Here is a 948687-nt window from a genome sequence, read left to right as displayed (position 1 = left end):
CTCTGTGGGTCTCTTGGCTCCGCCCTTGTCCGTTTGTCTGAACTAGTCCTCGGCTGGAGTCCCTGCATGGTGACAAGGTGGCAGGAGGAGGCCCAGCCATCATATTTGGTTACCACAAGGTCCTGATGCAGGAAGGGGCCATCTCTCCTGAAGGTCTCTTTTGGAGGTCAAGGACAGCTTTCCCAGGGGTCTCCCAGCAGACTTCCCTTCATGTCTTATTGTCCAGAAACGTGTCACATGCCCATATCTAAACCCATCACGAACAAAGCGTTTGGGAACCCGTGATTGACTTGGACCCGTCAGGATTCTCCCCTTGGTCTCGGGGGAGACGAGCCCCCTTAACCCCTTGAAGCACAAGAGCGAGTGAAGGTGGGCAGAGCCCTGTTCTGCATCAGAAGAGGAAAGGAGGGTGGGGGAGGCACGCACACTGAGTGCGCCACCAGCAGCGTCCACGCACGGCAAACGTGTGGTTCCCAAATCCCGGTGACTGCAGGGCCCCCTCCACCAGGCTGTTTAGATCACTCCTAAACGCCCACCTATGCGTTGTCGGCAACGTTTGGCAGCAAGTGCCAGAACGTCACATCCCACCCACGTTCTGGTCTGTCCGCGGTGCCTCTGATACACACACGGAGCACAAAGCGTGAAAACCAGGGGCGTCGGCTTTCCCGATGGCTGCAGAGCCTTAAACGTGGCTGGTTGAAAGGTGGTTTTAAGAGACCTGTAAAAGGACAGACGTGTTTCACTGCTGTGAGTCCGTGGACCAGGCTCCCACACAGCAGCCTTGGAGGACGCCGCAGCTGGTTTCCTTGGCCAGAGCCCCTGAGATGCCTCCATGGAAGGCCCACAGCAAAGTATCCCATTCACCACCTTTTTCAGCGGGGAAAAGGGTGCGAGTGGGTGTTCTGCGTGGGACTTGGTTACCACCAAGTCTGTCTGTTTTGTTGTTGTTGTTGTTTCTGTGGCCAGTCTGCATCCAGCTGGGCTTTAAATGACCCACTGAAATGGTCCCCGGGCCTTGTTAGGTGAACTTGAAGCCACTGAGCCCGGGCAGCAGGAAGTGATTCTCCTAGAACCCAGTCCTGGAGAGGTGGGGTTCACCTCCGGTTTTCTGTGCAGGTCTGGGGCGGGGATCCTCTGAACGGGGGTGGGACCGTCCTTTGGGGGAGGGGAACTTGTCCCAGACCCCATCCCATTCTGGAGATAGATTCTTGCCACTCAGGAAAGGAACAAAGAGACTTTTCTATTTGTTATCTCCTGGAATCATCATAGCGCTCAGCGTTGTGGGTGTGAGCACCTCCAGTTTACCTGTTAAGGAGCCTGGAATCCACAGGTTGGGAGTCCCATACCCAGGTCACATGGCCGGTGAATGGATTTGGAGCCCATGCGAGGTCCTGAGGGAATGGGACACGGGGACAGTCACCAAGGCCAAGGGAGGCCTGGAACGCTCCTAGGGAGGGCAGGCTGAGTGAGCCCCTGAAGTAGGGGATACCTGGCGGCGCAAGAGTTAGCCGATGGCCTTGCCCTGGTAGGAGAGAAACGGGACGGGAGGTGAGTGGGCGCCCTCCTGTGGCCGCTGCTGGAAAAACAAATGGTGCGCCCAAGGTTGAGCTCTCCCCAGGGAGGCCCCTCTGGCTGGGATGGCGGTGAGGGCGTGGTTCTCGGGGAGGAGCGAGGCCCCAGGGACTGCTGAGACCTGGGATAAGTCCCCTGCAGTCCCCTGCAGACGTGGTCCTGGAGTGGGAGTTGTGGCCGAGCGGGAGCCAGACGTGGCCAGGGAGATGAAAGCATGCTCCAGGTTCAAGGGCCGAGGCAGGGACAGAATGGGAAAGAGAAGGGTTTGGAGGCTCCCGGGAGCGAGAGTGGCGCTGGGGAGAGGTGAAGGTCGCGCAGGAGGGGTGCAGGCTGCTTTGGGGCGCGGGCCTGAGGGTGCTGGACGAGGGGAGGACCCGGCCAGCTCCCAGAGACACGGTCGCGGTCGCATGCTTAATTTCAAGAGGTCTTAGGATCCGGGATCCAATTTTCTATGCATAGCCAAGTCTGGGGTGGAGGGCCGGTGGGACAGCACACTGGGGTGGGGGGAGGCCTCCCCGACGTGGAAATTCCACGTGCGGAAGAAGTAAGCCTGGGCTGGGGGGCGTGGCACGCAGACCCCCTCCCGTCCCCCCAGTGGGAACATCAGGGAGGCTCCTGATTGGACGGTCTCTGCCAGGAATGACATGTGTGTCCTTTGCATTTCAGCTCCTGTTCTATTTTCAGACTGATTCATAACTAATACATGAAATAAGTGATGTGAACGCATTGAGCGCTCGCTGACACTTGCTCAGCGCAGGTTACTTTCCTCCCTCCCTCCTTCTCTTCTTCATCGGAATCTCTGTGGGGCCAGAGGGTAGATACTGACCCTCAGACTGTCCTGTCTGAAGAGCTGTGATTGCAGCGGCTGTGGGGGTCCCAGGGACCCACCCCCGGGAAGGACCCCGGCACCCTGGGGCGCAGTTCACAACCGGCCCTTGGAGCTCAGGACGCCGCGGGCGCGCCCTCTGGCGGCCACAGCCCCTCACGTTCTCAAGCTGCAGGAGCTTAACTGCAAAGCTCCCTGCCTGGCGCCCGGTCACCGTCATGGTCTCGCCACGGCACAGCGGACCCACTCAGCCTGGGCTGCTGCCTAAGGATCCCCCTTTAGACGGGCTCTTGTCATGAGGGACAAGCCAGAAGTGTCGTCGTTGTTTCACCTCGGTGCTGAGCTCAAGGCTGACGTGACGTCAGTCCTTCAAGTGGTCCTCCTGAGATGAAGGGGTTTCATTCACTTCGCTCTGAGTCTTCTTTCTCAAAGGCTGTGCTGGTAGCGCCAGGTGGCGGCTGAGAGCTCACAGCCCAGTCCCCCTGAGCTTGAGTGGATCCCACCACAGATCCTTCCCAGTCGGGGTGGCTGGGAGGGGAGGGCCACAGGCTGACCTACCTCCTCCATGTTACCTCAGTTGTAAAGAAAGCACTTTCATTAAAATCCACTGCACGTGTCCAGTGTATTAAAAAATAGATTTGGCTTTACGCTGTGTGTGTCCTCAAAAACTGAGGAAAAAACCCACGCGGAACAACTTCAAACCAAGAATACGGTTTTGCGTTCCCCCAGTTTGCAGGAACTAGAGTTCTGAGGATTTCGGGCTGATTGATGCAGCCCCAGAGAATAGACATATTCCAGAAATATTCCTCTCTGCTTGTCCTCCTCCTGCCTTTCCGATTTTCCCCAGCATCTTTTACAACACAGGGGCAGCTTTGCCTGCGGATTCCTGGGTGGGCTGGCAATCCTCCCGCAGCAGCAGGGGTTGGCCAGCCAGCCTGGGCAGAGAGTGGGCCTGTCCCTTGGTCCAGGCAGATAGATCCCTTCTAGCTCTTATATTCTGGGTGTTGGGTCTAGTCTTCCTTGGTACCTGCTGCAGAAATGCTGAAATTAGCGATTGAAGGATGCTTTACGTTCATGGAAATGTTTGCATGCGATGCCAAATTCATGTGTTTTAAAAGATTTATGCTAAATATTTTGAGAAGCGAAAATAGCTGTGAAGACCACTCCATCTGCCTCCCCTTGTTTGTTGCCTGGATATTTACACTATTGCTTTGCAGACTTCCCTGATTTGAGAATTAATATAAAGAAAAAGATTCTGTCTCTTAGCCAGAGGAAGAGACAACTTTTTGTTCTTTGAGCTGAGGATAAGGAAAGAAAACAAGCACATGCAACCAGGAAGGGAGTCTATCCCCTCTCCTTTCTTTTTCACATTCAAGACCAATGCCATCATTTCAAGGCTCTCCCCCCAAATTCTTTAAGAATGTGTTGTTTTTATTATAGCTAGTTGCATTGTGGATTTAGTTGTAGGGGATTGAATGGCAGTGATGGAAAAACCTTGAATAGCGGTTAGCAGATAGTATAATACTAAAGAGGGAAGCTATTGTCTGTATTTAAGGAATTTCGGATCTACAGTAATCCTCCAGACAACAAAAGGAAGTTTTGGGGACCGTCAGTGCAATGCATATAGGGGAGGGTGGACCGTCAGGGGCGGCTTCCTGCAGAGGGAGTTTGGGAGCAGAGCTGGGAATGTTGAAAAGAGAAAAGAATCCGGTTTAGTATTTCCAGTACACTGAACTAATTGAAGCTCCTGTAACATCTCTGCCCGCCGTCATTTGGGTCACTGTGCTTGGTCTCCCCCCATCTGTAAAGTCGCCACCTGGCGGTCACTTGGTCAGCTCTCATCTCAAACAAAAATGATGAAAAGCAAAACATCCCCCCCTTTAAAAAAAAATTTTTTTTTTTTAATTGGGGAACAGTGTGTTTCTCCAGGGCCCATCAGCTCCAAGCTCCAAGTCATCTTTCAATCTAGTCGTGGAGGGCACAGCTCAGCTCCAAGTCCAGTCACGGTTTTCAATCTTGGTTGCAGGGAGCACAGCCCACCACCCCATGTGGGAATTGAACCAGCAACCGTGGTGTTGAGAGCTCGCGCTCTAACCAACTGAGCCATCCGACCGCCGCAAAACATCCCCTTTTTGGTGCTAACACCTCCCTTGGTGGCAAATTCTGCTTGAAGTGACAAGAGGCAGCTAGTCATCTTTAGTTATATTACTTGATTCCTCCTGAGTTTGGCTGCAGAAATATGGGTGTGCTTGATGACAGATGACATCCCAGATCCTGGCGGAGATATTGTGAAATATGTTATATATAGATTGGTTATCTTCCTAAAAATACGGCAGATTCAGAATTCCAAAACCCACCCATCCCAGGCATTTTGATGAAGGCATCGTGTCTACCTTCCAGCAATGGCCTGGAGCTTTCCTGTACTGTGTTGACAAGTCTGTCTCCCCAGGAACCCAGGAACTTATGTCAAGGGCTCTATTTCCATCTCTGTACCCGTGACCCTAAAACAAGTCAGGCCCGTACCGTGACGAATATTGGTTGACAGATTATTATTTGGAGATATTCACTGAGGGTTTCCTTCTTTGATTGCACCTCCGGGCAGTCATGTGTCGGGGAGGAAGGCAGGGCAGAGCATTAGAGACGGCTTGGACCATGAGACGCCCCGCAGATGGACCAGTCAGATATAACATGCTTTTCCAGGGGGTCAAGGCCAGAGATAAGCTGGCTGATGGGACCCATCTCGCCCCCAGACTCAGTTTCCCATGAGTCCTCTGCTATGTGGATAAAAGGAGGCAGGAGAACCTGAATGTACGGATATCAACTTTCTGCTCCCTGATGGAATGCGTGAGTTCATTTAAAGAAGACAAAGAAAACCTGTTTCTTGCACATGTATTTTTGTGGAGTAGAAAGGAAGCCACCGTCTGAACGAATGAACAATATGATAAAGGAGGACCTTATGTATTTTAAATCCCCGATGAGTCTTATTCTCCTACAGGTCAAGTGTTAGTTTGCTTTTTGTCACTGTATGTGACATCCCCAGCAGTTCCTGACTTATTTAGAGCCAGGGATGGGATAGCAGGGCCAAATCTGAGCTGGACTCTATATTTGCATGTGGGAAGGAAAAAACCTCGACTAAAACCTTGGTTGAAGTCCATGGGGGTGGCCAAATCCCTAGAAATATCAAAGGCGAACACCAGATAGCTAAAAAAGAGAGAGAGGAAAAGCATCCCCTTTCATCTAAAGTTGTGTGGTTTGGGGAGTACAGGATCACCAATAGCCCACTAGGTGGCACTGTTGATCCACATTGGGAGGACCCAGCGCCTGTCTCTATGGTAACAAGTTTACAAATTTATGGGAAGAATTGGCCTTGCTCTCTGGGGGTGTGTGTGTGTGTCTGTGTGTTTGCATTGCTCAGAAAAGTCAGGTCTGTGCAGCAAGAACTGTTGATATGCAGCTGTCAAAGAGACAGAGGATCAAGGAAACGTTATTCTGTGTTAGGCAGTAAGGAATGGGAGAGCAGAGAAATGGCTTCTGTACCACAGTTACAAGCTCCCTTTGCCTGGCGCCGGACCCTAATGCATGTGGCTGGAAGCAGGGGGGATCCAAGGCATGCTGGGAGCCTGGAGTGGGCTGAAGGCTGCATTTGCTTTTGTGCAAAGTATCACCGCAGGAGCTCAGCCTTGGGGTGGGAGCGGGGAGGGAGAGGCTGGGGTGGCTTGAACTGTGGGTGTTCCAGGGATGTGATGATGGAAAATGTTACATAAGCCCAGCCTTGCAGGTCTACGTGTCACTATACGTCTAGACACTTGGGATCACTCTCTCTTGAATGTGGGTATCACACACTCTCTGGGTAAATGTGTTTCCAGAATGTGGTTCTGCTAGCTCTTGACGTCTGTCTTGCTTGATCAAAAGCCCAGCTCCCTGAGCTTCCTCTCCCGTGTCCTCTTGCGGCAGGGTTCTGGGGGCTCCAGAGTCACTGTGTTCCCATCAGATCTTGGATTCTGGATGCAGGTTGGGGACGGCTCTTACACCTGCAGGGTCCAGAGGTGCGTAACTGAGCTGACAGCGAGCTAGTAAACGCCGCTCTGGAAACAAACCACCCACGCTGAATCCCATGTCTCAGCTGTGAGGGAGCCTTTTGGAAATGTCTTCTCTGTGCGTGAATCCTTCTCTGCGACTGGTGCCGCACAGGTGAACAGGTTATACCTGTGGAAGGCTTGTCTAGCGCAGAGTTTGTGGTGTTTGCATTTTAGAAATTCCAGCCTTCAGTGGGGGTAAATCATTCTTTAATGTCAGCATTCATGGAGAGAAGGGAAAGAGAGAAAAGAATGAAGAAAAAAAAAGGGACCTTGGCAATATTTTTGCAGAATTTTGCAAGAATATGCTCATCATTGGAGCTTTACCTGGATATTTCCGAGATTACTTTCAAAATGGAAAATGTGTTGAAATAATTTCAGAGTTAGAGAAAAGCTGTAAAAATAGTACAAAGCATTGCCATGTAGCTTTCACTCATAGTCCCCCAATTTTACCCCCATCAGGATATAGATATGTAATGTTTTTTCTCATGCTTTTAAGAAAAGTTGCAGATATGACATCACTTTATCTCTAAATACTTCACTCAGTATTTCCTAAAAGCAAGGGCATTGTTTCTCATAACCACCGTACAATTATACAAAAGCAGGAAACTGACATCAATACAATACTGTTATTTAATCAATAGACTTTATTCAAATTTTACCAGTTGCTCCACTAGTGTCTTTCATATCATCAAGAAAATATTTTTCACAGTTTGGGAGCCAGTCGAGGATCACATATTGTATTTAGTTGTCATGTATATTTGTATATTGAAAAAATTACTTAAGTTACTTTTTACTTGATTCTGGCCTTTGATTTTATTTATTTATTTCTTTTTTTGCTATTGTGGATCAGTGGCTTGTAGATGAAAGGTTTTCTGTTCCTGGAAATCGTGATTGCTTCTTAAATGGCTAGCAGATCTGTGATGGAAAATACTTAAGTCCACACAAACCCCAAAGGTGCCAGTTGCGAGCTGTGAGCTCTGGGGAACATGGCTTCCCTTCTTTGAGCAGTGTTTTTCTCTATGAAATGTAGGTCATAATTGGAGTCTCGGAGAGTCAGTATGAGGGTAAGTGTGATAATGTTTAAGAAACCGATGAAGCTTGACCGATGAAGCTATATATGCAATGTCCCCTATCCTCTGGGGGAATTCTTTTATATTCAGAATGTTACAGATTGGTGCAGTAGAAGATAGGAACGGATACTAAGTTATTTCCACCTTAGTAAATGTATACTCCGAAGTTGTAAAAGGAAGTTAAATGAAGGAAAGTGAAAAATGTTTATTTCAAAAATTTTATACCTTTTATGAATGCTCTTGGAATTGCAGCTTCTAATGGACTTGCAGAGAAATGTTTTACCTTAGTGGTGTGCCATCCACCTGTTTCTTTTCACATTTTGCCTCAAAGGTCTTGTTTTTCAGTGAGAACAGAACAACTGAGAACTTACATGGTGGAAAGTTTCTGTAAACAGTATGAAGAAATTTACCTTAAAAACAAAGATCTAGATGCAAGATTATTTCTGGATCATGATAAGCCTCTTTAGGCTGATTCTGCAGACAATTTTGAAAGACAGAGCCCGCCACAACAAACAAATAACCCTGATGAAGAGCCGAATGTGATTCTTCCACACACTTCAGTTAGGGCTGTGATGAATACTAGCTGACAATTTACCGGGAACTTAAATTCACGAAGTGGTCAAGCATCAGAAAATGCGATTTCCTGTTTTAATCGATACAAACTTGGAGTTCGATTGTATTACCGAGTGATGGAATCCATGCTTAAATCAGAAGAAGAACGATTATCCATTCAAAATTTTAGCAAATTCCTGACAGCATGTTTCATATGTCTTAGTTGGCACGCACTCTTGAGGTTGTAATGGCTGCATATAGCAGTCATCTTGGGATTAGTATTTCAGTAGGTTCTGATTCTGGGCTTTCCTGAATCCAGGCACTGTACCTGTTGAAACCCCTTCAAAGATGTATGAGATTTTAAAATCTAAAGGAGTGAGTACTTACAAGTCGCGTCCATTCATATGGAAACACTGCTCTAGGCTCTAAGATCACGTGACCAGAGGTTGGCGCCAGAATCCACCAGATAAATGTAAAAGAGGCCACCAATGTTTTTTTTTAAATACAATTTTAAACATGTATTATTTTGCAGATAATGTTGCAATTGTTAAATACTTCGGTTTGCAAAAGAAGATTTATCTAATGATACAAATATACAATAAAAGAGAAACTTAACTTAGTAAACGAAAAAAACCAACAAAACAAAACAAACAAAAAGAATGTAACAAATATTCAAGGATGCGTTTTTATTTTGTTCGATGTGAACCACGAAGTGGTCTGAGTAAACTTATAAAGACTGTTAATGACCTCAACTTGTGCAGCCATTGTGAACTTCCAAATGGCCTCTATAGCTTTTGTAAAAAAGTTAAAGTTTTTATTTTGAGATACCATGTTTCCCCAAAAATAAGACCTACCCAGACGATCAGCTCTAATGTGTCTTTTGGAGCAAAAATTATAGTAAAATAAGACCAGGTCTTATATAGTATAATATAAGACCAGGTCTTATACTAATTTTTGCTCCAAAAGACACATTAGAGCTGATCGTCTGCCTAGGTCTTATTTTCGGGGAAACACGGTATGATTGTCAAATAATAAGATAATTAAAAATAAAACCAATTCTCAAGAAAGAACAATGTTGAAATCTTAAAATTTCCCAAACAGTTGTTAGGGTATTCTGCAGCCATGTCTATGTGGATGCATAATTTTCTTCGAAATTCCTGACTGTGTAAAATTAAGAAAAGCAAAAACCAGAAAAGACAATTGGCAAATTCCATGAATCTACCTTAGGTTTTTGCATTTTTCGCACGTATATCTCCCTCCTTCTTTCAGTGAGAAAGTCAGGACCTAAGAAAGACACCATCCGCCCAGAGTGTAACTGGCTACAGAGGAAGCTGTGATTGGCAGATGGACGTGGGGCCGTGAAGGAGCGATGGCTCCAGTTTCAGGCTTATATTAATAATACATGATGCAAAAAAATGCAAGTGATAACACTTAGCACTTACGTGAGTGAATGAAATATTTATAAGTGGACATTTGACTCTTCCTTCCACATCCCTGGAAAGTTTGCATATTCGAGTTGATGCCCAAACTTTTTTTTTTGTATCATATTCTCATTTGGAAAACGGGAGGTCGCTGTCTCTCTGGCTGTCAGAGAAGACGTCTCCCTTTTCGTGCTCCTGGATAAGAATGTAACTACTTCTCCAATGGCCATGTGACTTTCAACACCGCCAAGGCAGCATGTAGCAGAAATAAATGCAGAAACGGGGCAGCAGGTTGGGAACTGTTTTCCCTCAAAACTTCCCCAAACACCTTGAATTTGCAGTGTTGACGATGCCCTGGGTTGATCTGTGTGAAGGTAATTTGGCTCTGGTTTGCTACACATTCAAACTATCTTTTTTTTTTTTCTCACTAGGATTCTAATAGTGTAATTTATTTTTGCTGTTAATATTCACTTCTAAATGCTAGTTCTGACGCTGCTTGCTCTACTCTGGGAAGAGCAGGAGCCACAGACAGCATGGGCTCTGGCTTTGCCACTAATTAAATTAGTGACCCTGGGAAACTGACCGTCTTTCTGGACATCGAGTTTTCTCACTTGTGGGGAGTAAGGTGACAGTACCCTCCTCGTTTCAGAATAAGTAAGTTGACACACGTGATGGGTGTGTGTTGGGCTTCAGCAGAGTCCCCAGGGGGTTGTTGGCTTGTCCTCTGTCCCCAAACCTCTGGGCCGCACCCTGGGTTGCCGTCTGCTGCAGTGTGTTCACGGCAGGTGGGGGGAGAGCTTGTGTTTTCCTTGGAACTCAGTCCTCTTCTCCCTAGTTGGTCACCAAAGGGGCGGGTGACCACAATGATGGTCTGGCCTGGCCGCTCCAGCTTCCTGGCCCTGCTCTCAGCCAGACATCTGCCACCTGGGCTCCTTTTTCCCTTGGGCCCCAAGGCCAGGCCTCACCTTGTGGGATCCCCAACTCAGCAAAAGATCTGTCCATGTCTGAACCCCCAATGGGAGACAGACTCAAACCGTTTCCCAGGTGTCAGCTTGGCTTCGTTTCCAATGGTCCGTGTCAGTTCTCAGCTGACCTCTAGGGGGCAGTGTCGCCAGACGCCCGCCTCGTCCTGTGCGGTCCAGGCCCCGATGCTGAACACACCTGCACCGCATGTTGAAGGCACAGAGCCCTCAACAAAATGCAGCTTCCACAGGACCACACGTGTGAGCCCAGCTGCTGCAGCCGCTATGGTTACTATTTTCCTTCTTGCCTTTCCGTGGCAACCACCGGTCAGAAATGCCTTTCTGCATCGGAGCCCGGAATCGCTCGCTCCTGGGAAGCCTTAGCCCTTAGCGTCTGGAGACGTTGCTTGGCATGTGGAATATTCTGGGTTTTTTTTTTTTATTACGGTTTTTGTTTTTAGTATAACCTATCTGTACATTTAGCTTTACGTTTCTGGAGAGAAGGAATGTGTTTTTATTTTTCTTTGCTGCATCATTATCTTTGCTAGCCAACAGCCCCCAACCCCCGCGCCCCCAAACAGTGGTTAGCTCGGCATTAGGTGTGTGTGCTGATGGTGGTGTGATGGTGGCAGGGCCACGGGTGCAGAAGCGGTGAGGCCCGGGGCTGCTCTGTGCCTAGGTGTTAAAACCTGGACCCAGGTATTCCTAACTCCGCGAGGACGCTATTTCTAACGGCCCCTCCCTCCCCAGTTTTATTCCTCTTCCTTCTGTTTCCTTATCTATCAAACGGAGGTAGTACTAATTCATATTTGCCTCATCGCCCCCGATTTGAAAAGGGCATTGTTTCTCCATCACCTCCTTCGGAGCTGAAGGATTAAAAGAACACACACCGCACTTACGGCGTGAAAGCCCAAGAGGCACCTGGCGTCCCTTTCGAGAGCCTCTGGCTTCAGGGGTAACGAGGCGGATGCGCACGGGGGTCACGAGCCACGTACTCAGAACAGCTCCACGAGAAGCGTGCGCGGCTGCTGGCGTCACTCCCGGGGCCTGACGCTCTAAGGGACCCACGCAGCTGCGGCTGAGAACGGGAAGGACCCCAGGACGCCAGGGGGCAGCACGTTGCCCTAAATCTCTGACCTTTGGGTCGTGGCTCTTTGACCTTGCATTTGTGTACTATTTTGAGATTTTGAGATTTTCAAAATTAATACTTTCAAATCTCTCTCTCTCTCCCTCCGTCTCTCTCTCTCTCTCTCTCTCTCTCTCTCTCTCTCTCTCTCTCTCTCTCCCTCTCCCTCTCTCCCTATAAGATGTTACACAGCCTGTCGTGGCAGCCAGGACATCTGACAGGGACACTGGTCCAGAGTCACCGAGCTGATTAATGGCGGAACCAGGACAAGTGTGGGAGTCTCTTGAAACCCTCTCTGCTCCTTCTCAGTCTCACTGCCTGCTCAGAAACGGACACTCAGGGTGAGAGAGGGGGCGCCTTGCCTTGTCCCTGCGTCCCTGTCACCCGCAGGAGTGGCGGGGCGCTCCATCACTTCCTGGCTTGCCATCTGGCTTTGGGTCAAGTGCGGTCCGTGGTCAGCAGCAGCGGCACCGCCTGGACTGTGTCACATGCAGAATCCTGTCCCATCGCCTCAGACTCCAGCACGCCCGCCTTCTCCATTTTTATTTCCAGCTCCTCGTAACACCTTCTTTTTCTGGCAAGGCAGCCCAAGCCCTTCTCCTTCTCGTTGTCTCCCGTTCAAGGGGACCCTTCCCAGTCCTGCTTTCTAAGTTTCGTCTGGGAACGCGTTGGAGGTGTGAGCAGGCAGTTTCAGAAGTGCCCGGTTTTATTTTTTTAGTAGCCTCCGCGAAGAAGAAAACAGTGCCAACAAGTCCACGTCGTGCGCGAACGGCAGGAAAATTTCACGAAGTAGTCCCCTGCCTCCACTTTTGTAGAGTAAAATCAATGAAAAGTCCTGGGTAGGCCGGGTGATTTTAAAGGCCAAAGGCGCTGTGCGTCCAGAGAGCCCGCTGAAGGATGGAGGCTGCGTGCGTTTCCCTGTTGCTCACTCTGGAAGGAAGTTGACAAAAGTGCTTAAACCTTGAACGCCTGCGTGTTGGCCCACAGGCCGCGAAGGACAGCGCATCAGCCGACCTTGGCCCTGAACGCTGGCTTCCGCGGTCGCAGAGACGCGGAGATCCACTAGATGGCAGCAGCCACCAAGCCATCACACACCTTGTCCCAGCGGCTTTGTGATTTCCAAATTAAAAAAATGAATCTGCATCCTGGAGACCAGGAAAGATCATTCTAGTCCTGCCCCTTGGCTTTCCAGAGCTGTCCACATCGGAGACAGCGTGAGCGCACTGCTCATGAAGCTCCTAGAGAAAGGAGCTCCCCAAATCTCCTTCGTGTCATCAGTGGATTAATTTATTTACTCCTTTCCCGTCCTCCCAACTTTTTATTCTGAAAAATTCAAACCTACCGTCACGCTGGAAGATGAACACCGCGCAGCTCATTGCTCAGCTCCATCGGTTGTGACCATTTAGCCGCACTGATTTCCTCTCTCGCTTTCTCCTTTTTTTTGGATGAAATGGTCAAAAGTAAGTTGCAGACCACCTGACCTTTGGCCCCTCAGTAATGCAACGCGTGTCTCCTAAGGATGAAGATATTTTTCCTACATCAATAAGCACAACATCGCGGCCACACTCAGAAAGTTTAACAGCGATACCTTAATGTTATATAATATATAATTCACACTTAAATTGCCCCAGGGTCTCAGTAATGTTTTTTACGGGGATTTTCTCTCTCTCTCTCACACACACACACACGCACGCACACACACAGAATCCATGCGAGAATCCATGCATTTAGTGGTCACGTCTCTTTCGTCACAGTGCTGTTTAGAGTTGCCCTCCCTCTTTGGGGGAGGCCTTTCTTTCAGGCCTGACATTCCGTGACAGGCTGGTTCACCTGCTCGGTGGCATGCGTCGTGCCCAGCAGCACTCCGGATTCGTCTTATTGTTTCTGGGTGATTAGAGTGAAATGAAATATTTTGGTAAGACTTCCCCCTGAGCGATCGGCTGCCCTTCCTATTGTGTCACTTCAGGTGGCACATGATGTCACACAGTCCCAATTCTGGTGCTGCTCAGTGGGAAGGCCTGGCTGAGGTACCAAACCCTGTGCAGGGAACCCTTTCTGTGACCACTGCTACCCCGAAGTGTAGACCGACATCCTATGGTCTGGTCTCTGCCCACAGCGGCCATGCCTTGGTTTAAAGCCCTCTTCTCTCCTCCCGTCTGGCCCAGAGTAAATTCCACACTCTCACCAGTGGGCTTCAGAGCCCTGCCCGATCTGGGCCCCGCCTACCTCGTGATGTGTTTTCCACCCTGACCCTCCTTGCTCCTGCGCGCCTGCGCTCCAGCTACCTGGCCGTCTTTCTGTGTTTTTCCAGACACCAAACTCTGCACGTTGAGTGCCCTCTGCCCCACGTGCTCCTGCCTGCCGGGCTTCTTCTCATTCCCCTTTCAGTGCCGATGTCCCATTTCTGCCCCTCTCTTACGTTTCACGTTCTTTTTTGTCTGTACAGCACTGACCACCATCTAAAATGATCGCTTTGCTTATTCATTCACTTACAGTTTATTACTTGCCCCTTGGCACTGGCCCTCAAGCTCCCTGAAGACCCACCTGTGGGTTCCCTCGTTCACCACTGTGTTGTTGTCACCCCGGAATAAAACTTGGCCCATAGTAAGTGCTCAGTAAATGTTTGTGAATGAACAAAGGAATGACGTCAGCTTGATGCCGTGTGGGGACATTGTTTCAGATCCTGAGTTGGAAAAATAAAGAAGATATGGTTCCTGAATGCAGGTGGCTGCTGGTTGGTGGGGGGCGACTTATCATGTAAAAAGACAACTGGAGCCCAACCTGGGAAGTGCCAGGTGCTCTGGACGTACACCGGCTGGAGAGGGTGGCTGACTAGGCCCTGAGGCAGGGAGGGTGCTTGCAGAGCTCAGCTCATTTGCATGCCAGTGGCACCAGTTTCCCCTTACAAAGCTGTGGTGGCACCATTGGGGCAGTGGGAGGCAGAAAACTCAAATTCCTGGGCTGTGCTGTGTGACCTAAGACCAGACACTTAACCCCACTGAGTCTCATTTCTCTCGTTTAGAAAACATGTTTCCATCCCTCCAACTCCATTCTTATCTGAGACAAACCTTTTCTTCTTATGTCGTCCTCGCCTCACCTGGGCACTGTACTAATGACAGTTGCCGTGAGGACAATGTGGGCAAACGTGGCTGAACTCGGCCAATCGCACAACATGCTTTCCAGAAAAAAGGGCTTGGTTCTTATTCAGGGGCAGCTCTTCTGAAACAAAGACATCTGCGATCGCCTGTGTCTCTAGAATTTTGTTTCTTCAGCTGCCCCTGCAAGAAAAACTAGCATTTTCGCCCAAACTTCTTCCCTGGAAGTCTTCGTGTTGTGAGCTGAAAGGTCATTCAAAGACCAGATGGCAGAGAAACCTTTTCAGTGACTGTTTCCAGAAGCTCCATGGTCAGGTAGACATCCTGCAGAAATGAAGACCAGCAATGCTATTTGCAGTCAAGGTGTCTGGTCCTTTCCATCTCTGCAGCCCTTGCCTGTCCCCAGAGCAGTTGCCCACCTGCTGCTTTGCAGACAAGGGACAGAATCTTGGATCTGTCACATGTCACTACTACCGTTGCTGTGTGTGTGTCCCTTTGTGACACACCAACCAGTGATGGGGCAAAGGGGGGGCAGGGAGGTCTGGAGGAGGCGTGGGAAGGCCTGAGTGGGGAATGGAGCTGCAACTGCCTTCCTTTCCCTTCCTTCCTTCCTTCTATCCTTCCTTCCTTTCTTTATTTTTATTGAGATGTAATCCACATAGCATAAAAATTCACTCCTCTAAGGTGCACAATTCAGTGGTTTGTAGTCTACTCAAAGGTGGTGCAGCCATCACTGCTATCTAATTCCAGAATATTTTCATCCCCCCAGATAGAAGCCCGGACCCCATTAGCAGTCACGCTCCATTCCCACCGTGGATTTGCCTACTCCAGGAATCTCATGTAGGTGGAATCACATAGCATTTGTTCTTTTGTGTCTGGCTTTTTCCACTTAGTATAATGTTTCAAGATGCATTCACATGGTAGCATGTTTCAGTACTTCATTTCTTTTTTACAGCTGAGTAATATTCCACTGCATGGCTAAACCTTCTTTGCTGTTTCCATTCATCTGCTGATAGACATTTCGATTGTTTCCACTTTTTAGCTATTGTGACTAATGCTGCTATGGACATTTGCGTACAAGTTTTTGTGTGAACGTATGTTTCTGATTTCTTGGGTAGACACCCAGCAGTGGAATTGCTGGGCTCAGGCTGATTCCTTGAGCAAGTGTGACCCCTGCTTGTCTCCCTGTGGCTTGGGCTCAGTGTGGTCAGAATGGGCTCTGCGTGTGGTGTGCAGTGCTACATCAGCTCCCATCCAAGACCCGGGCCACCGTTTCACCGGTGGCCACCTCTGGGCATGTGGAGACCCAGAGAGCGGGCTGGACCAGCTCTGGCCATCATCACCCCTGGAAACAGTCTCAGATGTCTCTGTTCACAAGCCAGTGGCACCGTCTTTGAAAATGGAGGATGGCATCTTAGGTGGGTGGTTTTGCTGTGAATCAGAAGATGAGAGAACTAGAACATTCAGTGAGGTCCTCCCGTGACGGAGACAGGCTCTCTCTCTGGTCATTCACTATTCAAAGTGAATAAGACTATTCATAGAGTCCGACATGAGGCCTGAGTTCCTTTCTCTAAGAGCAAAAGGGTTTTTTTCCGGGTCATGAAAAATAAATGCCCTTTTCTCTTCAATCCCATCAGCATAAGGGGCCTACAGGGGAGGGTTTGCTGCTTTCATGATGGAGGACTTGATGCATTTTCTGAGGCTGAGTCTTTCTAAGATTCTTTCCACACAGCTGGCTGGAAAGGACACTGCAGCTGAGGTTCCGCTGGGACAGGTTGCCTTCTCACCGGCATGGGCTGGTGGGGAAAGGGAGCAGGCCTGGGTGGGGGTCTGGTTAGAGGAGCCCCAACAGTGAGGGTTACTACCAGCTATGGGCCAGCCACTGTGCCAAACTCCTCCAGTGCTTTACGCCATTTGAGTTCTCCTGGCAACCCTGTGGGGCCTTTTACAGAGGAAGAAACGGAGACTCAGAAAATTAAGTATCTTGGCCAAACATACAGACCTGGGATTCAAGCAGATTTTTGTATGGTTCCGGATCCCAGCTTTGGAATTCTCAGCGACTTGCCTAGTCTGCGTCTCGGCTGTAGGGCATGGGGTCTCTGCAAGGGATACTTCCTAAAAGCAGTCCCAGGGGGAAGAGTAAAGCTGAGGTTGGTTTGGGAAGGAGCAGAGGTCAGAGGCACAGCCTGGGCAGCCGGAGGCATCGAGGTAGACAAGGCACGGGAGTAGGGCCTGGGGTGGAGGAAGCAGTAAAGAGGACTGGGTCAGGTAGGGCAAGGCGCTTGAGCACCAGCTAAGAGGCTTCAGAGCTGGGCTTCCATCGCGGTGGGCACGGGGATGCTAATTAGGAAACCAAGATAGAAACTTGCTGGAATGGACCTGTCCACACGACAGGGCTTGTTAAAGCCGGACTCAGGCTCCGTACGATGCCAGAGCTCCTTGTCGGCTACCAGACATTGGTCTGACTGTGTGATTTGTTCCAGACAGTATCCTTCCTGCCCGGATAAGGCCAGGCAGGGGCTAAGTGACTGAGGGCAGGGTTGGTTTTCTTCCCAATGTATTGAGAGCCAGAATTCCTGACCTTTGGTGACCTCCGCAGGCCTGCCTCCTTTCTTCGGCCATAATAATGTTATTCTGTGTGGTCAGATCTTGAACTTGGATCCATAAAAAATGGTTGGAGAACGAGCTGACTCTGATGTACATTAACTCTGTGACCTTGGAGAAGTCACTCTCTCATCGGCTTACTTCTAGAAATCGACAGATTGATTCTAAAATGCACCTATATGGAAAAGCGAAGGGACCGGGGTAACCAAAACAAGTTTGAAAAAAGAAGACAACGCAAAATGCAAAGTTGGAGGCCTCCCACTACCTGATTTGAAGGCTCTATACAGGCGCCGTAACGAAAGACCATGTAGTATTGGGACAAGAACAAACACGTAGATCAATGGAATAGAATAGAGTCCAGAAATAGACCACACATATCTGGTCAATTGGTTTCGACAAAGATATCAAAGCAGTTTAAAGGAGAAACAATGGTCTTTTCCACAAACGATGCTGGAACAATTGGATACCTGTATGTAAAAAACCAAAAAACAAACAAACAAAAACCTTAAACCAGACCTTAACCCTATGTAAAAACTCCCTCAAAATGGATCATAGACCCAAATGTGAAGCCTGAAACTGTAAAACACCTTGAAGAAAAAGACAGGAGAAATTCTTTGTGGTCCTGGGTTAGGTGAAAATTTCTTATACAGGACACAAAAAGCATGCACTATATAAAAGGAAACATAATAAATTGAACTTTATCAAAGTTAAAAAAGAAACTGATGCTCTTCAAAAGACACTGTTTAAGGAAATGAAAAGTCGAGACACAGTCTTGGAGAAAATGTTTGCAAAGCACACATCTCGTAAAGGACTCATATCCAGCTATGAACTACGTGAATAAAGAACTGAAATAAAGAACACTCACAATTCAATAACAGGAGAGCAAATAACCCAGTTTAAAAAATTGGGCAAAAGACTTGAGCAGACATTTTACCAAGGAAGCTATATGGATCGGCAATAAGCACGTGAAGCGGTGCTCAGCACTCGACATCATTAGGGAAATGTAAATTAAAACCGCAATCAGGTACCAATCCATACCTATTATCAGCCTGGCTAACCATCCCCGACCCCAACCCGTCTGACAAAACCAAAGGTGGAACGGAAGCTCTCATACGCTGCTATTGGGGCACAAAGTGGCACGGTGACCTTGGGAAATAGTTTGCCAGCTTCCTGTAACGTTAAATGTACTTACTTTCCAACCCAGAGATCTTACTCCTAGGTGTTTACCTAAGACAAATGAAATTATACGCCCCTGGAAACACCCTGTCTGCTCATGTTGATAGTGCTTTACTAATAACGACCCCAAACTGGAAACAACCCAGTTATGTATCCACCGGTGAATGGATGATAAACTAATGTGGTGAATCCAGACGTTGACCTTCTGCTCGTCCATACAAAGGAACAGACTACGGATACAACAACGTGGATGAACTTCACGTGTATGATGGTAAGTGAAAGAAGCCAGACTCCAAAGGCTACACCCTGTATAATTCTGTTCCTACGGCATTCTAAAGAAGGTAAGTGCATAGGTGGTAGATAGGTCAGTGGTTGCCAGGGGCTGGGTGTGGGGGGGAACAGACTGACTCGCCGGGAAAATCTTCTGGGGTGACGGTTCTGTATCTCGATTGTGGTGGTGGTTACAGGACCGTGTGCATTTGCCAAAAGTCATAGGACTGGATATAAAAAGTTTGCATTTTACTGTGTATAATTAACTTGACTCAAAAAAAAACCCAAAACACCCACAAACACTTTTCTTGCAATTGCAGTTTTTATAGGTCAAAAACAGTCAAAAAGCTGCAATTTCAGGTGGTCTAATGTACAGCACGGTAAATCACCCTGGAGTAATATAAGTTGGTAAAGCTTAAGTGAATTCACGTAGATGAGAGTGCTTTGCCGTCCATAGTGTAAGAAGGTGGAGCCGTCCAGACAGAAGGAAATTCTGTTTATCAGCGTGGGAGGGAAGTGCAGCTCAGGGCTCCGAGTTCCCCTGCACAGGGTCTGGTCCTGCAAGCGCATCTTCTAGCCCTTTCTCCTAAACCAGGCCCCTCTCCAGGAGGTGACCAGCCCTCCGGCGTGAGTGTATTCTGCACAACACTGTCCCCTCTGGACTCCAAGCTTCACAGTCGGGTGTCCTTTTGTCCGCCAGCCGTCTCGGCTGCCAACTGGCATTACAGAGATGTTTTCTCTGAGCTGACAAGTGAAAAGCCAATAATTCTCTGTCAGGCCTCGACGACTGTCACAGCAAACCACTGAATGGTCATTTCAAAGGGTGAAGAATAGAAACCACCCTTTAAAGCTCCCCTGACAGGAGAGATTTAGGAATGTGGAAGGGTACTAAGGGGCTGGACCAATCTGCACGAACTTTCAATGACAGGCATTACATGGCTGGCGATAAAAACCGTAATGTCTTCATGCTTTACCTCCTCATGGATTTGACTCTTCCCGTGCAGACAAAGTCCCTGTCAAGGACTGTTTGCTGTCACGAGGGCAGGCAGCTGCAGAGAGGACGCTGTTGTCTTCAGAAAAATAGGTCCACTTTTGAATGACTTTCTTCAACATCCATAAAGAAAATAGCCCTGTCACCTCCCTTGAAGCCCTTTTCTGCTTCAAGCTCAAGTTTGCTTGATTTGTAACATTCTCTGACCCCACCCAAATGACACTGCTTCCTAAAGAGCCTTGGACAGAAAACGAGTATGAGACCAGGACAGGCAGAACTGGAAAACCTCTCCCCATCTTTAAGGAGTCTGTCTTTCTAGACTCCCGAAAGTGTCTGAGGGTTGTGGTTTCCAGAAATAGAAAAGAAGTCTCCGTGTGGGGAGAATATCTCTTTTGTCATATTTTAGGACACATAGAGGAAGGGAAGGCATTTGCTTTTGGCTTTTCCTTTCCACAGCTTTGATGAATTTTTCTTGAGGGACCTATGAGTTGAACTGGTATCTTCTAGTTCTTCTTATTCCACAAATCTGAAAGTTCCTCAAGGATCTGAGCTTTGTTTTTCTCTGTGTTCCCAGCCCGTGGCTGTCGTAGGCAGAGGGAATGGGAATGACATTACTATTTATTGAGCATCTACTATGTACTTGATCCTATGGGAGGGTGTGTGTGTGTGTGTGTGTGTGTGTGTGTGTGTGTGTGAATATAAGTGTATTGATTTGTTATGGCCACAATAACGCAGTATGACAGATCATCCCAAAACTCAGTAGCTTAAAAAAGCCTCAGTCATTTATTATTGTTCTGATTGTCTGGGGTTTGGCTGATCTAAGTTGAGCAGGGCTTGGTTCTTTTTCTTATTGTAAGTCTGTGACTTAGTGGGGACGGCTCTGTCTCAGGCCTTAGTCATGGTGGTGAAGCTGCTCCATGGGCCTGTCGTCCTCTTGGGACTAGCAGTCTAGCCAAGGCCTGATCTTCTCTTGGTGAGGGCAAAAACATGCGAGAATAAGTGCAAACGGGCAAGACCTCTTAGGGCCTAAGCTAGGAACTGGTACCCTGTCACATTCACCTCATTTAGTCGATCAAAGCCAGTGACATGGCCAAACCTAAAGTCAAGTAGTGGGGACGGGGTTACGGGTGGGGAGGGGGAATCCTCAAAGTGACGTGGCAAAACCTGAGGGAGAAATGAAGACTGAGGTCAGTCATGCAATCCACACCATACGATGTCGGACAGTTAAGTTCGGAAACTTGTTGCAGCGATGTTGCAAATCTTTTTTGACATCAGAGGGATTATTCATTATGAGTTTGTACCAACTGGACAAGCAGTTAACCAAGTTTACTATTTGGAAGTGCTGAAAAGGCTGCATGAAAAAGTTAGACAACCTGAACTTTTCACCAACAATTCATGGCTCTTGAATCATGACAACACACCAGCTCACACGGCACTGTCTGTGAGGGAGTTTTTAGCCAGTAAACAAATCACTGTATTGGAACACCCTCCCTACTCACCTGATCTGGTCCCCAATGGCTTCTTTCTTTACCCGAAGATAAAGGAAATATTGAAAGGAAGACATTTGGATGACATTCAGGACATCAAAGGTAATATGACAGCTCTGATGGCCATTCCAGAAAAAGAGTTCCAAAATTGCTCTGAAGGTTGGACTAGGTACTGGCGTCAGTGCATAGCTTCCCAAGGGGGGTACTTCGAAGGTGACCGTAGTGATATTCAGCACTGAGGTATGTAGCACTTTTTCTAGGATGAGTTTGTGAACTTAATTGTCCAACCTCTGTATATTTAATCCTGACATCAACTCTATGCGCTGGATATTATTCCCATTTTGCTGATGAGAAACTGAAGTAGAGGGAGGCCCACCTAGGTTCCAAAACTTGTTCTCTTTCTGGCATACCGTGTGAACCAAGGATCTCCTTTACTGAACTAAGTTCCAGTTTGTCTGTGTTCGTGCGCTTACTCGGGTTCTGCGTAACTCCCACATCCTGGTTTTATTCAGAGTTCAGTCAGCTGGGCTGTGTTAGATCCTGGGTCGTGCCCTGCTCTGTTTGAAGCAGTCAGCCAAGAAGGCACACAGACCAGGGGCCCTGTGTGCCAGGGGACCACAGTACGGCAATTTCAAGCCTGCTCTGGATGGATTTCTTAATCAGAATCGATGACGCTCATCGTAAAGACATGTGTCCTTCTAGGTTAACTGCAAAATTCCCTAATCATTTCACTGACCCAGGGTGGTCATGTAAATAAATGGTCAGAAGCTCTACTCTGTGTCTGTCAACAGCGACGCATTTTGTGTGTAGATGGCAACATGTGAGTCGAGAAGTCGAGACACCTCCTGGTGGCCTCTGGTTGTGGTCTCACTGAAGACCTTCTCAGGATCTGAGGAGATTTTGAAGAGAAGCAGAGCCAGCTGGTTGGAGCCGCTCTGGTGAGTCAGGAGGTGACATTCTCCTCTCTGAGTCATTGAGGAGCTCTGCGAGGCGCCCGGAGGGGGTCCGGGTTTTGCCAGATGCAGACGTTGTGTTTTCCCTCCGTGAAGCTCTTTCTCTGCCTCCACGGAGACAGCAGAAGGCTGCTGTCAGCATAGGTGCCCACAGAAAAGTGGGCAGTGCTCCATAGGAGAGCTCTCGGCCCACATCTCAGCCGAGACCTGTGCGGTGGAAGCATCTGGCAGTCAGGGGATGGGTGTACCTCCCAGGGGGCGCTTTGGATCTGGGGACTTCTAGCATATAACACGGCAGCCATTGCCAAAAATTTGAACAGGCCCCTTTGATGTCCTGAGAGATCCCAGGCAAGTCATCGTGTCTTCCCTCTTTGGTCCCTGTGTGAATTCCTGTGGACCCTGTTCCCTGCCGTATTTTTATGCAGCTAAGTGGATGCCATGTTTCTCATGGGCTGGGTGTGTGTGTGGTGGTGATGGTGGCGACATCATTTCACAGATGAACAAAACGCTTGGGTTTTTTTTTTTTTTTTTTTTTTTTGGTGTGTGTGTGTGTGTGTGTGTGTGTGTGTGTGTTTTGAGGATGGAGAGATGAAATGTGGTTTTGGAGAAATTTCTGAGCAGCTTTGAAATTTGGGTGGAGGAACAGGGCTGTTGTGATTTTATGTACTTATTCCCCACTGCTCCTGTAATCCCTCAGACGCAGAGGATGACACTGGTTTCTCAGTGATCTTTGTTTTTCACCCTGGGTAGTTCCTGTAGGATTGTTTGCAAGTATTCAAAATTTTGTTGGAGTTCACTGGTGACATCCTGGTGGGAGAGGACGAACACCGTTTCATTTCGTTTCCAGTGTAGTACCTTTCAGGAGCTGGTTTGGTGAAATGACAGAAGGCAACGAGGAAGGAAGGAAGGAGGGATGAAAGGAAACAATACAGTTTGAGCATGGACCATGTATTTGACACTTTCATGTCTGTTATCCTGTTTTATTCTTGCAACAAAATTTTGGGGTGGGGGGCAGCCAGTTAGCACAACTGGTTAGAGCGTGGTGCCGATAGCACTAAGGTTGTCGGTTCGATCCCCACATGGGCCACTGAGCTGCGCCCTCCACAACTAGATTGAAGCAACTACTTGACTTGGAGCTATGGGTCCTGGAAAAACACACTTAAAATAAAAGTTAAAAAAAAAAATTTGGGGGTGGTGGTGGGTACTTTGATGCCCATTTCACAGATGAGGAAACTGAGACTTCGATGATATAAACTGAGCTAGCCAGTAATCTGGTAACTAACAAGACAGGGCTACAAAACGCCCCACCTACAAAACGCCTTTCCTCCGCACCAGTCTCCCTGAGCAACGTCTCCTTCTCTTCCATCATCGAAACAACCACAGCCTTACTGCATCTCCAGATGGCTGGGGGACAAATGGGACCAATGGTGGTGACTTTTTTGTCCGTCTCATCTATGCTTTCTGATATTCAACTGCCCAGATTTCCCCCCGAGTTAGAGTTGACGTTTGAATACAGGAAAAGTCATGATGTCTCATGGCAGGTGGCCAAGGAATGTTCTTAACTAGCATGTTCCCAGTCCCTTAGATGGTTTCTTTGGCTGCTCCCAGCCCTTTATGCACAAAATCAGAATGCTACTGTACAGCTTCGGGCCTGTCGTGGAGCCACACGTGGCAATTAATCCACTAAAGCTTTCTGTCTGGGGAAGCATGGATCCTGCAGCTCAGGCTGCAGGTGGATGAACACAGGAAAGCCTGAGCAAATACACTCGGTAAATAAAACCTTGACACTGTGTTCAGGTGAAGAGGGGAACGGCATAGAGTTTATTCTGGAAATAAGGGCCCAACGCAGGGCATTCATACAGCCCTCTGTCTCAGAAGTATAACCAGACTGAACAAACACATTTCATGAGGGAGCCCCCATTTCATGCCCTTTGCAAACTGGCCTTTGACCTGGCTTATTTATCTACCTGCCCCATGTCTGCCCTCTATCCCTACCTGTTCTCTAATTCCAGCTTTTTCCACAGTCAGTGTGCCCAGAGGTCTGATTCCTGAGCCACGTCTCAGTGAGGGACAAGGTGGCCCCAAAGATCGCTAACCCTTCTCCTGTGGGGCACCGTTATGACTAGCACCCCATTTCTGCTGTCTTGCGTGGATACCAGCTCTGCCTCTTCCTCCCTCCATGCTGAGACATCAGCGCTCTTTCTTCCTCTGCCCAGTTTTCTAGGCTTTCTATCTTCCTTCCACGAGTCCATTCTTATTTCGTTAGGAGACTAGAGCTGGCGGAAGGTGGGTGTTTTTCTGTAAGTCACGGGGAGCCCTTGATGGGGAACGCCGAGCCTGGTGGGGGTGGGCTAGGTGGACAGCAAGGGACCAAATGGAGGACATCATTCACGATGAGATGTGTGAGTCCAGGAGGGGAGGATGACAGTCCTCGGCTAAGGCCCTACGTAGTGTTGGGAAAGGAAAAGAGACTTGAGTTGCTGTTACAAACTTCCTCTCCCTCTGGGATTCATAAACCCCCAGACATTAGAAGCGGGGAACCCCAGTCTTTACCTTAAGCATCTCCAGATTATAGCTTCTGTGAAAAGCTGCCAGCTGCCTTGGAAAGCGTCCACGGATGCGAGGTATACAATTCTCGGCTGTGATGTGAGTAATGGCTGGCTTTGCACAAAACAGGACCTTCCAGGAAGGAGGTTTCGGTCTCAAAAGAAGGAGCAAAAGTACCTTGGGTTATTATCAATGAAAGAAGAGATCTCAGGGTTCGATGAAGAAAATGGGACAGGACGGGTGATCAGACTCTTTAAGGAACAGAAGGAGGACAGACTGTATGCCCAGGGGGGCACAAAGGCATCCTGTTTACCTGCCTGTCTGTTTCAGTTGGCATGGGGATTAACTCTTAGGAATGAACACGTTTTATTTAGGAAAACATCCTGCTTGGTATAGAAGATGAGATGTGGAGGGGCACACTTGAATGAGAGTCAAGAAACAAATTTGTCCACATTATAAATAAGTAGCAGTTTGGTGACAAGAAGAGAGGAGCAGAGAGATGGGGGGAGAGCATTAGAGCATTATGGGAAGGCCTGGGGCTTTTCGGAACGGGGATGATTATTACTCAATCGGAAATGATTTACATTTCTGACATAGTCCCTTTTCCCAATACCTTCTGGGAGTCTGCTTCCAAAATTCCAATGGGAGCTTGTTTTTCTTTTTTCTTTTTTCTTTTTTTTTGAAATGTTATTTGGCTGCTTTTTATTGAGATGTATTTGACATATTACATTAGTTTCAGGTGTACAACATTTTTTCTTTTTTTTTAAACAAGCAAACACAGAAATAACCATGTGCTGGGTCCCCCGTGTGGGGTGGGGTAGGGTGTAACGCTGAGGTTATCCATCGGCAGACCTTATGCAGCTACAGAAACCTGAAGGTGGAAGGGATCCTGAGATGATAAACTTTCCAGGAACACCCAGAAATCTTGGGGGAGGATCCTGGATTTCCATAGGAGTGAAATCCTATCGGGTCATATCTGGTCCTTGAGAGCAGCAAAACCCAGCTGGCGGCTGGCTGACGTAGCTCGGCTTTTCTGTTTCCATCTGGGGTCCAGTGTACCTGAAGACGGTGCACCAACTGGGAATGACTGTCACTAAATGCCCTGACCTTGACCAGCTCAGATCTGAAACTGGGGAATGTTGGGACCAGTGGCGGATGCCCGAGTTCTGGCTCTGGTCATTGTGGGGAAGTGTTGGGGCGGCTGCAGCAGCCAGAGGGACTGCTGGCTGGAGCCGATAGCCTGGGTCCCCCTTCCCGCTGCAGTCAGGAGGCCTTCCCTGAGATTCCTCCACACGGCCTTGCTCCAAAATGCGTGAGCTGCACCCCAACCAGTGCTGCCTCAAACTTTAAGGGGCCTCAGACCACCCGGATGGCTCGAGAAATGGTTTGCTGAGCCTCATCCGCAGAGGTCTGGGAACAAGGCCTGACAATTGCCCTTTCTCACACATTCTCACATGGGGCTGCTGCTGGACTGGAAACTACCCTTTAAGACCTGCTCTCCTAGGCCAGCATTTCTCAAACTCGAACGTGCAGGGGGATCATCTGGAGATCCTCTGAAAATGCAGGTGTTCATTCAGGAGGTCTGGGTGGGGCCCAAGAAGGTGCCTATTGACAAGCAGCTCCCAGGCATGCGGCTCATGTGAAGAGCACCTTCGAGTGGCATTATCACACTGCCGTGGGCCTCAGACGGGCTGCAGGACAAGTGTTTCCATCCCCTGAGGAATACCGTGTTTCCCCGAAAATAAGACCGAATCTTCTATGAATTTTTGCTCCAAAAGACACATGAGGGCCTATTTTCAGGAGATGTCTTATTTTTTCAACAATCTACATTTATTCAAATCCAGTCATGTCATCTTCTTCTGGAACATCGTCTAACGTACTAACTGCGTCCGTCTGGCTGACGATCTTCACTGGGGCTTATTTTCGGGGAAAGACAGGAAGTACCTCCCTTCCAGGCTGCTCCTCTCAGCTGGTTTGCAGGAGCCTGGCTGTCTCTTCTTCCTAGTGCTTCTGCCATTCCCCGCTCAGGCCGCCCGACCCCATGTCCCTGCTCGGAGCTGAGCTGCCCAATCAGCTGTGGGGACACCTGTTCATCCGTCACGGCGCTCTTGGGACAGTTAAGCCTTGTCAGGCTCTGGCTCTGGCTGGCTATGGCAGAGCCGTGGCCAGCCGTCCCTGCCCTCTCGTTCCCCAGGGCCTGCTTTGCCCTCGCGGTGCTGGCAGGAGTCCCGTAAAGTACCAGCTGTTCCTTTGCCCTTGAACCAGTCCTGCTCACTTCTCTCCTGGCTTCCCTGCGGCCCCCGGCCCCCCCACCCCGAATGACTCCGTGCTCCAGAACGGGCCTGCTCCAATCAGGCTGGCAGCTGCTCTGGCCGAGGGTGGACAGCCTGGGAGGTGGTTCAAAATAAGGAGGCGCTGAAAAGAGAAACCATGGGGAGAAGGAATGGGAACTCACGTGTGTCTCATCTGAGATTAGTTATTTGCCGGATTGGAATAAAACGGGCATCCACCTAACAAGCAGCGTGAAGGACGTAGGACGTTTTCTGTAGGGTGGATTAGTGGGAAGGGAAATGATTTGGGATTCATGAGACCTGAGTTCTAGTCCTTATTCTGACTCTAGTCAAGACCTCCCTGGGCCTCAGTGTTCTCATTTATAAAAAGAGGCGGTAAAACCACCTTTGAGCGGCCCCAAGCTCTCCCGAGGCGAGGGACAATGATGTGCTGATAGCACATGTATGTGATGTGCATGCCAAAGGCCACACGTAAACATGTGACCGTAAAAACTGCCCCCTCTCCTTTCCAAGTAAGTGCACTTATTTTCTGTATGTGTCACTGGCAGATGACCGCAGTATGAGCGGTTCGAAGCACATTCAGGCTGAGATGTCTCAGCCTGTTCATGGTGCCGTCCTTCCCAAAGCAGTGGTCCACCACTTCCCCAGACTCCTCCATCCCGGAAGAGCTGGAGGGGCGCGCCCGGGCACTGGGCATTGAACCAGGCCAGGGTTCCACTTTCCCACTGGAGTCCACTTTCCATTGCTCCTATGCAATAAAACCAGCTGCTTATAAAATGAAAAAAAAAAAAAAAGGCACTTAGTAGAGGGATTATCGAAGGATGTACGGAAATCCCGTAGGCTTTGGAATTAGAAAGACCCGAATTGAAATCCCTACTTCTCCTGCTCAGCGGCTGGGAGGCAATGGGCACATCTCAGCCACTCTGCGTTACTTCCCAGCAGTGAGGATTAGATGAAATAACAAATAAAAAGAACCTAGAATGCTTGCTGATTCATAATGAGAGGGCACGCAAGAAACAGATGTTCGCCTTATGACAGTCATTAAAAATATTAAAAACCTTTTTACTGGACTCCATTTAGTTGGGTTAAATGCAAATGCTCAAAAATGTATTCCTTTTTTTTTTTCCCCCCTAGAAATTACTTTAATTGTGTGCTTTCCACACTAGCCCTTCAGGTAGTCTCTGCACAACTCAGCCTCCAAAAAGTGTTCCACATTTTGGAACAAGAGGGTAACAACACTCAAAACAGCATGTTGCCACCCTTAGCAAGTTTTAGGGAATGATTTAATGTTAAATTGCAGGAAAGCGAACTGAAACATTACCTGTGCCAACAGCCCCTGCGGGTCCTGCGAACGGAAGGAAATGTGTAAGAACAGGGTAGATAGTACAGGACAGAATGGTTTTTCATTCTCTCTCTGTCTGGAAATGGTTGTCGTGGGATGCCGAACGTCGTGGGTGCTCATTAAAGGATGCTTGAGGGGAAGAAGGATGTTCTAGAGACTTAAATATTCCACCCATTGAAGACGACGCCACAGCCTGAATGTGAGTGGTATGTCTGCTTCTCGCCGGATGGTTTGTGGATGGAGTTCTCATTTGCAGCCTCTGGAAGCCAGGGTATTTGGTTGCAAGCAACAGAAACAGAGATCGGCTGACGTACAGGGATGCCTGGTGCAAAGGGACGTAGACATTAGGAATTCAGGACCTAACTGACGGGCACTTCTCTCGGGATGAATGGTTCTTCATGTTTCTTATCACGTAAAGAAATAGGCTCAACCTTCCTGAAGATGCCATTCTCTCAAGCTCAGAGCCCAGATATGACATGTTCCCCCCTTCCCCCACCCCAGGACTCAACAGTTACTGTATCTCGCTATTTTGCTTTCAAGATATAACAGATACAGGGACATTCAAGTGATCCATATGGTCAACATTCAAATCAATGGAGGGTGTTGCTTTCAATACTAATCTTTGAGTATTGAGTAGTTCATTTCCTGTTACACCTGGTGTTACTGTTTGGTTGTTTCATGTGCAGTGTTGTGTGGGTTTTATGAATAAACGCTTACGTAGCATAGTGTGTCTACAAATAACCACCCCTATGCTGTATGATAACCCCAGGGGATTGTATTGGCCAAACAGTTCCATCCACTGACAGAATTATTTGTGGGGCGTGCTACTCGCGTGTCAGAATCCAACAAGGGAAGCGTGGCTCTTGTCTCCTATGCCTTCTTGCCCCAGTTATATTCTGGAATGTACATAATAGCACGTACACGGTGAGTTTATGACCTAGATCGTATACTATATGCATTGCACGTGAATGTGGCAGGAAAGAGTATAAAAGACAAGGATTACAAATGATTTTCCTTTTCCGTCTTTCCCTACCCCCAGGTAATAATCGGTGACTAAGCCTTTGTTGGCTTCTATCAGAAGTTTTGAGGCAGGTGGCAGAAGGGAAGGAAGGGGTCTCCCCACAGAAGGGAATTGAGTTAGAATACTTGAGTCATTGGAGTACCCCTACCCCCCTGCCATGTTTGGCTGTCCCCAGGAGCCGTAACAACCCCACTGCTGATTCGGGAGTGACGTGGAATCACTATTATTATTATTTTTAACACTATGCACCATTTTATGTGAACATAAGAAAGTAGGTGTTATTTATAGTAAAGTTCTAATAATTAATGTCTTTCCTTTGTATCACTCTGTTTGAAGACGTGAAGTCCCAAAAGAGAGAGAGAGAGAGAGAGAGAGAGAGAGAGAGAGAGAGAGTTAGTTAAATTTGTCTGGCCTTGCTGATGGGCCTAACCCTTCAGCTAAGGGAGAGGCTATCAGTCTGGTTTACAGGTCTGCCAAGCACCTTAGGGCAAGTTGATGTTCCTTAAAGGAAATTGGGGCACAGTTACCAGAAGCACAGGTCGTTGACGCGGTGGGGTGTACACAATCTCTGAGTCTCCACTACAGGGTACTCAGTGTTTACGCCTGTAAAAATATCAAGCCCAATAAACGAACCACTCCAAACCCGCAGTTAAGATTTGGACCCAAACAAGTAAGAAATGGCATCATTGAATCATGTGTCATATATATGTATATACATACATACACACACATCTGTAAGGAGGTTTAGAGTAGGGTATTTTATATAGACACGATTCACCTGTTACTCACTATGAGTGGACATTCATGTGTCAGCACCATTTGTTCGAGGCTCTTGCCCTCCCGCCCAGCTCCCTCCCTCTCGCTTTCTGGTGGCTTTTGTCCTTCGGGAGTCCCAAATTGAGGAAGAGAGGCCGATGTGTGAGTGGGTTAATCCCATAAGGCTGTGACCTCACAGACACCAGACTTTGGATTTGGGGTTACAGCCTATGTCAGAATACCAGGGGCCACTGGCTCCAGAGTCTGTGCCTCAGGCACTTACTGCATTCAGTTCTGCAAGATGCCTGGGGCTTTTCTCATCACCGGTGCCTCCTTTCCTTCCTTCGGAATCCTGTCTTTTACCTGCACAAGCGTAGTGCCACCTGGCTGGGTCCAGTTCAGTGCTGTGGGCGGTGAAGACAGGTTGCTCAGTCCCCTGGGCACCTGTCTCCTGGTCAGCTCCTTCCTGAGATGGAACCAGTCCTGCCAGGAGCAAGCTGATGGATTCTTTACTCCCGTTCCCTCTTTTCCACCTGCGTGTCCCCATGGCAAGAGGACTCCAGCACGTCGGCTTCTCACCCCAGCTTCTCCACAAAGCTCTTCCTTTCCTGTGGGGGTGGACTCTTTCTCTGGTCATTAGGCACTCGTTGGGGGGTATCCATTGACCTGTGACCCCCCTCGGAAGCTCTGTGGGGCAGCTCGGTCACTGTCCAGGGTAAAAGGGCAGACGTCGTCCATGCCCACCTCTTCCATCTGCCCTTCTGGGAGAGAAGCCAACCAGAGAATGTGGAAGGCATTTCATTTCATTTTTATTTATTTTCAAGTCTCCAGAGCAGTGGAATGGACTCCTCTGCATTCTGATGAGGCTCAGGAAAATGGTGTAACACTCTCTCACTCTGAAAAAAATCGGGGAAATATCTTCTAAAATTCTGCTTTGATCTTGTCGCCCTCCGGCTCAAAAGCCCTCATGGGCTCCCTCTGTCCCAGGGGACAATCCTAGGCCTTCCTCACGGTGTGTGAGGCTCCATGTGCGGAAGTGGGCCCCCTATCCAGTTACAGCTTCTCCAATCTATTCCTTCCCTATCCCCTGTTGTAGCCACATTGGGCTACTCGCCGTTCCCGAAATACTCCTCCTCTTGCTTTGCTCGTGTTGGGCTCTTTACCCAGAATGCCTCTATTTTTTTCACCTCTTCAAATCCTACTAATTTTTCAGGGCTCAGGTCAGATGCCACTTCTATGTCTGGAAGCCTCCCCAGTTTCTCTAGTTGGAGTGAATCTCTCTTTCCTTTCCCCTTTCAGACCATTTGCCTGCGGCTCTCTTCTACTTGTCCCATTCTAATCTGCATTCTGGGTAACTTGCACATGTTTCTCACTACATCGTGTTTGTTATTTTGGTTCCCAGTCACTCAAGATAAAAATATCTAGGAGGCCTTCACAACTCCCCTTTGTATTACCTCTCACATCCCATCAGTGAATAATTCTGCCGGTTTTACTTGCTAAGTATGTCTTGAAACCATCCCTTCTTCTCTCTTGTACTTACCAGCTCAGTGGCTGGGTCATGGTCGCTGCGCTCAGAGGTCACCACGACAGCCTTCTAACCGGCTTCCGAGCTGTGGTCTGCAGGGCTCCAATCCAGCTTCCTCACAGGCCTGCCAGTTATGTGTTTCTCTCTCCCTCATTAGTCCAGCAACTTCCCGAGTAACAATCGTGTCATGGTCACTAGGGCCTGTACATAATAGGTGCTTAATTAACACTGAATGGATGAAGGATGAATAAGTGATGTGTGGTGGGCTGGGGACGGGGGCAAACCAGCTCGGTTGGGAGGATGTTACACAATCACCGGCCCTTGCTTCACACCAACACCCTGCCTTCCCTCTCTGATCCCATTGTAGTTACTTGCAAAAGTCCACTGAGAATCTTATTTTTAAGATCCAATCATGAACCCAGTTTTCCCCCAATTCACATACATTTGTCTCATAAGTAAGCGAACACCTTAAGTTGTAGTAATTTGGGGGGCACTTTGCAAGAGATAACTTTTTCTTCATTAAAAAATTTTTTTCTTTTAATTTCAGCCTGTTCCTTAGGCCAGCTAAATGAATATTTTCTCTTACAGTGGACACAGGCCATTGGCGATTGGGCAGAAGGCAACTGGAAAGCTTTCTAATCTGGTGTGTGACTCTCCCCCTCTTTGGTCACCTGGTTGGGTCTCCGACTCCATGATTCAGATTCAAGTTAAAGAGTATCTGGAAAATCTGCTTAGACATAAAAATCAATAGAAGAAAAGGAAGCACCGCTGATTTCGCGCTATACATCATATGATTCATAGGGTGAATCATAGGGTGAATCAACACATGGCTTCCTCCTTTAAAGACTGGAAAGTGGAAATCTGAAGTGTTAATTCAACGGTTGAAGGAAAATGACAATAATGATTAAGCCTTGAAATTTCTCCCTGTTTAATGGTTGGGAAAAGGTGCTCAGACGACAGATGCAGTAGCCATATACTTCTCGCCCCCAAGCCCGAAGACCCTTTGTGAATTCAAATATTCTGTCCTCTTGCTCCCAGAAGTATATTCAATGGTCAGTTTAATTGGGATAACGTGGTCATGGCATCAATGGATCTTGTACATTTTTAGTAAGTTTATACCAGGTTGTTCTTGCCCACAAGAATAAAATAATATTCCTAATTGGTGGAATGTCTTTAATCCCTCCTATTTGAATATTTCCAATTTCTTTATGGAAAAAAAAAATCTGCTTGAAGGCTATCAAATTCTAAGCCCCAAAGTCATAATTTTCCTGGGAAATAGAATCCTCTTACGTCTAGGGATCCCGTTTCTTTCTCTGATGCTTGTAAATGAGACTGAGCTTTTCGGTTTGTGAGCAGCGCTGGGAAAGTATGGGCCCATTGGTTCAGGTAAAGCTTTGTGAAAGTACTTAAGGTGTATTTGGATGAAGGGAATTGAGCTAAGCATCATTCACCTTATTTCTGTCAGGGGAGTGAAGTGACAGCACAGCTGTAGAAGATAAACTAGCACGGTGGACCAGGGGCCAGATGATAAATCGTTACGGGGAGGAGCGTGAGCATAATATGTGGGGGTGACCCTCGAGGAGGAAAACAGAGGCAGGAGCCTGCAGTCTATGTGTTTCTTCTTTTGGAAGCCCTGGTGTTGACCTTCTCTCACCTTTAGTTCCCGTAGTCATTTTGTAGCTCTAGCTTCTCTGTTCCTCTGTCGGTCTTTCACCATTTAGTACCTCTCCTTACCATTTTTATTAATGACTCTATCATGGAAGAAGCTGAGTGATCAATAGGACGCACCCTAAAGCCTTCCTGCCTTACAGTCGAGTGGAGCAGAATGGGTGGAGCTGTTGAGGACCAGTTAGATCACACGAGTTAACCGAGAAAGCCGGCGATTTTGATGAGGAAGGGGAATCCGTGGAAACCGAATGCCAGGGATCCATCTGTCAGTAAATGACTGAGGAGGGAAGTCAGGAAATGACTGAGGTCTGGCAAATGCCTACGGGTCCGCCTCCTCGTGGTCCGGAGGTCAGCGTGCGGCTGGGGAATTGATCCCCGTGGACAGGTGGGATTGGCTATCCAGAGACAGGGTGTCTTCACACCTTAGAGTGGGTCTCAGGTAATTTGTTACAATAATAGTGAAAGAATCAATGCTTATGTATTTATCAGTACATTGGAGTAGACTCAAGATGATTTCTCTATGAAAACTTTTTGACTTGCATTTTGATGGGCATCCTTGAGTCGCAGAAAAATGGTCAGGGGTACAGATAGGGCCCCAGAAACCACAGGGACGATCTCGTGGATCGCCATTTCCCACCACAAAAAGCCGTCTGTTAATAGCTGCAACAATGAAATATTGTGCGGCAAACCTTCTGCTTCCGCCATTTTTTTTTTTTTAATGGTTGCATCCAAATTTGAGGGCCAAATTTGGATGCATTGTTTTTGACATTGTTGTACGTGTAAATTACAAATGCCGGGTGTATTGCTGAAGGGAAAAAGATGGAGAACTGCCCATTTATTGCCCTGTACTGCGGCAGTGGATGCAGACTGGGGGTGGGGAGTCGCTGCGTCTGCTCTTGGCTTTGAGTCCAAACGGTGTTGATCTTGGAGTCCAACGTCAGTTGACCTCTGGGTCATAGACTCATCAGGAAGGTTGACGGTGGCACTGCTTCTCTTCCAGGACCTACGTCCCTTATCCCTTTAGCTCTTTCGTGCTCTAGGCACCCCTGGTTTACAGGTTCCATCGCACCTTCCTTCAGAATGGTCTAGAATTTTCTCTTTGCGGCCCTTGCTGCTAAGCCTCCCAGTTGAGGCCACGCCTGGAGCCTGGAGCCTTCCTTGCATGAGCGTCTCTCTTGGCAGCTGCTCCCAACTCCTTTTCATCTTCCAGTCTGCCACTCTGCTCATCCTCCTAAACCCTCCCTGGCGTCCTGGTGCTTCGCTTGTTGGGAAATTCAGCAGAGCACCGGGTGGCGGGGAGAGCACCCAGCCGCCCCAACCTGGCGTCTCATCCCTGAGCTCTCATCTCCCTGTTTCCTTGAGCGAGAGGCTTCCAGAGGCTTCCAGTTGCGAGGGCTCCGATGTCTCCTCCTGGGTAACACGAAACCATGCAACTAGCCGAACGTTGTGAAGTCTGAGTCCTCTGCTTCAAAGCCCTGCCTACAATTTTAATACAGTACTGATCACTGTTTATTACATATGTCTGTGTGTACATCAGAGGAATTTCGGAAATGTGGGTCGGCCTCAGGGAAAAAATGAAAGTCTCTGTCATTAAAAAGGAACGGTTGCTTTTCACGGCAGGACAGTATCTCTGTGGGTCTCTCTCCCCCTTTCTACTTAAACTCCTGCCTTAGCCCGTCCCTCCCCCCAACTTTGGCTGCTCTCTCTCTGTGCCTCTTGGAGGATGATAACATTATCGGAGGCTGAGTAATAATAATAATAATAATAATAATAATAATAATAAATAATACAGTGGTTAGGAAAACAGGCATTGGTGTCATAGGTGTAGGTGATGCCTAATTTCCTCATGGCCTAGCTGACCTTTGGTGATTTAATATTTCTAAGCATCTTTTACTCAAAGCCTGGGAAGGAATTTACCACGTGGCTTGGCACATAGTAATAACTAAATACATGTTAGCTTCGAGGAAGGTCCACCTCAAGCCTTCTCTTCTTTATAGAGCAATTTCTAATCTGCTCCATGCTGACCTCCCACTGACCTTACAGGAATTACTACATGGCTTGACATTTGTTTTTTACCTACTCGTGGGTCTTTTTTCCTGGCCAGCCAAATTGGAACTCTTTCAGCTGTGGATTCTGCTTGTATTTTTTTTTGTCTTCTCCAAGCTAACTGGACGAAATGCTTGTCCAATACTATTTTGGAGCTAATGAAATGTTAACACTAATTAGATGATACCATGGCGTTTTTCCTAGAGATCACCAGAAGCTCGGGGAAGTTCTGGCTCCCAGGCCTCTCCTCTGTGCAGACATGGTATCCTGTCAGACGTTCTCCGACACCCGAGGAGTCCTGAGATTTGGGATTTGATGACCTCTTAGACTGGCTGTTTGCCCTGTGTGTGTCACCTCAGGCTCTCTGTTCCTCTGGGCTAGGTGGTGTCTGCCCAGCTCACGGTGAGTCTGGAAGGGCCACCTAGAAGCTCAGGAATGGAGACACTGCCCTCAGAGAAGCCGGGAGGGAACTGCCTTTGCAGTGCTGTCTGTGAGTTTACTGTCCCTCATTCCCCACGGTCATGTGGGGGTGTGGCCATGGCCACTCACACTCACTGCCCCCAGTGCTCTGCTATGCGGAGGTCTTTCCCCGTGAGCTTTTATTTTTGGAGAAAGACCTCAAACGCACATGGAAGGGGGAAAGTTCCGTTGGTCATCTCTACCATGATCACAATTCTAATTTTTGTATAGAGAGTATCTCTTCTGGGACCCATGCAGGGAGAAAGCATCCCTTACCCCCCGCCCTGTGTGTGTGTGCAAAGAACAGGGAAGAGGCCGCATGGGGAATAGTCCCTGAGCTCCTCTGTGAAGAACTCTGCCGTGGGTCTCTTCTCATCCCAAAGTGAGGGGGTGGCAAGGTGAGGGCTCAGCTGTCCGAGCCGGATCGGGAGGGGAAGCTCTGGACTTGCATCCTGCACCACCTGGCTGTGTTGCACGTTTCCTGTGTGTCAGATAAGCCCCCTGTTGGTCATCGGTGTAAGGATCGAAACCTCACCACGGCTCTCCTCCCTGGGATGCGCATTTGGGTGTCTGGGCAGAAGGCTGCCTGCAACTCAGACCTGTTCTCTGACTGCATCATTCTGTTCCGTTCTACCCAGGAGGCTGGGCTGTGCTTGTGTGAGCGCTGGTGTTTCGTTCCAGCTCATCAGATGGGCTCTATTTTCGGGGCCCGTCCACAACCCCATCTTGCAATGTGGAGTCTGGAGTTCTCCAAATGCCCGATCGCAGCTGTCACTGAGGTATTTTCAACTTAAAACCCAGGCAGAGATGCTGAACAGAAACATTCGGAGAACCACCCGAATACAAATGGAGTTATTAACATTTGAGGTGGCGAGCTCTTTGCTCAGGATCTGAGCACAAAGGGACGCAAATGGGTGATCGAGGCTCTTAGCAACCCCTCCAGCTTTGTGATGCTCTAAGTCGAACTCGGAAGAATGGAAAGGGGCAGGCCGAGCGGGTAGAGGTTTGCTCCTGTTTGTTAGGATTAATGGAAATTCAGAATCATTTAAGTGACAGGAAAGCTTTTAGATCACAGCGGCCTCGCTCTCTCAGGCGTGCTGGGAGAGGGGGAATGGAGAAGCTGGACGGCTGTGTAAAGGCGGAGGCAGCCGGGGCAGGGCGCTGGCCTGGGGGGGCGCAAGCTAGAGCTGACTCAGATTGGCTGTGGCTAACAGGTGTGGGCTGTAGGGCGCTGTCGCTAATGCCAGACCCGTCCCTGGAAGGTCTGAGACACCTGCCTCCCCAGGTGCTGTGGGGGCGTGGCTCGGAAGGCTGTGCTTTCCAGGGTAGGTTATCAGAGGGGGCTCCTGGCCACTGCGTGAGCGCCGGTCTGCGGGGGTGGCCCCCATCCATCTTTGTACAACGTTCTCTTCATTCTCAATAACCTTCCAGTCCTCCTAGGGGCCACTTCGAACGTTTTAATGATCCAATCAGTTAAGGCGGTCATCCTCTTCCTCTCCTCACCCGTCTCTTGGGTTTCCTGGTCCACGGAGAACGGGCATGAGGGGACCTGTAGCTTGAATGCCCTGCGACCATATACTCAGTGAGGGATGTGAAGGATTTCGTTGCCTCCATATGGTGCCGTATGGGTATGAGTGTCACACAATAAAGGAAATCCTAGAGAAGGGCTACCAAGGGGAGCTTCTAAAAGAGAGACCCCAGAAGATTCGGATATGTCTGCTCAGTGAGGTGCAGTGAGCCACTGTCACCAGTGGACGAGTTGAAGAATATGGTGGAAAACTATTGTTTAGCCACCTGTGCGGTTAACCGGGGATAAGGCCACCCACGCATCCCCGCAGGTGTGTCTAGGACATCCTGCCACCATATCCACACCTCACTGTGTTTTCAGAGGGACAAGAGCAAATGAACTCGAGCATCCAACTGAACATGCAGGTGGCCCAGGCAAGGATTTCTATCGGGACATGTTTTTTGCTCCGAGAAAAGTAGAAAGGCTTGAACCAAGGACACGAGTGTCTTGAATGTACTCAATTCCTGCCTCTCTAGTTATTAAACATTGTTTTCCACACATCTTGTGTATTTTTGTATAATCCTTGTAATATGGGGATAGGTATAAGTCTGTCATCCTATAAAACGAGTGACAGGTGCAATTAGCCTTATTCCCTCTGCGGGGAGACCGAGACTCAGCAGAAAAGTGACTCTGAAGTCACACCTTTCATTCCTGGCAGAGTCTAGGGCATGAGATCCTACCTCCTGATTCTCAGGTGCACACTGCTTTTTCTTTTGCTAGACTCGAAGTAATAAAGAACTGAGACTCTTCATTTGTAAGTAATGGGGGATTCCAAAAATAGCCAGAGGAGTGCTTAACACATTTAAAAGACCAAAGAAACTGGGGCCACAGAAGATTGAAATAGGTGAGCTGTTTCATTGTATAAATTTCTATTAACTTGGTTAATAATAATTGACGCCACCTTAATAACGTTTCTATATATTAATTAAAAATACTTGAGATTAGATAAAAGGTCAAAATGACACATTGAATTGTCGCTCAAATTGTGCTAATCCCACATGAGACTCTCATTATCACCATGATTTGGCAGAATTGATTAGATGAGCATAAATGCATGCAAGTGTCAAAGGCTACCGTAGGAATACTTGCTAATGAGCTCAACCTCTCAGAGCTGCCCGGCTGGGTGCACAGTAGGTGCTCAGTGAGTACTGATGGCTGGCTGGATCGATGGAGTTTTCAGTTAGCCTTTCATCCCAGGGAGCGTGATGCTTTAATGCGATAGCTAAAATGACATTCTAAAAATGCATCAGCCTATAGCTGTAAAGACTCCTTTGGAAAAAATTTCAAACTTACAAAAGGTTAAGAGAATAGCATCATAAACCCCTAGGTATCCTCCAGGTTCAGACCTTATCCATATTTTGCTATTTTTGTTTCTTCTCCTTACACACACACACACACACACACACACACACTCTTACTTGTTTGGCTGGAGCGCTAGAAAGGAAATTTCAAACATCATGTAATTTACCTGTGAATATGTCTGTCTGTATCTCCGGTAGGTAGAGATTTAAAAAATGTATAACCGCAATCTCAGCATCACAATAAAAATAACAATCATTCCTTAATATCATAGATTACCCTTTTCATGTTTAATGTTCCATGATTGTCTCCAAATGGTGTTCTTTTTGTTAGATTCTTCCAGTTAGATTTCAAACGATATCTTCATATGCATTTGGTTGATGCAGCTCTTATAGCTCTTTCAGTCTATGATAATTTCTCCTCCCTTCTGTAGAAAAGAGTTAAGTCTGGAAATTCGATTAGATTTAGTTACTTAAAAAAATACATACTTGATAGATAAAGTCGTGCCCTTTCTTTAACCTACAACATTTTGAAAAAAATTCTATGTTTCACAAATAGGCATTTTTTTTTTTCTGGGTCCTAATTCTTGGACAAAACCAATAACATGAGGAATGTTTTGATCCTTTACCGCACACATCAGAGGTCGAACAGCTGGAGGTCACAGCCCTTTAGGACACTGCTGCTGGGTAGTGAAAGGGAAGCTAAGTGTCACAGATTTTCTCGGGAAGGATTTTAGGGCAGAGCAGAGACCTCAGTTTCGGGACTATGTTCTCTGGCTTTTCACACAATTCTAGGAAGCTTCATTTTAGTTTGGCAACCCCCAGAAAACGCAAAACAGAATATTAGAAGGAGCAGGCTCTCTGGAATTAGGAAAAGAGATGGATGACCGCGACGTGGCCATGCAGAAAACAGGAGAAAAATGAGAAGCATCCACAAGAAGGAGAGAAGGCACGGAATCCAGCATAAATTGCTGTAGAGGCCAAGAAAATTCCTTTTCCTCAGTGAGTGCTTCCTGTTTGTCTATTTACTTACATCGTCTCATTTAATTATCGCATCAACCAATGAGGTGGGTACTATTATGTTCTGTATTTTACAGTTAAAGAAACACTAAAAAATGTCCCCACAGTCAGTCACCCAACTGGAAAAGAAATCCCAGGGACCACTGTCCCATTGCTCCATGAGCAAGTACGGATGCCACAGGCAGGGCCGTGACACAGAGACTAACAGGCCCTGCCCCCTTGGTTAAGCAGGCAAGATGCATGTGGCTTGTTTTGGGATGTACTGATTTCCACACGGAACGGAAAAACATAAAAAGTTTGTAATCCCTTTAAAGTGCTTCCTGTTTCTGGAAAATTTATAGACATCCAAGTAGAGGTATAAATGTTTATAACTTGGTACTCCAAAAATTTTTACACACCAGAAACGCAGAGATGTTACAGCCGTCGTGAAATTAATGGATTGATTTATCTTGGAGAATTACCTGGTAGCTTTTCAGTGCTATTGATGCTGCCTATTCCCTCTGTCCCTATGGACTTTTCCTGTGGTTTTCTGGAATTTTCCGTGAGGTTTTGGACAGCCAGCGCCAGCAAGCTCTATTCAAGAATCTCATTTTCTGTCCTTCCTCTTCTGTAACTCAAGATGGGGTCAGTTAGTACTGGGTTTCGCCATCACAGCCTAGAAGTGATGGTGACTATTAAAGAAATAACCTCCGTATTTGTCTCTTCCTGAAAAAAAAATATGGTTGGAGACTTGAAGACATGATGAATGTCTTAACCGGTTCTTACCCGCTAAGGGTTAGAGATTTGGGGAAGGTAAATGCTTCATCATTAGAAATGACACCTTGGAAGTCACCCCAGCATCATGTTACCTGTCTGAGATTTCATATTCAAGAGCCCACCCGAGAGTCAGGAAATAGAGAACACAGGTTAGAGGTGATTGCCAGGAGCATTCGTCATGATTTGGGGTAATTTAACGAAGAGATATATGGCCCTCAGTGATTCATCAAGTCCTTAGGCCTTCAGTAAATAATGCTTTTGGAAAACTTAGCTATCCAGCAACGATTCAGTTCCTGACCATTCCAGCTTACCCAAGTTTTATTCTCTTGTACTTATGAAAAAAAGAAAGACCATCTTGTGTTTTCACTGACAGAGAAAATTCTGGCCCACATGAACTGGTCTCACCTGGCATGACATTTCTTCTGTGCTTTCGACAATTCTCACAGCATATTGATTCTTCATTTCGTTCTCAGACACATCCGTTAATTAACTAATCTGGGTTTTGATTCACACGTATTAAACACCATCTTTTCTGAGCACACAAAAGCCCCCTTATGTGAAATAAATGGCATTATGTCCAAAAGAATGGTGTTAGATTGTCTTTCACTTTGGAAGAAAAGGAGGTAATTAGTTTGATATATATTTTTTTCAATTGCGACTGTTAATGTCATTTTCACCGCTGAAGGAAAGGTGAATGGCTGTGCCCAGTCGCTGTTCCTGGTTTCTGTGGCTCTGACATTATATGAGAGGAGTTTGGGGAAATGGAATGGAAATAAAAGGCCCCAGTTGAATATGAGGATAAGTAATGTTCTTAATACTTCAACAAAATCTAAAAGAGTTTGCAATTCATATAGCTGTTCTGAAAGACTGCCAAGAGGGATATTTTCAATAGATTGGTGGAATGAAGAATTAAACGTTGATTATTCTGGAAAAGATTGGAATTTCATATAACATTTGAACAGGTTACATTTATGTCACTAGAATACCAGGCAGAGAATGGGCCCATTTAATTTCCAGCATACAAGACACAACTATTCTAGAAAGGATCAACACAAGTGTCTGTGTTGGTTTTCAAAAGCAGCCTGGGAAATTCCTGCCATTCTTTGGAATTGGAGGCGGTGGTCAGATGTGATGGATTATGCAGCCAATTTTCTTGAAGTCTGTGGTTCATTAATCCAGCTCTTTGAATTTCAAAGACCCGAGGTGATGTCATTGAGAATGCACATCAGAGAAAATTAATGGGATTCCTTGGTCAGACATGAGAACTTGACGATGTGACAGGGAAAAAAGGGATTGGTGTTACTAACGGCTGAGGAGTAGGAAGTTTGCTTTCCAATGAGAAGGTCGGCTTAGCCACTCAGAATTCCCTGCCCCCTGCGCCAGCCCCTCCATGTAGTATCTGAGGGAGCCCTCTTTGTGGGTCAGTCTTGCCAGGAATGAGGAAACACAAAGCATTGCTTAGTCTTGGTTCCCAGGAATTCAGCAGCATCAGAAGTGGTTAAAAATTTTAGTCTAATTCAATCTAGCAGATGTGACTGTCTCCAATTCCCCAGCCCACCACCCCCTCCAGGTCACACTGACTGGGTTGGCCTGAGACTGGGGGAGCCCTGCCCCTCAGGGTGCTGTGCTGACATTGGATGCTTCCCACGATGGACTGGGCTTGGAGGCCCAAGGCAGAGTGGCAGAAGGGAGACTGAATCAGTGCCAAAGAGGCAGTCTGGGAAAGTGGGCTAAGAAGGGGTCTCGGGAAAGATCCAATGAAATCAGTGAATGGGAAGGGAAGGGACATTTAAGAAGCTTGGCTCTGCTAAGCTGGGTGCTAGGCGATGTCACACTTCATTGGATCATAATAGCAATGGTCGGTGATAGAAATAGCAATATAGCCCCTGCTGCAAAGAGGTTGCTCAACAAACGTTTTTGAATAAAAGTAAAACAAACAAATGAAAAAAAAAATGGGGTGGAACCCAACAACAAGAAAACCCAAAACCCCAGAACTATTCAGCTGAATGATAATATTGTCCTTCCTTTTCAAATGAGGAAACTGAGATTCAGAAACTTGCTTGGACAGGAAGAGCATTCTGTTTTTTTGTCCTTTAAACTACAAATTTCCTTAACGCCTTTGCCTCTGGAAGTGCCTGCAGCAATTCAATCCCTATTGGTTGATTGGATGACTTACTGATCGTTTGGCAGGAGGGGTTGATGATACCTTAATGGGACTGTCATCTCGCAGGAAAAGACGTGGGGATTTATACACATATGTCCAATCCACCGCACAGAGTTTCCAACACTGTATAAGAAAGTTGAAGTTAGTTATCTATCAAAAAAGTTGACTTGAAATTTTTCAGGATTATTTTGGCTCAGACCCCTTGAAAACTCTATTAATACTCAAAATGTGCTAGTATTTTTTTTCTTTTGGTAACAATAATATTTGAAAGAGTAAAACATGTTTTTGTTTGACAGTGCAGATGGTGGTTCTGTTTCATATTAATAGGCAAATCTAACGTGGATAGTACTTTTTGTTGCCTATATGTTCATTAACATTTGAGGGCTATTTGAACTCGATAGCATGTTTTATTTCTTCCTCGAACAGTAACTACTTTTTCACTTTAAATACATTTACAATATTACATACATATTTCAAGACGTAATAAAAGTGAATTTGTAAAAAAATTAAAAAATTCCAAACAGCTTTATGCATTTTTATTTCTAGCCTTTACTTCCAAGTAAAGTCTAATAGTCTTGGACGTAGCCACTAAAAGTTGGTCAATACACTGTAGCTTTTAGAATGCAGGGGGAGTAAGCTTTGAAAGAGAACCCCAGGACCCTGTGTTCCTTCTCTCCTGGCACCACCTTTCTTCACGACAGATCTTCATGCACAGATTTTCTCTGTCCCTGTTGGACTCCCATTTCCTGACTGGTGTTGGCACCATCACTAGCACTGATAGGGTAGAAATTTACCCCGAGGTAGAAAGTCTGTGTTTTTCACAAATTAAAAAAAAAAAAAGCCTTTATCATGGAAAATTATGATTGATACGAAATGTAGAGAGAATAGTTTTGTGAGCCCCCACTCACCCTTACCTGGATCCAGCAATTATCATCCTTTTGCCGTCTTGTTTCATCTCTATGCCCTCTCCATGGCCTCCACCTGGACTCTTTGTGGAGGGATCTGGGAGCTGCCTGCCTGAATTTCTGAATATGCTTCTCCTCCCTTTCAAACGTGAGCTACCTGCTGGCAGAGGCTTGTTTATTTATTTATTTTTATTGTGTGTGTGTGTGTGTGTGTGTGTGTCCCCAGCGACCAGGATAGTATCTGGCATGGAATCTGTACTTGGAAAATTTAGGGATATGAGTGAATGAATGAAACATGGAGGCTGGGCTAGCTTTGTTGCCCAAAGCCGTCTGGTAGCACTCAGAGTAATGGGCATCCTAGATCACTCTGAGCTTGCTGGGGCGCATTTGAGGGAGGAGGGTGGCATGTGTGGCGTGTCCCTGTGTTATTTTGCTAGGGCTGCTGGGACGAAGTACCACAAACTGGGTGGCTTCCATGATAGAAATTTATTGTTTCACCGTTCTGGAGTCTAGGCATCTGAAATCAAGGTGTCAGCAGCGCCATATTCTTACTGAAACCTACGGGGGAAGCCTTCTCTGCCTCTTCCTGGCTTCTGGTGGTTTTCTGGCAATCTTTGGCATTCTGTGGCTTGCATCGTTCTAACCCTCCATCTTCACATGATGTTCTTCCCGCGTCTCTTCGTATCCTCTTCCCTCTGTATGGGACTGTGCCGAAATCTCCCCTTCTTATAAGGACTTCAGTCTTACTGGATTGGGGACTCACCCCAATGCCCTTATCTTTATTTGCTTAAATCTGCAAAGACCTTATTTTTAAATAAGGTCATATTCTGAGTTACTGGGGATGAGGATTCAACATATCTTTTTTTAGGGGACGCAGTTCAAGCCATACCCATCCTCCAAAGCTTTTACCTGGATGTTTCCATGACTTTCATGGGATGGAGGGAGGACGGGACGTTCTCATGGGCAGAGGAGTCCATGGAATTTCTGAGTATCAGCTGAGACATAGTTTAGTTCTGGTTCAATGAATGGAAGAAAGGAAGGAAAAAAGAGAAGGAGAGAATGACCGAACACGTTCTGTGAAGGGCCATCCTCTGGAGACAGCCTTGTGTCTTCGTCTTGGGCCCTCAGTGTTTTGAACTTGCCTGAACCAATTATTTGGGGATGCTTTGAATATAATGCTGCCAGAATGAACTCTCTTGATGTCTGCAGCTAGGAGCCAGACAGACCTGCATTCAAATCCTCGTTCCACTGTTTTCTCATTATAGGATGCAGGTCGAGTTAGTGTCCAAGAATCTCGGTTCTCCCATGTGGAAGTAAGGGTGGTAATAATCTTACACAGTTGTTAAGCATTAAGTACGACAATATACGAGGTTGGACAATTGAGCTCGCAAACTTGTTGCAATGATGGCGCTCACCTTTTTTGATTTCAGAGGGATTATTCATTATAAATATGTACCAACGGGACAAACAATTAACCAAGTTTGTTATTTGGAAGTGCTGAAAAGACTGCGTGAAAAAAAGTTAGATGAAAATGACCTGAACTTTTCGCCAACAATTCATGGCTCTTGCATCACGACAATGCACCAGCTTACACAGCACTGTCTGTGAGGGAGTTTTTAGTCAGGAAACAAATAACTGTATTGGAACACCCTCCCTGCTCACCTGATCTGGCCCCCAATGACTTCTTTCTTTAACTGAAGAGAAAGGAAATATTGAAAGGAAGACATTTTGACGACATTCAGGACATCAAGAGTAATATGACGACAGCTCTGATGGCTGTTCCAGACAAAGAGTTCCAAAATTGCTCTGAAAGTTGCACTAGGCACTGGCGTCGGTGCATAGCTTCCCAAGGGGAGTACTTTGAAGGTGACCATAGTGATATTCAGCAACGAGGTATATAGCAGTTTTTCTAGGATGAGTTTGCGAACTTAATTGTCTGACCCTCGTACCTCACACCTGTAGCTCAGAGTGGGCAGAAAGTAAATCCCTGACAATGGTGACCAACCTCCTGTTATTATCACAGCTGGCTTTGTCTCTTCTGTGGCTGTCCTGCTCTAGCTTCTTCATCTGGTTCTGGTTCCTTCCATGCTGCCCCTTTCTTCCAGGTGTAGCCCGGCCATTCCCAGAAATAGGGTGATCAGATAGAAGCCCAGTCCCAAGTTGGGCGGGAAGCCTGGCTTCTGGGCTAGACCTTAAAGTAAGAGGCTCTGTGGACTAAACGGTGTACCTTCTCTGTCCCTTTGGTGTCCTCATTTGGACAATGGAAAGTGTTGGTCCAGCCCTCTCTATGGCCCCGTCAGTATCTATATCTCACGTCCCTGTGAATGCAGGTGATAACAACACTTAGTACGTATTTTTCTGCTGTAGGGCAGTATTTTAATTTTTTGGGCCTTGCTGTCACGGACATGGTGTTAAAACCAGTCGAAGGAAGAGCAATATAAGAAATCATGGATAGTAGCATGAATCCAGAGGGAAGGGAACAGTGTCTGAGTTCCTACTATGTTTCATGCACTCTGCCGTATGCTTCGTGTACAATATCATACCACACACGCATCTCTAAAGAAGGAGCCGTAACTCCCATTTTACAGGGCAGGAAACTGAGGTCTACAGAAGTTACATAACTCACTGGAGGTCTCAGTGCTGCTGAGTGAGAAAGCCAGAATTTGAACCTGGGATGTTTGACATTCAGGTCCCTCTGGAAATGCAGCCGGACCCCAGGAGAAGTGAGAATGGCTCCGTATTCACCACGCACTGACGTGGGAGCTGCCTTGGGCTGCAGCATGGTCTATAACGTAAGTTCTTATGGAAGCAACAGGCCGTGACTAAAGAACCACAGACCCTCTGGCCTGCCAAGCTCCTCTGCACGAGAAAACAAGCGTTTAAATGGATAAGAACTCGGCCTCTAAGGGGAGGTAGCGCACAGCTGGTGGGAAATGTTCCCGTGCAGATTTAGCATCAGCACCAATGCCTCTTGCAGCCTGTTTCTGCTGGCAAAGCAATGGCCCCACACTAAGGAAGACATATCCATCTCCCTTCAGCCCTGAACCCGGGGGTAATTATGGCCATTCAGCCAGGTTCCCAAGCTATTTTCCTTTAAGTATTTATACTAAGCAGCTGCTTTTCTTGGCTCATGGACTCTCTTTCTCTCAAAAGGATATTAAAATGGGTCTCGACTCTGTTTCACTTAAAGTTCTAAGATAATAAAGGCCAACTAGTCCCATATTGCAAAGTGAGATGTTAGAGGGCTTACACAGGTGATGGCTGAAAACTGGTTTTGGACCCTAAACCCTTCCCCGCTGGAGGGCATTAAAAGGGGCATAATGACAGGGCATAAAAAGTTGGAAACATGGTGAGGAGTGATTGGAAATTGGAGAATTTCTTTGGAAAGAGCTGTGTAGTGGATCTTACCCTTGATGGTGGAGGAGCAGGGGATACTTTCTTTCTGATCCCAAATGTATTGAGAGGAATGTGAATGGCATTCTCACAGGTTCTTGAAATCCACCGTGCACCGTCTCATGTTGGGGAATCGCCTGTGGCTGGAGTTGTCTCTGAACAGAAAGGCTGCTTTTCGGAACCGACAGAAGCCAGCTTGCTGGGCTCTGGGCTCTGACTTTTCTCCCCAGAAACCCCGAAGATGCCTAAGTTTTATCCAGCTTTTGTTCTCCAGTCTCTGCGTGGGAATTGGCAAAGGCCATGAGGGGAAAAGTAGCCTCCAAGGACGGCTCACCCCTGGGCTCTCGGCCCCTCCAGCCCTTGCCACCTGGGCTGCTCTCTGATGCTTTCAGGAAGATATTTTAAATATCATTTGTTCCCCTAGTTGTTTCTGCAGGAGGGTCAGTCTGCCACCACCTGCTAATCCCCCTGTCCTGGAAGAAGACATTCCCTATGTTAGGATGTAAAGGCACCAAACCTGGAATTTCAGTGCTAACTAAGTTACTTGAGAAATCGGCCTCCTCCCAGCGGCTCTTTCCTGAACTAGGCTGTACCTCTGACGGCTCACCCCCTTTCAGCTCGCTTACACTGGCGGTTCAGTGACAGCCAGCCTTCTGCTTCCATGAGGGACGATGGGCACGATTTCTGTACCATTCGGCCCTCTGGCCCAGCAGTATTCGGTGAGTTTTATAATGCAGTCTCCGGACAGAGCTGGCGATCTGAGAGAGTGATTGCCTCTCCTTCTATCATGAAGTTTTAGGTCCCTGGTTCATTGCCAGATGCCCAATGGCCACTGCGAGGCTCAAATAAAGCCCATTAAGTCCCACTTGGGCACAGGTTGACCGGGCACACTGGCCTGGCATGAGTGTGAGCAGATCTAAGGATGGTAAATATCTGCCCCCATCTTTCCACTGTCACCCTGCCAAGTCTTCCGAGAATCAGACAATGCAAGAGGGGTTGCCGTTAGCTGGGGGCTGTGCTCCTATTTCTCAAACAGTTTGCTCTCAGTGGTCACGATAGGTAATGATGTATACAAGGAATGAAACGGCGACAAAAACCGAACCCGTTTGCAAAGTGCTTATACGGTCTTTATGGCCCAGATACGCCATTTAGCACTGTATTTGGAGAATGATTGATGTTTTAGCACCACCCAGTGCTTTGATTGGCAGGAGCTGGTGACAAATAGGGAGGGCACACCCTTGCATTAGGGAGGGACAGGAGAGCTCCCCTTGGAGTGGCCACAGCAGAAGCCTGCCAGGCTGTAGCCCTCACTTGTCCTTCCTGTGACCTTGAGTCTTTGTCATTCTACACCCCTCCCCCCCCTCTTTCCAGCTCATGAGGCATCCTTAGTGTAGCGACTGCAGCAAAACATCAGAGGAAGGCAAACAGTGGGATGTTACCTGGGCCCTGTGAAGTCTGATGGCTCGCGGCTCGCAGCTGAGTAATGGTCAGCAAATAGGACAGTGGCCACGGTCGTGGTAAAGTCTGACTTCCCTGGGTGGAAGCCCTGCTTTGGACTTTCCTGCCCGTGACCTATCACTTAACCTCGGAGTCTCTCCTCCAGTATCTGTTAAAAGAGGGCAGTCATGCCGAAGCTGCAGCTTGGCTTCGAGAAGGAAATAAGACACTGCCCTGAAGGGTAATGCATCCACATCTGGGCTTCTCAGTTTCTCCCCTTTCTAACCATCACCAGCCTTTTATTACAGGGAGGGAATCTTACACCCCTGCCTTGCTAATGTTCTGCATCTTGTCACTACGAGAAGAAGCACCGCACTGGAAATCTTAATTCTAGACATCCCAATCTCCGACCCTTCCAGCTTGCTTGGAACCCTGCTGCCATGATTCTTCCACTGGATCAGGACCTCCCATCCACACGTCTCTGTCCTGGGGCAGGGAGCAGAGGGGACTTCCTGCTCTCATGCCTGTCCGCCACCCTCTTCTAGAGCAATGTTCTTAAATTTTGAATCTGATCACGGTCTTCCTTTGCTTAAGGCCTTTCAGTGGTTTCTTACGTGTTACCCAATCAACCAAGCAACTATCCCATAAAGTCGTATGAGCACCTACTATGTGCCAGCTGCCATGTTGGGTTATGTCGGTAAACAAGAGCCTGCTGTCAGCTCCTCCTTGTACCATCATGGGAAATTGCTACCTTCTCTTCGTAACGTCCCTTTACCACTTGACTGCGTCTGATGACATCTCTGCCCGCCCACCTATGTGTCTTTATACTCCAATGAAAACCTTTCGTTCAGAACCCGTTATGTGTCTGGAGCTATCTCGTTTCATCTTTACCATGAAGTAGATAAGTTTTTTCATGTCTTAGATGGTGAAACTGAGCTTCAGAGAAGTTGAAAAACTTGCCCAAGATCACACAGCTGGGGTGCGATGGCACCAGGAGTTTTACTAGGCAGCCAGGTTCCTCAGCCTGCACATTTCTGCCGTGTTGTTCTGCGTGGGTAGCCCTAGGGCCATGGCTCAGCCCCACCGTTACCCGTAACAAACCCGGTAACACGGGGCATTAAGACCTTCAAGCCACCCCACCCCCAACACAACTCCTTTGTAGAAAATCTAAGTCTATATTCCAGGCAAACACCTGTCTTATGTGTCTTCTCATTGTCTCATCTCTCGCCAGTATCCTTTATTTGGGATTTTGGCTTTATGGCCTTTTCCTTCTCACTTTCGCCAACAATTCTAGGTCCAATAGTCCTGTAACATAGATGAGATCTTATCATCTCTGTCTCGGCGGAAGAAGACAATTAGCCTAGGAGTTTAATTTAGTTGCTCATGGCCAGTTAGTGAGAAGGAGAATAAAGGCTTGATCCGAGAACTTCTGCTCAAAATATTCCATTCCATTATTCCGTGTAGATGTGTTACTTTTATTTCTGCTCATGGACTTCTGCAGCTGGAGGGCTCAATAGGCTTCATTTTAGGTAATGGTTTTGAAATATTGGTTGATACACAGGGTTGTTTCTAGGGGGAAGAGTAGTGAAAAATACTTACTCCTTTAAAATACCCACCTCTGCTCCTGCATGAGATAGGGTTGAAGGCTGATTCTGGAAATAGAAATAAATAATAGACTGGGGATCAAGCACCATAGGCGAGATGGTGTCATATAAAGAACTGAGACTTCGGGGCTGGCATCCTGGGTTTGAAATCCCTCTTGGTCATATGGAAGCTGCGTGACCTTCAGCAAGTTGCTCAAGAATTATGAACTTCCATTTCGGCGTCTGTAAAGTGGAGGTGGTAATCATACTTATCAAATTGGGTTGTTGCGTGGATTAAATGAGATACTGTATATACAAGTGACATATAGAAAGTGCTCCTGACCTATAAGAAGTGTTCCATAGATATTAACTATTAATAGTATGACACACAATTCATAGCACTGTCCCCGGCACGTCAGAATGCACTCGGAAGTTCTCCTTTCATCCTACTGCAAGAAACCAGGCCGGATAGTGTCCATCTTCTGCCCGGCATTCTCCGTCTGCAAAGCGGAATCCTCTAGCTTCATATTCAGGTCTCAGGGATGACATGGAGACGTCTATAAAGCTTGCAGTTGCTCAGACAACAGGGGCAAAAAAAAAAAAAAAAAGAACCTGTTCTGGTTTCAAATGGAAACCTGCTTCTTTCAGTGAAAAGGTGCTGACAGATGGCGCCCTCAGTAGGGGCAACGAGAGCCTCACGCTGGCTCCTGGGGTTGGTTATTTGGAACAGTTGCTAAAGGATTGCTGGCACCCGCTGTTGGGCTACCGTGCCATTGCTGAGTACCTCTTCGTCCTGCCTGGTGTTCTAACCTTTTGCTGGTCAACTTGCCGTCAACTCAGGATTGCGCTTGGGGCCAAATGGAAGCTTTAGGTAACGTGGACGGAGCATCAAGAAAGGTGGCTAATTTGCTGCCTGCTGAGTCTTTCAAGAAATGTCCGGAGAGTTCGAAAGATTTTAAAAACTGATGGACTAAAAGAAATACAAAAAGATTGGTTAGCAGTGTCTTGCTAGCCTTTCCCACTTATAGTTGCTCGTATTTTATTTCCCTGTGATTGCCTTCCTACTGTGTGCACAGAGAACCCTCTCTTACTGGTGTAATAAAAGCTACCAAGATCGTTTTTGTGATCTGGGACCGGCAGAAGCCAAAGATGAGTTGTCGTCTACATTTTTTCTTGTGTGAATCAGTAGGAAAGCCTTTGCAGGATTCTGGGCCTCAAATCCAAATGCTCGTATTTGTTCAAACTCTCCTCTTTAATCATCATTCATCACCAGGCACTAAAACTGATCAGAAGTTTTAGGTACAAGAGGCAGAGAAAGCCAAAAGGACACCGAATAATACCATTGCTCAGAGAAATGGAAGGATAATCTTTAGAAGTCTCTAAGAGAGAGAATTAGGAATCAGGGAGAAAGAGACTTTGAGTGCCAAAGCGAATGGTTTTAACTGAACCATTTACTTAAGATATTCTTATATCTGCTAGAGCTTACGCTAAAGCAAGATGTTAAGCACATTCTTTAAGTTTAGATGACAGCTTAGCTTCCTTTAGGATTTTTTCGGGGGTGTCGTTAAGAATGAATGGGGTCAAGGAGAAGGAGGGATAAAAAGGGAGGGAGAGAGAGGTAGTCTTGCTGAAAAACATGGGATCAAATATCAGACACGAAACCATAGATTAAACATGGGGTCACAATTCTGTTTTAAAACAGTATTCACCTGGATCTGTCTTCATCTGCGAAATGGGAAATTCAGCCCCTCTCAGATTCCTTCCAAGTGGTCAAAAGGAGTACTTGGGGTATCTATATGTACCCTGGGAAGTTGTTCACTTGATTCCCTAAGGCATTTAGCATTTTCCTCCTCTCCTGCAGATGTACCTGGAAGGGATGAGCCTTAGCACCTCTCACAGCTCTCTGCTGCTGATTCTCACACAGAGGTAAAAGAAACCAGTCTCCCTGCTTTCCGCGCTCTTACTGCAGCCCTCGTGTTCTGTGACTGAGGCCTCCATGCGGGGGCTGGGCCACAGCCCCTTTTGAGTGGCCGAGTCTGAAGACTATTTCAATCCTTTCTCTTTCTTTGCCCCTTTCACAGCCTGTGTGCCGGCTTGCTCTCTTCTCTAAGGCTGAGGTCTTCTGGAAGGCTCCTTAGCCCCTGATATAGGTCTGAAGATGCTTCCTTCACGGCTCCTCAGACCTTCCAAGTGCTACTGGAAGCCCACGTAAGCATAGCTTCAGCTCAGACTAAGGCCCCTCTCACTGTAACACTTGTGTTTCCATTTCATCCTTTCCGAGCAAGCTCAAAAGATCTATGGAGCAAAGGGGGACTGCGCAGGTTTCGAGTGGTCAGACAATGGCTGTTGTCACCTTAGCTAGAGCTTGTGTGCCCACAGGCTGACTTCAGGGCTGATCTGAAGGGCAAATACCACCAGGATCCGTTAGTTGATCCCAAGAGGCAATATACCTGAGAAAAAGAACTTTTGTGGTTAACTGGGACCAAATTCATAATCAGAGTCTAGCAGTTGTTTACGTACGTACGGGGGCCTATCACACACACTGCTTATCAGGGAAAATCTTCAGACTGAGCTGCCAAGCCTCCTGCCCTGTCTTCCTGCCTTTGGAGCAGATCCTTGTAAAAGAGGTCCCTGAATCTTATTTTGACCAATGGGCAGAGACCCGCCCAGTCCAGTTGGAGGTGCCCAGCTATGTCCTAATTTGCATATTACTGACCAATCAGATCTGCTCTATAATGACCAATCAGAATGTGTGATTGAGACGAATCAGGACATTGTTATCGGGACCAATCAAACTGTGCAAATTTGAATTCTTCATTTGCATAAAAATGGACCAATCAGGGACCAGGGTGGGTACTTTCTTGATATAAGTGGGCCTCCCCTTAGTCTGGGGGAGCACACTTTTGGTTTCCTCCTGAGGCTGCTTTTCTCCATTTTGCAAATTGTTTACCTGAATAAAGTTTCTTCTTCTACTGCTTCCCAGATGGGGGACACCTGTTGGCATTAGATTGGTGGCAGCAAATTTTTCATAATAAGTGTTCCCTGTTTCCTCTTGAGTGATGCTCAAGTGTCAGGTTGGAAAGACCCCAAAGAGGAGTAAGAAAATTGGAGAAAGAGAGTTTTTACGTAAAATTTAAGAGACTCACAGGCCCTTCACGGCCACTCCTTGCTTTCTGGATGCTGATTGCCACGTAGCACCAAGTCTCAAATACTGTTAATCCTCTAGGCCTGTCACACGTGAACCTGTGGACGTGGTAAGAGGGCCTTTTTTTATCTCTGGGGTATCACCGAGTGGGGTAACAACACCATAGGAAAAAAAGCACTATATTTTCCTCTTTGTACAAACAATGCTACAAGTTCTCCCCACATTGTATTTCTCTGCTGCCTGTACTGTATCGTAACAATTCCTAGCTCGGCCTCCAGTTCTGCGGTATTTGGCTCACCTTCCGTCTCCAGGATTCTCCTCTGCACACACTGTCCCTGCACACGCAGTTTCTGCAGAATTGTCCTGCATCCCCGCCTCTGCTCCCTATGCCATTACTCTGCTGTTCTTCCCTCATGGAAGGACTGCCTTCCTCTGTCTGCCAAAATCCTCCTCATTCAGTGGGTGATCAAGCGTAAGAGCCTCTGCCATCAGAGCGTGCTTCTGCCCAGCCAAAAGTGGCCTCTGCTGCGTCTGCAACCTCCCGTGGCACCCTGTCCCTTCCGTTTCAGAGCTAATTGATCTGTTCACAACTGTTGATGAAAAAACATCCAGCCTAAGAGAAAGCTTGTAAGAGTTTATTTGAGCCAAACTGACGACAATTGCTGGGACACAAAGTCTCAAGCGATTGAGAACATGCTCCCTAATTGTAACAGCCTTGAAAGCACCTATGGCTCTTATTCAGAATTTTGCAGAATACGTTACACATTGTTCTGCTCATAGTAGGTGCTTAAAACATGTCTATTTAGTTGAATCATTTTGTCCCTGGCCCTGAAAATACACGATGGACTGAATCCGGAAGACTGGACCGTGCAGTGCCTCTGTGTTTGCACTGTAAGAAGAGGGCCCAAAGGGGATGGGGATGCAGATTCTAGGGGCCATTTAGACAGTTCCACTAAATGAGTCTGGTTTGTCATAGTCACTTGCAATTCATCTTTGATCCAATCTGTTTTAAAAAAACTGGAGCGAGAGAGAAGTAAAAGAAACTCTAAGATGTGTTTCAATTATTAATAAGAGCATTTGGGTTATGAATAATGAAGTCCCAAATCAAACTGACATCAAGTGAGCTCACAGCCTGGGAAATGGGGAGAGAACCCCCAGATGTAGCTTACGAGTCAGACAGGCCTGGGTCCACATCCCTGAAAGCACCTATGGCTCTTATTCAGAATTTTGCAGAATACATTGCACATTGTTCTGCTCATAGTAGGTGCTTAAAACATGTCTATTTGGTTGAATCATTTTGCTGCGGCTCTGTTCGTCGCTCTGAGTATTATTACTTCTCTCAGCCACCGCGAGCTCAGGGGTTGGGAGTGGACAGGGCACATTGGGGAGTTCAGTTCAACGTGGTCAGCGGGATGAGTCGGAAGGCCCGGAACCGGAAATGTTGCTGGAGAAATTCACAGCAGCTAGTGTGCTATTTCACTTTTGTAACGTTCTGTGCTGTGTTTTTGGCCACACTGTTTTCTTAGCATAGCAGCAATGCTGGGGAAGGCAGAGGCACCCCTTTAAGGACCCAGAACCAAGATGAACTTGAGCACCTGAGGTCCCAGCCGCTGTGACCTTGAGGAACAGTTGCCTCCCAGGCCCTGAAGGAGGTGCCCATAAAAACACATCTCACATCTGCCCAATTTGTTCTGGGTCACACAGGCCAGATGTGACCTGTACTTGGTATTCCGCTGTCGCCTCTTAGAACCCGACTGTGACGGCGACACTCAGGGGTGACCTTCAGGACGCTTTGGTGCTCTTTAGCTGGTGTGTCTTAGCTGTCTGCGGGCTTTTGTTCCAAACAAGTTCTGAGAGAGCTGGAGTCAGTGGCACTGGAGCCTTTCCTTCTCCCGTTGACTGTCTCCCACAGCTCGTAGGGCTCTTTTCTGCACCTTGGAAATCTCTTGGGGCCATTTGTTCCCTGGGGAGAGGCAGGGTGTATTGGGGTGTCACTGCAAAGGAGAAGTGAAGCCCCACACAAATCTTGTGGGCTGATATGAAACCCCTGAACATTCAGGGAGGTGGAGGCAGATGGAGAAGACGAGGGGCTCTTTGGCCCTGGTCACTGTCACTAAGTGTCATATATAGCCTTTTGATAGTCTCCCCAAAGAAGGTTGTACTTACGGTGATTTCTTTGTGATTAAATGAAATGTGTTGGCTTAGTTTTTATTTTTCTCATTGGCTTGCTCCGCCCCCTTTTCCCTCCAATGGAAGTGGCCCAAGTGTCTCCCAGCCTCTGTGTGTTCCCTTCAGGCTTACAGGTGGGTCTGCCGGGTCTAAGACCAGACCAGGTGAGTGACCACATCAGTACACAGGTGAGACACCTGAAGCCAGGGTTGAAACGTTGGGTGAAGAAGAAAGGCACGAGCAACGGTGATGAATGAGAAGTGAGGAGAAAATTGCTCACGCAGTTTTTTTCTGCGTGATTTTGCCGGAAGCTGCCCAGGCCACTCACATGGGAATTTACCTCGGCTGCTCTTGAAGGGCAGTTCTTGGGGCACCCGGCCCCGGCAGACACCTGCGCAGGCCTAACAGAGCATTTGGCCATTCGCTGGATGGTGGGCGTGGAAATCACTTCCCCTCCCGACCCTGCTTGTTGCCAAGGTCCAGCCTGGATTATACACAGGTGAAAGCTAAATATTTGAAATGGGTCCCAGGAGAATCCTTCCAGCTGCACCAGAAAGAAAATGCAGCATGGTCTTACTTCGATGAACCCAGAATACAAGTCCCTCATTGTCAGGCAGTCCATCTTGGTACCAAGAAAGCGAAGGGAAAGTTCGGTCTTCTCACTCCTGTGTGTGTAGGGCTGTGTCTGGGAGAGAGGAGCCCAGTTCCAGGACCATGGCCCAGCTGAGGAAGGAACCAAGGTGACCTACTGTCCTGGTTTGCCTGGGACTGAGGGCGTTCTCGGAACACAGGACTTTCAGGGTCGAAACCAGGGAAGTCTCAGGCAAACTGGGACAAGTGGGTCACCCTAATGGACTCATAGGCCAGTCCACTCTGGAGTGATGGGACACCCCACTTGGCCAAATGGGGAGGCCTCCATTTTGTGGGTGTGGGGAGCGCTTTGCTGCAGAGTATGGTGGACTCAACCCGGTTTTCCAGAGAAAGTGATTTACCTTCTCATCTTGAAAATAGTTGGACTTGTCTATGGAATAAATGTTATGCAGTGCGTCTGTTTGCCTTCTTTGTTATTTCTTCCTCCGAGAGAATTGATGAGCTGCACCTCTGCACATTTCTAACCAAGCGTCCTCGTCATTTCCCCTGTCTGAACAGACTGGTTCCTGTCACAGCCCTGCTCTCTCTAAGCCACTGTATTTCTTTCTTTCTTTTTGTTTACATCAACAAGACACTCCTTTGGGTTTTATGGACATGAAATTTGGGATTTATTTTTTTCTTTATTTTTCTTATTAGTTTCAGGTGTACAAAGCGATATGATAGTTACACATTTACACCCCTCCCGAAGTGATACCCCCCCAATCTATTACTCCTCTGACATCGTATATAGCTGTTACTATACCATTGACTGTATTTCCTATGCTGTACTCTACATCCTGTGAATATATATACATATATATATGGCCAAAAAATGTATACACATTTTAAGAAAGGAAAAAACTGTATTAAAATTGATAACAAAAGATGAAGACAAGTCACATTTGACATCTGCAATGACAAGAGGTGCTCAAAGTGGTTCCCATCAGTGTAATTTTGATTCAGATCTTTTCTTTCTTAAAACGTGTATACGTACATTTTTTTGGCACCCTCTGTGTGTGTGTGTGTGATATATTATTTTAGTATATATATTTAATTATAGTTGACATTCAATGTTATTCTACTTCAGCTTCAGGTGGAAAGTGCATCGGTCAGGCGTCTACACGGTAATCCCCCCGATAAGTCCAGTGCCCACCGGATACCCTACATAACCTTTACAACGTTATATTATATTATATTATATTCCTCATACTGTTTTTCACATCCCTGTGACTGTTCTGTGACGACTACTTTGTACTTTCTAATCCCTTTGCCTTCTCCTCCATCTTCACTCCCCACCCATCTAGCAACCATCCATTTTTTCTCTACATCTTTGAGTCTATTTCTGTTTTGTTTGCTCATTTATTCTGTTCTTTAGATTCCGCAGAGAAGTGAGATCCTACGGTATTTGTCTTTCTCAGTCTGACTTATTCCATTTATGATAATATTCTCTAGGTCCATCCATGTTGTTGCAAACGGTAAGATTTCATTCTTTTTTATGGCAGAGTAATACTCCATTGTATAAATGTACCACAGTTTCTTTATCTAATCGTCCATTGATGGGCGTTTTGGTTGTTTCCATATCTTGGCTATTGTAAATAGCACTGCAATAAACATAGGAGTGCATATATTTTTTTGAATTAGTGTTTTGGATGTCTTGGGATAGATTCCCAGGACTGGAATTGCTGGGTCATAAGGTATTTTTAACTTTTTGAGGAAAATCCATACTGTTTCCCGTAGTGGCTGCATCAATTTACAATCCCACCAATAGTGCAAGAGGGTTCCCTTTTCTTCACATCCTCACCAACATTTTTGTTTGTTGTTTGTTGATTTATTGATGATGGCCATTCCGACTGGTGTGAGGTGATATCTCATTGTGGTTTTAATTTGCATTTCTCTGATGATTAGTGACGTTGAGCATTTTTTCATATGTCTGTTGGCCATCTGTATGTCTTCTTTGGAGAAATGTCTCCTCAGGTCCTCTGCCCATTTTTTAATTGGGTTGTTTGGGTTTTTTTTGGTGTTGAATTGTATGAGTTTTTTATATATTTTGAATAGTAACCCCTTTTCAGAAATATCATTGGCAGATAGCTTCTCCCATTCAGTAGGATGCCTTTTTGTTTTATTGATGGTTTCCTTTGCTGTGAAAAAAAACTTTAGTTTGATATAGTCCCACATGTTTATTTTTTCTTGTGCTTCCCTGGCCTGAGGGGATATATCACTAAAAATATTACTAAGGGTACTGTCTGTGAATTTACTTCCTATATTTTCTTCTAGGAGTTTTATGGTTTTGGGTCTTACATGTAATTCTTTAATCCATTTTGAATTTGTTCCTGTATATGGCATTAGAAGGTGGTCCAGTTTCGGTTTTTTTTTGCCTGTATCTGTCCAGTTTTCCCAGCACCATTTATTAAGTAGACTGCCTTTTCCCCAATGTAAATTCTTGCTTCTAGTGTCATAGATTAAGTGACCATATAGGCTTGATTTATTTCTGTAAGCCAGTATATTTCTGACTTTATCTCCACCAAGCTTTGCGGAAAAGAACATCTATTTAAGCCTTGGAGACGCAGAGGTTTCCTTTATTTATTTTCCTTGCCCTCCCAGAGGAAAAGGGGCCATGGAGAGGAAAGCAACTGGAGTAGGAGTAAGAGAGGAAAGACAGATCAAGTTCTTAAGCTGAGTGTGCACAGGGAACCTGGCAGCCTCGAGGAGTAAACACAGGTGGGAGGAGTGGGCTTCGGGGATGTGGAGCCCACATTTGTATCCTAAGGCGGTTTTGGCATCCTTTCTTTGCCCTCATTTTTTCTTTTCTTTCTGTTTTTTTCTTTTTTTCTTAAAGCCTCTAGCTTTGACACACTTCCTCTCCTTTCGTTTGTCAGTTGTAAGTATTTTGGTTTTCCTCAAGAGAAACAGACAGCTGGTGCAGTCTTCACTGCTTCAATAACACCAGGGTGTTTATGATCACACTTTCCATCTGATGAGTGGAGTGGGCGTGCAGGAAAGCAGCTTGGTGTTCTGAGCCTTTGCCCGAGGGGGTGGACCACGGGGGCAATGGCCTTCTCTAAGTTCAAGGTCAAGGTCAAATGGCTGAAATCTAGGAAGGTGTGAAGGGGCACAGAGTGTGTGTGTATGTGGGGTAGGGGAAGGTGTGGGAGCGGCAGACAACCGAAATCATTTGGTATCTGGGATCACGCCAGATGGACACCTTGAAAGGTGTCAGGCCACTATGATTTTGTAGGTAGTAATGGGTGCTTAGGGTGGGCAATGATTTTTATTTGAACCTTTCAACAAGGGTGGTATCATTGTGAAATTCACCTATCTCAGCAGCAAATCTAGACCTGGCTTCCCACCTCTAACTATTCTCAGGACCTCTCATGAACTCAGAGCAGTGTTTTTAGCGTTGGCTTCCCATGGATCACCTGGGAGCTTCAAAAAGCTACTGGTCCCCAGGGCCCACACCTGGAGATTTGGTTTTATTTGGTGTGGAATGAGGCTTGAGCATCAGGATTTTTGAAAGCTCCCAGGTAATAACTGATGTGCAGCAACATTTGAGAACTATTGTCTTAGAGTCTCAAAGTGTGGCCCGTGAGGCAGCACCCAACATCCCTTGGGGACTTGTTAGAAATGCAGAATTTCAGGCCCTACCCCAGACTGAGTCAGAATCTGCATTTTCGTAAGATCCCCAAGTGATTCGTGTGTGCAACGAAGGTTGCGAAGCTGTGTCAGATCCTGTGTCCCTAGGAAGATGGGACTGGCCAACAGCTTCGCGGACCTGTTATACTAGTTCAAAGACCTAGGAGTCGGTAAAAGCATGGATTTGAATTCAGCTAGACCTGGATTCAAACCCTTACTCTTCTGCGTAGTAGTTATAAGGTACTGGGCAAGTGGTTTTCTCCTCTGTAAAATGGGAACAATATGTATACTTGTCTCCCAGGATGGCTGTGAAGAGACACTATCCATGAAGTGCCTTAGCCAGTGCCTGGCCCAAGGCAACGGCTGCGTGTCAGCTGTCATTGCTACATTGGAGCTGTGCTGATGTCATCGTTCAGACTGAAAGATTTGTATCAAACTTAAGTTCTTTGATAAGTGCATAGGAGAGAGGGTCAACTTTAGTTAAGCCATAACAATATTTCGTTTTGATTTTCTGATAAAACCAAAGAATTTCCAGCAAGCACTATCTGAGATGGTCAGTTACTAAAAATGCAATTTTTTCCCCCCTGTTAGTTTCAGAGATGTGTTCTGGGAACTGGGTGTTGGGACATCAGAGACAAAACACCTCCTTTGAGCTCTGTAGGTTACAGCCCTTTGGTGAACCCATTGTCCCATCCCCGGAGTGCGCCAGCCTGCTTCTGGGAAGCTGTAGACATGCTTCTACTATATGGGAACAGGCCTGAAGCCAGCCTTGAGGTTCTTGGCCCAGTAAAAAAGTGCAATCCTCAGCAGAGCCTGGCCTCAATGACTCACTGCTCTAAAGAATATAACTCACATAGCTAGATGAGAGGCTCCTGTATTCGCTGGACCCTATTGCAATGAGTGGAGTGTTACTGACAGCCAATCAAGATCATTAGTCGCAAGTATGATGTCAATTCCAGCCAATCAGGGTGTTCCTAGAAGAGTTGGATCTTCCACAGGTTTCCTGTTATTTGTAACTCCCTCGGAGGATGGAGGACGTGGGTCAGAGACTCAAGTAGAACAACCTGCTGGGGACTCTGCTTTGTAAACCTCAGGTCGAGGAGTTTTGCGAAGTGGAGCCAGGAGACAGTACTCGAAAAAAGGGTTTTTGTGGTTGCATAAGTTGTGGACTGCTGCTTATTCCATCTTTCTCATGGAGACCTAGCATGCAGTTAGCATATTATAGACTTAGAGTGGTCATGCAATAAAGAAAGCATCGCAATTTTGTTTCACTCAAATTTTTATGAGGAACCGTACTGTGGATTCATATTTTTAAATAATGTCTATTGAGCATCCAGTTAAACTAATGTTTCTCAGAACAAAGTTTGGGAGCTGCTTGGAGAATTCTGAATTCTGCACCAGCTACATATGCCTCTGCTATTTATATTGCTTTCCATCCATCCGTCAATCAGTTTAACTCTGAGCTCTGGGGCTGCTTTGCAGGACATTGTTAGGGAGGGTTACCTTTAAGGCACATTTAAAGGAGGTTACATTTAAGCTGAACCTTGAAAGATGAGAAGGAGCCAGACTTTTGAAGAGTGGGGTGGGGGTGGAGGGTGGGTTCGGGATCGGGGGTGAGTTGGGGGAGTGGAATGAGCTCTGCAGCTGGAGGGAGGGCCTGAGCAAGACAGTGGCAGATATGTAGATAGGACTAGAATAAGCAGGGCCTTCTTGGATGTGGCTGTAGCAGCATGCCTGGATTTCCTCCCCATAGTGTGATGAGAAGCCATTCAAGAATTCCCAGCAAGGATGTGGCATGACTTGGTTAACTTTAGAAGTATAACTTTGCCTACTGAACGGAAAATGGTCTATAAAGAAATAAAACCAAAAGGGAGTAGGTCAGCTATGTTTTCCAGTTAGGGACGCAGACAATCCCACATTTTCTTCTAGGAAGCTTCAAAGCTTCCATCAAGAGGTGAAGCCTAATGGTCATCCCCTGGAACCTAGGCAAGCTGTAACTTGCTTGTAATCAGTAGAACGCAGTGGAAGAAGTCTGACCCTCCTTCCTCCCGAAGCTGCCATGGTGTGAGAACCCCAAAACACACGGAGAGTCTCCGGGGAGGCGCTCCCGTTGGCTGCCCCAGCCTTTGCGTTCTCCCAGCCCAGGCGCCAGACATGTAAATGAACATACTTTTAGATGCTTCTAGCTTCCAGCCATCAAGATACCATCAGCGTTCGCGCCTTCTGCGCTCAGCCCCAGGCGTCAGGGAGCACAGACAGGTGTCCTTGCTGTGCCCTTTTCAAGTTCCTGAATACCAGAATCGTGCACAAATCGAAGTGGTTCCTTCAAGCTGCCGAGCGGTAGGCTAAGTTGTTACGTAGCATAGGAAGCACGCCAGGGGGCATCGTGGCAGGCTGCTGCAGTGTTTGGGCAGGCGAAGATGGTGTCTCAAATGTAAGTAAGGTCGTGGGTTCCCATCAGCTACAGATCACACCAGGAACACAGCTGTCGTAAAGAAGGTTAGATGTATTGCTTGCTGCAGTGAGGGAGCCTGCACACCCTGGGGAACTCTGGAGTGTCTCAAACGCATCCATTTAGGGAAGGGTACTGAGAAGGTTTGGGGGGCTTGAGTTCATCACAGATGGTCTTGGCAGGAACTGACCAGAATTTTGTCTTGGAAGCTGCTGCCACAGTGAGTTTAGAACTCACGGACCTGTCTACGGACAGTGTTAGTTTGTCTCTAAGACCCGTCTGTCTATTCTTACCTGGGACATATGAGTCTTTGTTCTTTAAATAGTCCAGTGGCACATCAGGGCTTCGTCTGGCACAGGCGATCTGTGTGTTTGGTAAGTCAGGCTGTACTTTCCAAGTTGTAGTTTCTGTTTCAATTCTAAATTCTCCTCCACAGCTTTGCGGCCAGCTGTTCATTTAAGAGTGTGATTGTGATTCTGTTTATTTGTTTATGTATTTATTTTAGAGGCCTCCTGATCTTTCAGAGATACAGTACAAATCAGCAGTTCTCAAATGTTTTCGTGTCAGGATGTCTGTCTACTTAAAAACTAGTGAAGGGCATATTTGAATGTGAGTTATGGCGGTTGATATGGACTGTACTGGAAATTAAAACTTACAAATTTTTAAAATATATAACTAATAACATTTGTGTTTATGAATATATATCACAAGTGACATTTTTATGGAAAAAATCACTGTATTTTAAAAAAATTGGTGAGAAGAGTGCCATTATTTTACTCTTCCACAAATCTCTAGCTTAATAGAAGATGGCTGGATTCTCATATCTGCTTCTGAAGTTAAGCTGTTGCAGTATGTTGTTCGGGTTGGAGCTTATGAAAAAAAATTCAACCTCATACAAATGCGTAGTTGGTAAAGGCAGGAGTATTTTAATAGTCTTCTTCAGGTAATTGTTGATATTCTTCTTTGACACTGCATCAAAAGTGGTAGTGTCTATTTGTAATCACCCCAATATCAATGAACTTTTTGTAGTCTGTTACATTATCATCCATTGGTTTATCTTGTACTTTAAGTGGATTTTTTCACCCATGTGAGATTTTGTGTTATCGCTCATTGGTCATTTGAAAATATTGGTTTATTGAACATGCAAATCTTCCAAATGTTGGTACGTTGCATTATTTAATATTTTTTAAAATCAGATTTGTTAAAATCACCACTGATCTGAAAGCTGTCCATCAAACTCATTGGTGGCAGATAAAATTTTTCCAAAATTCTAATTTTCGCTTTAAAGTTAGAATTTTATCTTTGGCAAGAAATGCGGTCAGTTGTTTCCCTTGAAACAACAGGCTCACTTTATTCATCTTTAAGAAAATGTGTGTCAGATACTTGAGTCTGAATAACCAGAGTTTGTTTGTCAAATTTTCCAATAAAAATGGCTAGTTTAGTTGGTCACTCCAACATTTGCACAAGTGCTTTTTCTTGAGGCAACAATTACACTTGGTATGTAGCAGAAGTGCTTTATGCATATTTCCATTTTGCTGCTCACAACGTTAAAAAGACGTGAACTCAAAAGCTGCGATTTAATCAAGTTAATAATAATAAAGTTAATAATAACAAAGTTATATAAAACTATGTAATAATTATTACCACTTCATCAAAGACATCTCACATGTAACTGGTGTTGGTTTTAATGGGAGTGAATGGCAGTAAAAAATACAATATTGTCACATTGTCTTAATTCATACTAAGACAACCACCATTGCTTTTGCACCGTTCGTATAAGTGCCAATAGAGTGAAAATGGCAAATAGTACCTTAGTATTATAATAAAAATAGATAGGCCCTCATAGATTCCCTGAAGGGGTTTTGGGGAACCCTAGAAATTCATGGACCACTCTGAGATCTAGGATATGCTTCAAAATAACAGGAAGGAGAAAGGGAATGGTGTATAGATGAAATAAGAGTGGTCATGAGTTGATCACTGTGGAAGTTGGGTCGTGGGTAAGTAGGGGTTCGTTATACAATTTACCTACTTTCGTATGTATTTGAACTTTTCCACATAGAAAGTTGAAATGAAAACGACTGAATCCGAAGACTCTGATTTTAGTATCTGAGTGGACAACAGTGCTATTGGTGGGGAAGGCTGGGGGAGCAGGGACAGGTTTGGATGGGGGAACTTAAGAATTTTCTTCAGGACACATTACACGGGACGTGTGTGGGCAGCTACTGTAGGCATGTGGGTCCGGGCATGGAATATCTAGCGGGTAGCTACTGTTTTAAGGCATGGAACTGGCTCTTTGGGGAGCATGTGGAGAGAGGAGAAAGCCTGGTCAAGCAGCCTCCCTCACTGCTCTCACCTTGCTGATTGGGCTTTGGCTAAGTGCCTCCAACGCTGAAAGCCTGTGTAGGCCTTCCTCTGCCTGGACGCTTGGCACTGCCCCTTGGAATTCAACATCCTCCTCTGGCGCTCTGATTGCCTCCTGGGATGAGAGGGCATTAGGAAGGCAGAGAGAAGAAGGCAGCTTTTCTGTTCCCTTGAAAAGCTGGGAGATCTTATCCCCTCGCCCTCTGTTATGATGGGAGTTCGTGGGAAGGGCAGGGTGACAGGAAACTAAATGCACAGAGACTCTTTAGGCCTAATCTTGATTCATGTTTGTAAACTCCACCCACCAAAATGTTTGCTGGGACTGTTGAGGGTTTAGACGTTGTCATGTCTGAGGCTCGTCTGGTGGTAAAGAACTTAACCTCTGGAATTCAGTCAATCTGGATTCAAAGCCTTGCTCCTCCCCTTTCCTGGCTGTGTGACCTGGGATGAATTGCTAAATTCCTCCAAGTCCTAAGTTCCTGGAGTCTAAAAGGGAGAGAGAGAGAGAGAGAGAGAAAGAGACAGAGACAGAGAGAGAGAGAGAGAGAAGCAAAAGCACCTGGTTCTTTGGTTTGGAGGGTGGACTAATGAGGCGATGCATTCAAAGCGTTTCGTACACAGCACGTGTTCAGCTAAGGTTGGTTTGCTGTTTTCCCTTGTACTCTATCCTGGCCCCCCCCTTGGGTCGACATGGTGTCCACCAGGAAGATGGACTGAAGAGAAGGAAGCGATGACTCATGCCCAGGAGCAGATGGCTTTGGCAGTGGCCGTTGTGATGGGTCTTGGATCTTCCTTTCCACTCTTCCAGCCAAGGCTTCCCAGACCCAGCGCTCAATGACTTATCAAAAAAGAAAACCGGATCTGTCCAGAGCCACGTAAGGTCCTTCTGTCTAGGACATTTGGGAGCTCCCAGTGCCTGGAAGAGCATTACCGCCTTCCAGGGACAGAATGAGTGTCCCTTGCTCAGTAGTGCAGAGCTGACATGCCGATGGCAGCCCCCGTACGTCCCAGCTCCTGCACGTGGTTGGCCCTGCTCTTACAGGCGCCTCCCTCATGCTCCGTATGTGCTCCTCTGCCTGTGTCATTCTTTTGGTCATTACCACGATCATGTTGCCATAGAGGATCACTAGTCTTTTGTCCGGTAGGTGTCGGAGAGACCAGAACCAATGAAACTATTGGTGCCACGGTAGTCTCTTGTCCTGGCCTCTTGGGATCACCTGCCGTGCATCATGGGATTTGTCTGATTCAAAGTCTGCTATTCCCATCTCCTGCTGATCTGTGCTGTGCAACCGGTGTATCCTCATATCCGATTTTTGAGACCTAAGGTCTAGCATAGATAGTCCTGATCCGTGTGACATATCAAGGAATGGATAACTGAGAAAGGCATCAAAGAATGAATGGCTTTGGTAGCTATCGTTGGTCAGACATGGGAGGTGTCAGGTAACAGCGGTTCAAGCCCACCCGGGGACGCGTTCCACAGTTGGACCTGGGGAACCAAGGTCCCCAACGTCCTTGACAGCCTCCAAGTTATCCTTTCAATTTTTTCTAATTTCACCAACTCTTAGTGTACATCTTTCGATCTATTTCTCCACGCAATCTGCCTTCCTTGGGCAAAAAAGCTTCCATCCTCTAAGCCTCTTATTGAGTTTCACCTCCTTCAGGAAGTCTGCCAGACCTGGGGGATCATACCTTGGATGGGCCCTACGGCCCTGACCACCTGAACCGTTCGATAGGTGTTTAACTATTTGCTCTGACCTATAAGGATTTCATTCTTTATATTGGTTGTTATCATTATGATTTCTAAGACTGCTGGTCCCAGGGCCCGGAGCTACTAGCATAGAAACTCTATGAGGGCTGGGATTTTGGTTTCTTTTTCCCTTCTGAACCTCAGAGCCTAGAATACTAGCACATAGTAGGTGCTCAGTGAGTATTTGTTTAGAAATTTGGCATAAATGTCATATACTTCATTGCATAATGCTCTGCAGATGGGTACTCAGAAAATGTGGGTTGAACAAATTAATGGATGGATGGATGGTCAGCATGACCCTCACCAGTTATCGTGGGTGGTCCAGTGTTTCTGCGACAGGAAAGTAGGAGAATAACTGATTGGTAGCCATGCGTGTTTGGTGGTGCGAGGATATTGACTATAAAGTTCCTGCCGGGGAGTCAGTAGAATTTGTGGCCGGGATGACAGCCCTCATTGCACTATTTATGGGCCTCTCATGTTCCCTCCTGGCCGGGTTTCTTTAGAAGTCATTTGTATATGATCAATTTCCTCTCCTTGAATAAGGCTTCACCTGGCCTTAGCAGTAGCCTATCTGATGAGACATCCATCTGACGGGACCATGTGAAGCGGAAGGATGAGCAGACAAGCCTTCTGGGTCTATCAGTTTCCCCCAGGACAAGGTCAAGACAAAAGACCTTTAATGCTGGAATCTGTCCGGGGGCCCTGACAAGTTGTCAGAAAGGTATCTCTGTGGAAAATGGCAGACTGGTTAAATGCTAGTGGGTTAAAGGGACAGGGATTTGTATTATTTGTGAATACCTACCATAGCGAGTGCTCTGACAGACCCTTCACATACATTCTCACAATAACATATGCCAACAATAAACTGGGAGCCATGTGACCCCCAAAGCCAGGCCTTTTGTCTATCCTTGCTCTCCCTATTTCCCCACTTCCTCATGTCCCGGTATCTCTTCTACTTATTTCAATCAGGTTGTGTCCCCATCACTCCCTTAAACAGTTTTCATTAAGGTCATCAGTGACATAACTTGCCAAGCTACTTCCCCTCCCTTGTGTTACTCAATTCCGCAGCAGCATTGGACCCAGATGGCAATTTCCTCCTTGAAACCCTCTCTTCCTGTGCTTCTGTGACAGTAACGTGGTTCTCTCCCCACCTTACTGGACATTCCTTCTATCTTTGTTTGGCTCCTCCCTTTACGTAAATTCTAAATGTTTTAACACCTCTTGGCCCTGTTTTCTTCTCTAGTTACATTCTCTCCCCAGAGGCTTTCGCAGCCCCATCTGTTTATTGATGCCTCCCAAATTTATGTCTTCTGTCCAGGTATCTCTCTTGAGCGCTAGACAAATTCAGTTGCCTACTTGACATTTCTACTTGGATGTGGAATTCATGGTAAAACTCAATAGGACCAAAATGGAAGTATTGATGTCCACTTGTATTTGAGACCCCTCCAAGAGAGAATACGAGAAGTGTTTGTTTAGCTTTTGCTTGCTCCTTCCCCTTTTTTCCCCCCGCTAGTTCAGTACCAAGCACTGTAGACTTTGGAATCCGGGAATTGGACATGGTTTAGAGATCTGCTACTTAAATACCTTCATTTTACAGGGGAGGAAGCTGAGACCCAGCGTGAGGCAGTGATGGATGGGCTCAAAGTCTTAAACAATCAACAGCAGAACTGAGACTAGAAGCAAGGCTTCCTGACTTGAGGTTTCCATTTTCCTGAAACGTTTCACTTTCTCCTTTGAACACCTGCTTTTGAGGAAAAGAAAGTCTTTGTGTACTTACTTTATCAGTTGGTCTTTTTGCCTCCGTCGTTGGTTTCTCCCCAGGCCTGACAATTTCCAAGCTTGACCTTATTTTGTAGACTTCCGCAGTCTAGATCAGAAGTGGTAAATACCAGCCACTCTCTCAACAGGGTCCCTGGCAGACATCACTAATCGATCATGATACTTTATGCTGCTGAGCTCTAATGCAACCTCAGAAGGTTTCACACTATAGCTCACCAGGCAGCTATTACCAATTGATCCGAGTTGACTCTAACCTGAGACCTATTTATTATTCATTGCCTGAATCTTTGTTTTTCCCCTCTAACCTAAAGCTCTGTCCATTCCTGTCTGGTTTCATTTTGCCCCTTGAATCTGTCTTTGGAAGCTAGGCAATTTGATCGAGGGTGTTAGAGAGTATTAGTGCCATATGAGATGGTAGTAGTAACATCTACAAACAAGGGTGACCCAAAGACATAACATTTTAATGGTAAAAACATGAGAACCTGAGGCAGGCAGTCTGTCTCTCGCTAGTTAAACCAGGCATTCAAATGACTTCTGAGTCCAAGTTCAACCCCAAGTAACTTACCAGTGGTATGACTCTGGACGAGTCACTTACTCTCTCTAGCCTCGTTTTCTTCATCTACTAAATGTGAATAACAATTTACATAAACTAATATTGTTGCTCTGCATAAATAAGACTTAGACCCCAAAGCAATTCAACGCTGGGAAGCCCTTAGCTTTCCCAAGTTCTCCTTAGCATCCCAGGGTGGTTTGAGGCTGTATGTGGCCAAGAGGTTGTGGTATTGTAGGGAGAGCACAGTTTTTAGAGTCAGAAAGATCTGCCTTTGGTCCTGTATCTACCACCGACTAGTTGTATAATGATCTTGGGCAAATGACTCAGCCTCTCTTACTTTCTGAGGCTCCATCAGACCTCACAGTGTCACTAAGAGGTTTCGGTCATGGTGGCTGGTAGGTAGATGTATATCAATGAATGAATGAATGAATGAATCCAACTAATATTGATTGAGCATCTACTATGCACTAAGGATGGTATGGCGATCAGGCAATAAACAAGGCAGGCAGAGAGAGATGCTGTCCTCACGGAACTTTTGTGCATCTACTGACGATTTAGTGACCGCTTCTCATAGTCTGACTCAGAACTCTGGCTTTTCTTAGGGCTTCAAGCTCTCCCAGCATGCCCCTGGGTAGGTACCACACCCATGTGAGAGAGAGCATGATGTCTACCACGGCTCTGTAGCGTGTTCTTGGAGAAGGATGGAGGCATGTGCCCAGGTGTCCTCGTTCTGGACTGGAGCTGGGCTGCAGAGGTGTGATCCCAGTCCGGTGAGAAGCCTGTGCCCGGGAGGCCATGTTACATCTGTGCCAGATATGGCTGTGTCCTGGCTTCCTTGGAGACCCACAGTGCTGGGAGTTTCTGCCAACTCGAAAGCCATCCAAGCAAAGAGCAGAACTTCTCAGGAACGGCTGTAATTTCTTGGTGGGGAGCTGAATTCTGTGGTGACAGTGCAAGATTCTCTGGAACAAATATCATGTCAGTGCTATTTAATAATATGGCAAGCACTGACCATTTAATTACACGGCAATTGTCACTTAGTGGCTGGGTAATTACGTAGGAAGTGCCATCTAATTTCAGGGTAAAGGGTAAATACATGATTATTTCAGGTTCCTTAGGCACAGTATAGGCCACTCAGGAATTAGGTTTGGATGGACTAAGTATAAATTACCTAAAAATCTGTTCTTGGATGATTAAGCCTGTCATCCTTCCCGACAAAGCCCTTAATGGTTACCATACAATTAAAGAGAGATTTCAAGATTTAGGGCCTCGAGAACTTAAAGGGACACGGCTTCTTTTATAAGCAACCATTACCTGTTGTGCAAGAGATGGGGCTTGGTTAGGGAGACGGTGGGGAGAGAGGAGCTTACAGTTTCACCCCTTTTCCAACTGGCAGCAGAGTTTTCTTTATTTGATGTGGGTGATTCAACACTTGATGCTGAAACTCAGGACCAAGGTGAGTCCAGCATCTGCCTCCATTGCCTCTTCTCATGAGCCCTGGGCTAGAAAGAAGGATCGTCTCACCTGTGGGCCACGTGGTAACCACCCCAAATACACGAGGTCTGACAGTGAAGTTCGCGAACTTGTGGCGACAATGTTGCTAACCTTTTCTGATATCAGAGGGATTATTCATTATGAATTTGTACCAACTGGACAAACAGTTAACCAAGTTTACAATTTGGAAGTGCTGAAAAGGCTGCGTGAAAAAGTTACACGACCTGAACTTTTTGCCAACAGTTCATGGCTCTTGCATCCCGACAATGTACCAGCTCACACGGCACTGTCTGTGAGGGAGTTTTTAGCCAGTAAACAAATAACTGTATTGGAACACCCTCCCTAATCACGTGATCTGGCCCCCAGTGACTTCTTTCTTTACCTGAAGATAAAGGAAATATTGAAAGGAAGACATTTTGATGACATTCAGGACATCGGGGGTAATACGATAACATATCTGATGGCCATTCCAGAAAAAGAGTTCCAAAACTGCCTTGAAGGGTGGAGTAGGCGCTTGGCGTCGGTGCAGAGCTTCCCAAGGGGAGTACTTCGAAGGAGACCATAGTGATATTCAGCAATGAGGTACGTAGCGCTTTTTCTACGGTGAGTTCGTGAACTTAATTGTCCGACCTCATATGTCCACGTTCGTATGTTCATGTATTGATGCTTGGAACCTATGAATATAACCTTATCTGGAAAAAGGGTCTTTGTAGATGTCGTTATGTTAAAGATCTTAAAATGAGGTCATCCTGGATTATCCAGGTGGGCTGTAAATCCATTGACAAATGTCCTGATAAGAGATAGAAGAGGAGCCAGAGACCAAAGAGCACAAGGTCAGGGGTCAGGTGAAGACAGCGGCAGAGCTTGGGGTGACACAGCCACAGGCCCAGCAGTGTCTGGAGCCACCAGAGGCTGGAACAAGCAAAGAACGAGTCTCCCCTAGAGACTCTGGGGGGAAGCACGGCCCTGCTGACTCCCTGATCCCAGACATCTGGCCTCCAGGGCGGTGGGAGGATACATTTCAGTTGTGTTAAGGCACCGTGTTTGTGGTCATTTGTTACAGCAACCCCAAGAAACGAATACAGTCTCACGTGGGCTGTGGGGCAGCGAGAACTCCTGGTCTCACCAGCATCAGATCTTTCCTCCTGGTGCCCGTTTGGTTGGAGCTGGAGAACAGCCAGAGAGGAAAGGAAAGAAGTCTGTACAGCTCAAGCCTCGTCTCGTGCGGTGAACCAGCAGCCCTCTGCAGACCACAGAGTGGGGACGCGACAGCTCTCAGCCAGGCACCCCCGCCACTGGCTCCGTCTGATGCCTCCTATGTTGGCTGGATGTCACATGGAAAAGGGATTTACAAAAACGGGTTAAATGATCTGCATTATGGGAGAAATGTATGATCCTTCTGGACAAATACGAAACAGATTTTAAAAATGCGCAAACTCAGATATAATCCTATGGGTGTATTTCTTTCTAACCTTTCGGGTTGGCCACCGCTCATTGTTCTGTACAGTGGGAAGAATGAAAGTGCCGGCATTGGGGTCAGACAGGTAGGGGTTCAAAACCTGGTCCTACCACTTGGCCACTGGACAAGTGACTTAACTTCTCTGAGTTCAGTTCCCCCATCTTTTAGGCTGTCGGGTGTTGGTTGAATGAGATAAAATATATTAAGAAAAGGAGCAGGGAGTTTGTGCTTAGTCAAGTATAGCTATTATTTCTATACCGAACGTACAGGGCATGTGAAATAAGCATTTCCCGTGTTATGATGAACTCTCCATAGACGCATGTAAATGGCTTCATCATAGCCCATCAGATAGATGTGGCAGAGACAAAACTGCTGTTGGCAGCCACACTGCCTCCCCGGATTCACGTACTGAGCGTGCTGCGCACTGCGCCGTCCTCCAGCACCCCCGCTCCGAGCTCCCGTGGCTGCCCCCCGCCCCCTCCACTCCCTTCTTTCCCCGCCTCCTGCCATGTGCTCACATTTTTCTAAGGCATAGGAGTCAGCGATCCTGTATAAACACCGAGGGTACCTTGGGCACTCAGGTTTAGACAAACAAGCGCTTGGAGGCGGAGAACAAGGCCCCCAAGTAGCCCATCTGAGACTGCACCTAGCTTTATGATCCGGCTATCCAGCCAATGCAAGAATTAACCAAGAAAGGGTTGAGAAGACCCTCACTAAATAAAAGGAACACGAGCCATTCTCCCAAGTCCTCATTGCTTTGAAGCACTGTGAGTGAAGTCAGGTTTATATTTATAGGTTTTGAGTCACTTGTTCCCGTAGCCCTCCTCATTCTTGTAACGACACTCACTGCTCCGGTACACGTGGTATTCGGCACACGTGCACCTCCATCTCCCAACGGGACTGTGTAGAAGACACCATTGCCAAGGGCTAGTGGAGACCTAGGGGAAGGAGCTTCCAGGTGACAACAGGACTCAAGACTTCTCAAACCAGGGAAATCGTAACTACCCACCGCCCACAGCTAGCGGTGGTATCTGTAGGACTCTTTCCGTAGGCTTTTTCCGGAGGGTGTTGGCAGAGCCTGCCCTGCCAGTTGCTTTAGCATTTGTATGGGACAAGACAAAGAAGAACCCTACTGTTCCTGACATGTCTGGAGCAAGAGAGAAATAGCTGTAGAGACAGAGCTCTCAGTAGGAGCTGGTCTGGCTCTGGTGTGAGCAAGTGGCTGGTCCGACGTCAATTGTCATGGATCGGCTGTGGTCTCAGACGGTATAGGACACAGACGGAGTGAGGAGGATGAAGCCAACGGTCCACAAAGAGAGGAGGAAAGTCAGGCCTGAGGCAGCGCAGACAAGCTCCCTGAGCTACTCCTGGCTGGATTTAGTCGATTCTTGAGAGAGGGAAGGGACACTAAATAGAAACCCACACCCACGTACCGTGATTCCCCGAAAATAAGACCGGGTTTTCTATTAATTTTTGCTCCAAAAAATGCATGAGGGCTTATGTTCAGGGGATGTCATCCTGAAAAATCATGCTAGGGCTTGTTTTCCGGTTAGGTCTTCTTTTCGGGGAAACATGGTAGTCGTGCATTTGTTGTTTATACATTTGCGTGTAAATCAGTGTTTAAGTGGGTAGTTCGGTAAGCGGTATGCTATTCAACCTAAAGAGATGAAAACTGTAGTATTTGATGCATCCTTGGAATGCTGCCACCTTGCAGAGTGGTACGTCTTCATTCCTCCGGGCCCTCCATGCTGGCTCCCACCCCTGTCACTCTACCACAACAGTTACCACCAGTCACCCGAGTGCTGCCCGATGCTAAACACATCCCGCCCCCCTTCCCTGCAGCCCTCCTCTGCCTTTACCTCTTAGCAGCAATGGTTGTCCTGGAAACACTCTCTTCCTTTATCTTCTGTGACACTCTTGTGTGCTACCCCTCTCTTCTCCATCTCTGTTTCAGGCTCAGTCTCCTTCAGGGAGTTGCTAAAGGTTGGGATGGTTCAAAAACCAGACATTGTTTTCTGACGCTGCTGTTTTTGTATCAGTTGTCAGGTGGTGAGTTGGTGGGTATCCTGCATTTAAAGATGTAAACCTGGGACAGCCCTTGAGGGTATTTCTGAGTCCTCAGATGAGCGGCCCAGTGACAGCTGTTACTGCTCTGATCCTGGGGTTATGAGATGCGGTCTTGAGACCCTAACTCTTGTCAACTGTCTTCTTGCCTGTTCCTGGAGGAAGAAGGATCCAAAGGATGATGCTGAAACAGATTGCAACAGCCAAAGGAGATAGTGTAGCCATCTCAGAGGTCGGAAAGAAATAGACTGTGTCAAGTGCTCGGTGCTCATCCAGAAAGGAAGAGGTGACACAATCAATTATTCTCGCTGTGCTACCTGTTCTTATCTGTCTTAGCTTGGGCTGCTGTAATAAAATACCATAGACCGGGTGGCTCAAACAACAGTCATTTATGTTCTCATGGTCCTAGAGGCTGGGAAGTCCAAGTCCAAGGTGCTGGTAGATTCAGCTCTTGGTGAGGCCTCACTTTCTGGTTTGTGGATGGCTGCCTTCTCACTGTGTGCTCAGATGGCCTCCCGTGTGTGTGTGTGTGTGTGTGTGTGTGTGTGTGTGTGTGTGGTTTAAGCCTGGTTCTCTTCCTCTTCTTGTATAGACATCAATCCCATGATCAGGGGCCCACCCTCATACTTCTTCTAATCCTGGTCACCTCCCAAAGATGCCACCTCCAAATAGTACCACATGGGGGTTAGAGCTTCAGCATATGAATGGGCGGGGGGAGAGCGGGCAAAAAAGTTCATCCTGTCACATCCTTCTAATATTGCTTGGTGACTTAATTAGCTTTTCACTGTAAAGCACCAATTATTACTTGTGCCATTTTTTACAATGGATAGATATGTAGTTTGATTTTTTTTTTTTTTAACTAAGAGCCAGGCAAGAAATGGAGTTGTTTGAAATTTCAAGCTCCCCACCCTGCCTGTTTTATGATGCTACATAAAAGTTGCCTTCATTGCCTGCTGCAGAACATAAACAAGTGTCAGCCATTTTCGCAAAGAGGCATCATTTGATTTAATTGCAAATTAAGAAACACAAACCACCTTAAATGTGGAGCTAATGCCGCATCAAATCAATACAATAATTGCACCAGGGCCATTGAGAGGCGCAGGGAGTTTCTGTCCCTTGCATACTAAAAGAAGCCAGTTCTAGGAGATTTGAGAAGCTCTAATGAATTGGTAAGTTGCACCCACTGGCTTTTTCTTTGAGGGTGGACTAGACAGGCTGACTTCTTCATTGTCTGTGGAAACACAAAGGAAGGGTCTTTATCCTGGAAAAGTAGTTAATAGTTCTTTTTCTGCAATGGGTTGGGAAATGCTCACAGTTTCGTGGTCGGGGAAGAAAGGGACACTCCTGGCCCCTTGCAATACCTTGTGTTGTGCGTTGATTCTAGACCCAGCAATTATTCCTTTACAGACTTGACATATTGTGGCAGTTGAATTGTGCCGGTGGAATATGTCTGATTGACAGACTCCTACTCAATTGTGCTGTGTTGAGCCATTCAGGTGACACTGGCCATTTGTTCCACCCTGGAGCATACAGCAGCCACTGACAAGTTCTCCTCCAAGTAGCTTTTGTTCCCTTAAAGTGGTCCTCAGTCTTATTCCAGGGACGACCTGGGATCAAAGGTAGGTAATCCCCTTTGCCATGAGATTTCATGGGTACAGAGATGGCCTCCAGTCCCAAATAGCTCTCCTCTCTCATCCTGCCACAGTCTGAAAATAACTTTCCATAGACATGCATTCCTTTGAGTGTCTGAAGTGCCACTTAAAATGTAATCGCCCTTGGGAAGGGTGAACAAATTAAACAATTAACAGCTATTAATACTGCAATGTCAAGTTGATTCAAGAGGAACCATCCTATGTGCCCCCATGAGGTATTCATGAAATAATACCTGATAGTACATCTTGATTAGTTTATCCAATTAACCAGTCATCTAGCAGGAACCTGAGGGAATGGGCCATTCCACGTGGGTGGACTGGGCTGTGCTTCAGTCGTCTGCTTCTTGTTTCCTTTCTTTCTTTCTTTCTTCTTTTTTTTAAGCATCTTTTTAAATGTTTTTTTTTTTTTTAATTTTATTGGGAAATATCGGGGAACAGTGTGTTTCTCCAGCACCCATCAGCTCTAAGTTGTTGTCCTTCAATCTAGTCGTGGAGGACGCAGCTCAGCTCCAAGTCCAGTCGCTGTTTTCAATCTTTAGTTGCAGGGGGCACAGCCCACCATCCCATGTGGGAATTGAACCAGCAACCTTGTTGTTCAGAGCTCACGCTCTAACCAACTGAGCCATGTGGCCGCCCCTTCCATCTTTCCTTCCTTTCTTTCTGGCCTCGTTGTGGGGATATGCTCTCTCTATAGCTTTGTCCTCTGTAACAGGTGCTAAGGTGGATCTGGGCTGGGCCTCCCTGCCCATCTCCCCTAGGCCACCCTTAGCTCCATGTGTCCCTAGTGTGAGCTGGGCATGTGGTCCCTTCTCCTATTGCTTCCCCGTCCCACCTGGTACCTCATGTCTGCTCTCAGATGTGCACCAACATCCACCTAAGCTGCTTTTACCATTACCGTGCTCTCTTCCTGAGGGCCAGCCCCTGCTTCGCGTACTCTCAGCTGTGAGGAGCATCTGAGCCCCGAATGAAGAGACTGCTACCTGACAGCCCACCGTCCGTTCTTGACACCAGGTCAGAACGCTCCTTGGAGGTCCATTGGTCTAGGTGGAGCCACGTTGGTCACCGCCTTGGAAACCTGTTAGTGCTATTTAAAAATTTGATGTATTTATTGAATAGGTTATTTGTTTATATATAGTACATAAGACAAAAGGCACTGACAGGAATACAGTAAGAAGTACGTCTCCTTTTGTCTCATGCTCCCCTTGCCCAATTTCTTTTTTTGAGGCAACCACTATTATTACTTTTAAATATATCCTTCTGGAAATATTACGTGAGAGTGTGTGTGTGTGTGTGTGTGTGTGTGTGTACTTTCTCTCGTCCCCACCATAAAAGAACATTATTCTTATCTTGCTTTATTTATTTATTTTCAAATAGACCATATATATATATATATATATATTTTTTTTTTTAGCATAGTTTTAGGTCCATAGCAAAATTGAGAAGAAGATACAGAGATTTTTCATACACCCCCTGCCCACACACATACGTAGCCTCCCCCATGACCACATTTCCCCATCCGAGCGGTACATTTGTTACAACTGATGAACCTACGTAGACACGTCATTGTGACCTGAGATTCATACTTCACATGAGGGTCCACTCTTGGAGTTGTACAGTCTATGGATTTGGACCCGTGTATAATGACATGTATCCACCATTATAACATCATACAGAGTATTTTCACTGCCCCCCACGTCCTCTGTGTCCCACTTATTCATCTCTCCTTCCCTGAACCTTGCTTTTCCACTTAAAAATGTCATTTTGGAGGTCGTTCTGTATCAGCAGACAGAGAGCTGCCTCATTATTTTTAATGACTGCCTAGTATTTCATTACGTGGATGTACCATAAAGTATAAGCTGTTTTCAATCTGTTGCTTCAATAAACAATGCTGTCATGAATATCCTTTTCATGCGTCATTTGGCACAGAGACCAAATGTTTAGGATAACTACCTAAAAGTACAATTACTGTCCAAAGAGCACAGGCATGTTCACTTTTAATTGAAATATTGCCAAAATGTCCTCTGAACCTTATGATTTTTAATGCTTTGTACACCCAGCCCATCCACGTCCAGGACTTCCTTCCCGCCCCCCGCACCCCCATTCCTTACCTCTTGTCCATTTCGGCTGTGATTGCACTGTGACTGTGGCTGGATCCATGGCTCAGCAGGTGGACAATTGGTATCTGAATAGGGGGCACGAGTTTCGGGACACAGACAGGTCAAGAGGGGAGGTGGGAAGGCGTGAAGGGAGAAGAAAGAGGGAACTCGTGTGCACGGGACATCCACCAGGGGCTTTCCACGCAATGCTCATCTGAGATTCACAGCAGCCATGCGACGTCAGTCACTGTTTCCTTCAGCTGAGGAAATGGAGGCTCAGAGACGTGAATTAAGTTTACCAACGTCACTCAGCTAGTGTTATGGGTTGAATCGTGTCCCCTCAAAAACATGTTGAAGCCCTACCCGCCCCCAAATACCTCACAATGTGATTCTGTGTGGAAATAGGGTCATTGCAGATATAATTGGTTAAGATGAGGCTAAACTGGAGCGGAATGGGTCCTACATCCAATATGGCCGTGTTCTTCCAAGAAGAGGCAGATGTGGACACAGGCATAGAGGGGTGATGGCCCTGTGAAGACGGAGGCAGAGGCTGGAATTCTGCTGCCGCGGGCCAAAGAACCCCACGGCTGCCAGAAGCTTGAAGAGTCACGGAGGGATCTTCCCCTAGAATCTTTGGAGTGAGCCTGGCCCTGCCAACTCCTTGATTTCAGACCTCCAGCCTCCGGAACTGTGAAGGAATAAATTTCTGTTGTTTGTGGGACTTCGTTATGTCAACCCTAGGAAACTATTAGAACTTGCAAGTGGCAAAGCCAAGCGTCCCACCTAACACAGTCTGAATGTAAAGCCTACGCTCACTCACATCTGCCACTTGATGATTCCTGCCCAGAAACTTCAATGGACGTGGAGGTCATAGCCGTCCTTCCACCTTCCATGACACAGAAGTGGGTGAAGTGACTGGAAGCCACGGTCCCATTCTGGCCCTTCAGTGGCTCCTCAGCCTCATGGCAGGGGTAGTTCCTGGGGGCTCCAGAACGGTAGGAAGCTACTGTGTTTCGCTTTCCCTCGTGCTGGGGGTGGGATTCTCAATAAACAAATCCACCTGCTATGTGATTATCCGGGTTATCAAACCTAATCCAGGCCTTGCTCATGGGACATAAGAGGAACGAATGGGCTCTGATTACCACCGCCGGCCCATCCAGTGCCCTTTACAAACAGACCTCAGGACTGGCAAGGCTGTTTTGTTACTGTTTACAGGGTTGCCAGTGGAGGAAAACAGCCGCTGATTTTCTTGTTTCCATGGCAACGTGAGGACGTGGTTGGATTTGGAAGCAAGTCGCTGCCAGCAAGCATCCATTCCTGGGCTGCAAGACCCGTGCAGGGGACCTTGGCTGTGTAGGGCTAAGACGCAGCCCACGAAGAGCTTGGGAGAGGGGAGGGTGGGACCAGACAGAGCGGGCCGAAGAAACCGACTTCTCAAGTCCTGTCTCCTGATTTAGGCTGGCATGGAGCTTCATGGTGTATTAGAAATGGCCCCCAGCTTTCGAAGGAAGAGAAAAATGGCAAGTCTCAGAAGACAGGACCTGGGTGGATGCATCTAGAGCAGTGTTTGCAAGACAATCCATTGGAGTGCAATAAGAAAATAATGGAACTTTGAATTAGATTTCTGTCTTATCTCTTACTTTAGAATTTTTATTCTTCATATATAACTTATAAAATTCATGGTATGCTAATAAACTCATATGTGTAGAAAATAAACAAGTGATATATTGAAGGGCATACTTAAGTTTTGCAAACCAATAAAGGTGTACGATCAAAGAAATTTGGGGATATTAGTTTAGAACCTCAATCCATAGCCTGACATTCAGGGCCCTTCCCCCATATTTCACACCAAGTTCTCTGTCCACTGAAACTTAACTTCAAACTTCGTCTTTGGGTCTTGGGTTTTGATTCATGCTGTCAACAAAAATTCCCAACCTGAGGTGTGGAAAGAGAAGAAACTTTATTCAGGTGAACAGTTTGCAAACCAGGGAAATGCAACCTCTGGTAGAAACCGAAAGTTTGCTGCGCCGAGACAAAGGATGAAGCTGGCTTTTATAAAGTTTCCACCCCGGTTCCCAGCTGGTCCATATTTATTCAAATCCTCACAGTTGGGAGTGGTTCTCAGTCGGTCCATTTTTATCCAGATTTGCACATTTCTGAGTGGTCCAAATAGTACAGTTCTCATTGGTGGGCATCATACATTCTGATCGGTCGTCGTGGAGCAGTTCTGATTGGTCGGTATAGATGCAAATGAAGTTAGAGTTGTGCAGTTCTGATTGGATGGAGCAGGTCTTAGCCCATTGGTCGAAAGACGATACCAGGCCCTCCTTTATAAGGGTCGGCTGTTAGCAGTACATTGCAGGAGGCAGGCAGCTCAGTCTGTGGCTTTTCCTTGAAATGCAGATGCGTTAGAGGCCTCTGTCAACACCGGATGCTGGACTTCGGTTATGAATTTGTGCTCCGTTAACCAGGAGGAATCGTCCTTGGCAGGTATATTACTTCTTAGAGCAGGGGTGTCCAAACTGCGGCCCGCAATCCATTGTTAATTGGACCGCAGCAAATTCCAAAAATATTTTACTTAAATAAACCAGGTGAGGCAATACATACTTCACCTCGAGTGAGGGGCCCGGCTGTTTGAGTATTTTACCGCATATGGCCCTTGGTGAAAAACGTTGGAAAAAGTTTGGACACCCCTGGTCTAGAGCTTCACCGTGCCCCCACCCATTTGCCCTGAACGTTGTACACCTGTGTGCGTAGTATAAAGCCTGGCTTTGCAGCCGAGATTTAAAGGTATGAGTCTTGCCTCTGCCACTTACTAGCTGTGGGACCTATGGAAAGTTTCTGATTCATACCTCAGCGCCTCAGTTTTCTCCTCTGAAAAGTGGGAATAACAACCTTCCTTTGTCGTGTCCTTCGGGGCTTAAATGAGACATGTATCAGGTGCTTGGTGTTGCCTGTAGGGGGCTCAAACAGTGTTGTTGTCAGCATCATGATTATTTAACGGTGCAAATTCTACTTGGTTTTCAAGGACTGGCTCTGGGATACTCTCCTGCTTTGTGCTGTCTCTGTTCTAAACCCCTTCTTCCTACTTGGAAAGCTTTTGTCTGTAGAACTCACTCACCGCTTCCTTGCTTCCTGCATTATGTCATTAATCAGGTTTGCAAGTGTTGGCATCCTTGCCCCCTGCTTAGGGACCAGCTCTATCTCATGGCTGGTTTATGGGATTGTTGATGGTTCTCAGGAGCAGAGGGTTGAATTAATCCTACTCCCCAGTTAGCAGCGCATTGTTACCTCCAGTCCTTGTCTTACTTCGTTACCTCCAGCTTCTCTTGTCTTACTTCGTTTTCCCCTTTATCCCTATTCCTTCCTCCTATCCTGTCTCATAGGTGCCCACTTTTATGTGTGTGGAATAGCCTCACACATGCTTGTATCCTTGTAAAATATGTCATGGTGTTTTGTTAATTTACATGATTTTGTTATTGTTAAGTTACATAAAATAGTAGTAGACTATTCTTGCTTATGTTTTTTTTTCCCTTACAAAACTATGTTTTTAAGTTCTAGCCCTATTGCCATATGTACATGTGTTTGGGTATTTCTAAATGCTACAGGCAATTCCTTACTATGCATTGGCCACATTTTATGTATAGCCTCCCCCAGGAACGGACACGTACTTTCCTTCTAACTCCGTGATTCTACGATGCCGTATGCCGTGATGAGTTTCCGTGTCCCTTGTGGGCAAGTTGTTGGAAGAATCTTAAGGATGGGATGTGTCCCTTACAGGTCTGTGTGGTTCTTCCTCTGAGATACAGATGCAGGAACAGGATTGCCAGGTTCTAGGGTAGAAACATCCCCAGCTCGGTGACCTTGCAGCTCCTGAGCTTCCCTGTCCCTCGCCCTGGAACAGGCAACATTCCTGAAGGTGGGACTCAGGAAGATTCTGCTCTAGTTTTGATTGTGCTGCGTTAGGCTCCCAAAGGTGGTGACATCCCGAGAGGCCGAAGGTGTAGCCTCTGGAGATGCCGCATTGTGTTTATGTCCCTGCAGGACAGTCCCCTGCCCAGCCAGCCGAAGAGCATAGGGAGGCCCTGTGGGGACAGAGCCCGGAGAGCAGTTTCCAGGCTCTCGGCCTCACGTGGGAAGGTAATGGCTCGGTGATTAGATGGCCATCAGCTGTTACCGGTTGGCCATTAGCCACGCATTTAATTGCCATGGCTACGCTGGCAAGGGGGTTGATTGGTTGATTGGCAGAGAAACGGACTGCGGATTGCTGATTGTGTGGCTCCTGCTTCCTGTGTCTCCAACCCAGCCTCCAACAAGAATATAGTGGTATGACTCCCCTATCTATGGCTCCGTGGGTGTTCCTTTTTGGCCTCACCATATCCTGTGTTCTTATGTGGGGAGCAGGACCAGAGACCCTGCATGACAGGGCCGTTTTTATTATTACTGCCAGGAATCCTTCATTTTACGTACAGGGCCCCATCTTAAGAGCTATGATATCAGAATGAGCAATGGGCTTTCTTACCCGACAGATTAGACAAAATCTTATTGGGTACAATTTTATCAGTAGAAAACTTTATCTTGGCTCAGGCTAGTGGTTCTTTGGAAGCCAAGTTAGACTCAAATCCACCTCCCATCCATGTATTAGCATGTTTTTCACAACTCCTTGCCAAGGAGCCTTGGCTTTTCGTTGGTGCTTTGTCATTGGTGGTTTTTGGCATCATATGACAGCTTCGAGATCGTTAGCTTAAGTCCACGAGAGTAGGACATTCATTGCCTTGAAATAAGGGGAGACTTTTTCCATCTAGCTTCCGTGTTTCTGAGCACATCATTCTCTCTGCCTACAATCCTCTTCTCCATTTTGCAACAGGCTAGCTTCTATTTGTCATTAAAACGTCAGTCCAGGTGCCGTCGTTCTTCTGCAGACATTCCCGACTCTTCTGTGTTCTCCCCCTTTGACCCCCCATGTTTCTCTAGAATCAAGTGCTTATCTCCATTTCTAGCATTTATTAATCTGTAATTGTCTGTCTCCCCCAACCCACCTGGAAGCCCCTGAGGGCAGGATTGTGTCTTGTTCTTTCAGGAAGGTTTTTCCCGACCAGTTCCTTCATCTTCCCTGGGGTTTCCTCAACTCTTCTGACCCTGGATCAGTCATCCATTTAGCCATCTCCCTCTAGACGTGTTCCTCATTGTGTCTGAGCACTTTGTGTCGTAACGCTTGACACATTGGAGGCAGGTGTCCATTTTGTCCTGGTGGCCCTGAGCCTAGCCTGGTTTTAAAATAAAATTCTACAACTGCACTGATGGATATACACTGGAAAACACTGAGAACTGACACCCAACACATGTATGCATGTTCGTAGCAGCTAAAGGGTGGAAACGGCTTACATGCCCATTAGCTAATGAATGAATAAGTAAACTGTGCTGTATCCATACGATGCAAGATTATTTAGCCATAAAAAGCCATGATGTACTGATACATGCTACAATGTCCGTGTACCTCAAAACCTTATGCTAAGTCAGAGGAGCCGGACAGAAAAAAGTCACATTTTGTTTGATTCCATTTGTATGAAATGTCCAGAACAGGCAAATCCACAGAGACAGAACACAGATTGGTTGCCAGGGGCTGGGAGCAGGGAGAGAATGGAGAGCGACTGCCTAATGAGTACAAAGCTTTCTTTTGGAGTGGTGGAAATATTTTGGAACTAGATGGAGGTGGTGGTTGTACAACATTGTAACTATACTAACGGCCGCTGAATTGTGCATTTTGAAAGGGTTCATTTTATGTGATGTGAATTTCATCTCGAGAAAATGAACACAGGAAAAACACAGAAGTCTGGCAAACTGGGAGGGTTGATCACCCCCATCGTAGGGTCTGTGCGTATCTATTGGAAGAGAGAAAGGGAAGGAAGGGAATGTCACTTCCTCAGTGAAGTCAAACCCAAGACTTTTCAAAGCTTTTAAAGTAGAATCTGCCAGTGGGGGTGGAAGGCCATTCCACGCTGACTCCCCTCAGCTTGACCTTCCCTTTTGGGGTGCCCTGACTGACAGGCAGTGTGGCCTCCAACCTGGGTCTCGGGGGACCCTCAGCATCACACTCTGCCCTCAGTGGGCGAAGTTCTCTCTGGTTCCGCACAGCCCTGGGGAGTAGCTTGGATCTCGAAAGACAGGCTTTATTCAATTCTAGAGAATGATAAAAGAGAAAGAGACAGCGTGAATACAAGAGGGCGTTCCATAGCCCAGGCTGGTCTTACCTTACTTACCTTGCTTACCCTACTTACCTTACTGGGGCAGGTGTTCAGGCTCAGGCTGCCCCATTATCCTGGGGAAAAAAAAAAAAGGACATGGCCTGGAAATTTCCAACACTGGATCCTGTAATTAAGCAAATTAGAATAAGCCAATTGGAAAATAAGCAAATTGGAAAAGCTCCCTCCTTCCTCTTTCAGGCTGGATGTCCCCACCTCCAGAGAGCGAGACCCTGATGGAGACCGCCAGTCCAGTCAGCGTGTGCGTGTGGAGGTAAGTGGAGGCACCGCTGCCTCTTTTGACGTCTTTGAGACACACAGGAAGTTCTCGGGACGGAGCCCCAGGCGCTACGGAAAGAGATTTTACTTTATAGGACTTGACTTTGCATCTTCATGTTGGTAGAGAGGCAGATTGGGAGCGAGAGGTAAGGACCCTGGAGTGAGAACCCGCGTGAGACGTGCGTGCTGGAGGGAGCAGAGATCTGGGGGCCTGGTGTTGGGAGGGCTCCTGCCTGCATGGAGGCCGGTCTGGTTGTCCCGCTCCTGGGAAGGTCACAGACATCATGACCTCCCTGCCCTTGAAGCTGGATGAGTGCTGGCCTCTGCTAGACACCTGCTGGCACGGGCTCCTTCCGTCCACATGGCAGGGCAGCGCTGTGCCTTCCCTCACGGGGTTGCCTCTGCTCAGGGTACCGCAGCAGCAGACATAGGAGCCAGCCCAGCCGATGTGAGATCTACACATAGCTTTGTGTATATATGAATAACTAATAATGAACCCATATGTCTATTGGATCCTTGCGGTGCTCCTATAACTACGTTGGCACTCTGATTTATTTTTGTATTTTATGTATTTAAGTCTTTTCGTCCTCATGACAATTCTTGGAGCCTGTAAGCACTTGCCCAGCATTGCACAGCTGGTGGGTAGAACAGGTGGGGGTCAACCGCAGGCCTCCCTGACTCCTGAGGCCCTGACGTAAAACTGGGGTGTGGTTGGGTACCTACTCTGCCAATCGAACTGCAATATTTTATAACCACCCCCCATTTTTATTCTTTGAACCCCGTCATGTGCCTGGGCTTGTGCCCATTTTCCTGATTAGCTCCTACACACACCAGGGTCCTTGGAGGCTAGAAAGCTGACCGTCCCTGCCTAGCTCTTGAAAATCCCTTTTCCTAGGAGGCTGGACCTGGTCTCTCTCACATCTGGTCTTTGAGGGTGAAGTCTGAGGGTGACACAATATCTGAGGTGATGATCACCCCCAAGTCCATCTTGAGTAGACTGGAGGGTACAGGTCATTGTCCCTGGCCCAGCTCTGCCGTAGGAGATTTTCTTTTCACCACTATCCCGACCCTGAATTCGAGCCAAGCCTCAGGACTTCCCGGACCAAAGCTAGCACTCCCCTTAGGCCACTGCAAAAGCACGAGACCACTAGCCCCATCCATCTGCAGTCCAAGTGGTTGAGAATGCCACCTGCGTGCCTCTTAGAGTGTTGTAAACTGCAGGGTAGGGTCTCCTGGGTCTCCTGTGCACCCAGTTTTTGGATGGCCAGATGTTAAGATAGAAATATGAGTAAAACATTGTCCCTGCTGTCAAGAACTTGCAAACCTTTCTGGGAAACGTGAAAAGTTAAAGAACAACAAATGCTGTAAAACTCCCCAAAGGGGAAATAGGAAATGTATGAGGAAAACAGTCCCTGGGCTGTTGCTTGCGTCTATTAGGTGGCAGGATTTTCTTTTATCTTTGAAGTTTCCCAGACGATGCATACGTCTGTGTCAGTTCCAGAATCTTGACTGGAGCTCGGTGGGACCTCACAAGTTGAAGATTCAGAGACTTTGCATCCACTTAAGAAATGTGTTGTTTTTCTGTTATTTGCTTCATTTCTAACTCTCCTGTTTTCGTTCCTTTCTCACTTTGTGAAACTAACATCAGGTCCCCTGGACCCACCCCCTGCATTCCCATGAACGGTCCTTCCCTTTGCATTTTTGCTGCGTTCAAGTTATTTCTTCCTCTTGGTCTTCCAGGATGCTAATTCCCGTCTCATCTTCTCATTCAATTCATCTGTTTAATTGTTTAGTTGGCAGACTAAAGATAAGAGATCTACAGAAATAGCTAGTAATATTGACATATGGATAGACAGATGGATAGACAGACAGACAGGTAGACAGGCTATGAGGTGTATAAATATGTTGCTAAAGGGAAGCCTGGGGCAGGATTAGCCCCTTCCATAACAATACCTTCCATATGCTCACTGGGCCCGAGACTGGGCTACGGCTTTCGTGTGTATTATCCCTTCGTTTATCATAGTAGCCCAAGGAGGCAGGTCCTAAATTTACGGCTTAGTGAGATTAAGTAACCTGCCTAGGGACACAGCATTTTTAAGGGGCTGATGTGCAATTCTTACCCAGAGTCATGTCACTTCTCTCCTCAAAAATCCTCTAATTGTGTCCCTTCACACGCAAAACAGAATTGAAGTCCTTTTCCTGGCCTACAAGGCCCTACACAGCCAGGTCCGTCCCGAAGCTCTTCTGCACCCCTCCCTCTAGCCTGACATGCTCCAGCCCTCATGTTCTACAATTTCTCAGACCCCCCGGCTTGTCCAGACTCAAAGCCTTTGCCTCCCACATTTCTTTTCCTTGAACTGCTTTTCCTTCAGAATGGCGCTGTGTAGTTCAGTGTCTCTTTGTAGTTCTCAGCTTAAAGCCTCTTTCTCAGAGAGGCTGTTCTGGAGCTCCCGACTCCCCAGTTACACGCTCTCGTCTAGGCCAGGGCTTATGTATTTTCTTCCTAGCACGTATCACCTGGGGTGTTTTCTTTCACTACCTCCTTGTAGAACGACTGCTTGTCACAGGAGCACCTACTTCATCTGTCTCATGTACCACACTTAGGACAATCCCAGTTCATGGTTGGCTCTTGATAGAAGACGTCAATTGAGTGAAAGAATAAATATTAGATCCTACTATTGGATGTTGAGGGAATTTTAGAGCAGAAAGTATGGGGGTGGAGGGAGAGAGAAAGAGAGGGAGAGAGACGATTTTTCGGGAAGCTCAAATGTGACTGGAGTCTAAGATGGATATCACACAGCAGCCCCGTTTGAAAGGGACATTTGCAATAGGGGGTCATCTCGACTCCTCTCTGAACTTTAGCCCCAACTGTCTCCAGAGTTTGAACTTGATTTGCTGAAGTGCGATTTTGGCAAAGGAATGAAGCCTGTGAGAAGTTTATATAATTTTGGCATGTGGGTAATTGCTACCAGTGTTTTAAAAATATCTTGGGAAATATTGATTGGCAAGACTGCTTTGCTTTTTCAGACCTTTTCACGAGTCAGGCACAGTTCCCTTCTCTCGGTGGAAGAGGCAGGACAAAGGGAAAGCCAGGCCTGTCTGCTCCCTCGGAACGGACCATGTGTGGTGGGGTACCGTGCTGCTTGTCCACGCTGTCCAGGCCAGAACCCAAGTCTGGAAAGCCATGCTTCAGAGAGGGCACCTGAGTTTGACCTTGTTGTCGGAACCGTGGAGGGAGAGCTAGAATTTAATTAATGGGAATTGGAGTCAAGACCTGCCATGAACTCCTGGGGTTTGTGGGACAATAGAGAAATTGTGTTGACTCTGGAGCATATGCCAGTTATGCAAAAAAGGAAGGTGCATCCATTCCCTAGAGGAGAGAGGAGAGGGCTTTTTTAGGAGGGAAGCTGGCGTTACCTCTGGAAAGTCTTTCCTCCCACCCCGATTTGCAGCCTCGGCCTTGGAAGCATTTTCCTTAAGTCCGTGTTTCTCAGACATTTCCATCAAAGGTACCATCCACTGGAAAGAACCCAACGCACTTTGTCCCAAGCACGAATTCTCAGAATATTATTACGTTTATTGGAAAAGTATGTGAAGTTTACATTTTATAGTCATGTCTATTTTAATACCAAATAATGCTTAAAATTATCATCAGCTAAATGATCTTTTTCTCTAAGCAAATGGTGGGATACAATGGATATTTTTTGGGAAAACATATTCTGGGTAACCGGAGGATTATATGACTCCATGTTCCATGGGCAGAGTCAGCACGAGGAGTGGCTTCTCAGCAGCTCTTGGCTCCAGGGGTCCGTGGAACGGCTGGGCGGGGGTTTTGTGCTGCTTGAACTTGGCCATTGTGTTCACTAACTGACCGGAACTATTCCCAGATGGAGAGGCCTGGCTCATTTCCTGGGAGCTGAGAACCGTGAAATGGCAGTGGGAGAAACACTGGACTAGGCTGACACTCACCAGTGTCTTTGTTTATGAGTGTGGATGCGCTGGCAGGTGCGTCACATTAGCATTATTTAGACATTAAGAGGTTCTAATTGGATACTAACATGTGTTCTCATCACAGTTGACCTTATTTATGGAGTGGCTGACATCTGAATGTCAAATTTGCATCAGTGAATTCTCTCCTCTAATAACCACTTGGATATGTAAATAACGGATTTGCAGCCGGGGGAAATACCCGTGACAGTCTGAGGCTTGCTTGGAAGAAGTGGCTTCCTTCCGTCCACAGAGACAGGAGGGCCGAGAGGGCCCTCCTGCTTTTCATTTTTTGGGACATCGGCTAAAAGACTGAGCCAGACAGAAAGACACACCTTACCTCAAATCAGCAGATAGGCAGAGAGTTCCTCGCTAAGTGCTGGGGGAGACCCAGGTTGGGGAGATAGGTTCTGCCCCCCGGAAAACGTGAAGCTGTCCTAAGGTGAAATAAGAACGGGGCACAGATCAGTGCATTTCACAGCATCATCGTATGATATAAAGTCATAAAGGAGAAGTACAGGCAGTGCTCCTTTGCGGGTATCTCTTTTGGGGGCACCATGAAGAGGTGGATTGAATATGGATGTGATTAACTGCCAAACCCATCAGGCCCCGTGACTGTCACTTTACGTGGACAGACTGGGGTCCGCTCAGGCCCCAGGACATCTCGGGCAGGCACAGGAGCTCACTGGGGCCCCAGGAACCCAGGCTCCTTCTAGCTTCTCCGGTTCACCAGGCTTAGAGTGGAGGCCTCCGCGCTGAGCTTGTGGCCTCATGGTTGCAAAATGGCTGCTTCACCTCCCAGCCTCACATCCACATTCAAGGCAGGAAAAAGGAAGTGGGAGGGCGAAGAAGAAGGCCTTCTCCTCAAGAGTTTTTTTTGTTTTGTTCTGTTTTGTTTTTTAAATTGGGGAGAGTAGCCCTTCTCAGCCGACTTGCGACTTTATCAGTGTCTTATTGGCTGGAACTGTCACAGGCCAGCCGTAGCTGGAGGAGAGGATTGTGGGTGAGGGTTGGGACACACAGTGGTGTCTGCCACAGGTACAGTAGAGGAGACAGTGATGCTGTGATCCAGGTAGAGATTTTGGTTTGTGTGTATGTGTATGAGTGTGTATGGGGATTTGCATGAGAGAAGATAGAACAAGGGGATAAGTATTTATGAAAGAAGTTAGGAGAGTGGGGGATGGAGCAGACAGCAACAGCAGGAGGCAGATGACCTTGCAGTGCACTCTTGGGGAAGAAAAGGAAGCAGGATTGTCCTCTTCTGTGGATTGGTAGGAGCGTGTCCAGGTGGGCTATGGAGCTGGGTCAGAAGGCCCTGACTTGATGCCACTGTAGGCAGGGCTGGGGTTCTAGAACCTCCCCGTGTGGAGAGATTGGTTGAGATCACCAAGCCTGAGTGCACCGTAGCCAGCTTCCCACGGAATTGCCACTCTGAGGGGAGGAATAAAGATCTCCCCCATTTCCATCTTAAACAGCGGCATTGCTGGAGAAATGGGGCAGCGCTAACAGTATTAAGCGAATAACTCAGACAGATCCTGTTCTTAATTAGGGCAAGTCGACTGCGAGAGTGGTCATTCACTTGAGCAATATTTCTCGAGTGCGTGCTGCATGCACGGCCCTGGGCTTGGTGCTACACAAGGGCCGTGGGAGGCAGGTGTGGGCCTGCCAGGGCTGACGTTCTCAGGGCAGAGAAGAAGACAGTATTCGTCAGCTCGCCAGGCTTAGGCTTGGGAGGTCGTCAGAACGTGCACACATGGGAGCTCAGAAAAGCGGGTCGCTGTGTCAGTGGGCACAGAGGGCAAGGCCTCACAGAGGCCGTGACACTTCACGTGTGGATCTTCAAAAGATGCTAGAATTTGGAGGAAAAGCGGGGAGAAGGGGAGCATTCTAGGTCAGGTGAGAAGGAGATATAGGACAAGGCCATCAGCCACATGGGGCGAGGAAGGAACGGGTCTCCTGAGTGTTGGGGAAGGATGGGTTTGAGATAACACGTGGAATATGGGGTCAGGTCTCAGAGGAAAGCGGAACGTGGGCAAGGGGCGGCCCTGGGTTGAATCCTGGCTCCGCTAATCGCCAACCATTTGTGTGCCCTTGAGAAAAGAGTTCACCTTCTCAGAAGCTCAGGAGTGTCTATAAAATGAAAGCAATAATGCTGACCCAGAGGGTAGTGCTGTGGTAAATTGCGGCAGTATTTTAAAGTACGAACTGGTGTTTTGGAGTCTAAGAGACCCAGCTTTAATCCCACTAATTCGGTGACCTTGGGCAGATAACCTCATTTGTCTGAGCCTTCGTGCCCTCATTTATCAAGTAGGGATATTAATAGTGTATTATACATTGTAATAATTTCACCTGTCAGGGTTCTTAAAGAGAATCACAGAAATGTATTTCGGAGGCCAAGCCTACCCGGACTTTGTTAAAGAATATTCTGGAGCCCCCGGCTTCCTCAGGAGGGCCAGAGAGCCCGGTGTGGGAGGCATGCTGGCTGCAAGGAGGCCTGCCTTACACCCCCCGCCTACTGGAGTGGGGACACCCTGCCACCACCAGGGGCTGGGCATCCTCACCCACATCCCTCCCCTGGGTATGGATGTCCCAAACGCTAGCCTTGCCACAGTGGCTTTCCTGTTGTAACTACAGCTTTGGGCCACCAGCTTCCCAAAGGAAATCTTTTGGGTGCATCCGATTGGCCGAGTTGGGTCACGTGCCTGTGCCGTGGTTGCACGGGAGGCTGGAAGGTGAGTTCCAGGGCCGTAGCTGGGGAAGGAGAGCTCTTAGAAGGAGAGGAAGTCCCTGAACAAAGGAAAGGTAGCAGAGCTCTGGGGTTCCAAGAGCATGACTTGTTTCCTTCCAAAGTAGCTTACCAGGTTCTTCTGAGGACTCTGTGATGGCATGTATGTCACGCACTTAGCATGATGCCTGGCACATTAAGCAAGCTGGCCATCACTGTTAATTGTTATTATTGGTTGTTAATGACAAATGTGGGAGAGCGTCAGATAGGAAGCCGGCAGTAAGTGTGGCCATCTGAGCAGAGGCTGATGGTCCATCCAGGAGCTCTCTAGGGCCATGAATCTAGCACAGGCCATCACCTGACCTTTGTATCACAGGCTTTGCAAGGTGAGGGACACAGTGGACTGATGTGATGTCCCCGAAATGAAGAGCTGGGCAAAGAACTCAGTGCGCTCTTTGAGCCACTACAAGCTGGTTCCAGCACGTTGCTCCCCTGCACTGAGTTGGAATGGACTCCACCGAGGGTGGTCTCGTAAAATTTCACTTTTTTCTTCTTTTTCAATTTCACTTTTTATTCTCGAATCACGAAAGGCCGGTTGTAGACTATTGGAATAAACAGAGATTAAAAAAATAAGAACAAAAAGAAAAGTCGACAGAGTAAGCCACATCTTATAGTTTTACATTTTTTTTCATGGTGGTATGTGTTTTTCTCTTTTGACTTGTATCATGAAATTGATGACATTCAACCGTTTTGATCCGTTGAAAAGGAAATTTTATATATGATTCAACGTACTGCATTTCACATTATATATAAAGGTATATAGCTTACTCTGCGTATACAATTATGTCATAAACATTTCCCTGTGTCATTAAATTTTGTTTGAAGCCGTGGCTTTTAATGGCTGTCTTCTAGTAAATTCGATGTGTGGCTATAATTTATTTAAAAATTTATTTCAGTGTAGGATGTTTGAAAAATCCCTTCTCTCCCTCCCATCTTTCATTCTTTCCTTCCCTCTCTTTCTTTGCTATGATAAATAATACTGACATAAACACTCTTGTAACATTAATTTGTGTGCTTCTCTCTGATTATTTCCTTATGCTATGAACTTAGAAGAGAGTCAAAGGGTTTGAAACATTGAAAAATCTTGATGCATTAACGCCAGTGCTTTCCCCAAATTGTGCTAATTTATCCTCTGAATGACACTATGTGTATGACAGTGCAGGTTTCACTGCATAGTTGTCACCAATGAATCGCCCTTTGTTTTTATCTTTCCCAAGTGGGCTGGAGAACAATGGTAGAGGTAGAATTAGTTTGTTTCACGATTTAGAGATTTATAGTGATGGCAAGAGGGAAGAAATGAGAGTGTGTTGGAGCCTCAAATTTGGACCATCTGCCTCCAACTTCCATGCTTCTTTCAGAAAGAAGGGACAGAGGCAAAGTCGTAGACCCCTGGCCTAAAGCCATGTAGTACCATCCCTCCTCTTACCCACCCACCTTCCGTGACCTTTTCTGCCCACTATATGTCAGAGTGGCCCTAGCAGATGAGTAAGCCTGTGGCCAGATGGCTGCTCATTTTTGATTTTTGTCATGATTGAGCTGAATTACTATCATTGGGTGTAGGTGACTCAGCTATGCAATCATAACACATTGTCAGGAGCAGAAAGAACTGGTGTGGGTGGCTTGTCAGGCCTTGGGCACAGGGCCCTATCGTCTTGCTGCCACTTGCTTGTTCCAATTTATTTCCAACTTCATTATATGAGTTCCCGCTTGCCAAGCCTGGCTTTTAATTTCCACCTGCGTATTGGGGACGGGGTGGGAGGAAAGGCAGAATGGGAGCGACAGGACAGGAATGTCATTACAGGTGGGAGGAGCAGAGTGGCAATGTGGTTTTGGGGGGGGGGGGCGGGTGGTGGCAGGAGGAATGAGCCAGGAGAGTTATTAATTCTTCCAGTTCGGTTCTAGTCGTCCAAGCTGAAAACTCAAACGAAGCGTGTGGGAGCATGGCGTTGTGTATTTCAGCCCCAAAGGGCAGGACTGTGGGCTGCTAGGGAAGAAAGGGGTCAGCCACACCAGAGCTCCCAGCTGCTGAGTGGCCCGGGGACCCCTGAGAGGAGTTTTCCTTTCTTGGCAACGGCCACTGCCCCTTGCGTCCTCTCTTCTCTGGTCTCTGGTAGGGAGTGGTGAACCCTTGCTGTTCGATGTCAGCATCTGGGTGGGGACAGTCTGGCTCAACCTTGCTGTGGTGACATGTGCACAGGCTGGCAGAGGCCATCACACTGGGTGATGCTGGAGGCTCAGCCCCAGAAACGCTTTAACTTCTCTTCGTCCTTGCTCTCTCACCTTTTTCCATTCAATTCAGATGGACCCAGTCCAGGGCTGTGTTTCTCCCTTCCCAACACTCTCTCCTCTCTCCCAGATGCCCAACTACCCTCTATTTCGAGCTCTTTTTATGACACTCTTGCCTATTCATAGATCTTCTTCCCAGCTGCCATTTTATTTTAACGGAGGGGTGCGCTGTTATTAAACAAGGCTAATTTCACAGCCAATCAGCACAACACATGTGACAAACATCTGTGCAAACAGGCATCTTAGGAAAGTTAAATAAGGCTCTGAAAAGGACTTCCTAATATCGGGCCTGAAAGCATTGAATCTGGAAGGAGACAGAGCTACTGGAATCAAACCAGGACACGAAAAAGGTCCTGAATGATCCAGCCATGCAACGTGTTTCCTTAAGCAGAAGACATGGTGTTGGAGATAGAGAGAGAGAGACGCTAAAATGTCTTAAGATACGGCCCTTGCCAGAGGGATGTTATAGTTTATTCCAGAGAGACAAGAGGAAATTAGAAAGAAAATAGGAAGAGCAAAGAGCCAATATTTTAGCTTACGTTCCCTTTTACACGCAGGACTCTAAGCTAAAGAGAGACATTTTCCCTCCTGTCTGCTGTTGAGCTTTGTTCAGGAAATAGAATGGACCTGTATGTCGCTAATAGAGCACAGTGATAGATTGTGGATGAAAGTTCGTGTGCCCTGTGTTTCCAAAGGCCAACACTAAAAACGTCTGAGGTGGCGTTTTGAAGAAGGTTGTATTGACCGAGAAGGCCCCAACCGAGAAGATGGGACAGCCAGTGGTGCCTCAGATCCATCTTGCTCACTGGGCCAGGCCCAGGGTTTTCACGGGGCTGGAGGGCAGGTATGTGGCAGTGCTGGTGGGCAACTATGAGTTGGGGGACCTTGGAACTGGGCCATTTATGATAAAGGGACGTCAACCCTGGATCTTCCCGGACCCATGGACCCATGTCTTCTGAAAAGGTTCCGGGTTCCAATTATGTCCTGGTCCTTTGGTCGTGTGTGTGTGTGTGTGTGTGTGTGTGTGTGTGTGTGGTGGGGCTAGACTTTGCTTCTGGGTGCAGCTGGAGGCCAAAGCTCTCTCCTCTGCATGCTTTGGCTGCATGACTTGTGTGGTATTCTTTTTGGCCTGTTGTCTCTGAAAAACAACTCGGCACCTCGTCAAACAAGTGAATGAATGAATGAGTGAATAAGTGAGTGAGTGAATGAGTGAATGAATGAGTGAATGAATGAGTGATAGGAAACTCATCACTCAAGATAGGACCCTTTTGAGCTGGTTCTGGGGTTACATGAAGATTCTCTGCAGCACACAGGGGGTGCGTCCAGTTAGCTGTGTTAGAGGCCCCAGCAATCCCTTCAGGAAGATGAAACTGGAGTTTATAATAAAGTTTCCCAGTGGGAAACGTTTCTCCGTACTATTCTAGACTTAAATCTACCCATTCCCCATCCTGATTAGCCTCTGAGAATTTACGGAGTGCAATATTCTTCCCCAGCCCCTATCATCTCACTACTTTATGTGTTTTTTTTCATTCAAGCTCATATTTCGTTTCAAATGTCAAAACACTGCCCATACATGGCCAGAATCCAGCCAAGAGGATGGAGTCACTTTGTAAGACCTGCCAGATGGGGTTTGGTGCTTATCTGATCGTGAATTGTGAAAGCTTTGGGGACAGATGGTGTAACCATATCCAAGAATAATGCCCTTTCAAGAGTTATGCTAATTGGATCGCATGGCATAAATGTTTCACATCTGTCACATGAGGGATCACACATGGCAGAGACTATTGCCTTAAACTTTGGTTTGGTTCTATTTCCATGAGTGGTTAGAGCTTCCTTCAGCGTGTTCAGTAAACACTTGTAGGGAGCTAACTACATCGATTCGCTACACTCATTCACTCACTCATTCACTCACTCATTCACTCATTCATTCACTCATTCATTCACTCATTCACTCACTCATTCACTCATTCATTCACTCATTCATTCACTCATTTACTCATTCACTCATTCATTGACTCATTCATTCACTCATTCACTCACTCACTTATTCACTCATTCATTCGTTCACTCACTCATTCACGCACTCACTTATTCACTCATTCATTCATTCACTGACTCATTCATTCATTCACTCACTCATTCACTCACTCATCCAGCACCTACCTTCTGTTTCTTCTATGTGCTGGACACTGTTCTACACGTTCTCGCACCATGAAGCTTTCCTTCCAGCTAGGGGATGGTGAATAATAAATAAGTAGAACAATAAACAAATACTATAAATTTGGTAGTATAGAAGACAACCAGTAGGTAATCACGAGTGTGTGTGGGTGCTCCTGTGTAAGAGACGGATGCAGGGAAGCTAATGGCGACCAGGGGGAGAGATTTCTGCTCATGTCTGAACGATGAGAGGGAGCCAGCCATGTGGAGACCTGGGGAGAAGGGTACCTGGAAGAGACAACAGCAAAAGCGATAGCCCTGAGCTTGGAGTGAACTTGGTTTGTTTAAAGATCAAGGACAGTGTGGCCATTATCTAGAGAGTGGGGAGCAAAGTGGATCAGAATGAGGTCAGAGATAGAGTCAGGGACGCCGAGAAAGAGACTGGAGTTTACTTTAATGAGACCTGATACCAGGGAATGCGTGCTCTATGCCACTTAGAGTGACATATAGCAGCTCATTTACTCGTCAGGCAAATGGAATGGGATAGGTACAATTATTAACTTCATTTTGCAGAGCAGAAAAGCGAGGCACAAGGGAGTAAAGATTTAAACGCAGAGCTGAACCCAGGATTTGGCTCCAGAGCTGTGCTCTCAGCCATATCAGTTAAACAGAAGCCACCAGGTGGTTTAAAGAATGACATCGGCCTGACGTTTTTGCAAAGCTCTCTCTGGCTGGCCTCGATTATAGAGGAGTGACAGAGGAAGCAAACAGAGCAGTTAGGCTGCTGTACAACCCAGGCGAGAACTAGGTTGGTTGAGGGCAGTGGCCCCAGAGAAGAGAGACGTGGAGAGATTTGGGGTGTGTTTTTGGTGTCATGACTTTAGATGACCTGCGTGTGTCTGGTAAGGGACAGAGAGGAGTCAAACAGGATTTAGATTTAAGAGAAAGCACTGTAGTCTCCGTTCCCAGTAAGCTTACAGTAGAGCGGTCAATACACATGCCTATTTATTAATTTATTTATTTTGAGGGACTCGTTTGGTGGTGTTCTTGGCTTATTCATCCGCACAGCCATGGGAATGACTTTATGCCACAGAAAGGGAGATACCTCTCCAGCAAGAAGGGCTTGGGTAGAAATACACATGTTTATTTTACCTGATTCTTCCCTCCCAGGATTCTGGTTCTCCAAATGTCTAGGGAAAGCATGTTGTATTCCTCTTCCTCCAGCTCCAGTGACCCCGGGAAAGTGGTGGGGGCTGCATGAGAGCCTTTAGCCATAGCCCCGACTGACAGAAGCAACATGGCTTTATTCTCTGGAAGGCCTGAACTCACCAGGCAGCTTGCCCCTCCAATCCTCTTATCTTCTCTTTCACCAAGGCTTCTCTCCTCCTTTTCAGACTCAACTCCATGCTGAACTCATCTGTGGAGCCCGCTTGATTTTCTCCAGCAGACTACCCCCTAGCCCCACTCCTCTTCTGCATTCCCGCCTTCCTTGGGATGTAACTCCATTTTAGCAATTGTTTTGGTGAATTCTAACAGTCTTAGCAGACTGCACACGCCTCAAGAGTTAGGGGTGTGTGTGTGTGTGTAGGCAAGCCCGTGCATGTGGGTTTATGTGTCTGCATGTTTGCATGTGATCGCGTGTTTTTATGTCTCTGTGTGTCCGTGCACACAGGTGTATTTCTTGTTGATATCTCCTTGTCTAGCAGAATACCAGTCATACAGGAGCAAGCACTGGGAGAGGAGGTTTCAACTCTTGAACAAAGAAGTCAGGGACGATCAGGAAAGGAACAGAGGGAGAAGGAGTTCTCGTTCAGCCTCTGTCATAGCAGCTAGGATGGCTTCATTGTGCTCCTAAGGAGGGATGGTGTGTGGTAAACCAGAATAAAGACATTAACCTGATGAATCTGGCTCTTCCTCAGGTTAACATGTCTTGATGCCCTGGCAGGTCAGCTGGTGTGGTCTTCGCTTCTGTAGCAGCTGAACAGGCTTTTCCAGCTGAAGTGTTCAATCATTTTGCCTCCATTATTTTTCTTCCCCTGGGCAAATTTATCTTCACGCCGTAATTACCTTATTCAGATTCCTCCAAAATGTCATGGGGTTTGATAGCTGCTCAAGTAGAATTTGTTCTTCCTCGTCAGCGTCATTGAGTTGAGTTTCTGCATCGGGGCAGACAGGAGCACCGTGACAGCAATTATCTTCCATTATACCAAGTGGGCAGAACAGGAAAAATAAAAAACACGGGGTAAAAAGGGGTAGGCTTGGACAAAAGAAAACGGTGGGGCCTTGGGAAAAAGCAACAACTTTGAAGAAAAGAGAAAGCAAGTGATCCATCCATCATGTTATTAAATATATGATACAGTTTCGTGATTTCAAATGCATTCTTCTTCTTTAGTCCTTTGTTTGTTTGTTCTTTCCCTCATTCATCATTTTTCTCACTAGACTTTCACAGTGCATAGCCGACAGGTTGTAGGAAAAAGAGCCACAGACAGAATCCAGAAATAAGACTTTGCCATTTACAATAACTGCATTGCTGGAAAGGAGGGGGTGCACGTCCACTTGCCAGTTCCCCCCCCACATTAAAAGATCAGGGTTTCTTTTACACCTGAGAAAACCCAAAACCCCTTCCAAGATTTTCCGTGTAATCCCTGGGGAAGAGGAGTCTCAAGACCCTCAAGTAGGGAAGATGGGACTGAAGTCATCCCCCGGGGAGAAGGAGGGGAATCTTGGGGTCAGGAGTGGTGTTTGGGTGTCCAGCTGGCCACATGGAGAGTTTTCAGGACATCCCAGCCTTTCCTCAAACCAGATCCCGAGCTCCATGCTCTACGACGTTCATTCCATCGCTTTGACATCTAGTGGTGAGGTGTTGCCTGGAATTAACTAGACCATGAAGTTCTTTTCACACGTCTTTAGAAAAAAAGGCAGCGTGCGTTTTCCTCGTCAATTCTAGGGCTCCCAAAAGGTAGACTACTTAGCTAGGAAAAGTACTGTATACTTTGCCCTCTGCTGTGCTGTCACTCTGGCTGGTGGATGTGGACCTCCTGCCATGGTGGGAAAGAGAGTGGAGGGGTCTGAGTTAGACGAGCTGGCAAGGCAGAACAGAGGAGACTCGAGAGCAGCAGTGTGTGTGTGTGTCTCTTGAAGCTTAGGTGTCTTCCGGGAAGAAACGGAAAATTTTAGAAGTCGGCCTCAAAGCACCCTACTTGTGTAAATCTCATTCTGAACACCCATAATGAGCTCACAACCAGAAAGACAGGGAATCACATGAGAGACCGGGCACGGAAGACCAGCCAGCACAGCCTCTCGCCTGGGTCTGAACCCAGCCTCTGACTCAGTGCCTGCATCTGCAATGCCCCACGATCTGTGTCAAATTTGCAGGTCACGGTGCTGCCGACCGTCTCTTGCAGCTGGGATGCAGGCATGTGGGATTTCAGTGTGAATGTGAGCGATGTGAAGGACGTAGGACTGGTGGTTGCCGTGGTGTCTGGATTGTGGAGGCTGCAGGGTTGGCTTCCTGACTCAGAGGTAGCTTGGGTGCTCAGGGAATGGGGGATGGGAAATTAGGTCAAGTTCTTGGTATTTCTTTGGACTCAGTGCTCAATAGCAGCCGCGGAGGCTGTTTTCACATCTGGCCAAACCAGCTCATATTTTGAGTGATGCTTCTGGACATACAGCTTCTGGTCTGTTTTTTCGTCTCCCTCCAAGCTAACCAATATCCTTTTGTAATTCCGTTTTCTACTTAAATTAGCCAAAGTGGACTCTGTTGTTTGTGACTAAAAACCATGACTGTCACACTGTGTGTTTAAAATTCTTTGTGCTGAAAATGTGGACCAAAAAAGGGAAGGAGGGCGGGAAGGAAAGTGAGAAGGAGGAAAGGAAAGAAGGAAGAAAGGAAGGGCGGGCCGAAGGGCTTGTCAGTGGATTGGGAATCTGGAGGTTCTGGTTTTTGGACTGGGCAATGACTTTGGACAAGTACTTTTCCATTATTGATCTCTAGAGAATTCCTAGTATTCTGAGTAGGTCTTAGAGGTCCCTTTTGGTTTAAACATGCTTTGAAACAATACAATAGTTCAATGTTTATGTTATATTTATTTTTTCGAGTTTTTATGTATTTTTTGCCATCACCTGGGTAGAAGAAGATTTAGATGGGACCACAGTCACTGATTTGGATCAATCTCATTAAAAAACAAAACAAAACACCCAATATACTTTCTTCTTGCTTCAGGAAGCTGGAAGCAGCAGCTTCCCGCTTTCTCCCACTGCAGAGCTTAGGCTCCGGGGAGCATGTGTGAGCTTTGCCCAGGCTCCCACATACCTGGGGGAGGGCTTCTTGGCTGGCAAGCTTTGCACCGTGATGCAGCTCATTTCTGTCTTTCACTGTATGATATATAAGTCTATGAAATGAAAATATAAAGGAGCCGTTTATTAAAATCCCCAGTGTGGTGAAATCAGTGAACTATGCACTGGCACATTTGTTCTTGTTAAGCATCGAAATGGCAGAAACCTATAAAGCTCATTTTATCAGCCCAGTGGGCCCAACCCCCATTAAGGTGGAAAAACAGTTTAACCAAGTTTCCTTAAAGAAGGCAATACCACCTGGCCCTCTTGGTGGTGTGGTGTGTGTATCAAGCTGTGGGGCTCCTGGTTTAGTGTCTTTCTCTTTGGATTAAGGCGTTGTCTTCCAGGCTGTGGATTCAATGCCTTATTTCAGGGAGAGAGGCGGCCATAGGAGCTGGCAGCCATGTTTGTCGTGGGAAACTTTTCCTTCTTTCCAAATTCTTCTCGCACCCAGACAGGTAGGCTGGAGCTGGGGTTCTAGCTGTGATGGTTTATTTAATGTGTCACTTTGGCTAACGGTTCCCAGTTGTTTGGTCAAACACCAGTCTAGAGGTTGCTGTGAAGATATTTTTAAAGATGTGATTGGCATTGATCTCAGTAGGTTTTGAATAAAGCAGATTGCTCTCCATTACCTGGGTGAGCCTCATCCAATCACTTGAAGGCCTTAAGAGCCAATCCTGAAGTTTCCCAAAAAGGAAGAAATTCTCAAAACTGCAACATAGAAACCTGGTCTGTGTCTTCAGCCTACGGCCCCATGGAATTCGGAGTCAACCATGAAAAAGCATCAACTCTCCGCTGGCTTCCTAGCCTGCTGGCCTGCCCGACGGATTTCAGACTTCCAGCCCCCATAGTCTCCTGAGCCAGTTCCTTAAAATGTCTCTCCGCAGCCCTCTCCCCATATATATTTCCTATTGCTTTTGTTTCTCTGGAGAAGCCTCCTGACGCATGTCCTGAGTAGGTCCATTGACAGTCTTTGAAAACACGCTCCCATCATCTCCTGTGTTAGAATCTATTCTCCAGCTGCCCCCACCGGTGAGCGTGGCAGCCTTTCACTCTTACGAACGCTTGGGCCCATTCTGCTGAGAGTCAGGTCGGTTGACCTGAGAGTCAGGTGGCACGGGGCATCCAACTTTAAAATGTGCCCCGGGTCAGTTTAACTTGACGGGAGTCTGGTACCAACCGCCTGGTAATACCATCCAGCCTCCCAGTTCTGTCACAACCTGATATCTTTTGCTATGTCACACCCCAGTCTAGACACACCTCCCCGCTCCTCACGTTTTTACACACACACACACAGACACACACACACACAGACACACACACACTTCCAGGCCACCTGGAACCCTGGCCACGTGTCTAACGTCTCTGTTGTGATGTCGATCACATCAAATCACCATCTAACCACCCTTCTCTACTTGGCTGCAAACGCTTCCAAGGTGGGCATCCCGGCTTTGTGTCCTCTTTCCCCAGCGCGATGCCTGACCCATCAAGCTCAGTCAATGTTCGCTGAATTTAAATGACAAAGCAAGCTCCTCTTGTAGGGATTCCACACTCACCACGCAACCTTTTGGTAATGTGACTTTCCCCGGGAGCCGCCACTGATGGAGCACACGCTTTGTTCTGTCAGATGGATGTGAATGTCTGGGCCACATGACAGTGCATTCATTTCGAGCAGTAAATTAATAAATTGGAATCCTGGTTTCTACCTACAAAGTTTGTTGAATAAATGTCTTGCTTATGGTTATAACTCAATTTTCCGAATACAGATGATCCTCCTAGCCGGTTATTTGCAGACCAATTTTTATTTATTAATCTGGAATTTGCTCTCTTCTTCAGCTCCGCCCAGTCTGTCTTCTCCTTCCTTTTGTGGATCATTGAAAGCTGGCACTGGATGTGACCCAGTCAGAAAGGTGATTTGTATAAAGCATCGGTGCGGTGTCGTTAGTAACAGCCCTGATGGTTTAGGGTACGTATCTAGGAGCAAACCCATCAGATGTTGGCATGGCCGGTCCCCACCCCATTCTTGAAGCTTCTAGGCTGCTGCAGCCAAATCTAGCTTAGGACGGACAGTCGCTGTGTGACTTGTGTCAGGAAGACAGGGGGCCTCGCTTCTCAGTGGGAAGGTGGGTGACGGAGTGAGTCATGCTGGCTTGTAAGTACACACTGACCTGCCTTACATGTAGCTTCAGGACAGACAGACTGCTTCATGTCCTTTGCTCTCTGGCGTCCTTCTGGCTGCTGCCATTGGCATTCGAGCCAGTCGTACAAAGTAGGCTCTTTGGGGTAGCTGGTAAAAGACGCAGACCCTCTGGTGGGGGACTTTGTGTGGAAGAAACCTGGAGTCCTTGTGGTACCGTAGGCGCCCCTCCACTAGCGATCGATGGGTGCCGGTCCCAGCTCTGCCTCTGCCACCAGATGCCCAGAGCAAAGGGCAACCTCTGCCTCTCGTTGGTTTCACTCTGGAGCTGGGATTGGCCTCATGGCCTCTGTGTGGTAGGGATTCAGCATGGGGCACCTGCTGACGGGAAACGAGACAGGACCGGACCCAACAGGCCTGTGGCTGCCCCTTCTCAAGCCACCCTTCTCACACCTACCCTTCTCAAGCCACCACCTCACGCAGGAGCCCCTTCCCTTCTTCCTGGTTCCATCCTCTGCACAGCTGTGCACCAATCACAGGGTTCCCCGGTCTCCTCCCAGGCCCCTTGGGATGCTGGAGAGCTTTCTCCACCACCAGGCTGTGCCCTGCCCCACCTGGCTGCCCACGGCTTCTGCACCGTCCAGGTGGGTCTCTCACCACCAGCTCTGGCCTCTCTGCTTTCTCCAGGTCTGTCATCTTACCGCTACGCCCCGCACACCCGCCATCGTGAACCCGCCTCCCAGCCTAGGACTCTGTGCCTTTGCCACCTTTTATTCTCTGTCTCCCCGAGGAGTTATTGATCTTATGCTGGGGTGGAGAGGTCGCGGGGGCCAGAGCAGCCCTTCAGTGCCTTGTTGAAGGCCACAGATGCATTGATAACATAGCTGCCCTGGAAACTGAGGCAGTCTCTTCTCGCGATCCTCTGCTTTTTCTTTCTGAAAGTTTGCTTTGGGGAGGTGGGGCTGGTGTCCTCATGATTGGAACAGCCGGGGGCAGGGTCCTGCCCTCAGGGACTCTGTGTCCTGTGGGGGCCTGAGAAGGAGAACGGGAGAAGGCATCCGGGAAGGAAGATGCAAAGCTAAGGCCCAGGTGGGAGCACAGGCACAGATGTGGGCTAAAGCCAGACTGCCAAGTGGTCATGCCCTGAGCTGGGTGGCAGTGGGACCAGTTCTAGGTTGCATGAGGGCGGGTGGGCCCAGGTGGAGACCACGTGTGGGAAGCCATCTGTACACTGCTTTGGGCAGTGAATATGCCCGTGTACAATGGAGACAGAGAGGGCTCTTCCAATCCCTCATCTGCCAGGTCCCAGCTAGGGGTCACCTCCTCTAAGGAGCATCCTGCAACTTTTCCCATCACTCAAAATCACAGTGGAAGAGAAATGACCACAAGAAACATAGGACCAGCAATTCTCAATGGAAGTGCTTTTTAAAACACAGATGCCTGGTTCCCTGTCCATGTCTATTGAATTGTAATCTCCAGGGAAGGGGTCCAGGCATATGTATTTTTAAAAATGTTTTGTAAGTAATTCATATATATCTTGCCAAAGGGACTTAAGAACCACTGTACTTGATAGTATTTTATCTTACCAAAACGTCCACAGACAGTCTCACTCTTGCTGGCATCACTTCAGTTTGCAGTTCTTCCTTAAGTACCGTCTAATTTGAATAACTGCCTGGTCTGTTTCTTCACTCTCACGTGGGGCAGAGAGCCAGGCTCCCTCCTTTGTTTTTTATCGCTCATAGTACCTGTGCAAGGCAAAGAACTCTGTAAATACTTAAGGCTGGGGAATTAAAGACCATAGTAAACACACACCCACAAACACAGAGACTCTTGTACGTGATTCCTTACATAGGAGAGAAGGATAGACTGCAGGAAAATAAGAAAGTGCAAATCAGAATAAAAAATAAAATGAAACCCCCCTGTATCACTTCCTACCATCAAAAAATGGTGACTTCCTGGTGTGGGCATGCTTGTATCAAAATGGGGTTATGCTACGTATGCTTGTTTGTAACTATGTTTTCAAATCATTATCCAAAGTTTCTGAAAAGATGGGATCTTGGAATCCAAAATTAGAAATTTTGGGTTTTCTCCCTAGTATCTACTGGGGTCCCCCCAAAAAATGTATACGCATGACTTGTATTCATCTTTTTTATCAGTATATATTGAGTATTATTAATACAATTTTAATACAGTTCTTTCCTTTCTTAAAATGTGTATACATTTTATGTATACAAATGTGTATACCCTCTGTATGTGACCTGTATATATATCAACACACATCCTCAAAACATACTGTTAAAAATTAAATATTTAATTTGAACACAAACCTCATAAATCCTTTACTAATATTTTCATTGTGCCATTTCTCTGCTCAATTCTCTTTGATAATTCTCCACGCCCAGGATGAAGTCCAAAAATATTGGCTTGGCCTTCGAAATCCTCGGCCACCTGGACGCAATCACCTTTCTAATTTTGTCCCATCGGTCCTCATTGAATGCCTTCTACTCTTGGCACATTGTTCTTTCTCTTCAGTGTTTTCCAAGCATAGTAGGATTAGGACTGCTTCTGCTCTTTACTCACAATGCTTTCTCTGTCCGAATGCCTGCCTTCTTCTGTACAGGACAACTTCAGTAATCGATAGTGAACATTTTCTTTATCAGTAAGTAGGACAGTGTTTCAGTGCCGTGTTACTGTATAACACACCTCTGCAAAACTTGGTAGCTTAGAACAATATGCGAATTCTTATGGGTCTTTGTATCAGTGCTTTGGGCTGGGATCAGCGAGATGGTTTTTGTTGCTGAACTCCCTTGTAGGGTAGTCAGATTTAGCAAATAAAAATACGGGACACCTAATTAAATCTGAATTTCAGGTAAATGGAGAAATTCTTTAGTATAAGCGTGTCCGTGTGAGAGTTGAGACATACGTATGCTAACACAGTACTGTTGTTTGTGTGGAAAGAAAATTGAACTGGCTGTCCTGTGCTGTAGCTTACAACCCTGCTCACCTGGGATCACTCATTCGGCCGTTGCCATGTGGCCTCTCTGTCCTCCGGTGAACTGGATGGGACTTCTTTATAAGGTGGGCTTTATATGCGTACACGTGTGCATGCGTAGGTGTGTGCCTGTGTGGCCCGAGGAACGTGGGAGGGGTCGTGCTCCCTGAGCAGTTTAGAAAGTTTGCTGTACTTCAATTTTATTTATTTATTTATCTATTTATTTATTGGAAAATGTTGACTCATGTGACCAGTATGGCTAGTGTGGGGCCAGGCAGTTCTCAGGAGATGAAATGGCATTTTTTTTTTAATTAGTTTCAGGTGTACCAAACAATGTACTAGTTAGACATTTGTCATTTCTGTCCCTCACACTGGGATAACCTCCCCGTGCTGTACTTTAAATAGTACTAGGGATACAATGGTGCTGAGCAACGTTGAAAGTTGCCAGAGGAAGTGGTGTGAAAGCCTGACCGTGAGAAATAGGTGAAGAAGGTCGTTATCAGCAGGAGTCTTTTCAGTGTGTCTGCGTCTCCAACCAGCAGTGGCACTGGCCGGCCCTGCTTGCCCTGCCCCCTCCCACTGCGATGCTGGAACCTGCCTTCCTTCTGCACGCCTCGCACTGCCTCAGTGAAATCAGGGGACTTTCCTTCTTTCCACTGACCGGGGTGCCATCTTGTGCTCACGGTCCCTGGACCAGAGCAGGGGTACTTGTTAGGTTGTGAGCACTACACTCGGAGCGGGACGTTGGGAAACCCGGAGGCTCAGTGTATGCTCTCTGCTTTCCTCCTTCTATCCACGCTGTGAAGTAGGTCTTATTGTCTGGAGAGACGATGACCTAGGTAGCCAGGTAAGGGCTGGAGCTGGGATTCAATCTGTGTGACTCCAAAAGCTTGTTCTTTCTACTGCACTAGAGAATCAAGAGTCTAGCAGGAAAAATGCCATGCTACCAACGTTATACTTAAAGTCAAGATGAGTTAGATTCCATATCAGAGGTAGGTACATGCTAGAAGAGTTCAGAAGAAAAAAGGGAAATCTTGTACAGATGGAAGCATTTGAACTTGATCTTAAGTCCAATGGAATAAGAGAAGAAAATATATTTCCCCTCCAAATCTGATGTCTTAGATAAAATTAGGGGGGAAAGAAGACGTTGAACCAGAATATATTGGGTCACATTTTGGAGGTGACTGACAATCTTTACCAAACTGAAGAAAACAAGTTGACTTGGGGCTATTTAAAGAGTCAGCCAGGTACCGCTTTTGTTTCCGGTGACCTCTCTGGAGGGACCCAGATGTTACTGTCTCAAGTGGTGACTTTAGGAACAGTTCCCATCATGGGCCCAAGAAACTGTTTCAGGCAGATCCATCATCACTTCAACCGGATTCTTTCTCTTGCCTCTCGAAACCACCTGGTGTCTGCTGCACTTGCTGAAGGGAGAGCCAGTCAAAGAGCCAACGTCAGCTTCCAGGTGCCCCCCTGCCCAGTACCACCCCGTGAGGGAAGAATTGTCATTCTGCACTACTCTCCAGAGAGGTCGTGAGAACCAGGGACTAATAAATCAATGGCACGGATAGACGTTGACACTGTGTGTGTGGACAGCAGTCCCCAGCCTCCACACCTGCTCACTGAGGCCTCCAGAAAACACTTTGGGAGCCTGAAGGAGCTAATGAGACATGTCTCATTGGGGCATCTCCATGGGGCATGAGACACACCTCCGCGGGCCTCGCCCAGGATGTAGCACAAAGAAGAGCTTAGGAAGAGTCTGTTGAATGAAGGAGAGAATGAATATGTGGGCACCAGCTGAGCTCAGGTTGGCAGATTGGCACCGTTTCATTTTCAAAATAAGACTCTGCGTGGATATTCAAGCTGGAACTAGGTGAGATCAAAGGCCATTCAGCTCAGCCTCAGGTAGTCTGATTTAATTGGTTTGAAAAGGACTCTGGCAATGGCGTTATTAAAATGCCCGCCCGGTGGGTGAACCTGCAATGCTGTCGCGACTGAGAATTGCTCATGTCATCTCGTCCGAATTCTCTGAACTTGCACGTGAGGAAACTGAGGCCCAGAGTAAGGCTTTGGCTAGGAAGCCATCTGCCATGAAGTGAAATGTGGAAAGTCTGCTGGGTTACCTCTGGGCACTTTTAGGTTATGTTCCTCCTCCTTTCCTCCCATGGGAAGGCAGACAGATGGACTTCAGCGTGGACCTGTGGTCAGGACCAAACCCTTGGCCCTGACTGACTCCTTCCTTTCCTGGGTCCTCTGTGACCTTGTGGTCACCTCCTGCACCGTCTGGGTCCCAAATGACTCGCATTCCATTTCTGTTTTAATTGACATAATGTCCCTTCTGGAATGTCATGTGTTTCTCCCGTTCTTTCTCCTACAAGCAAATGGGAAAGATTTATGGCCCCTTGTAAAACCCCAGCCTTGTTTAGAAACTACTTGTGATTGATTAAGTAATAAAAATGCTTTTAAGACAAGGAGGTAACTCTCCCTGCTAATTGTTCTGTGCTTTACATCAGAACCTCGTTGCATGGCCCAACGCTCTCCAGGGCTGGACAAATTTGGAATTTCCATCACCCTGAAAAGTCACATTGGAATCATTGTCTGTAGCTTTTATTTTTTTCCATGACCGAGACTGTTAAAAGACCCAGACAGATAATTAACGGGCGAATAAACACACCCAGTGAAGTGTTGGAAGCAAGAGAGCAAATCCCTCCTTCCCTCTGAGTGTGAGTTCCGGCGCTCATCTGGGGGTGTGGACCAGAGCCAGCCCCCAGTGGAAGGGTGGTCCAGATGGAGAGAGGGGCTTCTCAGCCTCCGCCCGCCCCTTCCCTCTGTCTAGCACAATAGTCTGGGTACCTAAAAGATGGCTAGACTCTGAGTCAGACTCGCTGGCTTTAAGCCAGAAGGGATGGTGGAGCTTGTATCCCAGTGAGCAGGACACATTCCTGGGTGGGGAGACGACACAGCAGGTGGAGGTGTTCAGTCTAGTGAGCCTGGATTAGCTGGCGGACCCCCTGTGCCCCGAAGGGATCCAGTGAGGCAGCCATCACCAAATTCATTCTCTGTCTACATGGACAGAGTCATTGTACTTTTATACGGCCCTCTGCAGCTTTCAGAACTTTTCAAACATGCAAGTAAGTGGGCATGAAATAGTGACAGCTGTTCGGAGGACGGCCGTTTTCAATCCTTCTGGGAGGCCAGGGAAATACACGGAGTGGAAGGGAGAAGACAGGCCCCGAGGGAAGGTGTGGTAGAATCAGAAAGATACTTGGTCTTTGTCTCCTGTTCCTGGCACAACCGCTAGAAGTGTCCCTACTTTACTGATAAGACACTGACGTGCAGAGGATTAACACGGTTCTCCAGCCATTGGACAGTGGACGCATGTCCCAAACCCTCACCGCCTGGCTTCAGAGGGTCAGCTACCCTGTGGTACCGCTGCCATGCGCTGTTGCTGGCTGGCTTCCGTCTCCCAGGCGTCCTGTACACGGGGCGGGGTGGAGGACAACGGCTTCTAAGTGTCTGTAATTCTAGATGGAAAGTGGGTGTAGAATGGGTACCACTGAGAGATCTGAGTGGTGCAAGGGATCCTGGGAGCCTATCACAAGCATGGAGCGGTGGTCTGAACAGCAACCAGGGGACGGGGACGTGCCAGGCCCCTGTTCAGGTGTGTGAGGTATAGAGGCTGCCCAGGTGATTGTTTCCAGATCTTGGATCCTGGTGGAGAGGAAGCATCCAATGGAGATGTATATCCTACGATCTGGGAAGAACATATGGATGGATGGATTGGATGGATGGATGGATGGATGGATGGATGGATGGATGGATGAAATGCCCAATGGGGTGCAAACTGACAGCAGAGCCCTCTTCCCCAACACACCCTCTGGGCTCCACTTATTCAACCCCCCTTTGAGAACAGCGCAACCATTGGCCTTTCTTGGAGCTCTGAGGCCTCCCTGGGGAGAATTGTACGCTTCTTCCTTCCCGGTACGTCTTTTGGCATCCGGTTGTTTATCAGAAGGTCAATACATTTCTCAAACGTGTCGACTTACAAAAGTTGAAAAGAAATGATATTCCTAAAGGAAAGGGAAACAACTCAGAGATAGTTTTCTACTCCTCGTACATGAAGGTTGCAAAAGATTAGTCCCAGAAAGCGTGTACACAGATTGAATAATTGGCAGTGAATATTTTAAAAATATGTCCTTTGGTAAATGGTGGTCTATTAAAGGTGTTTAAGCACGGAAATAATATGATTTGACGGGTGAATTTTTCTTCAACCCCAACCCCTGAAGATTCTAATTAGTGCGTTCTGCTTGATTTTGGTACCCTTGGGGACAAGGAATGGAGCCTTCCCTGATTTTGCACCCCTAGCACCTAGCAAACAAGTACTGCTTACTTACTTGGTACTCAATCAATTTTGAGTGAATGAGTGAAAAAAAGAAAGAAAGAATGAATGAATGAATGTGAAGGGAAGTGTCTGCAAGGGAAAGCAGGAATGGGGTTGGAGTCGGAGGTTGTAAATTGGAAGCTGGAAGGGGAAGAAGCCAGAGGAACTCTGGCACAAGGCCAGGGGGCGTGAGTTATAGAAGCGGGCTGTGGGAAGGGAGGAAAGTGGGTGGGTGCAGGACAGGTTGTGCAAACAAGATGGGCACTTATTTCTGTGGTCTTAAGGGGGCCGAGGATGTAGAGCAGTGTTGTCCAACACGCCTTCCTAATGATGGAAATGGTCTATATTTACATTGTCCAGTCTGGTAGCCATCAGCCATAGGTGGCTTTCAAGTGCTCGGAGTGTGGCTGAAGTGACTGAGGGCCTGAGTTTTTCATTAAAAAAATTGTGATCAGGTTTTCATAGACTCACGTGGCTCATAGCTACCATGTTGGGCAGAATGCTCTCTTATCTGCAAATTACAAGGAACGGTTTTGTGGGTCCAGAAAAAAAGAGAGGAGAGAGTTTGGAGGGGAGAGTATTTGCCATGACAAGTGGTAGTTTTTTTGTTTGTTTGTTTTGTTTTTTTAAAATTTTTTTTCAATTGGGGAATATTGGGAAACAGTGTGTTTCTCCAGGGCCCATCAGCTCCAAGTTGTCCTTCAATCTAGTTGTGGAGGGCACAGCTCAGCTCCAACTCTAGTTGCCGTTTTCAATCTTTAGTTGCAGGGGGTGCAGCTCACCATCCCATGTGGGAATTGAACCGGCAACCTTGTTGTGGTTTTAACCTTGTTGTGGTTTTAGAGCTCGCGCTCTAACCAACTGAGCCATGTGACCACCCGCCTCCCAAGTGGTAGTTTTAAAGACAGCTGTACTAGCAGCAAATTCTACAGTGAAATTCTAGATTTGGGCTGTTCATTGTAGGTGCAAACTTGGTGGAAAAAAAGTGAAATCACAGTATCTAAAAGATTGTCTTTGGTACAACCTATTGGCTGAATTGCTGCTGAAGTCACTGATTTATTAGTTTTACGGTCCAATGTGAAATAAAGGACCAGAAATGCTCTCTGGTTATTGTAAAATTTTTTTTTGCATCCGTCCTGGTCCAGGTGAGGATGCTGTCTGTTTCTCCTTCCAATCCTTCATGAGACATGTGTGGATGAAGTGTCACTGGAGAGGGTTATAACCCAAGCCTGCCAAACCAAGCTTCATGATCCCTTACAGCAAATTAACCCGAATTTGCTTTGGCAGAGAGAGGGTTTTATTTTGCTGGCATCATGTACTTGTAATAAAAGTGCCCTTTTAAATAAAAAGCCATGACAACGCTAAATATGCCGTCAGTGTTGCAACATTAACAAAGCGTACCAGGCATTAAATCCAACTTTGCTATGTAATGCGCACGATTGACAGCTTGTATTTCAGGCCTGATCATGCTTCCAATGGTGAGTGAAACGGCCTCAAACAGCTGTCCGATGGTGTGAAATGAGCATAGATGCAGGGTAAATAAAACTCAAATGAACACTGAATGTTCTCTTTTAGCAGCGAGACCAGCCCTGGAGCCGAACGGCGGGTATATGGTCTGTAGATATTTGTACTGTGCCATTCACCCTCCCTCCCTCCATCTCTTCCTCCCTCCCTCTCTCTCTCCTTCCTTCTTACCATGTGCATAGAACTTAAGGAAGGCAAAAGAAATGAAAGGCACCTCTTTCTTTGTAGGAGTTTCAAGGATCACTGTGGACATTAAACAGTAACTATATGTATGGTGTAGCTGTTCCTTGGCTGCCTGATGCCTCAAGGACGTGGATTTATGATTCATTGTATGTGCTATTTCCTCAATTGAATTTGCCACTGCTCCTCCGCCTCCTCCTAGAAAACTCCTACTCATCCTTCAAAACCCAAAGCAAATGTTACCTCCTCTATGAAGACGTCCTTGAGCCTCCAGGCAGAGTCCACTTTTTGTGCTCCCGTACTATTTGTCCATTTTCCAGGATAGTGATATATCGCATAAACTCTTTTGCGACATTCTTTATCTTCATCTCTGTGACTTCTGTAAGCACTTCCAGGGCAGAAACCTTAATATGCAGAGTTTTGCATCTTCAGTGGCTCTCGCTTTCCCTAGCACATGGAAGGTGCGCAACAAATTTTATTTTTCAAATGTATTTGGTAACAGATGTAAGGCGATGCCAGTGTGGCTGAATGAGATGCTGCAGACTTAGGAGGACGGACGTAGGTTATTCTGTCTGAAGTGGTGTTCAGTTAAGAACCTTGAAATGTCTTTGTCACTCAAAGTGGCAGACCTCTGTCCGCCAAGCTCCTTCTGTGTGTGGCTCCACCATCTTGAACATCTGGTGTACAAGCTCACTGGATTTGACTTCCTCTCACTGGCAGATGGAAAGAAGCTGGAGGCTTGCTAGGTGGGGGTGGAAGGAATGGAGAAGTGCACACCACTCTAGCTCACAGTCCATTGTGCAGGAGGAACTCAGAGTGGACCCCCTGTCCACTTTCTCTTCTTCTCTTTTTTCTTCTTCTTTATCCTTCTTTTCTTTCTCTTCAAAGCTCTTGCATGTCTCTGTTCTAGCGGGGTCTTGTATGAATATCAGATAAGTTGCCTTCGTTTGCTTTTCTCTCCCCATCCATCAGAACTCACAGACTCTTCCCCACTTACAGGGTCTCCCTGTGACCTTGTTGAGCTCCCTCATCCACTAGACTTCTCACGGTACAGACTCACTTTCCTGAGAGACCATGGAATAGCAGATTTCTAGTACATGTAGTTAATAGGTTAACAGCTTTCCGGGGACCCACCTTGACCCATATTTAGAATATAATAATGACTTGTGCTTTAATTGGTTTTTCCCTCGTTTGGGCGCCACGGGGACATCATTTCCTCAAATTCTCAGTAGGACCGATGGTTACCGTAAGCATGGAATTCTGCTTCAGCCAGACTGAACGTGAAAGGTCCTTTTAGGACAAAACCCAGATCTCGGTTCTTTCCCACAAATGGTGGTGGTGGTGGTGGTGGTGGTGCACAAATGAAGCTCCCACGTGCCACCTGCTGAAGTATAGCATCCAGGCCCTACAGAGACTCTTTCCACTGAATCATCAACAGCTGCGTCTGCTACATTTGTGAGGCATCCATGGCAAGGTGGCTCTTTTGGAAATTCGTCATGGTCGTTTTGGACAGACGGACCAAACATTTTAACCTGATTCGCGTGGTTTCAATGAACAGTAAAATGAAGGTCATATAAGGCCATCTGGTGAGTGACGTGAGGGCTTTGACATGTTCTGAATTCCATCAAATCACTGAAAGGGACTCGAGCATACTAAGTCCTGGTTCTTGTGTGAGCACCTTGAAATGGTGCCTTTTTTTTTTTTTTTTTGGCCTTTGCATCCCAGGGCCTGTTATGGCATAGGAGATGGCTAATTGATATTGGTTAAAATGAGAAATTCCCAGAGCTTTCACTAAGATTGGAAAGGGCTTTCTGATGCAAGAATACAGTTGGACACCATATTCAATATATTTTCTCTACTCTCTGTCTTGGTTTGTGTTGCAATCTCTCCTCTTCTGTGCTGGTTGTACCTAGATTTTATTATTTGAGTGAAAGGCAGAGGGAGGAGAAGGGGGAAGAGGACTCACGTTTTCTTTCTTTTTTTTTTTTTTAAGTGTGTTTTTCCAGGACCCATCAGCTCCAAGTCAAGTAGTTGTTTCAATCTAGTTGTGGAGGGCGCAGCTCACAGTGGCCCATGTGGGGATCGAACCAGCAACCTTGTTGTTAAGAGCACTGCGCTCTAACCAACGGAGCTAACCGGCCGCCCCATGTTTTGTTTTGGTTTTGAGTGCCTGCTATAAAATAGCCCACATTACCAAGTATTTTACAAACGTTGCTCTTGTCATTCTCATTTATAGGTGTGAAAACTAGGTCCAGAGAGGTTAAGAAACATGTCAAGTTCACACAGCTGCGGCAGCATTGGAGCCCTGGTTACCTCCCTCTCAAATGGATGCTTTTTTCAGCGAGGTGGCGAAAAATGACAGGAAGTGTGGGCTCAGTGGGGCAGCAGCTACTCCCATCTGGCATGTCAGCTGGCCTGGGGAGTTTTGGAAACCCTATAGGGGATGTCCTCTGTGAGCTGTTCTCTCCCTGTTCTCTGCCTTCTCCTGGCAGCCTCCGTGACTCACACTAAAGGTTATGTGAAAGAAAGTGCAGGTGGACTTCCGCTGTTTAAAAAATTCCCAAGGAAAGCTGCGATCACAGAGCTATTGAATTGACGTGGTGGTGGGTTCCCTCATACAGAGACCCAAGCCTCAGGAGGTCAGTGCTTTGTCTTAATCCCAGGGAGAATATAGTTCCGTTGCGATGAAGGAGGCGAGAGGTTCAGGTTCCGGTCCTCCCTGGGCAGTTGCTCAGAGGTGGTGATGGAGACAAATGGAAGATACTTTCTAATTGTTGGCAGCCTCTGGCTTTAGCTCCCTGGACGCTGCAGAGTAGAGCGCCCCCTTCTGTCCTGGTGGTGCCTTCAAACCTCTGGACCGGGGTTCCGGCAGTCCTAGGCCGCAGGAACTCATGTGACCTGTAGTGACCTTCCTTGCTATTCCCTCATCCCTCCCTCTCTGGGCCGTTCGGGCCTATTCCACTGGCAGCTTTCTAGGTGTGACATTTGGTCCTTTTAGATCCATGGGAGTCTTTTCACAGAGGCATTGTGGGTCATGGGGAAGCACGTGGATTTGGGAGTCAGACAGACCTGCGTTTGAATCCATTCTAGATCGTGTTTTCCAGTGACCTGGCATTTCTGAGAGTGGGCTTCCTCATCTGGGAAACGGGGCATGCGTCCTACCCAGCAAGGTAGTGCTATCTGATATCCTATGTATGAAACTTGCAGCCACCGGGGTTGGCACTCATTTAATATGATAATTCCTGGAAGACTAAAGACTAAAAGCCCAGACTCGGAGGTCTGATAGACCTGTTTCAAAGTCTGAAACTGTTCATGCCCAGCTGTGTAAGCTTGAATGAGTATCTTAACCTCTCTGACTCACAAATTCCTTACCTGTAATTTAGTAATAACTAGTAATCGACCCGATTCTGTCTTCCAGGGTCTATGTGAAGATGAAATGAAACGAGAGGGATTAGCATAGAACTCGGTGTAGAGAAGGCAGCCAGTAAATGTTACCTGCGACGTGAAATATCGTACAGTTACTATGGCCAAGTGTTCAGGGCTAACAATGCTGTGTTCTGCCGCCCAGACCCCTCCTTCAGGAAAGAGCATCTCAGTCCCCAGCTGCCAGGGCTGTGGGCTGCTGAGGACTCATAGCTGAGTCCTGTTGCCATGGTTACAGCCTCTCTTGGAGTTTGCCACCCTTGACTGGTCTCCTGGAGATGCAAAAGCCCCGCCCCTTGGCTCCCCTGGGCCCGCTCTGCAGGGCTGTCCCCGCTCCAGAGCGCCCTCTGCTGTAACTGCAGCGTAACGCCACTCCTTGCTGTGCCCGGTCCTTCCCTCCTCCTTCACAACTGACAGAAGTTCTCTCCTTGACCAAAGTCCAGATAGGCACTTCTGACGCTCTTCCCAGCCTGGCCTCAACTTTCAGCCTTTTGTGGTCACTATATCGTCCAGTTTTGGCAAGAATCCTGCTAAGTCAGTTTAGCCAGAATTCCCCCATCCCTGCTATCTGATCACCCCCTTTGGTATCTGATGAGGTTCCTTACCCCCCCCCCCCCCCGCCCCCCAGGTGATATCTAATCATCCTAGCCTGCCTTCAAGACTCCTGTTAGGTCTGATTACCCAGAATGCCCCCGTACCCCTGATGTTTCCTTTGAGTAATTTTCCATCCACTGACACCACCCTGCTCCTTGGTTGTCAGTTCCCACTTTTCCTTGTTGTATTAGTTGAGCCTGATCTGGTTCCCCTTCTGCAAAAGCCCGTTGTAGTAACCCCCTCTTACATAAAGCCTGTCGTACTGCTCTTTAGCAAGCATCATGAATCATTTTTTCTTTAATCGTACTGCTCTCTACAGTTGCTAGAGTCTTGCAAGAAGCTTCCTGCATGACAATCTCAGAATCTTTTGTTCTGATAAGTCTAATAGACTTATTTCATTCACTATTTGAATCCTCTTTAAAACAGTAAAACAATAAAACAGTAAAAACAAACCCTGACTTCATGAAGGGAACTCTCTCCACCTTTGAGAGCCAGACTCCTTTGCAGACAGTTCTAACAATTGGAAAGTTCTTAAAAACAATATCCAACATTTATGTAGCTCTTTATAAAACATTTCTCTCTTTCTTATTTCTCCTGAGCCCCACAAAACCTTGCTAAGGCAAATCTTAATAGTATCCCCATTTTACAGAACAACCACTCCAGGAAAACCAAAGAAATTAAGCAACTTGCCAACATTGCGTAACAGATTGCAATTAGAGACATATATAATCGAATGGGCCCACTGATAATTTTTTTAAGCTAATGCACGTTGTGAAAAACTAAATTTGAATGACTTTAGTCTTCTTTATCATGCTACTGCTCACCTCACATAATGACTCACCTCACACATTTAAATCACCTGTCTGGCCTCAGGAGATAATTTGAATTCAGGACATCTCACTCACAAATGGAAACAGGATTCAACCTTTGGCATCCTAACTTCAGAGTCCATGCACATGTTGGTACACTGTTTTTCCATTCCTATACATGTCCCATTTCTGGGTCGCACCACAAAACTAGAAAAATCTACCTTGCATGTGACAACCTTCTAGTTATTCCAAGACCCCTGCTCCTGTGCCTTTTTTTGCCCCAGGTTAAGCTCCCAACCCCGACCTACATCTTTCCTTATGGGGTGTGTGTGGCATTGTCATTTATAATAAGAAATAGATATTTGGTTTTCGGATCTATTTTTGTCAGAGCTCCTAAAACCCTTGGAATTTCCTAGGCGACCAGAACCATGAAGAGGTCTTTTATGTTAATGAGGTGACTTTTACACTCCATTGAAGGGGAGGGGCTGGTTGCCAGGACAACCAACCATGTGATAAAGGGTTGGAACTTTTAGCTCCACCCACTGACCTCCAGGAAGCAGAGATGGGGCTGGCAATCCAAACAAGCCTCAGTGGCCATTGATTTAATCAACCTGCCTATGTAATAAAGCCTCCATTAAAAACTCCAAAGGATGACGAGATGTCGAGAGCTTGTGGGTTGGTGAACACGTGGAGATGGGGGGAGAATGTCCCATTCGGAGAGCCTGGGCACCCCATTCTCTTTCTGTGTACTTCGTCCTATGTATCTCTTCCATTTGGCTGTTCCTGAGTTACATCCTTTTAGAATCCACCACTAATCTAGTGAGTGAAATGTTTCTCTGAGTTCGGTGAGCCACTTCAGTAAGTAAATCAAACCCAAGGATGGGGTTACTGGACCCTCTGAGTGGTAGCCAGTCAGAAGCACAGGTAACAACCTGGACCGGTGATTGACATCTGAAATGGGGGCCGTCTGGTGGAACTGAGCCCTTCACCGGTGAGAGCTGATACTGTCTCTGGGCAAATAGTGTCAGAATGGAGTAGAATCGACAGACACCCGGTTGGGGCCAGAGAATTTCTTGGTGGTCGGGGGAAACCCCACCACTCATTAGATTTGAAAGCAGAGTCATATTATGGTTACGTGAGTGTGTGTTGTATTGGGTCCAGTTACCTGGACGGGCTCCGTTTTGTTGTCAAAATGGAGTGGATGTGATCTGACCAGGGCAGAGGAGTTGAGCTGAAGTTCAGTGAACACAATCCAAGTGTAACATCTGGTCACGGAACGTCACAGATCTTTTAAGTGTTTAAGTAGTCCACGCAACCAGGAGAAACAAGGCACAGGCGAGAGCGTGTTTCTTCTTTATGATCTCTTTTAAAGTTTATGTGTTCAAATAAGGTCTGGTGATGAGTTAACAATATACGAACAATCGATATTAGATTCTGAGAAGGAGAACGCTCCCACATGTCTATAAAAGTGCAATTAGCATCGTAAAGCAATTATGGATTCACGTTTTATGTTTTTGCCTTGGCAAGGGGTGTGGTTATCTCTGGGCTCCTAAATTAAAATGTTAATGCTTTCAAAATCCATGGGTACCTTTTGGAGGCGGGTGTGCAGAATGCTACCATGGTCTGGGTCCGGCTGCGCCGTGTTTGAGTTGGCTCGTTTGCGAGGAGATAATAACAGGAGCCAACAAGTCTTATAGTGTGCCAGGAACCGTGAAAGTATCTGCCCATTCCAGATACTTTCTCATTTGATCCTTACAACAACTCTGAGGAGGAATGTATAGTGACGAAGCACCTTGCTCAAGGTTGCACAACTCTTAGGAGGGACTGCCACGCTGTGAGTGCTGGCAGTGGCTTTTCTCAGTGGTGATGGGGCTCTTTGTACTGTCTCTGCCTGTTGGCTGAGCCTGTGACCCAATTGGTTTTGAACTTGAGCAGGGAACAAGGATATCCTATTTATGTATTGGAAAAATTTTATTCAAGTGTAGGTAATATACTTTAGATAACATTAGATTAATTTCAGGTGACAACATAGTTATTCAATATTTATGTATCTAATGAAGTGACGACCGCAAGTCTAGTAACCATCTGCCACTGTACCAAGTTATTGCGATATTATTGACTTGTGCCCTACGTTATATCCTTGTGACTTATTTATTTTATACCTGGAAAGTTCCCCGCAGACTCTCACTCTCAGCGGAAGAGCCTGGAGCAGGGGTGTCCAAACTTTTTTCAACGTTTTTCACCAAGGGCCACATGCGGTAAAACACACAAACAGCCGGGCCCCTCACTCGAGGTGAAGTACGTATTGCCTCACCTCGTTTATTTAAGTAAACTAAATATATTTTTGGAATTTGCTGCGGGCCAATTAACAATGGATTGCGGGCCGCAGTTTGGACACCCCTGGCCTGGAGGAAAGCCCTGTCTCAGGGATCTAATTCTGTCCCCTGCCTGCCCTATATTTTTCTGCTTCCCGTCTCAGATACATTCTGAATTCCAAGTAATTAAGAACCTCCCTCCACTAAAATCCCGGAATAGACATTATTAGATAGTTTTTAAATTACAAGAAAGAGGAAAAAGAAGAGGGGGGCAAACGGAGAGAAATGCAATCTAACTTTATAAGAATTACTTTGTCACTTCATTAAAACATTGCCTTTTGAGGCACGAATTCAAGAGATGCAAGCCGAGGCTCATTTTTTTGTAAAGGAAAATGGCAGGGCCATTGATTTTGAATATCCCATATGTTACCTGAATAAGGCAATGCCCAATTTTGTTAGCTGCATTAGAAGATGTGGCTGGGAAGACCGTGAAACAGGAAATGATACTTTGTGACGTCCACTTCCAAACAGCCTGTATAAAAACACCTGTCATGGCTTCAGTGGGCCCGGTGAATTCTAGACACTTCTAGTGCCGTCCGTACCTGTGGGAGATGCCTTGTCACTGTCTGTGGCCCCTGTGGAGAATCATTGTGAGGGTGTCTTTCCCGCACAGGACAACTTGGCTTCAGGAGGAAAGCCCGGAAGTCACTGAAAGTTGTCGACAAAGATATTTTTATGGAAAAAAAAATAACACTTGCTCTTGACATGTCATTGCATATGGTTTCCTATGTACAATAATTATACACTTAGTGCAGTTGATGTGATTTGGGATGAAAGTCTCCCAGCACCCCTTTCCCCTGGCCGTGGCATATTTCCTTTGGCCCCAGTTTTCAGAAGGTTTGGAGAGCCATCCTCCCGCTCACTGGTCACTTTTCCCATAAAGTGTGACAGGTGGCCGAGAGTTTGCGTTATGTAGAGCAGGAAGAAAGCATGTTTCCCTTTGGGGTACTGGTGTCCTTGTTCCCTGTGAAAACTGGGGACTCCTTGTAAGAAAGCAGAATCCGTCCTTGTTTCCCAAGGAGATATGGGATGAGCGGTGAGGGCAGCGAGCCCAGAATAAAGTTTACGTGATGGAGAGAAATGGAAACTTGTTCCTAAAATACTGATTGGGTCTCATATGACTCTGCAGGAAAAACATGACACCCTGTTTCTCCACTCAGAGCCTGCGTTCTCCCGCTCCATCCAGGGCTCATTTCTACAGTGAGAAAAATTGAGAGCGTGTGGCCCTTTGGTCTTCCTCCCGGTGGGGTGTAAAAGCTCGGCGTCCCGCCCTCAAGGGAGTCCCGGGGGGAGGTGCACAGACTGGATCCTGGGGTTTGGGTTCAGGTCCCACCTTCTCCTTCCTTGTTGTGACACATTGGGCAAGTTAAGCTGTGCTTTCAGGTTCTCATATGAATAATAATAATAATAATAATAGTAATAATAATAATAATAATAATAATAATAATAGTAATAATAATAATAGTAGTAAAAAGGTTTAGAGTTAGAAAGCCCCAAGTGAGCAGTGTGGTGAAATCAAACAGACCAGAATTTGAATTTTATCTTTGCCAGTTATTACGTTTTGACCTTGAACAGATTATTTGATCTGTAAACGGGTGTCATGATAATAATATCAGCGATGCCATGAGACTTGAGGTGAGGATTGATAAAAATAATACAGGCTCCGTCCTTAGGTTCGTGCCTGCCATGTAAGTACTCAGTAAATACTAGTTGTCGTTAATGATGAGACGATTGTTTTCATTTAAAAAAATCTGAGAGCATGTTGGTGGCGTCCAGTGCTGACCCCTGGGAGCCCAGGGCAAGAGACACCACTCACCTGAGTCAGATACAGGGGCTGCTGCAGGCCCCTGAGGAAGCAGACGGTCAGGGAGCAGGGGAGGGGTGGCGGCAGCTGCTTCTGAGATGAGCCATGGATGCTGGACGTCTGCAAATGCGCTGCGTTGCACACCACCTCTCACCCAGCGACTTCTTAAAACCATCGGCGTAAACTTCTTAAAACCTCCCCTCGGTCGCTGCACCTTGACACCTGGCCCTGGAGGTGCCCAGAGAACGCTCACAAGTCCCACTGGCCCCAGGTGCCAGCTTGAGGGCAGAGTTAGCACAGATTCTGTGACCAGCGCTCAGGCTGTAAGGAAAGGCAGCTTCAGCTCTCAGGCCAGGGCTGCAGTGGGCGCTAGAGAACCTTACCAGGGTGGGAGGAAAGGGAGTGTGTGTGTGTGTGTGTACGCATTCAGATAGACCCTGTCTCGTCTCATGCTTATAATATGCCACTGTCTATCTTTCCTGGAGGAATGGATTAATAATTTACACAAGGCATTTAATTAAAAATGTGTCATCACCTCATTAAAGTCTTCTCCAAGGATGCAATGCTTTATCATGCTCTTTCATTAATAGATAGATGTGCATGCATGGTCTGAAGGCCCCCACGCCGCCTGTATGGCAGGTAGGGAAGGAGGCGTGTGCTAGAGAGGGTTCCTGCGTTGGTCTCCCCTTAGAGGTGCCACACCAGTGTGCCCTCAGCTCTCCTGGGTCTGTTTCTTTCCCCAGCTCAGCCCTCCAGGGGGTCTAACCCTGCCCCATGCTGGGGAGCCAGGCGCTAGCGTTCTCAAAGCCTGCTGGTCCCGACTAGATCAAAGAGGATGTGGCACCCCAGCCACAGTGGTCCCCAGCCCTAAGGCTCCTTTCAAGTGTAAGTACAAGGAGACAGGTACACAGAGGGGCCCCAGAAGAAGAGGCATGAATTATTCATCTCTGTAGTCGGGGCTTGGGGGCTCGCAGTACCTCCTCTTTCCGCCCTGAATGGCAGTCAGTGAGAAAGGCATCTTATTCACTGGTTGAATTACTGCAGATGAATGGCTGGAGGATTCATTTCAAAGCTGCACTCAGAATTGGCCTATTAAAAAGAAGCAGTGCCATTTGGTTCAGAAGGGACACTAGAAATGAATGAGGGTTCTTCCACCTCTGCTGGCTATTAAAAAACTTCACTTCTCACACAGCAACTATTTTAATTAAATCAATAATTATGTTTTATTGAATTCAGTGCTCTTCAGTGAAAACCAGCACTGAGGCTCGCTGCCTTTTGAAAACTTAATTTAGGCCAACAGTGGGTTTGGGAGGGAGAAAGGGGGAGCCGGTTATGGATGGGAGATGGCGACTCAGGAAAGGGAAGTAGCTCTTTATGCGCAGCTATTTTTTAGCACCTGTTAGAATGTCTCCCTTCCCACCCGCACTGAGAGAGGCCCCCGGGGGGTCCAGCTTCAGTTCCGTCAGAAGCAGGAAGAGTTTTCCTTTGGGGTGGTGATGGTGGAGTGAGAGCACGCTTTAAACCCAAGCTTTACAAAATGGCAGTTTTTATGCTGGCTCCAGGTTACCTTCATTGCCTCAAGGCAACTGGCAGAAGCATCCTTCTGTTGACTCCGGCTGCCATCCTCTAGCTGGGTGCTGCCTCTAGCTGGCTCTCTGCAAGTTCGTCTAGCGGGCAGCGCTCCATTCTTACGCTAGATAAGGGATTATTACAGTAACCTCCTAACTGTGCTCCTGGCTCGGTTCCGGGCATCCCTGAACTTCAAACTCTCACGTTGAACGGTATGAAAAGTATGACAAGGTCTTATGCAATCACTCTCTCCTGCATCTCTTCAGTGGCTGCCGGGTGCTGCAGGGTCACAAGCTCATTTGCATAATCTGAGCCAGGCAGGTGACAGAAACAGTAAGCAGGCAGTGTGGGGACTGTGACAAACTGATGAGGTGCTTTCCTGGAGCTCAGCTCCAGCCCATTCTTGACATGGAGACACAGAGCCCACGTGGCCAGGTAGCTTGATTGTTTTTCTCTTTGGTCAAGAAAGCCTAGAAATCCTGACTTTTTCGTGGAATCTGCCAAGTGTTAAATATCGGCGATTGTGGTAGATAAAAATAATTTGTTCAAAGTTTTCGCTATCCCTCCTTACCAGGCCCAACTCGCCGGAGGAATTATATTAACCAGCCCATTGACACAGGGCTTGTTGTGATGTAGGACTCTGGAGAGCCCCAAATGATACAGGAATCTGGTGTCTGGTGCCCAGAGATCTTGGTCTCATGAACCCAAAGAATGAGAATGCAGACTCGGCAGGAGAGGTAGAGGAGCACAGATTTTTATTAAGGCTGAAGCACAGCTCTCTTACGAGAGGGGGTACCCACTGGCTAAGGCAAAAGGCTCTTACTTTTATACTTTCTCTCGCATGCTTGGGGAAGGGAGTTGGCGCCTTCTGATGGATTTTTGTCTATCAGATTTGCTCTGTTGGTCCAGCCTGAAGGGATTTACAAAATAACCTATGTCTATCAGATTTGCTCTGTTGGTCCAGCCTGAAGGGATTTATAAAATAACCCATTCATTCCCAGAGCACAATTGTTGCCCTGGAGCGAATGAGTCATTTCAGAACCTGGAGTTCCAAGATATGGCTGCCTTTGTTTATTCTACCCGGGACCCCGTTTACCTAACCACGGGCTAGCTGTCCTGTCTCAGTTACACGGCACATATTGACCAATGAAATGTGAGTGGAATTGATGTGGCCCATTGCTGAGGAGAAGCTTTAAGAGCCATCGGATGTATGGCTCCGCCATTCCTCTTTCCCCTCCAAGGCTGAGGGAACAGGCCCAAGTGGGAAGCTCCAAGAACAGCTTCAGTTCTGTCAGAAGCAGGAAGAGTTTTCCTTTGGGGTGGTGATAGTGGAGTGAGATCACGCTTTAAACCCAAGCTTTACAAAATGGCAGTTTTTATGCTGGCTCCAGGTTACCTTCATTGCCTCAAGGCAACTGGCAGAAGCATCCTTCCCTTCCACTTCCCACTTGGGCCTGTTCCCTCAGCCTTGGTGTCAGGACGAACCGACTGCAGCAGGAAGCTGGGGTCAACCCACCACAGACATGAACATGAGGAAGAAAGAAATGTTGTAGAAAGCCCCCAAAACATCAGCCCTTTGTTACTGTATAGAAGCTGACAGATACCTCTACACATTTTGAGAAACATGTCAAACACTAAAAACTATAAATCTATGGGGCATCGATTTCCAACCTGTGTTCCGTAGAATAGCATCCAACTTTGTCGTCAGGACACGTGGAGCCCTTTCCTAGCTGGGCAGGCTCAGCGGCTTTGACCCCAGCGCTGCACCACCCATGTCACACTCCTTGCAGGTGACTAGGCACAGTGGGTGCTTTGCATATGTCTGCACATATTGTGGCCTCTGTCTGGGATAACCTCCTTCACCTTTGGCTACATCCTGGACCTCAAGCTGCCAGCCAAGATCTACCTTCTTTGAATCAACCTTCCTGTCCTTACTGCTCCCCACTGTCTGGCAGGATTAGGTTCACCTTCCACCTGTCTTTAGAAACTGTTCAGATTTTGCTCTTGCATACTTCTCAAGACTCATGACTATAGTTTTTTTTTCCCCCTATCTTTTTCCGCTGGAAAAGAACTCTTGATGACAGCATCCATGCCTGTTGTGTTTCCCCTGGTACTCAACACCTGTGAAGTGAATGAACGAAACTGTCCCCAAGAAGCAGAAAATGGATTAGTGTGTCTCTCAGGGCTCTAACTATAGTTGAATGTATTACTGCATATAACAGATAGTACAAACTCCTCAAAAGAAATCTGAGATGTTCTTGGCATTGCCAGAATAGAACTTTATGTCCACTTCAGGCACATTTTAGGAGAGTGGACAATTAAATTTCATTCAGACGGGGACACAGAAGTAGGCTTTCAGCCCCACCCCTGACCTCTGGGGAGGGAGGAGGCTGGAGATGGACTTCAGTTATCATTGGCCAGTGATTTCATCAATCATGCCTATAGAATAAATGTTTGACAGATGCTCTTGAACAAGATTAGGAGAACGTCTGGATTGGTGAAAAACACCCACGTGCTGGGAGAGTGGCTCGCCTGGAGAGGAGCTCTGCACCACCCCCCTCCTTCCCAATCCTACTATCTTGCCTGATACCTACGCCTCTCTTGTACTTGGCTCTTCCGGCGCTGTGTCCATTATTGACAATCTGGTAATTGTTACGTGTGTTCCTGAGTTCTGTGAGTTCTAGTGAATTATCGAACCTGTGGAAGCTGTTGTGGAACCCTCGAATTTGTGGTTGGTTGGGCAGAAGTGTGGGTCGCCTGGGCACCCCATTTGCAGCTGACAAAGTGGGGGTAGATTTTTGGAACTGAGGCTTTAACCCATGGTATCTGTGCTACCTGTGCGTATTTAGTGTCAGGATTGAATTGAATTGTGGGGTACCCAGTTGGTGGTGGAGAGTTGGTTGTTGTTTGGAAAAAACATACACAATCGCTATTAGCAAATTCCTGTTTTGATTTTACCAGTTTTCTCACTAATGTCCTGTTTTTGTTAAGGGTCCAATGCAGAGTACCTCTTCCTCTGTACTTTTTTTAAACTTTTTCATTTGCTTCGGGATTCTCTTTATCAGTCTCTCACATGGAATTCTTTGCCACATCCTTTACATGTTGGTCCTATGCTGGGCAGCTTCCTATTTCTTCCCTGCCCCACCCTCTACCCAAAGAATCTGCACACAGTATGGTTTCATTCCCAACCATGCATAACTACCTGGGTCAGAAATGAATATGAGAGCAATACAATTTGCTCCTTTGAGAGAGACAAAGTTAGGGAGTAAGAGTAGGTGTACAGAGCAAGATAGCGACTGTCTTGGTTCCTGATAGTTTCACATTTTCAGTTCATTTTCAATCCTCCATCCATCCATCCATCCACCCATCCACCCATCCACACATCCACACATCCACACATCCACACATCAGTCCATCCATCCATCGATCCATCCATCCATGCATCCATCCATGCATCCATCCATGCATCCATCCATCCATCCATCCATCCATCCATCCATCCATCCATCCATCGGTCCATCCATCCACACATCCACACATCCATCCATCCATCCATCCAACATGCACTGAGCATTTACTCTTGACCAGGCCTGTTGTAGGCATCTGTAATATAAAAAATGGAAGCCATAACATTTTTGCCCTCATGGACCTTACATTCTAATGGGGTACATAGTCACTCAATGAACTTGCCAGGTGTTGGAAGTGCTATGGGAAGACTTAAGCTAAGTAAGGGTGATATTGGCTGGATGAACAGGTATCATTTTATAGAGGGTGGCCCGGGAGGGACTGTCTAAGAGGACATTAGAGCAGAGGCCTGGATAAAATAAGGGAGCAAATGCATGGATAACTCGAGGGATGGTGTTCGGGGTAGTAGGAACAACATGTGCAAAAACCTAAATGTGGGATGTGGGGGTCTCTAGCCAGGATGCCAAGGACGCATTTAGGGTTGGAGCAGGGTGAGCAGATGCAAATTGAGGACCGATGAGCAGCTGTCCTTGTTCTTCTTCTGTCCTCCTGTGGTGCTGCGGTTGGTCCACTGAAGCTAGACCCTTTCGCACGGAACCAACTAATTAATCGAATTGGTCTTCTGCGTACCAAACACTCATTCCTCACGATGGGAAGTGCTGCAGAGAGGAAACCAAAAACATTAGCCTTGTGTCCTGCCTTCAAGGGGTCACACAGTGAATAGGACGTTGAGACGAAGTACAGGGAGCCATTCCCCGCCACTGACTGTGTGTAACGAGGGAGCAGGTCACACAGCAGTGCTGTGTGTGTGTGCTGGAGGTCAGCAAGTGGACACGTCAGAGTGGCCTGCAGGCAATCCCAACATGGCCTGGGTGACAGACCCCTCGTTTTCCATAAGGGAAAACAGAAACGCCAAGAACAAAAGCTCCTCCCTGGAGACAAAACAGGGCTGGCAAAGGCTGGGTGTGGGAGGCCCGTTCTCCTGTGGCCTGGGCCACACGCTCTTCTCGCTCGGCTGAGATGCCTTCTTTTCAGAACGCGAGTGGGTCTTCTAGTCAGAAGGAGTTGGATCAGCCAGGGGAAGGCTGCAGGAGAGAGTGCACCACCGAGGAAGGAGTTCTAAGGACACGGGTGAAGCAGGGACTAAAGGAAAGTTCCTCCAGAAGAGACATGAGCCCAGCAACCCATTCTTGGTCAAGCCCTGTGGCGCGGAGGCCGTGCGAGTATTAGCATCACTAAGCAAGTGGCTTGTCTTCTCGGAGTGTCCATTGGCGCGTGCTGAAAATGCTGATGGCAAGACAGCCCACCTCGTGGGATGAGGGATGAGGGCAGTCCGTCTCCTGAGCTGTGAAGACACGCACGCCAGAGGCGTCAGATGAATCATTTCACAAGGATGGCAATGAAAGTCCCATTACGGGCATAATTTCATCCTCCCCTCTGGAGGGCAGGTTTTCACGGGGTTATTAGAAACTCTCCCAGGGGTTCCTGGTTCTCTGGGTACAGACCCCCCCAGGGGATACAAAGAGCATCTGGGAGTCTGTGCAGCTGGTTCCTGAGAGTATTTCTGCACCCACAGCTGCTCTGGGAAGACAAAGCATGCTAACCTTGTTTCCCAGGTATTTTGCTCTGTTGTATAATGACTTGATTTTTTGTAGGATAATATCACGCATAGTGATGGCTTTTCTGAGCAGCTGAGGTGATGTCAAAAGCCCTTGAATGGGAGTTAGAAGAAACGAGCTCTTGGCTTTACCACAGACCAGCTGAGTGATCTGCAGCAAATGCCTTAACATCTCTGGGCCTCAAACGGTTCAGACTAGATTATCTAGAGATACACCTTAGGAAAATGGACTTTTAGGATGTCCATTTTGATGCTAATATTTTATGAGCCTTAGAAGACAACGTTGTAGTAGAAAACGAGTACACGTTCCACAGTCAGATGGGCCGGATTGAGCATTACAGCTTTGAGCCTAATTTGCTGTGTGCCCTTGGGAAAGTTACTTACCTCCTCTGAGCCTCAACTTTTTTCCTATATAAAATATAATGAGGGAAATAAAATAAAGTGCTTAGAATAATGCTAAATACATATGTGCATTTCATACACGTGGGCTCCTTTACTTTATCCTTTCTCTAGCAATGTAAGGAAAGTAAGCCTTCCTGCCTCTCTCTCCCCTCCCTCCTTTTCTTTCTTTGTTCTACACACGTTTCCTGGGCATCTCTGTTGTTCCAGGTGCTGAGTTAGGCATTGGAGATGCACAGATGAGTGTGATCTGGTCCGGGATGCTAAGCCTGATGCAATCTGCGATGGAGAGTGTGGTAAATTATATAATGTAGCCAAGTGCTCATCGAAGCTGTGAGGGGAGACAAAGCGATCCAGCCCCAGAGGAGGCCTCTGGGGATGCTTTGTGCGGGAGTCGTATTTTGGGCTGGATCCTGATAGAACTTTGCAGAAGCAGGGGAGATGGAGTGTGCACGTGTGTGCGTGCGTGTGTGTGGCATTTGTAATGTGACTTTGGGCAAGGGATTGGGGGAATGAGCACTGAGTTGCTTTCCTGAAGCCAGGGGCTTTGCAGGAAGAGCCTGGTAAGGGCAGGCTGGGGTGAAGACGTGACCTTCCTAAGGCCCAGTTAAACTGTACATGTTTCCCAGGAGGGCAGTGGAACTGTGTGGGCGCAGATTAATTTCTCAGCCTGACTAGTCTACGTGGGATTCTAGGGGTCCCTGGACTCCTGAACCAGGCCATGGTGTCAGGGAAGCCACGTCTGGTTTGGAAAACGCCTGTTGTTCCAGCAGAACTACGGGCCTGCCGAACTCGTGTCTCCATTCCCCAGTGTTGTCTCTATCTGGCCTTGGCCACCCCGTAGAGCTTTCAGCTCTTGGAGAGGTGAACTGATGGGTGTGTGTCCTGACCAAAGGTCAGTGGGCATTGGAGCAAACTTGGAACCATCCCCAGGCCCAAGTGACAGAACCTGAGCTGCAGGCTGAACCAGCCCTTTGCTTTTCCTATGATACCCGAGCCACTGGCTTACTGCTCGGTAGTAGTCACCTCAGGAACCAGGGCGACCCACCTGGTCAAGCTCTGAGTGTTTACTTTCCTCTGGTGGCAGCCTGGCCTTCCCTGACCATCTGCTTGGCCGCAGGGCTGGGTCCTTGGAGCCGTTCTTTTTCTCCAGTTTCATTAACTCCTTCCCCAATGACTTGCAGTGGGACGGGGCCCGTTTTCTGGGAGAAACATTAAGTGGGAGGGTGAATGGACTCGGGTCTTCCCCCTAGGAATATACTTGTTTACCTCCTGGGACGCAGAAACGTTGAGGAAAGGGAGGTAAAATCATTGGCCTGAAACAAACCCCCATTCTGCGCTTGTGCCCCTGAGAGCTTGCCCTTTTAAACCAGGAAAATAATTTCATTTGATATATAGGAAGCATTTCTCTTTCTTTTCCTCTCCCCCCTTCTTTGTTGTGATAAGATTTTCTTCCAGGATGGAATGCATTTGCTTCATCTGTGCTTAGAGGTGGTGACTTTTATGTCCCCATGTTCCCCAGCAAAAGGTCACCAGGAGGGGCAGGGAGGACCCAGGAATCCATCATCAGGATGGAGCTGGAAGCCACATAGCTCAAAGGTCTGCATCTTGGCGGCCCGTGGAGATTGAGACTTGGAAAGGGACAGCCATATCTCCCAGACAGTGGTTCTTACTTTCCTCTGAAAATTCATGCTGCCGAAATTGATAGTTTCTCACAGCATTCCTGACAGGTACAACTGTCGCCAGAAAGTGAATAAAGAGACAATGCAAAATAGCTTCTCTGGTCTGCCTTTAATTGGCTCTTAAAGTCATTTTCCTGAGACGGATTAATCACATCGAGACACAGTGTGCTAGCGCAGCTCATAAAACCTCTCTTTCCTGATCATTTTCCAAGGTGAGGAGATAGTCTGTGCCACCCTTGGTCCTTATGTAAAGTCCTATTATTGGATTTTATACGGGCCAGGTGACAGGACACGTCCCTCTAGATTTTAGCACTCAAAGTCCAGTGCGCAGGGATGGCCTAATCTCAGAAGCAGGTTTTCTTTCCATCTTACAATCTTTCTGCTGGTGGAAAATGATAGATCCCCCAAATCACCACTGGGCCCATTCTGGCAGGGGTTACAGATGTTACGCAAACTCTTGCCCTGGGCTCGGTGAACTTACTATTAAAATCCTATTTCTTATTCAAAGAAGCATCCGGTGAGTATTGATCTTTGTAGCCGCTGCCATTCATGTCAAGCATATCTGGGCTCCCTTTCCCCAAAGTTAGTGAATCTGAAGAAATCCATTGGACGTGGCCGGTCTTTTCATTTTTGTTTTAAAGCTTTGTTACTTGGGGAGAAAACTATGGAGGCTTAACCTCCATGAAAATGAATGGCTGGAATCAAATAAAAATGTGCCCAAGTTAGCCTTAAACACCTACCGGTATGAAAATCAGAGCTCATGTAAATCGCTGTAGTGAGAATTGGTTTCAACCAGCCAGATCAGATTTTGCAGTTGCTCTCTTCTTGCTTCGTTGTTTTTCAGGGTGAGGGATGTGCAGGCATGCCCGTGATTTCCCCGGGATTCCTGAGAAAAGGGAGTAGATGGCTGGAAGGGCGGGGCTGAGAGGAGGAAGGAAAGCAAGGCCACGCAGGAGACCAGCGGGGCTTGATGGTCTGTTCACAGCTATGGCTTTCTCTGCAAGCTTTCCGCTTAATCCTCCTCGGGCTTTTCACACAATGGTGAAGAGTGCGGGGCTGGAGCCATGCTTGTGGCTGTGTGACAGAGGGCTCTGGTTTCTTGCTGGCTGGCTGCTGCAGGCCACCCACAGTTCCTTGCCATATGGCTGTGGGAACCCGGCCTCAAGCCTTCAAGAGAGTCTCTACAGCTAGACCGCCGGCAAAGCGGGCTCATCTCATGTAAGGTAGTCGAGGAAGTGACGTCGCGTCACTTTTGCCATTTTCTGTTGGTTACAGCGCGTCCCACGCAAAGTCAGGAGGTGGGGATTATGGGTTGGGGGAGGCACTTTAGAGTCTGTCTGTCTGTCTGTCTGTCATATTGTTCTTTATTAACTCTACTCCCATGTATCCTAACAGGGTTACATAATGTCACCTTTCAAGTCACCTTAGAAAAACATCTGAATACCAAGATTACCAAGGATTGGTCAGTCCTTCTTACCTTTTAAATACAGAGAGTGCCAAAAAAAAAAAAATGTATGCACGTTTTAAGAAAGGAAAAAACTGTTAAAATGGTAATACTCAATATATACTGATAACAAAAGATGAATACAGGTCACGTGTCTACATTTTTTAAGGCACTCTTGGTATTCCCACCTATGTCAGGTGTTCAGTAATGCTCTATAATGAGCCGATGTCTTTGTTGCTAGAAGCTGGCAGGAGCCTTACGTTTCAAATGCTTCTCTGAGTTTACTTGTGACTGAATTAAGTTATGCCACCCGCTCACCATGGTTATCACGGCAATTGCAGATCAATATTTATTTGTATGGGAAAGGAGACGGGTTAGAGAGAGGGCGAGGTCCCACTGGATGAGGGATGGGGTAAAACCTAAGAAGAGGGGACAAGGGACTTTGTCATTTCCATGGGTCTTGCTCCCTACGTACGGACAGCCAGGCTGTAACGATGGCTCAGCTCCGAACTGTTTCAAGGACAGCTGATTCAGCAAATGCATTGGTCATAATGTCCCAGAAGGGACATTGGGAGTCTCTTCTATTTTTGCGAAGTCCTGGGTATCCCAAGATAGCTCTGTCAGATGTTGTTACTCGATTGTTTCACTGGTAAGAGAACCTCCCATTATCATGCACTTCCAAGACACCAACCTGGAAAGATGAGATGGGACGTAGGGAGGTTCCCCGCCCCCGAATCTCAGAAGACTTCCTTCATCTCCTCGTACACACCCAGATTTTAACTGTCCCTTAGTGAACTGTAAATTCTCCTGGTGAAGCATCATATCATGCATTATTAGTCATTCACAGCCTCCAGTGCGTGAGGGAGAGGAAAATGAATTTGCCTCACTTTCCCCTGCATGTGGAGTGGGAGAAGGCTCACATTTCCATGGAGGGGAAAGAAATTTAAAGCTGAAAATGAGCTTTACCTATGTCCCTTCCCTGCTTACACACTTTCCCCGGGATCCCATTCCACGTTACGGAAAATGAAACGATTTTACTGGGCCTGAGGTACCTCTGCTGCTTCATTGTGAGGACTCTTGTCACTGTACACCGGCCCCTTGTAATACCAAATATGCCGAATTTTGTAACACAGCCATGCCTTCCACACACTCTTACTTCTCCCTTGAAGGCTGGTCTGCTCTCTTCAGCCTGGAATTCTGCAGAGGTCAAGTTCTGAGACCATATTCTTTGGGAACCTTTTCTCCAATGTCTCCCGGCAGGAGAAGTTGCTTTCTTCTGCAGGCTTTCGTATTGCAGCCGCTATGGTCAGATCACACCAGAAAAGACTATAGGTGGGTCGTCTCTTCCATTACTTCCTAAGAGTTCTTTAAGGGCAGGGACTGTATTTTTTTTCACCTCAATCTCTGTGACCATCCCAGGCCTGGACAATAATGACCACTAACATGTATCGAGCATTTGTTATATGCCAGACCCTGGGGTACGCGTTTGAAGTGCATTACTCATTTAAGGGAAAACAACCCTCCGTGTTACTTACTTTCCATGTTTTCACGATGGGAAACCGAGGTACGGAGAATTTGTGTAACTTGTTAAAAGTCATGCAGTTAGAATTGGCAGAACCCGGATGTGAATCTAAGCTGTCTGATTTCAGAGACTTTGCTCTTAGCTCCTGTGCGGTGGTATTATGCCCACCCTTGACTGTAGAAGAATGATGAATCCATGCATGTGGTGGGAATGACCGAATGAGTGTGTCACAAGCTGGAGCGTGGCCTTGTGCTCTGAGCCCCTCCCCACTGAAGCCGTGCCCCTGTCCAGTTTGGCATTGGGTACTCGCCCTGGCTGAGCGTGTCCCCAGCCTTCATTGAAGCAGGAGGAAGCATCTGGGCTGGTGGCCTTTGATGGATGATATTTGTATTTTCCACCCACCCTACTCTGGGATGCCTGACCTTAGGAGCCCTTGGTGCTAGCTTGTTTGTGACCTGATACTGCAGCTTTGGGCCCAGAAGGCACAAGCCTCTGGGCTGGCCCAGCGACAAGGGCATGATGAACATTCCACACCTGTCAGCACTCCAGATCTGGCCACTGATGGGCTCCGGCTAAGCGGGAGGGTGGGGATTATCTTGGCCCTCTCTTGAGAACTTTGTCAGGTGGCCATGACAACAAAGCCCCAAGGAGATACTGAGCAGAGAGTTGGCCCTGGCCACATAGGGCCAAGGATATGGTGACTTTTGAGCTGCCACTTGCTGACAAGGCTGGGACTAAATGGCATGTAACTAGCCCAAAGGTGGGCTCTCCCCTTTCGCCAGAAGTCATTAGAACCCATTATTTTCTGCATGGCACTGCGGTGGGTAAGATGGGCACCGTGGGCTCCTCTGGCCCTTGAAAGACTTAGAGCTGAATGGTAAAGGTGTCCATGTAAACTAATTACTGTAACATATTATCACCCCTACTGTGTCATACATGCATGTGCTTTGGAGACATGGAAGAGGGAGCATTTAATTCTGCCGGCAGACAGAGTGGTATTTACGCTTCCAAAGCAAGACAGGGTTTCGTGTGAGATAACGTTAAGTACCACTCCCGCTCAGTAGCTGGCACAGAGTAGTGTAAGCACAGCACTTGACAAACGGTAGGCTCTCGGTGGTACTGTCTCCTTAGCAGCAGCGACAGCAGTAGCCTAGATGGAGAAGAATGGGTGGGTGAACTTCAGTTACAGAAATCAGGGAAGGGCTGAGTATGCCTTCTTTAAGAAGAGAAAGTGGTATTCCTGAGGAAGAAATTTAGGAAAAGTGAAAAGCAGCAAGTTTTCAAGTTGGAAAATTGGGAAGACACCAAGTCTCAGCTCAGGAGATTTGGTTATAGTTTCAGTCGGCCACGACTATCCACCTGTATTGGTAAATACCTTTCCCCCATAGATTTCCTTTTATAATTTGTAAATGTGGAAAAATGGACCACATGTTATCCAGGTGCCCTTCTACTACCAGAATGTACGATCTCCATAATATCTCAATCACAGTGCAATCAGTAAACATTACTAGACATGTATAGAAACAGAAAAATGTGTTCCTTAGTCAAGAGAAAAAGCAGTCAATAGAAACTAACACAGATATGGGAATGAGCAGACCAGGACTTTAAAACGTCTCCTTTTAAATAGTCTCAAGAACTAAAGAAAAATATGACCTTAATAAATAAACAGATGGTTAAATAACAGAGAAATGGAAAGTGCGAAAAAGAACCCATTATTTTATGATTAAAAGACGAAATTTGTTGAAAGTAAGAAACAAACACATAAGTGAACCTGGAAAAGGCAACTTTTCAATCTGAAGAACAGAGGAAAGAGAGACTTGAATAAAAGTGAACAGAGCCTCAGGAACCAGTGGTACCATATCAAGTGACTTAACGTATATTTAGTTATCGTCCAAGAAAGAGAGTAGGGAGAATGGGGAAGAAACAGTATTTGAAAAAAGTAATGCTGAAAATGTCCCAAACTTGTGGGAAAACATAAACTTACAAAGGAGCTCCGTGAACTCAGGCAGGATATATACAAAGGAAGTCACATGTAGGTATCACGTAGTAAATCTGCCAAAAGCCTAAGAGGAAGAAAAAAAAATCTTGAAAGCTGCCAAAGAAACACGACCATCACATACTAGAAACATTAATACATATGATGACTAACTTGTCTTTGAAAAGAAGACAACAGAATGATATCTTACAGGTCCCGAAAGAAGAAGAGGAAAGTTATTAATCCAGCATCCCAGAAGTCTACATTCTTCAAAAATGATGGCAACATAAATACCTTTTTCAATAAATACAAATTGAGAGGATTTGTTGCCAGCGGATTACAACTTCAAAAAAAATGCTGAAAGAAATTTTTTCAGGCTGAAGGACAGTGATTCCTGAGAGAAAATCCTATCTATTGGAAGGGATAACAAGCAGTGGGAATGTATGTGGGTAAATATAAAAGACAATATATTTTTATAACAAAAAGTCCTTATTGGACTGTTGGACACGTATAAAGACTAGGTAGTTTTTCATCTCGTAATTTCCGTTTTGTCCTTTGAGCAAGGACTAACTTGGGACTTCAAGGTGAGGGAAGCAGCGTAACCGTCTCAGCCACCACAGGACACCATAGACTGAGACAGAGCGCAGTTTCTCCAGGAAACGCCACCATCAACACTGTTCTCCCAGGGTGGGGAGAACCTACCCTCTGTAATGGGGAGGAATTGAATCTATTCTCTATACAGTACGTTATATACAGTATGCGTTAAAAATTAGATGACATTCTTAAATGAAAGTGAATTTGGCCATTTCTCTCTAACACGTGAACACCCAGAGAACCATTCAAATATTGCCATGCCTGGATCACTTCATATCTGGCTGTTAGGTTCTGGGGCCCAGAGGCGACAAAACAGGTGAAGAAACATCCTTGCTGAATGCTACAGTGGAGTCATTTCTGGCACAAATTGGCAGAGTAGATGGCAAGCAGTGTGCTGAGAGCATTGTGAAACTCCCCTGAGCCTCCCCAGCAGCCTATGAGTAGGCATTGTCCTCTCCCCATTTAACAGGTGAGAAAACTGAGGCCCAGGGAGTTTAAGTACCTGTCCCAAAGTCACACGGCTACTAGGCAAGAGAGCAAAAGTTTGATTGCAGGGGAAGGGGAGCAGGTAGAAAAGGGTAAAGGCAGTCCAATATCTGGTGGTGGAAGGAGATTTGACTGTGGATGGTGAACGCACAGTGCAATATACACATGAGGTATTATAGAATTGTACCACTTGAAACGTATATAATTTTATGCACCAACATCACCCCTATACATTTAATAATTAAAAAAGAAAATTTGATTCGGCTGTTTCGTATTTGGAGTGGAGAGGGCTTGTCAGAAGGGCTGGTCCCAGGAGCAGTGGGGCAGGGTCTCTGTTATCCTGCCTCCTCTTCTGCCTGAGGTATTTGTGCGCATGAAGTCCCCTTTCTAGGCCACCCGAGACTCCTGGGCTGCACTCCCAGCCTCCCTGCCGGGCATGCCCTCCTGCTGCCGATTCTCCTATTCTCAGGAAAGCCTCTGCATTTGTCGCTTATGAGTACAGATCCACTGGGAGTTTCCCTTCCAGGGGTCGTTCCACCTCAAGCCTCTCCTCTCCCTGGAGAGGATGCTCGCACACACCTTCCTCATGTACTTTAGCCTTGGTTTTCTCATCTGGAAATGGGAATGATGTCTGCCTCCGAGGGCTAGAACACGATTAAGTCGGGCAACATACACAATACAGCAGCTCTCGTACCCACACTTCTTTTCCTTCTATTCCTCTCTTCTCCCTTAGGAATATCATGCATTAGGAGAAGGAAATATATTCAGGGACACGAGGGACAGCCTGTCGATTCTGATACCACATTATCAAGGCAGCTCTGATGGGCAGGACGTTGCATGTGTGTGTCTGTGTGTGTATGCACACGTGTGTGCTGGCAGTGAGGCAGGAAAAACAAACACACGAAAAACACCAGGAAAGTAAAAATGAAGACGACCAAAGCAGGAAATGGAAAGCTCAAGGGAGTAACAGTACATGTAAATCACCGTTATACACAGACTGGTGACATGTGTGAACTTGAGTAAATCTTTATCCTACTCAGCTTTAAATGAATCTGAGGAAAGGGGTTATTAGTCGAGTGAGATTTGGTCTCACTCTCAGATTAGGGAAAAGATGATCTGAGCTAAGTATGAGACAGGAAGCGGGTGGCAACGTGATCCTTCCACAATTTGAGCTATTCACCTCCCTCCCTGTAGATTTTGGCCGTGTGTGGTGCCTCGTGTTCTATGTCACACTGACTTATTTTTCAACTTTTCAACTTCATTGAGAGAATTAATACCTGAGAAAACATGGTTTCATTCTGCTCATTAGGTATTCCCGCCCACATTAATATACATTGAAATGCATCCTGTCGATTGAAATTTAAAATGTTGATTCAGGTTCCACCTGAATCATCTCCTGTGCCACCGCGAGAGAGACACATTCTAGAAAGTCGGTTAGAAGGAGACGTGTTCTTCCCAGGCCGTCTCCTGGCAGGGGCCAGAGCACACCTACCTACCTCTTTCTCTTCACCTCATCATGTTGCTGAACACACGGCCTGTCACAGTCCTGGGATTCCCGTCTGGAACCTTCTGACCAAATGGTCTTTTAGTCCCTGCCGGACGCCCCCGGTGTTGGAAAATAGCCCTGTGCTGCAGCCTGGACAACTTCAGGACACGTCTGGGCCTGTCCCCAATGGGGCTCCATGTAGCACCCCTCTTTTTTCCTGGTTCTTGCCTTTAGAAGCCATCCCTCAGTCGCACCCGGTCTAGCCTTGGGGACCGCTGTCCTGCGCCCCCAGACGCTGAGCGGTGTTGAGCAAGACAGCCTGCGTTGTCGTTTGGACACTTCCATTAGGAATATGTGTAATACTAATACTCCATAATAGCACCCATCAACCAGCACCCACTCTGTGCCAGACACATGCTGGGCCTCTGCACGGGGGGACCTCAGTGCCACGTCACCACCATCCTGGTTACAAACACAACATTTGTATGTGTGCAAATAGACACATTGCCCTTTTGAAAGTTAGGCATTAGATTGAAAAGCCACTTTGGGAAATGGGCCCATGCTGCCATGTATGCGGTTCTCACCTCTGGCTGACCCCCGAGCTTTTTCCGTGTTTAACACTTTTTAGCCAAGTCTCCCCATGTTATGTTTGCAGTTTGTGTTGAGGACCTAGGGGAAGGAGCTTTCGCTTGGCTCTGTTCTAGGTCGTCTTGTAGGATCTGGCCCATCACTCAAGGTTGCTGAAATCTTTTTGGATGCCAGCTATGTCATCTGACATCTTTCTATCTTTCTCAACTGGGCATCACCAGAAAATGTGATAAGCATGCAGCCTTTATTTTCAGCCAAGTCATTGATAAAAATGTTGAATAGGAAAGAGCCAGGGGACGGAATTCTCTGGATGCTGTTAGAAAACTCCATCTACATCAGCGTCAATTTATGAATCACCCGTCTTTGAGTACTGGCGTTCTACTAGCCGTTGGGCAGGTCTGCCCTTCTTTCTCTATCCCTACTGAAATTCACGTAGTGATGGCGGAGTAAAGCCTCAGCTACTGTCACCCGTTTCCACACCAGCCAAAGTCACTCAGTCCACTCACAGAACCGGCGTCTTATTAAGATGGAATCCAGGAGAGGGAGGTTTGGATGGAGGCACTGCCCGGGCTTTCCATAAGCGTGGGAACAAAGAAGGTGCTATGAGAGAGGGGAGCAGGTCGCCGGTTTTTTTGCAGGACAATGTTGAGATCTGAGTATCAGGGGAGCAAAAGAGGAACTTGGTGCAGGTGTGATGGGGGAGCTGAAATGAGCTAGAGGTGAGCCTTCACGTTGCCAGAAAATCAGAAGGCAAAACCAGCACGTCATACCTTGTCCGGCATCCCTGTGTGTGGTGATTCCCCAGAGCCAGGAGCTTTGTCGGGTGAGGGGAAGTGCATCCAGGCCGGGCAGGTGAGACAGGTGTGTCGCCAAGCAAAGAAGGGGCCCGTTCCCCGCATTCCCTGACGTATTTCGCAGGGGGCTTCCTGAAAATACGGTTCTCGGTGCTACAGGGGAAAGCTGTCATTGCGTAGAAGAGAGTGACCCTTTTACGCTAAGATTTTCACTTCGACTGTGCCTGATGCCATTCCAGCGGGCAAAAGACCTTTAGTTATGTCCTCAAAGGTGGTTTTCATGACTTCGCACTACAAGGGTGACCTTTTCCTTTAAACTGTTCTCCAGGTCGATGTTGGGAGGAGGGTGATGTTTCCTTCCTGCTTGCTCTCTCTTCTTATCCTGCAGTCCGGGAGCGCGGCGTAATCTGCCCTTAAATCACACGGGATAGTTCACTGTTCCCTGCACCCCTGGACCTTCTAAGGACGTTAGAACACATGCGCCTGAAAGCTCCACCCCTCAGGGAAGGAGGCAGTCCTTAGGGGGCCTTTATTTCTTCCCTCCTGTCATCAGATGTGGTAGGAGATGTAGGGAGGTGTGAAGTACAGGCAGAAGGGGGTCAACTGCCCTCCCCCAGCTCCATAAATGTGACAAATTATAGTCAATTCCCAGCAGGGTAGGGCTTCACAAGTAAAGCCATCAAGGGTGGAAGTTTCTAGAGGGCACGGACCACATGAATTTGTCCTTGAATTTGAGGGCGTGGCCAGGCCCGACTTGGAGCACGGAGGCTGAGTAGGATCCGGAAGTGCAAACTCTTTCCTCAGTCACCACAAGGCGCTGGGGCAGCTGCCAGATGGAGGCTTTGATGCTCACGAAAGCTCCCCACGCGCGAGAGCCAAGGCCCTCCCGTCCAGCTGTGCTTGCCATCGGTCACGACCCTCAGTGAGCTCACTCTCCGCTTTCACACACTCACGTTATGCTGTGAGCTTTCTGGCTCCTCGCTGTCATGTCCAGAATTGTCAGGCGTGGACCACGCGGGCTGGATGTGGCAATGTCGTGAATATGGGCGTCCCAAACTTGAATCCTTCAGTAATTCTGTGAAGCAGCTATGAATTCCCTCGGCATCTTCGGGGGCTCTGGGCTGGGGCCTAGAGTGACCGGGTGAGGCCCTCGGCCACACTCACAACCAGCATCTAAACACCAGCCAGACACTTAGGTGTGGACAGGGAGAGGGTGCGGGGCCAGTCGCCACTCAGACTCTTCCCACACGTTCTGAGCAGAAGCCATAGACAGAGATGATGAGTCGTACGTGGGTCTGCAGGAAATCCCACCCAGGCCTCTGCCGTCCCTGAGGCAGAGGGCAGGGCTGTCCGCCCTCCATGACTTTGTGTGTTTGCAGCAACAAGAGACAGGGTGGTGTAATGGTTAGTGACCGTGCTTTGGGCCAGGCTGCCTGTTGGAGGCCTGGCATACACTCCTCGGCCCTGTTCTTGTGGCTTAACGTCTCTGTGGCTCTATTTTCTCATTTGTCAAACGGGGGTGGGGTGGGGTGGGGTGGTAATAACAGTACGACCCCTCTAGGGTTATTAGGAAAGTGAGCAGATTAGGTGAGGGACCCCGTCTGTGGAAAATGTCCGGAGCAGTTATTTTCCTTCTCAGTCACAGCTCCTGTCCCTAAGCCTGGGACCTCAGGGGGCCCTGGGCTTCTGTGCCCTGCACCGCCACGGTTGTGCAAGCACTCTTGGGTCTCCTGTTACCCGGGAGCCGGCCGGCAACAGACCAAAATAAAGGGGGAGGGGGACAAGCGGGGAGGGCCAGGCGAGCCTCTGCAGGGAGTCTGACCAGGTCAGCTGGGAATGCCTGTCAGCCGTCCAGGGTGGCTCCTGCATGGGCCTGGAGGTGGGTGAGTGACTCACGCTGGTGCCCTCTCCACCCCTGTGCCCACATGCTCAGCTCTCTCTGGGCTGGGGCTCACCTAATCCCCACAGTAGGAGTCGGGGGACACTTGCGCCTGTGCTGAGGTCTAGGGTTGCACGGCGGCGACTTCACACTCAGCAGCATGTGCAGCTGAGGGCTCAGGGCAGCCGTGTCCCGAGAGGCGGGGAGCGAGGTCAGCTTGGCAGCCACTCCCTCTCCAGCCCCGACCTGGCCTCAGGCAGCCGGTTCCCCAGGACCCTAGGAGGGGATGGCAGAACAAGAAGCCACTGGGCTCCAGGTCCTGCTACGCACGCTTCAGGTAGGAAGAGGTCAAGGGGTGCAGAACTTGGCGGGCTCGGGCTGTGCGGGGCCAGGCCTGCCCTGGACCTGTGCTCCCGTCATCCCCTCCGGTGCCAGTGGCTCGGTTTGCTAACCCGCAGCTCTCACCTTGAGTCCGTGACCTAAGTGATGCTGTGGTGTTTAAATATTAAAAACGACAGGTGTGGATGAGTGCTCTGCGTGGATTATTGAACCTGTCGGGATTTGGGGCTCAGGCTAAAAGATCCAGGTTTGCCATGGATGGGAAAGAGGGAGAAAAAGCCTGCCCAGCAAATGAGGACAAACGCTTCCCCTGAACAAGGCAGGAGACCTGCAGAAGGATGTAGAACTGCCCAGGAGGAAAGGTAGCAGGGAAGTGGACTCCTCTGAGCTTCTCCTGCGAAATGGCTCTTCCTGAGTTCCCCAAGAGTGGTCTGCATCTGAGTTGCCTAGGATACCTGCTAATAGTGAATCTTCTCCGGTGGGATCTGGCCGGAAGGAAAGGAAACCACCAGGGGCAGGGGCCTGGGGGTCTGCCTCCCCACCGGGTGATTCTCTTCACTCCTAATTATGAGAGTTCTTGTCCGAGAGCAGTGATTTGCAAACTGGTCTGTACCCTAGAATCACGTGGGGACTCTCCCACCCAAAATCAGATTTAATTGGTTTGGGAGCAACCTGGGAATTGAAATGTTGAAAAGTGCCCAGATAGTTTCAACGTGCAGGGAAGGCCAAGAACCACTGCTGTCTAGATGGGTAGATGCTCTAGCTTCACTGGATGCAGAGAACCCAGGGCTCTAGGGGCCCAAGAGGCCGTCGTGTCTGCTCCGGGACATTACCTGTAGTCCCCGAATGGGTGTCATCAGAGGATGACCTTCGGGCCCCTGTTCATTTTTCCCTGCTGTAAATATTGTAGTGTCCCTCGGCTTCCGAAGGAAATCTGCATCCCTAAAAACTTTAAGAACCAAAAACTCCAACCTTCCCGTCTCCAGATAAGGAAGCTGAGTCTCAGAAAGTGAAATACCTTCCCCAAGGTCATGCAAGTCCTTCCTTAGGGAGCTGGAACTAGCACCAAAGAATGTCAACATCCGGGCGACTTAGTGTCTTTTGACTCATTCTATCCGATGCCTAAAAGGCGAGACTGCATCTGGGCCAGGAGTGTTGGGGGTGGATGCGGACCTCAAAATAAATTTGCAGTTAGTCTGGAAGTCACTACAGTTCCGCTCAAGCTCCTGAATTCCCACCCGTGGGGATTTATAATTGATATTTAGAGTGATCGCTCCAGAGCACTCACTGCAAGATTCTCAATCAAAGAAAGATTTAATTATCTTCAATATACCCTACTTAGTTCCCAATTAACCAGAACATTAAAATAACCAGAACACACATTCCCTGTGCACTCAGAATCTGGTGGCAGAATTACTGGGGTTCCTGAGTCAGCCCCCAGAAAGTGCCTCCATGAGGCCTATTTCTGTCTTGATAGCACCAGTCAGAACTCAGACATATTTTTTTAAAAAAGACCACCCAGAGCAGATATTCTGTGGAATGATATTTCACGATGGGTTTGATACTCTACCACCCGACCCCCATTCCTGATGGACTTAGGAGAGTTTTTGAGAAGGGGTTACGGTTGGGGATCCCAAAGGTCTTACCAGTTCAAGTGAGCCCCCCTTTCCTTGTACACAAAGGCGATAGAAGGCTTTGTATTGCTTCTCAAATCTCGGGGGGAAGACAGGGCTCATGTCTAAACAGAATGTGAGCTCAGAGTTCCCCACATCTTTCAGGAGCCCCCCAGAACCCTGCCAGGGTAAGGGAGAAAGAAAGAACAAAAGACCAGAAAAAGCAAGCAGAAGGATGACAGGTAACCTATTTCCCCGAAAATAAGACCTAGCCAGACAATCAACTCGAATGCGTCTTTTGGAGCAAAAATTAATATAAGACCGGGTCTTACATTATAGTAAAATAAGACCGGGTATTATATTATATTATATTATATAATATTATATTATATTATATTACATTACATTACATTACATTATATTATATTATATAGATTTGGTCTTATAGTAAAATAAGACCAGGTCTTATATTAATTTTTGCTCCGAAAGACGCATTAGAGCTGATTGTCTGGCTAGGTCTTATTTTCGGGGACACCTGTATCCCCGTGATATGATAGTAGATGTACCCCTGTTCCAGAATATCACCAGTTCTGCCTCTTTGGGGTACAATGACAAAACAAACCAGGTTATTATAAACTATCAGTCTTCGGCCTCTTACCTTTTCCTGCACAAATGGGAAAGGTATGAATGATTTTTCTTACCTCAAGTTCAACACAGCCTTTTCTCTATCCTGAAGGTATGAGAATCAAATTTCTACCCAGACATTTTCCAAGGCTTGACTTTTACAGGTTGGGTCTGAGGCAGTAAATGAGATTGATTCTTGAGAGCTTGGGTGAAGGGGCAGCGGGGCCGGTGGGGGAGGGGCAGCCTACAGCACAGGCGCTAGACACAGGAAGGACTGGATCCCACCCCATTCGTGGCACTTACCTGTGGTGTATCCTCAGGCAAGTCCCTTGACCTTTCCGAAGTTTCATTTCTCTGTCTGTAAAAAGGGGGAGTCAAAATACATTCATTAAAGCTTTGTACGTTGGATTAAGGATTAAGAGAATCCATTTGAAAAGTGCTTGTAAGCCGTAAACAGCTGTTCGAATGACTGTGGTTTTTCTGATTTCCCCAGTCGAGTAAGAGAGGATGGGAACACTTGCCTCTGCTTTTCATCAACCTGCCCTGCTTTTTTCCTGGGTGGACTCCAACACACGTGGAAAAAAAAAGAGGGTGTCTTATTCTGTCCCGCTCTCATGTCTCCGTGTGCTTTGCACTAATGGGGAAGATGGGGCACTGCCAGGGTCGCAGGATGTGGGCTCCACGCCAGCTCTGACACCGTGCGCCCTCACCCGGCAGTGTCCCACAAAATGCCAATTGAGTTCCTTATCAAAACATGAAAAATGTAGACTTATTCGGTCCGCTTTGGCTCGCGCTGAGCTGTAACATGGACACATGTTTGCTGTTTGCATTTGTACTCTATTGGTATAGCTGCTGTTCAAATTGAATCCCAGGTCTGCATCTTTGCCAAAATGTGCATAGCGTACTCCTTTTCTCAACGAGGGCTCTGGGAAGGTCATCTATTATGGATTGTGAACCAGGCTGCAAGACGTGGGGCTTCCTGTCTGGAGTTAGCATTGAGCTTAGATCGTAGCTCAAATTTGATCTGGAAGGGGCGACAACTCCACTTTTCCTTTGGACTTGTTCCTCCAAGGATTATTTCCAAAGACAACAGGTGATGTGAGCCCTTGGGCTGCAAAGAGGAGATGGGGAGAAAAATGATGCCTGATAGGTTTCATTCATAACACTGGGGCGTTTTGTTTCCAAAACATGTGTTTGAAAATTGCCTTTCTAGAAATCTCCATGGAGGATGTGGGACTGTCCATCTACTGCACAACCCAGGGCCAGGAGGAACAGAAATGGAGCTGTCCCCTTAGGAGCTGAAGGGGTTGGGCAAATCAAGAGAAGAATTTCCCTTTTAGATAGCAACACTGTGTAGACTTTCTAAGGATCACAGGATTTCTCTCTTTGGTGAAGTTTGAGGCTTTCAGAGGTTTTTTTGTTTTGTTTTGTTTTGTTTTATGTTTTTGTTTTTTGAGACTCCTCCCCCAACCGCAACACAAATGTGGAAACAAACGGAAATTTGTCTTAATTTCAAGCATCAGCAGAAGCAAAGTAAAAGAAAACCCCATAAGGACAAGCACTGAATGGAAAAGGGACAAACTTGGCAAGAATTAGCATCCGTCAGTGTTTGAGGAATGACTTGGTGGCCAGTTAAACTGGAGAATGATGGAGGTGATGGTGGCATGTGGCTGTATGCTGAGTTGGAAGTGAGGAGAAGCGTTCATTTGGTGTTTCGTTTTTACGATCTTGTTGCTTTCAATGTCTTAAATATCTTGGAATTAGAGGTTGGAAAAATGAATATTTACAAAGGGCCCACTCCATGCCAAGTTTTCACATCCATTATCTGACGTCACTCTTCCTGCCACCTGTGAGGGAGATGTGACTGTTCTGTCAGGGAAGGGTTAGCGACTCAAAGCTCAGTGACGGAAACCTAGTAAATTCCTGTAGGAGGGATATGATGTGGATCTTGTCACTCCAGAGTCTTTCCACAGGTCTACGTTGTTTACGTGACCTAGGGAATACCCACTGTGTTCTTTGTTTTGAGGATCTTACCTTGGCCTGATTGAACCTGGAGGTTGAAAGGGTTTTGTTTCTCTGTAATAGAAGGGTGCTTATTTAGAACTACAGTCATCTTCATCCTGTTTTCGTATGTGGGTTAATAACTTCTGATAAAGGAAGGTGACACTTTGAATTTGGGTCAATTGGATATTTTCAGTGTCTACCATTCACCTGCCCATCCATCCATCCATCCATCCATCCATCCATCCATCCATCCATCCATCCATAGTTTTCTATGTGCTAGAAGAAACTCAGAGAAGACTGTTGGGTAGGATGATATATCAAGAAGAACAAGGTCTTTGGATCTTGACTCAGCCACTCAAAACTTGTGCGACTCAAGACAAACGCTCGAACTTCTCTTTACTGAATTTTTTTTTCCATCTGTAAAATGAGAATTATAATACCTACTCATGGGCTTATATGTTTTGAGAAAATTCATGTAAAAAGGTTAGCATAATGTTATGTACCTGATAAACAGCAATGGCTGTACTTAAGTACGGTCCCTGCCTTCGTGAAAATACAGTGTTAAAGTGAAAAGGTAGGCGGATAGAAATATTTGTAGAGCAAGTTTGCATGTAATAAATGCCACGGTAAAGGTAAACATCAAAAGAAAACTCGGTGGCAGTTGGGAGGAGAAACTCCTCCTGGCTGGAGATTCAGGGAAGGGCTCAGGAAATGGGTCCGATTTCAGCAGGGGAAGGTGTGGTTACCAGGGTGAGGGGAGCCCAGAGATCTTCCCATGTCAGGAAAGTCTGGAAAGTATTCAGGGTTTGCCACGGCGCTGAGTTTGATTAAAACCGAACGTTCCTGGAGAGGGAGAAAGATTGAAATGGGAGTTGGCCCAAATGCTGGCGAGTCTTGCGTGGCAAGCTTCAGCTCTAACTGTGCCCTTGCTCAGGGCTGGCTCTCCGGAGCTGGCTGGTGGGGCTGCAGAACAGACAGCCAAGGTGACCTGGTAAAGCCATTTGGACTGGGGGACGTTTGACACGACTGCGTCACTGCTCTTTCTTGTCAAGTAATGTGATGTGATATGTTCGTCCCCACCCCCCTGTCCCCAACCTGCCTTTGTCCCAGGTCCTCCTCTCTTCCCTGCCCCCACCTTGCAGCCAGACCTTCAGTCCTTGCCTGTCACTCAGCGCTACATGTCACCCCAACCCGAGCCTGTCCACATCCCTTATCCTACCCCACGGGGCAGGGCTGGGCTGAACGAGGCTCAGGGATGGGGGAAGGAGAACTGCGCCCCCCCCCCCTTTTTATAATTTGGAAGAAACACCAATTATTTTGGAGGCAGCATTTGAGTGTTCCTGTGTCAGAGCAGCTCTGACAACGTGACTGCATTAAAGTGATTAGACTTGAGTTGAAAAAGTCCTGTCCCTTCTTGGGAATTAAGCACAATTAGCATTTCCCTCCTCAGGACCCAGACTCTGGATCTGACGGCCCCCTGAGCGCTGGCCTCCGCAGGGCAGGGGTGAGGGACAAAGAGCCACCATTGCTTTGAGAAGGAATTAGAAATGTGGCATTGGTGGTGACGTGCTGTGGCTAATGGCCGGTCCAGAGACCTATGCCCACAGTAGAACTGTGTAACCTGGCAACATTTACTCCACAATTTACTCAGTTACTAAAACTGGAACCACTGTAACAGAAGCCAAACATAATGGTCTCCGTTCAAGCCCTGGGAACTGGGGAGGTGTGCAAGCAAGGAGGAGACGTTGGTCTGCGTTCCCAGTTACTGTGTCTGTCAGCGTGGGACAGGCAGCTGTGAATCGGACAGACTGGGTGCCCCTTCTTGGTTCAGAAATGGGCACGTGGCAACGCATCCCCGTGGGTCTGAGCTCCATATCCTTTTGCCAGGCCTGACATGAAGAAAGTTGAGGGTTTGTGGGATCTGTGCTTTTCCACTGAGCGAATACCGCATGGTTTCTTCGGAACGTACATTCACACCCCAGGTTCTCATTAGAGAAAGGGGTGTGTAGGGTGAGGGAGAGATGAATAGCAGAGATGCCAGCGATAAAAGAACGAGCAGAACAAAGGATGTGGAAGGAAACAGAGTGGCACGGCGTATGGGACAACACGTAATTTTTTCTTTCTCCCCTTTTCTTCCTCCCTTCCTTCTTCCTTCTCTCCCTTCTTTCTTCCCTCCCTCTTTTCTTTATTTTTTTGATAAATTTTTGCAAACCAGATGCATCCATGGAACCATCCCCCAGATGAGTAAACCCTCAGCATCCCAGAAGACCCCTCTCACCTGTTCCTGTCACTGGTCCCCCAGTGTAACCGCTCCCCTGCTTTCTAACACCCCGGCTTAGTCTCACATACTCCGTACTTCATATAGATAGAACCTCCCCCACCTCCCTTTGTAGACGTGGCTTCTTTGACGCGCGTTGTGACTCCATGTTTTCACACGTGGCTGTAGGTTTTTCAGTCTCATGGCTGAAGGGCATGCCATTGTGTGAACATCCCACAATTTATTTATGCATTCTAGAGCTGATGATATTTGGGGTAGTTCCTCTTCTTTTGGCTATAGCAAACAGTGCTGCTGTGGACATTCTGGTACATGTTTTTGTGAACATATGTTTGCATGTCTCCTGAATATGTAACTACGACTGGAGTGGAGTCGTCACAGGGTCCACCTCTGGTCAGCTTTATGGATGATGACACTTTTCAGAAACAGTGGCTCCAAAATATACACTCATGAGCCATGTAAATGCCATTCGTTTGTGAATTCTGGGTGCCCCACACGCTTGCCCAAAGCTGCTTAATATTTGTTAGGTGAAAGTGGCTTCAAGTGTTTTGCGTGGAGGGAATTTGTGATTCCTGTTTTATGTGCTCAGTTTCCCCTACCTGGTCCTTTTCATAAAATCGTTGAAATAATAACTAACAATTATTAAACAGTTTCTGCAAGTCAGGAGCTGTGCAAATTCTTCCACACGCATCGTCTCATTTAATTCTTGCAGGAACGCTGTGAGGCAGGCAGTATTATTAGCCTCATTTGGAAGCTCTAACTCGGAAGATTGGAGAGGTTAACAAATTTCCCAAGGTCGAAAAGTGAGGCGGTGGCATAGTTGGGATTTGAGCAGAGAGAATCTGACACCCACGGACGTGCTCTCGCCGGGTGTATTAACTCTCTGAGGAAAAGGAGAGGCACTGAGAAGATTTTGAGCAGATTTTCCCTGGTGGTAGATATCTTCTGGGAACAGTGGAGCCCACCCCAACTGGCACATCTGGGGAGGATGGCAGCTGTCCTCCCCAAGGCTGGGAGGACTGGCCAAGAGGAAAGAGAACTGGTGCCTAAAGCAGGGGTCGGTACATTTTATCCAGGGCCAGATAGCAATTGTTTTAGGTTTGGTGGGCTACGGGATCTCCGTTACAACCAGTCAGCCCGGCCACTGTAGCTGTAGACAGTATGCAAATGAGAGGGCAAGGTTGGTTCCAGGGAACCGTTACTTACAGACACTGGCAGTGGGCGGGATTTGGCTGATGGGTGGTGGTTTGCCGACCCGGCCTGGAGACGTTCGGGCATAAGTCTGGTGTAAGGCTGGGTGGGACATGGGAGGGAAAGAGTGATGGAGTCCTGGGGGCCCGTTGCTACTGCAAACTGTCAAATGGGACTCCCCTCATCCACTCTGTGTGTCGTTCTCAACTCCCAGGCGGCCCTTCCTGCAAACGCTGCAGAGCAAATGTTGCTCTGGGTGGCGGAGTTCCTCTGGGGGCGAGGCTGGCAGAACCCGAAATGCACAGTTCCGAATGTTATCTCCGGAGTAATTGCTGCTGCTGCTGCCTCTACTTTTCTAGGTATCAGTGGAGACAACGATTGTATCCATCGGCCCTCCGGGGGTGGGCTTTCAGGTCGTCTGAGTAGCTGTAATCAGTGTAATAGGTGACTGTCGGGCAGATTATTGTCTGCATTCGACAGCGGTACCAGGACAAGACATATTCAAACCAGCACTTCTCAAACTGGGTTCCCTGGGATGCCACAGGGTGTTCCGCTCTCAAAGGGTCTTCGTGACAAGTGGATTGGAAATGTCAGGATAAGTAGATTCACTAGATTTCTTTACTGAAAAATCATCAATCTTTTGAACTCTTTTCAAATATTTCTGTCTTTGAGCTCTCGGTTGAAACAGGTTTTACTCAGAGGGGACATCTCTGACAGCCCAGTTAGCTTCCCAGTCACTCTAGGTTTCACCTCTCATTTCACTCTCTGCACAAAATTTATCATTTCCTGACACTTAATTTGTGTCCTCCTTCCCTTCCTCCACCACGGTAGGAATCTTGTCTGTTCTGTTCACTCTTTATCCTAAAGCACTAAGACATAGCAGGTGCTCAATAAATGTTTGTTGACTGACTAATAAAATGAATGTTGACTGACTAATAAAATGGATAATATACCGTATATTATTAAGTTGGGGATATGATATATAGAATCTCCAAACCATCTTGGAGATGGGATAATTCTTATGCCAAAAACCTACTAGTATCTCACAGAACATGAGAAATCCAGGAAACACATTTGAGAAGCAATAGTTTCAAACCAATGCTGTGTTACATCACTTCTGGTCCATGACGGTCCATGATGGTTGAATTTCTCCTGGTCTAGAATTTGACCTCTGGCATGTGGAAACGACTCTGGTGTGAATGGATGCAAAGTGAGTTCTAGCGGAAACTGAGGGTCAGTACCCTGCTTGGTGAATTCCGCGAGCTCGTGACTCTGAACCTGCCTAGAAGCCTGGAGTTGACGTGCATTCTGGTTCTTACTTGATTGGGAGACAGAATGTAAGGACAGATGTGGAGGTTTACAAAAAGATTCTTCCTAGAGGCTCCGGAGAGCCATTCTGCTTCTGATGAGGAGGCCAGATGGCGATAAGAACAGCTTTAGCCTCGGGTTTCAGATGAAAGGCAGGGTTAGATTTCACAGTTGGGCTATCTGATGAAACTTCCCCTAAGGGACTTGGAGAGAAGACAGTATCTCCAATAAATGTCAGTAATGAATTCTGTCCCCTCCTCCCCAAATAACCCAATGGGTGTTACCATCTCTAATCTCTGGATCCCACCAATCAGTTCAGCTCAATGCCCTGTATTTTGGACCCCTAGGCATCTTGATTCCATCTCACTTAAGTCTGGAATCAATCCAATTCCCTCCTATGACAGCGCACGCAGGTATCTTACCGATTCTCACAGTAGCTAAATTAGGAAGAAGCTATAGCAAATCCCATTTTCTACTTGACTTTGATTATTCAGTCATAAAATGTATATTATACATCCTCATACATATTGGAATAGGAGATCTGACAATTAAGTTTGTAAACTTGTTACAATGATGTTGCTAACATTTTTTGATATCAGAGGGAGTATACATTATGAATTTTCACCAACCGGACAAATAGTTAACCAAGTTTACTATTTCAAAGTGCTGAAAAGGCTGCGTGAAAAAGTTAACTGACCTGAACTTTTTGCCAGCAATTCATGGCTCTTGCATCACGACAATGCACCAGCTCACACGGCACTGTCTATGAGGGAGTTTTTAGCCAGTAAACAAATCACTGTATTGGAACAGCCTCCCTACGTACCTGATCTGGCCCCCAGTGACTTCTTTCTTTACCCGAAGGTAAAGGAAATACTGAAAGGAAGATATTTTGATGACATTCAGACATCTAGGGTAATATGACAGCTCTGATGGCCATTCCAGAAAAAGAGTTCCAAAATTGCTTTGAAGGGTGGACTAGGCACTGGCATCAGTGCAGAGCTTCCCAAGGGGAGTCCTTCGAAGGTGACCGTAGTGATATTCAGCAATGAGGTATGTAGCACTTTTTCTAGGATGAATTAGAGAACTTAATTGTCCGACCTCGTATACCATATGCCATAACATATTATTATTAGTCCCAAAGGAAAAAAATTCCTCAAATGACAGCTAAAAGTTAGGATTGAGCAAGAGGTTAACGTGATGAAAATCTCTGAAGGAAAATGAGTATTAAAATTCAAGGAGTGTTTTTGCTGTGAGCTGCTCCCATTTGTTGAGCACTTACTGTGTGCCAGGAAATATTCTAAGCATTTTACCTATGTTCCATTTTCTCATGCCACTTTCACGACAATCCAGTGTGGTAGGTACAAAAATTATCCCCATTTTACAGATGAAGGCACTTGTTCAAGATCACATAACCTTTAAGTAGCAGAATCAGGATTTGAACCCAGGGGTAGCCCGACTCTAGATCGCTATTACTCACCAGCCTACGTACAGTATGTCTTTTCCTTTTCTCCACTGAACATTTTTATCTGATTAAAGGAGTCATACAAGCACATTATTTTAAAAATTTAATGAGTATACAGATATAGATTATAAGGAATAAAAATTTCCCCATCAAATCCTACCCCCTAAGACAACCAAACAAGGGTCTGATGTATCTATATTCGTAGATGTTTGTATACATATAATAATATGTCTTTTTCTATAACTTTAGAACTATATCTGTATCATTTCAACACACTAGTACACAATTTGCTTTCCCAACATATCAGTATAATTAAACATCTTTCAAGCCAACACATATTGACCCAGCTCAGTCTTTTGTGGTATTTAAATAGTAGTTTAGTGTATGGATGTACCATAATTTGGATAAATAGAAGTACGGTTTCTTCTAGTGTTTCACTGGAATATGACTTTCTGTCTTTATTTTTACTTTTTGAGGTTACGTAAGTTACATTTTAATATTCAACTTTTTCATACTTATTTTCAAGGATTATTTTTGGCCACAAGATACCTTTCCCCCCATAATCTAACTCTTTCACCCAGTGATGTTTAAATTTAACTCCATACTACGTATTCTCTTTTTCTTAAGTCTTGTTGCTGTCATAGAGCTTCTCTGCCATACCACACTTCACCAGTATGTGGCAACAGTTAACACATTTATATCCTTAAATTTCTTTTTTCCACTTGATAATATTTGGAAGTTTTTGCATTTGACGTCATTGTGTATTTAGAATGAACATATATATTTCTTGGCTGGGCTTCAGGAAGCCAGAGTTGATTTTTAGACGCTGCCTCTGACTTTTTTTTTTTTGGTTTTGTGATTTTTTTAAAAATTTAATTTAATTTTTATTTTTTAATTGGTTTCTTTTGACTTCAGTCCCCTCAGCCAGCATCCTCTACGGCTCGATGGTGTTCGGACTTCAGCGCTAGGAGATTTGCCCAGCAATATAACCTGTTTGCCTGGCACCTTATGACTCTCCTGTTCTGGTTCATTCGCTTATTGCTGTACTAGGTAGTGAGTGGCAAGGTTGTCAGAATCTTAGCAGCCACACACTTTCCTACTGAAATTCTTCCAGATGCTAATGACCAAGGTCAGGAAGAAAGAGGTCCCAAATGTGGCGGTGATACCTGTCCCCCTTTGCTCTGTTCTGTACTGGCGGGCAGAGTACATGTTACTGTCATTATTCCGTCTCTGGGCTAAGGTCTGACAACTCAGCTGCTTTCCAGCTACACTTACACACCTATGTTAATTCATGTGTAGTCTTTTTTCCCCTTTGAATTAAAGGGTCATGAGTTTTAATCTTTATTTTTACTTCCAGGGATCAGGGTGTCACATATCCCTTTTTGCCCATTTTGATGCCAGTAAAATCTAAAGACACTTTCCCCAGACAAATGCATGCACACACTTTTGAATACAGTTTCAGGGTAATAAGTCAAATCGTAAGGTTTCACTTTTTCAAGGTGTTTACTTGGGTTTCATGGCATGGAGTTTTTTTTAAGGTCAGAATAGCAGAGGCAGGTTTCTAAGGGAAAACCCACAATTCTGTCCAATGGAGATGTATCCCTCATGCCTCTGAATAGGGCACAATGTTCTCATCTCTATATCCCACCTTTGTTTTGAACTTCCGTGATGGAGCAACTGAAATCCTCCTTTCCAAAAAAAAAGCCTTTTCTGATAACCCGAGTAGGTGATAATCTCTCCTTCCCTGAGGTAGCAGCCAAGCATTTGTACCTCTCTCTTAAGTCATCTGTGCTTTGCTTTGTCAAACAACAAACATAGTTGTTCTTTATCTATTCAACAAGCTTTTATTGGGCACTGGGACTCTCAAAGTAAATATAACATGGCCCTTGCCCTCCCAGAGCTCAGTGTATAAAGAAGAACCACACAGACATTTGAGAATTTCCTGAAAGTTACAGACCCTCTTCCTAGATAAACATCTGCACTTAAACCAAGCATTGAAATCTCAGAAGGTATTTCTACAGTTTGAATCAGAATCTATGCCATGTAATCACTGAAGTTAACATACAAACAGACGATTATAAAGCATGGCTGTAAATGAGATAACATGCCCAGAATATTTTTGGAAGAAGGGGAATCTCAGTCTCCCACCTTGCATGACCTTCTACTCCTGAGTATTAGGTAGATTAGATAAGTCAGATCAACCGTTGCTCTGGAGATAATTTAAAAACATGGATAAAATATACTTTTTCTAAACAGCATTGTCTTCTAATGAGATAAGGAACGTTTCATGGCCTAAGGGTCAGGAGAGGTGGGAAACCCAGAGAGATGAGGAAAACTCTGGCACGTCTGACTTTGGAGGCATTTCCTGTTTTGGAAGATGTGGCTGAAAAGACTGACTCGTCCATTCTGTGGCTTTGCCCATGTAGGAAAACAAGAGTTGGAACGTAGGATTTGCCAAGAATGAGGACTCTGGCAAACTACTCCCTGTCTCTGAGCCGAGACCCAAGGGGCTTGTCCTAGAAGTTAGTGAGTCATACATGAGCCAGTCTTCACATAGAGCCATGCTTCAGCTTACCACGCTGGCTCAGAAAATCTTAATACTTGAACAGGTGGTCTCAGATTCCTAGAGGTCTTGGGTGCCTGGCGGTAGCAAATTAAAGTTCTCATTAGTGGAAGAAAATATCATCCGAGGCCTTACATTAAGTCTACAAATCATTTGAAAACCGAACACGAGGGGAGATAAATCAATATAAGTAAACACCATCAGAAATAACAGATGGTGGAATCAAACCCACCAGTGCTCCAGAAACCACAACTACCGGACACAGAATATAACAACAGAGCTTTAGTGACGGTGTCCAAAGAAATCAAAGTCAAGTTTGAAAAATTTGGCAGTGAGCTACAGTCTATAAAAAGTGCTAGAGGAGATTTTAGAAAACACCAAATGGAAAGTCTTAAACCGATCAATAAAATAACCCGAGTTAAGAACTCAATGGATCGGTTTAACTGCAGATTTGATTGGGCTAAAGAAAGAATTAAAAATCTGATCATAACGAACTATCCAGAAGGAAGCACAGAAGGTCAAAAAGATTGAACACTGACAAGGGCAGGTTAGACATAGAAGACAGAGTAAGAAGGACCAGAAAATGTTTAATTGGAGGCTTGGAAGAACAAGAGAGAATGAGGCAGCAGCGATGTTAAGAGAGACAATGAGAGTCCTAACCCTTCTATATGCTATTCATTCTTTCGTAGAAACAGTATTCTACTCAAGTCTGTGTTTCCTGAAATACCTAGTAGTACTTTATGGAGTGTTTGTTGAATTTGTTAGAAAACTTCGCTATGATGTTTTATTCTATTCCATTTTCTATTTTTGGAATCACGTCCCAGTTTCCTTCAAAATACTATACGTGCTCTTTAAAACAATACTGGAAAATTACTGTCTGATGTGGTGATTCATTCAGTTATCCAAATCTCTGTGTTTGCAGTTGTCACTTCAAAATGTGGAGCTGAATCTACAACTGACACTACAGTTGAAGCTTAAGCTCTCATTTGTGAGCTGATGATTTCATTTTTAGACTCAAATACATCCCCTCAAACGCATATGCATTGCTCCATTTGGTGTCTTGCTGTTTAAGTTTTATAGCAGCCTTTGGCAAGGAGTTATACAATTCTAATCTGGTCACAACTAATTAAAATGTTATATTTAGTTGCTTTTGCCATGTTCTCTTTAGTGATAGGGTGTTCTGACACGTAACTTCATATTCCCTTTAAAACAGAGAGAAAACACGATGTTTCATAGGTTCCCTGGGAAACCGATTTTGAGACAAAGCGTTGCATGCAGGAAGTTTATTGGGGAATGTCTGGAATCCACACACTGGAGAATGAAGAAAGCAGGATTAGGCAAAGGGAGGAGACAGCTGCAATGTCATCATAACAAAAGCTCCAGATGATTCCCTGGGGAGTTCCAGAACTAGATGGTCCTTGAGCAAATGTTTTGTGCTTCAGCAGGGTGGGGGTGAGATGTTATACCTCCTCCCCTGCACCGGACCAGTCAGTGGCATGTGACTTTAGAGATGGTGCACCTCAGTCTTTCCCAAAGGAGGACAGAGGAAGAAATTGTCAGTCACTGAGAGTCCCTCTGGTGGTGGTGGTGGGGGGTGAGGGCCTTAGTCCTGAAGGGTGACGTGCCCAGGAAGCACACCTGCAGTATCCGTGATACATGATACCTGGTAAGATCGGGCATGAAGAGACGTAGGTTCTAATCCTGCCTGTGCTACTAATTGTGTGATTGTGGGCAAGTCACATCCCCCTGGGTCATAGGGTCCTCCTCTAAAATAAGGATGAGGCATGCTACCAGTTTTTCCTCAACTTTAGTCATCTGCATGCCAGTTTCATGCTTATTTTTTCATGTTTTGGATCAACAATACTATTGGTGACTTAACATGACTTTTCTCCAGTACATTTATTCATGTTAACTGAGCTTTACTTACGGTGGCACTTGACATACCACTGTGTACGTATAGCAACGACACTTAGCACACGTATAGGAAGTAGCCGTAAAAATAAGTCTACTCTAAATAACGCAAGGCTGTGAAGTCCTGCTAGACACGGGTGCCTGCTCTGTGTTTTCCAAAAAGATGAGCAGCTATTGGAGAGGGGTTGGAAACACACTAACAACTAAGACTTGAACAGACACTTCTCAAAAGAAGAAGAAACATTTTACTAAGAATAAACATTTTTCTCTATGTGATTCAGGGATATTTAATGCTATGTCTCTGGTGGCACCTGAATCCAGGTCACATATTCTCCGTCGAAGGTTTCTGACCTTTCAAGAAAAGAGTGGATTAGGTATTCTTGAGGATAAAATTATATTATTCCATGATGCTTTGTGTGAGCACAGTGTTGTGGAGAAGATAGGTATGGGTTATGATATTTTTTTAAGGTCATATTTCTATAGGCTTGGGTACCAGCCAGCAGCCTGAGGAATTGAATTTATTGGATGAGATTCCTAATATTATAAACATACCATCTCTGAAATGTAGCCATGGTGACGAGCAACGAGAATTCGGTGCTTCAATGCTTTCAGTCTGCCCTGAAGAAGGAGCATCTTAGAGACGGCAGACACTCCTTCCTTGAGCAGAAGAAGTAGCGTGCCATGCGATCCTCTTGTCCCTGAGGCCACCCGTTTCTGGTTCTCATGCCATTTCCCCTGACGAGCAGGGGTTAGCCAATTTACCTTGGGACAGTTAGGCATGAATTCAGGAGAAGCCTAGAAAATTCTCCTTGCTGTGATCTTTCTGGAAGAGAGCAGACTGTGTGCCAAATTGTGCAAACCCACTTGGCCTGCTTTCAGACTTTTAGCATCTCTCCACGAGTTGTTCACAAGCAGGGGGTAGGGCTTGGCGTCTTCTCTAGAATTTCAGCGGCATTCTAGGCTTTACCAGGGTACCTGCTCCTGATTCTTGATTCCGCTCTGGTAACAGCCTTGGCAGCTTGTAATTCCCCAGTGTTAGGGCGTGGCGTCTTCCACTGGATTCACCGCAACTAGCCCACAGGTGGATGACTGGAATTCTGTACCAGTTACCAGTGACTCCCTAAGGAAATTAGAAACACTACCTTCCTTGAGGCTAATCAAGGCATTCACCTTAGTGAGGCCACCACCCCTCGTTCAGGGAGACCTACACTCTCAGTGCCTGAGGAATCGAGAGCACGAGGCCTCTTTGCTTCTATCCTAAAACCAATTTATGACAGTATATGAATAACGGTGATTGCGACAAGTGTCCCGATAGCAGAGCGGAGGGGGAAGGAGGTGAGGAGAAATGGGGGAAGGTGTAAGAAGACGACGGGGAAGAGAAACCTTTGTCAAGCACATACGAGTCCCAGGCTCTATACTCTGCCTGCACAGGGGCAGGGCCGAAAGTCTCTGAATACAAGTGCCTTTGTGTGATGAATTGATCCCTCAAGTTTTAGAGCTCGGGTGTGATGGAACAAACTGTCTCTTACTCTCTTCTACACAATTGCAACCTCACCTCTTTTTATGGCTTTTTCTATCACTTCTTGATATACAGAGACTCCTCAGGCCCAATTCAACAAGCTCTGTGAAAATGAGTGAGTTTTTTACGTCTAGTTTTATTTGGTGGGACTTACAAGTCACGGGGAATATCAGGTGTTTTGCTGGTATTTACAGAGTGAGCTGCCAGCTCAATCCTCTATCTCTTCAAATTTCACCTGAGAATCACTTTCCCCTTTACCTCCAAGTGTCTTGCTGTTATTTAATTCGGAAAACGGCACAGGGCCGAAATTCATACGAACCATGATGTACAATAAATGTGTGTGCAGTCAGATGTGTAGGTATCTTCTCCGGTGGATTGTAACCTAGCGTTGTTCTGTTGTATCTGTCAAGTGTTTCGATACACAGAGAGAGCAGATGGCTCGAGAAGCAGTGAATGGGATGCTTGCATTAATTTCATGTACATGGTCTTGGTACGATTTGGTTCATAAGAGTTGTTGTCAAGAAAGCTAACGTCCCCATGGTGTAGGTGGGACATAAATGGATTTGGATGCACCCAAGGTAGCCATGGTCAAAGCACTTCTCATGCACCATATGTGTGGGGTGCGTGAAGATGGTAAACTGATACGATGCAGGCTATCTTTGAATCTACCTGGAACCCTGATCAGAGCTAGGGAACCTCCATTCGATTTGGGGATACTACATGTCTTTTCACTCGATTCCAGTGGGTGTCACCAAGGACTAATTTTGTAACTAACAGCGAGAATGTAGTGCTTCACTTCTTCCAGTCTCCCTGGAAGAAGGAGCCAGTCCCAGAAAGCAGGCGTTCCTTCCTTGAGTCGCCTGGTACAGCTCTCCCTAGCAGACATTCGGCAATGCCTGGAGACAGTTTAGATTGTCATATTTGTGGGGGATGCTGCAGCCTAAACGTCCCAGAATGCTTAGCACCCTTACGCTGCTAAATGCTAAATGTCCGACAAACACAGTATCTCCTCTTCCTCCCGACCCCAGGAAAGAATGACCCAGCCCCAAAATGTCAATAGTACCCAAATTAGAGCTCTGCTTTCTTCATTCAGCCCTTTATTTATTTTACTCATTGAGACTGAAATTTAAGATGGCACAATACCAGATAGCACAGGGTAATTCCGTCCAAATAATACGTTCTCTGAGACGGATCGTGACACTGTCCTTGTTACGCGTTGGACTCGCTCCTAGAAGAATCAGGCTATGTTCCCAGGACAAACATTTCCTCTCTGGAGCTGTGTTCTCCTCACTGCCCCTTACTGTCTGCTGTGGAGCCCTGAGAACCCACTGGAGTTGTGACCAATGTGATTTCCTTTGATGTGCTCCTGAGACTAGAGGAATTGTTGGACTGTGTGCAGAACACATGCCTGGAGGTGAAGAGTATTCTAATTCAGAAAGGAGAGAAGGAGACCAATTAGAGCTGATTAAAAACAGAACACACTGTGGGAAGCATTTCAGGGGCCCCAAATCATCCAGGGAGCGATGCACACATGCCAAGATCCAGGCAGGCCAAAAAATGAAGGTGGACACGGGGCGCTATGGTTTCCAAATACGTAAGAGACCCCAGGACAAGGTGAAACTGGAGAATTTTGCCAACCCCCCGTGGTCCTCCATGATTTCTAGCCTGTTCTTATTTCTTCTGCATCCTGGCTGAAGACCGTAGAGCTGAATTTGGATCTGTAGTAACCACACGTGGGGTTTAGCTGCGGAGAGAGCTGAGTTCCCATCCTAGTTGTCACATACAAGCTACGTGTTCTGAGGCAAGTTGCCTCAGAACAAGTTAGGTAAGTTCTTTAAACCTCAGGTTCCTCACCTCTAAAAAGGGGGAAATGATATCAGCCTGTTGTGAAGGTGAAAGGAGACAGCGTCTGTGAATGGACTAGCCCCGTCTTGACGCACACTAGACGCTTGGCCAATATTCGCCTTCCTCTTCCTGCCTGCAGCCGAAGCCAGGCCAAGGTTCTCCATCCCAGCAAAATGCCGAGCTTCTCAGAAGTGCTTTCTGGGAAGCATGTAGGATGCACATGAAGGTGCAGGCCGCTGTCTAGAATTCCCCGGTGGGGACAGGAAGATGCCTTACTACCATTGTTTCACTATAGCCATTTAACCAGCATCCTTTCTTTTTCTGTCGTTGTTAGGTCACAGGGAGGGGACAATCAGAAGGAAGGGGCTGGTGAACATTTGGTTCTCTACTTTTGGCTCCTGTAATTCAAGGTTATGTTTGGTAATGGGACAACCTGCTTCTTCTGCCTTAAAACAAAATTTTATTCCTCTGAGGTCTCAAATGCAACCCAGTCCAGCTTAAGTCAGACCTAGTCTGACCCTGGACCTGGTCCGGTTTCTAAGTCAGACCCAGTGCAACTCTGGTCAGTGTCCGGACCCAGTCAGGGAAAAAAAAAAAAAAAGGTCAAATAAAGTCTGAAAGCTCATCATGGAAAAACTGCAGAGCCAGGATCCAAGAGGGCCTTCCCCACCACCTCCAGAGGTAGCAAGAAAGCAGCAAGTTCAAGGGGCTCAACACGTACCTCTGTCTGGTTGCTCATCGCTCCTGGGGGCCGTCGGTGGTCGCTTTTGGTTCTCTCTCTGAGACCAGAGCGGTTAAAAGATAAACTGAGGCATATTAAAATTTTTAAGAGTTTATTGGAGCAAAAATCCATTTGACTTGGGGAGCATCCAGTCTAGCAGATCGAAAGGGGCTCCAAGTAACTGCACAAAATGAAAGACTTTTATAGGCAGAGGGGAGCGGGAATAAGGAAGTTATACTGGGCAAAAAGTGTGTTGGTTATTGCAAGGTTACCTTTAGGGGATGGCAGGGGTCTGCCAGGCAAATTGCCTCACTGGTGCTGGTCAGGCGATTCCTGATTGACAGGTTTCAGATTCCATTTCTAAGAGAGCTGAAACCATAATTAGGATTCGGCTTGGTGACCTGAAGCTTAGCATAAGTGACTCCATTTTGGGCCTGTTGTCTTGATTCTAACAAGTTACGTTTTGAGTACTCAGTCCACGTGTCTTAGGAGATGAAGTAGGAGAAGGCAATTGCAGGAGAGCAAAAAACCCTCATTGAATTGTCACAAATAGAGACTGCCTATGGATAGAAAGGCTGAGAATGATATGTAGGTGTTTACATCATTTCAGATCTTGTTATATGCGTTTATCCGTGTATATATATATGCATGCTTAAACAAACAAAAACACCCCCAGAATACTATAAATGTATTTTGTATGTTTAATAATATAACGTGGAGATCTTTTTGCATCAATAAGACTCCTGCAATGTTATTGATATTGATTGAATTTCATTCCAAATTGTATTATGACAGTTTATTTAATGGTAGACATTTAGAGTGTTTTCCGTTTTTCACGATTAGCAACAGTAATGAAGGGATGAAGATTCTGGCAAAAAAAGTGTGTCTCCAATTCCTTGGGAATAATTGCAGCAGAACTGCTGGGTCAAAAGGGTCTGTACATTTTAAAGGCTTTTGATTAAGTATTTCTAAATTGCTCATCTAGAAAAGTTGTAGCAATTTCAACTCTCTTCAGCAGTGAAGAAGAATGCCCATTTCCACTCACCCTTACTAGGTTTAGGTTTTATCTAGCTTTTAAATCTTTGCCCATTTGAGAGGGGAACGATGGTAATTTGTTTCAATTTGCATTTGTTTGATTACTAATGTGATTGAGCTTTTGTTTTATAAGCCTATTAGTCATTTGCATTTCAGCTTTTGTAAAGTGCCAGTTTCGGTCTTTCAGGCAAGAGAGCCCTTTACTTCAGGAAACTCTCCCCAAAGATGCTAGGATCAGATTTATGAAACAGTGTCTTTTGTTCTCCTACTTCAAAAACAGGCCTCCCATTAGAAAAGTGAAGGGACAATCTAAAACACAGAAGTGGTGTGCTTTTCGCAAGTGGTGAGTCTGTCACCACAGGGACCAGGGGCAGGATTTAGGCTTCTTGTCTCAACTGCCAGCTCTTTACCTGTTACCTGTCAGGATTCTTAATTCTGTTCATGGCTGTATAATACCTTATATATCTTTTAGAGGGATAACCAAAGTCTGCCTATAATCTAGATATTTGAGTATCTATGAAATAGAGTATGCATTATGTTATATTATATACTTTATATTCTCTATTAGTCTAAATATAATATAATATATGACATAATATAACATAATATAATACTGTCAAACTGATAATAGATGGGGCATTACCCTGTCCTATTTTAGGTTTCAAACTCCTAAAAGGTAAGGAAAGTTTCTTGTTTACCTTTTAAGGTCCTGCCACAGTGGCTTATCTGTAACAGGTACTCTCTAATGTGGGATGAATCAATAGATACCGTCACTTCCCAATCGTGCTGTTTTAATTCTAGAGTATTTTGAGCTATCTCGTCCTTCTTCAAACTTGCCTGGTGGTCTTGGAAAAATGACCTAACTTTATATAGTGCTTCTCATTGTCCATGTTCAAAAGGAAAGATTGGTAATATTTGTGTGTAAGGTGCTGTTTGTTACACCAGTTCTTTGAACATACTGTGAATTATTGTAGTGCTAAAAAACAATTAGGAACTTTCTACACGTAAGTCATTAACTACTACACTTGGAATAAAATGCGTGCGTTGCCACTGACATTTCAAGGACTATATGTGCTAATCACCGAGCCTTGACAAATTGAAATTAGTTACAAACTGGGCCGAAATGGGAATCCAATACTGTTTCTAGTCTTGTTGAACAATCCAATTAAGGAACTCTTTACGTATAACATGTATGCCATTTTTCTGTTTGAAATATGATGATGATGTTATATTTGAAATCTGAAACCGGTTATTTGACAGTGGTTCTGTCTTTTCGGTTTCGGACTTACAGGGTAAGGGTGGAGTTGGTATGTGTGTGTGTAGGGGGGTAAGTTGACAGTTGGCCTTGGCAGGTGTCCAGGAGAAAGAACTCAGAAGTGCCATTTCCAATGGAACCTGTGGGCATGGCCTCTGTCCTATGGCCCAGCCTGCTGTGTTGCTCAGTCTGCAGGAGACTTTCTCTGGTGGTGACCCAGTGTGATTCCTGGAGCCCTGCTTTTGTGAAAAGCAACAGGACCTGAGCTCCTTGTGGCCTAAATGTTGACTTGAACCCAGTATGCCATAGATATCATAATTCCACAATGCGCGCTCCTCTCCATGAGCTTGACTATGAAAACAAAGAGAAAATAGAGGAGTTGTAGGAAGGGGTCTTTTCTTTTCCCTGATGTCGTAGTCATCTTTACGCACCTGAATCTTATGGAAGCTGCAGGCCTTGCTGGCTTAAGGATTTCACATCCTGGAGTGCAACCAGTAAGACACCTGTGTGCGAGCCGAGCTTGGTGCCAATGACAACTCATATCTCACCTGCCCACTTCAGAGCTCTTTTATGTGTGTGCCAGTTGATTGTGTCACCCACGCGTGGGTACCAATGCGGAAGCCCTCCCATGAGTCCTTTTCTCAGTGAATTCACGTGAAACCTACTTCTGGTGGGAGCCACAGTCCAGGTGGCCTGAGCTTGCAATGCATTTGGCTCTTTTACTGAGCTCCGTGGTCGTCTCTGTTGTGGAAAAAAGTAGGAAAAATGGCCGCCACTTTTTGGCTCACAGTTCACATTGGGCGATGGGTAAACACGTGGCTGGCATGTGGAAGGAAGAAGACCTGAGAAAATGTCTTGACTAAGAAATAGTGACTGCTATGTCAAACTGAGGCAATGAGGCTACTTTTGTTTTACTGAAGAGTCTTTTCTGAAGGATGCTCCAGCCATTCTCTAGGTGGCGTTGTGACATCCATCTTTTTTTTCCTGCTTTTTTACTTAAAAAAAAATCTATTTTTAGTGATAGGTGTCAGTGACATCCACCTTATTGCTAATGTCATGATTCAGATGAGCACCGTGAGGTCACAGAGGTGGGTTGCGACTGTAAAGATGGAATTTTAACAGTGGCGTCCACTCCATCCTAGTGTAGACCTGCCTGTTAAACCCACCGCCACTAGGTTGTGCTAGAGTATAAACATAGCGACCGATGTGCTTCTTGGTGTTTTTTTTTTGTTTTTTGTTTTGGTAAATCTTCACTTTATTGGCAATTTCTTTCATTCTTTCCTTTTTAAAAAACATTAATTCCTTTGCTCTCCATGGCTTGGAACATCATACCAGAAAAGTCGTGATCACTGTTCTTTCAAATGAAGAACCTTTGACTGACTCTGCTGATTTTGTTAAGGCCTGAGGGAGGTAGTATGAAGCTCAGAATTATTTACCCTCATGCGCAGATACCACTTCGTCACTCCCCGTTTGGTGCCCTGGGGTGAGGACCAGTGCTTCTCCTCAGTTTTCTTGCCAGCTCCTCTCTTTCTTCCTGACTTACCCACACCAGAAAGCTCAAGGCTCTACGGTGGGTTCCTGTTTCTCCTTTTCTCTGTAGACTCTTCCCAGATTATTTGCCTGCTACATACCATCCGTTTGTCAGTGACGCCCCCAGCTATGTCTCTAGTCCTGATTTTTCCACAAAACTCCAAACTCGTATCCAGGATGACCAACTGTCCAGCTTTCTGGGACAGCCCCCACTTAGACGGATTATCCCGTTATAATTATTTGTAACATCCCTTTTCTCTCTCAAAAGGTACCAAATATGTAATCCTCAGCATACGTCTCTGTGAATTTGACATCTTCACTTGAATATCTTATAGGCACTCCAATTAGTATGCTAAGCTCTTAATTTTCTATCCAGTTCCCATATTGCTTCCCAGGTAATGGCATCAAAACCCACCAGTTGTTCAAGCCAGTTTTCTGGTACTTCTGCTTGATTATTTGATTTCTGTGATCTAATCATTCCAGAAACCCTGTGAGCTTTCCTTTCAAAAATACATCCCACATCTCATCTACCCAATTCTGTCTCCTCCACTACCATTCTAGTCCAGCCGCAATCATCTTCGTACTTGGACAGATCTTAAAATCCATTCTCCATATGGTAAGCAGGTTGACATTTAAATCAGATCACAATACGTTTGCCTAACATCCTCTTACGAGAAAGGAAGTAAATGATTGAGAACAATAATAGAATTTACTCGGCCACTAAAACAAGCAGGGAACCTAGAATTGATTGAACGTCATTGTGCTAGGTTATTTGCATTTGCACCATCATTTAATTTAAGCTTCATCTCGTCTCTGCTTTGTGGGCGTTATTCCAGTTTATTCCAGCTAAGACAAAGCAAAACAAAACAAGCAAACCCACAAAGCAAGAAAGAGGAGGCTAGGAAAGACGAAAACAACTTGCTCAATGTCACATAGCTACTAAGGGTTAAAGCTGGATTTGAGTCTTAGTTCTCTTGAGTGCCTGAGGGTTATCTGTTTGTTTTTGTCCAATCACTGTGTTGGAACCAGTCCTCTTTCTTCATCTGGCCTCCGGAATGCTTTCATAGAGGTTTTCGTGTTACATGGGCCATTTGCCTAATGATTTATCAATTATCATCACAATCTTGTTGAAGACTTTCCCTGGGTGACTGTTTGATTAAGAATAGATTTGGCTATGGTGGGGGTAATGGAAAACTAAAAATGACAGTTTTGTTTTTTTCTCACAGAAAGAAGTCTGGAGGGAAGTAGTCCTGAGCTGTCAGGGCTCCCCCATACTCATGGCTGTAGCTTTCTTTCTGCTTTAACATTGCAGTGCCTGGTTTCTTTCCTAAGATAACCCTATGTTTCAAGATGGCTGCTGCTGAGAAGCTCCCCAAAAATTGGTTCTATTACTAAGGAAGAAGGGGAGAAACCAGTAATCTCTACTGTGGTGACCGACGTTGTTTTCCTTTGTTTCTCCTTATTTGAGATACGTTTTCCCCCAGTGGGAGTCTGAGTATATAAAGAATAAAGCATGGAACGATTTTAATTTGGCCACAGGTTCCACCTTTTCCTGTGACTGACTTTGTTATGTTGGGCAAGTTGTGTAACTTCAGTAAGCTGGGTACTTCATGCAACCATCTCACTTAATTCTTACAAAAGCTACCAGAGTAGACATTATCCCTATTTTACAGATGAGAACACCAAGGCTCAGAATGTGGGACTGCCTGTCAAATAATGTGCACTATGCAATGACATGGCATGCACACTCTTATTCAGCTTATTTCAATCCAGAGTTTTCCGCCTGTCAAATGGGGGCCTTTATTCTTCACTTGTTCCTTTGTCGAAGTTTTCACAGAAAACAAAACAGCAACTTAATGTGATCAGAGATAATGGGGTTTTCAAAATAATTCATATGTTTGAAATCCAACCCTAGGGACTTCTAATTTAGGTCCGAAGGGGGTTGTGAAACCTGTCATTGAAAAAGGCATTCTCCGGGCACACGAAGAATAGCTTCTGGAAATGCTCTGCTGGCCTTAATTTGGTCATTTCTTCTTAGATAGAAAAGCCTTTGCCTACTCCAGTGTTTGTGCTATCATTAAATAGCCATCTCTGCCTCTCTTGTCATACTGACATTGTCACCACCCTTCTGGGAGTGGCAATAGGATTGTTCTTCTCAGATTCACCCTCAGGAACTCTCTTTCAGGAGACGGCTCTTGCTTTTCCTGCGCTCAGTTCCGTTTTCACAGGTGCTGCCTCGGCCCTGTGAGAGCAGTTCTCATTCGAGGTGCTGGGGACCCCCACTTCATCTTGTCCTTCCCCCTTTGCTTCTCTCTGGGGTGAAGAGAATGAGAAGGGAGGGGAGAATGAGAAGAAAAGGATAAAAGCTCCAAATTGGCAGCTTGCATGTCAAAGAACAAAAGTAACCTTCAAGGCGTATCTCCCCCACTTTTTTTTTTTTTAAGTATTTTTTCACAGGTTTTATTTTCTGACACTTTCATTATTTTTTTTATTAGTTTCAGGTGCACAAAACAATGTACTAGACACTTACCATTTATATCCCTCACACAGTGATAACCCCCCTGCCCCATCTCGTTTATGCTGACAAAGGCTGTCTGCAAGAACTTGGCGGCGCGGCGGTGTGCACTGTTTGCCCCTTTGCAAATCAGTGCCAATGACAACATTCTAATTACGCTTCAAAAACAAAGGCAGCGAGAAGCTGCATTTTAAATATCCTTTATTTGGTTGCTCTAGGGGTGCCTGTGTAAGCTCCTGGCTGGAGAGCAGGTGCAGAGGTTAAAAATACACTCAACCAAATCTAGAACCTGGTGCTGTGCTTTCTGTCGTATCCACTGTGAATGGGAACACTTTCCCTTATGCTTGGACGTTAAGGAAGGTGGTGGGGATGGACATGGGTTCCTCTTCTCTTGGATCCTGCTCGTGGTGCAGTAAAGCAGGGATCAAGAGGACTAAAGCTGGTTTCTTTTCTTTGGGGAAGAGCTAGAAAACAAATTTGTGTTGACAATTAAGTTTGTGAACTTGTTGCAACGCTGTTGCTAACCTTTTCTGATATCAGAGGGATTATTCATTATGAATTTATACCAATAGGACAAGCAATTAACCGTTTACTATTTGGAAGTGCTGAAAAGTCTGCATGAAAAAGTTAGATGACCTGAACTTTTCGCCAACAATTCATGGCTCTTGCATCACGCCAATGCACCAGCTCACACGGCACGGTCTGTGAGGGAGTTTTTAACCAGTAAACAAATCACTGTATTGGAACACCCTCCCTACTCACTCACCTGATCTGGCCCCCACTGACTTCTTTCTTTACCTGGAGATAAAGGAAATTGAAAGGAAGACATTTTGATGACATTCAGGACATCAACGGTAATACGACAACAGCTCTGATGGCCATTCCAGAAAAAGAGTTCCAAAATTGCTTTGAAGGGTGGACTAAGTGCTGGTGTCAGTGTATAGCTTCCCAAGGGGAGTACTGCGAAAGTGACCGTAGTGATGTTCAGCTATGAGGTACGCAGCACTTTTTCTAGGATGAGTTCGCGAACTTAATTGTCAGACTTCATACAGTGAACCATGAGCTTGTCCATTTCTCATGAATTCAGAGAGTTAAAAGATGATGTAAAAAGGGTCTCCTAGTGTGGACATCATAATAACCACTCCCATTTATTTAGCATCCACTGTTTGCTAATAGCCTCCGAGATTTGGTAGAGGCAATTTTTCTAGTTCCCACAACAAGATTGGGCATTAGTACTGGGTAGTGCTCTGAGGACGCAGCCAACGGTGCACATAGCCAGTTAGTGGCAGACCCAAGATCCAAACTCATAGCATCCCTAGTCTGCTATTTTCTCCATGTGGTACTTCAGGTGGGTGGCTTGATTCTAGCTCATTTGGTTGCATGTAACTGAGGTCCACTTCTCGGTTCCATCAAACCCCACTTCTACCACACTACAGATTTAATGGAATTAATTTAAACTCCACTGTAGCTTCCATAGAAAAAGGGATTCTAGAGGGATAGGGGTTGCTCATCAGACCCGGAAGTGGGTCTGTGTCTCCTAAATGAAAGGAACCAGTGAGGAACTCCAGGCAGTACTCGGGGCATTTTTTGGGTTTGCCTTTCTGTCCATCTTACTTCACTCCTCCTCCTGCCTATTGACGAGCTTCTCCTGGCTTTTTCTGTCAACTCTCTCCACAGGCTGTAACCTACCGCCAACAGTTCCTGAGTTTAGCATGATACGGTTAAGGCACCCCAGACAGATACCAGCTTCAAAAGCCTTGAAAAATGGATGGTTTGGCCCAGCTTGAGAGAGCTGCCCTCCCCTGGACCAATCATTTGGGGCCAGGGAGGAGGTTAAAGTTATATACATATGGCTGTACCCACAGTAGCCAGGAATGGAAAGGGAGAAGCAGTTCTCAGAAAAGTGGTGTGTGTGTGTGTGTGTGTGTGTGTGTGTAAACTGGGCAGGCAAAAGTTGTTCAGTGCATCTGTGCAGAGTGCAGGGGTCTCCTGGTTGTGGGAGTCCTGCTGGGTGCATAGTTTCCCTCACTGTAACTTTTTATTCTATCTCTGGATGTCTCCTCCCAAGGGGAAGGATTTCAGTGGGGGCTGAGGGAAAGCCAGGGAAGACAAGAATTTCTCCATGGTCTGTTCTCAGCATCAATTCTAAACATCCATTAACTATTAATTAACCAACTAGATTTGTATTCATTCATTTACATATTCATTTATTCATTCTCTCGTTCGCTCATCCATCCATTCATTCAATTACACATTTTCTATTCAACATACTGAGTGCGAGATACAAGGCATGAAACACAAAGGCTCCCTATTACCCGTAGGATAAAATCTCAACACCCCATCAAGGCTTACTTTTGCAGATCACCTTGCTCCAACATGTGCTTGGAGCTCTAGTACAAGTTGCAAAGCCCCTTTGCCTTGTTTACCGGATAAATAAACATCAGTTGGCTTCAAAGCCAAGTTTCAGTGTTCTTGCTCTAATTTCCTCTCTGCCACACCCTCGCTTACCCCCAGAGCAAAGCTGAGCAATGTTCCCATCGTCCTCCGTGGGCTTGTCTTCAGGACTGCCACGAGTCTACGGGGTCCCTGTATGCCAATGAGGAAAAGGTGTCCCTTCCCAGGGACACTTCATTGTCACGTGCTGGAAAGTTGTGGCATGCAGTGCTGAGCTGACTATGGTGGTACATGAGTCCCTTCGACCGGGAGCCCTTGAGCAGGGCGCAGGCTGCATGACATCACGCAGTGGCCATGACCTCCACGGTGGGACACCCTGAATGCATCTGTTTGCATGTCTGTCTCCAGCACTGTGACAAATTATATCTCACTAATTGTGTATCCTAGAGCCTCGCAGAGCTCTCGGCATATTGTCAGTTTTCAGTAAATGTCTGTTGAGTCAGGGCAACAATGAGTGAAATGAGAGGCCTGAATGAGTCTAAAGCCAGCATATTAAGTGCAGTAGAGATACCGTTTCAATATAAGTCTGGACCCGGCGCCAACAATATTAGAAGGTTCCGGGCTCATGTAGTTCTCGCTACCCACTTCCTGCTCTTACGTCCTCATTTAATTTTGGCATTTTTCATTATAGATGAAATCTATGGTCATTTCATAAAAATTAGAAAATTGGATAAGCAAAAATAGTTTGTAATCCCACACTCAGGAAGAACAACTATTAACTTCCTCAGATGGGTTTTTTTTTGTTTTTTTTGGAAAAATTAAACACTACCGTGGGTTATTTTTTGAATTCACTCATTCCGTTTAAATAGTGATTAGGCAGTTAGGTAAATGTGTCCATCGCAAAGAAATAGCCGAGCCGAGAGTTCATGTTCTTTAGAATTAAGAGTTCCAAACAGTGGTGTACCTGGCTGCGAGGTGCTGATTTCCCTGCCCTGGATGTATTAAAAAAATGGATTTGAGACCTCCCTGTGTGTCTGCATTTGACAGTGGGATTAAAACATTTCTGAAGTCTGACGTTCTGATCCATTTGGAGAATTGTCGTGGATTCCAAGGGAAACCCATGTTTCTAAAAGTGTGTGCTGTGTTGACAGTCAAGATTCATGGTGTCCTGCAGCCATGTCTTAACCAGCATAAAGCTTAAGGTAGGTTCTCGGAGCCTGATCTTTAAACAGCCGCTTAGGCTGACTCGCACAGTTCAGGTTGACCGATGCGTTGTCCTTATGTAGTGTGTCTCGTGACACCTAACGTCGTGATTGAGCATTAGAATGAAATGATTTCTAGGATAAAAATGAAACAAATTTGTTTTTTTGTAAAGGGAGGACTTTCACACAAGGCCAAACTTGAGGGAAAGGAAGCCAGAGAACATTCCAACTTAGAATGCAATTTATTTTGCAAAAGGAAGTCGGAAAATTCCAGTTCATCATACCTAATTACAGATTTGCGTTTGAATGCGAGCTCTCCCTCCAAGGAACTGTCTCTATGTTTCTTCCCCTTCACCTCTCAGCAGCCGGAATTGACTGCTGATGGCAAGAGTCAACAGAGCAACATGATATTGTCCATTTCCTGACACGGTCGCAGGAGGTACTGACAGATTGAGTGTTGTAAAAAGTCCTGTTCCAAGAGAAGTAATGGTCATATGATTACGAAAAATAGGATGGAAGAGAATGTAGATATTCCCATGAAAGCGGAATTAGCTGAGTGTATTTCTCCCTCAAATGTCAAGGATTTAAAAACTGTAGGTAGCTACGTCCCGCCAACTGCCCCAAAGATGGAGCTTAGTTCCACTCCTTCTGCTCCAGCATAGCCAGACCTAGTCACTTGCTTCCAAAAAACTGAGTATGGAAAGGGAATAATTGTAATTTTTCATTGGAGAAAACTGGCAAGTGTCATTTTACCCAAGTGTTGGACCAAGTGATGACATCATCAGTGACGTTATGTGGATATCATGCACCCCTGAAAAGTGACAGGAAGGGCACTTTCCCTCTAAATACGCATTACCCCAGTCTAATAATGAAAAAAAAAAATCAGGCCAACCCAGACTGGGGGCCATTCTACAGATATGTTCCTGTACAGATACAGGATTCTTCAACACTGTCAAGATCATGGAAAGACTGGATCTGTCACAGACCAGAGGAAACTGGGGAGATATGATAACTAAATGCAATGCGATGCCCTAGATGGAAATTTGGAACAGAATGAGGACATTAGTGGAAAAACCTGGTGAAATTCAAGGAAGTCTAGAGTTTACTTAATACCAGTGTACCCATGTCAGTGTCTTAGTTTTGACAAATGAGCCGCGCTGTCGGAAGATGGTAACAATGGAGAAACAGGGTGAGAGGTATCTTGGCAACTTTTCTGTCAATCTAAAATTATTCCAAATTACAAGTCTATTAAAATTTTTCAAGGATTTGTTTTCTTTTTCCTCTTTGAAAATGTTTCTTCTTTTTCATCAAGGGACTTGGTTCCTGCCTCCGGTACTGCCCCCTCAGGTGGTTTTAAGGAAATCAGCATGTTTCTCACATAGGGTGTCTACATTCCTAATCATATGTCTCAAACACCAGACTTCTGAATTGTATTTCTCAAGGATAAAAGGGTAGAGTGATCATTCATCATTAACTGCTTGACAATTGACCATGGAGACTGTGAAAAACAGGAGAGGTTTATAATGCTAACCTAATTATGAAGTCACTCACCATATAATGGCGTGACACAATTATAATTATCCTTGGTAAATGGGTATAAAGCTGGTTGATGCTAAAATGGTAGACTGTATTTTGTGGAAGAGGGAATGCAAGAGGCTTCAGAACTAATCTGATCAACCATCCCTCCAAAGTCCAATAATGCCTTTGCAGCATCTCTGACTGATTGAAAGTTCTCTGCTTTTTGCTTATCCACCTAACACATGTGCTGCTGGTGAGAGAGAAGAAGCTTGATTTTCAATTATGGCCAATCTGATGCTTTATTTACATGGTTGGTGGACCTCTTTCAAGAAGGTTTTTAGAAGAGGTTTCCATCCTGAAATTGGGATAGCCATTGTTAACCCAAATAACTGTTGTCTCTGTTTAGAGAGAGTTTCCCACTTCCCCATTGTCCATCTCTATGAACTTTATTTTCATCATGAGGCTTTTCACAATCAGATTTTCCCTCTCCTCTCATACATCTCCCTGATTTCCCACGAACCATTCTCATTTACTCAGTTCAGTTTGGATTTGATTGTGATAACTTGTCAATATTTTTGTGTTCTTTCTGGCTTGTTTGGCAGTTGGATTGAGAACATCCATACTGGTGGCATCCTTTGACATCCTATGACTTATTCATAGCTTAATGTATTCATGAGTATCAAATAATTTCAATACATGATTGAATGGATAGAAGGACAGTAAATGGACACTCTGTCAAGGTATTGCTTATAAGGGAAGTCATGACTCCCTGTAACTGTACTTCTTGGTGACTTTCCACCAGCAATTTCCACTTCACCCCTCTTCAACCTAGGCTGGGAGATGCCCCTGGATCTCTTGAGTATTGGTGTACCAGCCATGTCTCCCAGATTCATAGAAAGGATCACTGTCAAGAGTAACTTCCATCACCATGACATTTACTTGATCATTCAACATGGACCTGAATTCTGGAAAGGATAATTGAAACAAATTTATGTGTCTTAAGTGGGAACATTGAACTAAGAGCTTATTGAGTATCTCCTTCGTTCTTGGACTTGAGCCCTGACAATTAAAGGAGAGTTGCCTTATGTTCTCTTTATGGGTTATGTGATCCTACACAGCTGCAGACATTTTTCTGGACTATTAAAATTGTGACTTAACTGGCCAACTGCCAAACAGTCAGGGCTTGGTTGCTGAATCTTCTAATCGACTATTTTTCCTCCCACTTTCCCATTGTAATCTCTGACCCTTGAAGCCTTGATCCATACTGGAACTACCACCTCCACACTTTGAAGCTCTTTTTTTCTATTATCTTTTCCATTTATTTAACCTCTAGACTCTCATCAATTTTATAACTCAGCCTGCTAATATTGATTTTCTGGAATCTTCTGGTTTCCTGAGCATGAACTATAAAAAAAGACAACATTTCATCAGTTGCTATTCAAAATTATCTTCATCTGACTCTGTCTCACCTGTGCCCTCTTCTTCATGAAATATAGTCTGATTGGATAAAGAAGTTGTAGTATATATGCAATGGAATACTATTCTGCCATAAGAAAAGATGAAATAGTGCCATTTGTGACATGAGTGGATCTTGAGATTATAACGCTAAGTGAAATCAGTCAGACAGAAGAAGTTGAGAACCATATGATTTCACTGATATGTGGCATATAAAACTGAAAACAACACAGGGACAAGATAAACAAATGAAAAAACAAAAACTCATAGACACAGACAATAGTTTGGTGGTTATCAGAGGGCGGGGGCAGGGGATGGTAGATGAGGGTAAAGGGGATCAAATATATGGTGATAAAAGGAGAACTGATTCTGGGTGGTGAACACACAATGTGATACATAGATGATGTATTACAGAATTGTACACTTGAAACATGTGACTTTACCAACAACTGTCCCCCCAATAAACTTTAATTAAAAAAAAAAAAGAAATATGGTTGGGTGCTGGAAGACGCTGGTATGAAATTATCAACAACCAAGAAGAGCTTAAGCAGACAGTGTTCCTGATAGAGTTCTACTATGACATATGTGGATCTTTATGGCTCCAGTATGGGGTGTTCACGTTTGCAAAAGGGGCATCCAGGATATACGTAAATAGACTTTAGAGCCTGTGTGAATTTAACAATGCATTAGACCGAAGTCCCTGTTGGTGAGGGATGAGCCTTCTCTGAGACAATGTTTTACAAATACCCCCATCCGGACATGTTTCCCAGGGATCTGTAAATATTGAATACCTTCATTCACTAAAGAAGTGATCACCAGGAGATGTAATAGAGATATGGATGACAAAATATGCTATTAATTAAGTCTTTGGTCTTTGGATGACCTGGAAACGAAGCTATAGAGTGTTAAGAAAGATGAATAGGATGGCTAATTTATTTCCAAAGTGCTTTCTGTGTAGCAGTTGCATTGTGTTGTAAATAATACAATAAATTATGTAATAAATTCCCACTGCAGCTGGCCACATATTGCTGAGATTCCTGGATATATTTGGGTGGAAACATTTTGCTTTGAAGATGAGAATTACTAGGACAGAAATCACAGCTGAGTTTCCTCAGAGGTGCTTGGCATGGGCCAGCTGGTCCAACAGGCTCATGCTATTCGCTCGAAATACTTCTGAGATGAGCCTCGTGAGATGAAGAGGGTCTGCTACCCCGACAGGATGAGTCATTTGTTCTCATAGAAACTTAAAGCTAAGTATTGAGAAGTATTTTTCTGAGATGCTCACCAGCGCACTGGCCTTCAAACAAGGAAGAACGATAGGAATACTTGACGTCTAATCCTTGGTGTCTTTGACCTTGGCTGTGCGTGATTATGTTTATATGAAGTAACTCACACAGAAGTATAAGGGCTTTGTGTTTTTCACCTTGGCCTTAGGTTGTGTGATATACACACTCCTTCTTGTTACTGTTTTAGTTTTTTTTTTTACATATATAATATTATGCCTATTTTTGAGGTTGAAGGTTTGGTTTCTCCTGAAAGGTGTACTCAATACCAGAGTAAATTTTTCATGAGTGAGGTGGATCCTCATATAGGAAATAAGAACTTGGAAAATTGCCTTAGATGTCAGGATGGTACATCCAGGGTCTCCTGATCTTGCTTACCTTGGCTTATAGTTTGGCAAGTCTAGACATAATGAAGGGTGACCCTAGGTAGCCAAGGAAAGATGGCACCCAGAAGGAGGACAGCCAAGGGCATTGTGGGAAATTATGCCCTTGTTGAGAATTATTACCTGTTGAGAAACCCTAAGTGGAAGATATGAAATTAGACTATGTCAGAACTGAGCTAGCCATCTACCGAATTCATGTCCTCTTCTTTTAACACAATAACTGGAGTTATGAACAAAGTTATGTCCTGGCCCTGTAATTTATGATTTGAGTAGCTTGGGAGGAAGGTGAATTCCTCTGGAGCAGAGAACCAATCTCAGAGCTTCAGCTACCCTCTCCATATGGTTGTCCCCAATCCTTCCCCGCAACCGAGCCTTATAGTGTTTGGGCCTTATTTTATTAATGGAGGCAGGAAGTTTCCAAATAGGTTCTGCTAACACATCGATATACCCTTCCCTTCTCTCAGTCTCTCTCTCCCTTTCCTCCTCTCTCTCTTTTTCTCTCTGACAAAAGACCTCATTTACTAGAGCTGGGGAAGCAATTTATACTTACATAGCAGAATAAAGGGAACTGGGGCATATAACAATTATCCCTAGTAATCGTACCATCCCCCAAGCTATACATGAGCACACCCTCCCTAGACCGACAGATCTGTGAGAACTGACACTCCACTGACTTCTTACAACTGCCCGACATGGAGCAGCCACCCAATACATGTCTTCCAGTTATATTAACTCAGTGCTTTCAGTAACTGAGCCAATCAGGGGCAAATGAGGGAAAATATGGGACATGAAACAAAGAAGAAATCTTAGTCTTTACCTTCTCGAATGTGCTGGATGCTCTCTTTCAATATCACAGAACCAATTGCTATAGAGGAAAGATAAATCAATAATCATTCAAAAATAGATGGAGTGCCTCATGCTAGATCAAAGCCATACCCTTAATTTAGTTCTTGGTTGTTGATTTATTGTGAAGCAATTGAGTGAATGGTGGATATAACTATAGAACAAAATCTACTAAATTCAGTTTGTTATTTAACTGTGTGTGTGTGTGTGTGTGTGTGTGTGTGTGTGTGAGTGAGAGAGAGAGAGAGAGAGAGAGAGAAAAAGAGAGAGAAAGAGAAAATCTGATGGATCATATGTCTGATCTACTGTATTTTCCCAAAAATAAGACCTAGCTGGACCATCAGCTCTAATGCGTCTTTTGGAGCAAAAATTAATATAAGACTGGGTATAATATAATATAATATAGTATAATATAATAATACTGGGTCTTATATAACATAAGATAGGGTATAATATAACATAATGCCACATCTTATATTAATTTTTCTCCAAAAGATGCATTAAAGCTGATAGTCCAGCTAGGTCTTATTTTTGGGGAAACACAGTAGAAATCTAGTGCTGGCTTGGAGTGACAGTAGAAAGTAGACAGTTGTCTGGGAGAAGTAATTTGCAGGAGAACCAAAAGGATCTGGCCCCCAAATATCTCTCTGACTTGGGTTTTACTAATCTCTGAAACAAGGAGCCCTTTATTCTTTTTAACGTATGTCATTATTCTCATTCGGTACACTGGGAAGGAGAGCATGTTCCATAGGTATTAGTCATTTATGCATTAGGGTAGTGGTTCTCAACTGGGATCGGTTTTCCATCTGGCTCTGAGATTTCCAGTGTCTGAAGGCATTTTTGGTTGTCCCAGCTGGGAGTGGAGTGGTTATACACTGGGTGGAAACCAGGGACACCGCTAAACTTCCTACAGTGCATGGGAAAGTGCTTCCATCCCACCTCAACGAATCATTATCTGGTCCAAAATATCAATAATGTTGAGGTTGAGAAGCCTGCTTTAGTGCAAACGAATTCACTGATAGATCCTTTTGAGAAGATACGTAGTTAACAGAGTGGAGGTTTTGAGAGAGAGTGGGCAGTATGGATACTGATAGAAAATTGTGAAGCTGGAGGATGAATGCTGCGTTATCTTCATGCCCCAGAGGCTGCTGGCCAGCATCTGTGAACTGAAAGGGAAAAAATTACTCCTTCCTGGGAAATACGCCAAATATAGAGCTGTGCTTTTAAAAAGGCAGAATGCTGTCTTAAGTTAACAAAAGGTCAGCAGAGGTCACGTGATGGGGGGAAGAGTGATCCTTGAACAGAAGTCAGCTTTCGTCTCTTACACATCCCTCTGTCTCTCTGTCTGTTCAGGAGCCCGGGGGGGGACCTTTAGAAGAGCTGCATGCCCTGCTTTGGATGGGTGAGGGTATGCATGTCCTCAGAGACACGTGGCATGTTTCCACAGATGAATGGGTACCACTGCTTTCTCACTCAGCCCTCATTCTCAGAGTCTGACCCACTAAGCAGACACCTTCGGCCCACAATACAAAAATTAGAAAGTTGACCTTCTTAGCATGAGGATCTTCTATTAACCCCAGTCTGACATCATCAGATACCACAGGATCGTGGAGCTGGAAGGGGCCTGAGAAATCATAGCTTGTTATATGCTTAGTTGAAACTAAGCATATAAGGAGGAAAGCAAGTAGGGGCCAGAGAAGTGAAATGATGTATCTAAAGTCATAATGAAAAAATTGGGTTGGAATGAGGTTTACTGTCTCCAAGTCTGGTCATTTGTCTACTGTCTATCACGTTTTCTGCAAAACTCTGTAAGAGAGAAACTCGGTAAAATCTTGGTGGTATTTTGCTGTTTAAATGGTTGGTCTAGATCCTTGTTTTTTTTTTTTTTTAATTATTATGTATTCCCAATTCAGTATTTAGAAATCAAAGTTTCAGTGCTTTCTATTGATCTGCTTTTGAGCTTGGTTTGCATTTCAGTTACTGTTGTTATATAACCAACTGTCTCAGTCTCAGTGGCTTCAAACAACTATTTGATTTTCCGCACAATTTGGAAAGGACTCGGCAGGGCATCTCTTGTGTGATTGCATCGGAAGATGGCCGGAGGTCACAGTAATCTGAAGGTTCAGCTTCAAGATTGCTCACTCTCCAGGTTCCCAGCTGACGCTGAAGGATCCCCGTGGAATCAAGGGCTTCATGGGAGCGGTCTCGCAAAACACCACATGAGTTTTTACGTATGGCCTGGACCTCGTACAGCATGGCTGCCTGAGTGTGGTCAGTGTTCTCACACAGCGGCTTAGGGCTCCACTTGCTGGGATTCCAGTGGCCTCGCTATGAACTGCGTAGCTTTTGGTGGCACAACCTGGGAAATTGAGCAGTGTTGCATCTGCTACATTCTGTTTGGTAATAAGACAGTCACTTGACCACGATTCAAGGGCGTGGGCCATTGACTCCACCTCTTAGTGGTAAAGGTGACGGCATTTGCAGACATGTTTTAGAATGGTCACTGTTTGGGTTCTAGAATCAGAGTGTTTTAACTGAAGAAGCATGAATTGAGTTACTTTAGAATGTCCTCAAAGTGTTTTCAAACTTCCTGGCTTTCAAAACTGAATTCAGGGAATACGAAGACAGGTGACTCTTGCTTGTGAGCAAATTATTCGCCTTCTTCTGGCCTCACTCTCCACATCAGTACAGTACAATAACTAAATCGCAAGACGGTTTGAAGGGTTAAGCAGTAACTGATATCTGAAACAAAGTGGACCCTCAGTGGTGATAATTACAGTATCGTTGGCTATTCAGGAAGCCGATTCATAATCTGATGTCTATTTCTTAACCCTCCACTTGTACAGAATATCTCTCAAAAGCAACTTTTCAGAGTGGGTTGGGGCAGGCCATTACATCCTAGTTTAGAGAATCGCCAAGTGGTAGAGCAAAGCCCTAAGATGACAGGGGTCGCTGAAATGAGAGACACGAGGACACCAGAGACAAACTTTTCTTGCTTCGTAATTCCGCTTTAGATCAGCTTGCTGAGAATTAGCTGGGCAGAGGACCTGAAAAGGGGCTTCCTTTTCGTGTGTTTGGAAACTGTGTGGCACGGTGGCCTCACCTACAGCAGGCCTGAGCCTCCCTGTCCCTGGTACTTTTAATCTTTCCTGTGTGTTTCGGACATTGGTAAAGTCAGAGAGGATAAAAGCAATGAGTGGCAGCTGCTGGTTGGACCAGACGGCAGCGACTCACTGGCTCAACGTTGGTGTCATTGGAGCTTTGGGCGCCAGGCTCCCAGAAGTGTCATTGACTTGCAATGTTTAGAATCCGTTCCGAAAAGCTGAAGAGGGTTTGGCACTGCTTTTCAGGCACACTTAATTCTAACCTGCAAGTTTTGTGCTGTAATTTGTCAACCTTGCTTTGGAGCGTCATCACAACCTTCCTAGAAATAGAGACGAATCCTGCTTTCTAGTGAGTGTCATTTAAAAGAAATCAGAGAACCTTTCAGGGATGTGATGCTGTTGATTGCCGTCATTATTATTATGATTCAAATTCTTTACCATTTCCTGAGTGACAACAAGTGTGCCAGGGGCGTTGGCTAAGGATTCCAAGTGGTTTCTGCCCAGAGGACACAACCTCACTCTTTTCATAGGTTTTGTGTATCCTTCCCCCGGCCCCCACCCTGGTGGAAAATTGATTCAGGAAGATGTACATCAGTGGATCTTCAGACCTGTTTTTAGATTATTCACCTTTCGTTAGGCACGGCCATGGCCCCTATCACCCAGCTTCCATAATGATGGCAAACCACTATTACCACCCCAACCCCCGTCATATTGAAGCAAATCTCATTTTATTTCATTCATAGATATTTCCATTCATAGTCGTTGAAAACACCTCTTTCTTTTGAATTCATTTCAACCTGGACGAGAAGTTTTTCCTTCTACCTACACTAAATTTCGGATGCGGCAGCTTCTGCCTGTTTCTTCTTGGGGAAGATGGACAGCTGCTGGTCACCGTTTTTGGTATTATTAATAATACAACCATTTTTAGTCATTGAAGTGTGTGATCAGTGCACCCTTATGTCTGTCATTCATTACTAACTCCAAATTTGATAATGTCTTTTATTAAAGACATTAATAAAAGGTGAACGTGCACACTGCATGACTGGAAGAACGCATTTATTTTTGGCAACACGGTTTTCTTGGGCTGTGAGCTGTGTCCTGTGCTCTTGGCTCATGAGTTTGGGAGAGATTCTGCCTTAATCGTTAGGGACCAAGGATTAGAATTTCACGGGCTTGATCACTCAATCTGTGGGAACAGAGTAGCAGAGTGTAAGCGCTCTATTTCTGTGAGATCAGGGGCGTTACACCAAATGGGATGTGGATGGACCGTGTGTTCACTGTCCGGTAAAATCGGGCCTTTTCCCTCCATTGTAAGTCTGATGGTCTTGCTGCCCCCTGTTCATTAGCTCCGTGCGTGGCACGTAATAGGCATTCCGTGTTGGCTTGCGTAGTTGCTGGATGGCCAGAAACGTTGAGCTGTGGAACCTGTAAACTCCTGTAACCGTGTTCTCCCTGGAATATACTGTGAGGAAAATCTCGTCATTAAAGAGGAAAGGATAGCCAGTCTCCGACAGATTGCATGTTAAGTGTCCATTTCCTTCCATCCCATCCCATCCCATCGAATTCCATTCCGTGGTTTACCAAGTGCCCACTCTGTGCAGGTCTCATGCTGGGGCTACCAAGACAAACAGACAAAATACTTGCTGCAGAGGGGCTCACAGTCTAAAGGGAGTGTGCAAGATAGAAAATGGCTGCAAGTGCTTTTCTGCGCCTCCAGGTGAGAGGTGGAGCCTAACTCCCTCCATGTGAATCTGGGTTATCGTTTGTGATTTCACTGATCAATAGAATGCAGGAATCCAAGGGGACAGGTGGGCTTGTGAAGCTAAGACAAAAGAGGCCTTGCCATTTCCACCCAGTGCTTTTGGAATGTCTGTTGTGGGGAAGCCAGCTGCCATGGAAAGAAGTCCAGTATCTTGTGACTGTCATGCTGGAGCAGCCCCTGGGGAGCCCAGTCCTCCAGCCTGCCCAGGTAATACCACCATCCCTACCAAGGTGTCACACATGTGAGCAAAACCATCAAAGACCCTCGCGACCAGCTGGCCCACCTGTTGGCTGCGTGTGACTCAGTGACCTTAGCTGACACCATGGAAAGGAGAAGAATCTCCCAGCCAAGCTCTGCCCACATTCCCTACCCACAAAATCAAGAGATATAATAAAAAGGTGGTTGTTTTAAGCCATTAACTTCTGGCATAGTTGGTACCCGCCATAGACAACCAGAACAGAGAGGTGAGAAAATAACCAGGTTCTCATAAGGATTCTAATAGAGTCATATATGAAGTAAGTTGTGGTAAGTCAAGTGCCGACCTAATAATTCTGTTCTTGGAAAGGCCAGGCCCCTGCACTGCGCCACTTCAGGGGCCACCGATTATGCCACAGTATTTGTGAAAGGTGTCTGCTGGAGTTGTGCAGTGCCCGGTGTGTGCAGATATGTGCCAGTCTTTGGTAATGGATGCCGGGAAGGCAGGTTAGCTGGGAAAACTAGCTAGAAGGGGAATTTGAGCTTGGAATTGAAATATAAGTAGGTTTCATGGGAAGGAAGAGGGAGGAGAAATAGTAGTCCAGCAGGGTTAGCAGCATGAGCAGAGCTTTGAATGCACAGGTACCCAGGAGGAGCATGGGGCTGGTAACTGGTCCTGCATGGAATGCCTGCTCAGTTCTGGGGTGAGGAGAGTGGCTGGAGATGCGCCTCCAAAGGCTGAGTGATGTGTAGGGTCTCATATATAGACCATCGTGAGGATTCAGGAGGAAGGAGGCAACAGAGAAACAGAAAATTTCAAAGGCAGGGAGCAACGAGTTCGAAACAGCAGTTGAGAAATACGCAGTTCAAAATCCCACAGACTGTGAAAGACACTGTTTGTTCTTCCAACTGCTTGCCTCTCCCTGAAAACTTGGCAGGTCCATTTTTTTTTAAAATGGAAGTCTTAAACAACAGGGGATTATTCAATGATTCATTTAAAAGGATCATTAAAGGAAAATCAAGGCACATCAAATCCTGCCTTCTTTAATTGCTCATTTATTATTACTGTGGGTGAGATAACGGCTTTGTGTTATTCTTTGAAATAGTGTAAAATATTTATTTTGGTAAATATAACAGTGCATAAATTAATACCAGTCGAGATTCTGTGGAGTCTCTTCTTTCCTGCACTGAGAGATATCATTTTTACTTAAAGAAAAACAATAGTCTGCTGATCCATTCTGGCTCAGCGCTGAGTGAGAATGGTAGGAACTCAACATCTGTATGCGATACTGTCTCTTCATTTCTGTGAGACCACGGGGGTTTTCTTGATGGGCTGGCCATATAGTTAGTGAAAACAATTTCTTTCCTGTTTATTAAGACCATAGTGCTTGGGAAGGAGGGCAGGTGGAGGTGTAAAATTTTCTTCTTTTCTCCATCACACCGAAATTCCATAACAAACTACTCAAGTAACAGTGGCTTTTGTGAGTGAGGATATTTATCATTTCACTCATCTGAAAGTCCACGGGCAGGTGGTTCCACAGAGTTGGTTCAGTGTCTTGAGAATGTCACCAATGACCCAGGGTTCTGTCCTCACTACAGCAATGTCCAAAAACAGGAGAGGGTTTTTTTTTTTTTAACTTTTGATTTAATGTGTTATTTATTTTTATTTTTAAATTTTTTTTTCCACTTTTTTTTTTTAAATCCTGGAGAAAAATCTTTTCTGGGATCTCTCAGCAGGCTTCTTCTACTCAGGTGTCCTTATGCAGATCTGAGTTCAGACTCACCTCGAAACCAGTGGTGTGAATGGACAAAGGCTTAGAGCAGATGGACCGGGGGGGGGGGGGGGGGGGCCATTTCCCTTCACCAACTGCTTCATTCGCTCTGGTTAGATTTGCAGCGGTTCCCCTCACCCCCACCCACAGCCCACCAGAGTCACCGAGCTCTGTCATGCTTCCCTCTGAGCACACAGAGCTATGGCATTGCTGGATCACTCCGCTCATCCTCCCCCGACCCCGGCCCCCATCTCCATGCCCCTTTCTGTTTGGTTTCTCAGATTCAATATTCGTCACTCATTACCTTGGTCACAGTCCTTACCATCCTGGGTCCTAATGGTCTTCCAGCTGCTCACCGCAGCCAGTCCCAAGCCCCACAAGGACAGACTGGGTTTCAATCAATTTGTATCTTTACTGCCTGGCCTGGTGACTGGAACAGAGACAGTTTCCAGCGCGCGTTTGTGGGATGAATGCATGAATAATTGAATGCAAGGAAATTAATCTGGACCTATTACACCTCTTTAATCAGTTTCTACTTTATTGGTTTTTCTCTTTTCCTTTTCTCTTTCCTCTTTTTCTTATCTCTCCATTTCTTATTTTCCTTTTCTTTGCTCATCATTTACTGATACATTATAGTCATTAACTAATGAATCTAGCATTTTACAAGTTATACAATATTGCACAGCCTTGATTTTGTCTTTTTTATCTCCCTCCTTCAGAAAGAGGAGCGATTACCATGTTTCCCTGAAAAGAAGACCTAGCTGGACCATCAGCTCTAATGCATCTTTTGGAGCAAAAATTAATATAAGACCTGGTCTTATTTTAATTTAATGTAAGACCGGGTATAATATAATGTAATATAATATAATAATACCTGGTCTTATTTTAAGACCCGGTATAATATAATATAATGTAATGTAATATAATATAATATAATACCGGGTATAATATAATATAATAATATATTATAATATAATACTGGGTGTAATATGATATAATATAATAATACCTGGTCTTATTTTAATATAAGACCCATTATAATATAATATAATATATAATACCGGGTCTTACATTAATGTTTGCTCCAAAAGACGCATTAGAGCTCATGGTCTGGCTAGGTCTTATTTTCGGGGAAGCACAGTATGGGGGGTGCTGGAGATGGATCCCGAAACATCAGTGTTGTCAGGGACCTCATCGCAGGGACTTTGTTTTCTACTGTGAGCCATCTTTGGGTTCGCTTTCAAAGAACTCGCATCCTGCTGTGATATTGTGATTTATCATAAGAAGTATATATTTGGTCTTCATTTCAGTTTCTGGTACAGAGCTCCTAAACCTTTGGGATTTCCTAGGTGATGAGAGAGGTAAAGGTCTCTCTCATTATGTGAACGAGGTGTGTTTTGGACACCACCTAAGGATGGGGGCTGGTTGCCAGGAGAACCATGGACCTGCGTGGTTAGAGGGTTGGAACTGTCAGTCTCCCTCCACGCCCCACGGAGGAGGGTGAGAACCTGGAACCTGGAGGTTGAATCCGTCCCACTACGTACAGTAGTCCCTCCTTATCCACAGTTTTGCTCCCCATGGTTTCAGTTACCCACGGTCAACCTCAGTCTGAAAATAGTAAGTGGAAAATACCAGAAAGAAACAATTCATAAGTTTTAAGTTGCGTGCTGTTCTCAGTAGCGCGATGAAATCTCGGGAGGCCCTGGACGTGACTCCTCCCTTTGTGCAGCGTCTACACGTCTCCTCGCTGTAGACGCTCCCTTCCCCCCAGAGGCCGGCTGGGTTATCTCGGCGGCTTTGAAGGTAACGCAGTGCTCGTGTTCACGTCCCCCTTATTTTACTTAGTAATGGTCCCAAAGCACAAGAGGGGTGATGCAGCCCACTCGGATATGCCAAGGAGAAGCCAGAAAGGGCTCCCTTTAAGTGTAAAGGTGACAGTGCCCGACTGCATACGGGCAGGAAAAGAAACGCATGTGCGGACGTTGCTGAGATCCATGGTAAGAATGAGTTTTTGGTGAAATACGATATTTTGAGAGAGACCACATTCACCTGGCTTTTAGTACAGTATGTTGTTACAATGGTTAATTTATGATTAGCTGGGACTCTGTCACGGTGCCTAATTTATAAATTACACTTATCACAGGTGTGTGTGTGGGTAGGCAAACCCTTACTCGGAGGGGTCAGTACAGGTCGCCGTTGTAGGCGTGCACGGGGGACTTGGGACGCCTGACTTGTGGCCAAGGGGGAACCACTGTCATGAAGCCTCCTCAAACCCCAAAAGACAGGGTTCGGAGAGCTTCCGGGTTGGTGGCCACGTGACGGTGCTGGGAGAGTGGGGGCGCTCGGGGGAGCGTGGAAGCCCCATGCCCTTCCGTCCAACTTGCCCGATGCGTCTCTTCCATCTGGCTGTTCCTGAGTTACATGCTTTCACCAGCAACGGGTAATCTGGTCCGTCACAGGTTTCTCTGAGTTCTGTGCGCTGCTCTGGCTAATGAACCTCCCTGAGGAGGAGGTCGTGGAAGCCTTTCGTTTATAACCCGCTGGTCCGAAGTACAGTTAACAACCTGGACCTGCAATTGGAATCTCCAGCCGTGGGGGGGAGGGCAGTCTGCTCGAACTGAGCCCCTAACCTGTGGAATCTCATGCTATCTCTGCGTAGGTAGCGTCGGAATTGAGGTGAAGTGGAGAACACCCAGCGGGTGTCCCGAGTGTTATTTGTTGGCACTGGGGGGGGACCCTCCACCCATTGGAATTGGTACCAGAACCAAGGACCTGCAAGCTCACCAGAATGGCAGATGACCTGCTGCGCTGCTCCTTGGTTCCTCTGTCCAGGTTTTGGGGAGACTCCAGAGGGACAGGGAGCACTGGCACTGCGCACATGTATGGAGGGCACCTGGGGGAGGGCGCTGTGGATTCACAGTGGTGCCTTCCAATGACCGTTCCCTGTAGCGATCATGGGGGAGGTGTCAGCAAGGTGCACGCTGAGACCGCCCGCCCCCCGTAGGCCAAGTCCGGGGCAGAAGCCATCAGAGCCAACTCACGTCCTGTTCCTGGGTACGTGTAGACAGCAACGGCCTGGCGACCCCCAGATTGCTCATTACACCTGGGATGGGAGGTGAAGAGTTCAGTTTTGGTATTTTGTTCATTGTGGATTTTTTTTTAGGGGGAGGAGGTATTAATTTTGAGTTGTAAAAATAGAGCTATGGGGACAGAGCCAGGAGAGCAATTTCCGGGCTCTCGGCCTCACGTGGAAAGGTGCTGGCTTGGTGATTAGATGGCTATCAGCTGTAATCAGATGGCCATCCGCTGTGGCTGGGTGGCTGTCAGCTGTAACCAGTTAGCCATTGGCCACTAATATAACTACCTTTGCTACACGCGGGGGCTGGTTGGCAGAGAAGCGGATGGCGGATTGTGGATTGTGTGGATCCTACTTCCTGTGTCTCACTTGGCTGCCAGCGAGGCGGGGGTACAGGAAGACCCCTCGTTGGGGTGCTGGTGGATGTTTGATTTTGTGTCTTGATCTGCCGCCATCAAGATAATAGTGGTATGAACCCCTTATCCATGGCTCCGTGGATGTTCCTTTTTGGCCTCACCGTGTCCTGCGTTCTTATGTGGGGAGCCCGACCAGAGACTCTGAATTACAGTAGCATTACACCATTCGTTATCTTGATGACTGCATTTTAGATGTAAAATTTCATGGCCCACTAGTGCCGCACTCACCCCACCCTTGTCCTGGCCGGGCTGTTGGAGTGTGACTCCCTGGAGGGTGTGAAGCTTGGGATTGGAGCAAGTATAAGCATCACTCTGCCTCCAGGTGTGCTGTTCGAGTTCCTGGACTCCTTTACGGTTCCGTTTGGTTGCATTCTCAAAGGCACTTATTGTATACTTTCTCTGGAACAAATCCTGTTCCTGGTGCTGCGAATACTGATGTATACAAAACGTGGTCCCCTCTTTAAACATCCCTGTCGAGTGGGGGTGGCGTGGGAAGCCACACAATACCCCGATGCCATTGCCGGGTGGCGCCTGTGCTGTCAGAGCTGAGTCCAGAGTGGTGTGGACACACGGGACACCCCACGCCCAGCTTGCCAGTGGCGTGGGACTCTTATAGGAGCCACAGGGCTCTGGAAGGATAAGCTGGCATCGACCAGGCTCCAGGAAGAGGAAATAGTATGGTCAGAAGTACAGAGGCAAGAAACTGCATGGTTAGAGCAGGAAATAGAAGTGGTCCCATGTTGCTGAAGCACGTATTTTGGGCAGGGCTATTGTCATGAGTAATGAAGCCAGAGATGTAAGCAGGACAAGAGAATGAGGAGCTTTGCAAAGCCTTTTAACGAGCTGTGATTTGTCCTGTGTGTCGTGGGGAGTTACGAAGGTGTGTAAGGCAGATGGGGAAGATGAGACTTACTACTGAAGGGAAGAGCAGAGCTTGGCTTTCAATGAGTACTTAGGAAAATAACGTACTTGGGTCCCCTTTTCCCCACATCTTGGCCAACATTTCTTTGCTCTTTTGGATAAAAGCCACATAACAGGTGTGAAGTGATGTTGTGATTTTGATTTGCATTTCCTTGATGATTAGTGGTGTTGAGTATCTTTTCACGTGCCATTTGTATGTACTATTTGGAAAAATATCTACTTAGGTCTTTTGTCCACTTTTAACTTGAGTTATTTGCTTTTTTTTTTTTTAGCTACTGAGTTGTATGAGTGCTTTATTTTGGATATTAATAACTTATCAGATATATAGTTTGCCAATATTTTCTCCCATTCTGTAGGTTGCCTTTTCCATTTATTGCTCATTTCCTTTGCTGCACAGAAGCTCTTTAGTTTAATGTAGTATGTATTTCTTTTCCTTTTTTTGCCCATGCTTTTGGTGTCTTACCTAAGAAATCATTGCCAATGTCAGGGATCTAGTTCCCTAAGATTTCTTCTAGGAGTTTATTTATTTATTTTTTTTTGGCTTCAGGTCTTACATTTAAATCTTTGATCCATTTCGAGTTAATTTTTGTGAGTGGTGTGAGATAGGACTCCTAGGTTATATATCCAAAGGAATTTAAATCAGTATCTTGAATATCTGCACACCTGTTCACTGAAGCATTTTTCATCATAGCCAAAATATGGAAGCAAGCTCAGTGTCTGTCAACAAATGAATGGATAAAGAATACACACACACACATACACAAAATGAAATATTACTCAGCCACGAGAAAGAAGGAAATCCTGCTATTTGTGAATGGACCTCCTTGAGAGCTTTATGCTAAGTAAGATAAGTCAAGAAAGATACTGTATGACGTCACTTATATCTGGAATCTAAAAAAGCTGAACTTGTGAAAATAGGTTATAATAATTGTGGTTACCAAGGGTTGATGGGTGTATGTGTGTGTGGCGATTGGGGAGATGGTATTGAAGGGCCAAATTTGCAAATAGAGAAATAAGTTCTTGAGATCTAAAAATTATATATATGTATATGTAGGCTACAGTGCAAAGACCACTGGCCTGGGTTGTACTTGGGGCTTTGCTCTACGGGTCACCTCAGGGGACGTGAACAAGCCCTCCTCTCTGAACTCAATGTTCTCGTCTGTGGAGCGAAGGGATTGCAGGGATCCCGGAGAACACCTACGTAATGAGACTTGGTACGACCCTCGGTTTCTCTTGAGAAAATGAAAATTCTTTTTTTACCAGTCCTGGAAGTCTTTCCATCACCACATTTCAGTAGAGTTCTGTTTCTGTTCTCTGCCCTGCCTTTAAAAACAACCCAAGCCTACTGAAATCACAGAACTGTGCTACCTGGGCCCACAATGCGCCCTTTGCCTTGGTGTTTTCTGCATATATTACCAATGCCTCCTCTGTTGTCCATCATGCTCCTGAAAAACGGGTCCTCAGAGAGAGGTCCTGAAGGCTCAGGATGGATGCAGAGCCCCCGGGACTCGCGTTGTCATTATTCAAGAGCACTGCTGCAGCCGTTTGTCGTCACAGGAAGTCTTTCTCAAGGGACGGAAGTATAGCCCTGCCATTTCCACATGCATCCCTGACCACCCCACCTGCCGCCTCTTGCATCCTTGTTAATAATGGCTGCCTGTGTTCTCATTGCAGAGCTGCTCTGACCGGGAGTCCATCCTGACCATTCTCCAGGTCCTCGGAGATCTGCTTTCTGTTGGTGAGTAGGCCGTGCCCTCGTCCCTCCTGTGGTGGACCTAGGGACACGTGGCTGACGTGTCACCCAGGAATCTGTGTCTCCTGGGGGTTTGCTTTGACTCTAGTTTTCTGTGGGATAGTTCCCAGCCCATCTTTTGGTCACTGAGGTTAATAAGACTTGGAGTAAACTGGGCAGATGGTGCTTTAGTTTTGTCTCGTCACCCACCTGCTGTGACCCAAAGTTAGGAGGAAATTGGAGCCTAGTGTTTCTTCTATGGTACCTCATCTGTACGGCCGAGGACCTCCGGGGTCTGCGACTCCTCAGAGAGTTGCCCTCACAACCCTGCCCCTCTCTTCTCCCTCTGCGTCCCCCACCGTGGCCCAGTTAGAGACCCAGGTAGTGGCAGCTCCCTTCTGTATGGCGAGTGGACATAGCACTAGGAGGCAAGACCTGGACTTAGCCGTGTGGTAAGCCATTCAGTTTCCAGGGATGAGATGGCAGAGTGGACTACTTTGGAACGGAGTTAACTGGGGCCTACCTAGTTCATTTCCACGTGAGGATCCCGGAAATCACAGCACGTTGGACATTCCAACATTGAGTCAGTTGTCATTTCTATGTGTGACAGCCACACTGCATTAGAAAGAAATACGAACAGATAGACAGTGCCAAAATGAATGATACTTCGAAGGCACCGAGCCTCAGGCCACCGTTTTAGGAGAAAGGTCCGTTCCTACTGAGGTTTCCCGTAGGTTGTTCCGCCCTCTAGTGGCCAGGTGACTCCTCTGCTGTCTTCTGAGCGAGGTATCCCCTGGAGGTGACGCCGCTGGTCTTCAGGGAGAGTACTGTCTTAAATGTGTCCAGAGGTGTCTGGGACTCTTAGAAGAAACCTTGGCATCCTTCCGATACATGCGCTGAGTCCTGCCGATGCCTTAGTAGAGGATGCTACTTTTCATTAGGATGAAAAATAAAAAATCTTCTTTGCTGATAACATCCCACTTCGTTGGCCACCTTGGTTAGGTCAACCATAACCAGTACCTGGAGGCCCCTTCCAAACTGACGTGGAATCACTGCTTTTGAGCTTCTCCTGGGGCAAGGTGTGTGTGTGGAGGGTCGCTGTTAAAAATTATTCTTGGATATTAAGATCAGTATACTTCATCCTTGACTCACACCCTCTTCCAAACTCCCTACATAAGATGATTGAACATTTGTTTTTCAAAGGATTACTCTAGTTGTTTCCATATTTTTCTCCCATCAGTTACGGAAAAAGTCATTACACCATCAGTAATATTATTGCACATAAGCTATGAATCCCTGTTATACATGATGCAAACATCGTCTAGAAGGGTACTGCATCCCCTCTTCCATTTAGGATATGATTGTGCAAAAAGCCGTATGCATATTTATATACATGCACACACATACACTGAAGGCTCAGTACGTCCTCCGGAAAGTGGATTCTAGGCTTCATTTATTACAGCTGTTGCAGGCGAATACCCCTAGGTTCTTAAATATCTCGTTCTTTCTCCATTTCATAGTCCCACCCCCCCGCCCACGCTGGCCCCTTCCCTAATAGCACAACTTTAACACGAGCAGCTGATTCAAGAGCTACGCCGTTGCGGTTTCTGGGGTGACGTGACCCAGTCCTTGCTTTGCCCCTGGCTGGGAGCTCTCCTTTCCGCTCCCAGGAAATGAACGACTCTTCGTGGCTCAGCTGTCCTCTGCTTCCCCCACAGGCACAGACAGGAGGATTCGCTATATGATTAGCAAGGGTGGCAGCGAAGCCCTTTTGCAGACCCTGGTGGACACAGCAAGGACAGCGGCTCCGGACTATGACATCCTCCTGCCCCTCTTCCGGCTGCTGGCCAAAGTCGGCCTCCGAGGTACCCGCACCCCCAGACCCCAAGATGACTGAGAGGCCCTTCTGGGGTTGTTGTTGTGAGAGCTCTGGTGGGGAAGCTCTGGAGGGGGAGAAGCAGCAGGGGGGTTCTGGACACCTGGGTGCTCATGGCAGCACGAGCCCCTCGGAAGAGGTCATTTTATTGTCCTGGCTGTCAGCTCATCCCAGGTACAGTGCTTAGCACAGGGCATGGGCGGCGTGGTGCGTGGGGCATGTTGGGGACGCAGGAGAGACGTGCCACGGTCGTTTCCAATCACTTTCAAAATGAACATGTCTACAAAGCGCATCTTCCATGGAAGTCCATTGTATAAGCGCATTCGTTTTGGAGGCTGTTGAAATGAATTGCCGTGAAGTGGGTGGCTCAACACAACAGAAATTCATTCTGTCAGAATTCTGGAGGGCACAAGTACACTAGCAAGGTGTCGGCAGGGTTGGTTCCTCCTGGAGGCTCTCAGGGAGGCTCTCTTCCATGCCTCTCTCCTAGATTCGGGTGGTTTCCAGCAGCCCTCGATGTTTCTTGCTTGCAGACACATCAGTTTAATTTCTGCCTCTAGCTCCACATGGCATCTAGTCCGTGTGTCTTTCTCTGTGAGCTCTCCTCTTCTTAGAAAGAGATTGGTCCTACTGGACTTAGCGCCCCTCCCACCCCCAGTACCAGATGTCCTCATCTTAGCTAATTAAGTCTGCAAAGCCCCTATTTCCAAATAAGATGACATTCCGTGGTTCCTGGTGGAGATGAATTTTGGAGGGACAGTTTTCAATCCACTGTAATCAGTCACACAGAAGTGGAGCTTCTCTCTCTGAAGGGAAGATGGGGGCCGAGGCTTCTCTCCATTTAAGCTTCGTACCCATTTCGCTTTCTCCAGGGAAGACCCTGAAAAACCTTCCGAAAATCCTAAAGCCTGGCTGCTCAGGAAGTATGGAAACATTGCAAACTAGTCGTGACATTTAAAGTCCAGTTGTGTAGAGTCATTTACGTCACAATCGAGAAGCTTCGGGTCCTCTGAAAGATGGACCTTTGATACCCAGTGCCAGCAGTGGCCGCCAAGGGCACGGAGCTCTGCGACACACTTTCTTTTCCATGTCTGGAGGTCTGCTTTGTGTTCATGTACCATTCCACAAAAAATGGAGACTGAGGCATCAACCAGCACCTGCATGAGCGAGTTCCAGACAAAAACAATAAAATTCATTGACTATTCAGGTCAATATACTGCATGTCTCCTGGGGGTGGGCACGATTCTAGGCTCTGGGAGCACCATGGTGACCAGGACAGAGAAGGGACCCTCTCGCATGGAGCTTGCGTTCCAGTGGGGAAGGGCAGAAGGGAAACAAATGATGAACCAGATGATAGCTGTGAGGGAAATAGGGTGAGGTTACTCTAAGATGCAGGGAGAGCTGACCTTTCAACCAAAACTTGAAGGATGAGAGGTCAGCAAAGCAGAGTGGGGCAAGTGAAGTTGAGGAAAAGACCGAAGAGACACGATATATACCCCCGTGGTGAATAATCTAAGCTCGGAAGTCAGATCTGGATTTCAGACCTGGCCCTGACACTTCTTCGCTGTTTGACCTTTGAACGACTTTACATAAACTCTGAGCTTCGGGGCCCTCGTCTACAAAATGGAGGTATCAGGACTTAATTCTAGAGTTGCCGTGAGGTTTAAGTGAGGTGTTGTATGTCACGTGTTCAGCACGTGGCTCAAGAGGCCCGACGCACAAGAGTCATGTAGGTTTCATAGAGAGAGAGAGACGGAAGTTACAGCAGGGCATTGATTTTCAGGGTATATACTTGATATTACTGTTGTCATAATTACATCAACACAGCTTCTGTCACCGAGAGATTGTAGTTCTTGACATTGACATTCATGTTGCCAGGGGCTGACTTGAACGGAACAGAAATGAAGTTGTCTGCTCAGGAGTGGAGCCAGATACCTTTTTTTTTTTTTTTTCCTGATAAGAGGGATGGGTCATATGAATTGAGTCTCGATCTCTTTGCTGGTGTCCTTTGGTCCAGAGGTAAATGTTGGCAAATAGTGGGTTAGGATATTGCTTCTATTTTATTCAGCTCCACCTGTGATGAATCTGATAGTGATTGTATTCCTGCAAAAACAAATGGAAAGGGCACAAACAAATGTGACAGGTGGGAGCTAGGAACATAGAATAAAAGGCACTTTCCCCTTCTTTTTATTCTTCTTCATTAATTATTGAAATGCTAATGACTTACTGCAACACTACATAGCAGGTCGTTTGGATCAATAATTTAGAGAAATTTGGGGAGAAAATTGTTTTTTTCTTAAATTGTGTTTTCACTCTTTGTCATAAAGTTCTCTATCATATAGAAAGATGACCTCATATACCTGCTGCTTAGATCTAACCACTGGTAACATTTTGGCATATTCCCTTCACCTATTTAGTTTTATTTGAAATATTTTAAGGAAAACTATAGGTAGCATTCTGGTCCTAATACTTTAGAGTGCATTTCTTCAAAAAGAGATGTTTTCCTACATAGCCACAACACCACGATTACAAATCTAACAAAATTCACAATGAATGCATAATTGAGACTCATTTCAGTTTCTCCAAATGTTCCCAGCATGTCTTTTACAGACATGTTCCAAGGAGAATCCAATCTAGGTCCACCCATTGTATTTTAATGTTACGTAATGTAAGTAGCCTTAATTCTAGAACTGTCTTAAAGAAATTTATACCCTCCTAAGCTGTAGTTCATGTTTGAGGACAACCAGAAACATCCTCACAGTTAGGGGATGCAAGTCAAACAACCCACAAGCCTTCGTGTAAATATTATTTCAAGAATAATGGACCATATGTATCCCCTGAATTAGATTTTCTGAGCCAGCTGCTTCTAAGGGGGACATACTTAGTGGCATTTTTCTAGTAGCTCCGATAAGTCTCATTGGCCGTGCTCATCTTCTTCCCGCCATCAGCTTTGCCATCCTCTCCCCACACATTGTATAACCTTCAGAATGAATGTGCAACACAACTAAGGTGCATTGATCTGTGTTCGCAGATAAAAAGTTTGGACAGAAGGCGCTGGAACTGGAAGCACTGGATGTGACGTTGATTCTGACCAGGAAAAACCTGTCCCACAGCCAGAACCTCCTCCACTGCCTCTGGGCTCTGCGGGTGTTCGCCTCTAGTGGTAAGTGACTCAGTGGTGGCTCTGTGGGGTGGCCTCCAGCCTGGGGCTGGGCCACCTGGCAACCCTTTGGGGGTATGGTTGGAAGGAAGGTATGTGGTCCCCAAAAAGATACACAGCCCATGAGGAACCTTGTGTGCTGGAGGCTGCAGAGGTGAGACGTTTTTCCTTCGTCTCCTCTTCAACCAGGCAGAACTCCTGAGCCTGTTGCAAAATGTAGACGTCAAGATTGTTTTCCATTGCGAACCACACATTCGAGCACTCTAGGCCTATCTGTTAGTACTGCCGGTGAAAAAGGTCCCGGACAGGAGAGAGCAAACTTGATTCAGTCCTTATCCCATTCAAGGCACCGTGTGATATGTTCCACCTGTCAGTAACGATCCTCCCAGCGCAAACCTCCCCACGATGTTCCAGAAGTTACTCATTATCACAACGTCCTTCACCAAATTTCACCTCATGGTGCTGTCAAACATAGTCCTTAAGGTCACAAGGCACATATCACAGAGCATGTAGGTGGATAGTCACTTGCCATCTCCTGATTTGGATGATTTCTGGTTATCATAACAATGCTGTGTTTAGACTTCTCGATTTATGGCCAAGAAAAAGAAAATGAAGAGTGAAGTAACTGCTTGAGTCCAAGTCCATACAGATAAGTCATGGGGGCTGAGTTTCTAGCTCCAAAACGCATGCTGCTTCAACCCTCCATATGGAGATAGTTCTTATTAATAGACTCGATTCTATACCTCCTATCTCACATATAATGAGCACAGACTTTTATTTCACCTTCCCAAGCCCCTTTGCTGCAGAACTAAAGTGACAATTACTTAGATGGAATGCTCTCTAAAGAACAGGACATGGCTTGGAGCCAGGAAGACCTGGGTTTGACTCTGGTTTCATTTCTTTTTTTTTAAAGATTTTATTGGGGAAGGGAACAGGACTTTATTGAGGAACAGTGTGTACTTCCAGGACTTTCTTTCAAGTCAAGTTGTTGTCCTTTCAGTCTTAGTTGTGGAGGGTGTCGTTCAGCTTCAAGTTGTTGGCCTTTCAGTCTTAGTTGTGGAGGGTGCAGCTCAGCTCCAGGTCCAGTGGCCATTGCTAGTTGCAGGGGGCGCAGCCCACCATCCCTTGCGGGACTCGAGGAGTTGAACTGGCAACCTTGTGGTTGAGAGCCCACTGGCCCATGTGGGAATTGAACCGGCAGCCTTCGGAGTTAGGAGCACGGAGCTCCAACCGCCTGAGCCACCGGGCTGGCCCTCATTTCTTAAGAGTCGTATAGACATGGACACTTACAATTCAACCTCAGTTTCTTCCTTCATAAAATTAAGTAGTAATAAGAGCTCAGAGACTTGGTAGCTGATAAGCAAAATCATGTTTGTAGGTATGGTGGCCACAAAATAGTTCCTTAATAAGTGTTGGTTTCTCTTCCCTGCTCTACTCTTTCCTCTTCGTCCTTTGGAATACTAGGAACAGCACACATAAAGGGACTAAGTAGGTGATGTTTTTTCCTAACTACGCTCAGAACTACTAAAATAGTAGGTACATTGGTTAATTCTGTTAACAAGCGTGGGGACCCCATGATGAGGAAGTATTTCTAGGAAATAATGAGATAGATTCTTAACTCCGTGTTCACAGATGGAACCCCTAGCGCTCATATATGTTGACCAGAAAAATCAGAGGATGTTTGGGAGAGGCTGAAAGGATCTGTACAAACCCATCTCTAATAAAGGAAAATGGAAGTGAGGGGTTGTGACTTTGAGACAAATGCTCATTAATGAGTATCCAGACGGTACGCTACCCCCATTTGGAGCTTTCCAACAAATTGGAAGCATCTCATTTTGTTTTCTTAAAGAATAATTAGGCTGAATAATTTATCTTCCTGATTATATACGAGTATATTGGTTGTAGAGATCTTGAAGAATTCCTATACCAGGGAGCTCTGAAAAGTGCTGGGATTTGTCTGTGGGTGTCAGGAGGTGGCCATTTGTCTCATATTCTAAGACTACATGTGTCGTACCAATGAACTGTTTCTTATAATATTTTAGAAATTATACTGTCATCTTCTATGTTGCCTTTGCCGGTGAGAGGCAAGCAGAGTTCAGGAAGCCTATGGATTGCTGTCTGTTGGGTGAATTGTTAGCCACTGCTGAATGTCCAGCAAGCTTTCTAAACAGCTCCAAGCTGCAGAAGGAGTTGGCTGGAACCAGAATGGGCCTGTGACAGCCAGTGAACCCTTCGGCAGCTCTCAGATGGCCAATGGGGATATTTATAGCGCTGCCAGAGGTCTAACTTTGGGCAGGCATCCAGCATGCAAACTCAGTGAGGATTTCTTACTGTTGTCTTTTCCCAATTCCCAGTCTAAAGTCTTCCATTTTAGAATTCACGCTCTTAACACTCTCTCCTCCCTAACTGCACTTACTACCGTGTTTCCCCGAAAATAAGACCTAACCAGATAATCAGCTCTAAGGCACCTTTTGGAGCAAAAATTACTATAAGACATGGTCTTATTTTACTATAATATAAGACTGGGTCTTATATAATGTAATATAATATAATATGATATGATATAATATAATATATAAATACCAGGTCTTATGTAAGACTGGGTCTTATATTAACTTTTGCTCCAAAAGATGCATTAGAGCCGATTGTCTGGCTAGGTCTTATTTTCGGGGAAACGGGGTACTAGAATTTTGCTGAATATTTGCCAAGAGGTTGCTCGAGCCTGTTTTCCCACTTTAGAAGAACTGAGTTAGTAGCCATGAGAGTGGAAGATTGATGGGCAGGGCTGGGGTGCCAAATCCCTGAATTTTGATCCAGGAGATGACTGCCTGTACCAGTCTCAGGAGGGACACGTGCACAGAGGGAATGCCAGGGACATGCCCTCTTTGTAATAGCTGGGATGTCAGCCTCAGCCTCTCTCTGGTGGGCTGTACCGGGATGAACTAGATTCATGCCTCCAGATTTCCATTTATCCTCCTTTCCCGCAGCTTGGAGCAAGCCAGTGTAAGCCTCTCTTGTTTTTCCCTCTTTGCTTTTCCATGACCCCTTGTTCCTTCTCATATTTCCTGGAACACGGCTGGTTCTGTTGTATAGCACCGGGGCAGTGGAGGGAAGAGACGACTGAGCTGAACCTCAGAAGATAACTTTCTTTCCTTCTCTTGCTGAAACTTTTGCCCCCTGCCAAACTGACTGCATTTTGTATCCTGTGGGTTCCTCTTATTTTCTGACATGACCTGAGCTCTCCCTAAAGTGAACTGAGCGGAGTGGGGACTGGGGATATTTCCGAGACACTAGGGCATCCTTGGAGATGAAAGTGATATCCAGAGGTTTTGTGTCCAAAATACTTATGTGAAACCACTGGGATGACCAGGTACCCTTTTGAGTTTCTTTCTATTATGCAAATATTAGGTTAGTGCAAACGTAATTGCGAATTAAAAGGTTAAAAATAATTGCAAAAACCGCAATTACTTTTGCACCAACCTAATAAATGACTATGATTTTATAACCATCCAACTGGGCAAAAAGGCAAAAATTTCTCAGCCTAGTTACCTCTGACCAGGAAAACTAATTCTTCTTTTGACATGATGACAGCTAGAGGCAGAGTCCAGTCTCAGCCTCATTTATAGGAGATCCAAGTACAAAAGTTGTAGCGGAATTTGGAACCAGGGTGGAAAAGAAAGGGCGCCAACCTCTTTATTAGGTTACCTGTTAAAGTTTTAAAGGCACCTTAGCCCATCCATCTGTGACGTTTCTTCACTGTGAACTCTCCAAATGGCAGAATATGTCTGAGAAAGTGTTGCTTAAGATACTGGCAGTGTGTGTGTGTGTGTGTGTGTGTGTGTGTGTGTGTGTACCTAAGTACATGTGCATGTGTGTCTACATCATATGGGAAGTTGGTGGTTGGTGAAACACCTTGAAGTAAAGTCATTGCCAGAAACACAAAGGTCCACTTACAGAAAAATCTTTTGTAATTTTCAGCAATTGCTTTGACTATTCTGATTAAGAATACAATGGAGAGGTGCAATGGGCCCTCAGAAAATGAAAACTATAATCTCATGGCTTGGACTCCCTTTGGAAAGAAGGTTGTATCAGAAGATACCGTGTGCTTTTTATTAGGTTGGGGCAAAAATAATTGCGGTTTAAATGGTTAGAAATTGCAAAAAAAACCTCAGTTACTTTTGCACCCACCTAATAGGTGACCTTGACTTCCAAGCCAGGGATGAAAAGACCCTAGATTGTCTGTTGTTAAGTTGCCTTCGGTAAGGACGGTGATGAACCTCCCCCGGCTTTTGGGCTCACTCTGTAATGCTGAAAAGAACGCTTGGTTCAGATAGTTCAATAACTGTTGTGCTTGTGTCTTTCTCAGTGACCACGGGAGCCATGCTGGGAATCAATGGAGCGATGGAACTGCTTTTCAAGGTCATCACGCCCTATACCCAGAAGCACACCCGAGTAATCAGGTAGGGAGTGCTTTTTTTTTTGTTTTGTTTTAAAGCACTTTTGCAATCGGTGTAATAGCTGCAGAGATGGAGTTGGCTTCACATACACTCTCGTGGTACTTCCAGTTCAGCTGAGTGATGACTTCTAGTAGATACGGTACCATGACTTTATCCTTTCTCAACTTAACTCTCTCCCCACCCATGGGTCCTTTCCTCTCATCCTCACCACAACCCTGAATGGATATATTATGATCCTTGTTTTCAGATGAGGAAACGAAAATGTGGAAAGAGCCTTATCCATAATCACAGTGCTAGGAAATGGCAGGGTTGGGATTTGAGTCCAGATCTTTCTGACTTAAAAGCCCATGTTTTCTGCCTGAAGCCCTCAGGTCTTCCTTTTACTCATAGCAACACCACCACTGTGAGTATATTTCTTACAAAACAGTCCAGAAATGACAGGGAAGGGTGACCTTCCTCAGGGTCTCGAAAGAGTCAGCTAGTTACATTTCTGATCGGAAATCTGGGCCTTCGAGTAGTCCACCATGGGTGTCTGCTGGTTTTGAGATGTTTTTTTATGATTGGATAATGAAACTCAGCCATTCGCTCTGGCCTGGCGTGCTGGAGGGGAGTGAATCACAAATTTAAAAAGGGAGACAGTTAGACACGAAGGCTTTAGAGATATTTGGACCCATTAAGATCCATCATTTATGGGAGTGACTCAGCGAGGACCTTGAAAGAGTATTAGAAAAGATTCAGCCAATTTCCAAGATATATGGGGTCGTTTGGCCAAGTAGCATTTCCATGCCCCGCCACGATCTTTTCCGCATCCCAGCATCAATCTTAGGCTCATGTTCCACCTGATTATTTTTCTCTTGGGTCACCACGGTAATGCCATTATCATCTATTCTCACCTGCAGCTCTCCACGCCAGCATTTCCTAGAGTGAAATACATTATATCTCAGCTTAAAAAAAAAAAAAAAGAAAAAAAGAAAAAAAAGTTCCTCACCAAATACACTGAGAAATACTTGGTTAAACAAAGTTAGGTCGATTTCTTTACGGGAAGATTCCTCAGAGCCTGTGTAGAGCCAACACACATTCCGGATATCCGAGATGGGTGCGTGGTATATTCCCTGTTCCTCAACTGACTTGCTCAGCGAACTGTTTTTATTGGGAGGTGACTGTTTTGGTGGTAGTCAGTGTTCAATGTACCTCATTTTAGAAACCTCCCATCTAAAGTGCAAATGTCTTGCAAAAATGGGATTCAACTAAATTCTACTAAGGGTTCCTCATCTAGTAAGGACAAAACGTCAGAGTCACAAACTCAGGGAAGGAAAGAAAAAATTCACTTTCCTGATTTTTCAGTAGTTCTCCTTTATTTCCATCTTAAACTTCCATTGATGTCCATTTGTATCTGTGTGATTGGGGCTGTGGACGTCTGCAGTAGACGTGTTCTTTGGTCACCAGTCCACGAACTTGACCTTTTTGTCCTATTCACAACGAGTCTTTGATCCGCTGCCATTCATGTGTTTGGCAGCTCAGGAGTGTGTGGTTGCTCCCCCAAATTATGGAAAATCTGTGGGATGCCTGCTGGGCCCATCCACATATGAGTCTCATTCAGTCATCTCGTCTCTGCCACTTGGGTGCCAAGTTACTTGGAGGGCTTCTCTAGGAAGCCCTTCCCAGCTCATCTTGGCACTAGACCCCTTCCTTTTGGGGTCCTGGTAGCTTTTATTGTCTTCCCACTACATGCAGAGTAAGCAACAAAGCACAGAAGCCCACTTCTGGGACACTCACACTAGTTACTCTCTTGGTTGTTCTTTTTCTCCTGCAAAAAGAATTGAATTCATGCATAGATGTGATGAAGGTGCCATGGGAAGATGGGAACATAGCGTTGGGGATTAACAAGGGTGGCTGTTACCAATGACAAAAGGTACCTTTTCAGGGACTGAGGGCATATTTCTACATTTCTGGTCTTTTCTGTAAAATTTGGGCAAGATGATTCCCCTTGTTGAACCAAGTGACAAATTAAAACCAGACCTCCATAGAAGAGAGGCCTTTTCGCCACCATTACAACGTAGCTGTCATTGTGGTGGCATTTATTATGTTCCCTGCCCTGTGCTCAGCTCTTAGCATGCATTACCTCGTTTGATTGTCTCCTGTACTCTGCGAGGCAGGTGCTATTGCTGTGCCCAATTTTACAGGGGAAAAAAAAACTGACACTGTAAGAAGTTAAGTAACATGCTGGGATTTAAGTGACAGAGCTAGGATTTAAAGCCTATCTGATACATGAGCCTTAGCTCTTAAACCACCACTGGAGTCTCTTACACAGTCTATTTCCAGCGTTTTATTTCTAAACCGCCATATGTAAGACAGTGATAAGCTGTTAAAGTTTGTTTAAATTTCTGTTACCGTCTAAATGGCTCATAGTCATGGAACAATTTGCTTAATGAGAGGGGAGTCTTTCTCCTCAATCCAATGGCTATTTCCTCTCAAAGGCTAAACAAATGTTTGTTTCCCTCCGGTTCTGAATGCTCTCCCAAAGCTGCCTTGTTTTCTACCTCACCCCCGGCCCCCAACGACAAGATAGGAACAAAGGCGGAAGACCTGCCTGGTAGCGAGCGCATTTTCTAGCCGATTCTCAGTGTGTGAATGGCAGGGTCTTCCTCTCAGGTTTGTTGGGGGCGTTAAGAAATAATGCGTGGGGATGTTGTAAATTTGGATGTGTGTGATAGTGTGAACCGTTGTTCGTACACATCCTGCTGGCTACTCGGTTGCCCGCTTCAGATCAGGCAGCAGAACTAGAGGAGAACCTGCAGATGCTGGAAGTTTCTGCCAGTGCTCACCTGCTCCCGGGAACTCCATCCCCCAAATGTGACTAAGACGCACCCCACTGAGTTCTCTTGTGGGTGTGAAGAGGGCTTCCCGGAAGGGGCTGCAGTCCCACATCAGGGGACACGGGGCAGCCCTCGGACGCTTCGGGCGAGTTATTCCGGGCTGCCTTTGTAGGAACAGGTGCCCAGTCTTGTGTCACTGTGTCTCCTCCTTGCCCCGGAGACGAAACCTGCCCTACTTCTCAAGCACAGACCTAAAATTAGTTGTGCAGCTGTCCTCCACTGAAGCCCTGTCTCCAGATAGTACTCAGGGCAAGATTTATGACCGGAGCACATACTGCACACCTTCCCTCCGCGGCCTGGTGCCAGCTCTTCTGCCCAGCAGAGACGGCTCTCCCAGGCCTTCCTCACTTCCCGAATACCCACCATGCTGGCACAGCTTTACTGACTGCCATCCGCTTGTCCTGGCTCACGCCTGTTCCCTCACGACCATGACCTTCGTCGGAGCAGTGGCCTGACTTAAACGACTCCTGCAGGCCTCTGCTCGTCCTCCTGGACTTCAGAGCAATCAAGAATGTGTCCGAGTCTCCATTTCCGTTCTCATCTGTCATTTCTCCACTCCTCTCTCTTTCTAGCCAATCATTCCCGCACGTGACGTGCCCTGTTCTGCCTCAGGTCTTTCTGCATCAGCATCCCTTCCGCTGGAATGGCCTGGCTGCCTTCCTGAGTGGTAGACGTTCTCCCCATGCTTCAGGCCCTGCCTTCTGGCACCTGCTCCAGCTCACCGGGCAGAAGGCATCTTCTCAGTGCTTTCCCAGCCCTTCGTTCATATTTGCTGTTCCCGTACCCGGTATATCAGATTCACCTCTGGACTCTTGTTGGTCTGAGGGTCTTCTCTCCCCTCTAAATTCTAAACTCTCTAAAGCTAAACATGCTTGCTGTTCGCCACAGGACCTGCCCAAGGGCCTGGACTGTCATAGGCCCTTCATTTAATTCAATTAGAAACAATACTGTGTAGTGAATAACGTATCTGGGAATGAACAAAAGCCAGCCTTTACTCCGTGGGTGCTATAGTAGGCACTTTCTATTTATTTATAGTAGGCACTTTCTTGATCCCAAGCTACCTCCACCTGTGGGGTGCCGTCATGTCTCAACCTGTCTGGGAGTCAATATGACAGGCCTGTCGGGAACTCTGAAGTGAGGGACTGTGGGGACTTCCGGGAGAGAATGCACTCTAAGCCAGGGAGAGGTAGCAACCAGCCGGAGAGAAAACCAAGTCCTACTCACCAGAGGGAAGGGAAACCTTGGCGTCTCCTTCCTCTTGCTTAGCCTTGTGTGGGGGACCTGACGAGATTGGCAGAAAGGAAAGGTCTGAATTGGAGGGGACGCGAGGGGCGGTGTTCACCTTAAAACTGTTTACCACGGGGGACGGGCTACCAGGATTTGGTCTGATCTTCGATTCAGCGAGGGCTTTAGAAGTTAGTGGGCAGCTTTTTATAGAAATAGGGAGGGAAGGATGACACCGGGCCAGGGTGACCTAGCTCTTACTAGCTTGTTGTACTGTGGACAAGCTTGTTTATCAGCACTCCAGCTGTCTCTGAGCTGTCCAAATGCACTAAGTAGGAAAATTTACTGAGGCAAAGATGGATTGCTTATCAGTGAGTGACTCAGCTTGTGACCTTAGAAGAGCTTGCGTTCATTTCTTGTCTCAACACCTTCTCTTGCAGCCGCAGCCTTGTTCCCTCATTTCCAGGAATGGGCCTGGGGATTTCGGTAATAATAGTGACCATGGCTGTTGCTTGTCCACTTGACCATTTGCAAAGCACGGCCACATCCCCACTGAGCCTGTTGGACTCTAACACTGTATACTTGACCCAACCTTTGAAGCCCGGTCATCAGCTGTGGTCATTGGTGTATCTCCCAGGACTTAAAACTCTGCAGTCGGGTCTTGCCTCCGAAACCTCAGAGTCGATCAGAAATGGCTCGTTCTTCCTGGCAGCTGCTGCTGCTTAATCGCCATTGTATTCCCTGACCGGTGCACCATGCTTTGGGAAAGGGGATTCAGCCTCCCCCACAGGCTGAGGCGGTTCCTTCTGTCACTCACCTTCATTTCCTCTGGAGCTGTCCCAAGGGCACAGGAAGTGTGTTGTTTGCCACCCCACTGGCCTCACCTTCCCAGAGGACAGCCTCTCCAGTATTCGCACCCTCTTAATGTCCTTTCAGGTTTTCAGCAGGAGCCTCATGCTCTGATTTATACTGTTTGGGCTCAGGGGCCCCTGGGGGCCATCGGGTTTGGAGGCTGTGTGCTCCCCTGGGCTTCAACACCTTGGGAGCGGGAGGAGATGGATGTGCCGGGTCTCCGGCAAGCCTCCTGAGCACATTCTCCAGCCTAGTCTCCTGGTGTCTGCACAGTTACTCCCTGTGCTTAGACTAGTGTTAGGTGACTGTCTCCTTTCAGAGACCCCAGCTCGGGACAGCTTCGGCGTTGGAGCTTTGCCTGAGCGTAGGATGACTGGGCATTGCTTCATTGGCAGCTCTTTCTGGTGATTTCATCCTCAATTTACGGGCTGTAAACAACGTCCTGCCCCTCCTTTCTCTCCCCTCCAAATCACTGTGTTTTCCCAGAGCCAGCCTTTCTGGGCTTTCTTCAACCATCCCGCCATTCCCCTGTATCTGATCCTCGTGGCTGACAGATGAGTAGGGACTCAACCAAAGCTAATAGGTTTCCCTGAGATCATGAGCGATTAGATGACTCAGCTCCTTTGTCACTGAGACAAAGAAGCAAATTTTCCTGTTTCTCAAAATAGATACTGAATTTCTCCCTGGGCATTCATTTTCCCCTGCTCACCCCAATTAATGGCTTTGTGACGTTTCCTGCTCTCTGTTCAATATAATTACACTCTGTGGGCTCCGGGGCATGGGCTCACATTGGGGGTTCAGAAGCTGTGTGCTCCCAATCTCTTGGGCTCAAATACCTTGCAACAGGGACAAAAAAATTCCAGCCCAGCCTCCCACGTGCGGATATTGGGCATATCCAACACAAACTCAACTTACTGACAGTGATTAGTGCATTTGCCACCTGCCTCCAAGCTTGTAGCTGATGGTGCAATGAATAGTTTCCTGCATGCATTAAACCTTGGCAAGTAGGTTTGTTGGTTTAAATCCCTTTCATCTTCTTGGGAAGCCAGTGATCTCGCCCTGATTAGAGCCGGTCACAGATCTTTGAGTCATAGGCTCTAAAGTTGGAAGTTCCTTTGGGATATGTTGGTCCAACTTCTTCATCTTTAGATGAGGTCAGTGAAACCCAGAGAGGTTGAACCACGCCTCCTTTCCTAATCTCAAGACACGGTTCGTTTCTCGAAGATGCTGTCCTGCACAAAGCACAATCACCATGGCCTGACCTAGGACTTGGAACATTTACGTCACGATATTGTGTTTGCCTGTCATGGGGATTTGAAACCCACAGAAGGTTCACCCGGTCCTCGTTTCATTGACGGTTTCTGGCGACACTAACAATGCCACGTGGTTGGAAAGGTCCATTCTGAAATGGGCCAGCTTCCTCTTCTATGGAAATGCTTTCCGCAGTGCCTTTATGTGGAAATGCCCTGAAAGCTGAGCAACAAGGGCCTCTGCTTTGGGCCCTGGCCTCAGTGGTCCCTGCACTCGGGAGAGCTTTCCTGGCAACGCATAGAGGACTCCTCTAGTGCCTGAGACGGACTTGGGACTTTACATTTCCCACAAGTGTGTGGGAGAGTGGATTTGAAGAACTGGGGGGAGGTATGGAAAGACCCTTACCAGGGGACAGGCTTGTGACTTCATCCTTTGCTGTGAGGGAGGTGATATTTCTCATAGGCTGTTATCAACTTCTTCAGGGATTCATTCCACACTCAGACACAACAACTTATAAAGCATTTGGAGTGGGGAAGGAAACACTGCTTTTCCTGTGAGCCTGTGTATGGGTGCACTTTCTGGAGATGTGCTTCTTTAGCAGAGACAAGCCAACTCAATTAGTTGGAAAGGAAAGGGTGCAAAGGAAGCCATTATGCAGATGGATAGCCATCTAAAGTGCGCTGCTTTTAAGGATTTAGACAGAGATTGCAGGATGGGAACAGATTGGAGGCTTTTTGTCTAAGTTCAATTATAGTGCTCTTTTAATATTAATCTCCTGTGATCATTAATTATAGTCAACAGAACCAATGAGAAAAGTGGCCCCAAACAATAGCTTGCCATTTAAAAGAAGTGAATTATTATGAATTAGCTTTTGAGTTTCTTTCAGGTGGTACACAGTAGGTATTCAATAAATGCCAGTTTAATGAATGAACACTGTTGTTTTGGCTTGTCTGAGTTGCACTCTTTTAATCATTTATTCATTCAGTAAGTATTTTGGGGCACTTATTATTAGCAGAGATGTGTGGGCTCTGAAATGAAAACACATAGTCCTTGCCATCAAGGAATTTACAGCTACATGTACCATTAGCATGTAAACCGATAAGATAAACGCTATACAGGCAGGATGTTCAAAGAAAGACGATTTTAGTCTACCCAGGAGCTGGCAGGGAGGTATTCACTGAGAAGGCAGCTTTGGGTTTGAAATAGGGAAGGAGTTTCTAACGTGCTAAGGTTGTAAAAGGAGAACCTTGCAGGCAGAAGCAAGTGCAAAGGCAAAAAGAGCACCAAAAAATGGTGGGTGTCTATATGTCTGGAATGTATGGCAGGGAGCTCACACAATTGATTTGGAACCCTCTAATACTTACAAGACAATGAAAGCATGGGAATACATAATTCACAAAGAGGAAATAGAAAACCCGATAAACTCGTAAAAATATTCAACTTGCCAATAATCAGAGAAACACAATTTATATCAAGGAACCCGTTTCACAAATCAGAGTGGTAAAGATTTTGAAAAATGATAATATTTGTCGTTGGTGAGGATTCAATAACAGCACTCACACTTGCTGCCAGGAATGTAGATTGATAAAACCTTCATGAAAACAATGGGGTGATATATATCAAGATTTTTCTAAAAATTCTCATTCCTTAACCCAATTTTGTCACTTCCTGAAATCTGTCCGAAAGAATCATTGTGAATGGTGCGTGATGATTTATGCATAAAAATTCCAATCATTGTATTATTTATAATTGGAAATATTACAGCCAGAAAAAAGTCTGATAACAGGGAACGCATACTACAAGTGACATATTTATACATTATAATATATAACAACACACACAACAGAAAATAGATTAGAAACGATGTTTGCCAGTGGTACTAGCTTATGATAAAATATGGAATAGGAAAAGTTAGGTTCAAAATTCAGTCTGACCTAAGCTATATTAAAAATAAGCACATGACTTCTGCTTTAGGCCAAGAAGGAAGAACTTGGATTCAGATGTATCTTCCTACCTGAAACAAAACCAAGCTACAGATAAAATGTATAAAACAGTGTTTTTAAAGATGCTAGACATCAGGCAATGGAAGACGGTCAGCCCCAATTGATATCCTTAAATCATCACAGTTACTTTCTTAAGAGAGTTTCCAGGTTGCAGTGCAGGCAGAGAGACCCCAGGAACAGCCTGAGTTGAGGAGAAATAGGACTAAGGATTGGAGACATCAAGGTGCCTAGACTCTATAGGACAGAGTACTGGAAGGAAGGGCGCAGCAACACACACACACACACCCCCAACAGACACGCGCAACAAAAACCTGGAGGTCATCAGAGGTGCTCCTTCAAGTACTCAGCTGGATACCGAGGAGTGCGTGCTTGTGAGGAAACGACCCAAGACCAGAGAAAGAAAAGAATGGGAATAACAATGCCTGGTCCCCTCACCCAGCTGGAAATCCTGCTTGGTTCTCCAAGGCAGACTGGGAAACCCCATGATTTGTGGGTCAGGGAACACAGAAGAGTACACAGAAGAACCTTGCCTCAGTAGCGGGGAGGCCGTTAGCTTTCCACTCAATATTGCTCTGGTCCTGCCTATCAGATACTAAAAGCAATATCTGGAAGGAAAACCTGTTTCCAAGAAACTTAACTGCATCTCGGGACAAAGCTTCAGAATATTTATACGAATGCAAAACATTCAGGACTCAACAAAGTAAAAGTCACAATGTCTAGAATCCAATAAAAAATTATTAGACATGCAGAGAAACAGGAAAATGCTACCCATTGTCAGGAAATAAAACATTAAATTGAAAACAACCGAGAAGTGAGGTAGATGCTAGAATTATCAGGCAAGAACATTAAAAATGTATTCTCATCATGTTCCACATGTTCAAAGTTTAAGTAGAGTCACACCAGATATTTAAAAAGACCCAAATTGGACTTCTAGAGGTGAAAGCTACCGTGTGCAAGAGGTAAATACACTGGGTTAAATTAAGGTAAATTAGATACGGCAGAAGAAAAGATAAGTGAACTCAAAGACGTAGCAACAGAAAGTTTCCAAAATGAAGCACAGAGAAAAGAAGGGAATTGAAAAAAAGGAAAAGAGAGCACCAGTGAATCATGGGACAAGATCAAGCAGCCTGATTTATATATAATTGGAGTCTGTGGTGGGAGGAAAGGACAGAAAACACATATGAGGAAACAATGGCTTGCATCTTCTAAATACGATGAAAGCTATGAAGTCAGAGACCCAAGAAGCTCAATAAACCACAAGCACAAGAAACTTGTAAAAATGGATATAACTGAGGGGAGCAGCAGACATATCCATGATTGTTGCTGGAGATTTTAATAACCCTCTTTCAACAATTGATAGAACAAGAGAGAAACAGCAGACCATACATTCTTTTCAAGTGCACATGGATTATTTATCAAGGTAGACAATATTATAGGCCATAAAACCAGTCACAATACATTTATAAGAATTCAAGTGATATACAGTATGCTCTCTGACCACAATGAAATTAAATTAGAAATGAATAAGAGAAAGGTCTGTTGAAGAGCCTCCAAATTTTAGAAATTAAATAACAGACTTCTAAAGAAGCCATGGTTGAAGAAGAAATCAAGATAAAATAGAAAATATTTTGAGCCAAATGAAAATGAAACACAGTATATTAAAGTATTTGGGATGCCCCATACTACTTGGAGAAAACTTACAGAACCACAGGCACATGTTAGAAGAAAGGTAGAAGGCTATCTAATAAAGGGCCTCAAATCCCACCTTTAAAAAAGAGTAAAACCCAAATTAAGTAAAAGGAAGGAAGGAAGATCAGAGTAGAAGTCAGTGAAAAAGCAAAAGTAAAGCAATAGAGAAAAATCAATTGAATCTAAAGCTGATTCTTTGAGATCAATAATATTGATAAAATTTCCAGACTAATTAGGAAAAAAGTGAGAGAAGACACAAATTGCCATTATCAGAAATGAGAGAGAAAATTGCTACAAGTTCTACCGCTATGAAAAGGATAATAGAATATTACGAGCAACTTTATGCCACTAAACTTGACAACTTAGATGAAGTGGAAAAAATTCTTTGACAGACATAAACTACCAATGCTCATTCAAGAAGAAATTGATAACCAAAATAGCCCTACATTTATTAAATGAATGGAATACATATTTGAATGCATAGTTAACACCGTAAAGAAAAGTCCAGATTCAGATGGCTTCACTGGTGATTTCTACCAAACATTTACAGAATAAATATTAGCAATTCCACACAAACTGTTCCAGAAAATTAAAAAAGGGAGTATTTCCAACTTATTCTGTGATGCCAGCATTACCCTCATACCAAAAGCAGGCAGAGACTTTACTAGGAAAGAAAACTACCAGCTAACATCTGTTATCAAGAGATGTAAATATCCTTAATCCAATTTTAGCAAATTGATAGCAATTGATCAAGACCAATTGGGATTTATCCCAGGAATGCAAGATTGGTTTAACTTGCAGAAATCATTGCACATAACTTATCATATTAAAAAATTATAAAAACCCAACAACATTTTATTCCAATAGACATAGAAAAAGCATCTGACAAAATTCAGCATCATTTCCTGATAAAAATTTGACAAATTAGAGATAGAGACTTCCTCCATAAATCATATCTGTGAAAAACATTAGGTAACATCATACGTAATGGTGAACGGTGGAATGCTTTCTTTCAAGATCAGAAGCAAGACTAGAATGTCCATTCTTGCCACTTCTATTCAAGATTGTATTGGAGATTCTAGTCAGGATAAAGAGGCAAGAAGAAAAAATAGAGACATTCACATGGGTAAGAAAGAAGTAAAACTTTTTATTTGAAGATGATAGGATTGTCTACATTGAATTTCTCATGGGATCTACACACATAAAAAAGCTACAAGAACTAGTGAATTTACCAAAGTTCCAGGTAAATTTTGCAAAATCAATACACAAAATAAATTATAGTTCTACATAGTGCAACAAACCATTGGAAAATAAAGATTTCAAAATGCAATTTAAATAGCATCAAAACTATGAAATGCTTAGGGATAAATCTGACAAAAAATGCAGACGATTTGTACACGGAAAACTACAAACATTGCTGAAACAAATTTATGCAGATCTAAATAAATAGGTAGAGCTCATGGCTCAGAAGATTCAATATTGTTAAGATGTCAATTTTCCTTGTATTGATGTATAGATTGAATGTATTCCCAATGAAAAATGTGAGGACATTTTTTTTTTGTAGAATTTGACAAATCGATTCTAAAATTCATAGGGAAATATGAAAGACCTAGAATAGCTAATGCAGTTTTGAAACAGAACAAAATTTGAGGACTAACAATACTATAATTTAAGACATATCATAAAGCTCCAGTAATCAAGACAGTGTGATATTGATGGCAAGACAAACAAATAGATTAATGAAACAAAATAGACAGTTCAGAAATAAACCCAGTTGATTTTTGGCATAGGCAAAGTCCATGTAGAAACAGTATTCTGTTTGATATATGGTTTTTGAAAAATTTGATATCCATATATAAAAGATGTATTTCAGCTTATACTTCACACCATTAAGATGAACATAAAATGGACAATAGATCTAAACATGCAGCCTCCAGCTACAAAATCTTTGGAAGAAACATATGGGAAACCTTTGTGACTTTTGGCAAGGCAAATTCTTTAGATGCAGTGTTAAAAGCACAATCCATAAAATACTGAAGAATAAATTGGATTCTGTCAGTATTAGAAACTTCTGCACTCTAAAGGCTATTAAATAAATGAAGATAGAGGTCACAGACTGGGAGACAATATTTGTCAATGACATATCTCATAATGGAGTTTTATCCTGCATACATAAAGAGCATTCAAAATCCAATAGTAAGAAAACCAACAGTTCAATTTAAAAATGGGCTGAATTATGTTGGAGTTTGGTATAGGTCTTAAATATTTCATAACAAGATCTTCAGGGTCAGAGTAAAGAAGAAAAAGAGAAAGAAAGAAATCCTGGTAGTTATAATTTCACCAGTTTAAAGGATCTCGCAACTGGAGAAGAATGTAGAATGGGCCCATGGCCAAAGCAACAGGCTATGCTATTTTCAGTATCACTGAGAAGCTGCTCCCATCATGGCTGACTCTCCTGGGTGTGTGATCAAAAGCTAACTTGGGGTCTTCTCACCTGCAGGAGTGCTAGGAGGAGGTGATCACACTGGTGCCTGTCCAAAAGATTCCCATGTTGCTTTCACCTTGCATTCTTATTTCTCTCATGTAGGGGCCTTTTCCAAGAGTTTTCTAGGGTCTCTGTCCATTTTCTTCCAGTGCAGCTCTCAGAGGTTCTTCTAAATATTTTACTTGGGATATCCTCATTCTTTAGTACTGCTAAAATTTTTGCAATTTAAATACAGAGGGTGCCAGAAAAATGTATACACATTTTAAGAAAGGAAAAAAAAACTACTAAAATTACTCCGATGGGAACCACTTTGAACACCTGTTGTAATTGCAGAAGTCAAACATGACTTGCAGTCATCTTTTGTTATCGGTATATATTGAGTCTTACAATTTTAATACAGTTTTTTCCTTTCTTAAAATGCGTATGCTTTTTTTTTGGCACCCTCTGTATTTCTACTTTTCAAATGGTGAAACAATCTGATTCTTTGGGACATTGCAATAAGTTTTTAATTTCCGTAAAATCTTTACATGTTTTATGCAGAAGGGAAAGTAGAAGGTACTCGTTCAAATACCCTTACTTGATAGAGACTTTGAGTCTAAAATAGGTGATTTCCTATAATTTGCAGAGGTAGAAGAGGTAAGACTCCAGTTCTCCTGATAAGAATATGCAAGTCTGTTTTCACCACACCATACTGCTGCATAATGACTTTTTGTCTCAATACTTAAAAGCAGAAATGATTAAATGACTAGAATAAATACATAAAGCATGTGCAGAGGACAGTTTTACCAGAGCCAGAGGGCTCGGAAATGGAAAGAAGCAGCCTCAGACCTCTGTATGCTCGAGGTCGAAATAGGTTATCTTTGAAAATGGCCCATCCTAATCACAGCGATCATCATCACACATTATATAATCCCATTTTATGTGGCATGTTTCAAGCCAAATGAATCCCCCCCAAAAATGCTTTTCAGAGTTAATATCAAGGTCCCCCCAATTATAGGATGCTGTTATGAAGCTAACTAGTGCAGTGGCAGAGTTATAATAATCAAGGGTAAGTGGGAAAGTGGGAAGTGGTCAGGCAATAGCGATGGAGGAAACCAATGTTTCTGAAACAAAATCAAGAATCAGTGAGGCGGAGAAGAAGGAAAGGCCGCAGTTCCAGATGGCGGTAGCTGCTAAACCCTGAGCACATGTGTAGCCTACCGCCATCTCTTGGTAGCCATGGGTATTACAGCTCCAAATTGTCTCACCCACAAACTGGCGTACATTTCTGAAGATACTAGAAGTATAGTGTTCTAATGACATGACTTCATATTTATAGAGCTGTTGTTTCCAAGACACTCAAATAAAATAGCTTTTTAAGAAATTCAATGTATTATTTTTTTTTTCTGTTGCTTGGAGAACCTATACATTGCCTTCCTGAATTCTGTTTGTGAAGGGCGTCAATGCTCACCCCAACTAGTGTACTGTTATTAGTGTTCTTTCCTGGTGAGAGTTATTGGCAGAGGCTGAAATGAGATCATTGGAAAGTTAGTCGTTGGGTCAATATGATTCTGTTTTTCAAAGCAGAAATAGGAGCGAGCGTATGTTGGAAGCTAACTGTTGAATGTATTTGGATTCTCCGTGGAATTATGTAGATATTCTATTTTTGTATTTTTTGTTTGAAAAGGACAAACAACTTAAAAAGGAGCTCTAAAATAATACCAGGTTTCTTGAAGGGGAGTTTGTAAAATGTTTTCTCTCTCTCAGGGTCAGGCCTAAAAAATTACCCTTTACGTAGTGTCTGTGGGGTGTCGTGACTAGAACTGGTGCAGAACACATACATTTTTGTCTATCACATGGACCATTCTAAAAAATGATAACCTGATTTTTGGTAAAGGTATGGTTAAAGAGGTCTGTTCATACACAGCAATTGTCAACCTGAATTAAAAGCCATAAAATGGTTTAATTCCATTGATCTAGGTATTCCACTTTTAGAATTATTCTTAAAGAAATGATCAGAGAGCTGTGTACATTGGTATCGAGACAACCTTGATTCTAATAGTAAAAGATTAGAAATAACTTAAAAATCGAACCGTTGAGTAGTGATGAAGTAGGGAATGGTAGATAGATAACATCAAATATAATGTAGACATTAAAATCCATGTTTTAGAAACATGCTAAAAATATATTCTTGGTAAAAAATGCAAATGTTGGTTATATAATAGTGTGTATAGATATTATGATCAATCATATGTATATGTATATCTTCTTGTTTAGCGATCTTCAGGGCATCCATCCATTTCATCCACCTCTCTTTTGAAAGCTGGCATGATAGACACAAAGAATAGATTTTATTTTACACTTATTTTTTTTCTTTTTCTTTAGCTAAAAAATGTTTTTAAAAAGTCTCTTAAAAGTAAAATATGGTATTGTTTAGAAATATCCATCATTATGAGCCCAGAAATAACATCACCTTGATTTATCTGTAGACCTAATCACACCAGCTTCTGTAATAGGTGTCTAAGGAATCCTTGGGAACCTCTTCACCCGACATGGGACTACTTCCCCTGGCTCTATTTAGAGATGTCACTGAGAGGAAGGTGGCTGTGTCTCTTATTATTGCCCAGCTTCCCCAAAGCATTCTTTTTCCAGCAGAGACGAAATGACCCCATGAAGGGCTCATCGCCTTGACAGAGTATAAGCACAGAAATGGAGGCCAAAAATTACAATTGTAGAAATGGGAGACTGTGATCTCGTAGGTGAAGATTTTTTCATTTCATTGGACTTCAGAATGATGCAACAGAGCCATTGAACTCTTTTTCCAAATGGAAGGTGGCAAACTGAAGGTGTCACTCTGGCTCCTCGTGGCTTTTCCTGAACCCACAGCTCACCTGAGATGGGGCCACCTGTCCATTCTGAGTAGCCTTTGCTTAGTGGCAAAATGGAGATGCTCGAGACTAGCGCACAGGCACTGAGAGGTTGACTGGCTCTGTGAGTCTCTCATTCCGGATTCTGTAAAACCCTGAGAACGTGGAGTAGTTAGACATCAGAATAAGGGACTGTGTTTCTCAACAACGTGAAGACCGGTGTGTAAAGAACGGGGCCGGAAACCCTCTCTCGTGTAAGTCTCCCTGTCAGCCAGATTTTGAAGGTTATTCAAAACCTGTTAATTTTGCAATATTTCCTATGTTTATTCTAACCATATCTCTATCATGAACACAAAAGCTGTTTGCATCGGTCACACTAACTGGAAATGACAGGGCGCTCTGACGAGCTGGGCAGGCCAAAGGGGGTGCAGAGTAGGATGTAACTGGCGTCTGCTTCCAAGTTCTCTGTGTGGAGATGAGCCTGCCAGGCGTGGGGGAAGATCTGGACAGAGAAACACGTTCTCCTGTGAGGAATTTTGTCCTGACACTGGGCCCTGACTCCTCCATTTTTTAATGTTTTCCTTTCACTCCTCTTCACATCCTGTGGGAACAATTCATTTTGTTCCTCACGTGCTCTGGGGCTTGCTTCTGAGTGCCAACCCGAAGTACGTCTGCACTTTCTCAGCAAACTCATCATTTGGCTGGGTCGCTTCATAATGAGGTTTTTCAAAAACCTCTCTCCTCATATATCAATTATTCCAGCCCCTTAATCAACTTCCTCAGGGTTCTCCAAGATCCTACCGCCTGGGTCTGTGCTTCGGCATTTGCAAAAACAAAAGCGTGATGTACAGTCATAGGGTACAGTGTCTCCTCGGCTGTAGTCTCGGGATCTTTCTCCCACGTTGTTTTCTTCTGCTTCTCATTTGTCACGTTAGAGCTTCACTTTCAATATCTGAGAAAAAAGGTGGTTCAACTTAATGTGCTTTTGGATTTCTGTGATGATGGTTTTAGAAGTAGGGCATTCTGGAAATCCGTGCTGTTTACGTCCCTGTTCACTGGGAGACCTAACTTCCTGAAACACAGCCGGTTGTACAACTCAACCTCTGATGACCTTGGTGATAACCCAAGGGACATGATGAATTAGAGAATGAACTTCTGATCCCATGTTGGATCAGGGGCAGATGTGTCAGGACTGTGTTCCCATGGGAGTGCCAGAGCCCGAACATTCACCCCAAGGTGATTTAATCCCAAGCCCGTCCAAATAGGCACAAAAGGCAAAAGCTAGCAAGGCCTTAGGCAATAGACATATGTAAGGAAAGATATATATTTCTGTGATTTGTCATTTAGGTCTTTCTGCAGCACCTGATACAAATATGCCGTCTTTGACATATTCTCTTCCACGCGTTGACATTATTTTACGATGGGAATAAATTTATGCTTTATTATAGTCACTAAGCATGAGTGATTCATTTCTCCAGTTGATCTAGGAGGGGTTTTAAATGTCTCAGTCATGGATGGATTCATTCTTTCATCACGCGTGTGTTGGGAGCTCACCACAGGCTGGGTACTGTGTAGGCCCCGGGATGGGTTGGGGAGAAGAAGTAGATATGGTCTCGTCCTGATGGGTTTTTATCAATTAATAGGGAAAGATGTTAATCACCATCCCCACAAATACGTGTAAAATCACAAAAAGGATCAAAAGTAGCTGACAGGTACCTCTGTGCAGGGCGTGTGTGTAGGGTGTTCTGGAGTTGTGCTTGGTTGAGCTTGCTTGTGGGTATCGTGGACCAAATGAGACATGTGTATACAAACGCCCCCATCTCTGTGCCTGCTTTGAGGGCGAGGTCCTGTGGTGTCAGTGCTTCCTAGGGTTTCGTGGTTTTTATTTGCTCTTACTACGTAGGTAGCATCATTTAGTTCATCCGCTTCCTCAGATGAAAAGGCCCCAAACATAACTCCCCCACCCAAGGTACACCTAGAAAATTTTCAAAATATTGTATTACACGGACATCTTCTTGAAGGCTGGAAAATCATCTGGCTTGCTGGGGTCCCCTGAACTTCACCTCCACATCTGGTGGGAAAACCAACATCCCTTTATTCCCAGCACGCACCAGTAAATGTTCACATGGCAAATTCTACTGAAGACTTGGGGCAAAAGGCGGTTGTGGTGGGAATTAAACCACAGGGAAGCACAGCCGGAAAAAAACAACAATTTTTTTTTTTTTCATATTGGCCAACCCAGATTTTAAAAGTCCCTCAAGCATTTCCTTCCCGGGGATTTTTGCTGCTTTTTTCTTCAACTCAGACTCTGTCATTTTCGCATATTGCTAAGTCTGTCCCAGCTATGCCCTGGGGGTGTCCTTCAACAACTGTCTTCTTTTTTGTTGTTGAGAATAATAGGACTCACTGAAGAGAAAAATAAAAGGATCCCGTTATCAAATAAATGTGGGGTGCTCTGGTTGAAATCCAATAGGATTTTTTTTTAAACCATAGGACTTTTCAGATCTTTAATACACTCATATGTTGGGAATTTCTAAGAGAGTGATTTTTAAAAGCCCTTAAAAAGATTTCAAGATTTTAAATATTTCTCAGCAATTGGATTCTTTATGATGATGTCAGCTATACGTAGCCCAAACTCTGATTTGTAATAATTTGAGCAACAAGAAATTTTATCGTTTCATGTGACTGGAAGTTCAGATGGAGGATGGTTGATTCAGTGACAGCCTCAAGGACTCAGGTTTTCTCTTTTTTATATTTTCATCATTTTATTTTATTTTTTATTAGTTTCGGGTACACAGAGCAACATAGTAGACATTTACACGTCTCACAGAGTGATAACCACCCGCCCCAGTCTACTACCCCTCTGACATCTTCTGTAGCTGTTACAGTGCCATTGACTATGTTCGCTGTGCTGTACTCCACATCCTGTGACTATATATACATATATATGTATATCTATTTATGCATATATACATATTTAATTACAGTTGACATTCAATATTATTCTACTTCAGCTTCAGGTGTATAGGGCATTGGTCAGGCATCTCCACCGTCCATGAAGTGATCCCCCTGATAAGTCCTGTGGGGCTCAGGTGACCTCTGCCATATTCAGCGATGACTTTATACCCAGACTGGTAGCGGGATGGTGGCAGCAGGTATAGATCTCAAATCTCGATTGGCAGTGTTTTTAGGAAGTGGAGTGACCATTTCTGTCTAGGGCTTTTTCTTCGAAGAGACTTGTTCCAGAATCTTCCAAAAGACTGCCTCTCCCATGTGTTTGGCTGGAATTTGGTCTTAGCTTCATTCCTATACTAATTCAAAGCAAGAAACCTGGTTGAGCCCTCCTTCAAGCACCTGGCTATAAATGGGAGGCAGGTACTGGTAGAAAACTAACGCTCTGATTGGAGGGAGTTAGATGGAAATAAGGACTGGGCAGCCTGCTAATAAGGTCCATGCTGTGGACTGAGTCGTGTGGCTTCCTGAAGTCATGGTGAAGACCTAATCCTCCGTGTGACTGATTGTATTTGGGAATCGGGTCTTTAGGAAGTAATTCAGACTCGATGATGTCATAAGGGTGGGGCTTTGATCTGGTAAGACTGGTGGCCTTGTAAGGTGGGGGGGCAGATGGGGGAAAAAGACACCAAAGAAAAGCCGGGTGAGGACATTGCGAGAAGGTGGCCGTCTGTAAGCCAGAAAGCTGGTTTCACCAGAAACTAACCCTGCCAGACCTCGATCTGAGATGTGTGGTCTCCAGAACTGTGAGAAAATTCATTTCTGTTGTTGAAATCACCCAGTCTATGGTATTTTGTGACGGCAGCCTGAGCCAAGTAATAAACACATCAAAGTGATAAGAAATTAAAATAAAACAGAAGAATCCAGAAAAATGATGCAATGCTCCTCCTTTAGGCCAATTCCATCCCTGGAGATTCTGGATAAAAACAATTGGTGGCACACTTTTCTAGTCTTTTTAGTGGTTACCCAATGCATGTCCGTGTGCATGTGCATATGTGTGTGTATCCATAGCACTGTACACACATACACACATACTCTTTTGATGTTTAATTTTTATTTTTTTAACATGGCCTTTTACTTGCTATTATGTAAGTAGTTTATTTTCACTCGACAAAATAGATAGCCTGACCTCATTCCTTACAAGGATCACATAGATACATCATGTGCATGCATCTGAATTTCTTCAACTGTCTCAGCATGGGCGGAGGTTGTGTGAAGTGGTTGCCACACTTAACATGGAACATCGCCTGGCACTGTATTCAGCACAGCACACTTTCAGTCCTGCTGACCTAGGATTAGAGGTTTTCTCTGTTTTTTGTCTTAAAAGAAGACTTAACTTCTTAGTTTTTTAATTAACATATTGGTTTTAGGTGTAGAAAACATAATGATTAGACGTTAACACGCCTCACAAAGTGATAACCCCTTCTCAGGACTTAACTTCTTAAGCTCTTAGGACATTTGACCATGAATGTAGTTGGCCAATGGTACCCAAAGGACAGGGCACTAATGAATGACTGTGATGGATGGTCTTAACTTCCCATTCTTTAGGGGACCAGGCACTTCGTTCTTTCATGCATGACATTGTGTGTTAGGGAAGTGGTGACTTACTTCTTCCATCTTGAATTGAACAATTGACTTCTTCCATCTTGAGTGACTTTTCCTTCAACCTGGCTTGACTAGAATAAATCTGACAAACAAATTTACAGGCAGGATTTTGGCAACATAAAAGATTGTGACCGCCCTAGAAAAGTTTAAAAAAATTGTCTACTGTTGACAAGGAAAATTGTTTCTTATAACTTGTGTTATTTGATTCTAATTTTATTTGCCAACAAACACTCTGTAAATGTAGGAAACCCACCCTAGTAAAGTCATTAATCTTTAAACCCATTTAATCCTATCAGCAGGATTGTTAAAATAAGCACGGATGATTCTAACACGCCTGGGAGTTTACACAACTGCCCTGTTTTCAAGATACTGTGGTGTTTATCATAAACAAAAGATGACCTTCTTCCCTTGGGGATTGGATTGGTTTCCAAGGGAAAGATTATTCTATAAATCCGATTCCCTACAAATGCTCTTAATCGTTATGCACAAATCTCAGTTTGTTGACCCAGTTGCTTGAAGGTCCAGATGCAGTGTTTTGGAAGGCTTGTCAAACAATTTAATTTTTCATGTCTTTATTTTTAAAGCCTCATTTTGGCTTGGATTTTTTGTAGGTGACGGCACATAAAAGTAGAGGGAAAGAAAAAGAACTGGAGTCATTAAATTGATGGATCAGAGACTTAAATTTTTTTTAATGAAATTTCTCTCTTGATTTCAAAAAAAATTTGAGAAAAACATATCTTTCCCAAGTCTACTTAATCTTCAGCACTTTATTTATGTCATTTCTGGTGTCTTTCTAGACAAGGGTGATGTATAAATAACCCATCTTTCGTACCCCAGAGGCTGGGATATTTTCCATGCTTCATTGTTTAAAGGTGTTATTTTTTTATAGCACTTTTTAATTCCATTACACTATTTTTCTAGAGTAACAACCACCAATTTTTTCATTAGCTTCCATCATGGTGTTGCCTCAAAGAATCATGGATTCTTTAAATTAGAAAAAAAAGAAATAGTCTTCTTCAAACTTCCATCCAAACACTTTTATATTAAATGTGCATGGCATCTAATAAGGATATAAGTATAATTATAGTACTACAAATACCATGTTTCCCCAAAAATCCGACCTAGCTAAACCATCAGCTCTAATGTGTCTTCTGGAGCAAAAATTAATCTAAGACCCAGTATTATATTATATTATATTATATTATATTATATTATATTATATTATAGACCCAGCCTTATATTATATTATATTAAAGACCAGTCTTATATTAAAATAAGAGTGGGTCTTGTATTAATCTCTGCTCCAAAAGATGCATTAGAGTTGATGGTCCGGCTAGGTCTTATTTTCAGGGAAACACAGTAATTAAAAGTATCTTAAAGTATATATTCAATTGTATACAGCATGTATGAATCCTTACACATGATAAAAATGCATATCTATTATTACCATCCCACTCTACTTGATTAACATAATTTGACTAACACACAGGCACAGTCCAGCCTACAGGTGTCCGAGAACTACTGTAGGCTGGCCTGTGGGTCACCAAAGACCAGGTAGGATATTGGGGAATTCTGCGGAGGATATGACAACATTTTTCAGATCGTCTCTTCTCTTTTCCATCCCTGCGTCCCTAAGTAGAGAAAGAGTTTCTTACGCTCTCACGTCCAGGAAGGCTACCTCGGGTAGGGTGTTGATTAAAGCTGCCCTTTGGCTGCGATCACTGCAGTCTGTTAATCTGGACGTAACTCACAAGCACATACACTGTCCTTCAGCCAGGTCTGAGATATTAGGCCACAGAGCAGGAGCTGCCTTCAATGGGAAAGGCCTTTTAGAAATCTTTCACCGCACAGGGATGACGCTGTCACATGACATTGTGACTCAGAGGGTTGACAGATCCTAGTTTGGGAAAGAGCCTCCGTAATCTCCTGGGCCTCCCTTCAGGTGATCGTCCTTCGTTTTAGATAAGAGGGATGTTTATGACATCTTGGCTTGGAGGTCCAGCGGTCATAGCACGACTGGGGGTATCGGGGACCGTCTTGAGCATTTGGCCGGAAAGGAAAATGACTTAGGAGGGCCCCCCTCGCTTCTCCCTGAGGGAGTCCCTCAGCCAATGCTGCTGAGCACCTGCCTACCTAGGTCTGCGCTCTGCAGGTGTGGTTTGCAGACTGGCAGCATCAGCACCCCCCGAGAAAGTGTTGGAAGGACAATTCCGAGGCCCAGCTCAGACCTCCTGAGGCAGACATTCTGGGGGCGAGGCCTAGCTCTGTTTCAGCGAGCCCTTCCGGGGTTCCAACGCAGGCTGGTCTGAGAATCACGGGTGTGGGTGGGTGCTGGTGAACGTTTCTGGTGCTAGGCCTGTGCCCAGCCTGGAGGGAGCACTTTGTAGGCCTTCGTCGCACTCTTTACCCTTCTTTCCTCAAAACAACTAAGTTTTTTTTTTTTTTTTTTTTTGAAAAGAGGTGGCTCATCGTCAGGTCCAACGACAACGTTTTTTTTTGTCGTAAAACCCACGTAACATACAATTTACATTTTTAGCCATTTTTAAATGTACAATCAGTGACATTTGATTACATTCCCCATGTCGGGCAACCATTGCCACTATTTCCAAATCTGTTTCATGAGTCTAAACAAAACTCAATAACAAGCCATAACTCTCCTCCCCTTCCTGGAAGCACCGTGGTTACTTTCACTTCTGATGTACTTCGGTCTCTCCATGTTCCTAGTCTAGGTGGCTCATGTGCATGGGAAGAATCATGCTATAGTTGCCTCTTTGTGAATGACGACCTTTGGAAGTGCTGGTTGCACGAGTGCTTGGGGCTCTAAGCCCCGGTACCTAGCATGGGACCCTGTGAACACTTCAGCGAAACAGGCCAAAGAATGGTTAGGCTGGTCTTTGCCTTCCCTTCCGCTGGAGTAAATCAGATGCATTTTTATTCATTCATTGAATCAACAACTGGATGCCTGCCCGGTGCCATGCAATGAGAGAGGGTATCACATCTTGCCTTTTGTGCTTCGGGTGGTTGAAGAGTGGGTTGTATCATGCACGCATTGAACTTATAAGAATGCAACTAGATGTGTGGTACAGCAACTATTCTGCTACGGCAATGCAGCAACCATTCTGTAACACTTTATTTTGCATCTATAGGCATAGTTATATACTGTACTCATTATACATGTAATATACACATCGCAGCAGAAGATTACAGTCAGGCATTCGTGCACTTTGGACTTTATGAGTACTTTAAGGAAACTCACGGGTAATTTTTGCCTTACGTGCTAACTCTAGGCTCACACCCCTTTGTGGAAAGAGACTCTTTTTTTGTATTTTTGTTTGTGAGAGCTTACTGGAGTCTTCACTCTGCTGCCCTCACCTCCTCCCACATTAGCCTTTCCCATCCTGGTCTTGGGGACTCTTGAAAGCGCTTGTCTGAGTTTTTGGTGCTCATGCTGTTGCCCATGGGTGCGGGTGTACTTCAGAACCGTTTCTCTTTTGCAGAGTTGCTGCTTATGACAGCCAGGCAGGGTGCGGCTCTCCCAGTGCTCCCGGTTCCCTGGCGCAGGCTGTCGCCACCCTGTGTTACCCTCCCTGCTGAGTGTTACCAAACCAGTCTGTGGTCTGGGCTTCAGTTTCTCTTATAATCATCTCCCGTGGTGGATGATCGCCCCCACAAGCTGTCTTTGACAGTATATGGATAGAGTTGGGAGGCAGGAGGTCGGGTGCTTTTTCTTCTTTTTTTTTTTTTCGCAGAGAAAAATGAACAAGTTCCTTGCTGGGCACAGAATCTGGTTCAACCTTGACACCATATGTTCATGGTTTTTCATTCCTTTCACCATGCAGGAGCCATCTCAGTTTCCATTTCCATTTTCTTCTCTCCCCCTTGCAAATGGTGATGAGCAAGATCCATTTGTCATTCATTTTCCTTGTCCCTCTCCAGCCAGGCAGGAGGCCGGGACTTTTCCAGATGGTGCTGTGTGCGCCTGGACTCTGTAGGCAGTGTGTTCACCCCCTTGGAAAGGTCCTCCTGCTTGATCCACCTGTTATTTAGATAACACCCTTTCTGTTTTTTCCCCCAGTTTCTGTTTGTGCTGCTACACACCTCACCTGCATCCCAGGGCCAACTCTAGAGAGGCCGTAGGATTAAATTCTAGGGCTACTTCCTTCTTTCTGGAAACACCCTGAGGAAGTTAGCTAGCCCTGGTGGTCCACGTGCTGCTGGATGGTGGGGAAAGTGCCCAGATGTTGGGGTCAAACAGACATGAGGCCAAGTCCCAGTTTGGCTGCTTTCTAATGTTATTTCAGGCAGGTTAATTCAGCTTGATTAGTCTGTTCATCTCTAAAATGGGGATTGTCCTGAGAAATAATTGAGCTAATGTTGCTTCTAGTAGCAGGCTATCCAGAGAACCTGTTAGCTCTAAATTCAAAAAAGTATCCACATTCTTCTGGAGAAGATCCCTCTAATTGTACCCTGCAGGACAGTTCAAAAGGGACCTGGAGTGGAAATAGTTCCATTGGTTCTGGGGTTATAGCAGCAGTTAGGTGACAGCTGACATTTGGGTGATTTCTGTTGATTTAGAGCTTTAATTTTTTTCAACACTGTTTTCTACTTTTCAGTATTAAAGGCTTGAGTTTCTTTTGTCAAATTACGAGGAGTTTTATTCTTTTTGCTGCCATTATAAGTGAGATTGCATTTTTAAATTTCCTTTTTTGGACTCTTCATAACTAATATACAGAAATACACTTGATCTTTTATCATGGCCACATTGCATATTGTTAATTTTCATAGTTTTTTAGTGGATTCTTTAAGACATGCTATATATAAGACCAAGCCACCTGTAAATAGAGATGGTTTTATTTCCTCTTTTCCAATGTGCATGCCATTCATTCATTCATTCATTCATTCATTCCCTTCTAAATTCCATGCCTAGGACCTCCAGTACAGCGTTGAACAGAGATGTTGGAATGAACATCCTTACATTGTTCATGATCGTAGGGAGAAAGCATTGTCTTCATTAAGTATCATGTTACCTGTGGGTTTTAAGTAAATCCCTCTATCAGGTCAAGGAAGTTTTCTTCTATTACTAGTGTGTTAAGTGTTTTCTGTCATGAAAGCGCAAGGGGTTTTATCAAATACTTTTTCTGTGTCTACTGAGATGATGCTGTGGTTTCTATCCTTTATTACTGTGGTGGATTATTACATTGGTGGATTTTCAGATATTAAACCAACCCTGCATTCCTGGGATAAATTCCACTTGACCACTGTATTTAATCCTTTTTATTTGTTGTTGTATTTGGTTTGTTCCCCACAACTTTCTACTGATTTGTCCTCTGTTCTGTTTTTGGTTTCTACTCTGGCTTCCCTAGAGTCGTTTTTATTTTCTAAAAATAGAGTAGCCAGAGAAATCTTAAAACCTGTTAGATCCATTGCTCAGCATCCTGGAGTGAATCCTTTACTTGGAGTGAGGCGAATGCCTTTCCAGTGCTTACCAAGCCCTCCACGAACGGTACTCTGGTCTTCCTCACCCAGCTCCTACCTCTCTCTTCTCATTCTTTTTTGGCTCCAGCAGCCCCGTGCGACTTCTGTTCATGAACAGATCAGGCCTGTTGTCATCTTACAGTGTCTGCACACACTTCCTTCTGATACTCATATGACAGTTTCCTTCCTTCCTTCCTTCCTTCCTTCTTGTCTTTGTTCACATGTTGTCTTCTCCATGAGTCCTGCTCCAGCCAACATTTTAAAACTTGCATCCCGTCCCTGTACATCTGATCTTGTTAACCCTGTTCTTACTTTTCCTTTCCCCCCATAGTATTCACATTTTAGAGTACTAATTTCATCTATTATTCAAAAATACTTAATTGTGTATTAACTATGTCCTTCACCCTAACCCTACCCCTTTTGTAAGAAGATTTGGTTTATTAGTTTATCCCAGCACCTGGTAGGTGCTTAGTAAATATTTGTTGAATGAATGAATAACATATATAAAGTTTCTAGACCAGAGCCTGATTTTTTTTGAAAAGTTTCAACGAATATTCAGTGGTGTTCTGTATTCACATGCTATTAAATACAAAGCAAAATGTTTCCTGTTTTCTGGAGTTTACAGACTGGAAGAGGAGGCAAACATTAATAAAATAATCACATAACTGAGTGGATAATTACAAATTGAATTGTGCAATGAGAAAAAGGGGTGGCGGAAAGGCTGAGCACACCAGTAAAAGACCTGGACGCAGATTAGGGGTTGAGGAAGTCTTTCCCGAGGAAGTGACACCTAAGTTAGGATGTGAAGGATGGGGTATGAGCCACAAGTGAAGGAGGATGGCCTCGTCCTGTTAGGTTGTGGCGTTAGTAAGGACAACGGATAAGTGACAGGAACACATTCCAAAGCTCAGCCAAAAGCCAGAGAGGTGGAGATACAGAGAGTAAGAGAACGTGGTGTGAAACAGGGCTGGACGGGTGGCAGCAGCCACACAAGGTAGGGCCTCCTGATCATGTTTCAGATTTGGATTTTTATCCAAGACCATGAGCGGGTATGGGGGTAGCAGTGTGAGGGGGTCCTACTCAGATATTCTTGAGAAGAGCATTCTAGTTGCAGTCTGAAAAACAACTGGAAGGGGACCTAGGTGGATACGGATAGATCCACTCCAGGGTTATTGCAGTAGTTAGGTGAGAGATATTGGGTGATTTTAACTTATTCCATTTCTTTATGCTTGACTATATTTTGTAATGTATCTAAAATGATTATGCAGTTATTACAGGACATTAAAATGTGAATTTCAACCAAGGACCGATAACTGTAGGAATTACATTTTGCACTGAAGTACTAGATCCCCCTTTCCAGTGCTTGGACCAGCATGAAAACAGCAGAGATTCAAAAGAATGGACAACTTAAAGCACTCTAGATGTTAAAATGGGGGGGTGTGCTGAGATCCGGGTGGTAAGGGCAAGCAGGTGAGAAGGACGCATGCTCGGTTTCTGAAAGCTGTATTTCCATCCTCCGGGAAGGGGTAAACTGGGGACAGTCATGTGTTGGCGAGGAGACTATTGGGATCCTGGTATTGGAGTACAAAAGATCGCAAGGAGCTTGGGTCGTGTGCAGACTCGCAGGTGGCCCTCCATGACCCCCACCTGCTGGTGTTTATGTCTCTGTGGAGTCCCCGCCCCTTGAGGGTGGGTGAGAGCTGGGACTTGTAACCAGTATGGCAAAAATGAGAGCATGATTATGTTATGTTATCCAAGACTCTGTCTCGTTTCCACACTCACTGTAGGAACTGTCTTTGTTGAGGAAGTAAGCAGCCATGTTGGGAAAGTCCACATTGCAAAGGACAGTGAGTGGCCTCCAGGACCTTCAGGTAGCCTCGGGGAGCTGAGAGTGGTCTTTGGCTGACAGACAGCAGAAGCCAGGGTCCTCAGCCCTATGGCTGCAAGGAAATGGATTCTGCCAATATCGGTTTGAGTTGGGAAGCAGATTCTTCCCCAGCCGAGCCTTCAGGCAAAGGCTTAGCTCTGGCTGATACCTTGATTGCAGCCTGGGAAGGCCCTAAGTAGGGGATCGAGCAGAGGCAGGAAATACCTGCCCCACAGAAACTGTGAGAAAATGAATACATGCTGTTTTAAGCTGCCGAGCTTGTGGTAATTTTTTATACAGAGAGAGAGAATTAATATAGACAACAAGCACTATGTCTGACTTCCAAGAGATAGTTTGGTCATTTTGTTTCTCCATGTACTGGGGTAGGAACTCATTTTTCTCAGGGACCTCTCCTGACTGGCAAAAGACAATCCTTTAGGCTCAACACTTGCAAACAGATACACAGAGGTGAGCCCTCACTTCCTCGCTGGGGTCTGGTTCTACCAACGAAGCCTGTACGTCAGTGTTACATGTAGGCTCTGGGGTAGACATGTAACGTAAGTTTTGCTTTATCTCACTCTTCACACCCTCCCATCAGTTAGATCTTACTGTATCCACTCTATAGATGAGAAAATCTCATGATTTCCTCATCTGTAAAGTAAACCCAGAACCCAAGACCACACAAGTCGCATCTCCAAGCTTCAAACCCACGCTTTTTCATTCCTCATTCAGCCACTGGGTCCTGGCATTTAAAGACTCTATGGTTTGCTACCAATTGGATTCTCTGTCCTTGGCTCCATGACTACCTCTGACCGTTTACACCCACTCAAGCTTCGGCTGAACTGTTCCACGGAGAACCCTGAGTCAAGCCCTGGACTCCCGCGGGAGCGGTCGTTCGTTTCATTGGCTGTGTGACACGGGAATCCTATTGTACATTGTACAGTCATCTCACCTCTGGATCTGTACCGTCCTTCTTTGAGCGATGAAGAAACTGCACTGAGATATGTTAGAGTACTTCTAGAGCTACGTTAAAACTAGAGAGAAGAGTTTAACAGCACTAGATCTAGAGTGAGACCGACGTAGACAAGTATTTCAACACTGCCTCTTGCAACTGGAACTTGGGTGGGCTACGTATCTTTTGTGAACTTCATTGTTGTAATTTGTAAAACAGGAATAATAAATTCACCCTCCAGTATTCTTGGGAACATTAAATATCATGTATAGTCGTGTATGTAGGACACAGCACAGTGGTTGGCATTCATAGGGACTCCCCCAAAGGGGCTCCCCCATAAAGACTATTGTAAGGGCTCCTAAGATTTATTTCTACCTGAATAAGTAAAGTGAATTGTTGCAATTCTGTGGCTTTTTGCTAAAGAATATTTATGAGTTTGCCAATGGTTTAAGCTTAGCTTTTACCGAGGAGGAGGAGCGTGGGTGTGACCTGTGACCTCTAGAATCATGACTGAGTTATCCCATCACGTCAAATTATTGGATCGGGTGGAGGCCAGTCCACTTGACCTTTGGATATCGTTGTGGTTCTCCTAGAGCAGTTTGTTCTGCAAAATGATAGTAAAGGACCCATTCAGTGATGTAAACTCCGGGAAAGTCCACGGAGGAGGACATTTTGGGGTTTACTTTCAGTGTCACACTGACATCCCATTGGGAAACCCAAACAGTGTGGGATGATGGTACCGGTTGACACTTGTAGAAAATGGTACCCTCTCAGAAGGTCCTCTTCTATAGAATCAGTGGAACTGCAAGAAACACGGGTACTAGACATCCATGTCCAGCGAGGGGCAGTGTAGCACCCCAAAGGAACTAACATGGGGACCCCAGTTCACTCCTTCACTGCCTTCTGGGCTTGGTTTCTTACAGTGGAAGTAACTTAATATTTGCTAACTCTTTTGAATTGTAGCTGCTAAAGTCTTTGCTTTTTGTAGCGTTAGCCATTGGTTGACAAAGTCGTTGCTCAGTTCTGATGGGGTTTGCAATCTCAGTGTTACACGGGGAGGCGAGAGGGTGGGGGAGGAAGGGCAGGAGAGAAGCAGAGTACAGTGCTCAGGCAGTGGACCCAAACTTCAGACATTTATCCGCCAAGTAGACCAAAAATACAGAGCCTCCTGGTGACATTCACGTGACTGCCCAGTGCTTGGATCCCAGTACCATGTGGGACATCAAATAGTTTCTATTTGCTTATTAGTTCATGAGTTGTTTCCAGATGTTTGTTCTTGTTCCGGTCTTCTATGGACGCTACACTTTAAACAACACCTTTACTAGCTATCTTTTAAGGAAAACATTTACATCACATTCCCAGTAGGCACACACATGTGTGTAGGTTCATGACAATAAAACTTACTCAGATCGCCGCTAATCTTTGCTACATGACATGGCTCTAATGTACTCTGTTCCATTCCAATGTATTCTATTAACAAAGCTAGTCAATACCTATTACATTTATTTTACAACCCACTATTGGGTCACAACCTGCAGTCTGAAAAACGCTGTGCCTGGAAAATCTAGCGACTGTCAGTTTCAAAACCGAGTCCTCTCCTTCCGTGCAGGTCTCCCCCTATTTCCCTAAGTGCATATTCTCTGAGTCCTTCAGAGGTTTCCTTCCCCCTGGTGCGGATGTTTTCCTGGGCCCGCCCTCCGTTCTGCTCTTGACAGAATTACCTCCCGGTATCACCTGTTCCCAGGGCTACAGCTGTTGTTGCCGTAGTGACTTGTCAGTCTACCCAACTCTGGGTGCTCGCCAGAATTCTCGTCAGTAGCATTCTGGACGGTTCCATGTAGCTTTATCCCCGTCCTCTTGAGCTCAGCTTGTCCCATATCAAAATGGTTATCTTCTCTAAGCACCTCAGTGTCCCTCAGTCTGTTAGTGGCTTTCGTGTGCTCCCATTTGCCCTGGCTCAGAATTTCAGGGCATCAGTGACCTTTTTCTTTCCTATGTCCTCTATAACTAGCCTGTCTCATCCAGTCTTGTTAATTCTTCCCTTACAATCTTCATCTCATTTCTCATTTTTCCATCATTGGTAACACCCCACTGCCTACCTACCTTGATCAAAAAATTGAATGGCTTCTTACTATTTGCAGAATTGAATGTGAACCCTTTAGAATACTGGGTACGGCCTCAAACCTTCTATCCATCATTGCTCTAAATGTGCCTGCCCTATGCTGCATTACAGGTTGATCCCCCAAGGAGGAGACTGGAAAGACAGAAACCTTGTCACTCAGGTATGGGCTGCCCCTCTTGGACTAGTACGTCACTTACCGTGTGTTTCCTGCCACGTGTTCTCACTGATTGGATTCCTATCTCTTTGTTCTGTTCATCATGCTCGTAGGTACTTTCTGGAGGGTTGAGGCCTGGGGAATCATCTTGAATTTTCCTCTCAACATCAAAGAGGAACCATATCATGTTGAGGCTGTCTTCGAAAACAGTGATTCTCAAACATTAGTGTGCATACGGGTTAGCTGTTAGAATAAAGGTTCTGATCCAGCGGGCCAGAGATGGGCTTCAGAGTCTGCATTTCTGTTTGGTCCCAGGAAATGCAAAGCTGGTCTTGGGAGCAGCAAGGCTGAAACTTCTCATCGACCCATCTTCTCTCCCTTCTTGCTCCTTGCCGCTCTTTTGGTTGGAGGCCTGTCCCCTCCTTCTAACGGGAGCTCCTGTTGCCTGTCCCTCGCCACCACTAGTTTGTCCCTCATAGAACTCTTACCTGACGGATAACTCATGGGAACTCAGAACAGAAGTGCCACGCAAATCAGAGATGCACGGTTGCCCTTACAGATCTGGCCTGTGATCCAGGACGGGGCGAGGTACCTTGCTTGGATCATCCTCCTTCTTTCTGTTCATGCTTCTGTGGTTTCTGTTTCCTCTGCTAGCCCCTTCCGTGAACTTCATTCTTCTAGTCTGCTTTTCCCCAAACTACTGATTTTCATTTTGCTCCAGCCTGAACCAGGCCCTATGCAGTGTGGCTCTTGGCTTTTCCCATACGGCCTTGGATTCACGGCACCCCTTTCCGTATGTTCCTCCGTGAGGTCACGGCTGCCCCCCCTGGTGGGGTTACAAGAGTGGGGTTGAAGGTGCTGAAAGTTGATTAGAGGGAAACGTGGTTGGGAAGGATAAATGAAGTAGCCCGTCAATGATATGGTCCAAACGCATTTTCCTTCTGTGTGCCTGTCCTGCTTGCAAAAGCTGTGAATGTTCTCCGTGGAAGATAACAATGAGTGAGGAAAAACACAACATACCCATTTTCCACCCTGAGGAAGCAGACTCGCTGTCTAGGCTGTGAATGTTTTCCAGCGTGTCCCCAAGGGCAGGGTGTGTCAAGAAGTTTGCACGGCCCTGCCGCTGTCCTTAAGCCTCCACGTCACACCCTTCCCTGTACCCATCCTGGGCTTGGCAGGAGAGGCTGTGATGTTCCAGGGGAAGAGAGCCTGGAGGACTGAGAAAGGCGGACGTACCTTCACACACACACACACACACACACACCCATCCCATCCTCCAGAGTCACTGGGATTTCCAGGGATAAATCAAGACCTCTGGCTGGTAGGAGCAGCAGAAAAAGAAGAGGCTCAGTGTAGAGAAGTTGGTGGAAAGTGGGAAGCAAGAGAGGGAAGGAAGAGATTTTCAGCAGCAGAGAGGACGCCTGGGACCCATTTGCAAGACGGACCCTTCACTCAGTGCGAGTCCTGCATTTACGCTTCTTGAATGGCCAGCAGTAGAATCAATAGAAAGCCTGCTACCAAGTTAATAACGGGGCTGTTAGGTGGGAGCCACGAGCACACGGGCTGCGGGATCCATGTGCTGACGAAAAGACCATTGAACATTGCCTTTTTCACTTTTCTTTCTCTTTCCCCAGGGCAGCCACGGACCTTCTGGCAGCACTGCTGAAATCCAGTAAGCACTTCTTTGGAAAAGTGGTTCTTGCTTTCCCCTCTGGGTGCAGTGAAGGATGCTTTTCTGTCTCCAGGACTCCTTTCCAACCTGGAGGGCAATCGAGCTATCCTGGGCTCTTTGGGGTGAGGTGGAGAATGTGAAGGCTTTTCCAAGCACGGGGCTGCAAAAAGCGTGTGGAGAGCCCTTCGTGTGGGCGTGTGTGGGCGTCGTGCCATTAAGGCAGTTGAGGCTAAAGGACGTTGTGGTATCCACTGCAGCCCCGAAGAACTTTCTCCCGCCTTCTTACAGGACCGGCAGCCTGCAGGGACTGTCGATCCATTCCCCAGATTCCTGGGGGATTGGCTTATAGAGAAAAAGGTTACGACAGAGGGTGAGAAGCAGGATTCTTGTGTTTGGTCCCCAGCTTTGCCTACGCCTCTGTATTCTTGGGCAGGTGAGGTTTTGGGACTTGCTTGGACAGTGTAGATTGCGGATAACAAATTTACATTAAAAAGTTGTCTCTTTTCTCAGTTACCTGAGTAATTGCACGAGAATAGCTTGGGGGGGGGGTCGGAATAATTTGAGGATTTTTTTTCCCCTTGACTAGTAGCCCAAGTCTAATTACGTTGGGAGTCAGTTTCATGTGTGCAATATAATGGGAGATACTGTGTACTCGGGAGTGAAGAAGTCTTAGCTTAATATTTTCATTCCCCTCTCCTTAGCTCTTCATCTATTTTAATTTGGCAGCTTGGAAACCAGCTGCGTCAATGGTGATATTTGTTTGTCTGTAGGGAGCCCGCAGCCTGTGGGTAAGAGGTGAACTTTAATAAAACTTATAAATAAATAAAAAAAGATAAAAGCACCTTCTCCCCCCAGCCATACATCTCTGTCAACTTGGAGTGCAGAGAAAGACCCGTGTCACACAGAGCTGCCTTTTGTAGACTGAAGTGGGGGGGGTACAGGGGGGAAGGAAGCTTGAGTTCATTTGGTTTATTGGAACTTGATACAATACACAAGTCTTTCCACAGCTTTCTGACCTGCAGTTAGAGAGCAGGTGCTTGGAGCAGGCTGGGGAAATAAAGAGGAAAGAATTAAGCCCTTGAACCAAGACGGGATGTCCAAGTGTAACCTGGGAGTCACAGGGGAGAAGGGCTCAGCCCTGAGGGTGGGCTTCTCTCAGGTGTGGCACTTCGGCTCTCATCTGTACCTGCTCACTCGTTGCTCCCGGTTATAACTCCAGGTGTTTGGTGCAGCCAGGTGAGGGAATGCTTGGACTCCAGGAAGCAAAGGTGCTGAGAATGGCGGGGGAAGCTAGCCCTTGAATGTCGTGCCTTGGGAAAGTAAATTTCTCCTGTACCCACGAGCCCAGGCTTGGCAGTAGAGTCTGTGATGTTTCGTGGGAGGAGAGTCTTGAGAACTGAAAAGGTCTGTGTGTCTGTCTGTCTGTCTGTCTGTCTCTCTCTCTCACACACACACACACACACTCACTCCCTCCCTCCCTTCCTCTCCCAGCCCCTAAGCTTAGGGGCTGAGTGTCTGATTTACAATGCACCTACCATGTGTAAAAATGTGGAAGCAGTCACATGTCAGTTAGTAACTCTTTCCGTCTGAAACACGATGCATGGGCTCAGGAGAAACCCACAGCCAGTGCAAACAGCGGTAATGCAGGCTGAAAACATTTAGCCAGGTTTTCAACACACGGGCCATGCTGAGCAAACGGAGCCTCTGCGGTGCTAGGGGCTCCGCTCTTAGAGTTTCTACCTCCTCCTCCCGTCCGAGCTCAGACGCTGTTTCCTCAGAAAACACTTGCTCAGGCTACCAAGACCGGCTGGATGCCCCTCTCTGCTCACATGTCCTCCCATGTCAGCATTAATTACACTGTATGGAAAGTGCTGTTTTCCATCCCTCCTAGGCGACTACAAACTTTTGTGGGCAAGAGTCGTATTTGCTGATGACTGTGTTACTTCCCTCAGCACAGTAAGAAGCCTGAGATAAATATCTGTGGACTAACCTTTTAAATGAATGAATGTGTAAAAATGGCAGCATGGCCGTCCTCCTACCTGCACCCTAGCACCCATGCACAGAGCCAGTGACCTGGACATTTGTAGTTCTAATCTCTATTTAACTCTAATAGAGTGTTAGAGTTACAGATATAATAGCACCTGTGTTCTGTACACAGGTACTGTTGTCTCATTAGAGGGATGTATAGGGTTCTTTGCTAGTTCTGCTCAGCTGTCCATACAGACCTTTGTCTGGGTCGTGGGTTCTTTACAACATGAGAGAGTTGGATGACAGCTTCTCCGCCATTCTTTCTACCACTGACTACTCAGCCTTAATGCGTATCAGGGTTTCTCGGCCTCGACACTATTGCATTTCGGGTAATTCTTAGTTGTTGAGGGCTGTACTGTGCCTTTCAGGATCCCTGTCTTTGACTCACCAGGTACGAGTCGTAATGAAACAAAATTGTCCCGAGCTACTGATAGGAGGTCAGAACGGCCTCCTGCTGAATCACTGATGTGTATTGGACCACATGCATGAGCTGATACCCAGTCAAGGTTTCAAATGACCCCTCCCCAAATGCCTTCATTGGTATTTCATAGAATGAATGCCCTTCTTGCATCATTGACCGTCAGTTCCCCAGCTTTGGTGTGATTCCTCGAGGTTCAAAAGAGGGGAGAATGCTGATGGGAGACTCATGCACAAGCAGAGGTTGCTTGGGAGGAGAGCGGGTTCTAGGGAGCGAGAGGCGCTTAGAACAGGAGAAGGAATGCATTTTGTACAAGTACAGCACCCGTGCCTGGGTAGAAGGATTCTGAGATCAAATTTGAGCTCAGCAGGAAAGCGGGCTATGTTTAAATAGCAAAGTGTGTCATGGATTTGGCGAGGGGCAGTAACAGCACACCTCTGTGTACCAGCCTAACCCAGTATTCCGTGGCATGGAGGGCTGGCTATAGATGGTACCATTTCACCGTGTGTGGGGTTGCCGCAGGCGAGCTGAGTACCATGGGACTCCCTTGTCGCTTTCTCGTCTCTTCATGCATAGTTAAGACCTCACACCGAAGGTCAATTTGGATCCCAGGTGACTTCATGTCAGCTGAACCTAAATGTAGGAAGTCACTTTCTGTCTAACATCCAGAACCTCACCAATATCTGTCTGGCACCAATATCGGGGCACGTTTCTGTGAACGTTTAGCTTCTAAATGCGCGGTCCTTGTAGCTGGTGGTTACGCGGCCCTGCTGCTTGCTTGTCAACATGAAAGTTGGCCACTGGAGCCGATCTCTGTAATGGCATCACCAAAGGAGAGCATTCCCCAGTCGAAATGAGAAGAAGGACATGTCTACGACCTTGGGAGCAGTCAGTGTTCCTGTGACAGTGAACTCGGCTGAGTTTGGGAATATGAGGGCAACAGGTCAATTAGTAGGTGGCTGGAGGCAGTTACCCACCAGTAACGGGAAAAGCAGGACTGAGGGGTCTGCGAGCCTTGCAGCCCACCCACTGTGATAACAAACAGAAAAGGAAGGGGCCCCCGGGTTGCATTGGGGCGATTTTGTTACTTTGCCTCAGCTCCCTCTTCTGTCAAGTAGCTACTGTATGAGAAGCCACTATAGGATGGGTGGATGGCAGCAAGAGGGAAAGGAACCCCAAGACATCTGTCGCTCACCTCTTCCCCTTCCTAAGCAATAATAGCAGGCCAAATAAGACCGGAGGTCCTATACCTCTTTTCCAGTTGTCTCAGCAATGTAGGATCCTGACAATGAGACATCCTTGCTCAGTCATGGGCCCTTCTTTGCATGCACATGGGTTAGACTGTTCTAATTAATCCAAACCCCGTACCTTTCACTGTATCGTTCCCTTGCTCTCCACTCACACGCACACAAATCCTCCTTCAGTTTTCCTGTATTGAAAGTTTTGCCCTTTTATGCTTTCCCATGCAAAAACTTTAGCTTTTTATTACCCAAAACTTTCGCTTTTTATTACCCAAAATACAGGTCTGATTAAGAAATAATGCTTCTTCTATTGCAAGCAATTCTGTTCTCTAACAAATCCAAACAACCTATCGTCCTTGGTCGCTTTGCCTCTTGCTATCTGCCTCCCCTCTGTTTTTATCTCTCGTATTTTCTATCTCTATTGCTTTCTTCTTTTTCTTTTTCCTCCTCATTTTATCATGGTCCCCTCCACCACCACCCCTTTCTTTTCACTCCCTAACACCCCTTCCTTCCATGAGCATTAAGTATAAATGCAGTTTTGAAAAATTGCAGCCCTGGAAGTGGCACTGGCGTGAGCAGCTAACAATTGCGATGGTGCCTGATTTGTGTGGGCTCCACGATGCGTCTTCAAATAATGCCTCAGTGTTCACCTTGCTGCTCAGATGTCCAGGTCACGTTCTTGCAACAAGGAAACACCTCCTGGTTCAGGCCCTAAATCTTAAGAAGAGGATAATCTTATGTCAGACCATTCTCCTTAAGAATTAGCATTTAAAGGAGTCTGGAAGTTTGCAGGAGTTGAGGCAAGGCGAGAGTGTTAGGCTAGGAAAGTAAGTCAGCAAAGGAAGGGACGTAAAGAAGAAAAGAGAGAGGGAGAGACGCAGGAGAGCCCATGTGAAGTTGGGCAGGAAGACGAGACTTCTCATGGATCTTTTTGGTTAGTGCTCTGTCTGGCTGGCTCGTGGGGACAGCTGTCCGCCTGCTACTACAGGAGTAGCGGACGGAACAGTCTTCTCATGCCTAGAGCCTGACTGTGTGCAGACACCCCCATGCTCCCCGTGGTGACGTGCTGTGGCCTGGCAAGCAGCAGTGCGGTGATAGGATCTGGGGACCAGAGAGTTGTTCAACCCCAAAATGTCAAAGAAGGGGCCAATTTGAAATGCCCCACCTGACACTTCCGTAGGAATCCTGGGAGCTCTGAGGAGGTCTCAGAACGGCCGTCTATGCTTTAGGATGTTGGGCGCTGTGAATCCTGGGATCTTAGGACTATACACACAACAGCAGTGGGTCAGGGCAACCTTCATGGGACTCGCATGTGCAGTTGTGGTCCCTCAGGGCCTGGCATCTGTCGTCCTGGCTTCGGGGCTCTGACCTGCCTCCGCACATGTGGGGCGCCAGGGCTCTGCCCACGCAGCATGCTTCCCCTTTGGTTCCAGACGAGGGCCATGGCGTCAGACGATTGCAACGGGAAAAGACCTTCGAGGCACTTTAGTGCAGTGTATTCACACATTGTCATTTTAAAATTTATTTAAATAGCTCAGAGCCCTGTCCGTCCACCTTCCATTGATTCTCCTCCAAGGTAGCCTCAGACGTTCACAAAACTACAGGGCTCGTGAGACCCTAGAAAACTATTGATCTTTTTTTTTTTCTAACTAAAATACAGAGGGTGTCAAAAAAATGTAGACACATTTTAAGAAAGGAAAAAAAAACTGTACTAAAATTATGCCGATGGGAACCACTCTGAGCACCTCTTGTCCTTGCAGAAGTCAAACGTGACTTGCATCCATCTTTGGTGACCAGCATATATTATTACAAGTTTAGTACAGTTTTTTCCTTTCTTAAAATGTGTATACATTGGTTTGGCGCCCTCTGTATGGTTGTCACACCGCATTGTGTCCATATAACGTGTTGTTTTGATGCCGTTACGTGTTGTGACATGATTGCTATTGGAACAGTAATTAGCACCGCTGTCACATCATATAATTGTCATTTCTTCTCAGTGGGTGGCAAGCTGGAGATCTAGTCTCTTAGCAAGGTTGATGATGATACTATAACATTGCTGCCTGTATCCCATCTGATCTTCCCCATCCTTTCCTTGTTTTCACATGGGGAAACTGAGGCTGAGAGCGAGGGAACGACCCACTCATGTCTCTGAAGGTTTCCTGTTCAGCCCACACTGGCTCCTTCTTTGGGTCTCAGCACAAATATCTCTGCCATGGCTTTTCCCTCCCAACCCCCGACCTCGGCTCAGCATTACGTTTCCTGTCAAACCTCATCACAGAGTCCCACATTTGTCTTTCTACGAATGAACCATAATGGAATCAGGGATGCATGTATTTTTACATAAGAGTATGTATGTATGTTTCCTATTGGGTATAGCTCCCCATAGCCGGGGTCCCTACCGTAACCCCCAAACCTCGCATTGGGCTGTGCCCAGTGGAACTGCGGACACATTCATGATGATTAACGAAGGATTCCAGTTTCCTGACTTAAGCCGCATACGTTTGCTTTCAACTGGCCCCAGCATAGAAGCCAGCCCAGTTCCTGTCCTCGGAAAGCATCCGATTATGGTGTCCTAGACCCGATGACTCTCCTTCCTCCACACCTTCTGGAGAAGCGTGCAGTCTGCTTCTGTGAGGAGCCAAAAATCTGCTTCCAATCATACTGATAGATTTTTTTGCATTCGTCACCCTGGGTTGGAGTGCTGTGATCGACGTTGTACCAATGCAGAATAGCAAGCGACCTCCATCACACGAAGGGATTGAAATAACAACCCAAATTCTGTGTTTTGAGTTCTTCCTGTGTCAGCTGCTGTATAGACATGCAGCCTGTCAAGGCGGTATCATAATCCGCATTTTACAGGTGTAGCAACTGAGGTTTGAGAAGCTTAAGTACTACATACAGCGTGGGGACTGCAGAGTTTACCTGCCAGCCGAAAGAAGATAATGACTCAAAGAAAGGAAGCTAAACAAATACTTTCTAAGTCCTAGAAGGATTATTTTTGGGGCGGGAGCATCTGTCAGTAGTTCTTTAGAAAAGAGCATTCGGTGGCCCATCCCATATGGGCCCAGTATCTGAGGGTGCCCAGTGAGAGGCGCCCCACACCAGGTGGCTGTGCCAGGGCCTGTGTCTCTGCCGCGAGGCTCAGTCTCACAGGAGGCTGATGAATGATGGGGTGAAGGAGAGGAAGGGAACGGGTGGGGAGAACCACAGGCTCCTGTCATGTCATGCCACGCTCAACTTGGCACAACGTTTTTGTTTTTTTTCCCCTTGGCTCAAAATTCAGACCTCTCTGCCAAACATGTTTTTTTGTGTTTTGTATAAGTACATAAAATATTTTTTTAAAGCGTCAGCTAAAAGGATGCTTCCGCCCCCTTTGTCAGACCCCCTAGTTGGGTGAGCTGTCAGGGACCAGCCAGGGTCCCTGTAGTTCCCCTTCCTGCCATGTGGTGGGGCTGTTCTTTCAGTTATCTTGGCCACGCTAGTCCAGTATTTCTTTTCGGTGAGTAATTTGTTTATCAGGAGGTTATTTCAATCTAATTTTGGCCATATTTGCTATTCCACACTATCTGTGCCTCCCAGTGTTAGCGGCATGCATGTCTTGAAGGAAATTAGCTGAAGATGGTCTCGAAGGCATTTGCTCAGCCATTATTTAAGGGAGCTGGGAGGAGGCCGGGGGAGCGGGGCCTGGTGTGGGAAAAACCTCTGGAATTTGTTGCATTCCTGGTGAGGTTAGCATGTTGAATAGGGCTTAGAGGGGGCAGTGCTTCCCCAGCAGCTTCTGTGAGGGCTGCGTCTCACCCTTCTGCTAACCTGCATCTTCCTCACCTTCGCTGCCAAGGTCAAAGACGGCATCTCAGGAAAATGCATGTCTGCCTTCCCGCAGTCCACATGCAGCCCCATCCCACTGGATAATATGTTCCATGAACTGTCTGCTGTGAGCCCTCAAGCAACGGGGAAGAGAATTACCGTTGATTAGAGTCCCTTCGGTGAATTCTGATCCTGACTGTTAATTACAGGGCACTCCTTTTGCCAGGCACTTGACAGTCCCGTTTTACCTACGAGGAAGGCATAGTTAGGGGAGGTTACTGATTTCCCCAAAGTCCCGCAAATGGTCAGTGAACAGCTAAAATTGGGACTCGGGTGACCGTATCCAGAGCAGAAAATCTTTGTATTCCAAAGATGATTCCTGCCCTCCATGCGGAACCAAGAAACCTGATCTCTGTTGATGGACTATGTGACCTTCAGTTAGTTCTTTGTCACTGTACTTGACTTCAGTTTGCTTTTCCAAAGGTGAGAGGGCTACACAAGATGAGTCACTTGAGAAATCTTTATTAGAAGAAAACAAGTTTTTTTTTTTTTTTAGCAAAATGAAATGTAATGAGGAAGCAACCTACCTACAGCAGATGCAATGGGAAAAGCGGGAGACCTCCCCACGCCCCCGTGAATGACAGCCTGTCTTTCCCTTGCCACCTCCCCTCTCCCTGGCTCTTGATTGACACCGAGTCACTTTCCCGGAAGGTCCTTGGGGCTCAAAGGAATCAAGATTGAAAACCTCTGAAATAACTATTCTCATGGGGTGCTTTCCCAGCTCAGTCTTTTGTCCGAGAGGACACTTTAAAGGTGGGCAGATGCATCGTTTAGGTGTTTTGAACGTGTGCGCATTCTTGCTAGGTGGTGGTCCTAAGAAGAGCTAGCGAAGTTGGACTGAGAAAAAAAGTTCCGAAATGTGTTCATCCTTGAGCCCAAGTCAAGTTACTTTTGAGTCTCTTGAACTAAGATGCCTAATGAGACAGAACCTAATTAGACCAGGAGGGTCAGCGTCCAGTGGGGGTTAGAATGGCTGGTAGGATGGACAGGATGGCAAAGCACCCATTCGGGATGCCCAGGGCATTCAGAGATTTCCACAGAGGGTCTAACAGAGCTGTGGATGGTGGTGGTGAGTTTTTCCTGCTTGGCACAAAACTTGGCCACATAAAATACTGTAATATGATTGCGAGCCACCCTGGTCCTTTACACCCACGCAGGAGGCTGTCTTTTCACCACGTGATCCTGTTTCTCTGGCACTCGTTTACCTACTCTGTCCACAGGGCCTTCCCCCTGGCCTGCCTGTCTGCCAGTCGGTCTGAGCCATATTGTCGCTTTGACAACAGAGTAAATGTGTTCAGGGAGGTTTAGGGTCCTATATGAAGGTGGTGTGTGTTTGCTTAAAGCTCCCACCTCTTACTCTGACAAGATAAGACACAGTCGAGACCTGTGTTTGCACAGTGGTCGTGATGCTGGCTGCTGGGGGTCCAAATCGTGGCCACCCGGGGCATATTCCTTACCACTGTGCTGTCGTGTCCTCATCAGGAAAGCAGGGAGAAGGGTATGTTCCAAGGATAGTTAGTAAGATACAAACAAGGTGTTGCCCCCATGATGGAGGTGTCGTGCTGGGTCCTAAATCTCGGTAAAGACCAACTCTCCTTTTATTGTCGCCATCACTCGGAACGTGCTGGGAGCTTCAGGAATTGGTCCTCTAAAGCCTCTTGCCGTGCCAATCTGTCAATGTTCCCTGTGCGTTGAATGATGCATTAGCTGTTTTCAGTGTCTGTCTGCTTTCCGGAAGCTTTTCCCATAAACGTAAATAAATGGAGGTGGCAGGCTCTGCCTGGTGAGGTGACGTGCATGCACTTTGTTTTCATTCTGCGGGATCAGGGGTTAACATCCAGGATGGCTGAGCTCGGAATGGTTTAGATTTTAGAACTTCATCCTGGCCTCATGGCTGGCTGGCGATGGACTGACAGAGATGAAGCGTCACGAAGATTTAAAGAGTGAGACAAAAAGACAGACACCGCCGGCTCTGCTGACGCACTGTGGCTTCCTCATTGCATCCAGGGCTGGCTGTGCAATTATTTGTTTATGTCAAGATGTACATCGGGTGCCCTCATAATAGCAGTTTACAGAGCATCTTTGCGGACATTATCTCATTTAATCTTCACTGTCGTTCTGCAACGCCAGGACAAATGTAACTGTTTGACGATTCTCTAGCAGTGGTTCTCAGCGTGAGCGACTTTGCTGCTGAGGGACCGTTTCGCGAGCTCTGGGGACAGTTTTGGTTGCCGCATCTGCAGGAGTGGGGGTGCTCCTGGCATCTGCTGGGTGGCGGCCAGGATGCTGCCAAACATACTGCAATGTGTGGGACAGCCCTCTCCCCCCACGCCGCCCCCACTTCAAGAAATAATATTCAGCCCCAAATGTCAAGAGTGCAGAGCAAGGTTGGGAAACTGTTTTCCAGAGAAAACACAGGCTCAGAGGTTGGTTGGTTTGCACAAGACTGTGTAATACGTGCTGGGTCCATTGGGATTGAAACCCATCCCTTCATTTCACTAGCAGAGGGTTTCAAGGCTTTTCCTTTCTTAAAAATCAGAAATAAAACGGTTTTAATTTTTAAATGAAGTCCTTTGCAGAGCCATTGCATGTAAGCAGATGTCACTGAAGTTGCTCTGGTGGCAGTGGGGGTTCGAGACCCCGCCCAGCCTCTCCCGGAGCACCCCCCTCAATCCCGGGGGCACACACAGCATGGCCACCACTGCCCCCGCATACAGTGAGGCCCAGAGAACACCACACCCCTTTGGCACCCTCAGAGCTTCTCGTTTCCCTGGAGCCGTTTACATATTTTGAGTCGGGGATGACAGCCCCCGACTTGTGCTTTAATAAGACGTTGGGGTGGGAAGGAGAAGGGGGCATAGGAACCAGGTAAGAGGCTGTTACTGGCACCATCCAGGTGGTAGGATAGAGTGCTGCCAGAGGCACGAGAGAGAGGAGCTCAAAGGAGGACACACAGGCTCACGGCTCCGTGATTTTACAGTGTTATGCTGTTGGATGACATGGCAGCAGGCCAGGAGCGCAGGGGCACACGGACGCTCAAGGTCTGGAGGCACGATGCAGCATGAGCCCATCCGCCTGTGACATTTGCACCACCGTGCAGATCGTTTTCTGCAGTCCACAGGGCTTGTCTGTGCTCTGGCCCGAAGCAGGCGATGCCACCCACAGGCAGGTGTCTCACGTGTCAATTGAAAGAGAAAGGCAGGTAGGGAAGGGCTCTGTTTTTCTCCTTCCTGGTGCAAAGCCTGGCTTTCATCTTTGCATGTCCTCTTCGGATGAGCTGACCATGGAAACGGCAGAGTGGCACCAGGTGGTAGGATTTTTTTACAGGGATCCAGAAAGGGTCGTGGTATATCTTGGGGCTTAGCAAGTGCATTTTTCCCTACCAGGAGTCTGGATGGATAGGAAAACTTCTGGGAAAATTTGGGTCCAGGCAAAGGTGATCATTTCTAAGGGCCTTCTTACAGAGATGCCAAAAACGTGTAAGAAAAAGGAGAGTGAGAAAATCTCAGCCTGACATACATATTCCCCCGCTTTTGCATAATACACTCTGACGTCTGTCAAAGTGGTGGGGGTCATGCATTCGGACACCTACCCTTCTTTTCAGTGCTCTGCTGCTCTCCGCTTATTTACCCGGCCTCAGCTCCCACACGTTTTGTTATTTGCACTCACCAAGACTGGGCTTTTCCACTTGTGCTCTTGAGAGTTCTAGAATTTTCTGTCTCCAGAACTCCACATCTCGATTCCTTCCTATCATTTCGGTCTCAGCCCCAATGGCCGCTCCCCAAAGGGTCTCCCCTGAGCACCAAATCTAAAGTAGCGGCCCCACGTAGGCACTGTAGCCTCACTGTTCTCACGGAAGCGTTTACCACTATGTGACATTACCTAATTCTGTTCCCTTTGTGTGTGTGTGCCTATTTGGTTCTGCATCTCCTTAGCTTCCCCATGGGAATGCAAGCCCCCTAATAGCTGAGACTGTGTCTGTCTCATTTCCTGCTTATCCCCAGTGCCTACAATAGTACCTGGCACCCATTTGCACATACTAGTTGCTATATAGGTGTTTGTTGATTGAATAAATGGTTTTGCTTTGGGTTTTGGGTGAACGAGCATGGCTGTAGTTGGTATTTTACTGTGTGCCCAGCTACAGCAGGATCTGACTTTCAGCCCAACGTGTCTCTGCTTATCTGCACATGGAAAACAAACCTCTTCAGTGATCGCCTCTTGCTGGGAACCAACTCGTTTTAGAGAATATTCAAACTAACAGTATTGAGAAATTCATCCTCTTTCTTCAAATCTAAAGTGTCATTGACTATCAGGTGTACCATTTTTTAAAGTGCCACTGAGAGTAGGAAAAAAAAATACTGCCAGTTACAATCAAAAAACCATCGTCGGTAAAGAAGCATCTTAATTTGGGAAAGGCTAAAATCTGAAAAATGTCTGCCTTAGAATTGATAAAGTGCGAGATGAGATGGATTCATTATACGGGATGCCGGGTATCGAATCAGAGAGGTTGGAGTCTGGCGTGTGTCACCATTGGTGGACCCTCGTCTCGTAGTGTTGCAGCCCAAGGCCCTTCCTTAGACATGGTACAATCTGAGAACTAGAGGCGGAGCTGGCGTGTGTAGTGGAAGAGGCCCTCGATGGACTCCTAAGAGGGGAGGAATTCCTATGGTTTGGGATTGTAAGGTATTAGAAGGAGTTGGTGATTTAAAAAAAAAAGCAACTGTAGGTGCGTCTCGATTTAAAGCAGTGCTGTGAAGGATGGCCTCTCAGCCTTCTCAGCCACTATTTCTGGAGCTTAGGGAAAGAGTCTCTAATTTTATGAAGGTAGTCAATGGGAAAATAAGATTTGCTTGAAACCAAAATTTACTTTATACCCAAGTGTACTGAAATGCAGCTATTCTACAATAACCAAAATACCGACAAGCTGATTCGATATCATTGCTCTTACTCGAACCAATACTAATTGAGTATACTTTCCATTACCAATGACGTTAAGATTAGTTATATTTCAGTCCATATATCGCAGCTCCTTTTTTGTGAGCAAGGCAATCCTACAGCCGCTGGGGGAGGAAGTGAGTGAGAGTGAGTCCCTTTGTCCTTCTCAGTGGTATTGCACTTGTGTGGGGTCTGATGTCTGAGCTGGCCTCGTGAGGTCATGGGCTGGGTGTCTGGAAGGCTCCCATACTTCTTCTCCAGTGACCCAAAGAACCATAGGCCATTCATTGGGTCTTCAAACCTTCTCAAGATTCCTATTAAAAATAAAACTCTCACCACAAGTTAGGGGTCTAGAAGAGAGCAGAGAAGATGGATGAGGGGGCTTGGGCGGAAGGACTGAGCCAAATTAAAGCTCGGTGACAGCCACTCCCCTCAAGTCCCTCAGGCTTTGGGAGTTCCACCAGCTTGATCTCCATTAGCCATTCAGAAACCTCTCTCAAGAAGCTGATTCTTGTGATAACAGTTGAAGGTCTTCATCGGTGCAAAAAAGGGTCAAGTGTACTAGCCAGCATGAAGAGTTTTGGGGATAACGATGGGGGATGTCAGCTTTGGAGGCAGGAGGAGACTCCATTGGAATCCTAGACATGCCATGTAGAAGCTCTACAAATGTAAACAGGTTGTTTAACTTCTCTTAGCCTCTGGGTCTTCACTTGTAAAAGCAGGGACGGAATGCGTATCTGAAAGCCTTTGCATGAGGGACATGAGACGAGCGTGTGAGACGATTGACCCAGTGCTTCTCTCCGAAGCCCTTGGATTCCTCTCACTGGCAAAAGGAATGTGGCATTTGGATGTCCTGCTCTGGGGAACGGAATTATTGAGCACGTACTTTGTGCCAGGTGTTATGCTATGCTTTTATTCCTTATAAGGGACTAGTCAGGCTGATGCTTAATTATCTTTATCTTTATTTTTTTAAAAAAATCTTGCTTTAATATTTACAGATTGAGGAAGTATAGTTCGGAATGACTAAGTAACTTAACCAAGGTTACATAGCTGGGAAGGCGTAGAGCCAAACTTCAGATAAACAGCTGTGTGATCCTGCACCTCCTGTTCTTGCAGGAGGCTGGCAAAAGGAATATGTTCGTATCCGAGCACTGGGCACTTTGTGGTCCATCATAATAGGGGGAAGTTGGAATAATAAACACCGGGAGTGCCAAAAACATGTCTACAAGTGGACACTTTGGTCAACGTTGCTCAAGCAGTAGCTCGCCGTCATCAGAAGTGTCTGGACGCTGATGGGAACCACTCTGAGCGTCTCTTGTCATTGCAGAAGTCACACGTGACTTGTATTCATCATTAGTTACCGGTATATATTGAGAGTTTCAATGTTAATACAGTTTTTTCCTTTCTTAAAACATGTATACATTTTTTTTGGCACCCTCTGTAGAGGTCATGATGGTGACGCATCTATACTAAGCACCAGGTACTGACTGCTTATTATGTGCCAGAGATCGAGCTGTCTGCTTTATATATACTAGCTCATGTAATTTTCTCAACAACTCTATGAGGGAAGGGGCTCTTACTAGTTTTATTTTTCAGAGAAAGACTGAGTGATAGACCTGTGAAGTCATGTGCTCAAGGGCACCCAGCTAGAAGGAGGTAGAGGTCAGGTCCACGTGCAAGGGCTCCACGGAGGAAGCTGCCAGCTGCAGGGTCTGCCCATGGAGCCAGCCCTGCAAGCATCTGAGTCTGGTAAAGACCCGCTCAGAGGTCTGCGTTAACCTGTGTAGGTCAGTCCTACACCTATGGCTGCTAAAGCGTCCAGCTCCTTACGCGGCGGCAGGTTCCCAGCTTTTCCTCTGCACTGAAACAAAGTTCACTGTAGAATACGTGGGGAATAAAAGCTACAAAAACAAAAAAAGTCTTCCATCTAAAAATTCTAAAGCAAATAGGATCATCAGTATCTTTGTCCCCCATAAGTACTGTTGATATCTCGGCATATTCCCTGTTAGTTTTCTTCATTTTTGTTTTTTTTTCAACCCAAGTGCTAAAAGGTACAGCATCAGTGGAGTCTGCACTAAAGAAAAACATTGAAACCTAGTGAGGAAATACCTGGGGTAAAACTAAGGGTATCACTGCGTCACATTTCAGACTGAGAAGGAGCTACAGATAAGACCCTGGGAGGATATAATCCAGAGAGGGAGAAGTAGAACATAAGGGGGTCAGTCTGAGGGCAGACAAGGATAGATTCATGGATTTGCCAAAGGAAAACTGGCCAGATAAGACCTGCAGCAGGAGGCTTCCAGGGAGGGGCTAAGAGAGGTGGGGCTCCCAGGGCACCTGTAAGATGGGGCAGGGGTGGAGGACCCTTTGAAGACCCTCAGAACTCCTCTCTGTCCATCCCACCTCCATCCTCCAACTACTTTAAGATAAACCAATCTACTTAGGAATTAAAAAAAAAAAAAGTTTTTTTTTTTTTTTTAATTAAGGAACAGGAATTTTTTCCCCCCAATAAAATCTTAGGAGGAAGCCATGTATGTAAGCCAACTAAAGTGCAGCTGGTCTGTTTTGAAGAGGGTTGGGGGACCTGTCCTCTTCTGCCCCCAATCCCTGAGCTCACCCCAAACAGGGAAACCCCACACTTGTTCCTTGCTATTTGGGCTCCCTCGGAGAAGCGGTGTTTTTCTCTCCAGTCGTCTAGAACTCCTGTGAGTCGCCAATGTCAGTGACCCTCATGTCATTCTTTGACTCTTCTCCACATTTGCTCTTCTTCAGTTTGATGGATCTTTTCTTGTCGGGTTTTAGATACGTATTGACTTTTGCAAAACTCCCCAAGCCATTCTCAGGGGAAGATTGACCGCTGTGGGGTCAGCGGGGGGAAGGAGGTGTAGCCTTTTTAGATGTTAGTAAACATGACGGCTTCTGGAGGATTAACAGGAAATCGTAAAAAAAAATCATTGGAATTTGATAAGGGATTTTTCTCTCAGACAATTACAAATTTTTTTCCCCATTATCCTCCTCCCCCACCCCAAAAGTAAGATGGTCATCAGGATAACACATTATCAGTTTCTTACCCTTAAATAGATAAAAGACAAACGTCCTTAACCTCCCACTGCCCATGGGGCCCCTATGCACTTTTTTTTTTGTTTGTTTTTTGCCATTCTGGCATCTTTTCAGCAGGCAATTCTTTTCTTTCATACGTCCTACTTAATCCTCAATTTTCTTTTAAACATCAGATATTGGGTAGGCAGGAACCTCTCGTGCTTTGTGGCCGGGACCAGCCAAGGAAAGATATATTTTCGATACAAAAGAATAATTCATTAAAGGAGGTGATGAAGGCGATTTAAAGCTTCTACAAACATATCGCCGAGTGAATAAAGCTCGTCACTCTCAGTTCAGGTGTCATGGCTGAATGCAATGTTAAAAAAAGTAAAACCAACTGCAGAAATGGGTCAGAAATCTCACTGGGGCTCAGCCAAGCCTGACAATTTAGAATTTGACAAACAAGCAGGAAAAAAAAAATTCATTAATATTATGAGAAAACCCTTCTGGCATAAAGCACTGAATTTGCATGTTATTTTTTCACTCATGTGCACTTACACGGTCTGAGGGGAAAATCTGACTTTGAGCTGAAATTTGTGCCTATCCAATTACAGCTCAGGGGATCTCGCCCAAACACACGCTGCCAGAAGCATGTATTGTCTCAAACACCAGGGCGAACAGTTGGGATAGTGGAGAAATGCAGCAGTGAGAGGGAAAAGCTGCAAGATCTGAGCACTTGTGCCTGAGAATCAGCAGTTAGAGTGTACAGGAGTGGAGATGGCCAGGCATCCCCTGGATAGATCTGACCAGGTACACTTTATCACCACCAACCCTGTAGCCTGAGGAGTTTAGCATGAAAAGGGGCAGATAGATGTTCACCGCTGAAAGAGGTACCTTGGACTGTTCTTCCCCCCGTGTTTCTCCAAGGAGAATTGAAACTATGTCTCTGGAAAATCAGGAAATCATCCTCTTACCCCATAAGATGGGTCTCGTGGGATCCTGATCAAACAGGATCATTCAACTAAGAACGGGAAGTCCTGGTGGTAGAGAGGTGAAGGGATCCATAGCAACGCTCTGTTACAGCTGTCCATCAGATGTCAGCAAGCCCATACCGCCTTCCTGCTGGGTGGATTTCCAGCCTCCACCTGAGCATTTGCAGTGCCTCGTTGCTCAGTGCCACATCGAGTCCGCCCTTTTACTGGATAACCTTGGCTGTGAAGAATTTCTTTCTTGGACGGCGTCATATCACTTGGTTATCTATAAACTGGCTCCCATTCTCTTTCGGAAAAACACCCAATGAATCTCTTACACATGACAGCCTTTCAGATGTTACGTCTCCCTCAGTGTCTTCTTCCCAACCTAAGCCTACAGTTTGCTGAACCCAATGACGATATCCGCAGTCCACTGAGATTTTGGGAAAATAAATGGGAGGGTGGAAGTCTCTCTGTCTCTCCCTCCCTTTCTCTCTTCCTCCTTCCTTCTCTCTCCCACACATTATTATCATTTTTTTCTGAACTATTTCACAATTACAGACATTTCCATACTCCAGTTCTGAATTTCCTTAAACAATGATATTTTCTTACAGAACCAGTGTATCAAACTCTAACACACATCGATACCACACGATTCATTAATCCACAGACCTTATTCGAATTTTACCAATTGCCTTTTGTAGCAAGAGAAAAAAATATGCTTTCTGTGCCCGGATCTACATTATAATTATGTATTGTTCTTAAGTGTCATGTCTTTTGGTCTTCTTTAGCTCAGCTTCTCGATCTGTTTTTGTTTTTTGCCTTTCATGACCTTGATGTTTTTGAAAAGTACAGATCAGATATTTTGTAGTGTGTGTCCCTCATTTGGGGTTTGCTGGTCGTCGTCCTGGTTAAATTTAGATTACGTATTTTGGGCAGGAATACCATCGAAGTGACGCCGTGTCTTTCTCAGTGCATCACCGTATCTGGTGATGTTGACTGATCACTCAATCAAGGTGACATCTGCCAGTTTTCTCCACTGGAAAGTTGTTATTATTCCCTTTATAATTAAGAAGTAGCTTGTGGGAGGGACACCAGGACATGCAGGTGCCCCCAGGAGAACCTGTGACTGACATCTCCTTTTCCCGCTGGTTTCAGAGTCTAACAGCCGCAGGGCAGTGAACAGAGGCTACGTCACCAGCTTGCTCAGGCTCCACCAGGACTGGCACCAGCACGACACGGCCGGTGCTTACGTGCCGATCCGCCGGGTGCTTCTGCTCTGCCTCAAGCACATTGCCGCCCTCCGGTCTGGCCGGGAGGCCTTCCTGGCAGCTCAGGGCATGGAGATTCTCTTCAGCACCACGCAGGTAGGTCATCCATCTTGGGACCACCTCTGTGTTGGGTGATGGCTGGGGGATTCCTGGAGACCGCCATTTAGGAGTCATCCTGAAACCTCCCTACATTGCTTGCTGCCTGCTATGGGCAGATGTTCTGGATTCAAATCCTGCTACACTCATGCACTGGCTCATGTATTCATTCTGTATTTATTGGGTACATGCTGTATGGGGGCAGTGGGTCAGAGTGTTGACACGAAAGCTACAGAACCTGGGTTCAAATCCCATCCCTACCGCCTACAGCTATGAAACTTCGAAGCCACCCACATTCTCGGGCCTCAAGTGTCTTCTTTAAAACAAACAAACACGGAAGTTATAAAATCTGGTTGTTGTGTGGCCTCCATAAGCTGATGGAGAAATGTCTCACACTTAGCTTATGAGCGTGAGCCATTACTGGAATAATTAGCCTGCAGAATCTCATGGTAAATATGCCAGACAGACCCCTGATATTATGGGGCAGACATCCTAGCAGCAGAGCAGGACACTAAGGAAGCAGAAACATTCGTGAGGAAGGTAATTTCGTCTTGCTCTGTGCAATCAGTACAGTTCCGGTCAGAGGTCTCCAGGGACCCCCACAGGTGGCAGGAGGAGGCGTTCTGTTAGACCAAGTCTTCTCTGAGCAGGTGACACCTGAGCTAGACATGAATTATGGAAGGAGCCACACATGGCAGTATAAGAGGAAGAATATCCCAGGCAAAGGGAATGACACTTGCCAGGGCCGGTACTTATGTGCACCCCGGTGGCGTATGTGTTTAGGGGTCCCTGGATTTCAACCCACATACCAATCCCTTAACTTGGTTAGGGCTCATTTCAGCACCACCGTGCAAGACTTCCTGCACCCTCTGTGTTGCTGTGACTGTCTGTTGCCCCAGTATGTTGCCATCTGCTCACTCACCTTCTCCCGGGGTCAAAGCAGCCATGTGTCACATGCATTATGTCCCTTGTTCTCTCCCTTATGGGTCAGTCTCGGTCTCCTTTCATCATTCTTTTTGCTTTTCTCTGGACAACCTTCCATTTTTCTCTCCCCGAGTCTGTCCGAGATAATGAAGCAGTCAGAGTGCTGTCTTCTAACCAGGGTGTCTGTGGACTTTTCCCATTTAAAAAATTAGTTTTTTCTTTCTCCCTCCTCTGCCAATACCGAGTTGGCTATCTGCTGTCACCTCTGGGTTTCTCGCCATCGTTGCAGCTTTCAGAACTTCTCCGTCATGAAATAGCTGCATGTTGCCTTCTATTCCTCTGGGTGAAAAGTGTTTTGGGTTCTTCCAGGATTCATCACACTTTGTAAACTTGTGTGCCCCCCATTTCTAATCTTCCCCAGTCCCAGTGAAGCAGCCCCCCGGATCGCTGATGCCCCACCGCCCCCCATTATGGGTTGTGTGTTCCAGCCAGCTCCTCTGTCCTCTGCACTGTTGGCTGTTTCTCTGTTTGGTGTTCAAACCCAACCAAACCAACCAAACCAAATAAAAACCAAAAGGGCAATAAACGAAGCAGATGGTGATCCCAGAGGTACATATCAATGGTAAGAACAGAGTAGAGAAAATACCAAGGGAAATCCGGGCGTGAAAGGGGCTGTGAGCCCAGAAGCAATTTCTCAGCAGGTCAGTGAAGACCTCAGCTGCTCAGCTTAGCAAATTCACCAGTGCCCAGCCGGCAGTTCCTGAGGGAAATGGAAGTGGGATGCGAGGGAAGGCAGAATCTGTGCTTCCCGGCCAGGATTCCTTACCTGAAGAGCCTCCCAGCACCTGGCTGTGAGGTGCCATTGCAGCTGTGCTGGGGTCCTCGCTGCCCATCCATCCCCTTTTCTGCAAGAGAAGGCTCGTGTGTCACAGGGTGGCTCACTGGGGAACCTTGGACCTAGTGATGTCATTTTAGCGGCTGTTGCAAATTATACTATTGGTGCTGATGCTGCAGCCTGGGGGGTGACAGTGGTAATGACAGTGGTGATGACAGGTTGACAGTGATGATGAGAGAGGAGGAGGAAGAAGAGAGATCTGTATTGAGAGCTTTCTATGGCGGGCTGAACCGTTTACACAGACTCTCTGATTTCAGCGTTTTAAAGGATTCGAAAGCCGTGGTCTCAGGCAGAGGCCCGTGCTTCTGTGCACTGCCCCAGCGGTTCTCCAAGGGGAGCCAGCATCACGGTCACCTGCAGGGCTGGCAGGGCCCCAGCCTCAGTCTTTCTGATCCTGTAGGTCTGGGGACCACGCTCAGAAAACCACGGTCCTGTGCTAGCTTTATTGGTGTTTGTGACGTAATCACTGACCAACTGGGCATGAGAGTGACTGAGAAAGAACTGGTGTTGAGTCCTTCCCGCAGGTTTCGTCCATCCTATTGTTCTTTGCCTTCCTGCTGAGGCCACTGCTTGCTGTGTCCCTCGCTCAGTGGTCCCCCTCTTGTCTCCTGGGTCACACATTCTTGCACAGACGTTCCAAGCATCCCTTAAACATCGAGAGCATTGTATTGTCCGTAAGGCCGTGAGGGTGCCAGGTAATGTGATGGGATCTTGCTGGAGCTTTGTATGAGGACAGGGAAGAAAGACGACAATTTGAATGGAAGGTGAAAACAGAACCCCGACCAGGATGCCCTGCAACAGTTGGCAGTAGTTACCGATTTGGAGAAATGGGTAGTGGTGGGTGGGCTCTCTACCTCCGAAGACTGAAAGCTCAGCCCTTTACCTCTGATGTGCGATTCACCTCCCCTCTCTTCCTCCTCCCTGCTCACTTCTCTCGTTTCCCAAAGATGCATGTTTTTCACTAAGCACCTGAAATCACCTGACCGACCCCAGCGGTTTTCCATGGAGAGTGTTTCCTGCGGTGGGTTCGCGACACCTGCTTGGTACCATTTGAGCACCCAGAGAAGGAGATAGCATTCTTGATTGTATTAAGACGTTTCTGTTTTGAAGGTGGACTGAGTTTGATTGTATTTTAGAGTCATTTGGGTATCGCGAATTCATGGCTGAACTTGATTTATTTTTCTTTGTGTTCTTCCATGTGAGCTACGTGGAATGTGGGTCTGAAGGTACCATGGTATGACCTGGCCACAGACAGTCACCCTGCCCTGTGGCAGGTTCTCAGCACCCTCCATATCTACAGTTGTGACTTGGGGTTTCTCGGAGCTTGCCGGAGACTCCTTAGCAATCTCAGACCTGGAGACTCACACTAGTCAACCTTCTATACCAAGGCAGTAGACAGAACATTTCCTAAGAGACTGAAGACAATGGCCCCCATTTTTGCCAAAGACGGAACCAAACGTCTCCCAACTCTGTCAATTTAGCAAACGTGTTCTCACATTTTTCCTGGTGCCTGAAAAGAAGGGTCCTGTCACGTTCCATCAATATCAACATGTTCCGTATGCAAACCCAATGTTCCTTTGCTTTGTTTGGGTACCAGAGGGATCAGCACTGTGGGCTTTGAGAAGAGGCACCTTATTTAGTTTAGGTGCTTGGGATTCCCTTAGTCTTTTCTTCAGATTTCGCATTGTACTCTGGACAACAGCTGAAAGGGAAAAGTAAGACTTCCCTCATTTCGTACTCACTCTCTACCTTCAGCCATCATTCACAATGACATGTGGATGGCGGAAGGAAGATACTCACCTCCTCTTCTCCCAGCCATCCTGGACGACGCCTCCCACTGGGAGTAGCAGCTCTTGAAAGACTTTTAAGTCTGTTTTCAGTCTAACTTCATTCCAATGACATAAAAGCTGTGAAAGAGAAGTACAAATTCCGACGCTACACCAGATCAAAGCAGAGTCTCCATTAGACAAAATTCTACATTAGCCTGTTCAAATCAGACATTGTACATGGAGGATGTCATTAGGTTATGCAAATTAGACATTGTCCACGGAAGCTGTGTACCGTTCACTTAGCCTATGTGTGATCCATTACCTGAAATGCCGTCCCAGCAAAGGGACTCTATACAAGATGCCAGTGTCTGACGTTATCTTCTCTTCCTTCAGAAGTGCCTGGATGACAAAAGCTTGGGACCCATCGTCTCCGTCGTGCTTCAGATCCTGAGGCAGTGCTACCCGAAATGTCCCCTTCCCTTGGTCACAGCCAGCAGTGCTTATGTCTTCCCAGTTCCTGGGACCACCACCTCTGAGCCTCCCCGTGTTCTCACTGAAGGTAAAGCACATGGGTCGCTATGAGCTTTACGATGAGGGTTTTTTTTTTTTTTTTTTTTTTTTACATTTTGGCAATCTTTCAGAGGAATGTGGCTGAGAATAAAGTCAGTTCTTTTACAGGTCCACCATGAGTATGCAATAATCTAATTAGAACTGTGTATGAAAAAGCAAGTTTTCATATACCGAATGAATAATGACCAAGCCACTTTTTTTGTCCGTAATTATTAACTGTTGCCACTTTGCCTGGTAGCTCTTGAATGCCTGTACAGTGATCTCAGCTAATTAAAAAAAAAAAATCTGTTCACAATCCCATGATTGAGTCCTCCACTTCACTGACGGGTTCTGGAATGAATGTGCCCTACGGGTAAAATCAAAAGAACACTTCTGCTGTTTCAAACCTCATAGTCATATTAGAATATTTGAAAGTATGATCATCCACTCTCCAAGACTGTTGTCCAATGATGCTAGTGGTTTCGAATCCCAGCCTCTTTCCCTGGAACAGATTTTCCATAGACACCAACTTGCCACCATCGCACAGCTACATCGGTGGACTTGTGTTTAAAATAAGTTCCTTCATATCAACTAGGGAGTCAATCCAAGAGCTGCCTAAGTCACAACAAATGGTATATGTATGTGATCTCTGGTCGTTGGCTGTGTTAGCTGCATAAATACTCCCGAGTTGGGTGGGAGAAGCCAGAATGGTGTTCGTGTATCATTTTATGCGGCACTCATTTTGCATGCAATGCGGGACAGCAGTTTCCACTTGACGATACAGTGCTCTCCGGTGCCCGTGTGCACATGATGTCACATACCAGTGGGCATCAGGATGTGTTGGGACATCTCTTGTGCACTTAATGAATCGCTTACTAGTGAGAGGAAAGAAATGCTAACCCTTGTGTTGTGAAAATCCAGTTCCAACACAAAGGGGAAGCCTCACTCATTTCCGCTCTTTTTCCCCACCCAGAGGATTTTGAAGATGATGGCGATGAAGAAGAGGATAAAGACGCAGATTCTGAAGATGTGAAAGAGGAAGTAGGTGCACCAGTTCTTGCTTCTCCAGACTCACATGTGACCAAGGAATACGACCTTTTCTGTGTTCAGCTAAGACCAGTGTAAATTTTAAGGACCTATATCTGTACTTCTACTCCAGTGCCTGTCAGAGAGGGGTACTCAATAAATGACAGCTGCTGTTATTGATTTCCAGGCTGTCTCCTCTCGTAGGTCTAGTGCAGTATCTCATTGGAAAGTCAGAAGCTATCCATTGTGAAGACACTAATATTCCATCACGTTGAGCTTCAGGTACTGTGTTTCCCCCAAATAAGACCTAACCAGAAGATAAACCCTAGCCTGATTTTTCAGGGTGACATCCCCTGAACATAAGCCCTGATGCGTCTTTTGGAGCAAAAACTAATATAAGACCCGGTCTTATTTTCGGGGAAACACGGTAGACACTTAATGCTCACAGTTGGTATATTTAATATGTGAATGACATTCATGCAAAGAGACCATAGGAAGCTTTTCTATGGAACTTTTTCTAGTAGATCTTACCTGTCCCCACAAGTCATTCTTACATACCTTCGCTGCATAGGACCACCACGTTGTACAGTTCCATTTATCTCGGAGTCTGTGTGAATTCTGCTGCCTTGAGTTGCATGGGACACACACCCTGGCCCGCAGGCGGGTGGTGCCCTTTGCTCTCCATCCCTTAATGACCTGTGCTGTAGAACAGAGGTCAGCAAATGTTCTGCAGAAGGTCAGGTAGTAATTACTGGAGGCTTTGTGGACCATAGTTTCCATCGCAACCCCTCACCTTCGTCATTGTAACATGAAAGCAGCCGTAGGCAAGGCTTCAACGCTAGGGCATGGCTGTGTTCCAGTGACAGCTGATTTACAAAAGCAGGCAGTGGGACGTAGTATCCTGACGGCATTTCTAGAAAAGGGTTTCTAAGCCTGGGTCCTCCCGGCATTTGAACTGGATAACTGTTTGGTGTGGGGGTTGTTCTGCACGTTGTAGGAGGTTTGGTGGCATCCCTGGCCTCCACCCACTAGATGCCAGGAGCACCCCCACTCCTTTGTTCCCTGGTCATGAACCAAAAATGTCTCTGAGAAATGCCAAATGCCCGTGGGAGACAAAATCACACCTGATTGAGAACCCCTGTTCTAGAATAATGGAAACTTGATGTACGAGTTTTAATTCTGTCTCAATTTCTGTTGGTAAACAGGAACTTGGACAAGCCCCTTTAAGTTATAGTTCCTTAAAAATAAGACTGGGAAGTAAATGCTACCTTTCATGACATTTCAGGACATGAAATCTGAATTTAAAAAAAAAATCTGTCCATCCATCCATCCATCCATCCTTCCATCCATCCTCCTCCTTCCCTCCCTCCCTTTCTCCTTACCTGCTCTCCTACCTACCTATCTATCTAGAGAGAAAGATGCTGTTTAAGGTCTCTCTCATAATAACCACTCACCTTGCTGATGGTAGTAGCAGATGTGTGGGGACCATCTCCTAGCCAGGTCTCTAGGTTAAGACTGCTATTGACACTCTGGCGTTCTCGGGGTTTTGTTGATAAATAGAATCATTTCTGAAGCCATCAGGCGCAAATTGGTTCTTTGCCGTAGCTTGGCCGTGCAGGCCTATGGAGCCCTTGCTGAATTATTTGAATAATACTGTGCTGCCGCAGTCATTCATCAATGCCACTTCCCCTCCTCTCTTGCTTGCACTTTGATAACTGAGCATCTAATGCAGAGTGTCAGTCACCTCTTGTGCCTGACGTGGAGGGACAAGGCGCAGCCAGTGCCTAGCCTCACACGCGTGTGGCGTGGGACGGGGGGGGGTGGCTTTCAGATATTCTCCTGAGTCCCTACTCTGCCGCTAATGGTGGGTTGGGGGGGAGTGGAACTGAAACAGATAAACAAATCCAGCTGGGAAAGAACCACAAGACAAATTGGTGAGGGCCTGGAAACTATTCGTCAAAAGCCTGCAAGCCAAGAAGACGACGAGAAATCAGCGAGAGCATGAGTTGTAGAGAAACAGAAGGGCTTCAGAATCACGCCCGGGTTCTGGGGTGTCGCAAGAGCAAGGAAACTGGTGTTCCAACAGACGTTTTTCCTTGGTGAGCCCAGCAGAATTCGCTGCAAAGAAACGTGGACAAAAGGCCAGAAGTATCTGTTTCTGGTCACAGAACTAACCCGGGACTTGAACTGGTGGCCTTTTCCTTTGAAAAGCTCAGTTAGTAAATAAGTGGGCCGAGTATCTTAGAAAGAATGATTAAAAGGAACTTTTTATCTGTAAAGGGCCTTCAGAGTGGAAAGTCGGGTGCGACATGTCTTTGATTTAAAACTGTCAAATAAGAAAAGAGAAACGTAGCAACAGATACAGACTAGGTGTTAGCCATGTTTTTTTTTTTCCCCCTTCATGAACATAACCATTAGATGGGGACAAATTCGGAAGAACAGGGGATAACCAGAGGGAATTTCTTTCCTTCTTTTTTACTTTGTTATTTCTTTCAGGTATTTTCTTGGAAACAACCCATGTACAAGGCAGCATGCTACGTGCTCAGGGTTGGTCACATGACACAAAAGGAAATAAGACACAGTTTTTATCTTGAAAGTGTTCACAGTCAAGTGAACATGGGGATTGTTCTAGCAGAGTGCAAATCACGGCCTTCCAAGGGTGTGGTGAACACAAGTCTCAGGCTGGGAAAAGTCAATATCGGATGTGTCCAGTTTGGAGAGGGAGGGCCAGAGGAAGGATTAGATGGGTAACAGAATCCTAGATGGTGAAGGACTGTCTGGGGTGCTGTGAGGACACAGAAGCAGGCCCACCCCTACATAAATACAGAGGGTGCCCAAAAAATGTATACACCTTGTAAGAAAGGAAAAAAACTGTATTAAAATTGCACTATAATGAATGACATCTTTTGAGTCAACGCCATACTACGCATTGCTAGTTACTCAACTTTGAAAAGTAATACTTAGATGACATCTCTTACAGTGTGTACATTTTTTTGGTATCCCCGGTACAAATGGTACTTACGAGAGATCCAGAAGGAGGTGAGGAACTACCTGAGTGCCTGGAGAGTCAGAGACCAACATCCCAACCTTTGAGGAACAGAGATGCTCTCTGTTATAACAGTCCCGCTTTGCCGTTGGACGGAGAAAGCAACCCATCGATAATAGCTCAGTGCATGGGCAGGCTGTGTTCCACTAAAAACTTACTTACAAAAACAGGCAGGGGGCCGTATTTTGCCAACCTTTGCTCTAAAGCTAAGTCAGTCACCTAGCCACCTGGAGAATGCGATCGGCTGCAGCTAACTGGTGACATGACACCTCTCTCCAGGTGCATCAACCTTACCGCTGGTGAGGAGACACTTCTAATGCCGGCCAGGTTGTGTTTCCATTGGTGCCACCCTGGGCATGGCTGAGGCTGTAGCAGAGATGGTAGAGGCAAGGAGGGGCTGGGAGTTAAAGCTGGAAATAACAAACGTGTTGGGATCCCCAGTACCAGGCTAATAAGTTTGGACTTGGTGTGCCTTGCATCTGAATATACTATCATTCAGCCAACTTCATGGGATCTATTTTTCTTTTAATTTGAAGTTTGGAGGAAAATTGCAGAAGACAAATGGAATATTACTGCAGTTTGGTTTTTTTCCTGGATCAGGAATCTAAACATTTATTTTCCACATTTATTTGATGTAGAGAAGAAGAATCCAGGTCTTCACAACTGCCAGGTTCTTCCTTCACCAACCAAATACACTCCTAAAACATAGGGTAGATTTTCACCCCTATTTTATTAGGGAAACTTGATCCAGGAAAGACATTGAAAGGTGAAGAGACGGGATTGTGTGGTTTCCGGCGTCCTTTCTCTGTAGGAGTCTACAACCTTTGGAAATCACAGAAGTGTTTGGAGAACAGTCACCATCACTGTTAGACTATTATGAAATGATGATCTAGAAGAAAAAAAATTAAGGGTCTGGAAATATTCACCCCAGAGAAGAAAAGACTTGTGGTGACTTGGTGAACTTTTACATGTACAAAGGGATAAAGGGGTAGCAGGAGACGACCCCAAACTCTTTCTCAGGGCCAGTAGAACTTGGTATAATACCTATTTCTTGACTCTTGATTCCTGCAATCTTTCTCTTATTCTCTATGCTTCAGTTGTCTTCTTTGTGTTAGCAAACTTCAGCTGTTCCTTCTGCTACCTTGTTGTCCCCAAAATGAGACCTAGCCGGACCATCAGCTCTAATGTGTCTTTTGGAGCAAAAATTAGTATACGATCCGGTCTTATTTTGGGGGAAATACGGTAGGGCTTATTTTATATGACGAGCATCCTGAAAAATCATGCTAGGGCTTATTTTCCGGGTAGGTCTTCTTTTCGGGGAAACACGGTAGTAACCCCTTTTCCCACGTGCTTTCATGGCTGAAGCTTATTGTCATTTAGGTCTTGTTAAAGTGTTACCGCTCAGTGAGTCTTTCTCAGGTCACCTAGTCTGAACAGCTTCCATACCCTTCGTCACAGGCACTTCACCCCCTTTCATTAGTTCCGTGGCACTTATCACGGTTCCACATTACCTTATTCGTTTGTTTAGTTTCTTATTTATGGTCTCCCTTCTCTCCCTAAAAGGCAAATTCCGTGAGAGCACGGACCTTTCTCTGTTCCATTATCACTGAGTCTTTAGTACCTACAAGAGTAGCTGCTCATCGTAGGTGCTCATTAAAGATTTTTGAGGCATGAAGGACCTAAATGCAAAGGTAGATGAATGAATATGTTGGATATTTGCGATTATGCTGATAGCAGTGATGAGATAAAAATATTCTTTCATGTTATGCTTACATAGTTCATCGTATTTTATGTAAATTATTTACAAATAATATTTACAAATATTTACAAATATTATTTACAAATACTGACATAAATGCTGAGATAAGTTGTATATCTTTATTGGAGAAATACAGCCAGAACCTGTTAAATTACTCTTTGCATAGGCTAGCGCTATAATTTGGAGGCAAGGAAACCGTGTCCCAGGATTGAGAAGAATCACCTATATTGCTTGTCTTGATGCTTCTCAGGGTGGTTTTCTTGGCTGTTATTTTTGTTTCTTTTACTATTCCACTGTAGGATGATGACTTAGAAACAGATGTGAACAAGCTGAGTTCCAGACCGGCGCTCGACCGGCCTGAAGAGGAGCTGCTGCAATACGAGGCCATGTGTCTTGAGCTCTCCTGTAGCTTTGAGGTAGGACATATGCTGTGGTTCTGCCCCTTGCTGATGCATGATGGGTTCTCTGCAGAACCTGGGAGGCCTCCAGATGGAAAGCATCACTCATCACCAGCCGTCTGCTTCTGGGATCTTTCTGAGAGGGAAGCAGGAGGCTAAGTGAGAATGTGGAAAAGGTGGCTGAGCTAGGGTGCAGGCCAGGGTCCTACAATCTGACACCTGACGCCTGGGACGGGAGGGGGATGCAGGTACCCGTTGCTGCCAGCTGTCTGGTGGGCAAGGCGCCCTGCCCCCCACACACTGAAGAGCAAGTGACGATTCTTGATGACGTAACCATTCCCTTGTCGAAGTGGGACCGTTGTACTTAGTTGGTGTTTTAGTTGGCCTTCTGAACGTGGCCAGTCTGATGCTGGGGTGGCTTTGTCCGTCGGAGCAAATGGAGAACCTGACACCTGGTGATGTCACCCTGGTGGCCACTGGTGGCTGCCACTGCTTTCCCCTGTATTCTAGACCTGCCTTTTCCTCTCCTTTATTTGCTGATGACTCTTAATAACTCATGAGTTGGGACACATCAAATGGTGTACGCTAAGTCACCTGGAGAATGGAGAGTTAACGTAGTCTGGTTCTTTCCAGAAAGCAGAAGGAGATCAGCGGTCAAAAATGTCAGGGAAGGAAAAGTCAGTTCAGTGTAAAGAAGACTTTCATTTTTTTTTTTTAACCCACCAGAATGATCCTCAAATAAAAGGCATAGCCTTGGGGTACAGAGAAGACCCTGTAAATGATGTGGTTCAGTCAGACTGTAACTTATTGGGGGTGCTGCAGAACGCATCCATGGGCTGTATAGGGTTGTACTAGACTCACCACAAGCCTCGTAGGCATGTGAGTTTCTGTGATTCTGTCATTTATTTGATTCCTGAAGCTTAGTCGTTCCTTGGCCGACCTCGGGAGCAGCTCTCCATTTCACCCAAGTTCTGCTTAGCTCTGTGCCTAGAGAGTGAGGACAGGGATCAAATTGTATTCTCTACCTGAAAGGGGACACTGACATATTCTTTCCTGCTTTAAACCTGAAGGAACTGGAGTCCAAACCTGGAGATGATTTGAACTCCGGAGGGACTCAGTATGCCAACCACCACCACATTCCAACTGAGGCCTCCCCAAAGCAACATTGCTCGAATAAGGACCAAAACTCCTGGGAGCAAGAAAGAGAAGACACCGTCCAGACTTCCCTTCTGAGCATGGTGAAGAAAGGGAGGTCCCCTGTGCAACGAGCCTCCAAAAAAGGACCTGGCATGCGCCCGTGCCAAAATGCACAGTGCAGTGGCCTTGGGATGGATTCTTCTGGAAGTGAAATCCCCGACATTCAGGCTTTCCTCAAAGAGGATGCTTGGGACATAGATATGATTTCCTGCCCAGCGATGAATGCCTCATTTCCCAGTTTCACTAAGTCTAGAGAAACGGTTGAAGTAATAGATAAGCTTCTGCAAACACATCCCAGGCATATCCCCTTCCACGACCCCTATCTTTATCTGGCCAAAGCCAGAAGAACCAAATCTGTGGCCGACTTCAAGATGATGGCATTTCCTGATCTCTGGGGACACTGCCCACCTCCCTCTCCCCAGCCCCTGTTGGAACGCAAGTGTGGAATCCAAAGGTGATGTTTCTACTGGATCAAGAGCTGTATTTCTTCTGTAATGTTTTTCTAGGAGGAATGGTGTGTAGAGTAGTCCTGCTCTCTGTAGAAAAGTGAGCATAGTCAGGAATGTGTTAGAGCCCTTCAGGAAGCTTTTGCCAAACACACAAGCTCCCCTCTTTACTAGGACATTTCAGGACCGAGTGGGTAGTGGGAGGCATGTGTTTTCCGGAAAAGAATCCCTTGGAAAATTCTAATGCAACCTCTGACCCTGTATCCATTGCAAGTCACTACGACAGCGAAAGATAATCCAGTTTCTCCCAAGACTGGTGTCATTCCTCCAACAAAAGTGCTCAGAAAAAACAAGTATAGATTATTTGGGATCTCCTTTCTTGTTTGTTGCCTGTTGGCCTCTGGTCCCTTGTTAATGAGACGAGGTGGTGTACCTTCACCTCTCAGGCCCAGCCCTACCGCATCTGGCTTGGCTTAGAGAATAGTCTTCTGTATCACTGAGGATTGTGTGGAAAAAAAGAAAAGAAAAGAAAGCACTCTTCAGGGAAGAAACACTGGGTGATGGATTATTCCCAGAATTCAGGAAAGGGAGTGTTGTCTTTGGCTCCGCAAAGTGAGATGAAAATGAAAATTACTAAAGCCAAGGAAAAAATTATTTTCCCTGGAAATAAAATTGAGTCTGCACGCACTAAGGCAGTGGAGCGAAGTGTGCATACCAGAAAGTTTCATTAACTTATTTTCCATTTCATTAGCACATCGATGGCGGATCTCAAGAGCTGCTCCCGCTTGGGCTCCTGGCTGCCATTTCTGTCCTCGGCCTCTGCACGTTACTCACCATGCTCGCGTTCCTGACAGATGTAGCATAGGCGCTGTCCTGGCAATGGAGTCCCGCCAATAGAACATTTCCCTTTGAGTCCAGGCCTTGTGTCAACTTCCCCTTCCCCCTTCTTCTACCCTACCCCAGAGACTTGGATTGGAAATTCAAGGAAAAAATCAGAAAGATCCCTTGGGCTCCCTCCCTCTGTCTTACTTAAATCTCCCACGTGTTGGTGTTTCTCAGACGAAAGGTCGACCTTAGTCTTCTGCAGCAGACAGAACCCAAGGCATATAAATGACTCACAAGTCCAAATGCTTATTGGGTCCTCCCCAGTCCATAGGATGCCAACAGTCAATAACCCTAACTTCGCCCTTGGAAATGTCTCTGCACCAAGGATTGTCTTATTCACACAACTGGAAACATGCAAAGTCCCTTAGCCCAAATGCCCTTGACAAAACTCTCCTTCAAGGAAAGAATCCCTTGACGAAGCTCCAGCATCCCTGCTTCCTACCTCCCTACCGCTCAGCCTGGTTTTATTTATTGATAAAGAAGAGAAGGAAGGAGGGACGGTGCTTTTTGCATGTTTGCAGCTTGAGGTTGAGGTGTTATTAAGCTTTCTTATTTCTCTGATGATGCTCAAGCCCCCTCCTCGATAACCATAGGATGAGTGTGGGCGAACCTTTCAAATGTTTCCAATTTTCCTCTTCAGGATCAAGATCTTTGAAGATGTCCAAAGGTTCATCCAGCCCAGCGATGTGATAAATCAAGTCGTCTTCAGTTTAGATGAGCCTTGGTAAGTGGTCTCATGCATCAGTGGAAGGGGGCGGATGCAGTATGGAGAATTCTGTTCACGCCAGGAGAAGAAGAGCGTTTCGTGTTAGTAATGCGTTCCTTCTCCTGCCGTCAGCATGATGCAAATTTGGGTTCAAACTCGAGAAGAGAAAGCATTTCTCCCAGAGATGTCAAAGTGGGCCCAAGAATAGCCCTGGCTCATGTGTTTGCACGTTCCCTTCCCCATGACAGGCAGGACACTGCTTCCAATTGTCTACGGTTCTCCTCCAAGTTTGAGTCCGGAAATCTTCGCAAAGCCATCCAAGTGCGTGAGTAAGTAAGGAAAGCTGCAGGGGCCACTCCCGGCAGCTCCAGCGCGTGGGGGTGATGGTCTCCTCCCTCCTCTCTGTGCAGTGACCTCACATGGGGAGCTTGAAATCCGCCGTGGCGGGGGTGTTGACACCACGGAAACGGGCAGACACTACACATGAAGGCAGAGTCTAAACACTGAGCAGCACGCCCCTCGGGGACTCACGAGCTGATGTGAGAACGAGGGGCAGACTAGAGGTGAACTTTGAGGAATATGCCTGTGTTCTAATAATGGGTTCATATCTGCATGTGAGAGCATTTTGACTGGACGTTTGTCCTCCCGGTGAGGCCGGGGCTGGTTCTGTGGACATGGAAGGGCGCTCGGAGTCCCCTGCTCCTGTCCCATTTCATGTCGGTGGCTACGCTAGCTGTGTACTTAGGGGGCAGAAACCTTGGGCTCCCCCTAGAGAGGAGAGCCTTCCTTCATTCCAGGGAATGCTCGGTGCCGTGCCTCTCCGCCAGCACCTGCCAGAGCTCTGGTTAATAGAGAAGGATTTCATGGGCCAGGAAAGTTTCCAGGGGCAGAAGAGATTGCTCTTCTTGCTATAACTCTTTCTATGCTGGCAGGGTAGACTCCACCTGCCATTTACCGAAAGGCAAGATACACGATCCATCTTCTGTGGGTGAGCTTCTGAAAGGGACCGTCTGTCCAGAGCAGTTAACGGTGTGGTGGTCACAGGCTCCGGAATCTGACTTAAACCCTTTCCAAACAGCAGGAGGCTTTGAGCAAGTCACCGACTCACTCCATGCTTTTATATCCTCAGCCAAAACGAAGGGACAGTGACAGCAGCCACATCATGGCGATTTTCTGAGAGCGAGATAACACGCAGGACACTCTTAGCATAGAACCTGCCATGAGGGGAGCACTCAGCATTAGCTCCTCTTCAGGGTGGCTCACTGTGCTGAGCCCAGAACTTAGTGTCTCTCAGGCCTGTGTTGTCTCCACCTGAGCAGTGAGTTCTGAAGTTATTTCTTAGAGGAGAGGTGAGTGGTGATCGCTCTCTTTCTGTCTTCTCTCTCTCTCTCTCTCTTTCTCTCTTCCTTCTTCTCCCTCCCTCTCTCCCTCTCCCCCTCTTCCTCTCCCTCTCCTTTTTTCCCCTCCCTAACTGCTACCTCCCCTTCCCCTGTGACTCTCTCCATGGATTATTTCAAGGAAGCCCAACATATAAAACAAGAACAAGTTGAGCTTCTTGGGCTGAAGAAGGGAAAGACCACCGTGTTCGGAACCTTTCTCAACCGTCTTCTCTTTCTTGTTTGCCAGCTCAGTTTCTCCTGCTTCCCATGGCTCCTTCTGTTATTATTCCTTCTCTCCATATATCATGTGCAAAGGATCCAGGAGAGAAGGGATCCAGGATCTGAATCTCCTAGTGGGACAATGACCAGTCCAGGATATGCCTGACCTGCTGGCCTCGCTCAGGTCTCTCTCTCCTGCTATTGGCCATACACCTGCCATTGGCTAGAATGGAGAATCTTAAATGAATCCCTTGTGCTCAGGATAATGGTCAAATGACAGAAAACAAACATACTTGCAGGCGAGGTATTTTCACGGTCACTTTTTTGGAGAGAGCATTATGGATATAGCAGACAATTTGCGGGTCGTGGACTTTCCAGAATGTTCTTATGAGTGCCACTCAGTGGGTCACGCTTTGTTCGTGCTATAGTGCCTCATGCAGTGGTTAGTGTGAGGGGTGAGTTCCATCAGTTAGCTCTGCTCCGATAAATCTCATCCAAATCTCGACCCTCCCACAAATCTCACTACAGAATGCCCTTTATCAGGGGTCCACATGGGAAAGGGTGAATGGACCGGAGCAAACACGTTAGCCTTTCTAGAAGAGCAGCTCCAGGAGCACGCCTAGGGGATGGGACCATCATATTTCTGAAAATGAAATGCCCTAATATGTTTAAGTCAAAACTGCATTGCTAATTCTGTTGCTAAAGCTCAAAAACTTAACCACCTTTGGAAACATAGTGACCGGGAGGGGACACGTAAGAGCCTCCTGGGGGGCTGGACATGACATGACCTGTATCTTGACCTGGGCAATTATCAAACAGGTGTATCGAGATGAACTTGTTTCAGTTCATTGAGTTACAGACTTAAGATTTGTGAACTTTCCTGACGGGAGGTTGTGTCAGTTTTAAAAAGGGAAAAACAACAAACAACCCCTGCATTGCCAGCTCATCTCATATGGGTTGCTTTGCTGAGGATTTACATATTCTATACTAATTAGTCTTTTCAAACAGCACTGCAAGTTTAGACACTGGTCCCATTTTCCACGAGAAGACTGAGGCTCAAGCATCATGTCTAGCTTCCGATAGTAATGGCATATCCAACCAGATATGATTGAACTTTCTCTAGGAAATAGCACCATTGCCTTTTTCTAGCTAGGATAGAAGCTTCATTACGGTTGAATAACAAGACATACTGCCGTTGGGTTACTGACTCTTCTAACACCAAGAAACCGCTGCCCTCCAGCCCTGAATTTCCACAGCCTGTGTCCCATATTGTAAGTTCTAGGTGACAAGTATCACTTACCAGCCACTTGAGATCCCGGGTCTTAGCTCTGCCATCTCTAGACCCCAAGATGGGTAGATTCTTCGTGTTGGAAGTTACCTGGAAGACTTGTAACCCTCTAGTCTCCCTTCTGACATGGCAGGTTCGAGTACGACTTGTTGGTCAATGCTGATGTGAACAGCACCCAGCACCAGCAGTGGTTCTACTTTCGGGTGAGCCGGACGCGGGCTGCTGTCCCTTATCGTTTCAACATCATCAACTGTGAGAAGCCCAACAGTCAGTTTAATTACGGTACGAGCTCGGGGGGCAGCGAGGCTTTGGGGAGAATACCAGGGATGGTGTCATGTTGTGAACATTTGGACTATTATCGGAGGCCCTGCTCGGGTTTCCAGAGGGTGTGAAGTTGGGTTTACCCATTTTGGTTGCTCGGTGTGGCAACGTGGTGGGGGGAGCCGGAAATCCTTGCTGTCCCACGGGGTGTTGTGTTAATACCACACATAGCACTCCACTACTTCCGGGCTGCCTTGCTCCACCTTGCACTTTTTGAGGTCAGTGAACCCTCTGATTGATTTTTTTTTTCCCTCTTTCTCAATCTCCTAAATCTCACAGTAGCAGATGTATTGACCTATTTGTCAGAGACAGGCAAATAGCACAATCCAGCAATGATTGACATTCAAAGAAAGACTCTGGAGAAAGTTGAAATTCTCCTAAATACCGGTGCCAGTTTTACAGGAGACATTCAAGGGCCAAAGACTGACTGGTAGCCCATATTTCCTTTGAACACATGTAGGAATGGGAAATCTTGCACGTTATTGCTGGCTCATAGTACTAATTTCCTGAGCGGCTTTCGGGAAGGAATACGTATTCTCCTATCTGCCGGTCTGATCACAGGCTACTGCCTCCATTTGTCTTGCTGGTGTAGAAACAGGAAATCGGCACCTTGACTCTTGTATTCACGTTGTGTGGCTGCTGTAACATATTGTGACAATCTTTATAGCTTAAAACAAGACAAGTCAACTCTTTTAGAGTACTGGAGTCCACAAGTCCAAAATCAGTTACCCTGGGCTAACGTCAGGGTGTTGAAAAAGCCATGCTCCCGCTGGAGATTCTAGGGGATTTTCTGTTTCCTTTTCCAGCTTTTAGAGCTCCATTTTTTGCATCCCATGGCTCATGGCCCCGTCTTCCATCTTCAGAACCAGCAGCATCGCATATTCAAATTTCTCTCAGCTTCGGTCGCTTTGCTTCTCCTCTGCAGTCTAACCTGTCCAGCCTCCCTCTTCTAAGGACATGTGTGGTGGCATTTGGGGCCCACCAGCATAATCTCCCCATTTCCAGGTCTTTAATTGCAACTACACATTGTCTTTTGCCGTGTAAGGTACCATTCCTAGGTTCCAGGAATTGCCACCTGGATATTGGTGAGGGCCACTGTACAGCCTGCTACAACTCTTTGGCCCTTTTCTCTTTCCCTGGTGGACTCACCCTGCCTTTGTCTTGTGTAGGGATGCAGCCGACTCTGTATTCTGTGAAGGAAGCTCTTCTTGGCAGACCCAGCTGGGTACGGACGGGCTACGAAATCTGTTACTACAAGTGAGTTAGAATATTCTTCGTTTCCTTTTCTCTCCTCTTTTCCGTGTTGCTCTCATAAACCTCAGCAGTCTGTACTTGTCTGCCACACGTGGCGCTGTCTCAGTGACAAACGTCCTGTCCTTCAGAGCATACGCATGTTAAGTGGTGCTCACAGTAGGCCCCAAGAAACAGCTTTTGATTTGTGGAATATGGTGTGTCTTCATGTCAGCACATTAAAAACTTCAGACCTTGTTGGGTGTCAGCAGTTGTACAGACTCGGCCTCTGAGTCGTGCATCAAGCTTTAAGTTCTTGATCTCTTTCCACTTTGTTCCCAGTGAACAAAATGTCTGAGGCACCTGGAGTATTCTAATCCATCCTGTGCTTCAGTTTTCCAAAGTAGACAAGGGTGAGTATGTGATAAATAAATACACATTAGTAAGTGTTTCTCCACAGTAAGGTGATTTTTTCTTTTGATGAAATAGAAGAGAGAAGGTCTTCAGAGTTCACCTTCAACACCTTGTCAATAGCCAGTTTCATCAATTGATCCTGTCAAATTGTAAAATTTAAATTATCCGTATCTTTTGATAAAAGAAATCCAGACCCACACATTGCTTATTTGTGCGTTTTTAGTGGAAAATACGGTACACATTCATAAGACAAGGAAGGATAAGAATTGTTATAACAGGTCGAAAATATATAATTATTAGCTCATTGCTAGTTTTTAATAAAAACTGATAGGCTAGTACTTATTTTCTTGGATAAAGTAAGTCTTTTTCTGAGATGACGCGAGTCCCCTTAAAAAACGAATCAGACATTTTAGAGTTTAGGTTGTTACCAATATCAAAAAGAAATGCCCTTATGCCTCTTGGCTTTTGAGACTGAGGACAGAAGCATTGATAGATAGAAAAGGTCAAGAATTTTGTTTCTCTATCAGACAAAAGGCAGAAATCACCGTAGAGATTTCATCATCTACAAAACACAGAGCTGGGCTAACAGTTTCTAATAAAAGAGTTGGCAGTCTTCAGTCCTTGATGTATTAGGATTTGGACCTGGCTGGTATTTTCATTTTATTCTTCAGAACAGTAGCAAAATATTGCAATTTTGTTGGTTTTCCATTCACCTACGTAGCAATTACTCTCTGGCCCATCTATCTAGAGACTCTCAAGATCTTTCTATGGTCCAAAGAGATTGAGACTCAAAATTACCTCAAGGGAATAGAGGCCACAGCTACAGGGAAACATAATGAAAGCCTTAATTTGAACCTTGGTGTGTCAAGAATAACTTTTATTGTCATCTGAAAATAGTAACCTAAATAAACATGAAAGACCCAGCTTGCAGCCGGCTTGGATCTGGAACTTTGTAAGACACTAGACAAGAAGAGCATACATGGAGCATCCTCTCCCAGTGGGGTATAGCTTTTCCTGTTGCAGGTGGAGAATAAGGAGCAGGTTTAAGGGGACCAAGGGAGAGGTCCCCTTCTGCCAAAAGGAGAAGGAAGGAGCCACATCCAAAAGCCTAAGGAAAGCCAGTGTTAATGTTAATACCTTTTAGATTCATTAACAAGACAGTTGTTCTGTGATTAAAGAGGAGCAGAGGGGTAACAGAAAAACCATGAATGTATAATGCGATTCAGTTTTCGTATTCCAGCCATGAATCCAACAGAGATAAATGGATAAGCTAGCTACATTGTAGTGTAGTTTGTTTTACAATTATCCACGTTATGTTAATATGTTTCCAATAATGTGATCTAAAAACAGGATAGATATGGGTATCTCTGTTCAACCACAGAGCAGAACGCCTCGCCCTATTGTAGAATGCCTTGGAGCATACAGTGTATTTCTTCCTTTATAGCTATTCACAATCTTTGAGTTGATCTGCTTTAGAAGATTTCTTTGCTTCATCCTTGCCTTGATACTCTCTAGTGTATTAATTGGGAAAACTTTACCTCCTCCTTTTTTTGACTTCAGCATGTCCTCAGGAACTCACAAGTTCTATTTCTGTTATGCTGTTAAATTCCCAGATTTAGTGCCGTGCTGTAAAGGGCGTGCCAGGGTGTTCACTGTGGAGAGAGCTATGACCATAGTTCCCAAGTATATATATGGAAAGGTGAAAGCTAAAAGAGACTCAGAAGGAATGGAATATTCATTTCTTCAAAAAGAGACAGCAGTAATGATCTTTTAAGGAGGCAGGCTGACTGTTTTGTGGATTCTGTTGTCATCAGTTAGAAGGTAGCTTTCAAACTATTTTAATAAACTTATGCATATACTTCTAATATAGATTTGTCTATAAATTATTTTAGTTAATAATATGACCGTATTATACTAATGTATTACGTGCATTAGAAAACATGCAAAAGGTTAAGAATTTTAAGTGATGAGAAAAAAAATAAAACAAGTAATTTTAACTGTCTACCTAATTGTTATACAGTTGACCCTTGAACAATGCAGGGGTTAGGGGTGCTGATCCCCCAACACCCCACCCCCACTGTCGGAAACCCACGTATAACTTTTGACTCCTCTAAAACTTAACTACTGATAGCCTACTGTTGACCAGAAGCTTTACCAATAACATAAACCATCGATTAACATATTTATATGTATTATATACTGTATTCTTACAATAAAGTAAGCTAGGGAGTTAAGAAAAGAATAAGGATGAGAAAAATACATTTAAAGTATTTATGGGGAAAAAAATCCATGTATAAGTGGACCCACACAGTCCAAATCCATGTTGTTCAGAGTCAACTGTATTTTTGTACCATTGATAACTCAGGGCTTACTATACCCTTAGCGTTTACCATAAAGAAATATAGTATAAATAGTCTTTTGGATAATTTTGAAATTTTTTGGCTAATTTCCCAGATCTAATTAGATTATTTACACACAAAAAAGAATTCCTAAGAGCTAGTATTAAGAGTAGGAAGGAGTCCGTATCCATTCTTCCTTTTTCTTGGTCATTTCTGCTTCAAATGTAATACTGTTGTCGTTCTGTGGCTTCTCAGCAAAATTAAAAACAAAAAACCCAAACTAATTGTCTATATTGTGAGGTTTAGTTTAATTTCGATAATATTGGTGAATCCACTCAACTCGGCTTCTGCAAACTTGCATACTTTGCCAGAAGCTGAAAGCTGGTGAGCTATTCCTGCTCCTCCCTCAGGAACCCTCTTATACAGCAATCGATACGTAACTACCTGACATGTGAAAACCGGAGATGTAACATGGAAGGTATCTTTCATGTTCCAGCCCCGGGAAACAACAGAGGAGTGTGGATAAGGTTGCTGTATGGGAACCTAGTGGGTTTTATAATTATTCACCACATTGGATTGACTTGGACTGCACAGGGCAGTGGTGTCAAACCTCAGATTAAACCTTAGGTAACCTAAGTCCTTTCTTACTACCTAGATCCCAATAAATTTAAAGAGAAATTCTAATGCTCCCTCCGCGTGATCAGTCACTCCTCTTGCCCTCCCTCCGAGTACCTCCCTCTCCCCTCTCCCCCATGGGATACCCTGTCCCACCCACTTTGCAGACCACTAGGCCAGAAAATAAAAAGTGATTCTGAGACAAAAGAGCATGAATGCGCGGACCCATTTTTTCACGCCTCCTGTACAAGTAACCAAGGACGCTCTTGGTTTCTGCCTTATTTACTTCCCTGCGGTCTGCAGCCTCACACCTTTCTCTCCCAGCTCTGGGCTACAGTAATTTTGGTGCCGAAGGGCAGGGGAGCTGCACGCTGGCAGTGGCCGTGTGATACACCACGGCTGATGTCTTCTGACATTTATCTTCGCTTGTGAGAGGGGATGGAAGAGCTCACTCAGGAAGATGAATGTCACACAAGAGCTCTGCCGTCATGCATCCTTCCGAGGGGTCTCAGGAGAGAGACGGGGGGATTATAGAGCATATTAGAAGCTTCGCAGACACAGAGAAGCCTGGCGACTTGTCTGCCCTGCCTTATCAGATCCTGTTCAGTGAGATGATGCGCCTTGTAGAACTGAGCCATCGTCCTTATGAGATTATCTCATTTGCGCTCTCTCTCAGCATTTGCTTATTTCATGCCCACACAGAGAAAAAGAATGACTTCCCAGCATATTTTTAAGTACAAATGAAAATGGATTGAATTCATAACTACGCATTTGTGTACTTTGCTCTTTGCTTCATTGAAGGCTTTATGATTATAAACAGGCAGATCCTTCCGAAGATAAATGGATCAGGGAATAGAAAAGCCAAGGGAGGCTTTTCGCTGACGAATGGCTGGATCTCTCTCACCTCGGGTCATGGACCCACGATGACCTAGCTAGGATCCAGCAAATCGGAGAGCACACTTGATTTCACCAGGCTTCTTCTTTCTGGAGGAGGGAAAGTCTTTGCAATCACACTTCTGCCACTCGTTGATGGGGTGACTGGGCAACTTAGTCCAGCCTCTCTCCACCTCAGATCGCACGTCTGTAAAAGGGGGATAATAATAGCATCAACCTGCTAGACGTACGCATAGTCTGAAAATGAAATGAACTGTGACAAAGCCCATGGAAAGCTTAACACAGTGCCTGGTGCAGAGTCTGTGTTCATGAATGTTAGCCATTATTATCACTAATGAGTAGAAACGTCTTCCGTCAAATACAATGGCATAAAGAATCATCGTGGTATGGATCGTTTTCACTGGCCCTTATCTGGATTATTTTACATTCCTTCTGTTACTTTTAAGTTGATAGGAGGTCCTGATTTATGAAGACCAAAACTTCAAATTCATACTTGATGAATTGGGCCAAAAAAAAAAAAAAACCCTTGTTTTTTATCCGTTCCTAAGAAATAGGTGATAGAATTTTTTAAAATCTTGGTTTTGAAGTGAGCCCACACCTGGGATTGAATCCTGCTTACTATGCCTGTGGTACGGAGTTACTCCAGACCCTTAACATCTGGGATCCCCATTTTCCCTATCCGTAGAGTGTCTATGATAATACCCTCAAAAGAGATCATTAGGATTGGAGATAAAATATGTTAAGCATCCTAAACATTACTGCCGTAGGCCCATTTATTCTGCAAACGTTAACGGGACAGCTGCTAAGTTTAGGTGTTGTGCCATGCATGAAGGTACACAAATGAGTCAGCATGACCCTGCCAGAAAGTGTTGGCAGGGAGGGAGACACCCGTGGAATAACACTAGAACAGGGCTGATATCAGGGAAGGCTTCCTGAAGGAGGAAACATTTGAGTTGAGTCTTGAAGAAAGAAGAGGACTGGGCTGGATGAAGAAGGAGGAAAGGGTTTTCTACACAAAGGAAGAACATGGGAACCATTTGAGATGGAAAGGATGAATGTTACTGCCTTGCAAACACCCCTCAATATGTTCACCAATATGTTCCCAAATAATTGGGAAAACCGAAAATAATATGTCAATGGGATCTCAGTTTATTGTGAACAAACAGAATTGTAGCAAGCCAAAGTGCTTCACTTTAGGGAAATCACAAGCCTTCCGCGTTGAAGAAGGGGGTCTTACAGAGGGTTAAAGGTCTCCGAAAAGGAATGTTTCCTAATGGTAGAGTCATTTTCTGGATCCTCCGTGGGGAAGCCTGAATTTTGTTGTAGGTTCAGCTAGAATTGAAACCCCAGACTAGGGTGGTCACTGAATCTCTTTTAGCTAAAACCCGTCCTGAATGAGGTGATATCCATTTTTCTTAAATTCCAGCAGTCTGCAACCACCCTGGGAAGGCATATCAGTGGGAAGCTTTTACTGTTGCCCATGAGAATCTTGTCCGGCAAGCTATAGCAGAGGTGTGTGCGTGCACGCGCGCTGGGCGTGTGAGAAAGTAGATGCATATAGCTCAAACGACCATTCGAATCCCTTACACGTCCCTTAAATCACTATGGCCGGGGCCCACAGACGCTCAAAAGCTAAGAATGACCCCGTTTTATTTTGCTGTTCCTTCCCTGGAGTGTGGGTTTGGTTTGAGTGGCAGGTAAAGCACAGGGATGGGGGTGGGTTTCACAGTCCCCTTTCCTTGCTCTGTCTTGATCTCCCCAGTGACTGGGGAAGAAAGGGTGAGTCTGCTGCGTGTGAATCTGCCTGTGATTTCAGGTGCTCAATAGTACAATAGGAAACTTAAAAAGAAGCAAAGCTCATGTCAAATGAGACCACCCCCCCTTGCCCTCAGGGGCACCTGTTAATCTTGAGGAAAGGTGCACTCCATTATCGGTAGGTCAAGAGCTTTGGGATGGTGTATTTCCACCTGCCTTTACATTCAGGTTGGGGCTGTGTGTGTGTTCACATGCTCATACACGGATGCTTCCGGGTGAAGCTCTCCTCCACGCTTTGATCGATCGTCTGAATGTTGACCCTTTTGACCAGCTCTTTTCATTCCGGTTCGCTCTTCCATTGTAAAAAGGTGTGATTGACTCGTAGGTTCAGCTCAGTGCAAACTGAACGTGTATTTGCAAGGGAGCCTGTATGAGTGAAATCAGAGAATAAAAGATAGAGCACATGTGGCTGGCATACTTTCTGAGCTACCATCGGCTTCATTACATGCTTTCTAATAACCAGAGCTTTGGATCGGGGAGGCTATAGAACTTGGGGGAAATCTGGAAAGAGTAGACTCAATGACGTATTGAGATTCAGATGGCTCCACGGGCAAAGGCGCCTTTTTGGAGTTTCAAGTCCTGTAGTCACAAAGGAAATGGGTCCTATTCATGTGATGTTGAAAAGCTGGGTTGGATAATCACTTGGGGCTCACATCATTAGGGTGTATCCTTCTTTCTCTAGAATGACCAAGGCTCCAGGCTGCCATGTTGGAAGAAACTGAGGCAAGAGAAATGTAGCAGGCCACAGTCCGTGGGACTGCCAGGTTTTCTTACTCCCATTTCTACTTTTATAAGTATATAACCCCCCCACAAAACCACAAGAATCTAGACAGTAGATTTTCTCTTTTTTTCCTTTCATGCTTTGGTGGGGGTAGCATGAAGGGAGCCAAAAGGCAGAACAAAATAACCCGTTTTTTTTGTTTTTTTTTTTTTAATGTTTTGCAAGAACACATGGAGTAATTGTCTGCTATTTCTGCCCTCTCCCCACCCTTTCCCCCAATAAAACCCCAAAGCACAGTGGACCAGTAAGCCAACATTGTATTGTAAATTTTCAAAGGTGGAATGACATCTTTTGGTGTCCGGGTGTGTTTTGCATTTATAACGCAGTCTTGATGGTAACTTTTCTCGGGAAAGCCTGCAGCTGTCTCAGCATCAGCAGGCAAGGCAAGAACGTGTCTGACAGCATATGGGGAAACGATTGTTTGGAATGTACTTCTGGGGACAGTTTGCTTTGGTACTGTTCTCTGGGGTATCAAAAGTGGTTCTTCTCCTTTGACAAAGGAAAATGCGCACCCTCAAGCTATGAAGCTGAACCACGTTTGGGGTGAGAAATGTTTTCCTTTGGGAGGAAAGTGTTGTATAGTGGAAAGAACCAAGACTTTGCAGACAGATCTGGGTTCGAATCCTGTATTGACCACTTACTAGCTTTGCGACCTTTGACGAATTCGTTTTTCTCAGCCTTTGTTTCTTCATCTCCACAAGGGGGTGGTTCCAATGATGACACAAGATGGCGTACGTTAAGTTTTGAGTTGGAACTCAGCATATAGTGGTGATTGCTAATCAGCCCCCATGGCAGGGGGAAGAGAAAGGAGAAGCTGTATTCTGTGATCTAGGGAGAGGCAGAGTTTGGGCAACCTCAGGTTTGGGGAATAAAGTGTACGTTTGCAATAGAATCCCAGGAAAAACCGAATCATTCACATTTTCCTCCATTTTCTACCTCAGTGACCCTAAAGCCTCATTTTCAGACACAGCAAGAAAGGGCCTGTGTCATATATGGCACAGTTGGGAGGCAGGTGCAGCAGTCTAGGCACTGCCGATTTGGCTCGTGCCCCGGCAGTGAGTTCACTTGTACAGTCCTCTCTGTTCTAAATTTCACCCACAAAGCGTTTCGGGTGAACACTTTGCCAGTTATGTAACGCGAGAGGCATAGAGCCCCTAGGACCCTAAATGTCTGTTTCCTCCCCCTGTCACTCACTCTCCCCTTTTCTTCTTCCTCTTTTAGAAATCATTACCGCCAGAGTGCAGCTGTCGCAGGGGGAGCACCTAGGACGTGTTACTATACCCTCACCTTTGCTGTCACCTTCCCGCACAGCGAGGATGTGTGCTACCTGGCCTACCACTATCCGTACACCTACACTACCCTCATGGTAACTTCCGCTTTACAGCGTTACCCGCGCAGGATTAGAGGGGCTCTCTGAGCTGGTCCTGACATAGTCAGGACACCCTGATCCTAAGGGACCCAGGCTTTGTTGTCACTGATTTGATGGTTTTCTGTTGGTCCCTTGAACAGAGCACGAGGCTGAGGTCATGACATTCTAAAGGGCCCAGTGGCATGCGGTCTCCTCATTGGTGGGTTGAGGGTAGGAGGTGGGACATTTCTTAGGGGCTCTAGCTTCAAGGAACCCTCAAGTTAAACATGAAGTAGTGAGATTGGAGGGAGGTCATCCAGTTGAAATGGGGTCAAAGTGTAGGGGAGGCTGAGATGCAAATTGAAGGGGTGGAGACTCATTGAGAGGAGTAAAGCAGAAAGCAGGAAGGTGAAGCTTGGAAAACCTCCCTGAGTCTGTGAGCAAGCAACCACTTCAGCTTTTCTGGTGGTTCCCATGGCCATGGGCTGGAGGAGCAGATAAGAAGAGAAGAATAAAACCCTGAGTTACTGCAATGAGGGCCTTGATCTTTTTATGAGAGGCGCGTGGTGTAAGTCAGGCCAAACGTGAAGTTAGCATTCTGTGTTCTAGCAGGCCCTGCAAAAGGTTCATGAGGCAAATTTTAACGAACGGCTTAAACCATGCCATCCTCTGTCATTTGCAATAGCTGGCAAACCATCCCTTTCCTCTAGCTATTTCATGGTCATCCTGAGGATGAATGAGCTAATACATCTTCCTTGAAGCACTTTCATCCTCTATGTTAATGCAAAGTGTTATTAGCATATTTATAATACTGTGTGTGTATATGAGTGTATAGATCACTCACCCTGAAGGATGAGCTTTTTCATTTTAAGTCTGTGGTAAGGAGTTTGGAAAAGATAATAACCAAGAGCATCTTTACCTTCAAAAGGAATGTGCAGGTATAAACGAATTTCTTTCCCCCCCAATCGAGAAGGCATATCGTAAACCATTTGGCTAACTGCTTCATGGAAGTACGTCTGCCCTTCTCACCATATGTTGTCTTGCCGAAAGAGAGATTTTTACTGTTTTCCAGATTGCAGAAGATACACAACTAGTATTATTTGTGTATCACAGTTAGAGATCTCAAGAAGTTAATCCAAGAAATGTGCTTCACGAGCTAGGCTGTAACAAGCTGTGTTTGTTGTAAAACATGCTTCTTGCCTTTAGGGACTCAGAAGAGGCAAGATTCACAATCCCCTCCCACAGCTGTTCTTGTCTCACCTGTGAAACATGGCACGTGAAAATCTGCTGGGGGAGCAGGTTCCTTTGTGAATGCGTGTTGACCTTTTCCCGTGGGGGTATCATCCAGGCAGGTGCCTCCAAGCTGATCAGAAGTCTGAAACTCCTTCACCCAGGCCTGGACTCCATCCGTGTTCTTACTCTGAATTTCAGACTTTGAATCAGCTTGTAGGCACCTAGCAAGAACCCACCAGAACATCTTGGGAGAAGAATGGGACCATGTTGGGGGAACAGCATACGCCGCTAAATTCCATCCATGGTACTCAGCATTATCGATCCCATTTGTGAGTTGGTGGCTTGAACTCAACCGTCAGAGACTATGTAGTCAGACAACTTGGTCACTACACGTACGCATATTAGTGGAATGCCGTCGCAATGGCTATTGTATGTCATAGCGTGTGCCCCTGGGATCCACTTACCTTTTGTCTTCTTGTCAGACCAGCACACAGGGTTGAAATTTCCCAATCAACAATGGCTTTGGAGCCATTGGGGTCAGTGGGGCGATAATTGCGTCTTGATGGGGACAAAAACACGAGGAAAAAGGACCCCTTCCCCCAGTCAGTCGGCCTCGCTGAGAAGGAAAGAAAAGTCTTATTGACTGGTGCTCTTTGGCTTGTTCCTTAGCCTGTGGACTGCGAATCTCTTCCCACTAGGGGAGTTTGAGGAGAGTTAATGAGAAAGAGAGATGAGAAAGGGGATACCTTTTCATTTCTCCTAAATGAGTAGGACAGAGTAAGAAAGACAGTTTGTAACTTGAGAGTGAAAAATGCATATATTCAGTTACAGGTTTTACGGGTCCAATAGTGTACGGTCTGGGCCTCTCTAGCTTTAAGACAAAAATGGACTCTGTGACTTCTTCTAAAAAACTCTTCCTCCCGTCATGGGCAGAATGAATACATCCTATAATGCATACTAGTCATTTTTATTTTGGGACATATCCTAAGGAGAAACAGTTTTTCTTCCAACAGATCAGTGGAACATTAAATGTGAATGAGACCCCAAGGGCAGTATTAACTGTACGATACTTGGGGTTTATGCAGAGGGGTAGAAAAATACATTTCTAGGTGGAGGTCACAATTTGTAACTCTCTTGTAACATGGATTATGTTTAATAATTACAGGCATTTTTATAGCAGCGGACATATAATGTGGGATGTTTCTCAACATGAATATAATTTTGCAACTTAAAAATTTTTATTCTCTTATAATAAGAGAATTAGTATTTTTTTTTTCAAATTGATATCTTCCAGATGCTTGCCAGCACTGTGTTGGATAATTATCCAAATTAGAGTATTAAAATAAAGCTAAAAGAAAGAAATGCAATCTTATTATAATTATGAAGCAAGCAAAAGTTCTATTGTAATCATCCATATTAAGCTATCAGTAATTGCAATAATTCTTAAAGTGTTGTTAGCAATACTTGTTAAAGTATTTGGATTATGTTGTGCATTACCTCTGGGAAGCCAGTAGTATTGGTTGAAAGTAGGACCCCAAGAGAGTTTCTGATGGACATTTTATTTTATTTATTTATTTTTTTAATTTTAATTTTTTTATTATTTTATTTTTTTATTAGTTTCAGGTGCACAAGGCAAAGAATACTTAGATGTTTATCATTTATATCCCTCACACTGTGTGAACCCCCCTCCCCCATCCCCCATCTCCCTGACATCGCACAGAGCCATTACATTTCCACTGTCTCTATTCCTAATGCTGTACTCCGCTTCTTGTAAGTGTATACATATATATATATAAAATCATAGTTGGCATTTATTATCATTCAGCTTCAGGTGTATAGTGCAGTGATCAGGCATCTACATCATCCCCGAGGTGGTCTCCCAAATGGGACACGTGCCCATCGGACACCCCACAAAATCTCCACAACATTATTGATTACGTTCCCCAAATTTTCAAGACCCCATGGCCATCTTGTGGTTACCGACTGTTTTCTAATCCCCTCACCTTCCCCCTTATCCCCACCCCCCCGCCCATCTAGCAGCCCTCAGTTTTCCCTCTGTGTCTCCAAAACTGTTTCTGATTAGTTCATTCACTTATTCTCTTCTTTAGATTCCACATATAAGTGAGATCATATGGTATTTGTCTTTCTCTGTCTGACTTATTTCACTTAACATAATGTTCTCTAGGTCTGATGGACATTTTAGAGGTTAGCAAAACGGGATCTCACGGAGACCTTGTAACTGTATGAGTTGGCATGAGACAAGAAAAGTCATCATAAATAGGATCCATCTGTCGGGATGGCATAAGGACCTTAAAGGGTAGAGTAGGGTTTTTCACCAGACTTATATCCCTACTGTGGTAGATGCTGCCACTGTTAGCTTTGGAGATGAAATGATGTGTGGTGTAGGGAAAAAGGGAGGGAGAGGGAGAGGGAAAGGGAGAGAAAGGAGAGAATTAGAATACTGTATGCACAATCTCTCATAAAGGTCTCCGAATAAATAAAGAGTTTAGAATGTGTCAAGTGGGAAATGTTGACTCACCCAGGGCAGATGAAAGGTGCAGTGAATAAGTCATAAATCAGTGCTGTCACGTAATCAGCGGAGAGAGACCTACCCTGGTTTGGGCTCACACAGAAGACAGGCACCAATAAAGGGTCTTGATGTTGAGGTGACCTGGCAGGCCATGCCAGAGGCTGTCGGGATGGGCAGGAATGGTGGACCCATGGATCGCAGGAACCCTGAATTCCGGGGTATTGCGTGCAATGGAAGAACAGGTTTGGGAGTCCGTCAGACCTGGATTTGACTCTGAACTCTGTGTTTTCTTGCCGTGTAGCCATGGGCAAGCTACTTAACTTCTCTGTGCCCCAGTTTTCTCCTCTGTAAAAGCGAAAATAGAAACGCAGTTACTATATGGGCTGTTGTGAAGATTAAATAACTTGATACATGGAAAGTTTTAGCTAAGTGTCTGTATCTAGTTAGCCAGACTAGCTGGTAACCATCAGAGCATTTATTCTCTGTTTTTACAGTGATGATGTGATCATTTTCTCCGTTGGACTGATTGGAAGATACCCATTCCATAATTTATAATACAATTAAAATTATGTTAAAAATCCAAATAAAGGACAAAAAAGAAGTAAATACTACTGATGGTTGTAAAAAAAAGTCCAAATAAAGCACTGTAAAGAAAGACACACTGATTGTGGTCTTAGGGTCGTTCGTTACAATTATTTTTTCTTTACTCTCTTTTCCAAGTGATCAGCAGTATGTATAACTGCATTTATTTTTAATGGAAAAAGGATATTAAAATCATCTCTTCTTTGTAATCAGCAGATCTGTGCGTAGACACCTAGAGACTACTTATTTCTCTCACTTCTTAAAGTGAGTCCGTGGAACATAGGGAGAGTGGTATTGGCAGACGCAGGCAGTTTGAGGAAGCTCATTACAACCCGCTTATGCAGGTTCTGTTGCTTTTATTTAGTGTAAAGGTGTCGTTTGTTCTTCTCTTGTAATGAGGAGCCGCCAGTGCTCCGATGGGTGTATTTAAGTGACACCTGAGAACTCGGCAGTCTACAAATAAAATAGGCCATCTCCTTAGGGGTAAGCTTTCCTCTGAATTCGGGGGACGGAGAGTGTAGCCGATTAGGGATTAACACTAAGAAACGATTTCCAAGTGTGGAGTGCTTCTCACTTTGTCAGTAGCCGTGAGCAGGGTAACCTGCTGAGGTCACGTGCAGCCTTTTAAGGAAGTTTTAAGGGAACAGACAGTTAATGGGCAGGGGGTGGGGGTAGGAAACTGTGGAGAAGCAGCATTGAGGCTGCAGGTGAGGTTATCAGCCTGATACCTTTCACGAACAGGTAGAATTTTCTTTGGAGAAGACAACCTCTCTGGGGGTTTCCATAATTGCTTTGAACTCATTCCCATAGTTGTAAAGAAACCCACCCACGTGGCTTCTGCAGGGTTGTCATTTCAGTTGGTGCTTGGTGCATACATTCAGGGACCCTGCTTCCCTCATCAGCGACCCCAGTTAGACGTGGCCTCACTGGGCCAGAGATGGGCGCGTTCACCTAAAAATCGTTTTCAGGAGAGCAATGCAAAGCCGTTTTGCAAAAGGAAATCCAACAGAAGTTTATCATTGGCTTGCTTCTGGAAATCTTCTGTTGGACTGGAGCAGGATAGTGTGCTACGTAAAGAGTGGGGGTGTTCCATATTTGGTAGGAGACAGATTGATTGTTCATTGAGGGGTGCAGGGAGATGGCAGCATGAACAATTATAGTTTACAGAAAATGAGCTTAAGCTGAAAGGTATTCGGCATTTGTTGAGTTCTAATATTATTAGTCACAAAATAATGTAATAAAACATAACAGATTTCATAATAGAAGAAAAGTTTCAAACTTTGCTTCCACCTGCATTTTCTTCTAGGGAGCACTTTACGGTGACATGGCCCCAGTGATTTTTTTTTTTTTTTTAACTTTTCTCTCCTAGCTAATTGTGCTTAATGACTTCTGTAGACAAACCTGCTCTTCCAATATCTGATTCACAAAATCTAGATTTCAGTTTTTTTTTTTTTTGTTTTTTTTTAAGATTTGGCGTCAGACACCAAAGAGCTGTGGCCTATTTGTAACTTGGTGACATCACAGAACGGTGGTCAGTGTTTTTCTTGAGAAGGCTCTCCACCTAGCCCCCGGCCCCCTAACCCCTTGCAGCCCCTCGAGTAAGGACCCTTGTAGCCATGCTAAAATGTGCAAAAGATAGCTTTGATGGCAAAAAACAAACCATACGGAAACAATGCGGCAAAGACAGCGTTTCCCAGAGCACGTGTGTCAGCACTCCAATGTCCTGGAGATCTCGAGAGAAAAACTGTGTGCTACATTTTTCTTGTAAGAGTTCACAATGCATCCTGGCCTATTAAAAGAGTCTGAAAAATTCTGCAGCCATGAAAACGTTTTTATTTTCGTCAACTCACCATGTTCCAAGTGCTTTGGCTGTGAATTTCTCGCCCATCCACCTCGTGTGCCACCCCAGCTCTTAAGTAACAACCTGTAGAATACATTTTGGGAAATGCTGTAGGAAAGAATATTGTTTTCCTAGTTTAGGAGGCCTAGAACCTTGATAGGAATTGTGACGCAGGGTCTATTCAGTCTGGATTTTAATAATAAATGATACCGGGAGCAGCTTTCACCCAGAATTTTATGGAAGTGATTAAAATAATCGATTACTGTCACAGAGAATACCATTTAAATCTAGCACTATCTTCATTCTCTTAACTAAGGTGCTGGGATTTTTCTTAACCAGGATGGTAACATACAACTGACGTTCTGATTGGGACATTTCCATTCTTATCCCATGTCATCTCTCCCGGGATACCAGACGTCCACTTCTTTTATCATGGCTTTAATTACCCTGATTTAACATTGATTTTTCTGTTTACTACACGAATTTATTCAGTGAGCTTCTTTTAGGAGGATGTTTTTCTATTTCCAAATGGTTTTCTTTTTGCTGTTTTTTTTTAAAACCATTTTTACTTAAGTTTAACTTTATTTAATTGTTGTTAGAAAATGGTTTGTACAATATCTGCTTTTATTTGAAAATTTATTGAATTTTTTATAGCCCTGTATATGATTAATTTTTGTAACAGTTCCATGGATGTTTGAGGGGAAGAAAGGATGTTCTTTATGCAGTTTGACATATATCTATAAAAAACAATATTGTTCAAATACACTATATCATTATTTTTGAGGAATTGATTTATTTAAGACTGAGTTACTGTCTTAACGTCTCCCACTCCTAGTACAGTTATTTCCCCTTCTGCCATTTTGGCATTGCATACTTCAATCCTGTGTTATTTGATTCTTAAGATTTATGAGTTTTATATGTTTGTTGTGAATTGTGCCCTTTATCAGAATAAGATGTTTAAATCCCATTTAATGTACTTGTGCTTGAATATGACTGTCATATATTACTATTGCCATTCCTGCTTTAATTTATGTTTGTGTAATCTTTTAGTTTTCATATTTCTCTTTTAAGACATTTTAGTAGAGGCAAACAATAAAGAGATCATTTAGGCATGTTTTTATATACATCATGCTTCCCCCTCACCCTCTTTTTAAAAGTCCCTCTTGTATACCATATGCAGTGGGATTTTAAAACACGAATCTGAAAGATTTTGTCATTTAATAAGGATGTTTAACCTATTTATACTTATAACAATTTTTGGTGTACTATCATTTTGATTTTATGCTATTTTCATGCTTCATTGCCCCTTCCTTCCTTCCTTCCTTCCTTCCTTCCTTCCTTCCTTCCTTCCTTCCTTCCTTTCTTCCTTTTCTCCTCCCCCTCCCCCCTCCTCTTCTTCTTTTTCTTCTCTCTCTCTCTCACACACACACAAAATGGACCAATCATATTTTCTTTGATTTTTATTTTTCCCCTAAGTGTTTATAATTCTACTAGTACTTCCCTTTTACTTCTTAAAAACGTACCTGCACCTATCTTTCTCCATTAATAATAACAGTTAAAATTGAGGGTTTCCAGTGTGACTTTTTACATACAGTATATGCCTAAATTATAGTAGCCATTGAATGATGTAGGTAGTGCTATTTTTATACACATTCTAGAGAGGAGAAAATTGAGTCACATAGAGGTGAAGTACAGAATTTGCATAACTTTTCCGAATCCATAGCCAAAATTGGAACGGCAGTTTGACTGAAGAGCCTGCTCTCTTAGTCATCTTGCTATGCTGCCTTTCCATTTTTAAGGATTAAGTAACATTATGCTGTCCATGTAAATTGAAAAAGTTAGTATTTTGTTTTACTTTATTTCTCATTTACACATCTCTTTTCAATTTCATTTTAGAACCAGATGATGACATTAAAATTTGATAATATATATTTTCTCCCTAAAGAATATTTTTTTTAATGATTGTCTCATGCCGTAATCATGTTTTCAACAGTTATTTAGACTTAAACCTTATTTAACTGGATGGTCCTTTTATCTTGTTCTTTAGTTTGATTTTGGAGCAGTTGAAGTATGTCTTTAAGTTACTGTTTCCAGTAAAGATAAGGTGATATGTTTTCTGAATTCTTGCATATCTGAGCATGTATGTTACAATTGCTCATGAAGGAAAAAGTTGGCCGTTTATAGATTTACTGGATTATAATCCTTTCTATTTTCAAACTCTTAGCAGTACTTCATTTCCTCTGGCATCTAGTGTTGCAGAAAGAAGTATGACCCAAAAATGTTTTGTGTATATATATATGTGTATGTGTAAAGGTTTATCTACATATACACACGCATATACACCCACACTCACTTTTTAAAAATAACCTTAATTGTAGACTGCAACCCCTTTCTCCTTAGAAAGGAGCCATGGTGTTGGGTTGAGGTTGGCCATCAAATGCACAGGACTAGGCTTCATCCAGAACCAGATCATCCTTGAGATAGGACGCAGGGCAGGCAACAATACTGCATGCGTGGAACAGGCTCAGTAAGGGTCTCTGGACTCCCAGGCACCCCCTTCTTTGTCCTGGTCACTCTTCATTAGGCGCACGTGTGGTCCTGGGACATGAGCTGATCTCAGCCTAGAAAGCCGGCAGCTCTGGGATTTCTTCAGCTTTCGTACTTTGCTAGTGTTGTAGGCCCTTTGGTTCTGTGTGTTTGTGCACAGTGAGTGAGCCTCCTGTCTCTGCAGGGGCATGAGACTGCCTCCCAGTCTCCAGAGCAGGTGCATTTCAACAGTACCTGACACTCATTACTCCTCAACTCCGAGAATGAAGTACGTGCAAAGGTTTGGTTGAATACATGCACCTCAGCCAACTTCTCATCTCGAATCTGGGATAGACATGCTCCTTACAATTCCTTTACTTAGTATTGTGTCCAAAGCCGGCTCCCAGAAACATCAGAAGAACCTGTTTCTAAGACACACCTGAGTGTGTTGCTTACCGTGGTGTAATAGGCAGAATAATGCACCCCTCCCCGCCCCCGAAGATGTGCACACCCTAATCCCTGGAACCTGTGAGGATGTTACTCTGCATCTTTACATCTTTGCAGATGTGATTAAGTGAAGGATCTTGAGATGGGGAGATTATTCTGGATTATTGTGTTGGGTCATATTTCTTGGTCTTTGAACCCCTTCCTCCATCTTCAAAGCCAGCGGTGGTGGCCTGACTCCTCGTGCTGTCATCTCTCTCTGGTTCTTTGCAACTGGGTGAAATTCTCTACTTTCAAGCACTTTTGATTAGGTTGGTCCCCACTGGATAATGTGGGATAATGTCCCATCTCGAGTGATTATCCCATTTCTGTATCTTTCTGTGTTTTAAGTGAGTGTTTAAAAAGGGAGAAGGGGTAGGAAAAATCAATTGCTACCAGTTAGTTGTTCTCTGTGCTTGGCTTGCCCACTGGATCCATAGTTTTCTTCAGTATGCTCACAACTCTCCTTATATTGCTCAGTTTTAAAGTACCATGTGCTGCTGAAGCTCTCTATGCCATGTCCCCGAGTGTCCTGGGTAGGCTCTAGCATCATGGTAACCACATTTTTTACATGCCGCAGTGATGGGAAAGATGCTGTATGCCCCTGCCCTCTTGCTTTCAGTGCCCTGTGAACACACTCTATTACGCTGTCACGTTCAGTAATGATACTGATGCTTGCTGTTCTGCCTCACTGAACTTCTCCTAGGTAGTAGGAATAGCCCCGTTTTTAATCACTTAGTGCCTAATACTGGGCAGATTAGGTTAACAAAAATACATCCTAGCTATAAGGAGTCATGTGAATGTAAGCTTTGTTGTTTGTTTTCTAGTATTGTCATTATCAAAAGTATTAATAGTCGATACTTCTGTCTCATTTCTTCCAGACTCACCTTGATATCCTGGAAAAAAGTGTCAACCCCAAACAGGTTTACTTCCGGCAGGAGGTTCTCTGCCAGACGCTAGGAGGGAATTCCTGTCCGCTGGTGACCATCACGGCCATGCCCGAGTCAGACAGCACTGACCATCTAGAGCAATTCCGTGAGTAAAATGAGGACCCTCTTCTTTGAAGATTTGGTGGTGAGGGGGTGTCCACCCAGTCTTGGAATGCACTCTGTGCCTTTGAAATCAGAAGTTTCATAAAGGGTTGTGGACTGGTCCATCTTTATAGAAATGCACCCCCAAGTCTTGGACTGACCCAAAGGATAAATACTAATGTCACTTGGTTGTTAAAGGGAGAAAAAAAATAAATGACAAGCTGTCAGGGAGATGAAACGGCTCAATGGCACTGAGAGCAGTTTACTAGTGACGTCACTTCCTCTTCCAAACAGAACTAAGACTCTGAATCACATTTTCCAACCTCTAATCCAGAGACTTTTCTCATCATGATCACTGCTATTTTATTACTCTCAAAGTAAGTCAGAGTTTGGAGAGGAAGGAACTTGAGTTTTGGAGCCCAGGCTGAGGAATTCCTATGATAATTTGAATGCCCTTTGGATCTGAAGGGCTGATAGTGTGGAGGATCCCTAGCCAAGAACTGTAAGACCAAACCACAACACACACACACACACACACACACACACACACACACACACACACACATACATACATACATACACACTTTTAATATTAGGGCCCGGAGTGTGACGTACTTGTAACCAGCTAGCTTTTAAAGTTGGCTTCTGATATAGTTTCAGAGCTTAGACAGGCAAGAAAAACCAAACAGAATAAGCAGTGCTTTGCAATACAGAAAAGTTTGGGAGATGAAAGACTGGGGAATAAAAATCCCAGTAATTTATCCCCAGAAGATGCAGCCTTACTTGATGAAGTGCTAACTGCATTCAGGTGACTCTTTGGCGGATAGGAAATGTAATTTCTCACACCCCGTAGGCATCTGACAATGGATGCTTAACAACCTGGCTAATCAACAAATGATTATCCCTTCTGAATTAATGAGGCCCCAAAATGCTTTAATGAATAATAAGGGATTTCTCTAAAAATTCTCTCTTGTGTTTTATGCGTTTAAGAGCAATTTCTGTAATAGTAATGGAGGCCTTCACTTGCAGATGAGTTGTACTTGGAGCTAGAGATAGTAATTCTTCCAGTGCCACCTTCATTGAATGATTATTTCTTTAAGAAAGCAGATCTATACAACACACCCAAAGGGCAGGCACTAGAGCCCCACTAAAGTGACTCCTACTGTGTAGAGTCAACCCTGCACAGAAGCTCCTTCCCTGTAGCCATGGCCGGTCCTCACAACCAATCAGCCAGAGGGTCAATCCCTCCTATTGAGGTCCCAACAGCAGTCAAGGCTCAACTACAACAGGAGGGCACACACAACCCACACAAGGGACACGTCTGCAGCACCCGGCTCACCTGACCAGGGAGACTGTGCCACTGGGCCCCACAGGACACCTACTACATGAGACCACTCTATTAAGACCAGGAGACACAGCAGCCCTACCTAATACATAGAAACAAACACAGAGAGGCAGCCAAATGGGGAGACAAAGAAACATGTCCCAGATGAAAGAAAAGAATAAAGTTCCAAAAATAGAACAAAATGGAGACCAGCAATCTACCAGACACAGAGTTCAACACACTAGTTATAAGGATGCTCAGTGATTTCAGGGAGAACTTCAACTAAGAGATAGGAAATGTAAAAATGGAGATAGAAAACATAAAAAAAAACAAAAAAAAACCAGTCAGAAATGAAGACTACAGTAACTGAAATGAAGATGACGTTAGAGGGAAACAATAGGAGATCAGATGAAACAGAGAATCGAATCAGCAATTTGAAAGACAAGGTAGCAGTAAACACCCAATCAGAACAGCGAAAAGAAGCAAGAATCCAAAAAAAAATGAGGATAGTTTAAGGGGCCCCTGGGACAACATCAAGTGTACCAGCATTTGTATCATGGGGGTACCAGAACGAGAAGAAAGAGAGCAAGGAATTGATAACAAAAAAACAAAACAAAACAAAAACAAAAAACAAACAAAAAAAAGAAAACCCATCTGAAGATAATGATGGAAAACTTCCCTAACCTGGTAAAGGAAATTGACATACAAGCCCAGGAAGCACAGAAAGTCCCAAACAAGGTGAACCCAGAGGCCTGCACCAAGAGACAACATAATTAAAATGCCAAAGGTTAAAGACAAAGAATTTTAAAAGCAAGAGAAAAGCAGTTAGTTACCTACACGGGAGCTTCCATAAAACTGTCAGCTGATTTCTCAACAGAATCTTTGCAGGCCTGAAGGGATTGGCAAGCAATATTCAAGACGATGGAAAGCAAAGACCTACAACCAAGATTACTCTATCCAGCAAAGCTGTCATTTAGAATTGAAGGAAAGATAAAGAGCTTCACAGACAAGGAAAAGCTAAAGGAGTCATCAGCACCAAACCAGTATTATAAGAAATGTTAAAGGGACTTCTTTGAGAAGAAGAAGAAATAAAAAGATAAAAATATGAATCATAAAATGGCAATAGCTACAAATGTTTCAACAATTACTTTTGGTGTAAATGGATTAAATATACTTTAAAACAAAGGCTGTAACAAGAGACAAAGAAGGACCCAATTCTGGGTATTTATCTGAAGAGACCCAAAATACTAATTTGAAAAGACATATGCATTCATATGTTCATTGCAGCATGTTTACTAAGAAAGATATGGAAGCAACCTAAGTGTCCATCAATAGATGAATGGATAAAGAAGAGTGGTACATATATATTAATACAATGGAATATTACTCAGCCATAAGAATTAATGAAATGTTGCCATTTGCAACAACATGGATGGACCTAGAGGTTTTATGCTCAGTGAAATAAGTCAGTCAGAGAAAGACAAAATAATAGTTTAACTTATATCTGCAGTCTAAAAAGCAAAATAAACAAAACAGAAACAGACTCATAGATACAGAGAATGTTTTGAGGGTTGCCAAATGGCAGGGTGCCTGGGAGGTGGGTGAAAATGGGTTAGGGATTAAGAAGTACAAATTGGTAGTTACAAAAGTGTCATGGGGATGTAAAGTACAGCATAGGGAATATAGTCAATCATATGGTAATAACTATGTATGCTATAAGGTGGGTACAAGATTTATCGGGGTGGTCACTTCATAATTTATATAAATGTCTAATCACCATGTACACTTAAAACTAATATAACATTGCATGTCAATTATAATTAAAAAATAAAAATTATTAAAAAAAACCCCACAAAGCAGGTCTGTGTAAGACTATTTTGCAGGTTCCGTTTCTGAATAGGAGCTGAGCCAGACCCCAGAGTATAATTACGACGTCCACCTGTCACTGCTTTTGCATTTTTGTTTATGCTGACATTGGTGCTTTTGTTGCTATGATAACTACAGAGATCATTCTTACTTCAAAGAGATAACTTGAAACATGGTAAAGGACCATAAATTTGGCACTCCAGAAAATAGTTCAGTTAAAAAAAAAAAAAGAGAGAGAGAGAGAAAAGATCTCCAAGTACACCTTTATGTGAGTCAAAGGAGACTGGTTTCTGCTTGCTCTGGAAGGTTAGCTCTCATAAACACATACTCTCATGAATCAGTACAGTTTCCTCTCTCAAATGTGCTAATATGTCAGCTGTTGTTCATCTCAAAGGGTCTACTGGGCGCAGTGGGGAGGGCCCATTCAATAGTTAAATGAATGCTGTTCTTTTTGGCATCGTAGCCTTGCATGTGACAGTCGCTGAGCTGGATCAGAGGAAAGCAGGGCTCTGCCCTAGGAGAAAGGGTGAATTAGAACTGTCTTCTTAGGCGTGCACCCTGTACATTTGCACAGGTCCCGTGCTCGAAGAGCCTTGTACTTTGTGTAATGGTCTTACGTCACCATCTTGACCTTCTTTAAAAAGTCCTGAAAATGGGCACTGCATTTTCCTTTTGCAATGGGCTCTGCCGTTCCTGGAGCCAGTCCTGGAACAAATCCAAGGTCATACAGCTACAAAGTGACAAAGGCTAGGCCCTTTCCATCCTACTGTCTTTACATGATTTCCAAATCATGCACGAAGAGCTCCAACCTGTTTTGCCCAAACACTGAAAATGGCGTTTCTATGGATCATGTAGCTCATTGGCCACAGTCATCAGAACAGGTGTCCAGTATCGCCCTCTGTGAGGCAGAACTGGCCCCACTCTCTGTTCTACCGTGTTTTCCCGAAAATAAGACCTAGCCGGACAATCAGCTCTAATGCATCTTTTGGAGCAAAAATTAATCTAAGACCCTGTCTTATTTTACTATAATATAAGACCGGCTATAATATAATATAATATAATATAATATAATATAATATAATATAATGTAATGTAATGTAATGTAATATAATATAATACTGGGTCTTAGATTAGTTTTTGCTCCAAAAGACACATTTGAGCTGATGGTCCAGTTAGATCTTATTTTCGGGGAAACATGGTATGTCTTGACCTTATTAGAAGCTAGCTTAGTTGTTAAACCTACTCACCCTAAATTGACCACAAATAAATGTATTACCCTCTTCCTGCTCACAGTGAATTTTATTTTCCTTTTACTAACCCAATGAAAGCGTCTTCATGGTGGGTGTTTCAGACGCTGTGGCAGGAAGGAAGGGAGAGAGCAGACTCAGACTCTCAGATGCCAGCACAGACCCATGACTGCGTGGCTTGGGTCACAGAGCTGGGAACATAGTCTCAGACGGGCTACAGAGTGAAAATCTGCTTGCAGGTCGTGATAGATACATGAACACATGCCATTGCTGTGTTTCTGAAAGAAAAAAAGACCCCAGCAAAATATAAACACCATCTACCCTCCCAAATGCAGTGAACTATTAAATCAGAAATCAAACCACTTACCTTCCTTCGAACCACAAAACGCTGTGTGTTGATTTTAGACAGCGAAGGAGCCAGCAGCTCAAGGCTCTCCTGCCTCCAGGTAACTTCCATTGTCTTACCTGCTTCGTGCCTCTAGTGACCGAGGTCATCTTGGGGTTGGGATTGTATTTAGCTGTGACTTGGCTCATTTCGGGTTCAGGGGCTGTCCCTCACCCCACATAAGGAAGTCCTTGTGCACTGAAAGACTTTTTTTCCATCATGTGGAATGACCACTTCAGTCTTATTTTAGAAATCCGTGAAATAAGAGCATGGTTCTGGAGCCCAGACCAGCAGGGAACCTGCTCGAGACTGGTTCCTCTGGTGGTCCAGCGTCCCAGACTTTAGACGATTATTCAGCATAATTGATTGATTACTTTGAGTCCTTCCCACGTTCTGGGCTCCAGAGAGTCTCTAAGAAGCATTAATTCGGTTTGATTTCTTTTCCAAACACACACACACACACACACACAGTTATTTCCCTGGAAACATGTAGCCTTACTTTCTTGTTAAATATATTTTCAGGTCAGTATCAGGCAGATTTGCCTGGTGTATACTTACTGTTATTTGGACAGCGGGGCAAGGGTGCCTTCCCACCGTGCTGTCGAGCGTAGACTCAGTACTTTACACACCTTGAGATTGGAGCTCTCAGCCAAAATGCTGGCAGAGCTCCAAGAAGAAAGCCACTCTCTGTCATTTTCAGTAGCTTCTCTGAACAGGCAGTTTCTCTGAGAAATTGTCACTAAAGCCGTTGTAGGAGATGTAGACGTGACGAGAAATTGCTGACGTAAGGGAACCTTTACAAAAGGAAGAACAGCTCATCCCATCCTCAGACTCTTAGTGGATGAGGCATCGGGGAAGTGGAAAGTCCAGGCCCTTCATCGGAGCCCAGGACGTTTGGGATTTGCAGAGCAGAGCGTGGGTGAGGACGAGCGGCCAGAAGCCCAGAGAATGGGACACAGGCTCCAAGAGGCTGGAACGGAAGGCAGCAGATGATGTGCCTTAGGCGTACGTTTGATAGACGAGATCAGTGCAGGAAATCGGTTCTAGTGCTTTTTGAGACTAGTCTGCATTGTTAATGGTGTCCTGGCACAATTACACGTTGGTGACATCCTTTCACACATTCTATGTCACTAGGCATTTTGATGAGCAGACCCTTTGCATATGCAGTTTCCAAGTGGAGAGTTGAGAAGTCCTGTTTTCCTCAGTTTGTGTGGTCTTCACGGGCAGTGTGTGGGGGTGTTGTCCGCTGTTTGGATTTGAACTGAGAGAAGACACTGGAGTTAAACAGAACTAGAGACAATTCAGAGTGTAAAGAAAGCCATGGCGTACGCGAACCCTTGGGGAAGTGGGTAAGAAACCCAGAGAGGAAAATGGGTCTACCTTTTTCGAGCCTCAGCCATTCTTGAAACCATGTCTGATTTCTGCTTCTTGCAGAAGTGCTGCCTTAGCTCTCTTTGACCTTTCTGTACTTGCCATTATCTCCATTTTGCAGGTGGCAACGTTAGGGCGCGCTAAAGGTCGCTAACCAGCTGAGGCGACAAGGGTAGGAAGTGGGTGCTCAGAGAGCAGCCCACAGGTCTCTAGCCCACAGTTCCAGGATCTCCCCCCGTCCTCTAGGCTCTGCCATTACTGGGAAATTCTCCAGAAATGCACACCAGCAAAACACACTGTCTGTTAGCAACCACCATTATTTTGTTACCTTTTCCATTTCTCCACAATTCCCCTCTCACCTTGTCTACTCAATGACTCTTTCATCCCAGAGAAAGTTGGGTCCCTTGTCAATTTGGGGAACTACATTTCTGTGATTGCTCGGTGAAGGATGCTTTCTTTTTCTTAGGAGTGTTATGGCTCAATTTTTGTTTTTTTCAACATCTGTCTACTAGAGCCTGTTGTAATATTGTCTTGGCTGTTCTCAAGGGCTAACTGAGAAGACGACGTAATTTGAGGGAATTTTCTGAGGGAAAATGTCATGCTCTTCCTAGAAACTCTCGTTCTCCAAGTACAATAGTCACTAACTGACTCACTGATGAGAAGCCAAGAAACAACAAAGGGAGATGGGAGGGAGTGGACCTGCTATTTTTGATATGGAAGATACCTCCATCCTGCATTTATCATCACCTGAAAGAGTAGCACATAACTTTTATGGATCTTTGGAGGTGAGATACTCTTCCCTGCCCTGCCTCAGTCAGCCAGGGTTCACACACTTTTCCTTCCAGGAGGTCTCAGGTGGGGAAGTGGGAGGCTACATCTGCAGTTTTTGAAGAATACCTTTCTGTCTTTTTTTTTTTCCTTAAAAATATTCTTACAAAAGCAATGTTATATTCAGGCTGCCATTATGCTAAAAGCTTTTCCATGGAAGACAATAGCTGTTCTCAGAAAAAGATTTACACGGGGTCCCAACGGTGTAATGAGCTACCCCACAGCACCTGCCCGGGGTTGGGAGTTGTCACTTGTAAGTGGTTTTAAATTAGAACGGAGTGGAGAAATACACAGTTACAGAATTCCCCCTTTGTCTTCTTTGCAAATCATTCTCCATCGTCTCTGGCCTTGGTCTCCTTCTGAGACCTCTGATTAGGGAGGAAGAATAGAGCTTACCAGGGGAGAGATCTGGAAATGACCACAGTGGTCCAAGAAAAACAAACTCAGGTGAAGACACTGGAAATTTCTGGGGATTTTGCCCCACCCCCCACCCTTGATGCATGAGGGGATCAATGAATTTTCGAGCTTAAAAACCCCTAAAGACTATTGAGTCCAGATTTCTCAGTTGCTGGTGAGCCGATCTGTCTAGGTTACCTGGCTGGTTGATGGCAGAGGTGGTTCTGGACCTCAGACCTGTTGTCTCCTGGTTAGATTATCTTATTTTTCTGTAAAGCACTTCTTCCGACAAATACTATAACTGAAAATAAAATGAACTCCAAGAGCATAAAACCTTCTCTCGATGGAAATTTTTAATAAAAGGAGAATTAGAGAAACTGAACTGTGCCCTTCTGTTGCCTTGGGATTTTCATCTCTTTGGGCAACCAGAGCTAGGAACCACAGTAGATATTAGGAATGTAAAGATAAATATTACTTACTGCTTGTCATCGAGGTGTTTACAATGTACAGGGACCCTGTGTGAGTCTGAGAGGTCTGCTAACAGGTCAGTATGCTACAGCACATTATACCAGAGCAGGGATTGACAAATTCAGTGGAGACAAAGGGAAGGGACATTTACCTGCATGGTAGAATCAAAGGGGGACTTGTACCCGTAAGGATGAGCTGTAGAATTCCTATGTGCATGGTGGTCCTATATCGACACAGCTCGAAAACTATTTGAAGAATGATTTGACTCTTTCTTGAGAAAACGTAAAAAGGGGGAGCGTATATAAAACACAACCAAACCCTCTTAAATTTGTTTTTCCTCATCAATCTTCACACACATAAGTAGTGGTTCATAATAATCCCACCTCTTTACAACACAAACCTTCAAATCTATGACATTTAGATTGGTTGAGTACCTCCTTTCTGCTTCCTCTTTTGGCCTGGTCCCTCCAGGAAAAGAAAGACCAAGAATCCTTCTTTCTTCCAAGGCTGGTTGGAGGCAGTGGGAAAGACATAAAACCTTATAATTGAATAGCTTTGCTTATACTCTGACTCGTATTTTACTCTGGCAAAGGTTTTACATAATATCATTTGGTCAAAATAGTTCCCTTGTGAGTTGAGGAAGAAAATAATTCTTACGCCTATTTTCTAATGATAAAACAGGTTCAGTGCCCGTGACATTTGATCTGCATCTTGACGTCATACTGCTACCTGCAGAGAAATGGAGGTGGGCGTGTCTTTTCAAGTAGAAAAACAACATTTGCAGATACCGGGAGGTCAGGGCACAATGCTGTGAAACTCAGGGTGCCAAGACTAAAGGAAGGGGCTTGATGATGGGATCAGATGACAAGATGAGACGGGTCAGGTGGGCTGAGTGGTAAAGTACCTTAGTTTTCATGTCAGGAATTTTCTCCTGAAGGCAATGATAAGCTAATAGGATGTTATTAAAAGCAGAGCAATGACAAGCTCAGACTCGTTTTGGAGGAAGGTTTCGTGGCAGTATTGCGAAGGGGAGTCTGGAGTGAGGAGAATTGTGGGGACATGGAGCCCAGCAGAGAGGAGTTCTTAAGACTCACTGGGGCTCTAATCTTGGCTTTACCCTGGAGCAGCTTTATGACCTTGGAAAGAGGCTTAAATACTCTGTGCCCTGCTTGCCTCATGTATAAATGGCAGAGAGTAATCGTACCCTTTTCATGGGGGCAATCTGAAGATTGTAGAGGGCTTCGAAGAGTGCCTGGCACATAGTGAGGATTCAAGACATAATAGTGGTTGTCATTCAGCCGTAGGGATGATGAGATTCCCAAGGAAGGTCAGTCAATGGAAGTGGGAGAGGAGGGTCTAAATTTAGGAGCTATGTCTGAGTTAGAAGTGACAAGTCTTGGTGACCAATTGGGAGTAGGGATAAAGGGCAAGAAGCTGAACTACCAGGGCTGCCAAAAACATGTCTACGCATGACTTGTATTCATCTTTTGTTATCGGCGTATATTGAGTATTACAATTTTAATACAGTTTTTGTTTCCTTTTTAAAAATGTGTATACATTTTTTTGGCACCCTCTGTATTTCTCCTTCGGGTGATGGGTACATAGTTTAATTACTTCACAGGAGTTAGAGAGTAAGACTGTGATGGAGGAATCATGAGTTCTGTTTGGGAAATGTTCCTTTTCAGAGGCCTGCACATTATATAAGAACTCAGGCTAAACATCATTACAAAGCCAATATGCTATAAAATATATCCTATTTCAGAGGGAAATACAACAAATTTTGCATTGCCTCAATAATTTTCTCAATTAACAAGGATACTAAGTAGGGGGTTACTGTCACAGAGACATGTAGCGTATTTCATCAGAATCAATTCTAGAATGTTTCGTCCTGTAAATATGTTCCTGAGATATCATAATTTATATCCTTTAAGGCAATTGACTGTTTACAGAGTGTTTACATCTGATTAATTGTTCCACGCAACAGCTCTGTGTGGTCAAGACAATAATTGCTTTTATTATCTCCATTTTTTAAATTGAGGCCCAGAGAAAGTCATGATCAGTAAGAGCTAAAGCTCAGATTTATCCCAAAACTATCTGAATCTTAACCCTAACCCCCTCCCCCCCGACACTCTGCTGCTCTTTCAGCTGTGCAACAATGAGAGAAAATCTTTTACCTTCAAGGTGCAATTTCCTATATGTAAAAATAATTCTTTATGCGACAGGCGATATATTCTAGGCTTCTCCAATGTGTGAGAATAGAGGTGGTCCTGTTAATATTAATAACCCGTGGAATTTTAGTAAAATCTAAGTTGTAAGGCTTCTACAAGGCCCTGCATGCCTTTCCCACCTTTCCCGCCTGGATCTTATCCCTTTGTCCTCAGTAACCTTCAACCACCTACTCTTCCATACACAGCAACCTGCCTCCCTCCCTTGGGCCTCTGTATTTGCTATTCCCTGTAAGAGGAACACTTCCTCCATAGCTTGGTTTGATTGATTTCTTTGTGTCATATGTTTTTCAGGTTCACATGAAGGAAGCCTTCTCGGATCACCATATCTAGTGTTTCTCTCTCAGAAACTTGATCCCATGACCTTGTTCTGTTTTCTTCGTGGCCCCTATGTCTGAGCTCCACGAGAGTGCAGAATGTGTGCTGTAGTGTTTCACCATTCTATCTTTAGGAAGTGACAGTCCTTGCACAAAACAAGTGTACCCTAAATATTTATTGAAAAGTAGTGAAATCCTTGCATCTGTTCTTGTTCCCACCCATAATGCAGGCCTTTAATTTTTCTTGAAAAGTTACTTTTTCCTAAGGGTTGTTTGGGGTACCCAGATATAAAGCAGCCATTGGCTGCAGTCATCCCCTAGGGTCCTTCCATTCTTCCCTGATGCTTGGACCTTTCTCGGTGGTCCTCTGCTATCCTTGCAGCTCCTACGAGGACTCTTTCCACTGTCATTGCTGGGTTTTCAGAGAGTTGCTAGATTCCATGTAAAGCTGCAGGAGTTAGCACTTCCCAGAGCTCTTGTCACACCTCACCATTGCTTGGCCGCAAAGTCTCCCCAAGCTCTTTCTTCCCAGGTTGGGCAGAAACCAAATGGCAACCCATGTCTCTCTTGTGCAGATATTTTTCTCTCTCAGGGTCCCTATACCTAACACACAAAAACCCAACCAAAACTACCCATTTGCTTTCCGGCTCCAACTGCAGAGGCTTCCATGGCTATCAGTGCATGCCCTGAAGGGTGGGTCATCACCAGTCTGCAAGTTCCAAGAACAGTCCAACTCAGACTACCGGGCCGAGCTAACCAGATTGATACTTTGGTTCATGTATTTTATGGGAGCCTCACAACAGGACCATTGGTTTGCTATTGAAGCTCCCATTAAAATATATAACTTTTATATAACAAAACAATTGTTTATAGTTGCTTACGTGGATAGAAAAAGTATAAAACCATGCTGAGAAAAGGTAACACCTTATTCAAGATAGTGATTTCATAGTGAGGATGGAGGGAGCAGAACTGGAAAGGGAAATGGATCTTAAATCTATTGGGGAGTTTGTGTTTCTTAAAGAGAAGGAATTCAAAGGCAAATAGGACAAAATGTCAGCTTTTAAATCTGGATGGGCACCTGCATGGGTGTCAGTCATATTATTTTCCGAGTGTCTCCAACAATATATTTCATATTAAAAATTTAAAAAATTACATTGAAAATGCCAACGTGTTGCTCTTGTTCCAAGAAATTGATAAATTAGAGTAAAATGTGAATAACCCCATATTTCTCCTATTGCTGTTCCCCAGGCAATTGCTGTTAACTGTTTAATGTTTCTTCTTCAGTACACGAACACACACATGCACACACATGAATACACACATAAACTCATGTGCACTGAATCTTGACATTTAGATAAATGGACTTAAATGAGTCTTCCTGCTGGTTGCATATCTCTTCCTAGTGAACTGTGAGACTACCCCATACCTTACTCAAATCTGTGCCACCAATTTACACTCCCACCAAAAGAATAAGAGGTTATTTCCTCCAGGGCTCAATGGACAATGGTTTATCAGTCTTCTATGTTTTCCTACCTGTTAGTTTAAAAAAATGTAATCCCCCTCCTCAAACCACCATTTCAATGTTATTTCAACTTGCATTTCTTTGAGCACAACTCAGGTGGTCCGTATTTTTAAAGGTCATCTTTATTCCTTTCAAATTCCTTATATTTAAAATCATTGGTCTATTATTGTATTAGATGCTTTGTCTTTTTATAAATGATTTTTTAGGAGCTCTTTACATATTAGGAATATGCTTCTTAAAATTCATTCATTTAGCAAATATTGATTGAGTATTAACTGTTCTAAGCGTAGAGGATAGAGTGTTTGGCTCATGTTTTCTCCGAGTATGTCACTTCTTTTCAAATTTTTTAACTTTTTGATTACTTTTCGTGAAGTCTACTATAACAGTCTTTTCCTTTATACTTGTGAAAGTAATATGTTAGGGAAAAAAATTCCCATTTTAGAGATAATGGAAGTAAGATCCAGTGAGTTCAAATGACTTGTGTCTGACTGCATGGCTATTAGATATGGAACCAGAAATCAGAATTTGAGTCTTCTATAATTAGACAAAGTGCTTTTTTTAAAAATTGTAATACTTATAAAATAATTCATGTAACATATAGGTCTAGATTAAAGAACAACAATGAAATGGACACCCAGGTAATAATAACCAATTTAAGAAAAAAAACATTATCGATATTTTAGCCCCCTGTCCTCTTTTCTCCTATGGCTCCTCATTATTTCTACCTTAGAGTAACTGCCACCCTGAATTGGGTGTTAAATGAACTCTTGCTTTTCTTTTTTTCTCTTTTTTTCCCTTTTTTCTATTTTTAAATCACATATTTATCTCTCTCTAAACAATCTACTGTTTAGTTTGCCTGTTTGGGACTTGAGATAAATGAAAACACTCGTATAAACATATATCTTCACTCATGCAGCGTATACTGTGATTGGCTTATTTTGTTAAAAACATTTGAGATGGGACCATGTTGACATGTTTGAGTAGACACCTGAGTCATTCATTTTCACGACAATACGACACTCCTCTGAGGATGCTAGCAAAGGTGCGACGCCTACCTTACCTGCCTTAAACCATGGGGACCCCTGGATCATGAACTCAGATGTGCATGAGAGTTTTCTTATTGTTATGCATTCTTTGGGAAGATACATAAAAATGTTGTTCTTGCTCTTCCTTCCTGCGAACTGAGAGTGAAGACGTCAGGGGTTTCTACTTTAGGCAAGAATCTCCTAGTGGGGCCCCACGATGGGTTAGACTCATTCTTACTTCCCTGTGTCTCTTGGAGCCTTCCCGGCAGAAACTCCAAGTATCCGAGGCTTGGTTGATACCACAGGGGGGAAGGTATGCTTTGGTGCTTGCTTACCTGCCCAAGTATCTTTCGTCTCACTGTGTTTTGGGTCTCTCCAGACTTCTTCTTTTCAGACCAGATCAGCAATGCCTTCGCAATGATTTTTGGTGAAAAAAGATTTTAGCACGTGGGTTGTTTCCTTTGGAGGACTGCTCTGAATATTTAGTGGATTATTCTGCTGGAAATGGAAGTTTTCACTCCTTGATCTTTCCACTTTACATGGTACTTCTTTCTATTAGGAAGGAAAATGAAAGTCTATTTTATTGTTTAGTATAATGGATAATATGAATTTGAAAGTCTGTTTGTGAATCTGAAATAGCATATCTGCTGTTCTATATTTACAACTGACATTAGTACTGCTGAATGAACACTCTTCCTTTTCTGATTCTTGGAATACTTTTCTCCCCTGCTAGCAGAAAGTCAGAATTTTAATGAAGAAATACTTTGGAATTTCTCAATTATGAATCCAGCTAAGAACCAGGTTTTCTCCAGTTCTTCCTGCCTACTTTCTTTGACATCATGAATATCATCAGAAGAGCAGTTTTTAATTTTTTTTTTTTTTTGCATTTAAGATGACCGATTCACCTGAAACCACCTCCTCTGTCTGATTCGGAGGTGTCTTTTGGCACCTCCAAAAGACAATTATTTAATTCATCCCAGTTCTGCTCCACCAGTCTTGCTTGTGGTCCCTCCAGCTTTGTGGGGGTCTCCTCGTTCTCTTGCAGCTGGTTGAGTCTGTTGGTCCTCATAGTGGAGTTTCTAAGTTGTAAGGTGCAGGGCAGGTGTACTTAGTGTAACGGAGACAGTGAGTGATTCTGAGCGTAGCCGGTCACTGTGCTCTCCGAAACCAGGGTGGAGGATGCAGTGGAACCTGGAGATGGATCCTAGCTGCTCTTCCATAATGAATATTCACGGACATACTGGGGTCCTTCCTTCATTCTATTAGAGGGGGCTAATAAGGAATTATGGCGGCAGGGACTCCCTCCTGCCCTCAAGCAAAACAGTCACGTCGCAAGCCTGACTTGTAGAATGCAGAGACTGCATTATAATACTCTGTCTTCTTGAAGGTGGGCATTAATGTGGTGGAGGAAAACTGATGCAAACTGATTGGTCTTTTCCAATTTGTGGTGCTATCCTACCCCCATTCTCTCCAACTTGTAAAAAGGAAGTAAGTTTGGCCTCGCAAGTTCTGCCTCGTAAGCCATAGCTTGGTGATCACTCTGCTGTCTACAGTTGGCAAGAGAGATTCAGGATAACGGGTTCGGGGCTGAGACCCCGGGCATATTAACAGCCTGAAATGCAATGATTAAAATGTATGTCCACAGCCGCCTCGGTGCCATGGTGCTCCCCCCTCAGTGGGGGCTCCATGTTGCTTTTCTCCAGGACAGATGAGGGCATTAAGAGCTTGCGTGGCACAGCTCTGAGGGAACAGGTGTGCCCTGTGTGGTCCGCACATCGTCCCCAGAGCTGATTTTCCGTGGCTCATGGAGTATCGAGTCCAAGTGGCAGCTGTGGATTTTGACGTCGCAGAACATTACAGAGCAAGGGCCGCCTCACTGTGTAGTGACGTGCATCCGGATTGGAAGGGGCTCTTCATGGCACTGACAGGTAAAGCCCTCATTAGCAAGCCCAGCAGGGCTCCCTGTACCCCAGGATGCTTCAACAGAGCTGTCACTGTCTCCCCTCAGGCAGGATCATCAGGCTGGAACACTGAGCAAAAAACATTTTGTTCGGTGTTCAGCATAAATAACTCCCATCATTAGCAATGTGACAAGCGGAAGGAAGGCCTACAGGTCCAAGGACAAAGATTTGGGCCTTGTGGTTGTGATGAATGATTCTAAAGATTTTCAGCTGCTGGGGAAGCAGCTTTCAGCTTTGGGAAGATGCTATTGGAAACTCGTAGAGTAACGGGCATGACGCTTTGATTTCCATTAGACTGAAGCTTCATTTGAGGTTTTGGAAACACTTTAGGCTGGGAAACGGACGGAGGGCACTTCAATCGGAATCATGCTTCATCTCAATATTTTGCAGGGCTATTTCCTTTCTTTGAGGCTCAGTGTTTCGGTCTTTAAAATGGAGGGTTGTAAGCGAGTCTCTTCTTTGTGTAGGAATCGAACGTAGCCCTGTTTATTAAGAGTCTGAACTCTTTGGAAAAAAGCAAAAGATTCCTACCTACCATATTACACTCTCAGCACACGTGTGCTAACAGCTTTTATTTTTATGATCAAAAAGGAAAAAAAAAATGTAGGCAGATCGCAGGGTAGTTTCTTAAGTTGTTATGAAAAGCAACAATCCTTATTTTAATTTCTTTCCAATCAATACCACTTCTGAATTCGCAAGGAAGAGAAGTGGAATAGAGACTCCTTTGAAGGAAGCTGTGATGTAATGATTTGGTGGGCAACTTGCATAGTTTAATTAAGCACGTTGATTAAATCAATGTGTATCCAACAGCTTGGTGTGGCAATCAGCTTAATTTCATTAAGTGTTGTTCAGGCCCCAATAATTAATTAATAATACATTATTGCTTATGAATTATTGACTTTGTGTTACTGGAATTGTGCCCTCTTTGTTCACACTACCTGCTGTCACATGTTAATTATAAAATGCTCAAGCACTTTTCTTGGAATAACTTTAGAGGCAAAACTGATGGGTTTTTTTTTTTTTAATGAAGTAAGATTATCTTTAGTTGAGAGCTGGTCCGAATGAGCTGGGCTCTCTCAACCTTGCTTAATAAAAGGGAGCAGGCATTTGACTTTGTAAGAGCCGAGGCTGGAAGGATTAAAAGGCAGCGTTGGACGTCGAGCCTTACGTACTGAGTGACGTGGGTGATGTCAGCATTAGAAGCCGATGGATTCTGCTTGTTGAGCAAGACTCTGGCTTAACCAATAGGAAGTGCAGTCTCCCCTGAAACAGGTGGTGCTCCCATTGTCAGTTGTCTGGGGGAAGAGAAAGACCCTCAGAGAGAAAAACATTTGGCAGTGTGAAAGTGGACCCTTAAGCCTTGGAAAGGGAGCGACTCTTTGGAATGTCTAACATCAGTGTATCAGTCAGCCCCGCTAATTGACACTGGGCACAAGCTTCTCTTTGAGCTGAGATCATACGAAACCGTTATCCCAAGGAAACACACCTACTATGTGCGACTCACTGAGTCAGACACTGGATGTATAAACATTGTTTATATCTTGCTTCAGAGTGCCAGCTTTGTCTCAGCCATGCCAGAGGAGTCCAGACAACAGTGGGGTGAGTCCATACGAGGGCAAGATGAAAGGAAGGGCATTGTCCACGAGGCCACCTGGTTATGGCAGCACAAAGAGCTGTTTCCTGCTGAAGGGAAGGGTGCAATTTGGGAGGCAAGACCCAATGTGGAGAATCCCATGGTCCCTTCTGACACTGAGTCTCTCTCCCCAGCCTTCCTTGAAGGACCTGGGCTTGATTTTATTGACGGTGTCCCGGGAGGCACTGCTGTCGCCACATCTGACCCTTCGTCCTGCAGGAGCCCTTCGCTCCAGGATGAATGGGGACTCCCAGTCAGAACAGCAGCTGGCTGTTCTGAGAGATTGCTGCTTTCTGGATGGCCCTTTGATCACCAGCACCTGGCCCAGAAAGCAGCAGAGTAAGAAATAAGATCTCATCTTCAGGCTCCGTCTTTTCTGTTTGGTGTGAATTACATGAAAAGTTACATGGTGTCCAGTGCATGTTTTCCAGGAAAAAAGCTTTTTGACAGAGTGGGAAAGCAGGTTTGTCATGAGATCTGGGTTGGGATCAGGATTTTCTGTGTGAATTTGGGAAAGGGGCTTAAACTCCCTGAGCTTCAAGTTCCCTGTCTGTAAAATAGGGGTGATATTGTCACCCTTAGAAGGTGTGGTGAAGATGAATGTGATAAGGTATATTTTCTAAAACCGGTGTCCTGAAGAGTGTGCATGTTAAATGCTAACGTACGTATTCTCTCACTCTGCCCTCCTAGTCTGTTGTAAACTGATACGGAATCACCCATTTTATTTGGTGCCATTTTAATACTCAGGTTAACCCACAGCTTTCTGCATTAAGGGGTGCAGGGTGAGATTCAAGTGGCGATGAGCTCCCCAAATGTCATGGCAAGAGCTATTGCCCAAGCATGGGTTTTGGAGTCATTCTCCTCTGGGCTTTCCATCCCAGTATCTAGGTAGACGGTTGGAAAAACATTGGCTGTTGGGCTATCTCTTTTTATATGGTAAAGTTTAAAAGAATCAGTGCCTTTGAAGCACAGTGCCAGGCACACAGTAGGTGCTCAGTAAAAGTAAGTGCTCTACTTCCCTCTTACTCGTTTCGTATGGACATACTACATAGCTAGTAATCACCTCCAAAGTTGCATTGGCCAAAGAGAATATAACCTTTCTCATTGGTAATCTCAGACAATACCAGTGGGCAGGAAGGAGCAAGCATGGCAAAACATCCTGTCTTAAACAACCTAAAGTTCCCAGGGGTGACATAAACAAGAAAACAAAACTTGTCTGTTTTTAATACACCACATTACATACCTTTTGGCAGAGACTGAAACACTATCTTATTCACTTATTCAGTTATCAACTTATCACTTATTCACTTATTCACTAATCAGCGCTCACTTACCGTATTCCTGTTGTCCGAGCGAACGCAAACGTACCTAGTTTTAGCATAGCCAGTGGCTTTCCCTCTACTCCGTACACTTGCGTTATACCTAGCTTGACTACCATGGATGAACCCATGGAAAGTACCGGGATAGGTCTCATTCTATTAGTATAAAGAATTCAGATGAAAATAAAGGGGAGAAATGTCCTGAGAATACTAAGATTGTGTGGAAACAATCTCTTAACAGATTCGACTGCTGTTCCTGAGTTGAAATGAATCCCAAGTTTATCTTGGAGTGAAGGGTTCCTCTGGAGACCCTAGATAATCCCCTAGAACTGTATTTCTTGGACTTGTGCTTGACTCGTTTTTGTTAAGATTCTCCCTCTTTCCCTCTCATGCAGTTTTTACTAAGTAGCCACACCTATCCACGCTGTGGGTGCGTATGCACCAGCAGTAAAATGTAGGGATGAGAAGGGTGGGCTCTGAAGCCCACTGCCCTGGTCCTCTGCCAGCTCTGCCACGTTGTAATTTGAGCATCTTCTCCTTTGAGAAATGGAGAGGTCAGTCTTCCTGGGGTTGGGATTTGGGAATCGGTGGGACCCTTGATTTTCCGTGGCCGTTATGCTCTTCCTATTGGAATAGATTGTGTCTGTGAAGTTGGGAGCATGTTCCTGGAAAGGAAATAGTAGGTCAGAAGATGTAGAGATGACATCACGTTTTCCATCTCATCCTGCTTTCTGTCATCCTTTGCTGTGCTGGTAGCACAAGCCTGAGCTCTGCTTTGTGAATCCAGATGTAGACAAGTCACTGTGTCCTTCTCCCCGAACTCGGTTGGGTTCTGGGTCCTGATTTCTGGTTTCTTGTTCTGCCCTTGGAGAGACTGAGCCCTACCAGAAAGATGCAGTTCTGAGAGATGACCCTGTTTTCTCCAAAATAAGACCTAGCGGGACAGTCAGCTCTAATGCGTCTGTGGAGCAAAAGTTAACATAAGACCCAGTATTATATCACATTATATTATGTTATATTATATTATATTATTATATCATATTGTATCATCATATATCATATCATATCATATATCATATCATATTAAAGACCTGGTCTTATAGTAAAATAAGACCGGGTCTTATATTAATTTTTGCTCCAGAAGACACATTAGAGCTCATTGTTGGGCTAGGCCTTATTTTGGGGGAGAAACGGTAGCGCTCTTGTATAGGACGATGGTGGAAGCTTCACTGGCACTTTCAGGGCTATGAGCTGTCTTATGGACAAACAGAAGATGTCAGCCTCTACGGACACTAGTGTGGCCTCCTTCACTGTTGCCGTATTAATTCACAGAATTTATAAATACACAATTTGGTACCTCCTGCGTCTCCTCTGTTTCCTGCTGTGCCTTCCTCTTGTCTTTTTCTGTCCAAGGAGATTCACGTAATTTGAGGCTCTCACTACTTTTCTTAAAGGAAGTGTCCCTACGGACACTCTCAGTCAACCTAGTTCCCTAGCTCATCCGTTTCCATAGCAATCGATCATGACATCACAAAGAGAGGGTGGTGACTTGAGGTGGGAATTAGGTGGCAAGTGAGTAGACAGACTTTTGGAAAAACAGAAAAGGAAAATAACGTGTTCACTACACAGAAATGTCCGTTGTCAAAAAGAACAAGGGAGCGATAGATAAAGAAGCTACGAGAGAGGATTGGTTTGCAAGCCGCCTCAGAGAAATGAGGGGTGGAAGTCAGCAACTTGTGAGCAGTGTTTGTTTCCTTTCAGGCATTATGGATGATGAATCTGCACGACTCTCTTGTGATGATGAACTACATACGAGATAAGGAAATTGCCACTACGAGAGGTTGAGAAACTTGCCATGGGCTGTGAAGCACATCACAGGCTAGCTTTGGGGGGAGGGTTCAGTTGGTATTTATAATGAACTATAGAAGGGATCAGTCCAGTGTTTCTGTAAAAGGTTATCTAGTAAATATTTTAGGCTTTGCAGGCCAGGTGGTCTCTGTTTCAACTACTCAACTCTGCAGTGCAAAAACAGCTGTAGACAATGCATAAGCAGATGGCCATGGTCATGTTCCAATAAAACTTTATTTATAAAAATAGGAGGTAGGCTGGATTTGGCACAATAAATTCTTGAAATAGAGGGTTATAGACTATAAAACCACATTTAAATGGCAAGGTCCTGGATGATAGAGTTGACACCACATTATCTCCTGTAACTTACTGGTTCACGCATTATGAGTGGTAAGAATACATGGCTATTGGATAGGTGGGTCCCAGCTTCTCCATTTATTCAGCAATTATTTGGTGTGGATCTGCTTCTTGAACTACTCAGTTCTGGGCATTGGGAATACAGCAGTGTACAAATCTGTCATCAAAAATTTTATGTTCTAATTAGCTGTACTGGCTTGGGCAAACCACTTAACCAACATCAGCCCCAGTTTCCTCACTTGAAAATCTAATATTTTAAAAATCACAAGCCATATTATATGTGCAATACAATCTATAATATGCATAAGTAGAGCGTAAACGAATAAAATAAACACCTATTTGCCCACTGCCCGTTAAAAAAAAAAATGTTACCAGTGTCTGCAAAGTTCCCTGAGTGTCTTTTCCAAGTCTCATTTTCTCTCTTTCCCTTAGAAGTTTGTGTCAGTTATTTCCATGCCTCTCTCTATAGTTGAACCACATATGCATTTTTCATAAATATGTCTTCATTTTGCCTCTTTGATTTTTTAAATCCTGGAGCCATGCTGTAGTACTCTCCTTTGATGTGGATCTTTTACTTAAGAGTGTTTTTTTAAATTTTTTTATTCACCCACACTGATGTGTGCAGCTATTGATAAAACCTTGAGGGCCAAAAACTACTTAAGGCAGACTTGTCGTCAAATAATATTAGACTTATGAACTTGCTGCAGCATGGAAAACAGGAGACTCATTGGGCATTTCAAAAGGGGTTATGGGAGGGTATTTATAAGATGTGGAGGCTGGAGTCGCTCTCACATAATGTTGACAGGGATTGGTCAGAATTTGTAAACCAAGTTGCTGGAAGAGTCAGTGATTGTATCTTGGGAACGTACAAGTTCCTGTTAGATTAGTTTGTCTGTGGTTTTTATCTTGGAATATAAGGATCTGCATAAAATGGCATTGAAAGAGTTTGGGCTTACATGATCCGTGATGCACATGGAGACTCAGCTGGGCACAGCTTATCTTTCTTGTGAGTCAGGGGTGCATTCTGCAGGGTGTGATTTCTAAGTTATCAGGGATCCCCTTACAGCCTCGCTGCCAGAAGGGGCATGAAAAAAAACTATCACTGAAGTTTATTTTTATTGCTGTATAATATCCCATTGTGTGAATATACCCACAGTTACATAGGATACATTTGAATTGTTTCTGGATATTTACTGTTACAAGGGATGTTGTTGTTGAACATTCTTGATGTGTGTACAAGTTTTGCTCAGATGGGTGTATACCTGGAAGGGGACTCACTGGATGCAGGGCTGTGTGTCCCGACATACATATTTCACTTGAGCAGGAAATACAAAACTGGTTTCTGAAGTGGCTATAGAAAGTTATCTTCAGGACAGTTATAGAGAATAGTTACTGTTGCTGCATATCCTGGCTAATATTGGAGTTTTCAAACCTGATTTTTGCCAGTCTGATGAATATGTGATGATATGTCATTTGTAGTTTTAATTGGTCAAAGAAATACAACAAAGTTTGAACAGCTTTTCAAATGGTTCCTTAGACCCTTTAGATTTCCTCTTTTGTAAAGTGTATGTTTATTTTCCCTCCGTTTTGCTATTCGTTTGTCTTTCTCCCATATTCTATATGGAATCGTTTTCTCCACTCAAGTGCAGTGTCAGCTCTGACGTCACATTATTATTATTTTTTTTTGGCATGTGGGTCTGTTTCTGGAATCTTATTTCAGATTCATCGTTCTCTTTACCCATCTCTGAACCCATATCATATGGCTTTAATTTCTATCACTTTAAATAAATGTTGATGTCTAATAGGGAAGTCCTGTACTTTGTTTTGCTTCTTCAAGAGCATTTTAACTATCTTTGGCCTTTTTCATGTCTAACTAAATTTTAGTACAGGTTTCCTTCACTCTCTAAAAGTAGAGTGTTCCTAAGCTATAATGGAATAAAAGAAGAAGCATTTACATTAGGATATCTCGCTAATGGATGCACAAAATAAATGCTCTTGATCTTAAAAGAAATGGTTTCAACATTTCACCATTATGAATGAAATGATTTCCAGTCAAGATGGTGGAGTAAATAAACAACGTGCTGGCCTCCTCTCTCAACCACATCAAAATTACAACTAAACTACAGAATGACCATCATTGAGAATCACCTGAAGTCTAGCTGAACAGAAGTTCTACAACTAAAGACATATGGAAGAAGCCAGGCTGAGGCTGGTAGGGGGCAGAGATGTGGAACAGACTGGTCCCACACGTGTGTGTATCTGTTAAAAATCGGGAGGGACATCTCAAATGTTTGAGAAACTTTGTCCCAGACAGAAGTGCTGGCAGAAGCCATTGTTTCTTTGTTGAGTCTTGCCCCTCCCAGCATGCAGAGTTTGGTGGCTGCCATATTTGAGTCTTCATCAACCTGGCTGACAGTCTTTGCCCTACCCTGATGATTCATACAACCCCAACTCCACCCAACTTTTGGGCCTACCCAAGCAGTTCCACCGTTATGAGTGACATTTACTGATTCCCAGTCAAGATGGTGGGTTGTGTTTGTCCCTTAAAGTGAGTTGAGGGCATAGTCCTTTTGATTTGTTTGTTTCTATTCTTTGGAAGAGTTTGGTTACACGACAGTGACTTCTTTTCTATATATTTCGGAGAATTTGCCCCTAGATTTCTCTGGATCTGGTGCTTTCTTGTGAGAAGTTTTTAACCCATTGATTCAATTCTTTATTGGTTCAATAATTTTTTTTTTGCTTTGTTTTGTTTTCCTATTTCTTTTAAAAATAAATTTGCAAAGCTGTCTTTTTTCCCCTGTAATGGTTCTGTTTAATCTCATTTTTAAAAATTTCTGGCATAACTTTGATCATGTGTCCTTTTATTAATCTGTTTAAATTCTTCAGCTTGTGCAGTTATGGCTTTGTTTTCATTGTTAACATTGCTAATAACTTATTCTTTTCTAATACAAGCATTTAAGGCAACCATTTCCCTTTAAGCACCACTTTAGTTCTACGCTACTGGCATTTCTATGTGGTATGTTAATTTTCGGTCAGTGCTAAAATTTTTCTAATATCCTTCATGATTCATTTTTTGACCCCTGACTTGTTGAATAGTTTCTTTTAAACTTTTAAGTATATGTAGTTTGTTTAGCTACCTATTTTAATTTTGATATTTAATTATCTTTATTGTGAACAGAAAATAGCATCTCCTATCTTTTTTTTTTTTTTTTCTTTTGGCATCTCCTATCTTTATGGCCGGATGCATTGGTTGAGTTTTGTAACTATCTCTAGTGTGCATGACAGGAATGTGTATTCTTGAATTATTGGGTGCACTGTTCTATTTATAGGCTTGAGATCAAACATGTTATTTGTGTTGTTTTAATCTCCTGTATCTCTAATGGCTTCTTCTTTGGCTGCTTGACCTATCATTTTTGAGAGAATTGTGCTAACATTTCCCAATGCAATGATAGTGTTGTTAGTTTTTCCTTGTTTCGTTAATAAATTTTGCTTTATGTATTTTGAGGCTACGTTGCTAGTTGCATATCAATTTAGAATTATAGTGTATCTCCCTAATTAATGGAAACATAGGTTATTACGTAGTGATCTCTTTATCTCAAGTGCCTTAAAGAGAGTTTTGCTAGACATTAATGTTTTTACTTAAAATTTTCTTCATATTTATATTTGACTGGTACTGTGTTTCCCCAGAAATAAGACCTAGCCAGACCATCACCTCTAATGCGTCTTTTGGAGCAAAAATTAATATAAGACCCAGTTTTATTTTACTATAACATAAGAATGGGTATAATATAACATAATATAATACTGAGTCTTATATTAATTTTTGCTCCAAAAGACGCCTTAGAGCTGATGGTCCTGCTAAGTCTTATTTTCGGGGAAACACGGTGTATTTGCTTCCTATAGTGTATGTATTTGGAATCTTTAAAAAAATATATCAGTTCCTTTGCTTGTTTCCATTTGTATCACCTTGTTTCTTGTTCACTTTATGAAACCAATTATAAGGTGCCTTTTGACTTGCCTCGGGGGAACACTTTGTAATCTGGGTTGACCTCCTCAGGGAATTTCTTCTGCCAGTCACTTAGCAGTGCTTTCGACATGGGTCCACTTTAAGTTAAATAGTTGGCTTGATGACTTTCAAACCACGTAAGGAGTGTGAATTTGGACTGAAAACCAGCAATCCATGGACACTTTCCCAGAATAGTGCCAGAATCAAATCTGGCAGTTTTTCTTGCTGTCCAAGTTGCGAACGTGGACCATTTCTCGTCCACTTTTTTACTACGGAACATATGTAGTTCTACCTAATACCAGCTTTTTGCAGTGGTCTCCTGTTAAATTGTCACGTTGGCCAGATCTTGGCCTTGTGTTTTCTGAGCCCTGTGCAGTTAGCAAAGCACATGCTCAAGTGCTTCAGGGATTGGCAGGAAACTCTCAGGGTCAGAGATGGCTTTGATGGCCCCTTGCAAGGCTTTCTGGTTTTACTTTGCTTCGGAGCACAGCATATTCCTTTCTCAGGCCGGCATACTGATCCTCTGCATTTTGTCCACCCGTTCAGTTGCTTGTGTGGGGAGGCTGAATTGAGGGTGTCACATCTCCTGTTTTCATAAATGGAAGTCTTTTTGACCAAGTCTTTTATGTCTTATTCTCAGGGTTGTGGTGGGGATTAAGAAAGTAATATATGCCAAGTCGCTTTAGAAGCAATAAACTGTTTGGCTTTTCCACATAAACACCTGACTAACATTAGTAATTGATGTAAAACATGCCAGGTAGACTTTGTGCCTAGAAAAAAAAAATCAGATAAGTGCACGTCATTGTAAGATGGCTGGATGAACCTCGGTATCGCCAATCATTAGGTCAAAGAACTACACGATAGAGTTTCATCCACTGTCAGGAAAGAGAGTCAGTCATTTGACTGGCAGATGGTACTACGGGTAATCTGGCTGGAGGGAAGGGCATTGGAAATTAGATAAATGCCGGCGTAAAACTCTGCTTGGACCTTTGTGCTAAATGTGTTTAGTCTCTGAGTTTCATAGTGATACTTCTCATCCAGGTGTAAAATTAATCTCTCAAAAGCTAATGCCTCTGCCTCCATCTTACTGTGACCTCTGAAACGATTTCTTTTATTCAACTGAGGTCACGGACCATTGGTGCTCGGTTTTGCAGAGTATTTTGCAAACCTAATGGACTTACTACTGACCTCTCTTCATGGTGTGTCTCCTTTTCTCTGTGCAGTCTGACATGTCTTGCTTCTTAGAAGGGATGTAATTTGCTAGGTATTAACCTATATGTTGCACTGTTGTACATCTTAACACCCGAGGTAATGGACACACAGAGAAGATTATTTGATCGTTTTCGCAGTAGGAGGTTTCATGTGTTATAAGAAAAAATAGAATCATAGCATGTCTCATTCAATCATTCATTTGCTAATTAAAAAATAATTATACGAGTGCTGATTTGGTTTAGTTGTTCCCTTCCATCCAGATGGGAAGTACCTTGTAGAATGATGTCTTTGAAAGGAAGGTGCCTCACAGGAATGATCCATTTCTTTAAATATCACTTCTTTATGCCTCCCGGTTTTCTCCTGAATCTCCCATGCTCAAGCCCCCAAAGGCAGTGCTGCACTCACTTCTTGAGAAAATTCCAGCCCTTCCCACATGAGCAGGAAGTTCTGCTTCCTGTATCTTCCAAGCTTGATCACATGGACTTCAGGTAGAGGCTGAAGAGTTTTTCTCAGGTCCAGGTGAGAATGGTGCAGCTCTGGTACCTTGAGTGAAAGCAGAAGGAGGCTCCAATTCTTACTTGCTCTCTCCATCAAGCGCTATAGTTGTTTCCTCAATATTAGGCAGGAACTAGCACACATTATCAAGGTGTGTACTTTTTTTTTTTATTTTGTTAGGACAACACAGTTCAGTCTCATATGAGCAGTGGGTACTCCTTGTATTTTCTTACCTCCTTGTGCAGAAAGAAACACAGACTTGTTGGGCTACACTAGCTATGAGTGTCTCTCTCTTAGCCATATGGGATGAATGAAAAACATTTCTATTAAATTATTATTTTTTTACTTATTTTCTACCATGTAGAAGGGAGAGGTGCATAAAGAATGGTGTTTGATTTATTCTACTGTGTAAGTAAAGTCACCAAATACTGCAGTGAGGCCAAGTAAATTGGGGATGCAAAACGGGAGGAGATTCATTTCCTTGCCTCAGGAAGATTGGCTGATAGGAAAGAAGACAATGAGTTTAGTCTTCTTTTGAGAAACTTAATTGTTGAGGGAAAGAGACCATTGGTGCAATAGTTAGAAAACATTTAAGATTGTGGGAGATATATTTTGGCTTTTTGTTGTTGATTTTTTTTGCTTGTTTTATTTAAAGACTAAAGTATTTGAGCAAGCTTCTAAAAACTTACGGCTAGAACAGAAGCTAGTTTTGAGATAAAAGAAAAAAAAAGATCAAAAGCACAGCCCTAACTAGGAATGATTGATGATGAAATGTTCCAGAGAATCTAGAAGGAAATTGGAATAGATTAATCATGAACAATGGAAAAGGAATCTCTTCCTTGAGACCGAAGGAAAGAAGGTGGGTTTTAGAAGCAGATGAAAACAAATTTATGGATATAGGCATAGGAAACAGGAATTACAAGGAGGTCCCACACTGTTGCCTTGATTTTCTGTGTAGAGAAATACAATGATGTCATTTGTGGATGGGTAGGAGGGTGGGAGAATACTTTGAGGAGAAAGGTCAAAGGAAGAAGTGTCACTCAAGGGAGTGGGAGAAAAAACTGACCAGTGCTAGAGATGAGTGACAGAGAGTGACTAAAAGACCAGTGGTAAGGGAGACCACGGATTTGTATGGTTCCATTCTATTTGGATGCGTACTTTTCCCCAGTAGAACTCAGCAGGTCTGGTGGAGTTGAGAAAATCAGTGGACAGACTGCCCTAATGCTGAAGGTGTGTAGCACAAAGAAGTGGAAAGAATGGGAAATAAAAGAAGACTTAGGTGATAAACTCTTTGTTTTATGGCGTTAGAGCTAAGGAAGTTGTTATCTGATAAATTCATGACATTCCAAACAGTAGATACAATTTCGCTCTTCATGTGTGATAGCGACACGTTGTACTTTACTTAGGAAGCTGAAGGTGACAACATCTCTGACTTCTTCTCTGATAGTAAATTTTATTCTTTGGATGCAGAAATTCTGTTCTGAATGCAAAAGTCACTGGACATTAGTTTAGTTTTGCTTATTTATTTTAAGAAGTGATGGAAGCCACATAAAAGAAGATAAATCTTAGGCCTACGTGGTCTGCAATAATGTTTGTGTACTTAGTGTTTGCGTATGTTTTCCTTGAGGCCTCAGGGGCTTTTTCTATATGCATACCTTTGTGAGCATATGGCATTTTGAGGTAAGCCGTAGAAAATTCTGCTGTGTCTGTTAATTGCCAACAGAGACAGGTATAAAAGTCATAAAGGAGCCACAGTGTATCTACAAATGAACCTTAGTCAGGTGCGTGTGTCTTGCCTCGTGTGTCTTGCCTAATTACTTGCTGATGGAAAAAGTGCATCTATTCTAATTTATTTACACTCCAGTCATATGATATGAAGAGTCTCAGCGACTGTCAGATGGTGTGTGCTGTGGTCAGCCTCTGTGTAGCTTCCGGCAATGTGTTTGAAAGGAAAGAGCGTCATGGTTTAGAATCCTGGATTCATAATTGCATGGACTTCATAGCATGTGAAATGGAGCAAGTCTTTAAGTCTCACTTTTTCTTCCTTGAAAATGACTCATGCTTTGTAATTTTCATGTCATTCAGAGGACCAAATGAGTCAAGTATTTAATGCACTGAGCTTAGATCCTAGTTCGTGAATATTTCTTCTCTTCATTTCCCCACCCTCTCCACCAGTCCCCACCTGGAGAATTTCTAGCCCTAAATATGGGGGACCAAGTTCATGCTTATTGTGATTCTTCTCCCACAGCACGAACAAACACTGTGGGATCAAAGTATCACAATGTAACAGTTGTTAAGTACAGAGAAAGAAAGAGAGAACGATAAAGCAAGTATGGTAAAATGTTACAGTTTGGGGAAACCTACTGTAAAGATTACACAGGAATCCTTTGAACTCTTTTGCAGCTTTTCTGTAAGTGAGACATTATTTCAAAATAAAACTTAAAAAAACACAATTGAAACAGAAAACACATCGAAGCATGAATGAAAGGAAATTGCCCAGGTGCTGGAATAAAAGAAGAAATAGTTGGCCTGTCTGCTGAGCTTGTGAGAGATCTGTGGATACAAGAACTGAACCTAATCACAAGTGGAGCCAGGCAATATGTATTGTGTGTGTGCCTAGGAGGTATCAACAGGATGTGACATGTCACCCTCATTGACAGCAGAAGTGAAAACACCCTGTCCTCTAGGTTAGAGAAACATGCTGGGAACAAAAGTCTCCTGAGAGACACTAAAACCCCAGACCCTGCCACAACTGAATAATATCAGCTTGGTCTGAAGGAACTGGATAAGTCAATTTAAAGACATGCCCTAGTGACACAAATTTTCTATCCAGAAGAAGGCAGTGAAAAACCACTCTTTAGCAATACCTTTATGACCCAGGCACACTGGACTCTCACTGCTGAACGTGAGCTGATGATATAATGTTGCACCATGAAGGAAAGCCAAAAGTCCCAATAATCATGAATATTAGCCCCTAAAGGATTTGAGATGGTAGAATAATCCCAAAGATGCTTCAAATTATGCCATTAAATATGCCCAACAAAATGAAAGAAATAATAGAAATTATGAAAGCTTAGTAGGAAACTGAATATCAAGAGGCATATTTAAGAAAAGAAAGCAAATACGTCTTTTAGAATTTAAAAAATGTGTATCCACTGAAATTAAAACAATAGATAAAATAAGCAGCAGTTTACACACATTTGAAGAATTTAAGAAAATCAAAAACATATTTGAGGACATAGCCTAGAATACATGACTTATAGAATGAGGCGGACACCACGAAAGAAAGGCTGAGAGACATGGAAGATAAAATGAGAGGGTGTGAGCAGGTTTGGAAGAGAGGATGGACAGTGGGAAGAAGTAATATTCTACACACATTGGCTGATAATCTTTCAGAATTATGAGAGACATGAATCCTTAAATTGAAGCTTAAGCATAACTTTGCACTTGGACACACTGAACTGAAATTGCAAAACACCACATGTCAAGAGAGATTCTTAGAAGCAACCAAAGGAAAAAAATGCATAAAATGATACAGTGCTTGATAACTGTTTTTTAAATTCAAAAGTAAGATGCAGTGTTATTATGAGAAAGTTGGAGAAAACTATAATGGAAAAGGGCAAGAAAAAGAGAGAAAAAATGTAAGAAAGTATAAGAAAAGAGCAAAGGAGAAAGGAAAATGTACCCATTATAAAGGTATTAAATAAAGAGCTCCACGGGCTTAGACTCAGGGACCCCCACTTCCGGGTCTGTTGCTACGGGAATTTAGCTCAGTTGCCTAACTTCTCGGTTAAGAGCATGTATGGCATGTTTTCTGCTTTTGTTTTGACAAGCCTCAACCAGAAGCCATCAACTCATCTTGCTCAGAGATGGTCATTTTCCACCCAGTGTGCTTGAACTGTGAAAGTGTTGACACAGGGAAGTGGGAAAGCATGAGGTCAGCTTGCCATATGGTGGGGAGGAAGTGGGGAGAAACCCAGGAGTCAAGGAAGAGACCCAAACCAACGTCCACCTGCTGCATCTGAGCACCCGGCTGTTTGGGCCTTGCTGAAGCTTTGAGATCAGCGAAGGAAGGAGTGGTTTGCATAGACCCAAGGTGCCCAACTGATCTCACATACCTAAGACGCTTGCTCCATCTGCTCCAGGCTCCTTCCTCAGAGCTGAGTTTTGCCCGGTGGGGATGGGATTCTGGAAGTTGTGAACATGCTTCTGTTTTGAGTTGCTAATCATCATTCTGTAACTTGCAAGAGATGCCCCTGAGGTTTCGCTGACTCAAGTAGAACAGAACATAAACTTATTATGGAGCATAAAACATGAGAGCATCAAGCTGAAACAAGTTCAGAAAATAAATTGCATTTAGAGCTAAATGAATAATCTGCCCCATTTCTTGGGCTGACTGGAACGAGACATTTATCTAGAATAACAACTGTTGCATGTGACTTGGCATTTGCTGGTGCTTTTATTCCCCAGTCGTCTGGCTTCCATGTGGACAGAGGTTGGGGTATTAGTGCAGGGTTGCTAGATTTGCTGGACATGCTCCAGATCTGACCCATGGTTTATGCCAAGATGGGAACAGCAGGCAAGGCTCTGCCAGGCATCAAGGTGAGAGACAGGGGAAAGGGGCCCGAGGCAGGCTCCTATTTTGACACATGATATTTGACACAAAACCTTTAACCTAAGCAAGAATTCCCCTGCCACTCACTTCTCCACGTGTGAGTAGTCTTCTAGCACAGGGAAATTGTCTAAGTGAGTACGGGGGGCCATATATCTTGTTTCTAGGACATTGGGAGACATTCAGGAAAAGGGGGCAAGAATTATCGTTACTCTCAAGAGTGAAGTGTTAGGTGGATATATAAAACAGTTAATTTGGAAAGCCTGGGAGCTTTTATGTTCCCGATGTCTCTCTATCCCTTGCCTCTGCTCATTTCTGTAGCAATGTGCACTGGTTTGCACTAGTGAAACTTCTGTAAACTGAGGTGTCCTCTGCTTCTCATGTGAGATGTATTTACATGCCTGGATGTTTGCAGAAAACAGACTTATTCACCCATGTTTTGCAATAATCCTATATGCTGCCTTGCACTACCAGTAGGTATTTTTGTGTTTATTTAAGGAAGGAAAGAAAATAAAAAAGTAGGGATGAAAAGAAGGAGGGAATTAGAGGGACACAAGTAGGGTATTGTAAAATTCGTACCCTACACATGTAGGGTATTTTAAAATTTAGCAAACATTTATCAAGTGATGGATCTGTGTGAGACACTCGTTTAGGCAGTGGGTAGGAAGGAAAATAGATAAAGTCCTGCCCTCTGAGAGCTTACACTCTAGACAAGCAACACAGACAATACACACATGATCCGATAAATGTGTCAGATGGTTTTAAGGGATATGAATGAGAGAAAAACAGAGCAGAGGCTGGGGGCTGCCAAAGAGAAACATGGGCACTGTATTGTGAGAGGTGCTCAGTGAAGTCTCCAGCTGAAGGAGGGCAGACTTGCAGACCCATTCTTGGCAGAGGATGCAGCACATACGAAAGAAGATGAGAAACAATATGTTTTCAAGCCCTGAAATAGGAATGTGCTTGGTGGGTTCCACTCAGGGAGACCAGTGCGGCTGAATGAACTGAACAAGGGGGAGAGTCCGAGGGAAGGCGGGAGGGTGATGGGGGCCAGTTCCAGCAGGCTCTGGCAGCAGTGGTAGGGAATCGGGATTTTCTTGTGAGTGATGTGGCACCATTGGGAAGTTGAAGTAGATGAATGATACGGTCGGATGTACACTGGGAAAGGACCACTCTGGTTACTGTGAAGGCATAAAGGAAGCAGGACACCACGGCAGAATCTTGGCCTTAATTCAGGTAAGACAGCATGGTGACTTTGAACAGAACAGGGAAAGTAGGGAGGTGGTTTTGTTTTGGATCCATGTAGAAGGCAGAGTAATAGATTTTGCTGTTGGATTGGATAAAAGAGTCATCCAGGATGGCTCTCTGGATAAACAATGTGGATGGGCTGCCGAGAGTGGAGCTACGGAGACTGTAGAGACCGTTCTCAGTCCTCCCGGTGAAGCCAGAGCTTCCAGTGCTGTGTTGGTAAGAGTGGTGAGACTGGGTTTCTTGCCTCATTCCCAGTCTTAGGAGGAAAGCAATTCTGTCGTTCACCATTTTATAGAATGTGGCTGTAGGTGTTTTATAGATTTTCAAGTTGAGGATGTAACTCTCTATTCCTATTTTTCTGAGACTTTTTAAAAATTATTATTATTATCACAAATGGATGTTGAATTTTATCACATGCTTTTTTTCTGCATGAGTTAATAGGATCATGTGATTTCTTTTGCCTGTTCATAGGGTGGATCCCGTTGCTTGATCTGGCTGTCATTTTCGAAGGATATTTTCACTAGGTATAAGATTCTGGTTGACAGTTCTTTTCTTTTAGCACTTGGGCAATATTGTGCTGTTTCCTTGTGGTCTCTGTGGTTTTGGATGAGAGATCCACTACTATTCAAAAAGTCCTGACTCTCATTAGGCGTCCACTGACACCTCCCCGGGGGGAGGAACAGGACACCTCATTCCTGCTGGGGGAGGAGTGGAAGTCAGGTCTTTCCATGGGGTCTCCCCAATGTCACGGTTTCACATCCTGCCCTTCTCTGACACACCTCTGCAGGGGGAAGGGGTAGGATTGGGGTTCTCATTACGGGCTGTCCATAATGGAAGTGTAGGCTCTCCACTGACCATTTGCTGGTGTGGGTGGGACCTCAGTTTTTTCTGTGGTACGTGACTGCTGTAGAGTAATTATGATCTAAATGTTTTCTGACTTGCTAGGCTGCCCTTTTCCTGATCTTTTGACTAGACAGAACAGGCTTTTATTGGGGTTTTTATGTCTGTGCCTATCAAAGTTTGGGGACACTGACTTGTTGGGCTCTAAGTTTGGGAAGCGTGAGGCAAAACAATAAGCCAGGGAACTTTCCCCATGTCATACCTTGCGTCTTGAGGTCCCTAGCTGGTCCACCTTCTTCTCTCCCTCTCTCAGAGTGTTCTTATGTTTGTTTTATGCATAATGACCAGAGATTTTAGTTGCACTTAGTGGCAGGAATAGGGAAAAATTGCATGTACAGTGTATTTCTAGAAGTGGAAGTCTTTCCATGCCTTTTTAAGATTCTTCCTACCTTTCCTCTTACTTAAAACTGTCAACAATGAATGACAAAGAAAGAATTCTCAAGGCAGCCAGAGAAAAGAAGACAGTAACCTATAAAAGAAACCCCATTATATTATCATCAGGCTTTTCAGCAGAAATCCTACAAGCTAGGAGAGAGTGGAGTGAAATATTCAAGCTATTGAAAGAGAGAAATTACCAGCCAAGAAGGACTGAGTTTAGATCTGTGACCTGCCCCATACTAGCAATGTCACTTGGTCAAACGTATTCCCTCTGAGCTTTGATTTGCTATCTATGTGTTTGTTATGATGATTCAATGAAATAACAAATGTGTAAGATACCTGGTGTAAAGAGGTACTCAGTTCATGTTGGTTATTAACAAATCATGCCTTTCCACCTCAAAGGAGTTTATATTATAGTAGGAAAGGAAGGATGTCCTCCAAGTAATTAGAACATTTTTAGAATTTACCATGAGAGCAACATTTCATGAATTCCAAGGAGAAAACTCAGTTCAACTAGCAATGGGCTGTATAACTTAGATTTAGGGTACTGCTGCACCCCAGTGAGATTGGTGCACACAGACAAATGGTCTTCACGAAATTAGAGGGAGAACGGAGGGCCACGGATACATCTGGGTTTTTAAGATGCTCTTGGTGTGCTGGACGTTTTCAAGTCACCCCCTCTTGCACCCCATGTCTACAGATTGGGAAGCTAACCTTTATGGTCTATTCCAATGGGGGTCCTTTGTTGGAATGGCTTTGGTTTGCCTTGGCCAATGGAAGACCATACAAAGACAGGAAAATGGAAGGAGAATGAGATAAAAATAGTTACTCTCCCAGCTTCCTCCTTGGCTGTAGTTGGCTGCATCCCTCCTCTGAAGGTCACGACCTCTGACAGACACCCCTCTGCATACTGCTGCCCTTCTAGGTACCAGTAATGTCTCCCTCCCCTGGTGCCCTCAAGCCTGCAGGTGATCACAGCTGGCCCCAGGGTCTTGCACCGTCCCTGCTGATTTCCCCAGTTTCTTGTGCTGTTTCCTGCCAGGTCCCTAACTCATACCCTGGTCTTCCCAGAAATTATTCTTGCGTCTTCATCGCCTCACAGTGTAGATGCTTCCTAGTGGACCATCCCAGATACCACTGAAGTCATATCTGAGCTCAGAAAAGCATAGTCTGAAGGGGCCTTGAAAGATTTTCATGGAAGAACCAAAGACTGGAAGAGGGAGGGAAAGTTGGAGAACTTTTCCTTCCCAAATGAATTCACTGGGGAAATTTGTACCAGCATTTCCAGTGCCTGTGGGTTTCTTCCCATTCAGAGAAATCGATCTCTTTCCCTGGAACGTGACCAGCAGGCCCTGCAGTAGCCGCTCCTTGCAAGGCTTTTCATCACCTGCGTGAATGTCTGATAGGGCTATGAAATATGTCCCCAACGGCATTCGAACTACTTTTTTTTCTTCGTCAGATGGTGAATAATCATTGAACCTGCTCCACAGTTTCTGATGTGAAGTTCAAATCAAACCATGAAAAAAATCCATATTTCACAAGGTAGCATATTTTTGGTTTCTGGCAGTAAATTTTCTTCACTCTCACGGTGCCGTGGGACACATCTGGAAAGGTCAGTTTGGCACTGTGTAAATTAACCAGAGGACCGGTGGAGTTGAATGAAATCTATTTTCGATGGGCAGAGCATAGGGAGGGGGCCTAGCTCCTGTGCCAGGGCAATTCCGACAGAAAAGCAGAAATCTACCATGAGCCTTACAATTTCTGTGATTGTCACCTCACGTGATCATGGGAATGGTGTGATGAGACAATGCCAGGAACACTCTTTTCAGAGCTTCCCTTAGGAGGTGAATGTTGAACTTCTGCCCAGGATCGAGCGGATAGCTCAGTCTCACGTGGCTGGATTATCTCAAGTGTGAGCGTTGCTACCATGTTGCACAACTTCAGGCCACACCATTCATAGCCCACCTGTGTGAATGGAGCCCACTGGTGGTGTGCAGTGTGCAGGCCATGCAGCCATAGGAGGTGGCCATGGGTTCATCACACCCTGGGTTTCGAAGGAGGTAGCGTGTCCAGAGGCTAAAAGCGATGGCTTTGCGGTCACGTGGACCTGGGTGGAAGCACAGACCTTGTGCTTGCTGGTGGCATGATCTGGGCCATGTCTGTTACATTTTCTTAGCCGCAGTGTCTTCACTTTCAAAATAGTAATAATAGCACTACCTCTGTGTAGTTCTGATTAAGAAATCGGATAATGCAAGTACGACACTTTGCTCAGCATGATAACCAATTTCTAAATGGTAGCTATTAATGCTCCTATTATCAAAAATGTTGGCTCTTGGTGGGACCCCAGACTCCAATATGGCAGAACAGTAATGATGAATGGGGGAACACGAAGGGAACCTTATCTGCCATGCCCTGTTCAGAGTCTTTAGTTTGTACTTGACTGCTTTGGTTTTCTCCGTTGTAAAACGTCATTGGTGAGCACAGAGGAGCATCACTTCTCCACAGTCAATCGTTTCTTCGACCCATTCATTCATTTATTCAAAGTATACTAGTTAATCACCGCCGCTTTCTCAGACACCATTTTAGGCTCTGGGGGAGGAAGCGAACAGAGAAAGCACTGACACCTCATAAAATAAATAAGCAACACTTAATCGCACCCCTACTATGTGCCAGGCACAGTGAGGAACACATCAGGAATGTATAGTTTTGTAAGAAATACAGACATTAAAGAAAGTTTGAAAGCTATGACTTAAATAGGAGCAAATGCACAAAAAATGTGCAAAATGCTACTCCCCTTAGAACTGGGAGGAAGGAATCAAGGCAGACTCTCCTGAGGAAGTGATATTTAGGAGAAATTTGAAGGATGCCTTGGAATAGCAGGTGGAGGACACGCAGAAGGAGAGCAGTTTCTGAGATCTAGCAATTCCTAACAGAAGAAGGATGTAGGACTATTTTTTTAAAGCAATCTTTCCATCCAAGGGTCTGGCATGGAGCCTGATGATTGGTTGGCTTAACAAATGTTTGTCAATGACAGAATGAATGGACGAATACATCCTTGAATGCACGCATGCCTGCATGAATAAAAGCCTATAGTAGAAAAACCCTAGAAGATTCTCTGGATTCAGGCAGCTAGGATCTCAGTGGGCTGACTCAAGGAAGGTATTCGCTGCCCTTACTCCTTGGTCCTCTTCTATAATTTCTCTCTGCAACCCTCCCTTCTCTTTTTGATGGGCATGAATAGCCCCTCCTTTGAAAGAACACTTCAGTGAGACCGGGTGTGATCTCATCCTTCACAGTCCTGGGAATAGCGACATCTCTGACCTGGCAGTCTTGTACGTGGAAGAGGAGGAAGCGGGAACTTCTGAGATGGGGACCTCTTGAAGTTAGTTATAGTTCACCAGCCCGCAGAAGAAGCCTGTGTAAACAACACTGCTATTGGAAGCGGTGAGAATCAATGCTAATGAGGTGCCATCCAGCGAGACTCTGCCTTTGGGTCCGAGCCCTGGCTGCTTTGTGTTGATTTATTGTCGGCCAAGTTGGAAGGCAATGAAAAATCACCCCATTTGGTGTCTCGTTTACACCATGTGGATTCTAGTGGAGCTTTGAGGGCTTTATAAATAATAGCATCTGATGTTTTATCGGACATGTGGTGCCCTATTACGGGATTTGACAGCACAAGGTATATATTAATGACTTATTAGGGTGGACCTGGCTGGTAATTGATCACTAATGAGGCAGACATGCTTGCATCTAGGCAAAATAAGATTCTGAAGCTCTTTTAACCAGCCTTTCATGAATGCCTCAAGAAAAGTGATCTACTAAATGGGTGATAAATATTTCACGGAGAACATTTCACAGCACCCATTTTACTAAATGTTTTACAAAAGGATAACTAGATGGTTACTGGAAAGTTCAGTCGGCAGTTGCGTTTGGTGTTCAAAGTTCTTGATATGCAGGATTGGCACAGAGTAATTGCAATCATTACTGATTTATCTTTGCTTTATCTTGCTATCCATGTCCCCGTGACTGAGGGTGATCCTGGGATGTGAGTTACTGGCAAGCTTTGTATTTGGTTCATAGAAACAAAAGCATAGGTTGTACATGTTTCTCAACTGTCACAAGAAATGAACTATTTCAAGCTACTGCTGTGATTGCCCATGAGGTGAAGGTGAAATATTTTCTGACTTTTAGACCCAGAATTAAATAAATGCATGCCATCCTAAAGATGGTGCATGTATGTTTTCTACAAAAAGGCTCTGTATCTGTTTTACAAATTTCACTTTTCCATGTGACCCTTTTCTTCTTAATGAATTTCACCTAATTGAATCAGATGCTGCAACTGACAAGTGTTCATTCTGCATTTGAGATTCATATCCCCAAGAAGGCATTTTCTCAGTAACACTTAACAAAATGATATCTATCAGACCAGTGGTGCAGTTAGAATTTAATTTGCTCCATCAGCTGTCATTGTCATGCTACTTAACCTTAAAAAAAGTAATTTTCCTCAAGACTTCATAATTCCTTTTTACGTTTCTTCTTTTTCTCACTGAATGAGTTTAATAAACTCTTGAAAGAGAAAAGCCTGGGTAAGAGCCATACTTCACACGGTGATAGCGGAAATGAACTTGTTGTATCCCCGTCTTTTCCAGTTCCCTCCTACCTATCTTTCACCCACCAGCTGGAATCGGATGCTTTCCATGGCACCTTTCCTTCTGATGCCAGCCTACAGGGTCCCCTTAAGGAAGGGACAAGAAGACAATGGCAGGGAGTGGGAGAAAGAAGGGGAAACAGAGAGGCGGAGATGATAAGAGAACAAAAGGAGACAGTACAGAAGAGGAAAGAAATAATAATCACCGGATGGGAGAAATCAAGAGGGAGGAAAAGCCAGAGAAACCAGGCCCCCTGGAGCCCTGCCTTTCCTGTTAAAGTCTTTACTTAATACTCCGCCCACATTAATTTGTCCCTTTTGTGATCTCCGTAGAGAAATGGTCCTCGGCTACAGGGGACGATTCTCCCTGCCCTCTGGGGCACATTTGGCAATATCTGGAGACAGGGGTGGGAGTGGGAGGCAACGTAGTGGGTAACAACCAGTTGTCCAGGGTTGCATAGTGTTCCCCCAAATTCATGTCCACCTGGAACCTGTGACTAACATATTGGAAATAAGGTCTTTGCACATGTAATCACGTTCATATGAGGTCATACTGGATTGGGGAGGGGAGCCCTAATCCAGTGAGTTGGTGTCCTTATTTGAAAGGGAAATTGGGACACAGACACACAGACACAGATGGAAAACAGCCATGTGTACACGGAGGCAAAGATTGGAGTTATGCTGCCCCAAGTCAGGGTCACATATTTGGTGGCCTATTATTATAGTTGCTCTATGGATATGGTTCCATATCTTATAAGATCCAGGTCTTATATTAAAATAAGACCAGGTCTTATATAAGACCGGGTTTACATTAATTTTTGCTCCAAAAGCCTCCTTAGAGCTGATGGATCAGCCAGGTCTTATTTTTGGGGAAACACAGTATACGGTCTTTAACTTCTTACGCCTTTGGGTGACAGCCCATCCACTAAGTTGTTAACCCTGCTATGGCAGGAGACTTGGCTTTGCTTCTTGGATTCCTTTACAGTTCATTGTGACGTGTATAGTAGGAGCTCAGTAAATGCTTTTTGAATCCATGGCTAAATGAGCCAAGATTGTCAGGACATGATCCAATTACAGTGCCACCTGTCCCCGTGCATGTTGACAGAGCACCTTCTGAGGCCCTGCAGTTGTACTTTTCCAGGTTGTGATTTTTGTCCCTTAATTCTGAGAAGTCCGGTAGGGACCTGTCAACCCAGCACAGAAAGCTAGATGTGAATGAGGTGGAGAAGAACCATGGTCTGTCGAAAGGCAGGAGAAGGTTGAATTTCTAACTCTCTAGGCAATTGTCATGTTCTCTCTGAGCTGAAATTGTCCCATCTATAAAGTGAGAAGAGTGGTATCTAGTGTATGTAGTGTGTAGACATGTGAGGACCAAGCAGGCTACCCACCCTGAGAGAACCTGACAAAGGTACTCAGTAAGTATGTGTTATCCATGTTAAAACTGGGACAAGCCATCTTTTCCTGCGTCAGGAAACACATACATTCAGGAGATACAAATATACACACACAATGGAACTGTGAGTTTTGCCTGAGAAGCAGAAAACATGGAAAACGGAATAATACTTAGCACTGAGTACCTCCTGTATACAGGAATTTCCGTGTTTTCTCATATAATTCTTATGACAATCCCATGAGGTAGCAACGGCTCTTCTCAGTTTGGAACGAGTGAAGTGAAGTTCATGAAGAGCCACAGTCAGTAGTGAGACTCAGATTTTATTTTTATTTTTTATTAGTTTCAGGTGTACACAGCAATGTACTAGTTAGCCAAAGTCCACGGTATTTTCAACTGCACTCACTGCCTGACAAGCTTATGTGAAAGGTTCTGAGTGGTTGTTTGATAAATCAACGAAAGCTGATGCGCTCATGTAGCATTGAGACAGAAGATATCATGTGGAAGTAAGATGAAGGGAACATGTGCTTATCGGTGTCATGTGTGCAAAGAGCGTCCCTGGCTCCCTCTTACTGTGCCATGTAGCGGGTTGTTTGTCTCTAATAATAGTGAGTGAGTGCTGAGCACTGTTTGGTTTCCAGCATTCACCTGTAGTATGTTAGGTGAAGGTTAATAGTGTTGTCTACTGCCATGCAAGAGAGACAAAATGATGGGACAGGGTCCCAGGGGGTACACAGGGTACTGTTGAGTTGGTTGGTCTCAGAAGTATGGCTACCAGAGCTGGAGCATGAGAAGGTTAAAGGTCTGGGAAAAGATAGTAGGTATTAAGTGGCAATCCAGGAGAAGATTCCAAACCTTCTGCTTATAATAGGTCATTTTATAATGTATCATATTAGGAGTTTATATCCTGACAGCTTCTCTGTTAAACTGTACATGTTCTGGTGGGTTATGTCCTGATGGAAAAAACATGTAGACCCATGGGAAAGTTTTTAGTGGAATATTTCAAAGAAAACAATAGGTGCATTTAAGTGATATCCGAGTGAATCATTTTTGTATAAGAGACCAGAATCAACGCAGGGAGCGCCAGTCTTATATTTCTCTTATCTGACTTAAGCATTCTCTGCATAGTTATGAGAGATGTGCTATTTAGGGAATTTCTGTTGGAAATTCACATGTACAAGAAGCATGGTCTCCCTCCATTGTGACCCCAATGGTACCCCGAGGGTTCTTGGTCGTGTGCCCCTCTTGACACACATGATGCTGTACGTCTTGCCTTTGGAAGGTGGATCTTTCATCCCTCATTTCACGTGGCATCTGTAAATCTGATCATGTGTGGATACTAAGAATTACACTCGTATATTTTTGAAGGGCTGACAACAAATGTGCTCACCTTATGGTAATCATCACTGAGGATTTTTAAGTGTTTTTCTTTTGCCAAGGTACTACAAGAACAGATATTTGATCATTAGAGGGAAAAAGGTTAACTACCTACTGTCCTATTATCACATTAATTTCGCCATTGATGTCTTACTTGGATGGGGCGGTAATTAAGGTTAAATGAGGTCCTTAGGGTGGGGCTTTCATCTGACAGAACTGCTGCCCTGTTCTAGCACAGAGTGCCTAGAGGAAGAGACTCTAGTGATCTTTCTTTGTCTCTGTGTGAGCACAGAGGACGTGTGTGACACAGCAAGAGAGTGGCTGTCTAACAGCCAGGAATAGAGCCCTCCTTGGAAACTAAATTTGTAAATACCTTGATCAGGGTATCTACAGAGTAGTGAGAAAATAAATACCTGTTGTTTAAGGCCCCCAATCTTTGGTATTGTGTTCTGGCAGCCCAGGCAGACTCAGGCACTGGTAATGCAGTATTCTCTTTACTTCGCATCTTTCCTTATGGAAAAAACTTTGGTTCTTACCTACGGCTCTATTTTCTAGACCTCAGACTAAGAGAGACCTCTTAAGTAGGAAAAAAAAAAAGTGACTTAGTGGTCATAAGATCAGCCTTTGGACTCTGTTCTGTAAATATGTCAGCAAAAAGCAAAGTTCTCATTTTAATTATTAAAAAAGACATGTTAAAATTTTGTTCTTCAGGAATATGTCATTCTTTTTATGAAGCCTCTGTTGCATTATATTCCATTTGAAAGAAACACAGGAAAAGGGAGAGACGGTTGACCAAAAGGGTTCAGATGTGATTTTCAGGTTTTCTGCCAGGTACAAAAATATGTTATCCATTGTGGCTTTCCCACCATACTTTGCAAAAGAACTGAGTAGGGGAAATCAGTTTGGCAGTGGTCTCTTTGAAAATATTCAGTCTGTTGCCAGGAAAAGACTATGACAGACTTTCACAAAACTATTTGAGAAATTAAATTGGCCCAAATCAGGACAGTGTTAGAGCTTCGGTCTGGTTGCATGCCTGTAAACAAAGATCATCAATGCAAAGCAATGATTTTAACTGTGAGCTTGGATCTAATGGGCTGCCACCGAGGTCAGCTCTAGGTCAAGCTTCATTTACTAATGAAAAGAAAAGAGAGGACTCTGGAGAACATTAATGAAATGCATCATGATTCCAGAATGGAATGCCCTGCCTTGCCAAGAGAAGGAAATGAATGTCCTTCTTATTTCTTCACATTTAGAAAGCTTTGCCAATTATTTTGCAGTGTAGGTGATTTTATGATAAAATCATTTGAAGGAAAAGGGAAGTAATGAAAGTGGCAGAGAAATACAGATATAAGAGAGGTTTATCTTGGAAAGGACAAGACACAGCGTTTGGTTGAAAGCCATTGGAATTTGATTTTGAGTGGGAGGGAGAAATATATACACAGCCACAGAGGAAAGATTCGATAGAACATCCAACAACAGAGTCCAGATTTTTAGGGCAGTATGGAAGTAACATTAGAAAAAAGGGGATCAGATATCCCAACCAACACCTGAGAGAGGAGAGTCATGTGAGAACCAGACTATGGAGTTGTGTTGGGCCATGAGACATGACAGTAATTGTAGATATTATAATAAACTTGATGTGCCCTTGACAAAGCAGCTGATTTTTTCTTTCATGCATGCTCAAGGCAGAGTGTCCTGATTATTTCACTGAATGATACTTTACTTCGAGAGTGTAGCTCTGTGAAGGACATTAATGAAGCAGAGGATCTGTACTTCATGTCCCCAGAGAGGCAGATGCTAAACGGCATGGCTGTCATGACTTCCATACACTTTAGCAGGAGTGTGACCAGACCTGGCATCAGAATCTGTCCCTTGTCCCAGAAGCTCCCCTAGGGGCACTCAGATAGACTCAGGATTTAGGTAAAATTACTCTAAGGTATGGTTCAGGTAGGGATAAGGAAGAAGGAAGTATATTTGGTGACTTTTGAAAATACAGGGAGAACTCAGGGGAGCGCCAATCAATCATCTGATAGAATCATCATATTGTCAGAGACATTAGAGAGTTCCTGCTTGGATCCTTGACAGTGGAGGATGTATGAAGACGCGTTTTTAACTTCCTGGGTGAGAGGTAGATAGTGGTCACAGCCTCCTCATGTTGGTTAGATCGCAGCACAGCTGTTTGGTTTTTGCCATCATCAAAAATGCTTCAGGCATTGAACGGAGCTGAGGATAACCAACAGCTAAGTGAGGTTAAGCAGATTTACAAACATGAAGAATGATAACAAGTAGAGATGTCTGAAAGTCTGAAAGTGGTGTGCGTAGTTGTGGATAATTGGCTAATATTCCTGAAATGTCAGTCAAAATTTAGTATACAAAAGAATTTATATAATATATTCACTGAGGTAGGACAGGTAGTGGCCTTGCAAAGATGGCTCTAATCCCTTGATCCCGTGAATAGGTTACGTTACATGGCAAAGGAACCCTGCGGCTATAATTACGGTTATAGACCTGAAAATAGGGAGACTGTCCTGGATAATAAAATGGGTCCAATCGATTTGCATGAGCCCTTAAAAACAGAGACTTTCTATGGCTGGAATGACACGTGGAAAAGGAGGCAGAAGAGATGTAGCAGAAGGGTAGGTCAGGAAGACGAGAAGCATGAAAAGACCTTTTTGTGTCACTTCTGACTTTGTAAATGGTGGAAGGAAGCAGAGAGAGGCTCCTCTATGGCATCAGAAAAGAAATGGGGACCTTAGCCCCCAAACAGCAAGAAATTAAATTCTGCTGAATAAGCTTGGAAGCAGATTCTCTTTCTGCGCCTCCAAATAAGAGCCTTGGAGAGGTAACACATTTGATTTTTGGCCTGGTAAGATTTGTGTTGGGTTTCTGACATGGAGCTATGAGATACATTGGTTTGAAGTCTCAGAGGTTGTGGTAATTTGTTATGGTAACAATAGAAAAGTAATATGTTCTCATATCTACAATGACGTAGATATTTGTATCATTTTTTAAAATATGTCCGAACACACAAATATCATAGGAAACGTACCGTACACTATGCAACATACTGGAATAACTAGAGTTCTTGGGTATATGTAGCCTTATGGACAAATGCTGTGGCACTCACCACTGAGGGTTGGTCTGGGAGTGTGAGTCACTTGACCATTTTTATGTTCTCCACTGATTAATTAAAGAGACTCCATGTGTGAGATTATCATGCTATCTGCTCTTCAGAGCTGCTGGCTCACAAAAATTGGCAGATACTCAAACTCAGCTTTAGCCTTCACCCATAGCTTTTCCAAATTGGTAACTTTTCCAGCTAAGATAGATGTTGTGTGTAGAGTGTATGCGATCTATCTACCTATCTATACGCATGCACATATAAACATGCAGATATCCAGGTCTCATTTCCAAAACAGTTCTCTAATGCATTGAGAGCAGAGCTGGAATTTAGCCCTGCTGAAATGCTGACATCTTGGCTTCCCATGGACTGGGATGTAACAGGTGTAGGAGGATGTGAGGATTTGTTTTCTATCAACACCGAGACTGTGCCTTTCCCACAGTGACATCTCTTCCAGGATTCCCTTCTTTGTGATGCTCTGTGTTTTGAAAGCTCACCCATGAATTTATGCAGAGAACACAGCTTCTGTTTCTTTCTTCTCAAACCTCCTGATCATGAGAATTTAATGAGACGCTCATGGGAGCCCCGACTCTGCTTGGCTGTGTTCTCTTCAGCACCAGGCTGGATGGACAGCTCCCCTGGCTGGCTGGGCAGTTCCTGTGTAGTCCTTAGGCAGTAAACAGAGATGTCTTCTGTGTTTTAAACCTACATGTGGATACAGAAAAATGCTAATTTATGATAAGCAAGGCTAGATTGACAGGAAGCACAGTAGCAGAGGGACAGGACGTTCGGTGAGGCTGGGAAGGGGGAAAGGGAATGGAAGTGAGAAACACAGAGACGGTGCACGAAACCAGAGATTAGAATAGATTTTTTTTTTTTTTTTTTGAGTGAACCCAGAGAGGGGCTTGGATAGAATAACTGGGATAAAACATGTAGGTTTATATCTAGGAAGAAAGCATTTTTTTTCTTAGATAATAGGAAAAAGAGGGGAAAGGTAGTTCAGGGGGTCAGATGCCTTCCTGGAAGGAAGGTCAGTCAATGTCCGGACCTTGGGTTTCTGTCTTTAGAAATAGTAAGAGTAGCCTTTGTTTATCTGAAGGCAGTAAGAATCCCACATTGCTGGCTCTAGTCTAAAATCTGGAACTCAGAGGCTGCATCTAAGTTATCTCTTAGGGTGAATGAAATAGACTCAGCACAGATCCGGCCTAAGCTGTGTCCCATGATTTTGATGGTTTGATGAGGATTTTTACCCTGAGGTTGCACTGGAAGGAAGTGAAAAGCAGGGCTACAGTTCCCATAATCACGGTCACAGGTTGGAGCAAGCATTAGAGCGGACTTTACTCAGGAACAAATGAGGTGTTCCTTTGGGTGATATTTCTGGCATTTGGTTTTGCAGCTTCTTCTGTGGAGCTTGATGGACAAGTAAGGTAATATATGGATTCTCTTGTTTGAAGCAGCTTAGGTAATCCCATATGTGTACCATGAATATCCAACATCACACAGTAAAAGTCCCCACCAACTGATACAAATATCTTCATTTTTCTTGAGTCCTAAAACCTATTACACCCCCCACCCGTACTCCCTGAGAATAACCTTGTTTCTTTTTGTTCTGTGAACAAACATTGAGGCTCTCAGTGTAGAGCTTATTCATGGGGGAGAGAACATTTAAGGATTCAGGGATTAGCTGGAAAGAAGCAACTCACTTGGGTGTGATTGTTACCCTCAGATATTGGTTAGGGGACGTGGAAAAGAAGGATTCACCGAAATCCCTGTGGTCCCATAGCACAGATACAGGATTGAGGTATAGTGGGTACAGGAAAGCAGATTTCAACCCAGGGTAAAGAAGAACATCCTTCCAATTTGAACAGTCCAAAAGTGGAATTGAGTAATTTGTGTGATAATGTGTTCTCTGTCTCCTGAGGTAATTATGCCAAGGCTGAATGGTGGTTTGCCAAGAATGCTGCTGTACAGAGAATTACAGAACTGGCATGAGAGAGGGGAGGCTTTGTGCTCGATAAATCTTGAAATTCATTGTTTCCCTCAAAATTAAAACGGTTACTGCTGAACTTCTTTACCCTCCCTCACCTGTTTTTCACATTTACTCTTGGTTTCTGTTCTCCATCTAAGCTTTTGTTCCCACGTAGGGTGATAAAGGACCTTTTGGGTAGCAAAGCCCAGCTTACCTTTCTAGGTTCCACCCTCTTTGCTCCCATTTCCTTTTCCATGTACTCATCAATTTCTGTCTTTTTCTCCTTTTGTTGGCTAGCTTCTCCAATGGCACATTCTTTGCCTTAACATTCCATGGCTTCTTTAACCTAAAACGATATTCCTTTCACTGTGCTACCCCTCACATTTCCATTCTGAATCTTTTCATGAAACAATAATTTGGTTACACTCGTCTCCACTTCCCAATTCACACTCCATAAACTTTTGATGCATGAGGCTTCTCTCATCATTCTCCTCAGTTGTGGGTATGTAGGTATTTGTTCCAATCTTTTTTTTTTTTTTAAACTTTGTGGGTTTTTTTTTTTTTGTGTGTGTGTGTGTGTGTGTGTGTTAATGATCAAAATAATATAACGTTGCTGCAGGACCTTCAAGTTGCCAAATTCAGCAGCGTCTTCTCAATCTTTGTTGTCTGTGAATTCTTCATGACCGTTGGCACTGGTGATGCATTCCCTCCCCTTCTGGAAGCCCTCTGTTTTTGTGCTCACTCCTTAATTGCTCTTTGTGCTTCCAGCATTTTCCAAGCTATTCAGATCCCAAATTTTGTAATCAGAGTTGATTCTTCCTTCCTCTTACCCCATAATCAGTGCCCAGCCTACGTGTTCTACCTGTGAGTCCTTGCCAGTGAGTGTCTTGCCTTTCTATTCCTACCACCCCTATTTTATTTAGTGAGAAGCTAATGACCTCTCATCTTAATCTATAACTGTATTCTCTGTTCTCTCCAGTCATAACCTACATACTCTGGCATATTCATTATCCTCTTGAAACACCATCATTGGCTTCCTGTCACTGACAAAATTAAAGACAATCTGAAATTCAAGGTTCTCCATAATGTAGAATGCCATTGCACATATCTTAACCACTGCTAATAATAGCTATTAATACTTGTTAACATGTATGAGTGATTACTCTGGGATAGGCATTGTGTTAAGTGATTTTTGATAACCTTATGAAGTCAGTATTATTACTATAATTTAAATAGCTTTCCAGTGGTCACAGAATAGATGGGGTGTTTCTAGAACCATTCTGATGTTCTGTTGGCTTATGTTCTACTCAAACCACATGCAGCTTTAATCCAGAATTTTAATACGTCTGCCATTGACTGCCACCTCATTTCCTTCTGACTGGAATGGTTTTTACAGAAATGTTCTTTCTCTAAGGACTGTCCTTTATTTGAAATCCCACATTATTTACTTTTACTTTTATATACAACTTCTTTAAATTTTGTTTATGGTAATGTGTATCCCTAGCTTCTTAACTCTGGTATTTGTCATCTTATTAAAGACAGGGATGTTTGTCAATCACTTTTTTATTCTTTAAGTAACTTAACAGGGTGTCTTCCTTACAATGTAACAGGGTCATCATTTAATTTGAATTGACTGGTAGCACGTTAATTAGATACCAGATCTTATCCTAATTTCGTATAGTGCCCCTTTCATCATGCTATTATGAGTATTACCTCTACAACTCGTTTTTAGACAACCTGAAGTAGCCTCATTGATTTATATGTTTTATACACACACACACACACACACACACACACACACGTATAGAAATTGGTCACCTTCAGAATCTTTTTGGGGGGCTAGAATCAGATTAAAAACTTTCCCCCGAGTCTGCTGTGTAGAATCTATTAGTGCACTGACTGCCCGTGTTCCGTGGCATAGTAGGCTATTTCTTATGTCCTTTTGACAGCTTTTCTATGATGTATAGTTTTATATGTGTGTGTGTGTGTGTGTATGTGTGTATATATATATATATGTATATATATTTTTATATATATGGAGAGAGAGAGAGCCAAAAACTGTATACACATTTTAAGAAAGGAAAAAACTGTATTAAAATGAATGACACTAGCATTCATTTGATTAACGCCATTTTTTGAGTGAACGTCATACTACGCATTGCTAGTTATTCAATTCAACTTTGAAAAGTAATACTTAGATAACATCTCTTAAAATGTATATACTTTTCTTGATATATATATGTGTGTGTGTATATATATATATATATATATATATATATATATATGATATTGATTTACTTACATGTCGAGAACTGACCTTCTAAGTGAGGGCAAAGGGCAAAAAAGTCCCCTTTCTACAAGTGATCATACCTGAAACAAGACACAAGGGCCACACCAGTGTCCAAATGGACAAAGATTTTCAAAAATTAATTAGAATTAGTAGCCTAAGTTTTGATCTCCTGTGTCAGACAGAAAAGATTTATCTACGCTATTCAAGTCGACAGGTAACGGTCTGAACTTTTTGACAGAGGAGTTCATTTTGAGGAACTAGTTTTGAGTGCTCTGAATCCTTCTGGTACCCAAATCTTGAGTGAATAATGGCGGACAATAAGGAAGTGATGAGCCCGGGGCTACTTGCTGTCGATATGTTACCCAGGATGGAGGGAGGCGGTTGTCCCAGCAGCTGTCTGCAGCAGCGAGTTGAAACTGACCACTTCGGTAGCGCTCTTTTGGAGAGCGAGCGATGGCATTTTTCACCTCTCACACGTGGAACTCATTCTCACAGTCTCTCTACACCCATTTTCCTCTTTGCAGAACTGGCTGAGAATATTCCTATTTCTGATTTTTTCCCCCTTATCCATTTTGCTCACTCTGTCCTTTGATTTTCTCTCAATCACACCTGTTACTTGTCAGTCCTGTTTTCTAAGAGTCTTTAAGTTTGTTTGATGTGTTGTGAATACATTTTTAAAAAAATGTTTTGTGACAGAACATTTCTGGGGTAAAGAAGTGATAAATATCAAATCAAGTGGAGGCCAGAAATTTAATTTTCCTTATCAGGACCGATCTGTGCTTCGTTTTATCCTGACAAAAATTGATATTTTATCCCTATGATAATGGAAAAGTCTGATTGCAGTGCCTTTTCATAATTTTCAAAAAAATAAAAAAGGTCTTTTTCTTCCCTCAGAGGAGCTTGAATCAAAGCAGAGTGCAGTCCATGCACGTTATGAAGAAAGTCACCTTATATTTTTTTCAGCCCTTTGTGTCCCCCAGCTTGGCGGCAAGCATTTCCATAAAGTTGCTCAGATTCTTGATTTAATGTGTTGCTTTCAGGTTTTATCTCTGGTTCTCTTCAAGAAATTTATCCAGCCATGGCAGGGACACAAGCCTCCGCCACGTTTTTCATCTAGCCCCATTTCATAAATTAAGGAGGGCTTGAGAAGCCTGAGATATTTATGTCTGAGAACCACCCGTTTTAGTTAACGCATTAGAACTTGGTTAAGGCTAGAGTGGGACAAATCAGTATGTATTTAACAAACGCTCGTATGGTTTTTACCGAACACTCATATGTCTGAGTCAGACAGCTTTCCAAGGGCTCTTTAAATGTTAATTCATTGAATGATCATAATACTCCTATGGGTGTTGATCCATTTTTATACCCCTTTGACAGATGAGGAAACTGAGGCACAGAAGGGTAATTAACATGACCAATGTTGGTGGCAGGTAGTGAAGCTGGAGTTTAAACATGGCAGGCTGCCAGAATCCAGAATTGTAATCACTTTACTATGCTGCCTCTACATTAAATTGTTCAGTTTGCTTTCGTCTACCCTAGCTTCATCTGTCTGTCACAGACAGCCGTCCAGGTCTTCTTTGGTGAGTCTCTGGGCTACTCTTCAGAAGAATGTTGCTAATCACATTCCTTTCTATTCTCCAAACTAGTTATGCCCGAAGCATCCAGGAAGTGTCCAGATTCCCAGATCCTAGAATAACTGCTGCCTAAGAGATGCTGTCTCCGCTCCATCAGAAACTAACTATGTGATCTTGGGAAAAACAGCTGCTTGCCTGTCTCGTCCATCTGTAAGATGGGCTACGCGATTGCTTCTATTCTAGCCATAAAGTGTTAAGGTCCGAAACTTGAATCATATTCTTTGGGGCACCCAGGCTTTGTGGACCAGGCTTAGAAATCTGTCCGCTTCAGATTCTATCTTCTGCGGGGCTAGAGTCAGATTAAAAACTTTCCCCCGAGTCTGCTGTGTAGAATGTATTAGTGCTCTGACTGCCCACGTTCTTTGGCATAGTAGGCTATTTCTTATGTCCTTTTGACAGTTTTTCTATGATGTGTGGTTAGCTATATTCCATGAGAACAAAGAAATAAATGCCTTAGGTAGTCATCAGAGACTAAATTAGTGTGAAACTTGGGAATCTTGGGGGAAACTAAGAAATTGTTTTTTTTTAAATTTCCTAATTTGGGCAAAACTCATGGTATGGCCCTGAAACAGAGCACCTCGAGTAGGTACTTATTCTAGTGCTTTTGGTGTGAGAACCATATGGTTCTGAGGTTCATAGCGTATATCTGATTTTTTGAGGTGGCATTTTCTGAGGAGTTTACACTCTAATCACTCATGTATTTACAGGCTTTATCATCCTGAGTAGGATCTCTGACGAGAAAATAGGTTCTCAAGTCACATGACTTCTCATTTCTGATGACTATGTCATATTCTCATAGATCTAAGCATCCTTCTGCTATAGATTGTAGCCCAGTGGGGCCCATGGATGGGCTTCATTCATTTGTGAGAGCCTTAAAATTATATACATGTGATGTGTATATGTGTGACGGTGCCTTACACATTTCACCTAATGCTATGAAAGTCTGAGTGTTAGTTGAGAACTCTGATGGACCCAAGTGACAAAATTTAATTCAAAGTGGCTCTAGCACAGTAGAAAATGTATGAGCTCATGCAGTTCAGAAGTGCAGGAGAGAGGAATCTTTAGGCCAAGGACGGAAAAATGTCATCGGGATTCAGTCTTTTGCCTTCATCCTTCAGCTGCGCTCCTCTCCGAATGGGATTCCTTTCAGACCAGACACTTCCTGCACCCCAACAGCTCCAGTTTTCCGTCCTAATAATCAGCGCTTTCCGTGTGAAGAGAGAACATTTTTCTCAGTAGAGCGATGACTGGAAAGGAGGAGTGATGGTAGAATATGCACGTTTCCTGTGCCTGCAATCCAGGAGTGAAGTCAAACTCATCCACCTGAACTGCGTGGAATGAAAGTGGGCAAGCACTAGTAAAAAATCAATCAAGTTTCCATTAACAGAAGAAAGAGAATGGATGGAGAGGGGAGTAGGCAAAGCCAAGATATGTCATCCGTAAGATGTGCTGTCTAGCCTCTTCTTCCCATATTTACAAGCACCACCTAAGAAAAAGTCTTTCAGGACACTTTTCTCATGCTCTTACCATGTGACATTGCTCTATTAAGAAGAAAAAAAAAAAAATGTAGGCTCCAAAATAAGGTCAGTGTGGAACACAAATGGATCAGAAATCCAAAGCGATGAGCAAGCCTGAATTCAGTGGCCTGCTGAGCTCTCAGTGGGAGGAGACAGTGGCAGCCAGCATTTCACCCCAGGCTACTTCTGATAAAGTTGTTCCATGAATTTATCTCCATGAATTGGGGGCTGGGAGCCAGGCTCACGCTTGATGCCAGAGGCTGAAGCAGGGCTCTGCCCACCTCCCACAAAGGAAAGTATACTGAACACGAAATAGCTGTTGAGTCAGTCAGTGCAGGGGGATTTGGCTTTTTAGGATTCTGTGGACCTATGCAGCCAGGAAGATAAAGACACAACCAGAAACAGCATGGGAATATGATAGTCTCAATATCTCCTTGGGTGAAGAGCCTCCAAATGCACCAGGCTGGGGGTCTGGAGGGGAGGGGAGGGAAACACTGCACCACTAGATAGATATGGTGAGAATAGAGACAGGGAGAAAGAGAAAAACATAAAAAAAATAAAAGCAGCAAAACACTCTCAAAGTGAGCCTACAAATCCAATTCCAAACTATCATTAAAAAAAAAAAAAAGATAACCAACAAAATCAATAATAAAACCACAAATTCACTTCAGGTGATATCAAATATAAGAAAATTTCATATTGATCTCAAAGTTACCGCATTTAAGATGTTCCAAGTGATACTGAAGCAATAATGCCAAATAAGAACAAGAACAAGTGAAGGAAAAACAGACAGAAATAAAACAAAGATAGGTAGGTGTGAGAAATAACTAATTAAAAATCTTGTAAATGAAAAAAATATGTATAATTCTTTAAAAAAGTGAATGGAATCAATTCCATCCTAGACACAGATGAAGAAAGAATTAATGAATTGGAAGAAATCCACTCAGAGAGCAGCATAAAGAGAAAGAAGTAATGTATCTTTCTGAAAGATCAGTTAGAGACATGGAGGATTTATTGAGGGGCCCCAATTTACTTCTAATAGGACTTCTAGAAGAGAATGGAGGGAATGGTGGATAAATAATATCTGAATAAATAATAGCTTAGAATTTTTGCAGACTAGAAGACTTGAGTCTTTCAAAAGTACATGCAGAATACCAAACAGGAGAAATAAAGATACACCCCACACCTAGAAACACCATGTCGAAACAGCAGAACAACCTAAAGACTTTTAAAAAGTATCCAAGGGAAAAAAGAAAGAAACTGATCAGTAAGAAGACACAACATTTTAAAAGAGAATAACGTAAATGCAAATATCTTTAAGTCATAAAAGGTGAAGAGAATTTACCAATAAGATCCTCAATAAAAAAACAATTAGCAGATATGCTTCAGCCAGAATAGTAAATGATAGAAGGCGCTGTCTATGAGAAGTGATGGTGATCATAGAAATTGACACATTTTATGGGAAAACTAGAATCAGGATTGTCTATAAAAACGAATTTATTGCTTAATATAATAAAGTCTAGACAGCAGTAAAGCAACAGGAGACAGTATTTAATGGGTACTTAAAGATATGCTAAAATTCCTGTCATGTTTGGGGGAGGGAATACATTGTGAATAACTAAATTTTGTTCAGAAGATTTATAGTGCAAAGATAACCACTATAAACACAGATGTAAAATCTATAATTTTGAAACTAACAGAAAAAGAAGAGAGAGCAGAATGTATTAAATTCCAGCAATTTAAGCATAGTCTAGAAAGTAGAAGGAAAAAGCAGCAAAGGAAAAAAAGAAGGATGTAAACACAAAATAAGTAGGTTGAAATGAGTGTATATACATATCAGTAATACCAGTAAATATAATCAGATTACAGTTAATCTGTTTTTGGCAATTATCAGGTTGATAAAAAATGAAATTTATCTCCGTCCTGCTTACAAGAGACATACTGAAACAACCCTTGGCAAAAGTTTGAAAATATAAATCCAAAACAAATTTTTGTGGTAATATTAATATCAGATGAGAGATAATTTAAGGACAATTTATTAATAGGGAAAAAAAGGATTATGGCATGTAATAAAAACATAACTGTTATTTACTATGGGCCTACCAACAGGGCAGAGCCAGCCAGAATTACAAGACCAATCTATACTGTGGACGATTTCATCAAATACATGTCATTGGTAGATATAGAATTCCTCACCCAACAACTGGATTTATAAGTCTCACCACCTTCTAGGTCACAAAAGAAGAATTCTCAGGCAGCTTCCAAGAATCGTTAACAAACCAGCTTTTACGAGCATAGAGCAATTTAATTCCGTACCAATCATAAAAATATTTAGAATCTTAATTCTTCATTAAGAAAATCATCCTGGAATTTCAAAATGTCTTGAACTAAAGGGTAATAAAAATACTACGTATCAAAACTTATGGGGTGCAGCTAAAGTGGTAATTAGAACAATTTTGATGCCCATTAAGCTAGTGTACACCTTGGGTAATACTCCCCTGGGACCCGGGGTGAAGTGTGTAACCCCTGCAGCTACCCAGTAGGTCTCATGGATCTGGTTCATTCCATTTTTGACTGTGTCTCATCCTCTCACTATCTCCGTTCTTTAAGGGCAGGATAAGTGACACCTGCCCAGAACAGACTCTCCAATCTCCAACCTGACCTGATTTATACTCCTTCGTCTCTACCTCTCTGCTCTCACGGCACATCTCAGTTTGTCTTAGAGTTAGTTATCTGTGAACTTGCTTAATTTTTTCTTCTTTCCATTAGCTGTAAGGTCCTTGAGGAAAGACATCTTTACATTCCCTACCATGCATCTATCAGGGTTCACAGCCTTGAGCTGAGTACCTGATTGGCCACGGAAGGCAGATACACATTGTCCCTCTCCATGCAAAGGCTGTTGGGTCTGTGGGTCTGGAATTCAGAGCAGAGGTCAAGGCTGGAGACAGGACCTTGAGAATCATCAGATGGTATTTACATCCTGGGGATTGGAGAAGATCGTTTAGGCATCCATTAGTGTGAGAAGCCGTGAGGAATGGCAGTGGGGTGCCGTGGGGATCAGGAACAGGTACAGCTGAGAGGTGGGAGGGGACCGGGGAGCTGGGGTGTTTGCAAACCCAGAGAAGAAGGTGTTTTAGGGAGAGGTCAGTGATGCCAAATGCAGCTAGTGAGGCCTAAAAGAAGGCCACTGAAATAAAAACAGGAGGTGTCACCGGGGACCTTACAAGGTCAGTTTCAAGGAAGTGGTGGAGCGGAACCCTAGACTGGAGTGAGCTGCTGCAGGACTAGGCATGGAGTCCCTCTGCCTGGAGGGTCTCCCTCCACCCTGGTTCTCCGTAGCCCGTCCTCTGCATGTCCTTGATATATATGATATCTCTGCAGTATATATATGTATGTATATGTGCATATATCATGTTGCTCACGTCGCTTATGTAACATATATGGTCAACACAACTATACATGTACATCTTGACTAGAACACTTATCACATTGCCTCATAATTATTTATGTCTTTAACTCCCACACTTCCTCCTGCCTGGGAATCGGAGAATTTGGTCGAAGGTGTTCATGATGAAAGGGGTTCCTCCTGCTCCTGCTGCCCCCATAGACCCGGGAATCCAGCTGCTACTGGGTGATGAGTGTGAGATTTAGATCCCAGAAGAGTAGATTTTGGTGAAAGCAACGGCATGACTGATCTAACCTTTCTAAGCCCTCCTTTTCTTCTTTTCTTTCCTCCTTCCGGGCGCGTGGCTTGTCTTGCTCATACACTGCTGGTGATGGGTTGTTTTGGTTTACCCACTTTTCCATCCCTGTCCCTATGGCAGTAATGACTGGAGTTAGAGAACGATCTGACTGGAATAGAGTGAGCTGGGCTGTCTGCCTTAAGCCTGTAAATTGGGATTACCCATCACACCCTTGTCTCGTACATCTGTCTTGTCACAAGGAGACCTTCCGAGTTCTTGACTCCCCTTCCAGGTCCCTCCTCCCCCAGTTCCCCCATCAGTATCCCTCCCAGCCTTGGGTGGATCTCTCACAAGGCTGTCCCTCTGAAACAGACTTTTACCTAAAATGTAGCTGAGCTTAGTAAAGACTATCGGCTCAGGAGTCCAACTGCCTGAGTTGAAATCCAGCCTCCATTACTTGCTTTCTGTATAACTGTAGGCCAGTCGCTTAATTACTTGGAGCCTCAGTTTCCTGATCTGTGAAATAGTGATTCCAATAGCCCCTTCATCCTGAGCTTTGTTGAGGATAACTTGTGTTAAAATGATCCAAGTGCTTAGTCAGTGATGGAAGCATAGTAAACCCTCCTTTTCTGTTATTATTATCTGGTCCGAAATAGTCATGTGCTGGGATTCAACACATAGTCTCTCGTGTGCCTCTGAGCTGGTCCTAAGACAATGTACTTAGCATTCTGGTTTCTTCTGTGTTACTTCCCTACTTTACTGTGTGACAGGAAAGGGGGCAAGGCCTGAGTGTTGGGTCAGGGAGGAAGGGGAAGTAAGAGAACACCATCATCAAGAAGGAAATGTGCTACATTGGGCCTGGCCAATGGCGAGGCAGGACAGATGTTTGGAACAGAAGGATGGAGTCTCAGCTGGCTCGTTGGCATTTTCAGAGTCTGGTGAAGCCAAGTGGCTATATTTTGTGGAACAAGGTGGCGGGTCCTGCTTCCGGTTGAATCTGAGCAGATGTTTATCTAAGGTCACCTATGGTTGTGTGAGCAGATGGAGAGCAGAATTATACTAGAGCGAGGGGCCGAGGTTTTAGCTAGAACGAGCTGTATGTTTTCAGCCTGAATGCTCAGCTAGGACCTCAGTGGGCCAGAGGAGAAGGAGGACTAATGTCAGAATCAGGGAGGGTTTATAAGCAGGATGAGAAGCGGGTCAGTGCTGGGTGACTGTTACCGCCCAGAGTTAGTGAAGCCTTCAAAGTCTGAGGGAACCACAAATCTGTCCTCACTTCTGACACCAACTGCAAGTTTGGGGGTTTCCCAAAACCACCCTCAGGTGGATAATTTGCTGGAGGACTCAAAGGACTCACTGAAAGTTATTACACTTATATAGAGAGTATAGTCCCAGGAAAGGATACAAGTTGGAAGCAACTGAAGGAAGAGACACATGGGGCAGAGTCCAGGAGGATCCAAAATCAGAGACCCTGTGGAGTCAGGGACAGACATAGCTCCTTCCCACCATGATGTGGAACACCGCACGTGAAGTATTGCCAACCAGGGCAACTCCTCTGAACCTTGGGTGTCCAGAGTTTTTATTGGGGATTGATCACATACTACATATCTTGCTGACCTGTACTCTCCAGTTCATATGAAGGTTGGACGTGATACCCCATTGCTCAAAGTCCCCATCATAAGTCACATTGTTAGACTGTACAGGGGACAGAGTCCCCAAGCAGACGATGGCACTCCAGGGTCCCATGTATCACCTCCATGTAGCCTAGAGAAAAGGCCAGACATCTTTTCGGGTAAAGTTAATTCTTCACTCATAGTTATTAAGTCTTGAGGTGCCCTTTTCTGAAATCGTCCCGTGGAGGGTGGCACCGGGCAGAAGCAGATTATAAGGACTAAACAGAACTAGACCATATCAGCTTGTAACCTTCCCTCTATGGGAAAGCCAGACAGAGTGGGCCTGGTCCTGTGAGTAAGAATTAGAATTATTGTAAGAATGATGTTGGCTGTGTTTTTCTGCCCTAGTGAGGGCAGACCCACCATGAATGCAGCCCTTGCCTTTGCTTTGTGGTCTCAGTAACTGAACTTTATTCATTCATTGGGGTGGATTGGATTATACGGACCAATATCACCGGAAATGAATTTTTTAAAAGCACAATCAGATTTATTAATTTATAATTAAATACCCACACCCACATACGCATGCATCCCTTTGCGAAGACTCACAAGAGGCCATCCCCACAGGGGGTCCCAGTGGTTGTGGGTCATCCACTCGAAAACCAAAATGTACCCCAGAAGGCAGCTTGGTCAGCGCAGAAGCAAAGCAAAGGGAGCTTGGCATTAAAGATATGGTACTTCTCATAGGCTGATGGACTGGCCTTCTCTCTAGCAGCATTTTTGGTCTAAATAACTATATCAGATGCCTAAATGAGAGTTGTTTCTCTTGTTCAGTCCTGATGAGTCCCAAATTCCCAACTCTCCGTTTTCATCACATCTGATCAGCTCCCAAAGTCTTGTCTCATTACATTATTTTATATTACAAATTACAAGCTTATTTTATTTAAGTGACATTTCAGAGTAACTGGTTCCTTGGGTGTTATTCTCACTGCTGAGCCAGCTCTAAACTACCACGTGGAGTGGGTTAGTACTGCTTCCGTCCAGCAGGGGGCGGCCGTGCTCTCTGGTTTCCGGGAACCAGGCCCTCCGCGCGCCCACCACCGCACCATGTTCCAGGACTTGGTGATTTGGAACCCAACTTTGAGTCCTAGATGCACTGGCAGGGGTGGGGGGTGGGGACAACTCATGCTCAAAACCCCTCTCTTCTTTCCCCTGGGAGAGAAGAGGGCATGAAAAAAATAATAATGGTAGGGAAAAAAATAGATTACTTCTGGTTAGGAATTTCAAGTTCTCATGTAATACCCAGGCAATCTGTACCTGGGCTCCCACTCACTTTGCCTCTGGGTAGACTCGGCATCTAAACAGGGCTCACACCACAGTGTGTACCCCTGGATGTATCGTATAAACACATAACACCCTGCCTAATACAGCAAAGAAACAGTGGGACAGGTTTCAGAGTTTAAAATAGAGTATCGTCATCTTTTTAGAGCCGGAATCACCCTAATGTGCTGTCTGCCTCACTCAGGCAAACTTTAAAATAATATCGTATTTCACAAAACCCTATTAAACTGTCACATACATTCCCCTTCCTTTTCCCGTCAATGCTAATTACCATGGAAGATATTTCTGTGTCAGTGGAAATTGTTTCCTTTCCCATCAGCCGCCTCCCCTTGCCTCATTCTCTTGGGGGTTTGTCTCCAGGGCCAGTCTCCCCCCGGGGGAACGTTTTCGCTTCTCCAGGACAGAGGAAAATGCAAACATCCTGCCAAACACATTGACCCAGTGCTGGGTTTTGCATAAGTTCTGAGGCGCTGGAGCTTCCGACTGGGCTGCTTTGAGGGAAATGCTGGCTTCGCAAGAGCTTGCAAATAGTTACATATCGAGCACTTATTATGTGTCTGGCTGAGCCGAAGCTCTCTGTGTCATCTTTAATTCTCACAACAGCATAATGCCGTGGGATAATGATGAGGGTGATCTGTATTTGCCAACTGAGGCTGGCTGTGAATAACTTATACAAGGTCAAGTTGCAAGTGAAGTGGCAGGACTCGGGTTTAGGGGGACAAGTTGTCATGGTTTGCTGGGACGGAGGGGTTCCACAGGAGACGAGACGTTCAGTGCTAAAATTTAGTCCTGAGCAAATCAGGATGGCTGGTCACCCTGGTGTAGATGTCAGTCCATTTGACTGGCTGATAGCCCTTACCTAAAACATTGCAGACACTGCCTCTCCTGCAAGAAGCACAATATAATAATATAATATAATATAATATAATATAATATAATATAATATAATATAATATAATATAATAATATCACATAGATTAATACAAGAATACTCTTCTCTATCCCCGTTTTCTATATTGTGTTTTAGACAAAAGTTTTTAAAGTAAAATTTGAATGGTTCTCATTCAGGCTAGATGTAGTCACACTAATCATTCATTCATTCATTCATTTGATTTACTATAGTCAGAATAATAATATACCTCTCCTCAGTTAAAAATTATACAACTTAATTACATTTATTGAGCAATTAACGTGTGCCTTAGACTTTGAAAAATGCTTTGCATTCAATATCATATTTAATTTGGACAATAATCCAATGAGATAGGTACTATTTTTTCCAGATTTAAGAAGACGTAATTGGCATACAACATTGTGTGACATGTAACAACTGGCCTATAACACGGTGGACAGCATAATGATTTGATACATGTGTATGTTGTGATATGATTACCACAGTAAGGTTAGATGCTGCATCCATCGCCCACTGCTATTTCTTCCAAATAAAGCCCTGAAGCTCAGAGAACCTAAGTGACCATGAAGAGCACGCAGAGCTGGGCTTCTGACCGAGATCTGAGACTAGTGAGCTGCCTGACACAAGACACACAGGAGCACAGCTTACCTGCCATCTTCAAGTGCTATCCTCAGATGCTGTGCAGCAATCCAGTCTTACCCACTGGGTCTCATTTCAGAATACAGCTGCAAGAATGCTAACTTTTCAAAACGATTCATTGCAGGTGGCTTCAACATTGAGAGCTCTCCAAGTAAATTTAAATGATGACTTTGTTTTTAAAATTCTCATTGGCGTGCAATCTGCAAGGCCCACCTCGACACCATGTCTTGGCGTGACTTAGAGGACAGATTGAAACCGAGGCACAAGGGGGAGGTCACTTGGCTTGTATTAAATAGCTTCCTGGGGACGTTTCAATCTATATACTGCTCGGGAAAAACTGATGACTCAAGATCCTCAAGTGATAGAAACTTTCTGCTTTGGGCACCCGGCCCCCTCCTCCATCTCTCCATCAATCCTGTCCATCTATCTATGTCTTTCTTTCCGTTTCTTTGAGTGTTTGTCTGCCTTTCTCTCTGTCTCTAAGCCCCACACAATGAAAAGAAGTATTTCATTCATTCCCTCTTAATTTACAAGGCCATCCATACACACGCATGGTTTAGAAATCTATTTTATTAAACCCCAACTTTCAAGCTGTGGTTTTTTCCCTCAGGTTCCTCACCCCCATAATTGTCTTCAGAGTCAAGAATCAATGGCTCTACAGTAGAACTTTAGACACTCTTGCTTTTAGCGCCTGCCTGATTCTCACTAGTCTCTGTTCCGCCAATCCACATTTTTTACAAAGTGTATGTGTGTAAGGGTGTGTGTGTTCACACGTGTGTGTATACGAGTCACTGTGCTGATTCCTTAGTTCCTGGGGAAACAAAATTGAATTAAATGTACACACTCAGGGCCATTGTCAAATCTTGTTAGGCCCGAGGCACCTAAGAGTTGGAATCCCTGTCATGTATCATATTAAACATAATAAAATACACTCATGTCTCACCCTATCTTTTTTTTTTTTTTTTTAGTGAATTTGGAATAATTTCATGTTTGCTTTTATAATTTTTTGACTATGGGTGATACTTGGTTTGCAGTTGGCTGTGACTCCTCAGCCATCATTGTCTGTAATTGGGAATTCCTGTGGAGTGTGCAGAAAATCTTACCTACAAATTACTTTCCAAGACAGTGAAATTTTTATGACTACTAAATTTGACAATTAATGAAGTTGACATAATGTTCTATTTTTTGGACAATTAAACATTGATTTCAATTCAGTAGATTCTTTTCATAATTGGGAGCCAACATATACATGTTTTCAAGTGTCACATACTCTTCTGAGTTTTCCAGAGCGTGTTGGCTGCAGGCATGTGGCTAGGGGCCTGCGGGGGAAAGGACCCTGCTCGTCCTCCCTGCCTCAAAGCATGTTCTAGCCAGAGACAGAGAAGAAAGGCAAGGAGTCCCAGGCAGGGTGAGCTCCGAGGGCTCATGTGACTGCAGGAATTTGTGTCGGACGGCATAGCAACATGGGCTCAGGAGTATTTCATTGAGACTGAAGGACGTAAAAAGGGAAGATATCCTGAAAAGAGTGAAACTGGAGCTGAACTTGAAGTCCAATGGAGCTGGTCAAGCAGAGCGGGCGTGAAGAGGGTCTTCCAGCCGAAGGACGAGCCTGTACAAAGATTCAGAGCAGAATAGAGCATACTGAACTGGGAGGCTGCAAGCTGTGTTCTGTGTATGTGGCCTGCCAGCACGGGTGTGGTATGGGGTGGACATTACCCCCCTGGGAAAGCAGATCGTGACGGGCCTTGTGCCCCAAATGAGCTATTGGGGTGGGGGATGTATTTTGAATGAACAGGAATGGAGAGCATGGAAACTACCCAGAAAGGTATTTGGGAGGTGGAAAATGACAGGACCTGGTAACTCTCTGCATATGGGGTAACTCTGTGATGGGTGTGTCTGGTGAGACCTCCCCACTTCCTGTTCTGTTAACCGGAAGGATGGGCACACTGCACCCTGTCACTGCCTCAGGCCGCATAGGGCAGCCGTGGGATCTGGGGACAGCTGAGTCTGAAGGCCCATATGCAGGGACCACGTGTCTTGGCAGGGGTCTCGGCAGTTGCTGCTGCCCATGTCACAAAGACCTGCAGGAGTGTTTCCGGAAGGCAGAAGGGCACACTGAAAAGAGAGGGCCCGAAACAAGTCTTTGATCCGACCAGCAGCTCAGTCTGGAAGCAGCAAAAGACTTTGTATGCTGATCTCACTGTCTCATTTTCAGGCTTCAGTGTTTCGCTAATATTCGCAGTTAGGTTCTCTTACCAGACCCACTCCACACATACTCTGTTGGTTCCACACATCCTAGGAGCCCCTGGGCCTGCCAGGGACTCTTTCTTGTTGCCCAGTCATCTGTGAATATCCCTAATTCAAAAGGTGAATACATTTAAATGGCTTCAACATAAAAGGCAGGTTGCCAAGCAACTGGGAATCCAAAATACCCTTGTCAGGTTATGTAAGTGAAGAACTGGCAGGTCACCACTGTAGTCATTTTGATTGGCACAGCAGCACTAATAATCCTTTTTCTCTTTCTTTTTCTCTGATTTGTTCCCTTGTTCCCTCCTTTCATCATCTCCTAACCCGGCAGCGCAGCCTTCATTTTAAAATATAATAGCTCCTTTCCAACCTTTGCCTGTAGCAGCTCGATTCTGTTTATGGAGTTACTAAGCAACAAGCTTCCTTTCCTATTGCAGATTTCCCCCATTCCTTGAGGAACCTCCAGGCTCCCCAAACCACTTGTACCGCACCAACCCCCTCGTAAGAGTAAAAATTTCCACATCTCAAAGCAAGGAACACAGCTATTGAAATAGCCTGGCCAGCTTTCAGTTTTAAACTGCTCTGCTCCAGTGTCTGGGGGGTGACATATGTTTCGGGCTTCACACTCTTAAATTTTCTCCTCCTACCTTGTTGGTCTTTGTGACTCAGGCCCGTAATTTATTCATCGTGCATTTTTCACTTCATGGTTTGTCCTGCTGTCATGAATACAACACTCTCTGATGGTAGAGTGTTCCCTACGAAAGCTTTCCTAAGCCAAAGTGGTGTAAAGCGAAGAAGCACTTACTTTAGGACACATCTTGCTAAAAGGGATGCACAAAATAAAGGGAGAGATGCATAGTTCAGAAGCTCTGACGTCTTGATGCTGTGATGCTGAAACCCTGAGTGCCTGTGGAAGGAGCGTGGCGGGGCCACCATCGCCACTCGGCTCGCGGCCTCTATAATAATAGTTCGCTGCAAAGTGCAAAACGCGATTTTTGCTTTTTGCCTTTTTTTCATGAAAGCAAAAATCCTCTTTGGATTTTTTTTTTTTTTTTGGTTGGCGACGTAGGTCTTTCGTAAAAGTGAAGTGGCATGAAGCAAAATTTCGAAAAGTGCGGGATACCTGGAAAGGGGTAGCTGGAACTGGCAAGGGTTTGGGGTAAGGCAAGGATTCCTGCAAGATACTGCACAGATGAGAGCAGGCTCATTTAAAAAAGAATCATCCTCCTTGCCTATTTCAAAATGTTCATTGCACCAGATACCCCATTTTATTTTCTCGTCTCTTTTTCTCCCCCCTTTCTTTCTTCATGGATGTATCATAATACTCTGCAACAAGATTGCCCCACAGCCCATTGTAACACTACGGGGACAGATACTTTGCTTCTGGAGAAACTGTCTTTGGAATCCAGAGCCTGATCCCTCAAGGATTGTGGAATGTTTTCCTGTTTAAAGATGTTCCGGCAAATAATTCAGGAAAGAGCAAACGCGTTGTACATGACCTGGGAACGAAATAAGTCGCTAGACTATTTCTAAGTTTTCTGAGCAAAGCCAATAGCTTGTTAATCTGTTTCTTCAAGTTTCGTCTCTTTCGGTGCCTTATATACGCCTGATGAAATATACTGTGGCATAACTAGGGGCGACGTGTTGGATGAGGCTTTTTATAACATTTATTTTTTTATTTTTCAATTAGAGTTGACATGCAATATTGTATCAGTTTCAGGTGTACAGTATAGTGGTTAGACATTTATGTAACTTACAAAGTGGTCCCCTCGGTAAGTCTCATACCCAGTTGGCCCCATACTGGGTGAATCACCATGGAACAAGGAAAGGTCGCGTTTCATGTTGGTCATTTATGTTTCTGAAGGTTACTGTGATGCTGAGCTCTGTGGAGATAGTGGTTAGACCAGGAGGTCTGGCAGGAGATAGCCTGCGCCTTGGCTGTGTCTTTAGAAGGTATCCATTCAGAAACAACCGGAAGTGATTTGGTCCCACCTTCAGTGAGTGGTCTTTTGGTGCCAGAGCCATCCCGAGACCTCCTGGAGCTTGAGGATATTTGCTTGTGCTCCCCTCTGGGCAGCATTCATACTTCTAGGATGGTCAGGGGTAAAGGAGCTAGTGCGCTGGGTACCAGAGAGCCAGCAGAAATCAGGCAGCACCTCTGACATCCCTAAAGGAGATCAGCTGATCGACCCGGGGGAAGGGGGGCGTGCAGCAGCATCTGTCTGCAATTTTCTTGATGAGATTACCACTTCTCCCAAGTGACTGTCGTTTCTGTGTAGTGAATTTCTCAAACCCAATCCAAATACAACATTATTATACTGTATACATTATGTATCATTATAGCACAGATGTACTATTTTTTATTTCCAGCATGTTATCATATAACAAAATCTCCAGAAAAATCTGTACAGTTCGACACAGATGAGGAGATGCAGATGGATTTGCTCATATTTATGCCGGGTCTAAAATTGTCATCGGAGCCTCGATTACACCACTTCTTCTTGGTTATCTGAAAATTGCCCGGGAATAGATTTCCTGATTTTCTTTCCATTGATGTACATTATTCAAACCCACTTTCTCATAGTTCAGACACAGAGGAGTACGAAATAAGAAAGCGAGATTGGCTTTTGCAAAGAAACATGAGTTTACAATTTTTGGCATTTGGATTGTTTCGTGAGAAAGAAAGCAATGAAACAATGGATTTAAAAAAAACTTTTTTTTTTTGAGGGGGAGCCTTATTCTTTTCTTCATTTCCTCAATGTCTCAACTATATTCCATTGGAGTATAATAAACTTTCACCATTAAGTGTGGTGAAGGGTTTCTATTACAGAGTTGATAGAGGGTCCAGGGTTATCGTGTTGAATTTAGTGGTCAGTAACTGAGCCCGAATTGAGAGGTGCTGAAAGTGTAAAATACACACCAGCCTTCTGCAAGTGGACAATATCTCATTCATTGTCTTTTGGTGTTGATTACATTGAGATGGTAATATTTTGGATCTATTAGGTTACATATGACTTCTTGTTAGTTTTATTCATTAAAAATGTAGCTAGTAGAAAAAATGAATTTTTGCGTATTTCCACGACTTTCGTGATGTTTCTGTTGGACAGGAGAGCTTCGCTGCTCCAGAGGTGGTCTGCTGTCGTGGAGGAAAGTTTCTAAAAGCCAACATTCTTTTACTCCCAGTGGTCACCTCTTTCCCGGGGGCAAACGGGGAGCTTTTGTGGACAGGGGCTCTGTCTAAAAACTCCTTGGTATTCTCAGTGTTTGATACAGTTCTTGGCACACAGAAGATTAGAAAAGTTGAGGGAATGAATGGTGACGCAATCCCGCCTCCCGCTTCATGGATGGAAACTTTCTTCATGGTCGCATAAAGTGAGAGAATCTGATAGCCGGCCCCTGTGGGAGGCTCATCATTTAAAGCGATCCGTTGGCCATGACATCACGTGGTATCAGAAACACAGAACAACGTGTGCTTGTCGTATGCAAGGAACCCCTCCACTGGCCTCCCTGTCTGGACTTCGCAGACATGATTCTGACTGTGATGTGGAAAATGATCTTAACTGGAGAAAAAGTACAAATCAGGTGATGGTGCCGCCCTGCTCAAAACCTCCGTGATGTCCCACCGTAACCACAGTCTTTCTCGGTCAAAACGCACATCATCTAGCTCTTGTTCACTTCACACGCTTGATTCCAGCCCCACTTAACTTTATTTCTTGAGCTGGCTAAATTTCCTCAATCCAAGGAGGTCTCTGCTTAGATGTCAGCTCCTCAGAGAGCGCTCTCTTGACCATCTTTTCTAACATGATGACCCCACGCCACCTCTGAACTATCCAATACCTCCCTCTGCTTTATTTTTCTTCGTAGCACTTACATGATGTTACTCTTTGCCTTCCCCACTGGAAGGTAAGCGCTCGGTGGTTGGACTTTGAGTCTTTCACTGTTCAAGCTCCACTTTCTATTTATAGTGCCTGGTGCATCTTAGCTCAATAAACAATGAATGAATGAATGAATGAATGAATTTGAAAAAAATAGTGAATTATTTCACTGTATGTGGTGACACAACTGGGCATGGAGGTGTTAATGACAGGAGATAATTGCAGTTCCTTACGCCCATCTACTCAGCACAATGTGTTCTGAAAACCCCCAACATACACAGCTTTAGGAACAGAGAAATAAAGTGCAGGAAGCAGTCAGCGTAGTGGGAGAGACCCACCAAGGAAATGGATCATAAGGGCCCTTGGAGACTTGGATCCAGATGTGTGTAATGTGCCATAGGAGCAGGGGGCTGTCCTGTCTGCCTGGGGGGAGCCAAGGGTGAAGGGCACTAAGCGTTTGCCAAGCGGAGAAGTGGGGGAGGGCTTGCGAGGGGCAGTCACACAGAGCCATGGAAGGGAAAGGACACTGTGTGTTTTGGGACCAGTCAAAAGCAAAAGGAAGATTGTGTGGTTCCGCAGAGGCAGGACATGAAGCCAGATGGTGAGGCTGAGGCCATGGGGGGGGGCACTTTCACTGTAGACCCTGTAAGGAGTGGAGACCCTACTTCAGTGTATTATGTCAAGGTGATACGGTCAGGTTTGGGTTTTTCTGTGGCTTTTTAGACCCCTTGGGCTGCCGTGTGGCTGGACCAGAAGGAGAGGGAGCGGTTGCAGGAAGCGGGGCGGGTGTATGACCCAGTGAGGAGGAATGGCAGGGTGGGGTCTCAGAGGTCCTGGGTAGTGGTGGGAAATACGTGTTGCTTTAAGATGTCCTTCCCTGCCATGTGTATGACTTACAGCTTGTGAAGGTGTCTAAAGAACTGAAGGAAAAGAGTCATGGGCAGCCGATGGGAAGTTCATGATTCTCCAGTTTCTGTAGCTCGCTCGCTAGGAGGGGCCCTATGGTGGGCCTTAGCTCATGGCTTCCTTCGTGCTGCCCCGACAATCCTCCCTGAGGCCAGTGGAGCCACGAGCGTCTTCTCTCCCACCTCTGCCACTGCATGAGCCCCCATATCTCTTTGGTGGCACTAAGACATCTTTTCACGGAAAAAAAAGTCAGACGTCTTGGGCTGTCATTCATTTAGGGGTCTGAGGTCACAGCTCAGACGTTGGGGGGAAGGCAGAAGTGCAGAATTCTGAAAGGGACAAGATCAGAGGCCACTGGAGAAGGGTAAGGGTGGAGATGAGTAATTGGGCGAAAACTACGGATTTTATCTCAGCATTTGGGATAACTACGAATGAGAACAGTCTGGAATCTGCAATCTGGTCTATTTCTTATTCTGATGGTACAGTACTCCCTCCTTATCCACAGGGAATACGTTCCAAGACCCCCTGTGGATACCTGAAACCATGGGTAATATCAAACCCTACATATACTATGTTTTCCGATACAGACCTGTGTATTCCAATACACCTATGATCAAGTTTCATTCATAAATTAGGCGCAGTAAGATACTAAACAATAACAATCAAACAGGAAAATCCGTCATATACTGTAATTAACGTGACATGAATGTGCTTTCTCTTTCTCTCAAAATATTGTATTGCGCTATGTTTCCCCGTATAATAATGTGGAATCATACCATGCTTACATGAGGAGAGGAAGTGAGGTGATGACACAGGTATCGTGACGTAGTGTTAGGCTACTATAAAGGCTGACCACATGCATGGATCTTGAGAATATGATGCTAGGCGAAATAAGTCAGACAGAAAAAGCAGAGAACCGCATGATTTCACTGATACGTGGTATATAAACCGAAAACAACAAAAGAACAAGACAAACAAATGAGAAACAAAAACTCATAGACACAGACAATAGTTTAGTGGTTACCAGAGGGTAAGGGGGGTGGGGGGTGGGAGATGAGGGTAAAGGGGATCAAATATATGGTGATGGAAGGAGAACTGACTCTGGGTGGTGAACACGCAATGGGATTTATAGATGATGTATTACAGAATTGTACACCTGAAATCTATGTAATTTCACTAACAATTGTCACCCCAATAAATTAAAAAAAAAAAAAAAAAGGCTGACTTGAACACAAGTACCACCATACTGCAACACTTGATCTAATAACCGAGATGGTGACTAAGCGACTAACAGGCGGGTAGTATTTATCGCGTAGCGATGCTGGACGAAGAGATAATTCATGTCTCAGGTGCGATGGCGTGGGAAGATGTGAGATTTCATCACATTACTCAGAAGGGTATGCCATTTAAATCTCGTGAATGGTTTATTTCTAGAATTGTCCACGGAATATTTTCAGGCCGCCAGAGGCCACAGATAACTGAAACCAGGGATAAGAGGGGACTGTGGTATATGGGCCAGAAAGAGCATAGCATGAGAGTGCGTAAAAGAGGACATTTGAGCACACAGACCCAGTGGTCAGAAGCACCAGCAGACACCCAGCCTACATCGATTGTCCGAAGCCAGTTACTAGTAGTGATTCCCTACTATTTTCTCCTGCTGCCACCTGACTTGGACCACTTTACTACATATGAGCCCTTACATCTGTGTATTGAAAGAAGAGAAAAAGAGAGATGAAGCTCCATGTGATTTTGCTTCTTGTTGCCAGCTCTATTAAAAGATTACAGAAGAATATAATAGGATCAAAGGGGATGGAAACGCTTGGCTAAAAAGTTTCATTTTTATCTACCATATTTCACCTTGCCGTTGATCACCATTGAATTTACTGCCGCAGAGACCTCAGAGAGCCTACTTTATAGGTGAGAAACTGAGATTTCAAAAGAGTTTAATTTTTCCCAATCCATTCAATTAGTAAGTGGCAGAGCCTGGCCTCGAACCCAGTGTGCCTGAGTCATAATTTACGTCGTGCTTGTGTTCCCCGCAATATGTCATCACATTGTGCCTCAGTAGCATTCATTTCCGCCTTCCTCTTAAGTACACACACAGAGAATACTATGTGGTCAAATGAAAGGGACATTTGATTTTGATAGAGAACATCTAAATTGTTCTCTTTGCTTTCTCTCCTTTCTCACCCTTCTGAACAAGCAGAGAATAATCTTGCCTACTTCACAGATTTACTCTAAGTACTAAAGGAATAACGTAGGGGAAAGTGCCTTCTCAGCTGAGAGGTTCTGTAGCAATGTCATGAATGTGCTTATAATCCCACACGTTTCACAGAGCTGGCCAAAGTTATTTGTTACTCTCTCACATACCTACCAGTTGTGATAACACTGAATGGATTTAAGTACTCTTTTGATTTCATATTATTGAGGAAACGCCAAGAAATCCGAAATGTTTCAGGACTAAGTGATAGGACATTTAGCGAGAAAAAAATGCTTCATGAGCTGCAGATTTTGGGATTGTCTACCTGGAAATTTCAACATAACCAACAGAAAAGTTAAAAAAAAAATGTATAAGAAAGTTCCAGAACATGGATTCCAAAGAAAACAACCTCCTTTCTATGGAAACCATGAAAAAAGAACATGTGTAATAGAAAACAAAAGCACGTTATCCTATTTCTGCAAAACGAGGAGACAAGTTTCTAAGGGGATACAAGTGGAAAGGAAAAGTTCAGCACCATGGTTGATGCCATTCTAACTCAGCAAAAATATTTTTCAAAACTGCAGATAAGATGAATTCACTTTCAGACAAAAAAAAGGGGGGGGGGGAGTTCACTCCCAGCAAACCCTTACTAGAAGAAATACTGAAAGGTGATTTTTTTTTTTAGGCAGCAGAAAAGAAAACTTGATGGAAGCTTATAGAAGCAGTAAGGAGTGAAGAGTAATTAAAAGGGTAAATAAATGTATGATTGAATCTAAATTAACATTGAATTTATCACAATAAATATAAATTTTATCCTGACTTTTAAGATTAATAGTTGGAATTAAAATATGGTAGATTCTATTATACTATGTTAAATCAGTGGTACATATTGTAATCGCTAAGGGAATTAATGAAACAAGTATAAAAGAACATATAAGTACCAAGTTAATAGAGGAGAAAATAAGGAACAATGATGGAAAAAACCCCAATCGAAGAGAAGATAAGAAAGAAAATAGTTTATGCAATAGTTAAGATGAACAGAGGGCAAATAATAAAATGATAACATTAAACCTGCATATGTCCTTAGTTGCATCAAATGTAAATTGATAAAGTCTCCAATTAAAAGAAAAGAATGTCAGACTGAATAAAATATAATATCCAATTTTATGGTGCTTCCCAGAGATAATACCTACTGAAAAATTATAGAAAGGTTGAAAGTAAAGCGATGCAAAAAGATATATATTGCAAATACTATCCAAAAGAAATCCAGCATAGCTATGTTAATACAGACAAAGGAGCTGATAAGAGAAAATACTTTAGTAGAAATAGAGATACCTTCTAACACTAAAAATCCCAGTTAGAACAATATAACGACTCTAAATCGGTATTCAGTGAATAACATAGCTTTAAAATAAAGAACTGACAACATTATAAGGAGAAATAGATAAATCCAAAATCACCTGTGGGGACTTTTAACATACCCCTTTCAGTAACTCACAGAATAAGGAGACGTAGTATCAAGTACGAATATAGAAAATTTGGCCAATATGGGTAACAAACCTGATCTGATTGGCGTATGTGGAACACTGAACTCAATAACATTCTTTTAAGCTGTGGGTAACATTTATGAAATTCCATCACATGCTGAGCCAGTGATCTAAATACCATCTCATTTTGTTTGTAAACGAACAAAAACATTAAAACCAAAGAAAATGGGAAGAAAGATAAAAATTAGCAGCAGAAATTAATGAAAGAGAAAACAATTAGAAAATAGAGAGTTTCTGGAAAAGACTGAAGATGATATGCTTTTCTTGAGATTGATTAAGTAAAAAAAACCCACGATCTGCCAGAAATAAAAATACAGCACTATCACCAGAGATTCTTAAATATAATGGAGGGATTTAAAGACAACTTTATGCCAACAAATTTTAAAACATAGATTTAAATGCACAATTATAGAAACGGACAATTACCAAACTGACAAGAGAAGAAATAGAAAATCTGAAGAGTTGGATTTTTTATTACACAATTTTAATATGTGTTCAAATAATTTAGATTTGTGATACTATAAATTGGGTTTAAAATCTTCTAAGAAAGAAAACTATAGGCTCAGATGGCTTCATGAGAAAATTTTACTATAAATTTAAGGAAGAAATATTTCCAATCTTCAAAAATCTTCCACAGTGGGGGGAAAAAAAGGTGTCATAACCTTATACCTAAGTCTGACAAAGACATTACAAGAAAGAAAAATTACAGGCCAATCTCTCTAAATCCTGAACAACTGAATCCAGAATTACATAAAAAGATTACATATTGTACTCAAATTAATTTGATTCCAGGAATGTAAAGTTGATATAATTTTTTTTAAAAATCAGCCAGTGTTGAATAAAATGATGCCTGAGATTTGTTTCAAAATAATTTTGTGAGAGGTAGAGAGTTTGTGGGAGCATAAATGAAACAAAAATGACTGTGAAATGATAATTGTTGTAGGTGGGTGAAAAATACATTTGTGTGTATTCAAAGTTTTCCAGAAAAGGAAGAAACACATTCATGTAATTTACCACATTAACAGAGTAAAGGAGAAAATCATGTATTTATTTCCATAGATGCTGAAAAGTCACTTGAAATAATGTAACATAATTTAAGATTAAAAAAACTCTTAGCAAGTGGTAATAGAAGAAATCTTTCTTAATCTGATAAAGGGTACTTTCAAAAGCCTTAATGGGGAAATATTGAAAGCTTTCCTTCTGATATTGGGGACAGCTGAAGGATTGCCACTTTCACCAGTTTGATTTAATATTTAGAGTCTAGTTAGTGCAGTGAGCCAGGATTTTTCATTCTCACCTCTGCTGACATTTTGGAACAGATAACTTTCTTGTTGTGGGTGTCTGTCTGGTGTATTGTAGAATGTTTGGTAGCATCCTTTGCCTCTACCCAATAGATATCAGAAGATGCCAGTAACATTTCACCCCTAGTTGAAATAAATGCTTTAAGCTTGGGAGGGAGAAAATAAAACTGTTGCTATTTGCAGAAGATAAGGTTGAATGTGTAGAAAATCCTGAAGGATATCATAGAAGGAAAAACATTAATCTCAACTCTTACATCATAGCATATTCCAAAATTAACTTGCAAGACCTAAAAGTAAAACTTAGATTATAAACATTGCAGGAAAAAAAAAATCATTGTCACATTGAGTTAGGCAAAGATTTCTTAGAGGGAAGAAAAACTAGCCAAAGCATAAAAGAAAAAAATAGATACATTTGACTTTATCAAATAAAAAACTTTGGTGCTTCAAAGTACATGTAAGCCGACAACTTGGAGAAGAATTTATATCTCTTACAGGATTGCAGTTTGACTACATAAACAACCCTTTGAACCCAGTTTTAAAAATGAGCCAAAGATTTGAACACTTTATTAAGAAGGTATGAAGTGGCTCAAAAGCACAGCAGAAGGTTCTCAACACCGTTCGTTATCAGGGAAATGACTGAAATTTAAAAAGCCTGACAATACTAAGGGTTAGTCAGCATGTGGATCACCTGGAGCTCTCAAACCCTGCTGGTGGATGTGTGGCTTGGTGCAGAGGCTTTGGGAAGCAGGTTGCCAGCATCTCATAATAACCTACCATAATATTAACCTTCCCATGACATACGGAAATTGTTCTCCTAGGTATTGACCCCAAAGAAAAAAGGTGTACACAGACGATTATAACAGCTTCATTCAGAATAGCCCTAAACTGGAAATAAGTCAAATGCTTTTGAACAAGTGAGGGGATAAACAAATTTTGGGCTATCCACTGCTGTGTGGTACGCTGGAATATAAGTCAGTGGCAAAAAGGAACGAATTATTAGTGCAAATAACAATGTGGACGACTCTCAAAAAGCATTATGCTAAGTGAAAAAAAGCCAGACAGAAATGTTAGATGCTGTATGAATCAATTATTATGAAATTCCAGAAAAGACAACACTACAGAGCCGAAAAGCAGATAGGTAAGTGCCAGAGGCTACGGGTGGGGCGAGGGATTTCTTTCCTGCAAAGGACATGAAGGGGAATTTTACAGTGATAATAAGGTTCCATATCGTTATCATAGTGGTTTTACAGTACTCCATACATTTGTCAAAATTCATTGACTTGTAAAATTATAATTGGTAAAAATGTTTCCTCTGTAAGTTACACCATGAAGATAATTTTAAAGAGAGAGAGATGGAAGAATATTTATATAGTGATATGGAAAGATTTCCAAGATACAATGGTAAATGAAAAACACACGGTGCAGAAAATGTACAAATGTAAATGTAGAATAATATGCTACCTTTGGTGGGAAACATTAGTATAATGTGTATCACAAAATGTCTACAAATTTTCCCACCACCCCTCTTTCCAAATTTTCTCTTTTCTCTTTCACTGATATTTCCTTTTCCATTTCTGTCTCCATGTCTTTTTTCTCACCACCCCCCCTTTCCCTTCAATTAGGTCCTTCTTATTCACTCTCTTCCAGTTAGCTGACGTGACCTTGAAACCACAATCTACTCTTTTGGCTGTTTCTCCCACCTTGAACTCTCTGAGTCTTCAGCACCAACGAGAACTCCCATCTGATCACGCCCTTGCATAACGATTTTCCATGGTGCTTCTACAGCTTACAAGATTCTTTTCCAGATTCCTTAAAGTGGGCTACAGACGCCAGAAGAAACAGCTACAAAGTGGGTGTTGTAGCTTCGTGCCCATTCTGACTTTCCACCTAGCTAGTGCTTCCGTCACAGAAAATCACTCTGCTCTTCCTCAGGAATTACGAGCCTTAAGATCTCATCATGTTGCCAATACATCTACTTAGCCTTTTTTGTCACCTGCCTCCTTTCTTAGTCTGGCAGACTTACGCAAACTGAATGAACCAGATAAAATGTCACCTCTTCTCTGAAAATTCATTGTTTCCCCCTCTTCTGTGGTTTACTGCTATTTGGAAATATTTGCCTTTATGAAAATTAACATATGGTTATTATTTTCCGAAGAGGCAAGCATTCTAAGAGAAAGAAGACACAAAAGTTACCCAGAAGACCTCTGGTCACAGATGTGCTTCTCCGTTTAGGTATCTTTAAGTAAATGTTGCAACACAAAATGTTACACACAAATGGAATCCTTCTGTTGCAACTCTCTTGCCTATTTTTTTCACTCATTATTATGTCACAGGTATCTTCTAATGTCAACAGAAGGTGATCTATGTACCATTTTTAATGATTGCATAGTATTCTGTTTATGTATCATTTCCTTAACTAGTTTCCTGTGGATGTGTATCGAAGTCGTTTCCAGCTACCCACATTATTTGGTAAATAATGTGCATTTCACGGCGCTTTGGAAAATGTCTTGACAAATGTTCCTGATGGCATTGGATGATAATTATCTGTGTGCCCATCTTTCCTGCCAGACTGTTATTAGTTCCCTGAGGGCAAAAACCATTATTTCTCTTGGAAGCTCCAGAACCTTGCAGAGTGTCAGTAGGAGCTTAATCTATATTGCTGAAAGAAAGGCCTAAATGAATGGATGTTTATATAGTTGGATACACACGTGTATCATCACACACGTCTTCAGTTCTTACTCAGTTTTTCGTTGGCCTTGAGCCTGATATCTCTTGGGCCTTGTACACTCCTCCATGTGTTTCTAACCTCTTTTCCCAGATGTCATTGCCACGGACATCAATTCGATAGGTAACTTTAAGGATGAGAATATTGCCAAACCATGACTGTCCCATAGATTTTGGTGGCCTCTGGAACATGTTTTATAAATCACAGAGGAAAAAACAGAGATCTCTGACTGTCTTTGCCCCAACCTCAGCAGAGATGAGTTATTGAATCTGAAATTGTCAGTTGCATAGCACCTGTGTTGCAAGGCTGTTGTCTGTTAGGGGTCCTTTGGAGCACCATTCGCTGCTACCACTGAATAATCTGATAAATTTAATTCACCGATCTGACTGTAAAATTGTCTTAAGCCCCAGAGAGGAATAGAGGAAAATCAACTAGACATGGCTCAAGTGCTGCTTCTATCTTCACGAGAGCCCACGGTTTTCTTCACTTGCTTCCTCAGGCTGCTCAAAACAGCCTGTTAGTTTTGTGGTGTGTTACACTATCGCAGACCATCCACCGGACTCTCCAAAGGAAAGATATTGTCACCATCTATATGCCAGGGCAGTGTGTGGCTTACTGACTAATGTCCTGCGTTGTACTGGGAATATTAGCCAACGGGAGCTGACTGGCCCAAGCAATGACAGTGTTCAGTTGTGTTGAAAATTTACAAGAGCTTAAGCTTGTTTTTATTTCTTGCTGGGCTGGGAGCACTTAGTATGGTTGTTCAGTATGCTGTAAATGAACATAGTTCAACAAGCACAAAGCGAGGCATAGGGAATTATAGAAGTGAAAATCGGCTACTGATTGGGGACAAATTCATCAAGCCTCTTCATGTGTCAGCCAGCTTTCTCATCTTCCCTCTCTGGGAATGCCACTGTGGCTTGCTTTGGGAAGAGTCAGAAGGGATTGGGAGCAAACCATACCGTGGGAAAGGTGGCCTGCCTTGAACTTCAGCTGTGGTCAGCCAGCTCACTGTGTATCTCTTTTCTCCGACAATGTGCTCATTTAGTAAGTTCGCAAATCATTTGTCTGACGTGCAGAGCACCCCATCCCATACTCACTGTCTTCAGAAATGTGTGTAACTCATCTCAGGTAGAAAATGGTGAGGCTGGAGCTTGAACTCTGGAAATAATGGCTCTAAAAGCTATTCTCTGTGCCCGTTGTCCATACTGTCGCTGATGAAACAAGAATACTATGTACCATAATGTCAATTATTTTTCTGAAGCACGATCTTGGGCATGTGTTTCTTGTGCTGAAAAACTGTCATTGACTCTCTATTTCTTAAAGTAGTGGTTCTCAATGGTTCTCTTTTCTGGGTCACATATACCACATATTCCCAGGACAGCTCTCTCTTTTACTCATTTCTCTCCAAGCCAGAAAACACACCCGAATGCATGTCATTCAAGGTAAAATTATTATAGGGGTGACTTTAAACACACACACACACACACACACACACAGCAGTTCCCCCCTTTTCCATGGAGGATATGTTCCAAGATCCCCAGTGGATGCCTGAAACCACGGAGAGTACCAAACCCTACATATGCTATGTTTTTATCACGTAACTATGATAAAGCTTAATTTATAAATTAGGCACAGTAAGAGATGAACAACAGTAATAAAATAGAACAATTATACTAACATACTGTAATACAAGTTAGGTGAATGTGGTCTCTCTCCCTCTCTTTTAAAATGTCTTATTGTACTATATTTACCTTTTCACTTCAAGGAAGCACTTTCTGGCCTCTCTTTGGCGTGTCCGAATGGCCAGCATCACTACTCCTGTGCTTTGGGGCCACTGGGAAGTAAAGTCAGGGGGACTTGACCACCAGCCCTGCGCTACCGTGACAGTCGATCTAATAACCAAGACAACTACTCAGCGATTAACAGGCAGGGAGTGTATAAAGTATGAAAATGCTGGGGAAAGGGGTGATTCATGTCCCAGGCAGGATGGAGTGGGCTGGCATGGGATTTCATCACCCTACTCAGAATGGCACACGATTGAAAGCTTATGAATTGTTTATTTCTGGCATTTTCCATTGAATGTGTTTGGACCTTGGCTGACCATGTGTATCTGAACTGTGGAAAATGAAATTGCCGATAATGGGGGACTACTATATGTATATATAATATATGAGTGTGTGTGTGTGTGTGTGTGTGTAGGTATTTACACTTTTATTATTAGAGTAACTGATAATACTTCAATAGACCTCATTATTGGTCACAGAATACCAGTAAGATGGTGACATCATAGCTGAAAGTTGATGTACAAAATAAAACCCCAGTCCCTAAAAATGCCATAAGGAGGGATCTTACTACCAGTTGGGCGTCCGCCTACTTTTCTAACTTCATGTGCCACCATCTTCAGTCCGTTGCTTCGGCCATTCATTGCTTTTTTTACTTCCTGAAAGCACCTCCCTGTTCTTGGCATAGATCTTTTTCTTTGCTTGGAAGACCCTTTGTCACCTTCCCTCTCTGGGTAGATGATACTTATTCTGCAAGACCCAGACCAAATAACATGACATCTCTGGAAATGTCCTTCCCTCTCTCAGCCAAATCGCCTTTTGCTGCTTTGTGTACACCTCTCTTAGATCACTCGTCTTTATTTGAGTGCATGTTTGTCATGATGGACAAATGCTTCAGCCTCTGACAGAACAAGAACTGTAATTTATTCCGCTGTTTCTACTCAGTGTCTCCTGCAGTTCCTGGAATATGCTAAGACATCTGCGTAAGGAAAACCATAGCTGAATATTATCCCCAATATATGAATAAGCTACAAGGGGCTGAAGTGACCTGCTTTAACATAGTCAGTAAAAAAATACACTGATCTATGCTTCTTAAACCTCGATCTCAATGGCTATCCACAGACAGAGTATTTTTTTTTGTCTTAATAGTAATGTAATTTAGTCATTTGATTTAAAAATGTATTTCTTTGTATCTTCTATAACTTGTTCTTTAGATCTCTGAGAGTTGTTCAGTTTTGTCTTTCTTCGCACAGAATTAGAGACATTGTTTCTTTAAAAAGACTACTGTTTAAGGGAAGAAAAAGCCATCTTTGACTCATAGTGATTTGAATGGTATGGAAAGAAATGACTAGTTTAACCTTTATGCTGCTTAAATGACTGGGGTATTTATACTTGGCAAATACTTAGTTCTTGTCATTGGAGTGGGTTTAGGAGTGATGAGGAATTGGATGAGGATACAAAAGGAAAAGAGAGTGAGAAGAAAACACACACACACACAAACACACACACACACACTCACACTCACACACAGTTAAACAAGAGGTTAGAGCCGACATGGTGAGTAGCTGGTATGATGTCATATCCCCCTACCACTTCCCCAAGTGTATGGCGGACAAACATCACTAATCAATCAAAACATATTTTCCACCTGAGCCTAGAGATGGTCTCAGAATAGATCTCAACGCTATGGTACTCCAGATGTCTTCTATCTACAAAGGAAGAAAGACAGACTCTTTTTCTCCCACCGATGCATTCTCCATTAGCTTAATACTAATACGATTCCATTAATCACTCCCTGTGTTTGGGCAGAGACTGTTTTCCTGGATCCATTTGAAAGCATTATTGCCCCAAGATTCAGCTTGTAGGTACTGCACTTGTTTTGTCAGATGTCTCTCAAGGATTGGAGTCAGTGTCTTACACTCATCAATTCCCAAGACACACGGTGCACGTGACTCCTACTTCCACTGAGGAATGGCAGGGGATGTTCCTACCCACAGATGTGAGAATTGACCAGGGAGGGAACTCACATGTACAGAATGGCAAGCAACATGCCCCGTGCTTTCTGTTTACATCGTTTTGTTTTTTTATACCAACCACACGAGATCAATATTACTGCCCCCACTTTAGAGAGGATAAAATAGCCTCAGAGAAATTAAGTCATTTGTCTAAGTGTCACCACTGATCGTGATGAAGACGAGAGTCAGTGTCATATCTGTGACATCCAGTGTCCTGTGATTAGACTCTGGAGAGGTCATTGTTTTGTTTTTTTTCAGTGGCCTTGCTAAAAATCTGCTTTTTAGCTTCTTTTCCTGCATCTCAGTGCTTATGCTTTTCGTAACAGCCTTCAGCTTTAACTTTGTACGTTCTCAAGTCTTGCAGACCATAAAGGCAGGTGGAAAATGGGTAAATGTGTATCATATATGTACTTCTCCAGGTGGCCCCGGGAAATGATCTGGATGGAGACAAAAAGCACATTTAGGTTGAATTTTCCTTTGTCTTTTTTCCACAGGGCAGCGTCCTTACCAGATGATCACCGCCCGCGTTCACCCAGGAGAGAGCAATGCCAGCTGGGTGATGAAGGGGACCCTGGAGTTCTTGGTCAGCAGTGACCCTGTGGCAAGGCTCTTGAGGGAAAACTTCATTTTCAAAATCATCCCCATGCTCAACCCAGATGGTGTCATCAATGGCAAGTACGTCGGGCGCCTGGCCCAACCTAACCCACATTTATGTTACCATAGTAACACGTTGTTGTTTTGCCCAGCGGGCACGATTGGAGAGGCCGTGGTACTCTGGCAGGAAAAACATTCTCCTCCGCTTTTGTTACTTGGTACAAATAACAGTGGACTTTTCATACACATTGATGTCAGTCTTGTAGTTTTTTAAACAGAAAGGTACAGGTTCATAGGCGATTAATACCAGAGGGGTTCTTAGAAATAATCTACTTCAACACTCTCCTTTTAAAAAGGAGAGAATTGGTGTCCAGGGTAATCACATGATTTGTCCAGGTCATGTGGTAGGTTAATGCAAAATCAGGGCTCAAACTGTGATTTCCTCAGAGTTAAGACCAACGCTTTTATTCGCCTCTTAATGTTTACCATAGAGAAATCTTTATGCTCATTTCTATTTTTATGGAATTTTGGATACAGATACAAAAAGGGTGGTACCTTATCTAAATGGCATGGTTGAAGTGGTTGAAAAATGGCTGTGTAATGGTTGAAAGTGAAAGCACTGGAAAAATGGCTGGAAGAGAGAAGGTTGGGGTAGTACTTCTTCTCACCCAGCCCCTACCTGCCTTCAGAAGGTACAATGGGAGGATGAATTCCAGTGTCTGATGAGGTCTGATGGGAAGGGAAGGGCTCAGCATTTTCAGAGTTTGTGAGCTAAGGCCCCGCTGTCAGGGCTGGTTCCCAAGGTCTCAGGGCCAGTGGATGGGGTAGCAGGATTAGCATGTACAAATACCTCTTTCAGACTTCATGTAAAGATGATTCTTCTTTTTACTGTAGAAATGGACAAAATACAAAATACACAAAAATTGAAGGGAAAAATAATTTCAAACGCTAAAAATGAAAAAGGACCTACAGTTTATAATATCAGTAGTAAAGAAGCTACAAGTTTAGAAAATTGAGAAAATAGAGCAACATTAAAAAGGTTAATCAGAAGAGGTAAGACTTATAAAGAAATACAAACAAGAAAACGAAGTATCAGAGAGATAACATTCAAATGACTTTAAATCATGAAGAGAATATTTTAAGAAAGAAAAAATAGTAATTAATTTTTAAGAAAAAACCTAAATAAATGTTAAACAGCTTAGAATTGACTAGCTTCAAAGGCTAAGCACAGAATAGAATAGTGATAAGTTAATAAGATTAAAAACAGAAAAGTAATATATAAAGAAATCAGGATAAATTCCAAATTGTAAACTCTATTAAACTATGCCAAAATGCAACCAAGTGAAAGCTCTAGACTACAAATAAAATTTCAATAGAAAGAAAGAAGAGACGGAAGGCATTCAAGCATTCTGAACAAGTTTCCTGGTTTTGTAGCTCCCAGACTCCATTGGTTTTGGTGGAGGTGTTTTTGTGGGCCGCAAGCAGGGGCCTTCCTCTTTGTCTTGCTGACTCGTCTTTGAGTACATGTGAGGAGTAGGAGGCCAAGTCATTCCGTGGGGAACATCAATCACACCTCTGGCAGCAGTTAGACTTCTTAGATGTTAGGCTGGACAAAGCCCTGAAGCAGTGTCCTTTCCTGGTCCAACAGAACTCAGCTGGCTCCTGCCATGTGCTCCTCTAGCTCCCAAGAACAGCTCTAGCATCAAGGAATGGCTCCTCCCTGCTGCAGGGGCCAAATAGTTTACTGGCACGCTTGCTAAGTGGCTGGAAAACAGCTAAGCAAGGGATCTCGAGGGACGTGAACCATTTCAACATTTTCTCATGAGAGTTGGCTCTTTTCTGAGGTTTCTCCTTCCCTGAAATTGTCTAGGGGCTGGTAGAGCAAGGAAAGAGCCCTGGGTTTAAAGAGTCATCATGCTGGTTTGGAATTCTGGCTCTTCCTCTGACCTACACAGTTTTCTCTTCTGTTGAAAGAGGAAGATAATCTCCCTGCCGAGCTGTCTGGAGAAAGGTCTCATAAGCCCCAGGCAGTATTCATGCTCAGAGATAAGCTTCGTCCTTTCTTCCACTTCAGATGCTCGCCCCTCCAACTCAGGGTCTGGATGCAGGTCTTAGGTCGAAAGGTTAATGCGGCCTCAGTCACTGAACGTCCTCCTGGCCTGGACACACATCGTTTTCAGCTCACAGCTGGTTGCTTTCGACTCCCTAAAGGCAGGCCAGCTTCTTCTCATTGACACTGCCATTCATCATCATTACCATTATTTATTAGGACTAAAATGACTCTTTTTACGTATGTGGCATCTGTCATCATAGAGGGTCAAGACACGCTGGAGATCATTTGGGTCACCCAAACAATTTTGGCTGAAAAAGAAATCATAACGATATTCTACTGAAAGGAAAAGTTGCAGGTCGTGGGTCCTTGAGGCGGCCATGCATCTGTAACATTTCACAAGGCAAGAGTGTAAAAGTCTCGGCTCATGCTCATGAACTCTGCTTAGAAACCGCCGGAGGAATGGTTTTCTCTAACTTCCCCGTGCACTCTTTCTGTGATTAACCTTCTCCTTCAGGGTGTGCCCATTTCATGGTGCATAGGTAGGTACATTTGTGTTTCTCCATGTTTTGATTTTTTGCCCTGTGAGCGTCACACGTTTGAGGCCGTGTTACCTTGGGGTACCCCATGGATAAGATAGAATCTTCCGTTTTCATGCCTTAACTTCCTCATGTGAAGTCCTCTCCATGTGTGATTCAGTTTACCTAATCGTTGCTTCTGTGATATGGTTTCTGATAGTCAGACCTTCCTTGATGTGCTCTGGACTCATTCCTGTTTTCAGGCTTCTTAAAGTTCTCAGAACTGCCTTGTGTGGGGTCTGGCCAGCAAGGTGGCAATCGGCACACAGATTATGGAGCCTCAACTTTAAAGGGCCCCTTAACCTACTAGACTGCACCCTTCTTTCACAAGTCATAATGGGCTGCCATGGAATTTGCAAAAATGTGTGAAAGCAGAGTCATTTCCTTTTGTCGTGATGGTAAATGGAACCTCTGAGGATGGCTGGGAGGTTCTAAAAATCGTGGCCAGGGACACAAAGCCAGGATTTTCTAGCAAAAATATAGTGAGTCTTGCCAAGTCAAAGATCTCTTAGCAACACATCTGTAGTGGGAAAACGAAATGCATAGATGGTTTCCAAAAGAAACAGCCTACCATCTTGCTAGCCTGGTCGTTTGTATTCAAGTGGGCTGAGTTCTTAGTCATCCAGGAGAAACATGGCAGTGGTCCCTTGACTCAGAATTTTTTCCAGTATGGGATGAATTTGAACAGGGAGTCAACAAACTGGGTAAGAGCAGAAGTGATAATGGTGGCTCGATAAGAGTGGGGATTGGGGAGAAAGCGGATGATTCCAGAACTGCCTAAAAGGTAGACATGGCACATAAGTGAGGGAGAGGAAGAAATCGAGCATGAGTCCCAAGTTTTCAGCTTTGGTTGTTGTAGTGACTAAATAATTTTTATAACAGCAACACAGAGCCCAGCATTTTATTCACAGGAGAATCAGAGTATATTAATTCTTAGTCTGTATATACAACTCTACACACTTGATTACCTTCTCCCCAGGCCATTATGGAACAGAAACAACAGTGAAGAGTAAAGGACATACGGTAAGTCAACACACCAAGTATTAAGAAGTAATAGCTGAAAGCTCTAGGGGAAGCAAATAAAACTATAAAAATCAGATTAAAAAAAAAAAAAGACCTTGACAATTTTAATTATTTGGAACCATTTAAAGTTAGTGCCAATAGTCTTTTGCTCCACTGTGGGTTGTGAAAGCTTTATTGTACTCCATGAGATCACGCATGGACTTTATCTAAAAAAAATTTATTCATCACCTTTTATGGGACAAGAAGGACGCTCGTCCTTTTACGTATATTTTCTTACCCAATAGTAACTATGGCCCCCAAAATGTATGTCATCTTCTATCCAATTTCTAGATAAGAAAATGAACACACAGAGGGGCAGTCTTGGATACAGTTTTAACAGTTGATGATACAAAGCCAGGACCAAAACTTCTGTCTATCCTACACTACTTTTCTTAGTGACTGAAGGGTATTAAAATACAAAAACATTGAAATGTTCTAGCTGGGAGGGTTTGTGTATATTATTTACCCACAATCCTCCAGATGATAAGGAAACTGTGACTAACGAGGTAAAATGAGTTATCCAAGATCAGAAAGCTAGTTCAAGACAGAAATAGCATGAGACATTATCTAGGTGATGAAAGTACTCAAAGTATATATATATACACACACACACACACACACACACGCATACGCATGCATGCACACCCATGCTCTAGGCTATATGGCTAGCTTGTGACAGAGCTGGGATTTGAACCCAGTTGTCTGACTCCAAAGCTCATATTCATTTTCGTCTGTCTGCTCTCCCCAACCTTGGATGGAGATACCAAAAGAGCCCAGCTCCACCAGCAGATGGTCTCTGAAATTAATCCTGTTGATCTGACCTTCATGTTCTCCATGCCTAGAATGAACCACAGCACAGGTGTACCAGCTCTTTCCGATTTGGGCCCAGGATGAGTGAAGGGGTTCATCCTGGGTCCTCCATGGAATCTGAATTCCTGGCTTGACCTCAATACTCTACCTTGTCCTGTCAGCTTTCTCCGTTGGAGAATACATCCGTTCCCATTGTAGCCAGCGTTTGAGTAAACAGCACTCAGATGATTTTTTTGTCTGGGGCTCCCATCCCACTTTCTGTTTTATAGTATATTTTTACTCAACTATTCAGGATTGCAAAGGGCTTCCGAGTTAAGCTCACTTCGCCTTTGGGCTGGACCATGCCTCATCCCTGTTTTGATATGTTCAGGGCTTCCTCCTGAGGTGACCTCAGCGTTCACTTTTTAATGGATTTGAAATCTTTTCAATCTAATAACATATAGCAGTTCTCAGACTTTTGGATTTCACACATCAGTGACATTAAAAAAAAATTGACCCTCATAAGCATGTAATTTTATATTTAAAAAAATTGCATGGGTCAGAATGGAAGCTGCTCTCTGAGCTCCCAAACACCAGACTGGTGAGAACCCGACATCCAGTCGCATAAGTAACCCGGGGTTTGTGCTGCTGGGTCTTTTCGTTCATACCTGCTGCCTGTGCAGACGTCCCTGTGGGAGGGGGGCAACGTAGTCATTGAGAAATTCTGGTCTAACCAGAGGGCGCCCCCTAGCGCATCAAGGATGCGGTGGCATCCGCCATGTGAAGGAGGCCAGAAGGGACCGCCCCTGAAGTGGCCACTTGAGAATGAGAACGGCTACGCCAATAATCAGTTTTCAATTTTCTTTGAGTAGTTATCGTCTATCATACCATTTATTCTTTAGTAAAGAATAAGCCTTTCTGTCTTTAAATCTCAGCTGCGCTGTTGAGATTTCAAGGAAGCGTCGGTGCCCAAGAGTGGGGGAGGGGATCGGTGGTAGCCATAGTTAGAGAAATTCCTAAGGGCTCAGTGAATCACAAGCACAATAGCTAATGTTTTAAGAGTCGTCCTGAGTGAAATTGGAACATTTGAGAAAAATAGCTTTATTGTTTCCTAGTTGTAAAAATGATGCATGATCGAGTCACGATAACAGATGTTTCAAAAGATGAGATTTGGTTCCCACAGGTGGTAGAAGTCTGACAGTTCAAAAAGCAGATGTGAAAGCAACCAAGAGATGAATAACTGCCGAGCTGGGTACCCCTTACAAGGAAGGGGAAGCAAAGGGAAGAGATGGAGTTACCTGAACTCAGGTGCTGAGGGCTCCTGAGGCCGCTGCTTGGAACTCTGAGGAGGGAACTGACGTGGCAGGGGCTTGGACGGGCCAGGGGGCACAGCGGACAGGGCGAAGGAGGGTAGAGTGGCCGGTACCCGAGTGGCAAGGGGACGCATGCTGCTGGCACCTGTGAGAGCATGTGGCAATGCTGGTGGCTGTGCCTCTTCCAACATGGCTTGAAACAATTGCCTGCTGCTGCTCTAGTCGCATTACCTGGAACTAGAAAACCAAAAGGGTGTCCTTTCCTTCCTCCTCCTGCTTTCCTATCTCCCTTTAGTGCGTCTTGTTGGCAGAGCCTACCAGGAAGCCAACTGGCCAGGGAGCCTGAGTGTAGTAATTTGCAGTTTTAGCTGCAGGGTGACAGCTGAGAGCTCTAGACAACTGGTGGCAAAGAAGCACAAAGCGTCCATTTACTGACTACCATCGGGCTTATTACTGTGTATACGTGACTTCTTTGCTTTCAGAAACTAGAATGGTTTTATTGTTTCCAATAGGGGTAAAAAAATGATACATCATTAGTGTAGAAAATTCCACTGTGGCAAAAAGCTTAAAGAAGAAATTTAAAAGGACCCAAATTCAGGGCTCCTGTAATGCATTTCCCCAAGGGGCATCATTCACATTCCAGTCTGGATAATTACAGGGCTCCTCTAGAATTGTGTAACACGGAGGCCTTCCCTGAGTCAGGCTGCCTGCAGATAAACACTGTCTGCAAGTTGGAGAGGATCCATTAACCGTGTATTTGTAAATTGACAGCTTCAGGAATATCATCTATTTCTTTAAATATATTTCTATATACGTACCTGTTTTAACTTTCATAAGATAATGTATTCTGTCGTATAGTTTGTTAACTAACAACATCTTCCTATGGCAAAGAATACACATTGCATTATTAGTTTTTAAAATAGCAATCCCATAATATTGTCGGGCCATAATTAATTGAAAGAGTTCTCCATTATAAACAATAGACAGGTGACTATTTTTGTTATTCTCTTGGTGGGTTTCTCTGATCATTTCCTTAGGATGAATTCTCAAAAGTAATTGGTTGAGTCCAATGTAAAGCATGTTTTATATTTGATACCTATTATGGCCAGATGACTCTATTTAGAAAATAGGTAAATGTGTATTCCTACCCTCAATGATGAAACTGCCTGGTTCCCAAACCCTTGCTAACACAGCACATTATCAATCTTTTAATTTTTTGTCAGTCTGATAGGATAAAAAGTATAATTTTAATATTTTATAACTATGGGGGTGAGGTGGAAAGCAAATATCGTACTCCTATTTTGCCAGTGAGAAAAGAAACTGAGGAAGAAATTAGGAGACATATGTAAGGTCGGCCACACATCACATGTTTCAGAGTCAGGACTCAAGCTGGTGGCCTCTCCACTTGGTTACGCAGCCACCGTATGTCAGAGTTTTCCAACAGTCATCCTGGAGCTTCACCTCTCAGATGCTTTGAACGCAGAACTCGGGCCATAGTAAGTGCCTAATATATGTTTGTTAAGTCTAACTCTGGGTGTACCTGACCTTTCTAAAGTCTCTTCAACTGTGGCCCTCCAGGTAGGTCATTGCAGACCAGAGCAAGGGCTCTAAACAGCGTTGAGGCACCTCTGTTAGAAATGAACTGCTGGATACACAGTCCGTTAAATGTTAGTACTTGAGGATCGGTGTACCACCAATCACGTTTTCCTACAGGGAAGGGAAAATTTGCATTCTCACCACGGAAGGCATGTATCACCCGTTGAAGCTGTGGGCTTCATCGTTACTTAGCGTTCTCTACCTCCTTCTTCTGCTTTTGGTCATCATTTGCTCTCTTTAAAGGATGACCAAGGACACGTCGCGGAGCCTGGTTTTATGTCTGGGCAGTCTCCAGCAGGCTAGGGTTTAATAAGATCGGGTCCTCTGGATCCTTGCATGCTGGAGAATGTGTGCCCTCAGGGCTCCTGCTGGGTCCTATGTGAAAGTGACAGGCTCTCCCCATGGAGGGGATTCCTGTTTGGCTTCTAAGCACTGGTGTTCTGAAAGCCTGTGAGGTGAGCTCGGCAGTGTGGCCTGCAAAGCAAGGGTAGTGGATCAGGGCGCCTTTGTAGTGGGGAGAAGGAAGGGCAGGAAAAATCAGGGGGGACCAGTAAGGCAGAGGGAGAGTAGCTGTCAGACGGTCAGCCTCCCAGTAGGATTCCCACACACACTCAGAAAGACACCCTGTCTCTGTCTCTGAAGGCTGAAATCTGAAAAGCCCATCAGGACAAAGCTCTGCGTGCTCTGTGGCCTCGGGGAAGCTGAGTGACTGAGTCTCTGGTGTCTGTAGAAATGATGGCGACGGTCGTGATGACGCGACAGGACCCCCATATGAGAATCATACTCTCAGCTCCGAGTTCTCCTTGCAGCAGGGCCGGGGGGATCCAGCCCTCCTGCTGGGGAATCGCCCTGTGAATGTCTGCCAGCCAACGACCCCATTTCTCAGCAATGAAAGCTTAGCTTGCACCAGGCACCTCTTCCTTCAACATAGAAATCAGCTGCTCTTCCTGGGAGTGGATATAGGAATTTAAACTTGCCGTCACGTACTTTTGAAATTTGGATCATTTTGCTCTTTTGTGCTGTTTGGAACAGACCCGAGTTATCAGCGGAGGGCTGTTTTTTGCTTTATTTCATTTTAGGAAAATTTTAAAAACAGTTTTGGACTTGGAGGAGAGGTTGGCTCTTTGGTAGAAGTGTCAGCCTGGGTCTGGTTCTGCCATGTTTGCACGGGAAAGGGTATTTAGTCTCCTTCTCTTTTCTTTACTTTCCTTATATTTGAATGGGGGGAGGGAATGTTATTTTGATCCAGAAGGGATAATTTGATCTGAGGATCTGTCATTTTTGTCCATTTACCTCCTGCCCTCCCTGGGAAAAAAGGACGAATGGATTGCTTACTTCATAACATATTCTAGGAATATATTAACTCCAAAGATACTTTTCGCAACTTTACAAAATGAAAGACAGGTACACACTACATATTTTTTACAAATGCAGAAGTAGCTGTTTTCTGCCTTGAATTCTTAACTTGCAAACATCTGTCAATAATTCTCAAATTATGGTCTGTAGGGACTTTGCAGGATGGCCGTAACTTTCCTTCTACGATGGGAAAGGATGTAGAGAGAACCATGAAGAACATGGCATTTGGTGCAACAGTCCAAACCTCTGCTCACACAGTAGGGCCCCCTCGTCTGGGGTTTTGCTGTGATGCAGTCTCGTGAGGCCCAGGCCCTGACTCACCCCTTGTCCCCCATCTCCACGTTGCAGGTGCTCCCCAACCGTGAGTCGCTCAGGAGCCGTCTTGGTTATCTGATTGACTGTCGTGGCGTCGCAGGGCTTGTGTTCAAGTAACACTGATTTTACTTCCCAGTGGCCCCAAAGTGCAAGAGTAGTGATGCCAGCCATTCAGACAAAGGGAAGCCGGGAAGTGCTTGTGACGCATCACCAGAAGGTCCCTAGTATCCTAACACGGTGTCACAGTGCCTGCCTCATTCACCTCCCTTCATCTCATCATGTAGGCGTTTCATCATCTCACAGCCTCACTAGAAGGGTGGGTACAAGACAATAAGATATCGAGAGAGGGAGAGAGAGAGAGAGACAGAGGCGGACAGACAGACAGACAGACAGAGAGCATTCACACCACTTTTATCACAGTATATTGTTATGATTGTTCTGTTTTGTTATTAATTGTTGTCAATCTCTTGCTGCCCCTCATTCATAAATCAAACTTGGTCATAGGGAGGTATGGGAAAAGCATAGCAGATACAGGGCTCGGTACCATCCATGCTTTCAGGCATCCACTGGGGGCCTTGGGACGTATCCCCCATGGGTGACGGGGGGGGGACTCCTGGACACCCTAGGAATAGTCTGGACTAAGAGAACATTTGAGGGTCCTGGTTCCAGAGGGAAATGCAACACAGTCAGTCCTGCTGGTGAACTTGTTCACACAGATCAAAATGAAAACTGTTTGCTCTGGAACCTCTAAGGCCCTGCTGCTCAGTCATTTGCATGGTGTTAAATGATGGATAGTGCGGGAGCTCAGAGTTCTGGGGGGTGCGCTCCCCGGGGCTTTCTTGCTCTTACCCCATTCCTGCCACAGCCTGCATGCAGAAACAGAGTCGGGAACTTCAGCACTCCGTCTGCCTTCCGCAGACATTGCAGTTTCGAATAAATATTACTATTTATTATTCCTCAATTTAGGGTTATTAATTATATCTGCATAAACCTAATTTATGCCATCATAAACAGCAATAATAAATGTTGCCAAATGCTAATCCCCAGCTCTTGCCAACTGTGCCTGTAGTTGATGCGTTCTCCCCGCTCACCTCCCAGAAGCGTTCAATTAAAAATGATTCCGTGTTACAGAATCATTGATCAAGTTGGGGCTGAGGCTCTTGGGGAAATGGTGCTTGTTTTGTTAAATGCGTGGCTCCCTCATTGGCTGGGCCACTTCTGGTATCTGTCTGCATTCCAGTGTTTCTCTGTTCCTTCCCCTAAAGGAGGAAGAAACGGGATGCAGGCAGATGAGCATCGATTCATTCTCCATTTCCCCTTTTAGACATCTCTTCTTCGGTTCCCACTCCTAACACTGGCTTTCCGCAGGTGCTTAGAAGTCTTTAGAAAGCAAACCCTTGGGAGTAATAGAAATAGAAATGGCGCTACTTCTCCATTCCCATCACATCTACCATGTATTCAGTGATGTATGTTCCATGGCTCCCTAAACTACCTGAAAGGCTATAACCGGAAATAGGAAGCACAGTCCTGCCAACCTCTGCCGACACTAAGGGTCCTTTTGCCGTCTGCTGTCACGAGGGCTCTATCTTTGTGAAAGGAGAAGGCGGGCCTGTCCCGTTATCAGCGCTATAAGAAGATCTCCTTGCCTTTCTCAAAGGAAACAACTGGCACTTTTCCTTGTTCTCCCTGACTCTCTTGTTTTCCATCTGGGAATTGTGATGGAGTACAAGGAATTCCCACCAGGTGATCAGAAGACCCCCACCCCGGGCTCCCGCTATGTGGCTTTGGACAAGTCCCTTAACCTCTCCACTCCTGTTTTTTTTTTCAACTTATTAAGGAGCTAGTAAGCCCTGCTGATGGCACCCCACGTCCATTGCATCACCATCACATGCCACAGTGCTTTGAAACTGTTCAGCATGGGTGAGCGTAAGCGTCCCTCTGACTGTGTTCTGCTCTCTGAATGTCAGTGGCGGGCCATGCAGAGCTCTTCGCATTGGCCAGGCCAAATGGGCTTAACGGTCTCTTTCCCGCTTCTGTGTCTCAGTTTCTTAGAGAGAGTCAGCATAAGGTGTAAGGTATGGCAGTGGGATAGAAATTCTACAGAGCGGGGGAGAGAGTCAAAGGTGAGGAAGCGTCCGTGTGTGTGTGTGTGTGTGTGTGTGTGTGTGTGTGTGTATTTATATACATATATATATAAAATATTTGTTTATGTATATAAAATATAACTCCATGTAATATATAATTAATATATCTTCCCATATATTAGCTACATCATCTGTATCAATATCTGTAGCTATATATCTATATCACCTATATCTGTATATCTGTATCTGTCTTACTAAAGCTTTGGTTGACCTTGTGATTGTGGTTTAAAAATTACGACGTGGGCATAGGATTAAAGAAATTGTACAAAATACACAGCAGTAGAGAAAACGTGGAACTGGAGGAGTTCACCTATTGCCATTTTCCCTCCTCACACTAATTTTAAATAGATTCCGTTGACCCAGTGGAATGGACAAAAAGAGAAGCCAGCTTGTAATCAGCTTCAGTTTCTGTCAGGGCACGGAAAGCGTGTTTCAGGGGGTCAGTGCCTGTGGGTGATGGGATTTGTCTCCCCCAGCCTAGGAACTGCCTGCCCTGGGGTGCCCACCCCCCACATGTCAGCCTGTTGTCCCCCCACCCACAGAAGCCACGGTTCTTCCTGGGAAAGTGCGCCCCGTGAGGCATCAGAAGGAATTGCACCTCCAGGGCAGGCACTGGGGAAAAGCCTGAGGAGCCATATTCTACTCTCTCATTCTGGGTCCTTCCGCCCAGCCGTCCGATTTAGAAACAGGAAAGTCACAGGCACCCTTTAGACCTTGGCATTGTGAATCCACCCTCCATGCCCTGACTTCCAGGTCCCTTTTCCTTGGTTATTTATCTCTCTGGGCCACCTAGCCCTTTTGAATTATTAGCCTAATTCCTTCATTGCCCTGCTTCCCTCTTGCAAATACGCTCCTATACGTCTTTACTCTGCAGGAAAAACGTTCTTCTCTATTTACAGCTTTTCCCTGCTCCCCGCCCCTCCCCGTGGCCCAATAACGGGCCAAGGAGATAAATAAGAAACATAACTCTTTTTGGCTATTATTATTTTTGTTTGTTACTCTGCACAGCTATATATATATATATATATATATATATATATATATATATATATATATATATATATACAAGAAAACAAATCTTATTACTAAAGTAATTACAATAAATAAAAAAATAATCGACAGTGGAGTTTAAGGAAGGGGCCATGTCAGGGGAGTGATTGCAACAGGATTTTTAAAATTTAATTCACTAGCACCAGTCTTACTGCTCTGCGGATGCCTCGCTTAGGAGATTGTGTCTAAATAGACAGTGTTGTTATTGCTCTTTGGATCCACCCACCCCGAGCTGACTTATGCTTTGGGTCTTTAAAGGGGGAAATTTGGCCCCGGGAATCCCTTGAGAAATTTCCCTGTCACCAGCCCTATGTTGGGAACAGCAGCATTTTACCGTGTTAAGTTGTATAATCATCAAAGCTTGGGAACTGCAAAGAATTACTTGGCATCTTTCCCTCTGACTGGAGATAATCTTCCCGTTAGGCGTCCAAACAGATGGGTGTTCACCCTGTCGTTTGCGAATCCCCACGTGGAAGTTACAGTACGTTGCTTAGAAAACGCTGGTACTGACCAATTCTTGGGGTTAAGATGTGTTTTCCTTGTAGCCATGTGATTTTATCTGAGAGTGACCTCTGTCCGTTTATTTGTTCTTGGGTGGTCAGCAGAGGGAATGGGGAACAGACATTTTTCTTCATTAATTAGAACTATTGTTTTCTTTATGACAGCCACCTTTCCAAGTCCCTTTGGTATTTGAGTCACTTCTCTTCTTTAACCTCAATCATGTGTGGTCTGTGTTTAGTTCCAACATGTGGTATATTTTTCAACTGTAATATAACTAATTGACACTGTTTGATTTCCTTAAATTTTTCCAAGTTACACTTGGGTGCGGAAGGTAGATTAGACATGGCATAATAACTTTGCTGTGCCTCTTTGCATCATTTTTCAGCACCATCATCCCCACACCAGACAGATTTATTAATTCATTATGTGGGCATGTGCTCTCTTCTCACTTATTCTAGCTGACTGCCTGGTTTTAGTTTTCGTGCATTTCTACAAGTTTGAAATGTAGGAGAAATGCACAGTTTAAACGTATCACACCACTTCTCCCAGCCGCTGCCGTCAGCATCATCTCCACAATCACGACCAACATCAATGACAATTAAACGGCAATATTAATTATTTACCATGTGTGTGACGTGGCTAAACACTCTACATGCGTTCTCTCTTCTCTTCCTCACAACAACTCTCTGTGCTAAGTACTAACATGACTTTACTCTGGAGGAAACTAATATGTTAAGGGCAAACTAAGAGTGTAAGGGCAGACAGAACACAGATAGTAATTGAACGAAGAGGGTATGGAATCCCTCACCCGTGTGTGTGTGTGTGTGTGTGTTTCTAGAACTTGTCCATTTACCACTACATTATACACAAAATCAGGAGTTAATAGAATCTTATGATGTTAGCATCAGAGGGACTCTTGCATTTCAACAAACCCAGTCCCACCTTCTCTTTATAGAAGCGAAAAAGGATGCCCAGTAAGGTTCAGTGGGCATGGAAATCCTCACAGTGTTCGAGCTGAGTTTAGAGGCCAGGCCAAAATCTCCCCCCGCTGAATGACCATGGCATGCAAGGCTGACCTATTTGCAAACTAGGTAGACATTTATTATCTCCACGTAATCTTAGGACACTTGGGCATGTAAAGCAAAGACGAGCGTTCTCTTAAGACAGAAAATGCAGAGTTATGCACAGAAAATGATAAAACGGTAGACACCCTTCATCCTGTCTGCGATGGCTTCCCTGAAGTGGCCAGACATCACAGGGAGTTTCCAACGTAGGGGCCGAAGGCCCTTGGAAGGAGAGTAAAAGCCTTTACTTTAGGCGAGCCTTTGCCAAGCTGGGTCTCAAGGACAATAGCAGATGGGGGTTAGTGGATGCTTTGTGACAGAGGATCCTGTGGTTGGCAAACATATCCCAGGTTTTGTGTCAATAGCTTTCTTTACTGCATAACGTACCAGTTCTACTGAAATATTGGCATGCATGGAGAGTCTCCTACAGGGGACAAAATGTGGCATTTACTGAACTTCTCTGAACAGGGTCACACGTGGTATGTGTACCTAGAAGATCGAAGAGATAGTAAAGATCCCTTAACTTGGGAGATGTTTCCCCAGGCTTCTCACTGAGATGCAGACATTAAATGAAGCCTATTTATAAAGAAGTACATTAGCACAGGGGCTGGGAATGTGGATTCTGGAGGTGGTTGCTTGGATTTGCCACTTGCCAGCTGTGTGACCTTGAGCAAGAAACTTGCAGAGGTTGGGCTACATGGGAAACAGACTCTGAGATGGAGATTGGCTGCAGGAGGTTTACTGTGGCGTGTTCTTGGGAATATGCCCAGTGAGGGAATGGAGGAAGGCAGATCAGGCGTAAGGTAGAGTTGTACTGTGATACAGTTATTACAGAAGCCTCAGATGATTACTGGGGAACTCTCCAGCTGGGATGACCTTTTACTGTCCTGAATTAAGCAAGTGGACTGATTCTGTCCTTTGCACACCCACCAACGACCAATCATTGAATGTGGTACAGTCTTGGGCAAGGAAGCTTCCTTCGTCCTGAGGATAATTCCTAGGGGGTTACTCAACCATGAGCCTCAGTAGCCAACAGCAGCTGAAGAATGATAAAGGGGCATTCGGAAGGACACACCACAGCATCCACTGTACTTTACTCTCCTCATCTGTAAAATGGGGGTAATAGTAATATCTTCTTCATAAAGTCATCTTGAGTGACATGAGCCGTTGTACGCTGTGCCTGGTATTTACTAGTGCTATGTAAGTGTTGAAATAAGATAGAAAATAATGCTTAGCTTACGTAGTAGTTGTTTACCATGGAATTCACAGTTATAGTTAAACCAATGCAAACTGAAAGAACAAAGAGAGTATATTTTTTGCTTCTAGTGAATTAAAAACAACTTGAGTGCCTATATGTAACCATATATTCACACCAGTGGGCCCCTGCATAACTTTCTGAGGCTGGGACAAAGAGGTTATTACACTTCTGGTATATTCTTTCCTTAATAATGTAAATCTCTGTGATGAGAGTAGTCCACTCCTTCAGAAGGCACCCCCTCGGGCGGTTCGTGCATTTGGTGAAGAAACCAGAATTGAATCCAGGCCAAGATAGACGCTGAATAGAGTTTACTAGATGTTGACTTGTGCCTAAAAACTTGATTCTGCTGTTGACCTGATCAGAAAGGAACTGCATCTGTGGGAGAGGTAGCCTCTCCTAAAATGATGTCAGGAGATTTGATACTAGATACGCTGAGATCCTTTTCTAGGTACAGTGTTCAGTGGAGATGTCCAATGCTTGTGCTGTCCTTCCCAATGTCAGGACAAAGAATTCCGATGTTTGTGAGTCCTGATTAGGCCGGGCCTGTCTCCGGAAGGAAACTGCAACACATAAATACCCATCATTTGAAGTAGTAATTCTGGATATTCAGACAGCAAGACTCTCTTCAACAGTAATCAAGGCCATTGAAATCCATCTGATCTAATGTGGGGAAGACTTTTGTAAAAGTGCAATTCAACGTCTAGCTATTAATCTAACCATCTTGACACTGAGTTATCGGACGTTCTAACTCAGCGGGTTTGGCCACTGAACCACTTAGCCCATAATGCGCGTAACGTAATAGACGTCCTCTGAAAACCAACTTATATTTCTTGGGTAGGTCATTTAAAGGCATTGCATAGCATAAAACAGATGATATATTGGAAAGAGTATTCAGAATTATTTGGTTCAACCCAGTACGTCATTGTACAGATAAAGAAATAAGCTGGGAGATTTGATGCTACTGAAAAATTTATATTTGCCCAGTTTCCTAGCACCAATGAGATAGTGTCAGGAGATATAGTTCACTCTTCCAAGCTACTGATATTTCCATGAATGTAGTGTCTCTTGGACAAACATCTTATCTTTCACGGATTATTACACAGAGGAAGATAGTGTGAGTTATAGATGGATGTATTTCCATGGCTTGATCATATAACCATGGAATCTTAGGGAACTTGGCGTTTAGTCCAACTTCCCATCCTGTGCTAGAAATTCTTTTATGGCATTTCTGCCATGCAGCCAAACAGTCTAAGCTTTAGAATATCCATAATGTGTGAATTTATTTTTTCTCATGGGAACTTTCCTCGTTGTTGATAGTTCTGTTAGGAAGTCATGTCTTGAACTGTTGCTAAAATATTTTTCCGTGAAACTTCAACCCTTGATGCCATCTTGAATAAGTTGAATCACTCCTCTTTGGACCTCTGCATAATTGAAGAACACTCTTATATTCCTCCCAAGAGTCTTCCTTTCTCAGGATATACATCTCTAGTTCCCTCAACCACTTCTCTTATGATGTCGCTTTGGATTCTTCCACTGTTCTGAGTATTCTCTAAATTACCTCACTTACTAAATAAAAGTGTATTGGACATCGGGTAAGAGACGTTGGTAAGCCTGTGGACGTAATGATGTACAGAGAGGTGGAAATAGACAATTAAAAACAGTGTAATACAGGGTTAGAAAGGGTTGTTAATGGTGGAGATTCCCAGAGGAAGGGTGCCTAACTTAATTCTGGCATCAAGGACAACTTCCTGTAGCATCTGCGTTGACCACTGAAGGAAGTGTTCACCGGTAGTCATGTCTTGAACTGTTGCTAAAATGGCAGGACATGGGGGACAACAGAGGCTGGTCACCATGAGAGCTTTCTGCAGAAACAGCTCGCATGCTAAGGAGACCAGGAATATCTAGCTCTCTATTAAGGTGGGATTTCCATTATCATTCTGAAAAGCCAACTGCTATCCACAAAGCATGACGTCGCAGGCTCTTTTGATGGCCGAATCACATTGCTCACTCACATTCAGTTTCCTGTCCAGTACAGTGGCCTGGTCCTTTTTGATACTTCTTGCCGTTAGCATGAGTGTTTCCTGCTGTATCATAAACAGTTGACCTGGATAGACCAGTGTTTGAACTCGCATTTATCCCACTTTCCTCTGCTTCGATTCATTTAGGACACCCCTTTGGATTTTGAATCTGCCATCCGTTTCATTCGGCGACCTCCTCATTTACACGGAGCCTTCAGGGTTGATGAGAATTTCTTTGTTCTTTTTACCACATCAGTGACACATGGGTTGAACTTGAGCGAACCAGGGACAATATACTGGAATTCATCCACCAAAGGCACAGATCCATTTAGTTATGATTAGTCAACCACTTTCTAATCTATTTTAGTCCTGTTATTGAGCTCATCTTTCTGTATATAACACACAAGGCTATCTTGAGAGACTCTTGCAAATTCCTCACTGAGGGCCTGTGAAACTGTCTCCTTATCTAATAACCTGTCAAAGTGTGAAATGAAGTTGGGCTGACTCAGCTGGAATGATTCGCTAAGTTGTTCTTGGAGACACGTGCTGGTTTCTACAATTTCTGCTTCCTTTTTTTGAGGGACCCACACACCCCTGATAATACCTTCCAGAATTTTATCAAAGATCATTGTCAAGCTCTTTGATCGCATCTGTCATTTTCTCCTTTTCAAAAATGGAGGGGCGTTTGCCCCTCTCCACTCTTGTTCAGAATTCTCCATAGATCAGTGGCATTGTTTCAGGAAAAGGTTGGGCTCTGTCAGAGCCTTGGAAGAATGAAGGGGGGACCTCACTTCCTGACTTACAGTGACTCAAGCTTCCTAGAGACACCTGCTCTAGTTAGGATCTTAGCCCTCTACCCCCAGAATAGACACTTCACCATGCTCGTCAGGGTGATTTTGTCTAAGGGTGAGAGACTGCAGTTCTCTTAACCTTAGTTCACTGATGTGTCACGCATGGATTAAAAATCATTGTGGCTTCAGGCATATCAATCTAGAAAATTCTTTGTGACACTAATCCAAAGGATTTTACTTCTGTTGACTTAATACTCTTGGGTACCAATAGAGTTTTTTTTTGGATATGATTAGATCATAGATTGTAAAGATTATCTAAGCATTTTTGACAGTGTGACACATTATAAAAAAATATGTCCTGCACATCATGGGCACTTTCTAATGTGAAAATGTTGTCCACATGTGGCAAGCATGAAGGTGTTCAAGAGTAAAATTCCAGACTACGAATATAACTTGGGAAACAATTTAAAATCAATGATTCCTATATGTGAGAGACTTTACGCAAAGCGTTTTCTTCTCCAGTGAAAATTCTAGTAATTTGTATCAGTGCTTTTCAAATATGGTTGCTCATCAGGATGCCCTGAAGAACTTTCTAACATCACAGAGTCCAGAGTTATGCCCCTAGGGAGTCTGATTTCTGATTCGGGTGTGTGTGTGGGGAGAGGTGGGGCCTAAGAGTCTACAATTTTAGCACACTGGATAATTCTGAAAGTAGGCCAGTGGTGTGTTACTTGTCTAATCTTTCTCACTGACACACTGTCGGGGTTATGGGGAGAGGTTGTGAGTGGTGTGTGTGTGTGTGTGAGAGAGAGAGAGAGAACACAAAAATAATACATATGGAGAGACGTCACCAAGAGAAACCAGAAGAAGCCATCTCCCTGTAAGAAGAAGTAAACATTCTTTTCAAAGCATCCGCTAGAGATGAGTTTTACCACATCTGTAGAACACATGTAGCAGAAAATGGGAATGAATAGAGAAATAAAGATAGCTAAGACTCTGTACTTAGGGCTTTAACCCTGAGGATGTGTAAACAAAAAGAAAGAATTCTCTAAAGTAAAGGTCAAAACCCGTATACAGGGAATGTCAGCCTTGCCACAGGCAGGTGTGGGACAAGTCAGGGTGGGGTACAGAAATGGTCAGTGGACAACCTGGAACCAACTTCACCTTCACCAAAGAGGGAGATTCAGACAGATCCAGGACAAAGAAAACCTCAGTCAGATCTGTCAAAGATTTTTACCCATGCCTTTGTAAAGCAAAGGAATGGAAGTTCATCTTAGTTGGAGAATTATTGTATATTATATATCTATAATACATTTATATATGATATACATTATGCTATTTATAATGTATATATACACTGTAACATATAGTACATATGATATATATATAATGCATATATATGCATATATAGAGTATATACATATATTACATATATAATATATAGTACATATATACTATATACTGGGCGTGCCAAAAATATGTATACACATTTTAAGAGATGTTTTCTATGCTCCAGCAGTAGTTCGCCATAACCAGAAGTGTCTGGACGCTGATGGTAACCGCTTTGAGTACCTCTTGTAATCACAGAAGTCAAAAGTGACTTTGTGTTCATCTTTTGTTATCAATATATATTATTACAGTAAATACAGTTTTTTCCTTTCTTAAAATGTGTATCCATTTTTTGGCACCCTCTGTATGTAGGCATACACACACACACACATACATATATATATATAGTATGTATCTGCCATTTGCTTAAGTAAACTCAAAACTAAATTGCATGTGGTTGCATTGTATGGGTTCATTCACACACGAGCAGTATTGTGTACATTGCTTTGGTCCTAATTAACAAGGTCCTGTCTGGTAATACCCACCTCAGCCAGCTAGAACCAGCTGACAACGGAAGCCTCAGGTATGCTGTTCTGAGTGAGCAGGGCAAACGAGCTTTGTTGTTGCCTACTGCAGCCTAAAGGAGGCCTGTTCTGCCCGGAGGATGCAATGCAAAATGGACACATCACTTGAAACCCTCCATCGGTCCTGTGCTAAAGCTGCCCAAGTGGGGCTGCTCAGTTATTCATTTAGTCTGTTTGGTTATGTACTTCGTATTTATTATATTTAGTTTGGGTCAAATGGTGATCACTTCCGGGAAGGAATTCACGTCATGCTTTGTCACTGAATTACTCTGTGTATGACTGAACTGAGAAATCATTATTGGGGTAGGCACTGCATGGACATATTTTTAATGGGAAGAGGAAAAAGAGGAATAGTTCACGGAATGATATTATAAAGGTTTCATTTTATAAAGGTGATGACAAATGCACTAGACCTTTTTGTAATATCCATAACCAGGAAGCAGAAATTGCCTAGGGATGCATATTAGTGTCTTTCATAAGATATTTTAGTACATACTGGGTGTCATTAATTAGGCAATATTTCTATGAGTTTGAAACTAGGACATCTCTAGAGTCCTAAATGACATTTCCAGCTGTATGCTGCCATTCAGTGTCTTTTATGTTGGTTTTTTTTCCAGCCTATATTAAGCATTTAGACCCATAATTTATCATGAAATACGCTCTGCAATTTTTGTGCGTGGTTTTTAGAAAACACCCATTGGCATGTAGCAAGAGTGACCATTCCTGATGTTGGCAGTTTGTACCAGTTTTCAGGGGGCAATCCCAGTGTATCTGGCTTCCCAGTGCAATTATTCAATAGCATACCCTCTTATTCTCGACAGTGTGAGTGATAGATGAGGCGGCCGCCTAAATGGGGTTCACAGAGTCACAGCTTACTAGACTTGAATCTCAGCATTAGCAGTTGCTGCACATTGACTGGACTTACTCTTTCCAGCTGTGCCCTCACCGGGAATCGAAACCCATGTTCCCAAACTTTTGGGGGATCCACACGCGGTGAACATAATAATAGAAATGGACAAGACATCGAGACAAAGACCTTTTCCCTTTTCCTTTCTTCTTCTTGACCTTGTAGAGAGAAGCAACCTACAAAAGAAAAGGGATCTGAAATACTCCAGGGTTCTCTGCCCTCCTGTTTGTAGAGGATGACACGGGGATTCATAGAGAAAGTGTTGAGTGTAACCAATGACTGGCTTGTCCCCTAGACTGGCACGCTTTTCAGTTTTATCAGCATTAAAAAAAAAAATAATAGAAGGTCTTCAATAAACTCAATAAAAAGGAAGGATCAGAAAAACTGAGCCAACATAAAGGTAGAATTTTATACAAATCCACATAAAACTCTGGACATTTGGAACTTTCATGAAAGGCAGCTTTGGGTAGAAAGCCTGTAAAATAAAAAGTAACACAAAGAGGGAGCTCCCAGCAATTTTAGGAGCCAGCAGTGGTGCCCTGCCCATTACACCAAAAGTAAGTACCCAAAGTAAGGGGAAACATATTAAAGAGAAATGCTGTAGGGAAGGTGAGATCCAAATTTACCTTTCACCATTCTCTAGTTTCCTTCTAACCTCTTTCTGTGTATGCTAAACTCTTTAACTCCTGGGCTTATAAATAATCTACTTCTTAGTTCCTATTCAGGGACCATATCCAGTAGAAAATACACTTTGTGTTTTTAGCATAGGCTTAGTTGTTATTTTATGGACTGATGAGAGTTTTCCCTTTCCTCTCTGAGCAAACCAAGTACGAGACAATCTGAAAGAGGGTAGATTGCCACGGGAACTAAGCACTGATGTTCGTTGTAGGTATTGTCAGTCATGAGGATGGATTAGCAACAGAGTTTACAGAAGAATATCTGAAGGTCATTAACAATATCTTGGAATCCTACCTGCCCGGAGTGACTTAGGGATGAACTAAGTTATTCTAAAAGCAGAGGGCTGCGTGCAGTTTTTTGTTGGCTTCAGAGTAAATAACTTTTGCCCTTCTAGAGACTCATGGCCTCAGCTATCACTGAAAGAAAAAACAATAATTGAAACATTCATCTCCTAGCCATTCCTGGTAGCTCAGTGTATTATAGAGGAGATGGTCTCTTTGAGAACAATGCGGTGGGCACGTGAAGATTGAGAAACAAAGCAGACATAGGAGCGAAAATATGGCCAGGGACTTCAGAGAGGGTTATGGAAATACCCAGACAGTGTCCTACCACTTCACTGCGTCCCCTCACAAAGACCTTGCAAGGGACACTGATTCCCTGGGTCACTAGGTCCAAAGAACCTTAGGTCTAGAACAGAACACAGGGTGCTTTCTCGGTTGGGAGGTTTCTATCTTATTCTATGCCCAATGGGAAAGCAGATACGTACTTGTATCTCTTAAGCAGTGGCTTAGAATGAATCAAATGTTGGAGCTTTGTCTCTGCCTTTCTCCAGGCCCAGCCTTGTAGCAAAGCTGGGGAGGGCCTATTCTGCCATGTTGAATTAAAACAAACAAAAAAAAACCCAAACAAACAACAACAACAAAAAAACAACCGAAAAAGCAAACAAACAAACAAAAAACTCCACCTTTGCAACACAGGTGTGATGAATAGAAAAGAATCAGAAAGCTATGATTTTTCTTTGAAAGTAAAAGTTAAAAAAAAATGTGTTGAGCATAATAGACTGTCAACAACACTATCAAACGTAAAATTATAGCCGTGCCCAGCAGACTCACAATGTAAATTTGACAGATAGGGCAACAGTCAAGTATTGCACAAATGCTCCCTGGGATCATAACTTCAATTCATCTCCGAGGAATCAACATAAAAGGTCTACTGTCCCAGGTACTCATAGCCCTATAATTTTAGGCTCTGGTCTCACCACGGGGGTGGATACAACCTTGAACCATGTCTACATTTTTCATTGTATTTCAGGCACGTGAATTCCTCACAGGACGTGTTGTTTGGGTAATCGGGCATCCTTCTGATCATTGCCTTTGAGCTTTGCTGCATATAATGCCAAGAAAGCCAGAGACATAAATAAAAAGGAAAAGGAGAAAAATCCATGTTGCAACAAATAGCAACAATACATTGACTTTGATAAATTTTCTTTGCTTTTGCCCACACCGGCCTGGAGTTCAGGCAGCTCTTTAGCTTTCAGTAACGGAGGTTGCAGCTGCTCTTTTGGGAGAGCAAAACAGTGAAATGTATCCTATTTTAATGCCAGCATCTTGTTCTTGGAAATAGAGTATCTGGTTTGACTTCACCAATCTTTTGAATTTTCAAGACACTGCAAACCAAAGCATAATATAAATGTTATTGTACATTGGGAGAATACAATGAAAGTCTCAGTCCCGGATATATACAGAGGGTGCCCAAAAAATGTATACACATTTTAAGAAAGGAAAAAAAACTGTATTAAAATTGTACTACAATGAATGAGTCATTCGATGAACGCCATCTTTTGAGCGAACGTCATACTACTTACTACACATTGCTACGTAATCCAATTCAACTTCGAAAAGTAATACATTTAAGAGATGTTAATGTGTACATCTCTTAAAATGTGTACATTTTTTTGGCATCCTCGGTATGTATCCGATTCCTCTGATGTATTCCTATGAAGCATTCAGTGCGACAAAAGGAAATGACACACGTGGGTGACTTAGCACAGTGCCTGGCACATAACGAGGGATTCAAGAAGGTATTGTTTACTGAATGCATTTCCGAATTACTTGCAGTCCAGCCATTCTAACCATCCCAACCTTTCCATTTAAGCCATTCTCAAAGTGTGCTTTTGTGTAAGGACAGAAAGCCAAAGAACTGCATGGAAAACCTTGCTGGAACTCTGACCGCCCTTCACCCTAATTAGTCTCAGTTAACACGATTTTGTTTTACTTTATTATTGATCCTGTGTGTTCATGTGGTGTCTGAAAAGCTATAGGATCTCACATGCAGTTCAAAAATGTAAAGGGACTGTATCAGCTTGAGGACCGAATTGTGGTCATTCCATTAGAACCCCACCGTGATGCTGGCGTGTGTGATTTCTGTCTTTGTCTTCCCACAACCTACCTCCTCGTTGCCCTGGACACGGGGCTGGCAGCTTTAAACAGCCTCAAATGCTACCCCCGCCCACTCCAGCAGACTTACATGCCCCAGGGCTTCAGAACTGTGCACTAGAATCACGAGAGTGAATTTCCTTTCCCACCAGCCAGCCCTAGAACCCAGGGACTCACCTCTAATCCTCTCCTCCTTCCCCAAGTTGGGGTCCTCAGTGCTTCTGGGCACCCCAACTCCCAGAGCTGGGAGCTGGCTTGTGGCTCGGGAGTTTGTTGATGTAGGATTCAATTCAGGGGCTTGAGTGTAGCTTTCCCTGTTATCCAATCTCCCGACACACAACTACGTATACTCCAAATTGCAATTACTATAAACCAATATTAGTACGCGCTTGTTAACTGAAGCCCATGCTTTATTCAGGCGTCCTCAGCTTTCACCTGATGTACTTTATTTTTTTTGGTCCCAGGACTCCATCCATCGCACCACGTTGCTAAGCAGAGAGCTAATCTTTGTTGTTCTGTCTCCTTATGCTTCACTAGGCTCTGAGTTTCTCAGACTCTTTATTTAGGATGACCTTGACATTTTTGAGGACTATTAGTCAGATGTTTTGTAGAATATTCCTTAATTGGGATTCGTCTGATGTTTTTTTTTTTTTCTCACGATTAGACTGGGGTCTTGGGGTTTAGGGAGGAAGATCTCAGAGGTAAACGGCAGTCGCATCACATCACATCAACATGACTCGTCACAGTTGATGTTGACCTGGCTAAGCTAGTGTTTGTCAGCTTTCATCGCTGCAGTTACTCTTTTTCTCCCCCTGCTTCTATGCTGTACTCTTTCTGAGCAAACTTTTGCACTTAAATAATATCAGGTCACCACCAAGGATAGCAGACATAAAGAGGAACTTAGATAAAAGCCTGATGGAATTCAAGAGATAGAAAGCCTGAGGTTATTCTGTTGTGGGGTTACATTTTTTTCCTGGGTCCAGTGGCAAAAAAAAAAAAGACAGATTTTTTTTTTTTTTTTTTAATAACAATGAGGAGCATGCCCCTGGCCGGTGTCTGTAAGTCAGCATATTGGCATAGGGACAGTTCCCAGGACTGGAGTGACCCCTGTCCCCACTCTCCTTCAGGGTGCTGGTGGGGCCAAGCGGGAGGCTGGAGCCCAGTTCTGGAGATCGCACTGGGGCTGCTTTCACCTTGAGTAGGTGCTAGGAGCCAAGCAGCCCAGGGTGGGTCCGCTGTGGCTCAAGTCAGCGGGCGTCTGACAGTTACCAGCTAACGCCGACGGTCAGCAGTTTGGTGGGTCTGGGGGGGAGTGACCCAGAGGGCCTCGGAGAGATGAGCATTCGGGTGAATTCCTTGAAAGAAGATGAAGCTCCTCTCACTTTCTTTTTGGCCATGAGCCACACGTGTAATGGATGAATAGAGGAGCTTTAGACAGAGTCAGGACGGATGGCATCATTCTAAATGAACTTGTTTAACTCCTTCTAGAAGGGAAGGGTGGAGCTCCTGTTCGGGGCTGTTGCCTGGAAATTAAGTCAGTGTTGATAGTGGGAGGAAATCTCAGGGAGTGATTAAATGGAACACGGCCATGTGGGGAAATCAGTGCGTCCAAAAGCCTCCCCTCGATGCACCAATCAACAACGCCAAGTGTGATTCACGTTCTTGGAGAGAGACGTTTTACTGTGACCTCCTCTACATTGAAGGCTGGGTAGGGAGGGGTGTGAGAACTCTGGAATATGCTGTATGGTAACTGGCACCTCCAGGGAGGGCATCCTTCAGCCTACTCGGTCTCCAAGCGTCAGCCTTTCTCTGTTAGATTTGATGAATTTCTTTAATGTATCCAGAGAATCCAGAAACCAGCACTGAATGAAGGAGGGAGGAGGAGGTGGGAAGCTCTTGGGTAACTCTCTTCCTTCCCCTTCTGCTACCTAGAAGTGATCTCTGCAGCTCTTTCCTCTAAGAGACAATGATTGACTGAAATAAATGTAAACTGTGGGACCCAGTTTGTAAGGCCATATTCAACCATCCAAGTGGGGCAACTGAAAGGCATTCATTCTGCAGGCTTCTTACTTAAGGCCTGTGTACATCCTCAGCCCACCCTTTTATTGTAGCTGAAATAGTTGATCATTCCCTTCCCTAGTCATTTCCGCTTTTAAACAGACTGGGATCTAGGTACTGTGTTTCCCCGAAAATAAGACCTAGCCGGACAATCAGCTCTAATGCGTCTGTTGGAGCAAAAATTAATATAAGACTTGGTCTTATTTTACTATAAGACCGGGTATAATGTAATATAATATAATATATAATATAATATATAATGTAATGTAATATAATATAATACTGGGTATAATATAAAACCGGGTATAATATAATGTAATATAATACTGGTCTTATATTAATTTTTGCTCCAAAAGACGCATTAGAACTGATTGTCCGGCTCTAGAGGTCTTATTTTTGGGGAAACACGGTGGTTACTTGACAAAATGTAGCTTTTTGATGACTGACTGTACCCATCTCCTGAGTTAATCACCACCGTGAAACCAGTTGTTCACATAAGCAGAGTTTTACGAGTCTTATTTCCTTTGACATTTATTCTAACTGCCCAGTGATCTGACAACATGTGTCTAAAAAGTGAGAAAGGTCCACTTGCTTTACACTGACTTCAATAATATCTGACCTTGCTCCTCGGCTGGAGAGTATATTGTTGCGATCATGAAATTGATGAAGCCAAAAGAAGAGATGCCGCGAGGAAAAAACCAAAATGCAGTAAGAGCCTCGGAAAGGACCCACAATGCAGCTTGCTTATATTTAAATTAACCGATGCTAATTTATTTACTTATTATATTTATGGGAGGCTCCCATTGCTTATTAGCCCCTGGATACACTTTAGAGGGATCATAAAAGGAAACACTCCTTGTCATGATGGCTAATTAACATTCTAATTGACTAACTAACTAACATTTAAGTGCTAAGAATAAAATCGGTCATGGGCCAGTCAACATTTTCATCAAGTGTTCCAAAATAGAATCCATTCGTTGGTCCCCTCTCCCCTACTTTTCTGCTTGCTACCACAATGCCTGGCATCAGAGAATGTCAGAATTGACCGGGGGACTGTGTAGTTCCACTGTGACAATTAATATCCCATGTGTTACTGTGCTGACACGAGGTAGTATGTAAAGCTTGATTAAATGGACAGGGCTTCCTCCCAGAAGCAGTTGGATACTCCAGCTATGATTGGTACAGAAGAAACGAACACACAACATTCAGGTTCATGTGTCCTATTTGCTCTTCCTTTGTTTTGCTCACACAGCCACGACAAATATTGAAGCTAATAAATTAGGGTGTGTGTCCTATAGCAGGTTTTCTTGATGGGCTATATATGCTGAAAGATCCTCGAGCTAGTGTAAATCATAGGCAGAGCAGGCAGAAAGACTGATTGGCCGACTCAGAGGGTTCTCATAATTTCTAGGAGGAGGGGAGAGAACGGGAAGAAAAGTCACTTTTCAGTCCTTTACCTACCCAAGCGAATCTCTACTTAAACCCGGATGAGGCCTACGTAAAAAATATGCCCGCGTTAAAATTTTTATCCCTTCTCCCATTTATGTTCTTGATTTCCACCCCTCTGTTTCAACTCTGAGCTGAGGTTATGCTGAATATGCTTAAGGCAGTTGGGAAAGACGGAGACCAGGCAGGGGAAAGATAAACTGGAACTATGAAAGTTTTCCACTAACTATGGTGGGGATGCTCCTTCTTGCTACGTGAACCCCGGGGCGATATCACCAAATGTGAACCTCAGTTTCCTCATCTGTACAAAAGGAGATTTGGTTCAGCTGACGCTGAGGACTCACCGCACTGGACCTCCGTGAACTTGGACTTGCTCATGGCTGGAGCTGTTCCTCAACCTACGGGAGATCAGAGCATGACTGATCGTGCTCTGAAGACGGACGGGGGGGCCAGGTTGACTGAGGCAGCTTGAAGCAAGATTTCCACTTTAATCAGATTTTTGGATAAATTCACATTTTTAAAGCATCCTAAGTTTTAATCCGTGAATGGCACTCCATTTAAGCTGATTTTTTTAAAGAATCATTTCCGTATGAATCAGTTCAAACCAAATTATAGACTTACGGCCTTGTGTTGTTTTGTTAAGACTCAATGGGCTTCTTTAGAATTTGGAACATGAGGAGTTCTCTTTCAGGTTGGTCTTTAACCTCATGCAGACTGGAAGTGAAACAAATGGGCATGAGGGCCAGAATTCCCAAACTTCTGGTAATGTTGAGGCTGCAGTTCCCGCTAGTGGAGTAGGTAATAGAACCTGTCAATTAAATGAGATAATCCGATAAAGTGCTTACCCCACTGCCTGGCATATAATAAATGCACAATAAATTTAAAGCTATTGCTATTACAATTCATATCAGTAACAATGCAATAATAATTATTCACAACAACTATATTGGCCTCTTATTGTAGCTAAAATTTATTCTCACTGTGGTTCATCAGAGTCTAAGAAAACACTGAAATTCAGTTTCTTCCCTATGATAGTACTTTGCGTTTCTCTCAGTGTTGACCATCAATTAAATTAGGAAAAGTGGGCGTGGCGGGGGAAACCTAGTAGTATCGTATGGAGACTCAACTTATCGAGTGGTGTCTTATGAAGACTAAACTCTCCTGCCCTGCACTATGCATCGAAGAGAAAGGGGAGGCCTGCAACAAATGATAGGCTGGAGATTCCAAATAAGTAACTGAAATAGGTAAATGGGGAAAGATACAATGAAGGCAAGGAAAACATAGACATACAATGGGGTAAGTGTGTCGATCAGGTGAATGGGAGCAAGTTGCTTGTTGAGAAAGATGCTCTTGTCTGGGATTGGCTTTACGTACAAGAAGAGCTTGGAGGTCAGGGAATTCTAGTGAGTTTCCATCTAGTCAAGGGGCACTGAATGTATTCCCACTAAGTGACAAGCGGTGTCATAGAGTGACAATACCAGAAGCGTGGCCTAGAACATGACGACTCCACACTAAGTAGCATCATTAGTTACACTAAGTTAATGGAAAGAATTATATTAGTGATAATTACTATTAGTTGACAACCGTGATCTCAGAATTATCATTTTACCAATAAAGCAGAGCAGAAGTTTTCATGAGGAGTAGGGACCAAAAGTTAATTATTTTTAATGGATCAGCTAAGGAAAGACTGAGGAAGGAATGTATGAATAATTTTCAAAGACGGTGCCTGAGGACCTGCTTATGGTTCTGGAAAACAACTGTGGGGGAGTAAAGAATAAATAATCACCAAAGGTAGGACTTCTAATCTTTTCAAGTCTCTGAAACGCCACTGAAATAAAACAAACCTGTTCTGCTAAATTTTGAAATAGCATCATCGTGCAAAGCCGTTAGAACAAGTTTTTTGGGTTTTTTGTTTGTTTGTTTTGAATGTTTATGTGTTTATTTGAGCTGACATCTGTTTCTTTTTTGCATCAAATGAATTTGAACTTCTCCGTGATTTTTCCATCGAAACCATCTTTAAAACAGGCTTTTCTCCTAGTTACTATCAGCATAAAGGGAGACTCTGAATGGATTACTGTTTCCGTAATTTTATAAATCAGCTCCATCGGAGGACGCTGAGTGTGCGTGTTAAGGTGTGTTCAGAGAGGTGAAGCATGAAACATCAATCATAAATGCTGCTGTCGCATCTAGATTTCTAAGCGTGTTCCGACTCTGACCTACACCGTCTGCCCAAAGGCCTGGTACTTACAGAAATAATATGGGCTTTTTGTGGAACACTAGCTCGGTGACACCCTCCTTCCTTTCCCCGACCAGACAGGGAGAGGGCTATAAATCAGATGGAGGCAGCAGGGTTCCTGCTGCAGGTCTTCATTATGGGACGTTGTGTTATCATTATGGGACATTAAGAAACGGAATGAGATGCAGTCTGTTCTCCACTGTCCATTACCTGCCTGGAACTATCGTATCCTGTCGTGTCAATTCCTTTTTCCTCTCGGTATTCACATATTACACCCTCTTGCCCCAGCCCACATTTAGCTCGGCCCCGATACCTTTTCTGGCATAATCTCAGAAGATCGTAATTCTGGTAAGTGACTAATGTGACTGCCAGTTTTACAGGAACTTCTGACAAGTTCAGCTCATACTTATGAAGCACTTTGGGGTGAAATGATCAAAAGCTGAAAAAAGTGCAAATCCTATCCTTAAGAACTCCCAATCTCTTCATCTGTCCCCTCCTTCTGTTCTTATGTTGGGTGGCAGCCTAGTTAAGTGTATGAGCTCGAGCCATCTGTGGTCAAATCCAGCCTCTCCCAATTCCCAGCCAAGTGTCATTGGCCAAAGTACATAATCCAGCCAAGCCTCAGTTTCCTCACTAATACAAGGAAGAATATAATAGATGGGTTACGAGAAAAACGTGAGCTAATCTAGGCATCGGGCCCAAAACGCTCAGTATAGCTAAGTCCTTATGTTTATTTTCTCATTATTTCCTAATATTCCCCAGTCACATGCTCTGAGCAGATTGGAACACCCCCTCACTCAGGCGCTTGCTTTGTCCTTTCCCTATTTTTCCCTACCATTCATTTTATCCAGAGTAACCTTCTCATTGCTCCACCGCTGGAACACCTCCTTAAATCATCCAAGGTAACGAGATTTAGCAAGTGAAAATACAGGGCACCCAGTTAAATTTGAATTTCAGATAAACAAGCAACAGTTTTTTAGAAATAAGTATGTTCCATGTACTATGTAACGGGATATACTTTTTTCACATTTTATCTGTTTACCTGAAATTCAAGTTTCACTGAGGTCTGTCTTTTATCTGGCACCTCACCTCCGTCCTCTTACACTCTCTTACACCTTACCAAACCCTGCCTGTTATTTACGCTCTTGCTTGGGGGTTTTATTTATTCTCTTGCTTGGGGGAGGCAGCCTCAAACGTCTATAGTGGCTGGGCTAGCAGGGCCAGTGTGTGAAAGGGGCCTGGCGAGGACATTTTAACTGGGACGTGCTCAGGGGGCAGTGACATCGCCTCTCCACCTGGTTGTTTCTGTGTGGTAACATGGAACTCACGTTGCTAGATGTGACCCGTTTTCACGAGTAGTTGGAAATCTAAAACATCAAGTGTTATCTGCCAATATTTAAACGTGGGCACTCATGCAGTAATTTAATAGTTATCCATGGGTCACAAGTGTGAAAACTCTGGCCAGGATAATTACATTCTTCCCCGTATGGACTTTCTCTGATAGCCCACGGTAGCCATGCCATCTTTTTCAGGTAAACTCCACGGGTGGCCCCATTCTGGTGGCTCAGTATTTACAGACCTTTATGGTCGATTTTGATTTTTTCCAAGAAGACTGTAAACTCCAAGATAGTGGGGACTGTTCAAAGAATGAATGAATGAGTGAATACATAAATGAATAAACCCATTTCAGTTTAGCCAGATTGAACTACAGTTATCAACAGGGACGTGAATTGGAATTTAGAAAAAGAAAAAAAAAAAGCCACATTGAGGAAAGGACAGCAATCTATCGTGTTTGAAGCCACGACCAGGCAGTGATAACTTGATGCAGTTGTTATGTCTTTCTACCTCATAGACATTTTCTTCAGGCATCGTGAAATGAGTGAAGTCCTGCTCTTTGCAACAGCTGTGTTCCTCAGGCCTCAGTCACTCAAGCAGCCCATGGCAGAGAGGATGTATAAACAGAGGTATGCTCAGTGTACTTAGGGAGGATCTCGACGTTAGTGCACACAGTCCAGATGAGGACAACCAATGAGATCCTGAAGGGTCTGCTAGTAGGTACCCAGGCCAGCTTTACCTCTGGAGTTTTCAGCAGTAAATCTTGCTCTGGGAAGAAATTAATTTTTAAGTTCCTCAATATTAATCAAAGCATTAAGGGCTCATAGAATAAAATTTTATTGACTAATTTTCCACCATAATTTGTCTGTGATTCCCGTGCAGCCATATTATATTTTTATGAAATGGAAACAGTGTTTGCAGGCTGCATAAAAATGACAGTAAAAGAGAAAATGATATTTCGAAAATCATTCATCGGGATCTGAGGCATTTTGGGTTAGCTAATTTAATGCTCTTTTCACAAGGGATGCATAGAATAGTTTAAAAAAAAGGTGGGGGTAACTCTCCCTTCCTGGGTAAATGTTAAAATGCACATAATGCACTCATGATTGGTTTATGTAAAACCCCCAAAGACGATTTAAACCAGAAAAAATTGGCACACCCCAAATTGAAAGGGTAAGAGATTCTTTATCCAGTGGGGTGGGGGGAGGTGTCTTTTTAGGAGAAAAGGAAGGGGACACATTGTCGTCGCATGTGTGAGCAGGAACGTGAGCAAATTGGTGACTCTGTCCTGTGAATGTTACCTGCTATTACTTTGGGTATCATCCTACCTGCTTCCCACGGGAGTGGGTGTGGATTGAACCTAAGGCCTGGGGGTGGGGGTCAAGAACAACCACACTGGTGCCTCCCTCAGTTAAAGTCCATCACTCTGGGTCATCCTGACCCCCTGGCAAGCTGACAGGAGTAGCTCGTCTGCCATGGGGATCTAGAGAGACTGAAATCCAGAAAGCGCGTGAACTCGTGATAGCCTTTGGTGCTTACCAAGATGAGACTTGTTGCTATGGAGATACTTCTGGGATGAATGGGTTCTAACGGGAAATACCGTGCAACCCATTTGCTTCAGCCAAAGCAGGAGCAGCCATAAATGAAGCTTGGTCAGGGGAACTTCTGCTGATGCAGGAAGCTCGCTTCCCTGTGGGGACACAGCAGGACATTCTCGTGTCAGTTTGGATTTCTAAATAGATCTTCCCGCTGAACGCTCCTCATTGTCAAGCATGGCCGATGCTGGACTCCATAGAAAATAAGTAAGAGTCTGCCGGGGAGTGTGACAATACAGTACAGCCTGCATTTTCTGCTACCACTCTGGACAAACCGACCTTCCCTTTTTCCTTTCAGCCTGAAGCACAGCTCTGGGGTCAATTTCCCCCTCTATCTGGCCGCAGATGACTTCATTCATCCATTTATCAGGCACAGTTGAAACAAATAAATAAGGTGGAAAGGAAAGGGAACCTGGCATCCCAAACCCCTCCAATGAGCTGTGACTCAGGAATTACAGCACATCGTATTAAACCCTTTCTTCTTGATGCATGGGGACTGTGCACAAGGCGACAGTGACATATGGGAAAGACCCTGTTCGCAGGCTTGGGGCTGCTGTGTGATGAATGACACAGTATGTCAAGGAACGTCTGTTATCCATCATGCCAGTTTCCTCGTAACAGTTGGAATAAAGGAAGAGAGGGGGCGGGAGAGAGAGAGAGAGAGAGAGAGAGAGACATGGGAAGGGGTCTGAGAGGTGGGCGAACTAAGAGGAAGCAAGACTACACACAGCTGGAAGAAGATAGGAAAAGAACCTTCTAACCTTAGGAGAGCAAAAGTGGTTCAGGAAAATGACTTAGCCAGAGTCCCTCCAGCAACCTGCCACCCCCCCTGTCCCTTTCCTCTCTCTTTCCCTTTGTTTTATTTTTTAAACACTTAATCGGTTGAGGGTTGAGTGCTTTAAACCATCACTCAGGCAGGTGAGGGATTGGAGTTGGCCGTACGTTTGTTCTGTTCCTTTCATTCTCCAGACACGCCACTCTGGAGGTGCCTTGGGTCTCTTCGGGGCCCGACAGACTCAATTGAGCCTCTTCAAGCTCATTGGCACCCGGGGCTATGTTAGGCCCTGAAGCCCACGCTTGCGAGCAGGTTTCGTGCCAGGAGGAAGCGTTCATTTTGGATTTCATCCTTCTAGCCTTTCTTCCTCTCCCAGTAATGCAAATGCCCATCTTTCCTATTTGGAAAGTTTCTGATTATTTTGTGTCATCAGAGGAGACGACCGTTTGTTTTAGATTTCTCTCTGTGGTGTTATGTATGCTGCTTCCCCAGGATGGGGTCGGGGCACCCAGGAGAATAAATGGATTCCTGATTGCTTTCAAAGAAGCAAGCACTCATCATGTTATCTAAGAGAATAAATCTGTATTAGTGAGTCTGATAGATCAGGAGCAGATGTCCCTGGAGCGCGTGTGCTTTTATTCTAGAAGAGATCGGAGGCAGTCATGCTGATGGGAAACAATCACATTTTCCTGTTTGCAGAGTCACTTCCCTTGGTTCTCATGTTTCTTTGCAAGTGTTATTTTCTATCTTTTTAATATATGTCTGGATTACTTTGCTGTGTTATAACAGTCAAGAAAGGCATAAACAGGCATGAGATGCTTTGATCCCCTCGCCTGGAGAGGTTTTATAGAATGCAGATCCCAGCTTTCCAAGGCAAGATTCTGGTTTGGAAGGTTGGAGATAAGGGGCCTCAATTTGAATTTTTAAACGTTTATCGCTTTGATTCTAAGGATCATATAGTGCATGTGTTGGTTGAAAAGTAAACATCAGTCTTCCCCTTCTCCTGCCGCCAGCACCCAGATTTCCCTCTGTGTCTGTGTCCTGCTCATTTCTCCACCTTGTAGGAGCCTTGTGAAATAGAACTGCCCTACACCATTCTGGCCGATGGGAGAGAGTGAATCCTAAGACCTAGAGCCTCTGCAAGCGACCCTTTTCTCTGTAGGCAGTGCGTGGAGATAGATGTCAGCCTTGGAACCGCCGTGGCCATTTCATTCGCTATAGCCAGGGAAAGCCTTGAGCCATGGGGGGCTCTGTTGTGTACAGCCTGAGAACGAAGCTGACACCCTGAAAAACAGAGTGGAGAGGTGGTGCGAGACGGGGTGAATCGGTTGAGCTTCTTGATCAGCCTTGTCTGATTGGAAATGTACGTCCAGATATTTCAGTATCATCAGGCAACGTGTTTAAGCCAATAGGAGTTGGGTTTTAAATCACGGAAAACCAAAAGTGTTCTCCCTGATAGGAGGATTAGTGACAAAATATGAGTAAATTTCTAGGGTGAAAGGAAGAAATGGATTCAGAAAATCGAGATGAGTTAGTCATTGAGGTAGGAGTAATAACAACAAAAATATCAACCATTGTGATAACAATGAAGTGCCAGATACTTTTCTGTAAATTCCACGAATATACTTTTGAGAGATCAAGGGCGTCTTTTCATCCAAGCAAAGAATAAAGGGTCCGAGGACAGATGTAATTACGGAAAAATTGAAGGCAACGTGTATCGGCTGTCTCTGAAGTCAGGTGAGAGACCTGTAACTGTTGGTCCAGGGGTCCTGCCCTTGAGAAGCCTGTGCTACGAAAGCAGAAAGACCTGGGGTCGAATCCATGCTCTACAGTTACTAGCTGCGTGCCCCTGGCCGCGTGGTCTAGTTTCCTCTTCTGTAAAAATGGGGAGACTATTTACTGTTACGGCCTAAATATGTGTCCCCCGCCCCCAGTTCATATTTCAAAGCTTCAACCCTCAATGTCATGGTATTCGCTTAGGAGATGGGGATTTGGATAATGAAGGTTAGATGAGTTATGAGGGTGGCGCCCCAGGATGGAAAGGAAGAGGCCCCGAGCTTCCTCTCCGTCATGCGAGGCCACAGTAAGAAGGCTGCTTGCTGTCTGTAAGACTGACCACTGTCATCTGCACACCCGCCTCCGGGAACTTTCCTTGCCTCGCCTCTCCTTTGTAAGCCTGTAATGCACAGATCATTCCCCGATGACACTGTAGCTGAAATATCCATTGACTCTTCCCAGCTCCCCAACTATACTGGGGATTCTTTCATGGCAGAGCTGGGCCCTCTAGGTCTGTGGCTCCTGTACCTGAGACACACTCAGCCGGTGTAGCAGTTCTGGGATGGTGTGAACCTCACCTGTCCTATTGAAGAAGTGTCTTGTTTACTCTCTGTCACATCCTCGTGCACAGAGAAAGGTCAGACACAAGTAGACACTCAGGACACACGTCCCTCAAGGGCTTCATCTCACTTCACGAACACCAGCGTTCTCACGGATGGAAGCAGCACGTTGTACAAGATGTGACCCCTACTGCCTTTTCAGTGTCATCTCCCCATACTTCCCCTGGCCCTCTCACTCTGCAGCTGCCACGCTGGCCTCTTTGCTCTTTTTGGGACACACCGAACTTGACCCAGACTCATCCTCTTTGCATTGGCTGTTCCCTCTGCTCGAACGCTCTCCCCCTGAGATCTGCGTAGCCTGCTCTGCACAAACGTCTCTGCTCCCAGGTCACCTTTATGATGAGACCTTCCCTGACCAACTGACAGCCTAAAGCGCTGCCCCACACATGAGTTCCTGCCAGCCTTACTTCCTGCATTGTTTCTACAGCACTCAGCACCATCTGACATGGCGTACGTTCAAGGGTGTGTGTGTATTATGCGTCTTCCCTCTCTGTACAGGAGCTCCATGAAGGAAGGGACTTGGTCTTACCCACTACTCTATCTCCAGCTTCTAGAACAGTGCCTAGCAGCACCTGGGCAATCAGTTACAGTTTGTTAAACGAGTGGATCTGTGCTAAAGCGACGGAAAGATGTAAGGGAGCACAAACCATGCGAAATGACCATGTTCAGGATTATTGAATGTAGGGAGCCATTCCCACACGCCATCCATACTCCGCTCTTCACACACACAGACAGACGTCTAAATTAAATATAGATGCATGTTCCTGAATCTTCAAATCCAATACAGGCACAAAGGTATTAATAATACAAAACCTATCGTGTCTGGCATCGCTTTGTGAAGGAGAAGGCCTGCACACTTCTCCCTCAGCAGTCGCGTAGCCCCCTTAATAATATTTTCAGAGTTTCATAGAAGCCTTTTATCCCAGAAAGCAGCCTGACGTTTTTCTAGCATTACCTGAATTTACTACTGCAATTACCAGCAAAAAGCCATCAGGTTTTAGAGTTTTCTCATCTGTAGGAAGCTGGTCAATTTATTTTATTAGAATCTTTTCCAGTGCCTGACCCTAAAATAACCAATTCCAGTGTTTACATTCTCAGTAGCAAGCTAACGAAGAGGCTTCACCAACTGCTACATCCAGGCCCCAGACATCTGAGCAAAACCTAGTAACAGCAGCAGCAAAACCCGCCCAGCCTAACCCACTGGAACAAGGTTTTTGCCCAGTGTTTTTTTTACATGCCTCTTAATTGGTTTTATGAATAGACAGTTAACTAACAAAAAATTTCTGGAGCTTCTCTTTCTATCCATGTTGGTTGGTGAGAGATGCAACTTGTCGTTTTTAGTACAGTCTGCTACTTTTCATTCACTTTTTCTTCTTTTCCTCAGTTTCTCCCCCTCCATCAATGCGTCTTTTGTTTGCTGTCTTCACTCAGTGCTGAAGACGTTTTGTGATTTCTGCGTGTATGGGGAAAACCTCAGGCTAGTTCCCTTATAGAAGCACACAGTAAACGTTTTGCGAAGGCATTTGAGAGTCCTGTACCCGTCCACGTGGTGATCCCTTCAGCCTTGCCACTGAGAATTCTGTCCATTAAAAATGAACCAAGTGTTGGCAAGATTATAAAGCAGTTGGAACTCTCCTACCCTGCTAGTGGGTGTGTCATAAGGTCCAGCCACTTTGGAAAACTTTTTCGAACAATCTTGAAATTAAAACGTACACTTATCATGATTCAGTAATCCCATGCCTAGGTATTTACCGGGGAGAAATGAAAACATATATTCACATGATTGTTCATCTCAGCTCAACTCAGCCCAAACCAGAAACCTCCCAAGTGTGTACCAACAGATGGAGGAATAAACAAATGAAGGCAGAACAGTACAATGAAATACTAGTCAGCAATGAAAAAGAGCACACACTGATACATGTGATGACATGAATGAACCTCAGAAACATGTTTCGTGAAGAGAGTCAGGCACAGAAAGACTATGCATTGTGTAATGCTCTTTTATAAAACCATCGAACAAGCAAAGCCAACTGAACGCGGAAGAAAGCAGACTGACGTTTGCCTGGGGACAGGGTGGGGCCGCTGACTGCAAAGGGGATGAGGGAACTTCTGACGTGATGGAAATGTTCCCGTTTTCATTATGGTGGTGACGACACGTTCCAGGTGTGACAATGAAGTTCGCGAACTTGTTGCAACGCTGTTGCTCATCTTTTCTGATATCAGAAGGATTATTCATGATGAACTGGTACCAACTGGACAGTGAACCAAGTTTACTATTTGAAGTGCTGAAAAGGTTGTGAAAAGGCTGTGTGAAAAAGTTAGACGACCTGAACTTTTCGCCAACAATTCATGGTTCTTGCATCACGACAATGCACCAGCTCACACGGCACTGTCTGTGAGGGAGTTTTTAGCCAGGAAACAAATAACTGTATTGGAACACCCTCCCTACTCACCTGATCTGGCCCCCAATGACTGCTTTCTTTACCTGAAGATAAAGGAAATATTGAAAGGAAGACATTTTAATGACATTCAGGACATCAAGGGTAATATGATGACAGCTCTGATGGCCAGTCCAGAAAAAGAGTTCCAGAATTGCTTTGAAGGGTGGACTAGGCACTGGCATCACTGCATAGCTTCCCAAGGGGAGTCCTTCGAAGGTGACCGTAGTGATATTCAGCAGTGAGGGATGTGGCACTTTTTCTAGGATGAGTTCACGAACTTAATAGTCAGACCTCGTATACACTTGTGAACATGCACCAAAGTATACCGTTCAAATAAGTGTATTTTACTATATGTAAGTTAAACCTCAATCACATTGATTTAAAGTAAAAACAAAACAATTTAAACAAAACGAGCTCATGTTTAAAGTCTGTTTTCATCCAAATCCTTTATCTGCCAAGCGCTCTGTCCAGAAGGAAGTTTTACCTTCCCAAAACTCTACTGACGATTTACCCATCAGAAGAGTTTTAGAACATGTCACTAAGTTATTACGAAAAAGCATGCTCTGAATTCAAGATCTGGTTTTGCTAGCCTCTTCCTTTGAGATCTCAGGAATAGCAGCTAATGGTAGAGGCAGTGAAAATGATGAATATTTATCGATTGCTTGAAATGCCTGGCATCCAGTTCTTAGCATAGTGCCTGGTACATAAATATTTATTGAATTACAGGACAAATCTAAAAATTTATAACTGTGTCCTCATTTTATCATTTTTACAGATAAGGAAACTGAGTTCACAGAGGTTAAGTGACTTTTCCAGAATCTCTGAGCTAATAATTGGCAAAGCCTGGGTTTCAAGTCCAGATCTCTAGTGTTTCGTTTTCTGAAAGTTGATTTAATACAAGGTATGCTGCTTCCCAATTGGTTGCTCTTATGTAAAACTGTTTTATAGCTACATCATATGCCTGTGTTGATGACCAAGTGATTGAAACCATGTGAACAATCTCTGTGAACTCCCAAGTTTTGTAGAAATACAAGAAATAAGTAATATAGTTAAGTGTCAAATTTTTATCTATCATAATAAGAGCTAACATTTGTTGAGTGCAGGCAATATGCCACACACTGTTTCAGGTGCTGTAGAGCATATGTAGTCACTCAGCTCTCAAAGCCCTACGAGGCTTGCATTGTTGTCACCATCACAATATCACCACCACCACCACCACCACCATCACCACCACCACCACCACCACCACCACCACCACCACCACCACCACCACCATCACCACCACCACCACCACCACCAGCATTACCATTACCACCATCACCATCATCATCATCATCATCATCATCATCATCATCATCATCATCTCCATTTGAAAGGTGAGAAAACTGAGGTTCGTGCAGGTTTTCCAGTCACAGAGGCAGGCCGTGGCAGAGCCAGCATTTGAATCCAGATAGTCTCTATTCAGGTATCTCATAATCGTTATCTTACACACTCTCCTCCACCCACCCACCCACCCACCCACCCATTCATCCATCCATCTCCAGAACAATAGCTCTCAGCATTTTTTCTTGAAACATATCTGACAAATAGTGTTCATTCAGTGATACTCTCACATCATGTCATTCACGTCAGTTGACTGCATAGATTAACAGGCTGCAAGTTAAGCAGTTTTCTGGGCGTTGACTGAAGTGTTGACCTTTTTTTTATTCAGGATGGAAACTGCTGCTATAGATGAAAAACAACAAACTAACAAAACAATGGTAGGGTTTGATGTTTACTATTGCCAACCCGAGTTAGGTAAATTTAACTTTTAGTAATTCACATCCCGTTTATCTGGATAATGTCATCGTAAATTGAAGAAAAAACAAAAACAAAACACAAAGAGCTAACTCCTCCAGAATGGCATCCTGCCTATTCTGTCCATGATGAGTTTCTCCCTTGCTATTGAAAATCTGTTTTGGCCAAATCTAACAAGGGATGGGCAAATTTTGACTCTTCACCTGAATGGTTAAGGGGGCTCGTCCCCAGCAGTTCATTACATTCTTCCTGCACAGCGTGGACACAGGAGGTAATGGTGCTTTCCAGAGCTGCTGAGAAGAGCCTCCGACTAGCGTGGTTTTCAGAGGACAAGCTCCCAAACGGCCTGGCTGGTTCATCCTTCAGATTGGCATTCATGTCTGCAGGCTGGATCTCACATTTGGCACAAGATCCCCAGGTCAGAATAAGTTCAGAGGAGGTCTGGGCAAAGTCACAACTTGATTAGGGTGTTTCCATGAGAAAACTGGGATTGAGCATGCCTCTAGAGCAAATGCAATGTAGTAAGTTTCATAACAGTTCTGATGCTGCAATCTAAGAAAGGAATTGTTGAATTTTTTTTTTTTTTGTATGTCAGTTTTACCTGATTTGTTTTATAAGTCAGAGCATACCCGTAATGCTATTATGTCCAATCTTTATAAGTTTTGCTATTGTGTTGACTGAGGTGGTATGACCAATGTTTGAACTTCCCAAAAAAGGACTTCCTGTTCTCTGCAGACTGATGTATTTATTAGCTATTCATTACTGATTCATTTAAAATATACAGAGAGAGAGAAAGAAAGAGAGAGAGAGAGAGACAGACCACACACACCGTATTTTGTTTAGTTAGTAAACTAAATGGACGAAATTCCTTGCATCATGGAGCCTAGCCAAAATTCCATTTTCCCCCCTGGAAAGCTGTGCAAAGGGACGGAATGAAATATCTTTCTATAGCTCAAGATCTATTACATTTTCACTTTTTTTTTTTACCTAAATAAATAAATATCGTTAATTTTTCCCATGACAAAAGTAACCCCTCCCTAAAGGCTAAAACCCTGAATAACCATTTGGTCTGTTAGACACACAACACCTGGCCTTCGGCAGGTGTGCACAGAGGGCTCTTTATTTATAATTTTCCTTTAGTTGACACACTACATTTTTTTTACTCTGTTAGGTAAAGAGGAGGGTTATGCAATAGTTTGTGGCAGTCTCCTTACTTAAGATCTCACTGGGAATGATTCTAACAGCTGAAATCTTCTCTGCTTTCTGAAGAGGTCGGGAGAACCAAGAAATATTCAACATAAAAGGGATCGTCATAAAGTTTTGTCTTAACTCGTTCAGGAGGATTCTAGACTTAGGAAACTATGATTCGAGTGTCATATGTCTGGGGGGTAAGTGTCCCACACTTCGTGTCTTGTAGAACAATTTCAGACCAGTCTTGAAACCAAGCAAAATGAGAAGCATTCTGGGCCACACTTGCCAGATATGTCTGTGTCGTAATCCTTTTATGCAGGATTATGCAGTTTTCATGGTTTAGGGACTGTCAACAGATTATATAAATGATCAACTTTTGAAAAGTTTCAATTAAAGTATCATTTTCTGCCAGTAGAAAAAAGGGTAATGGGAGAAGTATGGACTGTGTTCTCATTCCTCTAAACGTCTCTGGGCCTGGGATGAGGGAGTGCCCCAGGTTCTTCATGTGGGGTCCTCGTCCTCTTTCTCCTGCCAGCACTTTCCATCACGTGGGTAGCCCATGTACAGGGAACGCTGGTGGAAGGAAAGTGGTGAGAATGAGACATTAGCGGGGAGAAATGGTCATCTTGCTTTCCTTGCTGGGAGGCAAATCAACTGCCTCTTTATATCGCCACTTGACACCATGAGTTAAATAAACCCAGTAACAAGGCCTGTCTGAAATGAGGTCAGCTCGTCTGATGAGATAACAGCCTGAAGAAATACGAAAACCAAGCCAGTTTTCCCCAACGTTTGGAGGATGGGTTTCTTTCAAAAATTAAAATTACAAGAACTGGACTACAAAATAAAAAATAAAAAATTACTATAGTTAACCTTATTATGTAAAACATAATATTGTAATGACTACATTATGTCATATATAATCTACATTATGCTGCATGGTAATAATTTGCATTTATGTGGCAGGCACTGAGCTATGCATTGGCATCCGTGTTCTAATTTATGGTTCTTGCAATAATTGCATGTGAATAATAGTCTTATTGTCCTAAGAGATGAGAACATTGAGGTCGAGAGAGGTTCTGTAGCTCTGCCAAGGGCACGGCACCACAAGTACCCATCGCAGGCTGATGATGGCAGGCTGCAGGCTAGGGGAGAATATAGTAGAATATAGCGTATTTAGGTAGGTATTGTGAGGAAATTGAGGTTGGCAAGAAAATAGGTGGGGAATTGCAGCTGATTTGCCGTGGAGGCACATAGACATAGCAAGGTCCCTTTGAGCACTGCTCAGTCAAAGCTTTTATGAGTTAATTATACATTGCAGGGTTAGTTAATCACAGACTTGTAACTGTTGTCACTTTTTTTTTTTTTTTTTTTTGCCTGAAACGTTTAGTAACGTCTCGTACGTATTTTCCTGGGAACTACGGCTCCTCACTATGCCTGTTCACAAACGGCAGTTTGACCTTGGAAAGTTGGAATTGTCTACTCCTCTCTGGCTTGCATTCATGTACCTTGGCGTGGAGGTTTTTCTTCTTAGCCTGTGTGTGTACAGTGCTCATTCAGTGTGACAGTCACCCTCTCATCGTGTCTTCCTCAAGGAGGACAGACATAGTGTGAGTATTTGCCAGTGAAGGTTCACAATTTTGGAGCTGGCTGCCAATTTGGTAGAGGGACAAGAATGGCACTTGTTCTGTTCCTCTCATTTCATGGTGATCAGGGAGCATGCTCTCACATGCACGAGGGAAGCAGAAGCCACAGTCGGTGTAATATTCATTTGTCCCCAAGAGCTACTCCCCACCGTCTCCGTTTGCCTACACATATGTCACGATGACATCTTCAATCTTTGTGCTTGTAGCAAACATTGAAAGTACGGTTTCCAAACCTCATTTTTATACCCAGTTAGGGTGAGAAGAAAGATGTGGTGATATAAACTTGTGATCCTAAGAAATTTCACCCAATTTAAGCCTTGGTTCTACTATGTAATTTGACTTCTTTCCTTAGGAAGCATCCCTTATGTTGGAATCCTCTTGCCTAACTACAGGTGCCTAGAGACTTGCTACATGTTTGAAACCCTAGAGAATTTCAAAATGAGGAAAGAATTTAGAATCAAGGCGGGAGCCTAAATAGGTGACAAGAGCTTCCTGTTTCTGCAGAAAGTAGAGGAAAGAGCTGAAACGTTGGACCATTTTTGTGTCAAGACCAGGTCAGATAGACTCAGAGGTAGAAGAGTATTTACTTGGGTGTCACATGAAGCTGCTTAGACATCAAGGAGTAAATGGTGCATTAAAAACCCAAATGGGTGCTTATCGAACCTGTAGCTTCCCAGGTCTGTCCTCAGGTGACTGGGGTTCGGAGAGCTGGGGTGGCATTTTGGAATGAGCAGGACATCCTTACTGTCAAAAAGTTTGAGAGAAGGAAGATGGGTGCGGCAGAATTAATTGGTCTTCCCTGCAATTTTTTCTTGCAACTTCCGCTGGATTTCCTGGTTCCTTCCTGCTAGTAGTTCTGCATCATTGACTCTTCAGCTCAGCTTTGACCTCCCTGGACTTCCAGCATCTTCTCCAGCGCTTGCCTGCCCACCATCCTGCCTCGTGGGTCGCAGCCATTTGCTATTCCCAGTGTGAACCCTGAGTTTGTGTCTGTCATTTGGAGCCACGTGAGAGATTTGCCAGTTTAGCGTGCAAACCATTTCTAGCCCAAGAGGTTGAAGGCTGATCTCATCTTGCTTTCTTGTTTCTTTTAGGATAAGTGTGCTAAGCAAATGTATTCTAGATCAGTGGACCACGACCTTGAATAGGGTCTCCTGGGGCCATAGAAATCATGCCCTCATGCCCCGCCCGTGATTCTGATGTCTGGGGCGTGGCCTGAGCACCACCGTCTGCAGTGGTCCTCACGTGAGTGGATCCAGGTTTATAACACACTGGGCTTTAGGGATAGAGAGACCTCTGAGCCATCTTTGAAGGAATCAACCAGAGCCGCAGATTGCGACCCAAACTCTTGTGTAGGAGAGAAGAATTTGCAATGAACCCCTTTTATGCCTAGCCAACATTCTCCCCCAAACCCCACCTGAGAAGAACGTGTTATAATCTCTGGTATTTATATACCACTTCCCTCTTGGGGCATACACACCATGCAGATGTGTTTCAAGATCTCATTAATCCCCACGGATTTTGTATTTAAGATTTCACAGGAGTATCACCCTAGTAAATAAATGTCGAAAACACTATTTTTAAAAAATGCATAAGTTTCATCCCATAACCATTTGTGTATATGTCTATATATGTATATATCCAACATGTGAAATATATACAGGACCTATAACACACAAACCCTCCCCCCAAATGCGTTTACATTTATCAACGTTTTTTTTTCAAAGCCTTCTTTTGCTCTTTAGTGCTCCAGTGTTTCTTTCTCTTTCCCTTTGCAATGATTTTCATCTCTCTTTATTGCTGAAATTCCCATGGCTACCCTTCTGGTTCATTCACACACTGTGTTTGCTTATTTCTCCTGCGCTCATCGTGGCAGCTGTCTCTTAGTGGTCTAACTGCTGCAGCATCCATTGCTTGAAATCTTCCCCTGCGATCCCTCCCTGCCTTACTCCATCCACACAGCGTCCTTCTGGGTGGTATTTCTCCTCTTTGGCCAATTGCCTCCACACTCTGAGTTGCTCCATAAACCAAGCGATTAGATAACAGTAACCCTAATGCCAGCATCTGTTTCCAAAGACATTATCATGTAGGAGCTCAGAATATACCCTTACGGGCGAGACAGATCTGGGTTCAAATTCCACCGTTTTCTGAGGATATGACCATTCTGCGCCTCTTTTTTGGGGGTATTATGAAGATTCACGGAGACAGTCATGCATTGTGTGGAGTGCAGTGTCTGGTGCGTGATAAGTGATCAATAGATGGTGATGTTTTTATTGTCATCATTCGCCATTGATGTCGCCAAGCCTTCAGGTTTCAGCTCAAGTTCTTTCTTTACTTTAGGATCTTTTCTGACCTGTGCAGGGAGACTGCATGACTTGTTCCCTTCTTGCATCATTTTCCCCTTTACAACCGTTCCTTTATTTCCTTTTGTTAGCATTTCTCTACCTCCTAGACGGTGATCTCTAGAGGGTAGAGATGTGACTTATGTCATTGTATCCCTCCTGCCAGACATATGATTGTACCGTCGAAGTGTGGGAACAGGCAGGGACCGTACTGACTACAAATACTCGGATGGGCTACACCATCCGAGGCTTCAGGAAAAAACTGCCTGTGAGTGTCTCCACTTGCTTGATCGGAAGAAAGCATTTGACAAGGCCCTCAGGGCTTTAGCCAGCGTTTTCTGACTGGTCTTATGTCGGGCCTTTACACCAGTTTTGCAAGGCCTGGCTTGCAGAAGGGAAATCGAGAAACTCTGTTCATTGCAAAACTTTTTTGGCGTGCTAAAGCTCAACTGACCGAGTTCCTCTAGAGCAGGGGTGTCCAAACTGCGGCCCGCGGGCCAACTGCGGCCCACAATCCATTGTTAATTGGCCCGCAGCAAATTCCAAAAATATATTTAGTTTATTTAAATAAGCCAGGTGAGGCAATACGTACTTCACCCCGAGTGAGTGGCCCGGCTGTTTGTGTATTTTCCCGCATATGGCCCTTGGTGAAAAACGTTGAAAAAAGTTTGGACACTCCTGCTCTAGAGAATGAGCAGGACAATTCGAGGATGTGCTTTCTCAGACTCCACTGCCGGCGCCAGCCCTTCAGAGACCTGGCTCCCTTGCTCTGTCTCAGGTTAATTCCAGGGGCAGGTCACGTTCCCCACGGAGGGGCTTGAAAACATCCGTTATGGGCATCGCCACAGGTTTGCTTGTCATTTCTCTTCTGTGGAGACAGTTGGTTCATGGGTCTGGGAAAGTGTCCTCCTCGTACATGCTCAGTGATCAGCCCTGGCTGGCTCTTTAGCAGAGGACCTTCGTTCTGATGGGGTCTGACTCGGGCTGAAACCCTCATTCATAAGGCTCCCGTGCTTCTCTCTTGCCAGCTGCAGCGTTCATGTTTACGGAGGTACCCTTCATCCCCAAGGAATATTGAGCAGGGTTTGTACATTCCTTAGCGAATAATTCAGTGATGACGGTATTCAAAGAATGTCACGCACAGTAGATAGGAGGGGACAGAGAGGAAGGAGGAGAGAGGAATTTCCCGTCTCGAGACTGAACGGGAATGCTGTTTTCCTCTCCCTTGTGTCCAACTTGGCAAAATGAAGTGAGGGACGGCGGAGTGCACTGCGGTTGACATTCTACACTCGTCTTTCCAGAAGAAAGAGCGCTGTTGTGGTGGTGGCTTCTCTGTGTAAATTTGCCCTCTTGAGGGCACCCATTGCTTCTATTTTCAAAGGAAGATGTGTGCCAGAGTGAAATATGGAGAAAACTGGGGTTCATTGCCTAGGTGATAACGGGTTGAAGGATGGCCCCCAAAAGGACATGTGTATGTCGTACCCCTAAGAACGTGTGTGATTGTGACCTTGTTTGGAAACAGGGTCTTGGCAGATATAATTAAATTAATTATCTCACCATGCCATCATCCTGGATTATCCACGTGGACCCTACATCCAATGACAAGTGTCTTTATAAGGGACGGAAGAGGAGAAGATGCACAGAGTTGGAGGCCATGTGAAGATGGAGGCAGAAGCTCCAGGCAGCGCCACTCGCCAGGGAACCCCCTTGGAGTCACCAGACGCTGGAAGAGGCGAGGAGAGCGTCCCGGAGCCCTTGGAAGGCGCAGAGCCCTATCCACGCCTTGATTTTGGACTTGTGGCCCCAAGAGCTGTGAGAGAATAAATTGTTGTTTATGAAAGATGGAACCTGAGCAGTCATCTCGTTCGTCGTCCGCCCTACTGACACCCCCATCCAGCGCCTCAGATAACTTCTGCGTCAAAACTGTCCTGCGTCGAACTCGAATGCTTCCTTTAGTATTAGGTTTGTGCAAAAATAATTGCAGCTTTTGCAATTATTGTTACCCTTTTAAACCGCAATTACTTTTGCACCGACCTGATATAGTTGAGGGGTGGAATGAGAGAGGGAAAGTCACGTTGGCTCCTAGAGAAGTTCAACATTTAATAGAAAAAATACTGTATCGATAGGTAGTGCCAGAACTCAGGCCAGGAGTCTGCTGTGTTGTGTTCAGCCTTCCCCATCTTTCACAGCTTAGGAACTCCCATGCTTAGGAGACAGAAGAGATGCATTTCTGACCCATAACTGTAATGAGTTAACCTACTTTGGTAATATATTTATAATCCTTTTGAGCTCCTTGGAGGGAAGACGCACGATGTGAAATAATAACAGAGCTAACCTTCGAGCACTTCCTGAATGCCCAGGTGTGGTTAGAGGCTGAATGAATTTGTGTCCATAAAATATTCTGAGATTCCAGTTGAAGGGAGCGAGAGAACACAAGTGGTTATTCATTATTATTATTAGCGTCTCCTGCCCGGAGTCATGGAGATTGCCGGTCTGTGCCGTGGTTTAGCCCCAGGAGTGGAGCTGCAGGTGTCAATCCAGGGCACAATAAATGTCTGATCCCTTAGACAGATGAATTCGACATTGGATAAAAGAAAATAATGATTTCCCGTAATCTATTCCGAACGACATGCTTTCCCCTCTCCTACTTCGCCTGGTGACTTTTGGTAAATGAAAACAAATTGCCCTAAAACCCTGACCGGACGCTTTGTGTTCTGTCTTGGGTAGCAGTACAAAGAAATGTCGTGGATTTGTATCACCTACGTCCGTAATATGAGAAGAGGAAAGGGAGGGGGAGTGGTTTTGCTCTATGGATGGCGTACTTTGCCTACTTGGTGTCAGAAGGGCCAGCTCTTGCCACACAGAACCTCTGTGCTAGGTCTACATCCAGACACCTGTGACCACCATTTTATCAGTTATTCGAAATGGTTCTAACCATGCCAACAGAAGCTTTCAGCCGCCAAGCCAAAATATGTTTCCTTGGTTTCGCGCCTGCCCTAAAGACGCACGTGGAAATATTGGTGGTTCTTTAACTCTGCCCCAATCACTGTCAATTGTTATTGGCTGAGACACACAATGGAAAGAATGGTTCAAGTGCATCGCAGAAGTGATTACAGAAAAGTGTCATTGGTTTTCAAGATACAAACAGTTAGCTGTTAAAATAAACAAGCTCTTGCATCCCTGCGATGATTGCTTGCCAAAGCAGATGCTGCTTAAACGACTCCCAGCTCATCGTGAATGCTGCAATGATGCCTCCAAATGAAGCTTCTTGCTATTCCAGCCAGACAGGGAGCCATCAGTATTCAGCTGCATGATCTCGTGACAGTGTCCTCCCTGTTTTCCGGGAGGAGGCTGAAGGCCATTTCCAAGCAGGTTAACAAGGCCCTGCTGATTCAGTGCTGAAATGGGTTTGTGTATATCTCTTCGCTTGTCTATCCAGCAAGACCCTTTCTCTTCTATCTGCCAGCCAGTTGCAGCCTACCGGTGTGGCATCTGGCTTGAGCAGCTGCCAAAAGAGGAAGCGCACTTTCTGTCCCTTCAAGCACGTAACAAGTGTGTGTAGCTGAGAACCTGTAATTGCGAGAATGCACAGGCTTTGGCAGCTGAGAGAGGAGACGAGGAAGTAGGAACCACCTTAGTATAACTCGTAAGGGAGTCCGAGGTGGAATGGACCACACAGGGAAGAACCAGAAATCAGTGTCGTCTGTGCATTTGTAGAGACTTCATTGTAACATGTGTCCCGTGATGCCTGTGCCACTTTTTCATTAGACGAAAGTGAGGAAAACGAAAAGAAACCTTCATATTTTTCCCAAACTGAAAATGCAAGGGGTTGTTTATGACTCTGGGAGGCATTGTTGTGATTCTGACTAAATCTCCCCTGAGCCCAAATTTATTCTTCAGGAGGCACGCGGCAAGTGAAAATAGAAATTGGTTTACTGCTTCTACACTCCCGTGCAAACTCGCTCCCCTTGGCACACTGGAACGCGGTCGCCTGAGTAGGAGATGCATTTAGAGGACAGTCTATTATCAATTTATCCCGTATCTTGTTCAGAAATTCCAAAATGTATCCCCTCTCTTGGGGTCTGTTTCCTCCCAACTCTACAACTGTGTTACTCAACCATGATGGACGCTGTAAAATTGCTCTGAGAACGTTTTCAAAGCTTTGGGTGAGGCCAGATAAGAATCGCAGGAGGTGATTGAAAAGTTGGAAGAGTTTCCTAGATCGTCCCAGTCTGCCTTAACCTGCTCAGGACAAGCACAAGAAAATAATAATATTCTAGAAACTTGAGATTGCAGTTTAGCATTGCACGATACATTGGTTTTAATGTGGTAATTAGAGGAGGCGTTACATCCAGTTATCCGGAAAATGTTTGGCGAGCATCAAGGACTTTGCCATGAATTCAGGATATAACGGTGAGCCAGACAGAACATACTCTTCATGCAAAATAAAACAAGTGTTCTGCAGTTAATAGTGATGGTCTCGGAGGGATAATAACATCTCTGATATATGAACTGACATGTGAAGGTTGAGAACGAGACGTTGATGGGACACGTGCAGTCGGTCCGATGCAATAGCGCGTTCAAAGGCCCTGAGGTGCGCCGAGAATGTGGCTTATGTGAAGAACTAAAGAAGACAAGAGTGGCCCCAGATCGCAGGTGCCGCAGATTAGGTTCCCCCGGAAGTAGACTCTAAGACGGAGATTTGTGAGCAGGAAGTTTACTGGGGATCACTAGCTGTGGGGGAGTAAACGCAGCCGCCCTGGGCAGAGAGAGGAGCTGAAGGGTCTGCCAGGCAGTAGCAAGAGACGCTTCTGCTCCTTGTGAGATTGTTCTGCTGCGCGAAATACTCTTTGGAGCCCTGAGGCCGGGGGATCAAACCTTTCTGTTTCTGCATAGACCATCTTGTATGTTGTCCCCAGGGGAGAGCTATGGCCTAGGATGGGAAAGATTTTGGCAGCTGAAAGTAATTCTCAAAGAACTCCATCAAGGGCTGTGTGTGCTTTGAGGGGAAAGATTTATTTATCTGTCCATTCTGGATGAAGGAATCACTCTGCCATTCTCGGGGTATGTCTTTTGTGCTCTTGTAAAAATACCTGGAGGCGTTATTGAATTCTGTCCTCCAAAGGCAGAATAAGAATGAATTTTGAGTGATTGAATCTGCACATGGGATGAAAATTAAATACAGTTTAATATGTATCAGGAGTTGGCAAACGGTGACCCACAGGCCAAACCTGACCCGTCCTCTGTTTTTATGTAGCCCACAAGCTGAGAAGAGTTTTTACATTTTTACTGGGTTGAAACAAAACTGGGAGAAGAGGAATATTTTGTGATATAGGAAAAGTATAGGAAACTCAAATTTCAGTGCCCGTTAAAACAGTTTCATTGGAACACAGCCACAGACATTTGGTGAGCTATCGTCTGGGGCCGCTTTTGTACAACCACAACAGGGCTGAGTAGTAACCGAGACCGTAGCCCTCAAAGCTTAAAATGTTTACTGTCTGGCCCGTGACAGAAAGCGTTTGCTTGATTCCTGACACACATAAAAAAATCAGCATAATTTTTATATGTAAACAGTAAAAATCAAACATTGCAACGTTTTGGGATTGACTATTAATGTCTGTATTCAGATGTGGCTTGGGAGTATCACTTCTCCACCTTTGCCCAAAGACGGCTGGGGGTTTTGTTAAAATGCAGGTCTGTCTAGGCATGTCTGGGGTGAAACCTCAGACTGTCCATTTATATCAAACTCCAGGTAACGCCAGGGCTGCAGACTGCTTTGAGCAGCGATGGTTTACAAGAGGCTCTCTTCGCTCTCGTTCTGGAATCATCTGGATGGTTCATGGATCCAGGTTGCTTTGGTCTACGCTGGTTCCGATCCAGGCCTTGCATTGCAGTGACGAGGTTGAGCAAAGGTCGTCTTTAGGGTCCGAACGCCGGGTGCAAACCCTAAGCTCTGCCACCTCCTAGCTGGGAGACTTTGGGCGTGTCCTTTAAACCCTCTGTGCCTTGGTTTTCTCTTCGGGAATATTGAGAAAATTAAGTTCTTATCTCACAGTAATCGTTGTGAGAATTAAAAGAGGCAAATCCATGTAAATTGCTAACATTCGCAATTAGAAGTACTCAGCTCTTGTACGGGCAGCTATTACCGTCTTTGCACAATTAATACTTAAAAAATAAGAGTCATCCGTACTCCCACAGTCTGTAGTTGCTCAAAAGTCTTATTTTTAAGTTTGACAATGATTTTTTTTTTAGCCAAGAAATTTTTTTTTCTGTTCTGTCCATCAATATGCTCTGTAAAATTTCCATCATATTCTTTACAGAATCTTCTATTGTATTTTCATGTCATTTCTACGTAGCTCTGGTTTGCTTCTCTGTTTCATTTGACTCTTCTCTGCTGCTTTGCCAAAGAGGGTTTATCATTTGCTGTTTTGTGTGAAAATGTGACTTCCAAGTTGAATCTCAAAACTGTAAGACTATGTCTCGGCAACAATTAAAATGATATGTTACTGCTTCAGTCACCATGCTGAAGTAAGCGAGGTGTTGCTCTTCCATAATTGACATTCATTTTCATGTAGGACTGCACAAACAACTCACAAATATGTGTGTCGTTTTTCATAATCTGTTACAATGTATGGATAAGAAACATACTATTTTTTTTACACTGCCAGGTCTTCAATCTGTGGTCCTTAACTTCTTTTTGGATCAGGGATCTTTTCACCCTAGAAAAATGCACATACACCAACATTTTTGTACATAGTACCTTTGGAGGCAATTTAACCAAAATGGGCTGTCCGTGAACTTCAAGTTCAGAACTGTTGATGTGTCACTTTTCACGGGCAGGGATTTGGTTACCTCTCCCCTTGTATCACGTCTCTACAGAACCTGGCTCTGTAGAGATACCCAGTTGATTCTTGTCTGTTTGAACTTAGCGTCTGTGAAGATGATTCCAGAAGGTCTGTCTTTAGCCATGTTTTATCTTAAGTACCAGATACATACTATACCAACTGCCTTTCCACCTCAGTCCATTGTCTCTCACCCATCTCTAACTCAAAATATCCAAAATGCAAATTGGTGTTCTTCCTGAGAGGGTATAGCCTTTGGAGACAGAAATCGTTCCATGTAACTCAGGTGACACTGAGTAAGTGTCATGCACGTATCTCTGTTTCTGTTTCCTTCTCTGTGAAACAGTGATACTATATCTTCCCCAAGAGAGTGCTAAGAACCAGAATCTCCTGCCCGGGACCTTTCTGTGTGATACTGCTCCCCTTAAACTTGTCAGAGCAGATTTCCTTGATTTCGTGATGCTAGGAATAATATTAAGGATCCTTTCGTCCAGAAAACCCTGCTGAACCTTCAGCCTGGCTCAGTCTCCTCTGTGCTCTCACCGTACAGTGGACACATCGATTTGGCCTGTCTGTCGGTCTTTCTGTCCTCTCCCTAGTCAGATGGCAAAGCCCTCAAGCAAGGAGACTATGTACGATCACCTTTGCACCCTCCAGGCCTTGCATAACCCCTGGTTCATAATAAATGCCTGTTAACAAGGCAGCATTTGCAGAAGGCCGTGTGCCAGCTGGCTCTCCTGAGGGCCTTGGCCCACGTCTGTGGGCTGGAAGCCTTAGACTCGTCTTCAGCTCCTCACCCTGGAGTCGGTCCATCACCCTGCTTTTAATTAATTATCAAGTCAGTGATTTTAGCTCTTTCGTATCCCTCTTGCATGGTTTAAATGTTCACCATCTCCCGCTTTAATGGTAATACTCATTTACTCATCGGCAGGGTGGGTTTGAACCGTTCTGTCATTCCACCAGAGGTTATTTCCTTTTGATTCTAAAATACAGATGTGAATGTGTCACCCTTTTGTTTAATGGTCATCAGCCCACAGGTTTAATGTGAATAGTCATGAACCCAACCCGGACCTAGTAGAAGAATCGGACTCCCAGGACTCGAGATTTAACAGATTTAACAAGGTTTTGGGGTAGTTTTGTATCTCCTCGGATTGAAGAAGCCCTGACTTTAACCAGTTCTCAAACTCTCCCTCAGACCCTTCAGACTTACGTGTTCAAAGGTAAAGTGTCAGGCGTCTTCCCATCGGTTAGGACTCAGGAGATTTGAGGGAGGCCTGGGAACCTGCGTCGGTACCTGTCCCCTGGTGGTTCTGACGCTGGAAATCTGTAGAACCCCTTGAAGAGCCACACCTCGAGGTCTAAACATTAGAATCCCACCCAAAGCTCTTCCCAGACCTTGGCTGCATTTCCTCGTTCCCTTCTTCCCCCAAACATTAGACCTTCAGGAAGGCAGACCTGCACGGCCGCTAAGACGCTCGGGCTGGGCTTCACTCTCTGGGTTCAAATCTCGCTTCTTCCACTAACTAGGCTTGTGAACTTCAGTCAAGTCAAATCTTCCTTTGGAGAGACTTATATCATGGCTGCCTGCCAGTTGTGTGCCAACTGCTAAAAAAGACAAAATATGCAGAGTTCTTAGGATAATATATGGCCCATTACAAACCGTCCATAAGGACACCCGTATTCACCATTCTTAGATTTTTGCCTCTATTCCTTTGCTCATACTGTGGCTTCTGAGCACTTTGCTTTCTCCTCATTTTCCCTCCTTCTGTTTCCATATTCTTCTGGGCCCAGGATATAGTTTACTCCATTTTTAATGTCTTCTCTCACTCATCCCATTTCTCCAACCTCCTACTTAGGTAAAAATCATTTCTCCCTACTCGTGATTTGATAATCACATCATCAGAATTGTTGTCACATTTTACTATGGTCATGTGTTTGGTTGCCTCGCTGGGAGGGTGGTGACGTCCTTGAAGACACACACTCGGTCTGTTCAGCTATAACTCAGGCACGTGACACAGTCCATGTCCCAGAACAGGCACAAATGACCGTTGCGTGAATGAAAGAGAGAAATGCAGTAAACCTAGTTGTTGTAGTAAAGAACTTAAGGATAGCTGTGAGAACACCTTCTTACATTATTTAGAAGCTTTCTTAGAATTTTATTTTCTCAGCCTCACTCCTATAAGTAAGATGTTGGTCAGTGCAATTACTACTCATGTGTCTTTTGGGATTCCAATGCCCTCTGCCCCCCCTTATGTCTCCCTGCTTGTACACCCGTGGATCTCACCTGTGCCCGGTTATATTTACCCTCCTCCTGGTGATATAGTTCCCAGCTTGTGTCCTGGGTGCCAACCCTACCTTCCTAGTTTTCTGTAGGAAGAAATTGTTCTCTTGTTTCCGTCACCTGCTAGATGTTTATCTTCATGTCATTTCAGCCCCTATGATCCACATGGTACTGGACGCCCCTGTTATGGAATTGGCTGGGATCTGTAGTCGCCAGTGCTCTGTGGTTTTAGCCACTCCACTAGCCCTGGGGCCTGCCAGCTTTTGTTGGTCTGCTCTACAGTCTTGCCTGACCTTCCAGATCTCTCACCAAGGGCGTTCTATAATCAGAAATGAACAGGACAGGGAAAAGTCATGTTGTAAGGAGATGGCTGCTGAGTCCAGCATTTATCAGAAACAAGTTCGGTCCACCTGACATCATCTCCCTTTCTATTGCAGCTTGTAGCTTGACAAAGGCGCTTCCTTTCTCCCAGGGCGGATGCTTCCCGGCCCCTGGAGAGCCGACGTGAAGGCCTAACTGTGTGGTGCTGACAGTGCAGTTGACTCCATTGCCAGTGAATGGAGTGATGGGGAAAATAACAATGAATGAGGTGGCATTATGGACTCATCGGGCACCTTTTGTACTGGGCTGGATCCACGGAGAGCGTGTGTGTCATAAAGACCCTCCTTAGAACCCCGGATGTCCTTGGTCATGAAAGGAGCTGAAAATCTGATAAGAAGAGGCCCCCCCCCCCCCGGTTATTTTAAAGGAAGGTGGCTTCAATGTAAAGAGAGATGAAGGCTCATTTGGCAGGGAGGCCCAGGCCCGTGCCAGACCACAAGGCTCATGCATTTTGGAATCCCCTCAGCCTCGCATATACAGGACCCACCTGAATGATTCATGTGATTTTTCCTGCAGTCGTCCAAGGACCCCTCCAACAGCACTACCCCAGTGGTTGAATATTGCATTTATCTTGTCTCTAAGCAGCCAAACTTATTTATTTGGAATGAAGTCTCTGCACTGGTGAGCCCTGGAAAGTAGGGAAAACCCTAAGCCTACCTGATGGAACAGCCTGTGTTGGACCTGGATAATCATTGAGAGAACACTGGTTTGCAGGGCCAGTCTGTTTCAGGTAAAGGGTTCTTCGAAGTGTCTGGATGGATTTCAGGTTCCCCTCTTCTGTCTTTTTCTAAAGGAGTCAAAGCAAAGAGTGAGAGCACTGAACATCATGAACAAATTCTGAACTTCTTTATTTGGCCCCCAAGTTGGTTTTCAATCCTATTGGCCCACAATTTTAGTTGTGGTGTTTCAGCTAAACAACAGCTGGGCGTTGACAGCCAGCCAGCTGCAGCCCGCTACAGCAAACACTTGAGCTCCTAGATGTACAAAAAATGATAAAATGACTAGACATATAGGTTTCTAATTGCAGCCAGGATTCTGCAGCTGGGAAGTCACCAGAAAATATATATTCTATGTTGTAATCCAGCAGTCATGTCCGCCACCCCATCTGAAAAGCACTTCCTTTTTCCTGCACCCCCAAAATGACTGCCAAAATGTGAAGTTCGTTTCCAGTCTGCAAGCTATATTCACTTCTTACAAAGAGCTGACCCAGCTCCAGACTTGTAAATCCGGCCATGGATTGAGCCAAGGAGATACATCAATTGAAGTTTGGGGGGGACATGATAATACCAGGAAATAAGACTCAGATGAAGGCCTAAGATGAGATCTGTGGGGGTCACAAAGGCAGCCCCCCAATCCAGCACCAGCTGCAATGCCAAACACCAGATCCAGAGCAGGGCCTCTTGTTTCTTCAGCTTTCCACAGAGCAGGGCCCCCGCCTTCTTTCCTCTTCTCTTTTCCCCCCATTCTTTTCCTTTCTACGTAAATGCCCTCTTTTCTTCAAACAACTGCTACAACTCATCACCCTTCTCTGTTGGGCCTCTTCCAATAATGGAGGAGGATTCATCTTACTCGAACGTGTCTCCCAAGCATTGAGAGGGCTGTCTTCTTCCTTTGTAGGAGAACTTTTCTTTATGTCAACTATCCATCCTTCTATCTCTATAGTTAATCTTCCAAGCTATAATCTTCCAATTTGTTCTTGATTTTTGGGGAAAAGAAATAACCCAACTTTTATAGTTAGTTTTTTTCCTGCTTGAAATTTGGCTTTCAAGATTGTCATTTCTCCGTGGATTTGAAAGCTGAGTAATTCCTGTGTGCTCTCGTTCCCTGGAGTACTGATCTTCAACCTGGTGGACGAAACTAGTCAACAGCAGAATGGCAAGGGGAAGAGGATGTGCGACAAGAAAGGAAAGTTCTCCTTAAGAAAGGATGGAATACTGCCATTTGTGACATCACGGATGGATCTTGAGATTGTCATGCTAAGTGAAGTAAGTCAGATGGAACAGAACAAGAACCACATGATTTCACTCATATGTGGGATGTACAATAGAAAGCAACAAACGGACAAACAACACAGACGAACTCCGACACAGACAATAGTATAGTGGTCACCAGAGGAGAAGGGGGTGGGGAAAGGAAGAAGAGGGTAACGGGGGTCAAATGTATGGTGATGGCAGGAGACTGGAGAGGGCGGTGAACACACAATGTAGCATACAGATGATGTATTATAGAATTGTACACTTGAAACATATATTATTAACCAATGTCACCCCCATATATTTAATTTTAAAACAAAAGAAAGTATACCTGGGATAGTTGGGAGCCCAGGTATCTGCACTGCCCTGGCTTGTTCACTTCTTATACTATACCAAAAGCTCCTTAAAAGAAGACATCTTCTATTTATATTTGTGTCTTCAGGGTTTTGCACAGTACCTGACATCTGACATACGCTTAGAAATAATGCTTGTGCAATGAACAGTGAATGAATGAGCTCCAGTCAAATCTGGTTGGATCTATTCGTGTTAATTGTAATGCCCTGTATTTGTAACATTTTCCAAAGTGTTTCCACATGTATCATTTTACGTGATGTGACTATTAGCGAGTTGTCACTTTTTCTGCACTTTCATGAATGAGCCAGAAAGCATAAAAATAAACAATCCACTGGAAGCAGAGAATTAAACCAAAAGGAGAAATGGCAGAGACGACTGGATATATCAGCTATCTGGCCTGCTGGGCTCTAGATCAGAGGTCAGCCCATGAGCCAAATCTGGCCAGTGGGCCATTTTTGTAAATAAAGTTTTATTAGAACACAGCCATGTTCATTCACTACATGATGAATGTGGTTGCTTTCTCATTGCAAGGCAGAGCCGAGTAGTTGTGAGAGGTAGTCAGACATGCAAAGCCTAATATATTTACTATATGGTCTTTGACAGGAAAAGCATGTTTATTCTGGTCTAGATTTTAATAAAAGTGGGATGTATATGACAGTTTTAAAGATGTCAAAGAAACTAGGGCCATTCTATCTGCCTTTGGCACCCCACTTGATTATCGGGTGGAATTTTCTGATCGTTGACCTAAAGAAAGACCAGGGAGTAAGCATGGGAATAAAGAACAACATGGACTCACCCTCTTCAAACACGTGGGTGAAGCCACACGAGAGCACCCAGGGTTTTTCACCCAAGTGTGTTGTGATACCATAAAATCTCAACATAAGTCTCTTCTGAGGGCCCATTGTTCCAACAAGGCAGCTGTAACTCCCTCCTTATCGCACAGGTTTTATTATCTTTACACTTGCGAAGTCATTCCAGATGCAGCTCTGCCGGAAGTAACCTGTTACAGGTGGGTGTCTCCTCTCCCCCTTTCCTCATCTGTGCAGCAGGGGTGCAGGCTGCCTTCACTCTGAGAACTTAATGTTTTCCCAGTGGATTCCAGAGTAGACTGAGCATCTGGGACCACTGACATCTGTGGGCATTTTAGCAATTTCCTCTGATGAATCTGTTTGTAACCCTCTGCTCAGTTGCTTCTTTTTTGCAGCCTCTGAAATATGTTACTAGACGTGAGAGCAGGAAGTCACGAGATATCTGGTTGGCTGTGGGGAAATGTTTGCATTTGGATAATTTCTTTCTTTTCTTACCTTGATGCGTTGGGATGGGTTTTTGTACAGGCAGATGCTTTTTATTCATCTGGAGGACAACACCGACATTCTAGAATAAGTCCAATGTGAGGGTTTGCAGTGTACCTCTTTATCTTGGATGCTGTCATTTATCCTCCCTGTTTTTATGATTGAGTTATAGATAAGGAAACTTGTCAAGCGACTTCAAGATCAGAGTGAAATCCTTTATGGTAGAAAATATTGAAATATCCTGTTTCTCAGAAGCACATGCTGTATGCAAAGAGCATTGACTTGGAAATAAGAGGACTTGGGTTCTAGGCACAGGCCCCGCCCCATGCAAGTGACAGGACCATGGCTGATTTGCTGTCACTTCTCTGAGCGCTGAGTGATCACTGTGTCATCATCCTCACTGAATTCAACCCTCTTTCATTCCATTTGACAGAATTCTATTGAGCTTCACTCTTTCTAGGCTCTTTGCCAAGCACTGTGATTATACGAAAATATAATTCTTTCCCCTTAAGAGTTGATAGTGTATTGGGGAGTCGGAGACACACAGGATGGTTTTATATAATTTGGTATGGATCGTGTGGGATGTGATCTGGGTTCGGTCGGATACAGGAGAGGGGTCTTTTGGTCAGCCTGAGTGTCTAGGGAAACTCCCTCTGAGATACGATACCTTTACCAAACAAAGACGGAGACTGTAAGCTGACGACTATTTGAGGAGGAAAGAGCTTGAGGGAAGGGCATTAAGAGACATTTAGAAGATACACAGGAGAAGATAGACTGGTGGAACGTGAGTGGGGAACGGAGGGAGAAATTAAAGACGCTTTGAGCGTGCCAAAGAACGATGACGTCATTCACAGAGCAAGGTAACATTTTGTGAGATGGAGTCTTTTTTTCCTATCGATCTATTCGTTTCTAAGGGAATTTCATTAAAAATATCCCAATATTTGTCCTGCGAACTATTTGACCTACCCAATTGTTTTTTCTTTTAAATTCTGTTTTCCCCTCTGATATTAATATTGCTAAATCAGATAGGCCTAGTAAATTTCTCCCCCTGCCCCCCCGAGTTTTTGTTTTCAACCTTTCTCAGTGAATTTAAGTATTCATCTTGTAAAAATTATAGCTGGGTTTTTTGTTTGTTTTTAGAAAATCCAATATATAATAATGTCTTTTAACAGATCACTTAATTTTATGTGTATTGTGAGTACTGATCAATTGAGATTGATTTCCTCCACCTTATTTTGTGCGATTTAATTAAGATCAGTTTTTCTTTGCTTCCTTTTTTTTAACCACACCTTTCCTACTTCCACCGGCTTATACATTTTTAAAATATTCATTTGTTTTTCCCCTTCACCAGTTTGGAAGTTGCTAATTATATTTTTATTGTTCTTGTAATTTTCCCTTAGTTAAAAAATATTGAACTGCAATATGCATACAGAAAATTGCACACAACAAAAATGAAGTTATCACAAAATGAACATTCATGAACCACCATACAAAAAATAAAACATTTCTAATATTTCAGAAGTACTAAGCATTAATACATTTTAAAACTAAATCTTTAAAGTTCATTAAGTTTCTTACATTAGCTAAACTAAAATTATGCTGTATCTCTGTACTTCTCCTAATGAAATGAGGACATTAGGAAACTGAAGTAGCCATTAAATATTCTTTCCCACCTTCCTTGATGTTGTTTTCAACTTTACTTTTACTTATTTGAAGCAAAGAAAGTCAGCTATTTTATAGTCAGCTGTTACATAAATTTACCAATTGCATATCACTTCTCTGTATGCTTTTTTTGTTTCATACTAAAGTACATCCTTTAATAGTAGTTTCAGTATTGATTTATAAGAAGTAGACTCTGAACTTCATTGTAGGACTGAAATTGTATTTATTTGTCTTCATTTGAGTAATACTTTATCTAGATATAAAATTCTGATTTGACAATTATTTTCCCTCAGCACTTAGAAATTTTTTCTCTGTTGCCTGCAGTTATTTATTATTAATAATGCTAAATCTGACAATATAGTTGTCATTCCTTTGAAGGAAAATTTGTCTTTTTTATTTAATATTTTTCAAAACTATTTCTTTTTATGTTCACTATAGTGTGTCCTCCCATTTTCAGTACGGCATCTCATCCTTTTCCCAGCTGTGCCTGTGGTCCCTCTGTTTGGGGCCATATAGATCAGTCGTTTAAAAAGAAATGTCCAGTTTCCTGTCATGAAAGGGAAGGGAAGATTGCTTTATTCTATAACCTGTAGTGTGTGGGGGAGGGTGGATATTTGGATCTGAGGATCTGATTGCTTTTTGTACAGAATTTCAGGCGATACTCTTTGGAAATTTTCTGTATGTCTGATAGACATACATAATGCACCCAATTTCTAATCTTTTCCTCTTGTAATTGACTTGCTTCCTTTGGCATATAAATTTGAAGGATCTCTGATCTGTTAAATCACATACCACTAGACCATCTGCTTTCAATCTCTCAGTATTTAGATATTTCTTATCTGTTGTTACCTCTATTTTCTCCATACTTGAAGATTTATAAATACTTTAAAAATCCTTTACAGTAATTTTGTAGGGGGTTCCTGGAGCTATAATGGATGAATGCATATATTCAGTCTTCTGTGTTTAAACAAAAATCCTTTCCATTAAGATTTTACAGACGTTCAAAATTCTATTAACAAAAGATAGAGTCCTTCATTTCATAATTAGAAAAATTCCGGGGAGACATAACACATTAACTTATAATTATAAATGGCTGTTATGCTTTCCTCTTCATAATTGACCCCCAATTCAGAATTAATTGCTTCCATATCCCTGTTATATCTCCTTTACATATTTATGGTTTTTGGTTGGCGGGCCTCAATAACTAGACTGAAGTAGCCGGGATTATGTTTTAGGCACTTTTTGCATTTGAGTGTCTTGGGTACTATTGCAGTACTTGCGACAAAGAGGTTGCCTCATAATTGCTTCTTCAGTAAAAGTGAGTAATTTAGAATCAGAATTAACACAAGAACTTTTGGTTATGACAAGAGTGTTTCTCACCCGTTGGCGAGAAATTTGAACCAGATGTTCACTATGTTCCCAGACTTTCCTCCCAGGTTTGTTACATGATTTGATGGATTATTGGATTTAGAAACTGGCGTTATGGGGAAGATGAAAACTTCAAGTAATGATAAAAATTACAAAATTACTTTATGTTTGTACAGTTCTTTTATTGTTTAAGGTGTTTCCTTACCCGTGTATGTTTTACTCCTCATACATCCCTGCAGGACTGGGGAAAGCAAGGTGTATTTTATTTTGTTCTTATTTATGCTTTCAAAGAATTCGTGATTCTGGTGGGGAAAATCATCATTAGTTTTGGAAAATAAAAAAAAAATTCCCTGTTTAACATTTTCTGTAAAACTATGAGAAGCAAAGGCAGGAACCTGGGAAGAGCTCTTTAAAAGGATATTCAAGCACGGGTCAAAGGCCGGTTGCCAAAGTGCAAACTTGAACTTTTTCTTTCTATTTCACTCTGCCTCTAAGGAACGCCTCTATTTTTTGAAGGGAAATAGGAAAGGGCATGAGCCAACATGTCTTCATCCTCAGAAATGGCCTGTGTACTAGCGTCCCTGGCCTCTCAGACACACGGTTTCACCCATTCCCGTCTTGTCCACCAGAAAATGACTGCACCTTTGAGCTTTATCTTCTTTAGTATTTTAAATGGAGAGGGTAAAAGGACCTCTATTTATTCGCTTTATGGATAGAAAACGAAGTTGTGATTTAGTACAAATGGTTGGACACAGTTATCGGTATCCTAGAAATTCTTGCCCATGGAATAGTTGACAACCAACAGTGTCAACAGAAGGAATAATGATCACCTTTGCCTAGAGGAGACAAATTTGCTGTTGTTAATTCTGAGAATTGTCTGACCTATCCTAAAAGAAGCAGGCAGCCGGGGTCTTTTGGGCTGGGCTACGGTTCCAGGAGAAAGGAAAGGTATGGTTTTGAGAAGGATCTGTGGATATGCAATTTAGAATAAAGTGAAATAGGAGCAGGGAAACTGAGGTTACATAAAGAAATGTTATAAAAATGGAGGAAAATGTGCCAGAGCAAGATTGCCTGATAGGAGCTTTAAAGAATGCTGATTCAGACCAAAGAGAAGGAATGTGCATTGAATGGAGCTCCATTTATTGTAGGATGTCAAACACAGAATGAAACCTCCACTAATTGGTATTACAGTTCAGTGCTGCACTAGTCCCATAGGATGAGGTGGTAAGCTCGGATTTAGCTAGCAGAAAGTGTGCATTTTAAATGCATTAAAGGAAGCTAAAGTTGTAAATAAATCATTCTGCCATCTTAAACTGCCAACAAGGTATTCAGTGAACGCAGTGACCTGGTTAGCAGCCAAAAGATGCAAGTTTCAAGTTTGCAGCAGAAACATTCAATTGTTATGCAAATCATGGGAAACCGAGAACATTTCTTCCTCTTCAGAGAGATCAAGTTAATTAGCATCATACCATAGCATCGGGGATGTCATCCGCTAATACCGAGCAGCTTTTCCGGTGTGACTCCCTCGGTTATCGTAAGAGCTTCTCTGTGGTCACTCTGAGCTACTTTTATATTAGCTGTGAGAAACTTGAGTTATTGCAAGGGTCTCGGCCATGCTGAGCTGCCAGACGAAATGGACAACTGAAGAAAATGATGCTGTTTCCTTCTGAAGAATATACAAGTAAACCTCCACTACTGTAGGTGGCACCTCAGCGCTGTATGGGGCCCGGTAATGGTGGGAGCCCTGGAAATTCCTTTTGAGATGCATAGGTCTGTGGCGAAAGGCTTTGTCTTGGACCCAAGGCTTCCTGATGACCACGAGGTGTCAGAGAACTTAACAACACCTTATGGCTGACCTCTGAGATTTACATAACTGACAAGGAAGCTGATGACAAGTCAAAACACTTGAATTAATTAAAGCAAGGTCCTTAATGAACAAGTGGAAACAAGATATGTAAAATTAGTGTGGTTCTTAAATATATTCAGTATGTTAGGTCCATTTAAATGCGCCATCACTATGACTTTGGTATACACCGAGGGTGCCAAAAAATGTATACACATTTTAAGAGATGTTATCCATGCTCAAGCAGTAGTTCTCCATCATCAGAAGTGTCTGGACGCTGATGGGAACCACTCGGAGCACCTCTTGTCATTGCAGAAGTCAAACATGACTTGTACTCATCTTTTGTTATCGGTATGTGTTGAGGATTACATTTAATGCAGTTTTTACCTTTCTTAAAATGTGTATACATTTTGTGGGCGCCCTGTATATAAGAAAATTTGGGGAGCAAGTTGGGTAGCTTAAGAATTTCTAACATTAATCATAAGGGTCCTCTACATTTTGTTTCCAATAGATTGTTAATAAATAGGAACATAAGCTATAAAAAGGAAGGAAGGAAGGAAGGAAGGAAGGAAGGAAGGAAGGAAGGAAGGAAGGAAGGAAGGAAGGAAGGAAGGAAGGAGAGAAAAAAGAAAGGTGAGGACAGGTTTTTCCAAGCTTCACTGTGTATATAGGGAGACAAGCTGATAGAGTAAAACCTTAGTAATTAAGGGGCTAATGAATGGAGTATCTGGAATATGTAATTTCTTTCTCACAATTTTTGTAATTGTATTTAAAGAATTGGATGTGATTAATAATATAATCCAGCCGTTTCAAGTATACAGCTTAAGTGGTTTTTAATATATTCACAAAGGGACAAAACCATCACCAATTTTATGCCAGTATATTTTCATTATCCCAGTAGAAACTGTATACCCGCTAGCAGTCACTCCTTACTCTCCCCTTCCAACACACTGAAAATCATCATTATACCTTTTATCTCTATGCATTTGCCTCTTCTGGCTAATAAATCTTTTTTAATATATGATCTTTTATATCTGGCTTCTTTTACTTAGCTTAGTGTTTGCCATGTTGTTGCATGTTTCAGTCCTTAATTCTTTTTCATGGATCAATAATATTCCATTGTATGGCTAGACCACATTTGTTTATCCATTCATCACTTGATGGACATTTGGCTTGTTTCCACTTTTTGGCTATTGTGAGTAATGTTGCGATGATATCTATATACAAGATTTCATATGAACATATGTTTTCATTTCTCTTGTGTCTGCTGGGTCATATGGGACTCTCAGTTTGACATTTTAAGGAACTGTACAACTACTCCAAAATAGATGAGTCGTTTTGTACTCCTCTGAATTGTATAAGAGTTTCAATTTATGCACATTCTCTAACACTTGTCATTTTCTATATCTTTTATTTTAGCCATCCTAGTGGGTATGAAATGGTCTGTTATTGTAGTTTTGATTTGCGTTTACCTAATGGCTAATGATGTGGAATATCTTTTCATGTACTTATTGGTTATTGTATATCTTCTTTGGAGAGATGTCTATTAAAACACTTTGCCTACTTTTTAATTGGGTTATTTGTCTTATCAGATATACGATTTATGAATATCTTGTCCCATTCTGTGGGTTGTCTTTTACTTTCTTGATACTGTCCTTTGATACCCAAGAGTTTTTAATTTTGATGAAATCCAGTTTCCTTTTTATTTTGTCACTTTTGCTTTTGGTGCCATGTCTCAGAGACCATTCCCTAATTTGTGATCATAAAGATGTACTTCTGTGTTTCTTTTGCATTCCCTCCCACTTCCTTTGTGCTATTATCATACAAATGACATCTTTGTACATCCTGTGCACATCAACACAGTTTATAATTATTAGTGATGCAGTTATCTTTTAAATGAAGAGAACAAAGTTACAATAAAAATATGTTTATACTGTCTTTTATATTTACCTATGTAGTTACCTTCATTGGTGCTTTTATTTTTTCATGTGTATTTTCATTACTGTTGTATGTACTTTTATTATAGCCTGAAGGTATCCCTGTAGAATTTTTGTAGGGCAGATCATTTAGCAATGAAATCTGTCAGGTTTTGTTTATCTAGAACTATCTTAATTTCCCCTCTTTCTTTTCCTTTTTTTTTTTTAAGGATTGTTTTGCTAAACATGGGATTCTTGGTTGGTAGTCTTTTTCTTTCTGTGCTTTGAGTATGTCATCTCATTACTTTCTGGCCTCCATTGTTTCTGATGAGAAATCAGTTGTTAATCTCATTGTGGATCCCTTGTTTAGGATTAGTTCCTTCTTTCTTGCTTTCAAAGTTTTCTTTGTCTTTTGACATTTTGATTATGACGTGTCTAGGTATGGACTTGGAGTAATCCGTCCTGGAGTATGATGAGTTTCTTGGGTGTATAGATTAATATTTGATGTCCTAATGGTCTCTGAGACTCTTCATCTTATAAATTCATTTTTCTTTCTTTTCCTGAGACTGGATAATTTCAACTGAACTATCTTCATGTTCACTGAATGTTTCTTCTGTCTGCTGACACCTATTGAGTACTCGTAAATTTTTCATTTCATTTATTGTACTTTTCAAATCTTAAATTTCTTTTTGGTTCTTTTCTGTAATTTCTGTCTCTTTTCTTGATAATCTTTATTTGCTGAGGCATGGCTCTCATACTTTCCTTTAGTTATTTAGACCTAGATTTCTTTTGTTCTTTAAACATATTTACAATAGCTGATTTAAATCTTCCTCAATAAGTTCAATATCTGGGCTTCTACATAGGTGGTTTCTATTAATCACTTTATTTCCTATGTATGTGCCATGCTTTCTTGTATTTGCATGTGTCATAATTTTTTTTTTACTGAAAACCAGAAATTTTAAATAACAGTGTTACAATTAGGAAAAATCTGGTTTTTCTTCTATGTAAGAATTTGTTGTTGTTTGTTTAGTAACTTTTTTGAACTAATTCTGTAAAGTTTATATTATCTGTAATGTGTAGCCACTGAAGTCTCTGCTTGGCTGGGTTGTGTCATTTAATTATTGGATGGAGATTTTCTTAGTTGCCTGGAACTAATAAGCCCTATAGCCTCTGCTAGGGGGGTTGTGGGCATGTTGAGGCACGCCTTCAAAACTCAGGTAGTTGATAACTCTGCCTTAGTCTTTACTTTGTGCTTGTGCAAATTCTCCAGGTTAGTCATAGGCCATCTGAAGGGTTTCCTGAGCATGAAAACAGTAGTACTCACAGGCTTGGGCAGGTACACAATCCTATGAATGTATGTTCTCAGGAATATGTTGGAGATTTCCAAATCCTCCTATGGAATTTTTTTGCTGCTTTTAGTTGTTGGTTTTGTAGTTAGTCCATTGTTTGCCCAAATACTCTCCACAGCCTCTGACAGCCAGAATAGAATGGTCAGCAGTGCCTCTGATGGTTTTTGACAAATTTCCCTGAGCAAAAGCTGTTTCCACTTTGCAAGTTCTGAGCTAGGTCAAATAAAAACCAGAGCTGCAGATTCCTGTTGCCTTTGATCAGGGAACAGAGCTAACACTCATCCAGTGGCTTTTCAACACCACCACCTTATAGAAGAGTCTTGATACAACTTGCAAGACATCACTAATTAGGTTTCACTGGCCATCTGCTACATTATCCCTGTCAGAGCCCAGGAAAATGTAAATTCAGAGTAGATGACAGAGAGAAAAGAGAAAACAACACCTTGTTATCAGTGTGGCTACTCAAACTGGATCCCGGGGAAGGGGAACCATAGGGTCTAAAGGACTGCGTCTTGTCTTGGCATCGAATAAATAAACAATAAACATTTCATTTCCTAAAGTTTTATTTGAGATTTTCTAATCTTTGAGGAAAATTGAGGAAGACAGAATATAGATATTATCTTATACAAGAGAATTTTTCCTGTGAAATATTATTTTGACAATTATTCACTTTGATAGAGATGTTAAAGTCTATGTTTAGCCTGAAGTGTGTATTTTAGTGTAAAATATACAGTATATTAAGAATAACTTTTTTCCTAATTCACAAGACCTAGATATAAGGATGTTTTGATTTCTCAGATTGCTAAAGTGACGCCCTGAATAAAAAGATGCACCAAGGTATTAATGATCAGCCCATCTGATTTTCTTCTGGGTCTTAGTGGAAATAAGCTAAACTAAAGTAACTTCAAACATTTTGTGCAATATCTTAGAGGGAGCCAGACCACTGACAAGGCCCGAACTTCCCTCTCCATTAGTAAGAAGATGGGGATGTGGCCATTTCAGAGAGGAGCCATTGATACCACACCCATAACCAGCCATACCCATGCAGAAAGGAAAATATGCTTTGATCATAAAAAATGTGCTTCCCAGGAACTAGAGATTGGAGGATTCATTTAATCTTTCATTCATTCATTCTTTATTGATAAAGTGCCTGCTGTGTATGAGCGGTTGTTCTGGGTGCTGAGGAGAGCTGAAGTTGAGCACAAGAGGTAAAGCCTGTGTTATCATTGTATCTGTACCCTAGTGAAGAGATACAGCATAAACTACACGACAGACGGGTATGTACTAGAATAACAGATAGCTCTAAGTGCAATGGAGAAAATAACATAAGTGAGAGATTAGAGGTAACAGGGGTTGGTAGTATGAGGGGGAAAGAATCTCTCTGATGAGATGACGTGTAAGCACAAACATGAGAGAGAATCCCATGGATATCTGGGAAAAGAGACTGTCAGCTACATGGCACAGGAAATGAAAATGCCTGACGGTGGAGTGTGCGCTGGAGAATTGTGAGCAGAGACGTGATAATAGTCTCAGGCTGTTGTATGCAGAAGAGACTGCAAGGAAGGTAGTTGGGGGTGGTCAAGGATGGAAGGAGTTAGGCAACTCTTGCAAAGGTAGGTAAGACATGATGGTGCCGTGGGCAGGGTGGTGGTGAAGATGGTGAGTTGTTGTTGGTTTCTGTATGTATTTTGAAGGCAGAGTCCTTAAGGTTTGATGGTGAATGAGTTAGGGGTGTAAAATCAGGATGTTTCAAAGATGACTATAATTATATTTGGTGAGCAGTTAAAGAAATGGGGGAATCAATTATTGAGACTAGAGAGAAGGTAGGTGGTGCTCCTTCCTTTTCTATTTATGAAGCCAAATAAATAGTTCCTTTGCCTTTTTTTTTTGAAGTGTGTGTGTGTGTGTGTGTGTGTGTGTCATGGCTGAACAATACAAATGGGCTGCAGAGGAGTGGGATAAAATTCAAGCCAACACAACACCTTTTCTGCAAGAAAATGGTATGGAGTATGTCAGCAGACAATGAGGATAAATAATGAGAGAAAAGATATTAAGATGGTGTTTTAGGTAAAGACATTTTCAGACTTCCTACAGGTCATCCATTATCAATTTGTTGAAAAACCTGGGTTCAAATTCTTGCTTGACATATGTGGCCCTGGATAGTTACCTCACCCTCTGAACTGTAGTTTCTTCCGATATGAAATGGGGACTGTTTTGAGGATTACATAATAAATGTAGCATTTTCCCTCTCTTATTTTAATTTTTTTTCATGTGCTGTACTGAAAGTCTCAAAAAATGAAAACAGTTCTACATCGATGGTCTAATTTGACTCTGAGCTCTTGTATAACAAGTAGTGATTGAGAACTATCAAATGTAGGGCATGATGATAAGGATTGAAGCAGATTCAATGAAAATACAAAATTAGTGTATCCTCCAGTGATTTATAACTAAATAGGTAGTTTAGTTAAGAGAAGCTCAGGATAGTACTTGATGGTATTGCAAACGTGAATGCTACTATGAAGAATTGCTTTAAAAAATCCAAATATTTATCAATCTCTGATTATATACTAAGTATCTTGCTAAGTGTTGTCAGTGTATTATGCCACTCAATTCTGAGAAACAAATAAAATCCTGTGAGTCAGACGCGAAAATTACCCATAGGTAAAGATTAAGAGGCAAAAGAATTCCTCATCTGAGGCCGAGAAGTCTTAAACTTGGTGAAGTTAAGTAATTAGGCCAAATTTACACAGCAAGTGGTTGAACCAGACTTGTACACACACACAGTGTGACTTTGGTGACGGTACACATGAACTTCCCACCGTTTTGTTTTCCTAAGGGAGTTCAGAGGTTGGAGAAGATGCTCCCAACGGGAGTATGCAAATCAAGTCTCATGAAAGGGGTAGGGCTCGAGAAGTTTTCTGAAAAATGGGTAGGCTAGGAAGGCAAGAGAAAAAAAACGATCAAATTTTAGACATGGTTCCATCCACACTTGAGAGAATTCGCTATGTGGGGGAACAGCAAGGAAGTCTGGCTTGCTTGCAGCTCCGGGTTTGTGTTGAATGACAACAAAGGGGTTGGTGAGCTGAGACCAGTTAGCAGACCATCTTGAATGGCAGCCAAAGTAGTTTACACGTCCTCCTTTAGGTAATGAAAAAACATTGAAGGCATTTTAACGTCATTTTGGAATTATATCAAATTGGGAGAGAAGCATTATGAGAGACAAGAGATGAGCAAACCAGTGAGGAGGCAATCACGGTAATTCAGGAATGAGGTGATAAATCTTGGATAATGTTTCTCCTTACAAATCTGTGTTTCAAAGAATAAATGCATGTAGCCCACCTCCCTATCTTCGACTCCCCTTGTGGATTTCTTTCTCTTTTCCTCTGGAAGTTTTTATGTGGAATTATGGATTTTTTAAAGGATAAAGTCACCTTGGATAACAATCGTGTGTTCTAATCTTGTTTTTTTTTTTTTTGTTTGTTTTGTTTTGTTTTAACGAATGGTAACTCTGAGCCAAGTAATATGAAATAACTTGCCTAAGATTACATGGTAGCAAGTGCCAAAGCCAAGATGAAAATTCGGTTTGCTTTCTGATTTTCTCCTCAGCGATGGAAGTGTTGTTCTTCCTGCTTTCCCCTTTTCTTTTGCTAGGACTTTAAGCAAAAGGAATTCCAGAGTCCCCAATGATTCCCTCCGTTCCTTTGATTAGGCTGGTATTGGCAGTCACTATTACTTTCGGGGGATAGCGTGAACATTCCGTAGCTACTGAAAGCCCCAATCAGCAGAAATCATTTTTCTACATCTGTGTTCTTCGCCCCAGGAGGCTCATCTGGATTGTATTATACAGCAGAGTTAAACACATTGGCATTCACCCTCTTTGCTACCTCTACTATTTAGTAGGGAAGGAAAGAGTTCTAACTCTCTGGAGACACCTTTTGGCTTGATAAACTCATTGGGGAGATGTAAATGTCTGGTCTGCTTTCTGGTCCATAAGGAAAAATTACCCTAATATGAAAGAAGCCTCTGAGGCATAGAAAAAGGGAACAAGTCAATAGCTATGAATTCTTTCCATTCCAGAAGAGACACATTGGTGTTATTTAGTCTTATGGACCATCAAACGACCCTCATTTCTGAGCTTCTTTGCGAGATCTCAGCTGTGAACTTTCTTACCAACTCTGGCTTTAGGGATAAGAGAATGGAACTCCGACTGCAACTTTATTTAAAAAAAAAATTTTTATTCTTTACCATGTTAATGATTTTGAGATTTGCATGGAATTTTTTTCCATCAAAAGTTTCTCTCTAACAAGGAAAATACAGTGACTTTTAATCCAAGGCAGGCTGCAGCAGTACAGAGGTCCCTGGCAAGACAGAGATGATCAGGAAAAATCAATATCCCATAATTAAATCTGTTGAACTGACGGTTAAAAAAAAAAAAAAAAAAAAGGTTGTAGTTTTAATTTAGCTATTGGCTGCCCAGGGAAGACATATTCTGACAGCAGTAGAATGGGGAGCTGGGTTTCATTTATCCTTTAGATACTGATGCATGAGTTGCCTGCTACATACTGGTCACTGGGCTGAGTTGGTGCTGACAACGTAACAGAACAAGATGGAATGATGTCTGCCCTGAGCTGCCACTTGACAACAATCCCCAGAATGTAAATTCCTAGTAGGGCTTGTTCACTGCTACGAAACTCGGGATAAGAATAGTATCTGACACCTGGTAGTTGTTCTAACAGAAACTGTGGGGTGAAGTCATCAATAATATATGTTTTCATGCAACACTGTTGTTGTGTTCCGAATATAATTTTATACCCTCCACCAACTTGTCAGGTGTGAAGGGGAGAATTAATTTTACATAGGAGAAAACTGCAAACGAAGATGTCAAAAGACTTCCAAGGCTAGGGGTGCTCAAGTCATGCCATTAGACCCACAAGCCATCAATCATTAAAATATCAAGCAATGAAATCCTTGCTTCAAACCAGGTCAGACTCCAAGTACAATGTGTGTATCAGACAGAAGCTGAGACACACGGGCTCCTGTAGGTGTGGGAGGTGGAGATCACCCATTTCTGTAGGTTTCTTCCCCAGCGTTCACCCCTTGAGGACTCTGGATTGATATGCAGATATGGTGGTTGGGACTGGGGTATGTTGTAACATGCGCCCAGCTGCACAATAGTCCCTTTTGTAGATGCATGAAATTATTCATCCATTCCTTTAGATGAGTATGAGCATTTCCTTCTGTTTGTTACTATTATATCTGATTGCCTCACTAAATGATTTATTGTTTGAGCTAATCATCGTTTCTTAGGTACACTGTTATATCATCTGGAAGAGAGATGGGTTTTACATCTTTACCGATTTTTGTGGTTCTAATTGATGTTTCTAGTCTAAGTTCAATGGATAGTACTTCAAGTTTTATGTCATGAAGACCGTGTTCTTGAGGATCTTATGCCGATCTTACTGAAAATTCCTCTAGTGTTTCTTCATTAAGTGAGACTCTTCCTTTAACACTTTTATGATTTCTGGCTTTCGTGAGAGGAGAATGAGTGTTAAATTTTTTCAAATGATTTTTTGCTTTGTTTAACGTTATAGAGATAATCATTAGTTCTTGATTTTTAAAATATGTTCTTTTATAATTCCCATGTGGAGAAAATTTTGCAAATGTTATTAATGGATTTAAAATTTCAGAAATGAAATAAATTATCTTTGCTCATATTTGGTAGATAGTATTATTGGTCCAAAATGACGGCAGCCAGTTGCAATACGTGACTTCAGGTGATTACTGCCTGGCTGGTATAAGAACTGATGGCAAGCCTAAGGTTTCACTGTTGACTTTGCATGTCTTTGGCAAATTGTTCACAGACAGTTTTTGTTCTCAAGACATAGCTTTAGAAACCTCAACTGTAAAGGACTCACCATTTCAATGGGAGCAGTCTCTGTTTTTATTGAATCAGTTGTAAATGGGATTGAGTGCTGCGTAGAAATGTGAATTTCACTGGTTACATAGTCTTGATTTATAGAAGTGATATTGAAGGATTCGCTCTATCTTTGTCAAACTGGCCCCACCCCTGAATCTGGCGTGGTCTGATTTCAGCTGAACTTATACTTATTTTGTCATCTTTTGAATCGTTCCATTGGATGTTTGAATGATGCTATGAAATCAGATTTGTCCAAGTAACTTAGAGAAAACACATTTTCACCTTAACTCTGTATTCGTTTTCCAATAAAACATGCGAGTGACTACACACAGTAGTGGGGAAAATGGGGTGGGGAGATAGGGAGGGGAAGTGTCTCCAAACTTTTGGAGCTGGTGCTTCTTCTGGAAGGGAGGCTAGAGATTCTAGATAACATATGTTCTAGGTTCCTGGAAGTACGATGGCAATGAAGCTCTTTATAAAATACGTGATTTCTCTGTGTTTTTCTTTCCTGAGGGTATAACATAAAGCACTGCTTCTCACACCAGATGTGCGTACAAATTGCCTGGGATGTTGTTAAAATGCGGATTCTGGATTGGCTCCCAAATTTCTGTGTTTCCTACAAGCTCTCACGTGATGCCACAGGCTGGTGAGCATACTTTGAGGAGAAAGGGCCGCAAGGATGACTCGTTTAGGTTTGAATTGACCTAGATTCAAGTGTCAAGTCTGGGCAATTTATTTACCAAAGTTGACCTTTGAACCCAGGTCAGTTCTTCTGGTCCATCTTTGGAAGACTTCAGCTTTTCTATACCTGGGCTCTGGGGGATCAGGCCTCTTTGACATACTGCTTGTTTCTTGGAGGTGTTGTAGGACATCTGAGTTTGGGCTCTTCTCTTCCCATGCTTTCTAGATTATTGACTCTCTGAACATTTTACTTGATAGAAAATCTCCTGAACCTAATAATATGTCCCCGGTGACCCTAATTGTTTTGTACTTTGCAGCTGTGGCCTCAAGATGAAGTTGCTTTTTGTTTCTCCTTCTCTCCTCCCTTTTTCCATTCAAGCAATGTTTATTCAGAAAGTTCTGGGTGCAATATCAGGCCGTGTTCCTGAAGCTTCCATGCCTCATTACCTGTATAGTCTCCTCCTGCACCATGCTGCTTTGTGTTACCAGGATGTGCAGTGAATGCTGAAGCCACTTGCTAAACCTCAAACATCCTGCCTCTCTGTAGACGTCAGAGCTGGCTGTGCTGGTGGCACTAATACTGTGAAGTCTGGCAGCATTCATTCAGTTGGAGGCCCTTGGTCTGTCCATGTCTCGGTCACAGATGGATGGGAGATGTTTGAATCATTTTATTGTCTGACTACAGCGTTATGGGTTCTCTTTTAGGAAGCAACTCTGATCATTTCAGCTGAGATGCTTTTGTTTGGTCATAAGATGACAGTACTTTCCGGAGACCAGAAGCCTCTTTTTCTTTTTTTTCTTTTTAAAAAAGGAAAGGAATGTGTTCTATGAACAATTGCAGGTGTAATGGTTAGAGACTGTTTAGCCCTGGTCTGCAAATGTCTAAAAACAGCAGGCAGATAAGAACGTAGTGAAGCAATCAGGGGTAAAAATGGTGGCTGAGGTGGGGGACAGGGGGGCACATACCATCTGAAACATTCAAAGTCGGTGTACAACCATCAGACCCAAATCTGGTCAGGAATCCACTTTGCCAACACCTCTTAAAGTTTGGGATCTAGGATTAGGGTCACTAACTGTCCCAGTTTGTAAAGGAGTAAGGACTTTCTGGGAATGTAGGAATTTCAAGGCTGAAAGTACAACACTGCTGGACAGATCGTTGGTCCTCTAGATCTAGCCCCCTTTGTGCAGATAAGCTTTGACTTCAAGTAGACTGTAGTTAAACTACGACTTTCTTTCTTTCTTTTTTTTTTTTAAATGATGACTATTTCCATCAAATGACTTCACCTGTGAAAACCAAAAGGAAGGAGGGTTTTTTCCCCTGTAGGTTTGCAATTTTCAATGGGATTAAAAAAATAGTAATACTCACCATTTTATTCTTTTTGCAAGCAGTGTAGGACTTCACTATTTGAAGGATGACCCTTTTGCAGAAATCAGAGGCACTGAATTTATTGCCAGCCAGTCATAGCTGTCCATCTGCTAATTCTCCACAGAGATGGAGCAGCTGTCATTTCAGAGAGGCTACAGTAGATAATAAGATGGGGTGCATTTCATCTTCAAATGCTTTAAACAAATCCCTGGGAAGAGCAATAGCAGGTCCTTCGCCTGCATGCATCACTGGTATTATTAGCACAAAATGCCAAATGGATTTGGAGATGGGAAGCAAATGCCTTAAAAGGAAAAGCACTCAAGTTGGGTGTAGTACATATTGTAACAGTCTGCTGTTGCATAGACGGAGGAACCGCTGGAGACATGGCACATACACAGATACTCTCACATTCACGCCCATGTGTAGAGCCCCGAATACAAGTGGAAACATACGGGCTTCCCAAATCCCCACAAATCCTTTGATATCGAAGGAAGGGTCATTGCATCCACCCCATTGCAAAACAAACAGAAGTTACCCAAACCAGCAGCTTCCCTGAGTCTCACAGTGGCCCCGTTCTCTCCAAATTCTTGTCCTTAGATAGTCTTAGATTCTGTTGTCCCCTTTGCACTGTTCAACAGCCCAAAGTCCAATCGGCAATTTGAATTGTTTATTCCTTTGCATGTTTTACATGATTTCTTTTCTCTTTGGTCCCACGGCTTCCACCCTTAACTGTACTCAAGTCAAGTGGTACTTAAACCTGACTGCTGGTCAGTTTCCCCTTTCTGGTCGGGGGTTCCTAGCCAGGATTCTGCTCCCGACCTCTCACCTTGTATGTCACTCCCTGATTATTCTTCATAAGGAAAACAAATTAGGATGAGGTAAGGGACCAATAAACATGGTCCAGCTGGAGCTACGTATCCCTGAGCATCACAGGTGTGGATGAGAATGTAGATACAGGTATAAAAGGGATGTGCGTGGGAATACGGTAAGGACCGGACGTGGCCATAGACACGGGTGGAGATAAGAGCTATGTAGCTATTTCTCCATGGAGAGATCTAAAGTAGATATCATTTCATTTGATCTTCAGAATGATCCTGGTAGGTAGGCTCAGCCTACTTATATTTTTTCACAGACGGGAATGTCGACTCTCAGAGAGTTCCCCCACCCCATCCCTGACGACAGAACTGAGACGTGGGAGTAGGTCTTCTTAACCAAAACACACAGTACGATGGCAGCACAAAACTTGATTTTCTTCTCTCTTTGGGAGTTATAATCTAGAATGGTGTTTCTGCGATGTGGTAACCTCTGAGCGTTTTCCATGTAGACGTTGCCCCGGAACTTGGTCTCTAGGGAGCATATGGAAAGAAGAGGTAGAGTTGACACAAAATTACTGGCTACTGGACGCATAGAATGCCTGCATTTTCATTTACACAAACAAATGCTTTTAAGGGACTTCGACTGATTTGATCACATTCAATGTTGCAAAGAAAAATGCAAATTCCCAGCGCTGGTGAGAATCCAGGTCAAGGCAAGAAACTAAGCAGTTTAAAAGAGTCCTGAGTCTCTGGGATGTTGTGTCTGCAAGAACCTTCATTTGAGCAAAGAAATTGATTTCAGCACAGCACATATATGCTTGGGAACAAATCTGGAATGTCTACTTGTCTGTGTTGCTCTTTGCATTAAAGATCTGCTTCATTTTTCACCTGCATCCTTGGTCACTGGGCAGGACAGATAAACCCTATTTCTAGATGTCACTGCTGTTGAAAAGAGGAAGGGGGGGAAGCAAGAAAAGAACACACAAGTCAGAGAGGAAGATGCAAAAATCCCTGCCATTTCTCAAGTCAAAATATTTTAATGGTGAAATCGTGATCAATGATTAATCGAAAGATTTTCGGTTTCTAGAGTAAGAGGGGGCCGACAAGCAGCAGGAAACTAATATTTAAAGATAATTTTAGAAACACGAAGATGAAAACGTTGTGAAAGGAGGAGGCTGAACCTTTCTTCTTCCACCTCCAAATTTACTGAAGATCATATAAAAAAAAAAAAGGAAAAGGTATCTAATTCTACATTTAAAAGCGAGTGCATTTATTCATTCCAGATTATTTACTGACACAGTCACTCTATGAGGCTTTTGATGATAACAAAGAAACTGTTCCTGCCCCCCAGGGAGCTCACCCTTAAGCATGGAAGGCAAGAGATGGAAAAATAAAGAAATGGATAAATGGATGGATGGATAGAAAGATAGACAGACCGGCAAAAACAAAACCCCATTCATTCAACATGGCTTTGTAAGAACTCTAATTAAGGGCAACTCTGGATACTATTGCAGCAAATAGAAACAGAATGTCATGGGAGGGGGGTCAGGGAAAATTTCCCTGCAGGGCTGACCCCCTGAAAGTTGAATAGGTGGGAAGGGCTGGAGGTGTGGGGAGCGCTGGCAACAGGACAGCAGATACCGTTGTTCAGAGGGAGCTGTGGGCCGTTGGATGGAGCTGTCGCAGAGAAGGACATGAGGGTTTGGGGTCAGGGGTTGGTAGGGCTCGGTGACGGAATTGCTCTACTGCTCCTCCTTGCGTGGACCTCCTTCCTCCAAGCCCCAGGGGGTAAACGCCGTCTTAGCAGGAATGCTGGGAGCGCCCCCTGAGCAGGGGCTGCACTTAGCGATCTCTGGTGATCACGGGCTTCTACGACGGCCTCGCTCTGCAGCTCAGCGCCTCAGTTTCCTTCCCTCCGAATTGCCGGCAGTGCCATCACTACCCAGCTGTGTCGCTTTTGTACAATAACTCGATACTTTCAACTGTGAACATCTCCATTTCCCAAATGAGGGGATGTCTGAGTTTTGAGCTCATTTCTAGCACTAATATTCCATGATGATGTCTTTGCAAAAGATACTCTGGCTCTCTGGGTAAATGTCAAGCTTTCTGTGTCATCTCTATCGATAGGGAGGAAGCAACGTGATACCGGAAAGAGCCTTAGGCTTTTTCAGAGGCAAACGGACCTGGATATAAAACCCAGCTCTTACTGCTATGATGTTGGGTCATTTATTCAATCATTTTTCTCTACTTTAGTCTCTTCATGGGGGGGTGCAATAATATCCACCTGGCAGAGTTAGAGAGCCAACTGGAAATATCACATATAACCCATCCAGCATCATAGATTGAGCTCCACTTAAATGTTTGTGGAACTGAAGGTCCCCGAGTCTGGAGAATTTTACCAAATGTTTTCTCCATGGATGTACGTAGTGGTGAACTACATTTCTGGAATTTCATCGTAAAACTCTGGTTACCCACCAGCAAATTAAATATGGCTTCTGGGGGGGCGGGGAGAGGTCTGAATAATCACGACACTTGGGGAATTTGATGCCAACTGGGCAGACGTCAGAGGGAAGTTGGATTTCTTGGTTTAATTGTTTGCCTGGTTGAGCTTTCTTTTCTCTGGCGAGTTCCTTCCAAATGTGTACTTATTTCTCATTGCTTTCCCCACAGCCACAGGTGCTCCCTGAGAGGGGAAGACTTGAACAGGCAGTGGCTGTCCCCCGGCGCTCCCCTGCAGCCAACCATCTACCACGCCAAGGGCCTCCTCTCCTACCTCAGCAGCACCGGCCACAGCCCAGTGGTGAGTCGCTCCCTTTTTTCTGCCTCCTCATTCCTGCCTTCTTCCCGCCACCTTCCAGGAGGCTGATGACTTTCCTTGAGGGCTAGGAAACCAGACACAAGCCAAGGACGTAGGTGTGACAGTCTCTAATGGGGGGGGGGGGGTGTATTCCTTTCCTTGTGCTGCTGTCACAAACTGCCACCAACAGGGTGGCTTGTGAAAACAACAGAAACGTGTCCGCTCACATTTCTGGAGGCCCGAAGTCTGACATGAAGGTGTCCACCGGCCCTGATCCCTCTGAAGGCGGCTCTAGGAAAGAACCTTTTATCGCTTCTTCCTAGGCCGCCAGGAATTCTTCGTGTCCCTTGACTTGTGGCAGGAGAACTTCAGTGTCTGCCTTTGTCTTCACATGGCCGTCTTCCTGCTCTGTGTGTCTGTGTACAAAGGTCCCTCTTTTTATAAGGACAGCCGTCATTGGATCAGGGCCCACCCTGATTCAGTGTGGACTCATCTGGACTTGATGACATCTGCAAAGACCCTATTGCCAAAGAAGGTCCCATTCCCAAGTTCTGGGAAGTAGAGCTTCAGCAGTACTGTGGGAGGCACAGTTTCACCCGCAATATGGGCGACCCACTGGGTCAGTGTTTATCTGGGAAAACTTTGCAAGGAATGACCTGCCTTCCCACTTCCGGAGTATTCGTACTGCAGGTTTTTCAATTATGGTCAAGGAAGAGAAAGTATATACCTATTAAAGAGTGTTTGGAAAATATCCTCTAGCGGTTCATACGCATGGTTAACTAGTACTTAGTAACTTCCAAAGATGACGCTGGCACCATTCCAGGCGTATTTCACAAATAGCCTTTTCTCCCAAGCCTACTGCAGCTGTGCAATTGATGAAAAACAGACTATGTATGGGAAAGCAGGGGCTTAGGCTCCAGATAAGAAAGGAGGCAAAGGGAGCCAAATAACGGTATGAAAACAATCATTTATTGACTGCAAACTGTGAACATATCAGTGTGCAAAACTGTGGAGGGTCGTATGTCCAAATTCAGGGTGTTCCAATACAGTGATTTGTTTACTGGCTAAAAACTCCCTCTCAGACAGTGCCCTGTGAGCTGGTGCATTGTCGTGATGCAAGAGCCATGAATTGTTAGCGAAAAGTTGAGGTCGTCTAACTTTTTTATGCAGCCTTTTCAGCTCTTCCAAATAGGACACTTGGTTAACTGTTTGTCCAGTTGGTACAAATTCATCATGAATAATCCCTCTGATATCAGAAAAGGTTAGCAACATCGCTGCAACAAGTTCGTGAACTTAATGGTCAGACCTTGTATCTTTAAGAATCTTTGTCCCACACTGGTCAAATTGTGCAATATTTTTATGCCAGCCCTCACTCTCCCATGCAAGGAGACATTAATTTATGCTGTCTGCCCTCTAGAAGCAAATCCGTGGCCTGCATCACAGAGCACCAAAGTCATGGCCAAGGCCTAGAAAAGTGTGTTCTCTGGGTAGCTGTAGCCTCTGGGAGGAGAGAAATTTACCGGGAAAGAGGCCCCTACCAGACAGACACTTAAACACAAACACGTTCAACTCATAACAAACAGGATTCTTCTCTGCTCTGACAACCTCTAATTGAAGAGCAGTACATTTATTTTAAAGTCTGACAGGTGAAAGCCTTGTTTAAAAATATAAATAAACATTAATTAACTGTAAACATGACAGCCACAGGCTTGTTTCCTGCTGGGACCATCTGAGAGGTGGGTGAGAAACAGCTGAGTACAAAATGCTATTCACAGCGTCACAAAGCTCCCTAATGGGCTCCACGTCACCTTTCCTTACCTGTGAGGCTGCATTTAACCAGCTTCCTGTTCACTGCAGAGCCACTGACACTTATTCCATACTCAGGTCTGTCCTGTACCGGCAAGATTTCCACTGTGTCCACGTTGACTCTTGGGCTACATGGTTGCAGATTAATTGTGACTCTTATGAAAATATTTCCTGAAGCCTACACTTCTGGTAGCTAGGAGGTTCCACTCGTTCTAGGTAGTGCTCAGGCCTTTGCCTATTGTTGTAGAATAATATGAACTCCTAGGACTTACGAATGTGAGACAGTGAGAGAAAGCAGTGCCCTGATACTGATGGGGGCTGCCAAAGAACAGACAGCTTATTCAGTTTGTAAGCAATATGGCAATATTCAGGTATTCTTTCATCCATCCATCTACTCATCCATCCATCCATCCATCCACCCACCCACCTAACCATCCATCCATCCATCCATCTTCCCACCCACCCACCCACCCATGTACCCATCTATCCATCCATCTACCCACTCACCATCTGGGTGGTCATTCATTTGTTGATTCATTTACACCATGTGTGTATGTAGAATCACTGTGCTAGTTGCCAGGGATACAAAGCCGAAAAAAGCTTGTCCTTTTCTTTGAGGAGTCCATAGTTTACTTTGGTAGAAAGTGGAGTCATGTCTGCAAAGAAATCAATGAGTACGCATGGTAAAAACTGTAACAAAGGCTCATGTGAGTTGTTGTAGGAATGAAAGTGAAGGCTTGAGTCCTTTTCAAGGGTTATGGAAAAGTGAGAGACTGGAGGTGCCATTTGAGCGGGACTTGGGGGATGAATAGAGTTTTGCTTGTTTTTTTATTATCGTAAGGCTGAGAATTATTCTTTCCTCAGAGGGTGTACAAGCCTAATGACCTCTTAGGCCTTCTGCCTCGTGAAACTCAAGTTCTGGCTGGTTTTCGATGCTGGGGGTAACTCCATAGGACAAAAGAAAAAGTTTCTTTGTTTACTGGTGGCAGAGACTCATCTGATAATTGCATGGACCTTATGGTCCCTTTCCCGTTTTCTTGAACTCCAATTTTCTGTCTGTCTTGTTTGTTAGAAGGTCTGGAAACCAGCTCTAGACGTTGGAGCCGAAAGCCCAGAAACATAGTAAATATTGATGTATTTATGTATTAGACTACTGTTCAATCATAAAAAATAAAATGATACCAACAACAATAAACTACTGATAGACTCCACTATGTGGAAGAATTTCAGAAACATGTTGACTGAAATACACTAGACACTTCTGAGTACATGCTGTACATTTCTATTTAGTAAAATTCAAGGTCCGTAAATCTGAGAGGATAGAAATCAGAACAGTGGTTGCCTCTACAAGGGAATTAAATAATAAGGGCCAGGATCCCTCCTTTGTAGGTTAGTGGAAGTGTTCTATATCTTGATTAAAGAGTCAGTTAATACCAGAACTCATTGATCTATACATTCAAGACCTGTGTACCTCACCAAAGGTATACACGTACCTAAATAGAGAAAATTGATGATAAATAAATGAAAACAAGGTCACAGAGCTTTGAAATGCAACTAAGAGACAAAGGGCACTGCATGTAATTGAAGCGAAGGAAGACATCTTTGCCAAGGCAGAATAGAAAGGTTGTTGAATAAGATCAGTTTGGAAGTCAGAGGGATCCAGTCAGAGAAAAGGCATCCAAGCAGAGAAGCTCAAAGAAGCAGACCGGCTCCATAGTCAGCTAGTAGGAGGCATTGAATAGTCCCTGTTAGTGTAGCGCCCCCCAAAGGCGGGGAGGTTTACTGCCCAGGGGCCAGTCAGGCGCACCTGCAGGCAGTGGAAAAAAGCACTCGGGCTCCTGCAGGCTCCCTGGAAGCCAGGCCAGCCACCTCTCCTGTGCCGCGTGTTACAGCTGGCCTGGCCCCTGGGACACTGCAGAGAGTCTGAGCTCCAGCATTAGGAGAGAGATCAATCTCCAACCTCTGGGCTCTCACTGTGTGAGTGTATGTTGCAAAAGGAAATTTCCGTGCCCTTTGAAGAGCTCATTGATTTCCATTTACCACTCACCCAAACCAGGCCTTCTGTCAGGGGACAGCGTGGGTATATTTTCGTTTTATTTTTTTCTGGGACCCAACGGAGCAGAATTTTTAGCTACAGAAATGATTTTTTCTGGTCTTATTCTACCCCTCTGGCATATGTTTTTCGTGAATCAGCTTCTTTTTAAAAAGGCACAAGTGGAGAGGGCAAAAAGCATGGCGTGTCCCTTCCTACCACTTTGTCACCAAGATACTTTATATACATTATTTGTTTTATCTCCATTTTATTCCTCAGCAGTGGCAGGAGAACAAGTGTTATTTTTGCTTATTTTCGTTGACCCATGCTAGGGTACGAAACCTAGAATTCTCCTCTTTTTGTATTTGAGAAAAAATGTGTGTAGTAGAAAAAAATTCTGCTATAGTTGGGGGAGGAGGACAAACTACCCACAGAGATCCTGGGGGGAAAAATGTAAATTTGATTCCATATTCTTTTATTTAAAATTGTTCCCATACTATCAGAGTAAAGATTAAACAGTGCTTCTCTATCCTGCCAGAAACCATATTTTGTATGTTTTTTTTTTACCAACAAATACTCCACATTTTGAATTGCTCAGGTTTCTTAGCTACACTTGTGTTGAAAAGCAAAGGAAAATATTCCTCTCTTTCCCTCACTTGTGTCTCTGTGTATCAGGAGCTAGAAATCTATACCTTGACCTCCTTAACTTAGAAGTTGAACCTCATGTGTAAATGTGGGGGATATCCTCCCAGAACTTTTAAACTATGTGTAAAATCTTAGCGATGTGACTGGCCTGTATCAAGCATTCAAATACATAGCAGAAATTAAAAATCATTATTTCATACCAGAAGGGTGCCATGTACAAAACTAAAACCACACATTAGACTGTGTGTTTTTGCATTAATTTACACGGGCCCTTTCAATGTAATTGAAATGTTTTGGAAAGAAGGACATTATAACACATACCCATGGGATGTCAGAAAGCTTCCTCCAACATTTTATAACATGTAATAAAAGTTCCCACTATGGGCAATCTCAGAACCGGTTATTGACGCATTTCGCTGGGTTTCATGTGAAAAATTTCAGCCCCAATTAGCCATTGGAGGAGGCCCAAATTGATTTGTGAGTAAAGGCTGCTTTTCTCAGGCCATGTTGGAACTGTGGCCCGTCATGGCCCCGTTTAAGTGAAAGCTACTCACTTTAGGAGAGGGAATGGAGCATAAAATCCCCTTTCAGATAGTTGCAGGAATGGATTCTGCATATGCCCCTCGGCTTGATGTTAGCTGTGACTGGTTGTTGCTGATAACTCAGATGAAACACTAAAGAGAGAGCACGGCTGTCAATAAAAGGACTGGGAATATGGTCTTGTCAACAGGGCCCTTGGGGGGGGGGGTAATTGAATATGCCACCAGTACCGTTTCCCTCCTGGGAATGGTGACTCCACTCAGGTCCGCGGGCTGAACAGCATCTGCAGAAGATGGTGCATAGGCTGCAACCCCCAGGGTTTCAGTCAGCCCTGGTTGGTTTAATTGGAAGCGTTGCTGTTCTGGGTTTCTAGCACATTCCCCAGAATTTGCCGCTTCCCGGCTCCAGCCTCGCCTGCGTGTTCCTGTGGCAGTGGTTTAAATAATGCAGAGGTCTCACTGCTGGGACATGGGGACAAGACCCAGATGTGAGGCCTGCAAAGCCCAGCTGCTTAACGCTGGAAAGCAGAGCGGTACACACGCACATGGGTGAGCCCTGGGGAGCAGGGAGAGCCTAGTTGCGGGGGGTGTTTGAGATGGAGGTGGGTAACCTCTTGAACAACGGCGGCCCAATTAGCTTACAGAGGAACCGGAATGAGACCAAGGAATGGAGGTGGGGGAGAGGAAAGATGAGGAAGGCATGTGAGGAGCCTAGTGAGGTGCACTAAACAACCTCTTTGCTGAGCAAGAAGGGAAGGAACTCACGTTTGCATGAATCCAATTAACCTTACAATTTATCTCCGACTAGAATTCCCTGGAAAAGGTATAAGGAGATGCATTAAGAGCCTGATTTCAAAATCTAATCCAATCCACACCATTTTTTGCTGACAAGAAAGAGAGACACGGGCATCAGCATAACCCAGGGTGAAAAAGTTCAAAACTAAGCACTCCAGCTCAAAGGAAACAAAACCCAACGGAAACTTTAAAGTCCGCCCCTCTTCCTGTGTTCCTTGCCGTGGGGAAAAGCACAATCATATTACCTACTCACTTAATCCGGAAATCCAGGTGTTACACTCACCCTCCTCCTCACTGAGCCTCTAAATCCATTTAGTGTCCGACTCTTACAGATTTCACTTCCTTGCTCTCTCACCAAACATCCTTTCTCTCCGTACTTGTATGTGCTGCCGTAAGCTAGGCCGTTGTCGTCTCCCCACGGCTGGTCTCAGTCCCTCCAATTCTTTTGTAACACTCCTGCTCTAGTGATCCAGTCCTGCTCCTTCTTGCTCACAAGCTTTCGTGGCTCCTTCACCACATTCCAGGAAATGTCCAAACACCCTTGAGTGCCATGCAAGTGCATTGACGCTCTGCCCCTGCCCACTTCTGGGGGCCCCTAAGCGCCATTCGCCTTCCACTTCCAGTCTACTGTTTTATTCTGAATGGTGGCAGTCCCTCAGATCCATAGCCCTTCCTTCCTCCTTTCCCATGTGCTTGGAGAGCTCTCTGCAGCGCTCATCTCAGGATAACCCCCCAGGGAATGGCAGGGCCACCACATCGCACACCTTCAGGGGTGCCATTCATTTGGAGTCCACTGTGAATGATGCCCCTAGACTCGGGCAACGTGCCCTTGTTTGGTTCCCAGAGAACCTTGTTCTTATCTCAACCTCCATTCTCACTGCAAAACAATTTCCTCTTGACTTGTGGGACCATCCCAGCCAAACTGCCCCCAGAAGAGGCAGCATAGAAATGGAAAGTGTTTTAAAACATAGATTCAGGATTGGAGCAAATTGGGATTCACCTATTTGCTCACCCACTTAATAGTAGTGCGTACTTGGGCAAGTGACTTATTTGACCTGAAATTCAATTTTCTCAGCTACAAAATGGGGATAATTGTGGCACCTACTTCATTATGAGATAATTTATATTAAGTTTTAAGCACAGTATCTGAAGGATCATAACTCTTCAACAAAGTTAACTACTGTTGTCATTGTTATTAAGGGCCATACTATGTTATATTCAAATTTTAATTTCTCCTGCCACACAGCAGACACCCAGTAAATATTTGTAGAATCAATTTATGAATAGGCAAGATAGGGCCACTGGTTTAGCTGTGGATACAGGCTCACTTCCTACTTAGCTGGAACAGAATTTTACTGAAAGGCAGTGTAAGTGTTACGTCTTCCAGTAGGAAAGAAGAAGCTTTCTCAGGCTTAATAATTTATCTTGTAATTGCCCCTACAATTTAGAGGAACACATGTTTCTTATAATTAACAGGCATTTATTTTTAGGAATGTCATTTGAGTAACAAGCAGAACAATGTCTCCATTTCCTTTATTTTGAATCTTCAGAGGCCGCTAGAAGTCCCAGAGCCCAGCAATCATCATTCCCGCAGGTGGATAGGTCTATAATTTGTCATTTACCTCAGCTTTCAGAGTCTGCAAGGATCAGACAAAAAAATAATAAAGCTCTTTTTTTTTTTTCCAGTTGAGTTCAGCCTTAAAGGAGCACCTGTCACCACGTCGGCATAGCTTCTGGCTTTATTGAGAAATCTGTTGCTGAGACACGGTCTTAATTTGTTTGCACACTTTTCATATGAATGGTGGGTGTTAAATTAGCAGAGAAAAATTCAGGGGTAAGAGACAAAGGTTCATGGGAAATTCATGATGGTGGAAGGTTAAACCTCCAACGCTGATTTTATTGGTTCCTCTCTCCTAGAGGCTTCCAAAGCCTGGTCCTGGGACCAGGAACACTGGGAATTGTTAGAACTTCAGATTCCTGGGTCTGACCCAGTCTTACTTGAATCCCGGAGTTCTAGAGAATGGCTCATAATCTGTATTTTAATAAGCACTCCAGTTTTTTCTGACGCTCAGTAATATGTGCGATCCATTGCTCTAGACCAGGGGTGTCCAAAGTTTTTTCAACGTTTTTCACCAAGGCCCATATGCGGTAAAATACACAAACAGCCGGGCCCCTCACTCGAGGTGAAGTACGTATTGCCTCCCCTGGTTTATTTAAGTAAACTAAATATATTTTTGGAATTTGCTGCGGGCCAATTAACAATGGGTTGCGGGCCGCTGTTGGGCCGCGGGCTGCAGTTTGGACACCCCTGTTCTAGACTCTCTCCAGGAACAGCGGTTCTCAACCCTGGCTGCACGTTAGAATCATCTAGAAAACATTTAAAAATCCCATAGTCTTAGTGTTACTACAGACCAGTTAAGTCAAACTCTCTGGAGGTGGGTTGCGGGCATTGATATTTTTAAAATCTCCTCCAGATATTCTCATGCGTAGATAGGACGGAGAAGCAGTAGCCGAGGGGATTTATTTGTGGGAAATAACGAATCCTGCTTAAGGTAACCCAAGTACTAAGATACAGAGATTTGAAGGAAGGAAGTCCAAAAGGTCCTAGAAGAACTACACAGGCCCAAACTCCCAGGTCTTCGCATCTCTCATTTTTCTCTTCCTGGGACCACATTTTGTATTTTCTGCTTTTCCCTGTGCATTTGCTTAATTATCCCACCCTTTACAAAAACAAACAAAGCAAACAAACAAACGAAAAACCCAACTCATTCCGCTTATGTGCAGCTGCCGCTCGTCCAGTATTTGTCTTCTGTGTGGTTTGACTTGTCATTGCACCAAATCCTTCCTCCCAACTCTGCATAACTCCACAGCTCAGTGATATCGAGAAGCTGGGAAGACGTATTTTCTCATACCATTTTGACCTGAAATTGTGAATTAAGGATCCCACATTTTTAAAAAAATGATTTTCTTTTTTATTAAAGAGAAAAAAAATACTTAAAAGTACTATTCTGCTCACAGGGAATTTACAGTATAATTTGAAATTTTCCCAACATCTAGTGGTAGCTCTCTCTTACTGACAATTAAAAGAAAAGAGAGGGGGAGGATAGGAAGGGAAACATAGAGAACAGTTTTGAGTCCTTTAGTCCCTAAAACTCTCATCTCATAGATACTGGTCTGTTCACAAACCTACCTGCTGCCTCCAGTCAAATCAGTGTCCTTGATTCCAGAAATCATTTCTGACATCACTGAATTCTTCCTACTTACGTAGTCTACCCACAAAGCAACATAGCTTATCAATTCCAATTTGCCATCAAAGAGATAGTCTTCATCTTCTGTTTTGACGGGGCAGACCGTACACCCATCTGCCCTTTTACTTCCCTTTTTCATATGTGTATTTATGGCTCCGTGCATGCACCCCGAGTGTCCTGGGTTTCATTCCTGCTGTCAGCATCTTCCTACACAATCAAAGGAACTCCAGGACTTTATCATGTACCAGAAAGGAGGCTGTCATCATCTAGTTTAACTTCTCAACCAACGGTGTCATTCCTAGCAATTCATCTGGCTCCTGCTGAAATCGATCCAGAAATGAAAGTTTTTTCAAGTGTGACACAACATTGCAAGACAGAAATCACCACAGCAAGTTATTGCTTGCCAGTAATAGATATTCACCAGCCGTTGAATTTAAGATGAAGCTGGAAACGATGTCCGTGTTACCCTTCCTTTTGCCTTCCTCTGCTCTTTGAAATGAGAGCAAATACAGTTGTTCATGTTGAAAATCACAGAATTTAGAAATTTGGGGGACTGCTATCAAGACCCCTTTGAGCCTTCTTTTTTTCTAGGATAGGTATCTCTAGTATCATTAGCTGTTTGTTTGTTTGTTTGTCTACAAATATTCTCATTTCTCTTGGCATTCTGCTTCCCTTTTACGGAGGTGTCCTAGTTTGTTCTCAAATGACACACTCAGAAGAGAAAAATACTATATTAGATACAAATTGACCGGGCTGAGGTACATTGGACTGATTTTTCTCTTAATACATGGCTGCTTTACTTCTCCAGAAACAATGTATGATGAATTAGATTATTTTTTGACATCTATGGCTACTGATTGATTCTGAGAAAACTGCCATCTAAAATCTTCAGATCTCTCATTCACAATCTCCTTCTTAGCTAAATGTCTCTATCCTTCACCTTGTCCCACTCTTTGAATCTAATTGTAGGAATAAATCTAATTTATTCCAAGTTAGGTGTTTCTGTTTCTGCTAATTCCGTTCTTTTGGTCACTTCTGATTTCCACTCTTACTTGTTTACTCTATCAGTTGTCCTCATTTCTGTATAATTAGTAAATTTGAGAAACACCTTTGGTTACCTGCTGTGTGTCCTTAATACACAAAGGCTACACTTTTAGAATCTCAGATGTGAGAAAATACCTCATTAACATTAGGACTTCTGTCTCTTTGAAACACACAACTATGTATGTATCGTATGTTAATTTCAAGCGCACAGATCAATCACAACTGTATAGCTTGACAAAGTCTTATAAAGTGAACACACCATGTAATCATCAACTAAATCAAGATAAAGAATACCAACCAGCCACTAGACAAAAATATGCCCCCAAACATAAACACTACCCTAATTTCTGTCACCATATTCGTTTTGCTTGTCTTTGAACGTCATATAAAGGAAGTCATACAAATGTACTCTTTTCTGTCTAGTTTGTTCTTTCATTCTCCGTTTTGGACAGTATTCTGTTGAATGATTATACCACAATTCATTCCTTCTACTACCGTTTACAGTTTTAGGCTAATAAAAAAAGTACTTCTATATACAAGCTTTGATATCTTTTAGTGCCCAACGTATGCATTTCTGTTGGGAAGGTTCTAGAATATGTGTATATTCCGCTTTAGAAGACACTTCCAAATTGTTTTCCAAAATAGTGTTGTCAATTTGTAATCCCACAAACGGGGTTCAAGTGTTCCATTGGCTCTACATGCTAACCAACACTTGGCATTGTCTGTTTTCGTGGTATTAGCAGTCCTGTGAAGTCGTTAGATGCAATGGCATTGCCCTGTGGTGTTTAAATTACAGCTCCTCGGTATTAATTCGGCGGAGTACATTTTCCTTTGCTTGATAGCCGTTTGCACATTCTCTTTTGTGAAATGTCGACTCAACTTTTTGGCCTCCTGAAAAATTTGGTCATCTCTCTTTTTCTTATTGCTGTATACAAAGATGGGATTTGGTCACTAGTTGGATCCCGTTCTGGGGGTGAGCCCTGGCCAACGGGAAACGGGATACTAGAAATCAGTGTCATGCAGTGAGATCGTAATTAATCCGACAGTTAGCTGAGCTTGATTTTGCTGAGGTCCCAACTCAGAAAGTGCCTTGGGAGTCCACATGGTGGGTGCCACTGACCATTCCGGCCACTGACCATTCTGGAAGACTGCAAGCACGTAGACTTTTTCATCCATTTGAGTGGTTACAGAAGAAGAGGATGAGATTAGATTTCTTCACTTGCGACTCACTTGATTGTTGGAGGACCAAAGAACTTCTATGACAACTAGGAAATAATGTCTGTTTTCCTATAACGGCAGAGGCTGGTATGGCTGAGAATGAAATAAAAAATGGATTGTGTTAATTCCCAAATTGCAGTGGCAGTTGCTCAGGTTTTCACAAGAGTGTTAGGAATTGATTTGCAAAGAACAAGATCCTGGAACTTGGAATGAGGGCAAATGGTTGTAGCTCAGTGACACTGACAATCACGAACCCCAAGTCATTCAAGCCTCACTTATCAGTAGAGATACTATCTGAGTAGACTAGTCTTCCTCTGCTTATGTCCTGTGATACCCTCACTGGGGGCAAATTCCTTGAAAGAGGATGTTCATTTTCCCCCCTAATGTACCACAAGTAACCCTTGTTGCCTCCTGACCTCAAATTCAAGCACCAAATTCAAGCATAATTGTAGAAGACAAGTGTACCCTATGACTCAGGAGGAAATAGCTTACACACCGAAACAGTAGCAAGACTTTGCCAACAACATCATCAGGAATCTGGGCAACATGTGTAGGAATGGATTATAAGAGTGTTAAACTAATAAGGGCACAACATCACACTCGATTTGGCTGATTTCATTGATACGAATGCACTGTCTGGAGATTGCAGATTTCATTTGTTAGCTTGAGCAGCTGGAGTTAGATCTAACAGCCCAATTGGTTGGTGATTAAAATGTGTGCTCAACAACAGCCTATATTGAGTGAGATTGAGGTGCCAGAACTTCCATGGCACAATGTGGAGAAGGGAACCCAAAGCCAATGGAGATAGGAATGTGAACTGGACTTACCCTGTGAGACCCGGCACCCACCTCCCATCTATGAGAAGGTTGAGAAGGCACTGCCTCCAATAGGGCAGTGAGGAATACTCGGGGGGAGGGCAAAAAATGTACACATTTAAAGAGATGTTATCTATGTATTACTTTTCGAAGTTGAATTTCAGTAGCAAGGTGTAGTACGACGTTCGCTCAAAAGATAGCGTCCATCAAATGAATGCTAGCGTCATGCATTGTAGTACAATTTTAATACAGTTCTTTCCTTTCTTAAAATGAGCTGAGGCTGGCGACATGGTAGCGTTTAACCACCAAAGACAACATGGGCACATGTACCGACACATCCCTCTTTATTCCATGCAATGTTGCTTGTTCTGGCATCTATTTTATCTAATAATGTAGCTGCTGAGCTTCCTTTTGTCTCGCATTTACTTTGGTATATCTTTTCACATCTTTTGCTTTTAGCCTATTTATGTCTTTATATTTAAAATGAACTTCTTTCACACAGAATGCATTTGATCCAGCTTATTAACCGAACTGATAGTCTGTATCTTTTGATTAGTATGCTTTGCCTATTTGTATTTAATGAGATTATTGATATGTTTGGATTGAAATTTACCATCTTGATAGCTGTTTTCTATTTGCTTTACCTGTTCTTAAAGTTTTCTGTCTTTTCTGATTTTTTGTATTAATTGATCAATTTTATGATTCCAGTTTATCTCCATGGTTGAATATTATATGCACGTCTTAAAATATTTGGGGTTTACTCTGTTGTTACAGTGCCCATCTTTAATTAATCAGAGTACAATTTCAGAAAATATTACACTGCTTCATGTGTAGTATAATGACCTTCAACAGTATATTCACAGTTTCTCCAAATTTTGTTCTATTTTGTGATACATTTGGTTTTACATTTACTATAACCATAGTGTAAAGGCAGAACATAACACTAGATTTGGCTGATTTCCTTGATATGAGTGTACATTCTAAAGATTCCAGATTTAATCTGTTAGACCCTCAGTTATGTTTTTGAGAAAATAAAATCAGGCAAAAAAGAAAAAAAAAGTTTATTTTATCTTCACGAATTTTATTTCCAGTGCCTCTATTCAAAGAGGCTGTGACTTTTTGAGACGTAAAAGCACCTTTGGACCCACAAATTTCTACCTTTGGAATCAGAAAAGATAGCTGTTTGGCCTCAGAGTGGGCTATTATTCTAAAGATAGCTGTTTGGCCACAGAGTGGGCTATTATTCTCCAATGTCATTTTCATACATGGCCAGGGAGAATAACGGAGAAATAAGCACCTACCAAGGGCGGGGGAAAGATCTATAGAGACAAAAATACGATAGAGAACTACTTACAGGGAGCAGAACTGGGGTCTAATCAACCTAATGTCCCTCCCCATATGTATAGGAACCTGACAGTGTCTGCCTCTTGTCATTTCAGAATTGTCACAAGTGTCTGCTGTGCCCATTCTGTTCATCTTCTTTCAAGCACGAGTGTTTATTGGGGACCAGATTTCCTCATTCAATCGTTGTGTGTAGGTGGATGGCAGTCAGGTGACTTTTTTTGTTCTCAGATCAGGAGCAAGCATGTATGAGGACAGAATATATCATGGGACCTTGGACTGAGAGTCCAATGGAATATTTACAGTATTTTCCTTGGGGAGGAGAGGAATCTATTTTGTATACGGAAGGGGGGAAGCAAATGCATATTTAGACTAAAAGGACAGATTATTCTAACACTTAGCTTATGCGGTTTGTTCATACTATTCTATTTTTTTAAATTAAAGTTTATTGGAGTGACAATTGTTAGTAAAGTTACATAGATTTCAGGTATACAATTCTGTAATACATTAGCCATATCTCACATTGTGTGTTCACCACCCAGAGTCAGTTCTCTTTCCATCACCATATATTAGACGCTGTTTACCCTCTTCTAGAGCCTCCCTCCCCCCTTACCCTCTGGTAACCCCTAAACTATTGTCTGTGTCTATGAGTTTTTGTTCCTTCATTTGTTTGTCTTATTCTTTTGTTGTTTTCAGTTTTATATACCACATATCAGTGAAATCTTACGGTTCTCTACTTTTTCTGTCTGGCTTATTTCGCTTACCATTATAATCTCAACCACGTGCAAAACTTAATGGCTTAAACAAAAACTAAGCAATGTCCCTAAAGATGCTGCATGAGAATTATACATGTAAACGGGGTGTTTTTTCTGGCCTGAGCCAGCTTGGCCGGGAAGGATCGTCTAAGGTGGATTCATTCGCATGTCTGATGGTTAACTTCCTATCGACTAGGTGAATGGGGATGGCTCTGTAGCACCTCTGTCACTAGCCTGTGTTCCTCCACGTGGGAGTTGTTGCACGGTTCCCAGGAGCAATGAAACAGTGAGCTACAATGTGCACGTCTGTTATAAACTGCGATTTGCATCATATTTGCCGATACTTACTGGCTAAAAGGTGTCACATGGCTAAGTCCAGATTCAAAGGGTGAAGAAATATACTCCACCTCTTCAGAGAGGTGGAACAGAGTCCATTGCAAAGGGGCAAATCCTTATGCTAATAGGGAAATCGTTATACAAAGGGAAATTCTTATGCTAGTAGGATTTCACATGACTGCCGTTTGTCATACGATTTACAGAAACTCCTTGTAGGAGGAATATACTTCCCCACCCCATTGAGTATATTCATCATGTGACTTGCTTTGGCCAATGAATTGAGAGCAGACATGATGTTTGCCATGCTTCAGTAGAAGCTTTAAGAGCCATATTACAAGTCTGCCTTTAGTCTTTCCCCTCTTTGCCACAATAGTAACATGTCCCAAATTGGGGCATCTTCTTTAGTCTGGATCTTACAATGAAGAGGGTGTGTTGGACCATAAACCTTTGCTTGCTAAGCCATTGGATTTGATGGTCATTTTCAAACCCTGTATCAAACCCTACAGTAAACATTATAGTGATTTATTAGCTTCTCTTTTTTGTATTTAATCTATTCCTTTTAAACGGATATTTCCTATTGACTTTTAAAATTGTGGAAAACTCTCGTATTGTTTTGAAAGCTTTTGGTCCTATGTCCTCTTCTAGTTTTGACCCTGTCTCCGCTCCAGTCAGAAGTACATTTCTGAGAAGAGCTACAAGTAACTCATATTTCCTCACATCCCCTTCAGTCCCAAGCCTCTTCCAAACTAACTTCCCCCTGATAACTTTACCAATACAACTCTTGCCGGAGTCACCAAGGATCCCCACATGGCTGGTTCTGCTAGGTAAACAATATCTCCCCGAGGAAACTGACATTTTAAACAGATCAGGAACCAATAGCCCTGACCAGGATTTCCTTTCCCCTCTGTTTGGCCATTGTAGGTCTTCTGTGATTTCCATGGCCACTCCCAGAAGAAGAATGTGTTCCTTTATGGCTGCAGCATCAAGGAGACCTTGTGGCAAGCACAGTCCTCTGTGGGCTCATCTGCTATCCTGGAAGATGTCAGCTACAGGGTAAGTCAAACGTGGTTATGTTGATAGACAGGAAGAGAAAAGCCAAAAGGAAATCTATAAACTAGAAAAATGTGCAAACTATAGAGACTCCATGAATGCAAGTTTGGTTTCTTGAAATGGTCAACAACGGTGATAAGTAACCCTTTTGTTAGATTAAGAAAAGAACGAAGATACAAGTTACCAAAGTCAGGAATGAGAAGGGACATCACTGCTGACTTTCTAAAATGTAAAAGAATAGTATTAACACAAGTGTTGGAGAGGCTGTGGAGGAGAAGGAAGCCTCATACACTGTTGGAGGGAATGCAGACTGGTGCATTCCCCGTTATGGAAGGCATTATTCCCCGTTATGGAAGGCATCCCTGTTATGGAAGCTGTTATGGAAGGCAGTGTGGAGGTTCCTCAAAAAATTATGAATAGAATTACCACATGACCCAGCAATCCCTCTCCTGGGTATCTACCCAAAAAATCTGAAAACATTTATCCACAAAGACAAGTGTGTTCCAATGTTCACTGCAGCTTTATTTACAGTGGGCAAGACATGGAATCAATTAAAATGTCCTTTGATAGATGAATAGATAAAAAAGTCGTGGTATATATACACAATGGAATACTATTCAGTGGTAAGAAAAGATGATATAGGAACATTTGTGACAGCATGGATGGATCTTGAGATTATAATGGTAAGCAAAATAAGTCAGACAGAAAAACTAGAGAACCATAACATTTCACCAATATGTGGTATGTAAAACTGAAAACAACAAAAGAATAAGACAAACAAATGAAGGAACAAAAACTCATAGACACAGACAATAGTTTAGGGGTTACCAGAGGGTAAGGGGGGAGGGAGGCTCTAGAAGAGGGTAAACAGGGTCTAATATATGGTGATGGAAAGAGAACTGACTCTGGGTGGTGAACACACAATGTGAGATATGGATAATGTATTACAGAATCGTACACCTGAAGTCTCTGTAACTTTACTAACAGTTGTCACCCCAATAAACTTTAATTAAAAAAAAAGAATACTATTAACAACTATATGGCAACAAATGGATGAATTCTGAGGAAGACACAAATGATCAAAACGGACTCAAGAAGACATATAAAATCCAATAAGACCTAATTTTAGTAAATAAATTACATTAGTAATTAAAAATCTTCCCATAAATAAAATGTGGCCAAAGGGTTTGTTGGTGAATTCTATCAAAATCTTAAGAAATAAATAAGACTAACTCTAAACAGATTCTTTCAAAAAAGAGTCGAAACCCTTTCCAACTCATTTTCTGAGTTACTCTGATATCAAAGCCAGAATAGATATTACAAGAAAAGAGCAATATCTCTCAAAAACACCTATCCAAAAATCCTTTACAAAGTATTAGCAAATCATATCCAGCAGCATATAAAAATCATTAGTCACTGCGACAAAGGGGTGTTTATCTCATGAATTCAAGATTGGTTTAACATAAAAAATCAAATACTTTTCTACTCCTTGTAAATAAGCAAATGGCAAAAACTACATCATCTCAATAGATGCTGATAAAGCATTTGACAAAGTTAAATATCCATTCAAAATACAATCTCACAACAAACTAGGACTACAGAAGAAATTCTTCAATCTGAAATTGAGCATCTAAAAAAAGTCCCGTAGCTACCATCATACTTAATGGCAAAAAGACTGAATGCTTTCCCTGTAGGATGAGGAACAAGGCAAGAATGCTTTTACCACTTCTGTTTAACATTTTCCTGGATATTCTAGCTAGTTCAATAAGACAAGAAAACTATTAAAGAGAAGCTGAGTGGAAAAAAAGCAGAACTGTCTTTATTCACAGGTGATACAGCATTTGTTGTAGAAAATTCTAGCAAAGTACAAAATAAACTGCTAGAACTAATAAGGACATTTAGCAAGGTCAATATAAAACTTGATTTTATTTCTGTGTACTAGTAATGAACCATTCAGAAATTGAAATTAAGAAAAAAATCCACTTGTAGTAATATCCAAAAGAACACGTCAATTATAAATAAACAGAAGAAAGTAAATTATCTGTTCACTGAAACTACAAAACATTGTGGAGAGGAATTAGTGGAGACCTAAATAAATGGAGAGATGTTTCAAGTTCATGGGTTAGAGGACTCAATGTTTTAAAGATGGTCATTCTCCCCAGATTTTTCTATGAGTCAATACAATTTCTATCAAGATCTCATCAGGTTTTTTGGTTGATATTGAGAAGCTAATTTAAAATTTATGTGAAAAGGCAAAGGAACTAGAATAGCCAAAGAGATTTTACAAGAGAAAAGTAAAGTCGGAAGATGTATTTTACACGATTTTAACACTTCACATGATTTCGAAACTCTAAAGCTACAGTGATTGTGAAAGTGTGGTACTGGTGTCAGGATAGACATGTAGATCCATGGAACAGAACAGAGAGCAGAAATACACTCATGCATTTGTGGTTTTTGATCACAATGATTACTGACAAAGATACCAAGGCAATGCAGTCTATCCAACAAACAGCACTGCAACAGTTATGCGTCGATAACCATCTGGCAATCTATGAGTTTAGACCTTTATTTAGCAACGCACAAAAATTGTAATTTGAAATGGACCATAAACCTCAATATAAGAACTAAACTATGAAATTTATAGAATGCAACCTACTAGAAAATCTCCATATTTTTGTCATCTTCTATCAAGGCTGTCTTAGCTAGCATCCCAAAAGCACAAACGATAAAATAAAAAAATGTGATAAATGGGACTTTATTAAACTTTTACTATTTTGCTCTTCAAAAGTCGCTATTTAGAAAGTGGAAAGACACACTACAGACTGGCAAACGTATTTGCAAATCGTGTATCTGATAAAGGACTTATATCCAGAATATGTGGATTTTCACAAGTCAATAAGAAGAAAAACAACCCAATTTTTTTTTAAATGGGCAAAAGATGTTATTGAACCCCTGAAAGACAATATATGCATGGTCAATATTAACCATATCATTATTTATTAGGTAATTGCAAATTAAAACCATTATGGCATAGCACTGCACCATCACTAGAATGTCTGTAATCACAAAACAGGAAATATTAGGTGTTTGGGAAGGGTGTTCAGACCTGGAACATTTCTTCCTCACTGGTGGCAGTGAAAAAATGGTACAACCTACGGATAAATGCAACAACACAGATCAACTTCAACATAAGTCAGGAACAAAAGCAAATGTACGGTTTAATTTATATACAATTTCTGGAAAAAATGAAACTCTGTGGAGTCAAAAAAGCAGATCAGAGTTTACCACGGAAGGATTGACTAGAAATAAGCATGAAAGGCATTTTAGAGTGATGAAATTTCTAAAACTGGATTGTGGTGATGTTTGCAAAACTGTATACACTTGCTAAAAATCATCAGTCATGAAACTGCATACCTACCTCAGTAAAACTGATTTATATTCTTAAAAAGCAAACTTGCATTGGTATCTCCCAGGTACCAAGTGCTGTGCTAGGTATTTATGTAACAACGTTGAGTAAGGCCTGGGCTTCTTCTGCTAAAAAATAATAGTGTGGAGAGAGGCCGATTGTCAGAAAGTTAAAACGTAAAATAATAAGCAGAAGAACAGAAACATTACGGATTGACTAAGTTTCTCTTGGTGCAGAGTTGGGTACATAATCCTTTGGCTTCAACAGACAAATGTTTGAGGGATAAACCTGACTCACAGTCTTAGGCCATTCCACAAAGAAGAACACATATCACAGATGATTTTCAATTTAAGTCTGACTTCGAGAGAAATCTGAAGAAGTAGAATGACATGAACTCTGTGATAATTAAGACTTGAGCCTCAAAGAGCTTTACTGGCCGGTCATGGGTCTCAGTGATGGAGGAGGGGAGCTGAAACCAGGTCCATACTCCTGCCTGGGAAGTGGCCCTGGATGGAGACATTTCCTGGCATTGGTCTATTTCATAACTTTCCAGTTGTCAGGAGTTGCAAAGACAATAATTATGGACCCAACTCATACAGGGATAGGCCCACGCCAGGCACTCTTCTAAGCATTCTCTATACACAAATTTATTGAATCTTCCCAACTGCTCTGTACTCTAGAATAGTGGACGGTAATAGAAGGCGACTAACAAGTGTTTGTGGAATGAGCAGGTACTTTTAGTAACATCCCATTTCACCTATGAGGACGAGGAGACTCAGAGATTAAATAGATTGTTGACAGTTACATGCGAATAGTTAGCAAGAGGTGGAAATGGGACCCTGGTGGTTGAGCATTCAAGTCCAAACTTTTAGATTCTGAGCTCAGTGAGCTTATTTTAAAAAGTGTGTTGTATCAAGACAGGAATAAAACCATGAGTCAAACTGTTCTGTAGTTTAGAATTAAAGAGTTGGTTAAAGCAAAAATATGTCTCTGTTTGAAGCTTGGAGCATGGGATTCACTGAGTTAAAATACGGAAAACACACAATGCAAAGGGAGGTGCTTGTTTTCATCTTGGAAGGTTGACTAGTTGAGCAGAGTGACGTCCCTCTCTTCCTTCACTCATCGGCAATCTGCTCTGCCCAGTGCAATAAAGATGACATTAATCACTCCCACTTATTGAGGATTCTAAGTGCTTTACTCTCTCAAGAGTGGGACTATTATTACCCTCTTCCCCCTTCTTTGGTGACAAAACTGGGTGCTAGACAAGTTAAATGACCTGTTCAACGTCAAACGATATGGTGGGAATCCAGAATACATACTTTGACACCTACCCCCGCCCGTGCCCTTGCCACGTGCTTCATCCCGAGAAAAGAGAAGCGCGTTTTGAGTTCTGTAGGGCTGACATAGGGACCTTGCATTTTCCTGGTAGGGAGGGTTCCTCCCTGGAGATAACCTCTGAGCTAGGAGCTCTCTAGTGAGTTCTTAGTCTGCGTTTCTCTGAGAGGTTCATCTTTGTTGAATTTGGGAAACCAGACAGGCCTGAGAAGAGTCAGCAAAAAGCAGACGAATTGAAATTCAACTCAGGCTCCTACAATGAGCCTTGAAACCAGAATTATTGAATCAGAACCCTTCCCCCATCTGTGTGGCTGCACCCGACTCCACTGCTACTGGACGAATGGGATTCAGTGTCTGTTAGCATGCAGAAGACTCGTTCTTGAGGCCACTTCTGGAATAATCTCTATGGCCCTGCCAGGTCTGTGTGGAGACAATGCTAGGTGCCAGCTGCTGTGTCACGCCCTCAGTGTGACTTCTCTCATTTATCTCTTGAGCAACTCTAATAGGGACATGTCAGTTCTCCCATTTTACAGATGAGCCTAAGCTTCAGAGAGGCTGAAGAGCTGATCTGCAGTCACACACGAAGTACTTTTCTGGCTCTGCCCTTGCTCCTTTCAATGCCTGTTCTATGATGCTTGGTATTTAGTGTCTGGGCAGGGTTCTGGGCTGTGTTGGCATCTCTCTGCTCCTCTGTAGGTTCTTTAATATGCATTTTGAAGGCTACTTTTAGAAAATGAAAAAGAGCCACACAAAGAAGTGAGTTTTCCATGGGATATGTGTATAGTAATTATAAATAATATTACAATATATTGGATGCTTATGTCACATCGGACATATTATATCCTATTTAAACCCTTTTACACTCTTGTGGGACATAGTAAGGCCTCATTTAAGAAGCAGTTTGTGTGGTTGTTAAGCTCATAGGATCTGCATTAGAACATCTGGGTTGAAATTATGGCTTTGTCCTTATTAGCTCTGAGACCACGGGCGGGAGGTGGGGGGTGGGGAGGGGGAGAAGGTACTTATCTGGCCTCTATATTATCATAACAGAACTTACCTCAAAGACTTGTGATGGTACAGTGAATTCATGTATATAAAATCCATAGTAAGCATCCAGTGAAAAGATACTATAAATTTCAAGTTTTGGAATCTGAGATGAAGGGCACAGAACAAGAGGCGGCAGGGGAACAGTTGAATGTCTCAGGCCAATTGTCACCTCCCAGCCTGGGACATGTCCTGGAAACAAGGCCCCAGGGAATCCATTCCTATCCAGAGTTCATCTATTTCCTGTTCATTTAGCAAACCAAACAAACAAACGCTCTCCAGGTATCCTGGCTTTCAGCATCTTCATTTCTTCCTCTGGCGTAGATCCGTTTGTATGAAACCAAAAGGGAAATGGAATGAAGACTTTATTGTAAATGCCCTAGTTTGGGGTCCATTATTTACCGAATGGATAAACCATCACTGTGGAGATATAAGAGGAGTCCTTCAATTGCACCCTGTAAATCTCACATCCTCCGGGCTCCAGGGATAGCTTGTAAAGCTCTGCAGGACACACGCTATTAATTTGATTGTGCGGTCATTTGGACAGACGCTGTACCAGCTAAGCAAACCAGGTTCACTTCAGTAAGAAAGGAAAGATCATTGAAATGATGTCACATGAAACTTTCTGCATCAAGGTCAAACACTGATAAGTTAAAACTATTTTTGAGTATTCTTGATCACTTTAGATGCAGTATGTGTAAATAGTTTATTTATGTCTATGAACCAGTCCTGTAAGGGTCGGGATCAGCAGATTGTATTGATGACAGCAGATAATTCTGGAGAATGCTCAGTGAGCAGCCTGGCTTCATGGGCAGAGATTTTCAGGCGAACAAGACACGGACCTGCCCTGGTGGAACTTCTAGGCTGCAGAAAAAGAGAGAAAATAGATCACTACTTACATAAACAATGATGTAATGGTAATTGTGAGGAAAATTTTGAAGGAGCAAAATGGGATGAGGGATCACAGGAGAGAGGGACACGAGTGGATAGATGACATCCACGGGGGCAACTGTAGCAACTCAACTGAGGGGAAATGACTCTTTCATCTCCCTTGTTTAAATAATGCTGTAGGTCTGGAGGATGTGGGAATGTAGAGATCGGAGTTAATCATAGTAATAATCACATTAATATACACTTATCTATCTGTGACTTGTAATTTATAATATAATTGGCAACTATATTAATGTTTATATTAATATAATTAACAGTTATTGAAGCACTGAGAAGAACTGGAGATGTTAAAATCTCTGCTCAGTGTTGTAGAAATTAACAAAAGTCCATTTCTTTGAAAACAATTTTTTTTTCTTTTAAAAAAAATTTTTTTTAATTGGTCAAATGTATCCAGTTTTCTTTTTCTTTTTTCTATTTTAACGTTTTTTTTTATTAGTTTCAGGTGTACAAAACAATGTAATAGTTAAACATTTATCATTTTTATCCCTCACACAGTGATAACCCCCCTCCCCCATCTACTACCCCTCTGACATCGCACACAGCCATTACATTTCCACTGCCTCTATTCCTAATGCTGTACTCCGCTTCTTGTAAGTTATATATATATATATATATATATATATATATATATATATATATATATAAAATATAAATATAAACTTGTAGTTGACATTCATTATTGTTCAGCTTCAGCTTCAGGTGTACAGTGCAGTGATCAGGCATCTACATCTTCCCTGAGGTGGTCTCCCAAATGGGACACGTGTCCATCGGATACCCTACAACATCTTTACAACATTATTGATTACGTTCCCCAAATTGACTTTCGTATCCCCGTGGCCATCTTGTGGTTACTGACTGTGCTCTCTAATCCCTTCACCTTCCCCCTTGTCCCCACCCACCCCATCTAGCGACCCTCAGTTTTTCCTCTATGTCTCTGAGATTGTGAAAACAATTTCTTAATTCATGTACACATCAATACATTCTGCTTCTCTACCTTCTTCCTACAATTTGTTCAAAAGCCTGAAGTTTTATTGTTTATTATCTAATGTATATAATTTTAGAGTGTGTGCTAGTTTGTGGAGATTCTATCCACAGTGAAGTGAGAGAACCCTCTTGTTGATGTCATAAAAGTTTTGGGCGGTCTACAGGTAGTATTTCTGCTAACCCAAAGTCTTCGTATACTAATTCTGACTCACCATCCTTGGGGACAAGAGCGGTCCAGTGCTTGGAAGCCTCCTGTCTGTCAATCAGAGAGTGGCAAGCATTTGCAGATGTCCTCTAAATGGAGATTAAGTGGTTTCACACAAAGATTTCTACCCTAGCAAAAGTTGGGATCTATGAACCCAGACAGAATGGATTTTTAGGAGTTTTATAATTGGTCCAGCCTCACACTTATGGATCAGAGGATGAGGCTAAAACATTCATTTTGGCAGTTACGCTCTCTCAGGAAACAACTGAACTTTATATGTGTGTCTGCTCAAGAGTTAATGGTCCCTGTGACTGAGCTAAGGATACAGTTCTTAGTTTTACTCAGCGCTAGAAAACAGTGAGGCTGGGTGGAGTCTCTCTAAGTTTCAGGTCTTTACGAAGCCTGTGTTCTCCATGAGGCTCAACACAGCAATGTACAAGCCGATGGTGTGTGTACACTTTTGGTCCACAGTGATACAAAAAGATGGAGTTGAAAGATCACAGCCTTTGAAGTTGGCCAGGTTGGTATCTGGGTCCCGTTCCAGCCACTTTGTAGTTAGACTTAAGCTATTTCTTTCTAAACCTTCTAAACCTCAGTTTCCTCGTGTTGAAAACGATGTTTTTAAAAATGGTATCCATTTCTTAGGGTTGATTTAAGATGTGTAGTAGCATGTGTTAAATGTTTGGTGTAGTGAGATGCTTAATAAATATCAAGAAGTTACTTTTTTATGATGCGTATCCCCAGTCTTGGGCAACTCATCACATTCTGATTTTTTTTTATTATTATTATTGTAGACTCTTCCCAAAATCCTCGATAAGCTAGCACCAGCATTCACAATGAGCAGCTGCAGCTTCCTTGTGGAAAAATCACGAGCGTCCACGGCCCGGGTTGTGGTGTGGAGAGAGTTGGGTGTGTCCAGAAGCTACACCATGGAGAGCAGCTACTGTGGCTGCAACCAGGGCCCCTACCAGGTACGTGACGCGGCAGGATACCCAGGCTTCTGTCCACTGTAGGAAGGGAGCTCTCTGGCCCTGCTCCCTGACCTTGTGGAAGAACTGGTTCAGTGATTGCCTTCCCCGGCAGCACAATCTATATTGATCCTGGAAGCCATTCGTGCATGTCCGCTGATTTGGTTTGTCAATCATCTGCCCTTGCCAGCAAGTGTCAGGGAGCCTCCGTCAGATAGGCAGCCCCAGCTTTTATGGGGCCTCTGCCTGGCCCTGTTGTGTGCACGGAATGCTTTACAACAAGGAGACTGACTAGTCCCGTATGCATCATACAGGGTGTAGGTCGCTGCATATTTACTGTCAGTGCATATGTGTTGTGTCGCTCTGTCTTCTGAGCGTATTTCAGTCAGCAGCTCTCTGTATCCTGCTGTCACCGGGGCACACAGAAGTGTGTGCATGATGTGGGTCTCCCCGAGACGGGAGGCTCTAGGTCTCAAGTTGTAGTGTCGAGGGAAAGGGCTCGTATAAATCACATCCTTCCTACAGCTCTGTAAACTGCACGAGCAGCTGGAGAACTGCTACCTCAGGCTGCCCTAGCTGCTCTTCTCACTCCCCACGAGAGAAGCATAAATAAGGGACATTGTGACAGCCCTGGAGTAATAGACTCTTTTGAATTTGTTAGGCAAACTGACAGAGGACTCCTCCCTGACTTCCATTCAAACCCAGGAATACTTGGATTTCACCAGTGTTAAAGCTCATTTGTGGGCCTTTGATGCTTTCCCGGAACAGCCAGGACATGCTTGGCACAACACAACCCCATACGTAGAAATCTGTTCACTATCACAGGGAGCACGATAAGTGACAGGTGACGAGCAGAATCTAACTTCCCACCTGGCCAAAGAGTTTTTTCCACACTAGGCTACCGAACCGCCCATTTGGACCCATTCATTCTGTTAGCCAGTCGGTCTGAATAGTTGCTTGAAAGACTCATTGTGTTACTGAATTAATCAACTATTCGACTTAATTCATCTTTACTTACATTAACGTCGATGCAGAATAAGGAGGGATGAGGTCTTTGGAGGGGCGTGGAACTGGGCGTCAAAAGACCTCACTCTTCCACACCAGCAGTCCTGCAAGCTGCTTACCTCTACGAAACTTTAAGTTTCATATATCAAATGCAGAGAGTAATCAAGATTCCTCTCTTCCCCGCTACACGAGCTTTGGGTAAAGGCCAAAAGAGAATGTGTGGGTGACTGACCTTGGAGGTTATGTGATCAGAAATCTTTTCACTCTCTTGACAATCAACACCCATCGCATTGGAAACAATAAGCCTAGAATATTGAGACTCTAAGACTTTAAGGATATGGATTTGTGTCTCTCTAGCTGCACGCCTCTTGATGAAAGGGGCCGGTTACTTGTTTAAAAGACAACTCCATGTAACTGTCACAGATTTGGTGGATGGGTGGTGACTTTTACTGACTTCGTTTCTCCAAATGCCAATTCAGGCTCACAGCTTCCAGTCACTTAACTATTGATGCCATTCATGAAATCACCAGGAAATTCAAAGCCCTTTGCTGGTCTTGTTTGAGAACTACATAAATGATTCATAGGTTCAGGACCTCACCAAGTCTCCATCTTCCATACACAGTGCCTGTTGGAAAGGACAATGCATGAAAGAGGCTTGCCCAATGGGACAGCTTTCAGATAGGAGCTCAGCGGTTGCCGTGAGAAATTTCCCAGGTGGCCTTTGCATGGGGTCTCTGTCAGAAAGAATGGAGAAGGCAGCGGCTAGAGGAAGCCCTGTCAGTGCCAGACCTGGTTTTGCCTTTACAGTCCCATTCTGTATGTGAAACCCCTCTCCGAATGGGTTCGTTTTCTCCTTCCCTGTGTTTTTCTGCCGTTCCAAACATTGCAGATCACCGAGCAGAACCACAGACAGTGAAGTAGAAGATACTGAGTAATTTTACAGATGAGTGGGGAGGCCACCCCCCAGGAAGGAAGCCAGCCCAGAGTTGGCTGTTGTGGTGATTGTTGTTTGAGATATATAATGAAGTCTATGAGCTATAAAGCAGTGGAGAAATTGCCATCTTGAACATATTGCAAATGACTTTTGTACCTTGAGAAGCTGAGTCCCAGTTGGGCCCTGAGGTTATTATTCTAAGGTCATCTTTCCATTCTTTGTGTAGCGTCACCGTTTATCCAAAAGATGGAAGGCACTTAAATACACCCACGAGGGGCATTCTTTCCTTCCTTCATAAGAATATAAATATTTTTGCAGTTTCTCTGGTTAATGCAGCTTTAAAGTACTTCCAATCATTTCTCCCCCAGCACACTAAGGACCTGATTTGTTAGTATTGAAATGAAATATCATTTCTTACAGTGACATTTATGTTAGAACTGCCTTAAAGAACATAAGCTGTTACTTTCAAATAATTATTATTAATACGATATTTTCTCTTCTGTTTTCCAGTCTATAGTCGGATAATTAAAAAAAAAAAAAAACCTGCTTTTATTTCTTTGGGATATAGTCTCTTCTGCTAGGTTATGTACTTCGATCCATAATTTGTATTTAACGTGGAAGTCCTACCCACTGAGAGATTTACTTTAGCTATCGGTAACTGGCCCAGAGCTATTGAGACTTTTGAGGCGAAATAGCCAAAACGGAATGAGGTAGCCTTTGGGGGTTCATTTTTGAGAGGTGTTCAGTCTATGTGGACAGCTGCGTGCTTCACACTGAGCGCTCGTGACCTGGGGTCACATTCATGTGTGTTTGCACATCCAAGGGCATGGGACCGAGCCACGTGGGAAGGTGATATGAGGTATTCCCACCCAAGACGATGTCAGCCTGCTCCCTGGCAATTTATTTGTGGGGCAGCGGAGGGGGTCTTAGCCAGAGGAAGGACAGAGAGGGGTGATTCAGCGGACGTCTCAAGAGTGACTCAACTGGTGTGTAAATTCCCAACCTGCAAACTGCCTCCCTTGTATTCTGGATCCTGCAGCACCCCATTCTTCTACCACCAACAGAGGGACCTTTCCACAACCCAAACCTAGTCAAGTCGCAGAACTACTTATAATGTCTTCCTGATACCTCGATGAATCCATCTCCTTATGACTGCAAGGCCTTTTACATTCTCCTCCTTGTTTTGGTTTTCTACTCAATGCATAGTTTAGTCTACAGTAGGTGTTAAAAATGTGTGATGACTGACCGAATGGATGAATAAATAAGGGAACGGCTGAACGAATGGTGACTTTCAGACTGTCAGTTCATTATTCTCACTGTCCGAGGATAACCAGAAAAGAAGTTGCCAGGGCCCAAATGTGATCAGAAGCCATTCTCAAATGGAGATTTGAAGGGTCATTGTGATGGGTGGACAGGAACAGTGCATGGGTGAGAGAGGAAAATGCCTAAGAATGCAATGCTGAGACCTTTCAGAGTTGTCAGGATAGACGTGATTTGAGAGCATCTAACGCATTCTTTTCCCAAGTAAGGCAATTCCGGTCCAGGTGTGGAATGTCACGTGGCCACATTTGAATAATAAGTGATGATTACACAGACAGACTTCTACCTGCACACATGGGGGATGCTTTTGTGCACCTTCTAGATCCCTCTTCAGGGCCCAGGCACTTCTTCCCTTGTGTCCACCACCAGAAATTGTCTGTAGCTGATGGAAGGTGCTTTGACCGGTGCTGTGGCTTGTGCATGCAAGCTGCCTGCGTGCAGTGGCTGATCTCTGGGGGGGGGGGGTACAAAAGCGTGGCTCCCTAGCCTCAGTTGGACAAACTCCAAACGGCCATTCCAGCTCCAGAGCTCCCTGGAGGATTGGCTGGGGGCTCTGTTGCGACTACATTGCGATTCAACGTCCTTCTCTGGCCAGTTCTGCTTCCTTCGCCACTCACAGGTGCTCCAGTGAGCGCTCCCCCAAAATCCTTTTGCAGCGCCAAGTATAGCAGTGTTTCAAAAAGGCCTAGATTAGATTAGAAAAACTTAAATGTTGGAACTAAGCACTTCAGCTATTGGAAGATGGCTTGAGGGGTGAATTTCATAGAAGAAATTAAATTACCTAAATTCGGCTTTGAAGGCTACCTGTGTTCTCTCCTTCACGCTGTGCTCGCCTCACTTTAGGGAACGAGGTCCCTGCAGAGAATTAGAGACAGCAGCGGGGTGTGGGACCTCTTGCACTGGTGCCCTGCTGTGGTCCAGAAGGGAGGCTGTGTACGTGCTTCTAGGAGCTGCCATCACAAAGGACCACAAATGAGGTGGCTTAAAACGACACACGTTCATTCTCTCCTAGTTCTGGAGGCTGGTAGGGTCTTGGCAGTGCAGTGTTCTCTCTAACGGCTACAGGGGAGAATCTGGTTCACCCCTCTCGTAGCGTCTGGGAGTGCAGGAAATCCTGGCGTTCCTTGGCTTACAGACGTATCGCTCCACTCCCTTCCTGTGTCATCACATGGCTTTCCCACTGTGGGTCTCTGCTTCTGTGTGTCCCTCCCTTTATAAGGGCACCAGTCACATTGGATTAGGAGCGCCCCCTAATCGAGCATGCCGTCATGTTAACTAACTACAGCCACAGCGACTGACCCTGTTTCCAAATAAGGTCACGTTCTAAGGGACGGGGGAGGTTGTGAATTTGGGGAGATACTGTGCAATCTAGTGCCGGGAGCCAGGCAAGAAGGTATAGAACATACAGGCCCAAGAACCAAAAACAGGGTTTTTTTGTTTTTTGTTTTTTTGTGTTTTTTTTTTTTCATCTCGCCATGCTGTGAAGCCCCAAACATATTATAACAGGTCTTGTTTTCTCTCCATCTCGTGATCATGAAAATGAGAGGTTTTCGGTTTTTTAGAACATCGGTGCTTTTAGGTCATTGACTTCCTATTTTAAAAATGGTCTAATAGCCCAGTGACGGTTAAAAGATATTTTTGTTTGTTTGTTTGTTTCTAGCTCCTCAGGTACCTCAAGGTCATGATTGCCTGGAGAACAAAAGAGTCTAAGAACACCCCCCAAAAGATTAAGATCTCATGCCTTTGTTTATTGAATCCAAGCTCTCCAGGGGGCCGTTCTCAGTTTTTTAGTTTCTGCTCCTGAATCAGCTCTAGAAGTGCTTGGCTTGCCTTTGTGAAAATCCAACGGAGTCTGTAAACTGCTGGCTATTTCTGAAGAACAATGATTCGTGTCATTAAGAATGGACTGGAGTAACTTCAGCCTAAATCTTCTGTGAATAACTGCGACACTAATCTTTGCAGGAGGCTGCTTTGCACAGGTGGTTGTTTAGACAGAGAGCAGCAGGGTCAGGTTCACCTGGGATTTGTTAGAATTGCACAATCTCGGGCCCCACCGACTGCCCCAGGATCTGCATTTTAACAAGATCCCAAGCACTGATTTAGACCAGCTGTGGTAAGCAGGGAGGTGGAAAGGATTAGGGGACAAGGAAGGAAAGTTGGAGCACTCTCACTTCTCTGTTAGGGCAAAGACGTTGTTCCCAGAAATTCTGTGAGCTAATAGAAGATGTTGTTTGGAAATGTGACTTGAAAGTTGAACGTAGTCCCTCATAGGAAGACATTTTGTTGATCTGTGCCAGCATTTTAACACTAGATGAGCTTGTTGTTTTCTCCCCACACCCATATTCTCTAACAACCTTCCTCTCTCCAGAGCTTAGAAAAGAGGACACTTTTCCAAACACCTGTTTTGCCATCGAAATGCCACTTCATTCCTTTGTAGATTTTAGCATGAGCCACTGTTTGAACCGTTCAGGTCAATTCCCTTTCCTTTCTCATTGACTGTGATTCAACAAGTGACACCTTGCTGTTCTTTTGTATTTTTTAACTTCTTTGTATATGACCTCAAAGCACACTCTGGGCCATTTATTACCGCACTGCAGGCTTAATGAGGCATTGAAATATTTCCCTCAATTCTTAGCCCTGAATTCCAGAATGTCTGTCAGCCTTATGATAGAATATTAAAAGGAATTAAATAAAAATCAAGAGGCAGACATGCTAATAAGGTTGCCAGCAGGGGCCTTTCCTGGGATAACTAAAGCTCTGGGAGCTGTGAATTTTTAATGCCCATCCTAGAACATGGTTCCTTGTATCAAAAGGAAGGACAGAATCTGGCACTTGGGATAATCCAATGAGCCTCAAATGACCTCTGAGTCTTTAAAAATAATTTGGCTTCCAAGGACCAAGAAGAAGAGATGGCTTATCTCTTAAATCTTATTCTCCCCATGTGATCACTCTAAATGCAATAAGCCAGATACCCTAAAGGAACAGATAGGAAACCAAAGAAAGGATTGATTTAATCCTGGGTTTTCATTAGCTTGCAGCATAGGGAAAAGGACCGGCCAAACCCGAGATGCCTTTCTTTGCTTCTTGGTGTGTGACTGACTGAGTTTGTTAGTGTAACATCTCTGTACAAACGTGCTGAGAAAGGCAGAGACCAGATTATGAAAGAGTTATCCACAAGATGTTCTCATTCTATGAAATGGAGTGGACCCCAAACGACAGTACCCTCCCTCACCATGAAGAGCAGGTGAGATTCCATTTGTCCAGCCAATTTTTAACCAACTGTTCAATTTATATGTTGTTTAAAATTTTTTATTAAACTATAGCTAGCATGCAATATTGTATTAGTTTCAGGTGTACACTATAGTTACTCAACATTTATATACCTAAAGAAGTGGTCATCATGATAATTCCAGCAACCATCTGACACTGTACCACGTTATCACAATATTATTGACTATATTCCCTGTGCTGTACGCTACATCCCCATGACTTGTTTGTCTTATACCTGGAAATTTGAACCTCTTATTGCCATACCCCCCTTTTAATTTTCAATTACAGTTGACATTCAGTATTATTTTATATTAATTTCAGATGTACAGCATGAAGATTAGACATTTATATAAGAAGTGATCCCCCTGACTAGTACCCACCTGGCACTATACAGTTACTACCATAGTATTGACTACATTCCCTATGCTTTACTTTACATCCCCGTGACTATTTTGTAACTATCAATTTTTCTTCTTAATCTCTTCACCTTTTTCACCCTGCACCCCAAACCCTCTCCCATCTATCGCCCCGATAAATCTAGTACCCATCTGACACCATACATAGTTATTACAATAGTATTGACTATATTCCTTATGCTTTACCCTACATCCCCATGACTACTTTGTAACACCCTATTTATACTTCTTAATCTCTTGCCCTTTTTCATCTCCCCAAACCCCCCATCTTGCAACCATCAAAATATTATCTGTACCTAGGACTTGGCTTCTGTTTTGTTTGTTTATTTTGTTCTTTAGACTCCACACATAAGTAAAATCACATTGCATCTGTCTTTCTCTGTCTGACACTCCACTCAGCACAGTACCTTCCACGTCCGTTCATGCTGCCACAGATGGCAAGAGCCCATTCCCTTCCATGGCCAAGCAATATTCCACTGTATATATGTACCACCTCCTCTTTATCCATTCATCCATCGATGGACACCCAGGCTGCCTCCACATCTTAGCCATTGTAAACAATGCTGCAATGAACATATGCATGCACATGTTCCCTCAAAGGAGTGTTTTGGGTTTCTTCAGATAAATACCTAGAAATAGGATCACTGGATCCTTTTTTTGTCTTGTTATAGCCTTTGTTTTAAAGTCCATTTTGTCTGGTATAAGTATTTCTACACCAGCCTTTTTTTTTTTTTTTTTTTTTTCATTTCATGACATAACTTTTTCCATTCCTTTACTTTCAGTCTGTTTGTGTCTTTTGATCCGAAGTGAGTCTCTTGTAGGCAGCATATATAAAGGTCTTGTTTTCTTATCTAGTCAGCCACCCTATGTCTTTGGATTGGACTATTTATTCCATTGGGCCATTTAATCCATTTACAATGGAAGTAATTGTTGATAGATATGTAGCTATTGCCATTTTATTATTCATATTTTTGGTCTTTTTTTTTTTTTCATCTTAAAGAAGTCCCTCTAATATTCCTTATAATACTGGTTTGGTGGTGATGAAGTCCTTTAGATTTCCTTGTCTGGGAAGTTTTTTATCTGTCCTTTGATTTTTAAATGATAGCCTTGCTGGGTAGAATACTTTTGATTGTAGGTCCTTGATTTTCATCACTTGGTATATTTTGTGGCATTCCTTTCTGGCCTGCAAAGCTTCTGTTGAGAAATCATCTGACAATCTTATGGGAGCTCCATTATAAGTTACTAGTTGCCTTTCTCTTGCTGCATTTAGGATTCTCTCTTTGTCTTTAAACTTTGCTATTTTAATTTTAATGTGTCTTGATGTGGGCCTGTTTGGGTTCATCTTGTTTGGGACTCTCTGCACTTCCTGGGCTTATATGTCTATTTCTTTCACCATGTTAGAAAAATTTTTAGTTATTATTTCTTCATATTGGTTCTCAATCTCTTGCTGTTTCTGGTACCCCTATGATGTGAATGTTGTTATGCTTGATGTTGTCCCAGAGGTCTCTTAAGCTGTCCTTATTTTTTGGGATTTTTTTTTTTTCTTTTTGCTGTTCTAATTGGGTGTTTTCTGCTACCTTGTCTTCCAAAGCGCTAATTTGATCCTCTGCTTCATCTAGTCTGCTGTGATTCCTTCTTGTGCATTCTTCATTTCAGTTATTGTATTTTTCACTTCAGACTTGTTCTTTTTTATGGTTTTTCTCCTTTTTTATGGTTTATTCCTTTTTTAAATATTTGCTATCTCTTTATTGAAGTTCTCACTAAGTTCTTTGAGCATCCTTATGACCATTGTTTTGAACTCTGTGTCTGGTAGGTTGCTTGCCTCCTTCATTTAGTTCTTTTTCTGGAGTTTTCTCCTGTTCTTTCATTTAGGGTATATTTCTTTGTTTCCTCACTTTGCGTGCCTATCTGTGTTTTTTTCTGAGTTAGATAGATCGGCTATGTCTCCCAGTCTTGACCAGGTGGCCTTATGTAGTCAGTGCCCTGTGGGACCCTGGTGCAGTCTCCCTGGTCACCTGCACCAGGTGCTCCAGGAGTGTCCCCTGTGTAGGTTGTGTGTGCCCTCATGTTATAGTTGAATCTTGACTGCTATTGATACATCAGTGGATGGGGTTGACCCTCAGGCTGACTGGCTGTGAAGTTTGGTCACATCCACAGCTTATGGGGTGCTCTCTAGGGGCTTACCCCACTGAGTGGGGTTTGCCCCAATGGGCTCTGGTGCCTCTTCAGACTACCCTCTGTGTGTGCCACTCGTGGGGCTAATTGGGTGGTGTTTATTGTGGTCTGAAGAAATTTCTCCAAGAATGTTGGTTCTGGGGCCTCTTGGGAGGAGCTCTGGTGCAGACCCATGTCACCCATTGCCTGTGACCAGCCAGGGACTACCTGGTAGGAGCTACAGAGTGATCCATGGTTGTTCTGCCTTTGCTAAACTAAGGCACAAGGCAGAGGCCTCACTGCCAACCAAGGACAGGTACAACCAGTACCCGGCCTGTAGTACCTCCACAAAAATCCAGGACACCCCAAGGCCTCCTGCTACCTACCAGCTTCCTTAAGGTTCAGCCACTGATAAAGCCTTGTGGGGTACACAGGTTGGGTGATGCAAGGTCTCAGGGAGTCACTAGGGAAGAGTTGTGGTCACCGGGTTCATATAGATTCTGGTTTGGTGCCAGTGCTGAGCCTGGAGCTACTCAGCAAAAGTCTCAGAGCACACCCAGGCTAGTTGCCACCCACCTGGGACCTGCAGACCCTGATGGTTTTCCAAGAAAGTGCAGTGTGGGCAAGGCTGGCTGCTTGCAGAGAAAGTGCCTCCAATGTTGAGTAGGGCGGGGTCCCAGCAAAGCTCACCATACCAATTTAGATTTAGATTTGGCTGTGTTAGGGAGGGCTCAACACAGGAAAGATGGCTGCACAGGAACAGGATCCCACACAGGGAAAATGGCAACTGTCCCTCCAGTCCTTGCTTTCAAGCCACACAACTCAAACTCTCCCCCTGCGTCTCTGATGCCCCCTGGGTCAGTGACCTTCTGCTGGAGCCGAAGGTGAGTGCCTAGGAGCATGTGAGTGTGTGTATGGGCCCTTTAAGAGGACATCTGCTTTTTCCGCAGCCTTCTGTCCCACCCTGATGGTTGAAATCCCCACTCTTTTTCACAGCTAAGTGTTGTGGAGGCTACTCTTCTCAGCACCGGTACTCTGGGGGAGCCTGGTGTGGGTTTGGGGTCCCTAGCTTTTCCAGGGGCTACCTCCATAGCCAAGATATCCTTTCCGATTCTTAGCTATCACATGCAAGTGTGGGACCACCTGTTGACCATCGCTGCCCCTCCTACCAGTCTCGACAGGGGTTCTTCTTTATATACTTGGTTATAAAACTTCTGTTCAGCTAGACTTCAGATGGCTCTGCAGGTTGATTGTTCTATAATTTAGTTGCAATTTGAATGTGTTCGTGGAAGGAGGCAGGCGCAGTGTTTATCTACCCCACTATCTTGGATCTCTTCTCCCTCCAGGCAAATTTTTAATATTCTCTACCATGTCCTCACTCCAATGAAGCAGCCAGCCTCAAAGATTTCTATTTTAAAAACTAAGCAGTAATTCTCTTTATATGCTTGTGTTCCCTGAATGTAAATGAGAAGAGAATATTTTCGAATCCTTTGAACTCTGTTGTTAGAAGGTAGGCTTTAGATATTTTTATGTAAATTTATAATTTTTATTAATGAGTTAATGCATTTATTAGGGATCTGCTTTGTATAAGCTGAAGTTTGTGACTGGGAATATGTAGAGAAAATTAAAAATACTTAGCAAAGTCCAGGTATGTGGTCAATTCATCTTCATTCATTCTTTCTTTCATTCATCATTCAGTAAACATGTTTTAAAAATCTAGCCAACATGTTAGGTGCCAAGAATATGACAGAGAATGGAATTGACAGCTTTCTACTCTCTCAAGGTTCATAGCTCAGCCAGAAAAGTGATTAAGTAAGCAATACCAGCAGAGAGTCATATGAAAACAACTGGGTGCTAAAAGAGAACACAGATGGAGATAATTTAGGCCTTCACTAAATGTTGGTTGAGTTGAATATTAATATCCACATGTTATTTTGTGTGTGTGTGTGAAATTGGGAGAGCTAACTTACCTGGTAGAGCAGAAGATAACTATTTCCATGCCAGGTAGGGGTAGGGAGTTCTTGAAATTCCTTTCATCCTAGTTTCCTTTTATGCTACTTCTATGACTTTCGTATTTCAAATCTCACCATGGAATTCCACTCCGGGGTGTGTGCTGTGCTGAATATGAGTGCACTGGAGCACTCCCGTACGTTATCCTGTTCCTTATTCCAGCATGCACTCCTTAGGAAGACACTGAAATGTACCACAGGTGTTTTCACGGGGCTTATAGTTAACTACACCTCCCTGAAGGCAAACATGGAATTGGAATGATAAAAAAAAAATATTTCAAAATTCTTCTTTGACTGATAACAATTAATGAAATGTAAATAAAGGTAATCTTGATTATTTTATGAAATGAATTTTTGACTATACCCTTCCAAGTATCCCTGAAATCGACAAAAATCGCAGAAATATACCTTCCCTTTTGGCATAGTGGTTTATAATTTGCAAAACACTTTCATAAACTTTGTTACCTTAAGTGAGTCAGAAAATCACCATAGACTAGACAGGGATGAGATAAACAGATAATGCAAAGTGTTGCATTACTGTACTGGTCAAAGCAGTCAGGTAGATTTGCTTCAGCTACGTGAGATGTTTCTGGACAGGTTGTGTACAGAACCATTTCCTGGAGAATTTGTTGAGAAGGAGGAAGGAGAGATTGATTTGCCTGCTGCGTGTAGTCCCCTTTCTATTTTCCATAAGTCAAAGTGTGTCCCCAGAGAGTTAAACTCATACATCCAGGTTGCACCATCTGGCCCCTTCTACAGTCATTCATCCAAGTCTAGAAATGGTGGGAGAAGCCATAAAAACAGGGTGTGAGGCTGGTTCGTCTGGTTATATATTAGCAGTAATGAAGGAAGTCCTCCCAGGAATGCAACTGGTCAACTCCAAGGGGTAGAACTGTGGGGGTCCGAACAGAATTAATCATATTTAAGGCAAAGCTTGCCACAGGGGTTCAGGAGCTGATATTGTTACCAAGGGGATCTGAGGTGATAACTAAGATACGTTCTATACAATTCCCAAGAAAATCTTTTAATATTTTTCATTATTAAAGTTATAGCACAGATTAATAATATTCAACAAAAATATAACTTTGGATCCTTAAGTTCCCCTTCTAGAAATTTCATTCCAGAAGTGCACAAGATACACGTACAAGGATGTCATTGCTTGTTAATGGTGAAAAAGTGGCAACAACCTTAATTCCCATCAGTAGGGGAACAGTGAAACGAATTGTCCATTTGAACAATGGATGACTCAGAAAGAAGGAAGAACCTATTGGCCTTTTAGCATTTCTATACACTAGTTCCATCATTTATTGAGTGTATTTTGGGTAAATTACTATTTTTTAAAAAACTTTACTATAGTCATCAGAAACATGGGAATAACGATTGTGTCTTCCTCAGCATATTTGTACATAAAGCAGTTAGTATAGTGTCTGACACAAAATAGCGGCAACTCACCTTCATTTGTATCTCCCTTAATTATTGCTATACTCAGCCTACTGATACACAAACCAAGATGGAGAAAACTGAAGTGGAATTCCAAGTGCTTGACAACTTGTCAGTGGTAGGATTAGAATAGAATTTAAGCTCTGTTCTAATTAGAATTAGACCACTCTAAATCCTGAGTTCCTCAATTACACCACGTTGCCTCATGTCAATGAGATTTTCAGGTTGTTGCCAAGCTGGGACAAGCAGTTACTGTGTTACATGGCAAATCTGTGTCTAAAAAGAGCTTAGTAAAATGGAATCCTGGGCAAAATATCAAAAGTGGAACTTAATACAGGTAATTGGGACGTCCTGCGTTTGGTTAAAACAAAAAGAAATTACTCAGGTACAAGAAGGTTTATAAAACATATTTAGAGATTTTACTTACTGGTAATGTAATGTAATTAAAATGTGAACTATGGCTGTTAAAAATGTGAATGTGATAGTATATTACATTAAAATTATCATAATGCTTAGAATGAGAAAGCTGGTATTTCTGCTTTCTCCAACTCAGTCTAATTGAGCTGAGAAAAATGGGTTCCATTTAGTAGTATGACTCGATTTTCAGGCACTTAAAGGAGAATTGTAGTAGAAGGAGGTAATGGTCAGGTGAAAAGAGCCTTTTGAGCCATCCTAAGGAAGTTGGAGTTTATCTTCAAAGATAACAGTTGTCCATCAATATGACATAAGGAGACAATAAGGAGAGAAGTAATGGGATCACATTTTTCTTTTAACAGCTGTGATAGGGCTGGGCTCAGTGAAACCAGTTGGAAGGCCACTGTAATAGTTGTAGTTGGAAGGAGGGCAGAGGCTTTGGAAGCAAACAAGAGAGACAGTTCAAGAGATATTCAGGAAATGGAATGGACCTGAGCTGATGCTGGGCTGGATGACGTAGGGAGTGAGGGACGAAGAAGTGGGAAAAGCCTAGGATGAGTCCCAGCTTTCTGGACCGGATTCAAGAGAGGAAATGCAGGAAGGGTGTGTGAGAGAGGGTGCTCCTAGGTCGCAGACAGTGACATCGGTAGGGAAACTACTTCCCTGGATGTGAAGGGAGACTTTGGCTTGATCAATTCTATAGCCATTTCCCTTGGTGAAATTCTTCATTCTGTGGTCAGACCATTAATAGAAGGAACGTGAAATTGCTGTGTTAACCTTGTGAGGGACTTTCTAACGATACACTCATTACCGTTTCAAGACAACTGACCTTATCCTCTTTGCAGCCTAATTTAAATTATAATGCTTGTTCTTCTGTGCACTACAAAATTCTTCTCATTGGTTTCCTTATTGCTACTAACTTCCTAATGCAAATCTGTACATTTGGTATTATTTTGAAAGAAGACAGGGGCTCTGGGTCAAACTTAACTTTCTCTCTCTCTCTCATTCAATATACTATACTATACTATAGTAATATAATATAATGTTATATTATATAATTGTGTGTGCACGCGTGCGCGCGCACACACACACACAAAAATGTTTTTTTCCCCTAACTATATTATAGAAAAGTATTTCCTGGAAGAAAACAAAACACAAAAAGCAGTATGGCCCATAAATGTATGGCCCTATGTCTACTATTGCTTCTATAATTTTGATTTTTCTTTCTAGATTATGATCATATGCACTTTTTTTACAGACCTCTCATTAGTCAGTACCAAACATTTGTGGATTTTTCATGTTTTTAATTAATAAGAATTCTCCACATTTCTCTGAAGACTTCATGCTTCTAACCATTGCATTTTCCCCAACATTACATTTATTACACTGCAATTTACTTAAAATTGTTAGAAAATTGGCTTTCACAACTCTAAGTAGAACTTACTTAACATTGATAAAATTTAGGTGGCTTCAAAACGTTTTGCTCTTGTTTGCAACCCTAGGAAGAACGTCTTCTTTATAAACTTTTCCCCACTCATTACCAATATTTTTAATTACTATGTTAGCATTCCAGAGAGGAATTTCTTCATCAAAGCATTAAAAAAAAACCATTATGGAACTTGATATTAGAAAAATATTATTCACCAACTTAAAACCTGGCTTGACCCTTGCTCATGGTCAGTGTGAGAAGTGATATTTCCACTTGGGGTTTTTAGTTTAACCATATATACAGTACATTTAAGCTAAATTTCAGAATGGGCAACTCAGCGTAGAAGGAAGGCAGAATAGAAATGGAATGACCACTTTTATTTTAAATATTTTTCTCAAATTCTGGCATGTCTTAATTTTGATAGGATTCTTTTTACTCCCCCCACCCCCCCAGATAAGTTAATGGTAAGATCTGGTGGCACCATTTCTTGTAAGTTTTCTCATTCAGGTATATTGTCATAGAGAACAGTTCATGGATTTGTTTGTCAATTTATTTATTTTTTTTTAGCTTTTGTGAAATGATATCCTAAAAGAGGCCATTGAAACAACCATCAGTTTGACTTCCAAATTGGATCATTTTATCATTCATTTGAAATCTCATTTACTACTTGAAGTCATTGCCAGGTACCATAACACATCAATTTTTGTGTCCTAACACTCCTCAGGCACTCCTCAGTCACCCATGAATGGGTTGAGAACAGCTGTTCCTGATCAACCCCAAAATATAACCTGGAACTAAAATCTTCCTCTCCCCCAAATCTCCCTGATACAGACACTTCCTCACTGGCTCAACATTGGCATGGAGATAAGACCATTTGTAGTCTCAGTCATGAAACATTAAAAGGATTTCCAAGGAAGGCGGTGAAATGGAAACCAGCAGACTTCTTTTCATCAAGGACACGAGATATGACTTTTAATTTGTGCTATGAGGTTCTCGTGCTGTCATTATGGATAGACTTGTATGTTGGCATGAGACATTGGAAGGATTACTGAAGCAGGGATGATTACTAGCAGACATTTGGGGCCAGATAATTCCTTGTGGATGTGGCTTCCTAGGCATTGTAGCATCTTTAGCAGCATGCCTGGCCTGTACCCACTAAATGCCAGGAGTACCTCCCTAGCTGTGACAACTAAAAATGTATCCGGACATTGCCAGCTGTCCCACTGTGGGTCAAACCATCCATTATTGAGAAACCTTGTTTCCTATGGACGTTTAGTTTCCCAGGTCCCCTTTTTGAGTCTCGGTTTCTTTATCTGAGTTTAGCTCTAGGCAATCCCTGAATTCCTTTTTGCTATGGTAGATTATATTTCTCATTGCAGAATTTCACGTAAATGGAATCATAAAATATGTGCTCCTGTTTCTCCTTCTTTTGTTCAGTATGATGTTTTTGAGATTTTTCGTCTTGTGTGACATTGATTGATTTTTGAATGCTAAACCAACCTTGCATTCCTGGGGTAAACCATATTTGTCCAAGATTTCCTTTCTTTTTATATGCTTTTCTAGAGTAATTTTGCAAATATTTGTTAAAGATTTGTGCATCTATGTTTTTGAGGTATACTTGTTTTTAATTTTATTTTTTGTAGTGTCTTTGCACACATGGCAATGTTGGTCTCATAACATGTGGTAGAAAATGTTAATTATTCTTATATTCCATTAAATATCTCGGAGAATATTGGTATTATTCATTCATCAAATATCTGCTAGAATTCACCAGTGAAATCATCTAGGCCTGGGATTTTCTTTTTGGGAATGCTTTTTATCATGACATAAGGCTTTCATCACTCTCCAGCACCTTCAAAAAAAAACCTTACACACACACACACACACACACACACACACATACACACACACATAATTTTATTATAATATTGAAATTTATAATCGGGGGGGCAGGTATGTAGTATGGTACATTCATTACCAGAAGTATAACAAAGCAAAATCTGATTATTAAAATTCAACCATATATTGGACATACTTGCACATACTTCTGTGCAAAGTCCTGTAGAGTGTTTCACTTCGCGCATGCATGCCAATTTATTTACCTGATTTCTCCACTGTTTTACTCGTGCTCATTTTCTTTAAAGCCACTCTGTTCAGTCATTTATGCCTAACCCAGTGACAATGACATTGTTGACGTCAAGCTCATTGATTACTTCCACGTTGCTAACCCTGATGACAAGTTCTCAGTCCCTGTATCACTTGACCCATCAGCAGCATTTTATTAAATTGATCGCTCTGTCCTTGGTATGCTTCCTTCAATTGGTTTCCAGGACACCACCCTCTTGGGTTGCCTTTACCTCTTTGGTTGCTACTTTTTGATGTCTTTCGCTAGTTCTGCTTCCTGTCCCTGGACTCTTAATGTTGAAATGACTCAAGGTTCTGTTCTTGGTTATCTTTAATCCTTGAATAATCTTAATCAGTCTCATGACTTATGTCCCATTTCTATGCTGATTGTTGTGCAATCATATCTTGAGCTCAAATCTTCTAACTCCAGAAGTCTGATAAACATCTCAAACTCATCATGTTCTGCATTCAGTTCTCCAAAACCTGATCCCACCCCCATAGACTAATCGTAGTTGAAAATTCCATTTTTCTGGTTAGTCAGTCCAAAATACTTGGATTCAACTGTGACTCCTTTATCTCTTATATTTGATCAAAATATACCATGCACCTAAAACAATAATTGGCACATAGTAGATACTCAATTAATTCACATTGAATGAGTGATTTGGATAGGCTGTTCCCACTTTTCAAAACAAGATGAAGGTATCTGTCATGTGTCTATGTGTCTGTCCATCCATCCAACCATCCATCACTTACCTATCTGTGTCTATATGCACAGTTATAGCTACCATTTTCCACCTGTTTTTTTTGTTTGTTTGTTTGTTTTTTATATATATCATTCACTATGTATTAGGCACAGTGTTAGGTACTGTGGGGAAAAAACAGAAAAATATGCTGTAATGTGCTGGAGCCACTCCTGTCAGTTTGCTAGAACTGATCACTAAAAATGCAGGAGTTTTACAAGCTTTTTGTTAAACGAGTGGTAGCTTGAAATTGGCCATGGTGAGAGCATTTGCATAATAGAAATGAGAACATGTTACAAATCAAGGATTTTCTCATTGTCCCCAACCCTAGAACTAGTTTTCTAGTATCATCGCAAGTATAGACTTATCTCCTGCCGTCAAGCAATTAAACTCCTAAGCATATAATTCCTAAATATAGTCTGTTGTAGTCTTCAACATGATACTTAAACTGTCTTCTTGCAGTATTTGCATTTTCTGGGAATAAGTGAAAAATACCCAAGTGAGGACAGAGAGGCTAATTTATCGAGAGCTTGCTGTAGCAAAGAAATCAGCCACCATCACTTGTATTTACCAGGGAGTCAGAGACCGTCAGGTAGCTGGAAAGCTTTGTAGTGAGCAAAGAGGAAGGCTTCAGGTTGGAGGTGGTTGGTGGCAGGGGAAGTGGATAAATAGAAGTGGGGCAACTTATTGTCCGGTTGTATATTCAGTCTCTCAGGCGTCTGTGCTTGTGAGAAGTTGACCAATGCAGAGAAGGCTAGAATTCCAGATCTTCACTTCTCAGGATTCATCACTATGGTCAATTGTATTATGAGATCTTCTTGACCTTTTTGTTGTAGCATCATGATGACCATCTAATGAGAGAACATCTATGCAGAAGAGGCTTTTAAAACTCTGGATAGAATGCAATGGACCATTATTACCATTGTGACAAAAACAACAATCAATAGTTCCTGTAAGATGCTTGGACCCAAGAACCCCAATTGCCAAGAACACAAAGCCCAGAGGCTATGGAGGGGGTGGTCAGCCTTGTAGATCTAAGTAGCCTTTATGCAAAGTACAGCCTGTTCTACCTTGCCTGTTGCACCCAAGTACAAAAAAATATTAGCGATGACATAGATGTCATCGCAGCTGGCTCATAAGAAATGTAGAGACAGATTCAAACGTAGAGTCGATATGAATCACTATTCATATCAATGAGTGGGATCTACATTCCATCTATGGCAGAGGTAGTATCCTTAATGACTTCTGCCAGAGTTCGCGATTAAGTTGTTTTTTTGTTTTGTTTTTGTTTTTTATAGTTTTTATTTCTATGTGTATGCCTCCCTCTGTTTGGAACAATGCTCTGATTGTTCTCATAAACAATAGTTCAATTTAAAACGTGGCAGCACCTATCCTAAGAATATTATTTTGAGATGACTTATTTAGGCATGTCGGTGGTATTTAAATATAAAAAATCATCTTGGGTTTTGTTGCTCGTTAGGCAGTCAAGCTATGGCCCATTGTTGAATGTCAATGTAAGGATGAATTTGGTATTAACTAGAACTATACAACTGGGGAAGGCGGCCTTGAGAATGTAGTGAGCTTCTTGTTATTAAATGCTTTCAAGCAGCAGTTAGCCATTGGCAGGATATCTTTGGGATAGTGTGTAATCTGCTAGCTTTGAATGGGAGGTTAAAATAGATTAACTTTAATGTCTCTTTCAATGCTAAGAGTCTATGACTCAATGATTCTTGAGAGATGCTGATTAATGACTAACTGTGGTAAGAAAAAGCACATGACTTATTTTAGAGTAATCATATAAAGGAAATAAAGATTGGCTTACCATTGAGCTGACGGTTTGCTTAGTTTCTGAGCCAGAGTTATAAAGGGAAATTTACTAGCCTTCCGTTGTTTCATCTGCCATACAGAGTATTTTATCGTAATATGTTCTTCCCTTAATAATTTGGTATATTTTCTCTTTAAAGACTATGTGAATCATGTAGCTGAAGATGTTTCCTTTTTTATTTTAGTTGGCATAAAACCCAGGGGCAAACTTTCGTTTTAAAAATTTTAACTATGTAGGTTCAGATTGCTTCTGTTAATATATTTATGCTTTTTCCTTTTTATTTTTTCCATCCTGGTCTTAAGCTCCTATTCTAAATGGCATTGTCTTGGCTCTTTACTTTTATGTTTTTAATTTATTTAAACTATGTATTCTTGTAAGTACATCAAATCCTTTGTGAAATGAGACGGAAAACGGATGAATGTATGGATAAGTGGATGTAGGATAAATTGATGTTCCTTTTGGTAAGTGCCAGGAGATGGTGCTGCCATCTTGTTCCATGGTGATCTAGTAAGCTCCCCATCTCTGCCATTGCCAACAATTTCCTCCATTATCCAACACCCAAGTATCCTTTCTCCCCAAATAGGGTCCCATTTTGATTTCTTCTCTAACCCAATCCTCATTCTGAATAATAGTGATAAACAATGGAATCTCATTGGTTTATAGCAAATTGGTTGACAGTGGTCTAGGAATCATTTTGCATATTATTATGAGGCGTCAGTGGATATTTCACATAAAGTCACAGGTTGAAAGTAAAACTTGTAAAAATTCCAGCTGTATTACGCAGTGGCTATTTAAAATGGCTACACTTTGGGTCCCAAAATGGTGGTGCACTAGATCTATCATCTTTGTTATAATAGATTTAACTTTGAGTTATTTCTACAATAGTAAAAAGTGATTGCTTTTCCTTAATTATCACTGTTCTGAGCATGCCTAGAATGTTGTGTTCAGTTCTGGGGCACAACCTTGGGGAAGGATACTAAAAAACTGAAAAGGGTTCAAAGGAAGTTAACAGACTGGTGCGGGGTCCTGGGTCATTGCCAGAACTGTGAATGGCTTAACCTGGAGAAGTGATTCCTCTAAATTGATGTGGTTACTTCTTTCAAATATTTGACCTGAATTTGTCCACTGTCCATTCAATTTTGTACGTGAATGAAATCTTCCAGAAATACAAATGCACTGATATATGTGGCATATGAGGTGTGACAATAAAGTTTGCGAACTTGTTGCAACGATGCTGCTAACTTTTTTTGATATCAGAGGGATTATTCATTATGAATTTGTACCAACTGGACAAACAGTTAACCAAGTTTACTATTTGGAAGTGCTGAAAAGGCTGCATGAAAAAGTTAGATGACCTGAACTTTTCACCAATTATTCATGGCTCTTGCATCATGACAATGCACCAGCTCACACGGCACTGTCTGTGAGGGAGTTTTTAACGAGTTAAAAAATAACTGTATTGGAACACCCGCCCTACTCACCTAATTTGGCCCCCAATGACTTCTTTCTTTACCTGAAGATAAAGAAAATATTAAAAGGAAGACATTTTGATGACATTCAGGACATCAAGGGTAGTACGACGACAGTTCTGATGGCCATTCCAGAAAGAGTTCCAAAATTATTTTGAAGGGTGGACTAGGTGCTGGCATCGGTGCAGAGCTTCCCAAGGGGAGTACTTCAAAGGTGACCGTAGTGATATTCAGCAATGAGGTGTGTAGCACTTTTTCTAGGATGAGTTCGCGAACTTAATGTCCGACCTTGTATGTTCATTGGGCTAGAAATGTACTTCATGAAATGCCCAAAATATTTGAAGCAACCTTGTGGAAGGTCAGAATGATGTGGTTTTCTGCTTACCGCCATGTGACACCCTATCTGTCAAGACCTCTCTGTACACACCTCCTAGACTGCATTTGGGAGAAAGGCATCCCCGGGCTGTGCTGCGGTGGATTTCATCTGTCACTCACTCTGATTTTCGTTTTCCTGCTGAAGGCACCTTAGATGGATAGATCGGGAGAGATGAGATTTCTGCAGCTGGGAGCTGGTTCCTAGGAGAGGAAGCTGAATCACAGGGTACGGAAAGGGTTTCTCCTACTCTCGCCTTTACCCTCAAAGCAACCCCGGAACCTACTGTGATCATTACCCGTATCAGGACAAGAAAATGTAAGAGAGCCACACATTGGGCGCACTGCTCTTCCGGTGGCATCGTCCCAAGGAATTTTATGTCTTAAACATTCCGGACAGCCCTTTGTAGGCCAGGGAGAGCTGATGCTAATTTAATTTAAATGCATTCCCTGTAAGTTCTGACATTCTCCAAGGATTCAGAGGCAGTTTGACTTCATTTGTAATTTCTGCCGACGTCTCCTTTTTGTGAAACGTCACTAGGTATTAAAATGCCCTAGGATTTGTGGTCACTGAAACTTGTCCTTCCCATCCACTTATTTACGTTATCCTTCAGCCAGACCCCATGGAGCAAACAGCCTGGCAGGGAGACCCATTGTCAAAGGCAATGGTGGGGATCATATGGGGTCTTCTCTCGGGTAGTCATCTGGATGAAGAAGGCGTTACTCTGATTTGATTAAGAATAAGCATATTCCCCCATAGACAGCCAGCACTCAGCTGTGGGCTGCCAAATCCTTAAGCCAGGTATTATGATACCTGGGCAATACATTATTTGAGTTTGTTTTTCTTTTAGGATGTTAACCTTCCAATTATGCATTGCTTATGCTATTATAATACAATTAGTTTGCATTTCTTGAATGAGAATTGAGGCCTTGGAAACATGAACTGCGTTGGACAAAAATGTGTCTGTAAACCGAAGCATCAGTCACGCTTTAGTGGAGCGTCAGTGGGTAGTGAATTCAATGAATGATCAAGTACATTTCTTTGTTGGGAAGAAACATGATTAAGGTTCTTTCTGTCTGTGGAAGGATAGACAAATTTCCTCCTGGCTAATTAGGAAGAAGGCGTGAATGGTGTGCTCTGGGAACAAAAGGAAAGAAAGGGAGGCATTTGAAGCAGAATCATCAGTAATAACATATTTCACTTAATAGCTGTTATAATTTTCCAAAGCCCTCTCCATTCACCGTATCATTTTATTGTGAGGTGATTTGAGCACATTATCATTACTGTCCCATTCAATAGATAAAGAAATGGAGATGCAGGATAAATAAAGCGCTTCAAGTCGCACAGCTGGTTAGTAAATGGATTCAAGCCATGACCCAGGCCTCTTGACTTAGCCACACACTCTTTCGATTAGATCACCTTGCCACTCAGAGTTCAACAATGACCTCCATGCAATTGAAGCCACCAGAAGCTAACTGCAGCGTGATTCTTTCCTTCCTCCCTTCCTCACTCCCTCCCATCTTCCCTCCTTCCCTCTTTCATTCCCTCCCTCCCTCCCATCTTTCTTTCCTTCCTTCTACCATGACATTAGTAGACATTAGTAATCTCTTTGAGATTATAAATTTTAGGATTTATGAAACCTTTCCACGCCTCCTTTCTCATTCTGTACGACAGCATGGCTACTTAGCATGGACTTCAAATTCTAAATATATACATTCAGCTTTAAATACCCAATTCCCAAACCCACACTTAATAACAGTAGCCCTGAGCTTTCCATTCTTAATTCATCACATGAGGTATGGTGGGAGTAGGGCTGCTTTAAAAACAACTACTTCATAGAATCATTCTGAGGATTGAACTTGATCGTTAGGTGACGTGCTTAGCACAGCTCCTAGCTCCCTGTGAGATGTAAGTTCTCAATGAATGGTAGGCGGTTGCAGTCATGGTGTTGTTACATTCAGCAAGAAGCAGTGGACTTGAAATTAAAAAAAAAACAAAGTCCATCCTCATTTCAAAGAACGTGAATGGAATGACAGGATATATCGCAATGACTTAAGATCAAACCCAGGTATTGTGTCGGTTGGTTTAGGTCCCTTTCTGGCCGAATCCCTGTCAATTTTAATACCTTCCTTGCATTTGAAAAGATTTGTAATGGGTTGGAAAATGCACAGCTGGAGGGGAGTGCATGAATATCTAGTTACCAGTATGTTTGTGGAGTAATAATTAGGAGGAGGTCACCTCTGTTATCAAGAAGATGGGAAATTATTTACTGATCAGGCCTTGACTGACCCGATGCCTTTAGACTTTGAAAGTGAGAATGCTGAAGTTAAACGTATTAGTAGGAAAAAGAAGGTAAACGCATTAGTAGGAAAAAGAAGTAAGATCCCGAGGGGGAGGAGACTTTCGTGGTGGTTTGCGTCTCTTGGTGTCAACATCAAAAGTATTCCATCGAAGCGGGAGTCTACAATCTCTGCTCTGGCAGCAGCGGACCTGTGGGGGCCCTGTTCACAACAGTGACACATCTTTAATCAGGCCTCTCACCCTGGCTGCTGACGCATTGTTGGGTGTGGACCGGCCTTGTAATTGAATATGAAGCCTCATGCCAAATGGTTCAACTGCAGGTCAGTAAAAATCAATGACAGGCTGGAAGCCGCAGAGGTCAACGTCCATTTGGACTGTGTGGCAAATTCTGGCAGCGCTCAACCAGAGGAGTGCGTTTCAGCTTCTTCTCAGAGCTGGAAGGTCCCTGTACCCCTCAGCATTCAATCCTCCCTCGCATCTGTTTCTCCACATTGCTTTGTAGGTTTTCATGACGATTTCCTTCCCAACGCTGGTTTCCTCAGTTACAGCATAAACCCACCCCTTTCGAAGACCCAATATCTGATGTGTGTTCTAACATCCCCCTTTTGTATATTAATTGTATCATTGAAGACATAGTTGGGAGCTGACTTGGAAATAGACATATCAAATTGGCTTAAGGTTTTTCTTAAAATTGTCATCCCCTCACCACTCCCTCCCTACTTCCAGAATCTGTGCACTTGGCTGAAGGCTTAGTGTAATATTACAGTAATGCATGTGTCCCCTGTCCCTGAGCCCCCTGCTTTCTCATACCCATCCACTTTCCTCCCACGATGGGCATTCCGCCTAAGAATGGGACCAACCTGGCACAGGACCTACCAGAAACGGAATCATTTTCAGAGGGAGGCGTTGAATCGACTCTTTCAGAAGGGGAGCCTGACCTCTTCCCTCTCTTCCCACCCTCTCCATCTGGAAGAAAAGAGAAACAGAGAGATTTGGAAGTTGCCAAAGTTTAATTACTTCTACTGAAAGTGCCAAGAAAATGGGAAAGCATAACCTTTCGTGGAAGGAACCCAGAGGGCCCTGTGGACATCTGAAGCCATCTGCCATTTGTTGTTTACTCTTTTCTTCTTTAGCCCCCGACTAGCGCATTTCCACTTTTCCCTTCTGAGAAGAAGGAGGACGGATTGTCCCTTGGAGACTTGGGTGTTTCGGGTTCCGCCACTGGAGACAGAACTGCTGAGCTATCGTCAAATACTTCTGCACTGAGGTCCATACAACCCGAAAGTTCAGCCACTAGCTCCATGTCAACTGTCTGCCCATGCAAATTGTATGAAAAGTACAGCCGCCCCACTGGGCTCCACCTCAGCAGATCTTAAAATAGGTGATTTTGAATTTTCATGGGGGGGGGGTGGGAGAGGGGGCAACAAAAAAACTTAACAAACAAGCAAAGAACAAAACTTAGAAAATTATACTATGAAAGTGTAGGCAATTAGATGACAGTTAACATTATCATTAAAAAACAATTATCAAGCATTTACCATATGTCACATCTATACACTCTTACGTATATGTATCTTATAATTATTTCTCTCATTGTCCAAAAATATATAATATATAATTTGTGGGGAAAATTTTTCTCATTTAATGCAGTCAAAGAGAGCTGAGTGTTCAGTGACATTGAGAGGCTTGGCCAGTGACACCCAGCTCATAAAGAAGAAGGCTGAGGTTTCAATCCAGGTCTTCTGATCCCAAGGCCAGGCTACGTCATTTGTGCCTCAGTTATGCAAACGCTCAGTTTTGCAAAGGCTGATCAAGCTTGCGGATTCCTATGCTTTATTTATGTTCCCTTCCTCTCCCTACGGCATGTTCCTGTGTGTTTTATCTTTTAACAATATCTGTACTCGTGGGTTGGCGTCTCCCAACCCAAATGAAGAGGAAGCAGAATTATCTCTGCCATTTGCTAGTAGGTGGGGCGGGTAGGTAATTGAACCGAATCATTAAAATCGTGTATAAATAATCAGTGAATTGCAATGATTGCTATTTTCTACCTTTCATACCAAGCAGTCAAAACTGGTGACATATAGATGATATGTTTATTTCAAAGAACAAATTTGGAAGCTGAAGACAGTAAACAGCATTGCTTGAAAGAAATAAAACGACCATTCTTACAGCCTTTAGCAGCAAGCCTTCTCTTACAAAGTCTTTTTCATTATAAATGGGACTTTGTAGGATTTCTGTCTTGTTGGTGACTCTTTTAAAGAGCCAAAGAGAATCCTATATCATTCTTTAAGTTTCCTGTGAAATCAGCATGATTTGCTTTTTTGATTTCTTATGTCTCTTTCTTATAAATCTTGGTGTTTGTGTGTGGATTTATTGCACAGATGTGAGCAGCAGTTAAAAATCATCCTTTGATAAAATGCAGCCACTAAGCATTAACTTCTACACGGGGGAATATTGTATGGAGGGTGATGGCACGACTGGGGATTGCGAACTAGTGGACTTTCTATTTCAAGTCCTTTTCTCTTTTCAAATGTTTAGTGTACGTGATCCCTCCATAGCCAGAATATAGAAACTGCCCTTAGAAGTTCAGACATTGGTTTTGCAAGTCCAGTATTAATCTCTAGTTGGAGGCCAGGTTTTAATTTTGCAGACTGCGTCAAAAAGTTCATATTGCACTGAACAGGGCTCAGAGGGTGTGTGTGTGTGTGTGTGTGTGTGTGTGTGTGTGTGTGTGTGTGTGAGAATGGCACTGAACAATACTAGGTTTTCTGTGTGAATTCGTTTGGGTAAAGTCTTCATTAAAGACATAGAGATGGCCAAACTTACCTTCATCTAATTAAGACTCAGACGAAGGGGTATGAAGAAACTGTTTATTACTGTCTGACATATATTAGATACCTAATAATTGCCAAATGACTCACGTTTAAATAGCGTTTATCTGGTTTTGTCTTTAAATCTGATGAAGCATAAAGTGGATGTAAAATGGTGTTTGCAGATAAAGGTCAGAAGCAGCCCTCGACTCTTGCTCTCTAATCAACTTGCAATGAGCATGTTTTGTATTTTTTTAATTAATACATTTTTTTGAGCCATTTAGGTTTACAAAAAGAAAAAAAAAAAAACTGAGCAGCACAGAGAGTCCCCAAGCATTCTCTCACCTTCCCCTCGAGTTTCCTTCGTGATTGACATCGTACATTACAAATGTGGTGCGTTTGTAAAACCCAGTGAGCCAATACTGATGCATTATTAACCGGAGTCCATCCTTTCCATTAGAGTTCATTCTCTATGTTGTACGTTCTGTGGGTTTGGACAAATGCATGCGAATGTATGATGCAAGTAGCACACAGAAGAGTTTCACTGCCCTGAAAACACTCTGTGCCTGTTCATCCCTCTCTCCCCTGGCAACCACCGATCTTTTTACTGTCTCCATAGTTTTGCCTTTTCCAGAATGTTATACAGTTGCAGTCATACAGTAGGTATTCTTTTCACATTGGCCTTTTTCACTTAGACATATGCATTTCAGCTCTGTCCATGTCTTTTCAGGGCTCGAGAGCTATTTTTATTTTTTCCAGGAGTGTCCCACTGTCTGGAGGGAGCACGTCTTATTTACCCATTCACCTACTAAAGGACATCATGTTAGCTTCCAAGTTTGGGCAGTTATGACTGAAGCTGCCGTACACATTCACGTGCAGGTCTTTGTGTGGACATAAGTTTTTGACTATTTCAAGTAGATACCAAAGAGTGTCATTGCTGGGTTGTATGGTAAGAGTATGTTTAGGTTCCTAAGAAGCTGCCAACCTGTCTTTCAGGGCTGTCCCATGTTGCATCCCCACCAGCAGTGAGCGAGAGTTCCTGTTGCTCGACTTCCTTGCCAGCATTTGGTGTTGTCAGTGGTTTGGATTTTAGCCATTTTTATGGGTGAAGCGTACTAGCTCATAGCTCATTGTTGTTTTAATTGCAGCTGCCTACTGACATAGGACATGGGGCATCTTTTCCTATGCTTATTTACCATTTGTATCTCTTCTTTGGTAAGGTGTCTGTTCAGACATTTTGCCCTTTTTAAATCGGATTGCTGTTTTCTTATTGTTGAGTGTTTAAGATGCGCTTTGCTTTTGATTTCCGGTGTCCCACAGGGAATGTCCTAGATTGAGAAATAGTTGCTATTATGCAAATTTCATGTTTCTTCAACGGAGATAAGCAAAATTTAGGCAGCGCACAGATACGTTGTGAGAGGGATACAAATGATTATGTTATTTGAGATTATGTCTATAAACCATGAGAGAAGCATGCACTGGATAAGCTGCAGGACCCATTTGTAATCAGGTGGTGAGAAGGCTACTTCTTTGTGCTCTCTCTCTAGTTCACTCCTCAATCTCAGATTTTTAATCAGGGAAGCAAGAGCAAGGAAAAGGGTTGCCTAAACACAGCTTTATTTCTTTTCCTGTTGGCAAGACTCTTTGGCTAGAAATGTGCTCCAGCTATGGTCTTGTAACTTCTCGTTGGGAAGTAAAATATTTGTGTCCTGAGAAATGTTAAGCTGGTGGAGGAAGAGCCCAGAGGGCCTTGAGCTGCCTCCCCTGGGGGTCTGCTACATGAGACATGAGGCTCAACTGCAGCATTCAGCTGGCAGGTCCCCACGCAGGTGACAGTAGCAAACTGGAAAGCACCGTCCGTTGGGAAGGGCAGCGGCCCTTTAGCTCAGCTCTGAGTCAACCCTTCTGACGTTCCAAGGAAAGCTACAAATTTGATTTTAATATGAAATCTCCTAATTTTCAAATACTGGTAATGGATTTTTTATCTTTTTTAAAACCCTGCGAACTTAATAAAATATCTCTGTGGATGAGATCTGGCCCGCCAGAGGGCTTCCCCTTCTGCTCTGTGGGGTCTCCTTGCGGATGGTTTCCTGGTGAGAAATTGCACTTTGACAGACATAAGGTAGCTGTGTGGAAAATGGCACAGGAAACACCTTTAATTTAATCTTGTCAACATATTACTTGTTAAAAATCTTCAGTCATATCTATGGGAAAACACCTTCGTGGGTTCCCGTGAATACGTCATCTTACACTCCCTTTCTGCATGCCGCCTGATCCAACTCACCCACCCGGAGAGATACATTCTTCAAGGGGTTGCCATCTTTACCAAGGTGAAGATTTATGAAGCCGGCCTTCCTCTTGGGGATTACCAGGTCTCAGGCTTTGTGTGCAGGCACACATAGGATGCTTACACAGAGAGTAGGAAGGAGGAGGGACTCAGAGCAGAATCCCAGAAAGCAGAGGTTGCTAGGTTACAGAGGGCCAAAAGTCAAGCATCAAATGCTGTTCCAGATTTCCGAAGCCCTGTGCCAGGTCAGTGTGGCCACCTGAGAATCACTGCCCTGGCCAGAGAAGTCAGCTGCCTGGGCTGACAGGTCCTTCATTTATGCATGAGTCGCGGGGGTAGGGAGTATGGATACCGCTCTCCATCCGTCTATGGCCGGGCTGTAGAGTTCTGGGAGTTCGATCGGTGTTTCCTGCTCTTGGGTTTAATACTGCCTCGGTGGACCCAGGTTACAGAATTCAGTCACGGAAGATATTACCCTGTCTCCCCCACACACTTCATTCTCAAGTAAAGCTTCTTGTTTTAAAAAAGCCATGTAGTATTCTAATAACTGACTTGGCATCGTAAATGGGGATCACGTGGGAATTGTCACCACGGTAGCTGTCTGAACAGCACATACTTTCTCAGAAAGTCAGCGGGGAGGAGGATTCTTAAGTGACTTCCGCTTATAGAAAACAAGAACAAAGCAAAATGAAACAAAACGAAACGACCACCCGGGCACTTTGTGGAGACCCGAATAACTCATCCATGTTTCTCCCCAACCACTTATTAAATGCCAACTATATCCTGTTGAACAAATACTCTCTCAAATTTTCACGTGAACTTTGATCAGACCCGTTCTCCAGAGGGGACCAAGAGTCAATGAGCATGTCAGTCGCATAAGTTCACAGAGCAAATAAGTGACAGACGTATACATCAACAAAAACCATGGGTGCCCCCTCTGCGTTCCCATGGCGCAGTGAATGTTTAGTATCCCTTTGAGGCACAATGTTTTCTCCTAATAGGAACTTAATTAGACGGCTGGCTGAATAACCAGTTGCCCTCTCCTTTCTGTAGCATAGTCAGTTCCTACGAGGACAGTCGCTGCGTCTCTTTCACCACGATAGAGCGGTGGTGGTGAAAAGTGTGGGTTACAGGGTATCAGCAGTGCCATCCTGTTGGATTAATGCTCTGTGAAAACCACTCCAGCACAACTGCCAGGAGACAGGAAAACTCAGCCAACCCACTGGTTCTTTGGTCCACGTGAAACTGCACTGAAATTTAAATCTAGCAGCATTGCATGCTCTCAGAGAAACAAAAGTGTTCAAAAAATGGAGCAGATGGGTTTGAAATGTCTACCTTGCACCGTTAATTGTGAAGAGATGCTTTTCTTCTATGGGAATGAGGCATGTTCCATGGTGATACTTAAGAAACTTAGCCTGTGCTGCCCCAGAGAGAACTAGATAAATTCATGAAGTTTCCTAGACTAACTTAATAATGAGTTTTTTTTTTTTATTTTTTATTTCTGCTTCTCACAGTAGAATCTTGGACACCACCCCCCTCCATCCCCCCGGCTGTCAGTCAGTGTTTAAAAATGCGAAACATTAGATAGACTCTGTTCCTAAACCATTTCCAGCAAATCTGTAAGGGGGAAAAATAAGATCTTTGATTTAGACTGTGAATATAAAGCTCCACTTCACACTCTTGAGACATTCCAAGAGGCCTCCGATATCAGCTCTTATCTCATTTCCATAAGCACATTTTTTTTTCTTCCTTCCCTTCCCTTCATTCTCTTGCTTTGTGCCTTGCGTTAAATATTTGTAGAGGTTATGATATGAAATCGACATTGCACTACATTCTCAATCAGTGGTTCTGAAAGGGGGGTGCCTCAACTGGCAGCATCCCCTAGGAATTTGTTAGAAATGCAGATTTTCAGGTTCCCTTCGGACCCACTTAATCAGAGACTCAGGGCTGGAGCCCCAACCTCTATGTTTAAACCAGCTCCCAGGAGACCCTGATACAGGTTCAGATTTGAGAACAACTACCAGTCTAGTCTAGAAGGTGGGTCGTGACTGGATTCTGCCCTCAGTAGCTTGCAATTTGGTGATGGAAACCTCATGAAAATGATTGAAATATGATGGATTATAGGTGAGAGGTATGACTGGAGTGTGTGAGGAGAAAGACCTGGTAGGCACGGTTGGAGGAATGAGTCGTGGGAAGCCAGAATTGGTCGATTAGAATTTATTTGGCGTGTTTGAGCTGCAGGCGGTCAGGTTAGAAAAGACCATAACCTCGCCAAGTAGGAGGGATGTGGAGTTGGACAGGGGGAGGTAAATGATGAACTGTTCTTCCCCACTGCTTTCCGGGCTTTTCATTGCATTATTTATCATAACTAAGGGTTTTGGGGGTGTGGCCCTGTCCTCTTTTTCCATATCCTGGTTCCCATGCCTTTGTCAGGGGATGTTCAGGTCTGTTGATCGTGGGCTCCTGTGAGAAAAATACACGCCAGCAGGTGCAAGCATGCAGGGAACAAGACAAGATGGCTTCTAAGGTAAGATGGTTGCTATTCAGCAGATTCAGGGCAGTTTCTCTAGACCTAAGGCCGTTTCTGCTGCTGGCCTGCTTCTGGCCTAACAAGCACAACAAAGCCAAGTTTCAGAAGAGCTTCTACGACACTTCAAGTTCATTCTCTTTTCATTTTCCAAAGATTGTCTACTCTATGTTCACATATTTGTGTTGTGTGTGTCCTTCCTAGACGAGCAGACACGCCAGCGATTGCTTATCTGTAACACTCAACAGGAGACAATCCTAACACCATTTTGAAGATTTGTCAGTGTAGAAGGGAATACATACCTTCCGGGTTTTTATTCATTGGAAGCCATTCCGTTGTTCTAGGGCATAGAATTTGAACCCAACAAAAGCCAAAAGAGGGATAGAAAGCGGATGTCGCCAGTATGGGGTGGACAGAGTTCTTTTCAGCTGCTACAAGATCCCAGGGCCATGTACAACAGGATGGGGAAGTTTTTTCGGATTTATTGCAGCCATTTCTGCCAAGATGGTTTTCTACCACCTTCTCCCACCAGGCAATCTAATCAGAAAGCCAATTCACATTTCTGTGGGATTTTTATTATCATTATATTCTTTTTAAAGCCTGGTATTCACCAGGCTCCAAAGGCTAACAAAGTGGTTCTTAGTAAGAGAACAGCCCATTTCTAAGATGCTGTGAAAGCAGCAGCTCTTGGAAAAAGGCTCAGAGGCAGGAGTTTACTGTAAACTCCGCGTGCTCCCCAGAATGACAAGACTGCTGAGAAAGTTTAATTTGGTCTTGTGCTGCATTCAGAAGCGGCTGGTATTGCAAATGAGGGGCTGGCCGGTAGCGCTCTCCTCCGCAGGGGTGGGGACCCACCTGGAGGTCTGCTTCGGTTTGGTGTCTTGTTCTTGAAAGGCATTGGACAATTACCACACATTTAAAACCCAAATCGGAGTCCTACTGCTCTGCCTACTGAGTGTGAGGAAAAGAGAGAATCATCCCCATCTTCACTAGGCTGTTTCTCTCTTGGAAAATTGTGTCGGTGCTGAAGAAGGGAGCGAGAGACTCTTAAGGGAGTGTGTGCCTTTGACCCTGAGACCCATCACCCCCAGGAGTCTTTGAATATGCAAATAAAGTCCCTAGAGCTGAGCCTGAGAAAAGAGGAAATAGTCTTTGCTCAGGTTTCTGCCCAAACATCCCCCCCGGGGGGCCTTCCCAGCTTCTGATTTTAAAATACCCTCCCTATCTTGCTTTACCTTTTTTCCTCACATGAAACAGTCCTGGACCACAAGTCCTGTATTTATTTGCATCCCGTTTGCCTCCTTAGCCGGGCATGGCATTGCCTGTTGAGTTCATTGCTTTTCCTCCTAGAGCAGTATTTGGCACACAGTAAGTTCTTAATATTTACTGGAAAAAAAGAAAAAGAAAAAAATAAGAATGAGGACTAAAATGGGCAGAATGTTTTTTTCCCCCCTCCTGAAAGAGGACAGGTGAGAAGAGAAAGACAGCGGATGCTGATGAGCTGGAAAGCTGAGGGAGTCTCTCTCTGTAGATTAAGGAAATGTGGTGTGTACCAGGCTTGGGCAATTGTCAGAAGTAAAATCACGGAACGATCTCAGTATGACTCAGAACCAGAGGTGACGCTGAGGTTACAAATCTCCAAGCACCACAGCATGACTGTAGTCATGTTTCGTGGGTTTGGAGGCAGTTGTAGCTGGATCGAACAGGGCAGCGGGACTCTGGTTGACATCTGGACAGCTGGAGCTGGTGCCCAGACACTAACTGGCACATTACCCCAGAGCTAGAAATATGGATTTAGCGTGGAGAGGTCACCATAAAAGACAGGTTTCAAAATCATCAGCACATAGATCAAAGTTAGACACTCAAGAAGAAGCATTAGTAAAATGAAAGAGGAGTAAGGATGAACATGCTTCAAATGAGCGTATCAGTAAAGAGAAACACATGAACAAGAAAGAAAGAGAAAATACTTTTAGGGACATGGAAGGTAACCACAGAAGCATTCCAGGAGGTGGGAATAGGGAGATTAAGTTGCTTAGGGTATCGACTACTACAGTACAGTCAGAGGAAGATGAACATGGGCCATTGGATGGAACTGGAGGGGGGTGCAAGGTGTTTCTGTAGAGTTCGGGAATGCACAACATACGAGCTGAGGCAGGAGTGGGCAATTCGAGGACACCGTCTCAAAAGAACCTGACCGATGGGTAAATCCACAACTCAGTCCCGCTGGTGTCACATTGTTAGTGACTTGACTTGGCTGGTGACTCCGGCAAAGCTATAGCCTATGTTTCCATCATGTCACATCCTTTACTATTTGTCCAAATTCATAGACTTTAAAATAGCATCAAAACTCAAGTTTTGGAAGATTGGCTTTATGTAGGAAAAAAATCTCCAGTTCATAAATAATTTTTACCGTTCACTTAGAAATGTGTCCCATTGTAGATGGTTACATTGTCCATTTCTACCTAATTTTCCTATCTTTTTATAAATTGTACTTCCATCAAGTTGATGTAAGAAAACAAATAGACCTCTAAAGGGCTAGTCATAGAGCTTTGGCTCTTAGTGTGTATCGTGAAGAAGCACCTTTATTACTTAGTCTGTCTCTTCTGCCCCTCTGTCACCAGGAACGCTCGCTGGTAGGAAAGAATCTATGTTGTAATTCTTTGCTACCAATAAGCATGAGAATCATGTCTCCAATGTACATGTTGCCTCCTCTGATGACTCTCTGCTCAGATGTGCAAATCATCTCAGTCTCTTCTCAGCCCGGATAAGCTACCTTTGGCGAGCCCTGACCTTTGAGCTGGGATTTCTAACGACATTCTGTAAGGATGGAGTCCTGCTTTTACACGACTTGTTGACCTTTTGACGGGAATTTGGGCGAGGATTGATGTGTCCTGCAATCTGACGGCTGTTTGGATTTCATTGTCTATGGCCGAGAACAATATTCCTGTAACCTTTCAGAGAGACCATTTTCCTTCGCTTTAACGATCGGACATAAGAAATTTGAAAGAACTGCACAAACTGGTTTTGACAGGGGGAGAAATGATGCCACTGACTGGAGGAAGAAGGGTTTCCTATTACGAAGACAACTCTCTTCTAGGAAGAGGAGGAGAAAGTGCATGAAATTCTCCCCATCTACTAATTAATCTTATAGGTTGATATCCTGTAATTTACATTAAAATCTGACATTGGGGGTGACAAGTCATATTGTTCAGCGTTAGTTGTGTTGAGGAGAATGCACATATGGTGTCATCAAAATCACGATTGCAGACATTTTATATATTAGGTGGGATTGTATGCAATTGCTGGTTTCATAGCTGGACAATGGCAGCCAATGTCAAATGCATGTGGTTCAAATGTCCATGGAGAGAGAGCGAGAATGAGAAGAGTGAGTTACTGTCTCAAATGCAAGTACGTGGCAACAGAACTTTGATAGTAAAGTGTTGATTTGCCATTTAAACAACAATACATGTTATTGCCATTGGAACAGTGATTATATAATATGAGTGAAATTATATTTATGGAGGACTTCCTGTGGGTCATTCATTTTAAATATTTGATTGAGTCATAACATTTCTGTGAGGTAGGCCTTTTTACTCTCATTTGGAAGATGCAGCTCAGAGAGGGAATGAGTTTCATAAAGCTAAAAATTGATTCCGCGGGGCTTATCACTGCAGTATGTATGTTTCTACCTAAGACAGACTATCTCTTACATATATCTTGGAAACTGAGTCTTGATGGAATATTCAATAGAGGGGACAAATTATGAACCACAGATTACTCTTTAATTACAAATGGTGCATGAGGCTAAGTCTGATGCTGGAGAAGAGAATTTCGATAAAGAAACAGATTAAAAAAAATTTTGTAGGCTTGCTTTCAAATGACTACAGTTTGGGTTAGGAATTATAAACTTCTTTGTAGCATGGTTTTCTCATTTGAAAACCATTAGGATTAAGCTAAGGTGACTTAAAAGACCCTTACTCCCAATATGGCGCATTAAATTTATGATGACACAGGAAGGTCTATTAAGGTTATGAAACAAATGGAAAATAAAGCATCTTTCTCCAGGTTGGGTCTCAGGAGCACTTTCGTTTGACTTACTTGGTGCTCTTATTAAAAATACACATTTCGCCTCCAGCTCCAGACCTAGTGACTGAGAATCCTTAGGATGGAGCTGGGGAATCTGTAGTTTAACTACCTTTTCCAAAAGCCTGGTATGTAGTAAGTGTGGTATAAATGAATATTAATACTATAAATGCGAATACTACTAATAATTCTTAGACACCTCATGCTAGAGAAACACTAAACCAGAGACTGTGCCAAATGGAAGGCATGCAGGCTGATTTGGCACTAAACTCCTATCCTTCACTCAATCAGAACACGGGGAGATGGATCATATCCAGACCGACTACAATCTTTACTGAGTTTGGAGTGTGTTTTCAGAATCCTTATTTTGCTCTCCATGGATCCTGCTCCTTGCCCTTCCTGCTCCCTCCAGCCCTCCCCTATTTCAGTGGACCCCCAACATTAACCCTTTCCCTTGGGCTACATGTCCTGCCCTTATTTTAGAATAGTTCCTTCCCTCAGAACTGAGGACAAACATAGGCAGTTAATATCCTTAGAGACCACTTAGGTCCTAAAAGATGAAAAACTAAGACTTTCAGGGTCAGAAAGCTTCGTGAACCCTTCCGTACATAGCGCTCCCAGGGATCTGTGGTCAGAGGAAGCACTGGTACAGTTCAAACTTCTTTGATTGATTTATTCATTCAGAAGCTAATAGATACCGAATGCCTACTATGTGTGAGGCACGGTGGTAGGCCCAAGAGGTATTTATTATCAATTACAGTGTCAAGCTTGTAATAGGCACGCAATAGATCTTTTCAAGTTGACGTGACAGCTGTCTTCCTCCAACCTTCAATGTCTTCAGATTGTAGACAACACAATGGCATTTGGCATCTGGCCTAATATTAAAGATCAGCCCAGAATGGAAGAGCCTCGTAAGGTCTCACTCCTGACCCCCAGTTCTTCCCTGGCTCCATAGTTCTCTTTATCTCTCTTTTAATATCCTAAAACAAAATGAAAAGTTCAGTGGAAAATGATAAAGTTCAGATTCCATTAGCTTTGGATATCACTGTTCCTTGGGGAGAAAAATCACATTTTGGGGTGACCTTTTTAGTGAATTCATAGCCGGGAGGAAATCACCCTTAGTGTCTTTTCTTCGTATAGGTAATTAGACTCTGCAGGTAAGCGTGGTCCTATGGGTGAACGGAGACAGAATATGGCTCTCATCCTTTTGACCTCGATTCCCAGACCCTGGTCTACAGAGCCCAGTAAAAGAATGAGATCAGACTGTGGCAAGCACTAAAATACAGATTTAGCACCTAGAAAAGAGAGGGTTCATGCTGGTATGAGAATCAGGAGAGGCTTCTCAAGGGAGGGGACATTTGGATTAAGCCTTACAGAGTATATGACCAGGCTTTTAACACATGTCACAAAGGAGGCCATTTCAGGCAGCAGAAGCTGCATATGCAAAGGAACTGAGATGTATACACACATGCAGAGAAAATGGGCAAATTGTTGATTTCTATAAGGGTTTACTCCTGGATATTTCTGTATAGAGTTAAGTCACTTTTTTTTTTTTTTTAAATCAGAATCCAGTCCTTTCCTGATCAAGGATTTTCCAGATTTACCAGTATTAGCCACATAACTATTCTTCCAGACAAGCTGGGTCATGACTGACCTCAGAGTGTTTTTATTAAAACTCTGCGGTCTCCAATAATATTACTTATTTGTGGGTTTCCCAGATGGAGAGGGTACATCAAATTGGTGGGGTCAGGTACAATTCCCATAAATAGACGATGAAAAGAAAGACCTATAAGGTCACATCCAGTCTCTCTCTCTCTCTCTCTCTCTCCTCTCTCTCTCTCTCTCTCTCTCTCTCTCTCTCTCCCTCTCTCCTCTAGGAACAGGACAGGAGGATTCTGGGGCATATTTATTTTCTAATACTCTGTCCCGCACACACTACTTACATGTTTCCTTTTATAGAGCACAATTCCTCAAAGGCAGTGACTTCACCCGTGGAATGGCAAAAGGTCACTTGAAATGCGAGACACAATAAACTTCGCTCTGCCGGGAAGTTTGCGCTGACCCCTCCCCTGTGAGCTCCTCGCACCACCCCCACCCACCCACTTGCCCATGTGTAATTCCCTAAGCTGTTCCACACTTTCCTCCATGCTGGCCTCCCTCAGCTTCTCCCACACAGCTCCCAGGGCTTCCCTAGTGACCTTAATTATCACCTCATCAAGTATCCATATTTAGTGCTTTTAATCTGTCCCCAGAAATCAATCCATCCTCTACAAGCCTGCTTTCCTTTAACCCTTTCATCAGTTTCCTACATGGCTCTGATACATTTCCAACTTCTGGTTTGAAGTGACTAGGAAATAATCTATGTTCTCATTAGAGCCTCGTAAAAAGGGACTTTGCAATCTGCCAACTGAGTGATTTTTCCACCTCTAAAAGTGACCTTCGAAATGATATGTGCTCTGTTTTTTTTTTTTTCTTCTTCTTCTTTCCACTACAGTATTGCATGGCTGGTCTAAATCCAACTTGCCACCTGCATGTCTCTTTGCACGACTCCTTTTCAAGTGTTCTCTGTGCTTTGAATAATTCCCTTCAAAGGGAGCGGCTATTCTTTCCCTCCAGTGAAATCTCTCTTTATTATTTTCTGCTCTCATTGCTACTGCTGCTAAGTTTCTCTGCATGTGTCTTTTTTCTTTCCTGGCATTTGCAACTCTTTCAATTTGGAGTCACCTGACAGTTTCCATAGTGTGAGGTCCTCTTTTGAATACAGGTGATAATATGACCGAAGGTAATAGACCATGCTTGCAGATTTCATTGGGTGATGGGGTGCAACTTTGAATTCTTTCTATAGCATTATAACTTGTCAAGCAAGGATGGCTTCCAGCTGTGGAATTCCGGGAAGTCAGCTGGGAGAGTGGAACAAGTCATTCTTTAGGGTCAACAGATCCAGCTTCCAGTCCTTCCTCTGCCACTTACCACTCAAGGTTTTGTAGTAGTGAAGCGGGTTATAAATGATCACAAACTAGGTGGCTTAAAACCACAGAGATGTATGCTCTCACGGTTCTTAAAATAACCCAAATCAAGGGTTGGTTCCTTCTGGAGTGTCTGAGGGAAAATCTGAGCCATGCCTCTTGGGGGTTGTCAGCCATCCTTGGCTTGTAGACACATCAATCCAGGCTCTACCTTCATCTCTACATGGCTGTCTCCTCTGTGTGTCTGTGAGTCCTGTCCTTACAAGGACAGCTGTCATTGGATTTGGGGGTCCATGCTAAATATGGTATGGTGTCATCTCAAGGTCCTTAATTTAATTATATCTGAAAAGATCCTATTTACAAATAAGATTTCATTCACAAATACCAGAGGTCAGGATTTGGATATGGCATTTTAGGGGACACTGTTCAACCCACTACAACCTTAGTCAAATGATCTTTTTCTCTCTGAGCCTCAGTTTCCTTACCTATAAAATAAGGATAATATCACCAACCAGAATAGTTGCTGAGGGAAACAAAGCACAGAATATTTGGAAAACACCTGGCATTGCTGTGGGCCTATTGTAAACGATCAGTAAATATTCATTCTCTTTTCCAAATTCCAATTATTTCCTTGGTATAACACTTTAGAAAACAGATGTGATCTCACTTTACAGACTGGAAAATTAATTTTCACAGACCCATGGCTCTCTTGCTATATGCAATTGAGAAATAAGTATCCCCCCCAACAATTTACCTACATGACAAAAGGTTGGAAATTGTGGAGAGGAAGGGTTTCAGACAAAAGCAAGGTAGGCCTGATTCTTATGGTCACTAAATACTTACTGAGCAACCACTAAGTACTAAACAGTCACGAAAGGAGGCAAACGCCCAGGCCTCATAGAAAGATAGATTGTCAATAAGAACAGAATAAATCCATGATATCATTCCAGGTAACTATAAACAAAATGGAGAAAAATAAAACAGGACAAAGAGATGGAGCATGGCGGAGAGCAGGGGGATGTGTAAGCTTTGGAAAGGGCACATGTAAGGCAAGTTCTGAGTGCAATGTGGCCTCATTCCATGCAAGGGACTGGGAGATACACACTCTTAGCAGAAGGAACGGCAAGTACAAAGGTCCTGAGGCAGATGGGAGGAAAAGAGGAGAGCGGGATACCTACAGCAGCAGGATGGAGGGTACAATTCCGAGGAGGAAGGAAGCAGGTCATGTGGTGCTCGGTAGGCTAGGGTTCAGATTGGACCTGTCACGGTGCTGGGTAAGATCCAGTGTGACTGCAGAGTGGTGTGCAGTTTGGAAAGGCAGCCAGCAGTGTGGACCGACACCACCATGGCTGGCTCTCCCAACAGTGGGGCCGTTGTCTAGGTCACACAGAGCTTTGCGCTTTTCCAACTCTAGTCTTTCTTTCCTGTGCCAACTGTTCTCCAACCATGGGAATGTCGCCGTCTCTGGATGTTTGTTCTTGCTTTCTTCATCTGATTGTATGTTTATCTCAGTTTATGATTATTATCTGATAGAAGTAGATGGTTATAGTCCAACACTTCTAGAAATCGACATATGTCAGAAGATACATTCAGCCTGTCATTTCCTTCAGGACAAGTGACATGATGATGTTTTTCTAAATTACTTCCTAAAGTGACAAGTCCAAAGTGAGTGGACCTCTGCAGACAGCCGTTGCTGTCTGTTCACCGGAAGCGGCCCTCTGCTGTGTTCCATTGTGCACGTCGCCATGAAGAGGCCATAGTTAGATTCAGTCTCATTCCTGTCTCAGGTACTGCAGTGCTCCATTATTTAATAAAAACCTACTTTCTCACAGGATAAGTGCAAGAGCGTGAAAAGAGAAAACTGGAAGTCGGGGCCAGTCCAAAAGAGAGAGAGATTGCTCTCAGGAGGAAGGAGATAGAGGAAAAGAAAACTGAACAAAGGTCTGGCAACTCAAGGAAAGCCCAGACATACTGTGTTTCCCCGAAAATAAGGTCTGGCTGGACCATCATCTCTAATGCGTCTTTTAGAGCAAACGTTAATTTAAGACCCAGTCTTATTTTACTATAAGACCGGATCTTATATAATATAATGTAAGACCGAGTCTTATCTTAATTTTTGTTCCAAAAGACACATTAGAGCTGATCGTCCGGCTAAGTCTTATTTTCAGGGAAACATGGTACGTGACCAGTGTGGTCTGGTTGTGGTGTGATGCATTTTCCTACGGCAGCAGGTATCTGTAAAGAAAGTCTTCTCTTCTAAATGTCTCTAGGAAGGCACGGAGAGGTAAGGCTCCTTGCTCCTGCAGTTGGGAGCTCCCTACAAATCAAGAGCATGTCTGATCTAAACTTGTGTGTTAAAAGTATGAGATGGGCGCACACTGATAGATCAAATTTACTATGCCAGCATATACGGCAGTTGTCAGCCCTTGATCACGTTGGGGGGTGTGAGGCATGTTTAACGTTCATAACATGTATTGAGCACCTACAGTATACACTGCATCCTGATGGGTTGGATAGTGTACTGTGGGGAGGAAGAGTTGGTTCTCGTCCTCGGGACCCAACATGAAGGATTGATTCTGAGTCATTTGCTGCGGTCTTCACCTCTTTGGTTCTTTTTACCTTCTCTCTCTTGGGGGTGTTTTGGATTTAAGGCCCGAAGGGCCACACATAAATCTAAGTGAGGTGGAAGAGGGGCTGGACAGTGGAGAAATAGTGAGGCTAAAGGCTTCATACTCCGCGAACTCAGGCAAGCAACCCTCACTCTTCCCACACTTGTCCCATACGCTGTTTTGACTCCAGGATGTTCTGCTGTGATGAGCCAACCTGGCCACAGGGTGTCACACCTGCCCCAGAGACTCTTAGACACTCGGCAGAGAAGGTCTGGAAGGTCAGACACCAGCCGCTTGTAGCCACCGCGCCTGCCAACAAGCTAAGTGAGTCAGCCCTGAGTCAGCCCAGCAGCTGCAGAAATCATCCAGAATATCACCGCGGCGACGGCCCTGCCAGAATGCCCTCCAAAATTGCTCGCCAGGCCTTGTGAGGTTCCCGGCAGCACAGGAGGAGATCTAAATGCCGGCTGCTCCCCTGAGAGGGTGAGGGCTGGGGATGGCCCCAGGCCTGGTCACCGGCTCCCTCAGAGTTCCTGGATTCATCAGACCCTGTTTGCCACTGGAGGGATTTGCATCATTTATCTGGAGAAAGACCCAGCAAGGAATCAAGAGACAATGATCTTGGCTGTGGGCTCTGTTTCTTTCAAGCCGGTGACCCCAGAGCTGGGCCTCGATTTCTTTATCCGCATTACGAAAGCAAATCCTTTCGACTTCAGAACCTTAGGGAATGATCTGGCTCGTGTTACTTTGCTAGACATTTCAATTTCATTGTCTTATTTGGCCTTGACAGCCTCCAGGTAGAAAAATTGGCCCCTTTTCACAGAAACAGAAACTGAGTGTCTGAGAGACTAGCAAGAGGGGATAGAAAGATATCATGCAAGATATTGTCATCCAGGTCGGCCTGGATTAACTCCACTGTAGTTAATTTACAAGCCATATACACACCTCCTGTGAGTCCTGGCAACCGAATTTAAGACATGACAAGATAAAAGACCCAGGGAATATATTGGAATTAGACTCCATGAAAGATAAATCCAGGGTCTTTGGGACAGAGCTAAACTTGATTTGTGAATCAAATGGTATGAACAGAACAGGATCACACCTCAATGGCATATAAAGGAGAAACGGAAGAAGGACTACAAACTCCAATTACCTTCAACCAATATTTAATGAGTTTCTCCCCTGAGAAAGTTAATGGTTAGGGAGGCAAAAGACACGCAACTCTGGAGGGCAAGTGATAATCCGGTCATTCCAGTAACCACATGCAGAGGACAGACACACGGGACCAGGAAAGAATGAGCGAGGGACCGTCGGAATTCATCGGAGAAGGACACATCTCCCCTTGGTGGGTCCCGGACAGCACCATGGAGATGGTATTGCACTTGGATCTTAAAGAATAGTAGGGTGTCCGTATATCATGAAGCGAAGGAAATAACTGAAAGGAAATGACACCTGAATGGAAGTAAAAAAAAAAAAAAAAGGTTTCATTTGGAAAAGTTTTATTGGTGATCTGTTTTATTGACGTTACGGCACACACAGGCCCAGAAAAGTTCACTGAAATCCTGGTGGAGAGAGCCTTCCTAAAATGCGATTTTGAGCTTGGCGGTAGGCGGAACCAGTAAGCGTTTTGAAGCAAGCTAGTGATGTCATTTTTGTAAAGATTTCTTGGTCGATGGTATTGGAATAGATTCTGGAGGCGGGAGATGGGGAGGCCAGATCAGTGGTTCATGAAATCACCTACGGGAGAGATAAGGAGCTCTGGAACGAATCCGGGGGCAGTGGAAATGACAACGAAGGGGTGGTAGAGACATTCAGGTATGAGCCCAAGGACTTGCCTCTGATTCAATGCAGGTTCTGGACTGTGGGAGGAAGGACGAAGCGATGGCTGAGGTTTTGAGCCACAGTGGAGAATGAAGGTGCTTTTAGGGGAGGCAGAGAAATCAGGAGGGGTGCAAAGCTTTGAGCAAAGTAGAAAGAGGAAGTATATAAAGAGAACAGAAGATAGAAACAAATATAACACTGGGGAGGATTTATGTGAGCAGTGAAAGTGAGAAAGTAAAACTGGTGGAAAAAGAGAGAAACCGTCAGCCCAGCTGAGGCAGAGATGGAAAAGAAGAGAAGCAGTGTCAGAAGTATCAGGTGCCTTGCGGACTAAGGAGGATGGAGGCAAAGCCTCCCAGGTGCTCATGGAAAAATCACCGATGGCCTTTTAGGAGTAATGTTTTAGTATCGCCGTCATTTCCTCTGTACACAGAATAGCTCTGTTCATCTCTGCCTTGATATTTGTAGCATCCCACCCACCGAATGCTTTCAGTGAATGTTTGCTGAATGGCAGAAGGAAAACACAAACACAGTGCTGTTTAGGGAAGCTGTGGGCATGGAAACTCGCTGGGTAAAGAGGGAGTGGCTTCTGAGTAAGACCGGCCATGGGCATGCTCTGTCTTTCCAATGACAGTGGTACCTTGGTTTTCGAACGTAATCCGTTCCGGAAGACCGTTCAAGTTCTGAAACGTTTGAAAAGCGAGGCACAGTTTCCCCATAGAAAGTAATGCAAAATGGATTAATCCATTCCAGACCTTTAAAGTCAACCCCTAAAACTGCAAATTTAGCATGAATTTTTACTATCTAATGATACCATAGATCCATAAAATTTATGGTATTCATAAACCGAAATGTTCATCCACAGAGACGGTCGAAAACCGAGGTACCACTGTATTTCTGAAGGGAGAGGCAGAGGCAGCTCGGGCTGGGGCAGCCCTTCCCACACTTGGCAATGACTCACCTGTGGGCTTATGTGGAGGGCTACATCCCACCCCCAGAGTTCCTGATGCAGTAGGTCTGGGGTGAGGCCCCCATATTGTCATTCTAACAAGTTCCCAGGTGAGGTGGACCCAGTGGTCACACATGGAGAATGAATGAGCTGGTAAAAAGATCCCTGGATGTTCTGCTAGAAGACATAGATGGAAGCCCAACTCTCTCTCATATTTATTTGCTGTTTGATGTTAGGTGTTCTTTGCCCATTTCCTCATATGGAAGGTGAGGATCTTATCTACAACACAGGGAGGACAGAAGCATTAAGTGAGTTCTGCTCCCCAGTATGTACTGCAAATATATGTGCTGAACTCGAAGTCTTCGAAGAAAACAGAGACCACTGGGAGCTGGAGGAGGTAGCACAGAGGAGAAGAATATTTTGCTTTTGCTTATTTAAGTAACGGAGAGATCTGTGCATATTTGAAGAGAAAAGATTGAGTGGGAATCACCTGAGCTCCGTGAATAGCAGACGATTTCAGAGCTGGTGTCAATCTTGCATGGCCATCAGTCTGTCTGTATGAGCAAGACACGACATGGGAGCCCGAAGGCAAGCTTTGTCATCTTGCTTGTACCAACTTAACCGTGGCATCCAAGCCACACACGTTCAGAAGGGGAAGGATAAAACGAATCACCCTTTGAATCATACATAGATCCGTAATTTGCTTTCAATAAAAATGGAGATGAGGCTAGAGCTAGATAACCCTCCGATTCGTCCAAGGTACAAAGGTTTCATTTTTTATGTTTGTATTTAGTCATTTTTATAGTACTGGCTTCCCAGCTCATTTCTGAATAAATCCATGCAGCATTGAAACAAATGCCAAAGAAACAGAAAAAAACCCTCTCAGAATTTCCCGTGCATATTTATAGTGAGTTGACAGATATTGCATTTCCTTCATTTCAGGCCCTAATCAATTCATTGCTTAAAAGGGGAAAAAGAGAAAGAAGAAAATAGATGAAGAAGAACAATTTGTATGGGGCTTCTGGCCATTACCCTTCTGTTATAATTCTCATTAGTAGAACACATTAGCATTACATTAATAAATACAGGAAAAGAGAGCAAATAAGCTAAAAGCAATGCTTACTGCAAATACCTTGCCATCATTGGCTTGTTGAACCCAGCATCTTGACTTTATCAGTTTGGTGTTTCGAAGGGTCGAAAAGCTTCTCCCTCGGTGGTCAGGATGCAGGTCACAGGGGGAGAGGAGGTGGCTGTATGTCCGTCCGGCTGCCTCTGTGTGTAGGGCACTTGGCCGTGGCTTGCTTATATGCCGTGGGCGTTGTGAATCTGGATCATTTGCATTCTCATCTTGTCCTCCTCTTGGCTGTTGGCAAGACTGGGCGAGGTGGTGACCCAGAGAACCAGCTGCCCCATGACAATGTGTGGGGTTCAGCTCTGATGGTACATGTCGCCACGTATGCTGCATGGCTCTGCCATTGATGGTGGATTAAAATGGAGACTTCAAGTACAAACACCCCATCCCCGATGTCGAGGAGGGAAATTAGGGGCAGAGTGCCAAGGTGACAGGGAGGGTGTGCTGTGCGTCTCCGACATGGATCTGCCTTTGAATCACCTAGAATTCTGTTAAAATCAGGTCTGGTTCCACAAGCTCCCAGGGTTGCAGATGCGGTTGGTCCATGAACGACACTTTGAGTCGCCCTAGAACTTTCTTCTCCTGCTCTGGCCAGTGATGAGATTTAGCTTCTTCAGTTCAACCCCCCGCCCTCCTCCCTCCCTCCGCCTTCTGTGCAAGAATAACTGAAGCTTTCCTCAGGTAACTCCAGAGGAACACATAGCTTTTCTCTCAAAGTAAAAGAAAATTAATCAGCAGGCTTGGACTCATACAGGGAACACCACCTTGGTTTTTCCCCCCCAAGATATAGAAGCAAGTGAGAGAGTGAATTGTGTAGCGATAACAATGGAGTTTGCCTCATGGTTCATCCTGACCCTAGTGATTTATTTTTAGGGACGGAATCCTCAGGTTCCCAGGGGGAGAAAGGGGGAGACCTGGGCTTCGGGAAGAGAAAGGGAGTCCCATTTGTTGAGCACTCTTTGTACTAAGCTTAACAAACATTTTCAGGTGTTACTCTTAGCAATAGCCTTAACAGGTCGGTAATAACATAGATCAAAGATAAAGGCACTCAGAGGGTTTTAGAGAGACTCAGAGAAATTGAGTGACTTCCCCAGATCTAAGTTTACTGGGAAGACCTACAGCTAGTGTTCCGTTATTTATAAAAATGGCTGTTCCTGACCTATTCATTTTCTGAGACCCATGGTTTGATTTGAGGTGTACTCATATCTTTTATTTATCTCTGGCATCATTTCCCATGAGATATGTGCAGCAGTACCAGAACCTCCTAGAATCACGAGCACACATCCCTCAGGGCATAATGGGAGGCTTCCTGGTCTCACAGGAATCCCCAGGCAGGTGCACAAAAGGATGTCAAAGGATCCGGTGGCCTCTCTCAGCTGCCCCAGGTGCTGGATCTCTTCCTGTCTGAACTGATAGCTGCTTCTACCACATCTGCCTTAACTCCCTCCCTCCTTTCTTAGCTGAGGATTTCCAGAAACTCTCAGACTTCCCTTGTCCCCATTGGGCTTCCCTGCTTTTCTTGTAGTTTTAAAAGTTAGTTCGGTCCATTTGATTTATATAGTTGCTCTCTTGACAAGGAGAGGAAGTTATGTGGACCATGCAAATCATTCCAGTTGCTCAGATCTCACCCCTGGCTGTCAAGATGGCCTGACTTCCGTCTTCCCAAGCGTGGCTATGACAATGTCATGGTATTTGTTTGCACGGATTTGTTTGCACGGGCACTGCCTTTCTGTTGAGCTCATCTAGCCTGTGATAATCTGTAGGTAGTGTCACCTAGACCCTAGGGTTTTACCTAGGGTTTTAATTACCACTGCTGCTGAGATGAAGGCAAATTACCAGGGGCATCTTTCACAGTTTTTCATTAGTTTTCCATTAGTTTTCACAGGTAATTTGCCAAAGAGATTTTACTCATGCTATTGCTGATTTCTGTTTTTATTCTTATGGTGGAGAATTTTTGCTTCTTCAAGCTAACCATTCTTGGTTCTCTTGCATTGTTCAATTGTTAACCAAAAAGCCTAAAAAAAAAAAAAAAAAAGACACACACGCACACAAAAGCCCACAATATTTGAAGGCAAAATGGATGAGAACCTCCTAGATTTGAGAAACGTTGTGAAGCTTAACATTAAGTAGACATCATGAGTTCTTTATACGCTAAGTAAAAATAAATCTACCCTTAGACACGTTGTAGTAAAAATTCAGAACAATAAAGATAAAGGAAGTATCTTGAAGGCGACCAGAGAGAAAAAGAAAGATTATCCAAATGCATTTAATAAAGAACAGGGACATATATAAAAAAGAAAAGCTGGGATGTATTATACAACAATGAGTTGGTGAAACTTGGGTGATCATTACATTTTATGGGTTCTTATACACATTAGTTATTGTCTATACTATTATAAATGGTCAGATTAGTTTTGCTGTGTTTGCACCATGCATTATTATTCATGTAATATGGTCACCTCCTCTCAATTTAAAAGAAAAATTATTTATCAAGGGAGCCTTGGTTATGAAATAAAGTAGACTTTATTCTACTGTGTTCCAGATTTTCCCCACTTGGAAACTATCTATCTAAAAGAGTCACACAATTTAAAGTAAGAATTCTGTTGAAGATCACGATTTCCAATATTCTCTCAGCCATGCTTATTTATCGAGAGGATCTGTCAAGCATTCTGCTAAAATACGTAAACTACGATACATAAAAGACAATCTGTTACATCTCCCTCCTCTCAGTGCCAGGTGCTGGAGGGCAAATCTGGAACACAGAACTCCTGGCCCCGACGTCCATGCCATCTCATTGGGTGAGTCGGTGTAGCTGGAAGTGGGAGCGTTATTGGAAGCTCTTCCTCCACTGCATTGGTGGCAAATACTTCACTACACATGGGCTTCTCCACGAACCTCACAAATGGGCACCAGGAAACAGAAACCAAATACCTCCCCAGCTCGGCTCCTCCTGAGTCTGATGCCCGAGCCCCAGGTACCACCTTACCCGACCACATGAGGGGACATGTGAGGGTGGGGAGTGGGAAAGTGGCATTAACAGAGAGGAGAGAGAGGGCAGTGTTAACCCACCCACTACTGACAAAATTCCCACTTCTGCCAAGTTTACAATAAGAGGACCCTTTTGGGGAGGAGCCCCGAAGTTTACACGGCTTTAGCTGCATGGGAAACATGCCTCCAGTGACTCCCCCTTTTGGAGACATTGCACAGATATTCATAAATAAGTGCATTTCCCCCATTTCATCTGGGCAATTGTACACGAACAAGTTCATAGGACACCCTGAAATATTCCAATCTAAAACAGAAAGGACCCAGAAGAAGGGGCAGCATGAGAAAAGTATTCTTTAATTTATGAAGATGTTTTTCCCCCTAGAACATCCCCCACCTTTAAAAAAAAATTATTGCTAAGACAGAGATGAAAACGTTTTCCCCCTCACAAATGCATTAAAAAACAAACAAACAAAAAAACAAACCCAGAAATCCATCATACCCTCACTATGGGTGTATTATTAGATCATTGAGTCATTGTGAGTCAGAAATTTTAAATCTTATCATACTGGCTTACAGCATCCCATGGAATCATCACTATGATATATCTAGAAAGGCAAAAAAAAAAAAAAATTCACATTCTTTAGTATATTTAACCGAAATACCATGAAACCATTTCTAATGACTCATAATACAATTCAATGGTTTCATCCATTAAATTCATATTTATCGTTGCTAATCACACATAGGGCTCTGTGTTGGGCCTAAGGTGGATTCAGAGATTTATGAGACATGGCCCCTGTCCTCATGTACACAAGAAACTAGAATAAAAATGCTGGGTAACAGGTAAATATAAAGAACTGTGAAAATTCCAAAGAGGGAGAGCACCGTCCAATTGTGTATTTGAAGATAGAGGAGTGAACAAAATACACTTCCCTGCCCTCGTAGAGTTTATAATCTAGTGAGGAAGACCCACTCAACCCACTTAGGAATATGTAATTATAAATTGCAATGTGTTATGAACGGATAGATTTGGGAGGCAATAAAAGAGGGTTCTGGTTAAGATTGAAGGGTCATGAAAATTCTGAGGTGACACGTAAGGGAGAGCTGAGTCCTGAGTGTGTGTGCGTGACAGGTAAAGAGAATGGGGGAGAATGTTTTAAGCAGAGAGAAGCACAAGTGTGGGAAGGTTGTAAGGCAGGGCAGGGAGCTCGGTGAGTTTGAAGCATGGAAATAAGGTGACTGTGGCTGGACTGTAGGGAGTGGGTGTGAATGGCAACTGATGGTGCAGAGAGGAAAAGCAGAGTCTACGTCTCGTAGGAACTTACAGGCATGTGAACAATTCTGTGCTGTGGGAGATACAAACAAAGTTACTCTTGTACCATGGAGACTATGGATTGGAAGCAGAAGGAAATACTTGCAAAAGGTTCTCAGAGGACAGGGGACAGACGATGGTGTCCTGGACCAGGGCAGAAGCAGTGAGGGTAGGTGTGGAGAAGCAATCCGATTTTGTGGGTGGAAACGAGACGGATTATGAATTGGGTGGGGAGAGTGACAGAAGGACCGTGTGCCAGATTATTTGTTTTTACATTATAATTTTAACTCTGTGATAAGGTTACAAGCTCTTGGAGGCAGTGGACGTGTTTTCTGCTTGGTTTGTGCTCTCTGCAGCATTAGGATTGTAGGAGGTGGTTAAGAAGTATTGATTTGCAATTTGTTGTATTGGATAGAAAATCTAGTTCCTCTAGCTTTTTGCTACTCAGGATCCTCTTGCTCTCTGTCCATGACTCTGTGTTTGCGTCCTGATCAGGACTCTGGAGGAAGGACAGGAGAAAATACCCTTCACACGTTGCACTTCAGGGCTGTGTGTCATCCTCTTTCAGTTCAGCCCAGGCCAGAGACACATAAGTATTCCTGCTCTTTTGGATAAATCCTAAACCTGCCATCCACCATGGCAGCAGTTGGTAGCCCCGCTGAGATAAAGAAATGTGCTGCAGCGGTCAACATCTATTCTGTTTGGCATAGTGACCAAGGAAATGTGACTTTAAAACGGCCTTCCATGCACTTGAACATTTCCGTGTACACTTCCATGAAAACAGTGTGGCATGTGGCGCTTTCTGATGACCTTCAAAGGAAGTAATGGTCTGGATTTTCACTGCCCTCTGCACGCCCTCAAATGTTTCAGGGTCAGGAGGGCTGCCAAAGATCTGCAGTCATTTTTGCTCTTCCTTTTGTGGGGAAACAGGTGTGGGTAATGAGTGCCGAGGGCAGAGAAGATGCTCGGGCCAGGCCATCGGGTGTGCTGGGTGGTCGTGCCAGAAGCAGCACTCTCCTCTACCTTGGAGACCTGTTTCACCCCTACCCTTTGTCCTTGACATTCGGCCTCAGTGTCTAAGTAAATCTGAACGGGAACGTGCGTTTGGCGAAGGGCCAGGTTGTTCTGGAGGAGAGATGAGACACTGCTGAGAAAAAGCACAAAATGGAGGAAGAGGTAAATGCACGACAGAATCAGTCGTCTCTTGCCGAGTGACAAAGCACTGCAAAACTTAGAAGCTGAAAACAGCGCACATATGTTATCCCAGTTTCGGTGGGCAGAGTCTGGGCATGGCCTACCTGGGCTTCTGCGTCATGGGCTCTCACTCACAGGGTAAAGTGAAGATGTCAGCTGGTCTGTAGCTATTGCGGGGTTCAAGCTGGGGAGATACACTTCCGAGCAAGCTCGGTGGTGGTGGTTTCCAGGATTTACTTCCTCACTGGCTCGTGGCTGGAGGCTGCCCTGCGTTCCTTGTCATGTGGGCCTCTTGCTTTATTGATGTTACAGTTCACCCCATCCATCTGTGTAAGTGGAGAGGTGAGAGAGAGAGAGAGAGAGAGAGAGAGAGAGAGAGAGAGAAATGGAGGAATCAGAGTCTCTTGTAACGTAATCACAGAAATGTCATCTTATCCCCTCTTCTGTATTCTGTTCATTAGAAGCAAGTGACTAGTTCCTGCTTATACTTAAGAAGAGAGGGCACAAGGGCATGAAGCAGGAGGTGAAGGTCAGGGAGGGTGAGCTTAGAAGTCTGCCTCCTCCAAAGACCTTGGCCCTGCTCTGGCTCAGGGAGGGAGAGAGGGAGATTCATTGGTAAGCACCGTCCCTGTCCACAGAAGAGACTCCACAATGTTACTCTAATATTTAGTTCTGACCGAGGCTCGTAACACTGTGATGGTCAAAGAAACAGTCCGGTAGCCACAGTGATTTCCCTTGGACTCAGGTTATTTCCGACTGTTTCTAGAATGTCATGGAGGACATGGTTCTTCTACATGTCCTCTGAAAATCCTGTTATTTTTCCCTCCCACCCCCTAACTCCTCCACTATACCAAGGATGCTCTCGTTGTTCTCAGCCTGTCTCCTCTGAACAACTTCCCTGAGCTCATCTTTTCTTCCAGGTCTAGATTATAAAAGTCCAGAGAACAGGTCCAGGTACAAGCACAGAAATGATCCGGGCATCCCCGAACCTGCTTTGGAGAGCAGAAGAGGGGAATTAACAGAGCGGGCAAAGCAAGGTGTCTTTAGCAAGCAGGGGAGGAGGAAAGCGGATAAGCCACCTATGTTAATATTTTCAGTCTTATCACATAACGTTTATTGGGTGCAGGTTTTATCTCTCTAACCAGACTGCAAACTCCTGGGAAGCATGTTCTTCTGCTTCCTTGGATTCTCCCACAGCAAATGTTGGGCGGAGGTGGGATAAGCCGATGGCATGTGTGCTTGGCTGTGACTTTTTTTTCCATTGGCCTGAGCGATTAAAAGAGATAAGTCCAAGAGTGCCGTGCAAATCGTAACACTCTGTCTACATGTCATAGTTATTATTGTTGCCATCACACCATCCCCCAACACATCTTTCCTGCACCATCTGCAAAAAGAGACACTCTCCGAGATAGATGCACCATCTAGACCCGGGGGGTCCAAACTGCGGCCCGCGGGCCAACTGTGGCCCGCAATCCATTGTTAATTGCCCTGCAGCAAATTCCAAAAATATATTTCGTTTACTTAAATAAACCAGGTGAGGCAATACGTACTTCACCTCGAGTGAGTGGCCCGGCTGTTTGTGTATTTTACCGCATACGGCCCTTAGTGAAAAACATTGAAAAAAGTTTGGACATCCCTGCTCTACACCATTAGAATTTGAGCGCTGCCAAATAAACACATCCCTTCCAAAGATACATCTGTGCATCAACCCTGTGCTTTAAAATTCAGGGTTATAAATACTATACAGTGGGAATATCACATACTGTGTCATTCATGTTTCTAAATGTTACATTTTTACTGATTATAAAAGCAATTGGGTTTATTGTATAAAATTTAGAAATAAAATAAGCACATAAAATGGAAGAAACCACTATTAACATTTTACCATATTTCTCTCGAGCCTTTTACATGTGTGTATATGTATATATGTACATTCATATGTATGTGATGTATATGTATACCCAGATATGTGCATGCAGAGTTTTACACACACACACACACACACACACACACACAGTGGTTACCATCAGCGTCCAGATACTTTTTTCTTCTTGCCTCTTTTTTTTTCTTTTATTAGCTTCAGGTGTACAAAACAATGTAATAGTTAGACATTTATACCCCTCACACAGTGATAACCGCCCTTCCCCAATCACTACCCCTCTGACATCGCACACAGCCATTACATTTCCACTGTCTCTATTCCTTATGCTGTACTCCACTTCTTGTGACTATATATATAGTAAATTATGGTTGACACTTCTGATGACAGCGAACTACTGCTTGAGTATAGATAACATCGCTTAAGATGTGTATACATTTTTTGGCACCCCTGATATATGTGTGTGTGTGTGTGTGTGTGTAGAGAGAGAGAGAGAGAGAAAGAGAGAGAGAGAGAGAGAGAGAGAGATATTTTATGTGTTGCTGAATTTATAGTCTCATGGGCAATTTCCTATATTATTGAATACACTTGAAAATAGTATTTTATCAGTGACATAATGTTCCATTTAAATATAAGTAATAACATGTTTAACCATTTCTCTACTTTTTAGAGATTTCAATTTCTCCCTCTTTCCTAATATGAATAGTGTTCCAGGTAGTGTCTGCTGATAAGCCATTGTCTACAACTCTAGTTATTTTCTTTGGAGTCTTCAAAGTTGAATTACTAGCTCAATGGTACTAAAATATTTAAAAGTATTTTTATAAATTTGGCAAAACATTCTTCCGGAAAGGATTTGCCGGCTTACATTCTTCCAGGAGTCTGTGATATTGCCTCTCTCTTCCAACCCTCAGCTGCATCAGATAACACCAGTTTTACATTGCTGCTGTTTTGATAGAAATATACTTGCATTTTGTTTTAATTGTATTTTTTAATTACTGAGATATTTTTTCCATACGAGTTTTGGCCATTTGGGTTTATTCTTCTGTGAATGATTTATTCATGACTTTTGTCCACTTGAGTTTGGACGTGTCTGAATTTTCTGCTTCTTAATTGCTACAGTCTCTTTAGTAACGGATGTGAATTTTTTGGCTCTCATCTTACACTTATTTTTAAGCTGTTGTTTGCCTTTAAGAGTTTGTATATGCTGTTTTTTGGTATCTAAAGACAGTAGTCACCCCTTAGCAAGCCGTTTTGACTTCCCAAGCTTTCAGTTACCCTCCGTCAACTACAATCCAAAAACAGTAAGAGGAAAATTCCAGAAATAAACAAGTCGCAAGTTTAAACCACCTGCGTTTCTGAGGCGGGTGATGAAATCTCGCGAGGCCCGGAACGTGAGGACGTCCTTCAGCGTCTCCACGCTATAGACGCTCCCACCTCCAGCTCATTAATTAAGTGGCGGCCCTGTCAGCAGGTCGACTGTGGAGCTATCGCCGTGCTTGTGTTCACGTCCCCCTGATTTTACTTCCTAATGGCCCCAAAGTGCGAGAGTAGAGGCTGGCCATTGGGACGGGCCGGAGAGAAGCCGCAATGGGCTCCCTTGAAGTGAAAAGGTGACCGTTGTCGCCTTAGTTAAGGGAGGGAACAGACGTCGTGTGCTGAGCTCCACGGTAAGAACCGGTCTCCCATCCGTGAAACTGAAGCAGGAGAACGAAATTTGGGCTAGTTTTTGGCTCTTGCACCTCAAACGGCAAAAGTGACGGCCCTGGTGTCTGATAAGCGCTCGTGAGGAGGGAAAAGGCGTTTCACGGGGGTGGAAGACACGCACAGAAAACGCGTTTGAATGGACGCCAACGTGTTGCAGCAGAAAGCATCCAGCCTGTCCGGGGACTTCCGCCGGGCTCCTCTGAAACGAGTGACGCCAGGCCACTTACTGCGAGGAAGGACATTCAGAAGCAGATTGGGACTGGAAAAGAGATGCAATGGTCAGCGCTGTGGCAGCCGTTTTACAACCATGAGAGAAAGAAAGCCAAGAAAACGGCAGGGTTTGTCCTCCTGACTCCGTCAGCTGAGTGGCCAGCGCCAGCTCCACCTGCACCCACCTGCCATTAGGTATGTCAGAAGGTCAACGGTAGCCTTTTAAAGCTAGGTTGCGATGCCACAATTTATTTATTAACTTCTTAAAGGATGTTTGGCTTGTTTTCAGAGTTTTTGTTGTTTTACAGTTATGGATCGTATTGCTTTGAATATTCTTATACATGTCCTGTCTCCCGGTATAAATTGGCAAAAATGTCTTTAGGGAATATACTTAAGAGCCACATTGTTGTATTCTCGGATATGAATGTGTTCAGTTTTCCTGGATAAATACCAAACTGTTTCCCAAAGAAGTTATTTCAGTTTTATTTCTGTCCTTGGTAGAAGTTTTTCATTCCATTTCTTGGACTACATGGAGGATTTCAGACTTGATAAGTTTTACTTACATGGTGGATGTGAAATCTATTTCAATGTGGTTTTAATTATAATTTTGCTCATTACTAAGTGAAGTTAAGAATTTTTCATGTGGTTAGGAGTTATTCGTGTTTTTTCTTAGAAATGTTCAACTTAGCTCCTTGTTTTTGTTTTTTTTTTAAATCTACTTCAGTTGAATCACGGGTGCTCTCTATTTTTATTCTAATTTTTGTCATAAGTCTTGCAAACATATTCTTCCTATTTATGGCTTAATTTTTCACCCTTTTTATGATGTAGTTTGATGGATAAAATTAAGTTCTTAATGTTACATAGTCAGGTTTTGTGAACAGTGTCTTTATAATCTGTTCTTTTTGTGTCTTGTTTTTACAAATCATTACCTTTCTGAAAGGAAAAACGCTTTCACATTGAATTCTTCGCTTCTGTTACCGGGTGTGGGTTTTGCCCTCACGCGGGCCAATTTTCTGACATCAGCTGTGTTTTCTAGAACTCAATTCAATTTCACATGACACCTGGTGTGGGGACAGAGTCCCGGAAAGCAGTTTCCAGGCGCTCGGCCTCAAATGGAAAGGTGCTGGCTCGGTGATTAGATGGCCATCAGCTGTGACCAGTTAGCCATTAGCCACGGATGTAACTGCCGTGGCTGCGCTGGGTGGGGCGGTTTTGGTTGGTTGGCAGAGAAGCGGACGGCAGGTTGCGGATGGTGTGGCTCCTGCTTCCTGTGTCTGCAACCCAGCCGCCAGCGAGAATATAGTGGTGTGACTCCCCTATGTATGGCTCCGTGGGTGTTCCTTTTTGACCTCACTATGTCCTGCGTTCTCATGTGGGGAGCAGGACCAGAGACCCGCATGACACCTGTCATTAACATCACGTCCCACAGGTTAAGGGTCTTACAGACCACGCCTACTCAGGTGCCAATCACACTTTTAAAATAGTACACATAAAAGGAAAACTAATGTATACTTTTTTAAAAATGTGTTTATGTGCTTATGTACCAGGATGGGGAAGAGGTTGGTTTGATTCGGTGGTCATCTGACGTCCATGACTTGGTTTCTTTTCACATCTCCGTCCTGTTTTCTGGGGTGACAAACTTCTCAGGCTGGCTCCCTGCCTGGGGGCTAAATGGCTGCAGGAACTTCAGGCGAGAGAACTGGCCCCTGTAAGCTCTCATAAGATAGTGGGGGCTTTTGACGAGCCCATAGAAAACCCCCTCGTATATTTCCTGGTTGTGAATTGAGACACCTGTGCTCTCCAGCCATGCAGGTGCCTTGAATAGATTGGGTTATGCAGGAGCCACCTCATCCAATCATGATAAAAAGAAGAAGCTCTTGCCTTGATTAGTTAAAACAAGGAGAGCCCCCCCCCCCCCCCCGGAAACACAGGTCGGACCACTTCCCAGGGTTATGGCAGTGAGGGGAGGGATGGATATGTTGAAAAGACAACCTCAATATTCACAAAAACGTCTTCTAATAATTAAAGACATTTTTATTTAATAGTTTAATTAGTAATTATGTAATAAATAATAAAAATCTAATAATTTAATTAAGACATTTAATAATGTCTTTTAATAATAAGCGTCTACCTTTAAAACCATTTAGGTTCCAGTATGTTTGGGCCATATTTTTCCTTTGTTTGTATGTTTATTGATCTGCTTAGGTTTCCTATGTCTTAGGTCGTTTTGTAAGTTATCTCTCTTCCAAGGGTATCATTCATTTTGTCCTGATTTTAAAACATTTTGTATGATATTCTTATATTTTTAATGTCCGATGTGCCAGTTTATCAATTAACCTATCTTCGATGTTCTTTTTGCATAATAATATTGAGAGTTTAATTTGGTTTAGTTACTGTGAAGGGAGTTTTGCATATATTATTTTTAATTGCTCTTTTTCTTAATTAGATTTGTAAGACTTGTTAAAATTCTTGGTTGTTATTTTTTTAAAGAAGTAGTTCTCATTTATTCATGTCCGCTGCTTCACACATTTTTTCAGTAATTACTTTTTGCTACATTTTATCATTGTCTCCTATTTTCCCTGAGGCTGCTTTTACAGATTCTTGATAATTAAAAATTGTTATTTAATAATAAAGTATTAAGAATCTGAATTTATGTATGGTTATATTTATTAGGCAAATTTACATTTTCATTTAAGATAATTTCTAAATAGTCTACTAGTATGACTGTCCTCTGACTCAGCAAGCTCTTAAGAGCTTGCTGTCTGTGGATAGGACTCTGTGAAGCTATTTTTGAAATTTCTACTCTCAATCTTGAACAAATACTGTAAAATAATTACACAATGTTTAATGTGGGGAACTTATTGCAGGCTTATGTCCCAGTAAACACATTTTATAAACGATTTTTCAGGCTTAAGAAAACTATTTTTATCAGTTTCAGTTATATAAAATTAAATATGCCCTTTCATACACTTTTAATTATGTTAGTTGGGTCATCTTTATCCATAAATAGTTTTGACTACTTCAGTCATACAGTGAAAGTAGGGAATTAGAGCAATTCCAATTATATCTTTCAGTTTCTTAATTTTATTTTGATAAATGTTAAATAATTGATTTCTTAAGTGATATGTTGTGAACACACACTTTTATAATCAGCACCTGGGTCAAAAAAACATGGCTGGCTTAGCTTCATGTTCCCTTACAGGTTAGTCACTAACTCCTAGAGGTAACTACTTAATTCTAACAGCAGAGGTAAGTTCTGCTTTTGTAATGTATAGTGTCTTGCTTCTTTGACTCAGCAACATATTTGTGAGATTTATTCTTTTTTTTTCTGTTTTTTTTTTCCTCTTTGGCATGGGATCTTCTATAAAACCATAGGCCTGAATGCTAAGGAAAAAAGTGTGTGTGTGTGTGTGTGTGTATGTATGTATGTGTGTGTGTATATATATATATATATATATATATATATATATATACACACACACGTACCTGTACATGAGACATCAGAAAAGCAAACATACAAAAAAAATGAAGGTCTATTTTAAATGAAAGGAGAATGAGAAGCTATGGCAACCAAATGGATGACTAAATTGGAGAAATTTGAATATGAATTGTATATTACTTGACAGTATTTTATCAGTGTTAATCATTCTGAATGTGAGATGGCCTTGTGTGTAGCAGAATGTCTCCTTGGTGGTTTTGTTAGTTTGTGTTTTTCTCATTGTTCTTAGGAGATGACGTGATGGTGTATTTAGGAGTCAGATATTGCAGGGTCTGCAAGTCACTTAAAAATAGTTCAGTAAAAGTAACATGCGTACACATATATTGGTGTGTGTAAAACAACAGCAAGGGAATGTGGTAAAATGTTAAACACGGACAAGGATATATTGGTTTCCACTCAAGCGTTTCGGTGGAGTTAAATTTTTTAAAACTAGAAAAATGGAAAACAGGAATGCATTGTGATTTAATTCTAACTTTTAAAATCTGAGAAATACGTAGATTTTTTAAATTGTGATTCCATTTAACGTATAAGGAAACTGGCTGAAGGGAATTGGGTACATTGCGTGGAGTGTGGCCATAACGTTACTGTGAGCGAGGTCCTCTGACCATGTCTTACGCTCCTTCCACAAAAGCTACAAGGGTACTAGTTCAGGAAGATAAGAACTGCAAGACATCCTGGAATTGTATAGTAGACAAAATATAATCAGATAATCAGATACTCGAATATTAGAAATGACATCAAGAGGGGTCAAGTATTTCGTCCAAGTTCCCACAGTGAATAAGGGACGTCAGAACTCGCATTACAATCTCAGTTTTCCAACATGTAGGTCAGCCGTGTTTTCAGTGCACCACCACACACCTGAGTTCTTGCAGGAAGAATTGTGGGCCATGAAACATCAGGACAGCAATGTTAAAAAAAAAAAAAAAAAAAAAAAAAAAATTCTTCCATTTTCTTCTCAGGTTCATAGCTCTGACCATGTGTCAATCAGGCGTTGATTATTACTTGAGAACCTTTTGTATAACTCCACTGACTGTGTAATAATACACATATACGTGGTTTCTTTCTATGGCCAGGTTGGGCGTGTATCCTGACGTGTAGCACCGTTTCTGAAGGTTTATTTCCCTGTCTTCCATCCAGAGTGTGCTGAACCATTTACCTTTTCCCCTTTGACAGAGGTTTAATGTTGTCCATAGACTATACATCAGGGTAGAAGGTAATTATCACGGTGTCCAGCATTTCGGGTAATCCCTTGTAGAGGGAATAGAGCCATGCTGACTTGCCTGGTGGCAGGAAAACCTCCAAACGAAAGGCTTCCAGATGTCTGGTTTTGTTCATTCCAGTTTGGGGGATATTATCAGGCTCCTTGGAAACAGGTATGTTGGACTCAAGAGGTCTAGTCTTGAACTTGAGGCTGCTGTCCAATCCCCTTTATCCTCACACAGAAAAGGTTTTGCTTTCAGCTTCTTTGTTTCCGTCATCTACACCTGTCTGTTTACTTTTCCTTGGCCCCCACCCAGGCTTCCCTGAGAGGAAAGGGATGTTCCCACGCTCAGACTCAGAGCCCTAAGTTTGAGTTAGTCTTTTTTTTTTTTTTTTAAGTTACTAAAAGTCCTTCCACAATAGTATGCTCTGCTTCCCTGAAGAGAGATTCCCCCCATAGGATCCTGTGTATGGTTACGGGAACTGCTCTGGACCGGAAAACAGACTCACCATCTGCCTTTCGCCATTAGTCAGGGCTCTGCCCTTGATCCTGTCAGTTTTCGTCATTATTAAGGAACGCCAAGAAAATGAAAAGACTCTCCCCTAATGTGTGCTGCGTAGGTGGTGAGAAATTAGGTTTTACTTGTTTGTTCTTACAATATAAAAATACATTCTAAAAGGTATGTTAAACACCCAGCATTAATTATTCAGGAGCAGTTAGATTTCTGTTGTTTCTTGTAAAAACATAACTTCACAATAATCCCTGTTACTGCTATGACTTCTTGTATTTGAACACGCAGCTTTGTTGCCTTCTCTTGTGTGAGCTTCAGCTCAGATAATCAAAATTAGTATTTTGGTCAATGAAAACTGAAGTTCAACAAGTTAATTGATTTATTTAACATTAAAAGTCTAGTATTTGACCTAGAAGTAAAACGAAGGCTTTAAAAATCCTAATATTAATGTCATTTTTTTACTACGTAGGTAATAGAAGGATGCATTAAAGATAATTTTTAAAATAGGAAATATTGAAAGTATGAAAACAATTATAAAAAAATATCAGCCATGTCTCATATTAATTCCCTAAATATATAGTGATCACCTACTGTATGTTAACCATTGTTTTAAGGGCCAAGATTACATCAGTGAACAAAAGGCAAAAATCCTTATACGTGTGCAGGTGACGTTAGAATCTCTACAATTTTCAATATACAATGTGTATTTTTAAAAACTGGGATACATGAATATGTGTACATGAATCATAGATTATAAAGCGATAAATGTTATTAAAATCTAAGGGAATTGGGGATTCTGTGAAGTGGAGTATAGAGTATCTTGAAGAAGGTGACATGTGAGCGGGGATTTGAAAAGGGGAGCGAGTGAGCCATACTGACATGTGATGGAAGAACATCCAGAAAGAAGGATGGGCGCCACGGTGGGAGTTAGTCTGGCATTGCCAAGGCCCATAAAGACGGCCTGTGTGACTGCAGCCGTCTGAGCAATGAGAAGAGAAGTAGGGACTGGGGTGGCCAAGGGCCAGCCCATGTGAGGTCTGTTAGGCTACGATAAGGGCTTTGGCTGTTGGAGGCAGATGAGGAACCCGTGACAGGGTCTCACGTCCACTTGGTAGGGCTCACTCTTCCTGCTCTTTGGAGAACACTGGTTGGGATTTGAAGCAGTGGAAGCCGAAACACTAGCCAGGAGGCTACTGCGTTATCCCAGTGAGAGGTAGTGGGGCCTGGTCAGGCTGCTAAAACTGAGCGGTGAAAGTGAGATTCCATTGACAGTCTCCACGTCTACTGTACGCGAACTACCTAGAACAGGTTCTTTGTCTGAGGTCGTCTGACAAGTGGATGATTTTCAGAGCTGCCTCCCCATTTTCCCCCCAGTAGGGTACAAAGAAAAACCTCTGCCCAAACAGGGACTCGGACACCTGGGCTTCCACACAAGTACCCTTCAGTTTAAATGTTATTTTGGGATCAAGAGGTGGGCAGAAAATAGAGGCAAACCAGTTCCCCTGTGTCTCATTCAACTCGTGTAACCTGTGACATGCCTCCCACGTAGTGAAATGGGACGACATCAGTGCCCATTTTTGTGGTTTCCTGCAGAGAAGCAGACGGACCTCTGTCTCTTAATTTTGTTGTTGTTGAAGATCTAAGGATAAGAACCAGGCTTTAATATTATTGGAAGGCAGAATTTCAAAAGCTGCTTTTCTGGCCTGCTGGAGGTTTTTATCCTTCTTAGCTTAGAACTTCTAGAAAGAGGTTGTCCCAGGATCAATGTGATGACACTGAAATGTGGTTTAATGCGGCACATTTCATAGCTCTGTGTATTCCCACCTCAGGCTGCAGATGAAGCGTTCGTTGGGGTAAGACCTACCTGAAGCTACTGCTCTCCTGACTACCCTTCGGCTTTTCTTTCTTAAAAATCTCCCAACTTGAATTTCTGGGACCCCACTCTGAGAGTCATTTGGATGGAATTACTTTACTTATAACTATTGTGCATGGAGGTTTCTCTTTGAATTTTATGAATAACTTTGTTAAATCTCCCCCACACATACATACACACAACACACACTTTAGTTCATGTAAAGCAGTCATCTACATGGGGGAATTTTGCCCCTCCCTACCACCAAGGACATTTGGTCATATTTAGAGACTTTTGGGGTTCTCGTAACCAGTTGAGGGGATTGGCATCTTGTGGGTAGAGGCCAGAGAGGCCACTTAACAGCCTGTGATATACAGGGCCGTTGGCACAACCGAGAATCTTCCAGCCCAAATGTCAGTAGTGCTGAGGCACAGATTCCTTGCTGAAGAGTCGTACAAAGATTTTATCCGTGAGAGTATGTATGTATTTTATTGTCATAAAAAGCTAATTCACCTGCCAGCCAGTTGGGATATTGGCAAGTAGCCTTTTTGCATTGCCCTCCCGTGATCCCCTCAGTTGTAACCCAAATGAGTTAAATTAGCATAAACATCCCGATGAGTCACAAGTAAGGCATAGTTCGCTCCAGCCTGGTGGGCACCCTCCATAGCTCTTCAGTGACCTCATCTTAAATTACGGTCCACACCTGGTCCTTTTTAGTGTCAGCCCATTTCCTCTCTCCCTGCCACCCAGAGCGTGGGGTGCAGACTTGATCCCAAACCCTGTAATATTACAAAGCCCCTTCTCTATATATATTATTCTCATGGCCTAGCAGGACTTGTTGTGTTCAGGCGAATAAACACGCTGCCAATAATCCAATAAAACCTTTACCGACATCAGATATAAACCATAGCAAAGAACAATGCACAATCTATAATTCTTGGCTTCTTTTTTATAAACCCCGTACTTGAGCCCTGAAAGCAACACAAATCAAAGCTAATAAAAGCACCTAGCTTTTGCCCTATGGTTCCTGATGGGTTGAGTCACCCTACCTATGCTAGTGACCACAGCCTGTCGCGGCTCCCAGATGGACGAGATACAAGGCGGCATGTTGAGGACAAGGGAGGAGGAACTAATTTCAAACATGTCTTAAACATGTTTGAACTTTCCCCTCGGTGCTCAATAGCTGCTGACGAGTAAGTGCCGTCCTCCTGGGCCATCGCTAGCCAATGTCTGATGCTCCCAGAGACAGAACACACAACAAACGTAAATCCTGAAGCTCATTTTTTCCCCAGCTGTGTTTCCCAACTCTGACCTGATGAAAGAGTTGCAATGAGTCTATGCTGCAAATAAAAGCGGATTACAACGGATGAATGCCAGTTGTTTGATAAAAAGGCTTGCCCCAGTGCGGAGGTAAAAGGAAACCACAGTTAGAATGCTAGTCCTTTCATGGGGAAAATGTTCTTTTTAGCAGAAAGACTGCAGGGTTTCGCTGATAATCAAAACACCAGCATTGTAGGCTGAGCCGTATGCTCAGATGTCACTAGGGGCCAGACGACATACATGAATGAAAAGGAGAGGACATGGGGCAAATGTTGTGGAGGCATCTCTGGTCTTCTAGATAAATGCCTTTCCTATACTCTCCATCCTTCTCCCAACAGTTCTGCCAAGTTGTTGGCAAGTAGAAATTTGTTTTCAGATCTTCCCATTTTTCAAAGGTATATGATAAATACTTACTTGGAATGTAAGCCATTCTAACTTTTATAACATGGGTAAGTAAGTAATTTCATTTAGGAAAATATTGCATGGGCCAAAAAACAAACTAAATCATAATCTGTGGGCTAGATCCAGCTGTGGGCTGCCAGGCTGGACCCCACTCTTTGCTCCCAGTCTCGCCTTCAATGCATGCTCCCTGAAAAGAAGTAGTTTATAGTGTTCATGAGTTCTAGGACCCTGGTTAAGGTTACATTGTATTGATTTTTTTTTTTTCTTTAAACATTAGAACCCAGAAGGCAGCAGATACCTAGCAAGTGTCAGGGTAACTTTTGGGCATCCCTTTTCATTTCAAGCCTTCTCCTCTAGGTGTCGCTGAAGCTCTCTTTAGAGGAGGTTCTGTGGTCACGAAATTCCCAGTCTCCTTCATGGTGAGGCTTTCCTGATGACCTGGCCCTCCCAAGGCAGCCAGCCATGGAGAAACAGATTATACACAGTCTCCCCTCGACTGAAGCAGCCAGTCACCGTCAATATCAGACAGGAGTTTTATATAGCCACAGGCAGCAAGAGATGGCCACTCTGGAATCTCTCTCGATCTGGTTGTGCTCTGTTGGAACGTAACATCTGGACAGCTCCTACTTTTCAGAGCAGCATTACAGGAAGGCAGTTGAACGGCTTGTATGAACCCGAGCTCACTCACAGCCTGCCAGGAAAGGGGATGTATTAATCCATAAGGGAAGTGCAGGAAACATGGTGAGGGAAGGGCGTATTGGATCGAGCGGCGCAATCAGTACAGTTGCAAGTCAGTGGGACAAATGTGGGGATGGCCCCCCATCTAGAAATCCATTCTTGCCTGAGAAGATCACTCCTGGACTTTGTCTTTTTCCTCTTTATTTGTTCTCTCTCTTTCCTCTACCACAGCTCTCACTACTCCCCGAGCTCCTGTATTCTCCCTTGCTGACCATCTAGTGCAGAAGGCTGGAAATAGGAATTGCGGGCAGGAAGCTGTCGGGGGCTTGTATCACGTAGAACGTAGCCGCCTGCTTTCATAATGCTGAACCTTTCAGTAGAAAGTGTTTCCAGTGGTTCTTTCGCCTCCTTAGTGAATAGTCGATCCTTAGACAACACGGCGGTACATGGTGCCAACCTCCCGTGCCATCAAAAATCCACGTAGAAATTTTGACTCCCCCAAAACTTGGGTTGTCCCTTGGTATCCGTGGGGGATTTGTTCCAGGACCCCCCAAAGAATATTGCGATTTGTGGCTGCTCGAGTCCCCTGTATAAAGTGGTGTACATCAGTGCCCTTCACATCCACAGACCCCCAACCGTGGATGGAAAACAGTATAGGTATTTATTATTAAAAAGCCATGTATAAGTGGCCCTACACAGTTCAAACCCATGTTATTCAAGGGTCAGCTGTAGCACAAGGCTCCTTTCTTGCACGGGAGCCCTCCCTCTAGGACAGAGAGAGGTGGGAAATGCCCCCTCTCCACCCAAGCTTGGAAACAGAAGCCAACGGAGGAGTTTTTGTGTCACAGACTTCTGCTTTCTCTTCTCCCTTCCTTTATGAAATCCTATTTTTCTTTGCTTTTTTTTTTTTTTTTTTTAAATCTCCCAGTGCTCCCTCCTACCTCAGCCATGCTGGTTCTCTGACCCCTTTTTCTTCTGAAGATCGCCTTGTTCCTCTCATACCAACTGTTGCTACTTCTGAGACCCTCACCCTCCTCAATTACGGGCTTGATTTCTTTTGCTACTCTGCTCAATTCTCCATCCTCGCACTTCCGCCCTAAGCTGCCCTGTCTCTGGTCTCCCAGAAGTATTCTGAGGGGGAGAAGCTGAGCTGGGATCCAGCCGGTTGCTCAGGCCCCAAAAGCCAACTGTGTCCCTCTGGCCCCAAGTGCTGGTTTCCTCCTGCTTCCTGACACCAGCACTCCCCCTTTTGAGAATTTCTGATTAGGATTCCCTGGCGGCAGTCGTGGGAAAACGCGGCCAATTGATTTACACCCAGCCTCAGGGAAGAACCACTGTGCGTGTGCAAAGCTGTGAGCTGGAGAAAGTACCCGGTGTGTGTGTGTATACATAGTGATTAGATGGGATGTTTAAAGTGGAAATCTAGTGCCCCATGGGTTGGAAAAGTGATTAAAAGGGGGATATAAGAAAGCCAGAGAAAGACTTGTTGTTATTACTGAGTGAAGGCCGCTTGCATTACTAATTATTGTTACCTCGTTCGGGCCTTTCTACCCACTGTCGCACAAAATAGGATTGAGACCCCCTTTTTATGGCTATGACTCTTGAGGCCCCCTGGCCCTTGGTCCCAGCCACTGTTGCTCCTTGGTAGACTTACCCTGAAGCAGAGGTCTCAGCCTCACCCAGGATGGTCCAGCCCAAAGCGTCTCTGGGGGTGTGGATATGGAAAGTCTACAGCCCGACTTTCTAGGCTAGCGTACGTGTCTGCTGTTTGCCCCATCACCCCCACTGCTAACCTAGCTCATCTGGCATGTGCTTTGGGGCTGGGTTTTTTTAAACTGTGGTCACAGTAACACTAAGCAGTTTTCCTAGTGGGCAGAGCCAGGTGAATCTTCGAGTGCTGGAACTGGGAGAAATAATAGAATTGGCTCTCGGACTTCATTTCCAGCTGTATCTTATGGGTGGGGGAACTGCCCAAATCACAGAGGAGGTTTTTAATGGTACCACAGTTTTTATCCAGGTCCTCTTATTGCTAGTGTAACAGAATTTTGATTGGGACTTTCCCTAAGGTTTGGAATGGCAGCTTATAATAAGCATCATGGAACCTTCCTTTCCATTCTAAAAGCTCCCAATCAGCAGACACCTTCTTGGGGCTTACTAAGAGGCGTTCAGATTTGAGCCTGTTACTCCTTACAGCACAGCCCGACTCCAAAATGCAGGAAGGCAGCATGGGGCTGGCGTGGAGGGATGGCCGCTCAGGTCTCCTGGGGAGACCGCTTTCTGCTTCCTCTGTCCTGCGGAAGCTGAGCAATGGGAGCTCCATCCTAGCTGGTGGTAGGGACTAAAGAAGCCTGCCAGAAAGGAAACCCAGCCTTTGTTTTCCAGCTGGATGGGAACTTGCTGAGATGCAGACCCTGTAGCTCCAACCTGCAGGGAGGGAGCTGGGAGGCGAGAGCTGGGTAGGTGTGGAGACTGGGCAGGCAGAGAAATTAGGCCCCCTCTCTCCTCTTCCTGTAAACCCTGCAGCAAGGAGAGCACAGCTGCCTCCTGCCTCTGTCGTGACACCTGATTCAAACTGTTACATTCCATGTTAGGCAGGAATTTCATCTTTAGGCTCAAGTGTATGCCTTGACATTAACGCCGTTTCCGAGGAAGACTGCAGTGGTTTCACTGGTATTTTCTAGCATTTTATTTTTCTCGTTATTTGTGTGGTGTCTAGCTGAGAAGGAGCTACATTAGGGTTTCAGACTTTCCAGTAAAAGAGATCTGAAGGCTGTGTCTAAGCTGGCAATAAATGTCTCTGTGGCACTGGACCCTCCAGGATCTGGCACAGTGCTCCCTGATGGTATGACAAAGACCTGAAGGAATGAACAGATAATGAATAAATGAACCCTCAGAGGAACACCAGTGTTGACGTCAGTGAAGAACTTGATACCTAACTTGATCGTAAAAGGTCCACGGATTGTTGTTAAACTATGTGGTCTCAGAGCCAGATGGTTTGGGGGTTCAAATCCCAGATCTGCTGTTTTCCAGCTGTGTGATCTTTAACTGGATATGTGATAGCTCCATGCCCCAGTCTTACTGGCAGAGAAATGGAGATGTTAGCATCATTCTTTCCAGGGTTGCGGTGAGAGTTGGAGGTCGTGCGTAGAAGGTCCTTAGCTAAATGCTGATAGAAGATGTTCAAGTGGAAGCCTCACTATTTATTCAGCAACTGCTGATCAAAATCTAATCAGTCCGAAAGTCTGAGTAAGGGGCCAGGCTTAGACACATTTGTAGGACCAAACCCCTTTCTTCTGGAAGGTCCCAGTTTATCCGAGTAGAGAAAAAAAAAAAAAAAGACTGGTCCTACCCAACGAGCCTAGTCTGGAAACTAGAGACGATTAATAAGGCTTCCCTTTTGTAGTGATTGAAAATGCTTTGCATTGTCGTTGCGTGCAGGCTTTAATGTGTACTATTTACACGCATATTCATCCACCTAATTACCAGCTTTTTAAAAAAGGAACTCAGCCCTTTATTATATGAGATAAAGAGTAAAAAGAGAATTAAAAGGGGCTACGCCTCCAAGCACCTTTGTGGGCTCTGGGTTAGCACGTTAGTCCATTTGCCCTGAAGATCAGAATCTGGTTTCCATTTGATCGGCGTATGAGCGGTTACTCCATTTTTCGTAAATAAGTTTGTCTACGAGGCAGGGAGACTCAGGGCACAGCCCTTCACTCTGGGAGAGAAAGCCAAACCGTTAGAGTGGAATTGGGTGTTAAAATCACCACTGAAGTTCCCAGGTACATAAGCTGCCAAATACTAGAAAGACTTGCTGGGGGAAAAAAAAAATCAAAGGCAATGTTGAGCATCAAATACCATGACTTCGGGCGCTTAAGCCAGCTCAATACGGGAAGAGGCCGTGTGGAAAGAAGGTGAGCAAGGATTAACTCGTGTTGTGGGCTCCCCCTTCCCCAACTCCCGTCTTAAGTTTGAAGGAGCAGCTTCAGTGGAACCCCTGGAACAGCCCCGACCCTCAAGAGCGTCATAGGAGACGAGGATTTCCAGATTCTTGATCGTTTTTCCAGAGTGGACCTGTCATCCATCGCATTCCTTTCAGCCCCAAACCTCCACCCAAACGGCCAGGTAGCAGAAATCCATTAATAAGCAATGTAAGACTTGGTGGTATTTGTTTATTAGTGGATATTATTTTAAGTTTTTTATTAATAAGAGGCATCTGAGAAATGGTCAGGTGGATGGCGGAGATGATTTGAAGTAGGGAGGCTTGTGGTTTCCTTAAAATCAGACCCTGCCAAGCATCCAGGACTCGGAAGGAAAGCGTGCTGCAGTGTAGACCTGCAGGTGGGTCTGGTACCCCCCTCCCCGAGGGACGTGTCCAATGCCTGGGTCCTCGCCCACGTCCAGCAGCTGCGCCTTCTTAGCGGAATTGCAGCAGTGTGCTCCTTCCTTCTACCTGGTACCGCATCTTGACCTGCTAAATCTTTCCACTGACAATACATCTGGGTTCTTTTGCCAACAACGGGCTCCTATGTAAGAACGAGAGAGCTAAACGAGGTTGGAAGGAAGACAGGCCTGATTGGAAAGAGTTCCATTACGGAGTAAAGCGTATCTCCCCGTTGGAAGTGCACCGATTCTGCTGACATGTATCCTGCTTACTGGGGTTTCCAGCCGCTCCCTCCTGAGCATTGGGGTATCAAAGCCAGGTGGGCCTTGAGCAGGACTGCTTGCTCTGTTGCCAGAGCAATTCCAGTCTGACAGTGCTCAGCCGTCACTGTTTTTACTTCTATTATCATTTCTGTGCTCGTGGGTTTTGAAGACCTCTCTGCACAGAGGCAAGCCCTGGGGAATCACAGAGCCACAGGCGCACCGTTTGCAGTCACCACTCGGCAGCTCTTGGAGGGATCTGGGTTTTGCATGGTCCCTTTATTTGGTACTTGGAACGAGAGATGTCTAGACGTACGCCCACAGGAAACAGGATTCCGTACAGAAAGCATCGGCTCTGCACGTGGACAGCGAGCAGGTGAGGAGCACAGGGCTTGAGCAGGGCCCTGCTGCCAAATTGGGCAGAACCTGTGGTTTCTTGGTGAGGAAGGGGAAGGGCTACTTCGACAGCTCAGGCTTACGGGGGGGCATTGAACCTACAAGAAAAGACGACCTCCACATACGTCTCCAAAAGCTTTCGTCACACAGACTTGTGAAGTTGAAAGCCTTGCGTAGCAGCGTGAACATTTGATTAGTGTCGGGGGGACATTTTTGTAACTGTGGTTCCCGTGGGCCTTAGCCACCGAATCGTGAAAGAGGCATCGCCTTCGTTTTATGTACCTATAAAATGGAGAGTGAGGCTTCCCAAGACTCCTCTCCGCGCTCAAAGTCTAGACCGGCTCAGATACAGTGTCTGATGTCTGTTTATCCTCCTCTACGTGGTCCGGAAAGACAGGAAAAGACAATCACAGGGAACTCACCTGGCTGCCGGGTCATTCATGGCTCGCGCACAAACGCACCAATACGAGACCCAGGGAAGGTCCAGCCTAGAAATAAAGCACCCATTTGAAATCCAGTCCACACCTTCAGCCCTGCTGTTCCAGGGACTGGGGGGCCTTTTTCAGTTACTAAGGAAACAGTTGTTACTAATGGATTAGGAAGCCTGGGCAGAGAGGATGGAGGCAGAGAAGCTCTGCACGGAGAAGGCCATTGCCCGCAGTCTGGTACAGACACCAACACGCTTGGCGATTGATTCAGGCCTCAGTGGGAAAGCATTAGAGCCCATTTGGTGGCATCGAGAAGCGGGGAAACCCAGGAGCCCGTCCGCAGCCCCTCGTGCTTTCTTCTCTGCCACCTATTAGAGTTCACAGCGCCGCATGGCTGGATTGGCTTGGCTTTTTCTCTGCTGGGTGGCTTTCACTCTGCTTAGTGCAGCTCAAATGCATCTCCAAACTTGTTTAAAACTCTGAAAGTCACTCTCTCAACTGAGGCTGGCGCTTTGGCAAGATTCGGAGAGCTGTTCCCAGGAACAATACCAAAGGAAGAGATTTCTTGTTGCTGTATCTTTGCTAGACCTTAAGTTGTAGGATGCTTACCTGAAAAGAAACAGGAACAGGCCCAGTGACCCAAAGAAATTATGGGGACTTGAGGGGATGGAGGCAATGCCTGAGAAGGAGGAAGCAGGTACTCAAGGAACTAAATACGCTTATTGACCATCTTCTGTCTTGGCCTTTGGTCATTCCTAACCATTTAAATTAAAAATCTTTCAATTTAACTAGCAATTTATAAAAGTGAACCTTAAATTTCGTTTTACTTAGAAATTTTAAATCACATATACTATAAAATAACGTATTAATTCAGATATACTACTCTTGCCAGGCTTATAGGTGCTGCTTAAGAAAATACGAGGGGCAAAAGCAACTATTTTTCATGATTAAAAATAAGGAAAACAAAGAAAAAATGTAAAGCATATACCATGCATCATGACTGTTAACATTTTAGGGCATATAAATCATTAAAACATTTAAATAAAATTGGGGTCATAATAAATCTACTGCAGGGTAGTCAACTTAGGGCAATTTAACACGATTTCATGACTATATCCCCAGGGTGTTGCTTATTCAAAACATATCACAATGTTAATATTCTAAGATGTGAATACAGTCAAGTTTATTTACCTAGTAACATACTGGTGTGCATTTAGGATTTTCTGTGTTCGTCTTAGGATTGTTAAGATTAATTTGTGGACCTTGAGTTAACTCCAAGAGCTTAAACAGTTCGAAGGCTTTTGAAATATATTTCCAAATTGTCCTTTGGAAATACTTCAGTGACTGTGTGTTCTGACCAATAACAGGCTGTGACAATGTGTGTTCATAGCTCTTTAAATCACCATTGTGATTTGAGGAGTGAGGTTCAAGGTAAATTGAGAAGCACACATTGTTGCATTCATCTGCGCTTTCTAGCAAATGAACTTATTTTTTCCTGTATTGCAATTAAAATTTGTTTTGCTTCTCTTTTTAGTTTTCTTTGTGATCGTTGAGGCTATTGAGGTAGATTTAATTTTATTCAGTCATTAATGTTTTGCTTTATGGTATTTTCTTGGAGCATAGACATTGAATGGCTTCTTCAGAGATGATCAAACATATGAATCTATATCTTACTATTTCTCTAATCATTCATTTTTTAAAAAAAACCATTTAATTTTTTACCCCAAATGGAATAATTTTACATTTGTGGTAGGATTTCTTTTCCCCCTGGAATATTGTTTTTGTTGCATCGCCATCAAAATCCATTTCCTGATAACTTGAAAGATACTTTGGTCATATGCAAATCTTACATATTGCTGTAGTCTTCCCTTGCTCTGCCTGCCATGTTTTGCATGAATCCCATAACATTTCATTACTGTAAGTGTATAACCTCTTCTGTCTATCTGTGAGAGAGAAAAACCCTTATTATTTTTCACTCTTGATTCCAAAAATGTTACTAGCTATTTTTGCCCTGTATTCGTCTAAGTGGAATTAGGTTGCCAAATCTGAAAATTCCCATTGGCATTTTGATTTCCTATGCTTTTATACAGTACTACGAAGAGAGCCTTGTGTTCTTACAATTCAACATATTTCTTCATTTATTTAAATTTCCCTTGTTATCTCTTCGTAGTTGTGGGGTTTATCATACAACCCTTAGGGTATTTACTATTCGATTCCTAGATGTTTTACAGTTGTGTTGCTCTTGTGAATGGGATTTTTATTATACTTAATAATTTATTTTGCTGGTTTATAGAAAGAAAATTGATTTGGGGATATTTAATTTGTAACCTGTCTGCTCACTCAATTCTTGCCGTATCTCTCATTGATTTTCTGTTTTCAGTTGATTCCTTTGGTTTGTTTTAGCACATAATCAGTCGTCAAATAATGATAATATGATTTCTTTCGTCTAATATTTATGACTCATTTTTTCTTATCTTATTGAATTGTTTGGAACTTGTCAAATAATGACAAATGACAGTAGTGAGAGCAGGCCATGGTTTGGGCCATAGTTTTAAGAAAGACTGTATATGTCAAGTGTGATTTTGACCACTGGTTTTATTTAAGTTTTTGCTATTATTAAGATAATGATAAATACTTGGATAATGTGTGGTGGGCTAAGTACTAATCTAAATTTATATATATATACACACATACACACACACACGGTGCCAAAAAAATGTATGTGCTTTTTCAGAAAGGAAAAAAACTATTAAAATTGTAATACTCAATATATACTAGTAACAAAAGATAATTACAAGTCACATTTGACTTCTGCAATTACAAGAGGTGCTCAAAGTGGTTCCCATCAGTGTAATTTTAATAGTTTTTCCCTTTCTTAAAATGTATATACATTTTTTGGCACCCTCTGTATATAGCCAATTGAAGTTATTTATGTTCAGAAATAGGAATATTTTGAAATAATGATACAACGTGACCGAGAAAGTATTTTTCTAAGAATGACATGGGAATGACTTCATTAGGGAATCTACTAACGTAAATGTTAATACATAAAGAGATCAAAAGGCAGAGGAGAAAAATGAAAACGAGGGACTTCTGGATGGATGCAGCCCTGTGTGATCAAAGTCTTCGTACATGAGCCCACCAGGCGTCTTTCTGAACCTAAGAGAGCAGGGTTGCAGGGTGGGTGTCAACGCAGGCCCTCAGGGCCCCGATGGCTGATCCCTCAATCCCAGTGCTGCCCCACTTACTGTATGGCCTTGTGGGGACGTCATTTGAGCTATCAGTGTCTCAGTTTTCCCATCTGTATAATGGGGATACCAATCATCATCACCATCATAAATATAATAAGACCATCTATTTCATGGAGCGGCTGTGATAATTCAGTGAATATGTATGTAGATATACTGGGTGTGCCAAAGTAATGTATACAGATGGACACTTTGGTCACTGTTGCTCAAGCAGTAGTTCGCCAGACACACATAGATGAGGTTGGCTTGCTGCGTTATGTGCTGTAATGATCAGTTTTTGGTGTTAGGGTTATGTTAATATTTTCCCAGTTTTTTACTGAGTTATAATTGACATAAAATATTAGTTTCAGGTACGCAACAGAGCGATTCAGTATAGATACAGATTGTGAACGGATTGTCACTGTGAGTCTAGTTAACGTCCATCACTACACAGTTACAATGGTTTTTCCCTTAGGAGAACTTTTAAGATCTCTTAGCAACTGTTGAATATACGATAGAGTATTAACAACTCTGCTTACCATGCTGTACATTATATCGGTTATTTTATAACTGGAAATTTATTCCTTTTGACCCATTTGCCCACCACTGACTCTAGAAACCACCAATCTTTTCGCTGTGTCTATGAGTTTGTCTTTTTGGGTTTTTTTAGATTCCACATATGAATGAAATCATATAGTATTTGTTTTTCTCTGACTTATTTCACTTAGAACAGTGCCTTCAAAGCCTATCCATGTTGTAGTAAAGGGCAGGATTTTCTTTTTTGTGGCTAAATAATATTTCATTGTATACAGGGGTGCCAAAAAATGTACGCACATGACTTGTATTCATTTTTTTATATTGGTATATATTGAGTATTACAATTTTAATACAGCTTTGTCCTTTCTTAAAATGTGCATGCATTTTTTTTTTTTGGCCCCTTGGGGAGTGTGTGTGTGTCTGTGTATCATATTATCAGTTCACCTTCTGATGGATACTTAAATGGTTTCCATGTCTTGGCAATTGTAAATAACAGGGTTATACCAAGATTTTAAAAGAAACTATGAAACTTCTCTTTATGTGTGGTTTGCATTCAACGCTTCCTCTTTGGGTTTATCTTTCTGAAACCCATGCACATAAACAACGTTTTTGAGGCACAATATTTTCTCCTCAATTCGGCACATCTTCCTTCATTGTCTTTGGTGTTTAATAGTGTGAGCAAATTTTGGCTATTAATTATAGGGATCGTAATACTTTTATGTTTCAATTCTTTAATTATAGCTTATATATTAGGTGAGGCTGTTTGATCTGCAGACTCAGATTATTTTTTAAATACACAGAAGATTTCCCTCCCTTCTCCTCATCTTCTTGTCTCTCTCTTTCCTCCTCCTTGATTTCTGTGAGGATTACCATGCCATCTGAGTTTGCAATTCCAAATGGGAGTAGATCCCTTTTCCTTAATCTATTCTAAAATTCTTATTTATATGTTTAACTTACTATTTTAATATAGTTTTTCCTTGAGATATTGAAAATTTTATGAAGTTGTCTTTTACATAATGTATTTTATGTTCTGCACTGAACAGTTTAACTCTCTCTATTGGCTTTTAATTTAGAAATTGTATTTTGCATCCCAATAATCTAGTTTCTTTTGAGCTCTTATTCCCACTTTATGCCTTTTGCTACACTTTCACCAATGCAATATACTCTCGATTCTTTCTGAGAATATAAACAAAAAATTGCCCAGATTTTTCTCTTTTCTGGCAGTAAATATATTTCATAAAAATACATTTGTCTTGTGTCTTTATAGTGCTACCCTTTTAACTAATATTTCTGCATAGGCATAAGATCTTCCCTTTGTGTATGTTTACAGAGGGCGTTCAATGATGCCCAGTTTTATAAGAAGTGATAGACTTTGCCAGAAGTAGTTGTAGGTTTTTGAGGCAGATACTAATCCCTGTTTGCTTATAATTTGTGTTTGGGCATAAAGACAGAGCTATGTGCAACACTTAACGACTGATTAAAAACCACACAAAGCCAGGACCTGCGAAAAGGACCCTGCCAGTCAATGAACTTGTAAAACCACAGTCTGCAAAGGGTGAAAGTAGAAATGATTGACTGTCTTGGCTATGTCTTTGGGTAGAGCAGAAAATAAAAAAGTCTTCATTTATAATTTCTCAACACAAACCCTCCATCAAGCAGGTTTGGGGTCACAATTCAAAGATGTACAGTATAGCCCAAAGGCTGCAAGCAAAGCTTTAGCATATAGTGGTCTCTGATTGTAGTCCCCAAGTACGTATGGGAGGAAAACACAAGTTCTTGCTGGAAGAAAGAGCATTAAAACCAATCCACAAAGGCTTTCCTCTGGTTCAAAACAATATGAATTTAGAATTTTTTTTAAAAAATCATGAAATACTTAAGGAAGCCTTCCTTATTGACATTAAACAGAAAAATCAAACTCATAAATGATGCCCATAGAGACCGTATGTGCAGGACTAATCAGGTTAGGGAATGTAAAATCACTCTGTTCATAGTTTTTCAGAGTTTTTGAGATGAATGACTTAAAAAGCAGATTCAATAAAGCTGCAGAGAGAATTATTAAAGTGGAGCATTGATACAAAAAAAAAATTCAGAGTTACAGTGATAGAAAGAAAAGCTCTGAAAGTAAAGAAAGATGGAGGACAGAGTGAAAATGATTTAATAGTAGTATTAGGCCTATCTTTGATGTTTATCTCACATTGTGTGCTCACCACCCGGAGTCAGTTCTCCTTCCATCACCATATATTTGATCCCCCTTACCCTCATCTACCACCCCCCTCCCCCCTTACCCTCTGGTAACCACTCAACTATTGTCTGTGTCTATGAGTTTTTGTTTCTCATTTGTTTGTCTTGTTCTTTTGTTGTTTTTGGTTTATATACCACATATCAGTGAAATCATATGGTTCTCTGCTTTTCCTGTCTGACTTATTTCGCTTAGCATCATAGTCTCAAGATCCATCCATGTTGTCACAAATGTTCCTATATCATCTTTTCTTACTGCCGAATAGTATTCCATTGTGTATATATACCACAACTTCTTTATCCATTCATCTATCGAAGGACATTTTGGTTGTTGCCATGTCTTGGCCACTGTAAGCAAAGCTGCAATGAACATTGGAGCACACGTGTCTTTATGGATAAATGTTTTCAGATTTTTGGGGAAGTGGCAATTTTTTAAAGATTTTGGTGTATGGATGTTCTCTTGATAAGATCATAGAGTCTCCTCTCCAAATTTTTGAATTTTATTGGCAACTCATAAGAACATTGTTTAAAAGTGTGTTTTGGGGTTTGGGGGTTGCCGCGTCTGCTTTCGTTCCAAATCTTCACCAGAAATTACATCAATACATGCTTATCATTAAATCATAAGCATTTCCATAGTGGTAATTGTTATCATTATCATTTTAATGGCTTCATTATATCCCATCAAATTTATTTCATTGTAATTTTCTTAGTCATTTTTCTTTGTTAGATATTTAGTTTATTTCTCACAAGTTTTGATTATTATATATAATCTTGACATAATATACATTTTATGCACATAGCATAGAACCTGTTTTGAATAGTCCTTAGGAAAAGTTCTTAGAATTGATATTATGTCATATGTCATTGTATTTTGATATGTGCCAGCTTTTATCAGAAGTCATACTAAGTATTTTAAATCTGAATATATGTCTACCAATTTGCTGGGTGTAAGAGACATTTTTGTTTAAATGACAGAATATTTTCCCATGTTTGTTTATTAATTGCTTTTCCTCGTAAGTCATCAGTGTGTATGCTTTTTAAACTTATTTTTTTGTGAACTCTGGATCTGTCTTACCAATAAGTAATTTTCTGTAATATCAAAAATTATGTGATGATGAGGGTGGTGGCCCATTTTAGATTCAAATGTACATTTCAGTTCAACTTATTTTGGGGTGAGTTATCAAGAAAAAAATTTTAATCATGTAAAGAATTGTGCCAGTGAGTTTGCTTACCAATATGGTACATAGGTGTTGATATTTTCTAGCAATCTTGGTATCTGAGTATTGTGTGACCGACATGGCTTTTTGGATCACCCAACACTCATTTCTAACACCCTTCTCTCCTACCTGTCTCTTTAAAGAGTTTGAACAAGCTAAATAAAATACCCAGTTTCCAGACCGTTGTACAGCTAGAGTTGGCTCAATCATACAGTTCTAGCCAATAAAATCTAAGGAGGACTATATGCCTTCTTCCCCCATTTTCTCTTTCTTCTCCCTTGAATTACGATATTCCAGCCCCCTTGCAATCATGATGAGAAAACCCAGAGAATGGCTGGTAGAGCTTTGGATTTTGTGAAAACATTAAAACAATGCCATGAACTTCTACTCCCCAAAATTCGGTGTGAAAAATAAAACCCCTTTTTGTTTAAGCGACTATAGTCAGGATTTCTATTATTGACTACGGGAAAAAAATTCCTAATTAATACATCAAAGCTGTGGGGGGGGTTGGATTTCTATTAAGAGTCACTTTTAAACTCATCTGAAGTCAGCTCTGTTTACAAATGTGCTGTTATGCATCCATGATAACCAAGTGGAGATCAGAATTTGTAAATTTTACCTGTTTTCGCGGCTCATAATCAGAGATGTGAATGCATCTCCTGGAGCAAAAATTAAATTTTTAAAAATGTTTATGACATTTGACAATGGAAATATAATTTAAAGGCATTCATATATTCACTACCCAGGAAAGTCAAGTTCAACTTGACAAGTACAGTATGCCTCCAAGAGAGAATAGTCCACGCCTTTCCATAGCCACCCATTTATTGCCACGACTTACCCATTTGTCATGTGTTGAGGATACGCCATATGGCAGTCTATGTGCTCCAGGGAAAAAGAAATGGATACTCCTTAGTCCTTGCCTTCGAGGATTTCACTTTCAGGCTGGGTATGGGAGGTGAGAGGAGGCCGTTCAGATAAACAAATATTTTTGATGCTGTGAGAAAGTAAAGAGAATAGAGTAGTACAGACAGGTGAACAGTAGAGGACAAAATGGAGTCTGGGACCCCACAGCCAATAAGCGGTACATGTTCCTTTACTTGAGGTCTTCTGGACCAGTCTTTTTATGACACCAGCTGTTGCCTAAAATCAGTGGACTAATATCTGGGATAGGGAGATACTTTTGCTTTGTAAAAATGCTATCATTTTGGCCGTCATTGCATGGAAGTTGACTGGTGTGAAGGAATTGCCGTGACCTGTCAGTATGGTGTGTGCTGTAAGATTTATTCCCTAAGGACTTGTCCTGCACATGCTGGGGTGCTGCCTGCCCGAAGGGGCTGGATTTGTACGCATAGTTCCCTTGTCTACTCACCTTTGCCATCAGTGAGGTGGCTGGCTGAGGAGGAGGATGTGACTTGAAGCTCATTTCTCCCAACAAAGCTGCCAGGAAAACAGAGTGGAGGGAAAGAATCAGACCTTAGAGCTTTAGCACATGGAAAGAGACTCGGAGTTTTTTCTCCCTTTACAAAGGGATCTTTTCTATGGACTTAAGAAAAATAACTTGTTAAACATCTGTCTTTCCCCTCCCACTGCTGCTGTTTATAGAGGAACAGATTTCCGTTCACTCGAAAGTAATGTCTCCTTTCTTTAGGAAAACAGGTGTCCAAACATGCAGCAGACCAAATTTTCAAACAGCTGAAATAAACTTGAGAACTTTCCACTTGCCTTTATTCTTTCACCTAGAAATTATTTTGTGAGGCTTACGATTTCCAAGGTTGGAACATTGTTTTTTATCCCTGGGACTATTATGACCACCATCTTTTAAGATTTTTACTGTCCCATCGCTGTTCTCTGTATCACTTTTATTTGGAGGTGAAGCTCCATTTAAAAACAACAACAATATTCAATTGACTTTTTTTGATTTAATTAAAATGTATTTTATAAACACAAAGACCTCAGGACCACTTTGAATTTTGTCCTATTAAACATCTTTACTAGGAAGAAGGGAAGAGAAATTGAGCGAATACTGATCGGTATTGTGAGGACTTTGAAATATTCCTTCTAATTACATGCCCACGTGTGTGGAGGGAAGAATTACCATCCTATTGTACAGATGAGAAAATCAAGGCTAATGGAGTTCACTAAGTCCAAGATTACACTGATGGAAAGCAGTGAAATCAGGATTCAAACCTAATTTCAGAGCGGCGCACATCCTACCTCACCATGTGATAGAGTCCCTCTTAATCCATGTATAGCACTTTCTGTTGAGTAGTCAAGTCAGAATTCACTTCCTAGTGTCTGTTAGTAACTGCAAGGCCCTGAGTGAAGTGTCTGTTCTATGGGTCTAAATGTTCTCTATGGAGAAAAGAATGATACCTACCTCATGGTTCAAAATAAATAGCTTTGTTTTTTAGGTTTCACTATTTATATATGAAGGATCCACCCTCACCCTTCTCCACTGGGTGATACATTTCTGGGAGAGAAAGGGGATTTCTTAGGTTGTTTACACACTTTTGTTTCAGCAGTGAAATCCTTTAAAAATATAGGTAGAAGCGCTGCTGCTTTGACTGCAGTGGGTGAGGTGATGTCTAGATCTCACCCACCCTTCTGCCCGATAGCGCCCTGTCAGGTCATGAACTCAGGTACTTCTGGGAAACCCTGGGTGTCGGCGTAACGCAGACTGACAACCACCCATCCACAGCACACAACAAAACACATCGAACGGTGACTGAGAAATACCATGAGTCCTCAGTATCTGTGATAGGCGTGTGTCCGGGGTCCCTCTCCCCACTGTGAAATGGTCTCCCCTCAGTCGAGTCACTGTGGACTGCTTTGTTTACGTGGCAGGGTCTGCAGTTCGGCACCCGGGAACTGGAGGAGATGGGCGCCATGTTCTGCCTGGGCCTCCTCATCTTGGAGCTCAAATCCGTCACCTGCAGCCGTCAGCTCCTGAGCCGTGCGGTGGCGCTACTGAATGCTGAGGAGGACACCCTGGACCTCCACTTGCAGAGGTAGGATGCTCACCAGGGAGGGAGGGGGGTTACCTTTGTGTTGCTTGGGAGAACGCACAGCTCAGAAATGGAAATCCAGTAGACCCAGGGGTCTTGGACAAAGAAGAAGGATGGAGGAGCCACCAAATGAAGGTAAGAGCAGACCTCGGACACCCTCACTTCCTGCGGAAGACTCGGAGCACACACGTACGTGTACCCAGAAATGCAAGTATGAAGCTACATGTGTTTTTAAATGTGCATTAATGCATTTTGTTTATGGTAATGAAGATGCAGCTTGGTGACACCTGTGCACAGGTATCACTATGTGCATATGCTGGTACTTGCCAGTGTGTGTTTATAGCTGTACACATACCATTTTGGAGCAATTACTTAACCAAAGGAAAAGGCAGTCTCACTGCCCATAGCGAGGCATGTGGGGTCCAGAAACGTTTTAATCCTTCTGTCCTTAGATCACAACATCCTTTCTCAGGACATGAGAGGAACCACCTAAAATGGGAGTCTGCATTGGCCTGGAGAACCTGACTTAGCTACGGCAGGGAAAGCTGGGGCTCTGAAAATGCTGAGGGTCCTGATGGGTCAAGGGGGGAGAACCATTATCCACATGAGCCCTTCCGGTGCCCTTTAGTGTGGACAGATCTGTTAGACTTGACAAAAGCAGATTCAGGGGACAGGAAGGGACGAGATAATGGCCACGTGATAGAAGAGAAGATCAGGGAAAGCCGGAGTTGTCCAGGCTAAGACGCTGCATTTTGAGGGAATGGCTATTGGGGGATGAAGTGCTGACTGGTACATAAGGGGGGAAAAAATCTCATCTCATGCTTCATGTCCAAAGCCATTAATACTGAGGTCATCTTATTTCTAGCTCATTTTCATCCATTGTCGTCCTGCCACTGTGAGGCTGCTATTCCAGTGTGATCTCCCACCAAATGGCCAGTCCAGGCTAGAAGGATCTAGCAGTGTACATTAATACTGCTTTGGAAGGCCCTGGTTTCTGTGAGACTTAATTCCCTAAGCGCCGTCATTAACTCCCTCATCACCCTGTGCTCTAGATCGCAGACTGTGGAAACTTACCTAAATGCGGGCCTCCTTGCTTTCTAGAGTTGCTGCACAGGTTTGTTTTATTGTGACACCGCACCACTTCCTTCTGCCCCAAGGGCCCGAACGCCTTGGCGTGTTCGGTGTCCTTGTGATGTTTCAGCCTCCCTTCTGAGGCAAGCGCTCCCACCTGCCAGGGTAGATGGTTCAACTTGTCTTTTCATCTTGGTCTTTGCGAAGCTGTCTTGGGTGCAGGTATGCCCGAATTTTCTTCCTCCCTTTCCTTCCCCCCCACCCCTCACTTCAGCTACTCATTGAGGGAAGATCGAGGAGCCCTGCATTGCTTGCTTTCCCCGAATTGATTGTGCCCGTCTGTTTGATCCAGTGCAGTGAAGATTAGTTGCCTGTAAACTGGAACAAGAAGGAATCTATCAAAGAAGTGCCTTTTCTAATTCAAGTCTAAAGAATTTGGTGTCAGGCTTCAAATACAATGTCTGCGGTATGTGGGTGATCATAGCCTGTGGTCTTCCCTGCCGGGTACCCATCCCACTCAACCGACTATTAATTTTTTAGTTGAAGCTTGATGTCCTCCATGTTCTTTCTTAGGCTGGTGCAGTTTAAGGGCAGAATACCTACTCTAGAGGATGCGCTTAATATGTGTGTTTGCATAGACGTGAATTACATTGGCGAGGCGTGGAGTTCACTGGAGAGCAACAGGAGGAATCTATTTCACCCAAACGTTTGTATCCTTACATACTTGTCTATTCATTGAGGCAGTTGATCAAAACAGATTGTGGTTCCTGCTCACAGGACCTGTAAACTACATGGCTGAGAGGAAAATCACCCTGAAAATGTCTTGACCCAGGAAATATTTCAGCCACTAAGTGTATATTCATTAAAGGATGACAGAGGGGAACTTTGTAAAATGAAATCTATTGGTTTGAAACCAGCAACAGGCTGTGTGCGTACCCTCTGATTAGTTTCTGATGAATAAGTCTACATCATGAGCTACAGAATTTCTTCGTATATCTTTTAGCTGTTTGTGTGTCTTCTTGGGAGGAGTGTCTGTTCAGGTCCTCTGCCAATTTTTAAATTGGGTTGTTTGTGTTTTTATTTTTGAGCTGTATGAGTTCCCCAGGTTTGTAAGTTTAGTACCTATGTTTTCTTCTACGCAATTTATGGTTTCAGGTCTTATGTTTAGGTCTTTGGTCCATTTTGAGTTAATTTTGGTATGGTGACAGATAGCGGTCTAGCTTCATTCTTTCGCACGTGGCTTTCCAATTTTCCCAGCACCATTTATTGAAGAGGCTCTCTTTTCTCCACTGTATGTTTTTGGCTTCTCTGTCAAAAATTATCTGTCTGTGTTTATGTGGCTTTATTTCTGGATTTTCAATTCTATTCCATTGGTCTGTGTTTCTGTTTTTCTGTCAGTACCATGCTGTTTTGATTATTGCCATCCTGTAGTACAAGCTAAAGTAAGGGAGTGTGATATGAAGAAAATGCTCAACTTCACTAGCTATTAGGGAAATGCAAATCAAAACCACAATGAGATACCACCTCACACCTGTTAGAATGGCTGTCATCAAAAAGACAAATAAGTGTTGGAGAAACTGGAGAAAAAGGAAACTTCATACACTGTTGGTGGGAATGTAAATTGGTACAGCCACTTTGGAAAACAGTATGGAGATTCTTCAAAAACTTAAAAATAGAATTACCATGTGACCCAGCAATCCCTCTCCTGGGTATCTACCCAGAAAATCTGAAAACATTTATCTGTAATATATGTTCTTCGATGTTCATTGCAGCATTATTTATGGTGGCCAAGACATGGAAACAACCAAAGTGTCCTTCAGTAGATGATTGGATAAAGAAGGTGTGGTATATATACACAATGGAATACTACTCTATCATAAGAAAAGATGAAATACTGCCATTTGTGACAACATGGATGGGTCTTGAGATTATTAGGTTGGTGCAAAAGTAATTGCAATGTTTGCAATTATTTTTAACCTTTTATACTGCAGTTACTTTTGCACCAAGCTAATATTAGGCTGAGTGAAATAAGCCAGGCAGAAAAAGTCAAGAACCATGTGACTTCACTCATATGTGAGATACAAAACTAAAAGCAACAAAGGAACAAGACAAATAAAAACTCAGACACAGACAACAGTTTAGTGGTTACCAGAGGGTAAGAGGGGAAGGGGGTGGTAGACGAGGGTAAAGGGGATCAAATATATGGTGATGGAAGGAGAACTGACTCTGGGTGGTGAGCACACAATGTGATACACAGATGATGTATTATAGAATTGTACACTTGAAACCTAATTTTACTAACCATTGTCACCCCAATAAACTTAATTACAGAATACAATTTTTTTTTTTAAAAATGGCTTGTGCAATGAGGGAAAAAGACCTGTCTGCAGATCCATTACGGCGTCTTTTGCTCTTCTTTCCTCTGTTTTTCTCCTTCCTCTCAGTCTTATCTCTGGGCATAATTGTGTGTGTGCTGCAGGAATTCTAAGCCACTTCTTCAGGAGGTGCCCTTTATCCATTGTGACAGGTCTTTTGCAAAGTCATTTAACAGTTTTGCCGAGTCAGGCACTGCTCATCTCACTTGGTATCCTTTCCTTGCCTCTTGCTCTTCTCAGCGGAGCTCCCCTCTCTCCATCTGTCGCTTCCTTAAGAGCAAGAGAAAGCTCAGCGTTTCCATTTGTGATTTTGCAGTAGCTTATTCTCCCAAATTAGTCCCACTCCCTTAACTGGGGCCCCCCTTAAGCATCAAGATAAGTTCATTGAGTCCTCCGTTTAGTTTGATAAGGCCGCACTAAAAAAAATCAAAGTCTTCCATAGGTTTTAGAAAACATAATTTTCAGTAATCAAAAAGATGACTTTCATTTAAAAATGGTTTTGTCTTTCTGAATGGTTCACTGTCTTGAATCACCCATGATCCAACCCCCTTTTGAGAACCGTTGTTAACATTTTGGTGAAATTAGACTATTTTTTTCACCTACTAATAAACAGATATGTAATCCCCTTCACCACACTTACAGGAGTTCTTTGTAAATACTTGGTAAATACTGTGTTGTTGTTTTTTTTTCCTTAGTAGACATTATTTTTTAGAGCAGTTTTAGGTGCACAGTAAAATTCAGAGGAAGGTACAGAGAATTCCCATATGCACCCAACTCCATTTGTAGTAGTTAAAGAAAGGCAAATTTGAATATTTTTGGTAAAATTATATGCTTATTTTCTACAATAAGTGAACAAAAATAATGCAAAGCCAATGGTAGTGTGAAAAAGGAAAGTATAATAATGTCAAACAGCTTTCTGTAAATTGGTTTACTTTCCTCTGGAGAGGAATTTGGCAACTTGCAACAAGGTCCATAAAACCCTCCCATTTCATCCGGTTTCCAGCTTGAAAACCCCTCAAGAAAATAAACTTAGCAGAACACAATATTTAATATGTAAATATTTATCGCAATGAGACATATATGTCCAAATAAATTTAAACAACCCAAATTGCTCGCAGTAATAACATGAAAGAACATTGTTGATTGATTTTCTAAAATACTATGAAATGATGAAAATACAGAGCATTTTAGTGTATGTATAAGATAATAATAATAATAGAAACATTCATTGGAACCTCACCATGAACCAGATGCTGTGCTAAGTATTTTGTAAGCATGACCTCACTTAATCATATAAATAATTCTGTGCAATAGATGCTATTATTAGCATCCCCTTTTACAAACAAGGAAATTAAGTTTTATGGCGGGTAAGAGGTTTGCCAAATGGCATGAATCTTGTAAGAGATGGCTTGCTTTTGAATCCAATTCTGTCTATCTTCAATTCTCAAGTTCTTATCTTCTCTGATATTTAGCCTTTTAAATAACAAATGAAAAAAAAGAAAAAGCAGGATAATTAATGGTATACATAAACTGATTGTGATTTCAACAACACAGAGACACACTGACAGAGGTGGGGGCCATTCAATGTATAATCTAAAACAAACTTTATTAGTTTGTTTTTCTGTACAGTTCCTAAAAGTATATGTTTGGTGACTAGATGTCTGAGTGTGTTTGTGTGTAAGTTTTAAAATCGGAATGATTTGGGCTCATTTGGGCCCAGAATTAATCCATGATTGGTGGAATACTATTCAGGGAAAACTAAATGTATAGCGTCCTGGGTGGTATCTATGTCACCATAGGTTGAACGCATGGAGAGAATTCAGAAGAGAAAGACAAAAGGCACTGAAAGCAGAGAGAGGAGTTAAAGTGCATTTTCTTCATACTGCATTTGCTATTTGCAAAATGTTACCACCGAATAATAACCTTGAAAGTGAACCTATAAGAATTCCTATTTCACAAGTGATTTCCAAGGTGTCGTTAAGTGATTTACCCATTGCCACTCAGCACTGGGGATCTCTTTCGTCTCTGCCTCAGGCTCAACCAAATGAATGGCTGGTCTCTTGCCTATGAATCTAGAAATACCTGCAAATAGCGTAGGCGACCAGCCCCTGGAAAAGGATTTCAATCAAGGAACTCATTGTTCTACTCTCTATATCCACTACAGCCCTTCTCCTTTGTTATTCTAAAAATGGAAGGCAGATAAAAACCTTTGAAGTTTTCCCAAACAAGAGAGCCTGTTTTTAAGAAGGTTTCACCTGCCCGTGGGTGGGTAATCTAAGTTAACTAATAGCTTTCATTAATTTTTAGAGTACTGCCTTTTTCTTTTTATTCTTCATGTTGAGTTTATTAAGTAACCCCATAACCCTCTGTGGGCCGTTAGGATTAGGGTTCAAAACCACATCCCCTGTAAAAATTGACCGCATGTGGTAGAGAAAAACCAAACTATGGCTACCACAAAGATGAAGGAAGAAGAAGGAAGGAAGGGAAGTCTTCACAGGAGAAGAAGTCAAGGTCATGGTTTTCAAGTTAGCAGACCCTCATAAGGCTAACAAGAATTATAGCTAATTTACATGTTTGGGTTGTTAGCTCTTGAACTTGGATGACTCGGACATAGAAGGAAGTTTCTTAGACTCCCGGGGCTCCCATGGAATCACTTGTGAAATAGGAATTCTTTTTAATTTCTGTGGACATGTCCATGTCTTGCCTGATTCTTTATTCAGCTGTCCAATTCTCCCTTCTTAGGAAGGAGCAAAGTAAAGTAGCCCAGACACATCCACTGCACCCAAGATGAAATAGTCTATTAAGGTTTTTGCTGTCCCACAAATTTCCATGAAGCCTTCACCTCAGTACCCAGCACAGTTTTTATTAAGGGCATGTGGCTTCGATTCAAGGCACCTCAGTTCTGGTTCCAAATATTCCTGATGACAACTGGCTCTGAGCCTCTGGGGAGGTGGTTTAACTTGTTTACTCTGATTTCTTAGCTTTCCAATTAAAGATCTCTTGATTTCTCTCAGCTCTAATAGCCTATACTGGGGATGCCCCAAAAATGTACACATTGTAAGAGATGTTATCTACGTATTGCTTTTCGAAGTTGAGTTGAATTTTGGCAGCAACATGTAGTATGACGTTCGCTCAAAAGATAGCGTCCATCAAATGAATGCTAGCGTCATTCATTGTGTTTCAACTTTAATACAGTTTTTTCCTTTCTTAAAAGGTGTATACATTTTGGGGGGCACCCCCTGTATTTATTCCCAAGGCTATAGCTACTGGCATCTTCCTATCGCAACATGAGCAGTAAGGTTGCAACCCTGAATTCAAGACATACAAGGCAAGACAGTTGAATTATGCTAAGTGGTGCAACGCTCATATTCGATTAAATGAAAATTGAAGTTCTTCTCTCTGCCTGCTGAGTGGATAATAAAGGGACAGAAGCTTAACTGTACATAGGTAACGAAGAAGTTATACATAAATGTTGAGGAGAGAGGAACTAATGTGATGTGTTCAGAAGTAGATGTCACCAACTGTGGGGGAAATAGCATGCCGGGGAGGATGTCAAAGCAACCACCCGATGTCCAAAGTAAAATCTGGTAAAACATGACCCTTGAAGACGGAACGTAAATATTATGAACAGGAGTCACAATGTGTACTGTTTCTGTTCCTAGAGATAGATGCTTCAGGAGAAAGGAGTTGTGATTTACCTCTGCTTGATTACTTTCATTCCTTTCGATGAGTTTGTCCAACCCAGCACTCAAGTAAATGGGGTAGCTTTTCAGTCACGTGATAGCCTCACAGACTTCCTGATTCTCTTACTGGGGAGAGATGAGTCTATTGGAAAATGGAGATAGCTTAGCATCAGCCAATGGGGTGTCAGTACATTGGGAATGGAAGCTATATTAGATACGGTGTGATACCTGTATCACACTGATTTCCTACAGGTGAGAGACTATATTAGATATGTTCATGATGACTTGGTATTTGTCATTTTGTCATGTGGCTTTGAAACAGGGACGCTGACTGGCTCCCTGTACTTGGCCGGTGTATGACAAAGTAAACACGAGAGGTGCAACAGTGATGCTAGAACACCATGTGCCTGGAAGTGTGACAAAGATTTGATACGTTATCTTAAATAAAACAAGCCCTAGAAAGTTATTATCATTGTTGTTATTATTATAATTAATACATGGCGCAGGGGTGCCAAAAAATGTATACATATGACTTGTATTCATCATTTGTTATCAGTATGTATTGAGTATTACAATTTTAATACAGTTTTTTTCCTTTCTTAAAACGTGTGTGCGTTATTTTGGCCCCCTCTGTATATACGAGTATTTCCATAAAGCAGTTTACAGTACAGAAGGGATACTTAGGCCATGAAATGTGATCTATATAAGTCAGTGTTCTTAACCCAAAAGAGGGCTCCTCTAGTTCAGTGGAAAGGTCATCACATCTTCCATGGTAGGGAGACACCCTGCAAAGAAGACCCCACATTCTAAACCTTTCACGCACTCACTGTTCGAGGCCTTGAAACAAAACTAGCTAAGCTATTAGGTTGGTACAAAAGTAACCGTGGTTTAAAAGGTTAAAAATAATTGGAAAAACTACAGTTACTTTTTTGGCACCAACTTAATATCCTTGTCATTGTTATTGTTCATATGAGTTGGGGACACCCAAACCTGTCCTCATTGTAAACAAAGTTTATGCAGGTATCTTGAAGGTCTACCTAATATCAGTTATTTAAGGTTTGCCTTAGGAAGGATCGATTTAACTTGTGGAATGGGGGCGTGTGGAAATTGAAGGGACGCTGTCTCCTGTCAGTGAGGTCCTGGGGACATGGAGATAATTTGCCTTCCAGTCTCGGCTGTAGGTTAACCACTCAGGCAGTGGTGTAGTGGGAAGGAGACACCAGAGAATTGGGTGTGCTCATCGGAAAGTGGATTTCATTGGAGCCATATTTGCAAACTGCAATGGGGCAAACAGTATTTTACTGTTTGAAACTGAGCAAGAGACATAGTCTTTCGTCTGTAGGAAATCACTGTGATACAGGTATCAGGAAAGTGGAGGCTGGATTATCAAGAGAGGTTTATTAAGTACTTAAGAAATGAACTGGGCCTGACTGGAAGCCACCAAAGATTCTCTGCGAAAGAAAATGCTCAAATCTGATTTTATTGTAGTTTTATTGAGGTACAATTGATGTGCATATGTAATTGGATGAATTTGAGCATATATACATACTCATGAAACCATCACCTCGATCAAAATTTTAATCGTTCTCATTACCCCTCTAAATACTTTTGAGTCCCTTTGTAATCCATATCTCACCCAGACAACCAGTAATTTGCTTTCTGTCCCTTAATATAAGTCTATAGTTTAAGATTTTTATATAAATAAATCATAGAGTAGATACTCTTTATTCCCCATTTGGCTTTTTTTTCCCCCCACTCAGCACAATTTTGAGATTTATCCATGTTCTAATCTGACTTGATTTTTTTTTATATGGTTATTAGCCAGTTGATCAAAGAAACATAGAACAAATTGTTTACCTGTTCTTTGACCAGATACTCTGTTTCTCTAACAGCCTAAGATGGATAAGTCCTACCTTAAATGTTTTTCCCTAGTTATTCCCTCTGCCTGGTGTGCATTTCCTGTAGAGAGCTGCATAGCTGGCTTCCCCGAGACATTGAAGCCTCAGCTTAAATGTCGTAATGTCAGCTTAAATGTCACCATTTCAGCAAGACTTTGCGTGATCATTTTGCCTAAAGGAGCAATCCTAAGCACTACTATGATGACACCTTTAATTTAGTCTCGTCTGTCTCTCCCAGCTAGAATGTACAATCCATGAGAGAAGGAACTTTATCTGGCTTGTGAAAGCTGTATTCCCAATGCTTTATGCATAGCAGGTAATAAATAAATGAACAAGTAAATCTTTGCCAAGTCTTTCATCTTAAGTTTATGGGGAAATAGGAAGACCTATGAACTGAATAACAGTATAATGTAATGCAATGGTTATTAGCTGAAGGAATATATTCAGAATATGTTGATTAATGGCTATTTTTCTACCTGAATGGGGATTTATATTTTACAGCTTCATGTGAAGTCCTATTCCACAATTTTCACACATTAAAAAAATAAAGCACTTAACTGCAACTAACGATTATTTTATTTTCTGTATTATGTGAAGCTGGAAGACATAATGGTAATCGGCATTGTAAAATAATTTTGCAAATTGAAATGATGGATGGCACTAAAATGGTAAAAGTAGATAAGGATAAATTCTGCTCCAAGAGCCCCCAGTCAAGGGCACATCCCCTTGGAAGATGCACAGTTGTTTACGTGGGCTTGTAATTGATGGCTTAATAAAGCTCTGGGTGCTAAACCTACCAAACTTCTAATGACAACTCTGGTTTTGGCAGAAATACAAAATCCAGAGTTAGAGAGGGAAGGCTGTCCTTCTACGTTGCTCTTGTCAGTGCAAAACGTAGAGTGTTACAGTTTAGTCCTACACTGCAGAAATGAAAATAGTTTCAGTAGATTGCGTACAGAATAGTGGGGAGAATATGTAAGGAGTATTGCAGGTAATGAGTGGTAGAAAGAATGGGCAGTGTTTATTCTGTTAGCTGTTTTCAAATGGTTCCCTGCTGAAAAAAGTTTAAAAATTCTGGTTTGACTGGAAGTGGGGAACTTTATTATCTGATTCCACCTGGTTTGCGCAGAAAGACGTATTTAATAGTCATGTCCAAAGACAGAATGAGCTCTTACTGAATTCAGGCACACAGAGCATTTGGAAAAGGTTTTTTTGGATGGATTTAAGAATGTGAATTGCTACTTAGATGACAGCATGTTTAGACTGTATACCCACTCTGAGATATTAATTAAAATGTATCATAATATTAACAAAGAAAGTCATTTCACTTAATTCATTTAGGATGGAATTTAGCCCATTCACCTTTTAAAATAGGTGAAACCCTGAATTCTTCCCTAAATTTCTTACTGATAACGCGTAACCCACTGGAAAGGTAGGTATGAAGAGTGGCAAGTATTTGGGATTTGTTTGAAATTCTATCTTGCACCATTAGGGGATAAAGAAGATTTTTTTTTTTTCAAGCCATAAAAAGGTAGTTTGTGGGAGGGTGTAGAGAGGCTTAGTTTTATGGAGGTCTTAGTCACCACAGATAATCATTCTTTGTTTTTCAATTTCCATTGAACTGGTTGGTTTTATGTGGCAGTTTGCTGAGAGGGAACTGTCCAGCAGCTTGGGTGCTGAATTGTAGGGCTCTTGAAAGCATGTTTTTTCAGCAATCTCATTAGTAAAATGAAACTGCCAGTGATGAGATAAGCTTGCCCAATTTGTTTACTTAGGCATTCTATTTTTCAAAATTGCATTATTATCCAGAGGAAAGCATTAGCTATTTATGTATCTTTTATAAAGACATATCAAATTATTAGAAGTACAAAACATAGTAAAAAATCCATATTATGTTGTAGCCGGCATCTTTTTTTCTCTGGACAATTTTCTCTATTAACAAGAAGTGGAGACAAAGCAAGAACGGAGATATATTATGTGATGTGGAAGCAAAGCCATTTCTAAATAATGGTGTCGTGTTCCTGGAGGGTACTGTCAGCTCCTTATAACGCAAATGAGCATTTCAGCTAAAGTTTGCAAGCAAAACACAAGGCTAATTTCAAAATATTCGTCCCTCAGCAAACTGCAGGGGGCAAGAGTGAGCTTGTGTAAAAGCGTAGATTTCCCTGGGTGCTATCTTCTCACATGTATTTTTAAATCTTCCAACTTGTGATTATTATTTTTCAGCACTGAATTAGTGAATCATTTTACATAGTGCCATTATGTAAAATAAAATGATACTTTGTTTCTCTGCATTGGCCAATTACTTGCTGGAGAAAATTGGACTCCTGAAAGACACAAGTGTGCATAGTTTGGCAGATTACAGGAAAGCCTTGTAAAATGCTCCCAGATGTTGGATGCAAGAGAGGAGAAAATGCCAGGAACGAGGAATAAATGAAGGTGGGTTTCAGACATTATATAATCCATTGAAGTAAAAACTATGAAAACAAATTAGATCGTCGACATGAAATCCCCCTGGAAGGGCAATAACCATAGAGTTTTACTATATTAAACCCATTTGCTCCTTTCTTTCCCCCTTTTGCCTGAGGCTATTGTAGAAAATATTAAGGAACATTACTGCTAATCATTAATATAGCTGTTCCCCCTTATCCATGGGGGGTAACACTTCAAGTCCCCCAGTGGATGTCTGAAACCACAGAAAGTACCAAACCCTATAAATACTATGTATGTTGTTGTATACATACATAACTATGATAAAGCTTAATTTATATGAGGCATCGGAAGAAATTAACAATAGCTAATTATAGAACAGTTATAATCATATACCATAATAAAACTTATGGGAATGTGCCCTCCTTCCTACTGTCCCTCCCACTCCCCCCCCCCCCAGCAAACTAGCAGACATTATTTTTCCTTCTTTACAATTTCATGGATAGATTTGTTCTTACCATAGATCTTAGCAACCTCAGCGTACGAGTTTTTCTTGCCTGGTTAAACTTTCTTCTTTTCTTCATTTCTTCTTAAACTTTCTTCATTTCTTCTTCTTCACTTAAAGGAAGCCCTTTGTGTCGTCTCTTTGGCAGATCTGAATTGCCTGCATCTCTCCTCTCATGCTTTGGGGCCACTGTTTAGTAAAATAGGGTTCAGTTCAGCACAAGCGTGGAGATACCATGATAGTTGGTCTGATCACTGAGAGGGCTGCTAAGTGACAAACGGGGCAGTGAGTGTCTACAGCAGCGAGATGCTGGACAGGGGGGTGATTTACGTCCTGGGCACGCACGAGCAGGATTGCGAGAGATTTCATCCCGCTACTCAGAACGTGCAATTTAAAACTCATCAGTTGTTTATTTCTGGCATTTTTCATTTAGTATTTTTAGGTGGCACTTGACCGCAGGTCACTGAGTGTGGAGAAAGGAAAAACTGCAGATAGGGGCTGGGGAAGGATCTACTGTAAATAGTACATAAATATGAACCAACTCGTCTTCTCAGCCCAGAGTCACAGGAATGCAAATGGACAAAATTGGGACTGGGTTTTTTTGTTTGTGTGTTTTTCGTTTTTGTTTTTTAAGGAGCCTGACTCCATATCTAATTGCCAAGACTTCCTTTTATTTAAAGGGTGGTAAGATGGTTCCTGATAAGAACATTTTGTTTTTCAAAAGTTGAAACATCATAACTGGAGTCTTCTAACTTCAGAGAGCAATTGGAGGGACTGCCCCTCCTTTGGTGTGTGAGGATTCTTAAACTTTAGCAGAGCCAGATGAAGTGGGGGTTGTAAAAGTGGCCTCCTCTGAGTACTAGGATTGTTCTGGAATCAGAGCCTGCCGTAGCAGTCAACATCTGGCTCATGGTCAAGGGGTAATTAAGGAACCTTCAATTAAGAGGCTACTTGCAAAGGCAAGAATAAGGGAACCCGTAAAGGATGGTGAGGTCCCTGGGAAAAGCAGTGGTTCGGGGGAGAACCCAGGAAAGGTTGTCCTGACCTGTGAGACCTGACCTGCAGAAGAAGGCTGGCCTGTCCAGCAGGGCTGTCTTAGCTAGAAAAATGCAGCCACTAACAAACAGTGGAAGGAGATGGGGGAATGAATACCATCCCTCTTTGTCTTACGAACCCCTGATCTCCTGGTCATGTCACAGTTGGTCTCAACCCAACCAGTAGGCCAGGGCAAGGAGGCTTAGGCGAAGCAGTGCTGAGGTGAGCCTCCGAGGGCACAGAGCAGGATAGAGAAGGGTGAAGAGGAGGTCTGGAGGAAAAAGGAGAATATATAGCACATTCCACGTTTTAGATTCTTTTCCTCTTTGAAATACCCCCAACCCCCATCATTAGTTTTCATGTTTTTAGAGGTAAATAGACTGAGGTTAGTGGTTAGATAATTGCCCAAATTTAAATAAGGATTGGTCTGACGGCAGAGTCTTTAAACTCTTTCCCTTAATCCTGTTGCTACCCTCACACTCACCCCCTAGCCCCCGTGTTTGCAATGGTGATCTGTAGGGAAGATAAGCCACAGAAAAATACTCGTATGTTGTTATATTGCCTCTCCTCCTCAATGAATCTGCTTCATATACAGTGCTGATTTCTGTTTCCATAAAAGAGGTCGGCCGGCTCAACACAAGAAACACGTCAGAACTTCTCAGGCAAGGAAGCTCCATCTTCCTGTTCTCTGTCCTGCCCTTTATCCACTGCGGTACTTTCTCTGGGCGCTTCAGAAAGGCAGGAGGAATTGGAGCCAAGCATTCTGGGCAAGCCTTGAAATGCCATTCTGGGAACTTGTGCCATTAGGAAGATGGATCGTGAAGGTGTTTTGTGAAGGTTGTAGACAGTTTGACCACTGCCGACAAATTACAGATTTATTTAATAGGATTGTTGAATATGCAATGTAGTCTTTTCGTGGATTCCTTTTAGTAAGACCTCACCAAAAGCCTGTGAAACTTTCTTTAAAATAGTAAATTTGGGGAGGTCAAAGAATTGAATCTTTAAAACTAGGAAGATCAAGTATTATCAATCTCAAGTGACATCCCTTTCCTATATTTTTTACTTTTTTTTAACCTTTTTAAATAATTTGGGGCCTCCAAATAAATTGTCAAGAATATCCATATATCTTCACTGAGATTTCTCAAATGTTCCTATTTTGTCACATTGTCTCCCTCCCTTCTTCCCTCTCACACACATGGACACCCACCCACAAATATTTTTTTTTCTGAGTTATTGGAGAATCAATTGCAGACATCATGTAACCTTACTCCTAAATAGATCACTGTCCATTGCCTAAAAACAAGGAAATTCGTGTAGATAACCACAATGTAATTATAGAAAACAATGGTAATCGATACTGTAAAAATAATCTACAGATCTCATTCAAAAATGTTTAATGGTTTTAGTAATGCCCTTTTTAGCAAAAGGAAACAAACAAAATCTCGCATAAAGGAGGCAATTCAGAAGAGTAAGTTTCATTTAGTTGTCAAATCTCTTGTGCTTCCTTTAATCTAGAATAGTTTCTTGATCTTTACTTTACTTTGCATGATCTTTACATTTTTTTAAAGATGGCAAGCCAGTTATTTTGGAGACTGTCTCTCAATCTGGGTTTGCCTGAGGTCTTCTGATGATTAAATTTAGGTTATGTGCTTTTGGTAAGAATGCCCCAGAAATGGTATTCTCTTTCTCGGTGCTTCATGTCAAGAGGCATTTGGTGTGTATTTGTCCCATTCCTGACGATGTTTACGCTTTGATTTAAGGCAATGTCTGACAAGTTTCTCCAGTATAAAGTTACTATTTTCCCTTTCTAATTAATAAGGAACTTGCGAGAAGATGCCCTGAGACTATATAAATACTGTTTTCATCAAACATTTACCCATCACTTTTAGCATCCGTGGATGATTTTTGCCTGAAATAATTATTATTCTGGTGGAAGCCAAATAGTTATTTTCCAGTTTCGTTATTCTTTCTATGTTTGTTAGTTGGTATTCTAGTATAAGGAAGAACTAGTCCTTCTTAATTATTTACTTAACTTATATTTCTATGGATTCATTGATTACTGTGTTTTGCAATGAGTTGTTATAAATTACTATCATTATTTGTTGCTCAAATTGTCCTAAATTTGGATAGTGGAAACTCCTTCATACTGGCTCCCGTGTTGTTTTGACACGCCCGCATCATTCTTGGAGCATATCTTTGTTTTGGGCCCAGCAATATGTTCCAAGTTCGTCTGAGACTTGCCCCAATTCATCCCTGGAATCTCCCTTTTCCCAAAGATCTCTGGTCCTATTTGTGAACATGGTATTTAGACACTAAGATCTAAACATTAGGTGTGCATGTTACATTTTTAGCAGACCAGACACACACACACACACACACACACACACGCACGCACACACACACCCCATTTCTTGAATTGGTCTTTCTGTCCACAAGGAGGAATAGCTTAAACAACAGTATAGAGCCTTTCTTTAGGAAACACATAACCACAATTTGGCAATAACAACCTTTAAGTTATAATCAGAAACAGCAACTTTTAGCTGTGGGAAATTGGGAGGGAAAACAAAAGGACACACCAAGGGTGTGGGCAAGGGTTTCTGCTGCCTTGACCTTCCATTCTCTTGCCTCACGTGCTCCTAACTTCCCCGGTGTCACACTGCGTTGTTTTCAGAGGCACTTCTGTGTAAAGTCTAGTCCCTCCCCAAGACACTGGATGTCGCTTGATGTCACCAGACTTGATATTCAGGTTTCGGTTTAAATGGATTCATGCAAATGAAAACATTGGTGTTTGAGGTGGTGTTTACCAGCCTCCATATACAGTCCCAAGAAAGAGCCAGCAGGCTTAGGAATCCCATGGGAGGCTGTGAGGCTGAGTCCTCCCCGCCCTCCCCCAGGGAATAAGGTGCTGGAAGAGCGGCTCCATAACTGAGCCCTCTTGTCATTCCCACAGGAATTCCAGGTGCAAACATAGTAGGAGTTGAACTTTGCTAAGAAGGTGTCAGCCTCCGTCATTTGCATGCCGTTACTCACAGTGCTGTTTATTTTTGTGCCTCTTTTGAAAAGCGAATGAGGATTTCAGCCTGTGTGCTCTTCTTTATGAAGTAGAGAGGTAAAGAAGCAGAGTAATTATCACTGAGAAGGGGTAAAGAGAGGAGACAGTTTTCACATTTGGGGTTTTTAGAAAGGGTGGTGTGCGTGAAAGAGGTGGAGGGTAGGGAAATAGTGATTTGGGTTCTGTGTACTCGCGATGAACCACCAATAGAAGTAAAAAATCATTTTGTTGTTTAAGATGACCAAGCAGAACAGTGAGTGATAAGTGTGTACTAAGATATACTTGTGTGTTGTGAGAATCCTGGGTAAACCAAGATTAGATCGTGAAACATCAGGTTTAGACTCAAGAGTTTAAACTTACCTTGTCTCATAAACGGTTCAAAGACAGGAGGATGAGGGAAGAGAGTAGGTTAAGAGAACAAGCTAGAGTGATAAAACACAAGTCTCTTCTCCACTTTTCTTTCTCATTCCTTTTTTTTTGTTTCATCTACCACAGCAAATGGTGAAAGTCTATTCCTGTTCCAATCCATAGTTAATATAAAGCAAATTCAGTTATCCAAGTGTAGTGGAAAGACATAGAAATGAATAAAGTGAGTTGTGGTTTTTTGTTTTGTTTTTTCTTTCTTGAAACTTACAGTAAATCAGCTAGGATGGATAGAAAACTAGTAGAATAATAATAAAAAAGAAACTAACAATCCATATATCTTACACATATAATTATCTCTCATATATTAATAAAAATATTTACTTTTAGCTTTAGGAAGACAGTGCTTTTTGTTTTGTTCAGTGTTGTGTATCCACTCCCTTGAATAGTTCTAGATACATAGGAGATGCTCAGTGAGTACTGAATGGGTCGGTAAACAAAAGTGTTTGTACCTTTCGTTGTCATTTATTTCTATCTCCTCGCTTTGCAAAATTGGAGTGGACTGCGTCTCCGCCTTTACCATAAACTTCTTAATTCATTCTACCATCACTCTATGGGAACTACTTTCTTTTTAAAAAAGAAATTACTTTAATTTTCAGTTACAGCTGACATATAATATTATATTAGTTACAGCCATAGAACATAGTGATTAGACGTTTATGTAACTTACAAAGTGATTACCCTGATAAGTCTAGTACCCACCTGACAGCCTACATAGTTATTACAATATTATTGACTATATTCCCTATGCTGTACTTTACATCCCCGTGACGATTTTTATAACTGCCAATTTGTACCTCTTAATCCTTTTTACTTCTTGCATCCAGACTCCCAACCCTCTCCCATCTGGCAACCATCGATTTGTTCTCTGTATCTAGGAGTTTGTTTCTGTTTTGTAACAGGCATAACACATGGCTGCCAAATCCACTTTTTCCTTATAAGGTCCTCATTGCACTTTCCTCTTTGCATTAAGTGCAGTAGTTCTTCACCAACTCGACTTTTAAACTCTTTTCTCCCTTGACTTTTCATTCATGTTTTACTTCTCATTCACATTTCACTTTTTTTCCATCACCGCTGGCTCCCCCATAATAGTCTGAGAACTCAGTCGTGTCATCCATTTGGGATTCTTATTTTTCGATTTTTTAAAAATAAAAGTTGTATGTCTTTAAGATGTACAATATGATGATCTGACATACACACGCATAGCGATGGCATTACGATCGTCAAGCTAATTGATATATCATCTCCTTACATAGATTTCAGGTGTTCTCGTCACACACACACACACACACACACACACACACACACACACACGCCCCCCGACACTGCCACACATTATCTGGTCATCGTCATCTACTGGTGTTTCCAGGAGTTCCTTAGCTGCGTTTTCTTTTATTTTTCCTCTGTGCATCCTTTTGGGATGACCACCTCAAGCGCCAGGATGTGGGCTACTATGTCCGTGCTCAGAGAGACCCCTTCAAGGAAATGAATTTAGATGGGCAAGAAATGTAACCCAAAGACCAAGTCCTGGGGCACTTCAAGTTGTAAAGGGCTGAGCGATGAGGGATTACCAAAGAAGAGTGAGAATGTGTGACCCGAGGTTTGGGAGGAAAATGGGGCGATTGCAGCGTACAAGACAGGAGAAAGGAGTGTTTCATGGAAGAACACTGTGGAGGCTCTTAGCACCTGGGGGGCGGGGTGACGGGGGCTCGGCGTTGCCGGCCTCGGATGTGGTAGTAAGTTCCTTCTGTTACAAGACGGAGGCTCAGCTATAAGCGCTAGTTTCGTGTTTTTATTTTTGCAATTTTTACCATGCATAGATAAATAGACATCACGTAAACAGGGCCAGATAAACTTGGTGTGAAGACTGGTTCTGCCTCCTGTGAGTGTAGCCCCGCGGTAAGAATGTGGACTTTGGTGTCAGATGACCTGCCTTTAACTCTGGCTCTTTCCATCAGCCAGTGGTGTGATTTTAGCTGAAGTTTTACAATGTGTAAGTCTCAGCTTTCGTATCCATGAAAGGGGAGTCATAGTAGTACCTCTTTCATCAGGTTGTCCTAAGGATTCAATGAGACAACACATTTAAAGACCTTAGAAGCATGCCGCACCGTAAGCACTAATTACTAATCGATGAGCTCACTAGAATAGACATAATAACTAGTTCCAAACTCACAGAGTGCAAATCAGACTACATTATCCATGTAATGCGTCCTGTGCGTGGTAAGCTTCCCGTACATGTTGACTGAATTACTGTTAAAGGTGTTTATCATTTGGTATGAATTCAATGACCCAGCCACTCCGTTTATCCCTCAGTTGAGCACGGCTAGTGGTTATGGGGATGTAAGCATCACACAGCTTTCAAAGTGTTTCATTCTAGGTCATATGCTGTGGAATTGATACTTCTAACATGTTAGAGAGGAAGCATAAGGAACACTGATGGGCTGCATGAGGGATCTTTAAGATGCTCTCATCTGATCAACACGCTCCTAAAGCACATCAAGGCGTCTCTAGTGCTTTCAAAACCAATGTGAAAAAGGGAAAATTTAGTGGTGATTATATCCAATTTGATTTTCACTCTGGGGGAATAAACACTGCCATCGCAAACAGCACGTAATATGTGCAGAAGAGCTTGCAAATGGCACGCTGAAACCACCTCTTTTAGCTCATCTTTTGGACACAAATTTAAAAAATAAACAAATTGTTTTCTAAGTATGAAATGCAGTAGCTCCACACAGTAGATCTGAAAAGCAATGTTTAATTTCATGGTTTAATTTCAATCTGAAATTAAATATTAAATAACTCATGCCAGTTATTAAATGAAACAAGTAAACTGTGTCTATATGGTTTATGAATACTCTTGAAAGCTCTGATACATTAATTTTATGTTATAATATACTTCACTGATCAAATATAAAAGACTGTTTTTACCTTAATCTACTTTTTATTGTCATGGTAAAAACTGCAAATTATTTTGAAAAAATCTTAAGCGATTCTTACAGAATTGTATATGCCCGTGAAGCGAGTTAATGAGGAAAAACGCGATGGGAGAAGCTCTATTCAATCAGTAATCATAGACCCCGACGTCAAATTCTTAGACCTAAGCTGCTAATTTTGGGGGAGGAAAGTTGGAATACAAACCTTTGGAGTTTGCTGAGAGCACTTAATTTTGGTAATGATGACTTACACCCCTCTGCCTGGCACTCATCTCCTAGAGAACATTCTTTTCGGGAAAGCCTTAAGTCTGTTCTGTAAAAATGACTACAACGTACTATTAACCGCAATTACTGAAGGCTCTTAATTTGTTCTACAATAAAGGGTCTTGGGACTTGAGCATGTGGTCCACACAGGCACTTAACATGCCTGCCTCCTCCCTACCTGGCGTCCCAACACTGTACTTTTCTCTTGGTGAGCTAAGCACATCACATTGTTCGTCCCAAATTTTTCTGGCATACTTTATTATAGTCTGTCTTTGAGGAATTTACACAATAAGTATATTCAGTGGAGTGCCTTTCCCCTAGTCCCGATTCAAATCCAGGCATTTGCACTAATTTGTTGTGGGATATTAGAAAAGCCTACTTAATGTAGTTGGCTTTTCTTAACCTCGGTGACTTGCTCTGTAAAATCACATATTCTCCTCTGGAGAGAAAAAAAGGATAAGAGTGGAAAATGTAGTAAAGGGGATCAATGAGTAGACAGAAAAGAGAGGGACCTTGTATGTACCCATATGATAATGGCCGTGAACAAAGGAACATGATTAACTCAATTCTCTGTTTCTGGGCTTTAAATGTCTCCATCTGTCCCTCTCGCTGGCCTTGTTAACTATGTGCTAGAGCCCAGGGCACTTCACACAGTAGGTATCTAACATCTGGGGCCATTCTTTTTCTCCTTCCCCAGCTCCTCCTTTGTACTCCCAACACCATACCATCTCTACATCTACGTACACCACCATACTAGGGCACAAAGAACCATTCCCACCAACGAATGGAAAAATGAAGACAGATATACAGTAAGTTATTTTTTCTCAGTAGTGCTGTGGAAACGACTCTCACAGTAGCAGTTGGCTGTATCTCCTCTCATCTACGCACAAAACTTCTCATCGTCTGAGGCTAAACTCAATCCAACTACCTGCATAAACTTTTTCTTACATCAATCTCTGTTGATCCTCCTCTTTGAAACTCTTCCTGTTTGTGTGTGTGTGTGTGTTGCCATGCATTACTTTCTTTGCTATTTGGTTGTGTAGTCTTCCATAGTTGTCCTACGTTTATCAGGAATTTTTTTAAAAAAGAAAGAAAACTTTTGCAACTATTGCACCCTATTTAAAGCTCCCGTCACAGAGCCTGGCTCATAGTAAATCCTACAGAATCTCCTAATTGCTATTTGTGGTCACTGGAAATCACTGTGTAGAGAACCTTGTTATTCTTTCACCCATACTAGGAGTCTGTTGCTGCTCCAGCTTTGCTTCAGAGATGAGCAGGATGCATAACTGTTCTAAAATAGCTAGATTCCTGTCTGGCTTTGAATGGGGGCAAAGAGAAAAAAAAAGGGAGGAGACGCACTATAGCAAAGGTATTAGTGACTAGAAACGTGGAGTATAGTCACTTTCCATGACACTCATCTTCCCTACAGGAAGCGGTATATTTGTTGAACGTAAAGAGAAAACATGAGACAGCCAATCCTGCAGATGCATTTTAGTACTTTGGAAAGGATACAGTTAGAAAAAAACATCTGGTATCGGTGGATTACAACCTAATTAGAGAATCCATCGTTTCACTTAGTAACAACTATTGCACCTATTTTTAGGAGTGAATCAGAAAGTACAATGAATGATTATAAAACTGAAAGTAACATCCCATTATTTTTTAAATAAAGCATGAACGATGGTGGACCAAGGTAGTTTTATTTCCAATGGGAGGATAATTTGAGCTGATACTTTAAAGGCTGCGTGCAGTGTTACATTTGGAAGAGTGCAATTTAATTGGTACAAGACAGCATAGATTTGTGAAAATAAATCATGTCAAACACACTTTATTACTTTTCTAAATTAAATTTCTATAGGATTAGATAGAAGAGGAAACAAGTAAATTCAGTACAACTGGATTTTTCAAAAAGCTGCCTGGCAATATTTCTTATCATTGTTAAGCATACAGAATAATTTCAGATAGGTTTATGAGTAAATAGTCAAGTGGCAAGAGACAGTGGGTCCTGGGGATGAAGATCTAGAAAGAAACAGCAATTCTTTAGAAGAGCTGGAAAGGCACAAGACGTCAGAAGTGGAGAGCTTTAGAGGCAGACAGTTTTGAGGTCAAATAATGGCAGAGCCAATTACTGGCTTTGTGGCAAGTCAGAACCTTTCTGAACTTCAATTTTCTCATCTATAAAATAAAGATCATAATATAATAATTTCCTTACAGGGCTATTGAAAAGAGCAACTTAAGGTGGTTTTTAAAGAGTGAAGCTCAGGGCCTGACCTATAGTAGTTTCCATGTGATATTTCACGCCTAATTCTCAACCCTTTATGATAGCACGGCTTCCCCTAATCACATAGGACTCCAGTAAGTTTGGGGAGGGGACAGCTTTCAATATCTAGCTGAGACTCGGGGTAACATTAGGGGCCAAACTCGACTGTGTCCTTGAGCCCTTGGGTACTGTATATATGATATGTTTGGAGTATTTCCCTTTCAGTAAACACCTGCTCAAGAGATCACAGCAAAGCCCAGCTTAGTTCTTTGGAAACAAGAAACTTGAACATCTTTGCAAAAATCCTAAGATAAAAGCTCCAACAAGATCAATGAAAAGCTTTTGGGAAGTGACTTTTTGTAACAGTGCTCTATGATGAAGCGAGAAGCCTCTGTGTCACTTTCTCCTGTTACTAATTCTCTGCGTAGTCTTTGCACTGTCGGGGGCTTTTCTCAGGCCTTCCCTCATGTGCTGAGTTATGCACTGCCTCCTCCACCCAGGGAGGGAGGGAGGTCCCACGAGAAGAAGATTGGTTTCTGTCTTGCTCCTTGCTCTATTTCAAGCTCTTCGAGCCATTAGTCCATTTACAGTTGGTAGTTCCTTCTGGGCACCCACATAAAATCTGAAGGAATTAACAGCTAGTAGCATAAGAGTCAGAAAACTGTGGCCCACCAGCCACGCCCAGCCTGCCACCTGCTTTGAACAGCCTCCAAAAACATGGTTATACTCAATCATTTCTATATCACCTGTGTCTGTTTTCCTGATATTACTGTAGCAGAATATGTGGCCTGGTGGCCCACAAATCTAAATATTTACTCTCTGGGACTTCAGAGGAAAAGGTTGTCCACATCCCATGTAGAAGATAGGAATCACTAATGTGATGTCACCACCACTACCACCGTCGTTGTCATAGCAACTCTCAAAAGTGCCTGATATGGACTAGACATTTTAGGTGCTTATTTGGTGTCTTAACAGCCTTTGCAAGGTGGATCTTATTTCCTCTATCCTGCAAACGAGACTGACACTCAGAGAAGTCACTTCTATGCGGATACAGAGCTCAGCAGTGTGTAAGCTCAGCTTCACCCCTCCCCACCCGCAACCCGTCTGACTCCAAAGCCTTTGATCTTTCTACTAGTTACTGATGTTTTTACCATGAGCTTGTTAAGTAACCATGAGAGAGTCATTGAAATTCTCTGTGTCTCCATTTCCTTTTCTTTCATGGGTTTAGGGTAGAAATGATTTCAAAACATAGAACAAAGCAACAGAATTTCCCCAGCCTAGGTTTGTTAGGTTTGGTTGCCATGAATTGTCCCTTTCTCGTTGCTGCATTTCTTTCTTGGTTTGCTTGCTTTTAATAGGAAGGATTACAGTGGCGTTGTGCACATTTTTTTGGACTTACCACTGACATCAAAATAGAGGGAATGTTAAGAAACTGAGATAGAACCATTTCACAAGATAAACTCTGAGAGATTAAGCCAATGGTCTTCAAAGTGGAATATGAAATTTAATGTAGCCGCGTGACACTTGTGTAGAAAGAATGTCCAGGCTAAGTAAAATGTAAATGGTACTTAACTGGTTAATACGGCAGAGAAAAAAGATCCGCCTGTGCTCAGAGAATGAACGTTGACAGTTTGGGTTCAGTGTGGGGTGGTGATGGCGAGAGCTAATGGGCTGTCAGCTTGTGTTCAGAGAGCCATTGTATTAGTCCTGGGGGGTACCGGGCCTTCTGCAAGATGCTGATTAGAACCCACCAAGGCATCTGGTCCAGCTCCGGACTCACTAGGTAACAAAACAGATGGGAAGTCTATTTCCAGGAACCAGAAATGATTGCCAAGAGTGTGAAGACTGGTAGTAAAGATAGAAGGGGTTGGGGCCGAAGCTGAGCCCTTTAACAGAAGCCCTGAGGTCCCAGTGGCTTGGGGGCCTTATTTCATTCTGTAGCCTTGCACTCATCAGATGATCAGAACCTAGCAGATGATAGCCTGCACTGTAGTAATGGTGTGTATTACAACCCATCGTACGGGAGGTCCCTTCCTCCTTGAGTGTCTGTCTCTCCACCAGAAACTCAGCTTGTGGAGGTCGGGGCTTTATCTTATTTACATGTGCTGTCCTGGACCCTACCCTTCCCTCCACCAGGCTACACAGAATCTCATTTTTTGCCCTTTGCTTTCTCCTTTTCTTCCTCTTAAGGAAGGAGGGAGGCTAAGTATAGCTACATCATTAATTATGAAAGAGATTGGGAAAGGACACAGATAGAAAATTCAGGCAGTGTGTTTGTAGCGCGTTTCCGTTGGGGGTGGAATGGAAGGGAGGCTTGCAGCGCAAGGGCGTGTTGAGAAGCATTGCCGAGGATCATGACGGGGGCCTTTTTAATTTCTCAGATAGATACACACATAGGTGGCGTTGCTTGTTTACTCGATTGTGGCTCTTCAATTGCATTTCTTGAAATAGAATCCCACACTTCATCTGGACTGCATGGGTTGCTGTTAGGTTGGTGCAAAAGTAAGTGCGGTTTCACAGGTTAAAAACAATTGCACAAACCGCAATTACGTTCGCACCAACCCCCCAGAATGAGAAGCATTACATCGGTGACCCCAGTCCCCCGTATGGTGGTAGACAAGTTGTGGAGATGAAAGTGTGTTTCGAATAAACAAATGACCAAGGCAGAACAGGGTGATGTGAAGTGCAGAGTGCTCTGGGAGAAGATACAACTGTGTACACTGCACGCTGCTTCAGGTCAGCATAATATACCCGAGGGGTGGAAGCCTAAAGCGCTTCAGCTTCAGGGCACATGACTCACCAGCTGCTCCTTCGGCCCCGTAACAAGACAGAACCCATGGTGAACAAGGTAGAGTGTACTTTTTTCCTTTTGTTACCATGGAAGTACTAAAAGAAATCCAGTGGAATTAAAGTAATCATGAAAGAGCTATCAAGGAGACACAGACACTGGAGAGCTGACTAATTCGCGTTTGCCCTACAGTACCATGCCCTTGTCAGAGCAAAATGATGGGATGTATGTGCACGTGTGCCTTTCCTCGGGTGCACACACGCAAGCTGGAGGCGTGGGCACCAGCAGAGAACAATAATCGATGTCAATAGCCGAATGGTTCCTCTTTCTAGTCAGCAAATTTATACTGAACACTGGCGGGGAGGCACAGGAGTTAGAAATATGACAATGATCTCCTCAGAGGCACATGAAGTGTTGGAGGAGGGGGTATACGCAAACACGGAACTCATGAGGAAGCAAAGAAATTCTTGTGCCCAAGAAATACAACCCGTCTGCCAAGAAGTTTCAGAGGAGGGGACAGACGCATTTCACTGGTGACGGGGATAAAGGAGTCTGAGACTTGGGTAATCTTTGAACTGGACCCTGAACTGTACTTGAGTGTCAGATGGCTGAAATTAGTGGGGGGGAAGCAGTGTCAGCAGAAGACAGAAGGGGGAGCACCACACAGATTGAAACTGATGATCCAGGTACATTATCTGCGGGCGAGACTGAAAGACAGGAACTGAGGTAGGTTAAACTCAGGGAATTCGGAGCACTGGCTGCCTTTCCAAAGCTGTCAGTGTGTATTGTCTGGATAACCAGGGGCCAAAGCGTTGACACAAAGGGTGGGTCTAGATCGGTGGAATACCACAGGGAGTGGCAGGGTCCGTAAGACACAGACGGCTAAGATTCATTTGTGCCTTGCGGACCCTGAGCGCCCATGTTAGCCTTTCCCAGCGGGTGTGGTTCAGCTTTCAAAGTCCTCTACTTGGGTCAAAGGTCATGACCTTGTGGAGGATCCTCTGAAGGTCATTTGTACTGACCAATGACAGTAAGAGAAAAAGCCTCTTACCGACCAACGGACCTGGGGTGGACTGCCTCCCCAGTCTACCAAGTCATAAGAGAGCCTCTCCAGGGAAGGGAGCAGGAAACTGAGTGCGGGGACCCCTGAGCGACCTTCCTTGGTGGGAGCTTCCGTGTCTGATGCTCCCCAGCAAGCGGGCAATCAGCCTGCGCTCCAAATGTTCGAAGTCCTGTGCTCAGCACTTGAAACTTTGGGATGAATGAAATTTAGGGTCACTCCAATACAGTTAAGCACTTTGATGACGTTCCCTATGGCCCTGCCTCCACCTTCTACCGTGGCATCTGTACTACCCAGGCCACTTCTGCCGGTCCACAATCGGGACCTTAATTTCCTCTTAGGAAAGGGCACGTGGGACGTTGACCTGACCCAGCAACTTGTCTGATTGAAGCCTGCAAAGCCAGATGCCCAGAATGGAGTTGTCCGGCCAGTTCTAAGGTCAGAGAATGGGAGAGATCACCTAACTCCAGCACAGAATTAGTGGCAGGGACCTGTGCACCTCCCATTGTTGCTGCTGCCACTCGAATTACGGCAATTAACCTTATCTCACACACAACAGAAGCCACCGGGAAACAGCTCCGCTGAGCTGCCGTTTGGTGTTTCAGCTTGTACTCCTCTCCCAGCTCTGACCTGTGGTCTCCTCAGGAGAACAGTGTAAACCTGAGTGTTGAGTCCCGAGAGACGGGAACCTCCATTCTCTAACTCATAATGGAACCGGCGTTCTTCGTGATTTGTTTTCACTTAATCCTTCTTGGTGGGTCTTCAGCAACCAGAATTAGTGACTGGTTGATGTGACCCTGATGATGAGGGGTGAAAACTATTAGTCTTATTCTCTGAAGGCTTTTGGGAGAAAGGATAGCTTGGTAGAGCTGTTGGCTTTATTTGCAAGGCAGTATTACTAAATAGAAATGGCTGTCAGAGTTTAAGAGAACAGAAAGGAAGGGGAAACTAAAGCACACAAAAAAAGTATATTTGATAAGCTTCCTATGGTCAGTTTGTGGTTTTTGAAATGGCAAAGAAACGCATTATTTTCTCTATCACACCCTAGTTTGCTAGCCTGTTGGTAGTAATAATTATGCTTTAAAGTATTGGCTACCTAACCATTTAAGAGTAATCTTATTTTTCCCCTTGGTCTTCTAAAATATAATGCTTTGAAATATTTTCTCCAATGGAGGTGTCTGGAAGCATATTGCCCATGGGAGCGACTCTATACCCCCTATGATATTAATAAGGAAAATAGTGGTTATTTCCTTTCTACACTTCTGCCGGGGAGCCCCCTTCCATTTCTGGAAACTGCCTGCCATTCGTAGTCCAGGTCTTTCTCCAGAGGTTTGTGTGGAAGTTGCCATAAGGATTGCCACACACACAACCCAGTCCATTTGTCTAGTTAGTATTTCTGCACGGGGGGGCAGCTGAAGGGCTGCTGCTGTATAGGGGGGTCCGCTGGAGGCTTCAGTTCATGGTGTGTAGGTTAGCCTCTCTCCTAGGACTAGGTCAAGCTCATGTCACCTCCATTTCAAGGGACATTCTGCCCAGACTAATTTGTAGTTGAGCTGAATATATCATTCAAAAATCACTGTTTATACTTTGTATCGTTTGGAAGATCCCAGGCAGAGAATAAAAATTAATAAACAATGAGTCAAGACTTGGGAAAGTTTCAGTTAGGCAAGATGAATCATTCTTGAATAGTTTAACGATAAGTTCTTGAAATCTGTACGATGTAGGGCCTGTAGTTAACAGTACCCTATTGTGCATTTAAAAATGTGTTAAGAGCATCGATCTCATGTTAAGTGCTTTTAGTACAAACAAAACAAAACCAAAAAAGGGCACAAGGAAGCTTTTGGAAATAATGGATATATTTATTGCCATGATGGTGGTGATGGTTTCATGGGTGTGTGCACATGTGCAAACTCATCCAATTATACACGTTAAATGTGTGTAGTATACACACAGGGTGTCAAAAAATGTATACACGTTTTAAGAAAGGAAAGGTGTATTAAATTGTAATACTCAATATATACCGATAACAAAAGGTGAATACAAGTCATGTGTGTACATTTTTTTGGCATACCCTATATACATATAGGAAAGGTGGTAGAAATAAAGGTCAGTGGATATATCCAGAAATTACACAGTTTTCAGATATCAGGGTAAAAAGGACTCCCAGACCTGAAGCAATCAAGAAATTTGATTCAGGAGTTTATAATTTGGATCTCAACCACCCCAAGGCCATTATAGCTGATTTTTGGAATAGATACATAAACCAAATTTATGTTTGTCTATAAATTGTTAAATTTTAGATAAATTGTCAAGACCAAATTTTAGATAAACCGTGCATAGAATGGGAATCCAATTGAACTTAGGTCGGTAGGTAGGTGACAAGCTCCAACTCGGAGGAGGGACGGCCTGGGTGGGAACCCTCGTTCTGCCACTTACTAGGTGGGTGATTTAGGACCAGCTCTTGTATCACTGTGCTTCGGGGTTTTCCATTGTGTTTTACCTGTAAGACCGAGATAATGGAACCTAAGTGCGAGAATATTTTGTGCAATAACTCATGTGAAATGCTTTAGGCAGTCGCCTTGCCTATGGCAAGTGCTCAAATATAAATAATATTCAGACAAGATGGAAGGATGTCCAAGGTGACAAAATGGTTCAGAGGGGAAGCTGGAAGAAATCGCAAAGGAAGGCACAAATGGAGCAAGGAGAATTTGAGAGGAAATGTGGGGAGAACAAGGAAGCATGGGAAGTAGTAGGATAGCACTTCACAATGAGGAATATTAGCGTAACCTCCATTGATGCAAATAAAGTTAATACATTGAGGCCAAAGCAATGGCTTAATAATGGCCACGCAGAACCTGACAGATTCTTTGGTTTCACCGGTTAACCTCGGGAGAGAATGCCCTGTGAAAGGCCCTGTTTGTAGGCAAAGCAAAAGGGCACCCCGTGATCCAACAAGGAGGGACTCCCACAAGACCAGAAACCATGGCTTCACGGTCATTGGAAACTGAGCAACATGTGGGGCCTCAGTGGCAGTCCTTATGTAGCCCCACTCATTTTGAGGTTCTCAACCTGTTTTGTAGACTTTTTCCAGAACTTTCCTGAGACAGCTGAGAAGTGGCCTCAGCTACCGTGTTTCCCGAAAATAAGACCTAACCGGAAAATGAGCCCTAGCAGGATTTTTCAGGATGATATTCCCTGAACATAAGCCCTAATGCGTCTTTTGGAGCAAAACTTAATATAAGACCGGGTCTTATTTTCGGGGAAACACGTTATGTGCTTTGGGGATCTTTTCCTCCTTCTGAATGATAACCCTCCTTCGCTGAAAAATGGGATTTATAGCATCACAACCACCTTTGGGACAGCATATTTGACAGACTTAAAAACCCTCCTCATTACAGGAGCTAGAGAAGAGATAGTCTGTTGTCAGTGTGGGAACAGCACAACCAGGGACCCCATCATTGAAGTAAAGGGGATAACAGTTCAGCCAGAAGCCGTCCCATGATCACACAGAGCCAGCCAAACAGTGTCACTTAATGAAGGACAGTCAGCAGAACAAACTGCCCTCCTAACCCAGGGAAGATGAGAAAGATGAGGGAGGATTTGTGGGAGTCGGGGCGCAGAGTCACAGAGCTGCAGGAGGCCGGGAAATGAAGACTTTTTTTTCCTTGTAAAGTCTATTTCGTAAACCTGTCTGTTGAACAGGAAAACAAATGAAGTAAGTCTTTGGGTGAAAAACAAGGGAACAATGATGATCCCACCAAAATCACCATTATCCCTGACTCTCTTAAATCTAAGCATTTCTGAACAAATAGAACTTGGCTTCTGGGCTATCTGCCTAATGAAATACAAATAAACTGTAGTTTTCCTTTTCTCTCCAAAGAATGCGAAAAAAAAAAAAAAAGTTAATAGAAATGACTTGCTGGGAAAGCTAACGTCGATATTCAGTACACGATGGAACAAATATATAATGAGAAAAAATCTGTAAGCATTTGAGAATAGAGGACTAATGGCCAGCAAGCCCAGCTGCAAGACCGTGAGAGAGAAATTAGGACCCACTCAAGCAGTACAGCGCCATCTTCCCCCAATCAAATACAACAAGAGTGGTGTGGGAAAGTCCGCAGCAGTTAACAGGAAACACTCTGTTTGTTCTCAGATCTACGTAGCCCAGTTCTCTACCCTCTAAGCACTTGATAAACATTAAATTGAATATGCATTCAAATCTGTATCAGCCCTGAGTAGGCATGTGTACAAAAGATGGGGTGGGGGAAATCCACCAAAAATTTTTTTTTTTTAAAGGCAAAACATCCTTATAATGGTGTTTGAAATTCATGAGTGAAATCTTCTCTGCATTCCCTTCTATGCTTAGAGCTTGGTCCTGGGTGCCCCAGTAGAAACAGAATCCTTCCTGAATCTTCTTCCTCTGACCACTAGGATTCATTCAGCTAGTCAGTCCATCTCCTCTCCCCTTCCTTTCTCGACCTTCCCCTCCATCCCTCCTTTCCTTCTTTCTTTCCTTCCTCCCTTCCTTGCTTCCTTCCTTTTTTCTTATCCTCGATAAAGGTAATCAGGTACAATGGAAGGTACATTTTGAACTTAGCAGACTTCAGTTCGATTACCAATGCTAAAATGTATTACTTCTGTGAACTTTGATGCCCTCATCAGTCTTTCTCACTCTTGATATATTCCCCCTTCAGATAGAAAAACTAATACCTATCCTGCAGGATGTGAGAAGTAGGGTACCGTTTGCCAAACGCCTGGCAAACACTCGTGCTCTGTTTCCATGACACCACTTTCCAGACTCTTTGATCACTGATTCTCAAGCTTTCTTATCTAGCCTTTTCACTGGCTTTCTTATCTCACTTCTCAGTGTTGGGGTGCCTGGGGGCTTAATCCTGAGCCCTCAGGTTTTGCTTTCTATACTTTATCCTTAAGAGATCCTATTATGTTCAAATAACAAATATATACGGATGACAATCAAATTAGTATCTCTAGCCTTGACTTCTCTCCCGAAGACCCAGACTTACACAGACCATCACCTCCGTGACAACTTCCCTTGGATAACTCAGCCTTAGCTTAAACGATGGTTATGAAGACCTTTTTGTCCACCGCCAAACCTTCTATTTATTCCTTCTTAGTTTTCTTTTTTAAGTTAGATAAATAATACTAGTCTGTACCCAATCACCAGGCTCAAAACCAAGGAGGCTTTTTTTATTTCTTCCTTTGTTTCCTTTCTGTTACTTCTATCAGCAAAATATATCTTGAGTAAACCTGTTTATCTTCATTTGTATTGCTACCACCGTAGCTTGTATATTAATGTTCCAAACGATCCACTCTACCCTTTTGTAAAGGGCTGACTATGCCCACTCCCTCTCATGCAGCGTGTAGCACGTCCTCTGAGAGGAGTTGATAGTCCCGCCCAAGGGCCATTTGCAGTGTGTGGTCATGACTGACATGTGACAGGTTCTCCAGCTGTGCGTTATTGCTGTGTCCAGGCCAGCAGGGGGCAATAGTTATCTAGAACCGTAGCTTTTCCCAGACAAGTATAGTGCAGGAAAGACAGCGAAGTGGTGGCCAACGTCAGGGGTGAGTATTATGATGGGTCCGTGGAATATAAGCTGGGGGAAAAGGGAAGTGAGGACGCGAAAGAAATGAAGGACGTGACAAGGTGACGGGGCCAGTGGAGGGGAGGTTCTGGCAGAGATGAGAATTTTTACAGTCAAGGTTGTAGATGGATGGGGGCTGCTGGAAAGAGAAAAGATGCCTGAGAATGAGACTGTGGAAAGGTAACATAATGACCTAAAAAACATCTTGGGAGTGAAGAGATGGGATCAAGGATAGAGGCCGTTGGAGGCCAAACAACCAAGAAACGAATGTTGGAAGGATCATCCCGACGGGCATTAAAGTCCTCAAGAATTACAGCCAGCTTTGGTTTGATTCAGTGTGAAAATAGTCAAGGAGGGGCCGTGACCTGAAGGGTGGCGGTGGCTCTCCACTGGAAGGACAGCAGGAGCAAAAGGACAGTCTCTTGGCACAGACATCCAAAGATCTGGGGGGCAGGGGTGTGGTTCAGGGAGGAAAGGAACCGTGACCTGGAGGTGATGATGAGCAAGGCGGAGATTTACCCCACTTTCGGGATCAGTGGTATATGCGACGTGAGAGAGAGAGAAAAACAAAAAACGGGAAAACAGCCGTTATTTTAAGAGTCCTACACAGGAGGCAGCGTCCTTGAAGGATAGTCAGTTAATAGGGCTACCAGTTAAATGTGGGTTGAATCAATGAACAAATGAACAGTAGCTATTATGGCATTTCTTTTGAACTGCCAGGATATGACAGGAGAAAGGAGAACAAAATAAAGAATTGCATTCGAGGAGCTTAAAGGAGCAGAGACATGCACAGGGCATGATTTAGGTGTTCATGGGAACAAAAAACAACCCCCTGAAGTAATACCGCTGGAAAGGTGGAGATCCCAGAGACGAGTCAGGGGCAGTGCCGTGGAGAGAGGAAGGGTTTACGGCTGAGGAAGTAGGTGCTGGGAGGGCAGCTTAGCAGAGGAAGCAGCCCGGGTAAAACCCCAGAGGCCTGAGAGTGGCACGGGACGCGAGGCCTGCCGAGGAGCTGTGGCCGCCTGCTTCCCCCCGTGTTGTATCGGGGAACAAAGGCGTCCGGTGAGTCTCTCGGTGCCATGCCATTGGCGTGTGTTACCTTCCAGTGTGTACAGCTGCATGTGTGCCTGTGTGTAAGGTGAGGGTTCCCCTGCCTGGCAGGGCAGAGGGTGCGTGAGTCACCACGGCATCACACCACGGTGCCATCTGTAGGCGTACACTGCATGTGTGTGTGGTACCATGCAGATGAATCAGCCCGAAGAATGAAGACACACATACATGCCACACACCACGTACACACACACCACATACACACACACCACACACACACACCACACACACCACACACACACACACACACCACCCACACACACCACCCACACACACCAGATACACACCCACACACACACCACACACACACACCACCCACACACACCAGATACACACCCACACACACCACACACACCACACACACACACCACCCACACACACCACCCACACACACCAGATACACACACACACACCACACACACCACACACACACCAGATACACACACACACCACACACACCACACACACACCACACACACCACACACACCACACACCACATACAGACACACATCACACACAAACACCACAGACACACACACCATACCACAAACACACCACATACAGACACACAGACCACACACCACACACCACATACAGACACACACCACACACCATACACACACCACACACGTACACACACCACACACAAACACCACAGACACACACACCATATCACGCACACAACACATACCACAAACACACACCAAATACACACCACATACATACCACAGATACCACACACACCACACACACACACCACACACCACAAGCACACACCAAATACACACCACGTACATACCACACACACCACACACACCACACACACACCACACACCACATGCAGATACACACACCACACACCACACACCACACACACCACACACACACACCAAATACACATCACACACACACCACACATACCACACACACCACACACACACATACACACCCTTGAATCTTGCAGATTGTGGTTGGAGAACACTGTACTTGGCCTGAAAGGGCTGATCCGTGTCTCATTCAGCAGCGAGTTCCCACCACCAAGCTCAGTGACTGGCAGAGACCACAGACTCGGAAACCATTTGGTGGTGGTTTCATTCCGCCTGCACCAAGGAGCAGGGACATGGGAGCAGTCGTTCAGCAGCACGCTAATTGCGTACAGCAGTACGAGCCTACGGGTATACTGGGCCTTGTAGATTTCAAGACCGGGAGAAACACGCTGACCTGTGCGATCCCATAAATAATGCCCTGAGGGACAGAGCATGCGTATCAGCTTCTGCTCTCCAGAGTCAAAAAACCGTGTCTCCATCGGTGAGTGAGAGAGCGTCCGGGCCCCAAGGTGAGACTTGGAAGTCCTGGGACTACGTCTCGGGTTTTCTGGTCTGTGATTCACTGCTAGTTGTCAGATTTGGGAAAGAAGTTGAGCTGCAGCAATAAGAAAGCCAGGGCTCGTCATCAGAGTTGGGTCCCCAATCGGGGACAGTTGGAGGAGAGTGGGCCCCGCTGGATCTCAGTCTCAGCTCCGGTTCCGTGAGCCGTGTGACCCTGGGCAAGGGAACACACTGCGCTGAGGGCTTTCTGTGCCTGTAGCAAGAGAGCAGCTCCGAGCCAGGCGTGACGCTGTACCTCAGGGTTATGCGAGACGTTGTGTGTAGTACTTGGCACAGTAATAGTAGGTACTCACCATCGGTAGGTATGACTTCCTATTACATGTGCCTTGTGTGGTGGCAATCAGCTTGTCACATGGTGACACCAACACATGGTTTTTCTCATTGGTCAGACACACATGGAGCACGTCTACCCTCTGTGGCCTCAGCACAGGTAGGGATGTACTCGGAGAACAAGGATGTGGAAAGGTCGACCTCCCTTCGACATTGTGTTGCGTCACAAAGAAGGAAGAGAGTGAGTCAGGCTGGCCTGGGAATGATGGCGACCCGAGTGAGAATGGCACTACGCGAGAAGGTGCAAAACAGGAAGCGGTGGCCTCAGAGGAAGTGTGATTGCACCACTCAAATGTTTACTGAGGGGAAAACCTGGAGAGGTGTGAGGCGTTCTTGGGGACAAAGGTGACACTGAAATTAAGACTTAGGAAGGCTCTTGTGGCCCTGAGGCTGGCTCAGTGTGTGAACTGACAAGTGTCAGCTGAGGTGTCAAGCAGGACAGAGGTGCCTTGGGAAGGAGACGTCATTTAAAATTTTTTTTAAAATTTCACTTTAATTCCCATGTCTTCCAGCAGTGAAAACACACCAGCAATTAAGGAGAAAGGTCTTGACGGGAGAAGAGAAAAACATGGGGATAGTACTTCCCCAAAGACCTTGTTTTCATTTCCCATGACAATTGAGCTAATTGCTTTTAGACTCATTATCGCAGCAAACTAAAATGTAAACAAAGATCGTCAGAGACGAGTGCAACTGAAATCGGAAAATAAAATAGAATTTGTTGAATCATCGTGGGATTTTTTTGTCCCACGGGGCAAGAGCTTGATTTCTCATTTCCCAATGTAAGGACTCTCTGGAACAGTTGATTGATAGAAGCTCAGAGTCAGGGGATGTTAAGCTGCCAGGGCCCCTCAGATGAGCTCTACCCTCTTACTTTATAAATGAAAGAACTGGGGTCCAGAGAGGTTCAGTGACTTGCCCAGAGTTATCCAGTGAGTTCCCTGGGTCACATCAGGAGAGGTGCACTCATCGTGTTTCCCCAAAAATAAGACCGGCTCTTATATTAACTTTTGCTCCAAAAGACACTTTAGGGCTTATGTTCAGGGGATGTTCTCCTGAAAAATCATGCTAGGGCTTATTTTCCGGTTAGGTCTTATTTCCGGGGAAGCACTGTAGGACAATCCAGGTGTGTGCTTAGCTTCTGCACAAACTTGCTCTGGACCCATAAGCAAAGCTTTTGCAATAAGCCAGCTCCTCAGTTTCCCTATATGAAAATTAAATACTGGGAGATGTTTAGACTTGACCTCAAAAATAGGCACTGAACCTTGACACAGTTGGCTGTGTTCTTCGTTCCAACAGCGTTCTAGCTGGGCATCTCCTTGCTGGGCAACCTCAGCTGGGCAGGTTTGTCAGGATCTAAGAGTCACTAAGCAGTAAAGGGTGTACCTGTTTTACAGATGGGATTAAGTGAGGCCCAGAAAAACTTAGTAACTATATTACAGTGAGTTATACAGGAAATAAATGGCACTGGGGGTGGTGGCACCTTTGGCTTCCTGCTGTACTGGGGTGCCAAAACAGTGTCTACAAGTGGACACTTGGGTCAGCGTTGCTCAAGCAGTAGTTCACCGTCATCAGAAGTATCTGGACGCTGATGGGAACCACTCAGAGCACCGCTTGTCATTGCAGAAGTCAAACGTGACTTGTATTCATCTTTTGTTACTGGTATATATTGAGTATTACAATTTTAATACAGTTTTCCTTTCTTCAAATGTGTATACATTTTGGGGGCACCCTCTATACATAGAGTTGTTTTCATTCTATCCTGTGACGTCGTTTAACTGTACCCAAACTGGAGGTAACAAAATTAGTTCCTCTCCACATGCGAGAGGAGCTGAATGCCTAGGGCAATTCTGTTTGCAAAAGTCAGCCTGGTGCTTGGGGACAGCTCCTCTACAATCACCAAGGGTTAGGGTAGAAGGTGTCTTCAGGGATCTCAGCCAGACAGGTGGCCCCACACGCATTAGAGAGCTTCCCTTCTTGCTTCTAACCTCTTCTCAGCTGCCTTGTCCCTTTGCAGAGCTCTGCAAAACCATGCTGAAGCCTGAGGATAAAGGAAAAACCTTGCCTTTATTTAAAATTTTAATACCATACTCATTATGGATTGTTGGCATTAATTTTTTTAAAAACTACTGCTTGAATATATTTATCTTAATTACTGAGTGTTTTTGCACCCCTTTAATTTGTGGCTGGGATTCCAGACTGGATACAGCTCCCCGTGCTGCTCTTGACTGGCTGTATGTAGCCTTTGGGTTCACTGTGTCAAAATTCAGATAAAAATGGATGCGTTCCACTCATTTTCTAGAGGACGCTCTCCTCCCCATCCAAACTCAGTTTGCATTAAGAAGTGGACTCATACAGTCATTAAATGGAAGCTCCGGGTGGATTTGTGTGTGTTTTGTTCTCTGATGTAGCCACAAAGCTTAGGACAACACTTTGCATGATGTAGGAGCACAATTAATGGTTGTGGGTCAAATAAATAAATGCAGTACAACGGTCCAGATTTTAGTGTTTATGATCTACTCAAATTTTACGTTCCCTCCCACAGGGTCTCGTAGGCCCAGAATCAAATTCTGGCAGGTCTTTGAGAACTGAGCTCTCTGCCTGGGTTGGTCACTACAGTATGCTAAGTAGATAAAGAATACAACAGTGAATTTAAAATAATCCACCACTCACGCTAGATTTGAGCTGCAGAGTAGCTCATATGCCCATCTGGGAGCCACGTTTCTGGACACCATTCTTCGTCTGTCATCTGGCAGTAATAGAAGTTGTCACAAACCGTTTGGTAAGGATTAGGAATGAAGAGAATGCAAATTTAAAAGTGTACAATTACTAATTCCCTGTAAAAGCAAAACTGCTCAGATTTGTACTTGGATATAAACAAAGTAGGGGACAAAAAGAGAACAACAAAAGTGATTATGGGCCCCAAATTGTGGAATTCCGTTTGCGCCCTTTCTGGACTAATACTGGGCTTGGCTGGGCCATTCTTTCCTCCACCGACTGACCTAGAAAGAAGATTCGTGTGGGTACGAGACCTTGCCTGCAATAGCTCGTAGGTGGAGGGGAGATGGGGCACTCACTGTCTGATTCTGTCACTCTGACGTCCATGTCCACACTTCTCAGATCTTCATGCTGGCGATTTCCTCTCCGTCGTTGAGAGCAGCAAAGGCCACCAGGGATCCCCACATCATGCTGTGATTTTTTTCTGCCTCGTATGTCGTCATCAGCCATAAATACCCTGCAGTGAGATTTTAGCTGACAGCTCAGGGATGTTTGGCGAAGCAGCAAGGTCTCCAGCTTTGCTCTTCTGGGCTTCTATCAGATCCTGCAGGACTCACAGAAAGAAAATCTTATTGGTTTTCTTTCCGCCTACTGTAATGCTGGCAGATGAGACATGAAAGTGAGAATGAAGCAAAGATGTAGCAGAGGAAGGTATCATTTTCACAGAAGAATTTTTTCCCCTAGCCAGACTGACTTTCGAGTGGCAGGTAAATCACTGGCCTAAGGCAACCTGGAGTAGCTTTGCCGTCAAGGTTGCTTGTAGGTAAGGCAGCTGGTTTGGAAGCCAGAGATCTGGGACTCTTGGAAGGCATCGGTCCTCAGAAATGTGCTCCAGATTCCTAGTTCAGCCATTGGGCTTGAATAAGGAAAAATGCCAGCCCATTACCACCTTGTTTCCATCCCATTCTCCCTTCCACATTTACTCAAGGGCATTCTTTGTACCCACTCTTGCTCTGCCTGGGTATCCCATAAAGATGGAGAGGAAGGTTTGCCTAACAGTCTCATTGGGCTGATGATATTATCCCCATTGTACAGATGCAACTGCTGAGGCACAGCAAGGTTGACTGCCTTGTCCAAGACCATGCAGCCTGTAAATGGTGGTCAGATTGTGGATGCAGGCAGTGGGGCTCCAGAGTCTATGCATTTAATCGAGTTTTTTGTTTTCCTTCAAATAGATGTGGGGGGGTGTGTGTGTGTGTGTGTGTGTGATGTTATCCAGGTTTACTGTTATTCTCAGTAAGAGGTTGGTCTGAGGCAATGCATTCCATCACAGCTAGAGATGGAAATTTCCTGCAAGGTGATTTTGCAAGTGTCTGTAAGTGTGCAGGTGCCACTGTCTGCACCCCTCTTCTGATCCTGGGTCTTCTGATTCCCGTTCATGCTGTGAACTCTCCAGTATCTTTTCTACGTGTTCCTAAGTCAGGCAGATTTCGTTTCAGTTCCTTGCACTTTAAAACCATGATCGATGTGGGATATTATAGAGATTAAGAAAGGTACTATGCTTTTGAAAATTAAGTTCTCAAATACAGGGTATGTGTCAAGGGGCTCATTGTTCTGAATTTTGGAGGCAGTAGAGTGGACTACTTAACAGAACAGAGTCTGAGGTTCAACTGATAGAAGTTGAGCATTTGGTTCCAGGTTTTCCCGTGTATCAGCTGTCGGCCTGAGACAAGTCAGATGATGGATCTGTGTCAGTTTTCCCATCGTAACATAGGAAAATTATAGTGTATGTCTCATGCTTTTTTTCCTGTGAGCATTAGATGAGAAATTCATTCACTACTTAGAATACTGCCTGATACATGCTAACGACAGGATCAGCATTAACTGTTACTTAAATGGCGGGATTTCTTTTGGAAATACAACATCTATTGACTGCTGACTACGTAGAAGGCATGGGACACAGCGTGTTACCTAAGCTCATCATCTTGTCGAGGGCTGTCATGAACAGAGACGAAGGAACAGGTACCCAGAAAGGTCAAAGATCTTTCCCAGAATCTCACACGCAGAAATTGGCACTTTTGGTACGTTGACCTGGGTTTTCTGTGTCTGATTGCGAGGCTCTTGATCGTCCACGTCTATGAGACCTCATTGGGGAAGGGAAGAGGCCATTTGCATGGGACACATGTATCTGGAGCACTCCCCACTCGTGCACTTACTGCTAAGGGGAAAAGGCAGTCCTTCTGGCCATTCTGTAACTAAACTCCCACCACCACCCTCCTGCAGGGACCACTTTCATAAGTTGAGTTTTATCCCTTCTGTTGTCATGGTAAGAAGGGGGGTGGCCTAGATTGAAGCCATCCTTTGTGCTGGCTCGAAGCAGTTTGCATATTTTCTTTTTCTTTTTGCAAATGCTCATGTTATAAGCAACCCTGGGAAATACGGACAGCTGTATTCATTTTTGACCTGAGTAACAGAATCTTGGAGGTTATGAAATATCCTCAAGGTCATGCAGCTTTGTAGAAGGATAGTCGGGATTGAAAACCAGGCCTGTGTGACTCGAAAGTATATATTTCTGATGTAATGTGACCATGAGCAAGGTTCTCCAACAAGAAAGATGTCTAGAGTGGTAATTAAATCATAATTCAAGTTGCAGGGGAAGTCTGGCGTGATGGGTTTTAATGCAGTTTGTGGCGAGAAGTGACAAGGAGATCCGCAGGCAGAAAAGATGCAGAGAGTGGGACCTGTGGGAGGAAAGGAGGTGATGAGTAAGATGATTTCAGTGGGTAAAAAAGCGTGTGGATCATATCTCCGATGTACAAGGGCTGGGGGCTGAGTGATGGAAGGGAGGCCGTGTGAAAATGGACGCCAGTGGTTTGCAGAAGCTGCACCTTGATGCTGGTTCCCTCACCTGCCCACAGCCACAGCCCACCACTTCTGCAGGGTCGAGTCCATGCCACCCTCAGTGCTTTTGCTTCCCTGTAGCAAATAGGACAACTGCGGTCACCTCAGAGGAAATGGGGCAGAGACCACACTGGCTCCCTCCCAGTGGGGCTGGACAACTTTTTCCCCCTGGCTGGTTCTTCGACTTCCTGGTGTTCTTAGATCGATCCTCCAGAGGCAAACAAAAAAAGGCAAAAGGGCAAGCTTTCCCTCTGTTTTCTGCTGTTGTTCCCTGAGTGAGCACGCCAGGAATGCACGCTAAATGGCTGAGAAAAAAAACTAACGCAACCTAAGACAAGTCATGGTTTCTCCCTCACAGGCCAAGGATGTCTTTCCATTTTCTTTTGTGCTTATGCTTTGATTACATCTATAGTTAGCACATTCAGTGATGAAGTAAGGACTTTGTGCCTTGGCTTATAATTATATTAAAGCTGTTTCTCACATACAATGTACCAAAAAAAAAAAGTGAGTGGGCAGATTTAACAGGAAAATGCACACATATATTGAAAATCATTAGGAAAATATGTATTACATATATATCTCACATTCCTAGTATACCTTTTCCTGCTATTAATACTTCCTATTTTTAATTCTTAGATGTAGAGATGTCTTATATGTGAATACGTATTTATACATATTTATACATAAGTATATATTTCCTTTCACAAAGCACTTCGTATGTATTTACTTTTTGTTTTCATACTTGCCTCTTTCTGTCTTTTTTGAGTGTCTTATTTTGTCAGGGGAGAGTACATTTTTGTTTAAATGTGTCAAAATGCTGGGCATAAATGTGTTCCGTTTTAAAACCAGTGAATGGCTCAGCCCATAGCTTGCTCCGCGAACGAGCAGAGACACCCTGTCTCACAGGTAGGGCTGCTCGAATTTTCATAAGTAGGAGAGATGGGTGACTCGGTGCTTTTCCTGCTTCATTTTGCTTTTGATTCTTACCATTTGTTCATTTAACTGTGCGGTGAGTGTTGATGGAGTGTCTGGCCTGTGCTTGGTGCCACGTGGGGCAGTCACGACGGATTCCTGTGGGAAGGTCGCTGACCTTAAAGAGCTTAGTCTAGTGGGGACATAACTATTAATTATTAATGGATCGAGTGTATTGAGTACCTCTGTTGAACTTGACACTCTGCCTAGTGCATTTTTACATTGCCTCCTATGTAATCCCGTAAACAACTTTTTAAGTGGACGCCGCTAGCAATTTTTTACACAGAGGGAAACTTAGCTTGACGAGCTTTCCCAGTGGTACCAAGATGCTAGGTGACACCACTGGAATTCAAGGTCATGTCCCTGTAAAGTCACAGCTAATATTCTTCCTCTTGTTGTTGAACCGTCCGGCTCTGCCAGTAGCCATATACTACACCTGTTTCTTCCCTCTGGATGTAACGTTGGAACCTGTCTCCATGGGGAATAAGTGTGAGCAGGCCTACAGTATTTGTCTGTGGCTCCTAGACATGCTGAGGGGTATCCTTCGAGCTTTCTTCACTGGACTGTGTCACCCATTTGACACCATCCCTTGGGGTCACTCATTGCTCATTTCTGGTATCTCAGTTAGAAGGCACGTTCTCTGCAGGTAGGAATCGTAATTGATGACACTCTCCTACGTCGCCTCCTCCATACTATTCACTGGGCATTGTTATGCCCTGCACTGTGGTGGGCACTGTGAGCAGAAGACACTGTGTTTATGACACGTGCTTTGTCTTCAAAGAGCTGACAGTCTCCTAGAGAAGACAGACACGTGCACAGGAAGAGGGCAGCCCTGTGGTTAGTGGTGTGGGCAGAGGACACGGCCGATTCTGCTCGGGGCTGGGCGTGTGGGTGGGATGGGGAGTGGAGGAGCAGCGAAGCTTCAGGACGAGGTGACATTGCAGCCGGGCCTGATCAAGGGGCCAGGGTTTTGCTCAGGAGGCGAAACACAGTGGTGATTTCCAGGCAAAGCAAACGTCATTTTTGCCAACTCTGAAACGAGGACAGCAGTAAGGGTGACTTACTCCAGGTATTTTAACACGTTGCCTCTAGTTATCACAACAAAGTAAAGCTTTGTTTACCCCTACAGAGGAAAGCTTCTTTTAAATCACTGTATGAGAAAACTGAGGTTTCAAAGCCACCTAAGCAAATGTCTGTCCTATCTGTTTGTGAGAGTCCGAGGTCTGACAAGTAAGTTCGCGAACTCATCCTAGAAAAAGTGCTCCATCCCTCACTGCTGACTATCAGTACGGTCACCTTTGAAGTACTCCCCTTAGGAAGCTCTGCACTGATGCCAGCGCCTAGTCCACCCTTCAAAGCAGTTTTGGAACTCTTTTTCTGGAATGGCCATCAGAGCTGTCATCATGTTACCCTTGATGTTCTGAATGTCATCAAAATGTCTTCCTTTCAGTATGTCCTTTATCTTCGGGTGAAGAAATAAGCCATTGGGGGCCAGATCAGGTGAGTAGGGAGGGTGTTCCAATACAGTGATTTGTTTACTGGCTAAAAACTCCCTCACAGACCGTGCCGTGTGAGCTGGTGCATTGTCGTGATACAAGAGCCATGAATTGTTGGCAAAAAGTTCAGGTCGTCTAACTTTTTCACGCAGCCTTTTCAGCACTTCCAAATAGTAAACTTGGTTCACTGTTTGCCCGGTTGGTACCAATTCATAATGAATAAGCCCTCTGATATCAAAAAAAGGTTAGCGACACTGTCACAGTAAGTTCTCGAGCTTAATTGTCTGACCTCATATGAGCCAGTTGCAGCAGCCTGGCTGTCCCCACTGTAACCACACTGCACTGGAGGAAGCCAGCCTTCGGTTCCGCTTCCATAGGCTGCAGCGGGCGACACTGCAGAATAAACCTGGGAGAAGGAGACCTGGGAGAAACGGCACAGCCGAGCCCTGAGAGGGGCTTCAAGTGGTTAGGATCCCCAGCTACTGCCCTGCCCTTATTTTTCTCCATAAGGGAAAATAGGATTTTGTTTATAACGACATGGGGTTTTTCCATCTCTGCTCACCAAGGTTGTGTTTGGCATGCATGCAATATGTGTCCCCATCCCTGGCAGTCGAATCTTCTCCTGTGACACAAAGTGGGCTTCTAAAAGTCAGATGAATTTGGAAAGCCTGAGTTACATGACAAAAGCAAGCATCTCTATTGCAGACCTTCTCAGAGCCTTTGCTAGAGTGCCTTGTGAAGCTCCAAAAGGTAGATATTGCGGGCAGGTCATTTACCATGAAGTCCCTCTTCCTGAGTGTTTATAAATGCTGCCCACAAGATCAATCAAGGTTTGTGTTCCTTGGGGAGGAGAGATGAGTAATGTCAGAGTAACAGGTTAAAATCATGGTTTGCAGTCTCCAAAAGACATGGGTTCAAATCCCAGCTTTGCCACTAACTTGCTGTGTCATTTCCCATCCATCACTCATCCACCCTTAGGGAAACAGACTTTCCATTGCACTTGGAAAGTGGCAGGAATAATTTTTACTCCGTTTGGTTCATCTATGCAGCAGGATGGCAGAGGGGGCTGGGCTCATCTGGGTTGTGTGACATTAAGTTTATAAAGACACCCTATCCCCCCACAGAAGGGTGGCCTATTGAATTACGGAGCCCGGCTATGAAGGGGAAGGTTTAGGGTTTTGTAATACTGTAAATGTTTGCAGCTGGCTAGTTCTGATAACACTCTTAAATAACCCCTTTCACCTTTAAAGCCTCATACATTCACCTCCTGTTTACTGTTCCAGGGCTTCTATTGCTGTAAAAATAAACCACCTTTATAAAAGCAATACTATTTTTTTTTAAGGGAAAATAAAAGTGCCCTGGCCAGAGCCTTAGTAATTTAGAGAAGAGAAGCCCTGCTGGCGTGTTTCACTGTGGCTCAGAGTCCTCTATCTGTGAAAAGATGGGTAGTTTTGTATTTTTCATTACAAAGTATGAAGAATAAAATGTTCTGTTGGGATGTTCCATATTTGGATTCCCCCCAACCTTCTAGATATGACAGCTCCTGCTGAATCTTAGCTGACTGACCACTGACTGCTCTGCGCGTCCCTAATGTACGTTGAACGGGTAAATGTATTCACTGCAGCCTGTCCGCCCAGGAAGTTCTGGGATTCTGTGTGAAAGTGTCCCTAGGTGCCATCCACACAATTGCCTTCTTGTATTCTGAGGATCTAATGGAAGGAATGAGATGGGGGCGGGGGGGTCTGCTAACATTTGAGTAGATTCAAGTCGATCGAAAATTGTCTCAGATTTGGAGGCGAGTGCTGTCTCACTGAGGTCATACGCCTGAAGTAGAAAACCCCCTGCCGGCGTGAAGTTGCGTGCTAACTGTGGCGCAGTATTAAAGATGCTTGTTGGAGAAGAGTCGACAGAGAGAGAGTCTGAGTGTAGAAATGGCTTCACGGGGAGGTGGGTCGACGGATGAGTGTTGGATGGGTCAAGAAAAGGAAAGTCGCCCATCAAGTTCCTTTCACTGACAAGTAAACACAAAAAAAGTTTTAATACAAGGACAAAGTTCTTTTGCAAATTCCAGATAGGAAAGGGAAGTCATCCAAACGTTGCGTGAATAGAAACTGAGAAACGAACTGCTTCAGGAACAGAGGCGACACACTCTCTCTCCATCCCTCAGAGGACAGTCGGAGGCCCTTTTATGTAGAGGTCCTCAAGAGCGCCTCCTGCAGCTCATTCCGCTGGGAGGGCAGACTGCTAATTCTTCGTCTTGCCTGGGGCCCCACCCAAACGGCCGTCTTAGCTCTCCGTGGACAGAGCTTCTCTCTACCTGGCAGAACCTTACGCGTCACTGGCCGGTTAGCCACCTACTGATGGCTTGTTTCCCGGCTAGGGGCCCATGGTGGTCAAGTCAGCCATGCCCAGGGGAGGGTCCCAGAGTGTAGAGAACTTTCGGTTCCAGGGGCTGGAGGCAGGACTGTGTATATCAGCAGGAAAAAGTTCCCTAGCAAGGAAGACAAGGGACCCCACGAGTGCCAGATGTCATGCAGGTGAGAGGAAATGAGGGACAGAAACACTGAGATTGTGAAGAGAAGCACGACGTAGGGTGGACAGTGGTCTAAGGCAAAACTACAAAGGAAGAATTCAGCCGGGTTGGGCAGAGCTTTGGAATTGAAGGAAAGGATGAATGAAAGGAGAATAAGCCCTGTAAATGTAAAATGGAAAACAAACAAACAAACAAAAAGACAGATAGTGAATTGTTAGCTGTCATGAGGACAATGTGTAACCCTTGAAGTGTGATAAGATATCACGCTTGTATCTGTTCATGGAGCCTCTTAAATTTTGGATCAGCAAGCCATCGACTTGAATTGTAAAGAAACTTTCCATACTGTGCTAATTGACCTTCAAGCAAGGAATGTGATCCTTTATTGAATTTTGAAACACCACAGTTTGCTGGGAAGGAGGTCAGGCTCAAGTTTCGAATTTGGCTTTCGTGTTTGCAGGAAGCCGTTTTATTACACTCCTCCTTGCTTTAGTTATTTCATCTGTAAACAGAGGCACAGAGCTTATGTCTTAAGAGTTGTTTTGGGGGCTAATGCCATGTACTTTGTATAGTGTTCGGCGTATGGTAGCTGTGTTATAAATGCTCATCCCCCCTTGGTGTTTAGATGCAGGTTCATATTCATTTGATGTACTGGAATTTTTTCTTTTTACCTGGGGGTAGTTTAAAACTCGTCCGGCCGGCATGATGAGAAGAAGGGCGAAGGGTCTTTGGACAGCAGAGCTGAGTGTCTGGCAATGACTTACAACCAGCCGTGAGGCATGGACCATTCTGTGCCGACTGATGACCTCAGCATTCTGTTCTGGGGGGAGAACTAAAGAGAGGTGACCACAAAGGACCAACAGTGGCAGAGCGCGTTTCCTGGAGAATTGCCCTCTTGCACTCTTTGGGAGCCCCTACAAGGAGACTCGGAGTCCACAGCTTTTCCAGACACTTCAAAAGGGAAGACTGATCAAAATTAGTTGTAGATGAAACAGTGCCCCCTGCCTTTCTGGAGTCCCTTTGGAAGGACATACGGGGCAGGAGTGACTGCCACCCCTCTTTTCAAGCACTTTGGCGAAAGCGAAAAGTTGTTACTCTGGTAATCTGAACTCAGTTATTTGCCAGTGACGGTGTCTTAGGTGGTGGCTCCCATGGGCTTGGAGAATCATGGAAGGGTTCAGGGAAGGACGGAGAAGCACCTACTCCTTATCGTCTGCTTGTCCTGCCAGTGGCCCCTGCCTGGCCAGTCCTACCCCTGGAGGTCACTCTTCGAGCTTGTTCTTTCCCAGGGATTTGCCCAGAGTGTCACACAGTGGGAGCTGGCCCCTGACACTGGTGCCATCAGCAGTGTCATAGGAAAGAAGCCCTTCCTTGCAGTGCTCGCTTAGTTCCTCTTGAGAGACGGAATCACGGTAAGTACCAGTCTCCTTAGGCAGATGAAGTGGTCCCTGATGCTCTCTCTGCTTTGGTCTGTTAGTCGCCAAATTAAATTCTGCATTGGAAAGAGTTAGAAGCCTACAGGTAGCTTCGTTTAGCAAATAATAAGGAAACCAAACTAAAAATTAACATACTTTGATGCTTGTTTTATGGACACAGTCCGTGGAAACTGGTGGGGGTGGGGGATAGCATATATAATTTAGTCAAAGATTGTTAAGCTTTATTTTGTAGCATCTAATCTTAAATTGTGCCTAGAACGGGACTCAGTAATCATTAGTTGAATGTATGGATGTATTTTGAAGAGCCCCAGAGAATTTCGTTAAGGAGATATTAAAGGCTTGAACATTTGAGCTCCTGAAGACATTCACACTCGTTACAATCATTTTCTTAAAAAAGAAAAAGAAATTTAAAAATGTTTACTTACTGGCTTTATGGAGGTAACATTTACATATCACAAAATTCATCCGTTTAAGTGCGTTATCATTGATGTTACATTTATTCTGGTCCCAGCTTGTGTTATAATGAAACGATGGCAGAGTGCTTCTCTGATTGAATCTGTCACGGGACCTAAGGAGGTGAGAGGTTATCTTCAAAACTATAACTCCCCTGCCATCCTGGAGAGCAGTGCTTTCTTGTCAAGTCCCTTAGAACTCCCTGGGTTGTTTTTCCTCTTAAAAGGCTGGGCTTTGGGCAGAAGAGCTCCCTCTACTGTCAGGTTCTGAAATGAAGGCAAGGCTGCGTCATAGGGACACAGGCCCTACACCTGCACACACTGACCAGCTCAGCGGCTCTCAGTCCGGGGTGTGTTTAACATGCAAATTCCTGGGTTCCACCTCTAAGATGCTAGGCTCGGGATGGCTGGTGTGGGTCCCAGAAACGGCTGTAAACAAGCTCCCAAGGGGATTCCGCGAGATGGTCCCTGAGCCGATTCCGTTCTGAGACTATTCTGAGAAACTCTGAATGAATGTATAGCAACATCGACATGCGTATGGGTTGCAAATGTTGATTTCATTGGTCTAAGCAATTCTAGTTTCATCAGCCTACGATGGCCCTGCCAGTTCATCTAATTAAAATCTCTCTCTCCCTCCCTCTCCTTATTTTTGACCAAAAGAAAAGGCAAGCTAAGATGGACAAGTAAGGAAAGGTAATTTAGAAGTTGAACACATATAATTTCCTTGTAAAAACAATTTCCCATAACAACGCCAGCCATATCTCATTTAAATATATATATCCACTCTTTAAAGTGTTAGCTAAACGTGGGTCCCCACTGGGAAATGAATGCGATGGGAAATTCAGGCCCCGGCTACAACATAAAAACATAACCAGTGACGAATGGTCTCTCGCCAACTTAGTTAAGGTAGGACTTCCTCTTGACGGGAATAATTAGCTTTGAATATAAAAGTTGAAATAGAAACTGAGGACACTTGCCGATGAGCTTGCTTTGCATATTTATATATTCTGCCCAGTCCTTGCATTCCGCTTTCTGCTCAGGAATAAATTTGCCTTGATTGTTTGTCCCGGCCTCTCCCGTTCTCTCAGGGCTCCTGCCGTGCCAAGAGAGAGATGAAAAAAAGGCCAACTGATCTACTATTGAAGCTGGAAGAAATATCTCCCTTCCAGTGACCTTCCTACATAATGAGCAGATGCGGTGTTCTGATATAAAGGGAATAAATCAAGGGACCTTTCAGGAAACGGGGGCAGTAACAGTGGAGTCCAAGACCATCAATTCCAGAAGCAAAGGGCAGAGGCACCTTTCCCTGTAGATCAACATGAGACACAGACAAGATGGCAGACAGTTGCCCCAGAGGGGAAGGGGCTAAAATAGATACTCTACCCCCCCGCCCCCACTCCCACTTTTCTCGGAGTCCTGGAACCAATCTAGGGGGAAGTCACACCTTCACAGGATGTGTCACTGGCTGTTATTTTATGATGATTAAGCTAACACATAGTTTTGAGGGATGGACTGTTTGTCTTGAGCTCATTTTAATTTTTTGCTGTGAATTCATTGCCGGACACAGGTGCCCGATGGGTGTCATTTTGAAGCCTTCTGTGGATCTGCAGAGCAGCTGTGCCCTGCTGCACGGCTTCCTATGCAGCCACTGGCCTCTCTTCAGAGGCACGTATTAGGAGTAGGGCCACCCACTATCAAGAGCCAGGGAGACCACTGGCTGCAGACAAGTTCATGGGCCATCGGCCCTAGACCTGTGCTGCTTACCTGATCCATTGGTTACTTACGTAGCATCATAATACACCAAGGAGAACAAAGAGGGGAAGTATGTTTAATTCAGGGGACAATGTCTGGTCTATTAAGAGTAATCATGTAGATAATTCTGATAATTGTGGTTTATTGAGATCTGTGTGTCGGGCATTATCTGTGTGTCGGGCACGTCTTTCAAAATATATCATCCCTTAAAGAGGAGTATTATCACACCCATTTTACAGATAGTGATATAGAGGCCCTGTAAGGGGAAGTAACCTGCTCTGGGCCACACAAGTGTGGAAAATATTAAGCAAAGCATATTTTACTTAGGACTGTCATACCCAAAGTATATTCTTTTAAGCATGCATCTGTGCCTCCGGAAAGAGATCCATAAATGGTCTAGAAAGGGGCTGTGGGGAATTGGGACCTACCCTCAGAGGAAGGTATTTTTCTGGGTCTTGTATGGGGTTCAGTCATTTGGACTAAAATCTTCGTCCAGGTGAGATGGGATAAAGAGGTTAATGTTTTAAAATACTATGTGGTGTGTATGTCAGGTTTCGGAAATCCCCTAGAATTGACCCCCTCTTCTCCCTCCCCATTTTATCGATGAGGACACTGAGACCTACAGAGGGAAGTCATGTGTCCAAGGCTGACTCAAAGCTGTAACTCAGGTGTGTGGTCTCCATCAGCCTCTTCAGTGGGTTGCCAGTCATCCCTTCCTCTGAGAAGGTGACGCATCTTGTGTAAGACGGTAAGATCCACGAAGGTCACCTTTCCTGTAAGACCTGGAGAACGCAGGGCTGTGTTGTCTCATCATGCCAGCGGTCAGACAGAGGTTTGGGGCAGGAGCCCATGGCTCATGCTGGGCACCAGAGTGCACCCCCTTCCTTCTCTCCCACATGCTCCCACGCTTGTTTTTGATGAGATTTGGGGGCTCCCAGTCTTTGATGTGCTAACATGCCGGGCCGCACAGAGCAGGGATGAATGTGGTCCCAGTCGGGGCTTCTTGTGGTTACTGCTCTCACTCAGCATTTCATCCCAGTTAAGGCCCCCACCCCGCACCTCTCTTCTCTCTTCCCTACAGTTGATTCTCTACGCTGTGGACAGAGAGCGCTTTCTAAAACACACCCGGCTCTGTCCGCCCCTATTGAAAAGATGAAGCTGAATCTTCTTCTCTGTCCTTCTTGACATGACTTATGCAAGACCCTGTGAGATTCAGTCCTTCCCTTGTTCTGTAAATGCCATCCCTATGGAAATGGCTTTATTTTCTCCAACATGCCGCAGTTTCTCTTGCCTCTGAGCCTTAAAGCTTGCCGTTCCCACTATGTGCGCCCTTTTGGTAAACCTGGTTAAGTCGTACTCTTTCTTGAAGTCTCTGTGTAAACTCCGCTTATCTCAAGAAGCTCACCCTTGGCCCCGCACTGTTTGCTCAGAACATACCTGCACGAACCCGAGTCCTGGCTTGTCACCCTGTATTGTAATTCCCCAAATGTACACAGCAGCCTCCCCTGCTAGATGGTGGGACACATGAGGCTGGGAGCTCTGGTTACCTGAGTCACCATTATGTCCCCACTGCTTAGCAACAGGCTCGGCACAAAGCAGGTACCAAAGAAATACCTGCTAAATGAGGGAGTATTTGAGGGATGTTTTGTGAACCATCTTCCCTTCTCTTCAACGTTTCCTCTCTATTTTGTCACCAGTCACTGTGACCAGTGCTGGTGACAAAATAGAGAGGAAAACTCTTATAAGGCTGACCTCATAGAGCATTTAGTCTATGGGCAGGAACACACAACTCTACAATGATATAAACACACACAAGATAATGACAAAGTGTAGTAAGTTCTACCTGGAAATGTTACAAGGGACCCTAGTATGTGGTGACCTAAATCTTTTCCAATCACACATGGACCTTGTGTAGCTTTCATGGAGTACCTGAGGTCACATGAAAATCGACTGTTCAGTATTACGACCATTAAGTGGCGCGTTCCTTCACGTACTGCAAATTGGAAATAGGTAGATACGGCACCGCCCTGTGTGTCAGCTTTCCTGTCCTTCCCCGCACATGCAGCCCGGAACTCCAGAGGGAGCTCTTTCATCCTGTCCCTTCTCAGGGGCCATGATTTCCTGCTGCTTTCCCTCGGCATCCACTCAAGCGAGGTGAACGTGGAAGTATGAGTCTACTTCCGTTATCAGTAAAATAAAATTTATTAGATACTGTATAAAAAGTATTTACAAGACAACAATGATGACCATGCCCCCATTTTCTAGAGTGTTGCCGGTGACATTGCATAGATCAGAGTGTTACGTACGCATAGTTAGAAAACGGAAGTGGCAGATAAAGTATAATAAAATTATAAAATGTGTAAAAATTGCAAGATACATAAAAGGTGTAAGAGCATGAAAAACATCCAACACAACTTCTTGCTGAACGTAATGATTTTTTAATATTCCTTGAAGAAGAATTTTCTAGTCAGATAACTGTGTGTATGTATAATTACTCTTCTTACAAAAAGGAAATCAGACCACACGTACACTGTTTTGTATTGACTTTGTCGTTGAATGACACGTCCTGGCAATTTCTCTATAAGAAGACATACAGAACAACCTTTCCCTTTTACCAGCTGTGCATTATTCCATTTTATGGCTAGGACACTATTTTTTCGACTAGCCCCTCACTGATGCACCTTTGTATTATTTCCCAGTGGGGTCAGTGGTTTTCACTGTTCAGACCAGTGCTGGCAGTCACTGGCGTTCTCCTTCCAATGGAACTCCAGAATAAATATTAAGGAGGATGGTTGGTAAGGCTTATGAGCATTCTGTATTTTGTGAGATTTTGCTAAATTATTCTCCCAGTCATGCTGATCTGTGCAGAAGCAGATCCATTTCTGGCAGCCACTCCAGCAATGTTGAAGGTTTGCTAATCTAATGGGTGAAAAACTGCATCTCATGTTTTATTTAAATACTACCATTTTATCATTGCACATCTTTTTTGTTTTGGTTATTGGTATGCATATATCTTAGGATGCTGCCTTAGAATCAGCTAGAAACAATAGTCTTTAAAAAAAAAAAAAAGGGAAATCATACTACAGACAGAATTACACAGACCGTGAAAAGACCCTTTCAAAGGAAAACATGTTTTAATCACAGGTCCTAGAACTTTAGAAATGCTCGTTCGACATTAAAAGACTGGTAGCCTGTTTACAAAACTCCCCCTTATCTATTTATCTAAGTTGTTCTGTAATGATCTTTTTCCTAGGCAGCACTTGATTACCTCCGTTCCATTGGTTATATGTATGGAATAAATTAACTTCCACCTCTGCTATGCTGTGAATCACACCACCGTCCAGTGGCCCATCTGAGTGAGGAGCTAATGTACCAAAGATGGACATTCTGGAAGCTCCACTAATGTCTGTCTGTGCCGTGGTGGAGACCAAAAGGCTAAATGAAGCCGTCAGATTTTGCAGTTGTTCCACGAGCTCCGAGCTCTGCCCCCACCACCTAATCAATTCCAATTTTCCTGGTTTTCTGCTTATCCATCTTTCCAGTCTCGTGGCACTGGCGTTTGTAGCCTGTGGGTTTGTGGTGTACTGGGTGCTGAAGCAAAACAGATGTGTTTCTGAAAGATGTCTTAATCCGTCTAGGTTTTTAGGACAGGGTCATTTGTCTTTTACCTAGTGTCAGAGGGATTTCCCGGCGCTTCTCCAGGTAATGATGAGTCTGATTGAAATGACATGGTGATAGGAAAGGCAGGCACGTGACCCCAGTGTCACCACCTGGCAGCGTCCCGTGCTCCAGGGGAGATGGAGGAGCTCAGAAACTCAGACGCCTTCCTCCCCCGTCTCCATCCCATTACCAGAGGTTAGAGACCAGGCAGAAAGACTCTCTATGCCCCCTCTACTGTTTTGTGTGTGTGTGTGTGTGTGTGTGTATATATATATATATATATATATATATATATTTGTGTGTATATATATATATATATATATATATTTTTTTTTTTTAAGACTGATGTTAAGGGTGGCAGCCTTATTCCACTCTCCAAGGAATAGCTGTATTGGAAACTATGGGGAGAAAGGAAGCAGATGAAACCAAACTCTCCGTGGGTCAGCCCTTCTGTGTTTTATGACGAGTGTCTATATTTATGCTATTTTTTTCAGGGAGTGTGTTTTCTGAACCAAACATCAAGGACGTAGCATTAGATAAGGGACATTGAGTTAGCAAATTGAATGGTCCAGAATATTGCAATATTCACATACCAAATTCTGCAATATTCACATATGAAATCTTCTAAGTATAGAATACCTCACCTCTCTTTCCTCCCTCCCTTCTCTCCTTCCCTCCCTTTGTTTCCTGCAGTCCTTCCTACATCAAGCCACTGTTTGTAAGAGACGATCCTATCGGGTCCTCCCTGAGAAGTCATTCCGTTTGAAATCACATTGTTCCATGAACTTGTTGTCCTATCACCTAAGTCTGTTGAGAGCAGAGACTACAAGCATTTAGAGAAGGCATATCTGTTATATAATGTTTTCTATGTTGTTGTGTTCTGTGGTCTCAGTGTGGCCCTGAGTAGTTCCGAAAGGGGACTCTTTCTACTCAATCTCCAGTCCAGCTGTGCTGGCCATGGAGTCTGGCCAGTGACGAAGCACCAGATAAATGGGTCCGTCAGCTCCCAGGAGTCTGATTGCCCGCACACGTGTTGCGGGGCACAAAAGGGGAACTCGAGGCAGACGGGGCAGCTGTCTTCCTAGCGGTGGATCATATCTCGTGAGCCTATACTAGGGAGAGAGGGGTTGATGCCCCTTTGATTCCCGACAACACTTGTCTGCGTTCAACTCTGAATGCCAGAATGCTGACTGTCTGAAGCACAGTTCTGTCCCTGGGTCCCGATGTCTGGTCAGGGGACTCCCCTGCTCTGTACAGCAGGGTGGAAGCAGCTTGATTGTAAGGGCTCCTGTTCTTCCAAGTCTCAGAGGCACCGGGCTCTTAGTAAAGTCGGGCTGAGAATCTTGGTCACCACTCTGTGCTGTGGCACCTGTGGCTCCGTCCGGCACCATGGAAACCTAAATCATGAAAACGACATCAGCAGTTCCGTTTCGGCGAAACAGCAACGTCTATCACGCTGAATTACAACGATGCATTCCAGTTTTATTAGGTTAGCGTAAAAGCTCTAAATACGATACCATGTGTCATGTTTGCGCAGACTTACACAAACACTATTATTTTAAAAATTAAGTCAGCAGCTTGAAGGGAACATTTATCTCTAGCAGGGATTTGTGCTTCCTCCCAGTTTGAGAAATAGTGGCCGTCGTGAACAGTTGGCATCCCTGGTTTTCATGCGTGGATGTCTTGCTTGCCCAACTGGATGACAAGATCCGTGAGGGCAGTCCCATGCCTCATGTGATTTTTGAAATCCCAGGGTGCAAACGACCTTACGTGGAGCCCAGTTGATATTGACTGGTTAGTGGTACCGTCTCCAGATGCGTGCTGATGTTGGGGTTTTTCCTTTGCTCTGCAGTCCTACCAGGATTGATGTTGTTGGGCCGTGTTTTAGTGGGGTTGTCAGGAAGAAGGCACACGTTTCAACTCTGCTGTGTGTGTTGTTGGGCCCGAAGGGCTCCTGACCGCTTTGGTGGGTCCTTGGTGGACATTCCCGAAGGGCTGTCACATGTGCACCCCTCCCTGTTGGGCAAGGGTTCTCACACCCTGAAAGCATCAGCCAGGCCTCTCCCCAGTGTCGTCTTCCACTCTGATGTTCCACGGTGACTGCAGTGTTATTGCTGCGGGTAGCACCACTGTCTCTGCCTCCGTGTGTCGCTTTCTGTTCCTCTTTCAGCAGCACTGACCTTTCAGCTTGCATGCTTGCTTTGCCAAACTGCAGGGAAAACGCAACCTGTCCTTCCCTTTACCTCGTGATGGTAGCTGTCCCCCGTCTCTCTCTCCATCTCCCTTCTCTTTTACATCCTTCTGTTCCACTTGAAGACTTCTGATGTCATTTTCTTCCCTGTAGCACTCTGGGAGCCTTACTAGCCAAAGAGAACCAGGGGTTGTGTGAACGTTTGAGATTTATCAGAAAGCTTTCATTGCAGAAATGATGACATGGAAATTACATCATCTGTATATTTGAGGAAGAGACACCAGATGGAGAAAATATTATACACTGATGGACTTCCTTACTGGTGTCTGCTCTGTGGAAAAGACAAAAGTGAGAAAAGAAAGGTGGAGTAAAGATAAAGGCAAGTTCCAGTGGGGATGGATGACCGAAGGCTTTTGGCTGCCTCTCCAGGAAAAATAGAAGCCAGTTCATCCTGTCCCTGTTCAAAATGAGAAGGACGCATTCAGTAGGCTCCAGAATGGAAAGTACGGGAAATTCAATCCTATGTGTCATTTCAAGTCTGGCTGGTTGTGACAGCCGAGTAGCAGAGAAACCGGTATGATGGAGAGCCCATGAGAGGGCAAGCCTTTCCTTTTGGGTTTAAAGGGAGCAAAAATACAGGAAAATGGCCCAGGAAAGGTCAAAATCCTGGAACAAACCCTGTTGCCTGTCTTCTCTAAGGGGCAGTGGACACCCATGTCCTTTCTCAAACACCTTTTTTATTTTTCAGAGAAAAAAAATACCGTTTGTTGCAGCTGGACCTCCCAGGTCCCCTCTGGAAGGCACTCTGCCCGGGATCACTGCCCTCCCCTCCATACACCTCTTTGCCCCTTTATCTTCCTTTTGAGTGTATGGCACCTTCTCTTGTGCCTCTGTTTCTTGCTGTGCTTTCCCCCGGGCTATTGAAGGTAGACCCTGAACTCTTTGATGTAGCTTTTAGTTAGCTTTCATCTCTTCCACAGCTACTGCTCGACTAGCTGCTGTACACGCTGGCTTTTCCCCGTGGACTGACTGCTCCCTAACACAGAACTTCCTGCTGTCCCCTTACTAAGGAAGGAAGAGGCAGCATGGGGGAGAAACCCCTATTGGGGTGATTGGCCCATCCTGACACCCACGGGCTTGTTTCCTGAGAGATGTCCTCTCAGAGGAATAGCTATCAAACTGACAGGGAAATAAAGTGGCCAGAGGTTGGGATTTCCCCACCATTGAGCCAAGATCCCAAATGCCTTGGGTGCTGCTCTGCCATTTTTTCTCAGCTGAGAGCAGCACGTCCTCCAGGTCATCTGGAAATGCAGTGATGGTGGCAAGGTCAATTGTGAGGTTCCTTAATGACTAGACGGTAGAATGGGTGCATGAGAGGGGAGCCGTTCAATTGGCTGGATCTTGGAGGGTAGACAGAAGAAGGTAAGGGAGTTGTTGAGACTGGACAAATAGACAGAGTCCGTCTTACACATAATAGTAAGGGCTTTAGACTTATCGAGAGGGTAATTGGAAGCCGTTAGGGTTTTAAGCCAGAAGATGGGCAATTCAGACAACGCCCTTTGGCTGTACTTCGGTCCAAGGGGAGTTGACCACATTTAAATCTAATTAGCATGTCCTTTTCTTCTCCCCCACCCCCTACTCATCCCCCCATGTAACTAATTATGCAACAGCAGCTTTCCAGAGAGTGTCATCTCTTGGGTTTTCAAAATTGTTCATTAGGCAGAGAATTTATTGATAACTATTAACAGTATAAAAGTTGCCCTCCATTTATAAATGCATCTCGTTTCTGACTGTCTAGGCAAGTTGAGTCCTGATTAACTGTAGATGCTGCCTTCTGAACCTGCACAAAGCCCGGTCCTCTCGGCATAGTTCTTGTGTAAGCTCGACGCTGCTATTTTTGCTGGATGTCAAGCAACCACAGAGTTCCCGCACGCACGCACGTTCTCTCCTTGTAATCTCCCAGGTCGCCTAAAAGTGGGGGGGGGAGTGGTGGTGTTTGTCCCCTAGTTCTCACACAAGAGAAAGTGGACCACATCCTCTGCTGACATCAGCTCCAACGTCCCGCTAGGAACTAGACGAGTGACTTAAGTTGTACTCAGCGACCGCTAAAGTGGAGGGTATGTTCCGCTGTCATTTCCTTAGCTCCTTCTCAGGGACACCACTGGGAGGGATTTATTAACTCTGATTTTACTGAGGGCCGAACTAAGGCTCAGTGCAGTGAAGTGACCTGTTCAGCGTTCACAGAGCTCTGAAATGATCTTGGAAAATGGGGGGCGGGAAGGGGAATGGGCATGTTTGGTTCAAATGGCAAATCAAATGGTCTTGTCTCGCCACACGTCAAATTTTTTTTTTTTTTTTTTTTGTAATTTTCTCCATCATCAAAAGTTGTCTTGGCTATGGCCTCCTGGTCCCTCAGGCTTTCCTCCCTCCTCCCCCCTCCCCCCGGTTCTTATCTGGCCCATTATGCCTCTCTCAGCTGATTTGTACTTTTAGTTGTGAACCATGAGTGCTTCTGCTAGTCATGGCTCTTGGCTTTTACCCTAGGGTAGCAGGAAGTAAACGCAGGTCAGAATTTCAGAAACCCAGATTCTCTTCCTGCCTCTGATCTTGAAATGTAAAGCAGGTGATTCTGGGCATTTCATCCCACTTTGCAGCAGCTTTTAGGACCCTGTCTGAGGCAGGGATTAGCTTTCTTCCTTTTCTCTTCAAGTAAAGAGAGAACTTGTTTTTAAGTTCTCAGTTGACATTCAGTGTTATTTTATATTAGTTTCAGGTGTACAGCATAGTGGTTAGACGTGTATATAATTATGCAGTAATCTCCCGAGTAGTCTAGTGCCCCCCTGGCACTAAACATAGTTGTTGCAACATTATTACTGACTATATTCTCTGTGCTGTACTTTATGTCCCCGTGACTATTTTGTAACTTCCAGTTTGTATTTCTTAATCTCTTCACCTTTCTCACTCAGCCCCACATCCCCCCTTCCACCTGGCAACCATCAGTTTCTCTGTATCTATGAGTCTGTTTCTGTTTTGTTTGTTCGTTTATTTTGTTCTTTAGATTCCACCTGTAAGTGAGATCATACGGTATTGGTCTTTCTCAGTCTGACTTACTTCACTGAGCAGAATGCCCTCTAGGTCCATCCGTGTTGTAAGATTTCATTGGGAAGGTTTCCTGCCTTTTTATGGCCGAGTACTATTCCATTGCATGTAGGTACCACATCTTAAGATAATCGTCAGGGCTTCAGAAGTGCTATTGGTGTGTTTATTTTGACTCCAGTATCCCCGTGCTCCCCAGTGCTGTTACGGTTAAAACGAAACGCTATATCACGGCCTCCGAAGCACTCGTGGCCCACACCCCTGCCCCTCCCCTGCCTCATTTGGTGTCAGAGACACTTTGTTTCTTGTGCTTCATCCCCACTGGCCTTCCTTTTGTTTGCCAAACACTCCAGCTGCCTCCTCCTAGAAGATCTTTGCACAGTCTCTCTGCCTGTAAACCTCTTACAACCCTTCTAGTTGATTCATTCTTCTTACTCCATCCGTGATCGCTTCCTCCAGGAAGTACTGTCTAGGCCCCTAGAATAGTACAGCTATGCTTCTGCAGTACCACGGATCAGTCTTTTACAACAGCGGTCAAACTCATTGCATTTAGTGTTGAGATTAATTACATATGCCTGTCTTGTTCCCTGGATTATAAACCTCATGACAGACACCAAATCTGCTTTCGGGCATCATTGCACTCTCACCTGTTGAAAGTTGGAGCGAGGACTCTGGATTTTATTTTGGGTGACTCCGTTGTTCTGACCCTGGTGTGAAGGCTCCCCTTCTGTGAGAATTTAAATGCATGAGGCGAGAGAGTACGATTAGGCTCAATATTCATTTCTGTGAATTGTAGGAGTTTTGAATTGTCTTCATACGGAATTCTGTTTTTGTTGACATCAGTTCAGAACTCTGAATTTAATCCAAAATATTACAGGATTCATCAGTTTAGTTTAGAATTCCTAACTATTATGGGATTAATTGATACTTACTCAAGTTCTTTGGCCAGTGGAAGGTGAATGTTACAGGAAAAACACGTGGCAGGAATTAGTGCATTGTAACGGCTGTAAGCCCAGGTTGCAATAGATTCCTCAGCTCTAATGCTGCTTAGCTTCGCTTTCCTCCCCAAATCCTAGACCCAGTCTCCTTCTGCAACACTCCTATTAGAAAGTCATGATTCGAGATGACATTTTAGACATTCATGGAAAATATAGATACAGCATTTTGAAAGGCATTAAAATCTTTTGACAGGAAACCAAGCAAAGTAGATTCTTCTAGGGAGGGAAAACTCACCATGACGCCACGTGCTTTCCGACAATCTTCACATGATTCTAATTTCCCACCGCCCACAGTGGGAACATATTTTGTCATCACTTTTCAAAATCGCAACTCCCCCCCTCACACACACATATTATGTCTATAAGGGCACTTACGGTAACCTTGTAACCTTTCCAGAAGGAGTAAAGGCAGGCAGTCTGACATTTGGAAAAATGAGGTGTGTGGTTATTTTTAGACTGACTGAAATAGCAGCAGCAGCTTTCCATTTATAGAAACTGTAGGAACCTTCCACGTCTAGGACAAGAAAATGACTTCCATGAAGTAATGACTTTGCCATTGTCAATTTCACCCCGCTGATGATTTCCTGCCTCTTTAGTGGTCTTTGTATTATGCTATTTTGTCTTTTTAGTATTAAGAGAATGAGGCCTTGGTTGTTCCTTACGTTTCATCATTTCTTTCCTCTTGGACTGGAAGAAAATGAGAAGCAGGGCCGACTACCTCTCATGGCTAAATTGTTCCTGGCTAATAAAACTGCAGGAACTATACGTTAGGGGGTCTTCCATAAATCAGCCTTGGGGAGAATTAGGTGCTGAGAGACGGAGGAACGATGTTTAATCATCACTTGTAGGAAATCATTAGCTGCACACCCTCATTCCGCGGCTTGCCCATTCGTCATTCCCCAATCGCTAGTTTTCACCCAGACCATTAACATTTCTCAATGACTTTCTAAACGCAGAGAAAAACCACAGAAAGGGTGAAGGATGGGCGGACGTTATGGAAACACACAACTGAGGGATGTCCCTGCCGCTTGCCTCCTGCTCCCGTGAATGTAAATGGACCCAACATAGGGACAAAATGATCAGTAACGCGACCTGCCAGACGCTGGCGCAAGAGCCGAAAAAGCTTTTGCCTCCTGCTCCTCTCTTTCCCCTGTAAAAATAAATAACCCGATTTCCCCCCGTGGTATCTTTCGTTGGGCAGTGTGTAAGATAGCGTTGCTTTTGCTCCTTTATCACAAGCACAGGATGGACAGAGAAAGTGAGGAGGTTCGTGGGTTAGTGTGGAACTGCCAGCATTGGGAAATGAATCGAGTCTCTCCCCATTGGCTCCCCCACCCTAGAGAGGAACAGCCGCCGCAGAAGGTTCTGTAGGGTCTACAGATGTGAAGCGGCACATTTAGCAATGCTGAACTGGCCCGTGGACTGCACAGATGGATGATCGTGCTTAAAAAGGTTGATGTAATGGTGATCCGTAGACAGATGGCTTTGTTCAGTCATTTGCAGGAGGAAACAGTATTCTAGCCTTGTCTTTGACTCCTGCAATGTAGCTTTTGATGCTAAGGCATGTACACAACGTGATTTCATGCACCATTTTCTTAGGCAGCTCTCCCAGGTCTTTGCCTCTGATTCCCTAATTAATGGTGATCGTGGATCTTAGATGCTCTCAGCTCCCATTTACTGCCTTCCAGGCAAGATTAGAAGGTCAGTAATACAAGAACATGTTCACTGAGGATTTAGTCACGTTCTGGAATAAGAAACCTGACATACAGTAAAAGACTCACTTGCCCAACTGCACTACCAAGTAAGACTTGGTATCCTAATTCGATGGTGAAAACCTTGGTGTTGGCAGTAATGATATTCCTGAATTCATGTAGCTGGGACAGGGAAGCCCCAAGTTCTTTGGGGCCTAGCAATTATGCTGTTTGCAGAGCTCGTCAGGGAAAAAATACGTACAAATTTAGGTAAAGGGCTGCAGAAAGGGCCTGTGCGAGGGAGGGGACGTTTGTAGCCGTGGCTTCATCAGCTCCAGGGTGAACGGCCTTCAGTCAGTGTGCAGCAGGAGAGGCCAGCCTGCTGCAGGGCCACCTGAGAGCTCCCGGGCAGTGGTGTTCTGCGTGTAGGAAAGATGAGTGCAAGGGTGGGACGGTGAAGATTGAATATCCCCGTAGTCTCTGGGGAAGAGATTTTCGAAAGCTGCGAGGAGGGTGAAACATTTATCCTGGAGATGTCTTTCTGGCTCAGGAATCATTCCTGGTTATTGTAAAGCTCTGAGGGAGGAAGTTGTGAGAGGGGGGCCCCGGACAACTGTACAGCCGAGCCGAGTCCAGGGGGAAGGGATAGTCGGGGCCTGGGTTCCAGCCCTGGCACTGTCATTACTGAGCCACGTGACTTCAGGGAAGTTAAGTTTGGTTTCTTCAGTGGTGAAACCAGAGTGAGTTTTACTGGAGCACTGGAACTCTGTGATTCTGACTCAAAGTACATATTAACTCCCACACCCCCTCTCGTTGAATATTTGTGACAGAGTTGAGCGTGTTTTAAAGAGAATGCATCCTCATAAAATGCCGGAGTGGGGAGAGAGGGTAAAGGTTATTCTGTTAGGATGGGTAAGACAGAAACAGAGTGCAATAAAAAAAGAAAAAGAAAAAGAAAAAGAAAAAAACACCATGCTGCTAAAAATAGGGTCCGATATCTAATCACGTAAAACCCAGGGTTGCATGATTGTGTGTAAATGAAAATCTAGGTTGAGTGGCAGAAATTGGGAGCCACCCCTGATCGCGTCACGCTTGAATTTGCATGAGCGTGGGTGCGCTTTTGTCCTGTATCCCACTCCCTTGCCTGCATTCTTTTGGTGATGAGAACAGCAACAGTTATAATATTGTCTCTGCAGCTATTTAAGACTGTGAGGTTTGTGTTTTCTGTGTCTGAACACTTAGGATGTGGTTCACTCAGGCAGGGTCCCAAAGATTTTTCTATACGAGAAACGTTGGGGATGATTTGCAGCTTCTCCAGGATACATCATCACGATAGAGCTAGATAATTCCTACAGGGGCCGAGAATTTCTGATCCTCCATAAACAGAAAATGTTGCTAATGCTGATAATTGGTGCTCAACACAACAGGAAAGTGACCAATAGATAAAATTATGTTCACTGTAATGAAAAAAGCACATAGGTTTAAAGAGGATTAGGGCATAGATGAAGAGACGGGGATTCTCAGATCAATTTCTAGGAGGTCTTGTAGGACTTGAGAGATCGCGGTCCCTGGTTCTTGGTTGTTATTTTTCCCTTTCAGCCTATGTTGTCCATTTTCTGTTGTTGGGGCATCTACCTTCTTCCCACTCTTCTGTTTTTTTTTTGGCCAGGACATTGCCATTTGCCTAGAGATGGGTCATAAAGGAAATGAAGTGAGGGACAGATATTTTCCATGGGCAAGGAATGAGTGGACAGAAAGTTGGGTGGGGGGGGAATGAACGTAATTGCTTATCGGGTGGTGAGAGGCAGAGGGAAAGAGAGAAGCTGGCATGCTTGGTCTCTCTGAGAAGTAAGAACGTGGGTTAGGTTAGAAGGGTCGTCCGACTGCCACTGCTTGGAACTATTGAGTTCTTCCAGAAACACACCGAGGATTGCGAGGGAGGGGCATAAAGGCAGAAGGAAGTAAGGCAGCTCTGCAGGTAAGTGTAGGACCGTAACATGCGCTGCTGATGGAGTTAACCTACAGGATGAGGGCATGTGGAAATCTTGAACTGAGTATGTCGTGTGTGTGTGTGTGTGTGTGTGTGTGTAAAAAGGATCTGCTATCAAGATGTAAACTGTTAACACAGGTTAAAGCTATCAAATGGGCACATGATGCCTGTTATAAATCCTCCATACTTTTTTTTTCTATTGGTTATTAGAATACAATTTTTCTACATAACTAAATGCATTATTTAGAGTCTACAAGAATATGGACAATAGTGTTGTAGATTTGCTAATCTACAAAGACTGCACTTTCTAACAAATTTTTACAGGTTGCTTTGACTCCGTTGCAGAGGTCATTAGGAGATGAACATGTCTACGCCATTTATGACCATGAAATTTTTTTTTAACAAGATTTGCAGGTGAACTTGACAGTGACGTTTTAATGTTACTTGGGGCCCCCTCTGAGCTGGGTAAATGTAAATTCTGCAGGAAACGTCTGATTGGTCTCCACTCTAATGAATCTATTTCCAGACAGTGATGAACAACATTCAGTCTCTAATCAGGGGCTCTAGGTCTTGGATTCCCTAAGAGAGGTGCTTCCATTGCAGGCGGGAAGGTGGCGGGCTTGTGTTCTTACGAGAAACCAGAGGAATAGACCCTGGGCTGGCCCCGTAGGGTGTGTCTTAGGACGGCAATGGACTCTGACTACTTGTAAACCCAGATCTTGACGTTCATCCACGTTACAGTTGCCTGTGGGGTTTTTCGCTTTTGAGGACAGTACAGACCCAGGGGCAGGGAAGCATCTGACTTGGATTTTTCTGACAGTTGAGACTCTCTGTATCCAGTTCCCTTGCCTTATTCCTCTGTGATACACTATTTTGTTAGACAAATAATCATTGTGTTCTTTGTAAGTACCATGCTCTGTGACGGACACTGGGACACAGAAATACACTCATCCCAGAAACTTGCATCAAAGCCCTCACAGTCTCGTGTGAAAGAGAAGCAGGTTATAGACAGCTGCAACCCCAACTGGTAACCTCTGCTGTGAAAGACAGTCCATGTTGGGGAGGCGGGGAGGGACAGGAAGGGCCCACAAGTTACTTCCTTTGTGTACGGGGAGGAGGGGTCAGAGAAAACATCCTGGGAAGAGTACCCCCTGCAGGTATTCTCTCATTTTATGCATAAAGTATACAGAGAGGTTAATTAATTTGCCTGGGGTCACACAGCAAGCCAGTGAGTGGAGCCAGGAGTCAAACCCAGGCAGTCTGGCTCCCGGGGGTCCATTCTGTGACTCCCACGTTGTACAACTGACCTCCGAGAGTAAGACCATTTCATGTTTCCATTTACAAAAACATTCCACTCTTCTTGCTTGTTTGATTGTTTGCATATTGTTTAGAATGTTTCCTTTAGACCAGACACTGGTCTTTTTCAAAAAAAACAGTTGATGGTGTAACCTGAGGATATTGTAAGTGTAACTCCATGTCTTAGATGTGTTAATAATTGATATCATCATTAAACTCACTGATACTGAAATTATTTCATTCAACATTTTTATTTCATCCTAGACCCATCAATTATGAGAGATACAAAATTTATACGACAAGATTGATGGTCATATAAAGACGTTTCTAATACAGGAGAACAAGTCACAGTGATTTACAGTTCAGTGCAGTGATCCCCTTGTCCATCCATCCATCCATTCATTTGTCAAATATTTATTGAGTGTTAACTGTATGTTGGATGCTGCTCATGGACGAGGAAGGTAAAGCCAAAAAGACACGGTCCTTATCCTCAAAGATCTCTCAGTCATTTGGACGTGATCAAATTCTGTGTCTGTTGCTGACTATGGTGGCAGAGAAAGGGCGGTGAGAATCAGGAATCAGAGAGAACAGAGGCTCTCCTTTCCTTAAGTAAGCCAAGATATGAAGTCAAATAATCTGAGATGGTAAGGTTGTTGTTTTTAAAGAAATAATCTCTCTCTAAAGGAAAATCTTGGCAAAAGAATTTATACAGACACACACACCTCTCTCTCTCTCTCTCTCTCTCTCTCTCTCTCACAAACACACACACACACAGAATCTACAAAGCCCCTTTTTAACACCCAACTGGGTGGAGTAGGGAAAGGAACTACAGCTCTGGTACAGGGATTTAGGGTAAGTTAGTAACAAGGACTATATTAAAATTTAAGTAGGAACTGTATGTTGTATTAAATAGCAGTCTTGTTTAAGAATTAATGACAAAGTATCCACCTGTGTCTAATGCTTCCTTCCCTTGATCTTGTTTTTAAAGCAGTATCAATGTTTTTAAAACATGCTTAGCAATATAAGGGAATACTGCTCAGAGATGAATCCTGAAAATCCAGGGAAATAATTTCCCCCAAACTAACCTTTGGTCTCGTTGTCATGTGCCGCAGCAATGCAGGCATTATGGTGACAGAGCTGTGAAAACAGGGACATACATTCAGTGATCTCTGTCTGGTGTCATTATAAATTATTCTAAAATAAGTAAAGCTGAGCTGGGGAGACAGCTTTTCCCCCTCTGATTTGCTGGTCTGTACTCCTCTTACTGTAAGAACTTTAAAATACTGTTTGTTATTATTAGATCAGCTAATGATAAATGCAAAGGAGACTTGTTACCCAAAGCATGATTTTAGTCTCAGGAGGTAGCAAATAATCTAGAGGCAGAGGCACCCAGAATTGGTATCTTGAACTGAAGGAAATAATACAGCATTTGTTAAGCTCCAAGCAGTTTTATGTTTGTTATCTCCTTTGACTTACAGCTCTCAACAACTTGTCATGAGCTTATTAATATTCCCATTTTACAGTTGAGAAAACTGAGCCTTGCTTCTGAGGTTTTCCCCCCAAGATCCCATGTTCTATCCAAGTCAGAATAGAGGTTTGAAAGGCAGATTTTTCTGATGCCACGACCAGGGCTATTTCTTCCTGGTGGTCTTTCCAGGAGCCTACTGTAAAACATGCCGCTGTCTGTCTGGTGAGGTAACAAGTTGAGAAGCCAGGCAAGCGTGTATTCTGTCCAAAGGTAGGGTTTGCAGAACTCAGCCCAAAAGGTAGTAGTAAAGCTAAAAATCTACTTCTCTTTCCCCTCCCCAGAAAATATTTGCTTATGTTCTAGAGTCAAAATGGGATTTATTTCTTCTCCTTCCTCCCTCATCTGACCTTCTCTCTTTTCCCTTCCCTCCCCGCCACCACCAGGGCAGGATGGGCAGCGCACCAGCCCTGCTATTTCAGGTTCGTTCCTGTAATATTGCCCATCCCATTGCAGGAGCCATGTAACCCTCTGTGTCTGAGGGTTGGGCCCTGCGAGTGATGTAACGTACTGCTCTGGTGGCTGCTTTTGTTGTGAATCCTAAACTATCTTTTTCTCTGACGTAGAGGTCTCATGTTGTCTGGCAATTAGGTTACGGTCTCATATCCTTTATAGTGTCTGACATAACACCATGCTTTAAATGTTTAATCTTGTATTTCGCTGAAAATAAGACCTAGTCAGACAATCAGCTCTACCGCGTCTTTTGGAGCAAAAATTAATGTAAGACCTGGTCTTATATAAGACTTGGTGTTATATTATATTACATTATATTGTATTATACCCAGTCTTATATAAGACCAGGTCTTATATTAAAATAAGACCAGGTCTTATGTTAATTTTTGCTCCAAAGATGCGTTTGAGCTGATGGTCCGGGTAGGTCTTATTTTCGGGGAAACATGATAGTTTCCACCTGTAACAGCTGTTATACGTGACAGTTTCCTCTAAGCCCTGGGACGCAGCAGTAAATTACATAGAAGAGGCCCCCCGATGTGACAGGGCTTACATTCCAGAGGACGAGTAAACAGTAAACAAGTAAATGTAAAGGCTAATTTGTATGTGGCAACGTCTATGAAGGAAATATAAGCGTGCAGTGGAGTAAAGGAGAGCTGAATTTAGCCAAGTGGTAACACACAGCCCATCTAGATTGTGAAATGATTATAACAGCACGGTGGTTCTTATGTGGCATTGATTTTCTCTCTCCGTTCCCCCCTCCCTGCCCCCAAGAGACATTTGCAATGTCTGGACACCTTTGGTTGTCATGATTGGGGACGGTGGGATTGGGGCAGGGGGCGAAGGATGCCGCTAAACCTCCTAGAATTCTCAGGACTCCCACAACCAAGCCTTAGCCCATCCAAAATGTCAGGAGCGCTGAGATTGAGAAGCCCTGGGATAGGGTCACAGGGCTGCGTAAGAAGACAGACAGACCCTGCGATCGCACAGACGGAGGGCTTAGTAAGTCCCTCGGGGATGGCGGGGTTGGCGAGAGACGCCTGACCTGAAGAGCTGAGCTTTGGGCTTCATTGTAAAGGATACTTAGGAGGGTTCCAAGTGGGTGTGATGAGCACTGCAGGACTGGGCTCAGTCAGGGGCTGGGACATACGGCACAGTTGTCCTGCCAGACGACTTCCTGATCTGCAAGGATACGGGGAGCACCGTGAAGAAGGGCGTGTGAAATAGTCAGGGTGAGGCTGGCCTCTGTTCTCTCTGGACACTTCTGAAAGCAGTTGCTCTGAAATGCGCTGCGGGCCTTGTTTATACACAGCGGTCTCCTGTCTACCGTGATCCAGTATCTTCTCTGTGTTAGCGACATTGGGGGCAGACCAGCCAGTTCGTCTCAAACCCATTTCCTGTGCCTCTTAGGCATGCAGCCAGACGAGCTAGTCCAGCAGCTGCGGACTGTGGGCGGGAGTGGGGTGTCCACCTCCAGCCCCTGCTCATAAAGCCTCTCACTGTTCCGCCACCCACTGGCTGGAAGCAAAGGACCACAAGGGCCCTGAGGATGGAGGCGTCACAAGATGGGAGGAGGCTGGTCTCTGAGTCGCTGTGTGAAAGGTGCTGCACGGGATATGACTTGGGCAAAAACTAAGTGTTCGTGGGATTACGCCCCGGGGATGTCAAGGTTTATCTGTTAGTCATAGGGTTGCCATAATTAACCTGGAGAAGCCAAGGTGCACTATCCAGGATCCTTTCAATGACCTTGCAATACAGGTGTTGTTACCTATATTGTAAACATAAGGGAAAAAGGCTCAGAGTGGTTACGTAACATAAGCTAGTAAGAGGAGAAAAGCAGGATTCCAATACTTACCCTTTCCAATATGCTCCATAGCTATACAATTTCCCTCTACAAAAGCTAGTTTTGAGTGACTCTGGATAACTTTTTTGAGGGATTGTTTCTCTATAGAGATTTCCATCCTTCTCTACTCTTGGTTTGGTTTGGAGGGGTTACAAATAGCTTTCTTCCACGTTTCCCTGCCTGGTTTACTGTTCCAGGGCAGTGTTCTCATCACCTAAAATATTTAACCCAGTACAAGAAATAACACGGTCCATAAGTACAAATTGCTCATGCATAAGTGGTACCTTGCTTGTCAGACAGTCATGGATGGATGGAAACAAAACCTTCTCAAATGGGCTTGCCCGTAACTTTTTTTCCCTCGTTTTCTTTTCTTTCTTCAATGAACGGATCATGTACACGAAGCCAAGCCCTCCCTGCCTCCCTCCACTGCTAAAAGTCGCATTTTATTTCCTAGTCAGAGTTTATGGGTCCCCAAGGCTGCCGGAAGGGAAAGTTACCAGTAGCCAAACAGTCATTAAAGGAAATGCGTGTTTACACGTCTCTGCCCTGGGAAACCCGAGCAGCTCTTCTGGAACGGGGGTGCAGTGCGTGCCTCTTGGATGTGATACGTCTGCAAGACAAAATGATGACCAGTGTGGCTGGGTCCCAAAGTGTGACAAAGTTGCCTGGGGAGACCCTGGAGTGGCCTTGGGTGTTGTCTGTCCAGGGTCTCTTCGGGACATCCCCTTTCCTCCATTCTTAGTCCTTGAAATTAAGTGAGACCTGAACGCCACCTTCTCCTTCCAGGATTGGGCATGTGAGCTAGACTCCACCCATTGCTCCTTTCTGTTCCCATCGCCCACCACTGTCCCCAGCCACAGTGGCTGCTGTAAGAATGGGCATATTACTATAAGCAGCACAATAGGAGTTATCCCTAAGATGTTTCTTGTGCTGTCATGGGAAAGAGCTCTCTGATTTTAGACCAATCTATCTCCGTCAGTGGGGATTAGGGACCTCCCTTTAAAACAGTCTAAGAATGCAGCCTCGTAGGAAAATAAAACACTCTTAGAGGATTGGAGAAAAAAAGTAAAGCATGCCCGGGGAATGTTCAGCCCTAGATCCAGCCATAACTAAAGTCAACCAGATGCATTAAGGTTGCAGTTTTATGGGCCAGGCAGTCCCTTGTTCTGCCTGAACTGCCGTGTTTCCCCGAAAATAAGACCTAACCGGAAAATAAGCCCTGGCATGATTTTTCAGGAGGACATCCCCTGAACATAAGCTCTAATGCGTCTTTTGGAGCAAAACTTAATATAAGAGCCGGTCTTATTTTCGGGGAAACATGGTAGCTTGAGTTGGGCTGTTCTCATTTGCAACCCAAAGGAACGCCTGCCTACATGGCATATTCTTTCAGGCCAGGATAAAGGATTTGGACCTTTTCCCCAGCAGCAATGGGAAGTTACTGAAGGATTTAAGCAAGAGGAAGACGTCTTCACATGTGTACTTCAAAGAGATCCCACTAGCTGCCCTGCAGAGAGGAGAGCAGAGTGCAGGGACCAGAATGGAGAGGGGTAGACTCGTGAGGAGGTGACCACAGGAATCTAGGTCAGACAGGGTAGTAGCGTGGATTTGAGCAGTGGGGCTCAGACGGAGAAAATCACACAGGATAGCAAGATACTGGAGGTATAAAACGTAATGAATGTATTAAGTGTGGAAAATGAGAAAGAGTTGTAAAGAATCACTCTGAAGTTCCTGGCTTGGGAAAGTGGTTGAATTGGAGAGGTTAAAAAAAAATATATAATAATAATAAAAAAACCTGTAGGAATAATAGATTTGTAGGGATAAAGATCAGGAGTTCACTTTTTTCCCCTCAGTAAGTGTTTTTTGTTCAGAGAATAATAGATTTTTTTTTTATTAGTTTCAGGTGTATGAAACAATGTAACAGACATTTACACCCCTCACAAAGTGATAACCCCCCTCCCCTAATCTCCTACTCCTCTGACATCGTATCTAGCTGTTACAATTACGATTCCATTGATTCTCTTCCCTATGCTGTACTCCACAACCCATGACTGACTTTTCTTTTCTTTTCTTTTCTTTTCTTTTCTTTTCTTTTCTTTTCTTTTCTTTTCTTTTCTTTTCTTTTCTTTTCTTTTCTTTTCTTCCTACCTTTCTTTCTTTACTTATAGTTGACAGCTTCAGCTTCACTTTCTATCATACTATATTTGCAGTGTTTTTGTCACATTCATTAAGAAAGTTTCAATGGTGAAGCTGGAAATGTGGGCGCAAGTTTCAGAGAAGAGCTCTGGCCAGGAGGTGTACATTTGCAAGTCACGTGAGCCCCGATGGTGACGTACTTCACAGGCAGGCAGGAGATGCCAGTACAAGGTTAAGAGAGAGCAGAGACGACGGCCTGGGGCTGGGTCTTGCATATGTATTGGGTCCAAAGTTTCATAGCCCCGCGGAAAAGAATGAGTCTGCAAATGAAGACAGAAAAGCTCAGGAAAATCATGAAGGTTTTTTGTGTCAACTCAGGCGGGAGAAAAGTGAGGACGTTGGGATCAGCATGGTTGATTGTGGCCATCACAGGTTTCATACCGAGAAATACTAATCACGTTTAGAAAGTGTTTGTTCCTAAATTTTTGCATGCCATCAGTGACCTTAGAGACTGTTTCCATAGTGTGATTGGAACAAAAGTCAGACGAAGTGGGTGGAGGAATGGATGAGGAGGGAGGGAGTGGAGACGGCTTATCAGAAACAATGCTTTCGAGCCAGTTAGCCCATCATGCAAAACTGAACCAGCGGCCGCTAGATGCACGCTTGGCAGATTGAGGTTTTGGCTTAGATTTGCCTAGATTTCTGAGAACCTAGAGCAGATTTCTACTTAGCAGATTTCTGGTTCAGTTATGGTCAACACCTATTATTAGATATGTTCCCACATTAGAGTCTGGGCTATAAGTGGAACTAGACTTGGTTCTTGGCCTGGAGAACCAAGATGGGGAGATGGATTTGCAAAGAGAGTATTCCAGATCAGCATGGTAGTGCAAGGAGGGAACACAATAGATGCCCCCAAGGGGAAGAGTCAAGGCTTCCTGGAGGAGGTGACAGCTGTCCCAAGCCTTGAAGGATACATAGGATTTAAGTGTATCTGTTGGGAAATGTAACTGTTCCATACATAGGGCCAATCCCTAAAAAAATGGACATCAGTACAATTCTTGCAGCCTTCATGCACCTAATGGAATAAACGTCCCGAGAACTGGAAGTCAGCTGCCTTATACTTGTGACATGGCCTAACCACCCCTAGTGGCTCTGCATCCATTGGAAAGGGAAAAGCAGAGCAGTAGGTGTGCATCGAAAAGAACCTTTCCTACACTGCTTATTTCCAGGGGGGGTTTCCGAAGGAAATGTACCAGCTCCTCAGGGAGGCCTCTGACAGGTGGGAACTGATTTAACAAGCTGTGGAAAATGAACAGGTTGGTTCTGAGACGGACCACACAGTCACGGAAATCTATTCTCAGAGACGAGGGTGCTGGCGGGACCCAGTAACCCACATTCAGAAATATTTGTCTATTAATTAGGGCAGGCGGTTCCATCCCAGAAGGTTTTGCCTAGCAACCGTAACCAAGGGCATCGGCAACTTGAGTCCTGAGAAAAACTTCACGTGTGAGAAAAATGAGTGGCGTGCGTGACAGCAAGAAGAGACTCTGAACCAGAGCCCGGTGCTCTGTCTGGGTCCCTGTTTCGCCCTCACCCAGATGAGTATTTCCTGACAGCCCAACAGAACCCCCAAACAGAATCACTCTCCCCACCCCACAAACTTAAATTCTGTCTGGCCTTTTCATCGGGCATTTAGGTACCATGTTTCCCCAAAAATAAGACCGGGTCTTACATTAAGTTTTGCTCCAAAAGACGCATTAGGGCTTATGTTGAGGGGATGTCATCCTGGAAAATCTGCTAGGGCTTGTTTTCCGGTGAGGTCTTATTTTCGGGGAAACACGGTACCAGTGGTAGATGGTTTTTAATTAGGATATTAAAACAATGTTGGAGGGTCTTTACCAGATGATTGAGACACCAAACAGGTAGAATGGAGCTTTCTATACAGTCTTGGTTTTCCCTTTGTTCTTCCATTCCATTCATTCATTCATTGAACAAATATTTATTGAGCATTTTTTTTCATAGACTGGGGGGCACAATATTGAACAAAATGGTAACTGTGCTCTACTTAAAACCTATGGGAGGTAGGTCAGCGAAGTCATTTCAGGGCAGCGAGATAATTGCTGCCATAGGGAGTCTTTATTTAGTAAGTGTCAGGAACCCTGGGAAGAGGCAGGTAACCCAATCCCTGAAGGTTGTGGAAGGCTGACGGGGGCAGGAAGGAAAATAAGGAAAATAAAGTTTCACGTTGCAGAAAAAGGAAAGGGTGGTGGTCTGTGAGGTGCGGACAGGATGTGTCAGGCCGGAGGCATGAGCGGGGTGTACTTGTTGGCAGAGCGATGGCTTGGGATTTAGAGGGCTCAGAAGTGGAGGGGTAGGCCGGGCTGAATCATCCAGGGTCTCCAGTGCCTCGCTAAGGAGTCAGAATGTCACCCTCTAGGTAACACAGAACAGTTTGAACTGGAAAGGAGGCATGCTCATGTTTGTATTTGAGAAAGCATTCAGTAATTTATATTTAAAAAAAAAAATACTTCTTAGGCCTCTGCTATATGCCAGAACTGGGCTGAGCACTGCGAATAACATACAAAACGAAGGCTGCACTGCTATTTGGAGAGAACAGTCAAGATGTGATACTCTTAGCAGAGCGTCACTTGCCACGGCCAGTTTCTGGGCAGCTGACGTGCAAACGGCCATTTAAAATTTCATATTTGGGCCTTTCCACGGGCCAGAGCTGCACTTTCAGATTCTTACTGTTTTTAACTTTCACCAGGAGATTTTTTTCCAAGATACTGCTATATTTTATATTACAATTTTAATTGACTCTTTCAAAACATGCAGAAAATAACATAACAGACATCTAACATGTAGCCATCACTAACAGTTTAAAAAGTTAACTGTGTATCATATTTGCTCCAGGTATCTTTCTTAAGTAGTTACGATGTATTTAAATCATCATTTCTGTCTCTCCATCATCCTGAACATAACTGCCTGTCAGTGAATGGCGCTCCATATACTTCTGTATCTACTAGACACATATGTATCCACAACAGGTTTCCTTTAAAATCTGACAGAAATTGTATCATACTCGATCCTTTTCCATCTTCTTCATTCAAAACACTGCTCTTGAGATTTCTCTGTGTTGATAAAAGTGGATTCAGTTCATTTATTCTAATAACTGTATGGCCCCCATTGCACAGGTAATCAGTTTACAGATCCATTTTCTTCATTGAGAGATAGTAACTTGCTTTCCTTGTATAAAAGTTTCTCTGTATTAGGTAATAAGAATCAGAATTGCTGGGTTGGAGCCTTATTAAAGCCTAGTGATATCTATGCAGTTACTTTTTGAAACTTTGAAGATAGATTTTATCTCATTATTCTTTTAATACCCATTTTCTGATTTCTTGGTTAAGGACTTTTCCTTTCATATTTTATTAGCTATTTGAGTTTCTTCTGCTATTTGAGTTTCTTCTGCTATGAGTCCACTGGTTAATGTTTTGTCCATTATTTTATTTGTTGTTTCTCTTTCGGTTGTATTCTTATTGAGTTGTAGAAATTGGTTAAATCCCAAGTAGTAGGTTCTTCTTTCAGTCCAGGGCTTGCTGTTCTCTTCACACAGCTGGTGACTTGTCTTTTCATTTCTTCTTGGCATTTTTTTCCCTCATTTTTTTTTGTTTTTATTTTTTGTGGGCTTATTTTATTATGTATTAAAATATGTGTGTTTTCTCCTTTAAGATTTGTTTCTTTTATGCAGTTTAAGAAATTGTTTACTAATCCAACACAATAAAGCTTTTTTTGAAATATATATATATATATATATATATATATATATATATATATGTATGTATATATGTATATATGTGTGTGTGTATATTTTGTCCCAAAAGATTTTTAGAATTGCCTCTCATGGTTAGGTCTTTCATCCATGTGGAATTTATTTTTACATACAGGCAGGGGTACGGTCTAATGTTGTGTTTTTCTCTATGGACAGCCAGTTAGTGGTCTCAGCAGTACCACCAAAGAGTTTATAATGCCACCTCTGTCATACGCAAGCTCTTACATACACCAGGGTCTGTCTCTTTGTTCTCTATTCCTTCATACCGTTTTCTATTCTTGCACATGTATCACCCAATTAACATTTTAATTAACATTACTATTGTTATGACATTTCAATTAGCATTACTATTGTTAATATTTATAATTTATATATTAAACATACATTTATATTAAAATAAAACCGTCCTAATGTCAACCGACACTCATTCTCTTATGCCTACTACTACTTTTTCCTTCTCATCATAAGTGACTCCTCCATTCATTTGTTGTCCTTTTTCAAGGTAATGTTAACCATTACTCAATTTTTCAGTTTCCATAAGAATTTGAGAATCTGTTTGTTAAGGTTCATGAAAAAAAATCCTATTGGAATTACATTGAGTTTGCAGGTGAATTTGGGGCGAATGGGGGTTTGTATGATACTGGTAACTGCCATCATCCATGTAGATACATCTATTGTTGTTTCTAGGATTTGTTTTAGTCTTGTGTTTTGTTTTGAAAATAGGTCCCCATTTGTAGTTGAGAATAGCCATGTTCCTTCTCTGCTTCTTTCCTATTAATTTTTATTTATGTATCACATGGACACAGTGAAGTGAGGCTTGATTACAAAGTGATCACCTGGATTGTCACCTGGATCGGGAAAGAGAACCTTAAGCACAGCCCTGTGTCTCCTTCTCGGGATCTTGCACTTTCCTTATTATCAAACAATATAGAAGAGTTGGCCTTTCTGAAAATGTTACATGAATAGAATCATACACTGTGAATTCTTTGGGGTTTAATTTTTTTTTTTTCTTAACCGACATGGGGCTTGTAGAATTTATCCATATTGTTGCATGAAGTTGTAGCTTGCTCCTTTTCATTGCTGCGTAGTGTTCTATCGTGTGAGGACTCATCATCCATTTGTTCGTTGAGTTTCTTTGTCCATTGAATCCTCGATGGGCTTTTGGGTATTTCCTAGTGGGGAGCCATTACAAACACTGTTGCTATGAATGTATATCTGGTTTTCAGGAAACATATGCATGCTACTTGGGTATACATTTAGGTGTGAAATTACTTAGGCAGAGGGTGTACATATACTCAGCTTGTAGTAGACACTGCTGAGGAATTTTTTAGCACTGTATGGAGAATTCTGATGTTCTACCATAGCAGCCATCATTAGTTCTTGTCTTTCTTTTTCATAGATTCATTTTAAGGAGCAAATAGTGATATCTCATTGTTGTTTAAATTGCATTTTTTTCAGATGACTAATGAGGGAGAGCGTTTCATTTTGGTATTAGCCACTTGAGTCGGCTCATTTGGCAAGAGGCTACTCACATTTTTGTTTATTGTTCTATTGAGTTGGTTGTTTTTCTGATTGATTTGGAGAAGTGGATTTGTGTACGCATACACACACACACTCCATTTTTTGCTCCTTTACCAGTATATGTTTATGAATATTCAGTATATTCTTAACCTAATGTAATATGATTGATTCTTTTTCCCTTTATGACTAGTGCAATTTGTGTCCTATTTAAGAAATCTTCACCTACATCAGTGCCGTGCAGCTATTCTCTTACGTGTTCTTCATACAATTTGATTATCTTACCTTTCACATCTATGTCTGTGACCCACGTCTACTTATTTTCTGGATGTTGTACGATCAAGATATATTTTCTTCCCATTTGGATATTTCATTGACATAGTACGGTTTATTAGAAAGACCAGTCTTGCCCTTACGATGTTGCAGTGTCACCTTGTCATAAATCAGATGACCATATGTGTTCAAAAACATTTCTGCACTGTATTCTTTTCCAGTGATACATTTTTCTATCATTAGGCCAATATCCCACTATCACATTATAGCTTTATAATAGGTCTTGATATCTTGGTGGCCATGTCCTTCAGTTTTCTTTCTCTTCTTCAAGATTACCTTGCCTGTTCTTGGACATTTGCGTTTCCATATAAAATTTAGAATTAACTTATAAACTTCCACAAAAAGTATATCCTAGGGGAGTATTTGTAACCTGACAAGATGAGATCTCCTATGAACAGAGAATATACTTCCAATTAATTGTTTGTTTCTTTTTAAACGTTTCTCAATAAGTTTAAAAATTTCACATTTCAGAAGTCTTGTAAACTTCCATTAATGTATTCCTAGGTATTTGACATTTTATGATAAATAGTATCTTTTTAAAAATTATCTATGTTAATGCTATGTTACTTTTTATACCTCTTTAATAATACAGCTGATCTTTCAAACTGACAATTTCTGTTTGTCAGCTTGAAAAACATTACTGGTGTACATTAATTTATTTTCATTACTGATGTATGTTAATTTTCTCTCACCTAGTTTGAATTTTCTGCATACCATATTTTGTATTTACTTTTATTTCCATATTTTCTGCCTTTCTTAGGGTTGATCAGTTTTATTTATTCCAGTTCCCTCTTTACCGTTTTGGGAGGTGCACATATACTTTTTTTCTTTTATTGGTTTCCTCTAATATTTCAGTGTAATACCTCCTTTATGGGAGTCGATATGAGAATTTAGTAGCAGTAATTAGGCCATGTATTCTCAGTGCATCGCCCATGATACATATTCAGAAAGTAATAATTATCATTGTGAGCATTACTCTGATTTTCAGAAATATTACCGAAATACAAAAATCATCTTCTCTCTCACACTCTTGTTGTATGTTTCTCTGTGTCACTCTCACAGCTCTGTCTGGGACTAGATATCAGACCTACAACAACTAAAGGACCTTGACATCTGAGACACATGCGTCTTCCACCGACCCGCCATAAGGCTTGTTAAATATATGCCTTATTAAAAGTGACACTCTTAGCATCTGCTGGGTTATCACAAGCACAGAAGGTTTCTACTCTAAAAAAAAATGTTTTTTAATTGGGGTACTGTAGTTTGTTAACAGAGTTGTCCCTTCTCATTTCTACTACAGAGTATCTCCTTGACCTGACATGCCGTGTTTCCCCTAAAATAAGACCTAGCCAGACCATCAGCTCTGATGTGTCTTTTGGAGCAAAAATTAATATAAGACCGGGTCTTACTTTAATATAATATATTACCTGGTCTTATATAAGACTGGGTCTGTAATATAATATAATATGATATAATACCGGGTCTTATATTAATTTTTGCACCAAAAGACATATTAGAGCTGATGGTCTGGCTAGGTCTTATTTTCGGAGAAACATGGTAATACCTCGCAATCACAATTCATGAGTCTTCTGGCTTGGAGGTACAATTACAGATCTCAGACTGTACAGTCTTTAATCTGCCAAAATTCTGACTCCAAAGTCACCACCATCTCACAACCCCATTCCTTCAAATATCAGTCCTGACTTAATCTGGGAATACATTTACCAGAGGCTCTTGACTCTCTCCAGAACCTTTCTCTTTATTTTTTTATTTGAGGATCATTTGACAAAAATACTTGTGTACATTTTGGGTGTCATGTCTGACTCCTTAGACTCAGTGCTGACGGGTAGATAGGATCTCTCTTTTTTATTTTCACTGCGTCACATTTTTAAAAATGTGTCTGAAATGCTCTCTAGCCCATTCTGACCTTGTTTGGGGAGTGGGGAGTCAGCTTCCATTTCCTCCTTCGGTATGGGCATTGGAAAGATGCGGTGGCCCTGGGAGTTAGGAACTCATCTGTGAGGGAAACCCATCTTGGCTCCGACTCCAGAACTCAAAATTGCTCTCTGCTCCAGCTGGCATTACAGTTTGGGTGAGTAAATTGAGGGAGCTTAGGATGGACCACGAGGGGACAGCGGCAATAGGGAAGGACAAAAAAAATCCCTACAATCGTTAGCCCGAGAACACATCTGTATAAACGCTAAAATTTAAAGACAGTGGCAGTATCTTTGCTCAATTTGTTTGAAAGCCCCAAAACTAACTACTTTCCGTGTCAGCTTTTGATTGAAGTGGAATGAGTTTCAACTGGCAGTACCCAAACTCTTGGGCCATTTTTGCTTGTGGGTTTGTTTGAAGCCATGCTCACTCTCTCCCCGATGGCATGCATCATTAGTGAAAAGGCTGAGAAACTCCGCTGAATCTCCAGCGAATGCCTATCCAAGAAACGGCTTCGTTCTTTCCACATGGCTTATGCTTTCCAGTTGGTGTAAGGAAGTCCTTCCACGAAATGAAATTGTTCTCTTAATTGTTGCCCCTGTGCCCCTCTTCACGTCCTCCCTGCCTCCTTCCCTTCTTGTTAATCCATTTGGATGCATTACATCTCCTCCTGAGTTCTAAGAGGAGGTCCTTTGTTCTGTTTTCTTCGTTCTCATCTTCTTCAAAGGCAGGCACCTGCTTTGTGTTCAGGTTGATCAGACGCCATGGAAGTTTGTCAGGTCGGAAGCTCTCTAGAAGTAAATTCCATCACTTGAAACCAACTTTCTATTGATTTTTACCTTTTCTTTCCCCCTGGGGGGTAGAAACAGCCTTCCTTTACTCGGCAGCAGTGAGAAAGGGAAGAGGGTACCATCTGTGTGCATGAGTGTCTTCCATCCATGGCAGGCTGCTTCTGTCTTCAAGGCGCAAGACTCCCTGCCACCAGCTCTTTTAGCATCTCTGTTTCAAAATGTCATTAGAGGGGAAATGGGGACATGTTGGTCAAAGGACACCAAGTTTCAGTGATGCAGGTTCAATAAATTCTGGCAAACTTTTTTTTTTTTTACTTTTTATAAATTAAAATTTATCGGGGGTGACAGTGGTCAACAAAACTACATAGGTTTCATGCATACATTTCTGTAATACGTCATCTATATATGTATTATGTGTTCACCACCCAGAGTCAGTTCTCCTTCCGTCACCATATATCTGACCTCCTTTACCCTGTTGTACAACCCCCTCCCCCCTTACCCTCTGGGCATGTACAGCATGGTGACTACAGTGAATAATAATCTTGAAATTTGCTAAGAGAGTAGATTTTAAGTGTTCTCACCACGCGCACACACACACACATACACACACAGTGGTAACTGTGAGGTGATAGATATGCTAATTAGCTAGATTGTGGTAATCACAACATATACGTGTGTTAAAATATGTTGTGTACTTTTACTATATATGCAATTTTTATTTGTTAAGTATACGACAGCTAAGCTGGGTTTTTTTAAGCTAAAAAAAAAACACGCATGGTATTAGAGGAACCCACTCGGAGGTCCTGTGGGGCTCTGACCCATTCGCTAAGAAAATTACCCTTTGGGGATAGGGCAGGGGCAGCGTTTGCTCGCTGTGCACTTTTGCATAATCTCTCACCTCAGTTCCCCATTCCTAACTTGTGAACAATAAGCACGCTTGCCATAAAGGGGTGCTGTTCATTTTCAATGAGATAATTTATACAGGGTGTTTAGGACAGAGCTGGCACATGATAAGTGGCTAATGTCATGTTAAATATTAATAATGGTATTAATAAGTTGGAGCACAGAAAGTCCTGTTTCCCTACGGAGGCAACCTACTGATGGAATCCAGGGAAAATATGGCCAGGAAGTTAATTTGCTTTGTGAACTCGTTGACTGCAAGCAGGAGATGTGGTTATGCAAATTCCAGAAATAATCGCTAACATTTATTTCAGCTTGGCAGAGTACATTCACTCCCCCAATGGTTTTCAAACCTTGCTGTGACTGAAACCCCCAGGAAGCTTGTTACCATTGCAGAAGGCCAGCTTCTACTCTCAGAGATTTTTACTTGGGGTGCCTCAGAGTTCAAGATTCTGCTTTTTCAAAAGTAACCCAGATGCTTCCTTCCATTAATTACACATTAAAGACGGCTGTCCTGGACTTTGATTCAGGCTAATTACAGCGCTTAATAAAGTTGACTTTCCTTGTAAAGGTTCCCGGTATTACACGAGCCTAGTTTCAGAGGTAACTGTGACTTCTGGTGCTTTATACAATTAAGCTTGGAGTCAGGCTAGTCAGCCTGCCTTGGCCGTAGAATCTTCTGGAATACTATGGTCTTCAGTAGGTCTAGCCTGGGTCCCTTCAAGGTGTTAAGATACTTCCAGTTTCCAGCTCATTTGTTATATGAAGTCTGATATCATTGGAGCAAGAACTCCGTACTCTTCTCAACTTTTTAGTACATTTCAAGTTATTTCAAAATAGGAAGGTTATTTCAATATAGCTTATGAATTCTTTTGCTTTACCTCGATGCCTTTTCAACTCTCACTATTGGCAGTGAGAATAATAATCGTCATGCATCCAGAGGAAAGCTGTGCCTTTTCAGGCCAGTTCCCTCCATACAGATGCCCTGGTCTTGTTCCAGATGGAACCTCCTTTCATAAGCGGCATATCAGCCCTTTCACGTATTTAAGGCCCAGGTACCAAGGGCGAGGAGAAAGGAGAGCCAGGGTCCGGCTGTAGAGAACCAATCTCAGGCTGCTCTGGGATTAGTGTGTGGGTGGAAGGAGGAGGGAAAGGATAAGGAGGAAGCCCGGTCCTGGCCCGTGGTTTGCAGGCTCATACACCAGACCAGCAGAATCTCTTGGGAACCTTGTTGGTCCAGAAACTGTAAACCAGGGGTCTCCAAACTGCGGCCCGCGGGCCAACAGCGGCCCGCGATCCATTGTTAATTGGCCTGCAGCAAATTCCAAAAATATATTTAGTTTACTTAAATAAGCCAGGTGAGGCAATACATACTTCACCTTGAGTGAGTGACCCGGCTGATTCTGTATTTTACCGCATATGGCCCTTGGTGAAAAACGTTGAAAAAAGTTTGGACACCCCTGCTCTAGGGTGATGCACAGGAATTTGCATATTTTAAAGGGTCCACAGTGATGATATGACTGGCCCAGTTGGGGAACCACAGATGTCAGCAAAAAATCAGAAGCTAGAATAAAATCATGAGCTGTGTATTCAGGTAGCTGCACCCAGGAGAGCGGAGCTGGAGTGCCACCCGGCGCTTGGAGAGCTTCCCAGGGCAGCAGAGGGTGGGAACTTGTATCATTGCAGAAACTCAGGCGGGAGAAGCAGGACGATGTCAGCGGCAGGATGGTCACCATGACTGGACATGGGAAACGCTTCTCATGATCCAGGCTCGCAGCGGAGCCACGGGATCTAAGCCACCGGCGAGGGTCACGTGGTTTGTGCGCAAACACCCTGGGTAAATGCTTGTGATGGCGTTTGCTGTCTCTTCAGAGACTATGCACTTCTCTGGATTTTCTTGGAGGGTTATTACTGGTTTTTCTAGGACTTACCTGTGTGTCACAGCCTTGATTCTGGAAGCTCATGGCTGCCAGCGGCTTTGAGTTGCAGGAGGAGAGGATGACCAGATACGGCTTGTGCCAAGCAGTCCCACCGATGTGACCTCTGCTGGACGTGCGTCCACGTTGGTGGTAGGAAAAGGGTAGAGCCAGCCCGAGGTCTGAGTCCCTTAGTTCCTGGCCAGAACCACGGTACCTGTGGACAACAGGTACAAATGACATCGGGCACAATGATTTTTAATTTGTTTAATTTTTATTTTAAAATTATAGTTGACAGACAGTATTACACTCCTTTTAGGTGCACAACACGGTCAACATTTACGTACCTTATAAAGTGATCACCCCAATGAGCCTAACAACCATCTGTCACCACGCGGAGTTATTATGATATTATTGACTATATTTCTCATGCTGTACTTTACAGCCCCGTGACTGACTTTATAACCGGAAGTTTGTACTTCTTAATCCCCGTCCCCATTTCCGTCTTGGCCCCCCAGCCACTTCTGATCTGGCTACCATCAGTTTGTTTTCTGTATCTGTGAGTTTGTTTCAAGTATAATGATTTTTAATAAAGTACTTAGGGCATATAAAATAAATAGAGAAAATATAACAGATGCACATGAACCTCCTATAAAGCTTAAACAGTAAAACAACACAAATGACATTGATTGCCCTCGCTATACCTGTGTCATAACGTATTTTCCTCTTTACAACCTCAGGTAACCACTACTGTGTTGAATTTAGCTTTTACCATTCCACGGCCTGTATTATACCTTTACTACTTCTGTATGTATCCATAAACTACATTTATATGATACTGTATCACATTTTAACTCTTCTATAATTGTCATCAGGCTTTATGTATCCTCCTCCTACTTTCATTTTTATTCAACGTACATTTTTGAGACATACATATTAATATATGTAGATCTAGCCCTTTAATTTTCTTGTGGTATAAATACATCACAATTGATCCATTTGTTATTAAATACTGGGCTGCACTGAACACTGCTGCAAATATCTCCTGTACCCTTGTATGACTGTTGCTCCAAGAGTGTATGCGTTCTGAAGGCTCCACCTCTTTACCAGTATTGATAAAGAGGTTCGGCTTTTTCATTTCTACATATTGAACATTTGATTGGCATCGTCTGCTTGTGGTTGTAATTTGCAATTTTTTGCTTACTACAGAGGCTGGGCCATTCAGGTTTCTCTTCCACAAATTTCACGTCAGTATCTTATACCCATTTCTCTTTTGATTTTTTCCCTTTATTTTTTTTAATGTCGATTTCAAGGATTCCTGTACATATTCTGGATGCTTATCCTTGCTGCTTAATTGCACAGAAAATACCCCTCAGACTGTGGGGTATCTTTTTGGGGGGTCACCTCTTGGAAAGTAAAAAGTCAGACAAGGGCACAAAGAAGCATACAACAAATGTTTGGAAAATAGGGGGTGTGGAAATGGGAAATACCCAGAGTTATTGAGGTCAGAGAGAAAGGCTCAGGATCCAGAAGTTCTGAAGTCGGAGGCAGCGACTCTGCCCGACCCTCATGAGACTGAGGGGGTGCTTGGAAGGACCTGGAGGCTTTTTTGGGTTTCTTTTCTGTGGACTCAGGCAGGCCTATCGTCATGAAACCAAAAATGAATCAAGAATACATGACTCCATTGTTACTTTCTTCAGCAAACACTTAATGAATGCCTATTACGTGCCAGGCTGTGTACCAGGTTGCTAGTGTCATACACACACTGTGTCATGTGTGAAGATGACAGACACTGACCTTGACTATTGTGAGAGGAACTCGCCTCTATAGGGGCACTTGCAAGACAATGTGACAAGAGCCTTTATAGAGTGGAGGATGGGATAATATTGAGCCATTGATTTCTTCATCCATTTGTGAAATATTTGTTGAGCATTTACTATGGGGAGTGGGGATCCGGCAGCGAACGAGAGAAGCAAGAGTTCCTGCAGCATACATTTTAAATGTATTAAGATGATTGTTAAGCAATCAGCAAATAAAGTCACTGCCATGAATAAGTAATCATTATTTAAGTTCCTAAGCAAGATAATTCAATGACAAATGCCATGCATGCTGAATGTATTTTTTAAAGGCTAAGGGAGTCATGGAATCTTCTGGCAGGCAGGCATTTGAGTTTGAAAGGTAGGGTTTCCAGAGCAGGTCATATCAGGGAAAATCTGGAAAGACAGAGATGGGGCTGGAAAAAAAAAGAAAAAAAAAAACCTTCTAGCTCGAGGAAATAACATGAACAGGGATTAGGAGTGTAAATATGCTACGCAAGTTCCCAGATTCAGCCTCTAAATCCATTAATCTATGTAATTACGGAGTCAGAATCAAGGTCAGACAGGCCACCCCATGCAGCTTTTCCTAATGCCTGCGCACAGCCCAATTGCCTGCACTCTGGTGCTTGCTAATCTCAAATCCAGGAACTTCTTGAGGCTCCATCTTGAGGCAGAAACCATCAGATGATCCAACCAAGGGAGATTTTTCTCCTGGGAGCATGAATGTGACAGAACTCGGATTTTGATTTTGAATTAGGGGTAAGAGGGTTACGTAAGGGTCCTCTAAGGGAAGTTTCTGCCCGATTCCCCGCACTGAAGCGTCTTTCTACACTGGCTTCCATAGTCGCTGCCGAGTTGATGAAATATTCTTGGCTAGGCATTTCACGCAGGTTTTTAGATGGCCCCGTTGTTGGAGACAAATAGCTGAATGCAAATGGAACTGACACCATCCTGTTAGAAAGCTAAGGGGAGCAAGCAGTGAGCCCTGCTGGTCAGTGGTCCCAGTTTATGCAAAACGGCAGTCCAGCCTCTGTCACCTGATTTTCCAAAGTGCCCATCTCAGCGGTTTGCAGCATCACTCACTCCAGGGGGTAGATTTAAACACAGCAAGTCTGCATAAGACTTAGAGAATCCCCTCCCCCGCCTTTGTTTTAGAAAGAATGGAAATAGTCACTCGACCAGGGCAGTGGTCCTTCATGGTAGGGGACATAGGGTGTTTCGTCCTTCTGGGGAGATAGCTCTGGAAAGTCTTCTCAGATCGATCTCTGTGGCTCTTATTTCTGCTTAAATGACTGCAATCATTTCAATAGTCTGGTGATGAAAATCATCAGTGAGAGACTCAGAAGCACCACACCTCTCAATCAGAAACACACCGTCATTCTGATTTTCACTACCCTCACTTCCTCTTCCCTGATTTCTCAAGGTTAGGCCTTATTTAAAAATAAGGATGTTTTTGTTGTTATTTTCCCCACATAGAGATGCATTCTCATGACTGACTTCTCACACCAGGGAATGCAAAACCTTCTGAAGACGGTACACAGACCTGCAGTGTGCACTCGGCAATCATTTTCCAATCACAAAGCTCACATCAGTTTCATGGGGAATGGAGGGGGCAACATTGTTTTTCCAGAGGAAAGATGCTATAGACGTTATCCCGTCGAGCCATTTGGGTGACTGTCAGACTCAGGAGCTCGCAGGGGAATTAATGTCCCCAACTGAACAGAAAGGGAGACCGGGAGGGGGAGGGGCGTGCTGTATTGTGCAAAGGCGTTTGGAGGCTTCTGCCTTGTAGTGGTCGGCAGGTTACTGCGGTGCAGAGGCGGTGACCGCTTGCTGCATGGGACGCGGCTGCTTTTGGGGGAGATGTTCTGGCATTGGACCGTGGGGATTGTCGCACAATGTTGTGAATGGACTAAAAGCTACTTCGTAGTGTACTTGAAAGTGGTTCAGGTGGTGAACTTTATGCTCTGTGAATTGTACCTCAATGGAAAAAGAAAAACGAGTTTACTGCTGTGTTTCCCCGAAAACGAGACCTAGCCGGACCATTAGCTCTAATGCGTCTTTTGGAGCAAAAATTAATATATAAGACCCGGTCTTATTTAACTGGTCTTGTATAATACCGGGTCTTAGGTAATATGATATGGTATGATATGATATGATATAATATACCGCATCTTATATTAATTTTTGCTCCAAAAGACGCATTAGAGCTGATGGTCTGGCTAGGTCTTATTTTTGGGGAAACAGGGTAATACTTCCTTATCAGTGTACTTTCCCCCAGCCCTGTATTCAGCTGTTTTCTGGGAGAGGACAGCCCTTATCTCTTACAGCTAAAGCTGGTGATTTTCCACATAGAACTAGCTTGCTTACCCCTTTCAGTCCCAAACACAGGGCTGTATACAAGTAACTGAAGGCCTCGTTTCCGTGGGTTTTGCAGAGAGAGTCCCAAAATGGGCAGGGTGAGCTGTGTAATCATGTCACAGAAAGATCCTAATTAGAGGGCCACCTGTGGACCAGCAACTGTCACAAAGGAAGAGAATTGCCCCAGGAGGACAAATGGGAGACTCCGTACCCTGGGGACAGTCCATCAATCAGCTTCAGGACCTGATGCTGACAGCCATGTGTGAAGGTCAGCTGAAGGAAAGAGGCTGTCAAAATGTGCAATTTCCTCTCCACAGCCCCGAGGGCTGCAGGGGCCAGCTCTGGCACTTCTCCTGCACTTGGCATCCTCAGCTTTAATTGTCAGGTCATCAATTCCCATTGACGACCTGTTCTCGCCTGGATCCCCAGGTAGTGAAAAGGAGATATAGGGAGAGACAAATCGTTGCATGGAAGAAGGTTGATTGGTGGAGCCCCGTTGTGATGTGTGACAGCCGAGCTTTTATAAAGCCTTCCGGGCTGTAGGAGAGGGCCTGGAATTTCTCAGAGGTGCCCATCGTTGAGATGAAGGTCTCTCGAACGTTCCCTGGGGCTCCCATTACTTGGTCTCGAGGAATATGGCTCTGCACTTGCTCACTGGAGATTGAGCTGCAGTGTGAAGTTGGGCAGCTCAGCTTTCCCAGGTGAAGGGTGTTCCTCCACCTGCCCCAGCACACGCCTCCGACTGTCAAGCAGCCGGCTTTCTTCTTGGTCCTACAACCGCAAAGGGAAGCGCGGTGGCACGTATGGAGGGAGCAGTCGATGAGTTTCCTGAAGACGTGACCGTCCTGTGCCACCTCATGCCCGGGCACTGAGCAGCCCTCTTCTTACGTGTGTTAGCTCAGTTTTCACATCAACTCCAGGAGGGAGCCGCCCATTGCTTTTCTTATCTGCCAGTTAAGATGTAGATGCAGGTGTACATTGAGGGGTCAGGAGAGAAGGGCCATCTAGTGCTTTCTCCCTACGAAGTGTAACTCCCAGTGTCACTAAAAGTGAATTGTGCAGGGCTGAGTTAGCTGTGATTAGAACACGACCTGGTAATCAGAAAACCCCCAGTTCAAATTGAAACAGCTTTCTGGCTGGGGACTTTTAGGGAAGTCATTCATCTGCCCTGAATGCCCTCATCTGTGAAGTACCTGGCAGGTTGTTAGGAGGTTAGAGTAGAATGGGATGCGTGTAGACGTAGCCACGTGCCGAGCACATGGCAGGTCTCATGAAAATGGTATTTCCTGTATGACTCTCCAGAGACGGGATCTCCACATCAAAGAAGGCCTCCGTTAAATACATTTGGGGGCCACACACCGGCTCTCACTATCCCTGAGCTGTTCTAAGATGGCAGGTTGCTTTTCACATCCTGGTAACGCATGGCCTCCAGGAGGCTCAGCGCCTCGGAGCGCTAGGGATGGAATGGAAAAGCAGAGTCGTGACAAAAAAGCAGCTGAGCTGCCTCCTCTTTCCTTTTCCTCCGTTGTTGTTTTCATGCCAGAGACCTGTTGCCCTGCAGGCATCTCAACCTGTCCGCTCTGATAAATAAAAAATGCACCAGGCAATTGCTTTTTACTGATAGTTCCCTCTTTATTGATCTCTCCCTTTGGCTCAACCATCTCAGCTTACTGAGTGATGCTTCCAGTTAATCACAATTGAGATGGGTCAGGACGAAGAGGTCGTTTTAAAATATTTCTGTGGCAGATAGTCTTCAGGGTAAACACACACACACACACACACACACACACACACACACACCACAATCAGTGCACTTTTAGAGGCAAGAACTTTCAGGTTAGAGGTTCACATCTTATTTAAGCAGAGGACCGGAAAAGACTCATCAGCAAATGGATTGGGACAAAACCTGGACGAATGTGTAATGGGAAGAAAGCAGCCCATGGACGTGGAGGGCTCAGGATAAGCTCAGAAGCTGGACGTGAGGGAAAGCGTACAAAGCAACGTACTAGTTAGACATTTACACCCCTCACAAAGTGATAACCCCCGCCAATCTCCTACCCCTCTGACATCGTATATAGCTGTTACAATTCCACTGACTAGCTGCCCTGTGCTCTATTTTACATCCCATGACTACATGGATACAATTATAGTTGACATTCAATATTATTCTACTTCAGCTTCAGGTGTAAAGCACATCGGTCAGGCGTCTACACGGTAATCCCCCCGATAAGTCCAGTGCCCATGGGACACCCTACATAACCTTTCCAACGTTATGTATTACATTCCCCATACTGTATTTCATATCACGGTGACTATATTGTGACTACTAGTTTGCACTTTCTAATCGCTTCATCTTCTCCGCCATCCCCACCCCCGTCCCATCTAGCAGCCGTCAGTTTTCTTTCCCTGTATCTCTGAATCTATTTCTGTGTGCTTGTTTATTCTGTTCTTTAGCTTCTGCATGTAAGTGAGATCATTGGTGTTTGTCTTTCTCAGTCGGGCTTATTTCACTGAGCATAATATCCTCTAGGTCCATCCGTGTTGTCGCAAAACTTTTTTTTTTGTTTTGCTATGACCTTGTTACCACATGGTACTATTGTTTTAAGTATCAGTCAGAGCTTTAGTTTAGGCATAAAACGGTTTATGAGGGGCAGTTAGTTATTACCCAGAATTTCTCGCAGGTTCACATAACTAACCTTGAGTGCTACCCAGCCATAACCAGTGCAGCCCGGAGAAATGCCCAACCTCTCAGTGGGACTGTTTCAGCTGAAATACTGAGACTGTTACTTCAGTCCATTGGTAACCATGAGACTACCTACCACATAAGCGAACTTCTGCTATTTCTACAGAGAACAACTGCCTCAACCACATGCTTGCCGGACGAGCCAGGCAGCCACTACCTTACCATGTCTCCTGCCTTCAAAGTCTTGAGTGCCAGTGTTTGCTTCATGGAAGCTACACGACCCCTGGAATCCTAACTGCAAAGGAGTCTGGGAAATTTAGATGTTAGCTTTCTGGCATTAAGGCAACTAGAACGCCTGCTGCAAGGGTGTTGGGTTAGAGTTCACCGAGTCAATCTATGAATGTCTGTGAAACCTGAATTATGTCTTGGAAGATTGCATAAGCAAATGCCCTGGTATGCCTCAAACAGCTTTTTGCTTTATTCCAGGAGACTTCTCAGTCCCTGGACATTCTTAGAAATTTGAATCAAGAGGGCCCTGCTTTCCTTTGTTGTTCAGATTAGCTACTTCCCAAGGAATGGGCCGCTACTCTGTAGTAGCAGTAAGTTAGACACTTTCCATGCCCTGCTTTAGTCCTATAACAAGCATATGAGGTAAATATTACTTGTTCCAATTTAGCCCTTGGAAAATTGAAGGACAGAGAGTTGCAACAGTTTCACTTGTCCTCTTTACACCACATATATGCTATGTTATTTTTAGACGTCCAGGGCATACACTTAGCTGTCGAGGTTGCGAAGCCCAGAGTCGCGTATTTACTGGAGAGTTGGAAAAAACAGCAGTTAGGAGACCAGATATTCAATTGTTGTTGTTGTTTTGTTCATTTTATGATAGCTGTTTTAAGTAAACTTCTTGAGTGGGGAGACGGATGAATTATGAGGAGTTGGAGAAGCTCCTTTGTTTGGCAGTCTTTATTTAGGACCCTGGGAAAAAGTAAAACAAATGCGTTTATCTGAGGTGAGTCTTCCTTTGGGGAACACCTCCCCAAAGGTGTTTTACACCAGGGTGTTTTACGAGCATCCATTGTTTGGATGGAAGCTAGTAGCCAGAATGTGGATTCAGAGTCCTGTCTAGTTTGGATGGCATCTCTGGTTTTTCTGTTTAGGTTTGAATGCAGTTGCAACATTCAAGAGCCTCTTGTTATGGGCCAGAGTTCTTAGTTGTTCTCCTCCATTTTGGAAAATCTATCTCTGATTTCTTCAGAAATGCATGACCACATAGAAATGGCCAGTCCAAAGGGGTGGGCAAAAGTGGTAGGTGTGAAGAGACCAATCCAGACTAAGCGATGGTACAATAGGTAATATTGTCTTCTGTTTGTGTCTCGATAGTTCACGTTCTCCATCTTTCCACAAATGCTGGTTTCTTAATACTCTCATTTGTTTTAGAGTAGGTCATTGAATTTTTGTTTTGAAATGGCTCTGATGTTGTGATTGAATTAGTTAAGTTCTGTTCTTGCACTAGGGGAATTCTGCAGGCACCAGGCAGATGGGGAAATGGAATAAGTACTTTGACTTTCACTTTTATTTTTTTATTGACTTTGGAACGAACAAAAAAACAAAACAACCACCCCAACAACTTCATCTTGAATCTATAAGCCATTTTGAAATTCTTTGCTGGGAAGTGTTAGGGAATTGCATATAAAACTAATCATAACCTCATAATGAAATGGTTCTGCAAATTACTGCTTAATAATACTTGAAGTCATCAAAAAGTTCAAAGATTAATTACCATGTAACTGGCAGTGTTTGGATCAGAAAATTAAGGTTCCAGCAAAGAACAGAAAAATATCCGTATAATTACCCAGGTATAAAATGCCGCTTAATATATTCAGGAATATAGGCCTCTCAAAGTAGCATATTCGTTTGAGAACAAGGGATTTTTCATTATTCTTGTATCTTGTCATACAGTAGCTAATATGCTTGTTTGCTAATCTGCCTCTGATGGACACTTTGTCTTTGCAAGTACCTGCACCACCGTGAAATAATTGGAATGATATCATTTGATAGGATATTATTGTTTTTGTCATGGATCCTGGCATTTAATAGGTACATGTTATTCACACATATTATTAGGGGACATTTTCATGGACAAAGTATGCCACAGACCCACATGATGTGTGAAACCATGTAAAGAGACTTTTGAGTTTATTGACGCACTATTTGAATCAAGGATTCTTAAACTTAATCATCTTTTTATCCTTTCTATATCCTTGCAAATAGTCCATCCTAAACACAAGTGATTAGATGGCATCAGCATTTCCTTTAACAGCTTCTAGGACAGAGAAATCTGAAATCTGGAACCCAGGCACCGTCCTTCTGTAAGCGTATTTGGTATTTAACGTTTTCTTTCCTGTATTTCCAACTATACCGTTCTCATACCACATACCTATTTTAAAAGTTTGGCTTAGAAAACTGGCCTCTTCTATTTTGGGGGGATTTGTAAAAAGTGAGACATAATTGAAAAATTTAATTTGGCAAGCTGTGCCAGGTTTAAGCAGGAGCCATATGTTAGCAGCCACCACCTGGCAAGTTCGTTTCAAAACATTTGGGGCATGCTGTCTACCCCATTTGAAAATATTTGCTCTACAGTTACCTGGCTGATGGTATAAAAAGGTCACGTACAAAGGGAGAAGTAGAATAGACGGGAATGAAGAAGGAGAGCCTGACCAGAAAGACAGAACTGAATTATCTGATTGAAGGCAATAACTTTTTTTTCCTTTCTTTTTTTTTTTTTAAGCAGCAGTTGCTGAATTAGGTTATGGAATGTGACATTTTAAGGGGTGAGATAAGTGAAATACCAACTAAAGATTAATGTTGGGAAACTTTTTTTTAAAGCGCATTTCTCCAACAGGACAATTGAGTGTGAAATAGATGTCTCTTCTTGATACACACTTATCTGTAGACAAAAGCAAAGAACAGCCAAAAACACTAGAACTTTTCATGGGTAACGCTTTTTGGGGACCCATCCTGAAAGTGACCCTCACATTCACTTTCTCACAGCTTCAAAGATTGCTTCTTCCTTTAGTAACAGTCACCATGGTTATTTAGTTCCAGAAGTTAAGTTCATTTCCCAAATTCTGTCTGGGAGCAAACTCTTGGAACAATGTTGAGGAGAAGCAGAAATGAAATAAGCATGTTTTTTTCCTTAGCTTAAAACCATTGATAACGTCCTTTTAGTTACATAAACAGATACAAAAGCCTATTTTAACCCTCACAAATGAACTCTTACCCTGCTTCTCTGAATCTGCTACCCTGTTACTTCACGACAAACCATTTCTAGGATATTTGATTTGGCTACAGACACCAGTCCCCATGCACATTATAGCGTCTTTTGTTTCCTTTGTGGGGTATTTCCCTCGTGCAACAACTCTCAACATGGAAGGTACTACATTCCCAAGAATTTCTCTTGGCATGTATCCGTATCTCTCTCTACCTATCTAAATTTTTCTAGCCTTTGTAATGGACATCTCTCCATTATAGCAGAGATTACAAGTCTCTACCAATACATGCCATATGAACGTCTGATGGATTTACTATGAGGAAAGTAGTTGGAGTGTTTTGAGTGAAAAAGCAAGAACCAATAAGTTGAAGGAGAGTTGCTGTCATTCTCTGTGCCCCCTGGAGAAGGGACGCGGAGGAACCTGGAGATCCGAGAGACTTGAAGGGGATGAGAATTGAAATCTGGTCAGTTGTTGCTAAAGATGAGAAATGGTTAAGCCCAGCCAACAACTCATGGATGCTATTGAGCTTTGGAATAATTAAATTTTATTTCCTCTGGAGACTGAATAGCTCCCTAGATGGGGGGAATAAATCCTGAAAACATGCTTGATGGTCGTGGGGGATTTACATTTGCCCAGTTCTTTCTTTGTGGTTGGAGAGGAATGTGGACTTGATGCGCCTTCTCGAATGGCTCCTTATACGGAACCGGTGAGCAGGCTTGGCTTTTTTTTGGGTTTAACTCACTGGCTCTCAACCATGAATGACATCGTTTTAGACTTGGGACTACTCTGCCCATTCTCAAATGAACCAGATGCTTTTCTAATGAGTTTTTCAAATCTTTCAATTCTCTGTATGTTCCATACAGACAGATTCGTGATGTCAGAGGCTGTGTCTACTAATTGTTGTGTCCCAATCCCTAGCACAGAGCCTGGCACGTAGCAGGGAGTTAATAAACATCTCTTGCCAGATGGACCTTCCATGGGTAAATGTCCACATTCAGCCACATAGCTGCTGCTTCTATTCCTTAAATCACAAAGTAGAACCGTGTTTCACTGTCAGAGAACCCAGTGTGCTGATAGCTGCTTTCTCTTAAGTCTAATATGTACTCAGCACTGAATATGTCAACTTAGCACATGAAAACAAATCAAGAGATTCCATTTCTTTATCTAAGGTCAGAACTGGGAATGTGTATATGGGAATATATATGTGGGAATACATATAGTTTCTGGTCTCAAGGTGCTCACAGCCTAATGGGAGGGACAGGAAAGTAAACAGGTCACCTTAATATTGTGACATAAATATAATTCATGAAGCTATTGGACATAACGGTGGGGTGAAGGTTAAGTATAAGTATTTGTGACCAGACAGACCTGGGCTTAAATGGTGACTCAGCCGCTTACTAATTATGATACTTTGCAATTGTCCCCTAACCTTTCTGTGCTCCAATTTCTTCATCTGTCACGAGGATATAATAAAGCACTTAGCACAAGGCTAGGGTAAGGTTTTGATGATGCAAGATAGGTAAGGAGATTATCACAGTATTTGACCAGCTATTTGAATTATTATTAACTCGTTCTCTGAAATCAGGGTAAGTTTCCCTGGGGAAGTGCATTTTCCTTTATATTTGGTTTGTGGGAGTCTCCGGCCAATACGAAGGTGAGGAATTTAGATTTAACATCACAAGCATCCTATATAGTTCTAATACGTGTATTGATTAGTATTTATCCAGGTTCGTTTCAGAAAGATTAGAGGAAACTGGCGTCTCCGGGGTGTTCAGTTTGAACTGTGCTTCTGTCCTTTGAGTTTTCCCTGATCTTTTGGCTGTTTGGAGCTTACTAAACAATACAGTAGTGTTACTTCTGCGTCTTGCTAAGGAGCAAATTTATCGTAAAAGTCTTGAAGGAAAGAGACCGGAAAGGGTGTAAGGCAGTGGTTCTCAACCGGGGGTGACCGTGCTCTCCAGGGGGTGTTTGGCAACGTGTAGGAACATTCTGGGTTGTCACAGCCAGGCAGGGAGGGTGCCCCCTGGTAGGTAGAAGCCAGGGAGGGCTGCTGCTAAGCCTCATCTAGTGCCCAGGACAGCCCCCGACGGCCAAGCAGTATCTGGTCCAGCACATCAGCAGCGCTCCAGCTGAGGAACTCGGGCATAGAGAAAACAAGTATGCTCTGGAGTCGCCCCTCCAGTGACTTGTGGAGGACATCTCAGGGAAAGAGGCATGAAACAAGCCGGTTCTGAAGAAAGCAATGCCACGTGTGGGCTAGAAGACAAAGGGGTTTAGCCAAAGGGAAGGGACAGACAATTCAGCGTTGTGGATTTTTAATTTTGTATATTTAAAATTAGTCAGCAATATTAAAGGAGGGAAAAGAATCGCCGTCATTTCCGAAGGGAGCCATTTACATATTAGTACATCTGAGAAAGGGGGAAGAGAACGCCATCTGTTAAGTGCATGTTCCATGACAAACTTTAGGCATATCACATGTTAATTATCGTAAAAAACAACTTCAGGTAAGGAGAGTGACTTACTGCTATGAAATTGGGTTGCCAAACACACAAATGGTCAGTGACAGAATCAGAATTAAATACGGAACCTTCTGACCCATTTCTGACTCACCATGTGTCCCCCTTCGTTGTTTTTGTTTTGCATCAAGCCATTGTCGAGGCAGGAACACAACACAAAAACCCCAATCAAAAATAATAAAAGCTACGACAATACAACACAAAACCCCAAACAAAAATAGTTAAAGCTACAACAACACGTCTCACCCCAGGGAGGATGCAAAATTGAAGGAAGCAAAGCCAAATAGGAATGCTGTGTGTTTCTCCAGATTGCAGCTTACTATGCTCCTGAGCTGGAAGACAGACAGTGCCAGTTCTGTAGGCTCTGGCCCTGGCACACCGCAAACCGCCTGGGTCATGCTGTTCCCTCCTGCACAGAAATAGCTACCCCCCTGTTCCCGGCGAGGGCATAACAGGGCATATGAAGGAGTTTGTTGGAGGGCAGAGTGGCTCCTGAGTTTTTCTGTCCCCATAGAAGGAAAGTCTGAGAGGATCTCCGTAGCTGAGTACCAAAGCCCCTTTGGAAGAATTATTTTTCCAAGCTCACTCGTTTTACAGAGAAGAAAAGCAGTGGCAGCCAGACACCGTGGACCATGAGCCAGAGGGCTCGAAGCTAAGGCAGGAGTAGTGTAGGTCATCCAGCCAGGGAAATGTCGTTGAGGCAGAGCCGTAGGGGGAATGAGCAGGGTCCCAGGAGAAGGCACTGACAGACTCCCAGGGCCAAGCTCCTACAGCACATCAGATCGAATGATAGTGAGGGACTCCAGTGGACTTTGCTGGCCCCAGGAGATCCCAGGTGAGCTGAGCAGACAGGAAGCAACGATTGTTGTTGTCGTTGTCTGTTGCTTGTAAAAGTGGAGTTGGAGCTCCCATGACTTTCCCACCTCAAGCCAAGAGATCACACAGTCTCCTAGTGTCGTCTGTGCACCTTGGAAGTCGTGGCAACTGTGAACAGTATGTTGACTCTGGAGCCACGGACAGGGCAGGAGGGCGACCGAGTCCCACTTTGGGGGAAATGAGAGGGTTTCCCACACCTGCGACTTGGAATGTTTGTAAGTCCATCCTCACCCTGAATGTGGGAGTTGGACTTTCTGAGTCACATGTTCCTACTGCCTGACTTTCTGGGCTTTTGTTATCACAGAAGAAACTAGCCGTGGGACTGTGTGAAACTGTACATAAAGTACGTGAGCTAGAGTAGAAGGTAAACCAATGTCAGGCTTGTTCCCACCCCTCCCACTCTCCGGTTAGAGGGATCAAAGTGTGAATATACCATTTCCCAGAAAATAAGACCTCGCCAGACAGTCAGCTCTAATGAATCTTTTGGAACAAAAATTAATATAAGACCCAGTCTTACTCTACTATAATTTAAGGTCGGGTCTTAAATAATATAATACAATAGACCAGGTCTTATATTAATTTTTGCTCCAAAAGGTACATTATAGCTGACTGTCCAGCTAGATCTTATTTTCGGGGGAACACGGTGTCATCTGTAAGGTAATAATAATACCGACCTTCATAGGTTAGGAGGGGATTAAATGAAAATTATTTCAAGAGAACACTTATTAGATGGTACTTCCCTTCTTCCTCCCTTTTCTTTTTTCCAGTGGATTTTTATTCCCTAAATCTTACACAGAACAGCCATCCTGAGAAATAAGGCCTCCCAACACTGGTTGACACCCGACAGTCTTTGCATTTCTCAGGTGAGAAAATTCCAGAAGTTTATTCTCCATGACATCCATGGCCTTCCCATGGAGAGACAATGTTCTCCATGAAGGACCTGGTGAGGCTCCACAAGAGGCTCCTCAGAAAAGCTGAGGAGCTGACCTGGATTTTAATAGCGTGGCAGTGACATGACATAGCAGGCGGTTCTTGTTTGAGTCCCTTTAGTTGTCTCTCATCCTTAGCAACGCCCCAGAAGAACGGAATGAGAAATACAAAGATGGCTGCACACGTCTTCCATATGTGCTAAGATAAAAACCGATTATTTGTACTCAGTTTTATATGACTTGCTCTTCCTTCTTTCCCTCCCTCCCTTTTTTCCTCCTCCTCTTTCCCCTCCCTCCCACTTCTCCATTGTTTTTTCAGTTCATCCCATTATCATCTGAATCATAGTTTCTTTACCTCTCTTAATTCTTCTTGACTAAATTTCAGTTGTCTCTGTTCTCGATCAGGGATCGTGGGTGAAGTTCCTCTTCTTCTTTGGATAATGCATTCAGTACTGTAGTCAGTGACTATTGATGACCTCCAGTTGGGCTGGACACTGTGTGAGAAGAACAGGGGTGTAATCTTTGGCTTTCTTTAATGAATAGGTCTTCGCTATTCAAAAAAAAATTATATATGAATACACAGAGAAAGAGGCTTGTTACATGCATCGTCTCATTTCATCCCCGTACAGGTAAGGATGAGGGAAAATAATTAACTTGCTTGAGGTCAGTAGCTAGAAAGTAATAGATTCGTGATTCAATTTAAGATGTTTCACGAAGGCACAATGGTGTATTGTAATGTGGGTGTGCAGTGAAATAATTCATGTTGCTCTTCTCATTGTTCTCCTTTCAGAACGAGTTACTTGGAAGTTTTTACTACTCATGAGGTCTTCCCTAGACAAAATACGAGGTTGAGCGAGTTTGACTTGAGTGATTTCTTCTCCCCAAAACAAACCCTGTCCTCACCATGTGAAAGGTTAACACCTGGAAAAGTCATCTCCCTCCCCGTGTACTCACACTCGGAGCCATTTCATAACCAGGATTCTTTTTTTTTTTTCTTCTTATCAAACTGTGTCTAATATTTGCCCCATTCCCTTACTTTTTTACTTGGAAACTAGCTTGTTTGATACACGAAGCTTGTGTGCTGGCTTGTGAGTAGCCATTACTGTCAGTGCTACTTCATTTTGTCTGGAACATTCTGGAGACATAGCTTAACCCACAAGACTTGTGGCTGAGCATCTGGCAGTTGCCCTTGCTCGGAATTACGTAGAGAATGTGTGGACTTGGGGAACTTTCAGTCATACTGGATCATTTTCTAAAGACATTTAGGTCTGTGCGACTTCAGTGAACAGTATTTGACAGACCCAGTAATCTCCGGAAGTTTGGTAGACCACAAGTTTTCAATGTAATTATCAAAATTGGGGCCACCCAGGAAAGATTGGAAAATGTCTAAGAGCAGAAATGACTACGAATCTGGCTTTGCATTTCCTTGTAGGAGTTTTGCATGTTGATTGATGTATCAAGGCTCTGTTAGATCAGTAGGTGTTGAACAAGAAAAATAAATAATCACCTCTAACAAAAACACATACTTGGGATGGAAAAACATTGACTTTCAGGGCTTTTTGCGTGTTTTTTTTTTTTTAAGCCCATTAAAACACCACATTAATTCAGCCTTGGGTTCCCTCCATCTTGAAGTGAGAGATTTGGCAGCACTGCCGGGTGTGTCGCAAATGATGTCAAAAGTGGGAAGGTTTTATAAAAAATAATAATAATAATAAAAATAAAGGAAAAAAACATGACTTCTCTCTTCCTTAGGACTCAGTAGGTTTTCAGATTTCCTGCAGTGACAGCGAGAGAGAAGCACATACCACGTCTAATAGAGTCTTCTTGGGGGCTAGACGCAGAGCCGTTCTCTCAGAGCCAGAAGGGGTTTTCTCGTCTAGCACTTGGTTACAATACAACCTAAGGCTTTCTGGTCTGTCTGCCCCACACACTGTCCGTAGGGAATGACCACTTCACCTTCTAGACGTGGGGACACGAGACTGCCCACCTCTCTGCCTGCGCTGCTCATCATCCAGCTTCTCTCTTGAAATCTTTCTTTAAACCTTATTAATCAGCTCCTGTGAAAGGCCTCATTACTGAGAATATTTAAAGTGTGACAGGATAATACACTGGGAAATGTACTGTGCAGAATCTGATCTTCCTAGCAGGGCCAAATGACCTCAAATCATCTCAGTCTCCAGGGTGGCTGTGATTAATTAGCCCCATTTCTCAGAATCCTTAAGAGTCCAGATTCCTCTCTCTACCGAAGCGCGTGAGTGCCAGCTCAGAGAAGTTTTTTTCCCCTCACTGGTGTTTTCTCTTTGCTGGAGTAATGGTCCTTACCCTGAAACTCCAGCTGTTGTCTCTGAAATGTTCACTTCCGATATGTGGTAGGCACGGTGCGTGGGGTTGGTGAGGGCCAAGCTGAGTGATAGCTGGGCCTCCTCCCAAGAGGCTGTCGGTCTTGCAGGGGAAATACATGGGATGAGGTTTTTGTGAGAAAGTGCTGAATCTTCCATACGTGCCAGAGGGGGCAGCACGTGACCCAGGTCTCAAGGGATTGGTTCCTGTTTGCCAAGCACGTGGACCAAGGAATTTCATTATAAGCACAGGGGAAGAAAACGTGCAAATACATGGATAATTCTGGGAGCGTTCATTGGACCTGAAGTGATTCTGTATGTCTAGAGTGTGAAAGCCAGGTGAGGTGGTAGAAAAGAATGAGCATTGAGACCAACTAAATAAAGAAGTGTCACCTAGGATTCCCCAAGGAGCTTGTCCTTGGTCCTGTAGGCAGTGGGAACCACTGAACACGTTTTAGCAGAGGTGAGTTGTTGTTGTTGTTTTTTTAAATTCCTCTGGTGGAGTAAAAGTATAGAACCCAGAGGGGGATGAAAGATAGGAAAACGGTCAGGAGGCTCCTGGAAAAGTTGAAACACAAGATGAGTAGATGAGCGACTTGGAGGCTACAGATGTGAGCGTGTTCTTACTGGAGACACATTTCTCTCTCATGGCCTTGTAACATTTTCTTTGATTTGATCGTAAAACCCACTCTCGGTGATGGGCAGATATATTCTCTGTGTTCTAACGGGCTTTCTGCCCTTGTAGGCCCTGCATGAGAAACTCTCCAAATTTCCTTCTGATTTAGTTAAATGTAGTTGCATATTGAAATCCCTGGCATTTCTGTCTGTCAGTGATCATGGGATGTCTTAGTCCCCTATGATTTTAGTGGGGTCAGTCCCCCATTCCACAATGTTGGAACTATCTATTGGAAGCATAATGGCAAAAGAAATGTTATAGGTCAGTAGAAGATGTGACAAGTATTTTGAGTGAGTCGTCTTAACACCTTGGTCAGTAATACCTTGGTCATTGAGTTTGGAAGGAGTTACAGAAAACATACAGTTGAGGTTTCTGATTTAGAGTCAGTTCTGTCTATGCCATGCATACTAATTGATATTAATTGACTCTACGCAGGTTCAAGCCACTGATCAACGTCAAGGCTCTGTATTTTTTAACTCTGAAAAACAGGGGGGATTGGCTGTCTAGCTTGCTTCTCAAATCCATCGACATCATGGAAAAATGCTTTATAAACTTGAACGGACTCTCACAATACATGGCTTTGGTTATACTGTCTGCGGGCAGGTAGCTGACTAATGATAGAGCTAAGATAAAAACTCAGGTCTCCTGACTTCTGGACTAACTGTATCGTAATTTGTTCACGTTTATATTTAATTTTTTCTCTATATCCTGCACTCAGTTTCAAAAGGAATTTAGCCCAGATTCTTTCTTATGCCATAGCAAACTAACATTGTCACTTAATACACACACACACACACACACACACACACTTCCTAATTCTAACCACTCTGGTACTTAAACAATTTAGTCAGGCAGTAGGCTGAAATGTACCTTAGAAAAATCTACAAAGATGGAAAGGGTTTGTTAAGCTGGGAAAGGGTTTGTTAAAATGACTACCGTGTTTCCCCAAAAATATGACCTCGCCAGACAATCAGCTCTAATGCATCTTTTGGAGCAAAAATTAATATAAGACCTGATCTTATACAAGATCTGGTTTTATATTATAGTAAAATAAGACCGGACCTTATATTAATTGTTGCTCCAAAAGACGCATGAGAGCTGATTGTCCTGCCAGGTATTATTTTTAGGGAAACACAGTAATAGAATTCTCAGCTTCACTTTAGCATGAGAATTGTCCATGGAGTTCTTTAAAAAAAAAAAAAAAAAAAAAAAAGTTTTGGTGTCCAGGCCCCACCAGGGGCCTCCCAAATGAGGACGTCCTGACATTCCCTGAGTGATGGAAACCAGACACAAATATTCAGTTCAGCAGCCAGAGGTGATTCTGATATGTGCGTAAGTCACACAGCTGGTTCCCACAGCCTCAGGCCTGTAAATCCACGCATCACCATTGATCCGCTCATGCACCTACAGCTCCCACTCACCTTCTGCCTCACAGCCACTGCTCACTGTGTAATTGGAAACGCACAGCCTGCAGACTTGTTCAGACCCACAGTCACTGCCCAGTCCAAGGTACTGTGCTGGATAAAGGATCACGGTTGCTGCCCATGAGTCGTTCTAGGCACGTGCAGCGCGTGTAAGGACGTGAACACACTAAGATGGTTATCCTGGCGGTGGCATGCATATGTGACAGTCCAGAAGTATTAAAGAGCAGGGAGTCTCGTGTTGGGGAGGGGGGCAGGAAAGAAAAGGCTTTACAGGGGAGGCAACCATTGGGCTGCTTTGAAGGATGAACGGGACGTTTTCCAAGCAGAGGAAAAGGGAGTCAGGCCAGTGGAAACAGAGCAGGGAGCTGGTTGGAAGATTTTCTTGGAAGAGGAGGGAGCATGTGTAAGGAGTTACAGACAGGCTTGAGGTGGTGAGACCTGCAGATAGAGAGGATCTGTGAGTAGTAAAGTCTCGGTAGGGGAGGATGGAGAGGCCAGCAGGGGCCAGTCACACGCGGCCTTAGATGCCAGCCTGTGACACTGCGCTGCTCTTTTCAACACACAGCATGGCTCTCCATTCTCATTATTCTAATGATATTTTAAATATCGTTGAATTTATGTAAGTTGCAGTAACTGTACGCTGTTTTGAATCTGTGTGAGCTGCACTAACGAGGCAGTCCTAATAGATGATATTCTGATGGGCGTGGTCTTACCATCTCGCTCCTTTGGGTAAGGAGGCACAGAGGGTCTTCGGAAGCGCTGTCCGTTTTTCTGCTGCCTTCCAAAGCAGAGGAGCACTGGGGCCCTTCATCCTCATGCCCTGTGTGCCCTCCGTCCCTTCCATGCCAGCACACACAGCCTCTGGAATCCTCCCCCAGCTCTCATTTCTTGTGGGTCACGGGTGACAGCATCTTTGTTCTGAGGAGATCTAGTGTGATTGAAACAAGTTCTTAACCAGTTACTGGACAAGAAACAATATTGGGGGGTTCGGGGGGTTGTAATACACAGGCAGAGGCTTTAGGGTTAGTCAAACCCCAGGAGATTCAGGACCGAGCTCCAGTTCCAGAGAAAACGAATGATCTAAGCAGAGATATGGACCTCATTGCCATCCTGTGAACCATCTGCTGGAGGACATGGGGAGTAACGGCCTCCTTTCCCAGCTGTGATTGGCCTTGGCCCTGGCTCTGAAGGAATGGGTACCAGACTTTGGACCGTGGAACTGCGTCGAGATGCCTTGTCTCACCTGACAACGGCTCTCGCCTGCTTTGGCTCAAAGCCTGGGAAGAGATGGGGTGACGAGGTGGGGACTGAACCCACGTACGAAGATCAAAAGGAACGTGGACTATTGGTGTGCTACGGATTTACACAAGAGCTCACTGACAGAAGTGTCCGGTCACACGGGTGTGTTCCCTGGAGCTGGGAAGAGACAACGCCGTGTTCCAGGAGGTAAAAAGGGAGTAAAGGAGGAAGAGGAAGTGTTGCTTCGAGTAGGAGTCAGGACTCTGACATCTGGATGGTCTGGTTCCAATCTGAGTCTAGTACAACCGTTAATATCCACATCCCACCAGGTTATGGGACATCATAATCATGATGTCCCAGCACGTGGAAAGCAATCCATCCATTTTTGTGGACTTATTTTAAAACTTAATTCTTGAGGGTTGTTTATGCCTTTCAACTTTATTTTCCTCCTCTGTAAAATGGGTGTAAAAAATACGTACCATGTTCTTGGGGAGATTGCTTGATTAAAAGCATTCAAGTCCCTAGCAGAGCACCCGCCTCTGAGTAGTAGTACAATTTGCAAGCAAACGTGGGTTGACGTCTCTCACCTTCTTGGGTCTCTATGTAATTAATGTAGAATAGTCAGAGAACCAGGCTTTTTGTTCTATGGCAATTGACCACGTGTATATCTCCTGGGAAAGGCGTACGGAACAGTGTAATTGTGTACCAGTAAAGCGCTGACATTTATTTGCGAGGTGATTGACTCAGAAACGGCTTTTTACTTTAATCGCCCCAACGTAATGGTCTGAGTACCTTGCACTCAGCAGAGACTCCAGAAACTTTTACTGATTGGATGACTGAGGAGTCGTTGCGACTTTTACTCTTTTAGTTTGAGCATCGGGACTATTCAAGTAAGTGGGGTTACAAGTCTTAAGTGAGCTGCACTAAGTCAGTGAGTGGGAATTAATGGGACCCACTCCCAACCTCTAGTACTGTGTTGGCATTCTTCTTTGCAGAACATTCTAAGATATTGCATCTGACAGCAAGAATTTGGGAGGGAACTCTCTGAGCAGTAGCGATTAAAGAGAGCAATCATGTCTGACCGAGTGTTTGTGTTTAGAAAAATCATAAGAACTTAAAAAGTCAGGATTGCCACCTTGATGAAAACTGCAAGCTGTCGGGAGTTGTTGAAGCAGAGGCGGCCCCTAATTGCACTTTTGGGAAGAATACTTGGAGCAAGGAGGGAAGACGAGCCCCCAGGAGGTAAGGGTCATGCTTCAGGTTTTTCCTGGGTACAGGTTGTGGACTGAGGTGGAGAAGATGGATCTCCGAGCTTTGTGAAAGATGTAGAGAGAAAAGCAAAGAGTATGAAGCAGTCTTCTAGGGTGATTTCAGAGATGTGAAGCTCAAAGAACACTGACAGTGATAAGGAATTGACTAAAGGATAATTTGGTGAAAGGAAGGGTAAGGGAGCAAAACGTAAGCTTGTCTTGCATGTCTTAGACCTGTTGAGTCTGAGGTGGTAGCAGGAGCAACATCATGTTATATTTCACCTGCTGGTGAGTGGTTTCCATTGTCAGCCAGAAATAGGGGGCAGGCACACAGTAAGAAGATAGGACATGAAGAGGAATGTTAGATGTTAGTCAAAGCCATACACAAACATTTCTTCCCGAGGCGTTGAACAGGGTCCACATTACGAAAGCCTGAGAACTGGGGAACGCCCACCTCCAGGAAAGAGGGGAAAGACTGTGTAATAGCGATAGGATTGAGAAGTCTGATTCACAAAGATAAAAGGACCAAGTGAGCCTTCTATCCTAGCACAGAAGTCAAGAGTAAGAGAAAAATCAAGAAAGAGAAGCGGCAAGCTGGGATCCGTAGAATTGTCGAGGCAGGGAGACCCAGGGAAGATACATCTGTACCCAGCCAGTGGCTTGCTTTTTTTTTTTTCCCCTGAAAGAAAATGATTTTTTTAAAAAAAATTAGTTTATTGGAGTGGCAATTGTTAGTACAGATACATAAATTTCAGGTATACAATTCTGTATCACATCACCGATAAATCACATTGTGTGTTCACCACCCAGAGTCAGTTCTCCTCAGCCAGTGGCTTTCAAGGCCAAGATGTTTCATATGCCACTGTAATCTTCAAAAAGGCCATCAGTTGATAGGTGATGTGGAGGCCAAAGAAATATCAGGAGAATCAGTTAAGAGGAAATGGAAGCATAGTAGCCATAGGACATTTTTCTGCAAGTTTGGCTGTACATGGAAGGAGACAAGCAAAAGGAGTGGGTAAGGTACTTTAAAAATCATTTCAGAATTAGAAAAATACAACATATTTGAAGGTAATTCGGTTGAGGAGGGAAATCTGGAAATACTAAAATTGAGAAGTCCACTAATAAGGAAGCAGAATCCTTCAGGAAGCCGAAGGCAGGCTCAGGACAACTGCAAAACTGGCCTCTCCGGACATCAGTGACCAGAAGAGAATTAAGTGGGTGTCAGTGAGTATAGTATTGTATTCAGTTGTCCTTATAGTATGACAGGTTGTTGATGAGACATTCAAGTAGGAACTGGCAAATATTCTTGATGTCCCAGAGAGTTAAATGTGTCCCAGCATAGGAGATAAGAGAGACTTGGGGGGCTGATGTATCCATGAAGTTTGGGGGACGCAGTGCTCTTCCCCATGCTGGGACATTCTTTGAGTTGGAGTCACCGGTGAATTATCAGACCTCACACGTTGTACCCCTGCAAGCCTTAGCCAGCGTCCTCGGGTTTGGAAGCAACACGATGCCATATAGAATGGTGCCGCTGTGCCGCCGGGCCCTGCCAGGGATCAGGGAGTCCTGACACCAGCACGCGGTGTCACAGGCTCTCAGTGCAGTCCATGCTTCCCTTCCACTCATGTCATGGGACCCCACCCCTCGCCTGGTGTCAGGTGTTTCTGTGCTAAAGAAGGTGCAGGGTCGGTTCTCTGGCAAACACCCTGATCCGAGAGTCACCCTTCCCAGCCCAGGGTTCTGAAGCATGACCCGCCCTTCCTGGCAGAGAAACACTTGCATGGGAAAAGCAGTGTCTCCCACGCCACCGAGCATCTGGTTCCAGGATGCCCAGGGAGGTGTGACTAGAGCTGTCCGTTGGGACTTGGGAGCGATCAGGACCATCCGATCATACAGGTGGTAGGAATCATTTGCATGATGCACATGGCACGTTTGGGATTGGGGGTTGGCTGGTCCAGAAGGCGTGTGGAAATTCCAGACATCTGGCTCAGAGTCCCGTGTCACCTGCTTCTGTGGCATCACCACCCCAGTGCCCTCATGGAGAGCCCCTTCCTTGCAGGTAACAGAAGAGAGTGGGCCTTGCGCCCGGGCACAGAGGGTTAGCACAGTAGGTGGCTGTTGGCTGACAATGGACAGTTATCCCAGTGTAGCCCTACTACACGCAATCAAGGCGTGACGGTTCATCAGTGGGATTTGAAAAAGGCCAGGGCCTTCCTGTGTGGGGTAGAGCATAAAATGCTGCTGTGTGGAAATTACTTAGAAAACAGCCTTCTATAAGAGAAATGAAAGCTGTTTTCGGTAAGCAGGTTTAAAGAAAAAGTGAGGACAGAGAAAATAGGAAGGAAAGGAAGGGAAAAAATTATCACAGGGCAAGAGCATTTCTCTAATGTGTTGGTGGCTGAAATAGACAGCGAGCGTAAGAGTGGTGAGGACGTATGGTGTGAACTCAAAGTCTGCAAGAATTGGCCCGGGCAGGGAGCAGGGAGGGGGCATTAGCCTGCAGAGAGAGGTGTGCCGCTGGTCTCAGAGCTGGAGCTGTCTTCAGGCGTAGCCGTGTATGTATTGTCCACTTGCTATCGGGTCGTATCAAGAAAAGATCACCTTTTCTCCCACAGGCACAGGGGCCAGATCCCACCCACAAAGTGAGGGGGGCGGAAACAGTTTCGTTTTGAGTCTGCTAGGGATCAGAAACATGCTGCGTTTAGCGTATTTCTTCGCTAAACTATATTTTATTCTGCTGTCTTACAGAGGAAACCACTTAAACAGGAGAGACGGGTTCAACTTTATATTGCTAAGCAGAAGTCGCCTGTTTTGTTTAAAAAAGTATCGGGAAATTAGTAGTGGATTAAAACGTGCATTCACTGAGTAAAATATTACAGACTGTGTTCTGAAATCCAATAGCTAATTTGCCCAACAGGCCACAGTTTGACCCTTAAAATAGAAACTGATGAAATCAAGGGGGTTAGAACAGAACATCAGTGACTTACGGTAACAAACGAACCAGGTCTTAGTAGACACAGACCGTCACCCTTTCCGTAGAAGTAACCTTCCAATAGAACAGTGTTGAAAATAATAATTTCCACAGAGATCTTAGTTGTAAATAAATCAACACAGTGGAAATGGGCAAAAAAAAAAGCAACTCTACCTACCAAGCCACAATCATGCAACTTACCTCCCTGTTACCGCCCTCCCCGAACCTGTGCAACACTCCATCCTCCCACCCCAATAAGAGCTGTCCTCTAAAGCATCGAGTCACATTGTCCTGCCCTCCCTCAAACATGCATCGCTTTCCCGTCACATGAGAAGTCACCTTCAGACTCTTAAAGCTGGTCCCAAGGCACGCCCTGACTCTAGCCTACATCTCTCCCCTTATATTTGCTACTCACCCCTCACTCCAACTGTATGCTCCAACCATCCCCCCTTCCCTAAATCCTCCTGCAGGAGATCCATCATCATTAGGTCTCAGAGGAGCCGTGTCCAGGTTTGCAGCCGCAGTGGTGCTCATTCCACCTGTGTCTGGCCCACATGCCGTCCTTGTTGGATTGTCCTTATAGTAATTTGCCATCTGCAGTTACTCTGCTTATGTACTCACCTGTTTATGGTATGCCTCCTTTTGTTAGAATATGACCTGAAAAGAGCAAAAACTGAGTTTTTCTTGTTGTCACATCCCTAGAACCGAGAAAAGTGGTTGGAACAAAGAGCCACATTCTCTCTCTCTCTCTCTCTCTCTCTCTCTCTCTCTCTCTCTCTCTCTCTCTCTCTCTCTCTCCAAAACAAACATTGTTGAGCAAGTGAGAGAGTGAAAGAATGAATGAATGAAATGATGCATGTTGGATGGCATTTCAGTCTATTCACTCCCAGGATTCCTGCATTGAGTACTGCGTAGGCGCGTCCAGAAGTCTTCTTAGCTCTCAGAGGAAAATGCCACTCAATGCGAAATGACTCCCATGTCTTTCCGGAAGCTAAGAGAGTTAATGGCATGCTGGTCATTTATTTTATGTATTAATTTCCTGTACATGTTATCTTAGTTACTATTGCGTATATAGAGCAAGGGGCACAGTAGATGAGAGCGCCCAGGCCAAATGTGGCCCACCACCTCTTTTTGTAAAGAAAGTTGAATTGGAACAGAGTCACACTCATTACGTTTTCTTTGTCTGCTTTGGGGACATAATAGCAGAGTCGAGGAGGTACAACAGAGATAGTGTGACCCCCAAGCCCAAACATATTTACTACCTGGTCCTTTACACAGAGAGTTGGCTGACCCTTGATACGAAGCAATAGGTGTTCAAAGATAGAAACTGTATGAGAAAAAGACCTGCAAAACATCAGGGGAAAACTGAGAGCGCTGATGAATGTTTGCTTTGGGTAAAAGCCAGGAAATTTGATAGTGATCAAATTAGAAGTGTATCCTCAAAAAATCAAAAAAGCAAAACCGTCTTGGATTAGAGCGTGAGAGAGATGCCTGCATTTCAGTGGTTAGAAGTTGACTGGATGGAGACCAAGCTCCCCTGTTGGGCTGGTTTTATATTCTCTTATTAAGAGATCTGTAGTTCTCTACCAGGTCACATCAGACCCCGATTTCTACCTTTGTTAGCATCTCATCTCGGTGCAATCTGGAAGGCAGGGAACGCTGCCATCTTCGTGACGAATGGTTTCCTCCATTGAATTGAAATTACAGGTTTTAATCAGTTCATTATTCCACCTCGTTTTTGGGTCCTGACAGTTGTGCTACAGAAACTAATTGAATTGGCTTTACCTCAAGGGCATTCCCACAAGATCTTACCTTGCCACGGGGGAATGTTTTTGGCTGATGGACCAATGTAGCCCCAATTTCCCCGTTCGACCATTAAAAAAAAAAAAATCTTACTTTCATATTTCCCCTTTGAAACATTTTACATTCTTTTCCTACTTGGAACAAGGTACTCTTCATATAAAAAGACAAATCACTAACCTGTAACAGTGTAATATACACTACACTTGTTATATACGAGGCTATATAGAGAGTGGTACAAAGTAAAACTTGATTCCTTTCCGTAGGCTCTCTTTATGTCAATCTGGAAAACAGGTATGGAAGCGCTGAGTATGACACTAGTTCCTTTCAACGCTTTCCTACTCCTGTTGCTACAATGTTTAGGCCATGAAAGAGAGATGTCCAGTAATAGCGTGTGCCTGGCCATCAATGGGCAGTATGCTAGCAAGTGGCCTATGGTTCATTATGTTTCCGGTGTTTGGGTTCCTCCCTCAGACCTGCCTCACCCCAAAGGCCCAAGGTTTCATCTGATCCAAGAATCAAAATAGCGGTTCCTGAAATCAGAGAGCAGCTAAGGAAACCACGGTCATTTTTTCTCTCTGGTCAGCACGTTATCTCCCTCTAGGGGGAGCTACCTGAGAAGTGAAACTACAATCGGGACATGGGTAAGTGTAGACAGAATTCAAGCAGAGGGAGGACAGATGCTGGTTAGAAGGTAACACAGTTGGCGATGGATATCCAGCTGCCTCCATTCACCATTTTGCTGTTGCACCACCACAGGACAACAGAACAAACCAAAAAACACACGTTGTGGGTCAAAGCTCCTTATCCTCTGAAAAGCCCTGGGTCAGTACCTCCAGCGTGGGCTCCTACAAAGCTGATATTCCACATTTTACTGAAACAGTCTTGCTTTGGATACTGTCAGTCAGTTGCTCCATGAAATCATCCTCTTTCTGTTGTCTACCACAGGGGTGCTTAGCTCCTGAAGGCAGAGTCCCCATATGTCTTATTTGAACCATTGCATGTTACATTTGTCGGTTTGATTCGACAAGTTCTGGCGTGTGTCTCACGGCAGACTACGTACTGTCAGCATAGAACAGGGTTCCTCAGCCTTGACACTTCTGACATGGTAGGCTGGGCAGTATTTCGTTGCAGGGGGATGACCTGTGCATTATGGGATGTTGGCAGTGTCCCTGCCCTCTGCTCACTTGCTGTCAGGAGCAAGCCCCATCCCTCGGTTGTGACAACCATGATCTTCCCAGACCTTGCAAAATACCTACTGGGGCCCACATCACCCCTGGTTGGGAACCAGAATCCAGGTGTTCATAAAAAGCAAATCTTAGCTCAGACTTCTTTCCGTAAAATTGCTGCCTTTATCTTTCTAGGCAAGTCACAATTTTCTCATATCTTGTGGGGCAGAACCTTGACACTATCTGAGCTGATCGTATCGGCAGAAAATTTTGCGATTGTAGGGAGCATTCTGTTCTGACTGGGAGAGGAACATAGTTCAAAAATTGAGATAGGTACAGGACTGAAGGCCAGAGAAGGGAAATAACGCAGTAGGTGGAGAATTCAATGTGGGAAATACAAGGCCTGTTAGGCACGTGCTGAATGACGGGGAGAATTTCAGAGAATGTTTTGGTGGGACGTGCGCGTCTTGAAGAGGCCATGCGTGTGTTATTATTTCAGAATTTATCTTAATCCATCTTCTGTGAAACTTGACATTTCCAGCGTCCATATCAGGATTTGGGCCCTAGAGTGACACGACTCAGACTTAAATACCAGCCCCAGCACTTAGTAGGTAGGGGACTTGAACAAGTTCTTAAATGATTGTGAGCCTCCATTTTTCTCATTTGGAAAGTGAAACAAATCAATGAACAGAGACTGCCTCATGTTAGAACCTCAGCAAAGACAAGGAAAGTGGCTGAATGGCGAGTGAGTGGGTGGGTGGGTGGCAGAATCTGAAAGTCCGGGTTTGTCAGAAGAGAAAACAGACTCTGGATGCTTCCATAAAAGGAACCTGCCTTGTGTGGTTCGCTCCCCTGGACAGTGCAAAAGAATTCAGTGTTCCTCGTCAGCCCGGGCGTGAGGCCTCGGCTGTCGATATTGAAGACAGTGGAACTTGACTTGCCTCCAGTGTTTTCTCCCATAGAAAGTGGAAGGAAGGCTTTTATTGAAGTGGTGGCTCAGGAATTGCCTGAGAACTTGGTTCTGGGCTCTGAGCGCCTCGGGTAGATCGATTGCTCTCTATGAATCAAACCTTTGAAACTTGCTCTGCGAGGCCGCAGACACTGCTGCCTGAGCTCTTCGGCCAGGCAGAGCCCAGCCTCGCCGCGGGGCTGGTCTTCCATTTCCATCCCTGCGTAATTAGGAGGCTTTCTGTTTCCGAATCCGACACTGGCTGGTGGAAATGATCCAGGGACACCCCGCAGGGTGCTTGGGAGGAACAGGCAATGGAAGTGTTGATGGAGGGGCCACAGGGGCTCATTATGTAGGAAAATGATCCTTTTTGCAGCAGAAAGGTAGGGAGTTAGGCTTCATGCTGGAGAGCTGGGGGCTGGGCTCATTCCAGTTGAGCTGCGTGTCCACCTAGTGTGTTTTTCCGTAACCCTTCCAGTTCTCTGAGTGTTCTATGGAAGGGAACATCCCTTCCTTCCCACTGGAAGCACAGAATCCCCCTCTCCTGAGGCCTGGTGATGACTACCACCGGCATTTCCATTGGCGGTGTCACCTTTGCCAGCACACAGTCGCCCATCAGGATCACTGATTGAAAAGGGGTGGCACACCCTCTCCCTGGATTCCTGAAAGACCTCACTACACAGTGAGGCCCATCTGGACAATACTTGCAAGTCCGCCAGCATGAATAATGGCACTCAAGGTGGGGTTTAGGGCTCTGCAAACAGGTCAGATGTCACGCCTTGGGGCAGATAGGGCGCCATGATCGGAAAGGCGTTAGAGAGAATGAATGTGGGGGCAGTTTTCCAAGCAAAGAGCAAGAGTACTGACTGTGTGCCTCTGACTCAAAGCTGCAGATGAGTAAACAAGAGCCGTGGCCTCAGCAGCGTCCCTGATGGGCCACAGCCAGACAAGCAAGTTACCTGAGGTGCGGCCAGCTGTCCCTACGACAGCTGGATGCTTCTGAGGGGATGGCCTAAGGAGGAGCACATTGGAGCAGCAGGACATCACTCAGCCCCTCGGCCCTGACAGCCTGGTGGCCCAGCTGTGGGGACAGTGGCAGATGTTGTAACAGCAAGAGCAGCTGCTTTAAATGCGAGCAACGGGCTTGGACCCTCACTCTCTCTCCCTCTCTCCCTCTCTCCCTCTCTCCCTCTCTCCCTCTCTCCCTCTCTCTCTTTCTCTGTGCCCCTCCTCCTTCTCCCTCCCTCTCTCCTCACCTTCTCTCTCTCTCTCCTTCTTTCTCTCCTTCCTTCCTTTCCGTTTCTCTCTTTCCTTCATTCTTTTCTGTCTCCTTCTCTCCCCCTCTCTCCCTTTTTCTCTCCCTCCCTCCAAAGATTTGCACACAGTGAAGGGTAAGAATCCTAAAGCAAAAACAGATCACTCGTTACTAATATACAGAAATAATTTTTGCTTATTGTATCCTGTGACCTTGCTGAACTCATTTATTTAGTTCTAGTCGATTTGCCTTTTGTGTGTGTGGATTCCTTTGGATTTTCTACATACAGGATCATGTCACCTGTGAACAAAGACAATTGTCCTCCTTCCTTTCCCATTTGGATATCTTCTAGAAACCCCTTAGTGAGCTAGTTAGAACTCCCAGTACAGTGCTGGGCAGAGGTGCAGAGTGCGGGCATCCTGGCCTTGTTCTTGAGCTTTAAAGGGAGGTCATTCAGTCGTTAACTATTAAATATGGTGTTAGCTTGGGAATTTTCATACATGCCCTTTAACAGACTGAGGGAGTTGCCTTCTATTCCCAGCTTCTTAGGAGTTTTATAATGACTGGCTGTTGGATTTTGTTCAGTTCTTCAAGGCAGCAGTTGAAATGATTGTACTGTCTCTTCCTTTACCCTATATACTATGCACAATACATTGTACACGATACATTGTACACTATGCATGATACATTATACACTGTACACGATACATTGCCCATTGCACGATACATTGTACACTATGCATGATATATTGTACACTATGCACGGTATATTGTACACTGTACACAATACATTGCACATTGCACAATACATTGTACACTATACACGATACATTGTACACTACGCACAATACATTATATACTGTACACAATACATTGCACATTGCACGATACATTGTACACTGTACACAATATATTGTACACTATGCACAGTACATTTTACACGATACATTGTACACTATGCACGATACATTGTACACTGTACACAATACATTGTACACTATACATTGTACACTATGCATGATACACTGTACACAATACATTGTACGCTATGCACAATACATTGCACATTGCACGATACATTGTACACCATGCACGATATATTGTACACTGTACACAATACATTGCACATTGCACAATACATTGTACACTGTACACAATACATTGTATCCTGTATCTCTGCATCCTACAAATTTGGATATATTCTTTTCCTTTTCAGGCATTTCAAAATATTTTCTAATATATTTGTTTTAGAGGGGGGGCAGTTTCTTTGTTTACCTATGAGTTACTTAGATGTGAGTTTCTTAAATTTCCAAACATTGGGGAATTTCCTCCCCACATCTTCTTTGGATTTCTGATTTCGTTCTGTTTTGGCCGGAGAACATACTTTGAATGATTTACACTCTTCAATTTATTGAAAGTTGTTCTATGACCTAAGAAATGCTCTTTCCTGAAGAACATTCCATGTACTCTTGAAATGAGTGTATATTTTCAGTCATTAGGTGGAGTCCATCATATCAAGTTAGTGGGCAGCACTGTTCAATTCTTCCGTGTTTTTCTGTTTTCTGTGTAGTTGATCTATGCACTATTGAAAACGAGGTATTTATATCTTCAAATATTGTTGCGTCATCTGTCTTTTTACCGCTGGTAATTTTTTCTTCATTTGTTTTGGAGCTTTGTTATGTGTGTGTACATTTGTAATTATATCTTGCCAGTGAACTGATTATTTTATCATTATTTAATAGCCTCATTATTTCTAGTCATATATCTTAAATAATCTGACATTAATATAATCACTCCAGCTCTCTTATGGTTATATGTACATCTTTGTCTGTGTTTTTTTTTTTTTAACTTCATCCCATTCGTGTCTCTGAATCTACTGTGTGACTCCTGTAGAGAAGATAAAGTTGGATAGTAATGTTTTTAAAAATCTAGTCTGACAGTTTCTGCCGTTTCCTGGGGGTGCGTCGTCCACTCAGATTTAATGTAATTACTGTCAGGTTGGAATAACAGCTACCACTTTTCTCTGAGTCATTTCCCAGATTCCCCTGCTACGTTTCTGACTACTCTGACTACTCTGCTGCATTTTTGCTGAGCCCAACTAGGTTCCCACCTCTGACTGGCTGAGCAACTGGTCTTTCATTTATTTGTGACAGAGGTAGCGATTCTGACTGACAACACAATTAGTGTCGGGTATGATTTTCCTGCTGGCCGAAAATAAAGTCAACTCTCTCCATCAGTGAAGCTTCTGTTTTCCACACACTGATCCTCTCTGGTAGAACTGTCGTGTCAACTGAGTGGAGATGGGCGCTGTCCAAGGCAAACATGCTCCAGACGCCCCAATTTTCTTACCTGAAATTTCGTATTTTTCATGAATAACTGCTTCACAATTTGGCATATGCATTTGGTTAGTTTGCACAGCCCTGAAGTGTGTGTGTGTGTGTGTGTGCGCGCGCGCGCGCGCGCGCGTGTTTACAACTTTGTCCAGTTTTATAGCTGATCTTTGAATTTGCTGAGAGGATTTGCCATTTTGAAAGTCTTATTTCAGGAAATCATTACATTTTTAACAGGACTTTATTGGGGAACAGTGTGTTTTTCCCAGGACCCATCAGCTCCAAGTCAAGTCGTTTTCCTTTCGATCTTAGTTGTGGAGGGCGCAGCTCAGCTCCAGGTCCAGTTGCCGTTGTTCAATCTTAGTTGCAGGGGGCACAGCCCACCATCCCTTGCAGGAATTGAATTGGCAACCTTGTGGTTGAGAGCACGTGCTCCAACCCACTGAGCCATTCGACCGCCCCTGCGGAAGCTCGGTGGCAGCTTGTTGTCTTCAGTCTAGTTGCAGAGGGCATGGCTCACTGGCCCATGTGGGAATTGAACCGGCAACCCGTTTGCCCAGAGCTCATGCTCTAACAAAGTAAGCCACCCGTCCGCCCCCAAAAAGTTATTTTTAAAAGAAGGAATAAATGAATCAATGAGAAGGTAGCTGTTATAGGTCCGCTGTTTCTTAAAAAAAGACATGATGTCGCGTGCTCATGCTTTGTATTATGTAGCGTCAGGTCCCCTTGTGATCTTAATACATGTCTTTGATGACTAGCACCCCATTATGTAGTCTCCAGAACAGGGTACAGTGGTGCAGACATGTCGTCACTTCTTCAAGCAGTTGTAACTTACCTGTATAGAATGAATTCTCTGAGAATCTATCATCCTATATTAAATAGGAAACAATAAAAAAAAATTGACCTTTTCAGAGTCTCTGTTTGGACTTAGGCTCCATGGTGAGAAAGTAGTGAGAAAAACCGCTAGACTGAATTTCTGTGGAAGAAGTTTGGGATTGATAGTTAACTATCTTTATCCTTTGGTGGAAGCAATAGAAATAGCCACAAGGAAAAAGCAGGGGGGAAGTAATGTGAATAAAAGCCAACATTTCTTGAAATCTTTTATTATTCTAGATGCTCGTTTAGGTGCTTTATGGGTAATTACTGTCTTCATCTTTGCATCCCTACCGATGAGGACCCTGAAGTCAACAGAAGTAGGTAACCTGCCTCAAGTCACAGCTAGTAAATGATTGAACTAGAGTCTGGGTGTGGGTCCCCCCTCGTCCCCCCGCCCCGTGCATCCTGGACTGGACACGTACAGAAGGGGCAGTGCCGCTCCTTTTCCAGGGAGGGGACCTTTCTCACTGGCAGCTAATCTGCGAGTGTCTTGCTCTACCATTGCCAGTTCTGAAGGAGATATAGAGACGATCCCTGGTGTCCCATTTTAAGCACATTTTAGTGTTGCGTGATTCCAGTGTAGGCGAATTTCTCTGCTTCTCCTCCAAAAATTGCAAGTCCCTAGGAAAAGCCCCTGAGAAGCAGGCCCCTTGGTTGCCGAAGCCCAGGCTGCTATTCACAAGGGGAGTACAGTATGGAATAAGGAACCATACTGTCCCCTAGAACAGCGGGGCACGAGTCAGCAGGAGGCAGGGAATTCACGGCAGAATTGCTGGCGGCCCCTGAATCTGAGGGCGTTCGATGCTGGAACAAGGGGCTGGGAAAATGAGGTGGTCCTGCCCATAACTCCCTCCCCCCTTTTTTTCCTTTTGGTCAATCTTGTGCAAACCCCAAGGACATCATCGGAATAGCCAGTCCCATGACAGCCATGTTGCTGAAATCCTGGTAGACTTCGTAACATGAAAATGAAATCATGTCTAGAAACGAGAAGTAGCAGCTCTGGCCAGTTTCATCCCCGAAAGTCACGGAAATGACACCGGTCATGGCAGGCTCAGCCTCGAGGACCTGCTGGGGCCTTTGCCATTAGCCTCTGAGGCCCAGTTCTCAGCCCAGGAGAGCACAGCTTCTCCTCTCTCGCCAGTACCGTGCTTGCCCAGCAGAGCACTGGTTAGGCTTCCGGCCACCCTACGCTTTAATTTTAACAGGAGATCATAGAAGGAGTGGCTCTTTTCAATCTATTGACAGTTTTGAAAATGTAAGCAGGTTTGTTACTCTTCCCCCTGTTTCTCCAGCCAGTCATTTTGGCCTAGGGGACCTCGGTGCTCTTGCTTGGTGGTTTGTGTAGCGTAAATGTACCTACTTACGTGCTCGTGTGAAGCTCCATCTTCCTCAAGCCAACTGTGCTCAGTGAAGAGGGGAGGAAGACTTTGTGACCCTGCACCCCAAGTGTGAAACACCTTTTCTGCACAGGCCGAAGTGCGCTCATAACTGCATTTCAAAGGACAGTCATTTTTAGGGTTTGGGAAGCAGTAAGATGTCACCCAACCCTGCTACCTTGGGCTGTGGACTTTATTTATGACTTCATTCTTTTAGGATGTCGTGTCCATGGCATGGATTCAATGTGTAAGGAATTACCAATATGCACAGGGCACACTCATTGCCTTTCCTGACTTCCCTTTCTTGTCTCTGTTACGTCCACTCCCTCCCCCACCTGTCGGTCACTCAGGTACGACAATACCTATCACATGTCATTTTTGTGAATAGAGCTTAACTTTGCCAAAGACCCAAGTACCCACCCACTTGCCGTCAGGCCACAGGGGAACCGCCTGCCATGTTGCCTCTTCTCTGTTTTGTCTGCTTCTGTTTTAGATGTTTTCTCCATCAAGTCATCTCCCTCTCTGTCCCCTTCTCCCTCTGGATTCTGCCGAACATTTTCATTAACACAGACCATAAGGATGGGTGTGGTTACTTGAATTCTCTGTGGTCATTTCCCTCACCTACAACGTGGGAATGATAAAGAGTACCCATGTGGTGTATTGTCACAAGGCTTAAATGAGATAACATAAGTGCTTAAAATATGCATACCACATGGCAAACACTCATACGCTTCATACCCTGGAATCGTTTCACAAACGTGAAATAATCACACAATTTCCTGGTCCCGAACACCACCAGTGATAGGTAACATTTATATTAGTTAGAGGCCATGTGAAGCAGCTGATCTCATTAATTATTGCCATGTCCAGATTATTGACAAGGGAACTGGGCTGTAAAAAATCAATAATTGTTCTCTGACGTCGCTGATAAAATGTGTTTGGAGGGGCTTTTTGATCAATTGTGGAATGGACTAGATTTATACGACACTTTAGCCCATCTGATTAAAGGTGAGCCATCCATGTCACAAATCACAGCAACGGAAGGATCACCCACCCTTTCTCCTTCTCAGCACTTCGCTGATAGCAGCACCCCCTCTACTATTAAATTTTAGGAAAGAAGGCAAGACGGAGAGAGTACTGTAGATGGAAAACCTGGAGAGAAAACTGAGAGCTAGACCTGTGAGTTCTCTTGTTCCTGAGAATACAAATCACCAGGCTTGGGGCCCATGCTGATGAGTCTGCCAGAGCTGGCTCACTCTTCCCACCCAACCCTGTAGGAAAGGGCCCCAAATGACTTCGGTCGGGGCGGAGGGGGGTGCAAATAGTGAAGACAAAAGGTCAGTCCCCTTGTCAAGGACCAGCCATCACCTCTCTGCCCTAGGCCCTGAGAACCGGAAATGTGGCTGAAATGATAAGATACATCTTGAACCTGTTCAGGGAGTGACACTCAGTATCTTCCTAAAATGTTTCGCAAACTCCTTTATAAGAGCATGTGTTTCTGACCAGATCTGCCACTCAGTGCTTCTTAACTCATGGAGCACTTCCCTCCCACCAGTTCTTCCATCCTCAGGGTCTCTAGAGTGGTAACGGGCTTGGTAAAGAATCTGGGATGGGGCCAGAGCAGGAAGTAAAGACAGGGCATCAACTTGAACTTGGCTCCAGGAGGCACGGGGATGGTACTTTCAGTGCTTTAGTGCCAGAGCTGGCGATCTTGAGAAGGAGATAATATGTTTCCAATGTTAGAGGTGGAAATGGACGCTTAAAAAATGAAGGCACTTGCTCACGGTTGCCCAGGACGTAAGGCCGGAAGCGGGACCTGGGCCACAGTGCAATGACCACGCTCTGCTCGTTACGCTCGGCTGTTTTTATGTTTTCAGAGCTGATCGAGACAGAATGTACATACCATGAAGTTCACGTATTTTAAGTGTTCAGTGATTTCTAGAAAATGTACAGGCATGCAGTCATTATGTCCGGTTTTAAAACATTTCCGTCATCCCTAAAAGATCCCTTGTGCCCACTTTGTTGACTGGCTTTTAAAGAAGATTGGACTAGAACTCTGAAAACCTGGGTTTCACTCCCAACTCTGTCGTTTCCATAGGCCTTTGACCTTGAAGGATTTGTTAACATGTCTGCGTCTCGGTTTTTTATATTAGTCATTTGGAAATAATACTCCCTGCTGTAGATAAATGTCAAAGAAAATACTGCGTAGAAAAGTGCTCGGTAACTAAGAAGAGTTAAGTGGAAAGGACGACAAGTTTTAAAAATATGCGGAAAACCGTTTTGCATCTTCCAGGAGCTTTAGATCTGAAAGTGCACTCAGAGTCCTAATAATGCAAGATGAGTTTCTCCCTCTTCCCTGTTTTTCTCCTCTACCAACTCTCTCAGCCCACTGACCCCTGTCTCACTACCCTCCTTGGGGAGTCCAAGACCCACAGCAGCCGTCTTCGCTGGTGACCGCGTGCGTCTCTCTGAGCCCCAGTGTCGTTCAGATCTCTGCTGGGGTTCTTCCAGGGTTTAGCTCTCCCTGGCAGCAGCCCGGCGTTCCTCTGTGCTCCCATAATGACTCGCTGTCAGGGAGATGCATGGTGTCCTTTCAGCAGGAGAGCAAAAACAGATGAGGTGGATGGTGGTATTTTTGGGGCCCCTTAATTAGCACTCTGATGGTGAAGAAAGGCCCAGAAGAGATGTGTTTCATCACAGCTGCTAGGGAATGAAGCCAAAGGTCTATGCTAGTCTAGGTCCCACATACACATTCAGCGTGGAACTTGGCGTTTGTGCATCCAGCCTTCTGTGGTTGCTGTTGTTTTCGTCCTTTGTCTGAGCTGTTTGTCTGCCTTCATGTGCCTTAGACCACGAACATCCTATGGGCGTATCTTCTTGAGCTTCACAATTTATTCTAGCGATTAGCATTGATCAGTGTTCACTGAAGTATAAATGGAGCTTGAATCTCCGTGTGGTTTCTTACCTGTGCCTCTTTCTCCATCCTGCAGTATTTAGGTCTCATCTTCCGTATTGCTGGCACAACTGGGAGTTCTCGGGCTTTCCACCCAGAGTTTCAGAGGTCATCCTTGCTACTTTTTGATAACTCCCATGGTATTATATCTTCCTTAGCTGTCTCAGAGATTTGTTGCTCCCCACCTCCACCCTCGACACAGAAGAAAGAAAATGTGTTTTCCGCCCAAAGGTTAGGGACACACAAGAGTAGGGAGAAATGGGGCTGCAGGATGTGGTGTTACAATATTCTTGTCACTGCAACATCTTTACCTGTTTGCCCAATAAAAGGTCAAGATCTAAATTTTAAATTCAGCAACCAAGCCAATCGCTTCACCTGTGGTAGCTCTATTTAGATTTAAGAAGAATGAATTATATAAAGTCAGTGGATGACGTCACCATAGTGTGTAAAGTTTGTTCTCTAAAGTATGTATTGAGTAATGATGTCTTTCAGGGAGAGACAGTGCCAGGCTCTGAGCCTAAACAGATGTGATAAATAAATGACTGAAGGAGCTCAAGACCCCAGAACTCAAGGGACACTCTTAGAAATGCCACAACATCCACGGATATATGAGGAGACTCAGAAGACCCTATATTTATGAATGTTGTGGCATTTCTTAGAGTGTCCCTTGAGTTCTGGGGTCTAAATGACACACGCAGGTCTTCTCAGTTGACCTTTCCAACTAGTCAGGGGGCTAAGCATTTCAGCTACTGTTCCCTCCACCCCCAGAGTGCCTGCTGTACCCCGGGGACCAGGTACCCCTGTGAGACAAATGGGGCTCCCTCCTCCTGAGCACCAGACAGACGTCAGTGTCCCCCTGCAACGGGAAGCAGGAATAGACGGCTGCGTGGGGAAAGGCAGTGGTGATAGAAATACCTGTTAATTGCACATCAATTACAATTACTAGGCTGCATTTATTGAAATGCAGTGTAATGAGAGCTCAGCCCTGATTTAATCATCACCTTATCACACAGGACCCATCATCTTCCCGTGCTTGTGCAGCCTCTGTCTCCGTGCCAGTTGCCAAGGGGAGGGGTGATGGCACTGCCCATTTGGGGCAGGGGGCGCTTGCCAAGTATGTTCTCCTCATCTGGGACCCCCGCTCAGAACCTACACAGCGGCCCACCCTGCCTCTCGTCTAGGAGCTCATGACGAGAGGGCCTCCTAACGAGAATGACTTATTGAAAATATAACTTATCCCTCATGGCAGGTTTCATAACCCAGGAGCCCAGGATGAGGAAGGACGTAATGTAGGTCCAGCCTCCCGAGATAAATGATTCCTTGGAATGTACCCTGTCCCCGTCCTTATATCTGATTTCTCATCAGCGGTGACGGGCCCTGATGTGACATTGCTGCAGAGGGTAGACAGCAGCAGGCAAACTGCCTTGCACAGTTAGCTTCAGGGGTCTTTGTCACCTGTCTGTTTTTCATTATCTCTTCCCTTTTCTGCCCTGGCTCCCTGGAGACTGAGATGCTACCTCTGAGTTTTCTGAAGGAGAACGCCCTCTTTCCATGAGTGCGTTTAGGACCAGCGGTCTGGCTCACCCCTCACCCACACACCCAAGCTGCCTGGGCTCCTTTCCTCAAGGACCTCCTTGATGACTGGGAGAGAAAGTGGAAACCAACTTTATCTCCACTGTATGGATTGGAAAGTGGAGGTCCAGATCCAAGAGCCGGCTCTCCCAAAGACAGACACTAACAAAAACAGGCACTTGTCTTAATTTTTACTCTTAGCTAATGGGCTACATCATGCAGTCGCTTCCTACTCTTTCAAGCAGAAAATGGGTACATTTCTGGGACTCAGATATGAAGTAGTCCATATGAGCACCCCTTTGTGGCAGGCGCTATTTATACACTGCCATTCACACAGTGCTAGGTGCCCCCATTCTTACTCCCAGTCTGCAGATGAGAAAAGAGGATAATTGTCTGGCTCGAGAGCAGGAAGTCAGGGACGCAGTAACCGTGCTTCCCTGGGCAGCATCAGCCTGGAGCCAGCTCTGCATCTCACACTTTAGGTATTTATATTTATGTAAATACATAAAGTGTCCGATGTTATTCTTACAGCTCTCTGGATGAGGCATACAACCCTCATTTTGCAAGTGAGGAAAAGGAGCTCTGAGACGTGAGGCTAATGGCAGACATTTTCATGACTCGAGAGAGATGAAGCAGTGCTTTGGATCCAAGCCCCCATGTGCCATCTTCCATGCCCAGCTGACCCCGTGGGCGGTACCCCCAGCCGCCCAGCGGCACAGTCCAGAACCTATGTTCTGGAAAGTCCCCTCACCTGCCAGGTATCTAGTATGAGTCCGGTGCACGTTACGTTCTCAGGACCTCTCCAGCATGCTCCCCTCCCTCCCCCACAGTCAGCATGCTGGTCTAGGCCGTCGGAATCTCTTACTTGAACGTCTGCAATTACTGTCCCACTGGGCATCCTGTTTTTCCTGTTTATTCCATCCAGACCATTCCTTACACATGAACAAGAGTGAGCTTAAAACACGCCAATGTGGTTATATCACTCCTTGGCTTACATCCCTCAAAGACTTCCTATTTTTCTCAGGTAAAGGACATCATCCCTCCACAGGCTTTGTTCTCCTGTGTGGGGTCCTCACCCGTCTCTCGAGCCTCTTCTCAAGCCGATCCCCTCACCTCCTGAGTCCAGACATTTGGCTTCCTTTCGTTTCCTCTGATGGGTGTTCTCCTGAAACCGAGGTCTTACGTTATCCCCTCTTCCTGGAATACCCTTCAGCTCTTTTCACCTTCCTTTGTCTAATTAACCGCTGGCAAGGACATCTTTGAGTCTCAGCTCATTCTTCAGAGAGGCCTTGGCTGACCCTTCTTGATATGTCAGAACTGTACGTGTGTGTCACGTGACATACGTGTATGTGTTCACCTGTTCATGTGTTCACGTGATTGATTTTTTCACCCATACCTGGTGCTCTCCTTGGCTCTAAGACGTGACAGGGCAGGGACCGTGTCCATCTCATCAGGATGTGATGGCAGCCGACATCTAGAAGTTACTCAGGAAGCATCGACTGCAGCGATGAGTGAAGATACTCAATGCAGTCTGGACTCCATTTCGTCATCTATGTCTGTCTGGCTTCTTCTCGATTCCACAGCAACTCGACCACAGCCCACAGCTGAGTCTCCTCTTTCACAGAGGTTTTTTGGCACGTTAATCTTTGTCTCTTACCTTTCGGAGGTGCCCTGGCCAGACGTTTTCTTTGTTTCCAAAATAGTCTTTCCTGGTCCTCTTCTTCATTGAGCCCAGATGACACCTTCTGGCCACTGTCCACAGGCTGGGCTCCCCTGGCACCACTTTGGCAAGTGGTGTGTAAGCCCACGCTGGTATACAGTGCTGCACCTCAGATTTCTGCATAACCCTCCAGGAGGGAGACCTGGCTAGTGGACGAGGAGCGTATGACGAGGGAAAAAAGACAAAAGCTCGCAATGAACGTGGAAACATAATTGCTCAGAAGGAAATATTAAAGTGAAGAACAGCATCCAAAAACAAAAATATTTATCAGAGCCTCATGAAAGTCATTGGGATGAGGAGAAAATTCTCTATGGCGCCTTCAGCAGGCCAGCTCCTCTGTTGTTTTCGAGCTTTTCAACAGTGTAGAAGCTAAATAACGTGATCCCCACATGATGAGAAGAATCGGAGCCTCAGACCCAAGGTCCGATGGCTTCCGAGTAGGAGAGAGATTGAAGACTGGGCACAGAGGCTGGCAGAGCTGGTCCCTTGCCCATTTTGTGGGGTTGTGGGGGGGGGTGGGGGGGGGGCAGGTGGGGGGGTAGGTAGGATCAGGGAAGGAAAGCAAGTTCTAAGGCATATGGAGTAGGGAGGGCTCAATACTGCCCACAGGGCAGAGACCCTGACTTTAAGGCAAATCTCTGCTTTTATAAAAGAGTTGTTTTCACAACATGTGGTGTGAAGGTGAGAGTGACCTTGAGACCCTTCCGTCTGTCATGCATCCGTAGCCCTGGACATGTGGTCCTTGGGCTTTAACTACTGATACTCCCGGAGCTTCTTGCTCTTGGTAAAACACTGTGCTGTTTAGGCAGGTTCTGTCCTGTGAGGCTGCTAAGGGCATCGGATTTGTCCTGAGAGGTGTGGCTAGCTGTACAAGGCGTGGAGGACGTCACTTTACATACTAGGAAGGGACAGACACACCTGACAGAAAATGTACAAGAAGCATGCATGTGCGGTGGGGAGCGTTTGGAGGGAAGGATGCAAGTTGGGGAGAAAACTCACCCTTTCATCACCCTGATTCATACGACACTGGGAACAGTCCTATGAGTTAAGGTACTTTTATTGCCACCTCTATTTGATAGATGACAAAAGAGATACGCAAAGAGTTGAAGGGTCTTCTTGGCCATGGCAGTTGGTATGAGCTGAGAGTAAATGCCCGACCATCTTCCTCAGGATCTTGCCCTCATATGACTGTACTAACCTGCCTCCACTAAAATCAAGGTACTGAGCTCACTGAAGCCTTAAGTTACCTTTGAACGCCAAATACCATAAGTGTTTTATAAATATTTTCTGGCCAGAGGACATCAGGAGAATTATCCATCATGCACATCCAGTTAGTGAAGCATTCAGCAAGCATGTGCCAGCAGCTACCGTGGGCTCTGAGCAGTAAGCAAATCACCCTGAGTTCATACCACTGGGGTGTGAATGTCTAGAAAGCATAGGTTGGTCAGTCCATGGTGTAGAAAAAGCAAGCAAAAATCCATACGGTGATTTCCATAGCCCTTACAAGCTGAGATGATGTTTGTGTACTTGCTTATTGCCTGTCTCCGTTTTACCCCCATGTGGCAGTGTTTGTTCTCCCTGGAGTCGCGGTCTTGTTGCCTCATTCACTGTGGAATCCCCAGCACCCATCACAGAGCTGGGCACTGTGGGAGTGCCGTAAATAGCTGTTGAGTGAACGGTGAACACAGCATTGATGGACCCCAGCACGACACTTGACATCGTCTCCCTGACGTTTAGAAAATGCTTGCAGATAGAATATTCCATTTAAGCCTCATCATCAGCCCCAGGAGAGAGCTAACATTGCACTTCTCATTTTGCACAAGAGGAAAAGGAGAATCGAAGGATTTATTGGAATGATCCAGAGTCGTACAACATGTGAGATTCCAACTCCTTTGACTCCAAGTTCCACAGTTAGTAAGCTCCACCACACATGAAACTAGGGTAACCTTTTCGAGGTACCATTGAACTACACTGAGCATTTCAAAAACATAGGCACTTGACGTCATTGGCCCAAAGAAGTGAAGACAGTAGGTATTTGAATAATGTTTTGTGAGAACGTTGATGAGATGCTGTGGGAACTTAAATCTTGTTCATATCAATGAGCTTGTGGGAAAATTGGTTTTGTTTGGCGCTCTTTTGGTTAAAATCACAGAACCCATTGTAAACATTAAGTGAGGACTTCCTGTACAGGCGAATGGAACAATTTCTACCTTCTCGGTTCAATGATGGTCCTAAATGAAATGTAGAATACAAATGGCTGAATTTAGTTTTCGTTACTCAGTCATAACTAGTAAGAGAAAACTCCCAGGTACCTAGAGCTCATCAGTGCGTTTCCTTCCCAAAGCAAAAGCTGACCTTCATGCATGCACCCCTATGTCCCATCCTGTCATCTTCCGTAGAGTGCCATCCTCTTGTTTCCTTCTGCACCTCCCTTTCCCCCAGCCTCCCATCTACAGTAATTGGAGTCTGCAGCTGCCCTGCCCAGGTGCAAAGCCTAGTTCTGCCTCTTCCTTCCTGTGTAGCTTTGGGGTGAGTTATGTAACCTCCCTGTGCGCAAACCCTCACAGGGTCTCGGGAAGATTAAATGAGTTAATCTATAAGAAGTGCTTCGTCTGGACCTGGCCTGTCACCAAGGGTTTGGTACCATTATTATTTCCGTTGTAGTTCTAACATCCAGGTGGCCTTGTCTCAGCCATGCTTCCCTCCCCCACTGCTGCACTGCAAGAAACATCTCTTCCGCCTCTGCTGTCCTCTTTACCTCCCTTTCAAATTCTCAAACCACAGTTTCCTCTCAGTACGACTCTGAATAGGAGAATGAGACCATTTACCTTCTCATCGCCGGAGTATGGCTCAAAATAAACACCCCATCGAAAGAATTAAAAGGGTCATCTTGTCAAATGAAGGGCAATACATGCTTTTTGTTTTTTCTGGGCAACCAGGATCACTACCTATCTATCACTCCGGCATGTACTCTTCCTGAATTGTCTGTTGGACTTCCGTGCCATGTGTGGTTCCCTGATGGCCCCAGCAATTCTCACTTCATGTCAGGGTAGCATCGATCACGTACCCAAAGGAGGCGTGGACGCGGGGCTCTTGTTTGTGCAAACAATACCAGGTGGAGGGAATGGTGGGTAATCCAGTCGTCATCCACTTCTTTTTCCACAAGTCCTTCAGCAATTATTGAACACGTACGACTTGCCAAAAAAGGCATTTTACTCAACACGAGTGAATCAACCAGCAATAGGGCACGGTCTCTGATCTCAAGGACCTCGCTGGAGAAAAGGTTTTATTGTAGAGAAGAGACACACAGAGCGTTACGCAAGGCAGGAAGCTCTGTAATAAGACTAGGGTGGGTCGACTGTTCCCAGCCCTCCCCGCTGCACAAGTCAGGACAGCTTCTCAGAGAAGGGGGCGTCAGAAGAGAATTTGGAAGGATGGAGAAACGTTAGGCAAGGCAGAGAACAGAGCTCCTGTTGGATGAAATAAGGTCTCCCAAGGCCTGAGGTGACAGAGGGGTCCCCTTGGGGGACCTTTCCCACATCATTGTGCTATGAGGGGGGAGTCTGGGAACGGAAGGAAAGATGGGGAGAGAGCAAGCATGTCCCCAAAACACTTGCAGCTCCAGCCGTGAGGATTGAGGTTTTTTTCTGTTTCTCCGAGGAGTGGGTAACTTCTGGTTTGTAATCATAAATGGCAATTGCACTTTGAGAATGAATTGGGGTTTAAGTCAGCCCTCAATTTCCCTTTGCCCACATCGGGCCTCGTCTGCAGGACACCAGCATAACACTTCCTCAGGGCCATGCTGGAGGTGCTGGCACTTCAATTTCCCTCTCACCCAGAGTTGGCAGTATGCTAACTCTACATTTTACAAATCAGCTCTCCTGCTAGGTAGGTGAGAATAACTTTCTGACTCTTATGATGCGTATTTTAACTTCTGAGACGCCCCAGGAATGAGGGATTCTGGATGTGGCAAGGGATTCTGGATGTGGCACAAAATAATAGTTAAAAAATAAACTCAAGATCCAAATTACATTTGACCCTTTCAATTGTATTGTCAGTAATGAGCTTTGATATTTTGTGTAAGAGACGTAGCGTTTGACTTGAGAAGGGACCATCTGATCATGCAATGGGGCAGACTCTGAAACACAGGACAGTAAGAGGGGAAAACCTGGGTGGGCGAGGTGGGGCTTTGTTGCTAGGTATTTTAGGGTTAATTTGATTCTTGATGGCGTCGTACAAAAATAAATAGGCATTCAAAAGACACAGGGTATAAGTTGGTGTAAAAACAGAGGGAAATGAATTAGCAGATGTAATTGAAAGCAGAGGAAATGGGTAAGATTGAGTTTAAAGATTGAGGTGCTCATTTATCTCCTTAGATGTGCATTTCTAAGCGGTACTGTGAATGCCAAATACACAGAGCCCAGGGAGTCTGGAGGTTTTTCTAATAGGAAATAAAGGCAGGCACAGCCATCACCGAAAGGTGAGCACATATCTTGGTGTTTCATCAATGTCTAGATCTGGATTGAGCTGTTGGGATTGAGATGTAAGATGGTAAATGTTTTACAATTTGTCAGAATGATGAATTGTCAATGTGACTAATCCAGTGCACGATCAAAGAGGGAAATTAGGATGTGACATCAGGTGAGATTGAAAAAATACACACACACAGACACACACACACACACACACGCGCGCAAACCAAAGGAACTAGTATAGGACTGGAATGCCGATGGTTTTGTTAAGTGGGTCACAAGAGAAGCTATAAGCACTGTGACGTCACCAGAGGGTAGTTACATGTGGCACCGTCATGGCACGAGACTGTCATCTAGCTAACCAGGCCACCCAAGACTGCAGTCTCTCCCATCTTTCTGGATGTGAGGTCCTGTTTGTAAAGGCATTAGTAAACCCTTGATGACTTTTCTTCAGAGCACTGAGCCAAGGGGATTCTTTCCGATTTAGTAGTCAGAAACCATGGAAGAAGAGTCCAGTTCCCCAAGAAGGTATTTATTACACATGGTGCACACTCAACCATCACAGGAGTCGAAGGACTCTAAAAATCGAGTGGGCGTTAATACTTCAGAAAGACAGGTGTGCAAAGGAACCGTGCGGAAAATGTTGTAAGGAAACATGACCATCTAGAACCATATTAAATTGATTCCTACTCACCCTGGGAGTTCATTAAAAAGAGAAGAGTTTCATGGTGTGACACGGCCTGGTTTGTATCTGGGCTTACGTCCAACAAAACTGCTAAAAAGTAGGGCCTGTGAGCCATTAGGAGATGTGGGTGACAAATGAATGGAATCGTATCAGGAAATTGGGCATTGTGAAAATCAAAAGCGATCTCCAAGTAGGAAGAAGAAGAATAGGAAACATACTTATTACATGACCTGTGCTTCTCACAGGAAAGAGGGAAAGAAAGTGGCATGTCCACGTCGGCCCACAATGGAGGATGTTCCAAATGAAAGGCTTTTAAATCACACAGTTGCAAGGACGAAGCAAAGGCGTAGTTTGTTAAAGAATTTTCGGAGTGTTTGTATCCTAGCTGTCAACTGCTTTGGTGGCAGGGTGATAAATGCTTCTGAATTTGAGTGAAGTGCACTCCACTCAATGAAACTGTACTTGAACGACTGTGGGCTTTTCTAATCAGTTCCCCAAGCTCCCCATTGCAGAAGTCAGAGAGCGGGGCCAGGAGAAGTTCTGAAGGGGGACATGGGGATCAGGGCACAGCTACCCCAAAGCCGCCCATTGCATCTTCCCGGTGGTCACTGTGTTGACCACGCCTGACGTCATGGGGGTGCTGCCGTATCTGCTCGTCTCAGAGACCCCGCGCTGGGTCTCTCTTCCTCGTGTTTCAGAGCCTCTGATCGCCCTCGGGTTAGGAATCATGGCCATTTTCTGGGCTTCATTTTCCTTCTTTACAAGTAGCTTTGTAGACATCGTAGCATAAAATGGGATAAAACTGAATGAGATACTGTGTGGCACCGCGTTCAACTATTTGGAGAAAAACTTGGGGGCATAGTCCAAAAATCATGAGTGGCACATTTCACAGGGTATTGATTTAGTCCATGTAGACCTGATACATAGGTAGAGCCTGGAGACAGATTAGGAGCTACCAAACCTGGTTTTGATGTGATACCAGAGAAATCCTGCTCATAGAAACAGTGACAATGGTAATAATATCACAACAGCGACCTTTGTTACACCAGCTGTTACAGACGCTGACAGTGGTTGCCATGGACCAAGCACCGTGCAGAACTTGGCTAGAGCTGAAGCTCAGTCATCCCTTGAGCCCTTCCCAGCTCTAGAGCCATATTAAATTGACCCCGCACGTTTGCAGAGAGTTCAGGAAAGAGAGACCTGCATGTCTTTTTGACTTGACAGTCTCTGGCTCCTTACCTGGGCTGACGTCCAAAAGAACTGGAAAACGGGCCGTCCCACTGCCGACAGTTCCTGCTTTGAAACAATGGCAGCAAAGTGACATCTCCGCCTTTCCTTCTCCTGAGTTCACCCACCCCTGTGCAGACCACCTCCACTATTCTAACACACAGATAGCTTTGATTTTTTAAAAGAGATTCATGTTTATAATTGAACAACATGACCTTAAGTTGTCAGCAGATCGTCTAATCAGAAAAGGAAGGGAATTGATTTATTGCCACTTACATCCAGTACTTTCTCTGTTCTGAGTGCAATCCTCTTGCCCTGTCTTATTTTTCATCCTCCATTTACAAGGTAGAACTCTGAGGCTTAAAGAATTTTAGTCACACGTTGAAGGTCAAATAGGGAGTGAGTGGGAGTTACGCTTTTCTATTGCCTCTTTCTGCCTCCGAAAGGGGATTTAAAAGAGAACCCACAGCCTGCATCTAACTGTGCTAAGAAAAAGTAAAGCATAGCTGCCCCCCAAAAAGAAAACAAAACCCAGTGAAAGACCCCCTTCCCTTTGGCATTTAAACATTGCTTGTGTGAAAACATGGGATGGATGTTGTACACATGCTCACATGAACAGAAATTTTCTTAGGAGCCTTGGGACTGACTTCAGATGGATATACCATGGGTGCCAAAAAAATGTATCCAAGGGGACACTTTGGTCAGCGTTGCTCAAGCAGTAGTACGCCATCAGCTGAAGTGTCTGGACGCTGATGGGAACCACTCTGAGCACCTCTTGTCATTGCAGAAGTCACACGTGACTTGTATTCATCTTTTGTTATCGGTATATATTGAGTATTACAATTTTAATAGTTTTTCCATTCTTAAAATGTGTATATATATTTTTTTTAATTTTTTTTGACACCCTCGGTATACATGGGAAACTAGGAAGGAAAGGAGGCAAAAAAATACAAAAAACCCATCTGATGAATAAGTGAGTGGGAGGATCCATGGGGATTCATGATGCCGTGTAATTGTGACCCATTTCCTTCTGGGATAGACGAGCGCGCTGGTGCTGTCTGAGGGAACACATCAGGTGTACTGAGATTACTGTTCCATCAAAGACGAAATTTGATCTGATCTTTTGATTGGCCAGTTGGCTGCAGGACCAATGTTGGAAGTTTGCAAACCAAGTGGTTAGCCCCAGTGACATCTAAACTACGGATCCCCTTAGTTGCCTTGACAGAGAGATGGTGTATGTTCTCTTGAGAACCCAGCAGCTAATTGGTTAGGTGTAGCGATGTGTATCTTGCCACACCTAGCAACTCACATGGTAGTTTGCTGTGGGAACCATTCCCTTAAGTCAGACCACCTTCCTTGACTGGCTTACCCAGGAAGCCAGCTCAAGAAGTCAAACGAAGGAAAGTCACTGTCATTTTCCTTTGGCTCCCTGCTATGACCTATGGGTCGGGGCTAGGGACAGAGAATAAAGTCCCTCCGAGTCCATGGTGCGAGAGACAGCCGTCTCTCAGATACAAGGACTGTCCCTCAGAGTGAATATCTGTCTACGGAGACACACCAAAGGATGAGGCTTAACCCGAACCTGGGTTTCCTATGGGAACAGCTGTTCCGATAGGAAACCCAGCCTGGGGACATTGTACATGCATAAAACAAGCCTACGCGGCGGACTCTTCGGCTCGCCAGAACCAGTGGGATTACTAAATCTCTGGAGACTGGTCAGACTGAGTCCCACACTTCTTTCCTCCTTCCCACAGACTCCTGTGGTTGGAGCCCTCAGAGATTTCTGTCCTACCCACGGCGCTCCTCCTCCCTCACCTGCTGTCTAAACGTGGGTCTCTGCCCTCCTCGGTGCCTAACTGAGGGCAGCATGGTTCTGTTCTTTGGTCCATCGGCCAGTTTTCACTCCGACGCCACATCTGGACTGTTCGATGCTCTTGATCTTCTTGTTCTTCCAGACAGTGCCCAGCTCTGAGCTTGGGCCATGTCTAACACCCCAGCTCGCAGGTCTCTGAGCTCCAAAACCCCACTTGTGCCAAACGAGTTGGAACATCTGGACTCTGTCTTTCTGTGGAGAAAGACTTTCTATCTTCTATGGAAAACAAAACAATCGGCCAGATGGCTTATCTGAAGGATTGTCACAGGATACCTTTAGTTTTGTAATACTTACAACCACCGCTGTTAAGTACTTTGGTACATATTGTTGCCCACGTCTCCTACCACCAACAGTCCTGTGATATCTTTATCTCATTTCCTCATTCAGGTGAGAATATGGCTTAAGTGATACCGAAATGGAGTTCTCAAATGCACATCGATCAGCAGAGGCAAATCTAGAACTCAACAGAGCCGGTTCCAAAGCTGCCATGTAATCCACAGCACGTCAGACACTCTGTCAAGACAATGCAGTGATTAGCTTGCTGGGGCAGAAGCTTCGCTTGTTTGAATCACAAACAGTGCTTAGGAATTCCCACCAAATCCTTGTGTATTTCTCTCCTTGATAGATGTTACTTAGTCCAAGGGGGCAGCGTGCCCATCTCCCACTTTTTCACATGGAGTAAACAAACACAAATCCATGGGATTTGCCTAAAACTGTGCAATGGGAGAACTGAAAATAGAAGCCCTGAGTCCCGAATCTTAGGGCCACTGTAACCATGAGGCCGAGTATTCCTCCCTGAATCCATGTGTTGCATTCTGCGGCTAATGGTGGTGTAAGCCTGTTCCCTTCTACGACAGAGAAAATAGAAAAATCCATAGAAGTGTTTCCTATGCCAGTTACAAATCCAAAGCCATAGAATCAGCAAGCCTTGTTTATGTCATTTTCCGCACTCACTTTGCAGCTGAATAGGCAGACGTAGGTATACCTAGGCAGCCCGTGTGAAATTGCTCATTCTCAAACACGCACATATTATCCATCTCATGTCTTTTCCCCTCTGCCTACTGCCACGCTTCAGCCAGTGTCTCCCAGACGGTCCATGTCCTAATTAGGAAGGGGTCCGGTATTTGTCTTTGTGACTGTACTTTATAAGCTCCCATTTGCTGCCAAACCCTAGGTCTCCACAGGTGGGAACTGAAGAAAAGAGCATTTTGCTCTGTTTTCTTTTTATTACTCAAAGTTTTCATCTCTGCAGGAACAATTAATTTTCCCTGCTTAAAATGAGAGAGAAAACCCTTATCTCTTACTTTTCATGCTAAGAGCTTTGCAGATATAGTGTGGGAACAAAGGCTTATTGGTCTTTTCCTGTCACCCTGCTGAGCCAGATGAGTTGATTTCTGGATAGAATCCTCAGAATTCTGTAAAAGAGTTAGTAATCTGGTTACCATTGAGTGCCAGAAGATATTCATAAAGAGAATAAAATTTTTTAAGAATCTATTTTTGTTCAGGGTTCTTAAAGATGTTTGGAAAATCTCTACTCCATAGTTCTAATAATGTCCGGTTTTCCATTCTCTTTGTGGTGTTAATTTTTTTTTTTTTTTTTGCCTCCAGCATAATAAAAACTATAAAACGTACTGCAAGTCATGGGTCTGTATGGTCTTATAACAGGAGTTGTATAATACAAGGATGAGTAGACTTAGAAGCAAGACCTGGGTTCAAGACCTGGCTCTATCTCCTAATAAGCATGTAAATCATTTGCCCTCTTTTGTTACCAGTTTTCCAATCTCTACAATGGGAACGATACTTTCCCTGGCCACTGCCAGGTAGGCGGTGAGGGTCAGCTCAGGCAAGACTGTGGAAGTGCTTTGTTACTTAAAGCCTGTGCGCCTGCGTGCGTTATTTCTCATAGCACTGTCATGGAGGACCGCCATTTTGCCAGTATTTCTCCGTCGTTTCCACAGGGCATGGCAATAGTCCCAGGACGTGCTTAAGTAAAAGGGGAAAAAACTAATGAAATGTTTAGGACAGGTCTTTTGGAAAAATCATGCTGTGTCACTCAATGGCAACTTCTTCTGTGCAAAAATAAGTCAAATAGCGGCGCTGAGGGATATGTTGCAAAGTTCACGTAGATAATGCTTCAGGGCCATTCACCCAACACGTAAGAAGGACTAAATAATGACCCTATCCCTCTCCCTACGCTGTTCATGCAATCTGGTTGGTCCTGGTTTGAGAAAAGCCCTTGATCTTTAGTGAGGGAGATCAGAGTGGATGCCCAAGCTTGTTAGAGGAGCTGGCTGGAAATACCATTTCCCCGAAAATAAGATCTAGTGGGACAATCAGCTCTAATGCGTCTTTTGAGAGCAAAAATTAATATAAGACCGGTCTTATTTACTGTAAGATCGGGCCTTATATAATGTAATGTAATATAATATAATATAATTCTAGCTCTAGTGTTAACTTTTAGAGCAGACTTTTTCCAAATGTTTTTTGTTTGTTTGTTAATGCAACCCACATTATCAAGTACATTTTAGGCAGTGACCCACTATACACAAACATATAATCAAACACAGATTTTAACAAAGTATCCCTACTTTTACTATTCACAGTATGTGCCACTTTCTGGTCCATTCATCCTATGACCTTTAAAGAATAAGATTTTATGACACATAAGTGGTAGCAATCCCACAGTTTGAAAATGCCACATTAGAGGGTCTCCAAGCCTGACCTCCAACACCATAACTTCATTGTCACTCTTAAGAAGTTCCTGTCTGATGAGTAACAAAGCCAACTGCTGTTGTTTGCAGATCGGAAAATAAGAGGTCCCTAACCAAGACTGAATTTAGAAGAGGCAAAGTATAATAATAATAATAATAATAATAATAATAATAATACTATTAACTACTACTACTACTACTACTACTACTACAAAAGAGAAAAATACATTTTTGTCTTGGCTTTTTTATGACGCCAGGAGGAAAAGTCCCTGGTTTCCTTCAGCCTCAATGCTAAGAATCTTTTATATAGCACTAAAAGCATGAAATCAGTTGGGCCTCCCTCCACTCCACTCAGGGCACCCACCAGTGGTTCTGCCACTGCCTCCACTACATGAGATCCAGGTCTTAGAAAGCCCTGCGCATTGGACAAGCCCAGAGCCAAATCACAGCTCTGTATCCAGATCAGGATTGACACATGTGCCCGTTTCCCTTAGACAAATGGCTTGTTCTTGGCCACAACTTAATTGGAATTTTTTCCCCATTTTTTTAACTTACTTGTTTTCAAAGATAGAGAATTCATAGAAGAGGAGGGAATGAGTTTTGCAGTTGGATTAGCATCGAGCCTCACAGCTTTCTTTTCCAGATGTCTGCCTTGCCATCTGTTCAAGTCAGTTTGTTTTATTAATGCTTACGGCCTAAAGCTACTGCGATGATAGAAAGATGCAATGTTAGCACAGCCCTGACATATAGTGTTTTCTATGAGAAAGAAATAACGATCGCATAGAATATTGAGCCCTGGCTTTCCTTCAACTTTCTGGTTTCTGTGTTCAAAGGCTGGATAAGCAGAAGGAACAGAGATTAGAAAGGAGCTCTGGGGGTGGGTTACCGCTGAGAATGGGGTGGAGAAGCATTAGGGAATCGAGGCTGACAGATCAAAGCTGAGATAATCATCTTACCCAACATGAGACCTGACTTCCTTCTCATCACTCATCCTCCACCGTCAGGCAATTCATAAGGACCATCAGGCAATGGGTAAAGAAAGAAAGAAACAAAGCGATCCCTTGACTCCCAAACGTCCCAGCAGCTTTGTCAGACAGAACACCGGATTTTATTTGCCATAAATACTGCGGGTCCTTCTTCCATCAAGTATGAGAGAATGTGGCCAGCTCCAGTTTGATCCAGGCCAGCATTTATACTCAAGACATTGAACCGTGAAAGTAACACTGAGATTTGGTGTCTAGGGAGCTGCCATCTTGGATTCAAGTCACAACCTAGGAGGCCCATCCGAGCACAGGAGAACGATGAGAGAGAAGGGCTTAACCACAGGGACGGCACCTTGAGGGACGGCACCTTGGGGGACAGGTGGGAAAATCATACCCATTAAGTTGGTCTCTAATTCTAGGCAGGACTCTGAGACTCACAGGCAATCAGAGTAGGTGTTAGAAAGCAGGGGTGGCCTGCAGCCTGGAGGCAAAGCTGTGGGCCCCTAAAGCCATGTCCCAATCAGGTGCTCCAGGTGTAAGCAAGCTGATTCCTCTGGGATACTCCTGTCTTGTCGGAGCAAGTCTCTCTTGGAAATGGTTACTGCTGGTTCTGGGTCAGGGAGAGATTAAGTCTATAGCTGACCAGCCAGGATGCTGCTGCTAGTATGAGTATGTGTGTTTTGAGCTCCCTGCACTTCACTTTCCTCATTTGTGAAGTGGAATATAATGCCTCCCTCTAGGGTTGTTGAGAGGTCTGAGTGAGTAGCTGCATGCTAATCATGGTATAGTAACAGTAACGATAGTGATACAATCTTCGTGGTCCTATTAATATTAATTGCCCACTCCCGGGCTGGGAAGAAGCATTCAGGGATGAATTGTACCCACTTCTGTCACTCACTGGACTGAAGAAAATCTTCCCAGGTCCATCTGAGATAGGGTACATGGATCAGTTATCAATTCTCAAACCTTCTGAGATGCAAATATATGAAAGCCCCATAACCAATCCCCGCTCTTTATCCCTGTGGTCACTGAGGGCTCATCTATAGCTTACTTTGTTTCAGTCATTCTGGTTGCTGCTCGACAGTGGATGAGTTAAGCAAACCTGAGTCACACGCCCATGGATGGGAAGAAGGTGGTGGGTGCCCAGCTCTGTGCCATTTTCTAAGTGGGTAGCATTAAAGGTGCTGATACTTAACTGAAGGGATTGCTAAAATGTATGTCACCGGGCCTGTCCATGAAGAAGAGATTGGGCAGATAACCATCCCTTCTATAGGAAATCAGGTAGTGTTCTTGGAGATGAGGGATGAAACCAGTGACTTCTGAAAACAGATCTTATCAAGAGATACATGACCTCTCTCCTTCTGTCGGCATTGGGAGAGGGACGTATAGAAAGTGATAAGGCACTAGCCCATCCAAAAAAGGAAAACATGAGTCTGGGCACCTCCAAGCCCAATTAGACATTCCTCATCCTCAAGGAACAGCCTTATGCTCTAAACTCTGAAAATAGTAAGCCTTTATGTACATTCTGTAACTGTCAGCTACTAGAAATACAACCAGGCAAAGAGACCCAAGGGCCACTCAGTGCCCCAGAGTTTAGCAACTGTTTCTGTGGCCATTGCTTTGGAAGACTTAAAGAGTATTAATCCAGGATGCCACCCCACTTCCATTACTCACGGAAGTAGTTACCACCCTGTTGCTCTCTTCTCATGTTCTTTCTTTCTCCCCAAGATGTACGCTAAAAACAGTGACGTTTCTAAACACACACCTGCGTTTTAAAATGGAGTCACCCCCATCATAGCGAACCATACTTACACGTCTTCTCCACGTACGTTTTGGGGAAACAAAAACAGTGGCTGTGTTGCACTGTCTCTCTGGGGCAGACGATACGCCAAGGAACATGGACTTCACGTGGAGTTCCGTAGCTCAGCGATGCTGCCCACAGAAGCATCCCTGTCGTAGACCTTGGAGAAAGAGTGCACACATGCTTGTGTGTACAGAGTATGCTTGTGTGATTCGGGTTTCGTTCTAGAGCAGGGCTTGAGGAACACCCTCTGTAAAGAGTCAGTAAATATTTCCGGCTTTTCATAGGGTCTCTCTTGCAATTATTCAACATTGCTGTTTTAGGACAAAAGACAGACACATACAATTTGTGAATGAACAGGCACAGCTGTGTCCCAATAAAACTTTATTTACAAAAACAAGCAGGGGGTCAGGTGTGGCCTGTGGGCCATGATGTGCAGACCTGTCATAGAGAGAAGCACTCTTTTCTCCACAAAGCCATCGTTCCTTTCCACTGGGCCTGTTGCTCGTGGCCCAGTGCCGGCGTCCCTCGCCACTTGTCCTCTTTCCCTCCTTTCTCTCTTGATCTCCAGTATCAAGGCAGGGTAAGGTAGACATCTGACTTCCCAAGCCTCTGGAGGGAAGCACTCCTCTAATTGTAAAAGAGTGGCTCAGGAGATATTTGGCTCCCCACCCCAGACGGTCTTTTGCGGGAGAGAATTTACCTGCTGAGTGTGCAGCCTTTGATGCCTACTGGACCTTTGGCTCTGCAGGAGGTGTACCCTGGGGCTTGGTCTGAGACCAAGCTCATCCCACTTTTCCTTGGCCTCATACTGATTTCACTGATGCACCAAAGCATCTGTTTTTGTTTTTAATTAGTTTATTGGGGTGACAATTGTTAGTAAAGTTACATAGCTTTCAGGTGTACAATTCTATAATCCATCCTCTGTATATCACGTTGTGTGTTCACCACCCAGAGTCAGTTCTCTTTCTATTCCATATATTTGACCCCCTTCACCCTCTTCTAGAGCCCCCTCCCCCCCACCCTCTGGTAACCCCTAAACTATTGTCTGTGTCTATGAGGTTTTTTTTTTCTTTTATTAGTTTCAGGTATACAAAACAATGTAATAGTTAGACATTTATCATTTATATCCCTCACAAAGTGATAATCCCCTTCCCCCAATCTACTAACCCTCTGACATCACCTACAGCCATTACATTTCCACTATCTCTATTCCTAATGCTGTACTCCACTTCATATATATATATATATATATATATATATATATATATAAATTTTACATGTATATATAAAATAGTTGACATTCATTATTGTTCAGCTTCAGCTTCAGGTGTACAGTGCAGTGATCAGGCATCTACATCATCCCTGAGGTGGTCTCCCTAATAAGACAAGTGTCCACCGGATACCCTACAAAATCTTTACAACATTATTGATTACATTCCCCAAATTGACTTTCGTATCCCCGTGGCCATCTTGTGGTTACTGATTGTTTTCTAATCCCCTCACCTTCCCCCTTATCCCCACCCCCCTCCCATCTAGCAACCCTCAGTTTTTCCTCTGTGTCTCTGAGACTGTTTCTGATTAGTTCATTCATTTATTCTTTTCTTTAGATTCCATATGTAAGTGAGATCATATGGTGTTTGTCTTTATCTGACTTATTTCACTTAGCATAATGTTCTCTAGGTCCATCCATATTGTTGCAAATGGTAAGATTTCTTTCCTCTTTATGGCTGTGTAATACTCCATTGTGTAAATGTCCATCCACAATTTCTAAAATCCAGTCGTCTACCAATGAGCATTTCAGTTGTTTCCATGTCTTGGCTATTGTGTATAGTACTGCAGTAAATATAGGGGTGCATAAATTTTTTTCAAATTAGAGTTTTGGATTTCTCCAGATAGATACCTAGGAGTGGAATTGCTGGGTCATAAGGTAGTTCCCTTTTCAGATTTTTGAGATACCTCTGTACTGTTTTCCATAGTGGCTGCACCAATCTGCAATCCCACCAACAGTGAACAAGGGTTCCCTTTTCTCCACATCCTCACCAACACTTGTTGTTTGTTGATTTATTGATGATGGCCATTCTGACAGGAGTGAGGTGGTATCTCATTGTGGTTTTCATTTGCATTTCTCTAACGATTAGTGAAGTTGAGCATTTTTTCATACGTCTGTTTGCCATCTGTATGTCCTTTAGAAAAATGTCTCTTCATGTCCTCTGCCCATTTTTTAATTGGGTTGTTTGTTTTTTTGGAGTTGAGTTGAGTGAGTTTTCTATAAATTTTGGATATTAACCCCTTATCAGATATATCATTGGCAAATACCTTTTCCCATTCAGTATGATCCCTTTTTCTTTTATTGATGGTTTCCTTTGCTGTGAAAAATCTTTGTAGTTTGATATAGTCCCATTCATTTATTTTAACTTTTACTTCCCTTGCCTTTGGAGTCAAATTCATAAAATGTTCTTTGAACCCAAAGTCCATAAGTTTAGTACCTGTGTTTTCTTCTATGCAATTTATTGTTTCGGGTCTTATGTTTAGGTCTTTGATCCATTTTGAGTTAATTTTGGTACAGGGTGACAGATAGCAGTCTAGTTTTATTCTTTTGCATGTGGCTTTCCAATTTTCCCAGCACCATTTATTGAAGAGGCTTTCTTTTCTCCATTGTATGTTTTTGGCTCCTTTTTTGAAAATTATCTGTCCTTATTTATGTGGGTTTATTTTTGGGTTCTCAATTCTATTCCATTGGTCTGTGTGTCTGTTTTTCTGCCAATACCATGCTGTTTTGATTATTGTTGCTCTGTAGTACAAGCTGAAGTCAGGGAGTGTAATACCTCCAGCATTGTTCTTTTTTCTTAGGATTGCTTTGGCTATTCGGGGTCTTGTCCAATAGTTTCATACATAGGTCTTTTACATCCTTGGTTAAGTTTATTCCTAGGTATTCTTTTTGTTGCAATTGAAAAAGGAATTGTTTGTATTTTTTTTTAATTCTTTTTCTGAGATTTCATTGTTAGTATATAGGAATGCAATGGACTTTTGTACGTTGATTTTGTAGCCAGCAACTTTACTGTATTCGTTGATTGTTTCAAATAGCTTTTTGCTGGAGTCTTTAGGGTTTTCTATGTACAGCATCATGTCATCTGCAAAGAGTGATACTTTAACTTTTTCATTCCCAATTTGGATGCCTTTTATTTCTTTCTCTTGCCTGATTGCTCTGGCAAGGACTTCCAACACTATGTTGAAAAGCAGAGGTGATAGGGGACGGCCCTGTTGTGTTCTTGAACATAGAGCAAAGGGCTTCAGTTTTTCACCATTAATTATGAGATTAGCTGGGGGCTTGTCATATATGGCCTTTATTATGTTAAGGTATTTTCTTCTATACCTATTTTACTAAGTGTTTTAATCATAAATGAATGTTGTATCTTGTCAAATGCTTTTTCTGCATCAATTGATATAATATGATTTTTGTCCTTTATTTTGTTTATGTGATGTATCACATTGATGGATTTGCGGATGTTGAACCATCCTTGTGCCCCGGGGAGGAACCCCACTTGGTCGTGATGAATAATCTTTTTAATGCATTGTTGTATTCGATTTGCTAGAGTTTTGTTTAGGATTTTTGCATCTGTATTCATCAGAGATATTGGTCTGTAGTTTTCTTTTTTTGTGTTGTCCTTACCAGGTTTTAGTATCAGGGTAATGTTGGCCTCATAAAATGAGTTAGGGAGTACTGTCTCTTCTTCAATTTTTTGGAAGAGTTTGAGCAGGATTGGTATTAGATCCTCTTTAAAGGTTTGGTAGAATTCAATAGTGAAGCCATCTGGTCCCGGACTTTTGCTTTTGGGAAGGTTTTGGATGACTGATTCAATTTCGTTACTGGTGATCAGTCTGTTTAGATTTTCCATTTCTTCATGGTTCAGCCTTGGAAGGCTTTATGTTTCTAAGAACTTGTCCATTTCTTCTAGGTTATTGAATTTGGTGGCATATAGTCCTTCATAGTATTCTTGTATGATCCTTTGTATTTCTGTGGTGACAGTGCTAACTTCCCCCTTTTTCATTTCTGATTTTGTTAATTAGTGTCTTCTCTCTTTTTATCTTAGTGAGTCTAGCCAAGGGTGTGTCAATTTTGTTAATCTTTTCAAAGAACCAGCTCTTTGTCACATTAATTTCTTCTATTTGTTATTTCCTTTCTTCTGCTGACCTTGGGTTTCACTTGTTCTTCTTTTTCTAGTTATTTAAGGTGTAACAAGAGGTTATTTATTGGGATTTTTCTTGTTTCTTGAGATAGGCCTGTAACGATATAAATGGCATGTGTGTGTGGGTATAGATTTGAACTGCGTGGACAGGTGTGCATATATGTATGATGTATGGATGTGTGTGTGTATGTGAGAACACAGGTGTGTGCAAATATGCCATTATGTGTGTACACGTGTATGTGTATGGGTGTGTGTGTGCATGTGTGTATACGTGGGCATGGGTGTAAGTGTGGGTGTGTGTGAACACAGGTGTGTGCATGTGTATGTAAGTGTGGGTGTGAATGTGTGTACATTGTGTGTGTGTGTGTGTGTCGGTCGTTCTGGGTGCATACATGTATGCAGGCTGTGTACGTGTAGGGGTGTGCATGTGTGTGCTTAAGTGGGTGTGTGCTTGCGTGTTGGGGGCGCCAGCACACACTGGATGAGGTGAGACCCCCTTTCCGCTCTCCTCCAGCCTCTCTCCCTACCTGCCTGTGACAGCACCCATTGTTTGCAGTGTAATTGTCCACTGAGCTGACCGCGTCCTGTGCAGACAGGGCGGAGGAGGGGAGAGGTGTGTTCTCTGCCCCAGACCCAGCTCGTGGCCCTGCAGGCGCTGGTTAAACATCTGTGGGTGCGGGGCTTGCGCAGTGTCCTGTTAAGCACAGGCCATCATGTACGTGGCCGACCCGTAGACGCATCTGGCCGCCTTCCTCCCCAGGAGGGCTCAATTCCATTTTGCAGCTTTGGGAGTCTGGTTTTGGCACTTCCTCTTAGCAAGTTTTTTAAATTCAAATTTTATTTTTCAATTATAGTTGCTATACAACATTATATGACTTTCAGGTGTACAACATAGTGATTAGACATTTATCTACCTTACAAATTGATCGCCCCAGTAAGTCTAGTACCCACCTGGCACCGTACGTAGTTATTATAATATTATCGACTATATTCCCTGTGCTGTACTTTGCATCCCTGTGACTGTTGTTATAACTGGTAATTTGTACATCTTCATCCCTTCCCGTTTTTCACCCATCCCCCAACCCGCCTTCCATCTGACAACCACCAGTTTATTCTCTGTGTCTGTTTCCTTCTCTTTTGCTTATTCATTTGTCTTGTTTCTTAGATTCCGCATGTAAGTGAAATCATACAGCATTTGTCTTTCTCTGTCTGACTGACTTAGCATAATACCCTCTAGGTCCATCCACACTGTCGCACAGAAATGTATTTCTTGAATTAGCATGGACTCAAACATGAAATAGAGAATAAACTCTCCAGAAATAGGAAGAAAATCTTTTTGAAAATAATTCCTCATTGGGAGAAACCTTACATCATCTAACACGCTCAGCCTCTTTTACGGAAAATCTCAGTTTTCCTGATGACGCGCGTGTTCCCTGGGTTATCTGTTAATTTATATCGCAGACCATTCAGGCATCTACTCAGCTTCTGCCTTAGTCACAGCTCTCATGAAAACAGTTGTGCTTTCTCACCTACATCGCTGCAAGAGCATTGTAACTTGTGTCCCTGTTCCATTTCCCTCACTCCATTCTACACACCTTTCCAAGGTGACTTTGCGGTGGCCAGATCTAAGGTTGTATCGAGTTCAAACATGTGAAGTCGCCAAAACTGGGCCTCTCTTGACTTCCAGAAAAATGGCCATTTAATACAGTCCACCCAAATGCCAACCTGGAGCTCACAAGTCTGTCCTGGCGTCCCATGATGACAGTGTTTGAGGGGAACTTGCTGTCATCAGTTTCCTTTCCCAGAATCAAATCAGCGCCGTGCGTATTTCCAGACAGACGCTCATTTCCCATAGACGCTATTTGCTAGATAAGAGACCGCAAAGAGCAGACCTATCCCATGAAAATGCCACGTCCATTCGAATCATCAAGTGTGCCTATGCTCACACTTAATGCCTACTGTACGGTCAGGCGAACTATATCCTCGCCGAAGCCAGTCCCCCAGTTTCTCCCGGGATAGAATTGGCACCAGAAGTGGCTAAATAACTCTGAGCACATCACCTAACCTTTTCCCTTTTCTCGAATAGCAATTAGGCATATGAATAGCACTGATGTCATTGGATCAGTGCAAGGCCAGCTCATGTAGGACCAAACTGCTCTTGGTTCCTCGGGATACTCCGTAGTTACATGGCCATTCTCGGGATGCGTTTTCTCCAAGTCCTCCTAAGGCTGGGAGGAGGGAGAGGTCTTTTTAAAATTGCATATACCAAAAGAAAAAAGAAACCTGACAAAAATAAATAGAATGACGTGTAGTCCCCTCTCTCTTTAAACCAATTCCCTGTGAAAATGTTACTGTATTTTTTCTTACATTTTCATGAGTTTATATGAAGAAATCTTAAATAGATTTTCTAAATTCACGTGATTATTACCAGGGATGTAAATTCCAGAATGAGTTCAGTCAAATTGCTAAGTTGCTTTGTAGTTAATAATTTTTGCTTCATTTTGTGAGAAAATATTGATATTGCACTAATTTTTTAAATAGCACGTATAATTATACCCTCATTAATGATGTCAAATATTATTACTTAATACATTGCTCCAGTTAATTATGTTTTTTTAAATTAAACAGCTAATCTTTAACAAGTTAAATTTAAATAATTATGTCTAATGCTAATGGGATAGAGTGTGCTCCAGCATCTTCTTTATAAATACAAAATAGAAAAACCTGTAAAAGGAAGTGTGCTTTCCTGTCCTCAGCTACCCTGCCTGTCAGCTTCTGCCCTTCCCCCAGCTTCATGTGCCCACTAACCACACAGCTTACGCTCCCGGCATCCTAACACACTCAGAGGCGTGGTGTGCACGCTCCATTTCCCCTGACGCGAGGATTTGTACACGTTACTCTTCTTCCTGTAGTGTGCTTTCCTCCTGTTTATGGGGATAAGAGTTCCCATGTCCTGCCCACTGGGGGACACCGTCCCTGCCTGCCTCTGACAGCGCTCCTTCCATCCGCTGAACTCCCAGGATGCACTGCCCGCTCCTCTGCTAGAACATTCAGTAAACAAGGCTGTATTGATCTCTGGTACATCTGTCCCCTACCCCTCTCCCAGGTTCTTCTGTATTCCCTTCCCCAGTAATAGCCGGCAGTGCGTGGGGGGGTGGATGAGAAGTGGTGGTGGTGGTGGTGGTTTCCTTCTTTCTAATTCAAGAATAGATAAATGAGCAAAAGATAATCCGGAGACAATCGATAAATGTTTATTGAATGAATAAATGGGTTAAGTGAATTAGTAACCCTAAGAATTTTAGTGAGGGTAGGATTTACGTGACCTAGGCGCATGAAAGCACACATCAGAAATGAAATATTTGTATTTTAAATCAAAAGTTAAAGCCCAGTATGAAGCCATGCCTTTGAGGTAAGTGAGGTAATTTATTTAAAGTATCTAGTAAAGTGCCCTCTCGGTAAAGCTTCCGAATACAGTAGTTGCTTTTTATCGTGATCCTTACTGTTATGATTGCTAGTTACTCAGTAATTAGTAACTGGGAAAAACTTCCTAATGTAACAGATGCTAACAGATGATGCTAACACATCTATTTATTTAACAATGCTATTTGCATTTACGTTAAAGATGCTTCTGAAATAAATTATCATTAAAAACATAGCTTAGTTTATATAATGTGTAAGGTAACTTTACTCATAGATAACTTGCTCTTTGTTATAATTCTTGTAATACGGTATCAAGGCTTTGTGTTAAGTGATATTTATTATTTCCTGCCTTAGGTGAAATTATGTGACATATTATACATAATACATTTTATTATATTACATAATATATTTTATTAGAATGCATATAACAAATTATCACAGCCTCTCCTATCGTGATACTTATTTTTTGACTCCTTGTGACAATCTTTGTCTCACTACATATTCACGGTGTCTTATGTCTTTTCACGGTCCGTTACAATCCTCAGAATGAGTTGATATTTTTATTAAAACAAAAAGCATAATTGTCACTTAAAATTATAACTTGTTTTTATTAACTCCATTCAAGCCGTGCCCAGTTACCTGCTCACATCAGAATACTTCCTTGAAGATGAATAACCATGTTTATAGTAAAATTGATTCTCGCAATTAATACCTGATTAATGAAATTCACTTCGAGTTGAATGCGGGATAAATTTAAATGGGCTCCTTGGAGTTAGGGTGCCCTACCTTTGAAGGTACTGCCAGCTTCCCCTCACACACCTGTGAAGACTTGATATCTTAGTGGTCTGTCTGTCTCATCTGGGAGGTCATTCTTAACACTTGGTATCTCTTCAAATGCCGCATATTGATTATTTATCTACTTGACCGAAAAGATCACCACTCTCTACATTATATCATACATGAGAAACCCGTCTACTTTATTCTGTCTCACTTAGCCGGTGAGTTCTCTCAGGGCTTAGGCCATCTACATCCAGGGCCACTCTGCCCAGCTAGTGTATGTAAATTTGTTGGGACACACGTGTGTGATCAAAGCGATAACCTCTACAGAACAGTAAATGTAATACTTTTAACAAAAATAGAGTAAGACATTCACACAATGGTAGTTTTTACCCCAGACTCAGTGGGGGGTGGCCGTGGGACTGACTCTATGTTTTGAAACCAAGAGCCATCTGGTTTTCTTCCTACCACCGAGATGAGAACTCACTGCTGTGTAAACTGCTTGAAATCCCTGGGTGTTTCTGAAGGCAAGGAGATTTGATTTTGTTCTTGCAACAAAAAGTCCTGTGTAAAGAATTATTTTAGTCTGTAACAATAGCAACACAAAATCTTTTTATCTGAAACCGGAGAGCCTGCTAGAAACACAGAATTTGGGAGACTGTCCCCAAGATAATAAAATAGAGTCTTTAAATAGGAGTGCTGATTTTGTGTTTTCATAGATGCTCTCTGTCTTCTACCGTACCCTGTAAATTTTGGACTCCTCTCCATTTTGCTTTTTTCATCTTTACTGCAAATATCTTAGTCTTGTACTTCTTTCTTTCATTCCTGGGACAGAGAACATAGTTATCTGGCTACACAAACGAACTAGAATCTCCCATAAAAACACCAATTAACTTGAAGTTTTAGCACATGATCTTGTAAAAGAACTGCCCTGTCACTTCTGCAGTTTCAAAATTTAAAATATGAATTCTCTTAAACATCTCCCCTCTTCAGTTTTTGGGTAAGGACGGTAAACATCAGCAGAGATATAGGGTTATCCCCAATGTGGGGAGAGAGTGTCTTTTTCTTGTGTTAAGAAAGGGAGTTCTTCTGCCATTCCTGAAGTATTTGTTTTGAGCATATTGTCTGTATCCGGCAAGAGCTCAGAACTGAGTTACCAACTAACATGGAACAAGTTAGTCTGACCTGGGGAAGAAAATACAGGGAGTAACCTCACTCCCATCGCATGAGTAGTTATTGCTGGTCTGCAGAATTGTTTTCACAAAGGAAGTAGCACTCGGGCTTGATCTCAGGACAGCTGCGGGGTTGAAATTACCAGGGGCGGGAAGGACGACTTTCCAGGTAGAAGCAGCGTCAAGCCAAGCCGCAGCAATGGCAGAGCCCCGTGTGTGTGCGGAGAGGGCAGAGACCAAGTTAACTTGCGTGGAGGGATTCTGGAGGCGAATAGTCAGAAAACTTGGATGAAGAAGTTAAGTAGAGGTCAGGTTGTGGAAGGCCTCCTCTTTCTCCAGGGAAGAAATAGCCAATTTCTAAAATGAAAGATGACGGGAACTTAAAGTCCGTTTAAGTGCAGCGGTGGGGAAGGCACCGAGGTTTGCTGAGAGCTTACCACGCGCTCCCTGTGAAAGTGCTTTTGCTTACGTGTGTGTAAGGCATTTGTACTGAGTAACGTCCAGTTAAACAGTCTATAGAAAGATCTGCTTCACGGAAGCCCTTTATTAAAGCCAAATAGAAAAAACTCTGAAAACACACAGACAGGCTTATCTATTTATCTATCTATAGCTTTTTTGGTTCCTTTAAACTCGTCCATCCTTTGAACCCTAAGTCTCCGCGTTAAGATACGCACCTCTTCCTGTTAACACTCACCTGCCTAACTGCCCCCTGCCCGACGTCACGCTCACCAGTGCTTCTGTCACTTAAGACTGTGACTCCACAATTGCTTCAGCATCGCCCCCAAGCTGGAGCCCATTGTGTTTCTGGTCGCAGGTGTTTCGTTCCTACTATGTGCAGGCATGCTGAGTTTCCTGAGGAGGAGGTGTTGGGGAACGGGCCCGCCTGAATCAAAGCTTAGAACCGTTTCCTTTCCTTTTAATCCTTACTGTTATTCCAGGTACCCGTCCCCCCTGCCACCACCCCCCCACACACACACAGAGTCTTCTCGCTCAGATCACAGGATTTCGGGGAGATACCTGCCAGGATGCAGTGAGGTTTGTGAAGCTCTTGATTAACATCAAAGGACTTCCACAAACCTCCAGCTGAGTTCGTACCAATGGGAAAAAAAAAAAAAAAAAAAAGCAACAACCAGCTAAACAAGAAGGAAAACATTTGCCCCGTCTGGATAAAGAGATCTGAACACAAAGGCAAGGGTTCACGATGATGGATATAAACCCCAGCAAGCTCGAATTTTCCTCCTGTTGACTTTAAACCCTCTGGGACAGAATGGGGAGGAAATGTAACCAGACGAGGAGTTTCCATGTCTCACTAGTCCTGCCACCTCTCCACGCCAAGGCCGGGCCAGGCAGGCTGCATTTTTGCGAGAGCCTCAAGTTTTTGGAGAGCTGGATTCATTTTCTTTGCGTGCAAGGGGGTCCAGGACTTCAGTCTGGGGCCAGCCCGGGCAGGGCTAACCAGTACCAGGACCCGTTGTGTTGTCCCAGAGTTCACTGGGCGGATGTCCCCAGTGCCTCCCATTCTGACAAGCCGAGTGATGTGGCCGATTGTAGCAGAGGTGACCGGACAGCAGCCAGATACTTCAGGGCTACCTCATAACAAGGGACTGGCCTGTCCAGTGGGAATGAAACATTCAGGGACCTGAAACTCGCTGTGAGAACAAAAACTAAACAAACTCACCGATCATGCGAAAGACACAGCTAAGAATTAGTTATACATTTACGCTGAAATGCAGACTGTGGATTCTTTGTAAGTTCCATTAGCCAGAATTATAGCTCAGGCTTGTAGGTGCCAGTAATTAGAGCAGACAGGATGTTAACTAAAGGAGATGTAGACGCAAAATGGAATTTTCTGGGGATGGGCAGCAGGGAGTGAGGTGATGGGAAAACCTCAGTAAAAGGGGATTTTCCCAGAGACTTGTATGGGGGACATCCCTTGGTTTGGGGACTCACCCCCAGTTCCCTTCCCTTTCCTTAACCGTGCTCAGGGGCTCAAGCTCCCTGAAAACTTAGCATTTACTGTCTGCATCTCCAGTACCGTTAATTTGCATGTCTTTTGTGAGCCATTAGGAGTGAAAGCTCTTCGCCAGAACATAAAATCATGTCAGAAAGAGAAAACTGTGGAGGAGTTGGAAAACGAGCATTTTTGGAAATAAGTGAAGCGCAGAATGGCAAGCTCCGTGCGTTGGCTGAGAGCAGTAGATGGTGTTCATCTCGGATGAGAGACTAATAATTTGTGAACATGTATAACGTTACTTCCATGACACGTACAGAATAGCACTTACAGAGAAGTGTCTGTAAAATTGTGTTAGAAAATAAATGCACAGATTAACTCCCTTTTAATTTTTCAAAAGATCGAAACCTGTCCTGTGTCCAGATTTTAAAATTTCTTCATTTGTTTTCCCTGAGAAATCACTCTGGCCTTTCCCGTCGCCTCGTGCATCCTTATGTTGCTTTCTTTATGTCCAATAACCAAGTTTGTTTCTTTGTGGCTTTGATGTGTGTAAGAAAGCAAAGTCTTAAGTTAGAATATAAAACTGACGTGCTGATATCACTTAGCATAGAAAGTTGGACCAAAAATTGAACTGAAATCCAAGTGGTTTCAACAAACATGGAGTTCGCGTAGAGGCTCTGATTTCAGACATTGAGAAAAATATTTTTGTTTATTTCTGGGGTTTTTTGGTTTTGTTCTTTTTTTTTTTTTTCCCAAAGATTTTATTGGGGAAGGAGAACAGGGCTTTATTGGGGAACAGTGTGTACTTCCAGGACTTTTTTCCAAGTCAAGTTGTTGTCTTTTCCATCTTAGTTGTGGAGGGCGCAGCTCAGCTCCAGGTCCAGTTGCCGTTTCTAGTTGCCGGGTGCACAGCCCACCATCCCTTGCGGGAGTCGAACCGGCAACCTTGTGGTCGAGAGCCCACGCTCCAACCAACTGAGAGTGCTTTTGTTTTGTTTTTTTTTTTGCAAGCAGTTGAAAGATGAATTTGACGACAGTAACGAGTGAGACATAACTGCTGTTTGATTGTTTGGTGTCATTGTAGAGTGTTTTGGTTTTTTTGTTTTTGTTTTTTTGATCCATTGAAACTTAACATTGTAGTATGTGTTGCAGTGATCACGGGATACATGGCAAAATCGTTTAGCTGTCGCTAGAGAGAAGTGACCCACAGATACTCAGCAGAATGTATGTGTAAGCACTGGACAAGAAAACATGGGAAGAGTGGTCAGAAGCAGACACGAGTGACAGTAATAGCCTGAGCACTGACTTGCCCACAAACGCCTTCTCTTGTCCCTTGGCATTGGGTCCTCCAATCTTGACTTGGAAACCTAAGTGGATTAGTGAACTTCTCTAGGTCCCTTAGCTGCAGAGTACCGCACACGATGTACCCCAGGCCCCAGTTCTGTTTTGCTGCTGGGCGAGTTTCTGAGGAAAAGGACTAAGGAAATACGTAGAATTTGGCTCCGTGGTACGTCATCACCTATAGTACGGTAGTTAAATAATTCACGTGTGTGTCTGAAACATCCGTGGGCCACTCAAAGATCTTCTCTCTCACATTGCCAATTTTTTGGCTCTTGACTGTCCTCCACAACACATAGCATCTTTTCCTTTAGGCCAACTCTTTTCTCATACAAGTTATATGAGAACTTCAGAGAAAAGCTTTGGCACAAATTGGTTGGGTAAATTTCATAAAAAAAAAGAATATCGCTGCGAAAAAGGGGGAGGTGGAGAGAGGAGAGATGAGAGAGAGAGAGAGAGGAGAGAGAGAAGAGCGAGAGACAAGAGCTCCCACTCTCCCTCCCTCTCTCCCCCCTCCCCCTTTCCTCTTGCTGTTTCTCACTAACCTACTACCTCCCACTCTTGTTATTTATGCCATATTTCTATATTTCTGTTTTCTGTGTTTCATGAACAGTTTGGACCACATCCCCCGAGACCATAGTGGAGTCATTCATTCAATTGAAAGAAGATATTTATTTCTCTGGCTTTTTGTGTGAGAATGGCATTGGTCTTTTTTCTAGCCTTCTAGAACACATATTGGATGAATTAATATCCATGCCAGTTTTTCCTCAGGCAAGGTGGAGTTTGCACATCAATATTTGTGGATCGATTGAGAGATACAGAACCCCTTGGTCTTATCTGATTATCATGCATCTTCGATGCCCTGTGTAACTCAAAGATATTGCAAGAATTATCTCAATACCTCTTTTCCCAACTGCAAAATAGGAATGATAATATCACCCCATAAACTTGTTTGTTTGTTTACATTTTACAGGAAATGAGAGCAAATGCAAAGCACGTGGCACACAGTACGTGGTTAGCATTATTTTTTTTTTCCTTTACTATTAGCGTCGATCACTTTCCTCTGTACAGAAGAAATAACATGCTCTGTTACTGGAGTTCACGACAACAACAGAGAAAGGTGAGGGGACAGAACAGGGAAATAATAAGTAATGTCCTTCTTCTTAAAAGTGTTGAATCAGGGACATGCTGTGTGATGGTGTGAAAAACTTGGCCAATAGGGAACACTAGGGAACCTTGCTAATTGTTTTGAGGGGTGATGGTGAGAGATTCACAGTGGGCATATGTCTTTATGAGTTTATCCGTTGTCTAGTGGATGGCGCCCTGTACTCAAATAGCTCTGCTCCTGAAGAAAGTAAATACGGATCAGGGAGACACAGCATGCAGGGTGAGTAGCACATCCCTCCCTTGTGACGCAGCCACTGGGCTTTGCTGAGTTGCTCTGTGTCCCCTACAAAAGCCATTATGCAATGGGGCTGCATTTCTTTGGGAAGAGACACTCAGTGGGGCTCAGCTTTCTCAGGAGGGAGACCGGCAACAGGGAGGCTGGGAAGAATACGAGTATGGCATTTTAAGTATTCTGTGCTTCTCAGTGGTGTCTACCCCTTGAGGTCTGACATTCCCAAAGTCTTGAGCATTTCCTCAGCATTGCAAGAGAAAACAAGTGGAAAAAGAATCCGGAAAGCTGCATTTTTCACCAGCATCCACATCAAGGAATGCCACCGGCGGTGTTTTCTTCACCCTGTCAGCACACAGAATTATTTGGCACTACAGAAAGCTGTCTTTTTCCAACCAAGAAAACAAAACAAAACAGAAAAAGCAGAAGTAATGAAAGAGCGTCATATCTCAAATAAATATGCAAATGAAAAATCAAAACAAAGAAATTCTATTTATCACATCATAAAGTTGCAAAATTGCTGAACTGGCTTGGCTTGGAAGAACTACAGGGGATAGAGTCTTCTTACTGGCTTTGCTTAGAGACCGTTGGAAAGCTGCATCTTTGGTTAATATTTGAGGATCAGGATGATGAATTTGCCAGATAAAAATACCTTCAAGCCTTGGCTCCGTCCGAGAAGGAGAGAGAGGAAAGGGGAATACAAATTCACTTGAGTCATGTGTTAGGTTTTGTGTCCTGAAATGTCAGGACACATTTGCTTCCCTTTATATCACTCCAAGAAGAAAACTAGCAGCGTGCCCATTTTACAGATGAGGACAGTGAAACTCAGAGAATGTAAATTCCATGATTCTCCAAAGTGCCTGTTGAATGAATGTGTGTCTACAGAATAGCGAAGCAGTCAAGTGAAAAGGAGGGAATGGAATCAATTTGCAATGTTTTCTCCATCCATTTCCCATACACATCACTGGAAGCCCAGTTTGATTTCTACATAATATTACTTCATTTTATTTATGTTTGATTCATATTGCATATACTGATTCCTTCTTACGGAAATCATCATTTTGAAAAAAGAAGAGAGCAACAGGAAGAAGAGCGGATACCCTGATCCTGTGGAAATTACCGTTACTCTGCCTCACCATACATGTTTCCTCCTGAGGGAGCTGAATCTGTGAGCTGCAGAGAGCATCTCCTCATGACGCTGGCAGCTTTGTTTTAGAAATTGGAGCCCTTGCTGTGCCCGCCGTGTCCAGTGCTGCCGTGAGAAGGTTCTCCCTGGACACCGGGGCTTTGTACGGTTGCTGTTCTGGTCTGCTGGCTCCCAGCAGGGTAAGGCTCTTCGTGAGGATGGGCAGTGAGCGAACAGCTCGTGAGGTGGCCCGTCTGGTACCTGTTAGGTCTTCCTCGCTGCCCTGCGCACGAGGGCCATGCAAACGCACAGTCTCACCACTCGCAGGTCAACACACAGACACTTGCTTCGTCCCACTCACAGTAATATTAGACAAAAGCAAGCATCGTGTCCAACGAAGTGCTTGAACTCGTCAGAGAAAGGCGAGAGGCTTGCTACTGTTCCCAGGGAACCTTTCAAAGAAGTGGGATGCTACTTTGGCCTTCAAAATGGGAAGGATTGGCAGCAGTGTCAAGGACAATTTTATTTATGGCATTTCGCTAGACTTGAGCAATTTTGTTCAAAGGAAATAAGATAATGGATCGAGTGGTGGCAGGGTACATATAGTGACCTTGATCCTTTGCCAGACAAATGCCACCAGCAGTTTATTTTTTGTGTGTATCCATCCCCTTTTCTTCCTTCTTTGCCTTAGTAGTTTCTGTCCTAATTCTTGTTGCTTCAAATGTGATTGTGGTTTCCATAATTTTTAATCATCTTCAGTTTTATTCGTTGAGCTATAAGTAATTTGCTCTCTTATCTTTGATCTCCTAGTAGGTAACGACTAAATAGTTGAATGAATATTTCAGTGCATGAACGAATGAGGCAAAACCCCAAGAAAAAAGCTTGTCCTGAGTTTTATGAAGGCTCCAAACAGGGAGCATTTCTTTTGCTGGGACAGCAATTGTCTTGTACTTCTATTCTCTGCTCTGCAATGCGAACTCATAAATAGCTGCAAATCTTGATTTGCTCTCTTTCTTCCACACCACCTCACACGAAGATAGTTTATCTGAATTAGTTGTGTGTGTCGTGGAAAACTGATTTATGCCTGGTGATAAATTATGCCCTTGCTGAGTATGTTTCTCGCTTGCCCTAGCTTCCCCCACTGCCTCCACCCCCGGTGAAACTCAGCTTTCCTAGTTGTTGCTTTCGGACATCTGTCAAACATCAGTTGGTTTTACTTGTGTGGGTATGTTTCTGGGTCCTCTGTTCTGTCGATGTACCTGTCTGTCAGTCTGCCAGGAGCTTGCATGTTGATGATTGTAGCTATATAATACATCTTGAAGTTGAGAGGCATGATTCCTCCCACTTTATTCTTGTTTTCAAAATTACTTTAGCTGTTTCTAGTTCTTTCGCCTTTCCATATACATTTGAGGGTAATCTTATCTAGATGAACAAAAGTCTTTTTGAAATTTTGATAGGAATTGTGTTAGACGTGTACGTCGATTTGGGGGAAATCGACATCTTTACAATGTTCCGTTGTCTAGGCTAGGTATGTTTCTCCATATATTAAATCTTCTTTAACTTCTGTCATCAGCTTTTAATATATTTTAGCATGCGAGTCTGGTATATGTTTCTTCTACTAACATCTGAGTATTTCATTTTTGTATAGTGATTATAGATGTCTAGTAATTTTAACATATTCACTGTTACAAGTACAACTGATTTTTTTTTTAATGTTAATCTTATAACCTGTGACCTCATTGACCTCAGTTTTAGTTCTGGGAGTTATTTTTTATGTATTTATTTTTTATTGTGACTCTTGTACATTGCCAAATACAGATAGCTTTATTTTTTTCTGTCTATCTCTATGCCTGCTATGTTATTTTCCTGTCTTCCAGTGCTGGCTAGAACTTCCAGTACGACGTTGAATTGCAATGATGAGAACAGAATGATCTTTGACTTATTCCCAATCATAGGGGAAAAACATTCATTTTTTTTACCATTAAGTATATTAGCTGTAGGTTTTTCTGGAGATGTTCTTTATCAAGGAAAGGAAGTCTCCCTCTCTTATTTTTTGAGAGTTTTTTATCATTAATGTGTGTTAAATTTTGTCGAATGCATTTTCCGCATCAATGCATATGATCATGTGATATTTCTTTATTAGCCTGTTGATATAGTGGATTACATTGATTGATTTGTGAATACAGAACTGCTCTTGCATCCCTGGAATTAACTCCACTTAGGGTACGTAATGGTTTTATATAATGCTGAATTCAGTTTGCTAATAGTTTGTTAAGGATGTGACATTTATATTCATGAAGGGTATTGATCTGTAGTTATTTTTACTGTCTTTGCCTGGTTTTACTATCAGGGTAATACTTAACTCGTAAAATGAATGGGAAGTGTTCCCTCCTCTTTTATTTTTCTGGAGGAGACTGTAGAGAATTGGTGTTAATTCTTTAGTCATGTTTTAGAATTCTCCGGTGAAAATATCTGGGCCTAGACATTTCTTTCTTGAGAGTGTTAAATGATGAATGCAATTTCCCTAATAGTCATAGAGCCATTTAAATGATCTATTTCATATTGGGTAAATTACAGTTTTTGCTTTTTTGCAGAATTGGTCTATACCATCCAGGTTGTCAAATTTATGTGTGTAGAGTTTTTTGTGGTATCCCCTTGTCCCTCTGTCACTGCAGGGTCTTGAGTGATATTACCTGATTTCTTGGTAATTAGTGCCTGCCCTCCTGTTTCTTTGACAGTCTTGTTAGCGGTTGGTCAATTTATAGATCTTTTCATACAGCTCTTTGTATCATTGAATTTCTGTATTGTTTTTCTGTTTTAATTATATTGGTCTCTGCTCTTATCTTTATTAGTTCCTTCTACTTATTTTGGGTTTGTTTTGCTCTTATTTTGCTACTTTCTTGAGGTGGTAGCTGAGATTTTTGATTTTTGAAATTTGTTAAGGTTTATATGTGGCTCAGGATATGGTCTGTCTTGTTGTATATTCCATGTACATTAGAAAATAATATGTACTCTGCTGTGACCGAGTAGAGTCTTCTATTGTCAGTTCTACCTTTGTTGGTTGATGGAGGTGTTGCTGATTTTCTGTCTAGTTGTTTAACCAACTATTGAGAAAGGAGTGTTGACATCCTGAGAGATAATTATAGATTTGTTTAATTCTTCTTTCAGTTCTGTTTTTGCTTCTTGTATTTTGCAGCTCTGTGCAATATGTGCATATACAGTAGTGCTATTTCTTGATGTCTTGACATTTTTAACAGCATACATACCTCTGATTGCCTCCTTTGTGCAGATGACTGCTTTATCTGATGTTAATATACTTACTCCTTTTTGTTTGCGTGATATATCTTTTCCATCCTTTTACTCTCAAGCTGCCTATTTCGTTATATTTCAAGTGAGTTATTGTAGACAGCATACAGTCGGGTCACATTTTTTAATCTGCAATCTCTCTTTTAATTGGTGTGTTTAGACAATTTACACTCAATGCTTTTGACAGGTAGGGGCTAAGTCTTCCATTGTACTGTTTTTCTATTTGTTCTCTTTGTATTTTTACCTTTGCTAAGAATTTCTATTGCTTTTTGCTGAGTTTTATATTTCTGTTATTTTGTGCTTGTTCTAAAATTTCGTTTCATTCTTCTTTATCCCTCCTATATATATATATTTTTTCCCCTGAGATTTTCTATTTTTTTCACTGAGACATTCTAATTTTTTAATGTGCGTATCTGTAATTACTCAGTGGAGTGCTTGTAGAATGTCTGCTTTAAAATCTTTGTTAAATAATTCTAACATCTGTGGCGTGTTGGTGTTGGCATCTGTTGATTGTCCCGATTCTTGGTATGATGAATGATTTTGTGTTGAAACCTAGACATTTCAGGTATTACGCTATGAGTCTTGTTTAAATATTGTGTTTGAACTGGTCTCCTCTGACAGCACTCAGAGGAGAAGGGAGGGGGGGTCTTTATACTGCTGGTGGGGGGCAGCTGGTAAAAGTCCAGGTTCCCCATTAGGCCACACTGGCACCCCGGGGGATGACGACTCCTTGTTGCTGCTGGGCGTTGGTGAGAATTTCAGCTCCCCACTAGGCCTTCACAGATGCCATTCTGGGTGGCTGGGGCAGGGCCTCGTGACCACTCTCCAGTGACACTGGTCGGGGATGGTCTTATTCCCAGCAGTTATTTGTGGAGGCCGAGGCCACTCACATGGTAAGGTCACTCACAAGTGACGGAGTAAGGGACCTCATTACTGCACAATGGGGATGAACGTTCTGACTCCCTGTTCTGCCTTCTCTGATGCCTGAGCATCGGGGGGAAGGGGTTTCAGAGTACCATGTTATAGTCTGGCGAAAGCAGAAGTCTAGGCTCCCCACTTTTGTTGGCAGAATAGGGGTGGAGCCACAGTTTCTCATGTAGTGTTTGCCTGGAGTAGAGCTGTTACAGTTAAACATGTGTCTTTCTTGCTAGGCTGCCCCTTTCCTCAACACTTTGCTCGAGAGAGCTAGCTTGTTTGTGGCTCTTTGTCTGCACCCATTACCGTGTTCAGGTTGCCATCTTGTCCAACTCCAAGTCTGGGATATGTGAGGCAAAGAGAAAACCCAGGGAACTCACCACCATGTTGGTTTTCGGGTCCCCACATCCCTATCCGGTCTGACTTCTCTCCATATTTCATCCACATTTCGGAGTTTTGTTAATGTTTGTTTTACATATAACATCCAGGGCTATTGCGGAGAAGGAAAAGGGAGAAATATTTCTGTTTCTACGGAACTGGAAGTGCCTGAACATGTAATTTCATTTCTCTGCTTATTCAAATATTTACACTGCATTTGGGCAAATAAGTGCGAGACATAATTAAACTATTCTAGGCTTTCTTAATTTATATAGACAGACGGTCCCCGACTTACACGATTTTTCAACTTTGCCATCGTGCAGAAGTGATGGGCGTTCAGTTTTGAGTTTTGATCTTTTTCTGGGCTGCTGCTACGTGGTGTAATACTCTCCTGGTATGTTGGTCACTGTCAGGGAGCCATGCGAGCCCAAGGGTCAGCAACCAGTATCCTGCAGTGTATCCCCTGCGTGAGATGATTTTGCCCCAGTGGAGGCGAATGTGCGTGTCCTGAGCATGTTGAAGGTCGGCTAGGCTAAGCTGCAGTGTTCAGTAAGTTGGTCAGGCATATTAAAGGCATTTTCGATTTACGGTGGGTTTATCGGGATGTAACCTCATCAGGGAGGTTGGGAGCGTCTGTATGCAGTTACGTGCCGCTTAATGACAGGGTACGTTCTGAGAAATGTGCTCTTAGGCCACGTCATCGTCACGTGACTGTCACAGAGGGTAGTCTTTGCACAAACCTAGGTGGCATAACCGACTGCTGTAATTGTATCTGCTACACTTTCACACGACTGGCAGAGTCACCACAAACACGTGAGTAATGTGTTGTGCTTCGATGTCGCGACGGCTACGATGTCTCTAACATACATTGTATATTACGTACTGTATATTTATCACATATCCTATTTGTATTATGTATTGCATGTTTTATATATCTTAGTGTTGAAGAGAACCATATTTGTTTGAAATCACTGAAATGCACGAACATGATAATTATGGCTCAATTCATGTAGAAAACCTTCAAAAGAAATGAACAAAAAGTAATTCCTCCCCAAGAAGATCCAAAAATACACACAGATTTTTTTCCAGCACATATACATGTTACATGTTGAATTTGGCAACTTTTTATTATATGCCTACTAGTGTTCCAGCACATTCTAGTGTTCTGTGCAATAGTATGAATGTTCATGAGACATAAGTGTGGGCGTTATTCGCAATAGCTATAAACATTATTAAGGATCAAAACACATTAAGGGAATAAGCGAAGGTTCATATCTAGAGGAAGAAAATTTCCACAAGAGTTGGGGTCATTTAGTGGCACTTAAGATGAGCGTTTAAGAACGACCTATCTTATTGGTTGGGTGTCGAGGGCTGGGAAGATCATTGTAGATCAAAGAAACTGGTTTCATGATTAAAGGCTTAGAAACAGTTCAGTCCGGGGTATATGATCACAACAACTGCCTGACCACTTGACGGTGGTGGGGAAGATCCACGAGTGTGAGTGACTGGACCCGACGACAGTGGGACAAGGCTGGATCTTCCTAGGGACAGAGTGACCTTTGGTTTACTCATGGGCTTCTCCTCACTGCGCCCTTGGGGGAGTTCCCACCCACCGGTGCCCACATTGCATTAACAAGCAACAGAGACGCGCTGCCTTTCCCGGGTTTGGAAATGGCATCATACAAATTACGGGTTGGGGAAATGACGAGCAGTGCCCATTGGGACGATTCTGCAACAGTTGCTGCAGTCACCCAGGTCGGAAGCAGCGAATCTCCATGCGTGCTGTCTTTCCACACCGTACTTTACCATATCCTTGAGTATCCACAAGAGAGCAATGGAATTAAAACGGGTCGATGGCTTTGATTCGGCAGAGCACGCTGACAGATAGCATCCTGTGTTTTCTCATGGAGTACTTGCAACTCTTGAGGTATTATTACTGCTGTTCTATGAGGTTAACGGGTTTTTCCCAAGGTCCCACAGCCAGTATTTAAACGCAGCCTCGAACTTGTGCAGCCTTGTCAGCTCTCTACTTCGCCTGGTGACACTGCAGTCACACGCAGTTCGTGTTCTTGTTGACCTGAGCGCAAGTTAGAGCTGGGGCAGTGCTTGTCTTCCTTCCCTCAATTTCTTCTCCACCCACAATTCAGCCTGTAAAGTATGGTGACCATTGAACGCCGTGGTGCTGTGGAAACGAGATTCATAATTCTTCCTCTCCATCCAGGCGGTGTCCCACCAGACCTTCCGTTCAGGGTCCTGAGGACCCGGCAAGCATGGGAGCAGCTCCCATCCATCTTTAGACAATTAAACCGGCCTCTGATTCATTTCCCGAGCTCACATGTAACCATTCCGTCGATCCCCCATTTTCATTGTTTATGGCGCAGCAGGTGGGTGAGCAGCTCTGCCTGATTTATGAAGTGCTTGCTTTCTAGAAATCACAGAGTAGGAACCCAGCCCGCTGCTCATCCTAATTGGTTCAGTCCTAAGTAGGGAGTGATTAGAAAGTCTTCGGGAAAGAAGGGCACCTCATGCACATGACGTATTCAGTTCCTCGGAAGGAAATTCACCTTGGTCACGGTGTACGGTCAGGATTTGTCGTCCGTTCCTTTCGCCCCTTCATCTCTTGCTGGGTGTCCCCTGCTGAGCTGCCATTTGTAAATACACGGAAAGGAGGTAGGAGAGATGAGGGGGAACCAAAACATTGTGGAACACGAGTGCTGTTTCCGTATGTACGCTCGCATTGGTTCATTTCACCCTGGATTACTTTTCTGATTCCAGTACACCGTTCACCGTGATGAAGGAGAACTGTGCAACACGACTCACGGTGCTGTTAGTCAGAGTGGGAGGTATTAGGGATTTTGAGCCGCACCTCCCCAAATGCCTGTCCCACCCTTTCCTGAGAGTGGGGGACATGGCAGTGTCAGGCGCTCACTGGCGGCCTTCTCTGATGGGTCGCTTTGATTCTAAAGGATCCTGAAGACCTCCAGTATGGGGGGCCGCGCACGTCTGGTGGTTGGAAGTTGTCCGATTGGCCTTAGCTGTGCACACTCTGCTGGCAAAGGAAGAAGGCAGCCACCGATTTCCCATGAGCCCCTTTGTCTGTCTCCGTCTCAGGGCAGTGGTGAGGGGAGAGGGCTGTGCCTGCCACACAGTGCAAAGAGCAGAGACTCTTGACTTTCAGACTCAGAGAGCTCTCCCCCTCCTCCTCCACCCTCTTGTACATGTTCCTTCCTCGGGTAACTTCTCTTTTTCTTTCCTCCTCCTCTCTCCACCTCCCCCTTTCTGTGTCCCCTCCCCGCCGTACGTCTCCCTCCTTTCTCCTTCCCTTCCTCCTCCTCTTTTCTTCTCCATGTCTTCTGGGCACCGATGGCAGATGCAGCAGTAGCAGCAGCAGCGGCGTCCCTTCAGAACTGGATGATGAGCCCCCCTGCATGGAGGAGATTGAATACAGTCCAGACAGCAGCTCAGACCAGGAAGGCAGCTTCTCTGAGCTGGACCGGCAGATCCAGGAATGGGCCTTCCACAAGGACGAGGGACAGGAAGACGAGGAGGGGCCAGGACAGGGAAGAAAAGCCACCCCATAGCCCCGAGGTTCATGGCGAGTCCTCGGTCTCCAGCCATTGGACTAGCAGCTATGTTGTCGTTTCTTCGCCGTCAGACACGCACCATGATGGCAGTGCAAAAAGCCAGGCCACCTGAGCTCAGCAGCCCTCTTTTCAGATTTGGTTCTAGTGTCCCATGCATAGTCCACAGAACAAAACTTTGCTATAATTTAGACCCAGGCCAGGAGCAAGGCGCGTGTGCTTTGATTTAAGGAGCTGTTATTATCGCTGTCATTATTGATGGTACCTTCTTTTTCCAACTCTTTTTCAAATTTCTTTGCTATCAGTCATAAACCACACATCCATCAGTTATATGAAGGCATTCAGATGTCTGTAACATACATAAGAGGGTGTCGGGGAAATGGCAGACGCAGTTCAATTCAAGCTGACAACATCCCTTAATGTCTCCCATAGTCAATATTTCCACCCCTCCACAGAGGATGGCATAATGCTTCTGCTGCTTCACTGCTTCGAGTCAAGGAGAGATACTGTTGAAAATGTAAATTCTGGGAGGCATGGAAATCATACTAATTTATGATCAGCAATTGGTACCTTGGCTCAGTTAGCCTGTGGTATTACCTCAAGGTCACCTTGGATGTTTCTGTGAGAAAGTGACCGGGGCAGGTACCTTTCTGATGTGAGCAGGAAAAGCCAGGAACATGGCCTATTTATTGATTCAGCCACGTGACACACACATGACACACCTGCCGTGCGTCATGCACTTCACTAAGCTCTAAAGATGCAGAGGGAAAAGACCCACCGGTGTCCTCAAGCTTGCTCATAGGGAGAGGTGAACAATCGCATTTTATTTTAATACAACAGCGCATGCCATGATGGAACTGTGCAGAGGAGAACGTGGAATGAACGGATCTCATGGGGCCTGCAGTGATAGGAAAAGTCTACCAAGAGAAGATGAATTGAGGTGATTCTTGATGGACGTACATGAGTTTCCTGGTCAAAAGAAATGGGAAGATATGCTACGAACTGGGGAAAGTACGTGCAAAGGTCCTGTGATGGGGTTAGAGCGGGACATAAAATACTTAGTGGGAAGCATTGAAAAGATGTTGTTTGTGTGCGGGGAAAGGAGGAGAGTGACAGGCGTTGAAATTGAAAAGATAGGCATTGATCTGATGAAGCACCTTTAGATGTGCCTTGATGAAAAGGTTTGAATTTGAGTCCGAATGTGCTGGGGAGACAGAATTGCAAGCAGAGGCATGTCTGGGACAGATGGCAGCAGGTGTGCGGCAGTACCGGTGTCCATCTGTTCAGCACTGGCGGTTTGGCGTCTTTGCTTCGCTTGGTGGTTCGGTCGTCTGAGGAATACCCTGGGTGTGGCATTATCGTACTCAAAGACCAGATGATGAGTGCAATCTGGGGTCATGCTGAATACTGGGGCCCTATCACCTGTGCAGGTGGGCAAGGAGTCCTAGAAATCAGAGGCACATGAGAAGAAGAAGTAGGTAAAGGAAAGAGGTACCGAGTGAGCTGGGGGCCGGGGGCATATCCCGTGCAACTGAGGCAGGTGCTGGTCAGCCGAGAAGCAGTTTGCTTGGAGGGAATAGGGAGATGGGAGAGGGAATGGACTTTGCCTTCCCCGTGGGACGGAAGGGCCACTCCGTGTCCACCCCTCACCAGGGTGCAGTCTGGGAGCGGGAAGGGCTCGTTTGCAAGTCAACTCCGTGTCATCCCAGGAGCGGCTCTTCCAGTCCGGCCAGATGTGTCTCGTGCTAGCCAAACCACTGCAGTGAACTGTTCTCAAACCATGTTCCACCCAACTCGGAGCCAAAGGAGATGATGCAAGAAATTCAGGGAGTTGTTGTCTCTGACGGGAAGCAGATGTGGTTCAAAGTGTGCAGAGGGGTTGCGAGTCCGAGAGGAGGTGTCGGGGCCAGCCCCTGTGCATGGCTGTCCTGCACCGGCTGTGTCTGGGGCTCTGTGTGACAGGGCTAGGGACAGGGCCACGGGGCAGTGGGGGGCCTGCAGTGCCCTGGGGCAGCCTTGTGCACCTTCTGTGATGGGCAGAGAAAAGAGCTCATCTTTTCACGCGTAGGATAGGCCTAAGGTGGGTGGAGAAGCCCAGGCTTCTTGGACCTGCTGAGGGTCACGCTTCCATGGTCTCCTAGGGGGGGTCTGCTGATTGTTCATGACCACTCCCGGTGGCAGACACTTTCTCCATATTCCCACAGGAGCTAAGTCTAGAGGTCTCAGCAGTTCTGGACCCAGTCTCGGGTTCTGCTCTTCCCCAAGCTCTCCCATTTGCCACGGGCCTTAGCTTCACTTTATCTCATCACACTTAGGAACACACATACACACACACACACCACACACACTCACTCACTCACTCACACTCACTCGCACTGTGAAGCCACACCGCTCCCTGAACAGCCTCTTGGATTTCCTAACCCTGACACATTTCTCCTCTGTCTCTGACAAGCACCATGCCTTTACATCATTGGGAGGCATCAAGACCCAGTTCAAATATCACCTTTCTGCTGTAAAACCTTTTCTAATCACCCGAGCCAGCTTATAGCCTGTCTCTTTTGTGCCCATAGGGCACTGATTATACAGCCCTTTATAGCTTGATTGCCATTTACAACGTCATTGATGTGTTTCTTACAGTCCCATCCCCCGCCAGTGAGGTAGAGCTCTGGGACATGCCTGGATCTGTTATCTTTCTGTCTCCCCTGCACCTCGCCCACTCTTGACACATGGAAGGGATGCAGAAGTCTCTCTCTCTTCTCCGCCTCAAAACTGAACATCCAGTGTTTTAGCGAAACCCCGTGTGTTTCCCTTCCCTTCCTCCGTTTTCCATCTCAAATCCGTTGGTGTTGTAGAAAGGGAAGTGGGTTTCGCTAAGAGGGCATCTCGTACACATGCGGCTCAGCCACTTCAGCTGATGGTTGCCGTGGAAGCCTTTCCCCGTGTGAGTCAAGCAGAACGAGGAGCAGTGTCGCCATGTCCTGGCTTGGACTGTGGGGTGTTTAGCTAAAGCGGTGAGGATGGAATAGCAGCCGGTGGCTGCAGCATTCATCCAGGCACCCTGGACCATGGGCCCCCTTTGGCACATGGATCCACGTGTCTTGTGCCCAGGGCGCTCCGTGCAGCCCTGTCCCGCGAGAATCCCACCCATGAGCTCCAGCGTCTCCTGGGCCTCCAGTCAAAGGATTCAGAGCCCCAAAAAACATGTGAAAAGAACGTGGTCTTTGAGTGACAGGCTCCCCCGAAGGGTTGCCTACCCAAGTCAGGTCGCGTTGCACTTATAGGGGAGACGTTCATTCTCAGGCGCAGCGTCCGTGCCCCAGCCTGGAGGCTGGAGCTGGAGCGTCCATTTCAGATTCCAGGGAGGCTCTGCCCTCTGCCAGGAGAAGGTGCTGCCATGAAATACCTGACGGAACTCCATTCTTGGAAAGACACGCATTCAGTAGCCTGGGGACTCATCGTGAGAACACTTTGGGGCAAAAATAATTCACTCGGTATGGAGCCTGCGGCTGTCTTCCCAGCAGATGTCTCTTTTGTTTGTGTTGCAGTTTGGCTTTGTGTGTGCCCGATTGATTCTTGATGAAATGTGTTGTTTAGAAGAAAAAGAGTAGTAAAAATTTTTTTTTTTAGCTAAAAATGGATTGTATTACAGCTTTTCAGTGCCTAATAATAAGAAAGGTACAATTGTATGTAACTTAAAATCATCTGTTACACACACTCTAATACAATGGAGTTAAAACTGAGCTTGAGTTCCTACACACACACACACACACACACTCACACACACACACAGTAGGTCCAAGGTATTAAGCAAGAAAACAAAGCAAGTGAGGGAAGGTTACCTTCAGACACGTGTTTGTAAAGGCAGGGGGCAGCTAAATGATAATTTTATGCCGTGCTGTCACACAGAAATCGCGATGGCGGCCTTTGGGGTAAAAAGTGGGGCCCTCTTCCATCAGCACATGACAGGACCAGGTCTTGTAGCATGTGTGTATTTTAAGCCTGTTCGGGTCATTAAAAATAATGGCATGTGCTGAACACAAATACGTGCCGTATGCAGTCGTCTGAGACCATTGCATGTATTACCGTGTTTAAGCCTCCCAGCCTAAGCGTGCAAAGGCGGCCTCTTGTTTTGCTCCTTTCATAGGAGGTGAGGGTTGTCAGTGAGGATGCTGACACATAAAGAAGACAGGACTCCCCTAAGATTGCGCAGCTAGTCAGCGGCAGGATCATGATTTTTCACACAGACAGTCTGGCACCTGAGCCCATACTCCAAGGAAAAGTGTCTCTTCAAAGACCTCTGAGGGCCTTTTAAAGGACATGAAGGGATCCATGTCTCTGGGAACGGACGTGCTTATTGCTTTCCATCCTTGAGTCAAATAGAAACAACTCATACTGAGCATTGCTGTACAGCAGCCCACTTTACCTGACATCCCACTTTCAGACTCACAGGTTCAAAGTCAGGTCCTCATTATATCTTCCCACCCAAGTCTCTGCCTCCCGGTTCCTAAATGTGATCACCTGAGAGGAACCTGTGTCGTCGTGGTTTTTTTGTGTGTGCCTGATGCCTGAGCAAGGCAGTCAGATACTCCCTAAACATGAGTCCACCAATGTGGTTAAGCCTTATTTGTCTTTAGCTTCGTTTTGAAGGCGTCCACCCTGCTTTTTCTTGGTTCATTTCTCCCCTGGATTTCAGCAGTGGTTTCCCCACTATTCTCCTCACTGTTTGTTTAGCCTTCTCTCCGGCCCCTTCTTCCCTTTCTCCCCAACCCCTTCTTCTGGGCTGCCAGATAATATTTGGAACGACAGTCTGTTCCTGTTTCCGCTGCTCAGGGGCCCCCCACGAGCCAGAGAATAAAATGCAAATGGAACCTGGCACTTGGATCCTTCCTGTTCGAGCCACTGGCTGGCTTTTGGGTCTCCTCTCTCAACACGGGCTCCTGCTGAATTCATTAAAAAAAAATCACTTCATTTCCAGTAAGCACTTACTCTTTTGCTCCCTTGCTTCCACCTCTGTGCCTGTTTCCACCCATCATGTGAGTAATTGTTTCTTCCTCCAGGCAGTCTTCCATGATCTGCTTCTGAGTTTGCATTAGCACCTCGCAGAAACCTTCCCATAGATCTTGTTGCGTGATACTGCCTGTGGATTCTCTGTCCCCCTCTCACCCCACCACCAGACTGCACATTCTCGGGAAACAAAGACAGTTTTGTTCAGCCGAGTGCCCAAGACATGGTGAGCCTCCATTCAATATGTGCTAAAGGATTGAGATCTTAATTGTCATTCCAAAGGTCTCCCAGCAATGACCTCCTACCTGTTGTCTCGGTAAACATGGATAGCAGAGCTGCAGGGAAGTAGGACGCGTCTGTGCAAGAAAACATCCAGGAAAAATTTCCTTCAGCCCCTGGTCTTCCATGCCTACTGCTCTGTTATTTTCCAGAAGCAGCTTCGTTTTTGTTTTTTTTTCCTGCAAATGGCCTGTAGAGGTCAGAAAAGGGCCTTGGTTTCCAATGCCGAACTGTCCTAGGCTTCCATTAGCATTCACCCCGGGTGCCTATAATTAAGCAAACGTAGGCACTGCACATAGGAACGGAAATGCATTGACTTCAATAAAACAGAGTGTAAAACAACTTTAGATGGACTCCGGCCTTGTTTATTCTTGCACACTTGTAATTCTGGTTCGGTATATTCCCAGTCAAAGAGACCATTGTCCTGGGAACTGAAGCGTGTCCCTTCTTCATTGCTGCTGCAGCCAGTCCGAGGAGACCAGCCACACCAGCTCGCTGTTCCTGGCTTGCGGCAAAAAAATGGTTTTGTATTTCACAAAGAAAAACCATAACAAACAGAAGGCCGTGTGGGTACAAAGAGAGGAGCTCCCACGGATGTTCTAGGCTTTTGGCTTCTTTCATGAATGTAAGTGCATTTAGAATGCAGAAAAAATAATAATAATAAATCCGGGGCAGGCACCCATCTTGCAATTGAGGTAATCGTGATTTTGTTCCATCAGTTGTTCCCTGGTATATAGGAAAGAGCATTAGCCAAGAAATTAAGACTCCACCCTGTGGGGTCTAGTTCTGTCCCTTTACTGTATGAGTTCGGCCGTGGTCATTCATTTCTCTGGGCCTCAGTTTCTCCAAGTAAGAGTGAGGGGCTGGACCAGATAAAATAACTTCTACTTCTAATATCCATTGCTGCTGTGCTGGCTGGCCTGTGGAGAATGCCAACCAGCCCTGGGCTGGCCAGGCGGGTAAAGAGGCAGCATGAGGTGGCTCAACACTGGTGCTCTGTCCCCCGAGGGACCACGGCCAGGCCTGCACAATGAGCTTTTCAGAGCCCAGCCGATTCCGTTGATACCCTGCCAACGCCCCGCAAAATAAAAGCTTCCGAAATCAGAGCTAAAATAAATAATAAAACAAAGTGACAACCCAAACAGGAAGATGTGACAGTATGGGGGGAGGGGGCATGAATTGAGTCAGCAAACTTGGAGGGAGGGGGCATGAAGAAGACTCATTCACTTTTATCTGAAATGGCTAGCTGGTGGAGGGTGGCTGGGCTCGAGAGTTGAAAGTGCTCTTGACACCGGAGTGATGGTGTGATGCTCCCCCAGGGATCGTGTGAGATGGAGCAGAGGTGTGACTGCTTTGTCAGGCGCGGTTCCTCTCTGGGGCACCGCTGACTCGCCCACTTCTCACTGCCGCCTTGTCGGGTGTGCAAAGCGCGAGCTCTTCAACCGCCCCTCTCCTGTCACTGGACCTCGTCTTGGGCCCCAGGCCAGATGCCCTCGTCGACCTTGTGTCTCAGCATTTCGGGCCCAGCTTCCTCTTTACACACACTCAGCATTTCAGTCCAAGTGGCTTTTAGATCAATGGTGATCTGGACCATTCCGGATGTTGCAAGAGCGTGTGGCAGGGAAAGGGAGCTAAGAGTTAGTTAGGAAGCACATGGCATGTTCCAGCCGGTGGGTAGGCACGTTCCTGCAGCACAGGGAGACCGTGATTGTAGAGCACGGCGGGGCCGGTCGGCACCTGGAAACCAGCTCTGCACACCCTGCCCGGCCACTTCCGGTTCTCACAGATGCTAAGGTAGAGGGGGGATCCTTTGTTTATTGAGGCAATTCAACGAATGCGGAGATATGAACATTGTTGGGGTGAAGGGCTGAGGGCTGTTTTTCTGTGCATGAGACAGTGACAGATATTTGGGGCCGGTGCACAGGCAGAAAAAGGAGAGGGAGACGACTTCCCAACATGGCCAGCGGCCCAAATCCAAGGAGAAGGGAGGACCTGTGAGAAATCCTGACATGGAAAAAGTGATGTCGAGGGCTTTTGTTTCCTGTCGTTCGAGATCTAATTTCAGCCTCTCCTTGTGCCCTCAAACCTTGAGTAGAAGTCTACTCCAAACAAGTATTAGTGATACTTTGACTGAACGGAAGATGAGCTTGTTCATTTGGGATAAAAAGAGGATGGGTAGAGGCCATCAGAGGGCATTGCGTAGAAGCAGAGAATCTGCAAAATTGGTTTCTAAGGCGTTCCACGTTCCACACTGGAGCTTGGAAGCGTCAGCCATTTGATTTGGATGTGAAAATTATAATAGTGAACCTATGGAGTAATCGTGAGCACTTACCACGTATCAGTTTGGGAACTGAGTGTTTATTTATTTGCAAAGTCCCTGTGAAATTAGTAACTCTTATCATCCCCATTCTATAGATAAAGGAACAAACTCTTAGAGGTATTGAGTAGTGTGTGCAAATTAAGTAGCTAAGAGAGAGAGGCCGGATTAGGGTCTGAACTGAGTGTGTGTTTCTCCCATTTCGTCCTAAGAGGAAACGATCCTCGTTCAGTGACAATGGTGGCTTCTTTGTTTTTCTTTCTTTTTTCATTTCCCTTGAGGCAAACTTGACTTCGTACTTTCTTCCTCAAATTCAATGAGAAATGGATCTGTACTTTCCAGCATCTTATTTTCAAACTTCGTCAAGACCTATGCTTTCCCCCGTGTACCCATTAATCTTACTTTTGCTCAGCCGCCCCTTGCATATTGCTAGATGAAAATTCTGTGACCTTTTGAAGGAATCCCCCGGTGAGTGAATGGTGGCGGATGGTAACGTGTGTGTGAAATACGTGAAGCACACTCTAAGTGTCCCGAAGCAAACGTTGAGAGCAACGTTTCTAAGATAAACAGTATGAATTTCAAACAGCTTGAGTGACCAACCTAGAGGAATATGGCGCCATCCCAAAAAATCAGGCTTGGGTTGGGAAAGCATCATTTCCCTAGCAGTGTCAGCTGTAGTCAGGAAATGATGCTTCTATTTATCATGCCTGTGAGAGTTCTGAATAATATAAGGTATTCCAGTGGCTGTATTTTTGTTAGAGTTCCATTTTTTTAGCCACCCTGGAATAAGGGCGCTGGGGGCTCATTGTGACCTTACATTCAGAGACCGCTGAGCACTGTATAACCATGACCTTGTTTCGAACGATACTCAGTGTACTTCATTAGGCCTGGGTCTCTGATCTCCACATCCTAAACTATGCCTGCCTGTCCACTTCACCTAACTTCTACTTAAAAACCAGGGCCATCCACATCCACAAGGCCACCCAGCAGGGGGCCACAGGACACACAGGACTTGCTCTCCTGCTTTCTCCCATCCTCTGCTATAAGTGGATGCCAGGTGGTTTGGCAGAAGTCAGTGATATGCCCCCAAAGCAATTTACCAGGGCCATGCTGTTCTCATATTTTTGTTCTTGTTGGTTGGTTGGTTTGTTTTTTTTCCCACTTCTAACGTGACTATAAGACGGCAAGAAATGCGTGACATTAAAAAAGGCAAGAAACATTGGGACCCAGAAACGTAGAAGGAAGTCAGTGGTCACATCTCTGCAAATTGTCAGTGATTAGGACCCAGCCCCTTTCGACACACACACAAGCGCTACTTCCTATAGTAAACTCTTCTATGGATGAAGAACAAAATGAAACCTTCAAGGGCAATAATTTGGTGATCGTTTCGGAGAGGAGAGTTTTTAGCGCGAGAAGCAGAATATTAGAAGCGAAAGAGGCAGGCTCCTTCCTGGTGCTTTGTAATTGGGGTCACACAGCCTTTGGCCAGATAATAAGGCAAAGATGGTGTAACGGGGGTGTCTCCAGTTGTTTAGGGTGCACCCTCCTTGCTGAAAGTCCCAGTGGGATCCGCGTGGGACAGGCAGAGGCAGGTAGGGGCTGCATACCCGCTCTGTTCTGGGCTTCAGGAATAAGGGCGATTTCATGGGGGATGTTGATAACCAGGCCTTAGTTTTAGCTGGTTGCGAAATATCACAAATGGAATGGGGTAACGCGGCATCTGTGAGTCGTCTCACAGTTCTGTAGGTACAGGAGAACGGCATTGGGCTCTCTGTTCACGGTGCCTCAGAGCTGCACCCCAAGTGCTGGCGAGCTTGAGATCTCCTCTGGGGGCCCAGGAACAGAATCTGCTTCCGAGCTTGGTCAAGCTGTTACAGGAACTGTTACTTGTGGTTGTCGGACTGAGACCCCCATCTCTTTGCCGGTTATCAGTTGGGGACTGGAGTACTTTCCTCGAGGCCGCCTGCCTTCCTTGGGAGGGGCACCTGCAAGCCCGCCGCAGTGTTGAACCCCTGATTTGAATCTCTGACTTTTTCTTCCTCTGTCAGCTGGAGGAAACTGCATTGCGAAGGCTCCCGTGGTTAGGTGAGTCTCATCCGATCGTCTCCCTTTTGTCGGATGACACAGCGTAATGACAGTAGTGAAATCTCATCGTTGTCACAGACTCTACCCATGATTAAAAAGGGCTAGATTCCTGGGGCTCATCTTTATAATTCTGCTTATCACAAATGCTAATATTAGCAAACGTTATATAGCACTTTCCATGTGCTGGGGACAGTGGAAGCATTTTCTGTGCGTGAACCCACTGAATCCGCACCACACCTATGAGGCAGGTACTATCACTGTCCCCATTATACATTTGGGGAAACTGAGGGATAGAACGTTGATGTAGCACGCATCGTTACTATGTGGATGAGCGGAGAGTTGAACCCAAGAAATAGGGATCTGGGTTTGTGCCATATTTCTTCAGCATGATTTCATGGATCTTATCTAAAAATATCTGTCTTCTCTTAGATCATAGTTTTGTCCTTCCATCAAGTCAGGCTTGTGTGTGGGATCGTCTAGTGCAGGGTTGTCCAAACTGCGGTCCACGGGTCAACTGCAGTCTGCAATCCATTGTTAATTGGCCCACAGCAAATTCCAAAAATATATTTAGTTTACTTAAATAAACCAGGTGAGGCAATACGTACTTCACCTCGAGTGAGTGGCCCGGCTGTTTGTGTATTTTACCAAATATGGCCCTTGGTGAAAACCGTTGAAAAAAGTTTGGACACCCCTGGTCTAGTGGGACATGATGGGATATAGTGAAGGCATGGCTTGGGCTTTAATCCCAGCTTACATGCCCGTTTCTCCTGGGCTCCCCGTCTTGCATTCAACGTGTGTGGTTAGAGAGCATGCCTGATCCTGGAGTACCCGGTCCCCCGTGTCCTCCAGGAGCAGTGGGTCTCATAGCGATGGCTGAGGTGTTGCACATACAGAGAGAGCTTCATGGAACAGACTTCCCACTGCCATGTCGCTGGGGCTCCTGCTCCCACCTGAACTGGAGCCTGTGATGTGCAGTCACTCAGGTCTATACAGAAAAGGGACATGATTGACCAGTGCTTACTGTACAGGAGCTCATTGTAAAGTGTCTGGGCTCAGCCACAAAAGGGAAACGGAGATAATTTTATAATTTTTCAATCTTCCCCTGACTGGATATATTAACTGGTCCTAGATAGGAGATAAACACCAACCCGTAAAGATGCAACCAGTTTAGAATCAGAAATGAGCAAGAAAGGCGAATAAGTATGAAATGAAGTTGATTTTAGTAAGAGTGCTTTGTTTTGGAATGCCTTAATGTAATAAATAATAGAATAAGCAACATTGAAAATTCGCCAATAAAATCACAGTGAAAGAATATAGTTCACATAACAAAAGGCATAATGAGAAAACAAAACCCAGAAATTTTTAAAAAGTAAAAACCAAACAGAGGGCAGAAGACTGACAACATTTAATAATTGTCATTATAAAGGTAAATGCTCTAAATTATACCCCTAAGTGTCAGAGAATATCAACTATGCTCGAAAAGGGAGTCTGAAACGATTTTTCAATCATTACGCAACTAAATGAAAAGATTCCTAACGAAACAATCTAGAGTGGAAAAGAGGTAATGGATAAAAACGTCTCGACAGCCATTATCAGTGACAAGAATTACAAAGGCGAAAAACTGAAGTTTGGAATATACTGTTGAGATAGGGAGAGTGGTTTAAGGAATTGTAAGAAATAGCAATCGGTTTATTCTCAGAGCTGCGAGGGAAGGCCTTGGTGACAAGGAGACATTTTCAGACAGACCAGGGAAACTTGACCAAAGCTTGTGAAAAAGGAAAGGACAGGAAAGCCAAGGTGTCCCACCCAGGGCACTGCAGCAGGAAGGAGCCACAGGCATCGCGCCCGAGGGGTGATGGCCAAAGTGACGCTGTCAGCAGAGGTGGACATCAGTAATGAGGGGACGCGCCTATCTCTTACCTCTTGCCCCATTGTCTCCCTCTCACACCAGGTGACTCTGAACACAGGATGAACAGGTAGAAGGGATAACTAGATCTGTTGAATTGTGTGGGTTTAGCACAGATTCAAGTGAATTGGAAAGACAGTCTCCTTCAGTTGTCCCTGTGATGCGTGAGCTTGACATTCAGAGGCCTCGGAATTGAGCCCACCCCAGCCGGTCTTTCGACGCTTATCTTCAAACACACAGGGCCCCACTGCTCGCTTTTCAGGCAAAGTGGCCTATCGACCATCTCCTGTCCAGCATGTTATCACCTGCTCACCTTTTCTTCTCTTCCTCCCTCCCTCGCAGGCCCAATTCAAATCTTCCCTGAGCTGAATACCTTCTCCCACAGCTGTTCTCTCTGTTGCTTCCATTGGTTTAGTATGCCATGAACCACATCCTCTCGCGCTCTACTAATTGGCCTTGTACCTCTTTTATTGTGGTTTGATGCTTCAGGTATGTCTGTCAGTTCTCTGCTAGGAACACTGTTTGCTCCCTGAGAGCAAGACCCTGTCGTTTCATGATACCGTTCATGACTTAGCACCCACTCGTTTCCATTTGTGTATCAATATTATGATCTCATAAAATGCTTCCTATAAAACCTCAGGTGCCATATTATTGCTCTCATTGCTCAGACCAGATCATTGAGACTGAGAGGCATTCAAACACGTATCCAAAGTCAGACAGCTAATAAGTGGTGAAATCATGTGACTTGGAAATCATGTGACTTGGACAAAAGCATGACAGTAGCATGACACTTTTCTGGAGCCATCACTCCAGATGATACCCCAAAATGAAATACGTGTAACATTGCCACATACAAAAGAGGTCCTCTGTAAGAATATTCCAATTACTGTACGTCATCTCCACGCAGTTTTTATGACTGTATCACGGGCATAGATTCCCCAAATTGAATCTGCCTAGACAGAATGTCTGTTCATTCCTGCACATACAACACACACGTGCACACACACACGTGGGTGCACACACACTCAAACGGTAGTGATTATTGCTGCACACAGGGCTGCCTGAAAGGTCATTGCTATTTCTAGGAACGGTCTTCCTTGGCATGACATGAAGAATTTTTAATCCCATTTCGGGTGGAAAAGTGTGTAATCTTAGCAGGATGCTTTAGGCTCAATTTTATTGCAAGGGTGCCCAGAGCTTATTCATTCGGTTTATGGCCAGCATATTCCTTTGAAGGAGAGCCCAGTTGGTTGTGAAATGAGCTTGGAAGGGATCCTCTCTTGAAAAGCTACATGTCAATTTGTCTGTTCATCGTGATCCAGGAAAGTATAACGAATGGGGAGAGTGCTCAGCAGGTGTGTTTGTGGTGTTTTTTTTTTTTTTTGGGGGGGGTGGGCGGGAGGGGAGGCATTCTTGGTTTGTTCTTATTTAAGAGAGAGAAGACCATCTCTGAGACCTGTTAACTTTCAGAAGTGGGAAGCAGCCCAGTAAGTAGAGAGGGAGCTGTAGGGGAAGACACCAGATGCAGTTGTTTGTAGATTTCCTGGGTAACTTGCCTTCAGCCTCTTGGCACCAGGTATTTTCCGTGTGCATAGTGAGAATCACAGCGTTGCCCTATAGTGTGGCTGTCACACGTCAGCCAGATAACAAACCACCTGGATGGCTTGTGAAAATGCGACAGCATCCTGTGTCCCAGGCGTGGAGACTGTGATTCACTAGGGACTATGCCGGGGTCCAGTCACTGGCATCTTTAACAAGTTCCCAGGTGATACTGATTCTGCTTGCCCCAGGAACACATTCTGAGAACCCCTGTCCTAACAGACATGGGATGTGACCGTTGGACGTAGGAACTTCGAGTCCCTTCCAGAAAACGTATTGTAGTACTGCAAGCCAGGATACTTGTCCTAACGTCAGTCTTAAGTATTTTCTTCTAGTCCAATTTCAGTGCTTTCTCTCGTATGTCGGAGCATGCAGAGAATGTCTGCCTGTTTTCCAGATGCTCATGCAATCGCGTGCCTCCTTCTTGGGGAGCTAAGCTGCTGTCCACCAGGCAGGTGCTGACAGGGTTCCTGTCGTTTGGTGAGAGCCTTTCTTCTTTGCTTGAGAGGAGAGTTGTCTGACCAGGGACTACAGAAGAATTCTAACTTATAAGGGAAAAAAAATCACATTAGTATCTGCTGCTTCTCCCCTTTCCTTCCATCTCCTTCTATTTCCTTTTTCCTCTACTCGCCTCTCACTTTCCTCTGCTGTTGCTTTGTCCTCGTTCACTCTTTCTCTTTAGAGGTTTGTGAGTCTCTTCCTAACTTCCCCCGTTCTCCTGTAGAAGTTGATTTGGACAAGTACATCATGACTGACCTTGCCGATGTCCATCTTTATGACTCTATTTCCTTTTTATCCTCAGCACAGAAGTCTATTTTTTTTGGAACAAAATGAATGCCGTTAGTTCTGATCCTAGAAGCTTGTCCAGACTTTGAGCCTTTCAGACCAAGTAAGGAGTTTTCGGAATAGCCTAGGGCGCCTGTCATGTACACAGCGTCTTTCTAAGAGACTCAGTCTGCACAGATCGCTCTTTTGGGGGCCCAGTGACCTCATGACCCTGAGCACAATGGAATTGACTCTGGACCCAAAAGAAGACTGATAATTTGTAGGCACTCCTTAGACTTATGAAGGAACTTGGTGTGAAAGCTGTCTCCAGCATGAGTGCCCTATACTGGGTGGTGACTCTCCACACCAATCACATTTTTCTTTGTCGAAGATTTTGACTTTGAGAAATATGCAGAATAATTCTACAGAAGCAGTCTGACAGTAGAAGTTGGCGTCAAGAATCACCAGCTCACCAAAGCACCGACTCACCCAAGGATTGCCTGCCACGGGGCAGCCATTAGAAGGTCTGTGTACCATCAGAGTAGCGGTTGGGCTTCTAAAACTGCCACAGGCTGAATAACGTTTCAAGCCCTAGGAAGCCTGGTTGTGTTGTTGTTATAACAAGCTGAGACACGTGAAGGATCTCTGTTCCCTATGCCTCAAAAACACTTAATTTACGAATAATAACGAGTTATTTTAGACTAAGATCTAGGCAGAAGGCTATCATAAGTAGATGAAAGATCAATAATAGCATCCAGATTGATAATCATGAGCCATAACAGCCACTGGAAAAAAAAAATAGGTCCATGTTGCAGTGTACTAGAAATGCCAGTCATCGTGTGGAGCTGCTATCACAGGCCGTTAGGGCAGTCGCTCTTCTCAAAGTGCCTGATGGAAAGACATTGTGGCTGCAATGTTGTGTTATTACACGACCTCACCCTGTCATTGATATCGTTCCACCCAAGGTGAGCAAGATCGAGGGCAGCAAATTCATAAGGTAGAGATTTAGAGACAGAGATATAGCCATAGAGATAGAATGACAGAGAGATTTAGAGATAGCCTGCTAAAAGGTACATAGCCTATTCTATGTGAGTTACAGCTCATGCAATAAAAACACATCTGGAAAAACAAAAAGGGTAACCTAGGCACATCTGGTTCCTATGTGGGCCTTTTAAACTTAGACAACTGAGGGAATGACTTCATTGGCCCAGGGAGGAGAGGTTTTGAAAAGTCACAAGGCCCCGCTGAGGCCCCGAATCCAGTTTGACGTGCAAACTGGAGGTGGAAAGATGGTGAGCCCCTGTGTTGGCAGGAAAGAGTCAGGTCAGAGTGACAGAGAAGCAAAGACAGAAAGCACACAGCTCATGCTGGAGGATGAGGGCGAACCTGGTCCCAGGCGCGCTTTCTTTGTAGGAAGATATTTCTGGCCCACTTTCTGTCTGTATCAATCCTAAGGCAAAACCTGGTTTTTCTTGAGGCTCAGAGATGTCAAGCCACTTGCCTGAGATTATTCAACTTATACTGAAGAGGGGAGCCATTCTTTGCTCTACTTTTTCTGCCCTTTTGCTGACTGATGCCCTCTGTATGTTCTGGAGCCTTTACAAATACCGCCTAAGATATGACTCCTGATGAGAAGTTTGCTCTCTCCCTCAACCTTCCTTTTCAGTTTTTCCTGTTCCATGCATGGTTTGTGTGTGCGTGTATGAATTACTGCCTTTTTTGGACAACTTAAAATGTGCCCTCTGCCTGTTCAATCCCAACTTCTTCTACTCATGAAGGGAATTAATTTGGCAATAAAGTATTTCATGGAAAGACATGAACTTAATAAAGTTACCACTTAAATTTTACATGTTAATTTTTGAATTAGAAGTTGCTGGATGCTCATTCAACCTGCGTTAATTTATGAGTTACTGCCAATTTTTTCCAGTGTGTGTGATTCCCTCCTTCCCATTCCACCCTTCACTTAGATTCTTCTTTCTTCCTTCGTTTTCATTTACCATTGTCCAGTGTCCTCAGATCAGGCCTTGAATAATTTTCTTCATAACAAAGTATCTGATTTAAATGTATTAGGGGGGAAACAGGATCTAGCCTTTTTTTTTTTTTTTTTTTTTTTTTGAGCACGGAAAACCATAATTCTTTCAAGGTCTGCCCTTTGTGGCTCTGGACAAAAAAGTATATTATGATTAAGGAAGGACTTTTACACTACTTTTTCCTAGTCCTCTGGACAGTACACAAAATGGGATAAGTGGTGTCATTATCTGGGCAACTGATGCCTCCTCCAGCACCGCTCAGAGGTCTGACTCCATCCACCTTTGCCCGCATGGTCCCCATCTCAGGGAGAAACACCTAAGTGACACGAACACCCATGAGTGGGGATGTCCTGGGCGTGACCAGTCTGCCTGGTGACCTTTGCAGAAATCGGAGCTTCCCCGACAGCCAGTGTTTCATCTTTGAGGAAAACTGGCCAACTCTTGATAACATCCACCTTGATGGTCATTAGCGTTCACCCTGGTGTTCACTGAAATCCGAGACCTTGTGCAAAAACTAGGCATGACCTCTGGGCTATGCAAACCAGAAAGTGTCTGTCCCTCGTGATCACTTACATGCCTTCCCTCCAGTTTTATCAACATCCCCTAACTGACATGCTCTGGTAAGCAGATAGGCAAAGGGATGTGTCGTCTGGCTATCTTGAATCTCAACAGTCCATGCTCTACCCTTCTATTGTCTTTTCTCTATCATGCTCGCAACCATACCATAAACCTTGTATTTGTCTTGCCCCAAATTCTGAGAAAACGGACATAAATAAATGACAAAGAAAAACAGAGTCAGTGGCGCCCTCCTCCCCAGCTGACAGAATCCAGTGCAGACACCGCAGGGAATGGGGAGACTTCACTTCCTGCTGCGCTTTCATTGCTCATACTGTGACATTCGGCAGGTCATGAAATCTCTGAAAAACCCGTGAGAGTGAAAATAGAAACCCTGGCCTGCCTTCCACTCAGGGCCACTATGAAAAGATGAAGATGAGTGTGGCAACATACGTAACGTTGTGACGTGAGAATAGGGGTCTACCTGAGAAGGGAGAGGCGTGCAGGGTGGACTTGCCAGTGAGACAAAAAGGTCCACAGTGTAGTGGGCACGGTTATAGGAGGCTGGTTGATTTTATAATTACCAAAAGGCACGGGAGGCTTCTGAAATGCTTGCTTCGAGGTAATCATTTCAACTGGACTAGTTTGTTTAATAAATGTCTTCTCCTGTGACAGATAGCACCCTTCAAATATAATTATTGTATAATTTTTGGTAGCTAAGTGAAAAGAAACAAATTGATCTGCTATGACATGAAGCTAGTATTAGCTTCCCATTTTAGGATTTGGAGACCTAAAAAAAGGAAACGATCCAGGAAATACCCGCAATAACTCAGCAATTCCTTTCATAGACATCCACCTAAAAAAGAAAAAAAGTGTTAAATTCTTTCATTGAAAAAATACAACAACAGAATGAATAGTGGTGCTTTTGATGTTATTGCTGTACTCTCTATGCTAACATGAAGTTTGCATGTTACACATTTTGAAAGTTTTAAAGTATGTGTGAGCGTCAGACATACTTCATGTGAGTGGAGGACTTTGGTGAAAGACGTGGTGGAAACAATTTGAGTTTCTTCGGGCCACATTTTCCTGGAGTTCCTGGCTTCCTCAAACAAGCCAGCGCCCTAGCTTATAACCATAACCCTGAAGCATCAGCGTTGTCTGAATACACAAACAAAATGAAATGTACAATTTGTAAGATCTTTAGCTGAGTACTTTAAAAATCTGGAATGGTTTGGGGGAAGACATACAAGCAGTAAAAAAAAAAATCATACGTGATGCCGTCTAGTGATGTTTATGAAATGCCTATTTATGGTTGTGTTTGGTATTCTAAAGGACAAAAGCAATGTAATTTTGGAATGATAGAATTATAAGGCTGGAAGGCATTTAAAATGTGTCTTACCTAGCTTATACACTTTATTGAAGGAGGACTTGAGGCTAAAAGAAGGGGAGTTCTGAGGTCCCTCCGCTAGAGAATCAAGACTCCCCCAAGTATCCCACAGCCTGGTCCAAAACTCCTTCCAACACAGCTCCACTCAAGAGCCCTTTTATCAACTCTCACTAATGTATCACGTAAAAGTCTCTAACGTGCATATAAACAACCAAGTAATTTTCTAAACATGCTATTAAGAATAGAGCTAAACATTAGCTTTTGGCTCTGTCTATACATTTCAAAGTAGGGAGACCGATATTCAACCATCGCTCAAGTTATTCGATTAATGCCAGCAGTCCAGACATTTCAAGTGCTAAGATGAATTGCTGTGTGGACCGGAGCTTATCTGATCGCATATAGGGCTTCAGTGAAAAGGGTGCATGGAAACTTCTTCCTGCATGGATTTGCATGGGATTGGAGGCCAGAACATAGTTAGAAAAGGGAGTCGCTGAGAATAAGTCAAATCACTGGTCTTTAAAGGAAAAGAGTCAATTAGGTCATATGCCGTGAGCCCCACGGGGTGAGGGCTGGTCTGTTTCTCCTTGTCTGGACATCAGTGTTGTATTTTCTTGCAAAACGGCTTTGCATTGACAGCAACTATGTCCACTGTTTACCATATAATGGCCATTATTGAAGGTTTTGCTGAAGGCAGAAATCAACCTTTCGAAGACATTTCATGCCATTAATTCTAGTTACATTAAGCCAGACTTATTTTCTTTCTGATGGGAAGATTTTTGTTTCATTTTTATTTTTATTTCATTTTTTATTTTTTTAGCTAGTATTTAAGTGCTCTGAAAACTGTGCTGGACTTGAGTGTCTAGGAGAGCCTTCCCGGTGGAAATAGAATTATTAGCCAGCGATGGCCTCCATGATGATTTTTTTCAAGGCCAAATTTGAATCAATCTTCTAAATATTGAGGCATGATTTAGGAATGCAGTTGCATGAATAGTAGAATAATTATCAGTGCAGCATTACCTTTATTTCTGGTAAACTTTCCACAGGCTAGTTTATAACCGGCCTTCAGATGGGTCTCTGAAATTAATTTTAAGAGTCTCCCTTCCACGTCATCCTCTTCTAGCTGCCTGTCTTCTTCCACTCTTTCCACTTTCTGTGTACCGGGCTCTTTTAAAGAGCAACTGTATTCCACCCCATTCCTGGGTCTTTTCCTCAGCATTGTCTCCTTGTAATTCCTAGTAGGCAGTTCAGCTTGGTAGGCTGGTGGCTATGCTGGGAAGAGCTGCAGATTGGAAATCGGTAGACCTTGTTTGGCGTTCTCACTGGCACAAGCAATCCCTCTGGACTATTTTCAGTTTCCTGCTCTCTCGGTTTTCCCATCTATTTTTGAGCCCGTTGGTTGAGATCAGTTCCTTTGTCTCTAGGTTCTGTGGTGAATCTCAGTTACAGACGCAACGTACGACAGTCGTCAGACAGCGTGGCTTCCCCGCACTCTGTTTGTAATAGACTGTGTTTTGACCATCATCTTTTCAGATTTGTGTTCAAAGGTCAGAATCATGAAATACAGCTAAAAGCTGCTGTGAGGTAGTGAGAGGAAAACATGCATTCACGTGTCGAAGGAGAATCGTGCTCTCAAACCTTCAGAATGCGTCCGCAGGCCGGAGTGCTTGCTGTTCAACAAACGTTTTTAGTGACAGAATAGAGGCAGCGAATGATTTATTCTTTATTATCTCTAACTGTCTAGAAAGCTGTCAAAACGAGATAAAAAGGTCTCACAGCTCCCTGTTGCCCAAGAATAAGTCTCTGGGGATCACCCGATTAGGACAGGGGCCAGAGTGTGAATCCTGAAATGGACCAAGGAGAGGGGAAGTACGGCAGCTGGCATTTTGTCTGCTTTTTATACAGCGTCTTCCCATATACGACTTCATTCTTCCATTTTAACCTCTACATGGGTAAAAAGGAAGTAACAGGAGAAGCAAACTACCCTCAGAGCTCTTGGAATTCGCTCCAAGTCATGGATAGCTAAAATAACTATGTGTGGAGTTCCTGCTATGGTATATTTACAAATTGGGGGGTCACTACAGTGCCGTGGGTAAGATTACGGCCCCTGGAACCAGTAAACCCACTACTTGAAGCGATGCCTGTCTCATCCTTGGCACACAATGAATGTTACTTTTCATAGCATTGTTAGCAGCTGTCGTTGGTACCTGCTGGGTGTCAGAGACAAGATGAGGGGAATAATAAAGTGTCTGCCTCAATGGACGACCAACACCAACCCAAAGCACCTTAACAAATATGTTTAAAACACCTTGTTTAAGAAAACTGCGGCGTGCAGAATAAAACGCGCTCCAATATTCCGGACTGTTCTTTTCGTGGATACATCCCACCCCGTTTCCCAAGAGTGTGTTATAATAAATTGGACAAACATGGGCTTCAAGTGAAAATGTAAAAGGCGTAGAATAAATTTGCAGTGCAGCCTGGGTCACATTGGCTTTGCCCTATTTTATAATCCTCCAGGCTGAAAAAAAGATTTCTTTTTATTATGGGCATGAAAATGGACTCAGCTCGTTTTCTCACAGACAGGTCTCCCTCCCCACTCTCCATCGCCTCCATCCTTAGCTTTTGTCCATTGAGCCCCCTCCTTGTATCTTGTGTGACAGCTGCGATCGATGAGAAGGTCATTCCGTGTTTTACCAGTGACGTGGTTAAGACAATAATGTGGGCGCTGTGAGCTACCTCAGGGGAGAATGTGGTTTTACACACGATTTTAAAATTAATTGTATACCTGAGTTCAGTGGCTGTTCTGTAAGACAGCAGGTCAGCTCAGAGAAAGGGATGGCTGAAGCTAGAGAGGGCACTAGAGAGGGCAGGGCAATTCTAGGCTCAGAGGCAAGCTGGCTGATGGGAGAAATTCCCTGCTGCCACCATAACGGGGATGGCAGAGACACTGAACTGCTCCAGAACCCAGCTGGGGGGCTCCCCTCCCCTCCCTTCCACTGTCCTCCCTGCCCCGCACCTGTTCTCCCCTGCCCTCTCTTCTCCTTCCCTCCCTTCCACTCCCCTCTTTTCCCTTCCCCCTCTTTTCCTTTCCCCTCCCCTCCCTCTTCTCCCCTCCCTTCTTCTCTCTCCCCTCCCTGAAATCACCCACCGCCCCAGCAGGGGAGCACAGTGGTCTCTAGCTGCACTACATGTCTCAGTGTCCCACGCTCTACCGTCAGCGCTGTATGGAGAAAGTTTAACAGTTCATGTTAGTGTTTAGCTGGCATCACATCTGACGAAGAATGAAATCTTGTTTCTGTCATGCTGTGGATCGCAAAGAGAGCCACACTGACAGCAGAAGCCAGAGGAGCTCAAGGCGATGATTTTATGGGGGTTTTTAAAGGGCAGTTAGGATTAGAAATGTGACTGTAAAAACGGCATTTCAATGTTCCAGATTTATCCCCCCCGGTGACTTCAATGTCACATTCACTTAGTTTACAAATACAAACAAAAGAGTCTCAGCCGCAGCTATGGGAAGCTCTGAGAGAGACTTGAAATAAAGCAGCAGCAAGTGCTGTCCTTTCACGTTGGAAGAGCCCTGGCCACCAGCTCTAACGGAGGTGGGAGGCCCGCAGAACCGGTGGAGCCGGTGGAGCGGGAACACAGACGTGTGACAGCGTGGCTGGCGGAGCGGACCCCGGTCTCTCTTTGCTGTGGCGCTCGCTGATGAAGCCACAGCATCCTAGCCTCGCTCGCTGCAGCCCCCACTCCATCCACAAGTGCTTCTGCAAGGCAGCGAAGTCATTTCCAAACTGTAAACAGCGATTTGTTTTGTTCTAATGAGAAAGAAGAGAAAGAAAAGGGTTCTCCATGTGCCAGGTTTTGCATCAGGCTGTAGAAACAGTAGACGTCTCTATTCTCGTGGCCTCCTGGCCGTTACCTGACCAGTCCTCTGGGCAGAATCCAAGGGATCCAGACCCAACACTACCCTGTTTTCCAGGCTTTGTGCCAGCGCCTTCCATCCATATAGGAGGGATGTCAGTGCACAGTTTTCTTTTAACCTGTAAAGTGTCACATGTCACCTCCTGCCTACTGCACAGCAGCATGGAGGCTCATTCTTCTGTGACCAGGTCCCCGGATATCAAGACAAAGCATGCAGAGGTGTCAAGAACATATTATTGCAAGATGCCAGATCATAGAGCTTAGGGAAGCAGAGTGAAGTCCGGTGTATTAAATGAACGAGGAGGTGTAGCTGTTTGAGTCAAATAGTCACCCACGATTTAGTCTTGCTCTGAGGAACCCACTTTGTTTTTTTTTGGGGGGGTAGTAAACATGTCCAACCCAAGGCAATGGTTGTTCAGAGGCAATTCCAGTAAGCCCGATTCCCAGTTTTCCAGAATCTATGGGAAGATTTGCAACCCAGATCTTGCTAATAAAATCCAAGTGGACCCAATAAAATCTTAAAAAAAAAAAAAAATTCAAGTGGAAATCTGCTGGGCAGGAGCTGGGAAGAAATAAACAATGAAAATGTTTGCTTTCCTATCAAAGAAAGTAGATGTGTGTCGCCCACACTTCTTCCTCTTTCCATAGTCTTCCTGACTTGTACACAGGTGTGATGGCTGGCGCTGCAGCAGCCTTCCTGTGACCAGGAGAGGAAGGCCACAGAACGGCAGAGACTCGGGACCTACTACGGCAGAGACTCGGGACCTACTACGCAGAGTCACTAACATGACAGTAGTAACTGCCTACCTGTGCTGCTGTTGTGGGAGAAAAACAAAGCCTTGTTCTTAAAGCCTCTGTAATCAGATTTTCTATTACCGGCAGCCCAGTATGTTCCTAATAGGTATGATGAAAGGGTTGGGGCTGTTTCGTTTCCCTGGAGGAGACTCAGCAGTTGCAAACACCTGTCGAAGCGGTGCCATCCCTTGTGCTTCTCTTTCCATCCTGCCCTTGCTTCTTGCCACTTCTGACCCTTACACATTCTCCTGTTTGGATCCCTGCATAGCCTGTCTGGGATTTCTCTGACCCCATAAGCCTGAGGGAATATCTCCCTACAGATGTGCTACCTCAGTGTTTTAGGTGAGCATTCATCTTTTCCATCAGTGCCACTTTCCCTGAGCTTTCACTGGTCACCTGAGTGGGAACGAACTGCAGCCCAGGATAAGGAAGAAAGCCAACCAAATACGCTAGTCGCTCAGGCTGACCCCAGGGAGAGATTAGAGAGCAGTGTTTCTGATGGAGCTTTGGAGCTGATCTTTCTGGCTTTGAAATACATGTTCTTTTGAGAAACCTATTTACCCTTTCAGCTCCTTAATCTATTGATCTGCAAAGTGGGGTTAATAATCATGTGGACCCCAGTGCGTAGTTGTGTTAGCTGAGATGATTTATCACAGCATTGGGAATAGTGCCTGATCCATAGTGAGTCTCCAAGAAACCTCCCCTGAGTGATGAGGAGATCATGATTTCTCATTTAATCAAGTCTGAACTAGGGTGAACAGCCCTTCTTCTCTCTCTGCACCTGTCCTTCTGGAACCCTACAGACTTCAAGATCAGTGTGGCAGGGGTGAAGAAAAATTGTGTCAAAAGGGGCTGTTGTAAGAAAGAGTGTGGGCAAGTATGTTTCTAGAAGGAAGGGTCAAGCCTGTGCCATTTTGGGAATACCCCGGCGGAGAAGCCAGGGACTAAACTCAGCATCATTCTTGATGAGAGAGAGAGATATCTCAAGGTCGCACTAGACTGAACTTGTCTTTGCTCACAGCTTTAGTGATGCTGGAATCAGATGGAATTGACGGTAGGAGTGAAATAAGAAGGGACGGAGATACAGTATTTGAAATCTTCCAAACATACGGAGTGCCTATGTATGCGACCAGAATATTTGCAGTGCCTTTTTGAAGAGATGAATACGACTATGCTTCCTATTACTCAGAAGTGGCTATAATTATTCATTATCTTCCACCCCAACTCCATTTTCAGGAGCGTTTTCAAGGGCAGCAGGTGTGGATCATTAGGACAGAGTGACATCATAATTTATTGAGCAACCAGGGACAGTTTTGTGAGTGAAAGGATGTGCTATAAATAATTACAGTGAGACAGGAAGTGTCAACTGGTCCTATGCATGGCAAATCGGGATGTATGGTATCATGTAATCCCTATATAAACATCGCAAAACGTGTCACATCACTCTTTACAGTGTAAAAGTAAATAAACAAATAATAGCAATAAACAAGCAGATGGGAATGCTAATTCTCGTGTAAAATGATGAGTAAGAAGCAGCTGATAAAATAACGTTATAAATAAAATATTTAATGCAATGGAAACAGTTCACCATACAGCAGGAAGCGGAAAAAAAGTATGCAAGTTCATTTCCATTCATGGTGTGCGGGAAAAGATAGTGAAAAACTGCTAAGCTTATTAAGATTATTTATCTTGAATGGCTCAGTGTAGAGCCGCGTGTTATTTATTTTTTTCCTACTATATTTTCCAGCTTGATGTATTGTTACTGGTGAGCAGAGCAGGGAAGTCTGTATTTCGAAAAGTTACTTAGTACCTCACCAAGGTTTTTATAAGAGGCTTCAGTGAGGGGCACCTCAGAGTCACAGAATAATAATTCTTCCCAGATATATAGCACTTCCACAATCAAGTGCTTTCCTGTGTGTTATCTGATTGGATCTACTCAACAGTAGACGGGTATCATCATTCTCATTTTCCATTTCAGAGTCAGAATTTCTGAAAAATTCCCTGTCAAGTCAAACAGATATATTGAGGTAATGTTGGAATTATAAAACATCTCCCCACGTCAAGTGCACATTTATTTATTTATTTATTTAAAAACAGTCACCCTGGCTCACTGGTTGTCACCCTACATTTCTTTATGGGGAGGGTTAAGGGACCGCTATTGGGTTGGGTCTCTGGAAAAACCTGTCTCGAAACTCCATATGCGCAAGTGATATACTTAGCAGGCTGCGTCTTGCCTGATCACCAGAAAATGAAAACACCGAAGTTAATACAAATTCAAGCTCCATTCCTGGGATCGTAAGCCTCAGTGAGAATTAAGGATGTAGCATTTAGAATTTTGTTTCTCTCCATAGTGGAATTTATTCCGTGGGTAGGTTATATTGTTGAAAGCATGAACGGAGTTTCTTCTTTGCACACTTGAAGACCTGAGACCATAAGCCTTCTATTCACTTATTAATAGATTTACTATTTTTATTAATGTCGATGTATCGTGGGGGACGCGAATAAAGATTATGCAGTGGGGGGGCCCTAATGGGAGTTAAGCTTTAATTCAACTTTTGGCCCTCTGCTTACGACTCAGAAATCAGTATGGCGTCTACTCATTTGGGCTTTCAGTTCCTTCAGGGAATACTGAACTAATCAGAAACACGTTTGTCTTGTTCTTTTAGGTTAGAGGTTACCAGAGGGTAAGGGGGGTGGGGGGTGGGAGATGAGGGTAAAGGGGATCAAATATATGGTGATGGAAGGAGAACTGACTCTGGGTGGCGACACACAATGGGATTTATAGATGATGTGATACAGAATTGTACACCTGAAATCTATGTAATTTTACTAACAATTGTCACCCCAATAAATTTAAAAAAAAAAAAAAGAAAAAGAAACACGAAGATCCTCCATTGCTTCTTCTTCGGGCCATGAAATGCTAATTTGGAAGGCGCCCTAGGAAAGAGTTGTGAGGTTGATACCTACTGCGTGCGTCCCTTAGCTTATTCTAATGAATAGAAAGCTGCCGATGCATGTTCTGAGGTGTGAGCAATCCCCTCGTTTTATATTTTAATAATTGCTTTGAATGACCACAGAGGTGAGGGGCAGTCACTCACGTCGGCGCAATTTCTAGCGCTGAAACCTGACAGCCTTTCTTATCGACCTGGCCCTGCGTGGAAGGCAGGATGTTGCTGGTTTCCCCAGCCAAGTTGCCCCATTCCTCTGTGTGGACTGACTGGACGTGTGGCTTTTCTGTCCCTCGCTTTGAAACGATTTGCTTATGGGATCAGCAGTACAACCTATGCATTCAGCGCTTTCTTTTGTTTGGCTTTGCAACTCCCCAGCAGGGATGAAATAGAATTTACATTCCGTGCTGCAGATAATGGATAAGTCCACCCTCTTTGTTTTCTCCTTTGTTTATCAATGAGCTCTCTCTCTCTTTTCTCTTCCTCACTCTTTCCTTCTTTTTCTCACCTCAACACATTCATCTCTGTTCTCTGTTCCCGTGTGCTTTAATGTCCTTTCACCAGCCTTATCTTTTTCTCCCAAGGCGAAATAATGGTGCACATTACTCTTATCGGTGTGTCTCCTTACTTCTCTATTTCCACACCAGATTTCGCCTTACCAGTGCGTCATTGATTAGATGTTTACACAGCCTCGCTGATCTTCATTGCCCCGTTCATTTGTCTTTTTCAGGGGAATGGGATTAATTGTGTCATCTCTGGAGATCCACAAGAAGTCTTTTGAAGTTTCAGGGAAATAGAGAGTGGATAATGTATCAAACCTTTTTATAAATAATTCAGTAGGCGGCCTCCTACTTCTTTAACCTTTCTATGTGAGTTGAAAACCAAACAAGTAAAACAAAATTTAAAATACAGGGTACGATTTTACATTGCTTTCCACATAGTCTGATTCAACTCCTTCTTAAACCTTAAACAGATGCAGATAAAGGACTCAGGTTGATGTTTGTGTGTTTTGTTTTGTTTTTTTTCTATTCAGGTGCCTCTTCTAAATCTTCTCCACTCAAGTCTTTGTCCGTTTAAATTTCATAGTTTTTTCTTTCCTTATATGACTCACCTACTGAGATCAATCAGCTGTAGGCAATCCCATATTCCTCACAGGTCTGAATTATCAAAATGAAATGAACCAAATGTACCGCTCTCTTAGGAAACGAGAGCAGCTTCATTTCCATAGGGCACAGATTACGTCCCTGTTGGGTTGACACAGAGACGATCATTTTCATGACCTCCGTGAGCGTAGTTATAAATCCTCCTAGAGTCTGAGCTCCCGTATTCTCTCTCTGAGAAGCAAAAATGGAGCCCGGGAGTGTCTACACTGCAGCTCTACTATAGGATTCCTGAAAAATCAGTCAGTAAAAATACAACTCGATCACCGTAGAGACCAAGACAGTTACTGGAGAAGGGAGCAGAAGTAGTAGAACAACAACTATTTAGAAGGACCGGATGGCAGTCCAACAGTGGAATGAATGTCCAGAAAGCCTGAGTGTCTGGATAAGGCATCGTTTGCCTCATTTCTGCCTATAAACACTGAATACACCTCTTGTGAGGTGTCGACGAGTACTTACTGTCAGTCATATGATGTTACCATTTCTATTACAAATTGCAAATTCAGTTCTCCGATTCAATTCTCCTAGACACAAACAACCAGTCAGCTTAGCAGTTTTCGAAAAGAAGGCCAAGTTGCATTCAAGTTTATAAACACAGAGCTGTGAAACAGAAGCCTCTGCAAAACTGAAAATGGAGCGTTTCCAGCTCTGGACCAGCTTAGGAGTAGGGGAAGCATTTGGGGATGGTCAGACATAGGGCAGACTCCCGGATGTGTGTGTTCTCTGACACAGTATTCCAAAATGATCCCTCATGAGGCACACACTTTTCAAATGTCTAGTTGAGCTTGGGAAACACTGCATAACCCGTTTCTTTCCTAAAGAGATTCATAACAAAACTAAAATTCCAAAAATCCTTAAAATCTCTTGGTACTCTGTTGCTTAACATTCCTCGTACTTGTTTGACTCCAAAAATAAACAAATAAATAAATAAAAATAAGTATCCTGGTGACCAGTTCAGAGAACTTTGGTCTCACATAGCTCACTTTGTTTGGGAAACAGTGATGCACAGTAAATAGATTTCAAATTTTGAAGGACGTACCACTGAAGACAAGACTCCTATCTCCAGATAATCTCCTCCCATGACAAGCCGGAGACGTGGCCAAAGCATAGTTTGAAGCAGGGGCTTGCTTTGCAGCTTGGTGTTCAAAGTGTGGTTCTGGTAACAGCAACCCTGGCATTCCCAGGGAGCTTACTGGAAATGCAGAAATCTGGTCCTACCCCAGAGCTATTGAGTCAGAATCTTCCATGATCTGCAAGGTCCCAAGGTGATTCTTGTGTGCACAAAATTGTCAGGAAGACTATTTTAGGAGACTCACACTTGTATACTTGCTGAAGTACGTGGACTCTGTGCATTTCTGCATGCTGGAAAAACAAAAACAAAAACCCTAAAATTACATAATTAAGGTTAATGATATATATCTTTTAAAATGTGAGCATTGAACAATTCTATAAGAAAGTAAATTGTATTAAAATATCAGGTAAGCCTTGAATACATGACCAATTTGAATGAGCACATATCAGCGTTGGCCGTGGGTCAAAATAACTGGATCAACGTGTATTATGAATGGAGAATGGCAGAAGAGTTGGACAAAACAGAACAAAGCCACACTCTGACCTGAGAAGGACTTACAACCACTTTCTTGTCAGAAAGGCATTTACTAGCACCCAGGCACTAGCGTTACATTGATATATTAGCAGAATCCTCATTGCATTCATACTCTTCTAAAAGGGCCCACTGTCACGTGGAGACATATTCTAATTATTTGAAATACCTGTCTCAACATTGACTCATTTACTCATTCACTGTTTCGTGAATTTTGTAAGTGCTTCCTTTAGATCTAGCGCTATCCTCAGATCCATAGCACATCAATTTTCCTGTGGAGGAACACGTAATCTTGTATATTAGATGGGTCATACACAGTCCGTGCATGATAGATGTTAGATACCAGCATAGGAAAAGGATCTGGACACATCTCCTGTGCAGGCTAGAGAGTGGAGTGAGACTCTTTCTTCCAGTCTGTGCGTGAGTCCTTTTTGACTTACTGCTTTCCTCATTGAAGTCGTGTTCCGCCGTGTTCTGAGCAGCGATTCTCTAAAGATGAGAGCTTCCCGGTGGATGGATGACTGATTTTTCCCAGCACTCCCGAGTACGGGGTGGGGCTCAGAGTTCATACCTGGATTCAGGGAGTGGGAAGAAAGAATGTTGAGTTATTCAAGGGTAAAGCATTGGCGTCATTTAGGAAGAAAAATCCAGCTTTATAAGCAATCAAGCTAATGAAATATCTGAGCCAGGAAAATTACTGTGTGTGCAGGTGTGTGTGTGTGTGTGACTGAAACAAAATGGCAGACTCAGTATTATGAAAGTATTATTAAAAGATGCAGAAAAGGGTGTGTGAAACCTAGAGAAGAGACAGTGTAAGTAACCCCTGTGGGAGGTGGTGAGGATATAAGCTCCGGTATTTTCCATGGACATAAAGTAGCAGGTGGATATGAAGCACAGCATTTCAGTGTGCTGGGAGCAAGTGGCGTCGTGACACAGTGAAGAACCCCTGCTGATGCCAAAGGACAAGCATTAAAAAATACAGGGGGGCTGTGATGGTGTACTGGAGACATTTCTTAAGGCTTTTGGAGATAGAGAGTAAATTATTTTGTCATATTAATTCTGAGGTCTTGACTTCTCTGTTGGTAAAACTCTGAATTCTGGAAAAGCAAATGTTACTCGAACATAACCCAGAGAAAAGGAGACAGGGCAGCCATTACATATTTTGTCTTCTTGAACTAGGCTGGAGTTCATGATCGAGAAGTACAACGGTTCTCAATTTTCCTTTGAGATGTTGCAGCTTAGTTTGCTTAAACAGGCAGGTAATCAGTCATCAGGCTGGCCAGGAATACAGATGAAACCTTTCCTATGAGGAATGTTCATATTATATCTCCCTAGACAAGGAGAAGGAAGAGAAATAAAAGGAAGAAGATAAAGAGGAAAAGAAAGAGATTGAAAACACAAGGGTGAGCGAAAGGAGGAGAAGGAGAAAGGGGGAAACACAGGAAGCTCCGATTATCTGTAACGCCAGCCCGAGAAGCCATAAGGGAGTTTTTCTGTTCTTGAAGAGTGAGCATACTTCTCCTGACCTCTCAGCATCTGGTGTGTTACTACTGTGTTTCCCCGAAAATAAGACCTAGCCAGACCATCAGCTCTAATACGTCCTTTGAAGCAAAAATTAATATAAAATCTGGTCTTATTTTAATATAAGACTGGGTATAATATAATATAATACAAGACCAGGTCTTATATTAATTTTTGCTCCCAAAGATGCATTAGAGCTGATGCATCTGGCTATGTCTTATCTTCGGGGAAACAGGGTAAGAAAGCAAAATACATGGTCTTTCCTCTGATCTACTTACATTGCTGAGGTTAGCAGACTCCATTGTAGTTTGAGATGACAAATAACCTGGGAACATGCCAGGCACCTCCCTTCCTACTTTTTGTCAATTACACTGGTCGGACTACTTTTCCATTTACCCTGGAGAATTCCTCAGAATCCTTCTCAACACAGTAGGTTATAAAGCCAGTGTTCATACATTACACTGTATCTATGTACAGTGTACACATACATAGATTATCACTCTATGGACCCTACTTGCTGACTCTGTCATAGGTTATTTATCAGAGGACAGAAGGTGAACGAAGTTTCACAGGTACAATAGTTGGCATCCTTGAACGAAGTTTCACAGGTACAATGAGTTGGCCCGACACGTAATGAAGAGGTAAAATTCTGGCAGCTCCCAGACCAAGACTTAGGTTTCATTCAGGCTTCGATGACGCATGGTCTGTTGGAAATAATGATACTTACTTCAATTAGAAGTAATATTAGAGCATTTTTATTTACTAATATTACTAAATGTATGATCTCTCATTTGAAATAGGGCATTTTGTCCATTGTGCTTCACTGTACTTTCAAAGCTACCTTGCCTTTATACGTGGATTCAATGGGCTGCGTACCATTACGTAATTATAAAACTCATCTGCATTTCTCTGATTCCATGATCACCAAACATTTGTATGTTGGTTTTGTCTGCTTCCCCTTTCCCTTCAACAAAACAATGCACTCCTCATGCTAACGTGAGTATTCTGTTTTACACACACTAGATTTCTTCCCTGTGTTCTACATTACCATATTGCCATTTCAGTTCTTTTAATTGCCTTAAAACTTAGGTTTGTACAGCCCTGTATGTCATTTCCCTGGTTCTTTGTGTGTTTTTTCCCCCTGACAGTGGTAGATCCATGTCTTGATAAACTCCATCCAGAACCAAGTTTCTGGAGTAGCCTTCTGTTCCTTTCAGTATGACCTAGGCGCAAGTAGTAGAGCTGAACGCTGCAGAGCAACGTATTTGGATCCGACAAATGACATTTTGCAACTTGCTGGTTGGGTGACCTTTGGTGAACTTCTGAAACTTGTGAAACTCAGTTTTGGTGTTTGTGAAATGGTAATACTAGTGTGTATTAACAGTGCTGCCAGCTTGTGGTAAAGATTAAATGAAACAGTGAAGAAGTGTGCTTAGCTGTCCCATTCGTTGGCACTCAGTGTGTACTGACTGTTGTCATTATCCCTTCTCTGTTACTCGTATGACATTGAATTACCACATGGAGAGCATGGTGACATGCGAACGGCATCAGATCCCTGACAATGTTATGTCCCTGAAACCTAAACTAACTTTTGTGACTTAATCAACTGTTGTTAGTTGCTATACCATCAACAGTTAAAGCTTCCGGACAGTGAGAAGTGTATTTTACATATGATTAGTTAAAAGGACATTTTAACTATGGTGACAATTGCAACTGACTCCGTCATTTCTAAGCCACTCGGTGTCAGAAAGCCTACCTGCTATTCAGGGAACTAGTTCTTCCCAAGATTTCTCAGGGCAGGCTGCCCAAGCAGAATCAGGAAGACTCACCCAAAGGCATTTATTAGGGACCCGAAGAGCCTCATACTATGCTAACTACTGTAAAAGTGAATTACACAGCATGGCCCCTCTAATCGAGTGCCTTATATTGAACAAAGCACTTCTTCAGGAAGAAGGAGAGCGGGGTTTTGTGCTTTATGTATAAATGGGTCCCTACAGTATATGTAGCTTTGTGTCTGCCATTTTCCTTTCAACCTTCTGTTTTTGTTTTTGTTTTATCATTTTTATTAGCTTCAGGCATACAAAACAATGTAGTAGTTGGACATTTACACCCTCACAAAGTGATAACGCACCCCACTCCCCCATCTACTTCCCTTCTGACATCATATGTAGCTGTTACGATGCCATTGACTCTATTCCCTGTGCTGTGCTCCACATCCTGTGACCATAGATACATGAAATCATAGTTGACGTTCAGTATTATTCAGCTGCAGGTGTACAGTGCAGTGGTCAGGCATCTACACCGTCCATGACGTGGTCTCCCTGGTAAGACAAGTGCCCATCGGCCACCCTACAAAATCTTGATAACATTATCAATTATATCTCCCAGTCTTCGTTTGAGGATTCCCTCACGTTGTGGCGAGGATTTGTCCTTGACTCTCATTGTCACCTCCAGTATCAACATACGACTTGATTTTATCTGCACTTTGATTGTTGAGGGCATTTGGATGGTGTCCAGTTGGGATGATTATGAATGGAACTGTCACGTCTTTCTGTGAACAGCCCTCTGCAGTTCTGTTAGGCATATACTTAGAAGTAGGATTTCTGGTTTGGGTGTCTTGTATAATTACATACCTGCTGTCATTTCAGTAGGCTGTGGAATGGGAGGGAAAATCCATTGCTTCAGTCTGCGGTCTTTTGCTCGAAAGCCTAATGCATGATTTTGACTGATAAGTATGGTTTACAATCCAATATTAATGATATTGTTCCCACTTTTTGGATTTTAGGTAAATCAAAATGAGAAAACTTGGAGTTTAGGAGTATTCAAAAAAGAAAACCTTGTAAATGCTGAATATTTCTTTTTATTCCTTCTTAATACTTAAATGTACATTTAGGCTTCAACGTTACTTAAGACAGTCAAGTGCAGAAAATATCCATTATTAAACTTGGTTTTTGAAAATCCTGATTTATCATCTCTGTAAAGCTGCAGTTGAGAACAAAAATGAAAGGATGAAAAAAAAAGCAACACCGAATTCCATAGCCAATTCTTTTCTTGCTTGCTGTTTTAATTTGTATTTGTTCAATTATGTATCTTGAATGAACCTAGCCCCTCATCCACTAACCTTCTTCTGAACTTCAATGATTTGGATGTGGTTTAATCATATTTTCTGGTCCCATGCCACCCTGCAGTCTAACTGTGCGTGACTGTCTCTTATTTCCATACATTGTATCTCAGAGATAACCAAATGCATGGCCAACTTCCGTAATTAGAGTCACCCGGTCCCTGCAGCCCCCTGGCACTGCCCTCTCTTCCCAGAATTCTTACAGTTCTGTGGGCTTCTTTCCATCTCTCTCCCTGAAGTATCCTCTCCTTCAATTTCCCCTGCCCCGAAGGAGCCTGCTTCAACATTTGTTTATATATAAAAATAATTGAAGGATAAATTAATTCTCAGCTTCAATTTATCAAGCTCCTTTTCAATTGTTGCAGCTTTTATTCCCTGTCAGACTCTGGACTTTGGCAAGTAGTAAAAGCTTTGAAAACAGAAGGCACACAATAGATACTGATGGATTGGTTGATTGACTGTCTCCTCCATGCCTGGAGTCTATGATTTTATGATTCATTGACTTGCTACATTTTTCTTTTCTCTTGAGTTGCCAGTACCTGATTATTAAATTACACAGAGAGAGCCATTAAGCCTGTTGTGATGACCACATTCTTTATATCTCTGCTCCTTTTTAAAAAGAGGCTTAATAGAAAAACTAATATAAACCCCTGGACTGTGAGTTCTTTAATGACAGGAGAATGTATTTCATATCTGTATACTAAATGCCCACTAAATTGGCCAAAACAGAGTAGCTCAATACAGATAGCCTACTGTCATTTAGGGGAGGACGAGATTAAGAAGCTCCTGAGATGGCCCCAAATGATGTCCTCCACCTGTCACGTCTCTTTGAGGCTGGGCTAGCCTAGTGTCTTGCTTTTAAGTAATAGAATGTAACAAGGGTGAGGGAATGTCACCTTAGTGATTGATGAGAAGACATTGTACATTCCCCATTGCGAGCAGATTCTCTCATCTGACTGTCCCCCAGGCTACCTTTGATAAACCAAATTGCTATCTTGAGGTGGCAAGGAGTTGAGGGTCGCCTGTGGCAGCCATCTGGGACCTGCGGCCATTAGTCACAGAGCGCTTGCAGAACTGAATCTGCCAGTGACCGCATCAGCTCGGAAACAGGTTCTTCTCCCATTGTGCCTTCACGTGAGATTCCAGACTCAGCCACCACCTTCATTATTCTCTCTTGAAGACCCTGAAATAAAAGACCCAACCAAGTCATGCCCTGACTCTGGTCGACAGAAACGGGGGAGAGTAAATGTGTATTGTGTAAGCCACTAAGTTTATTATGATTTGTTCCGTAGCAATAGATGATACAGAAAGGTCACATTTGTAGAGTGCCAAGTCTGTACTAGACGTCGGGAGGTAGGCACCTGATGTTTGGAAGCTTATTTGGTCTTAACCAATCTGTAAGGTGTGGCTTTGCTTGGTGTACGGTCATGACTCTCCATTGCAAAGATAAAGAAACAGAAAAGTTCAGAGAAAGTAGCCTACCCTGCCCAAGCTCACACAGAGACAAGATTCTAAAACCCAGACTAGATCCCGTGACGGATGGGAATAGGGAAAAAGAAAGGGCCACATGTGAGTCCTGGTTTCGTGTGTCAGGAGTGGGATGGGAATTGAGTTTTAGGTACAATGGGCGGTGGCGGTCCCAAAATACAAAAGGAACTTAAACAGTGTACAGAAGTCAGGATCCATGGAAACGATACTCGAGCAAAGATAGAAAGTTCGTTGAAACTCTAGTATTGGGTAAGACTCAGGTAACAAGCTTACCTAAAGAATTTGAAAGAGCCATGGAAATGATACCCATATTTTAAAAAATAAAAAAGAAATAAAAAGATATAAAATAAAGGAACTTGTGCAGGAAATGGTTTTGGTAGTCCTTTGAGCTGTGGAGCACATTTTTTCCCCGGAAAGCAATGTTTTACGTTGCTACCAGGTTTTTAGGCTAGCTAGAAATATATGTAACAGTAATGCAGCCGAAATGCTACACATTTATAACACAAATAGCAGAACACCAGACTGTAGAAATGATACACATTAGACAGCAGCAGCAACGGGAACCCTGATAAGGTAGAAAAATAAATTGTTCAGTTAAATTATGTCCTCAAGAAAATCAGTTTTAATGGGAAATGTAGGGGGACTCTGGGCTTTTGTAAGAGCTTTAAAAATTGATACCACTGAATTTATATTGTTATTTCTATTTTCTTCACAAAAGATCATACTTTTGTCTCGATACATATATAGGGCTAGCACTATTTTTGTTTATAATGGGAACAAATATAGGGACACAGAGAGGGTGAGCGTTTTTGTTTAGAGATTAGTTGATGAGAAGTTGGGAGGGAGAGTACAAACAAGAAAGAAATTAAGGAAATAACTGGGTATAAAAAAAAATGCTTGTTGGTGAAAGAATGAGCTCAGTTAGATGTGTGAGTAAATCCATCACAGGAGCAAATAGGAATGCTGACTCCACGAATTATTTCTTGTATGTGCTCAGTGAATTCTGAGGCCTCAGATTTCGCATCTTAATTCAGATTATAATGTTTGTTTCCCTATTCATTGACATTATGTAGCTTATAATTCGGTTGTATCATGCCTGCTGTGTAGCAGTCTCTGAATGATGTGTGTTGAGTCTGTGTTACCTTCATAAGGGGAAAGAATGGAAGTCATAAGAATGTTTGTATTATCCACTTCCAGTGATGGATTGCTTTGGTGAAGGAAGGGAAGGCAGGAAGGGAAAAGAAAGGGTCCAACAGACAAAGCCTAAGAATGTTGCAGAAGCTGGCTAGATGCCTAGCAAACCCATTTCGTCTTCCTGTAAGTGCATTACACATAAACTACGTTTTCTGCCCCACTTGCACGTGACAGACCATATGAGCGGTTCTGGCCAATGGATAGCGAGAGTAAGTCATTTGCTTTGTACAGTGAAGTGAGAGAAGTTCTACAGACTTGTGCTTTCCCCATGTGCTTCCTCCCTCCCATCTGCCAGCTGGAGTGTGCCAGGGAAACCTTGAAGTGTGTATTGAAGAAAAGGCATTGTGTTGTAGGAGGCTGAATCCCTGAACGGTTGCATGGAGCACAGGTTCACCCTAGGACTGTCTGTATTGGACCAGGAACTAAAGAGAACTATTTGCTGTGTTAATCTATTGAGAACACGAAATTGCAACTGCAACTAGCGTTATCTACACATAGAACATAAATGGGAGAAAAGGGGGGGGGGACATTAAGTACCAACAACTGAATTTATGGGTGTTTGGGATGCGAAAGTTTAGATTAGAGAACGCATACAGTGCTTGGTAATGTTTTACTTTTTATGTCAGAGAAATACGCCCTTTGGGTTCCTGTCAGAGCTTAACTTCTTCTGTCCATTTAAAATTATTTGTAGCATAATTTTGTGTGCATGGCCATTAAATACGAAAGAAGTAGCAGCATGCTGCCCAAACTCAGTGCACTGTAACGGATTCTCAGAGGAGGTGAGGTGCTTTTCCCCTGGGGATTTTGTTTTGCAGCTAACAAAATGCAAGAGTGTATTTTCGGAGGTACTTGCTTCCTGAGCTCAGTACTTAAACCTGCAACGTTGGCTTAGCCACTCATTGAAGGTAATAAAAATTGCTTCCATTGGAGATAGAATAGTCAGAATACCCATTGCATATATTTTCCTAATTAATTGGACTTTAATTACTTTGCAAAAAAAATCTATAAAAGAGTCATCTCAGTTTTCAAGATGAGAATAAGCTGGTATATATTCCATCTACTTTCCATAGAGCTGTCTCACCATGAAATGTTTTATAAAAAAAAAAAATTTGCCAATTTAATTTTCTTCTGTTGAAGTGTATAAAAGACCCAACAGAGGCTACTGTCGCTAATTTTTAATAGAGGTAGCTCTATTTGGAAATAGAAATTCTGAGAAGGAGAACAGGCTCAGGAATGGTGTTTTAAATCAAGGTGAGCTTTTATATTAGTTTCTTACTCTGTGTGTGTGTGTGTGTGTGTGTGTGTGTGTGTGTGTGTGTGTTTGTATGTATACACACATACCGAAGAGATATATCTAGATAGATAGATAGATAGATAGATAGATAGATAGATAGATAGATAGATAAATCTATACACACACACACACAGAGGATATATTTATATCTATATCTATCTGTATCTATATATATCTGTATCTATATCTGTATCTATATGTATATATCTGTATCTATACAGATATAGATACAGATACAGATATATATATATAGACAGACAGATAGATAGTGAGAGAGAGAGAGAGAGAGAGAGCTATATGTATATATATCTATATATCAGTATTCAGCCCAAGTAAGGTAAAAAAAATCCTATAAGAATGTAGTAACATAAACATAAAGCTAATATTTGTGTTTTTTTTTTGTCTCATTTAGATATCCACTATTTTGAGATACTTCCTTCCCATTGGGGGAGGGATTAAAATAACTCTACAGGTGCAAAGTGTTTAATAATATATGTTTAGCCTCAATTACTGAGCTTATATCCAGTGGGGTCGAGAGCAGAGACACAACTTGAACAAGACATAATGGCTTAGCTCGAAGGGAATTGTTTGCTGTCCCATGGTGAGAAAGACATGGTCCCGGGGAGGATGAGGATCGCGAAGCTGGAGGAGCGATGCTGAATCCCAGCTGGAACCGTGTCCTGCCCTTTCCTCCCTGACTGTATTGGTGTTAAAATGGGGGCGGAGCCATGTGTAGACCATCTTGAACGTGTTCAGTGTGGTCAATGAGAAACATGATTTTTGGCATTTGAGAGCAGACCAGATGGGGGGCTAGAAGTGAAATAAAAAATGAAACTTGAAGTTAAACACACCCAAATCCATCAGTTCCTGTGTGGCTGAAATCCATTCTTACCTAGAGGGAGCTTGCTGCCCTAGAGGGCATCTCACATCTGTCTCCAGCCCTGCACTTCGTTGCTAGAAGGTTCTGAGCTGGGATATAACTGGCTGGATATTTTGCCTTTGATTGGGAATTTTTAATCTTCAGTCCTGCATTCTCTTGCTGCAAAGTTTATTTTCTAATCAGCACCACGTACATCAACTTCACGATTCTGTCGCGTACTTTCCTGTAGCTGAAAGAGTTTCACGTTTCTGACAATGAATTTCCAAGTAATTGCAATGGCTTCACTCCATGATACGTCTCTCAGGGCACTCTGGGAAATTAAATGTTACTTCTCAACAGTTGTTTGCATACTTCATCCCTATTTTATTAAATAATCACAAAAAAAACACCTCTCAGATTTAAATATGCATACTCTGTTATCTGAGAGGTTTGGCAAGATGGAGAGGCTGGCAAAACTGAACCAACTGCACACACTCTTCGCTCTTCCTCACTGGATTTTCCATTGGCATTGAACACATCCTAGGTCTTGGACGTGGAGCTTACTGCTCTATGCCCTGGGTCTGGGGCATGGAGCTTATTGCTCTGCTCTATTTGCAGGAATGAGAGCAGCAATCGCTGCTGTTTACAGGTGGCTGGAACCTGTCAGCAACATTGAAAATGCATCACCCTAGTTACAGCAAAGGAAGAAGCTAATGTTCCTTTTGTATTTGCACAAGATTCCTGAGGATGTATTCTGACGGAAGAAATAGGCAGGGACCTAAGACACATGCAGGGGGTCTTGGAACCATGATGACAAATGTCCTCTGGGTCCAGTGGATAACAAGGTCTCACCCCTCGTTCTAGAAGTGTTTCTCTTCTGGAAGACTTGCATGAATTGGGAGGAGAGGATGTTGTCTTCATTTGAGGAATGTCACTCAAGGAGATGTTAAGTGAATAGTTCAAACACAACAAATAGAGTTCAGCTGAATTCCCAGTTCTTGTATTCCAGAGTGGCATGGGGTAGATAAGAGGTCTTGAACTTGGCACATAGACTCTCTTGATCTGAATTCTGGGACCCACCCCTTTCCAGCTGTATGACCTTCTACATAATAGTATCTGAGCACCAGGTCCCTAAACAGAAGAAGAAAGCTGTCTTACAGAGGTTGTTGTCAGTCTTATAAAACTGCCTTTAAACCACCCAAACTATAGTAGCTGATAACAGAGAGTAAATACTATTATTATTTCTCTCATTTTTATTTTTAACCGGCTGCTTGGTTTAAGGCTGGCACTTGTGATATGAGTCATGAGATAGCCCAGAGATTCTGTTGAGAAAACCTTATTTTACTCAATTTCTTTGAAATTTACTTGACCATCCAACACGGTAGTTTCTTGTGCATTTCAAATCATACCAATCTCATATTCTCTTAAAGGAATGCTGCGTGTGTTAGCTCCTGGAAAAGAGAGAATTTGCATGCTCGTCCCGGTTTTCCCTCTCTAATTCTATTGTGTGATCTGCAGAAAGCCAGTACATTTTTCCATCTCCTTGGAAAGGAGGAGCAGAGGGCTTTCTCTGCAATATCAAAGCTGTATCTGTGTAAATTATTTCCAAGAGACGAGTGAGAGGGACTGCGGTTGTTTCCCTCAAGGACCTGGCATTCCCTGGGAGAAAACATGATGTAATTGGACTTTAATAACTTGAATGAAAATGTATCCTAGGGCCATAAAATGTTTCTCTACAACATTAGATCTAGGCAACTTATGATGATTACCTCTTGAGAAGTGTTCGGATTAACAGATATGTGATTATAAAGTCCATTACAAAGGCAGAATCAGAAAAGGAGCCTGATTTTTTCCGTGCTTCTCACTCCTGAACATTTTAGGCACAGAAGTGATTTTATCATTTGTATTGCCAGCCTCGGTGGGGGGATAACTGAACAAGGACGTGTGTCTGAAATATCACTTCCACCTTTGTACTTGTATCACATAGTAGCAGCCTGCTTAAAGGAAAGCCCCTCTGCTGCACGCATGCATAAAAGCACTGATGGAGAAGCCAAAGCACTCGGGTCTGCCAGTTCAGCTCCTGCCAAGCTATGCAATTCCTACAGTTCCATTGAGCAAACATTAGTTACCTTCTGTGCTGGGTCTTAGAGATACAAGAATAAATCCGTAATTCTTGACCTCAGTTAGAAATGGTGCAGGGAAGGAGACCAGGCGTCACATACCAACCAATACATCTATTTATAGATTGCTAAAGCACTTGATGTCTAATTTCCCACAGCTTATTCTCCTTATGTTGTGGTCATAGTAATATCACCCCCACCACGCCAGTGTTACTGATAGGTTCAGGGAGGCATGGGTCTAAGCCAACTTATGGTATTGCAACACTAGGAGTGACTTTCTAGAACTTTCTGGAGGGGGGGAAATAAACCTTTCTTTGGGCTCTCGAGAGACCACTTAATACCCACGAGGGATATCAGCCTAAGGATGACGTTAAAGCTGCTTACAGCAGAGACAGGGAAGAAAACCATCCTTCATGACATAACTCCGCAGTTATGAATTGAATCAAATCACAGCCCTCTTGCTCTGCAGTTAAACTTCACATGATGTGAGCTAAGAAATGACTGGACTGCTTACACCAGCCTATACTACATTTTCACTTACTTGCAGCCACGAGCATTCTAACTGAACACTGGTTTAATTTAACGCCTCCCACATGTCATAGCATGGCAGTCCCCTCCGATTCTTGCTTAAAACACAGCCTCTCAGGTAATACATATGGAGAATCAGACACTCTCATCCATGTGTCCCACGATGGGACTCATGGATCCTTATGTTCGGGCAAATGTCAGATGATCGTTCTGATTGCAAGAATAGAGGCACGAGTTCAGTGCAGGCTTAGCTACAGGTCAGCGTGGAGGAATAGGAATGGTTTTGCAAAGGGACATCTGGTGGGTGCCTTGAAGAATGAATGGGGGCTCGCCACACTGAGAAGAGTTGGGCAGATGGTCCCACCAAAGGGACTCTGAACAAAAGTCTCTCTCGGGTCTTGGTTGCCTCATTTATAAAATGAAGACATTAGAAAAGAACGTATCTGCTCCCTGCTGTTGAGGCGATGGCTTTGGAAACAGGGCGATTGCGATGCTATTGGCTTCTTGAACTCCCTTGAAATGGTCGGTGTAGTAACCTGTGGGGTTTTCTTTATGAGAACCTCTCTCTACTGGAAAAATGGAACTCTTTGGTAGGCTCTCTTACAATGTAGCTGTCATACAGGTAAAGACTGTCTGTCTCGTTCACGTTTGTATCCATATTGCCCCTCGGAGTACCGGGCCCAGGTGCACTCAGGTGTGGTGATTGCGTAACTGGATGGAATCAGTTGTACTGAAGGGTTCGATGTCATAGACCTTTCGAAGATCCATTTCATATGTGAAGTGAGCACAGCTTTAATTATAGCAGTAATGTAAATAACACTTGGAATTTGCCCAACCACTTGATATTTTTAAATCATCCACTCATTCAATAAATATGCATTGAACACTTTCTCGGTGTTATCTACTATTCTGAGCATCAGGGATCAAATAGTAAACAAGCCACAGAAGTCCATTTCCTCATAGATGAGTAGAGAGATCTTTTCCATCTCTAACCTACATTCATGCACAATTATCTGGAATTCATAGATGAGGGAAATGAGTGTCCTATCTGAGGTCACTCATTTTGTCAAACCTGTGACAAAGCAGATGCCACATAACCTCCAGCACAGTGGATAGCACATAATGCCTTCACAGGCACTTGGAGACTCTCCTCAAATGAGCAGACGTTTAAGTTCTTGCCATGTGGCCAGCTCCTCCTGGGTCTGAGAGAACAAATGGAAACCTGGAAGACACAGTTAGTGCGCGTCTTAAGGAAATTGGTGCTTCGTCTTCCCTGCACTCCTTATCTGGGATACGCACACAGATAAGGAAAGAGAAGCACAAACAAGCTTCCTGAAGACACACTCCACGTATCTGGTTTATAGTTCCCAGAAGACAGAACAAATGGGTGGGGGGCAGGCTAACATTCAATAAGTCTGCGTTAAATATACAAAGGGATCGTGAAAGCACTTGGCATGGACCATTTTCACTCATACATTAAAAACATCTCTTCCTAAGGCCGCAACCCTCTCCTTGGTTGAAAGAGCCATGAGTGGTTCTCGTAACAGCAGTGGTGAATGTCCTCGGCACAGTACAGAAACAACTTACTTATCCAGAGGTCACGTTCTAGGGGCCCCCACTAATTGAACATAGACCAAAACAAAGAGCCAAGAATAAGGTGAATCTGAGCAGCTAAAAGAGGAGTCCTGAGAGCATGCCTGCTCTGATGTGGTGATATTTTACTCTCTGCGTCGTTCTTACACCCTCCTTCAAAGGAGCTTTGCAACAACAACAGTGATAATAAAAATAAAACAACAAGAATGGTAAGGACAGCTCCCCCTTTGTACTCAAGGACCTGATTTCATCTTCCCGCAAACCCCACAAGGTAATTATAATTATCCTGTCCAATTTATAATAAAGAATCTGAAGTTTCCAGAATTTAATTTATCTTTCAGTGTCAAAAAGGTAATCAGTAGGGAAACAAGAATTTTAGAGTCTGACTATCTGTAAAATATATATAATGTTTGCCTTCTATTATCTGACTTCCTAACCCACAGTAGCTAATAAATGGAAAGAGGCAGAAATAAGACAGACGAAAATGCACAGCAATTCTGGACATTTTCGTTTAGTGGCAAACAAACCCTCACCCTCAGAGGCTTCTAGGACAGCACGTTAATTAAGATATGTAAAGATAATTCTAAATAATGGGGTAAAGGTGAAATTCCATTGAATCCTTTACCTAAAGAAAGATGAATGGGAAAGATACCTGCCTTTTCAAAATACATCTAAACAAAGTATTAAAATTAAAATTTGGGTGCTTAAATGAACTAAACTTCAGATATCTAGAAAATTTGCTTATATTGATTAGCTCATTTATAGCTGTAGTTGGTGTTGATATTACTGGTATTATATTTATGCATCTGCTATATATTCATGCCATTTTTAGCACATTACACAAGGATTTAGAATCGTATGGTAGACGTGTGTATATGGTTAACTAGCTGAACAGATAAAAATAAGAACAGTTGATTCTATCATTAAAACTATGCCAATCTCAACTTTGAATATCAGTGCTCACATACTCATTGCTTTTAAGAACCAAATTCCTGGTATTATTTTTATTTCCATTGAGGCAACTTGAATATAAGAGTATTTCTTATTGAGCATGAGTAATAAAGGTCGATGACCTTATACTTCTTTTCTTTTATAGTTGACATTCCATATTATTTTATGTTAGTTTCAGGTGTGTATCGCAGGGATTAGGCGTTTATATGACCTATGAAGTGACTGCCCCTGATAAGTTGAGTACCCATCTGACACCCTACATATTCTTTACAACATTATGTGTTATATTCCCCATACTGTATTTCACATCCGTGTGACTGTTTTGTGGCTACCAATGTGTACTTTCTAAGCCCTTCACCTTTCTCACCCATCCCCCAACACCACTCCCATCTAGCAACCATCAGTTTGTTCTCAGTATCTATAAGTCTGTTTCTGTTTTGTTTGTTCATTTATTCTGTCTTTAGATTCCGCATATAAGTGAGAGCATATGGTATTTGTCTTTTCTTAGTCTGACTTGTTTCACTTAGCATAATATTCTCTAGGTCCATCCATGTTGTTGCACATGGTAAGATTTCATTCTTTTTTTATAGCCGAGTAATACTCCATTGCATAAATGTACCACAGTTTCTCTATCCAATTGTCTATTGATGGGCATTTTGGTTGTTTCCATATCTTGGCTATTGTGAATAGAGCTGCCGTAAACATAGGGGTGCATATATTTTTTCGAATTAGTGTTTTGGATTTCTTTGGATGAACACCCAGAAGCAGAATTGCTGGGTCCTAAGATAGTTCTACTTTTAATTTTTTGAGGAACCTCCAAACTGTTTTCCATAGTGGCACCAATCTGCAATCCCACCAACAGTACAGGAGGGTTCCCTTTTCTCCACATCGTCACCAGCCCTTGTTGTTTGTTGATTTATTGATGATGGCCATTCTGACAGGAGTGCGGTGGTTTCTCATGGTGGTTTTCATTTACATTCCTCTGATGACTAGTGACGTTGAGCGTTTTTTCATATGTATATTGGCCATCTGTATGTCCTCTTTAGAGAAACGTCTATTCATGTCATATATAGAAATAGTGTTATGGTAACAATAGAACAAAGGAAAGGTGGCAAAAATAGAAGTATAACAATACTGTTAGAAGTTTCTTACATTATACAGGGAGCAGCATAATATTTAAATGTAGCATACCGTAACTTAAAAATGAATATTTTTAAGCCATAAAGCAATCACTAAAAACTGAAACAAAAAAAATGAGATAAATCTAAGATTTTTGTACCCAGTTGACAAGGATTTTGTACCCAATTGCAAGTGATGTATTAAAATAGTGCTCCCAGGATACATTGGTAAAAGTAGGGGAAGCAGGACAGAGAAGGGGGAGAAGTTAGTCAAGAGCGTGATTCCAGGTAAAGTGTCCTCACAGCCCGAGCCTGTGCGGAGCTCTGAAGTGCGGTTTGCACTTTCCAGTTTGTCACAACGTCAAGTACAGGAACTGGGCTTTCTTAATCCTACCACGGTCAGTGATTGGTTGTAAGCTGCCCGGAAGGGATGTCACTCACAGCTGTGCAGGGGGTGGTGGCAATTGTCCTCAAAAGGCATATACGTGAAGAGAAAGGTCAAGTGCACAGAAGGTGGAGATAAATTCACAGATAGATGAGGGGTTTCCCAGGAGACCTGAGAGGAGCTCTGACAGTGTTTGCTGCGCCATGCGTGTGTCTCACAATATTTGCCCATATTTTCTATGCTGTTCATTGAGCGTCAAAATGTGCTGTGAATCCAGTTCAGTGCTGTCCAATAGAGAGATCATAGGAGCTAAATACATAATTTAGAATTTTCTGGGAGCCACCTTCAAGAGAAATAGATGAAAGTTAATTCCAGTAATCTCTTTTATTTTATGCAATATACCCAGGCATGTAATTAGTTAAAAAAACATCAATGAGATGTTTTGCATTCTGTGTTTGTTCTTGGTCTTCAAAATCCACTGTGTATTGTGTACTTATTCTGCATCTCATTTTGGGCTCGTCTCATTTCAAGTGTTCAGTATTCAGTAGCCACATGCTGCTGGGGCTCGTACGATGCATACACCTATCTTGGGGGGTTATTGAGCTGATCTTTTGGGCTTTTACTAAGTGGTACAGTCAGGAAAATCAATATGTTAAACTGGAAATAAGATATCCCTCTACGCTACTGTATATACCGTGCTCTGTACTGTAAGGGGAATAGCACAATTCTTGAACCATCTTCCCTTTGCTGAAAACACCCTACTTCCTTCCACAAGGGGGCCCCCTATGGCTACCTTTGCACAATGTGACCAACTGGACACCACTGATCAGGTTCTGAACATTTGACCCCAGCTGGTCCAATCCTGTTCACTTTCTTGTGGATTACGTGCACGACCAGTGGCTTTCCAGATCCCAGCAACTTCTGAAGCTTGTCTTCATTGCTGCCCTTGGGTTTGTTGAAAGATGACTATAAACTTAAAGAAATCCTTTATTTTTATTAAGTTGCTTGCAACCCAAGGGATCTTAACTTGTAATGAAAAGTGGTGCCCTGAGTACCAAGACAGTGTGAATCTGGCTGAGTCAAGTGCAAGGGTAATGAATCTTGGCCAGGCTGGACCAGGAAGCCAACAGACCATGAAATGATATTAATTTTCACTGTCTTGAGCCACGGACCCATGGAGACCATTGATCAGACTTTAGGGGACTTGGTTACAAAATGTAAGGATGTCATTGTGTATAATTCTCCCCTGGACACCCCAGAAAAGTGCAGCAGGACAGGAAAACAGGCTCATCTAGCTGGAAGTAGATAAAGAAAAATCTGCATTAATAGAATTGTTGCCCTAAAGTTTATTCTCAACACAGAAGCCAGAATGATTCTTTTAAAGACTAAGTCATATGATATCACTCCCATCTGAAAAATATTCCCTGGATGAGAATAAACACTGAAGAGAAGAAAATACAAGTCAGTTTGAAAACAGAGCAAGGAAAACTAAATCCAAACACAAAGAGGGAAGAGACACAGAAAAATTGAACACAGCAGACACTGCCTAAATGTTTAATTGGAGACTCAGAAAAAGAGTAGAATAGGAAGAAAAATAGTGGGAGAAAACTGAATACATTTTTTTTCAGATTTGTGAAAACTACATATGCATTAATTCAAGAAACTTGATAAATTCCAAGAAAGGAAAAGTCACAGAATAATACACCGAAGGATATCATAATTTAATTTCTGCAAATCAGGGATAAGGATAAAATATGAAAAGCATCCGAGGGGGAAAAAGACATATTTTGTGCAGGGAGATGAAAATAAAAATGAACATAGACATCTAATCACAAACAAAGCAAGGCAGAAGATAAAAGACCAGCCTCCTAAAAGTGTTGAAAGAAAAAAAAAAAACTGTGAAGACGAAATTTTATAGACAGTGAAAATAGCCTTCAAAAATGAAGATGAAATGATGACTTTTTCTGACAAATGCAACCTGAGAGGATATATCGCCAGCAGGACTGCACTGAAAGAAATGTTCAAAGAAACTCTTCGCATAGAAGAAAAATCATGCCACATGAAAACATAGGTGTATAGAAAATAATAGATGATAATCAAGACTATTTTCTTGTTTTTAAAATGTCTTTAAATAATGTCTGATCATTTAAAGTAAAACTAGTAATTATGTATTGTGAAGCTCATCACATATATAGAAATAAAGTGTTATGATAACAATAGCACAAAGGGAAGGTGGCAAAAATAGAAGTACAACAATACTGTTAAAAGTTTCTCACATTATATAGGAAGCAATATAATAATATTTGAATGTAGTATACCATAACTTAAAGATGAATATTTTAAACCATAAAGCAATCACTAAAAACTTAAGTAAAAAAATAGGTAAATCTAGGATAGCAGTTGGAATATAAAAATATACTACGCTACTCCAAAAGAATTATGTAAAAGAAGAGAAAAGGAATAAATTACAAATGGGGTAGTAAGAAAACAATTGTGGAATAAATTTAAAGTGTACAATAGCAATAATTACATTAAATATAAATAAATACTCCAATCCAATGCTGAGATTGAATCAACTTTAATGAAATTCATTTAAAAATACAAGGAAAAATTATATACATAGTAATTTTGGAAAGAGCGAATTTTTCTTCGCTCAAATCCATTACTAAGCCCAGCTCTCGTGGACTCATAAGACCTGGGGATAAAAGATCAAAAAACTGAGCTGTAATTAAGAAAGTTAGAGAACTTATTCAGAAACATCTCTCGAGGACCTTCAACTGCACAGTAGAGGATTTTGTGACAGGATTACCCAAGGGAAAAGAAATATTTATTTTCTAATCAAAGCAGTAGCTAGAACACGTTGGAGCTTGCCGAATGTTCCAGTGGGCCCAGCTGACTGATGAGAGAGAAGATAGACCAGTTTCTCCTATTACAGAGAACAGGGAAGTTTCTGGAGGGAAACTGGGATAATCTGTGTATAATTGATTGTGTTGGGTCATCCTCTGCATTTGAATGTGGCCAGACCTGGGACTCACTTTACTTCTAGAGTGCAGCAGACGTAATTCTGGGTAGCTTCCAAGATTGAGCCTAAAGAGTTCTGCAGGGTTTACCCTCATGGCACGGATGTTCTGTCTTGCAAAGAGCTATTCCGTAAAAAGTAGAGCTATCGTGAATCCGCCATGCTGGGAGGAAGCCCAAGCTATCCACAGAGAGCGAGTGACCACAGGAAGGAACCTGAGGGCCAAGCACGTGAGGGAAGCCGTCTCGTATCTTTAAGCCCACACACTAGCTGGAGGCAGTCAGGTGAATGGCCCAAGCCAAAGCCATAAGGGACAGTGGAACTGCCACGTGGCACCCTGTGCAAATTCCTGACGCACAGAATGATGAGAAAATAAAATGGTGCCATTTTAAGTCGCTACGTTTTGAGGTTCTTTGCTACACAGTAATAAATATCTAACCCTGAAATTGGTCCCTTGAAATGGGGTGCTGCCATCGCAAATACCTAATATATGTGACACTGACATTGGGACCTGGAGGAGAATAGGTGACTGAACGGTAACATGAAGCTTGTCCCCAGAGGCTAGAAAGGTAATGAACACGGTGTGAATGGCAGTTGGAGAAGAACTGATTTGTGTTATGTAGTGGCAAAATAGTTGGCAATGCCATCACCTGTGGTAACACTGGGTCGTACTTTTGGGGCTCCTGCGGGCGGGAGGTGAGTTTATTTGGCACCTGGGAAGAACGTGAGTCATTACGACCCAGAGGGCTGATAATGGTCCGCAGTAGATCCTACATGCTGGTGATCTTTCTGCCCTGGTCCATTTTTCAATAGGGCCAGGGGTGGGTTCAGGCAGGGGACGCACCTAGGATGCAGTACGGAGGCATCCACTCCTTCAGACTTGGATCTAGGATACCTTAGTGCCGTTACCAATGTCTGCAAGCTACTGCTTTTGTGCCCTTGGGATCCCAAGCTTCTATACAAGAAGTCCCATCGTGCTCTGTCAAGAGCACAGGGAGAGACCAAAGGGGAGAGTTCGCAGGGAACAGGAGAGAGGCTCTGAGGCCACGTGGGCAAAGATGCCCGGCCATGCCAGCATCCCAGCTGAGCTCAGCTGCCAAGTGGCCTGCCCGCTGAATGCAGTCCTAGGAGTGAGCCCTGGCAAGCCCAGCTGAGCCCAGCCCACGAACAAGAATCCTGGGCAAATAAAACGCTGGCGGTTGTAAGCCACCAAGTTTTAGTGTGTGTGTTAGCCAGCGATGGATGACCAGAACAGAAGCCATCCTTGTCTCCTTCAGATGCTTTGGTGACTTAAGCAGCTGACAGAATCATCACAGAAATTGGCAGTGAAAAGAAAGGCACATGCCATAGCAGCTGATAGGCAAGAAGCACCTGTGAGATTTCATTGCAGGTCCCCAGACGTAGTTGGGCTGGAGGCCTGGATGCTCGGTGTGGTCAGAGAAAAGAGTGCAAATCTTACCTTGTAACTAAGTCACTTTTCATCACCAGTCTGGTTTGGTCTGGGACAGAGACTATTCATCGCATAGTGCTCTATAAATATAAGTTAGTGTTATTAACCTATCACAAAAGCAAACAGCATGACAGGTCAGGGCCTGATAGATTGCATCCAGTAGAGAGCCCTGTAGTCTAGCAGACAGGCTTGTGAGCAGACACACACGGCCCCATCCGAGATGTAGCACAAGCAGGGACCCAGACGGCTCTACATCAAATGTCTCCGCATATCTGTATGGTTAGGGTGCTGAGGGCACGAGGACCCCCGAGCTAATCTAACCACAACGAAGGCAGCTTGCAACATCCGGGCTTTAGGGGCACTCGTGTCTCCTTGGCTGTGATTGTATGCCTGGGTCTGGGAGCAGTATGCAAATTATAAGACCTGGGGAGTGGAAACAGTAAGTGAATTTAAAGGAAGGTGGCCTCGCAGGAAATGAAAATCAGGGCTCCTTATTTTGTTTTTCAGTCCTGAAAGGAACACACTTTCAAAGAGCAGTTTCTGGCAAGAATGAAATGATAGTGATAATAATGACAGCTCTGCTCAAGTCCATTTTCTCCAAGGGGCAAAGTCTGATAGAAGCTCACAAAGTCCAGAAACCTTAGCCTCAATGAAGCACAGCGACCTCCAGGGAACCAGGGAATCCGTCATCCCTGGGCCTTTTCCCAGCAGCATTTATTCAGCCCTTTCCTTCCATGAGGTGATACAGGGGACACACCTGTACCCCTTACGCAGGCTTCACAGAACGTACAGTGAAGGGGTGGGTAATGCATGAGGGGCTGTAAAAAATGTTCCATTTGAAGCGTTTCCAAATTGGCCAATTTCCTTGATCTTGAAACATATTTGCAAAGTGCTGTGGTGATGGAAACGTGTAAAATGCATAGACCAGATTCACCGTGGAGATGGCTGTGCTGTTAGAATATGGTATGGATGTCAGGCTCCTGGCCCTTGGAGAGCTGCACATGGTGCCAGGGACGTTTGCTGGGTGGGCTGTGCTATTCAGGTCGCTGCTCGGGGCTGCTCGCGACAGGAGGTCTGGATCACACTGGACCCTGCTGAGCTAAGATTCCTTACGAGGTCTCTGGTCCTGGAAGTCTTGGTTCAAAAGTCCCGTTTCTCAGTTAGCCCCACTGTTCTATTCATGCTAAAACCTGCCCCCTAACCCCTCGCAGGTACTCATCCCACTTACTCTGCTCTATTTAAAAAGAAACCAATGAATTATTTCTGTTATCTACAGAAGGAATGCAAACTGTGTAGGAGCAGAGGTCCTGGTCTCTTTTTTTTCCCCTACTGATGTATTCAGGGGTCTGGCCCTGGGCTGCATTCCAGTAAACACGCGTGGAATGAATGAATGATAAATGCATGCATGCATGCGTCTTTGGTAAGGCACTTCATTTGTCCAATATATAGATCTCCTGAATGGGGACGATTGTTCTGGTTTCCAGGACCCATAGCCTCTAAAATCAGAAGCAGTCACATGCAAACGTGGTTCGTGTTGGGTGAGACCCAAGGAGACTTACTGGGCGATGCAATCCCAATGACTGGTGCTGTCAGAAGATTTCAGTGTTTGATTTTCAGTGTAGAAACTTTCTCCAGGGATGTGCACACCATTAGCTTACACAGCATGTACCTGTATAATGAGATTGAACTCGTGTGACGCTTTCACACGTTTGTTAGGGGAACGTTTATTACGGGCGTACTGTGTGTCATCAGATACGGGGTTCAGCCCGTGGAGGCAGATAGGTATCAGTCGTCAGCCTGTGTCCTCCAGGAGTTCCCAAGCGGGTACAAGACAGGCGTGCGCATTCACACAGTAATGACAGAACACAGCTGAGCTGCAAAGGAGTCGGGCAGAATGCTGGTTCAGGGACGCTGGGGGCTTGGGGTGGGACAAATGTTTGGTGGAATACCGGTTAGCTTGATTAAACTCCAGTCTCAGGAAGTTCCTTCAATCTCTGGTCAAAGAAATGACACAGCTTCTCAGACTCTGAGATAACTCATTCTACTGTAGATGCAGCACCTTTGGAGGCCGCACGCCTAGATGCGAAAGACGTGTCTCGGATGCATGTACCATTTTCGTCCAGGTTGCTCTGTGTTGTCAGTTTGATAGGGGCCAAGCATAGAACTGGTGTCTAAACACAACAACCGTAAGCAATACCCTCTAGAATAAGATGACGGGCAAGCTTCCTGTTAACAGACACAGGATTGATGCAGAAACGCACACACATATATTTAAGGGAGGAAAGGAAGGATGAGCCGTTGTCCTATGAGAGGGTTGGGAGCGGTTGGTATATCCAAGAAGATGATACAGAAGATAATTTAGCTGCAACATCTGTCACCACAAGCGTCACTGAGGCTCTCTGATTAGACCCAGCTGGCTGAAAGATTAAACCTTCCTCTCTCCTATTTCTGCATGTACCTTCCACTGTGCTTTGAGCATGCTCAGGGGTTTGCACAGGTTGTTCCCCTGCCAGGAATGTCCTTCCACCTGACAGCTACAAGGATCGCTCCTGCACCTGCTTTGATCATTAGTCAAGTGTCACCTTCTCAATGAAGTTTGCCTGGGGTACCCTGTTTAATATTGCGATTTCTTCCACATGCCCTTGTCCTATCACCTTCTCCTTGGGCTTGGGCACTCTCAATCGCCCTATTTAATTTTCTATTGTTTAATTTTTTCCCCACAGTTGTGGCTTTCAAATTAAATATTTGCGGGTTCGCTTCAGAGCCTGCTGAAGGAGAAGAGCTGGAAGGGTTGAATAGACAAGGTCTAGTTTCCAGCATTCACTTTATTATTTTTTCCTTTTTTTTTTGTTTGTATTTTTCAATTACCGTTGACATACAATATTATACTAGTTTCGGGCGTACCAGAGTGATTAGATGTTTATATAACTTATGAAGTGATCATCCTACTAAGTCTAGTACCCCCTGACACCATATGTAGTGATTACAATGTTATGTGCTATACTTTTCATCCCTGTGACTACTTTTGTAACTGGCGATTTGTACTTAATCCCTTTCACCTTTTTCACCCAACCCCCCCAACACCCCCCTGCACTCTGGCAACCATCACTTCTCTTTATGAGTTTGTTTCTGTTTTGTTTATTTTGTTTTTTTGATTCCACGTATAACTGAGGTCATGTGGTATTTGTCTTGCTCTGTCTTACTTCATTTAGCATAAGATCCTCTAGGTCCATCCATGTTGTAGCAAATGGCAGTATTTCATTCTTTTTTATGGCTGAGTAATATTCCATTATACACATGTGCAAGCACGTCCACACACATACACACATCTTTATCTATTCATCCAACCATGGACACTTAGGTTGATCCCATATGTTAGCTCTTGTCAATAATGCTGCAGTGAACATAGGGATGCATAAATCTTTTCAAATAAATGTTTTGAAGTTTTTTGGCTAAATACCCGGAAGTGGAATTGCTGAGTCTTAAGGTAGTTCTATTTTTAATTTTTTTTGAGGAACCTCCATACTGTTTTCCGTAGTGGCTATACCAGTCTGCAATCCCACCAACAGTGCATGAGGGCTCCCTTTTCTCCACAGTCTCACGGACACTTGTTGTTTGTTGATTTATTGACGGTGGCTGTTTTGACAGGTGAGAGGTGGTATCTCATTGTGGTTTTACTTTGCATTTCCCTAATGATTAGTGGTGTTGGGCATCTTTTCACATGTTTATTGGCCATCTGTGTGTCCTCTTTGGAGAAATGTGTATTCAGGGCCTCTGCCCAGTTTTTAATCAGATTGGTGTTGTTGTTGTTGTTGTTGTTGGTTTTTTTTTGATGTTATATGAATTCCTTATATGTTTTGGATATTAACCCCTTAGCGCATGTTCCATTGATGGATATTTTCTCCCATTCAGTAGATTGTGTTTTCATTTTGTTGATGATTTCCTTCAGTGTGCAAAAACTTTTGAGTTCGATGTAGGCCGATTTACTTATTTTTTTCTTCTGTTTCCCTCACTCCAGGAGATATATCTGAAAAAGATACTGCTAAAAGTAGTGTTAAAGAGTTTACTGCCTATATTTTCTTTTAGGAGTTTTACGGTTCCAGATCTTATATTTAAGTCTTTCATCCATTTGTAGTTTATTCTTGTATATGGTTTAAGAAAGTGACCCGCTTTCGTTCTTTGGCATGTATGTGTCCAGTTTTTCCAACATCATTTATTGAAGAGAGTATCTTTACCGTATTTTGTATTCTTGCCTCCTTTGTCATAGGTTAGTCAACCATATAGGTGTGGGTTTAATTCTGAGGTCTCAGTTCTGTTGAAGCATTTGTTTTAATTTAGCTCTCCTTACTGGATTTTATACTCTTTGACTCAATGGAATATACCTTTAAAGTGTCCTGGGCATTACAAAATTAGAAAATGAGACCTCACAGGGATAAATTCAGCAGAGTTAGATTCCAGTCCCATCTTACGTAGACAAACTGAATGCAAACTTATGAATGTCATGCTTCCACTTTGTACCTGTGAGATGGTCTCTTGATTCTATGCAATGGACTTCTTCTGCGATGCCCAATGGGCAAACATCCTCCCTGCTGTTGCAGAACAAACAAGTGTCTGCTCATGGAAATGGTAGTGATTAGGAGACATAAACAAAAGCAACAGCTGACATTAACGAGGTGCCAGGAGATGCATTCATAAATCAAAAGAACAAGGTTCACAGAGGGACCAGCTGCCAGAATGCAAGTCGTGGGAACTAGGAAATAGGCTGGATGCCGAAAGGTGAGAAGAAAGGTCATTATGGCTGCTTGGAAACAAACAGAACACAAAACAGGGATTGCGGTAATCCCACGGGAAGGATTTGGGGTCTGGCTTTCCCACAGTTAACCTGGTGAGAGCTAATGCCATGTTCTATGGCCGGAGTCATGGTTTCGGTCTCGTCTCACAAGCTTATCATCCCACACTACTGAGGTTTCGGAAAATAGGGCCCACTTGGCACTGGGGTTTTTAGTGTGAAAGCAGCAGCAGTTTTTCTGTATATAGCACGGTTTCAAAGGCGATTGGCTATCTTCAGCCACACCCTCAGGATGCCTACTCACAGCTGTCACAGACTTCCCCACCCAAGTCCTGAGCAGTTCCTGGTGGACATAAGACTGCTCTTACCGAAAGGTCAACAGAGAACCCAATAGACTCACTTGAAACAGTATAGATGGTCCCTGTGCTTGCGATGTGTGGAAAAACTTCCTGTCTACCGACCCCTGCTAAGCTTCATTTCCCCGTTTCATTGTTCAGTTATTTCGAAGGACGAAAGGACAGACAGACCTCTTATCGGAATTCATTTATTCTTAGGATACCACATTATTCATTCTGGCCCAGATGGTATGATTTTTTTTTTTTTTTTTTTTTGAAAAGTTGTTTGAATTAGGGTTTACTTCGGCGATGAGGGAAATGAAAGTTGGCTTTCTTGTTTTAAAACACAAGCGGTACCTTTTGGGATCGTATTTACAGCTTAGTCCCAATTATTGAAGTAATAGAAAAGATATTTAAAGGAATTTTTTCATCCGGGGGATTAAAGAAGAAATGGTAGAGAAACACGATTTAATACTTGTATGTTAATATTTTGTAAAAAGTGTAATCAGAGAAAAGTAAAAACATCATTTAAGCTAAATGTTAATTGGAAAGATGAGTAAATAAATATGTTTAAAACTCTGGAATGTTTGGGAAGAGAAAAAATAAAAATGGAGAGATGTTTGACAAAGAAGCTAAGAGTGAGGAATTAACCAGGGGCGCGACATTCATATAATAACATTTTCTGAAACAGAAAGTAAACAAACATGAATGGAACATACAATCAGTATTCTATGAGAATAAATACTGTCAGAGTTTAAGAAAGAAAAGAGTTTTCGTATTTCAACAACCCAAGTGCCGAGTTGGATGAACGGCAAAAGCCACATCTGCACTAAAAATGGAGAAAAGAGGGCTTCCAAAGTGTTATAGAATAATAAAACAAAGAAAAGGCAAAACATTGTTCCCCACAAAGGAATAAAACAAAGAAGGAAAGACCTTAGCCTTCTCTTCAGCAACACTCTCCATCAGCAAACAAAGTAATGTTTTCAAAGTATCGAGGGCAAATAATTTTGACCTTCGAATTCCACATCTATCAGAAGTGGAAGTCAAATGTGAATACAAATTTAGAACAAGCTCAAATGTGCAAGAACTCAAATTATTTTCTGTGTACTTTTCTTGAAGAACAATACCTTGTGGTAATGCTTCAGCCCAAGAGGAAAAAACCTGGAAAGAGGGAGAAAGAAACAACCTTGGAATCAAATCACAATGCACTTCTATCACAAGGGCTTCAAATAATGTCCCTGAAAATAATGTCCCCAATAAGACAGTGGATTTTAGTTTAACAGTAGTTTGAAGAAGGTGAATGACCAAAGGCCTGCAGAGAAGAGGGCATGTTCTTTATCTTAATATGGGAAAGAACCACCACAACAGAAAGAACCACAACAAAATACTTAATGGCAAAAGTTATCTATGAATCCCACAAATCAAGTGTCCAGAAAATTGAGATGTTGAATAATTTGGAAAAATTGATGGAATTCCTTTGCTACAGGAGTCAATTAATGTAACCGTACCAAACTGAACATTAGTCTTTAAAAACGTTTTTGAAACATCAAGCAGGACAAATTTTTATTAAGGTTACTCTGTTTGGTTTTTTCTCTATGCATGTAGTCCTCCAAGTTGTTTTAAAACTGTTTTTGACTGCTCTCTATAAATATCAATGGACAGTTTTAGTGAGCTTGCAGAATAATAATACATGAATTGGGGGAGAATTTTAAAATGCAAATATCCATCTTTACCTCTCAGGGCTCTAGAATGTCTCTCAAGTTATGGAAACATTTCTTAAGCTCAGAAATTAGAGTAAATAGTCTTCACAGCGTTACCTTAAGAAGAACTGGTTATGTTTGAATGTTGAATTAGCCCGGCATTCCTAGGGTAAACCTTACTTTATTATATCTTTTTGTGTTTTATTTACTAGTGTTGGTGAGGAATTCTGCTCTGTCATTGTTTTTTCTTGTAAAGCCTATTTTTGGTATCATGGTGATAATCCCATAAATCACACGAGCGGGGACATTTTGTCATCTCTCCAATTTTCTGGAAGAGTTTGTATATAACTGGTATTACTTCTTACTGGAATGTTTGGTGGAGTTTGCCAGTGAAACTGTCGGGCACTGGCCTGTTGTGGAAAATTTTTAATTTCAAATTCAGTTTCTTTAATTTATTGGGCTACTGAGGTTATCATGTCTTCACGTGTGAGCTAGGTGATTTCTATATATTTCAGGAATTGATTAGTCTCAAATTGTCACATTTATGGGTGTCTCAGGCTGTTCGAGCTGCTGTGCAGACTGGGCAGTGTATAAACAACTCAAATGGATTTCTCACAGTTGCAGGGGCCGGAAGTCTGAGATCAGGGTGTCAACAGGGTGGGGTGAGGTCTTGCACATCACAGACTTCTGCCTTCTTTCTCTGTTCTCACCTGGTAGAAGGGGCAGGAGATTGTGTCCAGCACGAATCCCATTCCTGGGGGTTCCAGCCTCATGACTTAAGTCAGATTTAGGGGTTAGGATTTCAGCCTGTGAATTTGAGGGGGACGTAAACACTCTGGCATAGCAATGGACACCCATAAAGTGGTATTATTCCTTTATTATCCTTTCAATGCCTGTACGGGCTGTAAAGATGTTGCTTGTTTCATTGTTGGTATTTTTAATCTGTCTTCACTCTTTTTGTCTTAATCAGTCTGGCTTGATGTGTAATCGAATTTATTGATTCTTTGAAAGAATCAGCTTTTGGCTTTATCTTTTATTCTTGTTGCTTTGTTGTCTATTTTTTTTTCCCCTAGGCTTATTAAGCTATGACTGACATACAACATTTTGTATGTTTAAGATGCCAGACCTGTTGATGTGACACACACATTGCAGAATGATTCCCAGCAGGGCATTGGTCAGCTAAGGGGTGTTTCTAAAACTGGGGGGAGGCGTGTCGGTGATCTCAAGGCATCTCCTGGCTTACACAATCCAGCGGTCACACTGTTTCCCTAAGGGAGAATCTCATTTCCAACATGTATTAGGTTGGTGGGAAAAATAAATTAGTTAATGCATTTACAAAGTAAGTTCTAAAATAGGCACTGAGGGAGTCATTGGATCATACAGTTTAACCAGCATTTACTGAAAAACTTGGCTTTAGACAAAAAAAAAAAAAAAAAAATGTCATGCCATTTGTACCCTCAGACAGCTTACACTCTATTGTAGGAGTCAGGCACGCAAAAATGTGGTTTTGGTGGTCCTGGATTCAAATGTGTACCCTGTTTTCGACACAGGCCACCCCCAAGTCATCTCAGACCCCCGCCCAGATTAATCCATCTCATGGAGATTTGTGAATCTACTCCACGAGCTTCTTAATTCAGCCTTGGGAACTCTGCTCTTGGGGTTGAGGGATACTTGGGGTTCACCTCTTCTTTCCATCCAGCCCCATCTACATGACACCTAGTGATCTCAAGACCTCAAACATGGGAACAACAAACACTTGTAGTGTACAACAGTATTACAAATCATTCTTGTGTCCGCATTCTGTTACTTCCTAGTGAATCTGGAAGAGATGTGGGCTGAACAGTTGTCCCACTTAGAAATCCTGCCCTGAATTCTGTGTAGGGCTGTGATGGACTAGCACATAGCTGACCAGCCCTCCCCGGGAGAACAACTGAAACAGCTGGCTGACGTATATATTGTAGAGAGATTTTTGTGAAGCCTTTACATATGTAGCAAGGTGGCCAGGGTACGAGACGCCCAAGTCTCAGAGGAAAGGTGTGGAGGTGAGTCTGATACTCACCTCTACCTTTTCCCCCAGCAACTTATTGATCCCTTCACGAGACGTGGGGAATCTGAGACCCAAGCAAAAAACAGCTGTTTTAAGGCAGAGAAACAGAGCTTTTTGCAGACTCCCAGGGATGAGAAGAAGAAACTGGAGTTCATGGATCTTGTTTCTTGAGTGCCCAAGATCCTAAATACAAGGAAAGAGACGTGAGGACAGTTTTTCCCCTTGACACATTCTCTGCTGTGTAACGTGTGTGTCTGAAAGGTGGACAAGCCGAGTAGAAAGTAGGTGCCAAGATTCTTAGGATCTGAGCAGAGTTGTGAGAAGCTTTATGGTATAAGTGAGATGAACGTGATAGTTCAAAGCCCTCCAAGGGGAAGTCTGGTAAACACCCCATGATTTCAAGTGAAATCCCCTGAAAGGCTAGGAGAGTCAACTGGAAATAGCCTGTGTCTTACAAAATCTTAAAAGCAGGCTGAGATTGCCTCAATCCCTGCTTAGTGGTCTGCTATTCCTACAACACATAACTGAAAGAAAGTAGTATATGAAATAAGGACATATCATCCAGAGACTGTATACAGCGTATCAGCATCTTTGCATAAGTGAGATCTGCCGTAGTTTTATAAATTACTGGTAATTCCAAGCAAACGGAATGAAGAGAAGAAATAGACAATATAAACAATAGATACAGAGATGGAAGTTGTCAGACATGGGCTTAAAATAACTTTTGATACGTTTAAAAGCAGATGACAAGATGGAAAATTTCAAAGACAAGATATAAATTATGGTAATCTGGAATTAGTGGAATATTGCAATACCTCAAAATAAGAATGCTATAGATGAGCTCTTCCCTTTTTCTTCCTTTTCTTTTGTCATCTTTAAAAAAAACATTTCTTCCACACCCACCCCTCTCCTTGTTTTCCACTTTTTGTTTTTCTTCTCTCCCGAGATGGTCAGGGCCGTGGGTCCTCACTGACAAGTTCCAAAGCCTGAGGAGCTGGCCTGGACCAGCGGGGCTTGGGGACTAGAACTGAAAAGGCAAACGGGGCTGAGGCAGTAGCTGGGGGCCTGAGGCCTGAAGGGCTCAGGCTGAGAATTAGAATTAGCAGAAAAGAGAGTGAGGAAAGTTATGCAATTGGCCATGTCAGTACAGCACAAAATAAGAATGATAAGTGTGTAAACTCCAACAGCTCCACAGTGAAATGGAAACTTGGAGGCAGGAACTGATGGGAGACAAAGATAGAAAAGCAGGAAGGGGCATACAGTTGGAGAGACTTGAATATAATGGCAATAGTTGTGGCTGATGAGCATAAGGAACGGGAAACAGTGAAGTGTTACAAGTGGAGGGAAAGTGGAAGGGGACCTGGGGATTGTTTATGAAGAGGGTGACATTCCAGCACACAAACAGTTAAAGAAAATGAAGCGCTCATTGTTAGAGATGCTAGGAGGTGAAAGGCTGGGTGGCGAGTATTAATTCTATTTCTATGTGGAATTGGGATTAAACACATGTGACGAGTTTTACAGCAAAGTGGAAATGTTTTTAGCCATAACAGTTGAAAAATCATAATATGACTTACCGAAACTCAGCAATACATATGGAGAGAAGTTGGGAGGAAGTGTAAGCATATTACTTTCCTCATTCTTTGTTTGACACCACTTGCAACTGATAGAGTAATAATGACATTTGTATATATTATGGTATTTAAAGTTATAAAGTCAATAATAGTCTGTAAACATTATAAACTATGAAAATGAAAACCAAAAACATACAAAGCAACAGAAAACATAGACCACAAAGCAAGTAATAGATACCGTAAGAAACATTTAAAACAAATGGAAGAACATAAACCATGGAATTCAGAACAAAAAAAAATCTGTTACAGCCACAAATGTCAGTGGGATAAACTAACCCATTAAAAGAAAAAGACTCAGATTATATCAAAAAATAAAACCTAACTACGGGCTATATATATATGAGACATATCTGAAATTGACTCAGAAAGATTAAAATTGAAAAGACAGACTAAAGTCACACTAGGAGAAACAAAACATAAATCAGAGATCACAATATTAATATCAAAGTTAAACCCAAGAACAAAAATAAATGACAAAAGAATTAGAAAAATAAAGGACACAAACACATAAGAGATTAAAAGCTCATGACTCTTCGTGCACCAAATAACAAACTAATTAAAATGTGTAACCAAGAATTGCAGAACATAAAAGAACAGGAAATTAGAGAAACGTTAGCTAGCAGACTTTAACTTATCTCTCATCTCATGATTGACCCAATAGATACCGTGTTTCCCCGAAAATAGGACCGGGTCTTATATTAATTTTTGCTCCAAAAGATGCATTAGGGCTTTTTATGTTTAGGGGATGTCCTCCTGAAAAATCATGCTAGGGCTTATTTTCCAGTGAGGTCTTCTTTTCAGGGAAACACGGTACCTTTAAAAAATTATATAGAGAATATGGATGGATCTTGAGAGTATGATGCTAAGCGAAATAAGTCAGACAGAAAAAGCAGAGAAGCATATGATTTCACTGATATGTGCTATATAAACCAAAAACAACAAAAGAACAAGACAAACAAATGAGAAACAAAAACTCATAGACACAGACAATTGTTCAGTGGTTACCAGAGGGTAAGGGGGGTGGGGGGTGGGAGATGAGGGTAAGGGGGATCAAATATACGGTGATGGAAGGAGAACTGACTCTGGGTGGTGAACACACAATGGGATTTATAGATTATGTAATACACAATTATACGCCTGAAATCTATGTAATTTCACTAACAATTGTCACCCCAATAAATTTTTTAAAAAATTACATAGAGAATTTAAAGTGCAATTTTAAAGGTAGATAATAGAGAAATATTTTCCTGTGTACCCTGGAAGGCAATGTCTTTTTAAGTATTGCTGGCACATTTACAGATGTTGACCACATATTAGGCCATTCCTCAATAAATTCTTAAGTGAAAATAATATGGATCACACTCGATGAATAATTTATGTGGAAACTACTAAGGAGATGCCAAAGTAGAAAGCAAAATTTAAAAAGCGCACAGAAATGCGAAGAATCTGTCCTGTTAAAAAGGAAATTAAAAGACACTGACATCTAGTTGTAACAGCACATTGTGGGGGCGGCGGGTGCAGGAGGTGCCTGCACTTCACAGTCTTGCCTCGTATACTTGCACGTCGCAGTGAGTGTGGCAGTTGTCATGTTCTCACCGTGACAGCGACATCAGAAGGGTAATAACGTGACCTGAAGGGTGTAGTGGTAACCATGTTGATACGTGTATTAAACAATCACACTTACCCCTTAAACTTGCATACATGTCAGTTCGGCCCTCTGAGGTCACAAGAGTGACGTCGTTTTGTATCTTTTTCATTGGATGGTGGCCTCTCACGGACCGTCGTCGCCTGGGCAAACAAAGTACCTTAGACTGGGTGGTTCTACCCGCAGAAAGGTGCTTCTCCTCGTTCTGGAGGCTGGGAGTCCAAGATGATGGTGTCAGCAAAGTAGGTAGATTTCCTTCTGAGGCCTCTTCTGTTCACTGACAGGTCACCACCCTGTCACATGGTTCTCACATGGCCTCTCCTCCGTGTGTGGATCTCTCTCTCCTCCCTCTCCCCTCCTCTCCTCTGTTCTCCTTTCCTCTCCCCTCCCTTCCTTTTCTCCCCTCCCCTCTCTTCCCTTCCCCGCTCCCTTCTCCCTTCTCACTTTCCCTCCCCTCCCATCCCCTCCATTCCTCTCCCCTCTTCTTGTAAGGATACTGACCTCACCATGGCACCCCACCTTCCCAAACTCACCTACGTCTGATCACCTCCCATAGGCTCCAACCCCAAATACCATCACGTTGGGAGTTAGGGCTTCAACACCTGAATCTGGGGGTGATGCAGGCATTCAGTTTGTACTACTGACCCTTGATTTAATTAGGCAGTAATGCTTCTTTCCCTTTAAAAATGGAGGAAGAGAGACAAAGTCAGACCTAGGAGGGAAAATCCTGCTTGGGCAAGGAAATGAAAATGAGGCTGTCCGGCTCTGCTCAGTTCAGAAGAGTCCACGACGGACAGCGTTCCCTGTGGGCCGCTGTCAGCACCGGGTGGAAAAGCTTTCAAAGGCCCTTGTGCATCTCAGACCAGAGATTCTCCCTCCGTTTACAGGAAGAGGACAGAAGGAAATGGCGATAGTTGGAGGCCAGGGCACGAGTCTGAGAAGGGCTCCTTCCTCCGGCTGTGTGTCAGCAGCTGCTTTCGTCACAGGGACGGGACACTGTGAACTGCAGGCTCCCTGCCTCCCAGCCAGAGCTCCCCCATGGACCTCCCTCTTGCTGCTTTCTGATGATTTCAGATTCCTGTAAAACAGCCCCGAGTTCAGCAACCCTTATGGTGAAGGGACAGAGAGTCAGCAGGTGACACGGCTCGGCACACAGCTGGTGCAGAAGCAATGGCTGCACCCAGGAGTTGTCCCCTAAGGCAGATGTAAGGTACAGACTCGACTCCCTTGGTAGAAGAATGAGAACACATAGGCGGTGCTTTGCAGTATGCAGCATAATAATCTGTATGCAGCCTCGGACTTCGGGGGCAACATGGGGAGTTAGAATGACCATGCCCCTCAGCCCCCGACACACACAAATAAGGGTGTTTGAATTGGGTGATGCTTCCAGCACCATTTGAGGGTTGTGGGATTGTGGATATCAGACTGAACCAAGGAGAGCAAATGTTGTGAAAGGTCTGGTGTAAGAAAGGAAGAGTGGCTGGGCCTACCGTGTGCGTGCGTGTACACACACACACACACTCACTCCACCCCCCACCCAGCCAGCAGGCCAGCCAGGGTCATCTCAGCAAAGTAGAAATCTGCGCGTGCCCCTCAGATGAGCAGTGAGGTAACCAAGCCTCTGCCATGGGGACGTGCAGTTCAGGCTCGGCCGTGAGCTGCGTGATCTTGGGCAAATCACGTTCTTCGCTGGGTCTTCATTCTAAGACGTAGCACTTAGGCTCGCTGGACTGAGTTCCAGGCACGGTGCTAATAGCACTTGACCTATATTATCTCTCTTCATCCTACAGAAAAACTGGGTGATTAGGAGTATTGTTATCCACTTTCTTTGTTTACAGATAAGGAATTCTAGGCTGGGAGAGGAAATGAATTGCTGCACGTCACCTTGCTAATAAGTGGGAAACGAGGCTGTACACGAAGGTCTGCGTGACTGCAGCTATTCCTGCAGCATTCGTTCCCTTCACAAGTTATTACTGCATATGCTGACTTTGTCCCATACCCTGCTGTAGGCAGGAGATAGGAAAACCCTCAGGGAAGTTACCATTTAGGCGTGGAGAGAGGTATTACCCAAATAAGTGAAACTATGCTTAAAGGAAAACTTCTAAGTGTTACGAAAGGTAAACTGGGGATCTAAGAAAATAAAGCAGGAGTTCGCCTAGTCTGGGAATCATGGGAAGATTCTGCTAAGAAGTGACATTTGAGATAAAATCAGATGAATGGCTGGGTATTAGCCGAGTGACAGGGAGTGGCTAAGCACTCCCGTTGGAAGAAACAGCATGTGCAAAGCCCTTGGGTGTGAAGACACCCTAGAAGTAAAAGAGGCCAAATTATATCCTCTTTCAGGTCATGCTAATAATTTGGGGTTGATGATGGCGATGATTTGAGTATCGGATTGAGGTATGATGGTGCCAGGAAACAGATTTTTATTTTAAATTACATATTTAGCAGGGTAGACTAGGGGTACACATTTCGGCGATTTCAATTCTATTTATGGATCTAGAGGTCAATTCTTGGGCCAGTATAATTAGTATACCTTGTGATTATTTTAGCTTTGCAGTAAGTTTTGAAATAGAGAACTGGAATCTTCCAGTGTTCTTCTGTTTCAAGATTGATTTGGCTATTTTGAGTCCCTTTCGTATGAATTTTATGATCTGCTTGTCGATTGCAGGGGGGGAAAAAAGGTCAGCTGGGATTTTGATACAAATTTAATCGAATCTGTAGATCAATTTGGGTCTTCTTGCCATGTTAACAATATTAAGTCTTCTGATCTGTGACAAGATGTATCGTTCCATTTATTCAGGTCTTTAATTATTTTTAACAGTGTTTTATAGTTTTCAGTGTTCAATTCTTACACTGTTTGAGTTACAGTTGTTTTTAAGTATTTTGTTGTTTTTGATACTATTATGAATATCATTGCTTTTTAATTTCATTTTCAGATTGTTTGTTGCTAAGTATAGAAATTTTGTATATTGATTGGTAGCTTGTGCTGTAAACTTGCTGAATGTTTTACTTCTTGTGTTTCTGTGGATTCTTTTTTTTTATGCCAGATCTTGTCATCAGTAAAGAGGGGTAGTTTTACTCCTTCCTTTCCAGTCTGGGCATCTTTTACTTCTTTGTTCTTGTCCAGTTAGCTTGGCAAGAACCTCCAGTACCATGTTGGATAGGAGTGGTGAGAGGGGGTTTCTTTGTCTTGTTCCCAATCTTAGGTGGAAAGCATCCACTTTCTCGTCATTAAGTATAATGTCAGCTGTGGGTTTTTCACAGATGGCCTTTATCAGTTGGTGGCATTTCCCTTCAATTCTTACTTGTTGACTGTTTCTATCATGAAAAGATACTGGATTTTGTCAAATAGTGTTTCCATCTGTTGAGAAGATCAAGTAGTTTTTGTTCTTTATTATAAACATTGTGTTTTACTTTAATTCACTTTTATGTGTTAAACCAACCTTACAATCCTGGGACAAACACCACTTGTTCGTGGTATACAATCCTTTTAGTAGGTTGCTGGATTCATTTTGCTAGCATTTTGTTGAGGATTTTGGGGTCCATCTTCATAAGGGATGTTTAGCTTTAGTTTTATTTTCTTGTGATTGTCTTGGGTTCTAGTTTCAAGATAATACTAGCCTCAGAGTATGAGTTGGGAGCAAGGCTCTAGTTTGCTAGGTCTTAGTAGCAAGTGCCCATTGGAGTCCTAAGTTTCCTTTCTTAGAATGAAATCCCTGCATCTTCTCATGCATGGGTGTGGATTGTCACGGGGTGGTTCAGTATGATCTTGCTCTCTCTCAATGCTCCACTATGAAAACCACGTGTCTGTGGATTGTTCTGCCTCCTGCTGGCTTCCCTTAATATTTTGTTCACCAACTCTTCATGCATCATTTCCAAGACATCACATGGAAGTGTGTTCTACATCCATCCTGGTAAGGCTGACCTCGGTAGAGGGCTGTTCTGAAGTCCTCTCTCCCTTCTTACCCTAGGCTGACCCAGCTGATGCAGACCACGGAGAGAGAGCATAGGAAATGCTACAGGTTGAAGTAAATAATGGCTCTGGGTTGTCATGGCCTGTGGAATGATCAGATGTAACTGGTCTGGAGTGTTACTAAGAGATAGACGAGTAGATAGAATATACTGATCAGATGGAAAGAAATGGGAGCAATCAGCTAAGGAACTAGAGACAAGATGATTAGTCCAGCTGAGGAACTGGAGACAAGATGATTGATTAGTCAATGCTCAAGAGTCTCACCAGACCTTGATTCCAAGGGAGTGGTCAGTTAGGATGGAGTTAGTTTGCAGGATGGGTAGTCCAGCCTTCAGTGGCTAGAATGTTAAGTCAAAACGTATGCAATTGGGGGAACCAAGGCACAGAGAAACCGGACAGATACACGAGCCAGAACAGGCTCCCGTCTGGTTAGGATACAGTAACTGAAATGTATGATTCAGGTTTGGGCCCATCAGACTACATCCAAAGGTGAGGAGGACAAAACACCCTCCGTATACCCACTGTAGGGTGGATTGCTTTCCTCGCTACTTCTGCTTTAGGATTCGGTGAAACATAGCCTCACCTGTCTGTGTTCTAGAAAGCAGCTTCTGTTTGTCACACTCTCATTTGGGCCTCTTATTTTTAGAGTCAAGGATTTCTTAAACTATATATACACACACGTCTCAGTTGTCCCCTCTCTTCATCTCCCCCTGCCTGTTTCTCACTGTAGTCGCCATTTATTGTTTTTCCTCTGGATAATGAAGCTATGGGGAAAGAAACAGCATCTTTCGTAATAAAAAAGCTTCAATTTTGCTTTTGTCTGTGATCTCTTCAGTAGCCTTGGGGTAGCATTTGCTGTTCTGAGGGCTATTTTATAATCATCTTAATTAGGGCTTCTGAAGTTCAAAACCAACATAGTCCTTCTATTAATATTACTTTTCATTTTTAGGCCATCCTGGTGTAAAACAAAAGTAGAATATCCTTAGTTTTAAACTCTCATTGTTAAAGACCTCGGCATTTTGATCCTTCTGTTTGTATTTGTGCATTAAAGTTAGTGGATCAGGGTTTCTAAGAATGTCATGTGTGGACCAGAAAGCCAAACGGAATTCTCTAGGGGAGCCATTTGAATTCCCTGTGAAAATAAGTTACCCACAGCTTTAAGGATTAAAGACTAGAAATAGAGGCTAGTCAGCCTGTTCATTACTGAAGTGCAAGGTGGACCAGGGGTAAAAATAAAATGGCTAGGATAATTTACAAATCCCCAATTATAAGAGGAAAAATAGACGTTTGAATAACCAAAGCTGAAATAAGGCCTTGGGAAGAAACATGTTTAAAAAAAAGAAAAAAGTAGGTAAGGAAGAATTTAATAGAAATTAATTATAAAAACAGGATGTCTGAATCATATTTGTGCGGTTTTTTAATTTAGCAAATCATTTCCTCCTATTTTGAAGCAGAATGAAAGATGAGAGGAATCTCTGGATGAGAACAAGAAACAATGTTATGCTTCCTGATAATTCTCACAAATAGTTATACTCTTTCTCTTCAGGAATTAAACTTAAAAGCTTCTGAAAATGACAAAAATGGACACTGAGCCCTCTGGGGAATTTAACCATCTAGATTATTCATTCTCTGGTGTTTCTGGATGCCTAACATGTGGCTGTTATTCAAAGTCGTGTAAAGGGATGTAAGTAAAAAGGCAAAGTAAAGGGATGATTTTAAGTGCCTCCCTTTTCTGAGGATGTTGCAGACAGGTGAACTTAGGAAGCCAAATACAGACCTACAAGGGATTCATCATGGGTTTATAGATTGCTGGAACTGGAAGGGAAGAGTTAGTGATATTCAGAATCTCCCCTTGCGAGGACATGTACTAAGCCATTACCTATTTATACCTTCATTCTCTGACTAGTCACATGAGGTGGGCATCCATACTTCTGTTTTATGGATGAGGACCCTGAGCTGCTCATGTATATATTCTAGCTACCTGTTGTTGCTGTGCGAATCCCCTGAAACTTAGCGGCTAAAACCATACTTCACTATGGCCTGTCCTGGCTTTGTGGAGTGTCTAGGCCTTAGTGGCATAGGTGGTTCTTGCTCCGCCTTTCTAAAGCTCAGCTGGGGCTGAACTCATCTGAACACTCTACTGAGCTGGACTTCCAAGATGGCACATTTTTAGTCTCATGACTGGCATTGGAGCTGAGGCGGCTTGTCAGCCGGTGTCTGGCTGAGTCTCTCTCATCGTGACCCTGGGCTCTGTCACGGCACAGTAGTGTGAGCGGGGTCTGAGTCTTTATACGGTCTCTGGTATCTTCCAGACCGCACAGAGAGCAGAGTAGGAGGCTTGGGCAGCGAGGGTGCTCAGGTCACTTCTCAAATGCCAGGAGAGGGAATTCAACGCCACCTGTCACTGCGAGGAGTGTCAGAGAATCGACGGCTGTCTTCAGAGGTCATATATACCAGGGTAACTCAGTTAGTACGGGACCTGAATCTTGATAGGCTGCAGACCAGCATCCGTTCCATCCCATTGCAGGTAATTGAACCCTAGAGAATGTCTTATTCTGCTGAAGTAGCTGAAATGTAGATAGGTGAAGTCATGTAATCAAATTCACAACATGATCTAGGAACTTTCCTGCTTATAGGGCCGCCCAGTATTGATGGGTTAAAAAATGAAGACACCACCTCTGGAAAAGAGGTGCAAATTCAACCAGTTGAAAACCACTCACCACAGGCGGTTTGAGAACCGTACGGGGACCTCCCCAGGGCAGCCTGCATGTGCCGGGATCTGCGACGCCCCGTGCCCTAGTGGCCGTGCCAGGACAGAAAGACGCATTCTCCTCGTGCTGCACAATCACCAGGTGGCCGACACAGACCATATGGACAGCCCCCGAGGTGGCCCATGTCATACATCCGGGATGGTAACATGTTGGGACACAAGTTCCTACTAGTGCCTGTGGTCGCAGAAAGCTCTGGGTAAATCTCTTATGCTTCTCTCGGCGTTCGAGCCACGAAAAAGCAACCTCCACCAATATGTGCATATTCAAGAGGAGATCCAATGGTGACGGCAGTGATATGATGCAAAAGCATAGAAAGAAGGTGGAGGCACCCCCAGAATTCTAGGGCTTAACATGACATACATGACAGGCCACATTCGGGCCGGTTGGGAAGGTCCGAGAGTGGTGAGTGGGAGAGATACCCGACAGAAAGAGAAGAAAATTGTTATCAGCTTCTTTTTTCTTCTTTCCAATGGTGATAATGAGAAATTAGAGCAGAAATCATTGTAAAAAAAAAGCCATCCCTCCAAAACCGTTTTATATAAAAAATAATGAGAACAGAACTAATTTAGTTAGCTAATTATCACATGCATTTCACATCAGCCCACAAGCAACCAGAAACCATTAGCTACATCCTGCCGTTCTCATCAAGCAGGGGATTAATGAGAACAAACCTGGAATTGGCTTTTGCAAAATAAATCCACCATCTTCAAAAGGTAATAATCGGCATGGCCTTCTCCTTGTGATCGGCATGGTGCCGTGAGGGTCCCCCGGAGCTTCGGGGAGGAGGGAAATCTTTGTCTTCACCTCTTCCAGGCTGCCCCCACCCCCCAGAGTGCTGGAGGTATGAGGTGCATCCTTTTACGCAGCTAGTCCTGGCGCTTAATTCATCTCATGGGTGACAGAACGAAATTCCATGCTGGTCTTTGGCCCCTCTTCTGCCACAGGTCTAGGAGGCCACACACAGCATCAGTGTGTTCTTGTCAGGATATGACATTGGGGCATTTAGCTCCCCTCTGCGTGGACCTGCAACAAGTTCCTGTCATCTGTACCTTTGCCCACGTGTCCAAACTTAAGTTTCATTCATTCAAGTGGTCACCGTTACCTGACTGAGGCTACATACTGTGTTAAGTAATGAGAAAGAAAAATACTCCCTGAGTTTCATGAGCTCATCATGTCACGCAGAGGAAAAACACAGATGAAAAAAACAAAAACAGGTTAGAGGTCTGTGTGATGCATCACGCCGCGTCATTTGTATCAGAACATCCTGGGCAGGAAATAAATGGTACACGTGGTCAGAGGAGCATGGTCGGAACTTGAAGGACACAAAGATCTCAACAAGCAGCTAATCCAAATAGTTCTTCTATGCAGAGGACTAATAACATGGGCAGATGTAGGAATTTTCTTTTAAATGTACTAGTGTTTTGGAAGCTTGGGGTATAAGGTGCGTACAGAGAAGCTGCAGATGAAATGAAGCTGCAACCTTGCACTCAAAATGTGGTCCACGGCCTCTGGGAGCTCTGTAGAAATGCGGCATCTCAGGCTGCAGGCTTTGCCTCAGACCGGCTGTACCCACATCTGCATTTTGACAACATCTCAGGTGCCTCGCATGCATGTTGCAGCCTGAGAAGCGTCGGGCTAGGGTAAACAGTAGTTGGCAGGTGAGTCGGGAAAAGGATGGAGATAAAAATAGAGCTTCCAGCCTTTGATACACACACAGCTGCCAGGAAGCAAAAGGGTGAGCAGTGGAATTGCATCTGAAGGTCCTTGAGATGCTCCCTATTTCTCCGTCCTCTGCAACGGGGATGGCCCTTAACACTTGATTGTTAGCGCGCCTGGCACGCTTTTAGATGAGTTTGCCCATATAGTTTCCTCAGTGGCTAAGGTATCTAGTCGGGTGGCATTTTGATAGTATGTTTTCATTCCTGCCTTTTTTTCTTTTTTTTTAACCTCATGGCTCTTCATTTAAAATAGACCCTGAAGGTGCCACTGCCTGGGGTTAGAGTTGTTACAGCAGAGAGCAGAAAATAAAGAAGTCAATTCTAGGCTTTTGAGTTTCTAGATAGATTTTGAAGGGGAAGGCTTGGGAGTTGGAAAATAGAAGTGTTTATCTTCAAAATCCTGAGCCACGAGGAATTGGGGGCACCAACTCCAGGCTTTTCAGCAAAGGATTGTGAAGATATAAAAATCCAAGCCAAGTAGCTCCTGGATTCAATATTAAGTCCGTGGGTTGTGTAGCGAAGAGGGAATCGGCAGAGCAGAGGGGAGTCAGCTGCTGACGAGTCTGTATAAGGTGCCCTGTATGTTGGATTCTAGACTGCGGCTTAGTACCCCAGAGGTCTTCTCATAGAGAGAAGGCCTGGGTTTTCCCTCTGGGTTGCCTCAGACTTCCAAACTCATCTAGTGGGAGGGAGGGGAGAATTCTTGGTGTGTCCAGAAGGCACAGGGGCACTCGGATGCTTTCTGGGCAAAGTAAGAAGAGGTGAGGAAGGAGGTAAACGTGTAGAAGACTTGCTGCCAATTTCCGGAAAGAGAAGCCAGAATCTGCAGAGATTAATGACAGGAGACCTGTTTCCCTCCATCGCTGCAAAGCTTGGCATCTTGTGACCGCTTCCCCACAGCAAGGGAGACACTCCCAGGTGTTAAGACACCCTTACACTCTCTGGAGATTAAGTGTTTGTGGCCAGCAACATGGAGACATAAAACAGATAATTAAGTTTGACTTGGAACAAAAGATACTCTCTTTACCATTCTGTGTATGTGACATCAGTGTTCGTGCCTGCCGCAAACACCTGGGACTCAGGAACAGAGCCAGCCCTGGCGCCCAGATGGCCCGTGACCAGCGCACTGGCTGGGCAGACCCTCATGCTGATGGGTGTTCACGTGGACAGCGCGTGCCTTGGGTTTCCCTGCCATTTACGGCAAGCCCATTGTAACTCCAGCCATTTTTCTCCCACTTGAGAAAGCGCCTAGACAAAGAACTCAGAGCGATGCCCTTAAGATAACATTGGCTCTTCTCCACTTGATAAAATTTCCACAGTCTCAGACGTCAGCGCTTTGACTCTTATTAGTAATAAGCACTAGAAGAAACATCCCCAAATTAAACAGGCATGTGTATTACAGCACTGAAATGGGGTGCCACTGGACTCGAGGGGACCCCGATGGGATATTCAGATGGCCGTAGAGTTGGGGCCAGGCAATGTGAGTGAGCCTATTTTCCCAACTCAAAATGCTGCCTGTCCTCCGAGAAGATGAGGAAGAGGGAGGGAGTGTTAGCGTCCTGGAGTGTCACCGGATGAAAGATTGCAGTGAGGGTGTGGCGAAGGCATTTGAACATGGGATCCAGAATGCCCTGGATCTCCTGGCTCATTTGATTCCTCTTCTTTGGTATGTGACCTTCTGCGAGCAACCTAATGTTTTCTGAACTTGACTTTTCGGATCTGTAAAACGGAGTGGCTGTGTGATGTGACATGCAGAACTGATCGGAGCCAAATAAGTGTTCAGTAGATGTAAGGACCGTCCTCAATTATTATGGACTTTGCGTTGAAATTTTTTTAATTTTTTTTATTATTATTATTTTTTTATGCTTTCCCAAATAAATACACAGAGAACTAGTCAACAGCCTTTTCTCCCTCTCCCTCCCCCTCTCCTTTCCTTTCTTCCCTCCCTCGTCCTCACTTCTTGGGCACCTAAAGTTGGCCGGAGCAAATAGTGCTTAGTTATTTCAGACTTTGGACTTATAGACATCCATCTATCCATCCATCCATCCATCCCTTCATCCATCTATCCATCCAACAGACATTTCTTGAGTGTCTATTTTATTCTTGGAGTTTGGTATGCACAAAAACATCCTGTCTTATGTTTATTTTAGTGGAGGATGGCAGACAATAAACCAAAAACCTAGTAAGTAAATAAATTTCAGAATATATAAGAATGCAATAATTGCTGTAGAAACAAAAGCCAGAAAAAAAATAAGTATAGGTGAGCACAGGTGTAGGGTTGGGGTTGTAATGGCTTGCAATTGAAAATAAGGTGATGCAGGTAGGCGTCCCTGAGAGAACTTGAGGGAGGTTTGGCAGTTTTCCACGTGGATATCTCAAGGGAAAGCATCACAGACAGAGGGAGCGGCCCTGTGTCTCAGTGTGGCCTGGCTGCTGTAGTGGAATACCACAGCCTTGGTAGCTTAAAAACAATAAGAAATTATTTCTCATTGTTCTGGAGGCTGGAAGTGAGATCGGGGAACCGGCATGCTTGGGTGAGGGCCCTTTTCCAGACTTCTCATTGTGTCATCACACAATGAATGGGCTGCGGAACCTTTGGGAACCTCTTTTCTAAGTCACTCGTCGCCTTCAGGAGGGATCCCCACCCAAGGCCTTGTAATGCCATGACCTTGGGGGGTCAGGATTCCAACACATGAGTTCTGAGGGGACACAGAGGTTCAGATGACAGCAAGCTGCACAAGTCCTCAGACAGAACAAGGAGGCCTGGCTCTGAGAAAGTGTCTGTTGTTTGTCACCCAGTCCATGGTGCGAGTACGGCAGCCGGAGCAAACGCATACAGCGATGGTGTAATGGGGTCCAAGCTCTGCCCGTGGCATCAGGCATGGCCGTGGAGCTTATCAGGAATAGGGAGAGGGCGTGAGCACGGGAACAGAGAAGCCATCCCTCCAGTCGGTGTCTGGTCAGCTCTTGACTCACTATTGTGAAAATACAGGTGACAGTGGGCTTCTGCTGAGGCCACTTCTGGACCCGAGAGGCAAAGGAATGTCTCCATCTCGCCACACAAACTAACAAACCTGTCACAGGTGTTCACGACTCTGCATGTCACAGAGACCAACACGCTCTTCCCATCCTGCGTTTCAACACCTGGATGTGACTCATTTTCCCATATCCAGCTTGGCATGGCCCTTGTCACGTTACCCTTTTTGGTCTCCTGTCGGTGACTCCTGACGTCCTTCTGTTAGGGGCTGGTGACCAGCCAAGGGTGGCCTAATAATACAAATTAGATTCTTCCTTAATGTTCAGAGTCAATGAGAGTGGTTTTATGTAAGGACCCTCATGGATGTAACAATGCCGGTGAGCTGCCTTTTTCTTCTAAATAATAGAAAGGATGGGCAATATTTTAAAGTAGTCGCAGGACATACAGCTGTACTGTAACAATCATAGCATTATAAATAAAATGAAAAACCTCGCAACTTCTCAGTCCCATAACAAATTAATTATTCATTTTGCATGTCTTCTATACATAAATATTTTACACTTGTAATCAGAATAGATACAACATTATACTCTGCTTTTCTCACATCACAGTCTAGCTACTTTTCTTTATTGCTCTGTAATCTTAATTATTTTAGCAGCTTCATAATATTACATATAAATGGATGTACCTTGTCTTAAATGTGTTTGTTGGACATTCAGGCTGTTTTGGAATTCTTCACTCTTTTGAATAATGCTGGAATGAACATCGTGAAGAAAATAATATTGCGCATCTTTGGGGGCAAGTTCCATAGGAAATGAGCAAGTAAAAAAAAAAACTGTGCATTTTTATAATTTAAAAGTGTATCAAATCTTCAAAAGACTTTGCAGTTTACATTCCCTGTAGCCGTGTAGGACTGTACCACTTTCATTTCAGCCTCGTCTGAAATTGGTGTTATCATTATTTTCCATTTTTCATTTTTGTTTAAAGCAAAAGTGAAATATGACCTTATTTTCATTTTGCGTAATTCCTTGATCAAAATGTTTTATTTTAGACCTCCTCTCATTTATGAATTTATATTCATATTATAATGGAAAGTAAGTAAAGTCACAGTGGGAAGAAATGAATATTCATCCCCACTGTCTGCCATTTTACTAGTGATTTTATACTTTTTAATCTTCACAATAACCTGTGATTATTAATTTCAGATGAGTCATCTGAGATTTTGTGTGGTTGAAGGAACTCTCCAGAGTCACAAATCTAGTAGGTCAAGGAGCCGAATTAAAACTCAGAACTGTGTCTACTTACGAAATGACCGATAATGTTAGAAAATTGATTTATAGGCATCAAAACATTAATGCTTAAATTCACACTAAACCAGCAGCTAAGACTGATCTTTGGACAATTCAAATAGAGTATCAGGCCCAGAGCTCAGCGATTCAGACACAGTGAGTCTGGAAATCTGGGGGGCCTAAGAAATGTACATTTTTAACTAACAGTCCACATGAGCTCATGATCAGGCAAGACTGGCGTTTTGCATTGGGCAGTACTTTCTATTCTTCGCTCTCAGAATCACCTGCAGGGCTTTGTAAAAGCTGCACACCTGGGAACCACACTCCAGACCTACTGAGCAGATTTTCCCAAAGTGGAGCTCAGGCGTCTCTCTTACCCCCAAGGATATTCTTACCAAGCAGCTACCCAGATCTCCTCAGTGACATTTGGAAAGTTGGCCACGAAGATCCAAAGCTGTTGCCCTTTGGATCTATGTCCTGTATTAAGAGAAGGTCTCTTATAGGGGTCTTCAATTCGTTAAACGGAAGCTTCTAGAATGAGGCCTATAATTTATCATATTTCTTAGATACAGTCATGCATCGTAGTTCATATACACATCTTGAAATTGTTTTTCGTTCTTGCTGTCAAGAAACACTGTGTCTGCTCTCCCGACAAGGCAGGTTTCTGAAGCATGCCCTCCTTTTAGCTCCGTGGATTGTTCTGTTCACACTGTGGGTGGAGCGCGTAAGATAAGGATTAATTTGGATTAATAGGATAATTACTGTGTGACAAATGAATGCCAAATACTGTAGGAACTGCTGTGTGAAGGAGTTAGTTCTTGGTTTGACAAAGGTTTGTTTTCAGGCATGTGGCCTGAATTCCGAACTTCACAAGTATTCCCCAGGCTTCTGATGTAATTTGTATGTAGCAGTACCATGCCACCTTTGAGAGTCAAGTTTGGACTCTCCAGTGAAATCTGTCATTCCTCAGGCTTTGCTGAGGTGGCTGAATTGTCACCTCGACCTTGTTGATAACCCCAAGTGCAGCTTCCTGAGAATGAGGAGGCAATGTCTGATCTGCAGGTGGGAGGAATGCATCCCGCCTCCAGAGCTGACACCTGTGGCCCCCAGGGCGCCTGTCACACTCTATTGTGAATGTTTGTTTCCATGATTCTCATCCCTACTGAACTGTGAGCTCCGTCATCTTTGATAAAAATGACAAACCTCTTGTACCACTAACAGTTTGTAAGCCTTCGTGATACCACTGGTACTGTGTGAGTATGTATTAGACACATTGCAGAGGGAGAAAACTGTGACAAAAGAATGTAAAGAAAGTTGCCAAAGAGTCAACGAGGACTAAGTGGCAGAGCTGGGATGCTAGTTCTAGACTGCCTGACCCCAAACCCGAGAATTTGTATCCTGTTTTGCATCACCACTACCTAACACACAGTAGGTCCCCAGTACACATTAGGTGCTCAGCACACAGAGTGAAGAATGCAATGCCCCCTGTGCCATGTGCTCTGTAGACTGTCATTCCTCTCTGCGTCCCTTTCTTACTCTTTCCTCAGGGTTGTCTTCTATTGGCTTTTTAATTTTCTTCTCTGCTTCATGTTTGCTTCTCTCCTACGTGTTTTTTTGTTAGTTAGACCTGAGCCCACACAAGGGTGTATTTATAGGGATGTGTGCTTGTGTGTATACAGTCATCAGACCCGTGGAAAACTGTAAATTTCATGGCTTATTTATTTACTTATTTATTTTTACAAAATTGATTGCTACAGAGACTGAATTAACAGAGTCCATGACACGTGGGCACTGTCTCACAAGAAATGATAGTTTCACCCAAGTGACTTCGTTTCTACTTGTGTGTGTGTGTGTGTGTGTTGCAAGGCTGATGTGTGCCCATGGTGCTAGTACAGGCCGGCTCTGCTGAGTCCTTAATATTGGTGAGAATGAGATTCAACTTCTCGAAGCCTCAGCTGTCACATCTGAACAATGGGGACAGTGGGTCTCCTTCCTAATGGTGTTCGGGAGAATACTTGGTTGATATTAAAGGTCTAATGGAATTGGAGTGTAACAAGAGGTTTTAAAAGCTGTTTATTCCCTCCGTTTTTCTGTGGGTTCTAATGAAGGATCTGTAGAAACTACCACCTTTCCCCAAGAGTTCATGTCTCTGTAGTCATGTGGTAACGCCTGTGTGTGAGCGCTTCATTCTTTGTCTAGAATATTTTATGCCTCTCACCTGGAAAAATCTATGTAATTTGAAATGTTAGTGGATACCATGAGTCCTGGGGCTGTGTGGGGTTGGGGGACAGTGGTATTGAAACATGGACAACACCCCATATTTGCACCAAGTATTCTGTGGTCGTTAGAGATTCAGGTTCAAGGTGGTGATGCTATACGAGTAGATATGGAACGTTAAAAGATGAGTCACAAAAAAGGAAATAAGTCTGTATTTCTGGCCTCCTTTATTAATTATAGACCATTTGGATCATTTAGACACTAGGAAAGAGTCAACCTGGGAACAGACTGGAGAAGATCCTGTAATAGTGGATAAAACTTCTTGTATAAATCTTTGTGAAAGCATTTTCTTTCTAAGAAAGAGATCCCATGAATTGTTCTCCCGAGGCGAAAAGTGCTCCTAAAACCTCACCATCTAGACCACTTCTTGATCCTCTAGGCCGTCCTGTGAGGTAGAACAACGTTCAGGCAATGACAGGCCATGTATATGACATGCGTGTCTTAAGATGATAATGGAGCCGGAAAATTCCTGTTGTCTGGTGACGTTGGAGCTGTTGTAACATCCTAGGGCGATCTTGAGTCCCATGTTTGTGGTGATGCTGGGGTAAATGTCTGCATTGCCAGTCGTGTAAAAGTGTAGCACGTAGTTATGTACAGCACATAATAATGATAAACACCTGTGTCACCGGCTTATGTTTGTACTATGTGATACTTTTTATCATTCTTTTGGAATGTACTCGTTCTGCTTATATTTAAAAGAGAGCGTGCTGTAAAGCAGTATGCAGCCTCATACATCTCGTGTTTATTGCGTCTCTCGCTTGCAGCATTTTTCTTGTGCTTGATTTAATCTCGTGTTGTTTTGTAACATGCTGTACAGATTTGCAGCCTAGGAGCAATAGGCTAAACCACGTAGCCCAGGTGTGTGGTAGGCTGGACCATCTAGGTTTTTGCATGCACTCGAGGACGACGTCATCACCTAAGGACACGTTTCTCAGAACATGTCCCTGACGTTAAGTGACGCATGATGGTATTACTTACAGAGCTGTGGCTTCAGGGATGGAAAAGTTCCAAGGCTGGTAGTGAAACGAAATTGTGTGGAAGTTAATATAAGCATCTCGGTATCTATTCAACCTGCCAGCAGCAACAATTTTTCTAGGTCCAGTTGTGGCTCAGGTAGTTTCCTGTCACCTAACACGTGACTCTCCCTTACCAGTATCTACTTTGAATCTATGATTCCTAGTATGTGATGTGGAAGAAATAAGGAGAGAAGAGGGTGGCAGGGAGGAGAGGCAGAGAAAGATAATATTAAAACACACAAAAAAAAGGAAGGAGGACACGAATATTTATTGACAGCTCAATATGTACTAGACATCCACACCAGGCACTTTATTTTTGTCCATTTTTATTATTAGTTCAGTTGTACAAACCAACATAATGATTAGACATTTACACCCCTCACAAAGTAATGATCCCCCCCAATCTGCTATCCCTCTGACTTTGTATATAGCTGTTTCTATACCATTGACTCTGTTCCCTATGCTGTACTTTACATCCTGTGACCATATATATATACACAAATAGACATATATATATATATTATATGTATACACACATAAATAGTATACTCGTGTATATATATTCAGTTGTGTATATGTGTATACATACATATGTGTACACGTATATTATAGTTGACGTTCAATATTATGCTAGTTTCAGGTGTAGGGTGCGGTGGTTAGGCGTTTATACAATCTATAAAACGATCCCCCCAATAAGTCCAGTACCCCTCTGACACCCTACGTAGTCTTTACAGCATTACTGGTTCCACTCCCCATGCTGTGTTTTCACATCCTCGTGACTGTTTTGTGACTACCCATTCGTACTTCTCCTTCACCTTTCTCACTCGTTCCCCGACCCCCTCCCATCTAGCAAGCATCAGTTTGTTCTCTGTATCTAAGAGTCTCTTTCTGTTTTGTTTGCTCATTTATTCTGTCTTTAGATTCCAAGTATAAGTGAGATCATATATTTGTCTTTCTCCGTTTGACGTATTCACTGAGCATAATACCCTCTGGGTCCATCTACGTTGTTTGCAAATGGGAAGATTTCATTCTTTTTATGGCAGAGTAATACTCCATTGTATAAATGTACCACGGTTTCTTTATCTTATCACCTATTGATGGCATTGTGTTTGCTGTCGTATCTTAGGTATTGTAAAACTGCTGCAGTGAACACAGGGGTGCATGTAAATATATATTTTTTCTTATTAGTTTGAATTAGTGTTTTGGGTTTCTTCAGATAAATACCCAGAAGTGGAATTGCTGGGTCATAAGGTAGTTCTATTTTTATTTTTTGAGGACCCTCCATACTGTTTTCCATAGTGGCTGCACCAATTACAATCCACCAACAGTGCACAAGGGTTCCCTTTCCCTCCATGTCCTCACCAGCACTTGTTTGTTGATTTATTGACAATAGCCATTTTGACAGGTGTAAGGTGGTATCTCCTTGTGGTTTTTCTTTGTATTTCTCTGATGATTAGTGACGTTGAGCATCTTTTCATTTGTCTATTGGATATCTCTATGTCCTCTTTGGAGATAGGTCTATTCAGGTACCCTGCCCATTTTTTAATAGGATTGTTTGGGGGTTTTTTTGGTATTGAGCTGTATGAGTTTTCTTCATGAATTTTGGATATTAACCCCTTATCAGATGTATCATTGACAAATATCTTCTCTCATTCAGTAGAATGTCTTTTTGTTTTGCTGACTGTTTCCTTTGCTATGAAAAATCTTTTTAGTTTGATGTCCAGTTTGTTTATTTTTTTCTTTGTGTTTCCCTTGCCCGAGGAGATAGATCAGTAAAAATATTACTAAGGGTAATGTCTAGGAGTTTACTTCCTGTATTTTTTTCTAGGAGTTTTTATGGTTCGGGTCTTATGTTTAAGTCTTTAATCCATATTGAGTTTTGTCTGTATATGGCATAAGAAGGTGGTCCAGTTTCATTTTTTTTTTTGCCTGTATCTATCCAGTTTTCCCAGCTCCATGTTTTTAATAGACTGTCTTTACCCCAATGTATATGCTTACATACTTTGTCATAGATTACATGACCATATAGGCATGGATTTATTTCTGGGTTCTCTGTTTTGGTCCATTGATCTATGTGCCTGTTTTTATGCCAATACCATGCTGTTTTGATTACTGTAGGCTTGTAGTACAATTTGATATCAGGTAGCGTGATACCTCCAGCTTTGTTCTTCTTTCTGAGGATTGCTATGGCTATTTGAGGTCTTTTATGGTTCTATATAAATTTTAGGATTATTTTTTCTAGTTCTGTGAAAAATGCCATTGGTATTTTGATAGAGATTGTGTTGAATCTATATATTGCTTTGGGTAGTATGGACATTTTAAACTATATTCTTCCAGGCCCATCGTCATAGTGTACATTTCCATTTATTTGTATCTTCTTAATTTCTCTGTTCAGTGTCTTACAATTTTCTGAGTAGAGGTCTTTTTACTTCCTTGGTTGAATTTATTCTATTCCTTTTGTGTGTTTTTTTTTTTAATGTAATTCAAGTGGGACTGTTTTCTTAATTTCTCTGACAGTTCATTCATTGGTATATAAAAATGCAACTGATTTCTGAATATGAAATTTGTATCCTGCTGTCACTAAATTCATTTTTCAGTTCTAACAGTTTTTTGGTGGAAACTTTGGGGTTCTCTATACACAGTATCATATCATCTGCAATTAATGACAATTTAACTCTTCCTTTCCATTTGGACGCCTTTTAGTTCTTGTTCTTTTCTGATTGCTATGATGAGAACTTCCAGAACTGTTGAATAGAAGTGGTGAAAGTGGACATCCTTGCCTTGTTCCTGATCTTAAGGGGAATGCTTTCAGCTTTTCCCCACTGAGTATGATGTTAGCTGTGGGTTTGTCATATATGACCTTTATTACCTTGGCACTGTATTACTTTACCTCTTCTCACTTTGCTGAGAGTTTTGAACATAAATGGATGCTGGATTTTGTCAAATGCTTTTTCTGCATCTATTAATATGACCATATGATGTTTTATTTTCATTTCATTTATGTGGTGTATCACATTAATCATTTGTGGATATTGAACCAGCCTTGCATTCCAGGAGTGAATCTCATTGATCATTGTCTGATCTTTTTTAAATGTATTGCTGGATGTGGTTTTGCTAATATTTTGTTGAGGATTTTTGCATCTATGTTCATTAGGGATATCTGCCTACAGTTTTTTATTTTTTATTTTTATTTTTGGCAATGTCTTTGGTTTTGGAACCATGGTAATATAATGGTGAAATGAGCTTGGGAGGCTTTCCTTCTCCTGAATTTTTTGGAATAGTTTGAGGAGAACAGGTAGTAATTCTTTTTTGAAGGTTTGTTAAAAGTCATCTTTGAAGCCATCTAGTCCAGGATTTTTGTTCGTTGGGAGCTTGGTGATTACTGTCTCAGTTTTGTTGGTAGTAATCAGTCTGTTCAGATTTTCTGTTTCTTCTTGATTCAACCTTGGAAGATTGTGTGCTTCTAGAATTTATGTATTTCTTCAAGATTGTCCAATTTGTTGGTATATAGTTGCTCATAGTATTTTCTTAAATTTTTTGTTATTTCTGTGATATCAGTTGTAGCTTCTCTTTTATTTCTAATTTTATTTATTTGGGTCCTCTTTTTTTGTTGATGAGTCTGGTTAAAGGTTTATCCGTTCTTTCATCTTTTCAAAAAAATAGAGCAGCCTTGGTTTCATGGTCTTTCTTTTTTCTTTTTTTTTTTTTTTTAGTCTATATTTCATTTATTTCCACTCTGATCTTTATTATTTCCTTCCTTGTACTCATTTTGGGCTTTGTTTGCTGTTCTTTTTCTGGTTTCTTTGGGTATAAAGACAGACTGTTGCTTTGAGATTTTTCTTGTTTCTTTAAGTAGGCCTGCATTGCTATGAATTTCTCTCTTAGGACTGCTGTCACTGTGTCCCAGAGATTTGGGGTCATTGTGTTTTCATTTTTGTTTGTCTTAACGTATGTTTTGATTTCTTCCTTCATCTCACTGTTGACCCATTCATTATTTAGTAGCATGTTATTTAGTCTCCGTGTGTTGGTGTATTTTTCATACACTTGATATGATTTCAGTCTTCTTATATTGATTGAGACTTGTTTTGTGGCCTAACTTGTGGTCTACCTTGGAAAATGTTCCATGTGCACTTGAAAAGAAGCTATATTCTGCTGCTTTGGGGTAAAATGCTCTAAAAATATCAATTAAATCCATCTAGTCTAGTGTGTCTTTTAACATGCTAGGCACTTTATATGACTAACCTTGTTAATTTGGACAGTAACTAGACAACGTTATTACCATTTTTAGAGACAAGCTTCCATACATTAACTGACTTGCCAGGAGTGGTGGGTGCAGTCTCTCACTTGGGGAACACTGAGCTCTTTCATCTTCATCTCATCCTGCGCTTGCCATCTCACTGCACACAGGTAACCTCAGAAAGTTTTAAGTTGCCTTCCCAAATCACACAGCAAGAAAGAGCTAAGATATGGATTGGAATTTGAATACAAACAAAAACTTCTAAGTGCTCAGTTTACTACAGATCCCTGCTGCAATGAAGTACTTTCTTTTGTCAGCGTTTGCTAACATTTTCATTCCCAGGGGAAGTCCAAACGATTGTGATTGTTTTAAGGTCCTGAGTCCAGCTGACCATGCAGCTCAAACTCAGGTCACTCCTTGTAAGAACGTGGACATATCTTTGGGAGATGAGAAGATTGTGTTGCTAGTTCTCCGGTTATTTGGTTTCTTATATACAACAAATAATATTGATCCTGTTGTAAATGTTTTCCCAAACTGGTTCACGCTCAGGCATCTGTGTAAAGCAGGCAGTCAGTGCTCTGGAGGCACTTGTGGTTTGGTTGCACAAAGATGGAGAGGATCCTACCAATGTATTCTTCAGTTCACTTACCCCTGGTGATGCATTATTGAAACACAGGGCTTAACAAGTTTCTAAAAGAGACTGGTAGCTTCTGAACAGGAACAATATCTTGGTGACACTCACGTGATACATTGTGTACGTAGAGCCCTCCCTTTGTCTTTGGAATTTGGATTCCACTCCACTTGCAACTGGGCCAGGCTCCCACCTGTTCCCCTTGCAGGCGAGTGGGTTTGGACAAGAGCCATTGTTTAGCTTCGTAATCCTTGAGCCATCAGACATTGTGACTCAGCCTTTCAACCACTCATTGACACACTCACCAAACACGCAAAATGCCCATTGTGGCAACAGATCTGTTTTGCACAAAGTTCCTCCCAGAATCAAGAAAGAAGAGTTGATACAAATTACAAATGACACGCCATGCTGATGAAAATACTTATTGACACCAATAAACTATTCATTCTCTTTCAAATGTTCATTCATTCAGATTTCACAAATGCTGCGATGTGCAGACACTCTCAGATGTTCCCAGTCCGTATTAGCATGCATAGGAACCAACTCAAAAATGGAAATACTGAAGAGAAATCCACAGCTGTCTTTATGGAATATTTAGTTATTGTAAATCTCCCTCTTCCCCGTGCTTACAATTCTAAAATGTGGAAAGTACAAGGGTAGGAGAAGCCTGTCATTTCAACGTTCTGAAATAACTATTTTTAATATTTTTGCTCTTTACCTTTTTAGTCTTTCTTGTGAAGACTTTAAATTTATATGCAAATGTGTAGACACATACATATAGAAATTTACACATATTTCATACCAAAAGCATACTGTGCACAGTGTTATATAGCCAGATATTCACTTAGCAAGTGTATTACGAGCATTTTCTATGCCAGTGAATGTTCTTCGATATTGTTTTTAGTATCAGCATATCCATTGCATGAATATACCATATAGAGAGTCATATTGTTGAACACTTAATATGTCTCTGACTTTTGTATATTGTGAACTATACTATTGTATCAGTCAGCTATTGTTAAAATAATGCTAGGTAACAAGTCACTACAAAACTCAGTGGCTTAAAAGAGTAAATGTTCTGTTCAGAGATCTACTGGTTCATGTTGCAAACCTGCAGCTCAGTGTCTTCTCCCTGCGAGTCTCATTCTCCTTGAACCACGAGCCTAACTGGGGCATTCAATTTCCACAGCAGTAGCAGAAGCAAGCACATTCCCGAACCCCCTTGACAGTGTACCTGCCTGTAAACAGTCATTCAGAGCAAATCACGTAGTCAAGCTCAAAATACACCCCACCTCTGTTAAGAGAAACTGCAAGAGAACATGGGGAAAAGGCAGGTAAGCTGAGAGGGGAGACGGATGGGGGAATATAGTGCAAGCTACCACAATTATAATAAATATTCCTATATGTGTGACTTTATCCATATAGATATTTAAGTGTCTCTTTAAGATTATTTTCTGAAAGTGAGGTTGGACAAAATGCTTTACTCATCTTTATACCTTTGCCTAATCTGCCCACGTCTCATGCTGTAGGTACAGAAATCTGCCGTACACTTAAGATCTCTCTAAGGAGTTGATTCAGGCCATTTCACAATTATTGACATTTGTTTCCATGTTCTTCCTCTCCTGGTTGGTGATGGATCTCAGGTGCCATCTTTCCTCTGGCTCTCCTGGTCAGTGACCTCAGATGATCTTGCTTTTCTTCTTTGATGGATCTCAACACTCTTGGTTGGGACACACACTTACTCTTTCTGTACCAAGCCAGGTGGCATTGGGAGAAGACATTGCCAGCGTATCCTCTGCAGCCTTACTGAAATGACAGGCCTTGCTAGGTCCCAGTCTGACCTGTGCCAGGAAAAGAAGACCGATTTTAGACCAGTGGTTTCATTCTTGAGAAAATTTTCTCCCTTCCTTATTAAGATTTGGCTTTCCTACTTTTTATTTTTTTGTCAGCATTATGATTACTCTTGGATGTCTCCATCGTTGTAGAATATGAGTCGGTTCCCTAAATAATGGATGGGTCATGCACACATTTTTTTTCTGTCCGTGTCTTTAGACTATAAGGTCAGTGGTTCTCAGACTTGAAAATACATGATAATATGCCGGGGTTCTTAAAAACGTGGATTCTTAAACTTAGCCTTCCATTCCCCACGCCCCAAATTATGGTTTAGTAATCTGAGAAGGTATGCAGAATTGTCACAAGAATGTGTTTGAAGCAGTAAAAAAACCCACATGACATCTTAAGAAACATGTCTAAGATGGAGTTGTTGTTTTAATCTGGCTGCACGTTTTTAAAAATGTGAGAAAAAAAAATTTTTTTAATGCCTGAGTTCCACCACAAATTTTTTTCAATTGGTTTTAGATACTTTCCTAGAGAAATGCCCCCAGACTGTATTTTATTTAATACGTAGAAAGTGAGAATTATTGTTACAGACCCTCAAAAGTTTACTGAAAATTGATGGATGCTACCAATTGTGTTTTCACACACACACACACAAACACACACACACACACTCTCACACTCACACTCGGGGCGTTCTTTTCTGTGCTTTCCTTTTTTCCTTTTCTTTTTTTCTCCAGAAAAAAAGAGACCTGCCTATTGTTAACTGTGACATTAGTTTTATGTAAGAACTGTCCTAAGAAAGAATTTGAGATACAAAAATTGCTCCTCAGGCACTCTGGTTCCATCTCTCTCATTTAAAGAGCTTAGAAGTCATCATTCCCATTCTTCCATAACTGAAAAGGCATGCCTTTTCTTAGATCTCTCAGAGAACTGGGGTTGCAGGATAAACCACTGCCCTGAAATCGGGAGAGACAGGTGCTTCCAGAGAGATGGAGCCCCTGAGATCTGCTTACTCAGAGCAGACGGCACAACAGGAATCACAAACTGGCAGGAACACTGGGCAGGGAAGTGAATACAGCAGGCCTGAGACTGCTCTCCTGAGAAAGGCTTGCTTGCAAGGTTCGCCCTTGACTGGTGCCCCGTGAACTTGAATTTTTAGAGGGCTCTCAACATTCCCGGAACAGATAACAGTACTCACTGAGCTTAGACTCTTTGGATAAGCCGCGTGGTTTATGCTGACACCTGTTCTTCTATTGGGAGAGAAAATTTGGGTATCTTGTAGCAGAGTGTGACCCCCATACAACCTCCGGCACTGAGTGTAATGAGCTTCCCAGAAAGGCGATATTTCATGTGTGTCATCATAACTCCTCACTGCAGGAGTGGAGAGCGTGCTCTGCGCCTGCTCAGGGTGAGGACTTGTGGAATCTTGTGGTGTCCTCTAGACTTCACGTATACGTCTTTCCTCTTAGATGATTCCGCTCTGTGTCACTGGACTGTAATAAATCATAGCTGTAGAAGAATACGCAGAGTTCTGGGAGTCTTTCTACTGAATCACTGAGCCTGAGGGTTGTCTTGGGGAGCCCCAACAGAAAAACTTCAATAGCAAGGTGGATGAATTGCAGAAGGCTGAGTGTGGACAAATGTGAGAGTGAGACACGTTTGAACACCACTCTCGTATGCGTGTTCTCACACTTTCATGGGCTTTCTCTCCTGGATCTCCAACCAGTTCTTACTGGGAAGTTGTGAGTAAGAGCCTTCCCTTGACAGAGGAAGGGACCATCAAACCTAACGAATGTCTGATAAATTGTCACAGCCAAACGGGGCCTCACATCAAATGGAAAAGTTTCTTGTGCTCTCCTGGTTGGATAGAAATAGGGCACTAGGTAAAACCTAATATGAATAAATGTTAGTTAATTTCGAAAAAAATTTCTGTTCAACGAAGTCATGCATTATATCTTCTATTGGTTTGTATTTATTTGCATCCTCAGCTATGAATTAACCACAGGCCACACCTCTTCTGTTGTCTTTGAGTACTAGTAACGAGACTGCCTGTACTGAGTTGTTAAGTGTCTTTCCCGAATATTAGTTGCCATACAGGAAAATCAAGCCCTCTAAATCTGCCCGTTGGATTCTGCAGCATAACTCAATTTGATGCCCCCATGGAAACAAGAGCTTGCTCCAACTTGGGAGAGAGTCCAAGACTGGCTTCTGCCGTTGTCATGGTGAAAAGAACATTGTTTCTGACAGACACCTAGGATTTGAACGGGGCTTGAACTTGGCTGTGAGCTGCCATATCTGTTCCAGAAGTCAGCATTTCTTTTACAGAAGTGTTTACTTAGGAATTTATACTAGTGTCCTGTCCTGGGTCTGAAGCCCCATCTCTGTATGAGGCAGGTTAATTTAAGCCACATCAATTACCCTCTTTTCCAGGCAGCATTTAAAAAGCAAGGCATTCATGCTGTAAGTGATAGCCTGTTGCTTGGAATGGTAATAAACATTTAAAAGTTTTAAGTTATGTTAGGAAATTACAATCTAGTAATTTACTCAACAACTACTTGGTGAGCCTATACTATATTCCGAGCACTCCACTAACATAGGGATCTTTCGAAGCCAAAACTCCTTGCCTTTCTCGTGTTTTCTATCCAGTTGAGTAGATAAACGAACTGACCAAATGTTTCTAATCCAAGACAGCCTGTGGTGGTTACTCTGACAGTGTTATAAACTTCCCACAACTAGGATATTGTGGGCTGGAATTTTCAGGAAAGACGTCTTAGAAGGCGTCTAAGATGCTGTGACGTAGAACCAGTGGAAGAGCCCATTCCAGGAAAAATGGAAATGGCAGATGGCAAAGCCGCATGATCTTTCCAGAAAATGGAAATCAGAGCTCTCGGCTCTAAACAGAATTATGGAGGGAGTTAGGAGGGACGGACTCATGGCAGAGAGTTTGTTCTTTATGTGCGAAGCACGGGAGTTTAAACTTCATTTAAACCTATGTTGCCTCTGTGGTCTTCTTCCCAAAAGCATCCACCACAGTCTAAAAACCATCAGACAAGTCCCAAAATAAGGAAATTGATTTGGGACTACCCAGTGAGTACAGTAAAGAGTCATGGGAAGGAGCCACTCCTGATCGTAAAAGTGCCCTGATCAGAGTGGTAATTAAGAAAAATCATCCTGACATCAGTGGGGAAGATGGATGGAAAGAGAATCATTGAGGGAGAGCCTGAACGAAAGCAGAGTATGAGCTGTGGGATTAGAAAGGAGGAAACTTGTACGGGATACGTGAGGTTATTAAAAACGACAGTTTGAGCCTGGGTAGCTGGCTTGGTTATGTTCCCATTACCAGAAACAAAGAGGTGAAGAAAATACGGATTGTAGAGGAGAAAAGAACAGAAGCACAGTTTCTGCAGGAAGGTCCTGAGCCTGGCAACTTGTTCATCACCCTTGTTGGCTAATTATTCCCAACGTATTTCCAACTGAGGAGTCGTAGTTACAGAATCAGCATCTATGCATATTTTTTCCCTGCTTCCACAGTTGCAGTCGGATCGTGACCAGTGCAGCATATCTCATTGAATGTATCCATAGCCACCCACGGAGCTTGTTTCACTCGTTCCTCAAACCACTCGTTAGCACAAAGGGAGTCCAAGACATACTCTTCTCATCCCACTTTGGATCCAAACTGCCTCCTACAAAGCTCCAATTCCAAATGAGTGTCGCTTCCTTGAAGATAGGGAACCATATCCTGTGAGTTTCATACCACAGATCCTTACAGGGAAAACAATGTGATGCCAAGTGAGTTGCTTTTCTGATGCTGAGAGAGCAGCCACCGATACTGGCGGGGGATGCCCCTCTTACATCCGCTCACTGCAAACCCCCTGCCACGTGGAAGTCAGGGCAGAAGAGAGCGGCAAGATACTCCCAGGAATCTGAAGGCTGCAGGAGGGCTGGACACGTCTTGCAAGTTTCATGCTTTAACTTTCATGTGTGTGTCTTATTTGGGGGAACGGTTGTGAATTTTTGTCTTCGGTTCCATTCCAAATCTGGTTTACTCTGATATAACAGTGATGTGTTCTGTCCCATTATTGCAGTAAAATTTATGCTAATGGAAGATGTGCCGTGCTAATCCAGTGGCTTTGAATACTCACTACCGATCCCTCTGCCCTTCTGGGGGTGCTCATGTTCCTGTATGAGTATGAGTAGGAGACTACATATATATACATATATATAAATAATTTTTTTTAAAGAAGAAGGCAGGATGGAAAAAGAACAGATTTCACATCGACCGAGCTTATCCTAAGGACCAGTGGGAATTCAGAAGCCAGCCAGACTTATAAAGCCTGCACCTCTCAAATGAACTGAGGCACGCAGAAGCTCCAACCTGGCCAGCGCTTCTCCACATTCTGGCACAGAGAAATACCAACCCAAGCCTTTGGAGACCGAATGGCCAATCTTGAAATAAACGAAGCCTGGCTGTTTGGAACAAGGGAGCCAAACTTTCCCTAACTCCATTAACATTTTCCTCCATCCAGATATGAAAAATGGGCCCATTGATTATTTATCATCTTGTTGATATTTCACCTGCTGCCAACACAGCTAAGCCCAGCCAAGCTTGCTCATGGCTGGCCCGGAGGCAGATGATCCCAGAAAAACAGAATCATCCCACCCAGGGAACCAGATGGATGACCTTTCTCTCTCCTGCTCTCCATGCTAGAGAACAGATCATCAGACTCGCTGGGTGGCCCAGAATCTTTGCTTCTGGAAATTAAAATGTATGATTTTTCAGGCCTATGGGCTGTTTCTCAAAAACATCAATCACACGTTCGTGAAACACCACCTTTCATGGATTGTACAAGGGGAGCCAGTTTTTCTGTTATGCAAAAATCTCTAACATGATGACCTTTCCCTCCTCTCCAACCTCCCCTCCAAATAGCATGGTCTGAACTTTCTTCATTGTTTTTTTCTTTCCTCCTCCTGTGTAGCCATGTGTTTGAAATATGTTTAAGATATTATCACATCTCGTATTTTAAATATCCTGAGGATAGGCCAATTCTGCAGTATTTTAAGTGCCCTCATTATGAAACATATGGCCCGAGAAGTGGGGATAGGAAGGTGGGGAAAGAAGTATGGCAAGTGGAATATTTTCCCAAGCATGGAGGGGTGGGGAGCGTGACCTGCAAGATTTAAGAATCTCTGTGTCCCACTCCTGAAATCCCATCTGTTTCCATTCAAGTTATCGTCTTGAAATTACGACTTCTTTTCTTATGCCATCCCATCCAGGATTCAAGGGCCAAAACACATCCGAGTGTTTGCAACCAATTGATCCAGTTAGGTCAAAGCTGTGACATTTTGCACAAATAGAAAAGCAAGGGAATGTTGTATTTCCTATGTTGTCATTTTCCCTTCTCTTTAAAATAGACGCTGTTCTTACAGAGACAGTGAAAGGGGTTTTCATTAACACAGCGTCATGCGTGCACTCGTTTGTTGACTCATTCTTTTATTCATGCAGCAGCTCGTTAGTAGATTTTCTGACCCACACACGATGTGTGGAGATGGGACGCAGGGAGGAAAGTGACTTTGTCCTGAGTCAGTCAGAGACTACGGGGAATGAGATGGTCCTGGGCAGACTGTTCAAATATGAATGATGGGGGCCACTGCAGAAGATAGCAGAGGTGTGACGCGAGTGCCCACATTTGGGAGGTGGGATCGTTATCGTGTGTGGTGGTAGGGAACTCATAGTACAGGAAGCTAGTTTTAAGCTGATGTGAAAATTCAGCTGATTTATCCATGCATAGTGAATGGGAATGTTGATGTTTGCGGGTTTTAGCACCTGACCATGCGAACATACAGAAGTGTCCACTAGCCCTGGTATCCTGGCCAGATCATAGAGCGGCGGAAACCCCAGAGATGGAGATGGAGAGAGTGGTTGGAGCAGCCTCGAAAGAGCCCAGCTCTGCTGAAGTCTGAAAAGTACCTCAACGGCTGATGTCTGAGTTCCTCCTAGGAAGATACACTGTCTTTAGTTAGAACAATATCGCGATTAACACATCGAATGGAAACAGACTGCAAGGGCCTGTGTGTCAGATATGGCCAATCTCATAGAAGTAGACCAAGTGACTTGACGTCTGGAGAATGACTATATTTATTTTCCTGACAAGGGTGTGGAGGAGAACAGAGAGGAAGGAGATGGAAGGCTCAGGGGATGGGAGAATAGGGGTATTTGAAGAGCAGAGGGCCAAGAGAGGAACACCAGGGATCAGAACAGAAAGGACTTTGGAAGGAAAAGCCTGTGAAATACATAATTGCTTCACTTGTTTAGCCGGGGGAAGTACTTCTCTCCATGTTTCGTGGTCTTTCCCAAACTGTCCTTTCAGGTCCTTCATAGAGTTTCTGCAATCTTGGATATGTTTATGGAGCGTTAGATCTTCTTTTGGGAAAGTTAGTAAAGGGACAGAGTATATTTTCTGAAACAAAATGGCGCACTGAGGAAACTATAGGTAAGAACTCAAGCAGAGTGCAATAGAAGCTTCCCAGGAATTTTTTAAAAAGTCATGGGATGGATGGGCTTTGAACTTCCACAAAATGCATAAATGGGGTTTCAATCCAATGTCAGTAAATGTTTACATCATGAGGAGGCGCCGTGGTTGACATGTAAGTTTTGTCAGCAGAGATTAAGCTATGACAAACATAGTTGGGAAGGAGCCTACAAAGAAGGTCTGGTCCTTTTACCAGGGAACTTGTAGTTCAGTGTGGGGAGACGGTTGCACACGCATGTAAAAGAGCCCTGAGGAAACTTGGAACCAGGTAGCAGCATTCATCCTTAGCAGAGACACCAGACCTGTTTTTTCTCTGACATCCTGAGAACTTCCTGGAAAGCAGAAAATAGACTGTGGGCAGTGGTCATAGCGGAATAAAAAATAATCTCCCCAAAATGAAGACTTCCCATATTTCTGGACTACTTCTGACAATCTCTCTTTCCACATATTGGGGGGGTGTGTGTGTGTGTATGTGAGAGAGAGAGAAAGAGAGAGAAAGAGAGAGAGAGACTCAGATTCTATATTCCAAGATACAGAACAGTCCTGTGAATATATGGCCTTTAGCGTCCTCAGTGCTATTCTGTGTGTCCCCAGGAGCCAGGCAAAATATCATTTACCATATATTTTTAGACATTTAAAAAAATATTGGTTGAATTACTAAGTGCACTCATGAATTTCTGTAGATTGACAAATAGCAGATTTCCTGCAGAAACGGTCCAAGATACGTTTCTCAGTGATGCATGTATTTCTAGCAGATTAGGAAATCAGAGTAACTTCTAATACTTCTGTTCTGCATGGCTAGGCTACTAATATTCAGATCCAATTAAAAAGTATGTGATGAAAAAGTATCCCTCATAAAACTGATGGTGAACAAACTCATCAGGAATTTTATTTGGCCCGTGCTTGTTTTTCGGGCTGTCACTATTCCTTCTTTCATCCACTCCTCACTGCAACTGAGGGATGGACAGCAGCCTTCCTCTTTTTACCAAGGGCTTTTGACACTCATCTCTGGGATTTATGCTCCTGTCCTTTGACTCCTTCGTAGGACCCTGCCGCCTCACTGGATGGAGAGAGACCATTCTCCACTGATTTACTCCATGATGTGACCTCAGACGAGTCATTTCCCTAATCGGTACAGCCTCTTCTTACTTTCCCATGGCTTCATCCCTCCTGTTGCACGTCTGGTTCTGCTTGACCTCCATTTCCGGCACAGCCTGGCGTCTAGGACTGACAGTGACCGCAAGTCATAGGAGTTAAAATAGTCTGGTTTAATGCCCAGTGACGCCTTCATCAGTTATTCCACCGTTCATTATTCCGACATATTTCTGAGAGCCTGCTGTGCGCAGACACTGTTCTAGGTTTGGGAGATAGAACAGTAACCAAGACAAGCATCCTGTGCTCGAGATCCGTTCTGGTGCTGGGTAATGAGGGAGAGCTTCGTGGTATCATGGGGACCACAGGACTTCAGATGTGACTCCTGGCTGCAAAGTCTGTTTTTACCACCTATGATCAGCTGAGACGAAAGGTAAGTCACTTTACGTCTTTGAGTTGCCATCTGTGCAATGGGGATCCCAACCCCCCAGAGATACGTAAAATAACATCAGAGCGTCCAGCCAATGGCCGATAGAAAATAGGTGCCCACGAAAGCTGCTTAATCTTAGGGCTGTGATGTCTCCTCCTGGGTCATCAGTCCCCTGGTTTCCTTTGAGTGCCAGCCTTTGTACTTCTGTTGTCAGTTTTCCTACTTTCTCTCTTGCTTCCATCGGATGGATTATCCATCCAGCGTTTAGAGAGATGTTTTAAAAACACGGACTTGGTCCTGCCCACCTTGTGATGTAAACCCTTCGGTGGTTTCCTACTTTCTTGGAATAACATTATGGCCCGTCACAGACTCCCTGGCCTGCCCTTCCTCCCTCTCCACTCCCTTCCCCCCCTTCCTCTCACTCTGCTTCTAGCCCTTCTTGTCTGGTTGCCGACCTTCAGAATGCCAAGTCCATTTCTGCCTTAGCTTCTTTATATCACTCTGCTTTCTGCCAGGAATGCTATTCCCTCGACCTTCCCCCACCTGCCCCAGATCTCTGCCAAGCTGGCTCTTAGCATAAAACACCGGCTACTGACAGATCCAGTCACTCACCACACAATCTAAGGTACCCGCATTCTTAGTCACGATCACACTTTGTCCTATCGAAAATTACTTATGTCTTCACCGATTTATTTTCTGCCCCCGTGCAACAATGTACACACTACAGGAATGTAGACAACTGGATGTGTGTCTGTCTGATGCACTGCTACATTCACAGCTCTAGAACGGTGCCCAGTACATAGTAGGTCCTCAACAAATACTTGCTGAGTGATCACACAGAGAATGCTGCTGATTTTGAAGACCGTTGAATAATAGCTGCTGGGCAAGACTACGCTGGTTTGTCTAAATTTAGCACAAACTTAGCCTTCACTCTCTTGCAAGAGGCACCATTAAGCAAATAAAAAGACACGCAGCTGTAGTGTCTCCAGTATTCTGGGGCAGGAGGGGCGGTATCGTCAGGGACCTTTCCTCATCCAGGCTGGCGAGCCAGGCACCGGGGCGACTCCCCCAGACCCAAGATGTAAAAGGCACAGGAGATCTCCAGTAATTTCTGCAATTTTTCTAAGCCATTAGCACAAACATTCAGAATGGCACAAGGAGTGTCAGCGGTTTCAGACGCAACACTGGCCATTGGTGTAGTGCTTCTTAGTTTCATTTAGAGCCAGTAGAGAGTGGGTGAGGGCAAAGAAAAGGGCAAGCAGGAGCAGAGCGACTGTGGACTCGCTCCCGCCTAATATAGAAACATGCCAGATGAAGTAACTGGCAGGAGAAACTCCACTGCCTGGGCACCACCAGCTCAATTCTAATAGGCCAGAATGCATCTGCTTTCTTTCTTGGTCTTTTGCTTCGTCCACACCACCGAGCTCTGATGAAAGTTCCTAGAGGGGCCTGGCAGGACCGAGGGGAACGTCATCTCATCTCATGAATTACTCCTGGTGCGCTTTTAAATATTTAACTGTTAATCTGTGCAGGTCGTTATTCATCAGGAAAGCAGCCATAGGTACGGCCACACACGCCATCTCTCCTCCTACAGATCTCAGGACACTAAAAGAGTAGATGACAAAGTACAGGGAGACCACCTACGATCCCTTCACCTTGTCACTGCCTCCTTTCTTCCCTGGGGCCACTGGGTGCTGTGTTCACATGCTCCTTACCTCCAGCGTGCAAAAGAAAGGAAGAGCACATGGGAATCTCTGAGCATACTCAAGACTCCCTGATTCGAAACAAAGGAGTGAAGGTCAGTGCAGATGAGTGCAAAAACCCAAATCCGAGTATTCTAAGGAAATCTATGGAGACTGTTTTCAAGTGCGTATACGTAACATACAGTTGATGTTAATGATATGTTGCCAAAAAAAAAAAAGCCTTCGGGAACCACATAAATACCATTTTTTAGAAGTTGACTGTTTCTACATCAATGGCTGGCGAAGATTGGGTGATGGGAGAGCTTTTGGAAATATTTCTATCATTTCCTATCCATTCGTATACTCATCAGGTTTGACATTATAGTGATGTTTGACTTCTCTACTTCCATTTTTCTTTTGTGAGAGCTAGCATTCGTTGAGTGACTATGAAGTGCCAGGTAGCTATTTTTTGTCATTATGATCTTGACAAAATTTTGCAAAGTAGATCATGTTAGGTCTACGTACCAAAGAGGAAAATTAAGATTACGTGGTTTGTTTGAGGTCACAAAGTTTAGTAAAAGGGTCAGTAAAGTAAGCCCATGTCCCGCCACCCTCTTTTTCTCCCTTGATAGAATTATTCAGTGCGTAGGTCGGAGCTGTGCTGATCTGGGTCTCATGTATCTGGGTTTGACGAGGTATTTATTATGGGTGGAATGCTGTGTCCCCCCAGAATTTGTGTGTAGACACCGCATCCCCAGTCTGATTCGGAGGTGGGCTGTTAGGAGGTAACCAGTGATAAGGGTGGAACCCTCATCAGCGGGATTCAATCGTACCCCCTTTCCCCATGAGGAAAGGTTCCTTGTCTGCAGCCAGGAAGAGGGTTCTTACCAAAACTTGACCACGCTGTCTTCCTGATCTCAGATTTCCAGCCTCCAAAACTAAGAAAGACTTCTTTGTTGTTTACAAACCCAAATTCATTGGGCTTTGATTACTGATTTTCCCCAGTACAGCCTATTCCGTTTCAGAACATTCTAAAGTTTTGTTACAGCAGCCTAAAATCAGATACTATTTAATAAATCTTTACATGAAATCATTTATAGAAAATATGGGCTCAAACATTAAGCTCAGAGGATTTGTTTCTGATTGGGCAGTCTTTCAGATGGCTTATCCGGTCCTTCAGATCTGGATCTTATTTGTCCCAACGGTAGGTTCAAATGTCCCTTCAGACTTCAGGACAAGAGAGATGTGCAGGCACCTGTCGTGGTAAGTACCACGGTGCTGCCTTCTGGACTCGGGAGCCATTGCACAGATTAATCCCAAGTGCTCCCCATATCTCTTTCTTTGTAATCCCTCTGTTGATTTGAACTCGTCCGTATCAGTAACTGGAGTTCTTCAGCAACCCTCATTTGCTGAACTAAATCCTATCATTCTTGCCAGGTACCACTCCCCAACAAGCTGACACTGACCTGTACTAGAATTACCGTGGGGGGACCCGCTCTTAAGTAAAGAGGTATATCAGGTCCATATATACCATATAACCACTTGGTTCTCATATTATGGACCCATCCCAGGGACTTAGCTTTCCCGGTCACCGCTGTCGAATCTCAAGATACGCCTCGTGTCCAAGTCTATTTTTACTATGACAAGACCCAGAGACTCATGACTAGTGGACAGGTTTTACCTTGAAAAAACATCATTCTTTAATCATGGCTTTAGCCTACACTGAATCAACCTTTTGTTTTTAACTTGGATGAAAACTTGCGGCTGAATCCACCTGTGTGTGACATGGAGCTGAGAAGGGCATCCACAAAAAAATGTTCAAAAAGCTGCAACAATGGATGGAACATACTATGAAATTTAACAGGCACACGTTTAAATTTAAAAATGAAAACCACCCAGTAATTTCACACGTGAAGTAATGGGGGTGTTTATCAGTAACACATGTGAAAAAGACACAAGGGTTTTCTAATTGACTTTATGCTCAGTATGAGTCAATTATATGATGTACTTGCCAAAATACTAACGCAATTTTGGGCAACGAGAGCAGAAATAGAATCAACTTTTTAGAACAACAGACCATCATCCACCCTATTCGGAGCCAACGAGACCACACCAGCAGTGATGGTTGGGCTCTGGGGCGCACTCACACCATGGAGTAACCTGGATCCATCTTGTAACAGTAGTGATGGAAGGGATTCAGAGCTGGGATGGAAGGAAGCCATGGTGAGTGTCTTAAAGTACCCACAGGACTCCCCCATAGAAGGAGACGGAAAGTTATCCTATGTGACCGTGTACACTGGAAATGGAGGGGAGTCCTGGACCGGTACAATGGGGATATTTCTACTTTAGAATGTTTTGAAATGGAATGGGCTGCATTGGGAAAAATCAGGAGTCGGTGACCAAATTAAGCAGATGCTGGATGATCACCTACAGGGCTTGTTAGAGGCGATTTATGTCTTTGGTGAATGAGGATTGGACAAATCAACTGTAGCATGGAGATGAGCGTTACGAGGTCATAGATCATACAACGTGGACATGGTTGGACAGTCATGAATCATTTGTCACGTTGTTCTGTGTTGTCCTCTTGTCTTCCATTACAATGGAAGCTCTCTGGAGCCAGGGATTGTGTCCTCAAGCGCTGCTCCTAGTTTTCTCTCGATTTCTTCTAGTGTGTCACCGACATGAATCCACGATTGGTCTGTAGAGTACTGACTGACAGCCGACGTCTTTAGCTCAGGTAGCTACTATGCTCCCCATTGAAGTACAAAGGTGTGTGCTAGTCCAGCCTGTGGCATCGTGGGCCTGTGTCATTAAAGTTAATAATACTCTATGATTTGGGCAAACCACTGTTTGTTAATCTCATTTGAAAGCATCACGGTTCTATCCCCAAAGATACGCAGTGCTGAGTGATGCGGACACGCTGGGAAATCACACTATGCCTCAGTGTTCTCTCTGTGAAACAAAGGCATGGGGTTTGCAAGGTCCCTTTCAATTCTGTCGTTCGGTGAGTTCAGTCGTGTGGACAGACTGCTTAGGAGTTTGGATTACTTCGTCTGCTTCCCATAGTCCCTTCATCTCGCGCCTCCTCTGTTTCTTCAATGACTTTCACAGTATCAGCTCTGAGCCGAGCATGTAAGCATCACATTCTGAACGTAGCGTCTCAAGAACTCTTAAAGATTAAATATGTAGAGAATTATAAATATTTGAAATGCCCTGGGGCTGGGGTATGTACTGTCTTTAAACAGGTCTTTTTGATCTCGTATCTCGTATTTGCTTGCTGGTGTGCTGCCTTTTTTCCCCCTCTGTTAGAGCGTCCAAAGCTTTGCAGGCGTTAAGCAGATGGTCCCAGCGCCCTAATCCCCTGCCCTTCATACCTACCTGAGGTTGAGGAAAGGGATGAGATATTCACAAGCTCTGATACTGTAACTAACTACAATATGAAGATTTGCTTTTGCTGAGCCTGGACTGGCTTCACTGTCGAAAGGTCCAATGTCTGTTTTGGGCATTGATATTCACTTAGGAAAGACTAATAGCTTTATTGGCAATCCACTTCCAACATGATGACCCATGCATTGCACACATATCTGTGTCATGTCTTTCTTGAACATCTCTGCCCTAATTCTTGATCTATTATAGTCAGTTCTTTTGTCACTATAGTTCTACCACAAACATAATTTAAATACACCCATTTATTTATTTAAAAAGTGTACGTTTTCCTTCTTGGCTCGCTGCCTTCCTCTTATTTCTGCCCTCCCTATCTTTCTTTCCTCTGTCTTGATTATATTCCATCCCCACATGCTTGAAGATGGCTGACAGAAAGGCACAGAGGAAAAGTAAAATGTAAAAAGAAAGAAGTGAAGGTGAAAGGAACAACTGAGTCCAGGCTAGAAGTAAATACACAAGAGTATGTAGCAGATGCTGCTATTCTTTCTAGAGCGTTGTGCAATAAGAGCGTTTTGTAATAAGAAGGAAAGGAGGCCAGCTGAGGAATTCCTTATTGCAATATGGCTACAAGATAAAAATAAACCCATTGATCCGGAGAAGCATGACTACCCTGGACTGAGACGAGAGAGAAATAAAAGGACGACCATGGGTTGTTGTGGACGTGATTTTCAGCACAGTGCTTACAAATAATACAACTTTTGGTAGACTTCTCTTTAAACTATTCCTCCAAGTAAGCATAGCTCTTCATTTAGAGGCATTCTATGCAGTAAGTTGGATGGTGGAAGGGGTCGGGGAGAGGGAGAGACAAGTGTGTTTGTGATGTCTAGTGTAACCAAGGGTGAATTTTTTAATAGCTGGAGAACAGGTCAACTGCGTATCTTTCATAGGCTCTGTATAAACTCCGAGGCCCAAATTCTTCCTCATAGGCCCACGGAGCTCTTGGTAATTGTTGGTGGTTTGTGGGTTTGACATAACACCCGATGAGTATAAAATAGTCCGTATGTCTGTTTTCAGCTGTAAATCCAGTTGTAAGCATTAAGCAGTTAAAGCCTTAATTTTTTTTAATCAAATCGTGCTTGATTTTGTTTAACACACACAGTATCTCTCTCTCTCTCTCCTCTCTCTCTCTCTCTCAAAGATAGTCTAAAATCCATGTCCTCTTTTGACTTTCCTTATGCCCCAACATTAAAGTTCTCCCTTGGGTATTTTTCTGGATACACTTTAGGACAAAGAACAATTCTCAAGTGGAGATACTATCTTGATTTTAACATTATCAAGGCAGCACTAAGTAAGCCACCCAAATGACTGAGTGTTACCCATGAAGGTACCTGACATTTTCCAGCACGAGGGGTGCACTATGTTTAGATTTAATAAACAAACCAAATGTTATAGCCCATCCCGAATTCCACGTGCAGTTTCCTATTGTGCATGGCTGACTGCACATTTCTCTACTTAGCGCAACCATCATTGTAAGGGTGTGTACTATTCCAACAAAATGTCTACATATTTCCTCATTGGGGACTATTTAGGTTATTTCCTAAGTTTTTTCATTATGGACAAGCTTTGCTCTGTGTTCCTGTACATAAGCTTTTGTATGAATTGTGAGCTAATTTTGTAGGACTGTTTTCCAGAAGCAGAATGAATGGAGGAAAGGAGTTGTACGGCTCTCGATTCATCTGCCAGAATGTTTTCCAAAAGTGTTGTACCAAGGGACATGCCTGCCAGCACTGCTCCTCTCACCCCGTCTGCAGACTCCTAAAACTCAGTGCATTTCACCTGCCTCTCTCCTGGGCTTTTATCCTAAAAGGTATCTGGTCTTGTCTTGTGCGTTCGGTGAGAGAAGGCAGAGGGGGACAAGCTTGAGGTGTGTCTTCCCCTTACGCGACCTTTCACAGCACTTTTCTCTGCAGTGACTTTGCCCAGATAGAGTTTCATTCAACACTGCCCCGGTTTTGATGTATGAAGTAAGTCACTGAGTTTTCCTGCTTTGTAATCCCCTTCATGCTTCTGATTTGCTGGCGGATTGGAAACAAAAAGAATACATAGCTGGCACCCAGGAAGCAATGTATGTTGCAAAGGGATTTCCTCTTTGGCAAGCTGGGCGGATTATAGCTTTGGCTCGCTTCACCTCCATTCTAGTTGGTTCTGTGCGTGGCAGTGACGGTGTGTGGTTCAGCGATCAACTTGTTCAGATTGCTGGTCAGGCTCAGACTTAGTTCCGAGCTGCTCTTTCAGGCAGTATGTAGCATGTGCTAATCTGAGAGTTGAAACCATGTGCAAATCAGAGACGAGTTTCCTTCAAAAAGCTGTAGGTTGCTTTGCATTTCCTTGTATCCCCTTCCCATTTCTGACCACCTGGGAACCTGATCTTCTATTTTGTTTCCATCTGGCAGTCTGTTAAGATCCCTTAACCCATTTGTCTATAAAAGTGTCACAAAACCATCCAATACAGGTTGAATTGATGAGGAAGTGTTCCAGCGATGGGCCCTGTGCGTTGTGACAAATGACAGGTGTCACATCTCTTTGACTCCATTTGGGTTTGGTCATGTAGACGACTTCGCCTCATTTTTCTGTGGCAGAAAACTGGCTGTCACTCGTGGCCGTTGAAACTGAGCCGTGGGACCACCTTCTACTGTGGAGATCTTCCGCTGTGACGTGAAAGCCTCATCTCGCCAGAATTCTCTCCCACCTAGTGTGGCAGTGTGTCGTGACGTCTGGGGCATCTCTCATTCCCTCGTTTGGGCTTCTGCTATGCTCCAAGAAGGAGACCCACAACAATAAAGCAGTTTTCTTCCCCCTTCAAGTGTTATCCACGGTGCGGTTGACACAGACTTGACTCCAGTGTGTTTCATATGGTCCTGACCGTTTCTGTGCTTCGTTGCATCTTCAGGAGTTAACAGGCTCCCACGCATGGAAGATGTTTCATCAGTATTTTTGGACTGAGTAATAAGAGGATGCATTAACTCGTTTCCCTAATTAGTGCAGAAATCTTACAGTGTACCCACCTTGCCGTTGGGTAGCCCATCCCTTTGATGGCACTTTCCATGGTGACACATGGAAATCACCAGGGACAGCAGCTGCTCCTGGGTGCTGAGGTTTCTTTGACTCACAGATCTCATCGATCAAGGACCTAACTAATGTTTCAAATACTAACTTCTTTCCTCAGAGTGGCCTTTTGTTTTGGGTAGTCTTGGTTTTTTAATGCCTTTCTTGGTAAAAATAAAAATAATAATAATTGTATTAGTAGTAGAAATCCGACTCTCTATGAAACAAACATCCCCAACCATATTGACCTGCTATCTCTCTTTGGCAAAACCAAGCTCTTTTTTGAGTTTGAGCGTTTGCCTTTGTGTTTCTCTCTATTTGAACATTTCCGCAGTTTTTTTTCATGGTTGGGTGCTATAGTTTATGCTGGTCTTCACTTTATTGTAATCTCTTCTGAAAAAGTTATGACCCGATCCAGGTATCCCCCCAATGCATATCCTAATCACTACCTGCTTCCTAACTATTTGTTTTATCAAAATCACCCACAGAAATTGTATCCCTTATTTACTACCAAATCTGCAATGCCTGGTACAGTAACTGACACACAGCAGATTCAGTAACTATTTGTCAAATCACTTAATGGATGAATATAAGAAACACAACAAGCGACCAGAAATATGTCTTCCTACTTTGAGATTTCTTGACCACCTGACGCACTAGCGACAATGTGAGTTTTCCACTTCATAGAGGGCTGTGGGGCAGTGTCCAGACTTGATATTACACGGGTTTATGGGAAAGGCCTGAGGGTCGAGATGTGTGATCATCGAAAGGGGTTCGCTTACCTGTAGGCCAAGAGCTAGAGAAGGTTCGTACATGAATGGGCTGCCCATTTTGCCAAATCCTGGAAAGATGATTGGTGAAAAATTGCCTTCACTCAGGAGGCCGCATGGATCAGCAAGATTTACTAACCGCTGTTCGGAGTCTGAAGGGGAAAGTCCTGCAAACAATAACAGTGATAATGGAGTATTGATCGGGAAAGCATGGCAAAGCAGTTCTGTCTGTCTCCTTATGGAACCTGGAGCATCCCTAGGCCGTAGAAAGATCTGGACCGGCATCTTTAGCCTCTGCATTTCTTTCCTCAGAGGTGAATGGTGATGCTTATTTAGACCCATCTGGAAAGTGGGACTATTTCTAATTTTCTCGGGTCCCTTAGGGTCTCTCTGACCTCTCTTCTTCCTCTCATCTTGTTGTCTTAGAGGCTTCAGAATTCCAGTAATAATACGAATTCATGCAATGTGAAAAATGAGATGGCACGGCTTGGGAAAGGCTTGTGCAGTGCAGACTTGGAAATCGGTCGGTCCGGCTGGCTCAGCAGCAGTGGCTGTGGTTCAGGGGTGACTGCTAGTCTGCTCAGCTATTGCGTACCTCAGAGCTCAGTTCCTCTGCGTTCTCTCCCACTCCTGCCCCCCGCCCCAAACCCCGGACAGATGGAGCATGTTTGCACAGTGTCAGATGGTTCTGTCTTCTGGCTGGAATGCTAATCAAGGAGGCCGGAGGCTGCCATCGTTGTACTCTGCAGAACAGAGAAATCGCAAGCACCAGAAAGTAGGGACTATCGGCGCCATCCCCCTCCACGGCTTCTTCATGCTTCTGTTTCTGTTGACACCTGGGAAAATGTGTCCTCTGACAATAGAAAGAGATGTATACCTTCTCAGAAGTCAGGGTGATAATGAGGAAGGTCTCTGCCGTAGGTCCATACGGTGCATCGTTGGAAACCGGTTCTGTGTCTTTTGAACTTCAAAACCTCACCTAATATAATGGAAAGGGCAAAGTTTGGGGCTTGCATGGTCCTGGTGTAAATTTTAGCTGTCACTTATTAACTGAGACAAGTTTCTGTCTCTAAGACACAATTTCCTTGACTTAAAAATATAATTACGATCCCTCCCTTGCAACGTGTCTGTAAAACAAACGACAAATTACCAACAGCATATTAATTGGGAACTTGAATTGGATCTCAGTGGCCTATTCTGTAAAAGAGATAACCTTGGCTTTCTACAACCTTGATACCCGATCCTTATCTTACAGGCTCGGAATACAGATCTGTGCTGTACACTAAGAAGTCGTAGGTACCTGCATAAAAGGTAGTGATTATTTTCCCCAGGTGGCTTTTAAAGCTGAGAAACGGGCTCTAATATTTCAAGCTATTAGCGACCTAGTGTGTGAAAAAATGAGAACTTGGGCAAATGAGTTGCTATTAGCCTGAGTTTTCATATAAGTTAAATGGGGATAATAATGTTGTTTTCTGCCTAGAGTGAATCGTGAAGATTAAATGAATTCATTAACTGGCATAGGGTAATCACCAAATGGTAGGACTTAATTTTCAAAGTAAGAGAACTGGCCTAAAATCGGGATATATGGGATAGACTCTTGACTTTTTTTTCACTTACTAGTTAAGGTTACAAACCCTCTTTCACTTAATTTCTTTGCGTATTACACAAAAAGTGCAGGAGGAGTAGATTATGTGATCTCAAAGATCCTTGTTTGATTCTAAGATGTGGGGTTTATCAAGACCAGAAGTAGTTCTTCTCATTTGAAATAGGGCTCAGACTATGAACTTGGATACTGAAGAGCCTATGTGCCAAACTGCTGCCTAGATAAACCATATCGCTAATCAACAAACAGACCTTTGTCGTCTAATACACAAATAGGACCTGCATATGGAGCAAGTCATGAGAAAGGAGGAGATGTAAGACTGTATCTGGAGGAGAAATGCGTCTCCAAAGAAAACAAGGAAGCACATAGCCTTGGGAGATGAGATAGTGAATGGATCCTAGGGGTAAGTTAGGCTAAGGCCGAAAACCCAGTTACATTCCAGCTCCTGATAAAAACCCGTGGATGTGTAGAGACGAGGGAGGTGATCTTTGCGAGCTCAGGGAGGCGGGGGGCTGTGTCCAACGACATATGGGTGACAGGGAAGGACACTACTGTTGAGTGAGGACCCACTACACAGCAGACATTTTCCCATTCTTGATTTCAGAACCATTCATTTCTCGGAGGAGGAATTGGTGATCCATGAGATCATGTGACTTACCGACAGGGATACAGCTAGTCAGCGGTTGAACTAGAATTTGAACTCAGGTCTGTCTACCTATAAATATAAACCCATGAATTTTCATTAATATGTGACTGTTCCCTTCATGTACTCAAGCAGTGCCAGGCAATGGGATTAGAGTGGTAAACAAGGCAGGCTCTAGCCCGGCATTCCCAGAGCTTACGGTCTGGTAGAAGCGAGATCCAAATCAAATAAGTAAACATAAATGTGATAAATTATAATGGAGTACATTGAACTTTCCTCGAAGTTAAAAGTTAATAAACATATGTGTGGTAAGTTTTATAAAGGAAACCAGCAGGATATTGAGGTAAAGAATAAAAAGTGTTGTGAATGGGCTTAGCTTAGACAGAGGAATCATGAGTGTCCTCCTGGAGGAGATGGCGTCAAAGCTGAGAGCTAAAGGAAGAGAATGAATTAGCCAGGCAAAGAGAAGGAGAATGTGGGCACCGTGCCTTCTCCCTACAAAGCCAGCAGGCCAAGGTCTACTGCACAAGTCTGCAGTGTGTTGCGATACAGGTATCTTGAGGGCATTTGAAAGAGACAATCTGCACAATTCTTAAGTGGTTATTCATACTTAGGGTTTGTGCAATTCAAAAAAAAAAATAGATTATGCAAAAACTACGTAAGTGTCCAGATAGTGAGTTACGCCTAATCAGTTCCTTCTTTCTTTCTTTAGTCCATACATTCGTTCGTTTGTTCTTCCTTTAATTAATTCAGTTTCTTTTTCTTTTTCTTTCTTTCTTTTTTTTTCTAGTTACTTCATTGAAACATAAAAGAATCCTAAGTCTCTTTTATCTTAGTTACATGAGTACATTGGACATAATATCGTATGACACAGTTGCAAAAGCCACGGTGGACTTAAGACTAAGGTGTGGCAGTACTTATGTGACAATTGAACGGGCTGGATGCTAAATGGGTGGTGGGTGGATGGATGGATAACTGCTCGTGGCTCTGGCGGTGGAGAGAAGGTTTTCTGGAATACAGCGGTGAAACGGGAGCTTTGGTTTCGTTATGTTGAACATCTTCATCTGTTGTGCTCACTTCTGAGCACTTTCCTTAACAGCAGTGGGAAGAGGAAAGTCCAGATGTGAGCTCATTTGGTCCCAGCCATTCAGTTATATTCATGCCATTTCTGCCTCGTGCGCATATACCTCTGCTCCTTCTAATTGTAACGTTCTGCTTTCTGGTTTTTGCATGGCCAGCTCCCTGCTGGAATCCAGATTTAAATGTAAAGGAGACTTCCTCAAAGCGTTCCTCTACCGCCATTATTAAGACTTAACCACCTACCTGCCCACCTCACCTGGTCACCCTCTCTTGTTACCCTATTGGATTTCATCACTTTGCATTTACCTCTGTGAAATTATCTTCTTTATCTATTGACATGTTCAAATGAGAGCATTTCTAATTTCCAGTGAAACAATGGATGAGGGCAGGGTTTGGTAAGCTTGCCTCTTTCTACGCTACCCCATGGAAGAACTCAAAATAAATTTTTTGGGAAATGAATCACGTGAAGAAGGACGGAAGGAAACTGCTAAGGTTAACGTGGACGAAAGGGCTATAGCAGAGTTGCCTGAACATGTGTGAAGAAGTAAAGGGAACCGTGGTATAGGACTTACCCCCGGAGGTACAGGACTTTCTTAGGCTCAGTGGCATCTGAGGAGTCTCGTTCTGGCTCCAGATTCACAGGTGCTTCCTGCTAATTTGACTGGTCTGACAACAGTAGAAGCAGCAGAGGTGTGCGGGGCATGTTGGATGTAAACAACTGGAAATGGCGTGGCCGTGCACTGGAGAAATTGCTCAGTACAGCCTTGCATAGGTGGGAGGCTCCACTAAATGATGTGTAAAGTCACCTTTGGTTGGATGCGTTCCTATATCTGTAACACGAGTAGAGATCCAAAGAAGCTTCTGCTTTGTTCTGCCATTGAACCCAGGAGGAACTCCAGCTATGGAGATAAACTTAGAGCAAAGCTTAGAACCAAGCAGAGCTCCATTCACTGAGGAGTTTTATTCATTTTTCTCTTACGTTACTAGTTTCACACGCGTACAGGGGGAAAATAAAACAGAACAGGGTGCGAGGGGAAACTTGTTTATGAAACCAGGATTCCACATTCTGTTAAGCAAAAGCCCTGATTATTAAGACATTTCCCTAAGACACAGCATTTGCCAGATTGCATGTGTTCTTGAGGGTGTTTGGCATCAACTTAATGTACAGCAATGCGCATTTTATCACAGAAAGGACAGACCTTCTCTATACAGTCAAAGCTTTTGTTGGCAGCAGACTTCTGGTAAATGGTTCTTTATTCCTAAAGGGAAGCCACACTCACCACGAAATCTCTCCTAGAGAAGGGTGATACTTTGGAGCATGCACGGAACATCAGAGATTCCCTCAGAAAATGCTCTGAGGACTTTCCATTTTCATCTTCCAGTAGCTTCCAAGGTCCTCACAGCAGAGCTGTCTACTAGGAGCCATGAACTTGAACTGACTCCCCTTGGTTACTGGTTTTTGTTTGCCTAGAAACCTGCTTTTCGGGTGCTTCCAAAGCACTCTCAGTTGAATATTTCTCCAAGCAACCCTCCACACCTCTGCTTCCCGCTCAGCATTAAAATGAGGTGCCCTCATTCTCACCCAAGAGTTTGAAAACATCAGCCCTACTGTGAGGTATCAGTACCCTCTCCCCTCCATCCCCAGTGGGTTGACAGGTCTTACGTATGTGACATCCTCTCTCAGCTGGTCTCAGGCATCCCAGCACAGGAGTGCTACTTCAAAACTCAAGTAGCCGGTCTGACCCCCTAGAATCCATCCCGTCAGTAACAACATGCTCAAGGGTGAGATGCAGAGTCCGTAGATTGGAAGGCTAATTTGGGTTCCTCTGCTCCTCCCTTCAGTTTACCTTCGTTTGGCACCCCTAGGTACCCCTTCCCTAAAATATTCCTTCTGGGGCACAGGTGGAATAGTTCCTGTCCTTTCATGTTCTCTCAGTTCAGACGTTAAGGTGACATTTGTAAATTTGATTTTTACAAATGACTCTTGCGCCTTTCCGTTGTCCTAGACCAAAGCCTTGTGCTAGAATATTCTTTCTCCTCCCTTTTATCCCAGTAGGAAATTAGCACAGTGTTACAAGAAGCACCCTTCTTATCACTTCCCTTGGGCACAGCAGGTGACTGCTCTATACAAGAGGGACAATGTGTCACGAAGGGGATGAACTTTAAGACCAGATAGTCCTAGGTTCCGATTCGAGCTCTCTGCTTGCTTGCTCGAGATACTTAGTTTCATGAAGCGCCAGTGTCCTGTATCATTGGCGAACGTCTTCTCCCTTTCAGAAGGTTGTCTTTTGTTATGTCACAGCATCGCTAATTTTTCATTGTCCCACCAGACCACAGTGTTCTAACCTGGCTTCCATCTTTAGTCTCTTCCCATTTACCATCCAACTCATTCTTTTCAACACTGTTAACAACTGTCTCTCATAGGGACGTGTTTGGTTCTGTAACGTGTCTATTGTCGTTGTTTCTAAGGACTTACCAAATATTAATATCGAATGCCCTTAGCATAACATTTTGGGGTCCTCTAAAGTCTCATCTCAAACTATTGGCCTCACAACTTTCATCTTTAGGCTAAAGAACCAATAGAAATGTACAGCCTGGTGTTGGTGGCAGAGTGAAGAAGCCTCTTGGGGCCGAGGGGTGATAGATTTGCTGTCCACCTCTTTCCTCCATCGTGGCAGCATCACAAACAAACGAAGAAGGCAGTACTTCTGCCATCAACAGAACTTGACTTTGTGCAAGTTAAAAATTCTCCCTAAAATGAGATCATTCCATGACAATGAATAATATAATGTTAATGGGTTCCTGTGGGGTCCTGCACTTCAACCTGCAGTGCCAGGCTCGTGGGTACAACACACGGATTAGTGCAGGTGCTACGTGTGGATGTCATGGACACAGCAATGAGCGTCAAACCCTAAAAAGCAGCCTTGATCCTTGGTGTCGCTGTGCGATGCTGTGACGGTTACCGCACTTCCCCGTGTCCATTGAGATCAGGGATATTAGAAAATGGGTCAGATCGTAACAGTCAATCTGCCTCACAACGTTGCTTGAGGAGGAACTGAGGGAATGAACGGAAAACGCCTTGAAAAAGAATAGCTGCTGTAGCCATGAATGTGTGTTTACTGTTAGTTATTTTTCAGTCTCTGTCCTAATTTCTCCCATAATAATGACGAGCCCAAAGTGGAATATTAAGAAAGAAGACAGTCAAGTCAAAAGCAGAAATCCAGAGCAGTCAAATCAACAAAAAAAACAACTAGAACTAATCAGGAAAAAAAAACCACCTCAGTTCTTGTAAACAAAATGATTATTTGATTGTAAATGAGTAGCTTAAAACTTGGCATAATTATGCCATTTTTTAAGTGAAATTTCAGATAATTTCAGCTCTATTTAAAATGCCTGATTAGCACCCTGGACTAGAAGCTGGCACATTGGGTCTTTACATGAGCTTTAAAGTAAAGAGGCCATGCGTCCTTGGACGGGTCACTTTCCCTGTGTGGGTCTGATCTTTCTGAAGAATGAATGTGCTATACTGTCATCCTTAGACTCTCCCAGTCTTGTTACATCCGGGATGTAACATAACAGGAGAAGCAAGCCCCTCTTTGGCTGGGGCAGACTCAGGGAAATCTGGGCACGAAAGTAAAGCATGATTTCCCCATTCGTTTGCATGTGGAATGAGACCCGCTGGTGGTGAGGAGCTGCTGGAGAGCGGGCCTGGATCCCTGTGTTGTTCAAAGCAGCCATGCCTGGTCGTCCTCCCTAACCATTGCAACAATGCTTTTATAGCCCTTTCCTCCCTGCTCTGGGGGTCATTAGTCCGTTAGAAGCGCAGCCGTAAGGAGTGGGAGGAATGTAGCTTCGTGTACCCCCAGTTGGACATGCACCACGGCTGGCGTGGCTGTCCCGGTGGTCACTCACTGGTATGTTCATTGCTTTTGGAATGATGGTAGCACACGGAGGGCACACCTGTCATAGCCTCATGTTAGACCATTTGGGAGACAGGTACTGGGTGGTGCCTCAAACAGGTCTCTCGCTTCTCTTCTCCCTTTTGCTGTCAATCTCTGTGTATGTCTGTTCAAACTGTGCATGAGAAACACACACAGTCCTCCAGGCTAATGTATTGGATTGATCGAATTTTCATAGGTGATAAAATGAGCAGCGCTTGATTTGGGGGGCTAGCACCAAGGAGCTGTCATGCTACAGGGGCTCACTCACTGAAGGAATGCTCTGGCCCCGGTCCTTTGACCTCCAAATCAAATCTCCATTTCACGTGGAGATCTCAGATGCCCTGGGTTATATCCAGCACAGTCTCCTCTCCCAGGAAGAGGGCTCGCCCAAAGCCTGTCAGCTTGATGGTGCTAGAGAGGGCATACACCACGGAGAGAGCTGCGGTCTTCCAACCCAGGACGCTATCAGCAGAGGAGCCATAAACCATCCAAGCACTGTCTCCTGGGTGACCGGTGGTCACGGTGGGTGCTGTAGACAGGGCTGCTTCAGTGTTCACTCAGACACATGGTAGCACACAGTATGGGAGTGCAGAGATCTGTGTTCCAGGAGTGTGACAGCAGTAACCCATCTGAAGCAGGTCGTTGAATTTAATCCCGCTGAGCCTGTTATCCTGTCTGTGTAAGGAAGTCTGTGTCAGGAAGGCACGAGTTCAAGCACTCTTGCTGCCACTCCGGGCTGTGACACTGGGGCAAATGTTGCTTCTTTATGCCACTATGCTTCGGCACACACATTCCTTCTGAAAACAGTGCTCCGAAAACAATCACTTTTTGTCTAGCCAAACGGAATAGAGAGATGCAGCAATCTGAGGTCCCTGATCTAGAAGAGGAATTGTTCGTCTCAATAGAAAGAGGGGCTGCCAGTGGCATTGGTGTGCTAGGAAATGTTCAGCAACCAGCTCTCTAGAAAATAGAAGCAGGGTGGGGAGGGGTGGCTGATGGGCAGCGTTTTCTAATTTTTCATGGTATAAATACTCCAACTTCAGCCATTTTTATGCCAACATTGCAATATCCGCGGGCTAGCGAAATTCCTAGCAATTTTGCAATGGCTCTCGGCAAGCTTCTGCAAACCGGCACACTTCTGCGGTGGCGTCCGAGTGGCGGGGTACTAGAATCTATACACTTACTGAAATGGAAGGCAAGAGTATGTCCATAACCATCTAAATTTTTCTGGATGGCTGATCCCCTGTTTTTGCAGACATTTGATGAGTTTATGATCCCAAGTAGCTTAAGAAGCACTAGCTAGATGATAGCTACGGTAGCAATTACCACTGGTGGCTGGCCCACCTCTGCTTGCCAATAATTGAAAACTACCTCTCTCATTCCCCTTTATGTAAATAATTCTGGCAGGTGAGCTATGTGACATGGCACTTCCAAGGCAGAGGTGTGCATTTGGAGTAAGTCTGTCTGGGTCTGTCGGTGACTATATGAAGCAGAGGTCCTGGCAGTCCCACACGAGGGGTATATAGTAAGAAATAAACTTGATACCATTAAGTTACTCGATTGAGGGGGTACATGGGGTGCCAAAGAAAAAGCTAGACGATTCTGACCGATACAGTTAACAAAGTGCTTTCCGGACCTTAAATTATATGAACTTGAATGAATGATCTCAGATGATGGTGGGAAATCCTAAATGGATGTGGTAGTCTGTGAATAATGCTTTCCTGGAACGAAGCTCTGCCCTTAGCTGGCATCTGAGGTCCGTAATCCAACCTGTTATTTTGCTTTTTTCACTGGTCACAACTTTCTTCAAGTCCCCTTTCTGAGTACCATAGGGCCACTTGACCACTAGAAGGGAAGGAGTTACTATTCATGAAAGGCTGGTATCACATTGTGTACTTGACCAATTGATGAACAGTAATTGTGACAGTACCTGACCTGCAGCCATCTGTCTAGCCCGCTCTGACATTTGCTTTGTTCAAGCAGCAAACTTCTGTGTCCTTCCTGTTGTGACAGACGCCATCTTATCTATAGAGGTGGAGAAAACAGTGTGGAGGGAACACAGAAATAAATGACAAACAAACTGCCTTTCCGGGAGTGCTATCCAAGTGAAGCTCATGTCGTATAAAAGAACTGCAATCTTGCTCTTCTGTGAAAACCTTCCAAGTCAGGGGCAGGGTGAGGGCAGGCATAGGATCTCTGAACGTTGCTTTGGGGCAAACAAGATGTGGCTGATTTCCTCTCCGGACTCAGCAACAGCCCCACCGTCCCCAGCCCAAGAAACCCTGTGGATGCAAGCATGACAGGTAAAACTAAAGGGGTCACAGTAGTAAACACAGGGGACCCATAGCAGACATGGCAGCCCAGGCCTCTCGGGAGCTGACCTTACACCCATCGCCAGAGCACCAGACAGGGCCAAGCAAAGGCAATGACCAGCCGGTGCCAAAGTCTTGGAATAACTGGGCACAGTGAAAGGGGCTGCCTTCGTGCACAGCCTAGACAGGAAAACTAGGTAAGATTTGGTCCAAAGCAAGCGAAGAATGATGAGTGTCAAGGGACCAGAGGAACAGGGTGATGACGACCAGATGTGTGTGTTCTGTAATTGTTTTCTCTTCCCCGTGAAACTATGTGACTTATTTCTAATTCCACAACCAATATAGCTGAGTGTGGCCTACAGTGGGTCAGGCATATTATGTTTGCAGTTATGTCACGGAATTGTAAGTCTCCATTTTGGGCCAAAAATACAAAATAGCACCATTTTTAGACATAGCAAGATCATGTACTCCCACGGCAAATGAGCCTTGGAAAGCTCATCTAATCTCCTTCGCTTTCCAACTCCAGGCAAAGATGAATAGTTGGAAGCTTTCCATTTGGACTCCAGTGAAGGCATTTCTCGGAATTTTTCCCCCACGGTGGGCTCACCTGGAGCTTCCCGGAGTTTTGATTATTCGTTCTAAGTGAGCCGTGAAGGACAGCTTGAATAGAAAGGATCTGAAACCCAGGATAAGGTTTGAAGGAAGTGTCAGGGTGTCGGGTACCACACAGTTTCTACAATTACACATCCTAGGCTTCAAATCCAGGCTTAGTGCATTTTTTATGTGAACTTCGGGCGATTACACAAGCAGTCAGGTTCTAGCTGGGGTTCAAATGCCATCTGAATATTTAAGCAGGAGGAATTTGGTTCAGGATTTACACGGGTAACGAAAGAGCTCAAAAGTCTAATAGGAGATAGTCAGGCAATCTAGACCTTCCTCATCGCAGGAAGCCACCTCTGCCTTAGACCACGGGGAAGACACGGAGTGCTAATGAGAGCAATAGAAGCAGCCAGCATAATGACAGGTCTCTGTCAGGAGCTGAAAGAACAGAAGAGATGTAACCACTGCAGAAGAGCCTGCGATAGAAATCCTGGCCTCCCTTCCACCAGACACTCCCCAGTTTCCTCTCAGTGCCTGCAAATGGCCAAGCCTAGGCAGCTGCCTGCTGACATGGAAGCTTGCAAAACAGAGCCCGAAGGGCTCACCACCCTGTGACACGAGCTCCTTCAATGTGGGCGATTTGAAAAGGATATTATTAGTACAAGAGTCAGGGGAGTGTTGCAGGTGTCCATAGTGTGAATGCCCCCATCATGGCTAATTTCAATAATTTCAATATGAAGGCACAGAACACAGCATGGAGAAGGCGGGTTCATACTAATGGGGACAAGCACCCACAGCCCCACAGCGTGGTTTTAAAAGGAGGCATATCAGGCAAGGACCAGACACACTCGTCCAGTTCCAGAGTGGCACTGGTACCAACCACTGAAATTCACAGAGCAACTGGTCTCTTTGCTGTGTTTAATTTAACAAGTGGACTTCCGTCCCCTTTTAGGTCTGTAAGTGCCCCATTTCTTGGGGTCACCTTACCTGAGTTGGTCAGTCTTGAAGTCCTGTTGATGTCAGTGGAATGACATCAGCCCTTATTGTATGAACTCTCATTAGGAATTATTTTGCATTTCATTCTTTATGCAAGTGAGATCTAGATGCTATCTGATGCTTTCTCAGACTGTTTTTCTCTATATCTCTCATTCCCTTTGTCAGCCTGACCAAACCAATTAAGGTCAAGCTGACAGAGCGTGTAGTCACTGATGTATGACACGCTTGGGTTTCTGACTTGCTGACTTCTGTGATTATGTAAAAGTACTACACCCATCACTAGACCAGTCGTTCTTCTAAGGAGCTCCCCCGGGAGCAGTACTCCCTTTAGCGGGGCTCTGGGGCCAGGAAAGTCCGCCCTTTCTGGTGTGTTGCTGCTCGTGCTGAGCTTAGAGTCTCTAGAGAGAGGCTATGCTGTGAACCGAGGCTGGCTGCCACTTGTGCCAAGCTTGGGACCCTTTGGTGGGCACCACAAGGCCAGCTGAGGCCAACCGCACTTGTGCTGGGCATCAGGCCATTTAGTTGGCGCTACGTTACAGACCAAGACTGGCTGCCACTTACGCCAGGTTTGGGGCCACTTGATTGGAATAACAATGTGAGTTGAGACCAGTTGCCATTTGTGTTGGGTTTGGGACTTCTTGGCAGGAGCTACAATGCATTGCAAGACTGGCTGCTGCTTTTGTGGGATTTGCAGTCCTTTGTGAAAATCCCAGCTGAGGTTAGCTGCTTGTTTGGAGCCACCCTTGGAAGAGGCTCACGCCAGGTGCTCAAGTTGGGTGCCATGGGGTCTCAGGGCATCACCAGGACAGGGTGAACATTGTTAGCCAGGTTGATGGAGAGCATAAAAGAACACTCTCCTCCTGTGACAGGCCAGTTGGGTGGAAGGAGAGCTTAACAGAGGAACAGTGGTAACTGTCAGCACTTCCATCCGCAGAGAGAGGTGCCCCAGCGCCGGCTCCTCCAGCCCTCACCCTGAGGTGAGTCATTGTTGTTCCTCCTCGTGTGTCCCTGGTGCTTTCTGAGATGCTGCCAAAGCACTGAAGCTCAGAGCGAGTGAGTGTGTGTGCCGATTCTTTAAGAGCAGTGTGTCTTGGTCTCTAACAGCACATTGTCTTTCTTGGATGAAGTCTCCACTGGTTTTCACAGCCAAATGTTACAGGGATCTTCTTCCCAGCACTGGTGCCAAAATTGGGGAGCTCAGTGTGTGGCTGGGACTCCTCACTTCTCGGGGAACATCTGCAGCCAAGATATCCCTCCCAATTCTTAAAAATTGGCACACTGTGAGTATAGGAACTGCCTGTTCTGCATCTCTGCCCCTTGTATCAGTCTTGAAGTTGCTTCTTCTTTGTATTCTTAGTTATAGGACTTGTGTTCAGCTAGTGTTTAGGTGGTTCTCAGTAGTGGTTGCTCTATAATTTAGTTGTAATCGTGATGTTTAATGTGATTGCGGGAAGAGACAAGCACAGAGTTTACATATTCTACCACCTTGACTGGAAGTCTCCTGATCTTAAAAGCAAGATCTAAAAGGATCAAATTGTTTCTAAGTAACTTAACTGCAACCTAGAAGAAAATATAAAAATATTTCCGGTAATAAAAACATCCAGTACCTAAAGAGTTAAAGTGAACAATGTCTTTCATTCAATTAAATGTTATTAAATATAATGTAGGAAAATATGACTCATAATGAGAAGAAAAATCCATCAAAACTAATGCAGGACAACCACAGATATTAAAATGAACATACACACAGTTATACCCCACATAACCAAACTTGTAGAGATGAAAACTACAATGTGCAAGATACAAAATACACTCAACAAGGTTAGCAGCAGATAAGAGATAAGACACCGCCGAAGAAAGGTTATTGAACTGTGGGACAACTTTGAGTGGCCTAATGTATTTTGGGGACTTTGGGAGTGCCCAAAAGAGAAGATTGAGGGAGGGTATTTGAAGAAAATTTTGTGAGGCTTTTCAAATTTGATGAAAACTATAAACTGGAAGCAGAAGAAAAATAAAATCACACGTCTTACAGACAATTTGCTCAGAGGCAGTGATGAAGAAGAGAGCTTAAATGCAGGCAGAGGAGGTAAAAAAGAAATTATGAGCACAGAAACAAAGAAGGATGAGAGCTGATTTGTCATCAAAAGCATTACAGGAGAAAAGAGTGTGAAGCCACCTTTTTAAAGTACCGGAAAAGAAAATTGTCAACCTAGAAATTTATACCTAGTGAAATACATTTAAAAACTGAAGGCAAAATAAAAGACTTTTCCAGATGTAACAAAAGCTAAAAGAATTAAACACAAACAGACCCACAACAAAGAAGTGTTAAAAGGATTTATTCAGGTAGAAGAGAAGTGATCGTAGATGAAAACGTGGATCTGTGCAATGAAAGAGGAATGCTGGTAGCTATATGGGGAAATGCATAAGACATTTTTAAATTAAATCTTTTAAAAAGATAACTGTTTAAACAAAAATAATCTCAATGCAATGTTTGGTATATATCACATCATATCATATATCATATCATATATCATGATTATGTGTGTGAGAGAGAGACAAAGAAATAGAAGCTATATTTTCCATTTGTATAAATCTGTAGAAAATTCATACTGTCGTTATAGAAGCAGATCAGTGAGTACTCAGTATGGGGAGAAACACGGGCAGGAGGGGATACAAAGAAGCAGGAGGAAACTCTTCAGGAGAATTGTATGTTCACTACCTTGATTGGGATCGTGGTTTCACCAGGGTGAGCATCTGTCAAAACTTGACAAGTGGTACACTTGAACAAGTTAATCTCATTGTATGTCTATTATACCTCAATAAAGCTGTTTGAAAAGAGAGATAAAATTGGATGAACCATAAGTTCAGTTGTTCAGCATGGCTGGGTATATGCTACGGAATAGTATGGATCGGCAGCAAAGTGAGTTTGTATGTTTTCCTACGGGTAAAAGGAAGCTTTAGAACATATGAAACTGTGTGTGTGTGTGTGGTGTGTTCTCTGCACAAGTTAATTCATGCTCTTCTTTTGAGTTCATCTTTATTTCTAAAGTCACCAAACCATAAAAAAAACTACCCTTTCCCAAAATACTTATATCCTGAACCAAAATACTTAGCACAGTCTGCCTGAGTCTTCCTCATTTCAGGTCATCCTGAGACACTGAGGTGTCACCATAACGTGCTGATGAAGTTTGACATACAAAATGCATTTCTCAAATAATGAGTTATTTCCATGGATATTTATGGGAGACGGTCTCTTCATAATCCGTTTTCTACAGAGACAGCTGAGTCAGTTAGATTTTCTCCGTGTGCCTGTATTTGAATCCCAGTGGGAAGAAGACCTTTGCAGTTAAGAATCCTTTCCGGTGTTTAATCCTAAGCCCTGTCATTTTTGCATAACCCTGGGCTGCTCAGAATCTCCTTTTGAAACTTAGCCTTCTTACATGTATGAGGGGCTAACACAGGCCTCCACGAGTTGTAGGGAGTGTAACAGGCTTCAACCCGTGTAAAGCCCCCAGCCGAGAACCTTACACACATCGGAGGCTAATTCCCTTTGACCTGCTTTCATCTCTTCCCATCCTTCTGTCGCAGGAATATTTCCACCAGATGATGAGATGAGAATATTACACTTTGTTCCTTAGTTACAAACTTAGCTGGGTGTAAATATCAAGAATCCATTCATAAGAAGCAATGTTTAACCAAAAAAAAAAGAAAGAAAAGAAACTAAGGATGTCATTAGGAGAGAGTGAGAGAGAGATTCAGCACTGGCTTCGGTATAAGCCCTGGCCTGGATTTTAATCAACGTAGCCAGGGTTTTCAAGTCAGGTCCAAATTCCTGTGACACGTAATACAAAATTTATGAACTTACTGAAACTTTTATAAACGGATAAAGGATAAGGTAACCATGTAGAGCTAGTTGCAAAAGAACTAGAGGGCAAAACTGAAGTTTTGTTCAAATGACCTCAGTGTTTGTATCTCCTACCGATGCCGCGTCAGTAGTCGCTGTTTAGGACCCGTGAGTACCAGACAGATCCCAGCCCGTTTCTAGTGCATGAGGTGCCAGAGTTAGGAGTCAGTCATCCCACAAAATGAGGCCCATGCCAAAATGAATTCAGTAAACCTTTATTAGGTGTTCACTCCATGCCAGGCTCTGGGACGGACAGGCAGACAGACATCAGAAACACATTCTTTGTCCAGGATCAGCAAACAGACGAGCTAAGGTACAGGAAATGTGAGGGCATCGTAAAAAAAAAAAAAAAAAGAGCCCAGATGCACTCCTTCATTCATTCACCCAGCAAATACTGAATTTCTGCAAATACCACCCAGAGTGCTAGGCCTGCCTTTTTTCTAACAAATGGACACATTACGTTTTTACTGTTCTTTTTATCGTAACTAAGCCAAATTCCTGGACGATGGAGACACTTTCTATTTTCCCAGCAAATAAAATACTGACTTACTGTTCAGTATTTACCGAAATCGTTTTAGATCAATTCTTATGAGCTGGCTTTGTTAGAAGAGAACGAGAGAGAATAAAAAGGAAGCTCTTGAGATGAAAGAAAATTCTTCTCTCAGTTTTGCGGAGCTGGTCCCGGAGTCTCCCCGCAGAATGGACAAATTGTTCACCAACAACACTGTCCTGCAAAGAATCTGACCTTTGCATGTCTTCAGCATGTAGGCTTCCATTCAAATCCCCCTGCCAAAAACATTTAGGGCCTACCAGTGAAAACGGAGCAGTAGCTGGGTAGAATCTAGTGCTTTATTAGAAGTTTTAAGCTGTGAATAGCAATAGTCACACGTTTGTATTTTAAATTCTCAGTGAATGAAGCTTCCTGATAATCCCCTCCGTTCTCCGGGTTTTTTAATGGCAGAAAAGAGACACCATGAAAATGGTCAGGGAGTAACTCTAGCTTCCCAATCTCCTGGTATTTATGTCCCACTATCAGGATTATTTGTTACTATTTAATATTTATTTAATATTAAAATGGTTATAACTGGTTTTTTTCCTTAAATAATTTGTTCCACAAAGGCGTTTTCTACCCTTAGTAGAAACAGTACTAGAATACTGACTAAGAGCCTGTATTGGGTTCGGATCCCATCTCCACCACTTGTGTACTGTGTGATGTCAGATAACTGACTTGACCTCTCTGCGTTTGTTTCCTCCACTATAAGATGCATAGTATGGTAGCACCCAGCTTACAGGGTTGCCATGGGGATTCGGTCAAAACATGGTAAACACAACTGATGCCCTGCATCCGGGCTTGAGGTGAGCTGTTGTTACCATTCGTACATACATGGGAAATGCAAAATCACCTCTGTACACCAAGGGTGACCACACAGATCAATTCTGTCAAAACAAGCCATTGTGACTGAATTCTGGCCGTGTAAGGGCCGATCTCCAGGGCCACAGGGTTACTCTTTTTGTAAAGAGGTAATAGTAGTGTCCCAGGTTGGTTAAAGGCTGAGACTTTCTCTTTGGCATAGTCCAGAGGATTCCAGGCAACAGAAAGAAAAATGGTTTTCTGTGTGTGATTCCGTGGCGTTCAATGTCTTGAACACCCAAGAAACTGCCCCAGCCGTGAGGCACATTGGGGAAGTCTGTTCTGAAGTGTTCCGGTAAACACGGGCAAATGGGCCTCTTTTCCTCCTCCCTAGTGCGAGTTGTGCTTCTGCAACGAAACCATCCCTGTTGTGTCTCCATCCCCAGAAATGTGACAGTTGCTGGATTCTGCATTGCACACGTCGTAAAGGGAGGACTGGCATCTAAGACACACTTGTCCTGGACGCACATAGGAGGTGGCCCTTACTAAAGGCGGAATATGCGTTCGTGTGGGGAGGGAAGAAGCTGCACACAGGAAGAACGCCCCCAGGAGTCGGGGCAGCTGGGAGGGAGGCCTGCTCCACAGGGAGTCACAGTGGTGAAATATCCATGCAAGCAGAGTCCATTGTCCAGTTTAAGATATGATGATGGGTGTCAGGATAGTAAAGCTTCCTGCCGGCACATGCTTCACCCAGGAGACCGTGGAAGGAAGCTGGGCCAGGAGTGACAGGGCCTCAGGCTGAGTCTGTCATCGAGTCTGGAATGAACAGCAGCTGACACTGCTCAGAAACAAAAGCACCGATGATGTGGGTTGTGCTTACGTATTTGGATATTGGCCACGTATGGGATGTATCATTGGTGAATATTTCCTCCCATTCAGTAGGATGTCTTTTCATTCACTGAGCGTGCTTCACTTTCACTGTGGGAAAACTTTTCGGTTGGATGCAGCCCCATTTGTTTATTTTTTTCTTTTCTTTCCCTTGCCCGAGGATATCGATCAGGAAAAAAAATGACTAAGAGCAACGTCACAGAGTTTACTCTGCTAGGTTCCAGGTCTCACAATTAAGTCTTTAATCCATTTTGAGTTTATTCTTGTATGTGGTGTAAGAAAATGGTCTAGGTTCATTTTTGACATGTATCGGTCCGGTTTTGCTGACATCAGTTACTGAAGAGACTGTGTTTACCCAAGTGTATGCTCTTGCCTCCTTTATCATTGATTAGTTGACCATATAGGTGTGGGTTTATTTCTGGGCTCTCTATTCTAGTTCATTGATCTATGTGTCTGTTTTTATGTCAGTACCATGCTGTTTTGGTTACTGTAGCCTTGTAGTGTAGTTTGACAACATGGAACGCAATACCTCCAACTTTATTCTTGTTTCTCAAGATTGCTTTGGTATTTGTGGTCTGCTGTGGTTCCACATAAATTTTAGGATTATTTGTTCTATTTCCGTGAGAAAAGAAAGTCACTGGTATTTGGATAGGGATAGCATTGAATCTGTAGATTGCTTTGGGTAGTATGGATATTTTAACTATATTAATTCTCCCTATCCACGAGCATGGTGTATGCTTCCATGTATTTGGATCTTCTTCAATTTCTGTCTTCAGTGTCTGAGAATGTTCTGAGTACATATCTTTTACCTCGTTGGCTAAATTTCTTCCTAGTTATTTTCCTCTTTTTGATGTCATTGTAAATGGTATTGCTTTCTTAGTTTCTCTTTCTGAGAGTTCATTTTGGGTGTAAAAAACGCAACCAATTTCTGAATGTTCTGTATCCAGTTAGTTTGCTGAATTCATGTCTGAGTACTAATAGGTTTTTTTGTGGGTGGATTTTTTGGAGGTTTTTTTAAAATATATTTTTAATTTATTTTTTATATATTTTTAATATATTATATTTTTATATATTTTTATATATTATTGTTTAATATATATTTATGTATTTTTATATATTTTATATTTTTTATATTATATCATCTGCAAATAATTACAGGTTTAATAGACTTATTGGGGGATTACTTTGTAAGGTGTATAAATGTGTAATCAGTATGTTTTACAACTATAACTAATATGTATGTCAACTGTAGTTGAAAAATAAATGTTTTAAAAAAAAAACAACAGAAAGATGAAAGGAAAACCTAAAGAAGTTTAAAGAGGTAACTAGTGTGTCCCCACCATATGTGTCACTCACTGGGAGGTGCTCGGTGGGTCTGAGATTCTAACTTGGATCTTTCTGAGCAGCAGACTCACTGTCTTTCCATTTGAGCAACGGAGCCCGGGGGGTCCCTGGCAGTTGCAGAAGTAGCCCCATCACAATTGGCTAAATCAGAAGGGATGTTTGCTTGCATTCGTTCATTTATATTAATAAGATGAGGGCTCTCATTTTTCCTTTTCAATTCCTAGAACATGCTGACGTTTTAAAATTGTAACCTACAAAAAACGCTCCTAACTTTTCAACCTAGGATGAGATGAATGGGTGAAAAGGAATTCTGTCTGGCCTGGCAAGTCTTCGAAATAAATCTGTAAATTTGGGTTTGCTTTTAAATCTCTCTGTTTAGCCACTTGAGAAAATAGACAGTATTTTTTTCTTCTTGTGAAAAGAAAGCTGGTCTAGATGGGCACTGTTGGGGTTCATGACATTTTAGCAGGCATGATTTTTCAGCAGGGCTTACTTTGTGCAACAATAAGCCTGCTCATCTTTTCATATCGCCGAGAGTGGATTAGATCAAACTTCACACAAACCCGGAATGTCCATTTGGATGCTGTGGGATGGAGCGTCTGCATTTCACCCTGGAGCAGAACCATGAGTATGCATCTTCCAAGGCCTACGCTGCCTCTCGAACCCCCACAATTGCCTGCCTCACTGGCCCTTCATCTCTTCTTCCTGACTCAGCATTTTCCGGATCTTAAGGGATCCAGTTTGCATAGGTGCCAAGAATGGTGAGGGCCCTGTGTGAGCAATCTGTGAGGAAGCCAGCCCACAAACCTCACGAAGTCGCCAGCTCAGGCTGCACCTCCCTTCCGACCTGTGTGCTTCAAGCGGCCCACCCCCGTCTCGCCGCTAACTGCAGCCATTTCGTCTTGTCTGTATCCTTGATTCTCCTTGACGACATGAACAGGTCCTCAATCTGCCCCCCTGCCTGTTGCCCCATTTCCCCCTCCTCAGACAGTCTTACGGTGTTAGCCCCCATGCAGCTTTATGGAACTTCCAGCTGGCAGGCGGGTGGAGATTGGGCTGCTTTCAGCAATCCTTTACTAACCTGCCAAAATAAACACTGGTTGAATGAACGAGCACATGATGGAATGAATGCCCCGTTCTCTGATGATCCGCTCACCTGAGTCTTTATGTCCATTTCCAGATGTTTCTTGAGGGCCTGGGAAGCATGCCCGTTCGGGGTGAGCTGGACCCTGGGTGACTGCTGAGTCTGCTCTCTCCGTGTTGTGAGTATTTTGAAACTTTGTGTGTCTGTGTTTCCTGTATCTTGGAGGCCTGAGCTTCCAAATGAAGCCTTAGAGAATGACAAACCACTTTTCTTTTTGGGCAAGAAGGGCCCCTCAACCCCAGGAAAGAACGGATTGAATGTTTCTAGACTCCATAAATCTGGTCTTATTCTACTTGAATCACTGAAACCTAATTCCGATGGATTTTGCGGAACTCCTAAAGGCCCTCGCTGCTCTGGTTCCTAGCCATGAAGAGACACACTCAGGGCTCCCCCGCTGCACGCCCCCCAGATGGCTCACGGGAGACCACAAGAGAAGCTGTTAGGAAAGGCTGGCAGGGAGGGCAGGACATTGAGTAAGAGACAGCTGTTGGCATCCTACAGGCCTGGGTTGGAATCCGGGTTCTGCTCTCAGTTAGCTAGGTGAGATTCAGGGTGAGTTATCACATCTTTGAGAAAACGCATTTTCTCATCCGAGTGTGGTGACCCGGATTCCTTGCCTCTGGCCTTGTTGAGAGAGGATTAAATGGTCTAGCAGATGAGATGGTTTCTAACATCATGCCTGGCATTCGAGCCACATACCTTCTCTCCTGGTACCTCCCAGAGCTCTTAGATTTGGTTTCCAGCGCTGTGGACACCTGCATGCTCTCTCTGAGTCAAACATGAGATATTGAGCTTTGTTTTCTCCAGTTCCTTAAAACCCGTATGTCAACACCTCAAGACAGTCCTAGTAAGGTCTTCTCAAGCAGGTTACGAGTGCACAAAAATTTGCCCAGGCCGGAGGCTGCAGCACAAAAAGGAAGCATGTTCTGGTAACTTCCAGAATGCCTGGGCTGGTCTTACTTACCACCGCAGATCCAACAGAGGCAGCGTCTCGCTAGTATTAAGGTGACGGGATGCCCGCTCATCACGCCAGGGGTTTCAGCGAGGCCCTCCTTCTTTGGGAGAAGTGATGGAGCTTGTGTGCAGATCCAGTGCGAGACCTTGTACACTGTACAGACAAGAGGGCGATGTTGTATACGTGCTGGCCGTTTCTTCTCCTATAACATGGAGTCGCATACCGGCACACATGCAGTGGCCTAGGTTTGAAGTGTGGCGAATGCTTTAGAGGGTATGTCACGTACCAAGCGCCAGAGTAGCAGCAGCTGGAATACTGGCTCTTCCACACGTGAACTGGGTAATCTTGGGCCATTTCAGTTCATCGGTTAGAGGGTCACATTTTTCACCCGTTAAGTATGTATGAAAAGACAGGCTCGGTGACTGCGACGATTAGAAATGCGACTGGAAGTCACGGAGCTTCATGCCTGCTGAGGTCACATTCGCAGCAGGGGTAGCTCCAGTTTTGTCTGAAGGAACCTGGAATCCTTCTGCATGTCAGACGACACTCTCGCTGCCTCTTTGGTGCTGCTGTTTCCTTTCCAGACTTAGCAGCAGTATTGGGGCACAAAGCTATGCTTTATAATTTAAAAATCTGGTCAATTAAGGTATCGAGACATGTTCTGATGAGAAATCCATTGTTTTTCCCTCCTCATTCCTAGTTTTTGGCCAGGTAAATGTGTGTTTTTATGGTCACGGGCCACCTGGGTCCTACCAGTTCCTATGTAGAAAGTGTGTGTGTGTACGTGTCTGTGTGATGGAGAGCCTCTGTTTTTGCTAAGCCAGTTAATACCAGTTTTCTGACTTTTTTCGAGGCGTAATCTCACTTTTCAGGTTATTCATGTGCTAGACAAGAGCTTGGCACACAGTCAAGCCAAGTAGAGACTTCTAGTTCCCTGACTTTATTCATGGTCAAGGTCAATAGCTCGTCCAAGACAAAGAGATTCTATGGGATTTTAGTCAGAAATGTTGGAATCCTTCTGGGGATTCTGTAGAAGTCGGTCATTTATGGCAGCCCTCTCGCTGCTACTGTTAATAGATGAAGCCAGACTGAGAATGGACTTGCACAGAAGGAAGGAGGAAGAGAAAGAAAGAGGAGGAGAGGGAAGGAAGGGAGAAAAACAGATAAGGTCTGGAGACTATTAGACTAAATCCCCACAGCAAAATTTGCGACGCTGTGTCCTGCCATACTTGATGTTTCATACTTTGTTCTTTTTGTCTAAGTTGAGCAGACTTTCTGTCACTTTCAAATAAAAGATGCTGAATGGCATACAAGTAGATCCAGATTTAATGTAGCCTAAATTTTATATAATTTGGGATGCCCGCTTTAAGAGAAGAGTCCAACACTATAAAAAGAAAATAAGATATAAAGTAATTATTGAGAACTGGAAAAGAAATCATGACAAATATAAATTTTTTAATTACATTTTTTTGGGTGACAATGGTTAGTAAAATTACTTAAGTTTCAAGTGTACAATTTTGTAAGACTTGATCTTTATATCACATTGTGTGCTCACCACCCAGAGTCAGTTCTCCTTCCATCACCATATATTTGACCCCCTTTACCCTCATCTACCATCCCCTTCCCTCCTCTGGTAACTACTAAACTGTTGTCTGTGTCTATGAGTTTTTGTTTCTTTGTTTGTCTTGCTCCTTTGTTGCTTTAATTTTATATCCCAGGTATGAGTGAAGTCATATGGGTCTCGACTGTCTAACTTATTTTGACAAATAAGAATTTTAAAGGGCTAACAAATACCACAAACTTTACAAAATCCAAAAATAAATATATGTGTGTGTGTGTGTGTGTGTGTGTATACACATATACATATATATACACACACACATATATTATATTTTATAAATTAACTGTATATATAATGCTTTAAAAAAACTATTTGGCTGTAGACTTTCTATTTGCCTTTTAATAAGAACTCTTTCTGGTGTCATTTTTCTAGAGACAGAGTAGAATTCATATTTCCTCTGATGGTTGATTGAAATTTGTTTTTGTTTTAAAATTTCAATAGTTCAACTGGACTTATTGGGGGGATCACTTCATAGATTGTGTAGATGCCTGATCACTGTGATATATATACACAAATATACACACACACACAAATATATATGTATGTATATATTTGCGTGTGTGTGTACGTATGTATTCATTCACAGGATGTAAAGTACAGTATAGGGAATATAATGATTGGTACAGTAACAGCTGTATGTGATGGAGTGGTAGCAGACTGCGGGGGGTGGGTATCACTTTATGATGGTTGTTGTAAATATCTAATCATTATGTTGGTTTGTATATCTGAAACTAATAAAAATAAAAAAAAAGAATGTTCCTAGTGATAACACTCACGAAAAAAAATTTTTCAATAGTTCAGATTTTTTTTCAGATCAAAAAACCATTTTTGGTAAGGAAAATCTTGTCAAAATGTGAATCGTAAAGTTTGGGAAAACCTCTATCAGGATTCTTTCAGATATGAGCTGCAGTAGCACATGAGAGAATTTCAAGTTTTCTTATATAGTGGCACCTCTTAAATATCCTTTGACATTCTCCTACTTGCTCTTCATTTTGTCATAATTATTGTCAATGTCCTAGTTATAATGGTATAAATGAGTTTTATGTTATCTTTGTCCTTTTCCATATTTCATGTTATATTAACAAAAATATTATGTTTAAATATTTTCCAACGTGTCCAAAAAATTCACTTCTCTTCATTAGTTGGGTTATCATACAATCCCAGGACCTATTTTTTTAAATTGAAGTATAGCTGACATACAATATTATATTAGTTTCAGGTGTACGACATAGTGATTTGACATTTATAAACCTTCCAGAGTGACCACCACCATAAGTCTAGAACCCATCTGTCACCGTACAAAGTTATTATATTGTTGACTATATTCCCCGTGCTGTACATTTCATGATCGTGACTTATTTTACAACTAGAGGTCTGTACCTCTTTTTCCCCATCACCTCTTTCATCTATTCTTCCTCCTCTCCACTGGCAACCATCAGTTTGTCCTCTGTATGTAAGGGTCTGTTTCTGTTTTGCTTGTTCATTTGCTCTGCTTTTTTACAGTCCACATGTAAAGTGAAATCATATGGTATAGGCATTCGTTGTTTTATTGTGCTTTGCTCTATTGCACGTCACAATTGTGTTTTCTACAAATTGCAGGCAAGACCTTCCACCAGCAAAAAGATTACAACTTGTTTTATTGTGATGTCCCAGAACCCAACTGGCAGTATCTCGGAGGTATGTCCATATTTGTCTTTCTCAGTCTGACTTATTTCACTGAGCGTAATACCCTCTACGTCCACCCGTGTTGGCACAAATCGCAATTTCATTCTTTTTTATGGCTGAGTAATACTCGATTGTGTGTGTGTGTGTGTACCACATTTTCTCCATTCATCTATCAGTGGACACCTAGTTTTCATATCTTGGCTACTGCAAATAATGGTTCAATTGACATAGGAGTGTATGTATCTTTTGAAATTAGTGTTTTCACTTTCTTTGAATAAATACTCAAGAGAGGAATTGCTGGGTCATAAGGTAGTTCTATTTTGAATTTTTTGAGGACCCTCCATACTGTCTTCCGTAGTGGTGGCACCAGTCTGCAATCCCACCAACAATGCACGAGGGCTCCCTTTCCTCCACATTCTCGCCAACAGTTGCTTGTTGATTTATTGATGACGGCCATTCTGACAGGGGTGAGGTGATTATCTCATTGTGGTTTTCATTTGCTTTTCCGTGGCGACTGGGGACATTGAGCACCTTTTCATGTCAGTAGGCCATCTGTATGTGCTCTCTGGGAATGTATTTAACAGCAGTGTTCAGACTCATTTTTGTGAAAGCAAGAGACTTTGCTTCTTTTTCAATCTCAAAAGATTAGGCTTTCTTGTCTCAATATCCCAGATATCCTCTTATTTTCCTTTTAGATCCTGTATTGTGTTCTTAGGAACCAAGTGACTTACATCTGAGACCCTGGAAATTAATGAAAAGCCTTGGATAATACAAGATCAATATGAATAATAGGGGATTTGAAGGAACTTTTTCCTAGGTCAGAGTAGGTCGCACACCAAGAAAGATTTGTGCTGACTTAGCCCGTGACGAGAAATTGCGGGTTAGGTTTTCAATTTGGAAGTAAAATGGAGCCTAGGAAATTTAATCGGCCGTCCTCCGTGCGCTTCACTAGTTACCAGCAATCTCCGGATCTGTCTGCTTAGGTGGAAATAGGTAGAGTGAGTAAATCTTGATAATTTCCAGTTCACCCAATCAGATTATCTCCTCGTCTGTGTGCAAACTGACACGTGCAAGACAAACCTGTAGGGGGAGTGTCCTCCCACTGGCTTGTCCTCCAAATGGCTCCTTGGAGATGTCAATGAGCACAGACCTGAAAGGCTGGAGGTCTACCTATGGCAGGGTCTGGCATTCCACTTGGCGAGGCTCTGTGGGGGCGCTTCTCAGGGCAGAGGCACGGAAATCGCCATCTGCTCAAGCCTCACTCAGTCCACTGGGGACGATGAGAGGAGGCCACGCGTGGGGGCCCAATGGCTCATTCAACACTCAGGCGTAAGGCTGCTTCCAGAGAAGCTACAGGAGACATGGGTCAGATGGACCCTGGACCTGCCAGCACAATTCTCTGGCTTAAGGATTCTCACACCTGACCTTGTGTAGCCTTGAACCCAAACCGAGTTAGCACAAAGCTTGACATCAGACCTAAGTCCAAATTTTCTAGCGGTGAGACATTAGGCCAGTTACCAGAATTCTGTTCATGTAGTGTGTAGGTTCTCAGTGATGGCTGTTCTATAATAGTTGTAATTTTGATGTGCTCCTTGGGGGAGGTGAGTACAGTTTACCTTCTCTGCCATCCTGGCCAGAAGTGCACATTTGTATTGTTTGAAGCAGGCATATTTGAGGTTATTTGTTACAGAAGCAATAGACAACTACTATACAATGTGATGAAAAATTGTGCCGTGTAATCCACAGGAATAATGGGGAAAACACTCAAAAACTTGATAGTCAAATGCAAAAAAAAAAAATGAAATCTAGGAAAAATGGTGGTAGAGTTTTACATATGTGAAATGTGTAACCAATATCTAAATAGTATAAGAAACATGGCACTTCACTTTAAAAAGAGACCTGAGGTTCGCTCATGGAATTAGGCATCGTGCATGAAAGTGTAAAATTCACGTTATGATCTACATGTTCAATAGAATATATCCATTGTATTAGAACAAATTCACATTTTCAAAACAAGTGTCTCTATGTAGGAATAACGGCAGTGAAAACTGGTGCAACTTGCTGGGTGGCGGCCCATGCCAGACACACGTCAGTCTCCTTGACAACAACACTATCTGGACTGTTGTATTTATGGGGCGATGATGCCACTCCAACATGAATCTGTGTAGTTGCAGGCATCTCAGCAGGTCGCTGCTAAGGGCAGGCTTACTCACCGTCAGCAACTGCAGAAGAATCGGTTTGCCTTCCTTTCTCGAAAGGCAGAGAGGAGGAAGCCAGACCCTCTGGGGGATTTGTAGTTCTGTCGTAGGAGTCAGTTTCTCCTTTTGCAAAATGGACTGCATGGAGTAAGTCTGTTTGTAGATGTTTCAAACACAGTCTCACTCTGCTGTGTTTGTAGTCCTGGGACCATTTGTGTTAGCTAGCCTTTTTTACTGTGTGATTGTCTTGGTAGAGTCACAGGAAGCTGGTGTTTGGTTTTTTTGTTTTTTGGTGTGGGGGGGTGGGGAGTAGCAGGAGCTGTCCCCTAGCCAGATGTAACTACCAAGGGAAAAAAACAACCTAAAATAAAGTTCAGTTGGAAACATGCGGAATTATAAGCTGGAATTACAAAGCTGAACTGTATTGTATAATGTCTACAATTTGGAAAGTGCCCTTTGCTTCAGTCTAACCCATTCACGAGGAAACTGGAAGTCCAGCAGATAGAGAGCTTTGCTCAAGATCAAACCGCAGTTTAGTGTCAGAGCAAAGACGGTGAGAGAACTCAGGCTTTCTAACAACTGTCAGTGAGTGGTGGCAATGTTGTCTGCAAATCTCATGAAACCCCAAGACGTTTTGCCCACAACCGTTTTTGTTTGTTTTGTTTTGTTTTCCAGTTGTTCTCCACAGCAGCGAAAAGAGAGTATGAAGGTCCCACATGGCTTTTATGAGACTGTCTTAAGATTAATTAATTGTCTCATTTCTTCCATTGTTCATTATTTCCTTCCCTATTTCCACCTGAAATGAACAAGGAGCTAGAGGCTTCCAAATAGTGGCTAATGTGACAGGCTGACAGAATGAGGAACTAGACAGTCAAACATCAGTCATGTCAATTCACCCTGTTTATAACCTTATTCTTGACCTGCTAACCTAGATTAACTCTTACCCTGAAGGAAATAGTCACTGTGTTTTAAAAAGGTATGTGTGTGGTGGTGGGGGGGTGTTGTGAAAGAGAAATGCAAACGGCTTCCCTGTTGTACTGTTTGGAAACTCAGATCGAGGTCCTTTGTGATCTCTGCCATGAAAAGGATCAAGCCTCCTTACGGTTGTAAGTTCCTTCCAGAATGTGTGCCATCATCTCCCATCATCAAAACCTAAGCGGTTTCTATGGCAACCTCCTCCTCACACCTATCACATTTTCTGGCAATCCCATTTCTTTTTGTCCCAGGGACCACACCGGCATCTAAATAAATAAATAATAATGATAAATCAAGTTAGGAAACTATCAACAGGCCAAAAATACAATAAATGTTATCCCAATAATTCCCTGAGCATCATAAGACTGAGAGAAGACAACCTTCCCAGGTATTATTATTGGACTCAGGGTCTTAATAAAGTTTTTACATCAAATATAATGTTATAAAAGAGGACAGAGGCCAGGAGGGGCCTGCTGCATAGAAATTGCACAGTAGTTTGGGGGCAGCTGCAGCTCCTGGCTTCCCTTTTTTTCTTTGCTAAGCGTATGCTCGCCGGCATTGAGACAGAATTACACTAAACCTGGAAATGAGGTTTCCACTAGGAAAAGCCATCACTTGCAGTGTTGAGAGCCGAGCTGGGAGCAGGGCCAAATGCTCGTGTGGCGATTTCGGCAGGTTCTGCTGGGAAGGCAGGGATCCCTGTCTCTCTAGGACTCACTGACCTGTCACGGTGTCAGGACCTTACGGTGAGAATTGGGATTTGCAGCGGCTGGGGTGGCCTCCATCTGTTTTCCTGTGCGCTGTTCCACTTCTCCTGCCATTGACCTTTCGCGGTATTGATTGCAATACAGGCCCATTTCTCCTCTGTAGCCTGGGCTAAGAGAAGATTCACCCCTCATCTGATTCCCAATCCTGCTGTCGTCAGGACTAGACCATTTCCTGGATAATTTCTGTTATATTTGTGATCGTCAATCCCACTGCATACTGAACTCTTCGGGAGGCAAGGTCCTCATGTCTCTTGTAGCGTATACTGTAATGGGGAATCGTGTGTGGGGACCTGCACACGTGGGCAGCGTAAGTTTCAGTGTGCAGAGGACATCCCCGCCTGACTTTAATCGTTCCAGCACTCCATGGTTGGGAGAGTCGTAAGGGGAGGAGCACACAGGGAGTTTGATGTCTTCCTGGAACACGATTCCTTTGCCCTGAATCCAGAAACTTGTAAAGAAAGAGGATTGATTTCCTGGGGAGGATTTTCTTCCTGTAGCATTGCCAGGAAAAAAATAAAAAAAGTTTTCATATCCAAATAGAGGGTTTTCTTAGGGATATAAATGGATTTCTCCTAAAAGACAGGTCTGAGAAAGAGAGAGCTGTACGTGCAATAAATAGAATTTGGAGGGCACATGGAGAACACGTATTGAAAGTTTGATAAACTGTCCCCAGAGTGGAAGCAGGATAGGTTAGATTATGCTGTGGTTACAACTCCCCAATATGGCTGGAAACACCATTTGTTTCCTAGCAGAGCTCTGAAGGGCCCAGAAGTCACACTTGCCTCTTGCTCACAGCTCACTGGCTGGAACCAACCACATGACCCATTCTCACACCAGGACCTCCAGGAGGAGCCTTCTTCCCCCGTGGGAATTTTTGGTGAGTGAAGCTGATGGCTGTCACAAGGGGGGAAACGTCAAAGGACATTTCATATTTACAGTTTTACATTAGTTTATTCCTGAATTAGCAGGTATAAGGAAAAAACACAGGTAAATCACATTTTTTTTCTGTCTACCCTCATCTGGCTATTTTCTAAAAACAGTCTTAGTCATTCTTTGAAGCACAGTAGAGACCTGGAAATTCATTACTCGTCCATCCATGTTTCCGCTGTCACTGGTGATTTCTGTGCTAACTGTGGTACGTACAGGTATATATATAACCTTCTTACGCCCATGAGCCTTATGGAGAATCTCATTATCACCACCTGCCTTGTGCCTGCAGAAAAAAAACTCCTAGGTGTCAATTCTGGCCCAAATTATCATTCACAACCGAATCTCCAGAGATATGGTACCTGAATAGGAAGTATATTTACATACTATTAATACTTATTTTGTTCCCCAAACGCAGATATACATGGGAGGGGGCTTCGTTCCTGGTAATGTAACTGGGGGGTCATTTATGAGTTTGGAAATGAGAGCTGGAGGACTGAGGCAAAGCGGCACTGAAGGTGTGAATTCATCTGGCTGTGACCACTTAGGTCCAGGCTGTAAGAATTCGAAGAGTCTCAAGGGATTTCGAGCTCTCGGCCCTGTGTCCCTGAGCTGTCCTTCCACTGACGCCCATCCTGAAGTATCCTGACTTCTCTCTGTTTACATCTTAGCCTGGAAAGTAGGCACTATTAGAGGCAAACATGCAGGAAGCTTACTGTTCTTCTGCCAGTATCTTCAATATGGTGCTCATTTCTGTACTGGTAGCTTTTGAGGATTAGCATCTTGGGATGAAGTCTGCATTGTGCATTTGTACTAATAGCCCGTTGTGGGCGAGTGACTGATGAGGACATGCGCCCGCTGTGTGGAGGGTCGGGAAGGACGCAGGCGTTGTACACGGTCCCTGGGAGAGATGATGGTGAGCCTGTGTCTAGTACATGTGTGTGTTGTATACGTGTATTTTAATATATTCATATATGATGGATGGATGGATGGACGGACGGACGGACGGACGGACGGGAAAATTCAGCAGTTGTGGTTGGAATTTCACGTATGGCCACAAAATACCTGAAGTAACCCTCAGTGTATGTAATTTTTCTAGCTGTGTATTTTAGCTGGTTTCATTTCATTATTTTAAAGACATAAGAGTTTGATAAGAATAGAAGTCTACAGGATATGTTCATAAAGTCCACGATGGCTCTTGACATGCATCGGTGCTTTGTGAGTTTTCCTGGATTTCTGCACAGAAGTCCCTGGCTGGGCCCTGGGTATTCAGTTGAGTGTACCTGACCCAGAGGCCGCAGTGGAACTTACACAGCCACAGAGAAATGTTTTTCGTGCAGCTGCTTCCCCCTCTTTAAATTTTATGCTTCTTTAAGTACCAAAACAGGGGTGTTTGTGCTAAACCACTTGTCCAGGAAAAGAAACCTCTGCCCATGTGCCAGACATCTGATATTCACGCACGAGGGGTTTTGTGGGGCCTGGTAAAGACATCCAGGGCTCATTTGGATTCATTAGGACTTCACCCTGACGTGGAGACTGACGTGACCTCCCTCGGTGCTTCTTTCTCGCTGCTGGATGAGCGAGTTCCTTTTTATAGACAAATGTGGACTTTGCATTTGGTCTCTCCGTTAGGGTTGAGGTAGAAATCTACAGTGGTCCCTGTGGTTTGTCTTTCAGAATGAGAAAAGGAAGCTAGAATCGTGTGCCGGGCACCCATTCTTGAGAATGGAGGCTGCCGAGAAGCACATTGGCAAGGAATCGTGTCCTGGACGGAGCGTCTGCAAGAAAAGGTGAGCGCAGGATCAAATGTGGGTTTGAGCTTCGGACACCTGTTGGAGAGCAGTGTCACCTCTTTAACTTCAGTGAATCACATCACAAAGTCCTTCCCTAGAGTCCTGAAATTCTCCATTTCTATTGGGGAGGCAGTTACAGTAGGTTGTCAGTAGTCATAAAAGAAATTGGGGGCCTGATATCTAAGCGCTGAGCTCAGCCCCCGAGTTTTGCTAACAGCCGTCTCAAAGCTGGTTCAGAGAAACACATACTGTCAAGCTGGGGCTTTGAAAGAGAAAGTATTTCTTTGCCCCTCTCCTGTGTTTGCTGTAACGAATTGGTCCGTTTTTCTGCTACAGTCACGGGGAAGGTGGATTTTCCTCCCCGCAGTTTGTAAAACGAACTGAAACCTGTTTTTCTTTTCTGTGCATTAGAGGCAACTCCTGGCTAATCGTGCCCATAAGTGAGCAGTTAAAACACTGTATTGTGCAAGTTTTTTGTTCTCACAGCTTTTCGAAGAGGACGTTTCCTTCCCCCTTTTCTTTCCATTTAGAAATGAAGTCGTGTTTCGAACCTTTCACATTTCAAGTGAAAGCCTCTCAAAAGAAAAGGAAGACATATTTCAAAGCTCGGCAGGTACAGTCCATGTGGTCTCTATTCAGAGTGAACAATGAACGTGTAGCTGGCAACAGTGCGGGTGAGACACGCACAGGTTCCAAGACTGCTGATCGATCTCTGGTGGCAGAGCTAACATTTCAGGCCTTGAGTGTATCCTTCTCACGAAGGTGACAAATTGCCATAGCTGAGAGTGAAGGTACGTACTGTTCTGTCATTAGAGGAGACAGGTCTCCATGGTACATACATGTAAATGGTGAGTACAGAGCAACAGGTGCTGGCCTCACACGATCGTGTGTTTTGACCTTGTTTTTCCAGGTCAGATTTTTATATCACGTCAGAGTCATGATATTGTGTCTCATTTGAAGCAATATTGTCTCTAGGTTGTATCAATCCTATTAACTGTTGGATTGAGAAGACCCTTCCCTCGGCAAGTTCTGAAAAGCTGTGTATTGGCCTATAGAGTAATGAGGTGTGTGTATTGGCTTCATTGCCTGAGAGAGCAAGGACGGTGCAAGTGAAGTGGCAGCTTCCTCTCTGTCTCCTGGAAAACACTTGGGAGAAAGTTTCTGCACCTTCCGCCCGCCATGGTCCCCACTGTAGTAATGCAAGCTTGGACTAACTCCCTCCTTCCCGCTCTATTAACTTCCATCCTACTAAAAAAAGAAACACAACATGCACAACCATTTTTCTGATCTGATCCCATAATGAGCACTTTTTCTGTACAAGTTCCTTTGGTATAAATACTGGTGTCCAGCGTATGTTGATAGCAAGTTACAGGGTCCAATAGTGGTTTACCTGCTTTCCCCATCATGTCGCCCAGAGCCCAGCACCCTACATGTGATCCCTGAACTTCAGCTGAACAAGAGGGATGGCATGGATTGCAGCTGAAGGGTTCTGCGTGCACGAGAGGAGCCCATCAATGCACTGTAAGCTTGTACACATAAAGGGTGATTATTTCCATTTCATTTATATTGTAAACAGCTTGGGCCCAGCAACACAGGGCACATGTGCTACTATCCCCTCTTTTCCGTGTGGCTGTCATTCAGATCGTTCAGGGGTACACCATGCCCACGGGAAGGCCGTCACGGGCATTCTCAGAACAGCCTCAAGTGCTGTTCTCCAGGCAAGGAAGGTGGCAAATGCCATACAATCTAGTTGGCAACTCGTACGGCACTTAAGGCAGTGACAAGTATGGGGAATATTTGTGAAACGAGTAAACTGTTAGAGGCCAGAAGAAGTGAGGCAGAGCTGACAATAAATGTAACGTCGTATCGTAAATGGGATCCTAAAACAAAAGACACTCCTTAGAAAATAAGGGAATTGAAAATAAAGTGTAGACTTTAGTGAATAATAATCCTAATGTGTTTGTTCATTTTTCCATACTCACGTAATATGTTCATGATACGGGAAACTGTGGGTTTATGGGAATTTCTAAGTTTGAAACTCCTCCACAAAACACAACTCATTTAAAAAATTAAAAATAGACTTTCAAGACGGTGGATTAGGTAAATGCATCCCAGGATCCCACCAAAATTACAAATAAGTTATAATGTCAAGCATCATTTGAACACTAGCTGAACAGAAGCACTGTAACTAAGGATATAAAGAAGCCACAGTGAGACTGAGGAATATCCCCAAAATAGAGTGAAAATGAGTAAGTATATATACGAAGCCTTCCTTCAATTCAACACTAAAACCATGAAATCAAACCCCCATTTTTTAACTAATGACTTTCATTTGGGTAATGGTGAGGTTTCAGAAACATCTACACGTTAAAAAAAAAAAAAAAAAAGTAAAGATAAACTTGAAAACTGATTTGGAAAAGAATGGAACTTCTTCATGATGCGGAGATTTGATGAAGCCTCAATCAACCCTGTAAGTTTCATGACTAAAACAACTAGTAGGTGCTGTTTACATTGTTTTGTTTTGCTGTGTTGCCCTTTAAAAAATTTGTTTTAAACTATAGTTGACAACATATATTAGTTTCAGGTATAAAACATGGTAAATTAGACGTTTATATACTTTGTGACCACTGGGACGTCTAGTGGCTGTCTGACACAATATGGTTACTACATTATTTCATATCCCATGACTATATTTATTTCATAGCCCATGACTATATCTATACCTGGCATTTTGTGCTTCTCAATCGTTTTGACATAGACCCCCACCACGTACCCACGTACCCAACAATTTGTCAGCTGTCAAATTGTTGATTTGTTTTGTATGTATGAGTTGGTTTCTGTTTTGTGTGTTTATTTTCTGCATTCTACATATAAGTGAAATGATGTATGTGTGAAGAGTTATTTCACTCAGTATATTACACTTTATGGTAAGACTTCATTTTTTTATGGGTGGGGAATACTCCATTGTGTGTGAAGAGTGTGTGTGTATGTATGTATGTGTTCACACACATGTACACAGATAAAAACATTGAAACACATACACAATAACTTCATTATACATTCGTCCATTCACAAAGATAGGTTGCATCCACATCTTGAGTATTGTAAATAATACTGTAAATAATACTGTAAATAACACTGCAATAATACTTTAAATAAAGCTGCAATGACCACAGGGGTGCACATGCATTTGTGAAATCATGCTTTGGATTTGTTGGGATGAACACCCAGAAGTAGAATTGCTGGGCCAGAAGGAAGTTCTATTTTTAATGTTTTAGAAACCTCCGTACTGTTTTCCATAGCGGCTGCAGCAATATTCAATCTCAGCCACAGTGCAGGAGGGCTCCCTTTTCTTTACATTGTTGGCAACTCTTGTTACTTTATGAAGCTAGCCATTCTGACAGGGTGATTTCTCAGAGGGCGGGACACATATTCATACGCTTACATTTCTGTGGATCCTTTTATATTTCTGTTAGAACCATCACTCTCTACCTTCAGGTCCACTCCAGACACACAGATTATCCCTCCACCTGTCTTCTGTAGGACTCTTCTCCAATAGGGAGGTTCCTGGGCCACATTCTCAATATAGGTGTGATGTATGTCATTTCTGTAATGAGAGAAAGTACTTTCCATGGTGCCTGCTTGCTCTCTAATTGCTGGTGTAAACGTATGGCTCAGCGTGATTGTTTCCAGTACTTTTGGGGTCAGCATCATGCATTGTGGATGGAGACGATATTCGGAATTTCAGCACCTGCTGGAAACTTCGGGATGTGCTTTGTGTCGTGAAGTCCAAAGACAGTTTTAATAACTACTCCGTGTGTTAATAAAGCAAAATGTCCGCATGTTGACTGCAAAGTGTACGTTATTGCTGTATGAGGCTACCATCGTCTGCTCTTCATCCCCTCCAGTCTCCACTCCCCAGGACCCCTCCCGAGTGAATAAAGCAAAATCTCCCCAGGTCTGCTGCATGTGTACGTTACTGCTTTATGAGTTACCATTCCCACGTACACCCCAACTCTCTGCCTCGGAGCTGTCACCCACCCCCATATTTGTCTCTCTGTGCCCTGGTCAATTTCCTGAATGTCTACCTGCGAGTAACCCCCTCATTCCATCTCCTCACTCAGGAAGAGAAGCTCCCAGTAAACGTGGCATTTCTGGTCAGTTTGGTTGTGCAAAGGCCTGTGGGTAGAGGTAAGTGGGAACAGTGATTATACAAAGAAAGGTGAGTGCAGGTAAGGGGGGGGACACAGGTTGTACAAAAAACTGAATACAGGTGAGGGAGACTCTGTGTGAAGGGGGACAAGGGGGGACATTCTTACTGATTTCTAATGTAATTCTGTTGTCAGAGCTTGTACTGTGTAAGACTTCCATACTTTGAAAATTATTCATGTTTTTGTTGTACCACACATTTTCCATCTTTTCGATGGTTCCATTTTCATATAAAAGCACATGTAGACTCTAGTTTTCAGACCCAGTTAAAAAGGTGTACATTTGTCTTAAAATTTTTCGATGTCTTTTTAAAAATTTTTGTCTAGCTGTCCATTAGAGTAAGAAGGCTGTCGGTATTAATAACTAGAATTGTGGAATTGGATATTTATTTTTTTAGTTCTGTTCATCTTTGCTATGTCTATTTGAAATATTTTAGATACTTATATAACTGCTTTGTGCTTGTGAGTTAATTTTTATAATTATAAAATAATGCTTTATAACATTTGTAATACTCCTTGCCTTACAATCTCTTTTGTCCTATTTTAATACAATCGATTAATTTAAGACAAGGACTCATTTCCATGTAATAATGGAATTCCAAACAAATTTCAATTTAAAAAAATCCTTAAACCGCTCTCCAAATTGAAAGCAAAAATAACAGAGACCTACGTACCTTATTCATCCATCTCACAAATATGGAAAACTTAAAAAGTGCTTTATCGGGGGGGGGGGACGGGTGAAGGGATTGAAGGGCAGTCGGTGACCACAGGATGGCCACGGGGTTTGAAAATTAATCTGGGGAATGTAATTTAGTGGTTATCAGAGGGTAAGGGGGGTGGGGGGTGGGAGATGAGGGTAAGGGGGATCAAATATACGGTGATGGAAGGAGAACTGACTCTGGGTGGTGAACACACAATGTAATTTATAGATGATGTGATGTAGAATTGCACACCTGAAATCTATGTAATTTTAATAACAATTGTCACCCCAATAAATTTAAATAAAAAAAGTGCTTTATCAATAATTTACCAACAAATAATTTAAATGAAATGGCAGTGATTGCAGTGTACATTGAAATCTAGGAGATACAGCAAAAGCGTCGATATTTATAGCTTTAAAACAAACATTATAAAACAACAAAATAAAAGCAAAAAAAGACATACACCCAAAGAACATAAAACAGACCATAACATTATAATTTGGTCTTTTAGGATATATTATTACTGACAATTCTGTTTACTGAATTATCCTTTTCACTTATGCCTTTTCATCAAGAAAGGTAATTTTAATGTTTTTAGAAGCACGAAGGTGTCCACCTCCACCTCAGATTCCCAAAACTGAAAAAATGACAACTAACAGTGAATTATCAGGATGGAGAAAAAGTATTCTGTGGCAAGAAAACTCTCTCATTCAGGGACCAGAAGGAATTGAGTGCAAGGATGGACAGTGGTCCTCACCTGCTGTGATCTTCCTCCTAAGGAGGGTAAAACTCCCTGTGCTTTGAGTAAAGGAGCCGGATGCTGAGCTTTCTCCGTATCTATCCCACCGCATCCTGCAACGGGAAATTACAGTCTTGGTGCACAAATTGAATCCCTTTCCCTGTGAAATGAACAGAGACAAAAACGAGCTCACTGTGTAAATGCCAGAAACAATTTCTGTTTGTGTGCAGTGTCCACCCCCTAGGAACAGGACAAGAAGGGCATTTGGAACAAGAAGATAGTAGCATCAGTGTTAGGCAGACATATATTCTTGCAACTTTTAAATACTTTCCAGGTTTTACATAATTTGTTCAAATTATCCTTATTTCAAAATCCCAAATAGCGTTTGATTTTATTTCTCAATTGAAACATTTATCTCTGCGCTTGATTCTTTGATCTCTGTTCTTCATATAGAAAAACTTCCATGTTCTCAGCCACCTCATATCGAACATGGAACCGCGAATTCATCTATCTCTTCAGAAGAAGGAAAAGAAAAAGATGAACCCCACACTTACACACATGGCACCAAATTAAATTATAGTTGTGAAGATGGTTTCAGGATATCTGCCGAAGATGGGATAACATGCCACATGGGAACATGGACATCTCCACCTCAGTGTATAGGTAAGGACAGTGTGCAAACTAAAATTCTGTTTTTGATGCAAGTTGTTAACCAATTGTCTACAAAGTCATGAGACATAATTCTTTAGTGTTCTGAATATATAAAACCATTTATAATTTTTAACATAAATTACCAAACTAGGGCTTCTAGCACCATTAAAAAGTGGACATAAGTTATGTTTTAGGCCAAGTCAAAGAACGTTTATGCCTCCACGAAAGGCATGGCACGTGGACACTATCGTGAGTCTGCTCACTCCTTCCTTCTCAAAGTGTGGTCCCTGGACGGCAGCCACTGCATCTTCTGGGATGTTGTTAGAAATGCAAATGAAAGTTCACAGGCACATTCAGACTCAGAGTCATAGACTCGACGTATGTGCCCGAGACTTGATTTTATGAAAGCTTCAACCAGAGTAGAAGAGTTGGAATCATGGAACATTCTCCATCGTAAGCATTCAGACACTCAGTTTTTCCCGAGGAGTAAATATAGTAAAGGCACCTTCAGTCCGTCTGGCAGACTATGGAATTCCACTTTGAGACCTGGATTAGCTGGGGCAGATCATAGGATGGGATATAAATGTGGGGTTCTTCAGCATACGGATTGTATTTAAAGATGGGATGCTAGCTGCTGTCACCCAGAGAATTAGTGTATATAAAAAAAATTCAGAGAACGTGGTCATGGGGCACTCCAGGGTTTAGGGTTCAGGAAACACGGGGCACCAACCAAGGATATATGGTATCATCCACTTAAACCTTTGACCTGGTGTGTATTTTCCCCAGTGTTTTACATTGAGCCTAGCTATGTATTCAAGTATGAAGTGAGTTTTCTGCAGGCAGCATATAGTAGGATCTTCTCAATTAAAAAATGAAACTTGTCCTAAGAAGAATACAAACGGCCAAGAGATACATGAAAAAAATGGTCAACTACACTAGCTATTAAGGAAACGCAAATCAGAACCACAAGACCACCATTTCTTCATGCTGGAATCCTGCAAAGCAGACGTATTTGTTAATGTTTCACATGTGCTTTCCCGTGGGGTGATTCTCAGCACAAGCGGTTAAAATTACTTCGGTGAGTCTTTTCTGTCATCAGAAATCACAAGTCTTCATTACATATTTTGCTCTGTTTTTATTTGCTTAGGTTAACCTACGTTTTTCTTTGAACTGTAAATAAATAATAATGTTTTTTAGAGTCTAAAGGAAAATGTGGGGTCCCTCCACCTATTCAAAATGGGGACATCACTACATTCCCATTGGCAGAATATGCGCCAGGGTCATCTGTTGACTACCAATGCCAGTTCTTGTATGAACGTCAGGGAAACAAGCAGATAACATGTGGAGGTGGAGAGTGGTCAGAACCACCCAAATGCTTAGGTGAGTCCTTTGATGTGCTCATGGATTCTGAGAAAATCAGCGTAATGAGTATGAGATTTTGCTGTTTATAATCAAATTTGGTAAGTTAATCAATTCTGCTGATTGCTTGACTACCAAATATTGATATGTGAAGAAATAAAGTTTGCAAAATTCTTAAGCAACAACAGCAACAACATTCTTTAATAACAGCTCTTTCTATGATAATTGACATTAGAATTGTTTGATTATGACAGTTAATTATTACACTTTAACATAGTTCCTCATTTTTATATCATTGCTTGTATAAAATGATTTTAATGTACATGATGGATTTCCAATAAGTTGGATTGGAAAGGATTTTGCGAATGAATTACTGGACGAGTATAAAGGATTCTATGTGAAAGTCTGAAAATCTGTGGAAAATGTATTCTACTTAATTTTTTATGTTCATTTTTTTGTACCTTCAGATGCATGTGCAATATCAGAAGAAATTATGGAAAAACATAAAATATAGTTTAAATGGAGTTATGAGAAAAAACTTTATTCTAAAACAGATGATTTTATTGAATCTGTGTGTAAAACTGGGTATCGTGAAGTCACCACATTCTGCATTTTGAGCAATCTGTCGGGAAGGGAAAGTGGAGTATCCCACTTGTGTGAAAAGATAGAGATAGAATGAAGTCATGAAATTATAATACGCACACTTTTTTAGGATTTTTTATTATAATCACAATTCTTCTTAACTTTATTTTTTGAAGTGTTAACTCATTTTTGTTCATAAGTCAGAATTTGTGTTACTCTGAAGTGGATGAAATAATGATACTCTGAGAATAAAACCTTACTACAAAAAGCACTGCATTAAAACGTGACAAACTGAAGTGCCATGTCGTATTCATAGGACCTGTGACCAGAAATTAGATGCAGTCACTTGAGAGCCTGCCTTCGTCCACCATTCTCGACCTCTCTCAAAGCTTCGTCCATAATTTCTGTGGCATTCTGAGATATGATTTGGGAGGAAACAATATCCTGCTTTTTATCTTTGAAATAATACTACTTCACAAATACCAAACTATGCTTGTTGACAAGATACCAAAAATTATCAGTTCCTCTTTTTAGCTTACTTACATGTAAAGAGAAAAATATACACAAAATGATGACAGACAGCCTCCTGCAAGATTCTAACACTTTTAATAATTCAAACAAATCATAAAGAGGACTTAGAATCCAGTTGAGTATGTAATAGTTATTCACTAACATAAAAATGATAATCCATATCAAGAAACATTCACACCCATACCCCACTTTGAACGCTAGTTTTTACAGAACAACACACAGAATTTTTACAGGGACTAGAGTTGTGTTTAGAGATAATAGAGGTAAGACTTGATGTTTAACCTCTTTATTCTTATCTCTAGAGTCTGATTGTTGCGCCTTTAGCATATCACCGTTTAATCACAGGAGTACATTATTTTAAAATAAAGGAAACTAAAAAGCAAGGTGATGCATGCTGAGAACTGTGAAGACCTTGTCGTAATAACCTTGATGGCCGTAACAGTTTCATGCACTTATTGGTACAGAAGTATTTTGGAAAATGTTCAAAATCCTGAAAAAATAGTTTTTGTGATCACACATTTCATCAGCATGAATTAGCTAAAATCATTCTGGACAGACACATTTTAAAGTTTCTATGAAAAATCTGAAAAACGTAAACATGGAACAATGTCAGCCCTAGATTTTAGGGGGTCAGTAGGAACTCGACCGATGGGGGTGTGATGAACAGCTCGTCCATGGAAAGCTGACTGGGAAGAAGGAAAAGAGGGCCTGCATCTCTCCTCACTGCTGAGAGGTCTGAGTCTCAGAATCTCCAACAAGAATATTTTGATGCTACAACTCTTCGGGGGAGGTATGGACTTCATTTTATATCACATCAGAGATACACAGCTGGTGAAGAACAGTCACACGCTATCCCCTAAGTTACATTTTCTCATTTTAGAAAAGAAAAATGTGTGCTGCACTCTTGCCGTTGAATATTGGGCAGCGACCATTTACGATATTATTAGACATAACTTACTAACATATGAACATCCAATGAGCTCTATTCAGCAACCAGCTGGAAAGTTCTGTAGAGATGATAAACTCAGAACATACTTTTCCGCAACAATCCAACATACAGAATAGAGAGAATAGATTAATGAACGCTGGTGGAGCTACAGTCAATATTCAACCGGTGTTCACATTTTTCCATTCTGTTATATGAAGAAATAGATACCTATGAATTCCTTAGAATCCAAAGATACGCTTGACCCTTGACTCCTGACCCCAACCCTCACCCTCACTATGGCCGCCAGAATCGCGCGAGAGCAGGGGTTCTCGAGATAAACATGGCCACCACCAGGTCCCGAGAGCGAGGCGTCTTGGGTAAATAAAACATGGCCGCCGCCACGTCGTGAGAAGCGTGTTTCTCACGATAAAACAGCCCCGCCATATCCCGAGGTTGCGTTTTCTCGCGATAAACTAAACATGGCGGCCGCCACGTCGCGAGGCGGCGTGTCTGTTGGGATAAACAAAAGTGTTTCCCATTCCAAGGGCCCGTCGTCCGGACGTGAACAGTGAGGTGTAAATGGTGAGACACACCAACCAGCCTCTTTACCGCTCAGACCAGGACGTGGAGGCCTCTCCACACGGAGTGCAGGGGACGCCACCCTCCCAGAGCCGGAGGGTCACAAAGGTAAGGAGAGAAAGCACCGGCCTTCGCCACACAGGTGCTCAGGATGGGGGAGGCGGAGGGACAGGGAGTCTCAGGTCGCCCACAAAATGGGAGACTGCCAGGCCCAAACCCACTAATTCTGCCGATCTAAATTCAGGAAAGAGAAAAGGACTCGCACCTTCTCTAACTTCAATCCTGCAGACACAGATCAGGAACTGTAATATATGAACACCTAGAATTCACAGAAAAATTTCATTTCCAAAGACAGTCAGGAAAAATCAGGTAAATACAACATTTGACAAGGGTAGGGTGGGCTATTAGGTCTTAAAGGTAAAAATAGGAGATTTACAGGTAATTCAGGAAAAGTTGAACACATGTGGCAGTAAAGTTTTGTTAGGCTCCTGGTTGGAGTCTGTCTACTGCTAAGGGGCTTGTGCTCAGGGTTTTATTTGTCTTTCACAAATTTTAAGGAGGTAGGTCGGGAAAAGGGGAGCCAGGCTGGACAAGGGAGGCCTGTGTTTTTAAAAGTGCCCCTTTTCCAATTTTTTTCCTGTGCGTAGCTCAGCAGGCTCGGGGCAGCTGTGGCTGTGCTTCCATTTCTGATCTACTTGGCAGAGGGCACAGGGTACATACTAAGACTTTCTCATTTCTGTCAGACTGAAAAATCAGCTTCCATTTTTGTCAAGTTTCTGATCGGTTTTAAATCCTTTAAAACCTGTTTCAACGTACCAATTCTCATAATCTTGTATCTCTATAAAATTTACACAGCTCTTGATTTTCCCTTCTGCCTTTTTTATACCTAATGTTGATATTAGCATTATAAGACACAAGATGAGAAGAACTAATTCAAAAGATTAAGAAGAGTTAAATTTCCTTGTATCCCTTTGTGTTAAACATGTGGTCTTTCTGTAGGTTCCAATAAAACAGCTTGTCAATGAGGTTCTCTAACACATTTTCCAATTAGAAGTTTTTCCAATGCAAAGGATCCATAGTCTGGCCACTGATAGGTAGGATTTTAATAGCTACTGGGGACAGAGTCCGGAGAGCAGTTTCCAGGCTCTCGGCCTCACGTGGAAGGTGCTGGCTCGGTAGTATGGCCATCAGCTGTAATCAGTGAGCCATTAGCCACTAATATCACTGCCGTGGCTACGCTAAGGAGTTGGTTGTTGGTTGGTTGGCAGAGAAGCGGACGGGGTTGCAGTTAGCAAGGAGTTGGTTGGTTGGCAGAGATGGACGGCGGATTGCAGATGGTGTGGCTCCTGCTTCCTGTGTCTCCAACCCAGCCGCCAGCGAGACTATAGTGGTATGACTCCCCTATGTATGGCTCCGTGGGTGATCCTTTTTGGCCTCACCATGTCCTGTGTTCTTCTGCAGGTAGCGGGACCAGAGTCCCTGCATGACAGCTACTCAAACCAATTAGCCTTTTCTCAGCTGAACCAAGGAAGCCAAAGGCTTTCTGTCCCTGTGGTATTTCCTTGTCATGCAAAACAGCACAAGAGACATAGATACAAAAAATGACCACCTCTGGGAGAAAAGATTCAATAACGAAAAGCTGTGAGTCGCTACTCCCGAGAAACTAGCTTCAAATATTTTTTTTCCTGCCAATCTACATGTAGAAGAGAGGAAAAGGACATGCTGCACTTCTAAATTCTCCCAAACCCCACGGAAATAGACTGGGAAGGATGACAGGAAAAACGAAAAACCGCTTACTCTGCCGGCAGACGCCCTGAGCTCCCAGCTGCAGAGGTTTCCAGGAGCTAGCAGTAGTGATTCTCCTTGCGGCTCTCCAATCCTGTGAGGGCTTTGGACATTAATTCTTTTGCTCTCACCTTGTGTTATCGGAGAGCCAGTGTGAGCCATGACAGGAAGGCATTCCAGGATGTAGGAACAGCGCCTCGTGAACAAAGGAAAGCAGGCCGAGGATTTATTAAGAGAAATATATTCCCGAAATGCAGGTGTGGACAGGCACAATAGGAAAGTGACTGCGGCCAAACAAAGTAATTTAGGATTGTATTTTAATGAGGGTGTGAAATATTCAGGGGTGGAGTGACAGGTGATCCCGGGCGTTGCCAGGGTGTGTCTGTTGACGACTCCTTCCCACTGGAGGAGGGATTGCCTTGTAGGAACTGTCCAGGGGACACAAGCTGTGGAGAGTTTTCCCTGACTGGAATGCTGACAGGGTAGTAATCCATTACAGTGAGCTGTAGCTGCACCTTTTCTTAGGAATGATGCTCTTTTCTTTGTTTCCCCTCACATCTTCCTTCCTTCCTCCCCCTGTTCTCCCAGTGGCCCTGCTTCTAGCTGAACTAATCATCAAATTAAGGAATCAGATTAATAAGATAAAACTGAATTTTAACATATGTGCATCGGGAATTCACAGACGCGTAAAAATTCCAAGGACAGTGAGGTCAGATTGGGTGCTTTGCAGGTAATCTAGGAAGAGTGTCACACTCACAGAAGCTAAATTGTTAGGCAATCCGAAAAATAATGGGACACGGGGGAAGGGTGGCCAGCAGTCTCCACTGGGTGTCTTCCCACCTTATGCTAAGGAGTTTATGCCAAGGTCCCTTCCTAAACCAGGTCTTTCCATCTGAATCGTTAGGCAGGAAAGGGGGAGGGTCAAAGGTTCTTTATGAGTCTTTTGTTTCTTAACAACCAGCTTAAAATCAATATCCCAAAGGCAAAATTTTGTTCCTCTTCATTCCCGCCTTTGAAACTTAATAAAGTTTCACATCCAGAAGTTAAAATGGTAGATTGTTCCTTATTTCGTTGATCTGGTTTTTGGTCCTGAGAATAAGTAAATTGTTGAATCTTATGCACATGATGCAATGATGTAGATATATATTCCCAAAGTTCACGTTTTATTAAATATCTGGTTACTTGCTAAGTTGGGGGAGGAAGAAACTTTCCTGTACCCTCAAGATTCTTTTGGCTGCTCTAATAATCAAACAGACGTGAGACAGATTAGCAAGAGAAAAATAAGCAGATTTAATACATACATCAAGGTCAAGGGAATCTATGATTCCTCACTTGCTTTTGAAAATGAAAGTGTCTCACAGACCTAGGCAGTGCCCTCCTTCAATCTTCGGACGTCGCCCAGTTAGTGACTCATGTTTGTTCCCATCCCTGTACCCACAGGATGGCAAATGGCCTCAGCAAGCTTTGCTTTCACCGCCACCATGATGATAGTTATCTCACCACGTAAAGTTCTCTGAAAACAGAATGGCCGCGATCGTAACAGTCTCTCAGCACATGTAATGGAATGCTACTGCAATGAAACAGCTGTAACTGCCACATCACCCTGCTGGACGAGCTTCTGCGTCAAGCAATCCTTCACGTCTCTGTCATCTCACGCACTCTCTACAGGACTTTCTCAAACTTTCTCTGGGCTCTTCAGTCCTTGAACTTCTCTCTCCATGATCCTTCCCCATTCTCAGCAGGGGACGTCCCCTCCTGGACAGAGAAATAAGAACCATCTGACGTGAATGCCTCATTCCAGCCACAAAACCAGCCCCTTCTCCCAGACAAGCGTCATCTGCTACTTGTGCCTTGGGTCCCACCACTTCTCACTGTTCCAGGGACCCTCTGCAATCACTATACAATATTTTCCCGATATCCCCCTCCTGTCTCTCTTTACTGACTTCCCATTTGTTTAACATACTCAGATTTTACCCTTTTTATGCAAAAGACTCCTTTATTCTTCCCCCGCCTTTTAAAAACTACTCTAGCATCTCATTTCATCAGTGACTTCCAAAAAGTCTCTTCCACATCTAATAAAGTTAAGCCTCTAATATAATGAGATTTCTTATCCCTAGTGTTTGTTATTTTTTTAATATTGATGGAAAGATTGAATTAAAAATAATGGAGGGGCAGGGCAGTCAGGTGGCTCAGTTGGTGAGAGCCCAAGCTCTGGGCCACAGGGCTGCCGGTTCGCTTTCCACATAGGCCAGCGAGCTGCACCCTCCGCAACTAGAATGAAGACAACGAGCTGCAGCTGACACCCCGGTGGTCGGGGCTCATTTGGCTGCAACTAAGATTGAACACAGCACTTTGAGGTGCACTGATGCAGAGCTCCTGAGTGGCTCAGTCGGTTAGAGCGCGGGCTCTCAACCCCAAGGTTGTTGGTTCGACTCCCGCGGGAGATAGTTTTTGTGCAGCGCTGCCTGCGACTAAGGTTGAACACAGCACCTTGAGCTGAGCTGCAGCTGAGCTCCCGGGTGGCTCAAGTGGTTAGAGCGTGAGCTCTACAACCACAATATTGCCGGTTCGACTCCCTCTAGTGATGGTTTTTGTACCATGCCCCCTGCACCTAAGATTGAACACCGCGCCTTGAGGTGTGAGCTTCCAAGCAGCAGGGTGGTTCAGTTGGTTAGAGCGCGGGCTCTCGACCACAAGTTTGTTGGTTCGACTCCCGTGGGAGATAGTTTTTGTGCAGCGCTGCCTGCGACTAAGGTTGAACACAGCACCTTGAGCTGAGCTGCGGCTGAGCTCCCGGGTGGCTCAAGTGGTTAGAGCGTGAGCTCTACAACCACAATGTTGCCGGTTCGACTCCCGCTAGTGATGGTTTTTGTACCATGCCCCCTGCACCTAAGATTGAACACCGCGCCTTGAGGTGTGAGCTTCCGAGCAGCAGGGTGGCTCAGTTGGTTAGAGCGCGGGCTCTCGACCACAAGTTTGTTGGTTCGACTCCCGCGGGAGATAGTTTTTGTGCAGCGCTGCCTGCGACTAAGGTTGAACACAGCACCTTGAGCTGAGCTGCGGCTGAGCTCCCGGGTGGCTCAAGTGGTTAGAGCGTGAGCTCTACAACCACAATGTTGCCGGTTCGACTCCCGCTAGTGATGGTTTTTGTACCATGCCCCCTGCACCTAAGATTGAACACCGCACCTTGAGGTGTGAGCTTCCGAGCAGCAGGGTGGCTCAGTTGGTTAGAGCGCGGGCTCTCGACCACAAGGTTGCCGGTTCAACTCCCACAGGGGATGGATGGTTTGTGTGCCGTGCCCCCTGCGACTAAGGTTGAACTCAGCACCTTGAGCTGAGCTCCCGGATGGCTCATAGTGGTTAGAGAGAGAGCTCTAACCACAAGGATGCCGGGTTCAATCCAGTAGGGGGCGTATTGTGTGCCCCCTGCGACTAAAATTGAACACGGCACCTTCCCTTGCTGAGCTTCCCGGAGCTCCCAGGTGGCCCAGTTCCTGGGCTCCCGGGTGGCTCCGGCTCCCCAGCTCCCTCCCTTCCTCCCAGTGGCTCAGTTTGTTGGAGCGAAGCCAGGTTCGACTCTGGGCCCCTCTGAAACTGATGAAAATCAACATATTGGAACTGAACTGAGCTGTGCCCCCAAAACTAAGATCGAAAAAAAAGCTAGAGATGAAACGAAATGAAGCTAGAGATGAAACTGGAAATGAAATGAAACTCGAAACGAAGCCAGAGACGAAGCTAGAGATGAAACTAGAAATGAAGCTAGAGATGAAACTGGAGATGAAGCTAGAGATGAAACTAGAGATGAAGCTAGAGATGAAACTAGAAATGAAGCTAGAGATGAAACTGGAAATGAAATGAAACTCGAAATAAAAGCTAGAGATGAAGCTAGAGATGAAACTAAATGAAGCTAGAGATGAAACTGGAAATGAAATGAAACTCGAAAAAAAGCTAGAGATGAAGCTAGAGATGAAGCTAGAGATGAACTGGAAATGAAACTGGAAATGAAATGAAACTCGAAAAAAAAGCTAGAGATGAAGCTAGAGATGAAGCTAGAGATGAAACTGGAAATGAAATGAAACTCGAAATAAAAGCTAGAGATGAAACTAGAGATGAAGCTAGAGATGAAACTAGAGATGAAACTAGAGATGAAACTCGAAATGAAGCTAGAGATGAAACTCTAAACGAAAACTAGAAATGAAGCTAGAAATGAAAGGATGTGTTCTGGCTTTTATTTACAGGTACAGAAAATATTCATTATATACAATTTTGGTTCAAATCTTCAAGCAAGTGAAAACTTTTTGTTTTTAATTTATTGGAGTGACAATTGTTAGTAAAATTACACAGATTTCAGGTGTACAATTCTGTATTACATCATCTATAAATCCCATTGTGTGTTCACCACCCAGAGTCAGTTCTCCTTCCATCACCACATATTTGATCCCCTTTACTCTCATCTCCCATCTCCCACCCCCCTTAAACTTATGTTTTTAAGTCATCATTTTTCTTCTAAAAATTACGTTTCATAAAGAATTCTATAATGTATTGAAATATGAATCTTCTTTCTGCAATTCATTTTATGTCCTCAACGGGTTCTTGATAAGACAGCATCCTTGGTAAGAAAGGCCGAGAAAGGGGTAAGAGAAAAAGAGATTTTTAAAATAAGCATCACTTCTGGTCAAGTATTTATTAGCCTCAGTCCTTCTATATTTCATGTAATTAGTCATTGATTTAACTAGGAACTTTTGAAAGCATGAAAACACACTTGTAAAATTATACCAGAAGTCCCTTTTATAAACGCCATCTCTTTTACTACATAAACACTTTTTTTTACAATTTTTCTAAGATATTTATTTCTTTTTGTCTTAGGAACTACAAATCAAAGATACACTAAAACATTTAAATGGCATATGAAAGTTTTCTATTCTGATTTTTACCACAGTTAAAAATCAAATATAAAAGTTTTACACCCATCATTTTGTTGTATTATTTTAATAATTTTAATCATTGTTATTAGCATGTTCTCCTATCAGTTGAAAGATTTATACAACTGTGTTTCCAACCTTTAGTATCTGTACATGGAAGAAAATGGAAGAAAATGTGACTTTTTCTACCTCTGAAAACATAGGTTAATTTTTTCACATTTAAGTATTGCACATATAAACTGATTTATTTATCTAATTGCCAAAGTGTTGCAAATATCAAATAACACACAATGCTTTCATTAGTTAAAAAAAAAAGAATATTATTTTTTCCTTTATAATGACCAAAAAGTAGAAATGTAGAGCCTAATCTTTCTGACATTTACAACATGATGACTGTTGACTAACAATGACTAAAAAAAAAAAATAAAATAAAAAAAATAGTTGTAAGACACAGACCTTCGTCTTTGAATACATCTTGGATATTTTATCTGCCCTCTGTCACGTCGCACTCCAAGATCAGGTCCAATAGTAGATAACTGAGCCACATACGTATCTCTCCTACAAAGAAGCTCAATATATTCACCATGGAAAATATATGGTCTGTTGTCAAAATCCCATTTCAACCGTAAATTATTCTTTTCCATTTCAACAGAAAATGTGCAAGGCTCTGAAAAATTAAAAGAAGAAAATTATGTTGCTACATCTTGGGTCTGCCAGGAAGCATTGTGTTGTGATGACGACCTTCAAATTTCCAGGCATTAGCGTGTCCAGTAAGTTAGACAGAGTTAATATTTAAGTCAGAAAATATGTTCAGAGCTTACAGAAAATGGCCTGCTGTGTTTCTCTGTAGTTCTTGGTAGATGTCTGACTACATAGGCACGCTAACTCACACAAATGTAGCACGTTAAGCGTTCCATGAGTGTTCTACTAGCACAAAGAGCACGGAAAGTGAAAGGATACGGTTTATCTCATTAACTAGAGCCACAATTAGTCGTACGTACCTAAACACAATGGTGGTGTGGTCCACACTCCCTGTGAACAGTGGGACACTCTAGGCCTTGTAGGAAATGGTGATCGAAGCACCTGTATTCTACTGAGGAACCATTTTCATAGCTGCCTCCTACTGAACTAGTGATAACTCCATTTTTAATAAGTGGAGGAGATGTACACGTGCCTTTAGATTCTGAAAAATAATTGTTCACATATACAGTCAGTTGCTATAATCAGTACCCAGTGCTTTCATAATTGTTACAGAAATACAACGCTGTTTTATATAAAAGCATTTATGATAGGTCTCAAATAATTTTTAAATACAGCATTTTAAATATTGACAGCATGAAAAATAAATGTATGCATGTAGAGGATGCCCAAAAATGTATACACATTTTAAGAAAGGAAAACTGTATCAAAATTGTAATACGTACCGATAACAAAAGATGAATACACGTCACATTGGACTTGTGCAATGATAGGTGCCCACCAGCGTCCAGACACTTACAGTGAACTGCTGCTTGAGCAACACTGACCAAAGTGTCCACTTATAGACATGTTTTTGGCTCCCATGCGTGTATATGTGTGTCTGGCTCTCTCTCTCCATATATGTATGTATATAGACAGACAGACACACACACGATCACTCGGTTGGGGGAAAAAGACAAAATGCGGGTCTATTTCAGTTCTGATGAGGGCGCCATCTGCTGGCAGACTCCCCACAAGACGCTGAGGGGGAAACTGGCCTTCCTCTGCGGGACACAGTGGAGACCATCACTTCACACATTTCTCCTCCCATCGGATGGGGATTTCCTGGACGGTATTGATGGCATGTGGTTTATTTCTGGACCCCAAAGCCTCGCACGTATATAAATACAAGACATTCTAACGCGGCTGTCCTTGGCTCAGCATCTTCTCTCTTCCCTTCTCTCCACTCTCCTATTCCTCTCCTTACTGTAAACCCTGGAGGTCAAACTCAAGGTTGAACATGCTGGGAGTGTGCAATAAAAACATGGGACTGGCTGTGTTCACAAGACGTTTTCTTAGTATTCACTTGGGCTGCTGGCAAGAATAAGAATGCCAAAGCTTTCTTCTTCAGGGATTAACATTTCTTCCAGCAGCAAAGAGCTTACAGAAATTAAAACTCAGGAGATCAGATACCAGATATGGATCATCTGTGAAGGAAAACCGAAGAAAAGAACTGTTTCCTTTCTGGTGGAGAGTGACTATAGCCTTTACATGGATTACTGCTCATCCAATTAGTCTTTCTACAGAAAGACTCTGACCCCACGTGGTGCTTTCTTCCTGTGTCTCTAGGCGAGGGAGGGGCCAACCACCCAGGGGACCCCCCAATTTCCTTTATGACTACTGACGACCTACTGTAACTGCCTCCCCAATAGAAATGGAGAATTTCAGGACCCTAGGGAAGGACTTTGTGATGTGATTCACTGAAGTTAAAGAGGTGACACTGCTCTCCAACAGGTGTCCGAAGCTCAAACCCACATTCAATCCTGCGCTCACCTTTTCTTGCAGACGCTCTGTCCAGGACACGATTCCTTGCCAATGTGCTTCTCGGCAGCCTCCATGCTCAAGAATGGGTGCCCGGCCCACGATTCTTGCTTCATTTTCTCTTTCTCAAAGACAAACCACAGGAACCACTGTAGATTTCTACCTTGAGCCTAACAGAGAGACCGATTGCAAAATCCACATTTATCTACAAAAAAGAACTTGTTTATTTCCTAATGCTGCCAAGACTTTTGATTACAACTCTCTGACTTGGACCTTTCATCCACACGTGTTTACAATGCAATGAGCAGAGACGGCTGAATAAGCCTCGGGGACTTCAGAAGTCAGGCTTGGACCAGAACCTGCTTATCAGAACCTCCCGTGTTTCATAGCACAAGAAAGCATGTGTGGCCATTTACTAGACTATAATGTTAAGCTTAAAGAAAAATAACCAGTAAGATTTCAAAAATCAAAATACCATGGTGACTGTCACGGGAACCCTTGCGTGGGTGATACATCAGACGTTCCCAGCTGTTGTCACCTGGCACACATGTCCTGCGGGAGGGCAGTGACGGCTCTGAGGTGCGCTGACACTGCACTCTCTCTCGTTTGCACGCTTCCAACACACCCTGTCACAGGCCACATGTTTGTGGGCCTGGCTAAGTGGAGTGGTGGATGACATTATCTGGTTTTAATTAAACTATCATAAAGTAGGCACGTTGTTTTAAAAGATCTTTCTCCCAAGAGCTACAGACTGAAGATAACACTGATCATGCAAACACGAGTGACTCAAAAAAGGGAAGGGTGACATTTTCCTTGACTCTCGTACCATCTCTTCAGCAGCCATGTGATGAGGCAAAAGCATGGTAATGCAGTCAGCTGTGAGACGGCGTCCGCAGAACACATGGGAAGTCACCACGTTCATCCTGTTAAGTATTTACATCTGCTGTTACTAAGAATAAGTGTGTCGCAAATGCGTGTATTTGGTATGTGCTGTTAGCTAACAATAGTACACATTCGGCCTGATCAGGAACACAAAATAAAATGGTATTCATTTCATCCTATTTTCATGTTTCCTACATGACATGTGATTATTCAGTAGAGTAGTAAGTATGCTTATTGAAGCTTTCTGAAATCATGGCTACGGTTCATAGATATTACCACAAAAATAGACACATACACTTTTCAGGAATTCCATATTCAATGGAAACAACTAGAAACCACTGTTTTAATAAAATGTTTTTAAATAGAACAATTACCTTCAAATCTACTTTTACTAAGGTAACTACTTGACTGTATTACAGAGGGTGGATCAGAGAAAAATGACTAATACTTGTACTATACTCACTAAAACTGTATTATACTCAGTATAAGTACCACCCAATACACGTGGACTTCTTAATATATAAAGTAATATACTTGCTATCGCTTGCTACCCAAAATAGAAAATTGTAAATGATAATATTCAACGTGAATGTAAATAGTTCTCATACCAACTTCCTGCACCCCATCACAGAAATGTATTTCTAATATGTAATTTTCTATACACTTAATTATTTTTTAAAATTGTCTGATTGTTAACCTGTGCAAACCTTTTTTAGTTGAAATCAACAGCATTTCCAAATAAAAGCACATGACCTACAACAAATCAAGTACTTGTCTAGCTGAAAGGGAAATCCAGCAAATTCGAACATAACCAAACTTTTGTAAAGTCTTTTAGCTTCTCTCACTCATATTCTGGGGACTTCAGAATGTCAACTTGTGTACATGACGTACAACAGCTCTACACTGTCGTAAAGGGATCCATCGAGACAGACGTACCCACCTTCCTAAACTTCAAAAATGGCTCACAAAATAAACGGAGATGATAAAGCTAAGAATTTCTTATGGAATTTGTCTATGATATAGACTCTGGGGTCTTACAGAGATTCCTACAAATCTCAGTGAAATGAAAACTAAACAGCCCAGAAGCAGACCCAAAAATACGTCTGGTGACCCAAATATGTGATATGTACTAGAAATGACTTTTTTTAATCGATGGAGAAATGATATTCAATAAATGGTGCTAGAACAATGGTTTTCCATAGGGATAAAAATAAAAAGGAGTCCTTCAGGTCCCTGCAGGAAACAGATGCCACATGGATATTAGGACACTCAGAGGAAGGTTCCACACAGGGACCATTTCCAGAGATGCGGGCAGGACACAGTGAGACCACAGAGGACATCATATCCCGGGGCTGGGCACAGAAGAGCCATCACTACCTCCAGGCCCCAAGTCACAAAGGGTGAGAAAGAGTCTCCAGAACCCAGAAGTACAGCTCCTGTGTTAGAGGACGACCTGACGGCAGAACTGACTTCCAATCAGGAGGCGAGAGCAGCACTTCGGGGAACAAGCTGGGGTATTCAACGACGGAAGTATCTGCAAATTTGCCATAACGATCTCTTAAGAATGCCTACATGTGAAATAACACGTATAAAAAGGAAAGCAAGAGAATGATGACTGGGGGGGGTTAAGGTGACCACCTGCTAACGGCGGCAGAAGGATGGGGTACCACGGTCATTACCAAAACCCTAGCTTCTGCGGGAGGTGACGGGCTCATGAGTAGCCGGAACATGACACAAATAACTAAGTGAATCCCTCCTACGCACACAGTCGCTTACGGACACTGTGACGTGACTGCAGCGCGGAGCTGGGCAGACAGGTCACCTAGGCTCGTGTCCTCTGTACCGACCGGACGCTGCCTGGCCTTGCTCTGCTCTGCCTGTTCTCTCCTCCAGCACTAAGAGCTCTACCTCGGAGGGCAAATTCCGCATCAGCTTACATGACAGACTGCCCTGCCCGGGACACGCTGTCAGAGTCCGTTCATTTTAAGTCGGCCGGCCCTGCCCCTGCTGACTCTGATCCCAGGGAAACCCCTTGTGGGAGGCCCTCTCGTCCCTGTTTTGTGTGTTGACATGCCCACTGTTTTTACTTCACTTACAGGATTTCGGAGCATGCAGATTCTGAAAGCTCCCATTCTACCGACAGACAACTCCCCAGGATGGTGCTGTGGATTTCTTTATTTTTTGTCACTTTCCTGGGCTTTCGGGAGAAAGCGGTACGACCTCAAATGATCCGTCAGCCAACGTGAACTCGAAGTTCTCAGACATTCCTTTCGCGTGAGAACAGGTAGCTAGGGGTGGTCTGAGCTCTTTGAGAAGGGAAAACACTGTCCATGATTTAGAAAGATGTGTTTCACTGGTTTGACTCAGGATTCTTAAATTATTTACCAGACTCGGGCTGAGCTTCGAGAACCAAATGAAAACAAACAGAACGAATGTAAAAGAAAACTGGGCTGCCAACCACAGAGGCTTTCAATAGCGAGTGAACACAGCTCACCACACAGCAGCTTTCAGACATTCAGACCAGAGACACAGGGTCATTACATCGAGAGTTGTTGAAATGGCAACAGGCCGCGTTTCAAACAATCGGTTCAAATGCCTTTTCTTTTAGACTCCCTTGTTCTCTCCCACTGGAAATGGTTCCCCAGGAATGTACTAAAATGTTAATGTAATTTTATTTGTAAGAGAGTCTAACCTACTGATCTTCTAAAGGATGACATGTGGGTTTTTCTTTTCCCTTTTTAACATGCCCCCTTTAGGCAATCTGTCAAAGCCAATAAAAGGGGTAGTTTGATTAAGTTAGGACTCAGGCATGCCCTGGACGAATCACCCAGCTCGGATTCACTTGCTTACAATTTGCAGAATAATTACTACTAGTTACTGACACTGTTTTCCTGACTTATTAACTCAACAGGTCCTTCGAAAAGCCCTGGTCTCTAATTCCACCTAATTAGACCTAATTCCACCACTGGTTCTAGGGATACAGTCAATCCGAAACTCAATTAGAGACCTGACTAAATTCCTTGGTCTCAGCATCTTCAGGTAGGTCACACACCTCTCTGAGTGACAGTTCCTTCATCTAAAAACATGATACTAACCCCCGTGTCACAGGTCAGAGCGACCACTTCAGCTGAGAGCACTAATCCTGAACACACAGCCCCTCACACAAGCTATTTCCTTTCCTTCACTCGATAGCTGTGCACGACTTTAGGCCAAGTTTGAGGGCACAAGTCCACACAAGACCACCCTCTCTTCTGCCACCAACTGCAAGTTAAGGATGGTGATTCCCAAAACCACCCTCGGGGTCAACAGCTTGCTACAAGGACTCAGAGATCTCACCGAAAGCTATTCTACTCAGGGTTCCACAGATTCATCAGGAAAGGATCCAATCAGCCAAGGACAGACACTCAAAGGGCAGAATCCACGAGGGCTTCAGTACAGCAGTTCAAAGTGGACTTTGGACTCAAACTCCTACATTCTGCCCGATTAGCTGTGTGACCTTGGAAAAGTTACTTAACCTCCCTGTACCTCATGCTCCTTATCTGCGAAGAGCATCGATTCTCTTTCTCGATGGCCCACCATCCGATTCCATGCTTTGTTGACAACCCTCTTTATTCTCTGCTTGCACTAACTCAATCGGTATGTTTTTTGTTGCCCCTCCTGCTTTTTTTGGTCGAGGAATCCTTTCACCCCTACTTTGTCCTTCTGTTTGTTACTGATTTCCACTCGGCGTGCAGACGAAGGGACAGCCCTTCATAAAGCCAGGTGACATGTTTCTTGAGAGTAGTATCGTTTCTAAGCCTAGTTAAAGAGAATATTTCAGAAGAGGGGAGGCTATTCCATCACTCTACTCGCTTTTAAGAAGGGAGCTACACGGAGGCGTACGCTGTGATTTGCACATGGGCTGCAGAAAACGCATCCACATCACCTTCCTCGCGGTTCCATCTCCGAGGATCACAGGACACGCGTCACCACACCTCTCTAACTGTAGTGTATAAACTGCCAACACCTCAAGGGACAACCTTGTCAACACATGGGACTCCAAAGCTAGGATACTGTCAATTCTAAACTGGTCTTCTAAAAGGTAAATTATGGCTTCCGCCTTGTTTTTCACATCTGTATTGATTTTATGTCTGCCGGCAAAATAGAATCAGCTCGCAACTCTGGTGGAGTCAGGCTCTGGCTCGTATCTTCCTTATTTATGTCAAGTGAAGGGGAAGAGGCTGAAGAGGACACAAGCCTTCACATCATGTGATCAAAACACAGGTGGTCGCACTTGCCATCCTGGAGCACAGCGGTCACACACTCAGGTGGAAATGGGCACCCCTCTCCACACCCAACATCCCAGCACAGTCACGTGCTGAGACCCAGTCAGGTCACAGCGCTGCTGAGAGCGACCCGCTACAGTAGCCTTTTCATTACGTCATGGGTTCCTGATTGGCTGGAGCGACAATAAGCTGTTTCAAGTCTCCCCTGACGTTGCCCCCAGTCCAGAGTCTGTAGTTTTAATCACAAATGAATGACAAAACACTAAACGCAGAAGAATTGAACATGGGTTAGAGGAGTGCACTGTGCAGAGAACACAAACTTGCAAACAAAATGAGTTTGTAAAGGAAACATGAAAAAGCTGGCAAACTGCATCTATTAAAACACCTCCCGGGCCTCTGGGGGCAGATGCTAAGGCCGTCGAAACGAGGGAAGAACCTGCTAAGCTTGAAGAGGCATTCGTGTTTCCCCCTCGCCCTCCCCGTTCATGAAAACCATCAACAGGACTGGCAAGGGTTTGGCAAGAGGCCCCGAAGGGGAAATCTGAGGGGTTTTCAACAATCACACAGTGGGATTTTTAAAACCAACTGAGAATGGATTTCGTTCCCATTCCTGACGACATCTACCATGTGCTTTATTAAAAACGTCATCACTCTAGCAGGTTAAATGCTTTTCATTCACCTGCCCAAGGGAACATCGGAAGAATCAGTGACAGACATTCCGGAAGGTATCTGCCATATCATCACCTGCCTGCTGGCTGGGCCGAGCTTTGAAGACGTTCGAGGTGGAAAGTCAGCCTCGCCGAGAAGAACCCATTAAGGCAGCCAGAACCCTTAGAAAGAAACGAGTCCAACGACTTGTCACACTTCTCCTCTCCTTCTGAGTGGGGCACGTCGTTGCACTTCGTTCCGACGGGACTATCTTCTACACTGTACAGGATACAACACCCTTTTTATGGAACTTCACACAGAACACGGTGGATGCCTGAGTGACACAATGTCACTATTTACGTTTTCTCCTTTAGAATCTACGTGCATATACACACATATACTTGTAACTCTAGCAAATACCACAGAGGAAATTCGCAGACGTACAGGTTTATCCCTCAGAAGATGCTTCCCTTTCCAGTTTAATTCAGCACGAAAGCTGTTATCTGTGAAAGCTGGTTAGTATTAGCCTTAATTCCGTGCTACTTTGAGCGAAAGATAAGGGAGGCGATACGAAGTTTGAAATTTTCTCGTTTTCTAATTACGGGAGATGAATGAAAGCAGCCGAGCGAGCATATCCCCTTTATGATCAATGGCCCCGGTAAGGCTAATTGCCCCAACCCTCAAACTCTAAATTAAAAAAGACCTCGGTAACCGGAAGGTCTGTATGATTAACTGGTGGGGAAGATCAAGCGCGATACGAGGGGCTGCTGCTTCCAGGTTTTCCTCAGTTTTCTGTCTGTCACTTGCAGAATATATGCTCTGAGCGGCCGGGTGAGTCTCTCATGGAGATGCACGGGACTGCTGCAAGCGTGGGGGAAGATATTTCAAGTCTTAATGAGCTGCTGCTTCGGGGGGAAACTGGGATGTCAGTGGGTCCAAGGACCCGGCTGCCGTGGGCAAGTCCAAGTGACATCGTCCCGCTTCTTTTCAAACCTTAACTGCTCCAGATATCCCGTTCAACCCGGAGCCATCTATGGCTTCCAGACATTGTTCTCCAGTTAAGAGTGGCACTATCTGTACTAAAATGAGAGTTAATGTTTACTTATCACTTGTGTGAGAATACCAAATACATCGCACCAGCTAAGGCTTAATGAATGAGCATGTTTGCTGAACTTATGTGATGTTTAATGAAGAATTCTGCCGGTGCACGTATAAAATGGCATAACTCCGTGGACCTGTGAAGTTGTTTATATACTTTGGCTCAGGAACAGCATTCCTGGGAATTTATCCTGAAACATAACTCAGCAGATGTGGAAACAAACAAACAAACACAGCATTTATAAAATATTCATTGCGAATTATTTAAAAGCTATTAAAAGCTTTCCAAATGTCCAACCACACTACAGCTAAGTACATGCTTCACCCTTTAATGGGAAGTTAGGTAGACGGTAAAAACGTAAGGATTAAGAAAATATTGCAAACCAAAATAGTTTATAATGTAGTGTTACTTAAAAAAGCATTATATAAAATGTAACGACCCTAATCAGAAGTATATGCTACTGTGCAAACATGGAAACAGTTGCTATGGTAAATTAGGGAGTTGTTGTGAGATTCTTTTTTTCCTTCAAAAATCTGTTATTATTGCTGTCACCACAGTTTTGTTTGTTTGACTTGAACTTGACTGATTTTTAAATTAATAAGGTATGTTAATTTTCAAGTATCGCATCTATTCTTCCATTCTTCCGCTGAAGATGATAAATGTTGACCGAGATGAAACTTATAATATAAACCATGATTAAAAATTCACAACACTGGTAATGGTAAAGGAAATTCAAGTAGTTCACAGTTCAAAGTATGCTTTTAGGGGTCTATGGCATTTACACCCCTTAAAGTTATTACAGCTTAGATCTGCAGTAAGACTTTAGGCTGACCATGGTAATAAGCACACACACATATGTTGCTTTTTCCTAAACCATTAGAGAGGAAGCTGAAGACAATTTTCCTACTGAAAACATTTCAATGTATATTTGCCTGGGAGGGAAAAAACCCCAGCCTCTGATACAGGCACAGAACAATGATCAAAATCAGAAAAACAGACATCGTCTACTATACCTAGCTCATAATCCATATCTACACTCTAACAAACAAATGTTCCCATGCTTGTTCTTTTCTTGGTATTTAGGATTCAACCCAGGTTCGGGCAACGTATTCAGTGGCCAGACTTCCTAGTCTCCATTTGTAAAGCGCCCTCCACGTGGGTGTTTGGGATCTTTTCTCGTGACGAGACTCTAGTTCAATTTTATTATGAATACCACAGATATGATGACGTACGTTTCTATACTTCCTTTTTTTAATGCTGACAAAAAGAGAAATTAAATATTGTTCTTAAAGCTTGAATGACATGTAACCCCATCCGTAAGATAGCACGCCACTAGAAGGACACCACCCTCTTTTCCTTTGAAAAGATTAACAAGAGAACAACGCACGGCAAGGTCGAAAGTGTGCTTCCTAAAGGATGACAAGGGAAGCGCAGTGTTACGAGTCATAAGATCACCAGGTGAAGCAAAACCTTCCACCAAGTGAGGAGTTTGGATGGGTTTCATTTCCAGAAGCTTCTTTGCAACTCCCCTTCTTTGACCCAAGAGCAATGGTGAAGAGGCCCAGACCTCTGAAATACAGTTTTGGCTCAGAGCAATTCAATCACAGCGATGCTGCTTCTAATTTTCAAGATCACCCCGACCCTTCTCTAGCTTGTGACCCTTCTCAGCTTCACCTACTCCGTTTCCAAGTGAGCCGACCACGGACTGGCATCGGAACTGGGAAATTAAATAAAGAGAATAAGAGAAAAGGATCCCGTATTTTTCAGGCTACTGTGTTACTGGAAACACATTCACAATAACCCCTCTGCTTTCTGCAGACACTCTTCTGGAACATGATACTGTTTGATGCATTTACTGAGATTCCTCAAGCTATACTTGACGAGATACAGGCTGGGTAGACCGTTCACAAAAGACAATTCATTCCATCCTCACGAAACGCTGTTCAGATTTCCACCCGTGTCTCTGTCGGTTCCGTTTACAATGCATGTTTGCTCAGGAAACAATCCCACACTCATCCTGCCACATCCACATATGTGACACCGCGTCTGACTATTTCTAACCTTCCCAGGCACGATTCCTTTAGAAAGTCCCAAGTGAATGAATGCTGCTTCCTGCTTCTCTTGCCCGTGTGACACTTAAAGAGCTATTGTTTATATTTGCACTGGACAGGAATGGGTGAGGTGGGTTTGCTTGAGGCCACCCCTCTCAGCATCTTGAAGAGGAGAAAAAGCAAGGATGGGCAAGTCAAACAAGTCAAAGCAGAACGACTCTGCTTCCAGGGCAAAGAAAACGCGTCAGGCTGCCCTATTGTACAAAACCTAGGCAGGAGGACAGCACAAACACAAGCCAAGAGACGAACAAAACAGCCTTCGACCCTTGCATAAGTTTGCTGCTGCAAGTTAACAAAGCACCTCCAATCTTCATGACAACATAGTAAGTTGGCATTTCTCTCCACCAGGGGCTGAAGTTCTCCAACACCGTTCTACTTACAACTTCAGCCACGCCCTCTCCACATCTACCTTCTGCAAGGACAGGCTGCCGCCCCTGCATGACCTTGACTTTCTCTGACCTTCCTTCCTGTCTCCATCACTGCCCACCCCCCAGCAGGGGCCCTGCTGCCTCTAGCGCCCTGGGAGAGCTCATCCATTCTCACAGCTTTAAACTTCGCTTCCATCCTAATGGCTTCTACATTTACATTCCCGGCCCGTGTTCAATCAAGGGGAGTCCTCATTAATCACGAGCGCCTGTTCCCGGTCTTCAGTTGCTGGACACGCGCAGCAGGAATCTCTCACTGCACCGCACCCTTCACAACACTAATTCCTAAGCTTACTGTAATCTGACGTTGTTGTGTATCACTCACAAACATGACCCTTTGATTCCCGTCTGATTCCAAACCCACGCCCGGTCTGCCCTGTGATCCCAGCGTTGGCGACCTCAGAGCCGTGGCTGGGCTATCTATCTAGGCAGGTGACTTCCACGTGTGTCTCCTCCTGGATCCCTTACCTCCCGCAGCTCCACTAGGAAATCCCAGCTGCTGCTGGGTCTGTCCACGTCACTGCCTTTCTGGGATTTCCAACTTAGTTCGTTAAAACTTTGAGCTCTTCTCCCTTCTCCAGCGCCCTCCCCGCTCAGTGCTGTTCCCATCTGCTCAGACTCGAGTCACACTTACAATACGGCAGTCGCCTTCCTATTGTCTCCCCCACCCTGTCGTCACTGATCTCCCTTGTGCACACCTGAGTCTCTTCCCTGCCGTGGCATTTCAAATCCCGCAAAACAGGCAACTCCTTCAGGTGATGGATGTGTTGATTCCCTGGGGAATGAGGGGCCGGGGGTCCTTTTACAACGTGTACGTGTATCAACTCATCGCTTTCTATGCTTCAAACACACTGCAATTCTATTGGTCAATTGTACCTCAATCAAGCTGAAAAGAAATAGAATAAAATCTAACCTCAGACCATTTCCCCGTGTTGCTCGTTACTCAACACCATGCTTTCTACATTTCCATGAAAATAAAATCCTCGCCATTTTTCGAAGGACTCTCTTTTCACCTCCCAGATGGACAGGAGTTGCTAATGCTGTTTCCGAGAGAACCAGTCAGTCATAGATTTCTTATCTTTGTGTCATTTACCTGGTATTCTCTCCTGCTCAACAGGCACTCAAGGCTAATTTGTCACACTGAATGCATTTCCCTAATCAGATTGTAGTGCTTCTGAAACAGACTTCTGCTCAAGGAAAAATCTGAACACTTAGTAGGAGCTTAATAAATATTCATTGATTGATTAGAATTGCCTCTCCTGGTTTCATTATCGAGGCAAACTGAAATACGGTAAATAAACTGCCCTCTCAGGGGGGCTTCTCCTCCCAGAAACGAGTGGAGATGAATCATTCCACTGAGTTACAAGAGTGTCTGGCCTGGCACCCACAGACGACAGTGAATTAGATTTGTAAAAGAGTTTCAGGGCTAACAATGTAAGATGTTATTAGTAACACAAGTAAGGAATCCTTCTAATGTATTGTGCGACCTTTATCTTGATGTACTGGAGTAGGAGATTCACTCGGATATATCAGAAGGGGGTGAACGGGTCATTTCCATAAAGGATTTGGAAACAAAGGGCAGACACTCAGACTGGGAACATTCGGGTTTCTCTAAGGACCCACCGGAAGAATGCACTTGCCCAGGGCTTGTGCCACACCTTCCAGAACAGTCTGCCCACAGGAGGAAGCGGTTTACAAACAAGAAAGGTACTTTTTACATATAAACTTGTAAATAATAACCAGCAATAACTGAAAAGAAAATCCCAAACTGGCATATGTCAACTTAATGAGATTTGCGGGGAAAAATATGATATTCTTTAAAAGCTGGCTTCAAAATAGACAGAGCGTCTGTAATCTAACAAGGAGTAGGGTGTAAGCAACACTAAGATTTAATATTTAGTGTGTTATTGAAAAAAAAATTAAAAGATTTATTCAATACGCTTAAGACTTGACAAATATTGTATCAGCTCAAGGAAATAAATATGGAATCAAAATAGCCCTAATTGCTTACTCCGAGGCAAATGTTCAATTTACCAATTATTAAAATGTATTTAATAAATAGATTATTAAATCAAGTGCAGTGCTCATTAAAAATTGTATCAATTTAAGGCATTCATCTCAGCTAGGATTTATTCAAACTAATGCCCCATTGATTAAATGTCCTTTAGATCTTAAAAGTCCACTTCAGGTTTAATAGGTATCAGGTCAATTTAGAAAAGCGTTCAGCAGGCATGAAAGCCAACGAGCCAGGAAGTGATTTGCACGCTCCGTGCTGCATGGGCGCCGGAACTGGGAGTGACGGTGGGAAACAGTGCACTTAGAAGTTTCAGAGGGAAAATACTGCAACTCGGTAAGCTTCTCAAGTGCCTCTAGGTGGGACAGATGGGAACAAATGACATAACCTCGAGGAGAGGGTGGCAGCCTGGAAAACATCAGGGGAGTGGACCCAGGAGGATGACCATTAGGCCTACACGCGTGATGACTCAGGTGCGTCCCTGAACGGGACGTGAGTTAGGGCCGTAACCATCTCTCGGGGCTACCAGGATGTGATTCACTCTCCTACAGATGATGTCCCCGGACATCGCTACAGAATCACAGCTTTGTCTCTTGGAATATGTTTTTCCAAGGTTAAATTCCACATGATGTAATATTGTTATTCCAAGATGTGATTCCTGCCCGTTTCAATGTTTTTGGGTTAACATGACAGATACAGGACCGATGTATGAAGCACATCTACCGTGTGACTCTGTTTATAGACAGAAGATGACATTTTCTACCTGATGGTTGAGTCACAGGCCCTGGGAAATAGCGCCGGCCGTTAGCCTAAGCCTGTCATTCGCCGCTTTAAAACTAAAACGTGGTATTTTACCTCCCCTTGACCAAGTAACTATTATGTGCTACACTTCATTTTTATTTATTTATTGCCAACATCCTGAAAGCAATACTAAATATCTTTATGTAACAGAACAAGGAACTAAGATTTAGCAATTAAATAATATGCCCCAACTCAAATACCAAGTGAGTGGCAGAAATCAGATTTGAGATCAAAATTCTCTCACCGCCAAGCCTGTGATGTTCTCCCGCTTCTGTGGAATTTTCAAGACACGTTCAACTAAAACCACGAATGGAGTAGCTACCTTTTTTCCCTGTCACAGTGCTAAGTAATAAGGATATACGAGTAAAACGACAAGCTTGTCTCAAGTAGATAACTGTCTTTTTGCAGACACAGTCAAATAAAGAGAAAATTAGCATTCAGCAAGACAAGTATCTTGAACAAGAAATGCACAGTGCCACAGGACACCCAAAAAGAGGCACCTGGGCATGCCACCTGGGAAAAATCCAGGGAGGTTTCTAAGACTACAACGCTGTGTTTTGGGTAGCACTAGAGAGAGAAGAAATGGTGTGTGGCACAAGAAACGGCACGTGCTAAGGCATGCTTACACGGTCCAACATACCGGAAGTATGCATGACGTCATCCACGTGCCTCTGAAAATACATGGGACACTGGCCAGATCACTTCCAGGGCTTGAGAGGACGTATCCAACTGCCAAGTCACAAATATGGGGCAAGGATAGTCTTTCCAACAAATGCTGCAGCAGCAAAGGGATGTCCAAACCAACAATGTACTACCTGACCTCAAATTCAGTCCAGACACAAAAATTATTCTGAGATGGAACAGATACCCACGTGCAAAAATTAGAATCACGAAGTTTCTAAAAGAAAATATAAGGACATATTTTCACAAATTTGGGTTAAGGAAAAAATTCTTAAACAGAAGAGAAAACTCACTAATCACAAAAGACAAATATGATTGATAGGACTTCATCAACATTAAAAGTGTACGCTTGTCGAAAAGTACCATTAAGAAAATAAATCAGCAAGTTACAGACAAGAAAAAGTTTCCAATATATAATACTGGACAAGAAAATGAATCCAGAATATATAAAGATTCCTACAAATCAATAACAGAAAGACAAACAATCCAAGTTCTAAATGGGAAAAGTACTTAGATAAATCACAAAGAAAACATTATGAACGGACAATAAGTTTATAATAAGACACTCAATTACTTACCAGGAAAATGCCCAATTAAAACCACCATAAAAAGCCATTTAATATCTTCTGGAATGGCGAACATAAAAAGACCAATAATTTCAAACGTTGTGGAGGAAATAAAGTAACCAGAACTCTACTCCACTGCCGGCAGACCTTTGAAAGCTCTCTGGAAATTATTATTTTTTTAATAAAGTTAAGCATACGCTTAGCCTATACCCCAACACTTCTTATCCTAGATACCCAAGAGGAATGAAAACATAGAGCCCCACGAGACTTCTGCAAGAAACTTTACAACATCCGTTTCATAAGATGCAAACTGAAATGAGCCATTAAGAGGCATATAGATAACATGCATTTGAAAGTGGCTAAGACACTAGATCTTAGAGGAGTTCATAAAAAAAAGGCATGAGGACAAACACACTCTGACACCCTCATACAATGGTACACACCTCGGCAACAATAATGAATAAACTACTGATACAAATGACAATATGGACAAATCTGAAAAATACGGTGCTACGCATTTGCGAAGGAAACGAGGCACGAGAGAATATTATATACTGTGCAGAAGGGTTTGGGATGGAGATGGGCTGGGAGGCTCAGCGTCAACTTTCGGAGGAAATGCCCCATATCATGTTTGGGGTAGTAGTTTCACAGAGATAGTCAACAGACAAAACTCATCCAGCAGAGGACCTTAGCGTTGCATGTTTGAAAATTACATCAATACCGCAAAAGCATGCTCGGAAACCATGGTAAGAACCCTCCTTCAATCTGCTCCTTCGGTTTCAGTAAACAATTTAGAGGAAGGAAGAGGAGAGTGGATTTTACATTCTTCAGCCAGGAGAGGGTTATACTGATAGGCTTTCCAGGTGGAATGGAAAACACGTTCCATGCCTTACCCGACATTTCAATCCACTCGAGAAAGAAGTCAAGCCATGCGTTTTGCTTTCCTCAAATAAGCCTTAGAAGCTGGAGATCAAAATCACCTAAAGTGAAAACAGCACAGGAGGTTTAGAAGGCGTGGGTATTGGAGTACAGAGTCCGCAGTGGCCCATGTGACTTCAAGCCACTTCACAGTCCATTCAAGAACTCTGTTTTCCACGGAGGTCGCATGTGTGTGTGTGTGTGTGTGTGTGTGTGAGAGAGAGAGAGAGAGAGAGAGAGAGCGTTGGTGGGAGTTATAATACCTGGCGATGGACAAATATTTTGGGACAGTAATATAATGAGAGACGGGAATGCAAAGACGAGCCCTTAAGAGCAAAAGCCCACAGAGACAGAACCGGACCTCTTTTAACTCTAAGATGCGTGAAGGACAAAGAACATTGTCAGCACGCTCTGAAAGGAGCAATCTAGAATTAAATCTCCCAGGTAAGAACTGAATGTGTAAGGCTGGGAGGCCAGAGGCTGAGCTGTCAGGACAGGCCTAGGGGTGGGGGCGGGAGGGAAGCAAGAGAAGAAAACCCTCTGAAGAGCGCAAGTAACGTAACATTTAGAGGCACACTGATTCTGACAGGCTCACGTGCATACCTACTATGCATTCTCATTCCCTCTCTCTCTCTCTCTCTCTTTCTCTCTCTCTCTCTCTCTCTCTCTCCATACTCTGTAACTATAGGTTTGTGTTCAGAGCACTTGATAATTGGAGTCAGAACAGGAATTGGACAGAACAGGAATCTGACCTTGGTCTTCTGACTTAGACAGTAAAGGACTTCTCACAACCCCTAATGATCTGAGGTCGCCCTCACTTCTAGAATCTTACGGACATTTGCGTATAAAAGCCACAACAGAACTTATGTTTCCCATGAAAAGCGACGATGACTCAGGTCCTTCATTTCAAGCTGCTGACCTTCAGTGGGAAAGGAAAAAGGACTTGAGAATCTAAGACAGAGAGACCTGGAGGGAAAGCAGACTTAATACCAGTAAGCTTGGTTATCCCTAGCGAATGCTCTCTGAAAATGCTCAGCCAGAGGGACTTCTGGGGGGAGAAGGAGGGACCCTCACTCCCACGAGCTCACAATCTTAATTGAAATCAGAAAACCTTCACATTTCTTTGTGTACAATGAGCACACGGTAATAGTGGACATTTAGCAGCCCTTTGGGATTTGTAAGATTCTAGACAATGTATTATCATTGTTTTGCCTTGGAGGGGGTAGGAAGAGGAAGTTGTGGGAAGTCCAGAGCCCTGAACCACTCTCTGCTTCCTCGAAGCTCTGCCCATGATGCTTGCACGGTTTGGAACTCCAGCTAAGGATACAAGGCCATGGGTGCAGCCATCCAAGAATCCCTCCGCAGTATGGAAATGCACTTAGTTAAAATTCCTCAACTCAACACAAGAGAGACGAGGGTGGGGAGGAGAGAGGGCTCAGGTGCGTTCAGCTCACGACATCCTCTGGACAAACGGTTATAAACTGCAGATCTAGTGGTGGTGTCCTCACACAGGGCCTCCCCTCGGGGGAACCTGTCTCAGAGCCGTGGGAGAAGACACCCCCTCCTTCTCGGCCTCTCTAGCCTTCCTTCCTCACCAAAAGGGAAAAAGAAACACTTCTGAATAGAAGACCCGGTTATTTTACTATAAGGCTATACTACAATAAAATACCGGGTCTTAATCTATTAATTTTTGCTCCAAGAGACGCATTAGAGCTAATGGTCCGACTAGGTCTTATTTTCAGGGAAACACCGCACAGAAACTGTGTGACAGGTGCGGAGCGCGCGCACGACACAGCGCTCCAGCAGGCTGTGTGATGAGCTCAGGCTGTCCGCCCGCTCTGTCTGTTTACTGCGTGTTCACTGTAACTTTGCTGGTTTCTCCCACATGTGTGGACATCCATTCATTAGCACATCCTTTCTTTGTACATGCTTTTCACCAAGCGAAAGGAAAGGCTCCATTCCAGCTGGGAGGATACTGTGATTGAGAAAACACATGCACACACAGCCCCCACCCCCCAAAATGGCCTGTGGGGCAGCCAGAGTACAATGGGAAGACAAGGGAAAAACTCAAATACCCACGAACGGGGATATAATGGGGCTCATTTCAGGCTCGCGTCATCAATACACATTTAGCTAGCGTGTAACTCGAGAATCAAATTAATTCAGGAAGAAAAGTCTCATCAGAGTGAAAACAGCAGGCCATGAGCCTTTACAGTACAACTGACAGCGTACAACTCCTCCAAGATTCATTACTTTTTTTTACTTCTATTTCACCATTCTGGTTGGCTTGAGTTTGCCATCAAAGTATCACAACTGGAAAATTCAGTGCAAGACGGGCAGTAATAATTTTTGAACAATCAAACAAGCTGTCTGAGAGCTGGTTAAGCTGCCTCCGTGTCCCTGCTATGACAAACCTGTCTGAAAAGACACAGACTAGAGGACGAAAGGAGCCCCGCAGGCCTCTCTACACGGCCTGCCCCGCCTCCTGCCCCAGCTGTCCCACCGTCTTTCATGGACAAACGACACAGCGCTCCTTCGATACGATGCCATCAATCGCTTTCCTTGGCTCCTGGACACCATGTACAACTCCTTCACTAGTCAGATTTCACCCACCTCTTTGGAACCTACATTTTTTAAAAGTTTTAAAGTCAAGCCTCCCTTCCCCTAGCCTGGGGTGATGCCCTTTCTTAAGGGCAAAGATACGACAACATGCAAAAAGCCAGGCAGCAGGACCAGGAAAACTTCTCATCTAAGCCGGTAGATGTCTCTCTAGAAAATAATAATCTCTGCAAAATCTCATCCCCCAAATCCAGCAGTCATCGCACATCCAGCCAAAGCCATAATACGCGAGTGTGGTGAGCAAACGTGGCTTCGGTTGTCATCAGAATTATCTACCCTCACGTTCACATTGTACCTCTGGTTGTGTTTCTTACAAGACTGACAGCCAACTGCCCCATGAATCTTAAGAAAATCCACTGTGCGCTGAGGATTTACTCTGCCAAGGAATTAAAATTAAAAACAAAGGCTATTTTGATGATGGGTTTTGAGACCAGAAGGGGGCACGTGACACTGAGCTAAGTAGACATCTCAAAGCCAACAAGAGCCATGTGAATTTGGCATTTTTATTTCTGTGGACAGATATGGAAGCTGAGGGTGAGGCAGATTAAGTCAGAGATCCAGGAATGATAGGGGCAGAGCGCTGGGGCTCAGGAAGGGAAAACGTGGGCTCAGGTCTTAGATCTGTCGCTGAAAGGGCGCTAGAAGAGGGTATGACAGGGAGTCAGGCCGAGATGACAGCCTGGTGACCCTCAGACACCGAGCGCAAGGCGATGGGTGTGTACCGAGGACAGAGACCTGCCGATACAGTGACTTTGGAGGACCCACCAGACCTCAAGTTCAGAGTCAGAGCAGAGGAACGAAGTCATTATACAGAGACCAATCTGCAGCGGCTTAAGCCCCAGAATTTACTTATAATATACAAGTCAGCTATCCTCACTGCTGGGCTGCAGGGTCAACACCCAATGAAGGGGCCGAGAGCTCAAGCTTGACACTTGGCAAGAATGGGATACACCACTGATAATTCCATCAGGTAGATCCCAATGTCCGCCTGGCCATTTCACATGTATCTTCACTTTCACACACACACACACACACACACACACACACACACACCCCTTCCAAAGGAGGTGCAGGCAATGGCATAATGGGGATTTCCAACCCCACACCTTTATAAACACTGTCCATTAGCTGTGGGTCAAACAGAGGCTGGGGTATCTGAGGCAGGTGTCAGCAATCAGAAGGAATCCACAGAAAGAGGAACAAAGGCTGTAAGTAATTCACAAAAAGAGAGAGAGAGCGATGGTTCACTGTAGGAAACATCAGGAAAATGAAACTGATGCCTTAACAAGACCCCACGTCTCACCTATTGGATGGACAACAATTTGAAATGTTTGATACCGTCGAGAATCGCTAAGAGCGTAAGGACACACATATTCTTGTACACTGTAGGAGTATCGGATCACTCAGCCGTTTGGGAGAACCATCTGGCAACGTCTATCAAAATGTAAAATGTAAAATCGGAATCCATCAAGCCCACTTCTGGGCATGTACCCATGAAATATTTGCACGAAGACGTGTACACGAGCCTGAAGACGCACACTCGGGCACATTCACTTGCTTGTAATGACAAAAAACTCAAAAACCGCCAGATGTCCAAACAGGGAAAAGAGTTTAAATAGTGGTTGAATACACTGCAGCAGTAAAAATGAGTTACATTTATGTCTACTGACGCAGGGAAATCTTTCAGATATATTGTCAAACTAAAAAAAATATGTATGTTCCAGAACACTACCTACATTTCCATAAGCACACACAAATATACAAAATGTCACACTTGTCCCTATAAATATATATGAATATAAAGGCACAGAAAAGGGTATGGAGGATATGCATCAAACTGAAAACAACGGTTCGTCGGGAAGGGAATATGAACTGAGGTGAACGCGAGTTTTCCTTTATTAGATAAAGAAAAGTTGACTTGTCAGAAATCGTTTGAATTTTTAGTAAGGACACATATTCATATCCTGCTCGTATAATTAAAAATAAACTTTTAAATAAAACAGTCAAAGGGCATAAAATCAGGAGGAGCAAGCAAGATGGATCACAGCTCTGAAATTCTGGGCCGAGAAAGTGGGGGTGTTAGCCCCAGGCTGAACCAGGTAGGAACCCGACTGTGGGAGGATGGTGCTTCTTCATCCACGGACCATCCATTTCTTCCCACTGCCCTGGAGGCATGGGGCAGTGGAGAGAGAAACTTTGATCCTGAAAATACGTCAGTTATGCTAGCAGAGTGGACGGATACGGGCAAAAAAAACATATTTGCTCTCAGGCCAAAGAGAACCAAGCAGATGGCCCCAGCTTGGTCTCCTGTAAAAGGTATTTCAGGACAGAGAGAGGGGGTTTGGATCAAGGAGAGTCCACCAGACTGCGCTTTCACGCGTGCTCACAATTCGGGGATCAACGGGCTAGCTCATCCCCGCTTCCTGAAGAATGGAGATGCAGACTAAGAAAGAACGGGACAGTCCCTACAAACCTCTGGGAAGACAATGTTGTCACAAGTGGAGAGGAGAGAAGGAACAGCTCCTCCGTTGTATCTTGTGTATGCACTACAGGCTGCTGGCAAAGCCACCTCGAGGCGGACACCAGCGGAACTAGAAATAAGTAGTCCATTGAACCCTGGGAAGAAGCACAGGAGAGAGAGAGAGAGAGAGAGAGAGAGAGAGAGAGAGAGAGAGAGAGAGAGAGAACACACAGAGGGGAGCTGAGCCCTCTGCCTGGTGACCGGCAGGTGGGGTCGCCAGTGCCAGCATGGCCAGTGCTTCTCAAGCTCCCTGCGGCAAACACGGAGCAGCGAGCAGCACCCCACACACCGCTTTGCAGACAAAGCCAATTACTTCAAAATGATGGGAAATGATTAGTCATGTTAATTAAAAATAATTTCGTTCCCACTCCTAAAAAGGTCAGCTCTGTGGAAAATTGAGCCTGCATGCATTTTCATTTGATTTCCTATTCAAAGGCTAATTAGTCACAATTCGCTGTTAAAAGTGGTATTTTTTTGTTTGATAACGTTGTTGCTTTTGATCCTGTTGCCTTCATCATGACAGCACCTTCCTTAACTCTGTCCGGGGAGCTAATGAAATAAGGACCTGACACTTTCTCCTGTATTACTGACCCCTCCCAGAAAGATCACAAGACGCCTGCAGGGGGGGGTGCAAGAGCCCATTGTTTCCACGTCCAGATGACAGGGTTTTTTTTTAAAATAAAAAGAAAAGGGGGGATGTGTGTGTGGCAAAAATAAAAAAGAAACCTTAGACTTCAGGGTTACACAGGCCTGTACTCGATCCCAGCTCTGTCACTTCCAAGCTGTGTGACCACGGGCGACCCACGCTCCCTCTCAAGATCATAAGACTCCCCAGTTTAAAAACAGAAATAATAAGACCTATCTCAGCAGTTGTCAGGAAAAAAGAAATATGAGGCATCAAATGCCCAGCCGAGTCCGGCCTTTGGAGAGCTGTCAACACATACTCTTAAAAAGAAGCCCATTTGCAAGATCATGACTCTACTTTCTCTGAACTAATAATGTAGGGTCTAAATGCTTGCCTCAAAAATAACCTGCACTTAGGTCTTTAAAATTTACAACGTTGTTTTCTATGAACTACATTACTTGAACTTCCTACCAGTTGATGAGATACACCACCTTGGAGAAACGAAGGGACGTGCACAGTCACACACGTGGTGAGTGGGAAAGCTAGACCACCAATCCTGCTTGCACTGTATGAATTTTTAAAAAGCTGTTATCGCCCTCCGAAACGCACAGCCCCCGTGGGTGCCCGTGGTAACGGACAGCAGGAAAGCACAGTTACCTTCAGTGCTCACTGGTCTTTCCTCTGTTCTCTCTGGGGATCTGAATACAAACCTCTTTACACGAAATGAGGGCTTGCACAAAAGGCCTCACTGCAAATACCTACCCAGCAAAACACTCCAATAATCTGGAAGCCAAATAACACATCAGCTAATCCTGGTCCTCAAGAGGCAGCTGTGGAACTGGGGAGAGCGTCCTCCTACACGCTTCCCATCTGGGGTCTGAGGGAACAGGAGAAATGAGCTGAACGCTGCATCTCAAGTTAACTACTGTGGTCCTGCTTGATATGTATTGATGTCATTACCCTGTGTGCAGGCACACATGGTCACCTAGTGCGAGCTTTCAAAAAATTCAAGGCGAATAAAAGCACAGTTTTGATTCGATACAAAAGACAGCATGTCTTAATAGGGCCCGTCGACAGGGCAAGTCCATTCAATAATGCCAGTCAGAGGAGAAACCACTTAGGAAAGCGGCGGTGTGGGGGATTAAAAGGCCTTTTTGTCAAACACAAAGGTCACGGAGGCAGTAACTCCTTTCATGGGAAAGACAATGCATTTCACGCATGAGAGGCACGGCCTCAAACCAGACACCTTGACCATACAAATGGACCGTGCTGTCTGAGTGGAAACAGACTCAGAAACGTCTTTTGCAGACTTCATGGCATCAAGAGGCACCTTCAGAGAGAACAGGCAAGTTCATGACTGACCCAGAGGCCACCTCCAGACAAGTGTCCTTAAGCATCTCTGAAAGTGTGACAGAATCTTCCAGAAGACCTTACCCGTGGCCTGACCTGCCCCTTGTGGCTTCTAGATGCACACACCGGTGAACGGCACAGAGGCCGGGAGCTTCCCCGTGTCACAAGCAACCCCCTCCGCTGACGGAAAAGGACAGCTGTGGGCCAAGTCTCCCGCAGGGTGGGCTCCTCTGCCCCCCACCCCTGGGCTCTGAGCTCACTAATAGCGCCCAGCAGGACAGGGAGTGGGGGCTCCTGGGAACTAAGCCATCACTGGGTACGGGCTGCAGGCCCCCGCAATAGTCCTTTGCCGGAACTTGCTTCTCCATTACGTGAGTCTCCCGACGCACCCCCCGGGTGCCCAAGCAGCAGATCCCACTGCGAACGCTAAGCACGGAGGCCGAGTAAGGGGGTGGGGCTCCAGAAGGAAAGCCCATCACTGCAAAACTGCTGACGGAGGGTCCCAGGCCCCGTTCGCCTCCCCTGGGCTATTACAAAACTGCTATCACCCTCTAGCTCTACGAATCTCCTTCCCAGAGTGGTCTTTAGACGCCGTGTGTGCTAAAGATCAGCTACACAATTGCCTTTCAACTGGGCCACATAGTCTGGACCTCTCTCTGCCGCACCTTCTCTGAGCCTGCTCACGTCTGCATCTGCTCGGCTGAACTGGAGGACGCCCAGCCTGCCTGCAGCACTGGAGGGGCCTTTCCAGCCCACCACGTACAGCTGCACAGGTCGTGCACTGCTTCAATGCCCCAGCAAACATTTTGGGATGCGGGAATCAGATCAGCTGGGTGAAAGCAAGCTGGACTCTGGAATTCATTCCTCCTTCCCACTTTCTGAGAAGCTCTGTCTCTGATGGAACATGCAAAGCTGGAACCTATAAGACAGTTACGTTAATTATCAGGGTTCTTTGGTTGTCGGGAACAGGAATAGTATTTAGTTATAACTTGTGAAGAAAAAAAAGGAATTTATTGCAATAAGAACAATTAATGCACAGAACTGAAAGCTTGATGAACCAGAAGAAACAGGGGAGAAAGGAAAAGGATGGGAACCAAGGCCGTTCCAGGGTCAAGAAACGATGCTGACAAGCATCACGAGCGCTCCCTTCTTCCCAGCCCTGGCTCCTCCGCTCAGGAGCGCGCCCCGTGAGCCTGGCTTAGATCAGAACGGCATCCTTGGCTACGGCTGGGCAGAGAGCCCTGCTCTGCCATCCCACCAAGACGGCACACAAGACGGAGAGGAAATTCCCCAAACAGAGGAGGGTGTGCCTTATCAAGAAAAGGGGAGAAAAGCCAGGCAGCAAAAGCAACAAGTGCCCACCTCAACCCCAGAACCCCTGAGAACTTGGGGAGCGCCAGCTGGAGCGCTGTGATGGGGTCGGTGAGGAGGCCCGAGCAGAACGCGGCCTCTGACTGCGAAATCAAACGGCGACACCACGAGGTGCGTGCGAGCCCCCACATCTGCTCTGATCTACACAGAGCCTTTTTTTTAAAACAGAGGACTGGAAAAAATCATTTTCGAACTTTATACTTAAAAACGTCATTTGCAGCAGGTCCCTTGTGAGCCACCTCCCAGTCTGCTGGCGGTGACCGTGACGCTGGGCACTAGCTCCCCAGGACTTACTCAGCTTCGGTCGCAAGTGTGGGCCTCCTCCCCCAACATCGCCTCAACTCCCCCACCAACTCGGCCCCTGGGAACCACCGCTACGTTTCCACGAGTTCAGCATGTTTAATGCCACATATAAATGAGATCACACGTTCTCTGTCTTTCTCTGACTTACTTCACTTAGCGTGAGGCCCTCAGGGTCCATGCACGTTGTCACAAACAGCAGGACTTTCTCCTTTTCCGAGGCTGAATCATATTACACCGCGCATACACCACACCCTCTTTACCCATTCCCCCACTGATGGACACTTAGGTTGTCTGCCTAGAGTGGCTATTTTCAGTCACGAAGGAATACACAGGGAAGTGCAGGTTATCTATTTGCCATCCTGCTTTTATTCCGTTTCCTTTGGATAACTATCCAGAAGAGGAATTACTGGATCACCTCATAGTTCTATTATTGATTTTTGGAGGAACGTCCATATTGTTTGCCAATGTCTGAACTAATGTATAATCCCACCACAGGGCATGAGGGCTCCCTCTTCCTCACATCCCTGCCAACGCTTGTGATCTCTTGGCTTCTTGATGACAGACATTCTAACCGATGTGAGGTAATTCAGTTTCTTTTAGTAACTCTTGGGAGGATAAATGAGGACAACTAATGAATTTTCCCTACTTAGCTTTATTTTTTAATTGAACCAACAATGTGTCGCACTGAATGTGGCAGTTGATTCACTCACTGTGCTATCACTGTACGGACATACATAGAAAGCGTATCTTCCTCGGCTGGTGTATGAAGAGCTGGGATATGCAGCACTGGGGTCTCTCTCACTTTTCAGGGAGCCAGTGCCATGGCCGGCCGTGGGACGTTTAGGGCCCTGGGTGTATTGCACTTCTGTGTTCATCCATCCTATGAACACGTTTCTTAAACCGAAGGACACAGTGGCAGAGGACCACCCTTTTCTCTACACTTGTAGCTGGAGTTTGGCAAGGAAGGGGTATGAACCAAAAGGGAGTAGATGATATGGAAGGGAGAGAAGAGAAAGATCTGTGTGTATATGCAGTGGGGCTGACTCATACTCAGGTATAGGTATCTGCGCTCCTCCGTGGATATGCAAGGGCAGTTTGGGATGAGGGTATCATTTCATCCTAAGAACTAATTTTTCACCCCAAGTGTAAAGGGTACGTATTTCCCGGCTCTGGGGTTGAGCTACGCAATGTTCCTTTTCACCACCTGCACACCTATAAATTATGATTCAGTGTCTGGCCTCAAGTTGGCCTGGCTCCATATTAATAACGGGAAAATTCTTCTCAGTGTTGTCCAAACCACAGGACTCAAAATTAGGTTACACATCTTTCCAGGAAGAAATCTCTCTCAATGACATTTACATGAAGATGTAGATGTGTGTGTTTGTGGGTATGATTATGTATATTCTCTAAAAATGTAACATACCTCCGGCAAGAACCGTACATTTTCTACATCTACCGCAATCAAAGTCAAGAAATATTAGGTTGGTGCAAAAACAATTGCGGTTTACAAGAAAAAAGAAAAAAAAATTTACAAAAACCACAACTACTTTTGCACCAACCTAACAGAACGGCCCAGGAGAAGCACACTCACCCTCACTGCCAGTTTCCTATTTGAACGGTCTTCCGAATCACCTTGTAATGTAGTGATGCTCAAATAACTGTCTGTTGCTGTACCAGATGGTATCCGCCAAGCCCCTATTTGCTTTCACTCTCCTTTCCTTTGTAAATTACAGAAGAGACAGCATCCATCAGACATGTCCCTTCCATTTCCTCACAACTCAACAACAAAAACAACAACATACAACTGCACTTAGGAAGCAAAACAAAAAAACATGGCAGACAATAGGTGAGCCAAAGTGACTCATTATTTCATCCCGGTATTCTGTCTGTCTGAAGAGTTTCACGAGGATCTTGTTTCTTATCCCATTGAAAATAAAGTGCTCAAAAATAAAAGCTGTTTGGTCTTTTCAAGCTCACTGTTCTTTGTTCCAGGAGCATTAATGGAGCAATTTTTAAATAATGACTTAATGTTTCTTTTTCCATGTAAAAGATGCTTTCTGCAATCAAGAGTGGGTTCTTTATTTTCGAGCCTGGCACTCACATTCATTAAAACTACTTGCATCCTAGTAGTAGTAGTAGAGCTTTATTTGTTCAGCAGGAAACGGGACGTTAACATTTTAAGAGGAAGATGCGTAAGCTTTTAGAGATAATATTCTCCCCGCCCTATACTGCCAATGCTATCTTAGAAAATAAAAAATGCAACCTATTTTTTCCCCCTAACAAATGATGAGTTTATAACAAACAGTTTACCACAAAGGGCATCATCTTTTTGGAATGCTCCCCCCTTTTAAAAAAATCAAAATTCGGGTAACAAATGAAAGGTTTGCAAATAGGAGAGATGCCCACATTCCGCGTGCCCCAAGCTCAGGTCAACCATGATTCTCTCTGTGTGTAAATATCCGCCATAATTTATCAACAGCTCTTGTCTCACTTGGTAGGCAACTGGGAGAGCTAAGTCTTACCACTATCTCACTTCTTTCCTTTGTCATTAAGCATTCCCCCTCTTGCAGAAGGGATTTTTCAGTCCTCTCACCTCCTCAGAATTTTCTTCCTGAATGCCCCGCCCCACTCTCCCCAGGCTGCCTCTCGGATTACTCCCACCTGCAGAGAACGAGCTCCACTCTCTCTCGGAAAACTTGCTCACTCATGAGCCATCACGCGCCCATCCAAGCTATTGCTTCATTCCCTTCTCTTTTGGTAGGCAGGCTTCTCCAGTGGTGTTTACATATGCTGTCTCCGATTCTCCTTTCCCGTACTTTTCAACCCACTCTCATCTCACTTCAGTCCCTACCACTCCATAAAACTGTCTCTTGCTGAGGTCACCAATGAACGCCGTTTTGGCAACTCTTGCAATCATCTCTCCTTTTTCATTTTACTCCACTTGGCAGGACCAACAAAACCAGCCACTCTTCCCTACTGGTGGGAGGGACCAAATTCACCTCCCATGCAAACTAGAGGACAAGGGACCCCAACGAGGGCCAGGGCCGGGCTTGGGCTCCCCTCCAAAGCCCCTTGGTCTCCAGGCACAGGCTCAGCAGAGTAAGTACAGCTCAGCATGGATCTGCACTCACTCGTGTCTTTACAGCGATAAGAACTCACTGACCAGGGGTTACGCTAACCATTCCCACGTGAAGGCTGTCTGGGAGCCAGGGTCCTGTCAGATTCCTGGTGCTTGTCTTTTGAGTATGACAAGGAAAGACAACACAAACAACTGATTTTTCCTCTAATCCTGTCTTTTACTCGCATTCATGTACTGGAGGAAAAAGAAAAAGAGTAAACTCAAAGCAAATTTTATCCTGGAAAATACCTTTGATTCTTCAGCTTTTACCCCCCTGTACAGGTTCCTACAAAGGCTGCTCCAGGAAAGAATTCTGGTCACTGCTCACAGGGCAGTTGCTCTGTCTCCTCGCCAATCTTATGGATTTAAGTTAATTTATTAACGGAACAGGTGGAGAGTGGGTGTTGGAAGAACTCCGCAGACAGCAATGGGGAATAAACCAATTTATCAGCTCTTAGCAGCCAGCCGTCTGAGGGCTTAATTGAGAATTGTCTTTAGAACTCAGAGCTGTTGCTTCACTAGTCTGTGTTTGCACCGAGCGCTAATTGTCCCGTGGGGAATTCAGTCTGTCACTTTTCTGTCTTCGGTGTGTGTCAGCATTCTCCACCAGCTCTCACAGCTCGACAGCACAGCCCGCCTGGTGTTCCCACCTGTCATCTACCTGTCCGTCCACCTATGTGTCTCCATCCTGCAGAGCAGGAGGAATTGCAGGCACTGGGACAGCCAATCAGTGTGAACAGCAAACACAGGGCACTGCGCCTTCAGCGATTTTCTACCCTCGGAAGGAATCGACGAAGAGGCAACAAGAAGAAACACCAAAAGGAATGGGTACGGCAATGTCGCCTCAACCTGGGGTTTGGGGAGGCCAGAGGGATTCAGATGTGACGCCTGTGGCACTCCATTGCCTGCAAACATTGTCCAAGAAATCTGTTTACACCCATCCCTGGAACTACAGTCAGACTTCTGCTTTAGATTGACGGCCAGTGACATCTGTCCTCCAAGGAAGGAGTGGGAAGTCCACTGAACGACACTGAAAACTTGCAGCTTCCAAACCAACAGCAGGAAGGTCACTGGGAGCCCAGCTCCGTCAGTCACTGCAAGTTGGCACGAATGTGTGCACAGCTGTGGATGAGAACTAAGAGAGGCCTGTGTGCAGGGAGGGATGCCAGGCTCCCCGAACCTCCTCAGTTGCACCCACTGTGGAAGAGGGGCTCCCTGCACACTGATTCAATCCACGGCTCCCCCCAGTGACTGAGACGGACCCAGGTGTCCAGAGACTAAGAGCACGCCTTCCCCACCTCGGGGCTCCATCCACGGAGCCGTATGTAGGGGTCCCGGCCTGCACATCTGTTTCCCCTCGGTACTCCCTTCACCTACCTTGAGTCCACCAGGACTGATCTCTCGCTGCCCCATAATCCCGTTTACCGTACAAGACACTCCAGAACTACAGGTCACCCTCACCCGCTCACCCTGTCTGTCCCCATACCGTCCTGCACGGCTCTTCTTGCAGTCCTGGCTTCCGCCACACCCCAACTTCTGAAACCCTTCCCCTGCCCCCCACACAATTCCCCGTCACTGGCAGCTGAATCTCCTACACCCGCAAGCTTTTCCCAACTTTCCTCTTGAACTTCTCAGTCGCGCTGATGGGAGCCTCCTGAGAACTGCTCTCCCGAAGCCCCAGCCCTGCCAGCGGGTTCTCTCGAGCCCAGGCGGCCTCCTAGGCTCCCTGCCGTCCACACAGCTCAACCATCCCTCCCTTCTCCCCCTAAAGCCTCCAGGTTTGAATCTTTACACATCAGATTCCATCAAGGACAACTTGCTTCAGTCATTCCCTGACCTCTGGGTCACTCCCCTTAGTCTCTGGAAGATGTTCTTTGTTTTGGTTTTCCCTCCAGGCTATCCTTCTCTCCAACACTGTTCTTATTGATAAATGTGATTGAGACGCGGGCAATGACGTTTCCAACTCAGCATCTCAACTCCCAGAACTTCTTCCCTACTGATTTGCTTCCTCCATCCTACCTCAGCCACCTACTTCTATGTTTTGTTTTGTTTTAATTGGAGGTATAATTGGCATATCTCATTCTATTAGTTTCAGGTGTCCAAAACGATGATTCAATATTTTGTACACACTGCAAGATGGCCACCATGGTAAGTCTAGTTACCATATGTCACCGTACAAAGTTACCAAATTTTTTTTCTTGTGATGAGAACTTGTAAGATTTACTCTCTTAGCAACATCCAATTATGCAATACAGAATTATTAACTATGTTCACCATGCTGTACATTGCATCCCCAGGACGTATTTATTCTACCCTTGAAGTTTGTCCCCTGCGAACCCCCTGCCCTTTTCACCCTCCCCCAATCACACTTCAATGCCCCCTACTCTGCCCCCCAAATCCTACTGTTCCAGATCATTCCTTCATGTAGCTTGACTCCAACAAAATCCTGACTGCACCTTTCATTGTCTCTTCCTCATGTTCCTTCTTCTCTCCTTCCTACTTTCAAGTCCATTGTCTTTCATTAAAAATGACTTCTTACAGATATCCTTCATTATCTTGTTCTTCTTCCCCTTCATCACGCACAATTAGCAAAACCAGGCCCCGGGGAAGCCCAGCTGTCTGCCTGCTTCTTGCGTGTGTCCTAAACACAGAACACGGTTGTAGGAAACACACACTGTGACCCATGTCACTTTAAATACATTCACAAGAATGTCAGGTGGGCTCAACAGTACCCGGCCGGCTAATGCCGAATTCTGGGTCCACCCACTCTCCCACTCTTCAGGGGACCAAGTGTATACTTTTACCTTTTTCTTCGAACCTGCAGCATCTTCTCCCTAAGGCCTATTCCTGGCTTAGCTCCCTGATTCTCACTTCACTGAGAACAGGGTGGGACCACAGGAGACCTGCACTGCTCTGGCTGGCACGTCTTGCTAGGACAGCCACCCTCTCTGAAGGAGGTGCCTACACTCATTGTCCCTAATTCCTCTCCTCCAATGATCTCTTAAAGTGTCTTCAATTCAGGGAGGTGTCTGCCCCACCACTCCGCCAACACCACGCTCCAGGCCACCGATGGCCTTTACGTTCTTAACTCCAATGGGCCAGTTCTCAGCATCTATGTTTCGTGACTTGTCAACAGCATGTAGGGAAGGTGATCGCTGCCTTATAACCCAGCACGTTTTCCCCCATTCACTTTGCTTCCAGAACCTACACTTTCCTGCTTTCTTCCCACTCCGCGGGTCACTTCTCAGTGACCTTGGCTGCTATGTTCTCCTGTCTCCAATCACGTACTGTGGGGGGATCCAGGACCCCGTTCTTGCCCCATCCCTACCTACCCTCACTTCCTTGGTGCTCCCACATTATCTCACAGCTTCTAAAACACCATCTGTGCAACGACTCCAATGTTCATGTCACCACAGGAGCTCTCTCTCGTCCCCAAACTCCCAGAGCCAACTTCCCACGGCTCCATTACAGACTTTGGAGACACACCTCCAACTAACTTAACATGTGCTCATCTTACCGCCACCCTAACCTGCTGTACCCCATTTCCTCATCTCGCTCATTCCTCTTTAGGCCCTCTTTGCTTTTCTCTGTTCTCTCACATCCCGCATCTACTCCAACATGTCCAGCAGGTTTCCACAGGAGAGTCTTGCCTCCTCCAGTTGCCTCTGCTCAGAAAGCTCCTTCTCTGCTAAACGACACCATCTTAGTGACTGACTTCCCTGTCACAGACCGTAGGACATCGCTCCTAGAACTCTTTCCGTCCTTCCCTGGTCCACGGTTCTCCTCATTTATTCATCAAACATTTATACAGATACAGTCATACACTAATTCAAGGGCCCTTACAAATATTACCTCACGCAAATTTTGTTAACAACCCTGTGAGACAGATACCATTATTAGCACCCCCATTCTACAGATGAGAAAATGGAGGCACAGAGAAGTTCCACGCTACATTTCCAACGTGCTTGAAACCTCTGGCATGCCGTGTATATTTTAATCATTCATTTGTTCACTGTCTTTCTCCTCTAGGCTGCTAGCTCTACTAGGGCAGGGATGTTTGGTAACCACTATGCTATCAGAACCTAGAACCGCCTCTAATACATAGTAGTAAATCAGTATTTTGTCCATGAAAGAATGGGAGAGAGGGCAATGCAATTCGCGAGTGACCAGAACCTTCGCTCAGGAGCTCAAGGTGGCACAGGGCACTCTGGGGAGATGGACGGCGATTTGAGCCATTTTCATGGGCCCTTATTATCAAGGCTCTATTGTTTTCCAACAGTGATCAATATGCATGGAAATAAGGGGGTGAATATTTCATTCACTCAATAGAATGACTGCTAGAGGTTGTAGCAAAAGCATAAGTAAACTTCAGTTCCAAAGGAGCAGGGCTCAAGAGCTAGAAATCACCTAGAAGGCTGGAAGGGAGTGGGAGAAGGTTGGACAAGCTGTGCTAGGGTCCAGGACAACTAGTGAAAGGCCTGGAGTCCTTGCACTTGGCCGTGAGGCCGGGCTGCTATGTGCTGAGTGGGTTGGCACAGGGAAGATGTGAGCTTCCATCGTTAGGACCAGTCTACATTCACACTGACAGGCTGGGCCGATTTTAACTTGCACCCACGCTTCCTCTTTAAATATGAAGCAACCCACTGCTGCAGGATGCAAGCTCGAGGACGTGGGTGCTTCTCCCTCGGCTTCAAACCAAAATAAAATGCAGTTCTTAACTACCTCCAATAAGCCCCACGCTCTGCTAGACGCTTTAGGCAACGAAGCACGACGACTAGGCTTGGGAATCCGACTGTCCGGCCCGCCTGGCCCGCGTCAAGGTGAGTGGCCCCAAACCAACCTCTCACCCTCCACCATCTTTAGTTTCTTTGTCCAGGAAATGAAAATAATAGTACCTATCACGTAGATTTAAAGAGAGTGTTAACCGGGTAGATGCAGTAAACATTTCAGCACCGTACCTGGGAAGTCATAAGCACGCAGTAAATGTGAGCAAACACACCTGGCGCTCCAGGGGGTAGAAAACAAAGGGTCCGAGGACTCACGTCGTTTGCTCAGCCACCTGTGAGTGAGTGAGCAGGTGCCCGATTCTGGGCTACCACCCCACACACACGCCCCCTGGCATTTCTCCAAAGTATTAGTGACAAGATCAATAACAATACGTCTTACGTGCTTGGGAATCACTACGGGCCCAGCTTCTTTTGGGTCTTTACATGTATTAGCTCATAGAAACTGCACAGCAACCTCATGAAGCAGACGCTGACCTTGATCCTCTTTTACACATGGGGCGGGGGGAGCACCGGGAAGCAGTGTGCGCCCAGGGACAGGTCGTGCACGTCGGGAAGCGCTGGGCATTCAACCAGGTGTTTTACCTCCAAAGCCCACGTCCCACAGCCCCAGAAACTACCAGAAGGCAACCCTTTGGATAAAGAATGATAATTCCAATCCCAAGTTTTCCTACTCGTAAACTTGTACAATAATTAGAGCTTGATTTTCCCATTTCTAGGTCCAATTGTCATACGGGCTCGTCGATACAGTAATTAGCAGTAATAATAGGAATAATATCTTGTCCTGTGCGGAGAAGTCTGACACCAACTCAAGCAGCCTATCTGAATAACTGACATTAATCACACGTGGCTTTTAGGAATGAATACTCTGCCGGAGACAACTCTGAGAGGAGAGGATGAGAAGGCAGACAATTCTCAGCGCCAGCTGACAAGGCGTTCAGCAGACGCGTGATTGACACCAGCCTGTCAGCCTTTGGTCGAAGCTGCCTGGTGTCCCACTGCTCAGCCTGCGTTTTGTAACCAGGACCGTCAGTCAGACCAGCCACTGGCTACTGAACAACTTCTTTTGCCCAGGAATCCCCCTGGTGTTTCTAAACTCTATTCCCCTCAGAACCTAAACATGTCTGCTTTCTCCTCCGACAGCTGACCTTGATTTTCCAGTTACAGAAAGAAGTAGAGGCTGCGTAGCCCAGGTTGTATGAGTTTGCTAGGAATATGCAACCAAGTGCCACAGGCCGGGTGGCATCAACAACAGAAACACATTTCCTCACACTTCCTAACGGTTCTGGTTTTTTCTGAGGCCTCTCTCTCTGGCTCGTAGACGGCTGTCTCCGTCCTGTATCTTCACGTGGGCTTCCCTCTGTGTTCTCATCTCTTCTAAGGACACCAGACCTTAGGGGGTAACAGGGGGGTTACAGCCCATGCTAAAAACACTTCATTTTACCTGAATTACCTCTTGAAAGGCCCAACCTCCAAACACTGTCGCCTGCTGAAACACTGGCAGTCAGGAGTGTGCAGGGGACACAATTCAGCTCGGGACATGGCAGACCTCCTGGTCCTGAAGCTAATTCTGTTGCCTCCATCCTTAGCCTCTCCCCTTTCACCCCGTCCCCAGGGAAGCCTTTAGGGGGACAGTGGGAGCATCTGAGCATGGGGACAATGACCATTTAGACATCCTAATTTCTGTCCCACACGGGTTCTAACATCAGGCCATAGATGTCCCCTCCACAATCAGCAGTGTCACTTTCTGGAAGACAGAAAAAGAATTCACTTACACTGAGTAGCAATTAAGACCAAGAAGAATGCAAGACTATGCCTTTCGCCTTTCTCATACCATGTTTCAGTGAAAACGCTCAGCAGCCTAGTTACGAGACGGGTATGACTTTCCCAGTGTTAGAGATCCAAACAAAGGAACCTCGGAGCGTCTTGTAAGCTTGTCAGAAAGTCACACAATTAATAATGGCAGAACTACTGGGTCTGAATGAAGCCCAGTAGAAGGAAGGAAGGAAGGAAAGAAGGAAAGCAGGGAGGGAGGGAGGGAACAGAAAGGAGGGAGAGAGGGAGGGAGGGAAGAAGGAATCAGCATGGGGGTAGACAGTGTAAGAGGAGGAAGAAGAAGGAGCAACTGATTATGTTAAAAAACCACTAGGAAAACTGTGTGTTCACAGCAGAAACGTTTAAATTCACATTTCCCCCCAGATAAGCCATTTTACAGCACAATAACAGACAGAGAATGTGACACAATCTAATGCCACCACTTGTTTCGTCATTACATCCTTACAGCCTCCCCAGACACCCGTCACGCAGCCCAGAACACCTCACAGGTCCATTCGCTGGTCTTACTTTCACGTAACACCTCCGTGCAACCATCTGGGAGGTGGGACAGGTACCTAACCGCCCTGGACGGGCTGAGGTACTTGTTAGGCCTCTGCCTCTAGTGTCAACACTCTGGACCAATTAGTTCTGCTTGAAGATGAGGAATCCGCTGGGAGCAAGAGACTGACAGGTAGAACAGCAAACAGGAAGGACCGAGGAAGGAGGAGACAAGTTCCACATCTGAGGTCCCTGCTCTGCTCGCCTTGCAGGAGGCCACCAGTCACATCTGCTGGTGACCATGAGGACGAGTCAAAGGGAATCCCTGGGGCTGCTCAGAAGCACGGGCGTCCGTGGGCTGCGCCCTGTCCCACTGGGCACAGAGCGTCTCTGAGCACGACCGCTCACTTAGCTGCAGGCCAGGTTCCCTTCTAACTTCAGAATGACTACCTCCCTGCATCCTGATGAATCCAGTTTTGCCAAGAACCTCTGGATTATGCTTGGTTGGCACCCAGCGCTGTGTGGACAGCAGGTGGGTGCATGAGGATGAAAGGCAGACGAGTGGATCATTTTGGACATTTCCAGGAGCAAAAGTGAGTTGAACATCCTTCCCTAATGTTATGTTGTGCGCATATTAAGGGTCAACATTAAAAGACCCTAGAGGGTTTATAAATAAAACAGATGGGCCGAGTCTGGCTTGTAATGGGACCCAGATGTGGGTCCTGGAGGCTGTCTTCAAACGCAGGCCCCCATTTCAGGGAAGATCATCCTGTGTCCTAAGAAAGGAAGGGAAGGGAGGGGAGAGGAGAGGAGGAGAGGGACAGGAGGCGAGAAAAGGGGAGGGAGAGGAAGGGGAGCAAGAGAGCGGAAGGAAGGAAGAAGCTCCATCTTTCTTTTTTTTTTTTTAAAGGCAGGCGCAGCTCACACTGGCCCATGCGGGCATCGAACCGGTGACCTTGGCGTTATCAGCACCACGCTCTAACCAACTGAGCGGACCGGCCACCCCATGAGCTCCATCTTTCTTGACAACCGAACTCAAACAAGACCTTGGTTCCTTACTCTGCTCCTCTGATTATTTCTTTTCCAAGTGGAGAAGGAGACAAGAGACAACATTAGGAAGCTGTAAACTCTGAGAACTCAAGCTGGGACACGTTTTGGCTTGCCCTCAATGTAACGCAGTTTTTATATATGGACATAAAGAAATATCCATTTTTGGAATCTCCTCCAGATCATTACTTGGTAACCCCCACGTCTGAATTCTGGACGAACTGTCTCTTCTCATGCTGCTCTGAACTTTATTTCATACCACGCCAGGGAGGGGGACAGAGAGGGACCGGGAGGCTGGGAGTACTCAGGTATTACACGTAATAACGGGGTCCTGGAAATCAATGTAAAATTTAATGCAAAAGGGCTGCGGGCATCCAACCATTCATCTCAGGAGACAATGCAGGTGGAAAGGAGGGTTGGGATTCCAGAAAGCAGCATATTTTCTCTGACTTACTGAAAGGTATAAGACAGTACACCCATGTGTGAGTTCCACATGTTTGCAGCCATATTTTGGAACCCATTTGGAGAAAGTAACCACCATCACGACAAAAGTAAAAACAGCTGTTACTGAGCTTGTTGAACGTGGTAGGCATTGGGCCAGGCAGTCATATTATCTGTAAATTCTCACAACAATCCCGAACGTTTGCTTTATTATTTCCATCCCACAGATGAGAGTTCATAGAGGCTAACATTCTATCCCTTGTCACACAATGAATTCACGACTATCTGACTCCAAGAGCCCTGATCTTTCCGAAATACACATCCAGATCCAGGTTTTACCAGCACAGCACTGTTCTGGACATTTCTAGCCACTGATTAGACAGATCCTGTAAGGAGGGAATCACGGTTTCTTCTATGGCAACCCTGCAGTAAAACTCAGGAGAGTCTGTGGCTTTACTGGCTTCCCCTCGGTTAAGATGAACTGGTTTACCCGAATAGCTAGGCTCCCCCCCACGTCCGAGTCACGAAGTGCTGAGGGAACACTGTGTGCATGAAGGAGAAAGAAACGCAAATCAATTACTGGGGGTTATTGGTGGATTTTTGATTATTCGAGGGGGGCCCAGAGTAGCGATTGACAGGACAATCTCTTAAGCTTCACTGCCTACCTTTGACTACCTTTGAGGCTCATTCTCCCATTTCCTGGCTGAGTGACCCTGGGCAATCCTTCATGTCTCTGCACCACATTTTTCCATTCCTCTCTCTCTGCTGTAGCACGTGACAATGCCTAGAAAGGTCCGTGGCGCCTGGCAGGCACTCAGTACTACGGTTATTACTACTGTTATTCTCAGTATTGTTATTTCTCTTGACTTGAACTCTCTAGTTCATTAGGCACCTGGAAGATGAAACTGCGCTAGGGGAAGAGAGGGAGACAGGGAGGGGGAGAAGAAGAAGGAAAGAAGAAAGGAAAATACCCTGGATGCCAACAGACAACTCCGGGTATCCTTGGTTTGACACTTGGTCTCTAGGTGAGAAAGTGTTGTCACCAGCAGTTTCCCAGATTCCTACACCACCATATGTTAAACGTTACAAACAGAACAAGTCATGTTCACAGTCAACTGAGTTTTGACAAGGGTACCAGGATGAATCAATGGGGAAAAGCGAGTCTTTTAACAAATAATGCTGGGAAAACTAGTCACATGTAAGACATTAAAGCCAGACTCACAGACCTCACACCATATGCAAAAATGAATTAAAAATGGATGACAGGTATAATCATAAAAATGAAAACATTAAAACTCTTAGAAGAAAAACAAATGTGAGGAAATTTTAGGAACTAGGATTAGTCAAAGCCTTGTTAGAATGACACCAAAAAGACCAGCAAAGAAGCAAAAAGATTAGGTTGGTGCAAAAGTAATTGTGGTTTTTGCCATTATTTTTAACCTTTTAAACCGCAATTACTTTTGCACCAACCTAATAGAAGCAGATAAACTGGACTTTATCAGCCTGAGAATATTTTGTGTTTCAAAGGATACCATCAAAAAAGTGGAAAGACAACCCATAGAAAAATATGTACAAATCATGTATCTGTTTTTAGGACATTTAGAGAACTTTTATAATTCTGTAATAAATGAAATGAATAACACAATTAAAAGTAGATAAAGTTATGAACAGGCAATTTTCCAAAGAAGATACACAAAGGGACAATAAGCTCATGAAAACATTCTCAAGCTCATCAGCCCCCCAGGGAAATGCAAAGGAAAGCCACCGGCCACCACTTCACGGCCACTAGGGTGGCTCTGATCAAAATGACAGGTAATAACAAGAGTTGAGGAAGAAGTCGGAAACTGGAGCCCTCCTTGGTGCTGATGAGAATGTAAAATGGTGCCTTCTGTTTGGAAAATCATTCATCAGAGTTTAAACAAAGTTACCTCATGACCCATCGTTTCTAAGTATATATACACCCAAGAAAAACAAAAACAAATGTGCACACAAAACGTGCAAATTTTAACAGCACCTTTATTCACAATAGTCAGAAAGGGGGAAGTAACCCAGGAGTATAGCAATATAATGAATACCGTTTGGACAGAAAAAGGCATTAAGTACTGATCATGCTGCCACGTGGACGAACCTTGAAAACATTATGCGAAGTGCAAGAAGCAAGTCCTAAGAGACCACATAGGGTATGATTCTATATTTGTATGAAATATTCGGAAGAGGCAAATCCATAGAGACAGCATTACTGGGTTGGTGTTTGCCTGGGGCTGAGGGACGGAGGTAAGTGACTGCTACCAGTTACGGAGTTTTTATGGCAGTGATGAAAATGTTCTAAAATTAATTGTGATAATGGTTACATGACTGTGAATATACTGAAAGCCACTGAACTGTACAGGAGAAAATGGAGATTGTGGCTTTAAAAGAATTAACGGAAAAAATGACACGGACCCAGTGACCTCGTCATGAGGGAGAGTCATAAGACATTAGAGGGGTATTGATACAGATGAAGAAGGAATGATCCCCAAATTAATAACCTGAGAAATAGATGCAGTTCAGTCCATGTTTCAAATTAGAAATCAATACAGTCCTTAAATCTTTATATAGAGAAATAAATCCTGCCAGAATCCTTCTCTTCTGGGTGGTATTATGCGGTGACACCTACAGATAAAATAAATGCCTTGTCACACCACGTTAACACCCACGATCGCACACCAATAGCCTACCCATACCAAACAAATAAGAAACCTACACACAGGGTAATTGAACTGCTGTCACCATAAAACTCTGGAATAATTATCTTCCTTGACCTAAGTTCCAGATCTAATAAGACAGCCAAGGTCTGTCAATTCGTCATCAGTCATGCTTCTCACATTCACCTGTTCCGACCATACCAGCATCTTACTACCTCATACCTGTACTATTTCCGTAGCTGCCCCAATACTCTCCGCTTTAAATAATTTAATTTTTTTCTAACCTATTCACTATGCTGCTAATGATCTTAATACAAGGCTGTTACCAGTATTTCAACTATCCAACAATATTCAGATTGTCACTCCCTCTAGAAAAAATGCCCAAGTTCCTTATTTTAGGAAAAGGGTTTTTTTTTCAGGGCTCAAGGACATCCTCCTCCCTCCCGTGCCAAACTACATATCCAACCTTATCTCCTGGTTCTCCTCCTCGGGTACTCTCTTCCGACTGGACTGCCCCAAATGGAAGGTGTTAGTATCGACCTCTGAACCCTGCCTTTCTGTCGGCGTCCGCGCGTTCTACCAACATTTAACAAAACAGTGTCTCCTTACTTTGTCACTTAAGACTAAGATCAAATTCTACCGTTTCCAGGGAACACTTCCTGGCCATTCCAGGCTGCGCTGATTTCTGACACCCCCAACCCCTACTGCTCCACTAGTCACTGGGTCCTTTCCCTTGTCTACTCAAGTGGATTTCAGGCCTCGCCAGTGTCAGTGACTTAAAAAAGCTTCTACTGACATGGCAAATGCTCAATAAAAACAGTGTGTGAATCAATAAAGAGAAATATCATGAACAGAACAGAATCACAGAGTTGTAGAAGAGCAAAAACTGCTGGGGGCAGACTTTAGTATATATCCTGTAGCTTAAGCATTTTGTTGGACAATTACGGGAGCTGAGGGCTAGAGACGGGAAGAAATGGGCTCCAGACCTAACATCTGTTCAGTGGCAGAGCCAAAAGTACTAGTAGCCTCTGGTTTCCTTATTCCTACTCTTCCGCATTCAAACACGTTGCCTAAATCTCAATGTTCCCTCTACTGTAGTATCCTCTAAGAAATGGCCAATTCTCCTCAGTGTGTTCACGGGTGGGCACGCGGTGATGCTCGGGGCAGGCGGCCCCACTCTTCTACTGACGTCCAGAGAAGCAGCTCGGGGAAGCTGGCACGCTGCCTGTTCTAGGGCAGTGGGAGCCGCCTGCAAAGGAAGCGTGCCCTACGACGCCCGGGCTTCTGTGGTCTGCAAACCTTCCAGGCCGGACACCTCCCATTACACGGTCGGAATGCATCCGGAGCGTGTGTGGCTCGCAGGCACAGCTCCACACAGACGCCACTGCTCTGGCTGGTCCTGCACCCACGCTGCTGTGTACATGGCAGACGGCCAGGAAGCTCCAGGAGCAAATGCCCATCACCCACTTGGGCATCCTCCCCGACCTCTGCCTGGTCTGGGACTGCTCCAGGCCCGTGCCCCCTCTTTAGGCTCAGACACCCCCAGGGAAGCTCCCTTCTCCAGAGAGAGAACTAGGCTTGCTGCTCCCCAGGGCAGCCGGAGGGATCCGCTGATACTTACTGCCACATTACAAATGACGAGGTGTGGAGACGCGAGACGCAGGAAGGTAGCTGCGTGAACCACTGTCTCTTAATCATCGTTCCTACCCATCACAATGACGTCTGCGTCTGCTGCCAACTAACTGTGTGACCTCTGACATCTCTCTTACTCGCTCTGAATCTTGGCTCTATTACGTCAAGAATGAGGATGGTGGGAAATATTGACGAGAAGGCTCCTTTGGATTCTGCAAGTGTATGGCTGTCACCCCGACCGTGCGCAGAGCACCACAGACTTCAGGATCTGTCAAGGCCTTTCACAGGCTCTCAGGCCACCCTCACGAGCGGGGTGGCGCCATTACCCCAACGGACAGATGAGGTCATGGAGAAGTGAGGACCACCACCCAGCAAGCAGCAGAACCGAAACCCAAGTTGTCTAGATCAGGACACGGCAGGCTACAACCCACAGCCCAGGCCTGCTGGCTGCCTGGTTTTGTAAATAGTTTCCCTGGGACCGCACCACGCTCATTTGTTTACGTGTTTCCTACGCCTGCTTTGGCACAAACCATAACAGCACAGCTGAGGAGCTGCGATAAAGATCGTATGGCCTGCTTGTCCTTTAGAGAAAAACTGTCAGGTCACGTTCTGGAGCATAAATCTGTGCGTTGCCACCATACTATCTAGCTCCTAACTCTGCAAGGCAGGGTTCAACTTCTTTGTTTTTCCACTTTATTTATTTTTCATATATATGTATTTTTTATTATTAGTTTCAGGATCTTTTCTTGACATCACTGTAATGAGACGTTTACCCCTCTTTTGCAGGCCCTACCTCCCAAGTCTGAACTGAGTTGGAAAAGCACTTGCGGAACGGAATGCAAGAATTAAATCCTCCTGATTCTGAAATCAGCATGTACATTATACATTTCCATTTTAAATGCAGTGGTGGAAAAATAAAAAGAGAAAGAACTCTTTAATCACTTACACACCTGCATGAGAAAAGAGACATGGTACAGTTCAAATATGCTGATTTCATCATTATCACTGGGTGGCTGAGTACTCATGGCCATAAAACGCAGAAAGCCACAATCACCAGCCTGAGGCCTTTTGAAGCAAAGCACACAGCTTAACAACAGAAGCCAGCGCTAGGAAAACTGGGAAATCCCAGAGGTGTGACTGGCTCTCAGATGTAAGCACTGAATAAGGATGGTCCCTCAGTACAAACCACACGATCACAGAAACATTCAGTGATTGCGTATTACGGCATTTTCTGATTCGGTGCACACATATGTGTGGTATTTCCACTGTTACAATTCCATTGCTTTTGGAACTGTTTTTAATCACTCATGAGACTATTTCTCAGTGCAAGTTGAGCATACGGACATTTTGCATTTTTAAAATCCTCCTTTTGCAGTTATCTATGGGCCGAACAACCTGACCACGACCATCTCTTTTCGAGTGGAAACGAGGTATTTTGGAAGCCTTCCCACGAGCAGCATGAGGGAACTAGCGTGCTGGTTCCATGGGGCCATGGGAGCACCACCCTGGGGAACTCTCACATGCTGGTAAGTTTCTGGTTATGGAAGCTGTGCAGTCATCCACCTGAAAAAGGTGAACTGACGAGCTACTGTGAAGGCAACTGGATGACGACAGGAAATCAATGAAAGAAGATCCCTGTGTTAATAATATCTGCACATAACAAGGTGGTTATCGAATCATTCATTCATTTTGCAAGTGTTTATAAAAGACCTACTCCGTAACACTCACTAATGCGACACAGCAAAGAGAATAGTTTATAAAAAACTATATGTGTGTTTATATACATACACACACATACATACATTCATATATTCCCATGCCCCAACTGAGCGTATTTTTTAAATATGTGTAAGAATTTATAACACATATAACTAACAAAGGACTTCTACCTAGGATATATAAAGAACTGTTAACTCAGTAAGAAAAAGATACAAAATCTAATTGAAAAATAGGCCAAATATGTGAAAAGACACTTTACAAAAGAGGGCAGTCAAATAACTCATAAATCGAGAAATAAATATTCAATTCCATCAGTCATTAGAGAATGGCAAATCAAAACAGCAAGATGAAATCACTACATATCCATTTTGGAATGGCTAAAATGAAAAATCCAGAAACGACTAAATGTTGACAAGAACGTGGAGCCACTGTTAGTCTAGTTCGCTGCTGGTAGCAGTGCTGGTTGGTACAACCACCTTGGAAAACTGTCTGGCAGTATCGACTCAAGTGGCAAACACCTATGACCGAGCACATCCTATATATATACCGATGTGCCCCACAAGACACAAATCAGACTGTTCACTGCTGGTGGTTAAGTCCACATTGGAAACTGCACCCAAATACCCATCAGCAATACAATGGGGGTACACAGGTTATGGGATGTTCACCCAACGGAGGATTATACAGCATAGAGACTAAATGACTGATAGCTTCATGTACTGATACTGGTGAATCTCAAAACTAAAATGCTCAATCAGAAGGCAACAGGCAGAAAAGATTAATGACTGTGTCATTCTATTTATTTAAGACACAAAAACAAAGGAAACCGTGATGCTGGAAGCCAGGATGGCGTTACCCTCAGTGCGTTATCAAGAGCATGTTGTCTAGCAGAGGGAAGCACAAGAGGCTCGCTCTCTCCATCTGTGTGCTGCTCACGGGAGTGCATTCACCTTCTGAAAACCTGTTACCATGTACACATATGACTGGTTTCATTTTAACTGCTTCTAAGACGTTTCACAATAGAGAGTTATAATCCATTCCGAAGTGAGCTCATGGGATGGGGCTAGCGCTTCCCAACAGGAAACAGAGTCTCCGGTGGTGGTGTTGGCGCTAGGCTCTACATACGGGCATGGTTTCAATTCCTGGAGAGGGATGATACATTCCACGAGGAGCAGTGTGTTCCTTGCAGAAGAATAGACATAGGAAAACATGGAGCGCTCCGTGGGCCACGAGATTTCTGGAAGAAGAATAAATACAGCTAGAGAGGTAGGCCTGGGCCAGAATGGGGGGTGCCCTGAAAGAGGCATTTAGCATGTGTGAGACAGGCAGTAGGGAGCCACTGAAGGGTTCTAAGCAGGGCAGAGATGATCAGAGCTGTGTTCAAGAAAGATTAACTTGACAGTTATATTGTACAACGGATTGGAAAGCAAAGGAACTGGGGGAAGGGAGACCAATTTGGATGTAATTGCAATTGTCTGGGTGATGCATAATTAGGCCTAAATTAGGATGGTGGTGCAAGTTGGAAAGAGGAAATGTGTGTAAGAGGCATTAGAGGAGACAAAGCAACTTATTGGATTTTTTTGTCCAGGGAGAGAAAAGAGTCCGAGGAGGCCAGTCTGGGCGACTGGAAGATAAATCATGCCGTTAACTGAAATAGATGAATTAGACTCTCTTCCTTCAGGGCAATGGCTGAGCTTGAGTGGGTTTTTTTTTTTTTTTTTTTTGGATCTCATACACCAGAGCTGTCCCCTGAACACAGCAGCTCTGTGCAGCTCTACGTGGCATCTTGGATCCCTTCAGAACATGCCGTGGCACTCTGCCAGCCATCTACATATGAAATAGATTCTGACTTCCCGATAAAATGGAAGCTGCCAAGCTAAAAAGTACAGTGTCCAACTTCTTTGCCGATGAGGCCGGCAATATGGTTGCAAGAAGTAAATCATGTAACTTGGAGTCTATACCTTAAAGGTAACTAGAATGTGCCTCTCCTCTTCTTTCCCCCACCTTGCCGGCTGAAACGCACATGTGATGGCAGTAGCTGGAGCAGTCGTCTAGGACCATGAGTGGCAGCTATAGGACAAGAGGCTTAGAGCAACAAGACAGAGGCAGCTGGAGCTCGTGACGACTGGAGAATGCTTCACTAGCCCAGTAATCTCCCTGGCAGAGAAATCAATTCTTTCTTGCTTATGTCACTGTGCATTTGACTCTCTGCTCTATTACTGTAGTTAAACTGATATCCTACATAATTCAGACCCCTAGCTTGTGGTTTTGACCCCTGAGATGTTTGTCCTTATATTAAAATATCATGTTCCATGCAATTATTACGTATTTGAGACTACACTACTAGGTGCCAGTGACAATAAAACAACTCATAATCCTGAGCATACTCTCCAGACACCCAGGAACCTTCCTGAAAATATGTGGCAATGTCTCAGATAGAGCTTAACTAGAACAAAAATTGCCATTTATGGAGCACTTTCAAAATGCAAACACTGAGTTCATATAAGCATCTCAAGCGCAGTGTAAGCAAGGTCCTATTTTTGTCCCCATTTTACAGATGAGGAAGTTGAGCCTCCCAGAAGTCAGAAAACATTCCCCAAGGTCATGTGGCTAATGGCCAATTTTCTGTCTCCAAAATTCACTATTAAAGACCTGACACTACAAACAGCCTCGCTGAAATGCACAGACATAAATGTCCTTATCTCGACCACTGGCAAACACTTAAATCCTCCTGGGTTTAGTAAACTGATTTATGAAGCCACACGCAAAGAGAGTCTGAAATTTCTGTGGGAATATTGGGTGCTGTCGGGATAAGAGCATAGCTCAAGAAAGAGACAAACTAGAAGTCATCTTCACGCACAATTGCTGACGGGCTTGTGCAAAACCCCGTAATAGTAACAATAAACCCTCGCATATAAGACACACAGTGTGTTCAGTCCTGCTGTGTGTCTGACAGAAGAAAAGAAGGCCGTGAAACAGCTGATATGCTTGTCCACGACCACAGGTCAAAGAGCTGTGGTTCACAGGAAGGAGACTTGTGACTGTGTGACTGTGGACAGAGACTCATGGATCGCTTCTTTGTAGCTGGGCCACCGTTCACGTCGAAGTGTTGATGCGTCTGACATTTTCACCAAGCTCCAGAGTGAAGGATGGAAGGAAGGCTGATGAACTTTGAGCAAATCTGGATCGGTGCCAAACTATAAAGGCAGGGATGACTTCTGTTGCAAAAGTACACAGCAAAGGGGACAGCTGAGGAAGAGGTGTCCAAGAAACCAGAAAGGACCATTAGAAGGAGACAAAGTGGTTCTCCACCCCCATCCACGGTTTCTGCAGTCAGTTACCCGCAGGTCAATAGTTGACCAAAAATATTAAATGGAAAATTCCAGAAACAAACAACTTTTAGAAGTTTTTAATTGTGCGCTGTTGAGTGGCGTGACAAAATCTCGCGCCATCCCTCCTGGTATGAAAATCACCCCTTTGCCCAGCACAGATCCACATGCCGACACTCCTGGCCCACTCGTCACGGAGTGAGCGTCTCATGACCCGGCCCACTGTGCAGTACTCAGGTCACCCTCATTTTATTCCTAGTGCCACACTCACATAACTTGTGTTATAGTACACTGCTATAATTTAATTGTTCTATTAGTTATCATTATTAATCTCGCACTGTGCCTAATTTATAAACTAAACTTTACCACAGGTGGGTATGGATAGGAAAACACACAGTATACACAGAGTTCGGTACAACCCACACTTTGAGACACCCACAGGGGTTCTTGGAGCATACACCCCTCAGATAAGGGGGGGCTGCGTACGAGTTTTTCTAGAGGAACATGTGGAATGGTAGCAATGAAAGACGTATCTTGTCTTTTTGTGTGTGTGTGAGTTTAGCACAGTCACCCACTGAGGCTAATGACTCCTCAGAAGGCTCCTGGAATGTAAGACCTTCTGAAGGAAAACCTTCAGAGCACGATGGTGTCCCTTCAGTTTCCTGTTTACCATCAGAGTGAAATACGAAGATAACGAGGACTCTCTCGGTGTCACTTGAAACATATTATTCAACTTCATAGAAATTAAAAATAATGTCCAGGTCAGTAAATAAATTGCTGGTCCTCGTTTTTCTTGTAAAATAATGAAGTGGATCTGACCAGCAATGTAATTCCCAGCTCTTACTGGATCCATGGAAAATCCTATTCAAATTAAGTATGTTTTCCTCTAACATAACCAGCTATAAATATCTGTCTATATCTAAATAACATCTGCAACCTACTCAAGGAAAAAAATACACAAATCAATAGATGGGACAGACACGTTCTTCCAGGATCCTTGAGAGCCAGACCCTGCAAATGTGAGCAGGGAAAAGTGCACTAAATTCTCCCCATCCTACTGCTCAGGACCTGAAACTTCAGCAGCTAAAGAACACTGTCTATAGACACACAGGCTGTGACACACATCACCCGGGCAAATCACCACCCACACAATTGGGAAAACAGAGTATGAGGAAATGTTATGAGGGCTAGAATGTGAGTAGCGCTAGATTATTACAAAAATAATGCCGCCGTCTATGAATACAGTGCCTTGCTCCTGCTGATTCATGGTACAGTCACAGCTTATTGTGAATTCTATTATTACATTATGTTCAAAGTCATGTTTCATGCACGAATGACTATACTAGCGCTCATTCCCACACAGCTCCAGAATCGGGTTCCCTGAAACTAATCGTGTTTCAGATGCAGAGATTCTGGGTATGAAATGCTATATGGTCACGCAAAGCCGCTAGTCACTAGGGAAATGGAAACGAGATCCCTTTTTGTGTTATGTGATAATCCTGCAATTCTACCACTGCGTGCTTAGGACACGTATTCTGATGGCCTCACGGTTCTGACTCCAGGATGCTAATGTTTCTACCTGTCAACAGAAAACCTGTGCTACCCGTTCACCCCCTGTCAGGTGAGAGACCGGTAAGTGGGAGAGACAGAAGGGCACGCTGGGAAGTCAAGCGGTCTTAGCGTGTGGGCTGGACATGCTTCTGAACCCTGGTTTGCTCGTTCTGAAAGCGAGCCCCCAAATTCCTGCTTCACTAAGTCATCAGAACGACTGGCGACAGGCAACTTTCCGTCAGAATAGGTCTTGCTACATTAAAAAATGAGACATTGGACAACAATAATGAATACTTGAGCTCTTCTTGTGGTTTAGAAAAGGGATAGATTTTACCGTGGAGACAGAACAGTAAATGAGATGTCTTCTATCATTATCATAATTCAAGTTTTCAAGGGCAATTCTTCAAATTTACACTCTACTTTTCCTCTCCATCAAAACATAATTTTCTCATTTAATAAAAGAAATAAATACTCTGGACCACAAATAATTTGGGATTTGATATCATGGCTGATCAGTCTCATCCAAAGTCCAGTCCCAAACGCACTCTCTGCTCAGTTTAATTGTTACTTGTCCTCTGAAGGCCACACGCTCCCTTCTCACGCTTCTGACAGTTGACTAAGCTATTCCTTCACCTCCACAGTCACTGGAACGACTCACACCAGACATTTCCCACCTAGCATTGTGGACTGAAAGCCAAACTTGCAGGGAGAGAAACAACACCCTTCCTATCCTCTGTTATCAAAACCCAAGACCGATCACAGTGAAGATGATTCTAGAAAGAGGTGAATGAGCAGAGAGATTTAAGGAAGGGTGAGGACCAAGCACAGAGAACTGACAGGTAAGTTTTCCAATGATCTGAAGGTCGTGGGGGGACCTTCTCTGTTACTATATACATATTTCTTTCTTTAAAGCCAAATAACATAAACAAAGAGAAAGAACAGAAAATAATCTAGGATGTAGATAGCTGCAAAGAGCCTCACTTCCATCTTAAAAACCAAGAAAAAGTCAGCTAACCTGTAAAACCACAATTTTGTCTGAACCCATCAGATGGCTGAGGTCACAGGGCAACCAAGTGATCTGGAAAACCATGGAAGACGACGACTCCATTCCCCGCCCATGGAGAGATGCAACGCACCAGCATGGGAGGAAGATGGGTCTGCAACAGAAGCAGGAAGAAGAACTGAGTCACAATGTAAATGAATGGCCGATGGACAAGTGTGGGCTAACTTGTGCGTACAGCACTCCTGGGAGCTGCAGACAGAGGCCAAGTTGGCATCCCTTGCCCAGCTCATTTTTCTGTGGCCCTCCACCGGGTACAGAAAGAAAGATCGGAGGGAGGGCAGGGAACTGGAGTATCAAAACAGTACTGACCTCGAGGAGAGGGGAGGCTGCCACTGCCGGAAAGGCAGGAAGCCTTGGTCTCCTGCTCAGACCCTCGTGTCATGTGGAGCAAAACGCCACGAGCAAGAGGAAAGAGCAGCACGTTATCATCCCCAGTTATCAGGAGGAATATGGAAAAAATAGCACCTATCCCTGCAGGAGTGGTACCAAACTATTCTGAGCCCAGCATCTGAATCAGTACTTATAGAGAGGTCTAGACAGGGAGAGAGCCAGGAAACTCTCCCACATAAGACCTATCACAAAAACAAGGCAGAGCTTGCTATCTGCCACACACAAGCTGGGAGAAATGCTAAGAATCTCTACCTTTAAGTTCATGCACAGAGAGCCTATCTAAGTGCTGAAGGATCAAATCAAAATAGACCCTTCTGGGTCAACAGTCTTACCCGAGCAAGCCAAGGGGATAAGCAAAAGCAGCGTACAGCTAGGAGAGCAGAGAGGATGGAGACCTACTCCCTCTGTGCTACTGACGTACAGTACTGACGTACAGTACAGTACTGAAAGCTGAGAGGGAAGCAAAGGCACTGAAGCAAAGCCTCTGGCATCCCGGCTTCCACTTTAAGAAAAAAGGCATCAGAAGAATACACACTGAAAAGTAACCATAATAACAATAAACAAACCTATTTCAACTCCTGACTACTAGGCTGACTCAATCACCCACCCTCACTGCCTAAGAAGAGGTATGCCCATTTCCAAACTGTTTACTTCAATCTATTCTGCACGAGATGCCTGTCGCTTAGTGAAATAGTATAAATAACACACAAATAGTCAAGAGAAAAAAACCACTATTTTAAAGTGACAAATCAATCAACACAATGAGACTTAAAGAGATTACACAGGTGTTGGAACTGAACTGTACAATAGCTAAGGATCTAGCATGCTAAAGGATCCAGTGAAAACAGTATGTGTGAACAGATGGGAAATTTCAGCAGAGATGGAACCCATAAAAATGAGTCAAACAGAAATGCTACAAATAATGCTTTTTTTAAAAAAGTGTTATATCAAAGATAAAGAACTGTTTGAATGGGCTCAACAATAGACTCAAGCCACGGAAAGATTCAGTGAATTTGAAAATAAGTCAGTGGAAGTTACCCATCAAAAGCACAAAAAGAAAAATAAGCAAGAGGGCATCCAGTGCTGTGTGGACACATCAATTTGTCTTAAATGTATGTAGTTGTGTCCCCACAAATAGAAAAGAGAAAAATTGGTAGTGAGGAAATACCAGGGGTGCCAAAAAAAAAAGTACACATTTTAAGAGATGTTATCTAAGTATTACTTTTCAAAGTTGAACTGGATAACTAGCAATGTGTAGTATGACGTTCGCTCAAAAGATAGCGTCAATCAAATGAATGCTAGCGTCATTCATTGCAGTACAATTTTAATACAATTTTTTTCCTTTCTTAAGATGTATATACATTTTTTGGCACCATCTGCATAAGAAGAAATAAATACCAAAACTTTTCAAGAAATAATGAAAAATATCAAACTACAGATCTAAGAAGTGCAGAGAACCTCAAAGCAGGAATTTCTTCATTTAAAAACAAAACAGAGTTTTAAACACCAAGACATATTTTTCAAACTGATGAAAACCAACAACAAAGAGAACATCTTGAAGGACATCAGTGGGAAAAGACACATTATATACAAAGGAACAAACATAAAAATTGCATCGTATTTCTCAGCAGAACAATGAAAACCAAGAGGAAAATGTGGTGATGGCTTTAAAATTCTGGAACAGAGTAAAAAAGAACTGTCAGCCTACATTTTTACACCCAACAAAAGTATATTTCAAAACTCACCATGAAACAGATCAGATACTTTTTCAGAAAGCAAACACAACAATTTAAAAAGCTGAAAGACTTTAATGTCAGCAGACTTACACTAAAGGAAATATTAAAGGAAGCTTTTCACTCAGAAGAAATATGGTGTCAAACATAATCTTGATTCTGCACAAAAATATAATGAAGTCTGGAAATGCCGAAAATAAAGGTAGATACAAAAAGACAATTTTCTTCATTGTAATGGCTCTTAAGAATAATTGACTAAAGGAAAAACAATAACTATTTAATTCAGGGTTTATGACATAGCTAAAAGTATAACGTATGAGGGCAATGCCAAAAAAGTAGGGAGAAAAGAATTCAAAGTATATAGCTTCCACGTTCTTACACCTTACATGAAGTTCTATAATATCACTTGAAGGTATACTGTGATGATCTAATGATAAATATTATAAATTATAGAGAAAACGTTAAAGACACATTTTAAAAGAAGTATGGATAATGAGCCAATAATAAAAATAAAGTGGAGTCATTCAAATACAGGTGGTCCTTCCTTTGCATGGTTTTGATTTGGAGAAATATCTGGTACAGCTGAATCTCCCAAATCATGTCAAATTTCAGTTGCCATCGGATAATAAGTGCAAACAATTGCATCAAGTAAAAACCTCACTGCCAACTCTCCCATCAACAAATCACTCTGCGGTGAACAGATGCGTGCCATGATCCGGGCTCAGTGAAGTCGCCTCCTTCCAAGTCCGTCCTGGATTGGTCAGTGTACATCTACTACTCAGCGCCTGCACAGGCAGCAAAGTGTGCCGCTCTGTTGCTTTCTTGTCACCCAAGACAAGCCCACAGGACATTTTACAAAAACTGATATTCAAAAGAGACAACTGTTCAACAAAGATGAACAGGCAGCCAATCAACAAAAAGTGAGGATTCTATAAGTGAAATTCCAAGTGAACCCAAGTGAAGTTATGGAGGAAGTAGCTGATCATGGGAATAACATATGGATATAGTACATAGATATGCAGCCAGAAGGGCTTAACGAGGACAACGTACTGACATAAAGGGGGACGGTGGGAGAAAGAGGAAGAGCTCCCAGAAGTGATGCTGGTTAGAAAAAAGCAAAAAACTGAAAGGAACTTTCCAAGCTATTTCATGACACTGGAAACACAAAGGACAAAATGTTGAACACCACTCCAAACGTAGGAAAGAGTGGGACAAGTGGCCACGACATAGAAAAGATGCTCACTCCATATGGTAAGTTACACCATGAGAAGAAGACAAACACCGTTCAGCTTACTCCTGGGAAGGACTTCACAAAGAAATACAACCCAAAATTCTCAATGTTTCCAGTGTGTTAAATTACAGTGCACTGAAGAAATAATGAGTTTTGCCATTTTTCATTTTCCTATACATTCATAACTGACAATACGAGGGTTTTTAATGTTTTGAAAAACTATTCAAGGTCCCAGAACAATGACAGATTATCCCATTGATTTTTTACAATCACTTTATGTGATTTCAACTTGCTTGGTCATTTTTATACTCTCATACTACTATGTAAAGCAAGGATTGTTTGTAATCCATTATCGCCAAAGCAAACAGAAAAGTAGAGAAAGGGATCAAGAAACAGACGGAATAAATGTACAGAAAATATATAGACAGGTGATGTATTTTAAACCAACCATATCAATAATTTCATTAAATATAAGTATCCAAAACATTTCACCTAAAAGACAGATACTGGATTTAAAAAGCGAAGCCCAATTATATGCTGTTTGTAAGCAACATATTTTAAGTATAGATTACACTTACAAATGAAGAAGGTAGAAAAACACATGCCAAGAGAACTCTAATAAAAAGGAAACTGGACTGGCTATATAAATATCAGACAAAGTAGACTTCAGAACAAGAAATATTAGCAAGGATAAAAAGAGGCATTATATGCTGATAAAGGAGTCACTTTACTGAAAGATAAAAAATCCTAAATGTGTACGCACCTAACATTAAAGCTTTAATATACATGAAGCAAAAACAAATAGTTTATGACTTCAGAAATTCTCTCAGGAATACATAGAGCAAGTAAACAAACTATCACTATGGCTACGGAAGACCTAAATGAGAGTCTCACCCAAAGAGACCAAATCCCCATCAAACAGCAGAATAAATACCGTTTTCAAGCATACATGAAATATGCAACAAGATAAACCACGTTCTGTGCTATAAAAAAGCCTCAAAAACTTCAAGATAACTTACAGCATATAAACTGTTACCTGACCAGAAAGAATTAAATTATCACGGTTTTCAACAACAGAAAGAGCTAGAAAATCTCCCCAAATTTAAAAATTAAACACATGCTTCTAAATAACCTATGAGTCTAATAACAAGTTACATGGGATATCAGAAAAATATTTTAATTGAACTGAAATGAAAATAAAACATTAAAATGTGTGGGGTACAGCTAAAGCAGTGCTTAAAATATTATAGAATTAAGGGTTATATTAGAAAACAAGAGAAGTCTCAAATCCATGATCTAAATTTTTACCTTATGAAACTAGAAAAAGAACAAAGTATACCTAAGACAAACAGGAAGGAAAAACATAATAACAATAAGAGTTGACATAAAAAAATGAAAAAGAGAAACAATGGAAAGAGACCAATTAAAACAATAACTGGTGTTTTTAAAAGATCAATAGAATTGATAATCTTTTAGCCCAATGGTCAACAAACTGTAGTCCCTAGGCAAATCCAGCCCACTATCTGTTTTTGTAAATAAACTTTTATTGGAACACAGCTATACTCATTTGTTTATTTTCTCTGGCTGCTTTCCAGATCAACAAGAGAGTTGAGTAGTCAAAACAGAGAGCAAGCGACCTGCATACACAAAAATATTTACTATATAACCCATTATACAAAAACTTTACTAAATTCTATTCTGCTCTCACCTAACTGATGAAGAAAATAAAGAATAAATTTTCAATATCAAGAATTCTGAAATGGAGATTTCACTACAGATCCTACTGACATTACAAAGACAATACATACACAAAACAAAAATTTAAAAAACCCTTTATGCCAATAATTTGATAAATTAGGTGAAATGAACAAATTTCTTAGAGGACACAAGCTACCAAAGCTCACTCAAGAAGAAATGAATAACCTGAATAATTATATATCTATTGTAGAAACTGGCATCGTGGCTAAAAATCTCACAGAGAGAACGTGAGACCCAAATGGCTTCACTGGGAAATCCCACTGAACAAAGAAGAAATAACACCATTTCTACATAAGCTTTTCCGGAAACTAGGAGAGGAAGAAACATTTTCCAACACATGTTATAAAGCCAAAATTACCCTGAGATCAAAACAAAAACATTGCAAGAACAGAAACCTGCAGCACGACATTCCCCATAATTATAGGAATAAAAATTCTCAACAAAATATTAGGAAATGGAGGCCGGCAAGATTTTTAAGAGATAATACATCATGGCCAGGGGAGTTTATCCCAGGAATACAAGTTTGATTCAACACTAGAAAAATCAATCACTGTATTCACCATATTAATAGACTAAAGAAGAAAAACCATACAACCATTTTGATAGGTGCAGAAAAAGCCTTTCACAGAATTGGATACCTATCCAGGATAAACACTCACCGCAGGAGTGGAAGGGAACTTCCTCAGGGTGATAAAGGTCATTTACAAAAAGGCCTACAGTAAATATCACACTTATTGATGAAAGATTGACTGCTGTCCCCAGACTGACTCTGCATTAAACTGTTTTATTCCCCTATATTGGTTTAGCTATTCCTACCAATTTACTTTACAAATTCCTAATCGAAAGAAAGAAAGCAAGCTGAAGTAGCACCCTTGTGGTAGCTTTTGACCTAATTGAGGGGATAAGATAGAAATGCATACGCAGCAATACAATGCTTTAAAAAAAATAAAACTAATAAATAAGACATTTAGCATGCCATCAAAAATGCCCTATTGGTGTGTGTACACTGTCAAGTGGGGGAGTGAGGTGGTGCAAACACAGAGCTGACTTCCGAGATCAGGTGACGCTGTGTGCTGATGGAGTCTGGGAAGTGCTTTTAGCAGAAGGAAGATTTGATTGTAATATAAAATAACAGAAAGGATATTCTAGGCAAGGATACATAAGCTACAACCAAATGCAGCCCTTCCTCTGGTCTCAAATGGAAAATTCATCCTTTTCTTTGAGAAACAGAACTTGAGATTGGGAATAACCACCATACACTGCGTGAAATCAGTAAAGAGCCTCTAAACAACTGCTGTGTAGAATTTTCCAGCCACAGACTCTGTCATTAAAAGTACAAAAACGAATATGGTTCCATTCAGGCTGGCTGCCCTCCTGGAAGCTTCTCTATGGCCGGAGGTAAGAATCCGACACTGTCTTTGATCCCCTGATTGGCAAAGGCCACAGAGGGCACACAAAATGAGCGAGAGGCTTCACGTTCACAGACCATGCCCTCCGTGCCAACACCACACTGCACTAAACCTCGTCCTGGATAAACAGCTTGTGGCCCATCACAGTTATGTTCTCCAGGAATCCCCTTTCATACAGAAATATTTGGGTCTATACTGTCACCAAGCCACACAGAATGGATACACTTTAAAGGGTGGTACCATATTTTTTTTAATTCCCCCAAGCAAATGGAAAAGGCTTTCTACATTAGAGGTGCCCGTTTGCAGACAATAGCTTGCTGCATTTTTCCAGCTTTAAATAGACACCCACGTGGCCCCCGTCTGATGCAGGTGACCTGTGGGCCCCAAAGCACCGGCTATCCTGGGGAAGTAGCTGAGGCTACTGCTTCCCCCCAAGGGCTCTGGCAGTCGGGACGGTGCTTTCCAAACCAAAGGAAAGTAACGTGAGATACGCAGCCCCACCCATGTCTGAGAAAGGACACCAAGCTCCGCAGTGAGGTGTCGTCACCACGTTGAGGACACTGGTCGTCAATTAATTCTACACCTGAAGAGAAAACGGCTGCTTGAGCGAAGATGTGAAGGGGCCGTGATCAGGAAATTCCATTGCTTCGGTGACTCCTTCGCAGTGGGGGGACTTCTTTCCATGTCACATGCAACCCACAGTCACTCTCCCGGCCCAAAGCCAGGAGGGGATAAATACGTCACCTCTCATACCTCCTCAGCAAGGCTGAGTTCCAAAAGGGGACGATGACAGAAGAAAAGATCAGGAGAAGGGGGAAAAAAAGAAAAACGAAAGAAGAGCAAGAATAAACTCGAAATGCGTGCAACAAAAGAAGTCACAGCCTGGATGAAGGATGACACATAGCAACGAACGCCTCCTGAGAAAGAGAAACGGTGGGGACGTATCAGCACACACGTCTGGTCACCACGTGGCCCGGGGAGCATCACTGGCCCAGGGCACTCAGGCTAGAGAGACTTCGGGACACGCAGACTGCCCGTCCCCGGATGCACACATGAGTTGACACGGTTCCCGTGTTGCTCAAATGTAACCGCCTCCTCCGACAGGCCATTCCTGCCTGGGCACCCTCCCACCCCCAGTTATTCTGCATCAGCAGGACCAGTGACAAAAACCACCCTCCGTGTGTCAACCAGAGGGAGCGGAATAGAAGAAAGGGGGTATAAAGGTGCTAGAAAGGCTGAGAAGTTACAAGTAACTGTGAGGAGCCCTGTGAGCTCCCCAGGGCTTGGAGGACGGCTGGAGGGGCAGGGGTTCCCGGGAGCCAGGAGGGGGAAGGGGCCTTCGTACTCACACCAGCCTCTGCCGCCCCTGAGGAGGGGCCAGACAGGCAGGCGGGTGGCTAAGGCCAGGGCAGGGCGAGGCTCAGCTGGAGGCCGTGTGCTGTTTACACCTCTTACTCTGATGTTCTGCCATCTTAAAACCCTTCCTGTCTTGAGAGGGGCTTTCCCTCTCAGGGCAAAGGGCTCAGCCACGGGGATGCCCTCTGTGAGCAAACTACTCGGTCCAGAGCCAAACCTCCTCTATCGGGCCAGCACCTCTGCCTTAAGCATGCCAGGGCCAGGTGCCAGGCCACTCGAGCCCATGCCAACAGGCTAGAGGCCACCGACATTACGCAAACCACTGCCTACCCTGCCCTGCCTGGCCTTTCCCACAGAAACCCTGATACAGATTGTAGTGGCCTACGAGAGCAGACCAGTTAACTACGCCCCACTCAGGAGAAGCCCTCTCTGAGTTCTTCCTGAGAGGTGCCACTTCCAACAGGTGTCCCCTCCTGGACGTAAGTCGAGTCTCTGGCTGACTTCCTAGGCCACCGACTATGCAGCCTTCTTGAATGCTCTGGCCCCGTCCCGGCTCAGGCCTTTGCACGTGCTGTTTGAAGCATCCCGCCTCCCTTCTGCAGCCGGCAAACACTCAGCAACGTGACAGGGTTAATGAGTCTTTCCTGAGCCCCTTCCTCGCTCTGTCTACACTTCTTTGCAGATGTCGTTTGTCTCGCCTTTAGCACAGGGTATGATGACATCAGCTTACATCGCAGACTCTCCCACCAGAATGTAGTGCTGGGAGTTGAGAAAGCCTGAATCTGTCTGCAGCAAAAAGCCTAGCACAGAGGGAACAATATATATGTGGAAATATTGAGGGGAGGAAGTGAGGGGTCGGGGGAGGAAAGGAAGAACAGAGACCATAAAAGAGTCACAAAATGTCCCTCTCTGGACGCTGCAGCAATTAAACCAGCCCTCCGTCAGCCACAGGACTTCCCATCATGTTCCCAAAAGTTGAGATTTGAAGAGTCCCTTAGCATTCTCCCCACGCAGACAAACATATGCGCACACACACCGCTCCATGTTTTACTGGACCCGTATGTGACACACTGCAAACCCCTATCACTTTCAGTCCTTCTTCCTACCAAATGGCCTTTCCGAATTTGCTGATCCATGCGGCCAAGGTCCCTCTTTCCTACCCAGGCCAAGCCTTAGGACAACTGCCTTCCCTGCCAGCCATGTAAGGACACTCGTCCCCTGCTGAGCACAGGACAGCTGCTGGAGGGGTATCAGTTACTTTCCAAACACAAACAAAAACGGGATTCTGGTGGGTTACCGAATCCAGCGGCACAGACCCAGCTCGGGCTGCCGGCAACCCCTGCTCCCTTCCTGGCCATACACATGCTGACAGACAACAGGGCCTTCTTAGAAATTTTGAGTCTATGGTCTTTCTCCACAAGGAACGTGTCAATTCAAGATAGTTCAGGGTCCAGACAGCCTTTGAAGAGTACTGCCCATCTGGTACCATCCTGCTGTCAGTTTTCACCCGAGAGAAATATCCTTAAGTCAATGTCTATAAGGCCTAGGATGCAACGCCTCCCCCCACCCCTGGCCCGGCCCTCCTATCCAGTTTGAAGACTCAGGATTTCCCTTGCGCCTGTCTTTAATCTTCTGAAGGATAAGAACCCTCAAAGATTATGGTTAGTGACCCTGAGGTCACATGTGCAAGTTCCTCTTGCACCCCCTCCTCCCCCAGGACAGAAGTTATCTGGGCTGAGGTTTCTCTAAACAGGTAATTTCCTTGAACTCGCTTCCTACTCCCTTCTCTATGTTGAGTAGAATTGCATTTTTGTATCTTTTCCTTCGGCTCTTACCCATTAAAAGCCTAGTTCAATTGCTAAGAACTCACAGCAAATTCAGTTAGGGATGCCTGTCTCTGCCCTCTGCCACCTGTTAGAATGACATCACCAGCCAAGGGGCCCCAAAGCCTCCTGCTCCGAGCAAAGCTTCACAGGCCCTTTGTGTTGTGTTTCGTATCCGCGAGCTTCCACTCTTGCTAAGGTTCAGGCTTAATGACACAGCAACCGGGTTTCTCACTCGCATTGTTTTCCTTGGTTACCAGCCCTTCTTGCACAATTTGTTCTTTTAAAAATCTGTGCTTATCAGAAAATGAAATCTCTGTGTCAGAAAACTGTACGGAGTCATATGGAATATTTTGGGCAACAAAAGGTCACGAAGTAAGTAATATGGTGGCAGATAACACGTGCATGGGCTGGTGGCTGCCATGAGAGCAAGAACACTCTAAGAAAACAGTTTCTCATTTCTGATTACTCAGAGAAGGAAATCTTCATGATGGAAGCGCCCCCCACCCCCCAAGAGTTTCCTAAGTTAGGACACGTCCTATAACTAATCAGACAAGCTACCCAACCAGATGTAGGGGGGGGTTGGAAAACACCATTTACCTTTTCAAAGGGATAGAGAATATATGAAACTACATTTCAACAAAATTTCAAGCATCAACTACGTAGAGGCTGAGAAAATGACAGAGGCAATTTCCTCCCATTTCCTAATTACGCGTAACTTTTCTTAGCTTGAAGAACTAATTAAGCTCTTCCGCAAACTCTCTATTTCTTACCCTTTCCTAGTTTAAAAATCCTGCAGTGATTCCACAACACAGACCAACTACGATCTCTCCTCTGTATCATTTCCTCACTCCGCTGACACACACGTGCTAGCCCCCGAATCAAAAGTCCCCACATTAAGTGTCCTCCAGCTCTGGCCTCCTCCTGGTTTTACAACTCGGTACAGGCTGGTCTCTGTGGCTAGAACGCCCTTCACCTTCCCTGACTTCTTAACAAACCTCTCTCCACCCTTAAAGACACAACTAGATCTCACCTCCTCTGGGAAGACTCCTTTTTTCCTTCTCTCTCTTATGAAGTTAAATGTTCCCTTCCCCTATCACATCAAGTTCTCGGGGTTTATTATTGTCCTCACAACACGGCAGTCTCCCCACCCCACCCCCCAAAGATCAAAGAAAGCCTACTTCCTTCCAATACGTGTCATTCATCAAGGAGTTCTGTGACACTGTTTATTCAAATCAGCTCACAGGCAGGCACACGGATGAAATCACCTCTTAAATTCTCCGTTTATGCTCTTGAATTTGATTATGGTTTCCAGCGATAGAAAAGTCAACCCTGCTTCTCTACTGCCTGGTGTATGTTAATTATTTGTCTTCCTGTTTCCGCTAGTAGAACACATGCTGCTTGAGGCCTGGACGGTGGTTCATCCATGCTATTGCCTGTCCTCTGTCTCCGGTTTCATCTCCCCAGTTCTCCAACCAAGGGCCCCCGTTGGCGGTCCTCTGTCTGCAGCCTCCTCCCTCACTGCCCGCCTTGCACAACCGTCTCTCACATCCGAAAATGCGCCACTGCTCCATCCTTTTTGGCGAATTCATATCTAATCCTTTAAGGCCTGTCCACCCTCCACCGGAAGTTCCTCGGCTCCTCCCCCAGCTAATGCTACCTGCACAGGAGTTCCCATCACACTGCACTGTCGTCATCTGTCCATTCTGGCCCCTCAAGGTTGAAAGCTCCTGCAGAACAAGGGCTGTGTTTTCGTCTCCACAGCCACAGGAGGGAGATGAGCGGGTCCAGAAGTCTGGCTGAATGCTCCCCAACAGGAGCGAGCTGGGGGGGCCGTCCTGCCGTACCTCGACCCGAGACCCAAGTATTTCAGCAAACCTCTGGTCACAGGAGCCATTCGGGGGTGAGATGACTTCCGTTCACTTGAACATGGTTCTCAGTGGCACCTGCTTGCCCTCACGGATGAACAGCGCTTCACATGGATTTCCTTCCTCAGAGGAACCAGCAATGAGAAACTGTTTTCTTAGAATTGTTTGGCTCTCATTGCTGCTAGCCCCAAGTTCTCTACTCTTCAGCCGTCCCAACTCCACGACCACCCACAAGCCTCTTCTGGGTCACCTCCACCTCCGCTCCCAAGGGCTCACGTCTCAGGCCCCCTGACACCTCTGGGATGCTGATTCTTCCCAGACAGCGGTGGCTGCCCCCCAGAGGCCCCACATTTAGGGGTGACGCGGTACCTACAACCACAGGCAGATTGGGGCCACTCCCAAACACACATGCGCATTTTGAGAAAGGGCTCTGTTTTACACTAAAGCACGAGTCATCTAACAATTATGAAGGGACTGATTATCCAATTCGGGGATACTCTAGCCCTCTACTGCTTCATCAAAAGGATAACAACGGAAAATTCAAGCTGCTGAAATTGAAGAGCAGTAAATTTTGTTCTTGGCTGATTCTCTCCGCTGGGTCCCCGTTCCTCTACTTCTCCCTGACATCTCCTTAAGGCCTGGAGGTCCCGAGGTTCAGAACCAAGGCCTCAGCTTTTCTGCCTCTAAATCAACAGTTTTCAAATATCTGCTACTCATAGTCCTTTTTACCTTCCCAAAATCAAGTGCACATATTCAATATATATTTGAAAAGGCTTATATGTCCAACATAGAGGTATGTTAAACTCCACATAATAGCCAGTTGCTGCCTCAAAAAGAAATCAATGAGAATAACAAGGCCAATTTCAAGAAACTGAAACTGTTACCAGATGAGTTTGGGGAAGGGAGGGCTGCTTGCATCAGACACAGTATTCAATTGTGTCTACATTTTGTTTTACTTGTGTATTATCTAGAGAATCCAGATTCTCACAGATAAATGGTTGCAAATAGTAACAGTTTCGGTTTCTGAATTGTTAAATGGTTTCTCCTGAGTATTAAGTGCCCGTGGACATTTTGTTTCACAGCTGAATCCCTTGCAACACCACCAAAGCTACCAAGAGGCCTTAGAACCGTTTACAACGTAATACTGTCGCTGTGGATATATGACTGCATTTGCTTGGATTCGTTTCCATGTTGGACACGGAAATGCCCAAACTTAGAAGAAAAAAAGGACAAATCCATGGTTCCTGTCCAAAAAAGTCAAATATACATCCATTGTATAAATAGAAAAACCTTAATGCAACATCTGCACAAAAATGAATTGTACTGGAAACATAGTTAAAGCATAAGCATGATCTAATATGTTGAAATTTGGTATAGAACATATTTGATGGCCAGTTTTTCATTTGATTTTTAATTTTTTTCCTAATAGCTAATAAGATATCACACACACACACACACACACACACACACAGAATGCCAAAAAAAATGTATATACATTTTAATAAAGGAAAAAACTGTATTAAAATTATGTTGATGGTACCATTTTGAGCACCTGTTGTAATTGCAGAAGTCAAATGTGACTTGTATTCATCTTTTGTTATCAGTATATATTATTACAATTTTAAATTTTTTCCTTTCTTAAAATGTGTCTACATTTTCCCCCCATATATATGAACAAGTATTTGTGGAAGTCCTGCATCTATCTGTTCATACGTTGTTTGAAGACCACTTTGCGAATGTATTGTTCTCCTGTCCAGCAACCCCACGCGGGGGCCAAGGGTGTTTCCACTCACGTCTCGTCCTGACCTCACCTGCTCCTCAATCCAGCTGAGCTTTCCCTCCTCATAGCTGGTGACTAGCTCATGTAATACGGGTAAGACCTCCTCACTGTCCCCTAAAACAAACTCCCCAGATATTTTGACAAAGTTCGGCACCCCTTCATGTGAGGGCAGGGACCCCCAGCTTGGTCTGCTATTCCTGGTCACAGCAGCCATGCGAAGAACAGAGGAAGCACTCGATCCACTTTGTGAATTCACACTGGATAAAACAAGATGTTACAGCTGATCCACGATGCTTATTCCAACATTCATGGATTAGTTTTTTAATATTAAAGGCACCACCGTAAACAATAGCAACTTTTCACTTAAATGTCTTATTTTTTACTCAGCTCATAGTGTGTCCCTGGTTTCATCATCTTTATCTCCAAAGGATAGACCAGAGATGGGGAAAAAGGGACATGACATAGGGATTGACATAGGGATGAGGAAAAGCTAACATCTGCTGCGAAGGCTGATTGTCAAGCTGTGTTAGGGAACTCCCCTCCTCACCTTGCAACGCTAAGGAAATGAGGTAACAGCCAAAGATCCCTGGTAGCTCAAAAAGAATAATATTCCCTAACATTCATTCTTCTCATAAAGACCCTGTAGGCTGCCTGTGGGGATTCAGTGACATCCAAGTTTCCTTTCAACTTAAGAAAAAAAAAAGGAACATGCCTCGAGATTTGCATCCTTCTCAAGAAACCAGGTTGAATGCCTTGGCTCTGGTGATTCAATAACTTTGTGCCCTTGGGCGGGCAAGGCATTTAGCCAGAGTGGGTTTCTGTGTCTTATCTGTGTTTTGAAGTGAAAGCTAATATAAATGGGGCCAGGTTTTAAACCATATGAGAGACGGGTGGGCCCAGAAAACCCAAAATGAGCAATGGTCTGGAAGAATCTCAAGGCTATCCAGAAAAGCTACTAGGAGTTAGCAATTTATTGTGCTCTTACTGTTTACCAGGCCAATGGCCATCTGTTCCTATTCCCACAAATATTCTATGACTGAAGTGAATCAGTGCCCATTTTCCTGATGAGGAAAGTAAAGCCCCCTCTTTCTGATGAGGAAAGAAAGTAAAGACCCCTACTATTAGATGCAATGTCTGGTCTTACCCTCATGGATGCAACTTGAAAGTGTGCTCTCTCCATCTGTCTGGGGCACTCCATCCTACGTGACACCCCATTCATGAAGTTCCACCCTCCAAGCACTGCAGTGTTCTAGGGAACCAACTGAAAGGGTAAGGAGAGCCAAAGTGCCCAATCTGTGGGTCAAGGGAGCCCGGGGTCTGTCAGAACCAACAGGAGACAGTTTGCTGGTTAAGATGGGCTTCTTTCAGGATGGAGAGACGGCAACTGTCTCACTCATCCACCTTTCGGACGGACAGCATCTGACACATAGTATTCTATTCACCAAGCGTCCAGTGATTTTGAAACAATTTTGAACGGTAGTGGGCTTGTTTCCTAAGTGAAGGGTTGAGAAAGAAGTACAACAGGGAGCTGATACAAAGGGGCTCTCGGAGGTGACAGAGAGAAAGAGGAAGGCCACCTCCTAGTACCTGCACAGCTGCTACGTTTTATTAACTGTTTGCTTCTCCTTGCAAAATGGCATGTATTTGCTATTTCAAAATATACACTCGTTTAATCTTCTGCTGTTTCATTTCATATGCATTTTAATGGATGTGTTGAACTTGACTCTTGCCTTCTGATGTGAATTCATCCCCGAGGGCACACACTTTATTGAAGAGTAAAATAGTGAAACAAAACGACTGAGTGAAAAGTTAAGCTATTTCTGTTCTAGACTATTTGGTAGGAACTGGCTCAGGAAGAAAAACCTCTTCAGGGGTATCAGTGCAGCAGGGCTCGGTGGGGCGTCTACACCAAACAAGAAGAACGAGGCAGACTGCCTGTTTGGTGTTGAGCTGTAGGAGTTCTTTATACATTTTGGATATTAACCCCTTATTGGGAATACCACTTGCAAATATCTCCTCCCATGCCGGAGGTCGTCGTTTCATTTTCTTGATGGTTTCCTTCACTGTGCAATCTTTATGGTTTGATGTACTCCCATGTATTTATTTTTACTATGATTTTCCCTTGCTTGAGGAGATAGGAATAGACATTTCTCCAAAGAGGACATACAGATGGCCAACAGACATAAGAAAAGATGCTCAAAGTCACGAATCATCAGGGAAATAAATGCACATCAAAACCACGAGCTGCCAATCCATGCCTGTCAGAACGGCCATTATCAAAAAGTCAACGAGTAAGTTTTGGGGAGGAGGTAGAGAAAGGGAACCCTTGCACACTGTTGGTGGGATGGCAAATTGGTGCAGCCACTATAGAAAACAGCATCAAGGCTGCTCAAAGAATTAAAAATAGAACTACCTTATGACCCAGCAATGCCAATTCTGAGTATTTACCTGATGAAAATGAAAACGATTTGAAAAGACAGATGCACCCCATCTTCAGCATTACTAGTAAGAGTCAAGATGTGGAGGCACCTAGTGCCCTTCAATAGACGACTGGATAAAGAATACATGGTGTGCGTGTGTGCGTGTGTGCGTGTGTAAAATATTAGTCAGCCATCGAAAAGAATGAAATCTTGCTATTTATGACAGCATGGATGCACCTAGAAGGCATTGTGCTAAGTGAAGTCAGAAAAAAAAGATAAATACTATATGATTTTACTTTTATGTGAAATTAAAACCAGAACAAATGAACAAAAGAAAAACAAACTCAGAAAAAGCACAAAGTGATGGTTGCCAAAAGGGAGGCAGGTGGGTGATGAAGGTGAAGGAGAGTAAGAGGTACAAACTTCCTGTTCTAAAATAAATAAGCCAAGGAGAGGGAGTGTACAGCCAGGGAATACAGTAAATAATATTGCAATAACTTGGCATGGTAACAGATGGGCACTAGACTTAGAATGGTGATCACATCATAAGGTATATAAATGTCGAATCGCTATGTTGTACACCTGAAACTCATATAATATTGAATGTCAACTATACTTCAATAAAAAAAACTTTTAAAGAACGAGACAGAAAAGTGTATTGTATATGTAAGCATTTTGGGTGCTTTCATGAGATTAAAAAAACCAAAAAACATAAAACTCCTAGATGGGAGAAGCCTATACGGTTTCCAATGAAGTTGAAATTTGAAATGAACAACGTCAGCAGCCACCTTAAGATAACTGAGACCGAATATTTGCTTTGGGTCTTGATACGGATCCAGGGATCACAGATAACACAAGCCCTTACTTAAGACTGATGAAAATTCTCTGTGGTTCTAGGCAACTGGGTAAATGGAGAGAAATACAATGTTACAGGTTGGGAAATAAATTTCAGGCAGTAAAGAATTACAAACAAAAAACACACAAATAAATCCCCGAGTATCTGCCTAGAAAAGAGAGGATTGCAAGGAACCAAATACCAAAGTGTTACTCTCTGCTTCCCAATGAGGCAATACGACTGCACAGTGAGTCAGACAGGTGGCAGTGAGGCCAAACACCTCCCGAATGACCCTCCAACTCCTGCCTTTAGCCCTCACTTTCCTGCCACAACAATCATGGAGATTACAGGTTTAAAAAAAGCATCACTCCAGGACGGAGCAAGGTCACTGAGGAATAATGAATTTTGCTTGTCCCAAGAAAGTAACTTTTCCTGTGTCAAGGCACTGAGATTTGGGCATTTATCTGGGGCCACAAGGAGAATGCGTTCACTGTGACGGGTACAGTTACTCAAGACAGGCTACTCTGAAGTTAGAGTGTAAGAGTTGGCATGAATATTACTTTTCTGCTATCACTGAGGAAGAGCAAGGTGACATAGAACGATGAAGATATTAGGGAAAACACACTGACTTTAGTAGTTCTGAGACATGGAAATGATCTATTAATGGACAACTCTGGAGTTTCTCTTTTAAGGACAATTAGCAAAAGATCGAGAAATCTATTATCAATAATAATGTCACACCGGATCATACGTACTGGATATATTCAAAGCATTTTCTCATGATGGTTTAAACGAAGTTCAGACTAGATTATGTCACGAGTGTGTTTCTGCCTCTTAATTCTAGATTGAAAATATGCTCCATCTTTGTACCTGCAGCATTTTACCAGTAAGAGTCTTCTCTATCCCATCTTTGACCAAAACAAAACAAAACAAAAAAACAAACAACAAAAAACAAGCAGCATCCACAGCTGAAAACAAGGCAAACACACCACAGAATGCTTGGATAATGCCTTGGTTTATGTCACAGCATTTTGCGTCTGCCCCTCAGGCCAGCAATTCATCACCACAATCTCTCTAGTGAATCACCGGTCACTGCTACAAATCCTGCCTGTCTACAAGCCCAGAATGAACCATTAGCTTCACCCCAGTAGGAAATAATCCCCGTGAAACCAGCTGACCTGTCAGAGGGGCCCAGGTAACACTGTGACGCACCGCACTTAATGCACCGGGGGACCTGTCAAAAACAATACAGATGGGTGTAAAAACAAGCCACGTGCTAGTGACCTGCTGTATTAGAGTCGCTTTGAAAATCACTGGGTTTCACTTTTGCCCTTGAATTTCTCTCTTAATCCCATTCTGTCAACACCACACACATATTATGCACCAAAGGTCAAGAACAGCCTGTGGGCTGCCAGACCCGACGACCAGATGTGTCCTGGACACTGGCACACGTGCATACAGGCCTCTCCGTGAACTGGACCAGCCAGGAAAATACAGCTTGATGGGACATGAGTCTCTAAGGCAAATTTCTATCCACGGCATGAAAAAAAAGGCATCCATAGCAATACACAAGTTACAGGTAACCTCCCTTATAATTAAAGGATACTCTAACTTCAAATAATGGGGTGCTAGCTTGAATCTCCTGCGGTACTTGGGCCAATTTCTGGCCAGCCTTGCTGTGTGAGGCCAGACTTTGACGGAATTATAAATGTCACTTGTATCTTTATGGGGACTGGTGATATTCATGAGCTGTCGCTAGGATGTATGGATCTTTATCTTTAGCCAGGGACACTTGGGGGAGGAGGTCTGACCCGACACCACCCGTGGGAAGGCAGTGCCTACCTTCCACTGGCCGATTCTTACACTCGTGTTACATCTAGTCCTTTACTGATGAGGAAACAGACAAACGACCACCAAATGGGAAAAGCAGAGGCTGCGTCGTCTGAGCCTGACTGCCCTTCTTGTGGAAGACACAGTAAGGGCCCCTGAACGTGAAGCGTACAGCATATGGCATGGATTTACAGAAACATTAAGAATACACGTTTGACATGAGCACTGTCCTAGAAAATTCAGGATGTCTGTTTTCCTGAACCACATGCCCACTTTCCCAAATGGCCTAATTAGTTCCATTTTGGAAGGACGTCACAGGGAAAGACGATCCCTTCATTTCTTTTATTGGGACAGCCAAGTCCCAGAGAGGAAGAGAAGAGAACACAAAACATCAGTGCACAGCACCGCTGCTAACAGATGTTAACGCCCTCCCCCTTCCCAAGCGCCCCGCCCCCCTGCCCCGGCAGTGGCTTTGCACCAGTGCAGCCAGCTGAGGAAAAGAGGAAACTCTAGGAAATCAAAGGACTCAAAAGGAGGCAAGGGACTATCTTTGGCTGGACGCTGCCAGCCCCGGACACGAGACGGGCTGATAGCATCTTCCATTCATATTTTTAAGGAAATAGAAGTTACTGACCCATCCACAGAGTTTGGCCCAGTGGGGCCTTTTTTAAGGGTTGCAAATGGCAGCTAAGGAGCCTGGCTTGACACTCAGGAGCAGCTGGGCTGCTTCCTTTGAGGACCTGCATTATCTCTTCATTTCCCTCCATTACTCAATCAGTGTTAAATGGATTAATGAAATTAACACCTCACGTGTTAGAGAGACACCACTGAAATGAAAATAATATATTTGTAACTCGTGTTCCTCCTGCATCGGTTTAATAAAGCCCTAAAATATTCTCATTTGGTTTTTTTGTTTCTTATTCTACTTGCTGAAGTTGTTGGGGTCCCTACCCTGCAGGTAGCATATTGTTGGTGGCAGGGAGCCTACTGGGCCTCTTTTCTTGTTTCTGTCTCTGTATGAAGGGTTTTTATAGAGAAGGAAAATCTGCAGTGAAATAAGAAGAATGGGCTTAACAGATAATGGCTTATTCTGTCTCAATACAAAGAAAGGACTTTCCATCAATTAGCACTGTCCTCTAAAAAACTAAGCTACCATGTAAGGTAATGAGTTCCCTGTCACTAGAGATGTTCAGGATAACACCAGATGTCAATGTTAGTGAGAAATTTATGCATAAGAACAGGAAGACGTTGGTTAGGGCTTATTTCCCTCAATCTTGTGGTTTTCACTAAATTAAGGTTCAGTGATATTTTATTCTTTGGAAACTCTTATGTCATCTCACTCGACCTCTTTCAGTTCTGAAACATCTTTTCAACATCACTACCATTTCTTCTTCCTCCCCCCTTTCCCTATGGAGAGCTGCCGTCTCCTTATCACCATTATTCAATTAATCTTATTTCAATGGGCACTGGCTGACGACCCACTCTACTTAAATTCCATGACAGGCATGTGGAGGTGGCGGGGACACAAGATGAATCGCATGGAGACCTGGGATTAGGGGAATTTGCAAGGTTCTCTAAGGGAGAAGACCAGCCCAAAGTAGCTGGGTCCCTGGCATCTTCCGTGGGGTACCATGGCATCCCTGGACTGCCCACTTCCAGAGAGGAGAAATACACATTTATCGTGAGTCACTTTAGAAGCTGATTCTCCATCATATACAGCCGAACAAACCCTAACTAAAAGAATGGCTTTGAGAGTATGTCGGTTTTCAAGCTTTCTCTACACATAAGCAGATGTGAGTCCAGAAAGGCTGTGCTGACAAACTCTGGCACCAGTAATGTGTAGGTCAGAGCACCTGTCTCCATTTTATCCCGGGTGACACAGGTATTACAAGTCTTTTTTAATTCTTTGTCAAGTTGGTAGCTCATACGTAGATCTCTTGTTTCCATTGCATTTCCAGCTCATTCTTTTGAATCTTTTCCCCTTTCCCTTCCCAATCCCGCCGGCATAACTCTCTTTCACTAGGAGTTCAGAGACCTCATCTCTGTTAAAAGCAGCGCCCTGATGACGTACCAGTTGGTTTTTTGCTGTTCTGTTAACATCCCTCTACCTTCCATTCCACAAAGCCAGGCTTCTGATCCAAACACAATGCACCCAGGGGCTCTTTCCTTGCCTTCCACTATTTCTCTGATTTCATTTATTTCCTTGGGATTTCTTTCCCTGTCTGCTTGTACTTTCCAGCACAACATGCTCGGCCATCCTTTTATAGTGCTCAGGCTATTTTATTCTTGCAAAAGGAACATCAGGGTACAAACTGCAAGCAAACTGGGCACATTACAAGTGCACGGAGAGTGTCAGCATTCACAGCCACCTTCTTTTTCCTCCCCAGCCCCGTTCGCCTGTCCACCTTGCCAGTCCTTCTTCTACATACTCCCAAAGGCTTCTTTTCCAATATGCTCCCCGTCTTTGGGACACAAAGTCTTTTCTAACAGGCCTAAGCACTTCCTTTAGTCATCAATCAAACTGCTTTCCTTGCAGCCAAGAGACAGACTCTGTAAACGCTCTAGATTTTCCCCTTAGACTCTCCGTAGTAAACCCTTCTCTCCTCGTAAGGGTCAGTTCCCTTGTACCTAACCTGCTTAAAAGACAGTGACAAAACAAGTTTGAGAAGACTAATAATTTGGAAACGACATTAAAACTCTCCACCCCTAATCTCCAGGAGGCACGTGGGTCATCCTGTCTCACGTTTCTTCCCCAGCCTAGCCTTTCCCCAACACCTGTTCTTATCAACTCTGTGGAACCTCCACATTCCCCACTCCCCAGACAAGACTCTCTACTGCCCCCAGAGGGTCATTTCTAAACGTACACCTGCACACCTACTGCCACTTACAACTTACACCGCCTTAACTCTCAGTGAGCAGAAAACCCAGCTGGTTTTTGAGTACCACGTCCCTGACCAACTCCTTTCAAATCCAGTAGTAAGTTGAAGGAAGAAAATGATGGTATACTGGAAATCAGGGACCAGTAAAGTTAGGAATTCCTGTTCCGTTATCTCTGCTGTCCTGGAACTTAGGTTACTCCAGGTTTTATTTCAGAGTCTTCAACTATTTGTGTTGCTTTGACCACCTCTTAATATGAAGCATGTATTGAGTGTCTACTGTGTGTCAAGCACTTTTCATGACTCATCTAGTTTAATTCCCAAAACAACCCTATGAAGCAAGTGCTATTATGAGCCCCATTTTAAAGGTGAAAACACTAAGTCTCAAAGTCACATTAGTAAGTGGTGGAGACGAGATTTAAACCCTGACAGCCTGAAACTGTCTGTATCCCTGGCAGTGACATTGCTGCCTTCCTCCTAAATTCCTCCAGCTTTTCCCGTTGGCTTATTTATCCTCTTTCCTACACTCTCGGGCACTCGGACACCCTTGCCCGGAGCTCTTTCTGCCCTCTGCACGTCAATCTGAATTCCACTGAACTCCTGACCATGAAAGTTTAATAACAACAAAGCGGCTGTACCATGGAGACTATTCATGTTGCTTCCCATGCCTTACTGGGGAAGGCTAACGGGAATCCCGAGTGCTCTCAATGGTGACCAACATCGACCACCGACTCTCCACCCGTGGTTGGGCACCAGGTTCTCCATACTCTGCTTGCGGATGACGATGGCTAGCACCAAGGCAGGACTGATGCTGTGCCCGACGCAGTGCTAAGCGCGTTCATGACATCACTGCATGCTCCATCAGGCACAGGACAGGGGCACTGTCACTGTCCCAGGGTGCAGAGGAGAGAACTGAGGCTAGGTGACCGCCGGTACCTGGTCCGGTTCAATCACCCGGCAGATCCAGGGTCTGGGTCCACGTCTGCCCAAACCCAATGTCCCTTAGAGTCTTAACCACTTACAGTAAAATGCTTTGTCTTGTAAATAAAATAGCTAGTATCTTATGAAAATATGCAGTAACCCATGCCAAAAATAATTACCAAACAGCCAATACCCACATTTAATCCACTTTTTTCACTCATATCATCCACTACATGGCTATGAGCGTATCCAATTTTACCTATTTACATTAAGAGACATTATGTATAAAATTACACTTCTCTACATTTTCCATTAACATTTTGTCACGCATGTAACTCTCCGGCAATAAATTTGAAAACCTGAACAAAACAGATTATTTCCTAGCAACATATCAATTACCAAAACTGACCCATTAAGAAATGGAAAATTAGAATATGCTAATTATCAGAAAAGGGATAAGGAAAGGCACCAGGATCAGGTGAATTTCCAGCTGAGTTTATCTAATCTTTATATAATAGATAATCCCAATGTTATTTAAACCAGCCATAGATTAAAAAGATGGACATTTACCCAATTTATTTATGTGTACAGTTTAACTTTAATAAGGAAATATACTAAAGATGCTACAGGAATGAAAAATATTGTGCAATCTCAATTCAAATGGGATATTAGAAAATTGATCCTGCAAAGTTATTTTAAAAATACTACATTACGACCAAGTAAGGTTTATTCCAGGAAACCAGGATGGTTACTATCACAAAATCTATCTAATGCATAATTCATTATGTTAAGAAAATAAAGAACAAAACGTGCAAATAAAGCAATGCTGACGTGATTTTGATAAAATTTAGCAGTCTTCTAAATAAAATTTTAAGTAAAACATGGAGGGAAACAAAATGTCAACTACAAAACATAGCAGAAAATATTATCCTAAATGGCTGATATTTAGTATTTAAATTAAATTTTAAAAATCGGACTTGGATACCCTCTATAACCATTATAGTTTAACATTAACTTTATTCAAACACATAAACACTGGAAAAAAAGAAATAATACTGTTTTGTAATGATCACATTTCTTCCTCAAAAATCCCAACAGTTTGAAAAAATAAGAATTCATCCTAGGATTTGAAAATTAGCAATACCATGTTTCTATGAAAATAAGACCTAGCGGGACAATCAGCTGTAATGTGTCTTTTGGAGCAAAAATTAATATAAGACCCAATCTTATTTTACTATAATATAAAACCGGTCTTACATAATGTAAGACCCGGTCTTATATTACTTTTTGCTCCAAAAGACGCTTTAGAGCTGATTGTCCAGCGAGGTCTTATTTTCAGGGAAACACGGTAGGCATCTACACATAGAAATGGGGAAAAATATTCCAGTTATAGAAGCAAAAATAAATTATAGAAGACTCAGAAATAAAGGTAACAGAAATATTAGACACAGATGATAAAGCTATATAATCTCTTGAAAGACAGAAAATACACAAAACAAACGGAAAGATATGCCATCCCTTTGGATAAAAGACTTAAGACCACAAAATATTAAGTCTTTCTAAATTAATAAATATAATAGCAATTCACTTAGAGTCTAAGACAATACTTTTTATGATTACACAAAATACTCTTAAAGATTACACGAAAGCGTAACTTTTGTATAATAGCTAATTTTTTTTTAATGGGAAGAAAGAATGGAGAACGTGTACTGCTCATGCCAGGATACAGACGCTGCTAAAAATACTGTAATCAAATCAACATGGCATTGGCCTGAAGAGACAACAAGATTAAGAGAACAGAACAGAAAACCCAGGAATACATCTTGGTCCACTTGAAAATGCAGTTGGAATTTCGTTCAGTTGAAAAAGAACAGACTTTTTAATAAATGGTGCTGGTGAACTGGTTACTCCTATGAAAGAAAATAAAACTGGACCTTGATTTTATACAATATACCAAAATATTTTCCAGATGAATTAAAGACTTAAATGTAAGAAATGAAGCAACAAAACTCTTAAGACACCGTCTTGAAGACACAGTGTAAAACCTTGGAGCAGGAAAATGTTTCTAACTTAGACTAGAGGACCCAAAGGAATAAAAAACAATCAATTTATTTGGCTATCTGAAAACTGATAAACTCTGAATGATCGATCATACTACAAATAAAGCAAATCAGCAAATATTAGATTTGTGGGGGAAAGCAAAGAGCCCCTGTCAATGATACAAGAGTTAAAACAACCTGCGAATAGTTATGACAATTTTACTGATGAGCAAACCCAAAAAGCCAACAAACTTATGAAAAGATGTGAAGCGGCGTAAACTCACTGGTAGCCAGGAAAATGCAAAATTGAGGGAGAAGCTATCACTTTACACCAATCTCTCTCTCTCTCTCTCTCTCTCTCTCTCTCTCTCTCTCTCTCTCTCTCTCTCTCTCTCACACACACACACACACACACACACACACACACACACACAGCAGAGATAATCATTGTTGGGGCAACGTAGGGAAAGCGTAGATATACAAATTTTCATAATATTTAAGAAAATATAAATAAGGATGTTTCTTGTGACATTGTTAGTGAAAAAATCTTGCAAATCAAATGAACACCTATCTATAGGTGAATGATTGGTTACTCTACGTCCACCTCATTCAATTATTTGCAGGATTTAAAAAAATACATGAGAATGAGTCTAGCTGATTGGATTTTTTTCTTGAATTATTATTTGAGAGAGTGAAGATGAAGAAAGGTGAGCACAAGATGGTCTATCTTTAAAGAGGGAGCAAAGACAAAGAAAACTCTCTACCCATAAAAAATTATGACATTATTATCAAAGAGAGAAATATGAGAGGATACCTATTATGATTTTAACAAACGCGGAGGCAGTGTACAACGCAGCGGGTTTTACTGGCTGACGTGCAGAAAGAGAACAAGTTAAAAACAGAATACAAGACTATGTTTAAAATACTATGTATGCTAAGTTTATTTTCGGTAAAAACTATGTCAGTGAGTAGAGGTATAAAGAAAATGTTTACAGAAAGTATTAAACATGTAAAAGAGTATCAGTCGTGTTCCTAAATTAATTTCACTATCATTTCTGTGTGCTGCATGCATGTTTTACCTCATTTCGTTTCAGATTTCTCCTCCCAGAAAGGTTCCAAGTATTGACAACCCTGCATGTGTCTTTTCCATTGTTCTCCACCAACTACGTTGTTATTATCATAAAAGTAGAAGAAACTAAAAACTACCTATAGTCATACAGACTACTGCCATTTACATTATGCAACGGCTCACTTACTCACCTATATTAATCCTGGACTATCCGATGCTGGACGCTAGAAGTCTCCCCGACTTTAGCATCCCAGGTCCGGCTCCCAGCCTCCAGCACTGTCCCAGACGGAGTACGTTGAGTGTGACAGATGGGAATTTGCCCAGCCTCAGCCTCCAGGACTGGCGCTCCTGGGATCCAGGCTGCCAAAGCACAGAGGGGGTTTTGTGTGGTCAGAGTCCCAGGTCCAGGCCTGGAGTAGTGCCCAAAGCCATCTGTCACCACAGTAGTCTTCCAGTCAGCAGACAGGGTGCCAGTGCTGCCCGAATGACTGAACCAGTGGGGCCACTTGTGCCAGGGACCCACGCTGGCCCTTCCTTACATCTTGTCACGGACGCCTCACGATGGCGCTCTCAGCGGAGCAGGACCTGAACGTGCCTGCACAGATGCGACACAGAGAGGTCGGATAAACCTCCAGCTCAGTCTTCAGGCCTCAGCAACTCGCCACTTCCCCACTATCCAAGGAAAGGATGACACCAGATAAAACGCAGCTGCACAGCTGTTTGGTTTCGGGCCTGGGGGGATCGCTTTGCAGGCCCCTCCACGTCTGGGAAGAGCTGAAGAAGCAAGTGGACACTGACTTCCCCGAACAGAGTCAGAACGATGAGAAATTTGCTTTGTTTGGGACAACAGATGCTTTCTGCAACGTTTATTTAATTTTTACACACGAATGTACACCCATTGCCACTTTGATTGCTTTCCCCCTAATTCTGTATTTGCTATGAAATTGATTTTATCAGCTGCAGTTTTGCCAACCGTGGTGTTTGTTCAGATTTGCCCAGGGATGGCCACACAGAGATGTCCCCAAAGGTAACACGTGGGCATTGATACGAAGGGAGTGACCACCTGGCTGGCGACAAGCCGGGAGAGGCTCCAGCGGAGGGCGCTGGAAGCTGGAGGACACACAGGAAGGACCCCGTATGGTTAGTTATTACTCTGGGCCCAGCACGGAAATAGAGCCGAACTGTCCTGGGAGCGAGTCTCCCGTGGTCTTTACACAAAACGTTCAGAAGAGCCCTGAACACTTATCCCACTTACACAAAATAAAACTGGGTTCTAGGTTTTCATTCAGGATTTTATAAGGACACAGCATAGATTTTTTTTTTTTTAAACACCTAAGTACTAGTCTGCTTGGGTGGCTCTAACAAAACACCGTGGCACGGGTGGCTGAAACAGCAGACATTTGTTTCCCTCAGTTCTGGGGGACGAGAAGCACAAGATGAAGGGAGCAGCCCATTCAGTCCCCGCGATGGTGGCCTCGTCACGGTGTCCTCCGCGGTGGAGCCAGATGTGACGTCTCCGCCTCTTCTTGTAAAGACACTAATCCCATCAGTGGGATCCAGTCCTCATGGCTTCCCCTAACCCTAATTATCTCTGAAGGCCCATCTCTAAATCCCATCGCATTAAGAATTGGGGCTTCAAAACAGAAATGCTGAGCAGGCACAAATCAGCACACAGTAACCTACACACAGCGTCTTACTTTTACATGAAGCCCCACTCCAACGTCCCACTTTCTTTTCTCCTGCTGTTGTTGGGTCTCTCACCGGCCCGAGACGCTCCCTCTTCCAGGCAGGCCCGAGCTTCTTCCATCCTTCTGAAACTTATCCTCTCCACCACGTTTTCTCACTTCATATACAGGCCGACATTCCAGCTCTGAAAAAACAGCCATTACACACAGGTGGGCTCAAAATAAAAGATCCCTACACAAGCTGGTTGCATTTTCCTCAGAAAATGGTGGGCCACACTCTAATTTTTCCCTGCCACAAAATTTGTTCTTGTCACAGATTTTTATACTTAATATTCATTTAGATATGTTCAACCAACTGCAGAATAAATTCTATGGATATAGGTATTCCACTGTCACCGGCATTTTTCTTTCAAAGTCCCAAGTTTTAAAATAAATTTTACAAAAAGGAACGAAGGACTGATACATGCTACAACATGGAGGAACCGTGAAAACACTATGCTTAAGTGAAAAGAGCCAGTCACAAAAGACCACAGATTGTATGGCTCCATGTCCACATTTTGTCCAGAACTGGCAAACCTCCGGAGGCAGTGGGGGAGCGGAGGGAGGGTGGGGCGGGGGGTTGACTGCTAATGGGTGTGGAGTTTCTTTCTGGAGTGACAAAAATGTTCTAAAATTGCCTGCATGATAGTTGCACAACTCTGTGAATATACTACTAAAAACCACTGAAATGCACACTTTCAGTGGGTAACTGTATGGTATATGAATTATATCTCAATAAGGTTTTTTAAATTTTTTAAAGAAAGTCTCAGGTTTGGAAAAGTGGAATTAACCCAAGGCTGGGCTCTAACCATGCCAGAACCCCTGACAGGCTTTAGCCTTGATTACTGGGAACGCTGTGTCTTAAAGGAAGTGAATCACATCTGGCTCCGCCCTTCTCAACACAGTACAGATCTAGATGTGACTTCACTTTTTCCTGGGAAAATCGGTATGGTCCCAAAGAGGAGCTCCAAATATGTTTTAAGTCATAATTTCATTATTGAAATAAGTAGAACCTGAAATAAGTCTTGACACACAAACAACACACAACTGGATGTGTAGATTCCTTTTCATTTCTTAATGTTACGGTCCTTCTAACCTGCGGTCACACCTGGTATGGAGCACGACTCATGGGGACCGGGAGGAAGAAAAGAAGAGATGAAACACAAGGCCATTTGCAGTTAGTAATTTAGACAAGAACAGAGCGAGCAGAATGGAAGCATGCATAATTATTCCCAGAACAGAAACAAAAAAATAATTAAAGAATTCACAACCAATTAGAGGCCTGCACACATGCTAACTGCTGTCTGTGAGAGAGAGGTGTCCCATCAAGAATGACAGCTTGCCTCTGTGAACGGGGAAGTGAAAATGAGTGAGCCCGCTGGTTCTGAGGTAGAACAAATTCTACCTCCCCGTTCGACTTTTCCAGGTTCATGAATACGACACATTAATATTCATTAAGGGAACACATTATCATTGTAGAAGGAGATTACTGGGGACTCACTATTCTCGTTCCATCACATTTTCCAATTAGGAGTCTCACTTTTGCAAATAATCAGCTTTCTGTTGCCAAGGGCTTTTCAGCCGCTTTCTGGCAAGGGGCCTCAGAGCCAAGTTCAGCACCGTTTAAGACCTGGAGGAAACGGAAGTATAATGGTACTTTTTAAGGACAGGTGAATCCTGCTGCAGTGAACCTGATCAGAGAGGAGCTGGACTATGAAGGAAGAAGGCACTGACTCTTCTTGTGGAGAGGAGCTCCGACAGTAAAGTTCGAGAAGGAGCTGCCTGCAGGTATCCAGAAATCAATGTGCCCCGTTAAAGACCTTAGAACTCTTGTTAAACGCAGAGAAGCAGCCCTGTAGGGGAGTGGACCAGAGTGGCAGGGGCGTGAACCCACCTCCCCCCACAGCCACCTCTGAGGGCTAATCACAGAGCAGGAAGAGAAGCAATGAATAAATAATATGTGCATTTCCTGCAGGTTAACATTTTACTTCAAAAAGTTCGACAGTGCTTTCGTTAAACCTTCTGATTCAATGAATGTTTTCACCACACGAAACACTAGTGTAAGCCTGCTATGTTTTTGAAAAACAATGAATTTCAGATCATCCACTTTGATATAATACATATAATTAATACATTAATCTCTAATCAAAGCAGAATTTCTAAGTGATTTAATTTCTATTTAAAACGAGCTGTCATAAAATTAATGAGGTATCTAAAACTTTTTTCTAATTAAAAACAAAAATCAGTTTTTCTACCCTTATAAATTTATGAAGAGTTGCACACATGGCAAAATGAAATATATATAAAAACCAGTATGTAAGGAAAACTGAGCTTTTCTTCGTACCAGCTCTCCCGTTCTCAGTCCTCCTTCCCAGAGGAAGCCTCTTTACCATTTCCTCACGTCACTTTTTAGAAATCAACTAAGCACATACAGGCGTAGATGTATCACTTGTTTCCACATACGTAAGTGGGAGCACGCTTTATGCACCTAATTTCATCATTTCCCTACAACTCTATCTGGGATATAATTCTGTATCAACATTTATAATTTAACTCACTGCAGGAGAAACAGACTCACTAACATACTCCAGCCAGTCACTAAAAAATAAACAAGTAAATTACTTACAATAACAAGCCCCAAAGGAGATGGGCAGCCAGCATCCAGAGTTGCTATGATGTATTATCTAAAATATCCAGTTTCCAAGTAAAAGTTATGAAATGTAGAAAGAAACACGAAAGTCTGACCCAAACTCAGGAAAACAGACCAGATAACAGAAGCACAGTGAGTAGAAACAGGATTTAACAGACAATTCAACATAGCCATGATAAATAGGTGCGAAGAACTAAAGGAAACCATGATTAAAGAATTAAATGGAGGCATGGTGACCATCTCTTATTAAACAAAGCGTACCAATAAAGAAATAGAGATCATGTATAACAAAAGAACCAAATGGAAATTCTGGAGTTAAAAAACACAATCACTTACATTGAAAAATGCACTAGGAAGGAACAACAGTATGTTTAAATTGGCAGGAAAAATAATTGTGAACTTGAAAGGATCAATCGTGGTTATACAATCTGAAGAAGAGAGGAAAAAAACAAGAATGAAAAAAAACGAACAAAGCCTCAGAGAAATACACTGTACACTGCAAACTACACATACTAGGGGTGTAGCTTTCATAAATGATAGAAAAATAAAGGCCCTCCCATATAAACAGCAACTGAGACGAAGTTTTAGCAAATCAGCCTTATAAGAAATACCAAAGTACGTTCTTCAAGCTGAAATAACAAATTGGGGAAACTCACAAATATGTGGAAATTAACCAGCACACTCTTAATTGACCAATGGAAAAAAAGAATAAATCACAATGGGAATTATAAAATACCGTGAGATGAAAGAAACAAAACTACAACACAGCAACACTTATGGGATGCACTGAAAGTAGTGCTCAGAAAGAAATTTGCAGCTATATTAAACAAGATCTCGAAACAATAACTTAACTTTCCATCTTATGATACTGGGAAAAGAGGAACAAACTAATCTCAAAGCAAGAATAAGAAAGGAAATAATCAAGATAAGAGTGGAAACAAATGGAATAGGTATTCGAAAAACATTAGATAAAACCAATAAAATCAAAAGCTTATTCTCTGAAAAGATCAAAGAAATCGACAAACCTTTAAGACATTGATCAGAGAAACAGAGGAAACGAGAAAGAGACAGATAGAAGACTCAAATTACTTAAATCAGTAATAAAAGAGGGGACATTGCTACCAAGCTTTTAGAAGCAAAAACTATTGTGAGAATACTAGGAACATTTGTACACCAACAAATTAGATAACACAGATGAAATCATCCAACTCCTAGAAAGACACGAACTGCTAAAACCATCTTAGGAAGAGATGGAAAATCTGAATAGACCTATAAAAAGTAAGGTGATTGAATGAGTGATCACAACAAGGTACTCCTATCACCAGGAAACTCCAAGAGTTTCAGGAGCTCAGGCCAAGAAGGCAGGACAAAAAACAAATGTATTTTTGTATTACACCACAATTACCGATGAACAATCCACAAACGAAATTAAGAAAACAATTACATTTACAAGAGCATCAAAAAGAATGAAATACTTAGCAAATAAACTTAACAAGAGTGTAGAACATACTCCGAAAATACGAAACATTCTTAAAAGAGGCGAAAAAAAATCTAAAGACATCTATGTTCAATGATGAGAAGACTCTATATTGTGAAAATAGTGTTAATGGAGAAAATTCAATCAAGTACATTAGAAGATCTGGCTTTGTTAAGTTAAGTGATCCCTGAATCGGACAGCTTCCCATCTAACTAGGAGAAGGGTGCGTCCAGGGATTGTACAAAACAGAAGGTTTTATAGGAAGAAGGTGTGGCAGGGGAGTTATTAGCAAAAGAAATGACTATTTTTAGACCAGGTTATCTTCTTTGGGTGAGGAAGGAAAAAGTAAGGATTTTATCACACAACCTGCCTCCTCTTTCTCTGGGGGATCGAGAGGACGCAGGTGGCAGACTACCTTACTGGTCACAGACCAGAAAATTCAGACTGGTTGATTAAGGTTATATTTCTGGGAGAGGTTGAAACTGCAATTAAAGCAGGTATTAAATCTAAGTTTGGTCTCATGGACTTTTAGCATGAATGACGCCATTCTGGGCTTGTGATTGTCTTTTTAACAACAGAAATACTCCACGCTTTGATCTGTAGACTTCACTGGTCCCTACCAGAAGGCCTGCTAGCAAGTTTCTTTGTAAAAATTTCCAAGCTGATCCAAACATTCTTTGGAAACTCAAGGTACCTAGATTAGTCACAACAACCTTGAAGAAGAGGAGCCAATTTGGAAGACTCCTATTTTCTGAGTTCAAAACTTACTACACGTTAACAATTAAAGTAATCAAGACAGAGTGGTTCTGGCACAAGATCAGACACGTAGATCAATGGACTAGAATTCCGAGTTCAGAAATAAACCTGTATTACCTTATGGTCTACCGATTTCCACAGCGGTGCCAAGACTAGTCAATGTTGAAAAAATCGTCTGTTCAACCAACGGTGCTGGGACAACTGGACATGCACATGGAAAAGACTGCACTGAATGCAAAACCTATCGCGAAATAGATCTGAAACCTAAATGTAAAAGCTAAAACCATAAAAGACTTAGGAGAAAACATAGGAATAAATCGTCGTGACTTTTGATTTGGCAAGCGGTTCTCAGAGATGAAACCAAAAGCACAAGCAAAAAAAAAGAAGAAAAGTTCTTCAAAATTAATAATTTCTTTGCTTCAAATATGGACACCACCAAGAAAGTGAAAAAGAACCCACAGAATGGGAGAAAATATTTGCAAGTCAAATCACGTATCTGATAAGGAACGAATATAAAAGGAATATGCAAAGAACTCTTACAACTCGATTAGAAAAAGGGAAACAATCCAAATAAAAATGTACAAAGTATCTCGAGAGCTACTTCTCCAAAGACAATATACAAATGACCAAAAAGCACATAGAATGATTCTCATCATCGTTAGTTATCATGGAAATGCAAATCAAAATCACAGTGAGATACCACTTCATACCCTTCAGAACGGCTATAATCAAAAAAGACAAATAGCAAATGTTGGACAGACTGCAGAGATACTAAAAACCTTACACATTGCTGGTCCTAGTGTAAATGTGAAATGGGCTAGACATTTTGGAAAAGAGCCTAGCAGTTCACCAAAAACTTAAAACATAAAGTTCCCAGGTGACACAGCCATGCCACACACCTAGGTGTCCACCCAAGAGAAATGAAGACATATGTCCACAGGAAAAATGTTTTTAGCAGCATTTTTTATAATAGCCAAAAGATAGAAATAATACACATTGCCTGTCAATCGATGAATCAACATCCTGAGGTAAATCCACACAACTGAATACTATTCAGCCAGAAGAAGGAATGCTGATATGTGCTACAACATGGCTGAACCTTGAAAACACTAAATGAAAGCAGTCAGTCACAAAAGACTGCGTATTGTTTGCCTCTGTTTATAGAAAAGGTTCAGAATAGACAACTCTGTAGACCATGGAAATGAGCGGCAGCCTAGGATTGGGGCAATTGGTGGCAGTCGTGGGGAGCAGGGTGGAGAGTAACTTCTGATGTGTGAGGAGTTTCTTTCTGGGGAGGTGAAAATGTTTGAGAATTCACTGTGGTGACAGATGCAGAACTCCAAATATACTAAAAACCACTGAATTGTATACTTAAAGCAGTGAATTGTATAGTATGTGAATTACATCCCAATAAATCTGTTTTTTAATATATATACATTAATTCTTCACCACAATTTTTCTGCCTGTGATTCATACATGAATACCTAGGGAAGACGTGAGTTATCAATTTCTTAAGAAAGAATAACATTGCTATTTTCAACTAGACGTGAAAAGTTGTATTTCTCACCCGAAGATTTAAACTTTTGAAGACAATTTCCTGTCAGTGCTCAAGTAAGTCCAACACTATGAATAAAGTTCACATTTGTGAATAAAGCATTTCTTTTTTTTCCTGTCACTCAGGCCTACATGCAAACACTAGACAGACTAAGGATACAATTCTAAATTAGGCCGCTGACTATTTATTTAAGGAGGAGCTTAAGTGAATACAACACAAAGGAAAGAAGTACAACTATTTACACAGAATCCATCATGGTTTCATTGGATAATTAAGAGTTTGCCTTCCACACTCTGAGGATATTTGATTAATGGAATCATGAAGAATTAGAGCGGAGAGAAACTCTACAGATCATCCACACCAAATGATTAATCTTCGAAAATGAGGATACTGTGTTTCCCCGAAAATAAGACTTAGATGGACAATCAGCTCTAATGTGTCTTTTAGAGCAAAAATTAATATAAGCCCCAGTCTTATTTTACTATAAGACCAGATCTTTGATATGATATGATATGGGATATGATATATGATATGATATGATATGATACCGGGTCTTATATTAATTTTTGCTCCAAAAGACGCATTAGAGCTGATTGTCCGGCTAAGTCTTATTTTCGGGGAAACAGGGTACCGAAACCCAGAAAGGGGAAATGTTCTGCTCAAGGTGTTTTGGGCAAAGCTAGGCCACATGTTTAGACTTTTCTTTTCTTTTTTTCCCCCTGAGCTACTTATGTCACTAAAGATAAAAAATTCAAAATTACGTTGATTAAAAATAAGGTTTTTGGGAAAGGACTGCAGATTCTTTCAACATGGGGAAAACCTACCTTCAAATAAAAATCATTTGCACATTTAATGTATAGGTCCAACAGCAACAGAGGTGAAGTATTTCAATTTGATTCTGCTCTAAATAGAATATTTCTGAATATTTCCATTAATGTCCATGCAGAGGAAATGGGATGGAAAAGAAAGCTTGTATGAGTGACTTTGGCACAGGGGACAGTTGAAAAGGAACACGAATATTTAAGAAAACGGTAAAAGCAGCACGAAGAAACAGGAGCAGCCTAAGGAAGGTGACCAGGGCCTGACTGCAGGCAATTCTAATTATTAGAAAGGTCAGCTTCACATTGATTAAAAAGCTGCTTTCTGGAAACCTTCAACCATTAAATTAATCCTGTTTCTTCTCTCTAGATCAATGCAAAAAGTTTGTTTCTTCTACAAAATATTCTTTAATATAAAAAAGCTTTTTCCATGTTTCCTTTAATTATCTTTTTACTAAATCAATCATCAGCTAGTCTGGCAATAATTCCTCACATCGTAAGACTTTCCCAACAACCACAATCTCAGCCATCCTTCTGTGCTGTTCCCATTTGACGTGGTGACTCACAGGGGTTCATGGTAATTCTAAGGCCAAATATTCCACCCTCTAGTCTAGCACACTCTCTCACTCTCTCTCTCTCTCTCTCTTGTGACCTCCTAGCACTATTGTAAGATTAATTAACATCATATATGAGAAATGGCTCTGAAATCATCAATGTATGTACATGCATTTTACCAACTGTTCCTTCAGTAGATTGGAAATCCTTAAGAACTACTCCTTTAATACAGAAGAGAATAATGAGGGGAATCTCTAAAATAGAATTTCCAAGCCTCAGTTCATTAAACTCTACCTTTATTGTTTTTACCATCTCTGCTTAATAACTGTATAATTATTTACATTTTAATTCATTTTACTTTTTCAACATAAGTAATAGGAGACATAAAACCAATCAGGATTTTTATAAACGTATGTTGTTTGTTCTAGCAAATACAGTAATCTATATGACAATTACAACTGAAAGTATGGTTCACATACAACGTGAAATCAATTTACGTGTCACTAGCGCCAGTCGTCTGCCCTTTAGGAAGCACTGGTACCTGAGAGCCCCTGGAGCGAGGACTTTGGAGTTAGTCTCTATCCTCCTGTTATTACACCAGCTTATTAAAACACATTAGAATAAATTCCCCGTGTTTATTAACTGGATTCTTGGAAGTAACACTGTGAATGCGAAGTATGTTGGGAATGGAGTGACACTGGCCTGCAGTGTGTATCTAGAGGTTGGGTGTGGGACCATCAGGTCACAGATGACAGAAACCAGGAAAGGGGGGAGCTCGAGTGATCACACAGAGCAAAGCAGAGGGCTTATGAGGACAGGACCTTATATTACGCTGGTCCACACAGTACCCTAAATCTGATCATTGCTCTTGGCATATAATCCATGTCCACTTACTTAGCAGTTAAGTCTCTCTCTCCTATGAGGTAGATACCGTTGTTTTCTGAGACTCATTAGCTCAAGAACCCGTAACAAACAGGTGACAGAACTAGGACTCAACACTAGCTCTGACTCCAAAGCTCTTACCCATTCCCCAATTACAGAGTTCAACTCCAGTCTTCACCTACGCCGTTAGGAAGAACCCTCCCCCTTTATCCTGCTGGCAATGGACAGCCATCAGGGAAGTGGTGTCTCCGGCTGGGAGACACCGGCGTGCAGGCGTGACTGCACACCCAGCACTTCTGTCACTAAGACAGACTAGGATTCTACCCACAGTTACTACTTTCCTTGAAGTATTTCCAGCTGAGGTTTTGACTAGAAATGGACTGATCTGCCAAAGGCAAGTGGAAAGCTATTTTTCATCCTCACTGAATTAGCTTCAAAAAAAATAAATAAATAAATTCAACTTCTGGCTCATCTACACAGAATTTATAATTGCATAGCATATATAGCCTTTTATTTAAGCAATGTTTTTTCTTTGAACAAATCAAGGCACGTATGATAGTGAGAAAGGAAGGAAAGGAGGAAAAGAGAGCGGGACAGAGGGAAGCTACGGGCAGAGGGCTGGACAAAGCACACGTCTGAAGAGCCCTGCACAGCTGTGATCTCAGCGCCAGTCCTGGAAGTTCTCCACAGTGATGGTGCCGCGCAAACTCGACCTGCGTTTCACCCCTGAGTTTATGAGCAGATTTCAGTGCGCCTACGATTGGTATTTGTATCACTGGAAACTCAAGATATTTTCACAGCCTGTTATCAGGCAAATCCAGTGGTGTAGGCAGAGTAAGAATTCTTATCCCTGCTTTTCGATGGGAAATCCGGGCTCCCAAAAGACCCAGTGCCCCCCCCCCCCACTCCCATACACACTGGTGAGTCCCAAAGAACAAGAACTCCTGCGACACAAATTCACTATTCCCACTGCTGTATCATGTGACATTTTCTGTTTTAAAGAATTATATTTGGTATCTGTCACTTATTTAAACTTGAACATATATGTACCAAGAGGCACACTCATCCAAGGTTATCGCAGCCAAAAGGACAATGTCGCCATTCATTACATTCTAGCGTAAGGAGTCAGACAATAAACCAAGGACCAAATAAATAGGTACTACCTCGGAAGGTAAGAAGTGTTATAAAAAATAAAAAAAGGGATAATGAGAACAGAGGGAGGAGGGAAGGTGTCATTTTATATATTTAGAAATAGAATCTAGTTCACATATTCATAGAATGCAACCCATTAATATAAGTTGGAGAAAGGACATAGAAATGCCATCTTCAAGTATTACTAATGGAGTAAGACTAACTCACGCAGTGGGAACGGGGGGTGTGAAAATCCTTGGGTTATGGCACAGGCATAGGGGACTGTACTGAGAGCAGACCACAGTCCCAGTTCTAGAGGAACACTAACTCGGGCCTCCAGAAAGACTCGTTGCCTCTCCTGCACTGTCCTGCACTTCATTTCTCAAACTCGGGAAGAATGCATTAACGATAAGGAAATCTCCCTGGAAACTAAGGCTGTGTCTAGACAGCGCTTTCCAGAGAGACATAAATTGTACATAAAAGAAGCGCGTGTCGTAAGAGCAGGCGACATGGGATTCTGGAGCACAATGGGGTGCACAGTACCACTGTAACTCAACGCGTCGTCTGCCACTGCCCAGGGGAAGGCGGGCGTCAAAGGGTGACAGATGGCAGGACTTGCGAAAGCCCTCAGCCCTCACTCAGCCTCCCGCCAGAGTTCTGCAGGAGGCACCCGGGGGCCTGAGACAGCCAGTTCACTTCCCTTTCCGTGCTCATTCTAGAGCAAGTCCTGTGGAAGGGGCCATATTCTCGGCAGAGAAGTAGCGAGTTTTTACTTCCAAGCCCTCCTGAGAGATCACAAAAAGTCAAGAGATTAAATACTACAAAGAAAAGAAAAGAAAAGGAAACAATTATCCGACTTGAAAACGCACTCAACCTGTATTTATCAAGAGTCTACTAAACTCAAAAGGAATCTGTGTTAAATTTCATCTAAGTGTTTTCCATGGGCCTCCTCTCTCTTATGTTCCTTTAAAAGTGTACTTCCCTCTTACATTTGTATTCACCAGAGCGGTTTACCTTTAGAACAAGAGACAGCAAATATGTTCCATTCCCCGGCTGACTTTGATCAATTAATCATGCCTACCTGGAGTACCAGACGGGAAGGCAGATCATTCCGCTCAATGGAAACAGTGCCATGATTGATTAGCAATGTCTGCCATGGCCTCAGGAGACCAAAGCTTCCAAACAGAAGGCTGTGGATGAGAAAAGTGTTAGAGAAACAACCACAAAAACAAAAACACATTGCAAATACTCAGGTGGTTTTTAAAGCTCTCAGAAGCATATCAGTGATCACAGTCGTTTTGAATCTCACATCTGCTTACGGGTTCAAAATAAGGCCAAGCTTACCCGTCACACATGTGGGCATGAAAATAACTCATGGATCTTTTTGATCAGACAGCCTTGAGTTCACATCCAGTGCTGGGACGTACCAGCTGTGAGAACCTGGAGAACTGACTTATCCTCTGTACTACTCGACACTCGTACACTGACTAATAATAATGAAAACACGCACCTTTCACTGATGCTATGATTAACTGAAGTCACGGATGTAAATGAAGTGTACAGCACGGAGCCTGGCAGAGGGTAGGAAGCTCAGTGAACGGCAGCTATCGTCATACTTAAACACAATTTAAGGCACAATAAATTATTCTCATTTCTGTGCTTTTAAAACACTGTTCATAACTCTACTGTGGAATTATTGCACGGTATTAGAGCTTTAGTTTTTTACCATTTGTCTTTCTTCTATTGTGAGCTGTATAGGCACTAGGACCAGGTCTTATTCATTGATTTTCAGGATGTAATTTAGTGCCGCACAGATTGCAGGCAGACAAGGTGTGGGCTGAATGAATGACAGGGGAAATCAACAACAAAACAGGTCATTCACGTGCATGTACCCCATTGGCTAGCAAAGTTTAACTGAAAATCACAGTTCAGATATCTAAAGAATCGTTCACTGATTTCTTGCCTTTCCTTGTACCCACTCCAGCCTTTGGCTAGGCAATATAAAAATCATGCCACAGAACAGAGCACGGAATCAGAGAGAGAAATGTTTGGGAGACCCTGTTCCTACATCCCATTCGTGACCACACTGATTATGGTTGTGGGTATTTATATTGTTGCTAATCTTAAATGCTATTTTTAAAATGTAAATGCCAAATACATGTCTCCCCTAATTAGAAGTCTTCAGTGGGCCCTTATATGGCACTTGGAATAAAATCCAAAGTTTTCAACCCTACCTTGTCACCCAAGCTTATGATATCCACGATGACAGGACAGGGTTATCCATGCAATGGACTATTAGATAACTGCTAAAAAGGATACCGAGAGGTTCTAAAAGCACTGACACAGAATTACGATTAAAATATAACGCCAAGTCAAAATTCAAGATGAAGAGCAGTTGACGTGATATGACACGATGTGTGTGAAGTATAAATGTGTACATGCTGCTATCTGGAAGGTTCTACTAGAAACTGGTAGCCCCTGGGAGGGAACCTAATTAACTGGGTGCCAGAGATTGAAGGGAGATTCAATGTTTTTGCATACCCTTTAGTACTTTTTGGGTTTTGCAAACTTGTTCATGTGTTAGGAAATATACTGAATTAAAATTTGACAACACAGAGGAATAAACTACTATCCAAATGGAACAGCAAATCGGTATCTCCAATCCAGTCTTACCTCCTGAACTCCAGACATGTTTATCTGACTGACTACTGGGCAACCCCACTTGAAAGGCACTCATCAAGCTCACCACGACCAAAACGGAAATCACCATCTCCTGGCATCCTTCAAATGTGGGCTCACACATCATCTGTTCAGAGACGTCTTTCCCGGCCCGCCATGGGTTCCCACCCCCTGGGCCTGTGTGGTTCCCGCTTAGTCCCACTAGACTTTACCTGTCACATAGCATCACCCACCTGTTAACCCTGCATCCTTGCTGCCTAACATGGAATATGTTCTAGGACGCCCAATACATCACTAACTGAACTGAAATACCACGTAGAGAAACACTGTCATAGGTTTGCTACCTGTCGTGGCAAGTAATACATGTCCTTCCATTCATTTTAAATTGCTTCTATTCATTCCATCACTGCCTCCTAACTCCAGTCTTCTGAGATTTTATGAACAAGCCATAATTACTGTTTCCAGAATGTCAATTATTTTATGGACTTCAAAGTGGAAGATTGATACTGAGAAGTGACGTGACAGAAGGCAGAGGGGACAGATAACTGTATGGGATGGCTGACTCAGGAGGGATTCCCCTTTCCATAAACAAACCATAAACAGCTAACAGACTTACGGAATGAATCAATGAGTGAATAAATAAATAAAAAGTTATTAAACATAGACAGCGGAGCCAGAAATCAAGAAAGGGAAACCCTCAAGTGCCCAGTGAGGGAAATGTAGAGGAAATTCAGTAGATGCAGAGAATTTCCTCCGAGGCGTGGGGGATAAAACCGCAGACCCCATGCTGACCGGGAGCTGGGCCTCCTGAGGAGCATAAAACTGGCCTGCACACAGGACTATTCCACACCTGAAACAGGATGAAGAAAAAAACGACTCAGTGGCCTAAGAGGCAAGAAAATACATCATGTTGCAGGAACTGGGGGCATAAAAAGAACTAAGAAATAGGGAGTGGAGGATACATCGCACGTGACTTTGAGGCTGAAAGGCATGCGTATGCTTTCCCCACGAGACGTAAATCCTATACAAGTAAGCGTACGTAAAACTTAGCCAGGTCTTGGCAAACTGTAAGTTCCTTTCTGTTCTCCCTCCACCCTGCTGGATAGGTGAGACGGCCATGGAAAACTAAAGTGCCACCCGAGTATTCATTATAAAATATCATAGCCCGTGTGTAAAACGACCACCATAAGGAAGAGTCAGCAGACAAATAGGAGAATATGCACCCCGAAACGGAGCTGGAAGGACACTGTGAAAGGGCTTGTAAATAAGCATACTTAAGACACACAAACTGGCTTCATAAAGGGAGGGAAGGGGAACCAGAAAGCAAAAACAAGCAGATTGTTGCAAAAGCCAAGATAAGAAAAATACAGATATTAAGAAGAAAATACAACTTCTGTGATTGGTTTGAACGGAAGATTAGATACAGCTGAAGAGAGAATTCATGAATTGTTTGATCTGAGAAGATCACCTAGAATGTAGAACGTTCTCAAAAACTTTACCAAAAGACAAATCTATTTCGAATTCTCATTCTCTCACTTAATACGACTATGACTTTGGGCATACAAGTAACCTCCTGTGGTCTCTTTTTATCTCTTAAATTAGAGCTAAGAATAGATAACTCAAATTTCATTGAGTCATTGTGAACATTAAATGAGATGATGGCTGTGAACACGTTATTCAAAAAGCACATAGTAGACAAAGCATTATCATTATTATAACCAGTATTATTGTTATTAAGTAGTTTCAAGATACCTTTCATTCAGTTACTCTTCTCTAGAGCTCTTGCACAGCTCCTGTCTTTTTCACAGCTTCTGACGAATACCAGTTACGTTAGATTTTGTATTTAGGAAGACTCTGTATTTTGTCTAATTCCAATACAAATTTTGGTCCTTGTATCTGCGTGACAGAAGTTTATGAGGGGGCGGGAGGGAATGTAACGTCAAACTAACTTTACAGAGACAGGGCAGCACATGTAGAAGCAGGTGGAAGGAACAGAAAAGCATATCCCACGTTTTCTTTTCTGAAAATGCGACGCCGAGGCACAAAATGTTTAAGCAAGTCAGTTTTCTGAATGACACACTTAAGCTAATGCCACTGTTCCATGTACGGCGGCACATTAAAGTCACTGAAACGCCTCGCAGTGAAGCCCTTCGTATCATTTCAACTCAGCATTTTGCAAATTGGTTGACCACCAATCGATCCCAGCTTTGTGTTTCTTCCCGCAGCACACTCATTTAGCATCTTCACAGGCTCCCTTTAGGAAACCGAATGTTCCGTTTTGCAAGGACTGACACTCTCTCCCCAGGCCTCCGTCTCATTTCCACATCTCGCTGCTTCTGCCCTTCGTCTTCTGGGCGTGTGGCGTCTGCCCTAGTGACCTCCGGCGGCCAGCCTAGGGCAACACGCCACCCTGTGAGCTGTCCTGCCGTCTGACCTAGGGCTGTAAGGAGACCCAAGCCAAAGGGCGCTTAGGCTTGGATGGCAGGCCATCCGTCGCGTACAGCCTGTAGCTTCGGTGCAGCGGTGCCTAGAGGGTTACAGGCTTCTCAGCAGTAGAGCAGGGGCAATGCCCATTGTGCCTGGCAGGATTCCCAGTGGAGTGGATGCAAACTGCTCACACACATACAAAGCAAAGGACTTCTGAGTTGGGCACCCAGCGTTCTAACTGCCGCTGGGCCAAACACCAACGACGTGACCTGGCAAGTTACCTTCCCAGCGTGAAGCTCCACTCCTGTGAGACACGATGAGTCTTACATCACAGAGTTTCTGTGAGGCTTTGCGAGAAAATAAAGAGTTTCTGGAGGATTGCTAGGTTCGATAATTAGTAACTATGATTCATTTCTCTAACTAAAAATACATACACAAGTATGATTGTATACAAATGCTTAAATTGCTTACCTATTGGAGTGTCTGACTATGCCAGAAACTAAGCAGCTTAAAGCAACCTTCATTTATTATGGCCCAGTTTCTGTGGGTCAGCAGCCCAGGTACCGCTTAGCTAGGTAACCTGCAGTTAAGGTGTTGGCCAGGCTGGGGTCTCATCTGAAGGCTCGACTGAGAAAGGATTGATTTCCGAGCTCCTGGGGTTTGTGGCAGAATTCACCTCTTTGCTGTCTGTCATTTGGAAACTGCCCTCGGTTCCTTAGTGGCCGGGGCGGGGGGGAGGGGGCGCTCTCCATACAGGAACTTGACTTCATTACAACCAGCCAACGAAGAAAAGTCACAGTCTTCTAGCAAGACAGAGTGACAAGGTAGAAATGACAATCACAAAAGTGACATGCCATCACCTTTGCCATATTCTCTTGTTTAGAAGCGAGTGACAGGTCCTACTCACTCCAGGAGGAGGCTAGACAAGGTATGAACACCACGGGAAGGGAATCCTTGCGGCCATCTTAGTGTCCTGTCACAAATGGTGGCAAATTGCACTTACTGGGGTTTAGCTGCATTCCCCCCGTTTTTGCTGTACTTTCCACCCCCTGATCCCTTGACCTTTCCATGCCCCTCTCAATCCCCATCATTCCCCGTCTCTACTCTCAGGTAATCTATTTTAACAACCGGGTTTGTATAATATCTTTTTATTCCCCCCACCAAATACAGAGAGAGACAGACAATCCAAGAGACATGCACAGATACAGGTATGTACACAGACATACATACACATGCACCCATATATACCCATATATGCTTGTATATGCTTATTATATTTTTTCATTTACAAAATGTGATCACTTTATACCCACCCATTTATATCTTGCTTTTCCCAGTCATATGTCATGCAAATTTCGTTAAGTCAAGAGGCATAGCACTAAGTGGCAAAACGTTCTGTCACTTCACACTACCCAACCATTCCACTACTAACAGGAAGTCGCTAAGTTCCTCCGCCCCCCCCTTTTTTGGGCACAACAAACAGTGATGCAACAAACATCCTTCTGTGCACGTATCGTTATCTACTGATGCATTTGTTTTTCTAGGATGGCTTCCCACAGTGGGACATTGGGACAAAGGATATTTTTAATTTAATAGATATTGCCAGATTGCTTTCCAAAAAAGCTGTAATAAGGCACATTTCCACCAGCAATGCATGCAAGGCCGCTTTCCTCTGTATTCCCGCCAGCAATAGGTGTTATTGCTCTGTTCAGGGCTCGCCAGTCTGACGGGCATAAAGGGACATCTCATTACTTTAATTTGTGCTCACTGACGACTGGTGAGGTTGAGCATTTTAACATTTGTTGGCCGTTTGGAATTGCCTTTCTGTGCCCTGCTTCTTCATAGGCTTTGCTAATCTTTCTACTGGGATGTTTGAAATAGCTATTCGTGTAAAATGGATGTTTACTCATATCATTTACATTACGATTTCCCCCCAAATCCATCATTTTCTTCTATTTGCTTTATTTATGGAATCATTTCCCATACAAAGGTTTTTAAATTTTGCATGGCCCATATTCATGTGATTTTGTTTTGTCCTGCCCCTAAATAATACATGAAGTATCCTAAATATTCATTTTTTAATACCTTATGGTCTTATCCTTTTCTCATTTAATCTTTAAACGTTCTGGAACTCTTCTGTGTTTTGGGTAAGATGGGGATTAATTTTACTTTCTTCTGGAGGGGTATCTGCTATACCATTACCGTTTATAAATAATCCATGCTTTTTCTACTGCCTGAAGTATTACTGCCATTGCGTATTCAATTCTCATTTATCTTCAGATACAGTTCTGGATTCTCCCATCGGTTTTACTAATCTATATGTCTATTTATGCGCCAGCAGTATGATAAACTGACTTGAGTGGCTATTTTGAATGATATTTTATGTAAGTCAAGTTCTCCCTTTCCATTCTTCTTTTGCATGCTTTTCTTGACAATTCTCTGACATTTATTCATACATATAAATTCTCAGCATAATTTTAACCAGTTTCAAAAGAAAGACATGTTAGGATAATAAAACTATATTTAAACATATTCTGACTTCAGAAGAATTGGCATTTTATTTATCAACTTTTTGCTTATTCAGATCTTGGTTTATATCCTGGAATATAAGTTTATAGAAATTTTATTTATAAAAAGTTTCCATTAATTTCATGTTCTGTTTATTCCTAAGATTTTATTGTTCTTTTTCTTGGCATCGTGAATACTATTTTGGTTCCACTTCAATTTCTAAATGCTACTGTTGTATCAAAGAAAAGCTTTACTTTTTATAATTTTATCATATATCAAATCTCCCTACCTTTGCTTTCATTTTTAACTATGGGCTTTTATGTTTTCTAGGTATAAAATAATTTCATTATCTAAAGGATGTAGGTTCACCACTTTTCTCCTTGTATTTACATCCTTATTTCAATTTATTTTCTTATTGCATTTCTAGAATTTTAAAGAAAATATTGACTAACAGTGGCACACTGGCCAAGTTCTTGATTTAAATTAAAATGTATTAGTGATCTGTGATTGAAAATATTTGCTATTGACTGTTGATAACTTATTTTTATTCCTATTTTTGCTTTACTACCACTTCCTTATCTGCTAATAAAGTTTTTATTAAAACTTTCAATAGAAAGTTTTTTCTCTCTTTAATTCCTCAAAGGAATGGGCTATGTTAATTAAGCATCTGATGTAGAACCATTCTTCCTTTCCTGGAAGAAAGGTTATTTCTTCATGGCAGCTGTATAATACTTCATGAAGTCTATTAGTTAATATTTTATTTAGACTTTTGCATCCATATTCATAAGTAACAGTCTTCGTTTGCTTTATCTACTATTCATTTAGTTTGTAAAAGGAGCTTTATTGATATGGTACATTACCCTTTTAAGTATACAATTCAACGACTTGTAAATGTATAGAATTGTACGACCATCACCACAAGCCAGCTTTACTGCATTTCCATCACCTCAAAAAGATCCGGGTGCCCTGTGTAGTCAATTCTGGTTCCACCCCCAGTCCCAGGTAAACACTGATCTGTTTTTCTGTGTCCACAGACTTGTTTCCTACAAATATTTATGTACATAAATCATACAATATGTGGTCTCTGGGTCTAACTTCTTTCACTTGACATAATATTTTTGAGATTCATGAATTTTGGGTCATGTATCACTATTCCTTTTTATTGCTAAATTTGTCTCCATTTTAAAATGTACCTATTTGAATTTCGGAATTAAAGCTAAGAAATCTTGAAATAATTTGGGGAAATTTTTAATATTTTTGGTGGTGTGTAATAGTTTTATAATATTGGGATTATATTTTCCTTAAAGATTAGACAGAATTAACTGACTCCATTGGTGCCTTTTTCAATGTCAAATATAAAATTGTTTTTACAATCTTTTATATGATCAATTCTAATAATTTACAACAACAGTAACAACAAGGAGGATGGCTTAAGAGACCTCTGGGATTACATCAAGCGCAACAACATGCGCATCATAGGAGTACCAGAAGGTGAAGAGAGGGAGCAAGGGATTGAGAACATATTTGAAGTAATAATGTCCGAAAACTTCCCCAACCTGATGAAGGAAACCAACATACAAGCCCAGGAAGTGCAGAGAGTTCCAACCAGGATAAACCCAAACAGGTCCACACCAAGACACATTATAGTTAAAATGGCAAAGCTTAAAGACAAAGAGAGAATCCTAAAAGCAGCAAGAGAAAGACAGAGGGTTACATACAAGGGAACTCCCATAAGACTATCAAATGACTTTTCTACAGAAACATTGAAGGCCAGGAGGGTGTGGCAGGAGATACTCAAAGTGATGGAAAACAAAGGCCTACAACCTAGATTGCTTTATCCAGCAAGGCTATCATTTAAAGTTGATGGAGAGATAAAGAGCTTCCCAGAAAAAAATAAGCTAAAGGAATTTATTACCACCAAGCCAGCATTGCAAGAAATACTAAAAGGACTTCTGTAAATAGAAGAAAGATCTGAACCACAGTGTTTTGATTACTAAAATTGTAACAAGTTTTGAGGTTGGGAAGTTTGAGTGCACTAACTTTATTCTTTTTCGGGATTGTTTTGGCTCTTCTCGGTTCTTTTGCATTTCCATAGCTGTTGCTTTGAAATATGGAGTTTGAAACCCGCCAATGTTCCAAATGCTGACATTTGATTTGCTTTGTTAGAATTTTTAGTTGTTTCATTCTGTTTTATCAAGAGGGCAGTTATGAACTTTTTCTCATCTCTAGTGTTTCTTATAACTCTAACTTTTCCTTAATTTCTAGCACTGAGATTTCAGATCAATCGTAAGTACCAGTGGTGACTGCATGGTTGTAACATTCCTGATGTCAGTGAGAATGATTTTAAAGGCTTACTGTTAATTACGATGTTGGCTCTTAATTTTATATAATGTTCTTGATCAAATTCTTCCTGGTTCATTAAGGCCTTTTGATCGGGAATGAACACGGATTTTTCTCAAATTTCTGAGTCTTATTTTCCCTAACTATGGAAGTGGAGGCTACAGTGAAACACAGAGCACAGTCAAAAAAAAAAAAAATAATGAATTTGGAGTCAGACACAACTGGGCTTCCTCTCACCCTCCTAACCAGCTATTTCCAAGCCTAAATTCCTCGCTGATGAAAAACGCTGAGTAATCATTTTTACCTTGCAGTGTTTTAAGGATTAGAGGTATGTAAAGTACCGGACATAAAATAAACTACCAAGAGACAGTGACTTTTATTTGTTTTGTGACTTACAAACCTTTCTAGCTCTAAAATGCTATGGCGTGCTCTGTATGCATCTTTTCACGACCTAGTGTCGGCTACAGCAGAAACTGGACAGCCATATAACTATACCCCGACTGGAAGGGAGCGAAAGTTCACACTTTGGGTTGTTAAAGGGGGGACCGAATTTTCCTAGTCGGATCTGTAGTGATTTACCTATGGCATAGACATCTGTCACAAAAGTATAAAACAAAACAAAACTCAACAACGGGATTGAGTGAGGTAGGTTTGTCTGTCCTATTCACACAACCTAACATCAAAATTAGTTGACTGTTCCACACAGATTTCGCAAGTTCTTAGCATGGTGAAGAGTACCCGCAAGACAACGAATCCAACCTCAGACACAAAGCATCAGTATCCATTCTGTGATTTGGTTTATCAGGCATCCCACTTATCACACCCTTTCCCCAACGCAGCTTTTAAGGTAAAGAACAATCTTTCGCTATGAATTTAGTGACCTGTGTACACATCTTGTGTCTCCTGGGTAATATCACCGTGTGATGTTAATCCCGTATTTGATTCCTAGGAAGCATGGGTGAATGCCTGAATAGATCTATCGTTGAATGGACAAAAGAATGGGTGAACCAATAAAGTAATGAGCAACATGAAAAAAAAATTATTTACGTGCAATCATGTAAAAAGGTATCTCAGGAATCACATTTCCCTGTAAGACCTGACTCTATTACTCATATCATTTCTAAACACCCACTATTAATTAGTTAATTAGTTGGTTTACCTAAGTCAATCTCCTCATGCTATACTTAGAGGGGTGTACAAAGATGGAAAGACAGAAGCACTACAATTAAACATATATACGCACATATATCTACATACTATATATAAATATTTATGTGCGTATTATATTTATTTTTACATAGTGGGTGGATATTTATATTTATATTCAGTGTGGATGCCAGAATTCTTTCCTGGCATTTGCAGCTCACTAATTCACCTTGAACAACTAGTTCATGGGGGGAACACACAGTGTGTGTGGAAGACTTGTTCGGTGTCACGGGAGAAAGGATTATTGGAGACCTCCTGCTCATTGCCCTTCCTCCCCCCTCCCCAGACATCTGACTCCCCTCAAATCCCACCACACGTTGTCCTAAGGCATGTCTGGTAGTAGTTACAGAGGTTCTAATTAATTGTTTGTAATTGCACAGTATTCTCTGCCTCTGTTTCTCTCCGTTGTCTCAGCCTTGGAAACAAGATGCTCCACCTCTGGAGAGTGCCCTGGTAAAAGCCTATTAATAAATAATTACGTTTGGAGACTCCCGCAGTGGTGAGTCATGACTGCAAATCATGTGACAGCTGTCTCCATGGTAACACACCAACAGGAACTGAACTGCTCTATTTCTCTTTTCACAAGTGTGGAGAGAGTCAGGGCATAGGCAGAGCCTGAAAAGAAATTTGTTTTCGTCTTTTCCTTTTTAATTTTCTTAGCAAAAAAAAAACCCACCTGGGACTGAATTTAGAATTCAAGAAAGGCTGTTTCTCGCAAATGAAATATGATCTACAGCTGGGCGCAAAACCTTTTGCCACCTGTCCTCACCCTCTGTCCCCAGCTCATCCATTCTCTCCGGTTTCTAGGTCTGGCTCATCCCAGCCGTCTGCCATGAAGCACATATTAGATGTCTACTGCTGGGTCTACCACGGGCTCCTGCCTAAAAGTTCACCCACTTCTCTGCCAACCCCACCAACGTACTCTGTAGCTTCAACTAACAGTTCTGCAGGACAGAGAGAACATGGGTTTTGGAGTAAGGCAGGTCTGGGCTCCATCCCCAGCCTCTTCTAGTCACTGTGATTTAGGGAAGTTACTGGACCTCGTGCTGTCTGTTTCACTGCCCATAAATCGGAAATAAGAATTCCTTTGCAGGATTGCAGTGAAGCTTAAAGAAAGCAGCGTAAAGTAGGGAGCTAAGACAGTAGATTTTCACAACAGATTGTCTGGATTTGAATCTTCTCTTTACCTTTTGCTCACTTTCTCTTTTAAGGAAAGTTACTGAATTTCTCTAAGTCTCAATTTCTTATCTGAAAACAATTCTTATCAACAATCGATCACCTACTGCATAGATTTATTTGGAATACTAACTTCCAGGATGCATGTAAAAGCCGTTGGCAAACAGTGAGCACTTAATATCTGCCCATTATAATTATGAATTGTAATAAGTGTCTGATCAATACAGCCATTAGCATCATGATGAATCATTTTGCAAGACTACGGTGACTTGATGCTTCCTGAACAGGTGGGGTCAGCAGCGTGAACCAACACGTGCCCTTGGCCAGACTGGCACCTCCTTCTGCACCAGACAGACCCTCTGACTTTCCAGACCAAGTCTGAGCCTCGATTCCACTGTGCAGAATCGTGGCCCAGACCAGCGTTAGCTCAGCGCTGCGGTCATCTGTTGTGGGTACTTTGCATTCCCCTTCTGCTCTTTTCTGCTCCGTGTCTCAGGAGTCTGACAGTTTGCACCTCGAGTAGGTTTGCTTTCCAGTAGCTTCCAGATGGATTAGGCCACAATTAGAAGAACGCGCTGAGAGCTCCGCCGGTACCCAACAGGACGAAGGGGACTGGATCTGGAAGCCAGGGGCTCACTGGGCAAGCTCTCGGCTCTCCCACGTCCAACAGAAAGGGGAAATTATGGCAACTCAACAAACACTGAAAAACCGAGGACTCAGATACAATCCTGAAGTTATGGGCCACCAAGTAGAGAACACTGAGCTGATGACAGAGGGTAGGAAGAAAGAAAGGGTGCTGGGAGAGGAAAGCAATGATTATTAGGTTGTGACTCGCTACAGCAGAGGCGACTGTCACAACTAAGCAAATGTTATGCTCCTTGATTTTTTATTTTCACCTTTCCGCCCTACTTTAAATCAAGAATCCCAGGAGTGGCCGCCATTATAATTTAAGTTCCAGGTACATGTGTAACTGAATTATCATTCTCTGACAAAGCGTTGCTGATGGGACTTTTTTCTGTTTGGGGCATGAGTGTGTCTTTATCGAATGAAAAGCAAGAATGGACACTGGGTCCGTTTGCAAGAACAGCAAAAGGGTAGACTGTGCTGG

General features: G+C 43.7%; 1 protein-coding gene and 1 long non-coding RNA gene across 5 annotated transcripts; both read left to right on the top strand.

The window, feature by feature from the left end:
• The first annotated feature begins 139088 nt into the window (after positions 1-139088).
• Positions 139089-702876, top strand: AGBL1 (AGBL carboxypeptidase 1). 3 transcript variants are annotated; one of them, XM_033100349.1, is made up of 23 exons: positions 139089-139321; positions 186693-186756; positions 188469-188615; positions 191658-191789; positions 196153-196246; positions 228291-228328; positions 245986-246194; positions 250179-250341; positions 251305-251372; positions 256462-256578; positions 257631-258211; positions 259729-259812; positions 260043-260123; positions 262814-262962; positions 264171-264258; positions 272311-272455; positions 282513-282666; positions 360835-361015; positions 438718-438847; positions 454340-454471; positions 463188-463364; positions 542050-542213; positions 700216-702876. In XM_033100349.1, exons 1-23 carry the CDS (start codon positions 139271-139273, stop codon positions 700424-700426), a joined length of 3360 nt encoding a protein of 1119 aa, XP_032956240.1. In that variant the 5' UTR covers positions 139089-139270; the 3' UTR covers positions 700427-702876. The 3 variants fall into 3 exon arrangements, with proteins under 3 accessions (XP_032956240.1, XP_032956238.1, XP_032956241.1); XM_033100347.1 differs by having other exon boundaries at positions 250176-250341; XM_033100350.1 differs by lacking the exons at positions 262814-262962; positions 264171-264258 and having other exon boundaries at positions 250176-250341.
• A 138130-nt stretch (positions 702877-841006) lies between these two features.
• Positions 841007-845579, top strand: LOC117018921 (uncharacterized). 2 transcript variants are annotated; one of them, XR_004422368.1, is made up of 3 exons: positions 841007-841554; positions 842238-842379; positions 845497-845579. It is a non-coding gene; the product is annotated as an uncharacterized LOC117018921 (long non-coding RNA). The 2 variants fall into 2 exon arrangements; XR_004422367.1 differs by lacking the exon at positions 845497-845579 and adding an exon at positions 842516-842620.
• The last annotated feature ends 103108 nt before the right edge of the window (positions 845580-948687 follow it).

This window comes from Rhinolophus ferrumequinum, chromosome 28, assembly GCF_004115265.2.
Source record: "Rhinolophus ferrumequinum isolate MPI-CBG mRhiFer1 chromosome 28, mRhiFer1_v1.p, whole genome shotgun sequence".
NCBI classification, from domain to species: domain Eukaryota; kingdom Metazoa; phylum Chordata; class Mammalia; order Chiroptera; family Rhinolophidae; genus Rhinolophus; species Rhinolophus ferrumequinum.
The sequence above is the reverse complement of the archived record's forward strand: the minus strand, read 5'-3'. Positions and strand labels throughout refer to the sequence as shown.

Excerpts from the sequence above, each read along its gene's own strand:
- AGBL1 (XM_033100347.1), top strand. The coding sequence starts at position 139,271 with ATGGCAGAACAAGAAGCCACTGGGCTCCAGGTCCTGCTACGCACGCTT. Across the intron at positions 196,247-228,290 it reads AAGCACACCCGAGTAATCAG|GGCAGCCACGGACCTTCTGG; the intron begins GTAGGGAGTGCT and ends CTCTTTCCCCAG. Across the intron at positions 463,365-542,049 it reads GCAACCAGGGCCCCTACCAG|GGTCTGCAGTTCGGCACCCG; the intron begins GTACGTGACGCG and ends TTTACGTGGCAG.